Here is a 1,153,433-nt window from a genome sequence, read left to right on the forward strand (position 1 = left end):
GGGAGAGTCTAACAGTGACTTGAGTTGGAGACGTAATGGGGGAGAGTCTAACAGTGACTTAAGTTGGAGACGTAAATGAATTCAGTTCTTGGATGGCAGGCGTCTGACAAAAATCCCTCTAACTAGGCTGGTCCCAGGTGTCCAGGAGCCAAAGAGGAGACTCAGCAAGAGGGGAGGACAAAAAGGATGGGCTCCCAACTTCGCTCAGCGAACTCAGCTCTGGTGGGGTTGGACCCTGGCGTGCAGCAAGCACTCCGGGGCTTGGAGCTGTTGGGGTGATGTCAGGGTGCTGGCCACCTGAGGGATGTTACCAGAAACACTCAGCTCAATGGGCAGGACGACAGATTCCTAGAGATGGTGGGGAGTGGGGTGAGGCCAAGCCAGGGTGATGAGAAAGGGCTGCAGCCAGAAGAGGGGTCTTTGCTGGGGAAGGACTTTCACCCACCCTTTCTGCTTAATCCCCACAGGGACCACTCAGACAACGTTCCTTGCCCCGAGAGAGGAGAGGGTGCCACAGGGAGGGGGCACCACTTGTTTCCTGTGTCTAAAGTGCAAGGGTGTCAGGGTCTCACTCTCCTCAAGCTGGAATTTAAAGGCGTCCAGGTACCCCTAAATTCCATTCACTTAGAAGTGGGTGACAAGCTCAGTTTTATTTGAGAGTCAGGGTCTGGGAGCCCAGGACTCCCTGGGTGACTCTCTCCTGGGATGAACAGTATTTCTTCAGCAGGAAATAGAAAGGGTGCTTCTGCTGGGCACACTGGCCTGGGATGCGCATGTGGGCTGTGCCTCCGAGCAGGGGGTGTCCCTTGGAAATTTCCCCTTCTCCCGGGGTCTTTCCCACAGGGCCTGGCCCTCCACCCACTGCCCAACCTGGGGGCCTTGAGATTTTTGCCTCCTCAACATAAAAAGTGACAGGAAGTATGCAGGGGTGAGTGTTGGAGAAACACGAGATTCTGGAACGACATCTGTACAGCGCGCTGTCTACCGAGGCAGCTCATCCCGTGCCTTTTCTACGGTCCAGATTCCAGGAGCAAAATTTCCAGCGTCTCACCCACCTCGCCTGGCAGCTCTGCCAGGGCCCCAAGCGTTCCCTGTGGCACACCCTGGGGACCAGGGAAGGAGGGCAGCCCCAGCACCAATCCCTTTTAGCCCTGGTCCTTTCTGACACCTATGCCGAGGCTGCCAGGGGTGCACGGGATAAATAACACCCATCTCCGAGGGCAGCACTTCTTAAACTGCCAACTGCCACCCGAGAAGTGTGCTGTGAAATAATTCAGTAGGTCCGGACAATGTGAAATAACCATAGAAAACAGAGTGAACTGCACGTAGGCTAAGTCTTGTTCGGTGAAACTTCTGTTTCATCTTTAGGTGCACCAACGGGTGTTTCTTACGGGAGCCCATGTAAGAGGTTATTGCTTTTGCAGTAGTCCTGGTTTAAAAAAAAAAAAAAATCAGAACTACTCTCCCAGAGTATCTCAGTTGATCCTGCTTACTCCTAGAGTTATGCAGAGTGAGAGGGAAGCCCAGAGTGAGAGAGGGGAAGAAGAAAAGCTTCCAAAAGAAGGGGTGGACTTTCTTATCGGCTTCTGGGCCTCCATGTGACATACCTGCCCTGTCCCTGGAGTGTCTAAGGTCCTGTCTGGGTCTGGGGGACCACCATGAGTCTTGCGTCTCTACCCCTTCTTGGGGCAGGCCTTGCCAAGACTACCTGAGAAGGAGGGGCCGCCCTTTGGGAATTTAATGAAAAGACGTTCTGCAGCAGTTAGCTATGACAGTGTAAATTACATGTCCTGGGACTTTCCTTCATCCCGGGAATCCCTTTGAATTTCTGACATGCGCAGACTGGAAGAGAAGCCCCTTCTCCCAGGGTCTTTCCCACAGGGCGTGGCCCTCCACCCCTCCCTCCCTGTTGAGCACCCCCCGCCCCCCACCTCCTCCAGGTGGAAGGAGATTGGAAAAGACAGTCTTCGAGGCCACTGGGGTTCTCTTCCTGGTGGGTCAGCCCCACAGTGGCCCAGGGAGACCCAGTGAAGGGGCTGGGGGCGGCAACAATCCTGGGGCAGAGGGAGTCTTCCAGAATGGGAGCTCTTGGTTGAAGTCCAAGTGTTGACCTGTGTGGCTCGTTACAGGATACAGGAGTGAAAAAGAAAAAGCAAGGGAGAGAGAGGACAGAGGTGGTCCTCAAGGGTCCTAAGAGTCAAAAAAGAAAATGAGAAGGGGCTAACCGGTGGCAAGGGAGGGTCCCTGAGCATAGGCATTCCTGCGGGAAGCAGGGCTTTGCTGTTATTTTTCCAAGCTGCAGCATCTTTAGAAGAGCCGTGGTCATAATTTTCCCCAAGCCACAGGCTATAAACCAGGGCTAAGAAATACTGCTTAGGTCATTCCCACAACTGTGTTCTTCCTCCAAGCCTTCAAGGTCGGGGCTGGGAATTTGTTTTCTCTTCCCATTTCCCTTCTTTTTCGTTTGCTCGTGGTTTTTGAGCTGGAAGAGGTCTCTGCAGAACCAGTGTGTACAAGGAGGCGGGGGACGGGGAGTGGCCCCCTTCTGATCAGATGTCCTCCTTGGGCTTGGTTCAGGGAGCCCGACTGGGGCAGGGCTTGTCCATGTGAAGCGTGCTTGCTCCGGCAAGAGCCCTTCCAGAGATTAGCACCTCTCCTGGCTCTGTTTATCATGATCTCCCACCTTCACAGTGGTTGCTGGGGTTTCTCTACACCCCAGAATGCAACGACAAGCCTGCATCCTTCAACTTGAGGATGTTCAGAGTTGTGTACTTAGAATGCGTTACCACCATGTACTCTGCCCTCCCAAAGTCTTTTCCAAACATCCCCTTTCAAATCTGAAAGACAGAATGAACGAGAGAAAACTAAAACAATCCCAAGAAATAGCTTCTTCCAGGGAAGCCTAGAGTCCCTGGATTGGAAGGGGCTCCGCTCCGCCCTGTTTCCATCTGCTCCCGGGGCTGCGGGCGCAGTCTCTCGGTGGCCGCCCTTGAGTCAGGTAGGAGCACACGCGACCATCGAAACTCGCTCTCCTTCTGGCTCTTGAGGGCCATCATCACTTTCTCCGGGTGGACAGTTCAACTGGGGGATTTCGAGGAAATTTAAAGAGAAAGGAGCCTTAGTCCACTGGCCCTGCCCACAGCCTTCTGCCGTTTCCATGGGCTCGTTGGCGTAGCCCTTGAAGACTCTTTGCTGGTCTGGCTTAGACCTCTCCCTCACTATTTTCTATCCCTATTCCACAGTATTTTCATAAGCCCTCATTCCTTCTGGGGGTTCAGATCCTGCTCTGCACATGTCATTTCCTCCCTGTGGCCCGTCTCAGCATCATCACCCTTTGCATCCAGCCTGGGCAGGGGTCCTCTTGCCTTTCATGGTGGTTTCCAGATATAACGCCAAGCTCCGGATCTACTGAGCCCTCTTGTTTTGGCTTAACTTTGAATTTTTTTTTTCTTAAAGCAACATCTTCTGGTTACAAAAAATTTTATACTTTTGGCAGAAAATATGAAAAAGGCAGAAGAGTATAACGGGGAAAAAAAAAATCATCATTCTGTCCTCAAACATAGTCACCCTGTACATCTGGGTGGATTAGCTGTCTTTTTTCTTCTGTATGTCTCCGTTATAGGTGATGATTTATCAAGCTGATATTGTGCTGTCAACGTAGCTTCTCAGTCTGCGTGGCTAAGATCGTATTTTCCCAGTCAGGGCTCTCCCCAAACCTGACCACACAGTGGCCTCTTGAATGAAGGAGTATCCCAAGTCCATTGCTCAGAAGCTTCTAAGAAGTGCTCATTTACACGCCCATCGGCAGTGTGCAAAAGTGCTTGTGCCACTTCGTCTGCCAGTGTGGTGTCTGAGAAACATGCACACGCCCAGGTGGATTTGGGGAGGAGGGTGCCCATGAAGGGGAAACGGTTGGGGGAGCAGGCAGCGGGGGGAGCCCTTGGGTCTGACACCTGGGCAGGCAGGAGCGGAAAGGATTTGGTAGGACGTCTTAGACTGACCTCCGACTTTGAGAACGTTTCTGACAGGGATGAGGATCCCCAGCCCAAGTTTCTAGCAGGCAGGTTTCCGAGACTTAGGCAGGAGTGAACTGCTCCAGGAGCCTCCTGGCTCTCCAGCCTTGGTTAGGGACCCTTCAGGGCAATGAGGGCACGGGCAGCTGGGGCTGTCAATCAGCGCTGCTTCCCCGGAGCAGGCTGTCCCACCCATGGCCACCCCATCTCACCCAGTCCTCTGTGAATGCCATCAAAGTGTGGAATGCCATCAAAGTGTGATTAGCTGCAAAAATGGTTCCGTTTTGCTGACGTGCCTTTTTCTGATTAACCTTGAAATCAGCCACTTATCATTCTTCTAACACGTCCTGCGGCTGGCTTCCCAGTTTGTCCATGACTCTTGCCCTTACCAGTGTAGAGAAGTATTTGCTGGGTATTAAGCCTACTGTTCGTTTCTCGCAAATAATTTCAACCACTGTCGTTTACATTTTGTGTCAGGTGTTTTCGATATTGTGTTTAAATAACTCCTTCTTCTGTTACAATCACCACTTTCATTCGCTTCCTGCCCGGAAAGTGTTCACTCACTTTCTACTGTTTTGGATTTTTTTTACTAATTTGTTTTGGATTTTCTGTTTTTTAAACTAGTGTTTTTTTACAAAAACGCTAGAGGTTTTTGGATTTTTTTTTTTAAACTAATATACTGGGATTTCATCTGGGGGTATGGTATGAGGAAGGGATAAAATTTGATTCTCCCCCCAAAAAAGCTGCTTTTTCCCAATTCAACCAACTATTGCTTTTTTTTTTTTTTAAATGGAAGTAATTGATTTACAATGTTGTGTAAGTTTCTAGTTTACAACAAGGTAGTTCAGATATGTACATATATATATATGTTCCCTTTCAGATTATTTTCCATAATAGGTATTGAATATATATATATATTGACTATAGTTAGTTCCCTTGCTATACAGTGTCGCTGCTTCTGCTGCTCAGTTGTGTCCAACTCTTTGTGACCCCATGGACCGTAGCCTGTCCCTCTCCTCTGTCCATGGAATTTTCCAGGCAAGAACACAGGCACAGGTTGCCATTTCCGACTCTAGGGGATCTTCCCATCCCAGTGATTGAAACTGCGCCCCTTATTATAAATCTCCTGCATTGGCAGGCAGATTCTTTACCACTAGCACCACCCGGGAAGTCCCCTGTTAATCTCAAACTCCTAATTTATCCCCCCCCCCCCAACTATTGCTTTTTGGTGATTCCTGTCTCAGATTTTTTTTAGATATATAATAGATTTCAGAACTTCATTGATTGGTCTTCATAGTCTCACACCAGCACCATACTGTTTTACTTACTTTATCAAAATACTTACTTTATCAATAATAATGTAGTTAAATCTCTTAGGGAAGTATTTCCTTGACCTCTTGATACTCTTTAAGCAATTCTTAGCTATTTTCATCTTTGTTTTTCCTTTCAGATGAGCTTTAGAATCTTTCACCAAGTTAAAAAAAAAATCCCACTGGAATTTAATTAGGATTGTATTTCACCCTAAAAACTAGTTCAACAAGGATTAATGGCATCAATATATCTAATGTTTCAATCCAAGTTTATATCTTCCAATTAATTTTTTCCTATTAATCTCTATAAGAAGTTTGTGTTTTTAATATGTTTTGGATATTTCTCATTAGTATTTTACATTTTTCAATATTCTTATGAATGCAAGCAACTCCTCCCCATATAGTCTGGTAGTTGTTGGAATATAGGAGAAGTATTGATTTGGGATATTTTGGCATATTTATCTTATACCTTACCACTTCCTTAATATCATATTAATACTAAGAATTTTCCAGCTGATGCTTTTCTATTATCTTGGTCCATATCGTTCTGTAGTCTACAGATATTAAACATTTTGTGTCTTCTTGTCTATGGCAGAGTTTGAAGACAAGCTGGCATGTTGTCTTGTTGCCTTGAGGGTGGAGTTTTCAAGTTATAGGTTTGAATTTATTTTGAAACGTCAGATAACTTTACAAGATACATGAGATTTGGGGGTTTATTGAAATGAGGGCAGGGTTTCAACAAGGCAGTTTTGGAATGCCAAACCAACTGGCCCATATTTCAGGGCGGTCCCTGGCTTTTTCTCAACTGAATCGTCTGTCACCCCTGATGAATCCCACGCATGTGGGCATTTCTTGACGCTGGTTAATCGAAGCAGGCCTGAGACCTTCTGAGAGTCCTAACAGGCCCACAGGTTGGAAGAGCATGAGGTTGAGGAAGCTTGCACAGGCCAGGAGGAACAGTGTAACAGGCCCACAGGTTGGAAGAGCGTGAGGTTGAGGAAGCTTGCACAGGCCAGGAGGAACAGTGTCATCCTTCAGACAAGCCAAGAGGCAAAAGCACCTCTAAACAAACACTCGAAACTGTTTCAGAGTCCTTGTCATTGTGCCTTCCCGTCAGGTGACCTAGGAGACATTTCCCAGCTGCTGGCTCATGAACTCTGAGAGGCAGGTTGGGGGAATAAAGGAAGTAACAGGCATGCTCAGTCGCTTCAGTCATGTCTGACTCCTTGTGACCCTATGGACACTGTGGGATTTTCCAGGCAAGAATACTGGAGTGGGTTGCCGTTTCGTCCTCCAGGGGATCTTTCTGGTTCAGGGATTGTCTCCTGCATTGCAGGTGTATTCTTTACCCACTGAGCCACCTGGCAAGCCCAGAGGAGGTAAATGTCTAGTTAAAAAAAAATAATCTGTGGCTATATTTCAGCAGTTCCCCTTTAAGGCAAAGTGGGGATGCTCTGTGCATGTATTGTTTGCACACGGAGGAGGTTCACAGAGGCTCTGAGCTCCTTTAGGACCCTAGTCATTAAGGGCTGAGCTCTCACTTGATTACTGCCAGCTGCCAATGTGCTTTCTGACCATCAAAGAGCTTTAAACACTTTCTCTTAGTCCTCTGGTGTTGGCTTTAGACCCATAATGGACTTGTTAGTTAAAATTGGGAAGCAAAGGGAAACCTGGTGTTGGATTACAAGTCAACGCAGAGTGTGAGCGTGAAGATAATTCTACAGGTGCTTTGCAGGATCACCTTTGCCAGAATCTCTAGGTTGCCTGCGTCTCATCAAAATCCTTAGTTTGAAGAACATTCTGAAATGTTCTCACATCAAGAGTCGCCTCAAAAACCAGGACATTTTCAAGAGGACGATGAACTCGTCGGACAATGAACCTTTTCAAGAGACTTCAAGGAGGCCAGAGTAAAAGCGTTCTTCTGCTGTGACGTGCTTTATGTGGAATGTGCATGATCACTCTTACCATTTAGAAACAAAACCTAGAAACTGCAAACTCTGCCAGTATTTTTAGTGTGAAAATTCACACAATTAAAAAAAAAAAAAAAAACCTGTGTTTAGTTTTGAAGCTGTGTGTAGTTAAATTTCAGTCTTAGCTTTTAATTTTTGATTCCACCACACCAAACACAATGCGTGTTTATTCACATTTGTTGTGTGCGTTTTCATCTGCCTCGAATCGTTCTGAACAGGTGTAATCAGATGCCCCCGCCTTAGCCTAGAGACACATTCCTGAAATTACTTAATTGAGGTGAGATGCTCCATTAACTCTGAGCAAGGTAAGTTTCCTGTATCCTTCAAGAAAGGCACGTTTTCAAAAAGTCACCCCAGTAAAATAAAAGTGTGGGAATATAGCCAAGTCACGGGGGCAGAATTTGTAACAGCTGCTGGGGGGGTCATAGGGCCAGTTGTCTACTGAAATCGCGTCATGTACATGGAGGAGAGTTCAACTATTCCTACCCCTCTACAGTGGAGGACTCGTACCTGGTTCATCTAGAAGTGATCTTAAGTTACTAATAAATGTGAACGGTTATAAGACTACATTCTTATGTACCTGTACTAGGGTTTTTTATCTGATAGATGACAGTTTCTATATGTCTTGCTTTGTACAGGCTTCCTACATACATCAGTTAGCACATTTCAAAGTGTTTCTTGGAGTCAATACAAGCTAAAGCCTTATGTTATTTGTAAAAGATTTTTCCTTAGGATGATAAATAAGCCAATTGGGTTCTAGACCATTTTTGCTTCAAACTCTTTTTCTTTTATACAACATGAGCTGAAGACAGCAGTACGTGGATTTAACTAAGAATGAAACAGCATTTTCCGAAACATAAAAAAATTAACAGTTGTAAAGCTTGGAAATAACTGCTTACTGTAGAAGTGTCAAATGATCTGAAATGATGCATAATTAAAAAGTTAATGCTCAACTTCACCTGCACCCCACCCTTACCTCTTCCCAATACATCTCCCTTCCCTGGATCTGATGGGCAAATTCTGGTTCTCCATCAAGCATTTATTTTACCTGAGATTTTTATTTCTTATGACAAAGAGAAATTTGTAATAATAATTTGATAAGATTGGATGTGGTCTTTGACCAGAAAGATTTATTTTGGCTGAGGGCTAGTCACATGATCACAGCTTTGTCTAACTCAATGAAACTATGAGCCATGCTGTGTGGGGCCACCCAAGATGGATGGGTCATGGTGGAGACGTCTTCAACAGTTATTATAAAACCTGCCACAAGGAGTTAATTAGAAGGAGCAGAGAGGGCTGATAGGCAGTGAGGTGAGAAATCCCTGCCTGGGATGTTTATTAGCTCTGGTGAGGGTCTGCTCCACAGGAATAGGTGGCCAGTACAGTTTGGCCTATTCAGGTTTCTAATCATCCCAAGCAAATATCACAGAAGGTTAAAGAAGGGTGGTGCTGCTGCTGCTGAGTTGCTTCAGTCGTGTCCGACTCTGTGCGACCCTGTGGACTCCAGCCCACCAGGCTCCTCTCCACGGGATTCTCCAGGCAAGCGTACTAGAGTGGGTGGCCGTGCCCTCCTCCAGGCTGTCTTCCCAACCCATTGATCGAACCCGCATCTCTTGCATTGCAGGCAGATTCTGTACCATTTGAGCCACCAGGGAAAGCCCAAGGAAGAGCGACAAACAGATGCAAACGTGATGCAGTTTATGACGTGGCCCTAGAGTAGAAGGTTAGGTTTTATTTATTAATATTTCTTCAGACTTATTCCACGTACCAAGTTGAAGACTATCAGTACTATTTACAGGTAAGTGGGTCAAGGGATTTTCTGTTTAGATTAACAGTCTTTTTCTAGAAGAACAGCCCATGGGAAAATACTCTCTTTTCCAGCTCTAAATAAGGAAGGCCTATTGCCTATGCCAAAAAAAAAAAGAAGCTTGGCATTTAGGTTTTCATAGTTAACTCTTTAGTGGAACATATAGAATACATAAGAGATCACCGAAGGGTGACCATATTCCCCAAGCAGACAGAATGGACCACACATGCAGAAGGAATGTTAATATAACCCTCTTCAATTTTTTTTTAAATTTAAAGAAGCTAATATTTTCTTTTAAAAAACCCACTCGAGCATCCTTCTTAGTTATGCAGAAAGAGCAAGTAGTCATTTTTTTAAAAATGGATTTTCATTGTTGTAGATCCTTCTGTGACTTGCTTTGAATCTCCTGAATGCAAAACCAATTAGATGAGGAGATGGATTATATGCATAGGAGCTAGGGTCTTCTGAGGAAGACTCCCGCCCCCAGTTCCTGATATTCAAAAATCCTGCACTCCTTTGGGGATAGGTGAGGGTGTGCCAAAACTCAGGAGTAAGATGCTCCCTTGAGAGAAGACCGCCAATGAAGGCTCAACAATAAGCAAGGTGCAAAGAGCATGAACTGGGGAAAAGGTGAGATTCTAGCACAGTGGTGATGGTGGAAGGAAGCAACCCTTTGGCCCAATCAGCCCAGTGCACTGGATGGGCTTTGGTAAATAGTGACCGAGAGTGAGTGTTGTGTTTGTGTGTGTGTTCGTTGCCTGTGTGTGCAGTTGCGCTCAAAGGTGGGGAATCCTAGAGTGAACTTAACATCTAGGGAGTGGGACCATCTTCCCTTTAAGAAGCCTGCGTCCTGCTCTGGGACCAACCAACCAGGTCGGCATCCAGGGTCTGCACAGGGTCAATGTTCAACAGTGACAACTTGTGGCCATGAGACCCAACAGCCGGAGAGATCTAGACATTCTCTCTTTCCTGGGAACCTTTGCAAGAGCCAACGCAGTCCTCTTGTAGAAGCCCACTCAGCCAGAGAAGGGCAGAGCAGAGTGAATCAATTCCTATAAGCCGAGCTTTCTCACCTTCTCTTAGTCGCGTCAGCCTAGGTGCTTCTCAAGGAATCTCCCCAGAGAAAGGGTGTTGAGTGAGAAGTGAGGACAGCCTTCAGACCTGTGTGAGCTTTGTGCATCTCAAGAGGTGAACTGACGGGGGTCCAGACAGGCTGTACAAGAGATTCAACTAAAGGGTTACCTGGAGACAGTCACACATTTAGACCTGCCTCAGGGAGCGTCTGGAGAAGGCAATGGCAACCCACTCCAGCCCTCTTGCCTGGAAAATCCCATGGACGGAGGAGCCTGGTAGGCTGCAGTCCATGGGGTTGCTAGGAGTCGGACATGGCTGAAGCGACTTAGCAGCAGCAGCAGCAGCAGGGAGCGTCGCCTGCCTGCTGGAAATTAACCTACATGATGATGCACAAAAGAGGTGGGTCTTCTTTGGGCCGTGGTGATGGGATTGAACTCTCTGGAGGGATTTCCGAGCACCTGTTTCATGGCCGGGAGGGACGGGAAGCAGACCCACGCCAGCACGGCCTCTCCAGGGCAGAAAGGCACCAGGGTCTGCCACCAAGTGCTTTTTGAGTTTCCCTTTCTGGAGCCAGGTTCAAAATCATTTGGGCCTTTTTGGAAATAAGTGACAGAAATGTGGAACAGAGGAGGGTTAAAAAAATAAAAAACAGCCGTCTAGGGACCCAGCCTTCCTGCACGCACAAGGCCGTTGACTGTTTTTGTGCTGAGTGGCTGCCACATTTCTGTGTGTTTAGCCTGAAACCCGGGGGTATAGGTGGGTGAGGAGATCTTGCTGGGGCCCCTGGGAGCCCCAGGAACCACTGAAACCCTAAAGGTGGCTTCTTGGTCCAGTGGGCATTAGAGTTACCTGCAGGGAGGCCCTGTTATCTCACATTTTGGAACCATCATTAGATGCTGAGCAACAGAGTCATTAAATATATAGCTGGGAGAAGAGGGAACTTGGGTTTCCTGCAGTGCCTTTTCTCCACTAACCTGCATGCTGATTCTCAGACATGACCAGGGTGTTTGCTTCCCTCTGGGCACCGAGAAAGGCTCATATGAGTGGGAGTGATTGATCAGAGTCTGTCCTGTTCCTCTAGATGACTGGTCTCCTGAGGGCAGAGGTCCAGTCTGTCTGCTCATCACTATCCTCGGAAGGGCTGGAGGGGCCACAGAAGTTTGGAGGAGGTCGGTCTCCAGGTGTGGTGAGGGGAGGTGGTATCTCGGGGGTATCAGAAGCCACGTGTCTCGGGGTGGGGGTGCTGCTCAGTCAGGGGTGGGCCACGTGCTCAACGGCAGCTTCATATCTCTGGAAATGATAAGTTCCCACACCCGGCCTATGGGCCGGTGCAGGTCTCTGCTATTTTTAGACTCTAGTATTTCGTGGCTTCTCTTGTCAAGATTGACCCAGGCTGGAGAGGGATGGAGGGGAAGGAATGTGGGACCTCCCAGCCCCAGGAGGGTTAGGACAGGTTGGGGGAACCTTTGCCATGGTTTAACAAGGTCACCTGAGTGGCTGGGTTTGGTCTCTGGTTGGGAGGAGAGGAGGCTGAGGAGGAGAAGAGCAAAGAAATAACAATAATAATAAAAACTGGAGAAACTGACAGTCCCTTGGGAGGTGCTGGATCGGAAGTGCTGGCTCCAACAGGTGGACAGTTTCTGCTACTAGTTCTCAGAAACCGCCGCCCCTACCCTCCTGCCCCCAGTCTTCCCAGTGCTACCAGCCCCATTGTTAATACACCCAGGGGAGAGCCATTAAAACAGATGCTGCTCCTGGCCCATCAGGAAAGGAGCCTGGTTTGCTAATCCCCCTGAAGTCAGCTCCAGGAAGGAAGAATCAGTCAGTGTCAGCATCAACCAAATTTATAAATGTGTCTTAATATCAAAAGATCCCAAACACCTGGTAGGCCAAAAAAAGAAAACAAAGAAGGCGCCAAAGCATAAAGGAAAAGTAAACGGGTCTCGGTGCCACTGAGTTGAATCGCGGGCGGGAGGATACCACTGTCTTCTCTGCACTGCTGGATCTGGTGAGTCCCTTGTCCCATATTGCACAAGGAGGCGGGAGGGCTCGGGCCCAGCCTGAGGACCACATCATTTACACTGTCATGAGTCTGTTTCTCCTGCCAGGCCTTGGAGCCTGCGGGGGTGGGTGGGGGTTGGGGGGGCAGTGTCTGTCGTCTGTTAATTTTGCATCTGCCAGGCAGGTACCCTGCACCTGTGGGAAGTGTGAGATCGGTGCTCGGGGAATGAGAGTGCTTTCCAAACGGGAGTCCTTCCGGTGCTGTCACCTGGCTTCTATCCAGGCAAATACGGCACAAACGATCACGATATAGTCACTGGGCCCCTGTGTTGACCCCTACTTGCGTCCTCAACATGTAGGAGGTGGGGAAAAGCAATTGAGCCTTTTGGTTGGAGAATAATGAGTGATGAAGTTTGTGACCATAAATTGGGAGGGGGCACTTCCAGTTCCCTGAGTCCAAAGACCTCATTTTATGGCTGAGGCCTCTGTGGCCTGGATGGCCCTCTATGTGTCCTTTGCTGGGCACCAGCCTTTCTGATGGAGAAGGCAATGGCACCCCACTCCAGTACTCTTGCCTGGAAAATCCCATGGATGGAGGGGCCTGGTAGGCTACAGTCCATGGGGGTCGAAAAGAGTCGGACACGACTGAGTGACTTCACTTTCACTCTAATGCATTGGAGAAGGAAATGGCAACCAACCCACTCCAGTGTTATTGCCTGGAGAATCCCAGGGATGGGGGAGCCTGGTGGGCTGCCGTCTATGGGGTCGCACAGAGTCGGACGCGACTGAAGCGACTTAGCAGCAGCAGCAGCAGCCTTTCTGAGTCTGTGTCCAGTGTGCCACCACACTGCCACCCAGAGGGGTGTCACTGGTCACAGCCTCTGATGGCTTGTGTGCAGTGGGGCCAAAGAGGGTTTGAAGTGCAGGGCCCCAAGCATAAGGGACTTGAGACCCAGCCTTGGCAGGGACAACTGTCTCTGGTGGCGTGAACAGAGAGAGAGGACGTAGGAGTGCTCACTTCACAACTCCGAACCCTCCCAAGAAACAACCCTGGACTGGGGAAGAGGCCCCAGATGTCTGATCATCATTTGAGGCACCTGCTCCCCGCTCCCAGCCCTGCTGACAGAGACTGTTCCCTCATCCAGGTGGTATCAGGGACCACCTGACCTGCCTCATGTGAAACCTGTATGCAGGTCAAGAATCAAAAGTTAGAACCGGACATGGAACAACAGACTTGTTCCAAAGCGGGCAAGGAGTATGTCAAGGCTGTATATTGTCACCCTGCTTATTTAACTTATATGCAGAGTACATCATGAGAAACGCTGGGCTGAATGAAGCATAAGCTAGAATCAAGATTGCCAGGAGAATATCAATAACCTCAGATATGCAGATGATACCACCCTTATGGCAGAAAGTAAAGAGGAACTAAAGAGCTTCTTGCTGAAGGTGAAAGAGGAGAGTGAAAAAGCTGGCTTAAAACAACATTCAAAAAGCAAAGATCATGGCATCTTGTCCCATCATTTCATGGCAACTAGATGGGGAAAAAATGGAAACATTGACAGACTATTTTCTTGGGCTCCAAAATCACTGCAGATGATGCCTGCAGCCATGAAATTAAAAGATGCCTGCTCCTTGGAAGAAAAGTTATGACCAACCTAGACAGCATATTAAAAAGCAGAGACATTACTTTACCAACAAAGGTCCATCTAGTCAAAGCTAGACTAGACTCCTGGTTTTTCCAGGAATATGGATGTGAGAGTTGGACCATAAAGCTGAGCACAGAAGAATTAATGCTTTTGAACTGTGGTGTTGAAGACTCTTGAGAGTCCCTTAGACTGCAAGGAGATCCAACCAGTCCATTCTAAAGGAGATCAGTCCTGGGTGTTCATTGGAAGGACTGATGTTGAAGCTGAAACTCCAATACTTTGGCCACCTGATGCAAAAAACTGACTCACTGAAAAAGACCTTGGTACTGGGAAAGATTGAAGGCAGGAGGAGAAGGGGATGACAGAGGATGAGATGGTTGGATGGCATCACCAAACTGGATGGACATGAGTTTGAGCAAGCTCTGGGAGTTAGTGATGGGCAGGGAAGCCTGGCGGGCTACTGCCCTTGGGGTTGCAAAGAGTTAGACATGACTGAGCGACTGAACTGAACTGAACTGAGGGAGGGCCAGAATGCTGGGCAAGGCTTCCTGACTGCCATCTGCAGGTGCTATTCCAGAGGCAGAGGCCAAGGGCCCTGGGGTCCTCGGGCAGGACCTCCCATGTCCACTGAATAGAAATGGGGGAAGTAGCCAGATACAGGTTCTGAGAGCACTGGCCTTGAGGTCTGGTCAAAGGCATCTTGAGGAATAAAAGTAGACTGATGTTTCCTGTAGGGAAACAGGATGGGCCTTATTCCTGGGTATAACACTTTTCTGCAGGGATCCCTGTCCCTCCCAGCAACCTCCCAAGAAGGGAGGCCTGAACCCCGTCATGAGGACTGTGTAGGGCTTCTGCCCCCTGCACGGACCAACAGAAATCCAAGTGGCACTGTGGTTCCTCAAGGACAAGCCAGTGGAGGGGCCCCGGGGTGCTCCAGGGACCCCCTGTGAACTGCCAGCCCCACTATGCTGGGGGTGGGGGCGGTGCTTGGGCCACCTGGTAGGTGGGGCATTCGAACCTAGCAGCTGAGAAAGGCCAGTCTTCCTTCGGACACCCAGGTCCACTGAGAGCATTCTTTAATGCCTGCAGAGATGAGATTGGGGTGGCGGGGAGCTGGGAGGGAGGAAAGAGCTCCAGTAGTCTGCCTTGCAGGGCCCCTGCCCGCACCCTGTTGTGGGATTTCTGTGTTACTGCGTCGAGGATGTAGCCATTCTTTCTGACCCCACTGCCCAGCGTTCCTGCCAGGAAACCTTTGGGGCTTTGCTTGCTAGTGACGGCTGACCTCTCCTCCCCAAGTTGTGTGATGGGATCCGGTTCCCAATAAACGGACGTCACCCTTGACCACACACAGCACAGGTGATGTTGATGCCCGCTCCCCAGACCTTCCACAGCGATGCCCACACCTCCTTGGGCACCACCCGCTTCCCGGTGACGCTGCCCTCACTGGTTCCCACCTGGCCTCCTGCGGGGTGGCGGGGGCGGGGGTGGGGGGGGCTCCAGGCTCAACCCTTCCAGTCCTTTCCAGGTGCTACTGACGAGAGAGTCTCCCCTGACCCACTGTCCATCTGTGTCTTCCTGGCTCACAAAACCTGCAGCATCTTCCCATCGCCTGCAGACGAATGTGCAAACTTTTTACGTGGGATGAGGGCTGCCTCTGTGTCCCTCTCTCTTTTCCAGCAGACACCTTCCCTCTCTGCCCAAACGTTTCCCCAGTTGTTCCTGACCCCTTGGGAATAACAGTCTCCTTCCCCTCTCCCTCTTAAAAGCCTCGGATTTCACCCAGATTCTAGTCTGAAGGCCCCCGCTGCCCGCTGCCCGCTGCCTCGTCTGGTTGCCTGTCATTGTCTGTCTTTCTCCTCAAAGACACTGTCAATTCCTTGAGGGCGTGGACTGTGGTTTCTGTTTTTCTGAAGTTCCAGCCTTCAACAAAGGGCCCAAGACTGTGTTCGCTGGCCCTGTGGGCTGGTGCATTTAAGATGCTCCCACGACCTCCAGGGCCGGGCCTAGGGTAATGATAGCTTCAGCGGGAAAGGGGCAGTGGCAGCTCCATACTCAGGTCAAGGGTGGCCTGGAAAGAACCTGGGCCAGAAATGAGCCAGGAGAAAGGGGGAGAGGAAGGAAGGGCCGCACAGGTGGCTCCTTGTGTTCTTGAGGGAGAAGCAGGAATTCCCCACCCCCATGCCCATCAACAGGGAAGACCAACACCCTCCCCCCTTCCCTTCTGCCCTTCTCAGAGCAGCCTGAGTGGACACTGCTGCTCGGGAAGACAGCCTGCCCTCAGGGCAGTGGAGAAGCTGCAGGGGCTGGGAGTCCTGAGGTGAACCCAACAAGGAGCCCCTGTTTCAGGGGATACAGCGTGTCATCAGATGCAGAGCCAACCTTCACCCCCAGCCAGGGGCGGAGAGGAGCACTTGGGTGTAGATGTAGCTGGGCTGCCTGGAAGCTTCTGGCCGGGGTGGCCAAGGCCCCTTGCCCGGTCCCATCCTGCCTGCCCCCCCCGGGGTGGGGTGGGGGTGGGCTGGGGAGGGGCCGGAATACTGCAGGTTACTTCTGTCGAGACTAAGACCCCGCCGAGTGATTCTCAGGGTCCTGTCCTCTTTAAGCGGGAGCCCAGCATCATCTCGGGCTTCCCTAAAGCCCGGCTGTTTGGGTCGACGGTGACCACCTGCCCTCCCCACCAGATTCTCCAGGTCGGGGCAGCCTCAGTTACGGAAAGGGGTGTCTGGGTGGAGAAATGGGTTGAGATCTGAAAGATCTGGTCGTCTGCCTGCTGGTGAGGGGGAGGAGGGCGGAGGCTGGTCCTGGGCCTGCCGGGGCTGCAGCGCCCACTGGCCGCTGTCTCAGGGGCGCTGGGGGTGCAGTCCGTGACCGCCCCCTCCCCCATGGCCCCCTGCATGGCCCCCTGCATGGCCCCCTGCCCCAAGCATAGGGCCTGACCTTCCTTCCTCCTCGACCTCCCGCCCACCTCTCTCTGCTCACTCCCCTCCCACCAGAGCTCTGTGGGCACCCTGGGCTCAGACTCAGTTTACCCTACAATCTTGTAAATGATGGGGAGAGAAGGGGAGAGGGCGGGGAGGTGCAGGAAGACAGCCGTGGAGAGGGTCGCGGCATGTCCTGTGCACATCCGCCCTGGCCTTCGGGACCCTGTGCTGGGAGCTGAGCCTCCCCCAAGGCTGCACAGGAGCTGGCCTCCTGCAGACCCCGGGGCGACACAGCCCATGCAGAGAGGGGTTCTGGGGTCTGTCCAGCTTTGCATATTTCCTTGGTATCCCTTGAGAATGAAAGGCTGCTTGTCGAGGTGCAAGCTTGAATTAGAGGCACCTATTTCACACCAAGGCGTTTTTCATATTGCTGGTCACAAACCATTAGTGGGTTGTGAAGTCAACTTAGTGATGTACAGCCAGCACTTTAAAACAACGGATTAAAAAAACAACAGCCCCAGTGTGTGGCATACAGAAAGGGGGAGCTTGTTTTTCCTTTGTATGTGCATGTCGCCGTACCTATAGCTACACTTACAGCTCTATTCTTTCTGGAGATCTGTACTGGGTGATGATAAAAAACCAAATTGATTTCTTAATGTGGTCTGGGAGCGTCGACACAAATTGAAAAACACTGGTCTAGACTAGAACATTGCCGCTGGGACCAGCTGGCCCTGGAGTAGTACAGAGAAGTGACCAAACTTGTTTGGGGACCCTTTTGGACCCAGAGGCTTGGGTTGTGGGGCCCGCTGCCTGGGGGCGACCGTCTGTCCTTGGTGAGAGGACTTGCTGGGGGCTGTGGATGGGAAGGACCATGGTGAGAACCCCCCTTCGGAGGACTCTAATCGTATCTCTGCTTAAATGCCGCTGGTCTTCCCTGAGATGTATAGACTGGAAAGACAACGCAGGGCAACTTGGAAGAGCTGGAGGATGGGTAGGCAGGAAGCGAAACCAGAGTCCGCCAGGGAGCCCCAGCGGCCTTCTGGGACGTGCTGTTGGAGCGTAGGGAGTGGGCAGGGCCCCGCGCTTCCAAGTTATCAGTGTGCTTTGCAGGCAGCAGGAAACCCAAGATCTGCTGGAAGGGTGGCACGTGCCAGGGAAGGGGGCCTCCTTCCTGGCAGATCAGTTTCAAAGGCCCCCGTGTGACTGAGGCCTGGAGACGAGCACCCAGAAGGCTGAGAGGGAGGGGAAAGAATGTAGAAGTACACGCGCTCACGCCTGACCCTCCTGCCTGCTTTCTAGTGGCGACGGCATTTGGCTGGGAGGATGCGCTGTGTGGAGCATCCCTGAGTCAGGGTGATGGGACCTTGCCCCAGAGAGATGGCACGTTTCATTAAGGAACAAAAAAAATGACACAGTCTCTAGCCCACTGCTTTAAATATGTACTACATGCTTAGGTTAGAACAATTCCACCAAAGATTTCAAAGTTTGTGCCTGTTAGTCACTGTGGAAACCGAGAAAGGTGTTGGTGGTGCCTGCCCCGGGCTGTGGGCAGCATGCAGAAATAGCTGAAATTGGGATTCCGGCATTAAGTGAAACCTCCGACTTTCAAAGCTTTGATAACACAAGCGACTTTTTGCTTCTTTCAAAATCCCTCTCCTACATGGAAACATACATTTCCACACGTAAAATAGATAACCAATGGGAATTTGCTGTATGGCTCAGGGAACTCAAACTGGGCCGGTAACAAACTAGAGGGGTGGGATGGGGAGGGAGGTAGGAGGGATGTTCAAGTGGAAGGGGACAGGGTTTAGTAAACCTATGGCTGATTTAAGTTGATGTTTGGCAGAAACCAACGCAATACTGTAATTATCCTTCAATTAAAAATAAAGTAAAAAAAGCCCTCTCCTTCCCCTCCTTTTCCTCCCCCACCCCTTGTTTCCTCAGACTCTCCCCACTTCCCTTTCTAGGGCTACCCTGGCTTTGAAGAGACAGAGATTCAGGTGTCCAGTGTAGTCCAGGCTACTTCCCTGGACTGTTTCTCAGTCGATTGGAATTTCTGTTTGGGAAATTTGGGAGTGTCCATTTGGGAATAACCAGAAAGGATCCAGCAGGTGTTTCTCACTGAGCAAAGGCCACCTGTGCGGCATGTACTTCATGACTGTCATTTTCCCTCTCCCGGCATTGGCTAGTACTCTGCCCCAGAGCAGGTAGAGGAGGAGGATGGAGGCCAGAGCCTCTGCCCTCGAGGCTCCAGTCTGATCAGGGAAAGCATGGGAACAGAGATATGGAATACGAGGACAGTGACCGACAGCTAGGATGAGACCCAGGGTGCGCCCGTCCTTGGGGGCAGATCAAACCTCTTTCAGAGTTAATGGGGGAACCTTGGGGCTCTTGGGAGCACCCTTCCAGATGTTTCAACTTTGACAGTGTGGACTCAAGTCAACGCCTTACAGGCAAAGGTTCCCAAGAAGACTGGTATCAGATGTCTGGGGAAATAAAACAGCTCACTCAGCAAACAACTTGGCAACAACCACAGTATATAAAAATTTGACAGCAGCCTGCCTGCCCCCTCTCACTCTGAGAGTGGGTAGCCAGCCCTAAAGGACTCAACCAGGACTCCTAATCAATGGTTTGTCTCTGTGGTTCCCCAATTCTGCATTGCTGTGCCCCGGGTTCACTGCAGCAAGCTCCCGAGGGCCACTGAATAACATTTTTTCCAAGTGAACACAGTGACATCTGCCAGGCTCCATGCAATGAAGCTGTTTGGAGCTAACTGTCTATTAATGGAACTCTCAGGTATTTCTTTTAGCCAGCCTAGGGGCAATGCAAAGCATTACTAAAGCAGTAAGGGCACCTTGAATGGAGAGAGTGTGGCAGCCCATCTTGGGTATGCTTGGCATCAGCATGTGCGCCATCTCATGGGTGCTCGGCAAGGTGCCACGTCCCAGCCATCCCTGCTCCATTTCCCTAGCTCAGCCTCGGCACTGGCCAGCGCCTTTGAACCTGCCATTGCTGGTTTCTTTCTGTAAAGTAGTTGTATCTCTGGCATGAGCTTGACCTTGGTCTTGATTCACAGTCCCTACTACCTAGAGTTTAGTCCTAGAGGCAGCCAGGACTTCTTCCTTTGGGGCGAAGAAAAGACACTGGCAGCTCTATGACGGTGGCAAAGGCCTGAGTGTGTGTGTCCTTGGGGCAGACTCCCCACCTGGACACACAAAAGTTGTCAGAGCCTACCTTGAGGCCACGTTATGATAGCGGTACTCCCTTCCTCCGGACCTTGTCCCTTTCTTCCCCGCTGGCCGCCACCACCGTCTCCACTGACCATCCCCTCCTCCCCATCAGCTTGCCCTGCAGACCCTGCATCATCCTGCCCGCCCCCCCCCCACGCTGTGCCCCTTTCTGGACTGTGGGTCCTACTGGGCCCCTGGCTTCACTTGGTCATCGCCTTCAACTGCCGTCGGAATTTTCTCTCACTAAAGTTCTCAGCGGTTGGTGGTGGCCGGGTGCTGCAGCTGGGTACATTTGTCAGACCTCAGGGACACGGTGCAGACCTTCTTGTGGGGACTCAGCAGCTAAGCACCCTGGAAGTGTGGCACTTGGTTTAGTAACTTAAGTCCCCATGTGGGTTCTAGGCCTGCCAGAGCTGTGGAGGAAACCCCTCTGGTCTCTGCCTGATCGTGGCTCTCCCTGCCTTAGCTGAAGAGAAACTTGATGTGGGAGGCTTGGCTGGGGGCTTTGGTCCCCTTGCAAGGCCCCTCTGCCTGCCTGGCTGGGCCTGTGTTTTTTGCGGCTCTAGTCTCCCTCTCGGTAGGGGCGGAGGGCAGGCCACCGGCAGAGATGGGAGCAGGGCTGCATGAAGATTCACGGGCTGGATGCAGCCAGCCTTTCTCCTCCTCCCTGTCTTCAGGGAGAAGATGCTGGCTGTCCCCAAGGTGGAGGTGTCCCATCCTCGCCACCCACCGTGCGGGGGACCCTGCCTCCCCGGAGTGCTGTGCTCTGTGGTCACTGAGCATGCGCAGGGCCTGCCCCTGCTTCGATGCCCCCAGACTCCACCGTGTCAGCCCCTTGAAGCCTTCCGGAGGTGGAAAGAGGTCTGCTCATATCCATTTTTTGAGTACCTTAAATATTTGAAAGGAAAAAAAAAAGCCAAGAATTGATACAGAAAATTGTGGATAGTGCATTTTATTTAAATGCTTAATATAAATAAATGCCTTTTTAGCACTGATGCAAATACAATGGATGGGTAGACACTCATTTTAGAGAGGCGGGGGGTCACTGTCTCTGGTTTGAGGCCCTTCGTGAATGAGCCCTCCTGGTGCTCCGCTCCCCATGGGCGCTTGGGGCACCTTGGGGAGCGGGGTCTCCTGCCAGAGGGGATCAGGGCCCCATTCTCCTAGTGGACCAAGCCCTTCAGACCAGCTCTGTACCGCCAGGTGGGGGACGGGAGCCCCGGCTGTCTGTGGGCTGGCCTGCAGTGGCAGAGGGTCTCCTTGCTGGGTGGGGGTGAGCAGCAAAGGAGACACAGGGGTAGCTTCCGGGACACGGCGCTCCTCCCAGCGTGGGCGCCCATCACTGGGGTATCCAGGGTGCTGGCTCAACGTGGGCAACGGTGCCTCTTAGAGGCAGCTTCCACTCGGGCCTGAGATGCTTTCAGACCTAAGCACGAGCTCTCGGCCCAGGCCAACCTTCCACTGGCTTCCTTCTGTGACAGTAGCAGCCGTCTGTCCACCTTGGGACTGGCCAGTGCTGGCCAGGCGCCGGGCCTAGAGCTGAGGACACCGCAATGATTCACAGTGGCTTTCCCGGCGCGGGAGGGAGCTGTGTGTGTCTTGGCAGCCGACGGGGAACGAAAGCACAGGGGTGTGAGTCATGTCCATGGAACAGTGGGGTGTAACGGGCTCACTCAGCCCTGGGCCCTGAGCCCCTGCCCCGTGTGCAGAGCAGAGGGAGTCCGAGCTGGACCCTGATGAAGACAGGACTCAGCCCGGCCAGGAGTGCTGGCCAGAGAATCCCCGGGACCCAGGGGCGATGGGGGGGAGCGCAGGATGGACACTAGTGGGCGGGGTGGGTGGAGAGGGAGGAGCCGGCAGAGCTGGGTTTATTAGCAGCACGGCCGCGAGGGCGCAGGAGGGCCTTTTGGATGGGACTTTGGCTACAGTCTGCAGACCTGAGTGGGGCCAAGAGGCCACTGCAAAGGACCCAGCAGGAGATGACGCCCTAAGAGAGGGGGGAACCTGGGACCAGGGCTTGAGTAAGGAAATGGGTGCTGGCTTGTGTAGGGTGGTCCCTGGTGGACGCCACCAACTAAGAAAGCAGAGGAGTTGGGAGGTGAGGGTGCTGATGACAAGGTCTCGTGTGGCCTTGAGGGGGAAACAGTTAGGGGAGGGGGTGTCTGTTGTCCAGTGCGGGCGGGGCTGTGGGTGTCAGCTTTTGCAGTAAGAGATAATGAGAGAGAACAGCTCTGGGAGGGTGGGGGGTGGTGTGGTGGGAGAGCAGAGAGATCCGGGGACAGGTGTGTAAGGGACAGGTGGTGGGGGGCCGGGAGGGAGTAGAAGAGCTTGGTGGAAAATCCAGAGAGCCTGGTGGGTGGGCTCTCCCTGTGGACCCACTCCTCCTCCCCTGCCACCAACCAGGGGAGGGGTCCCTTGAGGACAGTGATCTGAGCTTCGGGGGTTGCTCTTCCCATACTGGTGTCTGACACACAATAGCCACTAAGTTAGTGTTGGTTAAATCTGCTGAACACAAACACAGCACAGAAGCCAGTGGGCTGGTGTGGGGCTGATGGTGGGCAAGGTGCAGAAAATATCCAGTGGGTTTGGCCACGGAGGTGGGGCACTGGCCAGACCCTTTCCAGGAAGAGGGGTGGGCGTGGAGGGGGACGGACAGAGGGATGGAGGCAGCGTGGTTTCAGGTGGAGTTGTGTAGGGTGCAGGCGTGAGGACGTAGAGATGATGTGTGTCTCTGTTCTTTCTAGAAGTTTGACCAAGAAGGAGAGGAAGTGCAAGATGCATCTCTGGAGCATTTTTTTTGTTTTGTTTTTTTAAATTAAACATTTGTTTCCTTGCCCCTGCCATGCTCCCTCCTCCTCCCAAATATAATTGCATGCTCCTTGCACAAAAGCTAGGAAATAAACATAAGTAAGAAGAAAATAAAAATCACCTGTACTTCCATCCATGAGAAATTTTTACTGTTACTTTGGAGTCATTTCCTTCCAGACTTCATATGTTTTAGTAGAAATGGAATCACACAGAACATTCTAATTTTGCAAGGTACCCTTTTCACGTAATACTTCTTGAATACCGGTCTGTGTGAACTACTGTTATTCAAACCATTCTTTAAAATTATATCTACCTACCTACCTAATACCTGTGACTGAAATGGTTCAAAATGCAACAGGTACAAAAGAACCTTCAGTGGAAAGTTGCCTTTCATTGCCCACCTCCCAGCCACTCAGTTCTCCCTTTTTGGAGGCAAATGATGTTCCCTTACAACATCCAGTTTGGTGGTGAGATATTATTCCCATGTGGGTATCTTCCCAAATGTGCTAAAAAAAGTTCCTGTCTTGGATGTGCTGATTCAGTCGTGTCTGACTCTCTGCAACCCCATGCACTGTAGCCCTCCAGTCTCCTTTGTCCAAGGGATTCTCCATGCATGCATACTAGAGTGGGTTGCCACTCCCTTCTCCAGGGGATCTTCCCATCCCAGGGATCAAAGCTGCGTCTCTTACTCTCCTTCATTTGCAGGCAGGTTCTTTACCTCTAGCGCCACCTGGGAAGCTCCTGTCTTGGATTAGTCAGGTGCTGTTTAATTTTATGTTGCTATCATACATGAGGCCTTGATGGAAATCCTTCGAGTGAAATCTTTGAAGGCAGACTTAATTTTCTTAGGACAAGTTTCTAAAAATGGCATTTCTGGGTTAGAAGGTGGACCCAATTAAAGAAGCAAAACAAAGCCTTTTGAAACCAGATTCTACCTCCAAGGAAACTGATGTCAACTGACACTCCCATGGCGAAGCATGCCAGCATCCCAACCCGGCACTCTGTCTCAGGTCCTCCAACGCTGCCCGCTTAGTTAGGGAGAGAGGCTTGTGGGTGCCTCCGACCCTCACTGCGGGTTGCGTTGTAGGAGAGACCAACGACAACTTGGGGGGTGGGACAGTGGGGGTACTCTGTGTTGAGAGGGTAGCCTGCCCTGCGGAGGTGCAGAGCATAGCCAGCTGCGGTGGGTCCAGGAGGTTACACTGTCTATGAATGCCACTCCCAGGGAATGCCCTTTCACATTTTCAGAAGGCCACGAGAAGCTTGGGCACCCCAAGGCGCCGGGTTCAGGGGCAGTTGGTACACTCGCTGGATTTTTGTTTGCTCTGCCCCTTTTGGCAGGCAATGCTATGGCTTCTTCAGTGACAGCTCACAGATGTGCTGGGAGGCACTCCAGGAGCAGTGTGTGTGTCGGGTGGGGGGAGGTTAATGCTCTTAGGTGAGCTGAGCAAAAACCCACTTCTCCCTAGATGGCGCCCAAGCACAAAGCCTTGGGGTGAAAGCACACATCTGGCGCTTTTATTGGGGAAGGCAGGCTCTGGACTGCTCACGCCTGCCCAGCTTTGGGGGTGGGGTGATGCAGAGGAATGCCAAGGAAGCCTGCTGCTGCTCCCCCATTCATAAATCCTAGGACTTGCACAGTTGGAGCTGGAGGTAAACTTGAATGTGGGGAGAGGCAGGATCCCCTTTGGCACACCATCAAAACTTCCTGCTTCCACCTTGCTGCCCGCTCACACCTCCCCCCCACCCAACGCCCCCAACGCCAGAGGAGCGGCTCCTCTGGCTTTTTGGCATGCCTGGACCCTAGACTATTCTGTAGGCTGTTTATTAGAGTGTTTTCTCCTAAATCCCCGCCAAGTGCCACCCCGCACCCCTGCACCCCCAAAAAAAGAAGGGAAGCAAGGTTAATTTGATTGCCAGTGTGTATCGTGACTGGCCTTCGGGTTAGGGTTGCAAGAGGTTGCCCTGCATTTGCTTTCAATCTGACTCCCCAGTTTGGGAGGCCAGATGTAGTGCCTGCCTGCCCCGGCCCCTGCCCAGGAGCACCTTCAAAGACAATAAACTTGCCTGAAATTCACACCCCAGAGCGCCAGCCCTAGAGATGGAGGGTTCTGGGAGTCCCTACTCACCACCGCACCACCTCCTCGGTGAACGAGGAATAAAACCTCGAGGCTATAGCTCTCTGGGCCCTTGGTTATTCATCCCCACGGATTATTCTTTGCAAATATGTCCCGCCTCCTCCCCACCCCCCATCTTGTTTTTGTCTCGGATATCCTTTCTGCTCCATCCAGGTAGACTCTTTACTGGTCCAAGGGCTGTGGTAACAAATTACTACAAATTGAGTGTCTTCAAACAGAAGGGACCGTCCTATGGTCCTGGAGGGTCCGAAGTCAGAAACCAGTCTCAGCGGGGTTGGTTGCGGCCCAAAGTCCCCAAGGAGAAGGGGACCCCCCGCGTCTCTCTTGGCTTTCTGTGATGGCTGGCAATCCTGTGTGCTCCCTGGGTGCGTCCTTTGTAGACACACCTCTCCAGTCTCCCATCTCCGTCTTCACATGGCGTTCTCCTCTCCGTAGGGGTCTCTGTCTGCCTTCTTTTACAAGGAAACACTAGTCATTGGATTTAGGGCCTGCCCTAGTCTAGCATGACCTCACCTTACCTGAGTAATTACATTTACCTTACCTAATTGCATTTGCAAAGACCCTATTTCTAAATAAGGTCACACCTTGAGGTTCTGGCTGGATGTGATTTTTTTTTTTTGGCGGGGGTGGGGGGGATGGGGAACACTGCTCAACCCACTCTTGTGTCTCTGCTTTCAGACACTCCCAGCCAGCAACCCCCCCTGTCCTTTGTCAGAACCATCTTCCTCGAACAGCACTGGGCACCTGAGCATCCTTCATGAATTTCCCACTGCCAAAAAAATAAAGGCCTATCTCTTTAGCTCAGCTTTGGAAAACTCACCGCAGTCGGGTCCCAGCAGTATTTTTTCAGATTCCATTTCTCCAGTTCTCCGACTCGCACCCTTCGCCGTCCAATCACACGGGAAAGGTGTGTCATGTCGTTGGACAGGCTGTAAGTGCCCTTGCCGCCTGCCGGGTTCTTGGTGCTTTGCCAAGATGCTCTCCTTCTCAAACACCCATGTCACGCCACACCTTTCCTGTCTCTTGAGGACATTTCCAGCCAGCCAAGATGGGAGGGCTCACCCCTGCTGGCAGACGGACTGGACTCCCCTCTCTTCGCCTCTTCTCAGTCTGCTGTGATGCTCTCCTCTGCTGCGGCAATCTATTTCCTACACCCAAGGATGAGCCTGAGTCTTGAACTTCTCTGGGTCCTTAGATTTGATAGGGGGCTATCGAATCATGTGGCGTCGAGGATCAATGCTGGCGGACCCCGCTGTTGGGGTGATCCTACAAGGGGTTTTTTTTAAGAGCCAATGTGATTAGAGCTGGTCGTGATTCAGTGAAGTAACTGGATCACCCTATGCCTGCAGCCCTTGTGATGTCAAGAGCCCCATGCTGAGATGAAATGAGGGGAAAGGAGAGAGTGGTTGCCGCCTTTAGAGTCGAGGGCGGCAGTCTTTCAAAGGGAGAGTGGAATGACAGATGTGCCTCGGGAGAAGTGAGTTCTCAGGGTTGAATGTGGAGGGGCACTGGTCTCAGGGGGAAAGTTGTCATGATCCTTGGGGCAGGGGGTGGAGTGGTGGGGAGGATGCCCTGTCCTTACTCTTGCTGATGGACAATTGGTGAGAGAGATGTTGGCAGGGCTGGGGACTGGGAGGAAGGTAGAATGGGAGACACACGTTGGCAGGGGACAGGACGGACGCCAGCACCTTTCACTCTCAACTCTGAGAGGCTCTGAAAAGCTGGAGGTAACAAGGATGTTTCCTTTTCAAAAGGGTTATGGGTGTCTTTTGCTGGCCCCTCCAAAGTGGCAGTGACTGGCAACTGGGCCTTCAAACCCCCTCCCAGAGCTTGACGTCACCATGAGGGCACACGCGGCACCTGGTCCATGTGGAACCAGGTTTCCTCTAAATGTTTCTGCCTCTTTTGCACGCTGCCCTTTCTGTTTATGACTCGGTTGCATCAAAGTCCTCTAGGCGTTGCCTTTGGGGATCAAGAAGCAGCTCACCCAAACGAGAAGAATAGAGGTATAAAGAACTGGGATGAGACTCCTGGGTGGACAGATGCTCATGGTCTCTGGGCTGAGCCCACTGGATGAGACATTCTGCATTTCAGGTAGACCAGGACAGATTCCCAGTATCCAAACCTCTGAGGCTACCAGAGCCCTTTCTTGCTGGGATGGGTTTGGCAATGAAGGCTCCCTCACGGCGGTAGGTTTAGAAACTGAAGCTAAAGAAACAGCCAAGAAAGAATCTCTGCCCCTTGAACGGTTGATGGACATCATGCAATGCTAGCTCTGATCCTGGCTGAGCTGACTCATACGTACCTGCTTGGTCTCCCTCACCTGGTTGGGTTCACAAAAATCTCTTACTATAAACCCTTGACTCCATTAAAGGAATTGTAGTTTCTTAGACATTCTGTCTCAAAGGTTTGCCGGTTTCCCTCCTGATAGATTGCCGGGTTGGGTGTTTCAGCCGTCAGTATTCAACAGGAGAGGAAGAATTTAGTCAAGTTTCTTTTGTTAGTAAGCTTCCTCTGCAAAGTACTGGTTTGCTGGTCCTAACAGCGATTCTGCTTGGGTTCAAAGAAGCCGAAAACCAGCCATACCGAAAGGAACGACTCAAGTTAGAGTCAGTCCTACCCATCTCCATGATGAATGTACACGAATTTGAAATGTTTTCAGAATCAGGAAGGGGAGAGGCGACAGGAGTAAAAAGGATCCCATGTTCACAATTCTGCTCTTAAGCAGTGTTTTTTTCTCCACTGCTCCCTATTACTAGAATTTTCCATCCACTTCCGACAGACAGAAGTGCAAACAACATTTGACACAAAGTGTAAAGCATGAAAAGATCTTTCAGCAGCTCAGTATCCTGGCTGTGACTCAGAATTATTCATTATATTAAAAAAAAAACCCAAAAAGCAAAAAAACACGTGGCCATGTAGGTTCCAGAGATGAGTTTGGAGCAGAGGTAGCTAACTCATACCATGTTCTTCTTGCCATTTGCTGTCCCCCTTGAAGGAGATTGGGTTGGTCCAACTCTAATTTCTGAAACATCAAGGATTCTAGGTGGTTGTTTCTGTGTTTCTTTTTCCCAACTAGACAGTGAATTACTTGGGGGAAAGGATGGTATCCATTTGACTTTACATCTGTAGGAAGCAACTCAGTAATCAGCTCTTAAGAACACTCTGCTCTCTCTCTTTTTTTTTTTAAAAGAATGACCATGGTTTACAAACAGCAAGACCCTCCGCAAGTGTAAGACATTACACTCCCGTTTTCCCTTCGGAGCATGTACGTGTTTGATGTGAGCTTGCACCAGGATTGGGATTCCAACTCAAAGGCAGGGCTGGTTCCTGGGGCTCCATGACTTACAGACAAGAGGAGACAGAGCCGTGTGCAGGGCGGGGGGAGAGGGGAGCCATGGGAAGTGGTGGGGGTGGATGCGGTTTATGGAGGGTTAAGGGAAGAGGAGTGGTTTAAGAGAACCCAAATCTATCATCTTACTGCCCTGGAGATCAGAATGTTCGAAATGGATCCCACTGGGCTGAAATGAAGGTGTTGGGAAGGCTGTGTACCTTCAGCAGGGTCTAGAAGAGCACTGTTTTCTCGCCTTTTCCCAGTGAGAGGCTGCCCGCGTCCTTGGGCTCATGGCCCCTTCATTTTCAAAGCCAGCATCTTCAAGTTTCTCTCTGATGACGAACTTTTCACCCCCGGTGCCCATCTCGAGCACCCCTGGGATTAATCCATGGCGCTCACTGGCTCGTGTGGGACTGCCCCCCTCACGTCTGGGTTATGTGCACCGTGTAAGGTCCTTACAGGTTCTGGGGAGCAGGACACAGGTGTCCCCATGAGAGGGCCGTGCTGTGCCGACCACAGGAGGGCCCCGGGGGATGGCAGAGGGCAGTGTCAGTCTACACTTGAGGAAACTTGGGCTCAGAGAGTTTCACTCTTTTTCTCCGTGGGAAGGTGACATTGCCTTGGTGGCTGGACCCCTGCACCCAGAACCCTAAGCAAGACTCAGTAGAAGGCCGCTGGCTTCCTGTCCCTCTGGTTCTTCCTTCTACACCCGCACCTCATGGCTTTCTCCCCCAACTGGGGCTGGTGGTGGGTGGCATTGGGGAGTGCTGTGTTGGGTGGGGGGCACTGCTCCCCAACGCCCCCTGCGAATGGAGAGCAGCTGCCACTTTGAGCCAGATCATGATTTTTGATCCGCAAGACCCTCATTGTGCTGGCGGAAGCCTGAGCTCTCAGAAGCGAGTTGCCACTGGAGGCTGCTGAGGTCTCCGACCGGGCGGCCCCCTGCAGTCAGAATCCTGGAATTCCTCCCCTGGAAGGCAGATGAAGGGGAGCCTCGTGGTCAACTCTTGAGCCGAAGTCACATTGCTTCCCTGTTGCAGCAGGGTGGGCTCCTCAGGCTGAGAACCCTGTTGCCCCAAGGCCGGCTCCTGGTAAAAGAGGGTGTTTCAGCTGCCGGGGGTGGGGGTCCTCCGAGGAGGCGCTGGTGGTTCTGGTGTCAGAGCCCACGGTGAAGGCCGCAGGGCGTCCACGAGGCACAACGGTGGGGCTTCTCCGGGTCCAGGCGAGGGCCTGAGGAGAAGACGGAGGAGTGCTTACTGCATGAGACTTCCTTTAGAAAGAGCACACCATGGTCGGAGGATGGGAGGAGGGGGCCAGGGGCTCCTTCCTAAGGGCCCCTCCTTCCAGGTCTCTCTCTTCTAGGAGCGGGGTACCCTTCACCCTCGCCACTGTACCCACAGCCCCCAAACCTGCGGGAGTCTGGCTGCTGCCCGGGACACGAGGGCCTGGGACCTTGTTGGAGCGGGAATTCCTCATAGCTCCGAGGGTAGGCCAGTCTGCAGAGGAAGACGTGGCCAGGAGGGGAGACAGTGGGGGTGACAGAGGAAGGCTGCCCTGGTCCTGGCCCCCGGGGGAAACGGGGAACACGACTGAGTGGGACATAGCACCTGCCCGGGTCCTCCCTGGGGAGGGGGCCTCAGTGCGACACGGTGGAGCTCCCCTCCATCCCCAGCCACTGCCCCTTGGTGGGGGCGGGATGGTGAAAGGTGGAGTGGAGAGGGGGTGTCTCCCACCCTGGAGCTGGGGGTCACATGAGTCTTTAGCATGGAGTTCCTGCCCCACACTGCGTGGTCCCCGAGAGGCACCTTGAGGTCTGGCGTGGCTGTCTGCAGAAAAGTGTGTATGGAGGAAACCAGAAAGAGCTTGCAGACACAGCCCCGGGAGGTGGCTCGATTGGTGGTGGGTGGGGGTGTTGGACAGTCGCAGTGACGGGGCAGGGTAGGGGAGCTGGGCGTGCGTCTGAGGACACCTAACAGCAAGGATAGCTGGAGCTCTCATCAGCCCGAGAAACCTTTCCTTTGGGGAAATGAGCTCTGGGTGTGGGGCAATGACCGAGGATGCTCCCTGGGCAGTAAAGGCAAAGCCCTGCCTCCACGGAGATGCTGAAAGCCTGCAGGCCCTGGCAAGGAGAGAGGTCTGACGCTCTCTGTGTACCCTGCAGCCTCAGACAAGAAGGCAGAGCGCCTGCCCCTCCAAGGAAGAGTCAGTTCAGAAGCCCAGCAACCGCCACCCCCTGGGGAGGTGCCTCAGGCTCCCAGAGGTGAGCCCCCAGGAAGTGAGTCCTAAGAGACTTGGTGTCACCTGACTTGTAGCCATGCGGGTTCCAGGGACCTCTGAATGTCTCAGACCCTCAGAGCCTGGGAGGCTATTTGGTGTCTTAATGGGCCTTAGACCCTGCTGTGGGAATTTCCTGGGTTGGGAAGGCTGAGAATTAAGGTTTCCCTTTTAGGAGGCCAGCAATCTGCTGGAAAATGTGGAGTAAAACGACCCACGATGTCTCCTTTTCCTTTCTCCTGGGGCTCCTGGCTGCTCGTGAGATGTGCAGACTGGAATAAGAGAACCAGCAGATACGGGGCGGGGAGGAACAAGAGGGAAGGTCTGTGGGCCAGAAGCAAGGCCGCCCCAGGAAGTCTCTAAGATCTCTTTCCGGTGGTGAGACCTACAGCCTGGAGGAGGGAGCTCATGGCTTCCAGGGGAGGGGTGGCCCCCTTTGGGATGGGTGAGCTTGGTTGCATCCAGCCAAATTTGTTTCTTAGAGGGACCCTGACAGCCTCTGGGGTGTAACTGCCCAGAGTGGAGACTGGATCTTGAGCAGACAAAATCCTGCCGGTTCTGGAGCAAGGAGAGCCGCCTCCCCTCCCACCCCCATCCCCACCCTTACCCGGGGATGCAGACTTGAATGGAGTCCACGTGGATGGACCTGGATGAGAAATCCCGGCGGTGGGTGTGACATCATTCAGTCACTTCTGGTTTCCTGGAAACCCAAGAACTTAGGAGAAGCTGAATCCTTTCATAGAATTTCTATCTGGAAACCACCAGTTTGGTTTTTGTTTTGCACCCAGTTAGCACAAGTGTGTGAGAAGAGCTGCCAGGTAATGTGTTCGGAAGTCTGACGTGAGGGAACAATTACTGGTAAAGTTCTGGGAGGTATCTAATCAGCTACGGTTCCAGCTGAGTTTCAGTGTGATTTGTTAAGGTTGGTAATGTAGCCATCAGCGTTACCCATAACCTCATGGAACCTGCCGATTTGTCTAGGAAGTAAAGAGACAGCCATCGAGTCTGGTATTTTTCAACGATGAGCGAGCAGCACACACAGAAAGGCAGTGGAGGGTGGTGGTTAAGAACACAGGCTCCGAGACCCACCACCTGGGCCTGGGTCTCCCCTTTGCCTCTGGGCGTGGCCTCAGGCAAGCTCCGGAAGCTCTCTGTCCCTCAGTTTCCTTGTCTGTAAAATGGGGATGAAAATAGTATCTTGCTCCTAGGTTTAATGTGATGATTGGATGAGTTAATAGATGTAAAACATGTAGCACAGCCCATGGCGTGTACCATGGACTCAAATGTTAGCTATTGTTAGTATCTCTTCTTTTATTCCGATTCTTTAAAAATGAGCTTCCCTGGGGGGCTCAGATGGTAAAGAATCTGCCTGCAGTGTGGGAGAGACCTCAGTTTGATGCCTGGATTGGGAAGATATCCCTAGAGAAGGGAACAGTTACCCACTCCTATTCTGGCCTAAAGGACAGGGGAGCCTGGCAGGCTACAGTCCAAGGGGTTGCAAAGAGTCGGACACGACTGCGCGACTTTCACTTTCGCTAGAAATCCATTTCCTTCATGTGGATTTTGCAATGTGTATTTGGAAGAAAAGTTAGTTCTTCCTTTTTCTGTCCTGACAGTGTGCCTAGGAAATGAGATGGTTTATGTTTTGGGACAGATGATTCTGGAAAGGTATTAGGCTTGGTACACAGAAACAGTCTTCAAGTACAGTAAATCTATACCCAGCATCAAGGCCTGCGCCCTTTACAACAGTGTGGGCTTGGTAATTGGTTGATGAATGATTTCTGTGCTCTCATCAAATTATCTTTGGTTGCTTCTATGTCCAGAGCCTGGGAGAAGGTTGTTGGAAAGTAGCCAGCATATGATTCTATAGTGTCCTTCCCTCTCGCATTCTCATATTCTCTGGAGCTGGGAAGCTGGTATATATATATAAAAAAAAGATTTTGAAGTTACAATGAATTTTCTGTTTCTTACAAGATTCCCCTTGTATCCTTTCTGGTGGAGGTTCACCTGCTTTACTATCGACACTGAAGGACACGGCGCCATCCATGCCAGCCGTGAGATTTCAGTTGAGACACTTTATATCTTCTCAGAGGAGAACAAGAAACAGTGTCACAGCCACCTCGCTGGCTATTTCTTCAACTGGTGGGATAGTGTCTGGAAAATGTTTTGAAAACACGAAAAGTGGCAAATTGGGCTGCTCAACACACAGAATTTGATGTCACACATTCTAAAGGTCAAAAATCTCCATGAACAAAGCAATCCCGAGGGTTTGATTCCTGTGTTGCATTGGTACCTCCTAACTAAATGTTTTACTGGCATCCTAGCGGGATTTGTTATAATAAGCAAGGAGCCGTTCATGTAATAGAGTTTTGAATATACTTGCACCTAGCATCTCCTTATCTCGCCCCACGAGAGAGGTAGGTGCCTGGGACAGAGTCGACAGTCTTGAAGTTCCAGCCCATAGATTTCAGTCTGCCTGGCTCCGTCCTCTCTCCCCTCTCCCTTCTCCCCACAACCCTTGGCTTGCCATGTGCTTCTTTGAGTGGAGGGGGTGACAGAGATACAGGAGGTACAGCTCCTGAGCCTTTGGAAGCAGGAGGGAGAAGATCGCCTTGGGGTTCTTTTCAAAAACTGGACAAAGTCTTGGTCTGACATGGGATCACTCTTCCTTGGGTTAATAGCGTGGAGGTTCCCCAGCAACCATTGACCCAACTGACCCTCTTCATCATATGATGGAGAGACTCTGCTTCTCCAGGGTCCCCCAAAAAGCGTGTGGGGTGGCAGCGGGGAGGCAACAGTGGTTGAAGCCATCCTAACCCCGGGTCCCCAGGGTGGCCCTGGGCAGAGGCTAAGGGGAGAGGATAGAAATCCTGGAGGGGTTTGTGGTATTTTTTTTTTTTTTTAATTGGAGGGCAAAGGGGGTAAGTTGTGAGAAAGTAAATGTGGCTTTGGAAAGGAAAGGTTTATTTCCAAGGAGACCAGAGTGGGACTATAAAAGATAGCCCATCTCAATGACTGTGTCTCCGGGGGTGATCTGACAGGCACTGGCGAGGATCACCCGGAGACCTGGGTACGGATTTCTCAAGCACAAACCCCGGGGTCCATGAAATATTTCCTATAACTCAGTTTTCAGGGTTCCCAGGTTTTTATCTACTCGTAGAAACTGCATACATTCAAGAGAATTCAGCCCATCTGGGTTTGCTTAGCGCACCTGGAAATTGGCAGCTTTCTGCTTTTGGAGCCATCGCCGTCCCCAGACATTTGGGTCTAAGCTCTGAGGGGCCATCATGGACACTGGGGTGGGGGTGAGTGGTGGTCCTGGAGCTAGTTCTCTTGGATGGCGACCTTAGGGGTGCAGGGCCTTGTTCCAGCCTCCTGTGTCTGTGGCCATCACAGCTCTGTTCTCCGGACCTCCCCGAGGGGGCCACAGCCCTGGGGCCGGTTTGCAGTCGGCTACAGCATGCTTGCAGGCATGCCCTTCCTTAAATAGGCCTGTGGGCAAGTCCTTGGGCCTCTCTGCCTGCCTGGGCCCCTCAGGTCCAGCCGGGGCCTCGGGGTGCTCTGCAACATTGAGCTGCTCTCCCCTCTGCATGGGTGCTAGCCTTGCCCTGGGACCACCGCCCTCTTTAGGGTGCAGATGCAGTAGGCATCACTTCAGCAGGTCTTCCTGCAAACCTACTCTTGTCTCAGCTCTTAGCTTTCCCGTCTTCTCCAAGGGCACCATCTGGTCTCTCTTTGCCTCTGGTCGCTTCTAACTGGGCCCTGAGGGCAGGGAGTGGACACTGCCGGGGCGTAGGTGGGTCATGGGTAAATGCACAGATGCATGTGTTTTCAGGTCTTGTATGTCAGTTGCACATCCTGATTGCTGCCATTATCCTTAGGTGTTGGCGGCATCCTTGTTCTGGAACCAGCAACGCTGAGGCACATAACAGAAGGAGGTGATGTTATCCTCTATCACGAGGAAGTAAATGGTTGAGCTGCGTGGGAGCTCAGAGCTAGGGTCTCTTCACCCCAGCTCCTGATCTGCCTAACCCCCAGGCCCTGATGTCCAAGACAAATGCCTTCATAGTTGTGTGCTCTTCTAGGAGTGATATCGCTGTGCCTTGAGCTTTTCCTCTCTTTCCAGGGTTCCTTGAAGAGTAAATTAAATTTTTTATAAAAGGAGTTCTCCAGACTCCCTTAGGAGTTTTCTTACCATGCCTAGAGGGATCCAGAAGTCCCAGGGGCCCTGAGTCTGCAGGCACCCTCTGATTAGACCCACCTTTCCTGAAGCAGTGCTGTTCAAATTAACAAAGTATTTTCTTACTTTGTTCTGTTGTGCTGTGCCATAGTTACCAATTTCCGTAGCTTTATTTCCTACTCTTTAAATGCATTATTGGTTATATTGTTAGTTTAACTTACACTATATCATTTTATTTTAATATTTCAAATGGCATGTTTAATATATTGTAATATATTAATATATATTTAATTTCTGTGGGCTGAACTTGAAAGCTTACCATAGTCAATTGCGTTATTTCTACGTAAAACATTTTTACCTTATGTTGGGGCTTAGCTGGTTATGGAGAAGGAAATGGCAACCCATTCAGTTATTCTTGCCTGGAAAATCCTATGGACAGAGAAGCTTGGCGGGCTACAGTCCATGGGGTTACAAAAGGGTGGGACACAACGTATTAACTTGACAATAACAAACAGTTGGCTAACAATGGTGTGTTAGTTTCAGGTGAACAGCAAGCAAAGTGATTCAGTTATATACATATCTGCTCTTTTTCAAATTCTTTTCCCACTGAGGTTATTACAGAAAATTGAGCAGGATTCCCCTGTGCTATACAGGCATTATTTCTTTAGGAAAGTGCCTTTTGAGTTCCTCATCCAATGTCTAGACATCTTTTGAGAACTCATACTGGGTTTTGGTGGGAAAGTTATGCTCCAATATTACATTTCTAAAAATTCTCTCTCTGGCACATAACTTAAGAAAAAGGTGTTTTTTTAAAAAAAATTTTTTATTTTAGCCTTAGAGTTAAGCTCCTGCAATAGTGTGTACTACTGAAAAATGCAGGCATGAAGTTTATAAAACAGGATGGATTATTAAGAAAAACATGCATGCGTGCTAAGTCGCTTCTGTGGTGTCCAAGTCTTTGCGACTCCATGAACTGCAGTCTGCCAGTCTCCTCTGTCCATGGGATTCTCCAGGCAAGAACACTGGAGAGGGTTGCAATGCCCTCTTCCAGGGGATCTTTCCGACCCAAGGATTGAATCCATGCCTCTTGCATTGGCAGGCAGGTTCTTAAGAAAAACAGAGTAAGATAAATGGACATCTTTTCCTATCTTCATCCCAGGAAAGAGAGGCCAGTGGCCTTGTTTTTTTGTTGTTGTTATTCAGTCGCTCAGTTGTTTCCAACTCTGCAATCCCATGGACTGCAGCACACCAGGCTTCCCTGTCCTTCACCATCTCCCAGAGCTTGCTCATACTCCTGTCCATTGAGTTGGTGATGCCATCCAACCATCTCATCCTCTGTCATCCCCTTCTCCTCCTGCCCTCAATCTTTCCCAGCATCAGGGTCTTTTCCAGTGAGTCAGCTCTTCACATCAGGTGGCCAAAGTATTGGAGTTTCAGCTTCAGCATCAGTCCTTCCAATGAATATTCAAGACTGATTTCCTTTAGGATGGATTGGTTTGATCTTCTTGCAGTGCAAGGAACTCTCAAGAGTCTTCTCCAACACCACAGTTCAAAAACACCAATTTTTTGGTGCTCAGCCTTCTCTATGGTCCAACTCTCACATCAACACATGACTATTGGAAAAACCATAGCTTTGACTATATGGACCTTTGTTGGTAAAGATGTCTGTACTTTTAATATGCTATCTAGGTTTGTCAGAGCTTTCTTTCCAAGAAGCAAGTGTCTTTTAATTTCATGGCTGCAGTCACCATCTGCAATGATTTTGGAGCCCAGTTTTTTTCTTTTCCTAAGATTTCTCTTTATTAGTGATTATTTGCATATATATTACAAGAAGACAAAAGGGACCGAATAAATCTGGGCCACTTGGTAACAGAGTTGATCCACTTTCAGCCAGCGGACAGGTCAAGCTTCAGGACACAGAGTTCCTAAGATCTCTTGAGGGATTTATGGCTGATAGTTGAGGGGTCTGGGATGGAAAGAAGGGTTTGGTGGAAGTAGCACAACCCAAAAAGATGGTTTGCATTTTCCTCCAAGACTGGGAAAGGAGAATGGGGTTACAGGGAAAGACTGGTACTCCAGTGATGCGGCACCAGCGCTTGGCCCCATACCTGGATAATTCGGGCTACGGTGGCATCTCACAGACTTCTCCAAAATTCCAGGGGCACTTAAAAACACCAACCAGAGGTTTCACAGAAATATTAGTACAACCGGCATAGGAAAACTCTACAGAAACCCAAACCAGAATGCCGAGAGGTTTAGGGAAAGAGCAGAATTTTGACCCTTCCACTCAGCCAGCCCCCAACTAAAAAGCAACACAGATGGCGGGTCAAGAAAATAAGGACTCACGTGCAGCCATCGGAGGAGAGTTGAGAGGGAGCAGCCGAGGACCACCCTGGGGTCAGGGCAGACCCTGGGCTGGGAGGGCCTCACTCAATGGTGAGAGCTCGGTTTCTTTGCTGCCTTCGGGTGACCCCGAGGTGGCATTTACTCTCTAGAATTGCCCTGCAGAAGCAGGCTGGGGGCCATCTTCTGTGGGTTTAGCCTGAGACTGCACCCCTGCTCGGCGTCTTCCCTGCTTGTCCCGTCCTCTGTGGTTTTCTCCTGGGAGTTCTTCCTTAAGACAATGTCTGCACACAAATCTTTATCTTACAGTCTGCTTCTGGGGAACCCATCCTTAGCCATTCATTCTTCTTAACTCTGAGCTGCAGTGGAGGAAATGCTAGTGATTAGATCCTGCCTGACATGTGGAAGAGTTCTTTAATCGGAACAATCTTTTGAAACAAAGTTTCTTCCACCCAGAGGCATCAGTGGTTTGCTTCATGGGTGCTGTTTTGGGTGACCAGGACCTAGAATAAAAGAGGGTCTCTATAAGAGCCTTGAATGAACACTGTTTCTGGCCATGGACTGACTGCCATTGTAGGCAAAGGAACAAGGTGACAGGCAATGTGAATGAGATTTGTAAATAATAAAGTGCTATCAAAGGACTGAATACTAGGGTAAAAGAGGACAAAAGAAGCAAAGAGAGAAAGAGAAACATGTTGTGCTTAGTCTCTCAGTCATGTCTGGCTCTTTGCAACCCCATGGACTGTATCCCGCCAGCCGCCTCTGTTCATGGGATCCTCCAGACAAGAATACTGAAGCGGATTGCCATGCCCTCCTCCTGGGGATCTTGCCAACCCAGGGATTGAACCCCAGTCTCTGGCCTTGCAGGTGGATTCTTTACCATCTGAGCCACCAGGGAAGCCCAAGAGAAGCTAATAGTGAAGTACTAAATAGAGATGCCTCCTTGGGGGAGCAGTGGTCACTATTCTGTCTCCAAATCACTCCCTGATTTGCTGTGTAACAGAACTTGGTGGCTCAGAATAACAGCAGTTTTGTTTGTTTGTTTGCTTATAGCTCTGTAGTCTGGGCCGGGCTCCATGGGGCATCTTGTCTCTCCTCCATGTGATCCCAGCTCAGATGGCTCTACTGGGGCTGGAAGACTCACTTTCAAGACGCTTCTTTCCCTGGCTGGCAAGTTGCGGTTGGCCTTCAGTTCTTGTCCGTGAGTCTTCTCAGGGAGCAGATTTTACTTCCTCACAGCATGGAGTCCACGTTCCAAGACCAAGTGACCCAAGGGTCAGGAAGTGGAAACTGGCTGTTTCTTGATACCTGCTCCTGGAAACTGGCACTGCATCCACAGCATCACTTCTGCATTTTATTGAATAATCACAGAGCCCAGATTCAAATGAAGGGGTCAAAGGCCCCACCTATCAATGACAGGGAGAATGAACAAATTTTGCAGTCATGGTTTTAAAATGCCACAGACGTCTTCCATCAAGTTGAGACAACTGGAAATCTGAGAGACCTCTTCACACCTTCCATTTTTCTTTTTCTTATGTTTAATGTACAACGAAGACTTGCTGAGGGTTTCCCAGGTGTCTCAGTGGTAGAGAGTCTACCTGCCAATGCAGGAGACGTGGGTTCAGTCCCCGTATCAGAAAGATCCCCTTGAGAAGGAACTGGCAACCCACTCCAGTGTTCTTGCCTGGGAAATCCCATGGACAGAGAAACCTGGCAGGCTACAGTCCCTGGGATTATAAAGAGTCGGGCATGACTGAGCATGCACGCACGCACACACGCACACTGGACCAGCTGGCACTTTTTTTTTTCATTTTTTTAATTGTGGTAAAATATACACAACGTTGTCTTCACCTTTTGGCTGTTGTGAGTAGTGCTGCTATGAATACGTGCATACAAGTGTTTGTTTGAACATCTGATTTCAGTTCCTTTGGGTACATATCTAGGAGTGGAATTGCTGGCCCATATGGTAGTTCAGTGTTTAACTTAAAGAGGAACCCTTAAGCCGTTTTCCATATTGGTAGCACCATTTGAATTACCACTGACAATGTATGATGGTTCCAGTTTCTCCATAGCTTCACTAATGCTTGTTATTTTCTGCGTGCCTGCCTGTGTGCTCAGTCACTTCAGTCATGTCCAACTGAAGAGACCGAACGCGTCTCTTGCATTGCAGGAGGATTCTTTACCACTGACCCACCAGGGAAGACCTGTTATTTTCTACAGTAAGTGTAAAGTGGTAACTTGTGATTTTGATTTGCATTTCCCTAGTGTTGAATTGGAGAATTCAATTGGGAATTGGGGAATTCAAGGGGAATTGGGGAATTTCCCTAGTGTTGAATTGCCACTGGAGATGGCAATGGCACCCCACTCCAGTACTCTTGCCTGGAGAATCCCATGGATGGCGGAGCCTGGTAGGCTGCAGTCCATGGGGTCACAAAGAGTCGGACATGACTGAGCGACTTCCCTTTCACTTTTCACGTTCTAGCATTGGAGAAGGAAATGGCAAGCCGCTCCAGTGTTCTTGCCTGGAGAATCCCAGGGACGGGGGAGCCTGATGGGCTGCCATCTCTGTGGTCGCAGAGTCGGACATGACTGAAGCGACTTAGCAGCAGTGATTAATTATATTGAGCATATTTTCATGTGTCTGTTGGTCATTTATCTTCTTTGAAGAAATGTCTATTCAAGCCCTTTGGTCATTTTTAAATTTGGTTATCCTTTTGTTGTTGACCTGTAAGAGTGTTTGGTATATTCTGGGCCATAAACAGTTCCTAGATAGATGATTAAAAATATTTTCCTCCCAGTCTCGGGCTCGTCATTTTGCTCTGTTTACAGTGTTCTTTGGTGCATAGAAGTTTTACATTTTGATGAATTTTAATTGCTTTTGTCTTTTGTTGTTATTTTTGGTGCCACATCTAAGAATCCATTGTTGAATTTTAGGTTATGAAGATTTATTACTATCTTCTAAGAGTTTGATAGTTTTAGCTCTTACATTTAAGTTTTGATGATTTTTAACTTAATTTATGTATATGATGTAAGCATGTCGAGATTCATTCATGTGGGCCCATTGTATGTGGACATCAGTTGTCGCCCGGCCATTTGTTGAAAAGATGATTCATTCCTCATTAATTGGTTTTGTCCATTTACCAAAAATCCATTGCCCAAAGATGTATGCGTTTATTTCTGAGCTCTTAGTTCTATTTCATTGATCTATACGCCTATCCTTATGCCAGCACCACATAACTTTGATTACTCTCAGAACTTGTACTAAGTTTTAAAATTGGGGATATATGTTCTCCAGTTTTGTTCTTCTTTTTTTAAGATTACTTTGGCTATCTGGAGTCCCTTGAAATTTCAGATGGATTTTCGGATCAGCTTTTCCATTTCTGAAAAAAAGGCTCTTGAGAGTTTGGTAGAGATTGCACTAAATCTGTAGATTGACTCAGGGAGTGCTCCTGTTAATAATGTTACTAAGTCTTTCAACCCATGAACACAGGTCTTTAATTTCTTTGAGTAATGTTTTGTAGGATTCATTACTGTACCTCCCTGGTTTAATTTACTCCTAAATGTTTCTCCTTTTAGATGGTATTATAACTGAAATTGTTTAATTTCCTTTTCAGATTGTTCATTGCTAGTGTTTAAAAGTATAACAGATAATTATGTTGGTCTTATCCCATAACTTTGCTGAATTCAATTATTAGCTCCATTTTTTTTTTCTTGGTGTGTGGATTCTTCAAGATTTTCTCTATATAAGATCATGTCTTCTGCAAATAGAGATAATTTTATTTATTTCTTTCCAAGTTAGGTGCTCTTTATTTATTTTTTCTTTCTTTATTGGCCTGCCTAGAACTTATGGACAATGTTAAATAGAAATGGCAAAAGTTGGCATTCTTATCTTGTTCCTGATTTAGAGGAAAACTGTCAGTCTTTCACTATTGAGTTTATTAGCTGTGTATTTTTTTTAAATAAATACTTTTTACCATGTTGAAGCAGTTTCCTTTATTCCTAGTTTATTGAGTGTTTTTTTAAACCATAAAAGGATGTTGAATTTTGTGAGTTTTCTTTCCATATCAATTGAGGTGATCGTATAGTATTTTCCTCACTTGTATTAATGTGCTTTGTTATATTGATTGATTTTTGTATGCTGAACTATACTTGCATTCCTGAGATAAAGCCCATCTGGTCACAGAGGATAACCATTTCAGTATGCTGCTGCATTTGTTCTGATACTGATTTGCTGAGGATTTTCACATTTGTATGCATAAGGGCTGTAGGGTTTTTTTTTTTGATGGCTTTGATGTCTTTGTCTGGCTTTAGTATTAAGGTAATGCTGGCTTCATAGAATAAGTTAGGAACCATTCTTTCCTCTTAAATTTTTGAGAAGATTTTGAGAAAGATTGGTGGTGATTCTTCTTTACATGATTGGTTGAATTCACCAGTGAAGCCATTGGGTCCTGGGTTTTTGTTGTTATTGGGGAGTTTTTATTGTTGATTCAATCTCTGTGCTGGTTACAAGTTTATCTTAATGATTCTGTTTCTTCTTGAGTCAGTTTTGGTACTTTGTGTGTTTCTAAGAACTTGTCCATTTTATCTAAGTTATCTGATTTATGGCAAATGATTTTTCATAATATTCTCTTTTCATTCTTCCCGTGAAGTCTGCGGTGACGTCCCCACTGTCATTTCAGATTCTGGTCATTTTGGTCTCCGCACCACCCCCACCACCTTCCACCACTGCTCTAGCTACGGGCTTGTCAGTGCTGTTGATCTTTTAAAAGAATCAGCTTCTGGTTTCGTTGACTTTCCTTATTTTTTTTCTAGTCTCTATTTCATTTATTGACACTCTAATTTTTATTTCCTCTTTTTGAAGTTTTGGATTTAGTTGCCCCCCTCTTTTTTTTATTTCTTAAAGATGTAAGGTTAGGTTATTGATTTGAGATCTTATTAAAAAAATGTTTTTTTTCTTTTGGTCCATGCTGTGTGGCTTGTGGGATCTTAGTTCCCCAACCAGGGATAGAACCCAGGTCCTCAGGTGTCAAAGTGTGGAATCCTAACCACTGGACAGCCAGAGATTTCTGGAGATCTTATTTTTTTAAAGGGTAAATGATTTATGCAATCTGAAGAGAAATCAGAGTATTGAGATCTTACTTTTTAACAAAGACATTTAAAGCTATAAACTTCCCTTTGAAAGCTACTTTCACTGCATTCTATAGATTTTATGTTATGTTTTCATATTTATCTCAAAAAATTTGTTAAAATCTCTGTGATTTCTTCTTTGACTCATTGATTGTTTAAGAATATGTTCTTAAATTTCTGAATTTTTGTGAATTTCCCAGGTTTCCTTCTCTATTGATTTATCTTCTAGTTTGCTGATTATTTCCTCTGCTCAAATGCATCATTGAGCCCATCAGGTAATTTTTTCATCTAAATCATTGTAATTTTCAACATCAGACTTTCTGTTTGGTTCCTTTTTGTAATTTCTATTATCTCTTTATTTGTTTAGACATTGTTCTCCTGCTTTCTTTTATTTCCTTGTGCATGGTTTCCTTTAGTTCTTTGAATATATTTAAGACAGTTTATTTGATCTAAAATCTTTGTCTAGTAAATCCAATGTTTGACCTTCCTCAGAAATGACTTCTAATTATTTTCTTTCTTTTTTGCAAATGAGCCATATTCTCTTGTTTCTTTATATGTCGCTTATTTTTTTCCCCCCAAAATGGACACTTTGCGTATCATAATATGGTACTGGAAATCAGGTTTTTTACCCCTGTGATTTCTTGTTACTGCTTAGTATGGGATGTTGTTTGTTTAGTGACTCTTCTGAACTACTTTTTAAAAGACCATGGTCTTTGTCATGTTTGACCATTGAAGTCTCTTCTTGTTTGTTAATCAAGAAACTAATCACTTGACAGAGATTTCCTTAAAGGAAAAGAGTCAAAAAGGAAAAGAAAAGAAAACTCTCCTGGTCTTTTCTGATTGGTTCTGTCACTGATTGGGCCACTTCTTCAATGCTAAGCCAGGTCTTTTTCAACTCTGACTTAGCTATCATTCTCTGTGTGGAGCTTAAAGATCAGTCAGGCTTTCCTGGTGGCTCAGGTGGTAAAGTGTCTGCCTGCAATGCGGGAAACCCAGGTCTGATCCCTGGATCGGGAAAAGCCCCTGGAGAAGGAAATGGCAACCCACTCCAGTACTCTTGCCTGGAAAATCCCATGGAGGGAGGAGTCTGGCAGGCTATAGTCCATGGGTTAGCAAAGAGTCGGACATGACTGAGCAACTTCACCTTAAAGGTCAGTCAGAGGTGAAAACTTAGGGTCTTAGATATTTTGCAGGTGTGGGACACACACACGTCTCTCCTGATTGCCTAGAATATGCAGATGGCACCCAAAGCCTTTATGCCCCCATGCACCTCCCCCCTGAACTTCCCCTATCCAGACTACTCGTCCATCCATTGCAGGCCCTGTCTGCTATCCCCTGCTTTGTGTGTGTGTGTATATGTTAGTTGCTTAATCATGTCCAACTCTTTGCAACCCTATGGGCTGCAGCCCTCCAGGCTCCTCTGTCTATGAAAATCTGTAGGCAAGAGTACTGGGGCAGGTTGCCATGCCCTCCTCCAGGGGATTGCCTGCAGGGGTCAAACCTGGGTCTCCTGCATTACAGGCAGATTCTTTACTGCTTAGCCACCAGGGAAGGCCCATCGCCTGCTCCAGGGAGCTGCAAATAGAACATTCACCTTTAAATCCTTCTGACAAACACTACCTGGAAAGCTACCCTAGCCCTGAGAAAGTTCCAAGACTCATCTCGCAAGGATCCATCAGACGGGTCAAATCATACAACGACAGTTCCTAGAGACCAGGATCAGGGTTGCCCCGTTTGACACCAGCAAGCCCACACCAAGAATCTGGACCACCATCCTCATGCCTGCTGATGAGGTGGGGGTTGGGGGATAATAAGTAGGTAAATTAAAATGTCACAGTGGTTTTTTGGACTGCAAGGAGATCAAACCAGTCAATCAGAAAGGAAATCAGTTCTGAACATTCATTGGAAGGACTGATGCTGAAGCTGAAGCTCAAAAACTTTGGCTACCTGATGCGAAGAGCTGACTCATTGGAAAAGACTCTGAGGCTGGGAAAGATTGAAGGTAGGAGGAGAAGGGGATGACAGAGGATGAGATGGTTGGATGGCATCACTGACTCAATGGACTTAAGTTTGAGCAAGATTCAGGAGTTGGTGAAGGACAGGGAAGCCTGGGGTGCTGCAGTCCATGGAGTTGCAAAGAGTCAGACATGACTGAGCAATTGAACTGAACTGAACTGTGGGTTTTCTTAGAATGAAAATTGTGTTGCTTCTTTCCTTTTTTTTTTTTTTAAATCTTAAAAGGTTTATTGTGCACAGAGGAGAAGGGCTCAGTCTTTCTTGGCTGCCACTTTCCTCATGGAGGCCATGGCGTTGCTCAGCTCCTCTCTTTCTCTTGGCATTTTTTGTGTGTCCCCACCCTTTTTTTCCCTTTATTTAAAAAAAAATTATTTAATTGGAGGCTAATTATTTTACATTCTTTTTTTAATTTATTTTTTATTGAAGGATAATTGCTTTACAGAATTTTGCTGTTTTCTGTCAAACCTCAGCATGAATCAGCCATAGGTATACATATATCCCCTCCCTTTTGAACCCCCATCTCCCTCCCCATCCCAGCCCTCTAGGTTGATACAGAGCCCCTGTTTGAGTTTGCTGAGCCATACAGCGAATTCCTGTTGGCTATCTATTTTACATATGGTAATGTAAGTTTCCATGTTACTCTTTCCATACATCTCATCCTCTCCTCCCCTCTCCCCATGTCCATAAGTCTGTTCTCTATGTCTGTTTCTCCATTGCTGCCCCATAAATACTTCCATACCATTTTTCTAGATTCCATATATATGGGTTAGAATACAGTATTTATCCTTCTCTTTCTGACTCACTTCATTCTGTATAATAGATTCTAGGTTTATCCACCTCATTAAAACTGACTCAAATGCGTTCCTTTTTATGGCTGAGTAATGTTCCATTGTGTATACAACCACAACTTCTTTATCCATTCATCTGTCATTCGACATCTAGGTTGCTTCCATGTTCTAGCTATTGTAAATAGTGCTGCAATGAACAATTTTCAATTTTGGTTTCCTCAGGGTTTATGCCTAGGAGTGGGGTTGCTGCATCATATGGTTGTTTTATTCCTAGTTCTTTAAGGAATCTCCATACCATCTTCCACGGTGGCTGTATCAATTTACATTCCCACCAACAATGCAAGAGTGTTCCCCTTTCTCCACACCCTCTCCAGCGTTTATTGTTGGTAGACTTTTTGATGATGGCCATTCTGACTGGTGTGAGGTGATATCTCATTGTAGTTTTTAATTTGCACTTCTCTAATAATGAGCGAAGAGTTGACTCATTGGAAAAGACTCTGATGCTGGGAGGGATTGGGGGCAGGAGGAGAAGGGGACGACAGAGGATGAGATGGCTGGATGGCATCACTGACTCAATGGATGTGAGTCTGAGTGAACTCCGGGAGTTGGTGATAGACAGGGAGGCCTGGCGTGCTGCGATTCACGGGGTCGCAAAAAGTCGGACGTGACTGAGCGACTGAACTGAACTGAATAATGAGTGATGTTGAGCATCTTTTCATGTATTTGTTAGTTATCTGTATGCCTTCTTTGGAGAGATGTCTGTTTAGGTTGTTTTCCCACTTTTTGATTGGGTTGTTTGTTTTTCTGGTATTGAGTTGTATGAGCTGCTTGTTTATTTTGGAAATTAATCCTTTGTCAGTTTCATTTGCTATTATTTTCTCCCATCCTGAGGGTTGCTTTTTCACCTTGCTTATAGTTTCCTTTGCTGTGCAAAAGCTTTTAAGTTTAATCAGGTCCCACTTGTTTACTTATGTTTTTATTTCCATTACTCTAGAGGTGGGTGATAGAGGATTTTGCTTTGATTTATGTAATTGAGTGTTTTGCCTATGTTTTCCTCTAAGAGTTTTATATCTTCTGGTCTTATATGTAGGTCTTTAATCCATTTTGAGTTTATCTTTGTGTATGGTGTTATGAGGTGTTCTAATTTCATTCTTTTACATGTAGCTGTCCAGTTTTCCTAGCACCATTTGTTGAAGAGGCTGTCTTTGTCCCATTGTATATTCTTGCCTTCTTTGTCAAAAATAAGGTATCCATAGGTTTCTGGACTTTCTATCTTGTTCCATTGGTCTATATTTCTGTTTTTGTGCCAGTACCATACTGTCTGGATGACTGTAGCTTTGTAGTATAACCTGAAGTCAGGAAGGGTGATTCTTCCAGCTCCATTCTGCTTTCTCAGGACTGCTTTGGCTATTCACAGTCTTTTGTGTTTCCATATGAATTGTGAAATTTTTTATTCTAGTTCTGGGAAAAGTGCCATTGGTAATTTGATAAGGATCACATTAAATCTGTAGATTGCATTTGGTAGTATAGTCATTTTCACAGTATTGATTCTTCCTACCCAGGAACATGGAATATCTCTCCCTCTGTTTATGTCATCTTTGATTTCTTTCATCAGTGTCTTATAATTTTCTGTGTACAGTTCTTTTGTCTCCTCAGGTAAGTTTATTCCTAGATATTTAATTCTTTTTGTTGCAATGGTGAGCAGGATCGATTCCTTAATTTCTCTTTCTGAATTTTCATTGTTAGTATATAGAAATGCAGGTGATTTCTGTGTATTGATTTTGTATCCTGCAGCTTTGCTAAATTCACTGATTAGGGCTCTCTATGTATAGTATCGTGTCATCTGCAAACAGTGAGAGCTTTACTTCTTCTTTTTTGATCTGGATTCCTTTTATTTCTTTTTATTCTCTGATTGCTGTAGCTAGGATTTCCAGAACTATGTTGAATAATAGTGGCAAAAGTGGATGCCCTTGTCTTGTTCCTGATCTGAGGCCGAATGTTTTCAGTTTTTCACCACTGAGAATAATGTTTGCTGTAGGCTTGTCATATATGGCCTTTACTATGTTGATGTAGATTCCTTCTATGCCCATTTTTTGAAGAGTTTTAACCATAAATGGGTGTTGAATTTTGTCAAAGGCTTTTTCTGCATCTATTGAGATTATCATATGGTTTTTATCTTTTAATTTGTTAATATGGTGTATCACACTGATTGATTTGCATATATTGAAGAATCCTTGCATCCCTGAAATAAACCCAACTTGATCATGGTGTATGAGTTTTTGATGTGTTGCTGAATTCTGTTTGCTAAAATTTTGTTGAGTATTTTTGCATCTACATTCATCATTGAAATCGGCCTATAGTTTCCTTTTTTTGTGTTGTCTTTGGTTTTGGTATCAGGGTGATGGTGGTCCTGTAGAATGAATTTGGAAGTGTCCCTTCCTCCGAAATTTTTTGAAAGAGTTTTAGAGGGATAGGCATTAGCTCTTTAAATGTTTGATAGAATTCTCCTGTGAAGCCATCTGGTCCTGGGCTTTTTGTTTTTTGGGAGGTTTTTGATCATAGCTTCAATTTCAGTGCTTATGATTGGGTTGTTCATAATTTCTATTTCTTCCTGGTTCAGTATTAGAAGATTGAACTTTTCTAAGAATCTGTCCATTTCTTCCCGGTTATCTATTTTATTGCCATATAGTTGTTTATAATCATCTCAGTCACTCAGTTGTGTCTGACTCTTTGCAACCCCATGAATCACAGCATGCCAGGCCTCCCTGTCCATCACCAACTCCCAGAGTTCACTCAGACTCACGTCTATTGAGTCAGTGATGCCATCCAGCCATCTCATCCTCTGTCGTCCCCTTCTCCTCCTGCCCCCAATCCCTCCCAGCATCAGAGTCTTTTCCAATGAGTCAACTCTTCGCATGAGGTGGCCAAAGTACTGGAGTTTCAGCTTTAGCATCATTCCTTCCAAAGAAATCCCAGGGCTGATCTCCTTCAGAATGGACTGGTTGGATCTCCTTGCAGTCCAAGGGACTCTCAAGAGTCTTCTCCAACACCACAGTTCAAAAGCATCAATTCTTTGGTGCTCAGCCTTCTTCACAGTCCAACTCTCACATCCATACATGACCACAGGAAAAACCATAGCCTTGACTAGATGAATCTTTGTTGGCAAAGTAATGTCTCTGCTTTTGAATATGCTATCTAGGTTGGTCATAACTTTCTTCCAAGGAGTAAGTGTCTTTTAATTTCATGGCTGTAGTCACCATCTGCAGTGATTTTGGAGCGCAGAAAAATAAAGTCTGACACTGTTTCCATTGTTTCCCCATCTATTTCCCATGAAATGATGGGACCGGATGCCATGATCTTCATTTTCTGAATGTTGAGCTTGAAGCCAACTTTTTCACTCTCCACTTTCACCTTCATCAAGAGGCTTTTTAGTTCCTCTTCACTTTCTGCCATAAGGGTGGTGTCATCTGCATATCTGAGGTTATTGATATTTCTCCTGGCAATCTCGTTTCCAGCTTGTGTTTCTTCCAGTCCAGCGTTTCTCATGATGTACTCTGCATATAAGTTAAATAAACAGGGTGACAATATACAGCCTTGACATACTCCTTTTCCTATTTGGAACCAGTCTGTTGTTCCATGTCCAGTTCTAACTGTTGCTTCCTGACCTGCATACAAATTTCTCAAGAGGCAGATCAGGTGGTCTGGTATTCCCATCTCTTTCAGAATTTTCCACAGTTTATTATGATCCATACAGTCAAAGGCTTTGGCATAATCAATAAAGCAGAAATAGATGTTTTTCTGGAACTCTCTTGCTTTTTCCATGATCCAGCGGATGTTGGCAATTTGATCTCTGGTTCCTCTGCCTTTTCTAAAAGCAGCTTGAACATCAGGAAGTTCACGGTTCACATATTGCTGAAGCCTGGCTTGGAGAATTTTAAGCATTACTTTACCAGCGTGTGAGATGAGTGCAATTGTGCGGTAGTTTGAGCATTCTTTGGCATTGCCTTTCTTTGGGATTGGAATGAAAACTGATCTTTTCCAGTCCTGTGGCCACTGCTGAGTTTTCCAAATTTGCTGGCATATTGAGTGCAGCACTTTCACAGCATCATCTTTCAGGATTTGAAATAGCTCAACTGGAATTCCATCACCTCCACTAGCTTTGTTCGTAGTGATGCTTTCTAAGGCCCACTTGACTTCACATTCCAGGATGTCTGGCTCTAGGTCAGTGATTACACCATTGTGATTATCTGGATCGTGAAGATCTTTTTTGTACAGTTCTTCTGTGTATTCTTGCCATCTCTTCTTAGTTTCTTCTGCTTCTGTTAGGTCCATACCATTTCTGTCCTTTATTGTGCCCATCTTTGCATGAAATGTTCCTTTGGTATCTCTGATTTTCTTGAAGAGATCTCTAGCCTTTCCCATTCTGTTGTTTTCCTCTATTTCTTTGCATTGATCGCTGAAGAAGGCTTTCTTATCTCTTCTTGCTATTCTTTGGAACTCTGCATTCAGATGTTTATATCTTCCTTTTCTCCTTTGCTTTTCACTTCTCTTCTTTTCACAGCTATTTGTAAGGCCTCCCCAGACAGCCATTTTGCTTTTTTGCATTTCTTTTCCATGGGGATGGTCTTGATCCCTGTCTCCTGTACAATGTCATGAACCTCATTCCATAGCTCATCAGGCACTCTATCTATCAGATCTAGTCCCTTAAATCTATTTCTCACTTCCACTGTACAATCATAAGAGATTTGATTTAGGTCCTACCTGAATGGTCTAGTGGTTTTCCCTACTTTCTTCAATTTCAGTCTGAATTTGGCAATAAGGAGTTCATGGTCTGAGCCACAGTCAGCTCCTGGTCTTGTTTTTGCTGACTGTATGGAGCTTCTCCATCTTTGGCTGCAAAGAATATAATCAATCTGATTTCGGTGTTGACCATCTGGTGATGTCCATGTATAGAGTCTTGTCTTGTGTTGTTGGAAGAGGGTGTTTGTTATGACCAGTGCATTTTCTTGGCAAAACTCTATTAGTCTTTGCCCTGCTTCATTCTGTATTCCAAGGCCAAATTTGCCTGTTACTCCAGGTGTTTCTTGACTTCCTACTTTTGCATTCCAGTCCCCTATAATGAAAAGGATATCTTTTTTGGGTGTTAGTTCTAAAAGGTCTTGTATGTCTTCATAGAACTGTTCAACTTCAGCTTCTTCAGCGTTACTGGTTGGGGCATAGACTTGGATTACTGTGATATTGAATGGTTTGCCTTGGAAACGAACAGAGATCAGATATTTACAATTGTTACAATCTTCTTGGATTGATCCCTTGATCGTTATGTAGTGTCCTTTCTTATACCTTGTAATCTTTATTTTAAGGTGTATTTTGTCTGATATGAGAATTACTACTTCAGCTTTCTTTTGCTTCCGATTGACATAGAATATATTTTCCCATCCTCTCACTTTCAATCTATATGTGTCTTTAGGTCTGAAGTGGGTTTTTTGTAGACAGCATATATATGGGTCTTGTTTTTTTATCCATTCAGCCAGTCTGTGTCTTTTGGTTGGAACATTTAATCCATTTACATTTAAAGTAATTATTGATATATATGTTCCTATTGCCATTGTCTTAATTGTTTGGGGTTGATTTTGTAGATCTTTTTTTTTTTTTTTCCTGTTGTATTTCTTGACTGTATAAGTCCCTTTAACATTTGTTGTAAAGCTGGTTTGGTGGTACTGAATTCTCTTAACTTTTGCTTGTCTGAAAAGCTTTTTATTTCTCCATCAATTTTGAATGAGATACTTGCCGGGTACAGTAGTCTTGGTTGTAGATTTTTCCCTTTCAGTACTTTAAATATACCCTCACATTCCCTTCTGGCCTGCAGAGTTTCTGCTGAAAGACCAGCTGGTAAGTGCATTTGGTTGCCCTTGTGTGTTACTTGTTGCTCCTCCCTTGCTGCTTTTAATATTCTTTCTTTGTGTTTAGTCTTTGTTAGTTTGATTAGTATGTGTCTTGGCCTGTTTATCCTTGGATTTATCCTATATGGGACTCTTCATGCCTCTTGGACTTGAGTGAATATTTCCTTTTCCATGTTGGGGAAATTTTCAACTAATACTCTCTTCAAAAGTTTTCTCATACCCTTTCTTTTTCTCTTCTTCTTCTGGGACCCCTATAATTTGAATGTCTGTGCATTTGATATGGTCCCAGAGGTCTCTGAGACTCTCCTCAGCTCTTTTCATTCCTTTTACTTTATTCTGCTCTTCAGAAGTTATTTCCACCATTTTATCTTCCAGCTCACTGATTTGTTCTTCTGCTTTAGATATTCTGCTGTTGATTCCTCCTAGAGTATTTTTAATTTCAGTAATTGTGTTGTCTCTGTACATTTATTCTTTAATTCTTCTAGGTCTTTATTAATTGATTCTTGCATTTTCTCCATTTTGTTTTCAAGGTTTTTGATCATCTTTACTATCATTGTTCTGAATTCTTTTCCAGGTAGTTTTCCTATTTCCTCTTCATTTATTTATACTTCTGTGTTTCTAGTGTGCTTCATTTGTGTTGTATTTCTCTGCCTTTTCATTATTTTTTTAAAAAGTTATTGTGTTTGAAGTCTCCTTTTCCCAGGCTTCAAGAAAAGTTGAATTCTTTCCTTGAAGAAGGTTGAATTCTTTCTTCCTTTTGGTTTCTTCCATTCTAAGATTGGTCCAGTGGTTGGTGTGAGCTTCGTATAGGGTGAGATTTGTGCTTAGTTTTTGTTTCTTGGTTTATCTTCTGATGGCAAGGCTGAGTGAGGTGGTAATCCTATCTGCTGATGGTTAGGTTTGTATTTTTGTTTTGTTTGTTGTTTAGATTAGACGTCCTGCACAGAGTGCTACTGCTGGTTGGGTGATGCTGGGTCTTGTATTTAAGTGGTTTCCTTTGTGTGAGTTCTCACTGTTTGATACTCCCTAGGGTTAGTTCTTTGGTAGTCTAGGATCTTAGAGTTAGTATTCCCACTCCAAAGGCTCAGGGCTTGATCTCTGGACAGGAACAAAGATTCTACAAGTGGTTTGCTATGGCATTAAATGAGATTACAACAAACACACAAAAACAAGAAACCAAAGATGAATCCCAGACAAATGGTAGTTACAAAATCAGGCAAATAATCATTAAAATAATGGAATATACACATATACACCCATGAGCAAAGTCAAAACAGTCCAACAAAAATAAAGTACAGTAGACTGACCTGGCTAATAAAGGAAATAAATTATATTTACCAATTAAGAACAAAACTAACTTAAGCACAAACTGGAAAACAAAACTAAAGGTGCCAAGTGGGGAATAAAGCAATGAAAACAACACTTAACAAATATGTTGAAAGAAAGGAAAGAAATAATAAATATGCAAAGTTAAATAGAGGTAGATAAAGAAGATTTATATACATTAAAAAATTAACTGCAAGGGGGAAAGAACAGTAGGAAAAGCAAACAAAGGAATAAATGTAGAAAAAACAATAGATTTAACAAGTTAAAAATTAAAGATAGAAAAAAAGAAAAGAAAAAAAAAGAGGAAAATTCCATGGAACTGCAAAAGCCCAACATAGAGGCAGAGGTTTAAGACAACAATAAAAAATGTGACTAAGAAAAAAAAAAAACTCAAAAGCTTAACTGGATTCTTAGTGCCAATAAAATCAACAACTACAACGGGGGTGGGGGGGGGTGAAAGGGAAATAAAAAAATCCAAAAGAATCTACAGAACAAGTAAAAAAAATATTTTTCTTGAGTCACTGCTGTCAGAGTCCTTTCCCACACTGGGAGTCAGAGTCCACCTCACCTCCCTAGGATGCCCTCCAACACTGTGCTGATCTCTGGACCTGCTGTGGGGCAGCTCAGATTCTGATCTGGTCCTACTCCTGTGTGTTCTTGCCTCCAATGTCCACAGCTATCAGAACTAGTGTGTTTACTTTTGTGGGAGCTCTCAATGGCCTTTTATATATTCCATAGATACAAAGTCTGCCTAGTCCACACAAAGATCGTGTGGATTTAATCTGCAGCTTGTACAGCTGGTGGGAAAGGTTTGGGTCTTCTTCCCTAGCCACACTGCCCCTGGGTTTCAACTGTGGTTTTATTTCCACCTCTACACATGGGTTGTCCACTGGGGTTTCCTCCTGAGGCTGCCCTGGAGGGCTTGGGTTTGCCCCTGTGAGGGCCAGGTGTGGAGGTGGTGCAGTTGCTTGGGTCGCAGGGGTTCTGGCAGCACCAGGTAGTCAGGGGGGTTGGTGGCTAGGGCGGCAGGAAATATAGTGCTCTAGAAGGGTATGGCCAGAGAAGGCAATGGCAACCCACTCCAGTACTCTTGCCTGGAAAATCCCATGGGTAGAGGAGCCTGGTAGGCTGCAGTCCATGGGGTTGCTAAGAGTTGGACACGACTGAGCAACTTCCCTTTCACTTTTCACTTTCATGCATTGAAGAAGGAAATGGCGACCCACTCCAGTATTCTTGCCTGGAGAATCCTAGGGACAGGGGAGCCTGGTGGGCTGCCGTCTATGGGGTCACACAGAGTCGAACACGACTGAAGCAACTTAGCAGCAGCAGCAGCAGCAGAAGGGTATGGCAACCAGTATTGGCCAATATGGTCCAGTATTCTTGCCTGGAGAACCCCTTCTCTGATAGAGAAGCCTGGAAGGCCATAGTCTACAGGGTCGCAGAGTCAGACACTATCGAAGCAACTCTGCATGCATTGACAGGACTTTTTCTGCCTGTGGCAGCTCTGCCCCAGTGAGAGTTGAACGTGGAGGTTGTGCAGCTGCTTGGCTTGTGGGGACCCTGGCAGTGCCAAGGGTGCAGGGACATGGACTGCCTCGGCTGCAGGAGTTATGGTTCTATCACAGTCTTTTTCCGAGCCTCTTGTAGCTGGCGATCAGAAGGCCTCTTTGGCCAGTCTTTCTCTGTAGCTCAGCCCATTCAGGCACTTAGAGGGCTTCCTTGCCTGGGGTCCTGCTCTGTAGATCGTCGCATCAGTCACTGAAAGGAGCACCCTGGCTGGGGTCCTACTCTGTAGTTCAGTGCGTCAGGCATTTGATGGGCCAGCCTTTCTACTGTTCAGCTGCCAATGCTGGTGTGTGGGGGGAGAGAGGCTTGGTGATGGCTCCCCTTCCATGTGTGACTCAGTATCACCTTGCTTCCATGGCTGCCTGGCTTTCCTCCACAGGCATTTCCCACCACGATCTCCCTCACATCCCCTCAATCTGTCTGTCTGAAGTCAACAGCAGCCCTCACCCTGGGATTGTTCCACAATCCCTAAACTCCAGCTCCAAGCCGCTGCACCTTCCAGGGGACCAGCGTTCCTGTTCAGGGTATGTATGGCTGCAGCAAGGACTGTCTGATTCTCATTCTACGTAGGCTGCCACAGATCAGCTGTTTCACTCTCAGCCTTAAATGTTGGAGACAGTGGCACCAACGTATGCATCAGACCCCTGCTTCAGTTCCCCCACCTGCCGAGGGCAGGTCCAGTCCTACTAACACTCCTGTTTTTCTTCCTAATTCCTTCATCCTACCAAGTTTTGCATGGTTCTATATACTCTTTTCCACTGGTCAGGTCCTCCTGTCTGCGCTCAGCTGGTGTTCTGTGTGTGCTTGTGTGTCTGAAGGTGTATTCCTCATGTATCCGTGGAGAGAGATGTACTGTGTGTCCATCTCCTCCTCGGCCATCTTGTTCTCTCCCCCGACCCTTTTCTTGATGAACTTGAGGGCCCGCTTGTCCTTGGAGACCTTGAGCAGCTCCATGACCTGCTGCTCATAAGATGCACACCTCCCAGACCACGTTCTGCACAAATGTGGTGTGTTTGGTAAGGTGCCCGTGACGGCCATTGTGCCTCAGCTTGCTCATGTTCTTGGTCACCTTGCAGCTCTTGCTGAGGCCCATGGCCATGGGGTAGCTCAGAGCCATGGCTGCTGTTCTTCAAAGGCTGCCACTGTGGAAGGACCACATGTTCCTTTTTTAATGTTCCCCTGGGGGCTGTAAAATTTTGTTCAAATTCAGAGTTCTATAAAAGTCAATCCTGATAAGTTTTTGCCAGCTTTATAATTGTTTTCTGAAGTCTCTTACTTTTTCATTTTTAATGACATCATCAGATCTCTTGATTTTAATTCTACAGTATCTCTAAAATGTGACTTCTCTATGTATTTATTTATATTTCTTTATTTGGATACATCAGATCTTAGTTGCAGTAAGTAGAATCTTGGTTGCATCCGGTGGGATCTTTCCTTGCGGTGCATGGATTCTCGAGTTGTGGCACCTGGGCTTCGTTGCCTCTGGCATGTGAGATCCTAGCTCCCTGAGTAGGGATTGAACCCATGCCCCGTGCATTGGAAGGCGGATTCTCAACCACTGGACCACCAGGGAAGTACTGAGGATGGCTTTCTTCTACCAAAGCTCAGTGGGAATATCCGTCTCCTTCAGCTACCACTCTGTCTCTGGCTTCCCATAACCATCCCTCCCAAGGCCCTCAGGCCTGCAGTTACAATGGTCCCCACTATTACTAACTCTGATGTGTGATACCATCCCAAGTTTGCTTCTCTTAAATGCACCCGCATCTTGGAACATGATCCCTTTACTAGACTCTCTTCAGTTGCCCCTGCTGCTTCAGGTCAAGTGCTCTGTCAACATCTTGCCAACAACCTGACTGGTTATCATGAGACTATATTCTGGCTGAGGAGAGGTTGGCAACGTGTCCCGTGGCATCACCTGTGAGCTTTTCTTGGGTCTTCTCCTCTCTTCTTTGCTTCTTCTCTTTCTCCTGCCTTGGATATAATGCTGCCAACCATCCTGGGTGCCGAGGACAAGGGCCACCTTTAGGAAGGCAATGTCATGCCCTGGAAGGAGCCTGCCTCCTGAGGGCCTCATGGGGAAGAAGTGATGTCAATTGTGTGATTCTGGGTGAACTGCTTCATCTTTTTAAATCTTAGTTTCCTTATCTGCAAAGTAGGTCTTAGTACTAGCGGCCTGCAGGCTTACAATGAAGACAAAAGGAGATAATTTACACACAGGTCTGCACAAAAGAATGCAACCAAACAAAAGGGGGTCCCATACATATCGTGAATTTGCCTTTAGTGAAAACTCCAAACCTTTATACTCCTGCAGGGAAGATGCACAACCTATCTTTACTTTCACCAAGGGAATAACACCTTAGATTTGCAGTTTGCAAAGCACCTTAACGTTCGTTATATTTAATCCATGCAACACTTCCGGGAGGGAGGAGGCAGTTTGGCATGACTATTTAAAAAAATTTTTTTATTAGGAAAGGTAGAGCCATAGGAGAAAGAGATGACCTGCAGAAAGATACATAACTAGTTAACTAAAGAGGGACAGAATCAAGTCTAGAATTCTGTCAGTTGACCTCCACATGAGAGAAGAAGGCAACTGAATGTCCTTGTTGGGAAATCTTACTATGTTTATTAAAAATTGCCCTGTGGCAAAACATCAGGTCTCTGATACCAGCTTCTGTCAGAGGCCAGTCTGCAAGTTGTTCCCTGAGAGAACGTGGCGCCTCGTCAGGATGGGGGCGTGGGACACAGTTGAAGGGCTTCCTGGGACAAGGGAACAATGGGCAAAGTCCACAAACAAATTTGAAGAATTGGAGAAAAAACCCCTCAGAGTCTATGATGGTTGGTATTAAGACAACCTTGTGGCTGTCATCGTTTTTCTTTCTAGCAAGGAACTCATAGAGTCAGACATGACTGAAGCGACTTAGCAGCAGCAGCAGCAGGGAACTCAAGAAAGAGGACGTGGAGAAGCCAGAGCATTGTGATTTGCAGCTAGAAAGGAAACTTCGAGCCTCTGATAGTATGAGTCCAATGATGTCTGCTTTCCAGGTCACAGGGGGAGGCAGGCACCTGAGCTGGCAGCCCGACAAGTAGCCCAAAGGGCTCGCCTAGATCTGTGCACTATTTCAGCGATGCACACCAGTCCGTTTTGGGTGAAAGACTATGATTAAACCACGGCAACTAACGGTTGCGACTTACAGGGCAAGGGTTTTAAATTTTTAAAGAAAATTTTTGGTCACACTGTGAGGCACATGTGTGTGTGGGATCTTAGTTTCCCAACCAGGGGTTGAACCCACGTCCCCACATTGGAAGCATGAAGCCTTAACCATGGGATATCACTTCACACCTGTCAGAATGGTTGTCATCCAAAAGACAACAAATAACAAATGCTGTCCAGGGCGAGGAGAAAAAGGAACCCTCGGATACTGTTGGTAGGAATGTAAGTTGGTGCAGCCACTGTGGAAAACAGCATGGAGGTTTCTCCAAAAAACAAAAGTAGAGCTACCATGAAGAGTGAGAATTGTTAGCTGTTCACACTGAGTTAGTTTCCAACTCTTTGTGACCCCATGGACTTTAGCCCGCCAGGCTCTTTCTATCCATGGAACTCTCCAGGGAGGAATATTGGAGTGGGTAGCCATTCCTTTCTCCAGGGGATCTTCTTGACCCAGGGATCCAACCCAGGTCTCCTGCATTGCAGGCAGATTCTTTACCATCTGAGCCAGCAGGAAATCCCAGAGCTACCGTGTGATCCAGCAATTCCACTCTGGGGTGTGTGTATATATATATATATAAAACCTTCAAAACGTTAATTCAAAAATATATACGCACCGTAATGCTTCTAGTAGCACTATTTATAATCACCAAGATGATGGCTGGATAAAGAAGATGTGTTGTGTGTACACATCTGTGTATATGTACATACGCATAATGGAGTACTCAGCCGTGAAAAAAGAATGAAACTTTGCATTTGGAGCAGCATAGTTGACTTGGAGGACATTGTGCTAAGTGAAATAAGTAAGACAGAGAAAGACAAACACTGTATGCTATCACATGTGGAATCTAAAAATAACAAAAAACTAGCGAATATAACCAAAAAGCAGAATCCCAGAAAAAGAAGAACAAACTAGTGGGAACCAGTGGGGGTGGGGAGGAGCGATACAGGGATGGAGGGTGAGAGATACAAAGTACTGGGTGTGAAACAGGCTCCAAGGGTGTATTTACAGAACAATATGGGAAATATAGTGACTAGTAATTATAAATGGAGTATAACCTTTAGGAATTGCATAAAATGTGAGAATTACACATGCGCAAAGAATGGCCAGATTTTATGTTCTATTCAGTCCGCTAGTACTTTCTATCTATTCTTCAGCCAGTTCTATAGCATGTTGCTGCTGTTTACTCGCTGCATCATCTCTGACTCCTTTGCGACCCCACGGAGTGTAGCTCGCTAGGCTCCTCTTATGGGATTTCCCAGATAAGAATACTGGAGTGGGTTGCTATTTCCTTCTTCAGTGTATCTTCCTGACCCAGGGATTGAACCCTTGTCTCTTGCATTGGCAGGCATGTTTTTTAACCACTGAGCCACCTGGGAAGCCTGTTCTATATCATAGTTATTACCATAACTTGAAAATAATTCCTCCTCCTCGCTTTTCTACAGAAATGCTTTTGCAATTTTTTTCTCCATTTGTTCTTCAGAATTGAATGATCAATAAAATGTATATTCTCAAGAAAACAAAAATATATTGGCATTTTGGTTAGAATTGAAATGAATCTCTAAGTCAATTTAGGCAGCATGGATACCTTTACAATATTAAGTCTTACTAGCCATGAACAAAATATGTTTCTCTGTTAATTCAGGTCCTTTAAAAGTCTCTTAATAAATTTGCTTAATATTCCCCATGGAGTTATTGATGTCTTCTGTTTAGATTTAATGGGTATCCAATCTTCCCTGACGTGCCTATAAATGTGGCCTTTTTATTAAAAAATGTTCTCTAATTATTTGTTACTGATATGTAGAATGAAATGAACTTTTAAACATTAATATCATAGCCAATCATCTTGGCAAAATCACCTTTTTATTTCTAATAATTTATCTGTGAGTTCTATTCATTGTCTCTGAAAATGGTCATATCAGATGCAAATAGTTTCAGCTTTATTTTCTTCTTTCTAATTTATGCTTCTGTTTATTTTCTTGCCTCATTGCACTAAGACATCTAATAAAGTATTCAGTAGAAATAGTGATGGTGGGTACATGGGTCCTGTTGATTTTAAACGGAATGCTTCTAAGATTTATTCTCTTAAGATGATGTAAATTTCTGTAGTAAAAGTTCCTCTTTATTGCGCTCAGTCGCTGTCACATCTGACTCTTTGCGACCCCACGGACTGGAGCCCACCAGGCTCCTCTGTCTGTGGAATTTTCCAGGCAAGAATCCTGGAGTGGGTTGTCATTTCCTTCTCCAGGTTCCTCTTTATTACTAATTTACAAATGACTTTTTTCCATGTAATCACATTGCAATGTAGCAAATGCTTTTTTCTGCATCTACTGAAATGATCAGTTTTTCTCTCTTAATGTGGTGAACTACAAGTATTTTCTGATGTGAAACTCTGCTTTTATACCTAGTAGGGTAGATTGCAGAGATAGCCATAATTTTTTCACTTCTCCACACAACCATATCCTGTGCAGTATTACGATACAGTTCCTCCCATAAACAGGTGGAGTTCATTCTCCCATCCTTGAATCTGGGCAGGTGTTGTGGCTTGCTTTTATCAACAGAAGCAGTGGAAATGCCTGCATGCCGGTTCCAAGCCTCTGGAGGCCTTGCAGCTTCCACTTCTACTTCCTCTCTTGGAGCCCTGCTCCTATCCTATGAATAAGACTGGACTAGACATCTGTGTGATGAAAGACACGTGTGGTCTGGTTATCCTATCACCCCAGAAGCCAGCCAGCCGATCACAAGATACATGAGTGAGGATATCCTGGATTGGCTGGCGTCCAACAAACATCCCAGTTGATAGCAAACACACGGGTGACTCTGCCTGAGGTCAGCCATGGCTGGCCCGGATCAGCATCACTGCCTAGCTAACTACAGACCCATAAACAATAATGAATGCTTATCATTGTAAGCTACTGAGCACTAGAATAAACCCAAATTGGTCAAATAAGGTGCACTACCTTATTTAAATATTATCATATATGACTTCATTTTTTTGATATTCATGAATGAAATGAGTTCATAATTTTTGTTTCTTTTTCAAAAATTTATTTTTAATTGAAGGATAATTTCTTTACAGTATGTGTTGGTTTCTGCCAAACATCAACATTTTTCTTTCTATGCTTTTGGTTTCTGATAGTAGGATATTGGTTACCTTTTAGAATAATATAGGGGGATATTTCCTCTTTTTTATTTTTGGGGAGAGTAAGATTAAGATGACTTGGTTCTTGAAAGTTTGTTTGGAAAAGCATGTAGATTTGTTATTTTTGGGGAAGAATTTGTACTACTCTTATATTTCTTTAATAGTTATAAGTATTCAATTTAAAAAATTTCTCAAGTCAGATCTGATGTCACATTTTTCTAGGAATTTGTTCAATTTAACCTAAGTTTTGAAATTCCCAGCATGTAATTATTGATGGTATCTTCTATTATAAAATTCTATTCTATTCTATTATAAAATTCTGTTTTATCTCTAGTTGTGTTTCTTTTAAAATTATTTACCTGAATCATCTCTTTTTCTTGATTAGCCTTTTCAGAGCATTGTCTATTTTGTTATTTATTTTTCTAAGAACCAGCTTCTAACTATATTGATATACTCCATTTTACTCTTTAAATGTATTTCTTTGGAATCAATGAAATATGATGATCTGCTATTAATCAATGAAATAAATTTCCCGTGAACCACCACTTCTGTTGCAGCTCTTAAGTTTTGATGTGCAGTATTCATTATTACTCACCCTTAGTATTTTAGAGCTTCCCGTGTGATTTATTCTTTAATTCATGATTTCAATGACAGTGTTTTCACAGTGATTCAAATAGAGCTTTTAATTGATACTTGTGTTGTGATCATAATAATTTTCGTATTTCCCAAGAACGTGGTCTGAGAAACTGTTTTCTGGATTTCACTGAGGCTTCTTCATGGCCTGGCACATGATTTGTTTGTGTAAATATTCCTGAGTACCTGATAAGTGTGTGCACTCTCATTATTATCCGCGTCTGTCTGTAAGGTGAAGCTCATTCTTCGTGTTGTTGGGATCTTCTAAGTTTGCCGATTTTGTTTCTGATCGATTAATTATTAAGGAATACATGGTGAAATGCTGGTGGATTTTTCCATCTCTTTGTGAAGTTGTGTTAAGTTTTGCTTCATATCTCGGCAGGCACTTTCATTAGATGTCAACACGTCTAGAATGACTGGATTTTCTTGGCGAAGTGAAACTTCCATCATTATGTACTGACACTCTCTTTCCCTAATTATTCTCTTGGTCATAAAGTCTATTTTGTCTGATACTGTAAGTTCCTAAAAAAAAGAAGTCAGGACTATCACACCCAAAAGCGGCTCACTAGTTCCAGTTTTAGTCTCATTCGTTCTTTCTACTTTGATAGAGGATTGGAAGTGAGAAGGACAACAGAATTTTCAAGGAAAGAACAAAGCTTTGCATAATTTACAGATAACATCCCCAGTAAAATGTATTCTCTATCTCTGGGGCCGATGTATTGGAAGGTCCCATGTAGGTTCCACAAAAGTAATAGTATTCAGGTTACAGTGAATGCTGGGCTTGTATTAGAGAAGTGCTTCAGCCCACTCACAAAAGAAACATAACATTCTTATTACACATACATAACATGCAGAAGGGGCTCCCAGGTGGCACGGTGGGGAAAAATCTGCCTGCCAATGCAGGAGACACAAGAAATGTGGGTTTGAACCCTGGATCGGGAAGATCCCCTGGAGGAGGAAATGGTAAACCCCTCCAGTATTCTTGCCTGGAGAATCCCATGGACAGAGGAGCCAGTCCATACGCTACCTTCACAGTTTTCCCCCAATTGTGTTGGTTATAGGTGAAGAAGGAGTTGCGTGTCTTGTAATATTCTAGAAAGGCTCCTCTACCAGTGGCTGTTTAATGTTGAGGTCCCTTTGTTCATACTGTGATGAGCTGTTTCACGGTACTTTTTAGCAACTACATATTTAGATTATCTGGTGTTTCCATCCTGCTCTCCTGGCTTCATCAGATTTTATCCTGTGGATCTCACTATCCGGTTATTCACCCTGTTTATTTTCAGAGTTGGTAGCTAAATTTTGTGCATCTATTGTGAGATTCCTGAACTTATCCATGTATATTTTTTTTTCTGTGAGTGATTCTTGCATAAGAATGATTTTCAGAGCAGCTTGTTTAACATGATGACCTTTAAAGCGTTTATTCTAACTTCTGTAGTATCTCACTTATATTTTAAGGACAGACCCTTGGGTAGCATTAAGACATCAAGTAATTTATGTATTTGTTGTCTATTGTTTTTACAGGGGTACTTGAGGAGGTTAACAAATATCTTTGCTCCTGTATTAGTTCAGAATCATCAACTACTCCAAAAACATCTCAGCTATCAATGAATATATATCCCCTTTTAGTTTTAGTAATAAAAGTGAATTTAGTTATGCCCTTGAAATAGCTGTATTTTTGACCATCTACCCTGACTTAGCATTTAGTAAGGGATTGGCTTTTTTCCAAGAAAATTTGTGATAGCTATTGTATAATCCAGCCGGGTACTGTCCCTTTTCATTTTCTTTGTTGTGGTAAAAAACACGAAGCACAAAATATGCTATTTTAACCATTTTAAAGTACATTTTTATATACCATTTTAACCAATAAGTGCATTCACATCATGCAGCCATCACCACCATCCACCTCCAAACTTTTCATTTTGCAAAACAGAAACTCTATGCCCATTGAACAACCTTCCTCTCCCCCTTCCTTCAGCTCCTGGAAACTACCATTCTACTTCCTGCTTTTGAATGTGGCTGCTCTTGGAAACTCACAGAAGTGGAATCACAGGGTACTTGTCCTTTTGTGACTGGCTTATTTCACTTAGCATATCTTCAAGGTTCATTCATATCAAAGCATCAGAGTTTCCTTCCTTTTTGAGGTTGAATAATAGTCATTTGTCGCTGTCGTTTAGTTGCTAAGTCCTGTCCGACTCTTTTTGTGACCCCATGGACTGTAGCCCACCAGGCTCCTCTGTCTGTGGGATTTCCCGGGCAAGAATATTGTAGGGGGTTGCCATGGCCTTCTCCAGGGGATCTTCCTGGCCCAGGGATGGAACCCACGTCTCTTATGTCTCCTGCATTGGCAGGAGTACCACTGGTGCCACCTGGGAAGCTCACAGCAGTCATGATCAATATATATGCCACACTTAGTTTATCCATTCATGGACTGATAGGACACTTGGGTCGCTCACACATTTTGTCCAGTGCGAATAATGCTGCTCTGTACACCGCTGAACAGCTTTTAGATTTTAAGATAAGACAAACAAAAAATATTAAGTCAGGATTGGGTATGGGTGTTCTGGGCATGGACAATTCTTGAACAACAGAAATATAATGATAACGTTCTCCTTCATGGGGTCAGGGTAAGAAAGTTGCTGGATCAAGAGTGTCAGTATGGTAATAAGAGAAGGGAGAAAGTAGTGCTATTCTATTATTTACTGGAAGAATATTGCTATTTTGAATTCAGTTCAGTTCAGTGGCTCAGTCGTGTCTGACTCTTTGTGACCCCATGAATCGCAGCACGCCAGGCCTCCCTGTCCATGGAGATTACTCAACATAAGGTGCCATCAAGTTGAAAGGTGTTCCCAGTACAAGATCTGAAGTACTTTGTTTAATTTAAAAGAAAGAAAGAAAGTGAAGTCGCTCAGTTGAGTCCGACTCTTTGCCACTCCATGGACTATAGCCCCCCAGGCTCCTCTGTCAATGGGATTCTTCAGGTAAGAGTACTGGAGTGGGTTGCCATTTCCTTCTCCAGAGGATCTTCTCGACCCTGGGATTGAACTCGGGTCTCCTGTATTGCAGGCAGACTCTTCACCATCTGAGCCGCCAGGGAATTGCCTTGTTTAATTTAGCTGAGTGTAAAATTGCTCTGAGGCAAGGAGGATTATCTTTCGCTACTAGATGAAGGAACAGGCTACAATAAGCAGTGGGGTTTTGATGTGTGGGATGTTTTTGAATTAATACTCCTAGAGCACAGCCTAACCTTTGTTTTTCTTTAATTTTATTTATTTATTTGGCCATGTGGCACAATGTGTGGGATCTGAGTTTCAGGCCAGGGATTGAACCTGCGCCCCTTGCATTGAAAATGCGGAATCTTAACCGCTGGATCATCAGTGAAGTCCCCATGGTCTAACCTTTCAAGAACAAACAAAAACTCAGTATTATAATAATTTGGGAGATTTGGCTTAGGTGGTTGTTAAGGGATATGTGAGATCTCTGAGGACCCTTTTTTTTTTTTTGGTTGTAGTTGTTCCGTTTAGGATTCCGAGATGTTTGACTCTGTCAAATAATATAGAGCCTTGATGTTACAGAAAAAATTTTATGCACATTCTCTGAAATATCCAGTGAATACCAGAAATCTTTTGTCTTTTAGTGTTTGGTGTTGGGTAATTCTGGATAATGTATAATCTCCTCTGAATTGATGCTTTTCCTGCAGCCAATAGGTCATGGTCTAGACAATGAATATTTGTTTTTCAGAATTGGAGTTTCTCCCTTGCAGACTAGTTTCCTGTTTCAGCTAACTCTGTGAGTGGAGGCACAGAGTCAGTTTTAGAATTTTCAAGATTAATAGAACACAAGAAGTAGTCATCTACATATTGAATCTGAATGGATTCACAAGGAAACACTATATCCTTAACATCTTCTAAGGCTTGAAAAAAGTGGGATGCAGCTTCTGAGAAACCCTCAGGCGCATTATCCAGGAGGACTGTTGATTTTCTGAGGTGAAGGCAAATACATTGCCTGGAATGTAACACTTCTTACGTTGCATTAATCTTGATTATCGTCAACTGGGAGAGTAAAGAAAGGTGAGTAGAAATCCAATAAAGAACAGAATTTGGCTTAAAGTGGGACTAAGGAGAGTGGGTAGTATTTGAGTTAGGCACAGTTGGGAAGCGAGCTTTTTTTTTTTTTGCCAAAATATATATGTTTATTGAAAAAATTATCAGAAAAATACAGAAAAGTCTAATGTGAGTGTCAAAATCACCCGAAATTCTGCCATCTGGTGATAATTGTACTAGTAATTTGTTCAACATTCTGCTGGATATTTTTGAATATGTCCATACAAATATAAACATATACACAGTCATAATTTAACCTTCACGATAGTGTTCTCTACATGCTGTTTTGCAATCTGCCTTGTTCACTGACATTTGACATGGACATTTTTCTATGTCAGTAAATACAGTTCTGCACCCCAAAGTGTAAAGCTACTGGAGACTCTGTTGTATATAATATGCATCATCCTTTTACATTTTGTATTGGAGTACGGCCAGTTAATGTTGTGATAGCTTCAGGTGCACAGCAGAGCCACTCAGCCATGTATACATAAACTCCCTTCCCCTGCAGGCTGCCACGCAACCCTGAGCAGAGTCCCCGTGCTTGACAGTAGGTCCCTGTTGGTTATCCACTTTAAATATAGCTGTGTGTACATGTCCATCCCAAACTCCCTAACTATCTGTCTGCATCCCCTTCCCTCCTGGCAACCAGAAAAAGAAATGATACAAATCAACTTCTTTACAATACAGAAACAGACTCACAAATTTAGGGAAGCAAACATATTTTAACTGCCTACAGACCTTAGACAAATCTATATTCTCCTCGCTGAGGGTTTTAAACAGGTGAAACAGGTAGTGCAGGACTAGAACAAAGGAGACTTAATCCTCTTTCTACTAATCTGGTTGTAACTGGCCTAAGGGCTTCCTTGCATTTGATTTTAGTGGAGTATTGAGGAGGTCTAGGTAAAGGTGTAGAAGAATCAATCTGAACTCTTATGACTCTGCTCCAATTAATTTGCTTGTGTTCGTAGAGTCTTTGGCCTTTAGAGATTCTGAGACCATTCAGTTGTTTCTTGAATAATCACAGTATAAGTGTTTTTATTTATTTTTGATTGTGATGGGTCTTTGTTGCTGCACGTGGGCTGTCTCTAGTTGGGGGGCACAGGCTTCTCGCAGCAGCGGCTTCTCTTGTTGCGGAGCACCAGCTCTAGGCACGCAGCACACAGGCTCAGGAGTTGTGGAGCACAGGCTTAGTTGCTCTGCGGCATGTAGTATCTTCCCGGACCAGGAATTGAACCTGTGTCCCCTGCACTGGCAGGCAGATTCTTATCCACTGTACCAGCACGAAAGTCCAATATCGGTGTTTTAATAGGCATGTAACTATAATTTCTGGGACTTTCCCAAATAATCTTTCTGCAATGCATTGTAGTTGTAAACTCATTCCCCACCTGTTAAATTTGCAGGAGTTACGTCACAGAGAAGAAGGGAATGTTTTCTTGCTCCTGGTCCCAGTGTAACAGTTACAGGTAGGGACGTGGGAAAGGACTTGATTGTCAGGGCTTCCACTGGTTATGGTCCTCTGAGGGGTCGAATGCTCTATGGTACTGTAGCTAGCATGGCAGCCTCATCAGTAAGAAAGCTGAATTGTTGTCCACACATATTTAAAAGCCATTCACCTTGGGAGTCTAGAATAAGGACAGGAAGAGATGAAACCTAATCATTCTCTCGGCTTGCAGCACCACTGAACAGATTTTGGACAACTGTCTGTTTCGTAACCAATTTGTGATGTTAGTTTCTCCAATGATCCTTCTTCCTACATCACCCACAGGTGACTTTTCTCATAAGCTCTTGATCCTCAGGGGGTAGAGAATCTTTTGCTTTTATTTCAGGGATGAATTATTCACTGGGACAGCCAGAAGTTTCTTTTCTAGCTGCTTTATTTTCCAAGGTTCTTTGAAAATGTTAAGCCACACGTCAGAGATCTTCTAAATTTGCCATTTTCTATTCCAATTTATTTTCCTGACAAAGTCTCCTAAAGTATTTCAGATCTGATTCTATTTACAAAAAGAGACAGCAAGTTTCCTTTCATTTCAGCTGCTAGGTAGCCTCAGAACATTGTTTAAAAGTTTTCTGAAGTCTGGTTTTAGTCTCCTATTGAGTCACCTTTATTTTATTTACAGCTTGGAATTTTTGTCCCATTTTCTCTTAAGGGGAAGTCATCAATAATGGCCATATATTTTATTTCCTATTTTTCTTGTCCTTTCAAGACCAATATCTGAATTGTGTGCAGTTGGGTTATTTAAATCTTCCTTGGGCCTTTCCCATCCATTACTTTTATTTTTTAAAAAATATTTATTTATGTATGTATTTGACTGTTCAGGGTCTTTAGCTGCAGCATGTGGGCTTTTTCAGTTACAACATGTGAACTTTCACTTGCAGCAAGCAGGATCTAGTTCCCTGGTCAGGGATCGAACCTGGGCCCCTCTGCATTGGGAGCCCCGAGTCTTAGCCACTGGACCATCAGGGAAGTCCCTCCTATCCATCTCTCTGGCCCCAAGGCATTAGCACTGGCTATGCCCTTTGCCTCCCCCAGATGTCTGCGGAGCTTGGCACCTTCACTTCCTTCTGGCCTCCTCCAAACTACTTCCTCAGTGAAACCTTTCCTGAAGGCACTATTTAAGGTCCTAACTCCCATATTTCCCACTTTTTCCCCTCACTTCCACCATCACTTTTAACATTCTCTATATTTTATTTCTCTATTTTTAAAAGAGTCTTTCCTGTCCATTATAATGGAACCCCACTGGCTCAGAGATTTTTCTCTATATTTTCATTGCTGTAGCTCCAACTTCTAGAAGAACACCTGGTTCTTGAAAAATCAGTTGTTGAATGGATAAATGTCAAAGCACCAAAACTCAATTTTTGACCTATCAAATCATAAAGGGTAGACAGCTTGTAAATATCTCTCTGCTCTACTAACAAATTAAATTGAAACCATTCACAACTGAGACACTTACTGCCACTTAATCATGGCACCCCATAGTAGCTTCTGCTATTTCAGAGGTTATAGATGAATTGCAGGAAATTTGAATATACACAATGGTGCCAGGAATATAATTTTATTTGGTGAGTATGTGCCAAAGAAAAGGCAGCTTAGGTTTGGAATGGCATTATGACTTAAATGTCAGGGGTTGGATAATGCTGGAAACCAGTTTAGAGAACCTACAAATTTCAGTAAAGCATTGATCCATTTATCATGTATTCATTAAGCATTGATCATGTGATGAGACCTGCATACACACAGTGAACAAGACATCACTCCTTCCTGGACACAGTTTACAGTCTAGTAGGGGATACAGATAAGTGAAAGATAATAATATAATGAGATAGCATGGAAGCAAAGAGGAAGGCCAGCTAACTGGACTTGAGATGAAATCAATGGGGTAGATCTCCTGGTGGAAGTAATATTAGAGCAGGGTAAACAGGAATATGTCAGAGAATAGGGCTTGCATTGCAGAAGTGGAGGTGGAGAAGGGGGCTGGGAAAGAGTGTTTAAGGAAGGGCCCGGAGGCACCAGGGGCCGGTGTTCCTCTGAGGAGCTGGTGAGCTCAGTATGGTTTGAGTGAGGGCCATGACCCCACGTTCATTCTGAAATCAGTCACGTCTCATCACCTCATGACCATTATTCAAATGTAAGCTATCACCATCTCTCACTTAGACTCACCTTTCAAACTGGACACCCTGGCTTCTGCTCTGTGTCCTAGTAACACCACAGAGAGAAGCAGCCCCTGGCAGAAGAGAGCTGGCCTGGCCCTCACAGCCAGACCACGTGTCTTCTGCTCATCACAGACATGTCCTAGATCCTCAACATCAGCCCACTGGTGACCTTTGTGCTGTGCTGTGCTGCGCTTAGTCGCTCAGTCGTGTCTGACTCTTTGTGACCCCATGGACTGTAGCCCACCAGGCTCCTCTGTCCATCGGCTTTCTCCAGGCAAGAATATTGGAGTGGGTTGCCGTGCCCTTCTCCAGGGGAATCTTCCCAACCCAGGGATAGAACCCAGGTCTCCTGCATTGCAGGTGGATTCTTTACCAGCTGAGCTACCAGGGAAGCCCGTGACCCTCATAGATGAAGACAAAAACGAGGCCACTCTGTAATCTCTGTAATCATGTCTTAATAGAGACATCAACATAAAAAATTTCCAAACCATAGAAGTGCCCAACGAGCCTCCCATCCTAGCTCATGGGAGTTACTGACACTTCTTTATCAGTTTCAACTTCACTTTGTCCTTCTCATCTTCAGAGTAAGACTTGTGAAGAAACCCAGCTACAGAATCCTCCCCGCTTCCTGACAATATCAAACCCAGAGCAAACTCCACTTCCTTGAATGTTCTCTAAAATCATCTACCGCAAGTCCCAACGCCCTTTAACTGAAATGCCCCCAGAGCTCCCCACCGTGGGTGTTCACCCTCACTGTAAGGAGGCAGTTAACCCTACTTGTTGACCCATGGGTGTGCTCCTGGTGGCCCCAAACTGGAGGACCTTGACAATACACTTCAGGTGAAGACACTCCTACATGCTTCCCAGGACTCTCGGAGTCAAAATCAAACTAAGAGTCAAAATCAACACCAACATCATTCAACCCAGCCTACCTCTTAGAGTTCATTCATTCACTCCTTGACTACTGTTGAGGGTCTACAAGGCCCTTTGTAACACAGGAACGTTTCACACCGCTGTGTATAGAGTGGACTAGAGCAGGGGTTAAGCGGGCTGGTTATGAGACCCTTTTAGTCCAGTGGAATAAATGGATCGGGATTGGGAAGGGAGCAGAGTGAAATGCCCAGAATTACACTAAGGGAGGTAAGGCAGACAGAGAAGGACGAATCCTGCCCAGTCTCACTTATTTATTGGAATCTAACAAAGCTGAACTCAGAGAGTAGGGTGTCCCTGGTGGCTCACACAGTAAAGAATTTGCCTGCAATGTGGGAGACCTGGCTTCAGTCCCTGGGTTGGGAAGATCCCCTGGAGGAGGGCATGGCAACCCACTCCAGTATTCTTGCCTGGAGGATCCCACGGACAGAAGAGCCTGGTGGGCCACAGTCCATGGGGTCGCAAAGAGTCAGACACGACTCAGACACGACTGAGCAACTGAGCACAGCACAGCAACAAAGCTGAACAGAGTAAAGTGTGGTTGCCAGGGCTGGGAGGTAGCAGAAATGGAGACAGATTTCCAGTTAAAAGATGGACAAGTTTGGGAAACCTAATGTACAGCAGGGTGATTATAGCTAATAATATTGTATTATATACTTGAAGGTTGCTAAGAGAGTCAACCTTAAATGTTCTCATCATGAAAAAGAAAATGGTGATTAGGTGATGTGATGGATATGTTAGCTAATGCTATGGTGGTAATCATTTTGCAATTTATTAAGGTATCAAACCAACACTTTGTACACATGAAACATATGATGTTATATATCAATTATATTTCAATAAAGCTGGGGAAAAAATAAAACCATAATGCCCAGATTTCTGATCAATACCATCATTTTCTGGCTGAGGGAGAGCAGCAGATATGCTCACAAGGATTCTAGAATAGGCAATCACTCTGTGTGGCCAGACAGTGTCTTATTTGCTGAAGTGGACTCTTTTTCAAATATCTTCCTAAGGGGACCTTCCCAGATCCCAGGAAGTACTGCAGAATTTCATGGCTGCCTTTGGCCTGTGAGCTGGTGCCTGTCGCTGTAAGAAATTGCTTGAATAATGTATCCTATTTCAAGTTCTAGTTTATATGTTTAAGGGAGACATATTTCAGTGGAGTCAGTAACTTATTTCTTATGGCCTTCTGGGCTTAAATAAAATGATGATTAGAGTAATTCAGGGTCCATGAAGTCGTGCAAAAACAGCTGCCATCTGCCATCGCTCTCATTGGTAACTCATTTACTTCTTATAATGGCTTTCCACATCTATGAATTAAGTTAGAGTGTGCTGCTCATGCTCAGAGGAGCCAATAAATGACTTGCTTTTGTGTTACAATTCTCAGAAGTAAATGATTCAGTATTCATTGCTGGTAAGGTTTAAAGAGAAACTCAATTTATTTAGATCCCCCCACCCTTCACTCTAGGACACGTTTTTTAATGTTCCCATCACGGAGACGTTGTGAAATTGACTAATTGTGTGTTTTGCATATGCATAAACACTTTGTTATTTATTAATGGGCCATTTCAGAGATAAAATAGGGACTTTATTCACATCGCAGCCATTTCTCAAAGGCACGCTGACTCACGTCAGGGGGAGCTGAGATGTGAGAGCAGAGAATAAAAGGGCAGGCGGTTGTCTCCTCGGTGAATCCCGTGGAGAAGCGAGAGCTGCCAGAAGGCTGTTTATCAGACGGGTTCTCTAGAGCTACGCTGTCCAATACGGCTTTGTGAGATGTAAATTTGTTTAAGTTAAATAAAATTAAAAATCTGGTCACGCTGGCCACGTCTCAAGGGCTTAATAGCCACAAGTGGCCCAATGGCCACCACTCTGGAGAGTGTAGAGTGTTCACAGTATCACAGAAAATTCCACAGGACACCACTGCGCTGAGTTGTTGGTGCTGGGGTCCTTTGGTGCCTCCCTGGATTGAAAGAACTTGGTCCTTGTAGTTCAGTTGTCCAGAAATGCTAAGAGGTTAGGGCATGCCTGGTCATATCTCAAATTCTGAATATAGCTGGAATTCTGTTACTTCTAACTACCTACAACTGGGTCTCATTACTGTCAACTCTCACCTGGATTTACTGTGATGGTTCTGACTGTCCTCCCAGCTTCCATCCTATGTTTTCACAGTTTCTTCTCCATGTAACAGCCAGTGATGCTGCTTAGAAACTTCCAGTAGCTTTGTGTCCCACTCAGAGTAAAGCCGACATCCTTACTCTGACCCCCAAGGCTTTCTAGGCCCTATAGATTCCTCACCATCCCTTACATGCATCTCTTGCTATATCAGCCCTGTTTTACTCATACTCCAGCCACACTGGCTTCTAGGTATGCTTCCCCTGACTTGACTCTTTCCTGAAATATTCTTAATCTGATAGTTCTTTGTCCCGTTTCTTTACCTCCTTTGAATCTTTGCTTAAAAGCTTTCCCTATCCACCATATCTAAAATTACAGTCGCCCCGCCCCCAGACAAGATGGAGAAGCTCTATACAGTCAGCAAAAACAAGACCGGGAGCTGACTGTGGCTCAGATCATGAACTCCTTATTGCCAAAATCAGACTTAAAGTGAAGAAAGTGGAGAAAACCACTAGACCATTTAGGTATGACCTAAATCAAATCCCTTATGACTATACAGTGGAAGTGAGAAATAGATTTAAGGGCCTAGATCTGATAGACAGAGTGCTTGATGAACTATGGATGGAGGTTCATGACATTTTACAGGAGACAGGAATCAAGTCCATCCCCAAGGAAAAAAAATGCAAAAAAGCAAAATGGCTGTCTGGGGAGGCCTTACAAATAGCTGTGAAAAGAAGAGAAGCAAAAAAACAAAAGAGAAAAGGAAAAATATACCCATTTGAATGCAGAGTTCCAAAGAATAGCAAGGAGAGATAAGAAAGACTTTCTCAGTGATCAATGCAAAGAACTAGAGGAAAACAACAGAATGGGAAAGACTAGAGATCTCTTCAAGAAAATTAGAGATACCAAGGGAACATTTCATGCAAAGATGGGCACAATAAAGGACAGAAATGGTATGGACCTAACAGAAGCAGAAGATATTAAGAAGAGGTGGTAAGAATACACAGAAGAACTGTACAAAAAAGATCTTCATGACCCAGATAATCATGATGGTGTTATCACTCACACTCACCTAGAGCCAGACATCCTGGAATGTGAAGTCAAGTGGGCCTTAGGAAGCATCACTATGAACAAAGCTAGTGGAGGTGATGGAATTCTAGTTAAGCTACTTCAAATCCTAAAAGATGATGCTGTGAAAGTGCTGCACTCAATATGCCAGCAAATTTGGAAAACTCAGCAGTGGCCACAGGACTGGAAAAGGTCAGTTTTCATTCCAATCCCAAAGAAAGGCAATGCCAAAGAATGCTCAAACTACCGCACAATTGCACTCATCTCACACGCAAGTAAAGTAATGCTCAAAAATTCTCCAAGCCAGGCTTCAACAATACATGAACCATGAACTTCAGATGTTCAAGCTGGTTTTAGAGAATGCAGAGGAACCAGAGATCAAATTGCCAACATCTGCTGGATCATCAAAAAAGCAACAGAGTTCCAAAAAAACATCTACTTCTGCTTTATTATCTACACCAAAGCCTTGACTGTGTGGATCACAACAAACTATGGAAAATTCTGAAAGAGATGGGAATACCAGACCACCTCACCTGCCTCCTGAGGAATCTGTATACAGGTCAGGAAGCAACAGTTAGAACTGGACATGAAACAACAGACTGGTTCCAAATTGGGAAAGGAGTACGTCAAGGCTGTATATTGTCACCCTGCTTATTTAACTTATATGCAGAGTACATCATGAGAAACGCTGGGCTGGAGGAAGCACAAGCTGGAATCAAGATTGCCAGGAGAAATATCAATAACCTCGGATATGCAGATGACACCACCCTTATGGCAGAAAGCAAAGAAGAACTAAAGAGCCTCTTGATGAAAGTGAAAGAGGAGAGTGAAAAAGTTGGCTTAAAACTCAACATTCAGAAAATGAAGATCATGGCATCTGGTCCCATCACTTCATGGGAAATAGATGGGGAAACAGTGGAAACAGTGAGAGGCTTTATTTTCTTGGGCTTCAAAATCACTGCAGATGGAGACTGCAGCCATGAAATTAAAAGACGCTTGTTCCTTGGAAGAAAAGCTATGACAAACCTAGACAGAATATTAAAAAGCAAAGACATTACTTGGCCAACAAAGGCCTGTCTAGTCAAAGCTATGGTTTTTCCAGTAGTCATGTATGGATGTGACAGTTGGACTGTAAAGAAAGCTGAGCGGCAAAGAATTGACACTTTTGAACCGTGGTGTTGCAGAATACCCTTGAGAGTCCCTTGGACTGTAAAGAGATCCAAGCAGTCCATCCTCAAGGAAATCAGTCCTGAATATTCATTGGAAGGACTGATGCTGAAGCTGGAACTCCAATAGTTTGGTAACCTGATGCAAAGAACTGACTCATTAGAAAAGACCCTGATGTTGGGAAAGACTGAAGGTAGGAGGAGAAGGGGATGACAAGATGAGATGGTTGGATGGCATCACCAACTCAGTGGATATGAGTTTGAGCAAGCTCTGCGGGTTTGTGATGGACAGGGAAGGCTGGTGTCACAAAGAGTCAGACACAACTGAGCGACTGAACAAAACTGAACTGAATAAATAAATTCATTTTGCAACTCAAGTTCCTCTGGATGGATGAGGTGAATCACGAGGAATGGGTTTTAGAATGTGTGAGACTCTACTTTCTTCTAGGCATGAGACTTTAGTCAAGTGGCTTAATTTCTTTGAGCTTGTTTCTTCATCTGTAAAATGAAAATTATAGTACCTGCCTGGAAGGACTGTCATTAGGATTAATTAGGGCGTTCCCCAGCACATAGTCTGAGCACAATAATGTTATTCCAGGACTGTGAAATTTGGCCCAGGGCTCTTCTTCATCTACTAGTATCTATGTGAAAACCGTGCCAGCCTTTTCTTTGCTATTCATTTTAGAATGCTGCTTTTATTTTAATAATAAAGACATAATACACATAGATTTTGGGGGGGAATCTAGATGATGAACTGATGATAACTGGTGATTACTGAGTTTGTTTGTGAGGTTTCAGAGATCATCTTTACAACAGTTTTTAGATGGGGAAGCCGGCGATCAATGGTGATATTATACAAATGAAAGTTTCACAGAAACTCCAATAGAGAGAAGCAGTGAGAAAATCGGGTCGTGCTGAGTCTCACGTGGTGGCATAAGCCTGTGGAACTCAGAAAGAATCTGCACCACAGGGGGCAGGCTCACAGTCGCATTTCAAGAGGGAATTTTGTTCAGCAAAACAATATAGTCTATATGGTCTACCATGTTGAGTTAATGTTATTTGGAATTTTATTGTTTATATTATTATATGAGAACCCTGTGCTTGCAGAATGTGTTCCTGGTTTTATGTTTGTACCTATTTTGGAGTGCTGCAGGGTTCCCACCAGGAAAATCGAAACCACTCTGAACATTTGAAACAGAGGCAATCTAACAGAGGGACGTGGTCACGCAGGCGGTGGAACTGCTGAGACCTAACCGGGATGCGCTTTGCAAACTAGAAGTGGCCGAAAGGTAGGGGGTGGTTTCAGAGCCCAGGGTGAGGCCGCCAGGTGGAAGCTGAGGCATCAAAGGGCTTGACTTGGGGACTAGAGCCTTGCAGGATATGCAGCTGTTGCCAGAGATGCTGCTGCCCAAGTCAGGCAAAGAAGGGAGGAAATACTCTGGTTTCTCCCTTCCCTCGGCTTCTATTTCTTCAATAATTTCCATTGGCTAAATCTAGCTGAAGCCCAGCTGACATGGGAAATGGGAAGTGCATCCTGCAGGGATCAGCCCATCTCCACTGCCTACACACACACACACACACCAGCATTACAGAGCAGGGCAGGGGACGGGTGAAGAAATAATCTAAGGGCAAACTCACCAAAGACCAGTTGTTGTTGTTCAGTCACCAAGTCCTGTTCAACTCTCTGCAACCACATGGAGTGCAGCACGCCAGGCTTCCCTGTCCTTCACTGTCTCCCAGAGTTTGCTCAGACTTATGTCCACTGAGTCAGTGATACCATCGAACCATCTCATCCTCTGTCCCTGCTTCTGCTTCTGCCCTCAATCTTTCCCAGCATCAGGGTCTTTTCCAATGAGTTGACTCTTCACATCAGGTGGCCAAAGTATTGAGGGAGCTTCAGCTTCAGCATTAGTCCTTCCAATGAACACCCAGGACTGATCTCCTTTAGATTAGACTGGTTGGATCTCCTTGCAGTCCAAGGGACTCTCAAGAGTCTTCTCCAGAATCACAGTTCAAAAGCATCAATTCTTTGGTACTCAGTCTTCATTATGTCCAACTCTCACACATGTACATTTTCAGTAGGAGAAAATTATAAAGTGTCAATTATACAGACATGTGGTTGATTCCCCATCAACCATATTCTCCCCTCCCACCTATTTTTAGGTAAGAAGTGAATTTATTTAGAGAGATACACATTCCATAGATGGGATGTGGTCCTTTTCCAAAAGACAAGAGTGGCTTTGGCAGAAATGTGCTCCACAGACAGAAGACCCCCTCCCTCCCACCTTGAGTGGCAGCCAGGTTGATGGGGTGGGTTGGGCACAACTCCAGCTCCAGTGGTGGTCTCGATTGGTTTCCAAGTCTAAACCAGGCCAGGTGACCACACTTGCCTTGCTACAGTGATTGATTACACTCTAATGATGGTCTAAATAAACAGCTCAAGATATTCCTCAGGCCTCAGGGTTGGTCTTAGGGTTCTGTCTCCTAGATGTGAACCAAAAAAAGCACAGAACCCCCCAGCGCTCCTAACAGCCATCTGTGGTTGGGTCAGGACAAGCCTGAAGGGAGAGGTGCAATGCTGAGTCTGACACCCACACACACTCACAGAGTCAGAGCATACCGCATGATCCTGGTAGTCATTATAACCCGGGCTCCTCATTTGTTTGAATCAGGTCAATCCCCTTTCATGCTCAAGACAGTTTGAATTGGTTTTTATACTGCAACTAACACAATAATAGAAATAAGTTTGGTCAATACTGCAAGTCCCAAAGATAAAAAATTCTGTGTTAATGGAGATACAGGTATTGTCCAACCTTGGAAAACACTAGCAACTCCCCACAGCCCCACATCTTCCTTTCCCCACCAAAGATGGATAAAGAAGAACCGCAGAAAGCATGGGCCATGCTGGACCACAGAGGCCTTTAGAGGCCAAGCTGAGAGCATGTGATGCTTCTGTGGTGGTTCTATGACACACCCCTCCGAACCAGGAGAAGGAGAGATGTATGCTCAGTGAATTGAAGACCTTCCATCAGCTGTGGGTGAGCTAAGCACAAAGCATGGAGTCAGGCTCTGCAGTATGGGTGAGACTCGGACCAAACAAGCAGAAGAGGGGTGGACACTCACTCACTTGTCACACTCAGTCGTGTCTGACTCTTTTCGGCCCCATCGACTGCAGCACGTCAGGCTCCTCCATCCATGAGACTCTCCAGGCAAGAATACCGGAGTGGGTTACCATTTCCTCTTCCTGGAGATCTTCCCGAGCCAGGGATTAAACCCCTTGTCTCCAGCATTACAGGCAGATTCTTTACCTCTGAGCCACTGTGGAAGCCCCCAGGGTTAATGCTACCAAGTCATCATTCTCTCTTTAGGTGGAAACATCAATGGGTTAGAATTTTAATAGGTTAAAATTTTATCTCACTGAATTAGGGGCAGTGCTTAGATGTTAAATCTATTTTTTTTTTTCCTTTTTTTTTTTTTTTTTATTTCAGGTATACACGTTAAATCTATTGACAAGAATGTCTGGACTGAGTTTCCTAAGAAGGAAGGTCCATTGGACCTCTTTTCTACCAAGAGAAGCCATGCATGCATGAGTGCTCAGTCGCTTTGGTTGTGGCCGACTCTTTGTGACCTTATGGACTGTAGCCCTCCAGGCTCCTCTGTCCATGGGGATTTTCCAGGCAAGAATACTGGAGGGGGTTGCCCCTGCCCTCCTCCAGGGGATCTTCCCTATCCAAGGATTGAACCTATGTCTCTTATGTCTCTTGCTTTGGCAGGCCGGTTCTTTATGACTTGTACCACCTGGGAAGCCTAAGAGAGGCCATGGGCCCTGTCATTCTTGGAGAAAGAGCCAGGCTCTGAGCAAAGTCAGAGAAGGTGAGTGGGCTTAAGCGTTTTGGTAGCTGCTTCTCTCTGTTGAATTTTGGTAGCAAAGGGCCCTGATTTCCCATGAATGTTCTGAACAGGGTCCTTTGGGTTTCTGCAGACTGATTTCTGAAATAGGAGGATTGTTCACCCCAGGTCCTTTGTTTCTGCCCAAATTAACTTGTGACCAGAGCCTGGCAGGCTGTAGGCCATAGGGTCACAAAGAGTCGGACATGACTGAGTGACTTAGCATGCATGCAGAGGTCAGTATGGTGCAGAGGACTATAGAGAGCACTTTCTCCAGTCCCTCTGGTCTCCTACGGGTTATTTGGATTAGAGACTGTGGATCAGAATTCGCTACTTCTTGCCAGACCATGAAAGAGTTGCTATTTCTGTTACTGGCTATGGCACTTTGCCGCAGGTCATTTGGGATTAACTTGGATCCCCTACAAAGTGTACGCATAACGGTTTTCCTCTATTCTCCGGTCTGGACTGTTGTGGGCTTTCTCTGAGGCAGACCAAATTCTGGTGGGTGGAAGGAGGAACAGAGAGGGGCCGCTGACATTTTCTTGGAGAGAGGTAGGTATTGCTGGGAGGGTTTTCATGGAATAAATCAACCAACTCAGCTTAATCTTTAGATGTAGTCTTGGAGATTTGAGGTCTCCTGAGCTTTAGGGTACCAATTTTGCTTTCGATTTTCCCAAAGCACCCTCCACTGGGTCAAGGTTGTGTGTTTGAGGCTGTCTCTGAAACCTCCATCATCTCCAGTGTTTGACTTTCATTGTTCAGGGAGCAGTCTTAAGGCAGCCTGCGTCTAACTGCTGATGCATCCGTTGATCACACTATGGACAGAAGTCAGTTTTGTCTTCTTTCTGGTGGTGGTTGGGACAGCTGGTAGACTGGAGATGTGACTTGGGAAAAGTTAACAGAACATTCAAGCAGAAAGTTTTCCCTTCTTTCCTTTGGCTCTGCATCTGAGTTCCTGGTGATTCAACTTGGATTCTCAGACCCTTCCTCTGTCTTTCTTTGAGTGTGAAGTCCTGCTCATTTCTGAGGCTCAGGAAAAATGCATTGACTATGTGAAGGATCCTTCAGGAGATCTCAGAGAACAGGAGGCTGTCTCAGTAGGCTAAGTTTGTACAGACTGACCAAGACAGTAACCATCATACTGAAGGAGGTTTTGGATTGTCCATGAGATCCAGCTGCTGGTCATGAAGTTAGGATGGCCAATGCTTGGATGTCACCATTGGTATTGCAAACAAGAGCCTTCAAGCTGTTCTGTTACCTCATCAGGAGACATAGTCTTTCCTCTCTGCTGTGTGGTTACTTTAGGAAAACCATGCTGTGCAATGATATTTCAGACTTCCAATTTGGGGATTTTCTTGCATCCTTTGTTGTCCTGTCTTCTCTCTCTCTCTTTAAAAAGAATATTTATTTACTTGGCTGCACCAGGTCTTGGTTGCGACGCATAGGGTCTTTTAGTTGTGGCACGCAGAGTCTTTAGTCGCGGCTTGTGAGCTCAGCTGCAGCGTGCAAACTCTTAGTTGCAGCACGGGGGATCTAGTTCCTGACCAGGGATCAAACCCAGGCCTCCTGCTTTGGGAATGTGAAGTCTTAGCCACTGCACCATTAGGGAAGTCCCACCATGTCTTCTCTTTATTCTCTCCCCCACTAGGGTGACCAGGTATTTTACCCGAGTTAAATATCAGGTATGATATTTAACATTGCCAGTGTACATGATGATTGTTTAAAACTTAAAAAAAGTTTTTAACCTTAGAAATACTCCTTAATGTAGAAATTTATGTGTGTGTATAAAATACAAATAAAACCTGGAAAGTGAAAAGACATATGTGCAAAGGTGTTTATTTTAACACTGCACAGAGTAAAAATCACAAGCAGTCTCCATGGTCCAAAAGTTGATAAAATAAATTATGATACCATCCTAAAGAGAAATAAAATTTCGCTATTTAAAATGATGCACATTTTTCTATCTTATTAGCAAAATGAAAAATTTTCCTATGTCGATGAGATGTGTAGAAATATAAATCTTAATGTGTGTTGATGTGAGAGTAAAACAGCGGCTTCATAGGGAAGGTTATTTGGCAGAATCCATCAAAAGGTAATCTGGTTTCTTCTAATAGGAGCCTTGCCTACTGTGACATCTACAAGCAAGATTTTAATAGAAAAACACAGAAAGTCCTAATTCCCTTCAGAAGGAAATAGTTGAATGCATTATTGTACGCCCATAATGAAGAGCCATGTAACCATGTTCTTAGAAATAATTTTCCTGCTTTAAAAAAAAAAAAAACTCAAGATATCTTTAAAAATGCAAAGCTTTCTCTTTCAGGTTAGAATTTATTTTTATAAAATTCTGTGAGTAATTTTAGAAAAAGAACCCAAGGTCATATACACAGATACACACACCTGAATTGGCTGGAAAGAGTGTTTACATTTACAACATAGTTTAAGGGAGGAAACCAGGCCACAGAACATTGTGATCACAAACTTGTTAGAAGTAAGTCTATTTCAGTGCATGTGCATAGAAAAATAACTGGGAAGATACACAGAGAAATATTAACAGGGTTTTTCTCTGATAGTGGTATGGCTAAATTTCGTTTTTCTTTTTGCTTGTCTGTGTTTTCCAGTTTTCTGCAATAACTTGGAGAAGGAGGGAAGGAAAGAAGGGAGGAAGAGAGGAAAGAAAGAAAAAAGAAAGGAAGAAAGCAAAAAAGAGACGAGGAGAGAGGGAAAGGAGAGAGGGAAGAAGGAAGGAAGAGAAAGAAAGAAAACAGGAGAAAGGAGAAGCGTGAAGGATGCAGGTGTTCAGCCCGGGCGGGCATCTGGCACGTCTTGGCTGCTCTGTCCTTGCTTTACCTGGTTGAGGAGAAGAGGCTGGTTCTCCCTGTTAGATCCTGCCTGCTGTGCCCTCAGAGGTGCGCTCTGGCCCTCTGGCCTGCAGGGGAAGCTATGGCCTTGGATTCACTGAGGGCGTCAGAGCTCGGGATGCTCCCTCCAGCCTCCCAGGTGTGCAGCTGCGGGGAAAGGAAGGACAGAGCGCAGCCTCTTGGGCTAAGCGGGTCTCACTTTTATTACACTCAAACCTAGGGAAAAAAAAAAAAACCTCAACCTGGGGAAAGATTTCTATTTAGAGCTGGAAAACTAGGCCACTCGGAAGATGAGTGACCTACATTTTCTGCTATAGAAACGAAGATGAAATAGCGGTTGTTAGTGCTGCGTGCAGGCACTGAAACTCCATCAAAGGGCGAGAAGAAGGAGAAAGGGAAGAAGAAAGGGAGGGAGGGGATTTTAAAGAGCTTCTGTATTTGAAATCTTTTTTATCTGAGTGAACAATATTCAACCATGGAGGAAAAATGGGTCTCCCAGCTGTGTATTTGTTTTCCTGGCAGAGCAGTGTTTGCTAACCGGTGGCTCCTCCAGCAGGTTAAAAAAAAAACAAAAACCCATCCTCATCCTGAGCCCATTGGAAAAATGGCAGCTTCGCCAGGCTCCCGCCAGCCACCCACAAAGACCAGCTTTGGTGTCTCACGCTGGCCGCCAGACGTCTGCTTTTCGTTCTAGACTTCTGAGAGACTGCCTGCTTGATCTCATCAATCTGGGCTCTTTGCATCGGACCCCGTGGGGCGTCTGAGGTTAATAGGCTCTGGGGGCCTGAGTTTCCATGAATCTTGGTGTGTGGGGGTGAGTGGTTTGTCCAGAGGGAGAGAAAATAAATGGCAGCCTCACGCAGGGCTTCTTATCCACTAACGCCTCATTGCAGAGTCTGGGGCATCAGGGCCGACGTTTAGATGGTAACCACTCAATGGAAAACATTGCGTCCCATGATCTTTTTATTCATTGTCAGTTCATACTGGGGTTCTCTGCAATCATCAAAATATGGAGAAAAGGAGATGACTGAATCCATGTATGTGGCTTATGTTTCTAATATTCCCCAGTATCTAGTTCTCTCCTAATTCGGGTCCATTGAACATTGCCATTTCCCCTGCTAGGGTTTCGAGTCATTGTAATGTGACGGAAGTAACAAGATAGGCATAAGCACCAAAGTGCTAATATCCATGCCTCCTCCCCTGCAGCAGCCCACCCGACCACCTTGTGCAAAAGTCAGTTCCTTAAGAAGGAGTTGTTCAGTAACTCAGTTGTGTCTGACTCTTTGCAACCCCATAGACTGCAGCACACCAGGCTTCCCTGTCCTTCACTATCTCTCAGAGCTTGCTCAAATTCATGTCCATTGAGTCAGTGATGTCATCCAACCATCTCATCCTCTGCCACCCGCTCTCCTACTGCCTTCAATCTTTCCCAGCATCCGGGTCTTTTCCAATGAGTTGACTCTTCGAATCAGGTGGCCAAAGTATTGGAACTTCAGCTTCAGCATCAGTCCTTCAGGGTTGATTTCCTTTAGGATGGACTGGTTTGATCTCATTGTCCAAGGGACTCTTAAAGAGTCTTCTCCAGCACCACAGTTCAAAAGCATCAGTCCTTTGGTGCTCAGCCTTCTTTATGGACTATCTTTCACATCTGTACATGACTACTGGAAAAACCATAGCTTTGACTATATGGGCCTTTGTCAGCAAAGTGATGTCTTTGCTTTTTAATGTGCTGTCTAGGTTGCTCATAGCTTTTCTTCCAAGGAGCAAGCATCTTTTAATTTCATGGCTGTAGTCACTGCCAACAGTGATTTGGAATCCAAAAAATAAAATCTGTCATTGTTTCCATTTTCTCCCCTTCTATGTGCCATGAAATGATGGGACAGGATGCCATGATCTTAGTTTTTTGAACGTTGAGTTTTAAGCCAGCTTTTCCACTCTCCTCTTTCACCCTCATCAGGAGGCTCTTTTAGTTCTTTCCTCTCTGCTGTTAGGGTGGTGTCATCCGCATATCTGAAGGTGATATGCATGTAAGAAGGAACAGTGTCTGTCAGCCTGAGGCCCAGAGTGAAGACGTTGGGGAGCAGACCTCTCCAAGTCCAGCCCAGGCTGACAAGTCATGAGAGAGAGAAACCATCTTGCTATTTTTTGGTCACTGGGCTGGGGTGGGTCTGTATGCCTGTGCTTATTGAGGCAGCATCATATCAACACATATTGAAACCAGTTACAGTTTTGGTCTTACAACTGAAAAACCAAGACAAAGGGACAAGTTGTTTGTTTAAATGGAAAAGCCGATGATCGTGTTTGTTGGTGGGGATACAGCAGGAATCACTCAGACACAGCTTCTCTTCTTCCCCATCTTATGTGCAAATACAGGGAATTCACACATTCTGGGATGTGTTCCCTGGGGCTGTTGCAGCAAATTACCACCAACTTAGTGGCTTATGACAACAGGAATTTTTTTCTCTCCTGCAGTTTTGGAGGCCAGAAGCCAAGGCATCAGTAGGGCCATGTTCCCACCTGAGGCCCTGGGGGAACATCCTTTCTTGTCTTTTCCAGTTTCCATGGTTGTTAGCATTCCTGCGGCTACATCTCTGGGATGCCTTCCTGGTCACATGCGTGTCTCTGTGCATCTCAAATTTCCCTCCGCCTTTCTCGTGTAAGAATACTCATCACTGGGGACCACCTGGATAACTCAGGAGGGTGTCACTTTGGATCTTGAATTACATCTGCAATAAGGTCACATTTACAGGTTTTGAGTGGACATATTTTTGGCAGCCACCATTCAACTCATTACCTGAATACTTTTTAAGTGCCAGACGCTAGGCCTACATCTAGGTTTTATCTGACTTCTTCTCCCAATCAGTCTCTGAAGTAGATATTATTTTGCCCAGTTTAAAGGTAGAGAAACTGAGTTGGGTTTCAGGGAAGTTAAATAATGTGTCTAAGGTCACACAATGGTGGGAACCAGAAGCTATTCCAGGTCGTATTCCTAAACCTGTAGAATTTCATATCTATATATCTATGTGCTTAGTGACTCAGTCGTGTCTGACTCTTTGTGACCCCATGGACTGTAGCCCGCCAGGCTCCTCTGTCCGTGGGATTTCCCAGGCAAGAATACTGGAGTGGGTTGCCATGCTGTCTCCCAGGGGATCTTCCCAACCCAGGGATCAAACCCAGGTCTCCTGCATTGCATGTGGATTCTTTACCATCTGAGCCACCAGGGAAGCCCAACTTAAAGGCTGGGCTCGTCCAGAATTTGAACCCAAGACCTTGCACCCGAAGTTAGACTCATATCCCTGACCGACCAGCCAAAGGTGGTGGTGGTTTAGTTGCTAAGTTGTGTCTGAGTTTTGTGATCCCATGGACTACAGCCTGCCATTCCCTTCTCCAGGGGATTTTCTCCACCCAGGGATTGACCCTGGGTTTCCTGCATTGCAGGCGGACTCTTTACTGTCTGAGCCACCAGGGAAGTCCATCCATATCTATCTCCAAATGAGTGTCATTTTCTCCAAACCACTGTTGCTTACAAGATTTCAGAACCCCTCTGCTTCTAAACCACATCACAATCCACAGAGGAAAAGTCTACCTACTTGCATGATTGCAACAATGTGTCTTATATACGGTTTTAGGCAGTTTTGTTTTCACATGAGAGAGCTCCTGGATTTAATTCTGCTCACAGTAAACAGGCCCCAGCACCTGACAAATAATAGCCGATAGATTCCTCAAAGCACTAATTACTCAAGAGCAATGTAATCTGTTTACATCCAGCTGAAGGCTTTGCTACACAATGGAAAGGCCCTGAGAAAAAGACAACGTGGACTGCCCCCAGTACAAGGTGGGTGGTCACACCAGCGTAATCCTTCTATGTGTCCCAGGGACTTCAGGAAAGCATGCAGGTGTGGCTCACTAACCAAATGTAAGCATATGGAATCCAGGAAGCAGAAAGCCTTCCTTTCCCCACTGAATCCAGGCCCAGCCACACGCTACTGTTCCATCCCCAACAGCCATCTCTTTCTGTCTCCTTTGCTAGAAATTCCATCTCCCCTCCCTCCGTTTTTTTTTGTCTGCCCTGAGCAGCTTGTGGGATCTTAGTTCCCTGACCAGGGATTGAACTGGGGCCCCATCAGAGAGAGTGTCGAGTCCTAACCACTGGAACACAGGGAATTGGACGCCACGTGGCCACTGGAAATGCAGGGATACCTTACAATAGTGGGAAACACTAGTTCACCTCTTGCAGATTCAAAACAGAATGACTCAGAGCAGCTGGGATGTAACCAGCTGTGCCTGCAACTCCCTACCTCTGGACTCAAGCCAACAGAATTGATGTCTTTATTTTGGGAATAAATAATAATAAAATTATTATTCAGGGAATTGACAATTCCCCTGAATCTTGCCTTACAGACACCAGTAGGGCACTGCCTGATCACAGGAATTACAACTACAATAAGGTAACATTTGCTGAGCACCCAGCCTGTGCTGGGACCTTTTCATAGATTATCTCATTTAATTCTCACAACAATGCTCCAGGACAGGTATTGTTACTGTTTCCATTTTACAGATGAGAAACCAAGGTACAGAGAGGTCAAGTAACATACACAAGGATGCATAATAAGTAGGATGGAGGCAGAATTTGAACCCCTGTTTTCAGGCTCTATACTATGCTGGTTGAATGAGCATCTGGGAACCTCTCCTCCACCCCAGAAAGCCCTATTCAACCACCTGCTTTGTCAGTTCTTCCTAAAGTAGAAAGAGTAATCCTACTGAGTAAGTACCCTCAGCCCTTAGGACCCTGGGCACAGCATAGGTATTTTCTCATTGGAAGGAGGATGACACGCTTGTTCTTTGGGAGGAAGGAACACTTGGAACGCCTTGCTTGTTTCGGAGCACTGGGCTGACAAGGATCCTTAAGCTGAGATCAGCTGGTTATGTCTGCAGAGAACTTGGGTAGGATGAGAGGTTTTGTGTGTGCTCGGGGTTTATCATTCCTGCTGTGGTGAATAGCAAGGCATTACATCCAACAGAGGAAAGGACTTTATGGCCAGGTTGGGGTGGGCTTCCCTGGTGGTTCAGATGGTTAAAATTCCACCTGCAGTGAGGGAGACCCAGGTTTGATCTCTGGGTCGGGAAGATCCCCTGGAGAAGGGAATGGCTACCCACTCTAGTATTCTTGCCTGGAGAATTCCATGGACAGAAGAGTCTGGGGGGCTATAGTCCATGGGGTCGCAAAGAGTCGGACACGACTGACTTAGCACACTCTGGGTGGCAATGGAGTGTGCTACTTTTAAACTTGGCCTTGAATGTCACCCTATGGGTAAACAAGAGAATGTGTGTTTGGCACGTAGGATATAAATGGCAAGGAGGGAGACCTGTGTGGGATGGTTTTCCATGTCTCCTGCCATCCTGATTATGGTGTGGGAGGAAAGCCCTATTGCCATAGGTTGAGGGTAAGCTTTGCTATGCTATGCTATGCTAAGTCACTTCAGTCATGTCCGACTCTGTGTGACCCCATAGATGGCAGCCTACCAGGCTCCCCTGTCCCTGGGATTCTCCAGGCAAGAACACTGGAGTGGGTAGGGTAAGCTTTAACTCAGCCCAAATTAAATGGCTGCAGATTACGATTAATTGATTTTGATTAAATGGAACTTTAATATTTATTGCCTAGCCCTCTAAATGTACTCTCTTGACGAAGGCCTTATTTATTTATGTAGAGGTTTAAAAGAAAAATTGATACATAGGCTAGCCCAGCTGTTGGGTTTCTAGCCCAGCTGTTAGGTTTCTGTTTCTTCTCCGACTCCCATCTGTACAGTTGCTGTCAGCACTTCTCAGAGCCTTCCTTGAAACTGTCCAGTTTTACATGTCTCGGTCATTCAATTATTGGCTCCTTTGTTCACCAGTAAGCTGAGGCTCTGCCTAACGTACTCCTGTGGGAACAGCTCCATGAGAAGCTAGACTGTGGGATCTCCCAGTGTGTGGACCACTCCCATGCCCTGGAAGCATGTTTGCCAATGGAGGTGGGTAGGCTGGGATGGCTCTTGGCTTCTGAGGTTGATGGCTCTCCCAGGTCTCACCAAATGTTGCTCTTAGTGAGTCAAAACTGTTCCCATTTTGCTTCCAGAGTGGTTTTCCAAGAAGTATGCAGCATCCCACCCCCACCCGTCCCCTCAAGGCCTGTTTTTCATAAAGCTCCAACCTGTCTGCTTTTCTCTTTCCTTCTTTGGCTCCCTTTCTGTTGAAGGCTTCTGGCAAAATTGTGAAATAACTGCTGCTTTTCTTCCCAGCCTTCCTTGCCATGGCCCATTGCCCTGTGGAAACTCCACAACTACTTTCCATGGAGAGCTTCCTGAACCTTTGTGATGAGTCAGACCTGTCTTAGAGAGTTATATTCTCACATGCATTTTACTTCTCTTGGTTTATAAATCTCTGTGCTGTTTTAAGGGCTTCCCAGGGGCTCAGTGATAAAAAAAAAAACCCATGTGGGTTCAATCCCTGGGTTGGGAAGATTCCCTGGAGAAGGACCCACTCTAGTATTCTTGCCTGGGAAATCCCATGGACAGAGGAGCCTGGTGGTCTATCCCAAAGGAAACCAACTCTGAATATTCACTGGAAGGACTGTTGCTGAAGCCGAAACTCCAATCCTTTGGCCATCTGAGTCGAAGTGCTGACTCACTGAAAAAGACCCTGACGCTGGGAAAGATTGAAGGCTGGAGGAGAAGGGGGTGACAGAGGATGAGATGGTTGGATAGTGTCACCAACTCAATGGACATGAGTTTGAGCAAACTCTGGGAGATGGTGAAGGACAGGGAAGCCTCGCATGCCGCAGTCCATGGGGTCCCAAAGAGTCAGACACGACTGAGTGAACAACAGCAACACATGCTGCTTTAAAGAAGAGGGAAACTAAGGCTCAGGGAGGTCAAAGAGCATTGTTACTGTCCTCCCTAATAAGAACTGGGACTCAGCTCAAGTCTCAAGGCAGAGCCGTGGAGTGCCCTCACTCCCTGGACCCACCCCAGACAGCCTCCCACCCTGCCCCCTGACCCTCTTGTTCTCCTCCTGCTCCCATAACATCTGCTCTTGGCAGCTTCTGTTTTCCAAGCCATTATCTTTTGTTCTCATTCATTTTCTATCCCATTATTTCCCTCCATGGCCTCTTTAAAATACACATCTGATCACATTCCCCCTTAGCATACAATTGCTTGGGACAGAATCCAGGCCAGCCCGCCCTGGGGGGCTGGGGGGCCTTTCCTGTCCGCTGTTCTATCCTCCACTCCTCCTCGCCTCCTCCAGGCGAGCTCGCCCCTCACACCGCACAGGATCGCTGGTGGCCCGGAGAAAACTGCCCGACTCTCTCGCACCGTCACTCCTTTGCCCGTGATGGTCTCTAGCCGAAAAGGAGCACAGTTCTGCCTGTCCTTGAAGATTCAGCAGAGGAGACACTGGTCTGGTCAGCCGGCTGGAGTGGGCCATCCTGGGCGGGCCTGCTCCCCACAGCTCAGCCCGCCCTGGGTCCCGGCTGGAGCCTGCCCTCTCTGCGAGCACCTGGAGACCACTCCTCAGCATCACTGTTGGCCCAGGAACATCCCTCCCAGAGGCGCCAATGTGTGCTTCCAGGGCCTGCAGTGTCAGAGCAACAGCCAAGGGGAGGCCGGTTCTAAGGAGAGGAATGTCGTGTGAACTTAGGCCGACAGACACCAAGGTGCTTGGGGGGCCTTTTGTGACATGCTATGAAGCCAGGATGGGAACGGAAGGTGGGGGTGGTGAGCTGGGGCTGGCACACCTCTCTCTTGGGTGCTATGACTGCTGCACGTGGCCCGCACCTCCCACGGCGCTTCTCCCCTTCCCTCTTGCCTGCGTGTGTGCCTGCTTAGCTCTGTCGTGTCCAACTCTTTGAAACCCCATGGACTGTAGCCCGCCAGGTTCCTCTGTCCAAGGGATTCTCCAGGCGAGAATACTGGAGTGGGTTGCCATTTCTTCCTGCAGGGGATCTTCCTGACTCAGGGATCAAACCCCTGTCTCCTGTGTCTCCTGCATTGCAGGCGCATTCTTTACCCGCTGAGCCACTGGTTATATTAAAAAAAAAAAAAAGCACCTAACACAAAATTTACCAGGTTTTTTTCATCTCCAACTTTTTATTGCAAAAAATTCCAGAAAACATAAAAAGATAGTATAATCATCAACCATATTATTACTACCTAGATTCAGCCATTAAAAAAAAACTTTATTGAAGTATAGTTGATTTACAATGTCATGTTAGTTTCAGGCATATAGCAAAGTGATTCAGTTATACATATACATATGTGTGCGTGCATCCGTGCTAAGTTGCTTCAGTCATGTCTGACTCTGTGTGACCCCATAGACTAGCCCTCAGGGCTCGTCTGTCCATGGGATTCTCCAGACAAGAATACTGGAGTGGATAGCCACGCCATCCTCCAGGGGATCTTCCTGATCCAGGGCTCGAACCTGCGTTTCTTATACCTCCTGTGTTGGCAGACTGGTTCTTTCCCACTAACGCCACCTGGGAAGCCCCCACATACACATATACCCACTCATTCTAAGATTATTTTCCCATGGAGGTCATTACAGAGTTCTGAGTAGAGTTCCTTGTGCCTTATGGTAGGTCCTTGTTGCTGCTGCTGCTGCTGCTGCTAAGTCACTTCAGTCGTGTCCGACTCTGTGCGACCCCATAGACGGCAGCCCACCAGGCTCCTCTGTCCCTGGGATTCTCCAGGCAAGAACACTGGAGTGGGTTGCCATTTCCTTCTCCAATGCAGGAAAATGAAAAGTGAAAGTGAAGTCGCTCAGTCGTGTCCGACTCTCAGCAACCCCATGGAGTGCAGCCTACTGTAACATTCTTCTGTCCCTGGGATTCTCCAGGCAAGAGTACTGGAGTGGGGTGCCGTCGCCTTCTCCAAGGTCCTTGTTAGGTTTCTGTTTTATCTATAGTAGTGCGTATGTCAACCCCAATCTCCCAGTTTATCCCTCCCCTGCTTTTCCTCCTGACACAATTTACCATGTTTTTTTTTTTTGTTGTTGTTGTTAAGAAGGAACTGCTAACACTCAGCTGCAGCTTTTTATAAGAGGAATTTGGGAGATAGACAACTCCTAATTGGTGGAGAAAGAGTTAAGTCTGAATGGCAAGGCCAGTTCTGGGCAGGTGGTGGGTGGGGTTGGCCAGAGAGCATGGTCAAAAGTCAGGGTCTTTGAGTGGCTGTCAACACCTTGAAATGAGACTTTCAAGTTGGGACTCTCAAAAGGGTCATGACACAGGCTAAATCCATGCCAGTGTCTTGTGGCTGAATCTTACGCCGAAAAAAATCACCTTTTAAACTGCCTTTGCTCAGTTTCCAGGCCTGGACTGGGTGTATCCCTGGTCAATACACTTTAATAAGAGAGACAGCAACAAGCTGGAGTTTTCCCAGAGTATGATAAACAGAGGTCTGAACTGTGCACTGGAAGAGTGGGAGATGTTTGCTTTGAAGAGAAGACTCAGGGGACCCAGGTAATTGTTTTCAAATCAATGTTATATATAATTCATAATGTGAATATTATGTAAGTAACTGGGAAAGAGCCCCTGATGCACCATGAATTAGAAGAAGCCAGTCACAATCAGGATGCATAGTGAGTCCTCATGTTCTGTTTAAAAATGTTAACAAAGATACATATATGCATACATATATGCATACATATCCTTGTTTGTGTGTTCCTATACACACACACACACACACACACACACACACATATCCAGGAGAAGGAAATGACAACCCACTCCTGTATTCTTTCCTGGAGAGTCCCATGGACAGAGCCTGGTGGGCTACAGTCCATGGGGTTGCAAAGAGTCGGACACGGCTGAGCAGCTAACACTTTCACACACATTTATATAATAAGTGTTTCCGGTGGTGCTAGTGGTAAAGAACCCACCTGCCAATGCAGGAGACAAAAGAGATGCATGTTCGATCCCTGGTTTGGGAAGATCTCCTGGATGAGGGCAGGGCAACCCACTCCAGTATTCTTGCCTGGAGAATCCCATGGACAGAGGAGGCTGGCAGGTTACAGTCCGTGTTGCAAAGGGTCTGACACGACTGAAGTGAGTTAGCACGCATATATGTATGTAATGTATGTATGTAAATGTATTGTATATGATGTTTCAGAGGTCAGGCAGTTTGTAAAACCCAGCCTTTCTATTTGCAAACATGGATTTTCTTTCATTTCTCCATCCAAACTTACCTTAGATCAGGAGTCCCCATTTCTATGAGGGTGGAGAAACGGGAAACTTGCCATCACAGGACACAATCATTTCTGGCCTGAACTTTGAGCTTTTGGGGGAAGTGTCAATTAATTGAAGGCGATCGCCCTGACATTCGCTCCTCGGGGTGGTGGGTGCTGTTTGGTCAGAGGGAGGCTGCTGGCTGCACTCAGGACCTGCCGCTGCTGGGCTCATCCAGGGGGCCTGGCACCACGTCTGCGCCTGAGCAGTGGTTTCTCCAGTCAGGGACGCAGGTTTCCTTGGGCCCCGGTGGCGTCCCGCTGGCTTCCTGCGGCAGGTGCCTCTCAAAGTGCCGCCTCGGCCCCTTTCGGCCTCTGACACTCTTGTGTGTGATGTTATTCCCGGCTCTCATCCTCGTGACTTATTCTTTTTGTAGCTGAGAGTTTGCCCCTTTTGTGCTCTTCATCCGTTTCACTCACCCTCCACCCCCTGACTCAGGCAGCCAATATATTCTCTGTAACTAGGGGCTTCCCTGGTGGCTCAGACGGTAAAGGATCTGACTGCCATGCAGGAGACCTGGGTTTGATTTCCTGGGTTGGGAAGATCCCTTGGAAAAGGGAATGGCTACCCACTCCAGGATTCTTGCCTGTTGGAAAACCCATGGACAGAGGAGCCTGGAGGGCTACAGTCTGTGGGGTCCCAAAGAGTTGGACACGACTGAGAGACTAACACTTTCACTTTCACGAGCTTCGCAAATTTTGTCTTTGGTTTTGTTTTCAGACTTCACATAGAAGTGAGATCATATGCTATCTCAGAATCCATCCATATTGTCACAGGTGGCGAGATTTCATTTTTTATGGCTGAATAATATTCCATGCGGTATATATGCCTCATTTTCTTTATCTGTTTATTTGTTGATGGGTACTTAGGTTGTTGCCATATCTTGGCTATTCGACATAATACTACAATAAACATTGGGGTGCATATGACCTTTTGAATTATGGTTTTCTTCTTAATTGGTGTTTTTGGATAAATACTCAGAAATGGAATTACTAGATCATCCAGTAGTTGTTTTAGTTTTTTGAGGAGGCTCTGTAATGTTTTCTGTGCTTGCTGAACTGACTTGCATCTCCATCAATAGTGTATGAGGGTTCCCTTTTCTCCACATCCTCACCAACACTTGTTATTTGTTATCTTATTAATAATAAAAGCCATTTAAATAGATGTGAAGTGAAGTGTTAGTTGCTCAGTCATGTCTAACTCCTTGCAGCCTCATGGACAGTAGCCCGCCAGGCTCCTCTGTCTGGGGGATTCTCCAGGCAAGAATACTGGAGTAGGTTGCCATTTCCCTCTCCAGGGAAATAGATATGAGGTGATACCTCACTGTGGTTTTGTTTTGCGTTTCCCTGGTGATTAGTGATGTTGAGTGCCTTTTAATGTACCTGTTGGCCATTTGAATATCTTCTTTGGAAAAATGTCTATTCAGGTCCTCTGCCCATTTTTTGATCAGATTTTTTTTTATGCTGTTGTATGAGTTTTTAAAATATATTTTAGATATTAATTTCTTATTATATGTATGATTTGCAAATATTTTCTCTCATTTATTAGGTTGCCTTTTCTTTTTGTTAATGGTTTCCTTTGCTGCATCTGGCTTTTTATGTCATTTCACTGATCTCTTTGTCCGTTTCATACCAAAACCTACTATCTTCATTGCTATTTTTGGTATCTGCTGAGACAAATTACTTCTACTCATTCTAATGTCCTGATTATTCTTGGCCTTTTGTTCTTCTATATACGTACATTTTGGAGTTAGCTTAATAAGTTCCACTAAAGTAAAAGTTATTAGAATTTTGATTCAGTTCAGTTCAGTCCCGCAGTTGTGTCCGACTCTGTGACCCCACGGACTGCAGCACGCCAAGCTTCCCTGTCCATCGCCAACTCCCGGAGCTTACTCAAACTCACATCCTTCGAGTCGATGATCCCATCCACCCATCTCATCCTCTGTTGTCCCCTTCTCCTCCTGCCTTCACTCTTTCCCAGCATCAGGGTCTTTTCCAGTTTCAATTAGAATAGTGTTAACCCTAAAGTTTAATTGGAGGATAATTGGCCATTACGTGACATTAAGTCTCTCAATCCATTATTATGATAAGCCCATCTATCTCTTTAGGGAGTCTTCAATAATTTGCAATTTAGGTCCTGCACAACTTTAATAAAATTTATTCTTTGATAAACTTGTTAGCCTGTATGTTGGTATATTTTGCTGTAAATTGTGTGCTATTCTAAATTACATCTTTTTAAAATTACATTTTGAAATTTTTTCTTACTGGTATATGGAAATGACACATATTTTTATATTTTGGTTTCAAATCTGACGAACTTCTCAAATTCTCTTATTTTTAATTCTAATTACCTGTAGATGCTTTTGGGTTTTCTATGTACTTCATAATATAATCTCTAAACAATGATAATTTCATTTCTTTCTTTTCAATCCTTAAATATTTTCTTTCTTGAAGAAAAAATTTTCTTCTTTTTATTATTCTGGGTGGTTTTTTATTTAGGCCTCAAGATCAGAGAGCAAAGTTAATTATGCTTCTCAGTTCATGGTGAATTATCATAATGGATTCATGCAAAGCACTTCTCTACCATCATTTATTTATTCCTTGTTTCTAATACTCTTTCCTCCCACCACCCTGCTATTGTCTACTCCAGAGACAACTGCTCTAATATGTTTAATGTACCACTTTTCTTTTGCATGTATTCTTGGAAGATAAATATTGTTTTTAATATGGGAATATATTTTTAACTTGTGTTATATAGATCATTCTGTTTCTTTTTATATTAAGTATATGAAATAGATATGGAACAAGCAACAAAGTCTTACTGTATAGCACAGGGAATATAGTCATTATCTTATAATAACCTATAATGGAAAATAATCTGAAAAATAATATATGTGTATATGTATAACTGGGCCTCACTAGTGGCTCAGTGGTAAACAATCAACCTGCCAGGGCAGAAGCCTCAGGAGATATAGGTTCGATCCCTGGGTTGAGAAGATCCCTTGGAGAAGGGCATGGCAACCCACTCCAGTACTCTTGCCTGGAGAAACCCATGGACAGAGGAACCTGGTGGGCTACAGTCCATTGGGTCACAAAGAGTCAAAATTGACTGAAGCGACCTAGCATGCATGCACATATGTGTATAACTAAACCACCTTGCTATGCACCTGAAACATTGTAAGTCAACTATACTTCAATGAAATATATATATATATATATATATATTAAGTATATGAGTACTTAATCCATAGTTTGTAGTTGCTTCACAGTAACTGTGTTTTGCCTCCTTGTTCTCTCAGCAATGGATGCCAGAAAACCCTTTTGCCCCCCAAATACAGCTACACCAAGCATCTCCATAGACATCCCCTCATAGCCCTGCATGACCGTACACTCGGGATCTAATGGAGTGGAATGGTGGGCTCCCAGGGAATGCATGTTCCTAACTGGGTGAAGTGGCCCCGCCTGGCACTTCAGGGCCTCTCTTGCCAGCAGTACCTGTGGTTTCTGTGTCTCCAAGTGTCCTCTGGTATTTGGCATTATGCCATTTCCCTAATTTTTGCTGATCTCGTACATGTAAGTGGATATTTCATTGCTATTTTACTTTGCATTTCTTGGATTCCTAGTGGAGTTTGAGCACCTCTTCATATACTTGTTAGTTCGGAGGTTTCTCTTCTGTAAAATGCTTGTTTATATTTTTCCTCATTTTTCTGTTGTGTTTCTGTTTTTTCTTGTTGATTTGCAGACATTCTTATATATTCTATCTATTATTTCCTATTGATTTTAGTCATCATAGACATCTTTTCCTAGTCTGTCTACCTTCTACCAGGTTTGTCCATGATGTCTTACATAGAACAGAAATCTGTCATGTTGATGTAATCCGTTTTATTTCTCCTTCCTTTTTTAGCCAGTGAAGAGTATCCCAGGGTATGGGTGTGCCACAATTTATTTATCTTTTTTCCAGTTGCTAGAATTTAGGTTGTTTCCAATATTTGGCTATAACAAATAAAAGTGCAATGAGCATTTGCTTACAGGTCTTTGTGTGAACTTATGTTTCGCTTATTGTGAGTAAACACTTGGAAATGGGATTTCTGGGCCTCATGGTAAATGTATATTTAATGTTACAAAACACTGGCAGAACTTCCTCTAAAGTTTCCATACCATTTTGCATTTCCACCAGCAATGAATGAGCATTCCAAATGGTCTAATCCTTACAGCACTCGATATTGGCAGTGCTTTTACATTTAGCCAATGCTGTGGGTCGGAGAGGCAATGGCACCCCACTCCAGTACTCTTGCCTGGAAAGTCCCAGGGACGGAGGAGCCTGGTGGCCTGCAGTCCATGGGATTGCTAAGAGTCGGACACGACTGAGCAACTTCACTTTCACTTTTCACTTTCATGCCTTGGAAAAGGAAATGGCAACCCACTCCAGTGTTCTTGCCTGGAGAATCCCAGGGCCGGGGGAGCCTGGTGGGCTCTATGGGGTCTATGGGGTCGCACAGAGTCGGACACGACTGAAGCGACTTAGCAGCAACAGCAGCAATTCTGTGGGTATCCCGTGTTTCTGCAGTATATTTTCAATTTCAGTGATTATATTTCTTATTTCTAGACGTTCTAATCTTTTTTACCCCAAATATGCTTAGTTATTTTTAGATACACTTTCTTCTTACTCAACTCTCCTTTACTTTTAAAAATTATTATGTAAGTTTTAGGCGTGTGTGTGTGTGCTCAGTCATGTCTGACTCTTTGCAGCCCCAGGGACTGTGACCCGCCAGGTTCCTCTGCCCATGGAATTTTCCAGGCAAGAATACTGGAGTGGGGTGCCATTTCTTACTGCAAGGGATATTCCTGACCCAGGGATCAAACCTGAGTCTCTTGTGTCTCCTGCATTGGCAGGAGGGTTCTTTATCTTTAGAGCTATCTGGGAAGCCCACATATTAGGTGTGCAACATTATAATTTGACATCTGTATACTAGAACATACAAGTTTACTTTTAAAAAACTGAGTTTATATTCTGTGTCTAATAATTCTAGTATCTTACCATGTTTTTAGGTCTTATTCTGCTGTCTGTATTTTCAACTGGCTTTGGTTCATGATTTCTTGTTGTCGGTTATGACCTCTGATTTAGAACTTTACCTGTGGGGATACTCTGAGGGTGAAGTTGAAGATGACTTTCTTCAGAGAGGAAAGGTATTGCTTGCTGTCAGGTGTCTAGGGAATTAACAACCCAGTGCTATTTGAACTAAATTCTTACCTTGAGGTTTTTCAAATCAACCAGATAATTTAAACTCAGCCTGTGAACCTGCCTGAATCTGACTTGAGATTACACACTCTCAGGGGAGACTCTTTTTTCCTCTTCTACTTACCAAAGACTTTTGAAGCAGATCATTTTCCTTGTAGTCCTTCGAGAGGGGGGTTTATTTCCAGATCACTCTTATACTGCGGATAGCATTTAGGGTTTCAGCTCTTTGCTGCCTCCAATTATACATTCTATTTTGAGGGGTCTCTGGGCTTTGCTCTACCAGCTCTATTTATTAAAATAGATAACTAATGAGAACCTACTGTATAGCACAGGGAACTCTACTCATAATCTGTAATGGTCTATATGGATATACATCAGTCTCAGTCTCTCAGCTTATTCCTCCCCCTCCAAGAATCCTTATAGGTTTATCTGAAGACATGGAGTGAGTTGACTCCAAAGCCTTAAGCATCTCGTCTTGCGTTAAGACTCACACATCATTTTCTCATTCTAGAAATGTTCCTTGAGTTCTTTGCAGTATGCTGGTAAGAGGTCAGCCAGCAACAGCAAAACATTTCCTTCCTGTCCTTTAAAATATACTAGAAGAATACAGTAGAAATACTATGGTAGAAATTAACACATTCCAACTCAGATTTGAAAAACCGCCTGGAAATGTCCCTTCTTGCCACTATTGGCAGAGATTGAATTTCTTTCTTGTTATCCGGTGAACTTGTCAGGATAAATACTGGAAGCAGAACTGCAGGGTCAGACATACGCAGATTTTAAGTTTGGAGAAGTATTTCCTAATTTTTCTTCAGTCACTCTACTATCAGCCAAATGGGAGGATTCATTTTCCACTATGCCCTAGTCAACAGAGGATGAGATGGTTGGATGGCATCACCAACTTGATGGACATAAGTTTGAGCAAACTCCGGGAGATAGTGAAGGACGGGGAAGCCTGGCGTGCTGTAGTGCATGGGTGTGCAAAGAGTTGGACATGACTGAGTGACTGAATAACAACTAGTCAACACTGTGTATATTAATTTTTTTTTTCAGTCTGTAATCTTGAGGGCTTGCATAGTGGCTCAGACGGTAAAGAATCTGCCTGAAATGCAGGAGGCACGGGATTGATCCTGGGGTCAGGAAGATCTTCTGGAGGAGGGAATGACTACCACTCCAGTGTTCTTGGCTGGGAAATTCCATGGACAGAGGAGCCTGGCAGGCTACAGTTTGGGGATGCAGAGAGTCAGACACAGCTGAACAGCTAGCACTTTTGTAGTCTTGTAACAGTTCTCACAAGTCAGTCCTGTCATCTATAAATATCTAATCAAATTCAGTGTTCAAACCTCTACCCAGCCAATATTTCTTCTTTTAAATGATTAATTCTCGCTGTCTTTTCAAGATGATTTTTGGGTATAGGTATAGATGTGTGTGATTTCATTGCAACTAAGCTATCCTTTTGCCAGCCTCTGGATTCTTTATGATTCCTCTGGAAAGAGTCTTTTTCATTTCTGCTTAATGGGCACCCTTCTGGTATCTGCCACTTATACCTGTTGAAGGGGAGACCCATTTCTACCCCTACCCTACTGGCTAAACCCTGCCTAAGTTCTTGTTGGCCTTACAGATCTTGAGTCTAGCCAAACTTTCCATCTGGCTTGGGCCATCCCCTCTGCAACTTCTGCCTCCCATGGACTCCCCTTGCCCCCAGCCATGGTGGCCCCCCATCATGGTAGGCTCACCGCGGGCCTGCTGCCTTGCGACATTCTACAACTTCCTAAATTCCCCGGGGTAAGGCAGCGTGAGAATTCTGGCTGCTCGCTCATTAGGGAAACATCCTCAAAGTGTCCAATGTGTACACAGCACAGCAAAGCACAGATAAAGGCTGCCCAGCCCAGCACATACTAGGTACGTAAAGCTATTTTCCTTCTCTTCTCTTTCTGCAGGAGGCAACCACATGTCTGGCTCTGCTTCTGTCACTAATGAAACATGCTCGAATAGTGAATTAAAGAAGAAAAGGAAATAGTTCCACTACTGAGACTATTCGGATAGATATTCATCTCCAGACAATTTTTTCTGTGCATATTGAAACCTATGTAAGGTTGGGATAAGGGGAACTCCTTTGCTCTTGTCTTCCTGTTTCCAGATAGTAGGATCTCTATTAGAATAATGCCTCAGCCTTTCTCTCATGCCTTACTTAATCCTCCAAAGAGAAGGGCCTTGGAAAGGAAGCTAGGTCTGTGAGGCTCAGCCCCTCCACCTCCCAGGGAACAGGCTGAGATCCCCCATTCTGCCTTGGGGTTCCCTGCTATGAGTTGTACAGAGACAAGATTGGGTTCTGCTGATGGAGTCTGCATTTGTCCAGTGTGGCCTAAGAGCAAGTCGGCAAGGAAGTCAGTTGTGGGGTTCTGTATTGGGAAGTTTGTAACAAGTATAATTTTTTTCTTTCTCTCCTATACAGTGTTTAATCCCCTATGGATGGGCTCTAAGTTCTTTCCATATTTTACTACTAAAACACAGGCTTTGCAAACATTCTTGTATATATTTCTTTTCTGCTTGTCTGATGAACTCATTAAGATAAATGACTAGAAACACAATTGCAGGGTCAAATGTATGCTGATTTTAAATTTGCGGAGGTATTACCTAATTTTTATTCAGTTACTCTCCCATGAGCACAGTGTGGGAGTTCCTTTTCCTCCATACCCCAGCCAACGTGAATTATAATTAATTTTAAAAAAACTTCGCTCATCTGCTAGCTGAAATATTGTTTTAATTTCCATTCATTTTATTACTAGTGAGCTTGAACCACTTTTTCAATTTGTTTCTCTTTGATTTGCTTGTGCATGTTCTTTGAGAATGTTTCCATTAGAATGGTTTTCCTCTTCTTTGATTTGTAAGAGTGATTTTTGTATTAATATTCTCAGTCCTCTATTGATGGCAGATTAGTGTAATGATTGACAGCTTGGGTTTTCCAGGTGTGACTTTGGACTAAGTTACTTAAATTCTGCTGTCACTTCATCTCTACATTGGTTCGTATATATCTATACCCTTGTCACTTTTATATCTCTACATTAGTTACAGGTATAAATGTCACTGCTTTCCTCTCGTTCACCCCTCCCTCACCTCAACTGCACCAGGAGTAAAGGAGAAAGACAGTATTGGTAGTAGCCAAGAGGACTGGATGACTTTACACGATAGTGACTTATCTAGAGAGGGCAGGCATCATAAAGAGAAGAATCAGGCAATGTTTTGGAGGATGGATGGAGACAGAGAAGATTGGAGGTACCTGCTGGGCTCTGTGGCTTGGAGAGAAGATAGATGGGATAAACATTTATAAAGGATGCTTTTTCTGAGTGTTCCAACCTCTTTGTCAGCTTTGACCCTGCAGAGCTACTTATTAAATAATGTTCTTTCCCTGAGCTTTGATTCAGAGTTGTATTTCTTCATTACCTACTTCTGTGTGGCACTGGATTGAGAGAGAGCAAGAAGGCTTGCTTGACCAGAGTATTAACTGAGATGGGACACAGAAAGCACGTGTTGCAAATGTTTTCCCCAATCTGCTATTACTCTATGCTAAGTTTATGACATTTTACCATAAAGAAAATGGTTTTAACTTTAAATATTTTAAAAATAATGTCTTTTCTAGGCTTGTGTCAGTTGGAAAGTGTTTGTCTGCAGATAACAGAAGACAAAGGGCTTCTTTGGTGGCTCAGCAGTAAAGAATCCCCCTGCCAAGGCAGAAGGTGTAAGAGATGTGGGTTCAATCCCTGACTTGGCAAGATCCCAACAGGAGGGCATGGCAACCCACTCCAGTATCCTTGCCTGGAGAATCCCATGGACAGAGAAGCCTGGCGGGCTATAGTCCATGGGGTCACAAAAGAGTCGAGCACGACTTAGGGACTAAACCACAGCAACAACAGAAGACACAGCGTCGAGGGGCCTGAACTGTAATCAAATGCATGGCTCACATGGAGGGAAATCTAGCCGTGGGATGGACCTCAGATCCAGGACTTAGAGCGTTTCATCTTTCTGCTCCTTGCACAGTATTAGTAGCATCTAAAGGTTGATTTCTCTTGTGGTTAAAAGATACCTCCCAATAACAGTCAGGGTTTCATCCCTGTCCCATTCACGTTCGGGTGAGGGGAAGAGGAAAGAAAGTGTGGTTTAGTCTGTGCTTCTCTGTTAAGAGAAAGAGGTGGTCTTCCACAAAACATCCCATCAGACTCACATCAGATATCTCAGATGGTGTTGCTGCTGTAGGTCTGAAGCCATCATTAACACAAAGGAAGGATTTTCTGGTTTAAATCGTGGGTTCTCCAGGTGTGGACCCCAGACCGGCAATATCAGTGCTTCTTGGAATGAAACCTCTCAGGGCCCCGCTCTAGATCTACTGCATCAGACACTCTGATTTAATAAATCCTCCAGCTGGTTCTGATGCTTCCTGAAATCTGAAACCCACTGACTCAGGGCCCACCACTGGAGTCGGGTAGGTTTATGTCCTTTGAATCTCCTGGGCTACTTAAGGGATGAATGGAGTCCTGAGGTTCTGTGAAGGAGGAAAGGAGAAATGGATGCTAGGGTTACCATCATGGACTTCTCCAGGCAAGAATACTGGAGTGGGTAGTCATTCCCTTCCCCAGGGGATCTTCTTGACCCAGAGATTGAACCTAGGTCTCCTGCATTGCCGACAGATTCTTTACCATCTGAGCCACCAGGGAAGCTCCGACCATGTGGAGCAAATGGTCCATAATTCAAATCCCAGATGACATTTTAAGTCTAACTTTTAAAATTAAACCATTAATATATGCACACAGTGAAATTCTATAATTGTGGAAAAGTACAGGTGAGCATATGATACAATTCTGTACTTGCTGTTTTCATATAATGTATTAGGGAGATTATTTTATGTCAACACCCATACGTGTCTCATTCTTTCTCATGGAACATTATTCCATGTTATGGATGTTTCATAATTTCTCCCGTCTGTCTCCTGTGGGACCTTCACATTGTTTCTAATCTGTTGCTAATATAAACAATGCTGCAATGAATGAACATCTGTGTCCATACATCTTTGCATGAGAGCAGCTATGCAGAAGTGGAATTTCCATCTCAAAGTGAGGTCCATTTTAAATTTTGATAGATTTATACAAACTGTCTACCACCGAGTGGCACCAATTTACTCTTACCAGGAGTGTGTAAGAATGCTTGTTTCCTCACATCCCATCAACTCTTAAGTATTACCACACTGCTAGATCCTTGATTTGGAGAAGGCAATGGCACCCCACTCCAGTACTCTTGCCTGGAAAATCCTATGGATGGAGGAGCCTGGTAGGCTGCAGTCCATGGGGTCACGACACGACTGAGCGACTTCCCTTTCACTTTTCACTTTCATGCATTGGAGAAGGAAATGGCAACCCACTCCAGTGTTCTTGCCTGGAGAATCCCAGGGATGGGGGAGCCTGGTGGGCTGCCATCTATGGGGTCGCACAGAGTCGGACACGACTGACGCAATCTAGCAGCAGCAGCCGCAGATCCTTGATTATATAATAGTAAAATACTATTGTTTTCACGTACCTATGTTTATTTGCTCTCATTTAAATAGGCATTTGCTTATTTATGAGGGATGTTGGGTTATTTTGTTATTTTCTTCCTTTAAAAAAATATTTATTTATTTGGCTGCATTGGATCTCAGCTGCAGCGTGCAGGATGCTCCTTGCCTCGAGTGGGAACTTCCATTGAGGAGCACAGACTCTCTAGTTGTTCGTAGGTTCAGCAGTTGCAGAGCATGGACTTAGTTGCTCCACAGCACGTGGGATCTTAGTTCTGTCATATTTTCTTATGTTTAAAATTCATTTTACATCTTCTCCTCCTGGCCAGCCACACATTCATATTTATGTGGTTTCCTCAGAGATTTCTGGCTTCAGAGATGTGCTAGAAAAGGGTTTTTAACTCCAAGATTTTACAGTGATGTTCTAATAGAAAAGAGATTAAATAAAGCATCTCTGGGAGTGATAAAGAAGGTCAGTGCTGTTCCATTTGCAAAAATTTGGCTCGTTCAGAACTTTTCAGGAATGCCTGAAAATGTCCTGGGCACAGAATTGCAAGACGTACTTCTTTACCATCCAGAGGCCAGTGGGTTTTAACCCTTCCTTTGAGCAAATACAAATCGTGTCAAGCCTGAGCTTTTGGTGGAGACCCAAGTTCTCTGCGTGGAGGGCGAGGTGTTTACAGCTCCAGCGTGGGGCTCTGACGGAATCCCCCACAGAACGCCCCCTCTCACCCTGCTGCTGTTTGCCTCTCATTCCTAGAGTCTAGTTGATCCTCTGTGGGTTGCTTTCAAATACCAGCTCCTCTGGGTCTTGTTAAAATACTTTATCAATGCCCATCTTTCTCGGCAGGGATGACCTTTAACTCAGCTTTGCTGTCACTACCTGACTTGGATAACCTCCAAAGGAAGGTTGCCATGGCGATCCTGCATTCAGCTCAACCAAATCTGGCTTCTGTCTCTTATTAAATGTTCCCTAAAAAGGAAATCACACAGAGACACGGAAGGTGAGGGTCGTTCACATGTAGCCACGATGTTCTCTGCCCTCTCCCCCTCCTCCATCAGGCATCTCGTCCTTGCCTGTCATGAGTTAGTTCACTTGTGATCCCTCTGCCCTCTTTGCCTAATCTCAGCTGTCACGGTAAGTGCTTAAGTCTTAGGACTCCAGCGGGTGGGGGAGGGTGATGGCAAATGTCAATTTGCTTTTCAAAAGACATTTTTTGCAGCTCAAATCTAACACCACTGGCAAATGTCAGATGTGGGTTATAATGAGGCCATGTTAGAGACACTAATTGGATGGCTATTCTTTTTTTCTTTTTTGATGGTGTTCTTTTCCCCCTTTTCTCTGGGACACTGCTTTCACAGTGGCTCTCATTAAATCCGAGGAGGTAATCTCCTTTAAACTATGAGCTGCATGCCCCTTGTTCTGGGAGAGACAATTGCTGCTGGGGACTTTGAGGAGATTGTTTTGTATTCATCCGGTGGTTGAAGGAAGAGGGGAGAAGGCGAGAAACACGTGACATTCACAGAGTCTGCAGGAGGATAGATCAGGCGCTCCGTTTTGGGGTGACAGTCAGTCTGGCTAAAGGACTGAGTGGGCATCGGGGAAAATAAATGGGGCTCCGGGAAAGAGCAGTGCTGCCCTCGGTCCCTGACCACCCTGCCCACCCCCCAACTCCGCCCCTGCCTGTAGAAGCAGAGGCCCCACGTCTGCTCAGAGAGGAGGCAGGCCTGACTCAAAGCACACAGAGAAGAGACGCGGGATGCTGGGCACGCAGAGGAGACGGCTCCTCTGCCTCCTTCTGGAAGATTTTCCACTGTGTTATTCTGCTACAGCTGCCATAGCAAAATTAGCAGAGTGAGGGGCTTAAACAACAGAAATAGAGGCTGGAAGTCTGAGATCAAGGTGTTGGCCTAGTTGCTTTCTCCCAAGGCCTCTCTCCCTGGCTTGCAGACGGCCGTCTTCTCCCAGCTGTCTTCATACTGTCTTCCCTCTGTGTGTCTGTGTCCTAATCTCCTCTTCTTATAAGGACAACAGGCCTATTGGATTCGGGCCCACCCCAATGAATTCATTTTTGCTTAATTATCTCTTTGAAGGCTTTGTCTCCAAACACAGTTGTATCTGAGGTTCTGGGGCTCCGGACTTCAACATGTGAATTTTGATGGTTCCTTGTTCAGCCCATTATACCCACCTGTTGCTGACCAGCCCTCTTTTCTGGGCCACTCTTGCCCTGACACTGTATTTGTGGCTGGGAGGGAACAGTCAGAATTCTGTTTTGGAATCGTATCTCAGAAGCAAGCAAGTCAGGAGAGTGTCTGGGACTTCATTTTTAGTAGATGTCAATTGCTGTTTTATGATGAAATGCCAATAAAATTTGGGGTTTAAATAATATAATGATCTGCTGTTGAAAACATAATAAAATATAACATTTCAATAAAATAATCAAAGTTGTACATTAGATTGCCAGTAACATCCTCTCACAGTCCTTTCTTCTTCTCTTTCGTTGCGTTCAGCAGAGCCCTAATTAACACATTGCCTGTGCGCTTGCGTGCTAAGTCACTTCAGTCATGTCCAACTCTTTGTGACCCTATGAGCTGTAGCCCACCAGGCTCCTCTGTACATGGGATTCTCCAGGCAAGAATACTGGACTGGCTTTCCTTGCCCTCCTCCAGGGGATCTTCCTGACCCAGGAATTGACCCTCATCTCTTACGCCTCCTGCATTGGCGGGCATGTTCTTTACCACTAGTGCTGCCTGGGAAGCCCAATGTATTGCCTATAGGATGATTATGTTGTTGTTCATCCATGCCTGGTGACGGATACTCCATCCGGGCAAGAACCACCACTGTCTCTTTACCGTGTATCCTGACCACCTCCCACAGGGCCTGACACACAATGTGTATTTAAAAATAAATTGTGAGGGTCTTCCCTGCTGGCTCAGTGGTAAAGAATCCACATGCCAATGCAGAAGACACGGGTTCTATGCCTGACCTGAGAAGACCCTACGTGCCGCATGGCAACTAAACCCGTGGGCCACAACTGTTGAGCCTGTGCTCTGGAGCCTGGGAGCTGCAGCCTCTGAAGCCTGTGAGCCCTAGAGCCCGTGCTCCATAACAAGAGAAGGCACCGCGATGAGAAACCCCCACACCACAGCTAGAGAGTAGCCCCCACTCACTGTAACTAGAGAAAAGCCTGTGCTGCAGTGAAGACCCAGCAGAGCCAAAAGGAAAAATAAATAAATTAAAAAGTTATAAAAATAATAAATTCCAAGTCAATGAATTCATATGCATTCTTATGTCTCCCTCTATCAAAAAAAAAACAAATGTCCACAGCTTTTCAGGCAAGGCAGTGTCCACCGTCCATAAACATCCAGAAAATCCACCCCAGTTGCTGACTGGGGGACCCTCCTTTAGAGAAGGGTCCTCCTCCTGCAGTCTGCCTTGGCCCCAGACTTAAACACTGACTCTCCCCTTTATCTTCTAATGGACTAACCCAAACACTGACCTGTTTATAAACGTCATTGAGACTTGAAGGAATTTCATGAAAGAAAATAAAACCTTAAAATCAGCTCTGGGGTTTCATTTCCTGCAAAGGGCATCACCCCAAGATCTCACAGGACTCCTGTCTCTGCCCCCACTGCCCTCCCCACAATGACCTTTTCACTTAGTCCCACGCCTGCCCAAATTATGAGATGTTTCCCTCCACATCTGAGTCAGTCTGGTGTTCCCATCCCTTATCCCCACTCCCACCCCACTATTTATAATAGCCAGGACATGGAAGCAACCTAAATGTTCAATGACAGAGGAATGGACAAAGAAGATGTGGTACATATATCCAGTGGAATATTATTCAGCTGTAAAAAGGAATGAAATTGTGCCGTTTGCAGAGACATGGATGGACCTAGAGACTGTCATACAGGGGGAAATAAGTCAGAAAGAGAAAAGCAAATACTGTAAAATATTTCTTATATGTGGAATCTGAGAAAATAGTACAGATGAACTTATTTGCAAAGCAGAAATAGAGTCACAGATGTAGAGAACAAATGTATGGAGACCAAGGGGGGAAGGGAGTATGGGATGAATTGGGAGATACCCATTGTCTACTATGTATAAAGTAAATAATAAGAACCTACTGTACAGCACAGGGGACTCGGCGCTCTGCAGTGGCCTAAATGGGATGGAAATCCAAAAAAACAGTGAATATATGTGTACATATGACTGATTCACTTTGCTGTACAGCAAGAAACTAACGCAACTTTATAAAGCAAACTATATTCCAATAGGGCTTCCCTGGTGGCTCAGCGATAAAGAATCAGCCTGCAAGGCAGCAGACACAGGAGACATGGGTTTGATCTCTGGATTGGGGAAGAGCCCTTGAAGGAGGGCATGGTAACCCACTCCAGTATTCTTACCTCAGAAATCCTGTGGACCAAGGAGCCTGGCGGGCTACAGTCCAAAGGATTACAAATAGTCAGACACGACTGAGCATGGCATGGCCCAGCACATACTCTAATACAAATTAATTAAAAAGAAAAGAAATTAGCTAGCATCAAAATCATCTTTGGAGAGATATCCCCGACTGCTGCAGAGATCATCTTCTAAATTAACAAAACTGGAGGTCTACAATCCAATCGGGGAAATTGCTTCCAGATTTGTTCATCCGGATACTAATATGGGATTGTGTCTATACCCTGCAAAAGAGGCATCGGAATGGTCTTTCCCAGAACCAGGGAGAGACTCTCCCAAAGGAAAATAACAGCTTCTTCCCCAAACCACCAGAAATAAGTGTTCAGTGTCTGGCCACCTGAGCCTCAGAAATATTGGGACTCAGGATCAGATATCCTTGTTCTGCAGACCTCTTTACCCATAGACTGGGGCCGAGGTGACACTCTCAGACATTCGGGAGCAAGTAGTTGGCCTGGAAAGGTCAGTTTATAGCACAGGCTGTAAGATTGCCTGGTGAGGGGTGGCTGGCACAGAAGTGACATGGTCTCGGCTCCCTGATGCTAACTGGGCCACTCAGAACATGTCCCCCATGCAGAGTGAGGACTGCTAAGGCTGAGTGGAGGGGGAGGAAGAGAGCGTACTGAAGTCAGCCCTTCTCACTACAAAATCAGGGCCCCCTGGGTCAGGTTGCAACGACAGGGCTTCCCTGGGGACAGGTCAGCAGAGGCCTAAGCCTCGGTCCTGCGAGGAGGGGAATTTGGAGGACCCCCCCTACCCTGAGATCTGATGGGCTGGGGCGAATCTGACTGTTGTACTAATGGAATGAGGTGACTTCCCGGGTCATCAGCTCTTGTCATGTGCCAGACACCATGCTAAGGATTCCACACAAATGTCCTCGTTCCATTCTCATGGACATCTGTGAGTTTAAGCTGGCTTAAACCTCAACACCATCCTAATGGAAGAAAGCGAAGAGGAACTAAATAGCCTCTTAATAAAGGTGAAAGAGGAGAGTGAAAAAGCTGGATTAAAACTCAATGCTCAATAAACTAAGATCATGGCATCCAGTCCCATCACTTCAAGGCAAATAGATGAGGGAACAATGGAAACAGTGACAGACTTTATTTTCTTGGGCTCCAAAATCACTGCAGATGGTGACTGCTGCCATGAAATTAAAAGATGATTGCTCCTTGGAAGAAAAGCTAAGATAAACCTGGACAGAGCATTAAAAAGCAGAGATGTTACTTTGCCAACAATGGTCCCTATAATCAAAGCTATAGTTTTTCCAGTAGTCAGGTATGGATGTGGGAGTTAGACCATAAAAAGTCTGAGTGATGAAGAATTGATGCTTTTGAACAGTGGTGCTGCAGAAGACTCTTGAGAGTCCCTTGAACAGCAAGGAGATCCACCCAGTCGATCCTGAAGGAAATCAACCCTGAATATTCATTGGAAGGACTGATGCTGAAGCTCCAGTACTTTGGCCACCTGATATGAAGAGCCAACTCATTGGAAAAGAGCCTGATGCTGGGAAAGATTGAGGGCAGGAGGAGAAGGGGATGACAAGAGGACGAGATGGTTGGATGGCATCACTGACTTGATGGCCGTGAGTCTGAGTAAACTCTGGGAGTTGGTGATGGACAGGGAAGGCCTGGTGTGCTACAGTCCATGGGGTCGCAAAGAGTTGGACACGACTGAGCGACTGAGCTAAACTGAACTGAACTGTGAGTTTACAGACAGATAAAGGGGAGTTTCTATGAGACCTGATCACACTGCTAGGTTGAGTCATGGTAAGAATTCTGAACCTAAGTCTCCTGACTCCAGAACTCACCATCTCAAGGATTCTGGGCACAGAATCACCACTGTCTACCCTGGCAGGAAGAGCAGTCCTGTTTGGGTTTGGAAGACTCATACCTGGGAGGGGAAGGCTAAAAGAGGAAAGGCTTCATTGCAGTAGCAGCCACAAGCTCCACTCCCTGAGTTGTTGGAAGGACCCCAGGAACCTTGGGGTGCCCCTCCTGGTCATGTGGTGTGTGTTGTGTTGGCAGAAGAAAGGCATCAGCTGCAAGGAGATCCGAGTGCCTTACGAGCTCACCACACAAATGTCCAGGAGCTCTGGGGAGGGCCAGCCCTTTTGCATGGGGGCATGTTCTTTCCTAGAATACCCTGCTGTCCTTTCCAGCTCACACCCTGTCTTCCAGAGACGGGGCCCCGGTTTGTCCCCACCATGACCACAGGCTGCCTTGTCTCCAACCCTCTCCCTCTCATGTCATCTTCTAAAAAGGGAGGTAGTGAATCGATTGAACTGAGGTGGGTGAACCTAGAGTCTTTCATACAGAGTGAAGTCAGAAAGAGAAAATAAGTATTGTAGATAAATGCATATGGGCTTCCCAGGCGGTGCTACTGGTAAAGAACCCACCTGCCAATAAAGGGGACAATAACAACAATAAGGATTCTGTGGCCAGAATCCTTATGCAGGAGACATAAGAGATGTGGTTTCAATCCTTGGGTTGGGAAGATCCCCTGGAGGAGGAAATGGCAACCCACTCCAGTATCCTTGCCTGGAGAATCCCATGGACAGAGGAACCTGGCAGGCTACAGTCCGTGGGGTCACAAAGTTGGACATGACTGAGAGCCTTACCATGCTTGGATACATTAATGCATATAAACGGAATCTAGAAAAATTGCATTGATGAACCTATTTGCAGGAAAAGAATAGAGATGCAGACAGAGAATGGACTTGTGGACACAGTGGGGGAAGGAGAGGGCGGGACAAGTTGAGAAAATAGCATTGGCATATACATACTACCTCGGGTGAAATGGACAGCTGGTGGGAAGCTGCTGTATAACACAGGGAGCTGAGCCTGGTGCTCTGTGATAACCCAGGTGGGTGGGATGGGGGAGGAGGGAGGCTTGAGAGAGAGGCGTATGTGTGTACACACACACACACACACACACGACTGATTTGTGATGTCATATGCAGAAACCAACCCAACATTGTAAAGCAGTTATCCTCCAATTAAAAAATTAAAGAAAAATAAAAAGGGCGGCAAACAGAACACATCAGGGCTGCTGCTGTGTGGTCACCTGGAAGCTGGTGTCCTATTTTTAAAAGCATTGACTGTTTTTGTCCCTTGATAATTCTTGTCTTTGCCTTCTCCATTCCATTGTGATTATCTTGCATTCACAGCGGCAACAAGTTATGTCAAACTGAACAAATGCAGCGGCATCCACAGTTAACTGAGTCTCAGGGAAGGTGAGTGAGCGTGTTTATGCAGACATCAGGGGTAGAACCTGGAAGTTGGGTGACCACCCTCAGCCCTCCCAGCCCCACCCCAAGGCCCAGAAGAGCAGAGTCGTTCCTGGACCCTCCACAGGCAGAGGAGCAGTGGAGAGCTGGCCTGAGCGCATGGAGGAGAGAGATGAAGGAGGTGCTGGTGGTGGGTACCCAAGCTGGCAGTTGACATCAAGGACCAGATGGCACCCCTGCCCCCAAGCTGTGCACCAAGTAAGTCCCTAGGATTTAGGCACAGTCACAGGGAAGTGAATTGATCGAGTTAGAGTGTCTCCCAGCCTCGTGGAGTCATAGCTCAAAATAGAAATAAACTTGAGTTTATGAAAGATGAAGCAGGTTTTATTACCTGTACACCAAATGGAGGACTGCGATTCATGTCTGCAGCACATGTTTCAAGACTGAAAGGCCCTTTCTGCAGGTGGCAGAGCTCTGGCCTTATTTACAGATTCAGTGTTGGAGAAGGAGGGAGGGTGGTCCTGAAGTGGGGAGTAGGCACACGGGCTTGTGTGCGCAGGAGCAGAGTGCAGCTTGTATGAGCAGCCGCAGGGGTGCAGCTTGGCAGGGGCCAGTGACTCAGCATAGCACCAGTTTTCCGGGACCTGGGCCCAGTAGGGCATTTTCTTTTAGAAGCAGAAGATGGCCCTGAGCCTGGGCAGGCAGGCTCTCTCCCTGGGACCAAGCTCCAGCTCAGCTCAGCTCAGCTCAGCTCAGCATGTCTTCACACCACTCGTAAACCTCTATAACTGTGCCCATGGAACTCACCGACATTGCCACTTGCTGGGCCAGCCACAGACAAATAGCTTCTCCAAGAAGAACTCTGGTGGGTGTGCTCTGTGACAGGGAACCTGAAATAAATTGTGCTAAGCCTCATGCTGGGTGTCAAAATGAAGACAGAAGAGAAGGGACCACAAAAAAAAAAAAAAGAAAAAGAAAAGAAGGAAAAGAAACTCTATGATTTTCCAGCAAAGGAAATCCCTCATCCACCTTTTCAAGAAATCCATATTTAATTCTTTTAGGATAATTTTTTTTTAGAATGGGTGCTGAGGATCTAAAACCATTTTCTTTTAATTTCTTTATACCTTTCATCCCCATCGTGAAAGCTCCAGAAGGTATTTAATACAAAATAAACAGATGCAGTGACCTCCTTCAAACCAAGTAATATACAAAGCAGGTGCCCTAAGCCTCCTGCAGAAGAAAGGCTGCTTCTGACCAAAGGGTTCTATTAACACTTCCTCCTGGAAATGATTCAGGCTTGGGGTCCCTTGAACTCTACCTTCTGTGATCACCTAAGTGGTATAGTTGGCTTAATGGGTGCAATTATAAAAATGGCTCTTGTTAACACTAAGTCTGATAGCTTTCCACAAGAACTCTGCTTCCTAGCAAGGAACTGAGAATATGTCCATGAGTCTGGGTCTACCAGGATCCTTACAGGTAGAAGGTGGAGAATGGGTCTAAAACTTTGGATTTCCAATGGTGATTTTGGAAATTTCTTAGAATCTTTAGAGTTTGTCCTTTGGAGGAGAAGAAAGCTAAGAGCCATCTATTTCCTCTTAAGATGAAGAGTTTCTATTTGTCAGCTTCATTTGGGGAGGTAAGGTCTATGTTGCCAAAATAGATTTGAAAACTACTTGACTAGGACAGTCAAGAATGGACCACAAATTACAGAGTCTTCCCTTCAAAAGGAAAGATGGCCTGTGTGGGGTTTCTGGTGAACTCTGGCCTTCATCAGGGGGTCATGATCTGAGTTATATAATACCATATTGAGGAAACCAGTCCCATCCAGGTGGGAATGGTGCCATGGAGATTTTGTGCAGGCTTCTTCCCTGCCCTGCTTTGACTGAAGGTTATAACTAGAGAGTGCTTGCTTTTCTTGTCATTCCTAGTTTGAGTTAACTAGTACTTTAAATTAAGTGGAACTCACTGGTTCAAAATTGGGAAAGGAGTATGACAAGGCTGTATATTTTCACCCTGATTATTTAACTTACATGCAGTGTACATCATGTGAAATGCTGGGCTGGATGAATCACAAGCTGGAATCGAGACTGCCAGGAGAAATATCAACAACCTCAGATATGCAGATGACACCTCCCTAATGGCAGAAAGTGAAGAGGAACTAAAGAGCCTCTTGAGGATGAAAGAGGAGTGAAAAAGCTGGTTTGGAACTCAACGTTTAAAAAAACTAAGATTATAGCCTCCAGTCCCATAATCTTAGGGGGAAAAGTGGAAGCAGTGACAAATTTTCTTTTCTTGGGCTCTGAAACCACGGCGGGTGGTGACTGCAGCCATGAAATTAAAAGATGCTTGCTCCTTGGAAGGAAAGCTATGATCAACCTACACATTGTATTAAAAAGCAGAGACATCACTTTGCCAACAAAGATCTGTATAGTCAAAGCAATGATTTTTCCAGTAGTCATGTATGGATGTGAGAGCTGGACCATAAAGCAGGCTGAGTGCCAAAAAATTGATACTTTTGAATTGTGGACCTGGAGAAGACTCTTGAGAGTCCCTTCAACTACAATATCAAACCAGTCAATCCTAAAGGAATTCAATCCTGAATATTCATTGGACGGACTGATGCTGAAGCTCCAGTACTTTGGCCACCTGATGCAAAGAGCCATCTCATTGGCAAAGGAAGACCCTGTGCTGGGAAAGATTGAGGGCAAGAGGAGAAGGGGGCAACCGAGGATGAGATGGTTGGATGGCATCACCGACTCAATGGACATGAGTTTGAGCAAACTCCAGGAGACAGTGAAGGACAGGGAAGACTTGCATCCTGTAGTCCATGGGGTTGCAAAGAGTTGAACGTGACTGAGAGACTGAACAACAACAGTGAAGAGGCTGGGCTGGCTGGAGAGAGGCATCAGCTTAGGCAGGTGCTCACAGGGGTAGCTGCACCACATTTTCCTGTTCAATCTCAGCATAGTCTTTGGGGCAGAAACACCGGGGTTCTTGGTCTGCCGGTCACTATCTCTTTGACTTTGGCAACTTTTTAAACTTCAGCCTCTTCATCTGAAAAGTGTGAAGGACAGAGCCTATCTTATGATATTATTGTAAGAATGGAATTGTATATTTCACATGGAATGCATAGTGTGAGGCCTGGCACAGAGCAGGATCTCAGCATGCATTAATCCCATGCCTTAATTAATTACCATCATCATCCTGAGAGTAGATGGCTAGTTTATTGACTGAATGGGGCTGGGGCTGCATGTGAGCCTTTGGAGATATTCCCATGGAGCGTGTGGCATGGAAGCCCAGTGCAATCATCCGAGGATGAACTTCAAGTTCTCTCCTGTCACATTCAGGAAGGGCACAACCTCACACTCACTGGGTAGGCTAATGATGAGTAGTTGTTGGAGATTTCCTGGAAAAGCATGAACAATATGGCTCCACTAGGCAGCTTTTGAAAGAGCATCTTCTTGAATTCTCCCTCCCAACTTGGCCTTGGGGAATTCAAGTAGAATCATCTGTGTCCAGTGCTGTGAACTTCATGAAATTCAGCCCATGACAGAAGCCAAAATGCTTAGTGGATTTCCTGGGGGGAAGTGGTACAAAATAACAGAGAATGGCTTGAAAGAAGGAAAAAGAAAGGCATTTTGTTCCTTCCAAGAGGATGTTGAACACTCAGTCCAAACACCCCCGTAACTAATTCATTACTTTACACCAGGCAGACATCTTTTAAATTAGGCAGAATACAAATGAGTCTTGTTTTGTGCCATTAATTTCAATGGTTTTACACAATATTTGAATCACTGGCATTTCCGCCTTCTTTGGAGGCAGACCAAATCAGGCTGAATCTACTTGCATTAAAAGCCATCCGTGGGACCCAGCCAGCTCCATCTTACAGATGGAGTACCATATGTTTTGGCTTACCCCCACCCCACCCCCATATGGAGCAGTAATATGCAATCCAAGAATAGAATGAACTATTTGTCTATGTCTGCATTTCAGGTTCACCTCCAACCTCCAACCACTTTCTATTCTGGACCGAGGTAGGCAAGTTCATCTGGAAAAGATTCAGAAAGGTGCTAAGAGTCTGAAGGGATGATTTTTGTTTTCTTTGGTCCCTTCTAGACTCAAGACCTCAGATGCAATCAGCTCCAAGAGCTTAGTGCATCCATAATATGGCACTTGGAAGTATTCCATTTTTACTTTTCCAGGAATAAGTTAGGCCTTTTAACTTGAAAGCATAACATTGACTTTCTGTTAAGGCCAGGAGGCTCTAGAAATAATGAATTTAGTGGTTCTGGCCCATTCAAAAGTATTAGATCTTATTTTGATGCTTCTTACCAGAGGTGTGGGTGGTCCCAGAATGGAAAAGCAGAAGTACTGTGGCTCAGAAGAGACTGGTAAGTATGACATCTGAGTCACATCTACAACTAGAGTAAGCCTTGAGTGTTTGGAGGGATTTGATGGGATGAATGGACCACAGGTATGTGAGAGAGAAATGCTTGCTTTCCCATTTGTTCAGGGTGGAGTGATTGAAAGAACATGGAACAGAGCAGTCTCGTCTTTTCTCTGCTTTTGACCTTGAACAAGTAATAGGACAATGTTCCTAACCTGTACAACCAGGGAATCAGGTAGAACTGGCCAATCAATTTCATCTTTGATGTCATCTTGCATTGATGGGTACTGATTGGGGCTGGGTTTTCTGGGTGCTGCCACGTGGTGAGATGAGTTAATTGTTTGCCATGAGCCTGGGACCTAAGACTAAGTGTATTTAACTTACTTGATTCAGCTTCAAATGTCTCCAAGGTCCCTTCCGGCAATAACACTTTGTAACTGTGATTCGGTTTGTTCAACAATTGACCTTCAGAAGCCTGGGCATTGTTGGGGAACCTCCCAGTCACAGAAAAAGGACACTTTAGTTTCCAAAACATGCTCTAACCCCAGGAGAGCTTCTGTGCAAACTCTATTTCCATTGGCCCATTGCTATGAAGTTTAGCTTCTTGGCTAGGGAATGGTTCTAACAACAAACCATTTGATGTCATGGTAACACAGATGCAGCTAATCTGGAATTCTGATTTTAATGAGATTGTAAACCAGAAGCAAGAGGCAGATAATGGAATTTCATCTTGTTTCAGATTGCTGAAATATGGCCCACATCTTCTTACAGTTCTTCAAGTTTCAATCAGCCATAATCATGGCTCTCGAGTTACCAGATGTCTATTTTCTGGTTCCTTGGAGACGGAGCTGTACAAACTTAGGTCTCTGACACTATCTGACCCTGTAGCATGGGCTTTCAAGTAAGCTGCCTGAACCATTACCTGTAACAGCACATTGAATTTCTTTCTTTTAGCTGAGATCCCGAAAGCCAAGAACAAAACAAAAGCAGACAAGCATCTTCGTATTCTAAAGCCAGGATTTAGACCTCTAAACAGTGACCTAAAAACCAATGTCTTGACCCTTCATCCATCACCCATCTCAAAGGTATAAAGTAATTGAAACTGGAAGTTGGAAAGAGAGGGTATTTGTGGGGAGAATTGTTGGTATGCGATGTGACCCTCTCTGTACCCCAATCCACACTCTGTGGGGGAGCGCAGCCATCTGGAGGACCCCCTGGAGAGCTGTTATTCCCTGGAATTGGGGAACATAGTGCTTTGTGGCCTGATACATATCTGCGTGAGAAATACAGGCAGCAGGTTGGGAGAACCAGGGATGCTGGGTGATGGCGTGGTATATTTCTCAGGAGTCCAAAAAGATTTATCTAGAGATTCCCTAAGATGGACTTGAATTGGAAGGGTGAAGGATCAGATTCCTGAGCATCTGTGAGTGCTTGAATTTTGCCATTGTACACCGAAATGGTGTTTGAAAAGACTGCATGTGTGCGCGTGGCTTTGTGTTAGTCAGGAGAGACTAGACTTGCGTTTTGAAACAGTCTCCAGTGGCTTCACACAATAAAGGTTAATTTCGCATGAAACACAAGCAGTGAAGGTTGCTATGGAACTCGATTCCACACTCAGCGACCCAGGCTGATGGAGGGTGCCGCATCCTGGAGATGTTTCATCTGGATCCTATGGCCTGTTTGCGCACCTCGTAGGGGAATAGACAGCCAGATGGTTACGTGATGGTTCTTATGTTTCATTCCAGAAGTACCATGCCATGTCTGCCTACAGTCAGCTGGCCAGATCTAGTTACAGTTACTGCTGAATGCAAGCAGGTTGGAAAGCAAGGACAGCAGACGGAGGGCTCACTGACCACCGGGGGTGGTCAATGGAATGCTCACTGCTGCCTCTGCCACAGGCTTCTGTTTTTTTTCCAAACTTTAAACTTTTTTATTTTGTATTGGGGTATAATCAGTTAACAAGCAATGTCGTGATAGTTTCAGGTGAACAGTGAAGGGACTCAGCTGTACATATACATGTATCCATTCTCCCCCAAACTCCCCTCCTATCCAGGCTGCCACATAACACTGAGTTCCCTGTGCCACAGGCTTTTGGATTGTGAGCTTCAGTGTACAGAGATCTGACTGACCTCTGACGTCAGCCTCTTTCTGTTTTTCTCTCTCGAGCTGGTCATGTTTCAGAAGAAGTCTCTTCTACCCTCTCACCTAGGGAGTGAGGCATGGTAGCCCATCTCTGGAGGGAAGCTGGAACAGTGGGTGGGGAGTCTCAGGACTGAGTGTGCACAGGGTCACTCAGTCCCTCCTCCTGTGCCTGCTCTTTGGTTTCATCTGCTTTAAGTTTAGGTGTGTGTGGAGCCATCATCCAGTTTCTTAGAGGGGAGAGGGAATTAGAGGGTCTAATCACTTCTTTAAGGGCTTTAAACAAATTTTCCTGTTTTTAGCCTCATCTCCATCTTTGCAACCCCACGGACTGTAGCCCACCAGGCTCCTCTGTCCATGGAATTCTCCAGGCAAGAATACTGGAGTGCATAGTCATTCCCTTCTCCAGGGGATCTTCCCAGTCCAGGGATCAAACATGGGTCTCCTACAAAGCAGGCTGATTCTTTACTACCTGAGCCACTAGGGAGGCCCAATCACTTCTTTATGGTCTTTTAACCAATTTTCCTGTTTTTAGCCTCATCTTCATACCCCAGTTTATGCACACCTATAGCCACCTTTCCCGCTGCCAGCTTACAGCTTAGCCAAGTCAGTTCCCATTCACCCATCTGCTTCTCATCTTTCCAATTTTTCTTTTTCTCTCCCATTCTGTAGGTGCCAACAAATTTGTATCCCTTTTAAAATATTTTAATATTGAAGCAGGTAGAGGTACATGGATGCTTTAAATCCCCATCTTGATGCAGACTTGTTCTCATAGTTTTTAAAATGCTCCATTTCTAATTGGGACACCCACACCTGGAATTGTGCATGCGTCTTACTTCAAATTGTTTTTATTGGAACTTGGGACAGCTCTGTCCGAGTATCATTCAGGAAGCAGAAAAGGGCATTTTTACTCACGCTGTCTTTCTCCTCTTTAGCAAGGGTGATAAGCAGATTTTTTAGCTTTCTGTAACACTTTTTGTAGATGACAGAACATAGTTAATTTAAGGAAGCTTGGTGGAGTAGGGTCAATGTATGTGGACATGGGTTTTTCCTTTCTCATTATCCAGATCACAAATTCATCCACCTAATATGCCCTCAAGACCCAAAACATAGCTTGTGCTATAACTGGCAATATAAACCTTCAGAGTGTGAAGGAGAAGCACAGCATGGCTTTTTTAAAGTGCTTTTCATTTTATTTCTTAAATTTATTTTTAATTGGAGGATAATTGCTTTACAATATTGTGTTGGATCCTGCCATATATCAACATGAATCAGCCATAGGTATATGCATGTCCCCTCCTTCCTGAACCTCCCTCCCACCTCCCACTGCCATGTGGCTTTATTACAGACTTTTTCAACATAGAAGAGGCAGAGTGTCTCTTAAGGTTTTAAGAGTTTATTTAATGGTTTATTTAAAGCTTGATGAAAGCCCCCTTTGTTCTCTTTCTAGGGAGTAATAAAAGAGCTGATTTCCAGCACACGTAATTTAGCCAGTTCTTTTCTTTCTCTTGGGGGGTATGGCAGAATAGAGGGAGACGCTGGGGAGGGCTGGTGTATGTGGAACGCAGGGATACTATGTTGAAGCCATGGCCTGGACCGGGCTCTCATGGGCTTTACTTTGTCTCCAGTAGAAATGAGCCAGTATATGTGCTTTCCAAAGGGAAGACAAGCAAGTGCTTTTCGCTTGGAAATTAGCTTCTGAACTCTGGTACCGTGTTTGGAAGATTATTGATGGTGGTGGTTTAGTCACTGAGTTGTATCTGACATTTGTGACCCCATGGACTGTAGCCCATCAGGCTCCTCTGTCCATGGGATTCTCCAGGCAAGAATGCTGGAGTGGGTTGCCATGTCCTTCTCCAGGGGTTTATTCTCGACCCAGGGATCCAACCCACATCTCCTGCATTGCAGGTGTATTCTTTACCACTGAGCCACCAGGGAAGTCCTTGGAAGATTATTAGGACTCAGTTAATTGACACTGCTTTTAAACCAACTCTGGGTACCAGTAAGTCATCTGGGGTCTAGCCCTTATAAACAGATTTACATACGAATGTTTGACATCTTCCTCTTCCCTGGTGTAGAGCTAAGGCCCTTCTGAGTTGAGCTCTGATGGGAGTCACCTGATGTAATGCATAGGAACCAGGGCCTGGAATTATGGGTCTGAAACAACGTCCTCCACACCATCTAGGCCAGCCTTCTGCCTCTAGCACATCCAGGAGTAAAGGTTTGGTTGGACTCTAACCTATGGTTTAATGTTTCCCTGGGATGCCTCATTGTAATTCCATAATAGAAGTCATTGCTGTTAAGAGTCTCTCTCAGGATTGGCAAGGGTGATTGAGTAAGTCATAAACAGGCACTGCCTGCTTTTCTTTGTGCCTCTGTTCTAGAAAAAGGTTAGATCCCTCTCATAGTGTGTCTTCTTTTTAAATAGGCTGAGTTGAGAGTTCCAAAGAATAGCAAGAACAGATAAGAAAGCCTTCTTCAGCAATCAATGCAAAGAAATAGAGGAAAACAACAGAATGGGAAAGACTAGAGATCTCTTCAAGAAAATTAGAGATACGAAGGGAACATTTCATGCAAAGATGGGCTCGATAAAGGACAGAAATGGTATGGGCCTAACAGAAGCAGAAGATATTAAGAAGAGATGGCAAGAATACACAGAAGACCTGTACAGAAAAAATCTTCACGACCCAGATAATCATGACTGTGTGATCACTGACCTAGAGCCAGACATCCTGGAATGTGAAGTCAAGTGGGCCTTAGAAAGCATCACTACAAACAAAGCTAGTGGAGGTGATGGAATTCCAGTTCAGCTATTTCAAATCCTGGAAGATGATGCTGTGAAAGTGCTGCACTCAATATGCCAGCAAATTTGGAAAACTCAGCAGTGGCCACAGGACTGGAAAAGACCAGTTTTCATTCCAATCCCAAAGAAAGGCAATGCCAAAGAATGCTCAGACTACTGCACAATTGCACTTATCTCACACGCTAGTAAAGTAATGCTCAAAATTCTCCAAGCCAGGCTTCAGCAATATGTGAACCGTGAACTTCCTGATGTTCAAGCTGGTTTTAGAAAATGCAGAGGAACCAGAGATCAAATTGCCAACATCCGCTGGATCATGGAAAAAGCAAGAGAGTTCCAGAAAAACATCTATTTCTGCTTTATTGACTATGCCAAAGCCTTTGACTGTGTGGATCACAATAAACTGTGGAAAATTCTGAAAGAGATGGGAATACCAGACCACCTGATCTGCCTCTTGAGAAATCTGTATGCAGGTCAGGAAGCAACAGTTAGAACTGGACATGGAACAACAGACTGGTTCCAAATAGGAAAAGGAGTACATCAAGGCTGTATATTGTCACCCTGCTTATTTAATTATATGCAGAGTACATAATGAGAAACATTGGACTGGAAGAAGCACAAGCTGGAATCAAGATTGCCAGGAGAAATATCAATAACCTCAGATATGCAGATGACACCACCCTTATGGCAGAAAGTGAAGAGGAACTAAAAAGCCTCTTGATGAAGGTGAAAGAGGAGAGTGAAAAAGTTGGCTTAAAACTCAACATTCAAAAAACAAAGATCATGGCATCTGGTCCCATCACTTCATGGGAAATAGATGGGGAAACAGTGTCAGACTTTATTTTTTTGGGCTCCAAAATCACTGCAGATGGTGAATGCAGCCATGAAATTAAAAGACGCTTACTCCTTGGAAGGAAAGTTATGACCAACCTAGATAACATATTGAAAAGCTGAGACATTACTTTGCCAACAAAGATTCATCCAGTCAAGGCTATGGTTTTTCCTGTGGTCATGTATGGATGTGAGAGTTGGACTGTGAAGAAGGTTGAGCACCAAAGAATTGATGCTTTTGAACTGTGGTGTTGGAGAAGACTCTTGAGAGTCCCTTGGACTACAAGGAGATCCAACCAGTCTATTCTGAAGGAGATCAGGCCTGGGATTTCTTTGGAAGGAATGATGCTAAAGCTGAAACTCCAGTACTTTGGCTACCTCATGCGAAGAGTTGACTCATTGGAAAAGACTGTGATGCTGGGAGGGATTGGGGGCAGGAGGAGAAGGGGACGACAGAGGATGAGATGGCTGGATGGCATCACTTACTCGATGGACGTGAGTTTGAGTGAACTCCGGGTGTTGGTGATGGACAGGGAGGCCTGGCGTGCTGGGATTCATGGAGTTGCAAAGAGTCAGACACGACTGAGCGACTGAACTGAACTAATAGGCAGGAGTGGAGTTGGTGTCTCGATTTTACCTTGCTTCTTCCAGCATCTTTTCATCAGTCTTGTTGATTTTCCTGTCAATTTATAATAAATTCCCTACACATGAATGAATTCTGTTCTGAAAGTGCGTTCTTAAGTCCAACAAAGTTAGCCTAGGTACCTAACTAACACCATTGGCTATATAGGACTGTACTGTAATAGGTTTATAATACTTTTTACACAAATAATACATTAAAAAAAAAACAAAAAAAAGAAAGAAAATATTATTATTCTTACAATTGTTGTTGTTCAGTCTCTAAGTCATGTCCAGTTCTTTGCAACTCCCTGGACTGCAGCACACTAGGCTTCCCTGTCCTTCACTATCTCCTGGAATTTGCTCAAATTCATGTCTGTTGAGTCAGTGATGCTATCTAACCACTCTATCCTCAGCTGCCTGCTTCTCCTTTTGCCATCAACGTTTCCCAGCATCAGGGTCTTTTCCAATGAGTTGGCTCTTCGCATCAGGTGGCCAAAGTATTGGAGCTTCAGCTTCAGCATCAGTCCTTCCAATGAATATTAAGGGTTGATTTCCTTTAGGATTGACTGGTTGGATCTCCTTGCAATCCAAGGAACTCTCAAGAATCTTCTCCAGCACCACAGTTTGAAAGCATCAATTCTTTGGCACTCAGTCTTCTTTATGGTCCAACTATTCAATCTGTACATGACTACTAGAAAAACCATAGCTTCGACTATATGAACCTTTGTGGGCAAAGTGATGTCTTTGCTTTTTAATATGCTGTCTAGGTTTGTCATAGCTTTCCTTCCAAGGAGCAAGTATCTTTCAATTTTATGGCTGAAATCACCGTCTATGGTGATTTTGGAGCCCAAGAAAATAAAATCTGTCACTGCTTTCCCTTTCCTCTTTTCTATTTGCCATGAAGTGATGAGATTGGATGCTGTGATCTTAGTTTTTTGAATGTTGAGTTTTAAGCCAGCTTTTTCACTCTCCTTTTTTACCTTCATCAAGAGGTTCTTTAGCTCCTCTTCCCTTTTGGCCATTAGAGTGGTGTCATCTGCATATCTGAATTTGTTATTTCTCCTGGCAAGTTAGTACAATACCTTGGAAAGTACAGGAGTACAGCACAACGGCTGGCATGCAGGGGCTGGCATTGAGTGAACAAGCAAGAAGAGTTGGTGATGGAGGAGGGAGGGGAGGTGGGAGATGGTAGAGACGAAGGGTCGTCAGCGATAGGAGACGGAGGGCAAGCTGTGATTTCACTCACACACACCTGGTGTTGATGGAATGCACAGTCACATCTCTGCAAGTTTGAGACTTGCAGGTGTATATGTAGGGTACTTACGGTGTTACCTTAAATGGCTTTGAGAAGCCACCACTTTGTAGAATGGGCTTCTCTTCTGTCCTCTACCCTCATCTCTAGGTATGATTCAGAGGAGACACTCCTGTTAGTTTTTCTGCTTTTCTTTTTAACTGAGAAAGCAAATTGCGAAGCACCCCACTATTTACCAAACTGCATTAATTCCTGCATTCATCTCTTCCTCTTGTAAGTGGGGTGGGGGCTTGGATTTAAGAGTATATATACTTCATGTCCATGGGCAGGGTAAGAATAATACCTTTGTTCAGGATGGGAAATTGGAGATAAACTCATTTTAGTGATATCCTGACTGATGATATCATTAGGTGCTGAGACCCTGCTCCTCATCACCGAGAATGGTCTTTTTGTCTCTAGGGCAGAAGAAAAATTATAGGCACCTGCTAGCCCAGCTGAGTAATTTATGGAGCTGCCACTTCTTTCCCCCTCAAGTCCTCTTCTCTATCTAGTTTGGCTCCTGTTAGAAGGTGGCAGGAGAAGGCAATGGCACCCCACTCCAGTACTCTTGCTTGGAAAATCCCATGGAAGGAGGAGCCTGGTAGGCTGAAGTCCATGGGGTTGCTAAGAGTCAGACACAACTGAGCGACTTCATTTTCACTTTTCACTTTCCTGCACTGGAGAAGGAAATGGCAACCCATTCCAGTGTTCTAGCCTGGAGAATCCTGGAGACAGGGGAGCCTGGTGGGCTGCCGTCTATGGGGTTGCAGAGTCGGACACGACTGAAGCAACTTAGCAGTAGCAGGAGCTGCAGCAGAATGTGACAGGAGACTTCTATCATCTCTGAAAAAGATCAGGAGATAGCCAAGTTGCACCTGAATGGCCTATGTAATTGCCAACAATCTTGGGAAACTCTAGTATTTCCTGAAAGACTGTACTGGTGACTCAGAGATTTTCAGAGGTCATCACAGACCTTCTGAAGAGGTGCCTTAGACGTTGAAGTAGGGGCTTATGGGGACTCCCTTATGTACCAGCTTGGAAGTTAACAATATCAAGTTGAAAGTGAGCAAACCTCAGACAACTAGGGATCAGCTGAAATTGAGAGAGGTGGGGTTCAGGATGGGGGAGCACATGTATACCTGTGGCTGATTCATGTTGATGTATGGCTAAAACCATCACAGAATTGTAAAATAATTATCCTTCAATTAAAATAAATAAATTAATTCTTAAAAAAGAAACTGGTAGAGGAGATGTGGACATCCAGCATCAGGACCATCTGAGGCAGAATATCACTGGAGGGAGGGAGACAAAGCTGCATGGAAATGCTATGAAATAAGACATGTAAACTGGCTCCTGAAGTAGGAGAAATTTATTCCTGGATAGTTTCTGAAGATACACTGCAAGAGAATAGTATAGGTTATGAAAGTTTGTGTCCTAAACATATGAGACAGGAGAATGTTGTAGAAAGAATGTGGGCTCAGAAATGAGATCAATTCTCACTTGTTGGTTGTATGTCCTTGGACAAATTACCTAACAAATCTGAGCTCCATTTCTTCATGTGGAAAATGTAGAATAGCTGTCTCTATCTTTCTATCTATATCTATCTCCACTAACAGAGTACTTGGAAAAATGTGGACACTTGGTGTGTTTGTTGTGGGAAACTAATATTCATCCCTATTTCCTTATAAAGTCTCTGCTGTATTTGTGGGGTTGGATTCTGAGAACTACATTTCCCAGCATCCCTCATCAGCAGGATTCTGATTTAGACTCAGAATGGGAGGCATTCAATGTGATTCAGAAGCAGAAAATAGAAAGCATAAGTCATTACTGCACCTGCAGATTTTTGGACAATCACATGAACTTCAGAAACAGTAGACATGAGCTTTTGCCAGGGTCTTCTCAGACCACCCCCTGAAGATGATATATTTTATGGCAATGAGCAGCATAGATCACCCATGGCCATTTTAAGGGTCTCTATACTTTCTTATTTCCTGAATGTTAGTTTTGGTTTTCCCTGACTTTATCCTCTCCGTTTGTCCAATAGTATTGCAAACCTCTAACTCCCTGCATTAAATCTCTTCCTGCTCAAAATACCCAGAGAGGTTTCTGTTTTCCTGGCTCAATCTTACAAACATATCTGAGTTTGAAAAATACAGAAATATTGGTCAGAATGAATGATCTTATGTTTTCCTAATAAAAAGAGGAACATTTGAAACTCTGAAAGATAGATGCTTGGGAAATCTTGGCTCAGATTTAACCAGGAGGGCTTGAGGAAGAGAGGATGGGAAGTCAGGCATCTAGGTAAGAAGTGAAATTTTAAATTATTTCTCTGTCGCTGCCACTGGACAAGGAATTCTTGACAGCAGAATGATCTCAAGCAGAATGAATTGAACAAAGAAAAATGTAATCTAAGTGGCAAAATAATCTTCCTAATACTGATGTACATGAGACTGTAGGTGGAGAAGGGGAGGTTGAAATAAAGAGATTTACTCCATAATAGACAGAGATGCACCCACGTAACCTGTGGTGGGAGGAAGAAACCTATAATTGCAATGAAATGGTATCTCTTTAACGTTTTACTGGGCAAACTTCCTGGCCCTCTTTAAAGAAATGTCGTCTGCACCCCATTCAAATAGCCCTTTCAGAGTTTGGCTAAATGATAAGATTTGTCTTTCTATTATGTGAAGAAAAGCATGAGCCTTTCCTCCCAGGCAGACCACAAGGCACTTCACGGAGGGGATCTCAGGCTGTAACTTGGTGTAACAGAAAGCCTGTAATTTTGATGCATTCAGCAGTGAACGTGCGGTTGTCATTCTACTTGTGTGACTTCACTTCACGCTCTTCTTTCATGCAGTTTTTCAGTAAAGACAAAGGCTTATTTTTAATTGAAGTATAGTTGATTTACAATGCCATGTTAATTACCACTGTACAGCACAGTGATTCAGTTATACATTTTTAATATTCTTTTCCATTATGGTTTATCATAGGATACTGAATATAGTTCTCTGTGCTATACAGTAGGATCTTATTGTTTATCCATTCTATATATAAAAGCTTGCATCTGCTAACCCCAGCCTCCCACATCATCACCCCCTCAACCACCTCCCTCTTGGCAACCACCCATCTGTTCCTACGTCCACGATTCTGTTTCACAGGTAGGTTCCTTGGTGTCATAGTTTAGATTCCACATATAATTGAAACCATATGGTATTTGTCTTTTTCTGACTTATCTCGCTTAGTATGATAATCTCTAGTTGTCCCCATGTTGCTGAAAGTGGCGTTATTTCATTTTTTTTTATGGCCGAGTAATATTCTATTATATTTATGTACCACATCTTCTTTATCCACTCATCTGTCAGTGGACATTTTGGCTATTTCCATGTCTTGGTTATTGCAAATAGTACTGTTATGAGCTTAGCGTTGCATGTATCTTTTTTGAATTATAGTTTTGTCTGGATTCACGCCCAGGAGTGGGATTAGTGGATCATATGGTGACTCTATTTTTAGTGTTCTGAGGAATCTCCATGCTGTTTTCCACAGTGGCTGCACCAACCTACATTTCCACCAACAGTGTAGGAGGGTTCCCTAAGACAAAACCTTATTTTAAACTCTGAGTCTGTTATCTTATTTTCCACATACACAAAAATCAATTAAGATAAAGAAGCAAATATGAAGAGAGACTTCAACAAGTAACAGGAGTGTGTCTCTTCCATGATTTGTTCATGGCTCCCCACACCAGATTGGGGTTGAGAGAACAGTTTCAATATTTTGAATTGTCCGGGTGGCTCCTTCGATCTGAGCTTCCATTTTCCTCTGCGGCTTGAGTGCAATTTCCTCCAATGCTCACATCTGATTGGTTGAGAGTAGAGTACCTAAGGGTTAGGCCCAGGAAATTCCCATCTTTACGCACCTAACCCACCCAATGCTTCCCTTGTGGCTCAGCTGGTAAAGAATCTGCCTGCAATGCAGGAGACCTGGGCTCAATTCCTGGGTTGGGAAGATCCCCTGGAGAAGGGAAAGGCTACCGTCTCCAGTATTCTGGCCTAGAGAATTCCATGGACTATACAGTCCTTGGGGTCACAATGATTCGGACATGACTGAGCAACTTTCACTTTCACTTTAAGCCACCCAAAGGGAAATTTCTTTGGAGAGAGTCACAGATGAGCCAGGGCGCTCAGTCATTCTGGGGTCCACTCAGTGTACCAGATGGAAGAGAGCTGTAATGAATGGACACGAACTAGGGAGGATGAGGCTAGTCAAAGCCATAAGGAGTGGGAAATGGAGATGCTGTAGCTAGAGACTGGGCACAGTGATGCCAGTGGCTCCTGACGTGACGGGGAGCAGACTCAGAGCTCATCTTGGACATAGTCAGAGGAGCTTGTGGTTGCTGGGTTGGGCATCTTTCATGTATAATTTTGAATTCCTATGCCAGAATGCATTAAGGTGTCTGGCTATTTCTCACTCCAACTTCTACCATTGGGTCGATGTGGTCAGATAATCTATTGCTTCGGAGGACACACATATTAGGATAAGTAATGAACATGTTGATAATACTTGAACGTGTTGATGATAATTTCTTAAACTATTCAGGGTGTTTGTAAAGACTTAATATTGTCCACATATATACATGGATGTATTCTGCCCATTACCTGGATAGAATTAAAAGTGTTAAGTAAATCAGGACAGCAGATCCCCTACAGCAGGGACTGGGAGAAAGACGGGATTAGGAGGAGGGCGCCACAGTGCGTGGCCACAGTGAGGAGGCCAACAGCCCAGCTGACTGTTACTTGGGTAGAGCGGAGGGTGCAGCCAGGAACAGACTCAGCAGTCCCCTCTTCCCCCTCCTACCCCCAGCCCACTCCAGTTGTATGGTTAGAGGGTCTTCTGCAAGGCAAAGAATGGAGTCCTGCTCACCCCCTCCCCCAGCTCATGCAAGAGGTGCCATTACTTGTGTCTTTAGTGCCTCCTTTCTATCCACGTGACTCCCATTGGTGAGCAGCAAAGGACTGCCATCCTCCTCAGGAAAGACCCAGAGAGGATGGGGCTTCAGCAGCTTCTATGGTTAACTGCCACTCTGGGAAATGCTGTAGCATTTCCTCAAGGACTGGATGGGTGACAGGTTCTACGGTGAGAACAGCTGCAAACCAACCAAGGAAACCGTGACTAGAAGTGGAACGCTGAGGCCTTGGTAGCCATACCTCCGAGGAAGGCACCGTGGGAAGAGGACGAGGGCATGAAGAGTGGGCTTGGATTGCAACAAACAGGCTGACTCTGTGGCCCTCAGCTGCCGATGGAGAGGGCAGCTGCCTGTCCTTCCTCTGCCTGGCTCGGTGGAGACCATTACCCACACATGATCGCGGATCTCACGGATCCAGGTGGTCTCTCCAGGGACAGCATCTGGGTCTAGAGGGGTGGCTGGACCAATGGTAACACAGCTGGTGCCTCCGGTGGGTTTTGTGAACTGGCGGAAATTGGCAACAATATGGCAGGTGGCGGCTTGAGTCATCCCTTGTCCTTTGCTGTCACCAAGGAGGGTGACAACTTCCTAGAGTGGGTAGTCTTAGAGTCTGTCCATCTCTCAAAAATTCATTCAAGGCCCAGCTCATCCACCATCTCCTCTGTGAAACCTGCTTTAAATCCCCCCAGCTTGAATAGGTGGTTCCCTTTTATCTCATTCTGCCATTGCCTGGGCTTCCCAGGTGGCGCTCGTGGTAAAGGACCTGACTGCCAATGCAGGAGACAGAAGAGACGTGGGTTGGATCTCTGGGTCGGGAAGATCCCCTGCAGGGCACGGCAACCCACTCTGGTATTCTTGCCTGGGAGATCCCATGGACAGAGGAGCCTGCTGGGCTACAGTCCATGGGGTTGCAAAAAGTCAGACACAACTGAAGTGACTTAGCAGGCAGGCAGACCATTGGGTGTGCGTAATTGTTCCGTTAGACTCGAGCCTCCAGGGGCGGGGGCTGGATCTCCCATAATGCCCAGAGCAGGGCAACTCCTTGCTGGTGCTCAGTGTGTTCCTGAAATTGAATGAATGACTGAAAGCAGACGTCCTTGGGCACACTGGAACCTACTTGCCTGTTCCTGTTTGCTCCATCTGTTGAGTGGCCCTTTGTTGGGGGCTGGGTACGGTGCATGTGGACTACACCCAACAGCCCCCCCAGGACTGGATGGTCACCAATCTTCGGGTATATGAGAGGGGAGGGACCAGAGTGAGTGTGTGTGTGTGTGTGTGTGTGTGTGTGTAGAGGAAAGGGGAGCTGCCTTCAAAGGTATGTGGACTCAGTCCGTGGGGCTTCTTTCCAAGTTCCACATCCCCTCAGTAGTAGAGGTCGTCACAGAGAACAGACAAGTTGAAGACGAAGAGGCGGATATGAGTGGACTAGAGACCTAGCCGCCAGAGCTCAGCTGAAGGGTTTATGCTGGCCATCCACCCGGGGGACCACAGGGACTAAGTGTCACCAGGAGAATTCAGAGCTACTCTGTGCTTCCTCAGAGGGCCAGGAAAGTGGTCACATTGTAGTCTGTTGCAAGCACCCCAAGAAGAGACATTCGCCATAACCCTGGAGGGTGGCCACTTCCGTTTTCCAGGGCACAAGAAACTGCTATGGAGAACAAGTGCCCACTGAACACTTCAGAAGGGTAGGCAGACAATAAACAAGGGAGCAAATAGCAAATGTGTCAGGGTTTCCCAACCCTGGCTGTGCACTAGAAGTTTTTGTGTTTTTTTTTTTAATACTGAGCCCCTCATTCATTTCTAGAGATACTGATTAAAATTGTCCCCACCATGGCCTTGGCAAGGGCGTCTTTTATGAATTTTCTCCAGGGTTGCATGCGTCGTGTTAAGTTGTTTCCGTCGTGTCTGACTCTTTGTGACCCCATGGACTGTAGCCTGCCAAGGTCCCCTGTCCATGGGATTCTCCAGGCAAGAATACTGGAGTGGTTATTGCCATTTCCTCCTCTGTGGGAATCTTCCTGACCCAGGGATAGAACCCAGTCTCTTTTGTCTCCTGCATTGGCAGGCAGGTTCTTTACCACTAGTGCCACCTGGGAAGCCCTTGCCCAGGGTTGAGAACTACAAAATAAGTGAGATGATTCAGATGGTTTATAAGGACCGCTTAGCAGGACAATGTGTGTGTAATAGAGAGTGATTGACTCAGAGACCAGGGATGGACACTCTGGGAGGTAACATTCAATTTGAGACTTGAAAGACAAGGTAGAGGCGTCCTGCAAGGATCTGGAGAACAAGTTTTGCAGGCAGAGGACACAGAATGTGCAAAGGTCCTGAGGCTGGAATGAGTGTGGCTAGGCAAGTTCTAGGAGAAGCAAAAAAGCCTGTGTGGCTGGAATGTAGTGAGCCAGAGGGGAGAGGAGCATTCAAGACTACATGAGCAATGAAAAGATGCTTTGAATTTTCTCCCCAGGGTGAAGGAAAGCCACTGACAGGTTTAAGCAGGGCAATTGCGTGAGCAGAATTCTGAAACTCAGAGCTGCATGCATTTCATTTGCTCCCATCTACCCCCACCGGACTTCTTTCTCTGCCCCATCCTTTATCTGCATTTTCACGATGACTCCTGCAAGGAGCTAGTTAGATGTAGTTAGATACCTTCTCCATTTTACAGCTCAGAAGGCACCAGTGTCGAGTGGCTCATCCATGTTCCCCGGGCTCTTGAACTGGATCCTCTGGTACCCATCCCAGAGCTCTTGCCCAGAGATACTCCTGAGCATGAGGAGCTGCCAACTGTTGCTACACTGAGTTACATGCGCTCCAACCCTGGTCGTCAGGATGTGAAAGCACAATATTGGCTTTCCTTGAGTGAAGCAGATCACCCCCAAATGGTCTTCTCTGCAACAGCCAGCTTCCTTTCAAAAGGTGCTGAGTCAGCCATCCCATCTCACAGGCAGCTCCAGTGTGACAACCTTGGTCTAGAAAATGATGGTGCTTTGAACTAAAACGAAGAGGTGTTTTGCAGCATCAATCTCACCCCGACTCACCTGGAATCTGCACTTCTCGTTGGCTGGGCCTGCCCTACCTGCTGCACACAGGACATGGGGCTATCTCCCAAGAGCCTGGCTGCTAGCTCCTCATAATCTATTACTTCCCAAAGGTCTGGCTGTGGACAGCTGGTGCTGGATCAGTTTTTGAGAAGCATGTTTAATATTTAATGCTGGATTCATCTTCATGGCTACAGTATTTGGGGTTTTCTTGACACACTTCTTGGAACCCCTTGGGAACCCCATTTCCCACCCCAGGTTCCAGGGGGACATGGGATGGATTGGCTGGGGAAGTGGCAAGGAAGACCAAGAAAGGCCACCAAGGGCCTTCAGTGTCCTTGTTGTGGTTCTGTTGAACTTTGCCTACAGATCTGGATGATCTGAGGTTTGGCAAGCTCGATGCACTGTATGTAGAAACTGGCCCCACCACCTAAGGATGGAAATAAGACTCCTACCCTCATCATGAGGCTCAAGGGCAACGAAAACATTGCTTCTCTACAGTAACCATGGAAACCTCCCATTGCTGTGGATGCCCTGCCCCCACAACCAGAACAGCTCATTGTTCAAGGGCATTGAGGACCCCTCTGCCACCTCGATCCATTGCTCCAGGCCAGGCCTCAGGTTCCCAAAAAGAGCTGTAACTTGGCTCTCCAAGGTTCATCTTGATTTTGGTGGGTACCAAGGGAAAGAGCCCCGGAGAGGAGAAAAGAAAAGGATGGGGATAAAGATGGGAGGAGGTGATGACACCCAGCAGTGCTGACGAGAGCCGGGCGGGCTGGGGCAGGCCGTCAGTGTCACTGGGGATGCGGTGAGGGCATTCAGGAGGCAGCACGCGTGTCTGCAGCCCCATCTGACTGGCACCATTCACTCCCCTTCCTGTTCTATTCATCCTGGAAGAGGAGCCTGAATGAGGCATGAAGAGATTTATCACACAGCAGCCCCCTGGAGCTGGTAGTCTCTTCTGCCATCTGGACGGACAGTTTCCACCCTGTGACAACAGCAGCGGGAATGATTTACGAGGTCCCACAGCTCCACCCCCTGGGCCTGGTAAAACCTGAAGGGCTCTTATCCTTTCCAAAACAGAGCGGGATTTCGTCTGTGCTGAACACAAGCGGCGGTTCACACTGAGGTCCGCCTGACTCTCTGACTGACGCCCAGACTCACGAGAGCCAGGACTGTGCCTCAGATCGGTTTTCAGTTTACAGTGACTCAGCTGCACTGATTAACAGAAAAAGCCCTCAAGTGGGAACCAGAAGGCCTGGATGCAAATTCTTTTGGTGACCTATGTGGCTTCATGTGGTTTTTGCCTCAGTCTTATGATCTACACAGTGGGGATAATGATTTCTGTATCTTCTCAACTCACTGATTCTTTGGAGGTTCCTGTGGCATCATATGAGGCAAAATGATTTTCTTAATTATACAGCCCTTGATAGGCATTAAGGATTTAATCCAACAAACATTTATTGAGCAACTGCTGTGTGCTATGCACCACCCCCGGTGCCATGATGGACACAGATGGATAAAACACGGTCCCTGCCCTTGGCGAGCTTACAGTCTAAGACAGTCATAGGACAAGTGCACAGTAACTATAATACAAGGCAGAATGTGGTAAGTGCCGTGAGAAAGGGACAAATAAAGTGCTATGGTGGTTCAGCGGATGGAGAGATCCCAGTGGCTGGTCGATCGCGGGAGCTTCATGGAAGATGTGGTTTCTGCATGGGCCTTGAAGGAAGCAGAAAAGAGTGTTCCAGGGGATGGGAACAGCAAGACCAAAGGCACAGAGACAGGAAGACTGGGCACCTTTTTGAGGAATGACGACTATTCTAGATGGACCAGTGCAGGGTGTAAGGGAAGGATGGGGCCTTATTGGATGGCCTGTAACGTCAGGACAAAGACTTGCACATCATTTTAAAAGTTTGTGAATGGCTGGAGATTAAACAGATAAATCTCTATGGATGTTTAGGATAGATGGAGAACGTTCAAGCAGGCCCAGAGGAACCAGCGAGAGGAGACCGATGTTGAAATTGCCGGAGCAACCACAAGGCAAGGATGGTGCAAGAGCAACAAGGGGATGCGTGGAGAAGAAACCAAGATGACTTCAGGGTTTCAGAACTGGGTGGAGAGACTGTGGAAGAAGAGGAGGCAGAAGTGATAGATTTGGCTTCAGAGATGTTGAGTTTCTGGCGCCACCAGAACAGGTGGGATGAATGACCAGTGAGCAGTGTACAATCGAGCCTGGAGCTCGAGGGAGGTGCCGAGCTGCAGGAAGTGGAGGATGACTTCACAGGAAGGCGGGGGGTACTAACAGAGCATGCAAAGCTGTGATGAAAGGGGCCCGAGGAGAGGATGCTGCGGTGCGGAAGGTCTGAGTGTGGGCCAAGGAGGAGAGAGGGATACAACAGTCAGGTCTACTATGGCTACTCTCTAGATTAAGGTGAGGGTGTCAATAAATAAGTCATAAATACATAAATAAATAAATACATAAATAAACACTGAAGGGGCAATGGGAAAGGGGAGGAAAATCATGAGAATGTGGCCTCTGGGCACCTTGGGGACAGGGAACGTCCAGGAGTCAGTGTGGAGCTGAGCAATGCAGAGAGCTTGGTGATGAGAAGGGGCTTTTGACCTGAAGTCTCTGGTCCCAGGAGCGTGGAGGCCAAGAGGGTGTTGAGAGGAAAGATGGCACCAGCACCAGAGAGCCCCTCCCGGGCCTGGGGACGAGGGGATGAGGCCATGGGGGTCAGGACGGGTGGCTGGGTGCCTGCTGGTGGACACAGAGCACAAAGCGGGTAGAGTGGCTAAGGACCAGCGAGGGGATGGATGTTCCCTCAGAAATGGGAGGAAGACAGTGAAAGGGGAGGACAGAGGTCAAGAGATCCGGAGTAGACACTGCATTTCAGATGGCTCCATCTCTGCAGCAAAGGAGGAGGCTGAGAGTGGGGCTCAGGTGGGGGCTTGAGGAGAATGCAGAAGGGCGGAGGGGCTTCAGGGTGGGTGAGGACGAGGGGACTGGGGATGACTGAGGGTCAGGCGGAGGTTGGCTGACTGCACCTGCTCCTGGAGGCCTGTGGCCACTGTCGTTACAAGGCATCGGATCAGGGTACCAGGTACAGACTGGGACTCCTTGGGGCTGCCCCAGGCTAGCCGGGCTGGGTCAGACGCTACAGTGGACTCTCAGGCAAACTGAGCTCTAAGCAGGAGGAGAAGACGGCTGCCTCCTGATCGTGGAAAGGTGGCTGTGGAGGGGAAGCCAAGGCCTTGGAGCTCCTGCCATCACGTAGCTGCTTTGGCAGCACAGGGCGTGCAGGTTGGGAGTGGTGACGTGTGGGCTGTCCTGGGCCCCCAGCACTCTTTAGAGAGAGCCCAGAGGCTGCTTTGGCAGCACAGGGCGTGCAGGTTGGGAGTGGTGACATGTGGGCTGTCCTGGGTCCCCAGCACTCTCTAGAGAGAGCCCAGAGGCAGATGGTCCCTGCCCCCTCAACTCTGTTAGTTTCAGTTTAAGGAACCAAGACCGAGAAGAGACAGAAAGAAAGCCATGTTTTAAAAAGAGCTCTGGCCCTTTGATTCCCCTGCAGGGAGGGGCATTGACAGGTACATGGACGCAGGGCTGACTCCGGACCTGACATGAGGCGCCTCTCTGCACTCGCCACTGGAACCTCCTGGAACCCAAGGCCTTGGCTAATCCACTGAGCCTGGAAATTCTGCCTGTTTCCCAGGATGCTGGAGGCTTCAACAAGGGAACACCTTCCAGGGCCTCTGAGATCCTCAGGGTGAAAAGCCCCTTGGAGAAGTGTAAAATACGAGATGTTAATTTCCACTTCTTTCAAGAAGTCCAAACCACTCTGTTCCCACAGAGGCTGTGAGGGCTGTTGCTTTTTAAAATACTCACTTTACAGTGCAAATCCCAAATCTCAGACTTCAAGTGTCAACAAGAATAGCAACGAGGGAGGAAACACAGGGATGCAGATGTGGTTCGGAGCTGGAGCGTCCGCCTGTGGGTTTAAGAGGTTCCGAGCATCCTTCCACCGCCCCCACTGGCTTCCCATCAGGCATTCATTTCGAGCAAATGTCCTGCTCTGAATCATCATTGATTATGTCTGGCCTCCTAGGCTTGGAAACAGATCTTGATCCCTTTTCTTAACTCCCTTCACCTTCAAGACAATGTTGTTGTTGTTTTTAAACTTATCTTTTGAATAGATTTTAAAACACTTATTTATCAGGCAAGAGAATGAGCTAACAAATCAAGCTGGCTAACGCTCATCTACACATGACCTGTGATTCGAGCCCCACGTTATCCGCATGGAGCCCAGGTTTCCCCACAGAGATCATATCCAGTATTAGGATACTGCATTTGGATACTTGGGTTTAAAAAAAAAAGTCTGAACTCTTCATCTTCATAGGGTTTGTGTCAAATTCTAAAATCACTGCCTCTGTGAAAACAGGGAGGTGGGGATGGACGTTGAACCCTCTCCCCGGAGGGCTGAAAACCTCAGTGTTGGAGCTCAGTGCTGGCTAGTGTGACCATCAGGATAAGAAAGCGACAAGAAAGTGACGCTGACACAGCAGTCTAGCTGCAGAGGCCCGCAGCACAGGGCAGAAAGCAAACGCAGGGGCTGCAGGCAAACGGAGCGCGGCCATGGAGACGCTTACCATTCTTCCCGGCCTCGCATTCTGGGGCTCCTGAGGCAACCAGAAAGGCAGTTTTAAAAGCATGACATTTATCTTTGCTGTGCCCTTTCAAGCTTTTGCGGCGGCTTCCCTGGTGGCTGAAGGGAACAGGACTGTCCCTCTGGGGACATTCTAACAGGGCAAGGAAGGAGGCTAACCCTGAGGATGAAAGCCCAGGCTCCCTTCCTCCATGACGGACTCAAGTTGCTTTAAAGAACCACCACCACACTTGGGACCCTCTTTTGCCTTATTCTGGGCCAGAGCACCAACTCTCTTGGTAGGAAGTTGTGACTTTTCAAAAACACGCTTTGGGACACCCTAGCAATTGGGTGTCATCTGCCTGCTCCGTGCCAGGTTCCTGGGGGTTCTTGCAAAGCTGGACTATGACCTGTCCACCGTGTCTTCTCCAGCCTTCTCCTCAGATCTATGGAGGCCAGTCTGGGACAGGCGGGTCAACCATGGTTCATCCCGTGGGCAGTTCAACTCTAAGTTCACGGACCCAAGTACTCAGCTCTGACTTGGCCTCTGCTCCTCAGGGACCATGTGCTCCTTTGCTGGGCTGAACATTCCAACCTCCCTCTTCTCTAAGAACAGCATCATGTTAGACATGGGTCCAGTTGTCCCCTCTGGGTCTTGGCTCACCCAGAATCCACATTTCTCAGAGGCTCGAGGCAGCTGTCCACAGGTGGCTCTCCGGTCACCCATGAGCCCAAAGACCTCTCCAATCCAGGAGGCAGCATGCCATCCCAAGTCGTGGGACTGGCTTCTTTTCACATCGAGTCCTTCTGCCCCCAAAGATGCACCGAGTCTCAATCTGGTCCAGGTGGGTTCTCCACACCTTCTTCTTGTGGCTTATCTGCCTAATGCTAGATGAACACCACACAGTTATAAATACTCAGGTCAATATATATATGCAGGAATAGATATATATATTCTGGTCACTGTTTTACACTTGAACAAAGAAAACCACTAGCCTGCTTGTTCTAGAGTCTGTGCCGCCCCGACTCCCATCTGCCTGTGGTGTAGCTGGCAGCAAATGTGAGCCACTGAGTCCCACCGGGCGCCCACCTTACGTGGCCCCGTCGCACTGGCCGACAGTCAGTTTCAAAGCCCCCTGCTCGTGGAGGCTCTTCAGGGCCTTGAACTCCAGGGGCATGGTGTGGGGGCTGGCCTGGGAGGTGTAGCCATACTTGAGGCTGTCGTAATAGTGGTACTTGACAGGATTCTGGTTCTGATCTAGTGGAAAGGGCCAGAAGCCATAGAGGTAGATCTGGTTGCAGAAACGCGTGGCCAGGGTGTACATCAAGAGGCCCGTGGTGGGTCTTTTGATGTGAACTTTGTTAGTCAGCCAGTATCTGGAGGAAAAAAGTGGAAAAAAAAGAAACACACAAAAAATTAACATGAGTTTATGAATTATACTTTCCAGGAAGGAGGAGACTTTTATCTTGCTCCACAGCCTGCCTCTTGCCACTCCAGCAACTGTAGATACCAATCGAGTGGCCGATTCCAAGGTCCTTTCACAGAGGACTGACAGCCACCATTTAAATTAATATTTTAATTGTAGGATAATTACGATATTGTGGTGGTTTTTGCCATATATCAACATGAATCAGCCACAGGTATGCATGTGTTCCTCCCATTCTGACACCCCTCCTTCTCCCTCCCCATCCCATCCTTCTGGGTTTGGGTGCCCTGCTTTATGCATCCAACTTGCACAGGTCCTCTGTTTTACATATGGTAATATACGTGTTTCAGTGAGATTCTCTCAAACCATTCCACCCTCTCCTCCCACAGAGTCCAAAAGTCTGCTCTTTATATCTGTGTCTTCTTTGCCGCCATGTATGTAGGATTGTTAGTACTATCTTTCTAAATGCCACATATATATGTGCTAATATATAGTATTTGTCTTTCTCTTTCTGATTTACTTCACTCTGTATAATAGGCTCTAGGTTCATCCATCTCATTAGAACTAACTCAAATGTGTTCCTTTTTATAGCTGAGTAACATTCCATTGTGTATATGTGCCACAACTTCCTTATCCATCCATCTGCTGATGGACATCTAGGTTCCTTCCATGCCCTAGCTAATGTAAATAGTGACAGCCATCATTTATCAAGTACTGGAACTGCCCTTAGGCTCTGTGCTTTCATATATGTGATTGGATGTAAAGAACACAAGCCTGTGAATACATGCAGATGCAGACACGAGGTTCAGAGATGGAAGTGGCTTGCCCAAGGTCACCGAGGTAGAAAGGAAAGGACCTTGCCTCGAGCTCAGTGCATAGCAGTGTGTGTGTGCTCAGTCGTGTCCGACTCTTTGCGAGCCCATGGACTGTAGCCTGCCAGGCTCCTCTGTCTGTGGGATTTTCCCTGCAAGAATCCTGGAGAGGGCTGCCATTTCCTGCTCCAGGGGATCTTCCTGATCCAGGGACTGAACCCCAGTGTCTTGTGTCTCCTTTATTGGCAGCCAGATTCTTTACCACTGAGCCACCAGGGAAGCCCAGGCCTGTTGAAATCTAAAGCAGGGGCTGGCAAACCTTTTCTATAAAGGGCCAGGTGGCGCCACACTCCTGGCCTCTGCTGTCATAGCATTAAAAGCAGCCACAGACAACACACACAGGTATGGCCGATCTTGGTGCTCTGGCCAGCTCTGATAAGGGGCCGCCTCTTGCGTGATCCCACTGCCTAGTGCCATGCCTGGGTTTGGCAGGGGTTGACGTCCTTGCCTCCTAAGCATCATCAGATTTCCTTCCCATCCCTGCCCACCAGCCCCACGACCCTCTGATGTGAGCTGCCCATCTCTGAGCACATGTGGCTTCCCTGGAGGGCTGGAGGCCGGGGGAAGGCAGCAGCAAATAGTGGCCTGCCCTATGCGGCTGGGTCCCACAGAGGAGTCTGCCAGGAGTGTAAGAGGAGACACGGGCTGGGTGGGGAAGAGTGCTTGCTGTTGTCTAGTCTCTAAGTCGTGCCCGACTCTTTGCAATTCCATGGACTGTAGCCCACCGGGCTCCTTTGTCCATGGGATTTTTCAGGCAAGAATACTGGGGTGGGTTGCCATTTCCTTCTCCAGGGGATCCTCCTGACCCAGGGATCGAACCCACGTCTCCTGTATGGGGAAGAGTGGAGCCTTAGGCTAAGGGCTTCCTGTGAGTGAGGCACTGAGCTTCCTCCATACATAGAGGGCCTCAGTTTACGTGCACAAGAAAACAGAAAGGAAGAAACCACCTCCATTGCACCGACTAAGCGACAGAGATTGAAAGGGGGTTTCAGTGACAGTTCTGTCAACAGCCACCTGTGTGTCCTTGAGCAAGTCGCTTCTCCCTGCTGAACCCACTTTTCATGTTTATACAATGACGGGGCACAGACCGAGGGACCACCAAGACAGCCTCCAGGGGCTTCCCAGGTGGCTCAGTGGTAAAGAACCCACCTGCCAGTGCAGGAGACGCAGGTTCTATCCCTGGGCTGGGAAGACCCCCTGGAGAAGGAAATGGCAACCCACTCCAGTGTTCTTGCCTGGAGAATCCCATGGACAGAGGAGCCTGGCGGGCTACAGTCCATGGGGTCACAAAGAGTCAGACACGACTGAGCGACTAACAACAACAAAGACAGCCTCCAAGTTCCATATAATCCAGAGGTGGGAAAACGGCCACTCTGGTTGTCCTCACTTTTGTTTCCCATCATGGTTTTTCTCCTGCTTGGATTTAGAATGAGAGTGTGGTCCAACCTCTTTCTCTCTAGTAAAACCTTCCACTTACCCTATGCTGAGCCCCTTTATTTTTTTGATTTAAAAATATTTTTTGGCCACATCACATGGCATGCCGGATCTTCCTTGATCAGGTATCAAACCCGTGCCCCCTGCACTGGAAGTGTGGAGTCTTAATTATTGGACGGTCAGGGATGTCCTGAAGCCCTGTAAGTGTAATGTGTGTGCTCAATGACACTGAGCTGAGCTTGGGGGGACCCTGTGGGGTGAAGGCAGGGCGAGTGCAAGGAGAAGAATCCACAAGAGAGCAGCTGGTCCCTGCTAAGTGCTTATCTACGTCGGCTTAACCACCTCTAGCAACAGCAGCTCATCCCCTCCTGAGCTAGTCCATTGCACTTTCAGCTTTAACTCAACGCTTCTCACCCTACGCTGCCCACTGGAATCGCCTGCAGCTTTAAGAGGACCGAGGCCTGGTTCCCACCATCCAGGTGCAGCCTGGACACTGAGATTTTTAAAACCTCCCCCAGTAAATTCAACTGTACAGCCAAGGCTAAGAAGCCCTGCTCTAACTGGCAGGCAGTTCTGCCACAAGAACCTAAGAAGGAGACTTGTTTAGAGAAAAGAGAGGGGTAAAAGTAAGCATGAGGCGTAGTCACAGAGCTTTAAAGACAACTGGGCCTGGGGACCTCATCCAGCTTAGCAACCTGGCAAGGGGATATAACTGAACGAGCTGGGACACGTATGGAGGGAAAACTGACACTGGCCTCTGTATTGCCAAGGCAACAGGGAGCAGCATGGTCTGTAGCATCTAATAGGGTGCCCGGTTTTACGGCTGTCCTGTGTGCTGGTGTCAAATTTTCTAATTTTTTCAAAGCTAACCGAAATCTGGATTTTCAAGCAATTTCTCCAAATTTTTAAATGTTGGCAACTAATTTAAAACATTTAAAAAAAAAAAATCACATGCGTCCCTCTTGAGTGAGTTAATAGACCACATCTGTGAGTAATCCACGGGTCTCCTGGATCGAACTCGTTTCCGTCTCTCAATTTACAGAGGAAAAAATGAGAATCCAGGGTGACCTGCCCGAGAAGAGGCAAACTTCTCACGCAGCTGGTCACATAGAGCTCGGATAAATGCGGCTTCCCGCCTCCTGTGTCCCGGGCTGTTTGCGCTCCATGGTGATTCTGCGGGGGAGGGTGTCGGGGCTGAAATGAGCTAGCTGCAGCCGCTGTTGATGGTATCCAGAGACACACGAACCACAGGCTGTGTCCCCACATGGGAGCATCTCACAGATTGCTCACTTTCTGAGATATTCAAGCCTAACAACAGCCACATGCCATATTCGGGATTTGTGGTTTGTTTATTTTCTGATCGCAAGGCTTTAGCAGGGTAAGACCTTTAGAAATTCCTTTTTTTTTTTCCCTGGCCATTGATGCTTTGCCCAGAGAGGGGCTGGGAACAATGAAATCAGTGGGGAAATGTCCAAGTAGCTCCTAGGTGGGTCTGAGGTTACCCAGACCTGTGCTGTGCCCTCCTCATAGATACGCCTGTCCCCTACATGTCCTCTGGGTGAACCCTCCCTGCCGCCCCCAAACTTAAGCTCATGAATCACATCTTCCTGGAAACGCTCCCTTTGTTCCCCTCTCTTCTCTGCTCAAACTGAGTTCGTCATTCCCCTGTTATTACCATGAGTTTTATTTCCATGTTTCCTATTGTGCTTCTCAACCCGGGCTGATCCTTCATGATTGTCTGGGTTGGACTCCCACTACACTGTGATCTCCCCACGCCTTACCCTCCTTTGTGGGTGATCAGAGGCCCTTGGCTCGGTGTGTGCTGCAGCCAAGGCACCGTGGCAGAGACAGCATCACTCGACCAGTTCTCCGTGGGCTCGCCTAAGTCTCTCAGCATCCCTTGTCAAAGAGCTGGGGTCACGTGACCAGTTCTGGCCAATGGGCTGCAGCTGGAAATGCCCCCTGCTGGACTCAAGGTTCCTCCAGTGCTTTTTTTTCCTGCCTTGGATAACCTCAATGACTCCTGGAAAGATGTCAGCCTAAGATAGAAGAATCCTAGGTCCTTGAATCGCTGGTTGGAAGAGAGCCCCCACCAACCCACATCACACTTTGTGAGGATGGGAAACTTCCGTTGTGCGAAATCACAAGGGCTCCGGGGATTGTTATTGTAGCATAAACTAGAATTGATTATCCTGGTTTCCACGGTGCTCGGCAAGTGCTGGACTTAAATGGAATTGCAAAAGGGGAAGTGGTAGTAAAGGAGGCGGGTGGCTAGCAGTGCACGAAGCTTTGTGAGTCTGACCGGCTGGGACAGGAAGAGAAATGCCCAGCCTCTCAAATCTGCTGCACAGGATCGCTCAGCGAAAGGTATTAGGAGCAAAAGAGGCTCCACAGTGAACTGAGCTCAGCGGCAGGAGGGACCCTCTCATTTCCGATTCTGCCTCTCTGGGTAAACGAGAACTCCCGAGCGAGGTCTGACAGGGACATGGGGCCACCGTCTAACGAGCAGCTTGTTCTAGAAGCTGGTGGAGTTATGCAGGAACAAATCACTCTCCATTTCCTTTATCTCTCCTTAGCCACCCTGGCCAATTTAGAGACAGTGTGCATGGCCGACTTGTAGACGATTTCTTTTCCTTAGGATAACAGCTGGGTGTTGAAACACAAACTAATTAATTTTGCCTTCCCAAATGAGGTTAGCTGGGTGTATCTGGGATGCTGCATTGACAATGCACCTTTAAATATACCAGTCTGGAGGTTTTAATTAGAAGGCAAAGTAATCTCCAAGAAGGCAGTAATTATTTTTCAAAGCGGTTACCCCAATTGCCAAGACGATTAAGCACCATGTTTTACGAGCGTGGACGGCAATAAATGAGGAGGGCCAAAAATCATCGCCAAAGCGCCTTTTTTGTCTGTCTCCCTGGGTTCCTGTGCTGAGTACATGGCAAGCACGGTGGTTGCCACTTTCAGAAAAAGTGGCCAAGAGGGCTTTCTCTAAGCTGAAGGCACTTTATGGGATATGGCGCATATCATCCCTAAGGAACAGCAGTGTGTCACAGGTGGTCGCTGAGGGACTCTTGGTGATGCTTTGCACAGATCAGCAGCAAAGCCAGGAGCAGGGCTCTCAGACAGCCTGGTCTCTCATCGTCTACATCGGCAGCCAGCGGTGGTCCAGGGACCCCACAGCTCATCACTGTCCTTTCTTTGGGAGTGCATGAGAGCTCTGGCATCTTGGGGGGATCTCAGGATGTGGCTTTCCAGGTTTGTGGAAGTGGAGATTGGAGATTTGTTTCAGAGGCTGGGGTAAACCTGCAGAGCTGGGCAAACCCTGGGGATTCTTGAGGCCAATGCCTGGTCCCCAGGCCTCCATGCTTACCCAAGTTGGTGCTCTCAGTGAGCCAGGCTAGCCTCAAGTCTGACCATGCCACCAGTAGAGCCCCCATGACTCCTGGGGTCCACAGGAGGACATCCAACACCCTCAGCCCGACTGGTGAAGTCCTTGAGATCTGGGCTTGAAATCCCTCCCACCATCTGGCATGCACAGCCACACTATTACCAGGGACTTCCGGCTTCTTCCAGGACACCACTACCTCCTACTTCTCCTGGCTGGCAACTCCTTCTGACAGTCTCAGCTTCAATGCCACTTCCTGCAGGAAGCCTTCCAGGACCTGCCTGGATGCTTCTGTGTCCTGTGTGCTGTTCTTTTCCTATCCTAGCACCGACCATGCTATAATGACTTGTTTACTTGTCTTTCTCCTCCCCTACCATTTAAATTTCTATGACAAGTGGGTTGACTTTCTGCTTCCATATTACCCCAGATCCAAGTATAGCTCATCTACAAAGTGGGTGCTTCACAATCTTTATTTAATGAAGCAATGAGTGAAGATGAGCAAGTAGAGGCTAGTGTTTGCCTTTGGGGGAACTGGCAGGAGAGGTGAAGGAGTCCAGCCTTACCCCAAACCCTTCTAGGCAGACACTGGATCCTCACGTGTGAAAGGTAGGCTTACAGCATCCTAGACAGTATGTTGCCCAAAGAAAGGAGGACAAACAAGATGCTGGTTACTTAAGGGGTTCTTCCTGCTACATACGGGTCGGGGAGCTCCCTGCTCAGGGAGTCAAAAGACAGTCACTCTCGCACAGATATTGCATCTGTCCTAGGGGCCATGCAAGGACCTGGCAAAACCGTTTCCTGGGGGTTTAAACCTTCTGGCTAGGGCTTTCCTGGTGGCTCAGTGGTAAAGAATCAGCCTGCCAATGCAGGAGATACAGGCTTGATTACTGTTTCGGGAAGATCTCACATGCCTTGGATCTCACAACTATACCCGTGTGCCACAACTACTGAGCCTGTGCTCTAGAGCCCCGTGAGCCGTGACTACTGAGCCCATATGCTGCAACTAGTGAAGCCCGTGCACCCTGGAGCCCGTGCTCCGCCACGGTGCGATGAGAAGCCCGCGCACCACAACTTGGGCGTAGCCCCACCCGCTGCAACTACAGAAAAGCCCATGCAGCAACAAAGACCCAGCACAACAAAAAACAAAACAAAACAAAACAAGAAACACCTTCAGGCTAGATTCTAGAATCTAAACTGCTGCTGCTGCTACTGCTAAGTCACTTCAGTCCTGTCCGACTCTGTGCGACCCCATAGATGGCAGCCTACCAGGCTCCCCTGTCCCTGGGCTTCTCCAGGCAAGAACACTGAAGTGGGTTGCCATTTCCTTCTGCAATGCCTGAAAGTGAAAAGTGAAAGTGAAGTTGCTCAGTCATGTCCGACCCTCAGCGACCCCATGGACTGCAGCCCACCAAGCTCCTCTGTCCATGGAATTTTCCAGGCAAGAGTACTGGAGTAGGGTGCCATCGCCTTCTCCAAGAATCTAAACTGATGCCACGCCAAACAGAAAATATATATTTATATATTTAACCTCATTCATAATGGAAGGAATCCAATTTCACACAACAATCAGATGTCATTTTTTCATCAGATTGGCAGAGATAGCAGGTATTAATAATATGTCATGTTGGCGAGGTTAAGGGAAAACAGGTATTTTCAATAATCATATGTGGGAGTGTAAATTGGTACCTACCTCTAGGTTGGGCAATTTGGCAATCTCCAGGAAAACTAACAATGTGTGTCTCAAAAACCATCTCTTTGTAGCAACGGCACATCTAAAAAGCAAGCCTACATACATATGTGTGTAGATGTCAGACTCGGATGATCTCTGTAATAATGATTATACCAGCAGAAGATTGGAAAAGACTGTGATGCCCACTGATGCCTTCTGCTTACAGAAATTATGGTCCAGATATGGTGGACTGTTAGGCAGCTGTGAAGGAGAATGAAGTGGTGCATGTCGATATGGAATAATTTTCAGAATTTAGCAAATGCAGTACTTAAAACATGCTCCCGAAGGTGTGCAAGTGGATATCTCTGGAAGGTTACACATAGAAAAACCAGTTTAACAGGCTGTCTCTGTGGAGAAGGGCTCATTTTTCACTTGAAATCCTTCTGTACTATTTGACTTTTTCTTTGGACTATGTACACTGCTATTAAAAAAAAAATGGAGATAATCCATTAAAAATGACCAAATACCATCTGTGATTTAACGCTCCAGTCCTTCTTCCCTTTCTTTAGGTGACACCACCATGAGCTTCCCTGGTGGCTCAGCTCGTAAAGAAACTGCCTGTAATGCAGGAGACCCAGGTTTGATTGCTGGGTTGGGAAGATCCACAGAAGGAAATGGCAGCTCATTCCAGTATTCTTGCCTGGGGAAATCCCATGGACAGAGAAGCCTGGCCGGCTACAGTCCAGACAGGGGTGGTAAGAGCTGGATACGACTTAGCAACTAAACCTCCACCATGGAACACACTTTCACATTCCATATCCGTGTTCGCTGGAGGAGACTGGGCAAACCACTACCACGTGCCTTGTGGCCAAAGAAAGCAAAACATAAAACAGAAACAGTATTGTAACAAATTCAGTACTTTTAAAAATGGTCCACATCAAAAAAAAAAAAATCTTTAAAAAAATCTATAAAAAACCCCAAAACTCATTATGTTGAAGTCATATCTCCCAGTACTTCAGAATGTGACCTTTGGAGATAAAAGTCTTTACAGAGATAACCAAGTTAGAGTGAGGTTATGAGACTGAGTTCTAATCTAATCCAACTGATGTCCTTAAAGCTGGAGACAGACACACAGGGAGGATGATGAGGATGGCCATCTATAAGCCACAGAAAGACACGTGGAGCAGATTCTTCCCCCAAAGCCCCCAGAAGAATTTCTAGCTTCCAAACTGTAGGGCAACACATTTCTGTTCTTTAGGTCACCTGCCCTGTGGTGCTGTTATAGGACCCCTTGCAAACTAACACACTTGCTGTATAATATGGATTTCCCTTTCCACTGCCCAGGAAGGGGCATGCCTTGGACACTGGACATCTCCAAGAATATGGAATTCATCCGTTCCTAAGAGGCAACCATCATTTCAGATGATCGTATTTGATGGAATGTTCTTCCCAGTGTCCATAGGAAACTGGACTCACTCTAGATCAGGAGTCCCCAACCTCCAGGTCACGGACTGGTACCTCCTGTCAGATCAGTGGCAGCCTTAGATTAAAGTGCACAATTAATGTAATGTTCTAGAATAAAACCATCCCCTACACTGGCCCATGAAAAAAGTTGTTTTCCATGAAATTGGTCCCTGGTGCCAAAAAGGTTGGGCTTCCCAGGTGGTGCTATTGGTAAATAACCAGCCTGCCAATGCAGGTAGACATAAGATACGTGGGTTTGATCCCTGGGTTGGGAAGATCTCCTGGAGGAGGGCATAACGACCTACTCCAGTATTCTTGCCTGGAGAGTCCCATGGACAGAGGAACCTGGCGGGCTACAGTCCATAAGGTCACACAGAGTCGGATCCGACTGAAGTGACTTAGCACGCATGCACACCAAAAAAGGTTGGGGACTGCTGCTATAGATTCTTTCCCAGAACTCATTCCACACCTGCAGCCTCACAGCCCAAATCAGTGACTCTTTCAAGGCAGCAGCCTTCATTTAATGATTTTTGTGTTTCCCCAGCACAGCCCTGGAAGCCTCAAGGTGTCTGTAAATATTTGCTGAATGAAGAAAGACTGCTGCCATGCTCTTTGGAGACTTCTTTTTCCAAATCCTTTCAACTTTTGAATTTCTTTGCCTCTGTGGCCCCTCTCCAGCCTGGTACCCAAAACTGAATGGGATTCTCCGAGTGGGATTTGACCAAGGTGTAACTGAACTCCCTGACTCTCAAAGATGTAATCCGTCCATCCATCGCTAAGGATGTGTACTGTTAAGATCACGTTATCCCTTTGAGCGACCACACCTCTGCTGATGGTTGGTACTGCTGATCCCTCTGTACCCATACAATCGTTTGGAACCTAAGTAGAGAGTCTTGAATTCATTCATTCATATGAAATGTCTTCCTCTTGGATTGGCTCATTGTTTCAGCCTGACAAGGGCTTCCCTCATGCTTAGATGGTAAAGAATTCTCCTGAGATGTGGGAGACCCAAGTTCGATCCCTGGGTTGGGAAGATCCCCTGGAGAAGGGAATGGCTACCCACTCCAGTGTTCTTGCCTGGAGATTTTCACCGACAGAGGAGCCTGGCTGGCTATAGTCCATGGGGTTGCAAAGAGTCGGACATGACTGAGTGACTAACACTTTCACTTCAGCCTGACAAGAGAAATTTGGATTCAACGCTGAGGACCCAAATATTGGGAATTCCCCCAAAGTCACACCACCTGTGAATGTGCTAATCAGACAACTGACGGCTTCATGTGCATCTGTGCTGCTGTTTAGTTGCTGGGTCTTGTCTGACTCTTTGCAACTCCATGGACTGTAGCCCGCCAGGCTCCTCTGTCCATGGAATTCTTCAGGCAAGAATACCAGAGTGGGTGGGTTTCCATGCCCTCCTCTAGGGGATCTTCCTGACCCAGGGATTGAACCTGCATCTCCTATGTCTCCCACATTGGCAGGGGGATTCTTTACCACTGAACCACCTGGGAAGCCCCTGCCTTCATGTAAGTCACAGGTAAAAAAAATGGGGACAGTTGGCAGGACAGGAGGCTGGTAGTCAATCAATCAGTGACCCTGGGGCATCAGTGGTCAACAGACAGAGATCAGTCTTTCTGTCAAGGACACGGGAACAGGGTGGTGGTGGGAGGAGCAGAGAGCTTGGAAACCTCTGTTGTGGATTCTGATTCCCCTCCTGCCCATCTGAGTGAGCTCGGGTGATTCTCTCTTAGCTTTCCTGAGCCTGTTTCCTTATGAGTAAAATGGGTCTGGAAATAGACTCTATCTCATACGTTTGTTCCGAGGCGTGCTGACCTTCCTGTTTGTTCTGCCTGGTGGGGAAGCTGCCCTGTGTTTGGGACAGTGGTGCTGTGCACATGGAGTCTTGATACGCTGCTCCCCACTGTGGTTTGCTAAGACCACCTGTGCAGTGCAGCAGCTCCCAGCCCCCTGAACTCATAGTGCGCCCCAATACAGAAGTGGGTGGGTGTGAATTTCTGCTGCATCTGGGACACTGCATTAAAGTGAGCCACCGTGGTTCAGGGGAGGGTTGTGACTCTCACTGGCTGGGTGACTTCATAGAAGTCACAAAACTTGTCTGGGCATCGGGTTCCTCATTTGTAGAACAGAGGCACAGGGTGTCTCAGAGTCAATTCCCACTCGACAGTCCCATCAGCAAGCACAGGGATGCCAATTTCCTCACACTTGTTATTTTTCACTGCTTTGATAACAGCCATCCTAGTGGGTGCGAAGTGGCAATGCGTTATGGTTTTGGATATTCCCCTAGAGATTAGTGATGTTGAGCACCTTTTCATGTGCTTATTGGTCCCCTGTATATCTTCTTTGGAGAAATGTCTATTGAAATCTTTGGCCGTTGTTGAAGTGGGTTGTTTGGTTTTTTTGTTGCTGAGTTATTGGAGTTCTCTATATATTCTGGATGTTAATCCCTTGGTAGATACATGATTTGCAAATATTTTCTCCTGTTCTATGGTTTGTTTTTTAACTCTCTTGATGTGCTCTTTTTTGGGCACACACAGAGTTTTAATTTTGACAAAGTCCATTTTTTTCTATTGTGGTGTTGTTGTTGCCTGTTCTTTTCAAGTCATAGTTAGGAAACCATTGCCAAACCCAAGATTATAGAGATTTGCATATTTTTTCTGTGATAGTGAATTTCTTCTAAATGAACGGTACACTTTAAAATGGTTAAAATGGGATACTCTCAAAAAAAAAAAATAACAAATGTTGGTAAGGATGTGGAGAAACTGGAACTCTTGTACGCTGCTGGTGGACTGTAAAGTGGTGTGCCACTGTGGAAAACTACGGAGGGTCCTAAAAAAGTGAAAAATAGAACCACCGTATAATCCAAGAATTCCATTTCTGAGTGTATATCCAAGAGAACAGAAAGTAGGTTCTCAAAGAGATATTTGCACACCCATCTTCATAGCAACACTATTGCCCAGAGTCAAGAGGTAAAAACAATCTAAATGTCCATTGATGGATGAAAGGACAAAGCATGACGTCTATACACAATAGAATGCTATCCAGCCTGCAGAACTGAGGGAGTTCCGACACACATGGGTGGACCCTGAGGACATTACATTAAACGCAGCAGGCCAGTCACAGAGAAGAAGACGCTGTACTACTTTACTTATATGAAGTGTCTTTTAGGGGAACTAATGGGCTCCCCTGGTGGCTCAGACGGTAAAGAATCTGCCTGCAATGCAGGAGACCCGGGTTCGATCACGGGGTCGGGAAGATCCCCTAGAGAAGGAAGTGGCTACCCACTCCAATATTCTTGCCTGGAGAAATCCATGGACAGAGGAGCCTGGTGGATACAGTTCACGGGGTCACAAAGAGTCAGACACAACCGAGCAACTTACACATATGAGGTATCGAAAGTAGCCACACTTATAGACACTGAAGTAGAATGGTGGTTACCAGAGCTTGGATTTATGAGGAAAAGGGGACTTGTGTTTAATGCGTACAGAATTTTGGATTTGAAAGATTAAACACTTCTGGAGATCTGTTTCACAACAATATGAATATGCTGGACACTACTGAACTGTACAGATAAAAGTGGTTAAAATGGTAAATTTTATGTGGTGCATATTTTAGCACAATAAGTAGTGTTTATCTGGTCCCACTTCATAAACAGGGGTGAGACTGGATTAAAAACCTCATAAACAGATTTTTAATAAGGAAATGAGATTATTCTGCAAACTACAGCCCATCTTGGAACTTTGAAATGAAGAGCTCCTGACAGGTGAATTTGACTTGGTCCATTGTTCTTTAGGAACCTTTATCAAATGGAGCCTAAATGTACTTTCCTTTCTGTGGTTTCACCCTCTGATCCTGATTCTACCTCTTGAGCCTACAGAACAAGTCTGCTCCCTGGGCCAGTGGTTGGAGGCAGCTGCCGGGATGGCAGCAGCCATGGCTGCCTGCCTGCCTGTCTTCCCTGTGTTGGCACAGGACACCCTGTCTAGTGCTGATGACGGGACCTTCTGTCATAGCTACTGCTCCCCAGTGGATACAGAGAGAAAGCGGGGCTTGCGGGACAAGCCACCTGGTCCAGCTTGTTACACAACTAAGGGAGTAACCGAGCTGGACGTGAACCCAGGTGTCCCTACCTCCCAAAGCCACGTTTCTGATGCTAGGCCAGATCACCTCTTAGTCAGCTTCCCCCTCAGCCTTCTTCTCTATGGCCCCTTGGTTCCCCCTCAGCCTTCTTCTCTATGACCCCTTGGTCTTTTCTGAGGTTTCTTTGTTCTGCGCCCCTTATCAGCCCATTCTTCTTGCAGAAAACACCAGATAAGCTCCCATCAAGACAGAGGCAAGCCCTTCCTCTCAATACAGACACTGTTCATCTTCCCAATGATCCCTACTGGACACAAACCCTCCAAGGCCCAGTGTCCCCAAAGAGGGAGGGGTTCCTTGGCAGAAATCAGTCCCAAGCCCCTGGAGCCCTCATCCCCCACCTCCTCCGCTTGCTAAAAGGAGAAGGCCTCCCCATTTATCTCTCCTGGTGTATTTCCTCCTGGGAGTTCCCGCAAAGGAAGACGTGGCAATCTCAGGATTAACAGCCTGTTTGTTTAAAGGGTTTATTACTGGCTCTTAATGCTATTTTGACAGGTGAAAGTGAGTCAATTATAGCTGGAAATAGCTCTGGCTGCATCGTTTCTTCCAGGTGGTTGCCCACTCCCCAGCCAAGGGACTTTTTCTCTCTTTACCAAAAGGCAGTTCATCTCCTTCCCTTATATCCTCTGACCTCCAAATCACATAAAGACCTCTTTACAGGAAGAAATGACGTTCAAGGCATGGAGACTGAACCGGTGAGTTGGGGTTGCTGTGACAGCCCCGCTCTGGGAGGGGATGAGCTGAGCTGAAAGTTGCTCAGTCGTGTCTGGCCCATTGTGACCTCATGGACTGTTGCCTGCTAGGCTCCTTTGTCCATGGAATTCTCCAGGGAAGAATACTGGAGTGGGTTGCCATTCCCTTCTCCAGGGGATCTTCCTGACCTAGAGATTGAACCTGGGCCTCCTGCATTGCACGATGATTCTTCACTGTCTGAGCCACCAGGGCAGCTGCCTGTAGGGCGGTGAAGTGGGAGCTAAACGGAGGCTTGACAGGTCAGCCTCCAGGATGAGGGATGTAGCCTAGTGAGCCCTGGTCCATACAAGTATCACCCAGCTGCATCAGCCACGAGTGTCTCTCACTGCATGTTTTCCTGGGTCTTTCTTGGGGGCAATGTGTTTCTGCACTGATACATACTCTAATGAGACCAGTGTGGGTCACAGGCTTGGGTGCCTCGAGGGGTCACCTTTATGAGAATAGCACGAGTCCTTTCTGGGCGGCTCAGAGGGCTTCCCAGGTCACACCAAGTTAGGCTGAGGCCCAAGTGAAGATCATTCCAGTGTCCCTCGGAAACTGTCCTACGACACCAGGGCAAGACTGGGAACTGCCAGGTGACTGGATGAGTCATTAGGTGCAGGACCAAGATGGGGGTCAGGACTGTGGTGGGTACATTTGTAACAGACATCTCATACTTAACATGTCCGAGAAAGACCTCTGCTTCTCAACATGCCAAAACACACACAAACTTCCCCCAAATTCTCCCATCGCAGAAAATGACACCACTGACCAAGCATCTGCTCTACCTCTAATCTTGACAGTCGCCTTGGGTTTTTCTCTTTCTCTCACCCCTTGAGGTCCTTAAACAGAACCCACTGGCAAGTCCTGCTGCATCGACTCCAAATGGCTCCCCCGGCGGCTCAGAGAGCAAAGACTCTGCCTGCAATGCAGGAGACCCAGGCTCTATCCCTGGGTCGGGAAGATCCCCTGGAGAAGGGCATGGCAACCCACTCCAGTATTCTTGCCTAGGAAATCCCATGGGCAGAGGAGCCTGGCAGGCTACAGTCTGTGGCTTTCACAAAAGAGTTGGACATGACTGAGCCACTAACACTTAGATACTACTCCAAATGTTCTCGCAAATCTGGCCACACTGTGGCACATTCACGTTCACCATCCCAGTCTAAACTACTGTAAGTCCCACCCTGGACTCCTACAAGAGCTTCCCAACAAATATTCCTACTTCTGTTCCTTCCCCCTTACGGTTCCTTCTCCGCTCAACAGCTGTCGGAGGATCATTCTCCACGCGGCTCTCTGGGCAAGCAATACCTTTCGGTCAACACCGGCATGCCACATGCTGCCCATCTGCCGACCCACTTCTCCAGGACACGAGGCTCAGAGAGGCCAGGCGACTTGCAGAATTAGACAACCAGTGAGTGGGGGCTGCAGACGCAGCTGGGAAAGGAGTACGCCCCCCCGCCCCTCCCGCACCCCGGGCCGCTCACCCGCGGACGGCGTGCAGCAGGCGCAGAGAAGGGTAGGCGGTACGCACGTTGACATGGTGCTTCAAGATGAGCTCGTTGACCCACTCGACCCGCTGCTTGCCGCCCCTGGCCATGAAGGCGGGAATCCACAGGATGCTGCCGTTGAGGCTGTGCAGCCGCTGCAGCAGCTTCTCCCGCCACGTGGCATTGACCAAGTCTTCGAAGGCCCGCTGGACGACAGAGGGGTTCATGGTCACCAGGTCAGTCTTAAGCCCCACATCCCGGGCATACTCCTGCACCGGCGCCAGGTTGCACCTGCCGGAGAAAAAGGCAGCAATGTATGATCCTTCAGGGAAAGCTGAGGCACCACTGCGTATCCTTAACTGTATCCATCCTTTACTCTCTTTGCTTCCTCCTCATCCCCAAACAAAGACCCAGGGCATCTTCCTGCACTTTCTGGTCCCTCTGGCATCCCTGTTCCTTCTTCTCCTGCTATGTATATTTATCGGGTCCTTAGCATATTCGTGGAGAAGGCAATGTCACCCCACTCCAGTACTCTTGCCTGGAAAATCCCATGGACAGAAGAGCCTTGTGGGCTGCAGTCTGTGGGGTCGCGAAGAGTCAGACACAACTGAGAGATTTCACTTTCACTTTTCACTTTCATGCATTGGAGAAGGGAATGGCAACCCACTCCAGTGTTCTTGCCTGGAAAATCCCAGGGACGGGGGAGCCTGGTGGCCTGCCGTCTATGGGGTCACACAGAGTCGGACACGACTGAAGTGACTTAGCAGCAGCAGTAGCAGCATATTCGTGGGCTTCCCACGTGGCTCAGCAGTGGAAGAGTCCTCCTGCCAATGCAGGAGACGCAGGAGATGCGAGTTTGATCCCTGGTTCGGGATCAAACATTTCCTCCCTGGAGGAGGAAATGGCAACCCACTCCAGTATTCTTGCCTGGTAGGCCACAGTCCATGGGGTCACAAAGAATCAGACATGACTGAGCACTCTCTCTCTCTAGCACATTCATAGAAACTTGCTGGGCCCAGGAGTGGTAAGGTGCCTGCCTTCTGGTGCTCAGGATCTTGGAGAAGAGCCCTCAGCCCACATGGTGACCATGTTACAGCCAAGTGTGACCAGGTCACATCAGGTGACAGCGCGTGGACTCCAAAGACACACTCCTGGGTTCAGAATTCAGCTCTGATACTTTCTACCTGGGCTCCCCAGGTGGTGCTAGTGGTAAAGAACCTTCCTGCCAATGCAGGAGACACAAGAGATGCAGGTTCAGTCCCCGGGTCGGGAAGATCCCCTGCAGGAGGAAACGACAACCCACTCCAGTATTTTTGCCTGGAGAATCCATTGGATGGAGGAGCCGGGCGGGCTATGATCCACAAAGTCACCCAGAGTCAGATACGACTGAAGCGACTGAATATGTTCTACCTGTGTGACTCCAGGTAACCTGCTCAGCCTCTCTGTGCGTTCTGAGAGCTCCCCCGCTGGCTAAGGAACAGCCACAACAGCTTCTGTGATGGAGGTCACAGCAGGGCCCCCTCCCAGGGATGGAAGCAGTCCCCAGACACCCGCGGTACTTAGAAAGCTGCTGGATCACAGGGAGAGCTCAGTACATGTTCAGTTACCAGCATCCTCCCAGGGAGGAGGCGCTTCAGGTGGTCTTCCGGAGGGGGTAACCATGGCGGGAAGTCTAGGAGGATGGAAGAGCAGAAGGCTGTTTGTGGATGAGGCTCCTCAGGAGAGTGTTTGAGAATCACCTCAGGCACTGGTTAAAAATACAGACTCCCCAGGTCCCTCACCTGGAGATCTGGATTCAGCAGGCGAGTTGAGGAATTGATAGCTATTTTTACAAGCTTTTCAGCTGAGTCTTGTAACCGGGCAGCTTAGAAAACATCACACTGCGGCAGTTTAGCCCCAGTGAATGTATTCCCGGAGCATAGAGGTGTGGACCCGTGCTGGTACGTAGGGGAAGGCTGGTGATCTGGTCTGAGAGGGGCATATTGTGCAGTGGGGATGAGGCTGGAGAGGCAAGCAGGGTGAGATGGCAAAGGGCCTGTGTGTCAGGGGTGCTGGCATCTGGCATCAAATGGGGGTGTGTACACAGCTGGGCCATCTGCCTTTTGTCCCTAAAGATCTCACAAGTCTGCCCCACAGACACGCAGATCTGCAAGAGCCAAGGAGTCAAGGTCAAAGGACAGCCACATGTTACTCCAAGTGGCTCCCTCTTTTCTAAGTGTGTGTAGACCTCTGTGGATGTGGGTCCCAGGACAGGCAAAGCAGGCTGTGGCCAAGCCTCTCCAAGTGTGGTCCACGCATCGGCACAAGGGCATTAGTCAGGCCTCATCCCAGCCCTGATGACCCTGCCTCTTGATAAACTCAGATGGTTCATATGCTCGTTGAAGTTCAGAGACCACCAGCCCAAATACCCATTTTACAGATGATGAAACTGAGGCCCAGAAAGGGGAGTGACACACTCTGAGTCAAGTGACAACGGGTAGCAGAGCCAAGACCAGACTCCAGATGCCACGCTGCTCATCTCTCTGGGCAAGTGTCCAAAACAAACAAACAAAATGTTGACTAGAACCTGCCGTGGCCTCTGAAAATCTTGGGGTCAGGCTGGGTGGAGCAAAGAAAGATCACCATGAAAATCAGGTCACCTCTGTCCTGGTCCCCAGGAGGTGACTGGACCCCCTGCATTTTTAATTTTCTTCCTACCGAGGCCTTCCCTGGTGGCTCAGGTGGTAAACACTCTGCCTGCAATGCAGGAGACCCAGGTTTGATCCCTGGGTCAGGAAGATCCCCTGGAGGAGGGCATGGCAACCCACTCCAGTATTCTTGCCTGGAGAATCCCATGGACAGAGGAGCCTGGTGGGCTACGGTCCATATAGGGTCAAAAAGAGTCGGACACAACTGAGTGACTAATCTTTTCACCTACTCTCACCTCTTCTCTGGCTTCTAATCAGACAAACCTGCTACTTCCCTCCCCTTCTCCCCTCCGTCTCCAATCTTTAGACTCAAGGGCTTTGAAAAAAAGAGACTGGGCCACTGGGGACGCCAGGCACAGACAGAACCAGGCAAAGGACAGCAAATTAAAACACGGGTGGTTGCTGGGCTGTGGAGGCTCGTCCATCACAGCGGACACAGGAGTCAGTACACCATCTAGTCCCACGTCCTGAGGTCCAGGGAGCTCTGTGATAAGGCCACTTCCCAAAGCCGAGGACAAGGCTCTCTCTGCATCAAGACGGTCCCAGTAGAAACGTGAGACGCGGTTCCGCCAGGGCCGGGGTGTGTTTGGGATGAAATTCGAGGCTCTGTGTGCCCTACTTTTGAACAGGGGACAGGGAGGCCTTGTTTCTGTCTGGGTTGGGGGGGGTCAGATGTCGCGCCAGTGTGTCCCCAGGTGACTGGAAAGTGAGAGCTGAGACTTTGGAGAGAATAACGGTCAAGTACAAACCCAAGTTTCTCTGTTGCCCCCTCACTCCCCAGGTTTTGTCTAAAGGGTAATAAAGATACTAGTAGAATACACCTTAAAAGAGTTTTATAAACTTGGACCAAAAACTGGCCAAGAGACCATTTTTTTTTAACCAACATTTTGTACTGGGCTCTATCCAGGGGTCAGCAAATTTTTCTGTAAAAGGCCAGATATTATTTTAGGCTTGTGGGCTGTATGCTCTCTCTGTTTTGATTCTTCAACTCTGCCCAACTACTCCACTGCCACGAGAAAGCAGCCATTGAGGATACGAGAGTGAATGAGCTTGGCTGTTGTTTCAATAAAACTTTATTGATAACAACAGGCCGTGGGACAGAGTCTGCCTGCTTCTGTTCTAGATCAGTGATACTCATTCTTGGTTGTTCGTCAGAAGCCCTCAGGCTCCCTGGGCTCTGATCCTTCAGATGGATTTAAATGGTCTGGGGCACAGCCTGGACTTTGGGATTTTTCAAGGCTACCCGAGCAATTCTAATGCACAAGGATCTAAGCCAACCAGCCTTGTTTCAGCCTCTTGGGATAACTGGCAATGCCTGCCACTCTGGGTCCAGAGTACCTATTGCGGTTACCTGATGACAAAGCTGTGGGTGTCAATCTCCTGCCCGCAGCCGCTGTTCAGCAAGACCCCGGAGTTGCCCACGATGGCACACGTCCCGAAGTGTTTGTTTTTCAGTGGAGACGTTCTGGGGAGAAGCTCATAGAGGTTCTGGGACACGTTCATTGTGCTGTCTCGGTCGAAGATGTAATGAATAATGTCTCCGGGTTTCAGGGTCCCCTTGAGGACAGAAATGTCCTTTTCAGCATCCAAGAACTTTAAGATTTGCTTCCTGCAAAAGCCAAACACACATGAGAAAAAAGTCTGCTGTTGCCAGCTGCCTTTTGCCCGCCTGGCTTTTCCTGTCCTCGGTCACCCTGCAGAGCTGCCGCAGACCCGAACCCAGGTGAAGTGAGAGGTCAGATGCCCTCTGAGAACGGGTTCCAGGCAGACTGGCAAAATGGTCCTGAGGCCAATCTGGTGGCTGTGCTCACACCCCGTTTCTAAGAGACAAGACACCTGCCCTGGGAAATGACGTCCTTAGGACTCAATGCTAGTTCATCACGGAGGGACCTGGAAGGAAGGGTGACCCATTGAACTGGTTTGCCTAGGAAAGCACGGTCTTAGACTGAAAGCTCTGTGCCCCAGGGGCAAACTGTGTCCCTGAATCTTGGGCAAACCCAGACTGTAGTCATCCTATGTCAAACCCCCTTCTCTGAGCGGGATTCAGGGTCACCATCTGACAAGCAGTCCTGAATTAGGAACAGGAAACTGAGATGACCCTTGTCCCTTCTTCCTCAGAGCCCATTTTCCTCCCTGGCAGCCTTGTCTGGCCACAGTGGGGGTGTGTCAATACTCCCCCTTGGTGGGCCCGAGAACACGGCCTGAAGTCTGTGCGCTGGTCCTTTCTGGGTTGTGTGGTTTATGGCCCTCCTCACCGCTATCTAGCTTGGAGTTTGTCAATTGTGATTTGCAAAGCCCAGAGAGGTCTGGTCCCATAGAGCAGCACTGCTTTGTGTTGAGGACAAAACAAAAGGACATCTCTCTTGGCTCCAGGGTGAGTTCTAGGGGGAAAGTTCCAGAATTATCTAGCAAAGCACATAAATGGGATGGGATGTGGTCAGAAAAGGGACCAGAATCCTTTCAGAATCCCCTGGGGAATTTTATCCCAAGAAGCTGGGGATCCTAACTGGAGGTTTTGTTGTAAGAACTGTATATGTCCCAAGGGCTTCCCTGGAGATTCAGATGGTAAAGAGTCTGCCTGCAGTACAGGAGATCTGGGTTCAATCCCTGGGTCAGGAATATCCCCTGGAGAAGGGAATGGCTTCCCTTTCCAGTATTCTTGCCTGGAGAATCCCATGGACAGAGGAGCCTGGCAGGCTATACAGTCCATGGGGTTGCAAAGAGTCAGACATGACTGAGTGACTAACACACACACACACACACTGCCCCAAAGATTTTAAGAAATGATTCAAGTCATCAGGAGAAGGAAATCTGGTACTCAGATCAGCTGGAATTAACTTCACTTCCTGTAGCAAGCAAGCCCCCATATAGAACGGATAGGATGAGACTGTTCTTTTCCACCAAGCTCCAGAGGGACAGGACCATCACACATTTTGCAAATGTAAGGATTTGCAAGGTTGCTGCCCCATTGAACAGACGGTAACACTGATCCCTGACAGTCTGTGTGCTCTGAGATGGTCACAACCTGTGATGTATCCCGGTGGGGTGCACATTCAATCACTTGAGGAACCATAAACAATTCAGAAGGTCCAGGTTGATGCCTGAGAAATCCTGATTCTCAGCATGACCCGGGTCTCAGCCCGCTTTGACAGGCTCCACAGGGGACTCAGGTGGGTCCAGGTTTGGGAGCCTTTGGCATTGCCCAAGGGTGGCTAGAATGCTTGACAGGGCATGACGCTCTATTTCCACTGGTTTTGCCTTATTAATGACCTGAATCTTGCGTTTTCATGCATAGGAAACCACCCTTGATGAATAATTTCTATCTCCTAATGGAAAACAGAGGCATTGTTTTTATTTACTGAACCTTTACCAAAGATGACGCAATTGACAAACTAATATGGCTTGGAAATCGCTGAAACCTTTGCAATTGCTTACCCCAGAGTATTTAAAAGCAAAGAGCCCCCAGAAAGCCCATAGAGAAACTCCTCTGTGCCTGAATTAATTTCTAACTAATTATGAGAAATTACTACCAATTATTAAACAGCATTCCAAATCACTCACAGAATCTTTATTATGAATAATGTTGGTGACTAATTGAAGGAAGATGAAGGAGATCCTTTTCCCCGCTGGGTGAAGGCACGTTGTTCCTGCCGAGGTGGCTGTGTGCTTGCAGGCTCCCCACGAAGGCCACAGTCTGTTCTTCTCCAAAGGGGTGGGGATATCCTTTTCTCTCCCCGGTGGTGGGAGAAAGGGCAAGTGGAGATCACAGGTGGGCTTGTTCTGGCAGAAAGTTTTCATTCACAGGTGGTACGCATGTGTGCTCAGCCACTCGGTCGTGCCCGACTCTTGAGACCCCGTGGACTGGAGCCTGTCAGGTCCGTGGGATTTGCCAGGCAAGAATACTGGAGTGGGTTGCCATTTCCTTCTCCAGGGGATCTTTCCAACCCAGGAACCAAACCTGCATCTCCTGCATTGGCAGGCAGTTTCTTTACCACTGAGCCACCCTGCGGTGAATGAAAGTGAAAGAGTTGCTCAGTCATGTCTGACTCTGAGACCTCATGGACTGTAGCTCACCAGGCTCCTGTCCATGAGATCATGAGATTTTCCAGGCAAGGATACTGGAATGGATTGCCATTCCCTTCTCCAGGGGATCTTCCCCACCCAGGACTGGAATCCAGGTCTCCTCAACTGCAGGCAGATTCTTTATCATCTGAGCCACCAGGGAAGCCTGGGGTGAATAGGGGCTCCCCAAAATATATGGGGCTTCCCTGGTAGTTCAGCTGGTAAAGAATCCACCTGCAGTGCAGGAGACCCTGGTTTGATTCCTGGGTTGGGAAGTTCCGCTGGAGAAGGGCTAGGCTACCCACTCCAGTATTCTTGGACTTCCCTTGTGGCTTAGCTGGCAAAAAATCCGCCTGCAATGCACGAGGCCTGGGTTCAATATCTGGGTTGGGAAGATCCCATGAAGAAGGAAATGGCAACTCACTGCAGTATTCTTGCCTGGAAAATCCCCATGGACAGAGGAGCCTGGCAGGCTACAGTCCATGGGGCAGCAAAGAGTCAAACACAACTGAATGACTAAGCACAGCACAGCCCAGACCAAATGTATATCCACCTCCTAACTAGCTCAGCTGGTAAAGAATCTGGCTGCAATGTAGGAGACCCTGGTTTGATTCCTAGGTGGGAAAGATCTGCTGGAGAAGGGCTAGGCTACCCACTCCAGTGTTCTTGGTCTTCCCTTGTGGCTCAGCTGGCAAAAAAAATCCGCCTGCAATGTAGGAGACCTGGGTTCAATCCCTGGGTTGGGAAGATTGCCTGGAGAAGGGAAAGGCTACCCACTCCAGTGTTCTGGTCTAAAGAATTCTATGGACTGTATAGTCCATGGGGCCACAAAGAGTCGGACACGACTGAGCGACTTGCACTTCACTTTCACTTTTCTAACCCTTGGGAACTGCGAGGTGGTATGTTTGGAAACAGCATCTTTGCAAATGTAATTAAATTAAGGATCTCGAGGTCATCTTGATTACCCCGCTGGGCCTAAATCCAATGACGAGTGCCCTTATCAGAGACAGGAGAGGGGACGCACGGACACAGAGGGAAAGGCTCTGCGAAGACGGGGCAGAGACGAGCGGCTCGGCCACATGATGGGGAGCGCCTGGAGTCAGCAGAAGCTGGAAGGGGTGAAGACAGAGTCTCCCCTGGAGCCTTCAGAGGCCACGCTCAGAATTCTGGCCCCCAGAACAGTAAGAGAATGCATTTTCTCTTGTCTGAAGCCATCAAGTTGGTGGAAATTTGTTACAGCAGGCTCAGGCCTAGTGCTCCCCAGGGCCGCTGACCAGGGGTCAGTAAGGGCAGGCTGGCAGCTGCTGGGGTGTAAGATGAAGGCTGGGCCCCCCATCACGGGGACCTCAGAAGAGACCCTGAATGAGGGAGGCAGAAGGGAGGTGACAGGGGTCCACTCCTTCAGGCACTTTCTCAGCTGCCAGCCCTTCCAGCTAATCCTCCCTACTCCCCACACCTCCTCAGGTCCCAAAGCCAAGCTTCAAGAACCAGGGGGTGGGGGCACCTGAAGGGGGCAGCTCCCCACTTTTCGTGGTGGCCCTTCCGGTGGCTAAGGTCAAGGCTGATCACCGGGCCCCTGCCCCCTGTTCTCAGCCTTCTCCCTGTGATGTCAGAGCTTTCCCGCCTGGTCCTGGCTACCACACCAGCATCCCCTCCTCCCTTCGTCCCAAGGGGTGCTCCAGCAACGCTGAGCACAGACACCAGACTTCAGGCAGCAGCGTGGCATGCCTGGCAAACTCCTAAGTATCCCTCAAAACCCACTGCTCCTGGCAAGGTCTCTCCTGGCCGGCCCTCTTAGTCCCCTTACAAAATGAAGCGCTCAGCTCAGTAGGAGCTTTCCCTACCTATTTCTATGAGGTAACGCTGCCCATTGCCAGCATCTCACTGCCATGCTCTAGCTCTGTGACACTTGCGTCTCCTGCGAGCATGTCTGATTCACATCAGCTCCCAGCACAACATCTGCAGGGCAATGGTTGGGCTACACTGACCAGTCTGTGCCGGGTGTACCGCGGCTCTGTCAAGGCCAAGTGGCCACTGTGCTGACCTTGGAATCCCTCCCCCATAGCTCCCCATTCCCACCGCCCAACAGTGACCACACCGCTCTGGAAACATCGCTCCGTAAACATCAGGACAAGAGGGGCTTCCCTGGGGGCCCAGTGGTGGTGAATCCACAGGAGACATGGGTTTGATCCCAGATCTGGGACGACTCCTCATGCCAAGGGGCAGCTGAGCCTGCACCACGACTACTGAGCCCACACACGGCGACTACCGAGCTCACACACGGCGACTACCGAGCCCACACACGGCGACTACCGAGCCCACACACGGCGACTACCGAGCCCACACACGGCGACTACTGAGCCCACGTGCCCTAGAGCCTGTGCTCTGCAACAGGAGAATCCACCGCAACGAGAAGCCCATGCACTGCAACCGGAGAAAAGTCTGCGCAGCGACGAAGACCCAGCACAGCCAAAAATAAATCAATGAATCAATTTTTTTTTTTTTTAAGATCAAGACAAGAGCTGCTCTTTGGTTAAACAGACCCTCCCTTTGTGGTTAGGTGTCCCGTCAGCTCCTGGGTCACCTGCTGCTGGGATGTGACTTTTTATTTTCATGTCATTTTATTTACATCATGTCATGTCCTTGCTGACCCAAGGACCATGGAGGGGACAACTCTCCAGAGGCAAACGGGAGGACCCTCGCCGCTGAAAGCTGGGGATGGATGATGGAAGCAGCAAGGACTGCTGCTTCAGGCTCCTCCGGAAGGAAGCCATCTGTGATCTCTGTGCCCACCCCCCTACCCCCGCCAGGCTTTCTCTGCTGCTGACCCAGAGCCTCGCTCCTTCCAAACCCAGGACCTCAGCTGGCTGCTCCTGCCCCCTCCCCACTCCAGTCGCTGCACACACATGTTAGGCTGCTGGGCTTGTCTCGGGTTTTTATTTCCAATTGATCGCTTAGAGATGAAACCTGCCTAGGCTGGAGGTAAACATTTTATTTCTATTCTGACTTGCTTAGGTGATGGAGAGTGGCAATTTGCTGGCTTGTGCCGAAGAAGGCCAAGTCTGTCTCTTGTCCTAGAGGTAATTACCACTACCTGATCCTCAGAGAGAGCGTCTGGTTGTGTCTCCATTTGGCCGAGGCTGGCTGGATGTTGTGCTTAATGCTTTCATTACTTCTGTCAACAACAGCTGGCGACGAGGAGCCATTTATCACAACTTCAGCTCTGGAAGTGGGGGGGAGAAAAAAAGGGGAAGAGGGGAGACATGATCTGTTAGCAAGCCAATGACAAGCCTAATCGTTTTGTTTTTGCACGAGCTTGAATGTAAACTTCTTCGGAGGAGCAAAATTGCAGTTATTACCTGGGAAGGGAAGGAAGTCTATTTATCTTTTAGAATGCACCAACTCTCTCCCTCAGGTATAACCTACATATATTCTGCGAGACAGGAAAGGGGGTAATAAACTATCTTTCTCCCTCTCCCACCCACAACGTTTCCTCTGAGTGAAACTTAGCAGTCACTGTCGGAACAGTAATCCTTCTTCAAGCCACTTTTGCAAAACTCTGCAGAGCACTTGCATTAACAACCTCGTATCATAAGACGGTTTGCAAACTTAATAAAGAGGAAAACAAAAACTCGTACTGGGGCAATGGGATGTAGCCTTATCTCATTATCCCTCGTTTGTAAGATGCCTCTTCAAACACCCGCCTTGTTCCAGAGTTATTCGTGTTCTGTTTCTCTCCCCCACTAGACTGGCGGCAGGGGACCTCCCTCACTCGTTTCTGCATTCCCCAATGGTCTAACATAGCAGATGCTCAATAAATAAGTGGTTGCTGAATTTGAATTTGACTCTAGGGGAGCCTGGATGGATGAAGTTGCTGGCTGGCTCTGAGTGCCTGAGGCCACTCATACATAATTCTGGGTGCATACCACCATCTTCCCACCTGACTCAGGCATTACAGGACCTGCTTGAATTCAGCTGCTGGAAATCTATGCTAGTGGGTTTCTAAGAAACCAGGTTACAATTACATCTCTAAAGGCAGCGCGGGAACCACGGTGATGCATGTGGGTCACATTGCAAGTTCCTTTTGTGTGTCCTGACAGCACATTCTCTCAGTTAGAATGACACATGGATTTGTGATGCCAAATTCTGGAGCTTGAAAGGATTCAAACCAAACATCTATGTCCTCTGCATTTACCTTGGAACAGCCATGCTAAAAGAGATGAAATCCTTTTAACAGGTCTAAACCCAGGGCTCTATTTTGCTTTTTGTAGGTAGAGAAGAAATTTATTTGGGGGACTCGCTTTCTCCCCACATACCTCCATTCCCAAAACTTCTGACTCCTCTGGCTGATACTACTTGTCAGAGATTAAAATACATGCAACTTTGGCAGAGAACATAAAATTCGAGGGTTTTGAGTATTCCTCCAGCTGACAGGCCTAAAGGGAGCTATCAAAGCAAACAGAAGACCTGACCCTTTGCAATTTTTGCTGTTTTCATAAACAGAGGCAGAGGGTGTAGTGGAAAGATTTCACAAGCTATGAGACTACAGGCAAATTACTTTATCACTCTGAGCCTCAGTTTTCCCATTTACAGAAAGAGGGTGTGGAAGAGGAAGATATTCTCTGAATCGGGTCTAGGCATGGTCCAACCATAGCCAGTGGCAAGCCTGGGTCTGTTGGCTTGTAAAGCATTTTCTCACTCTCCAGCATTAAGCTGTCCTCTGGCCAAAGACTGTCATTTGGGGAAACACTCTTTTAGATTTAGAGTGCACCTTCAATAATCATGGGCTTCCCTTGTGGCTCATCTGCTTGCAATGCAGGAAACCTGGGTTCAATCCCTGGGTTGGGAAGATCCCCTGAAGAAGGGAAAGGCTACCCACTCCAGTACTCTGACCTGGAGAATTCCATGGACTGAATAGTCCGTGGGGTCACAAACAGTGGGACATGACTGAGTGACTTGCACTTCACTTTCAATAATCAAGGTTAACAGTTCTGAGATGACTTCCTAAATATTTGTAAGAGGTCTCAACAAAGTTTCTGAGTGCTCTATTTTCCATCTTAATCTCTCCCCATGAAATGGGGTGGAAATCCTGATTCCTTTCAGAGTCTCCATTATTTGGCAAAATTCAAGTTATGAATAAGCTCATTGGTGGCTCAAGTGCCTCCAAGCGGGTGGGCTCCTTTTCAGAAAGACTCTTACCCATCTGAATTTTCCATCTCTGCAGGCTCTAGACTGGGGCCATTTCCTGGGCTCTTCTATCAACAGCTCCCCGCCACCCCCCTACACACACTGATTAGAGAAATGCAAAGCCAAAGTGAAACGAAACAGATCTATTTGCTAAGTAAGAAAGGCACCATCCAGCAAAGAGGAGAAGCAGATTAATAGCTGCCTTACAGCAAAAACAAATGAACACAAAATCTAATTTACAAACCTATTAGATTTGCTATGTAAGCTGTTCACAGCTGATCTGATTGTACCTCTGCCTCCAGAATTCCTGCAAGACAAAGGAAATGCATTATTTATAAATCCAGCTCTTTTTTGCAAAGCCCTCTTCAGTTGCCGAGAGCTCCTGCAGCCCACCTTGAAGAAGTACAAAGGGAGGATGCATTCTCGCCGGGGCTTCTCCAGAATGGACAGCATCCTGATCTAGCCACAAATCCAAGCCTTTGAGGGGGAAGCTGACCTCAGGTCCTTTCCTGCCTCCCACTTGAGCACTGTTTCAATTCCCACTTAGGTTTCCACTTGAGAATTTCACCTGACTTCGAGACAGACTCCTCTGGGATTCATCCCCTCTGGTTAACCCCATAGGCTAGCATGCTTTAGCACGACTCAGCCCCTGCTGTAGCATGACTCAGCCTTAACTCTAGCCTGACTCAGCATCTGCCCTTCGTCTTTTGCTTTCACTTACCTTGATGAAAGTGAAAGAGGAGAGTGGAAAGGTTGGCCTAAAAATCAACTTTCAAAAAACAAAGATCGTGGCATCCAGTCCCATCACTTCATGGCAAACAGATGGGGGAAAAGTGTAAATAGTGGCAGATTGTTTTCTTGGGCTCGAAAGTCACTGCGGACAGTGACTTCAGCCAAGAAATTAAAAGACTCTTGCTCCTTGGAGGAAAAGATATGACAAAACCTGTACAGTGTATTAAAAAGCAGAGACATCAGTTTGCCTACAAAGGTTTGTATAGTCAAGGCTATGATTTTTCCAGCAGTCATGTGTAGATGTGAGAATTGGATCATGAAGAAGGCTGAGTGCCAAAGAAATGATGCTTTTGAGCTGTGGTGTTGGAGAAGACTCTTGAGAGTCCCTTGGACAGCAAGGAGATCAAACCAGTCCATTCTAAAGGAATTATGCCCTGAATATTCACTGGAAGGACTGATGCTGAAGCTCAAGCTCCAACACTTTGGCCACCTGATGCAAAGAGCCGACTCATTGGAAAAGACCCTGATGTTGGGAAAGATTGAAGGCGGGAGGAGAAGGGGACGACAGAGGAGGAGATGGTTGGATGGCATCACCGACTCAATGGACATGAGTCTGAGCAAGCTCCGGGAGTTGGTGATGGACAGGGAAGCCTGGTGTGCTGCAGTCCATGGGGTCACAAAGAGTCGGACACGACTGAATAATGTGACTGAACAGCAACAACAACTTGTGGTGAGATGTTGTCCACCACATTGTGTCCAAAGTTAAGATCTCAGAAGTTCAACAGAGGCAGCGAGACTGACGCCACCAGTGCCTCCAACCAAATGTGAAAATGATTTGCTTTTTGGTGGCAGGAAAAATAATAGCAGTGTCACTTTGTGGGGAGCAGGAGATGGGTAAGTATTAGTGTCCTCTGCTTCTTCCTCTGGAGGATAAGCTGTGGGCGTCAAAGCACTCTAAGGCCCTTTCCAGTCCCACCGACTCTTCAGTTCTGTCACATTCTGCTCTGGGTGGGGGCTATAGGGCCATGAAGTTTCACCCTCCTTTGCCAGTTGCACTGGGTCAGGGGAGAGATAAATCTCTGCCTTGGTATTCAGCCCACTTTGTACTCTGTGTGTGTTTTTAAAAGTTGTATGTGAGATTGAGGCAGGAGGCAGATGGACCTCCCCCACCCAGGGCAAAGCTATTGGATTCATTCCCTCTTGACTGAAACTCCAAGATGAGAGTAGCAGGACAATTAAGAGAGGAGCCTGGGCCCTGCTCAGACCACAAGTTTCATTCCTGAAGTCAGGAGACCTTCCTGACCACATACGCACAGAAAAGGCTCCTTGGAGGCCAAAGGGGAGTCGTGTTAAGGGAGGTTCTACCCAGACGCCCTTTTGGTAGAATCCATCCTGGCTAAGAGATGCATGTTCACACATGGGAGAATCCTGAGGTGTATCAGATAGAGACTGTGAACCAGGCAAATCATAATGACTGGCCAAAGGAAACCCAGAAGAAATGTCCCATAGAAGTAATTCAAATTGCCACGAGGGTGTGACTCAGCGACTCTATTTCTCCCTGAGTCCACCCATGTGTCTATCCACATGTACTGTAATTCTTTGTCTTCTTAATATAATACTTGACTTGCTTCACTATTTTTGTCTTTGTGGGAGTTCTTTTCTGCAAAGCTGAAGGCCGGGGCCCTGGTCACTGACCACTGGTCTAGTGGCTAGGATCTGGTGCTTTCAGCACTGTGAGTGAGTGAGTGAGAGTTGCTCAGTCATGCCTGACTCTTTGCAACCCCATGGACTGTAGCCTGCCAGGCTCCTCTGTCCATGGAATTCTCCAGGCAAGATTACTGGAGTGGGTTGCCATTTCCTTCACCACCATGACCTGGCCTCAATCTCTGGCTGGGAACCCAGGCCGTTACAGGGCAAGGCCACCCAAGATCAACACTAATGGTTAAATAATTTCCCCCACTGATTTGTAGGATATGTGGTTTAAGGAGATGTTTTTCATACTTTTCTCATTTTTTAAAAGTTCCATCTAGACCTTCAGCCAAGGTGCTGATATACTTCAAAGAAACAATGAAAATCACTGCAAAATCATTGTGTATTTAAAGAAAACTGTGATTTAACAGGAACTCTGTGGGGGAAGCCAAAGCCTATTTCCTCGCTGGTTTTAAGTTTGAAACCGGAAATCCTAAATTTCTTTAGGATTCACATACTTGTAGATATAACATTGTGTGTGTGTGTGTGTAATGTGCGTGTTTGTGTGTTTATGTTTTCCTGATAGATTGAAATGTCTTTTCGACACTGTTTGCGATAAGAATCATTCTGCCTCATAGCCGGATGAGCAGCAGCAGGAGGTGCTATGACTCACCCAGTGCCTCATTCCAGGCCTCCCTTCAGGTCTCAGATTTCACCACACTCAGTCTAGTTTTTAATTGCACAGAGTATCATTGGTTCCTCACGTTGCAATCAATGCATAATATCTCTTTCTTGTCTCTCTTCATTTCCCCTTGGGATGGCAGAGCACTCGCACTTCTAATTCAAGGGTCTAGGACTACCTGGCCAGCTCCGGCCTGCAATCATAATCTATTATACTTAGGTCAGAGCCCAGGGGCTCTCCTGGGCATGCTGCTGTCTACAAGTCATTGACCTTTCACCATGCCCTGACCCTGACCCCCGTTTTCAAAATCAGCACTCCTTGTCAGGAGGGAAGGGTCACTGGGCCAAATGTTAAGTCAAGTATAGTAATTAAAAGTGTGGTCATAGCTCAAGATTAATGAAAGGTTAATGGAATGAAAAGATTGTCTAGAACTGATGTATTATTTTTAAAAAATTATTATCAATGAGAAATTCGATAAATGGTCTGAAGTAGTTGATTAATAATCTGGAGTTGAGTTGGAGGGAAATCAGGTTAAGTGTTCCCTGATTTAGAAATTTCAAGTGGATTTAACTAGTGTTTCTCAGACTGTAATAATGCTCCTATTCCTATCAGCAGTTTGCCATATTTTGTTTATCACCCATTCTACTATATACTCAAGTTTTCAAATTGACTCATCTTTTTAAAACTTCTTAACCTAAGCAACGCCCCAGGTTAAAATATGGGTTTCATATCATGAATATATACTCATTTGAAAAGAACACAAAACCATTACCCCCCAAAATATTTATCAATGGAATTCCTAGAATCATCTTAAATTATCACCAAGAACTCTTGTAGCACCTCTGGAAAAGACTGAATTAAAGAGTTAAATATTTAAAGAAGGCGATCCATATGAAATTGGTATGAAGATGGAAGAGAATATTTATCAAATCTTGATGAGGTATGAGGAGCGAATGTGAAGGACTTCTAAAATTCAGAAGTGTAAGAAGAAACCCTAAGAGGGAATGCAGACAGATTTGACTTCATAAAAATTTAAAATTCTGCTTATACAAACAACAAAGCTCAACAAACTCTCTCCAGCGTCCTTTTTGGAATATGAGAGGGCTCCAGGTGAGGGGAACCCTGCATTTGGGTATCTGTCTGGTTTACTGTAACCAGGGGTTTGGAGAGGATGCAATGCTGAGTACAACTGCCTCCTACCATCTTTCTCTTCTCTTGCCTCCAGGCCAGGTTATGAGAAGCACTCAGGCCACAAACCATGCACTTTTTCATACTAAGAAAGTAAGTGAAAGTTGTTCAGTCGTGTCCGACTCTTTGTGACCCCATGGAGTATACAGTCCCTGGAATTCTCCAGTCCAGAATACTGGAGTGGGTAGCCTTTCCCTTCTCCGGGGTTTCATACTTAAACTTCCTCTAATCCTGGCTTTCCCCTACCTCAGCACTACTGATGTTTCAGGGTTGGTGTTGGGTGTCGGGGCAGCTAACTGTACGCTGTAGTATGTTTAGCTGAATCCTTGGCCTCTACCTGCTTTAAGGCAGGAGCAGCCCTCCCCACACCCCGCAAATTGTGGCAACCAAAAATGCCTCCAGTTGTCCCCTGGGGCAGGGAGGCAGAATTACCTCCACTTGAGAACCTCTGCTCAGACTCTTGTCTTCCACCTGGTGCCTCTGAGATGAATCCCGCCCCTGCTCTCCCTCACCAGCCAACCGTTCCATCACCTTCCCAAGCCCAACCCCATGCCAAACTCCAAGCTCAACACCTGTGCTTCTGCTCAAAACCCAATTTTCAATTCTCAGCCACCTTTCTCTTCTCCTCCCAAAGCGTTCCGCTACAGCATTTGTCACCTTTTTCATATTTAATTATTGTATGGGATCACAGATAGGGGACATGAAAGAAATGTTGTCATTTATCTAGTCTAAACTCCTCCTCTTATAGTTGAAAGAACCAAGGTCTCGAGATTTGGCTCGGGCTTCCGCTTCCTTGGCTGCTCGCCACATTAGAGTGGAAGCCCCTGGGTGGCGTGCACTAACCATGTCTTTTATTTTATCTAATGCTTTGACATCTGGGGGCTTGCTGACTTTGGAGGGGCAGCTTCTCTCAGGGTTAGCAGATTCCTAGAGATAGTAAACCACCGGCCTGGGAGGGCATCTCTCAAATGCAAACCAACCAATTTGGAGCCCAACCCCTCCCCTGCCCCATCACCTCCCTCTTTGGGATCTTACACCCTGGGTCACCATCCACCTGCCAAAATCAACCTAGAGCTAGGTACTGGACTTCTATGCATCTATCTGGTTTAATAAACCCAGGGATTACAGTTATCTCAGACACACAGGGTCAGCTCCTATGCCCCATGGTCAGCTGAAGTTATCAAAAACTCCAGTCCTAAGCTGCTCACCCAGCCTCACCCTTGCTTCCTCTGCAAACCACAATAAAGGCTTTTGTCCACAGCTCCCCCTTCCTCTGCCTCTTAAGGGAGCTGGGGCTACTCCCTGCAGCCTGCATGACGTGGCCTGCCACCTCTCTTGGGATCTGGGAGCACAAAAAACACCATTTTCAACAGCAGCCATTTCCCGATCTGTTGGCCTATTATTATTATTTTAAATAACAATAAACTATTATTGTAGATATTATCTAAATAATAGATATTGTTATATGTATTAATATATAATATATTAATAGATATTATTATCTATTATTATTAAATAATAATAAATCTTATAATAAAACAGGGAGAGCCTGTCTTGTTCACCTTCTTAGCCTTGCACAGTACCTTGTTCAACTGGGACTTTTCTTTGTAAGTCTTTCCAGTAGCTTGCATAGTGTGTTCCCACATATTATTTATACCTGTGCAAGACACTGTTCCACCTCTCAGATACCCAGAGAATGGGGCATACTGTCATTCAAAGAAACTCAGGCTGCAGATGTTTGGCTCAAAATGAACTGCATGAATTGGCAAGGGATTTTTTTTTTTCTAACTAGGTTTGGCCTCTATTGTTATTAAAATAAGCCTGCATCCCTTGTGACAGGGGAATGCTGAGACCTGCTTGGTTGAGTGACAGAAGAAGATGATCTGGTGAGAAAAATCTGCTAAAGATAATTAATCAACTTCTGAAATCATAGAGACAAAGAGGCTTAGATCATCCAAGTGAAAAAAATATATGGGAAAGCACTTTGCACACTATAAAGAACTCAATAAAACAACCACTGTCCAGGTGACCTGCCCAATATTCTCAGCCATAGTTACTATGGAGGTTGATTACTCCAAAGCGCTACATTTTGAGAAGTTAGTCTACTTTCCACCACAAACAAAATACTCTTTCCAAGCAGTAGCTAAGATAATAAATAAAAATAGCATGTTACAAGAGAATACCATGCATAATTGGATTTGTTTTCAGTGAAAAGCAATGAGCAAACCTGAAAACTGTGTTTCTGTTTAGCCTCTTCATCCAAGCCCAGCTGTGTGTAGGTGAGGTCACGTTCTAGTGTGTTGGGGTCTCATTGCTGTATTAGAATCTCCCAGATCCTTGGTTTGTCACTGGAGAGTCAGGCTCGGTAAATGAACTTTCAAGAGCTGACAGCTTTAATTAAGAGTCTGGACCCAACTTAAACAGCTGATTAGTCCTGAGAATAGAAGATTAAACTGAAGCACAAGTCATGAATTTGCAGATGACTGCTTCCTCCCTCACAGTTTCGGAAGGATACTGAATGCTGTGCACAGAAACCACTGGGGCTCCTGCCTGCTGCTCCTCCAAGGACACACAGTGAGGAGGGAGTGAGGGAAAGGATGATTTAGCGCCAGTCACATGGAGTGAGAGCTCCCAACAGGCTCCAAGCGTGCTTTTTAAACTGGTTTTTTCTTTTTGTGGTGGTTGTTCAGTCTCTAAGTCATGTCTGACTCTTTGCAACCTTATGAACTGCAGCACACCAGGCTTCCCTGTCTTTCACTATCTTCTGGAGTTTGCTCAAGCTCATGTCCATTAAGTTGGTGATGCCATCCAAGGACACCTAAGTATGTGGTGCCCCGGACACATGGCGAGGCAAAAAGCAAGGAAAAGGATGATCTAGGGTCAGTCATGTCCAACCATCTCATCCTCTGTCACCCCCTTCTCCTCCTGCCTTCAATCTTTCCCAGAATCTGGGTCTTTTTCCAAATAGTAGGCTCTTTGCGTCAGGTAGAAAAAGTATTGGAGCTTCAGCTTCAGCATCAGTCCTTTCAATGAATATTCAGGGTTGATTTCCTTTAGGATTGACTGGTTTGATCTCCTTGCAGTCCAAGGGACTCTCAAGAGTCTTCTCCAGCACCACAATTCCAAAGCATCAATTCTTTAGCGCTCAGCCTTCTTTATGGTTCAACTCTCATATCTGTACATGACTAATGGAAAAGCCATAGCTTTGACTATACGGACCTTTGTGAGCAAAGTGATGTCTCTGCTTTTTAATATGCTGCCTAGGTTTGTTACAGCTTTACTTCCAGGGAGCAAGCATCTTTTAATTTCGTGGCTGCAGTCACCATCCACAATGATTTTAGAACCCAAGAAAATAAAAGTGTCACTGTTTCCACTTTTTCCCCATCTATTTGCCATGAGGTGATGGGACCAGATGCCATGATCTTAGTTTTCTGAATGTTGAGCTTTAAGCCAACTTTTTCACTCTCCTCTTTCATCCTCATCAAGAGGCTCTTTTTCTACCTTTAGAGTGGTATCACCTGCATATCTAAGGTTGTTGATATTTCTCTCAGCAATCTTGATTCCAGCTTGTGATTCATCCAGTCTGGGCATTTCACATGATGCACTCTGCATAGAAGTTAAATAAGCAGGCTGACAACATACAGCCTTGATGTACTCCTTTCCCAATGTTGAACCAGTTGTTCATGTCTACGTCTAACTGTTGCTTCTTGGCCTGCATACAGGTTTCTCTGGAGATAGGTAAGGTGGTCTGGTATTCTTATGTCTTTAAGAATTTTCCACAGTTGGTTGTGATCCACACAGTCAAAGGCTTTTTTGTGCATAACACAAAATTCCCATTTTGTCCTTTTTAAGTGTACAATTCAGGGGAATCCAGTCTGTTCTTAAGATCGTGCAGCTATCACCATCTCTAGGATTTTTTCATCCCTCCCAACAGAAACTCTGTCCCCTTGCTTCTTTCTAGTGAACTTGCCAGACTGTGTTTCCTGAATGTCTCTCCTAGACTTACACTCTATCCACCCTAACAGTGCTGGAGAACTTGTCATAAGGGGAAGCAAGTTAAGGGTACAAGCTCTGAGATAAGACTCCCAGGGTCTGCATTCTAACTGAACTAATCATTAGCTGTGTGATCTTTGACTACTGCTCCAGGCTTACGTTTGTTCATGGAGTGACTGTAGAGATTAAATGAGCTAATAAATGCAGAGATGTAGAACAGCGCATGACACGTTGTAAAGAACTTGATGTTATCCTTATTTTGACTTTTTGAAACCTTTTAAAAATGCAGGGACTTCCCTGGTGATCCAGGGGCTGGGACTCCGCACTCTCAGCGTAGGGGTGGGGGCCTGGATTTGATCCCTGGTTGCGATCCACCATGCAACTAAAGATCCCCAGGACACAGCTAAAAAATCCCACGGCTGGGGATCCCACACGCTGCAATGAAGATCGAGGGTCCTGAATGCAACAGCTGGGGCCCAGGACAGCCAAATATATAAATAAATAAGTGCTTGTTTTTAGAAAAAGTCAAGTCATCTTGACTTGAGAGGCACATGATAATAGGTAGCTGCCCAGATTTGACCTGTGAGCTATGCTTTCCTACCTTGTTCTCCAGGATCAGTTCAGTTTAGTCACTCAGTCATGTCCGACTTTTTGCAATCCCATGGACTGCAGCACGCCAGGTTTCCCTGTCTGTCACCAACTCCTGGAGCTTACTCAAACACAGGTCCATCGAGTCGGTGATGCCATCTAACCATTTCATCCTCTGTCGTCTCCTTCTCCTCCCACCTTCAATATTTCCTACCATCAGGGCCTTTTCCATGAGTCAGTTCTTTGTATCAGGTGGCCGAAGTATTGGAGTTTCAGCTTCAGCATCAGTCCTTCCAATGAACATTCAGGACTGATTTCCTGAATAGTCTTCTCTAGGATGTTAGGAGCAAAATGCCCCTCCACGTAGCATCTTTGCCATATGTCTCCTGATGACATCCTTCTGGTGGAGATAAGCTTCTACTGCCAGAGGAAGGCTTTCCTGAAGTCACAGTTCCAATAGCAGGGACCACAATCTCCTGCAATGCCAGCTCCTTATGTGGATCACAGTGAAAGCTGGAACAGACCCATCACTTCTGGACTGCCAGCCAGGGTCCCGTGTGATGGTACAAGGGGCTCCCTCTCAGCAGCTTCAGCCTTGTTGTTCAGTCAATCAGTCGTGTCCGACTCTTTTCGACCCCATGGACTGCAGCACGCCAGGCTTCCCTGTCCTTTACTATCTCCCTGAGTTTGCTCAAATTCATGTCCATTGAGTTGGTGATGCCATCCAACCATCTCCTCCTCTGTTGTCTCCTTCTCCTCTTCAGCCTTACAGGCAGCAAATGACACTGCTGATAGTATGATGCTTGCACCAAATTTAGGTTTATTCCCAGTGCCACCCGTGTCTGGCACCAATGTGGTTACCCTCCTCCAGGTCCATCCACTCCACTTCCGGCTTCTCAGGTCTAACAGTCTCACTCAACAGTCCCTGAGAGGCCTTTTGCTGTTCAGCAGGTCTGATCATTGCCCCAGAGCCCTTGGACCTCACAGATACTGAAACACCACTGGCACAGAGCTCTGAAGAGACCAGTGGTATCCTTGACAATGATGTTTCCATGATGACTGAGATCTCTCATTACTGGGTGTTGTAAGTGCCAATGGGATGTCATGTCAGCAAGTTCTCAGGCTTCTGTCTTCTTCTGCCCTCCCCTCGAACACTCAGCTCCTTCTTCTGCCATCCCCTCTCCCTTCATGCTTAATATGGTTTGATGTATCCGCTGGATGTGATTTCAGCAAACTTTTGTTTGTGAATCAGCTTCCATCAGCTGGAACAAAAAGATACCAGCTCACTCTTGGCTCTCCCCTCTGCTCAACCTCAGAAAACATCCGCAAGAACTGAAGGCTTTGATTCCAGCCTATTTCCCCAGTCTCTTATGCTAGTCATCCAAATATCAGAAAAGTAAACAACCAGTGGGATGCCAAGCGTTTCCCTAACACTTACTCCTGATCTTTCCTCTTCCTCATCATGAAACTGTCACCAACAACCAGAAGAGATACCAGAGAATTTGTCTCTCAGACCAGAACACTTATGGAATAAACCGAGTCAACAACTGAGGCAGGAAAGGATGCAGGAATTGAGATGACCAGTTCGTGCAGGAATCGTCCTCCTCCAATTTACACTCATCTTATAAAGGAGACAGACCTTATAATACAAAGATTTTTAAGAGAATGCTGCACTACAAATCCAGATCATTCAAAATCCTAGAAACCAAGGCAGTTACAACTCAGAGGTGATACGTATCTCTGTAGTTGGTTGAGTTGGATACGTATCTATGTATGCAGTTGGAGCTGGTGAAAACTATCATTAAAGAAGATTTCTTCAGTAATTTGTTGTTGTTTAGTCCCTAAGTTGTGTCCTACTCTTTTGTGACCCCATGAACTGTAGCCCGCCAGGCTCCTCTGTCCATGGGATGTTCCAGGCAAGAGTACTGGAATGGGTTGCCATTTCCTTCTCTAGTGGGTCTCCAGTAAGTAACTCTTGGCTGTAGAGCCTTTTGTGAGTCCCTTGTCCCTCCCATCCATTCTGAAGACTGCTCTACAGTGAGTCTGTGTCCCTTTCCTGTCCTGGTATCATGGTCACACCTACAGCAAGGTTTTCATTACACTCAGCTACCACCGCAGCTTCACCTAGCATGTGGCTTCACTGCCTAGACTGGGGGCAAGCCTGGGACAAGGTCCTGTTCATCTCTGTATTGCCATGGAGCGGGGGAGGTCATGTGTCTCTTGCAGATTCAACATGCTTCTGAAGATGACTACTGGATGAATAAAGGAGGCAAGAAAGCCAAGGCCATTCCTTCTCTGGAGAGAAAAGGGTTCAGCCCCCATGGTATCACGGCTTGGGGAGGAAGAAGGGAAACCCCAGCCTCACTCCCACCCCTGTTACCCACCTACCCAGAGCTGCCAAGGGTGCTCCAGACCCAGGGCCTCTGCACTGGCTGTTCTCCTCCGGGGAAAGTTTTTCCAACAGATACTCCATGGCTCCCTCCTCCCTTTCCTCTTTTTTCAAGTCTTGATCAAATCTGACCTTCTCAGAGTGGTCTTCCCTGCCCGTCCCATTCAACACTGCATCTGCTATCCCCCTCCTCCATGGAGGTCCTCCTCTCTCCCCTCTCCTTTTATCTTTACATCACTTGTTCAGTCACTCATCATGTCCAACTCTTTGTGACCCCATGAACTGCAGCACGCCAGGCCTCCCTGTCCTTCACTATCTCCCGGAGTTTTCTCAAACTCATGTCCATTGAGTTGATGATGCCATCCAACCATCTCATCCTCTGTCATCCGCTTCTCCTCCTGCCTTCAATCTTTCCCAGCATCAGGGTCTTTTCAAATGAGTTGGCTCTTTGCATCAGGTGGCTGAAGTATTGGAGCTTCAGCATCAGTTCTTCCAGTGAATATTCAGGTTTGATATCCTTTAGGATTGACTGGTTTGATCTCCTTGCTGTCCAACGGACTCTCAAGAGTCTTCTCCAGCACCACAGTTCAAAAGAATCAATTCTTCAGTGCTCAGCTTTCTTTATGGTCCAGCTTTCACATCCATAAATGACTGCTGGAAAACCTATAGCAGCTTCCTTGACGGCTCAGACAGTAAAGAATCTGCCTGCAATGCAGGAGACCCTAGTTTGATCCCCCGGGAGAAGGGAATGACTCCCCAGTCTAGTATTCTTGCCTGGAGAATTCTTTGGACAAAAGAGCCTGGCAGGCTACAGTCCATATTGTTGCAGAGAGTTGACATGACTGGGTGACTAACACTTTCATCACTATATCACGTACTATGAGCACGGTCTTCCTTTGCCACGGGACTGCAAGCTCCATGACAGAAGCACTGCGCCTGTCTCATTGACTGCTATGCCTCTAGTGCCTGGACATCATGAAAGGTCTGTGAATATTTACAAATAGAAGGAACCTGCCTCCTCCCATCCTTTGTTACAACAGAGAAGGCAGCTGTCCTCTTCCCCAAACCCGATACCTCCACCTGTGCTCTGAAATGCATCCCTTCCAGTCTTCCGTGATTATTACTCTATCAACTATTTCTTCTGTCTTCCTCATCTTTTTACAGCTTCCTTTCAGCTGCCTAATAATTCTGGTCTTTATCTTGGTCTTTATATATGTCAGACTCCATTCTGCAAATTTTGTATTAGTTCATGTAAGCCTCACAGTAGCCTGAGGATGCGGAAATGATGATGCATTTCTACATGAGAACAAACGGAGGCACAGAAAGGGGGGAGATCCTGCCCGGGACCACACAACCACCAAGCAGGGGTGCCGCGGTTTGAACCCAGCAGGCTGGCTCAGACCAGTGCCTGGTCACGCCGCCACGCGTCTGGCTCATCCCCACTCGCATTTATGTACTTTTGCTTGTCTCACCTCCAGTAAACAACCCAACCCTCCTTCCATACACCCCTCAGCTACTTCTCTGTCTCTCGCCAGCACTTTGCAGACTTCTACACTATCTGTGACTCCTCGCTTCGCCATCTCCCCCTACCATTCCATTCTGGTTCATGTCCCCATCATGCTATCAAAAGTGCTCTTGTATGAACATCTTGTGATGGGCAAGTCTGTCTCCATCTTATTTGAACTCTGCCAACTTTTGATGATGGTGGCATGTCCCCCTTCCTGGATTAGTAAAGTCAGGGCTTCCTGGGTCTGGCCACAGAGTGGGCCTGGACAAACCTTCTTCCCCTGGAGGAAATAAGCTACTGGGAAGAGACATGATAAATGGCCCCAAGTGGAGAGAAAGGTTAAGAGTCCTCGGGGCATCTTTCAGATTCCTTCTGGCTCTGGAAATCCATTATTTTAAATCATCTCTCAAACACTTTAAGGTTCTACTAATCATGACACAATATTCCTCCTTGATTCTGGTCCCCTGACAGAGGGCACCCTCCCCAATTAAAATCTCAATTTTTCTCTATATTTACACCCAACAAGATTGTGTCCAGCACTGCTTTCTTTCAAAATACAGAAAATATTTTTCTTTAAAAATATATTAGTTTTACAAAATTTTCAAATACTAAATATGGTTGAATTTTTTTTCAACAGCTTCCTGGCCCCCTCTCCACCAGAATTTACTCCCCAAGGGCGATGGCTTCACTGTTCCAGGTGACAATCCCAGTGGCAAACAGACATGTTAACAAAACCCATCCTTAGGACAGGGATGTGGATTCCAAGAGAGCAGTGAAAATGATGAATAACTTCCTTTGCTTGAGCTTCACCCTGTGCCAGGCACTGTACTAGTGGCAAGTTAATTTGCATATTTTGGTTTTATAAATAGGACACACAGGCTCAAAAAGGTTAAGCAATTTGCCCAGGGTCAACCCTAGCAAATAAACTGGCAGAGCAGGGATTCGAGTTGCATATGGTCAAACCACATGTGCCTGCAGAACGCTGGCCCCTGTACCCTGCCCTTCGCCTACTGCACATAAAGATTTAATATACAGTCAGGGAGATGCTTGAGACTTAAGAGGAAGCAAAGGTTATTCAGGGCTTCCCCAGTGGCTCAGTGGTAAAGAATCTGTCTGCAAAGTAGGAGCCACAGGAGATATAGCTTCAATCCCTGGGTTGGGAAGATCCCCTAGAGGAGGCCATAGCAACCCACTCCAGTATTCTTGCCTCGAGGATCCCATGGACAGAGGAGACTGGTGGGCTACAGTCCATGGGGTCACAAAAGAGTCAGCACAATTGAAGCAACCTAGCACACACACATGCAAAGGTTATTCAATAAGTAGTTGCGAGACATGTGATGAGCTAACTGGGAAAATATTCAAGTCAGATTCTCCACTGGCACCACACCAATAAGGATAAAATATGATCTAGCCATGAAGAGTTATGCTTAGGAGCAGTTTTATATGAAAATTCATTCAACCGTATTTTAGTCCATTTGGGCAGCCAGAACGTAATGCCATAGCCTGGGAGGCTTATAAACAACACCGGTTGATCGCTCAGCATTCTGGAGGCTGGAGGTCTGAGATCAGGGTGCCAGTGTGGCCAGATGAGGGCCCCCTCCTGGGTCACAGGCATCTTGTATCCTCACAAGGCAGACGGGGTGAGGGGTCTTTGGAGCCTCTTCCATAAGGGCACTAACCTTATTCATGAGGGCTCCACCCTCATGACCTAACTACCTCAAAGGCCCCATCTCCTAATAACTATCACATTGGGCATTAGGATTCCAATGTGTGAATCTGGCGGGGACAAAAACAGTCAAGCCATCGCACTTCCATGTGTGTGCACTACTGACTATGCCTTTGCCTCTTGCAAAACCTTAATGGAGAGGTTTGGCAGCCCTGAAAGCTTCTCACTTCATTCATGTCACATGGTGTGGACAAATCCGTGCTCTTTAAAGAGAAGCAGAACGCCCATCCCACATGCCGCGCTCTTGAACCCACCTCGCTGGGACTTGAAAGGCCTCTGCCTTAAGCCAGCCTTTCTTCCCTCTCTTTTGTTCACTTCCTGACGGACCAGCATTCAGAGGCCATGTCCCTATTAACACAGTTGCAGCCTTTCCCCGAGAAAATCCCTGGAGGGCCCCCAGGTTGGGGAGGACTTTAAAGTCACTTTCCTTCCAGATGTTTGATGTGCCCCCTTCCCCACTCTGCTGGTCCCAACCAGCAGTCATCGCTCACGGAAATGTACTGTCGTCTGGAAGGGGGACAGTGGGACTATCAACTAGGGGGCTGGAGTTCTGACTCCCATCAGGCTCTAGCTTTGCAGTCTTTGGCCTCTTGAGGTCTTGACGTCCTTCCTTCTCTGCAAAGCAGGGTCCTACGGTGGGATCACAGCGAGAAGCCCCGGGCAGACGTGAGTTGTAATATTGTTATTGAAGGTGATGGCTGGTGCCTTGGGAATCAGAATAAACCACCGCCGCAGGTCACTGACCCCCTTGGAACAGCTGTCCTCAGGGAGGTTGTCTTCCACCAAGTGCGGTCCATTAGGGAGAAATAAAGCACAGTGGATGGAAGAAAAGGATTTCCCAGGTGGCGCTAGTGGTAAAGAATCACCCTGCCAATGTAGGAGACATAAGATACAGGGTTCGATCCCTGGGTCAGGAAGATCTCCTTGGGGAGGGCATGGCAACCCACTCCAGTATTCTTGCTTGGGGAATCCCATGGACAGAGAAGCCTGGTTCAGACTTAGCACACATGCACGTATGGACGGAAGAAAACGGGATGCAGAACCGTGATTCCCGCTGCCGCTGCTGCGCTGTCTGATGTCTCTGAGGCCGTCCAGAGGGGAGCCCTGCCCAAGAGTAAATTAATGCCCTTTCTTTTCTTCAGCAAGACGTGCTCAGCTAAACAGCACAAGAGGCATGTCTGACAGTCATGTTGCTGAGGCCTGGGTGTGGCCTGTCCAACAGCCACGATGCTGTGCTGGACGGAGCCCCTGTGGGACCTGCAGAGCATGGCCTGGCCCCTGGGTGGGTTGACTACGTATCATTTCTCCTGAATGGACCCAGAAGTGTCCCGTAGGTCCTAGATCCCCTCCTCCTTCATCATGTGTCAACACCTCGGGTTTTTTTTGATATTTTTCTCAGCTGCTCCTCCCAGCCCTTCCTTCTCAGCCACTCCCCTACGTATCCCAGTTGCTCAGAGCCCACGCTTAGGCCTTGTGAAGCCCCTTCTTCCATCGTTCATCTACATGCCCACAACTCCCAAAGCACCTTCAGGCATGGTGCACTCCAAGCACCAGAATAAAAGAAAAGCCCAGACACCATCCCCACAGACCTCAGACCTGACCGGCATTCACACCCCAACCTGTCTCTCCCAGGGTTCTCTCAGGGAATGGCACCCACCCAATCATGCAGAATCAGGGTGCTATGGGCACTCCCCACCCTCTATTCCCAGGCCTCCCCTCAAGATCACCCAGCCTTCGGACTCTCCCACTGGAGGACAGCAGGTTCCATTCCCTTGGGTCCTCTGCCGTGGCTTCTATCTTAGCTCCCTGTCTGCAGAGAAGCACTCCTTGTCAACTGCTCCCACGTGGGACCCAGATTTCCAAAATGCACGGTGCAACGTGGCACTTCCTCCTCGAAACTCTTCTGGGTTCCCTCATCAAGTCCCACTGCTTTCAAAATGAGTCAGCACAGATCCTTAGCACAGCGCAGGAGACCCTTTCCGAGCTGGCCCTCTCGGTCCTCAGCTTCACCTTCTCACACACCCACCAGCTGCCTCCACGGAGCAACGGGCAGTTTCTGGAACGTGTCGGGTCACAAGATCGTGCCTTTGAACATTATCCTCTCTCCCCAAAATCCTTTATTCTGTTTTCCAAGTTTACTTAAGTCAGCATTTATGAATTGCCAGCCCAAGGTCGTATCTGGCATAAATATGTATTTGGTGGGGGCAGGGGGACTTGTATAATGTTGTCTTTTATAATTAAAATGCCATTGGTAAAAACGCAGGGGAATAGCCATTATAAAATATAAAACATTGGGCTGGCCAAAAACTTTGTTTGTTTTAAAAACTTTTTATTATATATTGGAGTACAGCAGATGAACCATGCTGTGATAGCTGAAAGTAAGAAGCAAAGGGGCTCGGGCATACATGTATATATTCATTCTCCCCTAAACCCCCTCTCCCATCCAGGGTGGTGGATGGGAGATAGATAACACTGAGCAGAGTTCCCTGGGCTATACAGTAGGTCCTTGCTGGCTATCCATTCTAAACACAGCAGTGTGTGCATGCCAGTGTGAACTGTTACACTGTATGGAAAACTCCAGATGAATTTTTTGGCTAACTGAGTATCAAGTTTTGGCTTCTTTTGAACAATGAGAAGTGCTGGCAGCCCTGACTCATATGAATTGGTGGAGCCGCGCCTCATTGGGAGTCCACACCACTCCCTATTGTCTTACACTGGGCTGTTTCACTTATTTATGTGACCTGCCTAAACCTTGATGGCATCTGAGTTTGGGATCGCCAGACCCACTACTCCTCAGGTAGCAAAGTCAGCTCATGTCACCTTCCCCATGACCGTTCCTGACCCAGAAGCCTCACTTACATCAGGTACAGCAAGCCTACAGGACCCAAGGGTGTGTAGCAAGTGGCGTGTGTTCATGCTCAGTCATGTCCAACTCTGCAAGCCCCTGGACGGTAGCCCGCCAGGCTCCTCTGTTCATGGGATTCTCCAGGCAAGACTCCTGGAGTGGGTTGCCGTGCCCTCCTCCAGGGGATCTTCTTGACTCAGGGATCGAACCTGCATCTCTTGCATCTCCTGCACTGGCAGGCAGGTTCTTTACCATCGAGCCACCAGGGAAGCCCAACAGGAAGTGGCCAGGGATTAGTCACTAGTTCTCTTTCAATGACAACTGACAAGATGCTGACTGATAAAATCAATCACAGTAGAAGAGGACCACCCAGGGGCGCTGTCCTCCCCACCCTACATGCAATATTCTGAAGACAAAAGTTCTGGAGGTAAAAATTCGGGAGCTCCTTTCTCTCTGTGAAGTGGCACGAGGCTGCCTTCTGGGACTTGCTGATTGAGTCACCCACCGATAGACTAGTGAGGAAGCAGGCCTGGGGTCTGGAAGGATCCTCAGCCCTAAAGTCTCAGGGCTCAGCTATGGTCTCCACCCACATCCCCATCCCGTGTTCCACAAGACTCCAAGGCTCTGGACAGGAACTGGGGACGGAATCTGTCCTTCAGGTCCTCTCTGTGAGCTCCTTTCGGATTGCTTTGGAGCAAAGCCCAGACAGCAAAGCCCAGGGCCAGAGTTGAGGGTGGAGAAAATAAACTCCAGCCCTGGTGCTTAAGGGCAGGGAAACTGACTTTACCCCCAAAAAACCCATTGCATATGGTAGCAGGTAGGGGGTGGGTACAGGTGGGCGTAGGGAAGATGGTGGCACCCAAGGCTGTGCCTAGGTTGATGCTGAATCAGGTGTCTGAATGGGGGCTTGAGAAGGACTCTGCTTGGGTGGACAGTAGAGGAGTGACCATCACGGAGTTAACACTGCCTGGGCACTTACCACGGGGCAGACACAGACCAAGTTCTCACTGTGGATTTTTCTCCTTTTGTCCCTATTGCAGCCCCGAGAGGTGGGCCTTTTTATGATCCCTATTTTGCCTAGAGATGTTACGCATCCTATCCAAGAGTTGCAGGATTTGACCCTAACTCTGTCTGATGGATCATCACCAAATCAGGAACTATTGCAAAAGGTGGGAGTGGGGGTAGAGGTGAAAGCCTGAGCTCAGTCACAGCTGGGACTCACTGTAACAGGAGCAAACCCTGAAGAGAAGCCAGAGAGCAGGGCCAGGCGGTCCTTCTACCTGGAACACCATACCTGACTCCAGAAACGCTCACAACATCACCTGCCTGCAACATCCCCTGCCACCTCCCACCACCTGCTGCAGCTACGAGAAAGTGGTGTGAAGCCACACAGGGAGTGTGCAAGGGACCTGGGGTCACCCCATCCGACTTGATGCCTACCCCCTCAATCCAGGAGACTTTGGCCCTAATACTTGGAATGTTTCCAGCAGCTTCAGACAGGATGTTCAGGCTGTGCAGAAGGCTGGGAAACTGGTTTCTGTTCTAAACAAGCACAAGGGAGAGGAACAAAGGTGGGTTAACAGGGTACCGCCTCCTTTGCTTTTCTTTTTGCCCTGAGCATTGGTCCTGACGTCCAGGGTGGGCTGGGGCCCAAGACGGCATCACAGATACAGGCTCCCTACCTCCAGGGTCTGGGCTGGTAGCTTTGGGTGGTGCCCAGGGGACAGTGGCCCAAGTTCTCACTGAGGGCTCCATATCTGGGGGCTCCCTCAGCGCCTCATCCTCTTTCCATTTCTCCTGCCATCACATTCCTGTAGGAAATGCTGGGGGAGAAGGCCAGGGTGAAGTGGGGGACACCCTGGCCCCTCCCTGGGGCTTAGAATAATCAAGATGCAAAGAGAAGGGACTTCCCTGGTGGGCCAGGGGTTGAGAGTCTGCCTGCCAAAGCAGGAGACTCGAATTTGATCCCTGGTCCTGGAGGATTCCCCATCCACGTGCAGGGCCCCTGGGCCTGTGTGCCCAACCACTGAGGCCGCTGCACTGAGAGGCCTCCGCACCGCAACTGGAGAAAGCGCCCGCGCAGTGGCGACGACCCAGTGAGGCCGGAAGTAAATAAAAAAGATGCAAAGAAAATTCTTTACTTGCAGACTTCCCAGTGGACTGACCGCAGTGGAGTGACAAGTGGACAGGAAATGTAATCCTTTTTTCCTACCTAGTAAAACACCCGCATGTGAACACTTTTTATGGGCACATTCAAAGCGTGATGCTGCCGGCGAGAACGGGCCTACCTAGCACCTGGCCTCAGGGACCAGAGAACGAGATCTAGCCTCTAGTTCTCTTGATGGAAATGCCTCTTTGACCCAAAACTGTTAGAAAATGAGGCTGCCAGAAAGAACACAGGTTTTGATAAGATCTCTAACTCTCCCTTCAGTATCGGACTTTTTAAAATGGAGCTTCCTCACCCCTTAAAATGAGTAAACCGTGTAGGGTAAAAGAGATGAGGAGTATGTGTAAACAACTTGGCAGATCCTGCTTTTATTTAATTTTCATTGTTGTTCCCGGTAAACCTTTTTGAGAAGAGGCCTTCTCTTCTTTTTCTTCCAATAAGTCTGTGTTCATGGAGCCCCTACTTTGTAATGGGCCCCAGGCTGGGCTCTGGGCTCATGGTAGGGGATGGAGACAGTCTCCACTCTGAAGGTGCTTAAAATTGAAATTTGGAGACAAGAAGCACACATTCACATACGCATACACAGGAAACACCCCAACAAAGGAACATAATCACAGCCACTCAGCCATACGTGGGGTGACGCTAAGAAGGAGCCAGGAGAAGCAGTGATTCGAAACTGAGGGTGTATGTGGGAGTGGGCAGGGAAGAGCTCATTGGGGGGTGGCATTTTGTCAGAACCCTAAAATACAAGGGAGGCAGCCTCAGAAGGGCTATGGGAAGAGCATCAGGCAGAAGGGTGTGCACAAGCCAGGGTCCCAAAGCAAGAGGAGCCTGATGTGTTAATGCAACCCAGTTTTCCCTACTGAAAATTTATGTTGTTTCTGGGACCTCCTCACCCCCTAAGATGGCCTGTGAATCTTCATCCTCACCTGTTTATTGGTCCCATTTTTGCCTCAAGGTTGTGGCATTTTCCTACAACCTCCCACTTGCCTTCTCTTCCCTCGTTGTTTCTTTACCTTATGTTTACAAATACGCTTTTTTATTTGTAAAACATTCTCCTTCTGACTCTTCTCTGCCCCTGACCTGCTGCTTCTCTTTGCTTCTCAACCCTCTGGCAAGGCCGGACTGTAATCACGGCCCGCTTTGATCAGGGAGCTCTCTGAAATTTCGCATCACTTCACCACACCGAGGAAAGGAATCACTCACACGGCACCAGTTCAGTTCAGTCGCTCAGTTGCTTCCGACTCTGCGACTTGATGGACTGCAGCACGCCAGGCCTCCCTGGCCATCACCAACTCCTGGAGCTTGCTCAAACTCATGTCCATCGAGTCGGTGATGCCATCCCCCCATCTTATCCTCTGTTGTCCCCTTCTCCTCCTGGTGCCAGGAGCCCGCTGATGCCCCGGCCGGTGGCCCTGGAGCACCCTCGCCCCAGGCACACTCCTGCAGGGGGTGTTCGTGCCCACCCTGCACCACCTGCGCGACTGCTTTGGTCTCTTGGTTCTTGCACTTCTTGGTCCTTCACCATGGCCTTTCTCCTTTTGTTCCTGCTTCCAACTCTCGTAGCTTAATCCTGGGATCTCAGCAACATTAAGGATGGCTACACTCATGGCTTCAATTGTCTCCCTCCAGCTGGCTTGCAATCTCCATCTCAGCTCTGATCTCTCTACTACATATTATTCCTTACATATTGATCACAGTTATCTACCATCTAGGGGACCTTAGAGAAGTCCATCCCCATCTTGGATTGTTATTGTCATGCCTGGAAAATACTGGGAAAATGGGCTGGTTGGCTTCTTTTGTCCCTAAGCTCCAATAATTAGTGACTCAATGATTTTTAAATGTCTTCATTCCCCCATAGATGAACTCTGTCCTCTTAAAATCATCATGTTTAAAGTTAAACTCCTCATTAAGGCACAGCTACCCCTCTGGATTCTGACACACACAGTGGGCTCAGCCATCCTGGATGATCCCAGAGTGTTTTCATTTTGTCTCTGTAACCAAGACTCCCTAATTCTCTCTTCCTTTCCATTCGCAGCCCACTGCCCCCCAGCCCTCCCTCCATGCTGCTCCTAGAGATGACCCAGGTGGTCCCCTGCAGATTCTGCCCCTTTCAGCAACACACAATCTGCACATTCAAAACATTTCAAGGGTCCCAATTGTTCATAGCAGCTCCTCTTCAGCTTTGTGGTTTCCCTGGAGAATCCTTTAAAATGTATGGATCCTCCATCCACAAAAATGCCTAAAACTTCAAGAGGTCCATGGGCTTCCCTGTGGCTCAGATGGTAAAGAATCTGCCTGCAATGCAAGAGACCCAGGTTTGATTCCTGGGTCGGGAAGATCCCCTGGAGAAGGGAATGGCAACCCACTCCAGTATTCTTACTTGGGAAATCCCATGGACAGGGGAGCCTGGCGGGCCAGGGTCCATGGGATCACAAAGAGTTGGACTTGACTGAGCGACTATGGATCTCCCGAAATGTATCACAGGCTCTTTAGAGATCTTTGAACCCCAACTTAGACCAAAGCAGCCCCTCAAAGAATCTCATTTTTTGAGTTCTGGAGCCCGTGACAACTTGACTCTGCACCCTCTGTTCTATCCTGTTTTCCTCCAGCCTCAGATCCTCCTGAAGCCCCCACTCCAGCCAAGCCCCAAAGGTAGCAGCAGCTCCTTGATGGGCACGTGAACCTTCTTTGGCTCAGGCCATTCTCCCCATCTGAATCATCAACTTTCTTCTTGCAGCTAAGTCTTGGACCATTCCTTCAAGTCCCACACCAATCCCACCTTCTCCAGAAAAGGTCTCTCTTGCTCCCCGCCCTGCGTGGGCTTCCTCTCTGGAGCTCCTGTAGGTCTGAGTCATCAGCCATCAGCACCATATGGTCAATTTTTGTTTCTATGACATGGCAAGGCTCACCCCTGAGGCCAGGGACTGTCACTAGGCTGAAATGCTTGCTGGCGATAATCAATCTTCCTGATTATGACTGAAGGAAGAAGGCTTCCAAAATGCTCCAGCTGGGCTCTGAGTGAAGCCAGCTTTTCTATATTTTATTACACACACCCACATGTTTTCTAAAACATAGTATAAAAGTGAAAGTTAGTTGCTCAGTTATGTCTGACTCTTGGTGACCCCATGGACTATAGCCTGCCAGGCTTCTCTGTCCATGGGATTCTCCAGGCAAGAAAAAGACACATGTATCCCAATATTCATTGCAGCACTACTTACAATAGCTAGAACATGGAAGCAACCTAGATGTCCACTTACATATGAATGGCTAAAGAAGCTGTGGTACATATATACAATGGAATATTATTCAGCCATAAAAGGAACACATTTGAGTCAGTTCTAATGAGGTGGATGAACCTAGAGCCTATTATACAGAGTGAAGTCAGAAAGAGAAAGGTAAGTCAGAAAGAGAAAGATAAGTATCATATACTAACGCATATATATGGAATATAGAAAGATGGTACTGCCATTCACACGGCAGCAATGGAGAAACTAGAGAACAGACTTATGGACACAGGAAGAGCGGAGGAGAGGGTGAGATGTATGGAGCGAGTAACATGGAAATTTACATGACCATATGTAAAATAGATAGCCAATGGGGATTTCCTGTATGACTCAGGGAATTCAAACAGGGGCTCTGTAACAGTCTATCACAGTGGGATGGGGAGGGAAATGGGAGGGAGGTTAAGGAAGGAGGAGACATGGGCATACCTATGGCTGATTCTTGTCAATCTGTGATAGAAAAACAAGAAAATTCTGCAAAGCAACTAACCTTCAATTTAAAAAATAAATAAATTAATTAAAAAGAAAAAAAGAATACCAGAGTGGGTAACTATTTCTTTCTCCAGGGGATCTTCCTGACCCAGGGATCAAACACAGGTCTCCTGCATTGTAGGCAGATTCTTTACCATCAGGGAAGCGTGGTATACTGAGCATGCTTTATCTGGAACACCAATCCTGCTGTAACAGGATGATGCTCCAAGTGGTACTGAGATGTGGGCAATAAGCATGCTGTGAGTTCATCTTGCCTGCTCATCAAGAGGCTTCACTGAGATGTGAGAACACCCACTGAGATGCTGGGCATGTGGAAGACCCTCTGTGTGTATGTCTGCCTTCCTCCTCCTTCAGAGTGACTTTTTTTCCTTTTAAATGTAGAGCAGGTGGTAGGTGAAAATAGCTCAGCACCTATTTATTATCCTGCTCTAGCATTTCAGGGCAAGGAATTTAGAGGCATAGCAAAAGGATTAGATGTTTACAGCGAGTCTGAACTCACTCAACAGGGAAGGTATCCAGTGGTGATGCTGGGGAGCTGAAGATCATTGGTTTCTGGAACCTCATTTACAGACAGGGAAATTGAGGTCCTCGGAGCTCCGGGCCTGCCCTTGAGGTGGCAGCTCTCCCAACTCTTAACTCACCTGTGATGATGACATGTTTCTCATCATCACACAAGAATTCTCTCCTCCATCAGATCACAAACTCCTCAAGCACTTTTTCTGTGCTGAGTTCATCTTTGCTTTCTCTGCGATCCAACAAATGTTGGTAATCAACCCTGAATATTCCTTGGAAGGACTGATGCAAAAGCTCCAATACTTTGGCCACTGGATGCAAAGAGCCGACTCATTGGAAAAGACCCTGATGCTGGGAACCATTGAAGGCAAAAGGAGAAGGGGTTGACAGAGGATGAGATGGCATCACTGAGTCAATGGCCATGAATTTGAGCAAACTCTGGTAGATGATGAAGGACAGGGGAGCCTGGCATGCTGCAGTCCATGGGGTCGTGAAGAGTTGAACATGACTTAGTGACTAAACAACAACATCTTTGCATGTCACCAGCATCTTGCACAGGGTTTGTGAGCCCTGCATGTGACAAATCAGATGTTTTGTGATGACTACACAAGGCTCATGGTGACAGGTACCAGTGAGCCTTCCTGAGGTTTTCTCCAGGGTCTTTGGATGCCATGTAAGGCTGCTGTTTCTGCACCAAATCGGGAACAGACTGACTCTTCCAGCAGACATTGCCCACGGCACAGAGTGTGCTGGTTACGCTGAAACACTGTATTTGAGATTTAGTCCTTGAGCATTTACCAGGTGACATGCCCTGGGTATATAGAGATGAACAAGATGGAATGGATCTTTCCCTCATGAAGAATCATCTTGTGCAAGAGGAAGAAAAAGAAGAACAAAAGCAAATATATCATCATCTGATCCTGGCAGAACAACACTCTCCAGTGGCTAATCTCTGCCTATTTTCAAGACAGAAAATAAAAACAACACCGCACAATGGAACTCTGATGAAGACCCCAAATCCAAAAAGTTCAACACATTTTACTTTATTTTATCTCAATTGATCTCAACTCTCAAATGCTCCAGCTTCAGAAGGTTTAAGATTAGGTACCACTAAGCTGGCTAGACCAGCATTGATTGAAAAACCCTCCTGGGTACTACAGGATGGAGGAGGTTGCAGACCCTTATTAATCTCCTTGTTATCAGCATGATCTCAGCCTGCCAGGAGCCAGCTTACTAGATTCCCAGTTCTGGCCACATCCACATCCCCCTGGCTTCTGCGTACCAGGCCACGGAGCTTGTATAGCACCACGAATTACCCTGCTAAGAAAACTTTACCAGTGAGCAGGTCTTTGTCCATGGAATCGAGGAAAAAGGAAAAGTAGGTTTCCTCTATAAACCAGACGGACCTCAATGGGTCTCAAATCAGACAGTTACACGGGAGCCCATATAACCCACTATATTTTCTCTTCTTTGACCATGGAAAGGAATAAATAAATGATTGTGGAATGCGGGTGGCAGGGGCTGTTCTGAGCATTTCTCTGGAACTGACTCCCCCTTCCCGCTCTCCCTCCTTACTTTCTTTGTTCTCCAAACCAGCACTTACTCTCTGCCAGGCACTGTGCAAGGGGCTGAAAGTAATGAACCAATGCAGCACAGATCTGAAATGGTCCTAGCCCTCCTAAAGCTACAGTCTAGCAGGCAGGAAAGGCACCATGCAAGAAACGTGAATTGTGAAAAACGGCTTCCCAGGTGGGGCTAGCTATAAAGAACCCACTTGCCAATACAGGAGACATAAGGGACGTGGGTTCTACCCCTGGGTCAGGAAGATCCCCTGGAGGAGGAAATCGCAACCCACTCCAGTATTCTTGCCTGGGAAACCCCATGGACAGAAGAGCCTGGTGGGCTACAGTCCATGGGGTCTACAAAGAGTTGGACACGACTCAAGCAACCGAGCAGCAACAGCAAAGGATGCTGGGAGCCTGGGGGGCTGGGACGGGGTGGAGGGGGTCTCACCTAGTAGTGCTGCTGGGGGCTGGGCAGGAGCTCAACCGTCCTTGCTTTTGAGTCATCCACAATATTGTTTCACTGGAGGATTCTTTTTTGTGTGCACTGGGCAATTTCCCAGATACAGTGAGACATTGTATCTGGAACTAGGTACTTTTTTGGAAGATTCACTCACCCTCTGTAGAAGTTCTACAAGGACTTGTCACGGCTCTGCTGCCAAGGGGGCAGATAATGGTCCCAAAGAGAAGTCAGGCAAGCACAACATCACGGCATCAATTTCAGTCATTTTTAGGTCTACCTCCATGTGTTTTGCTGATCCCACTTTACTGACAGTATTTTCTTTAAACTGACTCACTTAAAAACATAAATGAGTTTATCATCAAAGGAACCCTTAATATCACTGCCATAAATAGAATACCAATATCCCTTGCCCTAAATAGAAGGTAACGGCAAAAATAAATAAAATTAAATTCCTGGCTTCCAGCCTGTCTCGAGGCTGTCTTTATCTGAAGTAGCAGATTGGTTTTAAAAGGCTCCCCTCTACTGGCCTTCGATCACCCCTAGAGGCCTCCCTCATCAATTCCTCTGCTTTTTATAACTGAGAATGGAGTTTGGAATTGGATTGCTGGCTGGGCAGGCCACCAAAACCACTCAGGAACCCCAAGAACTCTAGGGAACTGTTACTGCGCGTGCCAACTGTGAAGTGGGGCCGTCAGCTGTGTGAATGATCACATCCAGGCCAAATGCACGAAGGGGTTTAATGACACAGGCCAGGTGGCTGAGCAGTTTTCTCTGGAAATTTCTATCACTTGCCCCAGCCGTGGATCAAGGTTATTCTGGTACAGACATTGCAGCCTCCTTAAGCTCACTTAAAACGTCAATTCAACACTTGTTTAAGATTTCTTCTTGCCTTACTTCACGGCCAGGGCCTCACTTTGGGAGGGGAAAGAAAGAGAAGCAGGTTGATCCACAGGGCTAAACCCTGACACTCTGGAAATGACCAGCTAGACCCTGATGAAATTCAGTTCTTTTTTTGTGTTGATTAAGCAGTTACTTTACACGAGTCTGTTTACTCATCCATAAAATGGTTTCTTTCCAGGGTTTTAATGTGTGTATGTTTTTTTAGGTCTTGCCATGTGGCAGGTGGGGTCTGAGTTTCTCAACCAGGGATCAAACCTGTGCCCCCCTGCATGGAAAGCTGAGTCTTAACCACTGAACCACCAGGGAAGTCTTGTCCAGGGTTTTATAATACATGTGTGAAATAGCATATGCAAACTCCTGGTGTGCACACAGGCATCTGGCTGTAATAATAACCATTATTGATTTTTCTGACATCCATCTAGGGGTGAAGGCCAACTCTGATGGGCAACAGGGATCCTCAGACAACCTTCCCCTGGTTTGACGGGTCAAGGTCTTTGCCTTGGGCTGGGGCTCTGCTGAAAGGCCAGGAGACCAATTATTCCCACCAATGCAAGGAGCGTGTATACAATTTGCCTGGGGTCTTGTTCCGATGCAGATTCAATTTCATCAGGTGTGGGTTCCAGGGTGAGGCCTGAGGTTTTGCTTGTCTACCCAAACCCCAGATGAGGCCCCTGTTGCTGGGCCAAGGATAACACTTTGACAAGGCTCTAGCTCAATGGTTCTCCCAGTAGGGGTTCTCGGAGGGAGGGGCCAAAGGTATCAGCATCTCTTGCAACTTGTTAGTGAGGCCAGTTCTCAGGCTCCACCTGCTGAATCAGAAGCTGGGGGGTGGGGCCAGCACTGTTTGTAACAACCTCCAGCTCTGGCACTTCCTGCCCTTGGAAAGCGCAGCACTAGCTCAGGTCTGTGGTTGTATGGGCGTTGTCTGGCCTGAGCCTGAAAGGGGATAGACAGCTGCCTCTCAGCAAGTCCCAGCCCAGCAGGATGATCTCTGGGGATGAGCATTCTGGGTCTCTGTTCAGACTCACCCTTGAGACACAGACACTGACAAAAGCTACTCACACACAGGTGGTAAGGAAAAGGGCCTCTGGGAACCTGGTCTGGGACGGGGGGCGATCTGGGTTGTCTGCCCAGATCGTGGGCCTCCCCTTCCTTCCCCCTGCTCCCCTTCCCCACCACTCCGTGACTTCCATGCAGTTTAGACTTTTACCAGGCCATATGGGTCCCTCCACTGAAGTTAGACAGGAAGGCAGGCCAATGAGTATTTACAGTGTCCACAAAAAGTGTGTGTTTGCACATACACTTACGTGTACATACACAGTCCTAAATCCCAGGCGTTGGGAATTTGCCCTCCCCCTCTGGCAAGCGTATCCAAATATACTCATAACAAAGTAATGGTTCACATTGATGTTTCTCTAATTCTAGTACCAGTTCTTTCCTCTTTTTCTCCCTCTGCTCCTTCCCATATGCTTTTTGGTACTACATTATTTTATGAATTAAATAGCCATGGAATTAAAGACGCTTGCTCCTTGGAAGAAAAGATATGACAAACCTAGACAGCATATTAAAAAGCAGAGACATCACTTTGCTGACAAAGGTCCATCTAGTCTATGGTTTTTCCAGTAGTCATGTATGGATGTGAGAGTTGCACCATAAAGAAAGCTGAGCGCCAAAGAGTTGATGCTTTCAAACTGTGGTGCTGGAGAAGACTCTTGAGAGTCCGTTGGACTGCAAGGAGATCAAGTCAATCCTAAAGGAAATCAGTCCTGAATATTCATTGGAAGGACTGATGCTGAAGCTGGAGCTCCAATACTGTGGCCCCCTGATGCGAAGAGCTGACTCATTGGAAAAGACCCTGATGCTGGGAAAGATTGAAAGAGGGATGAGAAGGGGATGATAGAGGATGAGATGGTTGGATGGCATCACTGACTTGTTGGACATGAGTCTGAGCAAACTCAGAGAGACAGTGAAGGACAGGGAAGTTTGGCGTGCTGCAGTTCATGAAGTCACAACGAGGTGGACATGACTTGGCGACTGAATAACAGCAGCATTCCTTTCTTGCGTATATACCACATTCTGCTTATCCAGTCATCCACTGATGACACTTTTTGGTTACTGAAAATGATAGTGCTATAAACACAAGTGTACAAATACCTGTTCAGATCCTTGCTTTTGATTCTTGCAGTATGTACCCAGCCGTGGAATTGCTGGGTCAGATGGTACTTCTATTTTTAATTTTATGAGGAACCACCCTACTGTTTTCCACAGCAGCTGCACCATTTTACATTCCCCAGTTATATTTTACTGATGCCTCAGAACACTATGAATAGGATACTGTTAACTCCTTTAGAAAGTTTAGGAAACTGAGGCTCAGAGAAGTGAAGCCACCTGCCTGAGGTCACACAGGTAATAAGTATGTCATCAGTGATCAGTGCCTTAGTCTTCCCGTAGCAGCTCCCAGGGGCTCCAAAGGTGCGGTCCAGTGTCTCAAAGCATGAACATTGAGTCTGGCTCGTAAGGAAGACTTGCCAGTTCTTGTGTGGGTGCCAGTCACTCAGTCGACTCTTTACAACCCCCTGGACTGTAGCCCACCAGGCTCCTCTGTTCATGGGATCACCAGGCAAGAACATTGGAATGGGTAGCCATTCCCTTCTCCAGGGGATCTTCCTGACTTGGGCCTCCTGCATTGCAGGCAGATTCTTTACCATCTGAGCCACCAGGGAAGCCCCAGTTCTTACAGACAGGAGAAAAGGAAGGCCCTAGGCTGGCAGCTGGGAGAGATTTACAATGAAGATCTGAGGGAGTCATATTCTAACGATGCTGGAGAGCAGAGCTTTGGCCTGGGTGCCCGTAGGCTGGGGATGGGGCTGTGACACCTTGGGCTGGCTCCATCCCCAAGGCTGGCTGTTCTTTAAGGAGCTACTTGTCAGAGGGCTGCTGCCCTGCTGCTCCGGTGGAAGAGGCTCCCAGCTCCGGCCAGGACCCTCACACCACTGTGGGTTCCTCTCCCGCCCTTCTCTTTACCTCTCCTTCGAACAAAGCCTATGGACTGGGGTGTAGTTTGTACATAAGGCAGAGTCCACTTAAAATTCAGCTCCCAAACCTCAGGAGCCTCAGAGTGCAGTGGGAGAGGGTTTGCTGCTTATAGGAGAAGAGCAAATGCAGGTCACCTGCCCGATGAGTTTACCAGCTCATTTTCTCTGGGTGTCTTAGCCTCCCCGCTCCATTATTTAAGCCACTCTGGCATTTACTAAGCAAGAAGATGTGAATTAATCCTGCGGATCACTCCTCCGAGCGCGGCCGATATTCTTGTGCTTGAAACTGGAGATGGGAAACCTAACGGCAAGCACCCACGCATCACTGGACTGTCCAAGGGTGTGTGCCTCTTCTCAACAGGAGCTGAAATGCTGCACCCAAGTATGGGGTTGCCATGGTGTTCAGGAGGCTCATCTGACCATCCGTGAGCCCTTGCTGAAGTCCCAGTGTTTCCAGTTTCCCTTTGCAAACTGTCTTTGTGGTACAGGAAATGGCCCAGGGCAGGAGGCGGGAAGCAGGGGGAACAGGCGCAGGCAGCCCAGTGATTCCAGGACACAGAAGTGACTACGAAGGGCATGGTGATGCAGTTGGGCAAAGCTGGTTGGCATCTCATTTCCTTGTTACTGGCTGTGTGACCTCAGCAAGACTTGGTCCCTCTCTGGGCCTCCAGTCCCTCATCTGTAGATGAACCAACTTGGCAGCTCCGAGTACAATATAAGCCCCTAGGAAAGAGACTCCCTGGGCCCCTACAACCTCCCTGCAGAAGTCTCCTCCCCACCTGCTTCCTTCCTTCCTTGCCAGGATCCAGGAAGCTGACCACCCTAGCCCTTCTGTCTTTCCCCAGAAAAAAATTCTTCCAGGCTTTAATCATTTGTGTTGTTTTTTCTCTTCCATCAGTGTGTGTGTGTGTGTGTGTGTGTGTCTCCTATAGTGAGCTGATCAAACAAACATGCTGCAGAGCCACTCTGATGAGACCTGGTGGGGGCAAGGAGGGGGCTGGGGGAGAGGGAAGGAGGGAAGGTGGCATGGGGAGCACCATCCAAAACAAGATGCCATGGAGCCGGCCACCCTGAATCGCCTCCATCTCCTGGGCTGCCATATTCCATTACAGCCCCGCCTCTAGCATCCTGTCTCCAGAGCTCTCCTGGAGCGTGACTGTTCCCTGGGTTTCTCTCTTTCCTGCGGACCTCTCTCTTTCCCAGCTTTATCCTTTGGGGGAATGAGCATGTATATTTCCCTCACTGGATGTCATTTCATACATCAGTTATAGATTGTTCTCCTGATTTACTGGAACCTGGGTTCACACCCCAGCTCTGCCACTGACTGGCTGTGTGACTCTGGTCAAGTTGCTTAACTGTTCTGCCTCAGGTTGATCATCATCATAACAGAGGTAATAACAACATGGACCTCATAGGACTGCTGGGAATATTACAGGTGCGAACAGAGCTAAGGTGCTTAGGCTGTCATATGCATGTGACAGATACACCAATAAATAAATAAATAAATAAATAAGACCATTGTTATTCTTTGCTGCCGTCAGCCTCCACTGAGAAAAGAAGTGTGAGGAGTGAGCCCCTGTTTCTAGAAGCAATGCCTCTGTTTACTCTTCAAGGTAAACTCAGATCCCAAACTATAGATTTCACCCATCAATAACATTTCCAAAAACATTGGGGCTGAGGGACTTCCAGGATGGTCCCGTGGTTAAGATACCATGTTTCCAGCACAGGTGTCTTGTGTTTGATCCCTGGGTGGGGAACTAAGATCCCCCACTGCACTGGTCCAAAAACACAGTTTGGGGCTAAGTTTAGGAAAAATGTAACACTACTATCTACCATCACCCTCTTTCAGGAAAGAAAGGACATTAACACCCAAAAGAAGAACATCATCTCAGAAGATAGCTGAGTTCTCAGAAAATGACAGGTTGAAAACTTGAAACTAACAGAATCGTCATGGCTACATTGTATCTCTTATTTTCTCTTTCCTTTTTCCTTCTGGGTCACTGCCCATCTGCAGATCAGCATTGGGAACCGCTGACCTCAGGGTCATTTCAACCTCCTACCATCAACTAAGAGGCGGAGGAGAAACTGCAGCCCTGAGCCTTTAAAGGGGACCAGGAACCAGAGCTGTGTGCCTCCCTGCTCCTGCAATAATGATAGCCAAATGCTGGAGAACTCTGTGACAGAGCAGAGAGCTTCTTTCTCAAAGAGCAATTTCCGAACTCAAACACACACCCACACAGGGACTCCGGGTTTCCCGGAGCAGCCAACCAGGATTCCAAGTGTAGAAGTGTCTGGGAGGAGCCCACTCCCTGCCACCATGGAATACAGACACCTCTGGAGCAGTTTCCTTTGCCACTGCAAAGTCTGCGACAGCTGAAGCTAAGAAATACTAGGACAAACAGGTCCCGTCAGGACACTGGGCAGTTTCCTAGCCAAGTGACGAATTGCAGGAGACTGGGGAGAATTTAAAACCAGCCCAGCTGCCGCCCAGGAGAGTGACTAATCTCAGCACTTAAGGACAAGCCCCAGACCAGCAGTCACTCAGACACAGGGGATGGTTTCCCTGCTTGCACATGGCACCCCAGTGTCTCACCCTGGGGCTTCTCCTGGAGACATGGATCTGTGCCCATCTCCTCACGGGAGACTGCCACCTGACCAGCCCCCCGCCCCCAGTGGCATTCATGTTCCTGCCCACCCCCATTCTTTGTATTTATTTACTGGCTGTGCCGAGTCTGGGGTGCTATGCAGGCTTTTCTCTAGTTGTGCCGAGTGGGGGCCACTCTCTAGTTGCGGCGCATGGGCTTCTCATTGCAGTGGCTTCTCTTGTTGCAGAGCACAGACTTCAAAAGTTGTGGCACACGGGCTTAGTTGGCCCCGCAGAATGTGAGATCTTCCCTGAGCAGGGATCGAACCCGTATCCCCGGCACTGGCAGGTGGATACCTAACCACTGTTTCACCAGGGAAGGGCACCCCCACCCCCCCAACTCTCTTCACTGTATCTTTCCACCTGCCTCATGAAGTCATTTTTGCTTGAGGCAGCTGAAAGGTGCAAGGCTCCTGAATCCCACTGAGGGTTCTCGCAGCTGCTTAGAAGTCTTGGCTGAACCATCAGGATTCCCTGGTTTGACCAGTGTTAATCAAAACACAACTTAAAGGTGCTTCATAGAGAAAATCTTTGAGATGATGCACATCAATCAGTGGCCATGAACTTGGGCAAAGTCCAGGAGACGGTGAGGGACAGGGAAGCCTGGTGTCCTACAGTCCATGGGGTTGCGAAGAGTCGTACACAACTTGGCATCAATGCATCAATCTGACCTCTTATTTCTTTCTCCCTCAATGTTTCAAACACACAGCACATCCTTTCTGTTCAGCATCCTTTCCGGGGGCCAGCCAATGGAAGGAAACAGCTGGCCTCAAGTCTGCTCTCACTGCCAGTGTGGAGGCCATTACGGTGATAAAGATGGGCAGAGTGGGCACTTCCTTTCCAGGCAAGAGGAGGACGGTGGGGGCGCTGGCATTATAGGCAGTGGCAGAGCTAGAAAGAGCTTCTCTGGAGAAAAAAAAAACTGGACAGGGTCTTGGAAGTGGAGCTTTACATCTTTGCTTTGTTATCTAAACTGGCAGCAGGAGCCTTACCACTGGGTCCCCCTCTTTTACAAACTAGAAAGTTCCTTTCATTCCCATGGCCCACTCCCCAACATTTGAGATGACAAAACTGTGCCCTCAACTGGGCTCTAACCTCCATGTTGGATACACATATAGTGAAAAGCAAGGGGCTTTCTGAGCAAGTGGAGGGTATTTAATTGCTTTACAATTGAGTGGACCTTTGGTGGGGAGAGCTTCCCTGGTGGCTGAGATGGTAAAGAATTCGTCTGCAATGCAAAAGACCTGGTTTCAATCCCTGGGGTCGCAAAGATCCCCTGGAGTAGAATACAGCAACCCACTCCAATATTCTTGCCTGGAGAATCCCTTGGATAGAGGAGCCTGGCGGGCTGCAGTCCATGGGTTGTCAAAGAGTCAGACATAACTGAGCAACTAACACACACAGACCTTTGGGAGCAGAAGGGTGAATGCTCGTATTTCCCACGTGCTTGGCCCAAGACCAGTCCATCATAAAGGAAATCAGTCCTAAATATCCATTGGAAGGACTGATACTGAAGCTGAAGCTCCAATACTTTGGCCACCTGCGAAGAACTGACTCACTGGAAAAGACCCTGATGCTGGGAAAGACTGAAGGCAGGAGAAGGGGACGACAGAGGATGAGACGGTTGGATGGCGTCACCGACTGGATGGACATGAGTTTGAGCAAGCTCCGGGAGTTGGTGATGGACTGGAAAGCCTGGTGTGCTGCAGTCCATGGGGTCACAAAGAGTTGGACATGACTGAGCAACTGGACTGAACTGAGGCCCAAGTTTGTTCATTCTAAAAATACTTTATGGGTTCTATTTACTAAACCGTATACTTATCACCAGGTGGCTCCGTGGTAAAGACTCTGCCTGCCAATGCAGGAGATGTGGGTTTGACCCCTGGGTCAGGACAATTCCCTGGAGGAGGGCATGGCAACCCACTCCAGTATTCTTGCTTGGAGAATTCCATGAAAAGAGGAGCCTGGTGGGCTACAGTCTGGAGTTGCAAAGAGTTGGACATGACTTAGCAACTAAATGGCAATACTTATCACCAGGGGCCAGGGAAGCGGGGAAAACATAATCATTGAGTCCATCTCCATAGGATACTGGGATGCTAAGGGTATACAGAGAAGGAGCAGCTACACCAGACGGTCCAAGGAAGGTCTGGGGTCCCAGAATGCTTTGCAGAGGAGGTGATACTAGCTCTGAGCCTTAAAGGAGGAGTCAGAGGAAGGCAGGATGGATGGGTGAGGTCAGGAAGAATAGTGTGTGCAAGAAGGTTGTTCCAGAAAGCAGTAAGTGCGCGTGCAAAGGCACAGTTGCCTGAAGTCATGGTATGTTCCACTGAACTGTGAGCCATACAGAATGGCTGGAGCCCAGGAAGACTGAAGAGAGAGGCAGGGGCCAGATTACGTATTATCTTGTATGCCACACTAAAAGCAATGGGAGCCTTTATAGAATTCCACTCTCTCTGAGAAGTATTTATAATTTGTAATCTACAACATCCCCAATTTGTAAAACCTAAGCAATTTTAAAACCTAGCAACCCTGCTTTACAAGGGGAAAGAGGCCCTGAGTGGCGAATTGGTTTCTAAGAAGGATATCTATTTACAATTTAAATTTGATGCTAGGAACAGTTGGCAACAAGGACTTGGAGCAAGTCAGTTAAAAACCAGACTTTCTTTCTGTCCTATTTTATCCTCCAATCATGTTTATACTTGAGCAAAGTACACGAGGAGTGGGGTGAAGATTGGGCTAAAAAAAAAACAAAACATTGCCTCATCTTGTATAGGTATGTGTGTTTCTTACGGAGTGCCTGGACGGCAACTGTCCAAGGTCATTTCCTTTTGTCCCCACCCGGACTCATCCACCAAAAGGTGCACCTCACTCATCCTTGGCTTACGGCAGTAGTTGCCAGCTCACGGGTTTGATGATCAGAGCTGGTTCATTCATTACCTTCCCAGACAGCGTCTGATGTCTGACTGGGGTGCACCAGGACCCTGGCCATGATGTACTAGATGGCATCAGTTCTGACCAATCAGATGTCCGTTCTAAGAGGGCGGTGCCCTAGAGGGACCAGTTGTTAAGCATCTGTACTGTCAGCCCTAGTCCAGATGTCCAATCACATGGTGTGTAGAAGTGAGGAAGGTACATTCAGCTGACATCAGAGTCAGAGTTGCAATGGAATGGGAGTTTTCCTCCTTCAGAAGCTTCAATCCCAGGCCCCACCCGAGAGTCTGGGATGCTCAAGCTCATGGCTAGTGAACTTGTCTGCTAACCAGGGGACATTGCCACACTGAACCTGACCGGACAGGGGGCACTTTTGGGAGATGAGCCCCAAGTCCTTCTCAGTCTTCATCACTCACCTGTCCTCATTCTAAACTGCTGGCGCAGGGGTGGTTACTACTAAGTCAGACCACATCCTTAGGGAAACTGGACCTTTGGAAGAACTCAGTGGAATGAGTTAGGAAGGCCAGTTCTGAGACCTGTTCTGTAATGCCACTACAGGAGGCAAAGAATTCAGAGAAAGGGCAGTCTAGGATGTCAATCAAGACAGAGACTTTGGCTTCTCATAGAATTAGGGTCACTGGCTTTATCATGAACAAGTTATTCGGTCTTTCAGAGCTTCGGTGTCTTCACTGATGACCTAAAGGTAGCCACAGTACCTAGCTAGTTCCAAGAAGTGTGGTGAGGACTGAGTGAACTAACATTTTATTTATTTTAAAAGTCATTTACTGATTTCATTTTTTAAATTTATTTTTTGATCTTCCTATGCCAAAAATAATCCTGGGGGCATGTGAGATCTTAGTTCCCCAACCAGGGATCAAACCTTCACCCCCTACAGTGGAAGCACGGAGTCTTAACCACTGGATCAACAGGGAAGTCCCTGAACCAGTGCTTTAAAGCAGTAAGTATGGTGTCTGGCACTATTTGTGCTCAACAAATAGTAGCTCTTGGGGCCACTTAGTAGGGGACCATTGGGTTTCCACAAGGATGACGTGTTAACATCTACAAAACCCTTGGAATAGCTCTTGCTTCAAGCACTCAATAAATCAATAAACGTTAATGACCATCATCGTCTTCATCTTTGCCACTGCCATGCTTTCTATTATTATTATTACTGTTATTACTAGCTACATCCTCTTTGGGGCTTCCCAGTGGTAAAGAACCCAGCTGCCAATGCAGGAGACATTAAGAGATGTGGGTCAATCCCGGGTCGGGAAGATCCCCTGGAGGAGGGCATGGCAACCCACTCCAGTACTCTTGCCTGGAGAACTCCATGGACAGAAAAGCTGGTGGGCTACAGTACCTGGGGTCGAAAAGAGTCGGACACGACTGAAGCGACTTAGCATGCGTGCACATCAGCATGCGTGCACATCCTGTTTGTCCAGAGTTCTGTTATTCTTTTATGATTAGAGAACTCACTTGGGGACTGGGCATGGGGTTATAAATGAGGAGACCAGCTCAAACGAGCAGGCTTGCTCTGTCCTCAACCAGCCAGGGTGTAATCTTTGGTAAGTGATGCTACTTCTCTGGGTCAAATTTACCCCAATTACAAAAAGAGAGGGGGTTTCTTAAGTGGAACCCTACACCCCCTTTTTGTTCCAAGACTGAGTTGTTAGCCTTCCCTAAAGATGCCGTGCATGTCCATCACTGGGCCAGACCCTAGGGGATATTTATCCAACAGATGCTTACTGAATGCCTTCTGTGTGTCAGCTCCTGAGCCCACCATGGTGGGCACAACAGCCATGCTCACAACTCTCTCTTGAAGGTTACACTCAAGACTAAAGCTCAGGGGATGATCAGAAAAAGTTTGGCTTATGACTTTGTCCAGTGGACTCTAAAATTTGGGGGTGCTGCCTGAGTTGATGGGAGCTTTTACCAAAGTTTCACCCAATCTCTGATTGAGAATTTGAATTCACTCTTCGAAATCTTTGCAAAGAACCCATCTTTTTACATTTTCTTTTCCCATTCAACCCCAGGGAGGCATTTCCACAAGCAAGTAGGTTAGAAACGGAACTGTGGAAATCATTACTTAGCAAGAGATGTGTCTCTAGGGAAATAGCCCCTGGAAGAAAGCCGTGCCCTTCGCAACCCTTTAGACGATTCCTTGGGCAGGACAGAACTTCTGAGAACACCACATCAAAAGGCTTAATACTAAAAGGAATCAAGAGCTTAGCAAAAATATATCTCAATTTTGTTCCTCTAGATAACACACATGAAATCGTCTTTCCTCTTTTACTTCTCATTTGTTAATCCTTGGAAAATTTACTCCAAAAGAGATATTTTTTTTCCCCTTCCTTCCTAACAGATCACAGGGTCCTACCATTGTCTTCCAGAAACAGTCATCCTTTAACAGAACCTCTATTTTCTCCCAGGGACCAGCACTGGCGGGTGATTTGCAATCTTTCGAAGCACAGGTCAATATAAACTTGGGGAAGGGCAGGCAGGGTTGGCGCCATAGCCCCATGGTCTGAAGTTGGATTCCGGGTCTCCCAGGAAGGCAAGGCATAGGTTGAGGAAGACAGGAGTCCGATGCCTGGTGCCCTTCACTGGCTACTGTGCCAGGGCACTTACTGCACTGAGCCCCCGCTGGCTGTCCAAAGTTGGGGTGCTCCCAAAGATTAAATAAGTGACTGAGCTTGCAACTTGGCTTGTAAGCTTGGATTCCGGTCCTCTGCTCCATGTTCTTCCTCCCCGAGTCATGGCAAATCCCAGATGAGTGAACCCTGTGTGGGGCAGACTGGGGGTGGCACTGGAGGAGGGCTGAGGGAGAGGAAGCCAGGGCTCAGCCTGAGGACAGGGGCACTGGAGCTGGGGGGCGGGGTGGGTAGTGCCACACGAGATAACACATTTGACTTGTTTGACAATTTTCCCCACGGTGGGCCCAAGCAGGAATGCGCCCCTTTCCCAATCCCAGTGAAACAGATCTAAGGAAACACCCACAGCGGAGGAGCCCTGGCTTTTGAGCATATGGTAAGTGCCCTTCTTAGCTCCCATTTTGGAGCTTATTTCCGGATACCCTATTGAAACAACCTAAGGTGGGGAGTGGGTTTACAAGGTATTTGGCAGGAAAGCGTAGCATTATATGCAAAGTGATTTCCTGATCGCGTTTAAAAAAATTAAAAGTCACTGGCCTCTAGAAGAAATTCGGTAAAAGTTCAGTGGAGGGACAAGCGAGCAAGGCCTGACAGCGCCCAGCTCTTAAGTTTTCCTAGCACAATGGGCAGCCGCTGTTCCTTCCCTCGCGGGTCAAGGTCAGCAAGTGGCCTGGGCCACGCAGAGCCCACATCTTGGGGGAGAATGGGTGTGTGTGTAAGTGGGGGTGGGGCGCCGAGAGGAAGGCCCTCCCAACCGCGTCCTCCTTCACCCCGACTTGTCCTGCCGGATTTTCTTTCCGATCCAGTTTTGAGACGAACAGCTACCGAAAGGAGCGTTTCTCTTATCTCCGCGTAGGAGCCTGTCGTGTATTACGTGAACAGTATTTGGGAAAGTTTTCTGAGTTCTTGGAGAAATCGAGGAGGAGGAGGAGGGAGAGGAAGAGAGCGGGGTTCTTGAAGAGCAGTGGAGTTCCCAGAAGAAATTCTGGGGTTGCCAACCCGGGCAGGGGCGAGGAGCAAAGGCGAGAACAGGCAGTGGCGACCGCCCCGGGTTTCGGTCCTTAGGGCCTTGGCATTCTGGGCCAGGGCTGGCATTTCCCTTCGGAGGAACCTGTCGGCTCGGCCGGCCCTCAACTAGCGCCGAGAGTGAATGAAATACCCAGCGGGACAATGGAGGGGCGCGCGCGGCGCGGGACCAGCGGGAGGGAGCCTGCCCGAAGCTAGCCCCACGGAAGAAGGGACTTTCTGCCCACTCTGTGACCTCACGTTCTCTCTGCCCTGGGCCAGGAAGCTCTCCAAAGGGCCTCTCAGAACCCTGGATAGCCCCCTCCCCACACTTGCCCACCGCGGGGTGGAGGTTCTTTGTGGAAAAGGGCTGGCCAGCGTGCGGGCGGCCGCGGGGCGGGGCGCGAGCCTCAGCCTCCCCGACCCACAGCGGGTGCGTCCCGCGCCGCGAGTGCGCACTCCTCGAAGTCCTGTGCCAGGACTGGGGCTCGCGGTCCCGCCCTCAGAGAGATCGGGAGAAAAGCGAGGGCAGGACCGTGTGCCTGGGAACCCCTCGCCCCCGCCCCGCCCCAATCCCCAGCCAGGACAAGCGGGGGGCGGTACAGACTTTGCCCAAAGGTCTCGTGTCCGCGACCAGAGCGCACAGGAACCCGGGGGCGCAGGGGGCGCGGCGGAATTAGCTGAACGTCCAAAACCAGGTGAGGGTGGGGAAGGGATGACAGCTAACCCCTGCGCGCTCCTACCAGCCCGCGCCCCAGTGCTGGGCTCCCGGGCAGGCGGGAGGCGCGTGTGCGTATCTGGGTGTCCTGGGGACCCTCGCCTTCCTGGGAGCCCGTGGAGAGCCCCCGCCCTTCGCCCTGGCCCCGGGGATCCCCTCCCCCAGCACAGAGATCCCCGCGCGCCCCCTGCCCACTTTGCTAAGGCGAGAAAGCGGCCGAGCCGGAGACAAAGAAACTCCAACCTCCTCCACTCTCGGCCTCTCCGCCCGCCCCAGACACTCCCCGGCGCCCTCCCTCGACCCCGGCGACAACGCGCGCGGACAGGCCGAGGAAGGGAGGCAGGGTGGGCGAGTCTGCTCCCCTACGCGGGCCAGCTGGAGGCTGCCAGTCCTCCCGGCCCGGTCACTTCCCGCGGGAGCCGCGCCCCCGCCTTCCGCTGCGCAGACAGTCCCGGGCCCCCGGCACCGCCACCCCGGGTCCAAATCATTCCCCACCTCTCCCGCCGAGCGACAGGGGGGCGCGGCGCGCAAACAAAGCGGGTGCAAGGGTGGATACAGAGTGCAGGGGTGTGGAAGAGATCCCGCCCGGGCTCGGCACGGGCCCCGGCGCAGCTATTTATTTACCCGATTTCTTCTTCGATCTCCGAGATGTCTGCGAAGATGAGGAAGACCACGAGCAGCGTGAGCGCAGCCAGCATCCAGCTCCGGAACTGCAGCTGCATGGTGGGTTCGCGCCCACCGGGACCCGCGCGGGCCGGCGAGAAGAGCTGGAGCTGGGGGGCGCAGCGGCAGGCGCCAGAGCCTCGGCGCGCAGCCGGGCAGACACGCTGCGCTCCGGGCGAGTCCGGGCCAGCGGCGGCGGCGGCGGCAGCAGCAGACAAGGGTTGCTCAGGCGCGGCGAGCCCGCTCGCTCGCTCTCAGCTCGCGTCCGCCCCTCCTCTCCACTCCCCTCCCCTCCCTTCCCCCGCCCCGCACGGGGCTCCGCGCGCAGTTTGACAGCTTCGCTCCGCGCCCCTGCTCTCCTCCTCCCACTCTAGACAACTCCAGTGTCCAGCCTTCGGCCTTTGCTTCTCCCGCCTGCCTTCTTTTCGTTCCCGAGGGCGCAGGAATGTGGCCGGAGCCAGCCACTCCCCGCTTAGGGAGGCTGGGCTCGGAGCACCGCGTGCGTCCGGGTACCAAGCGGAGCCCGAGGGAAGAGCGCGCGCCGCTCGGCGTGCCCCGCCGCCTGGCAAACGCCCCCCCGCTTCTCTCAATCTTTGTCCAGCGCCCTCGGTTTCTCGCAAAGTTTTCCCAACACAAAGACCAACACCTGGAAACAGCCCCCGGCGCGCGGCGAGGAGCTGGTTTCAGCCAGGCAGATGTTTCAGCAGTTGACGAATTAGGAGGGGTGGTGGGGGAAGGGGAGGGGAGAAGACATCCGAGACAGGCCAACTTCGGCGGGGACGCTGATTGCAATTTGTGGGTGAGGTGCTCGCCCCGCCCCCCACCCCACCGAGAGAAATCAGCCCCGCCAGGCGGTCCTCTTGGTCTCCGCCGACAGACCCACGGAGACTGGGTCCAGAGAGGGCTCGCTGAGTTGCTTGAGCTATTGGAGCCTTGGCTAGATCCCCGACTCCTACCGGAGTGGCTCCTCTGTCCACAGTGGCAGACACAGCGCTCACCCTGCCTGGGCCCCACGGGTGCTAGTTCTGAGCTGGGCTTCATCTTCCCAGCTCTTGCCCTCTTCTGGCAAAATCAATACCCCCCGGGGGGGATCCTACCTTGATCTAAAGGTCTGCTAGAAAATTTGCCTCCACAAGGGGTAATATCCCCCTCTCCCGCTGAATAGTTACACTTCCCCAGCCTTAGACCGCTTAACTCAAATTACATTTTGCATCACCCATTAGCCTGGGGTGGGAAGGGCCCCATTAAGTTTTACAGGAATTAGATAATTACCCAACTTTGCTTCTTCTTGTGCTAATGGTAACAATCCTGAAATCAGAAAACTTCCCAGAAATGATCAGCTGGCTAGGAAAGGGAGGCTACATGCCAGGGCCTCCCTGGAAAGCACTGGAGAATGAATGGGAGAGGCAGCTCGGCTCGCCCACACCGAGCCAGGTCCCGGAGGGGCTTGGAGCAGAGGTGACTGTGGCGAACCCCTTCGGAAGAGCCCTGGGGTGGTACGAATTGACCTTTTTGATTTCTCCTCCAAAGCACTGGCTGTGCTGAGTCCTTCTGCCTCCTTGAGTGTAGGAGTTGTATTTGATATCATTTAACCTTGTTTTTTCTGAGATAAATGGTTCGGATATTGGAAGAGGAGCGGACAGAATGGGAGGCAACTGTTATGCTGCTCCATGTTTCAGTCACTCCCCCATTCACTCCATCATTTGGCAATATTTACTGAACGCCTACTCTGTGCCAGGCTCTGTGCTAGGGGCTAGAGATGGCCTACAAAGAGGCACATGTTTTCTGCCCCCTAGTGGTTCACGGTTCAGGAGGAAGACACATTTGTAGTAATGGAGACTACAGAAAGAGGCAGGATCCATCCCTGGGTCGGAAAGATCCACTGGAGAAGGGCATGGCAACCCGCTCCAGTATTCTTACTGGAGAATTCTATGGACAGAAGAGTCTGGCAGGCTACAGTCTATGGGGTCGCAAGGAGTCAGACATGACTGAAGCAACTTAGCACGCATACACAGGGGATGTGAGCTACAATGCAGCTATGGTCTCTTGAATGGCTTACAATTGATCAATGGGATCAGCCCTCTCCTCCCAAAGCAAGAAGAAACTGGCTGGCCTTAACCCTCTGCTTCTCTACAAATTACATTCTTACTGTGCTGAACATCATGGAGAGGTTGCCACTATCCTTAATTCATCCCAGGTCAGGTAAACATCACTGTTACAAGCACTGCTACAACAGTCTATTTCCATTATCTATTAGGTGACCTGTGTTATCATTCCAGCGTCAGATGCTTCCTTTCTTGGACTCACTTGAGGAGTCATTATAAGTGGCCAGGAGGAATAGAAACTTGGTGAACAGTTCCATCCCTTATAGCAGGGGTTCCCAGCTTCAGGGATCTAATGCTTGATGATCTGAGGTGGAACTGATGTAAAAATAATAGAAATAAAATGCACAATAAATGTTATACACTTGAATCGTCCTGAAACCATCACCCCCCACCCCCGCTGCCCTGTCCATGGATAAACTGTCTTCCACAAAACTGGTTCTTGGTGCCAGAAAGGTTGGACACTGCTCTCTTATAGAGAAATCTTGTAACCAGTCCCACAGAGCAACAATCTTCAAGTATATCTGCTGGGAAGTAGCACTAGCTTTGTAACGGGGAGGCTGTCCTTGCACTGAGAGCCATTGAGATGGGATTTTACTCTGAGACTTGTAGGGAACCCTTGTGATAGTTGATCGTGGGATGCTGTCCCTAAGCACTTAGGTTTGAATCCTCATCAGCCAGCTGCTTTTACAGTGATCTGTGTACATTCCCTGCCCCTTGCAGCTCTCTCTGAAAACTGAGTTTGTTCCTGGGATCTGGAGGAGGAAGAATGATTGGATAGGAAGAGTCAAGTCTGCTAATGCTGGGTAGTGTGTGTGGGCACACGCTTGGCACTAGCCTCCTTTCTTTCTGAAACTTCTGTTTACACACGTTACTTTTTCCTGCCTTGGTTTGTTGGAGAAACTAGAAGGTCCCAAAGTAATCATTTCTTTAAGCTAAGTCATTGACTGTTTGGGTTAAAATATAGGAGTTTATGGGAGTGGCAGCAAGTCAAAAGTCATTACCAACCAGTAACATTTTAACTCAAATTAATAGTGTCTTTTGAGCTTCCCAGGAGGCCCAGAGGTAAAGAATCCGCCTGCCAATGCCGGAAATGCAGGAGACAAGGGTTTGATCCCTGGGTGGGGAAGATCCCCTGCAGTAGGAAATGGCACCCCACTCCAGGATTCTTGTCTGGAAAATTCCATGGACAGAGGAGCCTGGTGGCCTACAGTCCATGGGGTCGCAAAGGGATTGAATGACTGAGCACTCATGCATATCAAATCTATTAGCTATTCAGGCACCTCATCAGGTCCCCAGAAATATTTAATATGAGGAAAAGAGGAGCAGGAAGCAGAGCCCCAGAGGGGCCAGACAGAGTTATACCCAGTCATGGGACAGCCCCTTCTCATCCCGACACTAGCTAAGGGCTTGGCTCCCCTTTCAGGGACCAGGAGTGGGACCTGGCACCCAGAGCTGAAATTCAGGGAAACTCAAAACTGCAAGTATCATTTACACATTTAACTACCCCCCGCCCCCAAGGTATGTATGTAAACTTTCACAGAACTGCTTCTCAGGTTCTCAGAAGAATCGTCTTGGCAGTCCTTTCACACGGGTCCCCACCTTCTACATTTGAAGAATCTGAGGCTCAAAGGAGCGAAACTGCCCAAAATGGTTCACCCATCAGAGAGGAACTTTTAATTCAGTCCGTCTCCCCTGAGCCTCAGCAACTTCTGGGATCGGATTGCCAAGGGTCCCTCCAGCACCCCGGGCATTACTAAATGGATTTTGTAAGCCTGCATTGCCTTTGAGTCTTGCCATATTCCCCTTAGTTCTGGGATGTCAAGATAAAAGGAACCAATTTATCTTCACTCCCTGCACACTCTTCATCAGTAGAAACACTATGATCATAAATCTCAATTTTTGTCTTTCCGCATGGAAGAGTGTAGGCCTTTCAGTCAATCCAAACTTGTTTTTTAAAACTCAGTAATATATGATAATTTTCCCATTCAAAACTCTGACCTGGTACCTAACAGCTTTGAACTCTCTGAAAGCAGTTTAGAGTATTAAGAATCTGCCAAGTGGTAATGATCTGACTTCTTCGTCATCTCTGAAGCAGAAGCTGTGAACAGCTATACCTGAGGCAGAGTGAGGTAGGGGTGTGTGTGTGTGTGTGTGTGAAGAGTTGGAATATTATAGCAAGAACAGACAACAGACTAGACAGAGGAGCCTGGTGGGCTACAGTCCGTGGGCTCACAAAGTGTTGGCCACGACTGAGTGCACACACACACAACAACAACAGGACAAGGTAAAGGGGCACATTTGCATTTCATTTGCAGCTTTTGTAAATGGCAACATTGTACCTTAGTCAAAGTAAGGAAGGAAATGTATCCAGGCAATTGCTTTAACTTTTTCTGGGATTATCAGCAGGAGATCTTGCAAGGGCCTTGGGAACTGCTCCCCAGGGAACTGGAGATTTTAGCGGAGAGTGGGGAAATGGATCATTTTTGTTAGGAATTTTCTAACCCTTCAAATGGTATTAAGGGCGGTTTTGTCTTATATGAAAGACTAGAGAACTCATGTATCAAAAATGTTAGCAGCTTTTAATATTGGAAGAAAATGAAATGGAACATTTAAGCTTTGGGTGACTGACTTTCAGTGTAGAAATCTGTAACCATTCAACTACTGACAAAATGTTGAAATTATAAACATTTAGGGGCTAGGAATCATAAAAGTTACTTATCATAAAGCATCTCTTGCTTAAATTCTTGACAATGTGTTCCTGTGAAATAAGCAAATAATTTCCTAACTAGATAAAACTAAAAACCGAATCTGAAAAGATACATGCACTCCAGTGTTCCTTACAGTACAATTTACAACAGCCAAGACATGGCAACAACCTAAATGTCCACTGACAGAGGAACGGGTGAAGAAGATATGGTATGTGTGTGCCAAGTCACTTCAGTCGTGCAACCCTATGGACTGTAGCCCACCAGGCTACTCTGTCCATGAGATTCTCCAGGTGAAAACGGGTTGGGTTACTGTGCCCACCTCCAGGGGATCTTCCTGACTCAGGGATCCAACCCATATCTCTTCCATCTCCTGCATTGGCATGTGGATTCTTTACACTAGCACCAGCTAGGAAACCCAAAGAAGATATGGTACATATATACCATGGAATATTACCCAACCATAAGAAAGAATGAAATAATGCCTTTTGCAGCAACATGGATGGAGCTAGAGACTGTCATACTTAAAGTGAAGTAAGTCAGAGAAAGATAAATATATGATATTTCTCATGCGTGGGGTCTAATTCTGAAAAACGATACAAATGAACCTATTTACAAAACAGAAATAGATTTGCTGATATTGGGAAAAAAAAAGCGCTATGTTTACCAAAGGAAAACACGTGGGAAGAGGACAAATCAGGAGCTTGGGATGAATATACACACTATATATAATATATACTACTATATATAATGTATAAGGATCTGCTGTATAGCACAGAGGACTCGACTCAATACTTGGTGATAACCTATATGAGAAAAGAATCTAGAAATGAATGAATACGTGCATAACTGAGTCACTTTGTGGCACATCTGAAACCAAGACAACATTGTAAGTCAACTGTGGCCTGAGTCGGCCACCGCAGCCCTCAATCTTGTGTCACTTCTCTTAGCCACTACCCTTTTAAAGAAAAACAACAGGGGAAAAAAAGGACTAAAAGTTTTAAAAACAGGCCACATCTGTCTGTGTCTGTCTAAAACTGCCTTCTGTGTCTGTCCAGTTTGTTCTGAATATGGTCACGTGGCCACACCTAGCTGCAAGGGAAGCGTGAAACAAATCTTTATTCTGGTTTTTACTAGTGCTCTAGTAAAATTACCAAAAAAAAAAAAAAAAAAAAAAATGGTGGTTTTGAACCAAAACATGAAGTCAGGTACCAGATGGAGAAGATAAACCAGAAAGGATGCCTTCACTTAGCTGTATATTTGAAACTAACACAACTTTGTAAATCAACTATACTTCAATAAAAATGGGTTTAACCAAAAAAAAAAAAAAACCCAAAAACATACAATTAAGAATAAAGGCATCCATGATAACAGTCCTTTGTCAGATACACATGCTAAAAATATTTTCTCAGGGTCAAAACAAAAGAATACCCCTTCTCTGTTCTGACCAGCGCTTCAGCGAAATTATCACTGAGGTCACAGAATCAGCTTTCTCTGAGTCAGCTCACCCAACTGTGCTCAGAGTCCAGCGTGACCCTCTCACCCCTGACACCCCGGAGTCATCCAAGGAAACTGGCCTGGGTCAGTCACCCCTGGCCCTCAGTCTTGTGTCACTTCTGTTGGCCTCAATTTGGATCGTGGGCCTCCATTTTTTAAGAGCTGGAAGAGTGGGTAGAGGCAGTGCCTGGCCATTTATTTACTTAACAAGTGTTGCTGCATCACTTACCAAGTGTCTGGAGCTCTGCCAGAGGACTGGGATGCAGTGGGGATCTGTAGGCACAGTTTCGGATCTTGTGCAGCTTGGAGTGCTGGGTGGGAGGCCACTTACAGATGGAAAACCCTGGGACCCAGAGTCCAGGAGACTTGACCACAGCCCCACTGATAATTTCAGAACTGGAACAGAATCCAGCTCCCGTCTCCTAGTTGAGTTCAGCGCTAGCTCTCCTGCACGTAACCAATTTTAAGTAGTTTTTTCATGACATTTCAATGAGACTGTAAATTCTTGTGGGCAGCAGATTTTTGTTTCTCGTCTGGTCCCATGTTATCCATCGTGGTAGAAACCAACTCAATACCTGTCTCAGCCATGGCCAATCTCAAGCCACAACCATCACCTCACCGAAGGCAAGGTTGAGAAGAGTTGATATGGTATTTCTATCAGAGACCACACATGAAATAGTCTCAAGAACATAGGAAAAAGGTGGAGAATAAAATTAGGAAGTGGTGCCTTGTGAGTATGTGTTGTCTTTGTTTTTAATATAGTTAATTTAATGCAAGTTTATGTACTTTTGGAGCTTCCCTGGTGGCTCAGGTCGTAAGGAATCTGCCTGCAATGTGGGAGACCCAGGTTTAATCCCTGGGTCAGGAAGATCCCCTGGAAAAGACAATGGCAACCCACTCCAGTATTCTTGCCTGGAGAATTCCATGGACCGAGGAGCCTGGTGGCCTACAGTCCATGGGGTCGCAAAGACTTGGACACAACTCAGTGACTTTCACCTTATATACTTCAGCGTTTAATGATGGCCTTGTTTAACAGCCATTTCCAGCTCAATATGGTGACCAGTGGCAGCAGGAAGCTGCACAGTCACACCCACCTGGTGAGCAGGCTGGTGAAACACTGGTTCTGACGTGCAGATGAGAGTCTCCAAGCCATGGCAGCATTCATTGTAATATCCACCTGCTGAGATCTCCTCACAAAACACTGGTTAAAGGGGAGTGGCCCATGGCCCCAGGTGGGTTTCTTGTACAGCATCCTATTAGGAGTCCTCTTCTGCTGCTGCTACTGCTGCTGCTAAGTTGCTTCAGTAGTGTCTGACTCTGTGTGACCCCATAGACGGAAGCCCACCAGATCACCCATCCCTGGGATTCTCCAGGCAAGAACACTGGAGTGGGTTGCCATTTCCTTCTCCAATGCATGAAAGTGAAAAGTGAAAGGGAAGTCGCTCAGCTGTGTCCGACTCTTAGCGATCCCATGGACTGCAGCCCACCAGGCTCCTCCGTCCATGGGATTTTCCAGGCAAGAGTACTGGAGTGGGGTGCCATTGCCTTCTCCAAGTCCTCTTCTACTTCTCCTCAAATGTATTCTTTGTGGTTGGACACCTTCTCTTCGCAGTCCCCCCAGGACAGGTTTGGTGAAGCAGATTGGGAAAGTTTCAGAAGGATCAAGAGACCAGTGGTTCTGCAAGTATCTGAGTTTGGATGAAGTTTAGCTGCACACAACAGTAAACCCCAAATGCCAATGGCTTGTTTAAAACAAGCCCCCTTGCACCCTGCCTCATGTGTAAGTCTCCAGGCAGATAGCCAGGGCTGGTTTGTCCACAAGGTCTCCAAGGTCCTTAGGGACTCAGGTCCTCCCAACTTTCCTCTCTCCCACCCTACATTGAGGCCCTTTACTCATGATCCATCACACCCAGGTTGCAGGCAACAAAGTGAAGGAAGAGATAAACACAAAAAGAAAGTTCTTCAAATGTATGGATACCAAGATGGGGAAAGGGGTGCTGGGAGGAACTGGGAGACCGGGATTGACATATGTCCATTATTGACATTAGGTATGAAATGGATAATTAGTGAGAACTTGCTGTACAGCACCAGGAACTCTCCTCAGTGCTCTGTGGTGACCTAAACGGGGAAGAAACCAAAAAAGAGGGGATATATTATACGAGTGGCTGATTCACTTTGCTGTACAGCAGAAACTAACACAACATTGTAAAGTGACTATGCTCCAGCAAATATTGATTTAAAAAGATGAAAATGTGGGTCTCAACAGGTGAAGATTTGCAGCAAGACTCCTGGCAGGGCTTTTGGAAGAGAGTACACCATGTCAGTACTGATTTCTAGGATACTGTGGTCTGCTTTTCTCTGGGGGTATTTTCTAGGGTTACTGAAATAAAGAGAGTAAATGGTGGGGGGAAAATAAATAAAACTACCCTTTTAAAGAAGAACAACAGGAAAAAAAAAGGACTAAAAATTTTAAAAAACTGGCCATGTTTGTCTGTGTCTGTCTAAAACTGGCTTCTCCATCTGTCCACTTTGTTCTGAATACGGTCATGTGGCCACACCTAGCTGCAAGGGAAGCGTGGAGCAAATCTTTATCCTGGCCTTCTGTGTGCTCAGCTAAGTCTGTTATGAGCGAAGGGAAGGACAGATGTGAGGGACAACCGGCAGGCTCTGCCACAATGGGGATGCAAAAGATCTTGGCAGGTTTTTTTTCCCCCCACCTCCGGATTTGCACACAAGCCCTCATCCAGCCCGCCCTCAATGATTGTGTGAAACAGGACTTGCCAGAAGCTGCTGACCATGTGTGTGGGGGCAGCAGAGTGTTTCTGTAGCTGTTTCATATTGTTGCACTTTCTATCTCTTAGCAGCTAATTTTCCTACCTTTATTTCATTGTTATCACCCTAGAAGGCAACGCAAATTGTTTGTCTTAAGCAGATATTTTGATTTTAATACTTTGACATCTGAGTCCTTCCTGACCCTGGAGAGACTGCCCTGCCCAAGGTAGTCAGTCCCTAGAGATGGCAAAGGATTTGCCTTTCACGAGCAAGTGGAACAATCCAGGGTCCACACCCCAGCCACCTCTTAATGGTGCGCTCATGGTCTGGGCCACTAACCCCTTGTCCTAAGCATCTTAAGGCCAGTACCAGACACCAGGGTCAGCCCCTATGCCCCAGCGCCCATTGGAATGATGCAAACCCGAGAATTCTAAGTCTGCTTATCCTGCCTCACCTGTTCCTTTCCACAGAAACCACAACGGCTCTTGCCCACATTTTCCTCCTACGCCTTCTGCCTCCCGACTGACCCCGTTGCTTCCCTCGGTGGCCCTGCACAGCATGTTGTGCCCCCTCCTCTTGGAACTGTGAGTAACAAACCATGTTCTCAGTGGTCCTCTTGATCCGTTTGGCTCACCATAGCTGAACAATAAATAATAACACCTACATTTAAAAACATGGTTTAAGTGGTTTAGAGCAGTGCTCCTCAAAGTATTCTTGGTGCAAGACCAGGGTTTTCATTCATTTCAAATTTCTCACTGATTGCAGACCAGTGCACGACCACCTGGGTAACTAGAACGCAGTTCACACCATGACTCACTGTGTGTGTCGGGGGTCCCCAAATCTCTTCATCCAGAGGAGCCCCTGATGTTGCAAATGTGAAATTGCTACAGACGTTACTTAGTGCTTGTCTTTACTTTTCTGTACTTGTCTCGGCAGTGATCCGTAACAGACAGTCAACACACTGGCTCTGGTCCATGGACCACGCTTTGAGTAGTTCTGGTTTAGAGTTGATTTCGAGGTGAATTGCTGTTCAGAACTCACCTTTTTGTGTGATCTCAATTCAAGTTTCAGTCTCCAAAATATGAAATGAAGAAAATATCAATACTTAACTCACGAATTTCAGTGAGAACAAATTAAGATAATATATCTAAAGTACATGGAATCCTAGCCTAAAGTGCTCATCCCATATGGACTTTGATTTATCACTTAGGATAATACAAAAAAAGAAAGACTATATATAACGTGAGGAGGGGTTATTGCTGGATGGTGAAACTTAGGTTGATCTGTATTTTTCTACATACTTTTTTCTGTTTTATAAATTTTCTACAATGATCGTAAATGACTCTATAATCAAGAAAAATGTCATTAAAATTTGTTGTGCCTATTTTCTCTGCACTGAATTTTTTTTTCTGCCAGAGTTTAATATTCTTTCTCAATAACCCAATATAAACACACATATTAAGTAAAGAAATTGGTTTTGCAAACAATTTCCAATCTTTCTTTGATGTTTTGTAAGCATCTACCTAATATTCACGTTGCAATTTCCAGTGAAGGAAAGCACAGCCTACAAAAACTTGCCCCACTAATTCCGGGAGCCCTGGGACGCTTCTCACTCCTGTCTTCTCACCTGATGTCACTGATCATCCCTTAACCTGGACTTCTCTGTTGATTGTTTTGCGTCACAGCCCAGCCCCAGCTTCTGGGGCACAGGGGCGATTCAGAGAGCCACTTGCAGGGAGAGGAGGGGGTGCCACAAATCTTGTAACTCCCAGGGGCCGAGGGGACCACTTCCTGTTGGCCTTGTGCCTGCGTGTGTGCTGAGTCACTTCAGTTATGTCTGACTCTTCTCGACCCTATGGACTGTAGCCAGCCAAGCTCCTCCGTCCATGGGATTCCCCAGGCAGGAATAATGGAGTGGGTTGCCAGGCCCTCCTCCGGGGGATCTTCCCGACCCAGGGAACACACCTGCATCTCTTAGGTCTCCCGCACTGGCAGGCGGGTTCCTTACCACTCCTGCCGCCTGGGAAGCCCCCCCACCCCAGCCATTGCTCAAATTCTGCTGACGATCGTCCGATCCTGGCAACAGCACTGCCGATCTGTTAAAATGAGGGGTGGAGGGTGAAAGAAACGTGAAGATTATAAAGGCATCCTTTCTTTTCACATCTTCACGAATAAAGTTCTTGGCCAGGTCTTCAAGGTATCCTTTGGTGCACTGCTGTCTCTGAGAAGAATCCTCACCTGAAATGCACCTATGTGATGACTACACATTTTGAAATATCTTCCATTTTTTTTGCTAGGAGGAAATTTATTGATATGAGAAAGAAAGCAGTAATTTAAGTTTCCCCAGACAACATTTTTTTTTTAAGAAATTTATTAAATCCAAATTGTCTCAAACTCTTCACACTCCAAAAAGGCATTATTACTACTCAACATTTATATGGTGAATGATTGTTTGAGATTATCTCTACCACTAAGTAGAGTTGCATGTTTTTATGTTACATACATTATTCATGGCACTTTGGAATCCCACATATATTGAAGCCTAGACTAAAAGTTTACCAACAGGGAGATGATTTTGACAATTCAGAATGATTATGGAGAGTGGTAGCAGGTTCCTGCCTTTATAGCAACATATCTTTGGTGATAGTTGGTGGCTTAGATGGTAAAGAATCTCCTTGCAATGCAGGAGACCCAGGTGTGAACCCTGGGTCGGGAAGATGCCCTGGAGTAGGCAATGAGAACCCACTCTAGTATTCTTGCCTGGAGAATTCCATGGACAGAGGAGCCTGGTGGGCTATAGTCCATGGGGTTGTAAAGAGTCAGACACGACTGAGTGACTAACACACACACACACACACACACACACACACACACACACAAGTCTAGCAACAGAATCCCAGTTGTAATCTTAAGCCAATGGGAGAAAATAGTCCATTCTTGGGTTTCTGGAAATTCCCCGAGGTGACTGATGAGAACTGGATCACTCTTCTGACTGAAAGCCATTTCCTAAGCTTTCCTGAGTGGCCCTGGGAGCAGCCCCCAGCCCCCTGACATCACTGAGAGTAGCCTGGGCTCATAGCAGCTGCCTCAGCCGAGCACTTCAGTTACCCACACACTGAGTTGGAGAAATGCTGTGTGGTCTACCCAGTATAGCAGTGCATGGGTCTGGGAGAGATTAAGAAGGACAAATTCCTCATTCAGTTTTCTTCCAAAAGGAAAAACTGGGATCTCAGATCCAGAAGGGCCCGTTGTGGGTTATTTTATCTCTGGTAGGGTCCATGAGGTCCTTGGCCACACTCACTGATTCAGCTGTTTGTGGGGCTCCTGCTTCCTGAGCCTAGGAGGAAGGGAAGGAGAGAGAAAGGAGAGGAAAGGGAGGGAGGGGAGGAAGGAGAGGGAGGGGAGGAAGGAGAGGGAGGGGAGGAAGGGGAGGAGGAAAGTGAGGGAGGGGAGGAAGGGAAGGGGAGAGAAAGGAGAGGGAGGGGAGGAAGGAGAGGGAGGGGAGGAAAGAGAGGGAGGGGAGGAAGGAGAGGGAGGGAAGGAAGGGGAGGAGGAAAGTGAGGGAGGGGAGGAAGGGGAGGGGAGAGAAAGGAGAGGGAGGGGAGGAAGGAGAGGGAGGGGAGGAAAGAGAGGGAGGGGAGGAAGGGGAGGGAGGGGAGGGGAGAGAAAGGAGAGGAAGGGGAGGAAGGACAGGGAGGGGAGGAAGGAGAGGGAGGGGAGGAAGGAGAGGGAGGGAAGGAAGGGGAGGAGGAAAGTGAGGGAGGGGAGGAAGGGGAGGGGAGAGAAAGGAGAGGGAGGGGAGGAAGGAGAGGGAGGGGAGGAAAGAGAGGGAGGGGAGGAAGGAGAGAGGGGAGGGAGGGGAGGGAGTCCTGAGGCAGCTGGAGAACTCAGGAAGACTTTCTATACATGTCCTTCCTTTTCACTTTTCCTCTGTGTGCATAATCCCCATTTGGGGCATTTGGGATGAGTTTTATAACTCTTGTTTTGTGTTTTTAGATGATTTTTATTGGAGTATAGTTGATTTACGATGCTGTATTAATTTCTGCTACATAGCAAAGTGACTCAGCTATACGTATGCATATGCATATATCCACTCTTTTTTCAGATTCATCTCCCATAGAGGCCATTACAGAGTACCGAGTAGAGTCCTCTATGCGATTCAGTAGGTCCTTCTTAGGTATCTATTTTATATACAATAGTGTATATCTGTTAAAGCCAATCTTCCAATTTATCCCTTCCTCCCTTCAGTTCAGTTCAGTTCAGTCACTCAGTCGTGTCCGACTCTTTGCGACCCCATGAATCGCAGCAAACCAGGCCTCCCTGTCCATCACCAACTCCCAGAGTTCACCCAGACTCACGTCCATCGAGTCAGTGATGCCATCCAGCCATCTCATCCTCTGTCGTCCCCTTCTCCTCCTGCCCCCAATCCCTCCCAGCATCAGAGTCTTTTCCAATGAGTCAACTCTTTGCATGAGGTGGCCAAAGTACTGGAGTTTCAGCTTTAGCATCATTCCTTCCAAAGAACACCCAGGGCTGATCTCCTTTAGAATGGACTGGTTGGATCTCCTTGCAGTCCAAGGGACTCTCAAGAGTCTTCTCCAACACCACAGTTCAAAAGCATCAGTTCTTCGGTGCTCAGCTTTCTTCACAGTCCAACTCTCACATCCATACATGACCACTGAAAAAACCAGAGCCTTGACTAGACAGACCTTTGTTGGCAAAGTAATGTCTCTGCTTTTGAATATGCTGTCTAGGTTGGTCATAACTTTCCTTCCAAGGAGTAAGCGTCTTTTAATTTCATGGCTGCAATCACCATCTGCAGTGATTTTGGAGCCCCCAAAAATAAAGTCTGACACTGTTTCCACTGTTTCCCCATCTATTTCCCATGAAGTAATGGGACTGGATGCCATTATCTTCGTTTTCTGAATGTTGAGCTTTAAGCCAACTTTTTCACTCTCCTCTTTCACTTTCATCAAGAGGCTTTTTAGTTCCTTTTCACTTTCTGCCATAAGGGTGGTGTCATCTGCATATCTGAGGTTATTGATATTTCTCCTGGCAATCTTGATTCCAGCTTGTGCTTCTTCCAGCCCAGCGTTTCTCATGATGTATTCTGCATATAAGTTAAATAAGCAGGGTGACAATATACAGCCTTGATGTACTCCTTTCCCTATTTGGAACCAGTCTGTTGTTTCATGTCCAGTTCTAACTGTTGCTTCCTGACCAGTATATAGGTTTCTCAAGAGACAGGTCAGGTGGTCTGGTATTCCCATCTCTTAAAGAATTTTCCACAGTTTATTGTGATCCACACAACCAAAGGCTTTGGCATAGTCAATAAAGCAGAAATAGATGTTTTTCTGGAACTCTCTTGCTTTTTAAATGATCCAGTGGATGTTGGCAATTTGATCTCTGGTTTCTCTACCTTTTCTCAAACCAGCTTGAACATTTGGAAGTTCACAGTTCACCTACTGCCGAAGCCTGGCTTGGAGAATTTTGAGCATTACTTTAGTAGCATGTGAGATGAGTGCAATTTGTGCGATATTTTGAGCAGTCTTTGACATTGCCTTTCTTTGGGATTGGAATGAAAACTGACCTTTTCCAGTCCTGTGGCCACTGCTGAGTTTTCCAAATTTGCTGGCATATTGAGTGCAGCACTTTCACAGCATCGTCTTTTAGGATTTGAAATAGCTCAACTGGAATTCCATCACCTCCACTAGCTTTGTTCATAGTGATGCTTCCTAAGGCCCACTTGACTTCACATTCCAGGATGTCTGGCTCTAGGTGAATGATCACACCATTGTGATTATCTTGGTCGTGAAGATTTTTTTTGTACAGTTCTTCTGTGTATTCTTGCCACCTCTTCCTGATATCTTCTGCTTCTGTTAGGTCCATACCATTTCTGTCCTTTATCGAGCCCATCTTTGCATGAAATGTTCCCTTGGTATCTTTAATTTTCTTGAAGAGATCTCTAGTTTTTCCCGTTCTGTTGTTTTCCCCTCTATTTCTTTGCATTGATCGCTGAGGAAGGCTTTCTTATCTCTCCTTGCTATTCTTTGGAACTCTGCATTCAGATGTTTTTATCTTTCCTTTTCTCCTTGCCTTTTCGCTTCTCTGCTTTTCACAGCTATTTGTAAGGCCTCCCCAGACAGCCATTTTGCTTTTTTGCATTTCTTTTCCATGGGGATGGTCTTGATCCCTGTCTCCTGTACAATGTCACGAACCTCATTCCATAGTTCATCAGGCACTCTATCTATCAGATCTAGTCCCTTAAATCTATTTCTCACTTCCACTGTATAATCATAAGGGATTTGATTTAGGTCCTACCTGAATGGTCTAGTGGTTTTCCCTACTTTCTTCAATTTAAGTCTGAATTTGGCAATAAGGAGTTCATGGTCTGAGCCACAGTCAGCTCCCAGTCTTGTTTTTGCTGACTGTATAGAGCTTCTCCATCTTTGGCTGCAAAGAATATAATCAGTCTGATTTCGGTGTTGACCATCTGGTGATGTCCATGTGTAGAGTCTTCTCTTGTGTTGTTCGAAGAGGGTGTTTGCTATGACCAGTGCGTTCTCTTGGCAAAACTCTGTTAGCCTTTGCCCTGCTTCATTCTGTATTCCAAGGCCAATTTGCCTGTTACTCCAGGTGTTTCTTGACTTCCTACTTTTGCATTCCAGTCCCCTATAATGAAAAGGACATCTTTTTTGGGTGTTAGTTCTAAAAGGTCTTGTAGGTCTTCATAGAACTGTTCAACTTCAGCTTCTTCAGCATTACTGGTTGGGGCATAGACTTGGATTACTGTGATATTGAATACTTTGCCTTGGAAACAAACAGAGATCATTCTGTCATTTTTGAGACTGCATCCAAGTACTGCATTTCGGACTCTTTTGTTGACCATGACAGCTACTCCATTTTTTCTAAGGGATTCCTGCCTGCAGTAGTAGATATAATGGTCATCTGAGTTAAATTCACCCATTCCAGTCCATTTTAGTTCGCTGATTCCTAGAATGTCGACATTCACTCTTGCCATCTCCTGTTTGACCACTTCCAATTTGCCTTGATTCATGGACCTAACATTCCACGTTCCTATGCAATATTGCTCTTTACAGCATCGGACCTTGCTTCTATCACCAGTCACATCCACAAGTTGGTATTATTTTTGCTTTGGCTCCATCCCTTCATTCTTTCTGGAGTTATTTCTCTACTGATCTCCAGTAGCATATTGGGCACCTACTGACGTGGGGAGTTCCTCTTTCAGTATCCTATCATTTTGCCTTTTCATACTGTTGATGGGGTTCCTCCCTTACCCCCTTCCTCCCTTACCCCCTGGTAACCTAAATTTTATTTGCTACATCTGTGACTGTCTGTCTTATTTTGTAGTTTTTACGACACGAGTGGGTTCCTCTGGCCTTTTATAGTAGCCCTCTCACCGCCACATTCCCGGCAACATCACCCTGCTTTTCTACCTGAATTGCTAACTTGTTGGGTCCTATGTCTTTTATAAGCCTTTCCCCCTGTAGTTCAGCTCCAGGCCCAGCCAAGGGAATTGCATCCCCCCCACTCCCCCTTACCTTCTGCTTGTCAGGCACTGGGAGGGGCAGCTAGCCTTCATGCAGAATGAGTGCCCCAGGCTTAGACCACAGCTGGCCTCCAGCAGAGGTGTGCTGACAGAGGCAGAAAACGAAAGCAAAGCTGCCTTCATTTCAAGCTCCATTAGGGGCTTGTGTTGGGCGAGGAAATCAATGGGATAGATGAGGCTGGTGGTAAAGATCTTCTTTTCCTCCAATTCTAGAATGGCATTGACCACAAATAACTATGAAGCAGAAATCACTAAGCAGCACCTATATTTTAAAATAGAGAAATTTAAAAATCACACTGACAAACATTTTCAGTTATTTCCAAAGCACAGCTAAAGGGGAAAAAAAAAGATAAATGTTAAAAAGCTTACTGCCACTTGGTCCTTTTTTCTTTCACGTGGGGAAATATCAGCCAGGACCCAGGACAACAGTACTGAGCTAGCCATTGTGAGAAGGAGAGGCTTTGTATGAAGCAGGAATTTTCGTTCTGAGGTCGCTGCAGCTGTTTGAAAGGATAAACTCTGAAGTGTCAATAATATTGATGATTCATCATAATTTGCTAGATAATAGAAAACCATTTACAGTTTTGCTTTCAGAAGGCTATAAAGAGAGGACTTCCATAGAGAGTGGTTAACCACTCCAAAGTCATCCTCATTCACTAACAAAGTACAGTATAAAAGGTGTTTTCAAAAGATGTGGATAGGAATATAGTTTTGATGTTTGTAAACTAGTCCCTACAGAATCAATTCTTACTCTGCATTCATACAACTAGTGAATTTATGGCCATTCCACAAAAGGAGGAATCTTTTTCTATCAGTCATTTGATTTCTTTCATGCAGTGGTCCTCAAAGCTTTGTTTCCATTCGTTTGATGAGCTGCCCCTGCCGCTGGGCTGCTTTTGTGGTCCTGCTGTAATAGCAGAGGGGAACCACCAGGTGGCACTGTGCAAGATGGTTCAGTTCAGTTCAGTCGCTCAGTCGTGTCTGATTCTTTGTGACCGCATGAACCGCAGCATGCCAGGCCTCCCTGTCCATCACCAACTCCCAGAGTTTACTCAAACTCATGTCCATTGAGTCGGTGATGCCATCCAACCATCTCATCCTCTGTTGTCCCCTTCTCCTCCTGCCCTCAATCTTTCCCAGCATCAGGGTCTTTTCAAATGAGTAAGTTATTCACATCAGGTGGCCAAAGTATTGGAGTTTCAGCTTCAACATCAGTCCTTCCAATGAATGAATATTCAGGACTGATTTCCTCTAGGATGGATTGGTTGGATCTCCTTGCAGTCCAAAGGACTCTCAAGAGTCTTCTCCAACACCACAGCTCAAAAGCATCAATTCTTCAAGATTGAAGAGCGTGCAAGATTGCAGGGGGGTGATGCCCAAAATGAAGTGGCATGTCTGAGCTGAGGCAGTACCAGGGCCAGGGAGAGTCAAAAGGGAAATTGGGAGAATGGGAATATAGGAACATAGTGAGGAGGAGACAGTCTCCTAAAGGAGCAAGAATCCTACATCTTGCTCATTGAGCTGTCTCAATAGCTAGTTTCAGTCACAGCGTTAACTGCAGGATTCCCCTGGTGGTCCAGTGGTTGAGAATCCACGTGCCAAAGCAGAGGACACAGGTTCAATCCCTGGTCAGGGAACTAGGATCCCACATGCCCCAGGCAACTAAGCGCCTGTGCCACGACTACTGAGCCCCAGCACCTACAGCCCGTGCTCCACGGCAAGAGAAGCCGCCACAATGAGAAGCCTGTGCCTGGCAAGGAAGAGTAGCCCACCCACCCCTCCCTGTCCCCTCCCCCGTTCGCCACACTCAGAGAAAGCCTCCTTGTAGCAACAAAGACCCAGCAGCAAACAAACAAATGAAACAATGTAACTGCAATTGAGATGAAAAAGTAGATACAGTAGTATCTCTGGAAATCAGTATTCCAAGGCAAACAGACCAAGGGGAGACAGACATGGATCATCAAAAACTGGTTGGAAAATCCCAAGTTATTTCTTCAGAGGAGTCCTTTTCTTAATGCCCCCTCTAGGTCTGGTGAAGAAATTAAATTTGAGCAGTTCTTCAAAGAATCAAATAACACAAAAATCAGTAATAGAACGACACCTTACACCCTCAGTGAAAATCAATGCTCAGTCAGCATCTGACCCTCTCCCTGACTCGGCACAACCACAGGAAGACATGCCCTTTCCAGCTTTTTAAATAAAAAAGCCAAAAATAGGGAACGTCCCCACATCCCCCAGACACCCGGACAATACAATTAGACATGGAATCAGAGGCTTTCTCTTGACAGCTCTTCCCCTCCCCAGAGAAAAGGAGGGCAAACAGCAAACCGGATTCCTTGACGGAGGAGGAAAAGGGACCTATTCATACAGTATTCGTGTTCTCACAGTTCACACACCTGCCATCGGGTCCTAGTAAAACCTTCCCCTTATGTGCCCAGCTGTGTGCCCAGCGCTCTGCTTTTCAAGAAATGGAAAGCAGAACTTTTCCCTCAGAGTCTTTGCAGAAGGTTCCTGATTCAATTAGGGGGTGATGCTTGTCACATGTTGCACAGATATAGCTGCGCCCAACCCCTCATTAACTTAATGGATTCTTACAGTCAGTCCTCCAGGGATGTGGAGTGAAGCTGCTGAGGTTCACGACAAGTGTGGGTGTATTTATAAATGTATCTGCCATCACTCCCAGGTTCTGAAAGTGAGAGAGCTCCGCGCCTGTAGCAGGTAAGGAGGAAGGGAGCGCAGAAAAGCAGTCACCGTTTGTTCATTCACTTATGTTTTCATATGACACCTACTTTTGCTTCCCAAGAAGAGAATGCTTATTAATTTTCGAGCCCTTTGTCCATCTTGGAGTTCCTGCCAGCCCATTTCATCTGACATTTTTGGAGTAAAGACTGTAGGGCCAGCTGTATGAGGCAGTTGGCTTTGCTTAGGGAATGCTTCTTTTCATGTTCAGAGGCAATAATTATTTTTCAACAAGTATCTTTCAAGTATAAACCATGGATCATAAACTCACAGCCCATGTTTAATCTGAGTGACAGAAATATTTTCTTGGGCCAGAAAAGTGTTTAAAGTCGAAAGGCCCTTAGTGGGCCACAGACTTTTCAGCTCTCAATAGGCTCTACCAGTGCCTGCTGTTGTTGTTTTAAGTAATTAATTTTTTATTGAAGGATAGTTGCTTTACAGAATTTTGTTGTTTTCTGTCAAACCTCAACATGCCTGTTGCTTTAACATCTAGTCGGATTCACACACGTATGATCTGTGCCTGACTCCAGGGTCATGTAAGAACTGGAGCCACATGAAACTCAGATTGTTGTTTGAAAAACGAGTGCAGTTTATTGAGGAGGGGTCAGTACCGTCTCACATAACAGATACTAAATACAGGGAATTAATTCCATATACTGTTCACAGGAGGGTAATTTGGAGCAGCTTCTGTGGAGGGCAATTTAGTGTCATAATGGAAGTCAGGTTAGCAGCGGTCCCCAACGTTTTTGGCGCCGGGGACTGGTTTTGTGGAAGACAGGTTTTCTAAGGAGGGGATGGTTTCAGGATGATTCAAGTGCATCACATTTGTTGGGCACTTTATTTCTATTATTATTACGTCAGCTCCACCTCAGATCATCAGGTGGTAGATCCCAGACACTGGGGACCCCTGTATTATGGGACACCTCTTTTCTAGGGTGAGCTGATGGTCCGTGAGAACGAAAGTATGCAGGCCCACCAGGAGGAGCAGGACTTCCTCACAGCCAAATGACTTACAGAGAGGAATAAAGGCCTTTGGTTAACTGAAGTCCCTTGAATGGAGATTAATAAAAAACATTTCATAATATAACAAAGATAGCATTCTTAACATGTTTGAGGGCTGCAAATCACTTAGATGTGATACTGACAACCTTTTATATTTTATTCTGATGAAAAATGTGAGATTTTGACACTGTCATTGAATAAACAGAAGGGAGACTTAACAGTTTACAGTGTACTTGGCTGATTTCATATACTTATGACAGAACCATTATGTCTCTGAGGTATGGTCTCTATTTATGATGGGAGTGTGACTTGGGGTGACCTTAATTCACTTAATTTTCCTCTTTGTTGCAATTTGTGTTCTCAGGGGGCAGGCACTAAAACAGAGCTTAGGTTACAAGGTATTTGTTTGGGCTTCCGTCTATGGGGTCACACAGAGTCGGACATGACTGACGCGACTTAGCAGCAGCAGCAGTAGCAGCAGCAGCAACACCCATGAAGGGAGAGGGAGGAGAGGGACTGCGTAGAAAGAGACAGTGAACAACTGTGCAGGTCTGGTAAAGACTCATCCACCCAGAGGGGAACTTTGCAGCCAATTTTTTCTATCAGATGTGTCTTGAATGGGGTCAGAATGGTTGTGCTATGAACTGGAGCCACGTAAAACTCAGATGGTTGTTTGGAAAAGAACACAGAATGTGTGCAATGTTGAGGAGGGGTCAGCACCTTCTCACTTAACAGATACTAAATACAGGGAATTAATTCCATATACTGTTCACAGGAGGGTAACGTGGAGCAGCTTCTGCGGAGGGTTACCTCTGTAGCCCTGTTGCTCAGCCACTGAACGAAGGCTGCTCCAAGAAGGCCATGACCTCTGACTCCCCCCGCAGATCTGGAAGAGCCAGCAGGGAGAGACAGCCTGCAGACCGCACCTCCAACCCCGGACAGCACGCCCTCCTTCTGGCCTCTTGAGCAGCTCCTCCTGCGTGGACCGCAGAGAAGATGGAAGGAAAGCAAGGCTGGGCTGAGGGGGAGTTGCTATGGGGACCTACCCAAAGCTCGGCCGACCACGCAGGGAACGCTTGCCCATCAGAGTTACCCACACTGGGTGGAAAAGGCCAGATTTATCTTCCCCACAGTGGGCAGTCGGATGTGTTAGCCTAGGAAGGGCAGGCCGTCGGGCGAGGTCACCCTGCAGCTGAGGCCAACCCTGCAGTGCTGACAGCCGGGAGCTGTCCGCATGCAGTACCGTGGGAGCAGGACTTCCACAGCCGTTGCGGAGGGCGTCTGTGCCCGCAGTCGGCTATTCGCGCCACTCAGAGCCGCTTCTTCATTCGCATTCTCCAGCAGCTTCCCCAGGATGCCCGTGAGCTCCTCCCTTCCTGGGAGAAACTTAGGAGAGTGAGAGGAGAAGCAACTAACAGCAGCTGGTCTTGGGTCCCCACCTAGGGCTCCGTGTTCTCTGCACCACCACCCCGTCTAGATTCCTCTCACTCTCTGCTAACACTCCTGCTGGTCTCAGGGGCTCACCTGTTCAAATACCCAGGGATGCTGCATTTATTCATTTACCTTCACAGTTGGCCCGGAAGGACCGAAAGACAGACCTGGAACTCTGCCTTCTCGGTTTCAGGGACAGTTACCGCTGTCTAGATCAAGACTCCTCACTTCCCCTCTTGGTCCCTGGACCTAAAGAGTTTGACAAGACCGGATAGCAGCCATAGCTTCTAATTCAGTGGGACTCTTGCTTTGGTTCTGGCAATAGCGTACCCCATTGGGAAACAGGACCTGTAGCTCTGGAAAATCCAGCTTTGGAAAGATGAGAAGCCTAGTGTTCTTCCCTGGGACACTGGGAGGGATGTTAAATATGGCCATTCCTGTTTCTACCTCTTGGCTCCTAGACCCATGCAGTACTCCTACTGTGCATTCAATACTGTACAAAGGTCTTTAACTCAATGGGGTCACTGCATCCTGGAGTGTGGCACCCATCCTCATGGAGTATTGCATCCAAGTTGGTGCTTCAACAGAGCCTTCAGAAAGCTCTTCCATTGCTCTATGAGGCTGGCAGCTTCTGGGCGGCTTCATAAGTGATCTGTCCAAGTGGTTCCATGTGGGCCAACTTCTATACCTCCTTTGCTACAAGATGTGTTTCCTATGATGGCTTTCCTGGTGGTTCAGATGGTAAAGAATCTGCCTGCAATGCAAGAGACATGGGTTTGATCCCTGGATTGGGAAGACCCTTTGGAGAAGGAAATGACATCCCACCCCAGTATTCTTGCCTCGGAAATCCCATGGACAGAGGAGCCTGGTGGGCTACAGTCCACGGGGTTGCAAAGAGTTGGACATGACTTAGTGACAATAACCATGGCTCATGTGTTCCCTGTCATAACAATGTTCTGTAAGGTCCATGTTGGTGGGACATATTAAGTTGGTGGGACTCAAACATATTTGGTCCTTGGATAGACTGAGGCCATAGCTTCAATTATGGGTAGGAAAGGCAAACCCATAATTGGAATATGTCTATTCTTCTTACAAGGAATTTCTAGCTCTTCAGGATGGAAGGATTGAGCTGCCAGTTGTAGTTCTGAGGTATGTTGTTATATCAGCACTCAGCGTGGTCTCTGGGGCTGGCAGATGAACACTGCTACCCCATGGACTGTAGCTTACTAGACTCCTCTGTCCATGGGATTCTCCAGGCAAGAATACTGGATTGGGTTGCCATTTCCTTCTCCAAGGGATCTTCCTGACCCAGGGATCAAACCTGGGTCTCCTGCATTGCAGGCAGATTCTTTACTGTTTGAAACACCAGGGAAGCCAATCTAAACCTCATCACCTCCCAAAGGCCCTTTCTCCTAATATCATCACCTTGAGGGTGGGTACTTCAATGTATGAAATTTTGGGGGATTTTCAGCCCATTACACTGACCCATCTGTAAACCAAGCTTGGGTTTTTCCTCCAGCTGGTCATACTGGCTCCTGTACAGGATGAGCTGAGAGTGAATTCATGAGGATCTAGGTTATCCTGCTTGCATGCAGCCTGCTTGCATTCTCTGGGCCAGATGCTGTTCAATCTCATCCCACTCATTTTTGTCGGGCTGCTGCTGGGCCAGCCCAACTTGAGGGCATGATGACAGGCTAAGACCATCATCGAACATTCTGGATTCATGGTCACTTGGTGCTCCATGGTGCTCCATCTCTACCAGAGGCTGTTTTCTAAAGGTCTATCATTCTACACTGCAGATGCTTTGGCCTTGTGGTGATTGCCCTGTTCTTTACCATTTGCTTTTTTTGCCCACCACCAGCATCAAGTCAATAACATAGGTTCTGCTGGGTCGTACAGTGCAAGAGGCAAGGCTGCTTGCTCTGCTCCTTAGACTTGCTGCAAACTCCTTCGTGGCTCTGTCTCTACTCAAGATACACAGTACTTCATTTTATCCAGTCTATGAGCTAGAATACTACTGCAAAATATGGAACATGATGCTTCCAGAACTTGACAAAATCTACCAGTGTTTTGTCAAGCTCTGGGCTTCCTTCCTTCCTTCTTCATGGCCGGAGGTATAAGATGCAGTTGTTTATCTTTTGCTTGGGAGGAGATATCTTGGCATGCCCTTGACCGCTGTACCTCTAACACTTGTATCGATATGACAAAATCCGATTTTTCCTTTCACCCTCAGGAGCATATGTGTCATACCAAAGCATCCACTGTGCTAGCCAATTCTTTATCTAACCCAACTTATCACAATATCATCAATGCCAAGGGAAGATCGAATGTGCTGGTCTTTGGGATGTTCTCTTTTGTGTGTGAGGGGGTAGGTTCATACATCCCTGAGACAAAGCTATGGATGCATATTGTTGCCTGTTCCATGTGAGTGCAAACTGTTTCAGATCCTCTTTTCTGGTAGGAGTATAAAGGAATTCATTTATCAAATCAATGGCCACATATCATGTGCCTGAGGCCATGTTAATTTCCACTAACAAAATCAATGCATCTGGCATGACAGCTGCAACTGGGGCTACTGCTTGGTCGAGTTTGTGGTGGTTTATTGTCATGCTTCAGGATCCATCTGGTTTCTTCCAAGGATCAGACTGCATCATTTATGGAGATCGCATACTCTGACATCTTTAGATCAGGATGCAGCAAACCTTTTCTGCAAAAGGCCAAATAGTAAATATTTTAGGCTTTGTGTCCATACAGTCTCTGTTATAACTACTCAACTATGCTGCTGTAGTACAAAGACAGCCATAGACAATATGTAAACAAATGAGTGGCTGTATTTCAATAAAACTTTATTTAAACTGGTGGCCCAGATTTTGGCATGTGGTCTGTAATTTACCAACTCCTGCTTTAAGTCTTTGAGAGTAGCAGCGATTCCTGCCATCCTTTTCAGGATGTTTTTGATTTGTTCTCTTGTTTAGCTGGGGAAGGGTGTGTCAGGCCAAGCAACCAGACAATTAATAAGGTTTGTTTTCTGCACTTCCATACGTTTGGTAAGAGGACAATGGGGCAAAATGTATTTAGACAGTCTATAAGTCATAGTGCAAAATGTTTGCATGGATTCTCACTGCCCCCCAAGCTCCATGTGGTGATGAGTGGACTTAGTGGATGCTACACACACATGTCTATGTCATAGGCAATGAACACTGAGCTTCAGTTCAGTTCAGTCGCTCAGTGGTGTCCGACTCTTTGCGACCCCACGAATCACAGCATGCCAGGCCTCCCTGTCCATCACCAACTCCCAGAGTTCATTCAAACTCACATCCATCGAGTTGGTGATGCCTTCCAGCCATCTCGTCCTCTGTCGTCCCCTTCTCCTCCTGCCCCCAATCCCTCCCAGCATCAGAGTCTTTTCCAGTGAGTCAACTCTTCGCATGAGGTCGCCAAAGTATTGGAGTTTCAGCTTCAGCATCAGTCCTTCCAATGAACACCCAGGACTGATCTCCTTTAGGATGGACTGGTTGGATCTCCTTGCAGTCCAAGGGACTCTCAAGAGTCTTCTCCAACACCACAGTTCAAAAGCATCAATTCTTCAGTGCTCAGCTTTCTTCACAGTCCAACTCTCACATCCATACATGACTGATCACTCACCTAGAGCCAGACATCCTGGAATGTGAATGTCAAATGGGCCTTAGAAAGCATCACTAGGAACAAAGCTAGTGGAGGTGATGGAATTCCAGTTGATCTATTTCAAATCCTGAAAGATGATGCTGTGAAAGTGCTGCACTTTATATGCCAGCAAATTTGGAAAACTCAGCAGTGGCCACAGGACTGGAAAAGGTCAGTTTTCATTCCAATCCCAAAGAAAGGCAATGCCAAAGAATGCTCAAACACTGAGCTTAGGAGACCCTAAATCCTATATGAGGCTGCTGGCTAACACATCCATCTTCCTCTTCAGAGAAAGATTAAGCTTATTATTCTAGAAGGTAATAAAATCTTCTGGGAAGAGAGAGATTTTATCATCCTGAAATATGACTGAGGGTCTCTATCTTGGAGACACTATTTTTAGTTACTAAGATTGTCTGATACAGAAACAGTCTTGCAGGGTGCTTGGCTCAGAAGAGGATCAGAAATGCCGTAATTATGAAGAATCACCTCCAAACAAGGATACAGTTCTACGGCTTCCCCTTGGCCTTCCCCACTATGATAGTTCCCACCCCACTGGTCAAGATTCCTATATGGGGATTGCACCCATATAGGTGCAAAACTACCAAATATACATTTGGAGCTCCAGAAGTGACCACTAAGTGGGTTCATGGATGCAGTGTATCCGACATAAGTCAGATCTTGGCCAGGACTCCACTTATTACATGACCCCATGTCCCCTATGGGCTTCCCTGGTGGCTCAGATGGTAAAGAATCTGCCTGTAATTCAGGAGACCCAGGCTTGAACCCTGAGTCAGGAAGATCCCCTGGAGAAGTGAATGGCTACCCACTCTGGTATTCTTACCTGGAGAATTCCTTGGACAGAGGAGCCAGGTGGGCTACAGTCCATGTGGTCGCAAAGAGTAGGACACTACTGAGCAACTAACACATGTACCCTCCACTCTAACAGAGAGGGAAGGGTAATGATGCTTCAGGTTTCTGAGATCAGTGTTGGCTCAGATTTGTGTCCAAGAGTCATCCAAATGTTTAACTATCCCCCTTCTCTTGGTGTATAGCTACCCAAGTAAATGGCTGTAGGTCCCTTTAAGAAAGGACTGTGGGAGTCATTACTGTGTGTATTTGCCATGGTGGCGTTGGCTCCTTCCTCCTGAAGGAGGTGGCAAACCACCTCTTCAGCTGATTGGTCTGAGTCTGAAAACTGGCTCAAACCAAGCATACAGGTAAGAGGGTGTGCTGTTTTATTGGGGTGACTGCCTTCAGCCTCCTGCTCATCTGTCCTTGCTTTCCTCTGGTGGTGCACGCCTGAAGTTACCATTGTTGGATGCCCATCTATCTCACCTCTAGTGACATTCCGTTCTGTTGTCTGCATAACAGGAATTTTCTGTGAGTCTAGCCCCTTAGATGCCATTCCTATCACAATAGCCCTGTCATCATCACAATAACTGTGTCCACCTAGTTTTATTTTCCAGGGCCCCTTTATCCCCATTGCCCTCAGCTGTGCCTAGCTCTGCATCAGCCACCACCAGCCCTGGCTTACAGGAGAGAGCCAGCCCTCAACTTGTTAGTGGTGCTGGTGCTCTCCAAACACTGACATTAGAAGATGGTATCTTTTCTGAGACTTCCTTGAAACATGTGTTGAAATTTCTGGCTTTACCTCTTCTCGGAGACTTTTAATCCCTTTCTCCAGCATCCGTGTCCACCTCACTGGTAAAATGTAATTCCTCATTTTATTCACCTACGATGTTCATGTATTATTTTTCTAACTAAATTAATAAAAAATAAAATAAGACATTTATTTTTTATTTCAAGATGAGATTCAGTTTACATCAGCTTTTCCTAGTTTATTTGTTTTGACCAATTTGATTATAATTTCTAGGGTGTAATGTAGCATATATGATCACGATTCCTAACATCTACTTAGAAAGGGGTAAATTCAGTAGATCAGTTGATGAGTAGATAATTTTAACACCTTCGTGGAACCCACTACTGGCGCTTGGACTCTCTTGGGTTGACTACATAAAGGGCATTTGGCATCCACACAGAATGAATTCAGATTTCACAGCCACCGGATGGCCCAGGCCTTGGGAAGTAATACCATCGAATGTCCTTGGGAAGACGGTGAGTGACAGGTGGATCGTAACCTCAAGCCAGTCTGGCTTTAACTTTTCCGGGTATACTCATTTTGGGACTTCTTTTTATCTGAGTCTGGCTTAGATTCATGCGGCCATTAGAGTCAATCCATTTGCACAAATACTGATTTATTAACCTGAAACAATCAAAGGGAGGGAGTGTCTATCTTTCTTCTCCTCGTTATCTCTTTGAAGGTTCTCTGTCTGTGAAAGTGCTTGTGGGAGTGAATTAGTAGAAGTCCTTTGCTTTTGAAGATACGAAGACCTGCCTGGGGCCTCATCCCTGCTTCTGTCTAATAAGATTTCTTTTCTAATGAGAAAAGTTACCTCCTGACAAGAGGCTTTGACGAGTAAGTAGGGAATTTAGTTTCTTTCCAGTAACTATGGGAAAACAAACCCAGAGGAAAAAACCTGAGAAACTGGAGGATCTGTCTGGGCGAGGGAAGATAACATAGGATTTAGTGACAGTCAGGGTCAGAGGTCAAGGTTTAAATACCACTCATCTGTATGAGACTTTGGTCAAATCATATAAACTCTCTGAAATTCAGTTTCTTCCTGTAAACAATCAAGAATCTGGTAGTGGCCCATTTCTCTGTCCCTTTTCATAGCAAATGTCCCTGAAAGGGCTGTCAGTTCTCTGTATCCCTTACTTTTATGCTTTCTCTCTCTTCATCCAATTCCCCAAAATGCTCTGCCCCACCGTTCTGCTAAAGTGACTCAGCATCCTCACCGAGGGCCTCCAGGTTTGGATGGCTCATCAGCATCTCCAACAGATTCTTATTTTACCCCACCTTGCTGAGGAACCCAACATCCGCCTCCCCTTTGAGCTTTGCTCCCATTGCAGGGGCTGGGAATCTGGCAGCTCCATCTCCCCAGATCCCTGATAATGGCTTCTTGGTTTAGATTCCACCAACAGGAAGCCTTCGTATGAGATTTGGAGGAAAGAGGAGAAGCAGAAACCAAATAATTGCTCCTCATGGATTTTAGCAAATGAAAGGTTTTTGCAGTGGCCTCCAGCATTTTCCTGTGAATCATCTACTTCTGAAGTTAAAACTCATGCAAGAGGTTTCCTGAACTTCCACAGCTTTCTGGCTCTCTGTAAGCTGGAGGTAAACCAAGCTACCAGGGACACCAACCTTCCCAGATCTGTGTTCCTTCTCCCTTTCAAGGGTTTTGTAAGTACCAACCACCTTAAATCCTTTTCTGCTTAATACCTTAAATTCTTTCACTTTTGGTATGTTCTCTGAATCACCAGCCCTCACACACTAACATGCATCGAAATACCTGGACATCTTGTTAAAATAGACTTGTGGGTCCATCATAGAGGTTTTTTTTTTTTAAATTAAGATTAAAAAAAATTATTGGAGTATGATTGCTTTATTTTTTTTTTAAATTTTAAAAACATATTTTATTTAAATCAATAACTCAAAATATCGAAAATATTATTTCAACATGCAACCAACAAGAATCTTAATACACTATTTTGCATTTTCTTCTTTGTATTTCAGTTAAGTTCACTTCAGTCACTCAGTTGTGTCCGACTCTTTGCAACCCCATGAACCGCAGCATGCCAGGCCTCCCCTTCCATCACAAATTCCCGGAGTCCACCCAAACCCATGTCCATTGAGTCAGTGATGCCATTCAACCACTTAGCCTCTGTCATTCCCTTATCCTCCTGCCCTCAATCTTTCCCACAATCAGGGTATTTTCAAATGAATAAGTTCTTTTGCATCAGGTGGCCAAAGTACAGGAGTTTCAGCTTCAACATCAGTCCTTCCAATGAACACTCAGGACTGATCTCCTTTAGGATGGACTGGTTGGATCTCCTTGCAGTCCAAGGGACTCTCAAGAGTCTTCTCCAGCACCACAGTTCAAAAGCATCAATTCTTCGGTGTTCAGCTTTCTTTATAGTCCAATTCTCACATCCATACATGACCACAGGAAAAACCATAGCCTTGACTAGACGGACATTTGTTGACAAAGTAATGTCTCTGTTTTTTAATATGCTGTCTAGGTTGGTCATAACTTTCCTTCCAAGGAGTAAGGGTCTTTTAATTTCATGGCTGCAATCACCATCTGCAGTGATTCTGGAGCCCAAAAAAATAAAGTCTGACACTGTTTCCACTGTTTCTCCATCTATTTGCCATTAAGTGATGGGACCGGATACCATGATCTTAGTTTTCTGAATGTTGAGCTTAAGCCAGCTTTTTCACTCTCCTCTTTCACTTTCACCAAGAGGCTCTTTAGTTCTTCTTTACTTTCTGCCATAAGGGTGGTGTGATCTGCATATCTGAGGACTGATATTTTTCCCAGCAATCTTGATTCCAGCTTGTGCTTCCTCCAGCCCAGCGTTTCTCATGATGTACTCTGCATATAAGTTAAATAAACAGGCTGACTGTATACGGCCTTGACGAACTCCTTTTCCTATTTGGAACCAATCTGTTGTTCCATGTCCAGTTCTTTTTTTTTTTTTTTCTTTTTTCTGCTGTACAACAGAGTGAATCAGCTACATGTATACATTTATCCCTTCCTCTTGAGCCTCCTCCCACCCCCTATCTCCCCTCTAGGTCATCACAGGGTGCGGAGTTGAGCTCCCTGTGACATACAGCAGCTTCCCACTAGCTAGATATTCGGTCTTTCTGATTCAGTAGGTCAGGGGTGGGAGGGAGATGATGCTCATACTGCCGCTCTGCGGCCCACTTGACTTTTGAACTTTGAACCATTGAACTTTGCTATCTGAGTTAATGGTACCACCATCTGTACTACTGCTTAGGCCAAATAAGTTATTTGGGAGTTATTATTGATTCCTCTCTTTCCTCTATGGCTATGGCCATGATCTTGGTTATGAAGATGAAGACCCTGAATTTCAGGGTGTTTATGCTGACCAAGGTCTTATGCTGATATGTGGCATTTAAACTCGTTTTCCTCTGAGGCTGACTGTTGCCAGAGCCTATGTTATCTTCCTCGCCCCGCCCATGGTAGACCTATCGCAGTTTTTTAAATTGGGGAAACAGTTTGTATCTGCATCTCTTTCTCCATGAAGACAGAAGAAGGGTCTCCAGCTGAAAGAATTCAAAGGTTTAAGAAGTGAGTATGATGTGATCATTGGACTAGGAAAGAGTGGTTGAATTGTTAAGCCTTCTTGGGGTGCATTTTCAGATCTGAGGTTAAATTTTTATTTTTCACAGAATTATATTTAATTTATAATATTGTGTTAGTCTTTTCCATTATAGGTTACTATAAGATACTGAATATAGTTCCCTGTGCTATACAGTAAATCCTTATTGTTTTTCTCCTTTATAAGCACAAACGTATCTGTTATATACATCTTATACATATGCTGCTGCTGCTGCTGCTAAGTCGCTTCAGTCGTGTCCAACTCTGTGCGACCCCGTAGACAGAAGCCCACCAGGCTCCCCCATCCCTGGGATTCTCTGGGTAACACTGGAGTGGGTTACCATTTCCTTCTCCAATGCATGAAGGTGAAAAGTGAAAGTGAAGTCGCTCAGTCGTGTCCGACTCATAGCGACCCCGTGGACTGCAGCCCACCAGGCTCCTCCATCCATGGGATTTTCCAGGCAAGAGTGCTGGAGTGGGGTGCCATTGGCTTCTCCATCTTATACATATATGTATCTGTTAATCCCAAACTCTTAATTTATCCCTCCCCTCCCCTTTCCCCTTTGGTAACCAGTAGTGTGTTTTCTGCATCTGTGAATCTGTTTCTGTTTTGTAAATAATTTCATTTATATTATTTTTAGATTCGCATATAGGAGGTACAATCTCTGTCTTTCTCCGTCTTAGTTCATATGGGATGAGGCCCACCCATACCGCTGCAAATGGCATGATTTCATCCTTCTTTATGGTTGAGTAGTATTTCATTGTGTACTATATATATTTCATTATATATATATATATCTTAAAGAATTCATTTGTTGATGGACACTTGGCTTGCTTCCACATCCTGGCAATTGTAAATAATGCTGCTATAAACATTGGGGTACTCGTATCTTTTCAAATAAGAGTTTTCATCCTTTTCAGATATATGCTCAGAAGTGGGATTGTGGGATCATATGGAAACTCTGTGTTTAGTTAGGAACTTCCATACAGTTTTCCATAATGGCTGCACCAACTTGCATTCTCAACAGTGTAGAAAGGCTCCCTTTTCTCCACACTTGAGGTGAATCCAGTGAGTCAAGTCTGCATAAGCATGGAATTTTCTTCAGCAATGTTGCCATGGGCCACCGTAGTTCTGAGAGAGTCCTAGGAGCAGAATTGCTTAATCAAGGATCATATACACTTTACCTTGTGGGGGTATTGCCAAAGGCTATGCAAGTATTTTCTCCCATCAAAACGTTCTCCACTCCTGCTAATGCAGCGTTGCATCAAACTTGTGGCTCTTTGCCAACTGCTAGGTGAAAATTTTTATTTTGCCGTTTTAAGTGCAAATTATTTCATTATATGTGAGAATGAATATCTTTTTGTACGCTGCTTCTGTGAACTGCCTACTCATGATGGGCACTAGTTATGAATTTGGGGATGGTCACCTTAAAAGAAAAACACATTGTCCAAGCTACCAGGAAAATTTATTATTGTTCAGTTGCTAAGTTGTGTCCAGCTCTTTGCAGTGCTATGGACTGCAGCATGTCAGGCTCCTCTGTACTCCACTATTTCCCTGGAGTTTGTTCAAATTCATGTCCATTGAGCTGGTGATGCTATCTAACCATCTCATCCTCTGCCATCCCTTTCTCCTTTTGTCTTCAATCTTTCCCAGCATCAGGGTCTTTTCCAATGAGTCAATTCTTCTCCTCATGTGGTCAACCTATTGTAGCATCAGCATCAGCCCTTCCAATGCATATTCAGGGTTGATTTCTTTTAGGATTGACTGGTTTGATCTCCTTGCAATCTAAGGGGCTATCAAGAGTCTTTTCCAGCATCATAATTTGAAAGCATAATTTTTTGGTGTTCAGCCTTCTTTATGGACCAGCTCTCACATCTGTACATGACTACTGGAAAAATCATAGCTTTGCTATACATACCTTTGTCAGCAAGGTGATGTCTCTACTTTGGAATACATTGTCTAGATTTGTCATATCTTTCCTTCCAAGGAACAAGAGTTTTAAAATTTTATTTCAATTTCTATCAAAATATTAAGGAGGAGGTCCCAATACCTTGGGGCTAAGGTTTAGACACTGGCATCAGAGGTGTGACTTTTTCTAGAAAGTAGGCTTCCTTTGTCCTGGCCAGTATCATTTTGGCTGGGGCCACAACCCTCCTGAAAAACATCATCCTACCCAAGTGTAGGTACCAGCCAACAAGAGACTGGTACCTTGATTCCCAGCTCCCAGCTCTGTAACCTGATCACAGGTGAAATTTTGCCCATGATACAGCCCTAGGGAAGTACTGAGAGGGAAGAAAAAGCAATGAATAAAATGAAACAATAAAATAAATCCTCTTGCTTATAGGTTCAGTGGGAACCGGGAGTCAGAATTATGCATTTGGCAGCATAGAAACGATGCTAATGAATGCAAAAGTTATGATCATACACTTTTTAACCCACTGTAAAGCTCCTTAAGAGAAAATAAGTCTCCTAAATCAGTAAGTTTGTCTAAACTGAGCCCAGTGGTGCATACACATACTGTGCTGTTCCAATTTTTTAACCTGGAATATGAAGGAAATAAATCTTTTGGATTTCTTCTCCTATTTTTGTCAGAGGAGAGCGATGCATAGATTCTGTTGAAAAGGGGCTGAGATTGCCCTAAACCCAGGCTTGGAGACAGGGGCATGGTGCTGACATCAGTCAGAGAAAGAACCCAGGGTGTGGGGATAAGATGCTGGTGAGGTAGACATCTGTCCTGAGGGTGTGGTGGTCCCCAGGAGTCCAGACTGGAAAGAGGGAAAGAAGTCGGTATGTTTGGGAATGTCCAGGAGTCTGCTATAATGTACATATGGTAAAGGGAGGGGAGAGAGAATGAGACAAGCCCAGAGAGGGAGGCATCCTGACAAAGGGATGCTGCTAGGGAAAGGAAAGTTGGATGAATGATCTCCATGTCACCATCCCAAGTATTCAGGTGCAGGGAGATGAGGAAGGCAGGGAGCAGTGAGTGCGTGCATGCTAAGTCACTTCCCTCGTGTCTGACTCTTTGTGACCCTCTGGACTGTAGCCTAACAGGTTCCTCTGTCCATGGGATTCTCCAGGCAAGACTACTGGAATGGGTTGCCATGCTCTCCTCCAAGGGATCTTTCCGACCCAGGGATCAAACCCGTGTCTCTTACGTCTCCTGCATTGGCAGGTGGGTTCTTTACCACTAACACCACCTGGGAAGCTCAGGGAGCGGTGAAAAATACCTACAAAGGTAGAGTTTTACTGCCAAAGGGAGTGAGGCATGTGGGCTCCCCGGATGCTATGGCAGGTGGGCACAAAGCTAATTAACTATATCCTGGATGATTCTACTCCTGGCTGTGTTAAACCTCTTCCTTACTGGAGGCTTCCTTACTGGGAGCCCAGTCCATGGAAAACATAGGGAATGATGGAGTTAGTGGCTTGCTGCTGCTAAGACACTTCAGTCGTGTCTGACTCTGTGCGACCCCATAGACGGCAGCCCACCAGGCTCCCCCGTCCCTGGGATTCTCCAGGCAAGAACACTGGAGTGGGTTGCCATTTCCTTCTCCAAAGGAAGAAGTGGAGAAGTGGCTTAGCCGCAACCAAACGATTACTTTTTCTAGAACTGCACAAGTCTTCACCAGAGCATTTCACAAGCACACTGCTGGGAACTAACCCCAGGTAAATGTCTGGGCTTCCTTCAAGCTCTCTGACTACAGCAGCGCTCCTCCGGGACCACTCTCTGCTGCTGCTGCTACTGCTGCTAAGTCGCTTCTGTCATGTCCGACTCTGTGCAACCCCATAGACGGCAGCCCAACAGGCTCCCCCGTCCCTGGTATTCTCCAGGCAAGAACACTGGAGTGGGTTGCCACTACCCTCTCCAATGGATGAAAGTGAAAAGTGAAAGTGAAGTCGCTCAGTCGTGCCTGACTCTTAGCGACCCCCTGGACTGCAGACCAGCAGGCTCCCCCGTCCCTGGGATTTTCCAGGCAAGAGCACTGGAGTGGGGTGCCATCGTCACTCTCAGGCCTGTGTAATCCCAGACTCACCAAGGGCAGAGCAGAAAGGGTGTGGTTGTCCCTAGAATCCCTCTCCTAGATGAGAGAACTGGGGCCAAAAGAAGTGATTTATTCAAGGAAACTCAGGGAGTCGGAGGCAGAGCTGGGACCAGACCCCAAAGTGGGGGCTGAAGAATTCATCCTAACACTGAGCCAGGGTCTCTGCACCTGATCTGGGTGGGCAGAGCTGGTGCTGTTTCCTCCCTGGCGTTTCTACTTGGGCTGAGTTAACAGGAATGCGGTCTCAAGAACAAGGGATTGGCTTTTATTCCTCTCACGGCCACAGTGGGAGCACTGAGGGATATTCTGGGGGAGCCCAGATTTAAGGAGTACACCTAAAATATCTAGAATGTGTTCAAAGAGTGAAACCAGATGGCAAGTGGAAGTGACAGCCAGGCACGTGGGCGCGGGTCAGTGCAGTGTTCAGAGGAGCTGGGAACCGGCCATGCAGAACATGATGATGCTGTTGTTGTTTAGTCGCTAAGTCGTGTCCAACTCTTTGTGACCCCGTGACGTTAGACCGCCAGGCTCCTCTGTCTGTGGGATTTCCCAGGCAAGAATACTGGGGTGGGTTGCCATTTTCTTCTCCGGGGGACCTTCCAAATCCAGGGATCGAACCCGTGTTTCCTGCATTGGCAGGCATATTTTTTACCACTGAGCCACCAGGAAAGCTCACAGAACGTGATAACTAAGTCCAAATATATGAAGCATTGATGTGAGCAAATAATGTACTTTGTTTTGTTTTTGTTATTTTCTCTATCATTAATTGATTATTCTATTGCCATGGAGCTACTTCTCAGGTTTTATTCCAAACATGGAGGGCTGTAACTCCTGCACACCCTGCTGGGGGGGACCTGACTCATCCTATTGAAAGAAGTGTCCCAGCCCTAAATGCACGTTTTAGAGGCATTGCCTTTCCCATACTCCACCCCAGAAGTCTTTTATTTAATTCGTCTGGGAGGGGGCCCTGTGGTTATCCATTTTAAATACAGCAGTGTATACATATCAATCCCAGACTCCCTAACTATCCCTTCCCCGCATCACCCCTCACTTTGAACTCTTGGCTGTTCAGTCTGGATGCCAGTCAGGTCCCTTGGACTTGAAGTTGAGATTGCTCTAGCCTGAATGGGAAGCTCACTTTTTCTTGCAGACTCTGATTGGGCTCCAACCTCTAGCCTAGCTTAGTACTCGGTCATATCTGGGAAACAACCTTGATTCAGGCTCCCTCCTCCCCAGTAATTCAATCAGAATCTCTGGGGTGGGACAGAGGTGTCAGAATTTCAAACTCTCCCCAGGGGCCTCCAAAGGACAGCTGGGGATGCAAGAGACAACCTCTGTCGGAAACCACCCACCTGGTAGCCCCCACCCCTACCCCATCCCCTGAAGCTTTGGTTAACGACCCTCCCACCCCCCATCAGGATGCTAGTTTCTTCTGGGAAATTTTAACATAGTAACCATGTCTCCAGCAATACAAGAGCTCTTTAAAATGTCAGTCCCAAACTGGTCTTTCCCTTCCCCACCCTTGAGGAGTAGAAGGTTTGAAATATGCCCCCAATCATCAGGTTGCTGGCTGAGTACAGAGGCAGCTGGCCAAGGAAAACGGAGCGCTCAGATGAGAGCAACATAGACAGAAAGCTGCAGGGCCGTGCAAAATAGGAAGGGAAGCCATTCCCCGTAATGAGTAACCGGCGGCAGGCGCTTTACAGAGCAATCTAGTTGATAAATACTCTGTACTTAAAGTGAACTTTGAACAAATGCATAATCAGAGATTGAATGTTTCCTGCAAATAGAAGCAAGCAAAAGCTTCATACAAAGAAGCCATGGCCCAGCATAGACTGAAGTGAGACAAGAAGACTCGGCAGAAATAAAGTAGCCAAACCTAGGTGGTAAAATAACTTCAAAACACCCAGATAAATTAGAGGGCAGGCAGGCTTCTTAATGATGGTAAAGAGGGGTTGCAAGAGTTTTGTAGGGAGAAGAAATCTCAGAATCTCAGGCTTCCCTGGTGGCTCAGTAGTAAAGAATCCACCTGCCAATGCAGGAGACGCAGCTTCCTTCCTTGGTTTGGGAAGATCCCCTGGAGAAGGGAATGGCTACCCACTCCAGTATTCTTGCCTGGGAAATCCCACGGTACAGAGGAGCCTGGCAGGCTATAGTCCACAAGGTCACAAAAGAGTCAGATACAACTTAGTGACTAAACAACAACGATCAGAATCTCACTTTATGTATTTAGTTTGCTGTATGAGGAAATGGCAACCCACTCCAGTGTTCTTGCCTGGAGAACCCCAGGGACGGGGGAGCCTGGTGGGCTGCCGTCTATGTGGTCGCACAGAGTCTGACACAACTGAAGCGACTTAGCAGCAGCAGCAGCAGCATGCTGACTGTATAGTAAGTGGTTTATCATTTTTCTTTCTACAAGGTGGGCTCATAGTTTTCCATCCATTCTCTTGTTGTCTTCATGAAGGTCAGACAAAGGAATCCCAATGGGTTCTTTATAGAAACCTACCTGGACAGAGGGGTTTGGATGTCCAGCCTGGGGGCAGACCACATAAATAGCTCCCCTTAGAGAATGGGCCCTCAGCATTCTGACTTCTCTCTGGGATGCTGAGAGTTATGTTAGCACCATCAGCTTCCAGAATAGAGGATAATCAGAGGCTGTGACAATGGCACCCCACTCCAGTACTCTTGCCTGGAAAATCCCAGGGATGGAGGAGCCTGGGGGGCTGCAGTCCATGGGGTCACTAAGAGTGGGACACGAGTGAGCGACTTCACTTTGACTTTTCACTTTCCTGCATTGGAGAAGGAAATGGCAACCCACTCCAGTGTTCTTGCCTGGAGAATCCCTGGGACGGGGGAGCCTGGTGGGCTGCCGTCTATGGGGTCGCACAGAGTCAGACACGACTGAAGCGCCTTAGCAGCAGCAGCAGTGACAAAAGAAGAATGTTTAAGTCCCAGGAACAATGTGGTTGGGATTGGCTTCAGTGAGACAGGAAGCCAGAAAGACCTGGGAGGGTACTCGGACTGGAGAGGTTGAGAGAGTCAACCAGAGTGTTTTTCCAAGCAGTCATGCCTGCCTTTCATTAAGATGGAAAGCCAGGTACATCTTTTCCTTGTGCAATACCAACCATTGTCAGCAAGGTGGCCCATACGTTCTAACAGTTATGAATCAGTGAGAAGGGGACCCGACTCCTTTGTCTGCCAGGACTGGGTATTGATTTGAGTTTCTGATGGAAATAAACAGGATTCGCTTTCCTCGGTGATTTAAACAGACATAATTGAACAAGAAACATCAGGGCTGAAAGTAAAGTGCCGTGAACGGATCTATTATTTCAGCTTTGCCTTCATTCCTGCTCCTCGAGAGAGGCACCCCTTATCTCCCCCCATGGCTGGGGACTCGCTGAGTTTTTGGAAACTCAGCAGAAGAGAGGGTTAAACGACATTGTGGCTGAAAACAGATTAAGGGCGAGTGATAACACGAGAGCTGGGCTGCAGCCGAACGCTGCCCTGGCAGTCTGCTCTTGATAGCTGCACACGGTTACGTGGATGGTCCCCTTGGCCTTTCACAGAAAAGGGCAGATTGTCAGCAAACAAAGGGATAAAAAACCCAAACCTTAAACAGCTAGAGAGAAGCCAGGTGGGAGAAACAGCCCTTGCCGGGTCCTGTCTCTTGGAGCCTTATGAGGCTAAATCCCATTTCACAGCAGATTTAATGGAGAATTCTTCTGAAAGTCAGGATCTGCCCACCGCCTTTGAACATCTGCCTTTAATATAGTGTTAATGAGTTTGACTCCTTCTGCAGGACCAAGGCCCCTGTTGCTGCCCTGGTACCTGGATGGAGATCCAGTTTCACCCCTGATTTTCCTTTTTTGTATTCCTTTATCTGAGAAGAAAAGAATATTTAGACATTTAATTGGCATGTAACGAGATAACTATAACAAGTTAATTAGTTCTCAATTAAGTCGCATTTACTATACCTCCTGAATGTGTTCACAGCAATTAGGGGTGTCTAATGAACTTGCAGAAACTGCCTGCTTCCCACAGGCAGCAGTACCATGACAGCATCGCTCCTGGGGTCTGATGCACCATGGCATCGTTTTCTCAAAAGCTAGCATCAGTCTATACATCCAAGCTGTTTTAGGATCCAGTGGATGAAATAGCTGGTCAATTGTGGAAAAAAAAGCTGGAGCAGCTCTGTGAAAATGGAAACAAAGAGCTGTGGAATTCATGTGATATAAAGAACATTGGCTGTGGAATCCAAGGGATATGGGTTCAGGTCTTGACCACTACTTTCTAGTAATGTGACTTTGGGCAAGTCAGTCAGTTCAGTCACTCAGTCATGTCCAACTTTGCGACCCCATGGACTGCAGCACGCCAGGCTTCCCTGTCCATCACCAACTCCCGAAGCTTGCTCAAACTCATGTCCATTGAGTCAGTGATGCCATCCAACCATCTCATCCTCTGTCGTCCCCTTCTCCTCCTGCCCTCAATCTTTCCCAGCTTCAGGGTCTTTTCCAATGAGTCAGTTCTTCGCATCAGGTGGCCAAAGTATTGGAATTTCAGCTTCAGCGTCAGTCCTTCCAATGAATATTCAGGACTGATTTCCTTTAGGATGGACTGGTTGGATCTCCTTGCAGTCCAAGGGACTCTCAAGAGTCTACTCCAACACCACAGCTCAAAAGTATCAATTCTTGGCTGCTCAGCTTTCTTTATAGTCCAACTCCAACATCCATACATGACTACTGGAAAGATCATAGCAAGTATCTCCCCAAATCTCTGTGCCTCAGTTTCCCCATTCCTATGCCAGGCATAAAAGTAGGGAGTTTACCAAGGTTTCTGGGTAGACTGGTCAGAGAGTGAGGGCAAAGCCTTACAGGTCGTGTACACACTAAACATTTTGTTGGGTCATACATGTCTTTCTGTAGGCTCTGTGGTTTTGTTGGATTTGGGCAAAGAGGTCACCTGGCCAAACACATGAGAGGGGTTAATCACCATTTTAAGTTATTGCAGGAGCCCTTGGTCACATTTCAATGTCCTGTTAGTGGAGAAAGCTCCCTAAAAGCATTATCAACATATGATGGCATGGCTAGGGGCTGTAGGTACATCCTAAGTCGCTTCAGTCCAACTCTGTGCGACCCTTGGAATGTCACCTGCCAGACTCCTCTGTCCATGGGATTCTCCAGGCAAGAATACTGGAGTGGGTTGCCATGGCCTCCTCCAGGGGATCTTCCTGAACCAGGGATAAAACCAGCATCTCCTGCATTGGCAGGCGGGTTCTTTACCACTAGCACTACCTGGGAAGCCCTGGGAGGTTTAGGTGGATAGTTCAGTTCAGTTCAGTCGCTCAGTCGTGTCTGACTCTTTGCGACTCCATGAACTGCAGCACGCCAGGCCTCTCTGTCCATCACCAACTCCCGGAGTCCACCGAAACCCATGTCCATTGAGTCGGTGATGCCACCCAACCATCTCATCCTCTGTCATCCCCTTCTCCTCCTGCCCTCAATCTTTCCCAGCTTCAGGGTCTTTTCAAATGAGTCAGCTCTTCGAATCAGGTGGCCAAAGTATTGGAGTTTCAGCTTTAGCCTCATTCCTTCCAATGAACACCCAGGACTTTTCTCCTTTAGGATGGACTGGTTGGATCTCCTTGCAGTTCAAGTGACTCTCAAGAGTCTTCTCCAACACCACAGTCCAAAAGCATCAATTCTTCTGCACTCAGCTTTCTTTACAGTCCAACTCTCACATCCATACATGACCACTGGAAAAACCATAGCCTTAGGTGGATAAGGTTACTTATTCGTTTTATCCTGGAGTTTCCCTTAAGATGCAGTGAGATAGAGATAAAAATGATGGGGTTTATCGTTAAACACTAGCACTGGGGAGCAATCATGAAACTAATCCCCTCTGGGGAGAGTGGTGGAGGAGGGGAAGCAGGGGGCAGAGGGGTAAGGCTCTCAGGGAAGCAGCATTACGTCTCAGTGAGTGTCCAGTGTTCTGTCTCTCCCTCTCTTTTCCTTTCTAGCCATGGGTTCACCTCTCCTTCAGCACAAGCTATGATTTAAAAACCATGCTAAGGAATCATCAGAAGGAGGGAAAAAAATTTACAAACTCATTTGCATTTTAATGAATTTTTAATTGAACCAAAATCTGTTGTTTCTGTTTAAAGATGCAGCGCTGACTTTGTGGTCTCTGCTGCTGTGGGCCAGGCGGGAACTTAATGTGATAAAAACAATGATAATGCTAAGCTTAATTAGGTTTGAAATCTTGTCTAGAAAGGCTGCTCGGAATCTGGGAATGGCAAGCATTTGCCAGCAGCAGGCTGAGAAGCCAGAGTGTATTGGTAGATACCTTCTTTCTAAAACCACCAAGAAGGCACCTAGATCAGCCAGACTGGGCCAGGAGGACACCCTCAAACACCCTCTCCATCATAGTGCTTTGGGGGTTTTAAGTGTGAAAGCCAGACAAGCCCAGCTAGTGGGAGGTAGACACTAGATTTCCGCCCTGTTTTTTTTTTTTTTTTTAATCATCGTCAGCTTCACTCTTCCTTTATATCACTTAGCAGGGTCCCACTGAGATGCAGAGATGCTGGTCAAGGTGATCTGTGTACCCTTTGGGACAAGGCGTTGAAAGGCCACCACTGAAAAGAGTTGCTAATGGTCTGGGATTTTATACTGCTGCTGCTGCTGCTGCTGCTGAGTCGCTTCAGTCGTGTCTGACTCTGTGTGACCCCATAGATGGCAGCCCACCAGGCTCCCCTGTCCCTGGGATTCTCCAGGCAAGAACACTGGAGTGGGTTGCCATTTCCTTCTCCAATGCATGAAAGTGAAAAGTGAAAGTGAAGTCGCTCAGTCGTGCCCGACTCTTAGCAACACCATGGATTGCAGCCCACCAGGCTCCTCCGTCCATGGGATTTTCCAGGCAAGAGTACTGGAGTGGGGTGCCATTGCCTTCTCCGGGATTTTATACTACTTATAAGCTAACATATCATGTTTCCATGGATGCTGGCAGAAGGCATGACACTCCTGGGTCAGAGACAAAGGACTTTATCACTCATAGAAAAATCTGTAGCCAGAGCTTCATGTTTGTACCAGTTGTCTGTGACCTGTGATTCTGAGCTTCATGTCTGTACTGGTTCTCCGTGACCTGCAGTTGCATGGAGGTAAGGGGAAGTGACACAGGTGGGCTTGAATGGCTGTTTCACAGACACTGAAGTATGTTACACTTTGTGCCTGGAGGACTTGTCCCTTTTACAGGGAGGGGAAGAAAGCTGGGTTTGGGGAGTGTGATGCTACCTCATCCCTTAAGGTTACTGGCTGCAGACACAGCCCTGGGAAGTAACCCAGGTCAAAGCACTCAGGGCCTTGCACTCCTGGTGTCTTTAGCAAGAACATGCAGTGATGCTCAGGGTCGTGGGTTGCAACTCCAGCCACCATGCGTACGTGCTACTTCTACAGTCTACAGCAATGTCCCAATGGATTTGAAGGCAGTGGCTATAGTAGGTATATTGGGAAGAGATTTGCTTCTTTACTGGAAAGGAAGGAGGTGTTTGTTGAAATTATTACCCAGGCAGTCCCCTGTGTGTGTGTGTGTGTTTTGTATTTTTGCAGTACAGAAAATTCTGGAGTTTTAACTGATGAGTACCTCTCCACTCCAAATTTCTCCATTTGCTCCAAACATTCTGCTTGCTTTCTCTCCTCCCTTCCTCACCAGTTCTGCACCCCTCAGCCCCAGCAGTCAGATGTAAGCCCGGTTCACCCCAAAGTGATGAGCCCAGGAGAGCCAGAGGAAAAGACATCACATATTTGGCTTTAAAGACTAAAAAGCCACCGCCCCAGAGGTGGCAGGAAAATTTTGGAAGGATGTTTGTTTGCCAAGCATCTGTTTCTTCTCCAAACACAGACTACACAACAACTCCATAGACTGAGGTGAGGAGAGAATAATCAGAGAAGAAGAAATAGGTGTGGGGCCCTTAGGAACTGTCCCTCAAGTTGAGTAGGGGACGCCTACTCAATAGAACCTTCTGATAAATTTAGGATTAAGCTATAAAAGGTAGTTTCCATTCCAATCCCAAAGAAAGGCAATGCCAAAGAATATTCAAACTACTGCACAATTGCACTCATCTCACACGCTAGTATGGAGAAGGCAATGGCAACCCACTCTAGTGTTCTTGCCTGGAGAATCTCAGGGATGGTGGAGCCTTGTGGGTTGCCGTCTGTGGGGTCACGCAGAGTCAGACATGACTGAAGCAACTTAGCAGCAGCAGCAGCAGCACACGCTAGTAAAGTAATGCTCAAAATGCTCCAAGTCAGGCTTCAACAGTACATGAACTGAGAACTTCCAGATGTTCAAGCTGGATTTAGAAAAGGCAGAAGAACCAGAGATCAAATTGCCAACATCCTACGGATCATGAAAAAAGCAAGAGAATGACAGAAAAACATCTACTTCTGCTTTACTGACTATGCCAAAGCCTTTGAGTCTGTGGATCACAACAAACTGTGGAAAATTCTTCAAGAGGTGGGAATACCAGACCACCTGACCTGCCTCCTGAGAAATTTGTATGCAGGTCAAGAAGCAACAATTAGACCTGGACATGAAACTTGTTCCAAATAGGGCAAGGAGTATGTCAAGGTTGTAAATTATCCACCTGCGTATTTAACTTATATGCAGAGTAGATCATGCAAAATACTGGGCTGGATGAAGCACAAGCTAGAATCAAGATTTCCAGGAGAAATATCAATAACCTCAGATGTGCAGATGACACCACTCTTATGGCAGAAAGTGAAGAGGGACTAAAAAGCCTCTTGATGAAATTGAAAGAGGAGAGTTAAAAAGTTGGCTTAAAACTCAACATTCAGAAAACAAAGATCATGGCATCTGGTCCCATCACTTCATGGCAAATAGACGGGGAAACAATGGAAACAGTGAGAGACTTTATTTTGGGGACCTCCAAAATCACTGCAGATGGTGACTGCAGCCATGAAATTAAAAGACGCTTGCTCCTTGGAGGAAAAGCTATGATCAACCTAGACAGCATATTAAAAACCAGAGACATTCCTTTGCCAACAAAGGTCCATCTAGTCAAAGCTATGGTTTTTCCAGTGGTCATGTATGGATGTGAGAGTTGGACTATAAAGAAAGCTGAGCGTAGAAGAATTGATGCTTTTGAACTGTGGTGTTGAAGAAGACTCTTGAGAGTCCCTTGGACTGCAAGGAGATCAAATCAGTCCATCCTAAAGGAAATCAAACTTGAATATTCACTGGAAGGACTGATGTTGAAGCTCAAATACTTTGACCACCTGATACAAAGAGCCGACTGATTGGGAAAGACCCTGAAGCTGGGTAAGATTGAAGGCAGGAAGAGAAGGGGATGACAGAGGATGAGATGGTTGGATGGCCTCACCGACTCAATGGACATGAGTTTGAGCAAGCTTTGGGAGTTGGTGATGGACAGGGAAGCCTGGCGTGCTGCAGTCCACGGGGTCACAAAGAGTCGGGGACAACACTGAGTGACTAAACTGTGACTGAGTGATTGAACTGTAACAATGGGAGCAAAATGGTGTTCTGAAAAGTAATGAGAAACTCACAACATTTTTTAAGGTGTGCTGGGAGAGCTGAATTTTCCCCATGGCCTGAAGTCAGCTTCCACAGGTGGCCCGATCATCAAGGTTGACAGAGGATTTAGTCCAGCCTGTGAGTTTCAACTTGTCCTTGCTGTCCCTCATATTATGTCCATCTTCCCTGAGTGACTACCAGTTCTGAGGACTTCAAGTACAGTGTCAGAAAACAGCCTCACAGGACTGCTTACAGGTGCATAAGGTCAAATCCCTGCTGGAGCTCACCTGCCACCTACCCATCCATGTGACTCATCTACCCACCTGCCTACCCATTCACCCATCCATCTACCCATCCATCGTCCACCTACCCACCCACTCAACCATCCAACCACCTACATACTCACCTATCTACCCATTCATCCACCCATCTACCCATCCTTCCATCCACCTATCCACCCTCCCAGCCATCCAACCACACACCTATCCACCCACTCAGCCATCCAACCACCCAGATACTCATCTACCTACCCATTCACGCACTCACCTACCCCCTCATCTACCCATCCATCATCTACGTATACATGCACCCAACCATCTAACCACCCACCCATTCGTCTAACCATCTACCTACCCACCCACCCAGCCAGCTACCCACCCACTCATCCATCCAAATGGTTCAGCCTGTCTGTGATTTATTTAGGTCCTTCTGGTTCCATATAAAAAGGAACACCTGGAAAAAGGTGGGCCTGTGAGCATGGAGAGGAGAGAAGGAATTTAAGAGTAGTTTCTTTTCCACGTGTCCTCTAATTACTAAACTCTCTCGCCCCAAATCCTTTGAACACATACGTCCTCTTATCCTGTAGAAGCTCTAGGACAGAAGAGGGAAACCAGGTCATTTTCACTGTTGCCCAGACTGGGAAACAGGACCATGTCTCAGACAGAGGAGTCAGAGCAGCCCTCCTGATCTGACAGCTCTTCAAATGCATCCCTTACAATACTGAATCCAACCAGAGAATCAATGACTCACACCAAATAAGCCTAGTTATTTTCAGTACCTCTCTTTTTATAAGGTGGAAGTATAAATCTTTGTAATTTTCTGGTGGTCTATGGGAATTTTCAAAGATAGGTGTAGAAAGTATTCTGAACATTTTATTTTATTTCTTTCTAAATTAGGATACAATCTAGGGAAGGCAAAAATATAAAGAGTTGTCAGAGGAGATACTTGATTAAGATATTATCACTGGATGCTTGAAAAATAATAATTAGCTACGTATTTATCAAGGTGACTATGAAATATTTTAGAACAACAGGCTTATAAAGCATCTGAGCTCTTTTTATGTGATGAACCTCTGTTGTTTTATAATCAAGGACATAATAAAGTAAACATAAATCTCAGACAGAGGCATAGAAAATGATTCTGCTAAAACAAAGAACTTTCACTATCTAGGAAGACTGAACAGAAGATAAAGAATATTCTTTTATATTGTGATAATGACATCGGTCAGTAAATCAAGGAGGTCAGCTCTTTAAAGTCAAGAGAACTTTTACAAAATTTGGCATTTTTATGGTTTATTTTTAGAGTCAGGTCATTAGGTTGATGCAAACGTAACTGAGGTTTTGTATTGTTGAACTTTACCATTTGATATTGGAATATGTGGGCTTCTCTGGTGGCTCCCAGTGGTAAAGAATCCACCTGCAATGCAGGAGACTCAGGAGATGTGGGTTTGATTCCTGGGTCAGGAAGATCCCCTGAAGGAACGCATGGCAAAACACTCCAATATTCTTGCCTGGAGAATTCCATGGACAGAGGAGCCTGGTGGATGACAGTCCATAAGGTTGCAAAGAGTCAGACATGACTGAAGCAACTGAGCATGAACACATTCTTAAATAAATGTGGCTATTGATATACATTATTTTAATGCACATTTCTCATTTTGTTTTTTATTATTTTTTGCTAATGACTTATTACTTGCTGTTTATTTTATATCTATTTTAGACTGGGGAAATGATGTTAGACAAAAAGAAAATTTGAGTGATTTTTTTTTTTTTTTAGTAGTCTTTCCCTTCTCTAAGGGATCTTCCCAACCCAGGGATCGAACCCAGGTCTCCCGCATTGTAGGCGGATTCTTTACCAGCTAAGCCACAAAGGAAGCCCTTCAAGTTTGAAATAGGTTGTAAAATAGCGGAGACAACTTGAAACATCAATAATGGCATTTGACCCCCAAAGTGCTAATGAATGTACAGTGCAGTGGTGGTTTGAAGTTTTGCAAAGGCAATGAGAGCCTTGAAGATGAGGAGCACAGTGGCCAGCTGTCAGACGGTGACAACGACCAACTGAGAGCATTATCAAATCTGATCCCCTTGAAATTACACGAGAGGTTGCCCAGGAACTCAACACTAGCCATTCTGTGGTCATTTGGCATGTGAAACAAATTGGAAAGGTGAAAAAGCTCAGTAAGTGGGTGCCTCAGGAGCTGACCGAAAATTTAAAAGATCGTCACTTTGAAGGGTCACCTTCTCTTATTCTGCGCAATAATAATGACTGGGTGACTCGCGCTTTTGCTGTTTGGTGGTCTGCTGCCCGTCTGATCCAGTACAACTTTCTGAATCCCAGCAAAACCATTACTGAGAACTATGCTTGGCGTGTTCATGAAATGCCCTGAAAACTGCAACACCTGCAGCGGGCGCTGGTTACCAAGGGCCCAATCCTTCTCTGCAACGATACCCGACTGCATGTTGCACAACCACTGCTTGAAAAGTTGAACGAATCGGGCCATGCAGTTTTGCCTCATCTGACTTATTCACCTACATTGAAGCTGCACTGAAAGTCGCTCAGTGGTGTCCTACTCTGCGACCCATGGACTGTACAGTCTATGGAATTCTCCAGGCCAGAATACTGGGGTGGAATCTTCTCCAGGGGAATCTTCCCAACCCAGGGATTGAAGCCAGGTCCCCTGCAATGCAGGCAGATTCTCTCCCAACTGAGCTATCTGGAAGCCATATTCACCTGACCTCTCGCCAACCGACTACCACTTCTTCAAGCACCTTAACAATTTTTTGCAGGGAAAATGTTTCCACAGCCAGCAAGAGGCAAAAAATGCTTTCCAAGAGTTTGTTGAATCCCGAAGCATGGATTTTTACACTACAGAAATAAACAAACTTGTTTCGTGTTGGCAAAACTGTGTTGATTGCAATGGTTCCTATTTTAATTAATAAAGACGTATTTGGGCCCAATTATAATGATTTAAAATTCATGGTCTGAAGCTGCATTTGCGTTTGCACCAGCCTAAATATAAACCAAGGCAAACAGATCTCACTTTCCAAGTTGTGTCCTTCTCTTACCGTCATTTATATCTTAGAAATGAAAGCAAATAGGCACTTTCATTTCTGTCTCTATGGCTCCAAGTATAGTCTCAACCATCCATATTAATTATGATTTCTAACTAAAGTAACTAACTTTTATTTCACAGGGAAAATAATGGGGTAGATTATCTGAGGACTGTCAGTCATATCCAAGCACTTTAGCAGGCTAACAGAACTTGTGATACATGCAACACAATTTTATTAGCCACAGACGCCACTTGTACAATTTAAAATGAACATGTTTATTAACATGACCCAAAGATTTAGCTGTATAGCTTATAAAAATGAGGAGCAAAAGCATATAAACTTTAAATCATAGTTTATAACCGAGTCTCATCATTCTATATTACTTATTTGAAATTATCTAGATATCTAAGAGTTATCCATTAATTAGTGCACTGTGATATGTGTCTAAAGTTTTAATTCACCTAAAGATGCTGGAAATTATGTTTAAACTGGTTTAATACAAAATATAATTACTGTTGATAGGAAGAGTTGGTCAGATAATCACTCAGTTTAGTTGAATGCAAATTCACATTTTTCATAATCTTAAACCTCATTGGGAATAATGCTAGATTATTTGATTAGTAACCTACATAAATTTAGGAGACTCAGATTTTTTTGTTGAAAAAACAAACCCAAGTAAAATAAAACGTCCTGTTACATTCACTTAACACTGATCAATCAGAGAAAAGGCCTAGCCAGTGTTTCTTGCGATTTTCCAAAGTTTACTGTAATTATGTGAGTTTGGGTCCCTAAAAAGTTTCTGAGCTAACAATTTATGTAAGATGGATTTTCTCAGCTCTAGCACATTGAAGTATCAGAAATTCAGTGTTTCTATTTCCTGAGAACTTTAGGAATATTCCACATATGCAATGATTTGTGTTTATAACAAGCACTCCTATAACCTAAAAAACATAATTCATATCCTCCAAAAGTAGGAAAATATTTTATACTCTTGCAAATGAAAAGTCAAGGCCTTTGTCATGGATGGTCATATAGAGTATTTGTAGCTCCAGCTCTACAACTTAAGCTACAAGTCAAAAGTAAATGTAGGAACACAAAAATCTGGATCACTGGTCCAGATTTAAAAGAACTGGTCTCCTCCCTTATGGGCTGAAATTCTTAATTGATCAGAGCTTCAAATAGACAAATAGAGCAACGAAGTAGGTAGAAACAAGTCTTCTGTTTCTTCCAGTAGAGATTTCATCATCCCTCTCCAGAGATTACACATGGTCAAGTCATAAAACCCAAATTCCAATCATTACTGCCACCCCAGGGATTCACTTATTGGTGCCAAGTGAACCAGAGACAAGACAAAGTATCAGATAGGTCGAAAGGAAAAGCTTCCTCTGTCTGCATTTCCTCTGGACTGACCCACGTGTTCAGAACAAGGTTCTGCTGCCATGACGTAGGCACACAGGCAGACTGGGAGTGGGTCGTTTGTGATGTAAGGCAACACAAGTGGTGTGTTGATCTCAGTGTGATGCTCTTAGAGTGAGATCCCATGCTACCCTGGGAGCCAGTTGACACATGCCTGAGGCAATGGGTTCACATGGGGGCTTCCTAGGTGCCTTAGTGGGTTAAGAATCTGCCAGTAATGCAGGAGACACAGGAGACACAGGTTTGATCCCTGAGTCGGGAAGGTCCCCTGGAGGAGGGCATGGCAACCCATTCCAGTGTTCTAGCCTGGAGAATCCCATGGACAGAGCCTGATGGCCTACAGTCCATAGGGTCACAAAGAGTCAGACATGACTGAAGCGACTGAACACGCATGCATGCATGCTAAGCCAGTAGAGAAGGAGGATTTCCCCATGGACTTAGAGTTGGTAGGGAGCTTAGGCATCTTCCTACCCAATGTTGTCATCTGAAGGAGGGGAAACTTTGTCCCTAAGAGGCCAAGACTCTTGTTCAGGGTCCCACACCGAGTTACAGATAGTTTTAAGACCAGAAAATGGAGACCTTCTGTCTTCTAACCTTCATAGTCAGTGATGTTCATAGTAAGTTACGTCGTGTAGCCAAGTTATTTTTCTGGTGCTGAAAACCCCTAAAATCCTCACAGGTATTCAACATCCTGGCCAGTTATTTTCACTGCTTTTGTCATTATCGGGGTCTTTTTAAGAGGAAAATCAGGTACTGTGTGCTCAGAAATGGATTAAAGTTATCTTTAGATTAAAGATAATTATAATAATAGAAATTCCATTCACTGAGTCCTTTCTGTAGGCTTGATATTCTACTATGGGCTTTACATTGGTTCTCTCGTGCAATCCTTTACAATAATCCTTCAAGGAAGGCACAGTCATTGCCATTTATAGATAAGAAACCTGTGGCACAGAATAGGAGGGTAATTAAGGCCAAGGTTTCACAGGATTAAATGGCGGTGTAGGATTAGAACTGGGATCTGATTCTTGAGCCTGAACTTTTACCACTTTTCAAGAATATTAAGTCAAGGTTCTGGAAAGTTTTGCATGTCGAGTTATTCAGTCTGGGTATTATCTTCTAGGCAGACCTTTTCCAAAACTTGTTCCGTAAGATCACCTTGAGATTTTAGTAGATGTTACAGAGGGCAAAGAAAGTACATTTCTGTAGCCCAAATCATTTACAAGACCCCCTCACACAGGGAATCAGGTCTGTGTACTCCCTTTAATACGCCACTGTACATGGCGAAACAGAGAGGATCTGATTTGTAGCCTCTTCCCCAAACTCACTTGCCCACATTTCCATGTTCGGAATATCATCTGTGGACAGACTGTGGTCCGGAAAGTCTTAGATAATTTCTGAGCAGAAACATAGTCAGATCTGTGTTTATGAAGGCATCTGACGCAGTGGATTCAAGAACGGACACAGTGGCATCCAGCCTATGGGAGGCCAGTTAGGAAGTAGCTGATTCTACTGAGAGAGAAAGAAAGGAAAAATAACTTCACTCATTCACCTGCTAATGGCAAGACTGGGCTCCAGGAACCCAGAATACCACCATCTTCAAAATCCTCATTCAGGTAAAAAGCCATCCTGTTTGAGACAGCACTTTGAAAACCATGGAGAGCTCTACACACATACACACACACAGTTAGCAAAGACTAGACATCAGAGACACTGAGTGAACACACAGGCAGACGCCAGCCTGTAGCCCGCTCTCTCTGTGTTGATCCCAGTTGCAAACATGCCCAGTGCAGGAACACAAGCTCCCGTGCATCAATCCAGCCACCGGGCTCACCATGGACACTCATCTGCCTTGTCGTTTACAGCTCCCTTGTATACCGAGGCCAAGCCTGTTCATCTGGGGGTGCCATCCATTGGCAAAGCATATCCTTGGCACCATCCCATTCTCCACCCACATGGAAGCACCCGAGGCAGTGAGTGGTTGTCACAGGTCTTTTCTTGCTTCTCTGGCAGGTACAGGTGTGTGTTTGGTTCTTTGCATGTCCTTACCCCTCCCATCATCACAGACCTTGCTGGATTGTCTGGATTGTGGGTGAGTTCTACTGAAAGCAAGTCTAATTGGGAATATGTGAGTATTTGGACTATTATTTTTGTGATTTCCTTCTAGGGGTCTGTTAAAACAAACCATAGCAGTGTATAAGGGGAACACTTGGGCTCATGGTGGAGGGGCCAGACTAACTGCTATAGAACCAGATATAATGTATGGGATTTCCAGCTCCAAGTCCTGATACCCATGGACCTTGGGCAAATTACCAACCTGACTCGATGGACATGAGTTTGAGCAAGCTCTGGGAGTTGGTGATGGATAGGGAAGTCTGGTGTGCTGCAGTCCATGGGGTCACAAAGAGTTGAACATAACTGAGCAACTCAGAGAAGGCAATGGCACCCCACTCAAATACTCTTGACTGGAAAATCTCATGGACGGAGGAGCCTGGTAGGCTGCAGTCCATGGGGTTGCTAGGAGTCGGACATGACTGAGCGACTTCACTTTCACTTTTCACTTTCATGCATTGTAGAAGGAAATGGCAACCCATTGCAGTGTTCTTGCCCTGAGAATCCCAGGGACGGGGGAGCCTGGTGGGCTGCCATCTCTGGGGTCGCACAGAGTTGGACACGACTGAAGTGACTTAGCAGCAGCAGCAGCAGAGCAACTGGATTGGACTGAACTGAACTCTAAACTCCAGTTTCCAAACATCAAAAACGGGAATGCTGGCATTCTTTCTATAGTGGGTTTAAGGATTAAAAGAGGGTACACCACTCAGTAAACGACAAGGACCAATGTTTCTCTGATGGCTCAGACAGTAAAGAATCTGCCTGCAATGAGGGAGTCCTGGGTTTGATCCCTGGGTTGGGAAGATCCCCTGGAGAAGGGAATGGCTTCCTCAGTATCCAAGGCTTCCCAGGTGGCTTCAGTGGTAAAGAATCTGCCTGTGATGCAGGAGATGCAGGTTTGATTCCTGGACCAGGAAGATCCCCTGGAGGAGGACATGACAACCCACTCCAGTACTCTTGCCTGGAGAATTCCATGGACAGAAGCAGGCTACAGTCCATGGGGTTGCAAAGAGTTGGTCACAACTGAACAACCAACACTTTCAGCGTCTGTTCACAGAAAGGACTTGGTGCTGAGTCCAATTGGCTTCTGCTTTTGGCACAAATTTCTTTCTTATTTCACTTTGCTTTTGCCTGTCAGTTAGTCCCCATTCAGGTCCAGCGGTTCAGATGGCCAGGAAACTGCCTTGGCTAACTTATCCAGATGCTCTAGCATCTGGATATAGTTCTAGCCATATCTGACTCGTATCTCCACTTCAGGGACTTAAATGAAAATTGCTGTGAGTGTCAGCTCCATCAAGTCTGGGAATTGCTGGGCTCCAAACTCTTCCTCCAGGGAGGCTTTTAGCAAGACGACTTAGGTTATCACACAGCTAATGTTTAGTGAACACCTGCTATGCACTAGGCATTATGCGCTGTGCGTTCACAAGTTATTTCACTAATGTTACAGAAAATGACAATTCTATGGCACCATCAATAGCTCGAGGTAGCATTTATACATATGTGTCCCATCTTAGTTGGGTAAAACTTCTCTTTTCCACTTTTAGGTGTAATATTCAATATATTTATCAATGTACACAGCTTGGGAACCAATCAGAACGAGGCACCAGAGGGTGTCACTTGGGAGGGTGGACTTGAGGAGAGCAGTTATTTACTAGCTGGAATAAAAATATTTTAGCAATTCAGTCTTCAATACTTTAACAATTGATATGGCTAATCTGGGTCAGCCTGGAAGAATATTAACCCCATCATTCTTCCCAATGGCTCCAATACTGGAGAGATGGTAAAATATTTCTTTACCTCCTTCACTTGCTGTTAGGGGAAAAATGCAGAAAATACTACCCTTGGGGGGCTTGCCTGATAGCTCAGCTGGTAAAGAATCTGCCTGCAATGCAGGAGACCCCGGTTCAATTCCTGGGTTGGGAAGATCCCCTGGAGAAGGAATAAGCTACCCACTCCAGTATTCTTGGGCTTCCCTGGTGCCTCAGTTGGTTAAGAATCCACCTGCAATGTGGGAGACCTGGCTTTGATCCCTGGGTTGGGAAGAGCCCCTGGAGAAGATAAAGGCTACCCACTCCAGTATTCTTTCCCAGAGAATTCCATGGACAGAGGCGCCTGGCAGGCTATAGTCAATGGGGTCGCAAGGAGTCAGACACGACTGAGTGACTAGACACACACGCACACACACTACCCTTGGGGCTCCAGGGAGAGAGAATGAAAATGAGATTCATGGTTTCTGGACTTAGGAGTCCGAAGCTGGGTGGCCTAGTTGAGGCTGAGTGTACAGTGGCTAGGGGCTTCCCAGGTGGCTCAGTGGAAGAAGAATCTTCCTGCCAGTGCAGGAGGTGCAGGAGACTCAAGTTCAGTGCCTGGGTCAGGAAGATCCCCTGGAAGAGGAAATGGCAACCCACTCTAGTATTCTTACCTTTAGAATTCCATGGACAGGGGAGCCTGATGGGCTATGTTCATAGGATCACACAGAGTCTGACATGTCTGAAGCGACTTAGCTCTCGTGCACACATGCACACACGCACACATGTACACATGCATGCATGCACTCATGCATACAGTGAACACTGCCTCAGGCTCTGGATCACACGGACCTGGGTTGGAGGCCTCCCTCCATCACTTACTATCTGTGTGATTCCCAAGAATCAAAGGGTAGCCCGTTTCCCCTCAGTGAACCCCAGTGCAGGAAGCCAGTGAGGAGATGAGAGGAGCCACCCTAGCAGGAGGACTCAGGGGATGGTGGGACCCCTCCTCACTGCTGTGAGGCTATGCCAGCTCCCCTCTGCCCTCAGTGCCAGTTTGGGAGGGAGAAGAGGGAAGGGGAACCCCTTGAAAGAAGAGTTGGGGAAGAGCTGAGAAATTGCCACCTTTATAGATGGTGACATGACTTCCCTGGTGGTCCAGTGGTTGAGAGTCTGCCTGCCAATGATGCGGATTTGATCTCTGATCCTGGAAGATCCCACATCCTGTGGGGCAGCTAAGCTGGTGCGCCACAGCTGCTGGCGCTAGCGTCTCCTAGAGCCCATGCTCTGCAGCGAGAGAAGCTGCCTTGGTGAGAAGCCTGCACACCCCAACTAGAAGGGAGCCCCCACTCACCGCAGCTAAAGTCCACACACAGCCACGAAAACCCCCTGCAGCCAAAAACAAACAGATGATGACACATTTCCCTCCTCCCCACCCCTGCGGTCTCTAAAATGGGGGCTCAGCTGAAGCAGTTACAGACGTTGACTCTGTGTTTTTTAAATTTGGATAGTTATTATACTATTAATATTATACAGAATATTAGTTGTTTATATACAGAAACAATGATGTTTTTGATGTAATTGTTAATATACAGAAACAACGATGCGTGGTGGCAATGGTCACGGGTGAGGCGAGGACAGCTCATAAACGGGGCCTTGATAAGTCCCATAAGGAGAGCCTCTTGAGCACCCCATCGCATCCCTCTAAGGGGGCCCACTGGCAACCCCCTTCCCCAAAACCTCAGTGACCACAGCCTAGCTCCTCTGTCTTTCAGCTTCTGGCTCCACCCCTTTACCTGGACCTGTTTGGAATGGTGACCTGAATTCACACTCCCTTCCCTGGCCCGCCGGACACTTCCTCCCAGTGTATCTCAGGTTTGCTTCTATGGGAATCCATCTCTGAAATCAACATTTCAGACATCCCATTCTCTAATCATAACCCTGCCCCTGGCTCACGTTTGTCACCAATCACGTGCATCCTCCGTCCGACAGCCTGTCACTTGACCTCTCTACTTTTCTCTGTCCATCAGCAACTCCCGTCCTTCCTGCCTGGAGTCTGGGATCCATGCTGAGTGTCAACTACTGTCTTGGTAGCATCCTCATCTCAAGCCCCTTCATCTCCCCCTTCTGACAAAACCCCAACTATGGACCACTTCACCTCTTGGCCCCTTCTGCTGCATTGTAAAGAAAAAAAAACCAAAAAGACACAGCATGCAAATTGGGGCCAAGATAAATTCCCAGTAATCAACAAGAAGTGGAGCTGACGCTGCTCCAGACGACTTCTCTTTCTCCTGATCACTTTCTGCCCCCAGTCTTCACAGTGGCTTTTAGCTTTTTATTTTCTTTTACACATTCCTTCTCCTGTTATATTTATTTATATTACTTATTTATGGTGGCAATGGGTCTCTGTTGCTGTGCGAGGGCTTTCTCTAGTTGCCGTGAGTGGCAGCGACTGTCTGGTTGTGGTGTGCAGACTTCTCATTGCGGGGTTGCTCGTGTTGCAGAGCGTGGGCTCTAGGCACGTGGGCTTCAGTAGCTGTGGCTCGTGTGCTTAGTCGCCCCGCAGCATGTGGAATCTTCCCTGACCAGAGATCGAACCCACGTCTCCTGCATTGGCAGGCGGATTCTTTACCACTGGACCACCAGGGAAGTCCCACAGTGGTTTTAACTGATCACACCTATACCCACCCTGTCTCAGCAGGTGATCTTTCTTACACTCTACCTCCAGAGGAAGTACCCCCACAGGCCAGAGTCCTCAAAACGTCCTCAGACTCGCTCACACCTTCTCACGGATTTATCCCTCAATGGACCACTTCTGCTTTCCTCTGCATCCCAGGCTGCACCATTTCCCGTACCTTGGCCTTCATCCCCTTTGCCTCCTCCACTTTCTTGCTCTATCCCCACTGTGGCCCACACCTTCAACGTCTTCTCTCCTGCCTCTGCCCCTTTAGGTGCAAAGATTCCGAAATCATCCCCACTCTAAAAACGGAAATAAATAGAAAACAACCTCTCTTGGCTCTGCATCTCCCCTCTAGCTGCTTATCCTATCCTCCTCCTTTCTTTTCTTGAAACAGTGTTTTTTCACTCTTTGCTTCTACTTCCTTATTTTCACCCACACCTGGAGCTCTGCAGTGCGTTATAATCCCACCACTCCTTTGACAGGGCTGCTGCTTAATCACTTCGGTCGTGTCCCACTCTGTGCAACCCTATAGACCATAGCCCACCCAGGCTCCTTTGTCCATGGGGATTGTCCAGGCAAGAATACTGGAGTGGGTTGCCATACCCTCCTCCAGGGGATTTTCCCAACCCAGTGATCAAACCTGCATCTCTTATGTCTCTTGCATAGGCAGGTGGGTTCTTTACCACTAGCATAAGTATCTCCGGTGTCTTTGAACATCCCTCCACTTCCATTTATGTGTTCAAATCCAGGTTCCACCGTCTCCTGCCTGAGCCACACAGTAATCCCTTAAGTGAGCCCTGTTTGCCCTCTTGCTACCCTCCAGCCCCTTTCCCACAAGGCAGAGTAATTCACCCCAAACGTTGATGCTGTTCCCCTCCTCCACCTTCTCCCTGTCTTCCTGTGGTTTCCAGGTAAAGCCCATTCTCTTGGTCCTGGCTTTGAGATTCCCCTCTGGCCTGCACCTACCTCCCAGCGCAGTGCATGTCTATCCAGCTACACGACCCTTGTTCCCTGCTCATCTGTGCCAGTCTCTGTGATCTCAGAGCCTTGCTGCACTCCTTCTTCTGCCTGGAACATCCTTGACACCCACACAGCCCCTGTTGGGTCCCTGGGATAGCTTTCCTTGACTACCTGTGCTTCTTCAATCATAGATCCAGCACAGGCCAGTTGTAATGGAGGTTTAATTTTCTGTTTCCCCAAGTAGACTGTAAGCTTCAGGAAAGCCAGGCCTGATTTGGTGTTGTTCCCTTTTTAGATATCGAACACAGTGCTGTCTCAGCAGGCAACAAGCAATATTTATTGGGCTGAATTGCCATGACCCTCCCCTAACCCACTGTGCTGTAGGGTCTCAGGGACACCATCTGGACTATTTAGACATCACTAGCATGCAAGGAAAAATCAGTTCCTATTCACAGAAGCCCCAGGTGCTTGTTTTTCGTATCTTTGGTGGGGCTCATCCTTGGGGGTATTCTCTCTCCCTCACATGGCTTTGGGAGAAATCAAACTGGCACAATACTGGTTTTCTCTGAGTGGCTGGAGAATGATCCTACCTCTCTCCTGGATCTAGTTCCCATGCTTTCATCCAAGCCCTTGAGCTGGGCCAGACCCTGCAGAGCCCACGACCATGAACTCAAACAGTGTTGTATCTACAAGACCCAGACCTTATGCTCCTGGCAGCTCCCTGCCTGCCGCCTTTCCTGACACTAATGACAACCTGTAGGGATGGGTTAGGGGCAGAAGTCAGACGATCTTTGATGACAAATGAATCCAGATAATTAGAGAGAGATGAGGCCATGTTACTAACACAGCATAAGATGCAGACAAAGACCCCCAGGCATGGCAAAATCCCAGATGCCCTCACCTCTTGCCCAGCTTCTTTATTCCTCTGCCACTGCCTTCTTCCAGGTCTTTTAACTTAAATTCCTGTTCCCAAGTCTGTGCCCTCTGCATTGATCTTAGACTTTAGGATTTCCTCTCTCCCTTTTGCTGGCCTGGATACCATAGCAAGCACCCAGCTCCTAGAAGTTCATTATCGTATCAGCCTGCCCTTCCCCAACCCCTTGAACGCGGATGGTGAAAGTGAATGTGTGTGTGTGTGTGTGTGTGTGTGTGTGTGTGTGTGTGAGACAGAGCAGCTCAAGGAGTTTGCTTTGTGGTCTATAAGGCTTCTCTCTCCTTTGTCTTTTTTTTTTCAATTATTGGAGTATATCTGCTTTACAATGCTGTGTTAGTTTTTGCTATACAGCAAAGTCAATCAGCTCTGCGTATACATACAGCCCCTCTATTTTGGAGCTCCTTCCCATTTAGGTCATCACAGAGCACTGAGTAGAGTTCCCTGTGCTATGCAGTAGGCTCTCATTAGTTAGCTATTTTTATAAATAATGTCAGTTGTGTGTGTATGCCAATCCCAGTCTCCCAGTTCACCCCCTGACTTCTCCTTCCCTTGGTCCCTCGACAGGACTGTCAGAGGCCCTTTTCAGAGCCACTGCTTCGCTGGCCTCATTGCCCTACTTGCTCCTCCATCCTCACCACATTTCAGGGCTCTGGCTGCTACATGCTGTTCCTGCTCCTAGAACGCCATTCCCACCTCCTCTGCTTTGCAAACTCCTGCCCATCCCTTTGGGAATCAGCACCAGAGACTCTTCCTTTCTGAAGCCTCCCCACCACTGCAAGCAGAGATGGACATGCCCTCCCTCCTCTACTAGCAACACCCCCACCGAGTCCAGTTACACTCCTGCCATATTGTGGCCAGGGGTTGTTTGCTGGTCTCTCTCCCCGATTCAAATGCCAGCTTGCTCACTAAGTCTCACTCCTGCCTGGATTGCCCATGCCCAGCCCGTGATTGGTGCTCAGCATCTGTTACAATTATTCCTAGCCAAAGAGGAGAAAAGTCCCCACCTAGGAAGCCTCACTCAGCCTTGGGCAAGTAGGGGAGCTGGTCCTTGGAGACTTAGGGCGAGGCAGCCTCCCGCCCCACTTATCCTCCACCTGCTCCCACTTCTTTTGTGATTTAATTGGGATTTGGTGCTTCAGCCTCTTCGCCGGCCCCTTTAGAAAGAGAGTCATCAGCGGTGAAAGCCCTTCACATCACTCACATCAACAGGGCTTGCTGAAGCGATGCCCGTGGCCCTGCCTTCCTGGCCTCTCCAGCACCTGCGCCAAGCACATGGGACCTGGCTATCCAGTGTCCCTGCACCGGGCAGGGGCATTATCTTGGCGGTGTTGGAGCTTAGGAAATTAATGAAAAAGGAAGGAAAGGCCCCGAGATCTCAGCCTCACAGTCAGGGCTGGATGACCCCTGAAGCGGGCAGTATTCAGAAGCTAATGTGCTGACCAGGGAAGCTCAGCTGGTCCCAGTCCTGTGCGCGCCGCATCGCTTTCTCCTCGTGCCAGACCATGAGCTGCTGGCCAAGAGGCAGCAGGCATGTTGCTGCAAATGCCAAGCAGGGGCAGCTGCGCCAAGATTTGCAGGAACAGATGATTCCTTCACAGCCCAGGAGGCTTAACCCATCCGGCTACCCTCACTGATTCGAAAGGAAATCTGGAAGGAAACCGTTGCTGGTCACCAGCCACGTGCAGGTACTTTGTATGGTTTACTTCCCTTCCTCTGCCCCCAAACTCTGCAGCCGTTGCCTAATGTCCCATCTGATAGAGGAGAAACCCGGAGCTCCTGAGGGTGGTCCATCTCACAGTCTGGCCACCTCTTACTGCTCCACAGGTTGTGTCTGGCACAAGCGTGTTGGCCAAGTGGACAATCGGGGACTGAAATCTAGCCGCCTTCTGGTTGTCAAGCTGTGTTGAGCATGCCTTTTCCCAGAGACTGGCCACCACCCCGCTTCACAGCCAAGTCTAGGGCTACCCTTGAGTTGGATGATGGTTGGATGGCATCACTGACTCAATGAACATGAGTCTGAGCAAACTCTGGGAGATAGTGAAGGACGGGGAAGCCTGGGGTGCTGCAGTCCGTGGGGTCACACAGAGTCGGACACGACTTGGTGACCGCACAGCAACAACACTCACGCTGCTTTAAATGCTCAGTTGGCTACCCCACCTCCCTGTATATTTCAGTCCGAAGAGCAAGCCCCGGACTCAGGTGAAGGCAAGACACGTAGAAACAGGTGGAGACTCGGGTCGGCGAGGAACAAGGATCCGTTTGATTTTGAGTGGCTTTGACCAGCAGCGGCTTCAGTTCCTGGCTAGAGACTGAAGTCGGGTCTCGGCTCTGAGAGAGCTGAATCTTAGCTGCTAGACAGGTGGACAGTGACAAAGCCCTGACCCTTCGGCTTTGCATAAAAGACTTCCCACAAAGACAGAAAGTAGTAAAACAAATAAAGTGTTTATTAGGAGGAAAGAATATAGTACGTGTGGACAGACACATGGGCCGACTCAGAGAGTAGTAGTTTACATCACTTACATGGGGGTATTTCTTTCTGGTTCCCTCTGGCCAATCATCTTGCTTGGCCTAGTTCTGAGCCTCTTGGGCTTCCCAGGTGGCGCTAGTGGTAAAGAACCTGCCTGCCAATGCAGGAGACATTAGAGATGCTGGTTTGATCCCTGGGTTGAGAGGATCCCCTGGATGAGGGCATAGCAACCCACTCCTGTATTCTTGCCGGGAGAATCTCATAGACAGAGGAGCCTGGCGGGCTACAGTCCATAGGGTTGCAAAGCGTCAGACACGACTGAAGCAACTTAGCACGCAGGAGCCTCTGTTTATCTCAGGATCCTCCCGTGTGTGAACACCCATCTCGCGGCCAAGATGGATTCCAGGGAAGAGGCCTATGGGTAGGTTGACATCACTCCCCTTTTGACCTCCAAGGAGCTTTCCAGTCAGGAAGATCTCCTTGACTCAGAGAAATTTGTCATCTCTCATCTCCTTTCTGGGCAAGACCCAGCCTCCTCTCTTGACTGATATTTTGGAGTTTCTGTCCAAAAAAAAAAAAACTCCAGCAGCTGCTTACTTGGAGGGTGGGGGCTGGAGGCGGGGGCTGAATGTACCTCCTGCCTCGCATTGATCTAGTTTCTCTCTGCCATTTTATATCTTCTAATCATGACTTGATAATTTGTGAGTCCCACCCAGCTGCTTCTCATTTTTCAGTATAAACTTCTTTGGGCTGCATTTGGGTGGGACTGGGAGACAGGGACACATATCTTCATATCATCTTTGCCTTTAAAAAAAAAAAAAACAATCATCAATATTAATACACCTTCAATACCAGAGTTGTCTTGGGCACAATGCAGCTAGCTTGATTGGTTTCCCCACAGCTGATAAAATTTGGGTTTGGAGGTCAGCATCTTCATGGAATTGCTGTAAATAATACAGCCAAACCTAGCTGAACACAGTGCCAATGCTGGTTTCCTTCCTGCCTTCTTATTGCTGCAGCCTCTGCCTCCATCTCTACCCTCTCCAGCCCATCCTGCAGACCTCTGACAGATAAGCATTCATAAATCAGTTTGTTCATTGTTTTTCTTCTTAATTCAAAAGCTTCAAGGGAGTCCGTGTTGCTCAGAGGATGAAATACTAACTTCATCCAAAAGTGGTTCTCAAAGTGTGGTCCCCAGACCAGAAGCATCCATATTCTCTGCCAACGTGTTAGAAATGCAAAAAGTTTTAGGGCTTCACTCAAGATCTCCTGAATGAGAAACCGTGGAGATGAGGTCCAGTCATTTGTGTTGGAACAGCTCTCTAGGTATTTCTGACTCTAAAGTTTGAGCTCCAGGAGTTGGTAATGGACAGGGATGCCTGGCGTGCTGCAGTCCATGGGGTCATAAAGAGTTGAACACGACTGAGCGACTGAACTGAAAGTTTGAAATCCTGACTTACTATCTCTTCGTTACCTTCCACTCAAACCAAATCTACTCTCTCCTTGCTTCTGGTCATGTGCTGTTTAATAATTTTTTTCAGGCTTCCTAGGTGGTACGGTAGTAAAGAATCCCTCTGCCAATGCAGGAGATGCAAGGGACATGGGTTCAATCCCTGAGTTGGGAAGATCCCCTGGAGGAGGGCATGGCAACCCTCTCCAGTATCCTTGTCTGGAAAATCCCACGGACGGTGGAGTCTGGCAGGCTACAGTCCCTGGGGTCAGAAGGAGGCAGACATGACCAAATGACTGAGCACACACACACATGGTTGATTTACTATGTTATGTTAATTTCTGCTGTGTTGCAAAGTGATTCAGTTGCATATATATATTCTTTCTAATTATGGTTTATCACAGGATGTTGAATACAGAGTTCCCTGTGCTGTACAGTAGGACCTTGTTTATTTTATATAAAAGAGTTTGCATCTGTATTTAATCATCTTCATCTCTGCTCTTATGGTGCTCATGGGTGATAGCAGCAGCTGGTTTTCTCCCTAACCTCCATCCTCCTTGTCTTTATTGCCAATAGATCTGTGTTATGAAGCCATTGTTGTGCCTAGCTGACACCATTTCCTTTGCACCTAGGAGTGGTCACAGAATTAAACTTGAGCTGACGATTTTAAGTGGAAGTTTAGAGGGAGGGACTTCTGAGGAGGAAGGTCAGTGGGGTAAACCCCTTTTTGTCTTTTCACTTTTTTCTCTTTCTCCCGACTGCTACCTGGAATACGGATAGAATGGCTGGAGCTGTAGCAGCCTTCTAGGACCTTTAGGGGAAACCTTGACAGGAAGGCTGCCAAGGAAAAAGATAGAAAAAGCAAGGGTTCTTTGAAGCCACCATGGCAGCCCTCATAGGAGAGAGAAAATCTCTGTTAATAGCAACCAAAAGCAATTTCTAACATAAAATGTGATTGACATTTCTCTTTGTTTGTGCATATCCAACCTGTTCTTTAAGGTGTAGTCTTTTCACATCCTAATCATTTAACAAACACTGGGGAGCATCTCCTCTGTGCCAGGCCCTAAGAAGTTCCCATGAATGATGTGTGGGCTCAGAAACATCCAGGCTGATGTGATTGAGGACGCATCTCCTTCCCTTGCAGTCTGTGAGCCTGTATGTCCTTTAAGGGCAGAGCCTCTAACTCGTCATCTTTGGATGTTAACCCCTAATATGGAGCCTAATGCCTGGAAGGGGCCTAGTAAAAAGCTGTGGCGGGAAGGAGTGACTGTCCTGTATTCCTCTAGCAGCTTCATCTGAGTCCTCTAGTCCAGCAGTCCCCAGCCTTTTTGGCGCCAGGGACTGGTTTTCTGGAAGACAATTTTTCCACGGACTAGGGCTGGTTGAGGGAGGGAGATGGTTTGGGGGATGATTCAAGAGCATTATATTTATTGTGTACTTTATTTCTATTATTATGACATCAGCTCCACCTTAGGTCATTAGGCATTAGATTCCCAAGACTGGGGACCCCGACTCTAGTCTACACTGGTCAGATGGGAAGTGACATTTACTAAGCACCTACTTCATGCCACATCAGGCAATGTTTTCCACTCATGGTTTCATTCTTTCGTCCTAGCCTCTCAGCAACATTTGAGGCATCATCCTCCTGTACATTTGAGGATGTTGAGTCTTGTGGAGATAGAAATTACATGTGGGCTCATTATACCTTAGCTGGTAGCTGATCGAAGTGGGTTGATAACCTATTAGGATGTGTTTGGTTGTAAGAAACAGAAACTCCAATTTAAAGTGGCTTAAACAATAAAGGGAATTGATTTTACAAAAATCAAAACCCCAAACTTACAAAACCCCAAACCTTCAGAGGTAGGGCTGGTCTTAGGCAAGAGTAGTCCTAGCAGGTTCCTTGCATGACACTCCATAAAATTTCCCAAGTTCCCTTGGTGGAATTAACTTGGGTTCCTCGCCCACGCCTGAACCATTTGCAGGGTTGATGGAAGATGGGATATCTTAGGCTTATGTGGACATTTATGGCTTCCAGGCAAGTATACAAACAGGCTTCTAGGCAATAGCCCACCCCTTTGCTCATCCACCCCATGCTCTATCCACACCGTGAAGGCTTCATGTGCATGCGTGTGGATACCTCTACTCTCTTGTTCAAGCTCCACATCTGGCCTTGGCCTGCGCCCACTGGCAGCATGATCTGCTTCTGGGAGGACAGAGCTGAGCAAGAGGCCCATGCAGGCCCGGAAGTAGAGCTCAGATACCAAGGGTCTGCTCTGTACTTCCCTGGTAGCTCAGATGGTAAAGAATCTGCCCCCAGTGTGGGAGAACCGCATTTGATCCCTGGGTCGGGAAGATCCCCTGGAGAAGGGAATGGCTCCCCACTCCAGGATTCTTACCTGGAGAATCCCATGGACAGAGGAGCCTGGCGGGCTACTACTCCATGGGGTTGCAAAGAGTTGGACACGACTGAGGGAGTAACACGCAAGATCCTTGTGGGTCTGTCCCCTCAGTCCTGCAGACTCTCACAGCATAGTAAAATGCATGCTGTGTGCATGCGTGTGTGCTAAGTTGGTTCGGTCGTGTCTGACTCTTTGCAACCCGGTGGACTGCTCCTCAGTCCTTGGGATTCTCCAAGCAAGAATCCTGGAGTGGGTTGCCTTGCCCTCCTCTAGGAGATCTTCTCAGCCTAAGGATCTAACTCATGTCTCCTGTATTGGCAGGTGGGTTCTTTACCACTAGCACCATCTGGGAAGCCCAAAATGCATGCTTGAAATGGGGTCAAAGCTGAGCACCCTGAAGTGTGGGGCCAGGCAGGGGCCTTGTTTCCTGATTGCAGTTCTGGATACAGTGATTAGCCTAAACTAGGAGGGCCCATCTCCAGAGCTGGAAATACCGTCATACCCATGCAAACCCCAGGCCTCCAGAATAAAGTGGAGTATGGCTTGGAAGGGATGTGATGGGAACGGATGCTGGACAGGCAGCCACCAGCTATCGCTATAGTGACCTGGGCTTTTCCTGCTAAACCACGATGCCCATCAGGCAGAAGAGCTTGCAGGCAGGACCTGTGATTTGTTCACCACTGAATCCTCATCACTAGTTGCAGAGTCTGGTCCGGCATAAGAGCTCAAAATATATTTATGAAATGCTGGCTGAACAACACAGTCTTCCTCTTATCCCCATCACTCATCGTTTCCATCATCTGTATCTTACACGTACTCTAAATCTTTTTGCTTTTGGCCATTTCAGGTAAATTCTTTAGTTGCCCCAAGCTGAGCCCCTAAATGCTCCATCCCATGACTGGGGCTGCAGGTGGGTCTGGCTTGGTTCCTTCCCTCAAAAGAAGTGGACTCAATCAAAGCAGGACACAATTCAGAGGGAAGCTGTCAGTGAGTAAAGAGCGCCGTGTCTGCCCTGCAGCCCAAAGATCTCCAAGACGGAGCGTACCTAAGGGTGGGGCGTACATTTTCCAGTCAGTTTTCTAGACTTTTAGATATGGACATTAGAATTCGATCACATCAGAAGTGTAATTTGGCCAAACATCATGAGGCACTTTGCTTTTGTCGGATTTATCATTATCAGTGGTCATCCATGGAAATAACTACACTTTGCTGCTCAAAATACTGGCCCTGTCTCGACTCCTGTCTCCACCATCAACAAGGGTCTGCTCTAGGCTGCTTGCATAACCAGCTCCTGGCAGCACCTTTACTGAAAGGGAATTTTCTTGTCTCTGTGATGAGAACAAAATGTACATTGCCTCCAGCTTCCCAGAGACAGCACCACATTTTCTGAGATGTGAGTTTTGACCTGTGATAATGGCCATCTCCAGATGATGGCCTGTCCCTGGACAGCTGGGTCCAGGGCGCCACTGAAACAGTTGTAGAAAATACCCTGAGTGTGAGGCTGCTCTCCAGATAAATTCAATCTGGTTCCTTTAATCCTTTCAGCCAGTGACTTGAATCAGCACATGCCTAACCCTGGAGGGGGTGATATGACCCACATATCCCAAAGCCCCAGCTTGGTTCCAGAACCCACATTTCACTTAGCTTGTTCTTGACTTGGGTCTCCTCCCCATTCACTCCACCCGCCAGTTCCTCCTTAATCATAAAGTGTTAGTTGCTGAGTCATGTTTGACTCTTTGCAACCCCATGGACAGAGGAGCCTGCTAGGCTCCTCTGTCCATGGGATTCTCCAGGCAAGAATACTGGAGTGGAGTTAGCCATTCCCTTCTCCAAGGGATGCTCCTGACCTAGGAATCAAATCCGGGTCTCCTGCATTGCAGGCAGATTCTTTACCATCTGAGCCAGCAATCAAGCTCTAAGATTGGTGTAAATTCTCTGAGGTATTAGAGGACTGTAAATATAATTTGGAATTGCATTCCAAAATGTTTCCTCTGTGTGACTGGTCCATAGCAAGTTCTAAATAATAGTAGCAAGCCTCAATGAGACCATAAATTCATACTATAATATTGTCTCTTATCTCTTCAGCACCAGCACTGGGTGGGTATAATCAGCTTGTAATTAGTAAGGAATGATCGATTGATAAGGTGAATGAACGAAAAAATTCACTGTACCTGGATTCAACATGTATAAGTTGACTCACTCTTCTCCAAAGGTTAATTGCTTCCCTGTAGCCTAATGGAAAGGCACAGTAATAGCTACAGTCTCCTGCAGTTTAGGGTGTCTCAGCCTCAGAGAATTGTCAGTCTTGACATGTTCAATATTGTCTGGTTCATGGGATTTATCTGTTGCAGGCCCTGGTAGAGAAATAAGCACAGTGAGCTGAACTGGCGTGTCTAATGTGCAGTTGTATGGCGTGCTGGTCTTCACTTAGGTTCTCATCATTGCTACAGTGGCCAGAGCTGATTGGCAGAAGAGGCAATAAGAGTGAGTATCCAGAAAGTCAAGGCCTGATTTAAGCCCTGTGCTTAGAACAAATGTTCTCTAATTTATCCTACTGCTGTGCTGTGCTCAGTCATGTGACCCCACAGACTGTAGCCCGACAGGCTCCTCGGTCCACGGGATTCTCCAGGCAAGAACACTGGAGTGGGGTGCCATTTCCTTCTCCAGGGGGTCTTCCCAACCCAGGCATTGAATCCATGACTCTTACATCTCGTGCACTGGCGGGAGGATTCTTTACCACCAGTGTCACCTGGGAAGCCCCAATTTACCCTGCTAACAAAATGATGTTTACAGTCTTCAGTTTCAAAAATGAAGGGGAGGGCTTCCCTGGTGGCTCAGTGGTAAAGAGACTGCCTGTGCACGCAGGAGACATGGGTTCTATCCCTGATCTGGGAAGATCCCACATGCTGTGGGGCAACTAAGCCCGTGCGCCACAACTATTAGGCCTGTATTCTAGAGCCTGGGAGCTGCAGCTACTGGAGCCCGGGGGCCTAGAGGCCGTGCTCCACAATAAGAGAAGCCAGCACAGTGAGCAGCCCACGCACTGCAATGGGAGAGGAGCCCCGACTTGCCGCAACTAGAGAAAAGCCCGCACAGCAACCAAGACCCACAAAAATAAATAAATAAAGTCAACAACGTCAACAATAAATAAATAAATAAATAAAATTACTTTTGAAAATTAATGAGGGAAAAAAAAGTCAAATCTCAGATACCAGGTCTTACCAATAAAGACTGTAACTCATACAAGGTACAAAGGGCTATTTGACAGACTTCGGATTGATGGCTGAGACATGGTTACATGGTGTTTTTAAACATGACAGGACCTGAAGAAGAAGCCAGGGAAATTGTTGGAGAAATTTTATTCTCGGGTTTAGATGTCCTCTGAAAAGATGTGGGTGGTTTGAATAATGGTCCCTCAGATATGTGCATTTTCTAATCTCTGAAACCTGTGAATAATACCTTAGTTGGCAAAAGGGACTTTGTAGTTGTGATCAAGTTAAAAATCTTGAGATGGGGAGATTCTCCTGGATTATTTATGTAAACCTGATAAAATCAGTATGGTTCTTATAAGTGGGATACAGAAAGAGCCAGGGTCAAAAGAGTAGGTAGTGTAATGAGGGAAGCCGTAACTGGAGCACTATGCTTTGGAGATGCAGGAAGGGGCCACAAGCCAAGGAATCCAGGTGACAACTAGAGGCTGAAAAGGGCAAGGAAAGAGATGTGCCTCTTGCAGCCTCCTCAAGCACCCAGCCCTTCAGATAACTGGATTTTAGTGGGAGAAGACTAATTTCAGACTTCTGACCTCCCGAATGTAAGAGAATAAGTTTGTGTTAATTTAAAGTCACTACAATGAAATTAAAAGATGCTTACTCCTTGGAAGGAAAGTTATGAGCAACCTAGAACTCATATTAAAAAGCAGAGACATTACTTTGCCAACAAAGGTCTGTCTAGTCAAGGCTATGGTTTTTCCAGTGGTCATGTATGGATGTGAGAGTTGGACTGTGAAGAAAGCTGAGCACTGAAGAATTGATGCTTTTGAACTGTGGTGTTGGAGAAGACTCTTGAGAGTCCCCTGGACTGCAAGGAGGTCCAACTAGTCCATCCTAAAGGAGATCAGTGCTGGGTATTCATTGGAAGGACTGAGGCTAAAGCTGAAACTCCAATACTTTGGCCACCTCATGAGAAGAGTTGACTCATTGGAAAAGACCCTGATGCTGGGAGGGATTGGGGGCAGAAGGAGAAGGGGACGACAGAGGATGAGATGGCTGGATGGCATCACCAACTCGATGGACGTGAGTTTGAGTGAACTCCGGGAGATGGTGATGGACAGGGAGGCCTGGTGTGCTGTGATTCATGGGGTCACAAAGAGTCGGACACAACTGAGCGACTGAACTAAACTGGACTGAAGTCTATGGTAACTTGTTACAGCAGCAATAGGAAGCTAATGTCAGATGTCAGCCATCAACCCTGCATCTGCGACTAATTTTATAATGCGTAATTTGTAGGGTGTCTAACCTCCTACCAATGGAGGAAGTTGGTAGGACTTAACCAGTATGGAAGTTTCATGTGGCACTATAGTGTCTTTCTATAGAAACCTAATGGTTTGTTTTGAAGTACGAGGGGACTGAAGAAGGGGGACATTCCACTTGACCAGTTTGCAAAGTCATTCTACATTCCAGTTCCTTGTGGAAACGCATCTGAGATTTGGTTTCAATAGCCAAGAGCAACTTCCACTTTCAAAGAAAAGGTTAGAAAACAGAAACGTGTTCCGCAGAAAACTATTTTCTTGGGTTAGGCCTTTCTAAATTGTTCACCATAGGCTTTTCAAGATGTCCTTTTAAGTTTCCATAACTCAGTTCTACTGGAGTGGCTAAATGCATGGACTCGAGCCAAGTTGCCAGCAGTACCAAAGGCTCCCTTGAGATTCAGCACAACTTCACTGTCAGGCAAGTCTGCTGTGTGTTTCTCTCCAGCAGAACCAGGACCCTGCCCCGAGGCTTCAGTGCTGTTTCTTGACTGCTTCTCCCTTGTCTCTGCATCCCCTCCCTCTCCTGATTAGCAATGGCTCAAATCGGCCTTTTGGAACCCTGAAAGTGAAAGTGATAGTCACTCAGTTGTGTCCGACTCTTTGCGACCACATGGACTGTAGCCTGCCATGGTTCTCTGTCCATGGGATTTTCCAGGCAGGAATACTGGAGTAGGTTGCCATTCCCTTCTCTGGGGAAATCTTCCTTCCCCAGGGATTGAACCCAGGTCTCTTGCCTTGCAGGCAGATTCTTTACTGAGACCAACCAGAAAAGTCCCTTTGGAACTCAGGAAAGATCGTGAAGGCTGGAGTGTGTTCTCTAGAAACAAAGTGCTCAGGAGTTCTACAGGGTCCTACTGTGTTTCAGGATCATCAGTTCAGTTCAGTTCAGTCGCTCAGTTGTGTTCAACTCTTTTCGACCCCATGTACTGCCACACGCCAGGCCTCCCTGTCCATCACCAACTCCCAGAGTTTACTCAAACCCATGTTCATTGAGTTGGTGATGCCATCCAACCATCTCATCCTCTGTCGTCCCCTGCTCCTCCTTTAAGATCATGGATGCTGTTAAGTATCCTACAATGCATAGGACAGCTCACTCCCCACAATAAATTGTTGGCCCCAAATGTCTATAGCGTCAAGGTTGAGAACCCTGCTAGAGGCTAGGAGTAGCTAAGTAATCACCCTGTGAGAATTGCTGCCAGACAAAGCCGGTGAGAAATCATACTGTAACTCCCAGGTGCCCTAGAGAAGCGGCACCCTCCTGTGAGGCTGGAACTTTCATAGGCCCTGCCAGTGCACTCTCTCCAGTGAGATGCCAGGAGGGAGCCTTTGGATTTGTACTAGCCAAGATAAACAATCCAGAAACTGTACACACTTCTTCCAATAAAGAACAGAACCCAGAGGGTAGACCTGCATTAGTAACCAGTTGTCATTTGCCAATGGGTTCTGGGCAGCCTTGAAGTGGACAAACATACGATTCTGTGGAAGTGAAAGCATGCATTTCAGGCCTGGATGGCCCCAGCATTGAGGGTTTCTCATCTCCCAAAGCCCTTCCTATTCATCAGGAGAAGCCCCATTTGCAAAACATGTATTCAAGGCTTAATTACCAATAAATCCCCACATGAAGCCACTCCATTGAAAGGCTGCACAATAGCTTGGCTTGGTAATCAATGCCCCATTCATGCGCTAATGAGTGGAATTAAATGGGTGTGAGAGGTATGGTGAGCAAGCCCAGGGACCGAAGAGAGACTGGCTCTCTCTTTTCTCTGGGGGCTCTTTTCTAATTAGAGCCCTGTTCACATGCTGACCAGCCCTGGGATCCTTGGAAGTTAAGGACAGCATTCCCCTGACGCAGCTCAGCTCCTGCACAGGCAGGGGCACCGTCCCTGGGATCATCTCCAGCCTGAAACGTCGGCCCTGCTTCCCACCAATTGTGTCTTTAAATAAGCTGGAGATGATCCCAGGGCTACCTCCACCCATATGTGCGTATCATCATGCATTAGGTCCAGGGACTGGGTGCTGCTCTACATGCACTGTTCTATTTAACCCTTATTACAAATACAAGACTTGAGTTTTTCATTATTATCCTGATAACTGAGATGAGAAAACGGAGGTTTCCTGACTTTGCCCAAATCATATAGGTAAGAAGCAGAATGATCTCCAACTCACCAATGAATTAAACATTTATTTTATGCACTTGTGTGCCAGGTACTAGAAGTATAGTCCAATGAGGAGGACAGATACAAAAGTAGATAATTATCACGCCCCATGCGGGCTCTTGAGAGGGCCTGCTCCATTTAAAACCCAATATCCTTCTCTCTTGTGTTGAGTTATTCCTCATTGGTAATCCATGTAAGGGACTGTGGTGACTCGGACCAACGTGTCAACGATGAGACACCATCAGCTTCTTGTAAGGAATACTTAGCTCCTATAACTTTAAAGTTACTCAAGATAAGGACAAATAGGAGAAAAGGGAAGAAATTTATTGTCTCATTTCATTTATGAATATAGATGTAAGAATTCTTATGTGAAATAATAGCAAACTGAAACTATTGGGGATATACAAGGAATTCTTATAAATAAAAATGGCAACCCCAATAGAAAAATAGTCAAAGCATGTGAACATATAATTTATAAAAGAGGAAACCAAGTGCATCTGAGGAAGTGCTTACAATTATTAATAATCAAAGAAAGACAAATTACTAAATAATATACCACTTTCTATCTAATAGACTGACAGAATTCGAAAGCCTGTTAATGCCAAGTGTTGGTGGGGATTTAGGGATGCAAACCCTTAGGCACAACGGCCAGGAAGGTAGATGGTGTGATGTTCTGTGGAACACAGCTGGCGCTCCTCTCTCTATTGTTTCAGTTGCTCAGTCGTGTCCGACTCTTTGCGACCCCATAGACTGTAGCACGCCAGTCTTCTCTGTCCTTCACCATCTCCTGGAGTTTGCTCAAACTCGTGTTCATTGAGTTGGTGATGCCATCCAACCATCTCATGCTCTCTCATCCCCTTCTCCTCCTGCCTTCCATCTTTTCCAGCATCAGGGTCTTTTCCATTGAGTCAGCTCTTTGAGTCATGTGGCTGAAGTATTGGTGCCTCAGCTTCAGCATCAGTCCTTCCAATGAATATTCAGGGTTGATTTTCTTTAGGATTGACTGTTTTGATCTTCTTGCTGTCCAAGGGACTCTCAAAAGTCTTCTCCAATTAAGTAGCTGCACATTGAATGATTCAGCAGTTTTACCTTTCTCTCTGTAGTCCAAAGAAATAGTTACACAGCTCCCCAAGGGACATATCCAAGACTTGAGGGCAGTATTGGTTGTGGTTCTAGGAATCTGGAGACCACCTGGGTCCCCATGATCTGGAGACTGGACAGGTAAGCGTGGAGGGTGCACAGAGCAGAGCAGGGAGCAGCAGTGTAGAGACAATAGATTAATTATATCCATAGCAACACAGATGAACCTGAAAAATATTGTAATTAGCGAGAAAGGTAAGAAGCAGAATGAAATGTAGAACTCAATAATGTTTATGAGAAAGTTCAAACACATGCATATAATACAGAGCCGTTTTGTAAGAACACATACAAACACAAGCACATAAGCGCAAATGGATGGTTTCCATGGTGGGAAGGGGACCAGGAGTGGGGTGTATAGTCAGAGTCCCAGCAGGAAACAGATGGCACACCCAACTGAAGACAGTTCAGGGTAGGTTTGTTTACAAAGGTGTGGGAGCATACAAGGAAAGCCAAGAGGTGGTACAGAACCCAGAGCTGTTGATTTAACCCAACCTGCAGGGAATGGTTGCCTGCGTGCTTGCATGTGTGTGTACAGGGAATGGTTGCCTGCGTGCCTGCATGTGTGTGTACATGCTAAATCACTGCAGTCGAGTCCAGCTCTTTGAGACCCCCATGGTCTGTAGCCCACCAAGCTCCTCTGTCCATGGGATTCTCCAGGCAAGAATACTGGAGAGGGTTGCCGTGCCCTCCTGCAGGGGGTCTTCCCGACCTGGGGATGGAAGCCCTGTCTCTGTCTCCTGCATTGGGAGGCAGGTTCTTTACCACTAGCATCACCTGGAAAGCCTGGAGGGAAAGGTTAGTAGGATTTAAAGGGAGAAGACTTATGAGGAGAGAGTTGCCAGGAACTCAGTAGTGGCTTTCAGCTGCTGAGGGACCCAGCTAGATCTAAATGACCCCAAGGAAAGGAATCAGATACTGCTACATTCCTTTGACCTCCCTTCCTTAAGCTCCCTAGAGCGCCCCAATGGTCTACTCAACAGAGAGCCGAAGGGCCAGGGAGGCCGTTGATATCATTCATTCAAGTCTGCCTCTTGGGCAGAAAAAAGTGAAGATGTGTGTGGGAGGAGTGGCTCTGAGGGAACGAGTGGGCTGGAGGACCAGTGGGCTCTTGGGAGAACGCAAACCCATCAGTAAAACAAGGAAACTTGAACCTGGGGGAGGGTGGGGCTTGCAAGCCAAAAAGCAAAGATGTTTCTCTGTCTAGGAGGAACCCAGGGGGCGGCTGTAAAGGACACGAAAAATGGTTTTCACCACATTCCTCATGTCCTACATTGTGTGTGTGTGTGTGTACAACACAAGCCAAGTTTGTTTGGTCTTTTCACAACTGTGGTACTTATTATAAAGTTGGTGAGTTAGCACACACGTTAAAGTACATCTCCAATAAGAATAAAATTTTGGAAACATAACTGTTGAATATGCAAGTTTTTGTTAGACTTTTTGAGGAACAGTTAAGTATATAGAGTCTCTGAATCAAACTTTTATGGAATCTTTGCAGACCTGAAGCATCCCATAGGACCCTAGGGCTTTAAGGCCAGAGTTTAAAAATTACTTTCTTGAATGGATGCATAGCTCTCTGTGATTATCTAACCCGAGTCATCAATCTCCATAATGTGTCTTCTCTTCCAGCTTCTGCCTTTGATTAATCCAAATTTCTTCTAGTTTCTTTTATTACAGAGCATTAATGTTTAAAACACCATAGTCTGTAAGAGTGCAATTAAGAGGCCTCTGGAAAATTCTATTCCTTCCTCCACTCAAATGATGAATCTTCAGAGAATTACTTGACCATAGTATGAGCAGAGGAGGCTTTTTTTTTTTTTTCCCACTTCCACAGTGGGAAGTTAGAGGTGTCTCTTATATGCAAGACAGAAATTTGCTAAATGAACCACAGTGCAATCTAGGCTTTGAAATCAGGCATGACTTTCCCTGGGGCCTGAAAAGGAGCCCTGGCTGTGAAATTTGTGTATCTTAACCTTGCCAAGGAGGTGGAATTTCTGGAAGTCATGGTGTACCTTGTGAGAATCATGGAATATTCTCATGGGAAAAGACTACGTCTATATTGTGCTGTTAAACCTAGCAGAGTGCCTGGTACCTAGCATGTGATAAATAAATATTTGTGGAAAGAAAGAGGAAAAGGAAGAGGGAAGGGAAAGATGAGGAAAGGATGGGAGAAAGGAAGGAAAGAAGGAAGGGAGGAGGGAGAAGGAGAGGGAGGGAGCAGGGGGAACACAATTAACTTAAGCAGAAGAAACATTCTCCAGATGTTAATTTCTAATGGCATTTTAGAGATTTTCCTTTATTAGTTCGCTCTTGTGTTTAATCATTATGTTAACTTATTAATGCTTGCAGAAAAAAAAGTCAGTAGCAGGGAGACCAAATTTTAAGGAAACTTTTGGAAGGACACATTTAAAAGAGAGTCAATTCCAAGCTCTTCTGCAAATTAGGAGAAGACTGCCTTTTATCACCTCATTTTTAGTAGTGGTTCATTTTGATTTAACTAAAAACTGAGTGTTTTGTAGGCAAAATTAGAGAACTGCTGCTCTAGTGGACAACTTGACAACTGCGTGAAGCTACAACTCAGTTTAAATCACAGATATTTGCTCAGTTCCTGGGCTTCCCTGGTGGCTCAGATGGTGAAGAATCTGCCCACCACATGGGAGACCCAGATCCCTGGGTGGGAAGATCCCCTGGAGAAGGGCATGGCTAGCCTCTCCAGTATTTTTTCCTGGAGAATCCCATGGACAGAGGAGCCTGGCGGGCTACAGTCTATGGAGTCACAAAGAGTCAGACCTGACTGAGTGCCTAATACTGTGCTTTGTAGGGAAGTGTGTGGAGGCGGTCAGTGAGAGCATGCAATCATCTGTTGAGCTGACAGCTGGACCCAGGCAATGGGAGCCTCCTCGCCCCTTTCCTATCTTTGGAATATGCATTCTGCCCACCCACCATTCCCACAGTGGACGCTGTTTCAAGGACACCGCCTAGAGAGAGTAGGGTGGTGTTGAGACCAGCTATAGAGTATAACTGACTGATCCCCATTAAGGCCTCTATGTCAACTTAAGATTCTGGGGGGCGAATGCAGAGACCTATTCATCTTGGGGCACCCAAGACAAGCCCCATAAGCAAGCACGTTGTGTTCGGCTACACCCTGCAGGCTTGCAAGCCTCATGCTTGCCCAGTCTCAAGACCAAAGAAAGTGCCTGGAGACAGCAACAGAGACATCAACGGTTTATTGAACAGGGATCTTATACAACACGTCCTGGAGTCATACCCCACCGCATGCGGCCAACGGGGCAGAGCAGCAGCTTGAGGGAGAAGGAGGCTCCCATTTGGAGGGGGAATGGTCATCAGGTGACTCGTGAGTTATTAGGGACTAAGCCCTATCATTAAGAAGATTGGCTAGTCCTGTGAGTGAAGCAGGGGCTGGTAAAGCTGGGGACATATAGAGAGAAAAAAAGAAAAAGAAAAAAAAACAAAACCCAGTCATTTTGAATAGCCTAATCATACACCTTGCTTATTAAATCTGCCACCTACCAACCTGGAGTGGTCTGCCTCTTTCTTTGGTCTGTCTGTGCCCCTGTGTATGGGCACTGAGAGACCAGAGAAATCAACAGAAGCTGCATTGCTAGACGGATGGGATCAATACTTTCCTTCCAGAAGTAAGTCTAGAAGTGAAGGCAGCATATGGTTTTTTCTGAGTTACACCATCGATCAGTACTTTCACTTTCCCTCCTTCCCCCTACTTCCCTACACCATTTCCTGTCTTCTTCCCTCCCTCCCTTCCTTTCTTCCTCCCTTCCTCTATCCAGCCATTTATTTATTTAGCCATTCAATGAAAACTTCTTTAGTTACAAGTACTATGCTAAGCTGCTGCTTCTACTGCTAAGTCGCTTCAGTCGTGTCCGACTCTGTGTGATCCCATAGACGGCAGCCCACCAGGCTCCACCGTCCCTGGGATTCTCTAGGCAAGAACACTGGAGTGGGTTGCCATTTCCTTCTCCAAAGCATGAAAGTGAAAAGTGAAAGTGAAGTTGCTCAGTCATGTCCAACCCTCAGCCACCCTATGGACTGCAGCCTTCCAGGCTCCTCCATCCATGGGATTTTCCAGGCAAGAGTACTGGAGTGGGGTGCCATTGCCTTCTCCGACTATGCTAAGCTCCCAGGATACAAATAATTATTAACCTGGACGAAGCAGGTGAGAGCTTGAGGCAATTCCGGGACAGGTGTGCTCAACCTTGGCAGCACGTTGGAATCACTCAGTCAGTTCAGTTCAATCACTCAGTCATGTCCAACTCTTTATGACCCCATGGCCTGCAGCACCCCAGGCCTTCCTGTCCATCACCAACTCCTGGAGCTTGCTCAGACTCATGTCCATCAAGTTGGTGTTGCCATCCAACCATCTTATCCTCTGCCATCCTCTTCTCCTCCTGCCCTCGATCTTTCCCAGCATCAGGGTCTTATCCAATGAATCAGTCCTTTGCAACAGGTGGCCAAAGGATTGGACTTTCAGCTTCAGCATCAGTCCTTCCAATGAATATTCAGGACTGATTTCCTTTAGGATGGACTGGTTGGATCTCCTTGCTGTCCAAGGGACTCAAAAGAGTCTTCTCTAACACCACACTTCAAAAGCATCAATTCTTTGGCACTCAGCTTTCTTTATAGCCATACATGACTACTGGAAAAAGCATAGCTTTGACTAGATGGACCTTTGTTGGCAAAGTCATGTCTCTGCTTTTTAATATGCTGTCTAGGTTGGTCATAACTTTTCTTCCAAGGAGCAAGCATCTTTTAATTTTGTGGCTGTAGTCACCATCTGCAGTGATTTTGGAGCCCTCAAAAATAAAGTCTGTCACTATTTCCACTGTTTCCCCATCTATTTGCCATGAAGTGATGGGACTGGATGCCATGATCTTAGTTTTCTGAATGTTGAGTTTTAAGCCAACTTTTTCACTCTCTTTCACTTTCATTAAGAGGCTCTTTAGATCTTCTTTGCTTTCTTCCATAAGGGTGGTGTCATCTGCGTATCTGGGGGTTATTGGAATCACCTGGGGAGCCTCAAAAATTGCTGGTGCCTGGATCCCACCCCCAGAGGTTCTAATTTAGTTGCTGAGGGAAGGGGTGAAGCCTGAGTAGCATCTCCATTTGAGTGCTCCCCATTTGATTCTAATTTGCAGCCAAGGATGAGACCCACTGCCTTAGGAGGATTGTGAGTTTGCTGGACAGATAAGGGGAGAGAAGACGGTTCAGAGATAAACATGTGAAGAGGCACGAAAAACACCCTAGAGCAAGTTGTGTCTTCAGGGAGTACAAAGAGCAGACAGAAATGGACAGCAAAGCCTGAGCTGGGGCACAGTAGATGGGGACAGGACTTCTATAAGAGGTGAGAACAAGGAGCGGGGAGACAGCACAGGCTGGCTAATCCTCTAAGCCAGGAGGGTTTGGGAAAACTGCTTGGATAAGTTTGGAGTTAACTCCCTCCCATGAAGCACAGGGGCTTCCCAGGTGGCACTAGTGGTAAAGAATCTGCCTGCCAACGCAGGACATGCCAGAGACTTGGGTTTGATCCCTAGGTCAGGAAGATCCCCTGGAGGAGGGCGTGGCAACCCACCCCAGTATTTTTGCCTGGAGAGTCCTATGGACAGGGGAGCCTGGTGGGCTGCAGTCCATGGGGTTGCACAGAGTCGGACACGACTAAAGTGACTTAACACACAGTGCACGCTTGAAGGACTGCTAGGATTTAACAGGTGGACACGGGATAAAGTCTCTCCAGGTAGAAAAGAAAGACAGAGCAAGTGGGAGAAAACTGTGATATGTCCGGTAGAAGTGGAGCCTTGAGCTTCCAGGCCAGAAAGGAGGGTGACATGGTGAATTAGAAGATTTAAGTTAGCTCACACAGGACTTCCCTGGTGGTCCAGTGGCTAAGATTCAGAGCTCCCAATGCAGGGGGCCCAGGTTTGATCCCTGGTTAGGGAACTAGGTCCCTCATGCTGTAACTAAATATTGAAGACCTCCATGTGCTGAAAATAAGGCTCAGTGCAGTCAAATATATATATAAAGTTAGATCACAGGCTGAGGATTTTGGAGTTTACCCTTAAGACTGTGGACACCCATGGAACTTCAGTCTTTGGAGGAGGGGAACGCCAAGATGAAGTTTGAGGTTTAGAACTCCAAGGCAGTGTGGGAGGAAGGCTGTGGGTGGAAGAGCTTGAAATGAGGCTAATGGATAATTTCTAGGCAGTGGGATTTGCGTGTCTCCAACATGGTTAATGGGCACATTAGTTTAGTCTAAATGAGTGAGAGACATTTTCTTACCCTTTAAAACTCAGAAGCTGATTTAAGTGAGGAGTCATTTCAAAGATCAATTTTGAAATTGTTGTTGGTAGAACGCAGCTTGTGGGGGTGGAGATGAAGGGTGATAGGATAGAAACAGGCTTGGGTTTTTATGAAAAACCCTGCTGCCTGACGGAATGGAGCAATTCAGCGGAGGATGAGCCCTGTCACTTCTGGGCTACCTGTTCCAGCAGGGCGGGGGCTCTGAAACACACCTGTGCCCCACTACTCAGTCTCTGCTGGGGCTGGGCATCGAGCAGACACCCCCTACATGGCTACCTGATCCCCAGAAATACCTCAAAGTGGGAAACAAGAGCCTTTACAGACCTGGAAATTTAGAGAAAGAGCAAAGGCTTTCAAAATGGCTTAGCCTTACCCCTCAGTCTATGGACACTGAGACCCTGAACTTGCAGATGAATGCCTGCTCTCTGCTAAGCCATTCTGAGCAGGAACGGGGCCCTTCAAAATGCACACCCACAGTGGTGGGACGGACGGTGTCTGGAATTCAGCTGGTGAACACAGGGCTGACATTTTCTAGAAGACGCCTTTGCAGATAAGCTGGCTGTTAAAATGCTGAAATGCTTTCTTAGGAACTGGAAAGCTGTGGCTGCTGCCAAAATGCCCTTAGGTTGCTTGGTTGCCTCACCCCTTCCCTGGGCTCCCCTTGGACACTCAGAGCTCCCTGTGGTCCAGAAACTAAAGGATCAGTCGTCCAGGCACCACAAGGGCTCAGGCTCCTTGTCTGGAATGTTTCCATTCAGATGCTCCAGCTTACTGGTTGTGCACTGAGTACTCCCTCGTGTGTGTGAGTGCAGGGGTCTCTCCTGACACCTTTGTGCTTGCTCCTTGGTCCTCAGCTGGATGGGAGCTGTCTTTGAAGCCAGGCGCTGACTCATGCCCAGCCTCCCTCACCTCCTCTCCTGGGAACCTGCACTCTGCCCCACTCCCACCCCCCTTCTGTATCCCTCACTGATAACTGGGATCTTGTGTGAGTTTAGTGGACCACCCCATCACTACCAGATACACCCACTGTGTATATACACTGATTCTGTGTTGTCACAGATCTGAAGTGTGGTGGGGGCCTCATTAGCACTGCCTTGGAACTTCCTTCCCTAGGCCGCCTGGACTGTGGTCTCCTGGTTTACTGCCCCCATCCAGGCCCTGCATAAAATCAGGCATAGCCCAGCAGCCAAGCATCTCTGAATGGGCACAGATGAAGTGTCAGACAGGGTCTCGGTCTCTGCAGATCCTCCTTCAGCGTCGAGGATTGGTCTTTGCTTGATGGAAATGTGGGAGGGCAAGGTGAGAGCCAAGGCTTTGGGTGGCTTATGTTATTCTTATTATGGTCCAGACATGACCGAGAGCACTTTATTCCTTTTTTTTGTTGTGGAAGTATAATTGCTTTGCAATATTGTGTTAGTTTCTGCTGTACAGCAAAGTGAATCAGCTATATGTATACGTATACCCCCTCCCCTTTGAGCCTCCTTCGCACCCCCACGTCCCACCCTCTAGGTCATCCCTTCCCACCCCACGTCCCACCCTCTAGGTCATCACAGCCCTGAGCTGAGCTCCCTGTGCTATGCAGCAGCTTCCCTCTAGCTGGCTATTTGACACATGGCATGTATATATGTCAGTGCTAGTCTCCCAATTCGTCCCACTCTCCCCTTCCCCCACGCCCCCATCCACAACTCCGTTCTTTACATCTGCATCTGTACTCCTGCCCTGCAAATAGTTTCAACAGGACCATTTTTCTAGATTCCCTATATATCTGTGTTCATATTTGTTTTTGTCTTTCTGACTTACTTCACTCTGCATAAGAGTCTCTGTGTGTGTGCTAGTCGCTCAGTCATGTCGTCTTTTTGCGACCCTCAAGGACTGTAGCCCGCCAGTCCATGGGATTCTTTAGGCAAGAATACTGGAGTGGGTAGCCATTCTCTTCTCCGGGTGATCTTCTCAATCCAGGGACATCTTCTCAATCCAGGGATCGAACCTGTGTCTTCTGCATTACAGGAAGATTTTTGATCATCTGGGCCATCAGGGAAGGCTGTGACAGTCTATTCTATTTTATTCATGAGAAAATTGAGACACAGAGCAGTGAAGTAAACAGCCCAAGAACACAGCTATTTAATGGTGGAGCCAGAGTTTGAATCCAGTTCATTTGGAGAATCAGGGCTCTTAACTATTATGCTGGGCTGGTTGCAGCCAGTATACGTTGGATTTCTGAGGAAGTTTGTGCTTTCCCGAGGTGGCTTGCTGCTGCTTCTTTTCTTCTTCTGGCCAGGAATGCCAACGGGAGGTGGGAGGTGGGAGGTGGAGCCATCATCTTATGCCTTAAAGGTGGGAAGTGTGAGGAATAAAAGCCACACAATACGGATGCTGAAGCCTGGGACAGTGATTCCATTGTGGACTGCTGTACCACTTTGGACAGCTTCCTCTGGGCTGCTTCTTACTAGGGAAACAATACCTATTTGGTTAAACCACTGTGGTTGGGCTTCTGTAGTTGAAGGATGAACCCTAACTGACACACTGGCCCCAGCCTCTGGCAAGCAGGGCTGTTTCTGGGCTCACTTATAATGGAAGCTTTCCCAGGACACAGCCTGCTTCAGGCTCACGTCCATATGGCTGGGAAGGGGCCACTTCAGCGACCCGGCCGCAGCACTGCTTATCCACACAGTGAGCAGAAGGCTTCAAGCATCATCACAGCCTTTCCTGAACTCACTTCACCCTAGCCATCCATGTCAGTGATGAAGAGAAGCACTTAGACCTCTCTGACACGGCCAGGAAGGCTCTGGCTCCATTCTCTCCGCCTTCCTGGCTGTGAGTGGAAGAGAAACACTGCATGGGTGGGGAGGGCCTGTTTTGAGTAAGATGGGGATGGATGTAGATGACCAGAGAAGACTCAGGAACATTGGCCCTATAGAACCTTGGTTAGGAAAATATATAAAATAGCCTCAAACTTTGTCTCCCAATTGCCTAGGGTGATACTTACCATATAGTGCTGCTCAGTGTATTTTATTCATTCATTTGTTTAAACTTCAGGTGGAGGAGGGGAAAAGGCATTCATACATGGGCATGCTAACCAAAATAAATAGCACACAAGAGGAAAGTATAAAATCATTCCCACTTCTGATTCTTCTTCTCTTTCAAAATTTTTATCTTTTCAGAAATAATCCCTGCTGTTGCTCAGTTGCTCAGTCATGTCTGACTCTTTGAGACCTCATGAACTGCAGCAAAGCAGGCTTCCCTGTCCTTCACTATCATTGAGTTTGCCCAAACTCATGTCCATTGAGTCAGTGATGCCATCCAGCCATCTCATCCTTTGTTGCCTCCTTCTCCTCTTGCCCTCAATCTTTCCCAGCATCAGGGTCTTTTACAAAGAGTCGACTCTTCACATCAGGTGGCCAACATATTGGAGCTTCAGCATCAGTCCTTCCAATGAATATTCTGAGTTGATTTCCTTTAGGATTGACTGACCCATGAATACATGTTTAATCAGATAGGCTAGAGGAGGTCTTGCTACCCCAAAACCAAAATATTAGTGCCTCATAAATTAGAAACAAACAATGCTACATATCCATATTGGTTTGGTACAGGGCTCTGATCCCCAAAGATGCCAGTCATTATGCCAGAGGGAAAGGGAGAATTGGAGGATCTTGCATTGTCAAGTAGATGCTCTAGTCTGCAAGTGACATGTACCACTTTCACTCAAAACTCATTGGCCAGAATGAGTCATGCAGCCCCTCTCAAGCTACAGCGGAGTCAGGATGTCCGACCAACCAAGTGCTCAGGAGGGGAGAAGTTGAAGGTTTTCAAGACGGTGTGGCCTCTGGTTGACCCGAAAGCTGGACCTGGGCAGCTGTAGGCTTCTCACCCCCTCCCTTGATTTAAGAATATGCATTCCACTGCCTTCCCTGTACCAGGAACTGCTCAAGGACACAGTCTTGAGACAGGTGCAGCTGAGACCATCTGGGTGGTGTATGTGACTGAACCTAGTTACAGCCTCTATATAAATTTTAAGACTCTGGGCTTTCCTGGTGGTTCAGTGGTAAAGAATCTACCTGCCAATGCAGGAGACACGGGTTTGATTCCTGGCCTGGGAAGATCCCACATACCATAGAGGAGCTAAGCCCCTGCCGCACAACTACTGGGCCAGTGCTCCAGAGCTGGGGAACTGCAGCGACAGAGTGCACTACTGTGCAACAAGTATGGGAGTCTACACACTCTACAGCCTGCGCCCCACAGCAAGAGAAGCCACCACAGAGGGGCCCACGCAGCACAACCCGAGGACGTCCTGCACAGCAAGGAAGACCCAGCACAGCAAAAAATAAACGAATCAAACTGAAATAAAGATTCTGGTGGGTGTGGAGACCTGACTCTCTTGCAGCATCAAAGACATGCCCGTATATACTCTCCCTTGCTTATGAAACCTTCCACCGATCAGTGTTGATTGGTCTGCTTCATTCGTTGGTCCCTCCTTGCTTTCCATATTTAGGAGTCAACTGCATAAGGTGTAAACTAACAATTGGTGAGCCAGCCAAGAGACCAAAGAAATGGGTCTGAGGGAAGAAGTATCTGTGGGGGAAATCCCTCATTAGATGCTTCTAGACAGCTGCATGAATACAGGATGCTCTGAAAACGGCTTTGTATGTGTGTGTGTGTGTGAAACTGTAGTGCATGGTGACAAACCAGGGAAACATGGCTACTGTCCGCTGGCCATCCATTCTTGACTAGAGGCTGAAGTTCAAGTTAGACAGTTGGGGGAACAGCTGAAGGCAGAGAAGAATGTACAGTTGTCCACAACTCTGCTAGCTTCAGGACTAACAGACAAGGTGGGAGAACAAAATAACAAGTTGGAGACGTTCGCATGCCATTTTGCAGAGTGAGGTGGGCACAAGGCGCCATGGATTAAGGTCTGAGTACTTTCCAAGAACTTGTAACAAAGGGCTTCCCTGGTGAAATCTGCCTGCCAGTGCAGGAGACATATGTTCGATCCTTGGGTCAGGAAGATCCCCTGGAGAAGGAAATGACAACCCACTCCAGTATTTTTGTCTGGGAAATCCCATGGACAGAGGAGTGTGGTGAGCTGTAATCCATGGGGTCTCAAAAGAGTCAAATATGACTTAGCAATTAAACAGCAATAACAACAGCAGCAACACTTGTGACCAAGTGTGATTAAGATGCTAAGAGGCAGAATCGCTGGAAAAGTGAGGAGAATAAAGGGGATGATGTTGTGGTGATTGACAGTGAAATGAAGAGCGTCCATGCTGTCCAGTCCCTCATGCAAAGGAACATTTTAAATAGCAATTAGCCTAGACTTCTGATAATAGAGAAATATACGCACTAATGTCCTAGGAGGAAACTTGCATTCCGTCTCTGATTCTTGAAGTTGTAAGTCTTATCATGTCTGAAATATACACAGCATGAAAACAATGCCTACAATTGCCTGAGAAGGAAGAAAAAAGAAAGAAGGAGGCTGTTTAAAATACTTACTGCTGTAGAAGTTCCCATGCCCCAAATCAGTCCACAGCCTCCATAAGATTACTGGTAAAGGACAAATACAAATCTTTAAAGTTTTCTCTACAAAGCTTTAGCCATGTGAGTAGCTTGTTCCACCTGCCAGATCACATTGAATTTAACTGTTTCATAAACCAGTGAGTTTTATATTATTTTACCTGACTCACAGCTAAAGTTTTGAAATGAAAGTTAGAGGGCTCTGTTTGTGTTTGTATGCTTATGTACTCGTATGGGTACATGTTATGCATATGTGATATTTTTCTACCTTTGGAGGATATTACAAAAATTAATTTGTGAGAGTTCTATTTTATTGGTTTAAAGAAAAATAAGCTTTACTATCAATAGTGTACTTATCTAAAGCTTATTGCTTTCACATGCTGAAAGGAAAGAGGGCTTTTGGACTTTTGGTTTGTTCTTAATGAGAATGTGAAAGACTTTTCTTTACTTTTTAAGTAATCTGCCTAGAAAACAAAGATTCTGTGTTTTATCAAAATAATTTCCTGTTGACTTTATCAGGTTTTTGATTACTTAAAGAAAACAAGTCTCTTTATTAAAAGAACTAAGTTTTTTTCTATAACTATGTAACTTTCTATATTTGCCTTTGAAGTCTTTAATTATTGCTTTGGTTATATGAATGAATGACTAAGTATTATTTCACAGTGACCTACTTAATCAATTGCTTTAAACCTTTTTGATTTTTGAAAAATTTCCACAAAATCAAATTCTAAGTGAAGTCTCATTGACCTTTAACTAACTTTGGGATTTTCTAGAGGGTTCTTGAAGCATCACAAAAAATGTGTTCTCTCTTTTCATATGAGAGATATTAAATTAATTAGGCTTATTTGATACATCAAATTACATGGGAAGCATTGTCCAATAAATAGTGATGCTAAACTTTCTTTGGTTATTTTATGTAAACATAAATTCACCCAGTATGACTTAAATGATAGCCAGCAAAATCTGTGCTCACTAAACACTGAAATGTTTCTAAAGAGCTGTCCTCCAAAACAGAATGGCCTTGGGCATTATTATTGCCTCGAGAAGAGGCTCTTATGTTATTATCCAATCAAAATGTTGTGTGCTGGGACCTGATGGGTTTGCTGATGTTCATTTTTATTCAGTCACATAAAACCGGTGTACACCCTAAGTGATCAAAGCCCCTGCTTATGAGACTTAATAAGTGCTTCAGATCATGGGGCTCTTGGTAAAAGTAAATATTACTTATTTTGGGAAGCATTATTTTCATCTGTGTTTTCTCTTCAGTTCAGTTCAGTCGCTCAGTCATGTCTGACTCCTTGCAACCCCATGGACTGCAGCATGCCAGGCTTCTCTATCCAACACCAGCTCCCGGAGTTTGCTCAAACTCATGTCCATTGAGTTGGTGATGCCATCCAACCATCTCATCCTCTGTTGTCCCCTTATCCTGCCTTCAATTTTTCCCAGCATCAGGGTCTTTTCAAATGAGTCAGTTCTTCACACCAGGTGGCCAAAGGATTGGAGTTTCAGCTTCAGCATCAGTCCTTCCAGTGAATATTCAGGACTGATTTCCTTTAGGGTGGACTGGTTGGATCTCCTTGCTGTCCAAGGAACTCACAAGAGTCTTCTCCAACACCACAGTTCAAAAGCATCAATTCTTTGGCATGCAGCTTTCTTTATAGCCCAGCTCTCACATTCATACATGACTACTGGAAAAACCATAGCTTTGACTAGACAGACCTTTGTTGGCAAAGTCATGTCTCTGCTTTTTAATATGTTGTCTAGGTTGGTCATAACTTTCCTGCCAAGGAGCAAGCATCTTTTAATTTCATGGCTGCAATCACCATCTGCAATGATTTTGGAGCCCCAAAAATAAAGTCTGTCACTGTTTCCACTGTTTCCCCATCTATTTGCCATGAAGTGATGGGACCGGATGCCATGATCTTTGTTTTCTGAATGTTGAGCTTTAAGCCGACTTTTTCACTCTCCTCTTTCACTTTCATCAAGAGGCTCTTTAGTTCTTCTTCACTTTCTGCCATAAGGGTGTTGTCATCCGCATATCTGAGGTTATTGATATTTCTCCTGGCAATCTTGATTCCAGCTTGTGCTTCATCCAGCCCAGCATTTCTCATGATGTGCTCTGCATATAAGTTAAATAAGCAGGGCGACAATATATGGCCTTGATATACTCCTTTCCTGATCTGGAACCAGTCTGTTGTTTCATGTCCAGTTCTAACTATTGCTTCCTGACCTGCATATAGGTTTCTCAATAGGCAGGTCAGGTGGTCTGATATTCCCATCTCTTAAAGAATTTTCCACAGTTTATTGTGGTCCACACAGTAAAAGGCATTGGCATAGTCAATAAAGCAGAAATAGATGTTTTTCTGGAACTCTCTTGCTTTTTCGATGATTCAGCGGATGTTGGCAACTTGGTCTATGGTTCCTCTGTCTTTTCTAAATCCAGCTTGAACATCAGGAAGTTCATGGTTCACATACTGTTGAAGCCTGGCTTGGAGAATTGTGAGCATTACTTCACTAGCGTGTGAGATGAATGCAATTGTGCGGTAGTTTGAAAGGCATTGCCTTTCTTTGGGATTGGAATGAAAACTGACCTTTTCCAGTCCTGTGGCCACTGCTGAGTTTTCCAAATTTGCTGGCCATTGAGTGCAGCACTTTCACAGCATCATCTTTCAGGATTTGAAATAGCTCAACTGGAATTCCATCACATTCACTAGCTTTGTTCGTAGTGATGCTTCCTAAGGCCCACTTGACTTCACATTCCAGGATGTCTGGCTCTAGGTGAGTGATCACACTATGGTGGTTATCTGGGTCATGAAGATCTTTTTTGTACAGTTCTTCTGTGTATTCTTGCCTCCTCTTCTTAATATCTTCTGCTTCTGTTAGGTCCAGACCATTTCTGTTCTTTATTGTGCCCGTCTTTGCATGAAATGTTCCCTTGGTATCTCTAATTTTCTGGAAGAGATCTCTAGTCTTTCCCATTCTATTCTTTTCCTGTATTTTTTTGCATTGGTCACTGAGGAAGGCTTTCTTATCTTTCTTTACTGTTGTTTGGAACTCTGCATTCAAATGCGTATATCTTTCCTTTTCTCCTTTGCCTTTCACTTCTCTTCTTTTCACAGCTATTTGTAAGGCCTCCTCGGACATGTGTTTTTGCTTACATGTGCCTATACTATTGCTGTGATATCTGCCTCCAAAGCAGCTAGGTAGCCACCCCCCCAAAAAAAAGAAAGCCACCTCCCTGATAGTAGAAACCGTTGCTGACTGCTCAGGGCACATTGCAGAAGGGAGTGGCTTCTGAGATGGTAGGATCTAGTCATGAGGTGTGGAGTGTTGGAAGAGGACAAGCAGAGGCTGTGAGCTGGACCCGGGCAATTGGAGGCACCTCACTCTCTCTCCTGTCCTTGGAAAGTGTGTTCTGCTGGCCTTCCCAGCCCAGAAGCTGCCCAAGGACACAACCTTGAGACAAGAAGGTGAGACCATCTAGATGGAATATGTGACTGAGCCATGTTAAGTTCTCTATATACATTTTAAAATTCTGGCAAGTGGACGTCTTGCCAATCTGTCTTGTGACATTGAAGACGATCGTTGTACAGAACTTCCTTTGCTTAATCTGGAGTGACCCGCCTCTTCCTTCCTTCTCTGCCTGCCCTCTGTGGATGGGGCCGGTTTCACTTTACACTTGGGCAGCTGCTGGGTTGCAAACCAACAGAGAGCTGGGATTCTGTGGTGAACAACCTGATTGATTACCACCCACAGTTCTGCCTTAGTCTTTTTTTATTTTTTAATTTTTCTTGTATTTTGGAAATGTGTTAAGTGTGGAGGACATATTCTGTCTCCTAAAGAAGCACGCCCTATGATCATTTTTGCCTGTATTGCGTGTCCTTGCTAAGTCACTTTAGTCGTGTCCCACTGTTAGTAACCCCATGGACTGTAGCCCACCAGGCTCCTCTGTCCAGGGGATTCTCCAGGCAAGAATACTGGAGTGGGTTGCCACGGCCTCCTCCATGGGATCTTCCCAAACCAGGGATTGAACCTTCATCTCTTACGTCTCTTACATTCGCAGGCAGGTTCTTTACCACTAGCACCACCTGGGAAGCCCCTTTACCTGTATTATTCATATACAATAATATGTATTATATCACTGGGCTGGCCAAAAAGTTTGTTTGGATTTTTGGTACTATCATATGGAAAAACTCAAATAAATTTTTTGGCCAAATCAAGAAGCAACGGTCAGAACTGGACATGGAACAATAGACTAGTTCCAAATTGGGAAAGAAGTACATCAAGGCTGTATATTGATGTACTTATTTAACTTATATGCAGAGTTATTTAACTTATTTGCAGAGTTATTTAACTTATATGCAGAGTTATTTAACTTATTTGCTTATTTAACTTATATGCAGAGTACATCATGAGAAATGCTGGGCTGGATGAAGCACAAGCTGGAATCAAGATTGCTGGGAGAAATATCAATCACCTCAGATATGCAGATGACAACACCCTTATAGCAGAAAGTGAAGAGGAACTAAGGAGCCTCTTGATGAAAGTGAAAGAGGAGAGTGAAAAAGTTGGCTGAAAACTCAACATTCAGAAAACTAAGATCATGGCATCCAGTCCCATCACTTCATGGCAAATAGATGGAGAAACAATGGAAACAGTTACAGACTTTATTTTGGGGGGCTCCAAAATCATTGCAGATGGTGACTGCAGCCATGAAATTAAATGATGCTTGCTCCTTGGCAGGAAAGTTATGACCAACTTAGACAGCATGTTCAAAAGCAGAGACATTACTTTGCCAACAAAGGTCTGTCTAGTCAAAGCTATGGTTTTTCCAGTAGTCATATATGGGTGTGAGAGCTGGACTATAAAGAAAGCTGCATGCCAAAGAATTGATGCTTTTGAACTGTGGTGATGGAGAAGACTCTTGTGAGTTCCTTGGATAGCAAGGAGATCCAACCAGTCCACCCTAAAGGAAATCAGTCCTGAATATTCATTGGAAGGACTGATGCTGAAGCTGAAACTCCAATCCTTTGGCCACCTGATGCAAAGAACTGATTCATTTGAAAAGACCCTGATGCTGGGAAAAATTGAAGGCAGGATAAGGGGACAACAGAGGATGAGATGGTTGGATGGCATCACCAACTCAATGGATATGAGTTTGAATAAGTTCTGGGAATTGGTGATGGACAGGGAGGCCTGGCATGCTGCAGTCCATGGAGTCGAATAGAGTCAGGTATGACTAAGTGACTGAACTGAATATTTTTACCAATGGAGACTTCTCATTTAATAGCTATCTCTTAGATGGGAGAACAGAATTTAAGTCCTACATATTGTGCCTCTGGTGGTATGGGGAGTGAAAAGGGAGGGGAGACTGGAACCTGGGACTCAGCAGATATACAGCAGAGGCTGCACTGTAGAGAAAGTCTAGCCAGTTCAGGGACAAAAGATGTGGGCATCAGATTTTCTGGCAAAGTTCCGAGCATCGTGCTGAGCCTCCGGATCCGATGCCAGACCTGCATTTGATGGCCTTCAGGGTCCACACAATGACGAGCGCTACTGGGCTGACTTGTGTTTCCTGCCTGGGAAAGGACAGAAGTTGGAGATCCGCCAAGGCCCCGGCTGCCTCTTGGATCACGTTCCTCTGACCATGCAGGACAACCACACAGAGCCCTTTAAAAGGCACTTGTGATGATTTAATTAAATCTGACAGATTTTTAAAAAACCACTAACCAGAGACCTCAGCCTTCTCTCCCATCTATTTTTTTCCTGCTTCTAAAGGTTAACAGCAAGCTTAACTCGTTCCTTTGCTCCAGAACTGTATTTGCAATGAGCATCCCAAGAGGACATCCTTTTCTCTTTCTCTTTGAATGATGCTACTTCATCCGCTCTGCTGCTGAGGGGATTACCTGCAGGCAGCAACCTGTCATTGCCTGGGTGCATGTGTGCTAAGTTGCTTCAGTTGTGTTCGGCTCTTTGTGACCCTACGGCCTGTAGCCCGCCAGGCTCCTGTGTCCATGGGGATTCTCCAGGCGAGAATACTGAAGTGGATTGCCCTGCACTCCTCCAGGGGATCTTCCTGACCCAGGGATCAAATCTGTGGCTCTTATATCTCCTGCACTGGCAGGCGGGTTCTTTACCACTAGAGCCACCTGGGAAGCCCCTTCATTGCCTGGTAGAGCTTAAACCACCTCCCAGAACCTCTGGAGCTAAAAAATATTTGCTATCACTCGACAGCAAAGACACTGTCGCTTCAGCTGTGGATGGTCCTTGTTATTAGAATATGAGTAACTCGGGGGTTACACAAAAGAGACTCCTAAGCCACCAGTGTTTGATGGTGGCAATGGCTTTGGGACAAACCCCCCTCCGAGTTGATGGGCCAGGCCTGGAGAAGAGGTCAGTGATAAAATGACCTAAGACCCAGACTATTTCTACCCTGGATTTAGCCTTCCATTCCCACTGGTGAAGGGATCATTACTGTAAGCCTCATCTGAATCAGGAAATTAACAACTTAATAAAGAATTACCTCCCCTGGTCCCAAGTTAATTCTGAATGGTTAGCCTCACACAATGGTTAGACTCATTGGAAAAGACCTTGATGCTGGGAAAGATTGTGGGCTGGAGGAGAAGGGGGCGACAGAGGATGAGATGGCTGGATGGCATCACTGACTCAATGGACATGAATTTGAGCAAGCTCTGGGAGATGGTGAAGGACATGGAAGCCTGGTGCACTGAAGTCTATGGGGTCACAGAGAGCCAGGTACGACTGAGTGACTGAATAACAAGCCTCACACTATGTAGGCCAGCACTGAGGTTGACCCAGTTTTCTTAGAGAAGGAAGTCAACCAGTCAAGTGACTTGTAAGCAGCAGTCTTGGGACTCAAACCAGGGTCTTCAGACTTCTTGTGCAATATATTCTCTACTTTCCCTATAGACCCAGTCCTAACTCTCCCAAGGCCTCCTCCAGAATGGCGCTTTTAAAAAATATTTATTTATTTGGCTGTACCGAATCTTGGTTTTGGCATGTGAACTCTCAGTTGAGGCATGTGGGATCTAGTTCCTTGACTAGGGATCAAGCCTGGGCTCCCTGCATTGGGAGTGTGGAATCTTAGCCACTGCACCCCCAGCAAAGTCCCTGGGGTGTGTTTTTATGCCCCGTATCTCTCCTGGGGTGAATTGCAAGGTCTGCTCTTCCATGTAAGAACTCCTGCTCTTCCTTCCACCATCCCCCAACTTACTGATTCCTCAAACTTATCAGTCCAGAATGCATTCTCCCAAGACCTAGTTTTCTAAATCTAAATGGACCATCAGGATTTTAAAGCTCCTAAAGTCATGATTAGGGCTTCCCATGCGGTGCAGTGATAAAGACTCCATCTGCCAATGCAGGAGACATGGGTTCTATCCCCGGATTGGGATGAACCCCTGGAGAAGGAAATGGCAAGCCACTCCAGTATTCTTGCCTGGAGAATTCCATGGACAGATGAGCCTGGCTGGCTGTAGTCCAGGGGGTCACAAAGAGTTGGACGTGACTTAGCGACTAAATAACAACAAGAGATATGAAGTCCTGACCCCTCAGCATCTATGAATAAGGTCTTTATGGATGAAATCAAATTAAGATGAGGTCATACTAGATCCAGGGACTGGTGTCCCTGTAAGAAAAGATCTGGGCACAGAGGCATGGACAGAAACAGCGGTGAAGGCCACGTGAAGGCAAAGGCAGAAATTTAAGTGATGCATGTATAAGACAAAAGAATGTCGGTGATTGCTGGCATTCAGAAACTAGAAGAGGTGAGAAAGACCTGCCTCTCGCTTCTTCAGAAAGATCATGGCCCTCCTGACATCTTGCTTCCAGAACTGAGTTTCTGTTGCTGTAAACCACATTGTATGTGCCATGCTGAGTCGCTTCAGTTGTGTCCCACTCATTGCAACCCCATGCAACGGACTGTAGCCCACCAGCCTCCTCTGTCCATGGGATTCTCCAGGCAAGAATACTAGAATGTTGCCTTGCTCTCCTCCAGGGGATTTTCCTGACCCATGGATCAAACCCACGTCTCCTAGGTCTCCCGCATTGTCAGGTGAGTTCTTAACCACTAGTGCCACCTGAGAAGCCCATAAGCCTCCCAATTTGTAGCAATTTGTTGCAGCAACCTTTAGAAACTATTACAGATGGTATGCTGAAACAACATGATTCTCAGAGAAATTTGGGGACCTGAGAGTAGAGAGATGTCCAGGAAATAGCATCCTTGCATCATCATGGCCTGGGAGGGGGCTGTCAAGATCAGAGAGAGCCCAAGAATTTTCAGTGGAGTATGAGAAGGAATATGAATTTCCTAAGTCCTTGAGAAAGGGGTTAGCCAAAAGCACTGGTCAAGATGGGGTTTGCTTCAGCTGATGTTGGCTGGGACCCTGTGCTGGGGACCAGAGAGGAATACAGATACCTCAACAGACTCCTACATGGGAAGACTACCCCTAAGGACTTAAATGATATCCCTGTTCATCACCTAAGTTCGGAAATAACTGATGGATAGACATAGAAGTCAGGCAGTTATAAATCCAAATATCATCTTTATAGTGAGACGGGCAAGGTGGGAAGATGTTGCTGATTTGAGCAGAAATGATGGGCTGCTCGTCCTGCAGGCTAGTGTTCAGTGGACTAATTCATTCTCAGATATCAGCAGCCACTGTTACCTTTCCTTAGGAGTGTGTGCTTCGTGTGTGTTAGTTGCTAAGTCATGTCTGACTCTTTATAACCCCATGGACTATAAGCCACCAGGTTCCTCTGTCCATGGAGTTCTCCAGGCAAGAATACTGGAGTGGGTAGCTATGCTCTTCTCCAGGGGATCCACCCAACTCAAGAATCAAACCCGGGTCTCCTCCACTGGAGGCAGATTCTTTACCATCTGAGCCACCAGGGGAACTTTTTATTTATTTATTGGGAGGATCAATAATCCCAAACCATGACCATCTGGGTATGGTTGGCTTGGGGCTGCAGTCATCCTGTGGTCCCCTGAACACTTAGTGCTCAGGACTTCCCTCTCTGTGAGTGATACAGCAGAGACCCTGCTTGTGCTTGTCTTCCTGGTTCTAGGTGGTCCCCGAGGAAATTTTCAGGTTGTCAAAACTCTCTGCTCATTGATGCCAGAAGCAACCCAGAGGAGTAGGAAGCCCCAAATGTATCAGCCCCACTTTCTACCTAATGTCTAAGGTCAGTGTAGGAGTTGGGACTTACCCAAGGCCATGCAGTTGGCCAGAGGCCAGGCTGGGACTTCAATCCAGGTTTCTGCTTATTCAAGAGATCCAAGCTACCTTTATAGAGCAAGGCTGTTCTGCAATTCTCCTTTTATGACTCCCCCTCACCCCCTCAAGTGGCTCAGTGGTAAAGAATCTGCCTACCAATGCAGGGGACACAGGAGATGTGGGTTTGATCCCTGGGATGGGAAGACCCCCTGGAGAAGGAAATGGCAATCCACTCCAGTATTCTTGCCTTGGAAAATTCTATGGACAGTGGGCCACAGTCCATGGGGTTGCAAAGAGTCAGATACGCCTGAGCACACACCCACAACAATAACCACACCCCCTGCCCATGTCAGCACCAGAATAGGAAGAAGCAATCTGCTTGTAAATAGATTGATGCATCCAGAGAGGTCTTTTCCAGAAGCAGGGGACCAGTATGCTCTTACAGTAGCGCTTTGGCAGGAAATCACAGAACTCTGCATCCATTTGTACTTCTCCCGGCCTCCACGGGGAACTATGCTTCTTCCATCCTTTAGTCTTTGCCCGTGGTTCTAAGCAGCTTGTCCCTGCTCCACACGGGTGCTTAGACTGTTAAGATGTGTGCGTGCCACATGTATGGGGAGTCCCCAGGGGCTGGTGCCATTCTGCACATTCATCTCCACCCACCCTGCCACCCCCCGCCTCCGCATGTGATGTCACTACTGACCCAGAAAGGGAAATGCTCTTTTTAGATTCCACAAGCCAGTTGGAGCAGATGGAACAGCAGTTAGGCAGGGGTTCATATCATTTGCAAAAGTGACAACTTTTTCCTCCCAGAAAGACACAGAAGAGGGCGTAGAGTTCTTTTATCTTTCTTTCGTCTTTGAAATAAACTGGCTTTCATGTAGCATTTATTTGTCTTATACCAGGAGCCTGGGTACACATATGATTTGTTTATGCTTCTAATACCTTTTAACTAGCATTGAAACATAGGTACTCAAGGGGGCCCTTTGCATGAATGCATGCTGCTTTCCTTCTCTACACTCAATTTCTCACCCCTGCTTTCGTGGAACAGAATATGAGGGCCACAGTAGGTGCTAGAAAGGAGAGATAAACAGCACCACCAGATTATGTGTCATTTGGGGATTCCCAAATGGTGGCTGGTTGCTTATCTGGTAAAGAATCCGCCTGTAATGCCGGAGACCCCGGTTTGATTCTTGGGTTGGAAAGGTCCCCTGGAGAAGGAATAGGCTACTCCCTCCAATATTCTTGGGCTTCCTTGGTGGCTCAGATGGTAAAGAACCCACCTGCAATGTGGAAGACCTGCATTTGATCCCTGGATTGGGAAGATCCCCTGGAGGAGGGCATGCAATATTCTTGCCTGGAGAACTCCATGGATGGGGGAGCCTGGTGGACTACAATCCATGGAGTCACAAAGAGTCAGACACAACTGAGCAGCTAACACTAAACCCGCATGCCTGGAAACATTTTGAATGATTTCTGGTTGATGTCATTTACCCAAGGGAGTAAGGAATAACAAACATTTAAACAATTTTTCTAGATTTTTTTTTATGATTAGTATTTTTATTACTATGTAGATAAAATCATAGCATATGTTTAAAATGTCACAGTCAAGTTTTATTGCTTAGCTAGATGCATGTGTAAGTGATTTCCACATTATGGGTCCCTTTTAAAACTTGATTGTGGGATTATTAGGTTGTCACCAATTTTTGATGAGAAGAAATAAAATTATTAAAGACAACTTTGGGACTTCCCTGGTGATCCAGTGGCCAAGACTCCATGCTCCCAATGTAGGAGGACTGGGTTCCATTGCTAGTCAGGGAAGCAGATCCCACAGACCATGACTAAAAGAGTTTGAATGTTGCAACTAAAGATCCTGCACAGTCAAATAAATTAATTAATTAATTAATTTAAAATAAAGACAACTTTGTGCATAAAAGTTCTTCTCTGGATTTGCCATTTCATTTTGTACTTGTAGATTTTCGGTGTGTAGGAGTATTGCCTTTTGGGCTTCCTCAGTGGCTCAGACGGTAAACAATCTGCCTGCCATTCAGGAGACCTGGGTTCGATCCCTGGGTTAGGAAGATCCCCTGGAGAAGGAAATGGCTACACAGCCCAGTCTTCTTGCCTGGAGAATCCCCTTGGACAGAGGAGCCTGATGGTCTGCAGTGCATGGAGTCGAAGAGACTCAGACACAACTGAGTGACCAACACCCATACCACCCGTTGTCTTTTAGATTGCCAAGTCTACCAGTGTATTCTCTCATCATTTCTGCTCTCAGACTCCATCAGCTCTGCTCTCAGGGTCCTCCAGCCACCCGAGGCACAGACACGAATGGAAAATGCAAGCCACCTCGTTTTAATTTACCTGGTTTTTGGTTGCTAACGCCATCTCTGTTTACTGGCAGAAGTTCCTGTATTGTTCTGGACTATGCTTGTTTCTTGACTTTATGATAATTTTATGAGTTATGCCTTCATCAGAAAACGAGTTACTGATTTTTGCTTGGTTCCTGCAGCACTGAGGGAGAGTCCAACCATTTTTGGACTGTCTCTCCGCTTGTTTTCTCATCACTGTTTCCCATCTCCCCCCCCAGGTCTAGTGGCACATTCTGGTTGCCTCTCCTGGATGCCCTGCTTTACTCCCTTGATGAATTTGCTCTCCAAGGTGCTATTTCTGGTAGGAGATTTTAAGGGGCATCAAGTCAGGGGGATATTTTTATTCTAACTTGTGTTAGGACATTCCTACAGGGATTATAGACATGCCAAGCAGTTTGCTGACATACTATTCTCTTGACCCACGAGGGAAAACAGACTTCCCTGGCTGAGATAATTGCTCTGATGTATTTCCTATGGGAAGCATTCTCCAAAAGTGTACCTCGTAGGGCTAGGGCATGTCTGATATAGTCATAGTGCTGCTTACAATCCTCCAGGCTCCCTTTGGCCAAGGGATAAAATCTAAACCCTTCCTTTTGACATAAAAGCTCTCTAGGTTGGAGCCCAGCTAGTCTTCTCAGCCCCACCTCATGTTTCTGCCTGGAGAATCTCATGGACAAAGGAGCCTGGCAGGCTACAGTCCATGGGGTCGCAAAGAGCTGGACATGACTGAAGGGACTTAGCATGCATGCATGCATACTTCTGTTCACCTCTCGTGTTCTACACCCGGACAGTCCCAGCACATGGATCACTCTCATCAAGCCTTCACTTTCTTATCCCTGTACTTCTGTGCTCCTGCTTTTCCCTCTGCCTGGGGTACTCTCCCCAACCCACGGAAAATTTACTTCCTCCTGAGATACAACATCTCATGTATACTTGGTTATTTGGGTCTTTTTTCTTTACTAGATCATAATATTCATGGGAGTAGAAGTCCTGCCTTCCAGGATTTATAGGATTATCAGTAGCCTAAGGCTTGGCCCAGTATAAGTGATTAGCAAATGTTTGTTGAGTGAATACTAAAACTATAATAATAAAAAGAAAGGAGGAATGCTCTGTAGAAAATAACCATATAGTTTATACAGTAAACTCGAGAATAATCTTTTAACTGTGGTTGTGATAGTTGTTCAGTCGCTAAGTTGTGTCCAGCTCTTTGTGAACCCATAGACTGTAGCCCGCCAGGCTCCTCTGTCCATGGGGTTTCCCAGGCAAGAATGCTGAAGTGGGTAGCCATTCCCTTCTCCAGGGAATCTTCCTGACCCAGCAATCAAACCCGTTGTCGCCTGCGTCTCCTGCATTGGCAAGTATGTTCTTTACCACTAGCGCCACCTGGGAAGCCCCTGTAGAAAATAAACACATAATTTATAATGGGAATAATGAAATTGGGAATAATCTCATAGGAAGTACACACAAGTTTTCTGGGAGTTATCAAGCATTTCTGAGCACACTTTGCTTGTGCAGCTAGAATTCTTAAGGGAAGAGCCAGTGTTTGCTCTGATACTTACAGTGCCTTGAAATGGGATTAGGAAAGACGAGGTGGCAGGTAACTAGCTGATTCTTTCAAAGTCTTTCTCATCAGCCTTGCCCAACATGACACTTTATTTAACCAGCTCTAGGGAAAGGCTGCCACAGGGATTTAAACTCTTTCTGCGTCTGACCTTCCATTATATGCATGGTCATCATACCTTGAGAGACTCAATTTGGCAGCCAAAGCTCTGCAAGCCTCTCAGAATAGCCACAGATATTTGCATTGTGCCTATACATACACGATTTTATCTTCAGAAAATCTCTGGGAGAATGGAAGTGCATGCTTTGTTGTTATCGTGTCCATTTTATTAATAAGAATACATACCTGGAGATGTCAAGAAACTCTGAAAGACATACAGCTAAGAGGGATAAAATCAAGGTCTGAGCTCGAGTCTGTCTGACACCAGACCTATCTACTATCCAAGTGATTAAGAAATAGCCAAGAGAAACAGGAATCTCCATCCATTTATTCATATTTTAAAATGTATTTGATTCTTTGACAAATATTTGTAACCACATCTGAGTCAATTTCAGTACTATTTCTCCTCTCATAGGAGCAAAGGATTTTCATGTCATATGTCAACAATTGGCTGCACAGATTCCACCAGCGCAATGTAAGCCACTAACAAGACCCCAAATTATTTTAAGATGCAGGAAGAAAGTTATTTTCTTATGAATTTTCTAAGAAATAGAGGCGAGAAATAATCCTCCCCAGAGCACCAGAGAGTGTGGCCCTGCCAACACCTCAATTTTCGACTTTGCTTTTCAGAACTGTGAGAGAATACATTCGTGTTGTTTAAGCCATCAAGTCTGCAGCAAACCTAGGAAACTAACACAGCTTCTGCTCCCAGGAAATGGGATGTTGCTGTGGATATGGAAGTGGCTTTGGCATTGGATAATGAGCAGAGGCTGGGAGAGTTGAGGGAGGCATGGTAGAAAGCCCTAGACAACTTGGATACCTATTGCCCTGGGTTTCCATCTGGGAACTGCTGAGAACCCTATGGGGTCCCCACCAGTGCCCTCGGGGGTAGGGATGCTTTCCAAGTTGGCAAGTCACTTAGTTCCTGGAATGCCAGCCTGTGGCCCATGCCTTGTGCTCAGTACTCTCCTATCATGGGAACCTTGCAAGGTGCCTACCCCACGCCTGCCAGGAAAGCCAGTGCAGACGAGTCGCTGCACCTCCCACCCCAGGTCAGAGGCAGAGTGGAACTTGTGATGACTGTGGTAGGGACTCTACTCCTTGGCTGAAGAAAGTCTGGAGAGACTTGGCTCACCTAGTGGGTGTGGTAATGTGTACCTTTTCTGAGTTGGAGGGATTGGGTTCAGGAAGAGATCCAAAGTGCAGGCTTTGGAGCCAGAGATGGGAGTAAACCCTGGCTCCACTGTTGGTGACTCCATGACCGTGGGCAAGCCACTGACGCTCTCTGAATGTCCTTGTCACCATCTGCAAATGGGGGTTATCACAGCCACTTTACATGGTTAGAGTGAGGATTAAATGAGACATCAGATGTAATAACATGGTAAGGAGCCTAACCCAGAGCCTGGCGTTCAACGGGCACTCAGTAAATGGTTAGTTCCCCTTTTCTTCTTTTGAGTAGGGGCTATTTTATTAAATAATTTTCTTTATATTTTTAAATGATCATACATTTATTCCTGACCATATAACAATCATGTTAGATGTAAATAATATAAATACTCCCATTAAAAGATATATATAAAGCAAGACTTAACTTTATTCTACTTAAAGTAAGCGCATTAAATATATGGACACAAAGGTTGAGTAAAGTGGTGAAAGAATATATAACAAGCTAACATTACTCAAAACTGTGCTAACATAGCTATATTAATATGAGATAAAATAGGTTTTAGAGGAAAGGCTATTGCCCTAGATAAAGATTATTTTATAATAATAAAGGGCTCCATTCATCAAGAAAACATAAGATTCCTAAATATTTATTGCATCTAATAAGAGAACTTCAAAATACATAAGGAAAAACTAACAGAATTGCAAAGAATTAAAGATTTCAATATCCCTCTTCAAGAATTGGTAAAGTAACTAGAAAATTAGTAAATAAGTTGAAGTAAATATATGGAAATTTTAAACAATAGTGAATCTACTGTCACATATTTTTAATTTATTTTAACAATAAAGCCTTTTTCTATGTATTGGCTGCACAGGCTCTTTGTTGCAGACTTTTCTATTTGGGCTTAGACGCCCCACAGTGTGGGATCTTAGTTCCCAGACTAGAGATTGAACCTGCGTCCCCTGCATGGGATAGCAGATTCTTAACCACTGAGCCACCAGGATAGTCCTTCGATAAAGCCTCTTCAAGTGGGGCTATTTTAAGTGGAGTTCCAGTTGACATATATTCATTGAGTTTCTACTCCGTGCTGTGCATGTGCTATTACTGGGAACACAAAGATGAATCCAGTGAAAATGTCCTTGTCCTCCAGAAGGTCACAATGTAGGAGGAGAAATAGACATGCAGCGTAACTGTGGTACCAGAGAAAGGCCATGCTGGCTGTTTCACAGGATGGAGTTTACAGGGTAATTACAGGGATTGCTCTTTCTCCCTGTCTAGGGGTGAATAATCCAGAGGTGCCATTTGAGAGAGAAAAGGAGCTTCCCTTAGCCTATCGACGCAGACTTAGTCTGCTCAGGCTGCTGTAGCAAAATACCATAGATGGTGTGGGTTAAACAGAAAGAACATTTGTTGGTTCTGGATGCTGGGAAGTATTCCGGTCAAAGTCTCATAACCATATTCAGCTGCAGAGTTCAGTGGCTCTAAGGATGTTCACATTATTGTGCAGCTCTCACCATCATCCATCTCCCGAATTTTTCACTTTCTCAAACTGAAACTCTGTTCCCGTCAAACACTAACTCCCCAGTCCCCCTCCCTGCCTTTGCCACCCCCTGGCCCCTGGCATCTATCTGTGTACTTTCTGACTCTGTAAACTTGACCATTCTAGGTATCTTGTATAAGCGGAATCAGACTGTATTTGTCTGCACCTACTATATGTTGCAATGCATTTTAAGGGCACTAATCCCATTATGGGGGCCACACTCTCATGAACTCATCTAATCCTAGTTACCTCCCGAAGGACCCACCTCCAAATACCATCACATTGAGAGATTGGACTTCAACAAATGGATTTTGTGGAGACGCAAACAATCAGCCCATAATACAGATGGACTCAGGGGAGGGGACACCTGGGCAAAGGTCAGAAATTCTGTGTGGCTGTACTGCGGGGGGGTGGTCTGTAAGTTGCCCTGGGTGAATGAAGGATACACTTTCAATTGCAGGGCAGGGAAGGTGATGCTAAAGAGATAGCAGAGCCAAGATGTCCCAGCACATCATGCTGAGGTGTTCTGCAATTCCACTGCAAAGTGCCAGGGTGGGAGCACTGAGGACTTGTGAGAATGCTGTAAGGAACCACTCCATCTGTAAGTAGGAACCACTCTGGCTACTGAGAGGAGGGTAGATTAGAGGGAAAGTGGATGGAAAAAGGGAGACAGGGACTCTTCTGCACCCATGACTCAGGAGAGCTAGTAGTGGCCTGGACACAAGTAGAAGGTCCCTCTCAGACACCCTCAAAACAGCATTTCCTTGTCTTCCTTCAAGGCACTTGAAGACCTTCCAGCTGGAGTTACTAAGAAACTGTTTTGTCGTTTTTTGATAATTTGTATTTGTTTTGCTGCACTGGACCTCTGTTGCTGTGTGTCTTTTCTCTAGTTGCCCTGAGTGGGGGCTGCCCTTTAGCTGTGGGGCGTGGGCCCCTCGCTGCAGTGGCTTCTCTTGTTGCAGTGCATGGGCTTGGTTGCCCTGGGACCTGTGGGATCTTCCCAGACTAGGGGTTGGACTTGTGTGCCCTGCATTGGCAGGAAGATTCTTAACCACTGGACAATCAGGGAAGGCCGAAGAATTGGGTTTTCATCGCCTGAGAGGAAGATAACATTGGTGTTGACTCGTTTACTGGTGAATCCAATACTATCGGCAAGAGTTGGGCATGACTGAGCACCTCACACACACACACATCGCCCAAGTCCACCTGGGGCAAATTGCTCAGCTTCTCTGAGGCCGCCTGGAAAAGGACGTGACACCATCACACGGAGATCGAGGGGGATGACATACGCATCACAGCCAGCAGGGAGCCGCGGCACGCTCAGCGTTCCCTACAGTGAGCTACGAACCCTGGAAAGGCTGAAGGAAGGAGCCACATGCCCCTCGACAGCATCCAGACCCTCCCCTCATTCTCTAACCGGGTTGACAAGCAGGCTAAGAATTGTCTCCAGCTTTGATGTGAAAGGATTTATTGATGAAGAAATCTGTCCTGACTAACAAATGCAACATCTTTGGAGACTGAGGTCTTCCCTGGTGGCTCAGATGGTAAAGCATATGCCTGCAATGCGGAAGACCCAGGTTTGATCCCTGGGTTGGGAAGATCCCCTGGAGAAGGAAATGGCAACCCACACCAGTATTCTTGTCTGGAAAATTCCATGGATTGGGGAACCTGGTAGGCTACAGTCCATGGGGTTGCAAAAAGTCGGACACAACTGAGTGACTTCACTTTCACTTTCACTTTTTGGAGACTGAAGGCTTTCCCCCTTCTTGTGCTAAGACGAGCATAAGCCATGCATCCCAAGTGGGGGCTTGTCACGGGAAGGTGCTCTCGAAGCTCACGGCACTAGAGAGAAAGATCCCTGTGAGGCCAGGGCGTCCTGCAGGGTCCAAAGGCTTGGTGTGAGTGAGATGGTGGGTGGCTGGGTAAGCCCTTTGAGTGGATGAAGTGTGACACCAGAGCTGTGTATGTGTCAGCTTAATCACTGTTTTTATTACAGCAACTCTAATGGAAAATTAGAAGACTAAAATACATCACTTCTAATCCCACAGTTCTGTGAAGTTGATTTCATTTAATAAGCTGCTTTTCTGTCCTTTTCTATTTGTACATATGTATGAAAACCACATATATGCATATCTACACACATTTTTACTTTGAGTGGATCTATGAAATATATTTTAGTTTTGAAGATTTCCATTAGAATAGAGACTTCCCTCTCTGTGGCAAATTCTTAATTGCCATTTTATAAGCATGTGTCGGTCATTCAGGCGTGTCCAGCTCTTTGTGGCCTGCCAGATTCCTCTGTCCATGGGTTTTTTCTGGCAAGAATACTGGAGTGGGTTGCCATTTCCTCCTCCAGGGAATCTTTGCAATTAGGGGTTACAACTGCATCTCCTGTGTTTCCTGTGCTGGCAGGTGGATTCTTTACCCTCTGAGCCATTTCATAAGCACGAGCTATTCCTTTGAGATGGTATATTGTTTAGGCACTTTTCTCATTTTGGGAACATTAGGTCATTTTCATTTTTTTTTTTTTTTGGTCCTAAGAAAAACTTCAATGTATATTTATGTACATGTAACTTTTTTATGAACTATGGCCTTAGAGCAAATCCCCAGGAGTGAGGTTCCAAGGAAGCAGTATATGTGTCTGCTGCTGCTAAGTCGCTTCAGTTGTGTCCGACTCTGTGCGACCCCATAAGTGGCAGCCCATCAGGCTCCCCCATCCCTGGGATTCTCCAGGCAAGAACACTGGAGTGGGTTGCCATTTCCTCCTCCAATGCATGAAAGTGAAAAGTGAAAGTGAAGTTGCTCAGTCATGTCCAACTCTTGGCAACCCCATGGACTGCAGCCTACCAGGCTCCTCCGTCCATGGGATTTTCCAGGCAAGAGTACTGGAGTGGGGTGCCAGTCAGGCAGATGTAAATTCAAATCCGAGTTCTACTGTTTACTAGGTATGTCCCTCTAGCTTTGCGTCGCTCTGACCTCCTCCCCTTCCTTTGACAGTGTGTCCCAGTTAGGTATTACTGCCTAACAACAAGCCCAAAATACCAGCTGGACAGCGCAGTGATCGTTGATCAGGTCACGCATCGGTGGGTTGGGCTGGGGTTTAGCTCATCTAGATAGGGCCCTGTTTCTCACCGAAGGTTTGCAGGTGAGTTGGGTTGACTCTGTTCTACTTGTCTCTTATCCTCTTATTCTTAAGAGGCATATTCTTATGTAATGGCACATATTCAAGAAAATAAACCCAAGAGCACTGGTGTTTTCCAAATTTTTGGTTCCATCACATCTGCTAATATTTCACTGGCCAAAAGAAGTCATGTCACCAAAGTGAATGTACTCTGTTTAGCAGAAAATTTCAAAGTCACAAGTCAAAGGGAATGCATATAGAAAGGACTAGAGGATCAAGAGACATTACTGTGATCTCCCAAATTGGGTGATAATAGTACCTATCTTGCATTGTTATGAGGACAAAATGACACAAAGTTTTAAGTATTCAATAAACACTAGCTTTGAGAGAGGGGCTTCTCTGGTGGCTCAGATGGTAAATAAAGTGTCTGCTTGCAATGTGGGAGACCAGGGTTTGATCCCTGTGTCGGGAAGATCCCTTGGAGAAGGAAATGACAACACACTCCAGTACTCTTGCCTGGAAAATCCCATAGACAGAGGAGCCTGGTGGGCTATATTCCATGGGGTCTGAAAGAGTTGGACATGACTGAGTGACTTCAGTTTCACTTCACTTTCACTTTTCGAGGGAGGAGGGTTTATTTCTGTTTTTATGTCTCTATTTTGCTATTTTGTTCCTAAGCTTCCAATATGTTTTTACATATAGTTATCCAATAATTGCTTTTTTTGTTGTTGCATGAAGTTGGCTATTATTATTTGTCCTTATGATAGACAGTGGCTTCCCAGGTTGCTCAGTAGGTAAAGAATCTGCCTGTAATTCAGGAGAAGCAGGAGATCTGGGTTCAATCCATGGGTAGGGAAGATCCCCTGGAGGAGAACATGGCAACCCACCCCAGTATCCTTGCCTGAAGAATCCCATGAACAGAGGAGCCTGCAGGCTACAGTCTATAGGGTCACAAAGAGTCGGACATCACTGAAGTGACTGAGCACGCATGCACGCATGATAGAGAACTATCCTTCGGCTCTACTGAGGGATATCCCGGAGCACAGCACTATCCCTCAGCTCTACAGTACGTACTCACCACCCACAACCTTTATATGTTCATCTAATCTCCCCAGGCATTCTTCACTCTATCAAATTTAATCATTTCTGTGGCTACCTTTTCTACTAAGTCATGAGCTGCAGGAGAACAGAGACTGAGTCTTACCCATCTCTCTTGTCACAGTGCCTGGCAAAACACATGCTCATAAGCACCAGAGTGAAGAAATTTATCATTCCTTGCAATATTTTATGCTTTCTTTTCTTTCATAAAATATGCAATATTTTATGCTTTCTTTGTCATGTTTTCCTCCCCCTTCTTGAATGTATAGAACATACTTATAAAATCTTTCAAAATGTCCTTGTCTCATATTTCTATCATGTCTGTGATTTCTGGGTCTGATTCTGTTCATTTATCTTTCTTGTGGTTACAGGTCTTATTTTCCTGTTTCTTTACTTGTCTGGTAGTTTTTTTTTTTTTTTTTTACCTTATTTATTATTTATTTATTTTTGGCCGTGCTGGTCTTCGTTGCTGCCCACGGGCTTTCTATAGTCGTGGTGAGTGGGAGTTACTTTTCTTTGCGGAGCACAGGATCTAGGTGTGGAATCTTCCAGACCAGGGATTGAACCTGCGTCCCCTGCATTGAAAGGCAGATTATTAACCACTGGACCACTGGAGAGGGCCTAACTTGTCTGGTGATTTTTAACTTGATGCTGGATATTGTGTATTTTTATGTTGGTGGTTCCTGGATTTTGCTATATTCTTTCATAGATTATTGAATTTTTGTCTTGGTCCGCAAATTACTTGGAATCAGATTGATCCTTTTGAGATTTAAGTTTTCTTAGGGCTGTTCACAGGGACCTTTAGTCTAGGGCTAATTTGACACCACAACTAAGCCAATATGCTTCTGAGGAGTCTATCCATCACATGTACTAAGAGGTTATACCACTCTGGCATGTGGGAACATAAACTGTACCCAGCCCTGTGTAGCCCTGGAAATTGTTCTATTCGCTCTTTTCTGGTAGCTCTTCCCCCAATCTTTGGTAGATGTCAAACGCGTCCCAAACATTTTCTCTCAAGCACGTATAAGTTAGTACTCCGCCAAAGACTCAGAACCCCTTTTGTATAGCATCATCCTGCCTCCCCACAAGTTGTCTAATGTCTGATAAATGTTGTCTTAGATATATTTGTCTGATTTCTTTTTAAAATATTTTTTTTTCAAATTTTGGTGAAAGTCATATAATATAAAATATGCTATTTTAACCGTATTTAACTGTATGTTTCAGTAGCACTAAGTACATTCACATAGCTGTGCAGCTCTCACCATCATCAATTTCCCAAATTTTTCACCTTCCTAAACGGAAACTCTTTTCTCATTCAACGCTAGTTCCCCACCCCGCTCCCTCCCACCTCCCACTTCTGACATCTACGAATGTACTTTCTGATTCTATGAATTTGACTGTTCTGGGTATCTCACATAAGTGGAATCAAACATTATTTGTCTGCACTTAATGTGTACTGGAGGTCTTCCCAGGTGGCTCAGTGTTAGTAAAGAATCTGCTTGCCATTGTAGGAGACATGGGTTCAACCCCTTGATTGGGAAGATCCCCTAGAGAAGGAAATGGCAATCCACTCCAGTATTCTTGCCTGGAAAATCCCATGGACAGAGGAGCCTGGCAGGCTAAAGTCCATGGGGTTGAAGAGTCAGTCACAACTTAGTGACTAAAAACCAAAACGATGTATACTGGAATGCATTTTTAAGGTTAATATGTGTCCTACAAACAGATTGTACCCCCACCCTTTGCTGTATAGTAGGTTCTCATTAGTTATCTCCTTTTAAAATAGTAGTGTATATATGCCAATCCCAGTCGCCTAATTTACCCCATTCCCCCTTCCCTGCTTGGTGTCCATACATTTGTTTTCTGTGTTTCTGCGTTGCATAGATTCTACACATATGTGTTAATACATGGTATTTGTTTTTCTCTTCCTGACTGACTTCACTCCGTATGACAGTCTCGAGGTCATCAAGTCGTGTAAGACAGGAGGGTGCATCTGCTCCGGGTTATCTCATATTGTCCAGAATCAGGTATAACTCTTGCTGTTGCTCTGTGTGGGGGTGTTATTGCTTGTAAGAGAGTTCTGTTACTCCCTCTTTCAGGTTCTTCACGTCACCTGTTTCGTGTGTATCTGACCCTGTAGCCAGGGTTTCTCAAGCTTAACGCTGTGGATGTTGGACTAGAAAATTCTCTGTTGTGTGGTTATCCTGTATGTTGCAGAACGTTTAGCAGCATCCCTGGCTTTTATCCACTAGATGCTGGTAGCATATTCCCCACTCCAGATTTGATCATCAGAATATCTCCAGACATTGCCAATTATCCCCTGGGGACCAAAATCATGTCCTATTTATAACCACTGGTCTATGCTATCCAGCTGGTAGCAAAACCCTCAGTCACACCCACCCTCCAAGTAGTAAAGGATTTTCTATTCCCTGGATTATGTACAGAGATGTAGTCTTTCAACCAAGGGTTTAACCTCACTGGGAAGAAATTTTGATGGTCAACATACTTGGTGATTGTCCCATGACTTTAAATGGCTTTTGTTCTGATGGCTTTGGCAGAGAACATAAGACCTCTGACCCTGAAAAATGAGATTATTGCCTACACTTCAGTTTAAGGTGATTGGAAGAAGATCAAAAGGGTTTATTTTCTCAGTAAGAGTGTCTTCTGAGTTTCATGGATGTGAGAATGCTCAGTGCTTTTTGTATATTTTGAAATGACTACAACAAGCATAATTGAGTACCAACTCCCAAGATCTGAATTTGGAAAACACACCCTTAATGCTAAGTAAACAGATTTATCTAAGTATTATTTACAGAGACCAAGTCTAAGAATCCATCAATAGATACGACCATTAGGAATATTAACAAAACTCAAGGGAAGTCAAAGCTATTGACTATTTAAATAGAAATGTAAATCTTTCTTACGATGAGCTGCCTCATGTATCTTCTATGTCTATTGAATAAGTTGAAGAAAAATCAGAAAATCCAAATGAACAAAAAAGAAAATACCATATCACAATGCCTAGAGGTAACTACTGTTAACACCATGATGTACATCCTTGCAGTTTTAATCTATCTCCATCTCTAGATCCATATGAGTATCAATATAACCATCCTATTTTTTTTTAACAAATTAAGATTCTGTTAAACATAAAGTTTTGTAATTTGTCTTTTTTTTTTTTTTCACATGCGACAGTATATTATAATGGGCTTCCCTGGTGGCTCAGACTGTGAAGAGTCTGCTTGCAATGCAGGAGACCTGGGTTCAATCCCTGGATCAGGAAGATCCCCTGGAGAAGGGGATGGCTACCCACTCCAGTATTCTTGCCTGGAACATCCCATGGACAGAGGAATCTGGTGGGCTACAGTCCATGGGGTCAAAAAGAGTCAGAGATGACTGAGAGCCTAACATACATACATATATCATAAACATCACATTATAGCACTGAGCTATATAATCTTTAAAATGAGTGCATAGTATTCCACTGAATGAATGAAATGTACTTTGGTTAATCAATCTTCTATTACTAGGCCCTTATACATGTTCTGAATTTTATCTTTATAAGCAAGATAGTGATGGACATCTATTTATATCCATTCCTATGAACTTCTCTATTTCCTTAGGAAGATTATTCCCAGTTTATTTGCAGATTAAGGTCCACTTATAAGACATATTTCTACAAAAATAGATTCTGAGTTAGTGTCATGATGAAACTCTCTTAGTGAGGGTAAGAAAGGAAGTTGGTGAAAGTGTCCCCAGGGCCAGGAAATCGGGGGAAACTTTATCTGCTCAGGCTGCCAATGATGTAATTATTTCTTTAAAAATTCTGGGCTCCAAATGGAGTCTTCAACTTTGTTCTCAGTTTGTTATACAAGAATACACGTGTACACCCATGGCGGATGCATGTTGATGTATGGCAAATCCGATACAATATTGTAAAGTAAAAAAATAATAATAATTAAAACAAACAAACAAAAAATACAGAAAAGGAGAATCATCCCCTGTGTTTCCTATTGCTACATATAAAATGCCACAAACATCTTAAAATGACACAAATTTGTTGTCTCATAGTTTCTGAGGGTTTAGTCTGGACACAGCTCAGCTGGATCTTGGCTCAGAGTCTCAGGGGGCCATGATCCAGGCATGGGCCATGCTCTGGCTCTCCTTTGAAGCTTGGGGTCATCTTCCAGGCTCATTCAGTTGTTGTTGCTGAATTCAGTTCTCTGTAGAACTGAAGTCCCTGTTTTCTTGTTAAGTGTCAGCTGGGGATTATGCTCTGCTCCTGGAGGCCACTTGTTCCCTGCCATTTAGTCCCAGTGGGCAGTTCATAGCTGGTTTCCACCTGATTAGGTCAGGCCCACCCAGGATAATCTTCCCATTGATTCAATCAACTAGGGATCTTAATTATATCTAAAAAATCCCTTTTTGCCATAGGCCTGGCTAGGTTTTGTGAGACTGGAGAAGGAAATGGCAACCCACTCCAGTATTCTTGCCTGGAGAATCCCAGGGATGGGAGCCTGGTGGGCTGCCATCTGTGGGGTCGCATAGAGTTGGACACAACTGACGTGACTTAGCAGTAGCAGCATAACATACCTATAAATATATTCCATTATATTTATAAGTCCTGCCCACACTCAACTGAAGCATTATAGGCATATATGTGAGGAGGTGGGAATCTTGGGGGGACGCCTTAGAATTCTATTACACCCATAGTTCAAATCCCCTAAGAAAATGGCTCTTGATATTTTGTTTATGTTCTAGACTTCTGTCTCTGTTTTGGTATTTCTTTAAAAAGAATTAGTTGTAACTGTAGTGTTTAGTCACCATTGAATCCTTTATTTATTTATTTTCATAAAAATGTGCCAATGTATCACTGAAAAGTTTTGCTGAGCACCACTTAAATTTTTTTGGATTATATTTGTTATAGGCTGAATGTTTATGTCCCTCCTCCAATTCATATTTTGAAGCCCTAACCCCCAAAGTGATGGTATTAATAAGTAGGGGCTCGTGATGGAATCTGTCTTGGCTGAGAGATGCACATGAAACCAGGAAGGACCCTGAATCGCCACACAGGGACCAAGCAAGATGATTGCCAGAGACAGCCTGGAAACTAACCCCATTGCCATAAAACTTGAGACTCGAGCTCTGTGGCACAGTCATTCTCCCATGGTCCTTTACCCTGCTGGTCTCCACCCAGGCATCCCTTCCCAATAAAATCTTTTACTTTATCAGCAAATAAATAAATAAATAAAAGAATGCCTTTGGGAAGGTCAGATTTAGATGAGGTCGTTAGGGTGGAGCCCCCCAAGATGGGATTATTGCCCTTACAAGAAGAAACATCAGTGCTTCCTTTCCTTGCCTTGTGAGGATGCAGCAAGGAGGCGATCATCTTTTCATTTATTTTACAGTAGGCCCCTGTTGGTTATCTATTTTAAGTGCAACAGTGTGTACATGTTCATCCCAAACTCCCAAACTAGCCCACCTTCCTCTCTTCCCCCGATAACCGTAATTTTATTCTCCAAGTCTGTGAATCTGTTTCTGTTTTGTAAATAACTTCATTTATATCATTTTTTTTTTAAGATTCTGCATATGACCAGTATTATAGGATATTTATCGTTGACCTACTTCACTTAGTTTGACCATCTCTAAGTCCATCCATGCCGCTGCAAATGGCCTTATTTCCTTCTTTTCAGTGGGTCAGTCATATTCCACTGTGTGTATACATATGTATACACATATACATATACATTTATATAGAGAGAGTCCCTTGAGAGTCCCTGGGACTCCAAGGAGATCAAACCAGTCAATCCTAAAGGAAATCAGTCCTGAATATTCATTGGAAGGACTGATGCTGAAGCTGAAACTCCAATACTTTGGCCACCTGATGTGAAGAGCCGACTCATTGGAAAAAACCCTGATGCTGGGAAAGATTGAGGGCAGGAGGATAAGGGGATGACAAAGGATGAGGTGGCTGGGTGATATTACTAACTCGATGGACATGAGTTTAAGGAAGCTCCAGGTGTTGGTGATGGACAGGGAAGCCTGTCGTGCTGTAGTCCATGGGGTCACAAAGAAATGCCAAAGAATGCTCAAACTACCACACAATTGTACTCGTCTCACATGCTAGTAAAGTAATGCTCAAAATTCTCCAAGCCAGGCTTCAGCAATATGTGAACCGTGAACTTCCTGATGTTCAAGCTGGTTTTAGAAAAGGCAGAGGAACCAGAGATCAAATTGCCAACATCCACTGGATCATCGAAAAGGCAAGAGAGTTCCAGAAAAACATCTATTTCTGCTTTATTGACTATGCCAAAGCCTTTGACTGTGTGGATGAAAATAAACTGTGGAAAATTCTGAAAGAGATGGAATTACCAGACCACCTGATCTGCCTCTTGAGAAATTTGTATGCAGGTCAGGAAGCAATAGTTAGAACTGACATGAAACAACAGACTGGTTCCAAATAGGAAAAGGAGTACGTCAAGGCTGTATATTGTCACCCTGCTTATTTAACTTCTATGCAGAGTACATCATGAGAAACGCTGGACTGGAAGAAACACAAGCTGGAATCAAGATTGTCAGGAGAAATATCAATAACCTCAGATATGCAGATGACACCACCCTTATGGCAGAAAGTGAAGAGGAACTCAAAAGCCTCTTGATGAAAGTGAAAGTGGAGAGTGAAAAAGTTGGCTTAAAGCTCAACATTCAGAAAATGAAGATCATGGCATCTGGTCCCATCACTTCATGGGAAATAGATGGGTAAACAGTGGAAACAGTGTCAGACTTTATTTTTCTGGGCTCCAAAATCACTGCAGATGGTGATTGCAGCCATGAAATTAAAAGATGCTTACTCCTTGTAAGGAAAGTTATGACCAACCTAGACAGCATATTCAAAAGCAGAGACATTACTTTGCCAACAAAGGTCCCTCTAGTCAAGGCTATGGTTTTTCCAGTGGTCATGTATGGATGTGAGAGTTGGACTGTGAAGAAGGCTGAGTGCTGAAGAATTGATGCTTTTGAACTGTGGCGTTGGGGAAGACTCTTGAGAGTCCCTTGGGCTGCAAGGAGATGCAACCAGTCCATTCTGAAGGAGATCATCCCTGGGATTTCTTTGGAAGGAATGATGCTAAAGCTGAAACTCCAGTACTTTGGCCACTTCACATGAAGAGTCGACTCATTGGAAAAGACTCTGATGCTGGGAGGGATTGGGGGCAGGAGGAGAAGGGGACGACAGAGGATGAGATGGCTGGATGGCATCACTGACTTGATGGACGTGATTCTGAGTGAACTCCGGGAGCTGGTGATAGACAGGGAGGCCTGGTGTGCGGCGATTCATGGGGTTGCAGAGTCGGATACGACTGAGTGACTGAACTGAACTGAACTGAACTGATATATATATATATATATATATATATATATATACACATACACACCACATCTTCTTTATTCATTCATCTGTTGATGGATACTTCGGCTGCTTCCATGTCTTGGCTATTGCAAATAGTGCTTCAGTGAACATTGGGGTTCATGTATGTTTTGAATTATGGTTTTCTCCAGATACAAGCCCAAGAGTGGGATTGCTAGATTATATAGTAGCTCTATTTTTAGTTTTTTAAAAGAACCTCCATATTCCTCTCCATGGTGTCTGTACCAACTTACATTCTTACCAATAGTGTGGAGGATTCCCTTTTTTCTACACCCTCTCCAGCATTTATTGTTTGTAGATTTTTTTGATGGTGCGCATTCTGACTGGTTTGCATACTGCACTGAAGGCAATTATCTCAAGGGCAGGAAGGGGGCCCTCACCTGAGCAGACTGCCAGGACCTTGATCTTGGACTTCCAGCCTCTGAAACTGAGAAATAAATGTCTATTGTTTAAGCCACCCTGCCTATGGCAGTTTTTTTTTAATAGCAACCCAAGCTAAGACATTATTGGGATTTTTTCCCCATTATATTCTCTAATGATTGCCATTGCCTGGATTTTAAGAATTTTCTACTTGATTAAATTATCATTCTTATCATGGATTTCAGGGAATGTAGGGGTCATGGATTTCTATCTTTTTTTTTCCTATTGTTTTTATAAAGGAGAGCTGAAGTATCAAACAGACGAAGGATGAGACAGACTCTGTTTCACCGATGAAATATTTATGATGACATGTTGCCTAGCAATGGTCACCAGACTGCCTGCGTTTGCGAGAGTGAAACTCAGCTCGGGCATTTCCCCAGGAGACGCAGCAAAGAGAAAAACCAGCCTAACGAACACAGTCCCTGCTTCCTTGATGAAATTCCTCCTAGTTTTAGGCCAAGAAAATGTTTATTGAGGAAATGGTCATGTTGGCTAGAATAATTTAACGGCTGGGTGAGAATAAAGCGGGAGGAAGACTTCAAAAAAATAAAAGCAGACAGATTGTCAGGGAGCACTTATCTGTTGTGTAGCAAAATGTTTTATTTTTTTGTCACTGCTCACTGACAAGTGTCCCGACAACATTGTCATCATCGCTGTTGCCTTGCCTGGTTCTGGCTGTCAAACTGCTGGGGCTCATTAAGGTAAACCAGGCCTTCTGGGTTGAGGTCCCTGAATTAAAGGACTTATTCTTTTCAGGGGTGTTGGCTTCCAGGTACTAGAAAATGTAAAAGTGTTAGTTGCTCAGTGTGTCCAACTCTTTGCGACCCCATGGACTTCAGCCTGCCAGAGTCCTCTGTCCATGGGATTCTCCAGGCAAGAATACTGCAGCCGTTTCCTTCTCCAGGGGACCTTCCTGACATAGGGATCAAACCCCGGTCTCCTGCACTGGAGGCAGATTCTTTATGGTCTGAGCCTCCAGGGAAGCCCAGCCTTCCACAAAGAAGGGGGTTAGGAAGGAAGTAGCACTTAAAAAGGATTGTGTTAGAGAAGGCAATGGCAACCCACTCTAGTACTCTTGCCTGGGAAATCCCATGGATGGAGGGCTGCAGTCCATGGGGTCGCTACGAGTCTGACGTGACTGAGTGACTTCACTTTCACTTTTCACTTTCATGCAATGGAGAAGGAGATGGCAACTCACTCCAGTGTTCTTGCCTGGAGAATCCCAGGGACGGCAGAGTCTGGTGGACTGCCGTCTATGGGGTCGCACAGAGTCGGACGTGACTGAAGCGACTTAGCAGCAGCAGCAGCAGAATTCTTTTAAGGAAGGGGGATATTCAAAGACTATACACTGCCTCAGAAGTTACTCCTCTCTTTGCAGGTTAATCATCAAATCATAGAGGGCCAGATTGTTCTCTCTCCCCCTTTCTCTCCCAATTTCTCCCTCTCTCCCCCAATTTCTCCCTCTCTCCTTCCTTGTTTCATTCCTTCCTTCTCTCAATTTTACTCACAGACAAGATTTTCCCCTTGCCCTGAAACCCCATATTTTGCAAGTAGAATCAGCACACCAAGTAAATGTAATTCCAGCAGAAGCATCTTTATTAACATGTGTAAATATGCTTTAACACAGCTAAGTGTGCCATCTCTGCTAGACATTTTGCAATATCCACAGTAGCTCCATGACCTCATCATTTCCTCAGTGGATGCTGAGGGGCAAAGCATCCCAAGTTGGAAATCATAAACCTAATCTATCCTCCCCATTTTCCAGATGAGAGAAGTTTCCAGAATGCTTCAAACTGATGTAAATTACCCAGGAGGTCTCATGAGCACTCAGCAGGGAAGCTGGTTCCACGACCTCTGGGAGCAATCAGATACCATGATGGCACATTGGAATCATCTGAGTAGCAGAAGAGCTACCTAAACCTGGGTCCAGAGTAGCTGACTTAGTTTGTCTGGGGTGAGGCCAGGGCAGCTGATTATTATAAGCATCTGAGATTAGAGAGGGGCTTCCCAGGTGGCTCAGTGGTCAAGAACCCGCCTGTCCATGCAGGAGACGTGGGTTCCATCCCTGGGTTGGGAAGATCTCCTGGAGAAGGAAATGGCTACTCCCTCCAGTATTCTTGTCTGGAGAATCCCACCGACAGAGGAGCCTGGCGGGCTGCAGCCCATGGGGTCACAGAGTCTGACACGACTGAGCACGCATGCAGGCACACACTCAGGCACATGTGCACAATAAGGTAAGAGAGATTACAAATGCTTCCCAGCATTGAGTCACTGAACAGGGATTTTCTATTGAAGAGCCCCATCCTCCCCACACCCACCCACCTCACTTTATTGGTAGAAGAGAACTTTAATTTAGAAATGAAGAGAGAGATCAGCTGGGCTTTAAAAGGAAGGAGGGGGGAAACATCCTAGAAGCTCATAAAAGCCACTCTGAAGACTAAGGAGCACGTAGTTGTGGCTGATGCCTGCCTGTGGCCAAGAGCATGGAGCAGGGAAAAAGCAAGTTGTCTGATGTTGGGCAACTTGTAAGGGTCTCTGGAGGTCAGTGTGCTCGTCTACAAACGGGATCTTAGGGAACCTGGATCTACTGTGGAAACTGGTGCAAGCTGGAGGCTATGCACCCCTAAGCAGGAGCGGCTCATGTCGTGAAGCAAGAGGTGAAGCTCGCTGCTGGAAGCTGTCCCACTTTTCAAGGTAAGCCAGCAACCCAGACTTTTATGTGAAACCACTTGAACTTTAAATTTTGGCAACACACTTAACTGTTTTAAGTCCACTTCTGGGGATGGTATCAGTTGCTGGGCCTCAGGCTGTGAAGGGCAGCCATGTGAAATTTCTCGCCCATGTATTTCCAAGGTCTCTTTCTGGTCTATAATTTCTAGAATCCTTAACTAGGTTGGGTCTTTATGAGAACTGCATCGACCGTGGCAAACTCTAGAGTGCCCAGCTGGATAGTCACTGTTCTTTTATGGTTGATAAAGCTTGTTTTTGTCTTGGTCCTATTGCCAAAATCTTGGCTTTCTCTGCCCACCAAGGTCGAATAAAAAATACGGAAACAGAGTTCAGAGGAAATAGAAATGGGGCTTTACTTCTCAGCTGGTGGAGAGGGATAAACAGTAGGCTCATGCCTCAAGAACTGCGCCCTCCTCCACGAGGAGTCCAGGGGCTTACATAAGATGAGGGGTCACAGTCAGGAGTCAGTGATGAGGAACAAGGTGTCAGCGTCTTAATCGCTTTTTTAAAAAAATTGTTCTAATTGGAGGACAATTGCTTAACAACCTTGTCGTGGACTCTGCCATACATCGACACGACTCGGCCACAGGCGCATATTTCTTCCTCTTGCATGGTTTCGAAGACAGCCAAGGACTAGCTTTAGTCACCCAGTAATTGAGGCCGCCAGTTCGGTGGCTCTGCAGCTTTCTTTCTGATCCATAAATACAAGGGGAAGGGTGTTGTGAAGGTAAACACCAGATACAGGATGTATTTAGCATAGTCGGAGGTAAATAGGTGTGCGGTGTAGCTCCTGCAGAGACCAGGCGGAGGTGAATCTCCCCGAGCCTCAGCATCTCATTCTGAAATGGGGGCGACAGCCCAGCACTGTGAGCAGAGGCTGTGCACAAGCAGGAGCGGCATGCTTTCTGCAAGCTGTGACCACCAGCTCTGGGGGGTGAGGGAGTGCCCAGCAGTCAATGAAGGGACCTCTCCCCCCAAGCTGAGGTCAGGAGGTGCTTTCAATAGGTTACACTGCTTGTCACTGAACCTAAGTACCACACTAGACTCCCTACCGCCCTCCCCGAGCTGCGTCAGGTCTCTAAAAATACCTCCAGCCGCACACACTCGTATCTGATGGGTTTGACAAGTTAGTCATCAAAGTCGGTTCCTGCTGCTCAGCCAAAAGGAGTCTGTTCCTGGTCAAAGTTTCATTTTCTTGAAATCTGTCACCTTCCCTGGGTCAGCAGAGAGCTGATGGGCATTTTGTTTAATACAAGAGCGAATGCTCAGCCATCCGGCCTGATACAGCAGACAGCGGCCAGAGAAACTCCCTAGGTGGGATCTGGGCGTTAGTGAGGGATGGGCCCTGGATGTCGGCGCCTAACCAGAGCTGTGGACACTGCTAGGCAGCCTGGAATGAGCTGCCCAAAAGCTGTGGAGCATGTTCAACATGCCTGGGAAGGACTTGAGTAGAAGCATCAAGATCCTTTAGGAGATTTACACTGTACAATATTCAGTTAAAAAAAAAAAGTATAACAATGGATTACACACTATTAGCTATGTATCTAATCTCTCTATTAAGCAATGGAAAGAAAGCCACTGAAATCTTAAATCTAACCGTCTCTGGGTATGACTGTGGCTAAATTTTAAATGTTTTATACTTTTATTTGGGCTTCCCAGGTGGTACTAGTGGTAAAGAACATGCCTGCCAGTGCAGGAGATGTAAGAAGATACAGATTTGATCCCTAGGACAGGAAGATCCTCTGGAGGAGGATATGGCAACCCACTCCAGTATTCTTACCTGGATAATCGCATGGACAGAGGAGCCTGGTGGGTTACAGTCCATATGGTTGCAAAGTGTTAGACACAACTGAATCGACTACACACATACTTTGATATACCAAAATTACCTGCAAATAGTTTGTTTTAACACACTTTGAAAAAGCTTTTACTCATGTATATTAAGCAGCATTTTTAGTTTTGCATGAAAATTTTAGGGTGAAATGTTTTAAAATTTATTCAAGTGATCTTTCACTTTTAACAATATAATATAGTTAGTAACTTCTGATAATGACATCATCACATTCTTTGAATTACATAAAATTGCTTTAAATCACAGGGAACAGTTCTGCAAATAACTGAATAAAACTTAAAAAAATATTTATATTCATTTGGGCTTCCCAGGTGGCTCAGTGGTAAAGAACCTATCTACCAACGCAGGAGCTTCAGTTTCCATCCCTAGATTGGGCAGATCTCCTGGAGGAGGGAATGGAAACCCTCTCCAGTATTCTTGCCTGGATACCTCTATGGACAGAGGAGCCTGGTGGGCTACAATCCATGGGGTCACAAAGAGTCGGACACCACTGAGCATGCACACACTCCTCATTTGACTTAGTGGTTCCCTGTCTGAGAAACTATCCTAAAAAATTAGTGGTAAATACAGAAAGCAGGCATAAAGGTGTTCATCATAGTGTTATTTATAAAATAGCAAATTGAAAACAAATCTTTAATAAAAGCATTTTAAAGTATGTCTAAAAATATGAAATCATTAAAAACGATAGCCATAAAAGTTTTAGTAAAGTGGAAAATACTTTAAATGTTAAAAGCAAAAAATACCCCACAAAATTGCATCTACAGTATAGTCTCATATGGTGATAAGTTGTATTTACTACCTAGAATTACAGTGAGAATTAAATGAAAATGTGTCTGAACCCTTACCAAAGTACTCAATAAATGGTAGCTCTTAGTTGTCTATATACATATAAATGTGTAAAGACGAAAAGAAAGGTTAGTCAATAATTTTATTTTGGTAGTGTTATGATGGATTTGGAGGAGAATTTTCTCTCTATTTTTGTTTTCTGAGTGCTTCATAATGAACCACTGTTTCTTAGGAAATGAAATTATATAAACAAAAGTTGGGCTGTGAAGAAAGCTGAGTGCTGAAGAATTGATGCTTTTGAACTGTGGTGTTGGAGAAGACTCTTGAGAGTCCCTTGGACTGCAAGGAGATCCAACCAGTCCATTCTGAAGGAGATCAGTCCTGGGATTTCTTTGGAAGGAATGATGTTAAAGCTGAAACTCCAGTACTTTGGCCACCTCATGCGAAGAGTTGACTCATTGGAAAAGACTCTGATGCTGGGAGGGATTGGGGGCAGGAGGAGAAGGGGACGACAGAGGATGAGATGGCTGGATGGCATCACTGACTTGATGGACGTGAGTCTGAGTGAACTCCGGGAGTTGGTGATGGACAGGGAGGCCTGGCGTGCTGCGATTCATGGGGTTGCAAAAAGTCAAACACGACTGAGCAACTGAACTGAACTGAAAGGTCATTCTGTAGCTGTGCTGTGCTTAGTCACCCAGTCATGTCTGACTCTTTGCAACCCCATGGGCTATAGCCTGCCAGGCATCTCTGTCCATGGGGATTCTCCAGGCAAGAATACTGGAGTGGGCTGCCATGCTGCCCTCCAGGGGATCGATTGAACCCAGGTTTTGCACATTGCAGGCAGATTCTTTACCATTTGAGTCACCAGGGAAGACCCAATTAAATCAAAACAGTGACAGAGGGAATGGAGAATCATGAAGCGCTTGTACGCTCAGCTGATCCAGCTTTTGGGTTGAGATGCTGCAACCGATGCTGAGAAAATCAAGTAAAGGGGAAAGACACATGAACAGACAAAATTCTCCAGGAAGGAATAACCTGAAACACATCTAATGTGTGGACAGTGGGAGGAGACCTCCATGGGCTTGCCTCTCCCTTCAAAAGGAGTGGCTGGAACAGAGTGGGGATCTGCTTAGGTTAATTATGCACATTAAGTCGCTTCAGTTGTGTCCAACTCATTGGGACCCCATGGACCGTAGTCCATCAGGCTCCTCTGTCCATGGGATTGTCCAGGCAGGAATGCTGGATGGGTTGCCATTTCCTACTCTGATCTTCCCAACCCAGAGATGGAACTCACATCTCTCATATCTCTTGTATTGGTAGGCAAGTTCTTTACCCCTACTACCACCAGGGAAGCCCTAGATAATTTTAAACTCTTTCATCAATTCCAGGGGTACCTGATATGTTTTTATTTCAGCCAATTGGCAAAAAAGTCACCGATTGTTGACTCTGTCTTGTACCATTTGCCGTAAACAAACACCTAGCAAAACAGCCTCTGATGGCTCTGCTGGGTACAGTGCAGGGCCGGGGGGAGAGGAGGACTAATCCTGATCTAGGGAGGGACTTTTTCAGGAAGATGGATTTTTGAGAACAAATATCAACTGTGTTTTCTATGGGAGTCTTGCTGCTGTGGCTTTAATTCTCCCAGCCCTTTCCATTGCCTGCAACGTTTCCACCCCCTGATGTGTGTGTATATAAACTGCTTAACTGTCCAGAAGGCTGGTGCTTGGTTATAAAGCATTCTCCGTTTCATCATTTTGAAGGGCGTGTTCCATTAACTGATCCTTTCCCATTTCATGATAGAAGTCTTCAGGGGTGAGTCTAAAATGGTTTCTGTCACAGGCTTTGGGCCAAGCAAAATCTTCATGCTCTTAAGGCAGCGGTTCCCAACCTTTTTGGCACCAGGGAGCAGTTTTGTGGAAGACAACTTTTCCATGGACGGGGTGGAGGGGGCGTGGTTTGGGGGTGAGTCAAGCTCATTATACTTATTGTGCACTATTATACTAGGTCCACCTCAGATCATCAGGCATTAGATCTGGAGGTTGGGGACCTCTACTCTAAGGTACTTGACACATGATGGCTCAAAACCGGGGGTATTCTTGCTGCACTCTTTTCTGCACTGGATGTAAATGTAAGTACTGGGTGTGGGGAGAGCGGGTTTCAAGGGGTGTCAGTGCTTGCTCTGGGGCTGTTGGAGGTATGTGTCCCCTGCCTTCCTCTTGTATCCAGGAAGGGTTAATTTTGACTCTGCGCTGGATCTGTTTCTGTGACTTTAATCCTTGCTTCTGGCCACTTTTGTTATTACAGCGTACATAAAGGCCTGACTCGGGGAACCCTACCCGCCTCTGCCTGACTGTTAAACTAAAGTACCTTTGTTTCTTCCATGCCCTGGATATTCATACACAATACTGCAATGAACATTGGGGTACACATGTCTCAATTCTGGTTTCCTCGGTGCAGACGAATGGATAAGAAAGCTGTGGTACATATACACAATGGAGTATTACTCAGCCATAAAAAAGAACACATTTGAATAAGTTCTAATGAGGTAGATGAAACTGGAGCCTATTATACAGAATGAAGTAAGCCAGAAAGAAAAACACCAATACAGTACACTAACACATATATATGGAATTTAGAAAGATGGTAACGATAACCCTGTATATGAGACAGCGAAAGAGACACAGATGTATAGAACAGTCTTTTGGGCTCTGTAGGAGAGGGCAAGGGTGGGATGATTTGGGAGAATGGCATTGAAACGTGTAATATCATATGTGAAATGAATTGCCAGTCCAGGTTCAATGTATGATACAGGATGCTTGGGGCTGGTGCACTGGGATGACCCAGAGGGATGGTATGGGGAGGGAGGTGGGAGGGGGGTTCAGGATGGGGAACATGTGTACACCTGTGGCAGATTCATGTTGGTGTATGGCAAAACCAATACAATATTGTAAAGTAAAACAAATAGCTTTTGTTCATAACTCTGTCCACCATGTAGATTGCAGGAGGAAAGAAATGAACACATTCCCCTGCCTGAGGCGTGCCATTCTAGGAGATATTTGTAAGAATTAAATGGTCTTTTGCTTTGTTCCCTCAACTCCCCCCATCTCTGATCCCAAAAAAGAATCTGATATCCAGGCCCCAACAAGATGGTTATTTTGAGACATTAATGTCGTCTTCTCTCCATCAGCCAGCTCTCTGAATAAAGTCGTATCCCTTCCATCTCCCAGATTTATTGGCCTATTGTGTGGCAAGCGGAGCAAGCTTGGACTCACTCAGTGGCGCTTGCAGCAAAGCTCTAGGTGGGGTCATTTATACAGAGGTAGAGTCAGTTTCCTGCAGCCCATCTTTATCTCCACTTGGACCCAGGGCTCCTGAGCTAATTTCCTGCTTTGTTGCATCCAGAACCCTGAAGTGGTTTAAGCTTTGATGACAGAGTTAAACTCTTGAACAGGCTGAATAATCCTTAGGTTTTAAATTAAGGATTAAATACTCTGAGAGGCTCCCCTTGTGATCTCACTCTGAGTAGAGGCAGCCTCTGTGTCTGTCAGAATGGAGGTGAAGTGCCATCCTGGAGTCTCGTGAGGACAGCTTGGACTGGCAAATATGGATTTTTGTCCTTGAACTTGTAAAATACTTGCTCCTCTTTTCATAAAATCCAGGTGCCTCTATAGTACTTCTGTGTCAATTAGCTCAATGCAGGCTTGGCAAATATTTGAAAAATTAAACCTCTACCTTGAACACATCTGAAGTTGGTCTACTGTTAATTATGTAAGGTGAATGCAGAGAAAAAGAGTGAGCCAGGCAAAAAGGAAATTTATTAGAGGGAAACAAGAGGGTGACTGGCCCTTAAGGAGAACCAGCGTTCTCCCTTTCTGATGGCATCTTTCTTATACCCTGCCAATCAAAAATTCTGTGAAGAGATGGTTAATTTCTGGCCTGCAGTTGAGTCCTGTGGTCATGTGGCCAGATGTCTGGAATCTGGTGGTCTCATAGCTTTGAGAAGGTAGGTGCCAGTGAGAAAACAGAACGTTGTTTGGGCAATTTGGTCAGTGTCAAGGGTCACTGTGATTTTATTCTTTGTTTGCAAGGTCAACATGATGAGCCATTTTAGCAGTGAGCCCCTTGTAGACCCTATCAAATTACTCGTGGTTCTTTGGTTCTGGTTTCATCTTTGCTACTACCTTGCTGTGTGATGTCAGGCCAGTCACTGAGCTTTCTGGACCTTCTAACATGAGACAGTTGTATCAGAGGAATGATCTAGCTCCAGCTTTGATTCTATATTAAGACCCAAGACTTCTGGGTCTTCTGGATAGGCAGCTACTGAAGCCTGTGTGCCCTAGAGTCAGTGCTTTGCAACAGGAGAAGCCACTGCAATGAAAAGCCCGTGCACTTCAGTGGAGAGTATCCCCCACTCAGCCCCTTTCTTCTTGGGTTGTTTCTCATGAAATAATTTCGATCTTCAGTGCCCCCATATATCCATTATAGAAGACATACAAATAAAACCAGAGGAGCAAAGTTTTCTGAACCTCTGCCAAATGGTCAAGGCACTTTGGAAATTAAAAAAAAAAATATGTCATAGGACTTCCCTGGTGACTCAGTGGTAAAGAATCCACCTGCTAATGCAGGAGACACAGGTTTGATCCCTGGACCAGGAAGATCCTGCATGCGATGGAGCAACTAAGCCCGCGTGCCATAAATATTGAGCCTGTGCTGTAGAGCCTGGGAATTGCATCTACTGAAGCCCATGTGCCCTAGAGCCAGTACTTTGCAACAGAAGCCACTGCAATGAGAAGCCCCCACTCATCGCAACTAGAGAAAAGCCAGTACAGGAATGAAGACCCAGAACAGCCAAAAATAAATAAAAATGATTTAAAAAATATGCCATAACCTCTGCCCTTTGGCAATTGTCTTCTACAGGATGCTGGTTACATGATATTTCATAAATCTTTGGGAGAAAAAGGTGTTTGGAGTTGAATGTTGGGTTAACACTGCATAGTATATTGCCCTCTTTAAAATGTATAATTCACACTAACTTTGTGGCCTGAGGTGTCCTATTTAACTTCATTTAGTCTGCATTTTAACCAGCATCTTTGGAGCTGTTCAACCATGGTGCTCATATTTATCTGCTTGGCTCAGCTTGCCCACCTAAACTCTCTTCCTCTCCCAGAGCAGAGGGCATTTGGCAGCCATTTTGGATAATGTGACTGATTGCCTAGCAACACTTGATTAGACTAGAGATGGGTACCTTGTTCATACCAGGCCAGTCAGCTACAGTGGTCCACCTTTAACCTGCCATGTGCACTGAAGTGACAGATCATCAGCCTGTAGAGGAAGCAAGAGAAGCAAAGAGGAACAGAGGAAAGAATATCTTCGTGACATCCCCCATCCAGTTCATTCCTCAGGCCCAGCTGACTGCAGGCTCCTGGGATATGTCTGTATCTTTTCTGCTCAAGCCACTGTGAGTGGTTTATAACATAGGCTTAGTCAGGGAGTATTCCAGTGAACAGCTGACTCATTGGAAGAGACCCTGATGTTGGAAAAGATTGAAGGCAGGAGGAGAAGAGGGCAACAGAGGATGAGATGGTTGGATGGTATCACCAATTCAATGGACATGAACTTGGGTAAACTCCAGGAGATGGTGAGATAACTTGCTAATGTGTTAACCGTGTGTTTTTATGGTTGTGTTTACATCCATACCATTTTATGATGTGTTGACATCTTGATGGAGTAGGGGCTTGCTGGCTAGAAAGAAGCTGCCCCCTCCTGCTGCCTAGGGCTAGTTGATTCTAGAGATCATGTACATGACTTGCCCTTGGATACACCTGTTGTATTCACACCAACTGATCTTGAGTCCATATCCCCAACTATCACAAAATAAGTCCGTATTCTGCTGCGCTAGATCACCCAGAGCCAGATAACCAGCAGCATCCCTTATGCCCCAGAGCTCACTGGAATTACTCAAACTAACCAATCTTTTTTATTTACTTATCTATCTGCATTGGATGTTAGTTGCAGCATGCTGTCCTCTCGTTGAGGCCAGTTAGTTGACCTGTGGCATGTGGGATCCTAGTTCCCCAACTGGGGATCAAATCTGGGTCCCCCAAGTTGGAAAGAAGATTCCCAACCACTGGACTACCAGGAAATTCCCAAACCAACCCATCTTAAAATATTTACTCTACCCTGCTTTGCTTTTTCCACGGAAATTTCAATAATGGTTGTGGTTTATACTTTCCCTTCACTGCTGCTTTTTTTCTCCTGATGGGCACTGGTCCACTGGTCCATGTGGATCTGAGTGTCATGCTGCTCATTTCTAAGGGAACTGTGAGTTAACAGCCTTCTCTTTCAATGGCATGGGCCTCTCCATGTCATCAACTTTATAAACTAAGACCCAGGCAAAAGTTTAAAACCATTATGCATGCACTGGAGAAGGAAATGGCAACCCACTCCAGTGTTCTTGCCTGGAGAATCCCAGGGATGGGGAAGCCTGGTGGGCTGCCGTCTATGGGGTCGCACAGAGTCAGACACGACTGAAGTGACTTAGCAGCAGCAGCAGGCAGAAGGAGCTAATCTATGAGCTATCTTATTCATTTTTTTCATAAAAATCTTAAACAGAGGATTATGTTCTTTAAAACCAAAGAAATAAAAGCTCAGGGACTTCCTTGGTGGTCCAGTGGTTAAGACTTCATTTTCCAATGCAGGGTGTGCAGGTACAATCCCTGAGGATCTGAGACCCCACATACCTTGTGGGCCAAAAAACCACCCCCAAAACATAAAAGAAACAATATTGGTACAAGTTCAATAAAGACTTTAAAAATGGTCCACATCAAGAAAGAAGAAAAGCTTAAATAAAAGCTCAGAAAAGTTAAGTGACTTTCCCCAAGGTCAAATAGGCAGCTTCAATACAGGCATATTCAAAACATGCCACCCTTTGTTGAAGTACACATTCCTAATTACAACCAAGACAATCTGATACACAGATCCCTGACACACAGGTGAACGTGGCAGATATGGGCTCTATGGAGTTTACATTCATTTTAGTGAGGAGAGACATGGGTAAAATGAGTCTACAAATGTGTTATTTGAAACCAAGAAAGTTCTAAAGTACAGGGTAGCCAAGGAGATAATTAAGAGATTAATTAAAAAATAGCCTGAAGTTCGAAGAAGGTGGTGAATTTCAGTTACCGGGCAGAGATTAGTAGGACTGATTTCTAAACTTTTTAAAAAGATGTATTAAATGTTAATACATTTTATTTAACTCAGTATATCCAAAATACTATTGTTTCAACATGCAATCAGTGTGAAAATTAAAGAGGTTTCTCATTCTTGTTTTCCTAAGTCTTTGAAAACCAGAGTGAATTTTACACTTATGGTGCACCTGGGTTTGGGTTAGCTCGAGTCACATTTGACTAGTGGCCACCATCTTCCATGCTGAGCAACATAATCGAAGATTATCTAGGTAGAAAATTCTAGGTTGATAGGTTCCCCTAGCTGTTGGGGATGCAAATATGAAATATGGTGTCAGTCTGATTGTCATTCTTCTGTAGGTGATTTGTGACTTTTTTTCCTTCTTTAGTTTTCAAGATTTTTTTCCTTAAGGGTTTTGTACTTTCACTATAATGTTGCTGGAATTAATGTTTCTATATTCTTTTGATTCTCTGTGCTCTTCAAAGTAAGAACCCATATTGGAAATAGTTATCAACTATTTTTGTTTAATAAACTTCTCCCTCTGTTTTCAGTGTCTATTTCTAGAGCCGACATCATAGATGTTTTTCTATTCTTCATATATTCAATATATTCTTATTCTATTACTCATATATTCCATATATTCTTATTCTTCATATATTTCAATAGTTATTTAATAATGTCCATCTCTCTCTCTCTCTCTCTACAGTAGAGTATGTCTTTAGTGCTTTCTTCTGGCTGGCTGACTTTTCTCTATCAGCTGCGTCTATCTAATTTGCTTACTGAATGTGCACTGGGGTTTTCATTTTCAATGACTAAATTTTTAATTTCTAAGAGCCCCTCTCAATTCTCCTTAGAATATGTCTTTTCAAAAATTCTGAAACATTAATTCCATCTCCTTCATTCTTCTGCTTATCTTGTAGCCCCTCTAAATTGTTGTACTGGCTCCAGCGCTTCGATTGATGTGTTTGCAGGCCCACCCTCATTGTATTTCATTTCTCATTGGATTTACGTATTATTGTGAATTTACCTCTGGTAGGGGATTTCGCGTCTATAATGGGTTGTAGAAGTGTCCATGTAGTAGAATTTTGGGTTTGCTTTAGCAAGTGTTCTAGGAGTTTTCACTAATTCAGGACTAGCTTTGTATTCCTTTCTCAGCTTGGGGTTTCTTCATCATCTGGCTTAATTTTGGACTATGGATTCTTTGTTTCTGAATTTCCATTTCTTAGAGTTGACTTATTTTTACTTATCCCTGGACCCAGGAGGATAAGTTTCCTTGTCCCTTTCTCAAGACTCTGGGTGATGTTTCATCTTCTTCTGGGAGATGGAGTAGCTCTTATAACTCCAGGTTCAGGACCTTATACCTAGCTCCCCAGCTCCTAGGTTTGATGACTCACATGGGTTTCAAAACCCTAACCCTTAGAATTTGTTTGGTTTCAGTACCCATGGGGGCCATAGTCCATGAACTCCCCTAACTGTGGTCACTTAGCTTGAAGGTTCTTTATTTCTGGAATCTCAGATTTTCCTTTTCTTGTTTTATTTTCAAGCTCAGTTTTATAATTTTTTGATAACCCTTTCCCACAATTTCTGTTTTTCACAGAAGGGGGAGCCCCCCTCTTTTCTCAGTCTTCCATAGAAGTCTTCTATGTATTGCTTTAGTAGTATAAGAGGTAAGAAAAGTTTTCCTTCCAGATTTCCCATACACTTTCATATTCCCTCTGGTAGTTTTAACAGTCTTTTCAATAACTGTAGGCTTTCTTTGTTGGGGTAGAAGAGAAAAAGAGACTATGGGATTTAGAATCAGAGTTCAAATTGTATCTATACTCTCCAGCTCTATGACCATGAGCTTTGGGTGTAAACTTCATGAGGGCAGACATTGTTGCCCTGATCTCCACTTAGTACTCTGCTCCTAGCATAGAGCAAGGCAGCAATACATCCTCGTGGAAGAAAGACACTCATAGACTCGGAAAATGAACTTATGGCTGCCTGGGGGAAGGGATAGTTAGGGAGTCTGGGAAGGTCATACACTGCTACATTCAAAATGGATAACCAACCAGGACCTACTGTATAGCACACGGAACTCTACGCAATGTTACGTGCCAACCTGGATGGGGGCGGAGTTCAGGGAGAATGGATGTAAGTTATGTGTTTGACTGAGACCCTTCACTGTTCGCCTGAAACTACCACAATTAAAAAAAACCAAAACAAAAAAGTTTAAAAAATTTTGGGAAAAGATCCTTGTTGAATGGGTGAATAGGTAACTGGCTTTAATCCTCTGAACCTTCGTATCCTCATCTACACAATGAAAGTAACACTGCTAGCATCGTTAGGTTGGTGTGCAATTTAGGAGTCATGTGTGTCCAGTCCCCGGCACATCATATATGTTAAAATACTGTGCTTCTAGAAAATGGAGGACCATGGTTTGGTTCAGAGTGATGCATGGGAACCATGAGAGCTTTCATAACTGTACTTTTCCATGTTCCAGAGTACGCTTTGCGGATTTCCCAGCCATCTGGATGCTTCTGTTCACCTGGGCATGGTTTCTAATTTGTCTACACCTTTGGTGAGGAAGGCTGTCGGAGTGGGATGTAGTTCTCGTGGCCCCGTGCACAGGGCTCTTGCCCCTGTCCTTCATGTGATGCCCTTTCATCTCCTCCTTCCCTCACAATTAGGGCTTGTTTTCCTCGTCATCCTTTCACTCTCTAAGGCAGCACCTGGCTCGCTGTCTGTTATCCTTAACTTTCCCTCTGCATCCTTTGAATGTTTTATAAAGGTCAGTTTGAAATAAAATCTTGCCTTTCCTCCTTCAGTCCCTCACTCTTTGCCATAACTATGTTGTCTTTGCAATTTGTGGCCATTGGTGAGATTTTTTTTTTTTTTAATCCATCACTGGCTTCCAAATGGCTGGAAAATATACTTGCCTTGCTTTTTTAGATAATATAATTTTGGATCAGCATGTAATTTAGACATTTTTGATAAGGTTTATCTCATCTAACTTTTCTTTTTATCTATGTGCTGGTTTTCAACTTTTGAACAACCCAACTGCTCTTTATCTACCATATATCCATGCCTGTGCCAGGTACAGTGGGGGAAAACAAGAAAGTCAAAGTTTTAATTTCTGACTTTGAGTATGATTTTATTGAATACACCATGGGTAGCCTTATAGTGTCAAATAATGTGTAATAAAATGGAAAATTAGTGGCATGTAAATTCAGAGATGAGTGAAATCTTTGGGGATGGAGTCATCTATAGATGACTTCTTGAACTATAGATGGCTTTGCGAACTTCTTCATATAGAATGTTCTTCAACTGAGCTTTAAAGGAGAGGGAAGATTTGAACAGGCAGGAGGAAATTATGGACTTTTCAAGTGGCGCAGTGGTAAGGAACCCACCTGTCAATGCAGGAGATGCAGGAGACTCAGGTTCTATCCCTGAGTTGGGAGGATCTCCTGGAATAGGGAATGGCATCCCACTCCAGTATTCTTGTCTGGAAAAATTCCATAGACAGAGGAGCCTGGTGGGCTATAGTCCATGGGGTCACAAAGAGTCAGACACAACTGAGCGACTGAGTACACATGAGGAAATCACAGATGTGGGGCACACATAGCCTCAAGCGCGGTGTCCCTGTGGCATAGAGAGGACACTTGTTATTATGGAGGGTGGATTATAGAAGGACCTAATGAGACGAGAGGCACTCTTCCAAGAGTGTAAAGAAACATAGAAAAAAATACCTCTGAGCCAGTTTGGATCACCTTTAATTTTCTAAGTCTCACATACCATCCCCAACCCACATAAACTTCACACCCACACAGGTTGCTCTGGATTGACCAGCATCAGTTGGAGAGAATTCATTTCCATCCCGAACTGCTCAGTATCCACACCTTACATAGATGTTTTTACTAATGGGGTTTCTGGAAGGGTTTATATCCTCTTCTTTAGCTTTTTTTGACTATATCTGTTGATTACCCAGCAATGACAATGGTCCTGAGTGGGTCTCACACCTGTATGCTGAACTGTGTGTCTCTTGAACTAATCGTGATGGTGGGAGAGATGTGAGACCCTTGTCATCTGGACTAGAGAACTACCTCTGCCATGACATAGAAACTGTGTTTTTCTTCATGACATTCCTGTGAACCAGCTTGGACATAGCCTGGCATTGCAGCAGTTCAAGGGTTTGCTGCCCATGGCCACACGGGCTACTTGAATCCTAAGATTGACCAGATGCCAGCCAGTCAGTGGTTAAGAGTACAACAGTGCAGAAAGATATGCTCCTTTTCAATAGCAGCTGTTGATAACAAATAGTTATCAGTTCCTTAGATTCTTTCTTGCTCTTAATGTTAACACCTCCTTGAGCCTCCCCCTGCCCCTTCATCGCCCCTTCCTTCTCAGGAGAACAAATTCAAGTATTACTTGCTTTTAAGAACTGCCAAAGAGTAAAGTTGGAGAAAACAATGGCACCCCACTCCAGTACTCTTGCCTGGAAAATCCCATGGACGGAGGAGCCTGGTAGGCTGCAGTCCAGGGGGTCGCTGGGAGTTGGACACGACTGAGCAACTTCACTTTCACTTTTCACTTTCACGCATTGGAGAAGGAAATGGCAACCCACTCCAGTGTTCTTGCCTGAAGAATCCCAGGGATGGGGGAGCCTGGTGGGCTGCCATCTATGGGGTCGCACAGAGTCGGACTGAATTGACTTAGCAGCAGCAAAGAGTAAAGAATAGTTTCCACTTATCAATATAAAGATATCTCAAGTAATTTTCATGAGCAAATGTGTCAGCTTAGGTAGGAAGGCTAAGATGAATCAGGAATATTTTTCTTTTGGAATGAGTTTGACTTACTGGATTTTGCTAAATTGCTATCTTATCTACAAGAGAAAGCAATGTTTCACCCAGACCAATGCTCCATGGGATATGAAGGTACTCAAAAGAGATTTTGATAAAATCCTTTGGTTTTCTGTCTTTATAATATTGTAAGAGATCTGACATTGACAGAAAGGAGTAGTGTGTTGGAATGGAGTTATTCTTATATGAGTTAGAATCTTAGAAAAGAAGCTACATTCTGTTTAATTTGAGTAGTCTATATGGTATGATATTCATATCCACACTTGACTTGACCTTGCCTTGGTAACCAGCAAAATGGACTGATACTTAGCTTCAAGATACTGGAAAGATTGCCCGCTCACCTGTTAGTCACTCAGTCGTGTTCAACTCTTTGCAACCCCGTGGACTGTACCCCATCAGACTCTTCTGTCCATGGGATTCTCCAAGCAGGTATACTGGAGTGGGAAGCAATTTCCTCCTCCAGGAGATCTTTCCGACCCAAGGATTGAACTCGGGTCTCCTGCATTACTGGATCTCCTGCATGACTGGGCCTACCTGACTTGCAGGTATATTTTTCACCATCTGAGCTACCAGGAAAGCTCTGGAAAGATGACTCAACACAAATCATTTAATGAATTAAGAGCAGCACCAGCAATAATAAATGGACTCATGGCTTCTCCAGACTTCCTGACCTCTGTATCATATATGCCACCAGAACTCCTCCTTTTTTTTTTTCTGTTCCGACGCTGATAGCATAAATGGCGTAGTCAGTAGCTAACTGATGTTGGCTCATCAGGCTCACGCTATGATCTAAATCTAGACCCTTGCTGATTCCATTATTCCTCCCTTGACTGCAAGTGATTGTAAATGCAAAAGCAATTGTGTCACATGTAAAAGCTGACCAATGAAAAGGTGCTAGGGGCCATGTTTGAGAGTCACCCCCTCTTAACTATGCAGAAGCTGGTTGAATGTGAAAGTGTTAGTTGCTCAGTCGTGTCTGACTCTCTGCGACCCCATGGACTGTAGCCCGCCAGGCTTTTCTGTCCATGGGATTTTCCAGGCAAGAATACTGGAGTGGGTTGCCATTTCCTTTTCCAGGGGAACTTCCTGACCCAGGGGTTGAGACTGCACGTAGCAGCCAGTCCCGTAGTCTGCCGGCTACGTGCAGTGAAACTTCCAGGACCATAGGAAGCTCATCACTGGAGTACCACCTCTGGGTTTCCAGTCATGCATGTACTCTGGGACTTGATCCCTGACCATTGATGACTGTGCAGTGGCAGCAAAAAAATGAGGATTCTTAGGAGGCTCAAAGATGCTACCTGTTCTGTTGTACCTTGACTCTTGGCTGCTTGTGATAAGCGGCAAATCTCAGGGGCAGCAATTTGCCTCTGGATTGGCAGTGAAGTTAATCCTTTTTGTGCAACAGTTGGTTGCGATGGTTACTTTTGCTTTTGACAAATCCTTAAAAAGAAAAGTAAGCCCACAAGGTCTGGAGGGAAGAAGCTGAATATTAAGATTGAAACTTAATTCCTTAGAAACTGAGCAGCAATTAAGGAGAGATGACCTATTTTTTGTTTTAATTGCTGTTGGGTTTTTTTTTTTCATTCTAAGTAAATAAAGATGACTCTTGGGATCCTTACCATGTATCTGAGTGACACTGTTCTCTGGTTCTGTGTTCTTGGGTACAGAGCCTACCTGACTGCAGTTCTCTGACTTAGGAATAGATTTAAATGAGATTTCTGTTTCAACTAAGTCCACCTCTCCTCATCTCCTGGGTCTTGATTACACTTCAGACTGGGGGAATAAAGTTAAAAACTCTTTGGGTAATCCTATGTTGATCTGAAGACAAATCTGTTCTTGTTGGAGTAAGGAAATGTACCAAGGATATCACATGTAGCTGGTTACAGGATTTGTGGAGGTGTGATCACACAGTTCTGTATGCCTCACTTATTTACCAACTGAGCACATACTGGTCTAGGTACTAGCGGTGTTGCTGGTACTTGGGATCCATCTGAGCAAAGACTTGAAGGAAGAAGAAAGCTTTTTTCTTGTGAAAGATCTGGACAAAGGGTTTAATGGGCAGAAGAAACAGCTAGTGAGAAACCTCAAGTCTAGAGAATGCCTAACACACTCCAGGGGCCACCAAGAGGCTGGCATGGCTGGAGTCAGTACACAAGGGGCTTGTGAGGACCACAGGGGATCACACAGAGTCTTACGGGCCACTGACTGTCTTCAGACTTTAGGGCAAGTAGGGAACCATTCAGTGTTCTGAGTAGACAAGTGATAATGTCTGACTTACATTTTAAAGGGATTCATTTGATAGCCCTGATGGTTGGGGGTAAAAGCAGCAAGGGAACCAGCTGGAAAGGTATAGCCGTGATCTGAGCCAGGGTGGTGACAGGGAGGCATTGGGAAGTGATCAAGTTCCAGGCATAAACTGGAGGTAAAATTAGCTTGGTTTCCTGATGGATTGGGTATAAGGAAAAGAGGATGACTATATTTTTTTTAGCCTCAGCACCTGGAGTATAGAGCTGGCATCACTAAGGAGAAGCAGAGGTGAAATTAGACTTTGTGGGGAGGATTGGGAATTTGTTTTTGTACATGTTGTGTGTGCGGTATCAATTAGACATTAAGGTGAAGGCCTGCCTGTAGGAGTTGGATACTATGCTAGAGCTTGGGTGAGAGTCTGGGCTAGAGATAGAAGTTTGAGAGTCATAAGCAAATGAAGGGTATTAAATTCCAGGAACCAGTTGGGATGGAGAAGATAAAGGGGCCAAGAGTATTGCACTATTTTACATTCCTACCAACAATATATGCGGGTTCCTGTTGCTCCACAACTTTTAAAAATTTCTAATTTTTCTCTACATCTTTACCAACATTTGTGATTATTAGTCTTTTTAAATTTTAGCTACTCTAGTGAATGTATGTGTGCGTACTAAGTCACTTCAGGTGTGTTGGACTCTTTGGGACCCTATGGACCATAGCCTACCAAACTCCTCTGTCCATGGGATTCTCCAGGCAAGAATACTGGAGTGGGTTGCCATGCCCTTCTTTAGGGGATCTTCCTAACCCAGGGATCGAACCCACGCCTCTAATGTCTCCTACATTGGCAGGTGGGTTCTTTACCACTAGGCCACCTGGGAAGCTCTCTGGTGAATGTATGTGGTGGTTTAGTTGCTAAGACGTGTCTGACTCTGTGGCCCCGTGAACTGTAGCCAATCAGGCTCCTCTGTCCATGGGGTTTCCCAGGCAAAAAGTGGGAAACCATTTCCTTCTGCAGGGGAGGTTCCCAAGCCAGGATCAAACCCAGGTCTGCTGCATTGCAGGCAGATTGTTTATCAACTGAGCCACCAGGGAAGCCCCTGGTGAATGTATAGTGGTATGCTACTGTGATTTACTTTGCATTTCGCTGATAGTTAATGATGTCAAGCATTTTTTATATACTTATTAGCCATACATGTCTTTTCCTTTGTGAAGTATTTGTTCAGTTTTCCCATTTATTTATATGGTGGTTTTACTTAATGTTATTGACTTTGTATTAAATTGTTGTATTTGGTAGATCCTTGTTTTATAAATATTTCTCTATCTAGGTTTGTCCATAAATTTTACTATTTGTGTCTTAATATAAAAAGTTTTTGATAAAGTCTCATTTATCAGATTTTTCTCATTTATGGTTCTTGCTCACTGTGTCACATCCCATCTAAACTTTTGCCTATCCACAGGTTGCAAAGATATTCTAAGTTTTTCCAAGAAGCTTCATAATTCTAGTTTTTTCAGTTGGGTTTATGTTGCATCTTGAATTAGTATTTGGGTATGGTGTGAGGTGGGGGCTTCCCAGGTGGCGCTAATGGTAAAGAACCTGCCTGCCAATGCAGGAAACATAGGAGACTCTAGTTCGATCCCTGGGTTGGGAAGATCCCCTGGAGGAGGGCATGGCAATGCACTCCAGTGCTCTTGTCTGGAGAATCCCATGGACAGGGGCGCCTGGTGGGCTACGGTCCATGGGGTCCCAATGAGTCAGACATGACTGAAGCGGCTTAGCATGCACGCATGCATGATGTGAGCTAAGGGGTCAAGATTCATTGTTTTTCATAAGAATGTTTAGCTGTTTCACTTCCATTAGTTGAAAATGCTGTATTATTTCCCTTTTTACTTTTCAATTTCTCTCAGCAGTGTTTTAGAATTTCAAAATAGAGGTCGTCTGCATCTCTATTTTATATTGGGGTATAGTTCCTTTACAATGTTGTGTTAGTTTCAGGTGTATAGTAAAGTGATTTAATTATACTTATATACATACATATATATATACACATATATCCATTCTTCCAGATTCTTTTCCCATTAGCTTATTACAGATTATTGAGTAGAGTTTCCCATGTTCTATATTAGATCCTAGTTGATTATCTATTTTACATAGAGCAGTATGTATATGTTAATCCAAAATTCTTAATTATTACCGCCCCCCACTTCCATCCCAGTTTTCCCCTTTGGTAACCATAAGTTTGTTTTCAAATGATATGAGTCTGTTTTGTAAATAAGTTCTTTGTGTCAATTTTTTTTTTTAAAGATTCCACTTTTAAGTGATATCATATGATATTTGTCTTTGGTAATTAGTGTAATCTCTAGTAGGTCTCTCCAGTTCAGTTCAGTCACTCAGTCATGTCTGGCTCTCTGCAACCCCATGAATCACAGCACGCCAGGCCTCCCTGTCCATCACCAACTCCCAGAGTTCATTCAAACTCACATCCATCTAGTCGGTGATGCCATCCAGCCATCTCATCCTCTGTTGTCCCCTTCTCCTCCTGCCCCCAATCCCTCCCAGCATCAGAGTCTTTTGTTGCTGCAAATGGCAATATTTTCTTTTTCATGGCTGAGTAATAGTTCACTGTATATATGTACCACATCTTTATCCATTCCTCTGCTGATGGACATTTAGCTTGCATCCATGTCCTGGCTGTTGTAAATAGTGCTGCAGTGAACACTGGAGTGCATGTACCTTTTTGAATTATGGTTTTCTCTGGATACCAATGGGATTGTTGGATCATATGGTAGTTCTATTTTTGGTTCATTTATTTTTGTCTACACACTGGGTCTTCATTGTGATATGTGGGCTTCTCATTGTGATGGTGTCTCTTATTGTGGAGCACGGGTTCTAGGGACCATGGGCTCAGTACTGTGGCTCACAGGCTGTAGGGCGTGAGGCCTCAGTAGTTGCAGCACGCGGGCTTGGTAGCTGTGACTCAGCAGGCTCTAGAGCACAGGCCAGTATTTATGGCACATGGGCTTAGTTGCTTCATGGCATGTGGAATCTTCCCAGGCCAGGGATTGAACCCATATCCCCTGCATTGGCAGGTGGATTCTTTCCCACTGCACCACCAGGGAAGTCCTATTTTTAGTTCTTTAAGGAACCTCCATACTGTTCTCTATAATAGTTGTACCAATTTATAGTGCATAAGGGTTCCTTTTTCCCCACAGCTTCTCTAGCATTTATCATTTGTGAACTTTTTGGTGGCCATTCTGACCTGTGTGAGTTGATAGCTCACTGTCGTTGTGAATTGTATTTCACTAATAATAAGCGATGTTGAGCATTTTTTCATGTGATTTCTGGCCATCTGTATGTCTTTAGAGAAATGTCTATTTGAACTTGGACATGTTTTTGATTTGGTTGTTTGAGCTGCGTGGATTATTTGTAAATTTTGGACATTAAGCCCGTGTTGGTCACTTCATTTGCAAATATTTTCCCCCATTCTGTGGGTGGTCTTTGTTTTGCTCATGGTTTCCTTTGCTATCCAAAAGATTTTGAGTTTTAATTAGGTCCCATTTGTTTTTGTTTTTATTTCTGTTGCTCTAGGAGGTGAATCCAAAAAAATATTGCTGTGATTTATTTCAAAGAGTGTTCTGCCTATGTTTTTCTTTGAAGAGTTTTATAGTGTCTGGCCTTGCATTTAGATCTTTAATTCATTTTGAGTTTATTTTTATATAGTGTTAGAGAATGTCTTGAATTCATTCTTTTATATGTAACTGTCTAGTTTTCCCAGCACCACTTATTGAAGAGACTGTCTTTTCTCCATTGAATATTCTTCCCTCCTTTGTTGCAGATTAATCGACCATGTGTTTATTTCTGGGCTTTCTATCTTGTTCTGTTGATCTATAAGTCTTTCTTTGTGCCAGTATCATACCATTACAATTAGGGTAACTTTGTAGAATTGTCTGAAGTTAAGGAATCTGATTCCTCCAGCTCCATTTTTCTTTCTCAATATTGCTCTGGATATTTGAGGCCTCTTTCATACAAATTGTAGGTTTTTTTTTTTCCCAGTCCGGTGAAAAATGCCATAGGTAATTTGATAGGAATTTCACTGAATCTGTAGATTGTTTTGGGTAGTAAAGCCATTTTGATGGTATTGATTCTTCTGATCTAAGACATGCTGTGTGTCTCTATCGGTTTGTGTCATCTTTGGTTTCTTTCATTGATATCTTACAGTTTTCTGAGGACATGTCTTTTGCCTCCTTAGGTTTAGTCATAGGTGTTCTATTTTCAGTGTGATGGTAAATGGGATTCTTAATATCTCTCTGATATTTTATTGTTCAGATCAGATCAGACAGTCGCTCAGTCGTGTCCAACTCTTTGCGACCCCATGAACCACAGCACTCCAGTCCTCCCTGTCCATCACCAACTCCCGGAGTTCACCCAGACTCACGTCCATCAAGTCAGTGATGCCATCCGGCCATCTCATCCTCTGTCGTCCCCTTCTCCTCCTGCCCCGAATCCCTCCCAGCATCACAGTCTTTTCCAATGAGTCAACTCTTCACATGAGGTGGCCAAAGTACTGGAGTTTCAGCTTTAGCATCATTCCTTCCAAAGAAATCCCAGGGATGATCTCCTTCAGAATGGACTGGTTGGATCTCCTTGCAGTCCAAGGGACTCTCAAGAGTCTTCTCCAACACCACAGTTCAAAAGCATCAAATCTTCAGTGCTCAGCCTTCTTCACAGTCCAACTCTCACATCCATACATGACCACTGGAAAAACCATAGCCTTGACTAGACAGACCTTTGTTGGCAAAGTAATGTCTGTTTTTTAATGTGCTATCTAGGTTGGTCATAACTTTCCTTCCAAGGATGAATGTTAGAGGGGTGGAAAAATGCTGATATGTTATGTGGGGAAAAAAGAAAACCCAAATACAAAATAATCAGAATGAATTATGTTGTACTCAAAAACAGTTTCAAAGTCTTTAACACATCAAAGGTTGATTCACATGGGCCTACAGTCACTCCAGAATTCAGGCTGACTGTGTCCTACCATCTTGTGACTCCACCATCTGAGACGGGTAGTTCCTGTAGTTGCCACCACAGGGGGACAGGCTGGAGAATAGGCAGAAAGGGATGTAGTTAATGTCTCACATTTCGTTGATGTAAACAAGTCCCATGGCCTTTTCCAGCTGCAAGGGGCATAGATGGTCACCTTTATGACCAGGAGAGGAAAGGGACTCAATACTGATGAACATCAGTCGTGTCCTCTGCAGTATGATTCTAATCTTTCATCCAAATGTTTTATACCATTAGTAATATTGAGGTGGTCAGAAAATATATCTGTAATTGCATTTGCCCTACAGTCTGCAAACCTGCATCTCCTGACTTAGATGTAGAAATTTACATACAAAAATCAGCGTTCAAGATAAAGATTAGAGCTCAAGGGTTCTTTTGAAATGACAAAAATTACATTAAAACAAAGGTAAATATTGTAGTAACTTGAGGAAATAACAGCTATTATCTATAGGCCAGGCAGGCATTTTGCAACATTTTTAGATGAGAGTAAATAGGTTCAGAGTGATGGACGTGCTTGGCAGAGACAGCAAACCTGCAAGTCAGCACAAGGAGAGGAGATAACTAATCACGTCGAAGTAAGTGGATGGATGGAGATTTTTTTTCAATGGCATTTCTGGAAACTGCCAGCATTTCTGGAACAAATGCTTGAAATGTGTCAGAGAGAAGTACCCACAACTAACCTACAAAAACGTTACGAACGAGGTGACCAAGGCTCTGTACTCTGGCCTGCTGACTCTAGCTCCTACTCGTGACATCACACAAGCAAACCCAAGAGCCTGTCTGCAGTGGAGCCAGAGGTTGTTTGACAGGACCATGGAGAGAAGAGGGGCCGGGACTGCAGTTGGCTGTGGAGGGGAAGAGTCGGCAGCGCAGCAGTGGATTCTTGAATGCTCACAGCCTCCAAGCCAGTGCTTTCCTGACTCTCCTTGGCAGCTAGTGCTCTGATCTTCTCATTCCTTCCAGAGTAAATATTTACTAAATGCCATCTGAAGACCAAGCAATGTGGCATAATAATAAGCTGATTAAACAGCCACCTCTAAGACTCCACTAGCTCTCCTGGCCTGCTACTGCTGAAAGTTTTCTCCTGTGGGCTACTGCTGCCAACACAGAATGTCCACACACAACACATTATAGCAAATCAATATGCTAACCAACTAATAACCCGGGTTCCCAGAGGAAGTTCACACCATCTGTGTATGGTTCATATCAGTTTGCTATTTCTCACTGTGGGGTGAGGAAGCGTGCCCAAATCACCAGCGTAGGTGTTTTATTTTCTAAGACTCTTCTCTAGACACAGTTCTTAGAGACTGTTGCACTTTCATTGGGACTTGGAGCAGTGGCATTGAAGGAGGGAGAGTTAAACTGGGAATGTATATTTTGAAAATGCTTGCCAAGTGATTCTGATATAAGTCCTCAAACCACTGACCTCAATTTCCCTTTGTAAAATAAACAGATCAGCAGTTTGAAGAGGAGAATCCAGCTGAGTGGCCAGGAAACAGGAAAAACTTCAAAAGCATTAAATTCACAGTTGCCATGAGATGGGAGAGGCTATCACATTCATAAAAATAAAAGAAAACAGCCAAGGGGAAACAAAATTCTACAAGTGAAGGAAGAGATCTTGGAAATACGTTTTCCACAAGACAAAATAAAATGAATATCACAATGGATACTTCAGAAAACTATACTAGAAATCAGGCCAAACGTTATCCTCCTAGAACCCCAAACTTGGGAATTAAAACGGAAAACATAAAGAAATATCAAGAATAGAGCCAGGGACTCAATATCTGGAGAACAAAAATTCTAGGAGACACCGAAGATGGAGAACATTAAAGGAAATGATCTGACTTGAATACAACTTCAGTGGCATCACCACATGAAACTTCAAATGTTATCTTAGTTGAGGCTGCACAGGGGGAAGGATGGGAAACAATTACTGTAAATTTTAGCAGCTACTGGGGACTCTGCTTGTGTAACTGGCCAAGGACCCTCAATAATGATGGTTTTCTTTTCTACCACTTATTCTGTGTTTTCCTTACTGTCTACCAGCACTTTGATTGGATGGGATTCTGTTGTGTTGAAGTTATGCCCACTCTCATTGTCACAAGATCAAATTCATTGTGGTCCCATCTTTATTGGATTTCTACAATTTTATATTTTTATATTTTAATAATTTGTATCATTTATTTCCCATTCTTTAGCAATTCAATTCAATGTGGCATTTTTGTGAAGCAGACTTCATTTCTGCAATTTTCTACCAATTACAGCGAACCCCTGTCTGACAGATATAGTCCCACTTGCACAGCAACTCAATTTGCCCTTGGTAGTGGGATGAGTCACCCAAGTCAGTGAAATACCTCCTCTACCAGTTAGTTTGGTAGTACAAGGATTTAAACATGGGTGGGTTTCAGAGTTGGACACGACTGATGAGACTTAGCAGCAGCAGCAGGTTTCAGTGTTGGGCTTCCCAGGTGGCGCTAGTGGTCAAGAACCTGCCTGCCAATGCAGCAGACGTAAGAGATGAGGGTTCAGTCCCTGGGTTGGGAAGATCCCATGGAGGTGGGCATGGCAACCCAGTCTAGTATTCTTGCCTGGGGAATCTCATGGACAGAGGAGCCTGGCAGGCTGCAGTCCAGCGGGTCGCAAAGAGACACAAGTGAAGCAACGTGGCATGCACACACGCAGAATTCAGTGTCAGGCTGCAATGTCAATGAAATTGATACCTGGTGGAAGCTTTCCCACTTTGGGCACTAGAAACTTCAACCTCATCAAACCCATGGCCATAGTAAAGGAAAGAAAATCTTCAGTGAATCCTTTGCTAAAATTGGGAGAGATGCAACTCCCAATTCCATGCTTTACCTCTTAGAGCCATGAATTCTGGCAGCTGGAGTGACCCCAATATGAGCTGATTTAAGGAACATACTACACTCTGTAAGGTAGCTCCTCGGCCTAAATGCTAAATGTTATCTTCCTACTGGTTCTGTAACTAAGCCTTCACCATCTTACCAAGCCAGGTGCCTCTGGGTGGTGGGCACATTGTAATTTCATGGGCATGAGGTCAGTGCTATAACTGTGCCATAAAAAGGGTGCACTGTTGGAGATAATAGTTTTTTAGGGTACCACTGTAACTGAGCTGCACCCTTTGGGCCCTTCCTGGGACAGAACATACCCCCATCCCACTGCCCAGGTCCTCCATCTGCTTCTTGTTTATAAATTTAAAAACCACCAGAAAAACAGAAACCTAAAACAACTACAGCAAAGTCTCATAGGCCCTCATCAAGTTCCAAAGAACAAATTTAATCCAGAAGTGAAAAATGCTGAAACAAAGGAAAACGGTCAAGAGAGGCAAAATAATTAGAATTTAGCCATTAAACAGGGTCAGGGACCTTTAGTTCCTCCTCAAGGGCAATGGCTAACAATGAGCCATATCCGTGAGCTACAGATGCCGAGACCCCCACCAGGTGGAAGAAGCGAACTGCATGCTGATCACAGGCACATCGACACTAGACTACATCTGGTTTCTAGACTGGTGGAAGCCACAAAGTTGATGTTGACTCCTGATTACCTCACCACCAGCCTGGTCAGAAGAACGTCCACGAGCTGATAACATACCCTCAGATCCTGTCTCTCACCCTCTCTTTATTTTTTATGTGTAGTGGCTTTGTATTTACTTTTCCTCTCCCTGATTTTAAAAACCTTTTCCTAAAACAGAAGCTTTTTGAACATTAGTTGCCCATACTCTTTGCTTGGCCCTACAGTAAGTGCTGCACTTTTCTTCACCATGACCTGGTCTCAGGAGATTAGCTTTACTGTGCACAGATGAGCAGACCCAGGTTTGGTTTGGAAACATGATAGTAGATAAGGCAGTGATTGTCCTGTAAGTAGAAACAACATATAAGAAATCAAGTCTATTAGCATGAAGTGCATTTATTCTGGTGAGGCAAAATTGTTGCCCTTTCCACAATGGAAGATGGAAGGACCAATGTAATCAATGTGTCCCAGATGACTGGTATACCCAGGAATTAGTTAGAGCCATCAGTTCAGTTCAGTTCAGTTAGAGCCATATTGAGTACTAATTGCCATTGGCAGAAAGGGCATTCAGTAAGTAGTAGGAACCAAGTGTGTTCCAAGAGGGAAAGTCTTGTGTGTGTGTGTGTGTTTTGTTTTTTGTTTTTGTTTGTTTTTTGCTTTAAAAATTATTTTTATTGGCGTATAGTTTTATTTTTATTGGAGTACAGTTGGTTTTGGTGGTGATTTTAGTCACTAAGTCATGTCCGACTCTTGAGATCCCATGGAGTGTAGCCTGCCAGGCTCCTCTGTTCATGGGATTCTCCAGGCAAGAATACTGGAGTGAGTTGCCATTTCCTTCTCCAGGGGGTCTTCCTGACCCAGGAATCAAATCTGGGTCTCCTGCATTGCAGGCAGATTCTTTACTGACTGAGTAAAGATGGAAGCCCCACAGTTGGTTTTATATATATATATCTGATTTGCTTCACTGTACAGCAGAAAGTAACAAAACATTGTAAAAGTATCTTTTTTAGGTTCTTTCCCCATATAGGTTGTTATAGAGTATGGAGGAGTTTTCTGTGCTACATAGTAGGTCCTTTTTTATCTACTTTAAATATAGTAGTGTGTATATGTTGATGTTCCTCCTCCTCTTCTATCCTAGTAATGACAAGATTGCTTCCTACATCTGTAACTTTATATCTTTTGTGTAAATAAGTTCATTTGTACCATTTTTGACATTCCACATATAAGTGATATCATATGATATTTGTCCTCTTCTGTCTGACTTCACTCAGTATGACAGTCTCTAGGTTCATCTGTGTTGCTGCCAATGACATTATTTTGTTCCTTTTATGGCTCAGCAATATTCCGTTGTGTGTGTGTACCACATCTTTTTTATTCCTCTATTGATGAACGTTCAGGTTACTTCCATGTCCTGGCTGTTGTCAAGACTACTGTTATGAACACTGGGTTGCATGTGCCTTTTCAAAGTATGGTTTTCTCTGGGTGTATGTCTGGGAGTAGGACTGCTGAATTGTTGTTTGGTTGCTAAGTTGTGTCCGACTCTTTGTGGCCCCACAGACTGTGTAGCTTGTCGGGCTCCTGTGTCCATGGGATTTTCCAGGCAAGAATACTGGAGTGGGTTCCCATTCTCTTCTCCAGGGGATCTTTCCCATCCAGGGATCGAACCCACAGCTCTTGCCATGTCTCCTGCATGGCAGATGGATTCTTTACCACTGAGCCACCAGGGAAGCAGGGATCTCTACTATTCTCCATAGTGGTTGTACCAGTTTACACTCTCACCAACAGTGTAGGGGAGGGTACCTTTTCTTCACACCTTCTCCAGCATTTATTGTTTGTTGATTTTTTACTGATGGCCATTCTGACCAGTGTGAGGTGATACCTCATTGTAGTACTGATTTGCAATGTTAAAATTTTTTTCATGTGTCTCTTGGCCATCTGTATGTCTGCTTTGTAGAAATATCTATTTAAATTTTCTGCCCATTTTTTTTATTGGGTTGCATTTTGTTGTCATTATTGATCTGCATGGGCTGTTTGTATAATTTGGAGATTAATCCCTTCTTGGTTGCTTTTTTTTTGCGATTATTTTCTCCCATTCTGTGGGTTGTGTTTTTATTTATGGTCTCCATTCCTGTGCAAAAAGCATTTAGGTTTAATTAGATCCCGTCCATTTGTTTTGTATTCTTATTACTCTATGAGGTAGGTGAAAAAAAGATCTTATTGTGATTTATGTCATCAAAATGTTCTTCCTATATTTTCCTCTACAGACTTTTATAGTATCCAGTCTTATATTTAGGTCTTTGGCCCATTTTGAGATTATTTTTGTGTGTGGTGTTAGAGGATGTTCTAATATTTTTCTTTTGCATATAGCTATCCAGCTTTCCCAATACCACTTATTGAAGTCTAGTCTCCATTGTATATTCTTGTCTCCTTGTCATCGATTAGGTGCCCATAGGTGTGGGTTTATCTCTGGGCTTCCTATCCTGTCCCACTGATTGATATTTCTGTCTTTGTACTTGTACCATACTGTTTTAGTTATTGTGGTACAGTCTGAAGCCAGGAGGCCTGATTCCTCCAGCGCCATTTTCCTTAAGATTGCTTTGGCTATTTGGGGTCCTTAGTGTTTCCATGGCTTCCCTCATAGCTCAGTTGGTAAAGAATCTGCCTGCAGTGCAGGAGACCCCAGTTCAAATCCTGGGTCGGGAAGAGTTGCTGGAGAAGGGATAGGCTGCCCACTCCAGTATTCTTGGGCTTCCCTTGTGGCTCAGCTGGTAAAAAATCTGCCTGCAATGTGGGAGACCTGGGTTCGATCCCTGGGTTGGGAAGATCTTCTGGAAATGGGAAAGGCTATCCACTCCAGTATTCTGGCCTGAAGATTTCCATGGGCTGTATAGTCCTCGGGGTCACAAAGAGTCAGACAATGTTCCATACAAATTGTAAAAAAAAAAAATGTTTTTGTTCTAGTTCTGTGAAAAATACCATTGGTAATTTGATAGCGATTACATTGAATCTGAGTGAACTCCGGGAGTTGGTGATGGACAGGGAGGCCTGGCGTGCTGCGATTCATGGGGTCGCGAAGAGTCGGACACGACTGAGCAACTGAACTGAACATTGAATCTGTAGATTGCTTTGGGTATTCTTCCAATCCAAGAACATGTATCTCACCATCTGTCTGTGTCATCTTTGATTTCTTACATCAGTTCTCTGAGTACAGACCTTTTGCCTCCTTAGGTAGGTTTTGTTGTTTAGTCGCTAAGTCATGCTCCTAGATATTTTATTCTTTTTGATGCAATGGTAAATTGTTTTCCTGTTTCCTTAACTTTTCCTTAATTTCTCTTTCTGGTCTTTTGTTGTTAGTGTATAGGAATGCAAGAGATTTCTGTATAATAATTTTGTGTCTTACAAATTTACTGAATTCATTGACGAGCTTTAATAGTTTCCCAGTAACATCTTCAGGATTTCCTGTGCACAGCGTCAGTGGCATAACATGACAGTTTTACCACCACTTCTCCAATTGGGATTTGCTTTATTTCTTGATTGCCATGGCTAGGGCTTTTAAGACTGTTGAATGAGAGTGCCAACAGTGGACATCCTTGTCTTACCCCTAACTTTAGAGGAAATGCTTTCCACCTTCCCCCATTGAGTATTATGCTATCTGTAGGTTTGTCATACATGGACTTTATGTTGAGGTAAGTTCCCTCTATGTCCACTTCCTGGAGAGTTTTTTTTGTTTGTTTGTTTTTAATCATAAATGGGTGTTGAATTTTGTCAAAAGCCTTTTCTGTATCCATTGAGTTGATCACATGGTTTTTATTCTTAAGTATGTTAATGTGTATCACACTGATTTGCATATACTGAAGAATCCTTTCATTCCTGGGATAAATCCCACTTGATCCTTTTAATGTATTGTTGGATTCATATTGCTAGTATTTTGTTGAGGATATTTTCATCTATGTTCATCAGTGATATTGACCTGTAGTTGTCTTTTTTGTAAGTGATATCTTTGTCTGGTTTTGGTTTCAGGGAAATAGTTGCCTCATAGAATGAGATTTGGAGTGTTACTTCCTCTGTAGTTTTTTTTTTTTTTTGTAACAGTTTCAAACAGAAAGGCATTGATTCTTCTCTGGATGTTTGATAGAATTCTCCTGGTCCTGTGCTTTTGTTTATTAGCAAATTTTTAGTCACAGTTTCACTTTCAGTACTTGTAATTAGTCTGTTTATATGTTCTATTTCTTCCTGGTTCAGTCTTGGAAAGTTGTACTTTTCTAAGAATTTGTCCATTTCTTCCAGGTTGTCCATTTTATTGGCATATAGTTGCTTGTAGTAGTCTTATGATCCTTTGAATTTCTGTGGTGTCAGTTACTACTTCTTTTTCATTACTAATTTTATTAATTTGGTGTCTTCTCCCTTTTTTCTTAATGAATCTGGCTGTTTATCAATTTTATCTTCTCAAAGAACCAGCTTTTATTTTTTTATGAACCTGACATTTATTAAGTTTATAACTTTCAATTAATTTATGGTGTATTGTTTGTAACTTTCACTGCAAAAATGAGACTGAAGCTTTAAAAGAGCCCGCTTTCAGTTTCATTGATCTTTGCTATTGTTTTCTTTGTCTTCATTTATCTCTGCTCTGGTGTTTGTAGTTTCTTTTCTTCTACTAAGTTTGGGTGGTATTTGTTCTTCTCTCTCTAGTTGCTTTAGACGTAAGTTTAGGTTGTCTATTTGAGATGTCTTCTTTCCTGCTGTAAGATTGGATTGCAATGAACTCCCCTCTCAGAACTGCTTTTGCTGTGCCCCATAGGTTTTGTGTTGTCATGTTTTCATTGTCACTTGTCTCTAGGTATTTTAAAATTTCCTCTTGGATTTCCTCAGCGATCCATCAGTTTTTAGTAGCATATTTTTTAGCCTCCACATGTTTGTGGGTTTTTTTTTTAAGTTTTTTCTTGTAATTGGTTTCTAATCTCATAGCACTGTGGTTGGAAAAGATGCTTGATGTGACTGCCATTTACTTAACTGCAGTTTTCTTGACTCACTTTTGCTGAGGCTTAACTTGTAGCCCAAGATGTGCTCTATCCTGGAGAATGTTCATGTGCACTTGTGAAGAATGTGTGTTCTATTGGTTTCAAATTAAATCTCCTATGAATATCCATTAAATCTGTCCAGTCTAACGTGTCATTTAAGGCTTATGTTTCCTTAATGACTTTCTGCCTGGATATCTGTCCATTCATGTAAGTGTGGTGTTAATGTTCCCCACTTACTGTGATACTGTCGGTTTCCCCTTCTATATATAAGGTGTCGGCAATTTGCTTTATATACTGAGGTGCTTCTATGTCATGTGCACATATATTTACAATTATTATATCATCTTGGACTGATCCCTAGATCATTATGTAGTGTCCTTTGTCTCTGATAACAGCCTTTATTTTAGAGTCTACTTTTTTCTAATATAAGTATTGCTATTCCAGCTTTCTTTTGGTTTCTATTTGCACAGCATACCTTTTTGCATCGCCTCACTTTCAGTCTATATATGTCCCTAGATCTGAAGTGAGTTTCTAGTAGACAGCATATATATGGTCTTGTTTTTATATCCATTCAGCCAGTCTATGTCTTTTGGTTGGAGCATTTAATCCATTTATGTTTAAAATATTAATAATTACCAATATTGACATTTTCTTAATTGTTTTGGGCTTGTTTTTATAAATCTTTAGTCTTATTTTGTTCTTTCTTGATTTGATGACCATACATAGTGTTGAGTTTGAGTTGTTTTTCCTTCTGTGTGTACTTACTGTACTTTTTTGGTTTGGTGTTCCCATGAGGTTTTGGTACAGCAGTCTATAAATGTACAAGGTTCTTATAAGCTCCTGGTCTCTTTCCCACCTAGAGAAATTCTTTTAGCATTTGTTGTAAATCTGGTTTGGTTGTGATGAATTCTCTTAGCTTTTGCTTATCTGTAAACTTTTGGTCTCGCCACTGAATCTGAATGAGAGCCTTGCTGGGTAGAGTATTCTTGGTTGTAGGTTGGCAAAGTCATTTGAGTTGATCCTCCAACCATGACTCCATGGCTAGTTTGGGCATGAGCCCATTGAGCACGCACTGGGTGGCTGGGAAAAGGTTGACTGACATCCACTGTCAGTCTGACTGACAGTTGAGGACTTGCTCTATAGTGATGCCCTCTGGGGGTGGCATTTTTGTAAGAAGTGATTATCTTCTCTGTGTTCATGCTGAGAGGTCCATCTGCACATCTTTAGCCCAGGCTTCTTTATCAGTAAGTTTCCAATCCTGATCTTTTCGAGTTCCTAACCAGCCACCTAGTTGTTAACCACTGCCAATGACTTAATGTCAAGCCTTACTTCTGGTCTTTTCCTTCTTCAGAAGAGGTAGGCAGGAAGAGGTACTACTCAGTGTCAGACCAAATGAAGTCATCTCTTTTCCTTCAAGGCCAGCCTCCACCCTGCCCCCTGTGGAACTATATATCTGCAGATTTATGCATAAACTGTGCTCGTATTTTTTCCTTCTCTGATGATTGAAAATTCCCAATGAGGCCATTAGTGTGAGTAGATGGAAAAGCAGGGAAATATTAGAAGGATGTGCCTATTCATGCCATCTACTTGTGCCTTCTGGACTTACTTGACTCTGGTCTCAATTAGATCATTTCCATTTAACAAGCATTCTGTGTCCAACTCTGTGATTTGGTGAAATTAGATACCACCCAATTCGCCATAGGCAGTTTTTGTCACCATGTACAATTCGTACACTATTCCTGCCATAATGGCCCTTCATTATGTTCTGTGGCATATTGAATGGTCAAGATCCATCTGGATAATATTCTGACAAAAGAGCAAGAGAGTTGACAATGTGAAGGCAAATCCATCCTGATCATCTTTATCAATAGAAATTGGAGAAATAGCATTTGTCAAGCTGCATTCCTGTGGCCAGTGTGCTGATTTTCTTAGTAAATCACCATATTTGCAACCAAAGTTAAAATTGATATCACTGCCTGATTAAGTTTGCAATAACACACAATTATTCTCCACAGCCATCTGGCTTTGTTTTGTTTTGGGCTCTTATTTATTTGTTGAAGTATAGCTGATTTATAATGTTGTGCTGATTTCTGCTCTACTGCAAAGTGACTCAGTGGTACACATAAGTACATTCTTTTTTATATTCTTTTCCATGATGGTTTATAATGGGATACTGAATATAGTTCCCTGTACTATAAAGCAGGAACTTGTTTGTCCTTCCTATATGTAATAGTTGGCATATACTAATTCCAAACTCCCGGTCCATCACTCCCCTATATCCTCCCCCACCTGGGCAACCACAAATCTGTTTTCTGTGTCTGTGACTCTGTTTCTGTTTCACAGGTTCATTTGTGTCATAGTTTAGATTCCAGGTAAGTAATTTAATATGGTATTTCTTTTTCTGATTTACTGTACTTAGTAGTATCATCTCTTCATCCATCCATGTTGCTGCATGTAGCATTATTTCATTCAATTGCTGAGTAGTATTCCATTATATGTATGCACCACATCTTCTTTATCCATCCATCTTTTAATGGATATTCAGGTTGTTTCCATGCCTTGGCTATTGCAAATAGTGCTGCAGTGAACACAAGGGAACATGTATCTTTTTAAATTATATATTCCAGATATATGCCCAGGAGTTGGATAGCTGGATCATATGGCAGCTCTCTTTTTATTTTTTTTTGAGGAATCTTCATACAGTTTTTCATAGTGGCTACATCAACTTACATTCTCATGAATAGTGCAGGAGGCTTATCTTTTCTCCACACCCTCTCCAGCATGTATTATCTGTAGTTTATTTAATGATGGTCATTTTGATTGATGTGAGATGGTATCTCATTGTATTTTTAACTTACATTTCTATGATGATTAACAATGTTGAACAGCTTTTCATGTGCCTATTGGCCATTTGTAGGTCTTATTTTGAGAAATGTCTATTTAGGTCTGCCAATTTTTTGATTGGGTTGTTTGGTTTTTGTTGTTCTTGAGTTGTGTGAGCTGTTTTTATATTTTGGAAATGAAGCCTTCACCAATCCCATTGTTTGCAAATATTTTCTCCCAGTCTGTGGATTGTCTTTTCATTTAGTTTATGATTTCCTTTGCTGTGTAAAAGCATATAAGTTTGATTAGGTCCTGTTTGTTCACTTTTGTTATTATTTCTGTTGCCTTGGGAGATTGATAGAAGGAAATATTGGTACAATTTATGTTGGAGAATGTTTTGCCTATGATCTCTTCTAGGAGTTCTGTGGTGTCATGTCCTATGTTTAAATCTTTAAGCCATTTGTTTGAGTTTATTTTCATGCATGGTGTGAAGGTGTGCTGTGGCTTCATTGATTAACATGCAGCTGTCCAACTTCCCCAGTACCACTTGCTGATGAGACTGTCTCGTTCCTATTTTTTATTTTTGCCTCCTTAGTTGAAGATTGACTGTAGGTGTGTGGTTTGTTTCCGGGCTTTCCATTCTGTTCCATTGATCCGTATGTCTGGGTTGTGCCAGTACCACACTGTTCAGATTACTGTAGCTTTGTTGTATTGTCTGAAGTCTGGGAGGGTTATGCCTCTTGCCCTACTTTTCCTCAGGATTGTTTTGACAATTCTGGGTCTTTTATGGGTCTATAAAAGTTTTAGGATTATTTGTTCTAGTCCTGTTAAAAGGGTCATGGGTAATTTGATATGGATTGCATTACATTTGTAGATTGCTTTGGGAGTATGGTCATTTTAACAGTGTTCATTCTTCAGGAACATGGGATATCTTTCCATTTGAATCCTCTTTAATTTCCTTTATTAATGATTTATAGTTCTCAGCATAGTCTTTCACCTCCTTGGTCAGGTTTCCTAAGTATTTTTTAGTGTAATTTTAAAAGTTTTTTTTTTTTTTTTTCATTCCCTTTCTGATATTTCACTGTTACAGTGAAAAGAAATGCAACTGATTTCTGTAAGTTAATCTTGTATCCTGCTACCTTGCTGAATTCATTTACCAATTCTAGTAGTTTTTGTGTGGAGTCTTTAGGGTTTTCTTTATATAGTATAGGCCATCTGCATATAGTGGTGAGGACTTAAATACTATATTGAATTGAAGTGGTGAGAGTGGGCATCCTTGTCTTATTCCAGATTTTAATTGGGAGGTTTTCAGTGTTTCACCCTTGAGAATTATACTGGCTATGAGTTTGTCATAAATAGCTTTTACTATGTTGATATATGTCCTTTTATGCCCCTTTCTCTGTATCTATTTTGATGATCGTGTAGCTCTGTATCTTCTTTTTTTTAGTGTGGTGTATCACATTGATTTTGCATATTTTGAATCATTCTTGTGAGTTTGGGATAAATCCTAATGGTTGTGGTGTGTGAACATTTTTATGTGCTGTTGGATTTGGTTTGCTGATATTTTGTTGAGAATTTTTGCATCTATGTTCATCAGAGTTATTGGCCTATAATTTTCTTCTGTGGTTGTGTCTTTGTCTGGTTTTGATATCAGGGTGATGGTGGCTTCATAGAGTGTTTGTGAATGTTCCTTCTTCAAAACCTTTTGAGGAGTTTAAGAAGGATTGATGTGATTTTTTCTTATGTTTGGTAGAATAAGCCATCTGGTCCTGTACTTTTGTTTGTATGGAGGTTTTTAAAAAATTGATTCTATTTCATTTCTAAGGATCAGTTTGTTCAAATTATTTATTTCTTCTTGATTTGATTATGGTGGGGTGTATGTTTCTAGAAACCTGTTAATTTCTTCTAGATTGTTGAATTTGTTGGCGTATAATCACACAATTGCACTCATCTCACATGCTAGTAAAGTAATGCTCAAAATTCGCCAAGCCAGGCTTCAGCAATACCTGAACCGTGAACTTCCAGGTGTTCAAGCTGGTTTTAGAACAGGCGGAGGAACCAGAGATCAAATTGCCAACATCTGCTAGATCATGGAAAAAGCAAGAGAGTTCTAGAAAAACGTCTATTTCTGCTTTATTGACTATGCCAAAGCCTTTGACTGTGTGGATCACAATAAACTGTGGAAAATTCTGAAAGAGATGGGAATACCAGACCACCTGACCTGCCTCTTGAGAAACCTATATGCAGGTCAGGAAGCAACAGTTAGAACTGGACATGGAACAACAGACTGGTTCCAAATAGGAAAAGGAGTACGTCAAGGCTGTATATTGTCACCCTGCTTATTTAACTTCTATGCAGAGTACATCATGAGAAATGCTGGGCTGGAAGAAGCACAAGCTGGAATCAAGATTGCTGGGAGAAATATCAATCACTTCAGATATGCAGATGATACCACCCTTATGGCAGAAAGTGAAGAGGAACTCAAAAGCCTCTTGATGAAAGTGAAAGAGGAGAGTGAAAAAGTTGGCTTAAAGCTCAACATTCAGAAAACGAAGATCATGGCATCTGGGCCCATCACTTCATGGGAAAAAAATGGGGAAACAGTGGAAACAGTGTCAGACTTTATTTTTGGGGGGGCTCCAAAATCACTGCAGATGGTGATTGCAGCCATGAAATTAAAAGACGCCTACTCCTTGGAAGTAAAGTTATGACCAACCTAGATAGCATATTAAAAAGCAGAGAGATTACTTTGCCAACAAAGGTTCGTCTAGTCAAGGCTATGGTTTTTCCAGTGGTCATGTATGGATGTGAGAGTTGGACTGTGAAGAAGGCTGAGAGCCGAAGAACTGATGCTTTTGAACTGTGGTGCTGGAGAAGACTCTTGAGAGTCCCCTGGACTGCAAGGAGATCCAAGCAGTCCATCCTAAAGGAGATCAGTCCTGGGTGTTCATTGGAAAGACTGATGTTAAAGCTGAAATACCAATACTTTGGCCACCTCGTGGGAACAGTTGACTCACTGGAAAAGACCCTGATGCTGGGAGGGATTGGGGGCAGGAGGAGAAGGGGATGACAGAGGATGAGATGGCTGGATGACATCACCAACTTGATGGATGTGAGTTTGAGTGAACTCCAAGAGTTGGTAATGGACAGGGAGGCCTGGCGTGCTGCAATTCATGGGGTCACAAAGAGTTGGACATGACTGAGTGACCGAACTGAATTGTTCATAATATTCCCTTATTTTTTTGTATTTTTGTGGTATTGGTTATTATGTTTCCTTTTTCATTTCTTTTGCTTATGTGGGTTCTCTCGCTTTTGTTCTTGGTGAGCCTGACCAGAGGTTTGTCAATGTTGTTTATCCTTTTAAAGAACAAGCTCTTGGTTTGATTAATTCTTCTTCATAAAAAAAATCTCTATTTTCTCTATGACCTTTACTAGTTCCTTCCATCTGCTGACTTGAGATTTTGTTTTTGTTTTTTCCTAATTCTTTTAAGTAGGAGGTTAGATGGTTTATTTGAGATTTTCTTTTTTTTCTTTCTTTCTTTTTTTTTTAAGGAAAACCTCTATCATTATGGAGTTCCGTCTAAAAACTGCTTTTACTGTATCCCATAGATTTTGTATAGTCATATTTTCATTGTCTTGAGTAGTTCTGAATTTCTTCTTTGATTTAATCACTGATTCTTTTTTTTTTTAGTCTCCATATTATTGTTTTTTCTCATATCTTTCAGTTTCATAGCATTATTGTATTCCTGTCAATTTCTCCCTGTATGTATTAGTCTATTACCAAGTTGTGCACAGCTCTTTTGTGACCCCATAGATGGCCGCCCACCCAGCTGGCACTGCTTGTCTTGGTTGCTTGGTCATGTCCAACTCTTTGCAACCCCATGGACTAGACCACCAGGCTCCTCTGTCCATGGAATATCCAGGCAAGAATACTGGAGTGGGTTGCCATTGCCTTCTCCAGGGGATTTTCCTGACCTAGGGACTGAACCCAGGTCTCGTGCATTGTAGGCAGATTCTTTACCATCCGAGCTATAGGGAAGTCCCTTTATGTCTGTTAGTGTTTATTTTATATATTTGTGTGATCCTTATTAGGTACACCTATGGTGACAAGTGTAAAATCCTCTTCTTATACTGATCCTTCTTTCATTATATAGTGCCCTTCTTTATGGCCTTTCTTTTAAAGCCTATTTCATCTGATATGTCTTGTGACCCCCATTTTCTTACCATTTGCATGAAATATCATTTTCTATACCCTCACTTTCAGTCTTAGTGTGCCCTTTGCCCTAAAATGAGTCTTTTGTAGGTAGCATTTTAGAGGCTCTTAGTTTATTTTTTAAATACAATATGCCACTATATCGTTTTATTATATTCAGTCCACCGATATTTAAGATACTTTTTGATAAATATGTATTTATTGTCATTTTAAATGTCCAGTTGATTCCATTTCTTCTTTGTTTTTTTTTTGTTTCTCTTTTTGCAGCTTGATAATTTCCTTTTATTTTATGCTTGTGTTCTCTTTTTTATTTTTGTGAATCTATTATTATATTTTGATTTGTGATTACCCTGTTTTTCAAGTCTGTTAACCTCTTCCTATATCTGCTTACTTTGATGGTCATATAGACTCAAAAACATTCTAAAAAATAAAAAGAATTATATTTTCTTACTACTCCCGTTTTATACTTTTGAGGTCCTCTTTTACATCTTCATGTTTATCATTTCATTTTTCCTTGTGTTTACCATCTTTCACAAATAGATTATTTTCTTTTTGATCTGTATACTCACTTATATAAGTGATTTACTTTCTTATTGTGATTTTCTCTTTCCTATATCTTTTTGCTTTCTTTTCTATTTAGAGAAGACCTTTCAATGCTTCTCTTAGGGTCAGTTTAGTGTTGCTCTATTCCTTTATTTTTGCCTATCTGAGAAACTCTTCATCTCTCCTACTCTATATGATCTTTCTGGGCAGAATGTTCTAGATTGCAGATTTTTCCTTTCCAAGATTTTGAATATATTAATATTTTGCCACTCCATTCTGGCCTGCAATGTATCTATAGAGAAATCAGATGATAGACTTATGGGGGTTCTTTTGTAATTAACTCTATTTTTCATGCTGCCTTTAGAACCTTCTCAAGCTTTAACTTTTGCCATTTTTATTATATCTTAGGGTATGTCTGTTTGGGTTTATCTCACTTGGGACCCTCTTGCTTCCTGTATCTGGATATATGTTTCCTTCTCTAGGTTTGAGACGTTTTTAGCCATAATTTCTTCAAATACATAATCAGTCCCCTTTTTCTTTCTTCTCCTCTGTAACCCCGATTATGTGTAGATCAGCACACTTTATACTGTCTCATAGGTCTCTTATGCTGCTTTCATTCCCACCCCCCCTCAATTTGGCTTTCTGTTGTTATGATTGGATAATTTCCATTATTCTATCTTGCCAATCACTTAGTATTTCTTCTGCATTATTCATTCTTCTGTTCATTGCCTTTGGCTCAGCTTTTATCTCGGCTAATGAATTTTCTAATTTTTCTTGGCTTCTCCTTATCATTTTTAGTTCTTTTTTGAGTAATCTGTCAATAGCCTTTCTTAATTCCTTCAGTATGTTCACTGCCTCCTTTTCAAACATGGTGTCTGTTAGACTGGATAGGTCTGTTTCATTGTTTTTCTTTAAGGGAATTCTTTTGGCTCTTTAGCTGAGAGTGGGCCTGTCTTAGTTTTACTTACATTTCTCTTACTCTCTGAGTTTAGGAGAAACAATTATCTACAGTTGTGTTGGAATGCCATCTGGTTTTTTTATAAGCCAAATAATTTGTTAAATGGGGCTGTGTTAAGAGTTACCACTTCTGTATTTCTCAAGTCTTTGGACCTCTACATGTTGGAACTGGACAAATAAACCATGATGAGTCCCACTAGACTAATGGAGAGGTGGAGTCACTCCGAAACTCTATGCATCATCTAATTTACATAAGTCACCACTCTGAACTGCCAGCATGGGCCACTTGTCAATCCCCAGAGCCTGACATTAGTTCACAGACAGAGTCTAATAACCTTTGGAAGGTCTAGGTATTCCTTTTCCTGAACATTTTCTTCCTTCTGGGGAAGGCCTAGAGGAAAATTCATAGCATATACCTGTGGTCGCACTGCAGTGTTCTTCCTCAGAGGATAAAACCTACTCTGGGTCTGTAAACCAGTTTATGACTAGAAAATGTATGTGAGGTGATAGAAACCCATGATAGTGATTTATATTAGGATTCTGCCCACTAGAACCAGAATGTTCAGTACACCTGATAAGCTGTCCATTTATTTAATTTCTAGGAGATCCATCATCAAATTAACCATTGTCACAGGCATTGTGGGTTAAAATATTTGCATTTTCACAAAAGACACCATTGTTAATTTTAGAAATCGTATCCATGTTATCTCTAACGGTTGTGTGCTGCCACACGGCCTCTGAACTACTCCTGGTACCAGTTACTATGTCAGTCCAAGCCTGTCAAGTAGTAGTTGGAACACTCAGAAGGGTGAGTGGGAGAGTTTAAGGAAGGGTCTCTGTAGAGATGTGGGTTGGGTTGCAGGAGTCTACAAAGCAAGGTGTAACACCCCAGGATTAGTAAGAGTGGAGAGATGCTCCCTGCATATTCCCTGCTGCCCAAAGCTTGAAGGGCAAGAGGAGGGAATATTTTCCAAAAACTGTGCAGTGGGGGCATCTAACCAAAGCTGTGGTCCTTCTTAGAGAAATGCACCTACTGACAAGACAATAGTGAGGAGGCCGGGAGAGTGGATGTGCTGAGCTTCTCCCTTCTCCCCCACCAACACCTCGTTAGCTTTCTTAAAGGTCCCTGCACTGGCTGAACCCAGCCAATCACTAGATGGCCAGCAAGCCCCCTTCCTCACACAGAGCATGCGGATCCAGGGGCCCAACAGAGTGAAGGCCTAGAAAAGGAGCAGACGACACACACTGGGTAAAATCCAGCACAAATTCAAGAGCCAAACTGTAACTATGAAGGAAGGGGAATTCCTTAACTTGAACTGAGCACAGCTAACAGAAAACACATGCAAAGGTTACACCTATTTATGAAACATTAGAATTCCCACTTAGAAGTATCAATTCATATAAAGTCTTAAACACACATATGCACATTTATGGGTCAAACTGCCTTCCAGTAGTTTATTCTAAAGTAATAATTATACCCACAAAATTGATAGTTCATTTTTGCTCATTGTATGATTCTTTATTAATGGAAAAAAAATCCCAGTACTGCATGTGTTCAGTAATTAGAGGTTGATTAAAGTATGGCCGAGCCATACAATGGAATGCTGTCCTAAGAAAGACATTTCTTCTTTCTGTTGTTTTTCAGGTTTAAATTTTATTAGCCTTTTCTGTGCATCCAACTGTAGATAAGGCACCATCAGTCATTTTCTCAAGGTTCCATTTATTCTTCATTATTCTGCTTGGTTTAACATCAGACATGTATTTTTCAATTAAAACACTTTCATGAAAGGACTAGTCTTTGAAAGACATCAAGATAGCTACTGTAGAGTGGACAAAATGATCAAGGTGTCCTCTCTCCCAGTAAGGGACTCCCAGCTGAACAGGGCAAAGAAGACACGTGTATTATAGCCCACAATATAGTAGGCTGTAAAGGCATTCCAGGAGCATAAAGGGATAGAGCTTTCTCTTGTCTGAGTTGTAAGGAGGTCTTCTTGGAGGAAGAGGTCCCTGCCTTTCATCTCTGTAATGAGGTAGAACTTGACTGGTGGCCATAAGCAAAGGACCTCCAGAGGAGACCGAGATGGAGATACAGACTGTGCTCAAGACTGGTTTGGCACGAGTGCTCTTCAGTGTAATTATGGCTTAAGAGGATTTTATTGACTATCCTATGATCTCAATCATCATTGTTTCTGTCGAAAGCAAATGCCCTATTTTATTTACATAATGTAAATATGTAAATAAATCTGCCTTTTGTAAATATGTAAAAAATTTGAGTTTTTTTGTGAGCACGATTTAAATCTACCAGTAATAATAATGCTGATTTTCCTCAATATCCTGCTCACTGTTATATGTTATTGGCTCATATTTAAAACGGGGTGCCTCCTTATTGCATATGTCAGAGATTTGGTTACAGAATGTGTTTTTCCCAGGGATCATCCCCTTGGGGCCAGTGGTTCCTTATCAGCAGTGCATCGTTTTATTTGGGGTTGATCATATGTGTTTAACAAGGCATTCAATTGGAACTCTGTCTCATCATTTGAGTTGTCGACTGCTCCTCCTCGTGGAGGGTGTTCCCTTCCACCATATGGGATACAGACGTGGAGAGGATTGACAGGACATCTGGGGGCTGGGAGAGGCGAGGAGGGTACTCCAAGTTTGTCTACATGGATGACTATGACAGCTGTTGGCCATGGGCAAGTTAGGATGGAAGGGCAGTAAACACTGAGACATGGAAACATGCTGTAATGAAAGGGCCTTCAGGAAAAGCAGTATCGTGGCTCACGAGAGGCTCACATGGGATACTCTGCACTCTTCTCAGCAGCAGAGGGCTCGGAGGCCATGCGGAATAGGCAGAAATGAAGCACGTGCTGCTTTTCCACAGGTGTTGCCCTGAATCTGCCAAGCACAGGCCAGGAGCGTGGCTGCCTTTTGTCGTCAGTCATCCCAGGCTGCTCTGTCGGTGTCCTGGATCCTGACTGTGTCTTTTGACCATGCTGCCTGGGATGTCTCTAGGCTGACCATGTCCCTAGGTCAGCCCTGGGGAGAGTGGCAGTGGTTTTCTGAAATGTGATGAGCAGAGAGGGGGCCAAGTACGTGGTTACCAAGGCTGGAAACAGGGCAATTACTCAAGTGAGGTTGGTGCGAGGCTTGGCCGGGGGCTTCAGTGTCATGGAGTGCTCCCAGGCTCCATGTGTCATTTCACACAAAAGTGAGAATATGTGCCGCTGGTGGTCACAAGTGTCTCTTGTCAACTGTACTCACTCCCCATGTTCCATCCTGACCCAGTGTCCCCAGAGACCCCAGCCAGGCAGGATGGAATTCCTGGAGTCAGCAGAAAGCGGGCGCCCTCTAAACCTGACATCCCCTTATCCCAGTGGGACTTTCCAACCTGCCTTCCTTTGGTTCTAACATCTGGTTCATTTCATGGGCAACCCAACTGAACTTTTCTCTTTCCTGTGTTTCCTTCCTCCCTGCCTTGGGTCTTTCTATTACTCTGGAATCCAAACCTTATCACTCTCCCAAATGCCCCCCTCCTCCACAAAACCATCCATAGCTTTCCCAGCTGGGAGGGATGGCGCCTGTTTCAGTAGCTCCATCCCTTTGCTCTTCCTCTGCATGTAGTTTGAATCATAAATTGTGTCATTTGGGTGGACTCCTCTCACCAGTGGACAGACAACTTCCCAAGAGCAAAGTGGTTTCTTTGCACAATGCCTAACAGAAAATTGTCCCTGACTGTGTGTTCAGGGTACAATGATCTTTTGTTCCCCCTTAAAACATTTTATGCTTGTTGTTCTCTATAGGGCTCCTTTTGTGGATTTTCACAGCTGACTTTAACTGGCCATGTTTTTGTGAACTCTAGGGCTCAGAGGAATGAAGGAGATGAAAGGAAGGAGCTTATACTAGACATCTGCTTTGAACTAGGTTCCGATGTGACCTCAGTGTCTCAATCACTTTCCCAGAGAAGCCTAAGCAATCTTACCATTTTGTATATTCATATTCCATAGACCCTATTTTTTACATTGACAGTCTTTGCAACCTTTTAAGCATCCCGTTTTATACATTATCTGATGAACAGACATTTGTAGCTATCATGTTGAGGTCACAGCCATCAGTCAAAGGACCTTGAGCTGAGAGTAGGCAGTTTTAAGGGTCTGGAGGTTGCCTCCCTTCTCTTGGGTGCTACCTTAGTTACCACATGGCCTCCACAGGGCAGGACCTTCCAGAGTAAGAGATAGCTCCAGACATTCCATAGGAACCAGATGCTCTGACAAGAAAGGAGTCCTGGAGAAAAAGAGGCCAATGAAAGGAAGGCAAACAGTCAAACCCAAGAGAATATGATGGGAGGCTGGACATTTTCAAGCTCACTGCATTCACAAGGAAAGGCCCGTAACCAGTGACACTGGTCCAGTTGTGACCTGAGCTCCGATTGTCATCAGCTCCCTCCTCCTTCCCTAAGATTAGCAGGTGGGGGAGGCAGGTAGCTTTGAAGGGTGTTACCAAGACAACATGGCTTATGACGCCCTTGAAAATCCCTGTCCCTTCCCCTCCCCGTCCTGTTTATTCTCCTAGAACTCTCTCATCCCTTCGCTCTTGTCCTGGCTGTTCTTCTTTCTAGAAGGTTCTTCCCCTTTCCACTCCCCCACTTGCCGTCACCTTTGCCAGGTTGACTTCCCCCTGTGTGTCCCTGGTCAGCTGAGACCCCAGTTCTCCCAGAGAGCCCCTTGTTCTTCTGCTCCCCATGCTGACAGCAGGGAGTGCCTCCACACGTTCCATGAGCCTGCCTCCTTACTTCTGTCTCTGAATCTGCTCCAGCTCGTTAAGAGTGGCTGCTGTCGCATGCATCACTTACCTGTAACCTGGCACACTGTTTGCGTACAGAAGGTCCTCAAGTAGCCGTTGAATGAATGGAGTGAATGAACAAATGAATTCCTGAGTCCTCTTGTGTACTCTAGGGGGATGGTTTGTCATTATTTGGAACATTATTTGGAGATCAGCATGAACACACTTTAACATCTTGACGGGGCTCACAACATGAAAAAGAGTTCAATTTCCCCAAGTTTACTGGCAAAATTCCTAGGACCTCAGGACTCAGGGTGAAAGGACTTTTTGTTTTCCACTGAGATTCTGCACAGCATCACAAGATGGGACCCTGATTGACAGATACGTGACCCTCCTTGGGCATGCTGGTTACAAATAGGATTATTGCTCTCTGCATGCAAGTGTGTCCTGAGTCCCAAATCTGTGGGCACTCGTGGTTACATGAAGTTGGTATTTATATAGCTGATGGTACATATAGAACTGGTATGTGTGTAGCCCATATAGCTGATGGGCACAAAGTCGTGCTAGCCAACACCTATGGGAGTGAGGCTGCCAGGGACTGGATTCTAGTTTACAGATGTGGTGACCTCCCCTGGATTCTGGTTTATAGGATTCTGCTTTACCTCCCCTGAGGTCCTGAGAGGTAGGGCATGAGCCTCCACTGGGCTCTCATCCAAGTAAGGAGAGCAGAAAACTCCCGGCTACATTGACCCCTTGTGGGAGACCAGGATCAGGCATGGGGTGGCGGAGTGAGGCCGGAATCTGTCCTCCAAGCTCTTCAATGGGAGAAAAAAATGTCAAGAGCAAGCTGTTGTTTCATTTCATTTTAAGATGGATTCCCCCAAATTTCAGGAGCTTCTTTGAGAAGTCTCCTGTGCCTATGAACGGCAAAGGTGCTGACACTCATTTTCTCATATTTTGCATTTGTTTCTTTTGAAAACCCCACTGAATACATTTGGGAATTAGAGAACCTCCCCCCCCCGCCACCCGCTCCCCAGCCCCGTTGCTCTAAATCCTCATAAAAGCAACACTGCTAATGCCTTGACTTCTATTTTTAACAAGTAGATATTTTAGCATAACTGTAATTAGAGAGTTATAATTTCTTATCTTCCTTTTTACTTTTCATGTTATCAGCACATAATTTTAAAAGCCATAATTTTAAAAATGGTTCATTTTGTCATGATAAACTTAGTGCACACTTACATTAAACAGTGATTAAGGGGAAAAGAGCAAAATTTAAAAGAGTCCTGCAAACACAAAATGCCTAATTTTGTGATGTTTTCTTTCAGGTGTTTCTAGGTTATCGAATTTAAAAAATACAGCAGTAATTAAGCTCTAGATGTGGTGCTGTTTCATTGTTTTCTCTTTTAACTTAACCTCAAAAATGTTTGTTGCCATAATGCAATAATTATCACTTGGTATTCACAGACATAATTTTTAATGGCTATGTAATGTTCTATTGACTAAACTCTGGGCAGTTGTGGACAATCTGTTATCATCTACATAACTACAGTGAATATCTCATATTAGGAATATTCCATTATATTGTATACAATTTAAAAATTATTATGACTATTATATTTTGCATTTGTTCCCCCAATTCTGAAGCATCAGCTCTTTTTCAGGAGATGGGATAACTGCCCTTTGAAATAAACCTGGGCTGGAGTCAGCGGGTATTACAGCCTTCTTAAATCTGAGGGCATTTACGTTGAAAGGCTATGGCTGTGGGATCTAATCTGCCAGGCATATATGATTATGTGCCCAGTGGAGACAGCTGCTTCTCTGTAAAGGACAGAGCCTAGCTTATAGTTCCACCAGCAACAAAGGGCAACAGTGGAGACTCAGTACTGTACTTCCTGCACTATGGAGACTTAATATTCCCCAGCTCAACACCTTGAGGTTAATAAAGCCAGGATCCATTTTCAAAATATTTTAAAAACTTTTAGGACCACACTGGAACATAAATAAACAAAAAATGGTGAGTATATGGACATATCCACCTTGCTAAATCTGAGGATATCCAGCTTTAATATGCTCACTCACTTGGTCATTTACGCCTGTATTTTTAGTCATTGCACCCTCCTGTGTTTCTTAAACTCCCCTTTTCCATTCAAATCCACGTGCTTATCTCTCAAAGCCAGTAGTCACTTTGTGTAACTGGAAAAGGTCAATGGCTTAGAAGAGCTGCTGCTTCTGGAACTGGAGCCTAGGAAGAAAGGGGTGGTTTTAAGGGGGGTAATCTTTTATTGTCAATTAAATCTGGCAAATAGAGAAATCCGCAAATTCCTCTTTCGTATCGACTCCTTAGGGCTTCCCAGGTGGCGCTAGTGGTAAAGAACCGCCTGCTGTTGCTGGTAGACGAGGGTTTGGTCCTTGGGTCAGGAAGATGCCCTAGAGGAGGACATGGCAACCCACTGCAGAATTCTTGCCTGCAGAATCCCACGGACAGAGGAGCCTGGCAGGCTACGGTCCACGGGGTTGCAAAGAGTCGGACAAGACTGAAGCAACTGAGCACGCACACACGATTCCTTTAAGCAATCTGCATTGTACATTTCAGATTTTAACATGTACATCCTTCAAGTAATCTCTGTTGTACATTGTAGGTTTTAACATGTACATTATAATTAAAAATCATGCTGGACTAACATCCTGTTTTCCTGTTCTTGTAATATTTATTCTTTTATTTTCCACTTAAGTCTGGAGACCAATACTGCTCAAAATGTGATCCCTGGACAGCTGCATCAGTATCACCTGGGAACTTGTTAAAAAGGCAAATTATGGGTGCTACCCAGATCTACTGACTCAGAAGCTCTGGAGGTGGGGCCTATTCATCTGTGGTTTAACAACCCTCCAGGTGATCCTGAGGCTCCCAGTTTGAGAACAGTGCTCTAGATTATTTTACTAGGTATCTCCAATGTGGTAGACATTCTTTAGACCAGTGGTCCCCAACCTTTTTGGCAACAGGGACTGGTTTTATGGAAGACAGTTTTTCCACGGACCAGGTTAGGGGGATGGTTTCAGGATAAGTTAAGGGCATTACATTTATTGTGCATTTTATTTCTGTTATTACATCAGCTCTACTTCAGATCATCAATCATTAGACTCTGGAAGTTGGGTACCCCTGCTTTAGACCTTACTAACCAAATTGTTGCCCTTAGATCAGCGGTATAGGCATAACCTGGGAGCTTACTAGGAAGGGCAGAGCCTCAGATCCTACCCCAGATATGCTGCATGCAAATTAGGATTTTAAGAGCAATATGAATCACCTGACTCCTGTTAAAACACGTATTCCAATGAGGTAGGTATGAAGTAATGGGTGAGAGTCTGCCTTGCTGGTGAGCTTTAGGTCTTGAGGGTGTTATTGGTTTGTGGACCAGGCAGAAAAGGCTCTACTGGACATTTTTAAATACCTTTGAAGAGTACCTAATGAGCTTTTAAAAAAATACATATACCAGGTGCTTTATATAAGGATAAGTAATTCACTAGCAATAGCTTCCTTTTGTAGATGAGAAAAAATGAGGTCAAGAGAGGTGACTCTACACATGGACATCACCAGATGGCCAACACTGAAATCAGATTGATTATATTCTTTGCAGCCAAAGATGGAGAAGCTCTATAGAGTCAGCAAAAACAAGACCAGGAGCTGACTGTGGCTCAGATCATAAACTTCTTATTGCCAAATTCAGACTTAAATTGAAGAAAGTAGGGAAAACTGCTAGACCATTTAGGTATGACCTAAATCAAATCCCTTAAGATTATTCAGAGGAAGTGAGAAATAGATTCAAGGGATTAGATCTGATAGACAGAGTGCCTGAAGAACTATAGATGGAGGTTCATGATGTTGTACAGGAGGCAGGGATCAAGACCATCCCCAAGAAAAAGAAATGCAAAAAGGCACAATGGTTGTCTGAGGAGGCCTTACAAATAGCTGAGAAAAGAAGAGAATTGAAAGGTAAAGGATAAAAGGAAAGATATACCCATTTGAATGCAGAGTTCCAAAGAATAGCAAGGAGAGATAAGAAAGCCTTTCTCAGTGATCAGTGCAAAGAAATAGAGGAAAACAACAGAATGGGAAAGACTAAAGATTTCTTCAAGAAAATTAGAGATACCAAGGGAATATTTCATGCAAAGATGGGCTCAATAAAGGACAGAAATCACATGGACCTAACAGAAGCAGAAGATATTAAGAAGAGGTGTCAAGAATACACAGAAGAACTGTACAAAAAAGATCTTCATGACCCAGATAATTACAATGGTGTGATCACTCACCTAGAGCCAGACATCCTGGAATGTGAAGTCAAGTGCGCCTTGGGAAGCATCACTACAAACAAAGCTAGCAGAGGTGATGGAATTCCAGTTGAGCTATTCCAAATCCTAAAAGATGATGCTGTGAAAGTGCTGCACTCAATAGGCCAGCAAATTTGGAAAACTCAGCAGTGGCCACAGGACTGGAAAAGGTCAGTTTTCATTCCAATCCCAAAGAAAGGCAATGCCAAAGAATGCTCAAACTACCACACAGTTGCCCTCATCTCACATGCTAGCAAAATAATGCTCAAAATTCTCCAAGTCAGGCTTCAACAGTATGTTTGTTGACTGTGAACTTCCAGATGTTCAAGCTAGTTTTAGGAAAGGCAGAGGAACCAGAGATCAAATTGCCAACATCCGCTGGATTATCAAAAAAGCAAGAGAGTTCCAGAAAAACATCTACTTCTGCTTTATTGACTGTGCCAAAGCCTTTGACTATGTGGACCACAACAAACTGTGGAAAATTCTTAAAGAGATGGGAATACCAGACCACCTTCCCTGGCTCCTGAGAAATCTGTATGCAGGTCAGGAGGCAACAGTTAGAACTGGACTTGGAACAACAGAGTAGTTCCAAATAGGGAAATGAGTATGTCAAGGTTGTATATAGTCACTCTGCTTATTTAACTTATATGCAGAGTACATCATGAGAAATGCTGGACTAGATGAAGCACAAGCTGGAATCAAGACTGTCAGGAGAAATATCAATAACCTCAGATATGCAGATGACACCACCCTTATGGCAGAAAGCAAAGAAGAACTAAAGAGCCTCTTGATGAAAGAGAGGAGAGTGAAAAAGTTGGCTTAAAACTCAACATTCAGAAAACTAAGATCATGGCATCTGGTCCCATCACTTCATGGCAAATAGATGGGGAAACGGAGGAAATAGTGATAGACTTTGTTGTTTTCTACTCCAAAATCCCTGCAGATGGTGACTGCAGCCAGAGACATTACTTTGCCAACAAAGGTCTGTCTAGTCAAAGCTATGGTTTTTCCAGTAGCTATGTATGGATGTGGGAATTGGACTATAAGAAGGCTGAGCGCCATAGAATTGATGCTTTTGAACTGTGGTGTTGGAGAAGACTCTTGAGAGTCCCTTGGACAGCAAAGAGATTCAACCAGTCCATCCTAAAGGAAATCAGCCCTGAATATTCATTGGAAGGACTAATGCTGAAGCGGAAACTCCAATACTTTGGCCACCTAATGCGAAGAACTGACTCAGTGGGAAAGACCCTGATGCTGGGAAAGATTGAAGGCAGGAGGAGATGGGGACGACAGAGAATGAGATGGTTGGATGGCATCACCAGCTCAATGGACGTGAATTTGAGTAAACTCCAGGAGTTGGTGATGGACAGGGAGGCCTGGCTTACTGCAGTCCATGGGGTTGCAAAGAGTCGGACACGACTAACTGAACTACTAACCATTACTAAGAGATGTGAAGTGACTAGCTCAGGGTTGCATGGCTAGTTCCTGCAGAAGCCAATTAAAAGATATGTAACTCTTCACCTGCCTCTACTTCATGGTTTTCAGGGTTGAATAAACACCCTCAGAAGTAGTAATAATAATGAAGCAAGCACAAATCCAATTTCCTGGCGCCATCACCTTCTAGTCTGTTAACATAACTAGCATTTGTATCTCTACCTCTCTTTTTTGACTGTACTGATTTTCATATTGATCATATATTTAAATTATGGCAACACAGGATGTTGTTATTGATGCCTACAGGTAACACTGGTAACAAATCTCACATCTTGTATCATTCCTCCCAAAGACTGAGATGTTTTACCTCTGTTTTTTGAGCTTTGGTAACATTTTTCATACAATTACCACTTTTCTTCTTAAACGTGTGAATCTAAAACTATTAGCTGCCTTATGGGACTTCACCTTGACTGTGAAATTCTTCCAGAAGACTACATTTCCAGCCTCACCCAGTGCTAATAATTTCCCATGTTACACCCCTCAAGGCGTAACAAATACACTGGAAACTGCTAATGGACCTGGCATCTTTGATCTGAATCAGCTGCTCTGTTTTTATATCCTGGAAGGACAGAGTATCATTTTCTAAAGCAGGTGAGTGGAGGAAAAGGGAAGGGAATATGGTTTGAGCTGTTTCTTCGTGTCTCACTTTGGAGGTAGCCTAATATGCATGTTTTTGAAGTCTTCTCTTCACTGTGAACCAGGCTTTGTGTGGAGCGCAGTCAGGAATCGTGGACAAGTTGGGAGATGAGCTGGCTGCTGCTGCTGCTAAGTCACTTCAGTCGTGTCCGACTCTGTGAGACCCCACAGACGGCAGCCCACCAAGCTCCCGCATCCCTGGGATTCTCCAGGCAAGAACACTGGAGTGGGTTGCCATTTCCTTCTCCAATGCATGAAAGTGAAAAGTGAAAGCGAAGTCGCTCAGTCGTGTCTGACTGTTCGTGACCCCATGGACTGCAGCCCACCAGGCTCCTCCATCCATGGGATTTTCCAGGCAAGAGTACTGGAGTGGGGTGCCATTGCCTTCTCCGGAGATGAGCTGGAGGCAGAGACAAAATCTTCAAAGACCCACCCCATGGCTGCTTTCCGTCCTGCTCTCTCCGCGGACACTCATTTTCTGAAAGGAATAGGTTTCATTCCGCCCTTGTTACTCATGTGTCAGTCAAGCCACACAAGAATCTGAAGCTATTACCAAGGGAGGGGAGAAGAAAAAAGCCCCATTGCACTTTTAAATTACGTTTCACATTAAACGATCTCATTACTTCCAAAGTAAGATGAAGTACAATGTAATTCTAGCAGATGTCTCGGCAGACTCTTCCTTTCCAATAGGGTGTGTTGGCGCTTAGGGGATGATGGATAGGTGGAGAGGAAGATACCCAGCTTGCTCCATGTAGTCAAGATCTGTCGGTACCCAGTGATAAACAGATCACCTTACCAACCTCTGAGGCAGGTTGCTGCATTTATCCAGACTGATAGATTCACAAAACAACTAATTTAAAGATCAGGCTTAAGGGATGCAAAAGAGGATTCTGTCAGGCACACTTAGCATCAAAAGACCTGCTGCCTGTCTGTGAGAGAAGCCCCTTTCTTGGAACCTACTGCCCAGGGAAGGCGGGTCCTCCTCCAATGGGCACTGCACACCACGTGGCTGTTCAGATTCCTGTAGTCTGTGCTTTAAAAAGAGGGTCCGTGCGACTTGTGGACATGGAATCCTGTGGTTATTCCTACAGGAATGTGCCTTTCCTAAGAATGGGTAATGATCTCTGTCCTAGAATTATACCACTTAATTACCACTCAACTCAATTTAAAATGGGCTGAGCAAGGCAGAAATTAACTATTTGCTTTTGTACTTTAATTTAGACACTTTTGGTTAGTCACACTGATTTCAACCAGATAAGGAAGGCACACACTGAAGACCCATTTCAGGGAAGCTGGAAAACTGTCGTGTTTCTTTACCCTTTTGATTTATAGTCTTCCAATTCAGCTGGATTATGAGTCACTGGGGCAGTGAACTACCGCACAATTGCGCTCATCTCACACGCTAGTAAAGTCATGCTCAAAATTCTCCAAGCCAGGCTTCAGCAGTATGTGAACCGTGAACTTCCAGATGTTCAAGTTGGTTTTAGAAAAGGCAGAGGAACCAGAGATCAAATTCCCAACATCCGCTGGATCATCGAAAAAGCAAGACAGTTCCAGAAAACATTTCTCCATAAAAAAATTTTATGGAGAAAGGAAGGTGGGCTGATCCTATAGGATCAAATCTGCATTCACATGGGCTTGTTTTTTCTGAGTATGTATTTAGTTGGGGGAGTCAGAACGTGATAATAACTAGTAGTGTGGCTAGTGTAAGATTGGTTAGGAGGGCTGATATTAGGTTTATTATTCTTTTTCGGATTAGACCGAAGCTAACTGATTGGAAGTCAGCTGTACTGATTAATACTAAAAGAATATGAGCCTCATCAATAGATAGATACATAGAGGAAAAGTCATACTACGCCTACTATGTAGGTACTATGTACTATTTACTATGTATGTAAGTTATACATACTACCAAGTGTCAGTATCAGGCGGCAGCTTCATAAGCCTGCTTTACTGACTATGCCAAAGCCTTTGACTGTGTGCATCACAATAAACTGCGGAAAATTCTTCAAGAGATGGGAATACCAGACCACCTGACCTACCTCTTGAGAAACCTGTATGCAGGTCAGGAAGCAACAGTTAGAACTGGACATGGAACAAAAGACTGGTTTCAAATAGGAAAAGGAGTATGTCAAGGCTGTATATTGTCATCCTGCTTATTTAACTTATATGCAGAGTACATCATGAGCAATGCTGGGCTGGATGAAGCACAAGCTGGAATCAAGATTGTCAGGAGAAATATCAATAACCTCAGATATGCAGATGACACCACCCTTATGGCAGAAAGTGAAGAGGAACTAAAACGCCTCTTGATGAAAGTGAAAGAGGAGAGTGAAAAAGTTGGCTTAAAGCTCAACATTCAGAAAACGAAGATCATGGCATCTGGTCCCATCACTTCATGGCAAATAGATGGGGAAACAGTGTCAGACTTTATTTTGGGGGGGCTCCAAAATCACTGCAGATGGTGACTGCAACCATGAAATTAAAGACACTTACTCCTTGGAAGGAAAGTTATGACTGACCTAGATAGCATATTAGAAAGCAGAGACATGACTTTGCCAACAAAGGTCCATCTATCAAGGCTATGGTTTTTCCAGTAGTCATGTATGGATGTGAGAGTTGGGCTGTGAAGAAGGCTAAGCACCGAAGAATTGATGCTTTTGAACTGTGGTGTCGGAGAAGACTCTTGAGAGTCCCTTGGACTGCAAGGAGATGCAACCAGTCCATTCTGAAGGAGATCAGTCCTGCGTGTTCTTTGGAAGGAATGATGCTAAAGCTGAAACTTCAGTACTTTGGCCACCTGATGCGAAGAGTTGACTCATTGGAAAAGGCTCTGATGCTGGGAGGGATTGGGGGCAGGAGGAGAAAGGGACGACAGAGGATGAGATGGCTGGATGGCATCACTGACTTGCTGGACATGAGTCTGAGTGAACTCTGGGAGTTGGTGATGGACAGGGAGGCCTGGTGTGCTGCAATTCATGGGGTCGCAAAGAGTTGGACACGACTGAGCAATTGAACTGAACTGCGGGCAGTGATCTTAAGTCTTTTTGTTTCTCTGCAGTCCCACCACACACACACACCCACCCACCCACCCACCCACACACACACACACACACACACTGCTGTATCCCTAGTAAGTTCTCACGATTATTTGCTTATTTATTTTAATTTTTTTTAGCTGTGCTGGGTCTTTGTTGCTGAGCGTGCACTTTCCCTAGTTGGGGAATCAGGGGGCTCTAGTTGCGTGCCTTATTGCAGAGCATGGGGTTTAGGGCATGCAGGCTCCAGTAGCTGTGGTACATGGGCTTAGCTGCCCAGGAGCATTTGGAATCTTCCTGGACCAGGGATTGAACCCATGTCCCCTGCATGGGCAGGTGGACTCTTAACCACCGGACCACCAGGGAAGTTCAAGATTAATTATTTAAATCTTCATAGAGAGGTCTGGCCATGTTAAACATTTATTCAACAGTCCTCAGTGGCCTCTCATGGTCTAAAGAACAAAGACCTGTCTCCTTAACACACCATCCTAACTCTCTGCTGTTACCTCAATCCAGTTTTTGTCACCTGCTCTCTTCCTGTGTGAATGAGTGAAACCAAAGGAGCAAAGTCCAAAATCCCTGTGATGTTTTCTCATGATCAGTTCAGTCAGTTGCTCAGTCGTTTCCGGCTCTTTGCGACCCCATGGACTGCAGGACGTCAGGCCTCCCTGTCCATCACCAACTCCGGGAGCTTGCTCAAACTCTTGTTCAACAAGTTGGTGATGCCATCCAACCATCTCATTACATTTCCCTCTAAAGAGAATGTTCATTCATCTATCAAAATCCTACTCACTTTTCAAGGCCCCTTCTGATTGCTGCCTTCTGCCTGAAGCCTTTCCATAACCCCCAAACCAGAGTTCCTGTCTCCTTTACTTGTTTTCTTTGGAGCACTCTGTTTCACAATGGTTAAGATGTATACTTGCACTCAGGAAAGTAGTCCCTACTCAGTTTGCCTACTTTCCTTTCACAAATTTGTTCTTGATATCTTCAGAGCAGGTACTCTGAAGTGGTTCTCTGATACCTTTAGAACAGCTAAATCAGCAGTCTGATTTGTACTGGAGCACCCCACTCCAGTACTCTTGCCTGGAAAATCCCATGGACGGAGGAGCCTGGTGGGCTGCAGTCCATGGGGTCGTGAAGAGTTGGACACGACTGAGCGACTTCACTTTCACTTTTCACTTTCCTGCATTGAAGAAGGGAATGGTAACCCACTCCAGTGTTCTTGCCTGGAGAATCCCAGGGATGGGGGACTGGTGGGCTGCCGTCTATGGGGTCGCACAGAGTCCGACACGATTGAAGCGACTTAGCAGCGGCAGCAGCAGCAGAGAGAAGTAATCTGGGCCAGGATGGAAACACGGGTCTTATCTGAGGCAGAGAGGATTTCTTCAGGGCCGTCTGTGTGAAGGGCTCCTGGAAGTTGCAGAGTACTCAAGAATATAGCAATAGAGTTTATTTTGCTTGTTTTTCAGTTTTTATGAAGTTTATTATGCAAAAGTATAAGTTATGAAACATAATCATCAAGTAGGCACTCATCATCTACTCCCCAACTTAAGAAACAGAGCACTGCAGAATGTATTCAGACTCTCCAATACTCCGCTCCAGTTCCATGTCCCCACCTGCCCCACCCACGAGCGTAACCACGAGTATTCTAAAATTTTCATCCTTCCACTGCTTTCATTATAATTTTGTCAAATATGGATGTATTTCAATAGTATCTTTATTTCATTTTTCTTGTCTTATAAATGGTGTCCTACTATTTGCATTCTTCTGTAACTTTTCACTCAAATTATATTTCAAAGGTTCATCCAAGTTTATAGTGTAGTTTTTTTCCCCAAAGATTTCTTTCTTTTTTAGAAATTTTATATTGGATAATACTCGATTTATAATGTTGTGTTAGTTTCAGGTGTGCAGCAAAGTGATTTAGTTATGCATTTACATATACATACATATTTTCGTATTATTTTCCCATATAGGCCTTAGAGTATTGAGTGGAGTTCCTGTGTTTATACAGTAGGTCCTTATTAGTTATCTATCTTATATATAGTAGTATGTATGTATCAATCCCAGTATTCCAGTTTATCCCTCCTGCCCCTACCCTTTTGGTGACCATAAATTTGTTTTTGAAGTCTGTCTTTTTCTTTTTTGTGAATAAGTTCACGTGTAGAAATTTTTTTTAAAGATTCCACATATAAATGATACCCTATATTTATCTTTGTCTGATTTCGTTTAGTATGATAATCTCTAGATTCATCCATGTTGCTAGAAATGGCATTATTTAATTCACTTTTATGGCAATAGCAATAAAAACTATCCAAACACTATTTCTAGCAATAGAAACTATCCAAAATGAAAAAGAGAAAAGAAGACAAAATATAATGAAGCATCAGTGAGCTGTGGGACAGTGTCAAGTGGCCTAAATGCATGTAGCTCAAATACCAGAAAAGAGAGAGAAAAATATTCGAAGCCGTGTCTGAAGTTTTTTTCCAAAATTAACAAAGACTAGAAACAAACCAAATAAAGTCCAAGGAGGTCAAACAGAGAAAATATGAAGAAAACACCACAGCATATCACAATCAGATGTAAAAATGTCAAATATTAGTCACAATATCTTAAAAGCAGCCAAGGTCAAAAGCAATCATACACAAATTAACAAATAAGAATAATGACAGCAACAAGGAGAGCCACAATATAGTGGAGTAACATAGTATTTTAAAATATTAAAGAAAAAATACACAAAGAACTCTATAGCATTTCTTTTCAGACATAAAAACTGAAAATACTCATTGTCAGTAGACCAGCACTCCAAAAATATTAAATAAAATTATTTGGGCATAAGGAAAATGTTACCAGATGGATATTTGTGACTACACAAGTAAGTACTGCTGCTACTAAGTCACTTCAGTCATGTCCGACTCTGTGCGACCCCATAGACGGCAGCCCACCAGGCTCCTCTGTCCCTGGGATTCTCCAGGCAAGAACACTGGAGTGGGTTGCCATTTCCTTCTCCAATGCATGAAACTGAAAAGCGAAAGTGAAGTTGCTCAGTCGTGTCCGACTCTATCGACCCCATGGACTGCAGCCTACCAGGCTCCTCCGTCCATGGGATTTTCCAGGCAAGAGTACTGGAGTGGGGTGCCATTGCCTTGTCCACAAGTAAGTGCAGAGGACTGAAAATATGGTAAATACACAAAAAAATGCAAAATACTTTCTTCCTAACCTTAAAATTTCTAAAAATTATAATTCACTCTCTTAAAAAAAAAAATTGGGCTTTCCAAATGGTGCAGTGGTAAAGAATCTGCGTGCCAATGCAGGAGGCACAAGATATGTGTTCCATCCCTGAGTTGGAAAGATGCCCTTGGAGAAGGAAACAGCAACCACTTCAGTATCCTTGCCTGGACAACCCCATGGACAGAAGAGCCTGGCAGGCTCTATAGTCCATGGGGTGGTAAAGAGTCGGACATGACTGAGCATATACACACTGATCAGTATATGAAATTTAGAATATTTCAACATCGATCTTTCATGCCCAGCTGGGGTGGTAGTATTGTCCAGATATTTGGTTTCATCTTGTTAGCATTTCAAATTCCATCAATGTTTGTTTAGATATCATGTTAACTATTTTCTTTACATTTCCAACTTTTCATTATGCAAGTACTTAAAATGCACAGTGGCTGAAAGTACAGCACAAAAAGTAGTACATATACACTTTGTAATAAATTTTATTTTTTTACTGAACCATCTGAAAGTAAGCCACGTACATCATTACAGACTTTATTCTATATAACCACAGTATCATTAGTACACTTGAACAAAAAAATAAAAACAGTAACTATAATCCCATAATATCTAATATTTGGTACATATTCAAAATTCCTCAACTGCTCCCCAAATATCTTAATAGCTTATATTTCCCCTTGACTTTGTTGTTGTTCAGTCACTCAGTCACATCTAATTCTTTGTGACCCCATGGACTGCAACATGCCAGACTTCCCTGTCCTTCATTATCTCCTGGGGTTTGCTCAAACTCACCCCTGAGTTTAATGTCTTATTAATATAACCAGGTTCACATTATACTTGGTTGTTAAATCTCGTTAGCTTCTTTTAACTTAAAGCTGTCCTTTTATGAATTGACTTTTTAAAATCTACTTGTCTTATAAAATGTCTCATTTTCTAGATTTGTCTGGTGTCTTTTTCTTGGTGTCAGAGATGCTAAATGTAATTATATGATTAAGGTTCAGCCTCGTTCTTGAAGATTTTCTTTGCTTTAGCAGTTACACAATGGAAGATATAATGGCCCTCCCCTGCCTCCACACTTTGAAAACAGTATTCGAATGCTTGCTTGCTCCTTTTGTAGCTGTTGAGGTCTGGCATGTCACTCTCTCTCTCTTTTCTTTCCCCCTTTTAAAGATTCTGCTTTTAAGAAACTCCAGCTGATTTTAAGATCTTCTCCTTTTCTTTAGTGTTCTGCAGGAGTAGGCAACAGCACCCCACTCCAGTACTCTTGCCTGGAAAATCCCATGGAAGGAGGAGCCTGGTAGGCTGCAGTCCATGGGGCTGCTAAGAGTCAGACACGACTGAGTGACTTTACTTTCATTTTTCACTTTCATGCATTGGAGAAGGAAATGGCAATCCACTCCAGTGTTCTTGCCTGGAGAATCCCAGGGACGGGGGAGCCTGGTGGGCTGCCGTCTATAGGGTCGCACAGAATTGGACACGACTGAAGCAACTTAGCAGCAGCAGCAGTTTGACTATATTGTATCTAGATGTGGAGTTCTGTTTGTTTATCCTACATTTGGTTTCCTGAGTCTTATACTTTTTTTCTTTTTTAGGAAATTTAAACTCTTATCCCTTCAAATATTGCCTGTCCATTCTTTGTCTTAGCTTCCTCTGAATTCTCATTCATTGTTCGCTGGGCCTTTTAACTGAGTCTTTCGTGCCTTATAATCTCATATTTCCCCACCCTGAATTAGATGCTTCCTGAAACATTTAAGGGTGAAACCGTTGCAGTTAACCTTTAGATGCTTCAGCAAAAATAGAGGCATACAAACTTACATATGCACGTGCTAGGTTTTGGTTTTGTGCTAGTTCCAGCCATTCTGTACTTAAAAGTTTTCATGATAAAAAGTTGGAAATATAAAGAATGAGGATGAAATAGGATGCTTTTAAATTTTAAGAAACCATTTTGAAATAGAATTCTTCATTAAAGAAATATCCAAAAATACTATGCCTGATGTCTAAAAAGCAGTCCCCAAGTGTACAGATCAACCTATCAGTTCACAAATAATTTCTTCATCTTACTTTTTTATGCTCTTAAACTTTTCTACAGTATTTTAAAACCTAAATTAAAGCAAAAGTCACTCAGTTGTGTCTGACTCTTTGTGACCTCACGGACTGTAGCCCGCCAAGCTCCTCTGTCCATGGAATTCTCCGGGCATTGGAGTGGGTTGCCACTCCGTTCTCCAGAAGATCTTCCTGATCCAGGGCTCGAACCCAATTTTCCTGAATTGCAGGTGGATTCTTTACCGTCTAAGCCACCACACTTTATTCTGAGAAATTCCACTTTTTTCAAAACTGCTTATCAATTTTGATAGGCTTTTACTCATTTCTTAATTCTCTTTTGATTCTTCAAATACATTTACCATATTTAATTAGACCACATCTGCTAAGTATATAGTTAAATGATAATTCTTTTCCAAAAAGAATCATCAGACATAAGGGGGCAACAGAGGATGAGATGGTTGGATGACATCACTCTTGAGCAGCTCTGGGAGATAGTGAAGAACAGGGAAACGTGGTGTACTGCAGTCCAAGGGGTTACAAAGAGTCAGACATGACTGAACAACTGAACAACAGCTGATAACTCTAGTATCTGAAGCTTTTATAAACATGGCTTGTCATTGTAGTTTTTCCTTTCTGCTTTCTCTAATCAGGATAATTTTTCATGTGTTTGGTATGTTTTTGTTTGTTTGTTTGGAAACTTATACTTTGGGAGGATACTTTCTGCAGTTTCTCTGCAACTTGGGTTGCGTTTCTCCAAGGAGGATTTGTTTGTTTCTCCAGGGACCTGGATTCACTCAGATGCAGGTCAATGTTAAACAAATGTTAAACAGAACTTCTTGAGAGGTCTTAAGCCCCAAATGAGTTGTATGACTTCTGTCTAGGCTAGTTTATGATTATAGAAGTTTTAGAAAGGCTGTTTTCAAATTTATATTTTAGTTTTTACTTTGTAACTAGAACCTGGATTTAGCAAGGTAAGGATCCACAGACACTTTGATAACAATGATGATGGTCACTTCGGATGCCCAGGTGGTGCCAATAGTAAAGATTACATTTCCTTCCAATGCAGGAAATGTAAGAGATACGGGTTCAATCCCTGGGTTGGGAAGATCCGCAGGAGAAGGGAATGGCTACTCACCCCATTATTCTTGCCTGAAGAATTCCAATGAGAGAAGAGCCTGGTGGGCTAGAAAAGAGTTGGGGATGACTGAGTGACTATCACTTTCATTTTATATGCTCACTTCTCTCCTTAGCCTCTGCTTTCTTTTCAACTCCTTTTTCAATCATTAACTTAAGAGATTTCTCTTTATTTTAAAATAATTGTCCATTCATTTAAAAGTGTGTATGTGCATGCACATGTGTAATGTAAAATTATTACCTACTTTGTGATCAGAGAATTTCAGAATCGCTGTCATATCATCGGGGATAGTAGCGTTCTGCTAAGACTTGTGTTATGCTTTGTCCTTGGGCCCATAGTATGTTCTTATGTTGTTGTTCAGTCACTAAATCATGTCTTGGTCTTTGCAACTCCATGAACTGCATCACGCTAGGCTTCCCTGTCCTTCACTATTTCCTGGGATTTGCTCAAACTCATGTCCATTGAGTCCAGTGATGCTGTCTAACCATCTCATGCTTTGTTGTCCCCTTCTCCTTTTGCCTTCAGTCTTTCCCAGTTTCAGCATCTGTCCTTCTAATGAATATTCATGGTTGATTTCCTTTAGGAGTGACTGGTTTGATCTTCTTGCCAGTCCAAGAGACTCTCAAGAATCTTCTCTAATACCACAATTTGAAAGCATCAACTCTTCAGTGCTCAGCCTTCTTTATGGTCCAAGTCTCATATCCATACATGACTCCTGGAAAAATCATACTTCTGACTACATGACAAAGTAAGCATACTTTGTCAGTAAAGTGATGTCTCTGCTTTTGAATACACTGTCTAGCTTTGTCATAGCTTTCCTTCCGAGGAACTATCGTCTTTTAATTCATGGCTGCAGTCACCATCCACAGTGATTTTGGAGCCCCCCAAAATAAAGACTCACTATTTCCATGTTTTCTCCTTCCATTTGCCATGAAGTGATGGGACTGGATGCTCTCATCTTAGTTTATTGAATGTTGAGCTTTAAGCCAGCTTTTTCACTCCCCTCTTTCACCCTCATCAAGAGGCTCTTTAGTTCCTCTTCACTTTCTGCCATTAGAGTGGTATCATCTGCATATTTGAGGTTGTTGATATTTCTCCTGGCAATCTTGATTCCATCTTGAGAGTGTTTTAGTCTGGCATTTCACATGATCTACTGTGCATATAACGTAACTAAGCAGGGTGACAGTGTACAGCCTTGTCGTACTCTTTTCTCAATTTTGAACCAGCCCATTGTCCCATGTCCACTTTTAACTGTTGCTCCTTGACCTACATGCAGGTTTCTCAGGAGGCAGGTAAGGTGGTCTAGTATTTCCATCTCTTTAATAATTTTCCACAGTTTGTTGTGATCCCCACAGTCAAAAGCTTTCATGTAGTAAAGAAGCAAAAGTAGATGTTTTTCTGGAATTCCCTTGCTTTCTCTATGATCCAATAAATGTTTCTAATTTGATTTCTGGCTCCTCTGCCTTTTCTGAACCCAGCTTGTACCTCTGGAAGTTCTCAGTCCACAAACTGCTAAGGCCTAACTTGAAGGATTTTGAACATAACCTCACTAGTATGCGAAATGAATGCAATTGTATAGCAGTTTGAACATTCTTTGGCATTGCCTTTCTTTGGGATTGGAATGAATATTGTCCTTTGCCAGTCCAGTGGCCACTGCTGGGTTTTCCAACTTTGCTGACATGTTGAGTGCAGCACTTTAATAGCATCATCTTATAGGATTTGAAATAGCTCAGCTGGAATTCCATTACCTCCACTGGCTTTGTTTGTTGTGATGTTTCCTAAGGCCCACTTGACTTCGCACTCCAGGATGTATGGCTCTAGGTGAGTGATTACATCATTGTGGTTTTCTAAGTCATTAAGATCTGTTTTGTATAGTTCTTCTGTGTATTCTTGTCGCCTCTTCTTAATATCTTCTGCTTCTGTTAGGTCCATACCATTTCTGTCCTTTATTGTGCCCGTCTTTGCATGAAATGTTGCCTGGCTATCTCTAGTTTTCTTGAAGAGATCTCCAATCTTTCCCATTCTATTGTTTTCCCTTACTTCTTTGCATTTAAGAAGGCCTTCATGTCTCTTCTTGCTATTTGTAAAGCCTCCCTGACAACAACTTTGCCTTCTTGCATTTCTTTTTTGGTGGGATGATTTTGGTCACATCCTTCTTCAGGCACTCTACCATATCTAACTTCTTGAATATATTTGCCTTCCCCTTTATAATCATAAGGGATTTGATTTAGGTGATAGCTCAATGGCCTAGTGGTTTTCCCTACTTTCTTCAGTTTAAGCCTCAATTTTGCATTAAGGAGCTCATGATCTGAGCCACAGCTCCTGTTCTTGTTTTTGCTGACTGTATAGAGCTTCTTCACCTTTGGATGCAAAGGATATAATCAATCTGATTTTGATATTGACCATTTGGTGATGTTCATGTGTAGAGTTGGCTCTTGTGTTGTTGCCAAAGGGTCTTTGCTAGGGCGAGTGAGTTCTCTTGACAAAACTGTATTAGCCTTTGCCCTGCTTCATTTTGCACTCCAAGGCCAAACTTGCCTGTTACTCCAGGTACCTCTTGACTACCTACTTTTGCCTTCCAATCCCCTATGATGAAAAGGACATCTTATTTTGATGTTAGTTCTAGATAGCCTTGTTGTGGTGAGGTGGCCTGTATAACTCAATGAAGATATGAGCCATGCCATGCAAGGCCACTCAAGATGGATGAGTCATTGTGAGTTCTGGCAAAATGTAGTCCATGGGAGAAGGGAATGGCAACCCACTCCAGTATTCTAGCTGAGAGAACCCCATAAGCATTATGTAAAGGCAAAAAGATATTTCACTGGAAGATGAGCCCTCCCATATCAGAAGGTGTCCAATATACTACTGGAGAAGAGTGGAGGGCAATTACTAATAGCTCCAGAAAGAATGAAACAGGCCAAAGCAGAAATGACGCGGTTGTGGATATGTCTGGTGGCAAAAGTAAGATCTGATGCTGTCAAGAACAATATTGCACAGGAACCTGGAATGTTAGGTCCATGAATCAAGGTAAATTGCATATGGTCAAGCAGAAGATGGCAAGAGTGAACATCAACATCTTAGGAATCAATGAACTAAAATGGATGGGAAAAGGCAAATTTAATTCAGATGACCATTATATCTACTACTGTGGGCAAGAGCCCTTTAGAAGAAATAGAGCAGCCCTCATAGTCACCAAAAGAGTTGAAAATGTACTACTTGGGTGCAGTCTCAAAAATGACAGAATGATTTCAGTTCATTTCCAAGGCAAACCATTCAACATCGTAGTAATCCAAGTCTATGTCCCAACCACTGAAGTCAAAGAAACTGAAATTGACTGGCTCTATGAAGGCCTACCAGAGAAGGCAACGGCACCCCACTCCAGTACTCTTGCCTGGAAAATCCCATGGACGGAGGAGCCTGGTAGGCTGCAGTCCATGGGGTCACTAAGAGTCAGACACGACTGAGCAACTTCACTTTCACTTTTCACTTTCATGCATTGGAGAAGGAAATGGCAACCCACTCCAGTGTTCTTGCCTGGAGAATCCCAGGGATGGGGGAGCCTGGTGGGCTGCCGTCTATGGGGTCGCACAGAGTCGGACATGACTGAAGCGACTTAGCAGCAGCAGCATGAAGGCCTACAATACTTTCTAGAACTAACACCAAAAAAGATGTCCTTTCGTCACAAAGGATTGTGTTCTTATAGGACACACAATTAGAAGATTTTTTTTGACTATCTCTTTTAATGCAGTGCTGCTATGCATTAAGATTTTTGCATTGTAATTTAACATATGGATGTTAACCCAGATAATGGTGCCTTGTGTTTTCAGCCTTGCTGTACTTGTCTAATCCCCCAACAAGGAATCAAGTTCCTGGGGACTTGGAATGCATTTCACTCATGACTGTGTTTCCAGTGGTGTGCTTTTAAATAGGCTCCCTGAATGTAAAATGCCCTGATTTGTAGGTTGGAGGGTAAATACTCTGACCACGGCCAATTTCAAACTACCAGTGGTCTAACAACTGGATCAAAAAATTCTAGAAATTTTAAGTATCAGGTCTTGCCAGTTGACAGAGCTCCTTCCAGCATACTACTGCCACGGCTTTGCACACACATGTAACATACAGGATGTTCAACAGATACTTGTTAAAGTGCAAAATGACTTTTTAGTAACTTGTGCAGTGCTAACAATAGTAATTCCTCTCATTTTTTAGATTTTCAAAGTGGCTCCTCAAATAAAATTGTCTCTCTAAACCTCCTGTCATTCTATTTTTCAAGTTCAGGCAATGCAATGACTAAATGCCTTTGTTCTTTAATGTCGTCTGTTAATTTCCTGTAAGTCTGTAAGATAAAATGACTGGAACAGGACTGATAGCTTCAGCATGAGGTGGAAAACAAAGTTTGTCATAAGTAAGTTTCAATGTATTTAGTGTCCCTATAGGTAATAAAAAATGAAGAGTTGGCTGCAATACCAAAAGCAAATTTTCTGTGTTGCAAAAATGGAAGAAAAGAAAAACCCCAGGTCAGAGTGAATTATTCACAAAGTGAAATAATTGGTTTTATGGCTATAATGTGCATAGCATTCCTAACTGATTTAATTGGCCCAGTTAAATTGACTATTGAGTAAAGGTATCCAGCAAATCCCTAAAAGCATGTACGCTTAGAGAAGGCAGAACTGCTTCCAGCTTTAGTGATAAAAACGGGCTTCATGAAAGAAATAACATTTGAGTTGAGCCTCAAAAGATGTGCAAAATTTATCCATGCCAAGTTGGGAACAGTTCCAGAAATAGAGGCAACATATAAAAACCATGGCAACCGTCTGCCTTTCTCCACATTTACATGCATACCTGAGGATGTAAATGAGATAACAATTTATACATTCATGTGCATGAAGGTGTCTTAAGGATAGATAACTTCCTCTTAAAAGAGGTGGGAAGAATTAAACTATGAAAGTCTCTATTTCTCTTTTTAATTTAGGTTTTACTTTCAAAGGGACCAAGAATTAACTGAATTGGGCCCCTCTACTAGCTGCTCTATCCACAAGTGGAACAATAATAGTCCCAGGCCATGCCCACCAGCAGGCAACACCAATTCCAGACTGCCATAGCTCTGCTCAGCAGCAGGTGGGCATGGGACCAGAATCCTACAGCCCTGCGACCTGGCCCTTCCCACCAGCAGGCAGGCACCGGGACTGAGGTATCCTGAGTTGTACCTCCAGCCACACTGGGATCTGACCCAGCCTACCAGTGACTGGCAGCCTCCTTGCTAGTCAGGTTCTGGCAACTAAATGTACAAGGGGCCACCCATGCCTGTCGTCATCCCTAAGATACTTGGTCCCATCACGACAGGAGCCACATGGCCCCCATAAAGGGCACCCCTAAAGAATATAGTTCTGGTGACCAGAGGAGAGACTGCCACTGTGCCCTATAGGATATCTCGTATATAAGGTCACTTCTCCAAGATTGGGAAACAAACCCGACCTACCTAGTAAATCGGAAAAAAAATTAGAGAATTAGGCCAAATGAGGCAACAAAAGAACACCAGAACAATGACTAAGTGAGATGGAGATAGGCCATCTACCCGATGAAGAGTTTAGAGCCATGATCATAGAGATGCTTAAAGAACTTGGGCTCAGAACGAATGAACACAGTGATGAGTTTAGCAAAGAGATAGAATACATCAAGAAGAAGCAAACAGAACTGAAGAGTATAATAACTGCAATGAAAACGCACTGGGAGGAATCAACAGTGGAGTAGGTAACAGAGGAATGAAAAGATGTGATATGTATACATATTGTGTATGGATACATTCAGGAGAAGGAAATGGCAACCCACTCCCGTGTTCTTGCCTGGAGAATCCCAGGGACGGGGCAGCCTGGTGGGCTGCCGTCTATGTGGTCACACACAGTTCGACACGACTGAAGCGACTTAGCAAGCACTCGTGGATACATTGCCAAAGAAACAAGTAAGACCTTGCCATTTGTAGAGCATGGATGGACCTAGAGTATGTAATGCTAAGTGAAATAAGTCAGACAAAGACAAACAACTGTATGACTTCATTTATGTGTAGAATCTTAAAAAAAATGGACAAACACAACAAAACAAAAACAGAACAAAAAGGTGGTTGCCAGAGGGGAGGAAGGTTGGACAATGAGAAAAATTGGTAAAGGAGATTCGCGAGTACAAATTTCTAGTTACGAAAGAAGTAATGGGCGTGAAACATACAGTGAAGGGAATATATTAAATAATTGTGTAATATCTTTGTGATGGGTGAAAACTAGACTTACTGTGATCATTTTGGAATGTGTAGAAGCATTGAATTACTATATTATTATGCACCAGGAACTAAGTAGTACTGTAGGTCAGTTATACTTCAGTGATGAGCAAACAAATTCATAGAAAAAGATAAGATTTGTGGTTATTAAAGGTGGGAAGTGGACAGAGGAGAAACTGGATGAAGGAAGTCAGAAGTTATAAACTTTCTGTTATAAATGAGTACTGGGGATATCATGCACAATATTAATTAGCACCGCTGTATGTTACATAAAGAGTGAATCCTTAGAGTTCTTTCAGGAGGAAATAGTTCTATTTTATTTTGTGTCTATATGAGATGTTCACTAAGCGTATTGTGGTAATCATTTATGATGTAAATCAAATCATGCTATACACCTTAAATTTATATAGTGCTTTATGTCAATTATACCCCAGTTAAAACTGGAAGAAAATACATCCAAAGGTTTTAAGGATGAGGTTTGATAAGATTGATTCCAAAGTTTGCTTAGAACCTTATGGAATTTATTATATGTTTTGTTGGGGGAGGGCATTGTTGAAAGTTCAGCAAAGATCTGACAGATTCTGAGTTTTTTGAATGTCCAAGTTTCAGTGTCAAACATTTTGAAAGTCTGTGGTAAAACGATAATAATCTGTCATCCCCATTGTCTAAAGTCAGAAAATTGGAACTTAAATTCCTTTTTCTCACCTGTCTCCAATCAATCATCAATCTTATTATCATACCTCATTAATATTTCCCAAATCCATCCACTGGCCTCCATCTCCTTTTTTTACTGAGTGTAATCTACCAGCTCTCTTTATGCAGAAAGCTGTCAGTTCATCTTTTTACTTCTAGCTTTGTTTTTCCTCCTTACCAGTTGCGGTTAGTTTCTGCTGCCTATAACATAAGACACAAATCACAGCAACTGAAACAAAATAACTGTGTGTTTTTCTCTCAAACAAAGAGTTCTGCAGTTAAGCCAACTTCTAGGACTGGTATTTGAAAAGACGCTGATGCTGGGAAAGATTGAAGGCAGGAGGAGAAGGGGACGACAGAGGATGAGATGGTTGGATGGCATCACCGACTCAATGGACATGAGCTTGAGCAATCTCTGGGACCTGGTGATGGACAGGGAGGCCTGGCGTGCTGCAGTCCATGGGGTCGCAAAGAGTTGGACATGACTGAGCGCCTGAATTGAGGACTAGGATGGCAGAGAACTGACTCTGTTTCTGCTTTGCCATTTCCAGCATATGGTTTCCAACCTCAAAGCTATCTTGTGATGGATGGACATTATCACTTCTGCTATTACACCCACATTCTAGATAGCAGCAAGGAGGCAGATAGAAAGGGCGAAAGAATTTGCCTTCTAGTCAATCTCCTTTAAAAAGAACAGTTGGGGACCAAGGCAGAGGAATAAGAATAATCAAGACACTGAAATGACTCATCAGAATGGACTATTTTTCGCTCCAGATTCCATTGTTTAAAAATACATTTGATGGAAAACTACAAAGTAAAGATGTGAAACATGTTTTGCATGGCCACTAGAAAATAAATGCAGATCGTCGATTATCCAAGTAGAATTCAAGTTGAACGATGAGTTATGAGGGCTGCCTGGCAGTCTTTGACCTGAACAAGACCTGTGGGCTGATCTCTTTACCTGAACATACTTGTCACACATAAATGATAATTTTGCTAATAATGTTAAATAAACCATTGAGATTTCTTATGGAGCATATCATAGAGGCAATACCATTTTCCCTATTAATTTTGATAAATTATGCTATCAGAGTCCAGTCTTTGTCCAAGACTAAGGAGTCTGTGGAAGGAAGGTTACTGCCACCCTCTGAAATCATAGGCCTGTGTCAGGACAAAGATGTGAAAGTGGAGGCGTTAGTTGCTCAGTCCTGTCCTACTCTTTGCAGCCCCGTGGACTGTAGCCTGCTAGGCTCCTGTGTCCATGGAATTCTCCAGGCAAGAATTCTGGAGTGGGGAGCCATTTCCTTCTCCAGGGCATCTTCCCAATCCAGGGTTCAAAACTGCGTCTCCTGCACTGCAGGCAGATTCTTTACAGTCTGAGCCAAGACTCTGCACTTTCAAAGCAGAGTGTGTGGGTGAGGTCCCTGGTCGGGGAACTGAGATGCTGCATAGCATGATAAAAAAGGGAAAAAAAAAAAAAAACGCATCTCATTGGTACTACTAAACTATTCATTTCTCCAGTCAATTAGTATGTTTTTAACATTTGCTTTATGCCAGACACAGGGTGTGGCTCTGAAACAAGTAGCGCCCAGCTCCATTGCCTTTCTGTGGTATTCAGTTCAGTCCAGTTCAGTCGTGTCCGACTCTTTGTGACCCCATGAATCGCAGCATGCCAGGCCTCCCTGTCCATCACCAACTCCTGGAGTTTACCCAAACTCATATCCATCTAGTCAGTGATGCCATCCAACCACGTCATCCTCTGTCATCCCCTTCTCCTCCTGCCCCCAATCCCTCCCAGCATCAGGGTCTTTTCCAATGAGTCAACTCTTCACATAAGGTGGCCAAAGTATTGGAGTTTCATCTTCAGCATCAGTCCTTCCAAAGAAATCCCAGGGCTGATCTCCTTCAGAATGGACTGGTTGCATCTCCTTGCAGTCCAAGGGACTCTCAAGAGTCTTCTCCAACACCACAGTTCAAAAGCATCAATTCTTCGGTGCTCACTTTCTTCACAGTCCAACTCTCACATCCATACATGACCACTGGAAAAACCATAGCCTTGACTAGATGGACCTTTGTTGGCAAAGTAATGTCTCTGCTTTTGAATATGCTATCTAGATTGGTCATAACTTTCCTTCCAAGGAGTAAGCGTCTTTTAATTTCATGGCTGCAGTCACCATCTGCAGTGATTTTGGAGCCCCCCAAAACTAAGTCTGACACTGATTCCACTGTTTCCCCATCTATTTCCCATGAAGTGATGGGACCGGATGCCATGATCTTCGTTTTCTGAATGTTGAGCTTGAAGCCAACTTTTTCACTCTACTCTTTCACTTTCATCAAGAGGCTTTTGAGTTCCTCTTCACTTTCTGCCATAAGGGTGGTGTCATCTGCATATCTGAGGTTATTAATATTTCTCCTGGCAATCTCGATTCCAGCTTGTGCTTCATCCAGCCCAGCGTTTCTCATAATGTACTCTGCATAGAAGTTAAATAAGCAGGGTGACAATATACAGCCTTGACATACTCCTTTTCCTCTTTGGAACCAGTCTGTTGTTCCACGTCCTGTTCTAACTGTTGCTTCCTGACCTGCATATAGGTTTCTCAAGAGGCAGATCAGGTGGTCTGGTATTTCCATCTCTTTCAGAATTTTCCACAGTTGATTGTGATCCACACAGTCAAAGGCTTTGGCATAGTCAATAAAGCAGACATAGATATTTTTCTGGAACTTTCTTTTTCCATGATCCAGCGGATATTGGCAATTTGGTCTCTGGTTCCTCTGCCTTTTCTAAAACAAGCTTGAACATCAGGAAGCTCACAATTCATGTAATGCTGAAGCCTGGCTTGGAGAATTTTGAGCATTACTTTACTAGCATGTGAGACGAGTGCAATTGTGCTGTAGTTTGAGCATTCTTTGGCATTGCCTTTCTTTGGGATCAGAATGAAAACTGACCTTTTCCAGTCCTGTGGCTACTGCTGAGTTTTCCAAATTTGCTGGCATATTGAGTGCAGCACTTTCACAGCATCATCTTCCAGGATTTGAAATAGCTCAACTGGAATTCCATCACCTCCACTAGCTTTGTTTGTAGTGATGCTTTCTAAGGCCCAGTTGACTTCACATTCCAGGATGTCTGGCTCTAGGTCAGTGATCACACCATCGTGATTATCTGGGTTGTGAAGATCTTTTTTGTACAGTTCTTCTGTGTATTCTTGCCACCTCTTCTTAATATCTTCTGCTTCTGTTAGGTCCATACCATTTCTGCCCTTTATCGGGCCCATCTTTGAATGAAATGTTCCCTTGGTGTATCTAATTTTCTTGAAGAGATCTCTAGTCTTTCCCATTCTGTTGTTTTCCTCTATTTCTTTGCATTGATCACTGAGGAAGGCTTTCTTATCTCTTCTTGCTATTCTTTGGAACTCTGCATTCAGATGTTTATATCTTTCCTTTTCTCCTTTGCTTTTCGCTTCTCTTCTTTTCACAGCTATTTGCAAGGCCTCCCCAGACAGCCATTTTGCTTTTTTGCATTTCTTTTCCATGGGGATGGTCTTGATCCCTGTCTCCAGTACAATGTCACAAACCTCATTCCACAGTTCATCAGGCACTCTATCTATCAGATCTAGGCCCTTAATCAATTTCTCACTTCCACTGTATAATCATAAGGGATTTGATTTAGGTCATACCTGAATGGTCTAGTGGTTTTCCCTACTTTCTTCAATTTAAGTCTGAATTTGACAATACGGAGTTCATGATCTGAGCCACCGTCAGCTCCTGGTCTTGTTTTTGTTGACTGTATAGAGCTTCTCCATCTTTGGCTGCAAAGAATATAATCAATCTGATTTCAGTGTTGACCATCTGGTGATGTCCATGTGTAGAGTCTTCTCTTGTGTTGTCAGAAGACGGTGTTTGCTATGACCAGTGCATTTTCTTGGCAAAACTCTATTAGTCTTTGCCCTGCTTCATTCTGTATTCCAAGGCCAAATTTGCCTGTTACTACAGGTGTTTCTTGACTTCCTATTTTTGCATTCCAGTCCCCTGTAATGAAAAGGACATCTTTTTTGGGTGTTAGTTCTAAAAGGTCTTGTAGGTCTTCATAGAACCGTTCAACTTCAGCTTCTTCAGCGTTACTGGTTGGGGCATAGACTTGGATTACTGTGATATTGAATGGATTGCCTTGGAAACGAACAGAGATCATTCTGTCGTTTTTGAGACTGCATCCAAGTACTGTATTTCGGACTCTTTTGTTGACCGTGATGGCTACTCCATTTCTTCTGAGGGATTCCTGCCCGCAGTAGTAGATATAATGGTCATCTGAGTTAAATTCACCCATTCCAGTCCATTTTAGTTTGCTGATTCCTAGAATGTCTACATTCACTCTTGCCATCTCTTGTTTGACCACTTCCAATTTGCCTTGATTCATGGACCTGACATTCCAGGTTCCTATGCAATATTGCTCTTTACAGCATCGGACCTTGCTTCTATCACCAGTCACATCCACAGCTGGGTATTGTTTTTGCTTTGGCTCCATCCCTTCATTCTTTCTGGAGTTATTTCTCCACTGATTTCCAGTAGCATATTGGGCACCTACTGACCTGGGGAGTTCCTCTTTCAGTATCCTATCATTTTGCCTTTTCATACTGTTCATGGGTTTTTTTTTTTTTCTTTTTTTTTTTTTGTGGCACCTGTGGCCCAAACATTCATCTGGCCTGGGGGTTTTCAAGGCAAGAATACTGAAGTGGTTTGCCATTCCCTTCTCCAGTGGACCACATTCTGTAAGATCTCTCCACCCTGAGCTGCCCGTCTTGGGTTGCCCCATGGGCATGGCTTAGTTTCATTGAGTTAGACAAGGCTGTGGTCCTAGTGTGATTAGATTGACTAGTTTTCTGTGAGTATGGTTTCAGTGTGTTTGCCCTCTGATGCCCTTTTGCAACACCTACTGTCTTACTTGGGTTTCTCTTACCTTGGGCGTGGGGTATCTCTTCCAGGCTGCTCCAGCAAAGCACAGCCACTGCTCCTTACCTTGGACGAGGGGTATCTCCTCACCACTGCCCTTCCTGATCTTTAACGTGGGATAGCTCCTCTAGGCCCTCCTATGCCTGCGCAGCCATTGCTCCCTGGACATGGGGTTGGTCCTCTAGGCCGTAGCCCCTGGCCTCAGGCATAGGGTAGCTCCTCCTGGCTGCCACCCCTGGCCTCGGACACGGGTAGCTCTTCTTGGCCGTTCCTGCGTTGTTGCAGCCTGGCACTCTCGGCCACTGCCCCTGACCTTGGACGTGGGGTAACTCCTCTTAGCCACCGTTCTTCCAGGCAAGGGGTCCTCCCGGCTTCTGCCCTGACCTCGGACGTGGGGTAGCTCCTATCGGCTGCACTCAGTGCGCTGGTCGCAGCCTCTGCCACATTCCTGGCATGCAAAATGAGCACAATTACATAGTAGTTTGTACATTCTTTGGCACTGCCTTTTGGGATTGGAATGAAAACTGACCTTTTCCAGTCCTGTGGCCACTGCTGAGTTTTCCAAATTTGCTGGCATATTGAGTGTGGCACTTTAAGATTTGAAATAGCTCAGCTGGAACTCCATCACCTTCACTAGCTTTGTCTGCAATAGTGTTTCCTAAGGCCCACTTAAGTTCACATTCCGGAATGTCTGGTTCTAGGCAAGTGACCACAGCATTATGGTTTTCCAGGTCATTAAGACTTTTTTTTTTTTTTGTATAATTCTGTGTATTCTTTCCACCTCTTCTTAATCTCCTCTGCCTCTGTTAGTTCCTTTCAGTTTCTATCCTTTATCATGCCCATTCTTGCATGAAATGTTCCCTTGATATCTCCAATTTTCTTGAAGAGATTTCTAGTCTTTCCCATTCTATTGTGTTCCTCTACTTTGCACTGTTCATCTAATAAGGCTTTATCTCTCCTTGCTGTTCTCTGAAACTCTGCATTCAGTTGGGTATATCTTTCCCTTTCTCCCTTGCTTTTTGCTTCTCTTCTTTCTTCATATATTTGTAAAGCCTCCTCAGACAATCACTTTAACTTCTTGCATTTCTGTTTCTTGGGATGACTTTGGTCACTGCCTCCTGTATGAAATTATGAGCCTCTGTCCATAGTTCTTCATGCATTCTGTATACCAAATCTAATCCTTTGAATCTATTCTTCATTTCCACTGTATAATCATAAGGGATTTGATTTAGGTCATCCCTGAATGCCGTCATGGTTTTCTCTACTTACTTCAATTTAAGCCTGAATTTTGCAATAAGGAGCTCATGATCTGAGCCACAGTCAACTTCACGTCTTATTTTTGCTGCCTGTATAGACCTTCTTCATTTTCAGCTGCAAGTAATACAGTCAACCTGATTTCAGTATTGATCATTTGGTGACGTTCATTTGTAGTGTTGTCTCTTGTGTTGTTAAAAAAAAAAAAAAAAGGTGTTTGCTATAACCAGTGTGTTCTCTTGACCAAACTCTGTTAGCCTTTGCCCTGCTTAATTTTGTACTCCAAGGCCAAACTTGCTTGCTACTCCAGGTATCTCTCGACTACCTATTTTGCATTCCAATCCCCTATGATGAAAAGGACATCTTTTTTTGATGTTATTTCTAGAACGTGTTGTAGGTCTTCATAGAACCATTCAACTTCACCTTCTTCAGCATCAGTATTTGGGGCATAAACTTGGATTACCCTGATGTTGAGTGGTTTGCCTTGGAAAGGAACCAAGACTGTTTTGTCATTTTTGAGATTTGTACCCAAGTACTGCATTTCAGATTTTTTGACTATGAGGGCTATTCCATTTCTTCTAACGGCTTCTTGCCCACCGTAGTAGATATAATGGTCATCTGATTTAAATTTGCCCATTCCCGTCCATTTTAGTTTACTGATTCCTATGATATTGATGTTCACTCTTGTCATCTCCTGCTTGTCTCTCCAGTTTGCCTTGATTCATGGACCTAACATTCCAGGTTTCTATGCAATATTGTTCTTACAGCATCGGATTTTACTTTCACTACCAGATACATCCACAACTGAGCATCATTTCTGTTTGGCCCAGCCACGTCATTCTTTCTGGAGCTATTCGTAATTGCCTTCCACTCTGCCAGTAGCACATTGGAGACCTTCCAACCTGGGGGTTTCCCCTTCCGGTATCATATCTCTTTACCCTATCATACTGTTCATGGGCTTCTGCAGCAAGAATACTGGAGCGGTGTGCCACGCCCTCCTCCAGTGGACCACGTTTTGTCAGAACTCTTCACTAGGACCCATCCATTTTGGGTGGCCCTTGCATGGCATGGCTCATAGCTTCACTGAGTCATGCAGCCCCTTTGCCACAACAAGGCTGTGATCCACACAAGAGATGTAAACAGTATCACATGATATTTCTCTTTTTTCTGACTTATTTCACTTAATATGATAATCCATTCATGTTGCTGTAAAGGTCAGTATTCTGTCCTTCTTTATAGATGAGTAATATTCCATTGTGTATATGTACCACAACTTGCTTATCCATTCATCTGTTGATGGACATCTAGATTGCTTCCATGTCCTAGTTATTGAAAATAGTGCTGCAGTGAACATTGGGGCATATGTCTTTTTCAGTAATTGTTTCTTCAGGGTCTGTGCCCAGTAACAGGATCATTGGGTCATATGGTAGTTTTAATCCTAGTTTTTTTAAAGAATCTCCATACTGTTCTCCATAGTGGCTATTTCAGTTTACGTTCCCACCAACAGTGCAAGAGGATTCCCTTTTTTCCACACCTTCTCCAGTATTTATTTTTTGTAGATCTTTTGATGGTCATTCTGACCAATGTGAGGTGATATCTCATTGTAGTTTTGATTTGCATTTCTCTAATAATGAATGATGTTGAGTATCTTTTCATGTGTTTATTAGCCATCTGCAAGTTTTCTTTGGAGAAATGTCTGTTTCATATATATCAGTAATTACTTAAATGTAAATGGACTAAATGCTCCAACCAAAAGACACGGATTGGCTGAATGATCAGCCAAAGCAGGACTTCTATATATTCTGTCTACAAGAGATCCACCTCAGACCTAGGGGCACATACAGACTGAAAGTGAGGGGCTAGAAAATGGCATTCCATGCAAAGGGAAATCAAAAGAAAGCAGCTGTAGCAATACTCATGTCAGTAAAACAGACTAACAGACCATTACAAGAGACAAAGAAGGACACTACATGATGAAGGGATCAATTGAAGAAGTTATAACAATTATAAATATATAGGCACCCAGCATAGGAGCACTTCAATACATAAGGCAAGTGCTGTGTGTGAAGGTCACTCATGTCCAACTCTGAGACCCCATGGACTGTAGCCCACTAAGCTCTTCTGTCCATGGAATTCTCCAGGCAAGAATACTGGAGTGGCGGGTAGCCATTCCCTTCTCCAGGGATCTTCCCAACTCAGGGATTGAACCCAGGTCTCCTGAAGTGTAAGCAGAATCATTACCATCTGAGCCACCAGGAAAGCCCTACAACTATTAAAGCAGAAATCAACAGTAATACAATAATAGTGGGAGATTTTAATATCCAACTCACACCAATGGACAGATCATCCAGGCAGAAAATTAATAAGGAAACACAAGCTTTAAATGATAGGCTGGACCAGTTGGACCCAATTGATACCAACAGGGCATTTCATCCAAAGACAGTAGATTTCACTTTTTTCTCAGGTGCACGTGGGACATTATCCAGGATAGATCACATCTTGGGTCACAAATCAAGCCTTGGAAAAAATTTTTTTTCAGGGTCTTTTCAATTTTATTTTAAAAAAATTGAAATTATTTCAAGCATCATTTCTGACCACAATGCTATAAGATTATACATCAACTACAGGAAAAAGAACTATAAAAAACAGAAAAATGCGGAGGCTACTGTGTTTGTGTTTTTTACACGTTTCTGAATAACCAACAGATCACTGAAGAAATAAGAAAGTCAAACCTAGAAACAAGTGACACTGAAACATGACAACTGAAAACCTATGGGACGCACTAAAAGCAGTGCTGAGAAGGAGGCTTATTGCAATACAAGCCTACCTCAGGAAACAAGAAAGACATCGAATAAAGAACCTAACTTTCCACCTAAGAGCAACTAGAAAAAGAAGGAAAAAACCCTACGTTAGCAGAAAGTGCTCCTGTATTGAGTGTGTATATATTAACAAGGGTAATATCCTCTTCTTGTATTGATCCCTTTATCACTATATAGTGCCCTTCTTTATCTTTCTTTATGGACTTCTGTAGAAGCAATTTTGTTTCAGGTAAGTGCTGCTACCCCCTGCTTTCTTTGTGTTTCTATTTGCATAAAATAACTTTTTCATCCCCTCACTTTCAATGTATATGTGTCTTTTGCCCTAAAGTGAGTCTTCTATAGGCCACATACTGGAGGTTTCTTTTTATCATAAGCCACTCTGTACTTTGATCATAGCATTTAGTCCATTAACATTGAATATAATCATTGATAAGCATGTATTTATTGCCATTTTAATCCTTGTTTTCTAGTAGATTTTGTAGTTCTTTTTATTCCTTTCTATTCTTTTTTTTTTTTTTTTTCCTCCTGGGGTTTGATGGTTTTCCTTTGTATTGTGCTTGAGTTTCTTTTTGTCAATTTATTGTATATTTTTGACTTTTGGGATCCCTGGTTTTCAAATATGTTAACCCAAAACTATGTCTACTTGCTCTAGATGGACAGTCATGTAAGTTCAAGCTACTCTAAAATGTCTACTTTCTTTATTCCCCTCCCTCACATTCTCTCGGAGAAGGCAATGGCACCCCACTCCAGTACTCTTGCCTGGAAAATCCCATGGATGGAGGAGCCTGGAAGGCTGCAGCCCTTGGGGTCCCTGAGGGTCGGACACGACTGAGCGACTTCACTTTGACTTTTCACTTTCATGCATTGGAGAAGGAAATGGCAACCCACTCCAGTGTTCTTGCCTGGAGAGTCCCAGGGACGGGGGAGCCTGTTGCGCTGCCGTCTATGGGGTCGCACAGAGTCGGACACGACTGAAGTGACTTAGCATAGCATCACATTCTCTGCTTTTGATGTCCTAGATTACATGCTAATGTTTATCATTTTGCTATTCATAATAGTTTCTTTTACAAAAATTTAATTGTTTCTAATCCATATACCAGCTTATGTAAATGATCTTCAATCCTTTTTATACATTTGCCTTTCTTATTGTGATTTTCCCTTTTTTAAAAATAGATTCTTGCTACTTTTCTACAGAGATGTTTCATTATTTCTTTTAGGTTAGATATAGTATTGCAGTATTTTCACTTTTGCTTGTCTAAAAATTCTTTATCTTCTATTCTAAATGATAATCTTGCAGAGTAGAGTATCCCAGGTTGCAGGCTTTTCCCTTTGAGGACTTTATGTATGTCATGGCACCCCCTCCTGTGCTGCACGGTTTCTGTGGAGAAATCAACTGATAGTCTTTCTGGGGTTCCCTTATAACAGAGTCTTGCTATCTTTAGAAACCTCTCTAACTTTTGCCATTTTAATTATGATATAATGTCTTGGTGTGGGTCTGTTTGGTTTCATCCTTGCTTGGGCACCCTCTGGGGTTCCTTTACCTGTATATCTATTTTCTTCTTTCAGTTGGAGTTTTCAGCCATAGTTTCTTCAAATATATTTTTGATCCTCATCTCTCTTCTCTTTTTGGAACCCCTATTATGCATAGGTTGTCATGCTTTACATTATCCCATAGATCTTGCATGTTGCTTTCATTTTTTTTCCCCATTTGTCTGTCTGCTGTTGTGATTGTGTGATTTCCATTATTCTATCTTCCAGAGCTCCTATTCATTCTTCTGCATCATTTAGTCTGTTATTCATTGCTTTCAGGCTGGTTTTTATTTTGGCAATTGAGCTGTCTAATTTTGATTTATTCCTCTTTATGATTTATAGTTCCTTGTTACAGTAATCTGCATTTCTATCAATAATCCTTCTTAATTCCTTTAGCATTATTTATTACTTCTTTTTGAACTTGGGGTTTAGTTAGATTGGAGAGGTCTGTTTCATTGTTCTTTCAGGGGATTTCTCTTGTTCTTTTAATTGGGGGTAGTTCCTCTGCGTTTTTATTTTATTTATATTTCTCTGTCTCTGAATGTAGGAGAAATGTTTACTGTGATCTTGAAGACCTGGATGTTGGGAGATTTTTGAACACTGATTGGATCTTTCACTAGTAACTGGTCTGTTCAAATTGGTTCCTGTTCCTTTGTTGGACTTTTCATTTTGGTCATGCAATATTTTTCTAATTTAATTGTCTGCATGTTCTTGTAGTTCACTAAACTTCTTTTAGAGACTTACTCTGAATGCCTTGTCTGGCAGCTCACTGACATCCATTTCTTTATAGTGGATGTATTAGTTTGAAGTTTTATTAGTTTCCTTTGGTGGTATCATGTTTATCTGATTCTTTGTGATCCTTGATGCCTTGCATTGATATGTCTTGCACATTTGAATAAGTGGTCTCCTCTTCCAGACTTTATAGATTTGTTTCAGCAGGTTAATAGCTTTAGCAGAGAGCTCAACTTAGGGTATCGGATGATGGTGTCTGTGGGCAGGTGCGTCTTGATGGGTGAAATCACTGCCCATGCTCTCAGGTCAGGATGTGCTGGGGGCTGGGCTTCCTGGTTGGATGGTAGCTGGTCGGGCTCTACACTCAAGTGAGGCCACTGGGTGATCTTCCTGGTTTGGCAGTGCTGCTGAATGTATTCTGTGCTCAGGTGATGCCACTGGCTGGGCCCCACCTCTGTTCAGGCAAGGTCTCAGGCTGTGTCCCTGTGTTCCATGGCAGGGTGGTGCCATTGGTTTGATTCCTCAGTTTGCCACAATTACGAGGTCATGCTCTGCAATTGCTCCTGTTTGAGTGGGGCGTGCCTGGATGGTGTCACTCCATGTTGAGGTGGGACTTCAGGCTGGGCTTTGCAATCAGGTAGGCATTGGCTGTGCCCCATTATTGCATGACGTTGCTAATTGGGCTCTCTCATCTGGCCAGGCCTTCAGTTGACCCCACAGTTGGGCGAGGCTGGGTATTGTGCTCTGTGGTCATGTGAAACTGCTGTCTACAGCTCTGGTCAAGAGAGCCCCAGGCTCTGTTCCACAACTGGGCAGGATCACATGCTGGGATCTCTGACAAGCCATACGTATGCTCAGTAATCGTATGGGTCATCTGTGCTCCATGGCTAGGCATGACCATAGGCTTTTCTCTTTGGCTGCTCAGGGCCACTGTTTGGTCTATCTGACTTTGTGGGGCCAGAGGCTGTGCTCAACAGGTTGGACAGGGCAGAACCTTTCTCAAATAAAAGTGAATTCTTCCTGTTTGAAAAGCCTTCAGATTTGAACATGGTCTTTTACCTGACTTAGGACTGGAGATAAAACTTTGGCTTTTCCTGGGTCTTTAGCATGTCAGACTTCCAGTTGCACCTACACCATTGGCTCTCCTGGGTCCCCACTTGACTCACCCTGCAGATCTTGTAATTTGTCAGTCTCCATAATTGAGTCAATTCTTCATAATTTCTCTTTTTGTCCCCCTTTTTCTTTCTCTTCCCATCTCCTTTACCCTCTCTTTCCTTGCCCCTTCTCTCTCCCTCTCCCTTTCCTTGCTGCTGCTGCTGCTGCTGCTGCTAAGTTGCTTCAGTCGTGTCTGACTCTGTGTGACCCCACAGACAGCAGCCCACCAGGCTTCCCTGTCCATGGGATTCTCTAGGCAAGAATATTGGACTGGGTTGCCATTTCCTTCTCCAAGACACTGAGCATACTCGTAGCTTGAGAAATCCACCGAGAGAGAAATCTCTCTCTCCTTCCTCCCACTCTATTTCCAATTTGTTGTTTCTCTGAAGAAACCTAGCACATCTCATCCTATCCAGAAGTCCCTCCAGGTTTCTTGTTCTGTAATGTTTTTCCTTTCTTATTTCTAATACTATCACACAATAGATACTTTTCTTATGTTTGTATTTCCTTGGTCATTCTAATGAGATTCTAGAAGGGAGGTGAGATAACTACATGTACTCAAATCTCCATTTTGAAACCCACAGTCTACCAAAGTTTACAAAGCAGCAAGGAAATTTCCTTGTTCTTTACCCTTGTACATTTCTTTTCCTTTTCCATGCTACTACGCCTCCCGACCACCCCCTAATCCTTTCCTCCTAAATCATGACACATTTTCTCTCCATTCTCTTTCCTCACAGTCTGTACTCTGGGTACCTAAAAAATACCTCCATTTCTGCACTTTTTGGTAGTTAAATGCCATCCATATGTGTCCTCAAAGGCTGTCATTTTCCTTTTTATTCCACTCACTGACCCTGTAAATGACATTTGATGCACAAGAGCTGGAACAGTCATTAACTTAAAGTGTTTTTTTTTTTTTTTTTAAGGAAAAAATCTCTCACTGCTCTAAATCGTATAAAAAAGAATTAAAGAAAAAAGGCACCCAGCAGTAACCCCTTTCAACATCCATACTTGGCCCTGCTAGGGATTGATTGCACAAAAAAACAGAGGAGCATTCATTATTGTGACTATGAGCAGGGTTAGCCGAATTACTGAATGTACCTGCAACCCTAAGGGAGGCTCCTAGGAGCAACTTTTTTCTCTTTTCTATAAATATAATCTTAATCCTTCTTCTGAAATTTCAAAAATCAAACTTCTATAGATTTCTGGTTTATTCAGTTTAAGCAGTATCCTTTTGGATAAGGGAACATAAGGGAATGTCTAGTTGAAGCCACATGTCTGCTGGAGTGAGTTGGGTTGCATCTTGGCATTATCACTAACTGAATAGAGTAGGGAAGGTTTCCCACAGCCTGGAGCCAGAATACTTTGGTAAATATGCATATTGTATGATGCAACAGGGTGATGGCAATATGATTAGATAACCCTATTTCATGTTGATTTTCCTGGTGGCTCAATGGTAAAGAATTTGCCTGCCAATGCAGGAGACATAAGTTCAACCCCTGGTTCAGGAAGATCCCCTGGAGAAGGAAATGGCCACCCATTCCAGTACTCTTGCCTGGGAAATCCCATGGGCAGAGGAGCCTGGTGTTCTACAATCCATGGGGACACAAAAAAGTTGGACATGACTTAACGACTAAACTACGACAACAATTTCCTGTTTAGGTTATTACAACTTGCAGGACATAAACATTGGCAGATTAAAGAATCCTAAATAGATTCTCATATGGAAGAGGGCTATCCAACTCTCTCTGTCCATATTTGGGCTATACTAACAAGCCCCATTCAATTTCTAGATTATCTTCCTTGAACCTGCCTCCTACCCCTTTGGAGACCAAGAGGTTGCATAGAGCTCATGATGTCCTAGAGAATTCTCAGAAGAGGGTTTATATGACAGCAAAACTACCATCAAGTCACAAGGTGACCCAAGGCATATATAATGTTTCATTGAGAAGAACTTAAGAGTAGGAATGTACACAGCACGTGATATCTGCCCAGTTGCAGCGTTATTCCTTGGATGTGCTTAGGCTGCAGAGCTGGATGTAAAATCCAATTGAAGAAATGTCCCCCTACCACCCCTTTACATATTTACAGCCTACTTTAAGGCAGGGAATACCTAGAATTCCGTGATACAAACAGGCTTCCTGGCCCAGAAAGCAGCCTTATTACTCAGGTGATTTGTGAAGGACTCTGAATACAAATGAAACAATTGGCTGTCTTTTTATGAGCTGACTGAGAGCAGCTGAGCCAACTCACGCCCTATCCATTAGAAAGGGCCACTGCAGCCTTTGGCCATCAGAGAACAAAGGTTTGTCTTCTCTCTGTGTCTCCTGACCTTTGGGACTCATTAAGTTTCCCTATCAGGAAAACAGTAAGACTTTAAATGGAGCTTTCAAAGCTTGCTGACAGTGTCAGAGGAGTCACTGTCTGATGGGAGAGGTCTCAAAACATACGATAAAGCAGGTGTCCCAGCCTCCAGGATCTAATGTTTGATAGCTGAAGTGTGGAGTTGATGTAATAATAATAATAGAACTAAAGTGCACAATAAGATAATGCACTTGAATCATTCTGGAACCACCCCGCCCCAACCCCAGTCTGTGGAAAAACTGTCTTCCACAAAACTGGTCCCTGGTGCCAAAAGGTTGGGGACTGCTGCTATAAAACACATCCCAGGGATCCGAAGGGCTCCCCATCCAAAGAGCATAGAGACCAGGCTAAGCCAGGAGGAAAAACCCCAAGGTACAGACTGAGAAAGATCCAGAGCTGCACAGTCTGCTCCTGAGACAGTGCTCAAATTACTCACTGGGGTTGAGGGTAAGAGATGCTTCCCGTCATGTGTACTTCTCCCAGGGCTACATGCTTATCACGTGACCTCAAAAAAGGAGTCAAGGCTGCTCTGTTCAGGACTGAGATTCTGGTTGGCTCTGGGAAATGTCATTTAGGGTAGCCAGTTGGTTGCTGAACATATCTTGGTCATAGAAGTGCATATCTAAGTCTGGAATGTTCACATAAACTGATCAGAGTCTCTTGGCTGTCCACATAGAAAAACAAGTCCTGAGATTGGATACACAAAAGGTACCATCTACAGATTCAGGGCACATTCCATATACAATTAATAATGACAATTGTCCATAGGAGAAGACAACTGGGTGCTTTTAGGGCATGGTGATGGGTGGACTAGACCTGACTGTAGTGCTTGGGTAGAGAAGAGCATTGCCAGTCCATTAGAGATTGTTTCCAAGATGACTGGGGAATGAGATGGCAAAATCAGAGCATCACTGCATACATGATAGGAAGAAGAGAGTTGAACTGATGAGCATGGCTAACTGGAAGAGACTAAAGAGGGTTAACAGGGGCTCTGGATTCTGTCAGCCATGCCTGATTTCCTCGGCATTCTCTGGGAATAGGAGGCCTGTTAACCAAAACTGGATCAGATTGGAAATGACAAACTCAGCACCAAACCACATGTGGTTTTCTGGGTAGTAACTGTAGCTGAGGTTCTAGTCAACAGCCAGCAGCAGCTTCCAGACACATGAGTGAGGAGCTTCCAGTTGGAGCTTCCAGCCTCCAACTCTTAGCTCTCACAGTTGATATGAGGTGGAGCAGAAACTGAGCTGTCCCCACAAAGCCCTGCTCAAATTGTGCATTTAGAGCAAAACAAATGTTGCCGTTACTGTAAACACTAAGTTTAGGAGTCCTATGTTAAAAGGACTGATGCTGAAGCTCCAACACTTTGGCCACCTGATGCAAAGAGCTGAATCATTGGAAAAGACCCTGATGCTGGGAAAGACTGAAGGCAGGAGGAGAAGGGGGCGACAGAGGATGAGATGGTTGGATGGCATCACTGATTCAATGGACATGAGTTTGAGCAAGCTCTGGGAGATGGTGAAGGACAGGGAGGCCTGGCGTGCTGCAGTCCATGGGGTCACGAGGAGTCAGAGATGACTGAGTGACTGAACAACGGCAACAACTGGGCCAGGGTCCTCTGTCTTTCCTTTCTTGATTTCCCTGTTTTTTTCTATCCTCAGTAGAAACTTGAGACACATTCTGAGACCCATTTTCATTTATTTTCTCCTTTAAGTAGGGTAATATCAGTTTCTCCTAGTGAAAAGAGCAAATACAAAGACATTGTCCACTTGTGAAGAACATGCCTGTATTATCTTGTATTTTGGCATCAAGGGTTTACTGTTAGCTATCCACCCCTGTTGCCCCATTCTCATATAACCATGTTAACACAGCATCTATCTCAAAGTGGCAATTGCCTTGGTGAGGTGATCCAGTTTATACTTAATCTCAGGGCTATCACCCAACAAGCGTATGCATTTCCAAATGCACTATTTTCTTGATCAGGAATTGGACAGCAATAGCCTTCCCTAACATTGTTAATAAACCCATGCAATTAATTCTTGAGCCAGAGGTTGTATGTTATTTATCTTACTGCTTATCATGAAATTTTACTCAATAAAACTAATATCCCATTTTCATGCCTAAGAGCATCTTAATTGTTGAAAGGACTCTCTGCATGCTGATGATAATACTCCTGAAGTGTGATAGCTCTCATATATAATCTACTGCTGCTACTGCTACTAAGTCACTTCAGTCGTGTCCGACTCTGTGCGACCCCATAGACGGCAGCCCATCAGGCTCCCCCCTCCCTGGGATTCTCCAGGCAAGAACACTGGAGTGGGTTGCCATTTCCTTCTCCAATGCATGCAAGTGAAAAGTGAAAGTGAAGTCGCTCAGTCGTATCCGACTCTTAGCGACCCCATGGACTGCAGCCTACCAGGCTCCTCCGTCCATGGGATTTTCCAGGCAAGAGTACTGGAATGGAGTGCCATTGCCTTCTCCACCTCCTTGCAATCATGGGCCCCTCAGTCCTCAGTGCAATGTGCCATATGCTAATTGGTTTTTCAACTGCCTCCATGGCTTCAGTAACAGCAATTCTTGTTTCCCTTCTGGGAAAAACTTCTCTTGTTTCTGAAGCAGCATGTGACTGTCCCGTTGACAACACTGGAGGTGATGAATGGGGTCCTTGCCCATCCCATCTCCAGGGAGTATGACTGGCTCCAGCAGTTGGCCTGGATGAATGAGAGGGTCCTTCCTGTTTTCCTCCTTTTCCTGAGGGCTCAAAAATACTTCCAAATGCAGAGAAACCAGCAGCACTAATTTGTGTACCATGCTGTCTCCCTCCATAGCCCTCTCATAGAATTAAAACCAGGACCCTACCATGCACTACAAAGTAAACCATTATTTTAAAATAGTTATTTTTTTCTGATTATGCAAGTAGTATCATTCTTAATGGAAAAATGCCAGAAGATTTAGGAAAATTTTTAAATATTCAAAAATAGAACAACAAAATCTAGTCTGGCAGTCTTAATGGTTGTATTTCTTTGTAATCACACAATACTATATATCCATATACAAATAATCCTAACCTTCTTAAAATTATACAATATATGGATGTACATATTATCAGTATCACACCATGTATAGTTTTCTGTCCTCTTTTTTACTTAGCATTGCATCAGAAGTATTGCCCATATCATTCCAAATGCTTCATAAATATTTTTAATGGCTCAATTGTGTACTAATTTGCTTCCAGTGTCCTGGTATTAAAATAATGTCATGATGAACTTCTTTACATACAAATCTTTGTCTTCATTTTTGATTACTTCCTTAGGATCCATTCAGAGGAGTAAGATTACTGACTTAAAGAGGATGAAAATTTTTATAGCTTATGACATTTACAAATCATGTTCTGGAGGGCTTTAACAAATTACATTGCCAGCGATAGTTGATGAGAATATATGTCTTACTGAACCCTCACAAATACTGGGTACTGTTGCTTTAAAAATCCTTGCCAGTGCTGAATTGCAAAGAGTAGTATTTCCCTGATATTTTATTTTTCGTTTATCGGCTTCATTCTGGGCATGAACTTTTCCCCACTTGTTTATGTGCTATTTGCATTTTGCTTGTTATGATGTGCTTGGCAATATTTTTTTCTTCTTTCTACTTGTTATGATTTTTGGTTTTCCAATGTGACTGTACCATTTTGCATTCCCAACAACAAAGTGTGAACGCTCCAATTGTTTTACATCCTTGTTGGTGCTTGATATTTTCAATTAAAAAAAAATACATATAGACATTCCAAAAGGCATATAGTGGTGTTTCATGGTGGTTTAGTTTGCATTTCCCTAATGACTAACGATGTTCAGTAATCTTTAAGTGTGTATTTCCCGTCTGTTTTTGTTGACGTCTTTCGTCCATTTTTATTGGGTTGGTTATTTGCCTATTATTCTGTTTTGCGGCTTTGCCATCTATTCTGGATGCAAGTTCTTCAATATGTGACATGCAAATATTTTCTCCCAGTTTGCATCTTGCATTGTCATTCTCTCAACAGCATGTGTTGCAGAGTAGACGTTATTTAATGTCGTAGAAATAATGACTTACTGTGTTTTTATTTAATGAATTATATCTTTGGGGCTGCATCTAAGAACTCTGATACAACATCACGGTGGTGATCTCATTTGTTTTTGTCTACAGATTTTATTGTTCTAAGTTGTACACTTAAATCCATAATTCGAGTCAAGTTTTTAACATGTTTTAGATTTTTTTTTTCTGCATATGGCCATCCACTTGTTATAGTATCATTTGAAAACATCAACCTTTCTCCACTGAGTTGCTTTCTGCCTTTGATTAAAAAAAATCAGTTGACCATATCTGTGAGGCTCTATCTGTGGATTCTTTATTCTGTTTCGTTGCTCTATGTGGCTAACTTTTTAACACCGCTGTGCTCTTGTGATTATTGTGGCTTTAAAATAGTCTTAAAGCCAGGTGGTATAAGTCTTCTGGCTTTGCTTTTCAAAATTATTTTGAATATCCTAGTTCTTTTACCTTATCTATGTAAGTAATTATTTTTGAAATATTGATCTAAAAATCCTGTTTGGATTTTGATAGCGATGGCATTAAATCTGTGATCAATTTGGGGAGAATCAATATTTTAAATGAGCTTCCCAGGTGACTCTGGTAAAGAATCCACCTACTAATGAGAGAGACATGGGAGATGTGGGTTCAGTCCCCGGGTCAGGAGGATCCCCTGGAGAAGGAAATGGCAACCCACTCCAGTATTCATGGCTGGAGAATCCCATGGACAGAGGAGCTTGGTGGCCTACAGTCCAGGGGGTTGCAAAGAGTCAGACACAGCTGAGCACATGTCACACAATGTCTTAAACACTTTTGTTTGTTTAACCCTTGAACATAATGTGTGTGCTCGGTCGCTTGAGTCATGTCAGACTCTTGGCGACTCTATGGACTGTAGCCCGCCAGGCTCCTCTGTCCATGGGATTCTCCAGGCAAAAATACTGGAGTGGGTTGCCATGCCCTCCTCCAGAGGATCTTCCTAATCCAGGGATCGAACTCATGTCTCCTTCGTTTTCTGCATTGCAGGTGAATTCTTTACTGCTGAGTCACTGGGGAAGCCCCTGAACATAGTATATTTATTTATTTATATCTTTGACTTATTTTATTAGTGGTCTTTGATTTCTTTTATTAGTGTTGTGTAGCTTCCCAAATACAAACCTACACATATTTTGTTATACCTAAGTATTTTGTGCATTTTTGTGTAAGTAGTACTTTAATTTTTAAAAGATTGTTCATTACTGGTATATACGATTTTTTTATTCATCTTATATCTTGAAACTTGTTAGTTCTAGAAGATTCTTTGTAGATTCTTTAAATTTTTCTGTAATTTTGTTGTCTGTGAATACAAACAATTCCATTTCTTCCTTTCTAATCTATAGTCCTTCAGTTTCTTTTTATCTGTTGGACAGAAGTAATAATGGTGAACATCCTTTCTTTGTTCCTGATCTTAGAGGGGAAGCATAGAATCTTCCACCAGCAAGTATGATGTTTGTTACAGATATTTTGGAGATGTACTTTATCAGGTTGAAGAAGTTCTCTTCTTCTATTACCAGTTTTCTGAGAGATTATTTTACGGTAATAAAAATGGATTTTGAAATTTGTCAGTTTATAAACTTATCTATTGATATGATCATATGATTTTTCTTTTTAGTAATATTAGAACTTAGACTGGTTTTCAGATGTTAAATCCATCTTGTAGTCACAGAGGAAGCTACAATTAATTACAAGGTCTTCTTTTCATGTACTGAGGGATTTGATTTGCTGATGTTTTGTTGAGTCTTGTGTTTATATTCTTGGGAGATACTGATTTGAAGTTTTATTCTTTGTATTTTTTGTTGTTTAGCTTTCATATCAGGATAATGCTGCCTTCATACAACGCACTGGGACATGGTCTCTGCTTTTCTGTTTTCTGTAAGACACTGTGTAGTGTTGGTATTTTTTTCCCCTTAAAAGTTTGGTAAAGTTACTGGTGAAGTAATTTGTACCTAAAGTTTGTTTTGCTGTAAAGTTTTAAATTACAAATTTATTTTCTATAATAGGTACTAAATTTTCTGGAATGTTTTGATAGTTTGTGTCCTTCAATAAATTGGTCCTTTTCATCCATGCTATCAAATTTGTGAGTATAGAGTTGATCATAGTATTCCTTTATTATCTTTTTACTGCCTGTAGTGTTTGTGGTAAATTTCTTTCAATACTGATGCTAGAAATTTGTGTTTTCCTTCTTTTTATTGTTCAGTGTGGTTAGAGGCTAATTAATTTTATTGATCTTTTCAAAGAATCAGCTTTTGGTTTTGGTGATTTTTCTCTCTATTCTAATAATAATTTTATTGATTTCTGCTCTTTATTATTTTCATCATTCTCCTTGCTTTGTATTTAGCTTATTTTCTGAATGCTTTAGGTTGGAGTTTATATTATTGTTTTTATACATTTTTAGCAAGCATTTTTTGCTATAAATTTTCTATACACATTTATTTACCTGCATCCTGAAAATTTTGATATGTTGCAATTTTACTTTCAGCTCAAAATATTTCCTTTTTTTTTTTTTTTTCTTGAGACTTTGTCTTTTATCTGTGGGCTATTTGAAAGTGTATTGTTTTATTTATAGATATTTGTGAATTTTCCAGATAAATTTCTGCTATTGCCATTCTAATTTAATTTTATTGTTGTTCAGGGAAGATACTTTATGTGGTTTTAGTTCTTTAAAATTTTCTGACATTTGTTTACTGGCCCAGGATATGGTCCGTCTGAATGCAGGTTTCATGGGCACATCAAGAACTTGTATATTTTGCTGTCCATAGTTGGCTGGGATGGTTTCTCCACGTCTTCAGGCCAAGATGGTTGATAATGCTGATTAGTTCATCTACATCATTGCTAATTTTCTGTCTACTTGTTTTATCAGTTACTAAATTGGTTTGTTGAAATCTCCAAGTTCAATTGTGGATTAAAATATGTTTATTCTTTTAGAGCTCTATCAATTTTTGCTTTATGAATCCTGAAGCTCATTTGTCAGGTACACACACATTTAGAGTAGATGATTCTTCTTGATGAAATTACACGTGTTAGTTTGTGAGGACTCCAGGAACAAAATACCACAGAATGAAAGGCTCAACCATTTATTTTCTCACAGTGCTGAGTGTTAGAAGTCCGAGTTCATGATACCATTAGAGTTGGTTTCTGTAGGATCCTTTCTTCCTGGCTTACAGATGGCTGCTTTCTTGACGTGTCCTCATATGTACTTTCTTATGTGAGTACCTTGCATTTAATGTAGTTATTACTATAGTTGGATTAACTTTACTATATTATGATTTATTTTCTGTTGGTCCCTTTTGGTGTTTGTTCCTCTCTTTCTCCTCTCCTTATTTTGAATTACGGGAACATCTCTTACTGGTTCACTGTAATTTACCTACTGGTTTCCAGGCTATATGGTTGTGCCTTTTTGCCACTGTTGCTGTTGTCATTGCCGTCATTGCTCTAAGGATTTAATACGCACACCAAACTTTGCAAAATCTACTCCACTATTGCAAGTAAAATGTAGAAGCCTTATAACTAAATACATTTTTTTACCCTCTTTTCTTTGTGATATATTTTGCTTTCATGCAATAAAGGAATTTAGGATAGCCTTTTATATCTTCCCAGATTTATGTTTTAAGCAAACATGGAAAGTTTTCTTCGTTATTTCTTCAAATGTTATTTTCTGCACAGATCTTTTTCTCTACCCTTTTGGGGACTCCAATTACATGGATGTTAGACTTTGTCATTATCCTACAGGTCCCTCAGATCATGCTTACTTTTTTCTTTTTTTTCTTTCAGTTTTATTAAGACATGATTGACACACAGTACTGTGTAAGTTTAAGGTACGCAATCATAATGATTTGACTAACATACATTGTAAAATGATTATCAAATTAAGTTTTGTGAACATTCATCATCTTATATAGACATGAAATTTAAAGAAAAAAATTTCTTTGTGATGAGAAATCTTTTTTTTCTAATTTTATTTTATTTTTAAACTTTACATAATTGTATTAGTTTTGCCAAATATCAAAATGAATCCGCCACAGGTATACATGTGTTCCCCATCCTGAACCCTCCTCCCTCCTCCCTCCCCATACCATCCCTCTGGGTCATCCCAGTGCACTAGCCCCAAGCATCCAGTACCGTGCATCGAACCTGGACTGGCAACTCGTTTCTTACATGATATTTTACATGTTTCAATGCCATTCTCCCAAATCTTCCCACCCTCTCCCACAGAGTCCATAAGACTGTTCTATACATCAGTGTCTCTTTTGCTGTCTCGTACACCGGGTTATTGTTACCATGTGATGAGAAATCTTAAGATTTACTCTCAACAACTTTCATCTATAACATACATAGGTATTAATTATATTTATCACATTGTACGTTACATGCCTAGTATTTTTTCTTATAACTAGAAGTTTGTAGATTTTGACTGCTTTATCCATTTCCCCTCCTCTTAAACCTACCTGTAGTAAACACAAATCTGATCTCTTTTTTCTGTTGGTTGTTAAAAAAATTTATTCTTTAACTGGAGGAAAATTGCTTTATAATGTTGTGATGGTTTCTGCTGTACAACAACACACTCTTTAAGTTTGTTTATTTTTGAAGTATAATTGACACTATCTTAGTTTCAGCTGTGCAGCATGGTGATTTGATTTGAATACATTTCAAGATGACTGGAGAAGGAGAAGAGAATGCAATGGCACCCCATTGTATTGGAGAAGGCAATGACACCCCACTCCAGTACTCTTGCCTGGAAAATCCCATGGACGGAGGAGCCTGGTAGGCTGCAGTCCATGGGGTTGCGAAGAGTCAGACACGACTGAGTGACTTCACTTTCACTTTTCACTTTCATGCACTGGAGAAGGAAATGGCAACCCACTCCAGTGTTCTTGCCTGGAGAATCCCAGGGACGGGGGAGCCTGGTGGGCTGTCATCTATGGGGTCGCACAGAGTCGGACACGACTGAAGCAACTTAGCAGCAGCAGCAGCAAGATGATCACCATGATAAATCTAATCATGATATTTCACCATACAAAGATACATAGTTACTGACTATATTCCTCACACCGTATATTTTATAACTGTGACATCCATTTTATAACTGGAAGTTTGTGTCTCTTAATTTCCCTCCTCTGTTTCTTCCTCCCTGTCCATCCCACAGGCAATCGGCTGTTTGTTCAGTGTTTCTACTCTATTGTGTTTGGCCATTTGCTTTTTTAGAGTCCAAATATAGGCAACATAATGCAGTATTTGTCTCTTTCTAACTTATTTCTATTAGAGCTATACATTCTACGTCCACATCCATGTGGTTGCAAGTGGGAATATTTCATTGTTTTTTATGGCTGAGTTTATATAGATATAACTTCTTTATCACATCTTCTTTATCTATTTGTGCTTTGTTGATGGGTACTTAAGTTGCTGTCAAATCTTGGCTACTGTAAATAATGCAATAGTGAACATCAGGCTGCACATATCTTTTTGAATTAGTGGTTTCATTTTTCTTTGATATTTTTTCAGGTTTTCACTTTTAGAAAGAGATTTTACTTTTTGGAACAGTTTTAGATTTACAGAAAAATCGAAAAGACAGTAGAGCAAGTTCTCAAATATCTTGCACCCAGTTTTCCATTTAATATCTCACATTAGTATGGCACATTTATTACAATTAAGGAACTAATATTGACACATTATTATTAACTAAAGGCCATATTGTCTTGATATTTCCTTAGTTTTTACCTAAAGAGGTGACGTTCCATTTTTATCACATCATGTCAAGAGTGCAAGCTGTCACATACTCACTGCTGATAATGATCACCTAACCAAGGCACTGTTGGTGGGTTTATCTACTGTAAAGTCACTCTCTCATTCCTCCCACTTCCCCTGTAGTCTTTGGGGAAAAGCCACTCTGCTCAGCCCATGTTCAGCATGGGGAGTTATGCTCCCCCATCATAAGAGAGTAGTTTCTACTTAATTGCTTGGAATTGTTCAGGGGAGGTGCATTTACTATCCTCTCTTAAAACATTCATTCACTTCATTTTATCAGTATGGAATTCTGTTTCTTTCTTTCTTTCTTTTTTGTATTTTGGGTTATAATTCACTACTGCTTTGTATATTTTATTGTTCAAAAAAGTGTCCATTGGGACTTGGTTCCCGTGTCTTTTTAAAAAAGATATTCATTCATGTATCTGGCTGCAGCAGGTCTTGGTTGCAGCGCTCGGGATCTCCATTGCATCACGCAGCATCTTTTACTGTGGCAGATGGACTCTTCAGTCATGGCACCTGGGCTGCTGAGCGCACGGGCTTCAGGAGTTGCCACACTCAGGTGCTCTAGTTGTGACGTGCAGGTGGGCTTAGTTCCTCTGCGACACGTGCGATCTTAGCTCCCCAACCAGGGACTGAACCAGTGTACCCAGCGCTGCAAGGTAGATTCTTAACCACTGGACCACAAGGAAGTCCTGGTTCCTGTGTCTTTTTGACATAACCCCATTAATGCGTGGTTTGAGTACTTCTCATTTTCCAGCACTACAAAATACTCTAACTTCATTATGTATATTTACAGCTCCAGACCTACAACCAGCCATTTCTTCAGAGACTTGGCCTCTTTTTACTGTAGAATGATATTAGAAACCAAGATCTGGGAAGTATTTGTGATTGGCGCTTGAGTGCTGTTATAGCCTTGAGGCCTTCTCAGCCAGTAAAGGGAGAATATATATGTGTATATATTACCTCATGTGTGCATGTATGATTTCTATAGGTAGCCATGTGTGTCCATGTTGATTAAACACGAGTTCATATAGCTATCTCCGACTCTAATCCATTACCACAAGGGTCATTCTAGCCCCCCTCCCCTTGATTAGCTCTACATTCCCACTCCAACTGTGAGAAGCATGGCTTCCACAATATGTTCTCCACTTAATTATTCAGTTCCAATATATATATAAGAATTATCAATATTAACTGCTACCCATGTAAGAACTAAAGTGCAGTGCTTGTGTGTAATCCTTGTACCTTTAGCTTTACAGACTCAGATCATTTCCAGAGCCACTTCAGCCAGCACATTTTATCCTCATCTCCTGCAGTCAAATTGTCTCATACATTGATGATACATCTTGTCATAGTCTGCCTTCTTTCCTAGGATTCTCCACCCTCCTAAAGACTTCTTAAAATTTAGATATATTAAAGTTCACCTTTGTGCTTTAATGTTTGATGGGTTTTGACAAATGCATAATTTTATGACCAACATTACAATATTATACAGAATATTATCGCTACCAAAAAAATTCCTTGAGTTTCACCTATTAAGTCTTCTTTTCCTCAAGAACCCTAGAAACCACAGATCTTTTTGTCTGTGTAGTTTTGCATTTTCCAGAAGGTTGTATAATTTGAATCATATAGTATATAGCTTTTTCAGACTGAATTCTTTCACTGAAAAATATGCATTTAAGGTCCATCCATGTTTTTTCATGGCCTGACAGCTCACTTCTATTTTATTGCTGACCAATGTTCTGGCAATGGCACCCCACTCCAGTACAGTTGCCCGGAAAATCCCATGGATGGAGGAGCCTGGTGGGCTGCAGTCCATGGGGTCGCTAGGAGTTGGACACGACTGAGCGACTTCACTTTCACTTTCCACTTTCATGCACTGGAGAAGGAAATGGCAACCCATTCCAGTGTTCTTGCCTGGAGAATCCCATGGACAGAGAGGCCTGGTGGGCTGCCGTCTATGGGGTCACACAGAGTTGGACACGACTGAAGTGACTTAGTAGTAGTAGTAGAAGTAATGTTCTGTTGTATGGATTAACCATAGTCTGTTTAACTATTTACCTATTGAAAGGACATCCTGGTTAAATCTAGTTTTTGATGATTATGAATAAAGCTGCTATAAACATTTGTATGCATATTTTTATGTAGACAAAAATTTTCAGGTACTTTGGGTAGATACCCAGGAGAGTGATTACTAAATCATGTGGCAAGTATTTTGCAAAAAACTGCTGTTTTAATTTTCCTTGAATAAAATACTCAGCAGTGGAATTGCTGGATCATATAATAGTTCTATTTTTAATTTTTGTTTTTGATATTTATTTAATTGTAAGTTTATAGAATTTAACTTAAATAGTGGCTATATTTAGTAATTGTCATTCAAAACTCTTGGATTTCCCATATGGCTCAGACAGTAAAGAATCTGCCTGCAGTGCAGGAGACCTGGGTTCAATCCTTTGATCAGGAAGATCCCCTGGAGAAGGAAATGGCAACCACATCAGTATTCTTGCATGGAAAATATCATGAACAGAGGAGCCCGGTGGGCTACAGTCCATGAGGTAGCAAAGAGTCGGACATGACTGAGCGACTAACACTTACTTTCATGCAAAACTCTTATAAATTTAAAAATTGGGCCCCGTGAGTTGGGCACAAGTAGACTATACCATATCACTGCCTGTTTGCTTTTTCTCTTCTTTGTGAATCTGGAGTTTTTCAACACTCAGAAAGAGTTATTGAGTACTTATATGTGACAGATGCTGAGGATTCAGTGCTAGAGTTCCTGTTCTATTGTAGTTTACAGTCTTATTGAAAAACAAATAAATGGAGCAGTGATTTAGAGCAGTTTTCTAAGTGTGTGTTTGTTTTTTAATTATGAGAGAGAAAAATCCTGTTTGGTGTTCAAGTGCATATTTGTCAGTTGCATTCTAGGCCTGGCTCTTTTTTGTTATTTTTCTACAATATTTTGCCTAAAATTTCTTTCTCTTCTTTTGTTTTTTGAGGTATATTTGTACAACATTATATAAGTTGGAGATGTACAACAGTGATTCACAGTTTTTAAAGATTATACTCCATTTAGAGTTTTTATAAAATATTAGCTATTTCCCTTATATTGTTCAATATATCATTGTAGCTTATTTATTTTATACATAGTAGTTTGTACCTCTTAATCCCCTATCCCTAGATTTCCCCACTTTCCTCTTTCCACTGGTAACTACTAGTTTGTCATCTGTATCTGTGTATCTCATTCTTTTTTGTTATATTCACTAGTTTGTTTCATTTTTAAAATTTCACATATCAGTTGTATCATATAGTTTGTCCTTCTCTGTCTGACTTTATTTCATGTAGCATAATGCCTTCCAAGTCCATCCATGCTGATGCAACTGGTAAAATTCCATTCTTTTTTATGGCTGAGCAGTATTCCAGCACATACACACCACATCTTCTTATCCATTTAGGGGTTCCCTCGTGGCTCAGAGGTTAAAGCATCTGCCTCCAATGTGGGAGACCCAGGTTTGATCCCTGGATTGGGAAGATACCCTGGAGAAGGAAATGGCAACCCACTCCAGTATTCTTGCCTGGAGAATCCCATGGACAGAGGAGCCTGGTAGGCTACAGTCCGTGGGGTAGCAGAGTCAGACATGACTGGGTGACTTCACTTTCACTTTTCTTATCCATTCATCTGTTGATGGACACTTAGATTGTTTCCATATACTGGCAGTTGTAAATAATGCTGCCTTGAATATTGGGGTACATGTAGCTTTTCAAAGTAGTGTTTTTCTTTTTTCTTTTTTTCAGATATATGCCTAGGAGTGGAATAGTTGGCTTCTGTAGTAGTTCTGTCTTTCGTTTTTGAGAAATCACCATAATATTTTCCACAGTGGATGAGCTAATTTACATTCCTACCAACAGTTTGTATGAGATTTCCCTTTTCACCACATCATCACCAACATTTCTTATCTGTGTTCTTTTAAATTAGAGTCATTCTTACAGGTGTAAAGTGATAGATATTGTAGGTTTAATTTGCATTTCTCTCATGATTGATGCTAAGCACCTTTTCATGTGCCTGATCCAAGAAAAATATCACTACAATTTATGTCAAAGAGTGTTGTAAGTTGTCTTCTCGGAGTTTTATGTGTATAGTCTTACATTTAGTTCTTTAACCTATTTTTGGCTTATATTTATGTATAGCATGATAAAATACTCTAATCTCATTATTTTACAAGTAGCTGTCCAGTTTCCCCAGCGTCCCTTTATTGAAGAGACTGTATTTCTCCATTGTATAGCCTTGCCTCCTTTTTCATAGATTAATGGGTTCTTTGGGGGCTCTGTTTTCTGTTGCATTGATCTCTGTGTGTGTGTGTGTTTTTTTTAATGTCAGTACCATACTGTTTTGATGACTGTAGCTTTGTGGTGTTGTCTGAAGTCGAGAAGCATGATTCCTCCAGCTGTTTTTCTTTCTCAAGATTGTTTTGACTATTTCAGATCTTTTGTGTTTCCATACAAATTTTAAAATTGAGTTTTGTGCAAGATACCCTTGGTTTTTTATTAGGGATTGAACTGAATCTTGATTATCTTGGGTAGTATGGTCATTTTAATAATATTAGCTTTTTCTAACCTAAGAACACAGTATATCTTTCCATGAAAGTGAAAGTGAGAGCTGCTCAGTAGTGTCCGGCTCCCTGCCACTCCATGGACTATACAGTCCATGGAATTCTCTAGGCCAGATTACTGGAGTGGGTAGCTTTTTCCTTCTCCAGGGGATCTTCCCAACCCAGGGATTGAACCCAGGTCTCCCACATTGTGGGCAGATTCTTTACCAGCTGAGCCACAAGGGAAGCCCAAGAATACTGGAGTGGTAGCCTATCCCTTCTCCAGAGGATCTTTCTGACCCAGGAATTGAAACAGGGTCTCTGGCATTACAGGTGGATTCTTTACCAACTGAGTTATCATTTGTCTAGTTCTCTTATCCTAGAAATTTGGTGGCATATATTTGTTCATAAAAGCCTCTTTTGTCCTTTCTTTTCCTGTGGTACCCATTGTAATAGTTCTTTCATTTATTATTTTGTTGGTCATTTTTTCCTTTGGTTGGTCTATTCAAAGGTTTATTGACTTCATCTTTTTTTTTTAATTTAATTTTATTTTTAAACTTTACAATATTGTATTAGTTTTGCCATACATCGAAATGAATCCTCCACAGGTATACCCGTGCTCCCCATCCTGAACCCTCCTCCCTCCTGGCCTGAATACCCCGAGCGCTATCTGAGCGAAATAATTTGGGCTAGCAAACCAGACTGTGGGATATCTACCACGCGAAAAGCCAGCCCTAACCTAAGACACTGCCAGGCCCGCACAGAGAACAAAGGACTGAACAGAGATAGCCGGCGGCAGACCATCCCCGTCTGGTGATAGGCAGCCAGAGCTGGAAGGGGACAATCGCAGCCCCAGAGAGACATTATCTATAAAACTGTAAGCAGGCTTCTTTGCTAACTAAAACTTCTTGGGGGTCTGGACGGTCAACATCTGCCTGAGAAGGTGCGCCGGTGCACACCTAGATGACTTCATCTTTTCACAGAAAAATCTCTCGTTGATCTTTTCTGTAGTTTCCCACAGAATAAATTTCTTTTATTCCTGAGCTAAATAAATGAATAAATTTCATTTATGTCTGATCTAATTTTATTATTTACTTCCTTCTGCTAACGTTGGGTGCAGTTTGTTGTTCTTCTCTTAGTTCCTTTGGTGAAGAGTTAGGTTGTTTGAAATCTTTCTTGTTCTTAATGTAAGCCTTTTTTTTTTTTTTTTTTGCTATGAATGTCCCTCTGAGAACTGCTTTTGCTGTATGTCATAAGTTTTGGTATGTTATGTTTTTTGTTTTTCTCAAGATAATTTTTTATTTCTCATTTAATTTATTCTTTAATCCATTACTTGTTTAGGAGAGTGTTGCTTAATTCCTATGTATTCATGAGTTATCTGGTCTTCCTCCTGTTATTAATTCCTAGTTTTATACCATTTTAGTCAGAGGAGATATTTGGCATGATTTCAGTCTTATTGAACATGATAAAATTTGTTTTGTGGCCTAATATATGGTCTATCCTAGAAAAAGTTTCCATGTGATTTTGAGAGGAATGTTTATTGTGTTGCTGTTGGATGTAACATTGTGATGTGTCAGTACACTTGATCTACAGGGTTGTTTAAGTGTACTGTATCCTTACTGATTCTCCCTCTAGATAATCTATCCATTGTTGAGAGTGGGGTTTTAAAGACTCCAAGTAATAATATATTACTCTGTATTTCTCCTTTTAGCTCTGTTAGTTTTTACTTTGTCTGTTTAGGTGCTCCACTGTTGGGTGTGTATATATTTACAATTATTATACCTTCTTGATAGATTCACCCCCTCCTTTATCATTATATAACAACTTTCTTTGTATCTTTTTATCATTTTTAAAGTCTATTTTATTTGATATAAGTAGCTATCCCTCTTTTGTTGTTGTTGTTACCACTTGCTTGAAATATCTTTTTGCATCTCTTTACTCTCAGTATATGTGTGTCTCTAAGGCTAAAATTAATCTCATATAGGCCACATATTGTTGGATCTAGGTTTTTTTTTAATCCTTTCCACCATTCTATGTCTTTTGATTAGAAATTTAATTCATTTACATTTAAATTAATTATTGATAAGTAAGAACTTGATGCTTTTGAACTGTGGTGTTGGAGAAGACTCTTGAGAGTTCCTTGGACTACAAGGAGATCCAATCAGTCCATCCTAAAGGAGTTCAGCCCTGGGATTTCTTTGGAAGGAATGATGCTAAAGCTGAAACTCCAGTACTTTGGCCACCTCATGTGAAGAATTGACTCATTGGAAAAGACTCTGATGCTGGGAGGGATTGGGGGCAGGAGGAGAAGGGGGCGACAGAGGATGAGATGGCTGGATGACATCACTGATTGATGGATGTGAGTCTGGGTGAATTCCAGAAGTTGGTGATGGACAGGGAGGCCTGGCGTGCTGCGATTCATGGGGTCGCAAAGAGTCGGACACGACTGAGCGACTGAACTGAACTGAAGAACTTACTATTGCTGTTTCGTTTTCTGGTTATTTTGTAGATCTAATGTTTTTTCTTATCCTTTCCTCTTTTAAAATATATCTTTTGGTATTTGGTATGCTTTTACTTCTTTATTATTTGTGTGTGTGTGTGTTTATGCATGCATGAGTATGTATAATTACTGCAGATTTTTCCCCTGTGGTTACCATGAGGTTTATATTAGATATCTTAAAATTGTATCACCCTAATTGTAATTGGTAATAAATTAATTTCAATAGAATTTCTGTATTCTACACATTTACTTTCTCTTCCCCTCACATTTTAGGTTACTGATGTACTTTACATATTTTTATATTATATATCTAATAACAGATAATTCTAGTTATGATTTTTTACTGTGTATGTTTTTTAACTTTTATGTTAAGAGTTGTAAGTGAATTATGAACCACTACCATTACTGCATTACAGAATCTATCTTTGACTATTTATCATTACCAGTAAGTTTTACACTTACATTTTTATTATGTTAACTGGCATCCTTTTACTTCTACCCAAAGATCTCCCTTTAGTATTTCTTCTAAGGCAGGATTAGTGGTAATGAAATCTCTCAGATGTTGTTTGTTTAGAAAAGTCTTTAATCTCTTCATTTCTGAAGAAGAGTTTTGGCAGGATTAGAATTCTTTTTTTAAAAATTATTTTGGCTGTTCCAGGTCTTAGTTACAGATATGGGATCTTTAGTTGTGGCATGTGGGTTCTAGTTCTATGACCAGGGATCAAATCAGGTCCTCTATTTTGAGAGTGTGAAGTCTTAGCCATAGGACCATAAGGGAAGTACCAGGCATATGTCTTGATTGACATTTTCTTCTTTTTATATTTTGAATATATTACTCCATTCTCTCCTGGCTTGAAGTTTCTTATGGAGGCTTCCTTAATATAACTTCCCACTTTTTTTCCTATTGCTTTCAAATATGACTTTTGGACAATTTAATTATAATGTATATCAGTGTAGCCCTATTTGGGGTCCTTTAGACCTCATGGATCTTTATATCCATTTTTCTCTTCAGGTTTGGGAAGTTTTCAGCTATTATTGCTTTCTATATACTTTATGTCCCTTTCTCTTCTGCTTCTGGAATTCCATGATATGGATATCGATTCTTTTAATTGTGTCCAATAAGTCTTGTGGGCTGTCTTCACTCTTTTTCATTCTTTTTCTTTTTGTTCCTCTGACTGGATAATTTTAAATGTTCTCATTTCTAGATAGCTGATTCATCGGTATAGTTTAGTTTGATTTTAAAGTTATCAAATTCTTCAGTTTACTTGTATTTTTTAAAATTTGTTTTAATTAGAGGGTAATTACTTTACAATATTGTATTGGTTTTGCCATACATCAACATGAATCCGCCACGGGTGTACACGTGTTCCCAGTCCTGAACCCCTCTCCCACCTCCCTCCCCATACCATCCCTTTGGGTCATCCCAGTGCACCAGCCCCAAGCTTCCTGTACAAACCTGGACTGGCGATTCATCTCTTCCATCAGCAGATGAATGGATAAGAAAGCTGTGATACATATACACAATGGAGTATTACTTGTGTTTTTAAGGTATAGAATATCTGTTTTCATTTTTTCTTTTTTTTTATGGTTTCTATTTCTTTGTTGAGCTTCTCATTTTGTTCATGCATTTCCCCCCTATTTTGTTTAGTTGTTTGTCTGTTCTTATAGTTCAGTACACTTAAGAGAATTATTCTGAATTCTTTTTCTGACAATTCATAAATCTCCACCTCTTTAAGGTCAGTTTTAGTTGTTCAGTCACTCAGTCATGTCTGACTCTTTGCAACCCCATGGACACCAGACTTTCCTGTCCTTCACTCTCTCTCAGAGCTTGCTCAAACTCATGTCCATTGAGTTGGTGATGACATCCAACCACCTCATCCTCTGTCATCCCCTTCTCCTGCCTTCAATTTTTCCCAGCATCAGGGTCTTTTCTAATGATTCAGTGCTTTGCATCATGTGGCCAAAGTATTGGAGCTTTAGCATCAATCCTTCCAATGATTATTCAGGGTTGATTTCCTTTAGGATGGACTGGTTTGGTCTCCTTGCTGTCCAAGGGACTCTCAAGAGTCTTCTCCAACACCACAGTTCAAAAGCATCAATTCTTTGACACTCAGTCTTCTTTATGGTCCAACTCTCACATCCATACATGGCTACTGAAAAAAACAAGCTTTGACTAAATGGACCTTTGTTGGCAAGATAATGTCTCTGCTTTTTAATACACTGTCTAGGTTTGTCATAGCTTTTCTTCCAAGGAGTAAGTGTCTTTTAATTTCATGGCTGCAATCACCATCTGCAGTGATTTTGGAGCCCCAGAAAATAAAATCTGTCAGTGTTTCCATGGTTTCCCCTTCTATTTGCCATGAAGTGGTGGTGGGACCAGATACCATGATCTTTGTTTTTGGAATGTTGAATTTTAAGCCAACTTTTTTACTCTCCTCTTTTACCTTCATCAAGAGGCTCTTTAGTTACTCTTTACTTTCTGCCATAAGAGTGGTGTTATCTGCATATCTGAGGTTATTGATATTTCTCTTGGTGATCTTGATTCCAGCTTGTGCTTCATCCAATCTGGCATTTCACATGATGTACTCCACATATAAGTTAAATAAGAAGGGTGATAATATACAGCCTTGACATACTCCTTTCCCAATTTGGAACCAGTCCATTGTTCCATGTCCAATTTTAACTGTCGCTTCTTAATCTGCATACAGATTTCGCAGGAAGCAGGTAAGGTGGTCTGGTATTCCCATCTCTTGAAGAATTTTCCACAGTTTGCTGTGATCCACACAGTCAAAGGCTTTAGTGTAGTCAATTTTGGGTCAGTATTGAAGTTTTATTGGTTTCCTTTGTTGGTATCATGTTTACCTGTTTGTTTGTTTGTTTGTTTGTTTCCCAGATCCTTGATTTCTTACCTTGGTATCTCAGCATTTCAGTAAGTAAGCTCCCCTTTGATGCCTTATAGGTTCACTTTGACAAAGATAGTTCTTCACCTGCCAGTTCTGTTTGGGTTTCCAGACAAGTCTGTTGGTAATATCCTTGGGTGGGTGGGGTTTGCTATCAGGGTCTATTTTTGGTAAGGCCGCTGCCTGAGCTCTGAAGTTAGATAATTGTGCCACTGGCTGAGAACACTTAGATAGGACTGCTGGGTTGGTTCCCCGCCCAAGCAAGGGTATAGGATGAACTCAGTAGTTGTCTGAATTCTCTGGTCAGGATTTCTAGACAGTTGGGACTGGGTTCTGTACTCGTCTAGGGCAATGAATTGGCTTCCCTGCCCTCGTGGGGCAGGATCATGGGGCTGCATGGTTTTGTTTGGGGGCTGAATAAGGCAAGACTGTGCACTGAATTTCCTAGCCAGATGAAGCCACTGATTTTGCCTTGCAGTTGGAAAAAGCTACAAACTCTGCATGCTGTTCAATTGTGATTATAAGCAGGGTTGTTAGATAGCTACGCAGTTTTCTGTGTGTTCTGGGTGGGTTCCCTGGTTGGGCAGGCTGAAAGCTGTTTTCAGAATTGGGTGAGGTTATAAATTTGTTTCCCTGCCTTAGCAAAACAGAAGACCCAACTCAAGTCTGGCAAGGCTTTTTGCTTGTGGTCTTGACTCAAATCGACCCTTGCCCCAAGTTTCCTGGCCAAATAGGGCCATTGACTTTGCTCTGCAGATGGTCAACTTCGTCTGCTGTACTGTCTGTTGAAGCATTTCTGGGCTATGCAGCTATCCAGGTGCTCTGGTCAGCATGTCAGGTTGAATGGGGTTGGGAGATGCACTCAGCATAGCATGGGGCTATGAATTAGCTTGCCTGCCTGAGTGGAATCAAGGGGCCAGCTCCAAGAAAGCTCTCAGGTGTTCCTGATCTCAGGTGATCCCTGATCTGGAGGGGCAGGGAATTAAATTCAGCAGTAGGTAGAACTATGAATTAGCTCACCTGCCTGGGAAGTGGTAGACCAAGCTCCCAGGCCAGCAGGGTTCTTTACCTGAGGACACAGATCAGGTAGACTTGCACTCTGCTGAGTTCTCTGGTCAGATCATGCCAGTGGTTTGATGCTGCTGCTAAGCAAAGTTGCTGGTTGAGAATTTTGCTTGGGTGCTACAGGTAGAAATTGCATCTGCCTGGATCTAAGAACTGGTTGTTGCAAGCCCGTTCTCCCTTATCAGTCACAATCAGATTCATAGTGGGCAAGCTTCACAGATTCCCTCATAATACCTGTGGGATGAGACTGGAGTAGGGACGCCCAAGAAGCAGCCCACAATACTTATAAGATCTCAGTGTTCACCCTGGCTTTCCTTTCCCACTAGAGGAACCAGAGGCTCAGGAGAGACCCCTTGGTGTGATGCTGCACCAGCCTGGGGGAGAAACAAGCCAGCCACTGTGTAGCTGCTCTTCTTACATGTCTAATGCAGTCTATTTGATCTCTGTGGTGCCATGGGTCCTTTGGCACACTTTTGTATTCTAGGATTTTTCTTGGTGGTATCTTGCCCATGAATAGTTGCTAGTCGTTCTCGTGAGGGAGAGGTAAGTTAGAAACAACCCATGGTATCTTAGTGGTGTCATTCCTGCCTCTTAAAAAAAAAAAAACTATTCATCTGTCGATGGACTTTTGGGTTGCCTTTCTTCACCTTTTGGCTATTGTGAATAATGTTGCTATGAACATGGGTGTAGAAATATCTGTTTGAGTCCTGCTTTTACTTCTTTTAAGTGTATTCCCAGACGTGGAATTGCTGGATCATATGATAATTCTATATTTAATTTTTTGAGGTACTGCCATACTATTTTCCATAGTGGCTAAACAACTTTATATTACCACTGCAGTGCACAAGGGTTTCATTTCTAAATCTTTGTCAGCCCTTTCCATCCTTCCTTTCTTTCTATAGGGGCTATCCTAATGGGTGTGAGGTTGTATCTCATTATTGCTTTGATTTGCATTTCCCTAATGATCAGTATGATGTTGAATATCTTTTCATGTGCTTTTTAATCATTCATGTATCTTGTTTTCAGGAATGTCTATTCAAGTACTCTGTCCATTTTAAAATTGGCTTTAAAATTGTTTTTTTTTGTTGATGAGTTGTAGGGGTTCTTTATATATTCTGGATCTTAACCATTTTTCAGGTATATGATTTGCAAATATTTTCTCCCATTCCTTAGATTGTCTTCTTTATTATGTTCTTCAATGGACAAAGTTTTAAATTTTGAGGTAGTTCAATTTATCTGTATTTTCTTTTGTCTGTAATTGATGTCATATTCAAGAAATCTTTGCAAAATCTGGTGCCGTGAAGATCCCCTCTGTGTTTTCTTCTAAGTTTCAGAGTTTCAGCTCTTATATTTAGCTCTTTGATCAATTTTGAATTAATTTTATTATATAGTATAAGATAATAGTCCAACTTCATTCTTGTACAGGCATATACCCAGTTTTTCCAACACTATTTTTTGGAAGACTGTCCTTTCCCCATGAAGTGTCTCGACCTTTGTCAAAAATCATTTGACCATATGTACAAGTATTTTTCTGGGTTGTATATTCTATTGCTTTAGTTTGTGTGGATAGTATTATCATATGAACAATATTAAGTCTTCCAGTTCATCAACATGAGATGCCCATTTATTTGTGTTCTAAATTTCTATTAGCAACATGCATTGAGTTTTTATAGCAGCTTTATTCATAATAGTAGAAAACTAGAAATCACCCAGATGTTCTTCAAGAAGTTAGTGGATAAACAATCTGTGGTACATTCACACAAAGGAATACTACTCAGCAATAAAAAGAATGAACTATTGATATACTCAACAGCCCAGATGAATATTCAGAGAGCTAGGCCAAGAAAAGCCAATCTGCGATGTTACATATTATATGATTCCATTATATAACTCTCTTGAAAGAATAAAAATGGCTTCTCAGGTGGTGCTAGTGGTAAAGAACCTGCCTGCCAATGCAGGAGTCATAAGGGATGTGGGTTTTATCCCTGGGTCCGCAAGATCCCATGGAAGAGGAAATGGCAACCCACTCCAGTATTCTTGCCTGGAGAATCCCATGGACAGAGGAGCCTGGTGGGCTACCGTCCATGGAGTTGCAAAGAGTCAGACAGGACTGAAGTGACAGCATGCACATGCAGGGAGGGAATGATAGTGGGAGGGTGGTGAGTGTGTTTACCAAAGGTTAGGAAGAGCGGTCCTTGCAGTCATGGAAATGGTCTGTATCTTGACTGTATCCACATCAGTATCCTGGTTGTGATATTATACTCGAGTTTTGTGAGATGTTATAATTGAGAGAAAGTGGGTAAAATTTACATGGTATCTCTCTCACAACTGCACCTGAACTTATAATTATTTCAAAACAAAAAGTCTAATTTAATGGAAAGAAAACAGCGTGGAAATGTGCAATATCTTTTAGAAAGATTTCCATGAAATATTGTTAACAATAAAAGGAAATTTAATGCTATTTGGGAAACGATTGGCTATAATGATTCACTTCTTACAGTCTCTTGAGAACCAAGGGTTTTGCTTTGCTCGTTTTAATGATGATGAAAGTATTTTTGCTACAGTCCCAACTCTAGATGTTTTAGGAAAACTTGCTATTAGAAATCAATTGTCACCAAAGATAAGATGAAGCATCTGTCTAGTAGAGAATGTGACTTTTTATCTAAGACACAATCCTGGCAGCATTACCTAAGTGGCCCTGAGCAGGTGAACAGATTGGCATCTTGCTTGCAGTCTGTACTTAGATGACCCCAGAATAACTTCTTCCTTAAAAGTTGAGCCCTAGGCACTTCCCTTGCTGATCTTAGTCCTGGCCCTTCTTATAGCCTTAAAAAGGTAGACAACCTGAAAAAAACAGTTTCTCAGATGTAAAATGGATGAGCAATTCAAAATTGTCCCTAGAGTTCTAATTCTAAGATTAATAATAATAATAGCTACTAAGCATGGACTTCTGTTTTAACATTAGGCATCCTATCTATTAACTTATTTAGAAGACTCACTCACTCGCTTGGTCAGGCGTGTCTGACTATGTAACTCTATGGACTGTAGCCACAAGCTCTGTCCATGGGATTTTTTAGGCAAAAGTACTGGAGCGGGGTTGCCATTTCCTCCTCTAGGGATCTTCCCAACCCAGAGATCGAACCCACGTCTCCAGTGTCTCCTGTCCTGGCAAGGCAGATTCTTTACTTCTGAGCCATGAGGGAAGCCTAATTCCACCAAAACCTTTTGGGGAACATCTTATTATCATTCTCATTTTACAAATAAGACAACTGAGTGTCAGAAAAGCAACAGAGAAGAGTAAGAAGGTGACGAAGCTGGGAAGAGAGTGACAAATCGTCCAAGTTTGCCCAAGACTGAAGGTTCTCCCTATGTGGGGGACTTTCAGCACTAAACTGGTCAAGTTCCAGGCAAAATGAGACGGGAGACCAGTCCTAAATTCCCTTAACTCCAGAGTCTGTGTTCTTTTGGTTGTACCACTGCTGCTACTGCTAAGTCGCTTCAGTCATGTCCGACCCTGTGAGACCCCATAGACAGCAGCCCACCAGGCTTCCCTGTCCCTGGGATTCTCCAGGCAAGAACACTGGAGTGGGTTGCCATTTCCTCCTCCAGTGCATGAAGGTGAAAAGTGAAAGTGAAGTCGCTCAGTCGTGTCTGACTCTTAGCGACCTCGTGGACTGCAGCCCACCAGGCTCCTCCGTTCATGGGATTTTCCAGGCAAGAGTACTGGAGTGGGGTGCCACTTCCTTCTCTGTGGCTGTACCACACCACCTCTCCGTTTCTTAGAGACCCCTTAAGGATTGTAACAATTAAAGCAAGCGGGACAAAACGTGTCTTTTCATGAGGAAGTGGGAATCAATATGCTGCCTGGAAGAACAGGAGAAAGCGGTAGGCAAAGAAACCTATATTTATATTCAGTTTCAAAAATAATTGGTGAATAGAAATAATGGCAGACAAGCAATTAAACTTGAGATATATTAAAATGAGAAAATAAAGGAAAGGAGCATGGAATTTATATATATTTTAAATATCTTTTAGAAGTTTTAATAATAATGTACGCTCCTTAGAAACAAATGCTAATAAATCTAGGAGGATGATTTTCAGTAGAATTTGGGATCAACAGATGCAGAACATTAATCCAGAGATTGGCAGAGTTAATGGCCCACACGCAAAAGAGCTTGCTGTCTCAGAATTGCAGCTTGCACAGATTTAACCTCCTTCTCTCCATAACCCTGCGTTTTGAATAAGCATTCCCTTGCTGAAAAAGTGTGATGCATTCCTCGGGGAGCAGAGTAGCTCATCAGGCAAAATACAGAACGAACAACAGCTTGGAGGATGCCAAACCCAGTGACCGCTGGAGCAGAGTTGGGTAGCAGATGTTGTGTCACCATGGCAACCGGTGGGCGGCTCCAAATGAAGAAGGGACTCAATTTCCAAGGCCTGAGACCTGAGGGAGACTTTAACCCTGCCTTTCTCCAGAGCTCTGTGTCTTTGGACATTTGTGGGGCAAAGGAAGAAATAAAGGAGGGGCTCCCACATTTTCTGTCCTCACTACTGTTGTATTGTTGGCAAGAGAGAAAGACACTTTAAAAAGATATGTATCAACCTTAGACAGGAAACATTTTACCAGCTGTGAATTAATGAGCTGCCTTGCCTCCGAGGAGACTTGATAATCCCCCTTCCGTTTGAACTGGTGGCTCCTCCCACAGTGTTCTTCCACGTTCCACTGCTCCCTGACTAAATACTTCCGCAGAATAACTGCTTGTAGACAAAAAGGCAGCTCACAGGCCGCTTCCCTCCCTGCTCTCATGCTCTGCCCTGAAGCACAGGTGTCCACTGGTCCATCAGTGCAGACGCCCAGCGTCCATTCAGTGTGACTCACACACTCACCAGGGCCTCAACCAGCATCACCAAGCACGACTGTGCACACACCCGCGAAGACACTGCACTGAATGGAGATGTTAAGACACTCACCTCGAAGTGTTCTCCATAACCATTCCCCTGCCTCCCTGTGCTCTCAATTCATTTTCCCCAGAAAACTCTAATTATCTTGTAAATAACAAAATGATATTGCATTCTCTTTATGTCATGAAGTCTTATTTTTTTTCAAGCATAAACAAAAATTGTTTCTTGATATTTTAACCCTATTTCAGCATTTCTTTCTTTTCAGTACTACATTGTGAGCATAAAAAAAATGATAGCAGTGCTCCCTGGCCCTCCTCAACTCTAGGAGGCCCTGGAATCTGTATTCCGTGCTAGGAAGACCAAAGGCTCTGTGAGTGGGCAGGATCTGTAGCCTCTCTTAACCTCAGCATCTGCTCCTAGGGCAGGGGTCTCCAAAAGCAAATCTAGTATTTTTCATCTCACCCTAAAAAAATCTGATTTCTGTATTTGTGTTATAGTGTATATAATATGTTAAAGCAATGGTGTATACGTGTGCCTGTAGGTATAAATTTAAATTTAGTAAATGTTTATGGAAGTTGTATCCAGTCATTTTTAAACAGCTTTAAATCTCATACCATACAATTCATCCATTTCAAGTATACAATTCAGTAACTTTTAGTGTGTGTAGTCGTATTCCTATCACTAGGATCAATTTTAGAATATTTTGTTTACCCCCAAAAGAAATTCCACTCCCGATAGCTATCACCTCCCCCAATCCCACCCCTTGACATCTGCCCCACCCCCAGGCCCTGCAACCACTCATGTACTTTTTTGTCTCTATAGATCTTCCTAGTCTTGGTATTTTGTGTAAGCAGAATCATACAGTAAGTATCCTACACACGTGTGTTCCATCAACATCAGACGTGAGTGACACTGCAGCTTGCCCTCCGTCTCCTGTCGCTGATGACCCTTCAGCTCTACCATCTCTCACTTCCTCTCCCTCCTCCATCAGGAACTCTTCTGGCCTGTTCACTCTGTGCCAGCCCCTGTATGCCAGCTGTTGTGCCGTACCAATGTACTTTTCAAGGTACTGTACTCTAAGATTTAAGATGTTTTCTTTATTATTATTTTTTTGTATTATTTGTGTGAAAAATATTATAAACCTATTTTAATATGGTACTATATAGACGATTGTGTTCATTGGCTACCTGGGCTAACTTTATTGGACTTACAAATTGGACTTATGAATGCACTCTTGGAATGGGACTCATCCGTATGTAGGGGACTTACTGTACTAATGTGGCCTCTTGGGTCTGGATTTTTTCAGCACCATGTTTTCAAGGTCTGTTGTAGGATAAAGCAGCATGGATAAGCATATTCCTTCTGACGGCTGCTGTTGTTGTTTCTCAGTTGTGTCTGACTCTTTGTGACCCCATGGACTGCAGCACGCCAGGCTTCCCTGTCCTTCACTATCTCCCTGAGTTTGCTCAGATTCATGTCCATTGAGTCGATGATGCCATCCAACCATCTCCTCCTTTGTCATCCACTTCTCCTGCCCTCAATCTTTCCCAGCATCAGGGTCTTTTCCCAATGAGTCAGCTTTGAATAAGATTCTAATGTGGGTATACCATATCTTATTAATGCACTTCACATTGCTCTTATGGGTAAACAGCCACACTTTGTTGTAGACACCTGATCTGTATAATTTATATATTATAGGCACTATGCATCAGAGATAATATTTAAAATGTTCAGTAACAGCCAGGCACTAACGAACAACCACAGATGTTATAAGTGCTGGAACTGATTTCTGGAGCTCTACTTAGTGCCCAGGTATTCTCTTCATTTGCTAAGACCCAGGGTGTGGGGGGCAAGGAATTCAGGGGGCTCAGGGCAGGCTGTTTACCAGCTCTCATGGAAGTATTTCAATATTTTAACAATCAAGGTGGTCGTGTGTCTGCATTAAAGCTGACATCTCCCTTGCAGAGCAGATGTGAGGGTTAAACGAGCCCAGACACGGGGAGGACCTGGGGGTTCTTGTTTGGAACATGCAGTACCCCACCACATGTAGCGAGCAGAACTGTCAGCCTGAAGTCACTGCTCCTCATTCCCTTCTATCTAGGACTGCTCCCCACGGCTGAGGAAGTCCCTCTCCTAGAAGCCTACTTTGTAATGCATCTAAAGGGAGTCATCAGGCCGATGGCATGGGCAAGCATTTCGCCCTCAGACATCAAAGGGAAAATCTCCTGCCTGGTTCCCATGATCCCTTCCCTGGAGAAAGAGGAGAGCAAACCTGGCTGGAGTCTGAAGGAACAGGCAGGATGGGAGGCCACCGGGATGCAGGAAAGAAAGAAGTTCAAACAGAACTCTACCCTTTCAGGTCCCTGCTTGCCTTGCACTGGCCTATGTCCCCCAAGTGGTCCCTGATTTCATATAGAGTCTGTGCATCACTTCTCATTTTTGCCATTAAAATCACAGAATCTAGGAGGAAACTGATAGCCAAGAACTGTCTCAGCTGGAGAGCCAAGAGCAGAGGTTTCCCGATTACAGGCTAAAGCTGCTTGCAATTCACCAGCCCTGTGAGAAAAGTCAGTTTAAGAGGCATTGGTTGAAATGACTTCCGGTTCAGTACGACAAATGATGAGCTTTGTTGAGTGCCTTCTCCATCTATAACCATGCCCTGCCCTTGTACTCAGGCTATTCTCATAAAGTGATTTCACAAGCCTGGGCTTTTTCAGGCCTCCCTGGAGCCATGTACAATTGAAGGAGTTTTAATCAGGATCTTGGCTGCTGGAGGATCTGAATTGAAATGGAATAATACTTAAAGTTAGAAAATAATGCTTATGAGAATGGACTCAAAGGACTTAATCTGAAGAAGAGAAAGATGAAGGGGCCCATAGATGACATTTTAGATATACCAGATAGCAAAAATTCACTACAAAGGGAACAGAGGGCCACTGCTCACTGTCTCTAGACGGTGGACAAAGCAAACATAGCAGGGACCAGAAGGCACATGAATGAAAGTGTGAATTTTCTTTGGTGGATGACTTAACTTCCCAGGAAGGTTTGTCAGAGTCTCCTTTGGCTATCTGAATGCACTGACCTGTTCAGTAATGTTTTCCTGAAAGGAGAGGCAGGGATTGGATACAAAATAGCAGAATTTCCTGCTGCATGGTCTGAGGAAAGTCACAGGGGCTAGGACACAGGTCACCTGCTCTCCCCCTCCCATCTGTGTCAATAACTGGAATCCTATAAGGTATTGATCGTCTGTGTGTGTGTGTGTGTGTGTGTGTGCGCACACACTCAGCTGTGTCCAACTCTTGGTGACCGAATGAACTGTAGCCTGCCAGGCTCCTCTGTCCATGGGGTTTTTCCAGGCAAGAATACTGGGTTGCCATTTCCTACTCCAGAGGATCTTCCCAACTCAGGGATCGAACCCATGTCTCTAGCGTCTCCTGCCTTGGCAAGCAGGTTCTTTACCACTAGCGCCACCTGGGACTCTTCAAAGTGTTCGGAATCACAGGAGCTTTCAACTGCAGGAAGCAGATACCCCGGCTCCAATCGGCTTCCCCAATAAGTACAGGCATCATCTCCCATCAGCGGACATGGAGAGCTAGGTCAGGGTCCTGGCGTGGATGGCATTCCGCTCCTCAGTGCCACCCAGGCATCAGCCACCTGTTCAGGTGTCCTCAGCTTTGCCTTCATCTTCAAACTCTCCTTGCTGGTTGTAAGGTGGAGCCGCTGGGGGTCACATGGACTCTCGTTCATAGAAGAGGGAGAAAATGGCCACCCACTTCCTACTCATGGTATCAAAGCCTTTCCTTTTTACCTGGCTGGGTAAGTTAGGTCACACACACACCCATCTGAGGCCAAAATCAGTCACTAGGGAAATGCCACGAGCCAACTGGCTTTTCTAGGTCCAAACAAGGGTGGTTGGAAGTTTGGGAGTTAACTGGGATGCCCACCATGTTTCTGTTCCATCAAGACAAAACTTCACACATGATTCCTGCCTGGGTGAGGCTGGGGCCGCTGGCTCGCAGTCATCACCTGAGGATGAGGGCATTTCTGAATCTGAACTCTGTCTTCTTTTTACCACCATTTATGTAACATTCTGAAACTTCTATCATTCAAGTAACTCCTTGACGTTTTTTTTTTTTTTGCTACATTAGCACACCATCTGTGATATTCCTTACTACTTTTCTTAAAACAGGCTTGGTTCTTTTTCATAAGTTTGCTTTAAAATGAAGCCCAATAACCATTGGAAATAGGAAACCCATGTCTCTTGTCAAAATTGTAAGTTTGTTGTTAAAATACGATAAACAATGTTAATTAATTTTATCTAGACACAGATGCCTGCAAAGGTACTAAGGCAGCTTCTGAAAAAGGAAGATTAGCAAGTGTTTGAAAGTGTCAAAGACACCCCGGCACCCAACAGAGACTCTCTGTATTCTACGCAGATGAATTGAAAGGAATTTGAAAGTACACCAGCTTTCCCACTCTATGACTCCTGTTATTTAACAACGTATCTGTGTATTGCATTTTAATAACCAACATGATTACCCAATAATCAAAGTAAATAACCAACTTTATTTCATCATTCTATTTGGGTAGCCCTAGCCCCAAAGTATGGATGTGAGAGTTAGACTGTGAAGACGGCTGAGAGCTGAAGAATTGATGCTTTTGAACTGTGGTGTTGGAGAAGACTCTTGAGAGTCTCTTGGACTGCAAGGAGATCCAACCAGTCCATTCTGAAGGAAATCAGTCCTGGTTATTCATTGGAAGGACTGATGCTAAAGCTGAAACTCCAATACTTTGGCCACCTCATGAAAAGAGTTGACTCACTGGAAAAGACTCTGATGCTGGGAGGGATTGGGGGCAGGAGGAGAAGGGGACGACAGAGGATGAGATGGCTGGATGGCATCACCGACTCGATGGACGTGAGTTTGAGTGAACTTCAGGAGATGGTGATGGACAGGGAGGCCCGGCGTGCTATGATTCATGGGGTCGCAAAGAGTCGGACACGACTGAACTGAACTGAGCCCTAACGGTAAAGAACCTTCCTGCAGTGCGGAAGACCGGGGTTCAATCCCTGAGTCAGGAAGATCCCCTGGAGTAGGGGATAGCTATCCACTCCTGGAGAATTCCATGGACAGAGGAGCTTGGTGGGCTACAGTCCATGGGGTCTCAAAGAGTCGGGCATGACTGAGGAGCCTGGTGGGCTACAGTCCATGGGGTCTCAAAGAGTCGGACCTGACTGAGTGCCTGACACTTTCACACCTAACGGTATCTCATGTACCACTAGTGACCTGTTCCCTACTATGTGGGAGATAGTCTACTACAGTCTGCGGCCTTGCTTTGCCATCTTCATCCCTCCTCCTTAGCACTCAGGTAGTGAGAGCAACTGAGAAGATATTGGCCTTGTTTGCTATTATACATACAGGCCTGTTATCAGTGATCAGACTACACATGCATTTCTTGAGCTCTTACTGTGATTCTAGAAGGTATTAGGCAGAGCCCCGCACCTCAGTGTATTTAGGACCTAGGTGAAGAAAGAGGATCCAGCAACTGGAATAAAGAAGGGAAAATGTGAGTGGGATTGAAAGAGCAGCCTCTGCTCTTCCCTCCTGTCGCTCAGAGGCTGTCCGAGGTGTCGGGTGCGTTTTGGCCCCTGGCTGATGTCCAAGGGATGAGGGACAGAGACCTGCATTGCTACTTGGCTCCCCTGATGGATGACAGATTTTACACCCCAGTGAAGGCAGAGTCGAGAGCTCCACACTGTCTGCTCGTCCTCCCAACCTCAGGGCTGCCAGCCAAGTCCTGAGGACAGAGATGCTGCCTCATCTTCTAAAAAAAACTTTAATGACCGGCATAGCTAGGGGACTTCATGAAAGGAGCAACACGCTCAAGTCTCCCCTCAAAGTTCAGGGAGGCTCGCCTTTCAGGGGGGATCAGCCAGACCCTGGAAGTGGGATGTTGCTTCTGCCCTGGGTGAGCCAAGGTCTGGGGTGCCCTCTGTGCCTGGGAGGATGCAGTTCATGCAGAGAAGCTGTCTGGAAGAACAGTCTTATTGAAGGAAGGGGAACCCCTTTCAGTGCCCAAGAGTGGGCTCTTGTCTAACACTCCCTCGGCAATGAATTGTCCAAGGAGACACACGTAGTTACAGAGCAAGAGACTTTATTGGAAAGAGGCTCCCAGGTGGACAGCAGGGGAGGAAGGGAACCCAGGAGGACTGCTCTGCCACGTGGCTGGCAGCCCAGGTTTTCCTGGGATGGGGTTAGTTTCCTGGTTGTCTCTGGCCCCTCATTCTGACTCGGGGTCCTTCTCGCTCGTGTGCTCATGGCTTAGCCAAGATGGCTTTCAGCAGGATGCATTCTGGGAGGTTGGTAGGACATACGGACTGACCTTTTGACCTTTTCTGAATCCTTTCTCTTGGTAGTGGTTTGTGAGTCCTGTGTTCCTTACCAGGACCTCCTGTAATAAAATAGCTCATGCAGATGGTTACTGTGGTTCCTGGGTGGGTGGTTTCGGTCAGTGTTTTCCCCTATCAGTGTCATTTGCTTAGATTTAGAAGCTTCCATGGGCTGGTCCTCAGCTGGGATTGACTCCTTTATGCTGGCGTTGGTTGGAAATGCTGTGTTCATGTCAATGGGAGGCTTGCTTTTCAGAGGAGGAGGGTGGGATAGGGAAGTGAGTGCCTGATGAATAATGATGAAAATTTCAGGCTGTATCAGAGAGTTCTTCCTGTCTGCATCCGCAGGGACACGGGTGCCCTTTTACCCTATTGTCATTCATCTTCTAAGGCTTGCTGAGAGCTGACCCAGTCATGCTCAGATGCCATACCCGTCACCCACTGTGTGGATCCCACTGAATGTACCCCTGCCTCCTACACGGGGCCATGGCCGTGTTCCCCTCTCTCGGTCCCTGATCTGCTGTGTTTACATTCCCTCTGTCATCAGTTGGATTAATAATCTCTCCCTCTTGTCCCCTGTCAAACACAGCTTTTAAATTATCTGGCAAAACCTGACCAGCTCAAAAGAGGTCTTCTCAGCTCTCTTTTTAGTGTTTTTTATTACCTGACTAGGTAAGGGGTACGGGAGCTTCTTGTTGACCTGGATTGGGACTTAGGAAGATGTTCTACATCTTTGTGGCTGGCACCTGCCTTCCACCCTGTCCCCAGATCAACTCCCCACCTCCAATACTGACACCCCCAGTAGTGGCTCCCCACAGTGTGGTAAAAAGAGCACAGATTCGGGAGCTAGAGAAGACAGTGGGAGATTCTGGGGGGAGGCAACCGTTCCAAACTTCACATTTCTTAAATGTCACATAGATGTAGATGGACATTTCACAACTCAGCTGCACAGTGTGTGTGATTTAATCTTTCTAGAAGAATTTATGTTTTGAGTCCCTGTTCTGCACGGTAGAAGAAATGTACTGTCAAAAAAATTGGGATTTCTTGTCCTTTCCTCAGCTTTACATTTATGTTCTGGGGGACTGAGCTAAAAATACCATCATTCCAGGGGCCCAATCACTCATCGATGTCATTTGGGCATCTGCTGAGCTGTCCTCCCCGAGTGGGTCTCGGTTGTCTATCCAGGCAATTTCCAGAGACAGCCTCTTGTCTGGAGGGTCCCTCCATCTGGGGTGTTCTCCTCTCCTTCAGCACTATTGGGAGCACAGATATCATTGTGTGTTACTGCCTGAGGCTCCCTCCATCCCTCCATCCCCAGTGGTGTGCTGGTAAATGTTTAACAACCACCTCTGGATGGTGACGGTCCTGATTTGCAGTGCTTGCCAACTTCGAGGGTATAAATACTCCCACAATGGCAGACTTCAAGCTACCAGTGATTTAACAGCCAGCTCACGAAATTCCTGGAGATGTATCAATCAATCCCAGCCAGCCCCAGCCTGCCACTATGTGACACATCTTGGGACCAGGTCTCTGGAGATGAACGGCCTGCCTTCCACAACACCTGCAGACAAGACAGAAGTCTTCTTGTCCTCATATCCCTGAAATGAATCTGAGTATTTCTACCTGCTCAGCTGCCCAGGGAGAGGAGACAGGGCCACTTCTGCAGGAGCCCCCATTGTCCATGCTATCTCATTGCTTCTTTTCTAACTCCGTCTGCTTCTAGGCTAGGGCATATTTTTCTATTTGGCGGGATGGCTTTGAGTTAGAGGTAGTGACTTCTGTTACTCAGACCAGCTCTTAAGCTTGAGTGACTTCCATTGCCAAAGGGCCTTGGCTTTTGAAATGACTCTTTGCTCTCTGTTACCACATCCTTCCACCAAGCAACTTACAAAATAGCCTACCAGATTGAGAGGAGAAAAAAGGACCAAGAGAGGAAAGTAATGACAAAAAGAAACATTCATTAGTATCTCAATCCTGAATATTCATCGGAAAGTCTGATGCTGAAGCTCCAATACTTGGGCCACTTGATTCAAAGAGCCAACTCATTTGGAAAAGATGCTGGGAAAGATTGAAGGCAGGAGGAGAAGGGGGCAACAGAGGATGAGATGGTTGGATGGCATCACCGTCTCAATGGACATGAATTTGAGCAAGCTCCGGGAAATAGTGAAGGATAGGGAAGCCGGGCGTGCTGCAGTCCCTGGGGCAGCAAAGAGTCAGACATGACTTAGCGACTGAATGACAGCAACATCTCAAAAGCACTATTCTGTTGCATCAGTATAGTAATACTTCACTATTGGGAGGAATAAATTAGAAAATATATGGAAGAGCATCAGGCTGAGTACGATAGAGAAGAGATTCCACGACCTGGGTTATCCTTCTCTTTTCCCTCCAGCTGAAGGAATCAGTTTCCACTGACTTGTGTTCTGTTGAATCGAGTACGGCTCCTATGAGCACAGCACCACCACCACTCTCCCCTCCTTCACCCTGAAGATGCACCACTGTTAGGTGGTCAGAATCGGACCTTGTGCTTTTCCACTTAGAAGTCAAGAAAGAAACACCCACCTTCACAAACTATCACAGCTCATACTTTAGCTCAAGGGCTGGGACTTCCCTGGCTATCCAGTGGTTAAAACTTTGCCTTCCAACACAGGGGGATGCCTGATCAGGGAGCCAAGATCCCACATGCCTCAAGGCCAAAAAACCAGAGCATAAACAAAAGAAGCAATATTATAACAAATTCAGTGAGGACTTTAAAAATGGTCCCCATTAAAAAAAAAAATAAAGAAGGAGTAAATGACAGTGTCATGGAGGGGTTAATACATGTTTAAATTGTTTGAGATTCTATTTCAGCTCTCATTGAATCCTAGAGCGAAAGGCATGTAGGTGAGGTTAACATCCATTGTAAAGGACTGCCGTCTCTTGCTTTGTGTTCTGGTTAACTGTGTTTTTGACCTCAACCTGCCTGCTCGATGCACATCCCTGAGGGCAGGACTAGTGGAGACTTGTTAGTGCTTAGAAAACGGCTGCTGCATTATATTTTTTGATTCCCTGGTTTGATTATGGTTTACCCCTATAAGAAGTACCCACTCAAGAAAAAGATGGGAAAATGTATATCTCCTCAATCAGATCTGCTGCTGCTAAGTCGCTTTAGTCATGTCCGACTCTGTGCGACCCCATAGACGGCAGCCCACCAGGCCCTGCCGTCCCTGGGATTCTCCAGGCAAGAACACTGGAGTGGGTTGCCATTTCCTCCTCCAATGCATGAAAGTGAAAAGTGAAAGTGAAGGCGCTCAGTCGTGTCCGACTCTTAGCCACCCCATGGATTGCAGCCTACCAGGCTCCCCCATCCATGGGATTTTCCAGGCAAGAGTACTGGAGTGGTGTGCCATTGCCTTCTCTCCAATCATATCTAGGTTTATTATTTCTATGGATTCTTGTATGAATGACTTGTACTCATTCTCTCACTTGCTCAGTCATGTCCAACTCTTTGTGACCCCATGGACTGCAGCCTACCAGGCTCCTCTGTCCTTGGGATTCTCCAAGCAAGAACACTGGAGTGGGTTGCCATTTCCTTCTCCAGGGGATCTTCGCAACCCAGGGATTAAACCTAGGTCTCCCGCATTGCAGGCGGATTCTTTCCCGTCTGAGCCATCAGGGAAGCCCTCAGTTGTGAAGATGCCTTTCAGATTCCACAGGACATGGCTGCCTTTAGAAACACAAGTAGCCCTTGGAAGCCCCCATGGGGGCCTTCTTTGCCCTAGCATGGGAAAGGAGTGAGATTTCAGTTTATCTCGTCCCTGAAGCACAGACACTCAGTGAGGCTTCTTTTGTTCCCAAGAAGATGGTGAGAAAGAAAGGTGGTCAGAGGGAACTGGAGATCATTGACTGACAGTGAACTCCACCACATCAAGATTCCTGTAGGATTTCGTGAGTACCAGCTGACTGCAGCCCTCCACAGGTCCTTGGGGAAAACAGCATGGCCAGGTTCCAGCCTGCAGATCAGATCAAATGCAAGGCCAGGATGTTGGCATGAGGAAATAACCAAAGGGCCTCTCAGTACTAACTTCTTTTACTTTCAAGAAAAACGGACCCAATATCTTTTCAGCTGTGAGGCATCTGGAGACTGGAATGGGAGAAGGAGGTTTTGTAAATTTTGCTGCAGATTCAGAGTTTTGAATCTCAATTTCTGTGCCTAGTGGCATAAAAATATGTTGCAAGATTAACAAGCAACATGTTTCTAGTTATTCTCCCCTCCCATCCCCTCCTTAAAAAAATGTTTAGTCCTTTCCCATTTAAACTAGCCTGTGAAGCAACTGTTGCCTTAATAAAGTGTTGGTAGAGCAGAAAAGAGTGAAGAGTTTAAAAGTTTGGACTTTTGAGTGTCAAAATTCAACACCCTGGATGATGACAACTGTCAGAAGCAATTTCTCCTCTCCCCCTCTCCACTAAATTAAAGTCCTCTGACATAGAAGAGGGAAAGGAGAGAATCAGGGTGGGCGAGACACAGAGGTAAGCTCTGGTTTGGGTTCTAAGAAGATATCCTGAGTTTCTGTCAATCATTCCAGGATCAGGTCTCATCATTATGGAGCCCCTAGGTAGGTTAGAGGATGCTTCAAGAGCAGTTGTGTCTTTCTGCTCGACTGAAGCCTGGGGGATTGGCAAGTGTGTGGAATCCCCTTGAGGCCAGCATGGAATGGAAAGGAATAGGTTAGAAATGGCTGCTTGGCGTTTCTTTAGGCAGAAACATCCTGGAACAGTCTTAGAGTTTTATTTAGACCCTAGTCTTTGAGTCTAGTTTCTTAGAGCTTCCAGCAATGGTAGACAGCAGCTAAAATTTCTTCAGTTCAGTTCAGTCACTCAGTCATGTCTGACTCTTTGAGACCCCATGAATCACAGCACACCAGGCCTCCCTGTCCATCACCAACTCCCAGAGTTCACTCAGACTCACGTCCATCGAGTTGGTGATGCCATCCAGCCATCTCATCCTCTGTCATCCCCTTCTCCTCCTTCCCCTAATCCCTCCCAGCATCAGAGTCTCTTTCCAATGAGTCAACTCTTTGCATGAGGTGGCCGAAGTACTGGAGTTTCAGCTTTAGCATCATTCCTTCCAAAGAACACCCAGGACTGATCTCCTTTAGAATGGACTGGTTGGATCTCCTTGCAGCCCAAGGGAGCCCTGGAAAAGAGTGTGGAGGTAGCTGAGATAGAGCCAGCCTTGAAGAATCCAGAGATGGGGATATGGGGGGTGAAAGATGACCTTATTCAGTCTCTCTAACTTGTAGCAGATTTTTTTTTCTTGTAGAAGACTAAAAAGTGGTGGCTGCAATTTCTTGAAGAATCCAGACTGTATCTTTGCCCAGGGTCCCTTTCCAGCCCTTTGACTTGTGACCTTCTGCTATAGAGTCTCCACCTCCTGGCCCCTTCATCTTCAGAAGTGGTGTAGTGTGATGTAGGTTTGCACTGTCTGGTTTAGTAGCCACTAGATGCAAGTGACTATTTAAGTTAACTATAATCACATTTAAAGTTCAATTCCTCAGTTGCTCTAGCCACATTCTGAGTGCTCAAAAGCTACACGTGCCAAGTGGCTACCACAGTGAACAGCCCAGTGCAGAGCATTTCCATCATTGCTGGAAGTTCTATTGATCAGTGCTGTGGCCTTGCCAGTAATTCTAAGACACAGATCACTAAGCACCTTCTGCTCTCCTGATACCCACATACCCATGCACCCACCCACAGGTGACTTGAGTCCAGAGACTCCTGCCTCCAGTTCCTGAGCTGGCATTTCCTGGATGTGGCCATGTGCAATTAGTGGTGGTTCTTTTGCTGACACTTCCTGGCTTCAATGCTCCTCTCACCACCAGAGCTCAGAGAGCTGTGAGTGACATGATGGCTTGTGCGGATGTTAATGGATCCTCCCAGGGGCTGGTTGTCCTGGTCGAACAAGAAGAGGAGGCTTTCCATTCAGAACACAGAGCTTCATCAATTCCCAGAAGCCACCATGCCTGTCAGAAGCATCAACTGATGTCAAGCGTCCTAAGGCTGGAAAAGGAGAAGCCCCCACCCTCGAGTGGAGACAGAAGTCACAGGGGCTGGGATTGGAACTCCAGCCCCACTCATTCTTAACAGAGGCTTTGAATACCTCCTTCCTTCTCTGAAAAATGAGATAACTATACCTGCCTTCTAAAATTGAGTGTGGGGATAAATGTGAAATACCTAGGACAATGGCTACCATATAATTGAGCCTTGGTAAATAAATAACAGCTGCTATTTTTACTTCTCAGCTGCCCTCTGGGATAATCTGCTGTTTTTTAGGGTAGGGCAGAAAGAGGGAGGAAAAACATCAGTGGCTGTCTGCTCCACAAGTCTCTCCATCTTGCCATGTGGCATAATGAGAAATCATCCTGCTTAATTTGTGAAAATTACTTCCTGCCTCTGGCTACACCTGGTTTACTCTGGTGGGTGTTAGGCTTTTTTCAGGTGTGGTGGTGCATTCAAGTGCCCGGAGGGGTGCATTTAAAAGCAATCTCTGGGGTCTACCTTTGAGGGTCTTTTAGAGAAGGAATCCCAAATGTCTTTTCAGTAAGAGTTGAATATAGAGTACTGGATACAATGGGATATTACTCAGCCATAAAAAAAGAATGAAATAAGACTGTTTTCAGCAACACTGATGGATCTATCGATTATCATACTAAGTGAAGTAAGTCAGAGAGCAAAAGATAAATATTATATGATATCACTTATATATTGAATCTAAAAAATAGTACAAATGAACTTATTTACAAAGCAGAAACAGAATCACAGACATAGAAAACAAATTTATGGTTACCAAAGGGAAAGGGGGAGGAGGGATAAATTGGGAGAATAGGATTAACAGAGCACACTACTACATATAAAGTAGATAAACAGCAAGGATTCACTGTGTAGCACAGAGAGCTATATTCAATATCTTGTAGTAAACTATAACGGAAAAGAATAAAGAAGAATAGCAGTACATACATATATTTATGTATAACCGAATCACTTTGCTACATACCTGAAACTAACACAATGTTATAAATCGACTATATTTCAATTAAAAAAGAATTATCAGTCCAGAGTGACTTATTTAGATTAGGCTGAAAGGAGATGGGAGAATAAGACACTTTCAGTTCTGATCTTCCTCGTGTGATCTTAGGAGTGATTTGGTTAATGCTAGATGGTGTGTATGGTTAGAGCAGCTCTGAGTATCAGACCTTGCCCCTGGTAATGTTGTCTAGCTTTTTAGGCTACTGGAGAAGTAGTTGACTTAATGCATCAAAAACATTTAATGTATTTTTATACGTATAAGAAATTGTCTTAAGCACTTTCAGGACTAAAGAATTAAAAAAGATAGTGTCTGTAAGGACTATATCTCAATAGAGGAATATAATATATGGACCGTGAGTATAAGTGGTGTGAGAGCAAAGGATTGTGGGATCTAGCAAGAAACCATCACTCCTGGTGAAATAGTGCGGGAAATGTAGATCAGTGGACTCTCCACTGACTCACCACTGGACTGGTGCCCTAAGCCTCTCTCAGCCCAGCTTTTGCCTGTGAGACCCCAGTGGAGGGGCCAACCTGGATTTGAAAGATGCCACGGTCATCCTGGAGATAACAGGAGTTGGCAGGACATCACATGCGAACTACTATGTAAAGTAGATATTGAGCTATTGGCAAAAAGTCAAGCTTAATGAACCCATCATAGATAGCACTCTGGTTCTCTATAATGTTTGTGCTTGACGTTGAAGGATGGATGAATTTACACCAAGGGAGGCAGTTATAACAGGGATGTCAGGTCAAGGAATTGAAGCTGAGTGCCCAACCATGTTCTCTCTGCAGGTCATAATGGGGAAAAGATTAGAGATTGGCCAGGAACTTAATTCCTGATCATCAGGGACCTTAAGACCCAAATTCTGCTAGGTCATGGTGCCTCCTTCATTTGCCTGCCCCACATGCCTTTATTTAGGGTTAAGACGTGTAATTTCTGGATTATGCTATATGAGCATTTAAAATTGTAGCAGACATTGGCAAAAATGTCTTCTGGAATGACCATACCAATTTATACTCCAGCCCATTGCCATGTACCCCTGACACAAAATGTTATCAAAAGAAATCTTTACCATCCTGATAGGTAAAGATGATCTTTAATTTTTAAAATATTCTTATTTTCTTAATTACTAGTGAGTTTGAATATTTACAGGACATTTGTGTTCCCTCTTTTATGAACTGCCCATTCATGTTATTTGCTCTGTTTTCTATGAGATTTACTGAGACAATGGCAACCCCTGGATGTGCATAATTCAGCAGTTCTCATTGTTTCTCTTTTTTGTGTCAATATGGAGAGATTCATTATATGTTCTGACAGTAGTTCTTTGTCATTTATAGATATTTCAAATATTATATTCTCTTTAGATTTCATATATGATGATTTAGGTTATAGATACTTTAATTTTGAAATAGTCAAACCTATCAATTATTTTATTTACAGATTTTTGCATTTCAAATCTTTTTAGGAAATCCTGAAACCATGAATATGTCTTTCTGTTTTTCCTAAATCTTCATAGTTTTTAGAGATTCTCAACTATGTAGACCATGTAGGATATGTACTCTCCACTGGTGAGAGGCCAGGAGTCAAATTCATTTCCAAATTTTCGCCCCAACCCATTAGTTGAATAGTTCAGCATTTTCCCAGCAATTTTAAGTCTCCCATTTTAGTGTCTGTTTATAATTGTTCTTCTGTGTCTCCAAGCTATTCATCTAGTCTTGTAAAAATGCCATACCTTTAAAAATATTAGACTTATATTAACATTGACTTTTTGAGAAGGCTACTCTTTAGACACTGCAATTTTTAATTTTTATGCTCATAATTACTGTGCCTATTCTTGAGCATTTCCTTTTGAATTTTGTAATCAGTTTATGAATTTCCATAAAAAACTCCTATTGAGATTTTCTTGGGCATTGCATTGCAATCATTACAAGAAAAAATAAATCACATTTTCCAAGTATTTAGTCATCCAATATTGGAATACAGTAGGATTTTCTATTTTTTAAGTTATTATCTGTGTCTTTGAAGATGACTTTATAGTTTTTCTTTAAAGAATAGGCATTTCTGTTAGGCATTTTTATGAGTTATGTGTGTTGCTGTCATGAATGAGGTAGCATCATTATTACTCAGATTTTTATTAACCACAAAATAATAAAATCTTTGTAAACAAACTCAGTTGAGTATAGCCTTCTCTGTAGCTATGACTTAGCATTCTACTCTTTCAGACATTTGAAAGCAGGTAGGATTTTTCTAATTCCTAAGCAAGTAGGTCATGTATGGATATGAGAGTTGGACTGTGAAGAAAGCTGAGCGCCAAAGAATTGATGCTTTTGAACTGTGGTGTTGGAGAATACTCTTGAGAGTCCCTTGGACTGCAAGGAGATCCAACCAGTCCATTCTAAAGGAAATCAGTCCTGGGTGTTCATTGGAAGGACTGATGATAAAGCTGAAACTCCAGTACTTCGGCCACCTCATGCGAAGAGCTGACTCATTGGAAAAGACTTTGATGCTGGGAGGGATTGTGGGCAGGAGGAGAAGGGGATGACAGAGGATGAGATGGCTGGATGGCATCACCGACTCGATGGACATGAGTTTGAGTGAACTCCAGGAGTTGGTGATGGACAGGGAGGCCTGGCGTGCTGCAGTCCATGGGGTCGCAGAGTCGGACGTGACTGAGCAACTGAACTGAAGCAAGTAGGAATTTTCTATTCATCAGGACTTGAGCAACAGAACCACGTCTCTACACACAGTGTGTCCCAGGTAGAAGGGTGTGCAGATTTCTACCATTAAGGGATGACGTATCAGATGCAAATCTGAGCCTACACAGGCAAGAGAAGTGGTGAACATCAACTTAACACATTACTAATTTATGCACACAGCTGTGGTGTTCTAATTGCCTTGATAAGCCATCTATTCACACTAAAAAAGATGACCTTATATTTAAAAGAGGAAAAAGTATGAGAATCTTTCTAAAACCAAGAGTTTCAGGTAAATATTTAGAAAGATCATTAAATGTTCTTCCAAGGAGTTGAGGATAATACCAATTTGGTTGTATTTCAGCTGCAGTCTCATCAGTTTAGATAATTTATGAACTTGGTTTGGTTTAAGGGTACATTTCAATGTATCTTGAAATTCTCAAAGCTAACCCTGCTGTTGGGCTTCCCTGATGGCTCAGACAGTAAAGAATCCACCTGCAATGCTGGATACCTGGGTTTGATCCTTGGGTTGGGAAGATCCCCTGGAGGAGGGTATGGCAACCCACTCCAGTATTCTTGCCTAGAGAATCCCCATGGACAGAGGAGCCTGGCAGGCTACAGCCCATTGGGTAGCAAAGAGTCAGACATGACTGAGTGACTAAGCACATAACCGTGGTCTAGAACCTGAGAGTCATTTTAAAGTGTGCAGTAGATATGGGACATATCCATTTTTACTTCTGCAATAGCTTTGTGTGAAATTTTCTTTTTCATGTGTGAAAATGTGAAAGTGAGCTGTTCTTCCAGGCCAGTAAAAGCTTGTGGTCATCTCTGGCAGCCATCTCGGAATTCTTAGCAAGATGGTTTTAATTTTCCTCTACAACAGAGTGAGGTGAACACTCCTGAGAAGATACCTTTTGTCTTCTGGATTTTTCTGGTAGTAAAGTAGAGCTTTATGCCTTTCTTATCTCTACCTCACAGAAGTATTTCAAGCACCTAAGAAGTGTGCCAATGTAGAATGTAGACGGCCACCAACACCAATAAATAAAGAGTTGCATATACACTCATGTAACGAACAGATAGCAAATATCTGGGGATTTGGGGAGTGATAAACAGTAGGCAAAGATTTAGAAATAAAAACTTAGACCTGTATTCATGAGTATTGGTTAACCCCAAAAAGGGAAAGGAAAAAATCCTTTGTCATTCAGGATCCATAAATGTAGATCCTATTCATCACTTCTAGCTTGTTATGAAATTGAGAATTAAAGAGTTTGAAAACTCAATTTTTAAAGCTATTTTGAGCCAAACCATGCAGGTTTGGAGAGTTTAAAGACAAAAAGTAATTTAAATTTGCAAAGTGATTATATGGTATCACATTTTGCCTACTATTTAAAATAAAACTCTCAAACATGGAAATGTATTATTTGCTTGAAATACTTGAAGAATTGACTTTACCATGAAATCCTGTCTTTTATAGATCACTTGATCTTTGTTTAAGAGTAGGATTGGTGTCTGTGTGGTTTATAAAACCATCTTAGTTGAAGCTTCTCAGAAGTACATAATGTTTATAAGGGTTGAAAGCATGCTGATTTTTGGGAAGGAATTAATACATAATTTGAATTCAGAGTACAGGCTTTAAAAAAATATGATCCAGCTTGGAGAAGCATTTCTGAAATACCTCTGGGGAATAAATTTCTTTTATTAATCCAATCAGCCATTGGATGTCATTCTTCCAATTTATGCTTATCTGCCAATGAGTGACTCTGCTTCTTAGGCATGCAATTTCAGTGGATGCAAATGGTGATGGCAAATAATTGTCCTCAGGGAGATAATTGCTCTTGTAATTATTTACCCATGCAAGTTAGCTCAGTTAAAAATTTAATCTTCTCTCAGGTGACCTGGCAATGTGAGAAATTGAGCTTCCTATGTCCTCAGCTAGAAGAAGTGCCCTCGCGTTTCATAGGCATTTTCTTGGTGCCAAGCACAGTGTTAAGTGCTTTATATACATTATTCCACTGAATCCCACCATCTTCCTATGAAGTGGGCTTGATTATTTTCATCTTATTTGTGAGAAACCTGCAGTCCTGTAGATGGCAAGTAGAGGAACCTAGCTTCAAACCCAGGCCAATAGGCTGGTATGAAATAAATCCTACTCTACAGGGTGTTTGCAAGTAAACGAGGAGGCAGCATTTGTCAAGACTTTAGCCCAGGGCCTAGTACGTTGTTAACCTTATCGTCACATCTGTCATAGAGATTTTACTTCTGTGCTCACAGCCTGCCTCCTTCCAGAAACCCATTCCAACCAACAGGGCAAAACATCATTGCTGTTTAGTTGTTAAGCCATGTCCAACTCTTTTGCGACCCCATGGATTACATAGCCCACCCTGCTCCTCTGTCCATGGGATTTCCCAGACAAGAATACTGGAGTGGGTTGCCATTTCCTTCTCCAGGGGATCTTCCCAACCCAGGGATCAAACCTGCATCTCCTGCATTGCAGGTGGATTCTTTACTGCTGAGCCATTTGGGGAAGTCTACAAAAACCTCATGCCTGCATCCTAAATGAGAGAATTCTTTGGATGGCTTTGCACACCCCATGTCCTTGAGAATTCCTCATCTGGCTGCCCTGGTCCTTAGGGATTCTCTCCTCTCTGAATCCCTATCACTGCCATGTCTCTGTTTCTTAATAATAGGGCCTGGATGTAGAGTATATTGCAAAGGTCTTTTGATTACATGGAGGCTTGTTTTTCTTCAGATTGCAGATTTATTGTGTACAAGGCTTTCTTGGATCTCTCCACAGGGTCTCCTAGGGTACATGGCTCTATACCAGACCCTGGATCAATACTCTTTGATTAAGTGTGAAACCTGCAAGTCATTAACTACCTGAAGTCTAGGAGGTGCAGAGGGCTAAGGTGCAAGGCAGCTATTTACTTGAAAAGGTGGGCGACTTCTGTGAGGACTGTCATCCGTTGTTGGTGCCACCTGTTGGTTGGCCTTCCTCTTTTGATGATCTTTGCATAATGTGGTGTGGCATGCCAGGCGAGAGCTCTGGGGGCATTTCCCTCTTCAGAAAAGCAGGCACTGATAACTCCCTCCTTCCCCATGCCCCGTCTGTGCTCCTAGTACACAGGGCTGTGGAAGAAGGGGAGCGGTTACCGTTTTAGAGGGCAAACTGATGTGTGTTAAGGGTGACATTGACACTCTTTGGAGGTTTTCTGCCCCCAAATTAAGGGAATGGAGTCCCCAAAGCAACTGCTGGTGAAATTTGCAGTTATGTTAAGGGCAGGCTGACATCTTGCACCCTGGGGGCATGGGCTAGCCTCCTTGTTCTGCTGCTATCAGAGCAGGCTGGACCAAGGCACAGGAGTACCCTGGAGTGATGGAGCCAGGGAGGAGGGAGACAAGGACATCCTTCAGAACCAACTGAGATCTGGGAATAGTGGCTCTGTTCCCACCCCATGCCTGAGCTCCAGCTAGTGGGGAAGATGAGGTTGGGGGCTATGGGTTTCCTAGGGAGCTGTAGAGCCTAGGGGAGCTCCTGGGATGAGCTGGGTTTCCTGGGGCCTGCCTGCTTCCACACCAGCACTTTTCAGAAGGCGCTTGGGCAGCAGGGACTCCAGTGATGGCAGCAAGCTTAGCCCCGGGCAGTCCGGTAAGCAAACCTCCCTTCTCTCTGCACTTTCACACCATGGTCTGGAGCTGAGTTTGGGCAGAGAAGAGGAAGGTGGTGGGGGGAGAGAGCAGACCGGGCTTCCCCTCCTTCTAGGCCCCCAGAGCTGCAGGTCTGTCTGGTCTGCCCTTGTTGGGGAGGGCTTGAATGGAAGATGTGCCAGGAATTCTCCCATGGCCAGGACCAGCTCTTAGGAAGTGAAGTGCAGCTATTTTAATGAGTAAGAATGACTCAAAAAAATTAAAGAATTGACTGATTAAGTCATTTCGTGAGCAGTATGCAGCAGGACAGAGGGTTTTCCAAGAAGCAGAGTGGTAGCAAATACTGGTAAATGGCAGTTGCTTCTTATTTAAATGGCTGAGGACAAGACTTCTCAGTGAAACTTATCACTTCTTGAGCTCCACCAGGGATGGATGTGGGGCTGTGCCTACAGTGAATTCTCATGATGTCTCTGCAAGGAGGCCGAAACCTTTCCATCTCAGAGCCACATGGGGCCGAGGTTCAGAGTGGTGACCGGATTTGCTAACCTGACAAGGTGAGCAAGCAGCTGAGCTGAGCTGCAGACCTGTTGCTCGCTCTTTCCACCAAGCCATCCTGACTTCCTACTGGCCCAGCTGGACAGCACCTACTACGTACAGGGGAACCTCATGGAGTCCTATCCGTACTAACTGAAAATCATGGCCTTGCTTTAAACCTAACACGCGTCAGTTCAAAATATGGAATGGATGGAGGGACACCAGTCATCTCCCCCAGAGCTCATATTCCCAAGAAGTGCAGGATGCCCTGAAGGACAGGGTGGGGCCAAGTCAGACAGAGGGCCTCCAAGGATTTTTTTAAAGCGCTGTCCTCACCACATGTCTGAGTTCTCTGTCTCTGCTCCCTGCCTCAGTCATTTTTTCAGGACTGATCTGTTGATAGCATCTGAAGAAATGATGGGCAATGATACGCTTCTTCAAGGGCCCCATTCACAGAGAAAGTCGCCATTTAAATAAAATCTTACCTCCAGTGTCCTGCTGAAGACATACATCTCCTCAATGTTCATAGAAGCACTATTTATGACAGCCAAGACATGGAAGCAACCTAAGTGTCTATCAACAGATGATTGGATAAAGAAGATGTAGTATGTGTGCGTGCTCAGTCACTTAGTCATGTCTGACTCTTTATGGCCCCATGGACTATAGCCTGCCAAGCTCCTCTGCCCATTGAATTTTCCAGACAAGAATATTGGAGAAGGTTGCCATTTCCTCCTCCAGGGAACCTTCCCAACTCAGAGATTAAACTCGTGCTCCTTGCATTGGCAGGCAGGTTCTTTACCAGTAGCACCACCTAAGAAGTCTATATATAATATATATTTCACTATATATAATGGAATATTACTCAGCCATAAAAAAGAAATAATGCCATTTTCAGCAACATGGATGGACCTAGAGATTATTATTATACTTTATTATTATTAATAATTATAATTAATTATTAATAATAATTATTCTTAGTGAAGTAAGCCAGACAGAGAAAGACAAATATCATATGGTATTGCTTATGTGGAAATGAAAAAGGAAAAAAAAAAGATTCAAATGAAGTTATTTACAAAGCAGAAATAAACCTACAGACGTAGAAAACAAACTTATGGTTACTGAAGTGGGAAAGGGATAGGAGGGTTAAGTTAGGTGTTTGGATTAACAGATACACACTAACTATATGTAAAATAGATAAACAAGGACCATTGTATAGCACAGGGAGCTGTACTCAATATTTTGTAATAACCTATAAGGGAAAAGAATCTGAAAAATGTTTTAATATATATAAATGAATCATTTTGCCATATACCTGACACTAACACAGGCTTGAATATCAGCTGTACTTCAATAAAAGAAAGCTAAAAAGAGGACCAGTGTCTCCCTTCGTAGCGTTGCATTGTGATGTCTAATCATTTGCATTGGAGTTAAAGAATGAGGCAATGATTATTTTAGAAACAACTGAAAGAACAGCCATTTTCTTTGTGAGCTTTTCTTTTTTAACCCTTATTGAGCACTGATTTTACTATGAAAATGTAGTTGCCTTCCTGCACAATAATGCCCCAAAGAAATGGAAGAGTTGGAATGGGAGTGAGTTGAGCTTCTGGGGTGAGAAAGGAGCCTGTTGCTAAGCTAAGGGGTGTAAAGCCTGAAGACAGAGGTTCCCACCTCCATTTTACTGGGAGATGGTTCAGTTGCACCTGGGGATTGCGGGCAAGTTGTCAGTGACGGGGGATTGCGGGCAAGTTGCCAGTGATGGGGGATTGTGGGCAAGTTGCCAGTGACGGGGGGTTGTGGGCAAGTTCTCAGTGACAGGTGATGAGAGGACTCTCACAGGAGAAACTCTCCTTCCAAAGGAAGCTGCTGGCTTCTTCCATGTCATGTTTGAGTCCCTGAGCCTACGTTTCAGATTGCTGGTCAGATGAACTCAGGCTTTGGTCACCCTGCCTTTGTGTTCCAGGCTGCTTGCTATCTTCATTTCACCCCTTAATTGCCTTAGGGGGAAGAGGGAAGTGAGACTATCCATTGAAACACTCTAGAAGATCTGCAAAGCCCTCCTCCAGGGATCTGGTAACTCTGTGTTTATGCATTTCGTATGTGGGAACATGAGAACCTCAGAAAGGTTAAGATACTTTTTAAAGTGCTTTCTGGAAAGCAAAAGCTTGTCTCTGTCCTCTGCATTAATTATAGACATTTCTCTGCAGAGTTATGGAAACAGTTGTATAGCAGGAGTTCCTGAAATAACAAAGCCTAAAAAAGAAAAACAGGCAGCTCTTTGTGGAGTGGATATGCTCGTGGTGGTTCTGAATCTACGTCCGAGGCCACAGAAACAGCTTGTTTTTTATTTCAGTTGAGTCAAACACTTAGATGCATGACTAACCCTTCCACAGAGACTCAAAGAAGGGTCAAGTTGGATTTTCAGATCTAGATCAAGATGGAACAAATGTATATTTAGTTCAAAGCCCCAGTGGCCTGTGATATGACATCGGCAAGAAAACGGCATTTGGATTATCTAAGCTGTCTATTCTCCCTGAGTTGTTTGAACAACCTGTGTGCACAGCTCTCTCATGGACCTGCTTAAATACTGAAGGATGAATCTCGTGATTCCCCCAATAAGATGTCTTTATGAAGTTCAGATAAAATAGAGGGGAGTGTTAGTTTTCTGTAAATTGAGATGATGGAAAAGATAGCAAGAGGAAAAAAATTGGACTGTAGATGAAAAACAAACGTGAAATTTTGGACGGAGAGCATGGATGCCATAAGCAATACCCGCCCCTGCCTCTGTCTTCTGCCTCCGACTGAATTTCCAGTGCAAATGAAACCCAGCTCCCACGAGGAATCACTAACCACTTTTTCGGCTGTTTCAGCATCTTTTCACATCATGATGGGAAATGTTGAAATTACATTTTCTTGGGATTTTTATGCCAGAGAGAATAAATCATGCTGTTTCACAAAAAGAAAAAGAAAGGAAAAACAATCACATAAATAACAGGGTCAGGTTGAAAAGTCCTCGAGGCACCAGTGAACAAGGTAATAGGGCCTCAGAGAAGGTCACTCACCTAAGTATGTGCGTTTCTGAGTCCACAGATTCCAGAGTGAAAGAGTCATGCAGGACTGAGGGAGGGTGCAGGCTTCAAGGAATACTAGCTTGACAAGCTTTGATTTCAGGTGAGCTCAAATGCAAGCGATGGGGGTATGAGGGCAAGATCCAGGCTAGAAAGGGCTATGAGACCATGGGTTAGTTATCAGGGTCAGCCCCATTCAAGGGTTGGGGCCATCCTGGATCCTTGCTTCGAATGACAGAGGCTGAGCATCAGCTCCTAGAGCTCCTGTCTGGCCAGAGATGTAATGATTGTAGTGAGGATTCTGATATGCACATTGGTGGCAGCCATCAACCTGACCGTCCATAGGAGGTAAGAGTCCTACCAGTGGACTAAGGATGTAGCAGAGAAAGTAGCCAGTTAGGAAGTGGCCTCACAAAGACTGGGAAGGCAACTGGAGCTCCATCCATAGGGTGAGGCTTGTGGGAGGATCTATGGAACTAGAGAAAGAAAGGCAAATGCTATTGATTGCCCCAGAGGCAGTGGGGCTAAAGTCAGAGCCCCAGAGGTTGATGAGTCTGAGGTTGTTTGTTCATCATCCATCCATTCTTTCAACTGTACAATGAGCATCCATCAAATGTCACACACTATCCTAGGCAGTGTACCCTGAGAGGAAGCCATTTGCCACTCTCCCAGGGGTTTACAGACAATGGGAGAACCAGAAAGGAAAACCAGATGGTCAGTCCAGGATTACTGAATGGATCAGTAGGAACCATAGCTGTGTCTTAGAGCATCTAATTCCAGCTAGAGGCTGGGGAGCAATGAGCAAGTACCATTTCTCTGTGAGACACTGTGCTGCCTTCACATGGGATTTCACTGAAGCCTGACCACAATTGTGTGAAGCAGGTGACAGTATTCCCATTTTACAGATGATGAAACTGAGGCTCAGAGGGGTCAGGCCACTTCCCAAATGCCACACTGGTAGGGAGTGCTGGGGTGAAGAGTCGAACCCAGGTCTGTTTTGGCTTCTAAGACTGTGCTCTTGTGAATAATTCAAAGCCCATAAATACAGAACACACACAGCCAGAAACACTGTCTTTAAGAACCTTTTAGGATTGTTCTACCCAAAGACACAAGAAGAGAAAGATAATAGAGATTACAGCGTGAGACCGAGGAAGAATTAAAATAGTGCTTTTAATATAATTTTCAGCAAACGTACAGTAGGTACTTTACATGACATATTTCTAAACTGCTCATCTGGAAAATATAAGCTGCAAAAATACAGAATACCACACTCAAAATCTATTGAGTATGTGCTTTTTTCCCCCCCTCTGTTCTATGAAACAGGGTAATTTTTACCCCCTCCTATTTAAATCCAGCCTTGGCTGCTTTCAGAAGAACTGTTGGAGCCCCCGGCCAGAGAAGCACTTCCAAGAGGGGGTTTTCTAAAGCATGTCAGCAGGCCATCCCCAGAGGAGCCAAAGGAGGGGTGGGCAGAAGAATTGCACACCAGGCCAATAGGACTCTCTAGTGATCCAGGAAAATGCCTACTCCAAGGGTTTGGAGGACTCCGGGCCACAGACACCTGCTCAGTCCTCGTCACAGGCCTGTGCTTGGGGCCTCAAAGGACCACACACTGGCCGGACGGTCCCCACGGGGACCCTTGGGTTCTCAGGGCAGAGCACGCTAAGTCAGGCCTGCGAGGTCTGTGGGCGGTGGCGGGCTGTTCTCTGCAGGAAGAGGGCCAGGCCCTCAGCTTCTCACAAAGGAGTCTTCTGAAGGTGACTGTGACTCGGGGCAGGTTTTCTCAGTCTCAATGTCTTGGTACTCTGTGCCTAAAGGGGTAAGGGGGGGAAGAGAGTCAAGAGGAAAAAGAGATCGGTCTTTTCCAGTTTTCCTACTTATGTTTTAGGCTTACGTAATAGCATCCTGGCTTTCCAGTGGTATGGATAAGAGCAGAAGTCAATAAAATGCTAGGTTGTGCTCCACATCACCCCAGGGAACCAGATTCCAAGCCCAAAGACCTTTATGTAGGCTAAATCTTTCCGAGAAGCATTTATCTATATGTATCTATGCCAATGCCCATGCAGATTTGTATTCTATGGGAATGAATAAGATGCAACTCCATCATTTAACTTATCTTCATCTTATCTGAGTCACCGGTGACAGACCTTGTGTTCCAGGACCCTGTCATTGCAATCTCTATTGAAGAGGTGGCTCTGTGCCAGAGAGAACCTCTTGGCATCATAATGCCATGCTTTCTCCACCAGCATTTGGGGCCAGTTTACTTTCCATTCAGCCACAGCGGGTCACCACCTGCTGAGCAAAAGAATCTCCTTGTTGGAGCGAGGTGCATAAGCCTCTGCCATGTGTCTGAAATAGATGCTGTGGCTTCACTTAAAAGGCAAGAAACACCCAGCTTAGTCCCTGTCATGATATACAAGCCATGGAGGTCTCCATGACCGTGGCATGCAGCCTTTCGGTTCAATGAGAGCTGCAGTGGAACATAGAATCCTCACTCATTTCTTGTCTTCTCTAGACTCTGGTACAAAAGGTGGAAATGTCTCTCCTTTCTTTTGCAGCTGAGATCTGGCTTAATAGAAGAAGTGGTACAGTTTGGAGCATCCTTTCTCAACTTTCACAAGGTCTGAGTTTTTACATTCTTGGGGCCTCTGTTAGAAGCCAGCGGGGCAGGGAGTTGGGGAAGGTGGGATAGATATGAGAGAGCTGGGGTTGGTTCCTGTGTGCAGAATGAATCAGGTAGAAGACAATGAGGAGCTGGCCAGCTTTTGCCGACATGGCTCAGAGGGAAAAAGGAAGGGGTGTTTTTAAAGATCTCCAGCATTTACCAAAGGAAAAAGGTGTTTTTTCTTATTTTAGATTTTTCACCTCCAGCTCTTGGCTCATTTCTCTATGAAACTATAGACTTCTGTGGTGGTTTCCAACAGAAGATGCCTTACAGGCCGCATCAAATCTTTCTAAGAAGGCACGTCTGTGTTCTCAGATTGGTGGCTTTTGTAGTGTCATGGAAAGAGCACTGGTTCAGGAGTCAGACAGACCTGGCATTGGCCCCTGGAGACTTTCTAACTAGCTGTGTGACCTTGGGAAGCTTTGGTATACTGAGCCTTGGTTTTCTGATCTGTAAAGTGGGAATAATGATACTTACCTCACAGGGAAGGTGTGAGAAAGCTGCTAAGGCCCCTGGCAGGAGGGTGTGTGTGTGTGTGTGTGCATGTGCGTGTGTGTGCGCTTAGTCACTTAGTTGTGCTCAACTCTTTGTGACCCCATGGACTGTAGCTCACCAGGCTCTCTGTCCATGGGGATTCTCCAGGCAGGAATACTGGAGTGGGTTGCCATGCCCTCCTCCAGGGATCTTCCTAACCAAGGGATCGAACCCAGGTCTCCTGAATTGCAGGCGGATACTTTACCATCTGAGCACCAGGGCATGAGGGTAGCAACCTCTTAGTAAACATAAACACTCAGCCCCTTTCCTCCATTAAGAGGCTGGGCTAGAGCACAATTTTTGTGTTATCTAAGTTTCTCTTATAATGAAATTTCCTATATTACCTACTTCTACTTCATTTTATCACCTTTGATAATAAAATCCAACAGTTTTGACAAACCCAACACCATGAGAGTTACCTTCTCTTAGGTTGGCATGAATTTAAGAAGAACATTATTTTCTGCGATTTAATGGGATGGTAAAATCTCAACCTATGGAATGTTAAACCTCCAGAAAATTTACTATAGTTGTTCCATCTGCTCTTAGTAAGAGAACATAATCACTTTACCTTACAGAAAAAGACTCAGAATTTGTGCTAATCTTCAATTATTGATTGGCCTGAGACATTAATACAAAAATCAAAATGTCTAGAAACTGTGTTCCTAAAAGCCTCATATCTGATCACAGAGCAAGACATAGCTCCAACCAGTGGCCAGCATCAGTGTCTGATGCCTGGGCTAGAGTTGAGCTCCTGAAATTGATGCTGAGGACCTCAGGGGTGCCAGGTGGGAAACGGTGTCTGGGGTTTCCCACCGATGCTGATGACCTGCAGCACCGAGGACTGTCTCCCAGACACCTCAGCACTTTGAAACTGTGTTTCCAAATGCATCAGAGCAGAGGCATCTCCTGGCTCCTCTTACCTGCCTGGTAACAGCAGAACCACCCATGTGTGTTGTTCACTGGGCTCTGTGATCAAGTCTGGGAATAACAACAAGGAGAACGGATGTCCCCAGAATACACCTGTGTTCTACAATACAACTGACACAACTTGTCTTAGTTGTTAGGGGGATATGAGAGTGTAGGGAGCCCTGTAAGTCTTCTGAATAGGAAGTCCCTACCGGAGGAAAGGGGTCCCTCATTTCTTGCCCAATACGGAGGAAGTATCCAAAAAGGCAGAGAACACAAGCTTTGGATTTATTGACCTGGGCTGAATCTCTGCTTTGTGACTTTGAGCCAGTTCTGAAAGCTTCCCCAGCCTCATTTTCCTCTCTTGTAAACTGAAGCTTAATAACAGTGTGCCTCACAGGACTATGTATATGTGCGTGCATGCTCAGTAACGTCCAACTCTTTGCAATTACGGTCTGCCAGGCTCCTCTGTCCATGGGATTCTTCAGGCAAGACCACTAGAATAGGTTGCCTTGCCATCATCCAGGGGATCTTCCTGACCCAGGGTTTGAACTCGCATCTCTTGCATTTCCTGCATTGGCAAGTGGATTCTTTAACTACTGTATGCTGGTTCATTGTAAGTGCTTGGTAAATGTACTATTATTAAATAGCTTTCTAGTGCCACTGTTCATATTGGTGGGAAGGAGGGAAGGAATCTGAAATACTATTCAGTATCTGGATTCACTCTTTTTTGTCCAGTTCCTACACTGTCCCCTCCCATGCCCACTTCCATCACTTAACAAAAAAGGATGATTACTCTGGTAGAGCTAGGGAGTGAGTGCCAGGGCTGGAAGAGACTGTAGATTGTATAGTTCCAATTCCCCTCATTACACAGAAGAAAGATAATGTTACTTTCATTGTAAACCCTGACAATAATGGGATACTTACCTCGTTCTTGGAAAATGGGGTACCTGAATTAGATTGTTCCAATGCATGACTCAGCCCAGGGCACAGCAGCTTCCATTGCTACAGTCCATGGGACTGTGTGCCATGCTGCTTCAGACCTCCGTGTTCTCCAGAACAGATTAGCACACTACAGCCTTCTCTCAGCCACACCCAGAGACTGACTGTCTTTATAAATGAAGCTTTACTGGAGCACGGCCCGCTCATCTGTTTCCACATTGTCTGGGGCTGCATCCCTGCTCTGACAAAAAAGTAGAGGCCACAGAGATTCTGTGGCCCTCAAAGCCCAAATTCTTGCCACCTGGCCCTTTATGGAAGGTTTCTGAACTTGCTCTGCTGGTTCTCTCCGTAGAGGGTCTCTTCCCCTGGATCCCTAACCAACTGCTCTTAAGTTCTTGTTTTCGAGAGCACTAGGTCTTCCTGATTCTTGATGCCCCTAGGTGGAACTTCGCAGCACCCTAAAAGAGCCCTCTTTGTTCCCAGACATAAATAAATAGACTCTGGCTCTTACAATGACGAAAGTAAAAAGTGAAAGTGCAATAACTTAGTCGTGTCTGACTCTTTGCAACCCCATGGGCTGCAGCCCGCCAGGCTCCTCTGTCCATGGAATTCTCCAGGCAAGAATACCGGAGTGGGTGGCCATTTCCTTCTCCAGGAGATCTTCCTGACCCAGGGATGGAACCCAGGTCTCTTGTGTTGTAGTCAGATTCTTTACTGTCTGAGCCACCAGGTAAGCCCTATTCTATTGCTTTTGTGTTCAGGTCTGTTTCTCTTATTAAACTGTGAGTTCTTAGAGGATGGGGCCATGTCTTTTTTTAACCTTTGTACCTGGTTCTGGGCCTGGCACATAGTCAAAATTTTACTAGAGTGAATAAACGTGGCTGGAAAACATCAAGCTCATATAGTGCTCCCTCAAATAGCATTAATATTACCTGCAAAGGAAAACTGTGCTACCACATGGATGGTCCCTGAGAAGCATGAGCTTTGTCTTTATCTCCACCACAGTCACAGATTTCTAAGGTGCTGGGGCATCCAGGCTTCTCTGAACTCCCCATTTTAGGCTTTTCAATTCATGTCCTCCCTGCCATGATAACTGAGCACTCTGAGGTGAGAGAGGGGAGGCATAGGTGAGGCCTGTATGCAGAGAGTGTAAATTCTCCATGTGATCCTCGGTTTAAAAAAAAAAAAAGTGTAAGTGTTAATTGCTCAGTCCTGACTGACTCTTTGTGACCTCATGGACTGCAGCCCACCAGGCTCCTCTGTCCATGGGATTTCCCAGGCAACAATCCTAGAGTGGGTTGCTATTTCCTTCTCCAAGGGATCTTTCCAATCCAGGGATCAAACCCAGGTCTGCGGCGTTGCAAGAGGATTCTTTACTGTCTGAGCCACCAGGGAAGCTGGGATCCTAGGTAACAGGCCCCATAACAAGCATCTGAACAGCATCTTCTCTGCATTCTCTGGCAGTTAGAGATTCCTGTTTCACCAAATTATTCTTGAGCAGCCATAATACCCCAAGGGAGCTAGGTTGAAAGGCCATCAGTAGGACCGTTTGTTCTCAGAGAATTACCTTCTCATAGCTATTCAGAACGCAAGAACTGGAACTGGGTTGGGAGAGGTGGATAAGGAGGAAACAAGGAGGGAGGAGCAGAGAGAGGAAGAAAAGGGCTGTAGTCACGTTTCAGACTAATTTCCAGGCCAAACTGAAATTCACTAACACCCTCTCTTGGAAAATGTGTCACCTCTGAGGGCTCTGATCTGGATTCTAACCTGAGGGAAATGCAGATCACAGTTGAAAGGAGGCTGTTGAGAGGCAGTGACATGTGCTCAGGGGAGCAAGTAAGCCCCTACTCTGTGTCTAGTACCTTCTCCTGGACAGATACTTTCTCCAAACCATCAAAAGAAGTAAGAACAGCACAGGACAGCAAATATTCTGTCTGGTGGACTGAAAACCTGCTTGTCTGGTTTTCTCCCCTCATCCAAACCAAACCAACCAAACAGTGAAATAGAATGACCACCACCAAACAGGACAGAAGCTTACCCTGCCCGACTGTGTAAGCATTGCACTGATTTCTACAGGTTGACCTTTATTGCTTCGAGTCACTCAGGAGTGCCTGCAGGACTCCTAAGCAGGGCTTAGAACACAGGCCTGGTGGACTTGACTGGGTGGAGAAGGAAGTGTGGTTTCTTCCCAGGACCTGAACAGTTGGTAGCAAGAAAACCGGCCTTGTAGGCTCACAGGGAGCCAATCACTACTTTTCCTCAGAGGGTTTCTCAGTGAGTGAGTGTGTGTGTGTGTGTGTGTGTGTGTATTTATTTCCATTTTACACTCTCCTAATAAGCAACCTGCTTTGGAAGTGTGGAAGATAATCCATTAGCAACTATGGCAGAATCTTTCTCCTGAGAAACTTTAGTGGTGTGGCAGTCATCCCAGGGGCTGGCTGGCCACCATGTGTGGAATGTTTGTGCAAGTCCCCTCAGGAAATCTTGCCACATCTGAGTGAGAGGAAGCTCTGGGTCAGTGGTCCCCAACCTTTTGGGCACCAGGGACTGGTTTCGTGGGAGATAATTTTTCCACAGCTGGGTGAGGGGGGAAGAAGAGGGGGAAGGTTTAGGTGGTAATGTGAGCAATGCGGAAGGGGCAGATGAAGCTTTGCTTGCTTGCCCACCTGCTGCTCGCCTCCTGCTCTGCACCCCAAGAGCTGGGGACCCCTGCTTTAGGTTATTACTGGGGATGAGAAGTTGGAATTGGGGATTTGAATGTATAGACACCACGTAGCCAAAGTCTAAAACCATCACTTGGCAAAGCTATTCTGCTGGAAGGTGATGAAAAAGAAGCAATTTTTATGAATAAGCACGTTCCCTCCTGCTCTGAAGACATTAGGGAGTCTGTCAAAGGATTCCTCAGAAGCTCTTTGTTTCCCCTTATTATTTTGCCTGTTAAGCGCTGCCAGCAAACTCCTTAGGGGACCTGTGAGCAGAAGCCTCTCTGGCTGCTTCGTTAGCTGTGAGGAAAGCCTGCACGCCGTGGCCTCCCGGAGTGGAAGTGTCCCCGGGGTGTCTGGGAGCTTCACTGTGTCCCCTGTGGAGGCGTGAAGGCGGGCTTTCCTCACAGCCCACAGACTCAGCACGGGGAAGACAGCAAACCCACTCCCCCCCAGAGACAGAGACTCACGAAAGATGTGTTCCCTTCATATGCAGGGATAATATGGGTAGAAAACTTTTTGATCTATATGTAGGAGTGACAAAAATCTGTCACAAGTTGCAGCAAAGAGAGCCTTCCTCCATTCAGCCCTGGGCGCCTTCCACTGAGACGGCGGCGGGGTTGGTGGCTCGAGAGGACGTCAGCACTCACGCTCTAGGTGTATTCCGTCCCTCTCCATTTTTGTTTTCTGAGTCCACTGGAGCTCTTCCCAGGAAATCTTTCCATTCAAATCCTGCTCAGGACCAAAGAAGCCAGGGACTGGATCGGGCAAGGCATGTACAATGGATCCTTGCGGCACAAGGGAAAATAAACCTAGACTAGGTTTTTCTGGTTCTGGAGTCCAGGAGACAAATTAAAAAAGTTTTAAAGGTGATAACAACACATGTTAGAAGCATCTTACGAGAAGGGACTTTATATTTCAATTCATTTGTTGATAAAACTGAACCCTGGGATTGTTTTCCTTTGTTATCTTAACATCTTATTCTCACTCAGCCTAAAATCTTAGGCAAAATAGCCAAAAAGAGTTTTCAAAAACTTAAAAAAAAAAAGCAAAGAGCCCCATGAAACATGAGGTCTTGCAGCCTCAGTGTCTGTGGACTGAGTTTGGAGAGCTCCACAATCATATCCAAGAGGGCAGTGATCTACTAGCAATACATTTTCAAGACAAAACCAACTCAACACCCGTACAGGATGGAATCACAGCCTCAGGATTCACAGGGCGTACAGAGTTTATGAACTGGTTGGAGAACAACCCCCTGTTTAACTAGTTAACACACTGATGAACGTCTCCATTTTCAGGAGCAAGGAGGGACTCGAGCAAGACAGGAAAAAGTTGTTCCGGAAGCATCCTGTCCCCAGGATGCGGCTGACCACGTGGCTCTGCACCACCACACAAGCTTCTCTCGGGCATCCTTGCTGCACGCGGCCTTCTCTAGTTTGGGGCTCTCACTCAAACTGCCCCAATTATGGGTTTGTTAAAACTTTGGCACACTACCCACCCCACTCTTTCCTGATGCTCTTCATCTTCTAGATGACCTGCAAATATGTGTCTGAGGTTATAAAAAAAAAAAAAACAACCAACCAACCAACCCTTAGAATCTTTCCAGAGCCAGGAGTGGCCAAGATCAAGGACATTGCAACATGAAAAGTGGGTTCCCTGGGCCGTGCGTGTGTGCGTGTGTGCGTGAGTGCAAGCACACCTGTGCTCTCACATAAGCTTTGCCCCATCTGCAAATGACTCACCAGGCTGAGTCTGCTGGCTGCAAGAGATTTCCCCTTGATTCTTACCCCAAACAATGGTAGGTTCGCTTCTAGCTGGTTGAGGTTCAGCCACTTTCAAAACACACACACGCATACACTCCATAAGGCTGCTTAGTTCAAGACTGACCCGGAAAACATTACTGACATTTTCAGGTGGTGGACGTCCAGTAGCTTCCAGGAGCTTGTGGGTCTGTAATACCAGACACCACAAGCTGTTCAAAGCATGTGCCAGGGAGCTATTCTTTCTCTCGTCTCCCCAGAAGCCCTGCACCCATACACACAACATGCCGCTGAGCGTGTCTCCACCACAGGCGGAAAAGAACGCCTCTTGGCATGTGAAGCAGGCATATGAAAGGGGTTCCCATGACAGCGATCACTGAATTGTGGGGCATAAGTCGAGAAGGCAAATTTGCAATTCATCATGTCATCTCCTCTTGTCTCAAATGTGATTCTTTTAAAGGCAAGCTGCATATACACTCTTTTTCAAGCATTTTTTTCTCATAACACACTGTATAGTCTCGTTCTTGCAAACTATCCAAAGGAGGATAAAATGATAAAAAAATTACAATAGATTAACTGCATCCCTTGAATCACATTATATTTTTGGTGCATTATAAAAGGAGAAAATTAAAAGCAACCAGCATAATAAATTCGGCCTAGAGGACTGTGTTAGTGACTGAAGGGTTAACACAGATTTGAGAAGTAGTTAAAAATAGTATCAGAGGATTATACATACAACAGTTTGAAATTCATATGCATTGCATTTTTTTTTTTCCCTTAAAAATGGCAAAATGTTTGGCAAATGTAAGCAAATGACTTGGACTGGGTTGGGTTTCCCCGGCTCTGAGCGAAGTCAGTCATAGCCAGGCGAGGCCCACTGCTTCCTGAGGTCATTCTGTGGGGCTGGTGGGGGAGGGGGGCGCCCCCCAATGGGAGGTGCTGTGGGGGAAGGGGAGGTGCTGGCCCCCCATGCCCGGCTCCCCCCCTGGGGCCCTCAGTCTTGAGAAATGGAAATGGAGCTGGTGAGAGGTGCCAACTACAGTCTCCAGCACGGATCACCCTTTAGCATCGCTGAGAGAACTCTGGGGCCTTGAGCCACAGGTGTAGACTGGGTGAGTCGCCTGCACCATGGCCCCTATTGCAAACGTTAGAGAGAGAAGCGGGTGTCCACTCCTCCGACTCGGGTGCCCCTCCGTCCCCGTGTGGACGGGCACGGGGGCACAGGGCTGTCACTAGTGCTTATCCTGGCAATGTTGTCAACGTGGGTGTTTTTAGTAGATTTTTAGATATATTTTGTTTGTTTTGTATGTGTATGTATATCCAGAAGGGTCCATCCTCCAAGCTGGCCACCAGTGTTCCCTGAATCTGGCAGTGCCTGTTGCTTGCAGCTGTCGGCATCCTGAACCGCCATGAGGTGCCTTCAAAAGCAGACTCTGAGCCCCCAGGAGGTCGCACGCCAACCACGTGATCCCACGCTCTCCTTATTCTGAATCCTGTCTGGCTCTGATTTTGAGAAAAGGACAAAGGTGCTGTGTATATGTGTGTGTGTGTGTGTGTGTGTGTGTACTGAATCTTTTTTTTTGAGAAACTTTTTTTCATTTTTTTTTCTTTAGGAAAAATGACCCTTGAAAGACTAATACAGAGTTCAACCCTCCTTCAGTCACTATAAAACAGACTCCATGTTCTCACACCACTCGTGATCTTCGAGGTTATAGATAAATTTTGTCCTATGTGTCTGGTTGGCGGGCACAGGGTCCCTCCCCAGATTGTCTAGGGTCAGAGTAGAGGCAAAGAACTCACTGGTGCTCAGCCCGCCCTCGTGGTTTTTGATGTATCGTTTATAGTTTTTCCTCAGGCACTGCCACGTGGTGGTGTAGAGGAGGAAGGCAAAGGACTTGAGCGCGATGGCGATGCTGACGTACAGGTATCTGTAGGCCACGTTGTCGTAGAGGGCGCAGGCGCCCTGCTCCCCACAGAACGTGCTCCAGAACAGGCAGGTGGAGTCGATGCCAGCCCCGAAGATGAGCGGCGGGGGGATGAAGCCTGTCGGGGGAAAGGACAGTTAATGTGCGGGCTCTGATGGCTGGTCCGCAGGAGAGAAGGACTCCCCATGTGTGTCTGTGTGTGTCTTCCTATGGGACTGCAGGGTTCGTGGGCCATATTCAGTGGTTCTACAGCACAGTGGGGGAAGACCCTGTCTGGAGGTTGAACTGCTTTGGTTCAAACCTCACCTCTGCCTCTTACTTCACAAACCTGTGCAAGTTATTTAATATGAAATCTTACTTCACACATCTGTGCCTTCGTTTCCCCATCTGCAAAATGGAGTCCTTCTCAGATCACTGTGAAGGCTGACTCATTGAATACGTGGGAAGCATTTAGAACAGTGCCTGGCACAGAGTATGTATGTGATACATACACATGTATGGATGTGAGAGTTGGACTATAAAGCTGAGCACTGAAGAATTGATCCTTTTGAACTGTGGTGGTGGAGAAGACTCTTGAGAGTCCCTTGGACAGCAAGGAGATACAACCAGTCCATCCTAAAGGAAATCAGTCCTGAATATTCATTGGAAGGACAGATGCTGAAGCTGAAACTCCAATACTTTGGTCACCTGATGAGAAGAACTGACTCATTTGAAAAGACCCTGATGCTGGGAAAGATTGAAGGTGGGAGGAGAAGGGGACGACAGAGGATGAGATGGTTGGATGGCATCACCGACTCAATGGACATGAGTTTGAGTAAACTCTGGGAGCTGGTGATGAACAGGGAGGTCTTGCATGCTGCAGTCCATGGGTTTGCAAAGAGTCGGACATGACTGAGCGACTGAACTGAACTGGCACAGAGTAAATACAAAATAAATTACACAGGATGACAGATGATATCATTATCATCATCCACGGAGAGTCTGAGGAGAAAAAGTCTTCTCTGAAGGGGGACGTTCTTGGTGTCACTCAAAGAAGTGCACCATTGTAGAGAAGATGGTTAAGAGGCATCATGTTCTGTGTGTGTCCTTTTGCACGGGTCTTCTGGGGCTTTGTGTGCTCTCAAGGAGAGGGGGTTGGAATCAGAGGGAAACAGAAGGTGACGACGAGTACACTGTGCTTTGCTGCTGTGTCAGTTGCTCAGTTTTGTCCAACTCTTTTGCAGTTCCACAGACTGTAACCTGCCAGGCTCCTCTGTCCATGGGATTTCCCAGGCAAGAATACTGGAGTGGGTTGCTATTTCCTTCTCCAGGGGATCTTCCTGACCTAGGGATCAAACTCGCCTTTCCTGCATTGGCAGGTGGATTCTTTACCACTGAGCCGCCAGGAAAGTCCACACTATACCTTGTGTGTGGGTATATATACGTATGTGCACATACCTGTACATATGAAGGCTGTGTTCTCATACATGTGTATATGCAGACAGATATGTAAGTATACATGTGTGTACGGTTTAAAATGGAAAACACCCACATACACACTGACAGTTTTCCTTCCCTTAGACGTTACCACTGGAGCAGAACACTTTTCTGAGCTGGGAACTGGTTTTAAAAACCTTCACAATAGATCACATTATATCATGAGGTATCCTATCCCAGACCAATGAAATCAGAATGTTGGGTGTGTGGCCTGGTCATTGGCATGGTTAAAATAAAACATTCCCAGGTGATTCTTGCCTCTTGGGGGGAAAATGTTTCATCTGTATTATGGGGAAGCAATGGACGGGGCATTAACACAAATTAATTGCTTTGGAAAAAATAGCATTCCCAAGGCCAGAATATAGTGCCAGTCAACCTCCTTAAGAAGCAGGAAGTGATCCCTGGGAGCAGGTGGTGACAATTCCAAGATCCCTCTGTTGAGGTGTCCTGGTATCCTGAGTGTTCTTTCCAGCTCTTGACTGAGGTTCACTTTTGTATTAAGGAAGGTCTGTTGAGAATCTGGGGGCTTCCTCTGTGGCTAAGGGGTAAAGAATCCACCTGCCAATGCAGGAGATGCAAGTTTGATCCCTAGGTCAGGAAGATCCCCTGGAGATCACTACAGTATTCTTGCCTGGGAAACCCCACAGACAGAGGAGCATGGCTGGCTGCAGTCCATGGGGGTCACAAAGAGTTGGACACGACTGAACACCTGAGCATGTGCTGAGAATCTGATGAGCATCATCCCTTCATCCAGAAAAATATACCTACCCACAAAACCGCATCCATATTTCAGGGAATTCATGGACCCCTGAAGTCCATTCATGAGTGCCAGAACAAGGAAGGCTATGTTATATCCATAGCAGAATCTCCTTTGAGGGGCCCTCTGGAAGGGAGAGGCTTAATGAAGGAAATGGCACTTCCTTGGGTTTTTTACTAATTGAAGTCTAGTTTTCAAATTTTAAAAATCATTTTTATTGAAGTATAGCAGATTTACAATGTTGTGCTAGTTTCAGGTATACAGCACAGTGATTCAATTATACATATATATCTACTCTTTTTCAGATTCTCTTCTATTATAGATTATCATAAGATACTGACTATAGTTCTGTGCTGTACAGTAGGTCCTTGTTGCTTATCTATTTTATATATCGTACTGTGTGTCTGTTAATCCCAAACTCCTAAGTTAGCCATCCCTTTCCCCCTTTGGTAACCATAAGTTTGCTTCCTGTGTCTGTGCGTCTGTTTCCTTGGTTTAATGACTGGTCAGCGATGGGGTCGGGGGAGGGCTTCGTGATCCTGTCAGCATTGACAGGTTGGCAGGGTTTCCTCCCGGGCCCAAGTGCCTTGGCACTAATCCTTAGCACTCCCCAAATCTGTCACTTATGACCCCCTGAAAGAAACCCCCCTAAGAAAGAATTTTCATTGAAACAGCATTTAACCTTTCTGGCAGCTTGAGTTTAAAAATGCCAAACTCAAAATCCCACACAACCTGCTCCCTCTTTGCAGCCCAGGCTGGTCTTGCCAAGTGGAAACTCGCATTCCCGGCATTCTCTGCCCAGAAGGCTGCTCAGGTGTTCGAGATCTTTGTCACCAACCAGTGTGTCCTGTCTCAGTTCCCCAATAGACGACTTTTCTTCATTTAACCGGAAAAGAGCCAACTGGAGGAGCTGCCATGGCAACCACTGACAGACACTAGACACACTCCCCGTTACTTAGGTAAAGAAATAGTGACCTGGAGTCCCTGTGGATGGCGGGTGGACTTGGGGATCCACAGGACAAATCTGACCTGTCCTGTGGTCCAACGGGAGAGGTGGATCCATTCACCTTTCTATCTGTCAGAGTTCTATTGGTTGTCATTTGCTCCCAATTCTCCTCCCTCCTTTTCTCCTTACCCACCCATCACCAGGCAATGGGAAGCCAAGACTATTACACCTCTCGTTTAAGTTTTGCTGAGGGAAGGAACTGATGGTACTGGGGCTTCTTGTTCCAATGCACAGGTGCCTGAAGAGTTGTATGCAATCCAAGTTGGGCAAATCAGGTCAAATTTTAAGCACATTGCAGGAAAATTTCAATATAATGGAGCCATTCACTAATACTTGCTTAAAAAAAAAATCCCTCCAAAGTGCCAATAAGTCATAACTCCTTTTTGTACCTGTATCCAAGTGAGGATTTTTATATTATGGAATTGTCTTGAAGTAAGGCATATTTCTCTGTGCTAATGATGTCAATTTTATCCTCGTCAAGCTCTACTATCAGATGACAAGACCCCGGGAAATGTCAGAAATAGCCTTCAAACAGAAATGAGAAAGCTAAGTACATAGCAAGGGTTTTCATCTTATACTCAATATTTTGGAGGGTGTTTGTGGTCAAGATGAAAGACCTTCTAACTGGAGCTGAAATGCTGGGGTAAGTCACTTTTCTCTATGTGCCTGTTTCTTGATCTTTCGAATGGAACTACTTTGACCTTACCAAGTCAAGGTGAATACTAGAACAAGTGAGTGGAGTGTTATATAAGGGTCTGGTCCCATATGGCCAGAACTTTTGCTCCCTTATTCATCTTGTACAGGGTATTTGGGGGTGACAGTTCAGAATAAACTTTTGATTGAGTGTATTATGAGTAGAACCTCATAAACTTTATGAGGTTCCTTTAAGATTCCCAGAAACAAACAAACAAAAACAACTCTTTTCTGCCAAGTTCATCTTTTCCTTTTTATTGACTTAAAATGCTTTTCCAAAGAGAAGCTCTAGCTCACAGGTCCTGAGTTCCAGGTGTGTAGAGAATTTTGAAACAAGGCCCTTGCTGGATCTCTTATTTACAGGCCTTTGCCATTGTTGAAATTCATCTGATTAGTGACAGAGGGAATCCCACTTGATTAATTTTCACAAATGGCCATTCACTGTTACGTGTTTATCATTCAGGGGGGCATAGAAAAGCCCTGTAGCCCCTGAAAGATGCTAGTTCCCCAGATGGCAGTGGGAGACTTCTACAGAGTGACGACTGGGACAATAACTGCGTGTGTGCTCAGGTGCTCAGTCGTGTCCAACTCTTTGTGACCCTATGGACTATTATAGTCCACCAGACTCCTCTATCTATGGGATTTTCCCAGGCAAGGATACTGGAGTGGGTTTCCATTTCTATCTCCAGGGGATCTTCCCAACCCAGTGACAATAATTACTACCAACTGCCCCCTCACCCCTCTACTGCATGGGGTGTTCATACATCACAATCCACCCCCCACAACCCCCTTTATTATACCTATAGAGAAACAGATGCTATTTGTTATTTGTCCCCGGCTTGATATTTCAAAACCTCCAGTCCAATCATTTCTTTCCTACAAATTTAAAGTTTGTTGATTTGAGGAGAAGATTTTAGAGCTCTTATCAGGGCTTTCCAGGGCTATAGAAAACATATTATTTATCCTTCCACTAAGCTCCTAGGAATAACTGGTTTGTAGAAGGCTGGTTTTGAAGCTTTCAACAGGGGTTCTGATCTTTGCAAAGTTGATATGGTATTTGGGAAAGCCCTTCTTGGAGTGGGTGCTCAACAAATCTGGTTCCTTTCCTGTTTTTTGGCTTTTCACTTGGATCAATGAAAATTCATCTCCTTTTAAATTCTCATCTCCAGAGAAAGATTTGCAGAACACCCTCCAAGTCAAGATTCAGTGACTAACCCCAACTGGCAGGAATCCTTCACTTCATAAGACATTTTTGGAGGATAATCAGATGTTTCCAGAAGGGAGGTCACACAGGTAAGGTGTATGTTAGTACTTACTTCTGTTACAGCCTCAGTTACCTAAGCAAGAAGAAGGCAGCTGATGATAATGATGAAGTATTTCTTAGAAACCGTGTGTTTTAAAGGAATGCTCTTTTCCTCGGTGCCTGCAGGAGCAGTCCTCTCCCCTTTGTTCTCTTTTCTTCCTGTGTTTCCTTGGGGGGAACTCGCAGATTCAGTAGGCATTAACCAAGGTCCCACCACTGGGACACTAGGAACCCACCATATGTTGGGGAGGGTATCCGGAAGCTTAGAGCTGTTACTCGTTATTACAGAGAATATTAAAAGGATTAAATCTTACTTCCCATTATACTCGGGCTCAAATTGCAGCTATATTTCAATGCAAAAATTGCGGTATCACTTAAGGAAATTGTCTCTGTTTTCCTGAAATCTATTAACAGAGATTAAACCTCCAGGTCTTGAATTTTGGCTACTTAATTCACTCCGTGGGTTGAAAACGCCAGGCTTAGTTATACTCTTTGGTCTAAACTTAAAATTTGAGTGGAAAAGCTTTTGTAAGAAAAATAAATTCACATTCCTTTATGAAACAAAATGGAAGCTACAAATCACTCCAGCATTTACATTTCAAAAGATATCCATTCCTCTCCCAGCTTACCTGCCAAGACTTGATTCACCATGGAACCTCTTTTCAACCTGGAGGAATTACTGTTATGTCCAGCACTAGCTAGAAACAGATGTTGAAAAGAATGTTCTCCTCGAAGGATTAATGAGTTTCTCTGTTTCAGTGATGCCAAGAAAGAGACTCTATTGATACTGTCCAGCATCATCCACAGATACCTGACATTCACTTTTCTTAAATCCGAGAAGTTGAGAGGAGCTTCTCTATTCTCATTTCATTCCTGGCTGCCTTGTTAAACTCACTGAGGCTCAAGAAGCTTAAATTACTTGTTAAAGGTCTCATGCTCAGTACGGCAGAGCTGGATTCAAACCTGTTGTGCCTGACTGTAGCAGGGTCCATGGCAAATATGGGGTGTCACCTTAGCACTGGTCAGGACATAGATAGATCCTGGGTGGTACAGGTCCTTTAGAAAGTTAGATATATCATTGGTGCTTAGAAAGAAATCAAGTACTTTCACATCAGTAAGCAAAGGAGGTCACTGTCATCAACAAATGCACCTACCAGGGATGGTGAGCCCTGAGGGGACTCAGGAAGGAGAGAATACCTGCCATCTAGCAGCCATGGCCTGCAGCCACTCCCAACGGTGAGCCCTGAGGGGACTCAGGAAGGAAAGAATACCTGCCATCTAGCAGCCATGGACGGCAGCCACTCCCAACGGTGAGCCCTGAGGGGACTCAGGACGTGAAAATACAGGATACTGGCCCAGATACCTGAGGTACATAGCAAAGGAATGCTTTCAGTGAGCCTGGACTCTTGTATCTTCCCATACAGAGAAAAAGCACTAAATTTCTTAACTTGGGATATCTGGTTTTCTTTAACCTGGCTCCTTCCCTCACTTCCATGGAGCAGTTCTCTGAGTTACTTGAGATGCTGTCTCCTGGGCTTGAAGTCCTAAAAATTCCCACTGAATAAAGCATAACTCTCAATTTTTAGATTGTGAATATTCTTTTAAGCCCACAGGTCCTTTAGGAAGTTAGATACATTGTTGGTGCTTAGCAAAAGTTTGTTGACTGAATAAATAAATGCAGAGGTGAGTAGAAGGAGTCTCCCCTCACATTCCAGACATTGTATCCTGCACCCCACTATCCCACAGCCACTCCTCTGAAGTTTCTGGCAGGCTGGGCTTACTTCTTCCAAAACACTCATTCAACATCTTCATTTCTCCCATGTGCCTGTAGAAATTCAAGACTTCACAATGGGAGCTCAACAAATGTTGGATGAACCACACAAGGAGCTTCTAAGACACAGGTCTCTTATATTAGTTCACCAATAACCCAAGACCCAAGGACAATCTGCTCAGGAATGACCCCTGCATACAGAAGTGCACCCTGAGGCTGACGTTCCCAATGATCTTTGCCCAGCTTGTTGTTCTGGAAAACCAAGAGCAGGCATTTGTGGAGGAGAGTTCGTGGTAGTGAATCCAGTCGAATTTGGTGTAGCATCTGCGGCATGCAACAGACTCCCCAGGAATGAGATCAGACCCTTGAGTGGATGTTATGCCCACACCCAGAGAGAAAAACAGTGATCAGGACATTTGTATAAGGATGAAAAAGGATGGATTTGATTACATCAGGCGTTCTGCTTTGAGTAAGTCATTCGTTTACTCTGAATTTCCTGACCCTTTATCCAACTCTGTCCTCTTCCACTCAAATTCCGCCACTGTCCTGGGTGACTTGAACTTCTCCATGGACATGAGCTCTCACTCAGGCCTTTCAACAACTCATTTTCAATGTCAAGGCTGTTTCTTTCCTCTATGGGTTTTGCCATTTCTCAAAACTGCTCCACCACCTCAAAGTCAGACAACAAAGCTCTGGCTGCAGATTGCAGCTCTTTTTTCATGAATTACTACATCCAGCTCCTATGTGCCCTTTCTCTCTCTGTTCTTTCTCCCCTCTCCTAGCTTACCTCGTCTTTGTCCAGCTCAGGCACCACGGTCAGTTGCATCAGCCCTACTGTGACCACTACTCTTAATCTCTTTGCTCCATATTCCTCCCCACTCACCACTGATACCACCAACCACGTTACTGCTCCTACTCCAGGGCGCCCATGGGCTATGTAGGAAGCTCTTGGTGCCAAGGTCTCTGCCCTTTCTGACACCTCCTTTCTATCAGCGTTTAAAACAAGGGAAGATAACCCGCATTCACTTCTGGGTCTTTCCCTCTTTCTTTACACTCCTCACAGCCAAGTATCTGCAGAGAGCAGTCTCCCCATGCTGCCCCCACTGCCTCAAGCTCTGACCCACCAATGGTGGTGCATCAAAGTCCTGCACAGTCCAGTATGACAGTCACTGGTCACACGCAGCTACGTAAATGAAAATCAACAAAAATAAGGAGAAGCCAGTTTACAGAAACCACATTTCAAGTGCTCCACAGCCCCACGTGGCATAGACATGGAGCACTTCCACCACTGCAGGAAGGTCTATTGGATGGTGTTGGTCTATGCCACTCCCAAAAGCTTGCTCCTCATTCTGGTCCTCCTGCTTTAAAAATATCGCCCATGTATCACATGATCCAAACCTTTCATAAGGCACTGTCACTGTGGATTCCTCCCTCTTAGATGCTTCAGTCTGTACACTTCCATTCAGGGACTAGGCCTTGACACTTTTCCTCTGTCCATATCTCCCCATCTTGGTGGCCAGCATCCTCACATGGTTCTCTGTCAGCTCCTCTGTTATACCAGTGGCTTAATATTCAGTTCCCACATTCTCTATGTGGCAGACAGTAGGCCTTTCTAAAAATGCACAATGGATCTTATCCCCATGTTAAAGTCCATCAACGATTTCATTTGCCTTGGGGATAAAGGTCAACCTTGTCAACAGCGCAGCAATTCTTTCTGATCGTGTCCTTGACAGCCATCCCCTCCAGCCACAAGGGCTTCCTGCAGCCCCCAAACAGGCTTCAGCCTTTGTTCACTTCCAGGCTTTTGCTCCTTTAAGTCCCTCGGTCTAAAGCACTCTCTCCTTTTTGCTAGCAAGGTAACTCTTCTGCATTCTTCATGCTTCAGGTTACTATCACATTCTTTCACCCACACTCCCATCCCCAACCCCAGGTTGGGTGGCTCTCGCACACATCCACCCTACACCTCTCTACTGACTGCATCTCCAGTTTCATCACACTGAACTGTGAGGTCCTTACCATCACCCATTACCCAAGCGGGGCCAAGCACAAAGCTTGACAATGTCTTGAAATCTGATTTCTCGGTTGGTCCTTCATTAACTGTAATGGTGGTTAATCTCATTGGGTGCTGCAGGAAATGGAATCGGGCAAAGACTTCTCTGATGAGCCACTTTTAATTAAAAGATGAAACTGTGGCATATCCTTCTACAGCTGTTTTCTAAACTCTGATGTGTGACCCAGTTGGACAATACAATCAATATAGTTGGTCATGACCCACTATTTTAAAAGAATGAAATAGAATAGAAAATATCAGAGCACATCACACACATTAAGGGTGAATATTTTTCATGAAATCTTTGCTTCAGTTGTATTTATGCATATGAATGCACTGGGCCACAATATAAAGTTCATCTCTTGCTGTAGATTATAATCACAGAAGTTGCAAAATACTCATTTAGATAATGTTTGAGCTTTAGAGCAACATACAGTGATCTTAATGGTGTCACATTACACATGCTGTATAATTTTCCATTTCTGTCTTCAAGTGTCTCATAATTTTCATTATTTTCATTTTGAAAACAACTTGCAAATTTTTCTTACATTTTGTGTTATCAAAATTATTCTGAAGGTTATTTTTTACTCACTATATTGAGTCCTCAGCATGTGTTTAGAGGTACAAAAGACCTCTGTAGTAATCCCATAAATGGAGGGCTTTTTGTTTCTCTGTTCAGCTCCTAAAGGAATTCCCTAAGAGCAATGCTGGGCTCACTTGCCTGGGTATGGTTCATGAAGCTCTGAACACATTAGATGCTCAATAAATGTCAGTTTGTTGAGTGAATGTGTATGTAGAATGGAAGTAGTGAAAGTGAAAAAGTGAAAGTCACTCCATTGTGTCCGACTCTTTGCGGACCCATGGACTGTACAGTCCATGGACTTCTCCAGGCCAGAATACTGGAGTGGGTAGCCGTTTCCTTCTCTGGGCATCTTCCCAACCTAGGGATCAAACCCAGGCTTCCCCACTGCAGGTAGATTCTCCCCCAGCTGAGCCACCAAGGAAGCCGCATGTGGGATGGTTTCACCATTTTCAGAAATAAGGGTCTCCAACCTGCTACCTGATATTACACATTCATCTGTCCATCCACCTAACCAGGGTGGAATGGGGGGCATCACCACACATGCATTTTCTATCCTCCCAGTGATGAGAGAAAAAAACTCCACCATAATTAGTACCCTGTGCAGTTGGCTCTAAAGGCCACTATGAATTCTAGGAAGGCCTAAAATGTTTTAGTTTGAATTACAGTTGAACTTGTTTGCACTGGGTATTACTATACCTGGTTACTATTTCTGGTTCTATTTTCCATGAACCAGAAATAAGACAAAGATGCTGTTTAAGATTCTCCATTTACGCATATATATGGAATTTAGAAAGATGGTAACGATAATCCTGTATGCGAGACAGCAAAAGAGACACAGATGTATAGAACAGTCTTTTGGACTCTGTGGGAGAGGGAGGCGGGGGATAATTTGGGAGAATGGCATTGAAACATGTATAATATCATATAAGAAATGAATCGCCAGTCCAGGTTCGATGCAGGATACAGGAAGCTTGGGGCTGGTGCACTGGGATCACCCAGAGGGATGGTACGGGGAGGGAGGTGGGAGGGGGGTTCAGGACTGGGAACACGTGTACACCCATGGCGGATGCATGTTGATGTATGGCAAAACCAACACAATACTGTAAAGTAATCAGCCTCTAATTAAAATAAATAAATTTAAATTAAAAAAAAAAGATTCTCCATTTATCCCAACGATGTGGACTGACAGTGATTAAGAAGATTGCCAGGTCTCGTCATGGACATGGCAAAAGAGGTCACAACCTGGACTGGAAGTGATTTGCTACAGGCAGAGCTAGGGCAGATGTCAAGTATTTTCCATTCCCCAGGGAGGGCCTCATCTTATTAATGGATTTAAGGGTGAATATTTTTCTTTCACATAGCAATTATATAGAATATAATCTCATTATGAAAGTAATAACATATTTTTTTCATTCAAATTTTAAAAATGAATTTATAAAATATCATTTATAGCCTCACTATTCAATTATAATAGCTGACACCATTTTCTTATCTAGCTTTCCAGTATTTTCCCCTATACATATATCCCTGATAGCTCAGTTGGTGAAGAATCTGCCTGCAATTCAGGAATCTGGGTTCATTTCCTGGGTCTTGAAGATCCCCGGAGAAGGTAAAGGCTACCCACTCCAGTATTCCGGCCTGGAGAATTCCATGGACTGTATAGTCCGTGGGATCACAAAGAGTTGGACATGACTGGGACTTTCATGTATACTTTAAAAACATTTGCATATACAATATAGACCTCTTTCTCCCTCCACTTACCATGTACCCTTTCCAAGTTTATCAATATTTTTCTTTCCAGTTTAAAGGGGTACATAAATCCTACTGAAATTAGAACCCATAATGGATTTAACTAATTCCCTGCTGATGGATGTTTGAATTGTTGCCAATTTTTCACTTTTGTGAATATTTTTATAAACATTTCTATAGTTAGTCTTTGTGCTCATTCAGGTTATATACTATTTGGAATGAGAACTTTTTATTCTGAAGGTATAGGCCATGGTTATCTTCCTTTCCATTTTTATTTATCACTTAATATTCACTAAGGAAGACCACAGCCTTATCATTTCAAGAAAAAAAATGTCATCCTATCTTGATCTTGGCCTTGATAAAGGGAGTTCATAAAGCAGCAGTGTGGTCCACAGAGAGAAGGTTTATCTGATTGGCTTTTCCAGCTTCTCCTCAGCTGGTCCCAGCACTCCAGGAGAACCATGGGCTATTCCCATCTTAGACTTAATTCCTTCTGTCCATACCAAACTACAGAATATAGGCTTTATAGCATGAAGGTCATATTTGCCTTATCCTAGAAACCCAAGGTAGAGAAGGCAATGGCACCCCACTCCAGTACTCTTGCCTGGAAAATCCCATGGACGGAGGAGCCTGGTGGGCTGCAGTCCATGGGGTCGCTACAAGTCGGACACGACTGAGTGACTTCACTTTCACTTTTCACTTTCATGCATTGGAGAAGGAAATGGCAACCCCCTCCAGTATTCTTGCCTGGAGAATCCCAGGGATGGGGGAGCCTGGTGGGCTGCCGTCTATGGGGTTGCACAGAGTCGGACACGACTGAAGTGACGTAGCAGCAGCAGCAGTAGCAACAGAAACCCAAGGTAAATAAACTAAATCAGTTTGGAAAAATTTAAAGGATGCGAAGTTTCCATTTGGGAAGCATTATGAGAATACCTCTCTCCCCCAGCTGGCAGGCCCATAAATGAAGCATTTCACAAGCTGCTCATGGGTTGCTTAATGAGGGTGCCCAATGACACCATCAAATTCCTTTCTTTTTGGTTCCTCACTTTTCTTCCTTGTGCCAATGAAAATTCAGGGTGGCACGAAGGCACAGTTAATACCAACAAAAACTGTGATATCCAGGGAGTGTGCGAGTGTAGGTCTAAACCCTGAACAACATTTAACAGACCTTTCTCTTGTTATCAAAATTAAACTTCATAAGAAAAAAGACAACTCAAGGGATGATTCCAGTGATCTGTACTCACCTGGTCATGATTGCACTCATATATGCACTCACCTGGTTATAAGCATCTGATTCATTACTGAGGGAATAAAGAAAGAATACGTACCCAACAAACGGAGGAGGAGAAAAAGAACTCCCAGGGCGTAGGATTTGAGTTCAGGGCTGACTGTCCTATATGCGAAGAGATGAAGAGGAAAAAAGAAAAGATTCTTATCGCTTCACTTTAATTAACAGACCCCAGAGTCATTCGCTGCTGTCCATCAGAGCCCTTCCTTAGAAAATTATTAATGGTTTTGTTCTTTTGCTTTTTTCACCTTCCCTGCCAAAAGTCTGAAAAATCACTGCATCTGCAGGGACAAGATAAGTTTAGGAATTTAGCAGTGTTTTTTATTAACTAAAACTAGTCATTTGAAGGATGGAATGCAAATTTGTTCCCAAAGTCTTCATTCAAAGGCATTTTGCGTTTGCTGGCACGGGGAAACATCTTAAGTTGGTGGGTACATGTATCAGGGGAAATATCAATGGGGAAGACAGTTCCCCTTATGCTACTCAGATAGGCCAGAACCATAAACACCTCTGTCATTCTGCATCATTTTGCGAAATCAACCAGACTAGCATGGGTTGGTTCCCTAGATGGACCACTTGTGAAACAGTCCATTCATCTGTATCCAGCTTTGGTACCTTTTAAACTGGAAAGGTGCCTTTATTTGGCCTTCCCAGGTGGCTCAGTGGGAAAGAATCTGCCTGCAGGAGACGTGAGTTCGGTCTCTGGGTCAGGAAGACCCCCTGGAGGAGGAAATGGCGACCTGTCCCAGTATTTTTGCCTGGAGAATCCCATGGACAGAGGAGCCTGGTGGGCCACAGTCCACGGGGTCACAAAGAGTCGGACACGACTGAGCGACTAACACACACACAGCTTTATACGGTCATATGCCTTTGTTTTGAACTGACTCAGTGCCCCTGGCTTTGGTTTACCCACAGCAGTCCCTGAGCACGATCTTTTCAAACATTTTCTAGAACATTCTCACACTGTCTGGGATAAGAGTGACAGGAGGGGGGGTTGGAAATGATGACTGATTCCAAGTAGAGAGGCCCTCACAGCTAGTCACAGCTCTCCTCTGTCAGGCCTCTTACTCTAGCAACTAGTACTGACTCAATGCTTGTCTTTCTCCTTGAGGCCAAGGACTATTTGTGTCTTATTCATCATCAGTGTGGTGTGTGACACACAGCAGATGCTGAGTAATAAAACACAAACACACAAACCAAAAAACAAGAGGCTGGGGACTTCCCTAGTGGTTCGGTGGTAAGAATCTGCCTTCCAATGCAGAAGTCGAAGGATCGACCCCTGGTCAGGAAACTAAGATCCCACGTGCCATGGAGCAACTGAGCCTGTGCGCTCTGGAGCCCGAGCCCCGCAACTAGAGTCTGTATGCCACAACGAAAGGCCCCTGATGACACATCTAAGGCCTGACGCAGCCAAATAAATACTGAAAACAGAGAGCCCAGTGCTGGCCCCTACGTGACTCATTAAATAGCCGGTATCCTCACACCTGTGGATGTCCTGAGTGCTGCTGTTGGCAAGTATGCTTCTGTTTGGAGTAAGAGTGGAAGTGGGCCCACTGCTCTGGGATGGGACAAGGGCTGGTGCCCATAATCTGGGTTGTGGCTCAGACCGTCTGTGCCCTTGTGTCTGCCTAGAACATCTGTGATGGCACGTACCTCCAGCCAGCCCCAGCAGCGTGGAGCTATGAGGTGCACAGGGCCCCACCTAGGTCATTTAGGCCATCTGTTGCTGGTCCACTGAAAGGGAATCACATATTTCCTGAAAATCTCCAAGAGCTGTTTATCAAGCTGAGATTTGGACACGATTCAGGTTTCGGCTGACTTTCTGTGTTTGGTCTGCAGCCACAACTACTGAGCTGGGTTTTTGCAGCAGAGTCAAGGGCAGAGAAAAAAGGGGACCAGTCATTGCTAAAGGCTGTAAGGGTCATTTTTCTTGCTTTTTGGTGCCTTTTGTGTGTCAACTGGTACAATACAACTTCATGGGAATTCCTAGCAACAAAAATAATGCAGCCACCCCAAACCCATGCCTGAGACCTGACGGGTTTTATCCAGTGCATATTATATCTAATCCATTCTCCATATATAAGTTAAAGTCAACAGTTCATTTCATAAACACTTCTCACATTCTTAAGAATTTTCATTATTCCACTGAGCTGTGGGACTATAATTTAACTCACTATTCCAATTCAGATTTTTCTGCTATTATAGTTAACACTGTAATAAAAATCTGTCTGCATTGAGCTTTTCTTCTCGTAGAGTATTTTCTTAAGATAAGTGGCAAGGGGTAGGGTTACCTCATTAAAAAAAAAAAACAAACTGAACGTTTTTATGGCTCTTGAACTCATATTTGCCACCTTGCTTTTATGAAAGGATCAGTATATTTCTCAATGGCAGCAGAAAGGTGTGACTTTACCTGTTTTGTTAGAGCCTTGCTTACAGAACTGGGTGTGAATTTTTAAAAATTATTTTTTCAAATTTAACAAGTATAAAATGGCAATTTGCTATTGTACCATTATTGCTTCTGCACATTGAAAAAGCTTTGCTAAAAACTTTAAAACATAAGTACTTTGTATAAATCCTTTTCCTTGTGAATTCTAACCAAGATCAGGAAATGTAGTAGACACAGAGAGGCTGGATAAAGCAGCTGCAAATGTTACATACCAGGGCTTCCCTGGTGGCTCAGTGGTAAAGAATCTGCCTGCCAATGCAGGAGATATGGGTTCAGTCCCTTGGTCAGGAAGATCTCTCAGAGAAGAAAATGGCAACCTACTCTGGGATTCCTGCCTGGGAAATCCCATGGACAGAGGAGCCTGATGCACTACAGTCCATGGGGTCACAAAAGAGTTGAATACTTAGCGACTTAAACAACAATAAAATGTATATTTGTACAAGCTGCATCCAAGCATTTCATTCCTACTTTTATGTCCAGCCCTTGGGATTGAATTGGTTTGTTTGCATAACCACATCCCGGCTATCTGTGCTTAGTACCGCTTCCTCTGTAAAAGATGGTCACCAGACATGAAGCCTGCCTCTTCTGGGTTCCTTATGCAAATCTAGATAACTTTGCAACTGTGTAAGTTACTCAGAAAATTACTCAATAATTCACCTTTAAGACACCTCACCCACCCACCATGATAGTTCCCAAGAAACGGGGAAACACAGAATTATGGCTGACTCTCTCCAATTATCCATCTATACAAAAGCAGTCACTGCTTGCTTCCACGGAGCCACTCAGCACTGCATCACACCTTGTCAATGACCTGTTATATCTTTACAGAGTTTGCACACACATGGTCTCAGCAGGACCCAGCCCACTGCAGGAGGCAGGCAGGACCATTGACATCGCCTCCAGTTCCAGATTCAGAAACAACACTGAGCCCAAGGTCATACTACGAATCAGTGCCCTGAGACAGGAGCCAGACACGGGGACTTGGCTATTCCCACGCCATTTTCATTTCACTCCAACAGTGTTGCTCTTTGCAAATATCAATGAAAGACTGCAGTACCTTTCAAAATTACCTGCAGAGTCTGTTCCTGGTAGGGCATGAAAGTGCAGTGTTTTCTCTTGGGCTGTGCTTTCTACTTTTGGCGTGAAAGTTCAAAGTGTTAGTCGCTCAGTCATGTCTGACTCTTTGCAGCCCCACAGACTGTAGCCCACCAGGCTCCTCTGTCCATGGGGATTCTCCAGGCAAGAATACTAGAGTGGGTTGCCATTCCCTTCTCCAGGGGCTCTTCCCAACCCAGGGATTGAATTCAGGTCTCTTGGATTGCAGGCAGATTCTTTACTGTCTGAGCCACTGGGGAAGCCTTACTTTTGCTGTGAGGTTTCCATCAAACATAACTGATTCCTATCAGCCTAGGGAAGCTGGCTTGCAAGACTCATACAGTCCCCAGAGCTCTGATTTCTGGGAGAACTGCAGACACACAGCAGGGAAGGAGGTGGGGCGGGGCGGCTGGCTCTCCGGTCCCTGGGGCTATGCTTACCTGATGAGGATGATGACCGAAGGCGTCTGAGCCATGGCCCCGATCATGCTACAGACACACATCACACACAGGAAGGTGAGGAAGGCCTCTTGACACCCAGGACTGGGGCATTTTCCAGGAATCACGGTCGCGTTCTCAGGTGGGATGGTCATGAGGCATGCACAGCCAGTGAGATTCTGGAAGGGAAGCAGTCAGCCCTGTTAACTGGGGCTATCTCCCTTCTCCAGATCTAAAGCCATCCATCAGCTGGGTCTGTCAGCCTGATTATGCATTCTGGAGCATTTCAATAATTAGGCCTGAATCAACGAATTAGCTTTTTTGAAGGAGGCTGCAAGACACATGCAAAATAAAGGAATATTTATGGGGAGAAGAGCTGATTTCCCCGTCTCCTGTGTATTTCATTTCTATGCCCCAGAATTCCTCGATAAGCCCACACTGTAGACAAACGCGTTGCCCAACCCCCACACAATTAGAGAGGAAATCGTGCTTCCACAATGTGATAAAACACTGGCAAATTAACAATGTAATCACTTGCCAATTTGTCCTCTCTTTTGTGCAGTTATAATTACACTGAAGTGTATTGAAAGAAGTAAATCAGGTAACCTGCATACGGTTGCTGGTTCACTGCCCACCATGGCACCTGGAACAAAGCATGTGTGCTGTCATGCGTGAAGCTGCTGGGCTAGTGGGGCCGTGAGAGGGGGCTGGCTAACGGGAGACTTCTCGAGTGGCTGAGAGAGCAAAGAGGGTGCAGAGATGGCAAGGAGCTGAGAGCGGATGGTGGGGAGTGAGCTGGAGACCAGCGAGATACATTTATTAATATATGATCAGAGAGGAGAGAGCCAAGCAGCTGCATTCCATTTGATCTTCGGGTGGATTCTTGCCCAGCTGCCCCGGCTCCCCAGCATGGTCCTGGCTCATGCTCCAGAGGAGTTTCTGATGGTGAAGGGAGAAACAAGGGTGCAGGGAAAGGCAGCGCTAGCTAACAGCCAAGCCAATTAAGGTTTGATAATAATAGTGCAGAGGTCTTTAATGAATACAAAATGAAAACAATCATAAATGATTCATTGCCTTTCTTTCCAGGGCTGCTTGGCTCTCAGAGCACATACTGGGGTAAATCCTCCTGAGGGTCAAACAAATCCTCTCTGGTTTTTACGTGCCCCCTCCTCAGCCTGTCTCCCATCCTTGCACCTCTCCTCCTCCCTCTCCCTTTCTTTCCCCGCCAGACGTAACAGACTGGGGCTCCATCCTGTATGACTGTGCCCCACAAGAAGCTTTTACCCGTGGGAAGGAGGGGGAGACACAGGGTGGGGCTGGACCCCTCTTCCTAAGCCATCTTCCGACAGCAGGTGCTTTTGTATAAATGGCCCCATTACAGCACCCAGGGGCATCTCCTGTGGTGAAAGGTGCTGAGGCTCAGCCCCTCTGTCTCTTTGCACACATCTCTGCCCAGAGAAATCACAGATCTTCAAAACCCAGTACTGACATTTCATTTGGTTGCAAGGCCTCCCCAGTTGCCCCCATCTGAGCTGGCACTTCCCTCCACGGGGACACACTCCTCACCCCATGGCAGAGACCCTTGCTATCCTTCTGGAGGAGACCTTAAGCTTCTGGGATAAGAACGTGTCGTTTCTGTGATCTATCGAGCACTGTCTTATAACAGAGTGCTGAGACGCAATAGAGGAAACTCAGTAGGTGGTTTTAGGATGCGAATAGGAACAGATCTTCCTCTACTTTTATCAGGAAACAGGGCTTCTCCCTGAAAGAGCCGATTCACTGGAAGAATCCCTGATGCTGGGAAAGATTGAGGGCAGGAGGAGAAGGGGCAACAGAGGATGAGATGGTTGGATGGCATCACCGACTCAATGGACATGAGTTTGAACAAACTCTGGGAGATAGAGAAGGACAGGGAAGCTTGGTATGCTACAGTCCATGGGGTTGCAAAGAGTCAGACACGATTTACTGACTGAATAACAAACAAGGGCTTCTCCTCAACTTAAAATGAAAATGCCACTTCCCTCTCTTCTGAGGAGAGGAAACTGATCCTTCCTCTCCCCACACCCTGAATGCTGAAGCTAAACTTTTCCAGCTGTTCATGCTCACTACCTCCATGCTCTTGACTCACTCCAACTGGCTTAGATTCCTACATGCAGCGATCAGATCAGCTAAGCTCACCAGTGACCTCCACAGACGACCCCTCCATCCACTTTTCTCCCCAGGGAGCCCCTTGAGTGTGTGCCTGTGACCCATTGCCTTGATGGCTTCCACGGCTCACCCTCTGGTTTCCTTCTTCCCTTTTGCATTTTCCTGGCTGGCACCTGCCCCCTCTCCTCCTTGAAAATGCCGGAGCTCCTTGGGGCTCTGGTCCAGATTCTCTTCCCTTCTCGCCCTGCACTTTTCCCTAGATTGTGTTACATCCATGTGCTTTCTGATGGAGCTCCCCAGGTGGCGCTAGTGATAAAGACCCTGTCTGCCAATGCAGGAGACGTTAAGAGACACGGGTTCAATCCCTGGGCCAGAAAGATCCCCTGGAAGAGGGCATGACAACCCACTCCAGTGTTATTGCCTGGAGAATCCCATGGACAGAGGAGCCTGCAGGCTACAGGCCATGGGGTCACACGGAGTCAGACATGACTGAGCAACTGAGCATGCATGCAGATGGTTTCTGATGACTCTCCTAAATTTCATCTCTAACTCACACCCGTCCCAGACCCACCCGGGATGCCCCTTCCTAAGCCTCTGAACATGCTGAGACATCAAAACCAACTCCAGGATGAGCGTCCTATAGGGGATTCTGTGCTGGCATCTTGGCACTACTCTACTGTCCAGGGCGGGGAACCATCTCCTTAGGATTCCCGTCCCTGCACGACGAGAGCTGGACCAGAGGAAACACAGAAGAGATTCGTAAGTGAGGCAGGGGTCAGATGGTCAGACCTGGGGACAGACAAATGCGGAGGTGCCCAGGAGGAGCCGGTTGGCCCTACCATCGCTGTGTGCACCCACCTTCTTTTCTGACCACCCTGCTGACAACAGAGGCCCTGTGCCCACCTCTGCTGACCTGGATGCAGTCTTGCTGACGTCCCTGAGTGCCCCCTTCATCTCACTGAGCAGCCCGCTGGGCACAGCTTCTGGGGAATTTCCCATAAGCCTCAGCCTGCCCACCTGAACTGATACTTCTGGGGGTGTGGTGACTTTTCTCCAGTCCTTCATCTCACTTCTTCCAGATCCCAATTCCCCAACTCTGCCACGCTACATAAGTTCTATTTCCTATACTAAACCCTGTACTTACAAAAGACGTGTGGGTGCTGTTTTCCTGACCAAACCCTGACAGATATATACGCTCCCAGCCCCCATGTCCTTTCCTTCCACATCTCTTATCTTAGAAATGACAAACTCTATAGAAATGTGATGGTAAATTCTCGACCTCCCCCGTACTCCTATGTCAAAGCCTCCTCGTCACCATAAGGCTAATAAGGACAGAAACCACTGTGGTTTTGATTCCTGACTTATCCCTAGCTCGAGAGGACAGTACTGAATGAACGAATGAACCCTCAAGGTCCGTTCGTTTTACCACATCCTAAACAACTAAACAACAAAGACAAAACATCTCTCAAACCCTGCCCTAGTTCAAACCACCCCATCCTTTTCTCTTTGGTCCCTCCTGTAGCCTGTGAGGAAAAAGCGATTTGGGACTGGGGTCCTTAGAACCACGTGGACTCAGAGAGTGCTCAGGTAGAAACAGGAAACTGGCCCATCCATGAGGAGCTGGCTTAGAACTCAGACCCCGGGAACTGAGTTCTGACTCTTGTAGCCTTTAGGACTGTGAGGTGATCAGTACCCTTTGAATGAACTGCGTGACTGGTGAGCTCTGTTTAGTTTAATGAGTACTTTGTAATTGGAACCTACACCCAGTCTTAGATTTCTGCTCTGCACCTGGGCTATGGCTCAACTGTATTCCATTTACCATAAGAGGAAACTGCCTGGACTGCCTCTGCTCTGAGATGTGAAAATCCCCTTCTGAAGAGGGTCTTCCCTTGATCGGGCCACGATCGTGGCCCTACTGGAATGGTACAGAAATAAGACGCCTTTATGTCAGTGACTACCCAGTCCATATGGTCCAGGTAAGGCAAACTTGTCCAGGAAGGCACAATCCCATGAATGGTGTGAGTGAACGGCGGGGCCGAGCCATCCTGGGATGTGCAGCCAAGGCATGGGGAGGGGTGACAGCACAGAGCCAGGGAGAATGGGACAAGAATGGACCCAGGGCAGGCCGGGTGGCTGGACAGAAATGAGGCCCCTGTTGGGCTATAGGTGCTAGGAGAGGAGAGAACGGGCCCGTGACCAGTGGTGATACTGGCTTGCCCTGGTGCCAAGGAGAGATGCTGGAAATGGATGTGCATGCATGCTCAGTTGCTCCATTCCTGTCCGACTCTTTGTGACTCTATGGACTGTGGCCCGGGCTCCTCTATCCATAGGATTCTCCAGGCAAGAAAACTAGAGTGGCTTGCCATGCCCTCCTCCAGAGGATCTTCCTGACCCAGGGATCAAACCCATGTCTCCTGCATTGCAGGTGGATTCTTTATCCACTGGCCACCTGGGAAGCCCCCTGAAAATGGATGGGTCCCTCCCAAAGGACCTAGGCAACTCTGTACTCATTTATTCAGATTAAACCTATTTGAGATGAGCTGTGAAAGAGGCTGGGGAGGAGGTAAGTGCTAGTGATCTGAGTGGGAACTTGGATGGGTTTCCCTCTTGGTTACAAGAGTCAGTTCGACAGGATGAACAGAAAACGCAGGTGGTCCGGAGGCCTAGGGTACAGGCTGGAACATTCCTAGGACCCTGCCCACAGAGAATCCAAGGGTAAATGCTAAGCATAAGTCCGAAGGCAAGGGATGGAAAAGGTCCTTTATTTGGGCCCAGGTGATACAAGAGACGGCAGATTGATCTAGAATCTTCCCTCCTGATGTCCCAGTGTGGTGGAAATAATTATCACGGGGTGCATGATTGGAAGAGAGGACTTTCCAGCACTGGGGCTTCATCCTACGATCCCAAGCGAGCAGGGAGGAGTAGGACAGGCCTTTGCTGATATTGACTGGGCACGCAAGTTAACTGAGACCTGTGAGAGCCCCGATCACTGGAAAGCCTGAAAATACAGAGACAACCTGGGCAGCATGGGCTCAGTGCACAGGAGTCTGAGCAAACTCCAGGAGACAGAGGAGGACTGGGAAGCCTGGTGTGCTGCAGTCCATGGCATCGCAAAGAGTCGGACATGACTGAGCGACTGAACAGCAGCAACCTGGGTATGAGGGAAGGAGAGGCTCGTTGGTGGGGATCTGATTCTCACCCTGTGTGTATACAACAGTCCAGAATGCAGGTGGACCTTGGCAACTGCCTGCCGATGACCACGTCCTGCATAAAGTGGCAGCCCCCCTAGTGCTGTCCTTGGCAGCCCCCAATATATTTAACTATGAAGAAAGCACATTAGGCTCCAGGAAAGGAGTTTACCATTCCTGACCTGGCAAATGTCTGGTTTTCCATCCGCATGGCAAAGGAATGTCTTCCCAGTCTGCCATTCTCTGGGGGAGAAATGATGTGAGAGTTGGAGTCTCTGCCTGGTACCATGTGTGGGTGGCAGGACCGGGCTTTCCTACCGAGAGATCTCGTTGATAATTAGATGGCCCCATTGCACACAGAGGAGCTGGCCTGACAAGAATTGGAAGCAGTGGTGGTGACCTGGCGGACAGGGTGGGAGTAGCTCGGAAATTCTACGAGAATTTATCCTACAGGCAGACTTGCCCGGGCATAGAATGACATAAGTCCAACTCCAGTCACAACAGTGCCTGCAGGAACTAAAGTTTTGCATCCACCTGAATGCCCATCAATAGGGGTTGGTTAGATACACTCCAGTAGACTCACACAATGGAAGATTATGCAGCTGCAAAAAGGTATCAGCATGCTCCTTACACACTAACATGAAAAAAGTCCACGATAAACTATTAATAACAAAAAAACACAAGTAGCAAGCTACAGTACAAAACATATAACCAACAAGGACCTACTGTTCAGCATGCTGCTGCTAAGTCACTTCAGTCGTGTCCGACTCTGTGCGACCCCATAGACGGCAGCCCACCAGGCTCCCCCATCCCTGGGATTCTCCAAGCAAGAACGCTGGAGTGGGTTGCCATTTCCTTCTCCAATGCATAAAGTGAAAAGTGAAAGTGAAGTCGCTCAGTTGTGTCCAACTCTTAGCAACCCCATGGACTACAGCCTACCAGGCTCATCCATCCATGGGATTTTCCAGGCAAGAGTACTGGAATGGGGTGCCATTGCCTTCTCCCACTGTTCAGCATAGAGAACTAAATATAGGTACACGTTTCTGTGTACTTTTTCTGTACACTTTACTGAAAATAAACACACTATAAATCATCTATACTTCAATTAAAGATAAACAAGCTATTGAGAAAGTAGCATTGACACATATACATTACTGTGTGTAAAAGAGATAGCTAGGGAGAACTTGCTGCATAGCACAGGGAGCTCAGCTCGGTGCTCTGTGATGCCTGGAGAGTGGGGTGGGGGTGAACGGGAGGGGATATATGTACATATATAACTGACTCACGCTATTGTGCAGCAGAGACTAATATAACATTGTAAAGCAATTATCCTCCGATTAAAATGGCAAAAATGATGACAAACAGTAAACAAACAGCTACAGAATAATACCTGGAATGTGCATGAAAACCCAGGAGCATATACAAGAAACTAATAGTAGTAATTACCTACTGGGCAGAGTCGTGGACCAAACAGCAGGTGAACAGGAGAGAGTAATGGAGAGGAGGAGTTCGCACTCCCTCCTGTTTATACTTCCTGGTTCTTGAGCCACACAAATGTACCATCTATTCAAAAAAATTTAAAAACTCCAGAAGAAGAAATCAACAGAAGAAGAAGAGCACAGTCACTGAAAATTCTACTCTTGTTCTACATCCAGCCATTAATTTAAATTGAGAAATGTTTCTATTCACATGCAATGATGGGGATAAATAATTACAATAAAGCTGGAGACCATAAAAATAGAAAAATGACTCTCTCGAAGCTAGGATTCATTTTCCCATTGATGGAGGAAATCATTAGCATGCTATTTTGACAGCTCATATTACACGTACAAAATATTCCTCGGTAGTGTTTCTGAAGTATCTGGCAAATAAAGTTGTTTTTGTTTGGGCTTTTTCCCTCTGTATTCAATACTGAGGGATCAATTCTACTAATTGCACAAGTAAAACTAATCTCTAGGTTGAAAATGACATTTCTAAAATGGCAACCCACTCCAGTACTCTTGCCTGGAAAATTCCATGGATGGAGGAGCCTGGTAGGCTACAGTCAGTGGGATTGCGAAGAGTCAGACACGACTGAGCAACTTCACTGACTTCACTAAGGGGACAGACAAGGAGGTGATGATGTTCTTTGTATTTTGAGGCTGTGAAAACTTGAATGTTTCTTTCTCAACGTCCTGAAATACTGATGTTGGTTTTCTTTCTGAAATGTATTCAGTTACCAGGAAAAAAGGGCTTCGCTGGTGGCTCAGTGGTAAAGAATCCACCTGCCAACACAGGAGACGTAGGTTCGATCCCTGGGTTGGGAAGATCCCCAAAGGAGGGCATGACAACCCACTCCAGCATTCTTGCCTGGGAAACCCCATGGACAGAAGAGCCTGGCGGGCTACAGTCCATGGGGTCTCAAAGAGTCGAACAGGACTTAGTGACTAAACAACAACAGCCAGGAAGTAACGGCAATTTCTATGAAAGGTAGGACCTGAGTCCTGTAGTTCAGAAGGGGGCCAGCCAGGGCGAGTGCTGACACACGCAGCGTCCTGCCCTGCTTCTGCCTGATGCCCGAGGTGGCAGAGGCCAGGGACGGTACAACAGCTGGGAAATCTTCCTTTGAATGATAACACACTCCCATGTGTCCTAGACTTTCACGGGGTCTTTTTATGATTCAGCGAAGTTCCTCAGACCTTCTCCTGTCATTTATTACTGTCTTTTTGCAGCTTAGAATCTCTTCACCTCACTGGCCCAACCCCAGCCGGTATTTCCAGGTGAAGACCTCAGAGCCTGCTGCAAAGAGTGTCAGCAGCAACCCATGTGCCTCTAGGCAAAGGGGAAACTGAAACACGGCAAGAAGAAACGCACTTGCTTGTTCCCCGGCAGGGTCACTGGCTGAAGAATAACAGCCACGGAGGAAAAACTCTGTGATGAAAGCGAGACCTCCATCCACCCTTCACCGCGGTAACCTGCATCCCGTCAGAGCCTTAATGCTTTCCTGCTGAGGGACGGGGAAAGGGTTGCACTTTGGGGAGCACCAGGCTCACTCTCTGCTTTGGCATCCAAGGGGGAGGTGTGGGCAGAGCGGAGGGGAAGGATGGAGCTGCAGCTCAGACGGATACCAGGCCCCTCCCTCTAGATTCTCCTCTTTCCTGACTCCAAACCAAAGCTTTGCCCATGTCACCAGGTTCAAGCCTCCCCACCATCCTGTGCTCATATTCACACTATACTCGGGTGCCCTACCATCCTATCCTCCAGGCAAACACCCACGCGTTCCCCATGGATGAAGGCCAGCCCTGAGACCCGCTGTCCTGAACAAGGAGCCCCCTGCACACATCCAAAATGGGTAGCCACATCCCCTCTCTGCCATAGCACCTACTTGAGCTCCATTCAAACCAGTGCTCAATAAATCCCTGTGGCCTGGAGCGGGGCACAGATGAGTCGTCTATCCTTAGCCCCCCACAAGCTGCTGTGCCGGACTTGTACTGCCTTTGAACATTCCACTGGTGGCTGACAGAAGCCTTTTTCTAAGTCAATTATTCAGTACATAAGAAGGATACAACTTCCAGCAGTCAATCAGCAGCTCCCAACTTGCTTTCTGTTGGAATAATTACTTCTGAGAGTGAAAGGGACAGAAACAATCTGGACAATATATTCCTGCCAAAGGAAGCTTAGAAAATTAAGTTGCCATCTTTTCCGTCACCCCTCCTGGGCACGTGCAATGAGAATTAGAAATTGTATATTAAATGCAATTCTGGAAACTTCCATTGCTATCACTCAAGGAGAAATGAGATCAGACAATAAAAAACAAAACCTCAAACCAGGGCAGGAAGGAAAGTCTCATATCAGGAAACCACTAACAGAACCAGATCTCCTAACAATCAGAGTGATTTCGTCGGTGATTTATTCACGTCTAATCGAGTTAGGGGGGATTTTCACAAGCCTGGATGGAAGCTGTCAAGTGGGGAAAGACAAGCACAGATGAGGTATTCGGTATTGAAATCTACAGTGGCCAGCCTACCTGCCTGCCAGTTGTGGTATTACCACCTGAGTTTCTCTGGGGCATGCTGAGGTTGGCACAGTCTCCAGCCAGGCATGCAGGAAGCCCAGGGCCTTTATCAGAGCTGTGGCTAACACGGGGAGTGCAAGGGTCCACAGCAGAACCTCATCTATGGATGTGGGTGCCTAGTGATGGGCAAGTGATGGAGATGCAGGTGAACATGGGCTGTGCGGTCTGGTGGAGGGGGGCCACCCTGCTGGGAGAGCAGGTGTTGAGGCTTCTGAGGGCACTGGCGGGGGGCGGGGAGCGGGGTGGTCAGTGCAGCCTCGGAAGCAGGGAGGAGGTGCGAGGAGGCTTCTCAGCTGTGGATAAGGATGTGTTAAGGACTGTCAAGGGCTTAGGGGAAGACCTGCCCTGATAAATAGCATGCACAGAGGTCCAGAGGTGAAAGAGAGCTGGGAACGCAGGGGGCACCCCAAGAAGCCTGACTGCGTCAGCGGTTCTTCAAGAGTGGGGTGGAGTGGGGAGGCTGAGGTTGGAGAGGCAGCAGGGTCAGATTGTGAAGGCACAACCCCGACTGAGGGGCACACACGTGGAAAGCTCCTTTGAGCTGGCGGAAAAGGCAGGCATACTAAAGAGAGAAGTCAGAGGGCCGGGGAAGACAGTGAGACTGCCGTGCAGCAGACCCTACGTTCCAATGCCGGCGCCCCCACGGTCTATGTGACCTCGGGCAAAGATTCCTCTGTAATCAGGGGATAACACCTCCTTCCAAGGTTGTTGTGAGGATAAGTGAGACAATACACACGGGACTGGGGGTACAGGTGACGGAATGGCTGTGCCCACACTGGGAAAGGACTCCAGCGGATGCAGGTGGAAAAAATACGAAAGGGGGAAAGAGGGATGAAGAAACCTCTAGCTTGAGGAAGAGTTTTCGGAGGGAGCTTGCAGACAAGAAGGGGCGAGGAAGAGGGAGTAAACATCCCAGGAATATAATCCACCCTTTTGGCATTTTCTCAAAATTCTTGAAAGTATTTTGAAATTGCTTTTTGCTCCTTTTTGGTTGACAGCCTGAGATTCCTCTGATCTGGGACCACGAGTGACCTGTGAAAGGCCCTGTCACCTGGCCCACACAGGCTCTCAGAGGAGCTTGCCAGTGTTGCAAGTTTCAGGGTTGTGGTTATTTTTAGGGCTGAACTGTCACAAAAGCCCCTTTCCAGGGTACGCATAGCTCTGTGACCCGAAAGCCCTCGTCCACCCACTGGAAGACGAGGCATCCAGAGACCTGCCTCTGTGGGGGGAGTGTGACTCCCACCCTAGCCCTGGGACTTTCTCATTCTCTGCCTGGTCATTGCAGGGGGGGTATCACCTCTCTGCATTGCCTGCCCCCCAGCAGACAATATGAGGCCTCTCGTACTGTCAAGAAGAGGCAGGTGTCTGGGGAATAAATGATATATGTCCAGAGGGAATTGGAGACGCTTGCCCTCTGTTGATAATTGCATTCCACAGCTTGCTGCTTCAGCAGCCAGAAGCAAACCCGGGCCTGATTAAGCTCTTATTCAATAAGCCCCTCGTCCTGGGAAGAACAAGAGACACACATTTTTTAGACCTTTTTTTGGTCAGAGAATGCTCTGGAACAGACTGCTTTGGTCTCAGGACACAAGCCTATACTGAGTCAATGTCATTCTCATCACAGCACAGTAACCAAACTTGATTTATAATATAGCTTTTAGATATTAAAGTGTTAATGAAATTGTTGTCATGAAAAAGAATAGCTTGTACTTTTATTTTAACCATTCTCAAGGTCCCATCTCTTTTTAAAAATTCATTTCTACCCACTTAAGGAAACTGCCTTATCATCTACTTTAAAAAAATCAGTCCTTGCCCCCTCCACCCGAGGGTGATTTATTTTCTCTATAGAAAAATGTTAATAACTGGCCAAGAATCTAAATGTTAAATGTAAGGAAAAATGAGGTCTTTGGAAGTGAAAACAAATGATACAGTTTTCTTCCTTCAAAGAAATAGCTGCTCCCAAAAGACAGACAGTAAGTAAAGGGGAGAAACAAATGATGTCAACTCTAAGTTCCTTGAAAGCAGCCACTCAAGCCATCTTGTCTTTCTTTCCATCTCTGCATCTCCAGACATTTACAGAACACTTGTGGGCGCCAGGGCTCACTTAGGAAACTCACAGGTCAGGGCAGATGACAAACCCTTTTAACAGATCACTGCAGTGAAATGAGAAAGGTGCCTCCAGGAGAGACAGGTACCAAGACTGCAGAGGCAAGAAGCTCAAAGATAAAGGACGGCAGGGATGGTTTCACAGAGAAGGGGGCATTTGAGTAGGGTACTGATGGGTGAGTAGGAGTTGTCAGACTGGAGGAAGAAGTAGGAAAAGACACAAGTTGTATGGGGAAAGTGGAATACCCAACCTGAAAGGAAGCACAGCTGAAGAGCATGGTGGAGGAAAGAGTGCCTAGACATTATCTTCTAACTGATCAGAAAGGGTCCGATGCAGTGTTACTTAGGAGCTGAACAACTGGCAGTCCAGTGGTTAGGACTCTGTGGTCTCACTGCTGGGCCTGGGTTCAGCCCCTAGTCTGGGAACTAAGATCCTGCCAGCCATGTGGCATGGCTGAAAACAAAACAATGAAATTCATTCTAGAATGCAAGGATGGTCCAATATTAGGAAACATATTTATACATCATGCTATGGACAGCAAGGAGATCAAACAATCAACACTAAATATTCATTAGAAGGACTGATGCTGAAGCTCCAATATTTTGACCACCTGATGCAAAGAGCGGGGTGTGGACGCAGAAGGGCAGGTACAAGGTGGGATCAGCAGGACTAGGTAACCAGTCCCGTAGTCTCAGGTTTTCATGCAGAGAGTGTGGAAAGTTGCATGCAGGTTAAGAATCAACTGTATAATTCATGTTGAGAAGGAAAAACCCCCAAAACAAATACAAGAACAAAAAAGCAAACCAAAAGAAATGGTAGTGGCAAGATGGAAAAAGGTGGGAGGCATCTAGCTGAGAAGATAAAGGCAAAGGAAATCGAATACAGAAGATGTTGAATTAGCATTGCATAGTCTCAGGTACGGAAGAGGTCTTCCCGGATAAATGGTTCTAACCTTTCTTTCCATACTTCTGTTGATGGGGAACTCATTACCTCTGGTGTCATCATATTCCTAGCTTTGAACCATAATCTTTTCCTCTGGATCCATACAGCTTCCTTTGAATGTTTACTCTCTGTTAAAATTGCTCAATGACACTTTTTGGAAACCTATTTGATTTAGCACGAAGCAGCTGGATGGCCTGGCAGGCCTCCCATCCTTCTGATGGAGAATTCTCCACCAGAGCAAGGCACAGGCTGAGACAATTCACAAGGCAGGGACACAAACCACAGGACACATGTGGTTGCCCACTCTTACCCCTGACCTGGGGTTTTAAGCTACTCTGGCTGTCTGTGCTCCCCTGCCCCATCCCATCCCATCAGAAAATCAGCAATACCGTGCTGTTGCAGCCAGCAAAGCAGGCAGACAGGTAGGTGATGCCGTCCGCCCCGCACACTGGAGTGAAGGAATCGGTTTGGCATTCACAGTTTTTATTGCAGGACGAGTAGGGGTCCAGGGCCGAGCCAGGCGTTGAGCTGGAACAGAGAGGACAGGTGGAATCCATCAGAGAAAGGTCGTCTTCTTCTGGATCCCCATTGACAGCCCCCTGCCCTCTGGGGTCACAGTGGCCACTGTGGCCATGGTAAAGGGAAGGAAGGACGCTGGTGTTTGGACTGTGCGTGGATATACAGAGGATGCCTTGGCCAGTGTGCTTCCATCCTGCCTGTCTGACCTCGCAGGGTGGCAGACAAGCCTGGCTCGGTCTGACTTAATGTCACGAGAAAGCCTGGTGGCCTGCTTGGAGGAGGAGACTTGTGTGGAGAGGAACTGGTATCCTGCGGCCCAACCATGCTGCAGCCCTGATGCTCCAGACTGGACTCCCGGGTAGATGCAGAGGCTCACGTAGAAAAAGGAACAGCCATTGGTACTGGATTTTCCAGGCAAGAGTACTGGAGTGGGGTGCCATTGCCTTCTCCAACGGGATATATAAGGACTCTCCAAAATGCCTTCTAAGGACAGGACTCATTCAGCTTCAGTTCAAAGTCTTGGGATAATAGATAGGAAATAAGATGTCCTGTAAGAGCTAAATTCCTTCCTTTCTTCCCTCCCTTCTCTCCTCCTCACCCCCCACACTTAACATGGGTTGGACCCTGAGATTACTATGTGAGTCTAAGGATAGCTTCTTATTGTTTAAGGAACTGTTGAAGTCTCTTCTATTTTATGGACTTCCTTGGTGACTCAGACTGTAAGAATCCACCCGCAATGCAAGAGACCTGGGTTCGACCCCTGGGTTGGGAAGATCTGGAGAAGGAAATGGCAACCCATTCCAGCATTCTTGCCTGGAGAACCCCCATGGACAGAGGAGCCTGGCGGGCTATAATCCTTGGGGTTGCAGAGTCAGACACGACTGAGCTACTAACACACATGCATACTTCTCTCTTGTATTATAAGCTGAATTTTAAAATAAAACCTATTTTTAATTTTCTATCTTCACCTAATTCCTAAAATCAAATGCCAAACATAGGCACTTGAGTCCTCTGGGGAGTGAGCGTCTGCCTGTCTCCCCAGTGCTCCCCTGGCCATCCTGGGAGACAGCCTTTAAATGGAATTCTGTCCTCTCCACCCAGAAGGTTCACATATATCCTTCAACACTGGGTGGAAGATGCAGAGGCATCATCAACTTCCAGGTCAGGGTCACTAGGGATGAAGCAGGCTCCATTAACCTACCCCGGAGAGAGGGTCTTGGCATCACTGGGCAGGCATGGGATGGTGGGGCGGGTGTGTGTGTATGTGTGTGTGTGTGTGACCTTTCTGAGACTTACGAGTTTCCATAGGGAACAGTAACCCCAGCCACGGGGCCTGTGTCACAGCCCAGGAAGAGGAAGGAGACGTAGCAAGCGGTGGACACCAGGTTGACGAGCATGGCCATCCGAATGGCCCCAAGGGCAGACAGGCTGAGCTTCTTCACCAGGAGACCGCCCAGGAAGATGCCCAGACAGGCACACGGGATCGCAGTCATCCCTGGAGCAGAGCAGAGGGGCGGGAACCATTAGCCAGGGGAGCAGGGCCAGTCAACGCAGACACTGGGCACCAGCCCGGAAGCTGGGCCCTGCGTGAACAGAATCCCCCGTGACAATACTGCAGTGCCACTTCCTCCCCTGTACCCCGAAGTCTCTGCTTACAGCCTCATTTCTACCTACCCTTAAGGAGCCCACAGATAACTGGGGGGACACAGGCACATAAAAACTCACAGTGATGAGGCATGTAAGTCATACACCTCTCATGCTAAGCGGGGAACCCTCATGGGAAACAGCCCCAGCTGGTGTGAGAACAACTGACAGACAGGGCAGATGGGCTGAGAAACACACGTGCGTGTTAGCAATGTGCCCTCTGTGTGTTTCCCAGGTGGTGTGGGAAAGAGGGCTCAAAGTCAACTGGGGATTTTCTCTTCTTCAGGCAAAGGGTCTGGAGGTTGTTTAAACAGAGGCCTCAGAACTCACCAACCTAGAGAGAGACAGTGTTTTAACCAGCCCCGCAACTTCTCAGGAAGTAGCACTGATCAAATCAATACATTTTGTAGCTCCTGGTGAGTAATTGGCATACATTTTTATCTCCCTCCCCAACACCTTCTTATAAACAGAGCTATCTGCAAGGCAGCAGGACCATAAACCTGCTATTTCTGATTCTCAGAGACTCAGGGCATCTTAGGAGGACCAAAGGATCCTAGGAGTTCCAATCTCGTTTGGTTTTGTTCTTATTCGTTTCATCTAAACTCAGCTTTAAACTATTGCATGTCATTTATCCACCATGTAGCCTGTGCATGGCCAATTTTCCAGTTTAGGCTGCCTCTTGCTTGCCAATCAACAGACCTCTAGGTCAATTGACTACATCAATCAGCTGGTATGTGCTAAAGGAATGCAAATTAATTTTAATATTCGGGTGAGAAAAGCATAATCAGGGAGGCTGAGCTCTGCAAAGAAAATAGCACAAGTCAGATTTTAAGAAAAACACAGTATTTTTGTATTATTTGACGTTCTTGGATTGTCTGCGCTTGGTTCTTTCTCATCCTGGTACAGACATGATCTTCAGGACCTCACCCCTACTTGCCTGTCTCTCCCCCATGCCATAGTGACTCCCCAATCATACCCAATTCTCTTCTCTCCCCCTGGAACAGACCAAATCCATTCAAGCCCCTAGTCTCTGCACTTGCTGATTCTTCTATAACATTCTGTTGTTGTTTTAGTTGCTAAGTCATGTCTGACTCCTTGCGACACTATGGACTGTAGCCCACCAGGCTCCTCTGTCCATGGGATTCTCCAGGAAACAATACTAGAGTGGGTTGCCATTCCCTTCTCCAGGGGATCTTTCAACCCAGGGATCAAACTTGCGTCCCCTGCACTGGCAGGCGAATTCTTTACCGCTGAGCCACCAGGGGAGCTCCCAGGACATTCTTACCCTATGCCTTTACCTGGCTGGGCCCTATCCTCACAGGGAGCCCGGGCCACCCGACCTAGAGCGATCCAGCAGCCCGTCTGAGGTTCCTTACTGTTTCCTGCCACGTTTCATTGTTTGCATGGCTCTCCTCATTATGGAAGCTGTTTATTTATGGAAGAAATTATGACATTTCTGGTTTTCCAGTTTCTTGTTCTCTCTCCCCCTCCGAAGATGCAGCTTCCCCAAGGACTGTTCCATCCTGTTCAGTGCCTGGGCACTTGGGAACTATTTTCTGGATGAACGAAAGAGCGAGCAGATTGCATCTGTGTCAGTGAACACTGATGACCACAGCCCACGCCCAGAGAGCAGGCTGTGTTCCGTTCCATTTTCCATCAAAGGCGGCGGGGAGCAGCCCCTGGTGATGATGGTAACTATGGCAATAACAGGCTTTGGGCACCTTCTCTCCAAGCCATCATCCACCTCCCCTCTCCCTCCCTGATGTGTATGAAGCCTTAGCATGCGGTCGGTTATCAGAACTTCCCCCAAAACTCCATCCTCATTACCTTAACCTATGCAGATTGAGTCCTTTTTATCTTCATGCATAAATCAAGGCCATCAGCCCTTAATCATCTGTGCTGCTCTTCTCGGAACTCTGCCCCATCTACTGATGACTTTGCGGGTGGCCCAGAGACAGCACTGATGGCCCGGGATGATGGCAGGGGGTTCCTCCCCGAGGTCTGCGGGAGCTACTGATGAAGGCCTCTGGGACACGAGCCTTGCCCTAGGCTTCTGTGGCCTCTTTCTGTCCCCCTCAGGGCCCCCTGTCAGCCCCTCCCGCAGCCAACCCTCCAGATGCCATGGGCAGGGCACAGGGAGAGGGTACATGTCCTGCCTGCCTGGACTGCCAGACGGACGGACAGACCGACAGATGGCCACCAGGCTGCCTCTCCCTGGGCCAAGTGCTCTAACAGACAGAGTCACTGAGACAGAGACAGATGTAGGAAAGCGAGATTGATTTTTGCCTTCTGCCCTGAAGACTATTGATTTGTTGATAGGAAACTCTAGGAATCTGTTCTGAACTAGAACAGAGCCCCAACTTTGAAGCAAATGTAATCAAAATGTAAGAAGCTGCAGTCAAGAAATCAGGAAGTGAGAAAGAAAGTCTTTGGGTGCTGGAGGGCTAAACCAGAGAGATCGTAGGCATAAAGGAGAAGTTATAACTTTAATTACAGAGACACTTATTTAAAAAATATAAATTTATTTATTTTAATTGGAGGCTAATTACTTTACAATATTGTATTGGTTTTGCCATACATCAACATGAATCTGCCATGGGTGTACACGTGTTCCCCTTCCTGAACCCCCCTCTCACCTCCCTCCCCATACCATCCCTCTGGGTCTACAGAGACACTTTTTACCCTATCTCTGTCAGATGGGTACTAAGGGCTGACTGCATTTTGCTAATATCTCTTGGAAGAAAGTACTTGTAAAAGAGTGGATGGTAAAGAGTTATTAGTAAGAAAAAGGAAAACATCAGCTTTGTGCTGCTCTGGCAGCCCCCAGGGAGAGGTGCTGGGGTCTGGCCACATCCTTGTTGGTAGGGTTTTAATTTTTTTTTTTTAACTTGATACCTTATGTTCTGTGACATGCACAAGATTAAGGGAACCTGATGACTTGTTGCACCTGTACACATCCTTGTATTAAAACATTTCCAGCAGCCTCAGGGGTTCCCTGCTGTCCTCATTCTTCCAAAGTCCAAGAGTAACTATCATTCTGGCCTCTATTACTTTAATTAATTTTTCCATTAAAAAAAGTATTTATTTTCCTTATTTTGGGTTGCACTGGGTCTCTGCTGCTGCGTGGCGTTCTCCAGTTGCAGAGAGTGGGAGGCTGCTCCCTACCTGTGGTGTACAGGCTTCTCACTGCAGTGGCTCCCCTTGCAGCAGATCACAGGCTCTGGGTTCACAAGCTTCCACAGTTGTGGCTCCAGGGCTCTAGCGTGTGGCCTCAGCAGTTGTGGTGCACAGGCTTAAAGCTGCTGCACAGCATGTGCAATCTTCCTGGACCAGGGATCAAACCCAGGTCCCCTGCATCTGCAGGTGGACTCATCCATCGTACCAACAGGGAAGTCAAACTTTTCCTCTTTCTAACTCTTATTAATATGATTCTTTTGAGTCTGACATCTTTTGGCTGTCCCAGATCCATCCACATGGAAGTATATATACAAGCTCTTGCTTTCTTATGCTGTGTGGCAGTCCACTGTATGAATATTCTATAATTTATTTACCCATTCTACTAACTGATAGATATTTGGACTGTTTCCAGTTTGGGGGTTTATGCATAAGGCTGTTTTAGATAGTCACCTATGTGTATATTATGTTTAGTTATGAAGTTCTGTCCAACTATTGTGACCCCATGGACTGTACCCTGCCAGGCTCCTCTGTCCATGAGATTCTACCAGGCAAGAATACTGGAGTGGGTTGCCATTTCCTTCTCCAGGGGATCTTCCCAACCCAGAAATCGAACCCAGGTCTCCTGCATTGAAGGCAGATTCTTTCCCAACTGAGCTATAAGGGAAGCCCTACTGTTACCTAAGCATATATAAATAAGTGGACTTAAACACTCATTTCTGTTGGGTTATACCCAGAAGTGGAATGTTGGATCCCAGAGTAAGCATATGCTTCCAGCTTTCGTAGGCACTGCCAAAGAATTTTTCTCACCAGCAGCATACGAGAGTTCCAGTGGCTCCACCTTCTCACCAACGCTTGGTGCTGTTGGTCTCGTGGACGTGGACTAGCATTTCATTGTTCACATGTGTTTTCCTGGTGACTCATGTAGGGTCAGCACCCTCACATGGGTTTACTGGCCAGTTTGTACAGGAAACATTAAAGGAGAAGATCAGAAAATATCACCTTGCCCATTCCTCTCAGGACATGACCTACTCCTACTTCAGTTCAGTTCAGTTGAGTCCCTCAGTCGTGTCTGACTCTTTGTGACCCCATGAATTGCAGCACACCAGGCCTCCCTGTCCATCACCAACTCCCGGAGTTCACTCAAACTCATGTTCATCGAGTCAGCGATGCCACCAGCCATCTCATCCTCTGTTGTCCCTTTCTCCTCCCAGCATCAGGCTCCCAGCATCAGGCTCTTTTCCAATGAGTTAACTCTTCACATGAGGTGGCCAAAGTACTGGAGTTTCAGCTCTAGCATCAGTCCTTCCAATGAACACACAGGACTGATCTCCTTCAGAATGGACTGGTTGGATCTCCTTGCAGTCCAAGGGACTCTCAAGAGACTTCTCCAACACCACAGTTCAAAAGTATCAATTCTTCGGCACTTAGCCTTCTTCACAGTCCAACTCTCACATCCATATATGACCACTGGAAAAACCATAGCCTTGACTAGATGGACCTTTGTTGGCAAAGTAATGTCTCTGCTTTTTAATATGCTGTCTAGGTTGGTCATAACTTTCCTTCCAAGGAGTAAGCGTCTTTTAATTTTATGGCTGCAGTCACCATCTACAATGATTTTGGAGCCCCCCAAAATAAAGTCTGACACGGTTTCCATTGTTTCCCCATCTATTTCCTATGAAGTGATGGGATCAGATGCCATGATCTTAGTTTTCTGAATGTCGAGCTTTAAGCCAACTTTTTCACTATCCACTTTCACTTTCATCAAGAGGCTTTTGAGTTCCTCTTCACTTTCTGCCATGAGAGTGGTGTCATCTGCATATCTGAGGTTATTGATATTTCTCCTGGCAATCTTGATTCCAGCTTGTGCTTCTTCCAGCCCAGCGTTTCTCATGATGTACTCTGCATATAAGTTAAATAAGCAGGGTGACAATATACAGCCTTGACGTACTCCTTTTTCTATTTGGAACCAGTCTGTTGTTCCATGTCCAGTTCTAACTGTTGCTTCCTGATCTGCATATAGGTTTCTCAAGAGGCAGGTCAGGTGGTCTAGTATTCCCATCTCTTTCAGAATTTTCCACAGTTTATTGTGATCCACACAGTCAAAGGTTTTGGCATAGTCAAGAAAGCAGAAATAGATGTTTTTCTGGAACTCTCTTGCTTTTTCCATGATCCAGCGGATGCTGGCAATTTGATCTCTGGTTCCTCTGCCTTTTCTAAAACCAGCTTGAACATCAGGAAGTTCATGGTTCACATATTGCTGAAGCCTGGCTTGGAGAATTTTGAGCATTACTTTACTAGCGTGTGAGATGAGTGCAATTGTGTGGTAGTTTGAACATTCTTCAGCATTGCCTTTCTTTGAGGTTGGAATGAAAACTGACCTTTTCCAGTCCTGTGGCCACTGCTGAGTTTTCCAAATTTGCTGGCATATTGAGTGCAGCACTTTCATAGCATCATCTTTCAGGATTTGAAATTGCTCCACTGGAATTCCATCACCTCCACTAGCTTTATTCGTCATGATGCTTTCTAAGGTCCACTTGACTTCACATTCCAGGATGTCTGGCTCTAGGTGAGTGATCACACCATCCTGATTATCTTGGTTGTGAAGATCTTTTTTGTACAGTTCTTCTGTGTATTCTTGCCACCTCTGCCTCTTCTTAATATCTTCTGCTTCTGTTAGGTCCATACCATTTCTGTCCTTTATGGAGCCCATCTTTGCATGAAATGTTCCTTTGGTATCTCTGATTTTCTTGAAGAGATCCCTAGTCTTTCCCATTCTGTTGTTTTCCTCTATTTCTTTGCATTGATCGCTGAAGAAGGCTTTCTTATCTCTTCTTGCTATTCTTTGGAACTCAGCATTCAGATGCTTATATCTTTCCTTTTCTCCTTTGCTTTTCACTTCTCTTCTTTTCACAGCTTTTTGTAAGGCCTCCCCAAACAGCCATTTTGCTTTTTTGCATTTCTTTTCCATGGGGATGGTCTTGATCCCTGTCTCCTGTACAATGTCATGAACCTCTGTCCATAGTTCATCAGGCACTCTATCTATCAGATCTAGTCCCTTAAATCTATTTCTCACTTCCACTGTATAATCATAAGGGATTTAAGTCATACCTGAATGGTCTAGTGGTTTTCTGCCAGGGGCGGAGCCTGGCAGTTTTCCCTACTTTCCAGAAGATAATTCCATGGGGAGGGAGTGGTCTCAACTTTCAGACTGGACTTGTCACATTCTCAGGGATCATCCTCATATCTCTTTCCTTCTCTGTACTTTCTGAAACAGATGAGCTCTTCCATCAAACACTGTCTACCGCATTCCCTCTCTTTTTTGCACATCGCCTCTGCTGGCTCTTTCCCCTGTGCTTAGATACCTGCTCAAGTCCTTCCTGACACAATAGCAACTGTGTCTTAGCAACAGTACCATTACTCCAATCCCTTGACGGCAACACACATCACCCACCATGTCTCCACTCCTTCCTTCCACTGCTAAGCTTGGGAAAGTGCCATGCAGTCACCGGGTATTCTTTCCCTCCTCTGGGCTGCTCCTCACACCACAGCACAGGCTCACCCGGTGCAGCTTCAAAGACACAGCCCTGACATAGGCTGAAAGACATCCTGCTTCTTGAAGGGACCCAAGGCATGTGAGGTTGCATCACACATGGACACTCTCACTGCTGATGGCTTCTTTCTTGGAGTCATCTCTTCCTTGATGCCCCGTGATGCACGAGTTTCTTTGTGGAGATGCTTCTGTGGCCTCCTCTATTTCCTCATGGGTGGTGTTTCACTCTTCTATTTCTACACAATATCCTTCTGTAAATTCCACTCCCGTGTCCTCAGTGACCATGCACACACTGATGCAATCCACATCTCCCTCTCCAGTCCTCAACCACGCACAGGACATCACGTGGATACATCACGGCCATCTCACACTCAAAACTTCACGTCTGAACTCACAGCCTGCCCTACAGATCTGATTCTTTTCTGATACTTTCAGGCTTCACAAATGGTACCACCCCCTGTCTGAGCCAGAAACCTGGAAGTCATTTTTGACCCTTCCCTCTCCTTGTGCTGTGAGATCACGTTCCCTATCAGGTATAAGTAATCCTGCTTCTCATGAGTGGAAACTGGTTCTCTTTAGCAGGCCAACTCCAAAGGACTGGAGGCAGATGTCTGTGGTTTACTGTTGAGAAGATTGGTAAGGCCACACTTGAGCTCGGGGAGCAGGAGTGTTATGATCTATTTTATATCTGCCATGGGCACAAAAATGGAGGAGAGCAAATGGCTTCTAACCTCTATATCTGTTGACCGTGGTTTCATGTTGCTGAGAATATTCTTGCTTTTTTAAGCTCCTGATCAAACCCTACAGGATTGGCCAAAAAGTTCATTTGGGTTTTTCTGTCACATCTTATGGACAGAACGATCTTTTTGGTCAACCCAGTACTAATCTTTCAAGATCCATCTTGATTCCCCTCTTTGTTCATCACATCTTCCCCCTAATTCTCCAGTTTACACCAATTTATGGACTTCCTGGCCTGTCACAATGCTTCCTATGCACATTTTATATTTTAGCTCTTTATTATCATGTACTTTAAGCAACTGCTTCAAGCGGGTAAATCTTACTCCAAGTAAATACTCTGAAATTCTTCTGCACACAGACCACATGTATATTCTGCTACAGGAGCAGCATGGTCTGGGCTGTTTGACTGGTCTCAGTCAATGCTTATGGTATTACAAGCACTGGCAGCCTCCCTGTGTGGGGCAGGGGCGGGTGGGTGACACAGACTCACCTAGCAGCTGGTTGGCAGAAGAGGTGGTGAGGTTAAACTGCTGCTCCAGATACTTTCCCAAGAAGGCAGCGAAGCCAGCCACCACTGCAATCTCCATGCAGGCGGCCAGGATGATACAGGTAAACACAGGGTTTGAGAGCAGGTGCTTGGTGACCTTGGGGATCACTGCAGGGAGAGAAGCAGATGACCAAGGTCATAGATACTGCACTCCCAGGCCTTCTGCCCCCGAGGTCCCACTTCGACCCATCCCAGTAAACAGCACCTGGTTGCTTAGGCCGAGGCCTATAATCTGTAAGTCAGCCATAATTGTGAAAACTCTGGCTTCAAAATACACGCTAATATTTTCTCAAGTAAACTGAAAACTATTAAAGCAGGAAAAACCACACAATGTCTTTTTTTTTTTTTTAACAGCACACTGGAAACACTATTTTATAAGCCTTTCAAAAATTTTTATTTCTATCCAACATATAGAAAGAGGCATTTGGGGTTTGTTTCGTAAAAGGTAAAATATAACTTAATTATATATTATAAATATATTATAAATGCATTAATTATGTTACATCAGTATATCTAAGTTATATATAGATACATTATATTTTATTTTCTTGGGCTCTGAAATCACTATGGATGATGACTGCAGCCATGAAATTTAAAGAAGCTTGCTCCTTGGAAGAAAAGCTGTAACAAACCTAGACAGTATATTAAAAAGCAGAAACATCACTTTGCCGACAAGGTCCCTATAGTCAAAGCTATGGTTTTTCTAGTAGTCATGTATGGATGTGAGAGTTGGACCATAAAGTAGGCTGAGTACCGAAGAATTGATGCTTTCTAATTGTGGTCCTGGAGAAGACTCTTGAGAGTCCCTTGGATTGCCAAGAGGTCAATCCAGTCAATTCTAAAGGAAATCAACCGTGAATATTCACTGGAAGAACTGATGCTAAAGCTGAACCTCCAGTACTTTGGCCACCTGATGCTAAGAGCCGACTCGTTGGAAAAGACCCTGATGCTGAGAAAGACTGAAGGCAGGAGGAGAACGGGATGACAGAGGATGAGATGGTTGGATGGCATCACTGACTCAGTGGACATGAGTCTGAGTAAATTCCAGGAGACAGAGACAAACAGGGAAGTCGGATGTGTTACAGTGCATGAGGCTGCAAAGAGTTGGACACGACTTAGTGACTGAACGACAACAAAGTGGATATATCAATATACCTGTGATAAATATTTATAACTGCATGTGTTAAGGAAATATAATCTTTCTTTCAACAACTCATTTTATTTTTTATTTTACATTGGAGTATAGTTGATTTAAAATACTGTGTTAGTTTCAAGTATACAGCAAAGTAATTCAGTTATACATATACATGTATCTATTCTTTTAAAGATAAGTTTAATTTTAACAGTTTCAAGAAAAATGAAATGTTAGTGTATGCATGTGCTTTTCTTAGTCACTCATTTGTGTCCAACTCTTTGTGACCCCATGGACTGTAGTCTCCCATGCTCCTCTGTCCATGGAATTTCCCAGGCAAGAATACTGAAGTGGGTTGCCATTTCCTACTCCAGTGAATATTCCCGACCCAGGAATCGAACCTGAGTCGCTTGCATCTCCTGTGATGGCAGACAGATTCTTTACTACTATGCCACCCGGGAAGCCCAGTGTATGCATATGCAAATATGTGTGTGTGTGTGTGGGTGTATTTCACATATATGTGTCTGTATGTATGTGTATATATATAATCCAACCTCTATCCTGCCCTTCCTTCTCACAACCATAGGTACCTGGCCACGCTTCCATGATCTCTCACATGGGGAAAACCAGGGTCTTCTTTACTACTTTTACTCTTGATCCAATACAGCCCTTCCCTCTACAGTAGCCAGGGGGACCAGCTGTAATCATTTTCCTATTCAGAACTCCAGAATGGCCCAAATCCACACATGGCACGATGGCCCACCGTCTGCCCCTTGGCTGTCTGATCACACTTCTGATCATGCCCCATCCTCGCTCTGGCCCCACCCCAGCTGGACCTGGTCCTCCCCCCCCAAGTCTGTGCACTGGGGGGTCTTCCCTCCATTGGGATGCACTGGTCCCAGATCTTTGCTCCATCTGTTCCTCCTTCCTCTGGTGGTCTTTCCTCATCACTCAAGGCAACCTAGAAGCTGCCCTGGTGCTCAGGGTTCAGATGAGGATTAACGGTAGGCAAAAATACTTTGTGGCTTGTTTACCACTTTAATTACCAATGGAACCGAAGCAGGTTTTTGTTGAGCTGGTTCGTTTCAATCTTATTGTATTATACTCTGTTTTTTAAGTATGTGGTTTCATAAACCACTGGGATTTCACTTTAATTCTGCGCTTTTACAAGTGAGAGATTTGGTATTCTTAGTCCTTAGAAAGTAATCACGTTATTTGGATATTTTCAGCCATTAGAATTCTTGGTACAGGGTCTTTGACCAGATCTCTTCAGCTGTGGAGTGATGACATGTCCTGGCAGTATGCAAGGGAGTCTGGGGATACCAGGACTTACCTATCATTTCAATATTTATTCTATTATTCAGATGTACACTTAGTAAAAAAAAAAAGTTAAATAAAACTGATAAATCAAGTGTTTGGTTTCATGGCTACAATAACTTAGGATGATGCTAGGTTAAAACAAGTAGATTTAGGACTTCCCTGGTGGTCCAGTGGTTAAGAATCTCCCTGCCAGTGCAGGGGACATGGGCTCAATTCCTGGTCTGGGGAGATCCCACATACTGTGGAGCAGCTAAGCCCATGCACCCTAACTACTGAGCCCATGCTCTAGAGCCCCTGCTCTGCAAAGGGAGAAGCCATTGCAATGAGAAGCTACATATCACAATAAAGAGTAGCCTCTGCTTGCCGCAACTAGAAGAAAAACAAACAGATTTACAGTTACTAAAAGAGAAGTCATGTAAATAATGGTACAGCTGGTAAGGAGGTAAGGCAGAAATGTGTAAAAGTGGTATACCAGTGACAAGTTAGGGGACCTCTGTTCTCCCATAATCATAATAATGTGGAACACTTGGCTCATGGTATACTCGATCCCACCTGTGTGAACAGAAAAAGATAAAAGAGAGTTCCAAATGAAGCAGGTAACATCCCAAGTCTAGGAAAAACCAATCAGGGCCCATGGTCATACAAAATAAGCAGGTGAGCTGTGTCTAGAACTGCTCACCAAGGTGATGAATTAGCCAGCTGTCCTAAAGAAGAGAGCTAATTACACAGGCTCAATCTCATCTCCTAGGAGACAAAACCTCTAAATGGCCCAACTAATTAGAATAAAATAATAATAGAAGATACATAAGTTTTTAATAATGTTAACAGACATGCTCAATTAATCAAAATGACAGAACAATGGGTCAGAGACTGGCAGATACATACAACTTAAAACTTATCATTTCTGGGAAAGATACCAAGTTTCAAAAATGAAAATCTATATATAAGACAGGGACTTAAGGAGCCTTTGACATAATGAAAGGAACTTAGTTATTGGAATGGACTGAGCCAAATGATTGGAGGCTCAGAATCACCATGCACTGAGCAATCCAATTCTATATTCCAGGCGAGAAGCAATCAGACAATAACCGGAGCTGGTGGCCTCAGCTGTTCTGCAGTGGTTTCAGAAAGTGAAGTCACTCAGTCGTGTCTGACTCTTTGCGATCCCATGGACTCCTCCGTCCGTGGGATTCTCCAGGCAAGAATACTGGAGTGGGTTGCCATTTCCTTCTCCAGAAGATCTTCCCGACCCAGGAATCGAACCTGGGTCTCCCGTATTGCAGGCAGACGCTTTACCCTCTGAGAAACTACTAAAACCTTAGGAAGGCAACTCTTGGATTAAATAAATGCATGCACACACGTGCACAAAACAAAAACTTTAAAAAGGGTGTTGGTGGTTCAGCTGTGTCTGACTCTGCTGCCCCATGGACTTAAATCACCAGCCTCCCCTGCCTATGGGATTTTCCAGGCAAGAATACTGGAGTGGGTTGCCATTTTCTACTCTAGGGGATCTTCCCAACCCAGGGGTCACACCTGCATCTCTTCCATCTCCTGTATTGGCAGGTGGAATCTTTACCCCTAGCACCACCTGGGAAACCCTTTAAAAAGAGTATGAAGAAGAATAAAGATAAGGGAAAACAACTTTGAATCCATGGTATTCATACAGCTACTTTATTCACATACCTACTTTACTGCAAGGGCACAGGCCTTTATGAGTGTGTTTTGTTCACCTTTTACATGATTTCAAACATTTATAATAATCTTTTTTCAAAAATGTCATTTTGAATAATTGTCTAGAAGAGGTTACACTTAAAATCTGTGTTTAAACGTTGGAAAATTTCCCTTTGTTAAATCCTCATTGTTAAGTATTGTACAAATATTTAGAGCAATGTTGATTGCGTAATGTTTAAAAATGTGCACTGTTCAACAAAAATAAGAGATTAGGCATAAACAGAAGGTAACGAGGTAAGTATATGTCTTCATGAACAAAAACCCCTGGGATGTTAAGACTCCATCATCATAAATCACTGCTAACGAGTGAAGGCTGGTTTAACACATTGTGATGGTACAATGCATCTGTGACAAGGGATGGGTTGATTATGTCAAAAAGTACCAAGCCTCACAGAGAGTGGTATGGATTACATGAACAACCACAGTGCTTCCTTGTAATAAATGAATTTGGAAGCCCCCAGCTGTTCATGTTTTGGCAGGTAATAACACTGTTGCTCCATCACTGTAGTCTTTCGGCATTAAGATATCTAAACTCTGGAAATACTGTTGACAATCAGTAAGCAGGTTGGTGACATTCTACGAAAACCACCATTTGCCATATTTTTATTGGAGGCTTCACTTTCCTTGTTACTGTGAAAATTCTTTAGATCTGGGGACTTCCAAAGAAAAAGCACCACGGCCACACTTGTTCACAAATACTGCCACTGAGCTGACACCATCAATATCCAACTGTGTTCTCTGGCTCAAAAATGACACCAATGAGAATTCAAGTTTGATCACATTATCTATTTGATGTTGTTCACTTGCAAAGTTGTGTCCAACTCTTTGTGACTCCATTGACTGCAGTACACCAGACTTCCCTGCCCTTCACCATCTCCTGGAGTTTGCTCAAACTCATGTCCGTTGAGTCAGCAATGCCATCCAACCATCTCATCCTCTGTCATCCCCTTCTCCTCCCACCTTCAGTCTTTCCCAGCATCAGGATCTTTTCCAAAGAGTTGGCTCTCCACATCAGGTGGCCAAGGTACTGGAGCTTCAGCATCAGTCCTTCCAGTGAATATTTAGGACTGATTTCCTTTAGGATTGACTGGTTTGATCTCCTTGCAGTCCAAGGGACCATAAAGAGCCTTCTCCAGCACCACAGTTCGAAAGCATCAATTCTTTGGTGCTCAACCTTCTTTATGATCCAAGTCTCACATCCATACAGGACTACTGGAAAGATCATAGCTTTAACTAGACAGATCTTTGTCAGCAAAGTGATGTCTCTACCTTTTAATACTCGGTCTAGCTTTACTTCCAAGGAGCAAGGGTCTTTTAATTTAGTGTCTGCAGTCACTGACCACAGTGATTTTGGAGCCCAAGAAAATAAAGTCTGTCAGTTTCCACTGTTTGCCCATATATTTTCCATGAAGTGATGGGACCAGATGCCATGATCTTAGTTTTCTGAATGTTGAGTTTTAAGCCAACTTTTTCACAGCCTTCCTATTTTCTTTTCCTTGATCATGGCCATCATGGTTTACCTGGGGACAAGGAGGGCGCTTCTCAACAAAGACAACTCTAGCTAATGGAACACTTTCATACTTCAGCAAGCATTTTAATTATTCCAGAGATAATTCCATTTCAGTAGGAAGGATTTCTTGTCAAGATAGGAGCCTGCCTGCTTTTGTCTTAATATCGAATGACTAATTTTGCCTCGAATTAGATGTGAAAATCATTAAGTTTGAGAATTATCTAACTGGAGGCCCAGGGAAGACTGACTGAGACTTATTTGTATAAAGGACAATCTTTTTTTCCCATCTACCTGACCGACTTGCCCCTAGAAACGACAGCTTCCTCTCATGTTTGGCTATTTTCCTCCTAGGTTCTTCCTCCCTTTCTGGGTTTTATTGCAATGACCTGTAGTGCTCTCAAAGAAGATTCCTTTTCAAAGGCTTAGTCTACCCTCCAGAGCCCCAACTTAAGGGGTATTAATTAGCTTGATCTTAGGGCTATTCCCAGTCTTCCAGGCTTTTCCATGCAAATGAAGTGTTAAGCCCACAAAACTTGTAACTTTCCAAGGTGGCAGCTGCTAATGAGGTGGCCTAGACTGGTGAACTGAGGCCACACCAGGCTGCCAAACACCTACAGACTCCCGCAGCCATCTGCCTCCCACCTTCTGATTTAGCCTCAGAGGTTGGGAGCTGGCGTGGGAGGCAGGTGGGCCTGTATCATGCAGCTTCACAGCTGGGGAAACCTTTTCACCTCTCATCAGGGGCTGAGTGCTGCTACTGGCGGAATGATTCAAAGTTGGGAAGAGTGACAGGGGAGCCCTCGGTAGGGAAGACAAGTTTTCCACGGCTAGGCTTTGACCACCTGATGCGAGGAGCCGACTCACTGGAGAAGACCCTGATGCTGGGAAAGATCGAGGGCAAGAGGAGAAAGAGGCGACAGAGAACGAGATGGCTGGATGGCCTCACCGATTCAATGGACACGAATTTGAGCAAACTCTGGGATGTAGTGAAGGACAGCGAAGCCTGGCGTGCTGCAGTCCATGGGGTCACAAAGTATCAGACCCGACTTAGCAGTGGAACAGCAACAAGAACAGGCTTGGGAAGGCAGTCCTGTGGGACAGCAGTCCCTAACTCTTTTGGCACTAGGGACACGTTTCATGGAAGACAATTTTTTCTGGGGTGGGGCGGGGGATGGTTTCAGGATGATTCAAGAACATTACACTTTCGTGTGCTTTATTTCTATTATTATATCAGCTCCACCTCAGATCATCAGGCATTAGATCCTGGAGGTTGGGGACCCCCTGCTCTAGGATGGAGTTTCCTAGAAATCTGTGGGTCCTGCAGGAGGGAGAAAGGCATATTTGGAGAAGTCCTGAGGATTAACCCTGGCAGAACATGTCCTGTGTGCCAAAGACCATTCTAACTGCTTACATGTCCACTTGCATGAGTCTCATGACAAAATCACATTCCTGGGATGACTGGGTTTTAGTTGCTCAGTTGTGTGCAACTCTGCAACCCCATGGACTATAGCCCCCCAGGCTCCTCTGTCCACAGGATTCTCAAGGCAAGAATACTGGATTAGGTAGCCATTCCCTTCTCCAGAGGATCTTCCAAACTCAGGGACTGAACCCAGGTCTCCTGCATTGCAGGCAGATTATTTATCATCTGAGCTACCAGGGAAGCCCTCTTTGTAGGATTAAAATCCTCCATTCACAGATGAGAAGACAGTGGTCCCTTGGCTAGGGGAACAAAGCAGAAACTCAAACCCTGGCACCTGTTGCTATACAGCCTGCTTATAATCACTGTGCCATTCTGGTCTGGGTTCTGAGAGGTGCTGATGTTGGCCTGAGGACTAAGTATGTACTCTGCCTCTGGTAACCAAAGTGTGGCTTAATTATTAGAATAAAGAATAATAATGATAAAATATTCCCACTGTGCTTAGGAAAAATGGCCAGATGTGACACGACTAAGGGCTTAGTCCATGTTGTTTAAAAAGAGCAGAAGTAGAAAAGGGATGGACGTGCGTGCTAAGTCACTTCTGCTGCTGCTGCTGCTACGTCATTTCAGTCGTGTCAGACTCTGCGCGACCCCATAGACGGCAGCCCACCAGGCTCCCCTGTCCCTGGGATTCTCCAGGCAAGGACACTGGAGTGGGTTGCCATTTCCTTCTCCAATGCATGAAAGTGAAAAGTGAAAGTGAAGTCGCTCAGTCGTGTCCGACCCTCAGTGACCCCATGGACTGCAGCCTACCAGTCTCCTCTGTCCATGGGATTTTCCAGGCAAGAGTACTGCAGTGGGGTTGTCATGTCCAATTCTTTGTGGCCCCATGGACTGCAGCCCACTAGCCTCCTCTGTCTGTGGGATCCTCCAGGCAAGAGCACTGGATTGGGCTGCGGTCCTCTCCAGGGGATCTTCCTGACCCAGGGATTGAACCCACATCTCTTACGTCTCCTACACTAGCAGGTGGGTTCTTTACCACTAGTACCACCTGGGGAGCCCCAGAAAAGGGAAGGACAGAGGGGTGAAAGAAAGAAAGGACCGGAGAGCCTACAGAATAGCCCTGTACCACAGAAAAGGTTTCACTGAATGACGTTGCATAAAATAATAGCTAAGAACCTGGTCTAAGGAGCAGGGTCACTGGGATTAGAACTCTGGCTTCAAGACTGAGTAGGTCTGTGACCTGAGTACATCACTCCATCCCATGGATTGCCACAAACATGAAATGAGACTGGCTGCCCGTAAAGCATGTTGCCCAAGGACTTCCCTGGGGATCCAGGGGCTAAGACTCCGTACTCCCAATGGAGGGGGCCTGGGTTAGATTTCTGGTCATGGATCTAGATCCCACATGCCGCAACCAAGAGAATTTCCATGCAGCAATAGATCAAACATGACATAATAAAGATTGAAGATCCTGTGTGCTGTGACAAATACCTGGAGCAGCCAAAAAAAAAAAAAAAAAAGGCATGCTTTCTAGTGCTTCTAGGATACAGCTAAGAGTCTGATAGGATTAATGGCAAGGATCTACTGTATAGCACAAGGAGCTGTTTCCAATATCTTGTAACAACTATAATGGGAAAGAATAGAAAAAAGAATATAGATACACACATGTATGTGCATAACTGAATCACTCTGTGTACATCTGAAAGAGAATATTGTAAATCGGTTATTTGTTGTTATTTAGTTGCTAAGTCATGTGCAACTCTTTTGTGACCCTATGGACTGTAGCCTGCCAGGCTCCTCTGTCCATGGGATTTCCTACATAAGAATACTGGAGTGGGCTGCCATTTCCTTCTCCAGGGGATTTTCTCAACTCAGGGATTGAACCTGAGTCTCCTGCATTGGCAGGCAGATTCTTAAACGCTGAGCCATCAGGTATACTTCAATAAAAAAGAGTTTGATAGCAATTAGTAATAATTAATACAATAGAAATAATCCTTGGCTATATTAGGGAAAGAGCCCTTGCATTGGGAGGCCCTCAGACTTGCCTCAGACTTGTTGGAATGTCTGTGATCAGACGTGGTGCATTAACAGAGTGGGGAAGAGACTGGGGAAGGTGAGCAGAGCTCCTGGAGGACAAGGGCTTTCCAAAAAGATTCCCCTCCTGCAGAGGGCTGTTCAGCAGGTCAAGGGGTCAGGGGGCACAAATCCTTGTCCACTGCTTGTCCTGGCAATTAGAGATACCCTGAGGAGTGGTCACTGTGAGGGCTCAGTTATACTACCCTTGACCTCAGGCTCTCTGCCTTCCGTCTCTCTACTGAAATTGGCCTTTCCTTTCTCTTTAATAACATTGCTGTCAATACAGCATGGCTCATATTCCCCAAGAGGGGAGACTGGGACAGTCTATGCAACTGCTCAAGAATTATGACAATGACAGCCGGACATCTGCCTGGCAACCAGTGTTGACTGGGCACCGTGGTGAGGTTTCTTTTTAACTCTCACAACTATTACACTAGGGGGTGGTCTTACCATCCTCTTCTTAGACACAAGGAAACCAAGGCTCCCTTGAGAGGCTGAAACCCAACCATCTACATCCCAGAATGCAAAACCAAGAGGTGAAGGAGGGTGGATTTAAACTCAATTCTGCCTGCACTCTGGGACTCATCTTTAAATCTTCAGGTTTCTGGGTGGGGCCTCAAGTCAACAGAACAGTATTTTCCTGAAAGGTGAGCCACCATGAAGTGCTTCCCAACATAGGAGACCCACAAGCAGAAGAGAAGAGAGATGGGGGGATCTGGGTGAGATAAACAACAGTACTCAAGTCATGACCAAAAAAAAAATGAAAGAGGATGGAAGAAATAATGGAGATGTGGAAAACATCATCATGGAAGCACAAGAGCAAAGCAAAGGCTGAGTGAATCCTGAGAAAAATGAAGCTTCATGGGGTAGCATGAGTGTTCACCAGATGCCGAGCCAGTTCACAATGCCCAGGACAGCCTGTCATCCCAGTGCCACCAGCCCCACCAGATGCCCTGGTATGGGTCCCCCGTCTGACCCCAGGAGGAGCCAGTGCTCTCGGGCTGAGCAGAGATGGAGCAGCTCCAACCCCAGAGGTGGGCATTGTGCCTGGTAAGAGAAAGTGAAAGTTGCTCAATCATGTCCAATTCTTTGCAACCCCATTGTCTATTCAATCTATGGAATTCTCCAGGCCAGAACACTGAAGTGGGTAGCCTTTCCCTTCTCCGGGGGATCTTCCCAAACCAGGGATCAAACCCAGGTCTCCTGCATTGCAGGTGGATTCTTTACCGGCTGAGCCACAAGGGAAGCCCAAGAATACTGGAGTGGGTAGTCTATCCCTTCTCCAGCAGATCTTCCTGACCCAGGAATTGAGCTGGGGTCTCCTGCATTGCAGGCCGGGTAAGAGCAGATAATACATACAAGGTAGATGAAAGAATCCAATAAAGAAACAAATGAATTGCATAGCCTTAAAAGGGAACTGTCATAGTCTCTTAAGGAACATTAACTGTAGATACAGGCTGATTTATGATCACACCATATTCCACAGGTTCATGGGCTGTGAGGGAAGTGGAGATCTTAGTTAATATGGCCATTTCTATCACTGATTCTGGAGGTGCCCAATCCATCCCTTAGGTAGGTAGGGGTGGAGGAAATCCTGGTGGGAGGGGAGGCCCATGGAGCTGATTAGTCTTCTGGAAATGAGCACTTACCAGTTTGGCCCCAGACTGGCAGCCTTGGGCCCCCTGTGGTCTCACCACTACAGAGGATCCATCCCCTAATCTCTGCCCCAGGGACCCAAGGGAGCTTCTCACGGCCAACTTTGAGAGCAGTAGCCATCAGGCTTCATCTTCAGTGAGGTAATAGGCAGATGGTAACACCTGCTTTGTTAGAGATGGTCACAGTTTGAGTGAACAAACGAGAAACCATCAGCACAAACAGCTAGGACATGGAAGCAACATAAATGCCCATCAACAGATGAATGGATAAAGCTGTGGTACATATATACAATGGAATATTACTCAGCCATAAAAAGGGATATACCTGAGTCAGTTCTAATGAGGCAGATGAACCCAGAGCCTATTTGCAGAGTGAAGTGAGTCAGAAAGAGAAAAACAAATGTCGTATATTAACACATATATATGCAAACTAGAAAGACGGTACTGACAAACCTTGCAAATGCAAGGCAGCAATGGAGATGCAGACATAAGGGACAGACTCGTGGACATGGGGTGGGGGGAAGAAGGGGAGGGTGGGACGAACGGAGAGAGTAGCATGGAAACGTATACACTAACATATGTAAGCAGGTAGCCAATGGGAATTTGCTGTGTGATTCAAACTAGGACTTTGTGACAGCCTAGAGGGGCGGGATGGCGTGGGAGGTTCAACAGAGGGGACACGTGTGTACCTAATGCTGGTTCGTGTCGATGTATGGCAGAGACAAACACAATTTTGTAAAGCAATTATCCTTCAATTAAACATAGATTAATAATAATAATAAACCCATCCACACAGGAAATGAGCATCTAAAGTGAAACCCAAGTGTCAGATGGGTATGGATTGGTTAGGGCAGCCCAGAGCCCAACAGCTCCCTACAGGCCCTCCAAGGAGGAGCAGTGTGGTTGCCCATTAGTTGGTTTAAAACAAGAAGAAAGAGTCCACAAAAGAATGCTTAGTGTCTGCAAGCCTGCAAGTTCCTAACTGGGGCCACCCTAGTCATTTCTCAGCATCAGGAGTGTGAAGCCGGAAACATGATCTCCGCAGGATTGGGAGGCAGAGAAAGGAGCTTGGGACACAGCAGGCTCTCATTCAGCCCCAAATATTGCATTTTTCCATGCTGGCAGCAGACAGAAAATGACTACAGAAATCAAGAGTTCTTGGTAAGCAAACAAGACACTTTTGTAACTTCACTCTAGCCTTCTCTAGACCTTCTTTGGGAGCAGTCTGCCACACCCCAGTGGTGGCCAGGGTGACTTCATTTGGCATTCACAAAAACATTAACGAGGAACTTCCCTGGCGGTCCAGTGGTTAAGACTCCACCCTCCCAATGCAGGGGGCTCAGGTCCAATCCCTCGTCAAGGAAGATCCCACATTCCATGCGGCAGAGCAAAACTAACTAAACAAATAAAAATTATGCGGTTCTAGAAAAGAAAGAAAGAAAACAACAACAACAAAAGCAATACTAAAACCAAAAAAAAAAAAAAAAGCCTCAAAAAAATCGAAAAAATACCCCAAAACTACTAACCATGGGAGAATTCATTCCTGGGAAGTCTAAACAGAGAAACAGCAGTGTCTAGAAAAGATGAAGCCAAACACTCAAGCTGACATACGTACATACCCATCTCTAAACTTACACTTTCTAATGCTACTTCTGGAAGTGCTGGCATTACAGCAGGCCTTCTCAGCGTTTTTAAAATGCTGGTGTAAATCTCAAAGAGTCATGTCACAGACTCCCAACCTTATTTCATCAGTAGGTCACCTCCCCCATTGTATCTTATATGCAACTGCCAGGGAAGTTGGCCTCTGGTATAGACCCCCTAAGGGATCTCCCTCAGCTCTGACATTTGTTTTTTAACTGGGAGCTCACTTAGAATCTCCTGGGAAGCTTTCAGGATGTTCAGATGCCTGAATCACCTCTCCCACAGCTCCCTCCCCCACTGTAGACTCAGAGAATCATTATTTGTAGGGATGGAGACCCTGCCTGTGTGTGTTTCAAGAAAAGTCCACAGCATTTTTTTAATTCCTAATTTTTTTTTCTTTTATTAACTCCTTTTCTGAATACTAGCATCTTATTTCTGAGATTTTCATTTTAAAATGTTTTATCTGCTTTATTTAAAAAAAAAAAAAAGCCCAGAAGTGACAATGACATGAATCCCTGGTTGGGAAACAAGGACTCATAAAATAAAGTCTAGTCTCACTAGGAGGGCAATGAGAAGACCCTCAATAATTCATTCATAATTTTACCAAAGACGTACTGGGCAGCTTTGGATACCAGGAACTCGGCTCGGCGTGGGAGCTGAGAGCAGCCTGTCTTCTAGCACGATCTTCTCTAAATCCTGTTCCCCAAACTACGCACATCTCGGGCATCCCAGCCCAGAAGCCCCTCCTCTCCCCTCCATCCATGCGTCTCCTGCTCATCCTTCCAGATCAGGCAGAAACGCTGCATCCTTCATGCACCTGTCTTCGAATCCTTCCTCTGGGGTCCTCACGGCATCCCTTGAACCTCCCATAATCCTCACCACCTTCTAGCCTGTACTGTGGCAACATTTCACAACTGCCTAAAGAGCTGACCTGAATAAAAGAGTCCCGGGATCACAGAAGTCTGACAAAGTCAGCCAGCTTTCCGTACAGCTGGCCTTCTCAGAGCCTTTAACACATATTCTGTGAATCGCCAAGAGCATCACAGCATTCAGACAGTTTCCCGACTTATTTACCCATGGAAGCACTCCTCCCTGTTAATGTTGCTGAATTGTACTTCTTTGGGCATCGCAGAGGATTTGTGTTCCAAGGAGCCCCCGCTGGGAAATGCTGTCTTCTAGTTATTCCCTCCCTCCCTTCTTTCCAAAAGCACAGGGAGCATCCACAGTGAACCAGGCATGGTGCCAGGTGCCCTCACCTATGCTCATTTCAGGCACTTTGCTGAAATAACTGGAGATGGGGAGCTATGGCTGAGTAACAGACATAACCCGCAGTGTGTCCTCCATCAAAGACACACAAACACACATCAAACACAGTGACGCCACTGACCCGTCTGGCCCCTGGGGACCTGTAAAAACAACTCCTGTGACACGGCTGCATCGGAACCACAGCCTGGCACAGGATTCCAAGAGGTTGGGAAGGCAGCCGGTTTCCTGGGCCATGGAATCAAGAAAGAAGACTCTAACGGGAAATTCTCACGACGGGGGAGCATAGCTTGGAAGACAAATCGCGTGATAAAACACACTCAGCCGTTCAGCCCGTGGAACAAGGACTCGCAGATCACCAGGCTCCTCATAATAACATTATGCCGAAAGGCACAGGCCTCTAATTAGGAAAAATGTAGCAGAAACCGACTGCTGGGTCACAAATGATGGAGGCGGCTTGGCAGAGAAGCCAACGCTGGAGGCATGAACTCGGTCCCAGGGTGGGCTAACGAGCTTGGGGCCCCCACGGAAGAGTGGGAAGGGCAGAGGTGGGGGCTAGTGAAGATGCGCTCTGCCCAAACAGCAAGACACCTGCCAGGAAGACGGGCAAGTCAAGACCTTCACCCAAAGGCACAGGGCAGGTCAGTGGAGCCACTGGGCTGGCAGACTCTGATTCAGTGTCAGGAACAGACTCTCCTCCACATATAGGAAAGCCACCCGGGAGCCAGCCGTGACACTCAGTCCAGGTGGAGCTCCTGCTCCTGAAGGAAAGTTACAGGGCTCAAAATAGCCTGGAGTTAAAACTCCCTTCCAGGTCCTCCCCACCATTCTATGCAAAACAAAGAACTCTCTCACCCGAAGAAAAAATGGACATTAAGGTTGATTATGCCCAGCTCCCAGGTGGAATTCCTTGCCCCAGCTGTTTAAGAGATAACTACTCTGAACAATCTTGGAGAACAGGCCCCCTTAAGACAGTAGCTTTCCACACACATGCCTATATATCCTTATTCTTTTCTTGGGTTAGTGCAGCAGCTCACTAATCTGACTGCTGCCCCTTCTTGCTTCATTAAAGGTGGTCTGTTCCTGTAAAGTGCCGGTCTTGTTCTTTTTCCAAACCTCGCCTTCTCTAGCTCCCTTACCCTACAGCTCCACCAGCCAGTGTCTGAGAGTGCGTCAAACACAGGCCAAAGCCCTGGGAGGGACTGTGGGTGACGATGGCTTTAGGAGAAGCAGCAAACTGTGCTGAGCTGGGCAGTGCCTGTCCAGCCCTCCACGTGTTGTTATTCAGTCACTCAGTCGTGTCTGGCTCTTTGCCATCCTGTGGACTGCAGCAAGCCAGCCCTCCCTGTCCCTCACCATCTCCTGGAGTTTGCCCAAGTTCACGTCTATTGAATCACAGATGTCATCCAACCATCTCATCCGCTGTCTCCCTCTTCTCCTTCTGCCTTCAATCTTTCCCAGCATCAGAGCCTTTCCTATCCATGTAACCCATCGTTTATCAGATGGGTACTGAGCACCAGTCACGTACTGGGTTGGCCAAAAAGTCTGTCAGGGTTTTTGGTAACATCTTACACGAAAACCTGAATGAACTTTTTGGCCAACTGAATACAAGGGCACAGGCAAAGAGATGTGGTCCCTGCTTCACGGAGCTTCCGGGGGAGATGATAACTCCTACAAAGGTCACACACTGCTCATGACACAGAAAGCAATACGCCGTGGAGGGGGTGCCCTAGGATGTCAGGAAAATGTCCTCGGGGAAATGATGTGAGTTGATCTCTGAAGATGGGATCAGAATCCTCGGAATGGGAACAGCAAGTGCAAAGTCCTGGGAGGAAAGGATCCTGGGGATACAGAGGACCAAAAGGAGGCTGGAGAGGTGAGGCTGGTGTGGCGGGAACAGGGTGGAGGTGTGGGAACAGCCTGGAGGAGCAGCCCCTCACAAGGCTGGTGGCCATGTCAAGGGCTCAGTTCAGTTCAGTTCAGTTCAGTCGCTCAGTCGTGTCTAACTCTTTGCGACCCCATGAATCGCAGCACGCCAGGCCTCCCTGTCCATCACCAACTCCCAGAGTTCACTAAGACTCATGTCCATCAAGTCAGTGATGCCATCCAGCCATCTCATCCTCTGTCACCCCCTTCTCCTCCTGCCCCCAATCCCTCCCAGCATCAGCGTCTTTTCCAATGAGACAACTCTTGGCATGAGGTGGCCAAAGTACTGGAGTTTCAGCTTTAGCATCATTCCTTCCAAAGAAATCCCAGGGCTCATCTCCTTCAGAATGGACTGGTTGGATCTCCTTGCAGTCCAAGGGACTCTCAAGAGACTTCTCCAACACCACAGTTCAAAAGCATCAATTCTTCGGCACTCAGCCTTCTTCACAGTCCAACTCTCACATCCATACATGACCACTGGAAAAACCATAGCCTTGACTAGATGGACCTTTGTTGGCAAAGTAATGTCTCTGCTTTTGAATATGCTATCTAGGTTGGTCATAACTTTCCTTCCAAGGAGTAAGCGTCTTTTAATTTCATTGCTGCAGTCACCATCTGTAGTGATTTTGGAGCCCCCAAAAATAAAGTCTGACACTGTTTCCACTGTTTCCCCATCTATTTCCCATGAAGTGGTGGGAGCGGATGCCATGATCTTCCTTTTCTGAATGTTGAGCTTTAAGCCAACTTTTTCACTCTCCACTTTCACTTTCATCAAGAGGCTTTTGAGTTCCTCTTCACTTTCTGCCATAAGGGTGGTGTCATCTGCATATCTGAGGTTATTGATATTTCTCCCGGCAATCTTGATTTCCGCTTGTGTTTCTTCCAGTCCAACGTTTCTCATGATGTACTTTGCATATAAGTTAAATAAGCAGGGTGACAATATACAGCCTTGATGTACTCCTTTTCCTATTTGGAACCAGTCTGTTGTTCCATGTCTAACTGTTGCTTCCTGACCTGCATATAGGTTTCTCAAGAGGCAGATCAGGTGGTCTGGTATTCCCATCTCTTTCAGAATTTTCCACAGTTTATTGTGATCCACAGAGTCAAAGGCTTTGGCATAGTCAATAAAACAGAAATAGGTGTTTTTCTGGAACTCTCTTGCTTTTTCCATGATCCAGTGGATGTTGGCAATTTGATCTCTGGTTGCTCTGCCTTTTCTAAAACCAGCTTGAACATCAGGAAGTTCACAGTTCATGTATTGCTGAAGCCTGGCTTGGAGAATTTTGAGAATTACTTTACTAGCATGTGAGATGAGTGCAACTGTGCAGTAGTTTGAGCATTCTTTGGCATTGCCTTTCTTTGAGATTGGAATGAAAACTGACCTTTTCCAGTCCTGTGGCCACTGTTGAGTTTTCCAAATTTGCTGGCATATTGAATGCAGCACTTTCACAGCATCATCTTTCAGGATTTGAAATAGCTCAACTGGAATTCCATCACCTCCACTAGCCTTGTGCGTAGTTATGTTTTCTAAGGCCCACTTGACTTCACATTACAGGATGTCTGGCTCTAGGTCAGTTATCACACCTCTGTCTATCGGGATTAGATGCATTGTGAATACATCCTAGGGTGGATGACAGCTTGGAGGGGTCAGGACAGACTGGAGTGTGGGAGACCACATTCAGGATGTCTGAGAGATATTTAGGTGCTAAAGTCAACAGAATCTGGTGATGGTGACATTAGGGGTATGAGTGGGGCGAGGGCTGGGGAAGGTATCAACCCAGGCAGATTTCATTCCCCTAAAAATGAAGGTCCTCTAGAGTCGGGCTCTGTAGTTTCTCTTTTGGAGAGGGAACAAGTAGACATGGGCTTCCCTGGTGGCTCAGACGGTAAAGAATCCGCCTGCAATGTGGGAGACTTGGGTTCGATCCCTGGGTTGGGAAGATCCCCTGGAGAAGGGAATGGCTACCCACTCCAGGATTCTGGTCTGGAGAATTCCATAGACTGTATCGTCCATGGAGTTGCAAAGAATCAGACACGACTGAGCGACTTTCACTTCACGACTGAGCCACAGTTTTAGTACACGCTGCTGAAAAGTCACTTAGGACCCGCTGATGCCACTTTTTCTTTAACGGAGGGCCTGTGTATTGTCCAAAGGTGCAACACAATGTTGTGGTCAAGAAATCGGGCACCGGGACTTCCCTGGTGGTCCAATGGTTAAGAATCTTCCTTGCAATGCAGGGGATGTAGGTTCGATGCCCGGTTGGGGAACTAAGATCTTGCATCCGTTGGATCAACTAAGCCTGCACACCACAATTAGTGAGTCTACATGCCACAACAGAAGATCCCACATGCCACAACTAATACCCAAGGCAGCCAAGTAAATAAATAAATGATCAATAAAATTTTTTTAAAGAGAAGATAGGCCCTGAGGCCCTCCCACGGCTCCCACAGCCTTTCCTTTCCAACTGTAAGGTTTAATCTCCTTGTCTGTTAAATGGTATCAGTGTACCACTTGGGGCTGGGAGGGACTCTCATGGGGCTGGGAGGATTAAATGATAGTGTATGGAAAACAAACACTAATTGCTATTGTGTGTATGTGTGTGTGAGCATGTATGTGCTTGCACACTGGCAAGAAAGTGTTCCTTTATTTACTCATTCATTCATTCAACCCCTATCACCTATTAATACATGTCAGGCAAACTGCTAAGAAAAGAAGAGAAATGAAAGGCAAAGGAGAAAAAGATACACCCATCTGAATGTAGAGTTTCAAAGAATAGCAAAGAGAGATAAGAAAGCTTTCCTAAGTGAACAAGGCAAAGAAAAAGAGGCAAACAATAGGATGGGAAAGACTAGAGATCTCGTCAAAAAATTAGAGATACCAAGGGAACATTTCATGCAAAGATGGGCTCAATAAAGAACAGAAATGGTATGGACCTAGCAGAAGCAGGAGATATTAAGAAGAGGTGGCAAGAAGAACTGCACATAGAAAAACTGTACAAAGAGATCTTAATGACCTGGATAACCACGATGGTGTGATCACTCACCTAGAGCCAGACATCTTGGAGTGTGAAGTCAAGTGGGCCTTAGGAACATTACCAGGAACAAAGCTAGTGGAGGCGATGGAATTCCAGTTGAGCTATTTCAAATCCTAAAAGATGATGCTGTGAAAGTGCTGCACTCAATATGCCAGCAAATTTGGAAAACTCAGCAATGCTGACAGGACTGGAAAAGGCCAGTTTTCATTCCAATCTCAAAGAAAGGCAATGCCAAAGAATGTTCAAATTACTGCACAATTGTGCTCATTTCACATGCTAGCTTAGCAGCAGCAGTAGCAGCACATGCTAGCCAAGTGATGCTCAAAATCCTTCAAGCTAGGATTCAACAGTATGTGAACGAAGAACTTCCAGATGTTCAAGCTGGATTTAGAAAAGGCAGAGGAACCAGAGATGAAATTGCCAACATCTGCTGGATCATAGGAAAAGCAATGGAATTCTAGAAAAACATCTACTTCTGCTTCATTGACTATGCTAAAGCCTTTGACTGTGTGGATTACAAGAAACTGTGCAAAATTCTTAAGGAGATGGGAATGAATACCAGACCACCTTACCTGTCTCCTGAGAAACCTGTATGCAGGGAAAGAATCAACAGTTAGAACTGGACATAGAACACAAGACTGGTTCAAAATTGGGAAAGCAGTGGATCAAGGCTGTATATTGTCACCCTGCTTATTTAACTTATACGCAGAGTACATCATGAGAAATACTGGACTGAATGAAGCTCAAGCTGGAATCAAGATTTCTGGGAGAAATATCAATAACCTCAGATATGCAGATGACACCATTCTAATGGAAGAAAGAGAAGAGGAACTAAAGAGCTTCTTGATGAAGGTGAAAGAGGAGAGTGAACAAGTTGGCTTAAACTAATACAATTATGTAAAGTTTAAAAATAAAATAAAACAAAACAAACAAACAAACAAACAACTCAATGTTAAAAAAACCAAGGTCATGGCATTAGGTCCCATCACTTCATGGCAAATAGATGGGTAAACAATGGAAATAGTGACAGACTATTTTCTTGGGCTCCAAAATCACTGGATAATGACTGCAGCCATGAAATTAAGCTTGCTCCTTGAAAGAAAAGCTATGACAAACCAAGATAGCATATTAAAAAGCAGAGACATCACTTTGCTGACAAAGGTCTGTCTAGTCAAAGATATGATTTTTCCAGTAGTCATGAACGGATGTGAGAGTTGGACCATAGAGAAGGCTGAGTGCCAAAGAATTGATGCTTTTGAACTGTGGTGGTGGAGAAGACTCTTGAGAGTCCCTTGGACTGCAAGGAAATCAAACCAGTCAATCCTAAAGGAAATCAGTCCTGAATATCCATTGGAAGGACTGATGCTGAAGCTGAAGGCCCAGTCCTTTGGCCACTTGATGGGAAGAGCTGACTCACTGGAAAAGACCCTGATGCTGGGAAAGATTGAGGGCGGGAGGAGAAGGGGATGACAGAGGATGAGATGGTTGGATGGCATCACCGACTCAATGGACATGAGTTTGAGCAAGCTCCAGGAGATAGTGAAGGACAGGGAAGCCTGGACAGGGGGAGGAGTGGGCATAGCACAAGGGTAGGGATGTGGGGGCTCCTGAAAGGTGACCCAGCAAAATGTTCTGAAGAACAAGATGAGAGATGAGGGGCCTTAGAGCCAGGAACTTCCCTTCCCTCGTGGCTCAGATGGTAAAGCGTCTGCCTACAATGCGGGAGACCCGGGTTTGATCCCTAGGTCAGGGAGATCCCCTGGAGAAGGAAATGGCAACCCACTCCAGTACTGTTCCCTGGAGAAATCCATGGATGGAGGAGCCTGGTGGGCTGGGGGGCTACAGTCATGGGGCCGCAAAGAGTCGGACACGACTGAGCGACTTCACTTTCACTTTCAGAGCCAGGAAGGAAAAGTTATTTGATGGCACAGTTGAGAGGCAAAAATGTGTCTTGGATATGTAGGCTCCCACCTGGGGGAGTGCTAGAGTTTTAGGAGCCCAAGCATTTGTTCACCAGCTGCCTGCTTTGTGAACTGGTTATGTGACAGTCACCACCAGACAGGGACTTCTGGGCTTCTGGGAAGAAGTGACTGCTTTTCTACACAGTTCTGGAAAAGATTCTGAGCTTTCCATCTCTCACTTTCTCATAACAAAACCCAACCGGTGGCCAACTTTGTAGAAACAGACCTTCAAAGCCTGCTTTGAGGGGAGAGAGCACTAGAAAGGGATTACAGGTTTGAAGTCCTCTGTCACCGAACAGGAGCTCTGTGTCTTACCAGGGTCCATGACCCCTGGGATCTAATGCCTGATGACCTGAGGTGGAGTCGATGTAACAATAATAGAAGTAAAGTGCACAATAAATGCAATGTGCTTGAATGAATGGAAAACTGGTGTCTTCGATGAAACCTGTACCTAGTTCCAAAAAGGTTGGGACCACTGCTGTTAACCTAGAAAGAGAGCTAAGTCCTAATATTGGCCTTATGCAGCTTCTATACAGTTACACCAGACACCACATGGCAAAACCAAGGGGAGCTGAATGGCATGGCTAAGGTTGCATGATTAGGAAGTGGCTGAGCTGGATTTAGACCAGGTTTTCATTCCAATCCCAAAGAAAGGCAATGCCAAAGAATGCTCAAACTACCGCACAATTGCACTCATCTCACACGCTAGTAAAGTAATGCTCAAAATTCTCCAAGCCAGGCTTCAGCAATATGTGAACCGTGAACTTCCTGATGTTCAAGCTGGTTTTAGAAAAGGCAGAGGAACCAGAGATCAAATTGCCAACATCTGCTGGATCATGGAAAAAGCAAGAGAGTTCCAGAAAAACATCTATTTCTGTTTTATCGACTATGCCAAAGCCTTTGACTGTGTGGATCACAATAAACTGTGGAAAATTCTGAAAGAGATGGGAATACCAGACCACCTGATCTGCCTCTTGAGAAATTTGTATGCAGGTCAGGAAGCAACAGTTAGAACTGGACATGGAACAACAGACTGCTTCCAAATAGGAAAAGGAGTACGTCAAGGCTGTATATTGTCACCCTGCTTATTTAACTTATATGCAGAATACATCATGAGAAACGCTGGACTGGAAGAAACACAAACTGGAATCAAGATTGCCGGGAGAAATATCAATAACCTCAGATATGCAGATGACACCACCCTTATGGCAGAAAGTGAAGAGGAACTCAAAAGCCTCTTGATCAAAATGAAAGTGGAGAGTGAAAAAGCTGGCTTAAAGCTCAACATTCAGAAAATGAAGATCATGGCATCCGGTCCCACCACTTCATGGGAAATAGATGGGGAAACAGTGGAAACAGTGTCAGACTTTATTTTTGGGGGCTCCAAAATCACTACAGATGGTGACTGCAGCCATGAAATTAAAAGACGCTTACTCCTTGGAAGGAAAGTTATGACCAACCTAGACAGCATATTAAAAAGCAGAGAGATTACTTTGCCAACAAAGGTCCATCTAGTCAAGGCTATGGTTTTTCCAGTGGTCATGTATGGATGTGAGAGTTGGACTGTGAAGAAGGCTGAGCACCGAAGAACTGATGCTTTTGAACTGTGGTGTTGGAGAAGACTCTTGAGAGTCCCTTGGACTGCAAGGAGATCCAACCAGTCCATTTTGAAGGAGATCAGCCCTGGGATTTCTTTGGAAGGAACGATGCTAAAGCTGAAACTCCAGTACTTTGGCCTCCTCATGCCAAGAGTTGTCTCATTGGAAAAGACGCTGATGCTGGGAGGGATTGGGGGCAGGAGGAGAAGGGGACGACAGAGGATGAGATGGCTGGATGGCATCGCTGACTCGATGGATGTGAGTCTGAGTGAACTCTGGGAGTTGGTGATGCACAGGGAGGCCTGGCATGCTGCGATTCATGGGGTCGCAAAGAGTCAGACACGACTGAGCGACTGATCTGATCTGAGGAGACTTATGGCCCTACCAGAGCAGAAGAGGCTGCGTTTCAGTCCCACTGGGGAGGGGGATGGTGTGGCTATTCTTATGCCAGCTCTTCTCAGGCACCTTTGCTTTCTAGAGAGCTTGGCAGGAGACACAGGTTGATGGCTAGACTAGGAACCCTTTAGTAGTAGTCATGTACAAATGTGAGAGCTGGACCATAAAGAAGGCTGAGCGCTGAAGAACTGATGTTCTTGAACTGTGGTGCTGGAGAAGACTCTTGAGAGTCCCTTGGACAGCAAGGAGATCAAACCAGTCAATCCTAAAGGAAATCAACCCTGAATATTCACTGGAAGAACTGATGCTGAAGCGCCGATACTTTGGCTACCTGATGTGAAAAGCTGACTCATTGGAAAAGACCCTGATGCTGGGAAAGATTGAGGGCAGGAGGAGAAGGGGATGACAGAGGATGAGATGGTTGGATGGCATCATTGACTCAACGGACATGAGTTTGAATAAACTCTGGAAGATAGTGAAGGACAGGGAAGCCTGGAGTGCTGCAGTCCATGGAGTTGCAAAGAGTCACACACAACTTACTGACTGAACAACAGCAAGCTCAAATGAAATGAATGAGAAACTGCAACCTATAGATCCATAGAGCAATGCTAATTTCTCTAACATGTGCAACAATGCTCAGCCTATCCGTACGCATAAGCGTATGCAGACCAGTTGGGCTTTCCAGGCTGTAAATCAGATTGAAGAGTTTGGGAGTGCCTGGCAGCTTCATGTGGTGCTTTTGGTGGAAATGTCCATGTGGCGGAAACACTTTGTCTCGGGTGGAAAAAGTGAAGGCTCTAAACCACCATGGCCCCCTCTTCATGAGCTGGCAAGTGCAAAATTTGTTGATTCCCATAACAGCTCACTCCACTGGACTCTGGCTCCTGGGGATTTTTCTAGATGCACTGCCTTCCTCTCCTGCTGGGACATCCTTTAGGTCCATGAATGGATCTGATGCTGCTGGGAATCACTAATTCTAAATTAAAAACCATTAATTATCAGAGGGGAGCCCACATATACACGGGCTGTAACCGTGGAGGCTCTGGTCTAGGAGTCTCCGCCCTGTCTACCCATCTGTGTACTTGCCAGGCCAGCCACAGCACACCCAGCACTCACCTTGCCACTGCTTCAGCTTTGCCCACTGCAGGCCTCCCCTGCTACCATATAAGCTCCAGCATGTAAGCTTCCTTGCTCACTGCTGTGTCTCTGGCGCTGGTGATTTAGTTGCTAAGTCGTTTCCGACTCTTATGACCCTATGGACTGAAATCCCCAGGCTCCTCTGTCCATGGGATTCTCCAGGCAAGAATACTGGAGTGGGTTGCCATTTCCTTCTCCAGGGGATCTTCCTGATCTAGGGATTGAACCTGGGTCTCCAGCATTGCAGGCAGATTCTTCACCCACTGCTGTGTCCCTGGAGCTTGGCAGAGTCTCAGAAAATGGTGACTGAACTAACAAATGGGCTAACTAGAGACTGGATCAGAGCCTGAAAGTTCTGGAGCTGTGACATCCTCCAAACGTGGCTCAGCTCTGTCTGGGATGACCCAAGCCCTGCCTTCCTTGCCCGTCTGTTGTATTTCCATAATGCAGGGCTGCCTGGTGCTGTCATCGTCACCACCTTAGGCCACCTTGCTGGCTTGCTGGCCTGTCTCTACCCTGGATAGTGAGTTCTTTGATGGCATAATTGTATTTTTTTTTTTTAAATCTGTGTATCCCCAGAGATGAAAGGCAAGAGATTACAGGTATAGGTCTTACCATGAGAGACTCAGGAAAGCAAGCCATCCGGGGGTAAGGAAATATTGGGTTGGCCAAAAGGTTAGTTCAGGTTTTGCCATCAAGATGTTACAGGAAAACCCAAAGGAACTGTACTGCTAACCTAATACCTGGAAAGGCTACCACCAGATAGGTCCAAGTGTCTGCAAGGCCAATTCTCATGCCAGCCCCAGCTGTTGCTGTGAATCTGTTCCCTGGGATGCTGTGGCCAGCTGTGCTATCAGAGGGGCGTTAAGCATCACCCTCCAGCCACCTGGGGGCTCCTGAAGGGGACCTGTTTGGGGAGTCTTATTTTATGAGGCACAGACTCCTAAGACTCTAAGCCAAGGCAACCTCAGAAGATATAAAGCAGGTGGCCTTCTCATCTTAAAAAAAAAAAAACAACTTAGGCTCAGACGTAAAGAATTTGCCTGCAATGCAAGAGAGATCCAGGTTCTATCCCTAGGTCAGGAAGATCCCCTGGAGAAGGAAATGGCAGCCCACTCCAGTATTCATGCCTGGAGAATTCCATGGACAGAGGAGCCTGGCAGGCCACAGTCCATAGGGTTGCAAAGTGTTGGACATGACTGAACAACCAACACTCACTTTCTCATCTAACAGTGCACTCTCATCCTTAGAGAGATGTATTTTAAGATCGTCTACAGATAATTCCACATTACGACTTTGGTAGAAGCCATCACAGAACATGGAGTGAAATAGGACATTAGGTTGTTAAATTAGCATCTTCTGGGAATTAGCACAAGTTCCTTGAATCCCTCCCTGGCTACCAGGTGGTATTTACAGACAGTCTCCACAGGCAGTGCCTGAATTCTCAAGATCAGGTTGTCACCCAGGAACTGTGTTATAACTCCACGCTTGTGGAGATGAAGCATGGACAGGGTAATAACCACAGGGCCGGTGAAGGGTGGGACGGGGATCTGAGCTCAAGGTCATCTGAGGTTCTCACTGCTGTTTTCAAGCATCTCCAGAGACAGTGCCCCTCATTAGAGCCCAGTAGAGGCACTCATCAGACCTCTAAAGCAAGCACTGTGAGCCCGAGGTGGCAGCTGCTGACGGTGGGCCAGGCCACATGCCTGGTTCCTGCAAAGAAATCACCGTCTACCTCTTTCCCACCCCAGCCTCACCGAGAAGGAACGCTGCAGACTTGCTCCTGCCCGCTTCCCAAATCTAGCACGTTCTTCAGGACACCCAGCAAGAAGGGGTCCTTGAATTAGGGAGCACTGCACATCTCTCTTAAGTGGGGAGAGGGGGCAGCTTTGAGGCTGCCCATCATCACTCTCACCTCTAAGATGCTGAGCCAAATATAGAAAGCACCAGGGGGTGTGTGGGGGGGGACTCCTCATTTTCATTCTGCATCACTGTTTGTGTCTGTTTTTTGAAAAAAAGATGCACTTCTTTTCCCTCTAAAAACGATGGTGAGCACTTTGCCTCTCTCTGAAGTGGGACTTCGTTATCAAGACTTGAGTTAATATTTCCTTCCAGAGGAACATGGCTCTCATCTCTAATGGAGGGGCTGGAGGGCCAGAGAGAATCTAAGGAAATGCACTCTGGATGTGGCTTTTCAAGAACGCCTGCATCAGGCAAAGAGAACCAGCTTCAAAGTCTTTTCCTGCTTTCATGTGCTTGCAAGTGGCCTGGAAGAGTTCAAAGCGGGGGGCTGGGGGGGGCATGAAACATCCGGCTCCCTCCTTCCCTCCCCACTTTCTTCCTTCTACGGACACTTATATTTATCCTACACCAGGTGCAATGTTAGCCACTGGGTTCTCAGCTGGGAGGATCTTGTCTGCTGCCCCTTCAATAAATGGTAGTCCCTTTGTTTTTGCTTTATCAAGTGCATTTACTTCTCAGGGGTCAGTTAAGCACAGGACCAGGGAAGGCAGATCATGTAAAACCAAGGGGATTCTGTTTCAAGTCCCCCAGCATCCAGTCCTGAGCGTCCCTCAAGAAGGAGGTGTCCTTACCTCTCAGCTGCTGGAAGCAAGAGGCGCTGCTGTCTGGCTCCAGGGGGTGTCTCAGGACCCCATTGCTGGGTTTGGGTCTCTCGTATTCTCTTTCGGGGAGCATGGCCTGCTCGCTCTCCAGGGCGGGGTCTGAGTGTGGGGGCAGAGACTGTGGGAACCCGAACATCAAGACGGAAGAGAAGAAGAGTAAGGCACCGCAGAGCAGAAAGCCACCCCACCAGGCTCCGATCCAGCGGGGGTCGTCTGGGGTGATGTCCAGGTTACCTGCAACAACCAGAGAGAGCACGGTTAACAGGAGAGCAGCAGGCAGGGCCGGGCACTTGGCTGAGTCTTGCAATCAGCTGTAGAGACAGGCCAGGGGTGGGGAAGAGTGGACAATGGGCAGAGCAGCCTGGGGCCTCCTAGCTGTGCTTCTGGTTTTCCCCAAGCTGAAGGCTGATCGCATTCCCTCCTTAATTTTCTTGTCTACTTTGTGCTTGTATCTGTCTAAACAAAAACAGTGAGAAGCCAGACACCCCCTGAATTTAGGCAGGCTTTGACTGACTTGGCAGAGCTGCCAAGGTCTGCTAACAAAAGCACAGGGAGACAGAAACATTAATCGTTCAAGGGTGTATTTTTATTATGTATGTTCACACTCACCGCCCCCACAAAGCTGCTACCCTGAGATCCCCTTCCACACCGCACTCTCCCAGCCTTAAATTGGTTCACAGATCATATAGAGCGGTGCAGAATGGAAACCAAGAGCCAGGACACCTGGAAAGAAACCCTGCCCACTTCTCACAGTGCGACCTCAGGCTAGCGATCTGAACTCCACGCCTCAGCAGAACTGATCTATAGAATGCTGATTATTATGACGTACTTACCCTGATCGAGTTCGGAAGATCAAATGAGCCACACCAGACACAAAGTGCTCAGAACAGTGTCTGGCGCGTGCTTAAGCACTTAATTGATGTGAGCTTAATATTCATGGTGAGGGTTCTTTTCCTAAGCTGCTAGTGTGTATGTGTGTGTGAGCATTAGTTGCTCAGTCATGTCTGACTCTTAGCGACTTCATGGACTAATTCTCCCAGCAAGAATACTGGAGTGGGTAGCCATGCCCTTCTCCAGGGGATCTTCCCAACTGAGGGATCAAACCTGGATCTCCTGCATTGCAGGCACATTCTTAACCATCTGAGCCACCAGGGAAGCTGATGGGGATGGGTTAATTCAAACTTCCGTGATGGCCTGTGGTCTGGGGGCCAGTCCTCTACTGAAAGCTCCGTAGCCAGTGTCTATGCTTTGAGGCTCCATGCGAGTGGTGTGGCCTTCTAGTACTATGACTTGTTTGACTCTCCAGCTGGAGTCAAGAAGATGCACATTTCTGTTGCCCCCTTGGCAGATGTTTTTCCCTCTTTCCACGTCTCCCTTGCAGAGCAGGGCGCTCCCACGTGAGCTGCTTAGAGATATCTCTGATGATGATCCCACGCCCCTGGAGCACAGAAGGAAACTCATCTCAGCGATCTGGGATACAGCAAATGAGCTAAGAAGTAATGAGGCTGCAGGCCTGGACGGGCTTGGGAAGAGAAATGACCGCAGTCACGGGATGAGCACTCCCCCATGTCTAAGTGCTCTTCCTGAAGACTCTTCAGTTATCAGTGATGAAAATGCCAGCTGTCATCTGCTGAGGGCTCACTCTGCACCGGGCGCTATGTGGAGTTCCAATCAACCCTCCCCACAACCCTATGATGTAGAGCTTTTTTTTTAATTGTCCTTATATAATACAGATGGAGAAATCAAGGCTTAGAAAGGCTGGGTGTGGGCTTCCTCGGTGGCTCCATGGTAAAGAATATGCCTGCCAGTGGAGACAAATTTGATCCCTGGTCTGGTAAGCTCCCACGTGTCACGAAGCAACGAAGCCTGTGTGCCAGAACCACTGAGCTTGTACTCCAGAGACTGGGAACCACAACCACTGAAGCCCACCTGCCCTAGAGCCCGTGTTTCGCAACAAGAGGAGCCACTGCAGTGAGAAGTCCATGCACCACAAACGGAGAGTAGCCCCACTAGCTGCAAATAGAGAAAAAGCCTGCGCAGCAACGAAGATCCAGCACAGCCAAAAACAAATAAGTAAAATTATATTAAAAAAAAAAGGAACTGGAAAGGCTGAGTGCCTTGCCTACATCCACAGAGTTGAAGACCAGAACATAGGCATTCAGATGCCAAGGGCTCTGCTCTCTCCCTCTTGACTGGAAGGCCTTTGTTTCGGGCTCTCTAGAGGGTTCTTAATGGATAATTCCTCTGCTCTGGGCAGTGGGTAAGATGACCAGCTCTTCTGATGGGTGGCAACTTGGCTTTTGGAACACTGGTGGTCTCTAACCTGGAGGCCTTGACATCAACCAAGCAGCAATAGCCAGGGCACGTGAATGGACCAAACACTTTTGTGCAGGTACATACTGGAGAGGAGAAAGCGCACACTCTAGTGGGCTTGCTGAATCTCACTATTTCTACTTACTAGCGTGTGATATTAAATCCCACTCTTGCTACTTACTAGCATGTGATGCTGGGAAAGTTACTCACCCTCCCTGACTCTTAGTTTCATCATTTGCAGAATAAAGATGATAGATAGCCAAGGACAGTGGTTACCAGGCTGAGAGGTAATGAACCAGCATCTCCTGACACATAGTAGGCTCTTACGTATTGGAGCACTTAATCTTGAACTTTTAGGGGTATATTTATGTCAATGGGAATTTTAAGGTATAGATTTTTTTTCATTTAACAATGCGTTGTAAAGATCTCTCAAAATTACCACACATTATATTAATGCTACGTAGTATTCCATTTTAGGGATTACATAAATTTTTAGCTAGTTTCTTAAGTCTTGTATACTGAGGTATTTTTTAATCTTTTTATTAATATCAACACTTCTGAGAAGAGCTTCCTAGTAGCTCAGTCACTGGATATAAACAGTATTTTTAAAGTAAATTCCTATATGGAGAAATTTTGCATGGCACTAATGCACAATTAGGGCTTCCCTAGCGGCTCAGTAGTAAATAATCCATCTGCCAATGCAAGAGATGTGGGTTTGATCCTTGGGTGGGGAAGATCCCCTGGTGAAGGAAATGACAACCCTCTCCAGTATTCTTGCCTAGAAATCTCATGGCCGGAGGAGCCTGGTGGGCTATAGTCCGTAGGGTCACAAAGAGTTTAACAGAACTTAGGGACTAAACAACAGCAATGCACAATTATATGCCTTCTGATGGTTATTAACAAGTAGGAGTCTAATTTACCAATGTCAGTTTCCATTGCTATCGGGGGTGTGAAAATGCTTGGTCTTCAAACCCATCTACTCCAACAAAAGGTACAGATTTTTTTTTTTAAGTACAGTGTAGAAAAACAGGGTGATGTTGAAAGCATCTTTATGCAAACAGGAGAAGAGAAAAGGAAGTCACACCACCCTGGAGCTGAGCAAGACTGTTCGCACCAATCCCTTACTGTTTTCCTTCACCTGCTGCCAAGCACTGAATGAAAACAAAAGACGGGAAAGGGGAAATACAGTATTTCCCCCCTCTGTCTCTGGGCCCCATAAAGCTGCCAGATGTGAGCCAGCAGGGGGAGAGAAAGCCTGGCAGCTGTTTGGGAGAAGGAAATCAGAAGCACGTGGACAGTCATATTTTAGACAGGAAGTTAGTGACTGCTATACGGTGAGAAAGCACTCCTGGGAGAGGGGCGGCCCTGGGGGAGGTGGGCCTTTGTGTGAAAGTGAGGCAACTCGCTCCCTGCGGGCTTGTGTCTGCAGGCAGAAAGCCAGTATGTGCTCACAGTTCCTGAGACAGGGCTAGGACCCACCTGTGACAGCATCAGCGCACACCGGCCACTTTGGAAGGGGCGGGCGGGGCGGGTCTGCAGAAGGCAGGGATCTGAAGAACCAGGAAAATCACGGCTGACTATTCTGGGAAGTATTGATTTTTTTCCCCTCTGTTTCAATTATCCAGTGGACGGTGGCAGGGAGAGAAATAACAGGCTGAGAAGAAACTACTCAGCCTTGGAGCGGGCTGCCCTCAGGACCGGCCAGCCTCATGAGCAGAGCTTCGGCCTGGTTCTGGGAGCTCTTGCGGAGACAGTGAATGCTTGACACCAGCCTGAGACACATCTTTTCTTTTTCAAATTTGTAAAAATTGAAGCAGAGTTGCTTTGTGGGCTTGCCAGATGGAGCTAGTGGTGAAGAACCTGCCTGCCAGTGCAGCAGACATAAGAGACCTGGGGTCGATCCCTGGGTTGGGAAGATCCCCTGGAGGAGGGCATGGCAACCCACTCCAGTAGTCTTGCCCGGAGAATCCCATGGACAGAGGAGCCTGGAGGGCTACAGTCCATGGGATCACAAAAAGTCAGACCAGACTGAAGTGACTTAGCACATATATGTAATTGTTTTACAATGATGTGTTAGTTTCTGCTGTACAATGAAGTGAATCAGCCATATGTATACACATATCTGCTTCCTCCCACCCCTCTATCCCTGCCAACCCCTCTAGGTCATCACAGAGCATCAAGCTGGGCTCCCTGTGCTATAAAGCAGATTCCCACTATATATCTGTTTTACACATAATATGTATACATATCAATGTTAGTCTCTCAATCTGTCCCACCCTCCCCTTTCCCCCACCCCATGTCCACATTGGATATTCTCTACAGGTATGTCTCTATTCCTGCCCTGAACATAGGTTCACCTGTATCTGTTTTCTAGATTTCACGGATATACATTAATATATGATACTTTTCTCTTTCTGACTTATTTCACTCTGTATGACAGACTCTAGGTCCACCCACATCTCTGCTAATGATCCAATTTCATTTTTCTGAGGCACTTCCTTACTCTACCTATCTCAACAATGAATAGTATTTTTAAGACGCCTCTTGGCCATTGAAGCTGACTATCACCCCCTCTGGCCTGGCAATTGTCACAACTCAGCATTATCGAAACAAAAGCTATGACAAACCTAGATTGCATACTAAAAGCAGAGACATCACTTTGTCAACAAAGGTCCATATAGTCAAAACTGTGGTTTTCTCCAGTAGTCACGTACAGATGTGAGAGCTGGACTATAAAGGCTGAGCACTAAAGAATTGATGCTTTTGAACTGTGGTGCTGAAGAAGACTCGAGAGTCCCTTGGACTGCAAGGAGATCCAACCAGTCCATTCTAAAGGAAATCAACCCTGAATATCCATTGGAAAGACTGATGTTGAAGGTCCAATACTTTGGTCACCTGATGCAAAGAGCCGACTCATTGGAAAAGACCCTGATGCTGGGAAGGACAGAAGGCAGGAGGAAAAGGGGGCAGCAGAGGATGAGATGGTTGGATGGCATCACCGACTTGATGGACATGAGTTTGATCAAGCTCTGGGAGATGGTGAGGGATAGGGAAGCCTGGTGTGCTGCAGTCCATGGGGTCATGAAGAGTTGGATATGACTGAGCGACTGAATAATGACAACAAGAATTACTGACATTAAAGGGGAGTTCTCTATGTGGATTGGCAAAGCATGTGTGGTAACATTACCCTACATCTGCACGTGGGTCTCCTCCTCTGAGAATGAGGATCTCACCTCCCTTCCTGTGGTGTTACACGTGGCCATCACCACAGAGTTTTGCCAGTCAAATATGAGTGAGGAGACACATGTCACTTCCATGTGGCAATATATATAAGCCGGTACATGACTCCTATGCTCTTTTTTTTCCTGCTTGATTGTGAAGCATGTGCAGTTCTCCCAAAGATGATGCCTAAGAAGCTATAATGAACAAAATATTCTTGCTGACCTGATTCGGGTATATAACACAAGCAGGAAATAAGTCTTTAGTATTCCCAAGTCACTGACATCTTGAGGGTGTTTGTTACTGCAGCATAACTCAGCCTACTCTGACTGGTACAAATGGCTTGTGCGTGCACACATGTGTGCTAAGTCACTTCAGTCTTGTCCAGCTCTTTCCGGCCCTATGGACTGTAGCCCACCAGGCTCCTCTGTCCATGGGATTCTCCAGATAAGAATACAGGAGTGGGTTGCCATGGCCTCCTCCAGGGGATCTTCCCCACCCAGAGATTGAACCCATGTCTTAGGCAATAAAAATTCCTAACTTTTAAGAAAAGTGGCCCTGGGTAGGCTTAGTATAACAAAGGTATTCTTTTAGGTCCAGGTAGAGAAGGCAATGGCACCCCCTCCAGTACTCTTGCCTGGAAAATCCCATGGGCAGAGGAGACTGGTAGACTGCAGTCCTTGGGGTCGCTAAGAGTCAGACACGACTGAGCAACTTCACTTTCACTTTTCACTTTCATGCATTGGAGACGGAAATGGCAACCCACTCCAGTGTTCTTGCCTGGAGAATCCCAGGGACAGGCGAGCCTGGTGGGCTGCCGTCTATGGGGTCTCACAGAGTCAGACACGACTGAAGTGACTTAGCAGCAGTAGCAGAGGGAAAGGTGTAGAAATCTATTTCTCTTTCTATCTGGTTCTAATTAGTGTTTTGATTTTAAACATGGCTGCAGTTTCAGCCTTTTGACGAAGGCTGCTCTCAGGAGGATGCTCAGAATACAAGTGAAGAACATCAGTTTGTCTCATTTACTTAGAATGCATCAAATTGCCAATGAATCTAGAACTGTGGATAAAGAAAGGTATTGAAAAGGATGGGGATGGAATCAGGGTCCTGGGCTGTGCAAACGCCTGGCATCCCCAGGAGACTCTGTGAATACCCTGGCTAAGCTCCCTCCAGTCACTTGCCTGCCCCTTGGTCATTTCAGGCACCAAGGAAAAAATGCTGGGAAGGAGCAGGGGGAGCCACACCCGGGTCACCGTGAGGCCAGTGCGTGGTGGGTCTGCCTTTGCACAGGTGTCTGCAGGCTGGTTATTGTTTTTGTCTAGTCACTCAGTATTGTCTGACTCTTGTGATTCCACAAACTGTAGCCTGCCAGGCTCCTCTGTCCATAGGACTTCCCAGGCAAGAATACTGCAGTGGGTTGCCATTTCCTTCTCCAGGGGATCTTCCTGACTCGGCGCTCAAACCCACATCTCCTATACTGGCAGGCAGATTCTTTACCACTGAACCACTGGAGCAGGCTTGTTAGGATTCCTGACTTACACAATTCATTGCTCTGACTCTTCTACTCATGGAATCCAAGGTTGGGAGGGCTTTGTGGTTTTGTTGGGTGAGTTGAACAAGCTTTCAGCAGCTGCTTTCCCCTCTGCTGAAGGTCACACAAACATATGGGCTTTGTTGAGAGTTCCCGCCAGTTCCAAGGCCTGCTACCATTGTAGGTTCAAAAAAAGGACTTCCCAGCAACAAGTTTAAACCAGCTGAAAACTAACTAACTAACCAAGCCACCCATGGGGATACCAAGACCCTGAGAAGAACAGATCAAAGCAAACTGGGAATATTTACTTAGTCTGGGGCCATTCTGATGTGTAAGCAATACTATGGCTCTCTGAGCAGTTTTTCTTTTTGTTCCCTTCAGCCCATTTACCTATTTTTCTAACCTATTTTGCAAAACTTTTGCTATGGGACTCAAGCATTCCAAAAGTATCATTATGTTACAGACCGAATTAGAAGCTGGAGGCAGGGAGGAGCTGAGGGTGGAGGGCAGCATGGACTGTTCCAAACCCCAGCTGCTGGGCTAATTAGTCCAACACGAAGGAATCTGGCGGCAGCAGCCAGAGTTGCAGGGGTCTCTGCTCGTCAACATTTTTATGAAGCCAGTAGATGAATCTGCCTTTTGGCAGCTGCAGACGCTGTGCAGCTGTGGCGAGGAGGGCTTTGAGGGGCCTGAGGCCATGTTGTACGGCCGTGTTGGCCAAGCCAGGTCATCTCAGCAAAACCTCTGTTCACGAAAGGGGGCAGCCTTCTAGTTAAATGCCTGGAGATGTTTCAGGGAAGCGAGCTGCCCAACTGGGGTCAGACTGGCCTGAGCTTTGACTCCTAGTATCTATGGAAGTGAGTTCACTCTCTGTTCCTCATGACACCTAATTATACTGTGTGTTCACTAACCCCCAGGCACTGTGTCAACTTCTCTGTGTGATTAACTCATGTCATCCACACACAGACCCATGAGGACAAATGTCCCCAGGATCACACAGCCCATAAGGGGTCCAGCTGGGATCTGAGTGGAGGTCTGGTCCCCATGTTCCAACTCAGAACTCCTAATCGTTGCAAGAGGAGATGGCCACCTCATCTGATAATGCAGTGGTCTCCAACCGTTTTGGTACCGGGCACTGGTTTCAGATAAGATGATTTTTTCATGGATCTGGGGGATGTGAGTGATGGGGAACAGCTATAAATACAGATGGAGCTCACCTCCTGCTGGGTGGTCTGGTATTAACAGGACCACTACCGGTCCATGGCCCAGGGGTCAGGGTGTTAACGGGCTGGCATTAGGACCCACCCTCTCGTGGGAATGCTCCGCAGTTCCAATGAGGCGCTCGATGTATGGCTTCAAATATTAGTGAGTTCATGGCTGCCACTCATCAGGCTGTGAAGCCTCCACTGAGAAAAGTGGTAGGGCTTTTCTACACGTACACCTCTTGGATTGGGCACATCCTACCCTCTCTCTAGGCGTCAGTTTCCTTGTTTATGAAAGGCAAGACTTGGAAGAGAATTATGTCTGAGGTTCTTCCCAGCTCAGGGATGCTGGTATCCCACTCTTCTACCAAGTCCTTCTTTCTTCTATGTTTTGCTCTTCACTCATCTCAGTTCTACAAGCATATTCCAGAAAGGAACTTCTGCAGGCACCATCATTCCCTCCCCGCTAGCCTGGGCAAGGAGGTTTCTATCCTTAAGGAGAAGGGTCAAACGAGCCACACACACTCCCATGCAGATGACAGGCAGCAGCAACGGCAGAATCCCTTTGTCTGAGTACCCCCGGGGGAGGTACTCACGGTGTACCTCGGCTCCACAGCTGGTCTGTCCCGACAACCACTTGCCTCCCCCACACCCCCCAGCTTCATCAACACACAGATTCCAACTGGGCTCCCTCATGTGTCTCACCTTTTCTGTAAGGTCAAAACTGTGGCGTTTCTAGTAGTCATGTACAAGATGTGAGAGTTGGACCATAAAGAAGGCGAGTGCCGAAGAATTGATGCTTTTGAACTGTGGTGTGGAGAAGACTCTTGAGAGTCCCTTGGACTGCAAGGAGATCCAACCAGTCCATCCTAAAGGAGATCAGTCCTGGGTGTTCATTGGAAGGACTGATGTTGAAGCTGAAGCTCCAATACTTTGGCCATCTGATGCAAAGAGCTGACTCATTGGAAAAGACCCTGATGCTGGGAAAGACTGAGGGCAAGAGGAGAAGGGGATGACACAGGATGAGATGGTTGGATGGCAGTTTGAGCAAACTCCGGGAGATGGTGAAGGACAGGGAAGCCTGGCATGCTGCAGTCCATGGAGTCACAAAGAGTAGGACAAGACTGAGCTACTGAACAACAATTCCTCAACCACAGCCAGACTGCCTGGTAGAAGCCACAGTCTCTTTTCCAGCTGCCCCAGAACAAGGGCCTTCCAGGGACCTGCCTTGCCCACCTCACACAGTTCCCAGGCTACTGCTTTTCCCAGTCCCTTGCCCAGCTCTCTGCTTGAATTTCAGAAACACATGGCTGTGTGTGTGGCCTGTGCATTCATGATGGGTGCACAGCCCTAAAGAGGTGCTCTGTCTTAGTCGGTGAGGAAGACAGGGAAGGGTCATCCTGAGAGAACTGAAAACCTGGTCCTTGAAATACAGCACTGATCCACTCGTAGAGAGAGTGACAAGTTTCAGGCACAAGAGGGGAAAAACTAAAATCTGGGGGGCTTCCCAGGTGGTGCTAGTGGTAAAGAACCTGCTGCCAATGCAGGAGACATAAGAGATGCGAGTTTGATCCCTAGATAGAGAGGATCCCTGGAGGAGGGCACAGCAACCCGCTCCAGTATTGCCTGGAGAATCCCAGGGACAGAGGAGCCTGGCGAGCTACCGTCCGTGGGGTCGCAGAGTCAGACATGAATGAAGAGACTTAACACCCTGCAAACTGTGGAATTCTGACTGGGTCCTAACAGAATAAATTGTATTCCTGTGCCCTCTGCTGGTAAAGAGCAGCACCAGCCCTCCTGGAGCCTGCAGAAAGGAGGCAGACAAAGAGGGTGACTCACGGGCATCCATCTGTCCCTAGAGTTTCATCAGATTGGAAGTCCACTGTTACTCATGAGGGGGGAGGCAGCCATCAGCAGGATGCCCAGACGGAATGGAAACGTGCCCATCCGTCTCAGGCACCGGAGGCTTCAAACTGCCAGTGAGCAGAGGACCACGGATGCCAGTGCCTCACCTGGGCCTGAAGGGTGAGGACAGGTGTGGCGCAGAATGGGCGGGGACGACACCCCAGCCTGAGCAAAGGAACAGCTGCCCAGCAGACTGCGAGTGGACAGGCGGTGCCCCCTCCAGCCACGCGTGTGCCTCTCGGCCACTCCAGGCTCTGAGGAAAAGATGTTATTTCATTCCCAAGAAGAATCTTAGTGAGAGGGCGGGGTCTTAAAGTGGAAACACCCACCCATTGCTCACGGATCTGGGTTTTCTATAGATACACCTCTCAGATTGGGTACACCCCTTCCCAGGTGGCGTGAGTAGTAAAGAATCCACCTGCCATGGCAGGAGACCCAGGTTCGATCCCTGGGTCGGGAAGATCCCCTGGAGGAGGGCATGGAAACCCACTCCAGTATTCTTGCCTGGACAATCCCATGGACAGAGGACCCTGGCAGGCTACAGTCCATAGGGGTCACAAAGAGTTGGACACGACTGAAGTGACTTAGTATGCCCATACTTCCCCTCTCTAGGAATCAGTTTCCTTGTCTATAAAAGGAAGGAGTTGGAAGAGAGTGAAGTCTGAGGTTCTTTCTGGCTCAGGGATGCTGGTATTCCCCAAGCCTGGATCCACGGGGGCCCTGCCAATACACTGAGGGCAAAACTGGCTGCCTGGATACTTGCCTTCTCATCCCAGGCAGCCTTCCCCATGCTCTGGGAGGTTCCCTCTTCCTTCCCTTCCTTCGAGACTTTGGTGCAGGGCAGGACTCTGTCCTGCCTTTGGTGCAGGGCAGAAGTGGGCTTTTTGTCCATAGGCGAGATGGGAGCTGACTCTCACCTGTGTGGTTTCTCTGACCAGGTCACCCCCTCATCCCATTCGCTAGGAATAGGATCAAAGGGCCAACCCAAAGCTACAAAACTGCAGCATTCAATCACCTCCTGAACAGACCCAGTGCTCTAAAAGAATAAATAAATACGGCTGCATTTGACGTTTTTCCCCTCCGTTTGGAAATTTGTAACATCATTAGTTACCAGTAAATATATCAGTGGGACTAATGGAGTGAATCACAAAGTGACTTGATTGGATTTAAAACCACACAATGTCTTTGGGGTGAATTAGTAAATTTAGCACTGTCGAGAGATGATGAATGGAGAACCGGGGGACTGAGAGTTCTTATTGATCCTGGGAATAGATCAGGATGAGAAGAAGGGGAATGGCTTCCCACGCTGTTTTCAGAGAGGAAGGGAATGTGGCTTCTCAGCTTGCTAAGTTGCATTGGAACACAGCACCCTTCTGCAGGCGTGTGGTTGAGTTGTGACCACATATGGTGGGGTCCCAGGCGGCGCTAGTAGTAAAGAATCTGCCTGCCAGTGCGAGAGCCGCAGGAGACATAGGGGGTTCGATCCCAGGGTCGGGAAGATCCCCTGGAGAGGGAAATGGCAACCTGCTCCATATTCTTGCCTAGAGAATCCCATGGACAGAGGAGCCTGGTGGGCTCTAGTCCATGGGATCAGAGAATCAGACACGACTGGAGCAACTAAGCAACAGTTTGGTGGGCAGTGCTTAAGACAGCCTCCAGTGATCCCCACCTCTGGAATTCATGTCCTTGTGGAAGGATTCCTTCTCCCCAGTGTAGACAGAAACAAGTGGCTTGCTTCTAACACAAAATGCAGCAGAAGCAACAAGGTGTCACTCCCGAGGCTAGTCTCAAAAGACTTTGGCTTTGTCTCAGGGGCTCTCACCCTATCCTGGGCTGTCTGCTCCCCAGAGGCCGTGCTGAGGTCAGCCCTGCAGAGAGGCCAATGGGAGCCAGCCTCAGAGTCCACCTGCCCAGGGCTGCCAACAGCCACTGGGGCTGCTTGGAAGCAGAGCCCCTCCAGGTGTGCTTTCTCATGATTTGAGACCAGGTCAACTCCTTGACTGCAGCCTCATAAGAGACCCTGAGCTGGAACCAGCCAGACTGAGGGTGGGAGGAGAAGGGGGCGACAGAGGATGAGATGGTTGGATGGCATCACCAACTCGATGGACATGAGTTTGAGCAAAGTCCAGGAGAAGGTGAAGGATAGGGAAGCCTGGTATGCTGCAGTCCATGGGGTCACAAAGAATCAGACACGACTCAGTGACTGAACAAAGCTGCTCCTGGGCTCCAGACCCAGAGAAATAAACTGAGATAATAACTCTTGCTTAAAGTCACTAACTTTGGGGTAATCTGCCATAAAGCAATAGATTAACACACCAGGCAGCTTGCTGGGGCCACTGAAATGTGAGTAGAAACAATGCATGTCATTTCTGAGGCAGAGCTGGTTTCTTGGCAACTGGGCAGGCAACAGTCAGATAAAACTGTGAGCCTGGGTCTTGGAGGGACTACCAGGGGCCAGTCCCACCCTCTACTCACCCCAAATACCACTAACCTACACTGGATGTTCAGTACAGCTGAGAAACAGACTTTGGTTGCATAAAATCACCTTGATTTGGGAATTTCCTGTTACCATTGCATAGCCTGGGGCTTCCTTGGTGGTTCAGAATCTATCTGCAATGCGGGAGACCTGGGTTCGATCCCTGGGTCGGGAAGATTCCCCTGGAGAAAGAAATAGCAACCCACTCCTGTATTGTTGCCTGTGAAATCCCATGGACAGAGGAGCCTGGTGGGTTACAGTTCATGAGGTTGCAAAACGGTCAGACACAATTTAGTGACTACTCAACAACAACCGCATAGCCTAGTCCATATAGACTAGCATGCTATTCAATCCAGGGCCACAGACTGGTTGGTACTGGTGAGTGGCCTGGTAGGAACTGGGGTGCATAACAAGATGTGAGTGGCTGGCAAGTGAGCGAAGCTCCATCTGTATACACAGTCGCTCCTCATTGCTCACGTTGCCATCTGAACTCTACCTCCTGTCAGATCAGTGGCAGCATTAGACTCTCATTGGAGCGAGAACCCTACTGTGAACTGCACACGAGAGGGATGGATGTTGTGTGCTCTTTATCAGAATCGCCCTGAAACCATCCACCCCTGCTCACTGCCGGTCCATGGAAAAACTGTCTCCCACAAAACCAGTCTTTGGTGCCAAAAAGTTTGGCAACTGCTGTGCTAAAGCAGGGCACCCAGAGGAGGCTGAAAAACACGTTTAATCTTCCCATTAAGAACACTTCAAACACATAGGTTTGAAGTATGATATACTTCCTTTAGGGTTTCCCAGGTGGTACCAGTGGTAAAGAACCCACCTGCCAATGCAGGAGATGCAAGAGACATGGGTTCGATCCCTGGGTCAGGAAGATCCCCTGGAGGAGGGCATGGCAATGAACTGCAGTGTTCTTGCCTGGAGAATCCCACGGACAGAGGAGCCTGGCGGCCTATAGTCCATGGGGTTGCACAGAGTCGAACACAACTGAAGCGACTTAGCACACAGCACATGTTTTCTTTAAAGCCCACCACAACAGTGTCTTATAGAAACAATTTTCAAAGCCGGTCTCCTTGATCCCATGTGTACATTTGCACTTAGGTGCTCCAGTTTAAGAAACAGGGTCCTCTTATGGGTTCATGGACCAACGTTCAGTGGCCATGTGTGTTTACCGGGCATTTCCACATTTGTCCCCTCACTTACCTTACAACAGTCCTGAACGCAGATATAAGTTCTGTTACCCTGAATTTACAGATGAGGAAAATTCAGATTTGAAGAATGAAATCAACTCCAGGGGGTTATTAAGCCTCTAGGCAGACATGAGCAGAATACAGGCTTGAGTCCAGGCCCTCTGAACCAACACTCACCATCTTTTCTCTAATCTCAAGGGGGCCACCAGCTAGAGAGGAGGTTGCATTAAATAGTTGCTTCTTAGTAGGAAGGCTTTTAGAACTCAGAGGGCTGGGGCTCCTTTGTGAAGGGGAAAGGGCTTATGTGTGGGGCTTAGAAATTGAGATAAATTCCTTACTTGTGTCAATGAAGACTGCATCCACATAGATTTTGGTACAGAAAGAGCCCAGGATAAATCCACAGGCTGGTCCAAACACCAGCATCGTGAACAGGATTCCTGAAAGAAGATGAAACCAAGATTAGATTAAAAGCAGAAGACATTCAATGAGCAAAACTGTCAAAGCGTGAGAAAACTGTTTTACATTGATCAGATGAGAGCTTTGATTAGACAAATGATATCAGAGGAATTAGTCTAAATATCCTAGAGGGGAAAGCTACTATTTTAATTTTTGGAAACCCTATTGAAGCACTATCACACAGGAATTCTATAGCTTCCGTAGGTTGCTCTGAAATATTTCTAGGCCCCCAGTACATGTACTTTTTGGAGAAGGCAATGGCACCCCACTCCAGTACTCTTGCCTGGAAAATCCCATGGATGGAGGGGCCTGATAGGCTGCAGTCCATGGGGTCGCTAGAGTCAGACACGACTGAGCGACTTCACTTTCACTTCTCACTTTCATGCATTGGAGAAGGAAATGGCAACTCACTCCAGTGTTCTTGCCTGGAGAATCCCAGGGACGGGGGAGCCTGGTGGGCTACTGTCTATGGGGTCACACAGAGTCGGACATGACTAAAGCAACTTAGCAGCAGCAGCAGCACACGTACTTTTAGAGGACTCCACCCCATGTCACATCAGACCAATAAAATATATCCACGTTTATCATGAAAATTTTTTTTTTCGGCCATAAACATTTTGGGAAGGATTTTTATCATTTTGCACTCACACTGATTTAGCTTTATGTAATTCACTTAATTTACAGTTGGCAAAGACGTCTCAGCCCTTATTGTGCACACTCAGGAATTCTTATGAAGTGAGAAAAGTTGAAGCCACAAATTATTCTCCAATGTAATGAAATGTTTATGGGCATTAAATTTAGCACATAACAAAGCTGACATAATGGCATGCTTTGAGCACATTTAATTAGACATTTTATTAATTTCAGTTTTGCGGGCCCCTCCCACTCGTATTTTTGGAATTGCTCTCTGTTGTTGCTGTAACAGCTGTTCAGGACTCAAGCTCTTTCATAGGACTTGAGAAGATAGTACCAGGCATGTGCCTAAGCACTGGGTTCACAAAAAAACTCATTCTGGTTTTTCTTTAACAGCGTGTGGGAAAACCCCAACGTTTCTGGCCCACCTGATATGTATCTAATAGATACAGTACCTGCAATTTTGCACAAAACTTTTGGTTCATTCTGGAAAAAACAATGAGCCCAAACTAAAAAGCCATCATTTGGTTCTCCACGTAACCAAATTTCAACTTGAGCACTGACAGTTCACAAGGCCCTAGGAATAAAACTAACAGTAAAGAAGTGCTTTTTTCTTAGGAAGCTGGTTACCTGTGGGGGCAACAAGCAGACAGCCTGGAGGGTGCAGGCTAACAGGTCTATGTGGGCACATCTAACAGGCCTATGTGGGCACATCAAAAACAGGGTAGGAAATGGATTTGACCAGAGGGAATCTGAGCTCAGTGGAGGGTAATTCTGGTTTGCTCACAGAGTAGACTAACTCAGCCTGAAATCTCCAGAGATGGATCTGCTCAAATACTTATCCACTCAATCAATACTTATTGAGTTCCTTTGCACCAACCAGCCTTCTTAGGGAGAGGACTCAGTGTTGAAACAAACAATATAAAATCCAAACCTTCCTGGAGCTCACTGACTTGGAAGGGAGAAGAAAACAAAACTAAAGAAACCAAGGGACTATTACACAGCCATAAAAAGGAATGGAATGGCGCCTTTTGCAGAGATGTGGATGGACCTAGAGTCTGTCATACAGAATGAAGTAAGTCAGAAAGAGGAAAACAAATACCATACATTAATGCATATATGTGAAATCTAAAGAATGCTACAGGCGATCTTATTCACAAAGAAGAAAGAGAGACACAGACAGAGAACAAACATGCAGATACCAAGGGGGACGGTGGGGTGGAATTAATTCAGAGACTGGGATCGACATACATCCACTATTGATGGAGAAGGAAACGGCAACCCACTCCAGCATCCTTGCCTGGAGAATCCCATGGACAGAGGAGCCTGGGGGCTACAGTCTATGGGGTCACACAGAGTCAGACGTGACTGAAGTGACTTAGCACAGCATGGCACATACCATTGATACTATGTATGAAATTAGTAACTAACGAGAACCTACTGTGTAGCACAGGGAACTCTGCTCAGTGCTCTGTGGTAATCTAAATGGGAAGGAAACCTAAAGAAGAGGTGATGTATGTATACATATAACTGATTCGCTTTGCTGTATAGCAGAAACTAAGGCAATACTGTAAAGCAACTATACTCAAAGAAAAAAGAAACTCTAGACAGGAGCTTGGCTGATTTCTACATACTTGGCAAAGGAAACCAGGTCTTTTTCACTTTTAGACCAGAACCCAGAATCCCAAAGCAAGTACTTAAAGATGTCTTATAAAGAATGCTGTTTGATGAAGGAAGGGATGAAAGAGGATGGTTTCCATCACAGGAATGGAATCCTGTGAATTTCACTGAGGAATGAATCCACCCTCAGTGAAATCCTACTCTTAGATTTGGAGCAATCTAGAAGTTCAAGTGTCTAAAGATAGCCACTCCTGTACCCAGCTGGTGAGCCTGGTCTCCCAGTTATTCCTGTTTATAGGAATCCAGAGAGCAGCAAACCTACTTTATTACAACACTGGCTCTGGTTTGTCACAACTTAGGTTGAAATAACTGAACAGAGAAAACTGAGAGAAGTGGGGGTATTTTTGGAAGGGTCTAGAATGTAGGGAATCTTTCAAAGATGGGCTAGAAGAATTAGGAGGATTGACCTTAGCTGGGCCGAGTTAGGGAGAAGAGTGATCTTGGCTCTACTCGATGGATGAAGGAAAGGGAAGCAGGAAGAGATGCTGAGAAAGATACAGGGTCAAGAGTGTGGACAGGGGGTGTCCAAGGTAAGAGCAGCACCCAAGGGAGACTGAGGGACTTGCTGCTTCAGGGCAAATCCTGAAACCAGTTATGTCCTGAGCAGGACACAGATGAAGGCAGAGGGGAGCCACTGGTCAGAAGTAAACTGACTACTCAGGCCGTTCCCAAAGAAAGGGACTTGAAGACAGGGACACAATTCTCTTGCCCAGAACCATCCCTCTGACTCCCCTTCCATGCTCCTGGCATTTGCTCCGACTTCCAGCACCACCACCCCCGCCCCCTCCTCACATGATAACATGCTTCTTTTCATGCAAATTAAATACCCCCACAATCAATGTAACAATCACTGCTCCATCCCCCACAGAGTGAACAATAAAAATTATAATCTTGAATAGGTCAAAGGACCCAGCGTTTAGTGTCAAGGAAAAGAAACAGCCAATGAGCTTCAGAGCTGGTGTTGAGAGTGTATTGCCCCTCCCCAACGTGGGGGCAGCGGAGAGTGTGGACAGGCCAGTGTCACGGGAAGCTGGAGACTCCAGGCCTTGGGTGCCCTGTCCTTCTGCAACTTATGACACAAACGGGGGGCATCCCTCAAGCTCAGGGGCCCACAGGAGCCCTGTGGGGCCCAGACAGGTCAGCCATCCGTTCTGGTAGCTCCGACAGGCAGAGGCCACTGCAGCGGAGCCACGTGCCAAGGTGACCTCTCCATCCGGTTCCTCTAGGACAGGGCTCGGGTCTCTGAAATGCTGGACTGTGGCTCTCCATTTTAACAGGACAGAACTCTCTCCCAAAGAAACCCGATAGCATGGCTTCCCTGGTGGCTCAGGGGTAAAGAATCCATCGGCCAATGCAGGAGACATGGGTTCGATCCCTGATTCTGGAAGATCCCACATGTCGCGAAGCAACTAAGCCCGCGCCACAACCATTGTGCTCTGGAGCCAGCCTGGGAGCCACAAGTACTGAGCATGTGCTCTATAGCCTGGAAATAGCAACTACTGAGCCCACGTGCCACAACTACTGAAGCCCGCACGCCTTAGTGGCCACGCTCTGCATCAAGGGAAGCCATAGCAATGAGAAACCCATGCGCGGCAACTAGAGAGCAGCCAGCCCCGACTTGCCACTAGAGAAAAGTCTGTGTAGCAACAAAGACAAATCACAGTCAAAAAATAAAAATAAATAAATTATGAAAAAAAGAAAAGTCATAGAATCTCATCCCAAAAACAAACAAACAAAAAGATGTATGACGTGCATTTTTGTGCAACGGGCACCCCCTCCTTGTTTGAAATCTCTGGGGACATCTTTAATTTATCTTTTTTATTTTAAACCTTTTGTTTCATATTGGGGTACAGCCAATGAACAAATGGTGCTGGGATAGTTGCAGGTGAACAGTGAAGGGAGTCAGCCGTACACATACAGCTATCCATGGTCTCTGGGTGCATTTTTTAAAAAGTAGCTCTTCCTCAGAGATATGCCAACTGAACCTCTAGTAGTAACGGATTCCAGAATGTTCTTCAAGGGATGATCCAGTAGTGGGGATGGCTTCATGCATCAGGAAGCAACCTTTCTGCTGCAGAAATATCTCAGGGTAACAGCTCAGATCACGCAGCATCAGAGAGCACAGTCCTGGGTCTGCAGAGGGTGCTGTTCCCCTGAGAGCCTGTGAGGTCGGCTGTGATCTTACAGAAAGGCACTTTGGAATGTGCTTCCTCACTCTCTTGTCGATTCATCCCACCAAGCTGTGATTTTGTTCTTGTTTAGCAACCACCCCCCACCTCCCCAAAACCAAACCAAACAAAACACACAGCCGCTCTGCCTAAGAAGACAGACGGTCCAGCGCTAAAATCCACCCAGCATCCCTGTGTTGAATGGTGAGGACCTCCAGGTCCTGGGGTCGCTGTAGCGGGGTGGGGTGAGGGGTGGGGGTGTAGGTTACTCAGTGGCGCGTTGCTGCCCCCTACTGTCTGCCAGGCTGTATGTTCGGGAGGGGAGCCTGAGAGGCAGAGATCAGAGAAAGGAGAGTGGCCCCCTCCTGTGCTGCCACTCTAAGCCCGCTGCTTTACAAGCTTAATCTCCTGTAATCCATTCAGTGACCTCGATGGGGGAGTCTCCTGGGCCCATTTCACAGCAGAAGGAAAGGTTCAGCACCTCCCTTCCCAACAAAGGAGCCAGGAGGCAGCGCAGTGTGCCCCGCAGCCGTGTTTCTCTCATCCCCTCAGACAGCTCAGGAGATAGCAGGGGACACCTGGGTGCAGATCCCAGGCCCACCACTTCCTAGCTCTGGGCGCTCTGGGGAAGTCACTTCCTGGTGCCTCAGCTTTCCCCATCTGTAAAATGGGAATGATACGAGGCCTACTCCGCAGGGAGGACTTAATGACCTTGTATCTGTAAAGCTCTGAGAACAGGGTCTGGCACCTAGAAAGAGTCATGAAAATACTAAATACGCGTCCCTTATGTCTCTTCCTCTATAACGAAGGCCACCACACCTGGGTTCCCAGTCCTCCCTCTCCTCCCATGCCTCATTTACTAAAACCAGCAGCAGGCAAGAGGGGCTGGAGCTGGGGGTAGGCCAGGTCGCAGAGAGGGAAGTAGGAGGCAGCCGTGATCTCAAGTCTCACGAGGGTCCAGACAGACTGGCCGTCCAGAGTCCACCCCATGCTCTGACTGCCCACCCGCCAAGAGCATTCTGATGTTAACCTGGCTTCCCAGGGACATGATGACTGAACGAAGGGAGAGGGGATGGAGTGACTCCCATGATGATCAAACTCTGGCATCCTGCTCTGAACACAGGCCTTCTGTAAATTAGGGTAGTGTAAATCTGCAGTTCCCCAACTGTGGGCCAAGGCACACCAGGATACGACTGTGAACTCACAGGGGTGCAGCAAAATGTTTTAAGTTTTCGAGGGAAACCCAGTGATATCTGACATTTGTCAGATGCTACTTGTACAACTACTCGCCACTACCCGCTCAAGGTAGCTGATGGTTTCAACACTGGATTGAGCTACATTCAACTACATCCTGTCTTAGTGAACTGAGTAGTTGCTGTGATAAACAGCAAACATGGAAATCAATGCAAAACACAGGATATGAGGGTGGTGGAGTCCCACCTGATTCCAAGGTTTAAGAAGCTGTGTAGTTCCCAGCAGGGACACACAGCCTATTAGTAATTGTGCTTACTTAAAAATGAAATAGATGGGACCTCTCTGGTGGCAGTGCAGGGGCCTTGGGTTCAATCCCTGGTCAGGGAACAAGATCCCAGATGCCACAACTGAGATCCAGCACAGCCAAGGAAATAAATACTTTTTAAAATTTAAAAAAACAAAAACATAAATATTTTTTCTTTCAAGTAATGTGTCTTATTTTTCCAGGACGGGGGAGCCTGGTGGGCTGCCGTCTATGGGGTCACACAGAATCAGACACGACTGAAGTGACTTAGTAGTAGTAGTAGTATTACATTAAGTCATTTGAAGCGAACAGCTTGATAAGCCACAAAGACTGGGTATATCTTGCAGACGCAGGGCTCTGTGAAAAATCAAACACTAAGGGTACAATGGAGAAGGGAACGGCTCCCCACTCCAGTATCCCGGGCTGGAGAATTCCTTAGACGGTATAGTCCATGGGGTCGCAAAGAGTCAGGCATGACTGAGTGACTTTCACTTCACTTCAAGGGTATAATGAACCAAGAAAGTTTGGGACTCTCTGCTGTAAACCTGCCACCCATGTTGTACAATTTTCTGACTTAGAACCAGCCCCCTCTGGACACTGGGGAAGAAGAGATGAACTGGACAAGGATTTGCCCTGGAGAAGCTCGCTGTCTTACTGGAGAGACTTCCAACCATTCGAAACTCCAACTAAAAATCTCAATTTATCTACTTAAAAAAAATTGTAATATATACTGGAACTATATGTGATTTTGTTCTGTATTTTCCCAGTCTCCCGTAAAAGTGTTATCATATTTTCATAATTTTAAAACTAAAAAAGAAAGAGAAAAATAATACATAATGGAACCTACAGGTGCCAGGCACTGCTCGAGGAGCTGAGATATGACTGTGGACAAAACAGAAAAAGTCCCTGATTATTTTGTGGAGTTTGTATTTTGGAAGAAGAAAGGCCATAAACAAATTGACCTACCATATTATGTCGGTGCTGAAGAGGACAGGGCCTAAGAGGGCGAAGCTAGAGAAAGACCGCCCACTGTGCCGTGCGCTGTAAATCACAGAGCTCGACATTATACGCGCTAGCAGGCTGGGGTGAGTGGGCTTGCAGGCTAAGGCTTCCATCGTGCAGAGGGCAAAACAAGACTCCCCGAAGATGTCCATGCCTTAATCCCTGGAACCTGTAATCATAACTGACCACAGAGAACAAAGGCTACAGATGGAATTAAGGTCACTAATCAGCTGACTTTAAAATAAAGCGATCATGTTGATTACCCCTGTGGGCCACTGTAATCACACTTTTGTTATTTAGTCACTAGGTCATGTCCAACACTTTGTGACTCCATAGACTCTGGAAATGTAATCACCTTTAAACGTGGAAGGAGGAAGAAGGCAACTCAGAGTCATAGAAGATGAGACCACAGAACCAGAGCCGTGGCATCATGAGAAAGACTTGAATAGTCACAGCTGGCTTTGCAGACGGAAGACAGGGCCTTGAGCCCCAGAATGTGGGTGCCCTCAGGAGCTGGGAAAGGAAGGAAAATGGGCTCTCCCCTCCAGAAACGATCCTCTGGAAGGAAGGCAGTCCTGCCAACACCCTCATTTTTAGCTCAGTGAGGCCCATTGTGGACTTCTGACCCACAATGTATGATCATATATGGCTTACCTTAAGCCACTAAATTTGTGGTAACTTTTTACAGCAGTGATAGGCAAACAAATACAATTGTTAAGCAAATGTGAGGATAACCTCAGAGCTTAACACCTGCTAATACACATGTGAACCTCTAAGAACAAGAGGTTGCACAAATCTGCTTGCTAATTATGTGACCATGGGACATTTTTGCAGGTCATTTTTCAGACCTGGTATTGACTGGGACTCAGTCCCTCCTGCTTTTCCCGGGACAGTGTTCTCTGTGTGTGTCTCTCCCAGCACTGGGGAGGCACCTCCTTCTAGATGCAGTGTGCCAAGGGGCCTGACATGACAGTCTCTAGCAAGAAGTCAGGCCAGGCATGCAGAACCAGAAAAATCTGCCAAACCCAAATGGAGACTTCTATGTATTTGGAATTTCCTGGTCCAGGAAGAATTAATCAACTTTATTATTATTACTGATATATGTTATGAATAATAATACTAAAGAACATCTTTTGTGTGTCTGTAGAAAGTGACACGCTGATTCTAAATTGTTCATAGAAACAATGAGGGCCAAGACCAGCCTGGATACCTTGCAAGAAGAAGAAGAATTGGCAAGACTTGCCCTACTGGACATTAGGCCTGCTTTTAAAGCTGTAATGATGAGAAGAGAGTGCTGCTGGCACAAGAAATAGCAAATATGCAAGTGAAGCAGAAGAGAAAGCCCAGAAACGGATCCACACTTGTGTGGACACCTAATTTATGGGAAAGTGTGCATACGAAGCAGTCGGGGAAAGGATGTGTTTTTCCATAAATGGTGCTAAGTAAGCTTGAAATCCTAGGGGAAAAAATCAGCTGCCCAACACATGTAAGAATCAATTCCGGGCAGATCAGAGACCTGTGAGAAAAACAAAACAATAAAGTTGCTGGAAGATAACAGACAAAAGTACTGCCACAATGTTGGGGGCAGGGAGAGATTTCTTAAACCAAACAAAGCGCAAACCACTAAAAGAGAAGCTTGACAAGTTGGTCTATATTAAAATTAAGAAGGTCATTCCTTAGATTCATCAAAAGAGCACATTAAGAAATCTAAGATGTGGGAAAATATACATGTAACATACATCCTTAAAAACATGTATAGGAGAATCAGACAGTTCACATCAAGACCATATTTAAAAACTTTTATAAATCAATGAGAAGAGGATGAACCAGTTGTAGGGCTTCCCTGGTGGCTCAGCTGTAAAGAATCCGCCTGTCAATGCAGAAGACATGGATTTGATCCCTGGTCTGGGAAGATCCCGCATGTCAAGGGGCAACACCGCAACTGCTAAGCCTGTGCTCCAGAGCCTGGGAGCTCCACCTACTGAAGCATGAGCCTTCTAGAGCCTGTACTCTGCAACAAGAGAAGCTCCTGCAGTGAGAAGTCCATGCGCCACCACCAGAGAGTAGCCCTGGCTCACGCAACTAGAGAAAAGCCTGCAGAGCAGTGAAGACCCAGTGCAGCCAAATAAATACGATTATTTTCACTGCAGAGCAGTGAAAAGGGCCATAAACCTTAATAGATGCTTCACAAAAGAGGAAACTCAAATGAACAATGGAACATGACAAGATGCTCAACTTCACTGGAATTCAGGGACGTGTAAATTATAAGACCAGTGAAATGTCACTAGATTTTCAGCTGATTGAAGAGCCTGACAGTACCCAGTGTTGGCAAGGATGTAGGTGATCTGGACTCTTGCACACTGCTGGTAGGAGTGTAAATTAGACAACCACTCTGGCAAAACTTTGGCAGTGTCTATAAAATTAAAGAGGAACTCACCCAATGACCCACAAACCTAATTCCTAGGCAGACACCCTACAGAAAAGTCTGAAATGCACTGGGAGACACAGCCAGGAATGCTCATCCCAACACTGCAAGACCCTCGAACTAGAAACAACCAATGCCATCAACAGGACAACAGAGAAACAAGCTGTGACCTCTTCACATAATGGGATTATTATACAGCAAAGAAAGCATATCATCAATAACACGGATTCATTTTAAAAGATATAATTCCAAAAGAACAAGGGCAAGAATACCCCCTGGTGTAATTCCACTTACACAAAATTGAAAACAGCAAAATTAAACCATGGAGAGATATACAGCTAGGAAGTCAAACTGTAAAGATAAAACAGGGTAATAAATAATAGAGAAGTCAGGATGGTGGTTACTGTTGCCCTGGAGGGAAGGAGGGAGTTATGATGGAGGAGGCAGAGGTGGGGGGGTGGTAGGGCGGGGTGGATTCTTAGGCATTGATTTTGAATTTGGTCTATTTTCAGGCTATGTAGATATTTGTTTCACAACAATTTGTTAGGTTGTAATATTTTCTCTGCACAAAAACACGGTTATTACATTCCATACACACACACGTGTGTATATAAATACCTATAGCAAAATGGCTATTGACTCTTTATCGAGTGCTTACTGTATTGATGTGATGCCAGGGACTGGACTTTGCGATTTATATCCATTATCTCATCGTTATCTCACGATTCCTTCTACCAAGGCAACGAGGCAGCTGCCTTCACCACAGCTGTATCCAAAAAGAAACTGAGGCTCACAGAGGTTAGGCAGCTCGCTCCAGGGCCCCTGGCTTCCAGGGACAGCTGACCCCCGTGCCCCCTGCAGCACGGGTATCCAGCCAGCTCCAGCAGGTAACAACATTAAAGAGGGAAAACCATACCCAACCCCAAACCCTGCCGCTCACAGGTAGCCACCTGCTTCTCACACCTCACACCACAACGAGGACGCAGACAGAAGCCATCTGGTTCCGGAAGTGGGTATGAATCCTGGTACCACCACGTGACTGTGGGCAGCCCTGGGCAAGCCCCTCGCCCTCTCTGTGTTTTCACATCTGAAAACAGCAGATGGTAATAAGATGTATTTTACAGCGCCTGTGGGGAGGGGTGAATAAAGGCAGATGTAAGGGCCCAGTGTGACCCCAGGTCCAGATACAGCATGTCAGAGATGCTGGTCTCCACGGATGCTCTGTGGCTATGCTGGGTGGAGAAGAGCTAGCAGACCCCAGGGAAAGGAAATACATTGTGGGCGCCCCGTTTCCCTGCTCAGTGGGCCCCGAGTCTTCTGCAGCCAGGCCCACTTGAAGGCCTGCTCTCTCCTGGCCCCTGGTGGAGGAGGCCTGTCACTCAGCGACAGCTGCACACGTGGTACCCCGTGAAAGAGAAAATGCCGACTCTCCCCTCCAAGTTTCATCCTTTTCTTTGCTGGAGTGTGACACAGGGCCTGGCTTCTGTGCCAAGAGCCCATCAAGACAGGGACACAGGGGCAAAGGCTGTCCCCAAGGAGCAGAAGGCACAAACTCTGTATATTTCTGGAAGCAAAAGCAAAAAAGGCAATCCAGAAGCCCAGGGGTTTCTCCCAGCGCATCCACTCACTCTGTAGTCAGATGCATCCAGTAATATCTCTGAGGGTCACGGGTGGACCAGGGCAGGGATGATACCTGGCTGAAGGCTGAGTCAGCACGTGACAGGAAGCACAGCGGCAGGCTCCAATGTGCCCTGTGTGTCTGTGAGCGCAGCACAAATGCTCCCTGTACCTCAGTTTCCAACTCTGTAAAATGGGCTCACAACAATCCCCAGCTTCTTAGGAGCCTTTAGGAAGCAAATGCATTAGCACCCGACAAAGGCTCCAGATAATATCTTTCCTGGAGCATAGATGGTTCTCAAAAAACAGTAGCTGTTATGCTCCTTGCTGGTACTTCTGGCAGCAGGATTTCCTTTTCTGCTTTACAGGTTTTACTTTTTTGGTTACTTAGGTAAGAGATGCTTATTTCAAAGAATGTGGACTACACAGAATAATATATAGAAATGTCACTATTCCCGTATTTCCTTTGGGCATTATTGCATTTGCATTGTATTTCTCCCATGTGTTCTTTCCATTATTAATTAACTTGGTTGTGCCCGGTCTTAGTTGCGGCACGTGGGGTCTTTCAATGTTTTTGTATTGGTGGGACCAGACAGGTTCACTTGAAAACAAAAACTCTTTTCCTCATCATAAAAGCTGCACACGTTCACTGAAGAATGATCTGAGAATAAAGCCAGGATGGAGAGGCACCGCAACACAGGGCCCACGAACACAGAGAGGGCCCGCTTATTAGCTGTGTGACCTTGGGAAGGTTAATTACCTTCTCTGGGCCTCTGGGCCCTCACCTGAGACTGGGGTAACAATAGTTTCTACCTTGCAAGGTTAGGGTTGTTCCAAGGTTGAAGTGATGAATGCATGTCATGAGTGCGTGTCACAGTGCCTGGCATACAGTAATTGTTTAATAGATTTGAGCTATTTTTATTACAAGGAAGGCGGTACAACTATCATCTCTCACCATCCAAAGAGAAACACTCCTATTCATTTAGATATTCCCTTCTAGTTTGTCCCTATAGAAAAGGTTAATTTTTTAAAGAGTGCTCTTCCTGGTGGCTCAGACAGTAAAGCATCTGCCTGCAATGCGGGAGACCTGGGTTTGATCCCTGGATCGGGAAGATCCCCTGGAGAAGAAATGGCAACCCACTCCAGTACTCTTGCCTGAAAAATCCCATGGACAGAGGAGCCTGGTGGGCCATTCCATGGGGTCACAAAGAGTCGGACACAACTGAGCGACTTCTATTTCTCTTTCTTTCTAAAAGAATATGTAGAAACCGAGATCGTTGAGTGATTAGGGCATTGAACTTAAGATCCAGTGGGATAGTGCCCATGTAGGTTTGAACACCACTCTCAGTAGATTCGGGTTTGGGCTTCCCTGGTGGCTCAGACGGTAAAAAATATGCCTGCAATATGGGAGACCTGGGTTCAGTCTCTGGGTTGGGAAGATTCCCTGGAGGAGGGCATGGCAACCCAATCCAGTATACTTGCCTGGAGAATTCCATGGACAGAGGAGCCTGGCGGGTTACAGTCCATGGGGTCGCAAAGTCGGACACGACAGAGTGACTAAGCACACAAAACAATATACAACACAGCCTGGAAACAAATGATAAGATTTTGTAAAGAAAATGTTTTAGAAACTTTTTTTTAACTAAGCTGGGTCTTTGCTGTGGTATGCGGGCTTCTTTAGCTGTGGCACTCAGGCTCAGTAGCTGAGGCATGTGGGCTTAGCTGCCCTGCAGCCTGTGGGATCTTAGTTTCCTGACTAGGGATTGAACCCACGTCTCCTGCACTGGAAGATGGATTTAAAACCAACTGATCACCAGGGAAGTCCCAATAATATACTTTTAAGGAAGAGAATTCTCTATTTCAATAGAACTTAAGGTGCTAGTAAAGGGAATTTCAGGGGCCAGGTATTTCTCGGTTGGCTTCATGGCAAGAGTGAAGGAAGAAGCTAATATGATTCGAAGCCACGATGCCTGGCACCTGGATCCCTTCCCGGCTGTGAGGAGGGAGGGTGCCCTAGGACACTGGGATCTCAGGTGACAGCCCTGGCTTCTTAGCAAAGACTGAGGCAGCACTGAGCTAGGGTGGGGGGGAGGGCGAGGGGGAGCTCAGGCTTCTATGCTTGACAAGGAGAAAGGCCCCTTCAGGGGAAGTCTACGGTGTTCCCTGGAGGGATCCTGAAATTTGCTTGATATTTGCCTGATTTGAGAAAAGACAACCGTCTCTCCAATGGTGTCTCATTGGGCTGGTACACAGTGGTAAGTGCTTTGACCTCTTTTCAAAGGAGAGTGGTCTAATGAATCCTTTGTTTTTGTCTGATTATGAAAGTAATGCATTCAGATATTTCACTATTGTGTGTGCTCAGTTGCTTAGTTGTATATTACTGTCTGCAACCCCATGGACTGTAGCCCATCAGGCCCCTCTGTCCATGGGATTTCCCAGGCAAGAATACTGGAGTGGGTTGCCATTCCATTCTCCAGAGGATCTTCCCAACCCAGGATCAAACCCATGTCTCCGGCACTGGCAGGCAAATTCTTTACCATCTGAGCCACCAGGGAAGCTCCATTTCATTATCAGAGTACATAAAATAGATAAGCAACAGAGATTTACTGTATAGCTCAGGGAATTACACCCAGTATCTTGTAATAACCTATAATGGAATATAATCTGAAAAGAAAATCACTATGCTATACACTTGAAAGTAACACAATATTATAAACCAACTGCACTTTAGTTAAAAAAAAAAAACAGAGTAATACATTCAGAAAAGGGAACGATTTACTAATATCCTATCATCCTGAGGAAAAAAGGAAAGGAAATCAGTCCTGAATATTCATTGGAAGGACGGATGCTGAAGCTGAAACTCCAATACTTTGCCACCTGATGTGAAGAACTGACTCATTGGAAAAGACCCCGATGCTTGAAAGATTGAAGGTGGGAGGAGAAGGGGATGACAAAGGATGAGATGGTTGGATGGCATCACCAACTCAATGGACATGAGTTTGAGTAACTGTTGGGAGTTGGTGATGGACAGGGAAGCCTGGTGTGCTGCAGTCCATGGGGTCACAAAGAGTCAGACATGACTGAGCGACTGAACTGAGCATCCTGAGACAATCTCTTCAAGTCTTTTCCCTTCTGTGTACTTGAGGTCAAACAAAAATTCTCATGGCCATTTGGTAAGGTACATATTGTGAAACTCTTTTTGCAGATGAGAAAACAGAAGCTCAGAGAGGTTAATCGATTGCCCCAAGGCCACACAGCTAGTACTTGCTGGAGGTGGATTTGAACACAGGCCTCCAGGATCATCACTTAGGTTCTTAGAGAAAGTACAGACGACATCATGGTACAGCAGTGAAGTCTCTGGAATCAGCCAGACCTAGGCTGAGACCCTGGTCACACTTCTTGATTTCCCAATGACTCATTTGCCAATGCTGAGTCTAGATTAAGAATATCTGTCTTTATCTATATTTAAAACGGATAACCAACAAGGACATTCTGTACAGTACAAGAAACTCTACTCAATGTTATGTGGCAGCATGGATGGGAGGGGAACTGGGCAGAGAATGGACACATGTGTATGTATTGTTGACTCCCTTCACTATTCACCTGAAACTGTCACAACCTTGTTAATTGGCTATGTGTGTCCGTGTGTTAGTCACTCAGTCGCGTCCGACTCTTTGTGACCCCATGGACTGTAGCCTGCCAGGCTCCTTTGTCCATGGGGATTCTCCAGGCAAGAATACTGGAGTGGGTTTCCATGCCCTTCTCCAGGGGATCTTGCAGACCCAGGGATTGAACAAGGGTCTCCTGCATTGCAGGCAGATTCTTTGTAGGTATGAGCCAGCTATACTCCAATGCAAAATAAAAAGTTTAAAAAAAAAAAAAAAAAAAAAGGGTATCTGCCTCACAGAGCAGCTGGGGTGGACTGTGACTCTTGCCCACAAGAGGGCAGCACCAGCCCAGAAGACAGAGTCCTAACCTCACACACCGACCAGATCATCCTCGTCCTCCGTGTCCACCTGCCCACCAAACCCTCATCAGAGCACTGCTGCTCTCGTCTCTCACTTGCCTCCGTGCCCTCGATTTACACTAATGTATTCTTCCATCTTGAAACCTGCAGGCTGCAATTTCTCCCCTAAGAAGGGGACGTTCGGCTTCATATGTGCATGAATAAAACATGAATGCATGAACAACAGGAAGCCTGCAAAACATGCGATACCTATTTATCCAGTGCCTGCTGGCAGCAGCCTGACAGCGTGACGTAACTGACCTTGCTTATTTCTGAGGGGGAGGTGGGGGGGCGGGGAGAGGAGGAGAGGGTGACCATCCCCTAAACACAGATTAGGGGCTAGATGCTAAATGCAATTTGTGTCATAGAATTATCCTCATGGCAAAGTTTATAAACCAGACACCAAGCTGCTAAGGCTTCATGGCACATGCCAGAACTTACATGCCCCTCCCCGCCCACAGGATCGTACCTGTTGCCTCCAAGGCCGGCTAGGTCCCTGGGTCTCAAAGTCATGTATTGGAGTCACCTGAGAAACTTAAAAACAATACTGATGCCTCAGTCCTGCCCACCTCCTGCAAGATCTGATGGAGCTGGTCGGGGGTGCAGCCGAGACAGTGGGCTTTTTTCCAAGATCTCCAAGTGATTCTTTGTGCAGCCAAGTTGAGAACCTCTGGGCTCTGCTTCTGATGACCTTGTGCAAGGAACCAGCTGGGACCCCAAAACACATGTGGACACGTGGCAAAAGGGAAGGATGTCAACACCATCTGATGTCAGGCCTGCGAGATGGAGGGGTGGCTGGGAACCGAGCGTGGCCAGACTGTACACGGAGCTTGGAGGCGGAACCCAAGTCCCTCTTGTGCCGCCAGCCAGAGTGGTCCTGCATGTCGCCACAACTGTGCACCCAACTACAGCACAGGGTCCCCGAGTCAGTGCCCCCGAGGGGCTGACATATCACAGACGGACATGCTCAGTCCTGTCTGACTCTGTGACCCAACGTACTGTAACCCTCCAGGCTCCTCTGTCCACGGGATTCTCCTGGAGAGAACACTGCAGTGGGCTGTCATGCCCTCTTCCAGGGGATCTTCCTGACCCAGGGATCAAACCCGCGTCTCTTACATCTCCTGCACTGTCAGGCAGATTCTTTACCATGTGAGCCACCTGGGAAGCCTGTATCACCAACGGAGCAACCATCAAATTTCCCTATAGCCTTCTCTGTACACGGCAGGTACCAGGAGGCACTGCTGGAGCTGGGCGACTCTCTTCCGGGGAAGGGAGGGCACTCCCGTCCTCACCCACGTTCCACGAAAACCCCTGGAAAACCCTGGGGCCCCGAGAGCTGAGACCACACTGGCTGGTGAGATGAGAAGACGTGATGAGCAGGGTGACAGCTAGGAAGCCACAAGCCACACGGGCAGGAAACCCACTCAAATCAACAGCAGGGAGCGCCTTCCTGAAAGGCCCACATCCTGTTTGCGAGCTGACTAGGGTCTTCCCAGAAGGCCTGTCTAGAGATGGTCTGAGCTCACAGGGTGGCTGGGTTCACAGCTTCCTGTCGTCCCCGCTGCCGGCCGCCAGCAGGGGCAGTGGAGTGTGGAGGAGCCCGGAGTCCAGCGTCTGCCCTCCCAGCCTCAGCCTGGGCTTCCTGGCAGCAGCAGGAGGCAGGGCTCCAGGCACTCACCCTCTCTCAGCCTTGGCATCTCCGCCTGTAAAACTGGCAGCAACCTGCCTTGCCTACCTCCTGCTATGGGCTGAATTGTGCCCCCCGCTCCCATCCTTCAATTCATTTGTTGATGTCCCAATCCCCAGGTCCTTCAGAATGGCACTGTATTTGCAGACAGGGCCTTTAAGGAGGTGATCAAGCTAAAATGGGGCTTCCCAGGTGGCTCAGTGGTAAAGAATCCACCTGCCAATGCAGAACACTTGCTCTGATCCCTGGGTCAGGATGTAATAACGGAGACCTGGGTTCAAACCCTGGGCTGGGAAGGTCCCCTGGAGAAGGACATGGCAACCCACTCCAGTATTCCTTCCTGGAGAATCCCATGGACAGAGGAGCCTGGCAGGCTGTAGTCCATGCAATTGCAAAGAGTTGGACATGACTCAGTGACCAACACTTTCACTCTCTTTAGGATGGATACTGATTCACCACAACTGGTATCCTTAGAAGAGGAGGAAGAGACAGCAGGGGGCACACGCAGAGAAAATGCACATGATACATGGGGGAAGGCACCCCTCTGCAAGCCGAGGAGCGAGGCCTCAGGAGAAACCAACCCAGAGGACACCCTGATCTTGGGCTTCCATCCTCCAGAACGGTGGGAGAGCCTGTTCCTCTGTGCAGTGATGCTGCACGGTGCCTATCATGTAAGTCAGCTGGTCTGTTGAAGCAGTCCTAGTAAACAACACTGGAGTGGCAGCCCACTCCAGTACTCTTGCCTGGAAAATCCCATGGATGGAGGAGCCTGGTGGGCTGCAGTCCATGGGGTCGTGAAGAGTCGGACACGACTGAGCGACTTCACTTTCACTTTTCACTTTCATGCATTGGAGGAGGAAATGGCAACCCACTCCAGAGTTCTTGCCTGAAGAATCCCAGGGACGGCGGGGCCTGGTGGGCTGCCGTCTATGGGGTCGCACAGAGTTAGCGACTTAGCAGCAGCAGCAAACAACATACCTTCTGAGACAGGTGTGAGGGTCCCATGTAACAGTTCGTGAGAAGGTCCTAGGAAATGCAGAGCGCCATCCAGACGCAGAAGTGCAGCCCCAAAACATGAACAAAACCATCCAAGGACGCCCAGGCTTCTGGAGGGAATTGACAAGTAGCCCTCAGTGGGTGTCACCCCCTAGGAAGGGCTGAAAGTGAAAGTGGCTCAGAGGTATCCGACTCTTTGCGACCCCATGGACTATACAGTCCATGGAATTCTCTAGGCCAGAATACTGGAGTGGGTAGCCGTTTCCTTCTCCAGGGTACCTTCCCAGCCCAGGGTTTGAACCCGGGTCTCCGTTACTGCAGGCGGATTCTTTACCAGGAATGCTTTACTCAGGGCTCTTCCCTGAGCCACCAGGGAAGCCTGTGGATAGGGCTGGAAGCACAGGTAAAGCCGCAGGGGGCTCTCTCCTCCTGCCTCGTCTTATCTATCATGTCTGAAACCCGCCCTGTGTCCACGGAAGTTTGGGGTTGGCCAAAAAGTCCGTTTCTGGTTTTTTGTATCATTGTTCAGAAATACCCGAATGAACTTTCTGGCTGACCCAGGGTGTTGGCTGAATGCTGCACCCAAGCCCAGTGGTTCTTATGCAGGGCCTGAGCTTCCGTGTGATAGAACCGCAGAAAACCAGATAAGCATTGCTGAGCACCAAAGTCAAGTTATGACAAGTGACAATGATGGGGTGGGGATGGCACAGACACATGGCCAGCTGAGGGCCGGGCACCTGCCTTCCCAGGCGTTTAATCCTCACCATGGCCTTACCAGCAGGTACACTCCCAGATATTGTCACACCAGGAGACAGAGGTACGGAGAGACGAAGTGACTTGCCAATGATTCACGGACAGCAAGTGGGGAGCAGAAATAACCACAGAGACAAAGCGGGGACTTCCCTGGTGGTCCAGTGGTTAAGAATCCACCTTGCAGTGCAGGAGGTGTGGGTTCAATCCCTGGTCGGGGAACTAAGATCCTACATGCCTCGGAGCAGTTGAGCCTGTGCCCCACAACTAGAGACCCTGCATCCCATAACTAGGGACCCTGCACCCCACAACCAGAGACCCCACGCACCACAACGAAACATCCCACCCGCCACAGCTAAGACCCAAAGCAGCCAGATAAATAAATAATTTTAAGAAAAGAACAAAGACAAAGGTTTTAAGAAAACTGGGGAAGGAGGGGAGAGGGTGGTCTGGGAGAGAGCGTGGGCACAGGCAGAGAGGAGTGAGGCCAGGATGAGAGGCGGACACAGCCTCCCCGAGGTCAGGCGGTGGGAACGCGGGCAGCTCCTGGGCCCCGGTGTGTCCTCTAGAGCCGTGTGTCAGGAGGGTGAGCCTGGAGGCCAGACATCCCGCTGCAGAGGGAAAAGGATCAGGGTGACCAGTGGCGATTCAGAGAGGGCTGGGGGCGGGGGTGGGGAGGGATGAGGATAGGATGAATTAAACTCCACTGAAGGCACGGGGTCTCTGGTTGAGCACGCATGTGGGGCTTCCCAGGTGGCGCTAGTGGTAAAGAAACTGCCTGTCAATGTAGGGGACGTAGGAGACATGGGTGCAGTCCCTGGGTCAGAAAGCTCCCCCGGAGGAGGGCATGGCAACCCACTCCAGTATTCTTAGAGATTTCCATGGACAGAGGAGCCTGGCAGGTGATGGTCCATAGGGTCACAAGAGTCAGACACACGAGTTAGCAACTGAGCACGCATGCGTGAGATGCAGGTCGGCCTCCCTCCCTCGGGGGGCTGCATCTTGGACCCCAGCACCAGAAGTGGATCACCACCAGGTGGACCCACTGAACTTGACCCCGAGCAGCCTCCCCTGGCCTCTGCCAGCTGCTTCTTGAAGAGAAGAGACTTGATAGAGAGTTCCTATCTTCTAACCCAATGGGCACAGCCTGTATCTTCAAAGGACTTTGGAACCTCAGTGAACCTTCTCAGCGGCCTCAGAGCGGCTCCCAGAGGGATAGGACACTACTGTGAGGTCACTGAGGCTTGGAGAACCGCATGGACAGGCCCAGGCCCTGGGGAGGCAGCAGGGCCCGCAGTCGGAGGTCAGGCCCAGCACCTGCAGAGTAGGGAGGGGATGGCGCTCCCGCAGGTCAGCTCTCAGACTTCAGTAAGCATTTCCCATCTCATTCGCCAAAGTGCTCCGCTGTCCACAGGAGGGGTCCTCATTGGTCTTCACTGCTCAGGAACATAAGCTCACTCTGTTTTTATGCAGCCACACAGACACCACTACTGGTTACGATAATGAGGTAATTCTTCATTAAGCACCTCTTGGGTGTTGGGTGCTCTAGACCTGGTAAATGATCGAATCCTCGTGATAACTCTGAGACCTGCTTATTGTCACCTCCAGTTTACAAAGGAAGAAACCAAGGCCCAGAAAAGCTGGGTCACCAGCCTGTGGTCACACAAGCAAAGAGGAGCCGGGGTTCTGGGGGCCCCCAAATCCTGCACTTTCTCCCACCCACCACTGGGCAGGAAGAAAGGGCAGTAGAAAGGGTCACAGGTCATTAAAATACTTCTAGTTATTCTAAAGGAACTGGTGTGTGCTCGGGGGACCAGAGGGAGAGACTGGACCCCAGGGCCCCTCGGGCTGAGTGTATGTGTCATATATATACTGACTATATGTGTCACATGTATATATGAGATACACATTTACTCAGCCTGGGGGCTCTCTGGGGACCCTTAGTTTACCGGTCCTCCACTCAGCAAGCGTGCTTTCCACCATCAGGGGAAATGGGGGATGCCCAAGCATCTTCACATCACCAGAGGGAGCCAGACACCTGCTCAAACCCTGGACGGATTGGAGGAGAGAGGGGAGGTGCCTGTGCTGTGCAAGGTAGGACAGTCCCCCACCTGCTCCTGTGAAGGTACCTTCCCTGTCTGCAGGAAGACACGCTGGGGCAAATGACGTGGCCATCAGCCATCAGCCCTGCGGCCATCAGCGAAGGTCCTCGTGGTGTGTCATCAAGAACACGACTGGGTCCAAAATACCAGGGCAGGGGGAGAGAGGCCTTTGCATAACTGGTTACACTCAGCAAGCACAGCGCCCTGAATTCCCCAACCCACACAGTCTGTGCTTGACTCGATTCATCTTCCTAAAGCTTGTTGAATCACACTTTTCCCTTGTTTGAGATGATGAAGTCAGAGTTCACTACTTTACAACACAAAGTCCAAATCTGGGATGGCCAGTGCCATGGGCAGGGTCGGGGTGCCAGGCTGTACAAGTCCACACAGTGCTGGGTGGACTGGCCTCTGAGAGCAGGCTGGGGTCACTGAGGCAGGTGGGGGGACCTGGCGAGTCCCCCACTGAGTGTCCGCTGACAGGTGGGGCTGGCTGGGCTCAGAGCAAATGGGAGAGGTACACGCATCAGCAGTAAGCTTGGTGCCCAAGAAGGCTGGCAAGTGTGGACCAGTGTGAGCACAGGGTCAGAGGCAGGCTGGGATGGGCTGGCAGAGGCTCCCTGGGTGCTGCCCATCAGGTTATCCGTGGATTCGGGCCCACGGAATATGAGTAGGACGGCTTCCACTTGAGCAAATGCTCAGAAGCCCAGTGGGTATTCACAAGGCGGGGACAGGAGCTGGGCAGAAATCCCATCATCAGAACCGAGTCCTGTAGCCAGGGGATTGGATTGCACTGTGGCTCTGAAAGGTGCCCCAGAAGAGAGATTTCCCACGAGTTTGACCCCTGGTCTGGGAGGATCCCACATGCTGCAGGGCAACTAAGCCTGGCACCATGACTGCTGAGTCCACTCCCTAGAGCCTGCACGTGGCAACCGCTGAGCCCACGAGCTGCAGCTAAAGAAGGCCAGTGTGCTCCAGGGCCCATGAGCCACAACTTCCGCAGCCTGCGACCCTAGAGCCCGTGTTCCATAACAGGAGAAGCCCGCACACTGCAACGAAGAGTAGCTCCTGCTCAACTCGACTAGAGAAAGCCCAAGCCCAGCAGCAAAGACCCAGCACAACCAAAATAAAAATAAATGCATGCTTAAAAAAAGGTAGAGAAATCTCTCCATTGAGAGGCATGGCTGGATATTCCGAGGTCCCATCGCAGGGCAAGACAGACAGGAGCAAAGGTCACAATGGGGGGACCCAGCGGCTGCACTGTCCCGTTTCCAGCCTCACCTCCAGCAGTATCCCGGGGACAGAGGTTCTGCTTGGAGAACAGTGGAAGATGCTTGAGGTTGGGAGTGACAGGCCAATTTCACCCCGATTCATCACTAAGGGGGCCTGGCTGCTTGTTGAAATGACGGTCTACTGATTTTGAAGCCTGGTGGAATTCGAGGGTGGGGTACTCAGCACTGGGTTCACGTGTTCTCAGCGAAGAGAGCCGTCGCCGTCAGAAGTCGGCAGAGCGCCCGAGAACAAGCGTGCCCCACCAGCTTCATTTCCTCTGTGGTTTCCCGATAGGGTCGGGAGGCTGATTGGATTGGGGGATGTCATCAATACAGGACACGGTGAGGCAAGCACAGACTGGACAGAAGCGCTTGCTCGCCGCGCGAGACAGGGAAGCGGCACAGAGCTGGCACAGCCTCTGCGGCCGTCAGAGCAGGTGCTGGGAGTCTTGTGGGGCAGAGGCCAGGAATGCTGTTGAACAGCCTACGATGCACAGGACGGCCCTCACAGGAAAGAACAACGCAGCCTGAAGTTTCCTGGTGTGGTGGTTCAGTAGCCCTGCTCTGCAGCAGCCAGGCTGCAGCCCATCTCCCCTCTGCCCATCTCCAATTTATGGAGCAAGCAGACAGGGGTGGTGCAGGGTGGGGAGGAAACCATGACTGTTTAACACGGACTGTGTTCTAGCACTTAGAAGAGAATAAGCTTGAGGTGTACCCTCAAGTCAGGGAGGGGGCAAAATCCTGGACCACTACAACTCAAGAAGCTCTTGATTGCTTCTGGAAGCCATTAGCCACCTGGTCCACTGGTTCCTGACCACCGTGCTGTGCAGTCAGGTGCGTCTCCATACCCCCTGCCATCCGTTTCCATAGGGCAGGGTGTCAAGGGGTGAGGCAAGAACTGACAGGCCAAGTCGTCTCACCCGCGGCTCATTTCCCAGCCTAGGGTTTGGCTCTGAAGCCCCCCAAGCAGTCTCTCTACTACACTTCTGGTTTCCAGCCTTGCCCCTTGGTGCCAAGTGCTGCCAGGTGGAGGGCACTGCACAGATTATGGTTGTGAGGTCCACGCCTCTTCCAGTCTGCTGCATGGATCTCTATGCAAGGTTTCATGGTAGGCTGAATGACACCCCCTCGCCCCTACTGAAAGGTATGTCCACATTCCAGACCTGGTCAACACAATTTGGAAAAGGGGTCTTTGCAGATGTAATTAATTAAGGATCTCAAGAAGTAATTAGGGACTTCCCTGGTAGCACAGTGGATATGAATGCGCCTGCCAATGCAGGGGATGTGGGTTCAGACCCTGGGCTGGGAAGATCCCACGTGCCACAGAGCAACTTAGCCCACGCACCACCACTACTGAGCCTGTGTGCCTAGAGCCTGTGCTCCAGAACAAGAGAAGCCACTGCGATGAGCAGCCTGAACGCTACAATTTCAGTTCAGCACCCACTCAGCACAACTAGAGAAAGCCCAGACCCACCACGATGGGAAGCCTGAGCGTGGCGACTACAGGGTAGCCCCTGTTCAACGCAACCAGAGAAAGCCTGTGCACAGCAACGAAGACCCAGTGTAGCCAACAAAATATAAATAAAAATTTTAAAAAAGAAGTGATTATCCTGGGTCCCCCGGAGGGCTCTTAAATCCAAGTATCCTTATAACACCACAAGATGGAGAAGAGAAGGCCATGTGAAGCCAGAGTCTGGAGAGATACAGTCACAAACCATAGAATGCCCAGGGGGACCAGAGGCTGGAAGAAACAAGGAAAGATGCTCTTTCGGGGCTTCTGGGGGGAGTGCGGCACCATGATACCTTGATTTCAGACTTTTGGTCTCCAGAACCAGGAGAAGAGACATTTCTGCTTTTTCCAAGCCACCAAGGTTATGGTAATCTGTTGTGATGACTCCAGGAAATGAATATAATTTTCTTTAAAGAAAGAATATTTTGCGTGTGTTGTGGGGGGTACTTCTCTGGAGTCCAGTGCCCAAGACTGCACTCCCAGTGAAGGTTCCAGGGTTTGATCCCTGGTCGGGGAACTACACCCCACGTGCTGCAGCTAAAGACACTGTGTGCTACAACTAATACTCCGCACAGCCAAATAAATAAATCTAAGTAAATATTTTTTAAAAATTGTGTGTGTGTGCATGTGTGGTGAATGGTGGCTAGGGCTGAAGCGGGGGCTCTGCTTGTTGAACTTCTCAGTTCTTTCCCAAAGCCTCCACTTGGCACATCCAGAATCCTTTGAAACCTATTAACTGAGAAGTTACTGGAATCCATGAGGGAAAGAGCAAAGTTCGAGCACTGTCTTTGCTACCCAGGCATCTCACACAGCAGTGCATCTCATAAGGAGGAACTGATTGTCGCTGTTAATCACACTCTCAGTAATAGGGGGAAGAAAGATGGGCGCCCACTTTCAGGGACCTACTTAGGCTCTGGTACAAGTTACTCAGCAAAAGGAACAAGCGCACGTCACCTCCAGGCCCCCAAATCACGACAAAGACATGTGCTGTGTGATCTGCCCACAGGGACCAACCACCCTGATGGCCTGTCTGCATAAACTCTGCCATGGAGCAGACCACCAGGGTCATCAGAGATGGCTTTGCTCATTTCACAGGTGGAGAGCCCCAGAGATGAAGTGATGTAGCCCCAGGTGTTGAAGAATTGGGACTAGAAGAGAGGCCACAGCCTGCCCAAGGCCCCCTTCCCTGTCTCAGCATCCTTCACGTGCACCTCCACTGGTGGGTTAGCGTCATCCATTGGGAAGAGCACTCTGGGCCACCCATCACTCTGTGGACTGGAATGCTGGAGGAAAATGATTCCCAGACAGGTAAGGCTTAGCTTCAAAGGAGTCCGTCTCTGACGTGTATTGTTTAAAAGGCTAGAAAGGAAGTGATGACAGCTCTGACTTCATCTGTTCTGGAGTATAATTACTCAGCTGGGCATGCAGAGAGCCCACACTGTCCTCTGAACGCCTTCCATCTGCACTGCATCGTGGCCAAACGGGAGGACTCAGTGTTCTCTGGACTGCTTCCCCTGCAGAGCGTGAGCCTCCCCAAGCAGGGAGCCACACCGCCTGCCTCCTCCACTCCCAGGGCAGGAGCGTGGGGGCTCCACGGCACCTCCCCCTTCCCTCCTATTAGTAAGCCCCCACTCCTCAAGGTCCAGCTCATGCCAGCCACCCACAATGGCACTGCCAAAGCTCGTCTCCTATCCGCACACCCCCACCTGGGAGAAGCCTTCCTTTCATCTGGTCCTAGAATCCCAGCTTAGTGTTGCAGCACCCTCTTCATCCCGACTAGCTTTCTTCTCTCTGATCCTCAGCATCTCTGTGTGCACCCTTGGCCCCAAACATACCAATCTGAAAAACTAACTTTAAAAGATATCCATCTATACTTATAATGGTGGTAAAATTCACATAAAATTGACCATCCTACCCGCTTTGAAGTCTACAGTTTAGAAGGGTTAAGTATATCTACACTGTTGTGGGATCAACCTCCAAAACTCTTTTCTAAAATATTTTCTAGCATTTCCTTGGTGGTCCAGTGGTTAAGCCTCCACGCTCCCAACACAGTGGGTACAGGCTTGATTCCTGGTTGGGGAAGTTCCAAATACCATGTGGTGTGGCCAAAATTAACATTAAGAAAAGTTTTTTCTAGATAATTTGAAAGAATGGAAAACTTCAAATTTTAAAAGTAGAGAGTCCAGACTAGAATAATGAAGGTCCAGATTATCCATTACTAGTCCCAACCTTCATCAACTCATGGTCCATTTTCTATGTATATTCCACCTATATCTCCTGCCTCTGTGTTAGAGCAAACCCCAGACCTCATTTTGTCCATAATTATTTCAAGATCTATCTTTAAAAGATGAAGACATGACCACAATGCTATCATCGGACTCCTGGCATTTAACACTAACCATAGAAGGCTGTTTAACTTTCAAAGCCCACTCATACACCCAAACGCCTTTATCCTCCAAACAAGGGTTTGAGCTACCATCATGACCTGTTGTGCTGACCAGGGCATGGATGCTCATGATACTCAGAGACTGTTGTTATTGCTTTTTAGTTGCTCAGTTGTGTCTGACTCTTTCGTAACCCCAAGAGGCTTCCCTGATAGCTCAGCTGGTAAAGAATCTGCATGTAATGCAAGAGACCTGGGTTTAATCCCTGGGTTGGGAAGATCCCCTGGAGAAGGGAAAGGCTACCCACTCCAGTATTCTGGCCTGGAGAGTTCCATGGACTGTATAGTCCATAGGGTCGCAAAGAGTCGGACGCGATTGAGCGACTTTCACTTTCATTTCAAGGACTATAGCCCACCAGGCTCCTCTGTCCATGGGATTTCCTATGCAAGAACACTGGAGTGGATTGCCATTTCCTTCTTGAGGGGATCTTCCAAACTCAGGGATTGAACCCAGGTCTTCTGCATTGGCAGGCAGACTCTTTACCACTGAGCCACCTGGGAAACCAGCTCAGAGGCTGAGTGATTCCCTAAGAGCACCAATGTGGGGACTGAGACTGAATCAAGGCTCCTCTTCTCTCCCCTTGCCCCTCGCCTCTTTGGGAAGACGACCTGCCTGGAGAAGCCAGCTCTGAATGAGCCCGATGTCCATCCAATGGATGAAAACCCTCATCATGCTCTGACCTTCCCGCATTCTTATTTGGTTAGCCTGCCAGTTTGGTCCCTTTAGATACTTCTGTTTTCTCTTCTTAAGTATAAAAGTGATTACAGGAAGTTGTCTAACCTGTTTTACATTTTATTTTTCATCTTTGTGGGGAGAGGCAAGAAAGAAACCAGGAAAATGGATTTATGTCCCCCGGGTGGGTCCTCAGGCACTACCCACAGGGAGGGTTTCCCCAGGGCGTCACTCAGTGGCTCACTTACAGTTCTGCCTGGGAGAGCTTTGTCAAGGGCTAGAGCCTTTAGATGAGAAAGAAAGGAGAAAGCAAAAGAATACTCATTGCTCGAAGCCGCCTCCTGGCTTCATCCAGGGTTCCCTCTGTTCCGAGGGCCTTGAGGACCTGTTGACAGGGCTGGAATTTGATGGAACTGGAACCAGAGTCAGAAGAGCAGAGGGTCCCACAAGCCAGAGTTCTATCAACTGCAAGGATGCTTCCCTTGTGCAGCAAATGCAAAGACTGCACTCTTCTTTTCATGGAGATTGAAAGATGTGGCACTAGTGGTCAAGAACCTGCCTGCCAATGCAGGAGACGCAGGAGACACAGGTTCCATCCCTGAGTTGGGAAGATCTCCTGGAGGAGGGCATGGCAACCTGCTCCAGTATTCTTGCCTGGAGAATCCCATGGACAGAGGAGTCTGGTGGGCTACAGTCCAGGGGTTTGCAAAGAGTCAGATATGACTGAAGTGATGTAGCACAGCACTCAGTACTTGTATTAATACAATTTATGTATGGAAGACTATAGGAGGCTGAACCTGGAACCTGACTGGGAAGATCCTTTTTTTTTTTTTCTTATAACTGGATTTATTTTTTCACTTTATTTTTTAAAATAGCCTTATTGAGGAGACAGGGATCAAGACCATCCTCATGGAAAAGAAATGCAAAAAAGCAAAATGGCTGTCTGGGGAGGCCTTACAAATAGCTGTGAAAAGAAGAGAAGTGAAAAGCAAAGGATCAAAGGAAAGATATAAACATCTGAATGCAGAGTTCCAAAGAACAGCAAGAAGAGATAAGAAAGCCTTATTCAGTGATCAGTGCAAAGAAATAGAGGAAAACAACAGAATGGGAAAGACTAGGGATCTCTTCAAGAAAATCAGAGATACCAAAGGAACATTTCATGCAAAGATGGGCTCAATAAAGGACAGAAATGGTATGGACCTAACAGAAGCAGAAGATATTAAGAAGAGATGGCAAGAATACACAGAAGAACTGTACAAAAAAGATCTTCATGACCCAGATAATCACGATGGTGTGATCACTGACCTAGAGCCAGACATCCTGGAATGTGAAGTCAAGTGGGCCTTAGAAAGCATCACTACGAACAAAGCTAGTGGAGGTGATGGAATTCCAGTGGAGCTATTCCAAATCCTGAAAGATGATGCTGTGAAAGTGCTGCACTCAATATGCCAGCAAATTTGGAAAACTCAGCAGTGGCCACAGGACTGGAAAAGATCAGTTTTCATTCCAATCCCAAAGAAAGGCAATGCCAAAGAATGCTCAAACTACCGCACAATTGCACTCATCTCACAAGCAAGTAAAGTAATGCTCAACATTCTCCAAACCAGGCTTCAGCAATATGTGAACCATGAACTTCCTGATGTTCAAGCTGGTTTTAGAAAAGGCAGAGGAACCAGAGACCAAATTGCCAACATCTGCTGGATCATAGAAAAAGCAAGAGAGTTCCAGAAAAGCATCTATTTCTGTTTTATTGACTATGCCAAAGCCTTTGACTGTGTGGATCACAATAAACTGGAAAATTCTTCAAGAGATGGGAATACCAGACCACCTGATCTGCCTCTTGAGAAATCTGTATGCCGGTCAGGAAGCAACAGTTAGAACTGGACATGGAACAACAGACTGGTTCCAAATAGGAAAAGGAGTTCATCAAGGCTGTACATTGTCACCCTACTTATTTAACTTATATGCAGAGTACATCATGAGAAACGCTGGACTGGAAGAAACACAAGCTGGAATCAAGATTGTCAGGAGAAATATCAATAACCTCAGATATGCAGATGACACCACCCTTATGGCAGAAAGTGAAGAGGAACTCAAAAACCTCTTGATGAAAGTGAAAGTGGAGAGTGAAAAAGCTGGCTTAAAGCTCAACATTCAGAAAACGAAGATCATGGCATCCAGTCCCACCACTTCATGGGAAATAGAATGGGAAACAGTGGAAACAGTGTCAGACTTTATTTTTCTGGGCTCCAAAATCACTACAGATGGTGACTGCAGCCATGAAATTAAAAGACACTTACTCCTTGGAAGGAAAGTTATGACCAACCTAGATAGCATATTCAAAAGCAGAGACATTACTTTGCCAACAACGGTCCATCTAGTCAAGGCTATGGTTTTTCCAGTGGTCATGTATGGATGTGAGAGTTGGACTGTGAAGAAGGCTGAGCACGGAAGAATTGATACTTTTGAACTGTGGTGTTGGAGAAGACTCTTGAGAGTCCCTTGGACTGCAAGGAGATTCAACCAGTCCATCCTAAAGGAGATCAGTCCTGGGTGTTCTTTGGAAGGAATGATGCTAGAGCTGAAACTCCAGTACTTTGGCCACCTCATGTGAAGAGTCGACTCATTGGAAAAGACTCTGATGCTGGGAGGGATTGGGGGCATGAGGAGAAGGGGACGACAGAGGATGAGATGGCTGGATGGCATCACTGACTTGATGGACGTGAGTCTGGGTGAACTCCGGGAGTTGGTGATGGACAGGGAGGCCAGGTGTGCTGCAATTCATGGGGTTGCAAAGAGTCGGATACGAATGAGTGACTGATCTGATCTGATATTGAGGTATAATTTACATATAATAAACTGCATATAAAGTACACAATTTGGTAAGTATTTAATACATGTATTAGCCATTTTCCTTCTCCAGGGGATCTTCCCAACCCAGGGTTCGAAACTGTGGCTCATGCTGCATTTCCTTCATTGTGGGCAGATTCTTTTACTGCTTAGCCACTGGGGAAGCCCAGTAATGCATGTATATACCTGTGAAGCAATCTGCTCTGGATGTTTGCTGCCAACACAAATCCTTGCAGAAATACCTGTACAATGCACAAAAGATGACAGGGGACGACCTTCTACTGATAACCATAAATTGTAGGCCCCTGGGTGCAGAATATTTGATTTCATTCTCATCACACGCACCGCGGTGCACTGGTGCATTTTGCTTTTGCACCTGGGCTGGTCTACTTAGACCGGAGTTTCTCAACCTTGGCACTACTGATGTGACTGGGTGAGTAATTCTTGGTTGTGGAGGGCTGTCCTGTGCGTCAGACAATGCTGAGGGCTCCCTTTGGTGTCTACCTACTGTTTAGAGGCCACCAGGGCTTCCCTGGTGGCTCAGTAAAGAATCTGACTGTAACGTGGGAGACCCAGGTTTGATCCCTAGGTCTGGAGAAGGCTACCCTCTCCAGTATTCTCTTTTTTTCCCCCTCCTCCATGAAGCCATTCTTTATTCCTCCTATTGAAAGAAAAATCTTTCTATAGATGACTACCCAACTTTACTCCACCACTCACTTATAATATATCCTATTTATTAAAAGCACTCCTATACTACTACTTTTTAAAATTTTATTTATTTTTAACTGAAGGATAATTGCTTTCCAACCCCAGTATTGCAACCCACTCCAGTATTCTTGCCTGAAGAATTCCATGGACAGAGGAGCCTGGAGGGCTACAGTCATGGGATTGCAAAGAGGTGACTAACACTTTCACTTTTTTCACTTTTCAGGCTTGACAACCAAAAGTATCCCAAGGTATTGCCAAATGTCCCTGGAGGTAAGAGTGACCTTGAATGAGAACGACCAGTTTAGGGTATGGACTTCTGAGGGCAAGACCCTCTGTCTTATTCCTCCTTACCTCCTTAGAGCCTAGCAAGGTGCCAGCACACAGTATTTAGGAATCCCTAAATATTTGTGGGTCTCCAATACTCTCCCTGTGATATAGACATGGGATCCAGCACAGTATAGAGGTAACTGAGACACAGGAGATGCAAGCTTGATCCCTGGGTCGGGAAGACCCCCTGGAGAAGGAAACGGCAACCCACTCCAGTATTCTTGTCTGGAAAATCCCACGGACAGAGGAACCTGGTGGGCTACAGTCCATGGGTTGCAAAGAGTTGGAGATGACTGAGCGACTAAGCACGCACGCAGCGGGAGGCCCACAGAGGGTCTGGATCTCCTGGGTCACGTGATGGGCGGGTCACGTGATGAGTGAGTGACAGCTCCTCAGACGAACTGCTTGCAAACCCTGCAGAGGGGGCGGGACTCAGCACGGAGCTGGAAAAAGGATCTCTATTTGAGATTCTTCTGCTTTCCAGCTTTGGCCGCCAAAGGAGCGAGGCTGTTCACACCATTTGGACAGAACACTCCAAGTGCCTGCAGCTGTTAATTAATGAGGACTGTGTTTCCAGAGACTTCCTCTGGTCTGGAGCCTCTGTGCTGACCCTGATCAAAGGCACCGGCGCTGCATGGCCCCACCAAGCATGAGAAGAGCAGCATTCATTTTTATTTTATTTAATCTGTCTAGTAGCTTTAACCTGAATAAACGATACTGTTTTGAATCAGGTTTGCAATAGGTGATGGCCAGAGGAAGCCTGGCGTCCCAGTGCAGTCTCAGGAATTCATGGGAATGGTAGGGAATTCATTCCCTACCACTGTGAATGAATTTAGTTACAGCTTCGAAGTCCTATCCTAATTAGGTTTGGAGTCTGCTTTCCTTTTTGAAGAGGAAAGTAGAACAGAGTAAACCATCTGATTCGTATTTAAAAGTAGGAGCCAGGTGGGGGCGGGGGCTGGGCTCGAGGGGTTAGTAAATCTCAGATGTGATTCGCTGAGCAGAGAGAGTCTAATTCCTGGCTGCAAGTTTGAAGTTTGCCTTTCAAAGCGCGCCAATTAGGAAGTCCACAAATAGCTTCCTGAATCTCTACCCTGAGGCTCAGGCATGGCTGCACCCCTTGACGCCCCCAGGCTGGGTAGCCTTAGGAGGCAGCCTGAGCCTGGAGTCACTAGTTTCAATCCGTCAACTGGCTGCAAAGTAAAAATAGTCTACATCAATCCCACTTGTAGAAAGCAGGTCCCAAATGCTGCACATGGCCCTCTTGCAGTAAGGCAAGGCTTAATGAGTTACTTAATGACTCAGCTGCTGACATGGACCCTAGGTTAATGCTTTAACCACACGCTAGGCTTGTAGGTTTCCTTACCACCCATGTGTGAGAAGTCTCCCAGTATCTGTATTAAGAAAGAAAAACAGAAACCAGCGAATACCACAGTGACATCCCCTGCCAGCTTACCACCTTGAGTCCTCTCACCCTCCCCTCAAGAGTGAAGGGCATGTGGCCAGGGGCCTGAGTGGTGGGCACGACGGCACTGGCGGGCTGAGTTGAGAGGACCCCACCTCAGCCTGTATGCAAACCACACGGGAAGTGGAGGGAGGGGTGGATGAGTCCTGCCCTGGAGCGGAGAGCTGCGAGGGGCTTCCCCACTGGCTCAGCAGTAAAGGAGTGAAGTGAAACTCGCTCAGTCGTGTCCGACTCTTTGCGACCCATGGACTATGCAGTCCATGGAATTCTCCAGGCCAGAAGAGTGGAGTGGGTAGCCTTTCCCTTCTCCAGGGGATCTTCCCAACCCAGAGATTGAGCCCAGGTCTCCTGCATTGCAGACGGACCCCTTCCTATAGCCTGGTGTGACCATGGTGATCTAGCCATGATGGGACACACCATGGGGCATTATTGCACACAAACACACATGCCCAGGGCGCCATCAGCAGGACGGATCCTCAGTCTTTTCCTACTTAAGCACCAGCTTCCTCTCCCCCTATACACAATGTTTACATTCACAGTGTGAACAAGCAAAGCATAGGCTCCCCAGAATAGCATCTGGAGTCTCATCAGGTCCTTAATAGCATCTTTCAATGCTTCGCCCATTCACTGAGATGTTGATTTTGATGTGAATTGAGGAATTCAAGGTTTCCATCCACAGAGAAAAGGAGCCCTGCTAGGACTCTGGGCAGGTGCCAGGCCCTGCCTGAGTTCTACAGGCACTGTCTCATCTGATCCTCCCCGCAACCCGAAAAGGTAAGCATATCCTTAGGCCCACTTTACAGATAAGGAAACTGAGGCTCAGAGAAGTCAAGCAGCCTGCCCAGAGCCAGACAAACACAGTTAAATAGAACGTGGCCTTGAAGCTGCCACATTATGCACCCCACCCCTTTCCTCCAAAGAACCAGCTATGCCTCCACAGTGTGTTCAAGGTTTGCATCTCAAAGAAGCTGCTTTTTTTGTTATTAATAATAACTAGAAAGCTGCTATTTATTGAGCCCTCATTACATCCTAGACTGTTTGTGTGCACCTCTCATTTCATGTCACAACAATGTCAGAGACAGGAGCAAGCATTTTCACCAATATCGAGAGGAGGGTACTGAGGCTTAGGGCTGGTCACTGGGAAGCCAGGATGGGAACCTGGTCTCTGCCCGTTCTCCCCACTGGCCCATCTCTCCTCTGAAGACCTAGAGAACATCCCATGGCCCTGGACCTCTGGCACAGAAACGACTCCCCTCTGAAATCTAGACTTGGGCTGGCCTTTTCCTTTCCATGAATCCACGGGGATTCATGAGGTCGACCGGCTGGGGGCTCTTTGCGTCCTCCCAGAGGTTCTGCCCAGCACTGAGGGTGTGGTCCCACCAGGGGTGCTGAGAGTGGCCAACACCTGGGCCTCCCGCAGGCAGAATCACGGGTGCCTGGTCCTCACTCTTCCTCGAGTTCCACCTGGACTGTTGCCCATGAGAAGCTTCCCAGGTTCTCAGCTGCCTTCTTCCTTCCCTGACCAGCCAGGGAAGCTTCTAGCCTCTAATAGAGAGCTTCCTCTTTTTAAAACTTTCCAGTCACGGGCTCAACAGGAGCAGTACTATAACTTTTTATTCACTTTTAAATAGAAATAGCAAGGGAGTTGTAAACATTTTCATATTAGATTGTGGTGAAGGTTGGACAACTCTGTAAACTGCATGTAAAATGAGTAGATTTTATGGTATGTAAATTGTCCCTCAATAACATTGTTTTAAAAAAGAAATAGGTTTTTAAAAAGAGCTATAAAGGGGGTTGAGCACACAGATTCTAAGTTACTGCAGGAAGCAGGGGCTATATGGAAAAGGCTGGCCACATATTTGTGGAAACTCAACCGAATGATCAAGCCCACTCCATTTATCTCCTTGTAGAAAAACTAGAATGGAGATGTGAATTCAACCAAATGATTTTTCTAATTATTTTTTTTATTGCAGGATAATTGCTTTATAAAATTTTGCTGTTTTCTGTCAAATCTCAACATGGATCAGCCATAAGTATACATATATCCCCTCCCTTTTGAACCTCGCTCCCATCTCCCTCCCCATCCCAGCCCTCTAGATTGATACAGAGCCCCTGTTTGAGTTTCCTGAGCCATACAGCCAATTCCTGTTGGCTATCTATTTTATATATGGTAATATAAGTTTCCATGTTACTCTCTCCATACATCTCACCCTCTCCTCCCCTCTCCCCATGTCCGTAAGTCTGTTCTCTATGTCTGTTTCTCTGTTGCTGCCTTGTAAATAAATTCTTCAGTACCATTTTTCTAGATTCCATATATATGTGTTAGAATACAATACTTATCTTTCTCTTTCTGGCATACTTCACTCTGTATCATAGGTTCTAGGTTCATCCACCTCATTGGAACTGACTTAAATGTGTTCCTTTTTATCACTAACATTTCATTGTATGTATGTACCACAACTTCTTTATCTATTCATCTGTCCATGGACACCTAGGTTGCTTCCATGTTCCAACTATTGTAAATAGTGCTGCAGTGAGCAATGGGATACACGTGTCTTTTTCAATTTTGGTTTCCTCGGGGTATGTGCCTAGGAATGGGATTGCTGGGTCATATGATGGTTGTATCACTAGTTTTTTAAGGAATCCCCATACTGTTTTCCACGGTGGCTGTATCTATTTATATTCCCACCAACAGTGCGAGAGTGTTCCTTTTTCTCCACACCCTCTCCAGCATTTATTTTTTATAGACTTTTTGATGATGGCCATTCTGACCGGTGTGAGGTGATATCTCATTGTAGTTTTGATTTGCATTTCTGTAATATAAGTGATGAAACATCTCTAATAGTGAGCAATGTTGAGCATCTTTTCATGTGTTTGTTAGCCATCTGTGTATCTTCTTTGGAGAAATGCCTGTTTATGTCTTTTTCCCACATTTTGATTGGGTTGCTTGTTTTTCTGGTATTGAGTTGTATGAGCTGCTTGTATACTTTGGAAATTAATCCTGTGTCAGTTTTTCCATTTGCTATTATTTTCTCCCGTTCTGAGGGTTGTCTTTTCACCTTGCTTATAGTTTCCTTTGCTGTGCAAAAGCTTTTAAGTTTAATCAGGTCCCACTTGTTTACTTTTGTTTTTATTTCCATTACTCTAGGAGGTGGGTCATAGAGGGTGTTGCTTTGATTTATGTTGAATGTTCTGCCTATGTTTTCCTTTGAGTTTTATAGTTTCTGGTCTTACATTTAGGTCTTTAATCCATTTTGAGTGTATCTTTGTTTTTGATATTAGGAAGCGTTCTAATTTCACTCTTTTACATGTAGCTGTTTACATGTAGCATTCTTTTACAGGTAGCTGTCCAGTTTTCCCAGCACCATTTATTGAAGAGGCCGTCTTTGCCCCATTGTATATTCTTGCCTCCTTTGTCGAAAATAAGGTGCCCATAGGTGCCTGGGTTTATTTCTTGGCTTTCTATCTGTTCCATTGGTCTATATTTCTGTTTTTGTGCCAGTACCATACTGACTTAATGACTGTAGCTTTGTTGTATAATCTGAGGTCGGAAAGGTTGATTTCTCCAGCTCCATTCTTCTTTCTCAAGACAGCTTTGGCTATTCGGGGTCTTTTGTGTTTCCATGTGAATTGTGAAATTTTTTGTTCTAGTTGTGTGAAAAATGTCATTGGTAATTTGATAGGGATTGCCTTGAATCTGTAGATTGCATTTGGTAGTATAGTCACTTTCACAATATTGATTCTTCCTACCCAGGAACATGCAATTTCTCTCCATCTGTTTATGTCATCTTTGATTTCTTTCATTAGTGTCTTATAATTTTCTGTGTACAGTCCTTTTGTCTCCTTAGGTAAGTTTATTCCTAAATATTTAATTCTTTTTGTTGCAGTGGTGAATGAGATTGATTCCTTGCTTTCTCTTTCTGATTTTTCATTGTTAGTATATAGAAATGCAAGTGATTCCTTATAACTTTCTGTGTACAGTTCTTTTGTCTCCTTAGGTAAGTTTATTCCTACATTTAATTCTTTTTATTGCAATGGTGAATGAGATTGATTCCTTAATTTCTCTTTCTGATTTTTCATTGTTAGTATATAGAAATGCAAGTGATTCCTGTGTATTGATTTTGATTGATTCTGTGACTGTTTTTTAAAGGCTACATCAAGTCTTAGCTGCAGCATGCAGGATCTTTCGTTGTGGTACACAGACTCTAGTTGTGATGTACAAGCTTAGTTGCTCCAAGGCATGTGGGGTCTTAGTTCCCTGACCAGGGACTGAGCCTGCACCCTTTGCACTGCAGGACAGATTCTTAACCACTGAACCATCAGGGAAGTGCCCACCCAACTGACTTTTAAGCTCTGGTGAGCAGGGGCAGGGATGGTTAGGATGTTAGAGATCTGAAAGCAGAGTTTAGAATTAGGTGTGTGCTTAGTAGGGCTCATCCACGGGGCTCAGCTACTGAAGGCCAGTTTGTCAGCAGACTGTCGCAGGCAGGACCTGTGGCTTGAACAGCTGCCAGGTCAGCCCAATTGGAGAAATTAACAGGTCTCCAGTCATTAGTAAACTCAGAGCAAACAGATCCTTAAGATTCATTCATCTCGTCAATAAAATTTATAAAATCTGATTAAATTAAATGGATTATCTACTTCATAAGATTACCCTAAGGGTAATAAGATATTGCATGGAAAATGCAAAAACTTAGAACAATGCCTGGCTGATTAAAAAAAAATTTTTTTTTAAATACTACTTAAAGGAACAAGTCTAGGGACTTCCCTGGCGTCCATTGATTAAGACTGTGTGCTTTCAATGCAGGGGCCATGAGTCCAATCCCTGGTCAGGGAACTAAGATCCCACATGCCACCAGGTGCCAAAGAAACAAAGGAACAAGTCCAGGCGTAGCCCTCACCTTGCACCTGGCCGTGAATTCCATGATTCATTCAGTCTTACAATAATCAAGTGCAGGGGTTCTTACTGTTCCCATTTTACAGACTGGGAAAGAGAGGCTTGCAGCAGTGCAGACACTGGCCCGGGTCACCCAGTGAACAGGTAGTGGAGCTGGGATTTGAACCTGGGCCTGCCTGAGTTTGCAGCAGTTGTCACTCCACTATAGCATTACAACCCTGTTCTGAATGGATTTCACTGATTGTCTACACACAACAGATAATCCCAGTTAGCATCTGTCACATTAATAAGATACCCTTCTCCCCTTATGTCCACACTCTCAGTTGTCACGGCCACATCCTCAAAACGGGCCCCACTGAAACATCTCCACTCCCAAAGGGTTAACCTGCCCTCCAGCTTGGCACTCAGTCTTAAAAGCAGAACCTGAACAAGCCCAGGGTGCCATTTTTAGCTCTCCATTTTTGTTGTCCTTTTGGGGGGATCTGGTAGCACAGGCTGAACTAACGTTTCCTGTTCTGGTGTTGTCTTCTCACCACCTCCTACCTTGAGAAATGCTGAGCCATCAAAGGGCTGGCCTGGTTATAGAGCTGCCGCTTCTGACTTCTCAAAAAAGACCTGCGGGAGGTTGGTGGGGGAGGCCCTGATCGAGGCACCCTCCCAGGGATGCCTGGGGTGGGAGAGAGCTGGAAGGGAGCCAATGGTTTCCAGACACTGATTTCCAAGGAAAGCCATAATGAGCCTCTGGAAGAGGGACCACAGTGACAACTCCAATGGCCAGGCTCCAAGCCGTGGGCTGCCATGTGAGCAGGAGCCCAAAGGAGTGGCTTGGCCTGTCAGAGCCTGCCTCTGGGCTGTGGTTCTGAACCTCAATGCCCCCACATAACTCCATTACCAGCTTGCTGGCATCTCAGAGCTCATAATTAGACATTCACTCCTTGAGCCAAGTGGTCACCGTGTCGCCAAGCCCTGCCCTTTCCAAGTTCTCTCCAGCACTACCAACAGATTTGCATTCTCCAGGACACAAGTGTGACCACACTAACCCCTTTCAAAACTCACCAGGGATCCTTTAATGCCTTCCGGATGAAATTCACACCTCCTCGCATGGTTCACAAGACATTCCAGTCCCTTCTCTACACACCATACTCCCAGCCTCTGCATCCCTGTGCTTCTCAGATTAATCTAACTTGGACAGGGTCTGGCTGCTCCCCAAGTCACCCTTGTAAAATCCATACAGAACCCAAATGTCACCTCCCCCATAAAGCTGCCCCTACCCACCCCATTGAGCTCGCAGAATCTTCTTCCTTTGAGCATACTAAATGCTCAGCCCAAGTTTGCTACACTGAATTAACTCAAGACATCTGCCTTCAATTAAAATATGCAAATTCATCTGGAAAAGGAAGCATTCCTTAGTCACCGGCACTTCTGTGCCAATGCGCTTGCTGGGTGCTTCCCGGAGGGCAGAATCTGATGGCGGAGAGATGACTGAGGGCCGGTTGCAGAGAGAAAGGAGAAGGGCACAAGGGTAGGCCTGGGAAGGCCTTGCCCTCCACCTGGGACAAGATGGAGGAGAGACCTGGGGGCAGTCTGCAACCCCTCTCTTCCCCCTCCCTCCAAATCCTGCTGATGGCTTGTTTCCAAATCTTATTTTTCATAATGCACAATGGAATGTTATTAATCAAACCACACAAGACTTGCCAAAAAAAAAAAAGTCTGCTAAATGACAGAAGTTTGTCTTCTGTGATTTTGTTCCTGCTGCATTTCTGCTGAAATTGGAATCCAGGAGCTCACAGTCTGATGGAAGAGACTGGGGTGGGAACCGATGCTTCTGGAACAAACTGTGCCCTGCGGGAGGAGCCGAGAATTTCTAGGTAACTGTAACCGTCTGCCGCAGGGGAGGGAGTGTCCTTCAGGTACAGAAGGAGAACCTGCATCCTGAGAATGTGTGACTGGCCAAGCTCTCTGTCACCCCACCGCGCTGTAAGTGTGACCAGCACTCTGTAAGTGTGACCAGCTGGCATAGAGGCCTGGGAGGCTGGTGCTGGTCACGTGCCAGGTAGAACCAGGTGCAGGAGACTGGGCTCCTTTTCCCATCTTGAGAGAAATTCAACCTCAGTCTCAGGGCTGACATAAGCGATATTCATCATAATTTTCCATCAACAAAGTATTTTCATACAGAAAAGAAGAGGATGGACTCAGGAATCACTCTGATTTCTGGGGCTGATGCAGCCAAAGGCTGATATAAGTTAGTGTCATTTCCTTGGAGGTGTCACAGACAGCGCACGTGTGGCCCTCTGACCATGCAGAGACCTCAGAAGTAGCTGAACAGGGCAGCTCCCGGGGACACAGAAGGATTCATACCCATCAGTCCCCTCCAAACAATCCAGCAGAGCTGGACCATAGAGAAGGCTGAGCAACAAAGAATTGATGCTTTTGAACTGTGGTGTTGGATAAGATTCTTGAGAGTCCCTTGGACTGCAAAGAGATCCAACCAGCCCATCCTAAAGGAGATCAACCTTGAATATTCACTGGAAGGACTGATGATGAAGCTCCAATACTCTGGCCACCTGATGTAAAGAGCCAATTCATTGGAAAAGACTCTGATGCTGGGCAAGATTGAGGGCAGGAGGAGAAGGGGATGACAGAGGATGAGATGGTTGGATGGCATTGCCAGCTCAATGGACATGGGTTTCAGCAAGCTCTGGGAGACAGTGAAGGTCAGGGAAGCCTGGCGTGCTGCAGTCCATGGGGTCGCGAAGAGTCAGACGTGGCTTAGCTACTGAACAACAACGACAAAGATACTAACCAGAAGGTCAACCTACGACGTGTTGTTTCCATTCACATTTTACAGGTGAAGAATATCAGAGACATGAAGCAACTTCCTAAGGAACACAGGAACTCCTGGTGGAGTCAGGATTTGAACCCAGAAAAGGCTGACTTCAAAAGCAGCTCATTCCACTGCGGTACCACAAAAGAAGCAAGAGACTGCACTTCGTGTCTCTTTCATACCCAGCTCAGAGCCTGGATCCCAGGTGGGTGCTTAGGGCAGGGGTCCCCAACCTTTTCGGCACCTGGGACTGGTTTTGTGGAAGATAATTTCCATGGAACAGGAAGGGTGAGGCATGGTTTCAGGATGGTTCAAGTGCATTAAATTTATTGTGCGCTTTATTTCTATTATTATAACATCAGCTCCACCTCAGATCATCAGGTGTTAGATCCTGGAGGTTGGGACTGCTGGTTTAGGGGACTCTTTACGAATGAGTGATCAAATGAGCTCATGTTTGTAAACGCAAGGTGTGTATTAATACTACCATGGGGTATGACCTGCCCCTTACCTAGAATTCCCAGAGCCCTGGTAACCAGTGGTCCCCTGAATGCAGTCACTCACCCCCTTCTCCTTCCTCTGTGTAAATGCCACTCTGGTGCCCAGACAGGAGGAGGAAGGACCATCAAGGGCTGGGGGCCCAGCGTCCTTGCTTACAGCTCCCCCGGGTCGTCTCTGCTCTTGCCCCCAGCTGCCCTTTTAGCAGAAGAGTGAGGCAGGGAAAGGTGAGCTTGCTGCCAGAGGGAAGCAAATTGCAGGAAAAGGTCAGGCAGACAGGGACCCCTTTTTGCGGAATGCTGTGGAATGCAGACAATCCCTGAACCGCTTCACAGGGAGAGAGGGAGAGGGCAGGGCCTCGGAGGGACAGGAAGTGGGGGCTGGGGTGACAGTCCTCAACATCAGGCAGAAGCCCCCCCTTGGCCGCAAAGGTCACTGCTGAGTCCTGCCCCAGGGCCACAGGTGTCAGGCCTTGTACGGAGGCCACAGAAGCGGAGCCCAGAACCAAGGTCACCTTCAAAGCTGACTGAACCGCTTTTGTGCCCAAAGCCCCTGACCACTGCTAACCAGCTTCCTAACTCCCAGGTAAGCAAAGATGCCTACTTTAGTGAACACCCTGTAGTGTGCGCATGCACGTGCCCAAGTCACCTCAGTCGTGTCTGACTCTGTGCGACCCCTCGGACTGTAGCCCGCCAGACTCCTCTGTCCATGGGATTCTCCAGGCAAGAATACTGGAGTGGGGTGCCGTGCCCTCCTCCAGGGCATCTTCCTGACCCAGGGATTGAACCTGCGTCTCTTACATCTCCTGCATTGGCAGGCAGGTTCCTTACTGCTAGTGCCACCTGGGAAGCCCAATAGAGCCCCAACCAATCACCTTCCAGCAGGAATTTTCTGTCTTGAGGCTATAAAAATGAGCTATTAATTCACAGAAACGGTTGACTCTCCCTGATCAGTCCAGAGGTTGGCCCTCTGCACTCGCAGGGCCCACATAATCTCTGTTCTTTGTTCTTAATAAACTCCCTCCCTTCTGAAACGCTCTGTGTCTGGAAATTCCTTTCCAACTAGTGTTCGGACTGCCTTGACAGTCATGCGACAGGTCCTGCCAGACTGGGCTCTGGGGAGTCATGGATGCTGTCCAACCTGTACCCCAGCTTCAGCACAGACAGGCCCCCCTCCTCAGAAATGCCAGGGAAAGCCAACCCCTATGGATATCATGGGCCAAGGGTGTACCTCTGGGGCTCCCGGGGCAGAGCACTGGGCTTGGGGGTCTCACTGCTCTTGACCTTGCTCCCTCCTTTGCCTGCAGGGAGAGGCGCTACGGCCACATGACCCCACTCAGCCCAGGAAGCTAACTTTTTCTTCCTGGGTGAGGTCAGCCACTGGAGGAGGTGCAGGCAGCCCACCTGGACCACGTCTGGGGCCGGCACAGCTCATTCTGGGCTGGACATGAAGGTAGGGAAGCCGGATGCTGGTCCCTAGACTGCCATCTTTTCCCCCTGACTGGTGCCTGGGCTTTTCTGAGTAGTTTTCCAAAATGAAAATACTCCCTCCCTACTCTATCCTACAGATGCTAATGATGAATTAGATGATTACAAATATGCATCTACTATTATTTTTGACAGTGATTTTTCACTTGAGCGGCCAAGTATTTCCAGAGCTCCCCCTGCTCCCACCCAAATAAGAACTGCCCTTTTAGGCCCTCAGATTCCAGTGCTCTGCTGGGTGACCTCACTGAGTGCCCCCAACTGTCCTCACTCACCCTAGGAGATTCTCATACCATTTAGGGCCTGCTTTTGAGGCACAACGGGTTCACTCACACTCATTCTGCAAGAATTTTTGTCACCTGGAAAACTTTGTGGAGCAGAATGAGATGTAAATTGCATGTGTGCGTATGCAAGCATATATGTGTGACTGCATGAATTGTACATGTATGTATATGTGCATCAAGCATGTGACTATGTATATGAGTGTGTGCTCATGAATGCATATGAATGTGTATGCATGCACATACATGTATGTATGTGTGTATATGTGTATGTGGTGTGTCTGTCTGCCTTGCACAGGTATTTGAAAGCTTGGAGTTAGTGGCTCAGGTCTTCCTTCTGGTTGGATTTCCTTAATGTTTGGAGTTTTCTCATCACTGTAGGTAGGGCCTGTGGGAAGGGCCCGGGCAGCCAAGGCAGTGGACAGTGCTGGGATCTCCAAGGATGGCCCTGTGTGGGGGGGTGGGGGGCAGCCCGTCAGTGCCTCTCTGGATGGCAGCAGGAAGGGGCTACCTAAGGCTTGCCCAGAGCCTCAGCATCACTCTGCAGCCAAGTCCTGCTCTGCTAAGGGTGGGCAGTGCTCTTGGGAACAAGCCCATGGGGGCGTCTGCAGGGGTGACCTGGGTTCTGGGAGCCCTCCCTGCCAGGCCCCCCTCTCCCCAGCACTCTGTCCACCTCTCAGCATTCCCATGGTCCCCCTGCAGCTCTATCCCCACCAAGACGGCCAGCAAGGCAGGGAGCACACACCTCCACTGCTTAGCTTTCTTGGGATCTGCCCAGCAGTTCCACCAGCCCTTGAGGTTCTAGAGATTGCCTAGCTAATCTATCACTGCAGGAGAACAGTGGAGTGATTCAATCTTGAGTCATTAAATGAACAAATCTGGGTGAAATCTCAGAGTGTCAGGACTATTGAGGAGGGGAGCAGTTATTCATGAACCAGAAGTGATTCAAACATGAGTGGAGGAGAGCTTCTGCTGTGCTTCTTCTTCCTCTTTAATCCCCGAGATGGAGCTCAGCTACACCCTCCTTCTCCTTCTGGTCTGTATTAATTTCTGTCTGCTCTCAGTCTGCTAATTTGCAGCCCTGTAACTCTGAGCAGGCTGATGAATGGGCTCAAGCCAATCCACCTTCAAACACACTCCCAGACCCAAGCAAGGAGCGGGGAGGGTCCCAGAAGAACAAGGCTCACTTACTGGGCACCTACTATAAATCAGACCCAAAAGAGGAAATGTTTATTAATTCACAAACGTAGTTAGAACTGGACATGGAACACCAGACTGGCTCCAAATAGGAAAAGGAGTATGTCAAGGCTGTATACTGTCACCCTGCTTATTTAACTTACATACAAAGTACATCATGAGAAACACTGGGCTGGAAGAAGCACAAGCTGGAATCAAGATTGCCAGGAGAAATCTCAATAACCTCAGATATGCAGATGACACCACCCTTATGGCAGAAAGTGAAGAGGAACTCAAAAGCCTCTTGATCAACGTGGAAGAAGAGTGAAAAAGTTAGCTTAAAGCTCAACATTCAGAAAACGAAGATCATGGCATCCAGCCCTATCACTTCATGGTAAATAGATGGGGAAACAATGGAAACAATGAGGGACTTTATTTTTTGGGCTCCAAAATCACTGCAGATGGTGACTGTAGCCATGACATTAAAAGATGCTTGTCCCTTGGAAGAAAATCTATGACCGACCTAGACAGCTTATTAAAAAGCAGAGACATTACTTTGCTGACAAAGGTCTGTCTAGTCAAAGCTATGGTTTTTCCAGTAGTCATGTATGGATGTGAGAGCTGGACTATAAAGAAAGCTGAGCACCAAAGAACTGATGCTTTTGAACTGTGGTGTTGGAGAAGAGTCTTGAGAGTCCCTTGGACTGCAAGGAGATCTAACCAGTCCATCCTAAAGGAAATCAGTCCTGAATATTCATTGGAAGGACTGATTCTGAAGCTGGAACTCCAATGCTTTGGTCACCTGATGCAAAGAACTGACTCACTGGAAAATACCCTGATTTGGGAAAGATTGAAAGCAGGAGGAGAAGGGGATGACAGAGGATGAGATGGTTGGATGGCATCACTGACTCAATGGACATGAGTCTGAGCAAACTCTGGGAGTTGATGATGGACAGGGAGGCCTGGCATGCTGCAGTCCGTGGAGTCGCAAAGAGTCAGACTTGACTGAGCGACTAAACTGAAATGCATTTAAATGAGTAAAATACATCCTTGGGTACCATGGGTACCAAAATGTGAAGACCAGTGCCTGAGGGAACTTAGATCCAAGCACCTTTCAGAGGCTTCTCTCGGCACCAACTCCATGCTGTGTTAGGCGAGCAGGCTGCTCAGTGCTGGCTGGAGGCAGTAATGGGCCTTCCGAGCTCGAGGAGGCCACTGCGTCTGTACCCCTCCTCCTCACCTGTCAAGGTTCTGGTTTCTAGATCCAGGGACGCCAGCCACCTGGCTTACTGTGGAAAGTGGAGCCCTGGGTTCCCTTGTGTGCCATCTGGTCAGGGGCATGGAACCCACAGCAGGCAAGATGCCAATCGCTGCTCACATGCTGTATAACGAGTAAAGTGACAAGCCTGCCCACAGGCCAGGCACGTGTCCTGCCAAGCCCTGGGGAGAGGCACTGGACGTGGGTGATGGAGGCAGGGTGACAAAAATCTCCAAGGAAGCATGCACACAGTCAGAGACAGTGATGTGCACCAAGGCTGGGGGAGGGCTTTGGGAGGTCAGGGGGTCCAGCCCCCTGCCTCAGGGCAGCAGGAAGGCTACACCAGCCTCGCTGCACGACACGTGTCTGCTTCCTGGAAAGCAGATGGACAGCAAACCAGCTCTTTTTAGAAACCTGTTCCAGGGCCATGGCTTCAGCCTTTCTCTTCTGCTGAAACTCAGCCCCTGAGAAGGGAGGTGATGTGCTTGGTAAGTGAGGCTGGGGCAGAAAGGCTCACCCCCTTCCTCCTGACCCCAAGACTCTCCACTGCTGCCCAGACTGTTGATAAACAATACCTGGACACTGATCGAGTGGACTCAATGTGCTGTTGAGTTCAGTTGCTCAGTTGTGTCTGGCTCTTTGCAACCCCATGGACTGTAGCCCACCAGGTTCTTCTGTTCATGGGATTTCCCAGGTAAGAATACTGGAGTAGTTGCCATTTTTTTCTCCAGTGGATCTTCCCAACCCAGGGATCAAACCTGCGTCTCCTGCATTGGCAGGTGGATTCTTTACCACTGTGCCACCTGGCAAGCCCTAGTGGATTGAATAGTGTCTCCCAAATAGATCTGTTCAAATCCTAACTTGGGTACCAGGGAGGCAAATGTGACCTTGTTTGGAAACAAGGTCATTGTTGATTTCATTAAGGACCTCAGGCTGAGATCACCCCAGATTTAGGGAGGGCTCTATATCCTATGGGCTTCCCTGGTAGCTCAACTGGTAAAGAATCTGTCTGCAATGTGGAACACCCACGTTCAATCCCTGAATCGGGAAGATCCCCTCAAGTAGGAAATGGCAACTCCTCCAATATTCTTGCCTGGAGAATTCCAAGGATGACAGGTGTCTTTATAAGAGAAAGGAGAGGGGGACACAGACCCAGGGGGAAGGCCATGTGAAGATGGAGGGACGCCAAGTAATGCACAACCACCGGGCAGAGGGAGCCATGGAACAGATACTCCAGCAGAATGTCTAGAAAGAACTGACCCTGCTGACACCTCCTTTTCAGACTTCAGGTCTCCAGAGCTGTAAGAGAACACATTCCTGTGGTTTTCCATTTCCAAGTTTGTGCTTCTTCATTACAGCAGCCCTAGAAACTCATACCACTGAGGACCTCCATTGTACCTGTCTCTGATGGGGCTTGTGATGGGGGCTTGGGATAACTGTCTCCCAGATGGCAAGCATCCTAAGTGGACTTAACAGTGGACCACATCTGCCTGTTCTCCTCTTCCATGGGGCCACCCAGTGCAGTAGAGCTACACTCTGAAGGGCGTCCAGCAACGTGCCTTCAAGGTCATCTGAAGGCCACCCCCTACCCTGCAGAGGGAACAGGCTGATAACATGGGTTAAGGCATTCATCTCAGCCTTCTGGTTACATTTAACTCATTGAGTCAGAGGAGGAAAACTCAAGGAATGAAACCTGTTTCCTCTTTAACTCTATGGCCAGATTAGAGCTTTAGATCTACTGATGCTAAAGAGTGGAAAGGGCTCTTGAAGTATATCTGCAGGACTTGATTGCAGTTTCCCAGTCTGTGGAATAATATCCCCACCTCCCAGGGACCCAGGGACCCTATATGGATCAGGTGTGTGTGGATCAGGAGGGGTGTGTGTGTGTGTGTGTGTGTATTCCTGCTAGTAGGGGAATCCTGGATGGCTCACGACTAGATGGCTCACTCAAAGATGACTGCATTTAATCAGAAGCGATGAAGCTCAAGTCCAGTTTGACCCCTTCCCATCTGTGTGACTACATACAAGTCACATCCTTTCTCTGGGCCTGAGTTTCCTTAACCACAAATCTTGGAATAATACTATGTATTTTTCAGAGTTAGAACAAAAATGAGAGATGACAAGTGACATGAGTCTTCAACACTGCCTGCACACAACAGGTCTTCATTTATGTTACACATGATTATTAACGATTATTAACAGCTGGGATGGAGCTCCAGTTCTGGCATTCTGCTACCAGCTGGGTCAGAGAACCTCTTCATTCTGCAACCCAGGTGCCCCATCTGTCCACTAAAGAAAGGCTAGGAAAGCTCTGAGGACCCATACAGCCTCTGACAACTAGTGGTTTCTATGTAAGATGGCCAAGGAGGTCGTATAGGAAAACTCACACCAAGACGCAGCAAATACTTTTGTCAGTCAACATCTGGATACTGCTCATTTGCCTTCTTCCCTGCTCTCTGAAGACCAGAGACAGTCAGACTCAAGAAGGAGATGCAGGCTGGGCTCTGCATGCCCTGAGGAGGGGGAGCCCAAGGAGACTCATTTCCCTGGGATTCAGGGTCACATGGATGGACTTAGGTATATGTGTGCAGAGGCTTTTATCACGTCCAGAGAGTCAGGTATATCAGTCCCTGAGAGACCTCAATACTCTTCCCCTCCCCCAGACTTCTTTATTTTTGATTGAAGGAGAATTGCCTCACAACATTGTGTTGGCCTCTGCCGTCCATCAGCATGAGTCAGCAATAGGAATACACGTGCCCCTCCCATCCCTCTAGGTTGTCACAGAGCCCCGGGTTGAGATCCCTGAGTCACACAGCAAATTCCCATTGGCTGTCTGTTTTACACATGGTAGTGTATATGCTTCCATGCTAATCCCTCTATTTGCCCCACACACTTCTTCCTCCTGCCCCATCCCACCCTGTCCAGTCCATAAACCTGCCTCATCTCTACTGCTGCTCTGCAAATAGGTTCATCAGCACCATCTTTCTAGATTCTATATATATGCATTAATATACGATATTTGTTTTTCTCTTTCTGACTCACTTCACTCTGTATAATAGGCTCTAGGTTCATCCACCTCATTAGAACTGACTCCAGTGTGTGCCTTTTATGGCTGAGTAATCTCCCATTGTATACATGCACCACAGTTTCTTTATCCATTCATCTGATGGTGGACACCTAGGTTGCTTCCATCACCTCAATATTCTGATTGAAAATCCACTGTATATTTTCTTCTGTGAGCATTGCACGTGATGTTTGCTGCCTGCCAATTTCTTAGCTTTGAACATTATTTTCAAGAAAAAGCAAGTAGCTCAAAAGCAATGAGAAAACGACTATCATAACCTGTTGCCCAGAGCCAGCGTTTCCTGGGTCCCTTTGCTCAGTGTGATGATGCACTGCTCAGGCTGCAGGAGGAAGGGGACATGGGATCCACCCTTCCTTCGGCCCAAGCCCTCTCACCTGCAGTCCAGGTGAAGTTGGGCCCAGCACCCCGCTTCCAGCGACAGGAAGCTGAGGACTGACTCATGAGCCACAGGGCTTCCTGAGGCTGGCACAGCAGAGGAGCCAGTTGGCCACTCTGGTCTCAGTCCCTGAGACCCACCTCAATACTCAATTGAAAATTCACTGTATATGTTCTTTTCCAAGCGCTACATGCAAGGCTGGTGCCTGCCAACATTCTTATCTCTAAACATGAGCTCTGAGAAAAGACAAGGGCAGCTGCCAGGCGAGCACTGCCTTCTGGAAGGAGACAGACCAGGAGACAGTTGGATATTTGAGCATGTATTTTTCTGGCCAGAGGGGCAAAGGTGGCATGATGTTCATCCACCCATGATGAAAGAACCGACTGGGTGACATGGTAAAGCGGACTGGAAGGCAAATGCATCCAGAGATGAAAATGAGAAGGGGCAAAGCTTGTTCTTTCCCTGAACATCCAGGTGATGGAGCAGACCTGAGGGTCATAATGTCCAGGAACCTACAGACCCAGACACCCTGCTGCCAGCGAGGCTTTCCTAGGCTGACAAGAGGGACACCTTCTCACCAGTGGGGCCAGTGGGGAAGATCTGATGGACCCACCATGTCCCCGCATCAAAGGGAGGGTCGGCTCTGGGTATTAGGGGAGTGATGGCAAACAGTCTGAAAGGAGGCCTATGGGGAATATAACTGGAGAGAAGACCTCCAAGCCTCCAGATAAACAGTCTCGCCACCACCTCACAGGAGGAAAATGGCAAGCTGTGTCTACAGTTGAAATGGGAACTCTGAGATCAACTTAGGGTTGCTAATGACTGACTTGTTTTGAAGGACAGATGCAAAAGCATGGCAGGAACCTCTAAGCAAAGTGTTGGCTCTGCTACAGCGCAGAAGGGGTGAGGTTTAAAAGGGAAAGACCCCAGAAAGGCGTTTCTGGAGTAGGATGAAGCGGCATCTTCGATTTAGAGCAGATGGCTCAGCAAGAAAGTGTACTCAACTATGATTTTGTATGTTTTTTCTTCTGTTGGGGCAAATATTCTTCAACCCCAAAAGGCTGAACAAGTGTGGTTCTGAGGGAACTGGAATCCAGAAATAAAGAAAAACGAAGGAAAAGACTTCTAAACATGCTTTCCAATGACTTCAAGGCTCTTTGCTTGCTCTGCAAACTGAATGTGAACAAAAGCTCAAAAGCACACAGAGACCACGGAGAAAGATGTGTAAAAATATCACCGAGAAAATACCACCAAATTGGCACTAGGCAAGTGTTTGGTTTTTAAAGACGGATAGATTCTGGAAATGACATCAGTAGAATCATAGCGGGGATTTAACCAATGGCTTATGGACCTTTAAGGGAAAAATGGCAATAAATATGGTTGAAAATGGATTCCCTGCAAATAAATTGAATCCAACAAACCTCGTTTTCTATCTTCATGAGGTCGCTAGATTGCATAATCTAGGAGAAAGCCAACAGACAGTGGATCTTATCTGACACTGTCTTTCCTGACAGTATTGATTGAAGATGGTGAAATGCTGGGGCTTCCCTACTGGTTCAGTGGTTGAGACTCCTTGCTTCAACTGCAGGGGGCATGGGTTCGATCCTTGGTCAGAGAACTAAGATCCTGCACGCCATGGGGCATGGCCATAAATAAATAAAATATTTTTTTAAAAGATGGTGAAATGCTGCTTGGGGAGGACCACATGCAGCTCCTGCTGACTGCTGGGTGCAGCAAGCTGGAGGGGCTGCAGGAGGCGCCAGTCCTTGCCTTGTCTGCATGGTAGATCTGGTTTGTCACATGGAGGGGGAGGGCATGGAGTGGAATCCAGAAATCCAGACCACAGGAGACTGGAAGGCTGCTGGATGAAGTGGAATCAAGATGAGAATGACCAGGAGAAGAAAGTTCTTCACTAGAGGAAAAAATAAACAGCACAGGTACAAAACAGGGAGCTTGGACTTAGGAGGAGCTTCCATGAGAAACAAAACTTTGGGTCTCTTCGGCTTGGCTAAAAGGTCAGTGCAGTGGTACAGGTGGTGATACAGCTTTTAAAAGCATCTTTCAAAGAGGTAGAGAGAGGTGGGCGACATGGTTGAATGGGGTCAACAGGTACTGACTTCTAGTTATAAAATAAACGAGTCCTGGGACGCAGTGTCCAGCATGGTGACTATAGGTAACTAGGAAAGTCAAGTGCTAATCACTCAGTCATGTGTGACTCTTTTTGATCCCATAGACTGTAGACAGCCAGGCTCGTCTGTCCATGGAATTCTCTAGGCAAGAATACTAGTGTGGGTAGCCGTTCCCTTCTCCAGGGGATCTCCCCGACCCAGGGATCAAACCTGGGTCTCCTGCACTGCAGGCAGATTGTTTATGGTCTGAGCCCCAGGGAAGCCCTAGTGTTAACTATGCTATACTGAATATTTGCAAATTGCTAAAAGACGAGATCTTAAAAGTTACCAAAACAGAAGTCTGTAACTGTGTGCGGTGATGAGTGTTACATGTCATTTGCACTAACGTGGATGGACCTAGAGACTGTCCTGCTGAGTGAAGTTAAGTCAGACAGAGGAGGAGACGTATTGTTACGACATCCCTAAGAAATCTAAAAAGAGATGATACAAATGGACTTATTTACAAAACAGAAAGACACTCACAGACTTGGAGAAGGAGCTTGCGGCTGCCAGGGGCTAAGGATGGGAGGAAGCAACAGCTCAGGAGTTTGGGGTGGACACGTACACACTGCTGTATTTAAAACTGATAACCGACGAGGACATACTGTGTAGCACAGGGAACTCTGCTCCAAGTTCTGTGGCAGCCTGGGTAGGAGGGGAGTTTGGGGGAAATGGATACACGTATATGTATGGCTTGGGGCTTCCCCCGCGGCTCAGCAGTGAAGAATCCACCTGCAATGCAGGAGACGCAGGAAACACGGGTTCAATCCCTGGGTTGGGAAGATCCTCTGGAGGAAGGAATGGCAACCCACTCCAGAATTCTTGCTGGGAAAAATCACATGGAGAGAGGAGCCTGGCAGGCTCAAACAGCCGGACACAACTGTGTGACTGACCATACACACATATACGGCTGAGTCCCTCTGCTTAGTACCTGAATCTATCACAACATTGGTAACTGGCTATATTCCAATATAAAATAAAAACGTTTTCAATTTTAAAAAGTTTCTATTTTAATACAAGATTAGTCTTATAGTTAGTAGTACCAGAAGGTAGAGAACTGCTCAAAAAAAAAAAAAAGAAGCCCAAAACCTCACTGGATTAGGGTATGTCAGAAGGACACGGGGGCTGCTGAAAAGAGTACCCAATGGCTAAAGTTAGAACAATTTAAACAAAAAAATAGAGGAGCACTGGATTATAACTGAATGTTTGAAATAAATATTCATGAGTCCTTACTGATATAAATCAATAACTGAATTAACAAGTAGAGGACACAACCTCCCATACATAAGAATTCCAAATCATCCTTAGAGTTGTTCCATCCTCAAGGAGGTGGAGCAGAACTCCTGATCCCTCGACTGTGGGTGGCGTGTGGTGATGTCTTTTGAAAGAGGATGCAGTACAGAGAAGAGGGGAAAAGACCCAGTCTGCAGTGGAGAAATCTGACAAGCCCTCCCCCGCCAGGTGATCAAGGTCGACATCCACAGTGACCAGTCTTGTTGGCAGTGTGTGCTCCTGATAAGGTGCGATGAGAGTGGCACTTGACCCCTGTCTTCCTCCCCAGAACCCATGTCCCCCAACTAATCACAAGGAAAAATAGTAAACAAATCACAAGGGAGAGATGTCCTACAAACTTGACCACCAATCCTGACGCTCTCAAGGTCATCAAAAACAAGGAAAGTCTGGAGAGTTGTCAGAACCAAGAGGAGCCCAAGGAGACAGGGTATTTAATGTGATGTGGGGTCCTGTAGAGGATTCTGGGACATAAAAAACTGCTGCTGCTGCTGCTAAGTTGCTTCAGTCGTGTCTGACTCTGTGCAACTCCATAGACAGCAGCCCACCAGGCTCTCCCGTCCCTGGGATTCTCCAGGCAAGAACACTGGAGTGGGTTGCCATTTCCTTCTCCAATGCATGAAAGTGAAAAGTGAAAGTGAAGTTGCTCAGTCGTGTCTGACTCTTTGCGATCCCATGGACTGCAGCCTACCAGGCTCCTCCATCCATGGGATTTTCCAGGCAAGAGTACTGGAGTGGGCTGCCATTGCCTTCTCTGACAGGCAACCTTAACTAAAAACCAAGGACATGTGAACAAAGGGTAGACTTGAGTTCATCATAATGTATCAGTATTGGTTAATTATGACAAATGTAATACAGTAAGTCCCACACATATGAACCTTCAGGTTGTGAACTTTCAAAGACATTTGCAGGTCCAATCATGTAAGTTAGCTCATGTGTCTGGCGTACGTTATCACGTGATAGCTTGCCCCCCGTCTGCTGTTGCTGACGACCCTTCAGCTCTGCCCTCTCCCACCTCCTCTCGCTCCTCCATCAGGAACTCTTCTGACCCCTTCACTCTGTGCCAGCCCCTGAGTGCCAGCTGTTGTGCTGTACTGCTGCACTTTTCAAGTTCCTGTACTGCAAGATTAAAACATGTTTTTTGTTTTTTATATATTATTTGTGTGAGAAATACTATAAGCCGATTACAGTACAGCACTACATAGCTGATTATGTCATCTGCATACCCAGTTGTTGGTTGGGTTACCTAGTTAGCTGGGTACCTTTGTTGGATATACGAACAAATCGGACTTGCAAATGTGTTCTCAGAATAGAACCTGTTGGTATGTCGGGGACTTACTGTACACTATTATAAGACATAAATAAAAAGGGAAAGTGGGTGTGGGATACGTGGGAACTTTCTGTACTGTTTTCCTAACTTTCCTGCAAATGTAAATCTTCTGCAAAATAAAAAGTATACTAGAACAAAATGGGGCTTCGAGAGCCCACCTGTGGAAGCACAGCCCTGAATTTCTTCCCAGGAGCCACGGTCCTGCTTGTTAGACTTTTGAGTGACATCTCTCTCCCCCATCAAACTGGAACCCCAGGGGTATAAGATTTTTGTTCATCACCACATCCCAGCTCAGCACGTGACACAGCGCCTGGCACAGAGCACGTGCTTCAGGGATACTTGTTGAGAAGATACAACTAAGGGATGTGTCAGACTATCTGGACGGCTGTTGGGAGAAGGACTGAGTCCAGTTGATTGTGCACACAACTCTAGAGCAGCACTGACCAATAAAAGAATATGAGCCACATGCATGATTTAACTTCTTCTAGTTGCCCCATTAGAAAAGGAAAAGCAAAATAGGTGAAGTTTATTTTAATATTATATTTAATATTATTGTTGCAACATGTAAAAGATAAAAATTAAAATAAAATGGATTAACATAAACACAAATGCATCTGATATCTATATACACTTATTCAGGAGATTTTATATTCTTTTTTTCCCAGTAAGTTTTTGTTACTCAGCATGTGTTACATGGACAGCATGCCTCAGTTTGGACTTGTCATACTTCCAAGTGCCCAAAGGCCACATGCATTGTGGGTTCTGTACTGAAGACATGGCTCTAGAATGCTCTGAAAGCAAAACTTGGGAAGTTCAAGGAGCCAGGCTGCATGTAAGGGAGTGCACTGAGCACTGAATCTCGAGTGAGGCTGGAATAGCGGACCCGGGAAAAGGGCCATCTCACCCAACATGCGCCCCGGTGGCCACTGCAGCACTGTCTACGGCAGCCAGGACACGGGGGCAGCCTAGACGCCCATCAGCAGAGGAGTGGGCGAAGAAGATGCGGCCCGTATACACAGTGGAGCACCACTCAGCCATAGCAATGAGTGAGCTGTGCCATTTGCAGAGATGCGGGTGGACCCAGAGACTATCATACAGAGTGAAGTTCATAAAGAGAAAACCACATACTGTATATTAATGCACATACGTGGACTCTAGGAATATGGGGACAGATGGACCTATTTGCAAAGCAGAAACAGAGGCCCAGAAGACCAAACAAGTGTATGGACATCAAGGGGAGAAGGGGAGATGGGATGAACTGGGAGATCAGGATTGACGCACGCACGCACACACACACACACACACACACACACACACACACACACACACTATGTATAAAACAGGTAACCAATGAGGACCTACTGGATGGCTCAGGGAACTCTACCCATTGCTCTGTGGTGGCCTAAATGGGAAGGAAATGCACACAAGAGGGGATATATGTGTACGTATGCCTGATTCGCTTGACTGAACAGCACAAACTAATACCACATTGTAAAGTAACTGTGCTGTGCTTAGTCGCTCAGTCATGTCCAACTCTTTGCAACCCCATGGACTCAGTCTGCCAGGCTCCTCTGTCCGTGGGGATTCTCCAGGCAAGAATACTGGAATGGGTTGCCATGCCCTCCTCCAAGGGAACTTCCCAACCCAGGGATCGAACCCAGGTTTCCCGCATTGCAGGAGGATTCTTTACCATCTGAGCCAGCAGGAAAGCAACTATACACCAATAAAAACTTTTGTTAAAAAGCTATCCCACCTATGTAGGAGGAGTCCAAGCAGAGGCCAGCGACCCTGGCTGGTGACCCCTGAGCAGGAGCTCTTTTACTGGCTTAGAGTTTAGACTGGCTAAACCACTGAAGTTCCATCCAGTTTTAACACTTCTCTGAGTCTAGGATTGATGTTTGAGGAGTCTACTGCCATGATACTTATTATAACATTATGTGATGTCTTATAGAAGGCAACCTGCCACAGCACACGTGATCTCGCCTGATTCTTTTCTAGCTCATCCACATGGGTATTTCTTTTTAAAGATAAGGAAACAGAGGCTCAGAGAGGTTAAGAGGCTGCCTCACAGTCACACAGGTTTGATTCCCTCCCAAGCTGGAGGAGGGGAACAAAGCACACCCCGCTGGCTGTAAGTGCTATGTCCGAGAAAACTTCTCTCAAAGACCCTCGGCCAATCATACAAGTTGTGAACTCACTCAGCAACTTGGGGCAGGAAGGGGGTGAGGATATGCTGGTGGTCCCGGTCAGGGACAGTGTGGGGACACTTTGACATGGGGCCACTGCCTTTGCTCTGACTTCAGGGTCCTGGGATACAGGGACCAAGACAGAAGAGACCAGCTTGACTCACAGCAGCCGTGTCATTTGCTCTTTAAAGTCACACCCCCGTGAGGTCATCAGCGACTGCTCCCTGGAACATCTGCCCAAAATAGCAGTGACATCTGGACGTTACAACAAGGACTCATCACTGTGGAATTACCGAGAGCATGTGACCCTCATCACACGGCACTTTGTCTCTGTTTGGCTCGAGCCAGCAGGGGAGGGAGAAAGCCTTCGGTGGAAAATGTGTGTGTCTTCCTGGCACAGTCAGTTGGCTGGTTTCATGGCGGCTCCCCCTGCCTGGCTGGTCTCTCAAAGATCGGCATGGCTCCGCTCGCCCCACAAGAGAATGCCAAAGTGGTTGCTCGGGTCCAGACGTGTTCAGAAAACAAGGTCTCACCAGCCCAGAGCTTTTTCCTCGAGTCTCACTTTAAGCTGAAGCTCCTGATCTCAGTGCACTCCCCCTCCCTTGCCAAGCTTGCCTCCCAGGGACTCCTGCCTATTAAAAAAAACAGCTTCACTTTCTAACTTTGACTATTTGGTTCCATCAAGCAAATGTAAGAGGTCTATGCAACAGCATTCACTATGTATTGCTGACACCCTCCACTGCCCGCCCGTAAGATGAGGTTCAAATGTTCTGGCATGAGTTTTCTGCCCCCATAAACACCCATGCCGCCTTCAGGTGCAGCTGGGCTACTGATACACTGCCCAAAAGCTGTGCCCTGAGGCTGACACACACTCACTGGCCTCAGGGCCTTTGCTTCTGCCATTCCCTCTCCTGAAATCCCTTCCATCCATTTCTTGCCCTGGCAAGTCACCCCACTGCTTTACATTCCAGTTCAAACGTCACCTCCCCGCTGTCCCTGAGAGTGACGTGCTTCTTACTAAGTTCTGACTGCTTGCATCTCTATTATAACAAAATAAATGAATATTTATAGTTAGTTTATAATATTGATTCTGGATATTAATAATTCCAGAAACTACAAAGAAAAAAACAGGAGAATGTGACAGAGGGCCACGGGGTGGGAGGCAAGGGGGAGGGGTAGTTGGAGAGGTCTGCTCCGAGGAGAAGGGTTTGAGATGGGCCCTGGGAGATGAGAAGGAGGCAGTTTCCGGGGCCGAGAGTTCCACGTGGAGAGAAGAGGGAGTGTGAAAGCCTGAGGTGGCCACGAACTTGAAGGATCTTAGAAACATCATGATGAGCAGGGGCAGAGTGGAAGGACACAGGTCAGGGGAGAAGTCGGATTCTCTTTCACGGTTCAAGATAAACAGCCTGTGTTTACCCTAAGGGGGGCGGGAAACCATTGGCCCATTTTGGCAGGCATGAGGACGATTCTGGCTGCTGAGTGATGGGTTAGGGGGTGGATGCGGGAGATGGTGGTGGTACACTGGACCAACCCGGCAGACAGGCAATGAGGGAGGTGATGGGCTGAGACGCAATCCAGGGACACAGCTGAGAGCATTCCCTGGTGGATGAGATGCAGGGAGTGGAGGCAAGCAGCACTTCCCCACCATAGCCGGGTGAGCTTCTGGGTGGCAGGAGCCCGTTTTGCGACTCTGGACAGCACACCACGCCTCCGAGGGTGATGGCTCTGTGTAACCACAGTGTCCACAGCAGCACCCTTGGCCTGTGCACCCTCCGTGTTCGCTTCTGTCTCCACTGGAGCCCACAGCACTGATATCTTCGCTTTCAAATCAGGCATCCCTCTGTGGCCCCTGAGGTCAGGGGCCAGGCTTGGGGGGTGGCCCACAATGGTTGCACTATCACATGTGCAGAATGCTTACTGGAGGCTGACAATACTAGGAAGTGAGGAGACTTCCCTGGGGGTCCAGTGGCTAAGACTCTGCTCTCCTGGTGCAGAGGGCCCAGGTTCAATCCCTGGTCAGGGAACTAGTTCCCACATGCCTCAACGAAGAGCTCACATGCTGTCACTAAAGATGATGCATGTCCAATTAAAGATTCCACACAACACAACTTAAAAAAAAACAAACCAACATGCTACAGCTAAGACCAGGGACAGCCAAATAAATAAAGATAAAAAAAAAAAAATACCAAGAGTGACAGGGCAACATCTCACAAGCAGAAGGAACTTATTTGCATGCGGCAGTCACAAAGTGTGTTGGTTAGAGATCAGTCACACTGACTGTAACACAGCCTATCACGGGACAAGGAGAGGAGAGAGCCCCTGGAAACAGCCTCAGTGGCACCAAGGCGTTCTGGGCCTTGGGGGGCCTGCTGGGCTGCTTCTGAGCTCTAGGGAATTCTACGCAGATCTGCTGCTCCTTCTGTTCTTAATCCTCCTGTGATCACAAGACTCCACAAGCAAACCATGCTCTTGCCCAGAGATGCCAATGTCACTGTACATCACCACGCTGCCACCCAGGCTCCTCCCCTCCTCACTGTGCCGAAATTGCTCTGTGACTATTTCCCCCTGGATGTCTTCCTGAATGGCCCCGAATGTCAGTAATCTCTTGGAAATTGGCTACTGTGGCTGTTAATGTCTGGGATGTTCGACCCCTAACAGCCTTCGGATTTGTCATGGGCTATTAACCAGCTAACTCTTCATTAAGTGTTGGTAAAGATCAATTTCTTAGGGGGGGAGGTGATTCAGCTTCACTTGTTTGCTAAAGACAGATGTGTCTGCTCTCATTGTCCCCTGCGGCTTCACTTCATAGGAGATGGTAGCTTAGGTCCTGGAGGGTAAAATCCTTGCCTTCCAGGTGCTGGGCAGATTGGACTCTGTTGCCATGGTGACGGTTGGAGCAAGGGGCAGTGGCAAGAGCTCAGGGTGTCACTGAGGCCAATCACTTCCTCCCCTTACCTACCCCACCCCTAACACACTCAGCTGATTGGGCCAGGAGCAAACCACTTAGCCTGGCTGAGCCAATCACATTGTTTCTCCTGGGAATCTGGATTTCCAAAAGGGACTAAGGCACAGTAAGGTTGGAGACTTGGCATCTATGCAGAAACCAGGAAGGGAAGTCACCATGTGGAAAGACGCAGGCATAAGCTACGTCATGGAGCACTGAGAGTGCAAACTTAGCTCTCAACCTTCCATTCTACTTCTGAGAGACCCAAACTTCACTTCCTGTCTTGAGCTTCCTGTGAAATATCCCATTGTATCCTTAAAATAAACCCTGCCAGGGAGTTTTCTTTTCCTTGCAACCATACATTCTAAGATAATGGGCTCTGATGTCAGAGCAACTTGGATCCAAGGTGTGGTTCTGATACTGTATGTCATCTTATCTATTCACATTTAATTCCTCAAGGCCTCAGTTTCCACATCTGCAAAGTGGGGCTAACATCCCACACCTCATGAAATTATTGTGGGGATTAAATCAGTCAATGTAGGTGAAACCACCAGCTTCCCTTTGTTGTTCAGTCACTAAGTTGTGTCCAACTCTGCAACCCCATGGACTGCAGCACGCCAGGCTCCCCTGTCCTCCACTATCTCTAGGCGTTTGCTCAAATTCATGTCCATTGAGTCGATGACACTAACTAACCATCTCATCCTCTGTTGCCCTCTTCTCCTGCCCTCAATCTTTCCCAGCATCAGGGTCTTTTCCAATGAATTGGCTTTTCGCATCAGGTGGCCAAAGTGTTGGAGCTTCAGCTTCAGCATCAATCCTTCCAATGAATATTCAGGGTTGACTTCCTTTAGGATTGACTGGTTGGATCTCCTTGCTGTCCAAGGGACTCTCAAGAGTCTTCTCCAGCACCACAATTCGAAAGCATCAATTCTTTGGTGCTCAGCTTCCCAATAATATCTGTTGACTGGCTCTCAGTTTGGGTGGAAGCAGTTAAACACAGTGATGTTTGAAGACTCTTGTGATGATTACATCTCCCAGGTGGCTACTTAAATCTAGAGGCCAGGGATGCCGCTAACATCCTGCAATGCACAGGACAGCTCCACAGCAAAGGATTATGCAGCCCCAAATGTCATTGGTGCCAGAGTGGAGAAGCTCTGTTGCTAAGTCTGGATTGTTGTTGTGAACGAGGGCCAGGGACCCATGGCCACATTTCACACCAGTCACAGCACATTTAGGGCTTCCCTGGTGGCTCAGAGGGTAAAGAATCTGTCTGCATTGTGGAAGAATCAGATACCATCCCTGGGTTGGGAAGAACCCCTGGAAAAGGAACTGGCAACCCACTCCAGTATTCTTGCCTGGAGAATCCCATGGACAGAGGAGCCTGGAGGGCTACAGGGTTGCAAAGAGTCAGACATGACTGAGCAACTAACACACACACATACAGCACTTTCAAAGCTACGCCTTGTGAGACCCTCTGTCTTCCCTACAATACCCACTCTGTCCCTCCGATCCTTCCCACCTCCTCTTCCCCCACCACTCTCCTCCCTTTCTTGAGGGGAAAGAAAGTGCCCTGAGCTGTGCTCTGCTCAGGATTCTCCTTTCTCTGGGAGAAGCCATGGCGACCAGATAATGAGCACCTAGAGGTGAGGACTTCACGCTTACTTGCTCATGTCTTGGGCTTGAAAATGAGGAGAGAAAGTGCTGGGAGGTGGCACATGGAACCCACCAAGAGTGCTTGCGGCCAACAGGGGAGCCAGGCCATCCGGTGGGGGGTGGGGGGTGAGGGCAGGGCACAAGCCTGGCCTCCACCTCTCATCAGTCTCAGCCCACGGGACCTGAGCATCTCACACGAGTTCAGCTATGTCCGGGGCTGTTCTTTCAAAGACCCTTAGATGCTCCAGCTCTACGTGGAAGGTCTCATCATTTTCCTACTGGGTAGATGCACACTTAGGGCCACAGGGAAGTCAGCATCGCTGGGGAAGTGGGTGGTGGTTTTATTTTGGGGCCACGCCATGTGGCATTTGGGATCTTAGTTCCCCAACCAGGGATCCAACCCGTGCCCCTGCACTGAAGTGTGATGTCTTAACCACTGGACCACCGGGAAGGTCCAAAGTGGGTGTTTTTAGGTATTGGGGTGAAAGGAGAAAAGATAATTGTACTCCAGGTGGTTTTGGCCATGAGTACTTGGGCCACTTCACAAGGATGGACAGAAAAAGGGAAATGAGTGGGAGGGGGGCACCGGGACTGGGGGGCTTCTGGGACTTCCCCAGGAGAAGAGGCAGGGTGCAGTCCTGTTTCAGAGTCAAATGGGGTGAGGCAAACTTGACTCCATCACAACTGGCTGCCTGTTCCTGGGGCTGATGGAGGAGCAGGATGGCAGAAGCAGCTCCAGACAACACTGAAACAGTGGGTACTGGGGGGTTAGATACGGGGGTTCTGGGGAGGCTTGCAGCAGTTCCGAGAGACCTCAGATTCCACTTAGGGAGAGATCAGGGAAGCAGTTTCTGTAAGAAGAGAGGGTCCGAGGCTGGCAAGCTGGCAGTCAAAGGCTTTCCACAGGTGAATGGCGGGGGTCCCTTAGGGGCACACGTGGGTAGCCGTGGGCCCTGTCATTCAGCCAGCACACTTCTGTCTTGTGGAGCCCACCCCAGCTCTCAAGATCCCAGTCTCTGGGCGTCAAGGTGAGTTCACCCCCCACCAGCTGCTCAGATGTGGTGTCTGTCACACTGCCAGACTTGGGGAGGATTCGGGCATGGGGTGGGGCTGACAGTGAAGCAGGAGGCCCTGAGGCTGAGCAGAAAGCCGAAAGCACTGTGGGTTTCAAGTGGTGCATGGAGTGAATGACTTGAATCATGTGGGTTTTGCCATCTTAAACAGAAAGGATAACGATGCCTTAATTAATTGCATGGCCAGCCCTCCAATATCTTTTTAAAGGCCTATGAGTGTGGTTTTTAAAGTGTGGTCCCCAACCAGCTGCAACAACATCGCCCTGGGAGCTTGTCCAAAATGCAAACGATCAGGCCCCACCTTAGCCCTACAGAATCAGAAGGGAAAGGGGCCCTGCCAGCATCAGGCCTCCAGGTGACTGACAGTGTCAGAACCACTTGCCTAAAGGAAAGAAGTGAAGTGAAGTTGCTCAGTCGTGTCCGACTCTTTGCGACCCTATGGACTGAAGCCTACCAGGCTCCTCTGTCCATGGGATTTTCCAGATAAGAGTACTAGAGTAGGTTGCAAACCCCCAGCAAATGGGCAACTGAAAATCAGATTTTAATACTGTGGGAAATGATGGGACTTCTACTTCCTTGGTGATGTGGTGGCTAAGACTCCACGTTCCCCATGCAGGGGACTTGGGTTTGATCCCTGGTCAGGGAACTAGATCCTGCATGCTCCCACTAAAGACCCTGCATGCCACAACAAAGACTGCGTACAGCAAAAAAACTAAACCAAACAAACAAAACCTGTTATTTCTAATACTGGAGAGCTAGAAGCCAGGACCTGACCTACAGCAGGAGATGACCTACATAAATCAACTTCACATCCATAAGATGGGCTATTTTATGGCTTTAAAAAATGCTGTTTAAAGATGAATTAGTGGGATGGGAACATTCTTGACAATTAGGGAAATAAAATTCTAGGCTGGGGTCATACTCTTCTTGTGACTCTGTTCTACCTGGAATCAACACATATGCAGCTGAGGAATTGCAAGGCTTAGCACCGACTCTCCAATGCTAATATGGTTCAGTGGCCATGGTCTATGCTGCATTGGACAAGACAGCTTCTTTCACACATCTCTATAGCTACAGATTCTAATACATGAGCACAGGAAAGCTAAGTCTACATAATAAAGACAATGACTCTTTAAAGATCACTTTTCACGTGTCTATCATAAGACTATTCAATAGAGCTGACACCCTGACACTGCAGATGTCTGTTAAGCCTCTCAGCGTCTGCATTTATAAGATGAGAAAGTCCCTGCTGGCTCTAATTAGGTCGAGGATTAAGCCTAGAGGTGTGCATCAGACATCTAAGAGCATTTTATAATCCGGCTGGGAAATGATGGTAAAATCCATGAGGCCATCCACTGCCTTCATTAAGGCTTAGCGTCTGCCCTCAGATGCACACTGCTATGCATTCTGAACATCACTGCACAGGGCGCAGCAACGGGGGCTGTGTGTGGGATCGAAGGCTGAGCCTGAACCCATTATGGGACCTCATCACCAACTAAGCGGGTGACTTAAGTCAAGTGACCCGAGACCCTGAGGATATCTGCTTTGCAAGGAGGCTGTGAGGCTTGAGGAAGAAAGGAAAAGCAGTCAGCAGAGAGGCTAGCATCCAGTAGTAGCTCAATAAATGCAACTGGCCTCTGTTTTATTAAAAACTGCCACATCATATGACACAGAAACAAATGGCCCGAGTCAGGGGACAAGGATGTTTGTTATTCATAACTGGAGAGCTGGAAGCCAGGACCTGACCTACAGCGGGAGACAGGCTAAATAAATCAAATGCACATCCATATGCTGGACTATTATATGGCTTTAAAAATTGCGGTTTAAGGATGAATTAGTAGGATGGGAACGTTCTTGAATATAAGAAAGAAAGAGAAAATGTACAAATAGCACAACACCAATGATGCAAAAATAACCTATAGTTTTATACATGCCTGTGCATTTCATCTTGGAAATGACACGCAAATTATAATCTTAATTTCTGGGTGGTAAAATTTTAAGTTTTTTTCTTCTCTCCTATATACTTCTCTGTACTTTAAAACACATTTTACAATGAGTATGTGTTATTCTAAGAACTGATTTTTTTTTAATTTTTATTTTTATAAATTGGGGTATAGTTGGTTTACAATGTTGTATTCCTTTCTGCTGTGCAATGAAGCAAATCAGCGTCACTAATTATGAGAAAAATGCAGGTCAAAACTACAATGAGGTATCACCTCACACCTATCAGAATGGCCACCATCAAAAAATCTACAAAAAATAAATGCTGGAGAAGGTGTGGAGGAAAGGGACATGGGGTAGGGATGCGGGATGAACTGGAAGAGCTGGTACATTTTGCTTGTTAAGTTTTAGAAACAAGAGGAAGCAGGGTTGGAGGCAACACTTGGTGAGTGGCTAGGAGGTAGATGGGTGCAGAGAAGGGGTTCCAGCCAGGGAGGAAGGCGGAGCAGAGGGAAGACAGAGCCGGTGTGGGGGTGCAGCTGGGCACTTGGGGCCCTGCCTTCTGCAGCTGAAGAGCCCGCTGGGAGCCGGGGAGAAAGATCTCACTGGACAGACCGAGCGGCCTTTTGGGAAGAAGCTGGAGCGTCCGGCAGGCTGTACTGGATGCGACCGCTGACTGAGGAGCCGTGGCAGATTCTCAAGTAGGGGGACGACACGATGTAGACATTATCTACGATATAATGTGGACACAGGCCCTGAGTTTGGGATGCCCTGAAGCCCTGGGGGTAGAGAGGGAGAGGAGGAGCCTCTGACGGCCCTGGGATGCAGAGGATGGAGACCTGGGGCTGGGAGGCCTCTGGGACTGAAGATCCAGCAGGACATCCCGTCTGCTCTGGGAAGAAGGGAAGGGCGGGGAGCAGCCAAGGGGCCTCCCCTTTGCTGGCCTGAGAGGCTGAGTACATGCGCAGCCGCGCTGCCGAGAAACCCACCGAGGAGGAGACGGATCTGCAGGTCGGTCCAGAGCCTTCCTGGAGCGGGGCTTATCTGGTCAGGGGAAGGGATGTGCTCTGGGAGAGGTGGGGACAGGGATCCAGGACACATCCTCATCCTTTGGGGGTTGGAGGAGGAAGACTGGTGGGAGGGGAGGATGAGGGCAAGGGAGCAGGGGTCCACGATGCGGGAAGGAAGTGGGCTGCCCCACCCCTGGAGCCCAAGAGAGGAGAGCATGGCCCGGAGGAGGGTGATGGTGGTGATGAGACGGGGCGTCACCTTTGACAGGTGGGGCTGAATCTCACCTGAAGAGGCCAAGAGTGTGTACCCTGGGCCGTGGAGCCACTGGGTACGGTGCTGGGAAGGGAACAGAGACCCAGGCTGAATCTGAAGGGAGCAGCTGAGTCAAGAGAAAAGCTCCCTTTAAAAGAGAGAGTGGATAAACAACAAGGTCCTCCTGGATAGCACAGGGAACTATATATTCAATATCCAGCAATAAACCGTAAGGAAGAGAATATGAGTCTTCTCCAGCACCACAGTTCAAAGCATCAATTCTTTGGCGCTTGGCCTTCTTTACGGTCCAACTCTCACATCCGTACGTGATTACTGGAAAACCATAGCTTTGACTAGATGGACCTCTGTTGGCAAAGTAACGTCTCTGCTTTTTCATAAGCTGTCTAGGTTTGCCATAGCTTTTCTTCCAAGGAGCAAGCATCTTTTAATTTCAGGGCTGCAGTCACCGTCCACAGTGATTTTGGAATCCAAGAAAATAAAGTCTGTTGTTTTTTCTATTTTTCCTCCATCTATTTGCCACAAAGTGATGGGACTTGGGAAGATCCCGTGGACAAGGGCATGGTAACCCACTCCAGTATTCTTGCCTGGAGAATCTCATGGACAGAAGAGCCTGGTAGGCGGGATAGCAAAAACTCGGACACGACTGAAGCGACTTAGCACATACATACAATGGGACTGGATGCCATGATCTTAGTTTTGTTAATGTTGAGTTTTAAGCCAGCTTAAATAAAGCATAATGAAAAGAATATGAAAAAGAATGTATGTATCTGTATAACTGAATCACTTTGCTGTACAGCAGTAATTAACACAACATTGTAATTCAACCATACTTCAATAAAAAATTTAAATACAAACAAGAGGGGAGGTAGAAGTGATAGAAGCATGTCTGAAGGCAGAAGGCCCTCATCAGGGATGGCAAACACCACTGAGAGACAGAGGAGGAGAGACGGGGAGGGAGGCCAAGAGCTGCCTACGCTGCTCTTCCTACACAGGGAAGCTGCCTACACAGCTTCCCAAGACTGATCCCCAGAACCAGGGTTATAATTTCGACCTCTGCCAGTTCCAGGGAAGGACTGAGCTACTGCATGGAAAATGCCTGGTGCAAGAGACAATGTATAGAAGTGACTGTCAGTACATGAAAATAACCAGAGAAGATGCTCAGGAAGGTGGTAGATCCTAAAGCGAACTGGGAACCAGGTGAGATCCTCACATTGGAAAAGATTGCAGATGAAACTCAGTTCTTTCGTGTATACAGTCCATTTACCACCTGGCATACAAATTTGGTGAATTTAGCTTCCCTGGTGGCTCAGACAGTAAAGAATCTGCCAGCCATGTAGGAGACCCAGGTTTGAAACCTGGGTTTGGACAATCCCCTGGAGAAGGGAATGTCAACCCACTCCAGTACACTTGACTGAGAAAATCTCATGGACAGAGGAGCCTGACAGGCTCCAGCCCATGTGGTTGCAAAGAGTTGGACACGACTGAGAGACTAACCCAAAAACGTTCAAATCTGAGCATCACTGAACAAAAAGGTAGCTGAGGATGTGTGTGTGTGTGTGTGGCACAAGCTCTTCACTGGGGGTTGGACTGGGTGGTCCAAGGACGGATCTTACTCTACTCCTTGTTCTTTTGATCTTCAAAAACCTTGGGTCTACTCACCACCAAATGAATCAAAAGCTTCTTTCTGAGTTTGGACTCAAAACCAAGTCTTGCCAACACATAATGAACGCATTAAGGATACTGAATATTTGTCAGGAGATAGCTGTTTGGCATCTGTTTGCTTTCATGGCCTGCACTGTGGAGATGAAGAATGTCTATAATCCCATGGGACTGCTCTTCTAGTCCAAGCTCTTCCTCCCACCACTGGTCCTTGGGCTAAGGCCTTGCCAGGTGCAGGAGGCTGGCTCTTTCCAAGGAAAAGAGTCAGGTTGACTGGAATCTGTGAAAAGCCAATGCATCCCTTTGGCCAGTGACTAACATCTTAGCCCAAACAACAGGGCCAATGACCCTCAGCTGATCTGGCAGCCACAGCTGTGATGACTGCACAGAGGCAGGTCACAAGAAATCATACAGTTCACCCAGGACTGAAGAGTTATGCTTAGCCATCCTGTTTCTAGAATCTCTCCCCTATCTTTTAATCACTATGTGGCCACCTGAGTTGTCCTCCTAAAACATGCATCTTAAAACCTGCTGATGACTTCATGTGGCCAAGATCACCTGAGCCCCTCGGGTGGATATGCTCCCCCCACCAACATGACACCAACTTTGCAATTCTCCCTGACCTTGTCCTCTGCTTGCTGGGTTCTCGATGGGCATTGCTCTTTCATCAGCCTACACTTTTGCATCTTGGCACATGCCACCCCCACGGCAAGGGACATCTGTCCTTCTCCCTTGTCTGACTGGTGAACTCCTATTCACCTTCAGAGGCTCAGCTGAAGTTGCACCCTCTTGGTGAGGCCTCCTCTGACCCTTACCTGCAGACCCCCATGGCTCCAGTCCAAGATCATCAATCTGTGCTCTCACTGGGCACAGGCAACATGGGGTTCCCTTCTGAGCTCTTTTGAAGCAGGAAGTGCCTCCTGCCTCTCACAGTGCCTACCAGCAGGCTCATGAGTGTTCACCACCAGGCTCATGAGTGTTCCCAGGCACACGAACAACTCATGACCTTAGAGTCTATCCTTGTGTGAACTGGCCTGACGTCTGCATGCCCCAGACAGTGTTTTCCAGATACCACAGCAAACAGTCACATCCCATTCTTTAAGTCATCTTCTACTACTGTCTTCAATATTCAACATCTTGTTTTTGAAATTAAGTTTAGGTTTGCCAGGCAAAATGATCCCAGGATGTTTTGCACAGCTTCTGCCTGGCATGGTTTTGATACCATGCACACATGCATGCTATGGTGCTTCAGTCATGTCTCTTTGTGACCCTATGACTGTAGCCCACCAGGCTTCTCTGTCCATGGGATTCTCCAGGCAAGAATAATGGAGTGGGTTACCATTCCCTCCTCCAGGGAATCTTCCCGACCCAGGGATCAAACCCACAACTCTTATGGGATACAGAGGGTCCTCCTGCAACTGGCAGGAGAGAGGGGCTCAAGGCACAGCTCCAGGGAGCGCTAAAGGAACCCCAAGCTCCCTGGGGCTCAGTGGAGAGAGACGCCCACTCCCACCGATCAGTGGGAACTCTGCTCAGCCTGAAGCTGAGCCTCATGGCTATTAAATTAATAAACGTCCCCACTCCCGCCTGCCAACCCTCCAATTAAATGATTAGAATGTGTTCAGCATCACTTAGCTAGGAATCTATGGCCCATAGATTTTCTAAAAGATTAAAATTAAATATCTCAACATCATTCCAATTACCTTCTGTGTTTATATGTTTCAAATTCTTCATCTCTTTTAGCACCTAAGACACTGCAGCACAATGGGATATTAAGGTTCTGACTTTTAACACTCGGCGTGTGTAAAAAGGATTGGGGGTTGCCTCTGGGTGAGTGTGAGATCCCTTCAGATTCTGAAACTCTGATTCTAATCCCATGTATACATATACATTTGGAGAAACCTGTCTCCACCTGCATTTAAAATATATGCGTCAACTGCTACATTTAAAATGGATAACCAACAAGGACCTACTGTCTAGCACAGGGAACTCTGCTCAATGTTATGTGGCAGTCTGGATGAGACGGGAATTTGGGGGAGAACGGATACATGTATATGTATGGCCGAGTCCCTTCACTGTTCACTGGAAATTATCACAACATTGCTTGTTAATTGGCTATACCCCATTACAAAATCAAAAGTTTTTTTAAAATAAAAAATAAACTGTGGCACAGTTCATCCCGGAAGCAAGGAAATCCGCCACTGCTTTCTCCTTTCCCCGAATCTGCATGGTTTAGTCTTCTGCTGCATTTTAGCTGATTTCCTGAGTTCTGTCCATTTAGCAAACAAGATTTAGCTCCAGTGCTGCAGTCTCACCTCCGATCCACGGTGCTGGCAACTATTTCCCCCACATCATTTGTGTCTGGCTCCCCGGCCCCGCAATGCCTGCTGAGCAAGGTGCTGCCTCGGATGAACACCTGCTGAGTGACGGCAGCTCACCTGTATGACACAGGCACTGATCGGGCTCAGAGAACCAAGGGCTGTCATGCCTCCTGTGCGTGTCCGACTCTGTGTGACCCCGTGGACTGTAGCCCTCCAGGCTCCTCTGACCATGGGATTCTCTAGGCAAGAATACTGGAGTGGGTTGCCATGCCCTCCCCTAGGGGATCTTCTGGACCCAGGGATTGAACCCACATCTGTTACAACTCCTGCATTGGCAGGCAGGTTCTTTACCACTAGCACCACCTGGGAAGCCCCATCTCTCCGAGGTTAGCTGAAATAAATCTAGTTCTCTCTCTTGTTCAGGGTTGCTATGAAAAAAGAACGAACATGAACATTTGCTAAGTCCCTCTGTAGTTGGATGTCCCATTCAATCTGATGCTCCCTGTGGCCCCATGGGATAGGTGTTGCCGAGAGTAAAGCAGACAGTCCCCAGGCCAGCAGAGCCCTGGCCCCACAGCATGTGGGGACAAGTCAGGTCATACACCTGAAGGTCTAGGGTTGCACCTGAATCAATTCTGCCGTCTTTCAAAATGCAGATTCCCAGGCTGTGCTCCAGACTGAGTTGATTTCACCTTCTAAAAGTGGGATCTGGGGACCTCCCTGGCAGTCCAGTGGCTAAGACTCCACAGTCCCAATGCAGGGGACCCGGGCTGGATCCCTGGTTGGGGAATTAGATCCCACATGCCACAACTAAAGATCCCGCATGCCGCAACTAAGACTTGGCATGGCCAAATAAATAAAAGTAAATAAAAAATAAATTTAAAAAATAAAAGTGGGATCTGGGAATGGGGATTTTTAAATAGCTTCCCCAGATGCTTCTGATGTACACCGATGCTTGAGAGCCACAGCCAAAGGGCGGCGATTCCAGGTTGATGCCCACGCTGTTCTCCCCACCCCCACCTGCCATTATCAGTGCAATTATCCTACTCTCCGGCCTCCTTAAGGCCACGACACAGGCAATGGTGGGGGTGGGCGGCGCTGTCCAGGCACCACTGCGCCCTCGTCAGACATCACTGCACAAACAGAACACCGTGCGGGTCTCGGGGGGAGGGTGGCACCAGTGTCACTGTGGGCACTGCTCTTAGGCCACGGCAGGTTGCAGTTCACGGTCCTACCCTGGTTACCCACTGCGTGGCCAGATCGCAGGAAGGAGGCCTCTAGGTTAGGAGACTGACTGACCCCTGGACTTCCTGCCTATGGCGCTACTCTGCTCTTTACAACTTGATGCAGATATGTGCTTACTTGCCCTCTCACCCTGGAATACCTCCTGGTACTACAAACACCCATCAGAAATCAGGTCACCGAAACCCACCAGCCTAGCAGGATAACCAACACCTGGATGGGACCTAACTATTCAAAGAATAGTTGACCTGTTTGCTTTCATGAGAAACTTTTTTTTTTTTTTTTTGAGACTATAATTATTATTTTGGCAAAGATTACAGCATATGGAGATGTAATACTAGTATCAGTGAAGTTGGGTATCAAAACTGCAAACATCCTTCCAGCTTCTACATCCCCAGGCCCTCTTCCACAGATCACTTTTTCTGTTCACAGAAGATGACTAATGATCTCTCACATTTGTATAAAACTTCCCCATTTGCCAAGTACTTTTATTCACAGTAGCTCATATATGTTCTCCTGGCTAGCTGAGGAGTCTGTTCAGACTGGTATCTTTATCTGCATATTAGAGAGGACCCCGACCAGAGAGATAAAATAGGGGAGGTTGTTCAGATTGGGATCTTTATCTGCACTTTAGAGAGGACACTGGACCAGAGAGAGAAAGCAGCACATACATGCACCCAGTTCTACCTGTTTGCAGAGAGAAAGCAGCACCTGAACAGGTCCTCTAGCTGCAATGCAATTTGCTGTGTCTGACCCTCATGGGAGACTTACACCCACCTCCAAGTAATTTTTGCAGTGAGTAGAGGACGCCTTCAGGTCCCGTTACTGCATGTGTGGGGCTAACTACTTTTCTCTTCACATGGGACACTAATGGTCCAGGAAAGACACGAGTGGTTAAGGACAGACCGCCCTCTCAGGCGGCATTAGTGGTAAAGAATCTGCCTGCCAATGCAGGAGACCAGCACTCCATCCCCGGGTTGGGAAGATCCCCTGGAGAAGAAATGGCAAGCCACTCCAATATTCGTTCTTGGAGAATCCCATGGACCGAGGAACCTGGTGGGCTAAAGTCTATGGGGTCGCAAAGAGTCGGATACAACTGAAGCAACTTCACAGCATGCACCCTATAGTTAAACACAGACCCAGGTGATGGTGTTGAAGTAAAGACTGCTGAAATACTCACCACAAGGCTGCTATGCTGGAAAGTGATGTGGTGCGGGGAGGGGAATCAAAAGCAAAAGCTGAAAGGAAGCCTTGTGCATAAGTAGGTCCCAGGAGCCTGACAATGTTCTAGCAACTGAATGAACTGATGGAACAAGGCACTGTGAGCTGCTGAGAAGTCCAGGTCTCAGGCTGGAGATCCTGCAGTCATTTTCACACCAAAAGAGAATGAAGTGACATGACGGCAGGGATTGTGGCAACTCCAAACAGATGACACAGCACTGTCAGGGCAGCTTCAAATCTGTTAGGGATTTGACTGATGCCTGCTACGAGTCGGACGCGACTGAGCGACTTCACTTTCACTTTCACTTTCACACAATGGAGAAGGCAATGGCAACCCACTCCAGTGTTCTTGCCTGGAGAATCCCAGGGACAACAGAGCCTGGTGGGCTGCCGTCTATGGGGTCGCACAGAGTCGGACACGACTGAAGCGACTTAGTAGCAGCAGCAGCAGCAGCAGCAGCGGGGTGGAGGGGCAAAGCCAGCAAACAGGACCTGTGCAACAGGGTCTAGATCTAGTATTCCAGAAACTGACTCCCTGCATGTGAACACGTGACTTTACTATTGAGATTTTAGTCAAAAGAAGCCTGGACTTAGAATTCTTAAAACTCTGGGTTGGCCAGCTAGCTTGACCATTTCTTAAAAATGTCACCATGCACCAGCCTCTGAGACTCTGGGTTTCTATCTACTCACAAATGAATTGTTTGCAGGGTCAAATGAATAATGCATGAATTTTAGTGCAAAAAGTCAGGCTGAAAAAAAAAAGTTTGGCCATAAAACACATCATTTGGCATAGACATGATTACCAAAACATCAGGTGGGTGAAAATGTCTGTGGATCTTAAAAAGGATGGTTGTAAGCAGCAGATAGGTCACAGAGGGTCAAGGCCCCAAGGCTTACAGGACGCAATCAAGCATCCAGGGCATGTTGCTACAGTACAAGCTCCCTGGGTACTGACTTTGGGGAACAGTGGGTGGCCCCTAGAAGGCATTCAGTGGCTATTTATTGGAAAAAAGGAACAAATAGCTGGAGTTGGTCCACCAGAGAACACGTCTTCAAGAAACGTTACCATAACAGCCGCAGCCTGCCTCCCCTAGACTTGTCTAAGTTTTAATGCTCTGGTGAATGAAGACTGTCATTTCACCATGAAATCTGGGGGCTTTCTGGCACAGCAGAGGATGCAGAGTTGTGATTACACATAGCCACAAGAGCTGGGGGAAATTTCACATGCTGCCGGATTTCTCCCTTTCAGAGAGAAGATGAGGTCAGGGAGGTGAATTCCTAGTTATGTAACTGTTTATCAGCAAAGCTAGTACTTAGAACCAGGGAGTGGTAACTAAAGCAATGTTACTTTTTTAATTAGAAAAAAAAAAACTTTGGCTTTGCAGAGACATATGGCTCCCTATTAAGGTAAGTGAGAAGGCTAGATTACTTAATGATGTCACTGGGACTTCCCTGGTGAGCCAGTGGTTAAGAATTCGCCTGCCAATGAGGGGACATGGGTTTGACCCCTGGTCCGGAAAGACCCCACATGCTGTGGGGCAACTAAGCCTGTGCAACAGAACTACTGAAGCCTGCACCCTCAGAACCCATGGTCCACAGTAAGAGAAGCCCCCGCAATGAGACGCCCCAGCACCGCAACTCGCCACGACAAGAGAAAGCCCACACGCGGCAACAAAGACTCAGCACAGCCAAAAAGAAAGAAATACAATTTAAAAATGGTAATTAGTGCCTTTGCCCAGGTGGGATGGACACAGGCCTGTCATTTTCTCAACCCAAGGACAGTCCTCAGGAGTTGAAGCCTCTTAATTCTTGGTGCAGTGGAATTTTCAGGGAAAGGAGAAGAAAAACTTGAACAGAAGCATTAAAAAGTCCCAGGAGGTTTCTCAGAGACTAAACAGCCCTTCTTCAACAAAAGGCTGGCAAAGGAAGTGCACAGATGAGATTTCCCAGAACAAACTCTCAGACCAGCTTTAAAAATGAGAGAAAAATGTGCTTCAGGCAAGACCCTTTTGGGGTTTCGTGAAACCCAGCTGGCTAGGACTGTCAGACACGCAGGAGGAATCCAGAAAACAGATGGACGTCTTCCTCTAATTGCAACATGGCCCGGGGAAGGTTCTGCAGTTGGAGAGTCGCCTGGTGGTGCTGGTCCCAGCCTGGGCCATGGCCCTGCCCAGTTACCCCCGAGGAGATCTCTGTTTCAGTAGAGTCCTCGGCTGCCCCTGGCGGAATCCACAGCTGGAACAAAGCCCTGCGTGAGCATCCATCCCTGACAACGAGCTCAGCATGGGGACCAGCCTCCAGGATCCCAAACTGGGATATCACTCGAAACTCCCGTCCTCTCCCACCATCAGCCCCCACACCCCAAAGGCGCTGCTGACAGCAGCAAGCTGTACCCCCAACCCTGAAGGGAGGAAGGAAGCAGACCGGAGGCTTTCGTGGGTGAGGAAGGGCCCTTGGATGAGCAGACACTCAGGTTCTCAGTGATGGATGCGCCTCTGCAAGTGAGGGGTCGCTGGGAGTTAGAACTCACTTCTGGTGGTAATTCCAGGCTGTCCTGGAGTGAGCTTCCTGGGGGCTGGCAGAATCCAGCCCTCTGGCTCTGCCATGTGCTGGCGGGAACTGCAATCAGGCAGTGAGCAGACTGGTTCCTAGTTCTCCTGCAGATCACTGCCCTTGACAGAGTCTTCTTAAAATTCACAGTTCTGTGTGTGCATATTTACTTAAGTTTGTATATTTAAACAGATCTGGGTTTTGAGATCCCTTCGGGCCTTACAACAGGGATTGTTACCTAACACGGTTCTGGCAAGAGAAAGAGCAAAGGCAAAGAGTGACATTTCCCTCTGGCAGAGTTTACCTCTGCATCACTATGGACACGGAGGGAGTTTTATTGGCATCATTACTGAGCTGGTCTTACTTCTTTATATAGATTCATCAAAGGGCCTCCAGGGACTTTCAAGGTCTCCTGTGTGGCCGGCTCTGGTGTGGGAGTTTAGTGGGCAGCTCTTTCTGGAGCTGTTCCCTGCCTGCAGGACTAACCAGCCCAGCCTGAAAACCCATATTTTCAGTCCATCCTGGGAGCCTATCCTGTATCCTTAGTTCTGTTCTGCCCCTTTAACCTGGACCGTGGACAAGCCACTGAACCTCAGTTCCCCGGGCTGTAAGGGGTGGTGACCTCACTGCACTGTGACAGAGAATCAACGAGAGACTGGATGTAGATCACGTGGCAGGTCACAGCATATCCGGAAGTGAGTTAGGACCGTGGGTATGAAAGCAGACGTGTTACTGACCAACGGAGGCATTATTCTTCCTGGGTCTTTTAACGATAGCTATGTGTCACTGCTGGAGGGGCCGCGGGAAGGAGGCCTCCTCCAGTCTGAAAATGGATGAATCCGACGGCCACTGTCATCCTGCCTTGGGCAGAGGTGACCCTCCTCCTCCTGGAAGCACTTCTCCCCACTGGCTGCCAGGATCCTGCCTACTCCAGCCTCCCCGCTGCTCCCTCTGGTCTGTGGCCCAGGCTGGTCTCTCAGCACTCAGCAAGGCAGTGCTCCAGGCTCCCTTTCTAAGCCACACCCTCTCCCTGGGCCACCTAATCCAGCCTCAGAGTTTTAAGTACCCTCTCTACACCAGTGATTCCTACATTGATGGTGGAAAAAAAATGGGGGAGAACGTAACAGTGCTGGGCAGGGCGAGTTTGGGGGTAGATGGAGACTGGGACTTGTTGGGATGGGGACACCTGAGTAAGGACTTCCAGGGAGAGGGGGCAAGTCATGAGGTTGTCCGGTGGTGAGCATTCCAGACAGGGCATCCACGGCCCAGGCCTGGGAGTACTCCTGCTCTGCTGGGGGAGTAGAGTGGCTGGCCTGGCTTGGACACACTGAGGGACGGACACAGGTGCAGAGTCAGTGGGGACGTGGCAGTCATAGAGAGTCCTGATGACTGTCGGCATGATCTTGGCTTTTACACAGAAGGATGGAGAGCCATGGCAGGCCCTGAGCAGAGAAGTGATGGGATCTGATGGTTCCCGGGGACCCAGTTGACAGTGGATTGTGAAGGTACAAGGAGGATGGCGGGGGTGCTCCGTGCAGGCATGCAAAGACCCCTGGGGGCTGGGAGAGGGGGTGGGCCGCAGACATAGTGTAAAGGGAACACTGCCCAAGTCTCCTGCTAATGTCTTTATAAAGAGTGGGGGATGGGAGACGTCAAGGTGGGGACCCCTAGAAACAGGATGGGTGGGCCTGCAGGGAAAGCAAGTTTGGGGGCGGGGGTCAGGCGCTTCGGTCTGGACTTGCTAAAGTATGAGATGCTTCCAGGACACTTCCCCTGACATCTCAAAGGCACAATGCTCAGGCATGACTTGTTTTTCTCTCTTGCTTTCCCCTCTTTCCCCACCCTGACTTCCTATCACAGCCCACCAGCTACACAGACTTGAAATTGCACAGTAATTGTCATGACTTCCCTGTCCCCTAGAAACCCAATCCAAGCAGACTCCCAGTCTTTCTCACACTGCTGCTGTGATGTTCCTCAAAGCTGTCTCCTCAGCACCTTGCCTCTCTGAGTGGGTCCCCATCCTCCTGACGGCTTGCCAGGAGAATCACAAAGACCTTCTGACGGGCCCCACATCTGCAGTGGTTTCCCACGCCAGCTCACTCAGTCACGACAGCCAGAGCTTTTTGCCAAAAACCCAGAGCATCGTTGCTAGTGAACAGCTTTCATGGTTCACCCATTGCATCCATAGAAAAATCTAAAAATCCACGGCCTTCTCCCAAATCCCTCCCTTCCAGCTTCAACTCTGTTTATGCCCTCATTGCGCCTTTATTTACTCCACGGTGGTGGGAGCACAGCACAGACCCGAGACTCTCAACCTCAACCTTCCAGCCTTCCCTGTGGTTGTTCCCTCCACCGAGGCCATCTCTCGGAAGCCCCCTCTGGCTTTAGGACTGTAGGGTGCTGCATTCTCCAGGAGTGCCCCACAGGCTCTTGGTGAGACTTAGCTTTGTCCTCACACCTGACCCCTGCTGCTCCCCCTTTTCTGCCCTGGTCACATGTCTGCACGCACCATGATCCTCTGGGTTTGAGACAATTTTGGATAAAGTTTAACACCAACCCTCTATTAGGGAACTACACCTCCTGGTCCCTCTCTTGGCCAATGATCACTGCTGCAGAGACTTAACACAAAAAGAAAACCATATGGGCAAGGGCCCAAGGGTGACAGCAGTCTATCACCAGCATCATGATGCCCATAGATCACCTTGTTGTTTAGTGGCTCAGTCGTTTCTGACTCTTTGTGACCCCGTGGACTGCAGCACACCAGGCTTCCCTGGCCTTCACCATCTCCTGGAGTTTGCTCAAACTCATGTTCATTGAGTTGGTGATGCTGTCCAACCATCTCATTCTCTTTTGACCCCTTCTCCTGCCCTCAATCTTTCCCAGCAACAAGGTCTTTTTCAATGAGTTGACTCTTGGCATTAGGTAGCCAAAGTATTGGAGCTTCAGCTTCAGCATTGGTCTTTCCAACACATATTCAGGGTTGATTTCCTTTAGGATTGACTGTTCCTCCACTGAGGCCACCACACCAAAGCCTCCTCTGGCTTTAGGACTCTGGGGTCCTGCATTCTCCAGGAGCACCCCACGTGCTCTTGGTGAGACTCAGCTGAAGGTTTGAACTCCTTCAGCACTAAGATCCACGCCCATCCTTTGAGAGCACACAGCTGACATTCCAGTTATGGCTGCTCTCCTGGGGCACAGAAGTCTTAACCACTCGGCCAGCATCACATAGCTGGTAAGGGGCAGAACCCAGGGTGAACCTTCTCCGTCTTGCTCCCAAGACTGTGTTCTCCTCACAACCTTTGACCCCTCCCCAGGAGTGAAAGGGCAAAGGCACACAGAGAGACCGACCACAGACACACCAGACCTCTATACACTGTCCAGTGAAACTGCAAAGTGGGGGAGGGGTGCACCTCCCGCCTTTGGAGGTCTTAGGGAGCATGAGGGTTGCTTAGAGCAACTGAGCAGCAAAGGCAGCCCCCTCATTTTGGGTCATGGAAAGTGTTTATCATGAGATGGCTGCTTCCAACCAAACAAAACAGGCTCCTGATCCGATGTACGCTGCACGAGTTCTTAAAGGTTAACATAATTAACACTCTTTCTTTACACGCTTTTCAAATTCTTTTTGTACCGCTATGATTTTTCCACTGACTCATCTCTTTGAAAGCACCCCCCATCGTGTTTAGTTACTTTAATTTTTGTCTCATTCAAGGCTCCATCGATTTCCTTTGTCTTTTTCTTCTTTGCCCCTGGCACTTGTAAATGAGGCCCCAGCAGATCCTGGGAATCCTCCGAGCAGAACCTTGCTTTGAAAGGCTAAAAGACAAGGTTCGGGAAACGTACCCCATTCCACACGCACTCACTCCAATTAGTCACAAAGCAGGAATTCCATAGGTTGGACTCTTATTTCAAGTAATCTGATCCCTGAGCAAAGCGTGTTTCCTGTTTCCATGGTACCCTGGTGATATATCTTGGGTGTCCTTGGAACATGGGCATGGAGGGTCCCCTGGAGGCACAGGAGAGGGTTAGCTTGGGTTTCAGGAGATGTGAGTTCTCACCCTCCTCTGGCATGATGGCGGTGGCTCACCACACGATCCTTAACCCTGGAAGAAGCTGTTTACTCATCTGTAAATCCTAGATCTTGGAAGAGACAGCCTCACAGACCCTGTCAGATCTAAATTTTCCTAAATTTTTTATCCCTGAGGGCAGAGCTCTTCAAAGTTCACACAGGGTTCCCTGGTTGAATCAGCAGTTGAGGTTGCTAAATCTTTTTTTTTTTTTTTTATTGAAGTACAGTAATATATAATGCTGTTTTAATTTCTAGTGTACAAAGTGATTCAGATTGTTTTCCATTCTTTTTCAGATTCTTTTCCATTATTGGTTATTAAAAGGTATTGAGTAGATTTCCCTGTGCTATACAGTAGGTCCTTGTTAAATCATTTTTAAGGGGGGTGATATTGTTGGTGTTCAGTTGCTAAGTCATGTTCAACTCTGAGACCCCATGGACTGCAGGCTCCTCTGTCCTTCTCCGTATCCCAGAATCTGCTCAAATTCACATGCAATGAGTTGGTGATGCTCTCTAGCCATCTCACTGTCTGCTGCTGCCTTCTCTTGCCTTCAATCTTTCCCAACATCAAGGAGCTTGAGCTTCAGCTTCAGCATCAGTCCTTCCAATGAATATTCAGGACTGATTTCCTTTAGGATTGACTGGTTTGATTCCTTTGCAGTCCAAGGGACTCTCAGCAGTCTTCTCCAGCACCACAATTCCAAAGCACCAATTCTTTGGTGCTAAGACTTCTTTATGGTCTAACTCTCACATCCTTACATGGCTACTGGAAAAACCATACCTTTGACTATATGGACCTTTGTTGGCAAAGTGATGTCTCTGCTTTTTCAAATGCTCTCTAGGTTTGTAGCTCAGCTGGTAGATCCGCCTGCAGTTCAATTCTTTTTTTTTTTTTTTTTTTTTTTTTTTTTCTCTAATTTTATTTTATTTTTTAAACTTTACATAATTGTATTAGTTTTGCCAAATATCAAAATGAATCCGCCACAGATATACATGTGCTCCCCATCCCGAACCCTCCTCCCTCCTCCCTCCCCATACCATCCCTCTGGGCCGTCCCAGTGCACCAGCCCCCAGCATCCAGCATCATGCATCGAACCTGGACTGGCAACTCGTTTCCTACATGATATTTTACATGTTTCATTGCCATTCTCCCAAATCTTCCCACCCTCTCCCTCTCCCACAGAGTCCATAAGACTGTTCTATACATCAGTGTCTCTTTTGCTGTCTCGTACACCGGGTTATTGTTACCATCTTTCTAAATTCCATATATATGCGTTAGTATACTGTATTTATGTTTTTCCTTCTGGCTTACTTCACTCTGTATAATAGTTCAATTCTTGGGTTGAGAAGATCCCCTGGAGGAGATATAGGCTGCCCACTTTGGTATTCTTGGGCTTCTCTGGTGGCTCAGATGGTAAAGAATCTGCCTGCAATGTGGGTGACCTGGGTTTGATCCCTGGGTTGGGAAGATCCCCTGGAGGAGGGCATGGCAACCCATTCGAGTATTCTTGGGCTTCCCTGGTGGCTCAGTCAGTAAAGAATGGGTACATAGCACAGGGCGGGGTGGGTGGAAAAGCCCTGCCCATCACCACAACCCCTCCCCTCCCATGGAGAAGCTCCTGCCATAGAGCCTTTAGAAGGGGAGAAATCCTCCACTGTGGGTTCCCAGAATGAAACTTTGTATTTCACAAAGGTCTTTCCCTCTGGTATTTTTCTAAGAAGAGCATCCAGGCATAAATCTCAGGGCCAGAGACAGAAAAAAAAATCCAACTGTGTCTAACATTCGGCTTTTGAAAACCAACTAACCCTTTGGGGCATTTTACAGCATAAAATATACAACAACCAATCAACAGGAGGGTAGTATTTAAATTATTCAAAGGAACATCATTAAAGCAAACTTTGCTATGTGGGCGGGGGCCTGCGCACAGTCTGTGTTTTAGATAAATGCCCAGTTCCTCTGGGGCTCCTATTACCAACTGTTACAAAATTATAGCCAAGAACATTTTATTAGAGCAATAATGTACCTTGAGAAGTGTGAGAACCGCTCCGGGGAAACTGACCTGTGGCCTTTCGGCTCACAGACTCTTCACTCGAGCCACAACTGTGCCTGATTGAACCATAGCTCTTTTTACGTTTCATAATGGCAGATGGAAGAGCTCTATTAAAATGGCATGAAGGCAAGTGAGCAGACCTCAGCTAGAAGCGGGACCCAGCTCCTTGGGGTGGAGGGCATTCACCTTCCCTTTTAACAAAATCCCAGAGAATAATTCATTTACACAGTGTTGGCTCGATTGCATATATGTGGTTGAAGGGGAAAAAAAGATACTGGAAAGAAACAGACAAAAAAGGACTTTACCCCTGGGATGTGGGAAAATGAATGACTCTTATTTTCCTTCTCAGCCTTTATTATGTTTTCAAATTGTCAGTGGGGGAGGTATGTGTTCCTTTATGAGAAAACATAAACATTTTTCAATAACAAGTAGTCACACAGGTCTCTGCTCAGGCAAATGACCACACTTAAGCACGTAAAGGACTTTCCTGGTGGCTCCGAGGTAAAGAATACACCTGAAATACAGGAGACTAAGATTCGACCCCTGGGTTGGGAAGAGCCCCTGGAGAAAGGAATGACTACCCACTGTAGTATTCTTGCCTGGAGAATTCCATGGACGGAGGAGCCTGGTAGGCTATAGTTCATGGGGTCACAAAGCGTTGGACACGACTGAAGCGCCTGACCATGCAAGCACAAGCAGGTAAAAGATGCAAAATGGAACATTTGTGTAGGAACGCTTACAAAGCCAGGTATAATCTGTGCTTTGGTCCAATGCAAATATCTTTAATCCCCAAGCACAGAGGCCCTGTGGCTCCTGCTCATTGCAGTGGAAGGGCCTGGCCGGAAGGCTAAACAATCCCAGACAGCTGTTCCCATGTCGGCAGAGACAAATCCTAAATTTGGCATCCTCTGAAAGTGAACACAGCTTCTTTCTTTCTCCTGGGTCAGACAACTGAGATGGAAATACTTTAGGCTGTCGAGAGTTTTCAAGTAAACATTTTCCTCTTGAAGAAAGCCATCCCGTGATTACAGCATAGCTTTCCCAGAAGGGATGCCATTTACTGCCTCTTCTTTAAGAAATTACTTGGCAGGAGGATGTAATTTAATTATTTACTTAAATGTATGCCCTCTGAGCCTGAAGGAAATGAAGTTTTTTTTTTTTTTTTTAAAGCAATGGACACTTTGGGGGGTTGTTTGATGGTGGGTCAGGCTTTGAAGTTCAAACACACACATAGGTGGGCACATGCACACACACACACCCCTGAAGCAAGAAGTCAAGATCTTCTAACCTTCTAACTGATATGCCAGTAAAAGGCAAAACTCTCCTGTCCAGATCCTACAAAAATCCCTGAGAATGCCAAACTTCTGGCATTTTTGCCCTTGGCCTGGGAAGAGATGGACAAAGGCCCAGGTGCCGCATGGTCTCGATGAAGATTAGAAGTAGTGATTTCTTTGTGGAATACAAACCACTTAAGGAAAAAAAAGAAGCCCGAGTCCTGACCATTCTCACCTAAAAAATTTATTGTCTACTTGAGCTGTTTGAATATTACATTATGTCCAATATCCCAACCATCTTCCTTCTGGGTTAGAACATTTCCCAATTTTGAGGGCTGGTATTTGTGTCTTTTTCTTTCCTCTTCTCTATTTTTATTTTATTAAAAATGTCCCCAGGGCCTAGAACATTGTCTGGTACTGTCGGCCGCCAATAAATATTGAGTTGGTCAAAAACTTCGGTCGGGTTTTCCTGTACCATCTAATGGAAAAACTCAAATGAACATTTTGGCCAACCCAGTACTTACTGAATAAATACATTTGCTGAATGAAGCATGGTGGAAAGGGTGCTGTGAGTGTCAAGAAACAGATAAACGTCTCCATCCCCAGGGCTAGAATTTTGAGGCCAGGTTGAAGAATCAGATTTCAGAGCTACAGCTTCTCCATGGTAGAAATGGGGTCCAGGGGCCTGGGATCTGTCTGACTATACCACTCTCTCCTTAGAGACTAAAAGCAAAATTGCCAAGGCTGCCTGCATGCTTGCACTGTTTTCCTCGCATTCTGGCTCCATCATCACCTGACGTAAGACTGATCAGCTTCCCACACTCTGTGATTTATTTTCTCTTTCCATTGGGCACTCTGGGTCAGCCTTCCCTTGGAGGTATCTAGTATCAAAAGCAATGCATCCACAGAATGGACTAGTCTTCTGCCCACTGTTAATCCTTAGCAGAAATACTAGGGAAGGTTCTGTTGACTTAAAAAATAATCAAAATATAAAAATTGAGTTATGTTTTATTCAGGGGGAGTTTTTTAGGACTTTAAGCCCAGGGGACAGCATCTCAAGTAGCTCTGAGAGAATTGCTCCTAGGAGGCCGGGTTGGGGGCAGGGGTGATGGTGGAGGAGTCAGGTTATATAGAAGTTTGCAACAAGGGGCGGGTAGTCTGAGCATCAAAAGATTATTGTTAAGTAAGGAAAACAAGGTCTCTCGAATTAAGAAATTTAGCACTTTCCTATGTACGGAAAGATGCAAGAGTCTGGGCCTGATGAAATCATTCCTTTCATAAGCATCTCAGCTATCTGGGGCCAGTATCCTGTGTTTTTGCTCAGTGCTCACCGCAGTGAGTGGCTGCAGCCCAAGGGTTGCCAGATTGCAGGTACTGTTTTCCTTCCTGGTTGCCCTGGAGGGCTGGAACTGCTGACGACCGTGACATCCTCGTTTACTGATATGGCAGGAAATACTCCATTTCTCAGTTCTCAAATATGTGGCTTGTGCAGATGGAGAAGGCAGCTGCGATGGGAGGACTTAAGTCAACAGAGGCTCTTCAATGTCCTCATCCTTTCATGGCCTCCACCCTTGAGTGCCAAAGAGTCAACTAAAATCTAAGACACACAAACGTACACTTTGCAAAGGCTCCCATGGTTTCTGCCCACTGTTGGGACAGGTGAGGTTATTTTTATTTTTGCCATCTTGTGCATGATCTGGGATCCTCCAACCTGGACCACTGGTTTAGCATGTATGGAAGTGTTCCCTTATGTTTTCACTAGGGTCATAGGTAAAAATACTGAACTGCTGCAAGCAAAAGGAGACTCCTATGGCCTGATATGCTTTCCAGACCAATGTCAATCCATTAGTGAATGCTTGGAGGGTAAATTGTGTAGCTTCAATAGTCCCTGAGCGGCAGTGTAGTGTCATGGTCAAGAGTAGGGGTGGAGGAAGCAGAGAATCCAGGGTAAGACATCACCTCTGCCCTCATAGGCTGTGCAACCTTGGATAAGTTGCTTAATCTCTCTGAGCCTCAAACGGATCATCCACAATATAGGGAAAACAATGATAGTTTCTTCTTTAGATGTGCAACCTGAGGATTTTGGGGGACAAGTGCCATCCAAAGGTCTGAGCCTGTCTCTGACAGCAACTCTCTCAAGAAATCAAAACACAGTACTATTGTTTAACAATTTCATAAGGTTACTAGGGGAACATTTGTTAGACGTCTCCAGGAGACAACATTCTATTTGACGTAATAGCAACCAGATCAAAAATGTAAAGCATTTATTTTATTTTTTCAAAGCATTTATTTGACTTTGCTTGTTTTTAGAGTGCTCATGACAACTCCCAGTAATCTATCAACGCTCCCATCTGTTTGCTGATCCTCTCCAGACATCTGAGAGCAGCGCTGCCTGCCACTCTCTGTGTGTATTGTCTGCTTTCTAAGATCCATCTTCTGCTTAATAAAACCATGACGACTTTCCCACCCCCTTTTCCTCATTCCTCCTCTTTTTAAAGAACCAGGCAGTGGATCTCTGTGCTCACATCTCCAAATCCTCTAAAAGGAAAGAGAAAACAGGACTCAGAGGGCCCCAAGAAGCCTGTTGCTTTTTTTTTTTTGTAATCACCATGGACGCCAGTGGCTCTGTGCACCTGCCTGCCCCACCCTGTTCATGTGGAGCTGTTCTCATCAGTGGGAAAACAAAAATGAAACAGGATCAGGCTAGTTCCATTTTTCTCTCTGCTGGATGTTAAACCTACCACCTACTTTGGTCATCTCTGTGCCCTTAGAAACTCCTTAAATACTCAGAGGGAGAAGAACCCAGTCAAAGAACCAACCAACAAACAAAACACAGCCGGCCCCTCTTCCTTCTCCTTAACTCCATTCTGCAGATGTAAAAACCAAGGCTCTTGTCCACTGGCAAATCAGTGAAATCAATCAGGTCAAGAGGTACACCTGCCCAGGCTGTAGTTCTCCTGCTGGAATGTCCTATTGACAGTAACTCAAGTAACTCACTGAGCAGAGAGCCAGAGCCCCTGTCCCTGCAGATGGTGACCAGTGGCAGACACTGGCTTGTGTGTGAGCATGGCAGAGACCTACATCAAAGCCTCCTTTGCAGGACATGAGCAGAGTCCCAGCAATGCATTGACTGGGGCAGAAGAACTGAGACATGCAGACAGACAATGCCAATAATTGATCACGCTAGCCCAATAAAACGCTTTTATGAAGTAATTAGTGGTTCAGAAAATCTCTTAAGTCACTTAGAAACCTCTGTCCCACTCTTTTAAGTCTTTGCTGCTGCTAAAGGGCCCCTGGGAAACATTAGCTCCTGTGGTCAATCACACGATGTTGGCAAGGTGGCTAGCAACCACTCACAGACGGGATCACCAGGACAACCTCCCTGCTCCAGGACTGAGCAGATGATCTCGTCACCCCAGGTTAGGGTGACAGTAACAGAAGCCTGTGCGAGGATGGGCAGGGAAAGAAGAGACTGGACAGTGGCTGAGACTATGGCCTTATGTCCCTTTCAGGAGAAACAGGATGAACCTGCCTTTCAGAATTAGGTCAACAATTAGAAACCAAGGATTTCCAGGGCCTGGCCCAGCGCCTAGCACTGTTCCCAAACCACTGGTGGCCTTCATTAGGATGTCTGCCAGTCACAGTAGCATTGCCATTTACGATTCTCACACGTTCAGTGCCTACAATGACCCCCACCCCGCCCACCACTCTACTCTTCACAAGGACCCTATGAAGTATCATCCGTGGCCTTAAAATAAGAGCCTAAGACGTAAGTGGGCTTCCCTGGTGGCTCAGACACTAAAGAATCTGCCTGTCAATGCAGGAGACTCGGGTTTGGTCCCTGGGTAGGGAAGATGCCCTGGAGGAGAAAATGGCAACCCTCTCCAGCATTCTCGCCTGGAGAACCCCTTGGACAGAGGAGCCTGGTGGGCTACAGTGCATGGGGTCGCAAAGAGTTGTACGTGACTAAACCCATGTACATGTACACGCTAACCAGGCATGGTGGGATGCCCTGGGAACCCACCAAGCAGAAGTACCAGGGCACAGACTGCCCAGCTGATTCACTAGATTGTTCCAAATACTGCACACCAAGCTCAACAGAAAACACATCCTCCCTGCCACCACGGCGAATGCAAAGAAAAAGGTTTCAGCCCCAAAAGACAGAGCTCAAAAGCCATTCAGGGTAAAGATCAAGGGATAAGAATCCAGCTTTCAGAGGATGACTTCCCAATGGAGGAGGGTAAGAACCAACTCCACTTTCAAAGGTGTTTATTAAACATCAATCTTGTTCCTCTACAGCTCTACTTTCTGAAAGTTCCAGGTTTCTTCTCACATAGATTAACAAAAGATGAGAAAGAAGAAAAAAATTTTTAATGCAGTGAATGTCAATCCCCTCATCTTGAAAACAGGACTGGCTTGGCCGTTTGGCACAAATGTGGCCACTGAGGATATAAACGGCTACTTGACTTTTTTTTCTTGTATATTCTGTAAAGAACAGTGGATTCCCTTCAAGTTGAGTCTTATCCTTGGGAGGCTGCAGAGAAGCACCAAGAAACCCTTCAGAGGCCTGAGCACACTTACCACGCAAGCCCTCACATCACACTTGAAGAAACCGAGCCCCAAAGGGTTCATCCCAATCCTGTCTCAGATTCTTCCCTGTAGTTGTCGGAGCCTGGGCCAGTCACCCACCGGCTCCGAGTTCCGTCTCCTATAAAATGAACGGGTTTGCTGAGACAGGGCTTCCCTTGTGGCTCAAATGGTAAAGAATCTGCCTGCAGTGCGGGAGACCCAGGTTTGATCCCTGGGTTGGGAAGATCCCCTGAAGAAGAGAATGGCAACCTACTCCAGTATCCTTGCCTGGAGAATCCCATGGATGGAGGAGCCTGGTGGGCTATAGTTCATGGGGTGGCAAAGAGACAGACATGATTGAGTGCTTCACTTTTACTTTCTTTTTGCCAAGATAACCATCTGTTCAGTGAGTCCATGATTTCTGTTTCCAGGAATCAGATCGTCTCTGGCAGCTCTATTCCAGGGTCCACAACCCCAAGTTTCCCTTGAAGGCACATCAGTACCACACGGTTCTCACTGCCCAGCATCCTTCTTTCCTTGGCAACCTCCTGGGAATTCTGGAAATCCCGGTTCCGATGTCATCAGTCATTTCAAAGATACACTCCCTGGTGGACCACGCAGTTAAGTCTGTCCCATCCTGTCTCAACTCTCCATGCACTTATTATACTGCTCATCAAAGCCACTTTTAACTGTGTATTTGTGGTTCTGGTTGTGGCCCCTGAGAGCAAGAGACCTGGTTCAAAGAGAGATGAGCTGGCTAAACCCTCAATGGATGAATTCAGAAACAAAAGAAGAGATTTCATTTTATGTCTTTTCATACAAACACTTAATAATAAGGCAAAAATGATGCATTTTGAGAAAATCACCACTTCGACAGGCCTGAGCTTTTTCTTCCATCCCAGAACTCCCCACACTTTAGAGCAAGTGGACTAAGGCCACCGATGCCCTTACGAGTTTTACTGGTAACTATTTATGGGTGACTATTCCCCTGAGCAAGGCTTCCCTGGTGGCTCAGCGGTAAAGAATCCACCTGCCAATGCAGGAGATGTGGGTTTGAACCCCGGGTTAGGAAGATCCCCTGGAGGAGGAAATGGCAACCCATTCCAGTATTTTTGCCTGAAAAACCCTATAGACTAAGGAGCCTGGCAGGCTACAGTCCATGGGTTTCTAAAGACTCGGACATGACTTAGCAACTAAAACTACAATTACCCTGGACTATTACCTTGCCCCTCCCTACCTCACTCCAGTGCTGCCCTTTCGCAACAACCGCATGCACACGCCTTAAAATATTCCGACCTTTAACAGGAGGATGTGGCTTGTTTTTGTTCCCAAATGCAATTGGCCTAATCTGCATGCTGCACCTAAGTGGGCTAGGGAAACTACATGCTAGGGGCTAAAAATAATTTTGGGGAAAGAAAGCACCTCTGAATATTCAACTTCGTTTGCTAAAAATCTCACCCTTTTAAAGTCAGGAATTTCTCAGGGAAACTTTTTTATTTCTCTTCCCCTTAAGGGCTCATCAGGATTTTATACCAATGTATGGGAAGCTTGACTTCAGACAGGATTTCCTGCCTCATCTCTACACCTTCTGGTTCAGTCGAGTCCCAAAGCAATAAAATGTATTGACTTTGCTTTCCTGCCACTCCCAGCAAGTGTGAGACCCTCATTACGAAGCAGTTTTGGCTTTTGTTTTCTAAAATCCAGGCGTTACTCTAGTAAATGGCACAGAGTGGTGAGGAAAGGGGACTCGGACACTCTGCCTGCTCCCCACTGACTTCTTCCCTTTCCCTGGGTTCCTAATGCCCCTACTGCCTGCTTCCCTTGGAGTCATCATTAGAGCGAAAGAATGATGTGTCTGCTTCTGCAAGCATCTTTCTGGAGGGGAAACTGCTTCAGGGCAGGTCTGTGTCTCACTCATTTTTGTGGTCTTAATCCTTGGCGCATATAGGAGTTCGATAACTCTCTGATGAAAGAATGAATGAATAACGACCACGTCTTTGATGCTACACCATTCAAGCTTTCAAGGTAAAACAGGCCTTTTCGTTGATGTTTAGTCGCTAAGTCATGTCTGTCTTTTTGTGACCCCACAGACTGTAGCCCGCCAAGCTCCTCTGTCCATGGGATTTTCCAGGCAAGGATACTGGAGTGGGTTGCCATTTTCTCCTCCAGGGGATCTTCCTGACCCAGCGGTCGAACTTGAGTCTCCTGCTTTGGCAGGTGGATTCTTTACCACTGAGCCACCTGGAAGCCCATAGTACACCTGGGCCACCCTAAAATGTGAGGATATGATGAGGACAACAGGCACTTCAATCATGGTGACAAACACGTGGCTGTCATTTGTTAAGTGCTTGCTATGTGTCTAGGAAAACCCACATATTATCTCATCTAATCCTCACAAATTATTCTCTGGGGTAGGTACCCCATTTTTAACATCCCTTGATCAGATAAGGACTATGCTTGGAAAGAATATGCAATTGAGGTAACATCACACACCAGTGGAGCTAGGATTCTATTTTTTTTTAACCTGTCATTAAAATCACTTCTGGGGGTAGCATCCCTGGTGGCTCAGTGGTAAAGAGTCTGCCTGCCAATGCAGGAGACATGGGTTTGGTCCCTGACCTGGGAAGATCCCACGTGCCTTGAGATAGCTAAGCCTGTGCACCACAGCTACTGGGTCAGTGCTCTAGAGCCCGGGAGCACAGCTCCTGAGCCGTAACTACTGAAGTCTGTGCACCCAGAGCCTGTGCTCTGCAACGAGAGAGGCCACCACAATGGGAAGCCCGCAACTAGAGAGCAGCCCCCAAGGCCACAAACAGAGAAAGCCCACCCAGCAATGAATATCCACCACGGCCCCAAATAAATAAATCAGTAGAATTAAAAAAAAAAAAAAAGTCACTTCTGGGGACTTCCCTGGCGGTTCAGGGGTTAAGACTACATGCTTCCAAATGCAGGGGATTCGAGTGCAATCCTTGGTCAGAGAACTAAGACCCCACACGCCACACAGCATGGCCAAAAATTGTTTTTTTCAATCACTTCTGATTATACGCGTCGGAAATAATTAAAAATGATTCTAAGGTGGCTTGAGGGAGGTTAGATTTTTGGAAAACGCTGCCCTGTACACAATACTACCTTCTACATTTGCTAAATTGTCCCGTTTATTACAGTGATAAGATGGGTAAACAGGTCTCTTTTGAGCACTGATGTCAAAAAGGAGACAGCTGGGCTTGTGTCCCCGGCCTGTTGGGTCAGTTTTCTTTTCTGGGTGGGGGACCAGGTAGAGCATGAACTGGGCATCTCTCCTTCATCTCCATCCTATTGACCTTGCTCTCTTCCTTCATCAATCCTGGCCCCACAGAACGCAACAGGAGAGCCAATGCTGTCACGGCACCGAGACAACAAACTAAAAATAAAACAACAGCTTTTCAATGCTAGTTAGCCCCCATAACCTGCAGTGTATTTTTTTTTTTTTTTAACTCTCCCAGGGCAGGGCTCATGTGGGCCAGCTCACATGGTTTCTGGAATTTAGTATTTCTGTCAAATCACTCTGCTAAGATGGAGTGTTCACTCATGGAGCTGACGGATTTCAACATTGCTTCAAACTGGAACTTTTAGGACATAACAAAGGTGTGTGCCAGGGCGGGGGGCTGCATAAGAAATGTCTTTTCTATAAATCTACATGACTGCTGAAAAACTTGACGTATTTAGAGCTCCTGTACCGGAAACACAACAGTCCTCGCCTTGGAGCTGGGGGCATACTCTTGGGGAAAGGGTAATAACTGGACAGCTGGGCTTCCCGGGTGGCTCAGCAGTAAAGAATCTGCCTGCAGTGCAGGAGACCCAGGTTCGACCCCTGAGTGGGGAAGATCCCCTGGAGGAGGAAACAGTAACCCACTCCAGTCTTCTTGTTTGGAGAATCCCATGGACAGAGGAGCATGGCGGGCTACAGTACGTGGGGTTGCAAGAGTCGGACACGCCTGAGTGACTGAGCACGTGTGCACACATGCAGTCCTCACTGCCCCGCCATGAAGGCCACTATGACCCCCGTCTCTTCTTCTGCACCTGGGCCCAGAGCCACGGAAACCGTAAGCCTGCCCCACAGGGTGCCCAATCCAAGAGCCAGGCAGGGCAGAGCCAGCCTGTGAGCACCAGGGGTGCATCTTCCCGGACAAGGAGGGCAGGCTCTTCAAGGGCTGCTGGTGGGCTCTGTGCGGGGCCGACTCGGGGACTGGAGGCAACCCTCACGGAAAGGGACAAAGGCCTCTCTTTCCTGCCTGCCCATGAGAAGAGGAGGATGCTCTCTCTGACACCAACCCCTGAATCTCCGTCAACAAACTCTTGACCACCCCTTAAGGCTCAGCTCAAAAGTCTTCCTGCTGCCCCCTGAGCCTGTCAACCTCCAACAGCACACATGGCCCTTGGGCTGGGCTTGGCCATAGAAGTGATTAACCAAGTTGATAAATGAAAAGAAGCTTCTAAGGAAAAGAAAATGACGGGGGGGGGGCGGTTGGGCTCACACTTATTGACCCCTGAAGAGCTTGATGCCTCACCGGATCTGACTCCCATGAACTTCAGGAAATCACCCCTGTCAGGATCCCAGGTTTGCTGTTCAGTCTCTCAGTCGTGTCCTACTCTTCGCGACCCCATGGACTGCATGCAGCCTCACGGACAGGCTTCCCTGTCCTTCACCATCTCCTGGAGTTTGTTCAGACTTGTGTCAATTGAGTCGATGGACCCATCCAACCATCTCACCCTCGGTCGCCCCCTTCTCCTCCTGCCCTCAATCTTTCCCAGCATCAGCGTCTTCCCCAATGAATGGGCTCTTCGTCCCAACTTACAGATGAGTAGCCTGAGGTTCGAAAACGAGGTCAAGTACAGAGCTTGCCCAAGGCTACACAGCTGTTAAGTGGCAGAGCCCAGGTTTGAAGGTTTGACTCTCACACCCAGGGATACAGCTTCCATTTATCGAGTTATATATAATACGCAAAGCTACCACGGCAGTGCTAAAGGAAGCAGCCCATAGACGCCCATCCCGTTAGGAACAGCGTCAGCCCTCCCAGGACGCGCACACCTGCAGCCTTGTTAATGACGCACACACCGCTACTTAAGACGTACAGTTCACAGCAGCGGTTCAGCTGAAGCACTCTAAATATAGCCTCCGGGGAAAAATTGTCCCCACACGGTGCCTTGTCTCCAGGCCGGGCCCAAGAGCACTCCGGAAGCGACATCAGATGCTGCAGTCACATTGCTGTCACTTAGGGGTGCAAGGGGGAGGGGCACCCAACAGCCGCAGGGTCTGAGTGAACAGGATCAGAGACTTGCGGGCTCAGGCTTGGAGGATGCCGGGGGCACCCCTGCCCTGGGACTCCTCCCCATCAGTGCTCCCCGCCCCGCCTCACTTTCCTGACTCACTCTGGTGTCCTTGGCTTACCTGCCAGAGGGAGGTTGGTGAAGGGCACTGATTTAAAGCCAGCTGTGAAATTCAGAGCCACAGATTCCTGCAGAAGGCGAGAGGCCGTGTTGTGGGGTGCTGCCTGCCTGTCGTTGCTCCTGATGCCACGAGTGGGCCTCGTGAGGGCAGGGACGGGACGGGAGCCAGGCTGTAAGGGGTGCCGGCCCTGGCTATGAAGAGCACCCTGGCCGCTGCTCTGAAGCCCCTCCAGGGTACCTTTGGGTCCGAGAGATGTAAGGAATGATGCCGACAGGAGTCCCTTATCCAGCAAATGCAAGCAGCCTGCCCAAGGCCACACAGCTACTTAGCAGCACAGCTGGTAAAATGGAAGCAATGAACCCCAGTCAACGCCTTCCTGACTACACCCCCCCACACACACCCCCTCCAGGCCTGGCCTCGCACCTCTCAGCTCTGCCTGTGGGGCTCAGCCCCCCAGGGGCCTTGGTCCCTCCCACCTGGCTCTATGTCGGCCCCTGCGCAGCCCTGACCCACACCACCACCCTCTCTGCTCCATCTCTGTGGTCCCCTCCCCTGCACCCCTCTTCTACTCCCCTTTGGCTTCTCTGTCCATCACCTGCTTAGCTTCCCTCCTTCAAGAAGCTCCCTTCCAGCTTTTCCAAACCTTGCGTCGTCTGGGGCCTCTCCCTGTGCTTCAGCTGGCTCATGTATATCCCAGGCTCACCTAGCCCTCTGGAAGCCTGCAGCCTGGTCTGGTGGAACAAGAACTCAGTTCAGCATCCCTTGTGGACTTTCTCCTGACCATCCATCACGAGGAGCTTCATGCGCCCCTGGGGCTCACTTCCCCCTTCTCTCTCCCCTCACTGATTCCTGAGCCAATCCCCCACAAGGGTCCCCCTCTTGCCTTCTCTCACCCTCCCCCACCACCCATGGCCACCACTCTCTCCTTGCCTGTTTCTAAGAAGACAGTGGCTATTTAGTGCAAGAATCCCCTTTTCAGCCCTATACACCCCAAAATATTCACTTGGATCCCATTTCTTCTACTGCCCAGCCTCTAAGAATGCCAGTGTCTTTGCCCAAACTCCCTGCTCACGGCATCTTCAGAACATGCTTCATGCAGGACTCCTTGCTCTCCAACCTGTTCAACTCATCTTCCTTTGCATCTGGGAACATAATTTGGTCTCCCTTTCAGCTTTGCAAACATAGTGGCCCTTCTGCATCCTTTCCTAGGCTATTCTAATACTATCCACTCTTTACCCCTACCCTTAAGGTTACCACCACCTCCTTAACCCCAGCTTCTCTGACTCCATGGAAACAACATTCTCAAATATCCTCTAGACCAAGGGTCCCCAACTTCTGGGACCTAACACCTGATGATCTGAGGTGGAGCTGATGTAACGATGATAGAAATAAAGTGCAAAATAAATGTAACGTGTTTGAATCACTGAACCACCGCCTCCGTCTCCTCGTCCTTGGAAAAACTGTCTTCACAAAACTGGTTCTTGGTGCCAAAAAGGTTGGATACTGCTGATCTAGGCCTTTGAGGTGTCAGTTCTAATAACTAGAAATGGATTTTCATTTTCTCTAATCCCCCAGCAGCAGCTGAAACTGCTCACGCTTGATGTTTTCTTCTTTGGACACTGTCCCTCTTTGCAAATGGCACCTCATTGCTTTGCATGGCTCCCTCTTAACCCTGGATTTTTCCTTTAGCGGCTCCTTATTTTTGTCTAGAGAATCCCATGGACAGAGGAGCCTGGTGGGCTATAGTTGCAGAGTCAGACATGACTGAGGGACTAACACTTTCACTTTCCTTCTTTGGCCCATCACACCTGGTATCGAGTGGCTGTATTTTCTTTCTATACTCTTCAAAGCAAGCAGTCTCTGCTGCAGCTATGTGAGATCTATGCCGTAGAAGAGATTTTCAAATATACAACCCGGTCTAACCTTTCCTGCTGCTTAACCTCATTTAACTCACCTTGAGATATCAACATTCAGATGCCTGTGACCACCATCAATCCACCTGCTCAAAGCTCCTCACTGTTTTCTCCTAATCTCCGCCTCCTTTTATGACTGTGACCACTTGCCACTCAGTCTGTGTGGGCTCTGCCCCCAGTCTTCTCCTCTCTTGCCTTGATAAATCTCTGGAATCCATCCCTTCTCCATTTCTACTCCACTATCCTCATCCAGGCCCTTGCTGATTCATTCTCCGGCCCATGCAGCAGCTCTTCCCATTGGTCTTCCCTCCACCTAGTGCCCCAGTGTCGCATGCTTGACGCTATTACCACATCCGCCTATAAAAGCCAGAGTCCCATGGGGTCAGGACCATGTGCTCCCCTTGACCTTCAGAGCCTTGCCACATCATATTCCACAAACCTGCAACATCCAAACATGGTTTGCTATCTCCCAGTCTTCCGTGCCTGGGCCTCTTCCACACTGCTTTCCTGTCTAGAATATTCCCCTCCCTCCTCTAAGGCCCAGCTGAAACTTCAGCTCTTCCTGGAAGTATGCCTGCCAGAAATCCTTTCCTGCTATCCTTCAACCCTCCAACAAGCAAGGGCTTCTCAATTCACTTGGTCAGTACTCATGTGCCAACTCATCAGAGCTCTTCCAGTTGCCCTTTGCTTATGTCTTATTTCTCCCCCTAAACTTTCAGCTCCTGCCTTCACCAGGTCTCCTGGCCACTGTTTCGGAAGCCATTCCCACCCAAGGGGCTTCTCTGGTATCTCAGACAGTAAAGAATCTTCCCACAATGCAAGAGACCTGGGTTTGATCCCTGGGTCGGGAAGATCCCCTGAAGAAGGAAATAGCAACCCACTCCAGTATTCTTGCCTGGAGAATCCCATGGACAGAGGAGCCTGGAGGGCTACAGTCCATAGGGTTACAAAGAGTCACATAGGACTGAGCGACTAACACTTTCTTTCACTTTCCCCACAAGCTCAGGCCCTCCCTGGCTCATGAGCAGAAGTGGTCAGGCGTGCCAGCCCCACCAGCAAGCAAGGACAAGACTTGGTCTTAAAGCTGGAACACAGGAGCAGTGCCCCAATGTCATGGGACACCCCATTCACCTGTTATCTCACGGAGGAGTAGAATCAAGCAGTAGTTGGCTTCTGCTTCAACTTTCTGCTCGCTTAGCATTCCAGCTCTCCCTCAGGGATGGAAGCTGCCCTGGACCCCAGCCTACTGGGGGAATGTGTGCAAGACCCCATCTAATGGCAGGACATCTACCCAAGCGCTCACCCCCTGGCCTAGCTTCTGCATGGCCCGGCCCCTGGAGGACAGACCTAGCTTGTCATATGCCACTCCAGATGGCTCTCCACCTGGATCTAGACATTGCTGCTCCCCTGACTTTAAATATTTCCCACTTTCCGAGGCATCTGTCTGCCGTGTCTCCTAAAATACGGAACCAAGTCAGAGCGCATCAGGCCCTTTTGGGGGGGCCTGCACCCTGGACTGTGGACCTCTTCTCCCCGGAACCTACCCATCAGCCAGATCTGTTTCCTGCACATCAGCTCCTGGCCGCCGGTTCCTCCTCCTCCCACTCTATCCTCCCTTTGCTGTCCTCCAATTGGCCATGCTGCTGAGTTCCCAGCATGCTTTGGGCCTGGGCCCCGCCCCCCGATTCCTCTACAAATAAGGTCAATGTCCAGTAAGTTTCCATCTCCCCCTCTGCCTCCCGATCAGAGTCTGGCACACTACGCATTCAGTAAGTTTTGCAGATTTCTGAAGGAAGTGTCTGAGGGTGAATGCAGCAAAGGAAGCGGATGCTTCCATCCTTAGGATGGAGGAGAGGGCAGGTTGGCTGTCTCCCACTGCTCTTGAACCATGAAGTCTCTTTTTCTTCAGAGAGCTGTTTGCACACCACTTCTAATAGGCCTGGCTGATTTCCTGTTTCCAAGGCCCAGGGCAAATACAGTTCAGTGCCCATAATAGCAATCAATTACGGCTGTAATTGAAACTTCCGGCCTGGAAAGAAACCCTAACCCGAAGGCCTCCAAAGAGAACCAGGTTTCACTCCAGCACCTTCCCCGCTTCTCTGCACCCACGCTTCACATCCGGGCCCAGGTGTTTGGCTCACACCCGGGAGGCACTTAGCGGAGTCAGCGGGCAGCCGGCTACCCACACACACAGCCTGCGAACTGCAGGAGCCAGGGGAGAGCTGCCCAACAGCTTCTGTGTCGCCTCCTTTTGCTTTGTTGTTATTCAGTCGCTCAGTCATCTGACTCTTTGTGACCCCATGGACTGCAGCACGCCAGGCTTCCCTGTCCTTCACCGTCTCCCAGAGCTTGCTCAAACTCATATCCATCAAGTCAGTGATGACATCCAACCATCTCATCTTCTGTCATCCCCTTCTCCTCCTGCCTTCAACCTTTCCCAGCATCAGGGTGTTTTCTAATGAGGAGTAACAGAGGCACTGACCTTCCTCCATATGTGTCCACCCAGGCAGGCTCAAAGGGCAACATGCCGAAACTTCTGCCTGGGTGTGGGGGGAGATGAGGAGGCCTCAGCTGGACTCTTGGGAGCAGGTACTGAAAACACAGCAGGGGACCCAAAGAGGCCTCCCCATCTCTGTTTCTATTTGGAGGGAGCACCTCTAGCAGGCCTAGTCTTTTACCTACAGTATCCACCTCAATCCCGCCCAAGTCTCTGTCATCCATCAGGAAACACTAAGAGCACTATTTTTTTTTTTTTTAATTTTGGCCACACCACATAGCATGTGGGGTCTTACTTCCCTGACCAGGACGTGAACCCACACCCCCTGCACTGGAAAGCAGAGTCTTAAGCAGTCGACCACCAGGGAAGTCCCAGGAGAGCACAATTCTTATGCCATTTGACAAGGTGAGAAACTAAGCCTCAGAGAGGCTCAGTGTCCTGCCCAAGGTCACAGCGCTGTGTGGGGCAGGTCCAGGAATTAACCCTTGTGTGTCTGACAAAGTCCAAACCCTCCCCCAACATCCTCCTGCCAAGGGGGATCTTTGAAGATCTTTTCAGATGCCATAGTTGTATGATGGGTCCATGTCTCGGTGGGATTTGAAACCAAGACAGATGCTCTAATACTTTGGCCACCTGATGTGAAAAGCTGACTCATTGGAAAAGACCCTGATACTGGGAAAGGTTGAAGGCAGGAGGAGAAGGGGACGACAGAGGACGAGATGGTTGGATGGCATCACCAACTCGATGGACATGCGTTTGAGCCAACTCCAGGAGGTGGTGAAGGACAGGGAAGCCTAGCATGCTGCAGTTGGTGGGGTTGCAAGGAGTGAGACAGGACTGAGCGACTGAACAACAACAACAATAAAGTTTGATTTTAAGTGGCGATTTCTATCTCACTGGAAATGACCTTTTGCTTATCCTTAATAGTTTAGGTCCTTAGCTAATAAGTACAATCCCACTCAGGTGGTGACCTGGGCTTGCCTCACCAGTTAAGGGCTCGCTGGAGCACATCAGATCACAGGAACAAAACTCACACCATCCACTTTCTGGCCTTTTGCCACAGTGAGGTCTCTGCCATAGAAGGTATTCAGGCTTGGGATCACATCTCACTCCCCCTTCCATCAAGGTAGCAGCCAGCACAACACCCGGCCAAAGTGCAGGCCATGCATCTTGGAAATATCAGAGGAGTGAAATACTCATGCTCGCTAGCAGTAGTGTTTGTGTAAGGCAATACTCACATCTGAGAGCCTCCACATTCCCATCTGTGAAATGGGGACAACCATACCAAATACTCTGCACTGCCGAGAGAGCTGATGAGTTAAAAATGGCAAAGAATTTCAATGTAACGTAGACCCAGAAAATATAAAATGCAGAACCTCATTCTTGTGTCCTCAGGAAAACAAAACTGAAGGACTCAGACTGATTTCAAGTAAATGCCTGGTTTATAGAGAAATGATAGCTGTGGAATTTTCTCAATGATCCGCAATCAACCTTGCAATCAACCTTCCCATCAACCTTCCTATCAACCTTGGGAAGTCCTGCCGGAGTCATGAACGAGAGATGACCCAGGGCGGGCCAGTCTCACCAAGCAGCCTGAATTGAGTTTCTTTTGTGTGGCTGGACTAGTCTGATCCGCTTGGGATATTTTCAAGGCTGGTTTCTGTTTTCAACTTTAACTGACTTGAACCTGAACTCCCTTGTCTTTATGTTCACCCTGCTCATAAACACAACCTGTGTCCCAAAACCTCAGCGACTGGCCTGCGGCTTGTTTCCATTTGCTTGTCCCGAGCTGCAATTCCTCCATGAATCCTGAAGCAGCTCATCTTTTGGGGTTTGCCTCAGTTTACACTGAGGGCAATGGTGGAATCTGACGTTGGAATCACACTCCCTTTGTGCTGAGCCAGGCCCCTTCTGGCCCTCCTCAGGGAGTCTGGAAGAGCTGCTCTCTCCTTTAGCTTGAAGCTCTGTTGGGCAGGAACCCCCTAAACAGAGGCTCCCTCTTTTTTTTCTAGCCTGGCAAGGACACTAGTCCTTCTAGAAGTGTTGCGGTGAAAAGGAAAAAAAAAAAATGAATTTTTTTTCTTTCCCTTTCCTGAGAACAAAGAAGATAGAGAGAACAGTGGGCAGGCCTTAACATTCCTAGCTTTTTCTTTCTTTAATTTTAACTGCTCTTAACTCTGCTTGTCTGTAACTAAGTTTGCTTTTCCACCCCCTAACTCTGCAGGAGCTACACTTCACATCTATTTTTCTTTGTGTTAGTCACTCAGTCGTGTCTGACTCTGTGCGACCCCATGGACTGTAACCCACCAGGCTCCTCTGTCCATGGGATTCTCCAGGCAACAAACTTGGAGTGGGTAGCCATTCCCTTCTCCAGGGGATCTTCCCAACCCAGGGATGGAACTCTGGCCTCCTGTATTGCAGGAAGATTCTTTACCCCCTGAGTCACTGGGGACTGTCTGCTAATACATCCCATATTTGGTGTCTACCCTGACCACAGCCTTCCCCTTGCAGTTACGTATCAGAATGAAGGCCACAGAGCCATCGAACTGCCAGACTCAACTACTGGGTTACTGATACAGCCTATGACTGTCTTTGAAACCATGCAAGAGGAAGAAATCAAGATGCAGACGCCTTTGTTCCTCATCACTGACTCCTGACTGCGACCCCTCATCTTATATCAGCCCCTGGACTCCCCATGGAGTGGGGAGGGCGCAGTTCTTGAGGCATAAGCCTACTCTGTTTCCCTCTCTGCCAGCCGAGAATTAGAGCCATCTTTCTATTTCCTCCCAACTCTGTCTCCATAATTTTTATTCATCTTCGGCAGGCAGAGAAAGGCAAAATTTTGGCCAGCCATGGAAGCTGAGTTGTCAGAGCTGTGGGGCCACGTGTCATGGGACCCAGAATGGTCCAGCCTCTGGTTTACTGTCTGTGACAGCTCTGGGCAATGAGCTGCTACCAGAGTTGCACCTTTAAGTTCAACAAATGCATCTTCTTTCTCATAAAGGCTTTCTCCAAAATTCTTCAGGCTTGTATTCGTCTGTGATTCTTCTGTACTTTCTCTGACCACCTGGGGCTTCTCTGAATTTGCTTGCACTTCAATCTGGCAGGGCCAAGAGTAGAAACTACTCCACAGCCTGAACTCAGAAGTGTCTCCATCACAGGAGGTCCCTTCTACCTGGATGAGGTCCTTCACTGCAGCCCTAGTCTTGGAACCAAATCGTTTCTAGACCCAAACAGGTGGTGGCAAGTCCTCTCCCCAAGACCACCAGCATCCTTGGACATAGTTGCCATTTTTTAAGAGCTTGACTAAGCTGAGCATAGAAAGAATGACAGGTGGTCCCAAGCTTTAGAGATAATTGATTCCTAGAATAATGGAATGTCCAGGACATGAGGGGCCCCTTGCAGCTTCCCTTTAAAAAAAAAAAAAAGTGTATCTATCTATCTATCTATATGGCTGTGCAGAGTCTCAGTTGTGGCAAGCAGGATCTTTGATCTTTGTACAATCTCTGATCTTTGTTGTGGCCTGTGAAATCTTCGTTATGGCATGTGGGATCTAGTTTCCTGACCAGGAATCGAACCCAGGCCTCCTGCATCGGAGGAGCCACTGGAGCACCAGGGAAGGCCCCAGCTTTCACTTCGGATTTGCTCATTTTACTGCAAGGCAATTGAGGCCTGGGAAGACTGAGCCCTTCTCTACTTTGTTTATCAAAGTGACCCCCTCAGTGGGGACCTGTTTGCTTAGGTGCAAACCACTGCAATTTCAGGTTTGTAAGAGAGAAGGTTAAGATAAGATGGTATGTGTTAAGAGGCAACAACGACAGACTCTGGCCAAAAAGCATGCCTGCAAAGAGCATATTATGAAAGGAAAACCACTGAAGGGATGGGGAGGGGCCGGCAGTTCTGTAGGCTCTACTCTGAGCCTTCTCTCCTCTGGATGGTCTCCGCTCACCAGCCTCCCCCAATTCCCTACCCATGTGCTTCTGAGGCTGCGGCTCTCACCAGGCTGCAGCTGGAACAACGTGACTCAGAAGCAGCAGCCTCTGAACCTGGGAAAACCCACCAGGAGGAGCAGCTCCCAACAACACCGCAGACTGGAAAGTGCCCTGATGCTCAAAACCCCGTGCGTGTAACTCATCCCAGCAGTGTCACTCACGGAGGATGGGGGTGGCTCTCATTCATCCGTTTAGGTGCCAGATCCTAAGTCTGCTTAGGTGACACAGCGACAAGCACACTGCTAGAGCTGGGGAACAAAGGCCTGCTCTGAGTCAGCAGACACCCCTGTGGGGAGAGGGGACAATAAACCATGGATGGATAAAGACATCACGTGTCAATGGGTGTTTAGAGGGGGAAGATGCAGGGAGGAGGGGGAAGGGGGTGGGGTGGGGGAGGGCTGCTGTTTTAATCACAGGGAAGCATGTGGTGAGGGCATTCCTGTTATTACCTGGTTAGGTCGAGGTCAGAGAACTCCTAGCAAGGAGTTATGAGGAATGTGTTTCTTTCTAGAAACTCACTTGTCCAACAAGAGCCACTGCTGCAGTGAATAAACCAGGGCAGCACAGGCAGGCCCTACCACTAAGATGGCATCAGACAGATTTTGGAAGTAGGAGACGAGGCAAGCCACTTGGGTATCACATGGGAAGTGTGTCTTCGGGCAGAAGGGAGAAAAAATGCAAAGCTCACACGGTGGGACCCTGCCGGGAGCATTCTAAGAAGAGTGAGGAGTCTGGGGGAAATCGTAGCAGGATGGGGGACTGGGAGGGTGGCAGGGACTCTGATCATCATTAGGACTCTCGTGTTTCTAGGACACTGTATTGGGGTGACTTGATCTGGCTTGCATGTTTGCAGGACCCCCGGGCTGCTGTGCTGGGAACAGTCTGGTTAAGGCATCTACTGAGATGGTCCAAGTGAGACAGAATGAGTAGGAGCAGGGGGACAGGTTAGGGGGCTGGGGAGAGGTAGGGGACACCCTGGATGCGTCTTCACAACACAGTTACAGGAATGGCGATTAAAGTCATCAGGGCCTCTCTGGAACTGCCCAGGGGGTCTTGTCCCATCATTCACAACCGACTTGAGGCTCAAGGCAGCTACCAAGCCATCATACAAAGAGATCAGCAGGGCTTCTGAAGTGGCGAAATGACCCTAGCCGAACACTCAATCCCCAGTGACATCAGCAACAAAGCATGTGGGGACAAGTTACCTGAAGTTCATTTTGCAGCCAGGGGAGGACAATAGAGCACAATGGAAGCAAATGTCTACTCAGAAGCCTCGCAATTATATGTAACTGTATGAGGATGGAGGATTGTACATGAATTCCAATCAATATGCCATTGATGAGTGGTTCCCAGCATGCACACGATCAAGGGAAAAAAAGTTTCCCAGATCACAGTGAAGCTGGGAAACGCTGGGTTAAATGACACTGAGCTGGTTTTTTGGCATAGCACTTTTCAGGGCCTTTACTACATTCGTGCACACCATTAGTTTCCAAAAGCAACCTTTATCAAGCTTATTTGTTGTTTTTGTTTTAATGAAGCCCCTTCCTAGAGAAGTATTATTTGAAACACTTTAGAGCAACACTGGATAGACAGATGGAATCACTTGAGCATCTGCTCTGTGCACTAATACCCCATAACTCACAGTTTTCTGGGGTCCTGAGCTGAGTGTTGGGGTAACAAAGAGAAGTAAGGACATCAAGCATCAGGTGGTGGTTTTATAGGCTCAGGGGAACCTCCTCCCTCATCTACCGTCTGTCTGCCCCCTAGGCTGCCAGGAGGAGGGGGAGATGGCAAGGTGAGACCAAAGCCTGGAGGAGTCCAGCCTGCAGGGTGCTTCTCCTCCACAAGTCACCTTGGCCCTGTACCCCTCTCCCTGAGATCAGGAATGTGGAAAAGGCCTCTGTGGAATGCATGTCTCTCCATTCATTCATTCATTACCTTGCCATGCCTTGCAGCACACAGGATCATAGTTCCCCAACCAGGGATTGAACCCATATCCCCCTGCATTGGGAACATGGAGTCTTAATCACTGGACAGTCAGGGAAGTCCTTGCACATTTTGTAAAGCACATTCCCCTTCTCTCATCACTTGCCTACTTGCGCTAATCACACGGTAACAAAGGAAAAGAGCACGTGTAGAATAAGTTTCTGGGGCCATTTTGACATAGATCCGTAGCCCTGAATATTCACTGGAATTACTGATGCTGAAGCTCCAATACTTTGGCCATCCGATGTGAAAAGCTGATTCATTGGAAAAGACCCTGATGCTGGGAAAGACTGAAGGCAGGAAGAGAGGAGGGTGGCAGATGACGAGGTGGTAGGATGGTTTATCAACGACTCAGTGGACATGAGTTTGAGCAAGCTCCCGGAGATGGTGAAGGACAGAGCCTGGCGTGCTGCAGTCCATGAGATCGCAAAGAGGTGGACACAACTTAGCGAAAGCCTCCAGGTCTTCATTACAGCTCCCAAGGAGCTAACATTAAGGAAACTTTGAGGAGTCTTTTGGGAAGCCTTTCCCTGTACCATCCGTTTGGAGTTCAGAAGATCCCTTTGAAGGAGGTGGGTACTGTTACTCAAACTGGAGGAAAAGAGAGCCCTGTAGACGTTGTGAGACCTGCCCCAGATCAAACAGCTCACGGTGGCAGAGCCCAACCCACAGCAGGGTCTGGGTCAAAATATGCTCTCTTCCTGATACTCCTGTGCCTGGTTAACTCACTGCACAGCTGCCCAACAGGCAGACAGCCCTCCTGGAAACTGTATCAAATGGGCCAGCAAAGCTCAGAGACGGAATAAACTGGAGGAATCTAACTCAGGGCACCGTTCAGAGCCCAAGCTGCCTAACCAGACTCCAAAGTGGTAGAAAGATGGAGATGGGGCAGGGCCCAGGGCATCTTGCATGTGTTCTCCAAGATGGAACTGCGGGCCCCGACATACAACCCTGACAGAACTGGCTCTTGTTTCTTTCAATTCCAGAGCTGTCCCTCTTGAAAACACTAATGGCGAGACTTAAAGGTTCACAGACTTCCCAACTGTAACTCAGCAGATGGCTCAGTAGAGCACAAAATTTGGGGCAATGGGCAGCCCTTGACCTCCCCTCAGATGATGGTTGGGGTCACTGAGAAGGAAAATAAGTTGGAGCAGAGAAATGTCATGGTATACAAATGTCACTGCAAAAAAAAAAGAGATGTCAGAAGGAATACATTTTTCATTCTCCCTACAAATGACTCCATCTATGACATGGTACAAACTCATTTTACACATCAGAAATCCAGAAATCCATAAAATCTCTCCAAATAGAGTCTCTACAGCTACAGCATTTCTCTTTCGGATAGGCAGGGAATTTACTGGCCTTCCTTGACCACAGGTGGTGCTATCCAAAGCAGATCGGTTTTACAAAAATATTCACTTTTAGTTTCAATTTTACACTTGCACTTAGCATATAAATGTTCATATTACTGTTTTCTATGCATAATAATCACATTTGTCAATTTTCATTGAAAAGTATCATTGAGAAAAAAATTGGTACTTATTACAAACATCACATATGTGTTTCTGTGTGTGTGTGTGTATTATATATATGTGTTTGTGGGTGTGGGTGTGTGTGGGTGTGTATATATATACACACACTCCTTATGTTCTACCAACTTGAACATAGAATTTTAAACCTAACTCATTATTTTACTATCAATATTGACTCTCCAAACCTGTCCATTTTAGATCATTTTAATGAACTAGCTTAGAAAGGAGGTCATGGGTCAAAGTATTTAAAATGAAAAATGTTAACTATAATTTTTTAGCTTACTGTATGTGCTTGGGAAGATTCCCTGGAGGACGGCATGGCACCCCACTCCAGTATTCTTGCCTGGAGAATTTCATGCACAGAGAAACTTAGTGGACTACAGTCCATGGGGTTACAGTCCGTGGGGTTGCAAAGAGTTGGACATGACTGAAGAGCCTTAGCACACATGCACGTGCCACTCAGCTAGAGACTTCACAAATATTACTTTATCATCACAATCGTGATTTTAAAGAAGAGCAAACTGGAATTCAGAAAGAAAACTTGACTTGCTCTCGGGGCGCTACACACTCAGGTGGGGAAGCTGGGATGCGAATCCCACTCTGTGTTCCTCTATAAAGCTGAGCTCCAAGGAGTTCTCTATTGTTGGGCCAGGGTTTCAGTTGGACACATTTCTAATTCCAAGGCTCCAAAGTGTGTGTGTGCGCGCGCGTGCACACATGCATTTGCAGTAACAGAAAAATCCCTCAAGATTTTGTACACGAGCCATCTGTGGACCAAGTCTGGGGTTGCCCAGTTCATTCAAGACATGATATCAGCGATGGGGTGGTCTGGTTCAGTGAGCTGACTTCTTTATCAAAGGCAACCTCTCTGGTCCCACTGGAGACTGTATACATGGCCTGGTAGTTCAGGAATGGCAAACCCCCTAATGGCTGTCAATCTGGCTTCCCTCCTAAAGGCACCAACTTCAAGACTTCCCTGCTGGTCAAGTGGTTAAGAATCCACCTTGCAACACAGGGGTCGGGGGTTTGATCCCTGGTCCAGGAACTAAGATCCCACACGCTGTGGAGCAACTAACTAACCCTGTGCGCTGCAACTGCTAAGCTCGTGTCACAGCCACAGAGTCAGGGCAGCAAAGACCCTGCAACTAAGGCCTGACACAGCAAAACAAGTGGATATTTTTAAAAATGTATAGCAGCTCATTTTTTAAAATAAAGCCACCGACTTACTTCTTAGATTCTTTCAAAGATTTAGAAAATAAAAACCTTGCACTCTTTATGAATTAGTATGTTGCACACCAGGAGAGCTTGAATCTCCAATATTTGGGTAAAATACTCATACTGACCTCAGAACAGCCTTGTTTTATATTTCAGGGCTTATTTTAATACATTTAACTTGTGATACCTCAAAAATTACAGAACAGGGAAAACTAATGTAGCACCTGCCTTCCCTCCACCCCTCCCACCCCAATCAGTTCTGATTTTCAGAAGAACCTACTGACCCCAAAGCTTAGGTTCTTACCACCAATTAAAATAATCCACTTCTCAGATTTCCCCAGTGGCCCAGTGGATAAGAATCTGCCTGCCAAGGCAGGGGACACGGGTTTGATCCCTGGTCTGGGAAGATTCCATATGTCTCAGGGCAACTGAGCCTGCAACCACACCCTAGGGCCCACATTTCACAACAAGAGAAGACAATGCAATGAGAAGCTTGCACAACGCCAACTAGAGAGAAGTCCCCACTCGAGCAACTGGAGAAGGCGCTCGTGTAGCAATGAAGACCCGGCACAACCAAAAGTAAAGTTAACTAATTAAATACATGAAGGTGAAAATGTTAGTCACTCAGTGGTGTCTGACTCTTTTCGACCCCATGGACTGTAGCCCGCCAGGCTTCTCTGTCCATGGGATTCTCCAGGCAAGAATACTGGAGTGAGTAGCCATTCCCTTCTCCAGGGGGATCTTCCCAACCCAGGGATCAAAGCCAGGTCTCCTGCTTTGCAGGCAGATTCTTTATTGTCTGAGCCACCAGGGAAATAAATAAATAATGAAAAAAAATAATAATCTGCTTTCCTTGCAACTCCCTGAAGAGGTTCTGTGACTCATTCCCAGGCAAGCCCCCACCACAGTCTTCCTATTCAAAAAAAAACGCCCCTTCCTTTGTGTTGGCCTTAAACTACATCTGACACCCTTTTTTCCTCTCTCACATACCTCCTACTTGAGGTCTTCATGGGCTCAGTGTAAGAGAGGCCCCCCCGAGCCTCATATCCCAGCCATGTGCCTTGCATGCTGTCAACTTAAGCTCCGAGTCTCAATGCTTGAAAGCTGTTGACTTTCTGCTACAGAACAACGCCTACCTAATTAGTGTTTGCATGTTATCCAACCAGCTTTAACATGAACCAGACAGGTTTGAGGGGAAGCAGCAGTCTCTTCCTAATTTTTTGACAGGAATCAGGCCTTTACTCAGAAAAGGACTCATGGGTAATGACGTTGGCCCGCACTTTTCACCGCACACACACTCGAGCTCTCCTGGGTATGGCTGGAAAGTGGCTTATTTCATCTATAAACTCTTGGACAACATGCATGAGTGCTTAATCAGTATGATCTAACATGGAAAGTTATACAACTCGAGGTGACACAATTCCCCAACTATCATGTAATTGGCCTTTCTGCTCTTCCTTTAGAAATTACTTCGTCTAAATAAAGGGACCCAGCCTTCTGAAACGGAGATCAAATAAAGGGAGAGACTGCTAAGAGGGTAAACGTGGGGGCTCAAAGAGGCGTCTTAATTAGCATTTTCTCTAGAGGGGAACTTCCATTTCTGAATGTGGTACTTAATGAACACTTAGCCAGTAAAGAGATGAGTGACTCACCACAGAACTCATCCATCCTGTTTATTAAGTTTACTCCCTTTCATCTTCGGGGGCTCTGGGACTCATTTCAAACAAATAGAAAATTGATTTTAGGGTTTTTTTCCAGCTGGATTAAAAAAAAAAGTCAGTGTACTTTAAAACACTTGACAGACAGGAGTGTTGGGAGCATGAAAGGCAGGCTTGGGCAGAAATACATCTGATCTGAATAGTAGACAGTTGACAGCAAGAACTCAGAACTGTTTCTCTTTAACAGAAAAGCATCTTCCCTCTTGACCTAACTCAGCAGCCGTACTAAGTCCAGTAAACCTCATTCATGCATTCCCAGGTGGCACAGTGGTAAAATATCCACCCGCTAATGCAGGAGACACAAGAGATGCGGGTTCCATCCCTGGGTCTGGAAGCTCCCCTGGAGAAGGAAATGGCAACCCACTCCAGTCTTCTTGCCTGGAGAATTCCAGGGACAGAGGAGCCTGGTGGACTGCAGTCCATGGGGTCGCAGAGTCAGACATGACTGAGCACACACGCACGCACTGTGTCTGACAAGGAAACTGTGTTATCCGGCTTGCGTGGAAGTCTTAGCTCATATCACAGATCTTTAGCTCCTGTCATCTCTTCACTGATCTTGGTACGGCAAGACCACCTACTCTTACAACTAGGATGGGGAGAAGCCCTGCCTTTCCTCCAGATGCAGAAGAAATAGAGGATGGCAACACTCTTATGCAACTCTGATCTCAGGTGGCCTGGCCTATAGCAGCTTGAAGCAGGGTTTCACTCCCATGCAGAGACTGAAGTCAGGCTGCGGCAGGGAGAGCACCGAATCCTAGCCACTAAAACCAGCAGTCAGTGACAACACCCTCGCCTGCGGGCTTTGTAGAAATGCATTTCCACAGAGATGGAAAGTGGGGAAACAAGTAAAGTGTTGATTAGGAGGAAAACGGTACGTGTGAATAGACACACCCGGGTGAGCTCAGAGAGAGCATCACACCCTCACAGGAGTGTGAATCACTCATACGGGGCACTTCTTCCGGGTCTCCTTTGGCCAGTCATCTTGCTTTGCCTGGCAAGATGGATATAGATAAATCCATATTTGGTTTATCTCAAAGTCCTCCCCTGTATGGGCACATACCTTGGGCAAGATGGTTTCTAGCAAAGGGGTCTACCGGTAGGCGGACTTCAACTGCTACAGAGTAGTGCTCCCTTCCGTTTTGACCGCCAAGGAGCCATTCTGCCCTTGTGTAGTCAGGAAGGTCTCCTTGACTTTGAGAAAGAGAAACATGAGGTCTCTTTAGCTCTTAACTGGGAAGGCTGAGCTTCTCCTCCTCGTCATCTTGGAGCATCTGTCTACATGGGAAAAACTCTAGCTGTTCAGCCTGGAGCCCATCTATCTCCTGCCTCAGGTCCAGCACAGGCAGGAGTACGTAAGACCTAATTAACCTCTGAATTGAACATTTTCTCATTGTTGCTTTCTAGGCTTTATAAAAAATACATTAGCAAATTACCCCATTGCATGCCCAAGCATGAGACCACAGAGCACTCAGCAGCAAACCAAGATGCACTGAGCATTTCCGTTGCCACGGTACTAACCTTCACATGCTGCACATCTTCTTCAATCTTCACTAGGGTCAATTAACCAGCTTATTTCTCAGGGGACACTTAGAGGCCCTGAGGCTCAGAGAGGCTTTCACTGAGCCCCCAGCTCTGTCTGCAGGACATGCAGGAGTGGAATTCAGATTCACCTGGATCTGTTTTGTCTTTCAGGCTGCACTGCATGGAATGTGGGATCTTAGTTCCCTGACCATTTCATTGAAAGTTTGGAGTTTTAACCACTGGACCACCATGGCTCGTATTCCTTCTCCCACATGGACAGGCTACCCTTAAACAGCCAAGGGTGACAGGGACACAAGAGGGTATCCAGGGACTGAGGCTGGGAACTCCCTCAGGGTTGCCTGGAAACGGGCTAGTTAGTAACTGGCTTCCCAGTGGGCAAGACTGAACCCAAACTCCACTCTTCACAAGACGGGAGCTTCCCCAAATTTCCAGGTGCAGGGCAGCTGGCATTTCTCAGTATTCCTTTAAATGTGTATGTGTGTGCGTGCATGCACACTAAGTCACTTCAGTCATGTCCGACTCTGTGCAACCCTATGAACTATAGCCTGCCAGGCTCCTCTGTCCATGGAGTTCTCCAGGCAAGAATATGGGAGTGGACCAGCATTCCCTCCTCCAGGGGATCTTCCCTACCCAGGGACCAAACCCGCATCTCCTCTGTTTCCTGCATTGGTGGGTGGGTTCTTTAATACCAGCATCACCTGGAAAGCCCCTCCTTTAAATAGGTAGCACCAGATAGGTAGCACCAAAGCTCAGACAAGTGCTTGCAGCCTAATGCGTGTTGCTCCATGCAGGTCACTCTCAGGCTTGCCTTGAAACATGAGGACAACTGGAGGCCGGGCTCCGGGCTATACCCCAGACCCACCACGAGTCCAAACATACCCACACTGAGCCACGCAGGATGTCACGATGATGTGCCATGTGCCTGCTCAGGACAGGGACAGGTGGGCCATCGATTTCTGGCTGCTCCCAAACTGACCACACACGGTCATTCCTGCACTGCCAAACACAAGCTCTGAGCTCTGGGCCAGTGGCAGTTCCAAGCCAGGAGCATTCACACACAGATGGGTTCATTTCCACGTGGTGGTGGTGCTACAGTCACTCAGTCATGTCTGACTCTGTGCAAACCCATGGACTGTAGCCCGCCAGGCTCCTCTGTCCATGGGATTCACCAGGCAAGAATACTGGAGTGGGTTGCCATTTCCTTCTCCAGATCTTCCTGACCCAGGGGTGGAACTTGGGTCTCCTGCACTGCAGGTGGATTCTTTACCAACATGCAAATAACCAACCGGCAGAGTGATCTTGGTGGCTTTCTATTAATTTTTCAAAGACCAATCACATTTTGGAGGCTCCCTTCCCCAAGTGAGCAAATCACTCTTTGGAGTTTTGTATACTGCTCTCCAAATTGCCAGAAGAAAACTGGGCTACTTACTGAACTAGGCTGTATTTAAAATAAATAGAATGCAAATCTCATCAACTTGGCCTTTCACCAACATGCTGCTCCTTAGTGAGTTGTAGCAAAATAAGGCATCACTGTTTACTTGAGGTCAATAAAGAAATTTCTGAGATTTCTGGGCTCAGAACCATGTATCACACTTTGCATGGTATTTTACCTATTGCCAGACACCACTGCTTTAGGGAAGTACTCAAATGCAAGCCGTAGATGCATCTAGAACCTGGTATTCCCAGAGCACAAAATAAAACAAAGATGTTTTAACATAAGAAAAATCATCACGGTTCAGCTGGGACTAATCCATTTAATAGGCAAAGGAGAGGATGCTCCTGCGAATGCTTTTGCAGCTGCATCTGCTTTATATTCCCAAATCAGGGACTTCCCTGGTGGTCCAGTGGTTAAGACTTCGCCTTCCAATGCAGGGGTTGCAGGTTTGATCCCTAGCCAGGGAGCTAGCATCCCACATGCCTCATGGCAGAAAAAAATCAAAACATAGAACAGAAGCAATAATGTAACAAATTCAATAAAGACTTTTTAAAAAAATGGCCCACATAAAAAAGTCTTTTTTTCCCCTCCAAATCAAAAGCATCCATCCTCTGCTACAGTCAAGGCTTCCCTGAAAATCGCTTTGGGGAGTTTGTGGCACCAGACAACAGTGACAGCTAATCCAGGGAGCTGATGTCTCTAGTCTTTAGTGTTCAGGTTGTCAGAAAGTGGCCCACAATTCATCCAGAGTTCATCCCCGCTCAGGCATCTTCTCTGTGCAGGAGCAGAGTTACAGAAACTCTGCCCCCAGGGTGGTCAGCATCAGCACATCAGCACTGCATCACCAACTAACACTCGTAAGTGCTTGTTGCGGGGCAGATACACGGATGCCACCTCACACACACTCACTCACTTAATCCTAGAAGTTCTGTGAGACAGACACCAGCATCACCATCCCTCTCATGTGGAGGAAGACACAGAGGTGCCAGCAGAGTTGCATGCCCGGAGCCACCCAGCTGGCAGTGGCAGAGTTTCGACTCACACTCAGGTCGGGCCAGCTCTGAATGCCAGACTCTCTTCTACTCCAGAATAACTTTCAACCTCTCCCATGAATCAGAATCCACTGGAGCTTATTAAATCTGTTGCTTCCCAAGCCTCTCTACCCTGCTCCCCTAGGGCTTCTCCCAGAAGGGTCCAGGAATCTGCATTTACGTGAAGTGGCCGAGGCGGCCCAGGTACCACACAGCAATGCACTTGCCCGTCCAGCACATTTCAGTTACTATGGACAATCATCAGGAATCTGAGATGGAGGCTGACAGCCCCAGCTGTGGAGCAGGTGAGAACATGACTCTCACAGGAACCGTGCAGCTGGCTGGTCCCCGGCCCAGCTGTGCAATGCTAATGGGTGGCACTGCCAGGAGAGGCCAACCGCGGCGCTGCTCTACCAGAGCCAACTGGCAAGGGCTGTGATCTGACCAGGTGCCACCCTCTGGCCCTGTCTCTGTGAATCCCAGGGGGCCTGGCATGTTCACGCTGCTGGTCAGTACTGGGCTTGGTCTTGCTCTCACTCACCAACCCCTGGCCCTTCCCACAAGCTCTGGGATTCCTCATCAGTAGAGCAGAGAGAATAACAGAGCAACTGCTGAAGGAATAATGGGAGGGAAACCTATGACCAACAGTGTTTAATGCCAGCAGGCAGAAGGGCTAGGTGTACTGGCAGATGCCAAGATCAGTGTGGCTCCTAGTGGCTCAGATGGTAAGGCGTCTGCCCACAATGCAGGAGACCCAGGTTTGATCCCTGGGTCAGGAAGATCCTCTGGAGAAGGAAATGGCAGCCCACTCCAGTACTCTTGCCTGGAAAATTCCATGGACGGAGGAGCCTGGTAGGCTACAGTCCATGGAGTTGCAAAGAGTCAGATACAACTGACCGACTTCACTTAAGATTGATGTCTGACGGGCCAGATGATGGAAACTAAGCGAAAGGACTGTATATTCTCTGGAGCCAAGGACATCTATTGATGCTAAACACTGCAGACGAGACAGGACGTGTGGAGATTATGTCAGCAAATTGGTGCTCAAGCCTCAAGTACCATGAGTTGAATCCCTCTGGAGCATGCACACATTCATGCATTCACTGAATCAACACTGACGCCACTGTTCCAGGCACGGAGATGCATCAGTAAACAACGCGACACAAGGTCCCTTCCCGTCAGGAAGTCACAGAACATGCAGTGGGGGTGGAAGGATACAAAGGGACATACGAAGCATTTCCCTCTCTCCAGGTACACGCAATCTGGAGGAAGGCTACCAGTGTAATTTAAACACAGAAAGAGGGATAAACATATCTCATCCCACCTTTAGGACACACTGTGAGGATATGCAAGTGTCCCACCCCCTCTTTACAGATTCAAGAACTGAGACTCGAGATGCTTAAGTAGCTGTTTCCACCGCAAAGCTGGTTAGTGTAAGAACAGGGGGTGGGGGGGGGATGGGGGTGCAAATGACGGTGCAGAGTTTCCATTTAGTACACGCAATATTCTCAGCATAGGCACCGCTTGTGTTCTTAGAACAAAAGAGCTTTTTAATTAACCAAGTTCTTAATTGAAAACGGTACACCTTCGGGAAATTTTAATTCAAATGCAAGCAAGATATTCAATAAAAAAAACCGAGTCTCCTGCCCAGTCCCAACCCTTCCAGAGAGACAATTGCTATTATCAATTTCTGGGAGTAGCTATTCTATGCAGCTGTTCATTTACCAAGTGTGCGTCAAGCACATAAGATTGTTTCAAAGGCTATAACCAGGAAGAAGGAAAACTCTCAGAATGTCAGATAGGGACTAAGAGACCCAAGTTCCATGTTAATAGTGGTTTTCCTTAATAAAAAGAGGAAAGGAATTAAATATGTTCATGCTATGCTGCTCCTGATACTTGACTTGAAAGAATTTTAAGACCTGTTACCAGACACATAAAATGCATCCCTCTGTCCAGACAGTGAGCAAGCGCTTTGTTCACGTGCCTGTGCCGAGTGACACTGGATAGCGTGCACTGGACAGCCTCTCGACTCCTGGTGTCTTGCACCAGGACTGAGGTCTGGATACCGCCTGCCAATTATCAGGGACAGTTAACACCTGCAGTGGTGACAGGGCAGTACCTTCTTTCCCTGTGAATGTGCATCTGGGTTAATACTGATGGGAAAACCCCAGGTCTACCCCACGGGTTAAGAATCTCCATGTCCTCAGTGGCTTAAGATCCCAAGTCCTAGCAGCTAAGGGCTCAATACGGACTCATCAATTACCCAAAGGTGCTGTGGGATGGTCTCAGAAGTGTGGCTGGAAAAGGGGACACTCTGATGACCCTTATAAGCAGGAGAGAGGGGCTATACTGACTGAGTGCCTCTCGGGGTGGGGCGAAGTGCCAACCTGGCTAACAGAAAAGGATTCATGCACCACCCTGGACTCAGGCCTTCCCATTTTTAAAGGCAGATAGAAAGAACTCGATAACCATTGGTTGGAAGGATGGTCAGGTTAGCCAGAAATCCTTCACATGACCAGCTTTTACAATCTAAGAATTTGAACCCTTCTGTATCGATAAAAATTACACAAATAAAAACAAATATCGTATATTAATGCATATATATATATATATAATCTAGAAAAATGATACCGATGAACCTATTTGCAGGGCAGGAACAGAAAGGAAGACATAGAAAACAGATTGTGAACATAGCAGGGGAAGGAGAGGGTGGGACAAACTGAGAGAGCAGCATTGAAATATATACATCACCACGTGTAAAACAGATAGCCAGTGGGAAGTTGCTGCTCACACAGGGAGCCCAGCTCAGTGCTCTGTGACAACCTAGAGGGGCAGGATGGGGTGGGACGTGGGAGAAAGGTTCAAGAGGGAGGGGAAATGTGTATACCTGTGGCTGATTCATGTTGATGTGTGGCAGAAACCAACACAAGATTGTAAAGCAATTATCCTCCAATTAAAAAATAGATATATATATATATTTTTTTTAAAGTACACAGGTTTATTTAGTGGCACTTAACGCAGCCTTGAACTCACTAAGTTTCCCCGGAGGTTTACCTGAGATCAAGAGCCTAACCAGCATTCATTCAATCCTTCTCACAACAGTTTCTGTCCTCCAGATCCCAGCACGGGGCTCAACCACTACAAGGACAGGCAGGAAGAACTAGGGCACACAGCAGGCCAGTGGGCCCAGGAGGCGGAGCAGCAAGTACTGGTATCTCCCCGCGGAAGTCCACGCTGGACAAGGAGCAAGTCAAGCCAGGAGGTTCTCATGGACCACAGCGACCGGAGGCAGGAATCTACTCTACAGCACTAGCTAGGCAGCATCCTATGACGTTTGCCGGTGTTGAGTCCCAAACCCCTCCTCTCCCTGTGGCGCCCCCAGTGTTGGGAAAAGGGTCTACAATGCAAATACAGCATCTCACTCCTGTAGTCTCTAAAGCACGTTGTTGTCGTTGCTTAGTCAGTTGTGTCCGACACTTTGTGACTCCACGGATTGTAGCCTGCCAGGTTCTCTGTCCATGGAATTTCCCAGGCAAAAATACTGGAGTGGGTAGCCATTCCCTTCTCCAGGGAATCTTCCCGACCAAGGGATTGAAGCCGGGTCTCTTGCACTGTAGGTGGATTCTTTACCATTTGAGCCACCAGGGAAACCCTGCATATTTACAAGGCTCAAGGACAAAGACAGGCTGATCACGCTTGCTTTAGACTGAATCCCTCAGAAGGAAATAAACAGCTGATATGCAAAGTCATTCACCTACCCTCAATTCAGCAGACGACAGGGCATCCCAAGTTGCCAAGGCAACACCAGCTGATCAACAAATACAAGCCTGTACACATGTGGGCACAGGCACCCGTCCCGTGCATAACAGTGCATAACAGCTCCCTGTGAGCAGGGACGTGCCCCGAAAGCAAGGACTCATTTCCACATTGCTCCTTTGGGCAAACCTGAAGGGCGCTGATGGCTCTTGCTTCCAGAAGGATTTTAAACATATAAATACAGCACAAAATTGAATTACCAAGATCCAAGCAGGGTTAAATCTAACAAATGTTAATAATATTTGTACTACTGCTTCCAGGTCTCTCTTTTTCATTCTATTTTTCTTAAAGAAAACTTTACAGAGGTGAAGCCTCCTTTTGACTTCAGCTCGGTCCAAACTTCTCACCTTTCCTTCCCAGGGAAGACTGCTTTTATGATCTCCTACATGACTTTCCCATGTATAATTTTATAATTCTGGTACTTATGTTATTCAGTTCAGTTGCTCAGTCGTGCCTGACTCTTTGCGACCCCATGGACTGCAGGCCTCCCTAACCCTAACCCTACTATTTCACACATTCTTTCTTTGTTATTTTGCACTTTTAAAAAAAATTGGAGTGTAGCCGATTAACAATGTTGTGACAGTTTCAGGTAAACAAGAAGGAATTCAGCCATACACATACATGTATCCACTCTCCCCCAAACCCCTCTCCCATCCAGGCTGCCGCATGACATTGAGCAGAGTTCCCCGTGCCGCATACTACGGTCCTTGTGGGTTACCCACTTTAAATAGAGCAGTGTGTACATGTCCATCCCAAACTCTCTAACTATCCCTCCCCTTCCCCTCTGGTAACCATAAGTTCTCTAGGTCTGTGAGTCTGTTTCCATTTTGTAAATAAATTCATTTGTATCATTTCTTTTTAGATTACACATATAAGGCAAGTCACACGATATTTCTCCTTCTCTCTTATAAAAGTGCTATTTTAAAAAATTTACATAAACAGAATACTACTTGACTGCAACTTTTCTGACTCAGCCGTAAGATATCCAGATTTAGTTAACTCATTGATTTAATGGCTATAGACTAATTCTATATTATACATACGAAATACTTTGTTCATCCATTTCCTAAATGATGCACATTTGATTAGCTTCAGTTTTTAACTCACGAGGAATGTTACACAAATATATTTCCTCATGTACATATGCCGGATTTCCTCTGGAATCAGTCTATAGATGGACTTTTTCTGGAATGTACCTATAAATGCAGAATTGCTGATTTGTAGTAGAAACTGCCACTTACTCTCCAAAGTGACTTTACCAATTTTCATTCCCAGCAGCATTGTATGAAAATCTCCACATTTTCTTTTTCTTTGGCAGCTCTTGGTGTTTTGGGATTTTAATTTTTGCCAGATTTTAAATTCAAAATTTGAGATGTGTGGGATTATACCTCACTGTGTTATTAATTTGCATTTCCCTGACTACTGGTGAGTTTGGTGGTTTAGTCGTTAAGTCGTGTCCAACTCTTGTGACCGCAAGAACTGTAGCCTGCCAGGCTCCTCTGTCCATGGGATTCTCCAGGCAAGGGTACTGGAGTGGATTGCCATTTCCTTCTCCAGGGGATCTTCCCAACCTAGGAATCGAACCTGGGTCTCCTGCACTGCAGGCAGGTTCTGTACCGACTGAGCTATGAGGGAAGCCTTGTACTGGTGAGTCTGACCATCTTTTATGCTTACTGTCTATTCAGTTTTCCTGCCTCTGATTTCTCCCTGCTCCCATTCTGTACCCCTTTTTCTATGGCTTAACCTTTTACTTACTTATTTGTAGAAATTCTTTACATATTTTGGATATTAATTCCTGACTAATTATGCAGATGACTGTTATAATCATCTCACATTATGCCTTTTAATTCAGTATATATTATTAAGAAGGTTTTAATTTTAATGTAATCAACTTCTATTTAAAGGTTTGTTCTTTTCTTCCTAAAAGGTCTAAATTTGGGGTTTTGCATTTTTAGCTGAGTCTTCCTTGTTGCGTGGGCTTTCCTCCAGTTGTAAAGAGTGGGGGACGCTCTCTACTTGCAGTGCACAGGCTTCTCATTACGGTGGCTTCTCTTGTTGCAAAGCACAGGCTCCAGGGCATGCGGGCTTCAGCAGTTGTGGCTCATGGGCTCAGTAGTTCCGATTCCTGGGCTCCAGACCACAGGCTCAACAGTTGTGGTGCGTGGGCTTAGTCGCTCCTTGGCAGGTGGGATCTTCTCAGATCAGGGATGGACCCGTGTCTCCTGCTTTGACAGGTGGATTCTGTACCACTGAGCCACCAGGGAAGCCCTTCAACAGGGTTTTTTAAAATAATATTGTCCATTATGGTCTTGCTTATTTTTGTCAATTTTTTTCCTAATGTCGTTTTTGATTTTTGTTGCTGGTGTAAATGTTCTTTTAAAAACAACAACAAACTTTTTCTACTTGGTTTGGGTTAATCTATAGGAACATTATTGATTTTTGTACACAGATCTTGTATCTATCAAACTTCTTACTAAGTTTATAGATTCTCCATTTTGACATTGATAATCATATCATCTGCAAATATGGGCAATTTTGTTTGTTCTTTCCTGATTTACACTCCCATTTTTTCTTGTCTTAAGTAGCTAGAATATCCCATGTGATAATGAACAGAAGAAACAAAAGCATAGTGAAATCTTTCCTGAAGTTCCTCAATGCAATGTCATGCTCACCGTAGCTTTTAAGACTTTTTTAAAATCAGAATAAGAAGCTCCCTACTATTTCTAACTTGTCCAGGTTTTTCTGATTTTTCTTATTTTGTGTTTTTAATTGTGAATGCATACTATATTCTTTGTAAAATATTTTTTCCCACCTATCTTATGCAAAATATGTACATAAAGATTTTTAAAAAATCTTTAAAAAGATTTTTAAATCTGTACAGGCTGTCAGGGTGCATAACTACTTTTCTTATTCAGGGTCAGAAACAGACATGAAGAGAGACAACCTCTATGCCCCCAGCCAGGCTGGTCTAAGTATCCAAGGCTGATCTCCCACCAGGTACCTCCATGGACCGCACAGGCCAGCAGCATTTCTAGAGCTGCCTGTTGGAATGCCTCGGGCAATACTGTTTTGATCTGAAATTATCCTTTATTTCCTTTGTGATGTAGAGGGGTTTCTTATGTGAGCTTTTAACGCCCAACCATTAGCTGTTCATGATACTACCTCTCTAATACAGTCATTATAAAGAGAAAGGGAACCTCACAAGGAATGAATGAGGTCAGCATCATGATTCTACTTGGGGAAATTACATAACTTGTCCAAAGTCTCATATCATAAAGTGATGGAACTGGGATTCCATCTGTGTGGCTTCCACGCCCTGCACTTCCCACTGCTTGTGGCACTGTCCCTGAATCTCCAAATATGATGGGTCCTGGGCTTCCCTGGTGGCTCAGATGGTAAGGAATCTGCCTGCAATGCAGGAGACCCCACTTCCATTCCTGGGTCAGGAAGATCTCCTGGAGAAGGGATAGGTTACCCACTCCAGTATTCTTGCCTGGAGAATCCCATGGACAGAGGAGCCTGGCAGGCTACAGTCCACGGGGTTGCAAAGGGTCAGACGTGACCGAGCGACTAACACTTTCACTCTTCTATACCTGCCAGTTCCGTACCTCAACCAGCCTCAACCAGCCATGTATCGATCGTGTATATGTTTACAATCAGCTGATGGCTGAGTCTGCAGGCGTGGGAGCCTGGATCCAGAGGGTCATCCAAGGGACCTGGGGACCTTCAGAATTTAGTATCCATAGGGGGTTCTGGACCCAATTTCCCACAAATACCAGGGATAACTGTACACCCAACAGAACTACCTCTGGCTTCAGAATGCCCAACTCACAGAACCACCAAAGCCCTTCTCCTTTATTTTTGTCTTCCCAACTGCTCTGTAAATTAGTGGTTGGGGTTCCAAACCGCCCACTCTGCAGAGCACTGTGAATAATGTAATTAAGCACAGGAAATGGTTCGCTGTTATTAGTCTGCATCCTAGCAATGAAGGTCAGGGGATGATCAGGAAGTTGATTTCTCCTATGTGGGAATTCAGGGCAGTGTACCAGATGGGAGAGCTGGGGTCACGTGGGCTCAGAGAGCAGGCAGCATCCAAGCCAAGAGCAAAGCTGCAGGGACCAGGGCAGACAGCAGTCAGATGAGCCAGTCTCGCTTTGGCAATGGCAAACAGAAGGTGCTGTCAGACAGGAACTCAGGTGTGCTGATCCCTGCCACCCCCAGCTAGAGGCCTTCCATGCTTTATCTTATTTAACCCTAAAAAAAGTCCCGAATAGGAACTGCTATTAGCTTTACAGTAGAAGGGACAGAGGCTTAGAGAAGAATTTATCGAAGCCACTCCACCCACATTCCACACCTCCCTGCTCCCCTCTCCCCAATCCTGGGTGAGTTCAGCATCCAGTTCCTCCCCATCCTAGATCTTAATCCTGCCCTTCATCAACCACCTGATCTCAGAACTGATTTCCTAAAACTGTTTTGGAAAAACAGTTGGAAAAAAGGTGATTCCTTTAAAAGAACAATACAATGTATTTGTTGAAAACATGGACTCTGCTCAGACTGCTTAATTCAAATCCCACTGCAGCCTTTTACAAATTTTGCGACTTTGAGCAAGGCATCTCTGGGCCTCAGTCTCCACATGGATAAAGTGGGTATGGCAACAGTACCTACTTCAGAGGATGGTTATGAGGGCGAAGAGGCTCATATTTGCAAAGGTCTTAAGATAATGCCTGGCAACTGAGACTGGATACAACCAAATAAATAAATAATTTAAAAATTAAAAAAAGAGACATTAGCCAGGGCTGCAAGTATATGAAGGCTTGACTGTAGCTGCAAGATCTGCTTCCAAGATAGTTCATTCACATGGCTGGCAAGAGCACACTGCAGCTAGAAGGAGGCCTCAGTTCTCTGCATAGAAGAGTCCTCCCAACATGTGGCCAGCTTCGTCCCAGAGCAAGTGATTCCAGAAAGCAAGGCAGAAGCAGCAGCACCTTTTATGACCTAGCCTTGTGAGTCACACATCATCGCTACCCCGTCATCACACTGCTTCCAGCACTATTCACCATGCGAGGGCATGAACACCAGGAGGCAAGGGTTACTGGAGGCCAACCTAGCAGGCTGCTTACCATAGCACCAGGTCAGCTAAATGAAGAAAGCCCTTGCCTTTTAAGTGCTTGGCATTTGGTGAGATAATCAATGCGCATTTATCAGGAGAACAGATGCAGTCAAGTTCCACTGTTGCTCTCTGTTGTTTTATTATCCACTTTCTAAGCCATTTCCAAGGAAGCAACTATTAGGTCTCAATTTCCATTTGAAATCATTTTCTCTATAAATTAGCTTTCAAATTTTAATCATTCTATAAAAATGTTCAGAGCGGTAACCTCAAACTCGAAGTGCTCTGCAACTTTCTCCTTCACCGAGTATATCACTATGAAATACTTCCTCTAGAATTCAGCATTCTACCTGCAATGCAAGAGACCTGGGTTCGATTCCTGGGTCAGCAAAATACTCTGGAGAAGGAAATGGCAACCCACTCCCGTATTCTTGCCTGGGAAATCCCATTGACAGAGGAGCCTGGTGGGCTACAGTTGGGGGGGGGTCGCAAGAGTTGGACACAACTTAGCAACTAAATCATCACCAGAATTCATAAGGCTCAACGCCAACTGAAATTGTTCACCTTGACTGACATGTCTGCGATTGCGGAGACCAGTGTGTGTCCCAAGACAATTGTGGGAAAGGGCCTCCCCGCACAAAAGCAGACTATCTGCTTCCTCCTCTTCCCACCAGAGCCATGCACAGGAGATGAGCCAGGCTGAAACCTAGAGGAGGCCCAGGAGAAGGGACAGATGGAGCAAAGATGGGGAAACACCACCTCTCTGAGGGTCTTCTTAGCAGCTGAGAGAACGTGGGACAGTCAGATCCATGCCCCAGATTTAAGACACGGGAACATGCCACAGCAACGGCAGCTGCCCCCACCAACCCCCAGGACGGCCTTTCCAACAGCATTGTCAGTTCAACCCAGAATGATATTCTTGACTTTGCCACTGCCCTGACTTACCAGAGATGCAACCACAGGCTCCTGGAAAGCACTGATGTTAAGTGTCTTCTGATGGTGAGTATCTTCTATAATATTTATGCGTATAAGGTTATATTACAGTCAGGATAAACAGGTATGGCAGACGGTACTGAGAAACTCATACTGGGACTTCCCTGGTGGTCTCTAAGCACGGGGACTCCAAGCTTCCAATGCAGGAGGCCTGAGTTCACTCCCTGGGCAGGGAGCGAGATCCCACAGGCCATAGTAAGGGTTTTCATGCTGCAACGATAGACCCTGCGGGCCACTCCTGAGACCTCGTGCAACCACATTACCAAATAAACATTAAAAACAAAGAGATACTGCCAGACCGTCCCTGGTTTCTCCAGTAGCAAAGGAGCAAAAATGACCAGACCTTGGTCTTTACTAGGAGGACAGAGGCCCGAGGAAAGCACGGTGTGTCCAGAATGTTTCACTCTGTGGCATGTCACTGTCTTTACTTTTGGAAGATGCCAATGTCTGACCATCATGACCTCCATATTTGCAGCCTCAGTATATTCTCGAATGTTCCATGGATGGAGTCATAAGAAAACCTAAAAAGCATGGAGCTGGGATTCCGAAACGGTTCACTAGTGGTCACCACCTTCTCTAGGCCAAAGCTGACAACAGCTGCTGGGCTCTGCTCCCCAGCAGGAAACTACAGTGAAAGTAAATATTGAATGGAAATGTTCCTCTTTGGCAGGGAGTATATTTGCTAAATCTTGATTGAATGACAAAGTCATCACTGAATTCAGAATATTCGTCCCTATTTTACACTGACTTCTATGATGTTCACTTTGTTTTAAATTTGCTTAAGGACAAATGCTCACCCTGACATTTCAGAAGGGCAACAGCATTGTAACAATCCAAAGTGTAACCCCACCCTGAAGTGTGAATTCAAACATCAGCTGTGAACTCTTATGTGACAAGCAGAGCTCTCAGTAGAAAAGTCCTATAAAAAATTCCCATCAGCCAGGCATGAGGGGCCTTTGAAAGTCTGTAATCGATCCCTCTGGTGCCACCCAGAATTTTTCCCCACAGTTCTTTATGTCTTTTTTAGACTCATCATTCTCAAGAGTTGCTTCTTCTACTTTGGTTTATCCTAATATTCAAATTACCTAGCTCTATGCAAGCATAGCTCTAAGCAGTCAATCCTAAAGGAAATCAGTCCTGAATATTCATTGGAAGGACTGATGCTGAAGCTCCAATTCTTTGGCCACCTGATGCGAAGAGCTGACTCATTGGAAAAGACCCTGATGCTGGGAAAGACTGGAGGCAGGAGGAGAAGGGGGCAACAGAGGATGAGATGGTTAGATGGCATTACCCACTGACTCAATGGACATGAGTTTGAGCAAACTTTGGAAGATGGTGAAGGACAGGGAAGCCTGGTGTGCTAGAGTCCGTGGGGTTGCAAAGAGGCAGACACGACTGAGGGACTGAACAATAACGCAAGCATAATGAATAAACTCTCACCTTATTTTGTATGTATGTAGTTAATTCTTGTCCTTCACCATCAGAGCTCTGATGACCAATACAATAGCCAGTAGTCACATGGGGCTCATGCAGTTGAGATGCATCAAAAGTGTAAAGCGCACACCAGACTTCAACGGCTCAGTGTGCAAAAACAGAATGCAAAGTATCTCACTAGCAGTTTTGTTTCCTATTGATTCCATGTTGAAATATTTGAGAAATACTGGGTTAAATTAAACATACTAAAATGAATTGCTCCTGTTCCTTTTTATTTTGTAAAATGTAGCTATCAGACAATTTTAGACCCTACCTGTGGTTTACCAGACAGCACTGGGTGTCTCTAAATTAGAGACTGCAAACTGGCAGCTGAGGTTCACAAAGGACTGACAGATACTGAGCTATTCAATGTTAGGCCAAAGGATGCTTTTTTTGAATAAAAAATTTTTTATTTTATATTGGAACATACTTGATTAACCGTGTTGTATTGGTTTCAGGTGTACAGCAAAGTGATTCAGTTACACATACACACGTATCTATTCTTTTTCCAATTCTTTTCCCACGTAGGTTACTACGGAATACTGAGCAGAGTTCCCTGTGCTACACAGTAGGTCTCTGTTGGTTATATATTTTAAATATAGCAGTGTGTTCATACAATCCCAAGGATGCTGATGCTTTTAATTTCAAACATTATCAGTTATAAAATAAGGTGATTCAAAACACAGAAAAGGACTCTGTGGGAGAGGGAGAGGGAGAGGGAGAGGGTGGGAAGATTTGGGAGAATGACTTTGAAACATGTATAATATTATGTATGAAATGAGTCGCTAGTCCAGGTTCGATGCACGATACTGGATGCTTGGGGCTGGTGCACTGGGACGACCCAGAGGGATGGTATGGGGAGGGAGGAGGGAGGAGGGTTGAGGATAGGGAACACAGGTATACCTGTGGCGGATTCATTTCAATAGTTGGCAAAGCCAATACAATATTGTAAACTTTAAAAATAAAATAAAATTTAAAATAAAATAAAAAGTAAGTTACAGAAAAAAAAAACAACATAGAAATAGATTCCACATTATCTTTAAAAACAAAGCAATCTGGTAACACTGGGTCCAGGATCGCATATTCTTAGATGGTAAGGATGGCCAGGGGGCTTCCCTGGTGGCTCAGTGGTAAAGAATCCATCTGGAATCCAAGAATCACAGGTTCAATCTCTGGGTCAGGAAGATCTACTGGAGAAGCTAATGGCTACCCACCCCAGTATTCTTACCTGGAGAATTCCACGGACAGAAGAGGCTGGTGGGCTAGAGTCCATGGGGTCGCAAAGGGTCTGACATGACTGAGTGACTCAACAACAGCCACAAGGGTGGACAGGAGCTGCCCTGCTTCAGCCAGGGCACTTGTCCCCACCAGGCCCTGCTGCTCCCTAACCCTGAAGCGAATTGTCAGTTGCCATTGTCACCCCGCCCCTGCCAGCATCACACACTCAAATTCTTTCCCTGGTTTCTACAGGCATTGGCATTTGAGAGCCCCATTCCAGAGTGGGGTTGGGAGGCATTGCAAGCAAGAGCAAAAGCAGTAGGAAGAGGCTGATCAAGGCATGTCTGCACAAGAGGAAAGATCCAGAAGGAGAGGTGGGTTAATGCACACGTGTTTAGTTGAGGGACCTTTGTCTCCTTCTCTTCTTTTAGGGCTGGACATCCAAGTGGAGAGGCCCCAGTGGCATTTGTAAATGTATAACTGAATACATATAGGAAAGAGCCAGAGGGAAGAACAGTACCTTAGGGACTCCCAGAGGCAAGAGGAAGACAGATGAAATAAAACTGGATCCAGAGTTTGAGAAGAACAGGTGAGTCAAGAAGGCGGTACCAGGAAACCAAGTTTGCCATGGGGCTGCTGGCAGGGGGCACTAATCTGCCCAGTCCTGGGACAGACCGTGATGATAACCCTGCCATCCTCTTAAAAAAAATTTTTTTTTTAACTTTTATGTTTTATATTGGGGTATAGCCAATTAACAATGTTGTGATAGTTTCTGGCAGGCAGCAAAGGGTCTCAGCCATACATACACCTGTATCCATTGTCCCCCAAACTTCCCTCCCATCCAGGCTTGCACATAACACTGAGCAGAGTTCTATGTCCTTATACGGTAGGTCCTTGTTGGTTATCCATTTTAAATACCGCAGTGTGTACAGCAGTAAACTCCCTAACTATCCCTTCCCCTCATTTTTCCCCCTGGACATCCTCCTCTTTTAATAATAGCTATCGTTTTATCTCAGGCAATGAATTAGAGAAAAAGATAAAACATAGCCAAGCATTTCACAAAACTCTAGTACACCACAATTTCTTCAAAACAAACTCTGCTCTCCCCTGTCAACACTGTAAGTAGTCCCCTGGCCAACGCTTATCTCCTAAAAAGAAAAAACAAACATCCCTCGCCACCCCCCAACCCCACTTTCCTTCGGCTTAAATCTCTGTCCTCCCCATCCCGTATGATTTTTTAAATTTTTGTATGTGTAGCATAGAAGTGATAAGCACTGTAATTGAAAATACACATAAGAGATCATAGACCCTCTGATAATGGATTTTGAAATATTCTGGATGATTACCATTCTGCAGCTACTTTTTTCTAGGTAAATGGTAGAAATTTTCATTCTCGTAATCTCTTTACTGTCTCATCAAATATTTTCCCAAGTGATTATGTTGGAGCTGAGGCTTTAGACACCAGTCCTCTGATTCACTTGATAACCTATCAACTGTGGTCAAAATATAAAGGAGATTACGGATGCTTATGGATAACGATTTTGTAACATTCACTCATACCCCTGGGCTGGTATCAGCAAATTGCTTTCTATTCGCAGATGAATAACACTTTGGTTCCTCCATGAAACAATTAATGTCAGCAGAGTTAGATTTGGGCTTGACTGCGATGCAGAGTAATGTAGTGGAAATCTCAGGAATCCTCACTATTATCGTATTTGAGCCATGGCTCTGCAACTCTTTTCCAAATATCAGTTATTTGAACACTCTGCATTCCATTTATTGGTTGTGATTTCATGCTACTTACTTTCATAGACTGAGAAATCTGGGATGCTCTCACTAAAGCATCTAATTGTGCAGCCCATAAATATTTACGTGTCTCTGCTGTACATCACCTGGGAGAGGGGGGTTACAACACTGAAGAAGCTGGGTCTGATGCCCAGGAAGAGTCTACCAAGTAAGCAGGCAACACATGTTACAAAGTATAATAAGTGCTGCAGCAGGAGTCTGTACAAAGCACATATAAGAAAGAGTATGGAGGGAGAAAGACAGGAAAACCAGGAGGAGCTTATTCATGAGGTGGCAGCTGCACGGGGGTCACTGCGGAAGAACAGACCTCGCAGTGGGTTAAGGCAGGACAGAAGCAATTTATGCAAGGCCATGGGCTTCCCTGGTGGCTCAGACGGTAAAGAATCTGCCTGCAGTTCAAGAGACTCGGGTTTGATCCCTGGGTCGGGAAGATTCCCCAGAAAAGGGAATGGCTACCTTCCCCAGTATTCTTGCCTGGAGAATCCCATGGATAGACTAGCCTGGAGGGCTACAGTCCATGGGGTCACAAACAGGCGGACACGAGTGAGCAACTAACACACAAAGCCGGGTGAACAGCTACACGGTGGGTCTGGTTTCTTGCAGACTTTGCAGAAGGTCAGTGTGTCAGGATTTTAGCCGAAGGGAAGGGTCAGATTACTGAGAGCCTAATTTTAATACCCCTACAGGGAAACACAGATCGACTGAGTGACTCAGTCAAAGACACCAAGGTCAGCCTAAGGCAGTGATGAAAACACAGACAGAAGTTGCGGTGCTCTTCCCTTAACGTTTGTTGCACCCACCATTAGATAGCATTCTACCTTGTTCTGCATAATAGGCCATGTGGCCCAAGCTTGCATCAACCACAGGAAACTAAAGCACGAGGTACCGTGTGTGTCTAAGTGTTAGTCGCTCAGTCGTATCCGACTCTTCTGCAACCCCATGGGCTGTAGCCCACCAGGCTCCTCTGCCCATGGGATTCTCCAGGCAAGAATCCTGGAGTGGGTTGCCATGTCCTCCTTCAAGGGATCTTCCCGACCTGGGGATCGAACCCTGGTCTCCTGCATTGCAGGCAGATTCTTCACCATCTGAGCCACCAGGGAAGCTCTGGTGTCTAACAGCAATGTAAAGAAATAGACTAGACTCAGTGTGATTCTGGGACCTGATCACTAGCCCCTGGGAACCTGTCAGACGTACAGATTTCCAGGCCTCACCCCAGAACTACAAAGTACAAACTCTGGAGGTGGGGACTAGCGATGTGTGTTGCAGTGAGTCCTCCAGGTGACTCTGAATTCACGCACATCTGAAAGCCACCAACACAAAGGTTCTAGTTATTTTCCTAACTGAACTCCAAGTTTTCATCTCCTTTTAACTCCTTGTGTTGAACCACCCCGTGGAACAAAATGTTTCTGTAGTTCACTTGATTCTTTTTTTAATTTTTTTTAAATTTTATTTTATTTTTAAACTTTACAATATTGTATTAGTTTTGCCAAACATCAAAATGAATCCGCCACAGGTATACCCTGTGCTCCCCATCCTGAACCCTCCTCCCTCCTCCCTCCCCATACCCTCCCTCTGGGTCGTCCCAGTGCACCAGCCCCAAGCATCCAGTATCGTGCATCGAACCTGGACTGGCGACTTGTTTCATACATGATGTTATACATGTTTCAATGCCATTCTCCCAAATCTCCCCACCCTCTCCCTCTCCCACAGAGTCCATAAGACTGATCTATACATCAGTGTCTCTTTTGCTGTCTCGTACACAGGGTTATTGTTACCATCTCTCTAAATTCCATATATATGTGTTAGTATACTGTATTGGTGTTCACTTGATTTTTAACTTTTTAAGTACTACATTTTCCATGTAAATTTATTACGTCAGCTTTTTCACTTGACATTTGGCAGGTGATGCCAGACTTCTGATCTGTGTAGTCTTTTAAATGTGTATCTCCTTCCTGTTGAGACAGGCTGGGACCCAGGGCCCTAGGCTGCACTGCTGCTCTCCTTGCACCTGGACACACCCCTCCTCCAGCAACAAGATCCAAGACACTGTATGGGGCTAAAAATAACTGCGCACATGCGCAGTTGGGGCAAATTCTGGACCCCAAAGATACAAAGAGACAAAAAATCCAACTGCCACTTTTGAAGAGCCTGGAACAAAACAGTGTCAGGAGCAAAAGATACTGTGAGAGCCCCTTGCACACATCATCACCCAAGGGGTGGGCAAAACACCCCTGGCCACACCCCTACCCCCACTGCACATAAGGAACTCGTGTAAGTGGGGGAAGCTCACCCGCACTCTCGGAGGGGGCAAGCAGGGGAAACTTACCTGTTCTCGCTTCCCCCTGCAGGAGCAGGGGCCCCAAGAAAGCCTAGCCTGAATTTCTTGTCTGGCCTCTAGTCAAGAACCCTGGTTGGTAACACCATCAGGCCCCAGAAAACCCCCCATCTGTAAACAAGATGTCAGGTCACAGAGGACAGCCCAGAAACTGGCTTATGGGCCAAAGCTGATTCACAGCAGGTGTTCTTAAAGGAGTCCTCTTCATGTCTTCCAGCCAAACCTCACATCCCGCTGGTATGGCCAGTAGAACACCTCTAATAGACGCTTTGAATATCTGGTGTGTCTGCTGGCTAATTTTATCTTCCAAGGCTCAAGATAATTGCTATTTTTTTCCTGAGTACCTTCAAAATGAGTCCCATGTCAGAGTGGCATCTGAGCCCTGTCGACGACTGGTGGTGGCACTGTTATTATTACTAGCAACCACCACCAAGCAGGCTTTTCATCAACGACACACATTCGAAGAGAGCAGGAACTCTGTCTTTTCACCACTGCATCCTCAGAGTCTAGAACAGCTCCTGGCACCCAGTACATAATGAGCACTCAGTTAACACAAACTGAGTGAATGGGGGGGGGTACATTAGCATTTCTAGGAATACAAAAGAAGAACAAGGCAGATCTAATCTCCTTCTTTGTAAGACACCTACCTGCGTGCAAAAAGCAAAGACCTAGATGCTGAGCAGCCCCACAGAGGAGTAAAAAATGGTCCCTGCTTGTGCCTGGGCGTGGACACACAGGCCTGGACAGCGCTGGGGCACTCTAGCTGACCACGGCTGCTCGAGTCACCCCCACTGTTTACACTCACCACCTCAGGCATCTGCAGGAAAAAGCTCAAATGGAGACACACTCATCACATGTCTCAACATTAAATGTTAAACAGACTCACAGACATAGAAAATAGACGCATGGTTGCCAAGGGGTAGCGAGAGGTGAGGGAAGGGTAGATCGGGAGTTTGAGACCAGCTGATGCAATTGTATATATAGAATGATAAGCAACAAGGTCCTACTGTAGCACAGGAAACTATACTCAATGTCTTCTGACAAACTGTAATAGAAAAGAACATGGGAGAATGCACGTCTGTGTGTAACTGAATCTCTCTGCTGCATAGCAAAATTAACACAAGATTGTAAATTGACTATACATTTTTAAAGGGTTAAAAACAAGTTTATTATTAAATAAAACACGTTCATAGCCTCATTTTACAATTATACCTTTATAACAACCAACTATACAGAAGCAACAGTTTACATCAAATACTATGGGCAGCACAAAAGCAAACTGATTTCACTTCTCACCACAGGGCTGCACTATTTAGTAGGGGAGACGAAGTCTCTGGCGTGACCTGAGATGCACTACAGGCATGTTTACACACCGGATTTCACAACTTAGCACACAAAGCAATGTAAATATTGTGCCAGTAACAGTGGTATGTTGATCACTTGCTGAAATGAAAATATCTTGGCTATACTGGGTTAAAATACATTAATTAATTCCACCTATTTCTCTTTATTCTTTTTTTGTTTGGTCACCAGACAATTAAAGCTACATCAGGGGCCCACATTCTATTTCTGGGGGACTTTATAGCTCCCAGAAGATGCAGCCGAGGAGGCCACAGCAGGATGGGGGCAGGAACGGAACACTGCCCCCAGCATCCAGCTGCTTCTTAAGCTGACGGCTTGGGAAACTCTCAGGATTAAGGCCCACTTTCTGGTCCTCTTTACTGGCAGACTCGGGGACGTTCTTCATCCCCCAGCCAAGGCTCGGCTGCCTGTGCACCATCACCACCCCCAAGCCCCCACTACCTGGACACCCAGCAAACATGGGGCACAGTAGCCGAGCAGCCCCTCACCCACACAGACCCTGCCCACAGGTGCACCAAGGGCCCACCTCCACTGGCTTTGCCTTCCACGCTCCTTAAGAGAACCTGAACTTGGAAGACAGGACCAAACATGGAATTCTCAAAGCTGATGATGGGGGGGAGAGCTGGTGATGAAGGGAGAGCTGGAGATGGGGGGAGAGCTGGTGATGAAGGGAGAGCTGGTGATGAAGGGAGAGCTGGTGAATGAAGGGAGAGCTGGTGATGGGGGGAGAGCTGGTGATGGGGGGAGAGCTGGTGATGAAGGGAGAGCTGGTGATGAAGGGAGAGCTGGAGATGAAGGGAGAGCTGGTGATGGGGGGAGAGCTGGTGATGAAGGGAGAGCTGGTGATGAGGGGAGAGCTGGAGATGGGGGAGAGCTGGTGATGAAGGGAGAGCTGGAGATGGGGGGAGAGCTGGAGATGGGGGGAGAGCTGGAGATGGGGGAGAGCTGGAGATGGGGGAGAGCTGGTGATGGCGGGAGAGCTGGTGATGAGGGGAGAGCTGGTGATGAAGGGAGAGCTGGTGATGAGGGGAGAGCTGGAGATGGGGGAGAGCTGGTGATGAAGGGAGAGCTGGAGATGAGGGGAGAGCTGGAGATGAGGGGAGAGCTGGTGATGAAGGGAGAGCTGGAGATGGGGGGAGAGCTGGAGATGGGGAGAGCTGGAGATGGGGGAGAGCTGGTGATGGTGGGAGAGCTGGTGATGAGGGGAGAGCTGGTGATGAAGGGAGAGCTGGAGATGAAGGGAGAGCTGGAGATGGGGGAGAGCTGGTGATGAAGGGAGAGCTGGAGATGAAGGGAGAGCTGGTGATGGGGGGAGAGCTGGTGATGAAGGGAGAGCTGGAGATGGGGGAGAGCTGGTGATGGTGGGAGAGCTGGTGATGGGGGGAGAGCTGGAGATGGGGGAGAGCTGGAGATGGGGGAGAGCTGGTGATGAAGGGAGAGCTGGAGATGGGGGAGAGCTGGTGATGAAGGGAGAGCTGGAGATGGGGGAGAGCTGGTGATAAAGGGAGAGCTGGAGATGGGGGAGAGCTGGTGATGAAGGGAGAGCTGGAGATGGGGGGAGAGCTGGAGATGGGGGGAGAGCTGGAGATGGGGGGAGAGCTAGAGATGGGGGAGAGCTGGTGATGTGGGGAGAGCTGGTGATGAAGGGAGAGCTGGTGATGAAGGGAGAGCTGGAGATGGGGGAGAGCTGGAGATGGGGGAGAGCTGGTGATGAAGGGAGAGCTGGAGATGGGAGGAGAGCTGGAGATGGGGGGAGAGCTGGAGATGGGGGGAGAGCTAGAGATGGGGGAGAGCTGGTGATGTGGGGAGAGCTGGTGATGAAGGGAGAGCTGGTGATGAAGGGAGAGCTGGTGATGAAGGGAGAGCTGGAGATGGGGGGAGAGCTGGAGATGGGGGAGAGCTGGTGATGAAGGGAGAGATGGAGATGGGGGGAGAGCTGGAGATGAGGGGAGAGCTGGTGATGAAGGGAGAGCTGGAGATGGGGGGAGAGCTGGAGATGGGGGAGAGCTGGAGATGGGGGAGAGCTGGTGATGGCGGGAGAGCTGGTGATGAGGGGAGAGCTGGTGATGAAGGGAGAGCTGGAGATGAAGGGAGAGCTGGAGATGGGGGAGAGCTGGTGATGAAGGGAGAGCTGGAGATGAAGGGAGAGCTGGTGATGGGGGGAGAGCTGGTGATGAAGGGAGAGCTGGAGATGGGGGAGAGCTGGTGATGGTGGGAGAGCTGGTGATGGGGGAGAGCTGGAGATGGGGGAGAGCTGGAGATGGGGGGAGAGCTGGAGATGGGGGAGAGCTGGTGATGAAGGGAGAGCTGGAGATGGGGGAGAGCTGGTGATGAAGGGAGAGCTGGAGATGGGGGAGAGCTGGTGATGAAGGGAGAGCTGGAGATGGGGGAGAGCTGGGTGATGAAGGGAGAGCTGGAGATGGGGGAGAGCTGGTGATGAAGGAGAGCTGGAGATGGGGGGAGAGCTGGAGATGGGGGAGAGCTGGTGATGAAGGGAGAGCTGGAGATGGGGGGAGAGCTGGAGATGGGGGGAGAGCTGGAGATGGGGGAGAGCTGGTGATGAAGGGAGAGCTGGAGATGGGGGGGAGAGCTGGAGATGGGGGAGAGCTGGTGATGAAGGGAGAGCTGGAGATGAAGGGAGAGCTGGTGATGGGGGAGAGCTGGGGATGGGGGAGAGCTGGTGATGAGGCGAGAGCTGGAGATGGGGGGAGAGCTGGAGATGGGAGGAGAGCTGGAGATGGGGGGAGAGCTGGTGATGTGGGGAGAGCTGGTGATGAAGGGAGAGCTGGAGATGGGGGGAGAGCTGGTGATGAAGGGAGAGCTGGTGATGTGGGAGAGCTGGTGATGAAGGGAGAGCTGGAGATGAAGGGAGAGCTGGAGATGGGGGGAGAGCTGGAGATGGGGGGAGAGCTGGTGATGAAGGGAGAGCTGGAGATGGGGGAGAGCTGGTGATGAAGGGAGAGCTGGAGATGGGGGAGAGCTGGTGATGAAGGGAGAGCTGGAGATGGGGGAGAGCTGGTGATGAAGGGAGAGCTGGAGATGGGGGGAGAGCTGGAGATGGGGGGAGAGCTGGAGATGGGGGGAGAGCTAGAGATGGGGGAGAGCTGGTGATGAAGGGAGAGCTGGTGATGAAGGGAGAGCTGGTGATGAAGGGAGAGCTGGAGATGGGGGGAGAGCTGGAGATGGGGGGAGAGCTGGAGATGTGGGGAGAGCTAGAGATGGGGGAGAGCTGGTGATGTGGGGAGAGCTGGTGATGGGGGGAGAGCTGGTGATGAAGGGAGAGCTGGAGATGGGGGAGAGCTGGTGATGGCGGGAGAGCTGGTGATGGGGGGAGAGCTTGAGATGGGGGAGAGCTGGAGATGGGGGAGAGCTGGTGATGGCGGGAGAGCTGGTGATGGGGGGAGAGCTGGAGATGGGGGAGAGCTGGTGATGAAGGGAGAGCTGGAGATGGGGGGAGAGCTGGAGATGGGGGAGAGCTGGTGATGAAGGGAGAGCTGGAGATGAAGGGAGAGCTGGTGATGGGGGGAGAGCTGGTGATGAAGGGAGAGCTGGAGATGGGGGAGAGCTGGTGATGGCGGGAGAGCTGGTGATGGGGGGAGAGCTGGAGATGGGGGAGAGCTGGAGATGGGGGAGAGCTGGTGATGAAGGGAGAGCTGGTGATGAAGGGAGAGCTGGTGATGGGGGGAGAGCTGGTGATGGGGGGAGAGCTGGTGATGAAAGGAGAGCTGGAGATGGGGGAGAGCTGGTGATGGCGGGAGAGCTGGTGATGGGGGGAGAGCTGGAGATGGGGGAGAGCTGGAGATGGGGGGAGAGCTGTAGATGGGGGAGAGCTGGTGATGAAGGGAGAGCTGGAGATGGGGGAGAGCTGGTGATAGCGGGAGAGCTGGTGATGGGGGGAGAGCTGGAGATGGGGGGAGAGCTGGAGATGGGGGGAGAGCTGGAGATGGGGGAGAGCTGGTGATGAAGGGAGAGCTGGAGATGGGGGAGAGCTGGTGATGAAGGGAGAGCTGGAGATGGGGGAGAGCTGGTGATGGCGGGAGAGCTGGTGATGAAGGGAGAGCTGGTGATGAAGGGAGAGCTGGAGATGGGGGAGAGCTGGTGATGAAGGGAGAGCTGGTGATGAAGGGAGAGCTGGTTATGAAGGGAGAGCTGGAGATGGGGGAGAGCTGGTGGTTGGGGGAGAGCTGGCCCCTGGTCCTGCTGGTCCTCCTCCCGCCCTGGGCTCTGTTTTCTCCCGTGTGCCTGGAGATCCCAGAGCCCACAGGTGCAAGCTCCACACACTCACTCCTGTTCCATCCCACCACTGCTGACAGCACCTTCTGGCCACACCTTGGGTCACTCTCTGCAGGACATGCAGGCTCTAGAAATGGTCTGGCGGTCCTTGGCAGCAGGATCTCCAGGGCCGCTTGCAACTAGCACTCTAGGGGGTAAGCCTTTCACCACTCCACCTTCTGAGGCCACTGGTTGGGAGCCATGTAAAGCCCAGGGCTTAGGGGACCCCTTGTCTGACCAAAGGACTGTGTATCACCAGAAGGGCTCAAGTTAAAAGACAAAAAAAGAGGTGCTCTCTATATACTTACACACACACAGGAATATACCCAGCCATAAAATAGAATGAAATTTTGCCTTTGCAGCAACATGGATAGACGTGGAGAGCACTGTGCTAAGTGGAATAAGTCAGACAGAGAAACACATACTGTACGCTCTCACTCACATGTGGAACCTGGAAAATACAGCAAACTAGTTAATATGTCAGTCATGTCTGACTCTGCGACCCCGTGGACTGTAGCCCGCCAGGTTCCTCTGTCCTCTGGGATTCTCTTGGCAAGAACACCGGAGTGGGTTGCCATGCCCTCCCCTCCAGGGGATCTTCCTGACCCAGGGATCAAACACACATCTCTCGTGTCTCCTGCACTGGCAGGCGGGTTGTTTACAATTGAGCCACGAGGGAAGCTCCAGTGAATATATCCAAAGGGAAGCAGACACAGATGTAGAGAACAAACAAGTGGTTACCAGTGGGGGGCGATGGGGGCGGAGTGGGAGGTGCAAACTATTGGATATACGACAGGCTCAAGGATGGACTGTACAACATGGGGAAAGGAGCCAGTATTTTGCAACAACTATTCATGGAAAGTAACCTTTAAAAATGATCTAAAAATAAAAAAATGAAAAAGACAATAATACCGAGGATTTGTGAAGACATGAAAATGTTCCACACATTGTCTGCTCACTTGGAAGTGCAATTGGTCCAACTGTGTTGGAAAACCTCTGAGTGGGACTACTAAAGATGAAGATACTGATGACCCAGGACTTTCACCCCCAGGTACACATCCAACAGAAACACATGCAGACCTTCACCAAAACTTAGGCATTATAATGCTCACAGAGGGCAGGAATCATGACAGCCCCTAACCGGTCCACTGTACACACGTGCACCAAGAGCACGGTGGATGAAGTAGTTGATGAAACAGTGGTACCCGTCATACCACGGGGTGCAGGAGAGCAAACTCCCCACCACCACACCCAACAAGGTGAATCTAACAAACAATGCAGAGCAAAAGAAGCCATACACAGCGGATTACATACAGTATCATTTCAATAGGCTTCCCTGAAAGCTCCCTTGGTAAGGAATCTGCCTGCAATGCAGGAGACCCTGGTTCAATTCCTAAGTAAGGAAGATCCGCTAGAGAAGGGATAAGCTACCCACTCCAGTATTCTTGGGCTTCCCTTGTGGCTCAGCTGGTCAAGAATCTGCCTTCATTGAAGACCTGGGTTTGATCCCCGGGTTGGGAAGATCCCCTGGAGAAGAGAAAGGCTACCCACACCAGTATTCTGGCCTGGAGAATCCCATGGACTATATAGTTAGATGGACTATATAGCAAAGAGTTAGATGTGACTGAGCGACTTGCACTTTGAACAACTTGAACAACATGGAGATTGTTGCATACTTAGAGCTGGCCTTCTGCATCCACAGATTCAACCAACCACAGACCATACAGCACTGTAGTATTTACTATTGAAAAATATTCACATGTAAGGTGACCCATGCGATTCAAACCCATGTTGCTGCGTCAACTGAATATGAAACTCAAAGACAGGTGAAGGTTATCCACATTAATAGATAGACAGGTGAAGGTTATCCACATTAATAGATATCAGAGGACTGATTACTTTGGGGGAAAGTGGGTGGCTAGCGACAAGGGGAGCCATGCTGGAAGCTTCTGTATGCTGCATTACCTGATATGGGTGGTGGAAATGTAGCGTGTACATTTTGTGAAAATTCATATTAAGGCCTCATATTTCCCTAAGCAGAACTTTTGTCAGACATATTACAAGGTTAAAAACAATGGCAAAAAAGATCAGCAACAAATGAGAAATTGTGGAGAAAATAATTTGAAATATCAGTTTAGACTCAAAATCATTTATAATATAATAAACATCACTATTTTCATCTTGAACTGATAGTAAGAAGCCATCAGGATTAGCTAGGTGACATTCAAAAATACTGTTTATTTCATGTCTCTTTCTATGTATGTGTTGGTTTGTTCCATAATTTAACTTTTATATTAACAAAGTAATACAATCGCATAATTTATATATAAATAAAGATTATTAGAGTATTCTTGGCACTTACAGAAACTTTCGCTGATCAAAGTTTCACTAAGCCAAAGCATTCGGATACCCTTATCTAGATACGTTCACATAAATATACCATCTTATCTCTCAGGAAAAAGGTACCAAAGTAACCAGACTTTGTGAAAATTTTGCACTTTTAAAATTATTCATAAATCTCCAATAAGAAGGACAGTTGAATCCTCCAAGGAGTCCGTTTTAAATTTTCACTTTTTCTTTACTTGTGGAAACACAGCTGAAGAGAGAGGTTATCAGACAGACTTCTATCTCCCTTTGAAGTTTCAGAAATTGTCTGGAAAGAGGATTTAGGTCTCAGCACTGGGTTCCCACCACTGGCCCTTGAGAAAAGTCAACAAACTGGACAGTCCAGGCGAGCAAGCAAACCTCGATGAAGGCGCAGACCCTTCTTTTCAGGGGGTGACGAAACAAGAGCGAACCTGACCCTGCAGCTCCCCGTCTGCATAAACAGAATTCTTGTCTGGTTGGGAGTGGGGCAGAGGTGCAGGGGCTGAGCTGGAAAACCACGTGAGCGGGAACCGCGTCCGCCCCCACCAAGTGTCTCTCCTCTTCCCTAGTAACTGTCTTCACTTCCCTCCTTGATTGATGAGCCCAGTTATTATAGACGATTCATGCTGCAACACACGACAGCAACTAGACCCAAATTCGAGCGCTGCTGGGATTCAGGGACGCACCGCTGGTTGAGCACCTTTCATCAGGACTTCTACAGTCAGAGATCTATACACGTGTTGGTGAATTCCAGCTGCCCTCCACCCTGTTTCTGCTCCAATGGCAAATTTCATGTTGATCTCATGCTTCTGTCCATCAACACTATTTTATCGCTTTTGGTCACAAGTATTAAATCTTCATCTTCACCGAGTGAAAAATCAGGCCCCACGGCCTCCTCCATGTCGCAGCCAAACAAATGTGTCTCAAGAAGGAAATAAATAATTTACTTTTAAAAGTGTGCTGAGCACTGGGGCAAAATTCAGCCTTGTGTTTCCTCCTGATGGATTTTAGCTCTCAGTCCGTCCAGGGGAGTCAATTAAAGATAAAGCTGGAATTAGAGAGAAACCAGCTGGATCGCCTCAGCTGGACAGCATGCCCATTAGATCAGACAAAGGATGAGGATGAAGGGCAGGGGCAACCTGAGGATTGCTCTAGAAGTAAGCAGCAACTCTCTCCTCTCGCCCAACAACTCTCAAGGCCGTGCTCTGAGAAAAATGTGGGGAAAAAGGTACCTAGGTCTCGTTACTAAAATTCTTAACTGGGCAATATTCATGGGAGTGTTGCAAAAGTGAAATGAAATGCTCAGGACACAGGACCATGCCTGTTCAGTTATCATCAATTGCTATAGCAAGAGGTCAAGTGCATCTTGTAAGCTGTAACTTGTTAAAACGTGATTGCTGCTTCTGACGAGCCTCACCCCTGGCAGAGGGGAATAATTAAGGGGATACATAGAGAGATGGGGTCTCCCTGGTGGCTCAGTGGTAAAGAATCGGTCTGCAATGCAGGAGACGCGGGTTCAATCCCTGGATTGGGAAGATCTCCTGGAGAAAAAGGAAATGGCAACCCACTCCAGAATTCTTGCCTGGGAAATCCCAGGGACAGAAGAGCCTGGCTGGCTACACTCCGTGGGGCCGCCAAAGAGTCAGACACAACTGAGCGACTAAACAACAGCAACACGGAGAGGACACTCTACTGGGGATGGAGCTGTCTCTTGCTGAGGTTCCCATAGACTCACCCAGGGATGCCATTCTGGGAAGGCATGGAGCCATGCAATTCCTAGGATGTGCAGGTAAGTCACACTTGGATGGGTTCTCGTTCCCCTGCTGGCTGTGGTGTGGGCAGCCTGGGCCTTGGGACTCACTGGGGTGCCTTCATGAATGAGCTGGGTGGTTCTGGGCAAATCCAGGCAGCCCTAGTATTCACTGCACACCTCCTGCAAGACTGGTGGGCAGCTCCTATTCTTCTGGCACACTTGTCCTGTGCCTCCCCCATTAGCAACCCAAGTCATCTGTGATTCCAGGGCAGAGGTCTTCCTCCCTAAATGCTGTTTTCTCAGATACTCGGGAGAGGGGGCTGGCTGGTGGGTGCATGGACCTTCAAGCCCCATCATCTCCTTTACCCAGAAAAGCTCTATTTCATTGTTTTCCATTTTGGATGTCTGCCTAAGAATTTGTTTGAATAAAGGATTCCCTAGCTAAAAAGGGGGGGAAAAAACCAGTTTGGGAATTATTCCTCTGGGTGCAATTAATCTCATGAATTCTTAAAGGAAACTTCAACAGGGCTCTTAAAGTGCAGAAGTTTACTTCCTACAACTATTTCTCATAGAGAGAGAGAGTGTGCGCTCAGTTGTGTCCAACTCTTTGTGACCCCAAGGACTGCAGCCTCCCAGGCTCCTCTGTCCATGGAATTTTCCAGGCAAGAATACTGGAGGGGGTTGTCATTTCTTTCTCCAGGGAGGAGGACCTTCCCAACCCAGGGATCGAGCCCGAGTCTCCTGCATTTCCTGCACTGGCAGGCAGACTCTTTACCATGGCACCACCTGAGCCCACCCCTCAAAGTCGAGGCCAGACTGTGAAGTTGATTCAACAGGCACTCCTGTGTGCAGGCCAAGCCACTTTAGAGCTGGGGGTCTTGCTCTGATTGCTTAGTGATCTACCGATGCAAAACAAGAAGCCACGCCACATTTCCAACCTCAAGAAATGTGTGGTTGGCATGACCCGTAGGCGGTCCTTTCCTGGCAACCATCAGCTAACTCTTCCTGCCACAAATTTGGCAGGACCTCCTGGGGCAGCTGCCTAAAGTCGGGAGAGTCTGGCCTGCCAGCTGAAATAGGGTGCCAGGGCTTCATGGCAGGGGCCTGCCCCCGGGTAACCTGGTTGAGCAGTGCTGTGGTGCAGAGGAACACGCGTGGAACCTGGCACTTCCCAGGCAAACACGCTCCCCCACAGGCTGATTCTATGAATGGACCTTCAAGTACATGCTCGTGCTGGAGGCTGGGGAAGGGAGAGCAGTCCACGGAGCTGAGACTCCGGGACAGGAACTGAACGTTTATGCTGATGTCCATATTCATTACGCTGATGTTCATATTCAGCCTGGCATCCATTCCAAGGGTTTTACCAAGAAAGAAGTGAGTGGACTAGGAAAGGGAGGGACCCGCTTCTTTTCACAACAGCTTCTTGGAGAGGTTCACAGCCAGGTCTGCCCAGGCAGTTCTGGTTTGGGCATTTTGTTCCAAAGAGTCCAAGGTGAACGATAATGCCTATGATGCCAGGAGGACCTGGCACCTGAGCCAATCCTTGAAGGACTGTAGGATGTCCACAGGCAGGAAGCATTCACAGCTGGAATGGCTGGAGCAAAAAGCCATGAGGTAGGAACACGGGCTTGTCTGGGAAATGCTGAGGAGTAACTTCAGCGGGAGCTAAAGGGCACGGGGTGGGGGCGGGGGGCAGGGGGGAGCGCGATGGGAGATGAGAGAATCCGGCACACTCCAAGCGACCTCACAGGCTGGGTCACGCTTCCCGTTGGCTGGTGATGGCATCTGGAGGGGCTTTCTGAGCAGGAGCAGAGGGTTCTGAGGACAGCTCTGGCGCGAAGGGTGCACAGATCTGGGAGAGGAAGGTGGGCCTGGGTGATGCGACAGGAACCCGAGGATCCCAGTCACTCCTCCCCAGCCCAGGATTCTACCCTCCCAGGCTGCCTGGGACAAGCAAGGCTGGCTGGCTCTCCGGGGAGGGAGGAAACCTGCTCTCACCACTTCCTGGACCGGCTCTGGTCCCAGGACAGGCTATTTTTGGCCCTCCCAGGCCTGTGCTTGACAAGGAAGGCACAGCTGCAGGGCACTTCCGCCCCAGGGGGACTCGCTGTTCCATAAGGGGCTTGACATACAGCCTCCCGGCCCTTAGGACACCAGAGGGGTGGGTAGGTGCTCTCCTTCCTGGAGTCACCGTGTCCTGGGTCTGGGGAAAGTCAGCCAATGGCCTCTGTTCAGCATGCACCAAACGCTGAAAGCAGGTGTTCCTGGGGGCTGGGTCTACTCATGGATCACAGGACAGTAAGAGACACTCACTCACATTGCAGGGACTCCAGCCTGCCCTCTGATCACCCACAGCTGAAAGGCGCAAGGGAGAATGCTCCCAAGGGAGGCAGGGACGCATGAGCCCTGCAGAATGATCCCTGGGCAAGGGGGATTTATAGGCAAGGAGCTGTGTTTTGAAGGGACCCACTGGAAACAAGATGAGAAACTTCATAAGGATGAGAGCTTCATCCTAGCCTAGAACCCTCCCTCACTGCTCCATCACTCTGTTCATTCACTCACCATCTTTAGCTCCAGTGACTTTAAAACTCCTCACTTCCCCAGTCTTCGAGTTCTTCCCTTTCCAACACATCCTCAAAATCGGGGCCCAAGATGCTGGGCTCTTTAACAGCAGAGCTAAGTATTCATCTCCCTTGATATCTCTGTGCACAGAAGAGTAAAATGAATGTTGAGTGAAAAAAATGAATGAACGAACGAAGGGATGAATGAATGTGACTTGGCGGGGAGCTCCACCTGAGGCTGGGTCCTCTTCCCACCCCAGCAGTCCCCTGAGAGCTGGAAAGGGACATAACACTCCAAGTGCACAGTGAAGATGGAGGGGACCCGCGGAGGACGCAAGAACTCTGAAGGCAACCAGGCAGTGCACCTAAAAGAAACGTGCTGGGTCTTCCCTGGTGGTCCAGTCGTAGAGAATCCACCTTCCAGTGCAGAGGACATGAGTTCGATCCCTGATCAAGGAACTAAGATCCCGCATGCCACGGGGCAAGTAAGCCCACGAACCGCAACTAGAGAGCCCAAGCTTGACAACTACCGAGCCCAAGCGCCACAACAGGAGAGAAGCCCATATGTGAGGCAACAGAGAGTCCACTGATTGCAATGAAGACCCAACACAAAAAACAGAAGCGATACTGTAACAAGTTTTATAGAGACTTTTAAAAAATGGCCCACAGCAAAAACAACAACAACAACAACAACAACAAAAACATTTAAATAAAATAAAAAACGAAACATGCAAATCCAGCCTCTCCACCGAGCCCCCTTTATTTTCAGTGATGCCCCATTTCAGAAGGTGAAACTGAGTTTTACTTCCCCCAGGAGGATGCCTGCTTTCTTTGTTTGCAGAAGTGGAGCTCAGGGGCGGAGGTGAGGCTGACGAATGGGAGCAGAGCTGGTGAAAGTCACCACCCTCACAGCAGCCTGCACCTCAGTAATAAAAGCATGATGAAAATGATACGTGGGGCCGCTTAGTACATACGGGGTGCAAGGCATTTTGCTAAGCGCTTATCATGCATTATTCACTGAGTAGTCACAATATGACTAGGAAATAGACACTATTATTATCACTGTTCGGGGAGCAGGTTTAATGAGATTAAACGTCTGGATCAAGGTCACATAGCTGGTAAGGAAGGGGCCAAGCAGTGATTTAAACCTAGGCTGTCTGATTGCAAATTCACTTCTGTGCACTCTGGGGCCATTAACTTTTTTCCTAGCATGGATAGATGGTCACATGTGTTGGCAAAGAGCTAACAAGAAGGAAGGGGAACATAGATTGAGGGTCTCCTAACTGCCAAGTATCATGCTAGGTGCTTTATGCATGTAAACTAACGTGGTACAAGGCTTAACACCAAGAAATGTATTACACTTCTCCTTGCGCAGATGAGGCATCTGTACATCAGAGGTGAAATAGCGGATCTGAACTCATAAGTGGTAATTAGCCCAAGTGAGGAGGCAGGAGAAGAAGGAGACAACAGAGGATGAGATGGTTGGATGGTATCACTGACTTGATGGACATGAGTTTGAGCAAGGTCTGGGAGTTGGTGATGGACAGGGAAGCTTGATGTGCTTCAGTCCATGGGGTCACAAAGAGTCAGATACAAACAGGCAACTGAACTGAACTGAAGAGTCCTGAGGTTGGTCATCGATTTAGGGAACCAATGGGAGAGATGGCGTAGAGATGGAGGAGTAGATGGGGTAGTTGAGGGTGGTAGCTGACTCTAAGCACTGAACTAGATTAGAAGTTGGCAAGAAGTTTTCCTGTAAAAGGCCAGAGTCACTATTTTAGGCTCTACTGACAAAAACAGGATTTGGCCTGTGGGCCATTGTTTGCTGGCCCCTGAACTCCTGTTTTCCACAGCAGCTTTCACATTTGAATTCATTCATGATTTCTGAGACTGGAATTTGTTCTAGGAAACTAAAATCATTAGCATACGCTGTCAAAAGGTAGACACCTGGGTAATTATTAAATCTACGCTGGTGGGAAAATGCTAATACATGTACAAATTTTCTAGCGGGAGCAGAAAAGGACTACTTTCCACTGAGAAGGGGAAAAAAAAAAAAAAGTACACATTCCCATACTCTGAGCTCTGAATACAGAACAGATGCTAAGACTTAAACTGACATCCAAATCATTTGCTCCTCTTTGGAACATGGACCAGAGCTTAGATGAGTCGGTGGTTTGGGTAATTAAGAACTAAAGATCACTGGCTTTCATTCTGAAGGCCATATGCTCACAGAAAGCTTTTCCCTTGTGCTGATGCCAGGAACTGATGCACAGCTCCATTTTTACTGAAGAATGAGGGGGCTTAGTTCACTGAGGAAAGAAAGAATTAAAGGATTGGAAATATCGACATCAGAAATAATCTGTCTTCATAAACCATAATGGGAGGACAGGGCTGTGCAGGACTGAGGCTATAATTTACGGGTGAGAAAAACCCTCTGGTAACTGATTTATGGATTTGACTTTGACCAATGACCTCCAGCAGACATGCTTCCTAGTCCTGGTGCATCTGAGAAATCTAAAAAATCTCCCCCGAAGTGGTGATGGGAGGAAACCGACTAGAAGCCAAAGGCATGTTGTTTACGCATATGTAGGAGATTATGCAGTCCAACATCTGATCCAATAATCAATATTTCCATTTTCAGTATGTGAGTAAAGAGTCAACATTTACTGAGTGAGGGTCTCTCCTGTGCCTGGTCCCATGCAAGTTCTGAGGAGACAACAGTGAGCAAAACACAAGACGGCCAATGCCCTTGTCCATGTAGCGTTTAGAGTCCACTGTGGGGGATCATTTGGAAGATGCTATTTTGGGGCTTCCTTGGTGGCTCAGTGGTAAAGAATCCATCTCCCAATGCAGGAGACACGGGTTCTGTCCCTGACCCAGGAAGATCCCACATGCCGTGGAGCAACTGTGCCTGTGCACCACAAGTACTGAAGCCCGAGTGCCCCAGAGTCCAGGTTCCGCAACAAGAGACGCCAGCGCAACCAGAAGCCCACACACTGCAGCTAGAGAGTAGCCCCTGCTCGCTGCAACGAGAGAAACACCTGCGCAGCAATGAAGCCCCAGCACAGCCAAAACAAACGAATACAGTTTTTAAAAGTATTGTTAATATTAAAAACAAGACAATATTTTTTTAACCTCAACCATTAAAAGCTTTTCTAGTAAGGTGTGCTTGCAAAGCAAAGATCTGCCTCTGGCCCTTCTTTCCTGCGATGTCTTAGGACTCCATTTCCCTGGGGTACATTCCCAACATTTTTTCTTTCCTCCTAATTAAACCAGAATGTACTGAGCTATTATTTGGTTTACAACCTAATGAAACCATTTCTAGAGCTGCCAGGAGACGCTTCCTCTCAGTGTCTCACTGACAACAGGAAATGTATCAGGATATCCTTGGACAGATGGTTCACTTCTCGCCATAGACCATGAGGGCATGGCTGGTTGGTTAGAGGCTTGAAGGCAAAGCAGCAAGTTATCTGCATACAAAGGAACAGAGGTCAGGCTGATCTTAGCTTACTCTTCCACCAAAAGACAACAGCTCCATTGTGACAGGAAAAATTACTGTGACAAGTAAGTTTTCTGCCTGGGAAACTCATTACTGAGGTGGAAAGAAACACAAAGCCTTCTCTGATACTCAGGAACTCAGATCGGTTTGGCAAAAAATTTGTTCGGGTTTGTCCATAGGACATTATGGATAACCTGAACCAACTTCTTGGCCAACCCAATACATCATCCATATGCTTTTGCTGAGAAAACATTTCAAACACATACTCAAGAACTAAAATCAAGAACTCAAGAATGAGAAAGCCCCAGGATACTAGGAAAGGCAAAGAGCAATAACATCATCTAAAAGTAAAGAGTGAAGTATAAATGGCTGCTAAAATTTTGGTTTAAAAATTGAGTATGAAAGCCAAAAACTGAGCTTGAAGACATATTTTATGGTAGAAATAATTATGCAATTAGAACCTTAGTCTATACAGAATCAGAGACTATAATCTTAGATTATATTAACAACTGGAAATTGGCTGAGGGCTGGTTGAAAAACAAAGGAAGAAAGTCAATGAAGTTCTTATATTTTCAATGGGAAGGAAGATCTTACTCCTAGGTTTTTTCCCTTATCTATAATGATTAGAGAAATACAGGTCTACAATCTAACAAAAAGCATTACTAGGATTAAAAACAATCTTCCAATTCACACCAGTAATTCATAAAGGGAAAGATAAAATATATAAATAAGCAAACACAAAACATAAAATTCATATAAAAGGAGAGAAATCAAAAAAAAGCCAGAATGAGTTTTAAAGAGATAAACCATAATCCAAATATATTGTTTGACAAAGCACATAAAATATAAGCCCTAGAAAGTATAAAACTCCAAGAATGCACCGAAAAATATCAGACAACATAAATGTAAAGAACAATATTAAAATAAGATAAAATTCCCATAAAAAAGTACTACATATATAAAATTCAACAATCCCACATCTATGTATTTACCAGAGAGAAATGAAAACACAGAACTGTGGGCAAGTGTTCATAGGAGCGTTATTCATAATAGTCAAAAACTGGAAACAGCCCAATATCCCTTGACTGGCATATGGATAAACAATTTGGTATGTCTATACAATGAAATAGTATTCAGCAATAAAAAAGAATCAACTACAGGTAGTATTCCAACACTGCTGAATCTCAGAAGCATTCAGCTGAATGAAAGAAGTCAGGCACAAAAGGCTACATACACACTGGTTCCATTCACATGACATTCAATGAAGACAAATCTCTAAGGGTAGTATTCAGACCAGTAGCTGCCAGCGACCAGGAAAGGCAGGAGGGCGTGGTCTGGGAAGAGGGTAGAGATAACTTTTAGCAGTGATGGAACCTCTACATCTGGATTACAAGGGTGTTCACACAACTATACCCAATTGTCAAAACTCAAACTGTACACTTGAAACAGTACATTTTATCAGAGGTAATATCGCAAAAAATCTGACTTTTAAAAAAGAAAAGAAAAATAACAAGGTCATTTCATATAAGATAGATAGCATGAAGAAAGTATATTTTACTTCAGCATCTGAAAATTAGCAACAAGGAGACATTGAAAAGAACAGCATCATATGAATGAGCTTAATACTCCTTTTTCAGTCTTGGATCAACAATTTTTTTTTTTCCAAAAGAAAAACAGAGAATCATGATTTATCAAAATTACATGTGAATAACTAAAAAGCAAACAATAGAAAACTCTACCAGATGAAAATTAATAGACTCTACTTATGTATTTTCTATTTATCATAATTCTCTCAGATGGTCATTACGCCCAGCTGGCAGACAAGGAAACTGAGACAGGTAAAGACTAGGCAATATGGCAAAGGCCTCAGAGGCAATGGAAAAGGGCTCAAAACCAGGTCAGCTGACTTACAGTTGTTGGGGCAAAGGATGGGGGGAAGGGATAGTTAGGCATGGACATGTGCGTACACTGTATTTAAGGTGGATAACCAACAAGGACCTACTATAGAGTACAGGGAACTCTGTTCAATGTTAGGTGGCAGCCTGGATAGGAGGGGGAGTTTTTTGTCAATTAAATGTTTGGCAAAACGAATACAATTATGTAAAATTTTAAAATAAAATAAAATTTAAAAAAAATGAGCACTTTGCTGTTAAGTGAATTTTTCTATAAATAAATATCAATTAGATCCAGGTTAAAAAAAATAATAAATGTATTGATTTTTAATTGAAGGGTAATTGCTTTACAGTATTGTGTTGTTTTTCGCCAAACATCAACATGGATCAGCCATAGGTATACCTATGTTCCCTCGGGAGGGGAGTCTGAAGAATGGATACATGTGTGTGCATGGCTGAGTCCCTTTGCTGGGCACCTGAAGCTATCACAGCGTTGTTTGTTCATTGGCTATACCTCAATACAAAATAAAATGTGTAAGAAGAAAACACAGCTTAGTTGTCATGAATGTGACAGTAGCCAATCCTAATAATACTGGGCTGGCCAAAAAGTTCATTTGGGTTTCACTGTAAGATGGCGTGGAAAACCTGAACAAACTTTTTGGCCAATCATATACTACTTGTAAGCCTGTCAACTATTAAATGTAGAATGTAGCATTTCTGTACTTCTCCTCTCATTTCTGTTCTTCCAGTGTACAACAAAGAGCAAAACAAATTTTTGTGGAATTTGTCCATCTAAGGTTCTGGAGACTGACTTCAGCCAAATCACATGATCTGACACACCTAAAAACTACACCTTAAATCACATAAATCCAAGACTGTATTAAGCAATGAGTATAGAGAAATACCATTTCTTGTAAACCAGGCCAAACACACAAAAAGGTAGAATAGAAAGTAAATATGAATACGCCTGCCGATGTTCCTTTGGGTTACCATTCATAACTGTGCACAGTCACCCCTTCCATTTCACCCCTCCCCACTGCTCCTGTGATCCACCAAAGCCCACGGGGTACAGGCAGCAGTCCGGACCTGTGGGCAGAGAGGCCCTCTCTCAGACTAGGGGGTCACAAAATTCTCCCAGGAGAATATGATGCCAGACCTCACTCCGAGGGATAAATGGGAATTATCCAATAAAAACAATGGAGCTGATGAGGAAGAGTATGATGAGTGAAAGTCTCGAGGGATGATGGCACGTTCTGGAAGCAGAGCATATATATGGTTACAGCAATGCTATCCAGTAAGGTACCCACTACCCACACAGGACTATTAAAATGTAGCTGGTCCAAATGGAGATGCACTGAAAGTGTAACTCACACTGGGTCTCAAAAAGTTAGTATCCAAGGATAAGTGTGAAATAGCTAATGTATCAATTGTGAAATAGCCTTCTGTATCAATCAAGTGTCAAAATGATATTGTAGATATTTTGGATTAAATATAGCATCAAAATTAGTTTCACCTGTTCCTCCTTTTTTTTTTTTTTTTTACTGTAGCTACTTTACTTTTTAAGGTAGTAGAAAATTTACAATTACGGCTTGCATTTGTGGCTCCCGTCATATTTCTTTTTTTCTTTCTGGCTGCACCCTACAGCATGAAACAAAAAGTTCCCTGACCAGAGATTGAACCCAGGTCCCCAACACTGGGAACTCAAATCATAATCACTGGACCACCAGGGAAGTCCTTCCCATTATATTTCTACTGTCTGACAGAATGGGACTCAGAGTGGCTAACGATGATGATAATAGCAGATATCAGATTATTTTTCATCATGATAGTGAATATTCATGGAGTGCTCTGTGTTCTAAGCATTCACCAGCGTTAGCACATTCAATAGTCCCTACAGTTTTTAGAGGCAGGGTCTGCACTCCAGTATTTCCATTTTAAAGGATAAAGAGCTTCAGGCAAAATACTTTTGCTTCCCCGTCACACAACAAGGAGTAGAGAGCAGAGATTCAAACTCCTTTTTGGTCCAGAGCCTCCCCTCCTAGGTGCGTAAGATACAGAAGGAGCTTGTGTTGTCTTCCTCAAGGTAATGGAGGCCAGGGAGGACGCTAAGAAGAACGCCTTGTACCAGAAGCAGCCCAACTATCCCACCTGTAGGGAAACAAGCTGAGCCTGGAGCTGGGAGAGCAGAGTCCCAGTAAGCCCGAGGACCAGGCTACAAAATCCACCTGAGAGCAGTCCCAAATCAGGACATTACTCCACTCTTACTCTGAAGACACAGCCCAGCACACTTACATATCAATTATATCTCAATAAAGCTGGAACAATTAAAAAGGAAATTAAATAAGCTATACATGGTTAAAACTTAAAAAAAAATTCTCTGCCTATAGAATACCTTTGTTTCCATCCACTCTGTCCCCAGGGCAGTCTGGGTCCCTTACCCCAGACAGCACATGCATGCATCCTTGCAGTCCTAGGCTGTGGACTGCTTGGCCAAGCTTTGAGAAATAATACTAACTGAATGATTCTGAATGCCTATTCCTTGCAGAGTAAATACCTACTGTTTTTTCAGTCCCCTCCGTACCTAGCGCCTGTCTCTGGCATCCTAACAATCACAGAGAGTTGCTGCAAGCTAAACCAGTACCCGATGCACAGGCAGAACGTCACACCCACTGTGAGGCTCGAGGAGCTGCCCAAGGTCACACTTCAGCCTAAGGTCCGCCTTCTCCAGGGCGAGAGGTCCTACCCAGCTCCGTCACAAGCACTGCTCTCCCGGCTGCTGTATGCCAGGGGAGGCACCTGCCTGGAGCGCCCCCTGGGTGCTGGGGTGGGAGTGCAAGCAGACAGTGGGATGGAAAAAGGGAGTGGGAGGAGGGAGCTACGTTTGCAAGGAAGGGTCAACCTAGACACAGGCCCACAACCACCATCTGGGTTTGCAGGGCGCCCTCCTGGCCTGGGAACCTGCTGCCATGGAAACTGATCATCAGTGAGCATCTGGGCAGAATCTGGCCTTTGAAAACAGTCCACTTTATCCAAAGGGCTCACACCCATGTCTGTGGGTGTGAAAGCTGGCTCAGTTCAGGGCTAATCCTGCAGTTTCCCCCATATCTTTTCCTCCCTATGGACCACAGCTTCCTGTGTTCTCTGCCCCTGTGTCCAGGGAGCCAAGACCAGGGGTTACTAAGTGTGTGAGGCTGGACAGATTTGGGGAAGGGGGGTGGGGTGCAGGATAGAATGTGGATCCTACCAGTCCCCCGCAAAGGCATTCAAATTCAATTAAAAACAATGCACTTCTGACAGCCAATTGCAGCACATCAGGCTGCAAGTTCTCAAGCTCAGCCTGAGGCTTGACACTCTCTCTCCAAGTTCTTTTCCACTGCCTCCCTTAAACGGTAAATAGGGCACATGCTAGCTGATGTTAACTGAGCATTTACTTTATTTGCACTGGGCTTCCCTGGTGGCTCAGATGGTAAAGAATCCACCTGCAAAGCAGGAGACATGGGTTTGATCCCTGGGTTGGGAAGATCCCCTGGAGAAGGAAATGGCAACCCACTCCAGTATTCTTGCCTGGAGAATCCCATGGACAGAGGGGCCTGGCGGGCTACAGTGCATGGTGTCCTGAAGAGTCCGGCATGACTGAATGACTAACACTTTCACTTATCTGTGCTAAGTCATTTCATCTCATAAAACAAACAAACAAACAAAAACAATGATGTATTCTACTCATTTTACAGACAAGAAACTGCGACACAGAGAAATCAAGTGAATGACCCACAAGCGCACAGTGAGGAAGCAGAGATGCTGGGTGGGAACCCAGGCCGCTAGACATCCAGGCTCCCATCCTCTGGGAAGGGTATCCAGTACCCAGAAGGGAATGCTTTTCGATGAAGAAATCGTCTTCTCTTTTGATGCAAAATGGGACACTAGCTTTATCACAACACTTGCCCACTGTAGAGAGGCTGGAAACCGGTCTGCCTTCTTGGAGGGATCCTGCCTCTTTGAGAGAAAAGAAATGCAGGTGGCCAAGAGGCATCTGAAAAGATGATCAACACTGCTAATCATCAGGGAAATGCAAATCAAAACCACAGTGATATATCACCTCAGACTCGTCAGAGAGGCTGTCATCGAAAGAATACAAGTCAAGTGTTGGTAAGGACGTGGAGAAAAGGGAACCCTGCTACACTGTTGACGGGAATGAAAACTGGTGCAGCCACTGTGGACAGCAGCATAGAGGTTTCTCAAAAAACTAAAAATAGAGTTACTATAGGACCTGGTATTGATATTAACAATTCCACTCCTGGGTTTATTTAAAAAAAAATACTAACTCAATAAATGCATGCACCCCAATGTTCATAGCAGCATTATTCACAATTGGCAAGATATGGAGACAACCTATGTGTCTATCAACAAATGGATAGAGAAGCTGCGGTGTATATATGTGTGTGTTTGTGTGTGTGTGTATATATACATTATCTATCTATGTATGATGTGCTGTGCTGTGCTGAGTTGCTCAATTGTGGCTGACCCTTTGCGAACCCATGGACTGCAGCCCGCCAGGCTTCTCTGTCCATGGGATTCTCCAGGCAAGAATACTGAAGTGGGTTGCCACGCCCTCCTCCAGGGGATCTTCCCAACCTAGGGATTGAACCCAGATCTCCCACACTGCAGGTGGATTCTTTACCAACGGAGCCACCAGGGAAGCCCACGAACACTGGAGTGAGTAGCCTATCCCTTCTCCAGGGGATCTTCCCGACCTAGGAATTGAACTGGGGTCCCCTGCACTGCAGGTGGATTCTTTACCAGCTGAGCTACAAGGGAAGCCCTATATATATGATACGTATATATAAAAGAATCAAATTTTCCCACTTACAGCAACATGAATGGACTCGGAGGGCATTATGCTAAGTGAAATAAGTCAGAGAAAGACAAATACTATACGGTATCTCTTACAAGTGGAATCTAAAAAATGCAACAAACTCTTGAATGTAACAGAAATAGAGCAAACTCACAGATAAACCAGCAGTAACAGCACAGGGATCAGGGAGCAGGAAGCACAAACTTCTGGGTGTGAGACAGGTTCAAGGATGTACTGAACAACCTGGGGATTACAGCCAACATTTTCTAATGGACAGTAAATGAAAAGTAACCTTTGAAAATTGTATTAAAAAATACAAATTTAAAAAAAAATAAAAGAGAAATCTCCCTTAAAACTTCAGCGATCCCTCATCCAGAGGCACCTGGTTCTCCATGGCCTTGGGTCTATCCACCTGCCCCAGGCTAAGCTGACGTCCCACAGCCAAGCCCCCCCTCTGCCTGGCTGCTTCCACCTTCCAGCATCTTCCTCCCTCTTCCTGGACTCCTCCTCCACCTTCTGGTCCTGACAGTGACCCAGCTGAGACATCCCTCACCCTCCTCAGGCTCCTCTAGGCTAAGACACATGCCCCCAGCTTGGTGCCCTCCCTCCCCAACATCAGCAAATACTCCCAGCGCAGGAAGGAATCTGCACAATTCATTTTTATTCATGAGTCTGTCTCTGAAAACTTCACCAGCTCCTCCAGGACACACCGCAAATATATACTGCAAATAGGCCTGCAGACACCCAACAAACCAACCTTGCAAACAGTAAGAAGAGTCCGAGAAATAAAAAGTCAACGGTGCCCCTAAACTTGTGTGTGAAAGTGTGAGTTGTTCAGTTGTGTCTCACTCTTTGCAACCATATGGGCTGTAGTCTGCCAGGCTCTTCTGTCTAGGGAATTCTCCAGGCAGGAATTCTGGAGTGGCTAGCCATTCCCTGTATCAGGGAATCTTCTTGACCCAGGGATCAAACCTGGGTCTCCTGCATTGCAGGCAAAGTCTTTACTGTCTGAGCCACCAGGGACATTCCTAAACTTAGGTCAGTCTAAACCCTTGGGACCTTGTTTTCTGGGACCCACTGCTGCCTCTGGCCTTGTCCTTAGTGTCAGATCCCAGTGAAGGCCCCAAGCGGTGCCCACACCCGTGGTCATTACAGACAGCAAAAGGCCCCCAGCCTGGCCTCCCAGGTCCGGGGACACTGTCTCTCTCGCTTGTCACTGATCTCTTGTCTGACACCATGGGACCGCAGGGCTCACAGAGTACGTCTTACTTAATACAGAGAATGTACAAAGAAAAAGTCTACTTTGAGCCAGGAATGATGACAGGTCTGAAGGAAATACTTTTGCTGAAATTTCCGGATCATAGTCTCTAATCTGTCAACAGAGGAAACGTAACCGGAAACCCCCAGTATAATAAAAACGCTATCACTTGTCACAACACTGCGGTCTCCCTTTGGCCTGTGTGCAGGCACCTCCGGGGTCTCCACACTCGGACCCCAGATATCTGAGCAACACACCTCCTTTAAGAACCTGCTTTCATCTTAATTCAGGTCTTCCCAGCCTTAGCACTAGTGACATTTAGTGCTGAGTAATTCTTTGCTGTGGGGCGGCGCTGTGCATCAGGATACTGAGCAGCATGCCTGGCCTCTGTCCTCTAGATGCCCATTGCATCCCCCCATCCTCAACAACCTAACATGAATCCAGACATCGCCAAACATCCACTAAGGGATAAATCATCCCAGATTGAGAACCATGGTCTTAACTCACCATCGTCCCCTGCGATCACTCAAGCAACTCCATCTTGCATGCATGCTGCATGCTAAGTCACTCAGCCATGTCCATCTCTTTGCGACCCTATGGGCTGCAGCCCACCAAGCTCTTCTGTCCATGGGATTCCCCAGGCAAGAACTGGAGTGGGTTGCCATGTCCTACTCCAGGGGATCTTCCTAACTCACGGATTGAACCCAGGTCTCTTACGTCTCCTGCACCGCAGGCGGATTCTTTACTGCTGAGCCACCGGGTAAGCCCTTATTTTATACACTCAGACAAAAATCCTAGCTTCCTCCTGCTGTTCTGTTTTTCTAGTCACCCACCGATGCCTATTCATTGCATCATTAGTTAACTGAGGCTTGAATCTAATTTCGATCCCTTATTAGCTATGTCCTCTGACAATTCAGGTAACCTCTGTGCGACTGCTTCGAGTCACCAGAAGGAGATGATCACTGTCGAGTTCAGATGAGATCAAATGCACAGCAGTGGGCATGCAGAAACTTGTTTGTTCCTGGATATCCATTACCAGTTCTTTTCTGGGGACTGAGGGAGCGGAGAGCTGAAAGTCCTCACCCTTCCATCTCAGTCCCCTGCCCCAGTGCCTACCCCCTGTGCTTCCCAGGGTTTGTGTGGATGGGGGCACAGCTCATCACATAGCCAAGACCCGCAGCGGACCAGGCGGTCACAGGAAGCAAACTGGGGGCAATGTTAGGACACTCCCTGGGCCTCGGTTCTCACCCACAGTACAGGTCAGTACACACAGCAGCTTCCTGGGGTCCTGTTCACAGCAGCCCTCTCCTCTCCATTCCCACCCCTACCCCAGCACCGGACCCACGTGAGCCCACAATCTGTGTCCGAGAGGTTTCTGCACACAACCACAGCCAAATGTTTCCAAATGCAGGACCGCAGATACAAAAATCTATGTAACACTCTTGCAAGAAGCACTTTATTCAGTTCATTCTCAGTACTCATGAATCAGGTAATTCTGCTCCATGTAGGCGCTACAAAGACTGAATTAGTGAACACTGAACCACTGCTCCCATGGGAACTACATGGTTAGGCACCTGCCAGCCTCTGGAGGCAGCAGTTCCATCAACAGATCAGTGTATAACCTTGTTTAGTATGTTTCTGCTTCAGTTCAGTTCAGTTGCTCAGTTGTGTCTGACTCTTTGCGATCCCATGATTTGCAGCATGCTAGGCCAAAGACACCTTATTTAATATGTTCCTGATTCATTAACACTGAACTTGCAGCCCAACATGAACTCTGTCACTCATGCCTGGACCAAGCTTATCACACACCTCTTTTTCCCGTCAAGCACATCACAGTCTTCCCACACTTAGGGACACCAGACGGCACTTCAGCACTCTGCCTGGGGGTCATTTCAAACAGCAAAGTGAAGGTGAAACGTGTTAGCTGCTCACCATGTCTGACTCTTTGCGACCTCCTGGACTGTGGCCCGCCAGGCTCCTCTGTCCATGGGATTCTCCATGCAAGAATATATTCAAACAGCAAAATCACCAACAGAAAGGACAAAAATGCAGCATGAACTGGACCACAGAAAGGACACTTGTTTACAGTAGCAGAGCTGAAGCAAGCAGGCAGAACACGGCCGTATGTGACCTTCGCTGGGGATGTGTGTCGGGGGCCACTTGAACATTTCGGTGCTCTGCATATGTGACAGGTGATCACAAAAGTGTGACAAGGCTTGATCCTGAGGTTTCAAATAAAGTATTGAGTAGGTGAGTTTGCAAATATACAATTCACCAACAGTGAGAATCTGACATATACGGCTATGACTACCTAAGGATCTACACACACACACACACACACACACACACACACACACACTCCCCGTGTGCCAAACGGGTATCAGCCCCGTGTGCTCTGCTGGCTGGGGGAGGCTGCTGGTTGTGAGAAGGAAGCTTCATGTCTGTGCAGGCATGTCTTGCAAGGCAAGACACCGCATGGCAGTGGGATCCACGCTCACTAGCTATTTTTCGTCAGGAGAGACCTGGAGGTATGAGGGTGTTGGGTAAAATGGGTCCATTCATTTATTTTTTTAAAAAAAGAAACATCTAGCACAGATGTTGACTGTAACCATGAAATTAAAAGACATTTGTTCCTTAGAAGGAAAGCTGTGACCAACCTAGACAGCGTATTAAAAAGCAGAGACCATCACTTTGCCGCGTATTAAAAAGCAGAGACCATCACTTTGCCGACAAAGGTCCAGAGAGTCAAAGCTATGGTTTTTCCAGTAGTCATGTATAGATGTGAGAGCTGGACCATAAAGAAGACTGAGTGCTGAAGAAGTGATGCTTTTGAACTGTGGTGCTGGAGAAGACACTTGAGAGTCCCTTGGATAGTAAGGAGATCAAACCAGTCAATCCTAAAGGAAATCAATCCTGGATATTTATTGGAAGGACTGATGCTGAAGCTCAAGCACTTTGGCCATCTGATGTGAACAGCCGACTCATTGGAAAATACCCTGACACTGGGAAAGATTGAAGGCAGGAGGATAAGGGGAGGACAGAGGACAAGATAATTGGATGGCATCACCGATTTAATGGACATGAGTTTGAGCAAGCTCTGGGAGATGGTGAGGGACAGGCAAGCCTGGCGTGCTACAGTCCATGGGGTCCCAAAGAGTCAGACACGACTGAGCAACTAAACAACAATAAATAAGTAAATAAAGCTTCACCAGGGCTCCTTCTGGGTCCCTGTGAACCACTGACAGCTCATCCCCTACTTTCCTGCTTTCATACTGCAGGAGTGTCACAGGGAATGGTCACAGACCTAGAATTCCATGTCAACTCTGCTGTGCTGGCTGCAGCCACAGGACGGCATGCATACCTCTCCCCCCCTACTGGCACCTCACACGAGCAATTCCACAGCCTTGCTGGAGCCCCAACTGCCCAGGCTTGGGGCTAGCTCACCAGCTGCGGATTTCATCACATCTCTCCTTGTTTTAAAAACAGGGCCCAAGACAAGTATGCAAATATCCGGCACTGTGGCCACATTTTAAATCATACACTAAAGTGCAGCTCAGAATAGACCCTACCTCTCTCCTGCATGTGCAGCCAGGACATTCCTTATGAAGTGTTCTGAGCAGCCCGGGCCAAGGTGCTATATTTCAATGCCAATGCCTTTTTTTTTTTTTAATGGCCCCAAGATTTTTTTTTTTTTTCCTGATTGGAGTTAAATGTTTTTCCATGTGAGTAAAGAAAGTCTTTTTACCTTTTAGCACTTAGCTGAGAGCGGAAAATGCTATACTACCTTGGTCACCATGGCAAACGTAATGCTAGGGAATTCTGGCCCAGAAAGCCAGGAAATTGACCACTGCTTCCAGCTCCAATTTTCTTCTAGCCAGCAATACAAGCGGCTAACTCTGGCCAACTTCCCACCACTCAGTCTGGAACCGAGCCCAGTTTCCACCATCAGGAGGGCCTGGAGAGGGAGCTTGATCCCTTGCATCCCTGAGAACAGAGATGTCTCAGGTGAGAACACAGAGGCCAGCCTTGGCAACAGCAGGGACATTTCTAACATGTCTACCAGGAAAGAAATCACTGGGTTGGCCAAAAGTTCATTTGGATTTCTCCATAACATCTCATGGAAAGGCCAAACTAATTTTTTGACTCACCCAATATATATAGGTTAGGGTTACCAAGTCCAAAGCAGATTTTGGTAGTGCTCCTGATTGAAAGAGAATAATAACTATAGAGACAGACAAGTGTAAGAAATTGTACTCCATAAGAACAACGAGTTCTTAGTGTCCACATACGATGGCCAGATATTCCAAAGCAATCCTCCTCCTCCTACCACATTATTCATTTGCTCATTCATTCATTTAACAAAGATTCATTTAACAAAATGGCCTGTATGTGCTAGGCATGTTGATGCACACAACATCCGCTTTTACAATGAAAAAACATGGTTCACTCTTCCGGGTAGAATGTGGAGACAGGCTCATGGGCAACAGATGCCATATCACAGAGTGATGATGAAGGATGGCCATGCCACGTGCATCATTGGAAGGGAGCCCCTGTGTTTGTATGCGGGGATGGGGGTGGTGCTCAGAGAAGGCTTGCAAAGGAGGAGACCCTTGAGCTGACTCTACATGAAGCAACCAGGGTTTGCCAGATCCACGGGGTGGGGGGAAAAGAAAGAGGTTTCCATGCAGAGGTGTTGGTGTGCATGCAAAGCGTAAGGGTACCAATACCCAGGGTCACCCTAAGGGTGACTAATAGCAGTGCAGTGCCTGTCGTTAGGGCACAAAGATGATGGACGTGTATGTGTGTGAGTACATGTGCAAGCGTGTAAGTGCTCTGCACACAGTAGTGGAGGAGGTGTCACATGTCTCCATCCCAGCTGCTTCTCACTCCCTGTCTGAACCAGAACTTCCCTGCATTAGGACCAGACTTTGGTACAATTTGTCCCCATGGTGGTTTTTGGTGACTTATTCATCTCACCTAGTGACCAGATGTGATCAGTTAGAGGCACTGTTCTGCTCTAGTGGGGCCACTTTCATGCTGCATAATAAATAAGAGTTCAGAGAGTTCTAGAATGCCAGTCTATGACTCACACTCTGTCTCCAATGATCCCAGCACTACTCTGCAGAGTTTACTTGAAAGAGAGCTCTCAGGAGGCTAGAAAGCATCATCTGAAAGTATCATCAGCTGAACTCTCTTCCCACTCCTTCCACAAGGAGAGGTGGAGGGAGCCCGGAGCGGGCTGCGGGGCATCCTGCAGACAACTTTCCCAGTCTCTGATCCTACGCCGAAACGGGGTGCATGTGCTTTCCTCCGTAGCCTTTATGATCATTTGCTCTGTCTGAGAAAGTGGACATGTGCTGCGTTTTGATGGATGGGCTGCCTGCCTGGGTACTTTCTGAGGTGACGAGGGAGAGGAATCGAGCAAATGGTCAGAGTGGAAGCATCTGAACAAATAAGGGAAGGAAAAAGAGGGGAGAGAAGATACGATACAGGCATTGCAAAGCCACTTTGCATCTTTGAAGGAAGAGGCAAGACAGAACAGGGGGCAAAGCCTTCCCCTTGATCCGGCTGCCTGAAGATCTGCCCTTGAGAACTCTTGGCATCGAATCTTGCAGACAATGTAGACAGGAAGAGAGCTCATGCCCATGGGGTTTGGGAGACTGCTAAAGCATTGACCTTGACCTTTATTTCTGTGGTGTGTTCTAGTGCCTCTCAGATAGTTGCACTGTTGAAAGTAACCACAGCCCCAAACTGTGCTTTTGATACTTGATGTAACAGCTCCCAGGATCTGGATATTTAATATTTGATAGGTAACAGGATCCATCCAGTCCCATCACTTCATGGCAAATACATGGGGAAACAGTGTCAGACTTTATTTTTCTGGGCTCCAAAATCACTGCAGATGGTGACTGCAGCCATGAAATTAAAAGACGCTTACTTCTTCGAAGGAAATTCATGACAACTTAGACAGCATATTCAAAAGCAGAGGCATTACTTTGCCAACAAAGGTCCATCTAGTCAAGGCTATGGTTTTTCCAGTGGTCATATATGCATGTGAGAGTTGGACTATAAAGAAAACTGAGCGCCAAATAATTAATGCTTTTGAACTGTGGTGTTGGAGAAGACTCTTGAGAGTCCCTTGGACTGCAAGGAGATCCAACCAGTCCATTCTGAAGGAGATCAGCCCTGGGATTTCTTTGGAAGGAATGATGCTAAAGCTGAAACTCCAGTACTTTGGCCACCTCATGTGAAGAGTTGACTCGTTGGAAAAGACTCTGATGCTGGGAAAGATTGAGGGCAGGAGGAGAAGGGGACGACAGAGGATGAGATGGCTGGATGGCATCACTGACTCGATGGACATGGGAACTGGTGATGGACAGGGAGGCCTGGCGTGGTGCGGTTCATGGGGTCGCAAAGAGTTGGACACGACTGAGCGACTGAACTGAACTGTCAGGAAAATACATACAGGAAAATAGGACAGAAAATGGGAGCTGGAAGTCAACAGGACCAGGATCAAATGGTGAATCCATCTGTAAAATGGGTTTAATTAATTCATTTCACCTGGGGTTATTGGTCTGCCATGGCATTCATCCAAGACTGGAGTGTTACTGTATGTCAAGTACTATCTGTCCCCACCTTGTGGCAATGCTTTGGGATTATGTTCCCATATCAGCTCCTGTGTACAAGGGAGGGAGTGAAAGAGGCAAATAGCATTATTAACCAAAGAAAAGCATAACTAGGGTAGCTATTCTACCATAGGACACCACAGAAGCTTCAAGAGGGGATTTGTGAAAGTGAAAGTCGCTCAGTCATGGCCAACTCTTTGCGACCCCATGGACTATACAGTCCATGGAATTCTTCAGGCCAGAATACTGGAGTGGGCAGCCTTTCCCTTCTTCAGGGGATCTTCCCAACCCAGGGATCAAACTGGGGTCTCCTGCATTGCAGGCAGATTCTTTACCAGCTGAGCTACCAGGGAGTTATTTGTACTCTTATAGATTAATCTAGACCCCAGTCCACTTCTGTGTAATCAAACTAGAAAACTGCATTCTGTGCTTCCTTATAACTCTCTGGTATGCTCTGACAATTAAAAAGCTCTTTCATCATGTAGAATTTTTATTTAAAAGAAATATAAAAGCAAGAATTATTGCATTTATTTAGACATAGATTCTTATCATTTAATCATGTCTGTGCCTCTTTATAAAGAAAACCATTAGCAACACAAATGGATTAAGGCATTTCAAAACTAGTTCAGAGAGAAGGTTCCTGGTGGTCCGGTGGTTAAGAATCCTCCTGCCAATGCAGGCGACACAGGTTTGATCCCTGGTCTGTGAGGATCCCACATGCCACAGAGCAACTAAGCTTGTGAGCCCAGAGCCTGTGCTCCACAACAAGAGAAACCACCACAGTGAGAAGTCTGAGCACCCCCACTAGAGAGTCACCCCGACTCATCGCAGTTAGAGAAAGCCCACACACAGCAATGAAGACCCAAGTACAGCCAAAAATGAATACATAAACAGATATTTAAAAAAAAATACTTCAGAGGCAACTCTTCTGGATCATTTACAAAGAGTTTTTGGAAGGGGTTGAATGAGTATGTTGTATACTGAATTTGTATGCTGGAATCCGAATTCTCAGTGTTCTCATCTTAGGAGATGGGGTCTTTGAGAGGTGATTGGGCCACGAGGGTTGGAACCGTCATCAGTGGGATTCAGTTCAGTTCTGTCGCTCAGTTGTGTCTGACTCTCTGCGACCCCATGGCCTACAGCACGCCAGGCCTCCCTGTCCATCACCAACTCCTGGAGCCTACCCTAATTCATGTCCATTGAGTTGGTGACGCCATCCAACCATTTCATCCTCTGTCATCCCCTTCGCCTACCGCCTTCAATCTTTCCCAATATCAGGGTCTTTTCCAATGAGTCAGTTCTTCACATCAGGTGGCCAAAGTATTGGAGTTTCAGCTTCAGCATCAGTCCTTCCAATGAATATTCAAGGTTGATTTCCTTTAGGATGGACTGGTTTGATCTCCTTGCAGTCCAAGGGGTTAGTGCTTTATAAAAGAGACCCCAGAGAGCAACCATGTCCCCTCTGCAATGTGAGGCCACAGTGAGCAGACAGCCATCTATAGGAACCAGAAAGTGAGTGAGCACCAGACACGGAATCTGCCAGGGCCTTGATCTTGGACTTCCCAGCCCCAAGCCTCCAAAACCGTGAGAAACAAATGTTTGCTGTTTGAGCCACCCAGTCTGTGGTATTTATTTTATAACAGCCTGAACACACACTATGACAGTTTTAAAGCCATTTATAAAGTGATTTGAAAGCAGAGTTCAAAAACACAAATTATGTCTCATCTCTCTTGCTGTCCAAAAAATAACAACTTAGAGCTTTTGTCTTCTCCATGACTAAAGCTGCCCTTTGGAAGTAAAATGCCATACAAATGTGATTTGTGGTAGAGCAGCCAAGCTCTTTGCAGAAGCAAGGGTTCACATTTTTTACATTCTGCAAAGCACCACCTTATCACTCAGCCTCGGGTTGAAACCACGTCTTTACATGAGTCCTGCCAGCTGCTGGCTCTGAGAAGAGTCACCAAAGCCCAGGCATGGCTTTCTACCCCTGCTGAGGCACCCTAAAATGCCCAGGCTGATTGGGACCTGGAGAATGCTAATGCTAAGGGACCCACGGAAATAAATGTTCCTACAATTTGCATTTCAAAAGCACATACCTGCCTAGTGTCTTAACACAAACCTGAGTCCACAAAATTCAGGCGCTGGGCTCAATACTTCGGTGGGGTCATAGCCTGAACTGCTCAGAACTGCAGCTCTGTGCCCAGATCCAAGAGGGGGCTTTCTTCCCAAGGCAGCGTGGGGACACAGCGATGCCACGTTGTGTTCAGAGGGAAGACCATCTCGCTGAGAGGTGCACACGATACAGCAGAGGACACTTGGTCCTCAGAGTCCTCCTCGGCTTAAACTCTGCGCCGTCCATACTCCCCGACTGTGGCCCACTCCGTCGGCACTGGTCTCGGTCAGGACCAAGCCTGGACTCCTCTCTCCTCGGCGGCCCAAATCTGTCACGGAGCAGACAGGCCCTGACCTCATCACCACCATAAGCGCAGTCACTGTGTGGCTGGGGCGGCCCCCGTCACTGTCTGGGTCGTTTCTCCACCTGCCTCCACTCAGCCGCGTTGCTCCAGATCAGAGCGGCCCACAATCTGCTGGGCACCAGCGCCCTGCAGCCGCCAGAGCAAGAGGCATGGGTGCCCTCTGGGTGATTCACCAAGCGAGCCTGGCTAGGGAGAGCCACACTGACTCTAAACACAGCTGCCCCAAGCGGATGCTGATGGCGGCCAGCTTCGAGCTTCCCGAGAGCCCATTCCGGGCTCCCCTTTGAGCTCCCGCTCCCTTCCAACACAGCTGGGGTCTGCGATCCACGTCCTCCTCGGGCTGGACCGGCGCAGAAGGCTTTGCCTCTCTCCGGCCAGAGGCCTCCAGCAGCCCATTCTGGGAGTGGAAGCCATTTAGAGCAGAGTGTCCACACTCAGGCCTAAGAACTGCCCTGAGGGCACATGTGCATGCACACACACAGATACACACTCACACACAGACACACACATACATACACTCACACAGAAACACATACACACTCACAGAAACATATACTCACTCACTCACTCACACACACACACACACACTCAAAAACACAGACATGCAGAGACACACTCAAAGACACACACATACATATGCTCAAAGACACACACATACATAGACACACTCAAAGACACACACATACATACACTCACACAGAAACACATACACACTCCCAGAGACATATACTCACACACACACACACACACTCAAAAACACAGACATGCAGAGACACACTCATACAAAGACATACACATACATACACTCACACGCACAGTCATACATAGACTCACGCAGAAACACACACATACCCTCACACATATACTCACACACAGACATGCACAGACTCACACAGAAACAGACACACACAAACATATACTCACAGACACACACATACACTCACACACAGACATACATAGACACACTCATACAAAGATATACACATACATACGCTCAAACACATAGAGTCACACAGACACACACACTCACAAAGACATACACATACATACACTCACACACACAAAGACTCACACCCACATGCAGACTCAGACACACACACACAGACTCATACATACATACACTCACACACAGGTTCACACAGAAATACACACAGACATCCACATACAGACTCAGACACAGACTCACCCACACATTCACACGAAGACACACACATATATACACTCATACACACAGACATACATAGACTCACACAGCAATACACACACACACACTCATACACAGACTCACACAGAAATACACACAGACATCCACACGCAGACTCACATACACAATCATGCAGACTCTCACACACAGAGACTCAGACTCACACACTCATACACTTACACACAGACTTACACTCACATACAGACTCTCACACACAAACTCACACATACTCCTGCTAACTGCCCCCGGCCCAAGGGCACCTTCAGACAAAGAATCCTGTTTTCCTTGCTGCTTCTCCGCAGGGCACACCCTAAGGCAAGTCTTGCCCACTCCAGTCACAAGGCCAAGCCGGTGAGACGGGAAAGAGGCCGCTGGCAAGAGCGGGGAAGAAGGGCGAGGGGAGCTGCCTGGAGCCGGGTGTGGGTCCTGAAGCGGACAGTTAATGAAGGGTATTGTTAGAGAGCCTGAAGTTGAGACAGCCGCAGAGGCCCAAATGAGGCTGTTCCTCACAATGGAGGGCATTTCTTTTGACCTGTCAAATCTAGTTTTAAAAGTCCTTCTTCAGTTCCACGCAGAGTCCGGGAATTCGTGTGGCATCACGGGCTTCTAACTCACCTTGGGGCATTCAACCACCCACGGGGCTAAGGGTCTCTTTCTGAGGACCCCGAGAGCGAGGTCTGGCTTGGGGCCCCAGGTGCAGAGATGGGGCGGGGGTCCTCACATGTCTTCTCTTGAATCCCCAGGCTGCTCTCACTCTCCTGTGCTCTGATGCACTGGGCTAACAGTCACCTCTCTCTCCCCCGGAATCTCTGAAAGCCCTCAGCCCCACAGCACGTGTCTTCTGTGTGCTGTCACCAAGGACAAGTCCCCCGGAGCCTGTCGGAGGAGACTCTGGCTGTGGTTCTCTGGATAGCCAGCACAGAACAGGTGGGAGAGTCTACAGACAGGACTTGAGGCCATGTTAAACAGTGCACAGAAAGCAAGCCCAGGATCAGGAACAGGAGGTCGTCCGGGAGCCTCTGGGTTCCAGTCCTGACCTCCTCACATCAGCACCTGATGCTCTGTGACCACCAGCGCCAGCCAAGTTGATAATCCTGAGTGAGTGTTCTGGCGCCACCACCAGCTTCCTTTTTCTGCCAACTTGTTTTCATAAATGGAGGACACCCTGATTGCCCATCCACACAAGTACCGCCTCCCACAGAAAAGTCGCAGCACACACCCCACAGTCAGATCCAGTGTGACCTGGGGTATCTGTTGTTTCTCCTGAGCACAGCACTCAAGAGTTCATGGTCTCAGGGTACTGCCCCTCCTCCCCTGGACTGCTAATATTTCTAATAATCCTCTGCAGAGGATTTAGCTGCAGAGAGACATCTGGGCATACTAGGGGTGGGGGAATGCGCGGAACAGCCTGAGGGGACCAGTGGGCCCTGCATCCATCGCAGGCTCCTAAGTCATCCTGTGGAAGGTTCCTCCGGGTTTACGACCTCCTGCAGCCACTTCCACTGCGTCACCCTCCCTCCTTCCCCTGCCACCTTCCCTGATCACTGCACGTCTCTCCCACCGCTGTTTTTCCAGGTTTCACTTATTTCCTGTTTTCCCTCTCAGGTCACAGGAAATCCTTGCTCCATAGCTCTTAAAATTTCCACTCCATTCTGTGCACCTCGCATGCCACTTCCTGCTGAAGACTGTGACCTTTTCTGAGAATTTCCAAAGGACCTACAGAGGCTTTCTTGGACCCTGTAAGCCTGAGAGGTGGCTGCCCAGGGTCCCAGAAGAGCCAACTCAATTCAGGGCTCAGTCACATCCCAACTCGTGACCTTGAGTAATTACCTCTAGTCATCTGACTCTGGTTCCTTCTCCCACACGACAGCATTAACAGTATCTTTGCCCCAAGGGTTTTCATAAAAAGCAAATGCATTCACGCATTCACTCAACACACACTGAGTCCCTCCTATGTTCCGAGAACCGTGTTAAGTTTTAAAGATGTAACACTGGATGATGCACTCTCACAGGGCTTGCGTTCTGTTGAGGAACAGCAAGAGACAAGGAAATACATAATATGCAAAGTGAAGATAAGTGGTGTAAAGAAAGGGAAAGCCAAGGAAGGGGGCCGAGAGTGAAGGTGGGAGGTGAGTGGTGGGGGCAGGCTGTTCAGGGAAGACCTTACCGATGTGGTGACAGAGGAACAGAGGCCTGAGTGACATGGAAGAGCACGTGCAAAGGCCCTGAGGTTTGATCTACACGCAGGGTAAATGCACTCAAAAGTGCTCTGACGGGGGCTTCTCTAGTGGTTCAGTGGTTAAGAATTCACCTTGCAATGCAGGGACACTACTTGTTTGATCCCTGGTTGGGGAAGATCCCACTTGCCTCCAGGCAACTAACTAAGCCTGTGAGCCACAACTACCGAAGCCAATGTGCCTAGAGCCCATGCTCCTCAGCAAGAGAAGCCACTGTAAGAAGCAGCCCGCACACCGCAACTGGACGGTAGCCCTTGTTTGCCGCAACTAAGAAAGCTCACACGCAGTAACGCAGACCCAGTGCAGCCAAAAGAAAAACATTCATTCATCTTTAAAAAGGCGCTCTGATCACCTGAGACATGGATGATCTCTGGAATCCCACCCACCTTTGACAGATATTTTCAATAAACCCTCCTTTGTGTCCTCAGAGCAGAACGAAAGAGCTGGCCTTAGGCACCTCAATTCTCCTTCCCAAGAAGACTGGCTGCTGCTACAGATGCCCTTCAGAGCAAATCTGCACAAGCGTTCCTTCGGGCAAAGGAGAAAAGCTACCCTGAGTTCAAACCCTGGCACTTGGCAGAGCAGCCCTGAGGCTGCCTTTGTTATCACACCCTCACCAGCAGTTCAAACCTAATGAATCTTCTACAAATGCTTTTCGGAATTCTGCTGGGGTCGTGGGTAATGCAATTAGGAGATAAAGAAGTTGACTGGAATGAGACGAACTCAAAGATCACGTTTCAGACAAATCCACTTAAAGTCGAGGGTTCTTGGTGCAGGAGGAACAAATTTCATTCAGAAAAGAGAAGTTCTAGGGAGAAAGGAACACAATCAGTTCTGAGGATGGAGTCAAATAAAGCCAAGTAGCTAAGCAGAGTAAAACTAGGAGAGACATCAAGAGGGTAACTAGGGGACTTCTCTGGTGGTCCAGTGGTTAAGAATTCACCTGCCAAGGCAGGGGACTCAGGTTCAATCCCTGGTCAGGGAACTAAGATCCTACAACCAAGCCCAAGCCCCACAACTAGAGAAGGCTGAGCATTATGACCAAGATCTAGCACAGTCAAAATGAAAATTAATAAAAAAATAAAAAGATGTTAACTAGTCTGTACAAAGAAAGGAATCACAAGTGGCAACATTAAAGAGATACCCAGCCAGTCACACAGAAAAGTGGAAACAATGATAAATCAGTCTTATAGCAAATGAATGCCTGCTGGGACAAGTAACACAGCTCTCTAAAAATACAATCATAATTTGAAACCAATGAGCCACTGGGAGATTTGGGACATGGCTCCAGGCATGAATACCCCTCAAAGACAGCATCTGTGAACTGACTTGAAGATGTCCAACCAAAGCTCTCCTCATTCACATGACGCTTGTACACAAAAGTTTGCAGCAGCATTATCTGTAAGAGTGAAAAAGTGGAAAACATCCAAATGTCCATCAAAGGATGAATGGATCGACCACATGCGATGTACCCCCTAAAAAGAAGTATCTAAAATAAAAGTAAATAAAGTCCTTGTCCTTAAGGCATTTACATTCTGATGTATATTTTGATGTAACAGGACAGAAACTGAACATATAAATAACTATAAAAAACTGAACATAGAAATAACATATATAATAACTGTGCTGCTGCTGCTAAGTCGCTTCAGTTGTGTCCAACTCTGTGCGACCCCATAGATGGCAGCCCACCAGGCTCCTCCATCCGTGGGATTTTCCAGGCAAGAACACTGGAGTGGGTTGCCATTTCCTTCTCCAATGCATGAAAGTGAAAAGTGAATGTGAAGTCACTCAGTTGTGTCCGACACTCAGCGACCCCATGGACTGCAACCTCTCCAGGCTCCTCCGTCCATGGGTTTTCCAGGCGGGAGTCCTGGAGTGGGGTTCCATTGCCTTCCCCGATAATAACTGTGGAGCAAACCTAAAGCTGACAGTGGTGGGGCAGGGAGTGCAGGCGAGAGAGAAGGGGGGCTACTTTATGGAAGGCCACAGGAGGGCCCGTTTGATAAGATGCTACCTGAGCACAGCCCTATGCCAAGTGAGGGAGAACCAGGAGGATGTGGGGAGGCAGGCAGCGGGGATGGCAGATGCCAAGGCCCTGGGGAAGAACAGGCCTGATGAACTGAGAGCCGCAGAGAGGCCAGTGTGGCTGCAGGAGGAGACAGGGCCAGAAAGACAGAAGGGCCCGATCACATGGGCCCCGCAGGCCTTGGTAAGCCCAGCTTTAATTTTGTGGCTTCTGTGCGGGTGCACAGGGCACCAGAGGCCTTGTTCACAGATGGAATGGAGCAGATCCACTCTGGAGTTTTAGATCTTTCTGTGGGCCGCAGTATCAGAAGCGACTGGGGCAGAAGTCAGGAGACAAGTGGAGAACTATGGAATCATGTGGGGACAGAAGTCACAGAGGCTTGGATAGGAAGGGCACCGAGGTTGACCGTACGGGGCAGAGACACCTACCTATCAAATTTTCCAAGGGTCCTGGGTTGGGTTTTTGGTTCTTTCTCCCCAGGGTCTGGCCTCAGTAGGGAGACAGAAAAATTTTCTGTAAGATGATACAGAAGCCAAGTTCCCTGCTGCCTGTTCAGACAAGGTTAAAGAGCTCTTGATGCCAGGGGCTGTTTCCCATTGCCAGATGAGCCATTTACCTCAAGTTGTTTTCTTTTCATCATTTGCAAAGTGCTTCCCTTTGAAAAATTCCACTTACTCCACTTACAAATAAATATGCCTGCAGATCAGCAGAGCTGGAGGGGAAAACCCCACAAAGCCAGGGCACCCAGGGTGGCCCAGAAGAGGGGGCGTGGTAATGACCAACGGTGGGTTTTTTATCCCCAACACCTGGGGCTCATTTTGCATCAAGAGCCCTGTAGAGAGGCCACCCAGATTCTGAGCAGCTCAGACATCAGCAGTGCTGGCAGGAAGTCAGAGATAAGGGAATTATCATGACCAGACTTTTAACTCATTTTCATCCTCCAAAAGCTGGCTCTGATCTCCAAGTACCCATGGATGGGCTTCCTAATTACCTGCCTGGGGAAGCACTCTCCTCCTCTTCTCCTTGCTTTGAAATAAGAGCCCCAGCCCAAGCCTTGGAGCCCACATGCCCCAAGAGGCTTTTGGCTTTAGATAAAAGAGTAAAAACACTACCTCCTGTTGGCCAGGGACATTACAGTGACAAAGTCATTTCAAAACTGCGTTCACCAACGACGGGGATGATTTCAGAACCTGTCCAGTATTTATGAACTCGCACCTCTGCCCTGAAAAATGCTGGTAGTTACAGCTTCCACACACACCAACAGGTGGCAGTCATCTATTCTTTGTCTGTTCGTCAGCCCACATATTCATTTCTTTATTAATGGCAAATGCATAAGGCATGACGTGGAGGTGGGCAGGATAGGAAGATGAAACTCATTTGTCAAACCTCTAATGGGCACCTACTGTGTGGTAGCCTGGGAAATGAACACGTGGTCTGAGAGCTGGAAAGAAAATGACAGGTTAAGAGCGGTCAACCTAGTGCAGTGGTTAGTAGGACAGACTGGAGCCAGACTGCCCGGGTTCAATCCCAGTCCCATCACCTCCTAGCTCTGTGGCCTTATGGTGGTGGTGGTTTAGTCGCTAAGTCGTGTCCGACTCTTGCGAGCGACCCCATGGACTGTAGCCAACCAGGCTCCTCTGTCCATGGGATTTTCCAGGGAAGAATACTGGAGTGGATTGCCATTTCCTTCCCCACTGTGGCCTTATGCTAGATACTTAATCTCTTGGCCTTGGTTTCCTCACCTGTGAAATGGGGATAATATTAGACCCACTCCACAGTGTTGTGGAACAGTGGCTCAGCCTATGAAAGTGAGCTGTGATCATTCTTAGGCATGAGCTATAGGAAGAAACAGAGCTGGGCAAGGCAACTGGGGCATGGTGGGAAAACGAGGGGAAGAAACAATGGAACTGCGGTGTGAGAGCCAGGAACATCTGACGAGGGTTCACAGGCAGCAGGAAGAATGCGGCTCAAGACACAGGCGAGGAAGGGCGTGGCCGGGAGTCGGGGGCGTGGTCGGGAGTTGGGTGCCCCCCTACAATGTGCAGTAGCCCCGGCCGGCAACAGAGACTAGGGAGGCTGCACTCAGCACCATCCGGAGGTGGTTAAGGCCAGCAATGGACTTCCGCTGGGATCCTCCAGTTGGGAGGGAAGGGGAGGGTTTTTAGGCTGACCTCTCCCCCTCCAACCAGTCCCTTCCTCAGCCTGCAGTACTCTCCATCCACCAACTTCCTCTTCTGCTAGGAGTCTGGATTCACTTCCCTGGGGAAGCCCGGGGGCTGGGCTCATTACCCTCCCTGACAGGCTCATCACAGTCGCAATAGAAATATCTGCTTCTGCAATTCCACACTGAACTCTGAGGCTTCCTTTGTGGCTCAGATAGTAAATCATCTGCTTGCAATATAGGAGATTGGGGTTCAATCCCTGGGTTGGGAAGATTCCCCCGGAGAAAGGAATGTCTACCCACTCCAGTATTCTTGCCTGGAGAATTCCACAGACAATTTCACACTGAACTCTAGCCCCCTAGGAACTGCAGGGGGCAGGAATTTCTTACTGGGCTTCCTAGGTGGCACAGTGAGTAAAGAGTCCTGCCTGCCAATGCAGTAGATTTGCAAGAGAAAGGGGTTCAGTCCCTGGGTTGGGAAGATCCCCTGGAGTAGGAAATGGCAACCACTCCAGTATTCTTGCCTGGAAAATTCCATGGACAGAGGAGCCTGGTGAGCTACAGTCCATGGGGTCACAAAGAGTTGGACCTGATTGAGCACACAGGCAGCAAGACCTGTCCTCCAGAGAGCACCCCAGGCCTGCCCACTCAGTGGGTAGACATATAATATATATATGCTGCTAAGTCGCTTCAGTCGTGTCTGACTCTGTGCAACCCCACAGATGGCATCCCACCAGGCTCCCCCGTCCCTGGGATTCTCCAGACAAGAACACTGGAGTGGGTTGCCATTTCCTTCTCCAGTGCATAAAAGTGAAAAGTGAAAGTGAAGCCACTCAGTCGTGTCCGACTCTTAGCGACCCCATGGACTGCGGCCCACCACTGTCCTCCATCCATGGGATTTTCCGGGCAAGAGTACTGGAGTGGGGTGCCATTGCCTTCTCCAATTATATATATATATATATATATATATATATATGTATATGTATATATGTATATATATATATATATAGTATAATACTGAGCCACACTAGGGGCTCAGGGACCAAGCAGAATACGGACCTACACGTATAGCTTGTAATCCAACAGAACCTTGAAGTGTGGTCTGGAACTCCTGGTGCTCCCAACACCCTCTCAGGAGGCTCTATGAGGTCAAATCTGTTCCCAGAATAATACCCACACCTTATTTGCCTTCTCCACTGTCATCCCCTCTCGAGTGTACAGTGGGGGCTTCCACATGATGTCCGAAGACACTGTCACTTGATGGCAGATGGATGTGTGCCTGGGTGTTCTCAGTTTTAATTTCTTGTACAGTCTACATCCAAAGATATAACCCAGGTAAACACAAGATCACTGGGATTCTTGGTAATTCTGAAAAGTGTTAAGAGTCCTGAGGACAAAAAGTGTGAGACTTGCTCACTGTTGGCAATCAATCCACTCGCCCTTCCAACCCCCTACCCCAAGGAAGATGCTGTTTCATGGGCCAGTCAGCCTCAGAGATGAGACTGGGTGTCCCAGGGACAGAGGCAGTGCCCCACACAGACTCACCAAACTGCGCAGGCAGGATGCCGCCACCCCACCCTGAGACCAACCCAGCAGACTCCCCACCCCTCCCTCCCAGATCTCCTGCCACCCAATCCCCCACCCCAACCCTGCAGAGCTGAACACAGGGCGGGAAATTCCCACTGCCAACCTCCCTGTCCCCATTCCCGATGACAAGCCGTGGCCACCATCTCAGCATACTCCCTTTGGTTCCCATCCACGCCCTGCCCTGTGGTTTCATGGGTGCAGGCCCCAACAGGAACCTCCCTCTCCGTTGGCAATGCCCCAGTCTATCTGACAGATACCGGCTCCTCCCTGTAGACTCGACCTGCCCCCTGGATCCCCTGCTGAGCCCCTGGGGGAGCCTCTGGGATAGAGTCCCCATCCCATTCACCACCTCTGAGTCTCCTTTGGATTCATCTGCCTCCTTGCCTGGGTTTTGCAGAAGGAGACAAGCTCCAAGAGGACAGTTTGTCCCTAACTCTTCTCTGCAGCCCTGGCAAGGTCCTTCCTGGAGCCCAACAAGTGTTCACTCAATGCATGAAAGAATTAGTGAATGAGTGAGTGACTTATACTTTCTAAGATGACAGTTTATCTGACATTTAGCAACTTTATAAATAGATGTCTTCCTCTACAGGGATGGCCTGGGACCTCTTTCTAGGATTATGGAATGTGATCTCTTTCTAGGATTAGATCTCCCTCCAGGTCTTATCTGCAGAATGAGAAATCCCTCTCCCTCCAGCTGATTCCAGACACAGCGCGCCGCCCACACCCCACCCCCACCACCGCGGCTGACACCTACCCATTTGTTTGGATTCTTTGATTCCATTTCTCTGTGTGACACTGGCCCCCTTTTCCCCTAAATCTGAGACCCTTCCAGCTGCCTCTTCCCTGACCAAGGTGATGGTAACAAGAGAGCTGGCACCTGCCTTGCTGGATTTCACCTCTTCTTCACTGAACCCAGTGATTTGGGAGGAGATCACTAAGGATTAGATTTTGGAACTGGGGTGGAGCAGTGTGGGGGCAGGAGGAAATGTGCAAATACTTGCCGAGAGGATGCAATCAATAGGTGACAACTATAATTCTCAGTGCGATAATTACACCACGTTTACAGAGCTGTGCAGAGATGCCCTATTGATCTCAGAGAAGTATATTTACTGCATCAGAAATGCAGGTGCAAGCCCAGCGCTGCAGTCCATCCTTCCCCTTCATTGATCTTGAAAATGATATCCACACACTAGAGGCCTGAGTGTGCAAACGTGCATCTCTTGCTTCTGTGGTTTTGCTCGGCAATTTATTATCCATTTCAGCCTGCCTTACCCAGATCCATTTTTATCCTCGGAAAGTGGCAAAGGAAAACCATGCATTTATTTACTCAAATCACTGGTACTTATTTCACGCCAAGCTCTGGGTAAAATGCTAGCGAAACAAAGATGTAATTGTTTGCTGCTGGAGTGTCTGAGCACTAGCCTTTGTGGCGATCAACAGCTCAAAATTCTGGTGAAAGGCACTAGTACAAATGTATACTTAAGACAACCAGAGAGTGAGAGAAAATACTTGCAAAGTACGTATCTGGTCAGGGTCTAGTAAGCAGAAAATATAAAGAACTCTTAAAGACTCAGCAATAAAAAGATCGATAACAATTTAAAAACAGGCACAGGATCTGAACAGACATATCTCCAAAGAATATACACAAATGACCAAGAAGCACATGAAAACAAAGCTCTACATCATTAGGCATAAGGGTAATGCAAATCAAAACCACTTCACACCACTTCACTAGCATGGCTACAATCAAAAAGATTATAACAAGTGTCTGCAAAGCTGTCAAGAAACTGGAACCTCGGTAGAATTGTAAAATGGTGCAATGGCTTTGGAAGAGTGTTTGGTAATTCCTCAAAATATTATACACAATTATGTAATCCAGTAGTTCCACTCCTGAGCATATACCCATGAGAATTGAAAACATATGTTCAGGGACTTTCCTGGTGGCCCAGTAGTTAAGAATTGCCTTTCAATGCAGGGGACATGGGTTCAATCTCTGGTCGGGCAACTAAGATCCCACATGCCACAGGGCAATTAAGCCCATGAGCCACAAATACAGAGAAAGCCCACGCTCCACAACAAAGACCCAGCGCAGTCAAAATAATAAAAGAAAATTTATGTCCTCCTGAGAAATCTGTATGCAGGTCAAGAAGCAACAGTTAGAAATGGACATAGAACAACAGACAGGTTCCAAATCGGGAAAGGAGTACATCAAGGCTGTATATTGTCACCTTACTTGTTTAACTTATATGCGGAGTACATCATGCAAAATGCTGGGCTGGATGAAGTACAAGCTGGAATCAAGATTGCTGAGAGAAATATCAATAACCTCAGAAATGCAGATGACACTACCTTTAAGGCAGAAAGTGAAGAAGAACTGAAGAGCCTCTTGATGAAAGTGAAAGAGGAGAGTGAAAAAGTTTGCTTAAAGCTCAACATTCAGAAAACTAAGATCATGGCATCTGGTCCCATCACTTCATGGCAAACAGATGGGGAAACAATGGAAACAGTGACAGACTTTATTTTGGGGGGCTCCAAAATCACTGCAGATGGCGACTGCAGCCAGGAAATTTAAAAAGATGCTTGCTCCTTGGAAGAAAAGTTATGAGCAGCCTAGATAGCATATTAAAAAGCAGAGACATTACTTTGCCAACAAAGGTCTGTCTAGTCAAAGCTATGTTTTTTCCAGTAGTCATGTATGGATGTGAGAGCTGGACTATAAAGAAAGCTGAGTGCCGAAGAATTGATGCTTTTGAACTGTGGTGTTGGAGAAGACTCTTGAGAGTCCCTTGGACTGCAAGGAGATCCAACCAACCCATCTTAAAGGAAATTAGTCCTGAATATTCACTGGAAGGACTGATGAAGCTGAAACTCCAATGCTTTGGTCACCTGATGTGAAGAACTGACTTATTGGAAAAGACCCTGATGCTGGGAAAGATTGAAGGCAGGAGAAGGAAGGGACGACAGAGGATGAGATGGTTGGATGGCATCACTGACTCAATGGACATGAGTTTGAGTAAGCTCTGGGAGTTGGTGATGAACAGGGAAGCTTGGTGTGCTACAGTCCATGGGGTCGCAGAGTCAGACACGACTGAGTGACTGAACTGAACCTGGAAATTATACATATGTGTTCAGAGCAGCATTGTAGTAGCCAAAAACTAGCAACAATTCAAATATCCATTGACTGATGAATGAATAGACAAAATATGTATATCCTTACAAAGGGCCACCACAGGCAGCAAAGAAGAAAGGGAAGAAGAAATACAGGGGGTCCAGGCAACACGGCTCCCCATGGGCAAGAGGCTGAAGGATGCTAACTTGGCCAGTCTCAGCCACACCAAAGCTACAGAAACGCATTCAGGAGAGGCAAGGCCTGTGAGAATCCCCAAGATTTCACAGAAAGGCCTGCGTACTAACTGGACTTCCAGGTTAAAGACAAGCCGCTCTTGGTCAGGAGGGGCAAGCATCCCTTTCTGCCACTGGGCCTTCTGAAATGGCCAGGCTTGGCAAGGAGGGGGTCTTATCCTTGTGCACCATGAGGTAGGTCCTGGGAGGGGTAAGCATGGCTATTTCTGAAGAGCCAAGCTTCCTGTGCCCTGTCATGCTGCCCTCCACAGCCCCAGCAGAGGTCCAGAGAGGAAATGCGTAAGACCAAAGGTCAACGCGCACAGCGCTGCCCCTGGTATGACGTCCTGTGGGTTGTTCCACCCCTCAGAGGCCCCCTGGCAAGCTCCCTTAGTGCTGCTATGCTGGAGTATGGCACTAGGGATGGCGCACACCCCATAGATGCCTGTTGGCAGATCCCACCTTGAAGTCACCTGTCGTCCCCCGGCTTTGCCACTCCATGGTGACAAGTTCCCGTCAACTGCTGAATGTTTCTCAAAGGATGGGTACCAATCCTTCCTTAGAAGAGAAGTTTGAAAACTCAGGTCGTTGTCTTTCTCTCCTTGGCCTTTGAGCATTAAAACTAAACTGGGAAAAATGGGTGGGTCTTGGTTGCTTTCTCTCTTTTTAATGTAAAAAAACCCCTCCATTAGAGACATTCGGGCATGGGGCAGGAAATGGTGTAATTCTTTTAAGTCCTTGTCCTTAAGTACACTATGTAGCCGCCCTGTACTACAGTTTTGGAGTCTATATTTCAATTGATCATCTACCATATGCATTTGAATGTAACACTATAGTTTTCAGACTATGATCTTCAATACCTGCAAAATATTCCATCCTTTTCATATATCATAATTGACTGGACCATTTGACATGTCAGCTCTTTTCTTTTCTTTTCTTTTTTTATTGAAGCATAGCTGACTTACAATGTGTTATTTTCTGCTGCAGGGCAAAGAGATTCAACATCTCAGTTCTTGACAATACCGGTGAATTTGTACCTTTGATTTGTCATCTCAGGCCCATTTGGAAGGTTCTTCTTCAGCAAGAGCCCTTGGGTCCACATAATTTGTCCTCTTTCTCTGTCCATGTAAATGGAGGCCGCTCACTGTCTTTTCATTCTTTTTTTTTTGGAAATTCCTTATATGACCTTTCTCTTGAATAGGTCTAAGTTATTATTTTAATATAACAAACGAAGCTTCTTCATTAGAGGAAGACACAGGAGGGGGAATGCACAGATTTTGCTATAAAGCCTTGTTTTACCTCTGGAGAGGGCCAGATGTGCCCAGAAGTTTCCATACATAAACATGCATAAGGCTTCTTCCCCTCAGACCTGGGTAGGGATGAATGCGTCTTAGTGAGTCACCAGCACCAACGACTTTCCAGGCTCTCTCATTAGCCATGAACCCCAAAAGGAGCTTGTCCAACATGACCTTGAGTGCTCCTCAAGGGTGCACTGCACGGCACTGCCCGGAACCAAGGCATCTGGGAACTACTGGCAGGGATGTAACTGGTCCCACTGGCTGCCTGGGACTGATGCCTCTGGCGAGAGTGTAGACTGACCAGCTGTACAACACCAGACAAGCTGCTTAAGTCTGTACGTTGCTGTTCAATCACTAAGTCACGTCTGACTCTTTGTGACTCCGTTGACTGTAGCCCGCCAGGCTCCTCTGTACATGAGATTCTCCAGGCAGGAGTACTGGAGTGGGTTGCCATTTCCTTCTGGAGGGGATCAGCCTAACCCAGGGACTGAACCCATTGTCTCCTGCATTGCAAGTGGATTCTTTACCACTGAGCCACCAGAGAAGCATCTCTAACTTTATACAGAAGAAGTTAAACGAGTGATCTTGAAGTCTTCTCAGTTCTTAAATGACAAAAGGCCTGTCCTCATGGGCCAGGGACCCAGGGTGACCCAGGGACTTGTATCTGGAGAAAGAGGCCCACACTGAACCCATGACCATGAGCTAGCACACAGCACTGCCTGACCCTGCCTGACCCTGCCTGACCCTGCCTGACCCCTGCCTTTCCATCACCGAGGGATATTTACACGTTTCCAGAAAATGTCAGATGATTCTTAACCAAGATAATAGGAGAAAGAGATGAGGTGTTTGAGGAAGCCAGAAACTCTAGAGTTATCCTGGAGTTTTCTCTTTCTGTCTGTAATCTTCCCCTACTCCTCACCACAATCCATCAGGAACTCCTAACAACTCATCTTCAAAAATCTCTGTCATAGACCCAAAGATTATCATACTAAGTGAAGTCAGAGAAAGACAAATACCATATGATATCTCTTCTATGTGGAATCTAAAAAAAAAAAAGATACAAATGAACTTATTTACAAAATAGAAACAAGACTCATGGACATAGAAAACAAACTTACAGTTACCCAAAGGGGAAAAGGGACAGGGAGGGATAAATTAGGAGTTTGGGATTAACAGATAAACACTACTATAAATAAAACAGGTAAACAAGGGCCTGCTGTATAGCGTAAGGAACAACATTCAATACGTTATAAAGACGTGTAATAGGACACACACACACACACACATATATATCCAAATCACTATTGCACACCTGAAACTAACACAACATTGTAAATCAACTAGACTACATTAAAAAAAAAAAAAAGAAAAACCCTCCCAAGTCCATCTGAGTCTATCACTGCCCCCACAGCACAGCCTGGTCATCCAGGCTATGATGACCTTTTACTCCAGCTGCTGCAACAGTCTCCTAATTATTACCGTCACCCGTTCACTCAGCAGCAAAACATCAGCAGATCACATCACTCCAGTGCAAACCCGGAGAATGAAAACAGCCCTCGAAGGCCTCGCTGTCTCCTGCAGGGCCCTGCCGTCCTCTCTCCACCTGCCTCAGCGGCAGCTCTCATACCCCTCCGCTCACCCTGCCACACGGGTTTTATTTTCCTTTGTCATACGCAGTAACAGGGCCTTTGCACACACTCTTCCTGCAGGGCTCCTGCTACCCTCCCACAGCGGTCACCACAGCTTGTGATTACTGTCCGCCTACTTACTTACGCATTCAATCACTGTGAGCTCCTCCTTACTAAAGCATCAACGCCACGATTCCAGGGCCCTGTGTCTTTTGTTCCCAGCACCCAGTCCAGAGCCAACCACATAGAAAATATTGATGAGTGAATAAAGAAAGTACAATGTCTATAGCAGAATATAAACTGTCCAGATAATTCAATAAGGGCCTGAATACTTGCTCTTCCCCTCTCCAGGGGATCTTCCCAATCCAGACTCAAGTTTGATCTCTGGGTTGGGAAGATCTCCTGGAGAAGGGAACAGCTACCCACTCCAGTATTCTTGCCTGGAGAATCCCATGGACAGAGGAGCCCTGGTGGGCTACGGTCCAAAGGGTCTCAAAGAATCCAGCAGGACTGAGTAACATTTTCACTTTTTCTAATAGAAAATATAGGAGAGTGGTTAAAATAGGAATGTAGGAGATTTTTATCATTCACATATTAAAATGAGAATTTAGAAAGTTTCAGGCAAGAGTGATGTTTCTTTGCACACGTGTGTGTGTGTACAACTCGTCTCAGGATGACCACCATCAGTTCTGCTTGGCCGGACAGCCCCCCACCCCTCACATTGCTTCAGAAGTGACTCGAGTGTCCAGATCTCAAGGAGGGCTTCCTCGTGAAGGACACCTCATGGGTAAAGAAGCAGTCGCTGAATCCCCCGCTTCAGATATTCAGACCCCCCAGGACTTCATTGTGTCCTGTCTGCTTGCCAAGGGCCAGGCAGAGGGATAAGGGTCCAAAGGGACGCGGTAGCGAGAGAGGCTTGGATCTAATCTCGGGGACCTGGGACGCTGGGCTTCAGTGCTTGCACCTGGCAAAACGAAATGGAGCAACAAAATGCAAAGAAACTATAAGGGACTAAAAATAAGTGCAACTGCGTGCATGCGCAGGTGGGGCAAATTATGGACAAGATACGCAAAGACTAGAAATCCAAGTGCCCCTCTAAAAAGCCAGGAGCAAACAGGGTGTTGGGAGCAAAAACAGGGTGCTACACACCCCCTCACCAAAGGGGTAGGCAAACCCCATGAGCCAGCCCTCTGGCCAGACCACTGAGGACACCCCTACCCTCACCCCATGTTAGAAACCAGCTTGCCCCCGCTTGGGGAGGGAGTCAGCAAGGGAACCTGTTACTTGTTTTCACTTCCCCTGGGTGCAGAAGGCGCCCCAATAAAGCTTTGTCTAAATTTCTTAACTGGCCTCTTATCACTATCTATTGACTCAGAAAGGTCACGAGTAGGTGAGCACTGAAGCTAAAGCCACCCGGACCCCAGCCCGGCAGCTGCTGTACCGAGAGGGAAACTCGCCAGAAGCCGGGGCAGCCAGCACGCACTTCATCTCTTCGGGGACATCTCTCAAGCCTCCCGGATAATACAGCTCCCCCTTGTTGGCCTTGTCCTTCTTGCTCCGCAGCTCAGAAACCTGGAGCTGCTGAAACCCCGCGGGGCTCACTGGCGAATAGAAGGGCCCCAGAGGCCTAAGCCAGATTTAGAGTCTGAAGAGGGGCCTTGCAGAAGGATACGGAAATCATAAAAATAATAGCCATGTTTGTGTAGGGCTTCCTAAGTGCCAGCGGCTCTTCTAAGCCCCTTCAGTATATCAACATGGCCTATCAATAACCCTAAGGAGGCATTTCGCGGATGAGGGAAACTGAGGCCCAGTAAGGTTGTGCAACATGCCTGAGGCCACCGTGCAGAGAAGTAGGTGGTCAGAGAGGGTGTGCGTGTCGCAGATGGTTACACGCTCAGTTTTCCATTGAAAAGCACACGATGGATGACGATGTGCAGTGTGAGGCCACAGCCAAGGGCCCAACAAGGGGAGCCCCCACCCAGGATGAGCAATGGCGGGAGAGTGTCCTCAGCCCTTAGGCCTAAAGATGCAGGCGGAGAGAACCACGCCGTGGGTGCCCAGTTAGAACTGGCCTAGGAGGGGGAAGGCAGAACCCCCCCTAAGGGGGGTGGGGGTGGAGAGAGGACAACACAATCCGAGTCATCTTTTTCTCACTCAGGGCTCTGTATATGTGTGTGCTCAGTCTCTCAGTCACGTTCAACTCTTTGCGACCCCATGGACTGTAGCCTGCCAGGCTCCTCTGTCCATGGGATTTCCCAGGCAAGAATCCTGGAGTGGGCTGCCATCTCCTCCTCCATCAGGGCTCTGATGTCCTGCTAAAGCCTCCCAGTGGGCCTCCATTTCACCATTAATCAAGCAGGGAAATCATGTGGTTGCTACCGAAAACAGTAAGCTGATACAGAAGACCCAGGTTCGATTCCTGGCTTGGGAAGAAGGAGAGCCAGAAGGAGAAGCCCTGGAGAAGGAAATGGCAACCTATTTTCCCACAAGTCTTCTCGCCTGGGAAATCTCACTGGCAGAGCAGCCTGGCGGGCTAGTTTGTGGGGGCCACAGAAGAGTCCGACAGGACTTAGTGACTAAATAACACCCCCCTCACACACATGCACACTCACAGACACACACACAACCCACAGCAAGCACTCAGCCTCTTCCCAAGAGGACACTTCAACCGCCTCACCGGCCAGCGGAACCACCTGCTTTCTCTCTGCCCTGGAGCAATTTTGCCCACAGTCATGCAAGGGAAGGAGGCGTGGGGGGTGAGCCTGCAGAATTAATTTCGCATTGTAGCTGCCTAACGACCTTTAATTGCCTGGCTGTAGGCTTGCACATTAATGCAGGCAAAACCAGCCCTCAGTTTAAAAGGGTGTTTTCCTCCCACCCTCCACCTCTGCCTCCCTGTCAATAAATCACTCTGGTAAAATGGCAGGATGGCAAAGCCAGAGGCCAGAGGTCCAGGGGGCCCTCCTGGGCCGGATGCCTCATTAACATTTAGCAGGCCTGCCCAGATGTTCTCAAGCTGCCGGAGGTGGGGAGGGAGGGGGCCTGGGCCAGTCAGAAAGCGGCACAAAGAAGCCTGAGAGGTGGCAGTCAGGGTATTTACCCAGGTCACCCATAGAAAATGAGGTTTACTCAGTGCAAAACACTGGCTGGCATGGGGGTGTCTGGGCCCAGGAGGCTCTCTGGGTTCCAAAGGAGACCCTGAGCTTTGAGGAATACCTGCAGGTGCACCAATGCAAACAGCCAGGAAGCCGAGGAGGCTCACAAGACCGTGTGAGCGTGCGTCCAGGTGTCTGCTGGGGTGAGAGGTACCAGAGCGATGCTCTTGAATGACCCTGACGCAATTCCCTGAACCACAGAAAGTATTCTGCATTCCTGAGGGCTGGAACATGTGCCCCAGGGCCAGACTACTGAGGCTCAAGGACTGCCTGCTGCTGCTACTCCAGCTGTGTGACTCTGGGCAAGTGACTTGACCTCTCTGTGCTTAAATCAGTGGCCCCCGGAAGGGCTCAGTAACACACCAGAGGGAAGGTGGCAAGGCTCTGGGCAGCACCCTGTGGACTGTGGGGGCTGCTTTTATAGCTGGGGAGGGGTCCTGGGCAGAGGTGGATGGAGGAAGCAGGAAGGAGGCCTAGGAGTAACAGGTCTGGGCTAGGACGCAGGATGGGGGAGAAGGGGCAGCAGCCTGGCACCTTCTCTGGTTCCACCAGCTCACATGTCTGCGTGCAAGTCCCATGAAAGGCTCCTTTCACCAAGAGGTGTGGAGCACACAGGAGGATTGCAGCCAGCGTCTGCTGCCTTCCCCAGCGGGGAAGCGGGGAGCGGGAGGGCTGGCCCTCTGCAGAGCTGCGGGGGAGGCCTGCAGAGCTGGGCAGTAGGGAGTCCCGCTGCAGGGCCACCTTCCCCTCCACAATGCCCAAGGCACTTCCCGGAAGAGGGCAGGCGCCAGGCCAAGGTTTCGCCTAGAGGTGGGAGAGCATCATGGCTTAAGTTTAGGAACCCTCCGGGCCTGCCCTCTTTGCCCAGCTCCTCCAGAGAAGGCTAAAGCTACCGGTGACCTGCCTCTGCTTTCTTTCTCTGCTAACCCTCTCATCCATCCCACTGTGCCTAACTGTAAGATTGCTAAAGTGAAAACGGCAGTCCCTGACCAAATCTAGAACTGCCAACCACTGAGGCTGTGGAGTTAGATTCTGGGGTCTGTGGATGAGGGTGCAAATGCCCGCAACACCACATACTCGCTGGGTGATTGTGGGCAAGTTAGTCGCTCTGGATTCAGCTTCCTTACCTGTAAAATGGGAACGATACTCCTACTTCTTATGCTTGTCTTAAGGGTTAAATCAGTAAATATACATCAAACATCTAAAGCATCTTGGCTCCTAGAAAGAACTACTGGAATCATAGAAGAAGCCATCCTGTAACTATGACACAAATACCAAGATACCAAATAGCCATGCCTCCATTTTCTATTTAAGCTGCAGTGTTGCACATGAACTGCTGGACTAATTTTCCTCAGATGCCATATCATCCCATCACTTTTCAACTAAATGGGTTATCCCATGACTACCAGGAAAGTTGGTAGGAAGAGAAGGACAGGAGGAAAGGAAGGTTACTGAGGCCCTGCTATTTTTCCTGGCCATGTTCTAGCATTTTATAGTCAGTATTTCATTTAAACTTCAGTATTTCATGTAACCTTTGCAAGAAGTCTCATAACACAGATGGTATTCTCCACATTTTAAAGATGAATAAATTTAGGCTCAGAAAGCGGCAGTGGTTTGCACAGGATCAGTGGTGAAACTGACGTCTGACTCCAACACAAAAGCCTATTTTTCTTTTAATAATGATTAAAATACTAGGAAGAGGAAGAAAGAATTATGGTGACAGCTGATTTTCATCAAGTGCTTACTCTGAGCCAGGTGACACTGTGAATGCTTCACATGCATTCACCTACTCATCGTCAGAACAGCCTGATGAAGTGGGTACTGTTACTAATTGCACTCCCATTTTACAGATGTGAAAACTGAGGTCAAGTAACTTACCCAGGACTGCCTATCTTGGAAGTGGAATTGTTCTGATAAGTTACTCACCGTCTCAAATTAAAACTTTGCACAATCTGTTCTTCCCAAATGCCCCCTTCCCTTCTTCCCTTTCCCCCAGTTTACTAGCCTCCTTCCTCTTCTTAACAATGCAGCTCAGAAATCCCCTCTACTAGGCTGCCTTCAGAGACCACCTTCCTCCAAGAGCAGGGTACAGTCATAGTTTCTAGCTCCAGCCCTTGTTCCCACAGGGCCAGCATCTAGAGAGTGCTTTCCTTGTGCTCCATGCTCCTAGCAAAGGCAGAGAAATGTCAGTAGAGCCGAGTCCTTATTAGTGTCACCTCTAATGAGCCCTCAAGAGCTCATAAGCAGAAAAATACTGTAATGTAAGTGGGGGGTTTCCATCTACATCATCAGCCGGGATGACAGCAGCTTATGTAGCTACAAAATGCAGCCACACTTTTCTCATGGAGATGAAACCCAGGAGAAACAGAGATAAAGGTGTTCTGACTCTCCAACCCCCTTCCAGGACTGGAAGGGGACTTCCAGTTCCACATGGGACTTCCTTCCATGTGGACTCTGAGCGCAGAGTTGGGTCAATATTCATTATCCATACTCAGCAAATGAATGAAAGGCCTTTGGTGTCCCACAATCACAGTGACCTTATTTTAGGGACACAGATTGGGACTCAAGGTGCCCACGAGGGAAACAGACTGGGTCGTGGGAACTCGAGAACATCTTGGGGACTGTGGCCAAAGGGGGAAACGCGGCCTCTGTGACCATCACAGGGGCTGAAAGGCAGTCGGCGGCCCTCAGCCCCCTCTGGGGACAGCCCTAGCCTTCACCTTGGAGAAACTTCCTCCTCCTCAACTTAATCTGCAAGGGTTTCTTTATCTAAGCCAGGGAAATAGCCTGTTCAGTCCCGTATCGGCACCACCTACATTCTTCTCCATCTGCAGAAAAGGATATAGAAAGAGGCATGGTGCCAGGAAGAGAGTTCCAAAGTTAAACAGTCATTACGTCGTCATCAAACCCCTCGGGGGCTTAAACCCTCCAGCCCTGAGCTGTGTGACAGAACCTGCTGCCATAGAAGAAATGTTCAATAGCCTGCACGTTCCCAAACAGGAGCCAGGAGCCACATGTGGCTCTTGCATCTTGAAATTCAGATGGTGGGACTTTCCCCTTGGTTCTGAGATTAAGACTTCACACTCCCGATGCAGCGGGCACAGGTTTTGGACGGAGAAGCCTGGTAGGCTGCAGTCCATGGGGTCGCTAAGAGTTGGACACAACTGAGCGACTTCACTTTCACTTTTCACTTTCATGCACTGGAGAAGGAAATGGCAACCCACTCCAGTGTTCTTGCCTGGAGAATCCCAGGGATGGGGGAGCCTGGTGGGCTGCCGTCTCTGGGGTCGCACAGAGTCGGACACGACTGAAGCGACTTAGCAGCAGCAGCAAAGGGAACTAAGATCCTTCGTGTCACATGGTGTAGCCAAAAAATAAGAAAAGAAATCCAGCCAGTGCAACTGAACAATCGTATCTTTAATTTTAGTTGGCTTGAATTCATTTAAATAGCTATATGTGGGGACTTCCCTGGTGGTCCAGTGGCTGAGACTCCACACGCCCAATGCAGGGGACCTGGGTTCGATCCCTTGTCAGGGAACTAGATCCCACATGCCACAACTAAGAGTTCCTATGTCAACTATAAGCTCCCACTCGTCACAGCAAAGACTGAAGATCCTGCGTGCTGCAACCAAGACCCAGAGCAGCCAAATAAACATACATATTAAAAAATACTTTGAAAAGAAATAAAAACGAAAAAGATAAATAGCCATGTGTGGCTAGTGGGTGCCATACTGGACAGTGCAGCTGCAGGTCACATTTAGGAAAAAAATCGACTACAGTTTAAACCTAGAAGCCAGGTAAAAATTGGGAAATGGGGCTTGTGCAGACATTCTGTCCTCCACTTAGTAAAGCACTGAGTACTTACCACCTGCTAGGAATGGTGCATTTTCATGTCACTTCCATGATCATCGCAACATTGCGATTAAGAGAAATGGTATTATCGCTCCCCTTGCACCATGGGGGAAACTGAGTCACAGAGCTCGGGAGCAATAGAGAACCAGGGTGGAGTGCTGGCAGTGCGGTCACTCAGCCACCAGCATCCTGTGCTTAGTGGTTTGCTAAGTAGCCAGGCTTTATTCTCTCCATTCAGACCTGTGAAAACTTTAATAATGAGCTTTATATTCCCAATTAGCATACGTACCCAAGGCTAATTGTGGTGGGACGTCCCTGAAACAGTTTGAAGGTTCTGAAATAACCCACAGAGGCTGGTCAAACAACAGATCCTTCCAACAAGAAGCACGAAAGCTCCTAAAAGGCAGGCGAGGTACGGGCACTGACCGCCGTCCACTAACAGGCCCAGTGTGCCGTCATGTGAAACACTCCCTTGGCACCACCAGGAAGTGACAAACCCTCTTCCTCTCCCCCATACCAGCAACCCCCACATCATGAGACTGAATTAAAATCAGGAGAGAGGAGGCTAAGGCTTACCCACAGCTCACATATTTGGCTTAATAATCCAGCTGGTTGAAGAGATTCCATCCTCATAGCAAGTAGAGTGGGCTCATGTGAAGGTAAGGGCTACTGTGTGGCAAGAATGACCTTTGCTCTCATTGGCCTCACCTCTCCCCTGCCTCTAACCCAGGACCTGTTTTTTTTTTTTTTTAATGTTCTTAGGTCTCTGACCCCTCAATGGATCGGAGTTGATAACCACATTGACAAAAAGTTCATTACATTGCCTTTTCTTCTAACTAATCAGATCACTTCTCTCCCTCAAAGGTGCAAGGCTTAGACCCGTAATATTCCTTACTTAATATAAGCACCTTAATTAGGAAATTCCCCGAGGATGCCATCCTGCTAGAGAGGACCACCCCACCAAGACAGCTCTCATTCAAAGCTCAAGGTATTACTAGGAAAAGGTGAAGTTATAATCACAGTCTTGGACAGAGCTGTAATGTACGGAATTATAAAAATCGTGGCTGAGAAAAACTTGGCTCAACACTGGAAAGACATTCAACCAGGAAAAAGAAAGGAAATAAAGAAACCTACGATACAGCAATGAAGCTGATCGATGCTTGTCAACCTCATGCCTCTGGCTGGTTTCAAAATGTTATGTTACATATAAAAAAGAAAAGCCATAGGTCTGCAATGTGGCAAGTGTTAGTAATTCATTCAGGGCGGCTTTCCAAAGAGATCTCCCTGGGATCTTGTTTTTACTATAGTGAGAGTCTGATAACTACAAAATCTGGAGTTACTATGTCAGGGAATATTGGCAGATGTCTTAAAAAGCAGTAGTTTGTCAAAGAAATGGTACAGGGTGCCCATTTGACCATTTTAAAGCCAATAAGACAGGTACGAAGAAGTAGCAAGGGGACTTCCCTGTCCAGTGATTAAGAATTTGCCTTGTGATGCCAGGGATGCAGGTCAGATCCCTGGTCAGGAAACCAGGTTCTCACATGCCACGGAGCAACTAAGCCTGAGCACCACAATTAGAGAGCCAGCACGCCTCAATTAAGACCCAAGGCAGCCAAAATAAATGAGTATTAAAAAAAAAAAAAGTATTGTGAGAAGCAGCCCTTGATACTCTCTGAGCTCCTGCACAACTTCTGTGTGTGAGATGAAGCCAAGGCCATTTATTACCCTGCCATTTTTCAACAAGCAGTCTTGACAAAGGAGAGAACTGCCCTTTAAGACAGAGAACAGGCTTGCTTACTGTCTGCTAGAAAAGCTGTGGATTCCTCAAATGCAGTGTTCCTTGCCTGGAACACAACTCCACGCAGGAGCAGACATCCACCTATCCATCATGCCCTCCAAATCACCCCTGTGCTGCTGACAAGACAAAAGGAACAGTAACAACACGCAGATTTTTGTACCAGGAGTAATAACTGTTTCTCTCTGACTCATGCAGCTCATGTGTTCTGAGCATCCATGAAGTAACAACAGGCCAAGTTTTAGCTTATAACACTATAACATTTAGACATTAATAAAAGCAAATTCTAGACTCAACAAGGAGCTCAAGGCAAAGTAGTGACCATTTGAAAAAGAAAGAAAGAAATCTAGGGACAGGGCACATGGGCAGGCAGACTATTAATTGCCCAGGGATTATAACCTCCTTACTCATAAAAACCACGAAACCAGAATTGCAATTCTAAAGCAAAGTGTGGTATATGAAAGCAGACACCAGCATTCAAATCTGCCAGACACCAGCTCTGAGACTTTGAACAAGTCATCTAACTCCCCTCCCCACGCCTCAGTTTATTCATCTGTAGAATGGGGACAGTACCAGTACATACTCCAGAGGATGACTATTATGAGAATTATTGAGTGAATTTATGTGAAGCACTTAGAACAGGGCATGCTGCTGCTGCTGCTAAGTCGCTTCAGTTGTGTCCGACCCTGTATGACCCCACAGACGGCAGCCCACCAGGCTCCCCCATCCCTGGGATTCTCCAGGCAAGAACACTGGAGTGGGTAGAACAGGGCATAACACAGAGTAAATGCCACAGGGGTATTTGCTGTTATTACCACCAGCTCTCAAAATTCAGTGATTCTATGTCTCTATACAATGTTAATTATCCTAATTCTTCATCTAATGCCACGCTCCTTTATTTATAGCCTATATTGTCAAGGAAAGTCAGGTGGAGGAAAATGTATATAATAGCTACCTTGTATTCAAGAAAAGGGAGATATTAATATGTAAGTGCATTTGGTAACATTTTTAATACAGAAAAATAAAAACTCCAAACAAATGGCCACTATAAAGGTGAGGGAAGGTACAGACAGCAGTGACTGGTTTAGAAGCTAGAATTCTCAGAATATTCCTGTTTTGTAGATTTGACTTTGAAATCATGTAGTTTACATAATTATAAAAACTTATGTGTTAAGAAGTAATCTATAAAGATCAAAAGCAACATGGGGTAAGTTTAACTGCTCATTGAGTTAGAGTCCTAACCACACAGAGAGGAGCCATGGTCAATGATTTTTAAACATAGTAATATAACTACCCCAAAAGGACATGCTTTAAGGACAAAAAGAGCTAGAAAAAAATCTGATTAGTGAAATGTTTATCATCACTATTATATTATGATTTGTAGAAGTATACACGCATGTGTGCCCAGTCATGTCTGACTCTCTGTGACCCCATGGACTATAGCCTGCCAGGCTCCTCTGTCCATGGAATTTTCCAGGCAAGAACAATGGAATGGGTTGCCATTTCCTTCTCCAGGGGATCTTCCTGACCTAGGGACTGAACCAGCCTCCTGCACTGGCAGGAGGATTCTTCAGCAATGTACCACCTGGGAAGGTAGGTGGGTGTGTGTGGGAGTGTATGGGTTTTTTCTCATATTGGGTTAACCAAAATTTTTGTTTGGGTTTTCTATAAGATGTTACAGAAAAACCCAAAGGAACTTACTTTTTGGCTAAGCCCATACATAGGGCCACAAAGGTGAAAATAGGTGTCTTGTTATTCATAAGCAGAGAAGGCAATGGCAACCCACTCCAGTACACTTGCCTGGAAAATCCCATGGATGGAGGAAAGAGTCCTATTCCATCACAATGGGTTTATGTCAATGACTACTCATCCCACCACAGGTGGGGCCAGGAGAACCAACCCTGTGATGTGTGATCAGAAGGTTGAAACTTTCAGTCCCAATTAGAAGGTTAAAACTTGCAATCCCACCCCCTGATTTCTGGGGCAAAGAGAGGGGCTTGAGGCTGAATCAGTGACACTGGCAAATGATTTAGTCACTTATGACTATGTAATGAAGCCTCCATCAAAGCCCCACAGGACAGCATTTTGGTCCCTTGTTTCAGAGAGCTCCTGAGGCTGGGAACCTCAAGGCTTCCCTGTGCTGGGCCCCAAGCTCCTCTGTCAGACCTCGCCCTTTGCATCCCTTCACCTGGTTGCTGATGCATAGCCTTTAACGTCCTTGTATAAAACATCGGTAATCTAGTGAGTCAATGGTTCTTCCTGAGCTCTGCGAGCCACTCCAGCAAATGAATGGAACCTAACCATAGGGTCATAGGAGCCTATGATTTACATGCTTCAGTTAGAAGCCCAGATAACAATCTGGGCTTACAAATGACATCTGAAATGGAAGGAGGTTTTGCAGGACTGAGCCCTTTACCTGGGAACCTCATTCTATCTCCAGACAGACAGGGTCAGAGGTGAGTTGATCTCGTGGACACCAGAAAGGCTTGCTGGTGTGGGGAAGCCTCCACAGGAACACCTTAGAACCAGGGCCAAAAAGTTTCTGCCTTTTCTTATTGTAATACTGTCTCAGGGCTTCCCTGGTGGGTCAGAAGGTAAAGAATCTGCCTACAATGCGGGAGACCTGGGTTTGATCCCTAGGTCAGGGAGATCCCCTGGAGAAGGGAGTAGCAACCCATTCCAGTATTTTTGTCTGGAGAATTCCATGGACAGAGGAGCCAGGCGGAATACAGTCCATGAGATTGCGAAGAGTCAGACAGGACTGAGCAACTAACACTTTCACTTTCATCTCAGGATAATAAAATAGTTGAAATAAGGAACTTTCTTTTAATAGAAAATGAAGCAATGCTAGAATTCGAATGTTACCACAATTAAGACCATGATCAACCATGGCTGTCAACACCATAGAGGGGACCAGACAGCATGTCTTATAAACGAAGTGTACATCACCACTGAGAAGTATTTTTGGCACCAAAAAAAAAAAAAAAAAATTAACCTGAATCTGATCAGCCCTCTAGCTCTAACACAATCAACTTACAAGAAACGCGAGTAGGAGACTTCAGAAGAAGGTGTTAAAAAGAACCACCCAGACTGCACAAAACTGTAGGAGAAATGATACAGTTTCTTTATCTGGAAAGAGGAAAGAGAGAAAAACCTAGAGATTAACAGATACTTAAGAGACAAGGCAAAAAATTGCAAATCACCGAGCTTTGGGGATCTGATCAAACACTTTTATTTGAGAGGAGTGAAGAAATTTGAACACTGAGTAGTATCTATTGATATTAAGCAACTGTTTTTCATTCCTAAGGCATGACAATGATATTGTGATTAGGTTTTTAGAGAGTTCTCATCTTTGAGAAATACTAGTTACCCAAAAATGATACATACCTCTGAAAATTTCAGAAACAATACACCTGAAATAATCAAGGAGAGGGGAGACTCAGTGGCAGCAGAGATGAAAGAAGAAAGGTCACATTTTTATAATGACCGGGCCATCAGCACACAGGTTCATTCAACTATCCTTTCTCCTTTTGGATATGCCTCTAATTTCCCATAATAATAAAAAGAAATTGGCTATTCTACAAAATCCCAATTCTGGGGCCAGACACAAACAGTAGACATTATGTTCAAATCTTACCACTCACATATCAAAAGAGATGACTTGGGACAAGGTGCTTTATTCTGCAGAGCCTCAGCTTCCTATGTTGTAAAATGGTCATGAAAAGATAAAATGAGGAAACATAAGGGCAATGCTGAGCTCAGGGCCCAGCACAGGGGCCCAGTGGAGCCGCCCACCCCTCCCAGCTTTCTAAGTGCTTACCACTGCAGACAGCAAGCTGGGGAGCCTAATCTTCCAGCCTGACTTGAAATTAGAAAATTTAATGCTCACAGATTATTTGCTTGATTATCTCCAACCGGAGTGAAATGATTTCTTAAAAGGACACGCCTGGGACTTCCCTGAAGGTCCAGTGGTTAAGACTCCATGCATCCGCAGGGGGTGCAGGTTCGATCCCTGATTCCGGAACTAAGATCCCACATGCTGCTCAGGCCAGAAGAAAAAGAACATGCTCTGTCTTAGGTGTGATGAATAACAACAATCTCTGCTTTCTCCCTTCACCTACATGCACACAAAGTGAGGGGCTCCCTCTTGGGCTGCCTCCATGATTCACAGGAAATCAACACCACCTCCCCAGCTGTAAATACTCCCAAGTTCTGAAACCGTTTCTCCCAGACATCCAGACAGCCAGCTCAGACATCTCCTTCCTTTCTGAGCCTGGGCGAGAGGCTTTGCCATGTTATTTTCTTGCCTGGATAATGCATCACATCAGGGAACAGCATCTGACACCTCAGACGTGGAGTTTACACAAGTTCTTGTTTTAACAAGCTGAACGCTGTTTCTTTTCTCTAACAGCAGCCGTGGTCTGGCCTGCATTTCTGCAAGGCACCGAGTCACTACTTATGCTTGTAAAATATTCCTGAGCACGTTTGGTCAATGGTTTCCAACTCCACATAGACAAACGTGGTGGCAGGTCGCTATTAGCCTGGCATTTCATTCTGCCTTATCTTCTGAGCTCTTGCTTTACGTGACAGTTGCTGATAGAATTTGCTGGGAACAGTTTCATTGGAGAGAGAACCATCGGGCTCAAATCCCCATGTTGTCCCCTACTGGACTGGTTATTCAGTCTGTGTTGACTGCCTTCCATAAAATACGGACAATGAAATCGAACTCAAAGGATTGTTTTGGAAACCACACCAGATAATATACTAAAGATATGTATATAGTCTCTGGCACACGGAAAGCTCATATAAACATCTGCCAATGTTACCATGACTCCTACAGGCGGGTGGAGCAGTGGGTCTGACTCCTCCAGGGATCCCCAGTGCTCTGACTGACACACGGCAAGTTCTCCGGGGCTTCCCTGGTGTCTCAGACAGTAAACAACCTACCTGCGATGCAGGAGACCCAGGTTCAATCCCAAGTTGGGAAGATGCCCAGGAGAAGGGGATGGTTACCCACTCCAGTATTCTTGCTTTGAGAATTCCATGGACAGAGGAACCTGGCAGGCTGTAGTCCATGGGGTCGCAAAGAATCAGACACAACTGACCGACTAACACTTTCAAGTTCTCAATCGGTATTTGTTAAATCAGTGAGTGAATGAATAAAATGTAGACAATTGAATTTAACCTGCCTCTACTTGTGAAAAAGGGTCAAATTACTTTTAGTATTTCAAAAATTACAGTGCTGCTGCTGCTGCTAAGTCACTGCAGTTGTGTCCGACTCTGTGCGACCCCATAGACGGCAGGAAAAAACACTCGCACTATATTAATACATACAAGCATATTATTATCCTTCACTGGGCACATAAGAAACTTCAAATAAATTCCATGCAGATGCCCTGGAACTTTTGTAACAAAGGCTCCAGAAAATTCTCTCCAGATTGTGCTTTGGAGTAGTAGCACCATGGAAAGAATTTGGAGACATACCAGGTTGGGAGCAGCAAGACTCATCGGGGGTTGACACGACTGTCTACCTGAGAGGGGCTGAGAACCTGGTCTGGGGCAAGGAATGTAGAGGGAACTGGGAGCCAGACACAAGGGATCTCCAGGAGTCGTGACCAGTAAGAGGTGAAAATGAAAGTGTTAGTTGCCCCGTCATGCCCGACTCTGTGACCCCATGGACTGTAACCCACCAGGCTCCTCTGTCATGGGATTCTCCAGGCGGGAATACTGGAGTGGGTTGCCATTCCCTCTCCCAGGGGATCTTCCCAACCTAGGGATCGAACCTGGGTCTCCTACACTGAAGGCAGATTCTTTACCATGTGAGCCACCAGGGAAGCCCCCAGTAAGAGGTGAGTGAAAGTCACTCAATCGTGTCCAACTCTTTGCAATCCCATGGACTTAGCCTGCCAGGCTCCTCTCTGTGGAATTCTCCGGGCCAGAATACTGGAGTGGGTAGCTGTTCTCTTCTCCAGGAGTAAGAGGTGGTAGCTTTTAATGTGGGTTGCGGGGGGGATGGAAGAAAGAAGATGGTAGGTCAATGACAAAGCAAACTTGGGAGGAAATGAAGGAGTTGAATTCTGGACTTAAGCTGAGCTTGACACCCAAGTAGATGTCATTTAACAAGCCAGAAATAGGTTGCACACAGAAGTTCACAGCAGCATTATTCACAGTAGCCAAGAAGCGGAAGCAGTCCAAACGTTCATCAGGGAATGAATGGCTAAACCAAATAGCCATTTGGGAATGGGAATACGCATACAAAGGGATATGATTCAGCCTTTAAAGAGGAAATTGTGACACCTGTTACAACATGGATGCACCTTGAGGACATAATACAAAGTGAACAAAGAGACGAATACCCTATGATTCCACTTATATGAGCTAACCAACAGTCAATCCCATAAAGACAGAAGTAGTAGGGTGGTTGTCAGAGGCTGGGAGTTGTTTAGTGGGATACATGGTTTCGGTTTTGCAAGATCATGAAGTTTTGGAGATCTGATGGACAATAGTGTGAGTATGTGTAACACTACTGAACAGCACATTTGAAAATGGTTACCATTGTAAATTTTATGCTGACTTTTTTAGCCACAATTAAAACTTAAAAAAAAAAAAAGGCTAGAAATATGGGTTCAGAGTAATGAACTGGAAGAGTTCACTTGCCCAAATTTCCAACTCTTTTCCTGATTGATTCGTAGGTTGAACACTTGGTCACTCACACCTGATTTCTTCCCTCTGAACCCTCTCTCTACTTCCCCAAGTAGACCAGTAAAAAAGGGGTCACTTGTCCACAGGCCACGAACAAGACCTTAGTAAAGTGTGGCTTGACAACCTCACTTCATTGCACTTTGCAGATACTGCATTTTTAAATATTTATTTATTTGGCTGTGCCGGGTCTTAGTTGCAGCACTCAGGACCTTTTGCTGATTCACGCAAGATCCCTCACTGTGACACGTGGACTCTCAGGCTCAGTAGTTGAGGCATGTGAGCTTAGTTACTCCTCAGCATGTAGGATTTTAGTTCCCCAAACAGGGATTAAACCCATGTTCCCTGCATTGCAAGGCAGATTCTTAACCACTGGACCACCAGGGAAATTTCGATATTGCAATTTTTACAAATTCACGGCAGCAACCGTGCATCAGGCAAGCCTATCGGAACCATTTTTCCAACACCATTTGCTCACTTTGTGTCTCTGCCGTGTTTGGATAATTCTTGCAAAATTTCAAACCCTTCACAAGCAAAAAGATTACAACTCACTGAAGGCTCAAAGGATGGTTGGCATTTTTCAGCAATAAAATATTTTTTAATTAAGATATACACATTGATTTTTTAAGACATAATGCTACTGCAAACTTAATAATTGAATACAATATAGTATAGTACAAACAGGAGGGCTTCCCAGGTGGCTCAGTTAAAGAATCCACCTGTCAATGCCAGAAACGTGGGTTTTGACCCCTGGGTCAGGAAGTTACCCTGGAGAAGGAAATGGCAACCCATTCCAGTATTTTTGCCTGAAAAATGCCATGGACAGAGGAGCCTGGTGGTTCACAGGCCATAGCATTGCAGAGAGTCAGACACGACTGAGCGACTGGTCAGGCACACACACGCATGGAGTAGTATAAACATAACTTTTATATGTGCTGGGAAACCAATAAAGTCTTATAACTCACTTTATTGCGCTATTTGCCTTATTGCAGTGGCCTGGAACAGAACTTGCAGTCTCTCCAAGGTCTGCCTGTACGGGGGACAGTGTTCATCTACTTGGACATCAGGTCCCCCAGGTTGACTAAAGGAGGGCTCTGCCACCATCTGATCCATCCTGTAACTACCTTATCCTGCTACCACAGTTCATTTCCATAAACGTTCTATGCTTGAAGTTCTTCCAAACTCCACTGGGCTGAACAACGGTGGAGGCCGATTATTTCCCCAGAAAGAAAGGCCCGTGGGAATTGACCTTCTTTTAACCTGTTGATGTCTGCCTGTTCTTTTTCTTTCTCCTGTCTTCATCTCTGGTCCACCAAGTCTTTCTCATCCTACCTTCTCACCAGTTTTGTCCCAGTTACGGTCTAGTAGGTTCTAAAATCACTCCCCAACTTACACAGAAAAGCAAGGCAGCAGAGCCAAGCTTGGGAGTGAAAACAAGTCAAGTCCAAGTTGCGTAACAGGGGTGAACGTTCACCAATTAAACATTGCTAGGTCTCCAATGTAAACAAAACTGTCTGGGGCGGGTGCTTCTCTCGCTCTACTACAGGGAGATTGTGAAAACAAGTCACGTGGGGTTTCTGGTGGGAACAAAGCTTTATCTGATCAGAGTTTAAAAATTCCCACGGGGAAAACCAGGGCCCGAGTGGTCTGTACCCATGAGACCTCTCCTGGCCCAGAAACTCATCACCATTTCATACTTTACTGCTAAAACAACCCACAGCTTTAGGTATTTAGTATAGCAAAAAAAGAGAGCGAGAGAGAGAGAGAGAAAATTATGTAGTTAAGCCATTTTTAGCAGCATAGCAGACTTGGGGTCCTATTTATGCTGGTGGCGTATCATACTGTCTATGGACGGGGAGGGGAGCCTATGGTGGGAAAGATACAGGGTAATGGAGTTGTTTAGTTGCTAAATTATGTCTGACTCTTTGCAGCCTCATGGACTGTAGCCTGCCAGGCTCCTTTGGAACTTTCCGGCCAAGCATACTAGAGTGGGTTTCCGTTTCCTTTTCCAGGGCAATCTTCCCAACCCAGGGATAGAACCTGCATCTCCTGCATTGGCAGGTGAGTTCTTTACCACTGTGCCACCGGGCCTTGCCACCTGCCAGCTGTATGACCCTGGACAAGTTGCTCAGCCTCCCTCAGCCTCAGATTCCTCATCGGTACACTGAGAGTAAGAATCCTAGGAACAAGGGTGACCACATGCAGAGCTCCTGTTTCCCGTTTGACACAGCAAGCAGTCCACAAGTGAGAGCTAGTGTACCGAGTGTCAGTGTGGTCATTATCCAAACCCGTGGGTGCTTAACACACTTGTCTAAACAAACTGACAGCTGCTAAGTGTTCTTGGTGACAACAAGGGATCCTAAAATTAAACACTTGCTCACAGCCAGTAACAAGGCCGGTATTAAAAAAAATAAAACAAAAGCACCAGTGTGGGAGACATTTTGTCCTTTATACAGCCTGATGGCTTTTGAATCTTGTCTTTAGTCCCACAATCACAAAGCATTAATGCTTAACTTAAACCAATACAGTTGGTCTGGCTGGATCAAGACAAGAGTTTCCCCCTATGATACAAAATGTACAGACTGAGGCCAGGGTAGGGGAAATGATCTAGATCTAAGAATAAACACCACTGGGTTTCGAAAGGTTCCCAGTGTCCATACACAATTTTAGAATCTATTAGATCCTTGCTGTGTTAATGAGGTCTCTTGCTGGGGATCCAAATTCCCTTTGTAAACTCCATTAACAACCCACGAGGCAGGTGGGCAGCTGTGAATGTGCTTATGGTAATAATGCCTTGCCCAGAACGGGAGGCAGTGGGGAATCACATCCATTTGCATCACATGCTTAGAACCTTGGAGAGAGAAAGGGGGAAAAGCATGTTTCCTTGGAGAGAGATTAGGATGAGCTCAACTCCGAGCCCCCACCCTGTATCTCTCATACTTGAAATAAGAGGCAATGGTAATTGGTAAAGGTGGTAAGGTTTCTCAAATGCAGCAACTATCCTAAAATCTCTGGGATAAAATATTACCCACAGAAAGTCTGCCAAGTTTATTTATGTCCTCAGATGATTTTTTTTAATTGAAGTGTAGTTGATTCACAATATGTTAGTTTGAAATGCATAGCACAGTGATTCAGTTTTACATGTATGTGTATTTTTTCCAGATTCTTTTCCCTTAAAGGTTATTATAACATACTGGTATAGTTCCCTATGCTATACAGTAGGTCCTTGTTGGTTACCTACTTTATATAAAGTAAGTGCATCTATGCTCACTGAGGTTCTCCAATGCACGGTGGTAAAGAATCAGATGAGGGTTCGATCACTGGGTCAGGAAGATCCCCTGGAGTAGGAAATGGCAACTTCCTCCAGTATCATTGCTGGGGAAACCCCACGGACAGAGGGGCCTGGCAGGCTACAGCCCACAGGGTTGCAAAGTCAGACACTACTAAGCCCAAGCAGAGGGATATGTTCATTACAACCTAACTGATCTCCTCTCCCTTTTTCTCTTTGATAACTGTAAACTTGTTTTCTATGTCTGTGAGGCTCTGCTTTGTAAATAAGTTCATTTGCATCTTTTTAATTTGGAGAAGGGGATTCAGCATCTCAGATGAGTTTTTGGAGACCCCTCACAACTTTTTGCCTATTTATTTTCCTTTTAATTGCTCCAAAAGAATTTTCCTTAGTAAGAACACATGGAAAGTTTTGACTTTGAGAGTGCAGATTCCATTAATGATCCAAGTGCATTTTTAAAATGTTTTTGCTTTTAGAGCAAAAAAAGGAAAAGTTTTGATGTTTCCTATCTGTGCATCAAACTGGCACAGAAAATTTGCTGAATATTATCCAAAACACCCAGGGTTAGGCTGAAAGAAGGGATAGAAAATTTTCAGCCTCCAAAGAATTTAGTTTTGGGGGGTTGGAGGGAAAGGAACAGGAGGATGAGGGCTGAGAGGGTGTCTCCAGTACCACTGAGAACACATTCTGACTTTTCACCACAGTTGCCTAAGTGATGCTCGAAATGCTTCCTGTCGTAAGTATAGTGTCTCCCCAGGGAACAGAGCAAGTTGAGGACTGAGCGGTGAACCACATTCCAGCCCCCAAATGCCATCCGTCACACCATACAACCCATCACCTCGACTCTCTTGGTTTATCTCATCCCCCGTCTCCGGTCATCAGGGTCTGCTCAACATAAGGACTTTAAGGGGGGTTTTAACCTTTCTGGGGTCAAAAACCTCTTGGAGAATCCAGTGAGAGGCTCCATGCCAAGTGTACATGTATCTCCATACCACCTTAAAAGGTCGTGGTCAACTCCCCCTAAAGCACATCCAACAACCTTTAGCGTCAAATAGCCCACTTAAGCAGCACTCAGTTTCTCTTGACATCCTCCAGGCAAATTCACTAAGCGCAATTCTCAAGACTACATGTAACTTTCTATCAGTGTCTAAAACAGATAATCAAAAAGGACCTACTATATAGCACAAGGAACTCTGCTCAATAGTCTATAATACCCTACAGGAGAAAAGCACTTGAAAAGAGAATGGATACATGTAAATGTACAACTGAATCGGTCTGCTGTGTACCTGAAACCAACACATTAGGTTTTGTTTTTATTGGGGTATAGTTGCTTTACAATGTTGTGTTAGGTTCTGCTGTACAATGAAGTGAATTGGCTAAATGTACACATATATTCCCTCCCTCTCGGACCTTCCTCCCACCGCCTTCTACCCATCTAGGTCACCACAGAGCACCGAGCTGAGCTCCCTATAACACAACACGGTTAATCAACTGCACTCCAATACAGAATAAAATTTTTTTAATTAAAAAGCAATTAAAAGTTCTTATGAGTGTCCTCGAGCCACCAAACGCTTTAGAATCTTCAGATTTTATCTGCCACGTGGGCAAAAACAAGCATGTGCCTACACACACACACACCACACACACACACGGCTTGGCAAAAATAAATGGCAGAGCTGAACTGGGACTGGAACGTATTCATTTAGTTTATTCATTCCTGACACTATGAAGTCATTAGAGGAAGTAAGGGTAGCTTTGGCGAGCAGAGCGGTGCGAAGCAGCCAGGGTTGGTTATGTTTTTTCCATCCAATAAATAGTACCGCTGAATAAGTTTCATGGGCTCAACACTCTCCTGCCCACATAAGCAATTTGCTATTAAATACTTACTGTTCCTGCACAAAACCTGCCACCAGGTTATTTTTAAATACTTTTACTTTTTTTTTTTTTTCCAGCGGAGGGGGGAGTGGGTAGGGATAAAGTGGAAGGGGCATACTTGTGGCCTCACGGTCTCTATCCTGCATCTTATCTTAAATGTCTATGAAATAAAGAAAGAGAGAACTAAACCAGAACCTTCAACCTAACCCTTTGATTGGATATACAGTTCATTAGTTCTTTAGAGTAAGAACATTATGAGCAGCCAGTGTTTTGATCACCAGCCAGCTGTCTCACATGAGGACTGAAACACCAACCCTGTGGGAAGGTGCTTAGTCAGACCTCAAGAGGACATCGGAGAAGGCAATGGCACCCTACTCCAGTACTCTTGCCTGGAAAATCCAATGGACGGAGGAGCCTGGTAGGCTGCAGTCCATGGGGTCACTAAGAGTTGGACACGACTGAGTGACTTCACTTTCACTTTTCACTTTCATGCATTGGAGAAGGAAATGGCAACCCACTCCAGTGTTCTTGCCTGGAGAATCCCAGGGACGGGGGAGCCTGGTGGGCTTCCGTCTATGGGGCTGCACAGAGTCAGACACGATGGAAGTGACTTAGCAGCAAGAGGACATCAATCCAGTCCAACTCTGATCTGACATGACCAGCATTTAAGCTGCATTAGGCAGGATCCTCTGGAGGAAGAGATGGCAGCCCACTCCAGTGTTCTTGCCTGGAGAATCCCATGGGCAGAGGAGCCTGGCGGGCTACAGTCCATAGGGTCACAAAGAGTCTGACACAACTGAAGTGACTTAGCCCAGGCAGGATCCTGGGGCTTCCTTGGTGGCTCAGTGGTAAAGGCCCTGCCTGCAATGCAGGAGACCCCAGTTCAATCTCTGGGTCGGGAAGATCCCCTGGAGAAGGGCAGAGCAACCCACTCCTATATTCTTGCCTAGAAAATCCCATGGACAGAGAAGCCTGGCTGGCTGCAGTCCACAGGGTCGCAAAGAGTTGGGCATGACTGAAGTGACTAAGCAGCAGCTCACGCGGGATCCTAGTCTACAGCATTTGACTGCAAATGCTGGGAGGGATAATTTATGTGCTCAAGGGGATTCTTGGAGAATGCCAGTTGGAATTCAAGCTTCAGGCATGGCGGGATCCAGGGAGCCCGTGTGCCCTCTCTTATTCCTAGTGGTCTACTTTCCTTTGAGATCAAGTTCAGCTCATGTGAAAACAAAGATGGACATTAGAATCTGTGGGCATACAGAGGTATTAGAGCTTTCAGTCCTGGAAGAGAAATAAGAGATCTCTGTCTACCCCCCACCCAGCCCTCCAGTCCATTTTTCAAACATCATGGTGGACTCTGGTTGTCTCACTCCTGGGGCCAATCATTGCAGACCAGAGTCTTTCTCTGTGTCATGTCTGGCCATGCCTGGACCATCTCTGCTCATCTCTGGCAGTCCATAAGAACCACCCAGAACGGGAGATCCAGTTTCCTAGTGAAAACAATGAGGTTCTAGACAGACCAAAACAACCAACCACAACACAGACTCTTCTGTGAAGCACTGTAACACCAAAGAATTCTCTAGCGATGAAGAACTCACATCCCACTGAAGAGGAAGGTCATTAACCTATAACCCCAAATCTAATAACAGCAAGTCACAACCCTCTACAGAAACCAAACCCTTCATGGTGCCTGCTCTCGCAGAAAGCTCCTGTAGCTGAAAGGAAAAAAGGAAGTCAAGCCAAGACTATCTGAGAAAGGGGAAGTAAAAGGTCAGAAGTAAACTAAAGAAAAGAAGATGCATGTTATTCAGGAAAATACAACACCTCCAAAACTTTCATTGAACCATAATATCTGTGTTACAGTCAAGAGGAAAAATAGTGGAAAGGGGTCTGCTGTCACCCACCAAGCGCAGTAAGAGGCTTGTGGTAAAGAAGTAACGAACAGGAGACTCAGGTGCTTAAGGAAGGAAAATTCCCTTCCGTGCATCTTCATCGTCCCCAGGAATCTTCTCTAGGTCAGCCTGGGCCCTCTCTGGTCTTCCTCTCTGTCTATCAAACACTATGATGCTGTGTTTCCAAACCCCTGAACACGGGACTTCCCTGGTGGTCCAGTGGTTAACACTCCGAGCTTCCACCCTAACACTCTGAACTTCCACGGGTTCAATCCCTTGTCGGGGAACTGAGATCCAGCATGCTGTATGGCTTGGCTGGAAAAAAAAAACTAATTTGAAAAGAAAAAATTAAAATCCCTGAACAAAGATGCTTTCACACACAGAATCAACATCCACAAGCCCCAACCAGCCCTATATAGGATTGGTTTCCCAATGCTCCCTTCAGGGAACTTTCAAGAGGATTCTTCTTCCTCTACCTACAGTCCCTTCCAGGCGGCAACAGTGGTAAAGAACTCGCCTGCCAATGCAGGAGATGTAAGAGATTCGGGTTGGATTCCTGGGTCGGGAAGATCCCCTGGAGGAGGGCATTGCAAGCCCCTCCAGTATTCTTGCCTGGGAAATTTCATGGACAGAAGAGCCTGGCGGGCCACAGTCTGGGGGTGGGTCACAAGAAGTCAGATATGAGTGACCACACACACGTGCATGCAGCAGATGTGGGAGGGGTCAAGACAAGGGCACCAACACTCACTGTGGCCCAAAGTCTCTGTTCATGACTCCTTATGCCTCCTCACTTACCTTCTGGAAAAAGCCACAGCAAGGCCAAACAGCTAGTTTCCAGCTCCCAGTGAGTCTATCTGAACCAACCTGAGCTTCAGCAAATGTAGATGAGGCTACAGTCACAGAAGTATCCATCACCCAAATGTGTACCCAACTCATTCCAGATTTTCTAGCAAAACACGGTACAGTCATCTAACATGATGTTGACTGTTCATGAGACACAAAAAAAGTTTTTCATTGGCAGAAAGCAAGTTTACTTAGAGTATGGTCTTAACGAAGTAAAACTAAATACAAAGGGAAAAAAATGGCTGAGGATTCCCTGGTGGTTCAGTGGTTAAGACTATGCCTTCCAATGGAGGGGAGCCGAGTTCAATCCCTGGTCAGGGAACTGGATCCCACATGCCTCAACTAAGGCCTGGCACAGCCAAATAAATATTATAAAAGAAGAAAAATGGCTGGAAGAAAATACATCTAAACATTGACAAATTTCTATAGGGATCTGCTTAAAAATTATTTATATGTACTTATTCTGTTTTGTTTTTCCCAATTTTACTAAGAAAACATTCTTTTAAAAGCTGAACAAATATTAAGAAGCAAATTAAGAAGCAATGTGCTGGAACCCAGAAAGCCATCAATATATCACATTAGGGCAATGGCCATACTCTGGGGTGCCTCTGACTTAATACAAACCAGATCGCCTGCTGCTTGGGGCAGCTGTAGCACTTTCTGCATTTTGAGATGAGCCACAGGAAGGGGTCTGCAGGCAAATAAGAGCCCTGTTGATTTAATTCAGGATGGAGGAGGTTGCTCATCTAAGATCTACTAGATGGATGATAGCTGGACTGAAAATCAAGATCCAATCAATCACCCTTATCAAAAGACCTGTCCTTGTATTTAAATAAGTCAATTGCTTTTTCCTGCCTCCTGTTTCTACACCTGGAAATGGAGACAATACATCCACAAAGATGAAGAGGGCAGCGGTTATTGGCCTCCACCATGGCATGATACTTAATATCCAAGCAAAGCCTCGCTTGGTAGATTCCAAGCTCATTTTATTGATAAGGAAACAGGCTCAGGTTAACTGAAAATGTGTCCAAAATCCTAGTGGGCAGGTCAGTGGAGGAGCCAGGATTTGAATCTCAAGACCATCAGAGCCCAAACTCAGAGTCTTGCCCAAGGTCACCCAGGCAGGGAGCATGGCAGTGATCCCATGAATCCTAGGACATAAATTATGAGCAGCTGAGAATGAATGAGAACTATCCACCAGCCCAGGGAATATGGAAGTGCCAGATAAGAGCCACACACACGTCTCCTAGCAAGTTGCTAAAACACACTAAAAATGGCATGTGACCAGTCACTGGGGAGAAGGAATGGATGGAATCCAGCCAAAACAAATTGACTGGTTTTACAGTGTCATTTATTTACAAAAATAGAAATTAACAAGGGGAGCTTCAATATCAGTGAAGCTGCAAGAATATAACGAGCTGTGCTTGCTCCCACAAGGGATGGCTTTTTAATTATTTTTTCAGATGAACTGCAATCACAGTGTATTTGATCCATACCCGACGCACACTCTTTGGAGAGTTAAAACACATTTTACCCAATGTCAAGTTAAAATAAAAACTCATCAGAGGCAAAATAACTCTGGACTCCCAGGGCTCGGAAGAGAAATTTAGTTCTCTTTGGTTGCTGCCTGATATTAGTGACCTTTGTGCTAAACAAACACTTGGCAGATGAAATCTGAGAATAATTCTCTTTGCATCATTAACTGGAACGTGGAGGGCTCCGGCGGGTTTCAACAGAAGTGGTAAACAAAGAAAATGTGACACATTGGTGTCTCATAGATGTGCCTCCCAACTGGAGGAACCGCTCTGTGTGTTCAGGTACCCTGCAAGGATCCCATTCTTGGGAATGAACAAGCCCTTCACAAAGAATCCGTTTCCTCCAGTCGACTCCCACTCTACGTATAGCCTTCTCTCTCTCTCTGCATCTTCCCGTGTGTGTGTGTGTGTGTGTGTGTGTGTGTGAAACACACACGACTCAGAATGATCTGGTTTCATCTTAATCCCATTCTGCAATCTTTCCTTTTAGTAAAATTATTTATGCATTTCTTTTTGGCTGTGCTGGGTCTTCATTCCTCTGCACGGGCCTTCTCTAGTTGTGGCAAGCAGGGGCTACTCTCTGACCGTGTAGGGGCTTCTCACTGCAGTGGCTTCTCTTGTGCTGGAGCATGGGCTCTCGGCATGCACACCTCCATATCTGCAGCACTCGGATGGGCTCAGTAATTATGGCTCTCAGGCTTTGTTGCTCTGAGGCATGTGGCATCTTCCCAGACTGGGGCTCAAACCCCTGTGCCCTGCCCTGGCAGGCGGAGTCTTATCCACTGGACCAGCAGGGGAGTCCCCATTCTGCGTTTTTAAAACATCATCATCCACATGTAATAAAATCGCACAGAACTGTACACAGGCACACACAGAAACACACAAATCTCTGTACATAATACTGAAAATCTGAATACACCCCACGGATTATACTCATGTTCACACCCCCGTTTTGATACTGTACTACAGTGATGCGAGATGGCATCATGGGGAGAAACTGGATGGGTGTACAGAGAACTTCCATGCATTTTGCAACAGCTTGTGATTCTGTAATTGTTGCAAAATAAAAAGTTTTTTAAAAAAAATACATTCTCAAATAATTCCTTGATTACTGGGAACCAAACAAACATGACAATGAAGTTCTTTATAGAGAAGTTAGGACGAAAGGGGCAGACGTCTTGTCCCCCCGGGCTCCTGTTATGAGTTGAATCATGCCCCGCCCCCCCATTCATAGGTTGAAGCCTTAACCCCCAGTTACTCAACACGTGACTCATGTGCAAATAGGGCCTTAAAGAGGGAGCTGAGGTTACAGGAGATCATATGGGTGAATCCTACCTCAATCTGACTGGTGATCTTGGAAGGGGAGGAAATCAGGACACAGAGATACCAGACCTGTGAGCACACAGGAGGACAACCACGTGCAGACACAGGAGGAGAAGCCGGCATCTGCAAGCCAAGCGAGGTGGCCTCCGAGGGAGCCGGCGCCGACACCAGGGTCTTGGACTTGCAGCTTCCATAACTGTGAGAAAATAAATCTTCCGCTGCTTACGCCAGGGGTCCCCAACCTCCAGGATCTAGTGCTGATGATCTGAGGTGGAACTAATGCAATCATAATATTTCTATTTCTTATTTATCATTATATTTATATTACTTAACTTACTTATATGTTTGTATTTATCATCATTATATCTATATATTATTCTATCCTAAAGGAAATCAGTTCTGACTATTTATTGGAAGGACTGATGTTGAAGCTGAAACTCCAATACTTTGGCCACCTGATGCAATGAGCTGACTCACTGGAAAAGACCCTGATGTTGGGAAGGATTAAGGGCAGGAGGAGAAGGGGACGACAGAGGATGAGATGGTTGGATGGCATCACTGACTCAATGGACATGAGTTTGAGTAAACTCCAGGAGTTGGTGATGGACAGGGAGGCCTGGCGTGCTGCAGTACATGGGGCTGCAAAGAGTTGGACATGACTGAGTGACTGAACTGAACTGATTATTCTATTAATATTTCTATTATTAAAGTACACAATCAATGTAAGGCATTTGAATCATTTTGAAACCACCCTCCCCCAACTGGGTTGGCAGAAAAATTGTCTTCCAGAAAACCAGTCCCTGGTGCTAAGAAAAAAGTTTGGGGACCACTGGTTTAAGCCACTCAGTCTGTGGTGTTACATAACACAGCCCTAGCAAAGCAATACAGCACCCAAAGCCTGCATGCCCCGTTCACCTGGTTCTGCCCCAGAGTAACAAGCCCTCCAGCCTTGGCATCATCCCTCATAAAGAGGGAAACAGCGGCTGAATGTAGGAGGAAACCGAATCAAGTAAGGAACAGAGGTCCTAGCACAGAAGACCCATGTTTCAGGTGCCCTTCCCTGCCCATGCAAGGCTGGCACTCAGCCAGCTGTGGGGCGACCAAACAGGGAAGAGGGATCCCCACTTCCCAAAGTGGACCCAAAGGGCAGACCAGAGCCAGCGCACAGAACGTTGTAAGAAGACAGATTTCCAACACGACGCAAGGGCAATTTCCCCGTGGTGATCATGGTTCCGATGGAATGAACAGCCAAGTGAGAGTATGCTGTCCACAGTTCTGGAGAGAGGTGCGGGGAACACGGAATCCTCCAGCTCTAATCTGCACCCATTGATACTCAGAGCACCATGGAACAGGGCAAAAGTCCTTCCAGACCCCGGACGTGCACTGTTAGTCAGGACTCCTGTCTCTCTCCTCCCAACTCTGTATTCTGCTTTCACACCCATCCCCCATTCCAATTGCATCTCTGCCTTTGGATTTGAGACACCCAGCTCTCTTCTCACTTTCCGGGCACCTCTGATTTTTCCCTAAGAGAGGCTTCAGGCTCTCTTAGGGAAATGCCCTCACATGCTCCTGACTCCCTGGAGCATCCCCCAGCCCTCTGTCCCCTGCCCCACCCACCTCAGCCCTGTCCCAGATATACCAAAACAAAGGCCACTCTCAGATCCTGTGCTCAGCCCCATTCATTATCTTAGGCAAGTTACTTAACCTTTCAGAATCACAGTTCACTTGTCTGCTTTGTTTTATAAGAGCAAAACTTAAAAAAAAAAAATGCATGTTCAACGATAGAGGGCATTTAATATTATGGTACAGATCCACAAGGGAATATGATGTATGCAGAAAGATCATCATTGAAGAAGATTGAATGACACAGGGAAATGTTCAAGAAATATTGAGAGAGAAATACAGTAGCAAAATATGTTTATGATAAAAACCTCTTTTGTGTGGAGAAAAGCATAACAATGCAGAAAAGGAGGATTTATAAACATAAAGCTACGAGTAATTATTCTTAAATGATTCTTTTTCTATACTTTTCACAGTGAACATGTAATACTTTTCAACTAGAAATAAAGTTATTAAAAAAAACAAACAAACCTTACCACTCTCCTTTGGAGCCTTTTCCTTCCCAAAGGGAAAAAAAAAAAACAAGGCACCAACCGATTGACATAGCAACCTAATGAAAGGAGCCGGCGAGTCCATTCCATTAGCCTACTTACTCTTGCCTACAATGCAACAGGCTGTGTCTGAACTCGGAGAAACAGAGTAGCTGAGAAAGCTGAGCTCGTGGAAGGTCAGAACATGCATGAGTAGTAGGAGCAGCTCCCAGAGGTTGGCTGGTGGACCCCACTCACGCCCCCATCTCACACAGTCCCCCTGCCACTCTGCTCCATCAGTCCCTCTGGGTAGAAAGCGCCACGTGCCACCCCCGGGTGACCCTCCGGCTGGGCCGTGAGGCTTGGCTCCACACTGTGTGGTCCTGAGAAGTCTGCCAGCAGAGCGGTGTCCCCATTCATCAGGTTTTGTCCCCCGGTAATGAGTTCCCCTGGCTCCCTCCCCAGGCTGGGCAGGAGCGGCCGCAGAATGGTGCCAGCCCTAGAAGCCCCTTGTGAATGACCATCAAGGAATCCGGGAGTTTGGCAGTAATTCAGCCTCAAGAGGCTGGAGCAAACAGTCACTTGGGTGGAAAATATCAGCTTGATTCGAGAGGGAAGGCTTCCCTTTCCCCTTGGCTGTAGGGGGTCTAGGTCATGGCTGTGGATGTGCTGACGGCACCCAGCTGGTGACTCACGATACAGGTGACCCATCGTGAGTCACCAATGCAGAAGCGTACTGATGCAGAAACACAGGATTTCATGTAACCAAAAAGCTAAGAGGAGTTATTCAAGGGGTAGGACTTGTCACCAGTGGCCTGTGGCTGGATCGACACTGACACCCCTGGGGAAGCAGCAGCCGTGAACTGCCTGTGCTTCACACGTGCACGGTTTAAAACCCTTTCAATCCCAGTTCACACTCACATGTCAGGCCTGTGATCAGATGGCTGGCCATGGGCCTCTCTCAATCAGGTCCGCAGGGGCAGAACCAAGGGGCAGAACCAAGGGGCACACAGGCTACTCCACCCTGACAGGTGACAGGCATCCATTGACACCTACCTCCCAGGGCTGGCCAGTCCCTTCAGACTGTCCTCCTGCAGGGAGTTAAGACGTCATAATTCATACCTATTCCATTCGGTCAGCTCCCCTAAATACTTCCCGAAGCCAAATTAAACGGCTTCAGAAACTAGCTCCCTCTTACAAGAGATAAACGCCAAAACAGTCCCATGGTCACAAACATGTTTTATGACTTGTACGGTAAACGATCGGATCAGTTATGCTCTGCATATGCATGGCCTTCTTAAATTGTTCCTGGAGAATTCCAACCATGCAGGGAACAAAAGGCCACCTACGGAGGCCAATCTGTGCAGAAGCTTGCTCTCTGTTGCTCAAAATACAGACCCAAGAAACCAGCTCAGAAGCACTCAGGAAGGCCTGCTCACAGCCCTGGACTGTCATGTCTTGGAATCTGGCCAGACGCCACCAAGCTGCCCACGCACCACGCAGACACACTCCCGACTCTGGGAATGCTAAACTGTCAGAGAGGAAAAGGAGGCCTAGCTAGAAATCTGGTTGAGACGTTCCTCCTACTAGAGAGTCACTGTAAATCCCAGAGAAAAAGTCTCAGAACGAGAGAAGGGCTGTGCCTGCTACAATAGCCCAAGCTTAGACCTCTTACAAAACCGAAAGGAGTCCATATCCTAAGCTTGACCTATGAACCAGGCCCCATTAGTGCTGGAAAATGCCTGACTCATCAGGGTAATGGGGAAGGCAATGGCACCCCACTCCAGTACTCTTGCCTGGAAAATCCCATGGACAGAGGAGCCTGGTGGGCTGCAGTCCATGGGGTCGCTAAGGGTCGGACATGACTGAGCGACTTCACTTTGACTTTTCACTTTCACGCATTGGAGAAGGAAATGGCAACCCACTTCAGTGTTCTTGCCTGGAGAATCCCAGGGATGGGGTCGCACAGAGTCAGACACGACTGAAGCGACTTAGCAGCAGCAGCATCAGGGTAAACTTCCAAAAGAGGACGCTGAGCGTGCAAGCTCCAGGCGTGGGCTCCAAGCAGAGGTCATCCACCTCACCTGTGGCTTCAGGAGAGATGCCAGGGAGACATTTTTCTACTTGATTTTATCATGAGACACAAGAGCTCAGTGTTTCGCTACCCTTTTCCTTCCCTGGGCTCTGATTTATCTACTTGCTGTTACTGCTTCCAAAATCTCTCTATGCTGGGGTACCAGAATGGTATCAGTCAAGTCAGAGTCCAGTGGCCCGGCTGGACCCGAGGAGACTGTTTTGGCTATAGGCTGTGGCCCATTCCCTGGCCTGCAGCAGACTCATATTGGAGGGGTTTTCACTGAAGCCTTAAAAGCATCAAAATGCAAATGATTTCCTTAGACCCCTCTCCCCACTGAGCCCACCTCCAGACACAATTACGGAAACCCCTAAGCACAGGGTGGAGGGACTAGCCATCAATCCTGTGTATTCCACAGGTAGGCTGTGACCAGGCCCACAAGCTCTCCACCCTTTTAGGGGGAGATGCATACTCTCCACCTTTCTACTCTAGAGCCTGTTCACAGAGGGTTAAGACATACGACGTATGCATTCAATAGAGTCATCTACCTCACAGGTAGGACATGAAGTCACCGAGGACAATCAGCATTCAGGGGGTAACTGCCTTGAACCCTCCTGTCTCAGACAGCCTGGGCAGTGTATGGGGGAAACTTGGCAGGTAGGAGGCTTTTTGACGAATTCTGTGCAAGTTCTAGTTTAACCTAAACCTCCATATTGTAATTAACTTTATGCTCCAAGGCACACTGCTTTCGGGAGGCACAGAGCTTCTACAGGTGTTGGTAATTTATTTTACTTTCTTCCCAAAGCTTAAGCACTCAGTGACTGGGGTCAAATCATAGAAGCTAACAGATGGTGGGAGGCAAAATTAAATGCAGTAAACAAGAAAACGGAGATGCTCGGCAGGCCGGCCCTTGCCCTACAAATGACCATGCAATAGTGCCCAGAAGCAGTGACTGAGAAGCCCATTTGCTGTAAGTGTAATTCAACCCCTGGATGTTTCTTAACCCCAACGCTGGCAGATGGTTTCCATCCTTCCAGTATAAAATAACAGAAGTAGCACAAAACAAATTTTTTCAAAAGTTCACATGTACCTTATTTCGTCCCCAATATCCGGTTCTAGTAAATAACCCCATTACAGCGGAAAAAAATTTACATACACACACAAAGTTACCAACTTTGAATAATACCAAATGCTGGGCATTTGCAATCACTTTTATCTTTGAGCTTCAATAAGACAATGACCAGGAGGTCATTTTGATGATTAAAAACAGGGGTTTCTAATGTGCAGACCCCCAAGGATTCCTCGGTGGCAAATACCAGGCCGCCCAAAGTCCAAACACACACACACAAAGGCAGATAAATATATATATTTAAAACTGCCCCCAATCTCCTCCTCCCTCTTCCCAGGCTTTTGATACTCATGCGCAGCAGAAGTCAAATTCTGCTGCACACTGGAGTCACCTGGGGAGCTCTTTAAAAAATTACAAGTCCAGGCTGCACCCCAAAGACCCCCAGAATTTTCTGGGGTGTGCAATTCAGGCATCAGCATTTTCCCCAAACACCCCCAGTCTGAGAATGAAAGCTCCTGACGAAACTTAAAGCTCTAGGGCCCAAATTTCCTTCCTCTGTTCACACGCCCTGGCCCCCTACACAGCCACAAAGGGAACCGCGGCCCCTCGGGCGCTGGCGCAACACCTACCTATGTAGAGCGAGGAGTCCTTCCTCCGCACGTGGTCGTCGATGTAGGAGACGCCCAGGGGCTGCACGGGGGTAGCACCGATGCCCAGGAGCACCTGGGCCCCAATGAGCAGCAAGTACATCATGTTGGTGGCGGTCCGGCTGCGGCAGATGAGGTCCGGGTCGGGGCCCTGGTCCCCGCCCGAGCCGTTGGCAGCGCAGACGTCGCGGCCCTCGGCGCCCCAGCGGATCTCGCCCGCTTCGTACTTGTACTGGTGGGTCAGGAACTCAGGCAGCGCTGACAGCAGTGCCCCCAGTGCCATGACGATGCCGCCGCAGCCAATGAGGCGTGGCCGGTGCCCGCGCGCCCCGAAGTAGCTCACGAAGAGTATGAGCGCCAGGTTCCCGATCTCGAAGCTGCTGGCGATCACGCCCACGTCGGCACTCTGCAGGTTGAACCTCCGCTCCAGGGTGGTGAGGACGCTCACCTGTGGGGTGCAGAACGCAGTCTCAAGGCCCGTGCTGATGGAAAGCCCCCCGGGAGGCCCCCTTCCCGCAGCGCAGCGCACCTGCGCATCCTAAACCCTCCCACCGAGCCTGTAGGTTTGCCTTGTTTTGACCACCTGTGCCAAGTGCTTCCGGAGAAGGCGATGGCACCCCACTCCAGTACTCTTGCCTGGGGAATCCCATGGACAGAGGAGCCTGGTGGGCTGCAGTCCATGGGGTCGCTAAGAGTCAGACATGACTGAGCGACTTCACTTTCACTTTCACGCATTGGAGAAGGAAATAGCAACCCACTCCAGTGTTCTTGCCTGGAGAGTCCCAGGGACCGGGGAGCCTGGTGGGCTGCCGTCTATGGGGTCGCACAGAGTCGGACAAAACTGAAGCGATTTAGCAGCAGCAGCAGCAGCCAAGTGCTTTACACCTTGAGTCCAAAAACCGTCTACTCGGTATGCTAACTGTTCATTCCTGGAGGCTCAGACGGTAAAGAATCTGCCTGCGATGCAGGAGACCTGGGTTCGATCCCTGGGTCGGGAAGATCCCTGGGGGAGGAAACGGCTACCCACTCCAGTATTCTTGCCTGGAGAATTCCATTGACAGAGGAGCCTGGCAGGCTACAGTCCAGAGGGGTTCGACAGAGTCGGATACGACTGAGCGACTAACATTAACATTAACCCTAATTAAATGGTTAAAGAATTAACTTTCCCATGGGTAAAGAAGTTTTCTTGGCATCTGTTTCCATCCTGCAAGATTCTGCCTCTAGGCATAAGAACCACCTCCCCCATCCCACAGCCGCCCCGTTTAGGGCTTGTGAAAGTGCAAGTCGCTCAGTCGTGTCAGACTCTTTGTGACCCCAATAAACTATACAGTCCATGGAATTCTCCAGGCCAGAATATTGGAGTGGGTAGCCTTTCCTTTCTGCAGGAGTCGGGTGAAAGTCTTAAAAGGCACATCTTTCACAGACTGTCTCCCAACTACATCTTATCTCTCAAGTCCATGCTGGAGGTATAGGACTCTTGGGCTTTTTACCAGGAGGTAATTAGCAAAGCATATTGAAGGAAATAAAATTACAAAGAGAAAAAAACCTGGGGTAGGCAAAATGGACAAGCCAGATTAGCTCAGTAGGATAATCATTAGCTCTTCACTTCCTTCTGGAAATTTCCAAACACTGGACATTTCTCTCAAGGCCATCAGGTAAATATTTTCCTGACTGTTCTGTGCACTCCAGCTGTATTGAGTTTCCTTGGGTCAAACAGTTTGATGACTTTCCCCACCTTTGCATCCCTGTCTGCCCCTCATTTGTTTAACAAATATCTACTGAATATCTGCTGTTGGCTTCACAATGCCCAGGACACAAAAGACAGAAACAGGAGGACAGGACTCAGTGCTCTGTGGTGACCTGAATGGGAAGGGAATCCAAAAAGGGGATATGTGTATCCATATAGCTGATTCACCCCGTACAGCAGAGACTAACAGCATTGTAAAGCAACTATACTCCAACAAAAATAGAAACAAAGGAAACAGGAGGAAGGGATGACACCTGGCCTCAAGAAGCCCCCCTAGCAGGAAGGTAGACGTGTGTGCTGGGTACAAGCTACATTCATGATGCAAAATCACATAGGAGGGTGAAGAGGAGATGCATTATTTTAGGGTTCCTTCAGAGAAAATGCAAACAGCCTCCCTGTCCTGCGGTGTGCAGTTTCCACACAGGGTATTATCAGCCGTACAGGAGTCCCTGTCATGGGAGCCCTAGTTGGGCAGGGAAGAACACTCCAGGCAAAAGCAACTGGGTGAGCAGATGCCGGGTGGCATGACTGCATGATGGAATGGAACATATGGAGTGGAAAGGTAGGTTGGTAAACAGACTACGGAGTCACAGAAGCCACCCTAGAGGAATCAGACAATCCCAGGCAGTGTGGTGAAAAGAATGCAGAGCCTGGAGCGAGGGGCAGCTGGCTGGAATCCCACCTAGGATCTCCTTAATTAGCTTCAGGACTTTGATCAAGTTACTTAACCTCTTCAAGCCTTGATTTCTTTGGAACAGGAATAATAATGCCTACCAGGCAGGATGGATGTGAAGATTAGACACAGCAGTATGAAAAGTCCATTAGCACAGAGTAGCCTTTCCCTACATGTCCGGAGAGTGTCCAGAGAGGCGGGGAAGAGGGGTGCAGAACTAAAGCTCGGGGACCATCTGTGACTCTCAATCACCTTGGGCAAAGGCACCCCATGCTTTCACTGTCCCGTCTGTAAAATGGGGATAAGGGTGATGCCTCTGAGAGCTGGTGCCAGGAGTAAACACTTGTATGAATAAATGCTAGGTAAGGGCCATCCGCAACCATGGTCACCATTTATCCTTGGGGCTGCCCAGGTGGCGCTAGTGGTAAAGAACCCACCTGCCAATGCAGGAAGACGTAGGAGATGCGGGTTTGATCCCTGGGTTGGGAAGATCCTCTGGAAGAGGGCATGGCAACCCACTTCAGTAGTCTTGCCTGGAGAATCCCATGGACAGAGGAGCCTGGAAGGCTACAGTCCATAGGGTCGCAAAGAGCTGGACGTGGCTGGGGTGACTTAGTGTGCAGCACGCACATGTTGGGACCAGCAAAGCGCTAAAAACACGAGGGTGACTCAGGTGTGGTCGGCGTGTGGAGGATGGATTGAATGGGGACTGCAGAAGTAAACCCCAGCAGAAAAAGAGGCTGGGCTACTTGTTATTGAGACAAGGGAGAAGAAAAGGTCAGTACCGTGGCAATGGAAATGAACAAGAATATCTGAGAAGTGTCCTAGAGGCAGAATAACATCTTTAGGGAGAGTGGGCTGCCTCTGAGTGCTTGAGCATGTGCTGCTAAGGGAGGAATAAGAGTCAGTGGCTCTAGCCTTCCTCCAAATGTCTAAATATGTGCACAGGTGTCAGCATCCCATATGCACAGCCTCTCTGCAATGTCCACACACATACACACCTGTGCTTGTTAACATACCTGCATTCCACCCGCATCCAACCTTTTCCGCACCAGGGACTGGTTTTGTGGAAGGGCTGGGGGCATGGCTTCAGGATGATTCAAGCACATCACATTTATTATGCACTTCATTTCTATTATTACATCAGCTCCACCTCAGATCAGCTGTCATTAGATCCCAGAGGCTGGGGGGCCCCTGCTCTATGCTATTTACCTTTATTATTAAAAAAAAACACAACAGTAGCCCAGACATTCCTGTTAGCCTCCTTTCAACCCCACACATTTAAAAAGACTCCTTTAGCCCAGGGGTTTCCAATGCTACCTTCAGATTGGATGCACCCAGGAAGCACTTAGATATTTTAGATGCCAGGTCCCTCTGTGAGTTTCCAAGCCAGGGAGCTGGGATTTTGTTAAAGCCCTCTGGATGCTTCTACCTGGGTTAGCACAGCACCAAGGCAACGACACAAACTACCACAGCCTTTCTGTCAGCCCTGGGCCTGGGGTGTGCCCTGCAGAGCAGGGCCCAGGACTGTGCAGGTCCCTGTTCATGACCAAGGACAGGACAGCTGTGTCGCCCTCCTTCATCAGCATTCCGATTCTGATTCCTGTTTCTGTTGTCTTTCTACTCAAATCAAGGCCAGCTCACAACTCGTGCAGCTTGAGCTATAAGTTAGATTGTTTTTCAAGCACCAAGTAGTGGCCATGGTCGAGAAAAGAAGTTTCATGATTCCTGGTCTCATTAAAATGGCTCTCAAATGCGCCCAGAGATCTTGGCCAAAGATATGGACGAGTGAAAAGGAAGGTTTCATTTAGCCCCTTCTTTCCTTTGTAACGGGCTTCCCAGGTGGCTCAGTGGTAAGGAATCTGCCTACCAATGCAAGAGACACAGGTTTGATCCCTGATCCGGAAAGATCCCACATGCCACAGAGCAACTAAGCTGGTGGGCCACGACTATGGAGCCTGGGAGCTGCCACAGCTGAGCCCATGCACCCTGGAACCCGTGCTCTGCAACGAGAGGCCACGGCAGTGAGAAGCCCGTGCACTGCAATCAGAGAGCACTCCCCACTCATCGCAGCTAGAGAAAAAGCCCGCACAGCAACCAAGACCCAGCACAGCCACAAATTTAAAAATTAACTAAAATAATAGAAGGCAGTAACAGAAGTGGACATGTGTGGGCAGCATCTCCTGGGTGGCCCTCGAGCAGGCTGGCGGGTCTGCAGCCTGGTGACCTCCAGCTGGGGAGGAGAGGGCAATAGCCGTTGGGAGGAAGGACAGGCAGGCATGAGCAGAAAGTGTAATCCGTTTCTGCCATGAGGCTTTGTGACATCGTCCCTGGGAGCAGATCTGAAATGTGAGTGCCACTCCGTTCTAGCAGGTGTGCCCTGTCATAACACATCACACAGGCGTGGACGATAATGATGACATAGGGTGGCAAGGCGAGAGGCAGCTGTGGGCCAAACAAAAAAGAACCTGCTCTTCTAGAGCACGCAGGGGCCCATGCCTGTGACTCTTGTCCTGCCTCAAACCTGCTCCTTGCAGAGCGACCCACAGGGGAGACAGTAGGAGGGGAAACACTGGCCGAAACCATCCACCCTGGCCAGGCACCACAGCGACCCTCTGCATGAGTTACCTTGCAACAGGAGGTCCTGGCAAGGAACACCGGACCAATGAGCCACTACCAAGAGGAAGAATTCCAGAAGGTCCCACACATCCTACCCACCTCTCAGGATCCTCCTCACCAGAACCTATCCTGGCTGAGGGCTGCACGAAAGACCCTGAGTCAGAATGAGGGGCCAGAGACAACCTGGAAACTAACCCCATCACCATGGAACCTGAGACAGGGAGCCGCGTGGCAGGGCAGTTCTCCTGAGTTCCCTTACCTCCTGCTCGCCACCTGGGCGCCCCTCCCCAATAAAGTCTCTTGCTCTGTCAGCACGTGTGTCTCCTAGGACAATTCATGTCCAAGTGTTAGACAAGAGCCCTCTCTCCAGTCCTGGAAGGGGGCCCCCACTCCTGCAAGAATAGGAGTAGTAGGGTCCTGACCTCCTTGACCCTGTGACCTCTTCAAAGCTTCACGGACACCTCTTTGAATCTAGAGTTAAGCTACACAGATATTCTGAAAAGATACTTTGTGGCCCAATTATGTCAGAGGCTAATGTCTTCACTTATTTAAACCATAATTTGGAGAAGTTCAACTAATTAAGTATGCACGAGGCCATAAACCCACTTGTGGCTCATAGGTGGCAATGAATAATCCAACAATGAGGAAGATGCCTGCCAGCAGCGATGGCTGTCTCTACTTAACAGCTAACAGGACTGATGGCAATGTCTTGATAATTAGAGGTGAAGGAAGCTCCAGGAGGAAAAGAGGAGGTGTCCTCACCCTGCACTAAGTAGATATAAAGTGATTACTAAAGGAACACAATATTTATCAGGTTTCTGCTATCCCAATTTAAAAACAAAAAAATACACTTGAATTTCAGAATATCCTGGAGCACTGGTTAAAAATATAGATTCCCAAATCCTGAGATGAGGCCCAGGAGTCTGAGGTTTTATAAAAAAAAACCCTGGGTTGGGGTGGTAAATCTCTGGTGCCCAGCGTGGGGGACGTATGAACACCACCGACACTCCAAGTGTCCCACACACGTGAAAGTGAAAAGTGAAAGTGTTAGTTGCTTAGTCAAGTCTGACTCTTTGCAACCCCACGGACTGTAGCCTGCTGGGCTCCTCTGTTCATGGGGTTCTAAAGACAAGAATGCTGGAGTGGGTTGCCATTTCCTTCTCCAGGGATTTTCCTTCTTCCGACACAGGGATTGAACCTGTGTCTCCCGCATTGCAGGCAAATTCTTTTCTTCCCTGTGTGGACAGGGAAGCCTGTCCACACAGATACTTACCATCAATAGAGAGCAACAGTTCTCAACCTTCATTAGGAGCAAAACCACCCGGAGGGTATGGGACTGCTGGAGCCCAAGCTCAGAGTCACCTCTGACTCAGAGCATCTGGGATGCATCTGGGAATTTACATTTCTAACTAGCTCCCAAATGATGTGGATACTGCTGATCTGTGGACCAGACTTTGGAAATACTGCTCCACTGGGCTCTCCATCCTCAGTAAGCCTGTCTCCCCTCAAGATTAAAAAGCTTGCTTTTTGTGGCTGTTGTTTAGTCACTAAGTCATGTCCCACTCTTTGTGACCCCATGGACTTCAGCCTGCCAGACTCCTCTGTCCATGGGATTCTGGACAAGAATACTGGAGTGGGTTACCATTTCCTCCTCTGGGGGATCTTCCCAACCCAGGGAGTGAACCTGCATCTCCTGTTTGGCAGGTGGATTCTTTACCATTGAGCCACCAGGGAAGCCCCCGCTTTTTTTTAAAGAGATGCCAATTGAAAGCCCTCCCTCACTTCTGGCTCACATCCAGTCTCTCCTCCTCCTGTGGGAAAGCTGGGTTGCATGTGGGGAGGCTCACCTCTTAGGGAGTCTGGGGTGCACACTGGCGGGCACTTGCCCCATGCAGGGAGCCCAGCCCCAAAGGGAGACCTTCAGCTTCCCTGGGTTATGAGGGTATGTCCAGCTTCCCATGGTCAGAGGAGCCTGGCGGGCTGCAGTCCATGGGGTCGCAAAGAGTAGTCAGAAATGCCCTGAGACAGGAGACCATGGACAGATGGGTCTTTTCTCACCTCTGAAAGGGCCAGTTTTACCAGGGGGTCACGGAACACGCAGACGAGCTCCTGGAGCAGTAGCTGAAGCTCAGGCTTGCCTGCGTGAGCCCTCCCCCAACCTGTCCATTTTCTTATTCTGGAGTAGGGGGTGGGGACTAGACTAGAATCACCTGGAAAACACACCAGCACTGCCCCCTACCCCACCCCCACAGGGACTGAGATATAATGTGTGAGGCCGGGGCCCAGGAGGGAGTCTGTGAAAGCTCCCAGGTGATGCTAATACACAGGCAGGTGGGGGAGTGTGCGTGGATGCCAGGGCCCAAGTGCAGGGTGCTCACAACAGCGCGCCCTGGTCCTATGGGGTGGAGCACCGGGGCCTCCAACTCAAATCTGGCTTTGACAGCACTTGGCCACGTGGATCTTTCTGCGCTGTCTCCACACCTGTGCAGCAAGGCTAACAATAAGAGCACCATGAGGTCAGGATTCACCGCCACTGGTACCCACATCCATGGTGTGCATGCACCATGTGACTTCCAAATAGAGCCACACAGAAAGCCTGCTTGGGGTGGGAAGTACAAGGAACATGACTAAGGCTGAGAAGGAATCCCTGCCCTGTGGGGGTTTAAGACCTGGGGGAGAGGAGAAAGAAAGGGTCCTAACAACACAGCTGGCCTTGTAGGGCCATGCATTAGAGTGGCAGGAGGCTCAAGGGATATGAGAACACACCTCTGGCTGCAAGTGGAGGAAGATCGATCTGGGATGCAACAAGAATAAGTTGGATTTTAATACATGGGCGATGGGAGGGGGGCGTGGTGAGGCACAGTTTTCTAAGAGTGAAGATCAGTGCGGTGGGGGAGGCACTGAGGAGGGCGAGCTCAGACCAGCCTGGGGGAAAGGGAGCAGGACACCATGGTCCCTCCCCGCCGTGTCCTCAGCCTGCCTCTGTCTGTAGAAAAGCTTTAGCCAAAGAATAAGTCCAATCAGAGAAGTGAGAAAATGCAGAAGCAAAGACGAACAGGTAAAGGAGACCAAATAATAATGGCTTAGTCCGTAAGTGGGGATACCCTGATGGCTCAGATGGTAAAGAATCTGCCTGCAATGCAGGAGACCCGGGTTAGCTCCCTGGGTTGGGAAGATCCCCTGGAGAAGGAAAGGCAAAGGTCTTCAGTTCCTTCTCAAGGGCTGTAGATAATATTCTGAACCATATCTTGTGAGCTGTCTAATGGATACTGAAACCCCCGCCACATGGAAAGAGTTAACTGCATGATGACCAGACTGTAGCTATGACATGAGCTGCCACAATTCCAAGAACTGGCCTCGAGGAAATGAGAACAAGCTAACCCTGGAAATGAAGACTAACTGCACTTAAAACAATCAAGATGATGCTGGTCAGACCACGGATGGCAACTGCCAGGTGACTGTCAGAACTGACTGTGCTGTTTCTGCAGGTAGCCCCCTCCCTCAGCCTATAAAAAAGCCTTTGATTGTTGGTAGGGTGGGGGGGCGGGAATCGGCCTTTGAACAGGCATCCACCCCCTACCACTACCCTCAGTTGCTGGCATCCACAATAAAACAAACTTTCCTTTCCACCAACCTGGCCTCTTTATCGGCTTTTGAGTGACAACCAGGTGGACCCCACTTTCAGTTACAAGAGCCCTGTGGGGAGATGAAACAGCCTTGAAGACCAGGCTGAGGTTGATCTGGAGGTCACTGGGGAGCCAAGGGAGGTTCTTGAGCAGGAGCCATCCCTCGGAGACACTATCCTGGCAGCAGGGCGTGGGATGGAGGGAGGAAAAACTGCCCTGGCGATGATTTCAGCGGTGCTGGAGAGAAGTGAGGCTTCCGCAGGCACGCGCTGTCAGGCCCACAGAGAAGGGCGCCGATGTGGGGTGTCTCGGGAGCAAACAGCAGCAGAGCCACAGCTGACAGTCTGGGTCCAGGAAGATGGGGCCCAGGAGGAACTCGGGGAGTCTCTCCAGCTCAATCTGGAGCCCACATGAGGGCTGAGAAGGGTGGGGAGAGCCCACAAGTACAGAGAAGCTACACCTGGAAGCCCTTCTACTCCAAGGGGCACAGGACACTACAGTCCAGCAACCGTGCCCCCCGGGGAGTGTGAGCTGTACTTGCAAACCACATGCCCAGCAGCGGGGCCCGGTGATGCTGAGAGCAGACGCAGAAACAGTCTGGCTGTCAACCTCACGTTAAACCGCAGTCAAAGAAAGGCCCCGAGCTCCTGAACAGGGATGAGCACACTTCTTCCATGAAGAACCAGGTAGTAAATATTTTCAGCATCTGGACCATTCAGTCTCTATAGCGACTCTTCTACTCTGCCATCTGAGTGCCCAAGCAGCATCCCTGGGCAGTATGTAACTGATGGCTACAGCTGCATTCCAAGAAAACTTTATTAATGAAAATAAGCTATGGCTGGACTTGGTCTCAGGCCACAGATTGCCAAAATCCTGCTGGCTTCTCCACCATCCAGTACGGGAAACTGCCTTATTTCCGCGTCTGGCAATAATAATGCTGGCCGTTTACAACAAGCTTGCAAAGTGCTCCTGCTGCTGACATGGAAAAGCCGTTCTCGGCACAACTTCAATGCAAGTTTGTTTTCTAAGCCTGTGGAAGGAATTTTCAAGCCCATATCAATTGCTTGTCTGATGGGCCAGGATGTGTCTCACAGCAAAGGCAGGAAGGGGCCCAACCTCAAAAGCTCGGACAGTGTCTCCCTACGACGAAGCAGCAGCATTAAGTGCATCAGGTGAGGAGGCACGTTGCGTGGTTCTGTTTTCACCTGAACAGCAGCTCCTTGGAGTGAGTCATTTAGGGCACAGGGGAAATAGCACACACAAGGTAGTGACTTGTGAATTCCAGGATCTGAGGTTTGCAGAACCAGGTATCAGAGGACAGCACAACAGTGAGCCCTGGAATTGCCCTGGTGGCAGACAGACTGCCCACCCGCCTCATGGGTCAGCCAGGGAAGACAAACAGCCAATGTTGCTTTATTACTTCTTTTTTAATGCTGCCTTTAAAAAAAGTATGTATTTGGCTATGCCAGGTGTTAGTTGTGGCACAAGGGATCTGTGATCTTCCTTGCAGCACGCAAACCCTTATTTGCGACATGCAGGATCTAGTTCCCTGCCTGGGGATTGAACTCGGGCCCCTTGCATTGGGAGTGTGGAGTCTTAGTCACTGGGCCACCAGGGAAGCCCTATGTCACTTTATTTCTGATGGGATGAATTAGCCCCTTTTATGGCCACATAATAAATGGGTGTAAATTTACAACAATAAAATTCTTTAAAAAAAAAAAAACAGAATAAGAATTACACAGAGAAACTGTGGTGCAGACATGCCTCTGGCCTCCAGCCCATGCCACAGGCATCAGCATGTTTTGGAAAAGGATGAGAAGGGTGGATGGAAGACATGAGGGATTTTGAAATGGTCATGCATTTAACACGCCTGCAACCCCCCTTTCCTGGTCTGTAATACAGAGGTGATGATTAATCCTTTAAATCTTGCCATATGGTCAAAATGAGAAGGAAACATGCTGTACAATGTGACTGTGACTGCAGTTATGCCTGAGGTTGCGAATGTGCAACACGGCCGTACCTTTCCTAGAAGCAGCATCCGCCAGCCCTCTCTGCACCTGGGTCTTTAATAAGAGACCATCGCTTTCCTCTGATCACTCTGTCTGAGACCCAGAGTAGTGGATCCTCTTTCCTTAGAAAGACCTCACTCACCTGTGTCTCTGAGACTTCCTCTGTCTTCTGCACTATTTGCATCTTTTTCAGACCATTTCCCCCCCTAGTCCCTGTTTCTTGCTTTCTCTCTTCTCCTGCTTACATTTTCTCCTAAATAGCCCTAAAGTACAACAGAGGCATCTTTTTTTTAAATTCTTTATATTTAGTGAAATCTTATGTTCACTTAATTCTAAGAGAATGTGTCATATTTTATGATCCTATTCTTTAAAAAAAAAAAAAAAAAAACTCTAAATTTGCTTCCTACTTATGAGTTTCACCATTGATTTTTCTCTATAGCTCAGTGGTCCACTGCAGAAAAACAAGGGTTTTCTGTCCCTACTGGGCACAGATAATAGAATTTTCTTTCACTCAGTGACTGAGCTATAAACGTATTACCAGAAATCTTTTGCATCAGTCCTGACTATTATTAATAGTCTGTGTTTAGTACCTTTCACAGGACTTGAGACGATTCTTTGAATTCACAATTTATGTGGTGCCAGGTCTCTTTTATTAGAGAAACTTCAAGAACAATATAAGTTAAATGATTTCCTTAACAAGAATTACATTCAACAAAAAAGTATAGAGGACCAGTCTTAAGAGAGAGATTTCCATCTGATACACTAACGATGTACACACACACATACTCCCCAGACAGAGCCGTGTTCACTGAATCAGACTCACTACATGCCCTAGGGCCTGTGCTTAGTGTTAGATGGACTGAAAACCCCAGACAGAGTAGCTGGGCCAGGTTCTAATCTCAGGGCTGCAGATGCCCTTAACCAGCTCATAGTATAATAGACGACTATGAAGATAGCTATCACAAACAGCCAAGAGAGCTGCTCACTGCCAGAATAAAGAGAAGCACGGTCAGTACCCAAAGAAGCACTCAAGTTTGTACCCAGGCACGTGGGAAGGAATGTGGCCTCCAGGCGGGGTACCTTCCGGAATGGGGGGAAGATTCATTACAACCCAAAGAACACTTATTATTTACTTATCCAGGGATGGTCTTGCAGGCTCTATTGACATAGTGATTATTCATGATGATTATACATGATGATTCCAGGAGGTGGGTCATATCATTATCCAGTTTTACAGATGAGAAAGCTGAGGCTGGAGAAGATGACTGTCCCACTGATGGCCATGCAGCTGGTGAGCAGAGGGGCCAGGACTGATGCCCAGTCCCACTGACTCCACACTTGAGTGACTGAGTACTAGGCTCCCTGCCGGGGGGAGGCACCCCTGACCTTGGTGGAGAAGGCTACCGGGCTCTGTCAGCTAAGCCTGCTGTTTAAAAAAATGTGGAAGAAAGTGAGTGTTAGTCACTGAGTACTGTCTGACTCTTTGTGACCCTGTGGACTGTAGCCCGCCAGGCTCCACTGTCCATGGGATTCTCCAGGCAAGAATACTGCAGTGGGTAGCCATTCCCTCTTCCAGGGGATCTTCTCCACCCAGGGATCAAACCTGGGTCTCCTGTATTGCAGGCAGATTTTATTTTTTACCATCTGAGCCACCAGGGAAGCCATCCCCCCCAACCCCCAGCCAAATGGAGTTACTGTTAAAAGCTGTGCACGGAGGGACTTCCCCAGTAGTCCAGTGGCTAAGACTTCAGGCTCCCAAAGCAGGGGGCTTAAGTTCGATTCCTGATCAGGGAACTAGATTCTGCATGCCACAACTAAGAGTTTGTATGCCGCAACTAAAGATTCCATATGCTGTAACAGAGATCAAAGATGCCGAGTGCCACAACTAAGACTCAGTGCAGCCAAAGAAAGAAAACTGTCTAAAAAGCATATAAAATACATAACCAGTGCAAGTTTGATGTATGACACAGAGCACTCAAAGTCGGGGCTCTGTGACAACCTGGAGGGGTGGGGTAGGGAGGGAGGTGGGAGGGGGGTTCAGGAGGGAAGGGACACATGTACATCTATAGCCAATTCATACTGATGTATGGCAAAAAAATCATCACAATACTGTAAAGTAATTATCTTCCAGTTTAAATAAATACGTGTTTTTTTTAAAGCTATGTAGGAAGGAAAAACATTATGAAGTCATAGAAATTTTAAAAATTCTGGATTAACAAAGATAAATAGATTTCTTTACAAAACTATGAGAGATCCCCCAAAGGTAATATTCATTGTTAATTATCCATTGAGATATATAGTTTCTGAAACTGCTGACTGTGGAGGCCTTCTTTTTTCAAATACTGTGGATCCCTTGAGAAAATATATATGTACTTTCAGAAACACTAGGATAAAGCTGATATGAGAAACGGTTTTCATTAAGTACTAGAAAAAGCTCTGCTTTCCCTAGGAACTAATTTTATCGTTTCCCATCCCTGTCCCTCCAGGAACCTCCAACCAAAGACTATGAAACAGGAAAGAGTATAACTGTATTTCCCTTTTTGCTTTGCATACCAGGAATCTCTTGACTCAAGTCTGCAGCCATGCTAGAGCAATAACAGTGGGCCACCTGATGCAAAGAGCCGACTCACTGGAAAAGACCCTGATGCTGAGAAAGACTGAGGGCGAGAAGAGAAAGGGCCAACAGAGGATGAGATGTTTGGATGGCATCGCCAACTCAGTAGACATGAATTTGAGCAAATTCCAGGAGATAGTGAAGGACAGGGAAGCCTGGCATGCTGCATTCCATGGACTTGCATTCCATGGAGCTGCAAAGAGTTGGACACGACTGAGTGACTGAACAACATCAACAACAATGCCAGAGCTATGCTTAAGCATTTCTTTTTCTGCCTGGTCTCCTGGTTTTACTTGTAATCCCACAGGAGTAGGCTACACATGAACTGCTTCTACCAGGACAGTGTACAAAGTCATTACTTATAAATTCCTTAAGAGCAAACCACCAGACAGGTAAGGTTAAGTCCTGACTACCAAGATAATCTACTTACACCTAATTATATTCTCTCTCAGCAATGAACCACCCAAATAAGCTGATAAGAAAATAATACGGTTGCCAAAGCCTGTGTATCCAGGCGTAACATAAACAGGGGTCAGAACAAAACACTGCTTGCTCATGTGCATTAAAAAAGCTTCCAGAAGACTCGGATATAGTCCAGTTTTGGTGTCAGAGCAATGAAGGAAAGAGTTCATCTTCTCCAGCCTGCTCACACCAGCTCACTGTTCAAATCCTGTTACAGATCCTTCAACTGCCATTTCAGTGCATCTCAGGCACAGCGCACCCTCAAGTTTCACTGGGAACACACGTTCATGGATGGAGGGAATGACAGACGTTCCTGCCAAAATGGATGCTGAAGATGACCTAGCCACCGCCCCCTGCCCCGCCTCCAGCACTTTACTGGGAGGACCCAGGAGACCAGAGCAGAGGCATAGTTAGTCCAGGATCACACGCCTACAGGAGAAGGGAATGGCAACCCACTCCAGAATTCTTGCCTGGAGAATCCCATGGACAGAGGAGCCTGGCCAGCCGGACCCCACAGTCAGTGGGGTCACAAAGAGGCAGACATAGCTGAAGCAACTTAGTGCACACACACACACGCCTGTGAGTGACAACAATGCTTCCTGACGCTCAGCCCATGTCCCCCAGCCCACGTTAGAAACAAGTCCTCAGCACCACTTGGCCTTGCTCAGTCCATGTCCCCCAGCCCATGTTAGAAACAAGTCCTCAGCACCACTTGGCCTTGCTCAGCCCATGTCCCCCAGCCCACGTTAGAAACAAGCCCTCAGCACCACTTGGCCTTGCTCCTCGCTGAGTAAGATAGTCTATGACTTGTTGGATGCAACTTACCTTGTTCAAGGAGATAAAGCTGCTGTGCCAATATACGAACCAAGTATCCACAGGGGTCCCTGTAACTGATTGAAAAGCTAGAGAAGTGGACGTAAGTGTGGAGGCGACAACAGAGTCTCTCCTGCTGGATCCTGATGTGGGAGGCGACTCGGGGCGGAGCTAGAAGGGGGTGCCCACTTGAGCTCCAGCCTCCCCCCACTCAGCACGGCTCCCTCTGCCCAGCCACCCCTCCTTCTCTCCTGAAGACCCCCCTCCTCCACTCTGCCTCCTTTTATCTCTCCCCTCCACTGGCCGCGTCTCCATTCTCTCCCCAAGCTTGGCCAAAGCCCACCCATGTCAAAACCCAAACTTAAAATCACCTTCTGGTCACTGCCATTGTTCATCTTTCCTTCCATGCTTGGGACTTCCCTGGGGGTCCAGCGGCTAAGACTCCGAGCTCCCAATGCAGGGGGCCCAGGTTCCATCCCTGGTTGGGGAACTAGATCCTACGTGCCACAACTAAAGATCCTGTGGGCCGCAGCTAAGACCCAGCACTGCCAAAATAAATAAATATTTAGAGAACTACAAAAGAAAGTCTATGTCTGCAGAGTAGATGGCCCTGTTGTTCACACTCAAGTCAACACGGAGCAGTGGCGCTCTCCGACTGCCAGGGCCGTGGAAGCTGCTCCTGCTGAAACTTCCCGAGGAGCTCCTACATCTTCGATGGGTGTGCTATTTTCCTGCCCTCATCGGCTGGGCTTTCTCTGACCTCTGACCCTGCCGGCCCCTCTCTCTTGTGACATGCACCGCTTAGCTGCCGTCCTTCCATACCTCTGCTCATCCTGCTCTGTCCTGTTCTCTTGGCCAGGATTCTCCAAGGTCACCTCTGAGGGTTCTGAAGTCACTGCTCTATTCTCATGGGAGGGTCTCCACATGCTCCACCTCCCACATGCTCATGACCCCTGGTCCCTGCCTGCAGCCCCGGACAGTCACTGCGCCTGGCCTCCGCAGCTCCCAGCACAGAATTCTGCCCTCCTCACCACTCAGCGGGCCCGGCCCCTCTGACCTCTGTATCCGGGGATATCATCTGCCCTGTCCCAGGTCACAGAAACCCCCTGGCCCTCCTCGATCCCTCATCCCACTGGCCTCTGCTCTTCCTCCTCTCCCTCCCCATCCTCCCACTCCCTCCTCCAGACCCCGAAGGTCTCAGTCCTCTTGCTCATCCCCTCTTCCTCCCCGATTTCTCCCAAGTGCACCTGCAGGGACTGCTGTGCTCTTTGCTGTCTCACCTCATTCAGTCCATCCCCCAATTAATTCTCCACGTAAAACTCTCCAGTGATGCCCACTGCCAATGAGGAAAGCCCAAGTTCCCTGTCCTCAGTTGGCAGACCCGTGGAGATCCAGCTGCATTCTGCTTCTCGTCAGCTTCCTGCACAAGGAGGGGTCAGCAAGCCCCGCTCTCACTTTCCTACCCTGGTCTGCAAATGAGCAAATACCATCCATTCCATACCCAGTCTCCGCAGAAACCCCTCCTTATCCAACAGCAGGCAGTTCAAATGACACCTCTTCCATGAACATCCCCTGTCTTTACCTTCTCCCTGGCCAACACTGTTTTGGCCTGTCCGGCATGGCCCATGAAGAATGAAACTCCTTGAGAGCAAGAGTTGTTTTATCATGTCTGCAGCCCTGCTTCTGAGCAGTGAGTGGGGCTCAGGCTGGATAAGCCAGTCACTACATACATCTGTCCTGCTCAACAGTGACCCACCAAGGTGATGAGCAGGGACAGAATTCAGTCCATACCCCATTGTGCCCGCTGGTGGCAACAGTACCAATTCCCACAGATGTGATGGCTCTGCACAGGCACACAGCAACCTGGGTTGGTAAACACACATTGTAAGTTCCCCTGTCATCCTGCGGTTCCCCAGTGGTCCTCCCCTCTGTGCAAGTACCTAAAGAAGCCGACCAAAGGTGTGTATAGTCAAAGCTACGTTTTTTTCAGTAGTCAGGTATGGATATGAGAGTTGGACCATAAAGAAGGCTGAACGCCAAAGAATTGATGCTTTTGAAGTGTGGTACTGGAGAAGACCCTTGAGAGTTCCTTGGACAGCAAGGAGATTGAACCACTCGATCGTAAAGGAAATCAACCATGGATATTCATTGGAAGGACTGCTGCTAAAGTTCCAATATTTTGGCCACGTGATGCAAAAAGCCGACTCATTGGAAAAGACCATGATCCTGGGAAAGCTTGAGAGCACGAGGAGAAGCGGGCAACAGAGCAGGAGGTGGTTGGATGGTATTGTCGACTCAATGGACATGCGTTTGAGCAAACTCCAGGAGATAGTGAAGGACAGGGGAGCCTGAGTGCTGCAGTCCACGGGGTCCCAAAGGGTCAGCGACTGAGTGACTGAACAACGACAAAAGCAGCAGCTTGGCCAAGCTGTTCTGTCCACCCCTGGAGCCTGATACAAGGAAATTTCTGAAATGTGGGAACCGTGCTAATTAATTGCTTAGTGGAACAGAGCAGACCTGGTCTCAAACTCAATACAGTACGTGGGCAGCACTTGGACATTTCAGGCAGTTCCTGGTGCTGGGAGGAAAAATACCCATGAGCCCAAGACAAAGACTGAACAGCATTTGGCCTCAACAAGGCACAGAGCCATCTGTTCCTCAGGTCCCCCGCAGTCTTTCCTCCTCGCGCCTGCGGTTTCTCTGAGAGTTGCCCTCATTTCCTCCACACTTCAAGCATCACTTAATGAAGATGATCTGTGGGTCAGAGGGACTGATTGTGGGCAAGGTAGTAGGCCAAGGATATGGGAACTGAAGTCCTAGGTAAGTCCCAACCCTCCCTGAAATAACACAAGCTAACATTTTGTAGCACTACGGTGCAGCAGGCACTGCTCCTACCACTCTCTGTGTATGAACCCACTTCATTCTCACAATAATCCCATTAGGCAGGTACTATTATTATCCCCACTTTATGGTTAAGGAGGCAGAGGCCCAGAGGTTAAGTAATTGGCCCACGTTCTTTCAGGCAGAAAGGGTCAGGGCTAATTAAAGCCCACGAGGTCTGGTGTCAGGCTGCATGCCTTTAACCAAGGCAAGATTTTTCTGCCACGTGGTTTTTCCTCTCTAAAAGATGGGAAAAGATAATGGGGGTGAGAATAGCAGTGTGAGCAGCTTAATAAAATCCCTTTCCAGTGTGGGATGAATTGAGACAGTAGCACCGACATATGTACACTGCTGCTGCTGCTGCTAAGTCGCTTCAGTTGTGTCCGACTCTATGCGACCCCATAGACGGCAGCCCACAGCGTGTGTAAAATAGACAGCTAGTGGGGAGCTGCTGAAAACCTCAAGGAGTCAGCCCAGTGCTCTGTGATGCCCCAGAGGGGTGGGATAAGGGGGAGGCTGGGAAGGAGGCTCAAGAGAGAGGGAATGTAGGTACACATATAACTGATTCACTTTTTGTACAGCAAAAAACTAACACAATATTATAAAGCGATTATCCTCCAATTAAACTTTCCTCTCCTCAAAGAACAATGCTCAAGCCAGATAAAATTATCAAAAACAACTGTTTCAAGACTCTAGAAACTGACTAAAACATTTAACAAATTGAGGAGCATTTCTTCAAGAACTTCCGAACCTCTGGTAAGAACAGTAGGGGTCTGGGTTCCCTCCCTGGGTCCCATGCCCCTCCCGTTGACCGAGGGGTTCTACCAGGTGGACTGGCCTTGCAAACCAGCAGCCGTGTGGTTGGAGGGAGTCCACTGGATTTGCAGTGGATGCGAAAACCCACATCCCATGGTGCTCTAAGTAAGAATAACAATCCCAGCAGCGAATGGACAGGAGAGTCCACTTCAGCTACATTGGGGGCCTGATGCTGGCTGGGCCCAGCAACAGACGGTCTGACTAGACAGAAAATTAACGGGAAGACCAACCAAACAGTCCTGACCGAATAAGCCCCCACAGATCTCTTGTTGACTGAAAGGCCACGCACAAGTGGAGAAGAGAGCAGAGAGGATCCACTTTCTCTCCTCACTCCTGCCTGCGAGCCTGTGTGCACAGGTGAAGGAGAGGCCAGAGGGCCCAGAGGAAAGTAAAGGCTGGGAAGACGAAAAGCTGCCTTAAGTCTGAATAATAGCGTAGCGCTTGAGGCATCTGAAATGACCAACCATTGACTATGCAGACACAGAGGTGACTCCTAGGAAGAAAGACTTAAAAATAAAATAAGAATTTAAAACAGGAGACATACACATACACACACAAGAATTAAAAACCAAAAACAGAGCCAAGATATCCGTGACCATCCACAAGAGAGACAGATTCCACAGATTTGGTCTAGGTACGTAATTAAACAGCAATAACAAACAAATCTCACTTGGAGAGTGAGGGTGTGCCCAGAAAACTGAATCCAGAATTGCTACAATATATTATCTGCTGCTGCTGCTAAGTGACTTCAGTCGTGTCTGACCCTGTGTGACCCCAGAGATGGCAGCCTACCAGGCTCCCCTGTTCCTGGGATTCTCCAGGCAAGAACACTGGAGTGGGTTGCCAGTCCCTTCTCCAATGCATGAAAGTGAAAAGTGAAAGTGAAGACGCTCAGTCGTATCCGACCCTCAGCAACCCCATGGACTGCAGCCTTCCTACATCCATGGGATTTTCCAGGCAAGAGTACCGGAGTGGGGTGCCATTGCCTTCTCCGAGAGAATATATTATCTAATACACTCAATTTTTCATAAAACATTAAGAGTCATGAAAAAGGAAAAAAAAAAAAACAAAAACAGGAAAGCATAGTCTTTCCTTTCTCAGGGGAAAAACGTAATCAACATAAGTCGAGGCAAAGTGGTTCCTCACTGTTGGACATAACAAAGACTCCGAGCACCTAATATAAATCTTTAAAACACCAAAGAAATCCGTGTTTAAAATTTTAATAACAATATCATAATAATCCAATGAATGGAGAATCTGAATAAAGACACAGTTATTATAACAACAAGAAGAAACAATGGAAAGTTTGCAGTTGAAAAGCATGACTGAAATTAAAATTTCACTAGAGAGGCTCAATATCTGATGTGAGATGTCAGGAGAAATAATCAGTGAACTGGAAGATAAATTAATATAGTATCAATCTGAAGAACTGAGAAGAAAAATGAACAGAAGCTCAGAGACCTATGGGCAACCAGCAAGTATACGAATATACATATAATGGAAGTCCCATAATGTAAGAAGAGATAAAAAGGGCAGAGAAAGTATTTGAAAAAAATAAAGGCTAAAATATCCAAAATTTAATAAATCTATAGGTTTAAGAAGCTCAACACATCCCAAGTAGGACAATAGTAAAGAGATCTATGCCCAGACACATTATAACCTGTTCACTTACTAAAAGGCAAAAAAAACAACAGATGACCTTCAAAGAAGTAAGGAGAGAAAAAAAAAAACTCATCACATACAAGGGATGTTCAATAAGATTAAGAGCTGACTTTTCATTGGAAACAAGGTAAGACAGAAAGCAGTGGAACAGCATATTTAAAGAAATTAAAGAAGAAACTATCAATCACAGATCCCATGACCAACAAAACTATCATTTGAAACTGAAGGCAAAATAAAGATATTCTGAGATAAACAAGACTGGAAGAATTCATTGCTAGCAGATGTTCCTTGCAAGGAATACTAAAGGAATTCCTTCAGGTGGAAAGGAAAGTACACCACAGAGTGACGCAAATGTATACACTAAAAAAGAGTATCAGGAAAATTAAATATGTGGGTAAACACAAAAGGCTATCTACTTTTCCTTTTAACTTCTTTAAAAGGTATAGGATTGTGGACTTCCCTGGTGGTACAGTGGATAAGAATCCACCCCGATGCGGGGGACACAGGTTTGATCCCTGGTCCAAGAAGATTCACGTGCCACAGAGCAACTAAGCCCGTGTGCCGAAACTACTGGCCTGCACTCTAGAGTCCGAGAGTCGCAGCTACTGAGCCCGCGTGCCCAGACTACTGAAGCCCATACACCTGGAGTCTGCGTTCTGCCACGAGAGAAGCCACCCAGAGAGAAGCCACCCAGAGAGAAGCCCACACGGCACAACGAAAAACCACCCCCACTGGCTACAACTAGAGAAAGCCCAATGCACAGCAATGAAGACCTAGCATGGCCCCAAATAAACAAATAAATAAGCAGAAGTATACAATTTATATGAAGAAAATATGAAAAAAATTAAAAAAGAATGCTAGGAGTGTTCTCACATCTGATGATACTCAAATATTAAGAAAATAAATAATAAGAGGTATAGGATACATTAAACAATAAATGTAATGTTTAATTTACAACAAATACAGATATAATATATGTACAGCAGTGGCACAAATGAGGAGGAAGAAACCGAGCTGCATTGGAGCAAAGCTTCCATATTTTATAGGAATTAAGTTAGTACTGATCTGAAGTAGACTGTGACAACTTAAGATGCATATTGTAGATGCAATCGCTAGGAAAAGAACTCAAAACATAAGGAGAGAAGGAATTAAAATAAAGCATAACTATTTAACACAGAAGAAGGCAATAAAGATGAAAGAAACCAAAAAGATACGAGATGTAAAACAAATTACAAAATGGTAGATGTAAACCTAATGACATCAAAATAATAAGACAGCCCCAAAATAAACGAAGCAGAAACTGACAAATGAAAGGAGAAATAAACAATTCAGTGATAATAGATACAGACCTTAATATCCCTCTTAATAACTGATAAGACAACTAGAAAGAAAATCAGTTAAGAATAGAGATCTGAACAACACTTTTTACCAATGCTGCTGCTAAGCTGCTGCTAAGTCACTTCAGTCGTGTCTAACTCTGTGCGACCCCATAGACGGCAGCCCACCAGGCTCCTCCATCCATGGGAGTTTCCAGGCAAGAACACTGGAGTGGGTTGCCATTGCCTTCTCCGTCTACCAATGCTACAACTTAACAATAAAATGACAGACAACCCAATTTTAAAAATAGACAATTTAAACAGACATTCCACCAATACAAATGCCTAATAAGCATTTGAAAAGATGCTCAACATCTTTAGTTTTTAGGAAAATGCAAATGAAAACCGTAAAGTACCACTACTCGCCCACTAGAATGGGTGTAATAAAAAATATACAGACAATACGAAGCATTAACAAACATGGAGAAACTGGAAACCTCTGTATGAGTCTGATAGGAGTGAATGGATGAAATGCTTAGAGTCACTTTGAAAAACAACTGGGTGGTTTCTTAAAAAGTTGTATATAAATTTACCACATGCATGTAAACTGGTACAGCCACTAGAGAGAACAGGATGGAGGTTCTTTAAACAACTAAGATTAGAGCTACCATATGACCCAGCAATTCCACTCCTGGGCATACACCCTGAGAAAACCGTAATTCAGAAAGACGCATGCAGCACTCTCAGGGCAGTTCAGCGCAGCACTGTCTGCAGTAGTCACGACACAGAAAGAACCTAAACGTCCATCAGTGGAAGAATGGGTAAGGAAAATGGGGTACGTACATACAATGGAATATTACTCACCCACAGACAATAGCAAAACAATGCCGTCTGTGCACCATGCATGGACCTAGAGGTTATTGTACTAAGTGAAGACAGAGGAAGACAAATACCATGTGATGTCACTCGTATGTGAAATCTAAAAAAAAGATATAAATGAATGTATACACAAAAGAGAAATAGACCTGTAGACATAGAAAACAAACTTATGGTTACCAAAGGGAAAAGGTGGGGAAAGGGTAAATTAGGAGTTTGGGATTAACAAATACACACTACAAGACTATGTCCAAGGTCAGGAGCAGTGGCCAAGAGGAGCTACCCTACATCCAAGGTCAGGAGTGGAGGCTGAGAGGAGATACCCCACGTCCAAGGTCAGGAGGAGCGGATGTGAGGAGATAGCCCATGTCCAAGGTAAGGAGCAGCAGCTGTGCTTTGCTGGAGCAGCCGTGAAGAGATATCCCAGGTCCAAGTAAGAGAAACCCAAGTAAGACGGTAGGTGCTGAGAGAGGGCATCAGAGGGCAGACAGACTGAAACCACAACCACACACAACAGGCCAGTCTGATCACATGGACCACAGCCTTGTCCAACTCAGTGAAACTCAGCCATGCCCGTGGGGCCACCCAGGACGGGCGGGTCATGGTGGACAGGTCTGACAGAATGTGGTCCACTGGAGAAGGGAATGGCAAACCACTTCAGTATTCTTGCCTAGAGAATCCCATGAACAGTATGAAAAGGCAAAAAGATAGGATACTGAAAGAGGAACTCCCCAGATTGGTAGGTGCCCAATATGCTACTGGAGATTAGTGGAGAAATAACTCCAGAAAGAATGAAGGGATGGAGCCAAAGCAAAAACAACAACCAATTTTGGATGTGACTGGTGATAGAAGCAAGGTCCTATGCTGTAAAGAGCAATATTGCATAGGAACCTGGAATGTTAGGTTCATGAATCAAGGAAAATTGGAAGTGGTCAAACAGGAGATGGCAAGAGTGAACGTCGACATTCTAGGAATCAGAGAACTAAAATGGACTGGAATGGGTGAATTTAACTCAGATGACCATTATATCTACTACTGTGGGCAGGAATCCCTTAGAGGAAATGGAGTAGCCATCATAGTCAACAAAGAATCCAAAATGCAGTACTTGGATGCAATCTCAAAAACGACAGAATGATCTCTGTTCGTGTCCAAGGCAAACCATTCAATATCACAGTAATCCAAGTCTATGCCCCAACCAGTAATGCTGAAAAAGCTGAAGTCAAATGGTTCTATGAAGACCTACAAGACCTTTTAGAACTAACATCCCCCAAAGATGTCCTTTTCATTATAGGGGACTGGAATGCAAAAGTAGGAAGTCAAGAAATACCTGGGGTAACAGGCAAATTTGGCCTTGGAGTACAGAATGAAGCAGGGCAAAGGCTAATAGAGTTTTGCCAAGAGAATGCACTGGTCATAGCAAACACCCTCTTCCAACAACACAAGAGAAGACGCTACACATGGAGATCATCAGATGGTCAAAACCAAAATCAGATTGATTATATTCTTTGCAGTCAAAGGTGGAAGCTCTATACAGTCAGTAAAAGCAAGACCGGGAGCTGACTATGGCTCAGATCATGAACTCCTTATTGCCAAATTCAGACTTAAATTGAAGCAAGTGGGGAAAACCACTAGACCATTCAGGTATGACCTAAATCAAATCCCTTATGATTATACAGTAGAAGTGAGAAATAGATTTAAGGGACTAGATCTGATAGACAGAGTGCCTGATGAACTATGGACAGAGGTTCGTGACATTGTACAGGAGACAGTTATCAAGACCATCCCCAAGAAAAGAAATGCAAAAAAGCAAAATGGCTATCCGAGGAGGACTTACAAATAGTTGTGAAAATAAGAGAAGTGAAAAGCAAAGGAGAAAAGGAAAGATATTCCCATTTGAATGAAGAGTTTCAAAGAATAGGAAGGAGAGATAAGAAAGCCTTCCTCAGTGATCAGTGCAAAGAAATAGAGGAAAACAATAGAATGGGAAAGACTAGAGATCTCTTCAAGAAAATTAGAGATACCAAGGGAGCATTTCATGCAAAGATGGGCTCAATAAAGGACAGAAATGGTATGGACCTAACAGAAGCAAAACATATTAAGAAGAGGTGGCAAGAATACATAGAAGAACTGTACAAAAAAGATTGTCATGACCCAGATAATCATGATGGTGTGATCACTCACTGAGAGCCAGACATTCTGGAATGTGAAGTCAAGTGGGCCTTAGGAAGCATCACTATGAACAAAGCTAGTGGAGGTGATGGAATTCCAGTTGAGCTATTTCAAATCCTGAAAGATGATGCTGTCAAAGTGCTGCACTCAGTATGCCAGCAAATTTGGAAAACTCAGCAGTGGCCACAGGACTGGAAAAGGTCAGTTTTCATTCCAATCCCAAAGAAAGGCAATGCCAAAGAAAGCTCAAACTACCGCACAATTGCACGCATCTCACACGCTAGTAAAGTAATGCTCAAAATTCTCCAAGCCAGGCTTCAACAATACATGAACCGTGAACTTCCAGATGTTCAAGCTGGTTTTAGAAAAGACAGAGGAACCAGAGATCAAATTGCCAACATCCACTGGATCACTAAAGATTGCAAATAGCATTACTCATAATAATCTCAAGCTAAAAACAATCCAAATAATAACCAATGGTTAATGAATAAATGAAATGTGGTATATCCATAAATACAATACTAATCCAATCAACTTTACCTCAGTTCAGTTCAGTTCAGTCGCTCAGTCGTGTCTGACTCTTTGCGACCCCATGAATCGCAGCACGCCAGGCCTCCCTATCCATCACCAACTCCCGGAGTTCACTCAAATTCATGTCCATTGAGTGGTGATGCCATCCAGCCATCTCATCCTCTGTCGTCCCCTTCTCCTCCTGCCCCCAATCCCTCCCAGCATCAGAGTCTTTTCCAATGAGTCAACTCTTCACATGAGGTGGCCAAAGTACTGGAGTTTCAGCTTCAGCATCATTCCTTCCAAAGAACATCCAGGACTGATCTCCTACCTAATAGACAGTAAATTATAATTTCAAGGAATAGTGTTCAGCAACAAAACGGAACTACCAAAACATGCTACAACATAAATTAGCTTTGAAAAGATTATGTTAATTGAAAGAAGCCAGAAGAAAAAGATTATATATTGTACTATTCCATTTACTACATGACTGAGCAACTGAACTGAACTGATTCCATTTACATGGAACATCCAGAAAAGGCCAACCTACAGAGAATGAGAGCAGGTGCCTGGGGCTGGGGTGAAACCAGACTGCAAACAGCCATGAGTAAGCTTCTTGGAGTGACAGACACGCGTTAAAACTGGACTGTGGGGTTGGTTGCACAATGTTAGAAACCTACTAAAACATCTCTGAATTGTATACTTAGAATGGATGGATTTTATGGTATATTAATTATAACTCAATAAAATGGAAAAATAAGACAACATGTACAAATAACCAAAATGTAAAGCAGAATGTGGAGTAGTGCAGTGAGAAAATGGGGGTGGATAGGGGGGTTCATGAAAGAGTTCCTCCTGCAAGATAAATCTTTGGAGCTAGGTCTTACAGAACCAGTAGAAGGTTGATAGATCAAGATGAAAGAAAGGGAAATCTGAGTGGAGAGAGCCTTCCTTACAAATTCAAGGAAGTAAAGGGCTGGAGTGTGCTTGGTGAACTATGGCATCAAAACTGAGCAGGACCCCGTGGAGCTCCTATCCACAAAAGGGTTTCCGTGTCCCCCATTTCCTGTTTGTAGTCAATAGGCTTCACTCAGCCTTCAAGACCTTCCCTGGGCTCCAAAGGACAGGTTCAAACGTGCACTAATCAGGGAAAGGCAGATGACGGGGAGACGAGGGAGCAACAGTCAAGAAACTGCAGTGCAGCCTTGTGGCAGGGTCCTGATTCCTCCTCAAGGGATATTCTGCAGAACTAACCCCCCCCCCCCCCCGCCAGGTGGGAGAAGGAAATTGTGCACTGTCCATAGGCATGCGAAACCCAGGCTGGTTGGAACCAGAAGGGGATGGTGCTGACTCCCCTTACCTTACCAGCAACCCATCAGAAGAATGTCCACAAGCTGATCGTGCCCTCTGTGAAACTTTTCACTACGATTACTATAAAACTTCTCACCTCCCCCTGCAGGTTGAGACACACAGCTTTGAGGACATTAGCCCACTGTGGCCTTCTACCTAGGCCAAAGCAATAAAGCTTCTACCTAGCAAAGCAATAAAGCTATTCTTTTTTTTATTGATGTTGACCAAAACTCAGTGTCCAAGATTCAATTCAGTACCCACGTACAGAAGCTGAATTAGGCTGTGCCATTGAGTTTGCCAGGCACAGAGGTGAGCAGAGGCAATGAGCAGGAGGCCTATGGAACAATTCCGTTTTCTGGACCTGGGTCAGCTTCCAATCTAAGCCACTTTCTATCCTTCTCTTAAATCAGTAGTTGCGGAACTTGTGTTGGTGTGACTATTTAACCATCAGGTGGTGTCCAGAGTTCCAAAAGATTCTAAAAGGGTACATTAGGGGCGCTATTTTTAAAACTCAGGCTTGACTTTTCCATAAAGAGTTATGAACAAATATTCAGCTGGAAACACACTAGCTTTTCCTTCCTTCCAGAACTGCACGTGGCGATGTCTTCACCCCAAGTGGAGAGCAAGGGGTCTCCTTTTAAGCAATACTGACTGTGAGCAGGGAATAGGAGGCATCAAGAGAACATTTTAGAGCAGCAGTTTTCAATCTTCTTTCATTATTACACACCCAAGAACCTTTTTAGACCTTTCTTCCTAATTGGGCCCACGTGATATTTTGATAGACATCCTGTATGTCTGCTTATATGCTGTGTATCCATTTATGGTTTATACAGAAAAAGAACAATCCAATCTTTGTGCCCCCCCCCACCCACAAGATGCAATTTTCCCTCCACTAGGGGTGTGGGGTCGCACAGAGTCGGAAACGAGTGAAGCGACTTAGCAGCCGCTGGAGCAACAGCAGGGTGGTACTGGGATTACCAGGTGGCTCAGTGGTAAAGAATCCATCTGCCAAAGCAGGAGACATCGGAAGTGAGAGTTTGATCCCTGGGTTGGGAAGATCCTCCAGAGAAGGAAAATGGCAACCCACTCCAGTAGTCTTGCCTGGGAAATCCCATGTACAGAGGAGCCTGGTGGGCTACCGTCCATGAGGTCACAGAGAGCTGGACATGACTGAGCGATGAAGCGCGTGCACACACACAAACACACATGGGTGTATGCATGGGCTGGTGGTCTTATGATGAAGGCATGGAGAAGAAGATCCCAACTCCCGAGAATAATGCTAAGCGCTTGTGGATCGAAATGCCAAATTCCTTTAGTGGACTTTTTCCAGATCAGTTGGAAATGAGCAAGTGTGTATAGCCTTCTTGGTCCTTTGAGAAGAGATCCAAATGGTTCTGGGCGGGGGGCAGAGAATAACAGAGCCAGGACTCAAAAGGAGAACAATTATGGAAATGAGATGTTTTGTGTCTCATGAAATCTAGAGGCTGGGAGAGACCTATTGTTTTGGGAAACCACAGAGACAAGCAGATCTAAGATGGTATTAGAAACGTTATGAAATGTACAAGAAAAGGCATTCTGTGAAGACTGCAATCTCCACTTTCTAGAACAGAGGCATTGCCTCTCCAGTGGAGCAATACACAGGCAGTACAGCCAGCACTTGGTAAGAAAGTGGCTGTTGTCTCACTTGAGACCAGAGAGCTGAGAGTATGCTGCTACGTGCACTCTTGACCCAGGGTCAGAGCCCTGTTCTTACACGGGGAGCTGCGTGTGTGATGGATGGTCAGTGGATGCCTCCCCCTGGGACACACGGGAGCCCTGTCATGTTAACTGGGTCACATTATCTCCCTCTGACTTCATGCTTAGAAAATAAGATGTGTTGAAAGAGACACCTGCATGCAACCCAAGAACACTGGAAATAAACCACGAGCATGTGCTTTCTGCCTTTCATTCCATTCCAACACAGAAAACTGTGTGTGTCTAGAGCGAAGACTCTCGTGCCTTCAGATGCACCTGGCTTTTCCCAGCTGTTTAAAAATCTCCCGCAGCTGACATATCAACCACTGCAGGATGCCTCGACGGGTAAGAAAAGAGAGGAGATGGCCTTGCAGTCGCAGGCGCTGGACATCCAGTTCCGATGCTGCCCTGGGTGCCCTGCTGCCAGAGCCTAGGCTGCAGGGTAGATTCAGCTTGGCACGTGGGAACAAAAACATCCACTCAGCCACTGGTATCCAGGGAGACAGGCTTTATCAAGATGACAGTCTCAGCATTTGCATCAGCACTGAAAACTGCTTGCAACAGAGTCTAAAGAGCCAGGAGGAAAGAAACAGTCCAGTTGAAGGCTGTTGATTGTTTATGGTGATCCAACTCACTCCAGTATTCTTGCCTGGAGAATCCCATGGACAGAGGAGCCTGGCGGGATACAGTCCACGAGGTCACAAAGAGTCGGACATGACTGAGCAAGTTCACTTTCACTTTCAAACAATGAAAAGGGGCTTCCCAGGTGGCGCTAGTGGTAAAGAATCTGCCTGCCAATGCAGGAGACATAAGAGATGTGGGTTCAATCCCTGGGTCAGGAAGATCCCCTGGAGAAAGAAATGGCAACCCACTCCAGTATTCTTGCCTGGAGAATCCCATGGACAGAGGAGCCTGGTAGGCTACAGTCCACAGTGTCGCAGAGTCAGACACGACTGAGGTTACTTAGAACAGCACAAAGAAAGTAAAACCCAGGATTAAAGATGAGCAGTCACGTCCAACTCCTTAATATGCTTGCTTCATTTTGAAAGCAACAGCTAATACAAACGGTGGCACACGGGGTGGTAGAAATTTATTGTAAATTCTTACAACTCTCCAGTGGCCAAGAAGTCAGGCTTCTATTCTCCAGAGGAGACTAAGGATCAAAACAGTTACTTATTTTTCCTAAGACCATACAGCTAGAAAGTGGCAGAGGCAGGATTTCCACCCAGGACTGTTTGGCTCCTGAGGCTATGATATCTCCTGGCAGAACCACAGCTGGCATCACAGACTTCTCTAAAGACAGTTCTGACCATTCTCTTACAAGATACAGCATATCAGGATGATAGACACCTTCATTCACTGTGGAAAGAGTGTCCCCCCAGAAGAAGCAGCTCCATACACCACTTAAAAATTTGTTGTTTACTTTTAGTTTTGGGGTGCTGGGTCTTTGTTGCTTGGTGTGGGCTTCCTCTGCTCATTGGGCTACTCTTTCTGGTGGAACAGGGGCTCTAGATTCGGGGGCTTCAGCAGTTCCAACACACGGGCTCAATAGTTGCAACTTCTGGGCTCCAGAGCACAGGCTCAGTAGTTGTGGTATGTGCTTAGTTGCTCCACGGTATGGGGGAACCTTCCAGGACCAGGGATCAAACCCGTGTCCCATGCATTGGCAGGCAGATTCCTATCCACTGCACCACCAGGAAGGCCCCACTTCTGCCTAGAGTTCTACCCCTGAAGAGTAACTGTGGCCATGCCATGTATTTGACTTTTATGTTATTGGCAGATAAGGGTGCTTTGTGATCATCCGGGCCATCACTCTGACTCCCCACCCAGGAAGCAACATGCTGGTTTACAGAGACGTGTGCAAGCTCAGTCGCTCAGTCATGTCCGACTCTGTGTGACTCTATAGACTGTAGCCTACCAGGCTCATCTGTCTATGGGACTCTCCAAGCAAGAATACTGGAGTGGGTTGTCATTCCCTTCTCCGGGGGATCTTTCTGACTCAGGGATCGAACCCACGTCTCTTATGTCTCCTGCATTGGCAGGAGGGTTCTTTACCACTAGCATCACCCGGGAAGCCCTTGCAGAGGTGAGAGATGCATGTGTTTATGCTGGCAACACTTCTACAAACACAGAAGAAGCTGCTGCCGTAATTCTAGGACTCTATTATGAACCGAAGACATTTCATGAAGGACTCTCTCAGACTATGCCTGACCCTTCCTTTTAAGCAGCTATCTCTGGGGTAAGCAGTAATTCCAGAAAGAAAAGGGAAATAAACAGGAAAAACACTGGAAATGGGGGCAAACCCACACACAGAGGAAGGGGCTTTACTGAATAGCTTCTCACTCAGAAATGAGAAAGGATATTGATCATTTTGAGGGATGTGAGTTGAGATAGTTCAATGTCCTCCCCCCACCTAGCTAAAAAAAAATCTATGTGGGTTCCACAAGGAAGATCTGAATATATTAGAAGTGAAAGTAAAAGTGAAGTCGCTCAGTCGTGTCCGACTCTTTGTGACCCGCGGACTGTAGCCCACCAAGCTCATCCGTCCATGGGATTCTCCAGGCAAGAATACTGGAGTGGGTTGCCATTTCCTTCTCCAATATTTTTAGAAGTGAAGAACATAATAAAAATGCAAACTACCACGTGATCATGTAATAGCCTATAATGATAAATGTGACAGCACTCGAGAATTCAAAAAAAATCGATCAAAGGAAGCTGGAGTGGAAGCTTGGTGCAATAACCCTAAATGTTTAGACTGGAGGAATTAGGAAAATAGCTTCAATATCTCATACAATATGAAATGGGACAGATTATTAAGAACCATTACAAGCACCATGAATCAATGGTATTGGCTGAGGAACCAGATGGCAAGTCATAATAATTTTCTCCCAGTCATCAAATGTTAGTTTCATTTACAAAAAGCTTCCATATGAAACCCTGCCTCAATAAAACATTCAATCCTCCCCGGATGATCAATATGGTTGAACTAGTCCCTTCTACAAGGGAGTAAGTACATTCATTTCAAAACAGCCCTATATCCTGCAGCCTGGTAATAGGTTTCACTTATAGGGATGCTCTTCAGTGAAATGTATCAGATTAAACTTCTTGACACTTCCTTTTCCCTTTCCATTAAGAAACGGATCCGGAGCCGCAGGCATCACTTCGGAGTCAAACTTCCCTCTCAGTTCAAACTGATCATCTCATTGTTAATATCTCCTGCAATCAAGTCTCATTTCTCCCACCCAGACATCAAGTTAAAAGCTTTGTGTTAATACCACACAACACAGGAGAGTCCAGGCCTTCTTGCCCACAGGTCATTTTGTTTTAAAGGCTTCTTTTTCATGTAAAATATATCCCTCCTCAACTGTAGTTCTGGAGATTGGATTTGAAAAGCTGCGCCTACACTGCTACAGGCTGTGAAATAATTGTTGAGCAATTTGGTTCCCAAAGGACAAAGGGGCCCTGGTTCCTCCAGGCACTAAGCAGATTCCTTGGGTCTCTAGAGAGGGCTCACTACCACAAGTCCAAGACACTTCTATGGATCTAGAAGAATGGACTCCTGCGTGATTCTCGCGAGAACTTCCCAGGCACCTGCAACCTGCTCCAAAGACTCACAGGCTCTGGAGGGTCTCAGTTTCATGCCCTTGTGTAGCAGGAAGTCAGCCCTCCCTAGGTACAGTGGGGCTCAAGCACAGGTGGTCCTGGCAGCATGGGGGAGCCTTTTAGAAATGCAAAAGCTCAGACCAACACTCCAGACCAACAAAGTCAGGCTCTGCCTTTTAAGAAGATCCCCAGATGATGTGCACTTTAAAGTCAGAGAACATTGCCTCAGGCTGCCTGCTTTATAATCCCCTAACCTACACTTCTGGGCATCACACATCTTAGCAGTCTCCTGAAGGAAGAGGAAAGGAAGGTGAACTTAGAGGGAATACCAGATACCCAGGCTCCCTGTATAGGTATATTTGGGGTTGTTGTTGTTGTTTAGTCGCTAAGTCATGTCTGACTCTTCTGCAACCCCATGGACTGTAGCCTACCAGTCTCCTCCGTCCATGGGATTTCCCAGGCAGGAATACGGGAGTGGGTTTCCATTCCCTTCTTTAGGGGATCTTCCCGACCTAGGGATCAAATCTGGGTCTCCTGCATTGGCAGGTGGATTCTTTACCACTGAGCCACCTGGGAAGTAGGTATATTTGGGGAGAAAGTCATATAAAAACTCTGTGACCTTCAAGATCCAATCCACCCAGCAGTATGTTCTGTTGGTTCTGCCTGGGTAGATACCTGTCTGTTGACCCTTCCATCTGCACAGCCACTGTCAGTGCCCTGGCACCAGTATGCCCTCCCCTGAGCTACCACACATCACCACGCCCCTCCCCATCATGCATGCACAGCATGACAAATGAGATAAGAGACACTGAGTCCAGGAGGCATTGCTCAGGGTGGTCCTACAGTTCCCCACAGCACTTAGAACAAAATCCTAACTCAGAACTCTGGCCCACGCAGTCCTGAAAAACTCCACCCTCCCCTCCTCTCCAAGCTCACCAGTGTTCACAGTCTTTTGTGTTCACCATTCCCATCACACTGGCCTTCCTCCTGTTTTGCAAATAGGCCAAGCACAGCCCCAATTTCAAGACCGTTTGCTTCTCCCTCTGCTGGAATCCTCTGACCTCAGATCATGACAAGGCTCACTCCTTCTCACCACGCAGGTCTCAGCTCAGGTGTTCCCTTCTGACAGAGGCTTTCCTTAAACAAGCACCACAATTCCCTCCAAGCCAGTCACCATTGCAACACCCTCTTTGTCCTGATTGGACTCAAGGACCTTGTCTGAAGGAGAAGGGGGTGACAGAGGACAAGATGGTTGGATGGCATCATCGACTCAATGGACATGAGTTTGAGCAAGCTCCAGGAGATAGTGAAGGACAGGGAAGCCCGGCATGCTGCTGTCCATGGGGTCACAAAGAATCAGACACGATTGAGCAACTGAGCAACAACAACCGGCCCAAATCACCAGAACATCCAACCTTGGTCAATTAACATCAAAGATCATCGTAGATTCATGTACAGTTCTACAAAATCCTACTGAGAGAGCTAGTGCAAACTCTTTCCAGTCTTTCCAGTGATAAAAAACAAACAAACAAAAAAACAGTGGCCTGTTTATCTGTCCCTTTATCTCCTCTTTCACTAGTACACAAATCCTTGGATAGCCAAGATCTAGCTCTCTCTTTGCTGATTGCTAGTGCCCAGAAGAGTAACTAGCATACAATGGGAGCTTAATGTTGACTTCTTGAATTTATTTCTTGATGGATATGTGGGGCTGGATGAGAAGTACTGGCCTAAGTGTTCTAGTCCTGTGGTTCTCAATTCTGGCTACATGGGAATCAGCTGCAGATATCTGAAAAATGCCAAAACACTGAAACACAATCTCTGAACACTAGACTGTACAGAGGGCTGTGCTATTCAACATGGTAGCCACTAGCCAGGCTCATGTGGCTGGAAGTTTAAATTAAGACTGAATAAAATTTAAAATGCAGTTCCTCAGTCACAATACCTGCATGTCAAGTACTCATTATCCAAATGTAGCCAGTGGATGTCCTACTGGACAGCATGGAGTTAAGCATGCTCCCATCACATGGAGCGCTACTGGAGAGCAGTGCTCCAGACTGAACATGAATCTAATTGATTACATGGCTCATTTATGTATTGAATGACACTTACTGAGCCCCTATACTGGAGAAGACTCTTGGGAGTCCCTTGGGCAGCAAGGGTATCAAGCCAGTCAGTCCTAAAGGAGATCAACCCTGAATATTCACTGGAAGGACCAACGTTAAAGCTGAAGCTCCAAGACTTTGGCCACCTGATGAGAAGAGCTGACTCACTGGAAAAGACCCTGATGCTGGGAAAGATTGCAAGCAGGAGGAGAAGGGGACGATAGAGGATGAGATGGTTGGATGGCATCACCAACTCAATGGACATAAGTTTGAGCAAACCTCAGGAGATGGTGAAGGACAGGGAAGCCTGGCATGCTGCAGTCCATGGGGTTGCAAAGAGTTGGACATGACTGAACAACTAAACCACAACAATTACTAGCAAGATACCACACTAAGTGCTAAAGATAATAACAATAACAAAAAGTGTAACAGAAAATACTTTCATAGTGCTTACTATGTTACAAGTATTATTCTACAAGCTTTACATAGATACATTCATTTCATTTTCGTATTGAACAGTACAGAGAGAGTTATAAAAGTGGCCTATGGTCACATAGCTGGTGAGGAGTCAGAATTTGAATCCAGGCCCTGTTTAATGGACTTTGGCGAAGGCACAGCTGGAGGAGAGACCCTGCACATTTCTCAGTGGTGCTAACAGAGCCTTGGGGCTTTGTCGACGTCACAGGCAGTGAGGGGCATGGCCAGGTAAGACCCCTGCCCCCATGTGTAAGCTATTGCTGCCTCCTCCTGATTTCAGAGGAACGAGGTCCAGGAAACACGGTGCAGGGGCATGCCTTTAACACACTAATGGATAAGGGCTCTCAGCACTCAAACTGCCTTACAGGGAAACCCACCTACTCTGGGCCTAGCCCAGCACACCTGCAGAGTGGGATGCTGGGCATGGCCTCTTCAGATACCTCTGGGCTCTGTGAACTTGCAGTCAGCTCTGTTTTGGGGTGCTTTTCTCCAAGAGTCACTCAAACCTCTGCTTCCCATGACTGAATGAAAAGGAGGACTTCCCAGGACTGAAGGAGGCTGGTCCAAGGGGGCAGGGCTGGCTCAGGACTAGATCCACCAAGCTCACTTTCAGACTATCAGCTACCTAAATACTAAGACCATGGAGACTCCTCACCAATCCTGGTACCTCATTTGTGAAACGGTTGAGACGAGCACTTTGTAGGCAGTTGTAGGCTTTAGAAATTACATCCTGGACTTTCCTGGTGGGCCAGTGCTTAAGAATCATCTGCCAGTGCTGGGGACATGGGTTTGATCCCCGGTCTGGGAAGAGTCCACATGCCAAGGAGCAACTAAGCCTGTGCGCCACAGCTACTGAGTCCATGCTCTAGGGCCCATGCGCCACCACTGCTGAGCGCACGCCCTGTGCTACTGAAGCGCTCATGCCCTAGAGCCTGTGCTCCGCAGCAAGAGAAGCCGCCACAATGAGAAGCTCAGGCACCACAATAAGGAGGAGCTCTTCTTCCCACAAATAGAGAAGCCCTCCCACAGCAATGGAGACCCGGTGCAGCCAAAAATAGGCAAATAAATAAAAAGACTTTATATCCTACAAGCATCAAGCGGAGCAAAGATGGCAGGTAGCTTGTCCTTTCACACCAGGGCACTGTTTAACAGACTTGCCCAAGGATGACTTAACTCTCTAGGGCAGGGGTTGGCACTCTGGTGCGTGGGCCAGATCCCGCCCTCCACCTGTTTTTGTAAGTAGTGTTGCTGGAACACAGCCCTTTGCTTAGTCTTCGTGATTGCTTTCCTGCTCCCAGGGCAAAGCTGAAGAGTTGTGAGAGCACCAGAGACAGGGAGCCTGCAAAGCCTGAAATATTTGCTGTCTGACTCTACAGATCGGCCATACTCTGGTATCTAGAGGAATATATCTGGGTCTGATTTTGCTATTGACCATAATAAGGTCAACAGCAAATATTTTAGGCTTTCAAACTGTGGTTTGAAAGGGGAGAAGACCCTTAAGAGTCCCTTGGATGGCAAGATCAAACCAGTCAATCCTAAAGGAAATCAACCCTGAATATTCATTGGAAGGACTGATGGTGAAGCTGAAACTCCAATACTTTGGCCACCTGATGTGATGAACCGACTCACTGAAAAAGACCCTGATGCTGGGAAAGATTGAGGGCAGGAGGAGAAGGGGATGACAAAGGATGAGATGGTTGGATGGCATCACCGACATGATGGACATGACTTTGAGCAAACCCCAGCAGATAGTGAAGGACAGGGAAGTCTGGCGTGCTGCAGTCCATGGGACTGCAAAGAGCTGGACACAACTTAGTGACTGAACAACAACATATATTAAGGGCAGGACGCTGTGAAGCTACTTGTTACCTTGAAGATTTCTGGGTAGAGAGAAAAAGTGAACTAGGATGTGGTCACAACAGAAGCCTCAGCTGGCCCTGTGGGCAGTTCTGAAGACAGGATAAGCCTGGAGAGATGCAAGCAGTGGGTGAGAGGTCCGGCCTTTACACCCAGAGATGGATCAGACGTGGGGTGCCCAGCAGGCCAGGGGACTGTCATCAGGCATCCCCTTGATGGGGTTCTGGGCAGGCTGCACCAAATACAACACACTTAGGCATATTGATTGTTTTGAGTTAAAGTTATTTATGGAACAGCTCTGCCAATAAACAAAGATATTCTCTGTCTCTCTAAACGGAGGATATAAGCCTCCCACATGAAAGGCACCCTCCCCGTAACAGACAGGAGAGAGACATCCTTATCACCAGAGATAGGGAATTCAAGGCTGAGAAGGCTGTGTCAACAAGCCCCGTTACTTTTCCACTGCTTCACCACCCCAAGACAGATCCCTCTGTCTTGTTAATTCTTCAAAATGTATTGTCTCTTTGTTTAAAAGGTAAAAAAGCTGCCTACCTTAGTCACTTCCTTTTTTAAAGAATAATTGTATTTACTTATTTATATTTGGCTCTGCTGGGTCTTCATTGCTGCATGGGTTTTTCCTGGTTGCGGTGAGTGGGCTTCTCATTGTGGTGACTTCTCTCCTTGTGAGCGGAGGCTCTAGGGCACCCTGGCTTCAGTCCCTGCGGCAGGTGGGCTCAGTGACTGTAGCTCCCGGGCTCTACGTGTGAGAGCTCAGTAGCTGTGGTGCCTGGGCTTAGCTGCTCCTCAGCATGTGGGATCCTCCCAGACCAGGGATTGAACCCGTGTCTCCTGAATTGGCAGGCGGATTCCTAGTCACTGAGCCACCAGGGAAGCCCTTACTTTGGTCGTTTCCTGGAGTCTCATATTTTCTGTGAGCTCCCGTTCACACAAAGTTAAATCTGCTTTTCTTCCTGTGAACCTGTTTTATGTTAAGGTAGTCATTAGACCAACCACCCACAGGACCTGAAAGAGAAGACGGGGAAAACTTCTGTCCCCCGCACTCTGAGAGGAGCTGACAGAGAGGCTTTTCGTCGGCAGCACTCCCAGAAGCTGGGGTACCTCACCGTTCTCCCCACACTTACCTAATCATTCTCTTCTATCCGTTTACTTTTGTCCCCCAAAATGCCTATGAACACCTACTTCTTCCAATGTTCTCTGTTTACCGATTTACTGGTTCTCTCATTAATGAGTAAGTATAATATTTGACTCAGGTTCAGTCTATAATTACATGAGGGACACGCTTTTCACCTTTTCACAATTCTTTTTTTGACAGAATGCACACACAGAGCAGCCATTGTTGTGATATTGTTATAAAAATAAAAATGGAGAAAGAGGTGATTTAAAATGAATGGGAAGTTCACACCCAGCAAGGCTTTCAGGCCTCCATTCCTCATTCCTGGGAGCCACGCCCGTCCATCCAGGACAGAACTGGGGCCCGCATGGGTCAGGACAGCAGAGAGGTCTTTCTCAAAGGTCAGGCCTGGGAACATCCTTGGCGGTCCAGTGGTCGAAGACACTGAGCTTCCACTGAGCGGGGAGGAGGTTCGATTCCTGGTCATGGAACTAAGGTGTCAAATGCTTCCTGGTGCAGCAAAGAAAAAGGTAAGCAAGCCCCAGTGGCTAGCTGGAGGGAGGGGAGAGGCTGCCCAGACCAGAGAGTGCTGGAAAGTAACCAAAGAGAAGGGGAAAAAGGTAAGCAAGCCCCAGTGGCTAGCTGGAGGGAGGGGAGAGGCTGCCCAGACCAGAGAGTGCTGGAAAGTAACCAAAGAGAAGGGTAAGACATCTGCCTTTGGACCTGGTGCTTGTCAGAGCGTTTACTTGGTTCCTGCTAAAGGATGGGGGGGCTTCCCTGGTGGCTCAGAGGTAAAGAACCCGCCTGCCAAAGCAGGAGTTTGATCCCTGGGTAGGGAAGATCCTCTGAAGAAGGAAATGGCAGCCCACTCCAGTATTCTTGCCTGGGGAATCCCATGGACAGAGGAGCCTGGTGGGCTACAGTCCACGGGGTCACAAAGAGTCAGACATGACTGAGCGACTGAAGAGCAGCAGCAAAGGATGGAGAGCAGACAGGATCTCCTGGGGAGTCTACTTAGTCTCTTGGCTTGAAGAAGTAAAAAGGTAGATAGAACATCTTGAACACCTTTGCTTTAAGAGGCACAGTGAGAATCAGAATGGTCCAAGCCACACAGAGAAGAATAAAGTCCTAGGCTGGGCCACTAGGAGAGCCCTGTGCGTGCAGGCTAAGTCTCTTCAGTCGTGTCCAACTCTGTGTGACCCTATGGACTGTGGCTCACCAGGCTCCTCTGTCCATGGGATTGTCCAGGCAAGAACACTGGAGTGGATTGCCATTTCCTCTTCCAAGGGATCTTCCCGACCCAGGGATCAAAGCCAAATCTCCTACATCTCCTGCACAGGCAGGTGGGTTCTTTACCACTGAGTCACCAGGGAAGCCCATTACTAATATTAATATAGGCAATTTTTACTTATGGGACAGGATCTGCGTTAACCACTTTTCATAGGTTAATCCTCATACAATCCTGTAAGATTACTGCTACCACTATTCCAGTCAGCAGATAAGGAAACTGAGGTTCTTTATATCTAAGACCATCTGGTATGAAGTGGACTGGAATCCAGGTAATGTGACCACAAAGTCACTCTAAACACCCCTGCTGTCTGCTCGGTACGAATCCCAGTGATGTCTGTCATCTGTATTAAGAGGAAGACTGCAACTGAAATTGAGGGAAGAGCAACAGCGAGTGTAACTCTAAAGGCCAAAGGCACACCCACTGCAGGGGTGATGCTGGAGAAAACATGGACTCAGGAGGTGTGCCCTGAGCCACACCCCGCCCAGACGACACGGCCAGCCCCATCTCTGAGCCAGAAGAACTTGGGAGCTTCACCAGAAAGGACCGACTTACCATTCCTGACTTCCTGCCAGGCCTGCACTTTGCAGAAGCCAGAGGGCAGGCAGTATTCTTGAATCTTTTAATGAGGCAACCAAACCAAACCACAAACAAGGGCATAATTAAAGCTCTTTTACTTTTGTTTAAAAGTATCCGAAACCAGCCAAGCACAGATCCCTGCAGACAGTGGTAAAGACAGCAAAGCTGCGTGTCTAGAACTTGATCTGGCCTTGTCTTCTCTCAGCTGGAATCCTACGAGGAAAGGGGAAGAGAGCTCATTACCTGTGGAGGGCACACAGTGTGCCAAGGCCTGAGCAAGGTGCTCTCCACAAAGATCCCATCATTAAATCCTGGCATGAGCTGTGTGACATAGGTATCATTAAATTCAATATCAAGACACAGAAGGAGGGACTTCCCTGGTCTAGTGGCTAGGACTCCACGCTCTCAATGCAGAGGGTCTGGGTTCAATCCCTGGTCAGGGAACTAGATCCCACATGTCGTGATTAAGAGTTCACATGTTGCAACTAACAGTTTTCCTGCCGCAACTAAGAGATCATGCATGCTGTAACTGAAGATCCCACGTGCCACCTGCAACTAAGACCCGGCATGGCCAGATACATTTTTTAAATAAATAAAATATTTTTTAAAGAAGATACAGGAGGAGAGACTCAGAGAGGTTAGGGAACCTGTCCAAAGCACACAGCCAGCACAGCAGAGTGATCCTGTAAACCTCAGCAGTCATATCCAGCCTGGGTTCATTGAACAGTGGGGCTACTTCAGACATCTTTCATCGTAAAGACAATCAGAAGACAGGGAGAGAGTGGCAGGCCCTTCAGAGTTCCTTGGATTGAAATCTGTCTTGTTTGTACTGGCACCAAGCAGCAAATCACCTCTGCAGCGCAGCCCAGCAACTCCAGACCCAGCTGGGCTCTGAACGGCTGAAGCTGCCAGGCCCGCCCGGGATGCCCAGATGAGAACAGGCATTGTTTGGTACCAGCTGCTGTGGGGCCCCCCGTCCACACAGGCTGTACCATGGCACTCAATGGGGTGGGTCCTGGTGAGGGGTACAGGCTTGGCGACTGCAGTGTCTCAGCCAGAGGGCTGAGGAGATCTTAAAAAGCTCTAGGGTTGCAGCTGGGGGAATTGAGTGGACCGGGGTGCCTGGACAGCCCTACCATAGTCAGGAAAGGGCTGGAGCCATCCTGCACAAACTTGGGCCAACTCTGGGAGATGGTGATGGACACGGAAACCTGGCATGCTGGCAAGCAGTTGGACACGACCAGGGGACTGAACAACATCCTGCACTCGTGGGAAAAAGGTCCAGGGAAGGAAGAGGGGAAAAGATGACAATATTCTACACAAGAAAAGGGAAGTATTGATGAACAAAGCCAAATATCATCAGTCTGTTCACATGTCCTGTATCAACTCTGCAACTGAAGGCATTTCTAATACATCCATCCATGATCCAGGGCTAAGGAATAGATGCTTGGCAGTGACAATGATGCACGCCTGCTGTTCACGCACCTTGGTCTCCCCGAGCTTTCTTACAAAAGGCCATAAAAGCCAGCACAGATTCCACTGGGAGAGTGAGTCTTGGCCACCACACGGATGCATGCAGGAAATTAACTCCTGCTCCCTGTCCCCATCAATTGCATTGTCTGCGGTAAGCAGAATCCTTTGACCTCCAAGCTTCGGGTTCTGAATGATAATATATCAATTGTGGGATTAGAAATGGAGGCTGTAAGGTACTTGTCAGCACCTGCCACCCTGCAGGAGCTCATTAAACACCTATTATCCCTCATCTTCAGGACTTTCAAAGAGAATCAACAAACGGCCATCACATCACACCCTAACTCTTGTCTGGAGTTATGCTAGGCCACTCAGATTGATGGAGTCAGCGTGAGGTCCTGAGAAGAAAGCCGTAAAGATCAGGACACTGAATGCGTCCCCGCACTGAGGTGACTTAGCAGTCAGCAAGCACAGAAACAGGGTCAGCTGATAGAAACAACCCTGATGCCAGCAGCCTGGGTTTTACATCTCTCTCTGGACAGGCCAAGCATAAAGAGGCAAGTCACCAGGTCCAAGTTCATACTCACGCAGGGCCCCAGGCAGGAGGTGCTGGAAGGACTTCACACACTCGCCCTCCCTCCAAGGTCTCATGCTAAGTGTCACTAGAAGACCATGGTTCTGGGCACAGAAGGGGTCCCTTTTCCTGTAACATGAGTTCAGACCATGGTTGCTGAAAGGAAGAGGCACCTTCCCGGCTACTACCAGAGGTGTCAGAGCCAGGGCCTCATGGAGAAGGGCACTCTGCCCTTGAGTGTCCTGTGTCTCCTAACAGGAGCTTCTGAAGCTCACCCACAGACTAAGCACAGCAATGGTAGAAAAGACACAGCCAGGGCACCTCCCTAGTGGTCCATGGTTAAGAGCCTGCACTCCCAATGCAGGGTCCAGGTTCGATCCCTGGTCACAGGCATCAACTAAGAGTTGGCATGCTGCAACTCAGACCCACCCAGCACAGCCAAGGAAACACATAAATATCTAAGAAATCAATAAATACACAGCCGGATCTGCAGCTGGCCAGTGATGTAGGGAGGGGCAAAGAAGGCCACCACCTCAGCTCCATGTGGACCATCTGAGCAGCTGCCCAGAGCAGAGGGGAGACTCAACCCCCCTGAGCTGATGGCAACATCAGCCCCTTCCTTCCTGGGCCCCATGTAAGATGTATAGGCTTTTTCCAACTACATGAGCAGGAATCAGATAGCCCACATGACTGTACTTTTTCTCAGGAATCCTTCCCGATGCACTGGGAAAGGACCTCCGACTCTGTACTCCTAGAACGCAGGTGAGTTTGCCAGGAGTGCTCCAGCCATGGAACCCACGCTGCTGGGATGGGCACTATGAGCTAAATCTCAGTGCAGCTCTGTTTCCTCAGCTCTCAAAAGATAATGGTATTATGAGAATTAAATGAGATAACAGATGAAAAACACTCAGCACAGGGCCTGGCATGGAGCAGGCATTCCCAAAATGTTTGCTTTGAACCAATGAGTCCGATGATTTCAAAAAGGAAATGTCAAAATTAGAACTGGAATTTAATTATTCAGGCTTCCTAGAAAGGATGCAAATTTGAAAATCACTCAAACTCTATTTAATACGAGAAAATGAACGTTTCATAATAATTTCCGATTTTAGTGATTCACAGGATCTCTGTTGAAGACATTAATAATGGTTTCGTTACTTTAAAGCAACACTTTATAATTTAGAAGGAAAGGCTCAGGAGTCAGAATTCTGCTTTTGGTGCCTAGTGCTGTCACATTCAAGCCGCATGACACTGAGAAAGTTTTCTAATCTCGCAGGACCTCATTATCAGCTATGAAATAAGGACAGCAGTTATACTATTTCAGAGGGTTTCGAGAAGATTAAAGAGGTTAAAGCATATAAAAACCCTAAAACGGTGTTAGACACTATCGCGATTCCTATCATTCTTTTCTTAAAATTTAGCTTATTGAAATGTAGTTGATTCATGATGTTGTGTTAAATACTGCTGTACAGCAAAGTGATTCAGTTACACAGATACATACATTCTTATTCACATTGTTTTCGATCATGGTTTCTCATACGACTCTGAATACAGTTCCCTGGGCTATACAGTAGGACCCTGTTGTCCACCCATCCTATATGTAACAGCTTGTCTCTAGTCTCTGACTCCCCACCCCTCCTTCCCCCCACAGCCCCACTTTGGAAACTTTAAGTCTGTGTCTGTGAGCTTGTTTCATAGGTAAGTTCATTTGGGTCATATTTGGGATTCCACATATAAGTGATATCACATGGTATTTCTCTCTTCTTCTTTCTGAGTTCCTTCACTTAAGATGGTATGCTGCTGCAAGCGGCATTACTTCATCACTTTCTTATGGCTGAGTAATATTCCAATGCTACATGCACCATGTCTTCTTCATCCATTTATCTGTCAATGGACACGTAGGTTGCCTCCATTTCTTGGCTATTGTAAATAATACTGCGGTGAACACTGAGGTACATGAATCCTTTCAAATTAGTTTTGTCCAGCTATATTCCTGGAAGTGGGATTGCTGTATCATACAGTAGTTCTATTTTTAGTTTTCTGAGGAACCTCCATACTGTTCTTCATAGGCTGCACCAATTTACATTCCCACCAACAGCGAAGGAGGTTCCCTTTTCTCCACACCATCTCGAGCATTTGTTATTTGCAGATTTTTTTTTTTTAAATGATGGCCATTCTAACTGGGTTAAGATGGTACCTCATTGTAGCTTTGATTTCCTTTTCTCTAATTATGCTTATCATTCTTTGGACCACTATTTTGGTCATTCACGTGACTTTATATGATGATATGGTGACCAGACTTTCCACTCTGTGCAGAATTTCTGTGGGTGTATTACCTGGAGGATTAAGTGGACGATACATAAAAAGCATTTAGCACGGTTCATACCACATGGTGTAGAATCACATGGCTGCAACATGATACGTGAAGATGCTGCACTCAGAGATAAGACCAATACGGTTTCTGTTTGGACAATATTCGGAACCAAAATTTCTACACACAAATCAGCCAAGCACATGAAATAATTAATTAGAAGAGTATGAATAATGTACGAAAGGAATGCCTTAGTACTTAAGAGACATAAATCACAACTTGGAATTTATAGCCAACAGCAATTTGAAGGCTACATAATGGCATAAAATAATTGCAAATAACTGCATAGAGAAATCCCTGTGGAAATGACGGCTATGTGTAAGGAAACGCAAGGAATGTTAAACACGTGGCGGATTCTAAGTTTCCCAGCAAAGGGACTTTTCTAGTGGTCCAGTAGTTAGGACTCTGCATTTCCACTGTAGAGAAATAATAAATGTTATTTATTATTAAAATTATTTCCCTAGTCAGGGAAGTAATGCTGCATGGTCTGGGGGGAAAAAAAATTCTGAAAGAAATATCCCAACAAAGCCAAAGCCTGGTGGTCCCATATCATCCACGAGTTCTGGTATTAGAGCAAGAAGGCCAGGCAGAGACTGAGTGGTTTTGACCCCAAACAGGCGTGTCTTTTACTGAGAAGCCTGGGGTTTCTGACATTCCCTCTGGGGCCTCAGCTGATGGAGTGAAAAAGCAAACCAGAAAGAGGGAATTCCGGGGTCTCAGAACCGTTTCTCTTTTTACTCTCAAGACGAGCAGATGTCTCAAAGCAAACAGTTTACCCAGGCACTTGGTGAAAGTGAAAGCCAGCCCATTTATTGCTAGCTGTTAAAAAAAAAAAAAGAAAGAAAGAAACAGTGGAGAGTGTGGAGGAAAGAGGGAGTTATTTTATTATCTACTGCCCTCATAGCATCTTGGTAACCTGAAGGTCACGATAAGCTGATAGAGAGGTCTGTAATGTGAACAGTTGGAGCCCCTGGCTCCTTCCCAAGACCTTGCCACTTGGCTGTTTACAGCAGCAGGCGCCGGTCCAGGCCACACCATGACTGGCAGCTCATCTACCATTCCTTGACTCTCAGGGCATGGTGAGTACAGCCCAACCAACTTCTTTTTTTTTTTCTATTTTTTCTTCCATTAAGACAGTAAAAGGGATGATTCATGGTATACATGTTACATTCAGCCACAACTGAGAACAGAACTAGCTCAGAATGCCACAGCTTCAGGGCAAAGGACCCAAAGGAGCTGCTCTAATAATGAGCAAGGTGGGTCTCGAGGGCTGGGGCAACCAGAACGGGCATATGTGTTCCAGATCCACTGTGACAAGTCCTAGACAGTAGGTGTGCCGTCCGACAATTACCAGTGTTCCTAGCTTCTGGCTAGTCCTAGCCCCTTGTTCCTGCCTCTGTGGCCTCCGCGGTTTACACGCTTATTGGATCTCTGCCTCATCTTTCTTTTGTATTTCAGCCTGTGCGTTCGTTTCTTCCTCTACTTCACTCTCAAGGCAGGGAGGTTTCTCAGAAGATGATGCTCAGGCCAAGAGCCCAACTGACTTCTTAAAGAATAAGATGGTATTGCAGCTCATTGGGATACCAGTTGCCACCTAATTGCAAAGAAAACTCCAGTTCTTTCTAGTCCATAATTGACTGGCTTTGATGGGATTATACTTTTTGAACATGTTCTGTAAAACCAGAGTGGGGCTGAAAAGTCATGTACAGTGGCTATGGGAGTGGAGGGTGGAAACTCTGCCATCCATCCCTTATTAGTTAAATTTTACTTCTCCCTTCTTGATTATTTATTCATTCATTTAGCAAATATTTACCAAACACCACCACATGCTCAACCCTGAGGTGGGAGCTGAGAACACAAAGATAAGCAAATACTCAGCTTCAACAATACATTATTTAAAGAGTGTGACTGGTTTATCCTCAGTTCCACTTGGCAGAGGCACTTCCTGAACTTGTGCTTGAGAAGGGAGATGTGACCTTCCAGTCCTCCCGCTAAGCATTTGTCCTCATGTGCCTTCTGTTAGTACACGCATCACTCTGATGCTAAGTGTGATTGCGGGCTAAGCATTTTTCACACTGCACAACCCCTAAATGCACTACTCACCTTCTAGACAGCTGAGGAGCATCCTTGGGTAATCCTCCACCACCCGCAAGCTTGGTGTCCCAGGCTGCTTGAGAGCCAAACTCCCCAGCAAGAGGCAACTGTACTTCAAGGCATGCATCTTAAGGGGTTTGTGTTATAATGGGGTCAATGGCAAAGCAGCCTCCGGACAAGGGCACGTGAGCTGGCGGGAAGTGGTAGGGGGTGATGGAAGGGAGGGGCAGGGTTACCCCACTCAAGCATGATATCCCAGGTTAATATTAGAAGATGAGGGCTAGATTTCCAGGCAAAGAAATCACGGTGCTTCACTTCCATGGCAGTCCAGGGGTTAAGACTCCGCCTTTTAGGGCTTCCTTGGTGGTTCAGTGGTAAAGAATCTGCCTGCCAATGCAGGAGACATGAGTTCAATCCCTGATCTGGGAAGATCCCACATGCCACGGAGTGACTAAGCCTGTGTACCACAACTACTGAGCTGGCGTTTGCTGCCACTGCGGAAGTCTATGCACCTGGAGCCCGTGCTCTGCAGCAAGAGAAGCCACGCAACGAGAAGCCAGCGCACCAAAACTAGAGAGCTGCCCCTGTTCGCCAAAACTAGAGAAAGCCTGCACACAGCCACAAAGACCCAGCACAACCAAATTAATAAAATTAAAAAAGAGAGAGAGAGCGAGACTTTGCCTTCTGATGCAGGGGGTTCCATCCCCGGTCAGGCAACTAAGATCCCACATGCCTCAGGGCCAAAAAAAAAAAAAACACACAGAAGCAATATTATAACAAATTCAAGAAAGTCTTTAAAAATGGTCCACATTAAAAAAAAATCATGAAAGAAATCATGGCGCTTACGCTATGAAAACCATCTCCTGACATTTGGGCTAAAGGCCAAAGGCGACGTCTGTTTCCCTGTGGGCCATTTCTGCATGCTGCTTATTTCCCGGGGGGCTTGCTTCCACTGCTCAGTTCTCAAAGTCAGAGAGCTGACTCTCTGACCGACAGTCGTTGGTATTAAAAGCTTTCAATATGCCAGGTTTCTCTGAGTGGCTTTCAAACCTTTAATCCCAGTGTTAGAAACCCGTCCTTTCTTTAGGTCAATAGCTTAAACTTGCAGAGGAATAAAGTCTTTAAATAAGAAAAGCAATGTCAGATCTGTGGGTCTGATATTCGGGCTGCTTCCCACGAATCTCAACACAGAAACACGGGTGTATGGCTGGGAAACACGGGCGTATGGCTGGTACTCCAAGAATGATTTTGGTGTTTAAATTCCGTCATGTGGCCCCAATCCTGAGGCATAGTTTGGAAAGGCCAAGTGGAACACTTCCCAGATGAAAATCAATCAATGAGACCAAGAAAACAATTTCCTCTGTGACCTGTCTCAGCACAAGAATTTAGGTTTTCATCTTCTCCACAAAGGGATCAGGGTACCAAGCAGGCTGAGTAGTTGGTATTACAGTTTCTTGGATCAGAAAAAATACCTGTTTCCATCAATGCTGGGAGAGGGATGCAGATGCTTAAACGCAGGTCTTAGAGCACCGGGTGCTTCTGCTTCCCTCTGCAGGGAAAACAACTATTAATATAAGAATGTCAAGCTCCCTAACACATGGCCTGGTCAGCCCACTCTGCTGGGTCTCCACAGCCTCTCTCCAGTCCATTCCTTCCTTCTATGCTATGCTAAGTTGCTTCAGTCATGTCCGACTCTTCTCAACCTCAGGGTCTGTAGCCTACCAGGCTCCTCTGTCCATGGGATTCTCCAGGCAAGAACATTGGAGTGGGTTGACATGCGCTCTCCTAGGAGATCTTCCTGACCCAGGGATTGAACTCCCTTATGTTTCCTGCATTGGCAGGCAAGTTCTTTACCACTAGCACCCCCTGAGAACCCCCTTCCTTTCTTTTATTAATAAATAATCTGGGCCTTATGCTCCAATACTTTGGCTACCTGATGCTAAGAGATGACTCACTGGAAAAGACCCTGATGCTGGGAAAGATTGAGTGTAGAAGGACAAGGGGATGACAGAGGATGAGATGGTTGGATGGCATCACCGACTCAATGGACATGAGTTTGAGCAAACTCCAGGAGGTAGTGAAGGAAAGGGAAGCCTGGCATTCTGCAGCCCATGTGGTTGCAGAGAGTCAGACATGACTTAAAGACTGAACAAATGCTCTAGAGAGAGACCTTTAGAAAAGTCCTGGATACCTTAAAAACACTCACTGATTCTGTGCAAAGCCCTCTCTCAAGGATTTCAGTTTAAAAAGACAAACAATAAACACAGTCCAGTGCCCGTCAAGGAGTGAATGTTCAAACTAACGGTGGTCCACTCATACCAGGGAATGTCACTCAGAACTTAAAATCCAGGGATGGTTGATACAAGCAACAACTTGGATGGATCTCCAGGGATTTACGCTGAGTGAAAAAAAGCTAATCTCAAAGGCTGCATGCTGTATAGATTCTATTTACATAACAGTCTGAAATGACAACATTCCCTAGATGAAGAATGGATTATAGTCAGCCCTTCATATCTGTGGGCTTTGCATCCATGGATATGAAGGGCTGGCTATGCCATGCCAACTTGAGCACCTGTGGGTTTTTAGCATCCACAAGGGGTCCTGGAATCAATCACCCTCACATACTGTGGGACGGCTGTAGGGGTGGCCTGGGGTTAGAGATTAGGGGAGGTGTGGCTTTACGAGGGTAGCAGGAGGGATCCGTGTGGTGGGACTGGTCTGTACCTAGACTGTGGTGGTGGTCACAGGACTCTACCCATGAGATAAAGCTGCAAAGACTAAATTTGCACATACATACACACGAGTGCATGTAAAACTAGAAAAACCAGCAGGTGAACTGCATCCATGTCAACTTCTGACTATGGTTATCTGGTGGCTCAGTGGTAAAGAATCCACATGCCAAGCAGGAGACCCAGGTTCGATCTCTGAGTTGGGAAGATCCCCTGGAGAAGGAAATGGCAACCCACTCCAGTGTCCTTGCCTGGGAAACTCCATGGACACAGGAACCTGGTAGACTACAGTCCACGGGGCTGCAAAAGAGTCAGACACGACTGAGCGACTAAACAACAATTATTATGCACTCTGTACCACTGGGCATATTTTTGTATTATTTCTGTATTAATCATGTTAATTAAAAATAACCCATATTAATTTCTGTATTATTTCTGTATTTGTATCTTTCTGCATTATTTCTTATATATGCCAGTGAATGTACAACTGGCTCAAAATTAAAAGTTAACAAAAGGATGCATAGGTCAAAGGAGAGCACAGTTCAGCTTCATTCAGACACGCTGCAGAGCCCTGAGCACTTAAAGGGATGCAGGTGCCCTCCTTGGCACCACCTCTGCCATCACACACAGCTTCTGAGACTGCTGGCACCTCTTTATGGATCTTGCCAAAAATTCAGCTGCACATCAGAATTAATCAACCAACACCTGGAGTATGAGTTTCACTCAGAAAGATAAAGACTTATCATAGTATTTTTATGAGAAAAATGGACCATGACTTACATGAACCATATCTATAGTGGGAACTCTAGGTATCTTTTTTGGAACCATGGGCCCTGGGCAGTTGGAAATGATATGAATCCCTTGACCTTCCTATTTCTTTGCTTTGTATTTTTCTTCTTTAATTTTCAGGCATATTTTTGTGTGCAACCTAAATATCACACAAATGCAGCCTTTAGCTACATGTACACACATCATATTAGCTCTAAGTGCATAAGCACACTATCCTCTCAAACATACTCCTAATCTTCCCCAAGTGTGGAATAAATTTCAAACCATTAAATAAAATGATCTGATACTGTCCATACAGATGTTACCAACCCTCACCCCCTCCAATGACATCACTGTTTCCATGGTAACTAATGTACTTCAAAGTAGAAAATGCAGATGATGGCTTTAAAAGGGCGGGGGGGGGGGTAGGTAGGCAGACAAATGATACAAACCAAACATGTCACAGTGTATGCGGTGATGCTGGATGTACCTGCATTATGGGCTGCCAGCTCAGGGACAAGCAATAAATATTTTATGAGAACCATTATGCTAACAGTCTATATAACAATGACCTATCAAATTACACAATTGCCTTCAGAAGCATGGCTGCCCCATTCAACACACATAGGTAAAAGTGTGGGAAAGGTGGGAAAGGGGATGAATTAGGAGGTTGGGACTAACATATATATATATGTATGCTGCTGCTGCTGCTGTTGCTAAGTCACTTCAGTTGTGTCCGACTCTCTGCGACCCCATAGATGGCAGCCCACCAGGCTCCCCCGTCCCTGGGATTCTCCAGGCAAGAACACTGGAGTGGGTTGCCATTTCCTTCTCCAATGCATGAGAGTGAAAAGTCAAAGTGAAGTTGCTCAGTTGTGTCTGACTCCTAGCGACCCCATGGACTGCAGCCCACCAGGTTCCTCCGTCCATGGGATTTTCCAGGCAAGAGTACTGGAGTGGGTGCCATTGCCTTCTCTATATATATGTATATATATACACAAAAGATAGTAATCAACAAGGACCTACTGTAGAGCATGGGGGACTCTACTCAGTATTCTTGTTACAAGCTATATGGGTAAAGAATCTAAAATAGAATAGATATATGTACATGTATGACTGAGTCACTTTGCTGTACACCTTAAAGTAACAGCACTGTAAATAAATTTTATTCCAATATAAAATAAAAATTAAAAAAACTAAAAATTTACCAAAAATAAGTGAGTGTTCAATAGCACAGGTACAGAACATGAGCAGAGTTTCAAATCAGAGTCACATACTTTGTTTTACAGTTATGCTGTTATTATGTCTGAGAATAGCTATTTCAGAAATATTTGAATGCCAGGAAGACTGTAACTGCTTACAAGAAAGAAGTGAAGAAAACTGATAGGGGAAAAGCCTCTATTCTTAGTTCCGACATGTACAAAAAAGGGATAAAATCTCCAGGAAATGCAACATTGTTTTAGCATAAGGCCCTTTTGGTGAAGCGTGGGTACTTCTTTCAGTTGCTGTCTGTTACTTATTATTCGGATGTTGGTGAATGAAAACTTTTCTGGACGTGAAAATCCATGCTCTCAGTTGTAGGGAAGGCAGTGAGGAGGTGACAATTCTGGATGGTTTAACATAAAACTGGAGTCTGCTTTTAAAATATAAGAGAATGTTTGATCTGCCCCTGTCAAAATGTCATTCTTAACACCTGACACTGAAGATACTGAACAGAAGCTTCCAGAGGTTCCATCACGTATTCCGTCCCTGCACTGCAGGAGCCTGTGTTGAGAAGACCATGTGATGACACCCTGACCTACAGACACCCAAGGAGCCATTAATACTTGCATCTTCTGATGCCTTTGGCCACCACCGAGGACCAGGAACGCATCTGGAGTCGTGGAGCCGGTTTAATGCCCAAACCCATACCCTGCTTAAGATCTCACAAAAGGATGGCTTTACTTCTGGGATTCTAGCTTTACTTCTGGGATTCTGCCCCATTTTGCCGGCTGGTGCTCTGTGTTTCAGTCAAGCTGCAGATAGAAGTCTTTCCCCAGGACAATATCTGCGCTGACCTGCCATCTAGTGCACCAAGGATGGGGCGGGTGACCTGGCACCACCCCTCCACACACACACACACACACACACACACACACACACGTTTGGCTTCATGCTCAGGGCAGATTACAGGTCTCCCGTGGCTTTGAGACCCCCTGAGCCACTCTCTTCCTAAAACACCCCTTTCCACAGACACCCCCTCCCCGCCCTCTTTTTTCTTGGCTGCACTGGGTCTTAGTTCTAAATTACAGTATGTGGGCTCTAGCTCCCTGGCCAGGGGTGGCCCGAGCTGGCCCCCTGAATTGGAAGCATGGAGTTCTTTGCTGGACCACCAGGGAAGTCCCTTCACAGATCACTTTTTGGAAAACTAAACTCTTTTTTTTTTTTTTTTTGCCTAGGAGATTGAGTATCGAGTTCAAGGCCTTCCTTTACTTCATTGTGACCTCCATCCAATGGCACCATCTTCCTTCCCCTTCTCCACAGGGGGCCACTGCCAGAGCCACAGCCCTCTGTCAGACACTGCCCCTCCTCCCCTAAGCCCACACCTTCTCCCTGCACCAACGATCCCACTTCTTCTGCGGGGTCCACTTCAATGTTCTGCTCCTGCCCATCTCTATAAAGGGGTCTTTACATCCAGCCGTCCATACTCACTCACTCTTCCAAGAATCTCGGCCTTTGTTGCTGTTCTGATGTAATTTACAAACATTTGCAGGAAAGTACCACAACGTAAGCACCTTTGGAGCAGAGATTTCTGTGTGTTTTGATAATGGCTGGCAAAAGGGCCTGGCAAATCACAGAAGCTCAATAAATAGATCTTGAATTTTTATGGTAGCATCACAGAACACAAACACCTTAAATGTTTTAAGGGCAAGAGAGAGAAGAGAGCAGGGCTGGACATAAAAATTAAAAATATATACAAAAATGGGACTTCCCTGGAGGTCCAGTGGTTAAGATTCACCTTCCAGTGCAGGAGGTGTGGGTTCGATCCCTGGTTGGGGAACTAAGACCCCACATGTCTCGTGAACCAAAAACCAAGACATAAAACAGAAGCAGTATTGCAACAGATTCAATAAAGACTTTAAAAATGGTCCAAATTAAAAAAAAAAATCTTTAAAAAATATATATACAGAGAATTGCCATCATCATTTGCAGGGGCTTCATGCCAAATTAATTAAAACATTAAATACTTAATGCCATAGCATAAAATGTAAGGGAAGAAATTCTTTCCCATTAGAATTTAATGCCTCAGATCAATAAAAACTATCTTAAAGACCAGGAAATAAATCAAGTAATACAAGCCACAAATAATAGAAAAGGACTTTGGGAAAGTGGTCTGTTTCAGTCCAAATGCAGAAGAAAGTGATGGAAATGGGATTTATCACTCCATGGAGTTGAACTGGTTCCATTTGCGTCAAACAGCAGGACCCCAAACATATTGGCAAAAGTAAAATATCTATAATTAGCTGTTAGAGTGTTCGTAACCAGGAATGTGAGTAGAAGGCCTGGGGTACAGCAACTCCTGCCACACAGAGCACATCCACACGAGGTGGCCAGCCCACGGGAGCTCATCGTTGCGGCCAGCCCAGGGGAGCTCAACATTGAGGCCCGCAGGGCCACGTGGGAGACGCCGTGCAAAACACAACAGGCCAACTCGAGAGAAAGGCCAGGTCATATCTCTGCTCAGTCCAGGAATGTCTCCAGGTTGGGGCCTTCAGAATACCTGTGACCACACATGTCCTCTGTTCGCAGGAGGTCAGCCTAAGATCAGCAGAAAGGCCCGCCCAGAGGCCAGAGCCAGCCTTACGGTCTGAGTCCGGAAGCCTGGGGCCACTAGGAAAGGCCGAGTTGGGAGTGAAAGCTGAGAGCGGGGGTCCAGTAGGAGGCAGCATCTCATCTGAGGAGCTGGGACCCCCCCTATCAGAGTCCACAACTCTAAGGACTATTTATGCTTTGTAGGTAGGAGATAGATGGGCCCCTGGGCTGGACAGTTGGTGTTTGTCAAGTGGAGCAAAATTGAAGCTTTGCTCTCACCCAGACACTCCAAGGACAAAGCTAGTGGCAGAAGCTTAGCTCTGCTGATGTGAAGAGATAAGACGACCACTCCTGAGGTCAAGGAAGTCTTTCCTGTCTGCACATGCGCAGGAAGGCTCCTTGGGGGTCAAAAAGGGAGAGGGTGCCCACCCTTAATAAAGTGTGGACATGCACTGGCAGACCTACAGTGGGATCCATCTACAGTGGTGGGATCCATCTTAGCAAGAAGTTGTGCACCCATGTTGGGTAGGTGCTAGGACCAGTCAGGTGTGAAGAAAGAAACAAGGAAATTGGCCAAAGGCACTTGGTCAAAGAGGTAAACAAGACCCAGAAGGACTGTCCTAAATGAGGGGTTTAAATCACCTCTTCACTGTGCTCCTCCTGGTTAGGAAGGACGCTCATACTCTTGCTCTCTGGATGTGTATTTCCGCCTTGCTTCTGACTTATGACACCATGCCCAAACCCTCTCTCTGGTTTTTGTCTCCTGGAAACACTCTAGCCTTCAATGGGGGGGCGGTAAGAGCCAGGGCCACTTTGCGTCTAGCCTCCAGACACTGGTGGTCTAGCAGTTCAGATTCCTGGTTTTCATCCAGGCAACCCAGGCTCAATATCAGTTCCTGGGCATGGAACTAAGATCTCTCTTAGTGGTCTTCAGGACCGCTCATTGCTGCCTCTGCAAGATCACTTTCAGAGCAGAGATTGGCAAGTGTATCCTGGAAGAGACCAGACGGTACCCAGTTAAGGTTCTTCCATCCACGTGGTCTCTGTCACAACCACCCCTGCTGCTGGATCACAAATGGAGCTGAAGACAAGGACCTGGACACGAACCCATGTGTTTATGTTCCAAAAACACGGCGCTCACAAAGCTGTCTGCAGGCTGGATCTGGCTCACAGGCCACAGTTTGCAGACCTTGCTCGAGAGCCTCCTGCACAATTCGGCTCCTGATTTTCAGCCATCCCTCCCCCATGGTACTGACCATAAAACCCTTAGAGCAAAAAGGGCCAGACAACTGTCTTCAGGGACCCATGGGAGGGGTGACAGTGAGAATGAGGCCGAGATTCATTAAGCACGTGTGCCAACCACCGTACTCAGCTTTTCACATCTGATGGGTCCGTTCACGCCCACAAGAACCCCTTGAGCCGGGTCCTTTATTCTCTCCAAGTTACAGATGAGGACACTGAGGTCTGGAGGGTGAAAAACCAACCCAGAGTCATGCCTGAGGGGTGGAGCTGGGGGTAGAATCCAGGAATCTATAACCTGGGCAGAGAGTGCCCACATCATGCCAGTCAGCCTTGGGCGAAAGACCATGACCACCGTAAGAGGAAAGCAGGAGCAGCAGAGGCCTGAGAAGTGTCTTCACAGCAGAGGGGCGACCGGGTCCCCAACACTGAGCTGTACACAGGGACAAGAGCGAAGGCTAAATAGGATAGTGTATGCCAAGTATCAGGCACGTAGCAGACACTCAACAGACAAGAGAGGTCATTATTACTGATAAAGCAGCTCTCCACGTGGAACTAGTGGTAGAGAACCCGTCTGACGATACAGGAGACGTAAAGACACACGAGTTCAGTCCTTGGGTCAGGAAGAGCCCCTGGAGAAGGGCATGGCAACCCACTCTGGTATTCTTGCCTGGAGAATCCCACGGACAGAGGAGCCTGGCAGGATGCAGTCCATGGGGTCAGAAAGAGTCAGACACAATTCAAGCAACTCAGCATGCGCACAGAAGATACCAGCTTCAAGAGAAAGAACGTGCCTTCCACTTGGAGGTCTGGCTGTCACCACCCATCTCAACCCAGCAGTCAACCTTAGCACCAGGAACAGGGGACAGCAGGCATTTTATTTTATTAATATTGTAGATGTCACTTCTATCTTTATTTATTTATTTTTTGGATGTGTGACAAGCAGGATCTTAGTCCCCCTGACCAGGGATTGAACCAATGGTCCCTGCAGTAGAAGCATGGAGCCTTAACCACTGGACCACCAGGGAAGTCCAACCTTTAACCTATTAAAGTCCATTTTAATATGAAGTACTTCAAAGAGTGGGGCTTCCCCGGTGGCACTAGTGGTAAAGAACCCTCTTGCTAATACAGAAGACATAATATCCTCAGGTTCAATCCCTAGGTTGGGAAGATCCCCTGGAGGAGCAAATGGTACCCCATTCTAGTATTCTTGCCTGGGAAATCCCAAGGACAGAGTAGCCTGACAGGCTACAGTCCATAGGGTCACAGAGAGTGAGACACGACTGAAGCAACTTAGCATGCATTCAGAAGAGTGCCTTCCCAGTGACCTAACATAAACAAAATGTAAATCTAATCAAGAAAAACACTAGTGCTCAATGAGAGGACAAGTTAGATCAAACTAAGAGGAATAACTAGGCAAATTCTGAAAAGAGAACATTCTGTAGAAGGTTCCTACCTCTTCGAAGAGTCGAAAACCTCTTTAAAAAGTCAACATCAGTAGCAAAAAGTGGGGGAATTACAAGAGACTGAAAGTGATAGGCTTATGTTGATTGCAACATTATTCACAATAGCTAAAATGTGTTAGCAACCTAAGTGTCTATCAACAGATGAATGGACAAGCAATATTTACAGTGGAAGCAATATTTACAGTATATATTTACAATGGAAGATTATTTCAGCTTTTAAAAGGAAGGAAAGGGCTTCCTTGGTGGTCCAGTGGTTACAAAGCTGCCTCCCAACGCAGGGGACACAGGCTCGAACGCTGGTTCAGGAAGATTCCACATGCCGCTGGTCAACTAAGCCCGTGCACCACAACTACTGAAGCCCGCGTGCCTAGAGCGCACGCTCCATAGCAGGGAAGCCGCCACAATGAGAAGCCCGTGCATCACAACGGCACCCCCACTTACCCAAGCAGGGAAAGCCTGAGTGTAGCAACTAAGACCCAGCACAGCCAAAAATAATAAACACACACACCTTAAAAAAAAAAAAAAAGGAAGGAAATTCTGAAGTACAGTTCAACAGTACGTGAAGGGAAATAATTCAGAGACAAAAGAATACTGTACAATTCCATTTACGTGGGCTATCTAGAGTATTCAAATCATAGAGACAGAAAGTAGAACAGTAGTTGCCAGGAGCTAGGAGAAGGGAATAGAGAGTTATCGTTTAATGGGCTCAGAGTTTCAGTTTTTCAAGACAAAAAGAGTTCTGGAGATGGATAACGGTGATGGTCACACGACAACACACATGTACTTCATGTCACTGAACTGTACACTTAGGAATATTGAAGATGGTAAGTTCCATGTTACATGTATTTTATCACAACAAAAAGAACTGGAAAAAAAGAGACTGAAAGTCCTATAACAAATGAAATGCAAGATCTTTAATTGGTTTGTGGTTGTTTAGAAAAGAGACAGAGAGTTCTAGAGATGGAGCTAAAGATGGAGCTAGCAATGCCCAATGGAGATACTTTGGCAACATTTGGAGAAATTTGATAATGTAGCAGGTATGAGTTGAAATGAGGGGATATTATCAGGAGTGATAATAAGGTTGTGGTTTTATGGTAAATGATCATACTTCATGAAGAGGCATAACAAAGTACTAAGGCGTGAAGTAGCTTCATTTCTATAGTTACAAGTGGCTAAAAAATGTACACTCACATACTTCCATGTGTATATATGTTGTTGTTTAGTCACTAAGTCATGTCCAATTCTTTGCTATCCCATGGACTGCAGCACACCAGGCTTCCCTGTCCTTCACTATCTCCCAGAGTTTGCTCAAACTTATGTCCTTTAAGTTGGCGATGGCATCCAACCATCGCATCCTCTGTCCTCTGTGTGTATATATGAAGCAAATATGCCATGTGTTAATAATTGTTCAGTCCTAGGTGGTGAATGCATGGGTGTGTTCACTGTACTATAATTTCTAATTTTGTCTTGTTTGAAAATTTACAATATAGAATTAAAAATAAATGAGGGGTAAAAATGCCCACCTATCTCCCAGGGTTATATAAGGCTTAAATGACATAAACCATGACAACACTTTGTAACCCATTAAACATTCCACACCAGTAAGATGGTGGCACTGTATTCATTTTTGGCGTCGATAATAAAACTGAGACCTAAGGTAAATAAATGATTCCCCAACCAGCACTATTTCAATAAATATAAATCTATTCTCAGTAAGTCCGGTGAAACACTTTTTGAATAAGGTACACGTAATTTTGTACTAAGGTTTTGAAAAACGTCTATCTGATGAAGAAGTGAACATTAATTAGAGTGTCTGTTCCCACTGGCACGGAGCAGTCTGTAATTTTGTGGGGGTTGTTACAGCAGAGTTATTACATAATGGCCCTTGTTTGTGAGTGGCTGGCTGTTCAGACAGAGAATGCAGTCAAGGGCTGAGCATGCAGGTAGCAACACGCTGGGAGCAGGGACCCTGTGCCCGGCTGGGGAACAGACAACAGCTCATTTCCAAAAGCTCGCCTCACCTGTAAAGGCCACCCTGCACTCACAGGAAGCAGGACACAGATAACACAGTTCTCTGGTCTAATGAAGTCATGCTCAACCTTCGTGACCTTTTTCTGCAGTTAAAAATTAAAAAAAAAAAAAGAAAAGACGACCAGCCATGTTCTCTCACAAGGAGTAATGTGTTACAGTGATAGGAAAACATCAAACCTACTTAAGCACTCGGTTCAGCGGCAGTTTCTTGAGGTGTCATCTGAGAAAAGAGAAGGGATTTCAGAGCAAATGAAAACTGAGATACCCAGGATCAAACACTCCTTCTGTCCATGTGGGCGAGTCATTCAAATTCCCAGAGTCCCAGTGTTCTTGGTTGTTAAATAGAAATAAGAGTATTTATCACACCAGGTGTCATGAGAGTCAAATCCAACTATGTACACACTTCCTGACACATGTAAGACTCTCACAAAATGTCTGTTCCCCTCCCCTCAGTGACCATCCCCTCTAATCTCCTTATTCCATTTCACTGTGAAAAGTAAAATAGGTAAGACATGAGAGGGACTTTTCTGGTGGTCCAGTGGCTAAGACTCCACGCTGCCAATACGGAGGACCCAGGTTTGATCCCTGGCCAGGGAACTAGATCTCACATGCTGCAACTAAGATAGAAGATCCATTGAGCCGGTCTGAATGCAGGTCAAGAAGCAACAGTTAGAAATGGACATGGAACAACAGACAGGTTCCAAATCAGGAAAGGAGTACATCAAGGCTGTATATTGTCACCTTGTTTATTTAACTTATATGCAGAGTACAGCATGCAAAATGCCAGGCTGGATGAAGCACAAACTGGAATCAAGATTGCCGGGAGAAATATCAATAACCTTAGATATGCAAATGACACCACCTTACCGCAGAAAGCAAAGAGGAACTAAAGAGCCTCTTGATGAAAGTGAAAGAGAAGAGTGAAAAAGCTGGCTTAAAATTCAACATTCAAAAAACAAAGAACACGGCATCCGGTCCCAACACTCCAGGGCAAATAGATGGGGAAACAATAGAAACAGTGACAGACTTTATTTTTGGGGGCTCCAAAATCACTGCAGTTGGTGACTGCAGCCATGAAATTTAAAAATGCTTGCTCTTTAGAAGAAAAAAGCAGAGACATGACTTTACTGAGCAAGGTCTGTCTAGTCAAGGCTATGGTTTTTCCAGTAGTCACGTATGGATGTAAGAGTTGGACCATGAAGAAAACTGAGCACCGAAGAATTGATGCTTTTGAACTGTGTGTTGGAGAAGACTCTTGAAAGTCCCTTGGACTACAAGGAGATCAAACCAGTCAATCCTAAAGGAAATCAGTCCTGAATATTCATTGGGAGGACTGATGCTGAAGCTGAAGCTCCAATAATTTGGCCATCTGATGTGAAGAACTGACTCACTGGAAAAGATCCTGATGCTGGGAAAGATTGAAGGAAGGAAGAGAAAGGGACAAGGGAGGATGAGATGGTGGGATGGCATCACCAACTCAATGGACATGGGTTTGAGCAAGCTCTGGGAGTTGGTGATGGACAGGGAAGCCTGGCATGCTACAGTCCATGGGGTTGCAAAGAGTTGAATGTGACTGAGTGACTGAACTGAACTGACTGAAAGTATTTTTACTTTATTAATAAATAAAGTCATGAGAAATCTGGATTTATATCAGCAAAACAAAGCTGTAAACAACCCGTCATACAGAAATAAGGGGATGAAATAGAACAAAACACAGTGGATCAGTGGTAAAGAATCCACCTGCAATGTAAGAGACACAGGTTCAATCCCTGGGTTGGAAAGATCCCCTGGAGAAGGGAATGGCATCCCACTCCAGTATTCTTGCCTGGAAAATCCCATGGACAGGGGAGGCTGGTGGGTGGGTCTACAAAAGAATCAGACATGATGGAGCAACTAAACCACCACCACCATTCAATCTTTGAAAACAATACTTCTCCATTAAAATGGTACAAACTTCCACATAAAATCTCACTCTTCTGAAACTTAACCAAAAAAAAAAAAAGGGGGGGGTATATCAGAAATAAACTAATTACCAGTCAAGAAACAAATAAGAGAATGAACCCACCCCAGTGTCATAAAACTAAATACTGCCTTCCAAGAAAAGTGAAGAAAATTTCTAAGAGCAGAACAGAATGGTATAGTGTAGCAAGGCTCGTAAGTCCACCACCCTCGGGAAAATTAGCCAGTGAATAAATTAATGTCCGAGAGATTTCATTAATATTGCATATCTGGAGAAAAGCACCCTGATAGGTATCCTTGTATTCCTCTTTTCTCACTGGGAAAAGTGACAGCATCTGCACGGGAGGAAAGGCCGAGGAGGAGCTGTGAGCCATGCGGCTACTTATCCCTGCGGGAAGAAAGGGAAGGCTCCAGGAGCGAAAGCCAGGTCACAGAATACCGCCCATGGATACGCAGGGTGCGCCCCCACACAGGAAGACGGAGCCCACTTATAGGACCTTTAAAAGATCCCCGGAGCAAAAGTTACCAAGCCCACGTCTTCTGGCCAGAACTAGTCTGCACCCTGTGTGCCACCTGCTATAGCTCAGCCCACCCTGGCTGCTTGGTGTCTTCCGGCCACAGAAAGCATCAACAGAAACAACAGCCTTCAGACTCTAACTGGGCAGTCAGGGGGGAAGTAAAGAGAAGCTTCACATGGAGAAATTACCCACACCCAGAACAACAAAGATCTGGGCAGACTCACTCCGGCAAGAACTAAGTGGGAAAAAAGCCAACAAAAAAGCATGGCAGCTATAAACACAGACTCTTGACGGAAAGGAAAAAATGAAACACTGAATCAAAGACAAAGCAGTCATGCAATTTCCCTGGTGTTCCAGTGGTTAAGACTTCACCTTCCAATGCCTCAGGGCAAAATACCAAAACACAAAACAGAAATGATATTGAAACTAATTCAATAAAGACTTTCAAAATAATCCACCTTAAAAAAAAGTATTCAGCCTAAAAGAAAACAAAACCCAAGAAGAGGATTCCCCCTAAAGGATCTTTGAAACGTAAAAACTTTATGTGACTATGAGCTCAATAAACTGAAAAGTCAAAGCAATATTAACAAACACAAACAAAAAGGAACAAGATTGTAGACCTAAAGAAATAAATTGGAGATTAAAATAAACACTAGAGATCAATATATAAAATAAAATCTGTATAGAACAAAGGAAAGGTGGCTTTGAACCAATGTACTGACTAGAGGGAAGCGAGACATCAATACAGTAAATATAGGCCTAAAATCAGAGATTAAAATAATCAAAGGAAAACAAATAACTAAGGAGCTCAAAGACAATCAACATAAATAACTGACATGGTTATAGCAGGGAACTCACCATGCAGAACCAAGAAAGTATAAAAGGCACTATAAGAAAAGTGCCCTGAGATTAATAAAGAATGGACTCTGTTAACTGAATGAAAATATCAAGTTCCAGAAATGTACAGCACACGTTATACACCAGTAACATATACGGTGACTAAGTTATATGTCCAGGATTAAAAAAGAATTGCCCAGGCATCTCATCTATAAGCAAACAATCTACAAAGGAGGAAAACTTAGACTGGCCATGGACTCCTCTACAGCAACGTTCAAGAGCAGAAAACAGTGGCCTCTTTCCAGTTTTAAGTCAATCTTCTGTTAAGTTTTTAAAATTGTGTTTATTTGTTTCTGGTTGCCCCGGGTCTTCACTGCTGTCCGGGCTTCTCTCTAACTGCCCCGAGTGAGCCTCCTCTCTAGCTGCGTTGCTGGGGCTTCCCCTCGTGGTGGGCTCCCTTGTTGTGGAGCATGGACTCTGGGGTACGCAGGCTTCAGCAGTACGTGGGCTCAGCAGTTTGGCGGTACGTGGACTGAGTTGTGGCTCTCAGGCTTAGTTACTCCACAGCATGTGGAATCTTCCCGGATCAGGGATCAAACCCGCATTTCCTGCATTGGCAGGAGGATACTTTATCACTGAATCACCACGGAAGCCCTAAATCTTCTATTAAACTTGACTGAAATGAAACTTTTCATTTTAAGAACATGTATCTTATAAAGTATGTCCAGCCAGCCCACCATTTCTCCATGTAAGCACAGAAGAACTCTGCAATGGTATGCTGCTGCTGATAATTATAAGGGGGAAAGGGAAAGCATCACCATTCAGTTGTGACTAACTCTGCGACCCCATGGACTGTAGCCCACAAGGCTCCTCTGTCCATGGGATTCTCCAGGCAAGAGTACTGGAGTGGGTTGCCATGCTCTCCTCCAGGGGGTCTTCCCAATCCAGGGATCGAACCTGGGTCTCCCACCTTGTAGGGGGAATCACTCTAAACTCCTCCTAAAATTAATACCTTGATCCATGCTAGAGGAACCTCTCTCCCTTCAGAAGTCACTGAGAAAAACAAACAAACAAACAAACACCTGTTCTTCCAACTTCCTCACTCAGTCCTCCCCAAAGGGGGCTTGAGTGACTTACCCAATCAGTAAGGCTGAGGAAGAAACCTAGCAAGCTTGCACGATCTCTTCCTCTCCTCTGTGAATACCACCAATTGATTCTTAATTGGTGAAAAAAGAAAGTAAAAAGGTGATTATCACTCTCAAACCCCAACATCGGTCATGATTATTTCTGAATGGTAGGATTTGGAGTTCCTTAAGTGAAGAGGAACTCAAAAGCCTCTTAATGAAAGTGAAAGAGGAGAGTGAAAAAGTTGGCTTAAAGATCAACATTCAGAAAACTAAGATCATGGCAGCTGGTCCCATCACTTCATGGGAAATAGATGGGGAAACAGTGGAAACAGTGTCAGACTTTATTTTTCTGGGCTCCAAAATCACTGCAGATGGTGACTGCAGCCATGAAATTAAAAGACACTTACTCCTTGGAAGGAAAGTTATGACCAACCTAGATAGCATATTGAAAAGCAGAGATATTACTTTGCCAACAAAGGTTTGTCTACTCAAGGCTATGGTTTTTCCTATGGTCATGTATGGATGTGAGAGTTGGACTGTGAAGAAGGCTGAGCACCGAAGAACTGATGGTTTTGAACTGTGGTGTTGGAGAAGACTCTTGAGAGTCCCTTGGACTGAAAGGAGATCCAACCAGTCCATCCTAAAGGAGATCAGTCCTGGGTGTTCATTGGAAGGACTGATGCTGAGGCTGAAACTCCAATACTTAGGCCACCTCATGTGAAGAGCTGACTCATTGGAAAAGACCCTGATGCTGGGAGGGACTGGGGGCAGGAGAAGGGGACGACAGAGGATGAGATGGCTGGATGGCATCACTGACTCGATGGACGTGAGTCTCAGTGAACTCCGGGAGTTGGTGATGGACAGGGAGGCCTGGTGTGCTGCAATTCAAGGGATCGCAAAGAGTCGGGCACAACTGAGTGACTGAACTGAAACTATCTTTATTCAAAGTTTTCTTCATTTTAAAATTCTTCATAATGAACATATATTATTTTTACAAAACAGGAAGGTCAGTTTTCTTTCTTATTCTCTTACAAAAATTTCTTTGGTCTAGTTATGTTGAGATAAAATCGACATACAAGACTGTATAAGTATAAAGGGCACATAGTGATTTGACTTATATATGTCATGAAATGATGACCACAATAAGGTTAGTGAACATCCATCTTCTCATACAAATAAAAACGAAAGAAATAGGAGAAAAACATTTCTTTCCTTGTGATGAAAACTCAGGATTTCGTCTCCTAACAGCCATCGTGTGTAACAGACAGCAGTGTTAATTACATTTATCATGTTGTGCAAAACATCCTTACTACTCATTCAACACAACTGGAAGTTTGACCAACTTGACTATTTTTACCCATTTCTCCCTCTCACATCCCTGCCTCTGGTAACCACAAATCTGATTTCCTTTTCTATGAGTTTGCTTTTAACGTATAATTGACCTACAACCCTATGTAACCTCCCAGTGTACAAGGTAGTGATTTGATGTTCTTTCTATACATTTCAAAATGACCATCTTGATAAGTCTAGTTACCATAAGGTCATTTTCCTTTAAAACCAGGACTCCAGAGAAGAACATCTAATGTAACAGAAGGTGGTTGCAATGGTTTAGGGGGAAGAGCAGGTTCCAAACAGAATGTGTAATGTGATATGATTTTATTATAAATAATTAATAAGAGCAACATACTGCAGAGAGGTACTGGCTAGGCACTTTGAATAAATTACCTCGTTTGGTAGCCTCAAGCTCATCTGAAGTAGGTATATTCACTACCACATCCTCAAAGCCCTGAAAGAATGTGGGTGGGTAGACCCAGAGAGAGTGAAAGTTCGCCCAGCAAAAAGTCAACATTGTGACTCCAGGTCACAGCATCACGGATGACGTTTGCTTCTTCTTCACTTTGTAATGTGTCTATAATTATTTGTATTTTCCAAAATTTTAACACACATATTCCTTGCATAATAAGTAAGACAATAAGGTCTTTGTGTTAAGAAAAAAAAAAAGCCACCAGCATGAACTTGAAGTTCAAGTTAATGGTAAAGCTAAGCAATGTGGCCACACAGGGCTTCGAGACATCTCAGCCCATGCTGGAACCAGCTGTGTGGGGCAACAGGTGTGAGTCCACAGGCCAGGGAGGTATTCCAGCCAGACTCCACACACCCTCCACAACAGCCTTTGAAGCTGAAAGGCAAACATGCTCAGTAAATCCACCAGCCTCCTAGTCCCCCACGTCACAGGGCCTCATCCCAGTAACCAGCCCTGTTCCTAGGATATCTTCTCTCTTGACCCTCCCAGGTCCTAACTCCTGGGATCTGCGAATGTGACTTTATTAGGAAACAAAGTCTTAGCAGATGTAATGATGACTATTCCAAGGACGAGTGCCCCCCCACTCACCCCGCCCCAACCCCACTCCGCCCCAGCAGCTTGCCAAGTTCTTCTCAAGGAGAGCAGGAGGGGAAGTTTGAATGGCCTCCATCCAATTTTTAAACTGAAAACCACACGCCCACTTTTTGCTTGGAGACGTTTCCTGTGTGTGAACACAGTTTGTTCTGTTACCAGCTTTAAAGTTATCCAGAACTGATACATCCGAGGCCAAGCTAAAGTGTTTGGTTTTTTTTTTTTTTTTAAGTCCAATAGGAGAGGACCTTTCCTAATGCTGGCTCAGGAGAGGACCTTTCCTAATGCTGGCTCATCTTGCAGAAATTTCATTTGGAGATAACTCAAGAGAGAGGATGAAGACAGAGGTGTCATTGTGTGTGGATGGCAAGGTCCCCCTCCTCCACTGCTCCCGTCCCCCTGAAAACAGTGCTCCGGGACCCGGGGCAGCTTCCTGCCCCTCAGCTCCATCATGCAACACAGCCATGCCTGCTCCTAGCCCCGTCTGAGGCTGTGGCCTCCTTCCACACGCTCAAAGTCTGGCTTCTAGCAGCATTTTTAGGCACTACTTCAAAGTGGGGTGGTGGGGAGGGGAGGACAGAAGACTGGCCAAGAGAGACACCAACAGCCCCGCACTGCTGGCTGGAGCTGAGGCTCCCTGGTGCCAGCCCTGGCACGATCCAGGATGCAGCCGTGGCCCCCTGTTCCCAGCCTGCCTCTGCTCAATTGGGGGCTCCCCAACTCCACCCCACATCCAAGGGCTCTCTCTAGCCAGACTCTTTCAACACTAACCCTGACTGCTCATTCCCTTAGATCTACCCTGAACAAAGTCAAGCAAATTATTCTCCATCTGCAACCATAACCATTTCCCTCATCCTCTCAAATCCATCTCCATCACCACCTCCCCCCTGACACCAGCACTTTGCTGCTATGGCCAGAGATCATACCACCCCGGGTGAACACACCCAGACTAGTTTCGAGGCTCCGAGAGGGTTGACCCCACTGCCTGGCCCGGGACCTAACACAGTCTAATGAATGAGCAATTAATGAAAACATTATAAAAACAGGCCATCTCCCCCACTGAAATGTATCAACACCATGAGGCCCAAGAATACGCCTTACTCAACTCTATATTGCTTACAGCACTGAAGGAAGTTGTTCAAGTTAATTAGTTTGGCAGAGACCGAGCTGAAGTCTTTACAAGGAGCGTGTGCTGGGAAATTCCGAGAATCATGCAGCTCCCACGTCCACCCAGAAACCACGGAGATGAATGAGGTGAGAAGGCAGATGTCTGGTCCTCACGGAACACGGACTCGGCCAAATCTCAGACTGGCTGGCACAGCCCTAAAGTGTCTGTCAGCCTCATCAAATCAGACTGAGCTTCAGGGAGGAGACAGGGACCGTTGCACATTTTACCAGTTGTGAATGAGTCCCAAGTGTAAGAGACAGGGAACATGGGCTGCCCACAAACACACCCCCACCCAACATCCATACACATAGAATGCTCACTCGCATGTATTTCTAGGCTTTTTAGAAAAGCCTAGAAATTGCCCTTCATCAAATGATGTGATCATCTAATGCAATCTCTGCATTCAGTTACGCCCAGAATACAGAAAGGACGTGTTCAAAGCTACTCAATAATCCAACAGGTCCACTCCCATAAGCCACACCAGCCCCTCACAGAGAGAAACACAGTTATCTTCTTACAGAAAGCAAGCAAGGAATCGTCAGAGGGCAGCATTTCTTCTAAGACAGAGCTTCCCAGTTAGAGTAACTCTCCAACCAATATCCCATAATCTTCTTCATATCAGATCAGATCAGTCGCTCAGTCATGTCCAACTCTTTGCGACCCCATGAATCGCAGCACGCCAGGCCTCCCTGTCCATCACCAACTCCCGGAGTTCACTGAGACTCACTCCCAAACTCTAAAAAGGGCAGTTTGTCCTTTTCTTTCTTTCTTTTTTTCCCTTTGTACCTTTAGACTGTTTTCAGGTCCTTTGCTCTTTTTCTTTCCTGGCATAATGGGTCAAATGTGTGTGTGTGTGTGTGTGTGTGTGTGTGTGTGTGTGCACGCACACTCAGTCACTCAGTCATGTCTGCCTCTTTGGGACCCCATGGACTGTTGCCCATCAGGCTCCTCTGTCCGTGAAATTTTCCAGGCAAGAGTACTGGAGTGGGTTGCCATTTCTTCCTCCAGCGGATCTTCCCAACCCAGGGATTGAACCTGTGCCTCTTGCATCTCCTACATTGGTAGGCAGATTCTTTACTACGAAGCCACTTGGGAAGCAATGGGTTCAACTAATGGGTTGAACGTGTTCCCCGCCCCCCGCCCTAACCCCGGCAAAAGACATGGTAAAGACCTAACTCCTGGGATCTGTGAATGTGACCTTATTAGGAAACAGTCTTAAGAGATGTAATTAAGGTCAGATGTGGATACTAGGGTAAGGTCCTCATCCACAACTACCTTATAAGAGGAGGAGAGGGATGCACAGAGGAGAAATGCCATGTGACCTCAGAGTCATACATTAGTGGGTACAGCTGCAAGCTAAGAGATGCCGGGCATCAAGGGCCACCTCCAGAAGCAGAAGCGAGGAAGAAGCAAGAGAGGATTCTTCCCAGCGTCTCAGAGCAAGGGTGGTGCTGCCACCTTGATTTCAGACTTCTGGCTCCCAGGACTGTGAGAAAAGAAACCTGTTGCTTGAAGACACTCAGTTTGTGATGATGTGTTCCGGCAGTCCCAGGAGACTACTTACCACACCTGGGTCCTTCTTTCAGAAACACCCACAGAAATACACTTATATTCATCCACCTTCCCTCTAAGTCCACCTCCTAAGTCCAGCTCCCTACCCAAGGATAACTGTCAAGGCCACCTTCTCTTTAATACATATCACATCTTTCTACATCTAAGGGAGAAAAGACCACCTGATGGTGGTCTAGCATCTGAGATGCCCAAAATGTTTAAGAATGACCCTACTTCCCTATGAGCCCCATGGAAGCAAAGGTTTAAATAAACACAAAGAGCCCACTCCCTCACTCCCACTCTGAGATCAGATTTAATAGAGCTCAGGACGGGTCCCAGACAGCAACAATCACCATGCTGTCTGTGGTGAAGGATGGGATTGGATTGTTAGGGCCTGTAGGAGGTAAGGACTCACTGCCTCGACCCCTGAACAAGGACGGTGGGAAGCCAGCAGAGGGGAGCTGGATAAAGCTGTGAACGGTGCCCGTGGCATAAGCCTGGCACAGAGTCCCACTCCACAGTGATCCGGGTTTGGACTCCCAGGAGCACGCCCTCACCGGAGTCTCACAGACCCGACTGTGACATCCTGCCAGGCTGGCGAAGCCTGGTTCTGTTGGGGTCAGGGGCCAGCGCAGGGAGGTCAGAATAAAAATGAATAAATGAGCAGGAGGCGACAGAGCTGAGCTGACCACCGTGACCCTCACTGTTCTCAGCCGGCACAGAGAGAAAGGCAACCACAAGGTGACAGACCTCAGCGAGAACTCTCAGCTTTCTTAAAGCAAAGGATCTAAAATGTTTCCCTTGCCACGTGGAATTGTTTCCCTGATGGCCTTGGGGTGCCAGGACCCTGGGGTTATTTTTAATTGGCTGTGTTGGTACTATTATTCTTAAATGACGAAAACATCCCCCAAGGAAATCCAAAGTGTCAGAAGGCAGATAAATATAAATGCATATATTTTTATCTATTCACTAGATTAAGGATAGGCAGTGTTTCCTATCAGAAAGCAATTCTATTTAAGAGATAAAAAGAAGAGGAGGGATGCTTTAAAAGGCAGTGAGAGAAGTGAGTGTTTTCCACCCCCAGCATTCACCAAAACATTATTTTTAACTATACATGTTTCTAATCATTATGTCCCAAAATAAAACTCGTCCAGTTTACCTGCTCACGCCGGCTGGCTACTGTTGGCAGCTCTGGAGTACATTTAGGTAAGTGACTTAGTTCTGGGCCCTGATTCTGCTGAAGATGCAAGTAATTCACAAACATAGAGCTTTCCACACAGACGTAAGATCGAGGCTCCCCACGCAGGCCAAGGCCAACCTCAGGACACAGGCCATCAATCCACCTGTGCGTCTCACAAGTTCCACAGGCTGCTGGCTCCACGCGCCACTATGAGTCCAGCAGCAGCAAGGCAGACGTCCCCGACTGCAGCCGGCAAAGCTGCAGAACTGCTCGAGGACTTCTTGATCTACTTACATGCATCTCCACCACACTGGCAAAAGGAAAGAGAAAGCCTTAGTTGCTCAGTCATGTCCGACTCTTTGCGACCCCATGGACGGTAGCCCACCAGGCTCACTGTCCATGGGATTCTCCAGGCAAGAATACTGGAGCAGGTAGCCATTCCCTTCGTCAAGGGATTTTCCCAACCCAGGAACTGAACCTGGGTCTCCTGCATTGCAAGCAGATTCTGTACCACCTGAGCCACCAGGGAAGTCCCAGCAAAGGTAAAGGGAAGGCACTAATTTATCTTTTTGTTGCTGTTGTTTGTTTCCAAAAGAGATCCTCCTTCAGTCTGGCTGAAAAACCTGTTGTTGGCACATTAAGCCTTGCAACCAACACAGTTTTTACCAGCACTGGGGAGGCCACCCAACACGCCACATTGTGAGTCTTGCCCTGAATTTTTTTGCAAGGGAGGTCTGTCTGAGGCTCTTCTGTAGCTATTTCAACTGGTCTCGTTCCCTTTACGTCTTTTTCTCTCCAGTGTTCACCACGGCCACAGAATAACCTCCTTGGCTACAACTCAGGGGACTGGGAATCAGAAATTGACCCTGTAGCATGCGGTGCTATGTACCCGTCTAGTGTATGGCTCTCAGAAGAGGACGATGTCACGAGCCACACTGAAACACACGCCAGTTATCGCAAACAAGACAGTCCACCCCACGAGCCATCAGCATCCCAAGTGCCAAGATGGCAGTGCTTCAAGAAATGAAGTGACCGAAGATAAAGCCCACTCCAGTCAACAGCCATCATCCCACACGTTCCGCTGAATGGCATGAGCCATCTCTAAGGCCAACCTTAATGGACATCGGCTCTTGCAACGTTAGTACTGTGGTGACCACAGACCTAGGTTAAGCCTTTGCACCCCTCGAGAGAAAGGGGGGTGCTGGTGCTGAAGCAGGGCACCTACTTCCCGGGGGCTGAGCTCTCAGCGGCTCTGTGGGTCTACTTCAAACAATTCTCTGACCCAAAAAGTCAACCGAGAGCTGAACTAATCAACACCATTCTTTATTATACAGGTTGCATCACAATAATTGAATCTTACATAATAAAAACAGGTGCGTCCGGGCTGCTTTGAGATTTTTATCTTCATTAAGGGAAGAGATTTCAGGTACAGTATTTTCAAGCTTACATAATCAGTTAGAGGGTGGCTTTCCAATTTCAACTTGCTTATATTCCAGGTGGTAATTTCTCATTCCAATCAGCTGAGAATGGAGACTCGCAGCCAGAAGTGGGGAGGGGGCCAACAATTAGAAACAGCCTGCCTATTTTACATGAGCCTTTTCCAAAGGTGGGGAGAAAGACAATACCATTGGCAGGAACATTTTACAATAGTCTTTAATTGAAAAACATGACTGGCCACTGCTTTCCCTCCCCAACCTTGCAAGTGTAGAAATGGAGGTGCAAAGACTCATTTCAACCTTTCTCCAGTTCCTGTGGTTGTGTGAACAGAGATGTAGGAAGGAACTGGCTATTCTGTTTGTATTATTTCATTACAGCCCCCAGGACTGTCTGTTGAAAGCCTGCACAGCTTCCTATTTCTGCTAACACTACACAGCTTTAGGATGCTCACAAGTGACAGCCACACAGGCTTTGTGGTTTCAAGGGTTACCTGGACAGCCAAGTTCATTATCCAGAGACCTGTCCCGAAGGGCAAGCCGCCAGACGAATTAGAATCTGCACGCAGTACAGAACTCCCACAGGGAGTGTGGATGGATAGAGACATGAACAGAGAGGCACAGACAGAAAAGCAAGCGGCACACTTCGGGCTTTTGAATGGCCCTTGCTACTGCCCACAGCTTGGACCTTCCGCCACATCCCTGTGAAGAGAGCGCCACACCACTGTCTCCTTGGAGGGGCCTGAGGCCACAGCCAGCTCGTGGCAAAGATTCCAACCAAAGCTGACCTGGAAGTAAGACCCTCTCCTTATAGAAGTGTCCTCTTTGACTGTGTTACCTGGAACTTAAGATGCCAGGTGGGATAAGACATCCCCCAAAGGAGGTACTAAAAAGCCATTGTCAGGGTATTTACAGGGGAAATCATCATGATGCCAAAGGGAAGAATGGGCCCACATCTCCCCGCTGCCCCTGCTTCAAACAGCAGGGCCCACAGCAACCTATGTTCCTCTTGTCATCAAGTATTTCCAACGAGTGTTGACTGGAAGGGATAAATAAGAAAATTCTAATGTCCAACTCTCATAACTTCGCCAAATAACTCTTTCCTATTTGGAGAGGAATACCCAGTCATTTAAGAAGTGGCTGGGTTACTATGATCTCTACTAAACAGCAAGAAACTAAACAGTCTGTTAGAAAGGGCTTCCCTTTTCAGAAGGGCTTGACTCAAGTCACAAAGAAGAACTGAAAGAAAGAAGCTGGGAAGAGCCGATGACAGACAGTCTGCCCACATCCAATGGGCCACGGGCCACTTCCGCTCTGCATGTTGTCACGAAACCCCCGGAAGGAAGTCTCTCGTGTTCGCTCACTTCACAACTGTGGCTGTAGAAAGTTCAGTGCTTTAGAAAGCTGACAGGTTCCTTCCTCATTGAGGCCAACAGGGAGCCACCAGGGTTTGGGGCTCACGGGCCCTCAGCCTGTGTTCCTGAGACGCCTGTGGCATTTGAAGGTGAACCTAACAACTCACCTAAAATAAACCCTGTCCTTCCCAAGGACTGGACTGACCTGGCTAGGGGAGAGAAGATTCAAAACCACTGATGGGAGGAGAATGGCGCCGGGCAGTATCTACCCTGCTGTATGACCCCCGCCAGGCCGCAGGCCCTGATGGACGTGTCCACCAAATGGGCAGCAAGACTGTCAGGATCTCCTTTGCTCTGCTTCCAAGAAACCAAAAAGGACCACAATCAGGGAATTTCCCACAACTGCGTCTGCTGAGCCCTGCTGATACCAAGCAGGGTCCTGCGGGGCTCCTGGCCTTTCTGTGTCCCCCATTTCTTTGATTACAGGGAACAACCTTCATGCAGCCTCCATGACCTTGCCTGGGTTCCAAAGGGCAGATTCAAGCAGTTGTTAATGAGGGAAGGAAGGGGATATGAGACGCAGGAGAAACAAACCATCAAGAGAAGCCTTGGGATAAGATTCTGGTTCCTTATCAAGGCATACACACAACCATATCTTTGAGCTATTCTACAGAGCCTGAAACCCCCTCCAAGTGGGAGAAATTAACAATTAATGATGGTAGGCTGCACCAGCATGCAGACCCCAGACCAGCTGGACCCGAAGGTTGATGATACTGACTCCTAACCACCAATTCATTAGAAGAATGTCCATGAGTGGATCACACCCTCTTTGAGCAACTGCTATAAAACTCACTGTCTTCCCCAAGTTGGGACACATGGTTGTGAAAGCATTAGCCCACTGCTGCCCCCTTGGCTCAGCAAACTATAAAGCTATCCTCTTCTACTTCACCCAAAACGCCATTTCTGAGACTTGATTCAGCACCAGTGTGCAGAGAAGCTGAGCTTCTGGCATCACCGCTTAGAACTGTAAAAGGACTAAGGTGAAGGCAGTGGGTGCTAAGTGGGACCTGAGCTCTTCCCTGCAACCAGGGCTGAGCTCTGAGGTTGCACATCTTGAACAAGGCTGCCTGGAGGGTAGCATATGTCCACAACATATGTCCCCCTGTCCACCTCCCAACACCCCAGGAGGCCTTAATGTGGCTACTTTTCATCCAGAGAAACAGATCTCCAATTAAGGAAATAAAGCCCAGGCCACACACAACAGCCCACACCCTCAGGTCCCTGGAAGGGATGTCTGCTGTGTCAAGGTCAGCGAGTAGGGCTACGCCATTATTGGTAAAGCAGCTACTGAACACTGCACCCTACGAGAAGCACTCTATCACGTGTCCCTGAATTTCAATCTCTCAACCATCTGTAAGATGGGCTCTCTCAGCATCCCATTTTTCAGATAAGAATACTGAGGCTCAGAGAAGTCAGGTCACTGGGAGCAAGTAAGGAATAGGTCCAGGTTCAAACCTAGGTCTTTTTGACTCTAAGTCCGATGTTCTCTTCCCTGCCTCTCAGCTGCCTACAGACCTAGAAGACCTACCCAATCTTCTCTACCCTGTGGCCACAAACCAGAGCAAAGATCCTCAGGGCCTCCCGTAGAGAAGCACCTGTCCTCCCGGCTGGCCATGTGCTGTCCCTTCTCTGCTCACCTCAGAGTACCCACTGACTGTAAATGGCCAGCAGAACCATTATTACAGTGGACTTCTCTTCCATGTGACTAATAATTTTTATAGCATCTGTAACATGAAATGCTGAAGCTGAGTCTCTAACGCGTTGGCCACCTGATGTGAAAAGCCGACTCATTAGACAAGACCCTGATGCTGGGAAAGATTGAGGGTAGGAAGAGAAGGGGGTGGCAGAGGATGAGATGGTTGGATGGCATCACCAACTCAAGGGACACGAGTTTGAGTAAACTCCGGGAGATAGTGAAGGACAGGGGAGCCTGGAGTGAAGCAGTCCATGGAGTCAGAAAGTGTCAGACAAGACCTAGCGACTGAACAACAAGATGAAACGGATTGTTGTACTTATAATAAGGCAATGAACAGAATTAGCAATTTATTTACTAGTACTTATCTCTTGCTTTTAAAAACTTTTCACCTCCCAGACAAAATGCACAGCAAAACAGGAAATGATTTGAATGTATGATACACTAAACCAAACCAGAAATTTGACCAAAATGATTTTATTTCTCATTGGTTGGGGCTATATAGTTCTTATGTAAATATGTATAACCATATTATTTTAATAATAATAATGCTGCTGCTGCTAAGTCACTTCAGTCGTGTCTGACTCTATGCGACCCCATAGACGGCAGCCCACCAGGCTCCCCCGTCCCTGGGATTCTCCAGGCAAGAACACTGGAGTGGGTTGCCATCTCCTTCTCCAACGCATGAAAGTGAAAAGTGAAAGTGAAGTTGCTCAGTCGTGTCTGACTCCTAGCGACCCCATGGACTGCACCTACCAGGCTCCTCCGTCCATATATATGTATGTGTGTGTGTATTTAAAACACATACTTTAAATACATATTTAAATATGCATATTTAAAATACATATTTCAGATAGTTAAAACAAAAAATCTGATGTGATCTGAGGGTCACCATAGTGTCTAAAAGAAATTCCAAAATTTCTACTTAGCTTTCATTATAGAAATAGTCTAAATAAGAAATCTATTTTCAGAGTTCAAGATATCCCTGATATTACCACATGAACCTCTGAATAAGAATAGCAGCTAGTATTTATTGTCTATTCGGGATTCCCTTGTGGCTCAGAGGGTAAAGAGTCTGCCCACAGTGTGGGAGACCTGAGTTTGATCCCTGGGTCAGGAAGATCCCCTGGAGAAGGAAACAGCAACCCACTCCTGTATTGTTGCCTGGAAAGCCCTATGGATGGAGGAGCCTGGTGGGCTACAGTCCATAGGGTTGAAAAGAGTGGGACACAGCTGAGTAAATTCACTTTCACTTTTCATGACTATTCACCACATGTTCGTGTTCAAAGTGCTTTATGTATGCTGACTGAGTTAATACTCACAGAAACACTATGAGTTTTAAAAGCAAACACCAGTGCACAGAGAGGTTAAGTGACCAACCCCAGCTCACAGAGCTGGCAAGAGGAGAACAGGAGTGAATCCTGGGTTTTCGGATGCTCAACCAGTAAGTCACAGCTGTCACGAGTGCTTGATGTTCTCCACCTGAGAATTTTTACCATTTAACTTGGAGTTTGTATCATTGAGCAATACTGTTTCTCACAGAAACACCTGAGCACTCAGATCACATCAAATACAAGCGTCTTAGAACCACATCAATTTACTTTATAAACCAAAGTCAAGGATGACACTGCTTCCTGTGTATCATCTATTTTTCAGACTTAGAGAAACAGAAGGCAAAACTAAACTAAAAGAGCAAGGATGCTATCTTCCTGGCCTACAGATTACCAAAGGCATTTCAGAGAGGGAATAAAATATAGGTGACTTGTCTTCAGAAAAGACTGAGTTCTAAATCCACCTGGGCTCCATATAATCAAAATTACCACCAAAATGCCCCTTAATATGCCCCCCAAACGACAGAATACTGTATCTGGTGAATGTAACCCTGTATAAGAACATGTATATAAATGGGTAATGCACACGAATGCACAGAATATGGTGGCTTAGACAGTACAGAATCTGCCTGCAATGAGGGAGACCTAGGTTCCATCCCTGGGTTGGGAAGATTCCTTAGAGGAGGGCATGGGAACCCACTCCAGTATTCCTGCCTGGAGAATTCGATGGACAGAGGATCCTGGCGGACTACAGTCCATGGGGTCACAAAGAGTCAGACACAAGTGAGTGACACAGTACTACAAAATCCGGGCTTCCCTGGTGGCTCAGTCAAAAAGAACCCGCCTGCTAATGCAGGAGACACAGGAGATGCACGCTCGATCCCTGATCTGGGAAGATCCCCTGGAGAAGGAAATGGGAACCCACTCCAGTATTCTTCTTGCCTGGGAAATCCCATGGACAGAGGAGCCTGGTGACCTAAAGTCCATGGAGTCACAAAGAGCTGGATGTGACTCAGTGACTAAACCACAACTACAAAATCCAGGTGAGTAGAAGTGATGAGACACGACAATGGGTATCTTGACTCGACTTCACAGGAGCATGGTTAGTCCATGATGTGTGCAGTTAAATATGTGCAAGTGAAACGTGTCTGTGAATTTGGAAGTAAGGTGCTGGAGAAATGCCACTCTGTCCAGAGACAAATACTCCAGGGCCACAGAGGCTCAGCAGCTTGCCACTCATCTGCCCACAGTCAGGCCCACCCCCTGCAATCCAAGGACCACGGGCAGCTCAGCACAAGTCCCCGTGGCTCTCACAGCCTCTGCAGGAAGCCTGGCACAGACCCTGAAACCAATGCCAATCTCTGCTCTCTCTCTCTCTCTAACCAGCCAACAACATTCACAGAATTTTTTTTCTTTTTTTTCCCAGACCTACTTATATAGGGAAGGCAGCTGTGACCTCATCATTTTGGGGACATTACACTTACTCATGCCTGGCCAGTCTGCTAAGTGAACTCCGTCCCTGGACAAGACAGCACCACCAAGCTTGCTGTCATAAGAAGAGCAAGAGAAAGTCACAGAGAGACTCTTGCCCAGGTGGCCTCAGCACAAGAGGAAACTTACGCAGTTTCAGAATGACACTGTTCAGGCAGCCAGCAAAAAGGTGAATTTAAATGCTGAGAAATTGATCAGCAAGGCAGGGCCGCTGCAGAGAGGCCTCTGGGTTGCCCTCTTTGGAAGGTACCTAAAACTGAAGTGCAGAGAGTTACCCAATTCAGGAAACAGCTCTTGGTCCCTTCACAACTAATTCCATTTCTTCGACTGCTAAACACACAAGAGGAAACCCCCACAGAAACTGAGGTACATACGCAAAGGTGGTTGAAAGGAATTGTCAGAAACATTTTTTTCCCCTTAAGTGATTATTAGCTAAACATTTTCAACCAAGCTGTAAGAAAAAAAAAAAAAAAAAATCAGGGAAATTTTTTTTCTTCCTACCTGGGGCTATATAGTAATTATGCAAATGGAAGGGAATTTGTCATTTTGAGTAACCAAAAGTGTGTAAAATAATTTGATTAAGGAAACTACAGTTGCCTTAGTCATCATACTAATTTGACAAGGACTTTAAAAATTGTCTCTCAGCTGTCTGCTTCTGGGTTAGATATGCAAAAAAAAAAAAAAATCTTCACAATGATGCTTTAGAAATACAAAAAAATATATATAGAGAACAAATCCAGTTGCTTCACCTTGTAAGCTCATTGAATGCTATCAGGCCTAGGAAAAAGGTGACCAAAAGCAGTGAGATGGAACCTTGTTCACACACTCAGCCCTCCGTCTCCTTCTGTTGTCACCAAAACCTCAGACTTGGTTTTTGCATAACTCTAAACACAGAGAAGCAAGTCAGGCAACGGAGGATGAGATGGTTGGATGGCACCACTGACTCAATGGACATGAGTTTGAGCAAACTCTGGGAGACAGTGAAGGACAGGGAAGCCTGGCGTGCTGCAGTCCATGAGGTCACAAAGAGCAGGACATGACTTAGCAACTGAACAAGTCAGACAAATACTATATGATATCCCTTATATGTGGAATCTAAAATTAAAAAAGAAATCAACTTATTTACAAAACAGAGACTCACAGTCATAGGAAACAAACTTATGATAACCAAAAGGGAAAGGGGGGAAGCAGGATAAATTAGGAAGTTGGGATTAACAGACACACACTGCTGTATAACAAAATAGATAAACAGGGATAAAGTACTGTACAGCACAGAAAACTATACTCAGTGTTTTGTAATAACTTGTAACAGAAAAAATCTGAAAAAGAATATATATATATATATAGAAAAACTGAATCACTGTGCTGCCTCCTGAAACTATACTTCAATAAAAAATAAACTATTTATTTTAACAACTATAAAAGCTAGATTATACTTCAATAAAAATCAAGTATACTTCAATAAAAAATAAACTATTTAAAAAATTTTTATTTTGGCCTCGTTTCATGGCATGTGGGATCTTCCCCGACCAGGTATCAAACCTGTGACTCCTGCAGTGGAAGCACAGGGTCCTAGCACCAGACTGCCCAGGAAGATCCTACATTATTTTAATAACAAGCTGCAAAAAAAAAAAAAAAAAAAAACAAAAAAAAACAAGGACATCCTCCATCCTCACCCCTGGTTCACAGGAACCTCTTGTGTGCCTCACCCAGAGGCTAAACTGGCCTTTTTAGGATTTTATCCTGAAGAAATTCAAATGCATTTGTAATTGAATCTCATCCGTAAGAGCCCAGAGGTGTCCGAGGTTTTAATTTCCTGCACACATCCTTATCAACTCCAGTCCTCAGTCATTTGAGAACGCACATCAACCTCTGTAGGCAAGGCTACCCTCAGTGAACGGCTTGGAATATCCCAGTGGGTCTCCACCAAACTCCATCAAGTGCAAACAATACACCTTTCTCTCCATGCAGTTTCCACAGGCCTGTGTCTTCTCCAAACAGCCCAAGACTTTAACAGATGTTACATCCTCGCAAGTAGGTCAGTGCAGACTGGAGCCACCCGAAGCAAAGACCCAAGGAGAGGAAAATTAAATCGCATTCTCTCTTCTGCACACAGTGATGTTCAAATGGAATGGGTCCCCTCTTCTTAGGAAGAAAAAAAAATTTCCTAGCCAGTCAGGAGGTTTAAGTGACGACAAGAGACCATCCCTGTGACTGCTGGCTTATGTGCAGCATGATTTCCAGTTAATCACTGGCAAGGGTAAGAGATTTCAGAATCCACAGCTGGCCCGGGTTGCACCGGAGTCACCTTATCTACATCATGATCACCATCGAGTCTAGGCATCAGGGTCTCAGCCCTTCTGCACTGCCCCAGGAGACCCGATCCCCGGGCCAAAAGTTGCCTGTCCCCTGCCTCGCTTAACAAAGGGTGGTTTTCTCCCATACGGGTCTACCTTGAGCATGTGCAGGTTCTTAAGGGAAAACAGACACAGACACACACACAGAGTCCAGGTTTTCAAAGTTGCTTCTCAAATCACAGGTGACTTCCTGCTTCAGTTCTACAGTCGGGAAGTTCTACAGCTTCAGCAAAGATACTAGGTCATCTGTCTTTTCAGAAAGAAAAGGGAGAAGTGAAATGAAGCCTCCAAATATTTAAAAAAAAAAAAAAAAGGCACCTGGGAAGATGAAATAATAAGGTAGTAAATGTCATAGTAAATGACATGGACTTGGAAATCAAATAGGAAATAATACCATAGGCAGAGAATCTGCCGTCACCCTTCTCTTCCTGAAAGTAAGCAGGGCCCCCAGGTGTGCTCTTCACCAGGTATCTGAAAATGCTTCCTCAGAGGGACAGGCTGATTGACAGGGTAAAGATCCCAGAGAACATACACCTATTGCACGTGGATCCCGTGGGTGTGACTGCCTACAAGCACAGGTTCTGAGGTTTCCAGAAAGCCTTTCTGGCAAACCTTCTACAATGTTTCCTTCTCAAATTAGCCATGAAGAAGTCTCACATCACTGAGGGTACCACAGCTTTTAATTCTACCTTCCAAATAGCAGATGAAGAAGAAAATCACAAGCTGCCAGAAAGAGCAAAAGCCATCACAATCCAATTCATGGCAAGCAAACTATTCATCTTCATGAGGTTCAGGTGGCAATGCAGAGCTGCGATCAGCCGGGTAAGGCAGAGTCCTGAGCAACTGATGCCTCGACTCATAGTAATCATAATGAATCCAATTTCCTAAGCCACTCCTTTCCTGGGCCTCCATCTGCTTTCTGCCAGTCACCTGTTGACTCCGGTTACCATACGCCTCGAACCAGGCTTTCCCTCAGCCCAGGCTGGAAATGCCGAGAGGCCCCCAGCAGGTGGACTCAATTCCTCACCAATTCTGGTATCACAGTCAACTTCCTGTCCCCCAGCGCCAGCCCTGCCACTAGTATCCACCAGTCCTCTGCTTTCTAACTTCGTAAAGGGGCTTAGGCCACTCACTTGATCGAAGCCCAGCTTCATTTCTTTCCAAAAGCCTTAAACCATTGCAAGCTAAAACTAGGCCCATGCCTTTATCATTTGTGGTGTGAAAAGTTCTTTGGGTATTTTTTTTCCCTAGATGTAAAATAATTTATAAATGCTGAGCTTCCAGATCTGTGTCCACAAATTTCCAAACCCATAACACTCTGTACACTTCATAAATTCAGCTTTTGCCAACAGTAGACACTATTATATGGAACATGAATAATCCACTCTATTGAGCAAAATTGGTTTGAGGCAAACTGTTAAAAACTGGAGGCAGCTGTTGATAAACACAGCCCTGGTTTAGGTATCACATACTTTGCATATGCTATAGTACAGAACTACAGGTATTTTTATTACTGTGCATTTGCGTCTTGGTAATATATGTCTCTATTTTAATAACAGTCAAACTCCTCCAAGGACACTCTGATATACTGATACGCTCCCCTCACACCCCAGGACAGGATCACTCCCTGATTCCAAAACTGCAAAGGCCACAGGTACTGTCTACAACTATGTGTTCAAACTACAAGTGCATTTTGTAAAACAAAAATCTAAATGGAAAAGAAAACGTGCTTTTGGCTACAGGGCTTACCGGCAGCATACATGTCACGGATGCAGGCAGGAACTGGGATCTAAACGCCTCTCATCTGACACAGAGCAAAGAAAATGCATTTGACTTTCAGAAGCCCTGTTAAGTCTGCCACCCCAGGAACCGAGCTGAGTTTGAACAGCCCTCTCTTGTAACCACATCACTGACTTTACCCCACACCAGAGAGCTAGCCTGCTTGTACTTCCCTCTGACAGCAAGCCCCAAGTCTCAGGAGACTGTTGAGGAATGGTACAGGGCAACGAGCAACTGACCCTCATTAACTGCACCCCAAAGGCCAGGGATTAATGGGACCATCGTGCAAAGCATGGCTCTATCTGGGGATGTGGCACTTCCACAGCCAAAATCTTGTCCAGTTCTATCTCCATCAAACTTGCTCACTAACACTCAAAGTCTATGACATTTGATTTCAGTTTCAGGTCAATAGTCAAGAAACGCCTTAACACTATACACTCTGAAAAATCCCGTTTAGTCAAGACAATACTCGGCTCTGGAAATGCATTCTCTGAAACCCAAGTTGGGACCACCTGCGCGGGGCAGGAGACAGCGGGTAAAGCAGGTATTTGCCAGTGCTGAGTCATTACAAGCTGTTTCCTCTGATATGTTATGCACCCCTGGCCATTTGAACATGAATACCCCCTTTCAGAAGGCAGATGGAATCCATGTACAATGTGCACCATGGCGCAACACCCCCTTGTACACGAGAGAGACCATGGTGGGGAATTCAGGTCTAAGAGTGGGCGGCAGAACTGCACAAACTCACAGCTGCTCTCCAGGTACTGTAACTTTATCCCAGACGCTGAGAGATGGTTAATGGGATACGAAGTGGGAATATTCCCCCTGCAGCCCCAGCTCGGATCAGTGCCCCACACTTGGGCGCCTTTTCCTCTAAACTGTTACATCCCTCCGTAATTGGCGGATGGAGAAAGCACTGAGAGAAATGATGCATAATGGATGTGTTCTCCAGGCGGCTAGAATGGGGAGTAGAGGACGCGACATGCTAACGGGCTTTTCTTTCCTTGTGCAGGTCACCTGAAAACCGCGATGCCTTCCCCTCCAGGAGTGCTCCAGAACTCACCCTCTGGCTGTTTTTAGAAGGAGTGGGGGAGAGGGATGGTTTCACGCCCACCTGCCCGCTGCCTCTCTTCCCCGGGTCCCCCCAGCTCCCTGCCGGCATCCACGGTCCCACCGGCTCCCCGCTCGCCCAGCAGCCCGGGCCGGCAGCTCCCCCGGCGGCCGCCTCTGCACCACTCGCCAACCTCATCGCCGGGCGGAGGTCATGCCCGCCTGCCCCTCGGCGCCCGGGCTGCCCCCTCCTCCTGCCAGCCGGGCACCTGGGAGCCGCGCTGGGGAAGGGGCCCGTGGCGGACTTGGCACGGGAGACTCACCAGGTAGGCGCCCACCGTGCCTTGCGCCAGCATCAGGGCGCACTCGGACACCAGGAAGATCTTGATGTTGGAGAAGCAGGACACCTTCTTTTTCTTCTTCTTGTTCCTCTGCGCTTCGTCCCCCTGCAGCTCGCCGCTCCGGCCGCCGCCCGACGAGCCGCCCGGCTTCTTCGCCTGCATCCTTCCCCCGCCGCCGCCGCCGCTGCTTTCCCGCTCGCGCTGGGTGTCGGGGCCGCTGCCGGGCGGGGGTGCGCGCGGCGAGGCTGCGTGCTGTCCCCGCCCCGGGCCCACGGCGGCCGCCCCCGTCCTGCCGGGGCTGGAAAGGTGGAAAGCACAGCTCCTCGCAGCCGCCGCCGCGCTCGCCCCCCTGCCTCCTCCTCTCCTCCTCCTCCGCCCTCCCTTCGCCTCCTCCTCCGGCTCGGGCTGTGCCAATCACAGGGGCTCCTCTCGCCGCCCGCCGCCGCCGCCGCCTCGCCGCCCGCGGACGCCCGCCGCTGCCATCGCCCGCTGGCTGGGGCCCGCGGGCCGCGCCTGCCCTCGTCTCCCCTTCTTCTAACGCGAGGCCCCGGCCTCGATCGCCGCTGCGCGCGCCCGCCGCGCCGCTCCGCGCCACCCGTGCGCCCCGGGGGAAGGCGCGAAGATACCGGCCTGGGGGCGCAGAGCGCGGACCTCCAGCCAAGGCTTGGGAGGGCCCGGGTGGCCCGAAGCACGCGGGAGAGGGGGAGCCCTTGCGGAGTCAGGGAGCGGGTGCTCCGGCTGGCACGAAGGCCGTGCCCGGCCCCTAGAAGGCGCTGCGGAGCGCGGGGCGCCGCCGCGGACACTGGGTGGTACTGCAAGGGGAACTCCGGGCGCCGAGGTGGGGTGCGAAGGCTCCCCCGCGGGGCGGGGACCTAGAACTCCGACCTCGGGGCACTTAGGAGGGGAGGAACGGTTTCTAGGAAGAGGAAGAAGACCGCGTACCTAGGAAAGGGTTGACGTTTTCCCCTACCAACTCCGCCCGCCCGGCTATTTCTGGGGACAGATGTTGCGCTCTGGGCCGTGGGGACGCGCCGGAGGTCAGAGCCGCTGAGGCTTCCACAGCCTGCCGGCCTCTGCATCTGCTCTCCTAGGCCACTGGGTGTGCTCAAAGGTCCCAGACCGAAAGAGGAGAAAAGAACGGAAGCGCAGCGAAGAAGAAGTCCCATTAACCCATCCGGAGCTGCGCGGTTCATCCATCGCCCCCAGCCAAAGGGGTCTAGGTGGCTGCAGGGTCGCAGCGACCCCAGCAGAGGGCCTTGTGCAGCACGCTTGCGTGCCTGGAGCCCATCCTCAAGAATGATGTGGCCACGCGGCTAGAGGCCGCGGGAAGGTATTAGCCACAGGCCTGCCTTGGTCCCCACCCCTCCCCTAGCTTTGTGGCCGGGCCCCTTCCTTGCCTTGGCCTGAATATCTGGGCTCCCCGTCGCAGCCACTCTTTTTAGTCATTACCAGGAGTTTGGGCCACAGGGTCTGCTGGTCCCCAGACGGCATTTGGAAGTTCAGTGAAGCCTGGAAAGGACTGAACACTCCTGGTACTGCTGAGTACCAGGAGGCACTCAGCATCTTCCACTTGGTCCACTGGGGGGCTTAACCAATCCTTTGAAAAACCTCTCCTTGATAACTGTAGAAAATTCTGAAAGAGATGGGAATAGCAGACCACCTGACCTGCCTCTTGAGAAACCTGTATGCAGGTCAGGAAGCAACAGTTAGAATTGGACATGGAACAGCAGACTGGTTCCAAATAGGAAAAGGAATTCGTCAAGGCTGTATATTGTCACCCTGCTTATTTAACTTACATGCAGAGTACATCACGAGAAACGCTGGGCTGGAAGAAGCACAAGCTAGAATCAAGATTGTCAGGAGAAACATCAATAACCTCAGATATGCAGATGACACCACCCTTATGGTAGAAAGCAAAGAAGAGCCTCTTGATGAAAGTGAGAGAGGAGAGTGAAAAAGTTGGCTTCAAGCTCAACATTCAGAAAATGAAGATCATGGCATCTGGTCCCATCACTTCATGGCAAATAGATGGGGAAACAGTGGCTGACTTTTATTTTTTGGGGCTCCAAAATCACTGCAGATGGTGATTGCAACCATGAAATTAAAAGACGCTTACTCCTTGGAAGGAAAATTTATGACCAACCTAGACAGCATATTAAAAAGCAGAGACATTAGTCTGTCAACAAAGGTCCATCTAGTCAAGGCTATGGTTTTTCCAGTGGTCGTGTATGGATGTGAGAGTTGGACTATAAAGAAAACTGAGCACTGAAGAATTGATGCTTTTGAACTGTGGTGTTGGAGAAGACTCTTGAGAGTCCCTTGGACTGCAAGGAGATCCAACCAGTCCATTCTAAAGGAGATCAGTCCTGGGTGTTCATTGGAAGGACTGATGTTGAAGCTGAAACTCCAATACTTTGGACACCTGATGCAAAGAGCTGACTCATTGGAAAAGACCCCGATGCTGAGAATGATTGAGGGTAGGAGGAGAAGAGGACTACAGAAGATGAGGTTGCTGGATGGCATCACTGACTCGATAGACATGAGTTTGAGTAAACTCCGGGAGTTGGTGATGGACAGGGAGGCCTGGCATGCTGCGGTTCATGGAGTTGCAAAGAGTCATACACGACTGAGCGACTGAACTGAACTGAATAACTGTGTTTAAGAAAAAGACCCACTCTTCTAGGCTCCTGGGTACCAAAGCAGGCTTAAATCTGAAACTGAGTCATAATTAACACTTGTATAATTTCTACTTACTCCCAAAGAACTTGAGTGAGAAGGAATGGTGTAATGGTGGGGGGTGTTGTCCTGCCATACCTTTTAAATACAAACTGATGCTTCCTGCTGTGGGCCCAGACATGATCTCACCTAGGCTTGGTGTTCCCTACAGATTCTCCCCTCCCCTTGTCTGGGCTGTCTCCTCTCTGAACTGGTTCTCACCACAGAGGTCTTTTTCCGTTGCCCCTGATCCCTGTCACTATCAGCTATCCCATTCCCCAAGAGACTATCACCTTCCTGGAGACCCTCCCTTTCTCTCCACATCCTCCCCTCACTCAGAGCCAAGTTTTCCATGGGTCATTCCTCTCACACCCTCAGCCCGCTCTGGCACTCTGGCATCATGACAGCACCTCATCACTTTTTCCCAAGAAGACCCTTGATGAGCTCGCCCCCTTCCCTGCCTTCCAGACTGTGAGCTACAAAGCTGAGCTAAGACCCTTTACTCATATCTGAACAGAGAGACCTTGTCACTATTGAACTAGCTTTCAAAGTGCAGTCTAGTCCTCGAGTCTTATTTACATACTTTGTGATAACAAGAACTAATGTCTGTTGTATGCTGACTCTGGCCAAGCACGGTTGTTCTAAGTGCTTCACCCACATTTACAGTTTAAGCCACTCGACCACCCTCTAAACTAGATACTATTAGCTCTGTTTTACAAATAACAGGCCCAGAAATGTTAACTACATTTACCAATGTCACAAGTATCCTGTAAGTGGCAGGACCAGCCTTTGAAACCAAGGTGTCTGCTATCACAGCCCCAGTTTGGAACTCCCTATGTATTATCTTGTTTATCTGTTTATCACCCAGTGGTCTGTTTCTTGGGGAGGGTGGGATTCATATTGTTGCTATTTTATAAATGGAAATTCAGAGATGTAGAGTGACCAGCCCAGTGTCACACAAAAGGGAAAGGACTTGTATCCAAGTCCAGCTCTCTGTCTATACTACATTGCCTCCAGTACAGTCCAGAAGGGGCTTCCCTGGTGGCTCAGTGGTAAAGAATCTGGTAGCCAATGCACGAGATGTGGGTTCAATTCCTGGATCGGGAAGATCCCCTGGAGAAGGAAATGGCAACCCACTCTAGTATTCTTGCCTGGGAAATCCTGTGGACAGAGGACCCTGGTGGGCTGCAGCCCATGGGGTGGACACGACTGAGCGACTAAAACAGCCCATGGGGTGGACACGACTGAGCGACTAAAACAGCCCATGGGGTGGACACGACTGAGCGACTAAAACAGCCCATGGGGTGGACATGACTGAGTGACTAAAACAACAATGAAAACATTCCAAAAGAGGGATGACTATTTTTCATTTTTGACCATTTATTTTACATAAAACTTAACTGTCTGTAGAAAAATCAAACACTTTTGCTGTCAGAGAAAGGATTCTGGAGTAGGGTTGTAGATTCCTCCTACAATTAATGGTAAGCAGCCATGAAAATAATTCAATGCCTAAAGCCTTAAGAATAATCAAAGTCAGCCTGAAGGCAGTCAGGCATTACGAGGCCCAAAGCTCAGCTTCTCTGCACACCAGTGCCAAATCGAATCTCTGAAACCAAGTTTTGGGTGAAGTAGTTTTGGGCTTTATCACCTTGCCAAGCAAAAGGGGCCAAAGTAGGCTAATGCCCTCAACCATGTGTCCCAGCTTGGGGAAGGGAGTGAGAAGTTTTATAGTAACTGCTCAAAGAGGGTATGATCTGTTTGTGGACATTCTTCTGATAGGTTGGTGGTCAGGTAAGCAGGAGTCAGCATCGTCAACCTTCAGGTCTAACTGGTCTGGGGTCTACAGGTTTGTTGGCAGCATACCATCATTAATCATTAACTTCTCCCACCTGGAGGGGGTTTCAGTACCTGCAGAATGAAAGTGAAAGTGTTAGTTGCTCAGTCATGTCCGACTCTTTGCCACCCCATGGGCTGCAGCCTGCCAGACTCCTCTGTCCATAGGATTCTCCAGGCAGGAATACTGGAGTAGGTAGCCATTTCCTTCTCCAGGGATCAAACCCAGGTCTCCTACATTGCAGGCAGATTATTTACCATCTGAGCCATCAGGAAAGCCCAGAATAGCTCAACGATGTTGTTCTGTGTATCCCTCGATGGGGAAACAGGATCTTACCCCAAGGCTGCTCTTGACTTTCTCCCTGGTCTTGCATCCCCTCCTTCCCCTAATTAACAACTGCTTGAATCTGTCCCTTGGAACTCAGAGAATGTCATGGTGGCTGAATGAAGGCTGGTTCCTATAATCAAAGAAATGGGGGACACAGAAAGTCTTTGTGCCCGGGAGCCCCACAGGCCCTGCATGGTACCAGTTAGCCCCACGACAGTCAGAAGGAAATTTGTTCAAACTCATGTCCACTGAGTCAGTGATGCTATACAACCATCTCATCCTCTGCCGCCCCCTTCTCCTCCTGCCTTCTATCTTTCCCAGCATCAGGGTCTTTTCCAATGAGTCGGCTCTTCGCATCGAGTGGCCATAGTACTGGAGCTTCAGCCTTGTCCTTCCAGTGAATATTCAGGGTAACTGTCTTCATATCTGTCGAGCACGTGAGTGCTGATAGAGTGCTCTGAGGTCCTGTGTCTCACTCAGCTCTTACAGCGTGGAGAGCAGATCTTTATTAACCCCATTTTACTCATGGAAAGAAAGCAGCAAGTGACTTTGGGAGCTCATGGCTAGCTGGTGGCAGGAATTAAAAGCTGTATTTCCCACCCTAAATTGGGGGAGCACCGAGGAGGAGGGGGAATGAGATTAAGAAAAAATTTAAGCTTCCTATGATCTGGGGTGACCCCTCCAATCAGCTTCTGAAGTGGACCATCATGTCATGAGCAAAACATTAGTTTAAACCCCATCCACCAACTGGGCGACCTTGACTGTGGCCTCGAGGAATGATGTAGCCACCATTTCTAGGCTGCAGCCTTTTTCGTTTATCTGCCCCGCCAATGGTGGATGATGCGTTTAGAACCGGTCACCGTGAGTGAGGCTTTCCAGGTTGCTCAGTGGTAAAGAACCCACCTGCCAATCCAGGAGACATGGGAGGCTTGCATTTAATCCCTGCATTGGGAAGATCCCCTGAAGAAGGAAATGGCAACCCGCTTCAGTATTCCTGCCTGGTAAATCCCATGGACAGAGGAGCCTGGTGGGCTATGGTCCATGGGGTCTCAAAGAGTCAGACCACACAAAGACAATTGACCACACATGCGTGCAGTATGAATGTGAATGACTGTAGAACCCTTGGGGTTATTTTAGCCTCTCAACTCCTTCCTGGGACTAGGTGATTTTTCTTTTTTTTTTTAATTTTTAATTTTTGGCTATGCTCCATGGCATGTGGAATGTTAGTTCCTCAGTCAGGGATTGAACCCAAGCCCCCTGGATGTGAAGCACAGAGTCATAACCACTGGATCACCAGGGAAAAGTCTGACTTTTCAGAGTTAGATAAAAATCTTCTAGCTGAGGCTCTGATTCCATGAGCCCTTACTTTGCTGTTAAAAGTATTCCAAACACTGAGATGCTGCCTGTACTCTGGAAATCTGACCTAGGGAAGCATAAAGAAGATTGAGTGACATGGGAAGATAAACTGACTTTTTATTCCTAAAATATTAAGAAGATGCATGTATATGCTTAGTGGTTTGAACTTGGAGAGCTTTTCTCTCCTGCTTTAAAAAGCACCATCAATTCATTCCTGTAGGAGAGAAGTGGGTTAACTTCATGGGCATGGAAAAAAAAAATGACAATATCTTCCACTGTTACTGGACTGTGGCAAGATTTCACAGCAAGCAGCCTCAATGTAATTCAGCACAATGAGAAACCGTTGTTCAAGTAATTCACATGAACTGTCTTTTGCCCACTTCAATTTTGTTCACAGGCAAATACAAAGTTGAAAAATAAATGCAAAGAATGATTTCTGATTGTCACTGGAATGGAAAATAGATGCTTAGATATTCACCCTATGGATGGATTTTTCTTTTCTTTTTCTGAAAATACACCAATCATGTATTGTGTCAAACCAAGGATAGAATTGGGGCTGGGCCAACTTCTTTGGCCTGAAAGTCATATTTGGGCTGAGTTGAAGCTTATTTCGCCTTCTTAGGGTTTTTCTCTCCCCACCTCCACTTTCCAATTAGCCTTATCCATATGTCTCTCTACCATATAGCCTGTGTTTGCTGCTTTCTATACCCATAGTTCTGTATTTTTAATTACATGTCTTAGTTTGAATATATCTTAAACTCAACTAAGAGGTAAAAAGGATAAGCATTAATGTGGATGCAATTTAAAAAACAAATCCAAGTGGAGAAACAAAAGAAAAAAAAAAGCTAATGAAGGATGGGTATGAGAAAATACGGTTTTTAGAAAATGTTATATTTATGGAGAATGAGTTTTGTGATAAAGGAGAAGGAATAAAAGCAAACACGTACCAACATTAGTGTATCTAGGGAGCTCACCATTTGCTACCTTCTGTTGATGTTTCTGGGGCTTCCCTGGTGGCTCAGATGGTAAAGAGTCCGCCTGCAATGCAGGAAACCTGGGTTCCATCTCTAGGCCGTGAAGATCCCCTAGAGAAGGGAATGGCTACCCACTCCAGTATTCTTGCCTGGAGAATCCCATGGACAGAGGAGCCTGGCAGGCCCCAGTCCATGGGTTTTCAAAGAGTGGGACACGACTGAGTGACTTTCACATTCATTGATATTTCTATATAGTCAAAGCAATGGTTTTTCCAGTAGTCATGTATAGATGTGAGAATTGGACCATAAAGAAAGTTGAACACCCAAGAATTGATGCTTTTGAATTGTGGTGCTGGAGAAGACTCTGGGTAGTCCCTTGGGCTGCAAGATCAAACCAGTCCATCCTAAAAGAAATCAATCCTGAGCATTCATTAGCAGGACTGATGCTAAAGCTGAAGCTCCAATATTTTGGTCACTGGATATGAAGAGCCAACTCTCTAGAAAAGACCCCAGTGTTGGGAAAGATTGAGAGCAGAAAAAGAGGACAGCAGAGAATGAGATGATAGCATCACGGACTCCATGGACATGAATTTGAGCAAACTCTGGGAGATATTGAAGGACAAGGGAGCCTGGCGTGCTGCAGTCCATGGGGTCACAGAGAGTCGAATATGACTTGGTGACTGGAAACAACAACAAACTGATATTTCTGTAAATAAAATGTATTTATGCAAATAAGCCATTAGCTTCTTAAGGGTGGAGAGACTATCTTACTTTAGAAATAACGGAAAATTTCTTGCTCAGGGTCTAACAGACCTCCTGCCAAGAACCTTGATATTTTTGACTGGAACAGGAAAATAACCCAGAAGGGGTCCAGATTTCTAGACAACTTCCTTCCAGGTACTCTCCCCAGGGACCCACTTCTCCAGCCCACCAAAGTACATCCTTCTTGCAACAGGAAGTGCCCCTCTCAGCCCCTTTCACTGACACCACGCTTTTACTTTTCTTTCTCAGAAAAGGAATATCTCAGCTCTGCTCCTCATCTCTGAACAATGCATGCCAATCTTTGTAGCATTATTCTAAGGATGGGTACTGACAGCAACTGTAGGCAAATGAAATCAGCCAGCACTGAAAACGTCTGCAAGGCATCACAGCATCTCCAGCCAAGGAAGCTGGAGACTCAGAGGTTAATATCATGGCAAGAGTCTCACGGGTTCTAAGCTTGGCAGAAAGTGGCCACAGCTGCCCGCCTTCCTGAGGGGAGGTGCGCTCTAAGCCTGTGTCCTCTTGGCAGGCACAGCGCAATGCAATGCATTAACTTGCAGACTGATCTAAGTGATAAAGGGTTCCAAGGAGAGGATAGACTAAGATCATGAAAGGGAATCCACAGGTTCAGGTGCCCCTGAGCCCTAAATGGAGAATGTGAAATTAGATACAGATGAGAATATATAAAGAAATTATAAACAGATGAGAGGAGGAGCACCCCACCTTAGGTAAGGGTCCTCCCCACAGCCCGCCTTCCTTACTAAAGCCTGTCTAGCTCCTGCAGGGCATTCTCCTCCACTGTGGGGTGACAGGCAAGGGGGTGCTCAGGCTGTGATACACCGAACAAGAAGGCTGCCCAGTCTCTGCCTGTCACTGGCTGATTGGTTGCTCTCCTCTTCAAATTTATATGTTGATGTCCTAAGCCCCTCATTACACAAAACGTGGCCCTATTTGAAGGCGGGGCCATTAGAGAGGTAATTAAGGCACAGTGAAGTCATACAGGTGGGTCTAAATCCAGCAGGACCGGTGTCTTTATAAGGAAAGGAGCTAAGGACACAGAAAGCACAGAGCGACAGGATCTGCCAGTCAAGAGAGCGGCCTCAGAGGAAAGCAGGCCTGCAGACACCTTGATCTCAGACTTCCAGCCTCCAGAACTGGAAGGAAGTAAATTTCTGTTGTTATGCCCCCCAGTCTGTCATATTTTGTTATGGCTGCCCTAGCGAGCTAAAAAAATACCTCAACCCTCTCCCCGGCCCTGGGCTCTCACCCTGTAATCTGGCCAGAATTAATTAATGTTGGTTCCTTGGGCTCACCATGCTTCCTCCTCCTCCTTTTGCATCTGCTCTTTCCTCTGCCCTTACCGCCCCTTTCTTCAGCTCACACCTACTAGTATCTAAAGATGCACCTAAAGAGTCACCTCCTCCAGGAAGCCCTTAAGATTACCCTCTCCCTACTGCCCTGCCAACTCCCCCACCGCCTCACTCCTGCCTACATCCCATTACACCTATGCCGGCCTCTGCTCTAGCATTTATCCCATTGGTGAGGACACTCACCTCCTTCTTCCTGTCCAGACTCTGATCAGCGTCTTTCATCTCCCTAGTTCTGCCCCCAGAAGAGCCAGGACCCACGTGATCAGTAACTAGTACTGGGAAGAGAACCAAAGAGGGAAAACAGAAGAAAAAGTCACCCTGCCCCGCTAGATGGTTTAGATTCTAAAGGAATTTGGAAAGGAAGCTGGCAGATAAGATTTGGATCCACGTAAACCTAAATGAAAGTCGTGGGATTGAAATCTGACTTGGAAGATCAGAACTCAAATTGCAGAAAACCCAAATGATACAGAATCAAGCTTGAGAAGGTGTCTATCAATGTAGAGAAAAGAAACAGAAAAAACAAAATGAGAGAAAAGATGGGTAATTCAGTTGATCAAAAGTAAATAAAGACTTAATATATGGATAAGAAGGACCCCCTTGAGGAAGATATAACTAAAATGATGTTGCGGCAACACTGAAGAAAAATAATGATGGAAGAAAACTTTTCAAGCTGAGAAAAGAAGTTGAATGTACAATTTAAAATAGCACACAACTTCCAGGCAAAATTAATGAAGGAAGGTACACAATTTGATATGATCTAGCAAATTTCTTTCAGAGAAGGCAATGGCACCCCACTCCAGTACTCTTGCCTGAAAAATCCCATGGACAGAGGAGCCTGGTAGGCTGCAGTCCATGGGGTCGCTAGGAGTCGGACACGACTGAGCGACTTCACTTTCACTTTTCACTTTCATGCATTGGAGAAGGAAATGGCAACCCACTCAAGTGTTCTTGCCTGGAGAATCCCAGGGATGGGGGAGCCTGGTGGGCTGCCGTCTATGGAGTCGCACAGAGTCGGACACAACTGAAGTAACTTAGCAGCAGCAGCAAATTTCTTTGAATATGAAGCATTTTTAAAAAAATCTTCAACTATCTAGACAAAACATTAAACTCACTTATCATCAAATGAAAACAGGCTGATTTGAGAATGCATCACACAACTGATGCCAGACGATAATAGAGCGAAGTCTAAATGATACTAAGAGAAAACGCTTATGACTCAAGATGAGATGTTAATCTTCAAAGAAAACAAAAAAGACATTCTCAGTTATTCTAATCAGGGGTTCAAAAAAGATACCCCAGGCCCCTTTTTTGAAAAATTTACCGAAAGATAGGTTCAAATGGAACAAATATTACTTAAGGACAAAAAAAAAAAAAATCAAGAATATCAAAAGTGGGTTCAAAAACATTGTAATAGTCCAAGCCAAATCTGTAGAATTAAGTTTTTAAAAAATGCTGTATATAGAATATCGGTACAGATGGAAAGTTTTTGTTGTAGTTACTTCTTAAAATAACTAAAAATAAAACTAGTAATAAATAGGTTTATAATCCCAAATGATATTGGCAATGAATGTGGGAAAGAAGGTATGTGGAGAATTAAAAGGGTACTAAATTCCTCATCTTATAGAGGAATGAATTATTATATTATTCATGAATTTGATAATTAGAGAACCTATACATTAAACTGTAATTTTGAAGAACCAAAGTAGAAGAATTCAAAAGAATTTTTTTCTTCTAAGTTGCTTCAGTCGTGTCCAACTCTGCACGACCCCATAGATGGCAGCCCACCAGGCTTCCCCGTCCCTGGGATTCTCCAGGCAAGAAAACTGGAGTGGGTTGCCATTTCCTTCTCCAGTGCATGAAAGTGAAAAGTGAAAGTGAAGTCACTCAGTCGTGTCCGACTCAGCGACCACATGGACTGCAGCCCACCAGGCTCCTCTGTCCATGGGATTTTCCAGGCAAGAGTACTGGAGTGGGGTGCCATTGCCTTCTCTGATTAAAAAGAATATATACTTATAAAAATGGGGAAAATAAAAACCAAGAAAAATTGTAATTTGGGAAGAAAATGAAATAACACAGTGGTTCAAATCATGGGCTTGAGGCAGGAAAACCTGGTTTCTGAAAATGGTTCTCCAATTTACTAATGTTGGTCCTGAAAATTTACTCACGTATTCAGAGCCTCTCTTTTCCTATCTTTAAAATTGGAATAAAATACATATTTCACAGGGTAGTTGTGGGGTTAATAGGAAATCTTTGTCTAAAGAAATTTATCAATAAATTCCTTATCAAACTAGGAATAAAACTACCATATGACTCAGCAATCCCACTACTGGGCATATACCCTGCGAAAGTCACAATTCTAAAAGACACATGAACCCCGTTCACTGCAGCACTGTTTGCAATAGCCAGGAAATGGAAGCAACCTAGATGTCCATCAGCAGACAGATGGATAAAGAATGTGGTACACACACACAATGGAGTATTAGTCACAAAAGGAATGCATTTGAGTCAGTTGTAGTGAGGGGATGAAGCTGGAGCCTGTTATACAGAGTGAAATAAGTCAGAAAGAGGAAAACAAATAACACGTATATATGGAATCTAGAAAAATAGTCCTGACGCACCTATTTACAGAGAAGAAATGGAAATGCAGACGTAATAGTCTGGTGGACACAGCGGGGGAGGAGAGGGCGGGACAAGTTAGGAAAGTATCAGTGATGCATATACACTCTCATGTGTAATATACACGGTCACGTGTAATATACACGGTCATGTGTAATGCACACTCTCACGTGTAATGTACACTCTCATGTGTAAAGCAGATAGTCAGCAGGAAGTTGCAGTTTAACATATGGAGTCCAGCCTGATGCTCTGTGACGACCTACGGGGGTGGAATGGGGGCAGGAGGCAGGCTCAGGAGGGAGGGGAGATGTATATGTATATTTATGACTGATTCTCGATGTACAGCAGTGATCCCCACAACGTTATAAAGCGATTCTCCTCCAATAATAAAAAGAGAACAATGTTGGCATTTGATACGAGGTAGGTATTTTTAACAAGTTAATAAAGAATCATGTTCCATTTGACAAGTTTTTAATTAGCAGTAGATATTGAATTTTATCAAATGCCTTTTTGCTCTCAGTGTTAGTCAAGTGGGCTAACAGCAGTAACAAATGATCCTCAAAATGTTAATAGGTTATATATAGAAAACAGGTAACTAATGAGGACCTATTTATAGCATGGGGAACTCTACTCAGTATTCTTTAATGACCTGTATGGGAAGAGAATCTAAAAAACAGTGGAGATATGTATATTCATAGCTGATTCACATTACTGTACACCTGAAATGAACACAACATTGTATTATAAATCAACTGTACTCCAATACAAAATGTTTTTAAAAAAAGAAAAAAATTAATCCAATACTTAGCCTAAGCATGAATTGGAAAAGTGAGTTGCTGCCACCTGGGCCAGCAGGGACTGGATCACCCTGATTTGGGATGGTGCCAAGACGCTGAGCAGGTTTCTGGGCCCACACTCCTGGGAGCTGGCTGGATGTGGATTCCCACTGTAGGCATGTGGGGTTGGCATGGGGCACTGCCTGGCAACTGATTCTGGACTGGGTGCCCTAACATCAACAGCACGTTTAAGAATAAAATCTAATTATACTGACCCCCAGCTCAGGCCCCTCTGGTATCTGGTGGTGCTGCCTCCTTCCATCTGCCTCTGCAATAGTCCATGCTCTCAGGATGGACCTTGAGGTTAAAAAAAAGAAATTGAGTTGTTGTTCATCAGTATTAACATGGTTTTTGTTTTCATTTTCACTTACAGTAAAGGATTGAGAATGCTTGAGTCTCCCCAGTGTTCCTCCTCAGCGAAGCTCTCCTACCCGTGTTTTCTGATCCTACTCCTCACTTGAGTCTTGATCTTTTAACCTTCTTTGATTTGGCTCCTGTTCTAGATTTCTGATCAATTGCACAGATGTGACACTTAGAATGGTCCTTTGAAAAATGAACTTGCCCATGACCAAGTGTGAGTTTGTCTTTGTTTTCAGGTCTGCAGCTGTTTCTCATGTCACTATTTAGATTCAGTTCCCTGAAACCCTGCCTGAGTAAAACCCCCAGATATCCCAAGTGATTATCCAGGATGAGTTAATGGAGAGGTATAACAATAAATTTAAATGATTTAACCTCTTGTATTAAAATATTGGGGGCTTCCCTGGTGACTTAGTGGTAAAGAATCTGCTTGCAATGCAGGAGACCTGGGTTTGATCCCTGGATTGGAAAGATCCCCTGGAGGAGGGGATGACAATCCATTCCAGTATTCTAGCCTGGAGAATCCCAAGGATAGAGAAGCCTGTTGGGCTGCAGTCCATAGGGTTGTCCAGAGTCAGACACAAATGAAGTGAAGACTTCAAGATTGGGTTAAGAAAAATCCAACTGTGACTTAATAATAAAAAAACATATCCAAAATAGAAGGACACAAATAGGTTAAAATTTTTTTAATGAATAAATATTTACTAGAAAAATAGAAACAAAGTAAAAATAGAGGTAGTGTTATAAAATTTATACAAGAATGGATACAAGGCCAAATAATACCAAAAGAGTCAAAGAGTACATAAAAATGTGCATCCTAAATGAAGACATCAAAGAATATATAGTTTATGAAACAGATATATAAAGTAAAGATGCATAAGAGGAAATGGACAGAACACCATTATTTCATGTGAGCCCTTTACAGAATGACTAGTCTTTGAAAAAACAAGTAGACAAAGTATATACATTTCAAGGGATTTGTACTATAATTAAAATGTACTTAAGACAAAACCAAGGAAAACAGAAGAAAAATTTTTCTAAAGATAACATAGAGAATTGAACAAATTTTTAAAAATAGAAATAGTAAAGTTGAAATACAAATTCAAGAACCGCGTTTTGTTTTAACACAACTTGAGAACAGATGAAAAGTAAACAGAAAAAACAAAATATAAAAGTAGAAATGAAACAAAAATAAAAACAGGAAGATTTTAATAAGTATGAAAATATTATTTTAAAATACTATGCTAATCAATTTGATAAAATGAATTAAATGATTATTTTATGACAAATTTTACCCAACTCAATGGCACCCCACTCCAGTACTGTTGTCCGGAAAATCCCATGGATGGAGGAGCCTGGTAGGCTGCAGTCCATGGGGTCGCAAAGAGTCGGACACGACTGAGCGACTTCACTGTCACTTTTCACTTTCATGCATTGGAGAAGGAAATGGCAACCTACTCCAGTGTTCTTGCCTGGAGAATCCCAGGGACGGGGGAGCCTGGTGGGCTGCCGCCTATGGGGTCGCACAGAGTCGGACACGACTGAAGCGACTTAGCAGCAGCAAGACCTCTGAAGATATTTCACTGTCTGCAAATTTCACTAGTGATAACTTTCAGACTTTCACAAAGACAGATAATTTCATATTATATAATTTTTCCAAATACAAAAACAAAAGCTAAGAATATAAAGATTCATTTTATGAAGTCAGTGTAGCACTAATATAAAACAGACAAAGACGGCACAAAAGAACAATAAATACTATCACGGTTTTGTAGTGACAATATTTAGGTTAAATACTCAATGACATGATGAAAACCAAAAAATAAGCAATGTTATTTTTCTTAATGACGTAGTGATTCTAAAGTTCATTCATAGGAATATAAAAAATTAAGAATATATTAAAAAAGGAAAACTGGGCACTTAGGTTAAGGAGGCTTGTCCAACTAGGAATTAAAACATATTGCAAGCAACATCAAACAAAGCAGTATGGCACTAGTTCGAGAACTGACAGCTGATAAAATAGAGCAATAAGCCTTAAAATAGACTCTGGTATACATTCCAGCTTAGTAAAGAAAGCACAACAAAAAATGGGAGAGGTTATTCATCAAATAATTGAAAAAAATTGACTAACTCAAACAATAGCCTCATCATACAGTAGCCCAAAACACCACTGAAACAGATGGATTAAAGAACTATACATAGACAAAAATATAAGTAAATAATTATCAGATTTCTGGAGAGGGAAAGACATTCTAAATATAAGAGCAATGGAAGTAAGTACAAAAGAAAAGCTAAATAGATTTTGCCATTACACAATTAGAACTCCTCTATGTCAAGGAACATCATTCACAATAATAAAATCACAACTTTGGAAAAGTTATTTACCAACAGGGCAGAGGATAATATCATTAAAACAAAAGAAATAAAGAAAAGGAACAAAAGGAAAATATAAAACAAAATATCATTAAAACAAAAGAAAAGGATAATATCATTAAAAGATCACAGAAATTTTAAAGAAATACAAAATCTAATAAACATGTAAAAATATTCACACTCATAACTAATCAAATGCTAATTAAAACAATATCTGTATTTTACTCACCCACTAAACTAGCAAAAACATTTTTTTTAAAAAAAGTTTTCTGTGCTGATAAAAGTTTGACAGAAATTTCCATAATAAATAGCTGGCAGAGGTAAGAATTTGTGTTAGTACAAAAGTCTTTGGTGCTATCAACCTAGGTACTCAAAGCTTCTCAGGTGGCTCAGTGGTAAAGAATCCACCTGCCAAATCAGGAGATGCAGGTTTGATCTCTGGGTTGGAAAGATCCCCTAGAGAAAGAAATAGCACCTCATTCCAGTATTCTTGCCTGGGAAATCCCATGGACAGAGGCCCCTGGCAGGTACAGTCCATGGGGTCGCAAAAGAGCTGGACGCGACTCAGTGACTGAACAACACAACAGCCCAGGTACTCACACTGGTCCCTTCCGCTGGCTCAGGAAGCCCCTTCCAATGAACGTAGCTTAAGAAAAGAGAAACACAAACAGATATGGAAATACAATGCTTTACTTTTTACTACGTATTGAATAATAAGAGACATTGGTTTGATCCCTGGGTCAGGAAGATCCCCCTGGAGGAGGAAATGACACCCCACTCCAATATTCTTGCCTGGGAAATTTCATGGGCACAGGAGCCTGATGGGCTACAGCCCACGGGGCCTCAAAGAGTTGGACATGACTAAACGACTGAGCACATACATACATTGAATAATTATTTATAGTACTGAAAAATTGTATGTGTTCGTGAACAGGTGACTGGCCAGCCACTTAAAAGTTATCCTTCATAAAACATAAGTAGGAAGGGAGCTTAGGGGAGAATGGATACATGTATATGTAGGGCTGAGTCTCTTCTGTCCACTTGAAACTATCGCAAAATTGTTAATCATCTATACGCTAATATAAACTAACTTTTAAAGTTAAAAATAATCATAAGGCAGAAACACTGAACACAGAGCACTATAACCACAGTACCTGTCCCAGTATGTATTTAGGAATACTGGAAGAGCTATCAATGTCAAGGGCCTAGCACTGAGCCTTGCTCATAAATGGCAGATTGTACATTCATATATATTCTGAGTTACCATTTTAAAACATAAACATGCATTAGGATTGTAATTTAAAAGAAAATTTACCTATTTTTAAAAATATATATATACTATATTTCTCAACCCAAATTGCATCGTTTAATGGGAAACCTCGAGCAAACTGGTGTTTCTTACGCACTCTGTTCTAGATCAAAAGCATACAATGAAACCCAGGCTGCGGCTGAAACCAGGCTCCATCCTGCCGAAGTTCTTTTGAATAAGAGATCATATATAAGTCCTTTGATTGTTCTCTGCTGTCTAAGCTCTTATCTCACTAAGAACGCATTCTCTCATTCCCTTTTCCAGAGCCCCCTTCCAAAGTGTTAAGGTGAGAGGGTGTATATACTTGGCCCAGCTCACAAGGTGGTGTGGCCCCTACTCCCCACCGAACCCAAGGATGTTACCAGAGCACACGCTTGTGGAGCTCTGCATCCTTTGAACAGAGAGATCAGAAAAGTCTGGATTCACCAGTCAAGGAGGATCCTCCTTGTGAAAAATGTAAGAAAACCCAGATTTCTCAAAGGAAGTATAGGAACCAGATTGAGACAGAGAAAAGAGTGCTCTGTCCTTTCCTTTCAATGTTGTCATTGAGGAGACTATCCAGAGACCACAGGTTTCTACCTGTAGTAAAATGTGTTGGATGTCAATGGCTAGAAATTGCAGGGACAGGTACAGAGGCGGTGAGGAAATATGGACAAAGAGAAAAGTGGTGTCCTTCAACAGAGAAGAGGCTTTGCGATGAGTGAAGTCAAGCCTTTCTTCGAATAGCAGAAAATTCACAGGCCACCATCCAGGGGCAAGAAACACTTAGGTTCATCTCCCAGCGGCCAAGGAGTCATCTGGGATGAGGTTGGAAATCAGTGAGCTAAGGGCCACGAGGTACAGAAACCAAATGCTCAAGAGTCCTGGACTATCAGCGCGATGCAAAGACAAGCACAAAAGCCAATACTGTGGCTGGAGCTATGAAAGACACAGGGTTCAAGTGGCGGTCACTGGCTGCAGAAATATATTAGGAAGTCTTAGAGGCTATCGATAAATCCTCATGATATGAATCAAGTTCAGTGGCTTAATTATGTTAATGATATTAGAAAAAAAAGGCAATGTGAACTCGGGGTGTTAAACAGCAGTATTTTTCCTTCTAGAAGGGTCTCAACAGCAGTGTCAGTTGGTTCACCGCTAATTTTCACATGAACTTTCTAAATGCCCAGATGTGGATTTCTGACACTTGAGTGGAGGATACTAGCACTCCTGGCGTATGTACACACACACACAGAGTAGAATGGACCTGAACGACCATGTGTTACCAGAAAGCACAGATGCAAGGGACAGTGCTAAAAGGACAAAAGAGCTAGCTTACGGGTCTCCCACTGGCCAAATTGAAACTTGAGCGTCAAAAAGGTTATATAACTGTGATTACTTGAAATATGATGAATTTGAGCAAGGCTATAATTTCATAATGATACTAAGAAAAAATTAATATAAAGTACACTGAAGGAATGAATGTAAAAGTTAGGATGAATTCATTAGGATGAATGTAGAAGTTTGACTATAAAGGGACCGATTTTTTTATTAGTTTTAATGAAAAGAGGTTAATATAAATCAGTATTTTATTTCTTCTATTAACTCTGCTGCTGCTGCTAAGTCGCTTCAGTCGTGTCCAACTCTGTGCGACTCCATAGACGGCCTCCTACCAGGCTCCTCTGTCTCTGGGATTCTCCAGGCAAGAACACTGGAGTGGGTTGCCATTTCCTTCTCCAATTCATGAAAGTGAAAAGTGAAAGTGAAGTCGCTCAGTTGTGTCCAACTCTTAGCGACCTCATGGACTGCAGCCTACCAGGCTCCTCCGTCCATGGGATTTTCCAGGCAAGAGTACTGGAGTGGGGTGCCATTGCCTTCTCTGTCTATTAACTCTATTTGCCTTTAAAACAGAGATATAAACTTAATATCTATCTGTATAAGAAGAGAAGGAGAAATACAGGGAACTGGGAGTTACCAAATCACCTTGGGAAAATATACAGAACCAAGATGGGGAGGGACTAGGCACGGTACTCACACACAGTAACTATGCAGAAAGGAGCTTCAGACTGTTTCAGGATGACTCGAAAAGGCCAAGTGTCTGAAAAACAGCACTCATTGCACAGCCTTAATACTATCTTTCCCGGGAGACAAAACTCCTAAGGGGCGTCTATGAACTATAGCCACTAGTATGGTATCTATACACTGTAAATAATGCTGAGAGACCAGGTTATCACAATAACAGGACAATGAGCTACGTCATGCTGGCCAAGAAAGATTTCAACATTTAGTGGGGAAATTCCAGGCTACTACAAACTAAAATCTGCGAGGAAAGAAGAAAACTATGAACCTAAATTTTTTTTCTTTATTGATGTTAAAAGAGAATATTATCTCAAGACAGAAGTTTCAGCCTGATGTCCATGGCTTTGTTTTGAACACGCTTGGTAAAAAAAACCTGGGTTTATGCCGTAACCAAGAATCAGCTGATTAATGGGATCCTGTAAACCTGGCTGCCCAAACTATTCATTTTCTCTTTGGTTTGGGTTGGAATACTATAACCTTGAGAAAGTTTTTAATTAAGAACTGCTATAATTTTAGGAAGTATAGAAATGTTATTAAAATAATAAAGAGAAGAGTTCCCTGGTGGTCCAGTGGTTAAGACTTTTCCTTCCAATGCGTGGGGTGCAGGTTTGATCCCTGATCAGGGAGGTAAGATCCCACATGCCTCCTGTCCAAAAAAACCTAAAACACAAAGCAGAAGTAATATTGTAACAAATTCAATAAAGACTTTAAAAATGGTGAACAATAAAAAGTTTCTGAAAAAGTAATAAAGAAGTATAGAGAACAAAGAAGTGGTCACCAGTAGGGAGAGAAGTTGGGGGGAGGGGCAAGATAGGGGCATAGAATTAAGATGTACAAAGTGAGTGCATGCTAATTTGCTTTAGTCATGTCCAATCCTTTGTGACCCCATGGACTGTAGCCCACTAGGATCCTCTGTCCATGGGATTCTCCAGGCAAAAATACTGGAGTGGGTTGCCGTGCTTTCCTCCAGGGGATCTTCCCAAACCAGGAATTGAACCCACGTCTTCTGTGGCTCCTACATTGCAGGCAGATTCTTTACCACTGAACCTCCAGGGAAGCCCGTACAAAGTACTATGTATGAAATAAATGAACTAAAAGGACATATAGTACAGTGAATATAGCCACTGCTTTATAACTTCAAATGGACTATAATCTACAAAAATACAGATCCACTATGCTGTACACCTGAAACTAATATTGTAAATCAATAAAATAAAAGTAAAATAGAGAATGAAACAGGATGACATTCTAGGAATAGATTTAGGTATAAGTATAGTAATTTTTTCGGTAATAGTAATATGTCTGACTTCTTTGAAATGTTCAAAAAATGTCAACTAAAACAGACAGTGAAAGGAATGTTCACTAAAACAGTGTTGCAACGAGGATTTTTTTTTTTAATTTATGGATCTTGCAATGTTAGTTTCTATTGCAGCTGGGGGAGCAGAGGCCAGATTCTAATTGGTTACGGAGTAAATAAAACAGGACTGGGGCTGGGGTAAGGCAAGTGAAGCATTTGCCTGTTGGCTGAAGACTTGTCTGATTTTTGATCTTTCAGGTGGTTCAGCTGCTTTGTTCCACTAAACCTGAAATTAACAGTTGAAGTTGAGAGTTAACTACTTCGAGCCCTCCTTCCTTCTCCTCAAAACAAGTGCAAATGTAAGTGGGGAGTGGGATGCAAAACACTAAGTAATCAAAAGTAATAATATTTTAAAGTGAAAGTGAAGTCGCTCAGTCGTGTCTGACTCTTTGCGAGCCCATGGACTGTAGTCTACCACACTCCTCCATCCATGGGATTTTGCAGGCAAGGGTACTGGAGTGGATTGCCATTTCCTTCTCCAGAGGATCTTCCCGGCCCAGGGATTGAACCCAGGTCTCCCATATTGTACGCAGACACTTTTACCATCTGAACCACCAGGGAAGTTAAGGCAGTAGTTTATTTTCAACACAAAAAAATCAATTGTATTTCTGTATTTTAGAAATACACATCTGGAAAATAGTCTTAAAACACCATTTAAAGTATATGCTCAAGAACATTGAAAGCAGGAATTCAAACAGGTGTTTGTACATCCATGTTCATAGCAGCACCATTCACACAACAGCCAAAAAGTGGGAGAAACCCAAGTATCCATTCCACAGATAAATGAATAGGACTTCCTAGGTGGCACAGTGGTAAAGCATCCGCCTGCCAGTGCAGGAGACACAGGAGGTGCAGGTTCAATCCCTGGGTCGGGAAGATCTCTTGGAGGAAGAAATGGCAACCCATGCCAGTATTCTTGCCTGGGAAATCCCATGGACCGAGGAACCTGGTGGGCTACAGTCCATGGGGTCGCAGAGTCAGACACTACTAAAAGCAACTTAGCATGTGAACACGATGAATGAAATAGGATTCATGCATACGATATAACACTGTGGGTGTGTGCTAAGTCACTTCTGTCATGTCTGACTCTCTGTGACCCCATGGACTGTAGTCCCTCAGGCTCCTCTGTCCATGGGATTCTCCAGGCAAGAATACTGGAGAGGGTTGTTGTGCCCTCCTTCAGGGGATCATCCTGACCCAAGGATCAAACTCTTGTCTCACACCTCCCACACTGGCAGGCAGGTTCTTTACCATTAGTGCTATGTGGGAAGCCCACTCAGTCCTAAAAAAGAAAGGAAATTCTGACACATGTTACAACGTGGATGAACCTTAAAGACATCATACTAAGAGAAACAAGCCAGTCACAAAAGGACAAATATTGTGCCATTCCACTTACAGGAGGTACCTAGAGGAGTAGGTGGATAAGGTAGTATTTTAAAATAATAATTAGTGCAAATTTAGGAGGAGCCGTATTTCCACATTTTAAATACTAACAGGGTAGAAATTAAGAGAATTGTGGACAGCAGGTGCATACAGAGGGCTCTTTTTCTGAAGTTGTGTGCAAGGAGACAGCTTTTGCTCAGAGGAAATCCAGAGTTCACGGAGACGAGATGGCTTGGGGGTTGGTTCAAGATGTAAAATAGATAGGCAGTGGGAGTTCGAGGCATGACGAAGGGAACCCAGTCAGTATTCTGTGACAACCGGAGGGATGGAATGGGGAGGGAGGTGGGAGGAGCTGCAAGAGGGAGGGGACATATGTATTCCTAATGCCGATTCCCGTTGATGTGTGGCAAAAACCGTCAAGTAATTATCCTCTATTTAAAAATATATACATATATTATTAAATAAAAAGATGCAAGAACCTGGAGCATATTCATATGCTAAAGCTGGCGGGGGGGGGGGGGGCGGGGGGGACTGAGCCCTTTCCCTCCTCCTCGGGCTGTGTAATTACAGGGAGGCAGAGGAATTGGGCAGTATAGATGGAGATACGTACAAGCCAATTCTTCCCATGTGCATGGTATTGGGGTGTGGGGAAGAAGGGAAGGGCTGTCAGGCGGAGTGGGTGTCCCACCTCAAAGCAGCAAGCAATTCCGTCCTCTTGGGTAATGCACATTTTTTTTTTAATCCTTTGTTCTAGACTGTGGCAATGAGACCCACCCTTCCAAATAGCATCACACACCCATCTCCACCCTCTCCCCATCAGGTTAGACTAACTACAGAGAATGTCTGCCTCAGGCTCACTTTTCTTTTGCCTTAGCTCCTTGGGCTTCTTTTGTGGTTCAGCCGGTAAAGAATCTTCCTGCAATGCAGGAGACCCAGGTTTGACCCCTGGGTCAGAAAGATTCCCCTGGAGAAGGGAATGGCTGCCCACTCCAGTATTCTTGCCTGGAGAATTCCACAGACAGAGGAGCTTGGTGGGCTACAGTCCATGGGGTCAAGAGTCAGAGATAACTGAGCGACTAACACTGGCTCCTTTTATGTTGCCAGGACAGCGCTGGGGGTGGGGTTGAGGAGCCCTACACCTTGTTATTGAAAGTGCATTCTGGGGGCCAGTAGCAGTGGGTATCACCTGGGAGATTGGTAGGAATGCAGACACTCAAGCTCCATCTAATTGAGAAACCCCACTTTTACCTCCTCTGGTCTCTACCTTGCTGAGCATTAGAGACACCTGGGGTCTTTAACAAATGCTAACACCTGGTTTTCACCCACAGACCTGATTCAATGAGCCATCCTCACCTCCACACCCCCAACATGGCGTCAGAAGTTTTATAAACTCTCTTGTGGTTCTAACGTGTAGTAATGCAGCAAAATTTGAGAACCACTGCTCTACGCCTCCTGTGGCTCCACCTTCTAGGCCTTTTTTTTTTCAGAGTCTGTGTGCCATTTCTAGGCAGCAAAAGGAAAAGGGAAAGGACTGTATTTTTTATGGATATATACATATGTATATTGTAATATTTATTTACTTCACTGCATCAGGTCTTAGCTGCAGCATGTGGGGTGCACGGACTCTCTAGTTGTGGCAAGCGGGCTTAGTTGCTCTGAAGAATGTGGGATCTTATTGGTTCCCCAACCAGGAATTAAACATGCAACTCCTGCATGGCAAGGCAGATTCTCAACCACGAGACCACCAGGAAGTCCCTAGGAAAGAATTTCTTCTACTTTTGACCAGGATTATAGGCAGGCAAGATTGAATGATTTTCTTTCCAGGTCCTGTGCATTTAGCTCGTCTATAGGGAAGCCCATCCGTGACCTGGTGAGAATGTTAGTGGTGGTTCTGTGCTGTCTGCAGGGCTGGGTTCCCAGAGCCCACTCCTGCACATGGAAGTGGGGACTCACCTGTTAGGGTGTTGTGTCCAGCTCCCTGTGATCCCATGGACTGTAGCCTGCCAGGCTCCTCTGTCCATGGGGTTTCCCCGGCAACAATGCTGTAGTGGATTTCCATTTCCTCCTCCAGGAGATCTTCCCATTCTAGGGATTGAACCACGTCTCTTGCATCTCCTGCATTGGCAGGTGGATTCTTTACCACTAAGCCATCTGGAAAGCTGTATTAGGGTGTGACTCACCATTTGAAATTCAGATGAGCCCTCCAGTTTGGAATAGCCCTTTGCGTACTGGGCCATAACTCTATCTTTTATTTTCAAACTTCAAAGTTTAGTTTTGAAATAAATGGTTTATTTCACCACATAAGCCTACAGTTTCCCCCCCTTCCCCCGCCCCCAGGTAAAAGTGACAGATTTAAACTTAATCAACTGTTCTGGGACTTTATTGGTGTCAGCTAGTTGGCTGTTTTCTCTGAGAGTGCTTCAGAGTCAACAGCTGAATATTTGCCTTGCTTTTGATCTTTGAGGTAGTCCAGCTGCTTTGTTCCACTAAGCCTGAAATTAACACAAGAAGTCAGGATTTAACTACTTTGAGGCCTTCTTTCTTTTTATCAAACCAAATGCAATTATTTGATCTAATAATCAATAATATAAACTTTAAAGTCAAAAGGAAGATTAGAAGGGTGGAAGAGAAGTTAAAAGAAGATTCAGATACACAGCACAACAGTTTCAATGAGAGATTTGGAGAATAAAACGTGCTAGTACGTAGAGCAGCACTGACCATCTCGTAGGATTTTTGTTTAATTTAAAGATAGATCTTATTCTCTGGTGGTTGTACTCATGCAAACTGAATATAAAAGAAAATAGTAATAGTTTGTGTAACATCACAAATATAAGGACTCAAGCTGCTAGGGCTTCAGGGTGACAGCCTGAAAGTCAAAATGGATTTGTGTTTATGCACTCATAATTTTTATTTTCCGCGTACAGACTGATTTACAACGAAAGTTTTGCTAACCTTGGTAATCTCATTAACCATTTACATGACTTCTTACATCTATGTAGTTTTACTTTGCAGTTGCAAGAATTCCTGTTACCGATGAACTTTAACTTGCATAAATAATAAAATGAAAGAAAAATGCACAGTTAATTACTGCTTGAATGAATAAATGAATGATCCATTAATCTCTCATCATTGCTCTTTATCAAAGCCAAAGCTCTTCTCAGAATGAAATAATGACAGTAGTAGGAAGTGGGGGAAGAGAGGGAAGGGAGATTTATTCTTTTGGACTAGAATGATCAACCTGGGGTCCAAATGCGAGAAAATAAGGGTCTCAGCTGGTGAGAATTCCCCCACATCTCCCACCCATTATGGGGTTTGGCTGCAGGTGGGGGAAATTGCCATCTCAAATCTCATTCCTGGGGACTGCCTCTCCTATTTCTATTTGAGAATGGCAGATAAGTGAGAAAGAGGCAACTCACCACAACTCTCTGAAGTCCTGGAATAGAAGGTGCCCTGCTCCTGTGAGCAAAAGAGACTCCATGAGTTCTGCATGCTAGCATAGCGAGTGCAAGCTGACGTTTAATATCTGCTTGTCACCCAACCCAGACAGAGGATGGAAAATGCTGAACACCCTCCTAGAAATTCACATGAGTGTTTTGGTCATTTAAGAGAAGAGCGCTTGCTCGAAAAAAAGAATCGTGCCTTTCATCTGATGAACTCTACTGTAACTAGGCACTTCTTCAGTGTAGTAAACCATTTACTTCTGTCAAGAAGGTCTTGTAGCAGAACTCTGGAAATATAAGTAAGCTCTTTTTGTCTAGTTGTAATTGTTCAGTTGCTATATTGTGTCTGATTCTTTGTGACTCCATGGAATGTAGCACACCAGGCTTCCCTGTCCTTCACTATCTCCTGGAGTTTGCTCCAGGTCATATCCATTGAGTCAGTGATGCTGTCTAACCGTCTCATCCTCTACTGCCCACTTCTCCTCTTGCCCTTAGTCTTTCTCAGCATCAGGGTCTTTTCCAATGAGTTGGCTCTTTGCATCAGGTGGCCAAAGTATTGGAGCTTCAGCTTCAGCATCAGTCCATCCAATGAATATTTAGGGTTGATTTCCTTTAGAATTGACTGGCAAGCGGACTTAGTTGCTCTGAAGAATGTGGGATCTTAGTTCCCCAACCAGGAATTAAACACACAACTCCTGCACGGCGAGGCAGATTCTCAACCACAAGACCACCAGGAAGCCCCTGGGAAAGAATTTCTTCTACTTTTGACCAGGATTATAGGGACGGGGAAGCCTGGTGGGCTGCCATCTCTGGGGTCGCACAGAGTCGGACACGACTGAAGCGACTTAGCAGCAGCAGCAGCAGCATAGGCAGGCAAGATTGAATGATTTGGATTCCCTGCAGTCCAAAGGACTCTCAAGAATCTTCCCCAGCACAACAATTTGAAAGATTTTTGTCTAATCTTATAACAAACCAGGAACTCAGATCCAGTTTTGAGATGGCCCAGTCAAAGCAGAGATATCCTCAGGTCCTGTTTGCTGTAGTTACGCATGTGAAAAAAATATGAGTTGTGCTTTTTATGATCACTTTCATGAAATCCCAGGAAACACCTGTGGAGCAGTTCTGGGATGAGCATGGACTTTTGCACTGAACTGAAGAGTATGGTCTAAGAGGAAGGGCACCTTCCATACACCAGATGGAAAGCATTCATCCATGAGCCTGTTACAGATCATCGTTTATTCTCCAACGTCATAGTCTGTTCACCTTGTCTGGAATGCTTGGCCCCCAGATATGAGGCTATTCTAAACAAGCAGTGAGAGAGAATGGCTTTAATACTTCCCCACCAAAAGGCATATATAATGGTGGTAATATATCTTGTTAGAGATTCCCATGTCAATTCACAAGGCATTCAGCATAGCAACAGGGCCCAAAATCAAATTCAGATTGAGGAAACAATGGGTGATAATTATAATCAGAGGGCATAACCCCATTTACTTTTATTTTTTTTTGTTGTTGGCAAAATAATGTCTCTGCTTTTTATTTTTTATTTATTTATTTTATTTTATTTTTAAACTTTACATAATTGTATTAGTTTTGCCAAATATCAAAATGAATCCATCACAGGTATACATGTGCTCCCCATCCTGAACCCTCCTCCCTCCTCCCTCCCCATACCATCCCTCTGGGTCGTCCCAGTGCACTAGCCCCAAGCATCCAGTATCGTGCATTGAACCTGGACTGGCATCTCATTTCATACATGATATTTTACATGTTTCAATGCCATTCTCCCAAATCTTCCCACCCTCTCCCTCTCCCACAGAGTCCATAAGACTGTTCCATACATCAGCGTCACTTTTGCTGTCTCGTACACAGGGTTATTGTTACCATCTTTCTAAATTCCATATATATGCATTAGTATACTGTATTGGTGTTTTTCCTTCTGGCTTACTTCACTCTGTATAATAGGTTCCAGTTTCATCCACCTCATTAGAACTGATTCAAATGTATTCTTTTTAATGGCTGAGTAATACTCCATTGTGTATATGTACCACAGCTTTCTTATCCATTCATCTGCTGATGGACATCTAGATTGCTTCCATGTCCTGGCTATTATAAACAGTGCTGTGATGAACATTGGGGTACACGTGTCTCTTTCCCTTCTGGTTTCCTCAGTGTGTATGCCCAGCAGTGGGATTGCTGGATCATAAGGCAGTGGACCTAATTGATATCTATAGGACATTTCATCCCAAAACAATGAATTTCACCTTTTTCTCAAGCGCACATGGAACCTTCTCCAGGATAGATCACATCCTGGGCCATAAAGCTAGCCTTGGTAAAACCCATTTACTTTTAAAAATATGATTTTAAAAGTAATTTATAATCAAGTTTCATCATATTCCTATTTCAGATTTCAAGAGAAATTGATTCGCTGTAATGATATTCTTTTCCTTTGAATATAAACCTGTTGGAGGTAGCACATTAAAGGAATTTGAAACTAACTCTGGCTTCCTCATCTAAGAGGACTTTCCACAGGCTGATCCTCTGTCTGGAAAAGTCAACTCCTTTCCAGAGATGGGAAGGAGTTGGGTCAACGATGGGTCGGACAAACGATGGGTTGTTTGTCCCATCTTCCAGACTTCAGTTTATTTTATGAGCCCAACTATGTGCATCCACCTGCTGCGTTGCTCAGTTGTGTGCAGCTCTTTGCAACACTATGGACTGTAGCCCGTCAAGCTCCTCCATCCATGGCGTTTTCCAGGTAAGAATACTGGAGTGGGTTGCCATGCCCTCCTTCAGGGGAGCTTCCTAATCCAGGGATCAAACCTGAGTCTCTTATGTCTCCTACATTGGTAGGTGGGTTCTTTATCATTAGCACCACCTGGGAAGCCCATGAACTCAATTAGGCACTCCCCAAAATTCGCTTGTTGAGGTCCTAACCCCCAGGACCTCAAAACCTGACTGTATTGGGAGATAGCATCTTTAAAGAGGTAATTAAGGTTAAATGAGGTCATTCGGGTGGGTTCTTGTGCACTTGTGCACTTGTGCCCTTGAAAAAATAGGTCAGGATAGAGATGTAGACACAGCACACACCACGTGAAGACACACGAGAGTGCAACGACCTGCAAGATAGGAAAGGTGACTTCAGAAAAAGTCAGTCTTGCTAACAACTACTCTTGGATTTCCAGACTCCAAAACTGAGAAAATACATTTCTGCAGTTTAAGCCACCCAGTCTGTGCTACTTGTTACTGCAAACTTAGCAAACTCATACAGTTGACACGTCCCTTATGTGTAGGGCCGTCAGTCTAAATTAGTCTAATTATGCTTCCTTGTGTCACTTTTGTCTTCTTTTTCATAATTTTTATCACAATTTAAAACTATTGCATTTTATAGAACCAAAAATGCCATTGACTGTAAAATGCACAATTACTGTATCTACCTCTGAGAAAATTGGATAAAAAACCCAAACACTCAAGGTAGAGAATTTAGCATGGGACTCCATATACGAAGTTGGCTCACCAATGGAAGGGCACATCAGAAACAAACCCAGCCCAGAGAGAAAGGGACAGCAAGGAAACTCCACCTTAGTCCTGGTGGGAAGAAGAAGCAACTCTCTCCTCAACTTTGTATCAGGAGGTGATCATCATGCAGGTGTCTGGTCTGAAGCCCAACTGCAAGTGTGGTCCAGAGAAGCTCAATCAGGGGATACACTGTATTTTTTATCTTTAAATTGTTTACTTTGTGTTGGAGTATAGTTGCTTTACAGTGTTGTGTTAGTTTCTGCTGTATAGCAAAATGAATGAGCCATACATTATACATATATTCCTCTTTTTTGAATTTCCTTCCCATTTAGGTCACCACAGAGTGCTGAGTAGAGTTCCCTGTGCCATAAAGCAGGTTCTCACTAGTTATCTGTTTTATTCATAGTAGTGTATGTATCGGAGAAGGCAATGGCATTCCACTCCAGTACTCTTGCCTGGAAAATCCCATGGACAGAGGAGCCTCGTAGGCTGCAGTCCATGCGGTTGCTAAGAGTTGGAAACAGCTGAGTGACTTCACTTTCACTTTTCACTTTTATGCGTTGGAGAAGGAAATGGCAACCCACTCCAGTGTTCTTGCCTGGAGAATCCCAGGGATGGGGGAGCCTGGTTGGCTTCCATCTATGGGATCGCACAGAGTTGGACACGACTGAAGCGACTTAGCAGCAGCAGCAGCAGCAGTGTATGTATGTCAATTCCAGTCTCCCAATTCATCCCACCCCGGGTCCCCGCTAGTGTCCATCCGTCTGTTCTCTACATCTGAGTCTGTATTTCTGCTTTGCAGATAGGTTCATCCGTACCAGAGTAATGCAGATAAAAATAAGTAAATGGGGCCTAATTAAACCTAAAATGTTTTGCACAGCAAAGGAAACCATAAACAAGACAAAAAGACAACCACAGAATGGGAGAAAATATTTGCAAATGAACCAATTGATAAGGGATTAATTGCCAAAAAATACAAACTGCTCATGCAGCTCAATACCAAAACAACAAACAACCCAATCAATAAAAGAAAAAGTGGGCAGAAGACCTAAATGGACATTTCTCCAAGGAAGACTTACATGTGGCCAGCAAACCAGTGAAAAGATGCTCAACATCACTAATTTTAGAGAACGCAAATCAAAACTACAATGATGTATCAGAATGGCCATCTGATGATGGTCAGAATGGTCATCATCAAAAAATCTATAATCTCTTATAAAAAAGAGATTATATCTCTTATAAAAAATCTCCCTCTTACATCGTTGGAGGGAATGTAAATTGATGTAGCCACTATGGAGAACAGTATGGAGGGTCCCTGGAAAACTAAGAATAGAACTACCACGTGACCCAGCAATCCCACCCCTGGGCATATACCCAGGAGTGTATTTTAATGTAGGATATACTTTAAAAGAGGTTTCATGTTGGGAGTAGCCCTGGGTGAAAAAAATGAATGCAAATACTCTCTGGAAGAACTTGGCTCCCTTCCAGGCCATCTTGATGGTAAGACACGTTCATCATTTAGTGAGACTTTATGTTACATATGCTGTTATGTTGAAAAGAAAATAACTGCTTCTTGAGATAAATGAGATATGGTATGATTTGATTACATGGATATTTGCTTAGTGTCTGAGGTCCATAGATCACATTGGCATCTGTTTGCTCCCACCTTTATCCTTCTCCCAGCAGTAGTGATATATAAGGGGATCTGATAAAGAAGAATAAAATGAATGAGTAAAGCAAAATCTTCTTGAGTTTTACCCACTGAAATTTTGACTTAAAAAAAAAATTCCAGTTCTGTTGGATTGACCAATGAATTGATGCTTTGGAACTGTGGTGTTGGAGAAGACTCTTAAGAGTGCCTTGGCCTGCAAAGAATCAAACTGGTCAATCCTAAAGGAAATCAATCCTGAATATTCATTGGAAGGACTGATGCTGAAGCTGAAACTCCAATACTTTGGCCACCTGATGTGAAGAACTGACTCACTGGAAAAGACCCTGATGCTGGGAAAGACTGAAGGCAGGAGGAGAAGGGGATGACAGAGGATAAGATGATAAGATGGCATCACTGACTCAATGGACATGAGTTTGCATAAGCTCCGGGAGTTGGTGATGATGGACAGGGAAGCCTGTCGTGCTGCAGTCTATGGGGTCGCAGAGTCAGACACGACTGAGCAACTGAACTAAATTGATTGGATTTACCAAAAGGTTCATTTGAGTTCTGCCATAAGATATTATAGAAAAACTTGAATGAACCTTATGGTCAACTCAATATTTCCATTTACTTACATGTGTTGAAGGAATTTTTAATGCAGTGGAAGGAACATTGGACTTGGAAACTGGAAAACTTAGATTTTGGTCTTAACCTCTGTACTGATTAGCCCTTAGATGTTGGGCAAAGGCCTTAAACTTTCTGGGCAACTTTGAACCTCTCTGTAAAATCATTGCCTTGTATCCTGTAATCTCCACAGTCTTTGCAATTCTAATAGAATATTCTCCAGTGGCAAGAAGAGGAGAACCATGAAACACACAACTGGTAGAGATTCACAAGTATTATTATCCTCTGACCTCTCCTGGTGTGACCAGGTAGGCAGTTGACATGATGCTGAGAACTTGGTCATGGATGAAATTCTCCCATGACTCTCTTCCTCTTCACTAACCCCATACTACACAAAGATGACTCCTTTAGTGACTGCTTCAAATATTTTCCTGCAGTGATGTAAATAGCAGTGGATTGTGGATGAAGGGTAAGAAACAGCACCTGGGAAAAATAAAACATGAATGGAAGAATTAGGTATTTGTCATGGGTGAGAGAAACTCCAAGAGTTTGAAAGAAGGCAGAGACAAATTACTGAGATCAAGGCAAATTGTGTGTGAGAAGTAAGGTAGATTTATAAGAAATAGGCCAATATAAACCCTGAAGCTTTGAGGCATGCAAAAAACAACTTACAGACAATCAGGAACAAGGAATTCTCAGGAGCGGAAGTTAGAGACAAAGCAAGGAGAATGCAAGGCTTCCCAGGTGGCTCCGTGGCACAGAATTCGCCTGCCAATTGCTACTGTGACATAGGTTCAATCCCTGGGTCGGGAGGATCCCCTAGAGGAGGGCATGGCAACACATTTTAGTATTCTTGCTTGGAGAATGCTGTGGACAGAGGAGCCTGGCAGGCTACAGTCCATGGAGTTGCAAAGAATCACACACAACTGAAGCAACTTAGCATGAGGGCACATATTGAATGAAAATTTTAAAATAAATATGAAATAAATGTGTGATTTATTCTTTTTGATTGAAGCAATTTGTCTTGTTTTAATTTATATGGCTGTGCCAGGTCACAGTTGTGGCACTCACAATCATTGTTGCAGCATGCAGGATCCAGTTCCCTGACCCGGGATTGAACCCAGGGTCTGCACTGGGAGCATGGAGCCTTAACCACTGGACTACCAGGGAAGTCCCTGTGTGATTTATTCTTCCTAGTAAGTGAAGCAGCAATTTCTTATACAATCCCAGGGAAAACAGAGAGGTCTATGCTACCTACCTCTGGACAAGGGAAGACGTGTGTAGAACAAGTCCCAGTGAAGAGGAAGAAGGGAGTGTCTGCCATCTGCCCCGACAGGCTATGGGAAGGCCAAAAAGAAGAGCATGGGGACACGAGAAGGAAGACCTGGGGTACCACGTCCTTGCTCCAGGCTAAAGAAAAGGCAGCACCTTACGAAATACCTGACCAGCCAGCCACTCTTCCTGGCTTCATTAATATTCAACTCTTGTGTTTTTTTCTGCATATTTAATTTTATCTGCTTGTGAAACCTTATTATATGTGTTTGTATCCACTAGCGATCTCTAAGGAACGAAGAGCAATACACATTAATTATGTGAAAGCCAAAAAAAAAAAGAGGAAAAGCAACCACTGTCTAGGCTCAGTCCAGATAATAATCAGGTCTTCAATATCAGGCAAAACAACTGAAGGTTTTGAAGAGTTTATTTGGAAAATTTAGGAAGTACAGTGGAATCCTAGCTTTAAAATTTTTCCCCTGAGAAATAGTATGTGTGTGTGTGTGTGTGTGTGTGTGTGTGTGTGTGTGTGTGTTACAGGAATGGCAGGCATAGACTTGGTGCTAAGGATGCTTTTAATATTGCATGTAACTAAAATACATAATCATATATTCCTTATAGATCTTCAAGGAATCAGAACATATTATTCATATAATACACACTCATAGACACACAAATATACGTGTACACACCATATGTCAGTTTTCAGAGAATTAGAATGCAAGTTCACTTAATAAAATATGGTGAGTATAACTTTAATCTTTGAGATTCAGGAGCTATTTTTGGCTCCTTCTGCCTCCGGGTGTATTACTATGAACGTAAGTGATTGTGCCATTCTTCACAGTCTAGGTTGTTCGCATTTTTTCCTGATTATTTTATTGTGAATGGATGGGAGCCTTCCATTGTACTTCCACAGTTACGCAGACCTACTCACCAATGTGCAGGTCATTTTGGGGTATGATTGGGCCACTTACAGAAAAACAATAAGACTTGTCTTAAGATGGAAATATATGTGAAAGCTTTGCTAGTTATGTCTTTGGGGTGATTGGTTTCCCATAGCAAACAAACAAAACCCCAAGGAGACAGAGTTCATATTTACTTCAGGAGACAAGAGAAAATTTTAGTGAGGAGGTCACATTTGAGCTTGGCTTTGAGGGGTTAACCCATTAACTAACGGAGCCCAGAGGGGATTCTGGGAGGAAGTCTTAGTGGGAACAGAGGGGCAGAAGCAGCTCGGAGGTGAGTCCCCCACTACTCAAAGTTGGGTCTGGGAGGCAACACCATCAATATCCCTGACCTTTGTGAGAAATGCAGTCTCAGGTCCTCACTCCAGCCCTCCTAAATCAATCTACATTTTGATTGATGATTCACGTGCATATTAAGTTTTAGATGTACTTGTATAGAATGTTGCTTATATTATTTGTAAATATGGCTAAAAATTGGATCCAATTATGAAGGGCCTTGATACTATGCTGAGAAACGTTGACTTTCTGTGATAGGTTATATGTACCATTGACAGCTTCTAAGCAGACACTGATGGGTATGTTAGTTGCTCAGATGTACAACTCTTTGCAATCCCATGGACTGTAGCCTGCCAGGGTCCTCTGTCTATGGAATTCTCTAGGCAAGAATACTAGGGTGGGCAGCCATTCCCTTCTCCAGGCGATCTTCCCAACCCAGGGATCAAACCTGGGTCTCCCATGTTGCAAGCAAATTCTTTACCATCTGAGCCACCTGATGTGCAAACTGAACACCAATTCAGTGGAATCAATGCTGGGCTTACTGTGGGACAGGTCTTACAACTCCCCTGATGTGTCAAGTTCCTCCAACTTGAAGTCTGGGGAGGGAGGCAGTGGTAGCAGCTAAGTGGGCAGGTCATTCTTGGGGGCCTCGACCAGGTAGGTGGGTAGGGCATCCACTGAGTCAGTGGCTATTTACCAACTGCCCATGTGCAAATAATATTGGATTGGCCAAAACGTTCATTGAGGTTTTTCTGTAACATTGTATGGAAACACCAGAAAAACTTTTGGCCAACCCAATACTTTGGGAATGTTGCTCTGGTTTCTCTGTTTTAGATGCACGTTATTAAGGAGAGGTAGAAGACAGGAGAAAATAAGTAAAAGGGTATATGACTAAAACTCAGTGACATCGTTCAGTCACGTCCGAATCTTTGCGACCTCAGGGACTGCAGCCTACCAGCCTCCTCCATCCACGAGATTTTCCAGGCAAGAGTACTGGGGTGGGTTGCCATTACTTTCTCCAGGGGTAAAAGACTTAGTACTTTGTCCACCTGATGCGAAGAGTTGACTCGCTGGCAAAGATCCTGATGCTGGGAAAAATTGAGGGCAGGAGGAGAAGGGGGCAGCAGAGGATAAGATGATTAGATAGCATCACCAACGCAGTGGATGTAAGTTTGAGCAAACTCCAGAAGAGAGTGAAGGACATGGAAGCTCGGCATGCTGCAGTCCATGGGGTGGCAGAGAGCTGGATATGACTTAGTGACTGAACAACAACAAAGGCTCAACTCTTTTGTTTGGGACACAACAGAGAGAAAGGAACAGGATAAAGATAGTTGAGAAACTGCAGAGGCAAACCGACAGAACCACCAAAGTCTGGTTCATTTTTCTATAACGTGCCCGGCATTGTGCTAGGCCCTAGAGTATCAGGACAAAACACATTCTTCCCATAAAGTAGCTCAAAACTAGGGATGGAGGCAGCCATACCACAAACAGGTTCTGGGTGGCACGGTGGAATTTTCAGGGAGGTGAAGATCCTTATCTGGCTGAGCCCCTGTAAATAGAGGAGTGGAGGGCTGGAGACTTGAAGAGAAGCCTGTTCACATCACTGGAGAATGAAGTTTCTGTAAGTGAACTAACAGGGGACCAGGCTGTAAGAACAGGCAGGAGCATGACTCAAAGGACCTTTCTATGGGGCAGTGGAGAAATCCTACTTTATCCCACAGGCCATGGGCAAACGTTGAAGGATGCTAAACAGGAGAATAATATGGAGAGAACTGGATTTTCAATAAATAACTCTGCCAACAATGAAGATGATGAATGAAAGGGAAGCAGTACAATTTGCAGAGAAATCAACGGATGAGAGACATTTGAGAAAAGAGCAGTCAACTGTGTTAGAAACCATGAAAAATGGGCGGAGAGTTGGCGGGGGGCCTGGCGGGGGTGGGACCCATTGTCTTGTTGGTGAAGAGGTTATTGATATCCTCTGAGAAGATAATTCAGTGGAGAGCAGGTGTCTACCAAAGAGCTGAGGCGTGTCGCGGGAACAGGGAACACCTGTGAGTATTTGCAGCTGGCAGGCTATGCAGCCCCATAGGGCGAGGAGAGATCACAGGCATTGTATCTACCAAGTTCTCTGTGGGAACAGGGGTTTTTGCTGTTCATTTTTTTCTAGAATAGTGTTATACAGGTATCTTCTAGTTGCCAAATGCGTGGGGATCTACATAAATGGATGAATGAAATATTTTGAGTCATTTTGCTTTAATTTGGAGTAGCTTCACCTTTCAGTTGCAACACTTTAGTATAGTTTCTAATGAAACTAAGACCATTTGGCTGAAGAGGCTTTCTCATTCAGACTGTTGGGTAATAACAGTGAATGAAAAAAAGTGAAAGGAAAGTGTCAGCTGCTCAGTCGTGTCAGAATCTTTGCAACACTATGGAGTGTAGCCCACCGGTTTCCTCTGCCCATGGGCTTCTCCGGACAAGAACCCTGGAGCAGGTAGCCATTTCTTCCAACAGGGGATCTTCCTGATCCCGGGATCGAACCCGAGTCTCCCAGATTGCAGGCAGATTCTTTACCATCTGAGCCACCAAGGAAGCCCCAACAGCAAATGAAACCCAATCGAGTTGACCAATTTCACGGCCCCTCTTGTCAGTACTGTCCAATGATGCCTAAAATGAGTGTTATGTGCACAACTTTCCTCTCAAAACACAGTTAGTTCAGCTGGGCTTCAGTTTTAAAAGCCTCTGAAAGGCTTATTTGCTCTACACAAGGAGAGAATGAAGGCACGTTGGTGCTGAGTGACAGTGTCATCCACGCCTCTGTGTGCGGAGTCAATGTATGGTCTTTATTGACAAAGAAAGAAAACCAGTATTTGTAGAGCATGTGCCAAGCATTGGTTACTGGGTTAGTGACCTTCATTTCAACAACAAACCCATGAGGTGGTTATTTTCACTCTCAGGCCAAACAGAAGGACAGGGGCTGGCATAGATGGCTCACGCAGTGTTCCTGGGCTCCTAGCGACAGGATGCAGATTCGGGGCTGCCTGACTCCAAGGACTGGGCTTTCTCTCCCTCACCACACTACCTCTTGAGAAAGTAAGATGTAGCAACTCTGGTAATTATTATGTGTTAGTTGCTGAGTCGTGTCCCTCTGTGACCCCATGGACTGTAGCCTGCCATGCTGCTCTGTCCATGGGATGTCCCAGGAGAATACTGGAGTGGGCAGCCATTCTTTTCTCCAGGGAATCTTACCAACCCAGGGATCCAACCTAGGTCTCCTGCACTATAGGTGGATTCTTTACCAGTCTGAGCCACCAGGGAAGCCCAATTATGCCAATTATGATAGGAATGAAAATGTTAAGTAACATGAATGGAAAAAGGACACGTGAAATGAAAGAAATGTGGGAAGTCTGAGGGTCTCTGGGGTGGCCTGTGAGCTGTTATAGATCTGCCTTGTGGAATGGGGCTACTTCAGTGTCTTTCGGAAGAGATCTCAGACATGGATGAAGCTCAAAGCTTTGAAAAAAAAGAGTGTCCTCTTCAAACAGGAGATGTATGATGTAGATTATGGAAATTTGTGTAAGGTAAAAATGGCAGATTTTGCCCTATGATTGGGTTTGCAAAACACACCAATTGTAGGTTCTGGAGTTATCATTACTAGTTCAAGTTTAGCCATTTGACTGTGAGTTTGGGGATTTTAGCTTCCCTGGTGGCTCAGACGGTAAAGCATCTGCCTGCAATGCAGGAGACTCGGGTTTTATCCCTGATTTGGGAAGATCCCCTGGAGAAGGAAATGGCAACCCACTCCAGTATTCTTGCCTGGAAAATCCATGGTTGGAGGAGCCTAATAGGTTGCAGTCCATGGGGTCGCAAAGAGTTGGCCATGACTAAGCGACTTCACTTTCTGGGAGGATTTTGATCTTCAGAAGCCTGTAAGCTTCCTCTGAGTTCCCACTCTGTCATCTACGATACAACCAATGGTGGCCATTTATTCAGTGCTTACTACAGCTGGGTCTCTGCTCTTCATATTTATAAGCTTCCTGATTATTACAACTGTCCTGTGAGGTAGGTATTTTTATTCCTACTAGCACATGTGGATAGTGGAACTTAGAGAAGTGGGAAAATTTGCTTCAGTGTACATAGAAAGTGAAAAACTGTGGTTTGGACTTAAATCCATGCTGATTGGAAGGGTGAGTTCTCAGAGCCACCATGCTCTGCTGCCTTTTTGCATCTGTTTTTTTTTTTTTCCTGATTGTTCACTTCACTGAATTTCCCACTGGGCTTTGAAGCACTTGAGGGCAGAACTGACTCATCTTTGGACACTTGGAAGATAAGTCAGTGTCTGACACATGGTAGGTCCCGAAGAAACACTGGGAAGAAGGAAAGGATGGATGGAGGGAACAAGGGGAGGACTAACTATTAATATTTCATGTCTATCCTAGTCTTTTCCATATGTGAACATAAATTTTCTCTATATATATTTAATGTAAGAGTATCACAATAGTTATACTATTTCTCACTTGTAGTGTATAGTGAGCTTCTTTCTATGTCATTATATAGTCTTCTAAAAATTATTTTGACATTTAAAAAAATAATGTTATTCCCTGTTTCCCTCTTTTCCCACCAGAAAAATAAGTTGCTTATTGGGAAAATTTCAAAATGCATTACCTTTTTAAGACTTCTAGATATGAGTTGGACTTCCCTGGTGGCTCAGAAGGTAAAGAATTTGCCTGCAATGCAGGAGAAACGAGTCCAGTCCCTGGGTTGGGAAGATCCCCTGGAGAAGGGTATGGCTACCCACTCCACTATTCTTGCCTGGAGAATCCCATGGACAGTGGAGCCTGGTGGGCTACAGTCTGTGGGATCGCTAAGGGTCGGAAATGACTGAGCGACTTCACTTTCACTTTTTACTTTCATGCATTGGAGAAGGAAATGGCAACCCACTCCATGTTCTTGCCTGGAGAATCCCAGGGATGGTGGAGCCTGGTGGGCTGCCGCCTATGGGGTCGCACCGAGTCAGATACAACTGAAGTGACTTAGCAGCAGCAGGAGCAGCAGCAGCAGCAGATATGAGTTGGACTTCCCTGGTGGTTCAGAAGGCAAAGAATTTGCCTGCAATGCAGGAGAAACTAGTTCAGTCCCTGGGTTGGGAAGATCCCTTGGAGAAGGGTATGGCTACCCCCTCCAGTATTCTTCCCTGGAGAATCCCATGGACAGTGGAGCCTGGTGGGCTACAGTCCATGGGTTCGAAAACAATCAGACACGGCTGAGCGACTAATACTTTCACTTTCACTGAGATTCTCTCATGGGTTATACAAGCCCCTAGAACTCTATTCAAAATTTAATTTTCACCAAAAAAATTTAGCCATCTTAAAGGTAGGACTAGATATACTTACAAGACCAAAGTTTGGTAAGGTTATTTCCAAACTTAAAAATCTCAGAGCCACACCATTTTATGAAATGAAACAAAAGGCCCCCAAAACAGCACAAAATGAAACTCTCAAGCTCTACATAAATTGCATTGGTACTGCAGATTTTTGTGTTTTAAAAGGAAAAACTAGGTTACCACAAGACACCGTGTATTTAGACAGGAACATGTTAGGCTGGTGTTCTCTGCATGTTGATTGCTGCTTGGATTTACTAGGTTAATCTCTTTCATCCTTGTTTTCAACAACTCAACATTTTTCTATTAAGGCTTAGTGAGGGGCCAGGAATGCATTTAGGGATTTGGATCCTTAGAATTTAATCCCCAGGGTGTGTTGTGTTTGGAGAATTCAGGTAGAGTCTTGTGGATCTTGCCTTGAGTTTGGGCATTTGGTTTCTGCGGTTCTGAACCAGCCTGGACCTCGCTGCCAGTACTGGAGATTGGACGTGTGTGAAGCCATCTTGAGAGAGGGAGTCTCTGCTAAGAGAGACAGTGGCTGGTTCCTATCTGCCCTGTGCAGGTCCTGCCCAGCGTCTTGCTCTGGAAGCAGACCTGGCTCTTCCCATCCTAACCAACCGAACCTGTTCTCATGCTATTTTACCGGAGCTGATGGCAGTTACAACTCCATGGGACCTTTGGCACATGTTGGCTGGGTCACTGGCGTTCTGCGGAGAGGAAGGGGAAGAACAAGACTCTAGCTGACAGGAAAGCAAGTGCAGAAACACAGCTCAGTGTGGCTGGACCCTCAGTCTAGGGAATGCCCCAGATTCATGTGTGACTCTCAGCTCCCAGAGTCACAGGGAGGCCATTATCTACTTGCATCATCTTGCTAAGCCTTGGAATGCCTGTCTGTAAAACAGGCATGAAAAACACACTTTATAGAACAGCTGTGAGAATTAAACAAGAAAGCTTGTGTAAACTGAATAACACAATACCAGTCACGTAACTAAGGTCTTATCAATCACTGAATCAACAAATAGGTATTGAATACTGACTATGGGCCAGTGCGCGGAGGTAAGTCAGCAGATGTGGTTCCTTTCTGTAAGGAGATTATGTTCCATAAACTCAACAATGTGAGTAATGTTTTGCTGCTATTATTATACGGTATGCTGCTGCTGCTGCTGCTGCTAAGTTGCTTCAGTCATGTCCAACTCTGTGCGACCCCATAGGCGGCAGCCCACCAGGCTCCGCTGTCCCTGGGATTCTCCAGGCAAGAACACCAGAGTGGGTTGCCATTTCCTTCTCCAATTATATGGTATGCTTCTGCTAAGTCGCTTCAGTTGTGTCCGACTCTGTGCGACCCCATAGGCGGCAGCCCACCAGGCTCCCCCGTCCCTGGGATTCTCCAGGCAAGAACACTGGAGTGGGTTGCCATTTCCTTCTCCAATTCATGAAAGTGAAAAGTGAAAGTGAAGTCGCTCAGTCGTGTCCAACTCTTAGCGACCCCATGGACTGCAGCCTACCAGGCTCCTCCATCCATGGGATTTTCCAGGCAAGAGTACTGGAGTGGGGTGCCATTGCCTTCTCTGATTATATGGTATATTAGCTATCTATTTCTATATAACAATTCATCTCAAAATACAGACACTTAAACAGCAATCTTTATTTTCTTCATTCTATGGGTCAAGAATTGGGGGTAGATTAGTTAGGTGGTTCTGGTTGGTGCTACAGGGATGAGAGGGCTTCCCTGGTGGCTCAGTGGTAAAGAATCCACCTGCAATTCAGGAGTCACAGGAGATTCAGGTTTGATCCCTGGGTTGGGAATATCCCCTGGAGGAGGTCATGGCAACCCACTCCAATATCCCTGCCCGGAGAATCCCATAGACAGAAGCGCTTGCTGGGCTACAGTCCGTAAGGTCACAAAGAGTTAACACAACTGAAGCAACTTAGTACACACAGGGATCGGAAAGCTTGACTAGTCCTGGAGAATTCAATTCCAAGATGGCGCAGTCACATGGCTGTTGGCAGGAAGCCTCCATCCCCTACACATGGGCCTTTTCACAGGGTCTGATGGATCATCACAACATGGCAGCTGGCTTCCCCCAGAGTGAGTATTCCAAGAAAGAGAGGAAGGAAAAAGCTGTCATATCTTTTATGACCTATTTTTCAGGAGATACAGTCTGCCACCATATTCTATTTGTAAAATGAGTCAAGAAGTCTAGCCCACACTCAAGATTAGGTCCCACCTTTTGGAAGGAGGAATTTGGAAGTACCTGTGGACATATTTGAAAGATACATATTACCATGTGTAAAACAGATAACTAGTGGGAAGCAGCTGTATAGCACAAGGAACCCAGCTTGGTGCTCTGTGATGACCTAGAGAGGTGGGATGGGAGGTGGGTGGGAGGCTCAAGAGGGAAGGCTGATTCATGTTGTTGTATGGCAGAAACAAACACAACATTGTAAATAATTGTCCTCCAATTATTAATAAAAGGAAGTTTTAAAGAAAATCACCCCATAAAGTACAGGAAAGAGATCAGAGAAGAGAGTGGAGACATTGCTAGAGGTCAGCTCAAAAGGGTCCAGGATGGCTGTTTCCAACTGGAAGCAACAAAGAGTATCTTGCCATTTTGGTAGGAAATAATATGCTTCCCTGGTCTCTCAGGTGGTAAAGCGTCTGCCTGCAATGCAGGAGACCTGGGTTTGATCCCTGGGTCAGGAAGATCCTGTTTCCAGGAAATGGCAACCCACTCCAGTACTCTTGCCTGAAAAATTCCAGGGATGCCTGGTAGGCTATAGTCCATGGGGTCGCAAAGAGTTGGACACAACTGAGCAACTTCACTTATTCACTGGGGAGTGGAGTTTCCCAGATGCCCAGCAAGGAACCAGCTACTAACGAATTAATATGTGAACATCAGATATATGAACAGAGCATATTGAGATCATGGAATGGCCTCACCTGAGTTCTCTGTGCTGTTCAAAGTCCAAAAGAAGGAAAGACCTGTTTTCTAGAATGTTCCTGCTTTTCCTTACATTTCTGCAAAGAGACCTGTTAGGAGAGCCTTGTCCCTTCTGAAGTTCAGAGAACTGGACTTAAGACTCTTTCACTTTTTTATCTATACAGAAACCTTTGCAGGTTTGAAAACTTCTTAATATTCATAAAGCCAGAACAGTATGTTCAGTCATCATAAGGAAGCACAGAATTTCTGATTTTACTAGAAACAGCTGAAAACCATAGATACTCATGTCCTTTCTCTTATGACACAGTTTTATCTCTGAGCTGATGAACACATGCTCACTTCAATAACAGGAGTGAAACCAACCTTTGCCTCATTTATTTCTTCTAAGAACCCTGAGCACTGAAGAACTGATGCTTTTGAAATACAGTGGTGGAGAAGACTCTTGAGAATCCCTTGGACAGGAAGAAGATCAAACCAGTGAATCCTAAAGGAAATCAACTCTGAATATTCACTATAAGGACTAATGCTGAAACTCCAATACTTTGGCCATACGATGTGAAGAGTCATTGGAAAAAAACTCGAATCTGGGAAAAGATTGAGGGCAGGAGGAGAAGGGGGCAAGAGAGGATGAGATGACTGGATGGCATCACTGACTCAATGGACATGAGTTTTAACAAACTCTGGGAGATAGTGAAGGATAGTGAAGGATGGCTTGCTGCAGTCTGTAGGGTTGTAAGAGTTGGACATGACTGAGCGACTTAACAACAACAAACTCTTGCATAACTCAAAGGGCCTGGGATCCTTTAACAGAGAGAGAACATTCCCCACACATCATTCAAAGCAACTGATAATGCCAGAAATCAGTAGTTACCCATTGCTGAATTTGATTCCTATGCATGTTTAGTTTTACTAACCCACCATCCTGGGTGAGTAGGCACTTTAAAATCTGTTGGTTTGTAGACAAAGCAAATAAAACTCATCTGTTTATCATATAACTGTTTTGAGAATGAGAATTGCTATAAGATTTCCATTGGCAAAGTGTTTTAGAAGCCAGGTTGGGCCCTCTGTGGCTTTTCATGGACTATTTGTTGCCACAGACAGTTCACCTTATGATGAGCTGGGCCAATACTCTCAAGAAGAAAAAGCATGAACACCATCCCCTTCTTACTTCTGTTTCCTCCCCCTCTCCATAAGGTGGGTGTTTACTTGACCTCATTTCCACTGGCTAAATAAGGAAGAGAATTTATACCTAATTTAGTAGCTCAATGAGGTTCCATTGCTCTTTGGAGAAAGACAAAATTCCTCTTTTTCATCCACGGAACTCTGCCTATCCTGCCCTGTCTCCCTCTCCAGTTGTGCTAGATCCCATTCTTACCCTTGATCTCTCTGTTTTAATCACATTGGCTTTCTCTTAGTCCCTCATGGTTCCTACCATCTTCTTCCACAGGACCTTTGCACACACTGTTCCCTCTGCCCATAATGATCTTCAACTCTCAGTTCTCCAGGCACATCAAGGAAGCATTTCCCAAGCTCCCTGGCTAGGTCAAATCCCTCTTTAAAGGCTCTGCAAGTGCTATGTAATTCTTTCTAGTCTTGGGTTTGCTGCTATTCTAACACATGTTGGTTTGTCCAATGAATTTCTTTCTATTCATCTTCCTTGGTAGATGAAAGTTTTGGGCTATACCCTACATGCCTACAAGGGCTGTGCTTGCCCAACTTCAAGACAGAAGAGAGAGCCCAGAGTCAGCAACAGAGATATCAGTGATTTAACTGATGCGTAAGCTTACACCTCTGAAGCAGAGTCCTGTAGTGGCACCCCACTGTGCAGTGGATGGCGGGCAGGATATAGTGGCAGTCTTTGCTCCCAGAGGGGAAGGGGAGGTTACCAGTTGTAGGGGAATTGACGTCGCGTGGGCTATTATTCACCAGGGAAATCAGTAGAGGGACACGCCCCTCACTGCTCCTTTGATAAGAACATCACTGACTGGGGCTTGGGGCAAGTATGAAGGAAGGTCAGTCAGGTGAGTAGGGTAGAAGTGGAGCAGGCTCTGGTCAAGCAGGGGATATGCAGAGAGCAAGAGAGCAGTCATCTTGAGTGGCCTGATCATACAGAAGATTAGACTGTATCTGTTTTTAATCACCTTGGCACCTAAGTTCTTGGCACAGTGTCCGGGATGTCATAGGGGCTGACTCACTATTCACTGAAGGCACCAGGGTTTGACCTCTTCCATCATTGTTTTCTAACTGTGAATTTTGGCATATTACTTAACTCTGTCCTCTTCAAATGGAGTTGGTAATATATACTGATCTCTTGAGGCTGTCATAAACGTTAAATGAAGTAATTAATGTAAAAATACTTAACACTTAATACTGAACATATACCAGGCACATACCAGAAGATAAATGGTGGAATATTCATGTTATTCTTCAACCATCACATATATCCTCAAAAGAAGAAAACAGATTTCTTAAAAGTCCATATTGATCACAGTGCAGGAAGAGCTTGAAGATGGTCTGCCTGTCTCCATCCCCAGAGAGGGTTCCAGCAGGCTCCCTAATGTGTGTGTTAAATTTGATGCCTGCCCCACAGGCCAGCACTTTAATATTAGCAAATGAGCCCTTTTCACTTTAAATCTGGAGCTTTTATGTGAATATGTGGTAATTGTTTCAGTTGTGTCTGACTCTTTGTGACCTCATGGACACCCAGGGTCCCACCAGGCTCCTCTGTCATGGGATTCTCCAGGCAAGAATATTGGAGCGGGTTGCCATGCCCTCCTCCAGGGGATCTTCCCTACCCAGGGATCAAACCTGCATCTCCTGCATTGACAGGTGGGTTCTTTACCACCAGCGTCACCTGGGAAGCCCTTATATGTATCTGGCACCCTCATTTTCGTGGTTGTCACCCAAGGGATGCCTCTTGATCACCTGGCTCTGGAGGCCAGATGAGTGTGTGTTCTTGGTCCTGTGTGGGTGTAATATTTAGGGTCACCCAGAAAGAAGCTCAAGGGCTTCCCAGGAAGTGCAGTGGTAAAGGATCTGCCTGTTAATGCAGGAGACACAAGAGATGTGGGTTCAATCCCTGGGTCGGGAAGATCCCCTGGAATAGGAACTGGCAACCTGCTCCAATATTCTTGCCTGGAGAATTCCATGGACAGAGAAGCCTGGTGGGCTACAGTCCATAGGGTTGCTAAGAGTTGAATGTGACTGAGTGACTGAGCATGCACGAATGCACAGAAGCAGCTCACACCCCTGTACACTATCCTGAATTTTGTGACTGCTACCAGGGACACCTCTATATCACCTTGCTCTTGTGGCCAGGGGGGCTTATGCTCATGGATCCCAGAGGACATAAGCAATGGAGAATGAGTTCTTAAATAGTCACCACCCGCAGGGCACAGCAAGAGGCAACAGACCCAGAGGCCTGGTCTGTCTGTGAAGGAGGCTTATTAACTAATCATTATGACTGTGGCCTGAGGGGCAGGTTTCTAATTAAACACACATCCAAGAATCTAGGCACTGACTGTAATCCTTTCCAGAAGACTTGGAGGATGGGTACTATCTTTACAGTCACTCTCCTGGGGGGGAGCTTTATGTGCATCTGGCCCCATGGTTTTTATGTCTGGGCCCCAGGTTTTGTGACTGATGCCCTGGGGATATCCCTTGATCACCTAGCTCTGGTGGCCAGGGAGGCTCGCGTTCCTGATTCCTGTGAGACTGTGGCAGTTGGAGAGACGGTTCTTGGGAGGCTACCACCCCCAGAGCACCGCACGGACAGTGTACTGAGGCACAGCCCAGGCTCCTGGTCTTTCTGTGAAGGGGCCTCTTTGCCTGTCCTAGCGCTCTGGGCTGGGCTTCACATCTGGCACATGTCTAGCAGATTATGGAGTTTCTCTCAAGGAATGCAGGCTGTGGATGCCATCTCGGTGTTCTCCCTCTGTCTTGATCCAGCTCACCGGCATCTTCCAGAAAGGAGCATATACACTAGTCTGGAGCCCTGATATTTGTGACTTCTGCCCAGGGAACAGCTCCAGATTGCCTGGCTCTGGTGGCCCATGGGGCTTATGCTTGTGGTCTCACAGATCTGTATATAACTGCATACTTTTAAAAACTGCTGCCTGAAAGCCTGGCTTCTAGCACCTGAATCTAGAGGTTGAGATCCACCCCTTTGGGATACTGGCAGGTTTTGGCACATTTTCAACTACTGGAAGCTACTGGAAGTATAATAGTCTGCTTGGACAAGCACACAGGTTTGAGAAACAAAGAGCTGGGGCAGCGTTGAATAGCAAGGTTCATCTCCTATACAAGATCAGTCCTTCAAGACTAGAGGAGATGATTGTTTTATATACTGTGAAGAAATCAACACAGAGAGTCAAGCAAAATGAAGAACCAGGGAGGCACGTCCTGAATGAAAGAATAAGAAATGGAGATAACTAATTTACCTGATGAAGAGTTTAAGAAATAGTCATAAAGATTCTCACTGAACTGTAGAGAAAAATGAATGAGCACAGTGAGGACTTCAGCAGAGAATGGAAGTATACCAAATAGAAATCACAAGCTGAATAATACAGTAACTGAGTTGAAAAATACACTAGGAAGTTTCAACAACAGACTAGATGAAGCAGATCTTCTGTCACTTGAAGACAAGGCAGTGGAACTCACCCAATCAAAGTGGCAAAAAGAAAGAAAAATGAAAACAAGTGAAGATAGCGTAAGGGCTGTGTGTGTGTGTGTGTGTGTGTGTGTGTTAGTTGCTTAGTTGTGTCCGACTCTTTGTGACCCCATGGATTGTAGCCCGCCAGGCTCCTCTGTCCATGGGATTCTCTAGGCAAGAATACTGGAGCGGGTTGCCAGTTCCTTCTCCAGGGAAGGGAATTATGAGAGAACATCAAATAAACTAACATTTGCACTTTATGACTCCAAGAAGAAGAAAGAGAAAGAGGCAGAAATCTAATAATGGCTGAAAACTTCCCTAACCTGGGATAGGAAACAAACACTTAGATCTATGGAGCCCAGAGAGTTCCGAAAATTATAAATTCAAAGGCACCCACAGGAAGGCACATAGCCAAATGTCAAAAGTTAAAAACAAGGAGAAAATTGTAAAAGCATCAAGAGAAAAGCAACTTGCTCTGTACAAGGTTACCCCCATAAGACAATCAGGAGACTTTTTAAGCAGGAGCTTTCAGGCCAGAACAATATGCTCAAAATATGTGTGGATAGGCTACTGGTGGCTCAGTGGTAAAGAATCTGCCTGACAATGCAGGAGACATGGTTTGATCCCTGGTCTGAGATGATCCCACATGCTGCAGTACAACTGAACTTGTACACCACCACTACTGAGCCTGGGCTCCAGGGCCTAGGAGCTGCAGCCACGGAAGCTGGCACACCCAGAGTCCATGCTCTGCAACAAGAGAAAGTACCACTGTGAGAAACCCAAGCCCTGCAAGTAGAGTAGCCCCCACTCACTGCAACTAGAGAAAAGCCCACACAGCAGCAAAGACCCACCACAGCCAAAAGTTGCCAAATAAAAATTGTTTAAAAATACCTTAAGACAAATGAAAATGGAAATGTAACATACCAAAATTTATGTAATGCAGCAAAAATTTTCTGAGAGGGAGGTTCATAATGATAAGTGCCTACTTCAAGAAACAAGAAAAATTTCTAATGAACGACCTAACTTTACACTTTAAGGACTAGAAAAATAAAAACAAATGAAGCCCAAAGTTAGTAGGTGGAAGGAGATAGCAAATGTACAGTAGAAATAAATAAAATAGAGGAAAAAAACCAAAGCAAAACAAAAATCCAGAAAGATCAATGAAATTAAGAGCTGGTTCTCTAAAACAACAAAACTGATGAAACTTTAGACACACTGAAAAAGTAAAGGAAGAGGATTAGAAGCAAATAACATCAGAAATGGAAGAGAAGATATTACAGTTGATGCCAGAGAAATACAAAAGATCATGAGACTCCTGTGAATAGTTATATGCCAATAAATTGGACAACTCAGAAGAATTAGATAAATTCCTAGATGCATACAGTCCACCAAAACTGAATAACAATAAAATAGAAAATCTAAACAAACCAACTACTTGTAAGAAGATTCAATCAGTAATCAAAAACTTCCCAACAAACCAAAGTCCAGGACCAGATTGCTTCACTGGTGAATTCTATTAAACATTCAAGGAAGAATTGTTACCAATTCTTCTCAAACTAGAAACTCTCCAAAACTCAAACTCTTCAAAAAGAAAAGGTAGAAACTATTCTAAACTCATTTAATGAGGGCAGCATCAGAATGCAGTGAAAGTCGCTCAGTCAAGTCTGACTTTTTGCGACCCCATGGTCTATACAGTCCATGGAATTCTCCAGCCTCTCATGCAAAAACCAGACAAAGATGCCACAAGAAAAGAATATTACAGGCCAATATCTCTAAAACAATCTTGCAAAAATCTTTAACAAAATATTAGCATACCAAATCCAACAATGGCTCCTATACCATGATTAAATGGAGTTTATTCCACAGATGTAAGGATGGTTCAATATCTGCAAATCAGTCAATGTGATACACCACATTAAAAAGTAAAACATTAAATAAAAGTATTAAAACTAATAAACACTTGCAATAAAATTGCAGAGTACAAAATCAATATGTAAAAATCTGTTGTGTTTCTCTATACTAACAAGAAACTATCAAAAAGAAAAATTAAGTAAGCAATCTGGTTTATAATTGCATCAAAAATAATAAAATACCTAGGAATAAATTTAACTAAGGAAGTGAAAGGCATGCATAATGAAAATGATAAGACATTAATGAAATAAATTGAAGATACAAATAAATGGAAAGATAGTCTGTGTTCATAGACTGGAAGAATTAACACTTAACATTTAAGAATTAACTGGAAGAATTAACACTTAACATTAACTGGAAGAATTAACATTTAACGTATGGAATTAAAATGTCCATATGTTCCAAAACAATACACATATTCGATGCAATCCCTACCAAAATTCCAATGGCATTTTTTCATGGGAATAGAACAAACAATCCTAAAATTTGTATGGAGCCACAAAAGACCACAAATAGCCAAAGCAATCTCAGGAAAGAATAAAGTTAAAGACATCATGCTCCCTGATTTCAAACTACATTACAAAGCTGTAGCCTGACATAAAAACAGGCACATAGATCAAAGGAATAAAATGGAGAACCCCCAAAATAAACCCATGTATATATAGCCAACTAATTTATGATGAAGAAAGCAAAAGTATACAATGAAGAAAGGACAGTCTCTTTAATAAATGAATAAATGGTGTTGAGTAAACTGGATAGCCATATGCAAAAAAAAAAAAAAAAGAAACCACTATCTTACACCATAACAAAACTTCAAGCAAAGTGTATTAAAGACTTAGTGATCATTTTTTTAATCCAACACCAAAAAAAAAAAAAGCAAAAATGAACCAATGGGACTTTGTTGTTGTTCAGTTACTAAGCCACATCTGACTCTTTGTGATCCGTGGACTGCAGCACGCCAGGGTTCCCTGTTCTTCACCATCTCCCAGAGTTGGCTCAAATTCATGTCCATTGTGTAAGTGGTGCTATCTAAACATCTCATGCTCTGTCACCCTTTTCTCATTTTGCCGTCACTCTTTCCCAGCATCTTTTGCAGTGAATTGGCTCCTTGTATCAGGTGGCCAAAGTATTGGAGCTTCAGCATTAGTCCTTCCAATGAATATTCAGGGTTGATTTCCTTTAGAATTGACTGGTTTGATCTCCTTGCTGTCCAAGAGACTCCTGAGAGTCTTTCTCTAGCCCCACAGTTGGAAAGGATCAGTTCTTCGGTGCTCAGCCTTCTTTCTGGCCCAGCTCTCACATCATTACATGACTACTGGAAAAACCAGAGCTTTGACTAGATGGACCTTTGTTAGCAAGGTGACGCCTTTCCTTTCTAATACACTGTCTAGGTTTGTCGTAGCTTTCCTTCCAAGGAGCAAGTGTCTTTTAATTTCATGGCTGCAGTCACTGTCCTCAGTGATTTTGGAGCTGAAGAAAATAAAATCTGTCACTGCTTCCACTATTGCCCCTTCTTTTTGCCATAAAGTGAAGTGAAGTGGGACTACATCGAACTAAAATCTTGTGCACAGCTCAGGAAACCATAATCAAAATGAAAAGGCAGCCTTCTGATTGAGAGAAAATATTTGTAAGTCAGATATCTGATGAGGGGCTAATATACAAATTATATAAAGAACTCATAAAACTCAATAGCAAAATAAACAAACAAACAAAACACCCTAGTTAGGAAATGGGCAGAAGATCTGAATGGATATTTTTCCAGGGAAGATATATAGATGGCCGACAGGTACGAGCAAAGGTGTTCAGCATCGTTAATCATCAGGGAAAAGCAAATCAAAAACACAAAGAGATATCACCAAATACCTGTTAAAATGGCTGTCATCAAAAGGACAAGAAATAAGTGTCGGCAAAGATGTGGAAAAAAGGAAACCTCTGTGTTCCGTCGGTGGAAATGTAAATTTGTGCAGCCACTATGGAAAATAGTATGGATGTTCCCGAAGAAAAATTGAAAATAGAACTTCCATATGATCTAGCAATTCCACTCCTGAGTACTTATCTGAAAAAAAAAAAAAAAAAAAACCCAAACACTAATTTGAAAAGATACATGCACCCCCATCTCATTGCCACATGACTTAGAAAAGACAAGATGTGGAAACAACCAAGATGTCCACTGATGGATGAATGGATAAAACTGGTACATATGCACAATGAAATGTTATTCAGTCATAAAAATGGATGAAAGCTAGCCATCTATAACAAAATGGTTGGACCTCAAGGGTCCAACCCATTATGCTGAGTGAAATAAACCAGAGAAAGACAAACACTGTACCACCTTTCACAAGCAAGATCTAAAACAAAAACCCCAAACAGAAACAAAACAAACAAGCCCAGAGCTACAGAGGACTGGCTGTTGGTTGTCAAGAGTAGGGTGTGGTGGAGGGTGGGGGAAGAGGGTTAACCGATGTATGTTTAGTTTGCTGCTGCTAAGTCACTTCAGTCGTGTCCGACTCTGTGACCCCATAGACGGCAGCCCACCAGGCTCCACTGTCCCCGGGATTCTCCAGGAAAGAACACTGGAGTGGGTTGCCGTTTCCTTCTCCAATGTGTGAAAGTGAAAAGTGAAAGGGAAGTCGCTCAGTCGTGTCCGACTCTCAGCGACCCCATGGACTGCAGCCTAACAGGCTTCTCTGTCCATGGGATTTTCCAGGCAAAAGTGCTGGAGTGGGGTGCCATCGCCTTCTCCTATGTTTAGTTTAAATAAATAGAAAAAAAAAAAAAAAAAGATCAAGAGGGCTGCCATTAATTAATTCTGTGAGATTCCCTAACGTGTACGGCAGGCCAAATTTCCTATGGGCTTTGTTCTCACTATTGTTTAGAAGTCAAGAATTAAGTTAAACTGAAGAAGTCTAACTTGTTTTTGGTCATCATATTGTATTATCACTGGTATAAAATAACATAAAATGTTAAGAAAAGTCAAGCACAGTTGGAGTTTCCATAACTTATTTCTTCAAGTTATACCTGGGGAAAAAGTAAACAAAAGAGGCAGAGTGTTTCTTCTATTATTACAAAGTCTCCTTAATTTGGAATTCATTTCCTGAGCACCTCTGGGAGATGGTTTGGAACGTAGCTTGATCTGTTTCTTCTCCAATCAGTTGCAGCTATTAATGACTCCATAACATCAAGGTGTTTAGACCAAAGAAATGTTAATATGACTTTTAATACAGTCTAGACTAATGCTTTTCCATTTTACAGATGAGGAAATGGAGAAAGAGAAGGGTTTAGTTTCTTGCCCAAGCTCAGTGGTTAATGAAAGTTCATTCTTAATTTCGGCAATGAGGACATTACTTTCTTAAGCCCAAAATTCACTTATAAGTGAATAAATTAAGAAGCTAGTAACCTTTTTTTTTTTTTTTTTAATTTCTTGTTTTAGGCTTTTCCTTCTTATCAGAGCCTCCTCCCTCATTTTTTCCCGAGGCCCTCTCTTCCCTCATATTTGCACCTGAACAAATGATGTACTGTGAACACTCCATCCAAAGCACTCAATTTAGATCTTGGCTGAGGATGGGATTCCACTGTTTGTGTTTCATCTCATGTTCACAGAAGCCCCGCCCTAGCAGAGGAGAGACAAAAATGGTATCTCCCTGGATGGATGGTGTCTAGCTCTCATCAGACAGGCTGCATCCTGGGCCTGAGGACATAAGAGGAGCTCCAAAGCCCACTCACTGGTGGAGAGTGCTGACCTCACCCTATACATTTAAATGGGACTCACTCATTCACACAGCACATAACTCGAGGCCAGTGTAGACAGGCTACAGACATTCCAGTTTTGACATCACACTGCCTGGGACCACTTCACTCCCATTCAGATCCATGGTTTTGTCTACTGTTTTCTGAAACTTTCATTATTCTTTGGACTTGCTAACTGAGTTTGGTATCCTCAGATTGGTCCTCAGCTCTGAAGATGGTAATGATGATAAAATAATAATTCATATTTATCACATACCTATCATGTGCCAAACCATTATATTGGATTATACTGTTTGCAATCTATAATAATCCTTTATGATACTCAGTTTGCAGACAAGGAAACTAAAAGTCATAGGTATGAAATAATCTCAAGGCCACACAATTTATAAGAGACCATGTTGAAATTTGTACTTAGACCTTCCTGCACCTAAGCTTTGGCCTTCCTACCAGATCACATTCTTTCTCTCAGGACCTTGTATTAGGCACATCGTTGCTCTTGTTCTCTTCTAGGTTTCCTTGAGAAAGTAATTTCTTTTAGCTTCTACTCTCTATCAAAAGACAAACCCTAGATATTGTCCTCACTGAGACCATGCCAGTTGCTAGTAAAACAAGGTTATAGAAATCTCCTTAATTCTGCCAGATATTGATAATACTGTTTCACTATTAAGAAGACATAGCAAGAATACACAGAAGAACTGTACAAAAAAGATCTTCATGACCAAGATAATCATGATGGTGTGATCACTCACCTAGAGCCAGACATCCTGGAATGTGAAGTCAAGTGGGTCTTAGAAAGCATCACTATGAACAAAGCTAGTGGAGGTGATGGAATTCCAGTGGAGCTATTTCAAATCCTGAAAGATGATGCTGTGAAAGTGCTATACTCAATATGCCAGCAAATTTGGAAAACTCAGCAGTTGCCACAGGACAAGAAAAGGTCAGTTTTCATTCCAATCCCAAAGAAAGGCAATGCCAAAGAAAGCTCAAACTACCGCACAATTGCACTCATCTCACACACTAGTAAAGTAATGCTCAAAATTCTCCACGCCAGGCTTCAGCAATACATGAACTGTGAACTTCCAGATGTTCAAGCTGGTTTGAGAAAAGGCAGAGGAACCAGAGACCAAATTGCCAACATCCGCTGGATCATGGAAAAAGCATTGACTATGCCAAAGCCTTTGACTGTGTGGATCACAATAAACTGTGGAAAACTCTGAAAGAGATGGGAATATCAGACCACCTGACCTGCCTCTTGAGAAATTTGTATGCAGGTCAGGAAGCAACAGTAAGACCTGGACATGGAACAACAGACTGGTTCCAAATAGGAAAAGGAGTATGTCAAGGCTGTATATAGTCACCCTGCTTATTTAACTTATATGCAGAGTACATCGTGAGAAACGCTGGGCTGGAAGAGGCACAAGCTGGAATCAAGATTGCTGGGAGAAATATCAATAACCTCAGATGGACAGGGAGGCCTGGTGTGCTGCGATTCATGGGGTCGCAAAGAGTCGGACATGACTGAGTGACTGAACTGAACTCAACTGATTGAGTCTAAGTTCTTCCATACCTGCTGATTATGGGCAAATGATAGAATAAGGTAAGATGTAGGAGGAAGGAGCTGCTAGGAAAGCGATACAGCAGGACTGCAGGGCATGGGAAGGATAGAGAGACAAAAGTGTATTCAGCAGCCCGTCAAAGGGGCTTCCCAGGTAGCGCTAGTGGTAAAGAACCCACCTGTCAATGCAGGAAATGTAAGAGACGTAGGTTTGATCCCTGAATCTGGAAGAACCCCTGGAGGAGGGCATGTCAACCCACTCCAGTGTTTTTGCCTGGAGAATCCCACAGACAGAGGAACGTGGTAGGCTACAGTCCATAAGGTTGCAAAGAGCTGGACATGACTGAAGCAACTTAGCAGCAGCAGCAGCCCATCAAAGACTTTTTTCATGGCACAATAACCCATTAAACTGTGAGACCCATTTGTAATGGGGCCTCGTCCAAGGGTGCATTTATTTAATCTTAGTCCCTCTTCTACCCCACCGCCACAAGGCCCCCTTGGGCATCCTAGCATGGAGGATGTACAGTTTTATTTCATAATTGACTGGTCCCAGAAGGCCTGAATGCTTCCTCAGGAACCAGACCATTGAAGGAGGCATAAAGACTAAAAAGTTTGTGGTTATTTTAATGACTCTACTGAATGGACTGACCAAGATGCTGGAGACCTTTGGTGGTGGCACTTAAAGCAATAAATCACATGCAATTTCAAAGATAATGTTAGATTTCAGCATCTTTAGCTTAGAGCCATTTTCACCAAGCACAATCCAATGGTGGTCTCAAAATAGCTGTTGTCTTTTAATGCCTCCATGTGGGTACCAGCCACATCTTTTCCAAGCCATGAGGCACTCTCAATCTTTCTCTGTTTCTCTCTCTCATACACACAAACACAAAATATTGGCTGTTTTCATCTTAGATAACGTCTTCCTCCGACACAGAAATGAGACCAAGATGATCTCTGTGTTTTGACCTGGTTACATTGATAAGCCGTGTAGCAAGAATGGGCTTCCCAGGTAAAGAACTACTACTGGTTAAGAACCTGCCTGCCAATGCAGGAGACAGAAGGGATGTGGGTTCGATCCCTGGGTTGGGAAGATTCCCTGGAGGAAGGCATGGCAACCTACTCCAGTAACCTTGCCTGGAGAATCCCAAGGACAGAGGAGTCTGATGAGCTACAGCCCATGGGGTCACTAAGAGTTGGACACAACTCAAGTGACTTAGCACGCATGCAAGTAGCAAAGATGACTCAACGTTGACCCACTACTCCCTAGGAGCATCCTGTCAAGCCAAAGCAGATGACTGCAATGGACCCTTTTGATCCTTGACCACTATGAAGTCAGTTTAGACCACTGCAGTATGTTTGTGGAAAGGAAATGGAAGCCTCTTTTGACCTGGACAAGGCCTGCAATAGCCTTCATTCCCCTCTGGCCATAAAGAAGCCCACGTTGTGTCTGTTCTGAATTAGCAGCATGTGGAGGAAGTGATTCTGATGGTGATGTTGCCTTAGATTGCTAGCATAATTGCTGCTTTCCAATAGGCTTTTATAATTGCTGCTTTTCAATAGGCTTTTAGGGACATGAGGCTCATACCAACAGCGAAAGCCAGAGTTACTGCTCAGATGTGGTCTTTCTATTGCTTGTTGACTTTATTTCTTTCCCATAATAAGAACAAAATTGTACAAGCAATCCACATTTGGGTGGATTTCATCACGTAGTCCTTGACTTTTATTTAATAATGACTAAAAAAAATCTGTAAGCTTGCTTTCTCTGAAGTTAAAATCTTGTCAGCTATATATTATTTTTTAACTTAAAATATATATATATATACATATATTCTTGATGTGCAGTTTTCCAGCCTCATTTCCTGCTTGCTTTCACCTTTCATTCATTGGCAACCCTAGATTGTTTTATTATCTCTCCTCTGTGTGATACCCTTTCCCCATTTTATGAATCTGGACACATTTTCTCAACTCTCTCCTGACTCTCCCTGTGAATTATTTCACCAGGAAAAGCCTAATGTTCCTTCAAAACCCAATTAGGCACAAAGAGAGCTGTGGCAGTGACAAAGGGAACTCTCAGTTTCAACAACAGGTAGAAACCACAGGAGGAAAGATTCTCAACTAACTTCTCAGCTGTCTCTTCGTTTATGCCTGCTGCCGAAATAAGAGCTCCACGAATATTTAACTTATAAAAATTAAAAAATTCAGACACTAGCTTCTTTGAGAAGCTCTGGGTCTCTTTCAAATGCCAGAAAGTGAAAGCATTAGTTGCTCAGTTGCTTCCCACCCTCTGCGGCCCACCAGGCTCCTCTGTCCGTGGGATTTCCCAGGCAAGAATACTGCAGTGCCTTGCTATTTCCTAGCATACACAAATGTGGACTCAAGAAAGCTTAATATTGAAAGAGTGTGGGCTACCATATAGAGAGTGTTATGGCCACCATGGCATGTAGGGTTTTTGTAAACAAGGAAAGAACCTTAGTTCTCAGTCTGAAGAGATTTGGGGCAAGGGCACTGAGAAAACCTAATGGGGCTAGAGGGAGCATTTGTAAACCACTGTATTCTGAATTCCCCAGTTCCTTGCCCACCTGGTTTCTAACATATGCTAATATGTATACCATATAGTCCACAGCTGCTTCTACAGCCCAGACCTTGGCTTCTAGCAGTTGGAGGGGTAATTGTGTCCCACACTTAAACTGAGTGATAAACACACTGCCAGAGGCCATTCTGGGGACAGTCTTCCATATCTGCAGAAAGCATAAAACTAAACCAAATAAATATAAACAGAATCATCCTGGGTGGCCCCGAGGCTGACCTCTGCACAGCGCTAACATCCAAAGGACGTAAAGTTGGGCTTAAAAGAGCCTTGAAAACGAATGCGAGTATTTGGAGATCTTCTGAGGAGGCAGAGATGAGGGAAAAGATCACAGAATGCACTGAATCATAATATTCTTAAACCTCAAAACCTTACCAAATTCAACCCATTAGTAAAATGAATTCCTCCGAATGCATGTACTTGTTTACTGCTACTGCTAAGTCGCTTCAGTCGTGTCCGACTCTGTGCGACCCCATAGACGGCAGCCCACCAGGCTCCCCCGTCCCTGGGGTTCTCCAGGCAAGAACACTGGAGTGGGTTGCCATACAGCTCCTTAAATAACCTGCATATCCAGACCGGAAACAAGTATCTAACCAACAAGAGGGAGAAAATTTAAGGAGTGATGCTGGCCTCGGTATTTGGGTGGCTGTACACCACAAGATTGGCATTTCCAGAGCAGTCTGTTGGCTACCCTGTGTGATGCAGGATGTCTAACAAGCGTATTTTATATTCACGTCATTGTGATCTTATATTAGGGGACTTTAGCTTGGCAAAAGATAGCTTTTAGGAAAAATAGGCCTTTCCGTGTTCGTATCCCCTTCTTCTCACTAAAGAAAGGACTCTATAATAGATTTTTAAAAATATCTTTTCCAATGGCATTAAATTGTACTTCTTAAGAGGGGAAAAAAAAAAGAACAAAGAGCCATGTCTCATTTTGCTCTCTTCGGTACTAAAACTCTGCTTACCTTATCAGTGGCTGTGCAACTGAATGTCATTCAGCTAACAGACTTCTTTTTTCGAATTTTAGATTTGCACATCAGTTTAAGCAAACACACTTATTACCACTGACAATAATGCTTGATGATGAGACCATGTGGTAATGCTTTACATTTTAAAGTTGATTTTTAAAGAAACAATGGCTAAATAGGCATTCTTCTCTATCTTTATGGTATGCCCTTCATAATTTTCAAATGTATCTTTGAAATAAAAATAGATTACTGTCTGTGTTTCAGACATTCAGCGTTATCTTGACATTAAATGGATGACGGGTTCTGTGATACACATTCAGTGAGACAGATGGATGGAACACCCGCCAGAGAAGGTCACCTGGGTTGATGACTGTGGGGGTCAGGTCAGCCTGAACAGTTCCAGCCTAGCCCTAGAGTATGTTGCCAAAATGTGGTGTTGTGAAGCCAGCTGAAAGAAGCCACGGTAGTAACAGAGAAAGGTCGGCAACTAGGATGAACAGGAAGTGCTCATGCTCAGTCAGGTCCAACGCTCTGCAACCCCACAGACTGTAACCTGCCAGGTTCCTCTGTCCATGGGATTTCCCAGGCAAGAATAGTGGAGTGGGTTGCCAGTTATTACTCCAGAACAGGGAAGGGAGGCTGACTACTGAGGTTGGTGCCCAGGAGAGGCAGAGATACACAGGGTGAATGTGAGGTGCATCCAGGGTTAGCAACTCTGAACTTTGTCCAAGAGAGAAGTGATCAGAACTCTTGATTGACATCAGTGTTGCAGTGGTGGATGTGAAGAGCAGAAGGTGGCAACTGTCCCCCTCTACCAATCCACTGTGTGACAGAAACTGTCAATTTGGCACCAACATCTCTTCTCCCCTTCTTGCTAAGTATAAATATCTAAACATTAGTTGAAAACTTGAATGCCAGGAATCAAAGACTACATTTTTCAGACTCCCTTGCAGCTAGGTGCTACTGTGACTGTGTTCTATTAGGATGTGAACAACAATGGAAGTGCCTGAAAACAGTGAAGCCTTGCTCTTCTTCTCTACCTTTCTCTTTGGAATGGTGATGTGATGGCCAGAATGCAGCATCCATCTTAGGCCACACATTGAAATGTTCCACTGACAGCAGAAATATAAGGTGGAACAATGCAGCTCAGGACTGATAAAATTTTCATGAGAAGGAAATATATTACTTTTGTGTTCTTCATGGCCCTGTTATTTTGTTATTTCAGTTGCTTGTAGTCAATGTTATGCAATACAAGTAGAAAGGAAGTAAAGAATGACATTCTCTCTTCTTGGTTTTCATTCTTTCTTCTCAAAGAGTAAAGTTGTAAAAACATCATGGGGAACCCTGGATTGACTTGGAGAGTAAAGGGCTGAGCAAGAAGGAGTTTGCAGACTTATTGGTTATTCCTGACATCTCAATTTGCATTATAACAGCCCATGATATTAAAAGACCATCAGATTCAACAAAAAGATGAACTTAAAAAAATGTTTACTTATTTTTGGCTATGTTGGCTCTTAACTGTGGAATATGTTGTAGTGTACAGGCTTAGCTGCCCTATGGCATGTGGGATCTTAGTTCCCAACCAGGGGTTAACCCTGCATCCTTTGCATGGGAAGGTAGATTCTTAACCAATGGACTGCCAGGAAAGTTTCCAGAAAGGTAAGCTTATCCTGACATATCAAAGGCCACCTCAATCCTTGCATGCACTTCAAAGAACACAGACATTTTTCTCCAGATTTCCTTTGCCTTTCCTCAAATCTACTTTCCAGACACCAATAGCACTCTTCCTGCTTCCAAACTGGGGTGGGGGGGGGTGGTGGGAGGGGTGGGGGGGAGTAGAGTATAGTAGGGTCAGCAGTTGACAAAGTATAGCCCACAAACCAAATCTAACACACCACCTGTTTTTGTATAGCTGGAGACAAGAACAGTTTTTATATTTTTAAATGTTAAAAAAAGCTAAAAAGAAGACTATTTTGTGGCACGTGAAATGATATAAGATTGTATTCTTGAGTCAGTAGTGAAATTTTGCTGGCGTGCAAGCATGCTCATGGGTTTACTTATCTGTTGGTTGTTTTCACAATCCATCAGCAGAGTTGAGAACTCAGGCTAGAGATTGTATGGCCGATAAACTTAGAAGATTTAGTATCTGGCCCTTTATTGAAAAAAATTGCCAACCCCTTGTAGTTGGTAAAAGCAGCAGATTTGGTTTAAATCCTGGCTCTATCGCTGACTAGCTGAGTTGAACTTGGACACACCTTTTAACCTCTCTTATCTTCAGTGTCCTTCTGTGTAGAAGTTGGATAATAATACCTTTTTTGATAGAGTTTAGGGAGAAGAAAGTGAGATAAACACTTAGGAGATTGCTTAGCTTGAAGTATGCACTTAAATATGATGTGTGTGTGCTCAGTCACTCAAGCATGTCCGACTCTTTGTGACCCCATGGATTGCAGCCTCCCAGGCTCCTCTGTCCATGGGATTTCCCAAGTAAGAATACCGGAGGGGGTTGCCATTTCCTCCTTCAGGGGATCTTCCTGACCCAAGAGTCAAACCCACGTCTCTTGTGTCGCCTGCACTGGGAGGCAGATTCTTCACCACTGTACCAGCTGAGAAGCCCTTTAAATATGATAGTTACTATTATCTCAGATCCCCTACTCCTGGAAAGCTGAAGTCTTCTAAGATGACAATCTTTCTCTATGAACACAGGATTTTTTTTTTCCAGATATAAATCTGAGTAGCTAATGTTGATTGCTGATTAAATCAAATGGCACTAGAGTGTAACCCATATACATGTGCCTCCAAGAGTGTTTTTAAATTTCAACAAGGGGGACTTATCTGTCAGTCTAGTGATTAAGGCTTCACCTTCTGATGCAGGGGTGCAGGTTCCATTCCTGCCTGGGGAGCTACGATCCCACAAGCCTTGTGGCCAAAATACCAAAATATAAAGCAGAAGCAATACTGTAACAAATTCAATGAAGACTTTTAAATGGTCTACATAAAAAAAAAAAAAATCTTAAAAAGAATTTCAACAAGAGCTCTTGACCCAAGTAGGTCTCCATTTGATAAACTGTACTGATGATTCCTCTGTTGGGCTGCTGGTTCTTATATATTTCTGGATTATTCTGAAAACTATAACTGCACTGGTCCTCTGGAACATATGTGGAGCTTGCTCGCCTCTTTTGTAGTGCCTAAATAAACTGCTGACATTGTATATTCAGTGAGTGCTTATTAGGCTTCTACTACGGTGGTGTTGGAGAAGACTCTTGAGAGTCCCTTGGACTGCAAGGAGATCCAACCAGTCCATTCTGAAGGAGATCAGCCCTGGGATTTCTTTGGAAGGAATGATGCTAAAGCTGAAACTCCAGTACTTTGGCCACCTCATGCGAAGAGTTGACTCATTGGAAAAGACTCTGATGCTGGGAGGGATTAGGGGCAGGAGGAGAAGGGGACGACAGAGGATGAGATGGCTGGATGGCATCACTGACTTGATGGATGTGAGTCTGAGTGAACTCCGGGAGTTGGTGATGGACAGGAAGGCCTGGCGTGCTGTGGTTCATGGGGTCACAAAGAGTCGGACACGACTGAGCGACTGAACTGAACTGAACTGATGTCGGTGAGAGGTGCTATGCTAGGTTCCAAAGATAACCTGTAAAAGTGACAATCATGGTCCCTGCTTTCCTGGAGCTCCCTGTCCATAGGAAATCACAGGTAGAACTGAAGCTGTTTAGCTCCGACTGGGACTTGAACCCCCATGGCTGGGACTTGAACCTGGCTAAAACCCACAGTCTTCCAAATGAGATCACACACCTGGTTTCAGGACCTAACGAAGCTCAGGCTCTTGATGTCTCATTGCAGAAAGAGTCCAATGAGAGACAAAGCGATTGGTAAGAAAAGGATTTATGTAGAGAGAAACACATTCCACAGAGTGTGGGCCATCTCAGAAGGCAAGAGCAGCCTTGAAATGTGGTGTGGTTAGCTTTCACAGGCTGAGTAATTTCATAGGCTAATGAGTGGGAAATTACACAGCCCATAAAAGCTAAGAGGAGCCTGGTGGGCTACAGTCCATGGGGTGGCAAAGAGTTGGACATAACTGAGCAAATAACATGTTCACTTTGGGCTTCCCTGATGGCTCAAGCAGTAAAGCATCCCCCTGCAATGCAGGAGATGCAGATTTAATCCCTGGGTTGGGAAGATCCCCTGGAGAAGAAAATGTCAACCCACTCCAGTATTCTTGCCTGGGAAATCTCAGGGACAGAAAAGCCTGGCAGGGCTACAGTCCATGGGCTTACACAAGAGTTGCACACGACTGAGCACAACGAGTGGGAGGATTATTCCAACAATTTGGGGGAAGAAGCAGAGATTTCCAGGAATCAGGCCACTGCCCACTTCTTGACCTTTATGGTTGCTCTTGGAAACTGTCATGGTACCTGAGCATGCATCCTAGCTTGCTGATGTGTTACACTGAGTGTATACTGAGGCTCAAGGTCTAGTGGGTCTACTCATCAGTCATTTGGATTTATTTGGTTCTAATCAGCTTATGCCATGTCCGTGGGCTATGTCATTATTTTAAAGGCTGTGCCCTACCCCCTCGTGTTTCAAAACCTTTAGGGGAGAAAAAAATAATGTTTATGGTCAGTTAGATGATTAATAAATGATTTAGGTGGAATATTGTTCATCACTGATCTGAAAAGAAATGTAAGAAGTCCTGATTGATATATATCTTTGTATTCTTCTGTTATTTCTACTAGATCACCTTGTGACAATCACAGAATATATGTGTGTATGTGTGCATGTATGCTCAGTCATGTCCAACTCTCTGCAACTCCATGGACCGTAGCCCATCGGGCTCCTCTATTCTTGGGATTTCCCCAGCAAGAATACTAGAGTAGGTTGTTATTTCTTCCTCCAGGGGATCTTCTGGACCCAGTGATTGAACCTGTGTCTTCTGTGTTGGCAGACAGGTTCTTTACCACTGTGCCACCTGAGACACCTTCATAGGATAGCAAGTCTTATGAAACTGTCTTTCCTCTAAAGATTGTTCTAAGCTAAGTTATAAGAATATTCTTGTGTGCTCACATAAGGAAAAACTTCAAAGCAATGATATAATAATCTTACTGAATTATAGGAAATACAAGCTCTTGATAAGAAATTCTACACTTCGTTTAAGTTAATAAAGCTTTACAGGAAGCAGGCCATCTGATGGGAGTGTTTTTCTTCAGGTCTTTGAACTTGGTCTTCCCAGGGAAGAGAACACCTTTGCATTGTACTATTTGGATTCTCAGTCTCACAAAAACCAAACAACACACCAAGGTGGCTTTATCATACTTCTGCGCATCAAATTCAAGGTGGTTAAATAATTGCATTTTAAAATCATTAAAATATATTAAATTTCATTCCTATTTGTGGTAGTCAGATTAGATGAGAATTTTTTTTAACACACCCACCTGGAAATTTTTCAACAATTCATTTTTCTTTTCTTTTTGGTGTATCTTCTTGCAATACAAATAATCAAAATAGCTGGAATTCCATTATAATGTCATAAACTTCAGAACAAAAAAAGGAGAAGATTCTTGAAAGGCACAATCAAAAAAAAATTTTTAAGAGGATGTTTTTGTACTATGAGCTATGTCTCTTTCTAGTAGGATCTTTTCCCATTATATGCCTGAGAAGTCCTAGCTTCCTTCAGAACTCAGATAAAACATTACCTCCTCTACAAAACCTTCCTGTGTATGAAGTTGTGTCTGACTCTTTGCGACCCCATGAACTTCAGCAGGCCAGTCTTCCCTGTCCTTCTTCACTGTCTCCCAGAGCTTGCTCAAACTCATGTCCATTGTGTCGGGGATGCCATCCAAGCATCTCATCCTCTTGTCCCCTTCTCTTTCTGCCTTCAACCTTCCCAGAATCAGGGTCTTTTCCAATGAGTGAGGTCTTTGCATCAGGTGGCCAAAGTATTGGAGTTTCAGTATTAACCCTTCCATTGAATATTCAGGGTTGATTTCCTTTAGGAGAAACTGCTATTCCTCAAAGGTATATACTATATATTATTTATCTCTGGATCTTCTGCATTGGAAGCATTGTACAACACTTATCAGGGCTCTGTAAGTATCAGATAAAGAAGTTAATAAGGAAAAGACCTAATAGGAAATCAACACTAAATCGAGTTTGCCCCAGGCTCCCCTTGTCAAGATAAAGGTCTGGCTTTCCAAGCTGCTCCTTAGTTGAGAACAAGGCTCCAGATTCCCTCTCTCACATCTGCCAAAAATTAAATCTTTGACTTGTACGATTTAATTCTAACTTCTGCTTTCTCCACATCATTCTGCTCATCAAAGGCTCCCGTTGGTATTTGCCATCCAGACAGTATTTTCAAAATTTCTCAGTGGATAATAATCTTACTGCCCTTCATCCTTCCCTCCCCTATCCATTTTCTTTACTCTTAGTGGTTTTTGCCTTTTTTATACTTTCTTACAGGGCTTCCCTTGTGGTTCAGCTGGTAAAGAATCTGCCCACAAATTGGGAGACCTGGGTTTTATCCCTGAGTTGGGAAGATCCCCTGGAGAAGGGAAAGGCTATCCACTCCAGTATTCTAGCCTGGAGCATTCCATGGAGCTGACTGTGGCTGAGATCATGAACTCCTTATTGCCAAATTCGGACTGAAATTGAAAAAGTAGGGGAAACCACTAGACCATTCAGGTATGACCTAAATCAAATCCCTTATGATTATACAGTGGAAGTGAGAAATAGATTTAAGGAACTAGGTCTGATAGATAGAGTGCCTGATGAACTATGGACTAAGGTTCGTGACATTGTACAGAAGACAGGGATCAAGACCATCCCCATGGAAGAGAAATGCAAAAAAGCAAAATGGCTGTCTGGGGAAGCCATACAAATAGCTGTGAAAAGAAGAGAAGTGAAAAGCAAAGGAGAAAAGGAAAGATATAAACATCTCAATGCAGAGTTCCAAAGAATAGCAAGAAGAGATAAGAAAGCCTTCTTCAGTGATCAATGCAAAGAAATAGAGGAAAACAACAGAATGGGAAAGACTAGAGATCTCTTCAAGAAAATTAGAGATACCAAGGGAACATTTCATGCAAAGATAGGCTCGATAAAGGACAGAAATGGTATGGACCTAACAGAAGCAGAAGATATTAAGAAGAGGTGGCAGGAATACACAGAAGAACTGTACAAAAAAGATCTTCATGACCAAGATAATCACAATGGTGTGATCACTTACCTAGAGCCAGACATCCTGGAATGTGAAGTCAAGTGGGCCTTAGAAAGCATCACTATGAACAAAGCTAGTGGAGGTGATGGAATTCCAGTTGAGCTATTTCAAATCCTGAAAGATGATGCTGTGAAAGTGCTATACTCAATATGCCAGCAAATTTGGAAAACTCAGCAGTGGCCACAGGACTGGAAAAGGTCAGTTTTCATTCCAATCCCAAAGAAAGGCAATGCCAAAGAATGCTCAAACTACCGCACAATTGCACTCACCTCACACACAAGTAAAGTAATGCCCCAAATTCTCCAAGCCAGGCTTCAGCAATACATGAACTGTGAACTTCCAGATGTTCAAGCTGGTTTGAGAAAAGGCAGGGGAACCAGAGATCAAATTGCCAGCATCCACTGGATCATGGAAAAAGCAAGAGAGTTCCAGAAAAACATCAGTTTCTGCTTTATTGACTATGCCAAAGCCTTTGACTGTGTGGATCACAATAAACTGTGGAAAACTCTGAAAGAGATAGGAATACCAGGCCACCTCACCTGCCTCCTGAGAAACCTATATGCAGGTCAGGAAACAACAGTTAGAACTGGACATGGAACAACAGACTGGTTCCAAATAGGAAAAGGAGTACATCAAGGCTGTATATTGTCACCCTGCTTATTTAACTTATATGCAGAGTACATCATGAGAAATGCTGGGCTGGAAGAAGCACAAGCTGGAATCAAGATTGCCGGGAGAAATATCAGTAACCTCAGATATGCATTTGACACCACCCCTAAGAAGTAAAGAGGAACTAAAAAGCCTCTTGATGAAAGTGAAAGAGGAGAGTGAAAAAGTTGGCTTAAAACTCAATATTCAGAAAACGAAGATCATGGCATCTGGTCCCATCACTTCATGGCAAATAGATGGGGAAACAGTGGAAACAGTGTCAGACTTTATTTTTGGGGGCTCCAAAATCACTGCAGATGGTGATTGCAGCCATGAAATTAAAAGACGCTTACTCCTTGGAAGGAAAGTTATAACCAACCTAGATAGCATATACAAAAGCAGAGACATTACTTTGCCAACAAAGGTCCATGTAGTCAAGGCTATGGTTTTTCCAGTGGTCATGTATGGATATGATAGTTGGACTGTGAAGAAAGCTGAGCGCTGAAGAATTGATGCTTTTGAACTGTGGTGTTGGAGAAAACTCTTGGGAGTCCCTTGGACTGCAAGGAGATCCAACCAGTCCATTCTGAAGGAGATCAATCCTGGGTTTTCTTTGGAAGGACTGATGCTAAAGCTGGAACTCCAATACTTTGGCCACCTCATGCAAAGAGTTGACTCATTGGAAAAGACTCTGATGCCAGGAAGGATTGGGGGCAGGAGGAAAAGGGGATGACAGAGGATGAGATGGCTGGATGGCATCAAGGACTTGATGGATGTGAGTTTGAGTGAACTCCGGGAGTTGGTGATGGACAGGGAGGCCTGGCATGCTGCAATTCATGGGGTCACAAAGTGTCAGACACGACTGAGTGACTGAAGTGGACTGAACTGATACTTTCTTACTTTAGTGGGGTTTTGGATATGAAAGAAGACCATAAAAAAATACTCTGTATGCCATATAAATGAGAAACTCATGATTCCCAAAAAGATAAATGGAAGACAGAAAGATTGGGATTCCTCTTCTCACAGTATTTCACTTAAGAATGAAGGTTGCAATAATCTTTTGTGCAATATTTGCAATTCATGTGATGCAGTACTTTTTAAAAATTGATATAAATGTCATGTTGTTAATAGAGATTCAGTGCCCACACAAAGGAGATGGGGGTGAACTCAGTCCATTTAATTCTCTACCAGTCAGAGCTCACCTGGCCAAAATGTTCCCCATTCAAAAGGCATGTATCCAAATGGAAACAGACAGGATGAAAAAGCCTAGGAATAATGCCATATAATGAAAATTTGAAGAGATGATATGGTATTAGAAAACATGAATTAGTCCAGGACAAGCTCTTTCTGAGGAGTAAGCATGCAACTTTGGAAAAAATTTGGACTGTGAAATCTAATGAACTTTTTTTTAAAATAATTATTTTCATTTATTGATTTGACTGCACCAGGTCTTAGCTGCAGCATGTGGGACCTAGTTCCCTGACCAGGGATCAAACCCAGGCCCCCCAAATTGTGAACACAGAGTCTTAGCCACTGAACCACCAGGCAAGTCCTTCCAATGAACTAAGTTTTAAACTTACTTTTGTAAGGACCCATCCACTTATTATAAATTGAGGAAAGAAAACCTTTCATTCCAGGATTATCTTCGGTATCACAGGAGATCAATCAGCCTTGTGCTAGATTAGCTCTGTTATAATTCAGTACCTGGGTACAGATATGTTGCCTACCTTAATTTTGATCAAAACTCAGTAAGGCAAGCCCTGTTCCTCCTGATTTACAAATGAGGAAAACGATGCTTACAGAAGTTAAGGAACTTGCCCATCTTTGTAAGTGGCATTCTATGTAGAGAGGAAAAGTAAGAAGAAAGAAAGTGGAATTGCTCAGTTGTGTCCGACTGTTTGTGACCCCATGGACTGTAGCCTACCAGGCTTCTCCTTCCGTGGGATTTTCCAAGCAATAGTACTGGAGTGGGCTGCCATGCCTTCTCCAGGGGATCTTCCTGACCCAGGGATTGAACCCCACCTTCCCACATTGTAGACAGATGCTTTACCATCTGGGCCACCAGAGATGTCCCATGTAGAGAGGAGGCCCTCAAAAAAAAAAAAAAAAAAAAGTCGATTATTAGCACATGAATGAAGAAGGCATTTTATTCTAGGTTGCTCCAGAAACTATCACAAGCCTTTCAGCATGAGAAAATTATCAGCTTAAGGAAAATTCTTATTACATTTTGGAGCTATCTAGCAGTAACAGTTTTCTTAAAAACCCAGAAAACTCCTTGTCCCTTGATTTGTTCACACTGGGGCTGGCAAAAGAGTTTCCGAGAATCTAGAACTGAGATTTCTTCACTGCGTGGAAGGCAAGACTCCAAGGCATGTAACTGTCTCCAGCTGCTGACAGTTATTTCATCCAGACACCTGTTACCCAAAAAATGCACGCCCTGACATCTATGTCATTCTCTACTCCCTTACCCAGTGGTATCTTCCTTCATAGCAGTGAGTCTCTACATGTGGTAATACATATTATTTCTTTATTTGTTACACTGTATTTCCTGCCATCCAGAGCAGAAAGAAAGCTTCATGAGGCCAGGGCCTGGGTCCTATCCCCTGCTGAATCCCCAGAGCAGGGGCTAGCCCTCATAGACACTGGGGAATATTTGTTGAAGGAATGAATACTGAATGCCCCAAACCACAGTGGAAAAGAATATTTAAAAAGAGTGTATACACATGTATGAGGAGGGTATGGCAACCCACCCCAGTATTCTTGCCTGGAGAATCCCATGGACTATAGTTCATGGGGCTGCAACGAGTCAGACACGACTGAGCGACTAATCACAGCACATACATATGTATAACTGAATCACTTTGCTGTACAGCAGAAATTAATACATTGTAAATCAATTAAACATTAAGTAAAAAAAAATGAATATCCCACTTATATCCTCAAATTCATGAATGGATTTAGAAACACATCCACTCTCCTACTTGTTCTTTCCCCGGAAATCCTTCATCCTGCCATGATACCATCACCTTCCCACAGACACAGTTTGGATGAATCAGCGTTCCCATGTGGAAGGGTTCCTTTGCCATTTTATGAAAGCCCTGAGCTTGACTGCTGGTAACACAGCCAAGTCCTGTGCAGGGTGCTCTAGCCATTTAGCAGTCCATTTGCCACTGCCATGAACATATGGAAATCCCTTATGTGTCAGCCTACATGTGACAGAGACTATTCTCATCCAGTGTACCATTCCAAGGACCACAGTGCTGAAGAAGGAAAAGAGGTGGTTCCTTCTCTTTGAGAGAGAAATGGCAAATGAGAAGAAATAAATGAAAATCCACTATTGGGAGCATTGCATCTCCCCCCGCCCCGATGTATCCTTCTGTGAAGAGCAACATCTGTTAGAGAGAAGTGCTCAGCCTTTCTCTTCTCTCTGGCTTATTTATCTCTGGAAGAGAGTGGCTTTTCTGAGTGGGAAAAGCCCATTTGGGAGAAGGAACCAGCCATTCCTTCTTCTTCTCTTGGAAAATGGCAGCTGAGAGGAACTTGTGCTCTAGCTTGTTCTTTGCCAAATGGTCTGCTTAGCAGTCATGGCTCTGCTCCTGTGGGAAGACTTGATGTTTCCTAACACTGTCTGAACTTGTGTGGATTGATTAACTGGGGTGCAGCTTTGAGCCGCTCATTATAATTGCACATCTAAACTATATCTTCCAGTTGAGTCTTAATCAGTAATAAAGCACCTATCGTAAATTCATTTCTTTGACTGCCTTTTGTCTCTCTTTCAACTGGTTTTAAACTTGAATGAGAAGAAGGGACCCAGCTTATGAATCCCTTTATATCACAATAAAACTGAGAAGGACCATAATACAGTTAAAGAACTCTCTCTCACCCAGATAAAATGGGATAAGAAGAGTTAAGCTTTCTTAGATTTTTCTCCCAGGTCTAGGACAGTGATGGTTCCCCATGTCTTTTTGTTTCTTTGTGTATTTAAGTGGAGATTTATTGGAAATAGGGTACCAAGGGCTTGAGGGCATCGCCTGGAAGCTAAGCTAAAAAATTCCGATGATGGGTAAAAACATTTCTCTTCCAAGGAAGTTAGAAATCACTGCTCCCTCCATTGCCAAATGTGGTTTGAGAATGCCCATGGCCTATCTTGAACTCTTCATATGAATCTCCTGGAACCTCCAGCACATGGCCAGTAACTCAATATTTTCTCCAGGTCTCCACTTCTATGTCTGCCTCCCTTCAACAGGCTGTGAGAGGATGAGTCCTGTTACCATCAGCCTAATTGTTTTGCTTTTTTGATCAGATCTCAAAGACGAGCTAAATTCTAGTGGGATCTAACTCTGGTTCACAATCTTGCATAAGATTCTGACTTTTGGTCAACTCTCAGAACATGGACGATGATGGTGGTCCCACACGATGACCTCATTCTCACATCAAACATGTGGTCAGGCTGAGGACATGGAGAGCAGCCCTCTATCCTTACCTTGCAGCTTGACTTCCAGGCTCTTCCAACATCCTTGTCCTCTGGAACCTGGGAGACTTGGTGAACACAAATTAACTTGCTGGAATTCATCTGCCCCTTATCTCTCCCTGTTTACCTAAGTCTGAAGCTCCTGATCATTTCCTTCTGGTACAAATCTTACTACTTTTGTTAACCACTCTTTCCTCTTATGTTACTAATAGAACCATAATAATAGAGGTCTACGTGGAATCTATAGACAGATAATCAATTATTCCTGCCCCAGAAGGGTAAGAATAATGGCATCATTGAGAATAATGGGATTAGTAAGGGGTGAAGAATAAAATTCAGTAAGCTGTATCCTTGTAATGTGTGCTATTTTATTTTTACTTCAATCCCTAACATTTCTTGATCATTTGTTTTTAAGGCCATGAACAGACAGTTGCAAACAGGACTGAACTGTACACCAGGAAGAGTGGAGCCTGAGGCATACAGAGGTAAGGAAGAGATTCAGTGATTAGACACATGCTAAAGGCTTTTTTTCTTTTTCTTTTTTTTTAAGATATATAAAAGGTCCTTACAAAAGGTGTATATATATGCAGTCCATGGGTTTGGGAAGACATGGACATGACTTGGTGACTGAACAACATAAAAAAGGCGAATATTTCTTAATCACTGATTTGATCCCAGATAAAAAGATAAAGATGGGGGTCTTGACAATATTCACACACAGAGCAGGCCAGGCACCATGGCTGGAGTCACAGCTAGTTCTCCAGGTGGATTTGCTCATGTGTTGCCTCAGGACCTAGGTACTAGGCCATGCCCTTTATACACATTGCCAAGTGTAATTTTCACAACCCTTCTGTGAAGTAGGTGTTTGCTTCTTCAAACAGGGGAAGAAGTGGAGGCAAAGAGAGGGTAAAGTAACTCGCAAGGTGAAAGGGTTTGTGAGCCCAGAGGCTGGACTTGAATGAGCTCTGTCATCTCTAAGGCCAGAAGTTTCATCCCAGACCCTTTAATTGATCCCCCTACTTTGTGGGGTTCTCTCATTCATCTTTTTTTAATTGAAATACATTAAAAATATAACTGTAATTTTAAGGTATGCCCCATGTTGACTTGATACATTTGTATGAAGTGAAGTAAAGTGAAGTCGCTCAGTCGTGTCCAACTCTTTGTGACCCCGTGGCCTACCAGGCTTCTCCGTCCTTGGGATTCTCCAGGCAAGAATACTGGAGTGGGTTACCATTTCCTTATCCAGGGGATCGGGATCGAACCTGGGTCTCCCGCATTGGAGGCAGATGCTTTAACCTCTGAGCCACTTGTATGCTGTAATATAATTGCCACTGTATCTTTACTTAGCACCTCTATCACATCACATAATTATCATTTCTTTCATTTTGGTGGCAATAAGTAAGACCCAGTAAAATGTGGTGATTAGACTATATCATTGTCTGTATTCACTGTACTATGCATTAAGAACTCCAGGACTTGTCTACTAGTTGGAAGTTTGTACCCTTAGACAACATCTTTGATCCATTCACTCAACCACTAGTGATTCCTTGTCCCCTCTAGTGGCTCAGCGGGTAAAGAATCCACCTGTAATGCAGGAAACCTGGGTTCAATCCCTGTGTTGGGAAGATCTCCTGGAGAAAGGAACAGCTACCCACTCCAGTATTCTGGCCTGGAGAACTCAGTTTGTACCTTTAGACTATGCCTTTGATCCATTCAATCAACCACTACTGATTCTTTGCCCCCTAGAAGGGACAAGGACACTGCCTAGTGTCCCATAGGAGCAGGTCTGTCAGCAAGCTCTGGTGGGGGGACTGGGACCACTGTGGGGGTGCTGTCTGCTGGCCCTGCTAGGTGGTGGCACACAAACACATTCCCATGATGTGTTGTTGTTCCTGGAAGACAATCCAGGAAGGGCCAAGGGTGCTTTTCTTCCTTGGAAATCCCTTCTCCATGAGAAAAAGAGAATCTGAGCACGTAGGGATGAAGATGGTAATGAGGCGCCAGTAACAAGTCTACGTGGAGGCTCATAGCAAGTTGGCGAATATTAGAAACCACCACAATCTTCTCCTACCTCCCTAAGACCTCAGCTAAGACACTTCACATGCCTGGCTCCCTGCAGGTGAGGTGTCCGTGCTTGCCTGCAGCAAGGAGCTGGTGAGACTTCATGACAGTGCCGTCTTGCTTTATGAAAACTCATCATACAAAATTGGGTAGTTATTAGCTTTATAAAACTATCCTGCTTACTTAAATAGTCGGTGAAGGTCATATAGAGCGTGGACTTCCCTGATGGCACAGTGTATAAAAATCTGTCTGCCAAGGCAGGAGACATGGGTTCAGTCCCTGGTCTGGGAAGATTCCACATGCCTTGGGTCAACTGGGTCTGTGTGCCCCAACTACTGAGCCTGTGTGCTGCAACTGCTGAAGCCCATGTGCCTAGAACCCTATGCTCCACTACAAGAGAAGCCACCCCAGTGAGAAAGCCAGGTACTACAACCGTGGGCAGGCCCTGCTCACTTGCAACTAGAGAAAGCCTGTGCACAACAGTGAAGGCCCAGTGCAGCCAAAAATTAATTAATGAACTTAAAAGATCAGATAGAGCATGAATTGGGTTATGGAAATTCAGTTAGGCTCAAACTTGAGACCAAAACATGAAACATAAAAGATAGACCCAGTTTTACCCGTTGGATTGGAAGCTGGTGGTGAGAGAGCAGGACATAAGCATAAGATTTTGGAAATAATTTGCAACCAAGGTGCAAAGACTGAAATACATGTCTGATTACTTTCCTGTGCATGGCCTTGCTGAGGTTTCTAAATCTGCCTTGGCATCCTCTCCTGGCCAAGGACACTGACATTTTCACCTCTTGCCATCTCACCCTCTAAAATCTGGGGCAGCCAGCAACACTATCCACGTTTGGGGCTGGGGAGACTCAAGCCCCAGCCAAAGGGCGCTGCTGGGTTATCGCATCAGGCCGTCTCAGATAGCTGCTTAATTTTTAAAAACCCACACTTAACCCTTGGGCCCCAGGTCTGCACTGGTTCAGAGCAAGGGCACAGAGGGACAGTCTGAGCTGTTTGTGTGGCTGCTACTTCGTGAGGATCAGATGGACAGATCACACTGTGTCCCACACCAGTCATACCCTCTCAGCAGGAATTTATTCTGGGCTCTGCTTCACAGATACTAACACTCGCCACTTGGTTTGGGGACTGGAAATAGCACACGCCCTTTTTAGAACCTACACATGGCTCCCAAGAAACTCACCTCGAATAAAAACCCTGAGCCCTATTTGGAAGACTTTCCCATGTCAAATCCTCAACCTGCTTATCCAGACAAGCTGTTCTAGTTCTCAATTTTCTGCACTTACGCCCCAAGACCTAGATAACACTGCCAATCTCGCCTTTGAAGTTAAGCTTTCCTCCCTCCACCATCCTACCAGGAGTTTACCGTCATGAGGACAATGACAACATCTGTCTATTTTTACTTATGCTTATATCTCCAGTGTGTGGTCCATATCATCAGATGTCAAGACAAACTCTAAAGCCACAGCAATTAAAGCAGTGTGAGAGACCAAGGCACAAATAAACAGATTCTTGGGACAGAAGAGATAGCCCAGGAACAAACCGAAGGATATGCAAAAACATAGTGTTGTAATCTGTTCTCTTTACAGATACTGGGCAAGTGCACACACCATGCTTGACAGTGGGAACATTTGGTGAATAAGCCAGATATGTTCCTGGCCCTAATGAAGCTATCAGTGGGTCATAGGAAAGGCAGACTTTAAATGGATAGTTTTATTTGTAATAAGTACTCAAAAGTGATGGATTTTATGCTCCCATCTCAGGAACTTTATAGTCATCGCTCCCTCCACGTGGAATTCGCCTTCTCTCTTTACCCTAAGATGCTGGCACGGCTGTTCCTCCACTTCATTCAGATCTCTACTGAATGTCACCGCCTTCTATGAAAGGAAGGAAGAGCCTTCTATGACCCACCCTTTCCTGAACATCAGTTTCTCATGACCCTCTAAACATTGACCCTCTTCATTTTTAATTTTTTGATTACACTTTTATATCTAATAGTATCCCAGGGATGGGGAGCCTGGTGGGCTGCCGTCTATGGGGTCACACAGAGTCGGACATGACTGAAGTGACTTAGCAGCAGCAGCATGCTATATATTAGTATATTTTGTAATGTTTTTTTGTTTGTTTGTTTGTTCCTGCTCCTTGAATGAAAGCTCCCCAAGAATACAAGCATTGCTTGCTTTTGTATTCCCGGGCCCTGGAACAGCACTTACCTGGTGGTAGGTACTGATCAAATATATAGTGAGTGAATAAGCATGAGCTTAATGAGGAAGAGTCTTTCCAATCAGCAGAAAAAGCACACATAAATCAATATAGGATTTGGGGATGATTTTCTGTATACCCTACGCATAAATGCTAGATCATTTGCTTAGTAAATTTATTAGTGAGGCATACATGAAAAAAGGAAGACAACAGGTTACGCAGGTATAGCCAGATAGCTTATCACAAAGTGATTGCCATGTAAGTGCCACTCTGGTGTAGAAAGAGATCAACAACTCAGCAGAGGCACCACACAAAATCCTGCCAATTATAGTGACCAAACCATTCAAGTTTGTTTGAGATTAACCCAGTTCTAACACTGAATACCCTGATTAAAGTCTCAGTCCCAGGTAAATCAGGTCAGTTGGTCACTGTATTGTCAGTTCCCACTATGCCGTTCTACCAGTCTCCCCTCTCCTAATTTCTAATACCGTAGATTAGCCTCATCTATATTTGAGCTTCATATAAGTGAAATAAAGCAGGTTTTTTGCTTATTCTTTTTATAAGATCTATTCATATTTTTCATGTAGAAGGAACTCATTCATCTCATTGCTGTAAAACATTCCACTTATTTATTCCTTCTTCTACAGATGGTTATTTTGGCTATTATCAATAAAGTCATTGTGAGTATTCTTAATCATGTCTACTGCTGAACCTGTATGTTGATATCTGTTGGGTACATCTATCTATTCCTAGGAAAGGAAGTGCTGAATCACAGAGTATAAATACGTTCAGCCTTAGCAGGTAATGCCATGCAGTTTTCTGGAGAAGTTGCATTCTACCAGAAATATATGAAGATTTCAGTTTCTCTACAACTGACCATTTTGATATGATAATTAATCCTTTTAATTTTGATTAATTTGATAATTAATCCTTTTAATTTTACCTATTCTAGTGATTATTAATGTTTTTAATAGTGACTGTTCAACTCTTTTTTCTGATTTTCAATATATTTTTTCTTATGTTTCTATCAATATTTTCTTTATTCTTATATTCTCTTTGGGTTCTGGCTATGAGTCTTTTGTTCGTAATATAGATTAAAATATATTCTCCAAATGTGGTTTGTAATTCCACTCTCTCAAAAAGTGGCCAATGTATGTGTTTTCCCTTATAAATGGTGCCTATATTTTACTGTGTAAATAATCTTTGCTAAATCAAATAGTCCTAAAGATATCCTTCTGCACCTTCAACAGTCCATTAAAACTTGAGCTGTGTATGTGGGTTGAGGTAAGACTCATGTTTTGGTTTACCATGTTTTATTTTTTCTTATAAATCTTAAGCTGATTCAGCATCATTATTGTCAACAATATCCTCTTTTAATTCTGTCTGTGTTTTATGTATAACTCTATGGGCTTTTTACTCTGTTTCACTGGCCTACTTGTCTGTTCTTGCGCTAATTAATATATTAATTACAATGCCTTTATAACCAGTTTTGACATCAGTTGGTGGAAGTATTTCAAGTTTATTCTGGCTACCTTTGGTGTTTGGCATTTCCATATGAAATTCGAAATTCAGATTCTCAGTTCCCAAAAATAAACCTCCTGGTATTAAAATCAACCTGGAAAAGTCAACAAATTTGCAACATTGTCTCTTCTAATCCAGGAAACAGGATATAGTCTTACACTTACTTAGGTTTCATCTGTATTCTTTTAATATGGTTCTTCTGCATTGTAAAAGCCTTGCACATTGTTTATTTTTAGGCATTAGAACTTTGGGGATATTATCCTACATGGTATTATTTGTTTAATTCATTTGTAAAAATTGTTGGATGCTGGACAATGGGAATAAATTTATTTTTTATATTAATTTTTATCTAACCACCTTACTAAATTTATTTACTAATTCTAATGATTTATATATTTTTAAACACTTTTTGTGTGTGTAAAATCATGTTGTCTGTGAGTAACAACTTTATTTTCTTCCTTTTTAATCCATTATGTTTATTTTGTAGTAATATACTGAAGAGGTCACAGCCTTCAATACAATATTAAACAGGAATGGAGAGGGCAGAGTCATTGTCTTCATCCTAACTGCCAATAAAAATTGTAATAATTGATCATTAAATATGATGTTTGTTTTTTGTGTGTTGTAGATATGCTGTCAAGTAAGGAGGCTCCTTTTTTATAGTTAGTTTACTAAAAGATTATTCTTTAAATAACAAATCAGGGTTGAATTTTGTCAAATATTTTTTCTTCATTATTGAGAAAATTATTTGGTTTTTCTTTCTTCTATTAATAGGATGAATTGAATCAATTGATTTCTGAATTTTAAACCAATATTTATTCTTTGAATAAGTTTAAAATTGATCCTAATGTGATATTTTAAATAAATTTAGCAAGGCAAGTTTTTTTTTTTTTAATATACCCTTGATCTCTGTGTGAAACAATAGTTTTTTGAGAAAGATGTACCTGTAATTTTCATTTCTTATAATGTATTGCCAGTATGGGGAATCAAAATTACACTGACCTCATAGTATTAATTACAAGGTATTCACTCTATTCTCTAAAAGATCTTATATAAGACTATTGTGGTCTTTCCTTTAATATTTGTAACTATTCCTCAGTGGAGACATCTGGCCTTGGAGTTTGCTTTGGAAGGTTTCGCACGTGTTTTGCTGGTCAAGAATTGAAGCAAGATGCAGGAAAAGAAGCTCCTGTCTGTTCTGTGAGGCATGAGAAAAAATACATTCATCATTTACATCCAGAATTTATACGTATGTTTATCACTGAAGATAATCTAGTCAATCTGTATTCAAGTCATCTGGTCTTAGAATATTTTTGTCTGTAAGAAGTTTCTTTTTTAACTCTGTATGGAGTTCAAATAACTTTCTCAATCTTTGATTTCACGCTTTTTTTCACTTTTCTGACTTTATTCTCAATTATCTCTTCAAATATTGCTTCTGTTCCAATTTTTAATCATTTCCTTCTGGTATATGAATTATCCAAATATTACAAATATTAGATCTTCTTAATGTATCTCAGGTCTATTATCCAAATATTACAAATATTAGATCTTCTTAATGTATCTCAGGTCTAATATAAACTTTTACACACTTTGATGCTTTTTGCTCTACATTAGTTGATCTGAATATTTTCTATTGACCTATCTTGCAGTTCACTAATCCTCTTTTCTACTGTGTCTAATCTGCTCATATACTAATTAACTTAATTAGTCCTTAATTTTTATACTTTCATTAGTCTCTTTTCAAAATGAATTATCAAGTTTGTCATCATTTCTGTTTTCTCTCTTGATTTTTAGTTTTTAGTCACTTTTCTTAACTCCTAGAATGCATGATAATTTCTTTATTGAGAGTCAAATATTATGTATGGGAAATTATCAAGACTCTGGCTGACATTCCACAAAGAGTTTATTTTTCCTTTCTGGTAGGCAGAATTGAGTCAGATCCCTTCAATCCAGTTTGTGATTGAGCAGTTTGAAGACTGGTTTCAGTTTTTAGGATGGATAGTCTGTTTCCAGTTCATTGTTGCTCTGGTGTGCTTACCAGGGTTCCATCTATCTGGTGAGCTCTGACCTTGAATGTCTGCCTTCCCAGCTCTGTGAGATTACCAACATCTTTGCTCAGCCGCTCAGCCTCTTAGACACAACTTTATACTCTACCTCTTAGTCTCTTGGCTCTGAGCTGCTTCAGTATAGTAATACCTCAAGGGGGAAACATGTCTAGAATGTCAGGCTCACATTAATGTGCTTCTCTGCTGCTTTCTTTTTTAAGGACGATTATCTGTTTCTCATGGTGATCACTTATATTTTTTTTAGTTATTTATTTATCAAGATATAATTAACACTTGATGCTAAGTTGCTTCAGTCGTGTCTGACTCTGTGTGACCCCATAGATGGCAGCCCACCAGGCTCCCCCGTCCCTGGGATTCTCCAGGCAGGAAGACTGGAGTGGGTTGCCATTTCCTTCTCCAATGCATGAAAGTGAAAAGTGAAAGTGAAGTCACTCAGTCGTGCCCGACTCTCAGTGATCCCATGGACTGCAGCCTTCCAGGCTCCTCCATCCATGGGATTTTCCAGGCAGGAGTACTAGAGTGGGGTGCCATTGCCTTCTCTGAATTAACACTTAACATTATATTAATTTCAGGTATACAACATAATAATTCAATATCTGTATATTTGTGAAATGGTCACAATATGCCTAGTTAATATCTGTCACCATACATAGTCACATTTTTTTCTTGTGATGAGAACTTTTATGATTTACTTTCTTAGCAACATTCAAATAACAATACAGTATTATTAACTATCGTCACCATGAAGTGAAGTCGCTCAGTCGTGTCCAACTCTTTGCGACCCCATGGGCTGTAGCCTACCACGCTCCTCAGTCCATGGGATTTTCCAGGCAAGAGTACCGGAGTGGAGTGCCATTTCCACCATGCTGTACATTATATCCCCAAGACCTTTGTCCTGAACTACTGGCTCTGATTCTGTATTTATATACATTATTGCTCTTGTTGGCTTCAGATCATTATACCCATTCTCCAACTTTGAGCCCCATCTCATCTTTCAGCCCTGGGGTTTGTGTCTGTTTTCCCAGCAAAGACCATGCTCCTCTCCTTAACTAAAATCTCTATTTGATTCTCTTCCTTGTTACACTGCCTCAGGCCAGCAGGAATGGTGATGATCAGAACAGATGGGATGACATGGAATCATGAAGATGGATGGTTTGGCAGGCATATTCAGTGCCCTAAACGTTGTCATTAATAAGGACACAGCTTCTTTCCTATATTTTCCATCCTAGTTTTTCACAATTTCACTTTTTGTTCTCCACCCAACCCCACTATAGTACTCCCTTCCAATGGGACTCAGAAGACCATGTGAAGCTCATCCCAGGTTCTCTTTCTACCTTATCTGCATGTGGCTTTGCTTCTTATACATCATTATCATGTGCTCAAGGGTCCATAACAGGACAACCAGGTCCAGTCTACATGGTGACTTCTGCTCCTCTAGCCAGATCCTAAACATTTTTTTCTTCTCACCTCATTGTATGGATCTCAAGAATATAGAATTTTCATGGAATTTTACTCTATAGGACTATACCTGTATCTTCAACTTATTGACTAGTACCTGTTCTAAATCCACAAGATTAAAATATCATATTTTTACACTATATCATAAAGAATATTTATAAGAAGATTAACCATATAATTTTATTTTTAAGACCTTCTAATATTAAATTATGTCCTTAATTTTTAACCTAGTAAATATCCTTCAATTCAGTTCAGTCACTCAGCCATGTCCAACTCTTTGTGACCCCATGAATTGCAACACGCCAGGGCTCCCTGTCCATCACCAACTCCCGGAGTTCACTCAAACTCACGTCCATTGAGTCAGTGATGCCATCCAGCCATCTCATCCTCTGTCATCCCCTTCTCTTCCTGCCCCAATTCCTCCCAGCATCAGAGTCTTTTCCAATGAGTCAACTCTTCGCATGAGGTGGCCAAAGTATTGGAGTTTCAGCTTTAGCATCAGTCCTTCCAAAGAACACCCAGGACTGATCTCCTTTAGAATGGACTGGTTGGATCTCTTTGCAGTCCAAGGGACTCTCAGGAGTCTTCTCTAACACTACAGTTCAAAAGCATCAATTCTTCGGCGCTCAGCTTTCTTCACAGTCCAACTCTCACAGCCATACATGACCATAGGAAAAACCATAGCCTTGACTACATGGACCTTTGTTGGCAAAGTAGTGTCTCTGCTTTTGAATAAGCTATCTAGGTTGGTCATAACTTTCCTTCCAAGGAGTAAGTGTCTTTTAATTTCATGGCTGCAGTCACCATCTGCAGTGATTTTGGAGCCCAGAAAAATAAAGTCTGACACTGTTTCCACTGTTTCCCCATCTATTTCCCATGAAGTGATGGGACCAGATGCCATGATCTTAGTTTTCTGAATGTTGAGTTTTAAGCCAGCTTTTTCACTCTCCTCTTTCACTTTCATCAAGAGGCTTTTGAGTTCCTCTTCACTTTCTGCCATAAGGGTGGTGTCATCTGCATATCTGAGGTTATTGATATTTCTCCCGGCAATCTTGATTCCAGCTTGTGCTTCTTCCAGCCCAGTGTTTCTCATGATGCACTCTGCATATAAGTTAAATAAGCAGGGTGACAATATACAGCCTTGACATACTCCTTTTCCTATTTGGAATCAGTCTGTTGTTCCATATCCAGTTCTAACTGTTGCTTCCTGACCTGCATATAGGTTTCTCAAGAGGTGAGTCAGGTGGTCTGGTATTCTTATCTCTTTCAGAATTTTCCACAGTTTATTGTGATCCACACAGTCAAAGGCTTTGGCATAGTCAATAAAGCAGAAATAGATGTTTTTCTGGAACTCTCTTGCTTTTTCCATGATCCAGTGGATGCTGGCAATTTGATCTCTGGTTCCTCTGCCTTTTCTAAAGCCAGCTTGAACATCTGGGAGTTCATGGTTCACGTATTGCTGAAGCCTGGCTTGAAGAATTTTGAGCATTACTTTACTATCCTTATTCCAGTATAATAAATTCCCTTCAGTTAATACTACCCATTAAAAAGGGCAATGACTTTGAAAGGATATATTTCAAAAACCAAATCTGTCATTGTTTTTCCCCTTGAAGAATGTTCAAGGGGAACATTAGCTATGCTACTGTTCTGCGCTCCATTCCTCTAAACCAGGGGTTGGCAGACTACTGCCTATGGGCCAAATGTAACTCTCCTCTTGTATTTGTAGGGCCCAATGAATTAGGAATGATTTTCACATTTTTAAATGATTACATTCGAAATGCTTGTATAGGTCTTTGCTTTTGCCTCTGGGCTTGCAAACCTAAACCAGTTATTATCTGGTCCTTTATGAAAGAGCTTTCTGACCCCTTGGTGAGCTCATAATAAACCCTATGCCTTTAAGGTGCCAACAGAGGTCAAAATCACTGGTTCTCTTGAGTGGAGCTGCAGGACAATAGGTTGTTTGTGTCAAAAGCCACCGGGCTATGCTCTGCTCATTATTATTATTTTTTAATTATAGCTTGGACACTTCTTTTTTAAAATATTTATTTATTTACTTGGTTGCATGAGATCTTAGTTGTGGCATATGGGATCTTTAATTGTGGCATGTGAGATCTCATTCTCTGACTAGGCGTGAAACCTGGGCCCCCTGCGTTGGGAACTCAGAGTCTTAGCCACTAGAGAAGTCCCTCCGCTCACTTTGAAATAAAGACACGATGACTTTCTGGAAGGTCAAACTAAAAGATTCTGTAGACTGCCAAAAAGAAGCTTTGGTTAAAATGTGTCCTTCTCCAGAGACATTATTGGAATTTCCTTCCTCCTAGTCAAAGACCCAACTAATGCTGGGAAAGATTGAGGGCAGGAGGAGAAGGGGGTTACAGAGGATGAGATGGTTGGATGGCATCACCGACTCAATGGACGTGAGTTTGAGCAAACTCTGGGAGTTGGTGAAGGACAGGGAAGCCTGGCGTGCTTCAGTCTAAGCGGTCGCAAAGAGTTCAACACAGCTTAGCAACTGAACACCAAATGAAACCGGAAGTTCCTATGCCAGTGCACAATTGTTTAGATTTCCATAGTTAATACTCTGCCAGTCTTGTTTCTCCAGGCTGGGGCCATGGGGGAAGAAGCAGAACTGGGAAGGCAGTGCTCCATGAGATGAGACATTTTGGAATCCAGTCCTTGGTTTTGTAGGCTCTGGAACATGACTCTTTTTATCACTCAAGTCTGATCAGGCTCTCGGGCAATGACTCACACTAATTCAATTCATGACCAGATGCCAGGTTGCTGATTTGCACTGGGAGGAGTACTTGTCGTGAGACACAGGGCTGGCTATTTCTGCTGCTGGAAGAACTCTCTCTCTCTGGGAGAGTGGATTGATACAGGAGGCCAAACTGAGGTTGTCAGCAAGCTCTGCAAGGTCTTAGAGACCCAGAAGGTTTTTAAGGTTATCTGCATTACGGTCTCATAGTCATTTAGCACGTTTTTGCCTAAAAAAACTTTAGTTCATCTAGACCAGGGGTCAGCAGACTATGGCCGGTGGGTTGGTCACCTGTTTTTGTAAATAAGTTTTATTGAAATACAGCCGTTCTCATTCATTTATGCATGGTCTGTGACTGTCTTCTGCAACAGAAACTCTATGGCCTACAAAGCCTAAAATTTATTATCGAGCCCTTCAGAGTTGTTGTTGTTCAGTTGCTCAGTTGTGTCTGCCTCTCTGAGACCCCCTGGACTGCTCTTTAGAGGCCAGATAGTAAACCTACATTACTAATCTAATCTACTAATTTGCACTAGTGTTTCTCAAGTTGTAGTTTCGACCTATTGGTGTTTTAAAAAATCATTTTAAAGATTAATGATCAGCATTTTATTTCAAGTAGAACAACAACAATGGGACATATCAGAGTCCATTTTATTTTCAAGGTAAGTATTACACTGTGAAATGTTTGTTTTTGAATGCTGTAATGATTAATTTCAGGTGTCAACCTGATTGGCCCAAGGGCTGCTCAGATGTCTGTGAGAGTGTTTCTGGAAGAGATGAGCATTTGAACTGGTGGATTTTGTAAAGCAGATTCAGTTCAGTTCAGTTGCTCAGTTGTGTCTGACTCTTTGCGACCCCCTGGACAGTAGTACACCAGGCTTCCCTGTCCATCACTAACTCCCGGAGCTTGCTTAAACTCATGCTCTTCGAGTTGGTGATGCCATCCAATCATCTCATCCTCTGTTGTCCCCTTCTCCTTCTGCCTTCAATCTTTCCCACCATCAGGGTCTTTTCTAATAAGTCAGTTCTTCACATGAGGTGGCCAAAATATTGGAGTTTGAGCTTCAGCATCAGTCCTTCCAATGAATATTCAGGACTGATTTCCTTTAGGATGGGCTGGTTTGATTAAATGTGATTAATTGATGCACATTTAATTTAATGTGCATTAATTTTTTAAAACATCATCCTTGTAGAGAAGGGGGACAAAAAGAAGCAAATGTAGAAAAACATGGGAAACCTATTGAAAATGTGTTCATTTCCCCAGTACCCCTTGCTGTCCAAAGGACTCTCAAGAGTCTTCTCCAATACCACAGTTCAAAAGCATAATTTCTTCGGTGCTAATCCTTCTTTAAGGTCCAACTCTCACATCCATACATGACTACTGGAAAAACCATAGCTTTGACTATTCAGACCTTTGTCAGCAAAATAATGCCTCTGCTTTTTAATATGCTGTCTAGATTGATCATAGCTTTTATTCTAAGTAGCAAGCATCTTTTAATTTCATAGCTACAGTAACTATCTGCAGTGATTTTGAAGCTCAAAAAAATAAAGTCTGTCACTGTTTCCCAATCTATTTGCCATGAAGTGATGGGACCGGATGCCATGATCTAAGTTTACTGAATGTAGAGTTTTAAGCCAACTTTTTCACTCTCCTCTTTCACTTTCATCAAGAGGCTCTTTAGTTCTTCTTCACTTTCTGCCATAAGGATAAAGCAGATTGCCCTCCTCCAAAGTGGGAGAACATCATTTAATCTGTTAGTGCCCTGGATAGAACAAAAAGGTAGAGGAAATCTGAATTCAGCCTCTGACTGATTGAGTTGTGGCATCAGTCTTTGTCCTTGATGTTCCTGGTTTACAGGCCTTCAGACTCAGACTATAATCTACACCCCCAGCTTCCTGGAGGGCTTCCCAAGTGGTGCTAGTGGCAAAGAACACCCCTGCCAATGCAGGAGACGTAAGAGACGTGGATTCGACCCCTGGGTCATGAAGATCCCCTGGAGAAGGGCATGGCTACCCACTCCAGCATTCTTGCCTGGAGAATTCCATGGACGGAGGTGCCTGACAGACTGTAGTCTATAGGGTGGCAGAGTCAGACACGACTGAAGCAACTTAGGATGCATGCATGCTGGCTTCCTGGGATTTCTTTAGAGTTGATAGAGAGCAGATCATAAAACTTTTCAGCCTCCATAATTACATGAGCCAATGTTTAAATAAATCTCTCTGTATACCTATTGGTCTTGTTTCTCTGGAGAATTAATACACATGTACATACACAGATATGTGTTATATGTATCCTGGCTCCTAATGTAAAATGACTTTTCTTATTGATGGTCATGTTAAATAAAGTTTCAAAAACACTGACCTAAAAAAAAATTCCTGTATTCTTAGACAATTTTGAGAACACTGAAGAACTCTAAGTTTCAGACTTTCCTTTTGACTTTCATTATTATTTATAATAATAATATTGTATGGTACATCATAATTTTTAAGTGTCTTTCACACAGATCCCCACAAATTTTCAGGGCAAACTGCTGAACAAGGAACTATTACCCTTCATGTAGAGTTGAGAAAACTATGGTCCCTGCGTTTAGCTGTCTTGGTCAAGGCCACAATTCCTTTGTTTTGGCCCCACTGTGTGGCAAGTGGGATCTTAGTTCCCCAAACACAGATTGAATTTGTGCCTCTACTTTGGGAGCACAGTTTTAACCAGTGGGCCACCAGGGAAGTTCCAAGGCCACCCTTCTTAAAGCTGAAGTTTGTTTTGAAACCCCTGTCTTCTGACTCATCATCCAGGGCTTTTCCAACCATGAACTGTCTTTTCAGAGTCTAAGAAACTCCTTCCTGTCTGATAATCCCTCTTAAAAGGCTTTAGGATTTTCAGGATTATCTTCTTTATATTCTCTTTTATGCTGATAGCTTTGGGATAAAGTGCTCTAGAGGGATGCCATCTACAGGGATGCCAAAACCATCCCTGTAACTCTTTGCAAGGCCAGGACATGACAGCTTCACGGTGTTTCTCACCCTCCTCTATGGAGCATTTACGAGGATAAGGATCTTCTACTACCAACCTGGCAAAATTGACTGCTTCAAAATTGGGAAAGGAGTATGTCAAGGCTGTATATTGTCACTCTGCCTATCTAACTTACACGCAGAATGAAGTGATAGTGACTCAGTTGTGTCGGACTCTTTGTGACCCCATGGACTGTAGCCTGCCAGGCTCCTCTGTCTAGGGGATTTCCCAGGCAAGAGTACTGGAATGAGCTGCCATTTCTTTCTACAGGGGCTCTTCCTGACCCAGGGATCAAACCCAGGTCTTATGCATTGCAGGTGGATTCTTTACCATCTGAGCCACTAGAGAAGAGTACATCATGCAAAATGCCAGACTGGATGAATTACAAGCTGGAATCAAGATTGCCAGGAGAAATATCAACAACCTCAGATATGCAGATGATACCAGTCTAGTGGCAGAAAGTAAGGAGGAACTAAAGAGCTTCTTGATGAAGGTGAAAGAGGATAGTGAAGAAGCTGGCTTAAAACTCAACATTCATAAAACTAAGATTATGGTATCTTGTCCCATCACTTCATAGCAAATAGATGGGGAAACAATGGAAACAGTGATAGACTTTATTTTCGTGGGCTCCAAAATCACTGCAGATGGTGACTGCAGCCATGAAATTAAAAGATGCTTGCCCCTTGGAAGAAAAGCTATGACAAATATAGACAGCATATTAAAAAGCAGAGATATCACTTGGCTGACAAAGGTCTGTATAGTCAAAGCTATGGTTTTTCCAGTAGTCATGTACGGATGTAAGAGTAGGACTATAAAGAAGAATGAGAACTGGAGAATTGATGCTTTTGAATTGCACTGCTGGAGAAGACACTTAAGAGTCCCCTGGACAGAAAGGTGATCAAATCAGTCAGCCCTAAAGGAAATCAACCCTAAATATTCATTGGAAGGATTGATGGTGAAGCTGAAGCTCCAAGACTTTGGCCACTAGATGTGAAGAGCTGACTCACTGGGAAAGACCCTGATGCTGGGAAAGATTGAAGGCAGGAGGAGAAGAAGATGAGATAGTTGGATGGGATCACCGACTCAATAGACATGAGTTTGAGCAAACGCCAGGAGATAGTGAAGGAAGGGAAGCCTGGCATGATGCAGTCCATGAGGGTGCAAAGAGTTGGACACGACTTAGCGACTGAACAACAAGAACAATCTGGCACGACTGGGAATGCAGAGTGACAAGGACCCACCCGCTTGGTCTCTACCCTTCCCCACCTTTCCCAGGGGTGAGCAAACTTAATTTTAAACTGTCAGATAGGGAGGGGCCAATGTTTCTTCATGCATTGGGAGCTGGGTAACATCATTTGGGAGGTTTGTCTTTGGCACTGGAAAATGTGTTCTGCCTTGACATTGGAGAATTAAGAGAACTTGAGGAAGAGTAGTGGGAGACAGAAGGGAGCTCCAGGTGTCACCCCTGACATTGAGAGCTTGCCCTGCACTGAAAGCTTTTACCCAGATAAGCCCAGTTCAGCTCCCACAGCTCTATGTGACAATGAAGTTTGAGATAAGCTGGTGGTCTGTGTAAAGCCACAGAGATGGCAGTGGCAGAACTGGGCCTCAAACTTAGGCAATTTGACTCCTGAGCCCATGTTTAATCACTGTAGGTACTGACACCCTCCCACCCCCCAACTACCCCCTCTCTGCCTCTCTCTTTTTTTTTTTTTTTCAGTTTTGGCTGTGTCATATAGGATCTTAGTTTCCTGACCAGAGATTGCACACATGCCACCTATATTGGAAGCACAGAGTCTTAACCACTGGATTACAAGGGAAGTCCTACTCTCCCTTTTTGAATGAAGGGAGTATAAACGCTCTTGAGGTCGTCTCCTTCTAGGCTGTGCAGTATAACCCACCAGATAGCAAAGTAGGGCCTGGGTGAAGCCTACTTTGGGGTCAGTGCACATTTGACCTGATCCTCCTTTGGGCTGTAAGTGTCTGGACTTGATCACAAAAGATGAAAGGTGCCAAGGGCAGTAGGGAACACTTAACATTTGCTGAAGATGGCTAGACAAATAAAAGACTAACAGCATGGGGACAAAGGTCCCCCTCCAGTTTTGGGAAAATGGGTAGGAGGGTTAAAATCTTGCTGGTAGTCACTTTGATATTCAAAGGGAAGATAACTGTCTTGAAGATTATGGTGTAAAGTTGACTTTCTTCCCCTGCTCCTTTCTTCCTGTAAATCCTAGGAAATAAAGAGGGGAGTGAGAACTAAAAACAGCAACCCCATTTTCATCACTGGGACCCACCTTCTGTAAGGCCACTGAAGGGTGTTGGGAGTGTGGGGATATTCCAGGAGCCCTGAATTCCGAGGTTCTTCCCAGGCAGTGCCAGTGGCTGCTGAGATAGCAGGAGTGGTAGGAGTTGCCTCCATGTCCCTTCAACGGACACAGCTAAAGACATTTTCTGAACATTCTTCCAGTCCTTGGGGGAGCTTACTGCTTAATAACAATGAGGCCTGATCCTCCAGGAATAGATTTTATTTTTTTAAATTTAATTGTATTAAATTAATGTTATTGGAGTATAGTTGCTTTACAGTGTTGTATTAGTGTCTGCTGCTGTTGCTGCTGCTAAGTCACTTCAGTCATGTCCAACTCTGTGTGACCCCATAGATGGCAGCCTACCAGGCTCCTCTGTCCCTGGGATTCTCCAAGCAAGAATACTAGAGTGGCTTGCCATTTCCTTCTCCAATGCATGCATGCTAAGTCACTTCAGTCATGTCCGACTCTGTGCGACCCTATGGACAGCAGCCCACCAAGGCTCCTCTGTCCACAGGATTCTCTAGGCAAGAATACTGGAGTGGGTTGCCATGTCCTTCTCCATGTATTAGTGTCTGGGCAACGGCACCCAACTCCAGCACTCTTGCCTGGAAAATCCCATGGATGGAGGAGCCTGGTGGGCTGCTGTCTATGGGGTTGCACAGAGTTGGACACGACTGAGAGAGTTCACTTTCACTTTTCACTTTCATGCATTGGAGAAGGAAATGGCAACCCACTCCAGTGTTCTTGACAGGGTGGGCTGCCGTCTATGGGGTCGCACAGAGTCAGACACGACTGAAGCGACTTAGCAGCAGCAGCAGTACAGCAAAATGAATCAGACATGCATATACATATATCGCCTCCCTTTTGGACTTCCTTCCCATTCATGTCACCACAGAGCATTGAGTAGAGTCCCCTGTGCTATACAATAGGCTCTCATTAGTTTCTATTTTATATATAGTATCAATAATGTATATATGTCAATCCCAAACTCCCAATTCCTCCCAGCTTCTCCTGCTGTTCCCCCTTGGTATTTTTGTTCCCTGTCTCTGTCTCTTAGGCATTGATTTTAGATGCTGAAGCTTCCTTGTCTAGTTTCCAGTGACTGTTGTAAATGGGAAGGTGGTGGGCAGATAATAGCCAGTCAAAGGCTGTGATTTCAGTAGTCACTGGTTTTGAAGGACTGGGCCATTAAATAAGCTAAGTTGGGGTTGATGACATGTTGAGGAGGAAATCCATGTGACCCGGGTGGGTAGGGGGGGTGGTTTCTAATCAGCAGATTAGCACATCCTAGAGACTGATGTGAGGTCTCTAACCAAAACCCCAGGAGTTATGGAAAAGGGAGGAGGCAAGGACAAAGAAAGGTGCCGAACTGTAAGGGAGTTAGAGAGGGGAAGGGAGAAGAGAGGGGAAGGGAAAGGAGACGCAAGAGAACAGTCATGAACTGGCAGCTACAAAGTACTGTCTCAGAGTCTGAGAAACTTTTCAAAGTAGCTCAATCTCTCAGATACTTGTATATTAATTAGATAAGGTGCTCATTTACAAGCCTTCTAGTTCCTTCTGGGGACACCTATGTTACAGTTTATTTTGAGCTCCCACAGTCCAAAATAAGGTCAGGAAAGAGATAACAAAGGGTATAGGAGAGGAAACAATTACTTCTACCCTCTTAGATTCTGCAACTTACATCTGCAAATTAAACTGAAAAAGAGTAACCAAAGAAAAGGCCTGTGCATTTTATTTGATGCTAATGTTGACATGTACATAAGGAGTTCACAGAAAAGAAATGAAGTTCCAAAGAGGCAGTTAGACTCAGAAGTTTATATACCATTTTAACAAAGGGTGATTAATTGTGAAGACATGACTTGACAAAGATAAGGTGTTTGGGCTTCTAGGAGTGGTAAACTATGAGAAGATAAATATTTGGTGGGGTAGGGTGGAAGGCTTGCTCATTGGAAGAAAAGCTATGGCCAATCTAGACAGCATATTAAAAAGCAGAGACATTACTTGCTGAGCAAGAGCTGAATAGTCAAAGCTATGGTTTCTCCAGTAGTCATGTAAGGATGTAAGAGTTGGACTATAAAGAAAGGTGAGTGTCGAAGAATTGATGCTTTTGAACTATGGTGTTGGAGAAGACTCTTGAGAGTCCCTTGGACTGTAAGGAGATGCAACCAGTCCATCCTAAAGGAGATCAGTCCTGAATATTCATTGGAGGACTGATACTGAAGCTGAAACTCCAATACTTTGGCCACCTGATGTGAAGAACAGACTCATTGGAAAAGACCCTGATGCTGGGAAAGATTGAAAGCAGAAGGAGAAGGGGACAACAGAGGATGAAATGGTTGGATGGCATCACTGACTCAAAAGACATGAGCTTCAGCAAGCTCTGGGGGTTGGTGATACACAGGGAAGCCTGGCGTGCTGCAGTCCATGGGGTTGCAAAGAGCTGGACACAACTGAGCGACTGAACTTAACTGAACTGAACTAGGGGACATTAGGAGTTATTTAGTAAGCTTCTGTTTGTGCTTGACACATCCCAGAGCTATCTCTGCTCATAAAGATTGTTCTTGGGATGTCCCTGTTACTCCAGTGGTTAAGATTCTGCCTTGCAATGCAGGGGACATGGGTTTGATCCCTGGTCTGGGAATTAAGATTACCACATGACACAGGGCAATTAAGCCTGTGCGCCACAACTACAGAGCCCACAAGCTGCAACAAGAGATCCCACCTGATGTAGTGAAGACCCCATGTGCTGCAGATGCTTTGCCATCTGAGCCACAAGCGAGGCACAGAAAGATACACCCATTTAAATGCAGAGTTCCAAAAAATAGCAAGGAGAGATAAGAAAGCCTTCCTCAGCAATCAATGCAAAGAAATAGAGGAAAACAATAGAATGGGAAAGACTAGAGATCTCTTCAAAAAAATTAGAGATACCAAGGGAACATTTCATGCAAAGATGGGCTCGATAAAGGACAGAAATAGCATGGACCTAACAGAAGTAGAAGATATTAAGAAGAGGTGGCAAGAATACACAGAAGAACTGTACAGAAAAGATCTTCACTACCCAGATAATCACGACGGTGTGATCACTGACCTAGAGTCAGACATCCTGGAATGTGAAGTCAAGTGGGCCTTAGGAGCATCATACAAACAAAGCTAGTGGAGGTGACAGAATTCCAGTTGAGCTATTTCAAATCCTAAAAGATAATGCTGTGAAAGTTTGTTGTGCCAGCAAATTGGGAAAACTCAGGAGTGACCACAGGACTGGAAAAGGTCAGTTTTCATTCCAATCCTAAAGAAAGGCAATGCCAAAGAATGCTCAAACTACTGCACAATTGCACTCATCTCACACGCTAGTAAAGTAATGCTCAAAATTCCCCAAGCCAGTCTTCAGCAATACGTGAACCGTGAACTTCCAGATGTTCAAGCTGGCTTTAGAAAAGGCAGAGGAACCAGAGATCAAATTGCCAACATCCACTGGATCATGGAAAAAGCAAGAGAGTTCCAGAAAAGCATCTATTTCTGCTTTATGGACTATGTCAAAGCCTTTGACTGTGTGGATCACAATAAACTGTGGAAGATTCTTCAAGAGATAGGAATACCAGACCACTTGACCTGCCTCTTGAGAAACCTGTATGCAGGTCAGGAAGCAACAGTTAGAACTGGACATGGAACAACAGACTGATTCCAAATAGGAAAAGGAGTACGTCAAGGCTGTATATTGTCACCCTGCTTATTTAACTTATATGCAGAGTACATCATAAGAAATGCTGCGCTGGAAGAAGCACAAGCTGGAATCAAGATTGCTGGGAGATATATCAATAACCTGAGATATGCAGATGACACCATCCTTATGGCAGAAAGTGAAGAAGAACTAAAGAGCCTCCTAATGATGGTGAAAGAGGAGAATGAAAAAGTTGGCTTAAAGCTCAACATTCAGAAAAATAAGATCATGGCATTCGGTCCCACCACCAGATACAAAGAGCTGACTCATTTGAAAAGACACTGATGCTGGGAACATTTGAGCAGGAGGAGAACGGGATGACAGAGGATGAGATGGTTGGAAGGCATCACTGACTCAATGGACATGAGTCTGAGCAAACTCAGGGAGTCTGTAATGGACAGGGAGGCCTGGCGTGCTGCGGTTCATGGGGTCGCAAAGAGTCGGACACGACTGAGCGACTGAACTGAACTGTGCTGCAGGGATCTGAGTTGACACAGTCAAATAAATACATAAATAAATGTGTTTGTGTGTTTTTTTTTTTAAAGGATTGTTCTCTTTGTGATGTGAGAGGTGGGCACCTTCAGTAAGGAAAAACTATGCCCTTGTTTTAGACAGATTGGGTAAGGTTAGGAAGCTTTTCCAGTGTTTGCAATTTCTCAATTTCCTTTAGCTCAAAATAATCTTTACATCAAAGTGGCACATGTTGGGCCAGCATATTCTGATCCCCTTCTAGGAAGAATGCCTGGCAGCAGAAGTAGTGTTACAGTGGGCAGAAGATAGTCCTGAAGTAAAAACTGATAGATACAAGAATGGTATACAGGGCAGCATAACCACATGCTGCTGATTGTCAAAAGACTCAGTCTCTGGTCATGGAGAAGATAATACTTGAAAATCTTTAAAAATAGGGTAAATATTATTTTTAAAAATTTTCCTATGACTTTGGATCAAGGTTGATATATTGGGTTGGCCAAAAATTTCATTCAGGTTTTTTGTAACACCTACGGAAAAACCTGAACAATTTTTTGTCCAACCTAAGACAGCCAAAACAGCAAAAGTGCCACCCATCCATCTGTCCACCCATCCATCTGTCCATCCATCCATATGTCCATCCATTCATCCATCCTAATCAAGTATGTGCCAGGAGCCATACAATGCAGGCTAGACACTAGAGACACAGAAATGTCCATGCTCCACATACACAGAAACTCATGGTCTTGCACAGGAGAAAGACACATGCATGAATAATTCCACTGAAACTCGATTAGTGATATGATCTAGTTAGCAACCAAATATGCCAGAAGAGCTGAGTGTGGGTGTTATCCCACAGGTGTGGCAAATGGTTCTTGCCATCACTGGGGATACAGAGCTGGGCATGGCATTCCTTCTCTTGTCTGGATGCTGGATGAAATCCTAAAGTGGCTTACTAGTTTTGTCTAAGGAAGATGGTGCTCTGTTTCTCGAAGCAACTAGTGAACTGGGGCTGCTGCTGCAGCTCAGCCAGCACCTGAGTTTAAGAACTGCTGACTTAGGGGCCCTGGGAAGACTCTTACCAGCAGGTGTGTTTACAATAAAAGACAGAGTGATGTTAATTCAGTTTAGCAATAATAATTTCTTAGTGAGGAGGGGCTGAAAATTAATGTTGAAACCAAATACCACACCTGCAGTTAATTTGAGGTGTTGTGCATGCGTGTGTGTGTGTGTGTGTGTGTGTGTGTGTGTGTGTACATATGCACCCTCAGGCACCTAGTGTCTGGATATAGAAACATATATGCATAAACATACATTATGAAGATGTGTCTAAGCTTATGTCAACCTATTAGGAAACCAAATATAAATGTGTATCCTTGAAATAACTTTTTAAAAAGAGCATGGGTTCACTTTTCTTAAACATTTTTTTCATTAAAATTTTGAAATTCAAAGAAGGAAGATTAAGTATAGCTATCATTCACCAAAGGACTACTATGATCCAGATTCATTTATATTTATGACTTTCTGAAATAGGTACTGCTTATCTTACTGTAAAGACAAACAGAGCCTTAAAGGAGATTACATTTAGTACTTTGCTCACCCAATTAGTAATTACCAAAGATGCACCTTGAGCTCAGCTTATCTGATTTGGGGTTCATTCCCCTTTTTATCACATTATGCTGCTTCCTCCTACTGAGGAGAAATAACTTCAACCAAAGGCTGTTAACTCCCTAGGCCTTTAGGATCCTGGTACCCAGAATGGGTAGACCTTGGAGGCCTTGCAGAACAGACCTGAATGAAGCGGCACCTACAGAAGGGCTGACTTCCATGAAGCACCCTCATGTGCAGGCAGAGAAGAGCATCCACAACGAGTAAGCCACTGGTCCACCCCAGCTTGTTGCTGAGCCGGGTGAGCGCAGCATAAAGCCAACCAGGCCAGCAGCCAGGCCTCATGGAGTGTTGCTGTGCCAGACCCTTTGAACATGGAGTTTTAAAAATGACTTCTCTGCTCTGAGGTCCATGTATGATTTGAAGAGAAGGACAATTTTAAGTCAAATCAAGCTTCCATGAAAACACATGCCCAAGAACCCACAGATACTTAAGGAAGAAGAAAACTTGTCTTCTAAGAAAACAGACACATAGGATGGGGTTAACTGTGTTCCAGAAGATCATTTGGCCTACCAAGGACTTCCTATGGCATAATAACAATCTCCTCTGCTGCTGCTGCTGCTAAGTCGATTCAGTCATGTCCAACTCTGTGCGACCCCATAGACGGCAGCCCACCAGGCTCCCCCGTCCCTGGGATTCTCCAGGCAAGAACACTGGAGTGGGTTGCCATTTTCTTCTCCAATGCATGAAAGTGAAACGTGAAAGTGAAGTTGCTCAGTCGTGCCCAACTCTTAGCGACCCCATGAACTGCAGCCTACCAGGCTCCTCCGTCCATGGGATTTTCCAGGCAAGAGTACTGGAGTGGGTTGCCATTGCCTTCTCCAACAATCTCCTCTCCTCTAGTAGTTTTCAAATATGACCTGGAGAGCAGACAGGCTTTCTCGGCTCTCCTACAGGAGTCTTGCCATTTGGTAATGGAAGGCTTACACTTTGACCAAGAATGTTAGTCACTCAGTTGTGTCTGACTCTTTGTGACCCCATGGACTATAGCCCGCCAGGTTCCTCTGTCCATGAAATTCTCCAGGCAAGAATACTAAAGTGGATAGCCATTCCCTTCTCCAGGGTATCTTCCTGACCCAGGGATTGAACTGAGGTCTTTTGCCTTGCAGGTGGATTCTTTACCATCTGAGCCATCAGGAAAGCCTTTGATCAAGAGAGACCTGCTAACTCTAGCCACACAGTTTTTCAAGTTCAAGGGGATTCAACAAAAAGTCAGGGGAAGAATCTGATCTTGGACCACTTGATGGTGGAGAGGTTGTTTGTTAATGATCTTCAGGAGCAGAACATGTGTCACTGGAAGGGCACGGAGAGTAAGGTGTCGCGTTTTGAGGTCAGAGATAGGCATGAAGGATGACCAAGGAGCTTGGCCTCCATGACTGGAAACAGCCAGTCAGAGAGGAATAAGAAGAGTGCATGTCATGCAGATGAGGGTCACCCCTGACCTGCAACCTCCTGACCCCACCCCTTCCTTGTGTCCTTACAACAAAGTTCACGTGTTCCTGGAATCTCACCAAGTCATCTCAGTCACCCTCCTGTCCCTAGGAGAGCTCACCTTCCTCTCTTATTATGCAGAGCTGCTACTTCACTCCTCCACAGGGGTCCTTAGCACATGTGACCTGATCTTGTATCTATTCCGGTTTGTGTCCTATCATCTTTACTAGATTATAGAATGAGAGTCGAGGTCTTTCTTACCAAATCATTTCTTTTTTTAAAATTGGGATATAGTTGCTTTACAATGTTAGTTTTTGCTGTACAATGAAGTGGATACACACACACACACACACACACACACACACACACATATATATATATATATATATATATATATATATATATATATATATATGTATGTATGTATATCCCCTCTTGGGTCTCTCTCCCTCCCTCCCACCCCACCCTGTATCCACCTAGGTCACTACAGAACACGGAGCTGAGCTTCCTGTGCTTACAGCAGGTTTACACGTGGTGGTGCACATACATCAATCCCAATCTCCCAGGTCATCCCATCCACCCCCTAGCCCTGTGTCCACAAGTCTCTTCCCTTGGTCTGTGTCTCTATTCCTGCCCTGCAAATAGGTTCATCTGTACCATTTTTCTATATTCCACACATATGCATTAATATATGGTATTTGTTTTTCTCTTTCTGATTTACTTCACTCTGTATGATAGACTCTAGGTCCATCCATGTCTATCCAAATGACCAATCTTGTTCCTTTTCATGGCTGAGTAATATTCCACTGTGTATCTGCACCATATTTTATCCATTCATCTGTTGACAGACATTTGGGTTGCTTTCATGTCATGGCTATTGTAAATAGTGCTGCAAGGAACATTGGGCACATGTGTTTTAGTTCTATTTTACCAACTTATTTCCCATGACACTCAACACAAAAGCTGGTTTTTGTCTTTTTATACCTAGAGCAGAACACAGCTGTGCAATGGAATGAAAGAATCCTAGGGACTCAAAAGAGCTCTTGGTGACTGAGTGAGTGATGTGCTGACCCACCGAACATGGAGGGAACTAGCAATCCTGTTGGCTTCTGTAAAATGGGATAAGGCTCAGGCTTTGCCCCAGGTCTTCATAGAATCACTGACCCTCACATCTCCACAGCTGCAGGTTTCTCAACTGGGGAACCTGTGATGACAGAGACCCTCCCGGGGAGCAGCCTCATCTGGTATTTGGGCACACAGAGGTCCAGGGCTCTAGGCTTAGCACCTCAGCAGCAGGCCAGGCTTGGGGTTGGTTCCTCCTCAAACCTGAACCTCTGGTCCAGTGACTGAGTACTCAGTCATCTGCCTCGTTCTCTGTCCTGTTCTCCAGTTTCCAAATAGATGCAGACCCTGGACCTGAACACCACTCCCCTTGAGCTGGCTTTGGACCTCCCTGGAACCTCTCTCCTGCTTCCTTGTGCTTCTCTGAACATATCTGATGAATTTATTAGCCACTGTCTCTTCCCTGTCGGTCACCTTGCCCTTGCTCAGGTACAGCTCCTAACCTAGGCACTGGATTTGGACCAAAGGGCCACACATCCTTCTCTAGAAGAGTAGCTCTTATCCTAACTCCCTGTTCTGATTCTACACCTTCATCTGGTTGACTGGGCCAACACTTGATCCCTGGTCCTTCTCAGTGTGAGGTGGAAGGAAAATAGCATTTTGGAGATCACCTGACCAGAGCTCAAGATTCCACCTGGGTAGACCTTGGAAGAGTTATTTGACTTCCTTGAACCTTGTATCCTCTACTGTAAGAATGTGGACTTTTAGATTTACCCAAAGGGTGATGGTGACAGTTAGATGAGATATTCTGAATTCAGAATTAAGCATGGTGCTTATCATGGAAAGGACTCAACCAAGACTCACTTCTCCTTTGCTTGCTCACCTGATTATTTTTCCCATCACCAGTTATGATGGAGTCAAACTCAACATTTCCTAAAACCCTCCATTTGCTTAACATACATTCTTAACTATTCCAGAATACTGCCATTAGAGTGACATTTGCATTAGATTCACAAGCAGGGGGGTTATGTATAAAAGTTGAATTTTTTGACTAGAAGGGATTTTCTTGTTGGCAGCATATTTTCAGTATTTAATTTCATGATTTAACTGATCTTTGCTTCCATCCCTAAACTGTGAACTTTGGGGCAGGTGATGTTCCTGGCTGAGGCATCCTTGGGTATGGGGAGGAAGTAGGTGGCAGTGGGAGAGGTGGTCAGGGTTTCGGATTGGGAGGCAAGCCTAGCAGGTGAACAGATGCTCCATTTGCCTGGACTTGTCCTGCCACCATGGTGTCTGGATGTGATGGGCAGAAATAAAAGGAAACCTCCTGAAAGATGCCAACCCTGGCAGCCGGCAAGATGAAGCCAGGGCACTGTGAAGATCCTTGGCATGCTCTCAAGGCAGGGGTGGTAGTGCCAGCATTAATCATAAATAATAAAAGGCCAGAATCTTCCATGAGCTCTAAAGAGTGAGAATCTGGAACTTTGCTCTATTTTTAATACCAACTTTCTCCCAACCTTGCTCTCCTCTCATATATAAAGATGACCTCAAGTGCAAAAATATGATTCCACTAAAGTGGAAGAGAGTCAAAGAATTTCTAGATGATTAGGCTTGGGAATTTTTTTCCCGTTTCTGCTACAGTGAAATAGATATTGGCAAATAGTGAAACCTGCGGGGAATCAAACCGAGTATGGAAGAGCCTGGTCAGTTATAATTAGAAGAATTACATCATTCTCCTTTTCCCAAAGAGCAAGAGAGTGTTATTTAAAGGGCCAGTGAGACACATGCAAACAGCTTTGACTCAGCAACAGTCGAGAGCCCCCTTATAAATGACTGTACATTTTGCCAAAAAGTAATTAAAGCTCTAATTTTTTTCTCTAATGCACCTAGACCTGGTTGATATAAGGTGGTTATATGTCAACAACAAATTGCATCCATGTTTTATCTGCAGTTTTTATTGAGCCTTTATGTATTGATGACGAAGATGATTAGTCTTTTAGGGAAAAATTAGATAAGTACATTTAAATCGAATGCATATAAAAAGACCTGTTCATTTCTCCTGGCTCTGATGAAGGCAGTAGGAATGTAATTTCCTTTTGTATAAACAGCTTGGTTGCATTCAGTTGTATTAGACAGACAGGGATTGAGCACCAACCCCACGCTGGCCTCCTGCTGACAGGGGAGGGTGGAGGACTCAGGGCTGGGCGGGGAGATGCAGGCTGTCTAGCTAAACAGTCAAGGGCATTGACTTCCAGGACAGATTGGACTCCAAACTTCTCCCAGCTCCTTTCTGACCTCATGACCTTGTCAGACCTTAAGTAGCCATAGGGGTGTCAGACCTTACACAGGACTGGGAAAAAGACTCTTGGAGGGGACAAACAGAACCTTGTGTGCACCAGGACCCAGGAGAAAGGAGCAGTGACCCCACAACAGACGACCCAGACTTGCCTGGGAGTGTCCAGGAGTCTCCAGTGGAGGCGTGGGTTGGTGGTGGCCTGTTGCAGGGTTGGGAGCAGTGAGTGTAGAATTACATGCATGGAATCTCTGAAGGAGGTTGCCATTATCACCTCCACCACAGTTTGGCCCCAGGCAAATAGCAAGGAGGGAACACAGCTCCACCCATCAACAGGAAATTGGATTAAAGATTTACTGAGCATGGTCCCACCCATCAGAACAAGACCCAGTTTCCCGCTCAGTTAGTCTCTCCCAACAGGAAGCTACCATAAGCCTCTTATCTTTCCCCATCAGAGGGCAGACAGATTGAAAACCACAATCACAGAAAACTAACCAATCTGATCACACAGACCGCAGCCTTTTCTAATTCAACGGAACTAAGCCATACCATGTGGGGCCACCCAAGACAGATGGGTCATGGTGGAGAGTTCTGACAGAATGTGGTCCACTGGAGAAGGGAATGCAAACCACTTCAGTATTCTTGCCTTGAGAACCCCATGAACAGTAGGAAAAGGCAAAAAGATAGGACACTGAAAGAGGAACTACCCAGGTCGGTAGGTGCCCAATATGCTACTGGAAATCAGTGGAGAAATAACTCCAGAAAGAATGAAGGGATGGAGCCAAAGCAAAAACAACACAACAACAACATCCAGTTGTGGATGTGACAGGTGATGGAAGCAAGGTCCAATGCTGTAAAGAGCAATATTGCATAGGAACCTGGAATGTTAGGTCCATGAATCAGGGTAAATTGGAAGTGGTCAAACAGGAGATGGCAAGAATGAATGTCAACATTCTAGGAATCAGCAAATTAAAATGGACTGGAATGGGTGAATTTAACTCAGATGACCAGTATATCTACTACTGTGGGCAAGGATCCCTTAGAAGAAATGTAGTAGTCATCACAGTCAACAAAAGAGTCTGAAATGCAGAACTTGGATGCAATCTCAAAAATGACAGAATGATCTCTGTTCATTTCCAAGGCAAACTATTCAATATCACAGTAATCCAAGTCTATGCCCCAACCAGTAATGCTGAAGAAGCTGAAGTTGAATGGTTCTATGAAGACCTACAAGACTTTTTAGAACTAACACCCAAAAAAGATGTCCTTTTCATTATGGGGGACTGGAATGCAAAAGTAGGAAGTCAAGAAATACCTGGAGTAACAGGCAAATTTGGCCTTGGAGTACAGAATGAAGCAGGGCAGAGGCTAATAGAGTTTTCCCAAGAGAACACACTGGTCATAGCAAACACCCTCTTCGAACAACACAAGAGAAGACTCTACACATGGACATCATCAGATGGTAAACACCAAAATCAGATTGATTATATTCTTTACAGCCAAAGATGGAGAAGCTCTATACAGTCAGCAAAAATAAGACTGGGAGCTGATTGTGGCTCAGATCATGAACTCCTTATTGCCAAATTCAGATGTATTTTTGAAGAAAGTAGGGAAAACCACTAGACCATTCAGGTATGACCTAAATCAAATCCCTTATAATTATACAGTGGAAGTGACAAATAGATTCAAGGGATTAGATCTGATACACAGAGTTCCTGAAGAAATATGGACAGAGGTTCATGACATTGTACAGGAAGCAGGAATCAAGACCATCCCCAGGAAAAAGAAATGTGAAAAATCAAAATGGCTGTCTGAGGAGGCCTTAAAAATAGCTGTGAAAAGAAGAGAAGCAAAAAGCAATGAAAAAAGGAAAGATCTACCCATTTGAACGCAGAGTTCCAAAGAATAGCAAGGAGAGATAAGAAAGCCTTCTCCAGTGATAAGTGCAAAGAAATAGAGGAAAACAATAGAACGAGAAAGACTAGAGATCTCTTCAAGAAAATTAGATATACCAAGGGAACACTTCATGAAAGATGGGCTCAATAAAGGACAGAAATCGCATGGACCTAGCAGAAGCAGAAGATATTAAGAAGAGGTGGCAAGAATACACAGAAGAACTGTACAAAAAAGATCTTCACTATCTAGATAATTATGATGGTGTGATCACCCACCTAGAGCCAGACATCCTGGAATGTGAAGTCAAGTGGGCCTTAGGAAGCATCTCTATGAACAAAACTAGTGGAGGTGGCAGAATTCCAGTTGAGCTGTTTCAAATCCTGAAAGATGATGCTGTGAAAGTGCTGCACTCAATATGCCAGCAAATTTGGAAAAATTAGCAGTGGCCACAGGACTGGAAAATTTTCATTCCAATCCCAAAGAAAGGCAATGCCAAAGAATGTTCAAACTACCACTCAATTGCACTCATCTCACACACTAGTAAAGTAATGCTCAAAATTCTCCAAGCCAGGCTTCAGCAATATGTGAACTGTGAACTTCTAGATGTTCAAGTTGGTTTTAGAAAAGGCAGAGGAACCAGAAATCAAATTTCCAGCATCAAATGGATCATGGAAAAAGCAAGAGAGTTCCAGAAAAACATCTATTTCTGCTTTATTGACTATGTCAAAGCCTTTGATTGTGCGGATCACCACAAACTGTGGAAAATTCTAAAAGAGATGGGAATACCAGAACACCTGACCTGCCTCCTCAGAAATCTGTATACAAGTCAGAAAGCAACAGTTAGAACTGGACATGAAACAACAGATTGGTTCCAAATTGGGAAAGGAGTACATCAAGGCTGTATATTGTCACCCTGCTTATATAACTTATATGTAGAGTACATCCGTAGAAGGCAATGGCACCCCACTGCAGTCCTCTTGCCTGGAAAATCCCATGGATGGAGGAGCCTGGTGGGCTGAAATCCATGGGGTCGCTAAGGGTCGGACATGACTGAACGACTTCACTTTCACTTTTCAGTTTCATGCATTTGGAATAGGAAATGGCAACCCACTCCAGTGTTCTTGCCTGGAGAATCCCAGGGACGGGGGAGCCTGGTGAGCTGCCGTCTATGGGGTCCCACAGAGTTGGACACGACTGAAGTGACTTAGCAGCAGCAGCAGCAGAGTACATCATGAGAAATGCTGGGCTGAAGGAAGCACAAGCTGGAATCAAGATTGCTGGGAGAAATACCAATAACCTCAGATATGCAGATGACACCACCCTTACGGCAGAAAGTGAAGAAGAACTAAAGAATCTCTTGATGAAAGTGAAAAAGGAGAGTGAAAAAGTTGTCTTAAAACTAAACATTCAGAAAACGAAGATCATGGCATCTGGTCCCATCACTTTACGGCGAATAGATGGGGAAACAGTGGAAACAGTGGCAGACTTTATTTTTCTGGGCTCCAAAATCACTGAAGATGGTGATTGCAGCCATGAAATTAAAAGACGCTTGCTCCTTGGAAGAAAAGTTATGACCAATCTAGACAGCATATTAAAAAGCAAAGACATTACTTTGCCAACAAAAGTCCATCTAGTCAAGGCTATGGTTTTTTCCAGTGGTCATGTATGGATGTAACAGTTGGACTATAAAGAAAGCTGAGTGCCGAAGAATTGATGCTTTTGAACTGTAGTGTTGGAGAAGACTCTTGAGAGTCCCTTGGACTGCAAAGAGATCAGTCCTGGGTGTTCATTGGAAGGACTGATGTTGAAGCTGAAATTCCAATACTTTGGCTACCTAATGTGAAGAACTGATGCATTTGAAAAAACCCTAATGTTGGGAAAGATTGAAGGTGGGAGGAGAAGGGGACGACAGAGGATGAGATGGTTGGATGGCATCACTGACTCAATGGACATGAGTATGAGTAGTCTCTGGGCATTTGTGATGGACAGGGAGGCCTGGCATGCTGCAGTCCATGGGGTCACAAAGAGTCAGACATGACTAAGTGACTGAACTGAACTGACCTGTTAACCTCTCCCAACCCACTGTATGTAGTAATTCTACTGCATACAAAGGAGTTCAATACCAAGAACACATTCATAAATCCAGTTCATTTGTAAGTCCAACAAGGTTAGCCTAGGTACCCAACTATCAGGATCAGCTATATACTACTGTGTTGTAATAGGTTTATAATACTGTTCACACAAATAATACACACAAAGAAACACACAAAAATAAAAATAATGTTTTTAATCTTACAGTACAATTCCTTGAAAACTACAGTAATACAGTACAACAGCTGGCTTACAGGAACTGGCAAGAAGGACAAGTAAGAAGAGTTCCTGATGGAGTTGAGAGAGGAGGTGAGAGATGGTAGAACTGAAGAATCGGCAGCAATAGGAGATGGAGGGCAAGCTGCCATTTCACTGACGCCTGACGCTGGTGGCACGGGTTCTGATTCCTTGCTGGATTTAATTCTATCTACCCTCCTGAATGAGATGATGTAGAGTCTGGGTAGTAGCTATTTTTTTCTCATACAGATGACACGGTAGCACTGGATTGCTTTGTGAACAGCTGCTGCAACCTTTGTGTAGCCTTCTATGTTCAAGGCCTGTGCCTCAAAAGCTAAAAGCACCCCCACAAATACAGAAAATCCCCTTCCTTCTCCTGCATCGTGAATCCCTTTAGCTCTTCAGTTACTTCTTCTTTGTCATATCTCTCTTCCTCCTTTCTCTAGGCACATTTGGATTTTTAAAAGTTTCCAACTTGAAGGCTTACATGTAGGGGACTTACTGTATTTGCAAAGCAGGAATAAACATAATGCCTAGATTAGATCCAGCTGTTTTTTGGTTGCAATCTTTTGGATTTTCTGTATATAAAATCATGCCATCTGCAAATAGAGACAATTTTACTTCCTCTTTTCCAATTCCGATATGTTTTATTTCTTTTTCTTGCCGGATTGCTCTAATTAGGACTTCCCTATCATGTTAAAGAGGCGTGGTGAGAGTGGGCACACTTTGTCTTGCTCCTGAACTTAGAGGAAAAGCTTTCAATCTCTCTTCATTGAGTATGATGTTAGTTGTGGGCTTGTCCCAGTAATATATGACCTTTACTTTGTTGAGATAACGTAGTATCTTAATATGTTGAGATAACACAATGGACACTGGGTCCGTTTTGGAGAAGGCCCCTAGGGTGAAGGTGAGTATGCAAACCGGACATTACAATATAACACAGTAAGTACTATAGTAATACTACTCTCTGTCACAGAAGGACCACTGTGGGCTTAGGAATTAACGCTCAGTTGCCTGGACTCAGCACTGAGTTGTGTTCTAAAGGAGGAAGAAGAGACTCAGGTGAGCAAAGCATCATAGATACAGGGGATAACGTGAGCAAAAGTGAGGCGCAAAGCACCACAGGGGATGCGAGGAGATGACCAGTGGTGCTGGCCCACAGTTCCCCTGGGTGCTGCGAAATGACCACAAAGAAGAGCAGTGGGAGGGGGGCAAACAGACGGCCAGAGTGGGGCCAGGTGAGCAGGACAGAGTGACAGAGCAACAAGAACGTAAGCTACAAACATCTGTCTGTCTGACACTTTCAAGGTTCAGAGGTTTTGATAGAAAGTGAAGTTGCATGATAAAGACAAGAAGGAGGCTTCATATTTGCAACAATATGGATGCAACTAGAGATTTTCATACCAAGAAAGAGAAAGACAAATCCCATATGATATCACTTACATGTGGGATCTAAAATACGGCACAGATGAACCTATCTATAAAACAGTAACAGCCTCACAGACAGAGAGAACGGATTTCTAGTCCCCAAGGAGGGGCCGGGAGGAGGAGGGAAGTGTGGGTTTAGCAGATGTAAACTATTATATATAGGATGAATAAACAACAAGGTCCTACTGTGTAGCACAAGGAACTCTATTCAATATCCCGGATAAACTGCAATGGAAAAGAATATGTACCAGAAAAAGAACGTCTGTATGTGTGTAACGAAAAAGTCGCTTTGCTATACAGCAGACATTGGCACAGCATTGTAAATCAATTATACTTCGATTAAAAAAAAAAAAAAAAAGAAGTAGGAGGCTTTGGTATTCTTGAATTTTTCGACACAGAGCTGTGTTTACAAGGCCTGTATGATCGTGAAATGATTCTTTAATTTACTAGAAGTTGGCAAAAATGGGGCCACAGTTGATGTCTCAACAGAGAGATGCATGGACCAGGCAGGGACCAGGAGGTAAGAGGGAAATGCATACAATATCTTCCGGGTCTTAGGCAAAGTGACAGGGCTGGGGGTCTGTGTTAGGTCTTCCCAGCTGGGCAGGGGAGATGGCCTGTCTTCCGAGGAATCAAAGGGAGAATGGGGTAGTGAATAATGGGGGTGGGGGTTCAGACTGTGACCTCCCCTGTATCTGTAAGTGGATGGAACATCCTTCAGGCCCAAAGACATGCTGTATGAGAGGCCATTGGGCTGCCTGCAGTGTGGGAGACGTAGGTTCGATCCCTGGGTTGGGAAGATCCCCTGCAGCAGGGCATGGCAACCCACTCCAATATTCTCGCCTGGAGAATCCATGGATAGCAGAGCCTGGTGGGTTACAGTCCATGAGGTTGCAAAGAGACTAAGCACACACTCACTGGTCTTAAGGTATCAGAAATTCTCAAAGAAGTTATATGCGTACATGGGAATACTATATAATTTCTATGTAAATATGATCCGAATGGGAACAGGTATATTATTATATGTGAAACGGATCGCCAGTCCAGGTTTGATGCATGAGACAGGGTACTCGGGACTGGTGCACTGGGATGACCCAGAGGGATGGGATGGGGAAGGAGGTGGGAGGGGGGTTCAGGATGGGGAACACATGTACACCTGTGACAGATTCATGTCAATGTATGACAAAACCAATACAATATTGTAAAGTAAAGCAAAACAAAACAAAAAGTACACACACAAAAAATATTAAGAAGTTATATGTATATGCATTAGTAATACCTGAAATTAAAACAGCTTTGACAAAGGGCTGCTGCTACTGCTGCTGCTAAGTCACTCAGTCATGTCCGACTCTGTGCGACACCATAGATGGCAGCCCACCAGGATCCCTGTCTCTGGGATTCTCCAGGCAAGAACATTGGAATGGGTTGCCATCTCCTTCTCCAATGAATGAAAGTGAAAAGTGGAAGTGAAGTCGCTCAGTCATGTCCGACTCTTAGCGACCCCATGGACTGCAGCCCACCAGGCTCCTCTGTCCATGGGATTTTCCGGGCAAGAGTACTGGAGTGGGGTGCCATTGCCTTCTCCACGACAAAGGGCAGTATGTGCATATCTTTTGATCAGTATCTACCCACAACAGGGAAAAAGAAACATAGCTGTGGTAGGCAGCCTTGAAAAATGGTCTCCAATGAGCCCTACCTCCTGGAAATCACACTTCTGTATAATCTTATCCCCAAGAGTGTGGGTTGTACTAGTGGCTTCCTTTAATGTGTGGGACATGGGAAAACTAAGATGTCAATCCTGAAGCCAGGCTATACAAGAATGTGACTCCCCTCTCCCTCTGTCTCTAAAGTCAGCTACCATGTTGAGATGCCCCTGTGGCAAAGAATGCAGGGTGGCCTCCTGCCATCACCAGTGGTAAACTGAGGTCCTCTAGCCAACAGCCCATTAGTAACTGTTCTGGTCAGGTCACTAGATGACGTCAGCCCCATCTGACGCCTTGGCTGCAGCCTGTAAGAGACCTTGAGCCGGAGGACCCAGCCAAGTCACACCTGGACGCCTGACTCACAGAAATGGTGAGATTAAAATGTATCATTGGGACTTCCCTGCTGGTCCACTGGTTAAGAATCTGCCTTGCAATGCAGGGATCCTAGGTTTGATCCCCACTCGGGGAACTAAGACCCCACGTGCTGCAGAACAACTAAGCTTGATCCACAGCTACTGAGCCTTGTGCTCTAGAGCCTGCAATGAGAAATCGCTAATGAGGCAATAAAGATCCTGCATGCAGCCAAATAAATAACTTAAAAAACCACAAGTGCCTGGAATAAATCTTTAAAAATAAATAAATAAAAACCAAATGAAGTTACTATTATAAGCTGCTAAGTTTGGGGGCAATTTGTTATGTAGCATAGATAACTAATTCAGGGACTAACATTAATTGAGTATTATCATATTAATGCATACTTTATTTTGTTCCTTAACTTCTAAGAGGGCTGCATGTTTAAGAACACATAATATTTAAGAAACTTGCCAAAGATTCCTCAGCCAGAAAGTAGCAAACAAAGATTCAAACCAGGACTGCTGGCTCCCAATGCATATGCCAAGTCAAAAGGAAAGCATTCTCTCAAATGAAAGGTTGTCTGGAGGAATCAAGAACCTCTTAGACATGAGTCTGAGGCCTGCCTGCCCCCAAGTATCTCTCCTACTTCTTCTTTTTGAAAAGCATTATTTTCCCCTTTCTCTATCACTTTTAATTATTTTTGACTGCGCCGGGCCTTCATTGCTGCGAGCGGGCTTCCTAGCCTCGAGCTTTCTCTAGTTGCATAGTTGTGGCTACTCTCTAGCTGTGGTGCTTGAGCATTAAGGTGGCTTCTCTTATTGCAGAGCATGGGCCTAGGGCGCACGGGCTCAGTAGTTGAGGCACACGCTTAGTTGCCCCGCTGCATGCGGAATCTTCCCTGACCAGGGATTGAACCAATGTCCCCTGCATTGGCAAGGAGATACTTTACCACTGATGGTAAAGTCCCACTCCTGCTTCTTTTTCATTCTATCAATCCCATGAGCCACTTTGAGTTAAAGTCTTACCCCTCAAAACAGGTACCATAGAGACTGTGGAACTTGATTCCAGGCAAATGTCATCACCTCATTTTCACCTTGGTAGAAAACGGTAAACAGTGAAGCTCTGAACAGAGAAAGGGCAAGAAAACAGCCTATGCCATGTGGGATGCTGGCTCAGAGGAGGCATATGGGGAGGTGACAGGCCTATACCATGTGGGATGCTGGTTCAGAGGAGGCATATGGGGAGGTGACAGGGTGAGGTAAGAGGCCCCTTATGTGGGCCAGAGCTGTTTTGAAAGTACTGGGGACAGGGTAGAGTGGGTGGTGAGGTTGGTTTCTTGCCCAGAGAAATAAGAAGGTAGGTGAAAGGGATCACGGATAAAGACAATCTCTAACATGATTTAACCTCTGGCTGGAACTCTGAAAACAGTAAGTTTGAGAAGTTTTCTCAAATTGAGTAGGAATCAAACACAGGCTCTAAGTGTGGAAAGGGACCCTGGCTGCATCCAATCAAAAGGGGTTTTCATTTCCTTGCATTCTGCTCCAGCATTGCACCTAACTCACCAGGGGAAACGAAGCAGGTACAACACAGATGCAGGCTGGTTATCCAAATGCTAGGATGCTGTTGAGGGCGCCAGACTCTGAGAGGCTTCGAGCTGGAAAAGAGCCACTGGTCAATTTAGTCTATGTTGTTACAGGAATTGCCTCTGAAACAGCGGTTCCCAAACTTTCTGGCACTAGGTACTATTTTCATGGAAGACAATCTTTCCAGGGACCGGGATGCGGGGGTGGTTTGGGGATGATTCTCATAAGGAGCATGCAACCTGGATCCCTAACTTGTGCAGTTCACAGTAGGGTTCATGCTCCTGTGAGGACTTACTGCTACCATTGATCTGACAGGAAGCAGAGCTCAGGCGGTAAAGTGAGTGATGGAGAGCAGCTGTAAATACAGATGACGCTTCACTCACTTGCCAGCCACTCAGCTCCTGCTGTGCGGTTTAGTTCAGTCACTCAGCCACGTCCAACTCTTTGCAATCCCATGGACTGCAGCACGCCAGGCCTCCCTGTCCATCACCAATTCCCGGAGCTTACCCAAACTCACATCCATTGAGTCGGTGATGCCATCCAACCATCTCATCCTCTGTCATCCCCTTCTCCACCTTCAATCTTTCCCAGCATCAGGGTCTTTTCAAATGAGTCAGGTCTTTGCATCAGGTGGCCAAAGTATTGAAATTTCAGTTTCAGCATGAGTCCTTCCAATGAACACCCAGGACTAATCTGTTTAGGGTGGAGGGGTTGGATCTCTTTGCAGTCCAAGGGACTCTCAAGAGTCCTCTCCAACACCACAGTTCGAAAGCATCAATTCTTCAGCGCTCAGCTTTCTTTATAGTCCAACTCTCACATCCATACATGACTACTGAAGAAACCATAGCTTTGACTAGATGGACCTTTGCTGGGAAAGTAATGTCTCTTTTTAATATGCTGTCTAGGTTGGTCATAACTTTCCTTCCAAGGACAAGCATCATTTAGTTTCATGGCTGCTGTGCAACCTACTTCCTAATCCCCCCGAGGCTGGGGACTCCTGTTCTAGAAGACATTCAGCTCTAACCTGAAACTTTTCAGTAAAGGCAGCTCACCAAGTCTTTCTGTGTTTTGATATTATAAAATTTTTCAAGCACAGAGATATACAACAACAATACTAGAGATAATTCAAAGTATGTATTCACTATCTGCCTTTGTTAAACTGCACTATTTTTCCATATTTCCTTCAGATCAAAAAAATAATTCAGACAAAGCCAAAACTCCCTTTGTAATTGCTCTAAAGCCATTCTTTATCCTACTCCCTGAGGTAATCTTCTGAAAGTTGGTGTAATCATTCCCAAACACATTTTCTACTTTACCGTATATACATGTATACATGCACAATATATTGTTTATTTTTGCATAATTTTAAAGTTTATGTGGCGAATACCACATTGTATATAACCTTTAAAAAATGGTCTTGATAATTTGTGTTGAGATTTGTCCACATTGGTACATAATTTATTCAGTTTACTTTTTTAAATTATTTATCTTTTATTGTTTTACTTTATTATGCTTCACAGATACTGCATTGTTTTTGCTTGTTTACGTTTATGTTTTTACTTTTTAACATTCTTTTATTTATTTTGGGGGCTGCATCGGGTCTTTGCTGCAGCACGCAGCCTCTCTAGTTATGGCGTGCATGCTCTGGAGCACACAGGCTCAGCAGTTGTGGCACTCAGGCTTAGTTTCAATGTGGCCTCTGGGATCTTAGTTCCCCAGCCAGGGATTGAACCATGTCCCCTACATTGCAAGGCAGATTTCTTAACCACTGGACCACCAGAGAAGTTCATTCATTTTATGAGCTATTCATTCCCCATTCTGTGACTATTCTACATTTTTTAAACAAATTGGGTCAATAAATATATAGGCTCTAAATTTTTCTGTATTTTTTGGTTATTTTTATTTCTGCTATTACACATAATTCTAAATTCATATTCTACTTGTCTCCTTATACACATGGATAAGAGTTTCTCTGTGGACAGGTAGCATTGCCAAGCTGTAGGATATCCACATTTTTAGATTATTTTTAATATGTATTACCATAGTGCTTTCCAAAGTTGTACCATTTACACTCCTACTTTCAGTGTCTGAGCGTTCCTTTCACACTCTATCCCTCCACCTCTTCTTTGCATTGAGTGGTTTCCTGATGCAACATCCATCGAGGTTGCTCCCCTCTGGCTACTCCCTGGTTGGCCAAGGCCCTTTGTAACTATGGTGCTCAGGACTGAACAAGATACACTTGGTGATGACTCTATCCATACACAAATTTGCAGGACTCTCACCTCCCTTAAGCTTGTTAGTGGATTTCTTCTAAGGATCTGGTAGTTCATGCTGAGCACCCACCTCCTCTGTGGCTTATATTGTTCATCCTCTTACATTCCTTGCAAGCACCAGTGACCTGGAGACTAACAATAGTTCTATTAATCTATGCCATGAATTCCTAACCTTCTTTGGAATTGAGACTTTTGAAAGTTGTAGACAAACACACACATACACACACACACACACTCAATCTGACATACAATTCCAGAAGGTTAATTGACCACCATAGCAAATTTATGGACCTTGAGTCAACCCTGCACTGCTGTGTGGAGGAATTAAAAAAAAAAAAAAAAAAAAGATTTAGAGAACAGTTTGCCTACTGAAATATGTTTAAATTTTAGACTATTGAAAAAATGCCTCAATGCCCAAAAGAATTGTAGAAATTTTAATGAAAAAATATGCAAAAAGCAAGAGTGTTCCAGAAAAACATCTACTTCTGCTTTATTGACTATGCCAAAGGCTTTGACTGTGTGGATCACAACAAACTGTGGAAAATTCTTCAAGAGATGAGACTACCAGACCACCTGACCTGCCTCTTGAGAAATCTGTATGCAGGTCAAGAAGCAACAGTTAGAACTGGACATAGAACAACAGACTGGTTACAAATTGGGAAAGGAGTATGTCAATGTTGTAAATTGTCACCCTGCTTATTTAACTTATATTCAGAGTACATCATGTGAAATGCCAGGCTGGATGAAGCACAAGCTAGAATTAAGATTACTGGGAGAAATATCAGTAACCTCAGATATGCAGGTGACACCACCCTTATGGTAGAAAGCAAAGAACTAAAGAGCCTCTTGATGAAAGTGAAAGAGGAGAGTGAAAATGTTGGCTTAAAACCCAACATTCAGAAAACTAAGATCATGGCATCTGGTCCCCTCACTTCATGGCAAATAGATGAGGAAACCATGGAAACAGTGAGAAACTTTATTTTGGGGGGGGCTCCAAAATCACTGCTGATGGTGAGTGCAGCCATGAAATTAAAAGATGCTTACTCCTTGGAAGGAAAGTTATGACCAACCTAGACAGCATATTCAAAAGCAGAGACATTACTTTGCCATCAAAGGTCCGTCTAGTCAAAGCTATGGTTTTTCCAGTATTCATGTATGGATGTGAGAGTTGGACTATAAAGAAAGCTGAGCACTGAAGAATGAGGCTTTTGAACTGTGGTGTTGGAGAAGACTCTTGAGAGTCCCTTGGACTGCAAGGAGATCCAACCCCTCCATCCTAAAGGAGATCAGTCCTGGGTGTTCATTGGAAGCACTGATGCTGAAGCTGAAACTCCAATACTTTGGCCACCTGATGTGACAAACTGACTCACTGGAAAAGACCCCGATGCTGGGAAAGATTGAGGGCAGGAGGAGAAGGGGACGGCAGAGGATGAGATGGTTGGATGGCATTACCGACTCAATGGACATGAGTTTGGGTAAGCTCCAGGAATTGGTGATGGACAGGGAAGCCTGGCATGCTGCAGTCCATGGGGTCACAAAGAGTTGGACCCGACTGAGTGACTGAATATGTTTTTAGGAATAATTTTTTCTTGGCTGCTCTGGGTCTCCCTTGCAGTGCATAGGGTCTTTGCTGAAGTGCTGGGTCTTCTCTAGTTGTGGCGCTGGCTCAACAGTTAGCAGCATGTGGGCTTCATTGCCTCACAGCATATGGGATCTTAGTTGCCCTACCAGAGATCAAACCCACATCCTCTGCATTGAAAGGTAGATTTTCAACCACTGGACCATGAGGGAAGTTGCAGGGTTAGTTTTAAAATCAAATTTCAACTATATTCCTTAAGGCAGCAAGATAGAATGGAAAGAGTTTAGACTCAGGAGTCCACAGAGCCAGTTAAATGTGACACTTCTTGGTTGGGTGAGACACAACCTCTACTAGCCTCAGTTTCCTCACCTGTCAAGTGTATTCATATCTCAAAATGTTCTTATGAAGGTTAGTCACAACTTTTGGAAGGAATGTGATAAATACTAAATAAATACTGGTTTTCCCTACCGTACCTTTATCCTTTGGAACACCACCCAGCAGATCTATGAACAGAGTCTGATGTTGGTATTTCCTTGGGCTACTGTGGGTTTTGATGTGACTGCATTGGTAACATTTGTTATGCAGAGTTGACCATCAATACATGTTAATTTCCTCAAAGATCGTTTTTTGGAGGCTAGGTTTTGGAGAGAAATCCAAAATTTAATTTTATTTATTTTTGACATTTCCTCTACATTCTATTTCTGTACTAATGAGAAAGTGGTACTTCTCTACACTGGCCCCTTGACATCTCACTAGTATTCATGTCATCTCTACTCATCAGGGCTGTTGCCACCTCTGATGATCACAAAAGAATATTGGCACTACCTCGTTGGGTCATATCATGGAAGCATTATCATCAAGGTGCTCTCGAGGGCCCCGGGGAAGTCCCTGATTCCCCACATGTCTTTCAAAGGCATATATTGTTTCAGGCACCTGTAAAAATAATAGCCAGAGATTATTTGTAGATGAATATTAATGCATCCATTTCAAAGCAAAGCACAAATTGAATAGCTTTATCTACATAAGGCCCCAAACAGATTTAATAGAAGTTTCCTCCCAAGTCATATATTATGTACTCTTAATATTCAATAAAAATTCATGCCAGTGAATGGAATGCTTTTGACACCCTTCACTTATAAACATCAGAAAAACATGTCTGGAGAGAGATTGAAATTATGATTACTAAACCTGTTCCAATTCCGTCTCTGTCAAATTTCTAGCAAGAACTGCTTGACTTAACAAGAGAATTGCCATTTTGAAAACATATATTGATGATGAGGAATTCCCTGCCCCCTACTACCGCAAAGCCTCCCAGGATTAGGACTGAAAAAGGGACCTCAGAGGGTGGCTTCCCCAAGGCTCTCATTTTCCTGGAAGGTGAAGAGACGAACCCAGGATTACTCAGAGTTAATGGTAACTGAGAGCAAGATGGTATCAACAGATGCTATGACTCCTGGTGTGAGGGATTAGAGAGGAAAAATGAAGTCAAAGCTGTTTCCCTTCTGTGACACAATATCAAACAAGATTTACTCAAGGAGAATTTAAGGTCTATTATTTCAAAATATGGAGAAGGCAATGGCACCCCATTCCAGTACTCTTGCCTGGAAAATCCCATGGACGGAGGAGTCTGGTGGGCTGCAGTCCATGGGGTCGAGAAGAGTCGGACACGACTGAGCAACTTCACTTTCACTTTTCACTTTCATGCAAAACACACAAAAGACACTCTTGGTCTTCCTATGTATTGAATTCAGTCAAGCCATTCTATGCACGACTGTGATGCCGATATATATGAACCCCCCTCGATACCTAGTGATATTTATCATCTATCTATCTACCTATCCATCTAGGAGGCTGTGGGCACAACGACTACCAAAAGGAAAGAAAGAAAGCAGATAGCTGCTGTTTGTTGTTCAGTCACTAAGTTGTATCCAACTCTTTGTGGCCCATGGACTGCAGCATGCCAGAGTCACAGGATAAACTGCTGAGTTTTCAGCAGCTTCTGATTTTTTAAAATAAAATTGTAATGAAATTGTGAATGTTTTAGTATATGACCACCAAATCATTTTAATGGAAAGAGATAGGATTTTGCATCTCACAGACTTTGGTTAACCTATGGGAAATGTGCCAATCATGTAAACATGTTGGTGACATCAGTAATAAAATCACGATTATTCACTTGGCTAGGCAGAATGTGTATCGTGAGGACAATGTCCTTCTAAGCACCACTGAGTCACGCTCTGAATCCCAGGAGAAAGAGGACGCAGTCCCTACTGCAGATGAGCTGAATACTGGGTTTACAGAAAATATAAACCTGGAAGGGAGCAAATGCAATATATGATAGAGTCAAGGCTTCCAATGATTTTGATGGCATACATTGCAATCCAAAATTATACAAAATATATATGAAGTCTTGCTGTTGGGTATAGAAAAGAAAAAAAATACACAGTACAGGATAGGGGAGATGGAACCTGACGTGTAGGCGAGATCTCAGTGCGGGGGTGGGGGGTGGGGGGGTTGCATATTAATTTGCTATGGTAGGTGTGATAAGGTGCCAGACCTAAGTGACTTAGTGTTAGTCACTAAGTTATGTCCAGCTCTTTGTGACCCCATGGTCTGTAGCCTGCCAGGCTCCTCTGTCCAGGGAACTCTGCAGGCAAGAATACTAGACTGGGTCACCGTGTCCTCCAGGGGATCTTCCTGGCCCAAGGGTCAAATCTGCATCTCCTGCATTGGCAAACTGATTCTTTGCAGTCTCAGACTCCAGGAAAGCCAACTTTAGGTGGTGTCAGTTCAGTTCAGTCACTCAGTCATGTCCACTCTTTGCGACCCCATGAATCGCGGCACACCAGGCCTCCCTGTCCATCATCAACAACCAGAGTTCACCCAAACCCATGTCCATTAAGTCAATGATGCCATCCAACCATCTCATCCTCTGTCATTCCCTTCTCCTTCAGCCCTCAATCTTTCCCAGCATCAGGGTCTTTTCAAATGAGTCAGTTCTTCGCACTGGGTGACCAAAGTATTGGAGTTTCAGCTTCAATGTCAGTCCTTCCAATGAACACCCAGGACTGATCTCCTTTAGGATGGAGGATGGACTGGTTGGATCTCCTTGCAGTCCAAGGGACTCTCAAGAGTCTTCTCCAACACCACAGTTCAAAACCATCAGTTCTTCAGCAGCTCAGCTTTCTTCACAGTCCAACTCTCACATCCATACATGACCACTGGAAAAACGATAGCCTTGACTAGATGGACCTTTGTTAGCAAAGTAATGTCTCTGCTTTTGAATATGCTATCTAGGTTGGTCATAACTTTCCTTCCAAGGAGTAAGCATCTTTTACTTTCATGGCTGCAGTCACCATCAGCAGTGATTTTGGAGCCCAGAAAAATAAAGTCAGCCACTGTTTCCACTGTTTCCCCATCTATTTGCCATGAAGTGATGGGACCGGATGCCATGATCTTCGTTTTCTGAATGTTGAGCTTTAAGCCAACTTTTTCACTCTCCTCTTTCACTTTCATCAAGAGGCTCTTTAGTTCATCTTCACTTTCTGCCATAAAGGTGGTGTCATCTGCTTATCTGAGGTTATTGATATTTCTCCCAGTAATCTTGATTCCAGCTTGTGCCTCTTCCAGCCCAGCGTTTCTTATGATGTACTCTGTGTATAAGTTAAATAAGCAGGGTGACAATATACAGCCTTGACGTACTCCTTTTCCTATTTAGAACCAGTCTGTTGTTGTTCCATGTCCAGTTCTAACTGTTGTTTCCTGACCTGCATATAGGTTTCTCAGGAGGCAGGTCAGGTGGTCTGGTATTCCTATCTCTTTCAGAGTTTTCCACAGTTTATTGTGATCCACACAGTCAACGGCTTTGGCATAGTCAATAAAGCAGAAATAGATGTTTTTCTGGAACTCTCTTGCTTTTTTGATGATCCAGAGGATGTTGGCAATTTGATCTCTGGTTCCTCTGCCTTTTCTCAAACCAGCTTGAACATCTGGAAGTTCACAGTTCATGTACTGCTGAAGCCTGGCTTGGAGTATTTTGAGCATTACTCTACTAGCGTGTGAGATGAGTGCAATTGTGCGGTAGTTTGAGCATTCTTTGGCATTGCCTTTCTTTGGGATTGGAAAGAAAACTGACCTTTTCCAGTCCTGTGGCAACTGCTGAGTTTTCCAAATTTGCTGGCATATTGAGTGCAGCACTTTCACAGCATCATCTGTCAGGATTTGAAATAGCTCAACTAGAATTCTATCACCTCCACTAGCTTTGTTCGTAGGATGCTTTCTAAGGCCCACTTGACTTCATATTCCAGGATGTCTGGCTCTTGGTGAGTGATCACACCATCATGATTATCTGGGTCATGAAGATCTTTATTATACAGTTCTTCTGTGTATTCTTGCCACCTCTTCTTAATATCTTCTGCTTCTGTTAGGTCCATACCATTTCTGTCCTTCATAGTGCCCATCTTTGCATGAAATGTTAGGTAGTGTAGTAATATCAAATCTTGTTTTAATCACATAAATGTCTACTTTATTTACCCCATTCTAAATAACCATCTGAAGAATTTTTAAAAATTCACCTGCAGTAACTCCTTTTTTTAAAAGAAAAATAAATTTTACCTCATTGAAATAATAGCTAGATCTTTTGGGGTTTTTTCCAAGTATCTGCTGATATTCTTAATTGCTCATTTTAGTATCTATAAGACCCATTGGGAAGGGCTCAATGAAGCTTCCTAAACCGGTTTTTCTCATTCAAAAGAGTTCTTAGGTTAATTTGACTTTTGTTTTATAGGTAACAACAAAACAGTTGTTTACAATGAGAACTTGTTAGTTTCTCTAATTTTAAAAGGATCCATCATTTGGCCCCCAGTTAAGAAAGCAATAGTTGCTTCAACAACATGGGAATATCTTGTCTAAGACTGCAGTCTCGCTACAGTGGGCTCCTTCGCAGCTGTGAGGAGGAGTCCGTTCTGTGCCTTCCCCCAGGTTCAGGTGCTTTGCTGGCAGTCTTTGGCCTGTCTTACCTCGTAGAACCTCTGCCTTCACCATCACATGGTATTTTCCCTGTATGTGTGTGTCTTAAATTTACCATTTTAATAAAGAAATGATTCATATTTGACTGGGGCCCACCCTCATGACCATGTCTTGACTTATTACATTTGCAATGACACTATTTACAAATAAAGTCCATTTTGAGGTGCTGAAGGTTAAGATTTCAACATATGAATTTAGGAGGGGGAGACAGTCAAATCCATGACAGAGGGCTTTCGAGACCTGAAATGTAGCTTAGGTAATATTTATAGTCTAATTATAAGAGACTAAGTCTAGCGAAATCTTGACTATTTTTATTAAAATATGGTTTACAGAGACTTCTCTGGTGCTCCAGTGGCTAAGACTCCACGCTCCCAGTTCAGGAGGCCCAGGTTCAATCCCTGGCCAGCGAACTAGAACCCATACACCACAACTAAAGATCCTGCATGCTGCAATGAAAATCAATGAAGATCCTGAGTGCCGCAACTAAGACCCAGCACAGCCAAACAAAAACAATAAATAATCTTTCAAAAAAAATATGGTTACAAACTCCAGAAGGAATTGTCCCACTGGACTCTTAAAGTACGTTCACCTTGTGTAACCAATCTTGAAAACTCTTCATCCTGCAGAAACTCTGCATCCATTAAACAATACTCCCCATTTCTCCTTCCCCCCAGCCCCTGGTAACCACCATTCTATTTTCTGTCTCTATGAATTTGACTATTCTAGGTACCTGATATAAGTGGAACTTTACAGTTTTGTTCATTTTTACGACTGGCTTGTTTTATTGAGTGTAATGTTCTCAAAGTGCTTCCCTGGTAGCTCAGTGGTAAAGAATCTGCCCGCCAATGCAAGAGATGTGGGTTCAGTCTCTGAGTCGGGAAGATCCCCTGGAGCAGGAAATGGCAACCACTCCAGTTGTCTCTTTTGAAATATTTACTTATTTGACTGCACTAGGTCTTAGTTGTGGCATGTGGGATCTAATTCCCTGACAAGGGATTGAACCCAGGCCCTCTCCTTGGGAGCATGAATCTTAATTGCTGGACCATTACGGAAATCCCTCACTCCAGTATTCTTGCTGGGAAATCCCATGGATAGAGGAGCCAGGCGGGCTACAGTCCATGGGGTTGCAAAAGAGTCAGACATGACTTAGGGACTAAATAATGACAACATTCTCAAGGTTCATCCTTGCTGTAGTATACGACAGAATTTTTCTTTTTTACTTTTAAGGCTGTATAATGTTTCACTCTACATATATACCAGCAAACTGCAAGCTTTTAGTATGATCTCCTGAATTTCATGAAATTTGTCTGATCCAGACAATGGACAGACTGATGTAGGTAATCTGGTGACTGCAAAGGGAAAGGAAGTCAGAATTCAATTTAGCCTGGATCTTCTAAGGAAAACAGCTTCTTTGTCATTACAAGGTAGGGAGTAAGCACCTCAGAGAGTGAGGGAGAGAAGGAGGAAAAACCAACAGAAGGATGATTTGGAGTCAAGCCACAGCCAAGTGCCACTAGAAACCAAATTCTAAGGGACCAAGGGTCCAAGGATGTAGGGACAGACCTCTGAGAGGCCTTATCAATGGTCACAGGACAGGGGAATGGAGAAGGACGGAAGGATTTATCCTGGGTCCTGTCTCTCCATCAGAGATTCACTCTATGGGGGTAATCCCCATACCCTTCAAGGCCATGTGCAGGAGGGCACCAAGCAGTGTTCTGCAGCCTCCCACACCTCAGGTCCGTAGAATGGCCATGATGGAGAGGAGCCGAAACAGGCAGGCGGAAGACACTGCCAGGGTGCCCCTGCTTGAAGTAAGTCAGAGCCCACGCAGAGCTGGTTGTTGTTACAGGGGCTGAAGCAAGAACAGATGAGGCTGAGAGCATCTGAAGAGGTTCAGGAGAGGAGTCAGGTACAGAAAGTGAGGGACGACAAGTGATTTGTGGTGGATCCTCCTAATGTCCAGGCACGTCACAGGGAATATCTAATGCAACCCTCGCACCAATCACAGGCATTACTCAAACTCAGAGAAGTTAATAAGCTGGCACAAAAGTTACAAGATAAGAAATACAGGGGCTACATTTGGATCCAGATCTGATTCTAACCTAGTATTTCTGTACTGAGAAATCGGGATCCTGTTCTATCTGTCCATAATATTATAAATTTGTCTAAAGTGATTGGTCCATTCTAGGTCCCCTGGATAAGTTGAGTTTCTGGACCTATGGAGCTGAGGACCAGAATCTGGGATATAGAGACCTCATTGAGAATAGCTTCTGTATCTCCACCCTTTCTCTCCCAATGAGTCTGAAAATATTTGCAAGTCTGCTAGGGGATCTGTGTTGAGCTGCTCCATAGCATATACATTATTGGGAGCAAATTTCTGCTCCATAAAAGGTTTAATAACCAGAGGGTGCTCCAGGAAGTGAAAACTTTTGGGGTTAAATGACTTGGGTGGACCACTAGTTTCCATGAATACAAAGATCTCACTGAGCTGAAACTCTGTATGTTAAGCATTAGCAGAAAACCATATTCTCTTCTCTTGGTATAGAGCTGATTTCACTCAAGGAAGATCTGAGTGGCTATGCCATGTGACCTTTTCATTCATTCATCCTTCCTCTTCTTTTCCATCCCTTTTATCCATTTCTTTCTTCCATCTCTTCTTCCCTCTCTTTCAATTTTCTATCCTCTCTATTCCTTCCATATTCCCTCCTTCCATCTTTGCTCCTCTGTTGCAGACTTCTTTCTGTTCATCCTTCTACTTTGTTACCAGTTAACGGCTTTTCTGGTTGTAAGCAACAGACCCAAACTCTGGCTACTTTGAGCAAAAGAGAATTAGAGGAAAGAATCTTGAAAAGCATTAAGAACCAGCAATAGGGCAGAAACCAGACTTAGGGTACAATCTCGAAAATGACAATGATCTTGGTTCATTTCCATGGCAAACCATTCAACATCACAGTAATTCAAGTCTATGCCCTAACCATTAATGCCGAAGAAGATGAAGTTGAATGGGTCAATGAAGAACTACAAGACCTTCTAGAACTAAAGATGTTCTTTTCATCATAGGGGTCTGGAATGCAAAATAGGAAGTCAAGAGATACCTGGAGTAATTGGCAAGTTTGGCCTTGGAGTACAAAATGAAGCAGGGCAAAGGCTTACACAGTTTTGCCAAGAGAATATACTGGTAATAGCAAACACATTTTTCCAACAGCACAAGAGGTGACTCTACACATGGGACATCACCAGATGGTCAATAAGGAACTTAGATTGATTATATTCTTTGTAGCCAAAGATGGAGAAGATTTATATAGTCAATGAAAACAAGACTGGGAGCTGATTATGGCTCAGATCATGCGTTCCATATTGCAAAATTCAGACTTAAGTTGAAGAAAGTAGGGAAAATCACTAGGCCATTCAGGTATGACCTAAATCAAATCCCTTATGATTATACAGTGTAAGTGAGGAACAGATTCAAGGGATTAGACAGACAAGAGTTCCTGAGAACTATGGATGGAGGTTTATAACACTGTACAGGAGGAAGTGACAAAAACCATCCCCAAGAGAAAGAAATGCAACAAGGCAAAATGTTTGTATGAGGAGGCCTTACAAATAGCTGAGGAAAGAAGAGAAGCTAAAGGCAAAGGAGAAAGGGAAAGATATACCCATCTGAATTCAGAGTTCCAAAGAATAGCAAGGAGAGATAAGAAAGCAATCTTAAATGAACAACATGAAGAAATAGAGGAAAATATTAGAATGGGAAAGACTAGAGATCTCTTCAAGAAAATTAGAGATGCCAAGGGAACATTTCATGCAAAAATGGGACTACAGGACAGAAATGGTTATGGACCTAACAAGCAGAAGATATTAAGAAGAACTAGCAAGAATACACAGAAGAACTGTATAGAAAAGGTCTTAATGATCCAGATAACGACAATGGTGTGACCACTCACCTAGAGCCAGACATCCTGGAGTGTGAAGTCAAGTGGGCCTTAGGAAATATTACTATGAATAAGCTAGTGGAGATGATGGAATTCCAGCTACACTGTTTCAAATCCTAAAAGATGATGCTGTTAAAGTGCTGCACTCAATATGCCAGCAAATTTGGAAAACTCAGCAGTGGCCACAGGACTACAAAAGATCAGTTTTCACTCCAATCATTTCATTCCAGTTTTCATTTCCAAAGAAAGGCAATGCCAAAGAATGTTCAAACTACTGTACAATTTCCCTGACTTCACATACTAGCAAGGTACTGCCCCAAATCCTTCACTAGGCTTTAACAATATATTAATTGAGAACTTCTAGAAGTTCAAGATGGATTTAGAAAAGGTAGAAGAACCAGAGATCAAACTACCAACATCTGTTAGATCATAGAAAAAGCAAGAGAGTTCCAGAAAAACATCTACTTCTGCTTCATTGACTATGCTAAAACCTTTGACTGTGTGGATCACAACAACTGTGGAAAATTCTTAAAGTGATCCAAATACCAGACCACCTTGCCTGCCTCTTGAGAAACCTGTATGCAGGTCAAGAAGCAACAGTTAGAACTAGACATGGAACAAAAGACTGGTTCAAAATTGGGGAAGGAGTATATCAAGGCTGTATATTGTCATCCTGCTTATTTAACTTATTTTCAAAATATATCTGGCAAAACACCAGGCTGAATGAAGCACAGGCTGGAATCAAAATTGCCAGGAGAAATATCAGTAACCTCAGATATGCAGATGACACCACCCTTATGGTAGAAAGTCAAGAGAAACTAAAGAGCTTCTTGATGAAGGTAAAAAAGAAAAGAGTGGAAAAGCTAGCTTAAAACTCAACATTCAAAAAACTAAGATAATGTCATCCAGTCCCATCACTTCAGGGCAAATAGATGGGGAAACAATGGAAACAGTGAAAGATTTTATTTTCTTGGGCTCCAAAGTCACTGTGGACAGTAACTGCAGCCATGAAATTAAAAGATGCATGCTCCTTGGAAGAAAAGCTATGACAAACCTAGACAGCATATCAAAAAGCAGAGACATCACTTTGCTGACAATGATCCATATAGTCAAAACTATGGTTTTTCCAGTAGTCATGTATGGACGTAAGAGTTGGACCATAAAGAAGGACAGCACCGAAGAACTGATGCTTTTGAACTGTGGTGTTGGAGAATATTCTTGAGAGTCCCTTGGACAGCTAGGAGATCAAACAAGTCAATCCTAAATCAACCCTAAATATTCATTGGAAGGACTGATGCTGAAGCTTCAGTACTTTGGCCACCTGATGCAAAGAGCCAACTCATTGGAAAAGACCCTGATGCTGGAAAAGATTGAAGGCAGGAGGAGAATGGGACAACAGAGGATGAAATGGTTGGATGGCATCACTGACTCAACGAGTTTACATAATCCCTGGGAGATGATGAAGGACAAGAAAGCCTGGTGTGCTGCAGCCCATGGGGGCACAACGAGGTGGATTCAACTGAGCAACTGAAAAGCAAGAATTATGACATTTTGGGCTATCAGAGCTCTTCAGAAGAAGTAAATGAAACACAATTTTTCTTCATCCTTACATCACTTTGGTAGGACACAATGTTCCAGGAGACTCTAACCAGTTAGCTAAGTAATGCAGGATATTTCTACAGAGGAGGTAAGTTCTCAAAGGAAATCAAAGTAAAAATATGAAAGAGAATGGATGCCCACTGGCCAAAATATTCCTAAAATTGTTCTGTATGTGTCCCTCGTTCCTCCCGTTCCCCGTGCCCTCCTTTTCTACTTTCCAACTCAACAAGAAGGTTTCCAGGAGCCAGTTGCTCCTGGTGAAGGTCTGGGGCAGTGTTCTGTCATTTCCTTCCAAGTGATAATGAATCCTGCCCTAAAGCACCCTGCAACCTGCCTTGTGCTTGAATACCCATTATCTCCTTGCATATTTACATTTGCTTCATCTTGTGGACTGGATTATGTCCCCTGCTCCCAAATTCATATGTCAAAACCATAACCCCTTAGATCTGACTGTGGCTCTATTTAGAGAGGAGAGAGGAGAGATGATTACGTTTAAATAAATCTGTTAGTGTGGGCCCTCCTCTCTAGGACTGGTATCCTGACTGTTGTTGTTGTTGTTCAATCGCTTAGTCATGTCTGACTCTTCTCAACCCCATGGACTGCAGGGTGCCAGGCTTCCCTGTCCTTCATCTCCCAGAGCTTGCTCAAACTCATGTCTGTTGAGTTAGTTTTTGTCATCCGACCATCTTATCCTCTGTCATCCCCTTCTCCTTCTGCCTTCAATCTTTCCCAGCTTCAGAGTCTTTTCTTACGAGTTGGCTCTTTGCATCAGCTTGCCAAACTATTGGAGCTTCAACTTCACCATCAGTCCTTCCAGTGAATATTCAGGACTGATTTCCTTTAGGATTGACTTGTTGGATCTCCTTGCAGTCCAAGGGACTCTCAAGAGTCTTCTCCAATGCCACAGTTCAAAAGCATCAATTCTTCTTGATTCTTATCAGGTATCCTGATAAGAGGAAGTAATTTGGACATACAGAGAGAACACAGTGATATGAGCACATGAAGGAATAATGACGTGAAGACACAATGAGAAACAAATCTGCAATGACAAAGTGGCTGTCTGCAATACAAGGAGAGAGACCTCAGGAGAAACCAACTCAGGATATTGGACTCTCGCCTCCTGAACTATAAGGAAATGCATTTCTATTGTTTAAGCTATCTAGTCTGTGCTGTTTTATTATGATAGCATCAGCAAACTACTACACTCTGTATGTAATGATCACTATTGCTCAGGTAGGAAAACCAAGGCTCAGAGAAGTCATGATATTTGTCAAAGACCCACAGAGAACCTAGATCTGGTTCCAATCCAGTTTTCCCTGTGCTTCATCCTTCTACTTTTCTACTACTGCTCCTGCTAAGTCGCTTCAGTCGTGTCCAACTCTGTGCGACCCCATAGACGGCAGCCCACCAGGCTCCCCCATCCCTGGGATTCTCCAGGCAAGAACACTGGAGTGGGTTGCCATTTCCTTCTTCAATGCAAGAAAGTGAAAGTGAAAGTGAAGTCGCTCAGTTGTGTCTGACTCTTAGTGACCCCATGGAGTGCAGCCCACCAGGCTCCTCCATCCATGGGATTTTCCAGGCAAGAGTACTGGAGTGGGGTGTCACTGCCTTCTACTTTTCTACTTGCTGTTATAGTCTTCCTTCTGTAGACCAACCCTGCCCTGATGGGTCTCTGTCCTTCCCCCTCGAGTTATGATCCCTCAGGAGCAGAAAGAACCCATGGCTCTTGGTTGGCTATACACTGTGGAGGACATCACCATCCATGACTGCCAGCCTCATCAATCCCTTCCTAAATTCCTCTTCTTCAGTCCCTCTCGCTGATGAAATAAGACAAGCCTTTCACTCAGTGTGGGCTGTTCACAGCAGAACAGCTGACACGGTAGTCACTCTTTCTCAAGAGTTGGCTCTCTCCCTAATGCATTATGGAGCTTTAAGTATAGTCGATTTATCACAGATTTAATCAAGGCATATTATTTCAATAATGTTTAGCCATCTTGTTGAAAGCAGTCATTGTAAATTTGGTGATGCCTCCACTGAGATTACCTACAACAAATAGTAATGTTATATTTAAAGGGGCCCTCGGTCAGCCCAAAAGATATTGAGTTTATAGCGAGAGTCGTATTTCTTTTTGTAATCTTATCCTTGCAGGTTTAACCTCTTGCTCCCATCTAAACTGTATATTTTTAACTGGGGTGAGGCATATGCATCTATAAATAAAGAACTTTTCTAGAGGAAGCTTTGAGACACCAGTTAATGAAACAAATCCCCTTAGGTCACATATTATCTCCTTAGGTGTTGAATGTTTCAATGTCTGTTTGGCTTTGACCTCCACTGCTGCCATTTCTTCTTCCTAAAAAACTGCCTCCACAAATAAATGTACATTTAACCCAATTCTGAAACCTTATATTTCAGAGTATAAAGCCAATCCAGATGGATGGCTCCTCAGTGTTGCCATGATGTGTGATAACGTAACCAGCAGGAGAATTTGTCACTTGCACCCACACGGTCCTGAAGTAGCTCGTGTGTGCCCAGCTTTGGAAGGCTCCACGTGTATGTACACAGATGACTTCCTTAGGAAGGCAGCCCCACCAGAGTGCAGAATTAGGGAGAAGCTCTTTGGAAGGTGTTGAAGAATTCTTAGCTCAGTCATATTTTCCTTTCTTCCAGGGCAATGTCTCTCACTCTGTGCTTTTAAACCAGTGAAGAATGCTCATTGATTCTGCCATGGTGGAGGACAAACTGCCCCAACAGGCAGACGTGCAAGGCCATTACCACATGAAACAAGAGTCTGAACAGCACAAGTCATACAAAGGCTGATTAAAGGAGAGGTGGGCATTTGCTTCTCATATAATAGAACAGCCTCTATTTTCTCCATTTGCTCCTGCCACATAAATAACATTCATTGGTGTACTCAGCACAATGTTAACAAGAGGACTTCTTTTGTGAGGACATTCATGTACTCTGATAGTGAAACAGAAGGGCTTGTTCGTGTAGAATTTTATCTAGTTGTCTATTAACCAAATACCCATGACAAATGTTGGGAAAACATATAAGGTTACTCAAAAGCTTTACATTTGCCACAGTCCAGCTGTTAGGATAAGCAAGCCCTTACCTGGAAGCTTAATATTATTTCTCAATATTGTTTTTATAACTCCTCAAGTCGTCAGTGTGAGTTTCATCATTTTTCCAGGTTTTCATGAGTTCTATGTAAATACCAACAACTTTGGTCTTGTATCTAATCCCATTCCCATGATTGGAGTAGTGGGAGTGGACAAGGGAATATGACTTGACCCTGAGGGCTCTGTAATAACAAATATCATTCATTGAGATAAGAATTCCGAAGGATGGGACAGGTGGGCTGGAGGAAGGCTTTAACACACTGTTCATGATGCTTGGACCCGTGGGGCTAGTATAGAATTGTGTGAAAAAGAGAACAGATCTAAACTCAAGGTATTGGAGGAAAGAGTTGTGAAAGGTTTTTGTGGTTATTCATTCTAAAAAAGAATAAAATGAATGAAAGCAGAAAGTCACGGACAGAAATAACCACAGTGGGAGGCTGTTTGCTAGGTGAATACAATATAAGAGGAGAGACACAGACTTAGAAAGCAAACTTATGGCTGTCAGGGGGAAAGATGAGGGAAAGGGATAGTTAGGGAGTTTGGAATCCACATGTACACACTGATATATTTTAAATGAATAACCAAAAAGGATTTTGGAATTGTGCTCAATGTGATGTGGCAGCCTAGATGGGAAGAGAGTTTGGGGGAGAATGGATATGTGTATATGTACAGCTGAGTCCCTTTGCTGTTCCCCTGAAACTATTACAACATTGTTAATCAGATATGCCCTAATACAAAATAAAAAGCTTTTGGAAAAGAGAGGCAAGAGAGATTTAGCCAAGGATTATGTGATCTGTCCAATGGGGGTTTTGGGGTGAGTAGGGGTGATGCATGGATGGGTCAACCCTAGACCTCCTTAAAAATGTCACATCTCAAATGTATTCAAAATAATGTTTTTTACTCAAATATCTCAGCCAAAAAGTCATTTCAGATAAATTAGAATAAGAAGATAAAAATCAGCCAAGTCAAATCATCTTATGCAAAGGTAAAAAGCGTGTGTGTGTAGTTGTTTCCAAAATGGAAACATATAATAATAACCTGTGACCAGCTTTTCATGTCAATAAGTGTATTTCCACAATGTAATTTCAACTGTTGGGTAGTGTCCAATAATATAAAATGATGTATTCGATTTACTATTGTTGGGCATCTAGGATGTTTCAAGCCTATAATAAATAATGTTATACTGAACAACTGTACAATTAAATCTTTGTGCTTACCCCTAGGAACAAATTTTACAAATGGAAGTGCTGGAACAAAGTATATGGACAATTTAAAATCTTTTGACAGATATCTCCAAATTATCCTTCAGGAAAGTTGTGTTAGAGTCCATATCTCACCTGTAGTGTACGAGCATGCCTGTCTCCTTGTACCTCTGCCAGCGTTGAGCAATTATAATTTTGGAAATTCTGCCTGATCATTTCAGTTGAATTTGCTATTTCCGCATTTGGATGGGAATGATCCTGCTAATGCCCTCCTCTAACACACACACACACACACACACACGTCTAATTGAAGTAGGTCCATTGTCATCAATGAGCTGCTACAATATATACAAGAGAAGTAGTACTAAACATGACCAGAGGATTATTATGAACCATTTTCAAATATATAAGCGCATGGAATGGCAGGGCTTGGAGACCATCAAAACCAATTCTTATGAGTCAACAAGTTCGAGGCATTCTGAATGCTCACATTTCTTACTGACAGTTGCTTCTACTACATGTGTATAAGCATTGTCAACTGTCAGACACTCATTCCTACTGTGGGGTGTGCGTGCGTGCGTGTTGTAGGAGGGGTGCTAACTTGTATGGAAGTTTGTTGGGCGAGGGCAAGGACAGATACAATTAGAATTTCAGGAAAAGGGTTCAAGATATTATGCAACCAGAGAAAGGTTGGGAGGGAGGTGGAAGTCAGGAGTCAGATGAAGGGGAAAAGAGAGATTTCTGTTGAACATTATTATTCAGACATTGCAAACATCCCATTCTTCTCTACTTCCCAGGCACCTGGAATTCTGTGCTCCCCAAATAGCAGTCAAGCTAGGTCTCTCGGTGTCTAGTGAAGCAGGACTCTCTGCCAACCTGTGTTAGTCATAGAAGTTGGTACGAGTAAGCAAAACTTCATTGTTGGGGTAAGCCACTGAGATTCTGGGTTTGATTTATTTTGGTACTGTCTAATTTATTTATTTTAAAAACTTTTAATTTTATATTGGGATATAGCCAATTAACAATGTTGTGGGAGTTTCAGGTGCACAGCAGAGTGACTCAGCCACACATATACATGCATCCACTCTCCCCCAAGCCCCGCTTCCAGCCAGGCTGCCACATAACATCGAGCAGAGTTCCTTGTGCTATACAGTAGTTCTTTGCTGACTATTCATTTTAAACATAGTAGTTTGTTTTATTAATATATAAAAATCAAGTAGTTTATTCCCACAAAAGTCATGGGAAATAAGTGAGAAAGATACCTAAGTGATTGCCTAGAAAGATTTATAGTCTTGGACCTTCCATTCTGCACTCTTTCATTTAAGGTCAATAATTAAGACTTAGAAGCAGAGCTGCCTTGAAGATCCTTCGTCCCTCACGTGGCAGCCCTGCAGGAGCCTCTTCATAAACCTCAAAGACCACCAGCCTGAAAACACACAATCAGCATTTGTAGACTTCCAGGAATATTGTGCGCATGACATCAATCCAGTTTATTTTTTTGAAATTTTTTTTGATGTGGACCATTTTAAAAATCTTTATTAAATTTGTTATAACATTGCTTCTGCTTTATGTTTTGGTTTATTTGGTCTTGAAGCATGTGCGATCTTAGCTCTCTGACCATGGACTGAACCCACATGCCCAGCATTGGAAGGTAAAATCTAACCACTGGATTGCCAGGGAAGTCCCAACAATCCAGTTTACAAGGGCAGTGGTATCCACTTAAATTTTTTTGTAGAAAATTGAAATAAAAACCTTTATTTCAGAAACTTAGTTCACCATTTATAAATAGTCTAAAATAAAGTCAACACAAATTCAAGTTAATAGTCAGTTCAGTTCAGTTCAGTCACTCAGTTGTGTCCGACTCCTTGGAACCCCATAAATCGCAGCACACCAGGACTCCCTGTCCATCACCAACTCCTGGAGTTCACTCAAATTCATGTCCATCGAGTCGGTGATGCCATCCAACCATCTCATCCTCTGTCGTCCCCTTCTCCTCCTGGTCCCAATCCCTCCCAGCATCAGAGTCTTTTCCAATGAGTCAACTCTTCACATGAGGTGGCCAAAGTACTGGAGTTTCAGCTTTAGCATCATTCCTTCCAATGAACACCCAGGACTGATCTCCTTTAGGACACACTAGTTGGACCTCATTGCAGTCCAAGGGACTCACAAGAGTCTTCTCCAACACCACAGTTCAAAACCATCAATTCTTCGGCTCTCAGCTTTCTTCACAGTCCAACACTCACATCCATACATGACCACCGGAAAAACCATAGCCTTGACTAGACGGACCTTTGTTGGCAAAGTACTGTCTCTGCTTTTAAATATGCTATCTAGGTTGGTCATAACTTTCCTTCCAAGAAGTAAGTGTCTTTTAATTTCATGGCTGTAATCACCATCTGTAGTGATTTTGGAGCCCCCAAAAATAAAGTTTGACACTGTTTCCACTGGTTCCCCATCTATTTGCCATGAAGTGATGGGACCAGATGCCATGATCTTAGTTTTCTGAATGTTGAGCTTTAAGCCAACAGTTTCACTCTCCTCTTTCACTTTCCTCAAGAGGCTTTTTAGTTCCTCTTCACTTTCTGCCATAAGGGTGGTGTCATCTGCATATCTGAGGTTATTGATATTTCTCCTGGCAATCTTGATTCCAGCTGTGTTTCTTCCAGCCCAGCATTTCTCATGATGTACTCTGTATAGAAGTTAAATAAGCAGAGTGACAATATACAGCCTTGACGTACTCCTTTTCCTATTTGGAACCAGTCTGTCGTTCCATGTCCAGTTCTAACTGTTGTGTCATGACCTGCATACACGTTTCTCAAGAGGCAAGTCAGGTGGTCTGGTATTCCCATCTTTTTCAGAATTTTCCGCAGTTTATTGTGATCCACACAGTCAACGGCTTTGGCATAGTCAATAAAGCAGAAATAGATGTTTTTCTGGAACTTTCTTGCTTTTTCAATGATCCAGCGGATGTTGGCAATTTGATCTCTGTTCCTCTGCCTTTTCTAAAACCAGCTTGAACATCTGGAAGTTCACGGTTCACATATTGCTGAAGTCTGGCTTGGAGATTTTTGAGCATTACTTTACTAGCGTGTGAGATGAGTGCAATTGTGCGGTAGTTTGACCATTCTTTGGCATTGCCTTTGTTTGGGATTGGAAAGAAAACTGACCTTTTCCAGTCCTGTGGCCACTGCTGAGTTTTCCAAATTTGCTGACTTATTGAGTGCAGCACTTTCACAGCATCATCTTTCAGGATTTGAAATAGCTCAACTGGAATTCCATCACCTCCACTAGCCTTTGTTCATATGATGCTTTCTAAGGCCCACTTGACTTCACATTCCAGGATGTCTGACTCTAGGTGACTGATCACACCATTGTGATTATCTGGGTCATGAAGATCTTTTTTATACAGTTCTCCTGTGTATTCTTGCCACCTCTTAATATCTTCTGCTTCTGTTAGGTCCATACCATTTCTGTCCTTTATCGAGCCCATCCTTGCCTGAAATGTTCCCTTGGTATCTCTAATTTTCTTGAAGAGATCTCTAGTCTTTTCCATTCTGTTGTTTTCCTCTATTTCTTTGCATTGATCGCTGAAGAAGGCTTTCTTATCTCTTCTTGCTATTCTTTGGAACTCTGCATTCAGATGCTTATATCTTTCCTTTTCTCCTCTGCTTTTTGCTTCTCTTTTTTTCACAGCTATTTGTAAGGCCTCCCCAGACAGCCATTTTGCATTTTTGCATTTCTTTTCCATGGGGATGGTCTTGATCCCTGTCTCCTGTACAATGTCACGAACCTACATCCATAGTTCTTCAGGCACTCTATAAGATCTAGTCCCTTAAATCTATTTCTCACTTCCACTGTATAATCATAAGGAATTTGATTTAGGTCATACCTGAATGGTCTAGTGGTTTTCCCTACTTTTTCAATTTCAGTCTGAATTTGGCAATAAGGAGTTCACAACCTGAGCAACAGTCAGCTCCTGGTCTTGTTTTCCTGACTGTAAAGAGCTTCTCCATCTTTGGTTGCAAAGAATATAATCAATCTGGTTTCGGTGTTGACCATCTGGTGATGTCCATGTGTAGAGTCTTCTCTTGTGTTGTTGGAAGAGGGTTTTGCTATGACCAGTGCATTCTCTTGGCAAAACTCTATTAGTCTTTGCCCTGCTTCATTCCATACTCCAAGGCCAAATTTGCCTGTTACTCCAGGTGTTTCTTGACTTCCTACTTTTGCATTCCAGTCCCCTATAATGAAAAGGACATCTTTTGGGGGGTGTTAGTTCTAAAAGGTCTTGTAGGTCTTCATAGAACCATTCAACTTCAGCTTCTTTAGTGTTACTCATTGGGGCATAGGCTTGAATTACCATGATATTGAATGGTTTGCCTTGGAAACGAACAGAGATCATTCTGTCATTTTTGAGATTGCATCCAAGTAGTGCATTTCGGACTCTTTTGTTGACCTTGATGGCTACTCCATTTCTTCTAAGGGATTCCTGCCCACAGTGGTAGATGGTCATCTGAGTTAAAGTCACCCATCCCAGTCCATTTCAGTTCGCTGATTCCTAGAATGTCGACGTTCACTCTTGCCATCTCCTGTTTGACTACTTCCAATTTGCCTTGATTCATGGACCTAACATTCCAGGTTCCTATGCAACATTGTTCTTTACAGCATCGGACCTTGCTTCTATCACCAGTCACATCCACAACTAGGTATTGTTTTTGCTTTGGCTCCATCCCTTCATTCTTCCTGGAGTTATTTCTCCACTGATCTCCAGTAGCATATTGGGCACCTACCGACTTGGGGAGTTCCTTTTTCAGTATCCTATCTTTTTCCCTTTTCCTACTGTTCATGGGGTTCTCAAGGCAAGAATACTGAAGTGGTTTGCATTCCCTTCTCCAGTGGACCACATTCTGTCAGAACTCTCCACCATGACCCACCCGTCTTGGGTGGCCCCACAGGGCATGGCTTAGTTTCATTGAGTTAGACAAGGCTGTGGTCCGTGTGACCAGATTGGCTAGTTTTCTGTGATTATGGTTTCAGTGTGTCTGCCCTCTGATGCTCTCTTGCAACACCTACCATCTTACTTGGGTTTCTCTTACCTTGGACTAGGAGTATCTCCTCAGGGCCACCCCTCCTGCCCTTAAACGTGGAGTAGCTTCTCTCGGCCCTCCTGCACCTGTGCAGCCACTGCTCCTTGGACATGCTCCTCTCGGCTGCCTCCCCTGACCTTGGGCGTGTGGTAGCTCAGCATTGAAAAAAGGCTACCCACTCCAGTATTCTGGCCTGGAGAATCCATGGACTGTATAGTCCATGGAGCTGCAAAGAGCCAGACATGGCTGAGCGATTTTCACTTATAGCATTAAAATGGGCTTCCCTGGTGGCTCAATTGGTAAAGAATCTGCCTGCAATGCAGGAGACCCCAGTTCGATTTCTGGGTTGGGAAGATCCACTGGAGAAGGGATCGGCTACCCACTCCAGTATTCTTGGGCTTCCTTTGTGGCTCAGCTGGTAAAGAACCCACCTACAATGTGGGAGACCTGGGTTCGATTCCTTGGTTGGGAATATACCCTGAAGAACACAACGACTACCCACTCTAGTATTCTGGCCTGGAGAATTCCATGGACTGTATAGTCCATGGTGTCGCAAAGAGTCAGACATGACTGAGCAACCTTCACTTCACTTCACTTTATTTTTCATAGCATTAAAAAATAACTTTTCTAAAAGGTCATAAGCACATGAACAAACTGTTTGACACAGAATATTTAATTGGTTTGGAATAAGAAAATGATATATGCAGATGATACCACTCTAATGGCAGAAAGTGAAGAGGAACTAAAGAGCCTCTTGATGAGGTGAAATAGGAGAGTGAAAAAACTGGCTTAAAATTCAACATTTGAAAAACTAAGATCATGGCATCCAGTCCTATCAGTTCATGTCAAATAGAAGGAGAAAAATCAGGAAAAGTGACAGATTTTATTTTCTTGCAGACAGTGACTGCAGCCATGGAATTAAGAGACACTTACTCATTGGAAGGAAAGTCTATGATAACCCTAGACAGTTAATTAAAACAGCAGAGTCATCCCTTTGCTGACAAAGGTCTGTATAGTCAAAATTATGGTTTTTCCAGTAATCACATACAGATGTGAAAGTTGGACCAAAAAGAAGGCTGAATCCTGAAGAATTGATGCTTTTGAACTGTGGTGTTGGAGAAGACTCTTGAGAGTCCCTTGGACTGCAAGGAGATCAAACCAGTCAATCCTAAAGGAAATAAACCCTGAATATTCATTGGAAGGACTGATGCTGAAGCTGAAACTCCAATACTTTGGCCACCTGATGTAAAGAGCTGACTCACTGGAAAATACCTTGATTCTGGGAAAGATTGAAGGCCAAAGGAGAAGGGGGTAGCAGAGGATGAGATGGTTAGATAGCATCACAGACTCAATGGACATAAATGTGAGCTAACTCCAGGAGACAGTGAAGGACAGGGAAACCTGGCTTGTTGCAGTCCATGGGGTTGCAAAGCATTGGACATGACTTAGTGAATGAACAATAACAAGAAAATGAGTGCTTTCAAAGTGTGGAAGCAAAAATTTTGAAGGCATGCTATTGTTAAAAGCACCAGACAACTGATTCTTGATTCTGATGTCCTTAGGATTCTAAAATATCCCAGTGATGACTGATTCTTCCATATTAGAAAAACAAAGCTAAACACTTAAAGCTATTCTCAAAAATTGTAAGATAACACATCTTCTTCCCTATTAGTACACCATCTCTTCAAAAAATTTTTATACATATTTTGATCAAATTGCACACTACTCAGTGTACAACTAAGTAGGCCTGGTCAATCAGAGACTACTTGGCTGCTGGAGTCAAGGTGGCCAAGAGTAGGAGGCTGTAATGTTAGAATGAATGCTACATCCTTAAGACATTATGTGAGGTGCAAAAAAGGAGTGGTCAAGTGAACACTTAAAGGGAAAAAAAATCTTCATTAAATCTTGACTCTCTTCCTATTTTGGGAAAAGGATTTTCTGGGGGATGATTGTGATACAGCTTTTTTTTAAACCTTAAGTGAAATTCCTTGGGGATTTTAAACAGCAGGCAGCCCAAAGGAAAGCTCACAATTAATCAGTTAATGTGACTATTGTGTACAGCAAAGACTGGTAAAGAAGACCAGGAGAAAAATCACCCCAGTCCTGAATTAACAGGACTGGCTATTTACATCAATCAGAGAAGTGGCTGCCAGAACTTTGTTTTACCTTGCACTGTGTGGGTCTGCTCTATCCAGGAGCAGGATTTTAATGATACATATTTTATAAAGAACAGCCATATGCTGCCTTGGAAACTCAGCAGAGTCCAGTCCTGTGATGACAGAGTACCTCTCCCTCTCTCAATATTGGAACCCTCGGAGCTGCTTGTTATAAATTACCAATATTTGGAGCCCTTCTGATAATGCTTTGTTACATTAAAGTTTAATGCAGAATCAAAAGAAATTTTGACAATTAAGGATATGCAAATTAGATTTTCTGAACTCTGAAGATGTCTTTCCTGATTTTAAATCTTATATATACAGTTTGGGATATAACAAATATCTTTGGTATTGCAATTAACAAAGTTTCAGGAAAAAAATTCCATCATATGCCAGTGCAAATGCCAAATAATATATCACAGCAACTACATAGGTAATGGCTAATTTTATGTGTCAACTTAGCTCGGCCACAAAGTGCCCAGTTATTTGGTCAAACGTTACTCTGGGTATGTGTATGAGGGTGTTTTGGGATGAGATTAACATTTGAGTTGTTAGACTGAATAAGGCAGATTCCTCTCCCTGTTGTGGGCGGGCCTCATTCAATCAGTTGAAGATCTAATAGAACAAAAAGACTGGCTTTATGAGTAAGAAAATTTTCTTCTGCCTGACTGCCTTCAAGTTGGACATTGGTTTTTTCCTGCCTTCAGACTTGAACTGAAATAGGGGCTCTTCCTGGGTCCCTAGCCTATAGACTCTGGGCTGGAAATACATCACCTGCTTTCTAAGGTCTCAGACCTTTGAACCTGAACTGAAACTCAATCATCAGCTCTCTTGGGTCTCCAGTTTGCCAACTGCAGATTCGAGGACTCAGTCTCTATAGTCACAAAAGTGTCCCTATAAACAGTGTTATAAGAAATTCACCAATTTATTATAGTAAATCTAGATAGAGGATAGGTTGGTAGATAGATACATTGATAGATTATAGATAGATAAACAGATGACAGGCAGATAGATAGATTGATAGATACAGAGATATGGGTTATATCAGCCTAATTGGTTCTGTTTCTTCAGAGAACACTGGCTAATGCAGTAGGAAATGACACCATGTCTGACTGAGGGTCACGATGCTTTTTAATCACTGAAAAATAGGACACTTAAAAATTACTTTTGGACTTCCTTGCTGGTTCAGTGGTTAACAATCTGCCTGCCAAGGCAGGGGACTTGGGTTTGATCCCTACTTTGGGAGGATTCCACATGCCATGTAGCAATTGAGCCCATGGACTGGAACTACTGAGACCATGTACCACAATTACTGAAGCCCACATGCCCTAGAGCTCTGCTCTTCAGCAAGAGAAGCCATCGTGATTAGAAGCCTGCTCACCACGATGAGGAGTAGCCCCCACTCTCTGAGACTAGAGAAAGCCCGTGTGCAGCAACAAAGATGTGGCACAGCCAAAAGAATTAAAAACTAAAAAAGTAAAACTTAATACTTTCAACTTTACACTGGATCTAGGTAACACTGAGAGGGACTGCTTTGCGGTTTGTTTCAGATCCTGTATATTATTTACTTAATTAGGATAATTTCCAGAGAATATATTCAGTGTTAATCTATCACTCTGGAAGTAAATAATAGCTAAGGAGCAGAAATATCTGATGTTTTCTTGTAAACAAGAAGGCTGATGTTATCAACTCTTCTCTACAGTTAATTAAGAAGGGTGAATTGGTTTTTGCCTGCCTGAGTTTTCAAATTTCTGGCCATTAAAAAATCGTATTGCTGGTTTATTTTATACTTGACTCATGTGCAACCTTAGAGTACAAGATCTGAAGTATTTGCTCTTTCCTAAGTCCAGTGTTCTCCAGGACTTCTATTTCCTTGCATATTTCAGTACTTTGGTCTGGGGCAGGGTGGGGCGGGGTGGGAAGATGATCCTAGGATATGTCCCTATGGAAGACACCGCTGCTTTGCATCCTCAGTATTCTAGTTCAAGTGCCATCTTCTCTGGGAGTCTTTTCTTAGTCTCCAGAAAACCTGGAAAAACTCTTCTAAAGTTTCCAGAAGCATTCACCTCTACTATGGTGATTATGCTACTTGTTCCATCTGTTTATTTTAACCCCTGCCTTTCCACTGGAAGGCAAACTTCTGGAGACAGGATCTTCTTTTATTTTTTCCATATGGTGTTGCTGTAATATGAACGTTAGCACTTACTGAGCACTGATGTCCTGAAAATCTTTTTACAAATTATTTGTCTTCTTGACAACACTGTGGGCTCATATGAGTAACTCTATCTTAAGCTGAGGACACTTAGGTGTGGACAGGTTAAGTAGCTTCCTTACTCTCATATTGATCAATCTTCTCTTCCAATTGGCTGATTTATAGAGCCTTCAGCCTATAAATTTTCTTTGTGGAATAACTTTCTGGGTGTCTGCTGCCAGTAGTTCTGGGATTTCCTTATTCATGAAGAGTCTGGCTTTTGTTGGCTGGAGGTGAGCTACCTACCCACTTGAGTGTGATGAAAGTAAAAGAGCTAGTTTTTTACTCATGTCTGACTCTCTGAGACCCCGTGGACTGTAGCTCACCATCAAATCCCATAAGAGGAACAAGTCAAGTTCAAGGCAGGCTGATCCTGAGGCTCAGTAAGTGCCTGACAAGTATGCTACTTTCATTTTTTCAGCTTTATTGAGGTATAATTGATGAATAAAGATTGTATATATTTGAGGTGAACAACATGAAGTTTTGAAGTCTGTATACATTGTGAAATGATTTCCACAATCCAACTAATTAGCAGAAACAGATCCATCATTTCACATAGTTACTTTTTTAATTAATTTTTTTTTTTGGGGGGGGTGGGCACTGAGCTGGGTCTTCATTGCAGTCTATGGGCTTCTCTAGTTGTGGCAGGGGCTTAGTTGCTCCTCAGCATGTGGGATCTTAGTTCCTTGACCAGGGATTAAACCCACATCCCCTACCTTTGAAGGCAAATTCCTAATCACTGGACCACCAGGGAGGTTCCTAATTAATTTTTATTGGTGTATCATTGCTTTACAATGTTGTGTTAGCTTCTACTGTACAGTAAAGTGAATTGGCTATATGGATACATGTATCATCTCTTCTTTCAGACTTCCTTTCCATTTAAGCCACCACAGAGCACTGAGCAGAGTTCCCTGAGCTATACAGTAGGTTCTCATTAGTTATCTATTTTATATGTAGTATCAATAGTGTCCACATGTCAATCCCCATCTCCCAATTCATCTCACTCCTCTCCCTTCCCCCCTTTGGTGTTCATATGTTTGTTCTCTATGTCTGTGTCTCTATTCCCTTTTCTTTTTCCTTCTAGTGAGAACACTTAAGATCTACCCTCTTAGAAAACTTCAAGTATGCATTACAGTATTGTTAACTCTAGTTATCAGGCTGTACATAAGCTCTCTGGAATTGACTCATCCAGCATAACTGGAACTTTGTGCCTGATGAGCAATAGCTCCCGTTTCTCCCTACCACACAGCCCTTAGCAACCACCATTCTACTCTGCTTCTGAGTCTATCAGATTTCACATATGAGTACGATCATAAGGTATTTTATCTTTCTACTTCTGGCTTATCTAACTTAGCATAACATCCTCCAGGTTCATCTGTGTTGTTGCAAGTGGCAATATTTTCTTTTTTTTTTTTTTTTTAAGGCTGAGTGCTATTCCATTGTACATATATACGGCACTCTCTTTATCCATTCATCCACTGATGGACAGTTAGGTTGCTACCATTTCTTTTGTGTGCATGCGTGCTCAGTCATGCCCAACTCTTTGTGACCCCATGCACTGTAGCCCACCTGACTTCTCTGTCCATGGAATTTTCCAGGTAAGAATACTGGAATGGGTAGCCATTTCCTACTCCAGAGGATATTCCTGACCCAGGGATCAAATCCCTGTCTCCTGAATTGAAAGGCAGATTCTTTACCTCTGTGCCACCTGGGAAGTTACCATTTCTTGGCTGTGGGGAATAATGTAATGACAACAGGAATGCGGATGTCTCTTCAAGGTACTGTCTCCATTTTCTTTGGACATGTCCCCATAAGTGGGACTGCTGGATCATATGGTAGCGATTCTTAATTATTCTAAAATAAATATTTTTAATTGGATTAAAATGGTAATTTTTAATTTGAAAATTAAATCTATTTTAAAATCTGTAAAGAACCTCCATAGTGGCAGAACCAATCTGCACTCCCACCGACAATGTATGAGGATTCCCTTTTCTCCACATCCTCACCAATACTTGTTATCTCCTGTCCTCTTGATAGCCTTCGTTTCTTTTTTATTTTCTCTCCCTCTCACATGAAGATGCAATTTCCAGATTTTATATACAATACCCAAATGTTCTATTAATGGTGATTTTGAGGGGATGAGAAAGAGCAATGGTGGAGGGAGAACCCTGTCTGTGGACAGTGAAGAGGAGAGAACGCTATGGGGGTGAGGTCAGCAGGCCCTCCTGGTCTCTGGACCGGGTTATTTCTCTCCCAACCCCAGCTCACCTGCACCTTTCCCTGCAGTGTTCCCTGTCCCTCCCTTGACCTCCCTGTGCCTCATGGGGTCTCCATCTCTTATGCCCCTCTCAGGCTATAACTGAACATCTCAGAGAAACCTGATGGGCCCATTGCAGTTTGTGGGTCCCTCCTGAAAGTGTCTTGATCCTGGTCAGGAGGTTAAATGTTGGAGAGAAAGCCTTGTTCAAGGAGCTTCAACCTGTTTGAATCAGTCAAGGAGAAAGACAGGTGCTGGAAATTGGACGCCAGTTCGCAGGAGGCCTGCTGGAGATGATCTAAGAATGCATCCGGTTTTCCAAAAGAGCCACACATCTGAGGGAGGTCCTTGACCTTAAGTGGTCAAGCTCAGTTTGGAAGATTCCAGTTTTGAGCTCACACAAGTGAAGAAAAACCAAAGACTTGTCTGTCACAAGGGACTTTAAAGTACCTATCAGTGTTTTACCTCTGGAGAACCACCCAGCAATTCCTAAATTTATATTATGTCCTCATCATTTAATCTATGTTCATAGGAATGAATTCTGAGTAAATGAGTGAACCTCTGAGTCAATGAGTAAATCTTGAACTGAAACAGCTTAGAGTGGACCGATGTCCCAGAAACAGGATCTTCAAGTCTCCAGCAAATCGTTGAAGCTGCCTGTGATGCCCTCATTAGATAAGGATGCAAATTACCTTTGGTGTGACTTCTCAGAAGATGCCTCTTTTTGGAATGAATATAAAGTTGTTTCCAGGCTCTCTTGAGAAAACAGATAATGAATACCTCTTTCAAAGACTTGTTCCAAATGTCCATATTCTTTTCAAGTCCTTCCCATGACCAGGGAAGTAGGCAGGAGGCCAGTAAGTTGTTGGATTAACAAGTTAAGTAGTAGAGTGTTAAAGAGATTTTCTTTTTCACAGTCAAAACGTGGGTCCAGTGGTGGCTGCGCCACTCACATGAGACTTGAATCATCACACAGTTATGATTATGTCAATAGTAAGTAAAGGAATAGAGGATGAGATGGTTGGATGACATCACCGACTCTATGGACATGAGTTTGAGCAAGCTCTGGGAGTTGGTGAGACACAGAAGCCTGGTGTGCTGCAGTCCATGGGGTCGCAAAGAATCAACACAACTGAGCTGAGAAAAGAAAACCCCAAGATGTAATTAGAAAATGAAAATTTGGATTCATTCAGAATTTTATTCTCTTGTGCCTATCTGATATATGGTCCTGCAACACAGGTGAGCATCTGTGTTCTAGGAAATGAAAAGACACGAGGAGTCTCCTCCTAGGGGAGGGGTGGAGGGCACCAGTTCTACCATCACAGACCCCTCCTCAGTCAAGACACCTGTATTTTTTACTGAACAGTTTCCACTTGTAGGTACCTCTATGTCTGTGAAGAAGAGTGCCTGTTAAAATATAAAGGTAATTAGGGGCTCTCCAGGTGGTGCCAGTGGTAAAGAACCTGAGACATAAGAGACTCAGGTTCAACCCCTGGGTTGAAAAGATCCCCTGGAGGATGGCATGGCAACCCAGTCCAGTATTCTTGCCTGGAGAATCCCATGGGCAGAGGAGCCTGGCGGGCTATAGTCCATAGGACTGAAAATAGTTGGATGTGACTAAAGTGACTCAGCACATTTTTCTATAAGACAAGGAAACTGGACTAGGAAATTAACTATGTTCAGTGCCTTCTTGGTTGAAGGAGCCCGTATTCCCAGGAGAATGACTGAAACTCTGCAGTGGTGGCCAAGTGATTCAAGGGGTTCTAAACAAACCACCATGAATGTTGGGGCCCCCTTAAATGTCCCCTCGAAGTGACAAGTCTTTCTGCAAAAGACATAGGTGCCACTGCGCCCAGACAGGATGTTATACTCTGAACCTTTGTTCTGTGAGCTGATCTGGGCACTGTGTCCTGAGGTGGGGATTCACGGGTATCAGTATCTCCCTTACCTAATTAGAAGAGTCACAGACTCACCAAATGACCTCATTGCACTTAAACTTGATATTCAGCCCAGACTTATGGGAGCATCTCTCTATTATAATTTCATGCACAGCTATCACTATGACCAGTATAAATAAGAGTTTGTGACAGGGGCTTATTTTAAATGTCCTTGCCAGTCAGTGCAGACTGTGGACCATGGGAGACACGAGGCTGCTATTTTCTTGTAAAATGCAGCTAATAAATATGTAAATCAGACTATCTTTATTCATAACCTGACAGGGATCAGACAGGAGACAACAGCCAAAAAACACTATGTTACCTATAATATTAAGTGATTTAATACCTCAAAACCTCAAACACTGGGATAAAAGCATGAAAGAACCCTGTTTTTTCCTGGCCAATTCTTGGCAAGGAATATTTAACATACTTGTCAGTGCTTCCTGTGCACACACTTGGATCTTGATAGATATACTGTTTCCTTTTCTAAGCCACCTTGTGCTTATTGCATGGTGGGTGACCCCTTCTGATATTACCTCACTGTCAGAAGGTGCTTCTTCATCTGTGGTCCAACCTTTCTTATTTAGCTATTCAGAGGCTTCAAAGTGGCAGCTTAATACCCATGTTCTTATCTTCTTCATGGGTTCTAGGACCCCACGAGGTGGGGGAAGCCCCTTGAGTCAATCCTCTGCCGCCCTCCCCTTCATCTTGACCCGCCAGGCTGCTGATGTCTGATTCCCCCGAGATCTGTGTTGCCAGGAGAGCTATAAGAAGCCAAGGAGCTCATTTTCTTCAGAGACGGGTTTCTCTCTGGGTCATCCAATTATCCTCACTCAGCAGAGTAATCACTGAGACTCTGTGCACTGTTGGAATTGAAGGAATTTGACAGGTCATCCACCAGGTTTACACATTGAATCTCTGGAGGAAAAAGCCCCAGAAAGGCAGAGATGGAGCCTCAGTCTGGCACCATCATCTCCCAGCTCTGTGCCCTGTCCTTGGGCGGGTTAGGTCACTTCTCAGCCACCAAACTGGGATAATGATGTTCACCGTGAAGATGAGAAGAGGTCCCTGAGGTGGCAGGCTTACACAGTAAGTGGCACAAGGTAGACACGTGGCAAATGTGAGTTTCTGTCCCTCATTGCTTTCTTGTCCCAATAATGAGTTTATGTTAAACTTGGGGTCATATGGCTGAAAACACTCTTCCTCAAATAGTAAACATTTTTTTCATGATTTATGACTTCTATGGCCCTTTTGCATGTATTGTTTCATTTCACCCTGGCAAGTAGAGCTAGTGAGTGTCACCCACATATTATATAAGAGTGTGTGGAGTCTTGGAGAGGGTAAGCCTTTGTGGTCTTCCCTCATCCTGCTGTGTGCATCCTGTGAATCCTGCTCCATGTTTTCTCTCTTCCATAGCACTTATTGGCCACCCCTGTGGCACAAGATAGTGCGTCCGACTCCAGAGCGCTCCTCGTTTGTATCTTATATAACTACCATGTTTACTGTTGGTCGTCTATGCCTGCTAGCATCTGACCTTCACAACAACATCAAACTGTTCTGCTTATGTCCTGCACTAGCCCAAGGACCCAGAATGGTGCCCAGAAAGGAATATTTTTCCCACTCAATATTTGATGAACAAACTGACCAAACTCATGCCTTTAGTAAGGGACAGAAGGGGCTCAAACCCCAAACTCCTAAATATATATTCCATCCATCACCTAGCAAGGGTGTGACATTGATTAGTATTAAAGAGCATTTGAGCTGATTAAGATGGAGAGATGACAGGGAAGAGGGAAACAGAGAAAGAGGGAAGGAAGAGAGAAAGAGGGGAGAAAAGGAAAGAGGAGGAAAAAGTGAGAATCTAGGGAGGGGTGCACAGGGAGCTTGCAACGTTGTCTCCTCTAGCGCACAAGAAGGGTAATGCTTGCTTTTTAATGTTTATTTACTTTTATTTTGGCTGTATCAGGTCTTCGTCACAGCATGTGGGCTCTCTAGTTGTGGTACATGGGCTTAGTTGCCCTGCTCACTTGGGATCTTAGCTCCCTGACCAGGAACTGAACCTGGTCCCTGGCATTGGAAGGCAGATTCTTAACCACTGGACCACCAGGGAAGTCTCATAAGGGGGCATCATTATACTCATGCCCGGACTGCCCAGCTGCTTGGTGGATAATGCCTTGAAATACAGGATGAGCAATGAGGTGTCTGCCCCAGCTCCCTCACAGACTAGGCACTATCCCACCAGACATTTCAGCTCATGGCATCCCCTTTAGAATGTCACTGTGATACGAAGAACCTCCTACTCAGTTCAAGATATGACTGCTGGGAGCAAGAGAAGTAATACATTTTTTTAACTGTGCAAGCCTAGGACTACATCACTCTGGATGCTTAGACCTGGCCCCAGAGGTGGGTGTCGTCTTCCAGGGCAAGTGCACAGTAGTCACACTGAAGACATTTTAGTAATTCTGTGTACTATTTAGAAGGAAAGACACCAGAAGGTCTGATCAGGAAGAGTAACATTATTTCCCAGAAGCTTCACCAAAGTTCAAGGGAAAAGGGAAACTGGAATTTAAGTCATTTTGAGTCTGTGTAGGTAGCTTTCTGAAAAGGAAAGCCCACCCCACACCCAAAAGTCTGTTCTCAGAAACGTTTATGTGATGAGTTGTGGAAACTTCTTGTGCCCAAACCATGATGGGAGCATTTCCTGTCTTCCCTGAGTCAGCAAATGTCAGAGCAGAAGACCTCCCTTTTTCCAGCAGAGCCTGGCACCAGAAGGAGCCACTAATGTCACTGTGCACCTCTCTCCACCAACGCGCTCACATACTGGGGACCCTGTGGGCCATTTCCTTCCTCATTCAACGGATTCCTGTTATTTGAGATAGTCACTGTTTACAAAGTCACTTCAGACACAGAATTAGTGAATTCTGAACTACTACTTCTAGGGGAAATACATGGCTAGCTTCCTGAGAACCTCTGATCACATTTTCATCAAACCATAAGTACATAAACTTGGTCTTTGTGTTTCTGTTTAAAGACACCTTATTCAACAGAAAATTGGTTCACTGAGTTCATGATTAACAGCACTATGACTCATGGCTGAATGAAACTTATCTTACACATTTATTTTCTTCATAAGGTGTGTCACAGCCTTCTTGCACTTAGGGGCACTGAACAGCACTGCCCTTGGGGACCATTCCAAACAGCAAAATCACCAACAAAGAGTACAGAAATGTGAAACACGTGGCTCTAAATAGACCGTGAAAAGAACACTTGCTTACAGTCTGAGAACTGAAACAAGAAGCAGAGTGTCACCTTCTTTGACCTCCACTGGGAATGTGTGTCCTGGGGAATTCAAATTTTTGCCACTCTCTGCATGTCTGCAAGTGACCGCCAGTTTCATGAGTATTGACTTTGAGTTGCAAATAAATGTTGGCAGTATGTGAATTCACAAATATGGAATCTGTGAATAAAGAGGACTGGCTGTATTTACAGAAAGTGGTTGGCAGTGCTGTGAGGTTTCTGGTAGAAGAGACTTAGATTAGTATGCCAATAAGCTCTACCAGCAGTTCATCAACTTTGCCCACAAGATAACAAGCTGAAAAGTCTTCAGTAAAGCCTCTGTGGGCTCAACAATACTCCATACCATCAAATCATAATCAAATTATCACACATTCATTCCATATTTGGTCCTGGAAGCCAAGATGTGCCAGTGGGGGATAAGAGACCAAGTAAAGGAGAAATTATCACTATCATCTCCATCACCATCCTCACTACCACCACCGCTAGCATCATCACCACCATCAACAATAAAACATGAAGCACTTATAGTGTCCTAATGCTGTTCCAACCACTCTACGTGGTTAATTTTTACAACTCAGGAATGCCAGTTCTGTTACTATCCTTATATCGTCAAAGAAGACACTAAGTCTCAGTGAGGTTAAGCACCTGGCTAGTTTCAATAAGGAGAAATGTGTACCTTTCCTGTGAACAACAGATGAGTTTCTTTGAAAAACTTCAAGGTGTAGGTCAAATCCTGATTTGTTTCCCATAGTACCTTTGAAAAAAGTGGATGTGAAACCATCTATCTTCAGAGGGTTGCAAAATAGTGCGAAGGCACTTGATGCCACTGAATTGTGCGTGTAAAACGGTAAGTCATATATTTTACCAGAAAACACACACATGTGTGTGCATGCAGGTGTACACACACACACACACACACACACACACACACACACACACACACATACATAAACCGTGAGTAGAATAGTCTGTATTTCCCCAAACCCATCATGAGAGTCAACATCTTCTGTGCCTTTGCATTTGCTGTTCCTTTTATCTGAATGCCTTTTCTTGATCTGTCTGCTTATTCACCCTACAAAACATGCCATGAGCAGGTCATCTCCTTGGTGAATCCTTTTCCTTTCCTGCTTTCTTCACCCTCTCTACCCACAGAGATAATCTCTCCCTCCTCTGAAGCAGTTCTGGACCTCTTTGTATCTGTTATTATTGCACATAAGATGAAAGTGAAAGTCACTCAGTCGTGTCTGACTCTTTGCAACCCCTCCTTGGAATTCTCCAGGCCAGAATACTGGAGTGGGTAGCCTTTCCCTTCTCCAGGGGATCTTCCCAACCCAGGGATCGAATCCAGGTCTTTATCATTGCAGGTGGATTCTTTACTAGCTGAGCCACAAGGGAAGCCCTGTTCATTGCAAATATTTGTTCATGCATATTTTGTTCCTGCTTTGTTTGCATCTCTCAGGACTGTTTTAGTTTCTGGCACACAGCAAATGCTCAATAGATGCGTGCAGCACAGAAAGAAAGTTTTACTAACCAATTTACAACATCATTCAAGTGATCACATCTGGAACTAGGCCTAAGACTTGAAATGAAGGGAGAAATTGTCATTGTGAGTTTAGACCCATGGTCCTCTCTATCCCAGAGATTTGTTTGAAAGTGGCAATTGCTTTTCATTATCAGGGCAGCCTGCCTTCAGTGATGTCAATCTAAAACCATCTAGGAATGCCATCCATGAAATTATCTAAACTTTTCTGAAGCAAAACTGACATCATATGACATTTTTATTTTACTCAAAGCTTGCCTATCCATTTCTTTAAAAAAAACTGGAGTATAGTTGCTTTACAATGTTGTGTTAATTTCTGCTGTACAGCACAGTGAATCAGCTATATCCTAAAAATCCCTTTATTTTGCCATCAGCCAGGCACAGTGTGGCAACCTGGGGTGGTGGTACCAATATTTAGACTGAAAATTGGAGACCTGCCTGGGTTCCAGTTCCAACACTACCACTGTCTAGCCCTTTGGGTGTGGGTAGGGATGTAAATGTTCTGGCTCACAGCTTTCCTCTCTGTAGCATGGAACTAATGCTCTGTTCTTTGTCTTAACAGGATTGTCCCAACTATCAAATGAGACAGTACATGTTAAATATCTTTAAAACTTGTAAAGCATCTTGAAAACAGAAAGTGGTTTTGTAATCAGGTATGGATGAAGAGCGTGACCTGCTATGTCAGTAAACAGAGGATGTTGTGGGTTGTGGTCATCAAGTCCTCAGCCACAGCAGCAACGCCCACTGTACACCCTGATGTGAGTCAGGATGGACAAAGACAGGATAGTGGCCTTAGGTAATTAAGTTGCATATCAAATGAATGATTTCAGTGAGCCCACACTTGCATCTTTCCATACATAGAAAAGCATGAAACATATTAACTTGAGATGTCTGGTTTTCTTTAAGTAACATAATCTTTGATGTTTTGACTACCTGTTGAAAAAAATTTGCACAACATGAGAGTTGCGAGTTAAGTTTTATTTTGGGGCAAAATGAGGACTGCAGTCCCAGAGACAGCATTTCAGATAGTTCTGAGAAATTGCTCTGAGGAGGTAAAGGGAAAAGTGAAGGTGAAAGTCACTCAGTCCTGTCCAACTCTTTGCGACCCCATGGACTACACAGTCCATGAAATTCTCCAGGCCAGAATACTGGAGTGGGTAGCTGTTCCCTTCGCCTGGGGATCTTCCCAACCCAGGGATTGAACCTGGGTCTCCTGCATTGCAGGTGGATTCTTTACCAGCTGAGCCACAAGGGAAGCCCGGTTATACAGAACATTTGCAACAAAGGGAAGATAGAACATCAAAAGATGATTGTTAATTACAGAAAACCAGATACCCCCAGTTAAGCACTTAAGTGCTTTTCTATATATGGGAAGATGTCAGAGTTTGGACTCACTGAAATCATTCCTTTGATATGAACTTCAGCTATTTGGGTCCAGTGTTCTGTGTTTTCACATCCTGAGTGCCCTCAGAGCTCACCATGGAGAGTGGCTGCAGACTGAGGGCTTCTAGCTGACGGGTATTCTTTTCCTTCCTGAGATCCCTCAGGGTTCACTAGCTCACCATCCTAGTGACTGCAATTGTTGGTGACTGTGACATCTGTTGCTTACTGATGTGGCAGGAAATATTCCATTTCTTACTGGATTCTGTTGCAAAACTCTCCTATATCCTGGCTCCTTCCTTACCTCTGGTGCAGTCCCTCAAACTCAAGAGACTGCCTTCTGGGCTTGAGTTTTCAGAAAAATCCACCAAATAAAACAAACTCTCCCCTGTAAGTTGTGCTTTTTTTTCCAGTTGACATAGATTTATCAGTGTAATATCTAGCTTCCTTTCCGCATGTGTGCACATGTGCTCAGTTGCGTCTGACTCTTTGTAACCCCATGAACTGTAGCCCACCAGGCTCCTCTGTCCATGGAATTCTGCAGGCAAGAATACTGGAGTGGGTTGCCATTTCCTTCTCTAGGGGATCTTCCTGACCCAGGGATTGAACCCATGTCTCCTGCACTGGCAGGCAATTCTTTACCACTGAGCCACCTGGGAAGCTCTCTTTTTCCCATATATGTCTCTTTTCAAGACCTAAGTGGGTTCTGCTGTAACAGGACCTCATGACATAGCAGAGGGCATAATATAGGCTGCACATCACTGCCTCCTACCCCCACACTCATGCAGACATCATTAATCAACCACAGTACTGCTTATGATCCTCCTGAATGCACTGCTCTGTGTAGGGCGTTTTTTTTTTAATTTACTTACTCTTAAGGACTTTTCCCCCCTCTCTTTTAATGTCTATCCGATTGCAGACCCGAATGCAAGTCCTACTGTATATGACTAATATATAGCTCATGCTGCACAAATCCTGTAAGCCTGATAACACCTGAAGTGGTCCATGCCCTACTCAATGGAACAAGTCTACTGATTACATGCACGGATGTTATGGCAACATTAAATTGCTATGAGATTTATAGTGATGTGGATGAACTTAAGAGTCATACAGAGTCAAAAAGAGAAAAACATTGTTTCTATTTGTTTCTAGATAACAAATATATATTATCTAGAAAAATGGCACCAATGAAACTCTTTGCAGGGCAGGAATAGAGCCACAGACATAGAGAATGGATTTGTGGACACAGGGCGTGAGGGAGAGGATGGGACAAACTGATAGAGTAGCCTTGACATAATATACATGACCATGTGTAAAACAGATAACTTGCAGGAAGCTGGTGCGTAACACAGGGAGCTCAGCTGGGTGCTCTGTGATGACCTAGATAGGTGTGGTGGGATAGAGGCTCCAGAGGGAGGAGATACATGTGTACAATATAATTGGAGTATATGAAATATGATAAACCATGGACTGGTAGTCCATTAGGCTCCTCTGTCCATGGAATTCTCCAGGTAAGAACACTGGAGTGGGTTGCCACTCCAGACTCGAACCTGAGTCTCATGCATTGCAAACAGATTCTTTACCATCTGAGCCACCAGGGAAGCCCCCAAAATGTGATTATTCATAAAAAAAAATTGCTATGAGCATTCCTCAATGATTATTTTCTATTTCTACACTTGGACTCTAACCTGAATAACACTGCTCTAGCCAGCAGGCCTCAGTTGATATGGGTCAGAGATTTGTGTGACTAACCTCCTTTGCCACTCCTGATGCTGGTTCTCCTGTAAAATGAAATGAACAGCATCGACTTCACAGGCTTCTCACAAGGATCAAATGAGACAATTTGTGAGAAAGTGCTCAATAAACTCTGCCATGTTATCCAAATTTTAGGTTATTATTCTGATCCCCATATCCATCTCCGAGTCCTTGAAAATCACACAACAGGATGTATAAAAGCTTTGTTCAACAAACACAGGTACTTTTTAAAATTATGATTGTCTCCTTTTTGTGTTTGTTTTCCTAGACCAAGAACACTCATAATTTTTGTTGTTGTTGTTCATTTCTTTGCCAGTACTCCAAGCCTATTCTAAGGGGATGGTAAATGTCAGCCTGACTAGGGCTCCCAGCAGGGCTCTGAAGCCTTGCAACAGCACAGTAGGCACAAGCACCCCCAGTCCTCAGCAGGGCATGCTGAGAGACTGGAAAACACGTTCAGCACGCAGGGGCCCTTCATCCAAGTCCAGGCTTAAGACAGGTGGTAGATGGAGGGTTTCTTTGGCAAAGTTGTCAGGTCTCAGGGCTCCTCCCTGTATCCCTGGGAGGGTAGTAAGGGCTTTTTTTTTTCTCTTATTTTAAGTCAAGTGAGAGGGTTTTGATGAAACCACCCCAACAGTGCAGCATGTGCCCTACTGGCATGTGGGGCACCTGGAAACATGTGTCAAAACATCATCAAGAGAAGCCAAAGAGGAGTGGGTGAGGCTGACACTGCAACAAAGGTCAGAATTCTCCAGGGACCAGAAGAGGACTTGGTGAAAGGGACCAAAGACGACAGACTGGTGGGATAGTGTGACCCCGAGAGAGGGCTGGGCCATCCCAGTCCAGAGCCTGAGACGTGGAGTCTTGCCTGTGATGAGGGAGCCACTCTCAGAGGTATGGTGGGGTGGTATGTGTGCATGTGTGTTTGTGTGTGTGTGCTGTGTGTGTCTAGGGTGAGGAGCCTGCAGAAGTGCCAATGAGTGCAAAATCCAGAAAATGGTTATCTTCTGCCTTCCATCCAGAGGGACCAGCCCAGAAGACAAGAGGGCAACACGTATGACAGTTTCTTTTTCGCCTAAACCACTCACCCTGTTGGCCTTGCCTGGGATATTCAGAAACAGCATGTCAGGAATGGCAGAGACCAGGCATCCAACCTGACGCAAGGGTGTGCTTGGTGAGAAATTTACAAGGTTTCGATTATTGTATTTTACTCCCCTGGAAATAGATAATTATTAGATTTGGCTTAACATTTTGATGCCAGAATGGAGGGTTTAATTGTTCAATATCTTAAACAAACAAACAAACAAACAACAACAACAACAACAACCCAGAAAGTCCTGTGTAAGATTTCATCCAGGAATGGGAGAAAAAGTTGGATTTGAAGGGACCGAGGGGAAAAAAATTAAACTGATCTTCTAACCCTCTCTCAAGTTAAGTTCATTCAATACATTGGCTTTCTCATCAGTTAATTCCCTTCTGGACTTTTTAGAGCCACAGGCAGTGTCATGAGCTGGGACATGGGCAGAACTAGGGAATTAGTAAAGTCCTACATGAAAAGATGCTTTGCAACAGCTCTCATGGAATGCCCTTGAAAAGACCTGCTCAACTCTGATGACCAACCAGTCAGGGTTGTATTCCCGCTGAGGAAAGCACCCTAGCTTTAGGAATGAAGTACAGGGAAGTCACCCTCCCTACGCCTCCATTTCCACCGCCTCCACCTCCTCTTGCATCATCTCTACCTTTACATCCCCCACCACCACCTGGACCACCACCTCACTTCCACCCCTCTTTCCAACACCGCCACCACCTGCACACCCAGCAGTGCCACTTGCCACCACTGTCCCACTGCTCCCAGCACCACCAGCACCGCCGGGATCATTGCCACCACTGCCACTACCACTATCCTCCCCCCACCACCACTAAAGTTTCACCTTCACTACAACAACCGCCACTGTTACACCACCACCGTCATCTCTGCCATCACCACCACTACAGCTACCACTGACATCACTGCAGCCACGGCCACCACTTACTATGTCCTAGCATGTGCTTCCCAAGTGGTGCGAGTGGTAAAGAGAGCGCCTACCAAGGCAGACATACGGGATGCAGATTTGATCCCTGAGTCAGGAAGATCCTCTGGAGGAGGAGATGGCAAGCCACCCCAGTATTCTTGCCTGGAGAATCCCATGGACAGAAGAGCCTGGCAGGCTGCACTTCATAGGGTTGCACATAGTTGGACACGACTGAAGGGACTTAGCACACACAGTGTGCGCTAAGCCCAGTGAAAAATGCTATATACTTAGTCCTCACGGCTGTCTTTGGAGGTGAACACCATCATCATCCTTGTTTTACCAAGGAAGAAACAGAGGCTCAGAGAGGTGAAGTGATCCAATGATACAGAATGGCGTTTGAACCTTACTTTTAATTAGTGAATATAAGGAAAATAATACAAGTGTTATTCATGGAAGAACCCTCATTTCAATACCAGCTTTCAGTAAGTCCACAAATCTAAGATATTCACCTTTCTCATGTTTTATCCCTTTAAAGATACTCTTTGTCATCATTGTTTAGTCACTAAATCATGCCCGACTCTTTGTGACTCTATGGACTGTAGCCCACCAGGCTCCTGCATCCATGTATTTCTCCAGGCAAGAATACTGGAGTGGGCTGCCATTTCCTTCTCCAAAAGATGCTCTTAAAGAGGTTTGATTAACAGAGGAAAATATACTGCAAACACAAAATTAAAAAAAAAAATTTAAAGGCTAAAAAGTTTAATCAAATCCTAATCTCAAATTGTTCATGAATGTTTTCAAGCACCTGTTGAGAATGAAAAGGGCAACCAATGGAGAGTGAGTAGGGGAAACTGTTCTTCTTGTGGTTGCTTCATTATTAATTTCCTGAAACATTTACTTGTTCCCTAAAGACAAAAGTTTTGCACTTGGCAAAATCACTGCATCAATGAGGTAATTCTTTTTGGTAACCCTTATGATTATTTAATGAGAAAGAAAATTGCCCTTAGTCTCAGTGTCATCTTAAAGCCTCCTTGCTGGACTCTCACTCTCTGATTACTTTCTCTTTTGTACCAGCATCATCTTCCTTGATTCCCATCAGAGTAATAACTCTGTAACCCCAAATCATCATTTACCTTAATGTTTTTCTTTCTCTGCAGCCTGGGTCCTAATTCTGACTTGAACATAATGAAATTGAGGTGTCATTGAGTGATCATGGTAGTCATGCTAGTTGGGCGTCTCAATACATAACTTTAGTTCAAAGGAGAGTTCTGAGATATGGAATATTCCATGTTTGGGAATTATTAACATACTGAGTATAATTGTAGCAACAGGAATAGACATAAAGAGTGGGGAAGGAAGAGGGCTGGGTGGAGTACAGCAGCAGAGTTAAGTCCTGCTAGTAGTGCCAGCTAAATATGGGAGTAGTTAGTTGTAGGAGTGCAACACTGATACATAATTGCTATAATATGGGAAGGACTGCTTTAAGAAAAATAGTATCTTTAAAAACAACCCATACATAACTATGGTAGAAACTTAGGAGAATGAAAAAACAAGATCACAAGTTAATCATCACTGTATAACCCAGAGATCATTATTATGAACATTTTATGTACCTCTTCCCAGCCATTTAAAATATATTTTATGTTACATATTTTTATATTGAGATTATAGAACATATATCTTCTTTAGTGTCTTTTTATAGGCTTCTCGTGATGTTACAAATGTCATTTAGATGTGTGCCTAAAGGAATACTTTTAAAAATTTTATCCTGACAGCAAAATTCATAAGTATAAATTTGCCCTCTGTCTGGGTATAGGAGAGCAGACTGGATTTAGGTTCAGTTTGGAAGGGAGGGGAGAGCCCGTTTTGAGAAGCATTTATGCATGCAACATCTCAAGACTTTCATGAAGTTATAATTACTTTACATGAGCTCAGCACTTGTTTTCCTCTTTAAAATTGAAGTCATTCCTTCTATTCTATTTTCAAAACCCGCCAAATGCATGAGGGAGTTGAGGGTTTGAATATAATGTTGAGTTCTAGAGACATTATTACAATTATACAAGAATCAATAGAAGGTTGCTTAAATTACAGACAAAATAAGTCATCTTCTGCCATTTTTGGTTTTCTGTAATGAGAAAATCTCACAAAGACACTAGAGACTGACATACAGTTGCCATATTTTCCAGAGGTGGATGTAGTAACACAGCATGTTAAGTACATGACAAATGCCTCCTGCATTTGTATTGACACATAGTTTAGAATGCTGGAACTGGCGAGGCTTTATAGCAGATAAATGGGGGAGGGATTAAAAGCAAAACAACAGCACTGAACTGGGACATGCAGGAAAGAGTAGTGAGCCAGTATTATTTCCAGGGAAGTCTGTAAAATTGGGCATCCATTCATCCTGGATTAGTGATGGAATTTGAGGGACCAATACCCTAATAGGCTTGTTGTTCTGCGAGTGCTAAACAAGAAGTGAGACAAGCAAAGAGTTGTTCCTTTTCTTTCAGTATAGGATGTTATCCGGAGAAGGCAATGGCACCCCACTCTAGTACTCTTGCCTGGAAAACCCCATGGACAGAGGAGCCTGGTAGGCTGCAGTCCATGACGTCGCTAAGAGTCGGACACAACTGAGCGACTTCATTTTGACTTTTCACGTTCATGCATCGGAGAAGGAAATGGAAACCCACTCCAGTGTTCTTGCCTGGAGAATCCCAGGGCCAGGGGAGCCTGGTGGACTGCCGTCTGTGGGGTCGCACAGAGTCGGACACGACTGAAGCGACTTAGCAGCAGCAGCATAGGATGTTATCAGGCTTCCCAGGTGGTTCGGTAAAGAATCTGCCTGCAATGCAGGAGACACAGGCTTGATCTCTGGGTCAGGAAGATCTAACCTTGGAGAAGGAAATGGCAACCCACTCCAATATTCTTGCCTGGGAAATCCCATGGACAGAGGAGCCTGGTGCTATAGCAAGAGAGTCAGACACTATTTAGCAACTCAGCAGCAAATAGGATGTTATTAGTGGTGAAATTTTGTTCCTTGCCATCGTGACCAAATAGCCATCTCCAGTCCAGGTCTGAACTTTGACAAGTCACTAAACTAAGTCCTGAGGCTCAGTTTCCTCACTGTGACACTCTGCCTCATAACTACAGCATGAGATAGTACATGTTAAAGCATAGTATAAAACATAAAGAACTATCTGAAGGACAGTGATAACTTTTCCTAGCAGTTTTGCAGATATGATAAGAGAATTGTATAGACTAATATATCTGCAAGAAAGATTCATTTCTGCCAAGTCTAAAGTAGGTCCCAGTGATCAGTAGAAATTTTCGTCTTGTAATCTCTCATCATCTTCTACCTCTGATTTGTGTCTGATATTTGATACAATACTTTTCATTTGCTTTTGAAGTCAGCAGAATGACTACTTCATGTACCGTGATTCTCCCCGGATGGTTTGAGTGCCTTTGAGATTGATGACAAATGTAGAACCCCTCAGAAAATTCTTTGGTCTAGGTAAGGTTGAAAAATGAAATGTTAGTTCATGCCCAAATCCCCCACTTCCATGGCTACAAACCCAGTGTTTCCTCCCAGTGGCCCAAACAGCAACAATGACCGACAGTCTATAGTCCAGATAGAGTGCTTTCCACACACTCACGAGGTATCTGTGGCGCTGAGTCTAGGGCCTTCCCTGTTTGAGTTTTCTTGTTCAAGTTCAGATGTGATATAAAATCCACTTTAGCCTGTGCTTTAAATTTCTCTGTGACAAACCCTAGGAGTATCCAATAAATGTGTAATCCAGTAACGTACCTGACTGAAGCAGGAATATAGTAGCTAGTGACTCTGGGTTTCTGGCCATATTTCTTAAATAGCAAATATTTTTGGTTCTGTTTTTCTGCCATGAATGAATACTGTAAGCTCCTTTCTAAGAGAGAGAGCAAAGGAGAGAGAGAGGGAGACTCATTCTCTACCTATCCCCAAATTCTAAAGCAGTTATCTAGGCTTTTCTGTCTTTTGCAGTTGACATCACAGGTTTATCTCTTTCTTTACTGGCTAAGGTTTCTTTGTGGCCCAGGTCCTAATTCCTCTTGGACTTCTTTGAACAGTCACTTATTTTTTCCAACTGAATGATAGGCTTGATTCCTGGTCAGTGATCAAGAAATCCTTAGCATTCTTCCCATGTTCTTCCTCTTCTCCTAGGCCTTGCCAACAGCTTTACATCCACTGCCTTTTGGCCTGTGTTCAATGAATGGAATGGCCTCATAGCCTGCATGATTTAAATTATTCACTCTTCATTTTGTTCTTACTTATGCTTTTCCTTCTAATTTCCTTGTGTGTGCAGTTGAATGAATGAAAGTGAAACATGCATATGATGCACTCTGTTCTGTTATTCAGGACCACCCCACGTGCTCTGTATACTGACTTTGTGATCTCAGCTCCAACACCTTGTTTCCACTCTGCCCCACACACAAAGTAGAGGCAGCCAGGCCAGCGTTCTGGCTCCCCTGGCCATGTCTTTGCGGACTGGACTCTTTGGCCTGCCAGGTTTGCCTGTTTATCAGATTCTAAGCTTTGGGGGACTCTTGCTAATGTACCTAAGGTTCAGAGTGCATGGTCTCCTGCTCTGTTCTGCTCTTGCTTGTCTGACTTGCATTGTTTGTGGGCATGTGCCTCTGGAACACTATCTAGAAATCAGAAGGCATGGAAAACAGCCCCATGTGTGCAACCAGAGAAAGCTCAGAACCACTTTAACAAAGGATTTGTGAACTGATTTTTAGAACTCTTGGTGGCTTGTCAATCTCTTCCCCTACATTTTAGAAACAAACATGACCGAAGGCTTGGGAGGCTCCTGGACTCTCCAAACGGTTGCTCACCAGGCATTCATGCGTGTCTCAGAAAGAACACACACATGAATGAGTGTGAATTCATTTTCAAGGAGAAATTCTATAGCTTTCATCACATTCTCTAAGGAGCTGGAAACTTCCCAATTATACACCATTGTTTTGAAGAGGTTTTCTTATCCAATCAGGGCATGCCCCCACATTTGATTAACTAGCCCTGAACTTCCAGTGAAAAACGAAAACGAGACTACTGATTCATTTCAAAATAAAGATTATTATGCAAAACAATATGCCTACCTAAGTGCCCATCAACAGATACACAGATAAAGAAGATATATGTAGGTACACACCACATATAAAGAAATACTAGTCATCAAAAAGGATGAAATTTTGCCATTTGCAGCTTGGAGGCCATCATGTTGAGTGAAATCAATCAGAGAAAGAGAAATACTGCCTGCTATCACTTATATGTGAACTCTAAAAAATAAACCTAGTGAATGAAGCAAAAGAGAAGCAGACTCACAGATACAGAGAACAAAGGTAGCTACTGACAGTGAGAAGAAAGGTGGGAGGGGAAATGCAGGGGTGGGGGAAAAGGGTTATTATGTGACCTTATGAAATCATATGCGTGAAACATTGGAAAAGTGTAAAATGCTATAGAATTTTTTAAATAAAAAATTTTAAATGTCTTAAAAATTTAAAAATAAAGCAATATGCCTATCTTATATTTTGAGATTATATATAATATTAACACATAAATATACTTTCACATTTTATATCTTTTCATATAATCATCATATATTGTTGTATGTATAGAAATAAACAAAAATATATAAATCCAGACTACGAAAAGGCATCTGTATATCATGTATAATTCCAAAATACGTGTGTGTTAGTCGCTCAGACATGTGCGACTCTTTGTGACCCCATGGACTGTAGCCCACCAGGCTCCTCTGCCCAGCGAATTCTCCAGGCAAGAATACTGGAGTGGGTTGCCATTCCCTTCTCCAGGGGATCTTCCCGACCCAGGGAATGAACCCAGGACTCATGCATTGCAGGCAAATTCTTTACCATCTGAGCCACCAGGGAAGCACTATAGACATATATAAATTAGAGCTGAGGTTCAGTCATCCTGCCCCCTTGCCTGTCTGAGTTTTGCTCCCATATCTGGCATGTGCTTCACAGGTCTGTGATTGGTGCTTTCTGCTGTGTAGCCTTCTGTTTACCAACTTCTCTCTATGGCTACTTTTTAACAGTTTTATTTTTCGTAAATTTAATTACGTATTCAGCTGCATCAGGCCTTAGTTGTGGCATACGGCGCCTGTGCCACACCATGTGGGCTCTTTAGTTGTGGTGCACGGGCCCGCTAGTTGTGATGCTTGGGCTCAGTAGATGTGGCATGGAGGCTTAGTTGCTCTTTTCCCAGATTTTGAAAAGAAAAAACAGTTTCTTGTGACTTGAAGGGAGAAAAAAGTATAAAAGTCACATCCCTGGATTTACTTTGAACAGGTGTGTCTGCCATTGAAAACTCTCATTTTCTACCAATATTTACATATAATTTAGTGCACACCTTTGAAGTAAAAAATTGGGACCAATTAACTGATAACCAAATGGTGTTTAATTGATCTTTCATGTTTTTTGAAAAGCAATTGATTTAAATAATGACTTTGAAAGAAAACATCAAATGACCTTCATCTCAAGAATAACTTTTTCTCATTTAGTTTTCCAGGAGTGTAGGGTTTGTGTTGCATGGCCCAAGTTAGCAAAGATCAGTTCAGTTCAGCTCAGCTCAGTCATGTCCGACTCTTTGCAACCCCATGGACTGCAGCATGCCAGGCCTCCCTGTACCGGTGGAGAACAACTCCCAGAGCTTGCTCAGACTCATGTCCATTGTGTTGGTGATGCCATCGAACCAACTGATCCTCTGCCTTCTCCTTCTGCCTTCAATCTATCCCAGCATCAGGGTCTTTTCCAGTGAGTCAGTTCTTCACATCAGGTGGATGTGAAGTATTGGAGTTTCAGCTTCAGGATCAGTCCTTCCAATGAACACCCAGGACTGATATCCTTTAGAATGGACTGGTTGGATCTCCTTGCAGGCCAAGTGACTCTCAAGAGTCTTCTCCAACACCACAGTTCAAAAGCATCAATTCTTCTACGCTCAGCTTTTTTTATAGTCCAACTCTCACAGCCATACATGACTACTGGAAAAACCATAGCTTTGACTAGACAGACCTTTGTTGACAAAGTAATGTCGTTGCTTTCTAATATGCTGTCTAGATTGGTCATAGCTTTTCTTCCAAGGAGCAGGAGTCTTGTAATTTCATGGTTGCAGTCACCATCTGCAGTGATTTTGGAGCCCCCCAAAATTAAGTCTCTCACTGTTTCCATTGTTTTCCCATCTATTTTCCATGAAGTGATGGGACCAGATGCCATGATCTTAGTTTTCTGCATGTTGAGCTTTAAGCCAACTTTTTCACTCTCCTCTTTCACTTTCATCAAGAGGCTCTTTAGTTCTTCTTTGCTTTCTGCCATAAGGGTGGTGTCATCTGCATATGTGAGGTTATTGATTTCTCCCAGCAATCTTGATTCCAGCTTGTGCTTCATCCAGCCCAGCATTTCTCATGATGTACTCTGCATGTAAGTTAAATAAACAGGGTGACAATATGCAGCCGTGACGTACTCCTTTCCCAATTTGGAACCAGTCTGTTGCTCCATGTCCAGTTCTAAATGTTGCTTCTTGACCTACATTCAGATTTCTCAAGAGGCAGGTCAGGTGGTTTGGTATTCCCATCTCTTTAAGAATAGGCTCTGTGAATAAACAGTGCTGTATCTGGGGAAATTCTTGATGTTTAAAGCCAGGTAAATCTAGATTTGATGTCCAACTAACAACATGGCTTAATGCTTCAGACTCTCAATCTCTTCATTTCTAACAGTGGGGATAATAGTGCCTATTTTGCAGGGTTGGTAGTAAAATAATAATTGTACTTCCTGGCACACAGTGGTGGCTATTTTTATGAATTTCAGAACTAGATGTTCAATACGTATGGGATAATTGAATGCCAACTGCATTGAAGAGACTTGGGTCCTACTGCAGTTGTGACCGGAGGAAACCCAGCTGCTATGGAGAGGGCAGGCCCTTGATTTTGCTTCTGGGTAATTACACTTCATTTCCCTTGTTTGTGGAGTCCATTTACTGTCTATATTGATTCAACAGCATGACGTTGTATTGGAGACAGGCTTGAGAAATACATTATATGTATTCATAGAAGAGGCCAATTTTTCAAGCAAATGCATAATGAAGCTTCGGATTGTCTCAAATGATTTATTCCAGTGGCTATTCATTAAGGCCGGTATGCAATTTTGTTGGTGAAGCTGGAGATTATCACAATAGATGCAAGACCTGTGGTTTTTATGAGTATTTTGAGAAAATTCCATCATTGAACCAATAGCTGTTAGTAGTGTCACTGAGTTTATTAAATCATGCACAGCTGTTAATAATGCAGTCTCTTTGGAGTACTGTTGATTAACTGGAGACTAAATCAACTCCTGGGTCTCTCCTATTATGCTTTATTTTCTGTATTAATTGGATAGAAAGGAAAATTTTCCTGGGCCCATGACTAACTGTTCTCAGGGGAGAACAGTACCCAGGGACATTCTATCAAATACTATGACTCAGAGGTGATCTAGTACAGTGGTCTGGTTTCTTAAGTTTTAAAGAAAAAAATTTTTGCAATAATGTTAGATTTATGGAAAAACAATTTCAGACTTTATACAGGGAATTTCCAAATACTTTTAACCCAACTTTTCCTAATGTTAACATTATATAGAGCTATGCTGTATTTGCAGAAACTGAGAAATATATATTGGTACAATACTTTACAAACTACAGGTTTTATTTTGTCAGTTGCATTTTTAACAAGTACCCTATTTCTGTTCCTGGATACAGTCCAGGACACCACATTTCCTTAGTTGTCATGTCCTTTTAGTCACCTCCAGCCTGCAACAATTTCCCAGTCTTCCCTTGTTTCCCACGACATTGGCAGTTTTAAAGAGTGCCTGTCAGATATTTTGTAGAATGTCCTTCAATTTGGGTTTGTTTCCTGTTTTGTCATGATCAGACCAGGGTTAAGAGTTTGGGGGAAGAACACCACAGTGAGCGCTCTTCTCACAGTACCACAGCAGGGAGCACATGGAATCAATACGACTTACTAGTGGTGGTCTTGGTTAAGGTGATCTTGGTTAAGGTAAAGATCTGCCAGATTTTTCTACTGTCAAGTTACTCTTTTCCTCTTTCTAAAAGTTAGTTTTCAGTCCAGGCTGAAGTCAGGAGGAGAGAAATTACATTCCACTTCTTGCCAGAGGGAGAATTTACATAAATTATTTGGAATTCTTCTAAAAAAATATGTATCCCTTTTACTCTCTGTATTTATTTATTGGGGCTTCCCTGGTGGCTCAGCAGTAAAGAATCAGCCTGCAATACAGGAGATGCAGTTTCATTCCCTGGGTTGGGAGCATCCCCTGGAGAAGGAAACAGTAAGCCACTCCAGTATTCTTTCCTGGAAAATCCCATAGAGAAAGTCTGGTGGGCTACAGTCCATTGGGTTGCAAAAGGGTTGGACACGACCTAGCAATTAAACAACAACAATCACAACAAATTTATTTATCCAATCAATTTTTACATCTTTATGGATTCATGGACATTTGTTTTATTCTTTGGGTTATAATCTATTATTGCTGTTATTTTGCTTTTTGCTACTCATATTGTTCTAGGTTTGACCACTGAGCGATTTAGATTGGCTCCTGTATCCTTCTGACAAATCCCCCCCCTCTTCTTTCCTCCCTGCCTTCCTCCCTTCCTTCCTTTCTTTCTCGTTTTGCTTTTTTTTTTTTTTTTTTTGTGGGGGAAGGAGGGGCACTTCCTTTCTTTTGGACATTATAAAATTTTTCTCACTTGTCTTGTATTTTCCCTTCTCCAACTCAGTCTTTTCTCCAAAGAAGTACGGTGATTTCATTTTTTAACATAGACTTTTTAGCCTGATTTAATCCTGCTGCTGCTGCTGCTAAGTCGCTTCAGTTGTGTCCGACTCTGTGTGACCCCGGAGACGGCAGCCCACCAGGCTTCCCTGTCCCTGGGATTCTCCAGGCAAGAACACTGGAGTGGGTTGCCATTTCCTTCTCCAATGCATGAAAGTGAAAAGGGAAAGTGAAGTTGCTCAGTCGTGTCCGACTCTAGCGACCCCATGGACTGCAGCCTACCAGGCTCCTCCATCCATGGGGTTTTCCAGGCAAGAGTACTGGAGTGGGGTGCCATTGCCTTCTCCGGATTTAATCCTAGTCATGTCATAAGCTAGCTAAACAGTTAGGGCAAGTTTCTTAAACTCCTCAAGTCTTGGTTTGCAGAGCCACAAAAAGTGGATGATAACAGTGCCTACACTGTGAGATTGTGATGTAGACTAATCCAGGCAAAGGATCAGACACAGTCTCTTCAGTATCAGTTCTCATTGCCTCTCTTCCTTTCCTGGCAGAGGTAATGTGAGGGATACCAAGAGGAAGGAAAAGAATTGGCAGAAGTATTGCAGGAAGAGAAGGCAAATCCATATTTGGAATATGTATATATTACTGTGGTCTTGGACAGCAAGGAGGTCAAACCAGTCTATCCTAAAGGAAATCAACTCTGACTACCCATTGCAAGGACAGACGCTGAAACTGAAGCTCCAATACTTTGTCCACCTGACGTGAACAGCCTACTCATTGGAAAAGACCCTGATGCTAGGAAAGATTGAGGGCAGGAGGAGAAGGGGGAAAACAGAAGACAAGGTGGTTGGATGGTATCACCAACTCAGTGGACATGAGTTTGAGCAAACTCAGGGAGATAGTGAAGGACAGAAAAGCCTGGCGTGCTACACTTCATGGAGTCACAAGGAGTTGGACACGACTGAGTGTCTGAACAGTAACTGTGAAAACAAATGTTACTCTCTCTACAATGTAAGGGCAGCATTGGCAGGTCCCCTAGAAGAACAGTCCCAATCAGGCACTCAGCGTTGGCTACTCTCACAATTGAGAGGACCATCAGCAAGGGCACTAGCCAAAAGTCCAGGCTTTTGAGCCCAGGTGTTTTCTGCATCCCTGTTGTCAAGACCACTTTATTCATGGCCATCTGAGCAAACACTAGTGTGGATGGGAAAGGAGACTGATTGATACTATGTTTTTCATAGAAAGAATCTACAAGATGTCTAATAAAGTGGCTGTACCATTATACATTCCAACCAGTAGCATATGAAATAATCTGTAATTGTGTGTCCTTGCCAGCAATTAGTATTTGAGCTTTGTTTGGATTGTTGCCATCCTAATAGTTGTGTAGGATATCTCATCCCTGTTTTAATTTGCTTTTCTTTAATAAACAGTGAATTCCTTTTCTTATAAAAAATGAGAGAGAGAGAGACTGGCTGACATTTACAGGACAGATAATCTCATCTGATTGTTTATAGCCTCCTCCAGGATGGATGCCCTCTGGAAGGCATTATGGAGAATATGAATATCTTCACATCTCCTACTAGTGCACTGGCTGGTCCCCCAAAAGAATGGTGCCATGTGAGTGGCCTCACTCCAGAAGTCTATAGATTTCCACAGTGATTCCTGTAATGGGGTTCACCAGGCCTTTCTTGATGCATCCCTGTCCTCCCCAGACACTTTGCTTATCATTGGATTTGCTGGATCAGCCTCCATGGGTTCAGAGCTTATAGGGAAGGGTAGACAGTGGATCTGTGGGGGCAAATGGAGAACATTCATCTTGGAGATTTCCCGTGACCAACCTATCTAGGTAAGCTTTCCCTCACCTCTCAGTGTCTATATTGTACACCTAGTTTATTTCCATCATAGCACTTATGAAGATCAGAGTTTATTTTACTCTTTACTTGCTAATTATTTGTCTCTTCTACTAGGATGTAAACTCTGCAAGGGAAAATAAGCTGCCTATTTTATTCATTTCTGCATCCTCTATGTATGAAAAAATGAATGACATGTAATAGGTACTCAATAAACGTTAGTTGAAGCCATGATTCATTGTAAGCTCTCTTCTAGCTCTAATATTTCTATCATTCACAGTGTCCATAAGCATTTGATAACTATTAGGTATTCTTAGGATGGTATATTCTATTTCAACTCATCACATAGTCTGCATAGCTCAGTGGTTCTGGAAGGCTATCATTTTCTGAGTCTAGGGAATCTGTTCTAATAAGACAGCTAGCTGTGGTGTAGAATAGCTATGAACTTTGGAATCAGCTAGCATATCTAAGTAACTATGATCCAGAATGAGGCCCATACGCATTTGTTAAATATTTGTCATCTATTCACACAAACACCACACACACACACACACACACACACACACACGAGCATGGCATTTGCTCTCTAGAATTCCAGGAAGGCACATGCATGCTGCCTTTTGCCCCAGTAAGAATGGGCCTTTGTAACCATGGAAAAGACCTGGTCGCAGTCCAATGCAGCATTGGTAAATTCCTCAGGCAAAGATCAAGAACAGGGCCTTAGTGTTCTGTTAGACCCTTGTGTCTGGGTTATCTTAACTCCCCAGTTCCCATGTCCACTTGACCCCAGCTGGTGTCACAGGACAGGAGCCAATCTCCATCTGCTGGGCAGACTGAGGCCCGGTCAAGAGTGTGTATCCTCCACCCTCCATTCTGCTTAGCAATGGAAGGAACTGTATTTAAGATTGAGCTGGCCAAAGGGTCACTGACTGGGGGCCATTTGTGGGGGGCAGTCTTTCTTTCTAATTGGAGTATAGTTGCTTTACCACGTTGTGTTAGTTTCTACTGATAGCAAAGTGAGTCCGAAGTATATATACATGTGCCCCCTCTTTTTCGGATTTCCTTCCCATTTAGGTCATCACAGAGCACTGAGTATAGTTCCCAGAGCTATATAGTAGGTCCTCATTAGTTATCTATTTTATACATGGTATCAATAGTGTATATGTGTCAGTCCAATCTCCCAATTCGTCTCACCATCCCCACTTTCTGGGGGACAGTCTTCAATTTATATTTTAACCAGAAAGTGACCCAAACAGAAATGATAGAATTTTAGAGACCAGCAACCATAGCTCCATTTTTTTTCCTCCTTGTTAAATGGCCTCAAAATCTGAGTTTCTTATTTTGGCTGCACCATGAGGGCCAAATGGCAGATGCAGGGCAATTGTGTGAGAATATGACAAAGAAGGGAGTTTCTGACAGGTGCGTTATTATCTCTCAAATCCACTTCATCCTGGGAACCTTGTCTTGTTGAGAGGTGTGAGCGACCCTCCTGAGCCCTCTCTGGAACACTCCTGGATGGGCTTTCCCTACTGGCAATTTCTTGGTGTAGTTTTCTTGATGGGCTGTAACTCCCCCTCTGGATGCCTAGAGCTCAAAGTGGGGAAGAAGCTCCCCCATCTCCTTCCTACTCCATCTTCACAAGACTAATGCATGGGTTCCAAGTACATTTCTTTGCCAAACAAGGAATGGCATTTTGGAAAGTAGATACAAAGTAAAAAAAGGCAACAGATAAAACTCTAGTAAGGTAGAACTTCTTAGCCATACACAAGGGAAGATATACTTGGATATAGCAGTGTATCAGTGTCCTGGCAAGGGTGTATTTGCCAAGAATCTAAAGAAGACTTAGCTTCAGTTTCTTACTTACATGGACCTTATAAGACGCTGGGAGCAGTCCTAGCAATGTGTTCAAGGGCTTGTATGTTTTTGGGCAATTGACCGAAGTATGATTTTTTTAATTGCAAGCAATTAAGAACCACCCTGTACTGCATTCCATTTTATTATCTGTCACACATCCCCTCTGGTTCAGAGCCATTGGAGGGACCACAGACGTGTGTTTCAATATGAAGTATTTATGTGGTTACGCTCACGCTCCTGTGTAGCTGCTAGCAGCTGTTTGGTATGGAATGGTTTCTAGAAGACCCTAACATACTGAGTCATCCAGCATCATCACACAAAAGAACATGTCCCAAGGTCATGAGAAGATCTCATACAGGGTCCAGACCACAAGTGTGCAGTCAGTTGGGGAGAGAAATGAAGATATGAGACCTACTGGATCAGATACGAGCCTGGAAATTTCTCCCAAACCTACAGATCAAAGAAGAAAGAAAAGAAGATACTGGTTTTCAAAAACTGATAATAATTTTAAAAAATTATATTACATTACCAAATTTTCTCTTTTTACAACAATAAAGTGATTTTTTTATCTCACAAAATAATAAACACTAAAATAAAGCAGCCCTGGGGATGGTTAATGGGACAATGATGTCATCAAGGATACAGGTTATTTCTTGCTCTCTGTCACCCTCAGTATTTTGACTTAGTTATATGAAATTGGAAGACGGTCACTGAAGCTCTGTGGCTTGAATGGGTAGCTCGAGTGCATAACCCAAGAGGAAGATCAGTTATTACACTATTGGCATTTTACCAAAAATACTTTTTGAAGCTAAAATAAAATCTGTAATCTCTCACTAATTAAAAAACAAAAACATGTTTTACTTACTAAAGGAAAAACTGAACCATCTTCATATTCTCTCTACAGGAAATAATGCAAAATCCCAGAGATAGGTAAAAACTATGGGCAAACACTATTGAAGAGGTGTGTCAAGTAATCAACAGATTTTATTTACTTTGTTTGTAGTAAGTAAATTTTGTTTAAATGCTTTTTAGAATTCATAATCTGTTGTAATTTCCTTCCATATTCTAAATAATTCTTTGAAACCAACTTTTGTATCTTAAGCATTGTATTATTTTTTTCCAACAAAGACCCTCAAATTGTATGTTTCAAACATAGTAAAGTTTAGAACTGCTCTGTGAGGACTCATCTTCATGTGTGAAACTGATCTTTCTACCCTCAGGACCACAGTGTACAGCCCTCCTAAGCCCTAGCAGTCTGACAAGCTTTGGGAAAATCCATCTCTTCCACAAGAGATCTCACCTTCTATCCCATACTCTGATCTCATACTCCAGGCTCCATAGAGCCTTGGGCTCCAGTCAGGGGGATGATAACACTTCGCAAGTGCTGGGGTGATGATAAGCTCAGGTGGATGGGCAAGGGTGAAGTTGGATCCTTCTACCTGAGTGTCCTTTTCAGTTATGGTCTATGGGTCCCTTTGTCAGGCTACCTATGAAACTCATCATTCTATTTACGACCATTTATTTTTTCCTAAAGATGACAGAATATGAAATCACAATGGGGAAAATTACTTCTCTTTTCAGCATGGCTATGGCTCTGCCCTTAGAGATACTGGGACTCCATCATTTTCCTTTTAAGTATTGGGTTCTTCCTGGCTTGGTTTAGGATGGAGATGAGATTGGCTGATGACTGCTTAAAATGGTTTCACGGACTGAGATGAGACTTGACTTAAAGGAAAAGCAGCTGATAAGGTCATAATTTAATGCTGCTGATAGAAATCACCATTATTTTAGAACCAATGATATGAAGTAAGTCATCACTAGCAATGTGCTGAATTAAATCTCTTCAATTAACCTATTAACTGATTAATTGAGCAACTATTATATGAAGGCACATAAAGAAATATAAACCCAGTTTTTTCTACACTTGGGTAAATGATCAACTAAAAAACATTTGAAGAAGAGAAATACTAAAAGGGCACAGATGTCACAGACTTCTATGGTGATCCAGTAGCTAAGACTCTGCACTCCCAATTCAGGGGGCCTGGGTTTGATCCCTAGTCAGGCAACTAGATCCCACTTGCCACAAATGAGTTCACATGCCACAGCTAAAGGTCCCAGAGGCTGCAAATAAGATGGACGATCCCGTGTGCCACAACTGAGACCTGGCACATTTAAATAAATAAATAATTTTTGAAAAGGGCATAGATACCAGTGCAAATAATAATGAATATTAACACAGTGCTGCGATTCACGGGGTCGCAAAGAGTCGGACACGACTGAGCGACTGAACTGAACTGAACTGAACGCAGTGTCAGCTAGAGCTTTGTATGATTACCATGCTCTAGGCACTAGGAAACCACCTCACGTATTATTTCACTAAGCCTTTGCAATGAGCCTATGAGATGGGTGATATTATTCTATATTAAAATGAGTATATTGAGGTTGAGAAAAGTTCTGCAAAGTCACACAGCTAGTTATGGTGCAGCTGTAACTCACCATACCCAACCAAACCATACCCATAACCAAACCAAACCATACCCATAACCAAACCAAGCCCACGTTTGACTGCAGAGTCTGGTTGTGCAAGCACTATTTCATAGCTCCTCATACCTCATTCTGTGGATACTGCTATGTCGTAGCCGTTCATTCAAAGAAGGAACAGTGAGAGGCGACCCAATCTGACATCAACCTTAAAGACAAGAATTGCACTTCTTTTTTTGGTTACAATAAATAGCTTCCTCCTGGAAGCAACATCTATACAATCTGGTCTTTAAAACGCTGTTGAAACCATCATAGGGCAACCAGGGCAGCCAAGTATTTTGAAGGGCCAAGATACTGAAAGGAAAGGAACAGATTAATGTGAATTCCACATTCACCACTTTCCCTCTCAGAACATTTGAAGACGTCTGTCACAGAGCACAGAGAGCAAAGGCTTGCAAGTGGGGAAAAAATAAAATTGGAATTTAGGGTTGTTAAGGTAGATAGGATTAAAAAACCCAAAAACCCAGGGGGAAATGGACTTCTGATTTTGAGAAGTGAGCATGCATAAAAAAGTAGAAAAACCAGGTATGCTTCCCAACCCGTTTTATGAGGGTTGCATAGCCTTAATGACACACTTGAGCAAATATATTAGAAGAAAAGCATTGTTTTTCATCTCCTCATTAACTCAGATGTGAAAGTCCTAAACAAAATATTAGCAACTAGAACCTAGTGACACATAAAAAGGATAAAACAGCTCATCTGGGTTGGGATTATTTCAGGAATGCAAGGTTGGTTGAGGATTTGAAAATTAAATATTAGTTCACTGAATAAATGGAAAACTAGGGTAGATAATATGATTATCTCAGTAAGTGCATGAGATGGTTGTTTAGTCACTAAGTTGTGTCTGACTCTTTGCAATCCCATGGACTGTAGCCCTCCAGGCTCCTCTGTCCATGGGATTTCCCAGGCAAGAATACTGGAGTGGGCTGCCATTTCCTTCTCCAGGGGATCTTCCCAACTCAGGGATCAAACCCACATCTCCTGCATTGCAGGTGTATTCTTTACCACCTTAGCCACCTGGGAAGCCCTAAGTGCATGAGATATGCAATATAATTCACATTCACCCATGATAGAAATGCTTATTAGCAAAATAGAAATAGAGGAAAGCTGCCTTAATCTGACAAAGGAAAGGTTATCTATAAAAACCCTATAGCAGGGATTTCCCTGGTGGTCTAGTGGTTAAGAATCTGCCTTGCAATGCAGGGGATACAGGTTCAATCCCTGGTTGGGCAACTAACATCTCACATGCTGAGGAGCAACTAAGACCATGTACCGCAAATACTGAAGTCCAACTGCTGAAACCCAGGCACCACAACTAGAGAATCTGCACTGCAATGAAACATCCCGAGCGATGCAGTGAAGATCCCATGTGCTGCAACCAAGACTCGAGGCAGCCAAATAAATAAATAATTAAAAAAAAAAACCGTATAGCTTTTCTCATGTTGATGAAATATTGAAAGCTTTGCCTCTGAGATCAGAAATAAGACATGGATCTCTGCTACCACCATTTTTATTCAATATTTACTGAAGGTGTTATCCAGTGCATTAAAGCAAAGAAAATAATGGAAAAATAATGGAAAGGAAGAAATAAAACATTATTTGCAGATGACATGCTATATGTAGATAATGTATATAAATAACTCAAAAATAAGCAACATATTAGACTTAATAAGTTAAGTTAGTTGAGCACGGCTGCTGGATATAATCTAAGGATGGCAAGATAAAATTTCATTTCTATATACTAGGAACAATTTGAAAATTTAAAAACATACACTTACAATAAACACCAAAAATAAGGCCTAGAAATAAACCTAAAGAAAAATCTACAAGATTTTACTTATAAAATCATATAACATTACTGAAATAAATTTTAAAAGACACAAGTAAATGGAGTGGTGGATAACATTTGTGATTATATTAAATATTGTAATGATGTCAACTTGTCTCCAATTTATCCATAAATTTAATGAAATCTCAGTCAAAATCCCAGCAGATATTTCTGTACAAATTAACAAGCTAGTTATAAAATTTATATGACTATGCAGAGCACTAAGAAGAGTACAAAAAGAACTTTAAATAGAGTAAAACTGAAGGATTTTTAATACCATATTTCAAGACTTACTATGCTGCTGCTGCTGCTAAGTCACTTCAGTCGTGTCCGACTCTGTGTGACCCCATAGACATCAGCCCACCAGGCTCTCCTGCCCCTGGGATTCTCCAGGCAAGAACACTGGAGTGGGTTGCCATTTCCTTCTCCAATGCATGAAAGTGAAAAAGTGAAAGTGAAGTCGCTCAGTCGTGTCCGACTCTCAGCGACCCCATGGACTGCAGCCTACCAGGCTCCTCCATCCATGGGCTTTTCCAGGCAAGAGTACTGGAGTGGGGTGCCATTGCCTTCTCCAAAGACTTACTATAATGCTAGAGTAATCAAGACAGAGGGGTGTTACTATAACAGTAGACAGATATACCAGAACAAAATAGACAGCCCAGGAATAGGCCTACATATTTGTAGTCTCCTGATTTATGACCGAATTTTGGCGCTGGAGTTTAGAATGTCTTTTCAATAAATGGTACATATAGAAACTGGATATCTAAATAGGAAAAAATAAATTTCAGGTAGATCACAAATCTAAATGTATTAAGGTAAAGCAATAAAGCTCCAAGAATAAAACAGGAAACTAAATATCCATAAGACACCACTGATACAGTGCATGGGCAAATCACAGAAAAAGAAATTAGCTGCATCCAGGTGATGGCAACCCACTCCAGTACTCTTGCCTGGAAAATCCCATGAATGGAGGAGCCTGGTGAGCTGCAGTCCATGGGGTCGTGAAGAGCTGGACACGACTGAGCGACTTCACTTTGACGAATTGGAGAAGGAAATGGCAACCCACTCCAGTGTTCTTGCCTGGAGAATCCCAGGGATGGGGGAGCCTGGTGGGCTGCTGTCTCTGGGGTCGCACAGAGTCGGACACGACTGAAGCAACTTAGCAGCAGCAGCAGCAGGACTTTTCCATATCAGTAATTAAGGAAAACATTATCAACCTAATGTTCAACCATGAAAAACTTGGGCAAACATCTCACAAATGAGAATATACCCACAGTCAACAAGAGCACAGAAAGGTGACAACAGAAAGCACACATTTAGGCCAAATGACATGCCACTGCACACTCTCCAGAACAGGTAAAATTAAAAAGCCTAGCATAGCCAGTGTTATAGAAGACACCATATAGAAGACTTCAGGAGAACATATAGAATATGTCAACTCTCAGTCACTATGTTTGGAAGGGTAAACTAAAGAACAAATCCCTTGAAAACTGTTTGGCAGTGTCTACTAGAGAAGAATATGTCCATTCATGATGACCCAGAAATCCCACTCCTAGATCTATATACAACAGAGGCACATGGGAAAATGTTTTTAGAAGCATTTTTCATAAAGCTCCAAAATAGAAATAAATCCAAAGAGTAGCAATGAATGAATAAGCTGAGGTTTGTTCACACAGTGAAATATTACATAGCATTGAAGAATAATAAATTCTGAATTACAAAGAACAATGTAACAATATGGATAAATCTGCAGACACTTGTTTGAGTGAGAGAGCCACACACAGAAAAACTTCTATTATTCATATGTTTACGAGAAGGTTAAATTGACCTGTGATGACAGAAATCCAGACAATGGCTACCTTTGTGAATGGGAACTGGGAGAGGCAGGTGGAAATAGCTGCCACGCTGGAAATAGCTTTTATCTGGATCAGATGGCAGTTCTAGGGTATATGTTCATAAAAGACCTTAAATCTCTTCACTTAAAGTTTATGCACTTTTCTGAATGCTTTTATACTGAAATTTTAAAAAGTTAAAAGAGAAATTTAGCTTATTTATTTAGAAACATATGCTGAGGGTCTGCTCTGTGCCAGGCCTTATGCAAGAACTTATAACCCTAGTAAGCATATAAAGATAAATTCAGAAACTTACTGGTGTTGATATAGACAAATATTAAATATTACGGTAGACTGCAGGGGGCCACAGGAAGTTCCCATGTAAGGGCAGGGTGTGTGTTTTGGCAGAAGGCCAAGTGGGTGAACTCAGTGTTGGGGTGACTTGAACTTTTGCCCTTGAAGGACAGCGTGTTCAGTCTTTTCAGAGCAGACTCAGACAAAACCAGATATTAACTGGCCAGGTCTTTTCAAAAATTTGATGTCATGAAAAAATGAGATGGAGCACCTTTCCTTAGAAATATTGGAAAAATTAATGTGTGAATTTTAATTTTGCCTCTAATTAAAAAAAAAACTTTTTTCAAAACAACTGGGGATATTTGAATATGGATTCAGTATTGGATGATGGATGGTACTAGACAGTTTCTATAAAAATACTTCGGGTATGATATATCATGCTGTTGTAGTGTATAAGAACGGAGAAGGCAATGGCACCCCACTCCAGTACTCTTGCCTGGAAAATTCCATGGACGGAGGAGCCTGGTAGGCTGCGGTCCATGGGGTCGCTGAGGGTCAGACACAACTGAGCGACTTCACTTTGACTTTTCACTTTCATGCATTGGAGAAGGAAATGGCAACCAACTCCAGTGTTCTTGCCTGGAGAATCCCAAGGACAGGGGAGCCTTCGAGCTGCCGTCTATGGGGTCGCACAGAGTCGGACAGGACCAAAGTGACTCAGCAGCAGTAGTAGTGTACAAGAATGCCTTAGTGTAAGGAGAGGTGTGTGGCAGCTATAGACAGGTTGAGGACGTGTGGGTGGGGGTGGGGGGCACCATAGCATTCTGCTCCATCTCAAATCTCTCTTTTCTTGGATATTCCTCAGTGATATATATTGTGAGTAGTTATACCTTGTGACAATTTCACTAGACAATTTTTTTCCCAGTCTAAACATTGGCATCAAAAATATGGTTAAAAGCAAAATAATAGCTTTCCATTGGAGCTTATTAAATGTTTTACTCAGTTTAGCAGTATGACCTGCAAGTTATCAAAAACCTGTATTTGTTTAATAACTTTTAGAACATTTATATTAATGACATTTACCCACAAAGTATAACTTAAGATTTTTTATCACTTTTATTTGACAATGTTCTCCATGTAATTTAATGTACCAAATAATCCCAGTTACTTTAATATTTCTTCTGAGATGCCTCAGGGGCCTTCTGGAATACTCAAAAGTTAACCACAAAAGAAACTTATGAGCTGTTATCAAAAGCAGTTCAATATTCCAGGAAAACTTTGTTCTTTTCACAGAGAAAGAAAACCAAATTCCAGTCTTGAACCAGCTTACTATTAATAACAAAATTAATTTATCTAATTAAATTCTTAATCTTAATCAATCCTGACAATGTAAAAGATTCTTTCCCCAAAGTTTCTTTTTCAAAAACCTTTTATTACTTTCTGGATTCATATTAATTTGTCCCTTATTTTCCCCATTTATTAGCAATCAGCTTTGGAACAAAATTATTCTACTTTTTTCCTCAATAAAAATATCTCCAGTCTTTACCTTCTCTTGCCAGCATATCCTACATACCCTACTTACTTTACACACTGAAATGCTTCCTTTATCATTTTAGCATCTTTAATTACGTACTACTATTTTTAACCTTTAAGAAACCTTAACAAAACCAAGAAGAGAGTCCTTGAACATTATACCAGCATTTTCTGATTGGCAAACTTAAGAACATATTCCATAACCTCAAAAACTACATTTTTTCTCATAGCACAATTTAATATGGTACAAGGTATGTGTTTAATGAACTCAAAGATCTTTTGAAGTTCTACTAATTAACCCAAAGCTGAAGTCTCAGGCAAAGTGAACTGTATTTGTATTTCAAGGACATGATAAGAGTTCAATTCAAGCTTTCTCTTAGGCATATTTTTGTTCTCTCAGAATCAGAATTCTGAAAACAGTATTTTATCAAACTAGCTTTCTCTAACTGCATATGCAAAAAGAACCAATTTCAGAATTCCAAAAAAGGAGTTTCATCTTAACCAATTTTCGCTGGAGTCTAATATTGCTGCCATATATTGTTTAAAAAATCATCTATCCTTTTCTTGAGCCATAATTTCATAGCTAAAAATTTTCTAATGCATTGAACCTGAATTTCCCATTTGCCAAAAGACAACGAAGATACCAATCACACAAATGGAATATACATTCACACATCAGAAGACTGAACTATCACAAATCCTGGGGAGGTATGACCAATATGCAGCCCCAAACAAACATTTTCCCAATACAAATGGTCCTTGATGTCAGACGTACATCCGAACCAAATGGCAAAAAAGCCCAAATGACACTCAGTGATCACAAACGGTCCTCAATGACATACAGACATCAGAAGCTACTGGCAAACTGCCCAAATAGCACCTTCGTGCTCACAAATGTTTCCCCATACTGGCACCCCACTCCAGTACTCTTGCCTGGAAAATCCCATGGATGGAGGAACCTGGAAGGCTGCAGTCCATGGGGTCGCTAAGAGTCGGACACGACTGAGGGACTTCACTTTCACTTTTCACTTTCATGCATTGGAGAAGGAAATGGCAACCCACTCCAGTGTTCTTGCCTGGAGAATCCCAGGGACGGGGGAGCCTGGTGGGCTGCCGTCTATGGGGTCGCACAGAGTCGGACACGACTGAAGTGACTTAGCAACAGCAATAGCAACACGTGAGAACCAATTGGCAAGAACGCCCAACAGCACTCCCTGTTCGCAAATGGTCTCAACGTCAGACACACATCAGGACCAATTAGCAAAATGCCCAAATAGTACTTTGAGCTCAAAAGAGTATTTTCCCAGGTGCATACCCGTGGATTTAGTCCTGGAGCTCGTCAGTTCTTCCAGATGCCGGTTTCCGTTCCACCAAGGAAAAGCGTTAAGTTGGCAGCCAGTGCCCAGCCGGGGAGAAACAGGGAGGATCCTTGAAACAAATGGTTTCGGCAGCTGCTAGGAACGTCCCCCCAAATCCCTCCCTCAAGGCCAGCTAGTCGGGAGCAGCAGGCTCCTTGCAACCATCCCCGCCCAGCATCATGGCCGCCACTCTACTTTGGAAAACCCCAGGGAGGCAGGTATCGCGAGAATGCAGCCTCACCTTGGGGCCTGAAAAACTGGTACTGAAATGGGCGGTATGGCTGCCCTCCTCTCTGAATCCAATAAAAGGGCAAGGTTGGTGGGAAGGAAAGTTTGCTTTATTTCAGAGGCCAGCAACATGGGGATGATGGGGGTTGTGGAGAGGGTGGACTCCTACCCAAAGACTGACTTGCTGCTGCTAAATCACTTCAGTCGTGTCCGACTCTGTGTGACCCCATACACAGCAGCCCACCAGGCTCCCCCGTCCCTGGGATTCTCCAGGCAAGAACACTGAAGTGGGTTGCCATTTCCTTCTCCAAAGCATGAAAGTGAAAAGGGAAAGTGAAGTCGCTCAGTCGTGTCCGACTCTTAGCGACCCCATGGACTGCAGCCCACCAGGCTCCTCTGTCCATAGGATTTTCCAGGCAAGAGTACTGGAGTGGGGTGCCATCGCCTTCTCCAAGACTGACTTAGGTGCTGACAATCCAGGTGGTGGGGGCTTCCTATAGAAATGGCATGTTAGCTCTGACGGTCATCTTGAAATTACTCATGCAGTGGTCTGATCAATGTCAACTTAATTGTTTTCAGTACAGTTAGTCTTTGGTTCCAGTATTGGTTTATTCCCATTTCTTTGAGGCTAGTTCTCAGATTTGTGGAACCTTATGCCATGGAGAATCCCAGGGACATGGGAGCCTGGTTAGCTGCCGTCTATGGGGTCGCACAGAGTCGGACACGACTGAAGCGACTTAGCAGCAGCAGCATGCCATGGCTATAGTCTGGTCTCCTTGCCTCATTCAGTCATGTTAGACTCTTTGTGACCCTATGGACTGTAGTCTGTTAGGCTCCTCTGTCCCTGAGATTCTCCAGGCAAGAATACTAAAGTAGGGTGCATTTCCTCCTCCAAGGGATCTTCCTGACCCCTAGATAAAACCCACGTCTCCTACATCTTCCTGCATTGGCAGGCAGATTCTTTACTTCAGACAGTCTGGTCATCACTTAGTTAACTCCTTTCACCTGGTGGGCTTTCAGTATCTATAAGACAGCTCACAGGATACGGCTCAGAATATTACCTATAGCCCTTGAGGAGAAACTAAAGGTCCGTGACTTTGCTTAAGGGCTAAACTATTACTATTTAGTCTTGTTTGACTGTTTACCTTTGTTTTTGCATTTTCTCACTTCTCTGATTAAACTTATTGTTTGGCTAAAGTTTTCCACAGACAAAAGGCCAGCAGAGAACATGGTGTGTGTGTGTGAGTGGGTGGGTCTGAGTGTGTGTGTGTGTGTGTGTGTGTGTGTATGAGGGGGACTATAGGGTCCAGCTCCATTTCAAACTGTCACAAAAATTACTTTTAAATGTTTCAGGAAAAAAGATGCACTAATACACATATATCAAGGTTGTCAAAACTATTGACCCTAAATAGTATGGACATAGGTTATCAATGAATTTTTTTGTATAATGTTGGAAAAATAAAAAGCAAACTCAAGACAATAGATTGTTGGGTTTGAATTGAACTCTGTCACGTGCTGGGCTTCCCTGGTGGCTCAGATGGTATAGAATCTGCCTGCAGTGCAAGACATCTGGGCTTGATCCCTAGGTCAGGAAGATTCCCTGGAGAAGGAAATGGCTACCCACTCCAGTATTCTTGCGTGAAGATTCCGTGGACAGAGGAGCCTGCCAGGCTACAGTTAATGGGGTTGCAAAGAGTCGGACACAACTGAGAGACTAACACACACTGTTATTTACTAGCCATGTGACATTGCCCAAGTTACTTAATTTCTATGTATCTCAGTGTGTTAATGGAGAAGGCAACGTACTTCTTGTACTCTTGTCTGGAAAAATCCCATGAACGGAGGAGTCCGGTAGGCTGCAGTCCACGGGGTTGCGAAGAGTCGGACACGACTGAGCGACTTCCCTTTCACTTTTCACTTTTATGCATTGGAGAAGGAAATGGCAACCCACTTCAGTGTTCTTGCCTAGAGAATCCCAGGGATGGGGGAGCCTGGTGGGCTGCCGTCTGTGGGATCGCACAGAGTCGGACACAACCGAAGTGACTTAGCAGCAGCAGTGTGTTAAACTGAATAATAAAAATAGTACCCACCTCTCTGGGGTTTTGTGTATGTGTGTGTCTGGTACGTGTGTGTAATCTTAATGCCGCAGCTCAGCAGTCTTCATGGAGCCCATTTTTTACCAGTAGCTCCAGCTCTTTATTCTTGCTTCCAATCTGTATTTATTCTTATCCCAAAGCATTTACTTCACATTTACCTCTGTTAAAAGTCATCCCAAACTTCTTTGGTCTGGTATCCTGTTTTGTAAGTCCTTACTGTGATCCATCTCTTTCCGTTTGCTTTCTTAGAGCCCTGATGAATGTCCAGACACTGGAAATCTTGGACCCTTCCCTCTTAGCTGTCTTTTAGTCATTTAGAAAGATGCCAGAATAGGCAGGTACTAACACTTATCCCTGGGGGCTGCCCTGGTGGCTCAGTGGTAAAGAACCTGCCTGCAATGCAGGAGATGCAAAAGAGGCAGATCCAATCCCTGGGTGGGGAACATCCCATGGAGAAAGAAATCAATACCCACTCCAGTATTCTTGCCTGGGAAATCCCATGGACAGAGGAGCCTGGTGGGCTGCAGTCCATGGGATTATGAGTCAGAAATGACTAGTGGCTAAACCAGCACCACATACTCATTCCTGAGGGACTGTGTACTTGCAGCATCTCAGGGCACAAAAGTGTGTGAGGAGTAACAGCAAACTAATAAAACCAGGCTCAGTGGGGGGTCTAAGCCTCCCAAGCCTCAGCTATCTACTCCTGGTATAACTAAAGGAGCTCCATTTTTTCAAGCAGAGAAAGGGGTTTGGAGAAGCAAGGGTAAGGCTCTTGAGGGGCAGTGTAAAGAGCAGGGAATGGCCCTGCATGCTGAGTGGCAGGTGTGAGTCTCTCCTCCTCTAGTCCACTCGGCAACCCTCTCTCACCTCCTGAAGTTTGGGAAACCGGTTGAAGAAATAATGGAAGATTAAAAAGAAGGAGCTGGAATTCCCCATCTGCTCACTCTCTCCACCTCCTGGGAGGTGTAGCACAGTGGATGGCAGGGTCATGGATCCCTGGTCACCACCACCAGAAGAGCCCCACGTTGTACTGAGGACATTTCATCTCAAGCCCAGAAGAGCCCCACATTGTACTGAGGACATTTCATCTCAAGCAGCTGTGTGCAGGCTTCCAGAGCCCCTTGGCTGCTCCAGCTCAATTTCCCCCTTGTTGATAAAATGGTCTCTGGAGTGGGCAAAGAGAATTCATCTGCTGGAGGAATCTGAGGGCCACTGGAGAAGAGGAGACTCACCAAACCACCATATGGATGGAGGCGGAGGATGCGTTGGCTAAGCATGGAGGGTTGTAGGAACTAGGAAGGCAGGAAATGAAAGAGAAGGAAAGATGGTGATGGGGTACGTCTTTTCCCATCATCTCATCTTCAGCGTGCATACATTTAGGGGATATGGACTGCCCAATATAATAGACACCCCCAGATATGCTACGTAGGACAACCCTAAGAGTGAGACATTGCAAGAAGGTGCTTGGAATTCTTGAGATTGCCTTGCATACCAACGCAGTGAACCAGTGACCAGGGAGAAGTGACAGAATAAACTCTTCCAGGCCTCTGGCAATTCGTGTCTTCAGTGTATTCCTATTCTTAAAACACACACACACAAAAAAAACTTTGTAAGATTTATCTCTTTTTGCCTAAAATTCTCAACTATGCTTGGGAACCCCTTTTAAGATGCTTCCCCAAAATTAACTATTTAACATGGACAAAACCTGTCTTCTCAGTTTTCAGCTTATGCTTAGGATCCAATCGAGATGTATCCAAGCCTATTAACAATCATACACACTGAGGAAACCAGAAGGGAAAGAGACACGTGTACCCCAATGTTCATCACAGCACTGTTTATAATAGCCAGGACATGGAAGCAACCTAGATGCCCATCAGCAGATGAATGGATAAGAAAGCTGTGGTACATATACACAATGGAGTATTACTCAGCCATTAAAAAGAATACATTTGAATCAGTTCTAATGAGATGGATGAAACTGGAACCTATTATACAGAGCGAAGTAAGCCAGAAAGAAAAACACCAATACAGTATACTAACGCATATATATGGAATTTAGAAAGATGGTAACAATAACCCTGTGTACGAGATAGCAAAAGAGACACTGATGTATAGATCAGTCTTATGGACTCTCTGGGAGAGGGAGAGGGTGGGGAGATTTGGGAGAATGGCTTTGAAACATGTATAATATCATGTATGAAACAAGTCGCCAGTCCAGGTTTGATACACAATACTGGATGCTTGAGGCTGGTGCACTGGGACGACCCAGAGGGAGGGTATGGGGAGGGAGGAGGGAGGAGGGTTCAGGATGGGGAACACAGGTGTACCTGTGGCAGATACATTTCGATATTTGGCAAAACTAATACAATATTGTAAAGTTTAAAAATAAAATAAAATTGAAAAAAAAAACAATGCCAAAAAAAAAAAAAAAAACCAATCTAACCCAGTGAATAGGGAAAGTACAGATTTAATTTAATTTTTATGGATCACCCCCCAAAAGATGGAGGAAGATTAAGGTCTTATCTTTTTGTGAACTGGCTTATTTTGTATGCATATCAACAAGCTCCATATGCATTCAGGTTTGTGTAAGATCTTTGTTAGATTTGTCATCAGATCATTATTGGATTTTAGCAAAAACGCCCAATTGAAGGGATAGAATGGGCTGGTGTTTACAGTGGGCTTTTGACCCAGTAGTTTTAGACTCTGTACCCACAAATGTGTTTTTTTTTTTTTTTCTGTTGATAAGTAATAATGATTACTTGGGGCATAATTGCTTCATGTCTTGTTCTCTGGCCCTGCAAACTTGTGTCCAATCTGGCATTTGGAGATAAGTATTGGCTTTGTCACTGATATTTTTGGTCATATAAAGAAGGGCCTCAGATGTGCCCTTCACATAGTTTGGTGATTGCTTTGTGAGTAAAGAACGAATGGAGCATTGTGAACTCTGAAGAAAAACACTGTGTTCTACCCATTATTCACTGCTATATAATGACTTCTCCATGAGAACTCAAGGATGTACTGTGGCCGGGCTATCACAGAGTGTAATTTATGACCTTTCTGCTCTGAGGTCATATTATCATTTGCTGTTCTGAAAACTCAACTGCCTTCAAAACATCCTTTCTTCGTTTAAAAAAAAAAAAAAAAAGATCATTTGTAAAAGGGATAGAGATTGGCAAGTGGGCATCATTTGAAGTGGGACAGATTGGGTTTGAGAACTTACAAAGGTTTAGGTTGCCCCTTTCAGGAGTCAACTACAGTCCTTATTACTTCTTATAAAGTCAAGGAGATACACAAATAAAATGGGGTGTGACAGTTTTGTACAATTATTTTTTTTAATTTTTAAACTATCTTTTTGGCTGCGCTGGATCTTTGTTGCTTTGTGCAGGCTTTCCCTAGCTGTGGTGATCAGGGGCTACACTCTAGTTGCGCACACTTCTCATTGTGGTGATTTGTCTTGTTGCAGAGCATGGGCTGTAGATGCAAGGGCTTGAGTAGCTGTGGTGCACAGGCTTAGCTGTCCCACGGAATGTGGGATCTTCCCAGACCAAGGATCAAACTTGTGTCCCCTGCACTGGCAGGTGTATTCTTAACCACTGGGCCACCAGGGAAGTTCATGTCCAATTACTAATCTGGCATTTGGAGAGAAGTATTGGCTTTGTCACTGATATTCTTGGTCATTAAAAGATGTGCCCTGGAGTTGATGCAGGTTACAAGGTCCCTTTTTCAGGTAGCTAAAAATGGGGTCTTCAGACCCAGTGAAAAGTGATCCCCTTGTCCTTTTCAATTGCCCAGTGGCTTTCAGAGATAGAGGTTAAATGTGGCCAGAGCCTAAAACATTTCTTTTGAATAACTTGTGCAGTGGTAAATTTTGTCCTTTAAGTCTGGCTTTTTTGGGAAACAGCCTGAAGTCATTTAGAACAAATCTGGTATGAAATAAGGAGGCCAGTCATGCCAGTGGTGAGTACTTTATTCTGTTAAGAAATAAGGGAAATAAATCAAGTAATGGGAGCACTTCTCCTCTCCTAGTGGACTGAGTGAGCAATGAGTCCCATGAATGTTCAGGGCAGGCTAGACAAGTAGGCATCTACCCAGCAGGTGCGTTATTCACTGCATCCTCAAATTGAAGCTCCCTGGGTAGAGAGATGGCTGACCTCACTGGAAAGAACATCCGTTCAAGAGTCAGCGCAACCTGCTTTAAATCTGCACAGTCAATTGTGTGCGGTCCTGGAGGAATCAGTCAAACTGTCTGAATTTTAGTCTCTCCACCTATAAGATGGGGCTTGTTTATACCTATCCCCAAAGGTTTTCTGAGTGTTAAACTGCAGGGGAATTAGCTACTTGGTTTTGTGCTGGCTCTGTTCTGTTGGAAAAACTCTTCTAGCCATATTCTTCTGCGTTCCCTGACCCTGACCTTGAGAGTTTCCTCCTGCTGTTCCCTTCTTCACCACATTCACATCTGAAGCAGTTTTCGCAGAGTAAGACACCTCTGGCCGTGACACAGCTTTTACAGCTTATTCTATATGTGAGAATTTGGAGGATCCAGGACTTGCTTAAAAATCCGCAGGGTCTGCAAACCAGTTTTATAATTTCGTTGGCAAAACAACTCCATTTGAGTCTAGTGAGTTCCATGTGCCAGAAGCCCTCCCCAAGTTCTCTCCTAGACGTTACCTTAAGCCCACTTTGTTGTTATACCCATCACACTTCTGTAGCTGAAGGGGCCAGCCGCTTGCCACTGAAAATCCAATAAAGAGGCCAGGTTGATGGAAAGGAAATTTCGCTTTATTTTGGATGCTGGCAACCTGGGGGACGGGCGGATGCCTGTCCAAAGGCCAACTCTTTGACCCCCTATCCTGACAATCAGTGGGTTAGAGCTTTTATAGGGGAGAGAGGGGGCTACATGCAGAAACAGCACAGTTAGGTGACAGTCATCTGGGCAACTGGTCACGCAGTGGTCTGACCAGCGTCATCTTGATTGTTTCAAGTACAGTTAATCTTCAGTTGCAGCGTCAGTTTGTTCTCATTTCCTTGAATTGTTCTTGGAATTGTTGCAGCTTAGGTCAAGGCTACAGTCTGGTCATCCTGTAGTTAACTTCTTCCATCTGATGGGGGTTTCGGTATCTATAAGACAGCTCACAGGACATGGCTCAGAATATTATCTACAGCCCTCGAGAAGGACCTAAAGGTCCTTGGCTATGCTTAATGACTGCTTTATTATTATTTGGTCTTCTCTGACTGTTTGCCTTTGTTTCTGCATTTTCTCACTTCCCTAATTAAACTTCTTTGACTAAAGTTCTTCTGCAGACAAAAGTCAGGCAGAGGACACGGTGGAAGGACCATAGAGTCCGGCTCTGTTTCACTTCCAGTTTGATAACGCCACACACTAAAGCCTGTTAAAACACTAAGTTGAGTTGAAAGGCAGCATCTTCATGTGATCCTTAGTCAGTGAGGGCTACTTTTGTTTCACTTACTGTTTAACTAAAAGATCTCAATTCAATAGGTCTTTGAAAAATATTTTGAACAATAGTCCCCTCTCTCTAGCTATTTAGGGCATAAATAGGATGGCCATGTAGTTTATTTTTCAAACTGAAACACTTTTGCCCATATAAACAAGGATTATCTCAAGGATTGGTTCAAGGAAACCAGGTATATATTCATTGCCTTTTCCAACACAGTGAAAACCTTAATCCCTGGATGACTTCTTCCCTTCCATCTTGCTTGCTCTCTGGCAAATCCCTGCTGGAGCTCAATTTTTCTTGAAACACCTTGTGAGGAGCAGCCAGCACAAAGGAATCCTCTACATCCTTATAATCCCTTCCTGTTGAGTTAGTAGTTTGGTAGACAAGTAGTCTCACTTCCAAGTTTTAGAAGGTAATGTGTATGCATGCATGCTTAGTGACTAAGTCATGTCCAACTCTTTGTAATTCCATGGAGTACAGCCAGTCAGTCAGTCTCCTCTGTCCATGGGATTCTCCAGGCAAGAATACTAGAGTGGGTTGCCATGCCCTCCTCCAGGGGATCTTCTCAACCCAGGGATCTAATTGCATCTCCTGCATTGCAGGTGGATTCTTTACCACTGAGCCACTGGAGAAGCTCTTAGAAGGTAACAGCTTTTATTAAATATTTTCCCTGAGCACAAACAAGTTAACCTTGCAACTTGCAAATCCATTTGCTGTATCAGTCAGCATTTAGTTCAAGAAATGAAAATCACCTCAGGTGTTTTAAACAGAAATCAAGTTTGTTTTTTTTTTTTAATGGGTGCTTATGAAAGAAATTATTGGAAAAATTGGAAGGGCAGGTGCTAAAGAGATGCTGCTGCACAGCTCTGAAATCCTGCCATGGCAATTGTGATCTGAGGTTCTCTGCTGCTGCCAATATCAGCATCCTGAGTCCATGAGCCTGGTGATTCGACAGTGGAATGTGGACTCGGGTTATTGCAAAATCCCAAATCTACTGGAGCTCAATTGTCAGCTACACAGAGATGAATGTCTCCCTTCTTCCTTCTTTCTAAATCTTCTGCAAAAACATCTCAGGGGCAAAACCTCAATAGCATCCATAACTCCCAAGGCAAGGGATTCTGGGAAATAAAGTCCGGGTCCTTTGTGTCCGTTTGGGTCCTTTAAGGAGCAAACATCAAAATGGAATTAGAAGTGATTAGATGAGCAAGATATTTACTTGGGGGGATTGTCTGACTAAAAAGGGGGGAGAAAGCACAACTGGGGAAGGAGAGTCTCTAGACTCCAATTACAGATCAGATACCTGTATGAGAAGAGAGGGGAGGAAGGATTGGGTTGAACAAGCTTCAGAGTGCAGTTCTAAGAAAGTGACAGACAGGGCGATGGGGCTTCCCTGGGGATAGTTGCCCATTAAAGGAATCTCATGTTGAAGGCAGGAATGGCCTGGCCCGAGGACCTGCCAGCCATATGGAGGAAGAGAGGTCTTGGCACACATGTAATGGATGTAATTGGAGGGAATGTGGAGTTATCCACCAGCAACACTCCCAACGAGCGGCAAGTTCTCTTGGGAGTGAGTAGCACACGTCCACAGCCACCCCACCAAGGGTGGAAGGGATTAAAAATAGCTGAATCCTACAGTCCTGAGAACAGCATCCTTATTGAGTTCCTCCAATCTTCCCATCCTCACCTGTTCCTCTGAAACAGCTTGTATTGGTGAAAACAAGAAACATTCCTTTTATTCTTGTTTTTGCCTTAGAACTTCTGCGGGTGGAGAATCCATCAAGAACATTACATGAAAACAAACTAAAACTATTTTAATGAAAAAGTACTTTAATCTGATTAAAGAAGGCACAAAAGGTCAGCTTAGATTAATACACTGGGTAGCCTTTTTATTCTCTGCAAAATTCTCGGAATACCAACACAGGTTTAACTACCTTGTTTTCTGAGTTTTGCTCTAATGCCGTATCATTTATAAAAGAGTAATTTTAATCTATGTCAGAGTGCAATAATTATAAGAATAGCTACCACTAGTATTTGTGATGTACCAAGCAATTTACCAATACTTTGCATGCATTCACTGATTCAGTTGGCATAACGGCCATCATCTTCACTTCACATGAGGAGCCTAAGAAATGTTATGCAGTTCATCAAGGTCAGGTGGGAGGGGAGTGGAATGAGACATGGACCCCAGTTTGGTGCCAGGTCACACTTGTGCCCTGCTCACACTCATGGAGCCCTTTCCATGTGCTCTGCACTGTTCTACAGACACAGTCCCATCAGCCCACCACCCCATTCAGGTCTATAGTGGTCTAAGACTCCTTGAAGTCAGACCATTTCCAGAGTTCAGAAGTTTTCAAATTTTCAGAAGGAAGTTCAGCTCACGTACTAATGAAATATTTCCATGAGGTCTAGGGCAGTGCTTCATAACCAGTGTTACTATTTCTAGCAAGTATGGTAGAGGCTGGGCTTCCCCGGTGGTGCTAGTGGTAAAGAACCTGCCTGCCAATGCAGGAGACATAAGAGACACATGTTCAATCCCTGGGTCAGGAAGATTCCCTGGAGGAGGGAATGGCAACCCACTCCAGTATTCTTGCCTGGAGAATTCCATGGGCAGAGGAGACTGGCAGGCTACAGCCCATGGTGTCACAAGGAGTTGGACACAACTGAGCAACTAACACACTATTATTACATCAGCTCCAATCATTGGACTTTAGATCCCAGAGGTTGGGGACTCCTCTTCTAATCCTAAATTCTTTGTTTGGTTCCCACTAACCATACAACCGGATTATTGGTCCTGGAGGATGTGTACAGTGAAGACCAGTCTCAGCTAGAATAGTTATTAGATTGCACCACTCAGATGGGTTTCCACTTGGCCACTCAGAGGCCACCAGCATACTGTCTTGTCCAGGTTTTAGTCTTAGGGGCGCCAACTGGGAGAATTGATTGCTACTTGCCATGGGCTTAGCTGGCATTGACCCAAGCTCAAAGGTCTTGGAAATGTTTCCTTAAAGTTAAAAGGTTGGTGTGTGTCCATGTGTGTGTGTGTGTGTGTGTGCATTCAGTAATGTCCAACTCTTTGTGACACCATGGACTGTAGCCCATTGGGCTCCTCTGTCCATGGGATTCTTCAGGCAAGAATATTGGAGTGGGTTACCATGTCCTCCTCCAGGGGATCTCCCCGATTCAGGGCTCAAACTCACGTCTGCTGCGTCTCCTTCATAGGCAGGTGGATTCTTCACCCAGTGCGCCACCTGGGAAGCCCACAGATGGTTGGTAACTTCAGTTTATTGCTCTAAGTGTCTTCATGTTCTTGGATGACTCTGAGCTCTGCTAGGTGAGTAAAGGAGTGTTTTGTTATAATATAAAACAAAATGATTTATTATTCCCTAGGATGTGGAGGCCATCAAGGCCCTGGGCTTCATACACCTAGGGTCAAGCCTCAACTTTAACTTTCACCTTAACCTTCACTTCGGGTTTTCATGGGCAAGGTGGAAAGAAAAACAACAGTGCCTGCTTCTAATTAAAGTCCTTGTGAGGATTAAATAAAAATCACATAGCAGAGCACCTGGTCCTTAGTAAGCACTCCACTAATGTTAAATAGGAATAATAATATTATTATTACTATTAATTAAAGACTGTTACAGTAAGGGCACACTTTAAATTTTTAGGTGACTAAGTAGATTCACATATTCTTGGTAATCAAGAAGGAGCTCCGGGAAGTGATTAGTGACTGTTGTTAATTAACTCTCTCCAGCATAGCATAGCATAGTAAAAAAGGACCTTGGAGAACTCTGCACTTAAACAGCTGATTGCAATACAATGAGCTCTATTATGCAAAGGCTCTAGTTGGGGGCCCTCTGCTTTCCACTCAGAGAGAACAGACGTTACAGAGCAAAAAGATCACCGCGTTCCCCTCCTTTTTAATTAGAAAGCACTAAGAAGATGAAAATGCATAATAAGTCTCTGCAGTAGTTAAGCATAATTCGAGTAATGTGTACCTGGGGGCTCCCTCTAACATGGCTCCTCCTCGCAGAGAAGTGCTCTTGAGGAGGAGCAGGTAGGAGAAGGGGGAGGCTGGAGTTGGCATCTCTGAATCTCTGTTCGGCCACCGCCTAGCCAAGGGATGTTTCCAGGGTACTGTAACTTTAAGGAGCCTCAGTCGCCTCATTGGTAAAAATGAAACCTACATCTGAGTATAGTTATAAGGGTTAATGTGGGGAGGTAGTGTGATAAATGGGAGAAGGCAATGGCACCCCACTCCAGTACTCTTGCCTGGAAAATCCCATGGATGGAAGAGCCTGGTAGGCTGCAGTCCATGGGGTCACTGGGAGTCAGACACGACTGAGCAACTTCACTTTCACTTTTCACTTTCCTGCATTGGAGAAGGAAATGGCAACCCACTTCAGTGTTCTTGCCTGGAGAATCCCAGGGATGGGGGAGCCTGGTGGGCTGCCGTCTATGGGGTCGCACAGAGTCGGATATGACTGAAGCGACTTAGCAGCAGCAGTGTGATAAATGATGCCACTGACCACCACTTGCTGAAAGTATAGCACATCCCAGCTCACGGTAGGCAACCCATGGACAATAGCTCTTGGTATTAATATCATCTGGGGGAAAACCACACATCCAGCTTGGATTCTTTGATTTGTGAGACCATGGATTGGAAGAGTTTGGGAGGGGTGTCTGGCAGATGACACCGTCTTTGTTTTCTGAATTAAAGATTAAATCTTGACTTGCCCGGTGGTCCAGTGGTTAAGAATCTGCCTTCCAACGCAGGGGATGCAGGTTCAATCCCTGGTCAGGGAACTAAGAGCCCATGTGCCACAGGGCACTAAGCCTGCACGATGCAACTAGAGAGCCTGTGCACCACAGCTAGAGAAAGGCCTTGCCCTGCAAAGAAGACTCAGCACAGCCAGTAGTAATTATAAAGCAAAACCTTCAAAACCAATAGGCTGTGTGAAATCAGGAGTAAGAGTGTATGGAGATGGGGCAGGAAAGTGGGGGATGGCAAATTCTCAAGATTCTTTCTTGCAGCTTCCAGCTCTAGAAAGTTCTTAGCAGCAAGGGTTAAGTGGCTTTGAGAAGAAGTCAGTGCAGCACAATGACGAAGGGGCTTTAAACTCGGACTGGGCGGGTTGAATGCCTGCCTCTGCCATTACTAACCGTGTGACCGTGGAAAGTTAAATTCAGTGCCTCCATATACTCGTCTGTAAAACGGGGGTGAAATAGTGCTTTGGTAGGTGGCACTTCCACCAGTGCCTACCACGTGGCAAACATTAGCTGTTCCAGACTGGAACTGCCTTGCAAAATCAGCAACTAATTTGTTTCTGGAATTCATTCAAGGTTTCAGCTTGATTTCTAATTATTCATGTATTAAGTCCAGTGAAGGCTTTATGCCTTTCATTTTGATGAAACCCAAGAATTTCATCCTAGAGTTCCCTGAAACACAACCAGTATGCACCGACATTTCAGGAAAGACATGTGGTGTCATGCGGAGCCCAGTTCAAAGGATTTCATTCTATAAATACCAAGAACTGAAGCGGTGTTTCACATTACAATCATGATTGTTGGTATTTATTATGTTTGCGACTCAGAGAAGTCCTCACAGAAGTATGAACTGGCTTTTCTCTGTGTTCTTCTCCTTTGCTTTATGACAGCTACATCTCTACTACCTGTTTCTTTTTAAAATATTTACTTATTGGCTGTGTTGGGACGTAGTTGCAGCCATTCTGTGTAAAGGCCAGGGATCCTTTCTGATTTATTTATTTGGATTTTTGGCTACACCAGGTCTCACTGCTGTGTGGCGTTTTCTCTAGTTGCGGCTAGCAGGGGCTACTCCAGTTGCCGTGCACAGGCTTCTTACTGTGGCGGCTTCTCTCGTTGAGGAGCACAGGCTCTGAACTTGGGCTTCAGTAGCTGTGGCATGTGCTTAGTTCCTCCTCAGCATGTGGAATCTTCCTGGACCAGGGACTGAACCTGTGTACCCTGCACTGGCTAGTGGATTCTTAACCACAGGCCCACCGGTGAAGCCCAGGATCCTTTTATGATGGTAGGAGGCTGGTATCCCTGGAGTTCTGGGGGTCTCTGTGTTTATATGCCTTGCAGGATGCTCCCGCAAATCAGTGACTTGTATTTGAGATGTGTTGCTGTGGTGATGGCGTGAAATAGAATGATGGCCTGAGTTTATTGGTCCCCAGAGAAGTGGTTTTCACATCATGCTTGCCCTACATAGCTTCAGGGTTCCATGGATACAGGCGGGACACTTTGTAGATACAGCACTGACCCTTGCTATATCACAGCTAGCTCTCATTGGCTGGTGGGAGCTAATTAAATTTTCAGAAATTCTGTGACCCAGTTGTCAAGTAGAGACAATAAAAATGCAAGTTAAATACAAAAACAATTAAATGTGTACATACGTGCTAAGTTGCTTCAGTCATGTCCCACTTCTTGCAACCCTATGGATTGTAGCCCACCCAGGCTCTTCTGTTCATAGGATTTCCCAGTCAAGAATACTGGGGTGAGTCGCATTTTCTTCTTCGGGGGATATTCCTGACCCAGGGGTCAAACTCATGTCTCCTGTGGCTCCTGTATTGCTGGTGGATTCTTTATTGCTGAGCCACCAGGGAAGCCCAAACAACTAAATAAATTACATTAAAAGGAAAGCGTATACTCAGAACTCATAATTTTTAATTATTTTACTATGTATTTCTATTATTTACACTAGGTATTGTGTCTATTTTATCCTTATAATGAAACTACTATATAATAGAGTTGTTTTGTTGTTTAGTTACCAAGTCATGCCAGAGTCATGCCCCAGGCTTCTCTGTCCATGGGATTCTCCAGGCAAGAATACTCGAGCGGGTCACCATTTCCTTTTCTAGGGGATCTTCCTGATCCAGAGATCGAACCCGTGTCTCCTGCATTGCAGGCAGATTCTTTACAACCGAGACACCCAGGAAGCCCACATAATAGAGTACTGTGTTTCCAGCCCCCACTCTACGTTCAGTGAAATTGGTCCTGGTGGGAGTATTTACACATCACAGAAATCAGGAAAAAACTATAAAACAAAACCTTCCCACCATGGAACCAGTTGTTAGCAATCAGGGAACTTAACACAGGTTGAGGGGTTTGGAAAGTCCGAACAGAAGGCTGTGACTTATGGTACAAGGGTGGGTGTTGGGGACTTGAGCCTGAGTCCCCCATGACCAGAATCGGGGCTGAAGTGGTAACTGGAGCTTGTGACAAGCATGAAAACCACAGGGAGAGGGCTGCAGAACCCAGGAGGAGAATCCAGGGGTGTGCATGGGACCTGCCGATCAGGGCACCTTAACAGGGACATCATCAGCTTAGGAAGCCTACAGTGGGTGCAGAGGAGCGAACAGGCAGCTGAAATAGCTGATACTAGCTAGATTTCCATGACAAGACAGAGATACACCAGTTTTTTAAACAGAAAGAATTTAATATCAAGAATTATTAGCAAAGTAGAAAGTTGTTACCTAGTTAAATGAGAAGAAAAAGAAGACGGTCTTAAGGTTTCAAGATGTTACAACTGCAGAAAAGTAGCCACCACCTTGAAGGCCTGGAGGAACAAAATAAAAAAGACTGGAACATTTTTTAAACCTTAGAAACTCAGAGGAGGATTCCTGGAATTGAAACTCAGAATCTTTATGGGGGATGTTGCTCGGCTGCATCTGGCATCAGTGGGGCAAGGGGTGGAATATGCGATAAGCCATTTTCTGCAAATGCTGAAAACTTATCTGTTGACACAGGAAGGAACTGCTGCTGCCACCACCAGCTTCAGTGAAGCTGAAAGGGACACGAGAAAGGAGCAAGTGCCTGCCTCCTATTGCAGCCTCACAGTCGCTCTCTAGCACCCCCTACTGATCATGACTAGTGGGACACAGCTGTTGCTGTTTCCTACTCTGCCACCTCAATGCAATGTATTTGGCCAGGCTCCTCTGTCCATGGAATTTCCTGGGGCAAGAATACTGGAGCGGGTTGCCATTTCTTTCTCCAGAGGATATTCCAGACCCAGGGACTGAACTTGCATCTCCTGCACTGACAGGCAGATTCTTGACCACTGAGCAACCAGGGAAGCCCCCAGGACACAGCTAGCCAAGTGGAAATGTGGTTTGCAGAGAATTCAGAGAACGGGCAGGGAGGCCCAGGTGGCACTACTGGTAAAGAACCTGCCTGCCAATGCAGGATATGTGAAGGCTCAAGTTTGATCCCTGGGTCAGGAAGGAGGATCCCTGGAGGAGGAAATGGCAATCCACTCCAGTATTCTTGCCTGGAAAATTCCAGGGACAGAGGAGTCTGGTGGGCTACAGTCTGCTGCTGCTGCTGCTGCTAATTCGCTTCAGTCGTGTCCGACTCTGTGTGACCCCATAGATGGCAGCCAACCAGGCTCCCCCGTCCCCGGGATTCTCCAGGCAAGAACAGTGGAGTGGGTTGCCATTTCCTTCTCCAATGCATGAAAGTGAAAAGTGAAAGTCAAGTTGCTCAGTTATGTTCACTCTTTGCGACCCCTTGGACTGCAGCCCACCAGGCTCCTCCGTCCATGGAATTTTCCAGGCAAGAGTACTGGAGTGGGATGCCATTGCCTTCTCTGGGGCTACAGTCTAGGGGGTTGCAAAAACTCAAGTCAGACACGACTGAGCGAATAAGCGCGCGTGCACACACACACAGAACCGGCACTCCTGGATGGTGTGTGATGCTGCCCCTGGACATGGGAGATGATTAGGTCTGGCTGTGGGCAGAAAGCATGAAGGTCAATGAAGACTGCACATCATTTCGGCTAGATCTGAAACTGAAAGGAGAGATCTCTCTGCTTTCTTACCCAAGTACTGCTTTGGCTCTTCTGTTGTCAGCTTAGGAAGAAGAAAACATCACTTCAGCTTTTTCATAGGCTGAAAGAGTGAGTGGTGTTTGGAAAATGAGATGAAATTCTGGAAAAAGAAGAAAAAAATCATAGTTGTGTGAGAGAGAAGGCTCTGAAACCAAGTGAAAGCCTTGCTAAGCATATATCCTGTCAGCATCTATTTAAGTGGCTCATTTAAAGTGGGCTTCTGTTAAGCTATTTTGCATTAGATGGGAATGTAGTCATTTTATGTGTTTGAGATTTTTCAGGTATATTTTAAGGTTCTGGCTCTTCTCTGATTCCCAGTTGGCCTCTTTTCTCAAAGGAGTTGAAAAATTCACATCTTTGCCGTGGAACCCATTGATAATTAACAAGGTCACCATTTTAGATAGCAATACAGACTTCAGTAGAGAAAAATCTTCATCCTCTTGAAATGCATCTTAGCAACCTAGTATCTACAATCTGCTGCTCACCTTTTTCCTGCCAGGTTCTGGGTTAAATGCTGAAGCAGGATGTGGTAGTGAGGGAGACCCAGTCCCTGCCCACAAGAGGTTATATTTAACGGAGGAGGTAGCGACATAACCAACACAAGACTTGGAGGAGTGTTCGTTCTGCCTAGAGGTGAGTTAGGAGGCTGCAAGTAGTTAAAGAGTGAGAGGTCCACAGAGAAAATGGAACATTTGCGATAGCCTCTGAAGAACAAGCTTCCCTTGTGGCTCAGTTGGTAAAGAATCCGCCTGTAGTGCAGGAGACCTAGGTTCGATCCCTGGGTTGAGACGATCCCCTGGAGGACAGAAAGGCTACCCACTTTAGTATTCTGGCCTGGAGAATTCCATGGACTGTATAGTCCACAGAATCACAGAGTCAGACACAACTGAGCGACTTTTACTTTCACTGAAGATAAGCAGGAGCTTGCTAAGGAGAGAGGAGAGAAGGACATTCTAGGCAAAGAGAATCTGCAGGTGTGTGAGAGTAGGAGGAACAAGGAGGGACTGCAGAGAGGTCTCCGAATGTTCGAGGAGGCTAGGTCAGAAAAGCACCTTTCTTGCCCTGTTGAGGCATTTGACATTTATCCTATAGGTGATGGGGAACCATTAGAAGAAGCTGTTTATACAGCAGCCCTGCAGTTGCCAGTCCTCAGCTGCCCATCAGCCAAATCTGATCTGAAAATAATGCTGGAGAGGAAATGGAGAAAAGGGAACCCTCTTGCACTGTTGGTGGGAATGTAAATTGACACAGCCACTATGGAAGACAGTATGGAGATTTCTTAAATTAAAAAAAAAAAACTAAGAATAAAACTACCATATGACTCAGCAATCCCACTGCTGGGCATATACACTGAGAAAACCATAATTGAAAAAGACACATGTACCCCAGTGTTCACTGCAGCATTATTTACAACAGCTAGGGCATAGATGAATGGATAAAAAAGCTATGGTACATATATACAGTTGAATATTACTCAGCCATAAAAAAGGAGTGGCTTTGAGTCACTTCTAGTGAAGTGGATGAGCCTGCTATTCAGAATGAAGTAAGAAAAACAAATATTATATATTAATGCATATGTATGGAATCTAGAAAAATAGTACTGATGAACGTATTTGCAGGGCAGGAAGAGAGACTCAGAAATAGAAAACAGACTTACGGACACAGTGGGAGAAGGAGAAGGTGAGACAAATTGAGAGAGTAGCGTGGAAACATATACATTACCATGTGTGAATTAGATAGCTAGTGGGAAGTCTCCGTATAGTGCAGCGAGCTCAGCCTGGTGCTGTGTGACAACCTAGAGGGGTGGGATGGAGTGGGACATGGGAGGGAGGTTCAAGAAGGACATGTAATGTATATTCCTATGGCTGATTCACATTGTTGTATGGCAGAAACTAACACAACATTGTAAAGCAATTATTCCCCAATTAAAAATAAATAAATTAAAAAATAATAAAATAAAATTCTTTTAGAAAAACTCCAAGTCTGACCAAGCCCTAACCTCCTCTGGGCACACCTTGTTTCAGCTTCACCTAATTTGCAGGCTCTGGCTACTGATCCATGTGCATCTCTCGTGTGCCACGACTGGCCAGAGGTGGCCCACATCAGAGTTAATCTTCTTTCCCGCACACGGCACACTTCGTACCCCACAGGACTCATTGCATAAAACAATGGCCAGGCTTCACCAAAGCACAAGGACTGCTCAGTGGAGAACTGCAGCTGATAGTGATACTCACACAAGTGCTAAGCTACAGCTCTCAGAGACAGGCTTTCAAAGGGAGCCTCCTTCTTTCTGCTTTGAGTTGTGTCGATGAACTATTGTTATGTAACAACTCCAAAACACAGAGCTTAAAACCGAGTGGTCATTACTCATGCATCTGCAGTGGAAGATGGCCCTATTTCAAGCTTTCCAATTCCCCTCTTAGGATCTTCTCACAGAGACAGAAAACAGAAAAAGGAAAAGTGGAAGCAGATGTAGCCTCTTAAGACAGACTTACTTCATTATCTTTTCCACCCCTATGCTATTGGCCAAAGTCAGTTTCATGGCCACACCCAAAGTGAAGGCTCAGGAAAGTACAACCTGTCCCCCGTGAGGCATGCAAATGTGTAGATGCAAAGAGGGTTGGTAAACCGGAGTCCGTAATGCAATCTACCGTAGCTGCCTGGTGATTGCATTCTCTGGCTCTTCTTATTCTCACCTTCTCATTCGCATGGGCCCTACCTAAGTAGGAAACTCAAATTGCAAAACGGTGCTTGGGTCTCACTTTGGGTAGGCTATGATAGTATACCTACTGTGGTGGCTTTGTCCAGTGTAGACTTGGCTAAGCTGGAACTGCCTCCCCCAGAATCCTGTCCTTATTCCATGGTTGCTGGTGAGGGTTGGCCATGAGAGACTTTAGTGCCATATCTGTAAGATCGTCAGGCTAGAGTATAGCCCATGATCTGTCATCTTGCCTTGTTGGCCTGGAGCATCAGTCCTGTCCTTCGCTTGAGCTGAATCTCCTGTGTCAGCTGCTCTGAATCTTGGCCAAGGTACGCATACAACTGCATGGTAGAAAGGCCCCACAATATCACGCATATTGAGGTTGGAGGTAGACATGCATTCCAATCTGTTCTCATGGGTCCCAGTTTGTCCCTGTTTCACCCACCTCATGTCTACTTTCCCCTCCCAATTGCCTGCACTGCTGGCTCTGGCCTTCTCCTCAGATGAAGAAGCAATGGCTTTACCTAGACTGCTTAATCAGCTTTTACAATTGTGTAAGGTCCAGTTCTTTTTTTTTTTAATTTAAATTTATTTATTTTAATTGGAGGCTAATTACTTTACAATATTGTATTGGTTTTGCCGTACATCAACATGAATCTGCCATGGGTGTATACGTGTTCCCCATCCTGAACCCCCCTCCTGCCTCCCTCCCCATAACATCCCTCTGGGTCATCCCAGTGCACCAGCCTCAAGCATCCTGTATCCTGCATCGAACCTGGACTGGCGATTCATTTCTTACATGATATTATACATGTTTCAATGCCATTCTCCCAAATCATCCCACCCTCTCCCTCTCCCACAGAGTCCAAAAGACTGTTCTATACATCTGTGTCTTTTGCTGTCTCATGCTTATATAAATCTTTTATTCTAGTTCATTCATTTGTGATGCTCTCTTTCTAATGAAACCCTGGCATGCCTATGGTTTGAATAGGTTATTTAAAATAGTTGAAAAGTAGAGTGAAGGTTGATCTGTGTATTAATTTGTTTATTCATGTTTCCATTCATCCATCCTCTATTTTTTGACTATCTGCAGCATGGTGATCCTCGCTGTGAGTAGTAAAGGTCTATCATATAGATTCTATACAATAGGGTTGCTGTCCAGGAAACTCAATTTACTGACAGCAATGCTGTTAATAAATGAAGGATTATAAGACAATAAGCTGACTGCTGCCATAAGGAAGCACAAAATGCCATGGGGTGCAGAGAAAGGTGCATCTCATACAGCTTGGGGAAAGTAAAGAAAGGTTTTCCTAAGCAGAATTTGGTGAGCAGGAACATAAAGGATGAATGGGGGTGTCCCAGTTGGGACGAGATTGGGAAAATCTTCAGAAATGGTTGTCATTATGATCGTGGAAGGGAAACTACCACTGAGAGGTATAGAAATGTTTGAGTAATGGCCATGAGTTTCCTTGTAGAAGGCCTTGTTCAATTCATGGCTTTTGAAGAATATTTAGGATGATTTAATATGCATGGCTTATACATTCTGTTGTGTCAATCAATTCCTTTCCCCCTCTATTTCCTGCTTACCACTCCAAAGTGACCCATGGAAACAAAAAGCAATTTCAGGTAGTGAAATTGCTATGGAGTCGATACCACAGGTCCAGTCACTGTGGACTGTAGATCCGTAATAGTGATTCCCTTTGGTCACCAGTGTGAACTGGCAGCTACCATTTGACTTGTGCACTCCATGGATTTAGGATCGTATTGTAGCACTTTCATCAGAAATTACTACTATCTCACGGTGATGGTGTGTACTTTCTGATAGGAAACCCGAAACTTTGATCTTCTTACAACTGGTCACAAAACAAGTCTTCTCTCTTTCATTTTGCAGTTTTTGTCCACAAATTCATTTTCCTCTGGCCCTTACAACTGCCCTCCATTGCACATAATTACCACATTGCCAGGGACCACCTTCCCCGACACATGCTATGAGATGATGTAGACCCATTGGGATGAGCAGACCAACCTCTTGCAGACACAATTGTGAATTAAATTTGGCTTTTGTGCCCTTTTTATGTGCCATCTCTTACTAGTGGTGCCACTTGGGAAAGTTATTTAAACCCAATGTTTCGACTCTATAATACTGGCATACTTACTGTGCTCGCTTCATAGAATTGTTGGAGGATAAAATGAGCTAACATATATAAAGTATTTAGAAGAATATCTGACTTGTCTGGTGAAGTATCTAGTAATGTTATTATAGTTATTACTATTGTAACTAGGTTCTCCATCATCTCTTTTTGTCCTTAGCTGGCCTAGAACAATGGGATTTTTTTTTAATTTGTTCATCCCTAAGTCATGCCCAAATCTTTGTGACCCCACAGACTGCAGCATGCCAGGCTTCCCTGTCCTTCACTGTCTTCCAAAGTTTTGCTCAAACTCATGTCCATTGAGTCAGTGATGCCATCCAACCATCTCATCCTCTGTTGCCCCCTTCTCTTCCTGCCTTCAATCTTTTCCAGCATTAGAGTCTTTTCCAATGAGTCAGCTCTTCACAGCAGGTGGCCAAAGTATTGGAACAATGGGATACCACTAAGCAAAGTAGTGAATAGCCAGAGTAAATATATGAAAGAACATGTACTCCTGCAGGCTGGAAATGCAGTCCATCTGGTGAAGCAAGGGGCTAATTAACACTTCAGGGGATAGACTGTGATGCCATTCAAGTTTCCAGTAAGCACAAATTGTGCTTTAGAAATGGTGGTCTGCCCTACTCTTTCACTCTTTCCAAAATGCATGATACTTCTAGAAGTTCTTGGAAACCAGATACTGTGTAATCTTAAAATATTATAGTAGTGGTTCTAACCTTGAAGGAAACAATCAACATGAAGCCTAGTATTAAATAAGAGCTGTCTACCGAAGGTAACGAAAGGAAGGAGGCTATACAGTGTCAAAATAATGGTTTACCCAAAAAGGAAACCATGTGATGAGAAAGATTACAGTGGTGTTAAGTTGAACTATGTAAAAAAGAAAAAGAGTTTCACTGACAATGAAGCAAAGGATTTGCTGATATGGAGGGGGCGGGGGGGGGGGCGGGGGAGGAAAAAGAAGAATCCGGAAAAAGCAGCAAATGAGTTGAAGTGAGAACTGACATTTTCAAAGCCATTTGTGGGTGTGTGAAATAAAAAGAGGCTTCCCAGGTGGCTCAATGGTAAATAATCTGCCTGCAATGCAGGAGGCACGGGTTTGATCCCTGGGTTGGGAAAGATGTCCTGGAAAAGGAAATGGCAACCCATTCCAGTATTCTTGTCTGGAGAATCCCATGGACAGAGGAGCCTACAGCCCTCTGTAGACTGGCAGGCTACAGTCCCTGGGGTCACAAAAGAGTCAGACAATAATTTAGTGACTAAGAAACAACACCGAAAGAAAAGGGAGAACACAGATTTCCTAGAACTCCAACGGGAAGGAGCAGGAAACGAAGTTCAGAGGACCAGAGAAAGCCCGAACTGAGACCAAATTGGAGGCAGCCCTCAGCCAGAAGTGAGGTTTAAAAGAGAGGGTCTGGGAGAGAAATTAGCACAGAAAGCCAGCTTTGAAAAATCAAAGACTAAGGTGCACAAACTGGAGATGAAGGAAGATGGCTTTAAGAATTCATGAAAGAACACCCATACTGTTCTCCACAGGAGCTGTTGTCGATCTCCATTCCCACCCAGTGTAAGAGTGTTCCCTTCTCTCCACACCCTCTCCAGCATTTATTGTTTGTAGATTTTTTTGATGATGGCCATTCTGACTGGTCCCATCACCTCACGGCAAATATATAGGGGATACAATGGAAACAGTGACAGACTTTATTTTTTAGGGCTCCAAAATCACTGCAGATGGTGATTGCAGCCATGAAATTAAAAGAAGCTTGCTCCTTGGAAGAAAAGTTATGACCAACCTAGACAGCATATTAAAAACCAGAGACATTACTTTGCCAACAAAGGTCCGTCTAGTCAAAACTATGGTTTTTCCAGTAGTCATGTATGGATGTGAGAATTGTACTCTAAAGAAAGCTGAGCGCCAAAGAATTGATGCTTTTGAACTGTGGTGTTGGGAGAAGACTCTTGCAAGTCCCTTGGACTGCAAGGTCATCCAACCAGTCCATCCTAAAGGAGATCAGTCCTGAATATTCATTGGAAGCATTGATGCTGAAGCTGAAACTCCGATACTTTGGCCACCTGATATGAAGAACTGACTCCTTTGAAAAGACTTTGATGCTGGGAAAGATTGAAGGCAGAAGAAGAAGGGGACAACAGAGGATGAGATGGTTGGATGGCATCACCAACTCAGTGGACATGAGTTTGAGTAAACTCCGGGAGTTGGTGATGGACAAGGAGGCCTGGTGTGCTGCAGTCCATGGAGTTGCAAAGAGTCGGACATGACTGAGCGACTGAACTGAACTGAACTGATTCTGACTGGTGTGAGGTGATTCCTCGTTGTAGTTTTGATTTGCAATGCTCTCATAATTAGTGGGGTGGATGTTGTACATCTTTTCATGTGCTTCTTGGCTAGATGTATGTCATTTTTGGAGAAATATCTACTTAGGTCTTATGCTCTTTTTTTTTTTTTTTTGATTGGGTTGTTTGTTGTTTTAATATTGAGTTGCAGGAGCTGTTTGTATATTTTGGAGATTAATCCCTTGTCAGTTGCTTTGTTTGCAAATATTTTCTCCCACTCTGAGAGCTGTCTTTTCATCTTGCTTGTGGTTTTCTTCTCTGTGCAGAAGCTTTTATGTAAAATAGATAGCTAGTGGAAACCTGCTAGATAACACAGGGAGCTTAACCCGGTGCTCTGTTATGACCTAGATGGGTGGGAGGGAGAGGGTGGGAGAGAGGTTTAAGAGGGAGGGAGTGTATGTATACATACAGCTGATTCACTTTGTTGTACAGCAGAGACTAATGCAAAGCACTGTAAAGCAATTATACTGCAATAAAAATTTAAAAATAGTAATAAAATAAAAATAAATTTAAAAATTATTCATGAGAAGAAGAAGTATATGGAGGGGGATCTCTCAAAACTCTGTCAGAAAAAGAACTCGCCGAGAAAGAATGCTTCCATTCAACAATATTTATTGAGAACCTATGATGGGCCTTATGCGGAGGTATGTGCTAAAGCTGGAGAAATAAAACAGCAGCACCAGCCACCATAATCTTAATTACTGTCTGCAAACATGTGCCAGTTCTGGTGATATGCAATGAAAAGTGTCTGCTTTCCAATTGGTTTTATAGAAGATATTTTATTTGATTCTACCACTAGCCCCCTGGAGTACAGAGGGCAGATATTATTATTTTAATTTCACACACCACGAAATGCAAGCCCAGGGCCATTAAGTGAATGGCCCATTTGGTACCGAGGCCAGACACACAGCAAGATGGAGACCAGGCTGTCTGACTTCTGCCCCCAACCTGTCCAAGAAGAACTGCCTGATAACTGGTGACCATTTGTGTTGATTAAACCCAGGGCAATTTTCTGTGGTACTTATAAATCTGTATTTCTATGTTATGCTTCTGGAACATTATTCTTCTAAGAGGCCTGAGGCATTTTACACATCTTTAATTCTGATTCATCCAATCTTTCTTGGGAGATATAGAATAACACATAATTTTCAAGTGGTTGGCATTTAATGGAAAAACAGAAATGCAGCAATTTACATTTCCTTATTAAAAAATACCCTCTGACCTCCTGGTAGGGAAATAAAAGTAAATGAATAATAAATTGAGGTTTGCACTAATAATGAAGTCAGAAACTAATGAGAGTTCCAAGGAAGAGCTGAAATATTTGCATTCAAAGGCATCTGCCTGCAGAGTCCCAAGGCCTAAAACATGAAAGGCAGGCCCCTCCACACAGAGTAGTCAGATCAACGGGATCCGAGTAGCATCAAGGTTGGATGTAATCCTGGAAAATCTGTCTTCACAACACGGCCAATTTTTTTCTTCTTTTCGTAATTGCATTTTTCATGCCCCAGGGTATAAATTAATTGATTTGGTTTGTCAGAAGCTCATATTTTCAGGGCTCTCTGATTGTAACTTGCCTTCTTAAATACGTGTGTTTGTTTTCAAGTTTAGTCTGCACTTTCTTTCTTTTTTTTTTTTAATATTTTATATATATATATATATTTTTTACTTTACAGTATTATATTGGTTTTGCCATACATCAACATGAATCCTCCACAGATGTACATGTGTTCCCCATCCTGAACCCCCCTCTCACCTCCCTCCCCGTACCATCTCTCTGGGTCATCCCAGTGTACCAGCCCCAAGCTTCCTGTATCCTGTATCAACCCTGGACTGGCGATTCATTTCTTATATGATATTATACATGTTTCAATGCCATTATCTCAAATCATCCCCCACTCCCTCTCCCACAGAGTCCAAAAGACTGTTCTATATGTCTGTGTCTCTTTTGCTGTCTTGCATACAGGGTTATTGTTACCATTCCATATATATGCATTAGTATACTGTATTGGTGTTTTTCCTTCTGGCTTACTTCACTCTGTATAATAGGCTCCAGTTTCATCCACCTCATTTGAACTGATTCAAATGTATTCTTTTTAATGGCTGAGTAATACTCCATTGTGTATGTGTACCACAGCTTTCTTATCCATTCATCTGCTGATGGACATCTAGGTTGCTTCCATGTCCTGGCTATTATAAACAGTGCTGCAATGGTCTGCACTTTCTAAGAAGGACTAGATCTTTTTCAGAAAAGGAAGTAACATGAACAACAATATCAAATTCCTTTTTCATTTCTAAATGACTTCAGCATCCTTACAGCATAGCAGCAAACTGTGTGGTCCCTTCCTTTCCTGTTGCTCTTCCCTCAACGTGCCTTCGAGAAGGACCCCGGGATTTCAGCCTTGCTCTCTTTAGATGGAGGGGTGTCTACAGCCATCCATTTTTCACATGGCCGTTAGGGAGATTGCTTTAGAATGCAGCTCTGAAGATGCTGTTTCTTTCCTTAAAGTATTTCAATGGCCCCTCATCATCTTTAGATTAATGCTCAGGTCCCTTAATTTGGTGTACCCTCATCCCACCTTTCTCACCACCTGTCCCATTTAAATTTTTTTTAATTCAATTGCATTATTGATGTAGGAGATTTGTCTATACTTCCATGTCCTTGCCCATGTCAAGGCATCTCTCTAGCTGGGACTCTCTTTTTTCTCTTTTCTACTTTCTTAGGCCTACGAACTCCTACCCATCCTATCCCCTGGAATACTCCACCTATTTGTCCCTTACTTCTCTATCTCACACTTAACCCATTAAGTTTTAATTTTCTGTTTCCTTGCCTATCTCTTCTTCTAGAGCACCATTATCCAGTATGCCACAGATGTCACTTTCAATTTTCTAGTAGCCACATTTTAGAAAGGAAAACTATAAATCTTAGGTAATTAATTTTAATAATATATTTTATTTAATCCAACATAGCCAAGGCATTATCATTTAAGAAACATATACATTATTCATTTTACATTCTTTCTTTCATACTAAGTCTTAGAAACTCAGTGTGTCTTTTACACTTACAACACATCTCAAGTTGGATGCTAAATTTTCATCAGAAATACTTGATCCATGCTTATATTTCATAACATTTAGAGTTCAAAAGGGCTTCCCTGGTGGCTCAGCTGGTAATGAATCTGCCTGCAAGGCAGGAGATCTGGGTTCTATTCCTGGGTTGGGAAGATCCCCTGAAGGAGAGCTTTGCAACCCACTCCAGTATTCTTACCTGGAGAATCCATATGGGCAAAGGAGCCTGGCAGGCTACAGTCCATGGAATGGCAAAGAGTCAAACACGACTAAGTGACTAAGCACACAGAGTTCAAAAAGGAGACTCACCTTCCCGAGTTGTTTCAAGCATACTTAAATTTTCTAGTAATAGAATCAAGTATCGGAGAAGGAAATGGCAATCCACTCCAGTATTCTTGCCTGGGAAATCCCATGGACAGAGGAGCCTGGTGGGCTACAGCCCATGGGGTCACAAAGAGTCAGACATGACTGAGCACATGTGTGCATGTTCATAGGAGGAAGAATTGGCTTTGAAGTTAATTGGAATAGAAGAAAATTACAAATGCAGTCCCTCAGTTACATTTCAAGGGCTCAGTGTCCACAAGTGACCAGTGGCTGAGTATTAGCAGCCCTGATCTAGGCAGTAAGGTCCTTCAGGGAGGGTGGTCCTTCTATTTTGTACAAATAGAAGGGGGCACCCTTTCTGTATCTTGTCCTGAACTAGGACAGCCTTGAGACATAAACAGTGTCTCTCTTTCATCTCCAGGCTTCCAGAAGCCAGGATGGCATACAGCAGGTGCTCACTGCATGTTTGAATGAAGAACTAGTCGGAACTGGGAGTTAGTGATGAGGGTGAAAGAAATCACTTTAACCTGGACCCCTCTTCAATTTCCAATGAAAATATGTGAGCGTGAAGAAGCTCCCAGATCCTCCTTCTGAGTGACAGGTGAGTTCACACAGTTAGATTAAAAAGAACAAAAATGGCTTAGTTAACTTTATTCCCAGAAAGTCTGTCCCATTTTTAAGTGCCTCTGTGATTCTGGATTCTACCCAGACCCTGATGTGGCACCGTCAAGCTTTTTTTTTTTTAAAAAATGAGATTTTAGGAGCAGACTGGTCCCGATGGGAAAGGAGTTTCAGTGATGTGATGAGGGTTTTACAGTTTCTTTGGGAAGATGTAGGAGCTCTGAGAAATTCTGTAATAAGCTTAAAAAGGAAGGATCTGCCCATCTAATTGCTTTTGGTCTAGTTAGGGGATAAGTCAGAATGATGCAGAGGCAGGTGACAGGGTCACACCTACTTGACCTTCTTGTCCTTTGTATGGAAAGAGGTGCTCCCATGGCCATAAACCTTCAGCACTGCAACCGGAAGACAAAGGGCAGAGGTAAGGGAGAGGAGGGAGGCACTGGGACCCTGGAAAGATGATGTCTTGTGTGACTAAAGGGCTGTGGCTACACTGAGAGTTTATTAGGAACAGAGTATTTATAAATAACTGCCCTTTGCCCAGCGTGTGGAATTGCTGGACAATGATGAAGAGCCTGCCACTGCTGCACGCACTGCCTCTTAGATGTGCAGCTTGCACCTGATTTGGGGAGTACCTGGATTCTTGAAAGAGATCGGATAGCAAGCTTTTGTCTCGGATGCGTCATTTCTGCAGCCAACCTCAGTTATAGCTCTTTGTGGCTTGAGGTAAAGTCTCAGTGCTTGAAACTCTGGGATCTTCCTTGTCAGCCATGGCTAAACCTCAGCTGAGGACAAACAGCTCTTTCTAAAAATGAGAAAGGTGCCAGAGAGCAAGAAGCTATAGCCCCCAGCACTGCCCAGGGCTATGAAACTCCATGACACTCCATGCAGAGCCATGTGAGGGTTTTGGATTTTAGTCTAAGGCAGAGATGAGTCATTGAAAGGTTTTAAACAAGACAGGGACCAGATCAGATTTAGGTGTATTTAAAACAACAACAACATTGCTTGGCCCTGCACGGGCCCTGCACTAAATGGGTCTAAGAGGGAATCTGGGCGATGAACCAACACCACTATAATTGTCTTAGATTTGATGGTGGCTTGGGAGAGGGTGAAACTGAGAGATACTCAGGGGTGCATTAGTGGGGATTTGGAACCTGATCTGGTCTGGAGAGGGAGAACTTGAAGAGGGACACTTGGCATGGCCACATGTGGAACCATTTTCCTCCAGTTAACTGCGAACTTCCCATCAGAACTTCTCACGGACGTGGAAGTGACATGATTCCCCACCACAGTAATAAGTACATATTCCTGCACATGAAGAGTATTCTTTGAAATTAGATAGACTTCAGCTTCAGAAAGACAGGATGTCCCCAGTGTTTGAATTAACACAAGAAGGACACGGGCATACTGGGCACCAGAAAGCTGTCTGCATTGGCTCATGCTCTGTTTATTTTTAGGAGCTTCCTAGGCGGCTCAGTGGTAAAGAATTCACCTGCCAATGCAGGAGACTCAGGAGACACGGGTTCAATCCCTAGGTCGGGAAGATCCCCTGGAGGGGAGGGCATGGCATCCTTCTCCAGTACTCTTGCCTGGAGAATCCTCATCGAGAGAGGAGCCTGGTGGGCTACAGTCCATGGAGTCGCGAAGAGTCAGATATGACTTAGGTACTGAGCATGCACACTGTTTATTTTTATTTTTTAGATATTTATTTATTTGGCTGTGCTGGGTCTTAAATGTGGCACTCAGGATATCTCATTCCAGCTTGTGAACTCTTAGTTGCGGCATGTGGGATCTAGTTCCCTGACCAGGGATTGAACCTGGGCTGCCTGCACTGGGAGTGTGGACTCTGCCTCTGGGCCACCAGGGAAGCCCCTCTTGCTGTGTTTAGGCATGAATGGTAGGCTACCTAGCTACACTGTTGCTCAGTGCAATAGAACGCAACTTTGTGGTGCTGGTGAGAACCACAGAAATCCTACTGAAATCAAGCTTTCGGTTCAAATTTTTCACTTTACTTTTCATGTGAGAAATGACTCAGCTCTTGTCTCTCTTCAACATCACTTACAATTATGGAAGCTGAGAGAAGAAGAGCAAGAACGAAATTCTATTTCATGTCACTGAAAAGCATAGCCTTTACCTCCTAAAATATACAACTTGCCCAGAAAGCGCTAAGCAGGTTCTAAAAGCTGTCAGTCTTGCTCTGTAACTATGATGAAAGGTGTCGTAGAACGAGATGAATGGTGGCTTCTTATTCCAAACCCTCTGCCCTGTCTCCAATCCTGTAACACATATACTAATTCAACAGGTGTTTGGTGAACAAATTATATGTAACTGAAAACTTATGAAGTGATGTATAGCAAGTACAAATAAAACTTCTAAGAGGGAATAAGCAATAAAAACGACAGCACAGTAAGTCCTGTACATACACATGCTCAGGTTGCGAACTTTCAAAAATGTGAATGTGTGTTTCATTAATGTCAGGCGTGAGCAAAGTCACAGCTTGTCCTCCTCCTCCTATTGCAACAATCCTTCAGCTCTACCATCTCCCACCTCCTCTCCCTCCTCCATCAGTAACTCTTCTTGCCTGTTCACTCGATGCCAGCTGCTGTGTGCCAGCTGTTGAAGTGACGACTGTACTTCTCAAGGTCCTGTACCGTAAGATTAAAGATGTTTTCTTTGTTTTTTTGTGTGTGTGTTTGTTTTTCAAGTATTATTTGTGTGAAATGTATTGCAAACCTATTACAGTACAGTGTTATATAGCCAATTGTGTTAGTTGGATACCCTGGCTAACGTTGTTGGACTTAGGAACAAATCGGACTTACAAATACACTCTTGAAACAGAACTCGTTCATATGTAGGGGACTTACTGTATAGGAATTCATCTGGAGCTGCCAGGGATAAGGAGACTGAAAGGAAAGCTAGCCGGGACTCTTGGGCCCTTTGTTAAACCAGTAGCAGAGTGGGAAGGGTCCCTAAGCTGTGAGGCCTCGAAAACCTTGGTCTCAACTTCTGCATCTGAAAACTCTCCCCATAATGGAATTGTCCGAGACGCTGAATGAATGGTAGGCTACATACCTATGCAGGCTGTGTAATGGTGAGGTTGCATGAATCCTTCCACTTCTAGGATTCAGTAAATTTTACTCTGAGCTTTGCCCTGTTCTCATCTGATGTATCAGGGCTCACACATGACAGGGGATCTGCCTTAATGAAAGGCACACTTGCTCTGGGGGGCTGGCTTCAACCCCCGCCCCAAGTGAAGCATGTGGCAAAGATACCACAACCTATGAAATCACACTGTTCAAACCAAAGAGACAAGGTGCTACTTCTTTCTATTTTTAACAAAACACAACTTCATTGGGACATTACCTAGGAACAATTATTTAAATTTAAATCTCCCCAAAGAATCTGTCTGCGAGAATGCACGTGATACAAGGTTGTTGGAGGCATCACAGCATTTTAAGGTCGTTGCTCACACAACCAGAGTGAACCCCGGACATGTGTCATAAACTGCCATCAACCATGAAAACTGAAACCCCTCGTAAGCAGTGAAGAATGGAGCGGCCCCTCCTACTCTGGCAAAGCCCAGGGAGTGGCCTGGTGTGACCTACGCTCCTCCTGGGGTAGAGACACAGACAGAGAAAATCATTTCTGTGAATGCACACTCCCGCGAGAAAACCCCGGGGTGATGCTCTTTCAGACCAAGTTTCCAAAAATGAGTCAGAGGAAAGCGTTTCCAGTTTCTCCATTCCTCAGCAGTATTTTGGAATCAGCTTTTTCCTATTTGTTCCTGATGCCTAGACCCCATGAACGACTTTTGTGACACTGTACTGCATTAACCTCTCATTGGAGGCAGATGCTTTCTGGGATTCAAAGATTGGGGAAAAACAAATCAAAACAAAACCTAATATTTCAGGGGGCTATATATGTAGGCCAGGACTTAGCTTCCACCATGAGCCCATCTGCCTCCAGGACTGAATCTTATCTGATCATTTCCATGGCAACAGCTGTGGATTAGAATAGGATGAAGGTTTAGGACGAGTTGCTGGAATTCAGTCATAGAGGAGTGAGGATTATTTAACTACACACTTGTGTTGCCATGGAAACACAAATTTACAAATCGGGCAGGATTTTTGTAGCTCAGTAGCATGGTATTATATTCTTAGGGTTGCTTCAAATCCCCCAATTCCATCTACTCTCCCATCAGGGGGGAACTATCCCACCAGATACAAGTTAATTATTCCCCAGATACTTTCTCCTTTAAATGTTTAAAACAGACATATGAATAGACTAAGATGAGGACCAAAGAAATTGTTCTTAAAATGCTTTTCCATTCTGTTGTTCAAAGAAAAATTCAAGTAAGTTTAAAGGAAGAACCTAAAACATATGATGGCAAGCACACTCATACAAGGCATTTAGGTACCATATAGGTCCAAACTGAAACTGTTATAATTAAAAAAATGATGTTTCAGTATTATAAATCAACTAAACTTCAATAAAAAATTTTTTTAATGATGTTTATTTCTTGTAGGGCCTGTCACCCCTGGACTTCTAACTCATTTAACACCAAGTTGTGGTTTTCTGCTTTTATTTATTTTATTTAATTTTTATTGGTTAGTTGCTTTTCAATGTTATGTTGCTTTCTACTGTACAGCAAAGTGAGCTATACATATACGTTTGTCCCCACTTTTTTGGATTTCCTTCCCATTTAGGTCACCACAGAGCATTGAGTAGAGTTTCCTATGCTATACAGTAGATTCTCATTAGTTATCTACTTTACACATAATATCAATAGTGTTTACTTTTAATACTAAGTTAATTTCAGGAAATCTCCAGTGTTGACCATTGTTTTAGATTCGACAAACCACTTTCACAGTCTGCATCTGGAGATGAGAAACTGTGGTCTGAAGTGTTCTTGGGACTCACCCAAGACAGACAGAATTTACTCCTCCCCTCACATTCTCTCCCACATCCATTTGGTCTATTCATGGGAATATCCATTAGGATACCAGTGAAAATATTAACTTCTTATGATGTCACTTATAGAATGCCTCAGAAATGGACTCATTTTATCTTTCTTTGCCTGGCCATCTTTCCTTAAATTATTCGTCTTCTTGTGCAACGCTTGTGCACTAAGTCGCTTCAATTGGGTCTGACTCTTTGTGACTCTATGGACAATAGCCCACCAGATTCCTTGGTCCATGGGATTCTCCAGGCAAGAATACTGGAGTGGGTTGCTGTGTCCACCTCCAGGGGATCTTCCTGACCCTGGGATCGAACTTGCATCTCTTACATCTCCTGCATTGGTAGGTGGGTTCTTTACCACTAGTACCACCTGGGAAAGCTGGTCATCCTTCCTTAAATCGTCCTTCTCTTTGGATGCGCACATTCTTTGGACAGGAAAGACCTATGGCCTTTCTTGCCTCTGACTTCTGAAGTGGGGAACATGAAATACATGGGACTCAGTATGATTGTATATCTCAGAGCTTGCATGTATGCAGACCACTCAAGGACACCAAAAATAGCCAGACCAAGACGGGCTGGGGTTAGAACCGGTTCCTGTCCTAAAGCGAAGCAGGTGCTGGGGCGGACAGACCCAACTGCAGGCACCAAAGGAAAGTCTGGGGAGAAGCCAGAGTGAGTAACGGGGCAGAGCAGGAACAGCAGCTGGTGTGGAATGTCTGTCTGCTAGGATGTGGAAGAGTTCTGATGGTGATGTTTCTCACCAACTAAACAGCGGCAGTCCAGACACACAGTCCTGCAGGGAGAGCTGGGAGTTGGGGAGAAGTTGGGAGGAGGGATGCATGAAGCAGAAGTGTCCGGCACATCACTGAGATACAGCTCAGGCAGATGCCGAAGGACATGGAAAAGAGCGTGTGCTGAGAAAAGTCCTGGGTTCATGGTGAGCTGGACCGGCCACCAGGAGGAATTGAAGTTGACTTCTGAGCCATGGTTTGAAACTGTTAGGACTGGGTTCAGAGGCTGAGAATAGCACATGGGGTGAGGTCCAGTTATGGAGAGAAGATGTGGCATTATTAGAGCCTGGGCTGAGGAAAGGCCACCTCAAGGCACCGCCCAACCCCGTGGTTTGGAGCCTGCATGCATGTCAGACTCACCTGAGACCGATACCTCGTTCCACCCCTTGCTAGAAATATCAGATCAGGCCAGCTGCGTCATTTCTCTAAGTCTCTATTTTCTTCTCTGTAAAATGGGAATAATTACAGTCTCTGTTATTATTGGGTTGTTTTGAGAAGTGAGTAAGCTAGTTCTTATGAAGTGTTTAATCAAAAGCTTAAGAACAGGAAGTATTTACTCTTCCTTTGTTAGCACTTCCAGGACACTTATAATAATGTGGTGTCAAAACGCTATTTTAGCTGGGGCTCGAAATTTGACTTTAGAAGAAGGCAGTATGGTAAAGAGAGTAAAAGTAGGGTATTTCCTATAATCTAAGTGTGTGACACAACTGGGCCTGATTCTGATAGTGTAAGTGTGTTTAGCCTTAGACAGGCTTGGATTTTTCTATTCCACAAAAGTTCTTTCTTAAAAGTAACAAGCACAGGGAACTCTACTGGATATTCTGTGGTGACCTAAATGGGAAGGAAACCCTTAAAAAGGGGATATATGTGCACATGTAACTGATTCACTTTGCTCTCCAGCAGACACTAGCACGACATTGTAAAACAACTATACTCCAATAAAAATTAATTAAAAAAGAGTGACAACCTACATCACAGCTCAAACCACATCCCTTTTAGTTGTATCGAACCATCAGTAAGAGAACTAAAATGTTCAGTGTTATTCTAGCCATACTTTTACTGGTTCCCTGAAAACTAAAAAATAGCCATTTAGTATTACGCCCACCTCCACGTCCCTTCACACATGCCAATACTGAAAACGTCGCATGTGGCTGACACCACCTTCTGCCACTAACCCCCACCAGCTACTTAAGTTGATGCAGTGACAGAAGCTGTCAGAAGTTAAGCGATTTTATTCAAGGTTAAGTAGGAATGCAAAGCAAGAACTAAGACCAGCAGTCAGAGAATCATAAAACCAGAACACGAACTGACATGGCCCTTTCTTGGACAGGGCAATAATGGCCCGTTTGCAAGTTTGCATGTTGATTGTGTCTCTGGCTCAACCTTCGCTATCAAGAAGGAAAACTACAGAGAACAGAGTAAGGTGAGCATCCTCCAGTGAGGAAGGTGGCATTCCAAAAATAAAACGCATCATTACAGTGTTGGGACAAGACACACCAGACAGTGTATTATAAAGCGGAGATGTCACTTTGCTGACAAAGGCTGTATAGTACAAGCTATAGTTTTTCCAGTAGTCATGTTTGGATGGAAGCTGGGCCAGACAGAAGGCTGAACACCGAAGAACTGATGCTTTCAAGTTGTGGTGCTGGAGAAGACTCGTGAGAGTCCCTTGGAATGCAAAGAGATCAAACCAATCAATCCTAAAGGAAATCAACCCTGAATACTCATTGCAGAGACTGATGCTGAAGCTGAAGTTCCAATACGCTGGCCACCTGATGCAAAGAGCTGATTCATTGGAAAAGACCCTGATGCTGGGAAAGATTGAGGGCAGGAGGTAAAGGGGACGACAGAGGATGAGATGGTTGGATGGCATCACCAACTCAATGGACATGAATTTGAGCAAACTCCAGGATATAGTGAAGGACAGAGGAGGTCGCAACGAGTCTGAGATGACTTAGTGACTGAACAACAACAAGACGTTAGCCTGGGCAGTGCTTGGGTGTGGTTGGGGCTGTGGAGTGAGAGAGATTAGAACCTGTCCTGGGCTAGGGGAGTTTTAAACATCCATGTCAGCTCTCTCATCTCATCCCCTGAGGATGGCATTATATGTGGGGGCATGATTTTGCAAGGCAACCTAGTCACATTTATTCACATCCAAAGTCACATGGCTTTTAACCTCTGAACACTTCCGAGTTATTATCTTATAAGCACCAACACACAAAGATGTTTATTGTAGCACAGTTTGTAATAGCAAAGCATATGAAACAAAAACTACTCACATCTGGAGACAATCTCAATATCTTTTAATAGGAAAGTGATAGAATACATATGACATAAATATTCAATGAACACTGTGCTGCTGTTGAAAAGATGTAAATGGTCTATATGTACAAACATGAAATGATCCCCAAAATGCAACGCTAAATGAGACAAACAAGATGCAGAATCAAATATGGTCCAATCTGTGTAAAAATATCGGCACCATGTGACTGCAGATGTGAAAACAATTTCTAAAGGGACCGTAAGAGGCCGCAGTTACTTCTGAGAGTGGGACAGAGGTTCAGAGAGAAATGAAAGCACTTATTTCTCATTTTACACTTTTCAGTGTGTCGTTTTAGTGTTAGTTGCTCAGCCACATCCGACTCTTTGCGACACCATGCACTGTAACCTGCCAGGCTCCTGTGTCTGTGGAATTCTCCAGGTGAGAATATTGGAGTGGATCACCATTCCATTCTCCAGGGGATCTTCCCAACCCAGGGATCAAACCCAAGTCTCCTGCATTTTTGCAGGCAGATTCTTTACTATCTGAGCCAACAGGGAAGTCAGTACTCATTGTAATTTTTAAATGAGTACATATATATATATTCCTTATTAGTAAAATTAGCCTTGGAAAATAATGGAAGGGGTTGATTTGGTTTGACAGACCAAAAATGACTAGGGAGAGAAAAGAGATTTTAAAAAAAAAAAGAAGAAGAAGAAGAAAGGGAAAGTAAAGAAAGAACTACTTTAATTGGTAGGAGTGAAATGATCTTTATCTCATCTTTGTAAAAAAATTTAACAGCTTTGTTGATATATAATTTACATATCATAAAATTCTATACTGTTTAAAGTATAGAGTTCCATGGTTTTAAAATATATTTATAGAATTATGCCATCATCACCGTAGTCTAATTTTAGGACATTTCATTACCTCAAGAGAAACCTCTTACCCATTAGTAGTCACACCTCACTCCCCATGTCTTCACCCCATCCCTTGGCAGATACTAAACTGCTTTCTGTCTCTATAGACATGCCTGTTCTGGATACTTCATATCAATGGAGTCATACCATATGTAATCTTCTGTACTGGGCTTCTTGTACTTATTATAAAGCCTTCAAACTTGAGATCAAATTTCTGATTATTCCAGAGTGTGCACTTGTGGCCAAATAGCCCCGTGAAATATCCACATAAAAGAAAGACAGTGATTTCATGGTTAAATAGTCTTGGGAAACACTGCATACTCTGTTCACATCATGGAGACTGAAGACTTGAGAACTCCTGTTGTAAAGAAACCCACTTAGCTTTGCTGAATTCACCATTTTCCAATGATACATAGGTACCAGTCCGAGATAAAGAGCCCCTCTGTGTTCTGAGGTCAGAGAGATGACTTTGACATGAGATTCACGGCAGATTACAGAGGTGGAAATCAGGAAAGGTGGGTCAACCCATTTATCAAAGGAAAGACTCATTTCATTTTAATAATTTTCCCAAAGAAGTCAAGCCTTAAAGAGCTTGAGTTCTTGGCTGTCTTCCAATACTCCTAATAGAAACTTTCCTCTGTTTAATAAACACACTGTCTCTCCCTTGCATAGTGCCTGTGGAACTTCAGACATGTAGACAGTATTCTATCATCTTGGCAGAGACAGCTTCTAGAAAAACGTTGGAAAGGTTTTGAAACCCAGGACAAGACTTTTGCATCCCTGGATAGTTGAACAGGCTGTGGATGGGTGCTCTGAGTCAATCCTGTTGCAGAGAAATCCATTAAAACGCCAATCAGCTTATCTCTTGGCTGAAATGTTCCAATGTTGTATGTCTGAGACCCAGGGAAGGAGTTCTTTAGTCTAGACCTAAAATAATTAAATGGTTGAGTTTGAAGTGTTTCCTATGAGAAGGTCAAATTTCTCTCCAAATGCAGTGTTTCAGCACCACCTGCTAGAGATTTAGAGATGTAGACTAGGAAATGAGCAGATTTCAGCCTCCAAGTCCCGCATGTTTTCCTTTGATGCAGAGTAGTTCAAGGACCATGTTTATAGCTCCCTTTAATCCTGATTATGCTTAACACATTATGCTCAGTATTGCAGTTTGTAATAAGAAATCTATGTTTGGTGTTCATCACCTTTGCTGGCTCAGAGTTCCTAAAACCCTTGGAATTTCCTAAGTGATAAGAGCTCTGGGAGCATCTTTTGTTCTCATGAGGTGACTCTGAGTGGGCTCCTCGACTGGGGTCCATTGCCAGTAAGACCAAGATGTGATTGGAACCTACCTTAGAATTTTAATCTCCACCCTCCATTCTCCAGAGAGGGAAGAGGGGCTGGAGATGGTGTTAACAATTGATCATGCCTATGTACTTCCCTGGTGGCTCAGATGGTAAAGCATCTGCCTACAATGCAGAAGACCTGGGTTCCATCCCTGGGTTGGGAAGATCCTCTGGAGAAGAAAATAGCACCCCACTCCAGTACTCTTGCCTGGAAAATCCCATGGACGGAGGAGCGTGGTAGGCTACAGTCCATGGGGTCTCAAAGAGTCAGACACGACTGAGCGACGTCACTCGCTCATTTGTCACTCATGCTTATGTGAGGAAGCTTCCATAAAAATCCCAACAGTATGGGGTTTGGAAAACTTCCAGGCTGAAAACCACATCCAACACACCCACTCCACGAGGACAGAAGTTCTTGCACTTACGACCCTCCCTGCCCTTACTTTATGTATCTCTTCATCTCTATCCCTTATCATGCCTGCATGCATGCTAAGTCGGTTCCATCATGTCCAACTTTTTGTGACCCTCTGGACTATAGCCTGCCAGGTTCCTCTGTCCATGGGATTCTCCAGGCAAAAGCACTGCCGTGCCCTCTTTCAGGGGATCTTCCCAACCCAGGGATCAATCTTGCATCTCCTGCGGCTCCTGCGTTGCAGCAGATTCTTTATTCCTGGGCCACTGGGGGAGCCCATCCTTTATCATATCCTTCAATAAACTTGTAGCCTAGGTGTTTCCCTGAACTCTGTGAGCTGCTCTAACAAACAAATCCAAACAAACCCAAGAAAGAGGTCTTGGGAATCTCAGGTTTATAGCTGTTAGGTCAGAATCACACTGACAACCTGGGACTTGGCAATTGTGGTCTGAAGTAGGGTGGGGGCAGACTTGTGGGACTGAGCTCTCATTCTGTGGAATGTGATGCTATTTTCAGGTTAAGGGTTCAGTTCAGTTCAGTCGCTCAGTCATGTCCAACTCTGCGACCCCATGAATCACAGTACGCCAGGCCTCCCTGTCCATCACCAACTCCCAGAGTTTACTTAAACTCATGTCCTTCAAGTCGGTGATGCCATCCAGCCATCTCATCCTCTGTCGTCCCCTTCTCCTCCTGCCCCCAATCCCTCCCAGCATTAGAGTCTTTTCCAATGAGTCAACTCTTCACATGAGGTGGCCAAAGTATTAGAGTTTCAGCTTTAGCATCAGTCCTTCCAATGAACACCCAGGACTGATCTCCTTTAGAATGGACTGGTTGGACCTCCTTTTAGTCCAAGGGACTCGCAAGAGTCTTCTCCAACACCACTGTTCAAAGCATCAATTCTTCGGCGCTCAGCCTTCTTCACAGTCCAACTCTCACATCCATACATGACCACTGGAAAAACCATAGCCTTGACTAGATGGACCTTTGTTGGAAAAGTAATATCTCTGATTTTTAATATGCTATCTAGGTTGCTCATAACTTTCCTTCCAAGGAGTAAGCATTTTTTAATTTCATGGCTGCAGTCACCATCTGCAGTGACTGTGTGGATCACAATAAACTGTGGAAAATTCTGAAAGAGATGGGAATGGCAGACCACCTGACCAGGTTAAGGGTATCAAAACTCATTTAGATTGTAAGACACTCAGCTGAAGTCTCAGAGAATTTCTTGGTGGGGGGAAATACACACTCATCTGGAGTCAAGAGTGTGAATGTGATAGTAACGTGAGCATAAAGGAGAAATACAAGAGGAAAACTGTCTTTTTTTTCCTACACAACACTGTTACAGCCATTGCATATGCTCAAAAATTACAGACTCGGGGACTTACCTGGTGGTCCAGTGGTAAAGAACCCGCTGGCCAATGCAGGGGACGTGTGTTCAGTCTCTGGTCCAGGAACTGAGACCCCACGTGCTGTGGAGCAACTAAGCCTGCAAGTCACAATCACTGAGCCCTCATGCTGCATCGACGGAAGGCCGGGTGCCCTTGAATCCATCTTGCACAGCGAGGGAAGCCACCACAATGAGAAGCCTGTGCCCCGCAACTACAGAGTAGCCCCTGCTCAGCATGACTAGGGAAAGCTTGTGCACAGCAAGGAAGACCCAGGACAGCATACATAAATAAATAAATTACAGACTCAAAAAAAGAGGTTGCAACGATGATACCTGAGAGCATCCAGTCAGGAGGAATTAGGGATGTCTAACATTCTGGGTGGCCAAAGTACTGGAGTTTCAACTTTAGCATCATTCCTTCCAAAGAAATCCCAGGGCTGATCTCCTTCAGAATGGATTCATGCAAAGAGTTGACTCATTGGAAAAGACTCTGATGCTGGGAGGGATTGGGGGCAGGAGGAGAAGGGGATGACAGAGGATGAGATGGCTGGATGGCATCACTAACTCGATGGACGTGAGTCTCAGTGAACTCCGGGAGTTGGTGATGGACAGGGAGGCCTGGCGTGCTGCGATTCATGGGGTCACAAGGAGTCGGACACGACTGAGCGACTGAACTGAACTGAACATTCTGGGTATATTATTAGTTAGAGCATGTGTGCATGCTCAGTTGCTTCAATCTAGTCAGGCTATTTGCAACCCTATGGACTGCAGCCTGCCAGGCTCCTCTGTCCATGGAATTCTCCAGGCAAAAATACTGGAGTGGGTTATCAAGCCTTTTTCCAGCAGATCTTCCCAACCCAGGGATCGAACCCACGTCTCCTGCATCTCCTGCATTAGCAGGCAGATTCTTTACCACTAGTGCCACCTGGGAAGCCCCTTGTTAGTTAGTAGGCTTCTTCAATTCCATCGCAAGTCATGCTATGATGGATTTCCACTGTAGCCCCTTCAATTTCAGTTCAGTTATTAAATGTTCTTGTTCCAGGCATTACTACCCCATGTGTTGTGCACCAGAAAGATTTAAGCCTCATGAAGCTTACACTCTAAGGAAGGAAAAGGACCAGTCAATGTGCATTACATGTGTATTACAAGTAAGAGCAGTGTGTCTGGATGCACAGTGGAGAAATAGCTCACTGAGATGAAGAGGGTCTAGGATGGCTTCCTATGGGAAGCAACACAATACCTAAGAAGGACTCTGAAGGACAGATAGGAGTTCTTAGTGACGGAGGTTCGTGACAATGTACAGGAGGAAGTGATCAAGATCATTCCCAAGAAAAAGAAAAGCAAAAAGGGAAAATGGTTGTCTGAAGAGGCCTTACAAATAGCTGAGAAAAGAAGAGAAGCTAAAGGTAAAGGAGAAAAGGAAAGATAAATCCATTGGCATGTAGAGTTCCAAAGAATAGCAAGGAGAGATAAGAAAGCCTTCCTCAGCAATCAATGCAAAGAAACAGAGGGAAAAAAATAGAATGGGAAGGGCAGAGATCTCTTCAAGAAAATTAGAGATGCCAAGGGAACACTTCATGCAAAGATGGGCACAATAAAGGACAGAAATAGTATGGACCTAACAGAAGAAGAAGATATTAAGAAGAGATGATGAGATTACACAGAAAACTATACAAAAAAGATCTTCATGACCCAGATAACCATGATGGTGTGATCACTCACCTAGAACCAGATATCCTGGAATGCAAAGTCAAGTAAGCCTTAGGAAGCATCACTATAAACAAAGCTAGTGGAATTCCAGCTGAGCTATTTCAAATCCTAAAAGATGATGCTGTGAAAGTGCTGCACTCAATATGCCAGCAAATCTGGAAAACACAGCAGCGGCCACAGGACTGGAAAAGGTCAATTTTCATTCCAGTTCCAAAGAAAGGCAATGCCAAAGAATGTTCAAAGTACCCCACAACTGCACTCGTCTCACACACTAGCAAAGTAATGCTCACAATTCTCCAAGCCAGGCTTCAGCAGGATGTGAACAGTGAACTTCCAGGTCTGGAAAAGCTGGATTTAGAAAAGGCAGAGGAACCAGAGATCAAATCGCCAACATCCACTGGATCATCAAAAAATCAAGAGTTCCAGAAAAACATCTATTTCTGCTTTATTGACTATGCCAAAGCCTTTGACTGTGTGGATCACAACAAACTGTGAAAAATTCTTAAAGAGGTGGGAATACCAGACCACCTTACCTGCCTCCTGAGAAATCTATATGCAGGTCAAGAAGCAACAGTTAGAACTGGACATGGAACAACAGACTGGTTCCAAATAGGAAAAGGAGTATGTCAAGGCTGTATATTGTCACCCTGCTTATTCAACTTATATGCAGAGTACGTCATGAGAAACACTGGGCTGGATGAAGCACAAACTGAAATCAAGTTTGCCAGGAGAAATATCAATAGCCTCAGATATGCAGATGACACCATCTTTATGGCAGAAAGTGAAGAAGGACTGACAAGCCTCTTAATGAAAGTGAAAGAGGAGAGTAAGAAAGTTGGCTTAAAGCTCAACATTCAGAAAACTAAGATCATGGCATCTGGTCCCATCACTTCATGTCAAATAGATGGGGAAACAGTGGAAACAGTGGCAGACTTTATTTTTTTAGGCTCCAAAGTCACTGCAGATGGTGATTGCAGCCATAAAATTAAAAGACGCTTATTTCTTGGAAGAAAAGCTATGAGCAAACTAGACAGTGTATTAAAAAGCAGAGGCATTACTTTGCCAACAAAGGTCCATCTAGTCAAAGCTATGGTTTTTCCAGTAGTCATGTATGGCTGTGAGAGTTGGACTATAAAGAAAGTTGAGTGCTGAAGAATTGATGCTTTGAACTGTGGTGTTGGAGGAGACTCTTTCGAGTCCCTTGGACTGCAAGGAGATCCAACCAGTCCATCCTAAAGGAAATCAGTCCTGAGTGTTCATTGGAAGGATTGATGCTGAAGCTGAAACTCCAATACTTTGGCCACCTAATGCGAAGAACAGACTCATTGGAAGAGATCCTGATGCTGGGAAATATTGAAGGCCAGAAGAGAAGGGGACGACAGAGGATAAGATGGTTGGATGGTATCACCGACGCAATGGACATGAGTTTGAATAAGCTCCAGGAGTTGGTGATGGGCAGGAAAGACTGACATGCTGCAGTCCATAGGGTTGCAAAGAGTCGGACACAACTGAGAGACTGAACTGAACTGAACTGAGTGCTATCCAGAGGGGAGTGGCATTTCCAAGAGAGAACGTATGAGTGAAGGTGTAAAAGCGTGAAACGACAGTGGGTAAGTAGGGACCTCTGTGTCATGTTCGTGCTCCTGGAGCAGACAGTGCTGGTGTGTAAACAGTGTTGGCCATTTTCTCAAAAGCAGCGGGTTAAACCTGAGTGTGCCTCTCTATCTGCTCATAACGCTGTTGCAGATTTTAAGCCTACGCATAAATAAACACTCTAAATATTTGCCACTATTATTATCACTAATTCTAAGACCTGTGCTGATGTCCATTTTTTTAAAAAAATATTATTTATATTTTCGCCATACCATACAACATATGGAATCTTAGTTTCTGATCAGGGATCAAACCTGCAGTCCCTGAACTGGAAGTGCAAAGTCCTAACCATTCTACCACCAGTGAAGTCCCTAATGTCTAAATAAAATTAAGATGTTTTTAGGAAATAGGATGTCCAAGACAGTCTGTGTTGATACTAATTAAAAAAAAAAAAACAAAACTTTGCTGAAATGCATTCATTCTACATAAAATGCTTTTATGTTCTTCTTTTGGAAGGTACATTAACAATTAAATAGCCAACATTTGTTAGAACTTTATTTCTGCCAAGTATTTTTTAATCTGTCTGTCTATCTATCTGTCTCTGTCTATCATCTATCATCTCTCCAGGCAGGAGGGAATTCTGGATAAAGCATCTCTATTTGGTCATTTGATTCCTGGGCTCACACAAAAAATGCCTACGTTTTAGCAGGAAAGGAGGAATCAGGGTAACATAAATGCGTCAACTGGGGCTGAAACTGTTCTCCAATGAGGCAGCAGGTGAAAGCCAGGCTGAGTCCGATAGTCCTAAATCTACTTCCCAACCGTGCCACTGATGATGTGGGAGAGCCTGAGTAACCACGGGAGATGTCTGAGTGTCCTTATTCTCATTGGTAAATGGGGCCGAAGGTGCCAGTACTGTCTGAGAACTATAGAAGATAGTGCATCCATAGCACCGAGCATTCATTTGCGACATAGCGAGCCCTAAATAATAGCTATTGTTCATCAATAGCCTGCAGTGTGGGAGACATGGGTTGGAAAGGTCCCCTGGAGAAAGGAAAGGCTACCTACTCCAGTATTCTGGCCTGGAGAATTCCACAGACTGTATATCCATGGGGTCGAAAAAAGTCAGACATGCTGAGTGACTTTCACTTTCATTATTATTTACCCAGTCTCTCTTGACATGGAATAAACTGTAGTGGAATCTGCAGTCTCATTTTTTAAATAAAGATTACACGTAGTTTTTACATGATTTATTTATTCGTGGCTGCCCTGGGCCTCCGTTGCTGCACACGGGCTTTCTCCGGCTGTGGGAGCAGGGGCTGCCCTTCCTTGCGGTGTGCGGGTTTCTCGTGGTGGTGGTTTCCCTTGTTATGAAGCACAGGCTCTAGGCAAGCGGGCTTCAGGAGTTGCAGCCCTCAGGCTCCAGAGCTTGGGCTCAGTAGTTGTGGTGCACGGGCTTAGTTGCTCCACAGCATGTGGAATCTTCCCAGACCAGGGATCAAACTGGTGTCCCCTAAAATGGCCAGGCGGATTTATATCAAAGGAGGTCCAGAGGCTTATACTTTAGAGAAACAATGACAAGAAGCAGGAAAAGGGTATGCCACTTTCCAGGACCTATCAGCCAATCACTTGACAAATGTCTATCCTCAAACATTTATTGAGCATTTACTAGTGCCAGGTACTTTCCTAAATATTGTGGTTGTAAGGATGAGCAAAACAGGCAAAAATCACTGTCCTCGTAAACCTTACAATCTAGGGGAGAAGGAAAGACAATAAACATCTGAATAAGTAAAGCATATCATATGCCAGATGGTGATAAGTACTAAGCTGAAAAATAAAGCAAAGATGCGGAAGTATGCCTGCTTGAGTTTAGGGGAGGGTTTGTAATTTTGAGCAGGGTGATCGGTTCCAAAAAACTCTCTATGGAGGTGATTCAGGATTTGTACCTATTCACAGAAGAACCTGCTTGGCACCCAAAAGGGTGCCTACCATTCAAAGCAGAAATTTGGACCAGGAGGCAGATACGTGGGTGAAGCCTCCTGGCAGTCTCCTTGTAAGCAACTCTGCTTCTTTTTCCCACTCGAGTTTTTTTGTTGTTGTTATACAATGTGGGCTAGTCCCTCGAGAACAGGATTGTCATACACAAGTCCTAAATGCCACCCAAGCACGTTTGAGACTTGGAGAGGTCCCTGCTGCCATCTGGAGCACACTTGGAGATGGAGCTCTGAGTCCCTGAGCCAGTGCTGCTCTGGGTGGAAGCTGCCAGGCACACCCACTGGCTTGGAATTGACACCTCTGCCAGAAATCACTGTTCTCTTGTTCCACAGAGCCCTAGGCAAGCAAGAAATCATATTTAGTGATGTACCTTGACAGGAAGAGTTAGAGAGGGACAGATTTGTCTCTGATGAGAATTTCTTGGTGGGATTTGAAATTCTCAGTGGACTTCCCTCAATCTGTTGGATTTCTCAGCCCTCAGATCCTTTGCCTCTTGATCACAATGTCAGTCAGCATTCATGGCAGGAAGAAGGGAAATGGGCAGCCTGTTTCATCTGTCCTGTTTATTAGGGGAGCAAAGTTTTCTTCCAATTACCCTGATTGGACTTCCTCTTACATTTCATTGGCCACAACTGGCATCATACAGTCACCCCTAACTGTGAAGGAGGTGAGATTTGGTCTAAAGTGTGTGTATGTGTGTGTGTGTGTGTATTAGTTGCTCAGTCGTGTCTGATTCTTTGAGATCCCGTGGACTGTAGCCCGCTAGGCTCCTCTGTCCATGGAATTCTCCAGGCAAGAGTACTGAAGTGGGTTGCCATTCTCTCCTCCAGGGGATCTTCCCAACCCAGGGATTGAACCTGGGTCTCCAGCATTGCAGGCAAATTCTTTTCCGTCTAAGCCACCAGGGAAGCTCTTGGTATAAAGTAATGGTTCCCTAATTGAATAAGCATTAGAATCGTGTGGAGGGTCTGTTAGAACACAGATTGTAAGGCATCTCCTCTAGACACTCTGATTCCGTAGATCTGGGGCAGCACTGGGAATGTGCAGATAACAAGTTCCCAGGCGAGCTGCTGCTTCTTGGCCCACTTGGAGAATCATTAATTGAAAGGAAATCTTTTATGCTTCGGCTGGCATTCTCCTAAACAGAAACTTGCTTTCAGTGAACTTTTGGAATAACCTCTTATCTGTTCTTCTTTCTTTTCATGTTATACATCATTGCCACATTTACTTCCCTAGTTTTAGGTCTGATCTATTATCTGTCTACTCAAAAATTGTCAGGGATCCCCATTGTTCAATAGTCTCTAGAATCCAAGGTCCTTTGTGATTAAATACTAGTGTGCAAATGTTTCCAACTATTCGTTTATACATGGCCCTAAAAACAAGGCCTTGAAATGACTCAGTTCTATCAAACCTCCATCTTACCAAGAACAACTATAAAATCTGGTTAAAGTTTTAATCTGGTTAAAAAGAGATATGTGAAAGATCACAAAGTAGCCGAGACAGCCAGAATGCTTAGAGATCAAATATCCAAGGAAAAAGAAAAACACAGAGATAAATTCTTTAAAATATACAAGGAGTAAAGAACCCAGTGTTACATAAAATTTTCCAGACTAGAAAGAGAGACGGCCTCATGACATATTTATGAAACCAGCGTAACTTCAATACCAAACCTGATGGTGACATTACAAGAGAGCCAAGTTCTTTTGCAATATCTCTCATGAACATAGATGTAAAAGCTCTAAAAAAAGAAAATAACAAATTGAATCCAACAATATACAATGCACCACAACCAAACTGCAATCCATGAAAGCAAGGTTAGTTTTAACACTAAAAGAAAGGAAGTGAAAAATCATATGGTCTTTGCAAGAGATGCATAAAAATTACTTGATTAACTTCATGAAAACAAAACATGCATTTTTAACAAATTAGGAATAGAAGGAAACTTTCTTAATTATACAGACTCTATCTACAAAACCTCATCCACAAACATTCCATAAACACTGAAGTAGAGAAAGTCAAATTTGGGTCTAAGACAGTGATGCTGTTTATAATTATTTCCACTTAACCTCATACTGGAGGACCTAGGTATTGCAGAAAGTAAGAGAAAGAAAGAAAAGGTATAACAACTAGAAAAGTAAAAAAAAAAGTGTCCACAGATGATTGTGTTTTTCAAAATTAAGAATGGGACTAGAATATTTATGGTCATATCTAGCAAAGGACTTGCAAGGAACTAGGAAAGCACTCATATCAAGAATATGTGTGTGTGTGTGTATATATATATATATATATATATGAACATCTAAAAATCAATAAGAAAAGGATCCATTGAAAAAAAATGAGGAATTGAGGAAAAGACTTTTTGCAAGTTTTGACAAAGATTTGATGTAACTGACATGCTCATACACCACTGGTGGGAGGATTAATTTGTTAATTTGTGCAAACACTTCAGAAAACTGAGCACGGGTATATTCTCTGCTCCAGCAGCTCTACACCCAGATGTGTCCAACAGAAAGGTACGCCTGTGTGGGGCTCCTAGGCCAGGACTCCCAGAAGCAGATCCTGAGATGGGGATCTCTGTACAAGCAGTTTATGAAGGGCATGCACTCAGGAGGACTCCTGAAAGGGCAGCTGGACCGAGATGGGGAAGAAGTCCAAAAGGTTGTGGTTTCAGGCAAAGCCCTAGGAGGGCAGCTTCATCCTCACCTTGCATAGGAGGTGTGGAATGTGAAATATATCTCAGAGTTTATCCTATCAATCAGTTCCAGGATTCCCCTAATCCTTGATGTCTAACTTAGTAATCTTCCATCCATTGACCTCCACTTGCTCCTCAGATATAAATTCCCCCTTGACCTTGTAGTATTCAAAATGCAGCTTGGTGTTCTATTGATGTCTTCCCCTACCATGAGTGCCAAGTTGCTTCAGTCGGTCCCACTCTTTGTGACCCCATGGACTGTAGCCCGCCAGGCTCCTCTGTCCATGGGACTCTCCACGCAAGAATACCAGAATGGGTTGCCATGCCCTCCTCCAGGCGATCTTCCTGACCCAGGGATGGAACATGCATTTTTTTTTTTTAATGTCTCCTGCATTCGCAGGTAGGCTCTTTACCACCAGTGCCACCTGGGAAACCAGTCTTCCTGAATTAAATCGGCCTTTATTGCTTTGTCTTTTGTCTGTTTCTGTCTTTTATTTATTCATTTTACAGCAGAAAGAACAATGAGAGAGAAGATAAAGGGAAACAGCAAATATAGGTCCTGAGTCTGGGAAGAAAACTTGTCTTGTTCTAGAAACTGTTGGAGGGCCAATGTGCTGGATGTCATGATCTAGGAGCAGAGAGGGTGAAGATGTCTGGGTGGCGGGTGAGGAGGGGTACAGATCATCTGGGCCTCCTAGGCCATGATAAGCAGTTTAGTTTTATTTCAATTCAATGGGAGGCCATGGAATTGTTGAAGGAAGAGAAGCAAGGCATGATTTCTTGCATGAATTAACATAGTTTTCTTCCAAAGAGACTGGCACATCCCCTATATTCAAATGAATAACTAGGGTAAAAGCTGAGTGAGCACTAAAATAGAAATGTAAATTCTTGACTAACATGGTCAACGGGTATGAGTTATGCTGATTGCTGGTTTATTATTAGACAAATGTATTGCCTTCACTCAATCAGCAAATGTTAATCTACAGTAAATCCTCTACATAGTTCATAAGTCCAGTGTGTTCGTAAGTCCATCAAAGTTAGCCTCGGTGCCCAACTAACACAATCAGCTATATAGCACTGTGCTGTAAAGGGCTTATAATACTTTTCACACAAGTAGTACATAAAACACAAACACAAGAAATAAAGAAAACATTTTTCAGCTTACAGTACAGGACCTTGAAAAGTACAGTAGTGCAACACGACGGCTGGCACACAGGGCGTGTCTGTATCTTTGACAGTTTAAAGGTTCGTATGTGGGGGACTTACTGTAATGGAGAAGCAGTGTGGCTTAAAGGGTAAAAGCAGACTCTTCGTCCAGACCCTCCCCATTCAAAGAGTCAGCATCTCTCGACTGTGGTAGAAATGTGGAATCTCAGGCCCCGTGCGGACCTGGGGCGACAGCCCAGCCTTTTGCCTTCTAACAAGGTCTCCAGGTGACTCTCATGCAGCCCCATGTTGAGAAGAACCGCCTGGGTTTGAACCCTGGCCCACCTCTTAGCACCTACGTGGCCTAAAGCAAGTTTCTCTAACTCCCTGTGCCCTGGTTTCCTCATGTGACAATGCAAGATAATCACAGTACACTGGACTGTTGTGCAATATTTGCTGCCCAATAAATGCTTGCTATTAACACAATGCCATAGAACCAAGATCTCTGCCCTCCTGGAGTCTGCCTTCTGACTAGGGAGATGATACACAACACACACCTGAATTTATATGAATTCTATTCCCTAGCCCTATACTTTGGGGTGCATAGGTTCTAAGCCTTGGTTTCCTCACCTACACAGTGAGGGTTAAAAGACCCCATTCTGTATGTTTGTCATATAAATGACTGAGGTAATACATACTATGCTCCTAGCACTGCTGCTGCTGCTAAGTCACTTCAGTCGTGTCCGACTCTGTGCGACCCCAGAGACGGCAGCCCACCAGGCTCCCCCATCCCTGGGATTCTCCAGGCAAGAACAGTGGAGTGGGTTGCCATTTCCTTCTCCAATGCATAAAAGTAAAAAGTGAAAGTGAAGTCGCTCAGTCGTGTCCGACTCCTAGCGACCCCATGGACTGTAGCCCACCAGGCTTCTCCAGCCATGGGATTTTCCAGGCAAGAGTACTGGATATGCTCCCAGCACAGTGCCTGGTAACTTTGAGTTTTCACTAATGACACAGATAATTGGATTTAAAAACATAGATTGTAAGGTTAGACAGATAGCTCAAAAGGTAGGATTAAAAAAAAATTATTCCAGTATAGTTGATTTATGTTTTGTTGGCTGTACAGCAAAGTATACATATATCCACTCTTTTAAAGATTCGTTTCCAACATAGGTCATTACAGAGTATTGCATAGAGTTCCCTGTGCTATACTTATAAGTGTTAGGTAGGTCCTTATAAGTGTTAAGTGTTAGATGCTCAGTTGTGCCCAACTCTTTATGACCCCATGGACCTCAGCCCACCAGGCTCCTCTATCCATGAGATTTTTCAGGCAAGGATACTGGAGTGGGTTGCCATTCCCTGCTCCAGGGAATCTTCCCAACCCAGGGATCAAACCCGGGTCTCTTGCACTGAAGGCAGATTCTTTACTGACTGAGCTACAAGGGAAGCCTTATAAGGGTCCTTGTAAGTTATCTATTTTATGTATAATAGTGTGTATATGTCAATCCCAATCTCCCAATTTATCCCGCTCCTCCTTTCCCCACTAGTAACATAGTAACTAGTAACATAGCTCAAAAAGATATTACACATACACCCCAATGTTCATTGCAGCACTATTTACAGTAGCCAGGACATGGAAGCACCTAACACCCACTGAGTCAGTCATATACCTCTGTGCAATAGAAATGCTTGTTAATTGTTCCCCATACTGTGTCACCGGATTCTCAGGTGGCTCAGTGGTTAAGAATCCACCTGCCAATACAGGAGATGCAGGAGATGCGGGTTTGATCCCTGGATCAGAAAGATGCCCTGGAGGAGGAAATGGCAACCTGCTCCAGCTATGGTCCATGGGTCGCAAAGAGTCAGACATAGCTGCCTTGGGATGCAGTGGCTCAAAGCGGGATTTTAGTTCCCTGCCAGAGACTGAAGCCAGGCTGAGGCAGTGAGAGCACTGAATCCTAGCCACTAGACCACCAGGAACCAGTGACAAGGGCCAGGCCCGTTGGCTTGATAGAAATGAATTTCCACAAAGAGATGGAAAGGCGTAAAACCAGTAAAGTTGTGTATTAGGAGGAAAAAGAGTACGTGTGAATAGGCACACAGGTGGGCTCAGAGAGAGAGAGAGAGAGTCGTGCCTCATGGTACTTAATAGATTGAATCACTTACATGGGGCATTTCTTCCAGGTTTCCTTGGGAAGTCAAATGGAAAATACCTGGCATAGGTGCCTTCCAACAACCAGAACCAAGAGTCCCCAAAGTGAAGGACAATGCCACCCCTTCACCCCCAGGAAGGACCTGGTCTCCTGCTGATATTCAAACGGAGAGACAGCTGAGTACACATAAGTCTTTACACACTGCACGGTAGTCATAACAGAGAATACTTAGAAAGTAGCCTGGTGTGTCCATGCTCAGAGGTCCCAGAAGCCCTGCTCCAGGGAGTCCATGCCAGAGAAAAAGTTTGCAATTTTAAGAAAGCCGGTTGAAAATATGAACTACATCACTAGACATCCTTCAAAAGGTAGCATGTCCAGCAGCTTTTCTCTGTGGACTTCTCAGACTCTAAAATGGTGAAAGGAAAGTTGTGTCTCCATTTCAGGAAAATGCAATAGGATCAGAAATAGCAGTTGACCTCAAGGGCTGGACATCAGCAGGAACTAGAGAAATATCAGTGCCGGAGGGGACGGGGCCAGTCGTGGTCTGTTAGAGCACAGATGAGACATAGAGCCGACTCTTGGACATGATGCTTCTGGCTGCAGGTAACAGGAGCCCAATCAAAATAGAGTAGTTCAAAGAGGCAGACTTTTCAAATCTAAGAAGCTGTGTTTAAAGCCAAGGCTACGAATAGCTATAGGACAAATGTGTGGTCTTCTGTCCCAACAGTCCTTTGAAACTAATACAGCAGTCTTCAGAGTTTACCTCGGAGTCAAGAACAAGAAAATCTGAAACAAACAAACAAAAAAGCCCAAACTTTTTCTTGTACTGTAAGCCACATAACGTAAAACACACTATTTTAGCCATATCTAACTGCACAACGGCACCAAGTACATTCACAGCCTGGTGCAAATCTCACCATCATCCATTTCCTGAAGTTTTCACCTTCATAAACTTAAACTCTGTCCCCATCAAACACCAACTCCCCTCCATATGCCCACCTTGGCATCTACCAGAGTACTTTCTGAATCTATGGATTTGAATATTCTAGGTACCTCGTATCAGAGAAGGCAATGGCACCCCACTCCAGTACTCTTGCCTGGAAAATCCCATGGGCAGAGGAGCCTGGTGGGCTGCAGTCCATGGGGTCGCTAGGAGTCGGACACGACTGAGCGACTTCACTTTGAATTTTCACTTTCATGCATTGGAGAAGGAAATGGCAACCCACTCCACTGTTCTTGCCTGGAGAATCCCAGGGATGGGGGAGCCTGGTGGGCTGCTGTCTCTGGGGTCGCACAGAGTCAGACACGACTGAAGCGACTTAGCAGCAGCAGCAGCAGGTACCTCATAGAAGTGGAATCAATCAGTATTTATTTAGGTATGTTAGTCATTCAGTCATGTCGGACTCTGTATGACCCCATGGACTGTAACCCACCAGGCTCCTCTGTCCATGGGATTCTCCAGGCAAGAATACTGGAGTGGGTTGCCATTCCCTTCTTCAGGGGATCTTCCTGACCCAGGGACTGAACCTAGGTCTCCTGCATTGCAGGTGGATTCTTTACCATCTGAGCCACCAGGGAAGCCCTAGCCACCAAGGAAGCCCATTTTTCTATATCCAATGTATGTAAGAACAAGAGAATTTAATTGGCCAATTCTGGATCAGATCTAACCAGTGATGGCAGTGCTTTTTCAAGTGTGGTTCCCAGACCAGCAGCATCAACACCTGGGAAGTTGTTGGAAATGTGAATTTCCCAGCCCTGTCCCAGTCTAACTGAATTTGAAGTTCTAGAGGTAGGTCCCAGGAATGTTATCACTTCTCCTCGTGATTGATTCTGATGTATTCTCAAATTTAAAATTCCTTGAGCTATGGCAAGAGGAAGCAGGGAGGGAATTATAGGAGTGAGGGAAGCAGGGTTATAGATGATACCAATGACTTTAGTGGCCCATTTCTGTGAATGGGGAGTACTCATATAGTTCTTAAAACAGGAAACTGGGATGGGAAGAAACCCCAGAAACTGCTATTATTCCCGAATCTTTGGTAAAGAATCTGCCTGCCAAGGCAGGACACATGGGTTCAATCCCTGGATTGGTAAAATCCCTTAGAGAAGGAAATGACAACCCACTCCAGTATTCTTCCCTGGGAAATCCCATGGATAGAGCCTGGTGGACTATAGTCTACGGTGTCACGAAGAGTCGGACACGACTTAGCAATTGGGCGCTTGAATCTTAAGAGAGGTATCTGAGATTTGAACAATTCCACTGGAAGGGACCATATCAAAGATTAATATTCTATTATTGTTTATATGAAACCATTATATTTCAGTGCTGGTCTGGACTAGGGCAGCATAGATTACAAATAAAAACAGTATAGTTACAGAAATAATACAGGAACTGCACAAAGACTGTTCTACTATACTGTTTCTCAACTTTAACTGTATATTGGAATCTCTTGAATTACCTGGGGAGATTTAAAAAACACTGACACCTGGGTCTTACCCCCAGCAACTCTGATTCAATTGATCTGTGATACAACCTGGGCTTCAGGAACTTTGAAAGTTCACCAGGTGATTCTAGCATCAGCTAAGTTTGAGGAGGACTAGGTTAATAATTTGGAGAAGGCAATGGCACCCCACTCTAGTACTCTGGCCTGGAAAATCCCATGGACAGAGGAGCCTGGTAGGCTGCAGTCCATGGGGTCGCTAAGAGTCGGACATGATTGATCGACTTCACTTTCACTTTTCACTTCCACGCATTGGAGAAGGAAATGGCAACCCACTCCAGTGTTCTTGCCTGGAGAATCCCAGGGACTGGGGAGCCTGGTAGGAGGCCATCTATGGGGTCGCACAGAGTCGGACACGACTGAAGTGACTTAGCAGCAGCAGCAGCAGGTAAATAACTGATCACCGAAGCTGTGAGCTTGACATATTTTTTGAAGGTAATAAGGAATATGATTTTCTCCAAGAGAGTTTTCCAGAGTGTACAGGTGAGATTTAGCTTAAAACTGGCATGAAGATTGCTTTGATAAAGTAGAGAGTGAGATTGCATGTTTACAGTAGAATATGAGATTCAGTTCAGTCCAACAAACAGTAATTGACCATCCTGTGCCAGGCACCCTGCTGGGGGATAGGACACAGTGCCAAACAAAAGTCCTTGTGTTCACCTCCCTGCTTACTGCAGGAATCACGCACACAATGTGATCTGGAGTTTTGTGCTGTTTGCATATCAATGGTTCTCTCTTTTTGTGAGATTAATCAGTTGTTAGTATGCCATAAGTTATGTGCTATCGTGAGCTAAAATTTCAATGTTTGCAAAGAATTTACCTCTGGATAAATGAAATTATGGTGAATTTATAGGTATCCTCAAAGTAATGTCACTCACTTCAATTCCAGCTTTTGATGAGAATTAGAGACAGAGTTATGACTGAGAATTGTTCCTAACCCACACAAGATGAGCCATACAATCTTAAATTATCTACGGAAGATTCAGTTACAGCTGTAGTTTGACCAATTTTATCAGTAAATTCAGCTTCTTCAGTCACAGTGGTGGGTTGATTTGTTTCAAGCAGAACTGTAATAGACACGAGGGGATTTGGGCATTTTAAAATAGAACAGAGAGAATTATGAACAACAAGGTTGAAGCCAGTGAGTCCACATACTTATTATGTAGCACCTGAAAGGTCTCTGAAAATAGCTTCCTCGTCTTGTACATCTTTGCACACAGTAGGTGATCAACAAATGTTTAAATTTTGAATTGAATGGCAGGTTTGCTGGATGATCCACAAATCACAGGATTGCCGTTATCGTAGTGTATTTGTTAGGGCACCTAGTGAGCAAACTTGGCAGAAATCTTTTCAAACTGGTGCAAGCACAGTTTAGACTTGCCCTTGTATATTGTCTTTCTCCATACGCTCTGCTGTTCACTGTGTTGGCTTCCAAACTCTCCCTCTGTTGAAGCCAATTGACCACTGGTTCCTCTAGGCTTATATTCTATTAGTTTAGCAGCCCCAGTGGAGAAAGAATTCCTATTGGTTACAACAGTAACCCTGGGGTGGGGTGGAGGGAGAGATCAACCCAGATTGGCCTGGTTTGGGCCACATGCTCAACTGAATGTGTTTATTTCAGGGGCCAAGCCATATAACCAGTCCATGAAGTACAAGGTAGATCCTGACAAGTCAGCTGAGAGTAGAGAAGGAGCAGTCCCCAAAAGGAAAACTGAGTTGCTATTTCCAGTTCTACAAGTAGATACTATTTGAAGTAGGCATTATTCAAAGTAGATATCATTTGAGGAAATCGATGTTTAGAAAAATGAAGTGGTTTACCTAAAATCACATAGGTAATAAGCGGCAGAGACCCACTGCCCTCAGTGTGCTTCACCCAACACACTGGCCTCATGTACCCATGAAGCTAAGGAAGTTCAAACTTCAGGGACCATCATGTACCGGAGAAGGCAATGGCACCCCACTCCAGCACTTTTGCCTAGAAAATCCCATGGACCGAGGAGCCTGGTAGGCTGCAGTCCATGGGGTCGATAAGAGTCGGACAGGACTGATTCACTTTTTACTTTTATGCATTGGAGAAGGAAATGGCAACCCACTCCACTGTTCTTGCCTGGAGAATCCCAGGGATTGGGGGAGCCTGGTGGGCTGCGGTCTATGGGGTCGCACAGAGTCGGACACGACTGAAGTGACTTAGCATAGCATAGCATAGCATGTACCTGAAAGAGTCCTAGCAATTAAAGAAAACAAAGTTTTCTATCTCTTTTTTCAAGTAGCATTGTGATAACTGCATAAGCTTCCTCCCAAAGGAAGAATTTGATTTTAGCTTATCTTCCTGCTCACACTTGAATGCCTCACCTGCTTGCCCTAACCTCATGCTTTGGGAAGCAACTTCAAATTTTATTCTTACATCATTTCTGAATTGAAACATTCTCTGGCCTCCCTGTATAACATGATTATTTCCTGCTCCTGGTGCCTTCTTTTAAGATCTCTTAGGACACTTATTTGGAGAAGGCGATGGCACCCCACTCCAGTACTTTTGCCTGGAAAATCCCATGGACGGAGGAGCCTGGTAGGCTGCGGTCCATGGGGTCGCTAGAGTTGGACGCAACTGAGCAACTTCACTTTCACTTTTCACTTTCATGCTTTGGAGAAGAAAATGGCAACCCACTCCAGTGTTCTTGCCTGGAGAATCCCAGGGACGGGGAGCCTGGTGGGCTGCCGTCTATGGGGTCGCACAGAGTCAGACATGACTGAAGCGACTTAGCAGCAGCAGCAGGACACTTATTAGGGGCTTCCCTGGTGGCTCAGTGGTAAAAAAAAAAAAAAAAAAAAACAGCCTGCAATGCAGGGTTCAATACCTGGGTCAGGAAGATTCTCCTGGAGAAGGGAATAGCAACCCACTCCAGTATCCTTGCCTGGAAAATCCCATGGATTGGTGGGCTACAGTCCATGGGGTTGCAAAGAGTCGGACAGGACTGAGCAACTGAGCGTGCATGCACATGCATGGGCACGCACACACACACAGGACACTTATTACAGGCTCCCTTGTGTTGTTTTAACTTCCCTGGTGGCTCAGACGGAAAAGCGTCTGCTCGCAATGTGGGAGACCCGAGTTCGATCCCTGGGTTGGGAAGATCCCTGGAGAAGGAAATGTGTTGTTTAAAATTGTGTTGTTTTAATTGTCTTTGTACATATTTTATCTTTCCCATTAAAATGTAAGTCACTTTCAGAGTGATATTTATTTTCTCGTTCTCCCAGTAGTAAGTGTATTGCTTAATAGAGTGTATGTACCCAGTTTATGCATGTTGAGTGACTGGATAAAGTGTGAACGCATGCCAAGGCTTTCTTTGTCTTCTCTTCCTAGAACTCTTGATTTTGTGTGTGTGTATTTTGGAGCAACTCCTTATCAGTTGGTATATGTTGATGAAGGCCGAACTTTGAAGACAAAGGTGTAAAATATATTGTAGACCAGATATTCCTTAGTTTTCCAAGGGTCATAAAGGATTCATGAACAGTTGCTAGAAATGCTTTCTCTTATAATTTTCCTGTGTGTCTCCCCTCTGGGACACTTTCCCCACTTATTTGAATGCTTAAGAGGTAGTGGAGTTGTTGTCAAGTCTTTACTGGTAAATATTTAATCAGTAAAAGCTTTTTGCAAGTCTTTCTAATGGTGTATATTCCAAATAATACAAGAAATAATAGACTTCTCTGACATAAATCCTGGACGACCTATGGAAAAATGCACAAATAACCAGAATCAAGAATGCAAGTTTCCTGCACAAGATAACCTGACTGTCTGTTTTGTGTTAGATGTATCTTTAACCACTGTATTTTTTTTCTAATTACTTTTAAATGAAATTTATTTTTATCTATTGAAAATGTAATAGATGCTCATTGTGGAAAACATACACAAAACACATGCCAAGGGACAATGTCTATATGAATACTTTTCTTTTGTAGATTTCTGAAACATTTAACCAAGGTTTTTAGTGATTTGATAGAGGATTATTAATTTCCTTTCACAGTACATCTTTTTGTGTGCCCCCAGTGATACCTAAATTCTATTTTAGAACAGCTGGAGAGGAATCATCACCTCACCAACCAGTAGAAACAGCCTTACCAATCTATTAATGGATATGATTAAGACGAAGCAAGCAGACCAGAGAAATAAGTGCTTGTACGTCAAGGAAGATGAATCAGAGCCTCTGTGGGCCATGACTGCAGACTGCCCTTATTTGCATTCAGAATGCTAGTTACATTTTAATTTCAATAAGCAGATTATACTCTGAAAAACTCTATTGTTAGACTTTTGAAATTTTTGTTATTGTTGTTCAGTTTTCTCCAGTAAAATTTGCCTTTAGAAAAATGCTTAAATTCTTTGGGGGCAAAATACGAAGGGAAGGGAGTCTTCATACTGGGTCCAGCTGCAAGGAGAACTCAGGGAGTCTTTAGAAGACAGATGTTAATGGAGCCTGGACCTGCTCCCAGCAGGCTGGGGAGAAGAGCATGGGATCTTCATAATGGATCGTTTCCCACTGAGACTTACATCACCTGCTCTGCCTTGGTCCTCAGAGATCTCTACCATCTCATGAGTCACTCACTGGCACTGAATTGTGAAAAGCCATCTCAACATGGCCACTTCCTTCAAATTCAAACATGACTGATCTCCTACAAAGTGCTTATTTTTACTAAACGCACTGAAACAGGAGGGAAGCGGGCAGGGCACAACCTTCAAAAGAATGTCACAGCAGTATTTATGTTGGTGATGGGCTTAGTAAGGAGATAACCCAAGAGAACCGGTCATATTTAACTAAAGATACTAAAGACTGGTTAGAACCAACTGGGTCCAAATGACAGAAGATTCGACTTTCAATGGACCCCGAGTCACATTATGCCCTCATTGTAATACTTTACCATAAGCTAAGTGACACACCCACCCACCAGCACCGTGACAGTTCTGAGGCTAACCATAAAGGTCAAAAAGTGGAGAGTCACCTAGTTCCTGGAAAGCTCCACCTTTTCCCCCAAATAATTGAACTAATCCTCCCACTCACTAGCCTATGGAATTACAGAGCCTGTAAAAACTAACCATGCCATATTTTGGGGCTCTCTCATTCTGAGATGGCCTGCATTCTGTCTGTGGAGTGTGTTTTCTCTCTAAATAAATCCACTTCTCAACTATCACCTCATCTCTGAATTCTTTTGCAATGAAGCAAGAACCTCAAATGTGTCGGGAAGAGCACCACCACTCTGCAGTAATCCCCAGTCCGTAACTGTAGCCACTTTTGGAACCTCTCCTCATTTGTCCTCTATCACGGCCTCTCCTCCATCCCTCACCAAAATAACGGAGACATACTACTAGTGAGTCCTTATAGTTCCTTTTCCTACCCTGTATTACCATGTCTTCTCCACGTTCTTTAGTTCAGTTCATTCAGTCACTCAGTCATGTCGGATTCTTTGCAGCCCTATGGACTGCAGCACGCCAGGCTTCCCTGTCCATCACCAACTCCCAGAGGTTGCTCAACTCATGTCCATTGAGTTGGTGAAGCCATCCAACCATCTCATCCTCTGTCATCCCCTTCTCTTGCCCTCTATCTTTCCCAGCATCAGGGTCTTTTCCAGTGAGTCAGTTCTTCACATCAGGTGGCCAAAGAATTGGTGCTTTAGCTTCAGCATCAGTCCTTCCAATGAACACCCAGGACTTTAGGATGGACTGTTTGGATCTCCTTGCTGTCTAAGGGACTCTCAAGAGTCTTCTCCAACACCACAGTTCAAAAGCATCAATTCTTCAGTGCTCAGCTTTCCTTATGGTCAAGCTCTCATATTCATACATGTCTACTGAAAAAACCATAGCTTTGGTAATATGGACTTTTGTTGGCAAAGTAATGTCTCTGCTTTTTAATATGCTTTGGTTATCACCTTACTAATCCTACCACCAATATAAAAAGTCACCATATCCACCATGTTCTATCAATTTTCTTTTGTGATACCCTTAACATCCATTTTCTAAAGCATTCTCAGTGCCATCACTGCTTGATTTCAGGGATTAACCTCACCCATCTTCACGGTGTTCTGCATTTTCTTGCTCCTGATATGGCATTGCATTCTGCTTGCCACTCCAGCCCTTCTCCATTTCCCAAACTCTCCCCTGGACTGACTGACACTGTTGCCAAGGTTAAAACTCGGGTGAGGCAAGTGGGGTTATGTTAAGAGAAGGCAAAAAGATAGAGTGGCAGGGGTGTTTAGTGTATTTACACTAAAATACATGATGTCATTAAGGGGAACCAGCTTCCAGTTTAGTTGGAAGTTGAAGGGAACACCTGGAGAAGTTGAAGATGTATTGGAAATGAGTTTCTTGATAGTAGAGCAGCAACCAGGATTCAACAGGACCAGGATTAGGGCGAGAGTGCAATATATTAGGGAGGTGCCAAAAAACTCAATCATCAAGATAAATAATATTTAATACACTATTTTAAAATAAAAATTACTAGACAACAATACAAAATGAATAAAATATCATTTTAAATAAGGACATGATTCAACCCTACACTAGCGTGACTCAGCCTCCTTGTTGTTCAGTCGCTAAGTCATACCTGACTCTTTGCAACCCCATGGACTGCAGCATACCAGGCTTCCCTGTCCTTCACTATCTCCCAGAGTTTGCTCAAATTTATTTCCATTGATTCGGTGATGCTATCTAACCATCTCATCCTCTGTCATCCCTTTCCCTCTTCCCTTCAATCTTTCCCAGAATCAAGGTCTTTTCCAGTGAGTTGGCTCGTCCCATCAGGTGGCCAAAATATTGGAACTTGAGCTTCAGCATCAGTCCTTCCAATGAATATTCAGGGTTGATTTCCTTTAGGGCTGATTGGTTTGATCTCCTTGTTGTCCAAGGGACTCTCGCCCTACTCCGGGTCCTGTTGAATCCTGGTTGCTGCTCTACTATCAAGAAACTCATTTCCAGTACATCTTCAAGTTCTCCAGGTATTCCCTTCAACTTCCAACTAAACTGGGAGCTGGTTCATCTTAACGACATCATGTATTTAGTATAAATACACTGAACATCCCTACCACTCTATCTCTTTGCCTCTCTACATGGTAAAAACCCAAGTGAGTGAAGTGAGTGAGTGAGTGAAAGTCGCTCAGTCATGTCCAACTCTCTGTAACCCCCTGGACTACACAGTCCATGGAATTCTCCAGGCCAGAATAATGGAGTGGGTAGCCTTTCCTTTCTCCAGGGGATCTTCCCAATCCAAGGATCGAACCCAGGTGTTCTGCATTACAGGCGGATTCTTTACCTGCTGAGCCACAAACTTTAATGAATTTATCTATTTGTTTTCCCTGTCTGTGCCTTAGTAGATGTGGGCTCTGGAGAAAAACTCTTCTACCATGAACTCATGATTACCAATTTAAAATGGGTGTTGAGCTCTGTCTGATAATCCTATCAGAGCTCTCTGGTTAGCACTCTTACCTCTTCTGCACAGTTAACCCTAGTCATCTTGCTGCTGCTGCTGCTGCTAAGTTGCTTCAGTCGTGTCTGACTCTGTGTAACCCCATAGATGGCCTCCTACCAGGCTCCGCTGTCCCTGGGATTTTCCAGGCAAGAACACTGGAGTGGGTTGCCATTTCCTTCTCCAATGCATGAAAGTGAAGTCGTTCAGTCGTGTCTGACTCTTAGTGACCCCATGGACTGCAGCCCATCAGGCTCCTCCATCCATGGGATTTTCCAGGCAAGAGTACTGGAGTGGGTGCCATTCCCTTCTCCTCCAGTCACCTTAACTCTCCTCAAAATTACGTCACCCACCTATAGCCTATGAACCAGCACTCACAAGCTCTTCTCAGTGTATGGTCAATCCCCTGTCTTCTAGAGTAGTTGCCAATAGATAGGAATGCTCCAAATGTCCTATTCTTATGCTTACAACCTTTACTGCATCTTCACCTATACTATTTGCATTATTTCCACTCCTTCCTGGGGATCTCTAACTTGCAGGACAAGTGCATTTCCATCTCTTCTGGTTGTTCCCTTTTTTCTCGCACCCAGACATCTGATGATATTTTCAACATCTTTCTGCAAAGATCTTTTCACGCATGTAAACTGTTCACAGACAGGTCAGAAGAAGACTCTACCCCAACTCTTCCTTGTAGGAGTCCTCTTCCTTTAGCTTCCACATTGTTCTCAGAGGCTACTTCCACCAACCTCTCAACCTTCGGATTTATAAAGCGTGAGTCAGACTGCAGGCCACTGTTTAACTCCCCACTGACACTGAGGGCACACGTGTTAGGCAATCTCTCTTGACTTATGGTGAAGAGGAGGCATCACTCGTCTATTTGAGATTCCCAACATTCCAAAATTATGTTTATCTTTAAATATCTTCTGTGAATCTTCTATTTGGATTCCCTGTCACTAAGCTTGGGTCCCTAATCCAGAGAGTCCAACCTTAGTGGGTAGGATATGATTGCAGCCCACTAGAAGGGAAACAAATCCACTGGATTGCCTTGCCTGGAGCTGGTCCACTGTTGGTGGGTTGAGGTTGGCAGGCAGAGAGAGCTGGGGTGGAGCTGGCAAGATAGCCTGATATTAGGGTACTGCCAATTTAAGGCTGGCAGGCAGGAAGCCATCTACTGGTGTGTTAGGAAAACTTAATGGGAAGCTGCTCCTGGGGGATGCTATTGAACTTACTGGGGAGCTGGCTAGGTCATCAGTATACCAGAAAGCCACCAGGAAGACCCCTGCAGAGTATGTTGCTGTACATGCTGAGAAATTGGCTAAGACATCCTTGGAACTTTATGGAAAGCTTTACCCTCAGGGTCGTCTCTGAAACTTTCTGGGCATGAACTCCACTGGTAGCTCTCATGCCAGATGAGCACTGCAGGATAAAAAGAGAGAAATTACACCAGACTCAGGAAGAAGCACTTTCCTTCTGCAGTATTTGTGTGCCACATCTACTAGCAAAGGAGGAATGGTTTACAAGATCCATCTCTAGTATCCCAAGCAGGGAAATAAAGGGTGGATTAGGAGCTGAGAGGCAGTAAATTGATAACTGTCATACCACACATGTTTAAAACTCTCCTACTTCTCATTTTTATTGTTCTTAGATTAACATCTGAAGTATTCCATTACTGAATGACTGTATTAATTATAAATGAATGAACATTTGGGTGTTTGCATTATCCCCTGGTTGGGAATAGTGTTGCTCATCAAATACTCCTGGCTGTCTGCGTACAGGGCAAATGGTAGGATTGGACTTCTCAGTTCCTTTGGATTTGGATTGAGCCATGTGAATAGTTTTGAATGATAGGTTGTGAGTGAAAGTTCAGTGAATCAAGAAATGTACTGGTGGCCACTTAACAACTGGTTCTTTGGTGGTGGGGGTCAGGAGGAGTGTGATTTGTAGCACTAGTCTATTTCTCTGGTGCAAATACTCCTGCCATGGCTGATTTCTAGCTACCAACTTGATGGCAATGAATGTGGAGTTGGGAAGAGCTGTGCACAACTGGCTCTTGTGAGGCCATATAAACTGACTCCAAGACACCACTGTGTGAGTCGCTTCAGAGCAAAAGATTAAATTGTTGGTGTGAGACCCTCTGGACTTTTCTTTTGCTTTGTCATCTTGTGTGAAAGTCATTTAGTCGTGTCTGACTCTTCGCAACACCATGGACTATACAGTCCATGGAGTTCTCCAGGCCAGAATACTGGAGTGAGTAGTTTCCCTTCTCCAGGGGATCTTCCCAACCCAGGGATCAAACCCAGGTCTCCCATTTGCAGGAGGATTCTTTACCAGCTGAGCCACAAGGGAAGCCCAAGAATGCTGGGGGGAGTAGCCCATCCCTTCTCCAGTGGATCTTCCCAACCCAGGAATCGAACCGGGGTCTCCTGCATTGCAGGCGGATTCTTTACCAACTGAGCTATCAGGGAAGCCCTTTGCTTCGTCATGGTATGTGTCAAAGTTTAAGACAGTGGTACTACCAACACTGTTGAAACCAAGCAGGACCCTGTGGAGTTTCTGGGTACAGAAGTTTTTTTGTGCCCTGCATATTTCTTGATTACTGGAAATAGGCTTCAGTTAGCCTCCATGACTTGCCCTGAGTCCAAAAGGCAGGTTCAAACCAGCGCTAACTAGTGAAGGGAGGGGATTCAGAGACAAGGGATGAGGAGTCAAAGGGAACAGCAGTGCAGCCTTGGGGCAGGGGCCTGTTTCCCCCTCAAGGGATATACCTAACAATATCTTTGATCTGTTTTGCAGATACGGAAACCTGCAGTAGGTGGGAGAAGTTAAATGTATGCTTCCTTAGGCAGACTCCAGACCAGTTGGAATCAGAAGTTGGTGATGCTGACTCCCACTTATCTCACCACTAACTAGTCAGAAGAATGTCCATGAGCTGATCACACCCTCTTCAAACCATTACTGTAAAACTCCTTACTACCCCCCTCCAGGTCAGGACACACAGTTTTGAGGGCATTAGTCCCGTGTGACCCGCTTTCCCTGGCAAAGTGATAAAGCTTTTCTTTTCTACTTCACTCAAAACTCTATCTCTGAGATTTAATTTGTTGTCAGAGTACAGAGGCAAGGTTCAACTTCACTATTAGGCTAGATTCCTGTGCGAACAGGTCATGTGAGTGAAAAGCAAATATGTTTGTGTGTCTTTGTTTTAAGTCATGAGAGTTTTGAAGCTCTCCCTTTAGCATAACCTAGCCTAACCTGCCTGATAACCTCATAACTGGTTCAACTGGAATATTTTGTACTCCTTCCAGTTATTCTTTTATACTCTGCCATATTAAGATCTGTAATCATGTTTTCTTCATATTTCTTCTCTAATTAAAATATCTACTGGTCCCACTCTGTTCCCTGCCTCATGCCAAAATATGAAGTCCCAACTTTTTGGCATAGGTTTCAAAATTCTCCAAATATGTCCTTATACTGCATTTGCTATCATATTGCTCACTATTTTTTTTGTGCAAACACACAATTCCTCAGCATTTCTTTTGCTCTTTCTGTGTTTCACCTTTGCCTCTACTGGCATGTAGCACAGTGAACATGGAATGTACTTTGAATGTTCTTTCTGTTCATCTCTACTGATCGTACAATGAAACAGGCATCAAATAAATGTGAGGTTCTCCCAGGGCCTGAGATTATTGACTAAGCAGAAGAAATTATCTCCCTTATGAGCCATGAATATATCTTAAACACACATATACACACAAATTATAATACTCAGAAATAGAAAGGTGAAGTAGAGTTAGAGTCTAGACAGAGAAACAAAAAAAGAAATTGACAAGGCAGAGGAGGAAAATGAGTGACAGAAAACCCAGCTCAAAAAGACTAGGAACGGTGATGAATAGCAAGAGCAAATTCATTGAGAACGCCAGAAACCAGTGACTGAGAACAGCACATTTCATGAAGAGGCAGAGAGAAGAAGCATGAACAGGGAGTGCAGTACAGCCTGCAGATAAACCAAAGGAACAGCTAATGTTTCTATGTGCCAGGCAGTGGGAACAGGTTATCTTATCTAATTCTTACACTTCTGTGAAATGCAGGTATTATTTTCATGTTTCAGATTTAGAAATTAAGACTTAAAGATGTGAAGTAATGTGCCCAAGATTCCACCGCTAGTGAATCAGAGTTTCTTTCTTTCTCTCCATCCTTTCTTTTTGCACAGTCCCAGTTTTGATTACCCTATTCCGTCTTCTTCAGTCTAGGGTATAAATCCTGATTGTTCTAAACCAAGCCTGATAATTGTATCCCCGCTGCCAGTATTTGGCTAGGAGGTGTTCATGTGACCCCATTCTAAATGAGAAGACATCAGAAGAAGGCTACTCTGAAGTTTCTGGGAAAGGTTTTGTCCCTTTCAAAAGAAGACCTAAAGAAGAAATCATCTCTTCTTTTCTTGGAGGCTGCTGTGGTGATTGTAACAGGTGTAACTGCCATATGTCCATAGGTAGCCTGAGGAAAAATTCAAAATACTAGGTATGATTAAGAAAAAAGAGAGAAAAATCTAGTTCTGTGATGATTTCCCGAAGTGAACATTCAGCTGACTCTGAAACCACCTTACCTCCCAACTTTTTGATATGAAATAATTTCTTTACCATGTAAGGCACATGAGTTGAGGTTTTAAATTACTTGCACCCCAAATCATGTTAAATGATGAAGCAAAGATTTTAATCCGGCTCTTTTTGACTGCAAATCCATGCTCTGTATGACTATACATACTTTGCCTGTGTGGGCTTTGCTTGATGTTCATAACAGTTATTCTAACTCAGGAAGACAAAGTAAATGGCATCATATATGTAATCCTATTTTTTTTTTTTTAATTTGGTTGCACTGGGTCTTCATTGAAGCATTCAGGATCTTTAGTTGCAACATGTGAACTCTTATTTGTGACATGTGGGGTCTTGTTCCCTGACCAGGGATTAACCTGAGTCCTCTGCACTGGGAATGCAGTCTTAGCCAATAGACCACCAGAAAAATCCCCTTCACTCTATTTTCTTAGGCAAAGAAATGTGTCGTATTTTAGCATTGAATTTTTTGTTTTTATCTCATGACTTAAAAGGATAATCTTCAATTTCTCAAGGTTCATTTTCTCAAAGTGGATTCCTCCTTACCCTGCAAGACACTCTTGATGTGTTACTATTGATTGTACTCAAAACAAATATATCATTCTGTGAAGACTTCATGGTCTCTATATACTGGGTGTTAGTGAATTTCAGGTATTTAGTAAATACTATGAACTATGTCAACCCCTTGAAAAATACATGTGCTGTGAGGTCAAAGTAGTATTATTCATCAATTTGAGTAACCTATTATAATGGCTTGTAATGATGATGATTTATTTTTAGTACTCCCTAATTACACTCTCCCTCTGATAATAATTCATACGACAGAAAGAGAGTGTAGTTGATATAATGTATACATCCAGCTAGTTGGCTTGATGTATCTCCTAATGGTCAAGAATCATTATGGTTATTGAAGAAAGAGATACTGAATTTGAATTTACACCTGTCCTAGGGCACTAAAATAGATGAGTAGTTAATGGGGGAAAGGTTTATAGAGTTTAAAGTTTAAAAGAACCAAGTTGTTTAGACAACTTAATCTCTCAGCCTAAATTCAAGCCCTGGAAGTTCTCTGGGTCAAAAATGTGGTGATACTGTAGGAAAGAAAAACCAGAAATGAAAGGTAGCAAAGAAACACAATTAAAAGTACACAAGATGCATACATTAGAAGACCCAGGCCATGAAAACTAAATCATTGTATAGTAGGAGCGTTATAAATAAGTTCAGGATTCATGTTGATGTATGGCAAAACCAAGACAATATTGTAAAGCAATTAACCTCCAATTAAAATAAATAAATTTATATAAACAAAAATAAATAAATAAGTTCAAAGAACATGCAGGTCACTCAGTAGCCCTTCACAACTCATGTTTTGTGGATATTCTCCTAGTGGCTTTTTTAAGGTGACAAGATTATTGAAATGATCTTTCAAGTAAAGGGATTTATAGAGTAAGGGAGAGAGCAGAATATTTTTAGGTGAGAGCAATGCCATATGCAAACAAAGGAAATAATGACCAACTTACATATGGTAGAATTTGAGTATGATTGCTACTGAAGACTTTATTAGAAACAAAAAGAGGAAGGAAGTTGGTGAAGTACTTATATGATATACTGGAATATCCTTGGAATCCAGCAATTGACCATTAAAATTAAAAAGATTTGCTACCTTTAGCAAAAAAAAAAAAAAACTCTAGAGTTAGAATCTGAAGACCTGGGGCTGGCTTCTAGGTCCACTGCTTATTCCACCATAGCCTCATCATTTATAAAATCAGGATAATGATATTAACTAACTTGCATTGTCATTATGCAGACTGCTGCTGCTGCTGCTGCTGCTGCTAAGTCGCTTCAGTCGTGTCCGACTCTGTGCGACCCCATAGATGGCAGCCCACCAGGCTCCGCCATCCCTGGGATTCTCCAGGCAAGAACACTGGAGTGGGTTGCCATTTCCTTCTCCAATGCATGACTAAGAGGGATAAGATGTGTGGATGGATCTAGCTTAATACTTGATAAAGAGGAGGCTTCATGAGTGTTGCTTGTTGAGAATTATTCAGAACTAAAGCATATACAACCCCACCTGGTTATATCTGACATATCTTGTTAAGAGGCTGTAAATAAACATGTAAATAAACAGAATCCACCAGAAAGTCTACCAGTTAGTAATGAATCAGCATGAATTTACTGAGTAACCAGAATATCAGGTCTTGAAAATCTTCTTTCTTAAATCAGTTACTTGACTTTTGAGGTGAATGAATTTCCACTGTGCTAAAGTGAGGAAGTTCTGCAAAGCTAGAGCCTAGAAGCCCTAGAAGCTTAGAAGCCTGCTTGCCCTGTGCCATCACCAGGCACCGGTCCTCTCTCAGGACTTCCTTTGCTATATCCTTGGCAGTCAACAGGTGGCACTGTGCTAGATGATCTATAACAGGATTCCCAGAAAAATGCTCTTTTGTCCAAAGTTTTGATTGAAGCAGTAACCAGCACTGTAATCAAGCTGACATCACAGTTTATCTTCCTTCCAACCACTGTAATTTCCCTTCTTGCCCACAGAGTGTTGTGGCTCAGTTGCTTTCAAAGATCTTTTCAGGAAATGCTCTGCAAGCAAATTAAAGAGGAGGCACAAATAGCTGATAATTATCTATGCACCAAACAGTCCAATGCCAAGTTCTCCTGTGGCCACAAAGAGGAAGCAGTGGAAATGATGAAGGGAGCCTGAGTGTGCAACCCACAACCTCAGTGGATGCAGGAGTAGACAGGCATTAGAGGATCATGAAATGTTAACACTTAGATGAGAAAATAAAGTGCTCTTCTTTACTTTATTCATCTGTGAAATCAAGATAGTTACCAAACATGCTTTTCTCAAAGGCAGAGAGAATTTTAAATGGCAGATTTTATAATTTAGAATAACACTGTCCAGTAGAACTTTTAGTGATGCTGGAAATATTCTATATATCTGCACCATCCAACATGGCCTTGTGGCTATTGAGTACATGAAGTGTGGCTAGAGTGACTAAGGAACTAAATTTGTAGCTTTAATTGTCATTTAAATAATCCCATGTGGATAATGGCAATTGCATTGGATAGCACAGAGAAGCTATTAAATCCAAATTATGCTTCTTAATCCACATTCTGTCTACAAGTATTCCATACCTGTTATCCAGTATTTGTCTAACCTGAGGTTCCCTCACCAACACGTGTGTGTGTGTGTGTGTGCTCAGTCATGTCCAACTCTGAGTGACGCCCTCTATGGACTGTTGCCCGCCAGGCTCCTCTGTCCATGGGAATTCTCTGGCAAGAATATTAGAGTAGGTTGTCATTTCCTCCTCCATGGGATCTTCCTGACACAGGGATCAAACTCGCACCTCCTCCGTCTCCTGCACTGCAGGTGGATTCCTTACCACTGAGTCACTGGGGCTTCCGTCTTTGTCCGGGTGTTCCAAGATGGCCCCTTGCAGTTTGGGCCCTGCTAAGAGAAGGACGAACTTATTACTGACTCCAAGGTGGCTTTTCTGCACTTTCTATCCTGTATTCTCAGTGCTTCCTTCTGGTACACCTGTAGATATAATTCCTCAATCTAGCAGGGGTGGGGATTTGCTACTAAGAACTTGTGCTTAAGAGCACAACTTCTGGAATCAGACTGCCTAGTTCTAAGTCTCAGCTTTACCATTTATCAAATGTACATCAGAGGAAAGTTACAAATCACAATTCTAGTTGCAATTTTCCTCATCTGTAAGAGCCTAGGAATTGGACGATTAAATAAAATTGAACAAGTAATACTGTCAGTAGAGTGCATGGCCCATTGTAAACAATTCAGAAGTGTGAGCACCTTTTATTGTTATTGATGTCCTCTGAATGCCCTTCCATTTATCAATGCCTCTTAAAATGCAATGCCCAGAACTATGAGGGTGTGTGCTCAAGTGCTTCATAAACTATATGTTCATAAAATAGAGTATCACTATATTGCTTTTGTTCTCATTGTTATGGTAACCAGGGCTCCCCTCTTTCCTCTTCATCTCTAATTTTAGTTGTCACGGAATTTGAGGTTTTCTGTATCTTAAAGAAAGACAGCTTCTTGAGTGGAAGAATCATAGAACATGTTATGGGTTCAGGCCTGACAGAGAGAGCTTCCACAAAAATTTATAAATCAAAATATTACCATATTTCCCAGTCTATGTTTATGAGCTGTTCCCTTCCATCAGGCCATATGCCAGAAAGTATTGGAGGAGAAATACTTGAAAGGATAGAGCCACAAGAATTTCTCTTCTTTCATATGGTAGAATTTATACCCATACCTCAGCCAAGAAGTAATTTACTTATATTTTACATATCAGTGGGACTGTGAAAAATAATTGTGAGCAATCAAAAACAAATAGAAGAACAAACGACAGTATTACGCAAGTACACGATCATCAAAGCCATACTGTCAAGTTGAAGTGAAGTGAAGTGAAAGTCGCTCAGTCTCGTCCAACTCTTTGAGACCCCACGGACTATACAGTCCATAGTATTCTCCAGGCCAGAATACAGGAGTGGGTAGCCTTTCCCAATGCCAGGGCATCTTCTCAATCCAGGGATCGAACCCAGGTCTCTCGCAAACGCAGGCAGATTCTTTCCCAGCTGAGCCACCGAGGAAGTCCAAGAATACTGGAGTGGGTAGCCTATCCCTTCTCCAGTGGATCTTCCTGACCCAGGAATTGAACTGGGTCTTCTGCATTGCAGGTGAATATCTTCAGGTGGTAATTCATGAAAAGGAGGACAGGCAGAGCCAATGTTATGCTGGAGTTTTCTCAAAGGTGACTTCAGGGAAGTGAGTGCTAAATTTTCAAAATTTTGGTAAGCAAGCTGACTTCACAGTGGTAGTAGCTTGAAATTGGCCATGGAGGGAGAATTTATATCATGGAAAGGAACAAGTACTATAACCCCGACACATACCATCATGAGCCTTCTTCCCTATTCCAATCTCCCTTGCTTCATGTGTATGTCACTTCTGTTTTGAATGCAAAAATTATGGATACCCACCCATTGAGTTTAGCATGGCAATTTGGAAACTTTAATATTACCAGGTCATCTGGGATTAATTGGAATAACCAAGCACCTGAGGAAGAAATCTTAAGGTATTGTGTTAAAAATATCTTTGCTCACATATCTCGGGGATTATTTTTGTTTGTTTTTGCAGTGGGTATGAGCACCAGATTAGCAATTAGAAACTGAGTTCCAATGCTGCCTGTATCACAAGATCCGTGGTGAGATCTGAGGAGATCATGTAGCCTTGATAAGCTGTCCAGGCTGATCTCAAGTCTTCTCTGGCATGGATCTTTGGTAAGTTAACTAGAAAAGAGACTGTAAATTATAGTGGAAACCATAAAGTGAAATCTCACAAAAACCTTCTGAAGGCCTCCGTAGTGGCTGACTTTTATAGGATACTGGCCATGTGGATTTTACCATGAAAGGCGAGTATACTATGGGAGACAATAGCCAATTTTAGCTCAAGAGAACCGAGAAAGATGGCAAAAGAGTAATACCAATCATAGTTTCCAACAGAGGGAGTGTGAGGGCAGAGGCAGTGGACAGAGCAGTGTTGAAACCAAGCAGTGTTGCTCCAGGGGCACATAGTTGCTCTAGGAGCAACTATGAGGTGTCCTCATCTGAGGCAGAAATGAGGTGTCTATGGCAAATGACAGTGTTAATCAAAGAGGGAGACAATCAGGCTGTTCCTAATTTCTACGAGAGTAGAAGGCTCAATGTAGGTAGATTTGGGGAAGACAGAGATATAGTTTGGAATTATGGAACCAAGCATCCTTCCAACCGCAAGAACAGTGCAGAGCAGAAATTGAACCCACACAGAAGCTGGCATCTTCCAATGGCTGTGATGGGTTAATTTTGCCAGTACTTTCATAAGGAGCACAGCCCCTGGTCAGGCTCCAGACTGTGGTCCTGTTTACAAGTGCAAAGTCCGGAATGTCCTGAAACCTGCACCGAAACCCACAGCCGACTTGGACATCTAGGGACACCTCTGTGCAGCACCCAGACCTCACGGTGGCATTCCATTTTTTTTGTTGAACTCATTCCTCACGATTTAGGTTGGGGAAGAAACTTGTCGCTTAAGAACTGTTTTCTTGCTTAGCCATTTTTATTTCCTCTGCTTACAAGAAATGTTCATTTCGTGTAATGAAGGAGGTCCATGTGAGACCTTACAGTGGGGAACTTTTTCTTATTTTTGCCACTGCTTCTTTCTTGTTGACAGATCAGACTCAAAAATATCAAGCTTCTAGGAACCAGAAAGGTGACAGAGGGGTAGGTGATTCAAGAAAAAGTCAGAGGGACCAAGGTTCCTGCTTTCTAAGTGGCCAGTCAGTTCATTTAAGAACACAAAGTTTGGCTGAGTAAGTGGAGGCAGAAGGAGGACTCAAAGGGACCAAGAAATATTGATGTGTTTTTATCATTTTTACAAGTATATTAAAATACATTTTTGTGCTGAATACTTGACCCTGGGAATCCTGAATAAAATTATATTTGACAACACTTAGCAATTAGTGTATTGTTAGTGGGACTTTAAAAGTCAGTAATTTCAGAGTAATTATGGTTTTACATGGAATGAGATTTTAACACAACATTTATCCTGTCTTCTAACATCTCTCTTTACTGTCTGTCTGTATAAGGCAGGAATATCAAACCCTTCATATCTTGAAAGTTCTGCTTTGTTATTCTGTAAGGTAATTGTTACACGAACTTCATATTTGCAAATCCCTTTGTAATCAATTATTAATCTCTTCCAGGATCAATCTTCATCATATGAATTCTTTCTCCTCTTTCTGTTTTTCATGGGGAAAGCTATATACCAGTAATATTAGTTGTAGTTAAATAAAAATCATCCATAATCCCCAAACCCTAATGCAACTTTTCTTATTTGCATATACTTTTCTAGCTTTTGCTTTTATGAATAAAGATTTTTAGAGCAACAGAATTGTATGCAAAATTTAATATTGTGAGATTAGCATTGTGTCTTGAAAATGACCTTTATTCCTATGTAATTTTGGAGTATAATTTTCATATTTTGCTGTATATGTGCAAGTAAGTTGTCTCATAATATATAAAATAATCCTCTGTCATTGGACTTTAATGTTGTTTCCATTTTTCTCTACTGCAGTGAGGACTGAAAAGTAGACTTTGGTGGAATAAACTTCTTGCTTTTCTTCACTTTCCCAGATCCTAGCAGAGAATCCCATCTGCAACAGGCAAAAATACATATTCAAAAAGTTAATTAGTGAAAGATACTCTTGTTTCCTTTTGATAAATTATTTCTTCAGGATAAACTTCCAAGAATAAGAGAGGTTATTGAGTTAAAGGGGATAAATATTCTGAAGTGCTTAATATATATTGGTTTATTAAAATTTATTTCAATTCTTTTTCAACTATTATTATTTCAGATTTTGACTTAGCCATCAAAATGTTGTTTTATTTATTTTTTTAACATTTTTTTATTTAAAAAACTTGCTTATTTATTTGGTCATGCCACATGGCATATGGGACCTTAGTCCCCTCACCAGGGTTCGAATGCACACCCCCTGCATTGAAAGTGTGAAGTCTTAACCACTGGACTGCCAGGGAACTCCCAATGTTGTTTTAATTTGCACAGTGGAATATACATAGAATCATATTTTAATGGTTATTTTACTTGCCAGTTTCCCCGACTGGCAAGTATCTTGATTCTCAGAGAGTATCTTGATCTGCCTTGAATTCCAGGTGTGTGGCACAGAGTGTGGTATAAAATAGATGTTCAATGACATTAAGTCAATAAGTTGTACAAGGTTTTTGATCACTTGTGCTGTTTATTTTAATGTTTTGGAACTTCTAGAAGAGAAAACAAGAGTAGTGGTTAAAACAAAAGTTCTAGACCCTGTTTCCTATGTCTCTGGGACCAGATGGGTTAAAATCTATAAAATGGAGATATTACTATCTCACGTGTCTTAGAACTGTGGTGAGGATTACATGAATATATATATATATGATGATATATATGAATATATAAATGAATGATCAGTTCCATGAAAGCACTTAACAAATATTACTCACTTTAATCTGGGTCTATTCATTTATGAAATCTTCCTGTCTCTCTTATGAAATTGAATGGATGTAATTATCCTCCAATTAAAATAAGTAAATTTTTAAAAAAGAAAGAAAATTAACCTGCCCTTTCAGCCAAAATGCAAGAAAGAAAATTTTTTGTTTATGATTGCTTTGCTGGATTTTATAGTAGGGACCCATTATGTTTGATTAAAAATAAGTACAAGGCAAGATCCAGAAATTTAGATTTTAATAAATCAAAAGTACAAAAAAATGAATGGGATATTAATGTGTTACAAATATTGATCTCTTGTTTTAAAAAAACTAGTGCAAAATTTTGCTTATTGTGCATGTTTAAATTTAAATTTTACTTTTTGTTATCAGATTAATGTATTTTTAATATTTTACATATTTGAAATGTAATTAAAAATTACATATTTTAATATTTTACATATTTGAACCTGAATTTTTTCAGATTCATGTTAACAGGGTCTTTATCTTTTCCCCAATTACCTACTTAACATTTTGTCTCCAATTCAGGAGACACGGGTTCTATCCCTGATCTGGGAAGATCCCCTGGAGAAGGAAATGACAACCCACTCCAGTATTATTGCCTGGACAGAGGAACCTAGTGGGCAATAGTCCATGGGGTTGCAGAGAGTCAGACATAACTTTGTGACTAAAAAACAACAACAAATATTTCTGAAGATTTATATTTCAGTTTTGGTGCCAGTGCCACACTGCTGAATAGGTTTTACAACATATTCTATTATCAGTAAGCTAGGGCCTATATCAGAGAAGGCAATGGCACCCCACTCCAGTACTCTTGCCTGGAAAATCCCATGGACGGAGGAGCCTGGTGGGCTGCAGTCCATGGGGTCGGTAAGAGTCGGACACGACTGAGGGACTTCACTTTCACTTTCACTTTCATGCATTGGAGAAGGAAATGGCAACCCACTCCAGTGTTCTTGCCTGGAGAATCCCTGGGATGGGGGAGCCTGGTGGGCTGCCGTCTATGGGGTCGCACAGAGTCGGACACGACTGAAGCGACTTAGCAGCAGCAGGGCCCATACGGGCTTCCCAGGTGGCACTAGTGGTAAAGAATCCACCTGCCAATGCAGGATATCTAGGAGTTGTGGGTTCAGTTCCTGGGTTGGGAACACCCCTTGGAGTAGGAAATAGCAACCCACTCCAGTATTCCTGCCTAGAGAATCTCATGGACAGAGGAGCCTGGTGGGCTACAGTCCGTAGGGTCGCAAAGAGTCGGACACGACTGAAGCCACTTAGCACACATGCATGCAGGGCATATACACCTTCTTTCCAGTTCATAACATTACAATGATCTTATTTTGAGCCATCATTTGAAAATATAGCTCACCAATTTTTAATAAGCGTGGTTGGAATCTTATTGGAATTGTTTTAAACATATGGATTAACATGCTCTACTTATTTAAAAACCATGACTCTTCACTTTTAGAAATGATTAAATTTTTCCCAAGAAGACTTGGTTATGTTTTTAATGCACATGTCATTTTTCTTTAAGTTTTCTTCTAAGTATTTTACGGCATTGAATTTGTGATAGCTCATTTGTCATCATTTTCTAGTTGACTTTCATATACACATCATCATGTGTCAATTTCTGAGCACTTCTTTTGTGTCTGGCCATTTTAATAAATGCTTATTTATAATTTTAGAATATTATTATATTTTTATGTATATAATTATGCTATCCACAAGTAATGACACCGTTGCCATTTTTCCAACAGGGATTTATGGTTTAATGATTATCATTACTGTTTAGTGGATACAGAGTTTCAGTTTTGCAAGATGAAAAAGTTCTGGAAATGCGTGGTGTTGATGGTTGTACCGGCAATGTGCATGTACTTAATGCCACTGAACTGGAAACTTTTTTAGGTAGTAAATGTTATGTTACGTGTATTTTGCTACAATTAAACATAAATAAGTAAACAATAAGATGTGTGTGAGTGTGTGTGTGTTAAGTCGCTTCAGTCGTCCGACTCTGTGCAACCCCATGGACTGTAGCCCACCAGGCTCCTCTGTCCATGGGATTCTCCAGTTAAGAACACTGGACTGGATTGCCATGTCCTCCTCCAGGGGATCTTCCTGACCCAGGGATCAAACCCATATCTCTCACATCTCCTGCATTGGCAGGCAAGTTTTTTTTACCATGAGTGCCACCTGGGAAGCCTAGGAAACAATAATCTATGAGTTTTTTTTTAAAAAAAAAACTGAATTTAAGGTGATATTTCTTTTGATCCTTGCTGATTTTAATATATATTTGGGTTATAAATAGTAACTTTATTATGAAAGAGTCTCATTTCTAAGTTCTTTGTTTTGAATGGATATTAAATGTTGGCTATTGATTTTTCTGTGTTCTCTGATTGATAAGTCATATTCTAATAGTAGATTTTCTTAGGCACATTTGCAATCACCAAACATTTATTGAAAACCTGGTAAGTACCAGATACTCTTCTGGAAGCTTTATTTACTCTAAAATAGCTGATGAATTTTGCATGTTGAAATTGAGAGTCAAGCAGCCAGTCATGCCCCAAGTCACAGAGTAGAAACCGTTGGAGCCAGGATTCCATTCTTCTTACAGAGCAAGTTTGATTTTATTTCACTAGCAGCAGCGTTACCCTGCTCATAGAAGTGATTAACTTGGTCAACAGGGTGTTTTAAACATTTTTTGAGCCAACATTTAAAAACTTGGAGAATTGTCACAGCCATCCAGAATAGGCTCCCCTCTTTAGCAGTCGGTGGGTTTTCTGCACAGCCCACTCCTGTGGGTTGTCAGAGCCCCCTGGATGAAGAGCTTGCCTCCAGCACCCTGCAGCTTCAGCCACTCTCTCTACCCAGTGAGGACTGGGGTCAGCAGCCACTTGCCACCTGCTCACATTGGTGCTTTCTTGACTGTAGAGGAGTTTATCCCTGAAAATAGGCCCTAATGAAAAATAAAAGTTACGCTTGGAGGGATGATGGAAAAGAGTATATGTTTCTTGTGAAAATGAAGTTTATGCCCATGCATTTGGTGTGAAAGTCACTCCACCCCTGCTTCTCTGATAGATTTAGAAATGCTGCAGGTTATAAATAGCCTACTGATTCTTATAGGATTCTCTTTCTATGAATAATCAAATTTTATTTCTACTATAGTATTTGATAAAATCATTGTGTTGCCAAGGGTTGAGTTATAAAGCCAATTGATTCAGTGGGGATAAAAGTGTCTTATGATCTAGAGTTTCAGACTGGCAATAACAACATAATTTTTCCTTCAGGAGTGAAAAGACTAAAGGTATTTTTAGAGCTATAAAAGAACAGCTATAAAAATCTGACATCACTGAGTGATCAGATTTGATCATAGGAGCTGATTTGTGGAAGTGACACCTTTTCCTTTTTTTATTCCTAACATTACTATTATTGGCACAAAGACACTCTGACCTTATTCTCTCCACCATTATTGTCCGATGAACAAAGTTCAAAGCCACCTAAACTGAATTGTCTTTTAGCTAGCCCAGTGGTTTCCCCCAGCCTGAGTTGCTGTTTCCAAATCCTAATTATAACATTATGGATACAGCTCCCAGGAATTCCAATAACTTTCCCCAACCAATCAACCAAGTTAATAACAAGTAGCATTATTCTTGCCTGGTTATATCCATGGACAGAGGAGACTAGTGGGCTACAGTCTACGGGATCTCGGAGTCAGACATGACTGATCATGCATGCTTACCTACATAAATATACAGCGTTATGAAGTCCCATTTATAGAAGTAATACATGCTTTAAATTTTTTTCTGAATATTCTCCAATGAGATTATTTGTACTGACAGAGGAAAGAGGAAGGAAGAAAGGTACATCTTTCCCAGTTTCATTTGTCAGAATGTATTGTTTTGTTTTTCTTACATGACTAAAATCATACTATATACACAATTTTGATTCATATCTTAATCAAGTAATCTTATAAAATAGGCCATTTGCAGGTTTTACACATTTAAATTTTTTATGTTATTTTCTATAAGTTTGGGGATCACAGTAAAATTTGCCTTATAAAAACACTTTTAAAATCTTATTTTTTGTACTGCTATAATTTTGTAGTTTAGTTTGAAATCTGAGAGCATGATACTGCCAGTTTCATTCCTTTTGTTCAAAATTTTTTTGACTCTTAAGGACCTTTTGTGGTTCCAAACAAATTTCAGAATTATTTGGTCTAGTTCTGTGAACTATCCCATAGGAATTTTGATAGGGATTACATTGAATCCATAAATTGCTTTGGGTAGTAACACATTTTAACATTAATTCTTTCCAACCATGAACATGGAATATCTTTCCATTTTTTGAGTCATCTTCATCTTATTTATCAATGTCTTATAGTTTTCAGTGTACTTGTCTTTCACCTCCTTGGTTAAATTTATTCCTAGGTATTTTATTCTTTTTGATTTGGTTGTAAACAGTTTGTTTTCTTAAATTATCTTTCTGATAGTTTATTATTAGTGTGTAAAAATGCCACAGATTGATTTTGTATCCTGCGACTTTACTGAATTCTTTCGTTAGCTCTAAGAGGTTTGTGTGTGTGTGAGTGTGGGGGTTTGTGTGTGCAAGCGCATGCATGTCTGTGTAGTCTTCAGAATTCTGAATACACAGTGACAGTTTTACCTCTTCCTTCCCATCTTGGGTGACTTTTATGTCTTTTTCTTGCCTAACTGTTGTGGCTAGAACTTCTAATACTATGTAGTGAAAGTGCTGGGGGTGGTCATCCTTGTCTTGTTGCTGATCTAAGAGGAAAAGCTCAGCTTTCCACCATTGAGTACAGTATTAGCTATGGGTTTGTCATATATGATTTTTATAATGTACAAGTACACTTCCTTTATATCCACTCTGTTGGAAGTTTTTTTTTTTTTTATCATAACTGGATGTTGAATTTTGTCAAATGCCATTTCTGCATTTATTGAGGTGATCATATGATTTTTATCTTCCATTTTGTTGTATCATGTTGATTGATTTGTGGCTGATGAAACCATCCTTGCAACACTGAGGTAAATCCCACTTGATCACGGTAGATGATCCTTTTAATGTATTGTTGGGTTAGGCTTGCTGATATTTTGTTGAGGATTTTTGCAGCTACATTCATCAAGAATATTGACCTGTAATTTTCTTTTTTGTGGTATTGAGAGCTGACTTTGGTATCAGGGCAATACTGGTTTTGTATGTTTGGAAGGTTTTCCTTCTCTGCAATTTTTGGAAAAGTTTAAGAATAGAGATCAAATCTTTTAATGTTTTGTAGAGTTTGCCAGTGAAAGCATCTGGCCCTGGGCTTTTATTTTTAGGGAAATTTTCAATCTCCTTACTAGTAATTTCTACACTATGGTTTTCTATGTCTTCATAATTCAGTCTTGGATGATTGTATGTTTCTCATAATTTCTCCATGAATGTCTGAAACAATTTAAAACCGAGATTCTGGTTTTTTTCTGAATTGGTAACTTTAATATTTTTGTCAGTTCTGTTTTTTGGTCATATTCTGCCCAGGCCTTTTATTTCATTCATGCATATTGGTATTTATGTTTTTTTAATAGGACATACAATTTATTGTTTTTCAAATTTAATATATGTTAATTTACTATATATTAATCTAGTATTTCTATGAGATTAATCTTTTTATATTAGTTGTTTATCCTTTCTCATTTTAAATGTTTTATTCATTATTATTATTTTCTCTACTTTTTCATTGTTAGATATACCAAAATTCATTTATTTTAATAGGGTTTTCAAAGTCATCATAATATTTATTCAGCATTTCCAAAGTTTTTGTAAATTTTTCAAAATTTGTATCTTCTTTTATCTTTACTTGTTTCAATTTTTCTTGAAATGTTTGTCCTTTTATAATTTGAAAATTCTAACCAAACTCACATATTATTTTTAATAATTATTACTATTTTATAATAATAATGATTATTATTTTCTAAATAATTTATCTTAAGAGCTATATTGTCAACTACTCATGATTTATATAGAAGAATGCAGCAATTTTACTTCTATTGTTATAAAATATTCTGTCCTTATATTCCTTATGAAGTCCTTCAGCAGCAAATTACGCAGAGAGTGGGATTGTCCTTTTTTCCCTTGATATTGTTTTGAGCTAATCCTTGAGAAAGTGATCCGACAGTAGGCTAGTCTTTTGAGATGCGTTAGAGGACTGCTACAGAGAATGCACAGATTAACTGCTGCACACCTGCAGGGGTGCAGGTTCACAGTGTAAAATTTGGGGAGGATGGAAGCTTTATGAATGATACCCCTGGAACTTGTGCTGTGTACAACCTGCAAGAAAGTATTTAAGGTTGGTTTATGCTTTTTACCTCAGTAAGTTCAGTCCCAGAATTTTATCTTGAGAAACAATTCTGCAGAGAAGTAAAATGTGTTCATTCTTATCCACGATAGTAAAACTGGGGACAGTCACTGTATACTACTTTTTAGTATCCACAATTAGAAATGATCATAAATGTTATAAATTTATGTATTATATATTTCAAATACGTGAGCTGCTACACACTTATTAATAATAATAATTATGAAAAAATTCAAGCAAATATCTCAGCTACAAAGCTAAGAATCATAAAGTATTACATACTTCCTGATTTTAACATTTTATATCAATATTTATTCACATGACCAAAATGAAGACATATTAAAAAATGTAAAAAGTTACAGATTATTTTCTTTTGTAAGAGTAGTACCAAATGTTATAGTTGCATATAATCTTTTCTTTAATGGAAGCAAAAGAAAAGAGCTATGGCTCTCAGAAAATTAATATTTGGTGCTTTAAATTTGAGAAACTACTCTATAGTGCACTTCAGTTCAGTTCAGTCACATTTTTCTTTAGACTGAAACATACTTTTGTCAAAGGGCAATTCAAGCACAATGAGTGTTCCAGCCTAATGTCCCCTCTCTGACTCATTGTGGAATAAGTGGCTCTGTTCCCCTTTGTCACAGGTTGCTCTGGCCTCTTCCTGTCGCTCTGAATCTTTGTACCCTTAAAAATTTTCCAAGATCCAAAATGTGAAGCCTCCTCAACCAGCTAACCAAAATCTGCAAGTGTGGAGGCAGTTTTTTTTTGACCAGCAGTGACCATCCACAAGAAGGTTAGTTTTTTCACACTGTGGAGCAGAAATTGGCAGCAGGTGGTCTTCAGTCATTTCGACAACACCTCATTGGGCTGGCACTGCTTCCTAACGCACAGCAGGAAAATTGCCCAGCTGTCAATCCATACTTGAGGACATGCTGGTTTTTTTGAAGAATTTCCTTCAAAAGCCTGCCTAATTTATGATAAAGCTGTTGGCTGCCTTCGGACCTCAGTTAGAGCATTAAAACAATGTCATCAGGTTATTCAGTTTCATGCAGATGTTGTTTGAGATTAGCCTTGTCTTATTTTAAGAATCCAGGTTATGTGTATGATAGCATATGCTGAATTATAGCGTTAGGCAACTACAAAGCAGATTTTCCCTATAGGATCTGCGTAGATTCTCATCCTGACCCCGAGAACAGCACCCTTGTTAATGCTAGTCCCCTGAAAAAAAAGAGAATTCTACATATACGCATACAAGAATATGCTTATACTTTTATAAGAGTTTTTTAAGGATGCTTATACATTTAAAGACTTTTAAGGAGAAGGAAATGGCAACCCACTTCAGTGTTCTTGCCTGGAGAATCCCAGGGACGGGGGAGCCTGGTGGGCTGCCGTCTATGGGGTTGCACAGAGTTGGACATGAATGAAGCGACTTAGCAGCAGCAGCAGCAGCAAGGAGTCTTTAATAGAGAACAAATGTATCTATACCAAGGGAGAAAGTGGGAGTGGGATAAACTGAGAGACTGGGGTTGACTATCTATCTATATACATATACATATACATATATATACACACACACACTGTATATGAAATAGATAACTATTGAGAAACTACTCTATAGTGCAGTTCAGTTCAGTTCAGTCACTCAATCATGCCTGACTCTTTGCGACCCCATGAACTGCAGCACGCCAGGCCTCCCTGTCCATCACCAACTCCCGGAGTTCACCCAAACTCATGTCCATCAAGTCGGAGATGCCATCCAGCCATCTCATCCTCTGTCGTCCCCTTCTCCTCCTGCCCCCAATCCCTCCCAGCATCAGAGTCTTTTCCAATGAGTCAACTCTACTCGTGAGGTGGCCAAAATATTGGAGTTTCAGCTTTAGCATCAGTCCTTCCAAAGAACACCCAGGACTGATCTCTTTAGAATGGACTGGTTGGATCTCCTTGCAGTCCAAGGGACTCTCAAGAGTTTTCTCCAACACCACAGTTCAAAAGCATCAATTATTTGGTGCTTGGCTTTCTTCACAGTCCAACTCTCACATCCATACATGACCACTGGAAAGGCTATGGAAAAGGCTATAGCCTTGACTAGATGGACCTTTGTTGGCAAAGTAATGTTTCTGCTTTTGAATATGCTATCTAGGTTGGTCATAACTTTCCTTCCAAGGAGTAAGTGTCTTTTAATTTTATGGCTGCAATCACTATCTGAGGTGATTTTGGAGCCCCCAAAAATAAAGTCTGACACTGTTTCCACTGTTTCCTCATCTATTTCCCATGAAGTCATGGGGCCAGATGCCATGATCTTCGTTTTCTGAATGTTGAGCTTTAAGCCAACTTTTTCACTCTCCACTTTCACTTTCATCAAGAGGCTTTTGAGTTCCTCTTCACTTTCTGCCATAAGGGTGGTGTCATCTGCATATCTGAGGTTATTGATATGCAGGCAATCTCCCGGCAATCTTGATTCCAGCTTGTGCTTCTTCCAGTCCAGCGTTTCTCATGATGTACTCTGCATAGAAGTTAAATAAGCAGGGTGACAATATACGGCCTTGACGTACACCTTTTCCTATTTGGAACCAGTCTGTTGTTCCATGTCCAGTTCTAACTGTTGCTTCCTGACCTGCATGTAGATTTCTCAAGAGGCAGGTCAGGTGGTCTGGTATTCCCATCTCTTTCAGAATTTTCCACAGTTTATTGTGACCCACACAGTCAAAGGCTTTGGCATAGTCAATAAAGCAGAAATAGATGTTTTTCTGGAACTCTATTCCTTTTTCCATGATCCAGTGGATGTTGCCAATTTGATCTCTGGTTCCTTTGCCTTTTCTAAAACCAACTTGAACATCTGGAAGTTCACAGTTCATGTATTGCTGAAGCCTGGCTTGGAGAATTTTGAGCATTACTTTACTAGCATGTGAGATGAGTGCAATTGTGGTGTAGTTTGAGCATTCTTTGGCATTGCCTTTCTTTGGGATTGGAATGAAAACTGACCTTTTCCAGTCCTGTGGCCACTGCTGAGTTTTCCAGATTTGCTGGCATATTGAGTGTTGCACTTTCACAGCATCATCTTTTAGGATTTGAAAGAGCTCAACTGGAATTCCATCAACTCCACTAGCTTTGTTCGTAGTGATGCTTTCTAAGGCCACTTGACTTCACATTCCAGGATGTCTGGCTCTAGGTGAGTGATCACACCATCGTGATTATCTGGGTCATGAAGATCTTTTTTGTATAGTTCTTCTGTGTATTCTTGCCATCTCTTTTTAATATCTTCTGCTTCTGTTAGGTCCATACCATTTCTGTCCTTTATCGAGCCCATCTTTGCATGAAATGTTCCCTTGGTGTCTCTAATTTTCTTGAAGAGATCTCTAGTCTTTCCCATTCTGTTGTTTTCCTCATTTCTTTGCACTGATCGCTAGGGAAGGCTTTCTTATCTCTCTTTGCTATTCTTTGGAATTCTGCATTCAGATGCTTATATCTTTCCTTTTTTCCTTTGCTTTTTGCTTCTCTTCTTTTCACAGCTATTTTTAAGGCCTCCCCAGACAGCCATTTTGCTTTTTTGCATTTCATTTCCATGGGGATGGTCTTGATCCCTGTTTGCTGTACAATGTCACGAACGTCTGTCCATAGTTCATCAGGCACTCTATCTATCAGATAGAGTCCTTTAAATCTATTTCCCACTTCCACTGTATAATCATAAGGAATTTGATTTAGGTCATACCTCAATGGTCTAGTGGTTTTCCCTACTTTCTTCAATTTAAGTCTGCTGCTACTGCTGCTAAGTCACTTCAGTCATGTCTGACTCTGTGCGACCCCATAGACGGCAGCCCACCAGGCTCCCCCGTCCCTGGGATTCTCCAGGCAAGAACACTGGAGTGGGTTGCCATTTCCTTCTCCAATGCATGAAAGTGAAAAGTAAAAGTGAAGTCGCTCAGTCGTGTCTGACCCTTAGCGACCCCATGGACTGCAGCCTATCATGCTCCTCCATCCATGGGACTTTCCAGGCAAGAGTACTGGAGTGGGGTGCCATTGCCTTCTCCGTCAAGTTAAGTCTGAATTTGGCAGTTAGGAGTTCATGATCGGGGCCACAGTCAGCTCCTGGTCTTGTTTTGCTGACTGTATAGAGCTTCTCCATTTTTGGCTGCAAAGAATATAATCAATCTGGTGTCGGTGTTGACCATCTGGTGATGTCCATGCATAGGGTCTTCTCTTGTGTTGTTGGAAGAGGGTGTTTGCTATGACCAGTGCATTCTCTTGGCAAAACTCTATTAGCCTTTCCCCTGCTTCATTCCGTATTCAAAGGCCAAATTGCCTGTTACCCCAGGTGTTTCTTGACTTCCTACTTTTGCATTCCAGTCCCCTATAATGAAAAGGACATCTTTTTTGGGTGTCAGTTCTAAAAGGTCTTGTAGGTCTTCATAGAACTGTTCAAATTCAGCTTCTTCAGCATTACTGGTTGGGGCATAGATTTGGATTACTGTGATATTGAATGGTTTGCCTTGGAAACGAACAGAGATCATTCTGTCGTTTTTGAGATTGCATCCAAGTACTGCATTTTGGACTCTTTTGTTGACCATGATGGCTACTCCATTTCTTCTAAGGGATTCCTGCCCACAGTAGTAGATACAATGGTCATCTTGGTTAAATTCACCCATTCCAGTCCATTTTAGTTCGCTGATTCCTAGAATGTCGATATTCACTCTTGCCATCTCCTGTTTGACCTCTTCCAATTTGCCTTGATTCGCGGACCTAACATTCCAGGTTCCTATGCAATATTGCTGTTTACAGCATCGGACCTTGCTTCTATCACCAGTCACATCCACAACTGGATATTGTTTTTGCTTTGGCTCCATCCTTTCATTCTTTCTGAAGTTATTTCTTTACTGATCTCCAGTAGCATATTGGGCACCTACTGACCTGGGGAGTTCCTGTTTCAGTATCCTATCATTTTGCCTTTTCATACTGTTCATGGGGTTCTCAAGGCAAGAATACTAAAGTGGTTTGCCATTCCCTTCTCCAGTGGACCACATTCTGTCAGACCTCTCCACCATGACCTGCCCATCAGGAGGGCTGAGAGGAGCTACTGCACATTCAAGGTCAGGCGGGGTGGCTGTGAGGAGATTACACAGATGTGTATGCTCACCCTTCCTCCAAGGTAAGCAGCAGTGGCTGCGCTTTGCTGGAGCAGCCCTGAAGAGATACCCCACGTCCAAGGTAAGAGAAACCCAAGTAAGATGGTGGGTGTTGCGAAAGGCATCAGAGAGCAGACACACAAACCATAATCACAGAAAACTAGAAAACTAGTCAGTCTACTCACATGGACCACAGCCTTGTCTATAGCACAAGGAACTCTAATTAATCCTCTGTAACAACCTATATGGAGAAAGAATCTAAAAAAGAGGAGATATAGGTATCGGTTCAGTCACTCAGTCATGTCTAACTGTGACCCCATGGACTGCAGCATATCAGGCCTCCCTGTCCATCACGAACTACTGGAGCTTACTCAAACTCATGTCCATTGAGCAGGTGGTGACATCCAACCATCTCATCCTCTCCTGCCTTCAATCTTTCCCAGCATCAAGGTCTTTTCAAATGAGCCGGTTGTTCACATCAGGTGGCCAAAGTATTGGAGATTCAGCTTCAGCGTCAGTCCTTCCAATGAATATTCAGGACTGATTTTATTTAAGATTGACTGATTGGATCTCCTTGCAGTCCAAGGGACTCTCAAGAGTCTTCTCCAACACCACAGTTCAAAAGCATCAATTCTTTGGTACTCAGCTTTCTTTTTGGTACAACTTCACATCCATACATGACCACTGGAAAAATCATAGCTTTGACTAGACAGACCTTTCTTGGTAAAGTAATGTCTCTGCTTTCTAATATGCTGTCTAGGTTGGTCATAGCTTTTCTTCCAAGGCGTAAGTGTCTTTTAATTTCATGGCTGCAATCACCATCTGCAGTGATTTTGGAGCCCCCCCCAAAATAAAGTCTGACACTGTTTCCACTGTTTCCCCATCTATTTCCCATGAAGTGATGGGACCAGCTGCCATGATCTTCATTTTCTGAATATTGAGCTTTAGACAACTTTTTCACTCTCCTCTTTCACTTTCATCAAGAGGCTTTTTAGTTCTTCATTTTCTGCCATAAGGGTGGTGTCATCTGCATATCTGAGGTTATTGACATTTCTCCCAACAATCTTGATTCCAGCTTGTGCTTTATCCAGCCCAGTGTTTCTCATAATGTATTCTGCATATAAGTCAAATAAGCAGGGTGACAATATACAGCCTTGACATACTTCTTTCCCGATTTGGAACCAGTCTGTTGTGCCTTGTCCAGTTCTAACTGTTGCTTCTTGACCTGCATATAGGTTTCTCAGGAGATAGGTCAAATGGCCTGCTATTCCCATCTCTTTAAGAATTTTTCACAGTTTATTGTGATCCACACAGTCAGAGGCTTTGGCATAGTCAATAAAGCAAAAGTAGATGTTTTTCTGGAACTCTTACTTTTTCAATGATCCAGCAGACATTGGCAATTTGATCTCTGGTTCCTCTGCCTTTTCTAAATCCAACTTGAACTTCTGAGAGTTCACAGTTCACCTACTATTGAAGCTTGGCTTGGAAAATTTTGAGCATTACTTTGCTACCGTGTGAGATGAGTACAATTGTGCAGTAGTTTGAATATTCTTTGGCATTGTGTTTCTTTGGGATTAGAGTGAAAAGTGACCTTTTCCAGTCCTGTGGTCACTGATGAGTTTTCCAAATTTGCTCGCATATTGAGTGCAGCACTTTCACAGCATCGTCTTTTAGGATTTGAAATAACTCAACTGAAATTCCATCACCTCCACTAGCTTTGTTCCTAGGGATGCTTCCTAAGGCCCACTTGACTTCACATTCCAGGATGTCTGGCTCTAGTTAAGTGATCACACCATCGTGGTTATCTGGGTCATGAAGATCTTTTTTTAATAGTTCTTCTGTGTATTCTTGCTGTATACCTATAGCTGATTCAGGCCTTCCCAGTTGGTGCTAGTAATAAATAACCCACCTACCAATGCAGGAGACATAAGAGACATGGGTTTGATCCCTTGGCCTGGAAGAGCTCCTGGAGGAGGAGATGGCAACCCACTCCAGTATGCTTGCCTGGAGAATCCCCTGAAGAGAGAAGCATGGCAGATTACAGTCCCTGGAGTCACAAACAGCTGGACAAGACTGAAGAGTCTTAGCTCGCATGCACACATAGCTGACTCACTTTGCTGTATGGTAGAAACTAACACAACATTGTAAAACAATTATACTCCAATAAAAAACAATTTTAAAGTCTTTAATCTCTGCTACAGTATATTCATTTGAGACAGTTAAGACTGGAACATTTGAAGAATAGATGTAAACGTTTGATTCTAGGCCGATTTATTCCTCTGAACAATAAACACCATAAATGATAAATGTGACATCTTGACTCCACTAAAATCCCAAACCCTATTATTTAGAACCAATTGGGTGCTCTGTGGATGTTGCTTTCATGTAAACTCAGAAGATAATCACTTAAATAAATAATCAGCTCTTCGATTTATGAATTTGATGTAGTTGGTTGCCATCATAGAGAGGCAACTCCATGAAACTTTGGAGTCCTCTCTCATCTATGTTTTTTTTTTTTTTTATCAATTTTGTACTTAATATATGTTACTAAAATGGAAAAATTTGGTCAAATATCTTAAATCTATGTGGATAATGCTTTCATAAGTTTCTTGAAGTTTTGAATCTTTTTTTTTTCCTTTCATTTCCACTGCTGTATGTCTAGTCCTCATGCCTTGACTCAATGGGGCTAGAGATATCCAAGAATTATGAGGAACAAAAGATGACAGATTTCTTACCTGAGGTTTTAACACCTGAATCAGAAATGTGGCTTTCAGGAGTAGACTCTCATGGGCATGTCAGTCAGAACCAGGGAGAGTCTAGACTCAGGTCAGTAAAATATATAACCAAATAAGATGAAGTTGCGGTGGGGAAATTTCAAAGATCAGTGTTAGGTAAGAGAGTGTAAAGTGTGCCTGTCCTAAGGCAAAGTGTAAGTGGTTCCCCTGTCCTTAGGTGGCTTGTCTGTCAATGCAGGAGATACAAGAGATGCAGGTTCGATCCCTGGGTCTGGAAGATCCCCTGGAGTAGGAAATAGCACCCCACTCCATTATTCTTGCCTGGAAAATCCCATGGACAGAGGAGCCTGGCAGGCTACAGTACCTGGGACCACAAAGATTTGGACACAACTGAGCATACACACTCATGGATATGCAATGAATCTTAAAAGGAGGAGCTGGAGAGAGGTCAGTTCAGTTCAGTTGATCGGTCGTGTCTGACTCTTTGCGACCCCATGGACTGCAGCATGCCAGGCCTCCCTGTCCATCACCAACTCCCAGAGCTTACTAAAACTCATGTCCATAAAGTCAGTGATGCCGTCCAACCATCTCATCCTCTGTCACCCCTTCTCCTCCTGCCTTCAATCTTTCCCCCAGCATCAGGGTCTTTTAAAATGACTCTTCTTTGCATCAGGTGGCCAAAGTATTGGAGTTTCAGCTTCAGCATCAGTCCTTCCAATGAATATTCAGGACTGATTTCCTTTAGGATGGACTGGTTGGGTCTCCTTGCAGTCCAAGGGACTCTCAAGAGTCTTCTCCAACACTACAGTTCAAAAGCATCAATTCTTTGGCACTCAGCTTTCTTTATAGTCCACCTCTCACATCCATACACGACTATTGGAAAAACCATAGCTTTGACTAGATGGACCTTTGTTGGCAAAGTAATGTCTCTGGTTTTCATTGGTCATAACTTTTCTTCCGAGGAACAAGCGTCTTTTAATTTCATGGCTGCAGTTGCCATCTGCAGTGATTTTGGAGCCCCCCAAATTAAGTCTGTCACTGTGTCCACTGTTTTCAGAGAGGTCAAGGGATCCTGAAAAAAATGGTATCTGGAATTTTCAGTTTCTATTTCCCACCAAGATACAAAAGGTAGCTGCTGTTATTGTTGTTTACTTGTTAAGTCATGTCCAACTCTTGTGACCCCATGGACTGTAGCCTGCCAGGGTCCTCCGTCCATGGGACTCACCAGGCAAGAATACTGGAGAGGGTTGCCGTTTCTTTCTCCAGGGCATCTTCCCAGCCCAGAGATTGAACTTGCATCTCCTGCACTGGCAGGCAGAGATTCTTTATCACTGAGCTATGGGGGAAGCCTACAAAAGGTAAGGAATTACTTAAATACAGAAATGAGGTCTGTATGCTGAACAAAAAATGTCAAATAACTAAAAGTGCCAATTATGGGATGGGCTTTTACTAGGCACCTTATATATATTTTCTTATTAGTTCTTATAATTATTACTTGTGATCAGAACTATTATTACTGTTATCAATATACAGATGAGAAAATTAATGTTTGGAGGGTTTAAGTTACTTTCCAAGGTTATGTTCATGATGTGAGAATGCATTCCTCGGTTTATCAGATAAAAAACTATGTATAGCAAAGGGGTTTCCATAAAATTAGAGCTCTTCATTGCAGTAGATATAGGGGACTAGTGAACTCATTTCAAGCCCAGTTAAAGTTTATCGGATATACTTTTATGGATGGAGAGTCAAGAGAATGCATTCTGCAGTAACAAATTTATTTCTCCTCCTATCTATATTTTTAATTTTGTTTATTCTTTTTTCTTTCTTTTTTTTTGGCTTTGCTGGGTCTTTGTTGCTGCATGGGTTGGTTTATTTTCTCTGCTTTATTTTCTCTAGTTGCAGCAAACAGGAGCTCCTTCTCCAGCTGCGGTGCACAGGTTTCTCATTGCAATGGCTTCTCTTGTTGCAGAGCACGGGCTCTATGGTGTGCGGGCTTCAGTAAGTAGTTGCTGCGTGTGGGCTCAGTAGTCGTGGCTCCTGGTCCCTAGAGCACAGACTCAATAGTTGTGGTACACAGGTTTCACTGCTCTGCAGCATGTGGGATCTTTCAAGATCAGGGATCAAACCCCTGGATTCTTTACCACTGAGCCACCAAGGAAGCCCCTCCTCCTACATTTTTAATTGATGAGTTATGTAAATGAAACCTATGTGTATCAAAGTGATTCTGGAGATGGACTTAAGTTATTTATAGAAAACTAATCCTCTGGAAAAATATGCTTGGCAGGGAAATTGGCCCAGGCTCCTCTTGTGTTGGAGACAAAAATCACCCATTTTCTTGGGGAACGTTTCTCTACCGAACAGTTGGCACACTACTCATGCTGTTAAGTAATGTAAACCCCACTGACTTTATTATATAGTTACATTTGAGTGCTCAACACAATAAACCCAGATCCACAACACTAGGAGACAGGATAAGCTGCCAAATTCTAAGCAGGTGAGTACACCTTCCGTGGTTGCTCACTGACATGTCCTCCCATGCCAGACTCCAACCATCACTTCAAATTGAATGTATCACCTTCTGTAATCAGACACTAGTAAACCCACCTGTTCTTCCCTTCATGGGGTAATGATGTAATATCCAAATGCAGGGCAGTCTTGAGAGAATCCTAGAAGCTCTGAGTTTGCAAGGCTCTCAAGGACACTTCTCTGGGACCTAGTGAATTATAACAATTACTCTGTACCCTTGAAGGAGGAAACAGACAAAACAGGCTACATCTTGAAAGCAGGACTCCATCTTGGGCTGGACTGTGGATTTTGATCTATATGCCCAGTATGTATGGAAATGACATGCCAACGAGAAAACCAGACCTGCCCCACCCCCACCCCCATGGAAGAACCCCGGGGCTCGTAGCTAGACTCTCCATTGCCTAAAAGAATACCTTAATTATCTGTGTAACCGAATAGAATCACAAATTCTATTATGCTTATTGGGGTATGACCACAGGCCGATTGATAATTGTCTGCTGTTAACTACCTAGGCTTAAGGCATATGAATCACGGGTTAACTTTGACTGTATCTTTCTTTTCCTTTGTTCAGGCTAGTTTCAGGGAATTTGGGGAGGCAGGTTTGTGCATGTACACTTAGGGTATATAAGATTTTCACAAAAACTGGTTGGGGTCCTTGGCTAAGAGGAGACTCTGCCTCGGGCCCGCCAGTGTAATAAACTGCACTCCACTATCTGCATTGTCCTTCTGAGTGAGTTTGTTTCCAGGAACATGTAGCTACAACACCCTAATGTGGACAGTTTCTACATAGTAGGAAGGTGGTTCTATGTAAGAGCTTACTGAAAAATCTGAACAAAATTTTTGGCCAAGCCAAAAATTCTTTCTTACCCAAAGAAGGGCAGAGAATGGGAAAAAGGAGGTTTGTCCTCAATTATGGTAAAGAAAATCTGAGGTTCATGTGTGAGCCATTCAGCCCAAGAACCCTACCAAGGATCTCTCCCTTCTTTCCACACACACACTGGCCCTTATCTATGATGCACTTAGTGAAGCCTTAGCATATTGAAGCCTTTCACAATATACACTGATGATATATTTCCTAGTTTGCCTTCCTCCAGAAGTGAAGCCTGAGAAGTGGATTTGGATAAAGGTGGTTTATTTGAGAGGTGACCTCTGGTGGGTGGAGGAAAACCAATAGGGTGTATGTTCATGATGGGTTTATCTCTGCTGTGGGTAACCAAAGCTGAGTTCTGCTGGGGACTCTCTGGGAGTTGGAGAATACAGGATGTTTTAGTTGACTCTGCTGCTGCTGCTAAGTCATGTCAGTCGTGACCGACTCTGTGCGACCCCATAGACGGCAGCCCACAGGCTCCCCCATCCCTGGGATTCTCCAGGCAAGAACACTGGTGTGGGTTGCCAGTTCCTTCTCCAATGCATGAAAGTGAAAAGTGAAAGTGAAGTCGCTCAGTCGAGTCCGACTCCTAGCGACCCCATGGACTGCAGCCCACCAGGCTCCTCCGTCCATGGGATTTTCCAGGCAAGAGTACTGGAGTGGGGTGCCATTGCCTTCTGCCTTAGTTGACTCAGGCTGCTATAATAAAATACCCCAGAGTGAGTAGTTTAAACAACAGAAGTTTACTTTCTCAGAGTTTTGAAGACTAGAGGTCCAAGATTAGGGTGCTGGCAAATTCAGTTTTCTTCCCAATTTGCAGATGGTTGTCTTCTCGCTGTGTCCTCACATGACCTTTCCTCGGTACAGTCACAGAAAGAGAGAGAATTCAAGCTCTCTGCTGTCTTCTTATAAAGACACCAATCCTAGCAGATCTCCAGATACAGCTACACTGGAGGGGCAGGGGGCTGGTGGTTAGGGCTTTAATATAGGAATTCGGGGCAGGGACACATATATTCCATCTGTAATACAGGATATAATATTAGTGTGGTGTTTTTCCACCAGCCCCCATCCTCTACCACAGACAAGGGAAGATGCTCAATTCTCATCAGGTTGTAATCTGGCAGGGCCCTCTGAGGCCTTCCTGGGACAGACCCCTCCCCCACATCCTCACCTCTAGCTCTCAGAAGTACCTAGATAATAGTATCTGATGCATATTTCTTGAGTTTTTCAGATGCAAACACCACCACCAAATGGAAGAAATTAACTATTTATTGATCATGAGCACATAGCCCCCAGACCTTTTGGAGCCTAAGGATTGATCACCATCAACCAATCAGAATTGTGCACAAGCTGATCACAGACCCTGAAACTTCCCTCCTTTGCTGCTGCTGCTAAGTCGCTTCAGTCGTGTCCGACTCTGTGCCACCCTAGAGATGGCAGCCCACCAGGCTCCCCCGTCCCTGGGATTCTCTAGGCAAGAACACCGGAGTGGGTTGCCATTTCCTTCTCCCTCCTTTACCTTGCCTTGAAAAATGCTTTGCTGAAACCCTTCAAAGAGTTCATGTTTTCTTTTCTGTTTTGCTTTGTTTTTTAAAGTATGAGCTACTGTTCTTGCTTGGCCTTGCAACTAATCATTCTATCCTCCAAACTCTGATGTTTAGGTTTGTTTGGCCTCACTGTGCCTTGGGCACAAGAACTTGTGTTCAGTAACAAGGTCAACACCAGAGCAGGCTAAGGAGACATGGGCTGTGAATGAATCTGCTTGCTCTGTGGTGTGTGTGTGTCTGTGTGTGTGCTCTCACTGGTATGTGTACTCAATCTTCTGTCAATCAGGGACAGAAATTAGTCCCTGGCCCTGAACCCCTGGACACTGACCCTTGGCAAGAATGCTTGAATGCCTCTAATGTTTCAGGGGTGACTGCCTCAGGCTGCCCAGTGCATAGCTATCAGCCCTCCAGCAATGGGTCAAAGACAGAGTGAAACCAGGGAGAAGGTAAAAGCAATGAAGCTTTTCATCCGAAGAAATCAACTGCCTCGTGCTTTACGTTTTCAAAACCTTCGAAGCATTTGTGAATTGGGAGGATAACATATGAAGCACCGTTTCCAGCTGCCATTCAATGTCATTCTTTCTCTAAATATATATGAGCGGACTACTACGTCCTTGTCAGGTGACCAGGACACATAATTATTCTTTCTTTTCTTAAAAAAAAAAAAAAAAGCTGATGGGAAAGACTGCATCAGAGCTTCCCCATCACTTGTATATATTAGTGGGCTTAGCAGTCTGGAAACTTTCTTTTGTCCAAAATCTTTCTTACTTTAATGTCATTTATTTGTGTTGTTATTTATTAACAGTTAAGTTGGCTTACATGTATGAGAGCAATTTTCATTCACATTGCCCAAGTGTTTGCCTCCTTGGAACCAGAAAACAGCAGAGCCTCATTTTTATTATAAAATCTGCAGAAGAAGGAAAGGAAATGAGTAAATATTTTTTAGCATCTTATTGCGGCTTCCCTGGTTGGCTCAGTGGTAAAGACCCGCCTGCAATGCAGGAAATGTAGGAGATGATTCAACCCCTGATTCAGAAAGATACCCTGGAGGAAGGCATGACAACCCACTCTAGTATTCTTGCCTGGAGAATCCCATGGACAGAGGAGCCTGGCAGACTACAGTCCATGGGGTGGCAAAGAGTCAGACACAACTGAGCGACCAACACACACAGAGACATGTTCTAAGAGCTTTCCCTACTTAAGCCTCATAAAACCTTATGAAAATGCAATGCAGTAGATATTCCTTTTACACCATACAGATTTTTAAGTGAGAAACAGAGAGGTGAAGTAGCTTTCCCAGAGCCAATGAGAAACAGAGAGGTGAAGTAGCTTTCCCAGAGCCACACAACTATGCATGGTAGAGAAGGACATAATTCAACCAGGCTGGCTCCTTTGGCCATAGTCTTAACCACTAGGGTGTCTTTCTTCTTCATGTGCAATTATGTGGTCTTAACAGTAGTCAAGGAACCTATGAAAGACATGCTGATAGCAAGTGGTGGAAACAGATTCACTCCCAGAACTACCCGTCTATAAGGCCTTTCCAGTCTATACTCTGAAGTCCTAACCAGGCAACTCTTTAGGTTATTTTTAAAAAGCTTGTTTCTTTCATCTTTGGGTCAGACTTTTTCTGACAGATTTTCTTAGGAATCCATTGGATGAGAAAATTCCATATATTCCATTGTTATGCATTTTTATATTTACATCTAAGTTTACTTTACAAAGAATTCAACATGGCTAATTTTCAGTGTATTTTGCTTCACAGCTTAAATTTTTGAATTTGCTAAACCTGGTCACACAGAGAAGGAGGTGGTAGTTTAAAACTAGCTTATAGGAGGTAAATGTAGGTCAAGTAAATATAAAGATGGTATGGAGCTTGTTATCCCAAGATTAAAAAAAAAAAAACTATAAATAGGTTCAAAGACGGCTGAGATAAATTTGTAAATCACAACCCCTCTAGACGTTGTTAAGGAAAATTAGTATGTATGAGAAACACATCCTGTGTATGGGATTTTTGTCTAGTTTGTACGTTTTCTCATTGCATCATTTCTGAGTGGCTCGTCTTTGTCCTCTGCCAGCTTCTTAATGGGTATGGGGGCACTTTTGGCCCCCTGGTTTTACTGTTGTCACTGAATGAGAGGAGAACATAGTCAGCAAGGTGGCCTGTGCACTGCCTGCGTGAGCCCCCATTCATGGTGTGCTCTGAGGCTCCCGTCCGGGCAAGCATTCCAGTTCCAGAGTAAAGCCACAGGGTTACAGCCAGTTTACAGAAATGTATTTCTCACTGCAGTCTGAATGCTGAAGGGAAGAGCACAACAGCACGTTGGCATACGTTCATTTACCACTCAGCTAGAAAAAGGCTAAATGTACCTATCAAGAGATGCCTTGAGGATTGTCAAGAATCTTGAAGCTCATGGAGTCCAGTGGAGTCCCCTCCTTTTTTTCAAATTAAATTTTTACTGGAGTCTAGTTGCTTTACAATGCTGTGTTAGCTTCTATGGTGCAGCAGAATGAATTAGCCGTAGGTATACCTTCATGGGGTCGCAGAGTCGGACATGACTGAGCGACTGAACTGAACTGAGCTGAACTGATACCTATATCCCCTCCTTTGGGACTTCCTTTCCATTCAGGTCACCAGAGTGAATGAAGTAGAATTCCCTCTGCTATCCAGTAGGTTCTCATTAGTTATCTATTTTATATATAGTATTAACAGTGTATATGTATCAATCCCAATCTCTCAATTCCTCCCAACCCCCTTTTCCCCTTAGTATCCATATATTTGTTCTCTATATCTGTGTCTCTATTTCTGCTTTGTAAACAAGATCATCTATACCATTTTTCTAGACTCCACATACATGCGTTAATATATGATCATTGTTTTCTCTTTCTGACTAACTTCACTCTGTATGATTCTGTATAAGTCTCTAGGTTCATCCATGTCTCTCTACAAATGACCTAATTTTGCTCCTTTTTTAACTGAGTAATATTCCATTGTATACCTCTCCTTTATACATTCTTCCATTGATGGACATTTGGGTTGTTTTACAGACGAGGATACTGAGGCCCAAGTGATCCTGTTATCAGTTGATACATAATGAACTACTCTCAAATTAAGTGGCTTAAAGCAACAATCATGTTATTATAGTCCCCAATTTAGTGTGTGATGAATTAGGGCAGGGCTCAGCTGGGTGTTTCCTCTGCCCATGTGGTGACAACTGTGACTGCCAGGTGTTATTTGACTGCTGGAGGGGCTTTTCCTCTCTCTAAACTTCAAACCAGGTGTCACTAGTGGTAAAGAATCCGCCTGCCAATGCAGGAAATGAAAGACACAGATTTGATCCCTGGGTCAGGAAGATCCCATGGAATAAGAAATGGTAACCCACTCCAGTGTTCTTGCCTGGGAAATTCCATGGACAGGGGAGCCTAGCGGGCTATAGTCCATGGGGCCACAAACAGTCGGACGTGACTTAGAGACTAAACAATAGCAACAGATTTCCAACCAGAAAGCTCCCGTGTAGACCCGGAGCATCTCCCCTGATAGGAGGGAGGTCAACTTAGAGAATTCCAAAGGCTTCCCAAAGTTATCTGTCAATGATCCAGGCTATTCATGGGGTACATCAACAAAGGTGTCAGGGAACGATTTTCTTGCCTTCAGCTCTATATCATACCAGATCTTGTATCAAGTTTTCTTCTAAAACAGATCAGCATCTCTGACCTCCTAGCTGTTTGGTTATTACTTTCCCATACTTCCTTTGTATGCGTGAAGATAAAAAGCTAAAATTTTACATAACCTCCTGCTCCTTCTGCCTCTGTAACTCAGCTTGCTCCTTGCAAAGTCTAGATCACATAGGTCTCAGAAAGTGGGGACTCACAATACTAGGAACTGGAGCTTATCTCACTCACCCTTGTCCTGCTCTTTGCAATCGCCCTAGCCTCTGCAAACCCACAAACCCACTTAATCATGCCTGTCCGCGTGTAAAAAAACTCTGTAACCCCTTTGTTCGCGGCTCAGAGCTTGGAGTGTTAACTCCTCTGGGCTCATCAGCGTAATAAACCTGAGTTCTCCAATTCTCTGAGTGTGGTGCTTGGTTTCTTGAGTACTGTTTTCTGCAACACATGTACCTTCTCTCCTTCCTGGTGGGTGGAGGACCCCAGAGCATTTGTTTCACTTGGCATGTGATCATGTCAGAAGGAAGGAAGAGACTCTGGGTTTGGGTCTCAGTGAGCTGGAGCCCTGCCATCCAAGCCAGCATTTCTGAATTGTGCAGTTCCCAGGATCATAGAGTTTATTTTATTTTATTTTTTTGCTAGAGAGTGAAAAGGGGTAGCAGGTGTGGAGGGAATGCAGCAGTCCAGGCTATCATTATTTCTGGACAAACCAACCATTCTGATGAATGATATCAAATATGAATCTGGAACTAGATGCTCCTCAGTTCTTCTTGGCATCTTCTGCTGGCTTCTTTCAAAGATACAATGTGGGAAAACACATGCCCCCTATAAATTATTTTCCAGTGCAGACATCATAGAGAGCATATCAATGAGCTACTGCTTTCCCCCTCTGTTCTATGCAGCTGTGAGCATCACTTTCGATATAGTATTTCATATTTATGTTTTTACTTTCTATGTCTCCTCCCATCCCCAAATCTTCAGGGGACCAGAGAAGAGCATCTGGAAGTGCGGTCAATGGGCAATGGGCTGTTTACTTAAGTTGTCAAATAGAAGAATTAATTGAAAGAGAGGATTACTGAGGAGGATAGAAGGAGGCTATGTGGACATTGGCGTTAGACAGGTTTGAGTTCAAATTCTTGCTCTGCCACTTATTTTCCATATGAGCTTTGTTGTTGTTCAGACACCAAGTTGTGTCCCACTCTTTGCAACCTCATAGACTATAGCCCTGGAGAAGGCAATGGCACCCCACTCCAGTACTCTTGCCTGGAAAATCCCATGGATAGAGGAGCCTGGTAGGCTGCAGTCCATGGGGTCGCTAAGAGTCGGACATGACTGAGTGACTTCACTTTCACTTTTCACTTTCATGCATTGGAGAAGGAAATGGCAACCCACTCCAGTGTTCTTGCCTGGAGAATCCCAGGGATGGGGGAGCCTGTTGGGCTGCCATCTCTGGGGTCGCACAGAGTCGAACACCACTGAAGTGACTTAGCAGCAGCAGCAGACTATAGCCCATCAGGCTCTTCTGTCCATGGGATTTCCCAGCCTAGAGCACTGGAGTGAGTTGCCATTTCCTACCATGTGAGCTACAGCAACTTAAAGTTTCTGAACCTCAGTTTTCTCATCTGCCAAATGGGTATAACCATACCTATGTCATATGATCATATTAAGGACTGAATGAGATGGTGTATGTTCTGTGTCTGCCATGACGGGAGTTCAGTAAATGTCAATGTCCTTTGCTCAAAGAACATCTCTGTGAGTAAACACAACAGGTAGAAAATGTCTTAAAGACATTTTTATTAATGTCTAGAAATGAGAGATCATAATAAATATTGTTTAGCATTCCACATTTTTAGACTGCTAGGCTCTGTGGAGAAAACATGGAAAACTGAGACCCCAGTAAAGGCAGGAGGGTGTGGGGAGTGAAGGTCAGTATAGCAGCCACAAAACTAGAAGATAATGATTTTAAAGGGGCTGTGCAAGTATGGTGCAGAGACTAGAACTGCAGTATTCAGACAGGGGTGATACAATTCATTCACACCAAGAACAGATAAGTTGCATGAGGTCATGGGGAATTCACCTTGAACTCTATGGGCATTTGTATTTGACTTTGAATTTTGATCACCCATTAAAGGAAATCAATGGTCCAGAATAGTTACCAAAAATATTATAAGAAAAAATTCCCTCGAATTCAAAAACCATAAAACATTGAGATAAATTCAGAAATCATAAAAATCTGATATACAATTTTTTGAGGAAATTAAAAAATTGTACAATGTGTTTTTCATAACTTTAAAAGATTGGTTAATTTAGAAATAATAGATATATACTTCTATATATCAAAGGTTATTTTTCCATTTTAAAATTTTGAAATAATCTGACTTAAAATTTACAAATGTAGTACTTAGAATTCCTGTATAACCTACTATGATTTCTCGAATGTTAATATTCTAATACCTTTCATTTGTTCTCTGTCTAGTTATATTTTTAAAAATCTGAACTGTTTGAGGATGAGTAGAGAGCATTATACTCCTTTACCTTTAAGTCACACTTAAAGGGCTTTCTGGGTGACAATTTAGGAGACACAGGAGATACAGGTTCGAACCCTGGGTCAGGAAGATTCCCTAAAGGCATGGCAATCCACACAAGTATTCATGCCTGGAGAATCCCATGGACAGAGGAGCCTGATGAGCTACGATCCATGGGGTCACAAAGAGTCGGATGTGACTGAAGTGACTTAGCAGCAGCAGCAGCGTACCTAAAACAAGGATATTCTGTAATATAACCACAGTACAATTATCACAATTTGGAAGTTAACTTTGATACACACATATTATCCATCTACAGATATTAAAATTTTATCCATTGTCCCACCAATGTCTTGTATGGAAAAAGAAGCACTTATCTGGCCCAGAATTCAATTCAGAATCACACACTGCATTTACACACCATGCACCACGTTCTTTTTCTATCCTAGTCTTCTTTGTCATTCATGGAGAGTGAATTTTTGAAGTGCATGTACCAGGGGTTTGTAGAATGTGCCTCAACGTGGTCTCGTCTGATGTTTCCGTGTGGTTAGATTTGTAATGTGCATTTTTGTCAGGAATACACAGATGTGGTGATGTGTTCTGTTCAGTGTAGCATATCTCATTATTGACCAGGGAATTTTTGCAGAAACTAATGCATGTGGCTGGGGATTTTTATTTTGGCCAGCCAAAAAATTAATTCTGTGATTTCACTGACACTTTGTGGGTTATACCATTCAATAGGTACACCGGACACACTCATATAAACTCTTCTAATTTTCATGAAATGTTGTCTTCAATCCACTCTTCTATAGAATCAAAGGAGTATTCTTCAGCACTCTGAGTTTCATTTTCACTTTCCATATCAGAGTCAATAACTAAGGTAATTTTTTTTGTCTTTGTGTGGGTCTAATAATTGTGTTGGTCAGTCTACATTGTCTGACTCAGAACTATATTCTGAAAAATTATCATCTTCTGAGACACTATTATATATGTTGCTCAGACAATCAGAGAACGTACTTTCATAAAATTCACTGAAAAGTGCTTCTTTCCTCATGATCTCATGATGCATCATATTTTAAAATTTTACATTTATAATATGCACAAGGTTGGAACAAAAATATGAACAACAACAATCATAAGTTGTATAATGAAACTTTGATCAATTTTTAGCACTAACAACTTCACACAGTGGTGGTAATTGTCTCTCTCTCTGAAAGAGTATTGATAGGTCTCCAATCAATAAGGTTCACATAATGAAAGACGTATTGATAGAAGTCTAGTCAATAATGTGATATCAGGAAACACTTGGTCATGCTTCTTTCTTCCCAACCACCGGGTTAGACTTACACCAGCCATTTTTCTCCACTGAAAAGTTACTTTTCCTATTCATAGTGAATGAATGGGCTTTCCTGGTGGCTCAGTGGTAAGGAATCCACCTGCCAATTCAGGAGACCTAGGTTTGGCCCTTGGGTTGGGAAGATTCTCTGAAGGAGGAAATGGCAGCCCATTCCAGTATTCTTGCTGGACAGTGGAGCCTGGCGGGCTATAGTTCCCTGGGTCGCCAAGACTCAGACATGACTTAGTGACTAAACAGAACAACAACAATGAATGGTCATCTTGTGAGGAGATACATTAAAAGGCTGTGAACAGGTGCCATTGCTCATCACGTTTTTGCCCACTTGTTTTAGCATCCTTGAAGACTTATCTAGAGCAATTATTAGGATAGTATTTGCCAAATAGCTATATTCTAACTCAATTTCTTCTACATTTAGCTGAAATTTTTCTGTAAGGGAGAGCTTTTCTTCTGTAACATTAATTTATTTTTTCATTTACATGTTTATCTTACTGAAAACTCAAGGGTTCTTTTTTATTCTATAGGTTACTATGTTTTTTATTTTGTTGCTCAAATTATTCTGTATTTGATTAGTGGAAGCCCCTTCAAGTTAGCGTGTATCCTTTTCACAAGAACCTACTTTTGCGTTATCTATGTCCAGCCCTGGAATCAGCCATTTCTCCAAGGAGCCATTTTCCTGAGGAATCTGTTTTATTTAATTGTAAAGTGCAGTTTATTCTTTTTCTTTTTCAGCAATAACTGAGCATCCATTATATTTAAGGCAGCGAATGTGGTACTCCGGAAGCTCAAGATGCAATTCTTTACCCCAAGGAGTTTCTATCTTAAAAGAAAAATAAGGCATATACACAAACCCCCATATAAGAGAGAAATGATGCATCTGAAGAAGGTTAAATATGAGGTGTGGGATGCAGAAAAGGGGAAAATCCCTTCAGGATGTTAGAGTTCAGGCAGGCTATAAAACGGAAATGGTATCCAAGCTCTAACCAACCAACTAAGCGCGTGCTTAGTCATGTCTGACTCTTTGTAACCCTATGGACTGTAGCTCGCCAGGTTCCTCTGTCCTTGGGATTTTCCTGGCAAGAATACTGGAGTGGGTTGCCATTTCCTCCTCCAAGGAAGAGTTAAATAAGGAGTAAATGGGGTGAGACAGAAAGATGATCAAATAGAGAAAAATAATTTGCTAATTTGCTCATTATTGAGACAACAGATGCAAATTCATGAACTAAATTTACATATGATTACTTTGTTAATTTATTTTATTTTTTGGCTGCACTGGGTCTTTGTTGCAGCCAATGACTTTCTCTAGTTACAGTGCAAGGACTTCTCCTTGCAGTACACAGGCTCTCGAGTTGCAGGGTGCAGGCTTAATCACCCTGTGGCATGGGGGATCTTAGTTCTCCAACCAGGGATGGAACTCGAGTCCCCTGCACGGGAAGGCAGATTGTTAACCATTGGACCAGCAGGGAAGTCCCCCTATGACTATTTTAAAGCTATACATCTTTTAAGATTTTGGAGATTTGCACTCCTCCCTTTTAAAGTAATTTTTGACACCACAAAAGAGGCACAAAGATTTATTTCACAGAATTTTTCAAAGAGTAGGAAAACAGGGCTTCTCCCAAGCCTGACTTTGACCTTCCTCTAGGCTTGACCAGAAGGAAAGCCTTCTCTGATCTGCTTGTGGCATCAGACAGGCTGAGAGGACTTGGTCTCACTTCACCCCAGTTCATCTTGGCTGCTCTGGGGGCCCCTGACCAGATCAGTCCACCTTACCTGGGTGCAGAAGCCTGATGGGCTACAGTCCACAGGACCACAAAAGAGTTGGACACAGCTTAGCGACTGAACAACAACAACTACAACAAATTTTTAATTTAGTAAGACCATGCTGGGCTCCCTGGTGGGCTTAGTAGTAAAGAACCTACATGCCAATGCAGGAGACACGGGTTCAGTCCCTGGGTTGAGAAGATCCCCTGGAGAAGGAAATGGAACGCTCCTCCAGTATTTTTGCCTGGGAAATCCCATGGAGAGGAGCCTGGCGGGCTACAGTCCGTGGGGTCGCAAAGAGTTGGACACAGCTTAGTGATGAAACAAGATAAGAACAAGCATTTTCTTAGGGCCTCCATCTCCCACTGAACTTGAGATCCTGGATCATGGATCTGTGGCAAAGATAAACGGATGCACAGAAAAGCACGTGGTAACCTATGTGAATTCTTTCAGTCTGTACCTCATGCAACAATTGGATTTCCCTGGTGGTTCAGCAGTAAAGAATCTGCCTGCAATGCACAAGCCACAGGAGATGTGGGCCCAATCCCTGGGTCAAGAAGATCTCCTGAAGGAGGAAAATAGCAACCCATATTCTTGCCTGGAGAATCCCATGGACAAAGGAGCATGGCAGGCTACAGTTCATAGGGTTGCAAAGAGTCAGACTCACTGAAGTGACTTAGCATGCATGCAATATATGGGACATATTTGTACTAAAAATTGTCCTTTGTTTATCTGAAATTCAAATTGAACCAGGCATCCTGCATTTTATCTGGTACCCACACTCTTGGGAAACAGAAGTCAGTACTGACCTCCTGCCCTATGACACCTTCCCCCTGAGGACCCAGAGGAGCCAAAACTTTCTGAAATGCCCTGCAGACCGTGCCCCACTTGCTCAATAATTGTGCAGTGTGAGACTGGTGGATAAATTGGACATTATGGGAATTAATAGTCAGATGGTACATACAAACACCAAGAGATAAATTACCCATATTAGTTTTTATTTAAACTGTAATTGAATATGTGAATAGAAAATTAGTGTAATGTATTGATACCATCTGGTGTTCCAATTTCACACCGTTTTTTTTTCATCTATCTTAATTTAAACACGATCGAATTTTACCCCAACACATGATCTTATTTCATTTAATTACTGTTTTCACTTAGGTACCATCGTGTTGACCATAATCCTAAGTGGATTTAATAATTTGTAGATAATAGAACAGGTGTGCTGTCTTCAATAAGCCAATGTTCTTCCTAGTTATACAGATGCTAAGGCTCAACAGCTCACCTGCATAGCAAGATTGAATACTAAAACAGTGCACAGCACAAAAGTGTATTTAAAGAAATTGGAATTCTTTCACTCCTGTAGTCCTTCCAGTATCTCTTTGTTAACTGCCTACTATGTGCCCCAGACTTACTAAGTCCTAGGCTAGAATGAATCTGGTGACACATTCAGAACTGTCAGCAGATAACAGCAGCGTGAGTCAGTAAGGAGCAGTTACAGTGCTCTGGGTCCACAAAGAAGACCATCCCGCGTATGATAGAACGAAGAGAAATGAGCAGCGAAGAGAGGCAGCCGGAGAGAGGAGCAAAGCAGCAGCAGGAAAAGGCGTTTAACACAACTCCATTTTCTAGCTCTGTTATTTGATTACAAGCACTTAGACTAGTATACAGAGAAGGCGATGGCACCCCACTCCAGTACTCTTGCCTGGAAAATCCCATGGGCGGAGGAGCCTGGTAGGCTGCAGTCCATGGAGTCGCTGAGGGTGGGACACGACTGAGCGACTTCACTTTCACTTCTCACTTTCCTGCATTGGAGAAGGAAATGGCAACCCACTCCAGTGTTCTTGCCTGGAGAATCCCGGGGATGGGGGAGCCTGGTGGGCTGCCGTCTATGGGGTCGCACAGAGTCGGACACGACTGAAGTGACTTAGCAGCAGCAGTAGCAGACTAGTATAGGACTCTAGTTTAAAAGCTCATTCATAGGCATGGGCGCAAGCACAAACAGGCACATACACACGCGCGCACACACACTCACTGTAGAAATTGTAGTGTGAGACTGTCCTATTTTTGGCTGCCATGTGGCATGGGGGAATCTTAGTTTCCTGACCTAGGATCAAACTGGGGGCCCCTGCATTGGGAGCACAGAGTCTTACCCACTGGACCACCAGGGAAATCCCCTTTGAAGGGCAAAGAAGCACAAAGAAGGAGAGACAAAAGACAGGTGGTGTTTCTATTTGGTGCTCACCAAAAGAGCAGGGAATCTGGACACAGTCACCTTAACTGGTTCAAGGTCTGGGTTTACAGGCACTTTTTTCTTTGGTGTATCTATATTTTCTAATTTGTGTGCCTTACACTTGTGTTCCTCTGTTGTGATTTTTTTAATGTGATTTTACATTATATATATAATATTTTAGTGTACTTTTACACCACATTTATATAAAGGAAAGATATAAGCATCTGAATGCAGAGTTCCAAAGAATAGCAAGAAGAGATAAGAAAGCCTTCCTCAGCGATCAATGCAAAGCAATAGAGGAAACAACAGAATGGGAAAGACTAGAGATCTCTTCAAGAAAATTAGAGATACCAAGGGAACATTTCATGCAAAGATGGGCTAGATAAAGGATAGAAATGGTATGGATTTAACAGAAGCAGAAGATATCCAGAAGAGGTGGCAAGAATACACAGAACTGTACAAAAAAGATCTTCACAACCCAGATAATCACGATGGTGTGATCACTGACCTAGAGCCAGACATCCTGGAATGTGAAGTCAAGCGGGCCTTAGGAAGCATTGCCACAAACAAAGCTAGTGGAAGTGATGGAATTCCAGTTGAGCCATTGCAAATCCTGAAAGATGATGCTGTGAAAGTGCAACACTCAATATGCCAGCAAATCTGGAAAACTCAGCAGTGGCCACAGGACTGGAAAAGGTCAGTTTTCATTCCAATCCCAAAGAAAGGCAATGCCAAAGAATGCTCAAACTACTGCACAATTGCACTCATCTCACACGCTAGTAAAGTAATGCTCAAAATTCTCCAAGCCAGGCTTCAGCAATACATGAACCGTGAACTTCCTGATGTTCAAGCTGGTTTTAGAAAAGGCAGAGGAACCAGAGATCAAATTGCCAACATCCGCTGGATCATGGAAAAAGCAAGAGAGTTTCAGAAAAACATCTATTTCTGCTTTATTGACTATGCCAAAGCCTTTGACTGTGTGGATCACAATAAACTGTGGAAAATTCTGAAAGAGATGGGAATACCAGACCACCTGACCTGCCTCTTGAGAAACCTATATGCAGGTCAGGAAGCAACAGTTAGAACTGGACATGGAACAACAGACTGCTTCCAAATAGGAAAAGGAGTATGTCAAAGCTGTATATTGTCACCCTGCTTATTTAACTTCTATGCAGAGTACATCATGAGAAACGCTGGACTGGAAGAAACAAGCTGGAATCAAGATTGCAGGGAAAAATATCAATAACCTCAGATATGCAGATGACAACACCCTTATGGCAGAAAGTGAAGAGGAACTAAAAAGCTTCTTGATGAAAGTGAAAGTGGAGAGTGAAAAAGTTGACTTAAAGCTCAACATGCAGAAAACGAAGATCATGGCATCTGGTCCCACCACTTCATGGGAAATAGATGGGGAAATAGTGGAAACAGTGTCAGACTTTATTTTTTGGGGCTCCAAAATCACTGCAGTTGGTGACTTCAGCCATGAAATTAAAAGACGCTTGCTCCTTGGAAGGAAAGTTATGACCAACCTAGATAGCATATTCAAAAGCAGAGACATCACTTTGCCAACAAAGGTCCATCTAGTCAAGGCTATGGTTTTTCCAGTGGTCATGTATGGATGTGAGAGTTGGACTGTGAAGAAGGCTGAGCGCCGAAGAATTGATGCTTTTGAACTGTGGTGTTGGAGAAGACTCTTGAGAGTCCCTTGGACTGCAAGGAGATCCCACCAGTCCATTCTGAAGGAGATCAGCCCTGGGATTTCTTTGGAAGGAATGATGCTAAAGCTGAAACTCCAGTACTTTGACCACCTCATGCCAAGAGTTGACTCATTGGAAAAGACTCTGATGCTGGGAGGGATTGGGGGCAGGAGGAGAAGGGGACGACAGAGGATGAGATGGCTGGATGGCATCTCCGACTCGATGGACATGAGTTTGGGTGAACTCCGGGAGTTGGTGATGGACAGGGAGGCCTGGCGTGCTGCGATTCATGGGGTCACAAAGAGTCGGACACAACTGAGCGACTGAACTGAACTAAACTGATATATATGTATATGATATTTTATATGTACCTATGTTTTACTTTTAAAATTTAATTTTTGATTGGTGTATAATTGCTTTACAATGTTGTGATATATTTGTACATTTTAATATATTGGGTTGGCCAAGAGGTTTATTGGGGTTTTTCTGTAATATGTTATGGTAAAATGCAGATGAACCTTTTGGCCAATCCAATATTTAATCTATGTCTATATAAATGGACAGAGTGCAAATGATACATGATGGAGCAAACAAGGAAAATGTTAACAAAAGTGAAGCTCAGAAAAAGTATACATGTTCACTGTATTATTTTTATTCTAGCAGCTTTTCTATAAATTTGAAAAAAAATATTCTTTAAGAGCAGTGTATACATTGTCTTTCTGATCCTCACAAAAATCAAGTAATGTGAGGTTTATGATTCCTATTATACAAATGAAGATACAAAAAGAAGGTGTTTAAAATTGCATAGTGGAGGCTTCCCAGGGACTAACCATTCCCAGTCCAATGTTTAAGACTCTGCACTCCTAATGCAGAAGGCAGGAGTTCGATCCCTGGTCAGGAAACTAAGATCCCACATGCCACATGGCATGACCTAAATAAATAAATAAAACTGCATAGTGGCCCTCAGGGGACTAAAACCTAGGTTTTCATGCCCAACACCTGTGTTAGTCTGATCGGTCTCTTTAGGCAGCCACATAACTGACCCTAGTGAGGTCCATGTGAAGAGGGGATTAATTTTTTGTAATGCTTGTCCCAGCTAAACACAACTCCCCCACACACAGGATATGGGTCTGAATTTTCCTTGTTTGACACCCAACTTCTCTAACTTGTGTCAGAAGAATCTCTGCTTCTTTGAGACTTAATCTATTTGGCTAAATCATTCTGTGTCAATCTCCTCATTCTCTTCCAACTAGCCAAATGGTCACATTCCCACATTTCCTGAAGAGATGGACATCTGGTTTACTGCATTTCTTTTCTGAAAGTTCTACCACCATCGTGCATGACATCAGCTTCCCACGCATGGCACATACAAAGCTCTGGCTCTTCTTTGACTGTCTTTTCTCCAATAAGATGCATCTTCACAGCATGTTTTCAATCCATTGTAGAACTATGCCCTCAAACTTTCCTATTTTACAAACCATTTGTTCAAGGCAGGGTGATTGGTCATAAACAACAGAAATCAATTTTGTCTAGTAAAGCAGATGGAAGATCCAATGGAAGAGATCTGTTAGTTTATGATTGACAGGGAAAACCAGAATGCCAAGTCAGAAGTCAGGGATCAAGAGAGTCTGGACAACTGAGAGCATGGCCTGACCTGTGTCCTGGGACCCAAGACCACCACCACTGCAGCAGGTACTGCTGGCCCTAGACACCCACCCACCACCACACCACCGGACTTTGGCCCTAACATCACATCTCCTGTAAGTAATCGCTAACTGCCTCTTCTTCTGGGATTCTTCTGGGATTATGTTAAATGGGAAGAGTATTGGATATTAAGAAGTCAAAATTGACAAGTTCTTATACAGTTAATCTGCTTGGCAATCCTATATTCTCATATACTCTTCTTCCCATAATCACCTTTCAAAATAAAGTCTTCGTTTAGCTACTGCAATTCATTCTTATATGTTGAAAACTCATTTACAGTGCTACCTCCCAGTCAAGGATACATCACAAATCTCTCAGCAAATACATCCAGGTCTGAGTCCAGGTTTCTGAGGAATATCTATTCCTCCCCCTGGCTCTCTCTTAAACCAGTCACAATATTTTGAAACTTATGAACCAACACAACCTGTAGACAATGATGGAGGGAGAAATGGAAGAAATAAAAGAAAAACTGTGTGTGTGTATACACACACACACACACATATAGATATATATATATATACAGAGAGAGAGAGAGAATATGAGGGAAGGCCTTGTACTGCATCTGGTCTCAAGGTCGTAGCTGACGTACACGACTCTCCCCTACGCCCTTGTTCTCTAGGCTGTCAGCCAGCACCCATGGTGATTGCGGATGCTTGCCTAGTGAGCTCAAACCTTCCTTCCTGAAGGATGTGAGCTTGGTGGTCCTGCCAATTAACATCGCAAGAATGGCTGAACTAAAAGGCACCCAGGGGAACCTGTGTCCCATTTATAGTCCTTTCTACCCCACTGCTTGATTCAAAACCATTTCCCCTTGGTGGGATTAAGTGCCCTGGCCAACAATCTAGTCTCCTGTTTTGCTGGTTAATTGAATGGCATGAGGAACTCAAAGTGGACAGATGGTATTCTTAGGCTCCAATTCTATGAAATCATTGTTGGATTCAGGGCTGGGAGCATTCTGTAACTGGATATTCAAATACCTAAACTAATAGGAGTCTACAGATTCAGGCAGGAAAGCAACATTTTTGCTAGTGAGTCACCAGATTTAATTATATGACATGCTCCCCAATTCTAGCCCCTGTAATGGACACTTGTAATATGACTATGAGAGTCACAGAATGATATACTGGAAACTGATTCTGAGCATATCCTTTATTCTACAAGGATGCTTCCCTTCTAAGGAAGGTTTTGTCCCTTAGTTGAGCCAGGGGACTGATTTTTCAATACACACATAATATTTAATATGACATATACAGGTAGCTAGCAGAAGTATTATTAGCAGAGAAAACAAATTCAAATTCAGAATGTATCTCTTTCACTAAGAAGGAATTTTTCTATTATGAAAGAAGGCTTATAGAATCAATCAAGCCACTAGGTCCCAAAATGATCCTCCAAACACCACACCACAGAACTGCAGTTAGCTGTTGCTACTGGAAAGTCGGCCACTCAGCAAGGGGGTAGACAGATAAGCACTGGCTAAGAGAAATCCCTGTTGGAAAAGACCCCGATGCTGGGAAAGATTGAAGGCAAAAAGAGAAGCGGGCGGCAGAGGATGAGATGATTAGATAGCATCACCAACTTAAAGGGCATGAATTTGAGAAAACTTTGGAAGATAGTGACAGACAGGGGAGCCTGGCATGAGCCCTGCAGTCCACGGGGTCGCAAAGAGTCAGACATGACTTAGTGACTGAACAACAATAATCACCACTCTACCCTTAGCATTTACACAAGGCCTGAATTATAGTGATATAATTGTTACATTTGATGAGTGAAAATATAGGGCAGACAGTTAAATCTGAGGTACTAACCCTTTCTTACCTTGGCTGCTAGAGATGTCCACATTTGCCCCACTGGCAAGTTTTCCTAATAGAATCAGAGAATATAAAAGGTAAATGGTCAAGTGTAAGAGGGGAAAGTTGGGAAAGAATCACAGATAAACCAATGTCTTCTCTTCTGTCTAAACCTAGACATGGGCAGAGAGGAGGGGAAGAATGTCTGAGAGTTGTTCCAGAAAGGATAGTGGTCATTTTCCTCCCTGGTTGGATACTTAGTACAGGGAAATGGCAGCATTCCCAGATAGATTAGAGGATCCAAGACTAGAGGAGATTTATGTCCATCCTTCCATCCAGTTCCCTGGGAAACTGAATAAATCAGCTTCTGCTGCGTAATAAACACCACAGAATCTTGGTGTATAACACTAGGCATTTTTCTTTGCTCACAAGTTTGCAGGTTGGTTTTGCTGCCTGTTTCAGGCTGTGAGTCTCCCCCATGTGTCCTCTTCGGGGGCCAGGCGTGAGGGGTAGTGACTTCCTATGAATCTACCAGGGAGGTAAGAATTTTTCAGAATGATGAGCAGAAACAAGGCACACCCCTTCAGGTCTACACTCAGATCTCAGACACTATCGCTTCTGCCTATGTGCCATTTGGTCAAAAGAATATAGGACCAAGCTCAACATTAGTGGGTTTCAGAGGAAAACTCCTTCCATTGGGTAAAGACTTGCTGAATAATAATTGAATCTATAACCAGGATGGCAAACATTATCATTCAGTTGCAGGGGGTGCTGAGGCAGAAGGGATGGTAGCCATCTCTTGGAGCCCTTGAATCTTTTCCCTGAATAGAGGGAGAAGAAAAATACTTTCCTCTGTGCCCACATAATTATGAAAATTACATAGTACAATGTCTGAAATATTGTAAGTGCTCATACATACTTGCATTCTCTTGGCAGCTATGCCGTGGGGCTTCCCACATGGCTCAGATGGTAACAAATCCACTTGCAATGCAGAAGACCCAGGTTAGATCCCTGGGTCCAGAAGATCCCCTGAAGGGGGAAATGGCAACCCACTCCAGAAATCTTGCCTGGAGAATCCCATGGACAGAGGAGCCTGGTGGACTACAGACCAGGGGGTCACAAAAGAGTGGGACAGAACTTAGCGACTAAACAACAACAGCTATACCATAGGCTGTGGTTTATCAAGCCTTTAATTGGACATTACGTGTTTGACAAAATAGTTACCAGTTTTTGAAGGCTTGGTGCGTGCAATTTTTGTCTCAATTAATCCTTTTGATCATCCTGTAAAATAGATCTTATTCTTCTTGGTTTGTGTATAAGAAGGCAGAGACTAGGAAAGTTGAGTCCTGAGCCCTGGTGAAAACCAGAAGAACTGGTATGAGAAAGCCCACGGGCCTGGGTACAGAGCCTGTGTCTTTCCACTGCCCTGTGCTGTGGCCTGTGAATCCAGGTCTCCTCTCTCCTAGAGCTGTCCCCTTCTGTCCTCTCCCAACAGCTGCTAAGCTCTTTCAGAAGTCAACTTCCAGCCACAGCCATGAAGAAACAAGGAGGAAAGCTCAATGGGGTGAATGAGGCAGCTTTCCCAATAGGAATTTGGTAAACAATTCCAAACCAAGACCAGTGGAGTCCAAGGAAGCATCTCTTCCAAGAGGCTTTGACAATGCTCAGCTTGCCTGCCTCCAACCAAACCCCAGGGGAGTCCAGCTGGGGAAGGGAGACTGAGGCTATCATAGGCTGTGGGGGGTTGGCAGCCTCCAGCAGGGCCTTCCAGTCTGACCACCACCAGTGATGCTCTATACATCAGGCTCCTGGCTCTGCACTTGGTTTTTACAGCCGCTGCTGAGTCCATGTATTAGTCACTGAGCAGTGTCCTGCTCTGCGACTCCATGGACTGTAGCCCTCCAGGCTCCTCTGTCCATGGGATTCTCCAGGCAAGAATACTGGTGTGGGTAGCTAGTCCCTCCTCCAGGGAACCCTAACCTATTCCCTCCTCCAGGATCGAACCTTGGTCTCCTGAATTTCAGGCAGATTCTTTACCATCTGGGCCACCAGGGAAGCTGAGTTCCTAGTGGGAGTATGTAATTAAAATTGCTGTGGCATTTCAGAAAGGAGAGACTTGGCAGAGTGCCAAGCTTTGCAAGTCTTCTCTCTCCACAGTCCCTTTGTGCAGAGCCCTGCCTCCAGGACCCAGACCTGTGACTGCCCTCTGTCCCTCTCACCAGGCAAATGGCACAATTGGAACAGCATGGCCAACCCTGGGCCTTCAACCTTGACAGTGCAACTCTGGAGCTTTTTACAGCCATGCACATGAAGAGAGGAGATGCAGCTTCTGTTTTATTTAATAGATCATCCTATAGAGGCTGGTGACACTGGCTGGAAGTAGAGTTGTGGTACGATTCTTTTGCATCACAGACCAAACTGTGTTTTCAGGGAGTGACATGAGCCAGGAACAGTGGTCAGTGGGGAACCAACATACTGTTTTATTAGGATTGTGAGCTGAGATTGTGGCCCAAACACCTCTGATGAGCTCTCTGGGAATCTGGGCAGAAATAGATGGCCAAGGCCCATGCAAAAGGACCCTACTTCTTCTTGGAATCTGACAACCTTCCCTCAGTAGGTTTCACTGAACAGCACATGGAAGAGGCAAGATTGCCTGAGCAAACGTTTAGAAGTCTAGACGAGAAGAGAGAGCTAGAGACAAGTGTCTAGGGGCATCAGCCTGCTCCAGGTAGCCAAGTCAGGTGAACACTGAGTGTAAGATGGATAAAGACGTGCCTTCCAGGACATAACTTTATAACAGGTGGGGCAAGTGGGCCCAGGAGCTATCAACTCTTCCTGCAGGAAACAGACCTGAGAAGGAGGCGCACGGGGACTGCAAGGGAGCGAATGGGGTTTGCATGCATCCCAAGCAGTATGCCTGTCCCTCCTTGTGGTATACTGTATACTTTTCTCATCTATTTTACCACCTGGCTGGGAGCTCCTTGAAGGAGGGGCTTGTGTTTTTTTTTTTCTGTTCGTGAAATCTTTCCCAAATTCAGTGCCAGGTGAAAAGTACTTGCTCACTAGTTACTTGTTGAAAGGATGAAGGGTTGGTAGAGTTAGAAGTGGGTTCCAAGAGATGTGGGAGGGTGGAGGAGGTAGGACCTTCCCTCTATGGTAAGAAAAATCCAGGAAGCTTCATGGAGGACGCGGCTTTTGAGCTGGGCCCTTCCACTATTTGCCCACTGATCTCACAAGTCTTAGTGCTCTCATTGGTAAAAGGAGACACATAGGTTCCGGGGGAGAAAATACAAAATGAATATAGAGAATTTAAGACAGTGCCTGGTACACCGGAAAGTTCAATACATGGTAATTGTTTTTATTATCAAAGTATCCTTTACAAGGAGATCAAACCAGCCAATCCTAAAGGGAATCAACCTTGAATATTCATTTAAAGTACTGATGCTGAAGCTGAAGCTCCAATACTTTGGCCGCCTGATGCAAAGAACTGACTCACTGGAAAAGACCCTGATGCTGGGAAAGACTGAGGGCAGGAGGAGAAGGGGACGACAGACGATGAGATGGTGGGATGGCATCGCCGACTCAATGGACATGAGTTTGAGCAAGCTCTGGGAGATAATGAAGAGCAGGAAAGCCTGGCATGCTGCAGTCCTTGGGGTCGCAAATAGTCGGATTTGAGTGACTGAACAACACCACCACAAATACTTTATAAGTGGCCCATTAGAACCCAGGGTGTGGTGACTGGGAGGGCTGGCCGATGTTGAAAGCAGGGTCCAGAAAGGTGGATTGAGCCCCAAGGAGAAGGGCCACCTGGCCAGCCTGAGGAATCTGGCCTTATTTTCAGAGACAGGAAGGTCGAATTGGTGTAGGATTCTAAGTATAGTTTCTGTGGTCAGGTTCCAGACCTGGCTTGACTTCTTGACAACTGTGCGAACTGAGGAGTCTACTTCACATTTTAGGCCTCAGTTTCATCATCTGTAAAATGGGGATCATGAGAGTACAGGGCTGCTGTAATAAGCTACCTTAACCTTGCTGACTTACAACAGCCAACTTATTCTCTCATACTCAGGGGAATCAGAAGTCTGACTCCAAGGTGTCAAGAGAGTCACATCTCTTCTGAGACCCTCTGGAGAATTCTTCCTGCCTTTTCCAGGGGACTCCGAGCAGCTCCTGCCTTGTGTCTTCACATGACTTCTCCTGTTTCTGTCCTCTCTTCTAAGGCTACTTGTAAGATTTAGGATAATTCGGGATGTAATTCAGGATGATTTCATCTCTAAGATCCTTAATTTGATTACATTTCTAAAGACTCTTTCTCCAAATAAGGTCACGTTCACAAATTCTGGGGTGTTGACCTACCTTTTTGAGAGCCATCATTCAATCTACTGAAAGAGTATATAAAAATAAGATGTGCAATTTCAGCGATGTGCATGTAAAATGTGTTTAAGAGAGCATTAGGTCTTTCACTGATGAAGCTGAATGCAGGTCATGGTGTATGCTTCCCTCCCAATTCTGCTGTAGATTCCATGTGCATGCATGCTAAGTCACTTCAGTCATGTCCAACTCTTTGCAATCGTATGAACTATAGCCCACCAGGCTTCTATGTCCATGGATCTTCAGGCAAGAAACTGGCATGGGTTGCCATGCCCTCCTCCAGGGGATCTTTCCGACCCAGGGATTGAACCTGTGTCTCTTATGTCTCCTGCATTGGGTTCTTTACCACTAGCGCCACCTGGGAAGCCCGTAGATTCCACAGATACATGCTTTTCTGGGGACCTCTACTCCTAGACTGCATTGGTTACTTGTTTTCATTGTCTTCCTCCTGTCACGATACCCATCTCACTTTCTGGCTGTTTCTCATGCTGTTTGACTTCCTTGCCTGAATGTCTTTTTCCAGTCATTATTGTATCAGGTCCCCTACCAATATTTTTGAATGCACGAATGTTTTTCACTAACAAACCACTACAGAGGCATGAGGAGAAGTGTACAGCTTTTAAGCAGACCTGAGTGAATCTCAGCTCTGAAATTTTTGTGAACCTTATTTTCCTCATCTGAAAAATGGGCACATTATCCTAACCTTGAAGAATTATTGTGAGAATCAAATTGATATTATTTACTACTTCACTTTAGACTCAGTCTTATTACTCTCAATCTGCCTATCCACAGTATGCATATTTTTCCTTAAATTGTCTTCCTGAGTGATGAATCATTTTCCCAACATTTAAATTACCTGAAAAAAAATACAAGATTTTATCTGATTAAGACTAATATTTCACCTGTTTTACTAAGACATTGCCAGAGCTCCTCTGGCTGCCTTTTTTTTTTTTTTTTAATTCATTATCATTGGGGAAAAAGTTCTTATAGTATTGTGAACTTAGCTTACCCAATTTATCCACAACTGAAATAAGTAAATAAAGTAGCAAGTTGGAAACAAAACCGCTACTCAAAATCACAGCAATTGCGTCTGGACACCCTGTGTTTAGACACATTGACCTTTTGTGTAAGTCTTAACTGGTTCATCTCCTAAGTGAGATTACAAATAAATATCATACTTACCAAGCTTGAAATATGCAATTTCTTTCCGTTATTCAATGCTGGATAAAAGAGTGCACAGTGAGACTTCCTCAGGAGAAAATTAACCACTCTTGACAGAAGGAAAATAGAAATGTGCCATTTTGTGCACAATCTGCAATCTTTGGCTCAACAGTATTAATACTTTTAATTTCTAATTTAGCAGAGTGGAAATAAGAGCAATTAATTGTCCATCTTCCACATTCTCAGTGTTTGAGGTTCAGGAAGGGTTCAGCAATTGACAGGTCTTATTCTGATTTCACAAAGACAGTTGCCATAAATTAAAGTGCTTTGCTAAAAACTTGATAGCATTTTATTCTTGTGGCTTTTTATTGCTTGAAGTTTTTTTTTAATTGAAGTATAGTTAATTTACAATGTTGTGCTAGTTTCAAGTATACAGCCTTGTGATTCAGTTATACATATATTTATATCTGCATTTTTTTTCAGACTCTTTTTCATTGTGGGTTATTACAAGATATAGAGTACAGTTCCCCATGCTATACAGTACATCCTTGTTATTTACCATTTTATATATAGTAGTGTGTGCCTGGGTGCTGTCATTTCAGTCATGACTGACTCTTTGGTGACCCCATGGACTGTAGCCCACCAGGCTCCTCTGTCCATTGGATTCTCCAGGCAAGAGTACTGGAGTGGCTGTCATGCCTTCCTCCAGGAGGTCTTCCTGACCCAGGGATTGAACCCTCATCTCTTACATCGGCCTGCATTGGCAAGCGGGTTCTTTACCACTAGTGCCACCCGGGTATAAATAAGCACCACCCTTCTATACAGTCATGCGTGCTTGTACTTGGTTGCCGAGTCATGTCTGACTCTGCGACCCCATGGCCTGCAGCCCACCAGGCTCCTCTGTCCATGGGGATTCTCCAGAATACTGGAGTGGGTTTCCATGCCCTCCTCCAGGGGATCTTCCCAACCCAGGGATTGACCCTAGGTCTCCCACATTGCAAGTGGATTCTTTACTGACTGAGCCACCAGGGAAGCCCAATATAGTAATGTGTATCTGCTAATCTCAAATTCCTAATTTATCCCTCCTTCCCACCCTGCTATCCCCTTTGGTAACCATAAGTTTTTTTCTGGGTCTGTGAGTCTATTTTGTTTTGTAAATAAGTCCATTCGTATCATTTTTTTAGAGTCCACATATAAGTGATATATGATATTTGACTTTGTCTGACTTGCTTCACTAACTATGATAATTTCTAGGTCCATCCATGTTGCTGCAAATGGCATTATTTCATTCCTTTTAATGGCTTAGCAATATTGCATTGTGTCTGTGTAACACGTCTTCTTTATCCGTTCATTTGTCGATGGACATTTAGACTACTTCCATGTCTTGGGTATTGTAAATAGGGCTGTAATGAACATTGGGGTGCATGTATCTTTTAAAATTAGAGTTTTCTCTGTATTCCTTGAAGTTTTAAGGAAAAGAAAACATGTGGGCCAGAATAAGATGCTAAAAGGAAGGCAAGATGCATTACCTTATCTCCAGGCATTTGGCCCTGATCAAAGCTCTCCATCAGTAATGAGATATCAGCTTTCTAAGGCCAACATTTTTGTGCATCTGATGCTGTGCTTGAAAGGTGGGCACATTTCCCAATGCAACTTATATTTTGTAGAGGCAGGATGGGAATGGTCGTGTGGACACCTGTCTAATTTTCCAGCTCCTCACTGGGTCACTTACAGAAATCATGTCCCTTTCCTAGCTCTCAGATTCCTCAACTATGAAATGAAAATCTCAGACCAGATGCTGTTTATATATTGTCAAGATCCGTTCTTCTGCAGCTCTGGGAAGTGACTCTTCCACTGGCCAAGCATATTGGTCCAATAGTTCTTTCATCAAAGATGAGGAAATGATATATATCATTTTATACTTTTAAAAGAGCTTGGATAAGATATAAACCAGTGGCTCTCGATCCTGGCTGTGTATTAGAATCACCTGGGGAAATCTTTTATTTTAATTAAACTTGTGAAGAAGTATCATACGATGCACATACATGCAGAAAAGTGAACCAATTAGTGAGTTTTCATAAAGGGAAAACTCCCATGTTTCATAAAGTGAAAGTTTCCCACATTACTACCTCCTGAAGAGCTTTCTAAGGCTCAGCTCCCAAGTCATTGAGATGACCACTGAATCAGAATCTCTAGCAAATGAACCAGGGACCGTTATTTCAGTCGGCTCCCAGCCAGGCTGACATTGCCATTTGGAAACCCCTTGTGTGTGCTCGTGTGTTAGTTGCTCAGTCATGTCTGACTCTTTTGCAACCCTGTGGACTGTAGGCTGCCAGGCTCCTCCTCTGTCCACGGGATTTCCCAGGCAAGAATACGGGAGTGGGTTGCCATTTCCTCTTCCGGTGGATCTCCCTGACCCAGGGATAGAACCCAGGTCTCCTGAATTGCAGGTAGATTCTTTACCATCTGAGCTACCAGGGAAGGAAATGTCTTCCTTAGGTAGATGGTAATTTGTTGTTTTTCAAAGAAACAAGAAGGCTTCAGTCATCCACTTGGGAAGGGACTAGATGTGTTAGCCTGAGGCCATGGGAGTCAGACATCTTGTCAGCATGGAGTAACCATCCCACAGGGGAGGGGCTCAGGGATATGTGTATATTCTAATTTCTGTGATGACCTGGCAATGGTTGAATTATACTCTTACTTTCCAGAAACTGAAGCGCAAACGGTTAAATAAGGTGCCTGAAATCCCACAGCCAGTGCTGGGTTTAAGACTCAAGTCAACCAGATGCAAAACTCTATGATCTTTCCATCCTCCTTGACACACAGACCTCATCTCTAAGATTGAAACCAAGTTCCAACAAAGCCCAACAACTGCTGAATATGTGCCAGGGGGCATCATGGCAGACGCTGGCGCTAGCTCACATCAGAGTTTTCAAGTGCTGCTTCAGTTCCAGCATAGGTCAATTCTAACTGCATTGGGGAGCATCTGGAAAAACTTTTTGGTAAGTCTAACTTTTTTGAGATCAGACAAAAATGTTTCTCCACGTACAGGATTTACAGTGGAATATCTTTAATCTAAAATGTGGCTTTGGTCATACGCAAGTGTAGGGAGCTGTACACATTCTTTTATTGATTAAGAATTTTTGTTCTAGCAGACCTTGTTGGAAAAAAATCCTTGTGAAAACTTCTAGTGCTTAAACGTGTTATATAAATCCCCCCTCTGCCATATGTGTCTAACTATGTGGCTAATTGTAGGGCCAAGTAGGATCAATATTCTGTAAAACTGTGTCCGGTGAAATTCATAGTAGATTCCTCCATGGCTCTTTCTTTAGCCTTATTTTATTTTATCACTCTTTCATTTTATTTGTTTTTTGAGCATACTGTGTAGCATGTGGGATCTTTGTTCCCTGACCAGGGATCAAACCCATGGCCCCGTGGAGCTGTGGAGTCGTAACCACTGCGTCACCATGGAAGTCCCTAATTATGCTTTCCGTTTTCATATTTGGGGGTTGGGAAGTGTCGGCAGTGGTGTCTTCCCTCTGGCATGCCATGTAAAAAATATAAACTGCAATGTGAGCAGATAATTTGACAGAAATGAGAAACACTGAGGCCAGAAGATCAATCAAATCATCTCTTCTCAAGGGTAACCAGGACAATGATGTTATAATGATACATACTTGTAAAACAATATGTAAATACAACATAGCTCCTTTTAATCAACATTCTGGGCATGAAAAGTAAGGACAGATAAGGGAGAATGGCAGAGGTATTCACCTTTGTTTTGAATAATAGATCTCAAGCAGAGGGGGGCTATTTGCCCCCCCGCCCAGGAAATATTTGGCAATATTGTTACAGTGGGAGAAAGGATATGCTAGTATCTACTGGATAGAGATCTGGAATACTAACACTAAATATTGAATACTAAATATCCTATAATACATAAGGTAACCTCCCTCCCAACAAAGAATCACCTGGCCCAAAATACAAATATGAATGGCACCAAGCTTGGAGAACCCTGGTTTAGGAAATGGTAACACATTTCCCACAAAGGCCAGCTTTTTTTGTAAAAACAATTGGAAAGACAACATTATTTCCACTCAGATTGAATAACACGGTGCTAAGGAGACCATGTATTTGACAGCGTTTGCTTAGACTCTAAACTAGTTCCCCTCAGGGCTATATTGGAAAATGGAGCTGAGAGAAAACCGCTTCCTCTCTGGGACTCGGGTTATTAAGCCTTTCTAATCTCGTCTGCCCTCAGCACTCTCCCCTCCCAGCCAATTCTCCTCTGAGGGCAGAATTTGCTATTCTAATGAGAAATAACACACAAACTAAAAAATGATACCAATGCAAAATGCATGTCTCTTGAGCAAAGTTAATTTAGGTATATAAGATCTCAATTGAAAAACGGTCTTTTTTTTTTTAAGAATCCTAACTTTGAATAAATGTGGCTGCCATGGTGTCCCTAGGAAAGGGTTGCTAAGGAAACAGAAAGCCAACCCCGCAGTCAATGCATCCTGTCCCCATGGAATACCATTATGGCCCATCAGTCATCTTGAGAGTTAGAGACACCACAGTGAACAAAATGACGACTTTATCTGTTTATCCCAGGAGAACAGTTTCAAGAAATAGATTTACCCAAAGCCTTCAGAAGATTATCTAATGACCCCTCCTGTTAATGAGGTAGAAAATGCATGTCACTCACAGCAATGCTACCTGGGAATACATTTTCTAGTCTTTAATATTGTGATTATAAAAATGCAAACTTTACTTGGTGATAGCCTGAAAGACTATATCCACTATAATAACTGTAAGTAAGGTCAATTATATACCACACATAAGTGGTTATTGCTTGGGACACAGTGCATTAATTTAAATATAACCCTTATATAGTTGCTCAAAAAGCTCACAAAAATTCCAGGAAACTCTTCTCCAGGATGCCAGGCACAGGAAGTAATATTTTTAGTGTATTCTCTACCAGTATGATGGCATCTGGAATACTGCCACAGACAATGGCCAGAGAGAGCTCTGTCAGTGTGACCAGGGTTACAATGCTACAGAAGGAAGAGTTGTCAGAAATTAGAATTCCTGACAACCTCTTGCACTATTGGTGGGAATGTAAATTGATACAACCACGATGGAGAACAGTATGGAGGAGGTTCCTTAAAAATAAAAATAGAGCTACCATATGACCCAGCAATCCCACTACTGACTGTATACTCTGAGAAATCCATAATTCAAAAAGAAATATGTACCCTAGTCTTCATTGCCTCACTATTTACAATAGCCAGGACATGGAAACAACCTAAATGTCCATTAACAAGTGAATGAATAAAGAAGATGTGGTACATAGGTACAAATATTACTGTTATAAGAAGGAATGAAATTGGGTCATTTTTAGTGATGTGGATGAACTTAGAGTCTGTCACACTGAGTGAAGTAAGTCAGAGACAGAAAAACAAATATTGTGTATTAACTCATGTACATGGAATCTAGAAAATTTGTACAGATGAGCCTATTTGCAGGGCAGGAATGGAGACACAGATGTAGAGAATGAAAGTGTAGACACAGCAGGGGAAGGAGACGGTGGGGTGAGTTGAAAGAGCAGCACTGACATATTTACATTCCCATCTGTAAAACAGATGGCTAGTGGGAAGCTGCTGTATAGCACAGGGAGCTCAGCTTGGCTCTGTGATGACCTAGCGAGGTGGGATGGGGAGAGGGAGGTTCAGCAAGGCAGGGATACATGTAAACATAGCTGATTCATGCTTTGCACACCAGAAACTAATACAACATTGTGAAGCCATTGTAGTCCAATTTAAAAACATTTAATGTTTAATATTAATGGGCAAAAAAGGAAATCAGGATGGTTCATCTGATGGGTAAACAGGAGAGTAAAAGAAACGTCCTAACACCTGCAGAATTGCCCTAGTGATCCCGTGGCCCCATCTGGATGTGAACCAGCCCGAGCCATATGCACAGGTGTTATAGTACCTGTGGGGAGACACCGCTCCAGCATCGCTCCGTGTTTTGTCTGGACACCCACCAGCCTCAGTATTCTAATCTGTTTCCCAAGGAGCTACAATCTCAGGCACTGTGTGCTCCAGGCCTTGCATCTATAGGAGCCCTTGAGCTATGTCTGTGTGTCATTGGCAGCCTCGGCTTGCCTAACCCCCAGAGTTTTTTCCTGCCTTTCTGATGCAAATGCCTGTGCACCCCCAAGAATGTACACTGACTCCCTCTATTTGTGGACCCAAGCAGTCTGTTCTTGTTTGCCTGGGGACTGGGGACTGAACTTCCAGATGTTCAAATTAGATTTAGAGAAGGCAGAGGAACCAGAGATCAAATTGCCAACATCCATTGGATCATTGAAAAAGCAAGAGAGTTCCAGAAAAACATCTACTTCTGCTTTATTGACTACACCAAAGCCTTTAACTGTGTGGATCACAACAAACTATGGAAAATTCATCAAGAGATGGGAATACCAGAGCACCTGACCTGCCTCCTGAGAAATCTGTATGCAGGTCAAGAAGCAACAGTTAGAACTGGACGTGGAACAACTGACTGATTCCAAATCGGGAAAGGAGTACTTCAAGCCTGTATACTGTCACCCTGCTTATTTAATTTATATGCAGAGTACATCATGTTAAATGCTGGGCTGAATGAAGCACAAGCTGGAATCAAGATTGCCGGGAGAAATATCAATAACCTCAGATATGCAGATGACACCACGTTTATGGCAGAAAGTGAAGAAGAACTAAAGAGCCTCTTGATGAAAGTGAAAGAGGAGAGTGAGATAGTTGGCTTAAATTTCAACATTCAGAAAACTAAGATCATGGCATCTGGTACCATCACTTCACAGCAAATAGATGAGGGAACAATGGAAACAGCGAGAGATTTTTATTATTTGGGGCTCCAAAATCACTGCAGATGGTGATTGCAGCCATGAAATTAAAAGATGCTTGCTCCTTGGAAAAAAAGCTATGACCAACCTAGACAGCATATTAAAAAGCAGAGACATTACTTTGCCATCAAAGGTCCATCTAGTCAAAGCTATGGTTTTTCCAGTAGTCGTGTATGGATGTGAGAGTTGGACTATAAAGAAAGCTGAGCACCGAAGAATTGATGCTTTTGAACTGTGGTGTTGGAGAAGACTCTCGAAAGTCCCTTGGACTGCAAGAAGATCCAACCAGTCCATCCTAAAGGAAATCAGTCCTGAATGCTCACTGGAAGGACTGATGCTGAAGCTGAAACTTCAATACTTTGACCACCTGATGCAAGGAACTGACTCATTGGAAAAGACCCTGTTGCTGGGAAAGATTGAAGGCAGGAGGAGAAGGAGATGACAGAGAATGAGTTGGTTGGATGGCATTACCAACTCAACGGATGAGTTTGAGTAAGCTCCGGAATTTGGTGATGGACAGGGATACCTGGTGTGCAGCAGTCCATGGGGCTGCAAAGAATCAGACATGACAGAGCAACTGAACTGGATATCAACTAGGGTGTCCTATAGGCCAGAGTGCTTCTCTGCCACTCACTGGATTACACCCACACCTTCTCCAACAAGATTGGAACCTCTTCCAGGTTGGTGCTTCTTGTGGTACTCTACAGCAGTGCCAGGGTACCTTTAGGGTTTTATTTCATTTTAAAAACTTTTCACTTTATATTGGAGTATAGTTGATTATTCAATGAAAGGTAGTTGCTGAAGCTGAAGCTTCAATACTTTGGCTACCTGAGGCAAAGAGCCAACTCTGAAATAGACACTGATGCTGGGAAAGATTGAAGGCAAAAGGAGAAAGGAGTGGCAGAGGATCAGATGGTTAGATAGCATCACTGACTCAGTGAACATGAATTTGAGCAAACTCCAGGAGATGGTGGAGGACAGAGGAGCCTGGCATGCTATAGTCCATGGGGCCACAAAGAGTTAGACATGACTTAGCAGCTGAATAACATTCACATAGTTGATTAACAATGTTGTGATAGTTTCAGGTGTACAGCAAAGTGATTCAGATATACATGTGTCTATTCTTTTTCATTATACATGAATCTATTCTTTTTCAAATTCTTTTCCCATTCATGTTATTACATGATATTGAGCAGAGCTCCCTGTTCTATACAGTAGGTCCTTGTCAGTTACTCATTCTGCATAGCAGTGTGTGCATGTCCATCTCAAACTCCCTAGGATTTTCTTTCATCTTTTTTGTTCCTTCTCATCATAACTTAACGATTAATTCTGTTTACACTTCCTCTGTCCAAATTACTTCATAGAGTTTGTCTTTGGGTGGGACCCACACTGATACACCCTTGTACTGCACAACCTCTAACCCAGAAATTATGTCAGTTCATAAACATGAATGCTGATTTCATTTGTTTGGTTAACATGAACAAAACCAAAATTGTGTACAGGTTCTGGAAACTGCCCCACATTTCCCAAGGTGGCTGCTCTCAAAGGTAGATTGCTCTGCTGAGGCTTGAATGAAGCAAGTGTCACTTTCCTTTTCTTCCTTTTCCTAGAAATGCACACTCTTTCCAGACAGGAAATAGCCCCTTGTTTCAACAAACTACATGGATCTGTAACACAATTTGCTGCATGAGAGCATGAGGAGTATCATGCTCCTCTCAGTAGAGGAGAATTACTTTCCTGTCTCTGCAGCATGAATGTTAAACCCCATCCCCATCTTTCTCCATCACTGTGTGTGTGTGTGTGTGATGGAGTTACAACTGCACAATGCTTAGTCTGTGCTAGGCACGTTTTTAAACATCTTTATATCCTAACTCATTTAATCCTAGTCACCTCATTAGGTAGGTACTATTAATCCTCCCATTTACAGATGGAAATCGTGGCCAACAGAGCTTAGTTAATGTGCTCAAGGTTGTGATGCTATTTGATGTCCATTCACCAGTGCCATTCTTCAAGTTGGCTTTATTCATATCTCAAATAAGGGATGGTAGGAAGCTAATGAGCCAGTGGCCCCAGAGAAGTAGCTCTTCATTATACATGATTAAGATGGGAAAATGTACATCATAAACAAGATGCGTTCTGTTTTTTCATTTGCTTTTACCCTCATGTGTTGGGAGAATGAAAATTAAGACCAAACTATGTTCTTCCTTTCCCTCCCCCTATCTTAGATACCCAGCATCTCAGTTCACAGGAAAGACTGTAAGAGACCAAGAAGACACCGGCCAGAGGGAAGGTTATCAGAACATTCACATTCCTGGGTACTTAGGGTCATAGTAAATAGAACCAGGGGACCATCAGTATGATGGCTATATGATTTAGCAAAACTAGAATAATTGTGAGAATAAAAGAGGATGCTGTTAATAATCACACTGGCATGAATCATGTAAATCAGAACAGTACTGGGCATACCTAGATATGTGGTAACTCTGTTAGCAGTAGAAGGAAAGACCACCAGAATCCAGGCATGGAATCAAATGGCCATTTAACTGGAGAAATTTAATGAAGAGGCTGTTGGCTGAGCTATGAACAGAAATGTGAGAACCAACAAGGATGTTGATTACCAAGGGACTAGCAAAGGCAAAAGGAATCACCAACCCTTGATCATCATGAGCTGGAGCCATAGAAGAGGTACTGCCCAAAGAGCAGGGGCTTAAAGAAATATAGCCATTACCAGAATTGGAAGAAGCTAGGAAAATACCAACCTCTCTCTCCTCCTGCTTTCTGATCTCCTGCTAGAGCTACTTTCCCACTGGTTTTGATCAGTGGGAATTCAGATGACCAATAGCCTCTTAATAGTCCAAGCTGCAAGGAAGCTAGACTCTCAAGACATGGAGAATTGCAGAGAACGGATCTGAGATCAAACAGTCATCAGTTCAGTTCAGTTCAGTCACTCAGTCATGTCCGACTCTTTGCAACCCCATGAATCGCAGCACGCCAGGCCTACCTGTCCATCACCAACTCCTGGAGTTCACCCAGACTCACATCCATTGAGTCAGTGATGCCATCCAGCCATCTCATCCTCTGTTGTCCTCTTCTTCTCCTGCCCCCAATCCCTTCCAGCATCAGAGTCTTTTCCAATGAGTCAACTCTTGGCATGAGGTGGTCAAAGTACTGGAGTTTCAGCTCTAGCATCATTCCTTCCAAAGAAATCCCAGGGCTGATCTCCTTTAGAATGGACTGGTTGGATGTCCTTGCATTCCAAGGGACTCTCAAGAGTCTTCTCCAACACCACAGTTCAAAGGCATCAATTCTTCAGCGCTCAGCCTTCTTCACAGTCCAACTCTCACATCCATACATGACCACAGGAAAAACCATAGCCTTGACTAGATGAACCTTTGTTGGCAAAGTAATGTCTCTGCTTTTCAATATGCTATCTAGGTTGGTCATAACTTTTCTTCCAAGGAGTAAGCGTCTTTTAATTTCATGGCTGCAGTCACCATCTGTAGTGATTTTGGAGCCCAGAAAAATAAAGTCTGACACTGTTTCCACTGTTTCCCCATCTATTTGCCATGAAGTGATGGGACCAGATGCCATGATCTTCGTTTTCTGAATGTTGAGCTTTAAGCCAACTTTTTCACTCTCCTCTTTCACTTTCATCAAGAGGCTTTTGAGTTCCTCTTCACTTTCTGCCATAAGGGTGGTGTCATCTGCATATCTGAGATGATTGATATTTCTCCTGGCAATCTTGATTCCAGCTTGTGCTTCTTCCAGCCCAGCGTTTCTCATGATGTACTCTGCATAGAAGTTAAATAAGCAGGGTGACAATATACAGCCTTGACATACTCCTTTTCCTATTTGGAAGCAGTCTGTTGTTCCATGTCCAGTTCTAACTGTTGTTTCCTGACCTGCATACAAATTTCTCAAGAGGCAGATCAGGTGGTCTGGTATTCCCATCTCTTTCAGAATTTTCCACAGTTTATTGTGATCCACACAGTCAAAGGCTTTGGCATAGTCAATAAAGCAGAAATAGATGTTTTTCTGGTACTCTCTTGCTTTTTCCATGATCCAGTGGATGTTGGCAATTTGATCTCTGATTCCTCTGCCTTTTCTAAAACCAGCTTGAACATCAGGAAGTTCACGGTTCACATATTGCTGAAGCCTGGCTTGGAAAATTTTGAGCATTACTTTACTAGCGTGTGAGATGAGTGCAATTGTGCGGTAGTTTGAGCATTTTGTGGCTAATTTCATAAGCCCCCTTTCCTGTTCTACATCAGTTACCACAAGAAGTTAAAGAGTCTCCCCTGTTATCTGTGTGTAAAGCTCTGCACATGACCTAATCTGACCACATTGCCACCCTCAACTCCTGCATCCCTTTCTCTGTGCTTTTGGAACTCAAGGAAGCCATTAGCAAAGTCTTTTTTTATCTTTAGCTTCTTTTCTCACTGTGCCCTTTGCACACATGAAACTTGACTATTTATGGACTCTGATTTTTTAAAGATCTTCACTTGCCCCATATCCCTCTTTAGCGACTGCATCCATGTCTATGCTCTTTTTGCAGGATGAAAAGAAAGCGAAAGTGAAAGTCGCTCAGTCATGCCTGACTCTTTGTGACATATGGGGGTCCATGGAATTCTCCAGGCCAGAATACTGGAGTGGGTAGCCATTTCCTTTGCCACGGGATCTTCCCAACCCAGGGGTGGAATTCAGGTCTCCCACATTGCAGGCGGATTCTTTACCAGCTGAGCCACCAGAGAAGCTTTTATAGGATCAGATCAGATCAGTCGCTCAGTCGTGTCTGACTGTTTGTGACCCCATGAATCGCAGCACGCCAGGCCTCCATGTCCGTCACCAACTCCTGGAGTTCACTCAAACTCACATCCATCAAGTCAGTGATGCCATCCAGCCATCTCATCCTCTGTCGTCCCCTTCTCCACCTGCCCCCAATCCCTCCCAGCATCAGAGTCTTTTCCAATGAGTCAACTCTTGGCATGAGGTGGCCAAAGTACTGGAGTTTCAGCTTTAGCATCATTCCTTCCAAAGAAATCCCAGGGCTGATCTCCTCACAGGATAAATATAGTCAAATAAAGCCACTGCATTCCCCTTCCTCCTTTCCTCTCCTGACCCCACTGTCATCCTGATTTTCATCTTTTCACCACCACTGAAATAGCCCCTGTCAAGAACATCAAGTATCTCCTCACCTCCAAATCCAACAGGAAATTCTCAACATGTGTCTCACTTTGTTCATTAATGTTTCAAGTAGTTGGTTGCACCTTCCTTCTCTTAGGACATTCTTTTTCTGTTGGAGTATAACGGCTTTACAATGTTGTATTAGTTTCTGCTGTACAACGAAGTGAGTCAGCTATTTGTATACATATATCTCCTCCCTCTCAGATCTCCCTCCTCCCAGCCCATCCCACCCTCTAGGTCATCATAGAGCAGCAAGCTGAGCTTCCCGCTAGCTACCTGACACACGGTAGAATACACACGTCGATGCTACTCTCCCAACTCATCCCACCCTCCCCTTTTCCTTGCTGTGTCCTCATGTTTGTTCTCTACATGTGTATCTTTATTCCTGCCCTGGAAATAGGTTTGTTACCATCTTTCTAGATTCCAAATACATGTGTTAATACATGATATTTGTTCTTCTTATTCTGACTTACTTCATTCTGTATGACAGACTCTAGATCGGTCCAAATCTCTACCAATAACCCAATTTCATTCTTTTTTATGACTGAGTAATATTCCATTGTATATATGTACCACTTCTTTTTTAATCTTTTTCTTATACTTAGCTTTCGGAGAAGGCAATGGCACCCCACTACAGTACCCTTGCCTGGAAAATTCCATGGACAGAGGAGCCTGGTAGGCTGTAGTTCATGGGATCGCTAAGAGTCTGACATGACTGAGCGACTTCACTTTCACTTTTCACTTTCATGCATTGGAGGAGGAAATGGCAACCCACTCCAGTGTTCTTGCCTGGAGAATCCCAGGGATGGGGGAGCCTGGTGGGCTACCGTCTATGGGGTCGCACAGAGTCAGACACAACTGAAGCGACTTAGCAGCAGCAGCAGCATACTTAGTTTTTAGGCTTCCCTGGTGGCTCAGTGGTGAAGAATGCACCTGCAATGTAGGAGATACAGGAGTTGCGGGTTCAATACCTGGGTCAGAAAGATCCCCTGGAGGAGGGCATGAAAACCCACTCCAATATTCTTGCCTGGAGACTCCCATGGACAGAGGAGCCTATCGTGCTGCAGTCTATGGGGTTGCAGAGTCAGACACAACTGAGTGACTGGGCAGGTAATGAGAGTGTAACAGGTAGGAAAGCCAGAGGTCCCCAAGCATCAGAGGAAATAAATTGCAAGTGGAAGATGTTTTTTGTTAGTTGTTTGTTTTTTATTTCCTCCTGATGCTTGTTGACCTCTGACCTTCCTACCTGCTACCCTCTCAGTACTTTGTTTTCACACCTCAGGGGTCAATCCTCATTAATCAGTCAGTGGTACCCATTCTCTCCTATCTCCAAATGTTGGAAATTTCCAGGTCTCACTCCTTGGACTAGATTTCTCTATCGACATCCATTTCTTAGTGAGATTTTTCTGATCACATGATTGCAAATACCATTTATGCCCTGCTAACTACCAAATTTATATCACCAGCCTAATTATCTCCTACAAAGCTATACTCTTATATTCAGCTGCCTGTATAATGCTGCTTGTCTAATATATATTGAGACATTTGAAACATAATCTGCATGAAATATAATTCCTGATGCTTCTAAATATCCCCCAGACCTGCTCCACTTACCATCGCATTCATTGCAGTCTATGGCAACTCCATTCTCACAGTTGCTCAGGATAAAATCTCAAAGTCCCCATTGACACCATTTTTCTCTTCTCGAATATCCAATCCATCAGCAAGTGTTGTGTTCAGTTCAGTTCAGTCGCTCAGTCATGTCTGACTCTTTGAGACCCCATGGACTGCAGCACACCAGGCTTCCCTGTCCATCACCAACTCCCAGAGCTTGCTCAAACTCATGTCCGTCGAGTCAGTGATGCCATCCAACCATCTCATCCTCTGTTGTCCCCTTTTTCCTCCTGCCTTCAATCTTTCCCAGCATCAGGCTCTTTCCCAATAAGTCCGTTCTTTGCATCAGGTGGCCAAAGTACTGGAGTTTCAGCTTTAGCATCAGTTCTTCCAATGAATATTCAGGACTGATTTCCTTTAGAATTCACTGGTTGGATCTCCTTGCAGTCCAAGGAACTCTCAAGAGTCTTCTCCAACACCACGGTTCGAAAGCACCAATTCTTCAGTGCTCAGCTTTCTTTATAGTTCAACTCTCACATCCATACATGACTATTGGAAAAACCGTAACTTTGACTAGATGGACCTGTGATGGCAAAGTAATATCTCTGCTTTTTAATGTACCGTCTAGGTTGGTCATAGCTTTTCTTCCAAGGAGCAAGCATCTTTTAATTTCATGGCTGCAATCACCATCTGCAGTGATTTTGGAGCCCCCCAAAATAAAGTCTGACACTGTTTCCACTGTTTCCCATCTATTTGCCATGAAGTGATGGGACCAGATGCCATGATCTTCGTTTTCTGAATGTTGAGTTTTAAGCCAACTTTTCCACTCTCTTCTTTCATTTTCATCGAGGGTCTTTAATTCTTCTTTGCTTTCTGCCATCAGTGTTGTATCAACTGCTTATCTGAAGTTATTGCTATTTCTCCCAGCAATCTTGATTCCAGCTTGTGCTTCATCCAACCTGGCATTTCACAAGATGTACTCTGCATATAAGTTAAATAAGTGGGATGACAATATATAGCCTATACCCAAAATCTGACCACTAATCACTACTCCAGGCTCTAAGGTCTTCATACAAGCCTCTACTGCTGGATCCATTTCTGGGTCACTGAAAACATCTCCTAATTGGACTTCCTGTTCTTTATCTTTCTACTGCTTTTCTTAAGCCACACCATGAAACTGAGCCATTTCCCACCTCACTCAGGGTACGAGGGAAAGTCCAAATAAGATCTAATTATGGTTTTTCTGGAATCCCACCTCCTTCTCTTTCTCACTGCACTCCAGCCATACTCTCTTTTTTTTTGCTGATTCTTAAGCATTACGTGCTTGCCACTTCTTCCTGGGACATTCATCCATGGATAGCTGCATGACCGATACGTTTATTTATTAAGCCTCTCCCATTCCCTCCTAGGGCTTCTCAGGTGGCTCTAGTGGTAAAGAATCTGCCTGCCAATGTAGGAGATGCAAGCGACACAAGTTTGATCCTTGGGTTGAGAAGATTCTCTGGAGAAGGAAATGGCAACATGCTCCAGTATTCTTGCCTGGGAAATCCCATGGACAGAGGAGCCTGGGAGGCTACAGTCCATGGGGTCTCAAAGAGTCAGACATGACTGAATGATTGACCATCTTCTCTCCTATATCATCACACAGTGACATACTCTATTTTATATATTATCTGCCTAGCAGCTGCCCCTTCCACTAGAATATAGCTTCCTTGATGACAGTGGACAATTAACAAATAAACTTTGGAAAATAGAGAATCAAAAATGCTCAAAGAGAACCAAGGCATCTATATACTAAGATTCTCTCTCTTTCTCTCTTTCACTGCCAGTGAGTCAAAGACTGAAACAGAACCTGATAAACACATCTTTGAGACTGTGGCTACCCCATCATTAGCATATTGTCTTGGTGAAAAGCACCTTTGGAGACTCTGTGGGGAGAAACAATTACTGATGCAGAGTCCCTTTCAAAGGGGTTCAGAGCAATGAGTACACCTGATAAGGCTCTGCTGCTGCTGCATTGCGTCAGTTGTGTCCAACTCTGTGTGACCCCATAGACGGCAGCCCACCAGGCTCCCCCGTCCCTGGGATTCTCCAGGCAAGAACACCAGAGTGGGTTGCCATTTCCTTCTCCAATGCACGAAAGTGAAAAGTGAAAGTGAAGTCACTCAGTTGTGTCTGACTCTTTGCAACCCCATGGACTGCAGCCTACCAGGCTCCTCCGTCCATGGGATTTTCCAAGCAAGAGTACTGGAGTGGGATGCCATTGCCTTCTCCAGATAAGGCTCTAAGTCTGTTTAAAACAAATTCCACTCTGCACTTATTCCAAGCCTGCAACTTTGCAGCTGAGCATGGCTGGGGGAAAAAAAAAAAGTCACACTGACCATGCAACCCTGTATATGTGCTCCTTCAATCTGAAAGTAACCCAGAGGTTAGTTCTGGTGATCAGAGGAGGAAGAGTGTTTGAACCAGAACCTGAATTATGACAAGAATCCAGCTGTGCCAAGGTCCAAGGGATAGCACTCAGGCAGAAGGAGCAGTGAGAACAGAGACCCTGAGGTTGGAACAAGCTCAGTGGATTCCATGGAACAAAAGAAACATGCAGCTACACTTCAGTGACCTTCAGTGTATGTCAGTGTAGCCCTCTTCAGAGGGCTGAAGAGATGGGAGGGACTGCCATTGACTAAATCACCCATATGGCACTGGAAAATCATTGGAGGATTTTGAGCAAGGGAGTGATGGAGTTCTACTTTCCTGTTGCTGTATAACAAACATCCCCTAAATGTAGTTTCTTGACACAATGACAGTATCTGTTTTGCTCAGAGACCCACCATATAGGCAGGGCTTGGTGAGTCAGCTCATCTCTGCTCAGCTGGGGCAGCGATAAAGCTGGGAATGGCAGTCATCTGAAAGCTTGCTCACTCTAGTGAGGGAATGTCTAGTGGGGAATGTTGGTTTTACAAGGCCACCTCAGCTGGACTGCAGCAAGCCCTTCCATATACCTTCTTGGCTTCCTCACAAGATGGCGGCTGGATTCCCAAGGCAAGCGTTTCAGGAGACAGAGCCTGGTGGTAGCTTGTATCACCTTTATTAACTTAGTCTTGAAAGTCTGCTGTGTTTTATTCGTGGAGTCCATCCCAAAGCCTACTCAGCGTCAAGAGGAGGGAATCTAGAACCGTGTAGTGACGGTGGGGTCTCAGTATTACCTTGTAAGAGCATGTGGAACAAGACCTATTGGTGCAGTCGTCTTTAGAAAATAAATTCTGTCCCCAAAGTATGTGAATTATGTGCTTGAAAGGACACTCTGGTTGCTTTGAAAAAAATAAATTATAAGGGGGACAGGAGTAGAAATGAAGCCTAGACTGGTGGCCCAAACAGACTTGTGGAGAGATGCTGGTGGCTTAGACTATGATAAAGGGAGTGTATTTTAAAAGTAGGAAGAATGCAAGACTTAGGGGCCAAATTTCGGTTACTTCAAAGACCTAAATGACTCTAAAGACAAGGGAGAATGAGCAAGAGACACTTCTCTCACCTTCAAAGGTACCTGACCCTCAAGGGCAACAACATGTTTATATTTCCTCCCTCTTCCAAATGTCTGGGGCTCACCATTGGAGGTTATCTGTTGTTTTGGTTATATTATCATCATTATGTTAAGCACTTATATTTGGAATGTATATTTTGGCAGAACAGAATTGCTCTGCTAGATAAAGACCCACGATAGAGCAGCAGAGAGCACTTCAACTTGGTGATGGAAGAAAAATCTGGAAAACTGTTCTCTGCTCCTCCAGACTGCTTGTGGGCAGTCTGTTTTGGGCAGACACAGACTGGGGTCAACACAAGTACACTTGACTTCCTCCTTGGAAGGTGTGCCAGGACCCAATCCTCTCCAGTTATAGTGGGGCTGTGTTCTTCGACATGGAGAAGGAAGTGGCAACCCACTCCAGTATTCTTGCCTGGAGAATCCAATGGACCGAGGAGCCTGGGGTTTCCATGGGGGTGCAAAGAGTCAGATACAACTGAGAAGCTGAGTACATTCTTTGTTAAGCAAGGCATCAGGACTTAGGGAAACCACAGCACCTACTACTATAGGACTATGCATATCAGTAAGATGAGAGTCCATCTTCTTCCTTGGGTTCCGTGTTCCAGACTTGTCATAGTAGAGTCCCCTCATCCCTGCTTTGAATCATAGAAGTGAGGAAAAAGAACTAGCATTGAAATCAGACAGCGCGAGGCTCCAGTTCTAGCTCTGCCACTTATGGATGTTTAGCCTTGAAAAAGCTATTTGGGGCTGCTTCCTTTTCCACAAAATGATGACACTAATTCTATCTTAAAGGGGTTACTGTAAAGATTAAATGAAACACCAAAAGAGTAGCTAACAGAATCTGATGCATACTAAGTCCTCAATAAATTGCAGTGATGACTCACATATTAAAGGAGAAGGATGCCACAATATTTAGAAAGCCATTCCAAAATTTCCCACAGCTAGCACCACCCAGACAGACCATTACAGGAAAACTGACGCTGCTTGCTAGCTGTGGTCATGTAACATCTTTTCATGGCTCAGTGATTTAACATTTAGAAGATGGAACTTTCATAGCACGAGCAAGTTGAAAAATAAGTAAAACCCCAGAGAGCATTTAGGCACAAACCAACTTAGATGAACGTGGATTTCTAACTTGGCCTGCTAGCTGGATGGTTTTTACATTCTGCTTGAGAAAATCTATGCTATCCCAGAGGTGGTTGTAAATTCACCAGTGCTATATGCATGTCAAAAATTCAGGAAGAGATTAGCTTTGAAAAGCGGATGTTTTTGTACATAACACCAAAGCCTGGAGCAAATGGGTGTGTGAGAAACACTTTGAGAGTTTTAAGAGGGCTAATGAGAGGAGCTGTTACTTAGACCTGAGCTTCTAGGTGACCCTGGGTACATGGTGGGGCATCTAGGTCTTTTGCAAGTTTTCAGATGCTGGAAATGCTTTGCTGTTGTTGCTCAGTTGCTCAGTCATGTGCAGCTCTTTGTGATTCCATGAACTGCAGCACGCCAGGCTTCTTTGTCCTTCAGTATCTCCCAGTTTGTTCACACTCATGTCTACTGAGTCTGTGATGCTATTTGACAATCTCATCCTCTGCTGCCCTCTAATCCTGTTGACTTCAATCTTTCCCAGCATCAGGGTCTTTTCCAATGAGTCGGTTCTTCGCATCAGGTGGCCAAAGTATTGAACTTCAACTTCAGGATCAGAACTAATGAACATTCAGAGTTGATTCCTCTGGTTGGATCTCCTTGCAGTCTAAGGGACTCTCAAGAGCCTTCTCCTGCACCACAATTCGAAAGCATCAGTTTTTCAGAGCTCAGCCTTCTTTATGGTGCAACTCTCACATTCTCACATGACTACTGGAAAAACCATAGCTTTGACTATATGAACTTTTGTCAGCAAAGTGACAGCTCTGCTTTTTGGAAATACCTAGATCATTGTTTTTATTTTGTTCATTTCCCTTCCAGCTAATCATCTAGTATCAGAGAGCTCAGTGCATCCTAACAATGAATTCTAGCTAGTGTATCAAAATTAATCTTTCCTTAGGAGCCTCTGCTGATATGAGAATTTCTTTCCAGGATCACCTATAGCTACTTTTTATTGAGTGCCAAAAAGTGCCAAAAGATTTTATATACACAATCTCATTTTATTCTAACGACCAGAATCATTTGTTCATCCACTTACCAAATATTAACTGACTGCCTCAGTCATTGATGTCAGCATACTATTCTGCAAATGAGGCATTCGGGTTTCAGAGATGGTAGGTGATGTGCTGAAAGTCACAAAGGCGGTCAGTAGGAGAGCCAAATATGAATGAACCCAGTTCCCACGCTGTCCCAAGCCATACTTCTCGGGAGTGCCAACACGGTGCGAGGAAGAAAGCTAGACTGGACTCTGCGGGTCTAAGTGCCACTTGTGCTCAGTTGAGTCTGGCTCTTTTGTGACCCCATGGACTGTGGCTCACCAGGCCCCTCTGTCCATAGAACCTCCAGAAGAGAATACTGGAGTTGGGTAGCCATTTCTTACTCCAGGGGATCTTCCTGACCCAGGGATCGAACCCACATCTCCTGCCTGAGTCTCCTGCATTGGCAGGCAGGTTCTTCACCACTTGAACCACCTGGGAAGACCCAGGTACCACTTACTGACAAGTTATTGGTTAACACGACCTCGGAAAAGTCCTTTAATCTCTTGGGTTCCTTTCCTCATCTCCATAACAAGTTGTGAATATCTTTTTAACCCACCTTTTGGTGTTTCTGTGAGAATTAAATGCTGTAAGGTCATAATATAGAGAAATCTCACAAACATAATGTTGGGTCAAGGAAGGCAGATGTAGAGCATGCATCCTACATGATTTCATTTAGGATTTGAAAACATGCCAGATGAATAAGAAGTATGGTTGCCATTTACCTTCAGAGGGAAGAAGAAGATTGTGATTAAGAGAGGGATTTGGAGGGCTTCTGGGATTCTGAGAATGTTCTGTATTCAATTAAAAAAATACAACTTTTGAAAAAATCATAAAAGTAGGTAAAACTACTTTGAAAAAGAGTATACTCAAATATAAGGTAGTGTTCTGAATAGAGCTTCAGCTTTCCACTCCCTGCTAACCCTGACACTGCCCAGGTGTGGCTTCCCCCTACAGTGACCTGCCTGGACCTCCTTACCTCTCTGGGAAGAAACTAGTCCTGGAGAAAAGCTAGGGGCAGAGATGGGACCTGAGTGGTCTTCCAAAGACCCCCAGATCCCTGGGCTGGTATCTCTAAGGCAGCCTTCTGTTCTCTTTAAGAACATCCTTGATGAAGTCAGCCAGGCCCAACTCAAATGCTTCTAGGGATGGGGAACCCACTACTTTGCAAAACTACTCTGGCCTAAGTATAAGCTTGCGTGTTCAGTTGCTTCCAGCTCTTTCCATCCCCATGAACTGTAGCCCACCAGGTTCCTCTGTCCACGGAATTTCCCAGGCAAGAACACTGGAGTGGCTTGGCATGTCCTCCTGCGGGTGATCTTCCTGACCCAGGGGTCAAACCTGCTGCCCAACATCAAATCTTTTCCAGATAAAGAGAATACCATAAGACATCCCTTATATGCAGAATCTAAATAGAAATGATACAAATGAACTTACTTACAAAAGACAAGCAGATTCACAGACTTAGGGAAGGAATTTATGGTTGCCTATGGGGGAAGGATTGGGGAGAAGGGATAGTTAGGGAGTTCGGGATGGACATGTACACACTACCGTATTTAAAGTGGATAACCAACAAGGACCTGCTGTATGGCACAGGGAACTCTGCTCAGTGTTACGTGGCAGCCTGGATGGGAGGGGAGTTTGGGGAGATTGGGTACATGTTTATGTTTGGCTGAGTCCCTTTGCTGTCCATCTGAATCTATCACATTGCTAATGACCCATATTCCAATACGAAAACAAAAGTTAAAACAAAATCTTTCCACTTTCCTCATCTATTTCTCATACCAAGCAGTTTCCAAACCACGCTTTGCCCAGACCACCTTCAAGAGAATTTTTACTGAGCTCTTTTCTTACCCAGCATTTCTATCAGTATAATTTCTCAAAATTTCATAATTTTCTGGGTTCTCAAAATTTTCTACTTTGAATACTAAGCATTTTGCTTATGAGAAAATCCTTTTGTAAAAGAAAGTAGTACTAGTCTGTAAAATAAATAAGGACTTTAATGGAAGGAACATTCCTGGGTTTTATTATCAGAAAATGTTCCTTCTCATAGACACATGGGTTGCGCATTCAGTAGTCAGTAATATGAAAGACTCTCCTTGAAAATTTTGAGAAAAGATTTTTTTCATTCTTGTGCAGAAATTTTATTCTATAAACTCTTATATTTTCTGATAATTAATTTGTCACTGGCATATAGCTGACTTACAGTGTTTTACTTCCTGTTGTATAGTAAAGTGAGTCAGTTGTATGTGTCTCCACTCTTTTCCTGTGTAGGCCATCACAGAGTATTTAGTAGAACTCCCTGTGTTATACAGCAGGTTCTTATTACTTGTCTATTTTCTGTATAGTAGTGTGTATATGTGGAGAAGGCAATGGCACCCCCCTCCAGTACTCTTGCCTGGAAAATCCCATGGATGGAGGAGCCTAGTAGGCTGCAGTCCATGGGGTCACTAAGAGTCAGACACGACTGAGCGACTTCACTTTCACTTTTCACTTTCATGCTTTGGAGAAGGAAATGGCAACCCACTCCAGTGTTCTTGCCTGGAGAATCCCAGGGATGGGGGAGCCTGGTGGGCTGCCGTCTCTGGGGTCGCACAGAGTCAGACACGACTGAAGTGACTTAGCAGCAGCAGCAGTGTGTATATGTCAATCCCAATCTCCTGCTTTATCCCTCTCCTTCCCCACTTTCCCCTGGTAATCATAAGTTTGTTTTCTACATCTGTGACTCCATTTCCATTTTGTAAATTGGTTTATTTGTACAATTTTTTTTTTAAGATTCCACATATAAGCAATATCTTATGATGTTTGTCTTTCTCTGCCTGACTTACTTCACTAAGTGTGACAATCTCTAGGTTCATCCATGTCCCTGCAAATGGTATTATTTCATTCTTTTTTATGACTGAGAAGTGTTCTGTTATATATACACACTACCTCTTCTTTAGCCATTCCTCTGTAGAAGGACACTTAGGTTGCTTCCATGTCTTGCTGCAATGAGCACTGGGGGAAAAGATTCTTGAGAAATTTTGAATGGAAGAGCTGAGCAAAAATTCATCTGAAGGTGATCTGGGAGAAGTGTGACCACCTAACTGGAACAATTCCGTTTCTAATCTCTGATCCAGCTCTCTTCTTACCTCCCAAGTGTCCCCACTTGGAAAACAAATTACATGGTCACCCTCCCCGTAATCTCCCTGGCCAAATAAAATCATGATTAATATTTTATTATAAATCCATTCCAGTCATTTTTTATACCTATTTTACATCTTTGATCTCGATCTACATATAAAATTTTATAGTTTACTTTTACGTTTTACACTAAAACCTAGGCATTTTATGATATTACTCAAAATATTTTACAGATATTTTGAGTGGCTACATTTTTTTATTCCAATGTAGTTGATATAATCCTTATTTTTGGAAACAGTATGTTTCCAAATTTTAATATTACAAACAGCATTGCGATGAAAATCTTTGGCAGAAAACTATGCCTTCATTTCAGATCATTTCCATCAGTAGAATCCCAGAAACAACATTTTGGAGGTGAGGATTACAAATATCACAAGTATTTGAAAGGCTCTCACATTCTCCCTGGAAAATCCCATGGACGGAGGAGCCTGGTGGGCTGCAGTCCATGGGATCTCGAAGAGTTGGACACGACTGAGCAACTTCACTTTCACTTTTCACTCTCACGCATTGGAGAAGGAAATGGCAACCCACTCCAGTGTTCTTGCCTGGAGAGTCCCAGGAACAGAAGAGCCTGGTGGCTGCCGTCTCTGGGGTCACACAGAGTGGGACACGACTGAAGCGACTTAGCAGCAGCAGCTGCAGCACATTCTCCCCTTTCCTCTCCTGAAGGCTCCAACCACTCTGTTATTCCTTCCAGCTGTGTTGAGTGTGTCTTGGTCACTGCACTTAATCTCCAGTACCAAACACTCTCATTTGTTACAGTTGTATTAATCAGGTAGGTTAAAAATAGCATCTCATTGTTATTCAAATTTCTATTTCATTGATGAGTGAGGTTGAAAAATGTTCAAATGTTTATTAGCCACTAACTAATGTGTCTGTGTTTTAAATTATCTTTGTCCTTTTCCCCCTGTATTTACTGGGAACTTGATGGTTTTCTTATTACCTTTTGGCATGAGGTCTTTTCTTATTAAGTACATCACCCTTTGTCCTGTTCAGAGCAAGTATTTCCCCTGGTTTATTTGCTGTTAAGCAATTTTGAGAGAAAATGTAATTTGTATATGAAATCCCCATTGATCTTTTTCTTTGTTATGTCTGCCACTCTTTTTGAGAGCTTGGAAAATTCTCACCTCAGTCTTGTGTCTCGATTTGATCCTTTCTCCTTTCCACTCCCACCTCCTATTTTCTCTGATTTATATACGTTTAAACAAGCTCAATTCTTCTTGGTCAGGCACATTATGTACTGCTGGGGTTTAATAGGAAGTTTTAATTTATATTTTGTTTTGTTCTTCTGCCTGGAAATTCTATTGCTATTATTGATTGTCCATTTTAATAAGGTGCCTCTGCTTCAAAGCAGTTATACAAAGGACACAATTGGAAACATAAATAATGAAGAATAAGTGCTTTTACTCTCACTTTATTATTCAGATAGAGGAATGCTAATTTTTATTCAAACATGAGATATGCCCCATTTTTAACTGGATAAATGTTCTTAAAAAAAAAAAAACTCCTTCAACTGGGACAATGGTAGAAATAAATTGAAGTTTTGAATTATTATTATTTTTATTATTTGAGAGGCAGTATCTGGCATAAAGAAGGTAACTCCTAGTCCAAGGGTTTCTTTGAGTTGTTAACTAAAAATTCAGTGACAAAGACTACAGTAATTGTACGATGCAAAAGGAAATGCCTAGCAAACTCCAGACAATAGACCATTTATCACAGTTTGCACAGGTGGAGCAAGTACATGATTTTTTGATCCAGTTGACACATTCAATTATCTTTTAAAACTTTCAATCACAGGACTTCTCTCAGCCATTTATTGGGTATAAAAATATAATCCTTAATTACAGATATTTCATGTACCTTATATCAAAAGCCCCAACAATCCCTTCCTGAGGCATTCTGTCTTCCAGACAAACTGAGAGAAGAAAATAAATGCTTGGCAATCAAGACTTGCAAAGTGACCGTGAGGGGCAGTCAAGGAGCTGACAGCTGAAAATGCGGGGGAAAGAAATCTGTACAATGTACCCTAGGGCTTGGGTTTGCAGAGAAAATAATTTGTTGTATATCATAGTCTCACAGATGTCTGGGACTGAAAGGCACTCTGTGAACATTAATTTAGTCTATCTACCTGCTTTGAGCTGTAACCAACAGAATTTTCTGAGCCTACATGCATATCATAAAGATCAAAACGTAATATGGTGGGAAAATCAGAGGCTAGATTTGAGGTTATTTCTACCATTTCTAATAACATTTCCTTGGGTAATAATGTGTTTAACCTGAACAATTCTGGATTCTTTTCTGAATATATCAGGTTATTATACTTACCTGGCTGGGCTCTTATGGTGCCTACTAGGATACTGTTTGTGAGATGGTCTGTTCCTTGTTATTAATGACAATAAATGTCAGTCAGCCCTCCTTCACCCCTCCATACCAAGAGATTAGGAGAGACAAGTTGTCAATTAACTTCAAGGTATTTCCATATTGATCGGCCTCCTAAAGATGGGAAACCTTCCTCATGCACACCTCAAATTCTTCATCTTGTAGCTTGAGTGCTTTTCCTCTGGTTAATTAACCAGTGGAATTGTAGAACAGAGACAATCAAACTCAGGAAGATAATCTTCCATCTGATGTGTCCATAGACTTGAGAGCTGCCAACCATGTGTGGCTGAGAGACCTTTTACTCCTTCCTGTAGGCATGAAACATGAAATGGGCTGCAAGAAGACTGAACAGACAAATGTCACTCAGTCGTGTCCAACTCTCTTGTGACTCCATGGACAGTAGCCCAGCAGGCTCCTCTGTCCATGAGATTTCCAGGCAAGAATACTGGAGTGGGTTCCCATTTCCTACTCCAGTATTGCTGAATAACATCTGACAAAAATCTTTTTCTTTTTCCCTTTGTATCTCATCTCTAACTCCCCTACTTCCACCTCATGTGCTCTAGTTCTATAATTCTAGCATGTCTAGCTTGTCTAAGACATGACATCTGGTTTGACATTGGATTGTTCTCTTTAAGTTGCCTCACTCATCACTGCAAGGGCCAAGGAATGAATTTTGTGAGTTTTTGCCTCCATTGTCCATGAATTATTTTGTGATAGTGAACCTGGCATTTGATCTGAGTCCTCCCTCTAATGAATATCAAGTGAAAGTGAAAGTTGCTCAGTCATGTCCGACTCTTTGTGACCCCCATGGACTATACAGACCATGGAATTCTCCAGGCCAGAATACTGGAGTGGGTAGCCTTTTCCTCCTCCAGGGGATCTTCCCAACCCAGGGATCAAAGTCAGATCTCCCACATTGCAGGCGGATTCTTTACCAGCTGAGCCACAAGGGTAGCCCAAGAATACTGGAGTAGGTAGCCTATCCCTTCTCCAGTGGATCTTCCTGAGCCAGGAATTGAACCAGGGTCTCCTGCATTACAGGTAGATTCTTTACCAGCTGAGCTATGAAGGAAGCCACGGACTATGACAGTATTAGTCACTCAGTTGTGTCCAACTCTTTGCAACTCCATGGATGGTAGCTCACCGGGTTCCTCTCCATAGAATTCTCTAGGCAAGAATACTTGAGTGGACTATAGGCCACCAGGCCCCTCTGTCCATGGAATTCGCCAGGCAAAAATACTGGAGTGGGTAGCCATTCCCTTCTCCAGGGAATCTTCCTGACCCGGGGATTGAACCCATGTCTCATTGCAGCCAGATTCTTTACCATCTGAGCCACCAGGAAGCCAAGCTGCAAGTGACTATGTTAAATGCTTTTCTGTGTTGCTTGAAATGCATAAGACTAATTTGTGTAAAGGAAAAGCCCTTTAATTTATAGGAAATATTCAGGAAAGTAGGAGGAACCTAAGAGAGCATCTTTTATCTTTCAGATTAGGAAAACTAAGACTCAGAGATGCCTAAGGAGGCCCCAAAGCCAAGAATATACAAGGTACAGCAAAGAATAAGTCACATATGGTCACATGTTTAGTTTGTGTTTCTAGAGAGCATATTAAAAAGCAGAGACATTACTTTACTGACAAAGGTCTGTCTAGTCAAAGCTATGGTTTTTCCAGTAGTAATGTATGGATGTGACAGTTGGACTGTAAAGAAAGCTGTCCATCCTAAAGGAAATCAGTCTTGAATATTCATTGGAAGAACTGATGCTAAAGCTGAAACTCCAACACTTTGGCTACCTGATGCGAAGAACTGACTGACTGGAAAAGACCCTGATGCTGGGAAATGTTGAAGGTGGGAGGAGAAGGGGACAACAGAGGATGAGATGCTTGAATGGCCTCACTGACTTGATGGACATGAGTTTGAGCAAGCTCTGGGAGTTGGTGATGGACAAGGAAGCCTGGCATGCTGTAGTCCATGGAGTTGCAAAGAGTCAGACATGACTGAGTGAGTGAACTGAACTGAACTTAATTTGTGTTTGTCTGTCCCCAAGCTGATGCAAAGAATTTGAGCAACTCAGGTGTCTCTGAAGTCATCCTTTAAAACCAGACATCAAAGTCACTGTAAGGTTGGGAAAGCTTCACATTACTTGGGAAAGTGGCTAAGGTAGACCTTAGCCCAGAATTGGCAACCAAGCAAAAGCAGTAGAAAGAATCAATAATTATTTTTCCTCCTACTCATCAGCAGCATTATTGTCAATTACTATAACATTATTATGATAGCATGATAGTTGAAATTACCTTTCATCAAATATTCCTTTCTTTTCCTATCTTACTATAGGTGGAGATTAATCTACCCCATTGATGTTGGGGTTACCATGTGACTTGCTGTGACCAATGGAATGTTTTTCGATGTTATGGAAACAGAGACCTTAAATGTGCTTATGTATTTTGGCTTAGCTTGGTACTCAAGCGACTGCATTATGAGAAAACACGACCCAGTTAGCTATTGATTCTTAGCCTTGACCCTGAAATAAACACACAAAGAACAGAACTGAACCCAACCAACATCCTAAAGCCAAGTCCAGTTTGCCCAATTGGGCCCATAGTAATGGAATCAGCCTGCAGATTTGAACAAAAGAATAAAGGTGAGTTATTGTGAGCCACTGAGTTTGGAGGAGGCTTGTTATGCAGTATCTTTGTGGCAATTAACACTAATACATATAACTAGCCTTTGAATATTCATTGGAAAGACTGAAGCTCCAATACTTCGGCCACCTGATGCGAAGAGCCAGCTCATTAGAAAAATCCTGATGCTGGGAAAGATTGAAGGCAGGAGGAGAAGGGGATGACAGAGGATGGGATTGTTGGATGGCATCACTGACTCAATGGATATGAGTTTCAGCAAACTCCAGGAGATGGTGAAGGATAGGTGCCGGGGTCCAGCTCCGGTGGATCCAGGGAATTCGAAGCGGGGACGGTGTCGGCGAGGATCAGGAAACAACTGCTTAATTAAACTTTAATTAAAGATATAAAGAGTAATGGAATAAGGATAGCTCAGTGAGGAAATTCAGTGGAGAAAAGAGGCTGAATAATTCAGCCAGAAGGTAAGAGAAAGAACGACATGGTGAGACCAAGTTTCAGTGAACAAGGCCTGCACTTTATTTTCCAAAGTAGTTTTTATACCTTAAGTTATGCATAGAGGATAATGGGGGAAGGGGTAGAGTCATGCAGCAAGCCAGGCTTTCTTTCTGCAAACATATCATATGCAAAAGCTTAGGTGATTTGCATCATCTTCTGGCCCGGAGGCCTGTTAACATTTTAAGACCCTTTCTTCAGAAAACTTATTTTTCTCTAAAGGTAATAAGTCAAGCGCCACCCCCCAAAAGCATTAGATAAAGTTGCATTCCTACAGAGCAAAGGTGTGGTGGGCTATAACAAGAAAAAGAATTAACTCAAGGGTCCCAGGTTACAAACATTAAAGCTACTACTTACACCAATTATATTAATCAATACACTGCCAGGGACACAGCAGGTAAGGGATATGGGGACTTAGCAGCAAACATTGGCCCAACAAGTGAAAATCCCTTCACCAATACAATTTCTAATCAATCTTTAAACTGCTCAAAGGAATCTGTATTTAGACAGTTTAGAACATCTCATGCCTCTCACAGTTTGGAGGCTCTGAGCAATCACATGTGGCCGGAAAAACCTATTCAGGCAGGCTAGAGGACTTGCAAGGGAGTTTGTAGGTTGAAACACTGTCACACCCAGGAATTATTAACTGGAGCTGTAAGCTAACTCTTTTTTCAGAGAGAGGTAGTGGGGGACAGCCCCCCGTAAAGTCAGAGGTGTAGGTGAAAGCACAAAGCAGAAAGTAGGCAGACTCTGGTTTTGGGGGTAGATTGCTCAAGAATTTCCAGGGAGACTCCTGAGGCTTGATCCTGCCTTTGCATATGCCAAGCCTCCTTCCTCATGACCTTTGCCAGGGGCGGAGCTCACTCCCCGCAGATAGGGAAGCCTGGAGTACTGTAGTTCATGGGCTCGCAAAGAGTTGGACATGGCTGAGTGACTGAATAATAACAACAAAGCCTTTGAATACGAACTATGCAACAGACAGACTCTGTGTTCAGTGCTTTTAATCATCTCACTTCAATCTGATAATAACACCATGAGGTATGGCATTATTTAACCTTATATTACCCTATATCCACCGAACATTATATTTGTAAGATTTCTTCCTCTTATTACTTTATAGCACTTAATTCTCACAGAAACACCAAGAGGAGCTTGGGCTGCTATAACAGAATGCCATAGACTGGATGGCTTAAACAACAAACATTTATTTCTCTCAATTCTGGAGCCTGGGAAGGACAAGATCCCAATGACAACACATCCTCATGATAGCCCCTTTTGGGCTTCCCCAGTGGATTGGCAGGAAAGAGTCTGTCTGCAGTGCAGGAGACACAGAAGATGTGGGTTCAATCCCTGAGTCAGGAAGATCCCCTGGAGGAGAGCATGGCAACCCGCTCTAGTATTTGTGCTGGGAAAATCCCATGGACAGAGGAGCCTGGCAGGCTACAGTCCATGGAGTTGCAGTAAGTCAGACACAACTGAAGCGACTGAGCAGGCACACTCATGGCAGAGTAGAGGGAGATTTGGTCTCTTACTCCTCTTCAAAGAGCACTAAATCCATCATGTGAGCTCTATCCTCATGATCTCATCTAAATCTAACTACCTCCCAAAGGCCCCAACATCAAATGCCATGATCAGGGATTAAGGATTCAACATATGAATTCTGGGGAGTCAAAAACCTTCAGTCATTGGAACTGTGATATAAAAGCTAGTGCAGACAGAAGAGAACTCAAGGGCTCTATCTTGGTTTGCTTATTTGACATGCAGGTGGAAATATTACATGGAGACCCGAATACAGAAGTCTGGAGTTCAGAAGCTAGAAATTTGGGCATCATCAGAATATCTAACAAGGGGATAAATAAGTCCAATATTTGGAGGCTGAAATAAGGAAAAGAGCTTTAAAAAAGTAGACTGAGAGGTAAACTAAGTGAGGTTGAAGGAAAAGCAGGAGACTGATGTTTCAGAAGCCAAGGGAAGTAAATATTCGAGAAGGATGGAGGAATCCACCTCCTTGAGGTCATGGTGCTTAGTTGCTCAGTCGAGTCTGACTCTTTTGCAACCCCATGGACTGTAGCCCACCAGGCTTCTCTGTCCATTGGGATTCTCCGGGCAAGAATAACCGAGTGGGTTGCCATGCCCTTCTCCAGGGGATTATCTTCCCAATTCAGGAATCAAACTCAGGTCTGGTGCATTTCAGGTGGATTCTTTACAGTCTGAGCCACCAGCGAAGCCCTAATCCACCTCCTCTAATGGTTCTAATCAGATAAGAATGAAGAAGACCTCACACTGGCTGTAGATTTAGCAATGTGATTTCATTGATGACTGTTGTGAAAACTTGTTTCCTAGAGTGGTGAGGGGAAAAGCATAAAGGGGGTTAGTCCAAGAGAGCATGGGAGTGGAGAGAGAACTGAAGAATTTTGTAATAAAATGCAAAGCAAGGTGGGGGTTAGAAGACTCAAGAGAAGGAGCTTGTTGATGTTTTTGTCTTAATCATGGGAGATAAAATGACATTTTCATGCTGCCTAAAATGATCCAGAAGAGAGGAAAAACCTGATAAGGTAAGAGAGAAAGGGTGGGATTGATGGTGAAACCGGTGGTTGTGAGTGTTCTGGAGTATGGGCTCCAGTCTCATGTGGTCGGTTGGTCCTGGACCAGAACATGGATACAGGTAACTCATAGTAACAGGAGAGGAGGCAGGTGGTATCATCACAGATGGAGATAGGTTAAGGCATTAAGAGAATGAGGAAGTACTCTTCCTAGGGATTCTGTTTGCTCCACAAAAAGAGGGCAAGTCACTGGTTGAAGCTGATGATGAGGACCCTTATATTGCAGACCTGAGGAAACAAGAGAGTAAGGAATCAGTAGAAGGGATAGGATCACATGGAAGCGATGGGAGCTCAGCAAGCTTGTGAACTAGACCCTGGCCGGTCAACCTGGGTGTGTATTTTTCTCAAACCATGTTTAGCTTTTGCATAACAGGCAGGGAATTGTATTGAATTGCAGTGGGGTTTTACCAGGCAAGTTTGACACAGGATGAAGGGGCAAGAGTGTTGAGTCAATAACCCACCTGACAGACTTAGGAGATGGAAGAATGAAACAATTTCTAAGCATTTTTAACAGTCTTCTCCCAAGAATGTTTTCTTTTCTACTCAGAATAAACTGCACTGTCCTACATGTAGAAGTAGCTTATTCAAGCCCATGTGTAATTGTTACATTTTACAATGCCATTAATAGCTTGCCTTTTCAGACAAAATGGCATAAATCTCACGTTTAATTGATAATAACCCAATTGTATCAAGGTAAATATGTCTTATAACAATATACATTATAGATGTGCTGCTAAGTAGTAGAAACTCAGAATAACTGAATGAGCTCATTTATCAATCTTCATAAAACGCAAAGGTCAAAATCATAGACAATCAAATACCCTTCTCTCAACTTCACCAGCAGCTCTTTCTTGCTTTCAAGGATATTTCTTTGAAATAAACAATGTTCGAGTATTCTTTTTTTCCTTCTTTCCTGCCTTCCTACCCTTCTATCCCTCTATCTTGCTACCTTGCCCTTCTTTCATTCCTTTCTTTTACTTTCTTCTTTTCTTCTCTCCTTCTTTCCCTCTTTCCTTCTTTCCTCTTTCTTTCTTAATATACCAATGTAATATTTTAAAGAGGAAAAAAAAAACCCAACTTGTAGAATTTAGCTGCTCATGTGTGCTAAATCCACCACCTTTCCTCTGCTTTTCAGAGCATTATCTGATTATATCATTTCAGAACTTGGAGAGTTACCATGGAAACAGTCTCCCAACCCTTTCCTTTGAAAAGGATCCCTCCAGCCCTCAGAGAAATCACCTGCAAGTAGCCATCCAGCTGCCTTTGTTATGCTCTAAGTCTTCACCCATTATCTGCTGTCAGACTTGGGTCAAGAGCCTTGCCAAAGACCTGTCAAGTGGAACAGCATCCAGAGTGGCTGGTTCAGGCTGGGCCACATCCTGCTCTCCTCCTGGCCTCCTCCTCAGGCCCCTCCTCCACCTGCCCTGGCAAGAGGTGGATTAAATCCAGGAGGGTGGGGCACAGCAAGGTTTCCTTCCTTTCAAAAACACCTGGAGGCTTTTTAAACTCCATCCTGGCTGCTAAAGAATCAAGACTCTGTCTGAAAATTTCCCACATCCCCTCCTCCATGAAACGGAGTTTCCCTCCTTATTGGTGTGCCAAAAGCAAAAGAGCATCCCCAGGCACCTGCCATTTAAACAAGAACAGATTTATTACGTTTTGCCAGAAAGATACTTGCTATAGCTGAAACAGTGCATGTGTCAGCCAGGAGGAAAGTTGCCCATAGTATTTTCCCTGGATGACCTATGAATGGATGGATTAATGGATGGAGGCTGCCTCAGTTACCCCTTATTGCCCTCTTCTTCCTCTCAGTATCCTTTCCTCCCATCCCTGTGATACAGTCTTCATCTCTGATCCAGCCTTTGCCCTCTGGTTATAATCATGAGACGAGATCAGAGATTAGTCACTTGATGGTGAGATGATATATGAACTCAGTCCCTGACATGGAGGCTCATTGTGATTTCTTTGTATGACTCACTTTTGCAAATTGAGGGGCTGGTATCTATTCCCTGTGTGATCTGCTCCTATCTCACCAACTGTCAGGGAGAGGATGCCAGAGTCAGCTATGGGTGCTGCTTTGGGGACTGTCTGCATGTCTGTGGCTGACCGTGTCTCTGCGATCCTGTTTGGAGCCTCAGGACATAATTGACCTAGGATATAATAACTGGATGCCAATAAGTTGGAACTACTTGAAGAACAACTTTTCCCTTAACTTTGGTTTTGGAAACCTGAACTATTTCTTGGGTTTGGGGGTCCTTTTTAATAAAGTGGAGCTATTGCAATAAACAGGGCTTTCCTAATGGCTCAGGTGATAAAGAATCTGCCTGCAATGCAGGAGACCCAGATTTGATCCCTCGGTCAGGAAGATCCCCTGGATAAGCTACGCACTCCAGTGTTCTGGCCTGGAGAATTCCATGGACAGAGGATACTGGCGGGTTACAGTCCATGGGGTTGCAAGAGTCAGACACAACTGGGCGACTAACACTCTCATTGCAACAAACAACTGAAAGAGAGAATACAACTCAGGATTGCAAATGTTTGTACCAAGTCTTTGGTTTTTGACATTTGACTGGTGACAAACTTCTCCCTCTTCTGTTTTACATCTTGAAAAGCTGATAAGAAAGTCTGAGTGTTGCTTCCTTTGACACTTATGGGAGTTTCAAAAATCCATGTAAGCCTCTTCCTGCATGAGACAACCCTCACCCTGGCCTCACTGTCTAGCCACAATAAAAATTCCAATCCAATTCTTTTTCTTGCTTAGGCCATTTTTAGAACAATCTGAAAGGTATTTCCTGTGCTCCCCAGAAAGCCTCATTATGCAAGTGATAAAACGTTTTTATACCCTCTTAGCAACCCACTCTGGTGTTCTTGCCTGGAGAATTCCAGGGTGGGGGAGCCTGGTGGGCTGCCGTCTATGGGGTTGCACAGAGTCGGACACGACTGAAGTGACTTAGCAGCAGCAGCAGCAGTGACTGTGTAGAACCAACAGTCTTGAGATCAAAGTTTTGAGTGGGAATCCATTGTGTGTGTGTGTGTGTGTGTGTGTATGTGTGTGTGTTTAATTGGAGGATAGTTGTTTTACAATGCTATGTTGGTTTCTGCCCTACAACAATGTGAATCAGCCATTCTTGAACCTCCTCCCACCTCCCCACCCCAACCCATGCCTCTAGGCTGAGCACCAGGTTGAGCTCCCTGTGTTATCAGGCAACTTCCCACTAGTTATCTATTTTACATTGTAGGTGTGTTCTCAGATGTGTCTGACTCTTTGCGACCCTGCAGACTGTAGCCTGCCAGGCTCCTCTGCCCATGAAATTTTCCAGGTAAGAATTCTAGAGTGGGGTGCCATTTCTTACTCCAGAGGATCTTCCTGACCCAGGGATCTTGACTCTCCTGCATTGGCAGGTGGATTCTTTACCACTAGCACCACCTGGGAAGCCCATCCATTCTACCTATGGTAATATATATGTTTCAATGCTACTTTCTCAATTCGTTGTACCCTCTCCTTCCCCCGCTGTGTCCAAAGTCTGTTCTCTATGTCTAGATCTGTATTCCTGCCCTGAAAATAGGTTCATCCATATTTTTCTAGATTCCATACATAAATATATATATATGTTAATATACAATGTTTGTTTTTCTCTTTCTGACTTGCTTCACTCTGTATAACAGGCTCTAGGTTCATCCACCTCACTAGAACTGACTCAAATTTGTCCTTCTGATGGCTGCTGCTGCTGCTGCTAAGTCGCTTCAGTAGTGTCCAACTCTGTGCGACCCCATAGACGGCAGCCTACCAGGCTCCACCGTCCCTGGGATTCTCCAGGCAAGAACTTATGATGGCTGAGCTTTTGCATAATTTCCACAGCTTTTTGTGTAACAATTTGTGTATAGGAAGAATGAGGAAACAAATTTTCAGAGCAAGAACAGAGCTGCTAAGTCACTTCAGTCATGTCCGACTCTGTGTGACCCCATAGACGGTGGCCCACCAGGCTCCCCCGTCCCTGGGATTCTCCAGGCAAGAACACTGGAGTGGGTTGCCATTTCCTTCTCCAATGCATGAAAGGGAAAAGTGAAAATGAAGTCGCTCAGTCATGTCTGACTCTTCTCGACCCCATGGTCTGCAGTCTACCAGGCTCCTCCATCCATGGGATTTCCCAGGCAAGAGTACTGGAGTGGGGTGCCATTGCCTTCTCCAAGAACAGAGCTACTCTAATGGTAAAATCTTGCCCATCTTTGTATCCAATGAAGAGAGAAATTGCAGGGCTAGACTGATTCAGATTCTGTGTTCCCTGAGCCTGGACCAAACGTTAGAGAGGGCACAGACTTGCCCTACAATGATTAGCCAACTCTCATCCAGTGAAAAGTCCACAACTCCATCCTTGCAAACCATCCAAGCATCCGTTGTCTGCAGGAAGCTGGTAGAATAGACAGAGAAGGGGGCAGAGTAAGGACAATGGAAGGGAAACAAAAATGGTGGCTGGAGGGGAAATGCCAAAGTACAGACATTGAGGATGGATGCAGAGCTGGGAACAAACTCCGAATTATAAGCTACAAAGCCACTGATGACTTTTATGGGGAACTTGCAGATTCAGCTTTGGGTAAAGAGAAAGCCAAAGACTTTTAGAAGCTCTTCTTCTATCTGTAAGAGGCCATGTGTGGGACCTATGGAAAATCCCTTTTCCCATTTCATCTGGCAGGCACAGCTGGTCCTTGGCAGAGATGCTGGGGAAGACAGCAAGATAAGTGAAAGGGATGTTCAGGGGTGATACCTGGAGGTGGAGGCATCGTTCAATGATTAGAAACCTAGGCTCTAGAACCAGATTTCCTGGGTGCAAATTTTTCTCTGCCACATGCTGGTTAGGTTGGACTTTGGCAAGCTGCATAAAATGAGAAAAACTCGACTTAAATTTTTTAAAGTATTTTTAGAGAAAATAGAGTTCTCTTATAAAATGGTCAACTCACCAGGGAAATGTATATGTATGCACCAAATAATACAGCTCAAAACATTCAAAGCAAAAATTTATAGAAATACAAACAGAAATTAATACATCTATCATCAAAGTATGAGATTTTAACACAACTCTCTCAATACTGATAGCTGAAGTAGACCAAAAAAAGCAAATAAAGTACAAAAGGACATTTAAAAATACAGTTGATAAGCTCATGCTAATTTAGAGTCATTGCCAAATAACTCACCCTAATTTAAAGTGAGATTATTAACTGTGTTTTTAAAGGTTTTTTGGTATTTTATTTGCCTTTTTTTTTTTTTTTTTTTTGTCTATTTGAACTATCAATATTGAGAGAGTTATGGCTTCCCTGATGGCTTAGAATGGTAAAGAATCTGCTGGCAACACAGGAGACCCGGGTTCAATCCCTGGATTTGGGAAGATCCCCTAGAGAAAGGAATGGCAATCCACTCCAGTATTCTTGCCTGGAGAATCCCATAAGCAGAGGAACTTGGCAGGCTACCATTCATAGGGTCACAGAGTCAGACACAACTGAAGCGACTTAGCACAGAATGAACATAAATAGGATTTGGCCTATCAATTTAGGAAACACACCCTTCTGCAGTACATGCAGATTATTTACAAAAATTATTTATCTACCAGGCCATAAAACAAATCTCAACAAGTACCAAAGGATAAATAACATATAAGTAAAACACATTTTCTGAGGAAAATGTATTAAAGTTGGAAGTTAAATTATAAATAAATTCAAAATCCTCATATATGTAGAAATTTAGAAAGGTATTTCTAAATAACAAATGAGTTAAACAAGGATTCATAAGTTAAGTAATACTTAGATGAAACTCCTAAAAGATGATGTAAGAGAAAACCTAGGTGAACTTGCACTTGGCAAGGACGTTTTAAATAAAGCACCAAAGGCATGATCCATAAATTTAAAAATTGATAAGTTGAACTTTATTAAAGTTATACTGACTTTATTAAAGTTTTCTGACAAAAGACTGATACCCAAATATATACAAAGTACTATTAAAATTCAGCAGTAAAAAAATAACCAATCCAATTAAAAAACCGACAAAATATCTGAACAGACATTTCACCAAAGATATACAGATTGCAAAGAAGATATGAAGAGATGCTTTATATCACGTCATTAAGAAAATAGAAACTAAAACAGCAGTTTATAAGTGGCTAAAATCCCAAATAACACTGACAGCACCAAATGCTGACCATGATGTAGAGCAATATGAACTCTCATCCATTGCTGGTGGGAATGCAAAATAGTATAGCCACTTTGGAAGACTGTTTGCTGGTTTCTCACAAAACTAAACATACTCTTATTGTATGATCCAGCAACTGTTCTTTATTATTTATACAAATGAGTTGAAAACTTAAGTTCACACAAAATCCCTGACTATTTACAGTCTCTATATTCATAAGACTCTTGAGAGTCCCTTGGACTTCCAAGAGATCAATGCGGTCAATCCTAAAGGAAATCAACCCTGAATATTCATTGGAAGGACTGATGTTGAAGCTGAAACTCCAATACTTTGGCCACCTGATATGAAGAACTGACTCACTGGAAAAGACCCTGATGCTGGGAAAGATTGAAGGCAGGAGGAGAAGGGGGTGACAGAGGATGAGATGGTTGGATGGCATCACTGACTCGATGGACATGAGTTTGAGTAAACTCTTGGAGATGGTGAAGGACAGGGAGGCCTGGTGTGCTGCAGTCCATGGGGTTGCAAACAGCTGGACATGACTGAGCTACTGAGCAACAACAAATACTCATAACTGCCGAAACTCGGAACCAATCAAGATGTCCTAAGACTTCCCTAGTTGGTCCACCTTGTTAAGAATCCACCTAGCAATGCAAGGGACACAGGTTTGATCCCTGGTCAAGGAACTAGGATCCAACATACCATGCAGCCACTAAACCCTAGCACCCCAACTGCAGCTACTCAGCCCACATGCTTCGGGGTCTGGATGCCACAATTAGAGAGCCTGTGCACCGCAACTCAGGGGTCCGTGCACTGCAATAAAAGATCACCCACGATGTAGCAAGGATCCCACGTGTTGCAACGAAGACACGACACAGCCAAAAAGGAAAAAAAGATGTCCTTCACTAGGTGAATGGGTAAAGAAACCATGATATGTTCATACTGTGGAATATTATCCAGCAAAAAATAAATAAATAAATGTGCTATCAAGCCATGAAATGACATGGAGGAGCAGTGCATATTGATAAGTGAAAGAAGCCAATCTAAAAACGCCCCACACTGGATGATTCTAACTACATGACATTCTGGAAAAGACAAAGTTACGGAGATGGCAAAAGGATTAGTGGTTGCCAGAGGTTCAGAAGGAGGAAGAGAGGGATGACTGATGGAACACAGGGAGTGAAACTAGTCTATATGAGGAAATGGTGGATACTTGTCATTATACATTTATCAAAACCCACAAAATGTACAACACAAAGAGTGAACCCTAGTGTCAGCTATGAACTTTGGTTAGTAATGTATCAATATTGGTTCAGCAATTGTGACAGAAGCATCGCCCTAATGCAAGATGTCAATAATAGCGGGAATTGTGTGGGGGATGGGGAATTAAGTATATATGGAAACTCCCTGTACTCTTCATTCAGTTTTTCTGTAAATCTGTAACTGCTTTCGAAAATAAAGTCTGTTAATTTTTTTAAAAATTGCATCTGAAGCTTATGTCACATTTCTATTAGACAGCATTGGTATAAAGTCTCTCAATTCAGTTCAGTTGCTCAGTCGTGTCCGACTCTTTGCAACCGCATGAACGCAGCACGCCAGGCCTCCCTGTCCATCACCAACTCCCGGAGTCCACACAAACCCATGTCCATCAAGTTGGTGATGCCATCCAACCATCTCATCCTCTGTCATCCCCTTCCCCTCCTGCCCTCAATCTTTCCCAGCATCAGGGTCTTTTTCCAATGAGTCAGCTCTTAGCATCACGTGGCCAAAGTATTGGAGTTTCAGCTTCAACATCAGTCCTTCCAATGAGCACCCAGGACTGATCTCCTTTAGGATGGACTGCTTGGATCTCCTTGCAGTCCAAGGGACTCTCAAGAGTCTTCTCCAACACCACAGTTCAAAAGCATCAATTCTTTGGCGCTCAGCTTTCTTTATAGTCCAACTCTTGCATCCATACATGACCACTGTAAAAACCATGGCCTTGACTAGATGGACCTTTGTTGGCAAAGTAATGTCTCTGCTTTTTGATATGCTCTCTAGGTTGGTGATAACTTTCCTTCTAGTCAGTGTAATAACAAATTAAATATATAAGAATTAGAAAGGAATAAATAAAAATTTTGCTTTATTGATAATAGAATTATCTATATAACCTCTCCCCCAAACTATAGACAAATTATTGGAAGTAATAAGATAGTTGAAGTTGGAAGTACAGAAAAATCACAACACAGAAGTGAATTTTTATTCCACTCTGAAGAACAATTAGAAAATGTAATGAAAAGAATATTCTGCTTAAAAGGATGACAAAAATTTAGCATAGATCTTTTTTTTTCTGAGAGCCATTGAAGAAGACTAGAATAAATATAGAGATATACCATCTTTGTGTGTAGAAAGGCTTAGCATCACAAAGATGCCAATTTTTATTAGCTGTTGTCATGCTCGATCTCTGAATATATGACTGGTGGTTGTTGTTTAGCCACCAAGTTGTGTACTACTCCTGGGACCCCAGGGACTGTAGCCCACCACGTTCCTCTGTCCATGGAATTTTCCAGGCAAGAATACTGGAATAGATTGCCGTTTCCTTCTCCTGGAGATCTTCCTGACCCAGGGATTGAACCCACGTCTCCTGTATTGGCAGGCAGATTCTTCACCACTGAGCCAGCAAGGAAGCCCATGTGACTGGCACTGTTTGGTTATTTTCAACATGCTTGTACGTACAGTTAATTCTTACAAGATTATCTTCATTTTACAAATGATTGCCACTCAGTAAGATTAAGGAATTAATACAAGGATTTATTAGTGCTGGCAAGTGGCTAAGCTAAGAGAATATCTAGGCCTGATTCAAGAGACTATC

The 1,153,433-nt window shown here is 45.1% G+C and overlaps 2 protein-coding genes and 3 long non-coding RNA genes across 7 annotated transcripts; 3 read left to right on the forward strand and 2 right to left on the reverse strand.

Moving 5' to 3' along the window:
- Window positions 1-20,169: 20,169 nt before the first annotated feature.
- Window positions 20,170-22,912, forward strand: LOC132343331 (uncharacterized). The gene is made up of 2 exons (XR_009492094.1): window positions 20,170-20,833; window positions 22,717-22,912. It is a non-coding gene; the product is annotated as an uncharacterized lncRNA (long non-coding RNA).
- A 107,846-nt stretch (window positions 22,913-130,758) lies between these two features.
- ST8SIA2 (ST8 alpha-N-acetyl-neuraminide alpha-2,8-sialyltransferase 2) lies at window positions 130,759-203,144 on the reverse strand. Of its 2 annotated transcripts, none has more exons than XM_005221765.4 (6): window positions 202,855-203,144; window positions 162,771-162,833; window positions 160,434-160,562; window positions 154,629-154,886; window positions 150,588-150,881; window positions 130,759-135,345 (listed from the first exon to the last, which is right to left on the reverse strand). In XM_005221765.4, the coding sequence occupies exons 1-6, from the start codon at window positions 202,950-202,952 to the stop codon at window positions 135,060-135,062; spliced, it is 1,128 nt and encodes a 375-aa protein (XP_005221822.1). In that variant the 5' UTR covers window positions 202,953-203,144; the 3' UTR covers window positions 130,759-135,059. The 2 variants fall into 2 exon arrangements, with proteins under 2 accessions (XP_005221822.1, NP_001091582.1); NM_001098113.1 differs by having other exon boundaries at window positions 135,060-135,345; window positions 162,771-162,832; window positions 202,881-202,952.
- LOC132343332 (uncharacterized) lies at window positions 150,813-153,155 on the forward strand. Its single transcript, XR_009492095.1, has 2 exons — window positions 150,813-152,014; window positions 153,010-153,155. It is a non-coding gene; the product is annotated as an uncharacterized lncRNA (long non-coding RNA).
- Window positions 203,145-449,005: 245,861 nt separating the features above from the next.
- Window positions 449,006-826,650, reverse strand: SLCO3A1 (solute carrier organic anion transporter family member 3A1). Of its 2 annotated transcripts, XM_005221711.5 has the most exons (11): window positions 826,412-826,650; window positions 745,342-745,807; window positions 539,162-539,260; window positions 524,952-525,215; window positions 498,500-498,664; window positions 490,197-490,395; window positions 488,771-488,909; window positions 475,946-476,121; window positions 472,005-472,069; window positions 459,164-459,406; window positions 449,006-449,665 (listed from the first exon to the last, which is right to left on the reverse strand). In XM_005221711.5, exons 1-11 carry the CDS (start codon window positions 826,589-826,591, stop codon window positions 449,583-449,585), a joined length of 2,079 nt encoding a protein of 692 aa, XP_005221768.1. In that variant the 5' UTR covers window positions 826,592-826,650; the 3' UTR covers window positions 449,006-449,582.
- Window positions 826,219-929,872, forward strand: LOC132343333 (uncharacterized). The gene is made up of 4 exons (XR_009492096.1): window positions 826,219-826,414; window positions 846,869-846,969; window positions 896,295-896,364; window positions 928,105-929,872. It is a non-coding gene; the product is annotated as an uncharacterized lncRNA (long non-coding RNA).
- The last annotated feature ends 223,561 nt before the right edge of the window (window positions 929,873-1,153,433 follow it).

This window comes from Bos taurus, chromosome 21 (assembly GCF_002263795.3).
Source record: "Bos taurus isolate L1 Dominette 01449 registration number 42190680 breed Hereford chromosome 21, ARS-UCD2.0, whole genome shotgun sequence".
Taxonomy (NCBI): Eukaryota; Metazoa; Chordata; class Mammalia; order Artiodactyla; family Bovidae; genus Bos; species Bos taurus.

What these genes read in the sequence shown, in the direction of transcription:
- SLCO3A1 (XM_005221711.5), bottom strand. Translation starts at nt 826,591, where the DNA reads ATGCAGGCGAAGAAGCCGGGCGGCTCGTCGGGCGGCGGCCGGAGCGGC. An exon ending in TTCTGCCAACCAGCTGCTAG is followed by an intron (nt 490,396 to 498,499) that starts GTGAGTCTGTGT and finishes GCTCTGCTCCAG; the next exon opens with GGATGACTGCGATCCCGTGT. An exon ending in ACTGTTCCCTATGGAAACTC is followed by an intron (nt 488,910 to 490,196) that starts GTAAGTCTCAGA and finishes TCTCTGTTCCAG; the next exon opens with CTCAACGCCTGGCTCGGCCC.
- ST8SIA2 (XM_005221765.4), bottom strand. Translation starts at nt 202,952, where the DNA reads ATGCAGCTGCAGTTCCGGAGCTGGATGCTGGCTGCGCTCACGCTGCTC. An exon ending in TTACATAGCAAATCTAATAG is followed by an intron (nt 160,563 to 162,770) that starts GTTTGTAAATTA and finishes CCCCACTTCCAG; the next exon opens with AGCTGAAGTTGTGATAAATG. An exon ending in ACGCTCTCTCTGAGGATCAG is followed by an intron (nt 154,887 to 160,433) that starts GTAGTGGTAATT and finishes TGGCTTTTGCAG; the next exon opens with GAAGCAAATCTTAAAGTTCT.